The 1,147,445-nt window shown below is 43.4% G+C and overlaps 3 protein-coding genes and 2 non-coding genes across 5 annotated transcripts; 4 read left to right on the top strand and 1 right to left on the bottom strand.

Annotated features, from left to right (window-relative positions):
- Window positions 1-99,418: 99,418 nt before the first annotated feature.
- On the bottom strand, window positions 99,419-126,651 carry LOC126095208 (anaphase-promoting complex subunit 10). Its single transcript, XM_049909944.1, has 3 exons — window positions 126,412-126,651; window positions 126,054-126,216; window positions 99,419-100,096 (listed from the first exon to the last, which is right to left on the bottom strand). Exons 1-3 carry the CDS (start codon window positions 126,521-126,523, stop codon window positions 99,811-99,813), a joined length of 561 nt encoding a protein of 186 aa, XP_049765901.1. The 5' UTR covers window positions 126,524-126,651; the 3' UTR covers window positions 99,419-99,810.
- An 85,871-nt stretch (window positions 126,652-212,522) lies between these two features.
- Window positions 212,523-782,880, top strand: LOC126095669 (uncharacterized MFS-type transporter C09D4.1-like). The gene is made up of 4 exons (XM_049910425.1): window positions 212,523-212,795; window positions 458,011-458,235; window positions 761,580-761,724; window positions 782,765-782,880. Exons 1-4 carry the CDS (start codon window positions 212,523-212,525, stop codon window positions 782,878-782,880), a joined length of 759 nt encoding a protein of 252 aa, XP_049766382.1.
- On the top strand, window positions 750,263-750,337 carry Trnas-cga (transfer RNA serine (anticodon CGA)). The gene has a single exon. It is a non-coding gene; the product is annotated as a tRNA-Ser (tRNA).
- Window positions 782,881-790,152: 7,272 nt separating the features above from the next.
- LOC126095668 (feline leukemia virus subgroup C receptor-related protein 2-like) lies at window positions 790,153-1,031,588 on the top strand. Its single transcript, XM_049910424.1, has 5 exons — window positions 790,153-790,156; window positions 790,224-790,447; window positions 916,874-916,977; window positions 929,210-929,320; window positions 1,031,140-1,031,588. The coding sequence occupies exons 1-5, from the start codon at window positions 790,153-790,155 to the stop codon at window positions 1,031,429-1,031,431; spliced, it is 735 nt and encodes a 244-aa protein (XP_049766381.1). The 3' UTR covers window positions 1,031,432-1,031,588.
- Trnat-cgu (transfer RNA threonine (anticodon CGU)) lies at window positions 959,833-959,907 on the top strand. The gene has a single exon. It is a non-coding gene; the product is annotated as a tRNA-Thr (tRNA).
- Window positions 1,031,589-1,147,445: the final 115,857 nt, after the last annotated feature.

Here is a 1,147,445-nt window from a genome sequence, read left to right as displayed (position 1 = left end):
CACATAACAATCCGAGATGGATTACATCATGGTCAGACAGAGATTTCACAGCTACATATTAGCTTGGAAGGCGTACCCAGGTGCAGATAATTAAAGACTCAGATGACAATGTAAAGATGATGATGAAGAGCAGAGTGAACTGTAAGTGAATCATGTGGAAGAATCAATGTGGAAGAAGTGAGGGACTGAAATAGTGAGGAATGATTATATGCATTTGAAGATATCAAAGGCTGTAGATACTGAGATGATGAGTCTCACACAGATATTGCTGTTGAAGAGGAATGGATATACCCAAAACGAGAAATCACAGAAGTGGGAAGACAAATATTAATACAAGGAGGTAACGGTGAAGAAAATCCCCAGCACCACTTCTGTGAAGTGTGGAATGTAGGACATGAGGTACTGGCAGAAATAAAGTTGTGAGGATGGGTCATTAATGCTGTATACATGGCAAAAGGTACTCTGCAATACCACAAGAGCCTGTAACCATGCATGCACAACCAGTCGCCTGGTGCTTACTCAGTTCTGAGCAGATGTTTCCAGACAGCACTCACTCGTCAGGACTACACTCTGCTCCTGTTATTCCTTCACCAATGGCGTTGTCAGCCACCAGAGAGAGAGAGAGAGAGAGAGAGAGAGAGAGAGAGAGAGAGAGAGAGAGAGAGTTATCAACAGTGGACCATTTTGCTTCCCCCTAGTACTGGCACAATTGGAGATCGTTGTACCAATGCCAACAAAAGACGATGACCCACTGACACTCAGAGTTTCTGCAATTCAGCCATCCCTACAGTACCACCATTTCCTGCAGTTACACTAAGGATCATAGTTCCTGAGTTCTTTCCAGAAGACAACAGTTCTGACTCAGCTGTTGCTATTCATGGACACTAGATATTAGTCAGTCAGGAGTGTCTGAATAATTACTTTCAATTATAGTTACAATGCCACAGACTGCCAAAAGGCAACAGAGCTAATTAGATTTCATTGTATTAGGTGTAGGATATTAAGTACCGCGCATCAATATGTTACCAAAGTTATGTGCAATTTTGTATCATAACCATTAGTAAATATTATTGATAATTTCTTATAGTGTTGTCACATCTCTCTTCTAGTAGCGCCCTGTCAAGCAAGTAGATTTTACTAGCGTACATACTGCCACCTTAATTAGAACCATAGTAGGAAATATGTTTTCTGCTACCATGGATGTTTGGGCAAAACTGATAGTAACATTCAGTTACAGCATCCTAACATTGGCGACAAGGATAAGAAAAACTTGTCCATAATTTATCGCCAGTTATCAGCACTGGCGACGCGGAAAACTGAAATTTGATGAGAACAGTTTTTCACAAGTTATCAAGACTGGCGACAAGGTAAACGGTTTAAGACCAATATTCCAACATTGACGATGAGCAAAAATCTCATAAACTGCTAACAGTTTTGATCAAAACCGAGCACTGCTGACGAGACTAAGTCAACATTGGTGGTATTTTTGGCAGTTCCCAACAAGACTGTGCAGACCCAGAAATTATTCTCATCCTCAAGGGCGGCGAGCAAAGAGAACCAGTGCTGGAAACAACATTAACATATTAAGAAGTTATTTTTCTTTTCAATTTTCTCTTTCGAGCACATATCTTATTTCATTTATTTTTGTGGCGACACTGTGTGTCTTCCAGTTTTTCTGTGCATGCTAGATGCTAGGACTAACAATCCGTTTCTTTTTCAGGGAGATTTGTCTGAATTTTGTAAACTGCTCTGAGTGTGTTTTTCAGACATTGCCTAACTCGATATCCTACAGCCCATGCTCCAATTATTACAACAACTCATGGCTAGGAGATGATGGTGATGTACTTGGCCAGACATGAAGGAAGCAAGGACAAAGGACAAACGCTACTACAAGTTAAGACGACACCACCATCCTTTCTGACATACAATCGACAAGTTGAGACCTGGAACAACTACACTGATGGAAAAAATATCACAAAACCATAAACAAATTAATGCAGATTAATGATATTTCAGGAATACGAGGTCTGTTCAAAAAATGCTGTCGTCTATCGTCTAGTAAAGTCATCAGAAGATCAAAACAAACTCCAAAACGATTTACAAAAGATATCTGTATTGTGTGAAAATTGGAAATTCACCCTAAATAATGAAAAGTGTGGAGTCATCCACATGAGTGCTAAAAGGAATTCGTTAAACTTCAGTTAGACGATAAATAAGTCATATCTAAAGGCTGTAAATTCAACTAAATCCTAGGAATTACAATTACAAAGAACTTAAATTGGAAAGAACACACAGAAGATGTTCTGGGGAATGCAAACCAAGGACTGCGTTTTCTTCATCATGCTGACGAGACACGAATCTGTTCTCTTCCAGGGAAACAGCTCTGTGATACCTATACTGGCAGCAGATTCAGTATGGTCTGTGGAATGTTCACGTGGGCGTCCATGGGTCCAGTGGAGTTCATACAAGGCACCATGTTTAATTTTATAGACCAAGTACTATTTTTATGAAGGACTCCCAAAAGCAAATTAGATATATAAAATTAAAAAAAATTGTTTTCAGAATAAATAAAAACATGGGCCTTTTTAAGGACCTCTTTAACAAATCGGACTCACCCTTTGACAAAATCCTGGCTACATCCTTGACTGCCAGCATGTATTGTGATGTACAGGTAATAAATGGTAGTTTTTGGGATGGAGTTCCATATCTGTTGCACTTGGTTGGTCAATACAGGGACAGCTAAAGCTAAATGTGGATGTCATCTGGTGATGTCCAATAGGTGCTTCATCGGAGACACATATCAAGCAGGCCATGGCAACATGTCGACAGTATGTAGAGCATGTTGGGCTACAACGAGATATATGGGCGAGTGTTATCCAGCTGGGAAACACCACATGTAATCCTGTTCATTAATGACAGGACAACAGATCGAACCACCAAATTGTTGTACAAACATGCAGTTAGCGCGTGTGGAATAACCAGAAGAGTGCTCCTGCTGTCGTATGAAATTACACCCCAGACCGTAATTCCAGGTGTAGGTCCATTGTGTCTAGCACACAGACAGGGCCTCAACACAGCCATCACTGGCACTGAGACTGAACCAGCTTTCATCAGAAAACACAAAGCCCTTCATCCTGTCCTCTAATGAGCTCTCACTCAACATCAGTGCAGTTGCAAATGCCGATGGTTTGGGAGCAGTGGAATGTGCGCTACAGGGCATTATCTTGGAGACACCCTTGAAGTAACCAATTTGTAACCCTTCGTTGTGTCACTCTGGTGCCAACTGCTGCTCAATTTGCTGCTGCAGATGCAATGTGATGTACCAGAGGCATACCCCAAAAACCATGGTCTTCCCTCTTTGTAGTACCATATGGCCATTTGGAGCTCAGTTTTCTAGCACCACAAATTCACGTGGTCAGTGCTGCCAGCAACGTGTACAGTGGATACATTCCTGACAAGTCTTTCTGCAGTACAGTAGAAGGAACATCCAGTTTCATGTTGCCCTATTACATGACCTCGTTCAAACTCAGTGAGGTGCTGACTATGGCGTCTTTGTCACCTTACAGACATTCTTGACCATCATCAACTCACCACGTCCAATCTCAAAGGTAATTCATGTTCACAACCATTACAGCGTGTATTTAAAGCAAACCTGATTTACATCCTCATAGGCTTGGGCATACAAACAAACTCATGTGTCAGCAGAAGCATGCTGTGTGAGGACGCTCATATGTTCATTACACATCAACAACCAGCACAGCCAAGCGAGTGATGTGGCCATACCCAGAAAACACAGGCCAATCACGCTGTTCAACGGAAATAGTTAACCAACAAGTTTAGAAATACTAAATTACAATCTTTTTCATGCTACAGCATAAACCCTGTACGGGAGCCACCTGCTTGGAGGGATAGGGACAGACAGTTTCAATTCTTTTTATTGAATGCTTTCATTCCTTTGCTCCAAGTGGAAATGATGTGAAGACTCTTCACAGTCCACCTGTAGCATTAGTATGTGCTGCCAGCCTGTTGTTGTGCACACAGACAGGATTGCTGAGGAGTGACACCTTGGGTGCACTGCAATAAGGGTGAAAGGAAGGATTATGTAGTGCAATGGACACCAACAGAAATGGGTGAGATGACGACGCTTTACTCTCTCGAGATTGCTGGCCTCCGATCTGCTAACATGGTGCTCACCTTCACTTCCATGGTTTTATCTGAGCTTTGGCCATAGTGGCAATTTTCTAAGGTGTCTCATTTGTACTCCTTTACCATGAATAAAACCCTTTGGGATTTTTCTTAATTTTTCTAACTATTATTTCAAAGAACCCAGCTGTTCCAGGCGCCCACAACTAACCAACTAGTATTTCGAAGATCTTGGATATTCCAAGTGCCCACTTGTCTGTCCTGCACAGTCTGGTGTCACATCAGTGGGCTAAGTCCCATCCTTTAGTGCATAAACAGTTATTTCTTTATGGCTAGTTGTCGCTACTGTTCCTTGTTGGCATGGTCAGACACATGCCACAACTTTAGGCACAGCCTGTGGCCGCACCTGGCTCGAAATAGCCAGCTGCATTCCACCACCATTGCACACTTAGCACACACACACATACACACACACACACACACACACACACACAAACACACACACACACACACACACACACAAGCACTCACGCACGCACACACACACACACACACACACACACACATACACACGTGCCCACTGTGAGAAGGTATTTTCTGGCCTGCACTTCCTTCCTGCTAGCCATGGCTGCTGCTGGCCAGGTCTAGGTGTCGATGCCATCTCATCATCACTATCATCACACTGCCTCCTGACCAAGGGTCATGGGATCCACGCCATAGTGATGCATCACTGCCGCCACCATCCCCACACAACACTACAAACGTGACTGACGCTAGCCACTGCTTTTGCATCCTGTCGCCGATCTGCTGGAGAATGTGCTTGCTTCTGCAGCAGCCAGAGATAGTAGGGCATTTTTTCCTGCACGATCTGCCTCCCGTTTTGCTTTGGTCTACTGTTGTTTAACTGTTGCGTGCTAGGACTCCTTTTTGCTACAGTGTGAAATCTTATGGGGCTTAACTGCTAAGGTCATCAGTCCCTAAGCTTACACACTACTTAACCTAAATTATTCCCACGCCCGAGGGAGGATTCGAAACCTCCTCCGGGACCAGCAGCACAGTCCATGACTGCAGCGCCTCAGACCGCTCAGCTAATCCCGCGCGGCAGTGATGGCTCAAAAGGCAAGTTCTAAGAAGGACAATGTTGCTGAGAATGATGGAGAAGTCCTTGTTGTATCAATGCAGCAACAAATACAGGAACTTATGGCCAAAGCCATAGAGCTGTAAGACCAGAACAGTGGCATGCGAAGACAAGCAACTACATCAGAGGCAGACCTTAATATTCAGGTTCCTCCTAGTGGAACTAGAGGGTTGGAAACTAGCATGGCTGTTCCACAATCTATTGTTGCAAACAGATTTCCAGCAGTTAATTTTATTCCTTCATTCTCAGAAAAATCTACAACAAAATGTCGTGGGTCATATTTGTTCATGGCGGTACTGTTTTCTATTGAATATGGCAAGAGTAAAGTTGACAGGAGACGCATGCATCGCTGCGGAGTCTGTTGACACATTATAGAATGCAGATAAGTTTGAAATTCTGACAAAAGGCTTAGCAGAGAAGTATTCTGATAAGTGGGATCTTAGTCACTACAGTGGCAAATAGTCCACCCCAAGACAAAGACGGGGAGAAATTTTAAACAATTTGCTGACCAAATAAGAACTATCTCTTTCTCCCCTGGCGACAGATAGCCACTAAAACCGAATCACTTTCGTATTAGTAGTTTGAGCACTGAAGTGATAAAGTCTGCAGGTGCATGTTCACTAAATTAACGATCAGTGGCAACTAGGACTGTTGATAGTTTTAAAAATATCGAGAATCCATTGTATACATATTCAAAAAAAATATTACTGTTGGCCCTCAATATATCGAAAAAGAGTATCAATATATCGATATACCGACAGAAGAAATATCGACGTACAGACCTATAAAATGTCGGCTGCAGATTGTAAATACACTGCCGGCTTTAGAGCTGTATATTTAAGTACTAATTTATTGTTATATATTCTGTACATCAACAGGCTAGCAATCTGCCAATGCCCCCACCCCTTAGAACAAGAACTGAAAGGAAAACGATGCACGTTCACACTTGGCGATAAACGCTTTGCTGACACAGGTAAGTAGTTCCAACGATCGGTTTCGTCAGATATTGGATTTGTCTGGATCACTTCTTGTCGACTTGCCTGTTTTTTTCATTTCTGCCAGTGACAGCGAACTTGCAGGGTAATGTCAAAATTGCACGGTGATGCTAAACATTGCCGTTTCTGTTGGAAGCGCCGAGCGCCAGCTTCATCAGCATTCCTTCTCACATGTCTCTGTCCACCGCAAAAACCAATCTTGTTGTCATTTAGATTCTTGTTTATCATTTCCAGTAACTATTTCTGAAGTATGCCGATGTGAAGAAATAGCACACTAGTTGCACAAAAAATTGTTTTTTTTAACGCAACTGATGTGGTATTTATTCACATCGGAGATCTTGTTATTCCATTCACGCCGCCATCCCCCTTTCCAATTGGACTTCGTCCTTTGTGCCATCTACACTTTGAGCCATGGTAAAAATTGCTGTTTCGAAGAGAGTGCCGTAGCGCTTAGTGTGAAGCAGTCGCCCTCCATTTCTCGCGGTGGCGCCACTGTGGCAATCGCAGATTTGGTGACTCCCTCTGGTGGGAAAGGGGAAAGGTTGCCTGTTCACATGAATTTAAGGGGCGCTATGAGCTCGCCCGTCAATAAGTCTGGGTCAGTCTCTCGTCCCCAGCTTGCTAGTCTGTATCTCGTCCGTATTTGTTAGGCAGTTAGTGTCTGTCTGTCGTTCAGAGTGCTAGTATGTCTGTCGTTCGGATAAACCTTTAAAGCAGGCAAAATGAGAGTCTTTCCACTCCGCCAGTAAGAGAACTCTGCGAGTGGTCGCCTGGTCGGGGTTTAGTTCCTGCATCTGAGTCTGCGCGTTAGGCCGCCAGCCTGCTCGAGTTTGCTCAGGCAATGGTCATTGGCGGTTGGATCGATCGGTTGGTCGGTCGCACGCTGACACACAAGATGACTTGTCCGTCTTGTCAGCGCATGTGAGGTCGCCATGTGAGTCCAATGTACCGTGGCGTATAACGAGGGGTAGTGACTTCGAGGTCGACATGAGAGCAACCAAGGCAACCCACGACACCAGTCTGGCTGGTGCGAGCTTCGACGCCGTGAGATGGGAGATCGGCGCGCCTTCCTGCGTCCGTTGAAGCGGCTGGCAGCGGACGGTTCGGGAGAGCGATTTGGGGGTGCTGCACCAGGTCTTCTCGAGAAATCGCAGTTTATTAGAAGTTAAGTGATTGGTGATATCTTGTTTGATTTACTCTTGTTAAACTCTACTTATTTTCTTGGTGAGGTCACCAGCCATTTTGCTTTGGGGTCGTCCTACCATTCTTCTCCGTTTGTCCACCCGCGGGAAGGTGGTTGTTTACAAATTGGGTGGTCTGTTTTTCCCTTGTGGAATAGGGGCAGGTTAGAACAATCTGCGGTTTGGGTTGTTTGATAATTTCCCTATCAATCTTCCGTATGTTAGTAGCTGCCTCTGCCATGTTTGTCGGATTTGGTGTGTTAACGAATTTATTGGTTGGAGTGTAATGGCCTAATACCTGAAATATGTTTTGATCTTTGGAAACTTTGATATCATTGCCTATGATCTTGAGAGGCGGTATCTGTGAACTGTAGAGCATCTTAACTATTGTTTGGCCAACCTTGTAGAATTTTATATAAGATTGCATTTCATGGGCTTTTATTCAAATGATCATTTCAGTATATAAAGTTGCTACCCTTTCACCGTAAGAGTTTTCTTAGAAGTTAAAATCAAGTTGCACCTTCCATGGCTAAGTTAATATTTTAATTGTTAGTGTTTTGTACCATTTCCATCCCTCCTACAGGGGGGTGCATAGTTTGTGTGCTTGTATAAATTGTTAAAACTCTTAGTTTAAAGTTATCTGGTGTGTTGCAGATTTGCACCAGTGTAGTCCTTCTGAGGCTGTTGTGAGCGGTCGTAACTATGGCCATGTCAAAAGGTTCTCTGCCCGAAAGCTCATACAGTCAAAACTTGTTTCTTTCTGCCTATGAATAAACTGTAACTTTATTAGAGGGTGCTTTCTGATAATAATTTTAAATCTGTTTCTTTGAAAAAATTCTTTAGGAACTGTTAAAGTGAATCAAATTCCCATTTGTTAAAAGGAATTTGGTTATGATTTCATCAGTCACTCCCTGACAACTACTTTCATGCTTACATTGTGTGATTAAATGTGTTAATGTTCTTGATGAATCGGTAATAAATAAAATAAATTCTTAAGAATACTCTTTGAAAACAAAACACAGTCAAAGAGAAAGATCTAATGTGATGAAAGCTCTAAAAGCAGTGAGACTTCTTTGCACATTGAAAGTAAAATTATGCTGTACTGCAATTTCAAAATAACAATTCAAATATTTACAGAAAATTGTGAAAAAATATAACACAAAATAAAAATATCGGCGCTCGATATTACCATATTGATATCGATATATTTTGGGAAATATCCCCAATATATACTGATATTTTTTGAAAGCATGTAGATATGTCGATATTTTACCAGCAGCCTTAATGGCAACTTTTATGTGTTTGAAATGGAGGCTACTACCAGCGTGAAATTGACTATAGGATGCATTCTGTTGGATTCGGTGAAGCACATAATTGTTTTAATGGCAGCTGCACCATGCATGGTAAAAAAGCCTATTTCTCGAGTTCCGAATAAACTGCGTACTATGGCATTGAAAACCAACGCCCCTGTAACAATCATTGCTGGTAATGGAAAGTTTCTCTGGCTGACCGGCAAATCCAAGACCTGTTCATCTAAAATGATATTCTCCATAGAATCCAGGAGCGTATAACAAGAAGTTTGTGCACAGCTGAAACTGGAGGGATGAAAGTGCGTATCTCACTGAGTGTAAATAATTTTGATGTGTGAGACGTAGTAATATCGTCAGAAACTATACTGGCCAGTATACAGAAAATACGTGAGGCTGAGGAACTCTGTGCTGAAAGGAAAATTAAGAGAAAATGCCAACAGAAGCCATTACCTATCCAAGAAACGTACAGAGTCATGCCAGCCCACAAATGGCAGTTGCAAAGTAAGCTGTCCCATGTTACTGACTCTAAGGGGAATCTATTGTATCTAGTTTTGATGGTACATTCATGGTTGTTTGAGAAAATGCAGTACTTCCCCTCCACTGATCTCATTTGCAGTGAAATATCTACTGGAAACAACAGACCCTAGTGCAGAAACGATACCAAATTCCATACCAATTATAGTCTGTTATGAAAGAGACAATCCAGCAACAGCTTGATGCAGGAATAATTCAGTCATTTGCTAGTATAGATAAAATATCAATCAATGGTGAGGAGTCCTATCTCCTACGTATAGGCATGAAGGCAGTAAGAAAGGTTATTACAGCTGATACTTTCCCCTTGCCACAATTGGTGAAACACTGAACAGCTTGGAGAATTGGGAGTTTTTCATTACTCTTTATATACTATCAGGCTACCACCAAATTACAATAGCCCCACAGGACTCGCCAGAGACAGATTTTGTTACACCCTCAGATTTATATGAGATCTTAAGTATGCATTTTTGGCTCAGATATGCATCTGCCATATTCCAGAGATTTGCTGATTTGTTATTATGATGCCTGAAATTCATCACCTGTTCAGTATACTGAGATCACATCATAGTGTTCTCTCAAACTATGAAAGAGCATGCTGAGCGACTGATAAATGTATTAGCAGTGTTGCAGAACGCTCTCTTAATTTTGAAGTTGAAAAAATGCTCCTTTGTAGAGTCTCAATTTCAGCATTTGGGATACATTATTAGTTTTGCTGGAGTAAAGGCAGTTCTGCAGCTGACGAAATCTGTAAACAACTTTCCTGCCTCTACAAATGTAAAATAATTACAGAGTTTTCTGGGGTTGACTAATAACTGCCTTGAATTTCTAAAAGAAAATGTGACTGTGACTAAACCTTTGATGAGGAGCAACTTATGAAGAGCCCACTGAGTGTGAAACTGCAATGAGGCAAGGTACTAACAAGTTCGCCTTTGCTCAGGTACTCTGACCTTGAAAATCCATTTATACTCTCATGCAATGCCTCGATTTCTCATAGGCTGTATTCTGAGTCAAGAGTACACTGACAAGGAAAAGCCTATTGCTTATGCTTCTCGCCAGCTCAATAAGGCTGAAGTTAACTACAGCACCACAGAAAAAGAGTTGCTCACTTTGATGCTTGGTGTTAACTATTTTAAATGTTACTTACACAACAGGAAAACTAACACGGTAACTAATCACATTGCCCTCTTATGGCTTTTCAATACAAAAGACCCCAGTAGCCACCTGACATGTTGGGCTTCAAAATTAGCTCAGTATGACTGTGAAGTGCGCCATAACCTGGTAAACCACATCAAAATGCAGATGACCTAAGTAGAAGGCCCAAGTGATACAAGCAGATGAAGTACTTATAGCAGCATTAAAAGACACTCACAGGAAAAATACAGATTACAAACAATATACCACACAGCCTGATTTTGTGTCTGAAGACAGTGTCGTAAACAGCCAGACTCAACTTGGAGATGGGTTACTAACACAGGAGTTGCTGCAGACTCGTATCATCTCCTAGTGTCATGATAGCGTCCAAGCTTGTTACAGTGGCAAACATGCCACAGATGCCCATGCTGCTATTCACTGTTGGTGGCCCGATTGGCTCTGTGACATCAATAAATATATACGCATATGCTTGTCATGCACACAGCAGACACAACAGATATGTCCATGGGATTGTGGCTACAGACATAACAGGACCATTCCCCCAGACACTACAGGAAAACGAATATATCTTGTCAGTTATTGATTACTTTTTCCAGTACCTAGTGCTAGTAGCACTTGCTGATTTCATGGCAGAAACTGCAGTAAAGGCATTTGTCAACCACATAATACTATCTTCTGACAGTCCTGATGTAATATTAACGGATCAGGGAGCAAATCTTTTGTCCTCATTATTTGTACAAGTGCGTAGACTACTCAGAATCAAAAAGTGGAGGGCTATGCCCTTCCACCCAGAGGAGAATGGCTGTTTGAATGGGCCATCAAATTATCATTTGTAAGTTATTATATTATGTGAATAAATCACTTTCTGATTGGGACCAGTATATTCTATATGCCCAATCTGCTTGCAGTAGCAGAATTCATGAGGCAACTGGGCACATCCATTATGAGTTGATCTATGGTTGTCCTATGAGATTACATTTTGATGCAGACAAGCTGCTTCCAACTGTAGATTCCAAGCATGTAAGAAACTTTGCACATGGAGCCAAATTGATGTGGAAATGAATTCAGTGAAATACGCTGAATGGCCAAAGAAACTAGTACACCTGCCTAATATCATGTAGGGTCACACGAGCATACAGGAGCGCCTAAACACGACATGGCATGGAGTCGAATAATGCCTGAAATAGTGCTGGAGGGAACTGACACCATGAATCTTGCAGAGATGCCATTAAATCTGTAAGAGTACGAAAGGATGGAGATCTTTTCTGAACAGCATGTTGCAAGGCATCTCAGATATGCTCAATATTGTTCATGTCTGGGGACTTTGGTGGCCAGCTGAAGTGTTTGAACTTAGAAGATTGTTCCTGGAGCCACTCTACAGCAATTCTGGACTTGTGAAGTGTCGCATTATCCTGGTGGAATTGCCCTAGTCTGTCAAAATGCAAAAAGGACATGAATGGATGCAGATGATCAGACAGGATGCTTATGTATGTGTCACCTGTCAGAGTCATATCTAGACATATCAGGGGTCCCATATCACGCCAACTGCACATGTCCCACAGCATTATGAGCCTCCACCAGCTGAACAGTCCCCTGCTGACATGCAGGGTCCACTGATCCATGAGGTTTCTCCATACCCATACATGTCCATCTGCTCGATAAAATCTGAAACGAGACCTGTCTGGCCAGACACCATGTTTCCAGACATGAACAGTCCAATGTTGGTGTTGACGGCCCCAGATGAGGCGTAAAGCTTTGTGTTGTGCAGTCGTCAAGGATACATGAGTGGGCAGGGCATTCAGCTCTGAAAGCCTATATTGATGGCGTTTCGTTGAATGGTTTGCATGCTGACACTTATTGATGGTCTAGCTTTGAAATCTGCAGCAATTTGCGGAAGGGTTGCACTTTTATCACATTGAATGCTCCTTTCAGTCGTCGTTGGTACCATCCTTGCAGGATCTATTTCCGGCCGCAGCAATGTTGGAGATTTGATGTTTTACCAGATTCCTGATATTCATGGTATATTCGTGAAATGGTCGTACGGGAAAATCCCCATTTCATCGCTACCTCGGAGATTCTGTCTCCCATCACCGACTATAACACCATGTTCAAACTCATTTAAATCTTGATAACTTGCCATTCTAGCAGCAGTAACCAATCTAACAACTGCACCACACAATTGTTGTCTTATATGGGTGTTGCCGTATTCTGCCTTTTTACATATCTCTGTGTTTGAATACGCATGCCTATACCAGTTATTTGGCGATTCAGTGTAGTACTAAACTCAGAACTAAGTAAGTACAGGGAGTAAATAAAAGAACAGTATTATCCTCTTTATCAACAGAATGACTGGGTACTGATTCGAAACATAATATTCAAGACTGGAAAGACAAAGAAATTTATTCCTCCTTCTGAAAATTCTTATCAAATTATGCTTTTGACATCTCCTGTCAAATCAGAGATACAACCAGATGACCACTCCATGGTAGTTCTTTTTGACAGTTGAAGAGCTTATCAGGGGAACACGGTACTAACCCTGCGTGCTGGCATAACAGAGCCACCTAGAGACAAAGTGCACATTGGTAAAGCAGTGCTGAAGAGGAAAAGATCAGCACCCCTGTGATGACCAAGATATCCTCTACATTCAGAGCATCCTTATACACTGTGATCACACAGTTAGCATCAGTCTATGTTGAGAGCCATTATTCTCTAGGAACTGTCAACTGGAGAGATTTTGAGTTAACAAATATTTCGCTCTCATTTAAGTATATGGCAGAAAGAGTCAGCCTTCAGGAATTGTGAAATGAACCCTGTCGTAAGGTACCGGATGCCACAAAGGGCGCAGATTCACTACGAGATGGGGTAATTCACAGACGTCTATTGTCTATTGAGACCTAAGCACTGTAGTGTGCCAGTGAGACAGACGAGAACCTACATCATAGGGAAACCCAGTAGAAGGCTTTTGTGGCCAAGGAGGGGTAGCAGTATTAAATATGGCGGATCTAAGATCGGCCATAAAGGGAAATATTTATGAAAACTGTTTGATTCTGTAGCAGCGCAGTGAATTAAGCGACAGTTATTTTAATTACCATCCTTCATAAATTTTCATGGTGATCCTAATAAAACTTGAATTTTGATCATATCTATAATAGTTAAGGATTTACTGTTAAAGTGAAATTAACAAGTTTTTTAACAAAGACCTGAATGCTAAAATCTGAACGCTTTGGTCGATCGTAACGATCGACATTTCATATAGAAGCGCATCATCAAAATGACAATGTTGTAAATAACATCATTGTTCCTTCATTTGTTTAAAAGATATACTAAATTTAAATTATCAGTATTTTCAGTTAAGCATCAGATCATCATTTCTTCCACACAAAAAACATTGAACGGTGACAGCATGACACCTTATTGAATCATTAGGTAATAGAATATTTGTTGTAAAGTTTAGTGCATAATAGTTACTTTTGTTCTTTATTTATTTATTTATCAGAAAGCACATTGATGCAAGGCTACTGGCCATGACATTCAAACTTAAGAAGGAAATTGTATTCATTTTATGTAGAAGGATTTAACGTTTATTATGTAATGGATATTCTTGTTTCTTTATTTAGAACTTGAAAGTCGTCAAGCTTTGATTATTTAAATATGTTAAAATGTAAAACAATGTAGAATAAGTTGTAGCCAATCAGATGGACAGCTTCAGGAAAGGGAACTGACCTAGTCAATTGAGCGAGGATATTCGGCGCGCGGGAAACGCGGCTGGGGACGGGCCGAGGGAGTGCTGGAGGAGACACGAAAGCGGACGGTCGGTCTTTAGGTAACTAGTAAGTGAAACGACTTAGAAAATTTCACGTTGTGTGGTATCGTGGGACCTAGTCTCTGAGCTGCGAGTAGCCGCGCGCCTGGTGTGAACTCTTAACTTTTCGTGTAGCTAATAAGGCGGAGTATTGGACTTGTGTTTAGCGATAAGATTGTATATGATCAAACTGTGTCAGATGGATGTGCGCTCGACTGTAACAGTAACTCTAAATACGACCACTTTCGCTATTAGTTTCCTTTCTGAATAAACATTACTCTAACCAAATCACAACTGTGTGGCCTACATCATTTATGGCTCATTGATTTAGTTCCCGATATTCTTATTACTGTTGTTATACGTAATATTAACTTTGTGTTTCGCAAACTTGCCATCAGCCAGACAATTTAACCAAAGCATCACAAGTGTCTAATTTAGGGCGTGTAATGCGACACGTGCAGTTCAACCCCTAGACAAGTTTGAGCCAAGATATTTCGACGAAGAGGAACCGCATGTGAACCCGAACATCTTTGGGATGTTGCTAGCAAGATGTAGATGGCGCTCACTGAATATTCCTAGCTCGTAACAACAGTATTGACTTTTATATTTTTTGTTGTGGTCTTTCATACCACCTGTCATCCCTCCCTTGGTGTTGTTTCAGCGGAGGCCTTCACTTAGGGGATATGATCTCACAAACCCCTTGATCAGTTGCAGTGGATGATGTTGTGTTATGTTTATGGGTCTCCATACTCCCACTATCGGTACTTGCTGATATGCTTCTCAGCTGCATGGACCAGCCGCTTGCTTTTCTTTTTCAGGGATGGATCAATGTGATGTCGTCAAATGTCTTACATTGCTATGTTGTGCTGCACTGTGCCACTCACGTGTGGGATATGGACACCTTAAGATTATGTGTAATTTCGGTTGCAGGTTTTATGCAATGTTTTTTGGACTAAAAATGTTAGTAAAACAGTCTTGATCACAACAGATGTTTATTTTGGTTGCCATCCAGTTTTGGTCTGTAATTGAGACCAGATTCAGTTTGTAGGACCCATGATGGAAATTGTTAGTGGTAGATAGAGCAGCCGGCCGGTGTGGCTGAGCCGTTCTAGGTGCTTCAGTCTGGAACCGCGCGACCGCTACGGTCGAGGTTCGAATCCTGCCTCGGGCATGGATGTATGTGATGTCCTTAGGTTAATTAGGCTTAAGTAGTTCTAAGTTCTGGGGGACTGATGACCTCAGATATTAAGTCCCATAGTGCTCAGAGCCATTTGAACCATTTTTTTGTAGATAGAGCAAGATCATAAGAGCGCAGACGTTAACTGCTCAAGTTACCACCATCATGGTGCCTGTGGTCCGAAGATGGTCTGAGCTATAGATCAAAGCCAGTTTCCAACCAAAATAAACATCTGTAGCTTTCAAGTCTGTTTCACTAAAATTTTTAAAATATTCACACCAATCACTGTTCACTTTCCAGTGAAAAAATGCTTTCTAAAACTTCGATCAGTTGTTGTATTTGTATACTTCTACTTCCTCTAACCGCAGACTTCCTTCTACCGCAAACAGTTCATGGCAAAGGTATAATCTTTACTTCTACTTCCTCTAAATAAAGATTATACCTTTACCATGAACTGTCTGCGGTTTTGAAATGTTGCCCTCCCTAATGTGAAATGTTATGTTGTAACAACGGGGACAGTTAGTTTTATGAGAAGATTATAAGTATTCCCAGTCTTCTACTGGAATTGATAGCACCTCAACAAGCATGTTTTCATGCACCAACCTGTAGGCCATTAGTATGGCTAGTTACTACCATTTGTGGGGTTGAATATGTCCCAATTATACTGTGCTGCCTTTATTTGTGAATTCTTCTCAGACAACAGTCGATATAAATGTTACATCATTAACATGATTCCTTTCCCCCGAAGCAATCTGAGTAATGAATATTTACGAGATACTTCACTTAAGTATGAGACTAGGTTGGAGCTACAGTTAGAGAAAGTTTTGTTTTCAAAAGACAAATTTCCTATATGTCACTAAGTATGGTAAAGAATAACACAGCGTGACTGAGGACTCTGCTGACAGCCTTGTGCTCTAAACAACAATAAACTTCGTGATATATATATTTTTTAGTGTTTCTGAAAACGTGTTATCCAGCACCCACCGAGACTCAAAGTTAAATATGTGGCCCTCATGGTGCAATAATTTGCTAATTCCTACACTAACTAATACATCTACCTCTTCCTTCTGGTAATACTGGATGCAAAGACGATCACTGTTATTGTTAGTGTGTTTATATTAACTAATGTTTGGGTGTCTCGGTACTTACTCGAATGAAGGCTTCACCCTTTAACTTTTATGTTGCCCACAGGCCCCCCTCATGCACATCTCAAACGCATTTCTTTGTGTAATTTTCTGAAAGGTGAGAAGTCTGCTGTGAAGTAGCATTATGAAGTAGTATTGGAATTGTATGTGGCTGGAAATTATTATTTTGTGATCATACTGGCCTTATGCCTACTTGACACTGAAACCAAACCAGCCTTTGCCCTTTTCACTCCATGTGAAGTTTTGTACAGTCCACAGTTAACAGGCTGCATGTGCAGTACAGACCCTGACCACCTCACTCTTTTCTGGTGAATTCCATTAGTGTTAGCTATATTTTTCTTGAGCAACAAGATCTGTTTCACACATGAGATCATGTGTTGCAGGGCATCACACACCACCATCAGTAATGCCATCGCTGTTTAGGTGGAGCCACCCCACCACACACTCCACTGCCATGTAGTCTGTAGTGAAGCAGGCCACATGGTTAGTAACTGACGTCTTCCATGTACGTCATTCCAACCTCTGTTGCATGTCTTATAGACTACACGTCAAACAATGGAAACTCCAGGTAGGAATATCAACAATGTGGGAAAAGACTTATTATCTGCTTACCGTATAGAAGACAGGTCAGGTAGCAGACAGGCACAATTAAAAAACACTCACATAAACCTTTCAGCCAAAGCCTTCGTCACTAAAAGAGAGACATGCACATACACACACACACACACACACACGCGCGCGCGCGCAAGCACATCTCTCACACACACAACCGCCATTCCAGCCTGAGATGCCGAAGTTGGCAGTCATGTATGCGTGGGGTATGCTTGCTTGTGTGTGTGTGTGTGTGTGTGTGTGTGTGTGTGTGTGTCTCTTTTACTGACGAAGGCTGTGGCCAAAAGCTATATGTGAATGTCTTTAAATTGTGCCTGTCTGCAACATGACGTGCCTTCTTTACGGCAAGTAGCAATTTGTCTTTTCCTACCTTGTTAATATTACAGACTGTACCTGTCATTCATAGTACTGACAGTCCTTGGTCCCCGCGCTATACTAGAACAATGTGTAAGCCTGAGAGGACTGAGATCAGCCCAGCAATACCAGGGTCAGTTGCAGAGCAGCCTGCTATCACTAATTCACAATAGAGAGTGAAAAACAAAAGAAAATAAAACATAATAAATTCCCTAGTTTTCCTATTGAACTCTACTATCTTCCCCGAGATTAACAACCTGGTGACTTTAAGTCTGGAAGTGGCAATGTACAAGGTGCATTCAAGTTCTAAGACCTCCGATTTTTTTTCTCCGGACTGGAAAGAGATAGAAACATGCGCATTGTTTTAGAATGAGGCCGCGTTCATTGTCAATATGTCCCAGAGATGGCAGCACCGTATGGCAGATGGAATTTTACCGCCAGTGGCGAGAATGAGAACTGTTTTAAATACTTAAAATGGCGACGTTTTCCTTACTTGAACAGCGTGCAATCATTCGTTTTCTGAATTTGCATGGTGTGAAACCAATTGAAATTCATCGACAGTTGAAGGAGACATGTGGTGATGGAGTTATGGATGTGTCGAAAGTGCGTTTGTGGATGCAACAGTTTAATGAAGGCAGAACATCATGTGACAACAAACCGAAACAACCTCGAGCTCGCACAAGCCGGTCTGACGACATGATCGAGAAAGTGAGAGAATTGTTTTGGGGGATCGCCGAATGACTGTTGAACAGATCGCCTCCAGAGTTGGCATTTCTGTGGGTTCTGTGCACACAATCCTGCATGACGACCTGAAAATGCGAAAAGTGTCATGCAGGTGGGTGCCACGAATGCTGACGGACGACCACATGGTTGCCCGTGTGGCATGTTGCCAAGCAATGTTGACGTGCAACGACAGAATGAATGGGACTTTCTTTTCGTCGGTTGTGACAATGGATGAGATGTGGATGCCATTTTTCAATCCAGAAACAAAGCGCCAGTCAGCTCAATGGAAGCACACAGATTCACCGCCACCAAAAAAATTTCGGGTAACCGCCAGTGCTGAAAAAAATGATGGTGTCCATGTTCTGGGACAGCGAGGGCGTAATCCTTACCCATTGCGTTCCAAAGGGCACTACAGTAACAGGTGCATCCTACGAAAATGTTTTGAAGAACAAATTCCTTCCTGCACTGCAACAAAAACGTCCGGGAAGGGCTGCGCGTGTGCTGTTTCACCAAGACAACGCACCCGCACATCGAGCTAACGTTACGCAACAGTTTCTTCGTGATAACAACTTTGAAGTGATTCCTCATGCTCCCTACTCACCTGACCTCGCTCCTAGTGACTTTTGGCTTTTTCCAACAATGAAAGACACTCTCCGTGGCCGCGCATTCACCAGCCGTGCTGCTATTGCCTCAGCGATTTTCCAGTGGTCAGAACAGACTCCTAAAGAAGCCTTCGCCGCTGCCATGGAATCATGGCGTCAGCGTTGTGAAAAATGTGTACGTCTGCAGGGCGATTACGTCGAGAAGTAACGCCAGTTTCATTGATTTCGGGTGAGCAGTTAATTAGAAAAAAATCGGAGGCCTTAGAACTTGAATGCACCTCGTAAATCATACAGAATACCTGTGCAGCCACATTCATAAGTTTATTGCACAAGATGAACAAGGTGTTATCAACCATGTTGATGACACCCTCTCCACTACACTGGTTAATCATGGATAGAACTGTCAGCCACTCTGAAGGACAATATGCAGTGACTAGTCTGGGTTTAGAACATGCACCTAACGTGAGTGTCATTAAGTGTTGTTCAAGTGTGCAAACGCTGTGCCTATACAGAGAGAGGCATCCTACAGAACCATGTCCAGGAAAACCGTTTGCTGGAATACACTGTTGTGATGTATACACTTTGATCACTCGTTATTGCATTTGATGAAGACAAACAAATTTTAAAAAGTGCTTAAACATTTTACCCTTTTTCCTTTGGACTTGTCACCATGTGATGAAGCAAGCTGGGATATTTTTACTTCCTCTCTTGTTTTGGCATCTGCCTCCTTAAAATTCAATTTTCCATGTCTGACTAATTACTATTAACATACGTGAGTATATGATGCATTTCCTTAAAAGAGAAAGACTGGCCCTCGGTTTTAGAGAATATAACACCAGATCTAATTTCGCGCTTAGTTTTATGTATGTAATTGATTTTCTAATTTATTTCGACTATTCCTAGTTAATGTCTTTTGTTATAGGGTGAAATCAGTAATTGTTTAGTAACTTAAATTGTATTGTTGACTTATAAATAAATATAAATTCTGTACTAATTATAAACATTGGGAGGACAAAACAATAGCATTCTTTAAGTATTTATTTAGCTCTATTCGAAAACATGTTAGCAAAACCAGCCCTTAATTGATTCCAAAAAATTACCAGTTTTGTCAAAAGCATTGTTTGTGTAACTATATCTGTTAATTTCATAATTTGAACAAATAATTCGGATTAACCCTCTTGGTAGAAGAAGCTGTTAAAAAGAACCAACTTTTCGATGTATTCAGTTAATTTAATGAGTGACGTTTTAATTGTAATTTCTGTAAATCAAACATAAAACAATGTATAGTTTCAGTACCTATTATTCTGATTATATATAAAGGCCCCATTTCTGGTCTCGATACAATCAGTCTGCATCCTCGTTTCAGACGAAGAACCCGTATTGGTTAGATCAACAACAATGCATCGACTTAATAGTGAAATAAGTGTAATACAAATAGGCCATGTGTTAAAACAATGACAGTGTCTGTTTAATACACACTGTATTATTCTATAAGAACTGTGAACTGTGTGATTATGTTTTTACTGCTCATAGATGTTTAATGGTGACTATTGTAGCAGTATGCTGATGTATGCCTGCAAACTATTAATGCGGCTTATCGAAAGTTAAACAATACTGCACTGGCCATATAACTGTGTATTATTGGGTGGGTTGTGGACAGTGAAAGTAAAGAATTGTGAAACGCAAATGTGCACCTGTCGGTTACATCATTTAAAGGCATCAGTGTTGATCTTCTCCCCCCCTCCCCATTTTTCAGCCAGTATAGTAACGCAGTACGTCGACACCGAGGACAATCAATGAGAAAATAAAGCAGGCAAACGTCAGGACCAGATAACTTTTTACTTGGGGCTTGAGCTGACATGTGGCCCACTGTACATTACACTGGTACTATATAAATAAATGAACACTGTTTGCTACCCACTACAGATCTTGCTATTACACCTAAGTAACCTATGGTTTTTAAATATCAAGTATGTTTCTTAGCCTTTTATTTAACCTATCCAATCTTTTGTAACCAAGGGTATATTGCTTATGTCAATATATGTTTTGTGAGACATGTGGATGAGAAAACCAGACCTCCTCGAATGACTACTGTATTTTACTGCCATTTTGAAGTCATGGCTCTAATATTGATTGTGCTACAGTGAAGTGAGCTATTTCTGTGACGTAAACTGTAGCCAGTTTTAAGAGAGCCACTGATACAACCAATCCAGATGCATTCCAAGCCCCACTCTCCTATAGGAGTTAGCAAACATGTGTAGCACCCATGTTTGTGGGGGTGAGAAAAAGAGGTAGCTGTACCTGGGCCCACAATGGGTCTAACCTTTCTCCCTGCCATGCAAGTGTGTTGGAATCCTAGCCCAGGCCAAATATTTTGGAGTCTTATCACCCCCTCCTGCCAGGTTACTACCTTCAATAGAGTGAGCCTGCCTGCTGTGTCTCCTGCCAGATATCTTCACGTTGCCTTTAAGTCCTAGAAAGATACACAGACATCTCTATTAACACAGTTTTACCCACATACATGCAAACAGTACTTACCACTACAGTTATGACTGAAGCTATCACCATGTTTTCACCTAGCAGCATTAGGACCACTGTGGAAGTGAACTCTGGGTGCATAAAGAATGCCGACATGACCTTGGCCTCTTTTAATAACACTTCATTCATTGCACATATAATTACAGATCTGGTGCGCATGCCAAATAGTTGTGACATTTGACAAATTGGTGCAGGCCATATCTGGGCCTATGGTCATGATCAAAGCTGTCTCTGTTACTACTCTCCTGTTAATGGGAATGATAAACTTTATGCCACTGAAAGCACCTTACCCATTTGGCCTCACCATTACAATTACTTAATCTATGCACAGTTATGTGCATCTCTGGACAATTTCAGTCTTGCTGGTCTTAGTCCCAAACATTTTAATGGTGCCACCATCAAACACCACTGGAAAGTAAACTGAATGACTAGAATTTCTACAGTGTTTTTGGCTCTTTTGGCTAGTATGGTTTCATATGTTTTCCAGGAGAGTTATTCCAAGAATTTTGTTCTCTGCATGTTATGATATGAATGCCTTCTTTATATTGTCTTTTCTAAAAATGTTATTAATATAGTCCTCTGATACCTGAGCAGTGCCTCTTTTGTTCCACAGTGTGTTTTACAAGACAATACTTATATCTTCATACCTATACAGAGAATATATCCTGTGATGAACTGTACATCTTAATTACAAGATAGATGTGAAAAACACATCCACAAGACCTCAGTATGTTTCATATGCTTTCATGGTGTCTCTACCTAGTGGCATTCTATTGATTGTCAGTCCATCACAATTTCCTGCGTTAGCCAGAGTCTCTCACACTGCAATATCCACGATTCAGTTCAGCAGCAAGCTCAACCAATCACTGTCATTATTTTCTTCCTTCGTCCATAACTGGAAACTTAAGGTGCGAGTTTATCTAGCTCCTAATATATCAGCTATGGAGCACTGTTCCAGTCTGAACTGTCAAAGTCACCTTAGTCATAACCTGCTAAATGAGAGTATACATCCAGATATAAAATCTAGATCTGGTGCAACTGCATTAGATATAACTGCACCATTAAACGTTAATTTTCCCATCCATGGTTCTGCTGCATCAATCCTTATGCCAACAGGTAGACTGTGTGTACTGGTTAGAATTTTTAGCAGCTAGAACACTGAATATGAACTTTAACATTCTATGCAATGTGCAGTTAATACTGACTCAGTGCTCATTTGATAACTTTATTTAGGTTGGACCACTCTTATGTGCGATATACAAAGAAATATCCATAAGATAGACAACACTGTACTCTCTTTACTCTTATTTGGACACTCCTTTTTATCCAGAGGTCAACTGCTTTTAGAACTTACAAAGGTGAGATGTACATCTACCTTGGGATGGTTTACCTATGCCAGCTGGACTAGGCACTGAGCCATGGAATGAGCTGTCAGCAACCAAACTGCATGTGAGGGTGCACCACTGCATGGCAGCCCCATCTCTTAGCACTGCTATGTAGCCATGACATGAAAAATTACTATGCTCTGTCCGAAAGACTTTTGTATCTGTCCAGTCTTGGTAGGACAACATCGTATAAGCCACTTATTCTGCTTTTTTTATTCTGTGGTGACTTATGTCCTGAAGGTTTCACAGAAATGTCTTGATATCCTCTTTAGTTTCCCTGCATATGTTGAAAGGAAAGGCCACCCCAAGCACGCCAATAACTGACAACTGTTCTAACTCCACCATATTTCTGGCTGCCAGCTTTTTCATTTGATCTAGTAGTATTGGTCCCGCTGCCTGCTACCAGAGCTGCTCCTGCCTTCATTATGGATTAGGTTATACTTTACCAGGAAGAAGTAGACCAACTGATAGCTAAGATGGTTTATATTTATACATGTAGTGTCCAAAAGAATAATTCTGATATCAGCTGCAATCTGGCACTGAAATAAATCAAGTGGTGACAAGTGAAAATTTGTGCTGGACCAGGACCCGAGCCCGAATTTCCCACTTATTGTGGGTGGTGACCTTGACCACCTTGGCTATCTGAGAACACTTCCTATCTGACCCAATGGCTCAGTTCCTAGTCCAGCTGGCGTAGCTACACTGTCCCAAGGCAGGTGTACACCTCACCTTTGTAAGTTCTTAAAGCGGTTCACCTCTGGATTAAAAGCAGTGTCCAAATAAGAATAAAGAGAGTACGATGTCACCTGTCCATTATCCTCATTGTTTTCAGCCTCACATGATGTCCACTATCCACACAGAAGGTATCACTACTTTGTGTTAAGGTGTATATATTTATATGTGTGGTGTCTGTTCTTTCAGACATGTTTGGAAGTACAGACTCCATTAATGATACTTCAGCCATATACTGTATATATGATGAAACAGATATTCTGATCTCAGCTGCAGTTGGGGACTGAAATAAATGTAATGGTGACAAGTGAAATTTGTGCTGGTCTGTGACTTGAAACCAGATTCCCCACTTACCACAAGTTGTGGCCTTAACAATCTGAGCATGCTTCCCATCTGACCCAAATTCTCATATATTACACACTACATACATGGAATCCATATCTTCATTGTTTGCAGTGTCACCTGATTCCTGCTAGAGGTCTAACAAAAACAGAAGGTATCATTATTTGCCATCATGGCACATGTATTTATATGTGTGGTATCTGTTCTTTCTGACAAGTCTGCTGAAAACAGAGGATAATGTCTGTGATTAAGTACGAGGACGCCCAAAATATGACTATTATTACTCTTTGATTTCTTATAAAGATACGCTAACATCAGTCATCTAGTGAGCAGTGACAAAAGGAGCCCCTACATGGACTTCCACCAACGCATAAGTGATGTATTGGCGATAGCCTAGCTAACTGCATGATTATTAGATGTTACGTGCTTGTTATTTACAATGTTAATACTTTGCACATATTATATAAACCTTAGCTTCTAGTGATAATGGTATATTACTCTGTTAACTGTCTTCTTCTGAACAGTTTAAGCGGACATGCTCGTGAAAATTATCAAAAATTTGAAAAAAAAATTCTTGGTCTATAGAAAAGAGCATTTCATGCAGACTCCAAAAAGGTATAGTTAATGGGCATTATCATTTTCTGTTCATTCTAAAATTAAGGTTGAACGTAATATTGCACCGGGGCGACACCTGTCTGTCAGTTTGAAGTGCATCAGAATACACGATGTGTTATTTTGTTTTTCTGTTTTTTCCATTGTTAGTAACGGATCGTTAACACAGCTGTATTCTAGAAGGCACTGACTACCAGAACCAAAGTACAGGCGTGTCTAGAAGGCTATGGTTCGAATTTAAACAAAAATCTGAGAATATATGCTTTCGGAATTTCATACATGTTTGGTTTTGTAGGTATTGTGTGTTTCTGTGTGTGTTTCCTGTGCTACAAATGCCGAGAGTAAAGAAATTTAGCCCCAAACGAAAGTTTCGCGGCAACCATTTCCAAACACAACTGAACAGTACACATCAGTTGCTTCAAAAGTCGCCTGAGGAAACTATGTCTACAGGCAGTGCTTCTAGGCGTAAACTTTCGCTTTCTGAATGTAATAAGAACAAGCCTAGTAGTATTGTGAGCAGCAATAACGACGGAAATGTTATTGTGAACCTAAATATCCTGTGAAGACATTTGAAGAGTGCTGTGAAATGTAAGTACTGCAATTGTGAAGATAGTATTGACGTTCTGGGGACATTTCAGCAAGGAAGGGCCTTTCAAGTCGGTTTGTGATTGTCTGTAACTCATGTAAGATGCACAGTGATACTATGACATCGCCAGTAACTGATAGTCGACATTACAGTGTAAATATTCAGCTTCCTTATGCAATGCCATGTACTGGAAGGGGAAGGAGAGCTGCCCAGACTTTTTGTGCAATGATGGATTTGACTCCTCCTCCACTGTAAGGAGAGCTGCCCAGACTTTTTGTGCAGTGATGGATTTGACTCCTCCTTCACTGTAAGGAGAGCTGCCCAGACTTTTTGTGCAGTGATGGATTTGACTCCTCCTCCAATGAGGTTTGACAGGTACAATAAATTAATACATAATGCTTTATGTGGTGTAAGTGAACATTCAATGAAAAGAGAAACAGAAGAAGCAATAGCTTTGTCTGAGAATACAGACATTGTAGCAGCATTTGATGGATCTTGGCAGAAGAGAGGTTGAACGTAATGTTGCACCGGGGCCACACCTATCTGTCAGTTTGAAGTGCATCAGAATACATGATGCGTTATTTTGTTTTTCCGTTTTTTCCATTGTTAGTTACGGATCGTTAACACAGGTGTATTCTAGAAGGCACTGACTACCAGAACCAAAGTACAGGAATGTCTCTGAATGGGGTTGTAACTGCTACATTTATTGTAACTGGTAACATACTAGATTATGAATGCCTAACAAAGCACTGCCTGTGTTGTTCAAGTAAATTTAATGGCACCCGTGTTTGTGAAAAGAACTTTTTATGGCCCAAGGGCAAACATGGAAATGAAAGGAGTTCTAAACATTTTTAAAAGATCAGTGGTCAGTCGTGGTGTGAGGTATGTATACTACCTTGGGGATGGAGAGTGTAAAGGGCGCAGTACTGTTGTTAATGACAGACCATATTGGGACACTCTGATAGAAAAGCTTGAATGGGTTGGGCATGTCCAAAAAAGAATGGGAGCTCGTCAGAGAAAATTATGTAAAGACCTAAGTGGAAAAAAACTGTCAGACAGAAAACACACAGGTGTTCCAGGTTGTCTTACAAGAAGTGGGATTGATTCTTTGACTCATTATTATGGACTAGCAATAACGAGTAATGTACAAGATTTGGAGAACATGAGATGAGCTGTTTGGGCAACATGGTTTCACAGAGTGTCAACATATGAAATCCCACAGATGGTTTATGTCCAAAAGGGGAAGATCCGTGGTGCAAGTACTGGTTGAGCAATGCTACAGGGATACAATATACACACAAGCATTCCTTACTGCTTGCTGTAATGGACGCATTTAGGCCTATACAGGGTGTCCCGTTTATCTTGACTACCCTAAATAACTTTTTGTCCAGATGCAAATTAAAAAATGTTTGAAGCAAATGTCCTTTAGTCGTCAGGGAGACATCAATCAGCATGATAGCCTTCGTTGTAGCTTTGTTTTTTTTACAAAGATATGAACAACGGTATGACTTTTTTAAATGGCACCCTGCATTTTTTACTCGGTAATTCATTTCCTCTCCTAAAGACCTACTCAAAAATATATCACAGTGTACCATTCACTGAAACACAAAGTTATTAATTACATAACACAACATTGACATTGAGTCCAGGATCACAAACTCGCCCACTTGCTGGAGTTGTCATAAAACAAATGAAAACCAAGTAAAAACATAACACAAAATTGACTTTGACTCTCCTGTACCATTGACCAGAAACTTAACTTTATAGGTGCTCAAAGTGATGACCCTGGAGACCGATACACCCGCGCACTTGTTGAATGAAAGAATTATTTACTGCTTCCAGTGTTGTGTTGCCTGCTGAAGAAAATTACAAGCAAGCTCGATCGTTCCTGCATGTCCTCTGGAGATGCTGGAATATCGCGATAGACAACGTCTTTAATGCATCCTCAAAGAAGAAAATCCAGAGGATTGAAATCGGGAGACCTAGTAGGCCAAGTAACTGTTCCTCCTCGACCAGTCCATCTGGATGGATACCTTCAGTTCAGAACAAGACGTGCACACAAGGCATTATATGCTGGACATCCATCGTATTGATACCACATAAGCAGTATGTTTCTTAGTGGCACTTCATCAAGGAGAGGAGGAAGAAGTTGTCTGAGGAAGTTGGCATACGCTGTGCCGTTTAGACAACAATTGACGAAATAAGGGCCAATAATTATAGTACCAAGCATCCCACATCAGACGTTAACTCTCCGTTGACGCTGATGTTCCACCTGTCGAAGCCATCGTGGGTTGTCGCTAGACCAATAATGCTTGTTCCTTGTATTTATCTGTCCTTTGTTTGAGAAGGAACACTCATCGGTGAATACAACATTGGAGAAGAAGATCGGGTTGGCGAGGATTTGCTGCTGTGCCCACTGACAGAATTGTACACGATTCTGGAAATCATTCCCATGCGATTCTTGATGTAAGTGTACATAGTAAGGATGATACCGGTGACGTGTAAGAATACGATGTACACTGGTTTTCGGAGTGCCAATCTCTGTGTTCAAGCTGTCGTGTGCTCACATGTGGATTCGTAGCAACGGAAGCGAGAACAGTAACTTCGGCAGCTTTGTCTGTGCGAGTGCTGCTACGACGATTGCGTTGTCGTGGGTTGAAACTTCCCGTTTCCTAAAGCCTCGCAAGAAGACGAGAAAACATCCGTCGGGGAGGTGGGTTCTTGTCAGGATATCGCTCTCTGTACAGTTCCGCTGCCTGCATAGCATTTCGCCTACCTTCAACAACAACAACAATAAAAGAAACCTTATGTCGATGCACTTTGCAGGAAGGACAGCCTTTATTGTTTGCCTACTCGACACACAACAGTATTTAAAAGGACTAAACTGCTGTACTAAAATTACCTGTACATAAGGAAACAGTACTGCAGTTACTGTACTGCTAACTTATATTCCCTAAAAATGAGTAGCATTTCTACCTTCTCTTTGTTGGTGTACATTCTACTCACACAAACCTTCAACTGACGATGGTTGACGGAATGACGGGTGTGCATTCGACTTATGTTTACATTTGTCCTCTGTCAACGTCAGCACGTGGATGTGTTCCATTACCCCAAGTACCTGCGCTAAGCACTGGCAGCGTCAACGTCAGTGTTGTGTTATGTAATTAATAACGTTGTGTTTCAGTGAATGGTACACTGTGATACATTTTTGAATAGGTCTTTAGGAGAGGAAATGAATTACCGACTAAAAAAATACAGGGTACCATTTAAAAAAGTCATACCGCTGTTCATATCTTTGTAAAAAAACAAAGCTACAACGAAGGCAATCAGCATGAGTGATGTCTCCTTGACGGCTAAAGAACATTTTCTTGAAGCATTTTGTAATTTACATCTGGACAAACAGTTATTTGGGGTGGTCAAGATAAATGTGACACCCTGTGTATAGGGATCTGGCAAATATAAATCTACTAAGGAAATGTCTCTCAGAATGCAAATGAAAGGTTCAACAGCTGCATATGGGAGAGAATACCCAAAACTATATTTGTTGGACTGACAGTGCTGAAGATTGGTGTAATAGACGCAATAATAACATTCAGTGATGGTGCAATGTCAAGGATCAATGTTATGAAGAATTTGAACATCCAGACGATAAGGAATATGGCTTCAGGTCAATCTGCTGTTGATAAGCGGCGAGTAACCGAAGCAGAGGCAGCTGCAGAAGCTCTTACCAAAGAGTCAAGGATAAAGGAAAGAATGAAGAGAAAGATTATGGAGGATAAGGAAACAGAAGGGCAACTGGTGTATGCAGCTGGAATTTTCTAAACGAGCATAGTGATCAGTTAATAAATGTGTAAATCTTCTTTTGCCATTTACCGAAAACTTGAATTTTCATCAGTCAGGTACACTTTTCTCCTAAATAACTGAAGTTAAACTCACAAAAATTGGTACAGATACTTAGAATGACCTCCTCTACCTCCCTTGCCTACTGTTTCCTGAAAAATTTTTAACCTGAAGATACTTGAGCTACATTTTTAAATATTTTTGTTGTGGTACAATAAATTACTTGTCTTTTTCACAGATCAGCATCAGGAAAGGAAATTGAAGGCATAAAACACTTATGTGAATATTGTCTGTACTCTGACTCTTTTTCCAAGCCGTGCAGTCAGTTGTTCCAAAGAAAATGGTACCACAGTGAAATAGTGTTCCATTTTTATACTATTATAAATATTGTCGTCAGTGCCAAAATGTAATAAATATCTCAAAAATTTTGTGGGAAATACTTTGACTAATGTCCGCCCCCGGTAGCTGCGTGGTCAGCTCGACAGACTGTCAATCCTAAGGGCCCGGGTTCGATTCCCGGCTGGGTCGGAGATTTTCTCCGTTCAGGGACTGGGTGTTGTGTTCTCCTTATCATCATCATTTCATTCCCATCGACGCGCAAGTCGCCGAAGTGGCGTCAACTCGAAAGACTTGCACCAGGCGAGCGGTCTACCCGACGGGAGGCCCTCGTCACACGCCAGTCACTTTGACTAATGACCCTGACTCTGTGTGTAAGAGTTTTGAGCTATCTCTCATTTATACACTATGTGATCAAAAGTAAACGGACTCCTGGCTGAAAAGCCGCGCGGGATTAGCCGAGCGGTCTGTGGCGCTGCAGTCATGGACTGTGCTGCTGGTCCCGGTGGAGGTTCAAGTCCTCCCTCGGGCATGGGTGTGTGTGTTTGTCCTTAGGATACTTATGTAGTGTGTAAGCTTAGGGACTGATGACCTTAGCAGCTAAGTCCCATAAGATTTCACACACATTTGAACATTTTGAACACCTGGCTGAAAATAACTAACAAGTTCGTGGCGCCCTCCATCGGCAATGCTGGAATTCAATATGGTGTTGGACCATCCTTAGCCTTGAAGACAGCTTCCACTCTCGCAGGCATACGTTCAATCAGGTGCTGGAAGGTTTCTTGGTGAATGGCAGCCCATTCTTCACGGAGTTCTGCACTGAGGAGAGGTATCGATGTCGGTCGGTGAGGCCTGGCACGAAGTCGGTGCTCCAAAACATCCCAAAGGTGTTCTGTAGGATTCAGGACACGACTCTGTGCAGGCCAGTCAATTACAGGGATGTTATTGTCGTGTAACCACTCCGCCACAGGCCGTACAGGTGCTCGATCGTGTTGGGAGATGCAGTTGCCATCCCCGAACTGCTATTCCACGGTGGAAAGCAAGAAGGTGCTTAGAACATCAATGTAGGTCTGTGCTGTGATAGTGCCACACAAAACAACATGGGGTGCAAGCCCCATCCATAAAAAAACACGACCACACCATAACACCACCGCCTCCGAATTTTACTGTTGGCACTACACACGCTGGCCGATGACGTTCAACAAGCATTCGTCATACCCACACCATGCCATCGGATCGCCACATTGTGTACCGTGATTCGTCACTCCACACAACGTTTTCCTACTGTTCAATCGCCCAATGTTTACCTTCCTTACACCAAGCGAGGTCTCGTTTGGCATTTACCAGCGTGATGTATGGCTTTGCTCGACCATGAAATCCAAGTTTTAACACCTCCCGCCTGACTGTCATAGTACAATGGATCCTGATTCAGTTCGGAATCGTGGGTGATGGTCTGGATAGATGTCTGCTTATTAGACATTACGACCCTCTTCAACTGTTGGAGGTCTCTGTCAGTGAACAGACAAGGTCGGCCTTTACGATCTTGTGCTGTACGTGTCCCTTCGTGATTCCACTTCACTATCACATCGGAAAAAGTGGACCTAGGGATGTTGAGGGGTGTGGAAATCTCGCGTACAGTCGTATGACACAAGTGACACCCAATCACCTGAACACGTTCGATGTCCGTGAGTTCCGTGGAGCGCCCCATTCTGCTCTCTCACGATGTCTAATGACTACTGACGTCGCTGATGTGGAGTGCACCTAATATGAAAAACGTATGTTTTTGAGGGTGTCCGGATACCTTTGATCATGTAGTGTAGATCTGTTGCACTATGAGGGTGAAGATAATGCTAAAAATGCAGCCCACTCAGGGGTGTGTCCCCTTAAGTATTTCCATGTTATGGATGACTATTCTATCTCCATGCCCGTATGCTGCCAGTTCTTTGCCGATTCCTGCCATCTATGGTGCCTGCTTTTTCCATGCAACTCAGCCAGTTCAGGGATTTAATCCGATCCACACTTGTGTGAATGTCATTCCTGAAGTAGCATGCTACGACGTTTTTCTGCCTGCTTTAAAGACATTTTATGCTACACTGCTTCTATAACGTAACAAGATGTTGAGTTTCAATGACCAGTTGTATAACCCCAACTAAGCAAACAAAGGGGTTCCACCAGCTGTATGAATTTAATCATTAGCTTCCAGAACATGTACATCTTATCTTTTCCAGCCGATCTGAATATCTACGTATTAAAGGATAACATCCTAAAGGCTGCCTCACACTACTCTACTGCCTACGCTACATACACTCTCGTTTGGCACCTGTCAAACAAATGGCTATTTACATAACCTGGAGGAATCTGCAGAGTCATTTGGACTGCATGTGATAAACATCGAACACTCGTAATCTGATACTGCCTACGAACAACCATGTTTACACGCCCATGTTGCCTACATATTGCAAGAATATAATGGAGGAATTCTCCTCCATCGTTCCTTTTGAGTTATACTACATTGGTTAGCTCATGTAACATAGGGTACGCACACTAGGAAATGTGATTGTCAGAATCTGCTGGCCTTTGGTGTTACCTGTATGACAAACGTGCAGTTAGGGAGGTTGTATCACACCCACAACAGAAAGAGACTGGCTCTGATGTACTTTGGGTGGCCCAGTATCTTCCACTACCAAGGGGGCACTTCCACAGTTGTCTTTTCTGCCAATCTGCGTCTTGAATTAAGATCGACGGGCGACTGCCGTTGGATGTTACCTGGTTTTGTTTTGCCTGCCATTTTTTAATTCTTACTCTCCTGCTGAGCTACACATGCTATATTTTATTTGGTGAAGGTGAGTAGTTTTGACTAAGCTCTCTCTCCCAAATGTGCAATTCTCCCCCCCCCCCCCCTCTCTCTCTCTCTCTCTCTCTCTCCCTCTCTCTCTCTCTATATATATATATATATATATATATATATATATATATATATACTCCAGGAAATGGAAAAAAGAACACATTGACACCGGTGTGTCAGACCCACCATACTTGCTCCGGACACTGCGAGAGGGCTGTACAAGCAATGATCACACGCACGGCACAGCGGACACACCAGGAACCGCGGTGTTGGCCGTCGAATGGCGCTAGCTGCGCAGCATTTGTGCACCGCCGCCGTCAGTGTCAGCCAGTTTGCCGTGGCATACGGAGCTCCATCGCAGTCTTTAACACTGGTAGCATGCCGCGACAGCGTGGACGTGAACCGTATGTGCACTTGACGGACTTTGAGCGAGGGCGTATAGTGGGCATGCGGGAGGCCGGGTGGACGTACCGCCGAATTGCTCAACACGTGGGGCGTGAGGTCTCCACAGTACATCGATGTTGTCGCCAGTGGTCGGCGGAAGATGCACGTGCCCGTCGACCTGGGACCGGACCGCAGCGACGCACGGATGCACGCCAAGACCGTAGGATCCTACGCAGTGCCGTAGGGGACCGCACCGCCACTTCCCAGCAAATTAGGGACACTGTTGCTCCTGGGGTATCGGCGAGGACCATTCGCAACCGTCTCCATGAAGCTGGGCTACGGTCCCGCACACCGTTAGGCCGTCTTCTGCTCACGCCCCAACATCGTGCAGCCCGCCTCCAGTGGTGTCGCGACAGGCGTGAATGGAGGGACGAATGGAGACGTGTCATCTTCAGCGATGAGAGTCGCTTCTGCCTTGGTGCCAATGATGGTCGTATGCGTGTTTGGCTCCGTGCAGGTGAGCGCCACAATCAGGACTGCATACGACCGAGGCACACAGGGCCAACATCCGGAATCATGGTGTGGGGAGCGATCTCCTACACTGGCCGTACACCACTGGTGATCGTCGAGGGGACACTGAATAGTGCACGGTACATCCAAACCGTCATCGAACCCATCGTTCTACCATTCCTAGACCGGCAAGGGAACTTGCTGTTCCAACAGGACAATGCACGTCCGCATGTATCCCGTGCCACCCAACGTGCTCTAGAAGGTGTAAGTCAACTACCCTGGCCAGCAAGATCTCCGGATCTGTCCCCCATTGAGCATGTTTGGGACTGGATGAAGCGTCGTCTCACGCGGTCTGCACGTCCAGCACGAACGCTGGTCCAACTGAGGCGCCAGGTGGAAATGGCATGGCAAGCCGTTCCACAGGACTACATCCAGCATCTCTACGATCGTCTCCATGGGAGAATAGCAGCCTGCATTGCTGCGAAAGGTGGATATACACTGTACTAGTGCCGACATTGTGCATGCTCTGTTGCCTGTGTATATGTGCCTGTGGTTCTGTCAGTGTGATCATGTGATGTATCTGACCCCAGGAATGTGTCAATAAAGTTTCCCCTTCCTGGGACAATGAATTCACGGTGTTCTTATTTCAATTTCCAGGAGTGTGTATATATATATATATATATATATATATATATATATATATATATATATATATATATATATTTCAAGTTCTGTCGTGAGTAGTGAACTGTTGCCATCTGCGCCTTTTTGGTATGCAGTTCATACCATTACTTTGTGCCCAAGCTCTCATTAAGCTTGAGATAACACTCTGCTGTGGTCTGCACATTGCCACTCATACATATCCTCCACAAAATGATTGCATAGGGAAACTATTGAATACCTCAAGAAATTTGTACCACCTCCACGGTGCCCAGATAAGTAGCTGTTTCAGAGGAAAGTAAGATGACCCTTGGAGCAGAAATCTATCCTTGTAACGTCGGGAACTATCCCACTCTCAGCGTTGTATTATGTCATATTATGTCAACTGTTGTCACTTTGTTGCTAAAGACTTGTGCGTTTTCAACACCAACTTCCATTGGGACAGAATATTCTAGCACACTTCTCATTTTGTACGCTTGTGTCGCCATCTGCATCCGCCACTGTTTCCCATTTGCAGTGCGGAACTTTCGCTGCACTGCTATCCTCCCATGCCAGATTCACCCACAGGCAGCTAGTCTATGCATTCTAACTTACACTTGCCTTGTGAATTCCTGCTTCTGGAACAGTGCGATTCAGCAATGTCTCGTAGAGCGCAATATGTGGATTGACTGGGAAGCTATTGTTAGGATGAGAAGTTACCTATTTTCGCCCTTTTCAAAAACAGTTCCTTCTAATTACCAGTGCAACCCTCCACTAGCAAATCCTTAGCCTCACCTGCCCTAAGTTTAATGTGAAATCAGTCAACTCAACTTTCAGTCAAGTACATGATAGCTGTAATTTTGTGTTTTACTTCTTTCCGTGTCAACCAGTAATAATGGAAATTAAAATCTACACTTTAATGATTTCAGGTTTCAAATGCCGATTCTGGTTTCCTGCAAGAGCTGCTAACACTCCAATCCAGTCTCGCTGCAGTCAAGTATCCTCTTACGTCCACCACGTCATAAAAAAATCCGTGAGTTGATGCCCAACAGCAGATCCAAACTAACAGTTCTTCTGAGCAGACACCTCCGAGAACTCAACACCACTAATCAATGGTTGACCGCCAGTCTGCGCCGCCATCTAGCTGCTAAAAGTCAATCCTCGCCACACCTACCGACGCACACAGGCGATTACACCCGCATGCTTCCAATGTGGGATTAGATAATGTGCGTTATCCACTTCACATTGGGTCACAACATAAATCTCGTCCTCGTAAGTGGTTGTGTCTATCGTCACCATCACTGACTGCACGTCCTGTCTGATGGTCTCCTCATCAAGTTACTGACAGCTATGTGGGACTCATTTTTTTCTGACGTTTTCAACGCATGAACTGCCGTACCAGTGCATCAGACTGAAGTGTGATATTTTGTTTCTTTTTCTGACCGCCACGTCCAGTATCAGATCAGGAGATCATACAAGCAACCATCACCATGCTGTAATTTTTGGAGACCTGAAGCACTGCCCAATAATGAAGAAAATAATTTGCAATGTGCAAACGAGAAGCTGATAAAATGCGAGTCTGCCATAATGCAACAGCCGGCTGGAGTGGCCGAGCGGTCCTAGGCGCTTCAGTCTGGAACAGCGCGACTGCTATGGTCGCAGGTTCGAATCCTGCCTCGGGCATGGATGTGTGTGTTGTCCTTAGGTTAGTGAGGTTTAAGTAGTTCTAAGTTCTAGGGGACTAATGATCTCAGATGTTAAGTCCCGTAGTGCTCAGAGCCATTTGAGCTGTAATGCAACCTGAAACTCTTTGGGCCTTACAAAATCTGATCACAGTGTTCATTAACTGCAAACAGTTATAAGGCATCGCTGATGCCATTCCACCATCTCGAGTGGTGGTTCAGTGCTGGAGGATCAGTCTTTAAAACTCGATTTGTAACACATGATCATGCAGACGAAAGTTGATGGTATGCATCCATCCTTCATGTCACCTCCCTTGCAGCTAATAACCACGACCTTCTCGTCCGCCAGCACTTGAGGCTGGCCCATTTATACTTCATGAACAATGGCGGTCGAGTTTAGTCTTGTCCTGCACACCTACGCCACGCTTTCTGCGACAGCTAGTGAGCATTCTGCGGATTGTGGTGTGAACGTCGTAGTCAATGCGAGCATTAAACGTGATCGTAGCGAGTTATTTAGTGAATTTTAATTCCATTTGTTGCGAGTTGGCATTGCTGATGGTAATGGTATGCGACGAACTATACACAAGCAAGCGAGAGACTTGTAAGATACTCTCTTTCTTCAAGCTCAGAGCATGTATGCTCAACTGTGGGTGTCAACATAAATTTTTCCAAGGGGGGACAAGATTCAAAACTTGCCAGTCTGGTGTAACCGTCTCAGAGAGTTTGCAAATGAGTCGTACCCCCAAGAACTAAAAGTGACAAGAAGTCCACAAAACTTATTGTATCTGAAGATAACCTACTTAGCACTTTTAAGATAGATTACCTTGGTACCTAAACGATAAGCACATTTCAATTGCACACCTTTTTACGTTATTGATATGAATCTGGATGATACTTTTTGGTTCAACGATCTGAAATTACACCCTCATATTATTAAATCCAGAACATCCTGAGAGTAATAAAATACAGCTAGGAAATATTCACAAATATTATTTGTTCATATCCTAATAATGTTAGGCTGGAATTGCAAATTAAAAATCTAAAATAGCAGGGGAGAGGGGGGAATAAATGAAAGAGAAAATACTGCTGGATGTCAATAAAAGTGCCACGTTTACACCCCTCGAGTTAGAGAAAACTTTTAAGAAGGCTTATGCAATTTTGGCGGTCTCTATAACACTTCATTTGCTCACAAGACTTAACATCCGTTTACGCTAAGATTGTTACTGCATTGTGACAACTAAAAAAAATCCATGTTGTATAGTGACCACTGAATCTGCAGTATTTTTCGTCTCGGTCGTCAGTGTCAAATCTGCAGTTGAGTGGAGACACAGACAATAGCTGTTAGAAATTCGAGATAAATCTATAATGAATGAAAAATCTGTACCCATATTCCATGAGGGCGAAGTGCCCCACCCCCCCTTACTGCCAGTTGCGGACGTGTATATGTGGGTGCTTCTGTAACCAAAGAAGCCGAAGTATCTGGTGTTTCAAGAGGCACTGTAAAGGAGATTTATACTGCTCACAGGGAAAGCGGAAAAACGTCGTCCGTTAAGTTACAATGTGTAAAGTGATAGTGACAGACAGTCATTTAAGGAGATTGTGGCGAAAAATAAGTGGACGACAGCTGAAAAAGTCACTGCTGAGCTGAATATTGCACTTCTGAACCCTGCCAGCACCAGAACAATATGAAGGGAGCTCCATAAACTGGGAATTGCAGGGCGAACTGGTATCCCATAGTCTCTCACCAGTGATGCAAATTTCTGTAAGAGGAAAAAGTTGTGCTGAAGCCATAAAACCTGGGCTATGGGGTAATGGAAGGAAATCATTTGGTCAGATGAGTCTTGTTTCACACTGTTTCCAACTTCTGGCAGAGTTTACGTCCCAAGAGTGAAACATGGCGTGGGTCCAATGATGACTTGGGCAGCCATATCATGGTATGTCAAAAGCCCATGCTTGCTCTTCAGAATGGCGTTACATGTGACTATTTTAGCTGACCAGGTCCATCCCATGGAACAAAGTTTGTTCCCCAGTAATGATGCTATGTTCCAAGACGACCGGCCCCATATTCACACAGTTCACCTTGTCCAGGACTGATCTTGTGAGCACAAGGATGAATTGTCGCATTTGTCCTGTCCACCACAGTCACCAGCTCTCAATATTGGTGAGCATTTGTGGTCTACTTAGGAGAGAAGGGTGCGTGATCGCTGTCTACCTCTGTCATCATCACCAGAAATTTCCGCTATTTTCCAGCAAGAATGATGTAATGTTCCCTTGAAAATCATACAGGGCCCGTATTTATCCATTCAGAGATGACTGGTATGTCTTTTGAATAGTCAGTTTTCGCACACAGTGCTGGGCATGACAATGTGTTGTGTTTTTCGCTGTTTCCATATTTCTGTACATCCTCTCTTACGCCGATTCAGGAATTGGACTTGTATACAGCAAGGCAAGTATCTAAAAGAACAGTGTGACCATGTCTGGAGCACTAGAGACAGTCAGCAGGCGACCATTCTTGCAGCTCCCCATTGTCACAGCAGCACTAAGAAGCACGCTCAGAATGCTGTGACCAAATTCCGGAATTGGGCTTGTATACAGCAAGGCAAGTATCTAAAAGGACAGTCTGCAGCACCAGAGACAGATAGCAGGCGACCATTCTTGCAGCTTCCCATTGTCACAGCAGCATTGAGAAGCACGCTCAGAATGATGTGACCAACGATCACACTGGACGTAGGTTTGGCACCAAGTTATCTATTCTGGCAAGTCTCTGTCCTGCGAAAGCGTCATTATGGCTACATATGTGTGTAAAGGCTGCAAGAAGAATGAATGTGTCAGACTGCTTTCGCCACCGTCACATGGAACCAGTACATGGGGCGATGGTATGGGTTCCACTGGCCACACAAGACTATCACCTATGGTTCACATAACCTGTTACGAACAGCAGTCGTCACATTTATGATGTGTTAAGGTCAGCAACTGTGTCCTAGCTTCGAGGTCTCTGTGATGTTATGTTTCAATAATATAACACAAGACCGCATGTGGCCCACTCTCTCTTGACATACCTCAACGTAGAGGACGTCTCCCTATTGCCTAGACCAGAATGTTCTACAGATATCTCACCCGCTGAACACACATGCATTGGTGAGACTGGCAGCACTTGTCAGCCACTACAACTGATGACTATGACTGTTCAGAGCAGCATGAGAATAGAGGACCTGTGGCAAGCTCAGTTCGACTCAACGCTTGGCCATGTTAGAACCATTGTTTTTATCAAGGGCGGCAGTACTGTCAACTAAAGTTTGCTTCCTATGTATCCCGGGATCACCCACAAATCTAATCATGTATTCTTCCTACTATATTCTATACATCAAATAAGTAATATTTTGTTATTTGGTAATCTTCCTGACATTTAAGTTTTAATGGCCGGCAGGGCAAATACTCGGAACAGTACATTTATAAATGAAAGTTCGCTCTTTTTTATTAAGTTTGTAATGAAACAGTCGCAAAAAATAGAGTTCGTCATAGGCGTCTTTCTGTTGGCTATTATAAAAAAAAAATAAATAAATAATGACGCACCACGAAGGAATTATCCGAACGGGATGGAAATCGGTAGATGTGATGTACATTCACAAACAAACAAATGATAACAATTTCAGATAAATTGGATGTCTTATTCGAGAGAAAGGGCTTCACAAAATGAGGTAGTCAATAATGCATTGGTCCACCTATGGCCCTTTGGCAAGCAGTTATTCGGCTTGGCACCGACTGATATACTTTTTGGATGTACTCCTGAGGTACATCGTACCAAATTATGTCCAGCTGTCGTGTTAGACCGTCACAATCCCGAGATGTTTGGAGAGATCGGCACATAATGCTCCAGATACGTTTTCCCTGGGCGTTGGGGCTCAATTCGAAGCGGCACTCATCATTCAAGACAATGCTACTCCAGTCAATGAGAGTATAGGCCGAAGCCGTATCTGGAGACGCCGAAGACAACGGTGGGGTACCAACGTGACTGACGCCCGCCATACAGCCTCACAGACAGGAATGATAGCATGGAATGTCATTTCATTTTACTGCAGAACACCTTTGGTTGTCGTGCACGGCAACCTTAGATAACAACGGCAATTTGACGACATTCTATGTTCCGTTATGTTTCCCTACATGGCAAGCCATCCTCGCCTTACATTTTAGCAAGATAATGCCTGCCCCCACACGTCGAGAGTTTCTACTGATTGGCTTGATTTGGTGGAAGAGACCAAACAGTGAGGTCATCGATCTCATTGGATTATGGAATGATGGGGAATAAAGTCGGCCGTGCCCTTTCAAAGGAACCGTCACAGAATTTACCTGAAGCGATTTAGGGAAATCACGGAAAACCTAAATCAGGGTGGACGGACGCGGGATTAAACCGTCGTCCTCCCGAATGCGAGTCCAGTGTGCTAACCACTGCGCCACCTCGCTCGAACTGATTGTCTTCGTATTTGCCAAACCCTAGCTTGCACAGGAAGGCCACCGGATCTCTCTACAATTGAGCACGTTTGGAGCATTATGGCAGGTCCCTCCAACCATCTCGGGATTTTGACGATATAACGCACCAATTGGACGGAATTTGACACTGTATCTCTCAGGAGGACATACAACTCTTTCAATCAGTGTCAAGCCGACTAATTGCTTGCATAAGGGTCATAGGTGGACCAACGCATTATTGACGTTTTCAGTTAGTGAAGTTGTTTCTCTTGAATAAATCATCCAATTTATTTGAATTTGTAGTCGTTTGTTTGTCTGAATGTGTTCGTGCCAGCTCCGAATTCCTTCATTGGGTGTCCTTTTCTTTGTCTTAGAGTGTATTTTTCGAGATAGAAATTGTAATGCACCTTAAGAATATCCTCTGACAGCTTCTCATACAATATTTATGCGTTGATTAAAATACTGATGATAAAATTCAGTTTAGACACCAGTGACAGTTTAAGACCAATGGTATTGTAGGTGACTGCAAGGTAGATCCACATTTTCTCCTGGCAGATCATAAAGGCACTGTCCATAAGGGCTTCATTCAGCACACTCTTCCAGACCTACTACAGGGTGTGTCCCGCAAGTAAGAGGGAGTGGGTCCATAAATCATGGAGATACAACACATTTCAGCTACACTGTTCGAGATGCACTATTTTGGCCATGATAGATGGGTATGTAGATGTGTGGGCGCGTAGGAAAGGGCCAGTTCCATGACCAGCAAATTCCCCTCACCTTGTTCCTTTGGACTGTTAACTGTGGTACCAAATGGTTTATGCAGCAGGGACTTCGAATTTAGAGCCTCCGACACAGTGTCATGGAGGACTGCGAAACCTTTTGAAACCATCTGAGAATGATTTAAGAAGTGTGCAATCCGTGACTCAAATACAGCATGCTTGCATGAATACAATCGGTAGACATTTTGAACATTTATTGTCGTTTTATGACTTGAAAACTTTGTGAAATGTTATTTCATTAACAACTCAAAACGAAAGATTTTTTGATATATGGAATACGTTTCAGTGCTTTGGGGTGAGAAGTTCTCTCACAAGGATTGTAAAATTGTCTTGGGTAAACACTACATATTCTGCGGCACATAATCTGACGTCACAGACAGGATGTTCAGAGCGCTATCCGTAGAGTTGCAAATATGAAAGGGATTTTGCAAGTGTCACACCCAGCCTGAATCATATATAAATATTGTCGGCAAGAATTACTCTGTCGACGAATACAGCCGAAAACATTGTTCCCAAAAACTCGAATATGGAAAAGTAGTGTGTTTCATCATATTTCTTACCTGAAGTTATTCGCCAGCGTAAAACAACCGATTACGGAACTCAAAGACGTTCAATGACGAACTTCATGTGGTGAACTCGCACGCATATTAATATTTCAAGGATGTGTGTCACGCAAGTGGCTTTCGGTAAGAACCTGGGGAATTTTTAAGATTTAATGCATACTGCGCAGCGTAGCGTCTTCTCTTTGTCTTCCAAACGGACGAAAAAATTCATTACACAACACTCGTGTTAGGCACGAGAACAGTCCCGTCTTCATTTTGCATAAGACTAATGTGATCCGCTCGATGTTTAACTGTCCTGCGTTTTCCAATGACAAGTAGAAAAAAGCAAATGATAGCGATTTAATATTCCTATACCGTGTAAGAAAGGACAGCAATATTTCCGCCTGAGAAATAAAAATGACTAGCTACTATCTTCTAAAATTAACTGGCAAATATTTCTTACAATAATAATTATTTTAAAAATGAAAGCATACAAATAATATTTAATTATTCAAATTTTGTCTGATTTAGTTGTAATCTTGTAGCTCACGTCGAAATATTTTCTTCGAGGTCCCAGGAATATTGAAGGAACTTGCAAAATTCAAGGAATCGAATTCTCCTTATAGTATTGAAAATGGAAGTCCTATTAATTACATTTTCTACTTTTCCGTCCAGAGATTACATAAAATTCATTACAACATCTTGCATTTGAGCAATTTCATATTTTCAGTTCAAATAATTTTCACTTTAATCTCTCCATGAGCCTGTACAAGTTTTTTTACAAAGCACTCCATCTTGGAACTCTCTGTAAGAGCTTGTTCTTTACAGACGTGCGACTGGCAATGTTGGCGCCAAAACAAAATTGATACAAATGAGTGACTTAAACACCTCAATATTAATTATTTTAATTAATTATTTTATTATTTAATAATTTAATTATTTAATAATCGCTTAAGAGTATTTTCAATATATTGTTTTACAACAAGTATTCTGTTTGAGTTTTCAGGTATTACTCTGAAGAGCCGAAGAAACTGGTACACCTGCCTAATATCGTGTAGGGTCCCCGCGAGCACGCAGAAGTGCTGCAACACGACGTGGCACGGACTCGACTAATGTCGGAAGTAGTACTGGAAGGAACTGATACCATGAATCCTGCAGGGCTGTCCATAAATTGGTAAGAGTACAGGGGGCTGGAGATCTCTTCTGAACAACACGTTGCAAGGCATCCCAGATATGCTCAATAACTGTCATGTCTGGGGAGTTGGGTGGCCAGCGGAAGTGTTTAAACCCAGAAAAGTGTTCCTGGAGCCACTCTGTAGCAATTCTGGACGTGTGGGGTGTCGCTTTGTCCTGCTGGAATTGCCCAAGTCCATCAGAATGCACAATGGACATGAATGATTTCAGGTGCTCAGACAGGATGCCTACATACATGTCACCAGTCAGAGTCGTATCTAGACGTATCAGAGGCCCCAGTCACTCCACCTTCACACGCCCCACACCATTACAGAGCCTCGACCAGCTTGAATAATCCCCTGCTCACGTGCAGGGTCCATGTATTCATGAGGCTGTCTCCATATCCGTACACGTCCTTCCGCTCGATGCAATTTCAAACGAGACTCGTTCGACCAGGCAACATGTTTCCATTCATCAACAGTCCAATGTTGGTGTTGGCGGAGCGAGGCGAGACGTAAAGCTTTGTGTCGTGCAGTCACAAAGGGTACACGAGTGGCCCTTCAGTTCCGAAAGCCCATAGCAATGATGTTTCGTTGCATGTTTCACACACTGTACAAAAGAGCAAACTCTTACTGCAGAACCACTTCAATGGGTGGAGGGTCATGTATTTATATCAGGAAAGGAACACTGTTCAAATCCAGACATGACCTCAGTACAGCAAGTGAAGACATACACTTTGCAATATCAGCTATTGAATTAACAGGGCTTGATATCAGCAAGAAATTAATAATTTTGTGTGTATATAGATCTCCTAGTGGTAGTGTGGACACTTTTTTAAATAAATTAACAGATGTCCTAGATAAAAGTCACGAGTACAAAGGTCAACATAATTCTGTGTGGGGACATTAACATCAACACTAATATCATAAATGAATCCAGTAGCACCTTCATAAACGTCATTCAAAGTTTTGGCATATCCGTATTGGTCAATAGCGCAACAAGGGTTACTACAATGACTGCATCAGTAACTGACTATGTGGCCACAAATATAGACAGGGAAAAATGTAATGTAGCTGTAAAAGATCTCGGACTATAAGACCATCTCTGTCAAATAACAACAGTAAAATCAGGCATCGAATCATTCCCTAAACTACAAGCCTACAAACGATATCTATCAGAAATTAAAATAAAAGATTTTTCAAAAGAACTACAAAAAAAAATCTCCACACTGTTCAAATTTAACTTTGTAAAGACATTTCCAAAAGTATGAAGGTCTGTATCAACATCTCACAAAAAGAGATGGAAAACAGAATGTATTAAGAAGTTGTCTCAAACACTTAAACACCTCAGTTCCATGGAAAAGATTCGCAATGATACACAATTCTTAAATTTCTATCATAAATACAAAATTATCTATAGGAAGGTGCAGATTGCTGCAAAAAAGTCATTTAACGACAAAATAATATATAATGCAGAGAATAAAAGCAAAGCAGTCTGGGATCTTATGAAAAAGGAAATGAGGAGAGGCAAACAAATTCAGAATAACATATTGCTAAGGGAGGGGGATAGGGTAATAAATGATCCACAACACTTAGCAAACTATGTAAACGAACATTTTTCAAGTATTGCAGAGAAGTTACAGCAAAAAATCCCCAAAAGAAATATAACACTTGTAAATAATGTTGCACTAAATACAATGATGTTACTTCCAACCACAGAGAATGAACTCAATAAAACTGTTCAAAAACTAAAAAATAAAAAGTCAGTAGGCTTAGATGAAGTACCAACGTGTGCACTGAAACAATACATAGGGATTATACATGGCCACTTAACAAATGTAATAAATGAATCCTTCACACCAGGGACATTTTCAGAGCAGTTAAAACAGGCAAGAGTTGTACCTTTGCTTAAGAAAGGTAATGCAGAAGACAGATAATTACTGTGTGTGTGTGTGTTTAGTGAGTGAAGTGTTATGAAACGATGTGTGTATAGTGTGTACAGTGACTGATAGTGAGATATGAGTGAATAGTGTGACATTATATTATTTAATATGTTATTTGTAAAAAAAAAGTATTGTATACCAGGAGTAAATGTAATGATTGTCTCTAACTAGAAGTCTGTAACTATACGTGTATACGAATTAGCTTATTTTAAATTGGTCTTAACTTTTAAATACTGTGACATGACCTATATCCTTGTAAAACGAGATCTACGGATGAATAAACTACTACTACTACTACTACTACTACTACTACTACACTGACACTTGTTGATGACCCAGCATTGAAATCTGCTGCAGTTTCCGGAAGAGTTGCACTTCTGTCACGTTTAACGAGTCTCTTCGGTTGTCGTTGGTCCCATTCTTGCAGGATCTGGTTCCAGTCGCAGTGATGTTGGAGCTTTGATGTTTTACCGGATTCCTGATATTCACACAGGTTCGAATCCTGCCTCGGGCATGGACGGGTGTGATGTCCTTAGGTTAGTTAGGTTTAAGTAGTTCTCAGTTCTAGGGGACTGATGACCTCAGCTGTTAAGTCCCATAGTACTCAGAGCCATTTGAATCATTTTGAACCTGATATTCACGGTACACTCGTGGAAAGGTCATACAGGAAAATTCCCACTTCATCACAACCTCGGAGGTGCTGTATCCCATCGCTCGTGCGCCGACTATAAACACCTCGTTCTTACTCACTTAAATCTTGATAATCTGCCACTGTAGCAGCAGTAACCGATCTAACAACTGCGTCAGACACTTGTTGTCTTATATAGGCATTGCTGACCACAGTGCCGTATTCTGCCTGTTTACATACCTCTGTATTTGAATACACATGTCTGTACCAGTTTCTTACTACGCTGGTGTGCAAAACTAACTACAAGGTGGAAATGAATGAAAGTGTAGGAGTGTGTTGCCAGAGGTCTCCCAGTCGTGCACAAAAAGCTGTACGTCACATGGTGTGAACTCAGCCTGACTATGGCGCCAAATGGGGCTGGCACCGCCAATGGATGCAGTTGAAGAAACGGAGAAAGAGAGCGCGTAGCAATCAGCGAGCTGTTGCGGTCCACAGTGGTGGTGTTCCTCTTTACAACGTAGCTCTGGGACAACATTTGGACGATTTAACACTGGGAGAATCATTGGGAAGATGGCAGAAGGGTGAAGTGTGAGGAGTGTAGCCCTGGAGTTTGGCGTTGCTCACAGCATTGTTTCACGTGCACGGGGAGCGTTCCAGACGACAGACGCTGCTGCCAGAAGAGGAGGAGGTGATCGACCACGGTCGCCTACAGCGGCAGATGACCGCCACAGGTGCAACAGGCATTAAGGGACCCACGCCAAACAGGCAAGGCACGCAATCTCACGCTCCACAGTGGCTGGGATACTGTGTGGGGGTGGTCTCTTTGTATTCCCTTGACACAGCAGCACATTTTGCGGTGGTATTAACAAACGACGAGAATAATAAGATTTCACCATTTGCGACATAGTCGCGTATATGAACAGTGATCCAATACTGTCAAATGTTTTTTAGTCCAGTTCTTGATCACAGTATTAATTCTTCTGACGAGGACCGGTTTCAGTCAGTAATGACCATCCTCAGATCCACAATATAAAAATATATTCATCTACTGAGCAGTGTGGCTGTCAAAACAATACAGCATTACGTATAACAATATATTATCATACAATCAGGGAAATGTATATATAAAATACGGTAAAACGTACATTTTCTACACCATGTCCCCAAGTGATAAGGCCGTAATGGCATCGACAAAACACGTAAATATACTCAGCACAGCATCGTCACATAGATCTAAAATAAGGTGGCCTATTTTACACCTTATTTTAGATCTATGTGACGTGTAGGTGTATATATTTTTATATTGTAGATCTGAGGATGGTCGTTACTGACTGAAACCGGTCATCGTCGAAAGAATTAATATTGTGATCAAAGACTGGACTGGACTACAAATGTAATGTATTGCGAATACATAGAAAGAAGGATCCTTTATTGTATGATTATATGATAGCGGAACAAACACTGGTAGCAGTTACTTCTGTAAAATATCTGGGAGTATGCGTGCGGAACGATTTGAAGTGGAATGATCATATAAAATTAATTGTCGGTAAGGCGGGTACCAGGTTGAGATTCATTGGGAGAATCCTTAGAAAATGTAGTCCATCAACATAGGAGGTGGCTTACAAAACACTTGTTCGACCTATACTTGAGTATTGCTCATCAGTGTGGGATCCGTGCCAGATCGGGTTGACGGAGGAGATAGAGAAGATCCAAAGAAGAGCGGCGCGTTTCGTCACATTATTTGGTAAGCGTGATAGCGTTACGGAGATGTTTAGCAAACTCAAGTGGCAGACTTTGCAAGAGAGGTGCTCTGCATCGCGGTGTAGCTTGCTGTCCAGGTTTCTAGAGGGTGCGTTTCTGGATGAGGTATCGAATATATTGCTTCCCCCTACTTATACCTCGCGAGGAGATCACGAATGTAAAATTAGAGAGATTAGAGCGCGCACGGAGGCTTTCAGACAGTTGTTCTTCCCGCGAACCATACGCGACTGGAACAGGAAAGGGAGATAATGACAGTGGCACCTAAAGTGCCCTCCGCCACACACCGTTGTGTGGCTTGCGGAGTATAAATGTAGATGTAGACTAAAAAACATTTGACAATATTGGAACACTGTTCATATAGCGACTATAAGAGTTTTATTTCCCTACAGAAAGTTATTTCATTTATAGAAAAATGTTTCCAGAATGAGAGTTTCACTCTGCAGCGGAGCGTACGCTGATATGAAACTTCCTGGCAGATTAAAACTGTGTGCCGGACTGGAGTCGAACTCGGGACCTTTGCGCTTCGCGGGCAAGTGCTCTACCATCTGAGCTAACCAAGCACGACTTTTTTTTATAGAAAACATGTTTGTAAAGGAGAAATTAATTTCATCAAACTGTGTTTGAAATAAAATGCATGATCTAAACATTGTATATAAATTACTGTTACAGTTCTACGGAAAGCGCCGAATATCCCGTTAGAACATCGACGGCCTTTATTAGACTACCAGATACACATAAACAGTCCTGAAACACTTTTTTTTTCGTGTTAGAACTAATTTTCTACGATTGTCCACTGTACATTACTGCTGAGAAATAGACGGGAAAAGAGCATACCACTACAGGTTAGTAACGTTTTTGTTAGTAATAGGCTGCCTTCAGTCACGATATTTTATTTTGTCCTTTTAGGCTGTAAGGCACTGATTCCTTTAATAACCAAAGAGTCTCAAATTAAATCATGTCCTTTGAATGGTATGGTACCGCCATAGATCTGTCACATCGCTTAAAGTGCAGGCGCAAATACGGTGGCTTTTCACCGAACCAGAAATGAACATTTCGTGGCCAAATGAAAGTAACGATTAATGATACCATAGTAATTTCGTTAATCTTGTTTGAGTGTTTTTCAAGTAACATTAACAAATAAGTCGTTCTTTTACTGCTAGGTGATAAACATGTAACCCCATAAAAGCGCTAATGTAGTCCTCGCAGATGGAGTCCTAGATCTGAAACCCTTTGTAATTAAACAGCACAATAAAATGTTGTGAGTGAAAACAGCATATTACTAAGAAGTTTTCCTGACAGCCCTTGATTCTTCCTTAATGCTAGAAGAATTGTGGATGTCAGCTACCAAATATTTGATTACGGAGAATAAAAACTATTAATTCTCTTATTTTGTCTCCAATATGCTGTTTTATTGTTTCTTTTGTCTAGTTGGGATTGATTTCGTAGCTGTAAGGCTTCATCTTCAGATATTTTATCTTCGTATCTGCACTGCGATAGATAGGGAGCCTCGAAATAGGTCGCAAGTAGAAGGACGGGCGGGGACCACACCCTACACACAGGTGATTGGAAGCACAATAGGACATAAATAATTTCTATTCTTCAAAATGAAACACGTATCTCCTTCTCGCATTTAAATATTGAAAATGTCCTCTCGGTTGCGTCTAGTTATGTTGTAACCGTTAGGTTCATTGCCAGAGTTTACTGAAGGTAAAGTTGACACGCAGTATCATCATTGTTTTGGCATGCGATTCACTACCTTTCCTGAGAACCTACTAGTACTTACAACGAGCACCAGTTGTTTGTATGATCACTACAGACTTCATGAGCACCTCTGCATCTGTAAAGGAAATTGCACGCTACATCATAATGCGATCGAATATAGAGCATTGTTCCACTGCTTGCAGTCCTTATCAAGCAGACGTCACAGGCGTCTAAAGCTAGCGAAATGAGGGATGCTCAACTACCGGGCTTACCGATAGATGGCTCTAGCGCGTGCCGGTCAAGAGATCATATCATTGACATTGAGTGTCCGCCATATCTGAATTTGACAAAAAAGGAAGTGTCAAAACACGGATGAAAATGTTTTTCGTTCTGCGCCCTCATAAGTATTTTATATTGGATGTCCTAGATATCTACACATCAACATAATGAAGTGTTTCTAATCTAGCGAGAAAAAACAGTGACAGTTCTGCTATGAAATTCCTAAATTCGAGTGTGTTTTGAAAGTTTGACAAGCTGACCTATAAATTGTTTACTATTAATTTTACGAGTGCTTTACTTATTTGCCCGTTTTAAAACACTATTTAAGATTCAATGGAGGCCAACAAATTACCTTACTTGCCAAAGCTTTTAACTACAGGTATAATTCGGAAAGTCAAGTGTGGAAAACAGTGAAGACGTCTCTTGAAAAAAAGTTGACATCGTTTGCTTAGGGGTATCTTTACTGACAACAGAAATTACAACTGAACTATTAAAGTATTACTTCGTATAAACGGAAAAAAATTATAATTTTTTTTCTTTATCTGAAGTGATGCATTACCGATCTGCATATATGCTGACACTGTAATTGCAACATGCACTTACGAATTTGGCTCTCTCTTTGATCAGAAATTTAAATGCCATGATTTTATTAACACCTGTACATGACACGTATTTTAACTGAGTGATAAGGTAGAAGCACCAGTTTTTAACAGTGCTTCAGTCTTTGATACGAGACAAGAAATACATTTAAATGAGACAAACACAAAGGCCAACGTTAAGGCTCCTCTTAAATGCATGACTTGTATCATTTGGAAGTTAAGTCTAGTAATAATATTATATTGGACTGATCCATGATGATGTAGGAAGTGAAGGAACATGTTGAAAATAACCTCGATCACAGCTGTTAATTTTAAGGCTGGGGTGTCTTAAAACTGTAATTTTCCAGTCTGACACCCAAACAATGACTGGTACAATGGTTTTATTTTAAAATTGAATTTAAAATATGTCAGGGACCAAAATTAATTACACTTTGAATTACAACCATGGAATTTTCGTGAAAGCTGCAGAAGCAGGCCAGACAGACATCCCAATGGCTGCTACAATCTGTGTGAGACAAGGGTGACATTATATTGCAAATTTAGTGTAAAAAGTTCCATATTGTCTGAATTTCGGCCTATACTGACAGGACATTCTAGTCCAGTCGATTTTCTTATCTGCAAAAGTACACTAGCAAATACCAGTTGCACAAAGTTAGTGCCACATTACAAACTATCCAGTAACAACAGAATTATTGGTGAACAATGTACAGTAAATAATATGTCATAACCTGAGAAATTCAAAAAGAAATAGAACAGTATTTGGAAAGAGAGTAACATTTTGAAAATAACAAATGACACAAGTAGAGTTTTCAGTTTTTATGAAAGCTCACTTAATTTTTTTCCCCCCTCTCTCTTCTCCATTATCAAGGGAAAAATGTGATAACAAAAGTGCAAGAAAGTTGTGTACAATGTTGGAAATGATGAAAAAGAAAATCTCACTATGCTTCCTCCTCCATGTGAAGAGTATTCCTGTAATAATAGCTAATAGCATACCAAGAACGTGAGGGTGTCACAGTGGAGATTTGTTTTCTGGTACAGACATCTGATACAACTATTCCACAGCAAAATATACTGTCAGTAGGTGTGGTACCAGTGCACTCCCACAGGATAACAGCATATTATGTCCTCCAGGAATCATATTGGGTACACCACATACAGCATAAACTGTACAGCAACTACAAGGCTTTGTGAGCAAGTAATAACAGTCAGTATCTTTAATTTTAACGTAACTCTTAACTCCCATAATTACCTGCTTAAAGGTGTGCTTGTACTACAGGTTATTGGTAAAGCAAATACTAATTGAATAGGTCTTCACACTTTTAATACTTAGCAGAAATTCTGAAAAAAGTAAATTGTTTTATTACTTTATCACCTCTATGGCGAATGAAGAGGTACTGACTGGCTTCTTTGAACATTTAATAGAAGCCTTCTTTTTACCTGCAATTGATAAAGAGCCATTCCAAGTTCTGTACAGAACAATCTCTCACATTTTTCATGAGGTTTGTTATTCTGTACACTAATATTTCTTCTTCAAAATGGTAAATAATGCATTCAGACAGTGTTGGTATTAAAGGTAATTCATGAAATAAATTATATTTAAACCAGAAAATTAAAGGTTCCACATGGCACATGAAAAGTACCATTCTACACACATGTATGTACAGATTCCAAAATGTCTGTGAATTTGAGTTACAAACTTTTTTAAATAGAAATATGAAGATCACAATACTTTGGGTCTGCAATAACACAAACGTAAAATATTTTAGTTCCATATGGGAAGCTTTGTTCTTTACATGACTCGTGCAACTGCTTTCACTCTTAATGGAAAACTAAATGGTTTATGTTAAAGTTAACTAGCAAAGAGTGTAACCATTTTTGCACAATTTCTGTGAAGTAAAATTCCTTAATGTTATTTCCTTCCTTTGTCATCATAACTTGGTAATTTCAGTTCCGTATGGGACATATGAACTAACAAAATGAAATGCTTTTATTACTATGACCAGACAAAATCTTTTTAACATGTAGTACACAGTTCAAATCAGCAAAAAGTGTAACTGTATAATTAAGGTAAATGTTGATGTAAATTAGGCATGTAACATGAATACTGAAATTTCCTAGATTTCCAAGTGTACCTGTAATCACTATATTCTGTACTTTGTAGTGCTAGAAAGATATTTGCATTCTTCCCCCCCCCCCCTCCCCTTCCTCAACACAGCAAAATATAATAGAAAGACATCCTAGCAGAATAAAGACAAAATTCAGAAAATTAGGTTCTAAAGTAATAAGAATGCTTACGATTGATTGGCACATTGTGTTCGTTCTAGGAAGTATTAAAACCAGAATTAACAGAGTAACAATTTTATTGCTCTTATGTTGCAGTGTATCCACAAACATTACTGTTTGAAACATAGGGCCACTGCATACTCCATTAGATCACACTCATCCTGTGATTAAACTGTTTTCTTAAAGTTAAAAATTCAAGTTGACGTAGCTATTGAGGGAAACATTTTGTCACACTTAAAGCTATCTGTCAAATAAATCTCAGAACATTTTTTTTCATTAATTTCACACAAATCACCTGTTTTTAATGCAAGTGCATATTTTGTAACACCAAACATCTTAATATAAGCTTGTATAATAAACAATTATAATTTTGTTACAATATCTACACAGGACGTAAAGAGATAATTTTACTTCAATGTGATTCATCTTTTGAAGTTCATCATTACACAACAACAAATCTATGGACAAAATAGTTCTAAAAAATCTGTCAAAATGTCACACCCATCTGCGTGGAATGTCCCATTACATAGTATTTTCCAATTTTAGCACTATACATGATTAAACAATATGAGTTTATTTAAATTCTGGCTTATACTTGATTTGTTGTTTAAACTTTTCTCAGCTGCTTTTTTCCCGTATGTTTTTAAGCGTATGCAGGAGTATAGGGATGCAATCTTACAAACAAGTTGAGCCTCATGTAAGTTCCTCAATCCTAAATTCATAATGGTAATCATGACCAAGAGCAGGAAATGGGTAATTTACAAATTTATTTTTAACACCATGCAAAATCTTGGCCTGTACATATTTCTGTCGCATATCCCGAGCAATCAGAAACATCTGAAACAGTTTCTGAGTACTCTACAACACAGTCACTTGTTTTAACCAGTTTTCCCCGGTTAGCAAAATTTACAAATGCATTTTTATTGGCCATATTGGGAAAAGCATAGAGAGAATCACATTCTAATGCAGATTTAACTACTGGTGGCTTCAGTATGTGAAGACAGTCTTTGCATGTGATCTGCCTTGAAAGGCGCAATGACACATACCCTGCAATATAATACAGTATGTTTTGCTTGTAAAATGAGAACTTAATCATCAACTTACCATCAAGAAGTGCACACCACTTCTCTACTTCATTTTCTGCAGCACTTTCATCACTTTCTACTACATGCTTTCTTGCATGAAAATCATAAACAGGTGGCAAACAACACACAGTAAAATTTGAGCAATTCCCATTTATTGCAGTGACACTGTTACCCAAGAGCAACTTTCTCATGGCACATTTGAACTGGTATGCATTTGTATTGTTCCAAACACCCCTGGACTGAATGCAGGAAAAAAAAGCTCTATGTGGTCTTGTGATAGTTTATATGTTAGAAAATACTTCAGAGGAGATTCAACACAAAGCATACTTGCCAGAGCTATGTGCCTGACTGATTGCATATTGAAAATTATCCCAAAAGCAAAAGTATTTCTTGCATGGAGCAGCGACGGAACACCAATGATTTGTAAGCTTTTGATATAATTTTCAGTGTGTGTGAAATAAGCAAGCCAATAAGATTTGTTGTCATCCCTCAGGGGGCTCTTATACCCTTTACCTAATGGATTTCTGGAGTTCAGAATATCAAAAATCCTATCAATATTATACAAGTATTCTACTGTTGCTTCACTTCCTTTAAAATTTGGATCACCAACCCTCCTCAAAAACTTTATACTATCTGCCACGCTAGAACTCAAAAGTCTGTGGAGCTAGTGAAACAGTTATTTTTTCTATTTACATAACTTATATGTTCTCCTGATAGTTTGTTGGCAAATGTCATACCTTCTTGTTGTACCTTGTTCAATTGCTGAATGAAATGCCATCTAATAATGCCAGTTGGAGAGTCAATAGCAGATACTTCTGCTAGAGCATTTCTGGCAAACTTAATTATATGACACATGTCCAAGATACAATAAAAATTGTATTTTTCCACAGGATGAGGAAAGTAGCTTTTAAAATCACCCTTGGAAAAATTTAAAGTACAGCCAAGTGAACGTAAAGTGCTTATATTTACCTTGCAGCCATCACATGTAACACACCAAACCCTAATGCCAGAACTACGCAGCCTCTCTAAAGCAGATTTTATCAATGTGGCCTGATTATTTGCCTGTACACCGTTGATAAAGAAATATGCAATCGGGCATTTAAATTTGCCTTTAATAGAGACAAGCATGAAAACCAGAGCCTAAGATGCCTCTATTACTTCTTTTGACTGAAGCACTTCCCTACCAAAGTCTAAAAAACCTGTGTATTGCTTAGTTCCTTGGTCCCAAAGTACTTGCTTCCCAATTGCCATACTGTCTACAATTAGACATGAATCACGGAACTGCTCCCTTACAATTGGGTTCAAATCAATGTACTTAAAAACATCTTTTAAGAAGCCAGGTTCACAGTCTACACTTGCCACCCATTTGGAAATTAATGATTTATGGGGCAGAGGCATTAATTTTTGCAGGTATTCATATGCTTCTGGTGAATAAAAGTTCACAGTCATCGCAAACATTTTCACATTTGTTGTGTATCTATTACCCTTTGACGAGAGAGAGTTGTTCACTAAATTGCACACTAATTCCACTTGTGTTCCTTTCTGATGATTAAGGAAGTTATGTAACTTCTCAGGAAGATGCCCCTTCTTCAATGAACTTATGATGTCATCCTTGGAAAACACTTTCTTCTCTCTTCTTCGAAGTTTTTCACGGGCGCACTTCAGTTTACGTTTTAATTCGTGCACATTGTCTGAGAAAAAATTGCAAGTTTCGGTCGCCTTGTCTTCCATTTCTACTTTCGACTGTATACCACAATCAATTACTTAAGAACCAACTGCACTCTAAAATAAACAAATAATTTCGTTATATATGATTGAAATAACTCAAGGCTTGATGAAAAAATATTATAAGAAAACTTTGGGGATGTGAAAACATCCTTATACTAACGTTTTCGACACAATTCGCAGCTTCTGCATTGGATAAATGGGACATGCTTTCCACGGAAGAATTCTCATTGACAACATTCTCCACGCAACCAGTAGCTTCTGCAGTGGGCAAATCGAGCACGGATTCTAGGACAGAACGCTAAAAACAAAAATATGGACCTGTATTACAACACTGCTTAGACCTATGTAGCCCATTTGCGTCCGTACGAAATAAATTCACAAAAGTCAAAAAGCATACACATAGCACGGAAATTCATTAGCTACCTCAAATGGAGAAGCATCGTTGTCACTCAAAATCCTAACATGTCGCCGTGGCTGTTTATTTGGTGGCATCAAATGTGCCGGAAAGTCAAAAACTGATGGCACTGCTTCGGGTCTGAAACGTTTCTTCCATGTTCCAGGGCTCACTACGTAATCATCTTGCCGGAAAAGGTTTCCGCAAAGAAAACTGCAAGACGTAGGATTAAAATCTTTCCACTTCATGGAAGTAATCCACTTCTTTAGCGGCTCTGCGTGCTTCAGAGGAAACCTGTTCAAAAACATCGAATTAGCAAACGCACTAAGTCTGTATTGTTATCGTATTGTATCGGTAATCCTATTACCTGTGAAATGGTAAGTCACTTTCCTTACTCCATCGTTTCGTACAATTGAAAGCGGAACAAGAAATCACCATTTCGATAATCCTTAATTCCTTATAAACCGTACAGACCGAGAGAAACTTCTTGGCAAATTCAAATATGGCGGGCAATACAGACGACAGTAATCAGCTGGTAGAGCCATCTATCGGTAGGTCCGGTAGTTGAGCATCCCTCATTTCGCTAGCTTTAGACGCCTGTGCAGACGTCTGATAGACATCGAAGTAACTCAGAGATAGGGGAATGTTTCAAGATGGCGGCTACAGTAGAAGTTGAACAAGTGCCCTTCCAGAAAAAAGGAAATTTTGCCGTAAAAAAGAAATCGTGTGAAAATTGTAAGGACGAAATTACGAAACTGAATGAACGCATAACGAGCTTACAGTACATAATCGGTAGTTTGAAAACGGATATTTCGAAGATACAACAAGAAAATAAATCGGATTACCTGTGAAAGTTGCTTTGTGCACGAGAACACATTTCAAGTACTTTCAATCATCGATAGTGAAAATGCAACATACAGTTCGCATAAACGATGGGAAAAGCAAAAAGGCATTGTGAATAAGGTACGAGAAGAAAATTTATTGACGCAAACAAGCATGAATGAGGTCAATGTAAATGTGCCGACCAAAAATAGTGCCGAAGTGTTTAGTAAAACAATACAAAACGATTCCCGCTTTGGTAACTCCTATAACAGCAAACTGTGCTTTCAGACAGCCATGGTCGTGGACTTGCGAGTAAGCTAGAAGAAACAGTGTCTGAGAAACCTCACTCACACAAACGTAGGAATGGTCAATATTCCGCATCGCTATGACCACAATTAGAACCACAATTAGCACCAGCAATGCATGTAAAAAAAGACGAAGTGTTAACAGAAAGAACAGTGGACAGCGATTTCTGCGACAAGAGAACTACAGTTCCTCATCGTCCAAATATTATTTTAGACGAAAAGAAGAAAAACGAGAAGACTCCAAGTTAACAAGACAACACAGCAGCAGTGGCAGAACCAACATTTGAAGTGTCAGAAACAGCATCACCATCATCAACAACAATAGAAATGGCACTATTAAGTAATTTTGCAGCAACAAACTCACCACAGCCCAATGTACAGGTACCTCCCGAGAGGTGCAGGAAACCTGTCCTTCTCAATGATTTTTGGTATCTCACCAGGACACGGGAGCGAATATGACAGCACAAAACGTAAATAAAACTGTAACCAGTTCTCACCCTAGTCACCTGCAGGTTTTAAGTCTAAATATTCAGTGCCTTAGGAATAAATCACTAGAACTTGAGGTAGTAATGAATGGTGCAAACACTGACTGCATGTGCATCATGGAACATTGGTGCAGAACCTTTGAACTAAGTGTCATTAATATTCATCCATATAAGTTAGCAAGTTAGTATTGTAGAAAACATGTAAAAAGTGGAGGTGTATGTATCTTTACTAAATCAAGTATCAGTTACAAAAGAAGATGTGAAGCTGAATTATTGAGTGTGGAAAATCATTTTGAAGCAGCAGCTATACAGTTGTATGAATTATAGGGAAAAGTCACAGTAATAGCAATATACAGACCACCTACTGGGGACACAGACATATTCATTAATAAATTAGAAACACTGCTTAACATTATTTTTACTGAAAGAGCCACTATAGTCACCTGTAGGGATTTCAGCATAAATCTTATGAATGAAATTAGGCTAAAAAATTAATTCCTAAATCTATTATGTAGTTTCAAACTGTTTCCACATGTACACAAACCCACAAGAATAACATGTAATACAAACAGTCTTACAGATAGTATATTTTCAAATGTACAATCCACAGAATTAGAAGTAATAAATACTGATTTGAGATTATCAGACCATAATGCTCTTGTCCTCAAAATTCCTTCAATGCCACTGCAAGAGAAAAAAGTGTACTTCATATAGAAGAAAATTGTCTACTGAAAACTGTGTAGAATTTGCAAATATCCTAAATAGTGAGTCCTGGGCAGAAGTGCTGTCCTTAACAAATACGAATGATGCATATAACACTTTTTCTTCAGTTTTCATGGAATATTTGAAATGTGCTTTTCAAAGAAGCTGTCAAGAATCACATCACATCACAACAGAAAGCCAAGTGGAACTCTAAAGAGACTAAATTCAAAATTGAAGACATCTACAGATCCTCATAGAATATGTTAATTTCTCTTATTCTGTCTGCAAATTTCTCTACTCTCTCCCCCTGTCTCTTTGTCATTGTACTCAACCTCTCCCTAAAGTACCAAGCGCTATTCAGTTTCTTGTACCTATGTAAAAGCCCCTCCTTCAACTGCTAAAACTGTCCTGCCTTCCTTAAGGCCTGAGAACACCTTACATATGCAATCACTTCACCCGTTAATCTAATCTTGGCTACATGTAACAACTGTTCATCAGACCAACCATTCATCACAGCTGAAGTTTCCAAGTCCTCCACAAACGAACGTACATCCTCAGATGCCTTGCCAGAAAACGGAATAATCAAACTCGTGGTGGCTAGATCAATCTCCTGCTGAGGCTCCCTAGGCAAAAACGACTCATCAGATGCGGTTTCCCGCTCACTTGAAGATGTTAATTCACTTCTCAACTGTGAATTGCCCACTGTCGATTGTGCTACCTTTCCCAAGAAAATCCGTACTGCTTCGGGTTTCGACACACCTCGCATCCCTAACTCGGCCATTGTGTTGCTTTCGTTCCCAGTTAGTCCTGAAACAGAACATTTACATGCAATAATAACCTGACTTTTACAGCTCTGTATCATCATACTCAGTATCATCATACACTAATAAAAAAGTAATCAAATGCCCCTAAAAATAATATCTTACTGCCCCAAACACACTAACATTTATTCTGACAAAAAAATATATATATAATATGCCTACACAAAACATATAAAATGGCCTGCCAGGAGCTATACTCAAAACACAAAGAAAAAAAAAAGTTCCAACACTCAAAAAGAAAAATTGGTCAACATTCAGCACATTTTGTGACTGTAATGAAGGGGGTGGGCTCGAACATTATACTGCACAGACGACGCCAGCTATTCTGACATCAAGTGTAGAGGGATGTTGGATGAGGATGGAAACTGTCAGGATGCACATTATTAAAACCCCAAGTAATTTATTATTTCCAGCTACAGTCCTCTCGGTCTGTGTCACCGGGTCCTGCAATGCTGAGGACACCACTTCACTGTCTGTGAAGTGGCTTGGCATGGAATGGCTGCCTCAGTGACCCATGCAATGCCCTGCAATGTGTCAGCCTTGTACGGCCGTGGAGTTGTGATGACATCAGGATGCGCCAGCAGTCACCTCAGCGGCCTCCGTCCCTGCCACCTTAGCGCCACCCACTGGGAGCTGCAAGATGACCCATGGCGCGCTTCCTCACTGGCATGGCTAAGAACGCGGCGACAACGAGTGTCCACGATCCGGCATCCGAATCTGCGACCCTCCCCTCGGGATGCCTCCAGCGTGTGTTGGGAGCCAACAAGACCGCCCGCAGTAGCGAGCTGTGGCATGGCCCGCCACTGGCTGGCTGGCTGCGGAGCCAGCATTGGCCTCAGAGTATCGAACCAGCGACCTGCCGTGGACTGGAATGCTGGCGCCCTATCTGCTGCTGCGTGTAGCTGGTAGTGTGACACGCCATGCTGTCCAGGAGAGCCGTCACAACTGAATGCCTTGTTTGTGAACCGGCGCCTATTTATACGCGGCTTTGCGCCTCTGTTTTGCTAATGTGCCGCTCCGAGTCGTGTACTCATAACACCTGGGTTAGGCCAGTGGACCCCTTCTGCCTATAACTTGCGCCATGCAATCCGCTGCGTTTACTCTTGTCAGCGGGTCTACGGCCCCGTGGCCTCCATTCTACTTCGCAACCACTGGTATCATAACTTACTGTCAACAGGCCCACGTCTCGCTGTAACTTGTACGCTCAGAAATATTGCACCGAAGCTAACCTTTTTCCCATCTTAAACAGTGGTGCCACTGCACCCTGTTGTACAAATGTAGGCAACCTATATTCTAAGATAACAGTGTGACCATTACACTGTCGACATTGTGTATGAGTATATCACGTAGGGATTGCGAGAAAATGTTAGAAGAGGTTAGGGCGCGAAGAGAGACATGTATATATGTTTTTTTATCTATCTTTGAGCATTTTTATGCAATCGAAGTCGTCATATGGGGTTTACATATATTGTACAAATACATTTTGTTGACATTGTTACATTACACATACTAACAATAATACAAGGTACACAAAATATACATTAGAGAACAATTTCTTAATTTTAAAGCACATAGAAAATAATATACAGAAGTATGAAATAAACTATTGATGTACTAAAGTACATACAAAATAATTTATAGTTACAAAAAATTTAGTATTTCACATCATCCTTAGAACAGTTTTGAAATTCTAAAATATTGTAGAAAACCTTTTCTTTCAACCATTTTTCAGTTTCTATTGTAAAATCATTAAGTGAGACATGATGCGCCTGTGAAGATAAAATAGTAAATAATTTTATGCCCAGTCTGTTTTCCCCTCGCTCAATACACGATGGACTAGGAAACAAACATGATAATTCTGGTACAATGAACCCTCTGCTGTGCGCTGTACAGTTGCTTGTGGAGTATTTATCTGGATGTGGCTGTAGAACCATGTCCAAGTATTCATCACAAACTTGGTGCATTCAACGGATGGATTTGAGTGTGGTGATGACCATGTGGTTCAACATTTCTATATCTATCAGGATAGATATTCTCAACGTAGGTGCCCTGACAGAAGAACATTTAAAGCCACTCTTAGTCATCTTAGAGACTCTCAAAGGATGAGCACACTGCAACTGGAAGAGGCATTTCGTTGTGCGTAACCAAAGAAGTGGGAGAAAATGACGACCACCAGGAGTGTGCAGTGTGGAAAATACTCCAGGTATCCGAAAAAAAAAAGAGCGAACGAGTTGTCAGGAGTATCCCAGGGAAGTGTGATAGGACCGTTATTATTCTCAATATACATAATTATTTGGCAGATGGGGTTGACAGCGGTTATTTGTTGATGATGCTTTGCTGTATGTTGTCGAAGGTGTCATGTTGAGTGACTGTAGGAGGATGACTTAGACAAAGTTTCTGGTGGTGTGAAGAGTGGCAGCTAGTTCTAAATGTAGAAAAATATAAGTTAACGGGGATGAGTAGGGTAAAAAAAACCATAATGTTCACACACACCATTAATAGTGTCCTGCTTGACACAGTGAAGTCGTTTAAATATCTGGGCGTAGATTTGCAAAGCGATACGAAATGGAACGAACATTTGAAGATTCTTGTAGGAAAGGCAAAGGGCCAATTTTGGTTTATTGGGAGAATTCTCGGAAAGTGTGACTCATCTGTAAAGGAGACCACAAATAGGGGCACTAATGGGATCTATTTTTGAGTACTGCTAGAGTGTTTGGGATCTGTACCATGTCAGATTAAAGGCAGACATCAAAGCAATTCAAAGGCGGGCTGCTAGATTTGTTACTGGTAGGTCTGAACAGCACATAAGTGTTACGGAGATGGTTCGGCAACTCAAATTGGAATCTGTGGAAGGACGGCGGCGTTTTTTTTTTTTTTTTTCCTAGGAACACTGTCGGGAGAATTTAGAGAACTAGCATTTGAAGCTGACTGCAGAACATTCTGTTGCCTCCAACATACAATGCACATAAGGATCATGAAGATAAGATAGGAGAAATTAGGGCTCATATGGAGACATGCAGACAGTCGTTTTTCCCTAGTACTGGTACTGGGTACCATCCACCACGCGCTGTAAGGTGGACTGGGGAGTGTCGATAGATCCAGATGTAGATGGAGGTGCCGCGTCCTGGCCGAATTTCGCTTACGTTTTAAACTGCACCAGCTAGGGAAATAACCACTTTCCCAGCTCATATCAGTCGAGAATCTCATGCCCAACAAACAGTATCACATGGCTGGGAAGGACCGCAGGTCACTCCTCTTTACGGAAAGGGAAAATGGCCAGGCGCACAGAATTGCAAACCAACGTCGCTATCGTTCATGTTTCATAGGGCCCTGGCAGCCTATTCTGAGTTTGAACATTATGATGTTCCTGGAGGAACAAAGCGTTTCCCAAAGACTCAGCGCTGATGCAGTTTTCTTTATTCATAGACAATGCCGTACAAATAATAGGTGTAGGTGAACAGATGCACCGCCTCTCCCCAGATTTCAAAACACGAGAAAAGCTAGTACCACTACTAGCTATACTGTGCCACACTGTCAACTAATGAATAAATATCATCATAAGAAATGTCTCCATATATATGTAATTGGTTCAACAAACTTTTGCTTGGTAGAATTCAATATGATACACCGGAAAGTACATGTGGAACCGAATGTTGGGCTTGCCTCAAGGAAGCGCAATAGGACTTATAATTTTCTAAATATACCGTGTGTAACAAAAAGGCATACCAAAACTTTCAGGAAACATTGGTCACACGTAGAGGAAAAAAAATCTTATATGGACGTGGGTCCAGAAATGCTTTATTTCCATGTTAGAGCTCAGTTCCTAAACTGTTCAACACATTAACCATTTACTTTGAAACTAACCCTCATCTGTGAATAGCACATTTGCACTTAAATGAGGGATGACATGTTCTTGAAGGAACCACTCACAGAAGTGTACGCTTGCAGGAAAATCAACTGCTTATGGTGTCTATACACACTGTATGTGATATGGATATAGCAGGTTCTCATATAGCAGCCTCGAGACAGACGTGTCGTCAACATTATTAGTTACAAAATTGTCTTAGGCTGACAGTAGTGTTGTCTTTCAACTCAACGAAGAAGTTCCTCCTGCAGCTACGTCCCATGCTCCATTACACTACGATCAGTTACTTGAAACGTCCTCCTGTCGGCCACTTTCGCTCTGGAAATATTTCCCGATTCCAGTGTTGAACGTCACGGTCCTTAGTATCTGCTAATCTGTACAGAAAACGCCAACTCAGTGTCTGAGTACACTTCCACTGCACAATACTGGAAACACAACCCACAATGAACACTAAACAGTTGATACTACGTGCTTGATGCTACTAGTGCAATGAAGTGAGTCATATGCCAACATACCTTCAACTGAAACGACGATTACTGGCGGTGAATCTAAAAGTTGCAACTCACTGTACATTGTAACCAAGCATAGGTGAGAGGGTATTTTGAACATTGCATCGAAGGAAACGTTTCATGTAATGTTAGTAGGCCGTAATGTTCTGTTTATGTGTATATCCCATGATTCATGTGATTATGAAGACAAGTAGAAAGTGGAATCCAACATGGAAATAAAACGTTTCCAGATCCATGACCAAGTAACACATCTTATTCCTACATGTGTGAGGAATGTTTATGTACCTTTTTGTTACATCCAGTACATAAGCGATTTATCATATAGCTCTGGCAGCAATGTCAAGTGGTTGATGATGCTGTTGTCAATCATCATTTGATGGGCCAAATGAAATGACAACACTATGTGATTGAGCTACAGTGAGAAGCTATGAGATTTTCTACTCTGGAATGTAAATCACATACTGTTCGTCTTGCACTTGCAAGATGCAACCTAAGCTCTTGGCCATCTTATGCACATTCTTCAGCAAGAAACTGCCAATGCTCGACACTAAAACCACCCGTGTAAAAGATGCCTTTTACCTGAAAATGGTGGGTTAAGCATCGAAACGTATTGTGAATGAAGTAAAAAGCTTTTCAATGTACACAGAAATTTATATATGCAGGATGCCCCAGAAGGAATGGTCAATATTCAGAGATGTAAAAGGAAGGATCATTCGAAGGAAAAAGCCTATTAAACATGGGCTCTAAAATGCATACCTTAAGAGCTATGAGCACTTGTTCAAGAGATGTATTTGCGGTATGGAAGATGGAGGAGTGCTCGTAGGTCTTAAGGCCTGCATTTTGGAGCCCGTGTTTACTACACATTTTAGCTCCGATCTATCTTTCCTGTCACATCGCTGAATACTGACCGTTCCACCTGGGACGTCCTGTACATACCGATAAGCCAAACCATTCTGAGCACTGCTCACCTCTACACTGAACGCCGCATAGTAGCTTTTTGGACGTGTGATGCGGTAAGCAAAGTATACAGGCAGAGGAGAGACGAATGGAGAATCACTCTTGCGACTATATGGGGCACAAATGGGTAAATGCACTGACAAAAGTGACTTCGACGTAGGGTAAATTGTTTTGGCCTGGCTCCTGGGAACGAACATCTCAGAAATAGCATAGCTTGTCACATGCTACTGTGATACCTGTAGAAAGTGGCTGAAGAGTTTTGAAACCAGAAGTAGACGACAAGGTACTGGACGTCCGCGCTTCATACCAGAACATCGAGAAATCAGAGGCTTACCCACTCTGTACAGGAGAATAAGTGGTGATCTGTAACATACGTGACGACAGAGTACAATGCTGGTGCCGGCAAAGGTGTTTGCAAGCACACTATTCAACTCCACAGCAGATGACTCGTATATGTTGCCATGTTGACCCAATGGCATCATTATTTATGAGTGCAACGGGCATGTGATCATTGAGAATTGATCTTGGATCAATGGAGACACATCAAGTAATGGATGAATCACATCTCTTGTTACACCAAGTTGATGGTCATGCCCAGATACACTGCTGGCGAACAGCTACTCAAAATATGCAACACGTCACAGACACAGGCTGATGTGGGCAGTATTATGCTATGGAGGACAGTCACCTGGGTTTCCGTGGGACCCCTGGGGATAACCAAAAGTATCTTGAAAGCTGTGGACTACGTGGACAATATTACGGATCATCTGTGATGGCATCTTCCAGCAGAATAACTGCCCATGTCAAAAGGGCGGAATCACACTACAGTGATTTGAAAAGTATGGTAGTGGACGTAAATTTATGTTTCCCACAAAATTCATTTGATCTGGACCTGATGTGGCACTTCAGACATGCTATCTGGCGCAAGCTCCAGGCCTACAAATCACCAGTCTGCGATTTACAGGAATTGTGTGACCTGCGTGGACACATCTGGTGCCACACACTTCTGGAAACGCACCAAGGATTTGTCGAATCGACGCCACATAGAATCTCTGGTGTATTTCATTCCAAAGGTGGGTCGACTCGCCATTAAGCAGATGATCATCATGGTTTGGCTCATTAGTGTATGCACTGAGGTGACAAAAGCCATGGGATACCGATATGCAAGTATACATGTCGCGTTAGTATCGTATACTCAATGTATGAAAGGGTGGCGCATTTACAGAGTTGTCATGTGCACTAAGGTGATTCATGCCAAAAGGTTTCCGACGTGATCATTGCCGCACGACAGGAATTAAGAGCGTTTGAATGCGGAATGGTAGTTGAGCTAGATGTATGGAACATTCCACTCCGGGAGTCGTTAGGGAGTTCAATATTCCAAGATCCACAGTGTCAACAGTGTGCCGAGAATACCAAATTTCAGACATTACCTCTCAGCCCGGACGATGCAGTGGCCGACGTCCTTCACTTAACGACCGAGAGCAGCAATGTTTCCATAGATTTGTCAACGCTAATAGACAAGAAAACTGAGTAACACAATTGCCGAAATCAATGTAGGATGTACGACAAACAAGTCCCTTAGGAAAGTGCGGCAAAATTTAACGTTAATGGTCTATGGCAGCAGACTATCCACGCAAGTTGAAATTACAATGAAATGAATACCCTTAGCTGCATACAGGCGTTGACATAAGTCAATGGGGACAGCTGAAAATGTGTGCCCCGACCGGGACTCAAACCTTGGATCTCCTGCTTACATGGCAGTGCGACTGTAGGGACTTATCTGTGGCACGCCTCCCGTGATACACAAACACTCAAACTCGCAGCTTATTGTCCTGCACTATATTCATAGTGCCCCTGCCCATCATACTCATTACTCGCGGCTTTACTGCCGATTACCGTAAGAGTTCGGGCACTGTTTGTGCATCAGCACAGAAGAAGATGATCAAATGGCCGGTGAGCATATAAGATGGTATCTGTTCTTTCAGACATGTCCGAAAGAACAGATACCACAGATATCATCTTCATATATATATCCACGCAAGTGTCTTTGCTAACAGCACAATATCGCCTGCAGCATCTCTCCTGCGTTCACGACCATATCGGTCAGACCACAGACGTTTGGAAAACCATGGCCTGGTCCGATGCGTCCCGATTTCAGCTGGTAAGAGCTGATGATAAGGTTTGAATGTGGCACAGAGCCCACAAAGCCATGGAGCCAAGTTGTCAACAAGGATCTGTGCAAGATGATGATGGCTCTAAAATGGTGGGAGTTGCGTTTACATAGAATGTACTCTCTCTTCTAGTCCAGCTGAACTGATCATTGACTGGATATGGTTATGTTCCGCTACTTGGAGACCATTTGCAGCCATTCACTAACTCCATGTCCCCGAACAAATATAGAATTTTTATGGTTGACAATGCATGATGTTTCCAGGCCAAAATCGTTTGCGATTGGCTTGAAGAACATTCTCGATAACTCATGCGAATGATTTAGCCTCCCAGATCACCCGACATGAATCCCGTCGAACAATTATGGGTCTTAGTCGAGAGATCAGTTCGTGTACAAAATCCTGCACTCTTAACACTTTCGCAGTTATGGTCGGCTCTACAGCTAGTATGGCTTAGTATTTCTGCAGGGCACTTCCAACAACTTGCTGACTCCGTGCCACGTGAAGTTGCTGCACTACGTCGGGCAAAAGGAGGTCCGACCAGATATTAGAAGGTATACCACGACTTCTGTCACCCCATTGTACATCACGGTAATTAATTATTTTCTATCGTCTGGGTATATTTCTTAATGAATTAAAGTGTTACAATGTCTGTGTATAACTTTACATAAGATACACCAAGAAGAAATGCAGATGATAAACGGGTATTCATTGGACAAATATATTATACTAGTACTGACATATGATTACATTTTCACGCAATTTGGTTGCATAGATCCTTAGAAATCAGTACCCAGAACAACCACCTCTGGCCGTAATGACGGCCTTGGTACGCCTGGGCATTGAGTCAAACAGAGCTTGGATGGCGTGTACAGGTACAGCTGCCCATGCAGCTTCAACACGATACCACAGTTCATCAAGAGTAGTGACTGGTGTATTCTGATGAAAGTTGCACAGGTCACAGCAGTATTCAAGAAAGGTAGGAGGAATAATCTACTAAATTAAAGGCCCATATTGTTAACGTCAATATGCAGCAGATTTTGGAACATACAGGGTTATTACAAATGATTGAAGCGATTTCACAGCTCTACAATAACTTTATTATTTGAGATATTTTCACAATGCTTAGCACACACATACAAAAACTCAAAAAGTTTTTTTAGGCATTCACAAATGTTCGATATGTGCCCCTTTAGTGATTCGGCAGACATCAAGCCGATAATCAAGTTCCTCCCACACTCGGCGCAGCATGTCCCCATCAATGAGTTCGAAAGCATCGTTGATGCGAGCTCGCAGTTCTGGCACGTTTCTTGGTAGAGGTGGTTTAAACACTGAATCTTTCACATAACCCCACAGAAAGAAATCGCATGGGGTTAAGTCGGGAGAGCATGGAGGCCATGACATGAATTGCTGATCATGATCTCCACCACGACCGATCCATCGGTTTTTCAATCTCCTGTTTAAGAAATGCTGAACTGGCGTTCTGCTTTAGCCTTTTCCGTAAGATTTTCCAAACCATCGGCTGTGGTACGTTTAGCTCCCTGGTTGCTTTATTCGCCGACTTTCGCGGGCTACGCGTGTAACTTGCCAGCACGCGTTCAACTGTTTCTTCGCTCACTGCAGGCTGACCCGTTGATTTCCCCTTACAGAGGCATCCAGAAGCTTTAAACTGCACATACCATTGTCAAATGGAGTTAGCAGTTGGTGGATCTTTGTTGAACTTCATCCTGAAGTGTCGTTGCACTGTTATGACTGACTGATGTGAGTGCATTTCAAGCACGACATACGCTTTCTAGGCTCCTGTCGCCATTTTGTCTCACTGCGCTCTCGAGCGCTCTGGCGGCAGAAACCTGAAGTGCGGCTTCAGTCGAACAAAACTTTATGAGTTTTTCTACGTATCTGTAGTGTGTCGTGACCATATGTCAATGAATGGAGCTACAATGAATTTATGAAATCGCTTCAATCATTTGTAATAGCCCTGTATATTGTGTTCAAACATTATGAATTACCTCAAAGAAAACGGTCTATTGAGACGCAGTCAACATGGGTTTAGAAAACATCGTTCCTGTGAAACACGACTAGCTCTTTATTCACATGAAGAGTTGAATGCTATTGACAAGAGAATTCAGATCAATTCTGTATTTCTGGATTACCAGAAGGTTTTTGACACTGTACCACACAAGTGGCTCGCAGTGAATTTGCGTGCTTGTGAAATATAGTCTCAGTTATGTGACTGGATTTGTGATTTCCTGTCAGAGAGGTCACAGTTCGTAGTAATTGACGGAAAGTCATCAAGATTTCTGGCGCTCCCCTAATTTTTGTCAATTAAACGGCATATTAATTAAATGCCCGCACTTCAGTTATGCATAAACAAGCATGAATTTCGAAATAAACTAACACTAATTATGAATGAAACGGCATATTAAATAAGTGCCTGCATTTCAGTTATGCATAAACAATTTTTTGGACAAGAAATAAAATTTTTAAATGCACTTTCACTTATGTATGACTTTGTAAGCACTTCTTGTGCCACCCACTGAGCGCTATGTCGCCTTCTTGCTCCAGTTTTTTCTGTCACACAACACATACTCACATGGATTTTCGCACAAAGTGCTGATCAACTCATATCAGTCTTTTGACCAAGTGCCCAGAAATCGTGTCTGCCTCCGAGTTCTGAGTTCCACTGTTTATCGTGACAAATCAGTCTACAACGAAAACCAAAAGTAGAAACCCGACAACAAACCATTTCCCAAACCCAACCATGATCCTCGTTAAAGATTCACTCCAGCAGAAAATGATACGTTAGGAACAAAGTCACAAGGCAAATGACTGAATAACAGTAAGCTCAAATTCCCACAAGTTCTATTTGATTGACTTTAATAAATCCTTCCTACCTCCATGCACCAAATATTGCATGCACATACGATTACAATTTTAATACCCTTCAAATTAACCACTAAATTCTTCCCCACACTCCTATACAAAGCATAAATCAATACTTTTTTTCCTTAAATCCATGAGGTCACTGACCTCCATGCACCCTCAGTGACTAAACTTCCCCTTTTGCACACGCACAGAGCGACAATAAACTACCAAATTACTAATGTATCCCCAAATAAGCATATAAATTCATCCTTCCAAAATTACTACCACTAATTACAAATTAGAACAGCTTTTCATTTCTTTCCTTTCTCTATATACAGCCTCAACTCCGTCACATTTCTTAGACCCAAAGGTTTTCCTGAGACAGGGTATTTTAAACAGTATGCATTTGGGTGAGGACACTCTGCCACAACAAATGGTCCATAGCATAACTCGAACAATTTCTTAATCTCCCTGTCCACTTTGCTAGAATCCTGTTTGGTGCGTACAAGCACTTTGTCCTCCACTTTGTACTTCATCGGGTGTATCGCCCATCGTGTCGTCTTTCTTTTCAGCGGCTAACTTTTTCATGCGGGCCGTTACTGCCTGCTCTCTTTCAGCAGTCAATTCAGCTTTTCGTGGCAGGAATTCTAACCGTTTCTGTGAGTAGGAACTTTGGTTTCACCCCGGTCATGATTTTCAAAGGTGAGTACCCCATAGCATTACTTTTTATTCTGTTGAGTACGTCCTCAAATGCACTCACATACTCCACCCACTTGGAATGATGATCGATCCTACATAAATGTCCTACTTCCAGCATATACCGTTCACACGGCTTGCTTGCTGGGTGGTAGACGGATATGTTGCACACTCTGGTCGTTCATGAACATCTTCCAATCACTCGAAGTAAACCGTGATCTGTTTTCAGACAAAAGCCTTACTGGTTTTACAATATGCTTGAAGAAATCCTTCTCCAGCTTGGCGATCAGAGTTTTAGTATTTGCTTTCCGTATTGGATACAGTTTGATGAACTTAGAGAATACGTCGACCACAACAAAGACGTACTTCATGCCACCGCGTCCTGTGGGTAGTGGGCCAATATTGCCCACAACCAGTAACTCGCCCACTTTAGTAGGTATAATGTTTTGCACTTCCCCCCGTTGTGCAGTTCTGCAGTATTAGACCCGTTGGCAATGGTCACACACTGCCAGCTACACGCGGACCCGTCTGGCCAGGTTATTTACATGGGCGATGATTTTGGTGCACTTTCTGGCCCCGTAATGTCTGTGACTTAAATGGATGTAGTCTATTAACTGCTTCATATACCTATTGGGAAAACACAGTCTCCATTTGTCTGTCTCTTCATCCTTCAAATGGTTCAAATGGCTCTGAGCACTATGGGACTTAACTGCTGTGGTCATCAGTCCTCTAGAACTTAGAACTACTTAAACATAACTAAACTAAGGACATCACACACATCCATGCCCGAGGCAGGATTCGAACCTGCGACCGTAGCAGTCGCGCGGTTCCGGACTGAGCGCCTAGAACCGCGAGACCACCGCGGGTGGCTCTTCATCCTTCCACCGGAATAACACTTCCTTGTGTATCTTTAAATATTTTGGTACTTTCTTGTATCCATTGCCATCGAAATTAATGTGTTTCAGCTCAGGATCATCATTTTGTGCTCACCGTATATCTTTGCACACCGCACGAATTTCTTTCTCCCCCACTACCCCCTTGATATGCAGTAGCTTAAATTTGTTCGGCTCTTCCTTTCCATCGTCTTCCGTCTCCACTGGTAACCTGGACAGAGAATCAGCAACACAATTTTCTGTACCCTTGATGTAGTGGATTTTGTATTCGAATTGCTGCATGAACATTGCCCAATGCATTACGCGGTTGTTCAGTATCCTGCAGTCCAGCAGATAACTCAGCGCCTTGTGGTCTGACAACACTCTCACTTTTCTGCCCTCTAAATACATGCGGAATTTCTTAAATCCATGCACGATCACAAGCATCTCCTTCTGTGATATGCTGTATCCCCTTTCGTGCTTATTTAGCATGCGTCTGGAGAATGCCACACTAACGAGTTCAGTTTTTCCATCGACTAGCTTTTCCTGAAACAGCTCACAACCTGTTCCATAGTCTGAACTGTCCGATGCTAAACAGAAAGGGAGATTCATATCTGGGTAGTATAAAATCTTACTATTGCACAATTTATCTTTTAAAACCTGGAATTCCATTTCACATTCCTTGGTCCACCTCCAAGCTGCATTTTTCTTCAACAATCTGCATAAATTTGGATCATTCATTCCTCCCTCCCCCAAGAATTTTCTGTGGGAACCACACAAGCCCAAGTGTGACTTCAGTTGTTTCCTACTTTTGGGTCTATAACATTTGGCAATGACCTTTACTTTTTCAGAACTAGCTAAAAATCCTTCCAAAGTAAGGATATGCCCCAGGAATTGAATTTCTGCTCGAACAAGTTCACATTTTGTGAGCTTTAAAGCCATTCCACCTCATCTCAGAGCTATGAGTACCTCCTCCAAAACTCAACAATGCTCATTCCATGTTTCTGTAGTGATCAATATATCATCTACGTATATCACGAGTTTGCTCATTAGACTCTTCCCACGACATGACTCAATGCTCTTACGAAAACTGCCACAGAAATAGTAAGTCCGAATGGTATTACCCTAAACCGGTAGCTTCACCCTTCAAAAAGGAAAGAAGTTTACTGTCTGCTTTCCTCTGCCATTGGGATCTGCCAAAATCCTGAGGTCTGATCAACACTGGATATTAAATTGATATTATTAAAATTCTGAAGCAGTTCCTCCATATTGCCAGGCTGGTCAAATACCTTGCAATTACTTTATTTATTTTTCTCATATCTAATACAATTCTGACCAAGTTATCATGGTTTTTTTTTTAACAATAACGATAGGATTACAGTAATCGCTCCTACATTGCTCGACTATACCCCAAACCAACATTTGTTTTAATTGAACTCTGACAGCATCCCAATCACTTTTATACAGTATTTGAAATCAGTAACTTTACCAGGTCCATTCGAGAATACATCCTTGTAGCAGTACAACAACCCATACAACTCTTTCTTTTCCCCTTTTGATATACCATTGACTGCATGAATCACTTCCTTAATTCTATTATGTATATCAACTTCCTCACTCCAACCCTCAATAACTATGGCATGAGCAATCACCTGTTAAAAGTCTTTTAAATTTTACTTGCCCTTTTTCATTCTTAAATTAAAATTCTAGATATTTCCCTATACAATTAAGTGAAGTATTGCATTTGCACAGGAAGTCAGTTCCTAAAATTACCTCCTTTACTAGACCACTCCCTACAAAACATTCTATCTCGAATCTATTCTCTCCACATTGAAATTCTAAAAGTATTTGTTGTCTTACTGGCTTACTCATACCACCAACTGCCATTTTAATCTGAACACTAGTGACTGGGAAGATTACTAGTTTCCTACTTTTGATCATGTTCATGAAACTTTTCGACACTGCTGACACATTACTACCTGAATCTAGAAGTGCCTCTACCATTTCTTTGCCAACTTTAATTTCAATAACTGGCTGTACATTTACCATTTCCTTTCGTTCTAAATATTTCTCCCTTAATAAATCATCATCTATGTCTCATCCCTTCCCTTCCAATTCTAGCGCACACACCTCCTCCTCTATCCATCCCCCAATCTCATGTTCATCCCAAAATAATTCATTAAATATTTCCTTCACCCCACATTCATTCCTTCCCTTTTCTAAGCCCCTAGCAATTCTAAACTTTTCTCGTTTCCACATATGCGGCAGTAGTGATCGTAATGCTCTACCGTACCAACGCCAATCAGTCACATTGAAATCACACTCCTCCTTCATATACCAATTCGTACGAACTTCATTTCACAGACTATCCCCATCCACATCCCTCTCTAAATGTTCTGTTAGTTCTTCCACACATTTCGCTGATTCACTACCCTACTACCCTACTACAACACCTTACTGCAATTGTTACTGTTTGCTAATACCTCTTCAGAACTCTCCACAAAATTTGCACAACATTACTATTTTTGCCCTCCAAAATATCGACATCTGCAGCTTCAACAAAATTACACATCAATTCACTGTTAAACACTTCATCTTCTTGAAATAATACATCGATGTCTAAGCCATCATCACTATAAGTACTAACCTCAGCAACCTTATCTGCTGATACATCATTTAAATCACTACATAAATTCACATCAGAAACCGTACTTTCCTCCGTCGACGAATTAACTTTACGTGAATTGTACACAACTTTATCCTCCGCTGCTACATTACAGAAATTGCTGCTACTTTCTCGTACAATTTTGGGACTTCCAGCCTTGCTACATTCCACTGTGATCAGACAAAAATCAGCACACACTGCGATTTCTACACATCTTTCATCCAGATTAATCCCCAATCCTATTTTACATACATTCTCACGTTCATACACTGATGAACGTTTTAGATACACACATTCGTCAATAAGTTTCGTTTCGCCTTCATTCGTGACTAGAAACGTGTAAATTCCTTCCTCCGAAGTGTCAATACCAGTAGCTTTTACATCATTACATAAATTACCATTACTCTGTTCCTTTAAACAGAAATCATCTACCTCCGCAGATACATTTTTAACTTCAACTGCTGGTGATACCTATGCTAAGCTCCCCTTAGTAACATTGACTCTTTCCGCTGAAACACAATCACCCTCACTTGCAGCTGGCGAGACCAAAGCTACGCTGCCTTCACTATCATCAACGCTTTTCGCCAACTCACAAACACTTGCTACTACAACACCTTACTGCAATTGTTACTGTTTGCTAATACCTCTTCAGAACTCTCCACAAAATTTGCTTTCACAAAATTCATCTCTTTAACTTCTTTTTGAGCTGCTCAATATTTCCATTCATTAGCATTCGCACACTCACTCATTACACATTCATAACTTTCATCATTCCCTGCAAATTAATTCCCATTAGTTTTACTTAAATCTCTCACAAATCTATGTTTCCGCAGTTCGAGCCTGCTTTTATTGAAAGAGCCACCTATATAGCCTTTGTCTTTAACATACTCCGTATTACATATTTGTTGCCTTTCTCCAAACATACCAACATTCCTACCATTGCCATTATCTCCAGTCTTTTTCATCACCTATTCAGATCACCATCCCCGGACCTGAAACGTGGCAAACATGTTTCCTGAGCGGTTGTTGTGCGATTGCACTTCGTGTGAATTTCCCCCATCAAATCTGCGTTCTTTACTTGGGTCCTTTGCACAGAAGTTATCCTCCCGTTCGTTCTCTGACCATTCTGCTCATTTCCGCTACTACCTCCCTGAGAAGTCCTTTGATTTCATACACAATTATTATTTTGGTGATGATTATCTTGATTCCTGTTTTGATAACTACCACCCAGTTTGCTCTGAGGTTTGAACTTCAAAGCCCTCTCTAATTTTTCTACAAATTCTAGAAATTCGACCACAGAATCACATGGACTATGGACAAGATCCCACTGCAAATTTTTGGGTTATCACCTTTTTAAGGTGATTTCCATTAGAACCCCCAACAAATGTTTCACAAGCATAAGCTTGCAAAGTTCGCGCTTGCAAAAATCTCTCATCATCCCATTACTGTACATGTAACTCAGCCTGTTTAAAAATTCATTTTGGATCCATGTTTGCTTTGCCTCACTCCTATATTTATTCAAAAAACGCTTTTCAAACTCTTTGTACGATTCACATGAACTACATTTAACATTTGCTCAAGACTGTGGGTCTCCCTCCAAATGCCGTTTAACGTATTGTATTTTCATTTCGTCCGACATGACACGAACAAAAGTGTCCCTACACTCTATTTTATATTTAATTTTGCCCACTTCTTTCTCCCCCTCATCTACACGAATGGAAATGTCACTAATTGCTAAATTTATATCACTTTTATGAGCATCTTGCACTTTTATACAATCGCTTACTTTACCCCCAAGTTCCGTCGGTTTCTTATCCATTTTTTTCCCCAAGATCTTTTTCCAGTGATTCGATTTTAGATTTTACTATTACAACTTTGTAATTTTCCCCGTATTCACCCGGACACATTTTAATTTATCATCAATTGCTTTTTCAAGGTTACCCATAATTTGTTCAACTTTCTCTTTCACAGCAGAACTTATTTCAGTTCGCATTGTACTCATATCAGTCCGAATTGTATCCATAACTGTTTGCAATGTGCCCATACCCGCTCGCAATGTACCCATATCTGTTTGAACTGCACTGATATTATTTGACATTCCCTGGATCATTTGCATTAGCTGAGACATCATATCTCCCCCACATTCATTCCCCCTGCCTGAATTCCTGCTAGTTACACTTTCGCACTCTGATTTCTGACTACCCAGCTCACTTTCGTTTTCAGAATTGCACATTCTAGGTGACTGTTTTATATTTGTGAGATCTGTAAGTGGAGCTTGAACTTTAGAGTTAAACACTATCTCACTATTTGCACACACACTTATCTGATCTGAGATGGTTCCCTCTGCCATGGTGATGCCGTTGGTTGTAGTGGAAGATGACAGTGAAGACTGCCCTGGAGTACTTGAAGACGCTGCCATGGTACTGCTGTTGAACTGCGTCTGCCTCTGGAGAAGTCGCCTGATGTAATTGTAGCTGCTGCCGGTTACTGTGTGTTCCATCCATCTCCGATACCTCTGTCCATTAAATGCGCTAACCGCTACTGTTCCCTACACTCAACTTACTTAGATTCCGCGTAATTTCACTATTTCCAGAAACCTACTAGCGAAAAAAACCAATCTCACACTGTATTTTGTGAGGGGTTCACCCTACAGAAATCTCTACTAGTTTTGCAAAGGTTTTTACACTTCACATAGTATGCTGACTAACAGAGAGCAAAGGAATTACCACTTTGCAGGACACAAATCCTGAATGAGCCCCCAATTGCAGGCTTTCTAATTAAAAAAAAAATGTAATGAAATGTGGTGTGGCCCTCAAGTACATACCCTCTGACTCAGAGTTGAAATATTTAAGAAGTATCGGCTGGTTTCATTGTCTAGGGGGCTGGGATATGTAGTTGCCGCATTACAAGCCAAATACTTCTGAGTCTACAGTATACAATGTGAATATACACATGAATCGAATGGTTGAAGGTTCCCGTCACTTGGCTGTTGCGAATTTTGAAAGTTATATAGAAATTTATAAATGAAAGATTGCAATTAAATAAAATCTGCAGGTACTATTTTAATGACTTTAAATGAGGAGTACAGTAGCAGAAGTACCTTTAAGAATGCTTTATTACTGTATAACACTTACTGGTGTCGATGGTCCAGCAATTAAATAAAATATAAGTTGAATAACAGGGAAACTATAGATTCCTACTTCACGTAATTAGTTATGAACAACATAACTCACGAGATATCACTTCTAAACGCATACTACGTCTTCACTGCAGAAGCCACGGAAATCTCACAAATGCACAAGTCGGCACTATGAAATATTTCTATCTCCCGCAAACTGCTACACTCTTCGAGTCTTTCCTGTGACCATGTGTCCATCACGCTGTACTGTCCAGGATTCCCTCCTGTCCTCTCCCGAACTGTCCCTCGCGCCGCACTGTTCGAACTGCCTCATGTTCTCCCCGGAAACGATGCTCCTCCCCAATCTCCATACGTCTCTTCACGTGTTCTTTTTAAAAATGATCACTGTGACTTGCTAGAGTGCTCCCGTCCTGTCTTCAAGCCAACATACACTCACAAACATAATGAAACACATTCGAAATACTGGATTTACATTTAAATAACTTGAAATTAAATAAAGATTCCTACAGCTGGACCATAAACACACTCTAACACACAATATTAATAGGTAAAAAAATTAAATAAACATATATCAAAGGAACAGAACAGAAGTAAGCCAGTAGCCTATTGTCTCTGTGCTTTCTAAAATAGAGTAAATAATTGACCAATTTCTTCACAAATTGTATATATCAGATATATGCTGCTACTGTTTTTTTGTGTAACTGTGGAGTACTTATGGACTGATGGGATTGTCAGTAATCGGTCACTTTGATCTCCCATAACTCATGTACTATTTAAGTACACTAAAAGCTTTCTAAAGACACATCGATCAACAAAATCAGATGAACTGTTAAGATTTTGGAAATTCATTGCTGGGTGTTACTTGTATAATTTATCATCAGATGCTAAACTTTAAACTAATAAAGATATTGAAAATCTGACTACACCATGAGAACAGTCATGCAAATAATGGCAACGTTCATGTTTCTTTTTGAGGTATCATGAATCATCTGGCTAATATTAATTTCTATACGAACTGTGAAATGCCTGCCATTAAGGTTTCACAAAGTCCACCATCTTTGGCACTCCCGGCATGTCTCCTTCATCGATACAGTGTCACCATGGAATTCCAAGCCACACATCGGCTGGACCATGTGCTGGGGCTACCCCTCTTGCTCAGCTAATGTTCGGCACCACGTGGTTGCTGCCGGGCCCCGGCTCGCCAAGCAGCCACGCCAACTCCAAACTTAGAATATTTTCAAGGCGCCACAATTCGCCCGTTACCTCACATGTCACTCACATGGCAGAACAGTCACACACAGAACAGACTGGCTTGCATGCGGCTGTTTCATAGTTTGCCATATTAGGAAATTTGAAGAACTTAAGCAACCAGCAGAAAACTGTAGCAGCTCATTAAATGCAAACTACAAAATAAAGCTGAAATTTGCCAGATCTAATAAGCCTTTCAGCAATGGCAAGCTCATTGAAGAGTGAATTGTTGGGGGCAGTGAAATTCATGACACCATTGGAGGTGCAGAAGGTTTCCGAAATCAGTATTTTGCAACAGACAATAACTCATGTTTCAGCTGTTGAGGCAGCAGGTGTCTATAGGCATTTAATTGACAAGCCCAGCAAGTTCATTGCATTCTCGATTGCTTTGGACGTGTTGATCAACATTTTGGACATGGTACAACTTGTGATTTACATTCTTGGAGTCGACAGCAATTTGCATGTGACAAAACTGTTAAATCTGGTGCCAATGAAAGACGCAACTACAGGGATTGATATGGTAAAAATAGTTGAAGAGTCATTTTTTGTTTTTTTTTTGTTTTTGGTTTTAGGTCGCAAAACTTCTATGGTCATTAGCGCCCAGCCCGTGACTTAAGACAGTAAAAAACCGAAATTGAAAACCAGCAGCAATGGGAACAAAGTCATAAAATTGGAGAAACTAAAAATAGAAGAAATGCTTAAAAATCCACTACAGAAAGGGGGTGAAGAGTCAGTTGAAGTCATTGGCTGGAATTAGAACATGTTGATCTCACTTACTACCGGCAAAGGAATTTTACACAAATAGGGCTCATAGCATTGTTGCACAAAAAGCTAAAATGATCAACCAATGATCAAGTCACATATATTATTACATCATCAGTTTAAATAGTTTTTGATGGAACTGCAGGAACAGTATGTACGTGCAAATTTCTACTGTGACGTATATTTTTTATGCTAAGGGCATGCCTGGAATGATTTTTCGAGTCAAGTCCTGCTGCTGTTCAATTTGTGAAGGAAAAAGAAAAGCAGAAACAAATGTTAGAAATTACGGAATGGATTGCAGACCTCGCATTTTTCATTGACATGACTGCACACTTTAACATAATAATATGGAACAAGGTGAAAAGCAATCAATATGTGATTTAATAGGAAAGGTGGGTGCATTTAAAATGAAAATCACATTGTGGAAGAGACAAGTTATGAAAAAGTACACCACCTATTTCTCTAAGTTTTCCAATGTTCAAGAAAATGTTAATTTTTGGACAGTTCATAATAAACACAGGAACGGTTTTCAAGTCATTTTCAGGACAGTGCCAACCTCACATATCTGTTTTTGAGGCTTTTTGAATCAATTTGCCATAACAGTTGATAGTGCCCACCTGTTAATTTGCAGATTGAGCTGATGGATCTAGAGTGTAATTCCTGATTAAAAGATAAATTCTTTTACATTAAAACTGTCCAAGAGTTCTAAGATGGTTTACCTTTGGAATAGTTTCTACGTCTCCATGATAAGGCTACAGAAGTGATATCTACAAAAGTGATATCCATGTTTGCATCAACATGTGTGAGTGGAGGATTTTTTCAATAATGAAACTAAGTCAGTCATGATTGCACCTGCCAGTGTGCTGACAGTTTCTACCAGATATAAATTTTGTTATGTCTTCAACAAATCAAAAGTAATTAAATAATGATGAAATTTTTTTTTTGGTATATTTTGGTGAGAATTTTGCCATGGCACTGTCTCTAGAGAAGTATTCAGTAATAACTTTCCCCCCCTTCACATATAGCTGTGATAATTTTTTCCATCCCTAATGGCATTCTATAGAGATTGCTTTTGCGTCTTCTTCTGTATCAAAACTGAAATGTAAGAACTTAAGTCACTGAGACAGTAAAACACATAGGATTTCTACAAGCAAATGGGTAAAAAACACAAACATAATGATCACACTGAGAAAGGCTTGCTGCACTGCACTGCACCTTTTTAGATCTGTCAACTAGTTTTGTCTTTCATTACCAATTAAATCTTTGAATTCTTTGGTTGGTCTGTTAGTTGGATGATTGACGGGACTAAACTACTAGGTCATCAGTCCCTTTTTCCTTGAACAGAGAGGTCTATATGAATGTAGATAGAGAGAGCATACCGTGTAAAACCCAGGGGAAGAAAACCCCAAGGTCTACCAAAGGTCAGCAAAGCTGAGCCAAGGGACAAAAAGAAGAAAGGGAGTCAGAGGAAGAAAGGCAGGCAAAGTGCCTCACACAGCGAGCACCCAGAAGCCTGAAAACAGAGTGCAATGAGGACATACATCCCCAGTCCTTGCCATTTACCAGAGACACTCCACTCAGAGACTGGATTGGAAAGACTAGCAACACAGACACGACAAGAGAAGCACAGAGAGAAAAAATGAACGAGTCCAACAAACTATGTGGGAGGGGGAGGGAGGGAAGAAGACTAAAATAGCAGGTAGAGTGAGGACAGAGGTGGACCACCAAGCCCCGTCTGGGCAGAGGAGGCAACAGAGTGTTCTGTGAAAACCTCAAAGCGCTGATAAGATTAAGTGCACCTCTCTTAAAGGGAGTGGTCAAATCCCGTTTCATGGATGAAACATAAAACTGAATCAGCTGCTGAGCCATCATCTAACACCAGGGGCAGCGAGTCAGGGAAATTAAAGAGTCCGCTGCAGGGCAGGCCGGTTGGGACATTCCAGCACAATGAGGACCAACGCCAAATGGGAACGACAACAACAGTGGTGTGGGTCCTCACTATGGAGATGAAATTAGAGACGGCCAAGTATGGCCGATGCGGAGCTGGCAAAGGATGGTAGACTCCTTACGAGATGCCTGCACGGAGGACTTCCATAGATTCCCAGTCTCCTTTAACACCCGTAGTTAGTATGGTGAAGTTAGAGTGAACCATTCCATATTCCAGGCACCTATAACTACAATCAGGTTTGTTTCCGGAATACCAATCTCAAGAGTCAGCTTACAGGAAGCCAGTTTGACCAGGCTATCAGTGAGTTCATCCTCGGGAATCCTGTCATGGCCTGGAACCCAGACGAAGATAACTGAGAATCCATACTGTTAGAGGGCACACAGGGAATCCTGGATAGCAATGACCAAGGGATGGTGAGCGTACACTGGTCGAGAGCTTGCAAGCTGCTCGAGGAGTCACTTGAAACGAGAAAGGACCCACCAATGCACGAAGGAATATGCTCAAGAGCACGAGAGATAGCTAGCAACTCGACAGTGAAAACACTGCAGCCCTCCGGCAAGCAGCACAGTTCTATGTTCCCTGTGAGCATAAGTAAAGCTTACATGACCAGCAACCATGGAGCCATCAGTGTAGACTACTTTTGATCCCTAAGATTCACCAAGGATGGAGAAAAATTGGTGGTGGAGGGCCTTGGGATGAACCAAGTCTTTCGGACCTTGTGACAGGTCAAGACGAAGCTGTGGCCGCAAAACACACCATGGAGTTGTACGGGAATACATCTTGAGGAGAGGTGGAAAACGAAACAACAGAAGTTCAGAGAGGATAGACCAGATGTGGGTTGCAATCATAATCCCTGATCTTGGCCATTGCTACAGGAGCTGGAGTACTGTGTTTGGAAAGAGGAGAAGGTAGTTTGGATGCTTAAGGGAGATGTGAACATGGGTAGCACATCTGAAAATCTGTTATTGGCACCTGATTCACAATGGAAGGACCCCAGCCTCCACATGTGAGCTGTTCAATGGCTAGTTCGATGACCTCCTGTCGCAAGTCGAAGGCAGTAGTGGTGTATCTGATCCGGTATCTGCAATGCTGAGAGTGATGTCAAACCATGTGCCAGAGTCCTACAATCAGGTCATTGTAAAGGGGTAGTGCTATCTGCACCTTGGCTGGCATTATTCCGGCAGCAAAGTGTATTAAGGTGCAGCCAGCAATTTTGCTGAAGCTGGTGAAGATTGGTCCACGTCAATTGAAAATCTAAGAGCAGTCCTAAGAAGCGATAGGTCTCCACCACACTGAGCAGTTGCTTGTTGATGGCAAGTTCTGGTTGTGGGTGAATGGTACTATGTCAACAGGAGTGCGCGATGCAAATTTTGGCACCTGAAAAAGGGACCATGCCTGCACCTTTCATGTGGTGCCTTGCACTTGACATTCAGCAATGACCACACTGGAGGAGCAATAGTAGAGGAGAAAGTCATCGGCATACAAGGAGAATGATACTGAGGATCCCCACAGCTGCTGCTGCTAGACCACTGCTGGCTACTAGAAAGAGAGGGACACTCAGTATAGATCCCTGCAGGACCCCATTCTCTTGGACATTGGGGGGGGGGGGGGGGTGTTACTGTGGGAATCACTAACTTGAACATGGAACACTGGAACACACGGTGTGACAAGCAGTTCCATATGAAAATCTGAAATGGGCCCTCGAGACCCCACTCAGGTGTGGTAGCAAGGATGTGGTGTTGTAAGCCATTTGCAGGTCGAAGAACATGGCTACAAGGTGTTTACGTTGTGCAAAGGTTATTTGGGTGACACTAGAGATGAACTAGATTATTAGTAGTAGAACGGCCTTGACATGAACCACCCTGGGATGGAGCCAGAAGACTCCGAGACTTGAGGAGCCAACACAGCTGCCAGCTCACCGTGTGTTCAAGCTACTTACAAAAATCACTGACGAGACTTATTGGGTGATAATTGTCCACCTCTAGAGGGTGCTTACCTGGTTTCAGTACTGGAACAATGATGCTTTCTCGCCATGCTATGGGAACTCGTCCTCCCTCCATATGCAGTTAAAGATGGCAAGGATATGACACTGACAGTCTACTGGTAGGTGCTTGATTATTTGGTAGTGGATACAGTCCGGCCCTGGGGCTGTATCAGCGCAATGGTGTAGGACACTGACGAATTCCCACTCACTGAATGGAGCATTATATGGCTCCAGGTGGTGTGTAGTAAATGATAATTGCTTCCATTCCACCTGCTGTTTTCAAACACGAAAGAAAGGTTGATAATTCTCAGATGCTGGGGCTTGAGCACAGTGCAGAGCAAAATGTTCAGCGACAGTAGCTGGGTCAGTGTAGACAGTGCCATTCAAGCTAATACCAGGTACACCTGCAGGTGTCTTGAATCTGTAGAGATGTCTGATCTTAGCCCAAACCTGCGAAGGACAAGTACACAGTCTGATAGTTGAAGTGTACCATTTCCAGCATTCTTGCTTCAGTCTGTTTATTGGGTGTTGAATCTGGGCACAGAGCCACATAAAGGCAATGAGGTGCTCCAACGATGGGTGCCACCTATGGTGTTCGAGAGCCTGCCTACAATCTCTGATGGCCTCTGCGATTTCTGAAGACCAGCCAGGTACTGTCTTCTGTTGGAATGGGTCCAATGAACAGGACATCACTAAATCAGCTGCTGAAAGAATGGAAATAATTGTATTCCAGACTGCCTCACTGATATCTCCATGCGGCGGGGAACCAAGATCAACAGCAGAGGATAAAGCACTCCAGTCAGCACTGTTGGGAGCCCATGTGGACAGGCACCCAGAGGAGTGACCTTGAGGGAGGGCAGGAAGATCGGGAAGTGGTCATAAACACACAGGCCATTGTGGACCCTCCAGTGGGTGGTTGGGTGGGTGTATGGATGGGCAGATGGATAGGAGAAGAAAAGAGCTGCAAATGGAATAATCAATGGCCAAGTAAGTTCTGTGTGCCACACTGAAGAGTGTGGTGGTACCAGTATTCAAATGCAAAGGTCACATTGAGCCAGTAAATTTTCGAGGTCTTTATCATGGCCAGTGATCATGGTTATACCACACAGAGGGTTATGATGGACATTGAACTCATCCACGATCAGGAAAGATGGGGGGGGGGGGGGGGGGGTGGCGGAGCTGAGAAGCGAATACAAACAGTATGTTTTGACACACTTCACCGTCGGAGGGAGGTAAACATTGCAGATGGTAATATCCTGAAATGCCTTTACCTGAACAGCCCGAGCTTCTGAAGGAGTATTAAGAGGCACAAGTTCACTATATATTGTGTCTACAACATATGTGCAAACTCCACCCGATATCTCATCATAGGTAGCATGATTCTTATAGTATTCCCAGTATCAAAGGGAGCCTGGAAAGTGTGTTGCTTGAAACCAGGTCTCCTGAAGGGCAAGGCAGAAGGCAAGGAAAACGATTAAAAGTTGATGTAGCTCAGCCAGGTGGTGGAAAAAAGCCTGTACAATTCCACCGGAGAATAATGCTGTCGATGTACAGTGCGGTCTCCTCTCTCGGGAAAACAGTGCAATCTCGTGAGCAGGGTGTTTTCCACAGTTGACATAGATGGGGAAAGGGCACAAGGAACGTTCACATGTAGCAGTTGTGCACAATCTCTACAGATGGGGCTACCCTTGCAACACACTGACATGTGCCTCAATTTCAGACACATGTGCCTCAATTTCAGACACATGGAACACCACACGGGGGTGAACATGCAGTTTCACATCGCTTCAGTATTCTACCACCTTTACCTTTTCAGGGAATTAATTGTCCTCAAAGTCCAAGATGAAGGCATTGGTAGTGACCCTACTGTCCTTTGGCCCCCTATGTACATGATGGACAAAGCATATACCCTGTTACTTCAAGTTAGCGTGTAGCTCATCAGATTGTTAGAGCGGTTCTGTGTGGAAAATGATGGTCTGAACCAAATTTAGACTATTATTGGGAGTATGAGTCACCAGCAGGAGATAACTTCATATACTTCATTTGCAGCTCATGCGTCATGGTGCCACCCACTCCAAACAGGGGATGGGTACCACATAGCCTCAGCAACAGGTACTCAGTTGCTTGGAGTACCCATGCCCAAGTCATGACGGGCACATACTCCTAAGCATACATGTGGAGCTTCCAGCTCACACACCAACAGTGCAATCCCAGCATGGTCAAGGGGCTACCACCTTGCAGGTAGCAGGTACTTGATCCCCACCTCAAGAGATGGTTCCTGTGCTGGATTTTGGTTATATTACCGTATTAAAGGAAAGGGTGAAAAAATTGAAAGGCACGAAGGTGGAGCAAAAAGTGCATTGGGTGACCTTCCCTACACAATCCGTATTTCTGGAGAATTTTGAAAATTGGTGGCATGTCAAACCCAACAATGGGGACCACATGTTTATTTCATGAAAATTTGTAGAATACACTGGAAATGAAATCTCAAGATCCAATCATAAACCAGATCTAAGCAGAGTCGGCACCAAGAAAACCATCCAATGGAGGGGCAGAAGGGGAAAGGGATAGTGGAACTACAAGCTTGCAGCACAGAAAGGAAGTAATGCTGCAAAGCCTGGAGCCCTGTGATAGCCAAGCACATACTCACAAAAGAGCTGTGAGCCGCATTGGGGAGGGGGGGGGGAGGAGGGTTAAATTTTTGTACATTGTGGTGTAATGCCATTCTATACCACATCTGCAGTATCTGGCAGTTATGCGGCTGTGTAACACACACTGAGAATTTTCATCCTTTCCTTCAAGAAAGTACTGTAGCTCCCACTTATATTTAAATGGATGTGACATGTCACTAGACTGCCTCTTTTTGAGTGTATGGGCCATTGCAACAACAACTGTTATTTTACATTTCCTTTAAACCACAATGAAAACTGAGGAATACACAGCGATGGCACTTCGAAAAATAAAGCAGCAATGCCAGAAGAAACAGGGCTGCATTTCTCTACTACATGAAATGTCACATTGTACTGAGTACTTCCACAAAGGACCAAGCAAGGCCGAGACACTCGGAGCCTTGGCCTACACATCATGCGCGTGTGCAGTTCAGTACACGTTGGCTGGCCCTGGTCTACCCAGAGATATAAAAATTTAATGGATAATAAAATTAACTTCAGATACATATTGTAATCATATCTGTGTGTCAACTTCTTATTCTCCACAGCAGAACTTCTGAATGTGTAAGTGCTGTAGCAAGAGCATCATTCCATGTCAAATTGCCTAATTTTAGAACATTTTCCTGGTCGACCATCAAAGATTTCAATGAAATTGTGTGAGATTATTTGCACATATCCATGATGAACACTCGTGAAATTTAATGTTTGTCAAAGCAATACTGGACAAGATATAGTAAATTGACTCCATGCACAACTTCATCCAAAGCGAGTATAGATTTCTGGCAACTTTTGGTTGTTGTATCTCAGGCAGAATTTTGTTGGAACAGATAAAATTTGGAATTCTCGTACAATTGTAAGTGGTCTCTTAAGACTAAAAATGAATAACTTTACAAGTCACATTAAGACAGAAAATTTTAGACAAAATCAACCTAAAATTTTCAAAGCTACAGGGGCTACAGGTCCTACGAATGTCAAAATTGACATTTAGTAACCTAACACAAGACTAGAACTTGGGACCTTTGCCTTTCGCGGGAAAGTGCTCTACCAACTGAGCTACCAAAGCTCGACTCATGACCCATCCTCGCAGCTTCAACTGTGCCAGTACCTCATCTCCTACATTCCAAACTCCACAGAAGCTCTTCTGCGAAGCTGTGAAGTTTGGGAGGTAGGAGACGAGGTACTGGCAGAGTTGAAGTTGTGAGGACGGGTCGTGAGTTGTGATTGGGTAGTTCAGTTGGTAGAGCACTTGCCTGCGAAAGGCAGAGGTCCCAAGTTCGAGTCTTGGTCCAGCATACAGTTTTAATCCGCCAGGAAGTTTCATATCAGCACACACTCTGCTGCAGAGAGAAAATCTCATTCTGGAACCTAATACGAGGTTCTCAGACATAAAGGTTCATTTATGTACCACATTCCAATACTGAGTAAATTAAATGCAAAGTTGAAGATTTTGTAAAGGTCAAAAATGCACTATTTTTGACCCGACTTTGCAAAAAACTGTTCAATAAAACTCTCCAAACTGAGCTCATTAGAATGGCAATGGTTTTAACTACCTATGAAACTAATTATCCAGCATGACAAATAACAGATAATTTGAATCAAAGTTGGGCATGAAAATTACAGCACAAAAAATGTAAACTTTAGATTCTTATATCTCAAAGAGTAAACGTATGCTGAACATGAAACTTAATATGCGATAGCTCAGAGGCAGGATGTGGACTACAAAACTTCATTCATGTACTGTTTTCCAATAATTAGCAAATTCATTGAAAAGATTGAAGATTTTTGTAGCAAGGTGAAAATAATGTATATTCAATACTTCTGTTACAAATACTGCTTCATATTAAAACCTCAAAACCAATCTCATTTAAAACCAATCTCATTTGAAACCAATCTCATTTGAAACCAATCTCATTTGAAACCAATCTCATTTGAAACCAATCTCATTTGAAACCAATCTCATTTGAAACCAATCTCATTTGAAACCATTTACAAGGGGATGCCATCATGTTTGGAACGGAGAATTACTGTAAACTTCGAACACTCTTAATACTCCATTAGGACAACAAAATGTGTAAGCAGTAGCGCGTACTTCAAGCGTTATTGAGGAAATCTCAAGATAATTTGGGTCATCAAATATCGCCAAATATATACCTGAAACTTCCTGGCAGATTAAAACTGTGTGCCGGACCGAGACTCGAACTTGGGACCTTTGCCTTTCACGGGCAAGTGCAGGAGAGTTTCTGTGAAGTTTGGAAGGTAGGAGACGAGATACTGGTGGAATTAAAGCTGTGAGGATGGGGCACGAGTCGTGCTTGGGTAGCTCAGTCGGTAGAGCACTTGCCCGTGAAAGGCAAAGGTCCCGACTTCGAGTCTCGGTCCGGCACACAGTGTTTCATATCAGCGCACACTCCACTGTAGAATGAAAATTTCATTCTAGAAACATCCCCCAGGCTGTGGCTAAGTCATGTCTCCGCAATATCCTTTCTTCCAGGAGTGCTAGTTCTGCAAGGTTCGCTTCTGTGAAGTTTGGAAGGTAGGAGGTGTGGTATTGGCGGAATTAAAGCTGTGAGGAAGGGGCGTGAGTCATGCTTGGGTGGTAGAGCACTTGCCCGCGAAAGGCAAAGGTCCCGAGTTCGAATCTCTGTCCGGCACACAGTTTTTATATATGCCAGGAAGTTTCATATCAGTGCACACTCCGCTGTAGAGCGAAATTTTCATTCTACAAATATATACCTGTGCGTGGCCATTTTTACCATGAAGCGTTGGTAGTCGAGTGGTTAGTGTTCAAGCCCCATAATCGCTCGTCAGTTTAATTTCTAACACACTCATTTTCTTTACCATTTATATTACAGTTGATGTAATAGGACAAATACGTGTAATCGGATGAACTTTTATTAAATTTACAATGTTATTTGGCAGTCTACAAATTTTTATTATAACAAATAATATAATATTCATAACTACCGACTATTAAACGGCCAAATGCATAAAGTGATACTGAAAATATACGCTTGTCCGTGATTTGAGAAATCACTTATATCTGGAAGGAACCCATAACGACTTGTTACCTCCAAGTTTTGACCGGCACAGACGGCTTCCGAAAGATGTACCATTAATTGTCGCTCTCGACATCACGAGTACAAGTTGCGGGATGATATTTTTTGTAAAAACATGAAAAACAAAGTTAAACGGCACCAGCTGCATTGAATAAATGCTATGTTTCCACACATGCAAGATTTTTTGAGGTTTTCCGTGGAAACCTCTCTTTTAGTCGATAATTTGGAAGTAAACCATGCATAATGCAGCATTTCCTTAAGTATCGATGCTGATCATTGGTCATGCAGTATCGAGTGTGTTTTAATAGTGTCTTCACAAGAATCAATTTCTCGCTCTCTTTTGATTAAATATGAACAATTTTGAAGGCATGGACACGCATACATTATCAGTATCAATTCATGCGTTTGGTCGTTTACTAGTCAGTAGTTATGAATATTATATTATATTATTTGTGACAACAAAAATTTGTAGACTGCCAAATAATATTGTAAATTTAATAAAAGTTAATCCGATTACACGAATTTTTCCCCATTACATCAATTGTAATATAAATAATAAAGAAAATGACAGTAAAAAAAAAACCACCTGACGAGCAGGACTCGATCCAGCGATTACCGGGCTTGAACGCTGAACACTCGGCTGCTGACGCTTCATGGTAAAAATGGCCACGCACAGGTATATCTTTGACGACCCAAATTATCTTGCGATTTCCTCAATAACGCTTGAGAAGTACGCGCTACTGCTTACAAATTTTGCTGTCCCAATGGAGTACTACGAGTGTACGAAGTTTACAGTACATCTGCATTCCAAACGTCGTGGCCTCCCCTTGTTAGTATAAGCCTCCAGAACACTGGGTGTAATTTCCAAGATGGGTTACAGTGCGACATAAATTGAGGCAAACTAGATGGAACAATGATGCAGTGAATAAAGATTTAAGTTTAGCTTCTTGTATCGCATTGACTGAAGACAGGGTGAAGATGAAACTTTGGACAGCAACTTAGTAACAAAGTTTTCCAATATAAACTATCATTCATCTAATTCTTTCCATATTTATGCAAAATCAATTCAAACTTTAGTTTTGTAAAAATGACAAAGAACAGGTAATATTTAGTTTGTTTCTAGAAAATCTGTTTTCCGTAAGTGATTTCAGGCTAAGCACAGTTAGAAACAGCACGTTTTCAAGCATTCAGAAAATCCTGTACAATTTTCGAGTGTCTTCTAACAATACATGAAAATAAATTTGAGGGAACATAATACAGCAACAGGCTGTGTTTCAGCAACCTGTTGTTCGTGTTTTGTTACATTTGTTTTATTTTTAAACTGATAAGTAATATTTTACTATACTGCACTGATCAGTGGTGACATTGTCATTACCAGTTCAAGAACAGGAACAGGCACCCCATTTCCATGGGGTTAAACCTGATATCTTCATCCCAATTCCCAAGCCTCTATTTAGTTTCTTAATTTAGGTTCTGAAGCCTTGTGGTGGTAATTTTGATTTTAAACTTCTCAACACTACATGACTGATATAGCAATGGAAGAAAAGGATGCATCTTAACACCTGGCCAATTTGTTTTACTGTTTCTAGAGACAGGATGCTTGTTGAGTATCAGAACAACCCCTATTTCCACATTTTCTGTTCTTTATTTTCATCTGGTTCACAGTATCATTTTCCAGAAGATAAAAATTAGAAAAATGTAAATTGCAATATTAAATAGTTTAAAATAAAAATTGATATTTTTGGCTAGCCACCTATGTGCGATACTCGTACAGATTGGATAATCAGAGAAGGTATTTAGTAAATGGCTTAGTAAGCAGGCAGGTACCACCACAGGGTTTTTAACTTAAATTAAGAAATCAAATTACAGGCTTGGAGACCTCAATGAAGAAACCCACCAATGGCCGATACTGCACAGCTATTAGGCATGACCCCTATGGCGTGGTTTGTTTTGTTTTACGGCACAAAAACAACTATGGCCATACACAGCCACGTCAGAACAGAAACTTGTTAAGCCCAACTGACTGGAGGAAAGACAGTTAAAAACAGGGATTTGGAGAACGGACCATAAAACACGCCATAGACAAACAGACGTTATGAACTAAAGATTCAATGTTCTTCGCCATATTGCTACAACAGATAAAACATAAAATGCAGTCAACAGTCCACGCGTCGTTTGCTAAAATGGCCAGTAAGTCAGATGACAAACATAAATGAGAATGTAAATTTGTTTTTAAGGCATTCTGTCAGGAAATCGTAAACTGTCAGAGGTTGACAGCTAAACAGAAAGTGCCCAATACGCAACCTACCTTCAATTTATCTCCCCATGGTGAAAGGGCCAAGAGGTGGTCATCCAAGCCAAATGGAGAGGCTTAATTGCCCGGAGCTTGTTTCCATGAAGGAAGGACAAGTGGTGATGCCTAAGTGACACCACCTGCTGACAGTTGGCAACACACAGTTGATCGGAGGAAGTGGAACAACTAGTGGGCCATGGTACAAGGACTGCAGCCTTGGCAGCAGTGTCAGCAGTCTCATTTCCCATCAGACCGGCATGACCAGCGACCCACATAAATGTCATAGTGGCTTCATCAAGAGTGAGCAAGTGACAGCTTTCCTGGACCCACTGCACTAAGGGCCAGACTGTGTACAGCACACACAGGCCCTGAAGGGGCGCAGAGAGTTGGAGCAGGTGACGCAATTGAAAAGCATGTGTTGTTGGGTGTACTGCGTGGCCTGATACAGGGCCAAGAGCTCTGCTGTAAATACTGAGCAGTGTTCTGGAAGCCAATACGGAAAAACATCAGTGCCAATTAAGAAGCACAACTGATACCACAGTCAGTCAGAGCCACCAGTGTACACAAATGTACTATGGTGAAGTTCCCTGTGAAGGTCATGAAACTTGTGGCGATAGAGCGAGTCTGGAGTAGTTGGTTGGTTTAAAAGGCTGACACGTACCTCTCCCGACACCCCTGTTTCTGTCGTTTTATAAGCAGGTGAATGCAAGCACGGAGTTGCTTAAAGGTTATTAGGTGCTCTACGGAAAGGTGCCTCTTATGCTGCTGCAGAGCTTGCCGACGCTCTTTAATTGCCACAGCGACTTCCGGTAACCACCAAGAGACTGTCTTTCACCAGGGGCACCCTAGAGAACAAGGGATCGCACTTTCTGCCACAGAAATTACCGTTGTAGTAACCTGCTTAATCACATCAGTGGCACAACATGGGGGAGATTGAACTGTGACAGCAGAGGTGAAGGCTACCGTCTGCCTTGTTTAAAGCCCATCTGGGAAGGCGTCTGTGGGCAAGGCGCCAGAGGAGCGACAGGAAGATGGGAAAGTGGTCACTACTACACATGTCGTCATGTGCTCTCCAGTGGATAGATGGGAGGAGTCCTGGGCTACAAATTGATAAATCAATGGCTGAGTAACTACCACGTGCCACACTGAAATGTGTGGCGACCCCAGTATTTAAGAGGCAGAGGTCAAGGTGGAACAGTAAATTTTCGACGTCTCTGCCATGGCCAGTAAGCATGGTGCTACCCCACAAGGGGTTATGGGTGTTAAAATCTCCCAGGGGTACTGCACCATCTGGAGGGAGATATATGTTGCAGTCAGTTTATTTCCTGCGTCATCCATATCCTGACAGTCACAGCTTCAAGAGGAGTTTGAAGGGGCACAGGTTCATTGCATACCGAGTTCAGGAATAGGTGCAAACTCCACCTGACACTATTGTATTCGCCGTGAAGGGCAGGGGTCTGCATTGCTGGGAACCAGGTTTCCTGGAGGGCAATGCAGAAGTTGCCTTAGCTCAATCAGGTGGTGGAAAAAAACCGTCGCAATTCCACTGGAGGATGGCGTGATCATGAGATTGGGAAGGCATGAAACACTCAATAAGGTAGCTCCAGGGTCACCTGCTGCCGCCAACTTATTTTCTGAAGAGGCTATATCCATTGTGTCTGAGGGTCTGGCAAGCTCTAGGTCTTCAGCAGATCCCAAAATCTTCACCTATCCTCAGATGCAGAGCTCGTAGGCAGCAGTGGTGTGGGTGCCCCAGCAATTCCCTTGGTCTTGGGGTCTTCTTTCTGGATTTCTCTCACTGATCCTTGGGTTTCTCTGGCTGGGAGGGCTTCACTGATTCAGTCTGCAGAACTGAGAATGATCGTGAAGCCCTACAATCAGCTGCTTTTAGGCACTTCAGCCACTGACGGGTGTCATCTTTCCCACTAGCAGAAAGGTTGGTTGGTTTAAAGGAAAGGGGGGGGGGGGGGGAGACCAAACTATGAGGTCATTGGTCCCTTGTTACTGATAAAATAATTACACAAGGGAAAGAATAAATGAAAGGAGATGTAGAGCACAATAACAGGAGAATGGAAAAACCAGAACGACAGAAGCACAATCAACAATACTATGGACAAAACAGGAAAAGAAATGCTGGAAACGAGGTTTGCTGGAAGGCAATGCAGAAAGCAGGTGTGAAGCTAAACAGTTGCCATAGCTCAGCCAGGCGGTGGAAGAAACCGCCGCAATTCTACTGGAGGATGACATGATCGTGAGACTGGGAAGGCATGGAACATTCAATGATACAGTTTATGCCTCAGGGTCACCTGCTGCCACCGACTTATTGCCTGAGCATTTTATATCCATTGCGTCTGAGGGTCCGGCGAGATCTAGGTCCTTAGCGGACGCCAGAATCTCCACCTCATCCGTAGACGCAGAGCTTGTAGATAGCGGTGGTGTGGGTGCCACCACAATTTCCTTGGTCTTGGCAATCTTTATGGATTTCTCTCGCTGCTCCTTGGGTTTCACTGGCTGGGAGGTCTTCACTTGTTCCGTTTCTGGGACTGAGGATGAGCATTAAGCCCTGTAACCAGCTGCTTTTGGGCTCTTCAGCCAATGGTGGGTGTGATCTTCCCCACTTTCAGAAACCTGTGAAGGGAGTGACCCAAGGGACTGCTTCCTAGTGAGAGGAGGTGAAGAAGACTTGTGATTCTCTGGTGCAGAAGTGGGGACAGATATCCCTGATGGTTGGGGGGGGGGGGGGGGGGAGGGGGGGGGGGGGAGGGGGGGGGGGGAGTGTTACTCCTGAAGCAGGTGGTGCAGGAGCAACAGGGAGGGAAGTGCCTCCCACCATCAAGGGGGCAGGTGTAGTCTTCTGGTTCTGAGAGGTGACTGGGGTTGGCGAAGCTGATGGGGTTAGAACTGTTGTAATGGCGGCATAAGATGATGTCATACATAGAGGATGTAGGTGTTCAAATTTCCTCTTAGCCTCAACATAGGTCAGTCTGTCCAGGGTATTGTGCTCCACAATTTTCCTTTCTTTCTGGAGAATGCTGCAGTCAGGCGAGCAAGGCAAATGGTGCTCTCCGCAGTTGACACAGATGGGAGGCGGGGCACATGGAGTATTGGGATGTGTTGGGTATCCACAATCTTGAAATGTGATGCTGGAAGTACAGCGGGAAGACATATGGCCAAACTTCCAGCACTTAAGAGCACCACATTTGGGGAGGGATACAGGGCTTTACACCACAGTGGTAGACCATGAAGGCACTGGTGGCAACCTGATTATCCCTCAGACCCCGGTGGACACACCGAACGAAATGTACACCTCGGCACTCTAAACTGGCGCGCATCTCATTGTCAGACTGCAAAAGAAGGTCCCTGTGAAATATGATATCCTGGACTGTATTTAAGCTCTTATGGGGCGTGATTGTAACAGAAACATCCACAGCTTGTCACAATGTGAGTAACGCCCTTGACTGATCAGAGGATGCTGTTTTGATCGAGTGACTCAAATCTCATTTTGGACAAGCCCTCCATCTCCTCAAACTTGTCCTCTAAGTGCTCAACAAAAAACTGAGGCTTCATCATCATGAAAGATTCTCCATCAGCTCTCGAACATACAAGGTACTGGGTTGAAGCCGCTGCCATCCTTAGCCTGACGTTCCTCCCATGCTGTGGTCAGGAAGGGGAACAATTTGGGGTCGTACTTCTGTGCATCGAATTGAGCCCATGAACGCTTAGGGACTGCTGGTGTTTGACCACCAGCAAGAGATGATGTACTATGCTTTATCACGTGTCATCCGCCCTGATGCCATCCACTCAGAGCAGGGGCCCTTCCCACGGGTGCCACCCAGCCGCAGCAAAGGCCACCTGGCAGGATGGCCGTTGCCAGGAGTCCTGATGCCACAGGGTGACGGGCATCTACTCCTCGGCATACGTGGGGAGTTAACGGTGCAGGCATCAGCTGAGTGATCCCCGTGTGTTCAGGGGGCTACAACCAACAGGGTACATGGCAACCCCACCACAATGGACTGGCTTCTGTGCTGGATATCAGGTGCAACCAAGCAAACAAGTCCATTATCATTGTCAGTGTAGAAAACTATACTGCACAGTTGATGGAAAAACACACACCAAGGAGGGTAACCTCACCGAACAGTTGGAGTATGAGCAGAAGTGCAGATCCACATCGACGAAGGATGCGATAGGTCTCGGTGCGTGATGGACACGATGCACCATGTAAGGCACCCTTCCCCAATTGGCTCGCTCTTCAGGAAAATTTTGAAAAATGGTCAAACCCTACAGGGGACCAACACATAAGGGCCGAAACGTGAGAGACTTCTTTCGGTCACCTCTTATGACAGGCAAGAATACCTCGGACCTATTCTAACCCCCGGGACCGCAGGGGGTGGCTGGAGTAGTCTCTTTATGAAGTGAATTGAGGCCAAGGTGAACATAGGCCAACACATGAAGCCAAAGTGGAGAAGGGCTCACAACCATCAGGAAAATGGCAGATAGTGTAAAGTTAAGCTGCTGGAGCAAGAGCCAAAAACGAACTCCAGGAGGTAACAGAGAAGAGGGATGCATCCCATACTAGCGATGAAAGAAGTCATTGAAGGAGGTAGCATTGGATGGGTGGCCAGGTATGGTAGACAAATGACATGCCTACCTGTTGAGGAGAAAGTCAAACTGGTATGACAACAGTAGTTTGGTAATTTCAGCATACAGACTCAACCGAGCTAGTGTAAAAGGCACCAATGGCCAAACAGATACCATGATGGCGGACGTATTAAGGCAGTGTAAGAGGGATGGACGGGCAGATGCGTAAACGGAACACCCGCTGTCTAGTTTTGACTGGTACAAATGGATGAGGGCAGTCTGATCCCTCCCCATGAAATACCTTTGAGGGACCGCGTTCAGCAGGTGGCTAGGAAGGGTTTCCTATCAAGCAGCAGCCCTACGAATTTTGTAGTGTCAACAAATAGAAGAGGAAGAAAACAGGCACAAGATGTACAGACAGTAGGAAAACCAACTGAGCCACCTGAAATTCCCACAAACAGTTTTGTCAGTGGAAAAGTGAAAGCCACTGTCGATGCTCCACGAGTAAAGATTATCGAGACATCACTGAAGATACTGCTTAAGGAGACAGGTTGGTGGAGAACTGCAACAGATTCCAAAATTGCTAATGAAGAGGGAGCTTGAGATGCCCGGCGGGAGACAGGCCATAATAAGGTTACTGGTGATAGCAAACTGGATGATGCTCGCGCTGGATATGTGAGCATGCTGTCTTCCTGGATAGAGGTGTCCAAAAGGCAGAACCCACACAAAGCTTGAAAGCTCAGTCTTAAGAATTCTAAAGGAAATGGGGCATTCCCCCATGGAAGCCAAATGTATAGAAAATATGGAGGCTACTAGTCCTCCAGCAGGTGTCTTTCACTTTTTCCAAATCTAAAAACACAGACACAGTCTTATTTCTACAGGAAACCATTCATGACACGGGTTGACAAAGTGATGAGATGGTCAACCGCAGGCTGGCATGCAGTAAATCCACACTGTGCAGTGGTTAGTAAATGGCAAGACTCGAGCCACCAAACCAGCCAAACCAGCTGGGAATGAACCCTACGTTCCATCATCTTGCAAACACAGCTGGTGCGAGAAATGGGGCAATAGCTAGAAGGACGGCATTTGTCCTTACCGGCATAGGTATGGGCATGGCAGTGGCTTCACGCCAGCTTCTGGGAAACATGCCCTCTGCACAGATGTGACTGTATGTATGAAGGAGAAAGTGCTTGCCCGAAAGAGATTCTGCATCATTCGGCCCTGGAATGGAGGATTGGGAAGCAATGAGAGCGTCCTTTAGTTCCCTCATAATAAAGGTGGCAATGTAAAACTCATGATTCTGGGAAGAGAAGGGTATCACATGAGTCTCCTCCACTCATTTCTGATGGAGGAAGGCAGGGTAATAGCGGGTGGAGCTCAAAATCTTTGCAAAATAGCCGTCCAAGGATTAGGAGACAGCAGTGGTCCACAATGACATCATCTGCTACTGTCAGGCTGGAAATTGGGGAATGTACCTTGATCCCAGACAACCATCAGAGGTTGGTCCATGTGACTGAAGACAGTGTGTAACTGTTAAAAGAACTAGTAAAGGAAATCCAGCTAGCTTTTCTGCTGTCCTGAAGAAGGTGATGACACTAAGCATGCAACTGTTTGGTACAAATGCAGTTGGCTATCACAGGATGACTGTTAAAAATGTGAAGACCACATCTCTGTGCACAAATTGCGTTGCAGCACATCTCAGTCCACCGAGGGACCAGGACACAGCGGAAGTAAAAGGAATGGAACATTTTGTGGTAGTAAGGATAATGTTTGTCAGACATACTATTTGGTCATCACAGTTGGGGAAATGTTGCTTGTTGTAGGTCACCAGGAGGAGTAAAACCTTCAGTTGGCCTTAGAAAGCTGCCATTTGGGTATGCACACTTAGGTGGTGTACGAGTCGGCAATTGGATAGCACGCGGGAAATCTTTGCTCGAGCACATGTCAGGAAGAACGGACCACTCGAGATGATGGGCAAGCTGGGCAGTGCAGAAAGAGAGGTCTAAGTGGGAATAGGTGTGAGTGGAGTCTGAAAGGAATGTGGGTGCTCCTGTGTTAAGGCAGAAGAGGTTAAGTTGGTTGAGGTCAGCCAAGAGGTCACCTCCCTGACAGGTTCTGGGTGTGCCCAAAAGGGGTTGGTGCACATTAAAAATACCGAGCAGCAGAAAGGGGTAATGGAGTTGCCCAATACGCTGGAGGAAGTCTGCCCTGGTGACATCGAATGACGGAGGGATGTAAACAGTACAAAGAGAAAAGGTCAAGTGGGGAAGGAAAATGCGGACTGAAACAGCTTGAAGGCATGTAGTCAGGGAGATGGGTTGACTATGAACGTCATCCAAGATGTGCAGCCTGATTCCCTCATGAGAGGGGATGCTGTTCTCGAGATGAAGGTAAAAATGGACTGGGAAGAAATACAAGAGCTTATAGCAGTTGTGAGGACACAGTTTCATTTCCTGGAGGCAGAGAACAAATGGACACTGCAATTCTAAGAGCAGCCCTAAGTCCTCTTTGTTGGACTGAAGGCCACGTATGTTCCAGTGGAGGAAAGTTATAACAAGGAAAGGGAGCAGGGAAAAAACTGAAGGGGTCTCACCTCTGTGGCTGCCGAGAGCCAGATTTTGAAGACTCACTCCTATAGGGCGCAGAGGCTGGAGGATTCTGATTCATGAGATCTGCAGAGGCATTGGCAATCTCCCTCTGTCGAGGGCAAAAAAACACTTGGTGGTGTGCACCGACGTAATGGAGGTCGGCCGGGCAAGGGTATCATGTGATGACACCGTCAAAGAGGATCTCTGAGTCAGTGAAGGAGAAAATTGTTTGACTTCTTGGAGCCTTTCCAGCTTGCAGAGAAAGACTCAGATGTTTTTTGGCTGGGTGGACATAGGAAGTCTTTGATGTAATACTACTTCTGTCCCCTTTGGCCCACTGGTTGTGTAGCAGGTGAGTTTGCCCCATGAGGTGCATGTTTGGTGGGTTGTTGCACAGCTGGAGGAGGAGACATGGATGCTACCATGACACTGGGTGATTTCACAACCGCCTTGCTGAATCTGAGGTTGCATGGCCATGTCCTTCGGGGAGAGAGATTTAGCGAGAACAGTACTGCAAGTGCCGGATGCTAAAATGTAGGGTTTCCAACTAGCCAACAACTTGTGAGCACCGGATAAGGTAGTTTTTCCTTCACCTGGATCTCCTGGATGGCCCGCTCATCAAAATACATGGGACAATCTTAGGAAAGCTGGCATTGTTGCCATTGCAGTTGATACAGCAGGGAGAAGGTGGTGGGCATTCTCCCTCGTCAGCATCCATACCACAGTTTACACATTTGGCGAGGTGTCAACAGGGCATTCGAGTGTGGTTGTAACGATGACAATGGTAGCAGCACATCGGGTTTGAAACATACGGTCAGACTGTGGCAACTTCATAGCCTGACTTTATCTTTGATGGAAGTGCCACTCTACCAAAAGTGAGAAAAGGAGTGCATGTGAGCACTAAGGATGCATCTCCTTTTTCATCACAGGATGGACTGCAATGACACCCTGATCAGAGAGGTACATTTGGTATTCCATGTTGGTCAGACCATCGAGCAGACTAGTGTAAATAACACCACGGGAAGAATTCAGCGTTCAATGGGCCTCAACATGAACAGGATAGCTGTGGATGGGCAAATCTGCAAACAGTGGTTGTGCTAGAGATTCACAAGTAGTCTCCAAGGGAAAAGTATCATTTTGTAAACGAGAGCAAGATTTAACAGGTTCAGTAATTTTATCAACAACTTTCTGGACAATTAACTGATTTACCATAGCAAAGGACTGACCGTCTCCAGTATAATAAACAATGAGGAACCATGGTGCAGCTGGGACGGTCTTTGAATCATTAGCCTCATTCTGTTTACGTTTGGTAGACACTGACTGGGAAGATCACGATTGGCTCATTTTGAGAAAATCCTCCACGACTGCCAGCATCTCCGATGGTGCACTCCTTCCAACTGGGGACACCCTCAGAAAGTGCGCATCCACCTTAAGTGATTGTTCACACCTCAGGTCACACCAACTGAACACCTGACAGAGGAACCAATTGGCAATCTGGGAAGAGGCAGCTCAGGCAATCACCCCTCCCTGGGTTTGGCCTGTGCCAAGAGATATGTGCGAACCGTATGTGTCAACCCGGGGCTGGGAATTACGTGTTCCAAAGTCACATGTTATGTGTCAGATGCGTGGGCTGGCCTTCAGGAACACACAGGGAGGAAAAGAAAAACAAGAACCTCACATACCACAGCAGAGGAAAGATAGGAGAAGGGGAACTAAGAAAGAAAAAATAGGAACGAAGAAAAAGTGGAGAGACTGTTCTGATATCGGCTACTGAATATGCAGAATACATTTCTGGAACATTCTGGCATGTTCCCACAAGAGAGGAGGAAAGGAATAGCAGCAGCATAGACATGCAGCATGGAAGAGAAATGATCCTGCAAAAGATGGGGCCTCGTGGTAGCCAAGCACAAACCCGCCAAAGAGAAATACTTCAATTATTAACATCTCGGCAAAATTCTCAGACTTACTGCATGCTGAACAACACCACACTAGATGAATATTTTCTTGCAAATGCCTTTCACAAGCACTACAGTGACAAGATTCAAAATGAATTCACATTAAAATGTTTTCTGTATGTAGTAGACAGGTATTGCTGTGAATATTGCTCACATAGGACAACTGTAACTATACCTGCAGTTCAATCTTGCCACATACTGATGTATGCTGCCTCAAGTAGGAAGCAGCCTAGGTAGATTGCAGGTACAGCTAAATGGGTGTGTATAATAAATATTTGTGATTTTATACAATGCTAATATTTAAAGTACCTGTAATAGCAGGTTACAATCAAAAGTTGATACATCATCATTTATAGCAAGCTAAGTCTAATTGTCACACTTTCCCATACAGAAACAAGATGTAGGTGTGCACTGAGCCACTGTTAAATGAATGCAATATTTTCTAACATATTTCCAAAGGATTGAAGACTTTCAGCAATTGACCTTCCAAAAATTACGTTTCTGATTGTAGCTCCCAGAAGTAAAGAACTAGTTAAAATAAAATAAATAAATAAAAATGAAAAAGAAAAAAGCAATCATAAGTTTGCTAATTTTTATGAATGTGTGGTGAAAATTTGAAATTTGTGCCACCCCAGGACACACACACATCCTGCTCACAAGGATCAGTTCACTATTCCATTTCAGTGGATTTAATTCATTTCACATGCTACTTTTACTTTACATGTTCATGAACTTCAGGGATGATAAACTAACAGATTCCCTTCCATGTACACGGTTTTTATTTACAAAAGGAAAGAAAATATCTCTTAAATGTTTCCATATCCAATGTATTCTTGGGGAAAGTATACAGCTTATAACATTATTAATGTTACACAAAAGCCAATATACCTACGGTATGGTATGTGTCACAACAAATTTCTAAAGAATATTTGATATTTGTGCATCGTTAGGATCCTTCAATTGTACACACACACACACACACACACACACACACACACACACACAGCTTTACATAATATTCGAAAGCAGGTCTACATCATTAAAATTCATGATGAAACCTGAGTATTGACAGTCCATTTTGTCATTACAATATTTTACAGATAGCACTGCTATAATGTCAAGTTTAATTACAGATTCTCACAAACAGAAGAGCATCACCATACTTCTCAGCACATACTGAGTGTCAAAATTTAAATATTTATCTTATACAGCTATATTGTTGAAAAGCTACAGTCGTAAAATTGCCACACTGCTCAACACCATACCCCCTACATTCTACAGGAGAGTGTATTTTTATCTGACGCATATGAGTATCCCGTCCATTCTGGTGATTGCTAATCACTGCTATCTGTATCATAAAAGTCCGTATAGGTGTGTCATTTATGTCTTTGATTGGAATCAGAACCCACCCAGTAGGCTCATTCAAGTCAACTACTTCCACTTCTTGGAGATCATTGAAGTTGGTTCCAGCTCGTATTGAAATCCTGAAACAAAAGAAAGTGAACACTTACACTTTCAAGTAGTAAATGACAGATCTGCTCTCTGTTAAGTAAAAAACTTAGCAACAGATGCAAGACATAAAATAACGAACACTGATATTTGCTGTTCTAACACTGATTAAGTATCACTATTTGAGATGTAGACCTATTCAATTTTGCAGCTTCACACTTCACACACGATAGTATTTTCATTTAAATCTATTTCTAATTTCAGCCTTCATACACCTATCTCTAATCACCTTTCTGCACTTTCAAGAAGAATAACTACTTTCAGTAAAAAGAACTGTATTATGCAGGAAGGAAAAGGGGGGGGGGGGGGGGAGAGAAAAAGTTCACAACAAGCAACATACTAAGCTCACATGTTGCAGCATATGTACTATCCATGCTTCCATTATCATATGCAGTTTAACTGATCTTTTCACTTCGTTGCCATATAGTTTACCATTTTTAATAGACTGGTAATGTTCTGCAAAAAATACCATTGATAAAGTGTTAATTCTATCAAACTAACACACAAAAACCCCATCTCAAGATGGATATTTGAGTTGCATTTAGAACTGACCAACTCATTTCCATGAGAGTTTAATTTACTGGGTAAATGAAATAGAACCCCCTGAATATTGCATATTGTTTCACAATTTTAGTTGGATGATAACTGAACACCTCCCATCTGTGGAGTCACTTCATCTAAATTGCAGCTTTTATCATTATGTTTAATGTTATCTCACAGCCACTACAAAAACCTATATTGTTCTTGGCTCAGTTCTGGGTTTGCTGAGGGCTGGAGACTATAGAGTACCATAATAACGTGGCAAAGCCTATACTGGCCCTACTCCATGCATACTTCATGAAAGAAGTGTGGAACATGATGGCCACACTCATTTTGAAGACCAGTAAGTCAATCATAGCTGATTATTGTATCACCACAGAATGTGCTGTGGATTATTCTGCCACAAAAATACTGGTCATGATGTGATCTTTCTGGGATTAATTTTTTTAAGGAATTTGTCAAAATAAATTTGATAAAATTATATGTGATGGTGATTTCCAAGTGGACAAGGTTTGGGACCCACGACTTTTTTTAACATCTTCAGGAAAGCAAAATTTTATGCTTATGATGTGTAACAATTTTATTACTTTGGTAACTAAATTTTAACCCAGCAGGCCTACAAAATCAACAGAGGGTGTGCAGTGTCATTTGGGATGCACAAGTGCACTTCAGATGGAGCAATATTCAAGAAGAGTTGCTGAACTCTAAAGAGTGTAGCCTTGCAACAAAAGCCTGTGTGTTTGCTCCACCACACCAACTTTTGACCAGCACCAGCAACATCCATTGTAAAACTGGCAGCATGTCAGAATAACTGAATATCCATTGTGCAGGGAAAATTCAAGAATAAGAAACTAATGAATGTTAAAAGAAAAACACCAAGTGGTGGCACACCAACATTCAAAACTTCTATTTATCATAGCACATCTAATTTCAATTGAGTGATGTTTTCTCCTACCACATTTCAAGATAAAAAGAATTTAACCTCTCACAATTAGTAAATTGCAAGTACGATGTATTAATGACTTACAGAATTATCCTTTCAAAAATTAGATTTTTTGTATGAATATCCCAAAATCAAATACCATTTAAAAATGAACAGTTTCTAACAGTCACCACTGTACTGTTTTTTGTATACCCATTCACATATTGAAGCAGTATTAAACTTTAACCACTTCCCTATTCAACACAGTTTTTTATTTTTAGATGGAAAGAACATAAAATTGGCTCATTCTATATACTTGTATTCTTGGAATAAGTTAATTTGTTTACGTTATTAATGCCTTACAAAACCCAACAAACCAATATTAATAGAATGATTCCATGGATTGGACTGACGGGGTTAAAGGAACCAAAGTGTGAGGTCATCAGTCCCTCCATCTAATATGCACTGAGCTGGCTAGAGTCTTTACAGAGTAAGAACAAGAGAAGGCAAAACCTGTGAAATCTGATTGCAACCAAAGATCAATAAAACAAAGAGAGAAGCACGTAGAAATACGAGAGGGGTAAGAGGGTGAAGGTGGGCGAGTTGTTCTGTCCCAAAAGCAGCTGGAGGCCCTGGAACACTGTATGCTTGGGACAGACACCCTCTGCATCCAGCCAGTGTTTTCTCAACTTCCATCACCACAGAAAACTAGCAATACCAACAAGTTGATAATCTCATGAAAGAGAATCATTATGGGACAGTAAAAAGACATCTGATGCAAAAGGGTAAGAACACTCAAAAAGGTGGGAAGGGCAGGAACCAGGCTGCAATGGGCCCTTGGGTCAGAGCAGGCAACAGGGCACCTCTCTGATCCCTCAAGCAGCCAACGAGGCCAATATGCTCTACCTGACAGAGGAGTAGAAACCATCTTCTTAAATAAAATGCAAAACAAGATCAGGCACTATGGCGCCATCCGTTAGCACCAGAGGCAGTATGTCAAGTTTATGGTTTTGCTGCAAGCTGGCCAAATTATGGCAGTCCAGGAGAATGTGGACCACCAGCAGACAAGCACCACACTGATAGACATGCCCATGAGTAAGACAAATGCCAATGCAAAGATGGGAAACAGTACATTCCATGACACAAACGTGAAGGGAAGACTGCCCTGCAGCTGTGGTTTGCTCCACTGCTTGCAGTTTATTTGTAAAAGCCAGAGTGCACTAATCCATGTTCCAAGCATCCAACAACAACATCTTAGAGCCAACCGAAGGTTCAGTTCCAGTACTTCCATCTCCAAAGTCACCATCCCAGTGACCAACAGGTCAACATGTTCCTTCCCTGGGATCCCAACATGACCTGGGATTCAGACAAAGCAAACCAACCATCCAGCTTGACTGAGCTCAGGAAGAGGTTCTAGACAGTCATGACCAATGGGTGTCTAGGGCAGTGCTGGTCAGTAACCTGCAGACTACTCAGGGAGTGATGTCAATTATGAACATCTCACTGGTGCACGAATGAATGGACTGAGGGCTCCAGTGATGGCCCCCAATTCTGCAGCAAGTACACTGCATCCACTAGGCATGGAGTGTTTTTCACTGCACCTTGCATGGGTGTAGGCAAAACAGGTTCACCCATCGATCGTAGAGCAGTCGGTGTATACAATTTTTGAAACTGGAAATGCATCTAGGACAAACAGGAGCAGATAGTAAAACACCATGGGGACAAGAGACTTTTGGTTTTTAAGGATGGGATACACATCGCAGGAACATATGTTATTACTCTCCGACAAGAGGCGACAGAGAAAAACTGGAGTTCAGAGTAGATGCTTTATGCAAACTGTGACTGAATTCATTCCTGGGCCTCTTTTGTGGGAAGTGGATCTCCTTACCAGGAAAAATGACATACTACTTCGGATGCTTCGGGAGCAGTGAATGTGTATCACATAGTTGAGCAGCAGTTGTTGGTGGTGGCTGATTTGTAGAGAAGGGACCCCTCCCTCTGCAAGTAGGCTGTTCACAGGGCTGGTCTGAAAGGCACCTGTCTAAGTCGGATCTCAGCATCTGAGGCTGACTGCAGTACAATTTTACTGCCGCCAACTTATATTTCGCGGAAAGACCACAAAGATAAGAGAGATTAGGGCTCGTACAGAGGCATATAGGCAGTAATTTTTCCCTCGTTCTGTTTGGGAGTGTAACAGGGAGAGAAGATGCTAGTTGTGGTACGAGTTTTTTTTTTTGTGGCGCAAAACTGCTAAGGTCATTAGTGCCCGGTCCGGGACTTAAGAAACAGTAAAAAACCTAAAATAGAAACCAGCAGCAGTGGGAACGAAAGTCATAAAATTGGAGAAACTAAAAGCAGAAGGAAGGCTTAAAAATCCATTACAGAAAGGGGTTGGGTACCCCAAAAAAAACTTCAAATGACTGACGTCATTTCACTGGCACGAATGAACTCTGGAACGCGATCGACCGATCGCGTGTCATCTGCTAAAATTGACGATATATCAGGCGACAGCTGTAGACGGGCGCGTAACGGAGTAAAATAGGGGCACTCAATTAAAAGGTGTCTTACCGTCCACAACTGAGAGCAGTGGGGACAGAGTGGGGGAGGATCGCCGCTTAAAAGATGTCGATGGCTAAAAAGACAGTGCCCTATCCGGAGTCTAGTTAAAATTACCTCCTCCCGACGACGCGTTCGGGAGGAAGAGGTCCAAGCACAAGGAAGAGTTTTTACGTCCCGCAATTTATTTTGGGGAAGTGTCGACCAGTGCGCGTGCCACAAATGAACAACACGACGACTTAAAACGTTCCGGAGATCAGCGACGGGAAGCGATTGAATTGCTGGCCGAAGAAGAGAGACTGCAGCCTTGGCTGCAATATCGGCCGCCTCATTTCCGCAGATACCAACGTGTCCTGGGAGCCAGAGGAACGCCACCGAGACGCCCCCCAGGTGGAGCAAGCACAGACAGTCCTGAATCCGGTGGACCAGAGGGTGCACAGGATAAAGAGCTTGGAGAATGAGGAGAGAGCTGAGAGAATCTGAGCAGATAACGTACTGTATCCGCTGATGGCGGCGGATGTAGTGGACAGCCTGGAGAACAGCGTAAAGCTCCGCAGTATAGACCAAACACTGGTCGGGAAGCCGAAAGTGATTTGGAGTGTCGCCAACAACATAGGTACTCCCTACACCTAACGATGTTTTCGAGCCGTCGGTGTAAATAAATGTGGCTTCCGTCATTTGTGCACAGAGAGCAGCAAATGCCCGACGATAAACAAGTGAAGGGGTACCATCCTCGGGAAATCGACAAAGGTCACGGAGCAGGCAGATCCGGGGACGGAGCCAAGGTGGTGCTGTACCCCAAGTTGTCAAGAAGGTTTTAGGAAAGCGGAAGGAAGGAGAATGGAGCAGTTGACAGAAGCGGACTCCCGGTGGTAGTAGGGAGGAGGGGCGGCCTGCATACCCTACATCAAAGGAGGCGTCGAAAAATATATCATGGGCTGGATTAGCAGGCATGGAAGACAGATGGCTGGCATAACGACTCAGAAGGACTGCTCGCCGATTGGACAGCGGAGGTTCAGCAGTCTCAGCATAAAGGCTTTCCACAGGGCTGGTGTAAAAAGCTCCAGACACTAAACGTAATCTACGGTGGTGGATAGAGTCGAGACGCCGAAGAATAGACGGCCGAGCAGAGGAGTAGACTATGCTTCCATAGTCCAATTTCGAGCGCACCAAGGCGCGATAGAGGCGGAGAAGGACCACTCGGTCCGCTCCCCAGGAGGTACCATTCAGGACATGGAGGGTGTTGAGGGATCGCAGACAGCGAGCCGAAAGATACGAAATGTGGGAGGACCAGCATAGTTTTCTGTCAAACATAAGACCCAAGAATTTAGCGACGTCTGAAAACGGAAGGTTGACAGGTCCTAGATGTAAGGAGGGTGGAAGAAACTCCTTACGTCGCCAAAAATTAACACAAACGGTCTTACTGGGAGAGAAACGGAAGCCGGTTTCGATGCTCCAAGAGTGGAGGCGATCGAGACATCCTTGAAGACGCTGTTCAAGAAGGCTGGTCCGTTGAGAGCTGTAGTAGATCGCAAAATCGTCCACAAAGAGGGAGCCCGAGACATCAGGAAGGAGACAATCCATAATTGGATTGATGGCAATGGCAAACAGTACAACACTCAGCACGGAGCCCTGGGGTACCCCGTTTTCTTGGGAGAAAGTACGGGAGAGAGTAGTGTTCACCCGCACCCTAAATGTGCGCTCTGCCATTAATTCGCGAAGAAAAAGGGGCAGCCGACCTCGAAAGCCCCAAGAGAAGTGTGCGGAGGATGCCCGTCCTCCAACAGGTATTGTATGCTCTCTCCAGATCAAAAAATATTGCTACTGTTTGGCGTTTCTGGAGAAAATTGTTCATGATATATGTGGAGAGAGAAACAAGATGGTCAACTGCAGAACAATGCTTTCGGAATCCGCATTGGGCAGTTGTTAAAAGACTGCGGGATTCCAGCCACCACGCTAGACGGTAATTCACCATACGCTCCAAAACCTTACAGACACTACTCGTGAGAGAAATGGGGCGATAGCTAGAGGGGAGATGTTTGTCCTTTCGAGGTTTCGGAACGGGAACGACGATAGCTTCCCGCCATTGTCGGGGGAAAGTACTGTCAGTCCAAATTCGATTATAAAGGCGAAGGAGGTAATGCAGACTATGGGTTGATAAATGCAGCAACATTTGGATGTGGATACCATCCGGTCCTGGGGCGGAGGAGCGAGAAGAAGAGAGTGCATGTTGGAGTTCCCGCATGGAGAAAACAGTATTATAGCTTTCGCGATTTTGAGAGGAGAAAGCAAGAGGTCGCACTTCCGCTGCACGTTTCTTCGGGAGAAACGCTGGCGGGTAATTGGAAGAGCTCGAAATCTCAGCAAAGTGCTGACCCAACGAGTTAGAAATTGCGACGGGGTCCACGAATGTATCATGCGCGACAGTGAGCCCAGAGACCGGGGAGAAACTAGGCGCGCCTGAGAACCGTCGAAGCCGACTCCAAACTTCTGAGGAGGGAGTGAAGGCGTTAAATGAGCTAATAAAGAATTTCCAGCTTGCCTTCTTGCTATCGCGGATGACGCGACGGCATCGCGCACGGAACTGCTTATAGCGGATACAGTTGGCCAAAGTAGGATGGTGGCGGAAAACGCGGAGAGCACGTCGCCGCTCGCGGATTGCGTCACGGCATGCCTCGTTCCACCAAGGAACTGGGGGATGCCGGGGCAATTCGGAGGTGCGTGGTATTGAACGTTCCGCAGCTGTAAGAATAACGTCGGTAACGTGTGTGACCTCATCGTCAACGCTGGGAAAGTGACAGTCATCGAAGGTCGCTAGAGACGAAAAAAGTGTCCAGTCGGCCTGGGCATACTTCCAGCGTCTCGGACGCATATATGGCAGTTGAGGCTGCAGTCTAAGGACACATGGAAAGTGGTCACTTGAGTGTGTATCATCAAGGGCGAACCATTCGAAGCGCCGAGCCAGCGGAACAGTACCGACCGCAAGGTCCAAATGAGATAAATTTGTCGTGGAGGCAGACAAAAATGTAGGGACCCCAGTGTTGAGGCAAACTAGATCCGCTTGGTGGAAGACGTCTAGCAATAGGGAGCCACGTGGACAAGGATGTGGAGATCCCCAAAGCGGGTGGTGGGCATTGAAGTCCCCAACCAGCAAATAGGGGGGTGGAAGCTGACCAAGAAGATGAAGGAGATCAGCTCGTGCCATTGGTGTGGACGATGGAATGTATACAGTACAAAGAGAGAACGTGTATCCGGAAAGGGAAAGACAGACGGCGACAGCTTGGAAGGAAGTGTTTAAGGGGATTGGGTGATAATGGAGAGTATCATGGAGAAGAATCACAAGTCCTCCATGGGCTGGAGAGCCTTCAACAGAGGGGAGATCATATCGGACGGACTGAAAATGAGGGAGAACAAAGCGGTCATGGGAACGCAGCTTTGTTTCCTGAAGACAGAAGATGACCGGCGAGTAGGATCGTAAGAGGATCGACAATTCATCCCTATTGGCTCGAATGCCACGGATATTCCAGTGGATAATGGACATGGGGTGAACAGAAAATGGAGGAATGTGACCAAAAGTGCTGTCAACTCAAAGACTGCTCGGAGCTAGCGACTGACAGCATGGAATGGCATTCAGCCGAAGGCAGAAGATCCTGATCCATAGGTTGGTCAGGAGCAGCTCCTGCCACCAGCGATCGGCCGGTTGACCGGCCACCAGCAGTGCGCCTCGGCGACACAGAAGACGGCCGAGGGCGATTTCCGCCAGGTGGTGCTGTAGATGGGACACGCCTTGGCGGAGAAGGAGAGGAACTGGGTTTCTTTGTAGCCTTCTTAGAAGTATGATGTTTAGATGAAGGAGGAACCGATGGTTGGGAAGTTGCGGTACGTAAAAACTCTTCACGAGTATGCTCTTTTTTGGAAGGCTTGGTGTCTGACTTTTGGGCTCGAGATTTAGCAGAACCCGATGAAGGGTGAGCCATAGAGTGGGCAGGCGAAAGTGGTGAGGTTGAACGGGCGATCTTTGCGCTGGCCGATCTGACGACCGAGGCACTAAAGGTGAGGTCGCAAGTCTGCGTGGCCGCCTCCTTTGTTGGCCGAGGAGAAGCAAGGGCAGTGCTGTACTTGCCTGCCTGAGGCACGGTGGGCTGGCGACTGGCGAATAATTTTCGAGCAGCACAGGTCGACACCTTTTCCTTCACTCGTATTTCCTGGATGAGCTTTTCGTCCTTAAAAATGGGGCAATCTCGAGAGGAAGCAGCGTGGTCACCCATACAGTTGATGCAGCGAGGGGATGGAGGTGGACAAGCACCCTCATGGGCATCCTTGCCACACGTAACACATTTGGCCGGATTGGAACAGGACTAGCTGGTGTGATTGAACCGCTGACACCGATAGCAACGCGTAGGGTTTGGGACATAAGGGCGAACGGAAATTATTTCATAGCCTGCTTTGATGTTCGATGGGAGCTGAACTTTGTCAAATGTCAAGAAGACAGTGTGGGTTGGAATGATGTTCGTGTCAACCCTTTTCACAACTCTATGAACAGCCGTTACGCCCTGGTCAGACAGGTAGTGCTGAATTTCTTCGTCAGACAATCCATCGAGGGAGCGTGTATAAACGACTCCACGCGAGGAATTTAAGGTACGGTGCGGTTCCACCCGGGCAGGGAAGGTGTGGAGCAGAGAAGTACGCAGCAATTTTTGTGCCTGGAGGGCACTGACTGTTTCTAACAACAAGGTGCCACTCCGTAATCTGGAACAAGACTTTACAGGACCTGCAAATGCGTCTACACCTTTCTGAATAATGAAAGGGTTGACCGTGGAGAAGTCGCGACCTTCGTCAGACCGAGAAACAACAAGGAACTGTGGCAACGATGGAAGAACTGTCTGTGGCTGAGACTCAGTGAACTTTCGTTTGTGAGCAGACATAGTGGAAGGTGAGGAAACCATTGCGAAAGAATCCACCATGATTACCAGCGTCTCCGATGGCGCGCTCCTCCCTTGTGGGGGCCCTCACTGAGGGCACTCCCGCCTTAGGTGATTGTTCACACCTCAGGTCACACCTCCCGACAAACGGACGGAGGGACCAATCGGCACTTTCGGAAGGTATCAGCTCAGGTAATCACCCCTCCCTGGGCCTGGCCGTTACCAGGGGGTACGTACATGTCCTACCTGTCTACCCGGGGCGGGGAATTACGCGTTACCCCGTCACCGGCTACGCATGGAAGTGCGTGGGTCGGCCTTCAGACACGCACAGGGAGGAAAAAAAGGAGAAGGGGAAAGGAAAGAAGAGGGGTCTCAAACGCCGCAGCGGAGAAAAGTGCAGAGAGAAGCGGGAAGGAAAAGAGAAGGACAGAGGAAGGACGAAGACTTGCAAGTATAGAAAGCAAGGAATTTGTAACAGTTTAGAGCGTCCATCTCCGGACGTAGGCACAAACCATACTCCCAGAGGGGGAGAAAGGGAAGGAAAGAGCCAGAGGTGAGGGGGGGGGGGGGGCGAAGATGGGGGAGGGGGAGGGGGAGGGATGAGGAAAGGGAAGGTATGCAGCCCGGAAAGGAAGGAGGGCCACATTAGCTCGGGGTCCCGTGCTCGCTACGCACGTGTCCACAAAAGAGTTGTGAACCCCCTGGGGGGGTGGTACGAGGTACCCTCTGCCATGCACCGTATGGTGGACTGTGGAGTATGTATGTAGATGGAGTATCAGCTCCACCATACACAATGCTGAAGGTGATTCTCAGATGCATACCAGACTCCCATAATCAAGGTGGGATAGGATCAGAGCTTTGTAAAGTTGCACAACTGTACAGTGGTCTGCACCCCAGCTGGTGTTATTTGAGGTAGCAAAGAGTATGAAGCTGTGACTAGCACATTCACGTAAGTTGGCAAATATGCGGGAGCCTTTTGAACCAAGCATCACAGAACAGCCGCGAAAAGCAATGAGACTACACCACATTGAGCAATTTGTTGGCATGGTAGAGTTTTGGTGGTGGATGAACAGTGTGGTGGTGACAGAAGTGTGTAATGTATGGCTTGGCAGCTGAAAACCAGATGCCACGGGTGAGAGTCCAGGACTGCACCTTCCGTATGGCGCCCTGTAGTCAGTGTTCAGCAACAGCCACAGTGGAGGAGCAACAGTAAATACAGAAACAGTCAACATACATGAGCAGTAACAGCAGGTCCCCACACACAATACAAAGCCTTGTGGGACCCTATTCTCTTGCATTTGGATGGTACTGCAGGAATTACCAACTTGAACCAAGAATGTATCGTGTGACAAGAAGTTGCAGAAAAAAAAAAATCTGTAGTGGGCCCCAGAAACCCAACTAGTGTAGGTGGGCAAAAGCTGACCATATGGCAGACTATTTTCTAACCCACAGAACAGCCTGGGACAAAGCCAAAAGACCCCAAGACTCAAGGTACCAACACAGCCACCTGCTCACCATACATTCGTGCGACTTGCAGAGAATATTAGTAAGACTAACTGGGCGATAGCTCCATATCAAGGGGGTGTTTACCCAGTTTCAGTTCCAGAATGACTATGCTTTCTCACCATTAAGATAGGTACTCACCCTCACTCCAGATACAGTTGAAATGGCAATGACATGATATTGGCACTCCACCGATAGGTGTCTGAGCATTTGGTTGTGGATGAGGTCTAGTCCTGGAGAGCAAAGGGAACAAGCAGCACTTGCGTGCAACTGATGTCCTCAATCTCTACAGATGGGGTTCTTGTTACTGCACAAAGACATGCACCTGGATCTCACACATTTGCAGCACCATACGGGAATGGGAACATACGCTTTCACATTGCGTCGATATGCCATCACCTTGTCTTTCTCTGGCATCAAGTTGCCTTCAGGAGCCAAGATGAAGGCCCCAGTATCAAGCCTACTGTCCTTTGGTACCTGCTCTACATGCCAGACATAATGCACACCTCACTGTTCCAAACTGGCAAGTAACTCATCTGTCTGTAAAGGTCATGGTGGAAGAAGATACCTTGTACCAACTAAGACTGGTATGGTGGTAACCATTACCAGAATGTCACCCAACTCGTCACAGGCAAGCAGTACTTGTGACAGCAGGGAGTGCTGTTGTAATCAGAAATGAACCACTTTTCATTTCTGAAATCGCTGCTACTTCCCAAACATGTCCTCAAGGTGCCAAACAAAAAACAATGACTTTCTGGTCCAAAAGTGGTCTCTGTAGTCATAGAGCAAAGTAAGTATTGTATTTTCCCTTGCCTCTAGCCCTGTGTTCCTCCCACAGCATAGCCAGGGAAGGAAATGTGGTTGTGGTGGTGGTGGTGGTGGTGGTGGTAGTAGTATGTTCTCCACGTTCTAACTGTCCTTTCCTTCAGGAGATACTGTTGGAGCCTCCAGTAGAAGAAAGTTTGATATGCTTCATTTGCATAGTAGTCCCTTGAGTCACTAGGGAAACAAATGTCAACTCAGGGACAGCCACATGTTTCTGAGCAAGCCATACAACACTGAGGGCAGCAGGTGCCCCAAAAGTTTCCCACTGATGACTGTTTTTCCTCAACAGCTATTCATATCTTTTTTTAAAGAGGCATGTATCTTCCTTGCAGTCCAGGTGGTGAAGCCAAGGCCCCCATTCTCTGCAAACACCCAATGTTCCATCACAAATGATGTTATCTGAAGTATGCCCAAATTTTATAATAGAAGAGGTATGGTGGCACTAGCCAACCCTCAGCCTAAGAAACAGCCTGGGTCACCGTACATGTTAGGAACCACTGCTGGTTGACCTCCCTGGGAAAAACAAAGCCCTCTGTTGCCTAAAATAAACTAAACTAGTCTCCAAAATTATAAACCAAATCCAAATATAGTCAACACCAAGAAGACCATTCAATGGAAAGGCAGAGGGGGAAAATGAATTGTAGAAGGATAGACTTGCAGCACACAAATGTGCATGGGCCGGGTCCCTGTTTTCATCAAGCATGTATTCACAAAGGTGATGTGAGCTCCCTGAGGGAGGGGCAGTGGGGGGGTTACAGGGTGATTCCATATTAAGCCAAATTTGGTGTATGTGTTTGTTAAACAAAGAAAGTTTTACAAATTTCTGGCTCCCAAATTTCAATACTTCATGAGTAGGAACCTCTGGAGTGAAAGGTATGCAAAAGCTGCCTTGGCATTTCAATAATTTCAGCTGTGATCAAACTGCACCATGATGGTACAGTGTATTTGAAATGGACCGTTTTTGCAGAAGGTGCTTGAGTACACAATGGTACTCTAGTGTGCGATGCTTATGTTTCCAAACTGTATGTGAGTGCTGTTAGTGATGCACTTGCCTTCAGTGCTGTTTGATTTTGGCAGTTATAGGCAACAGATTCATTTTCAGGTTTGGGATTATTCGTGTGCAGTGTTGTTTCTGGCTGAAGATTAGATTTAATTTTGTGCGTTGCGTTTTTATTTGTTATGGATACGACAATAAAGCTCGACAGTAGCTCCCAGCATGCTGCCATGGGTGACATGTTGACCACTGAGACTTAAGTTGGCAACTTGCTAACTTCTTTCTTTCTTTCACCACCACCACCACCACCACCACCACCACCACCACCACCACCACAAAAAGTTGTTTATAAACTTTGTTGTATGAAAAATTAAAAAAGAGTGTATTAATTAATCTTAATACTTATGTGTACATATCTTGTAAGCTGACTTAACACTTCGATAAAACAATCGTTCAAATGATGTATGGAACACACAACTAAAAACCTACTGTTGATACATATGCACAGGAAATATGTAATATATACATAAATATTTTTAAGTATTGCTTAGGTAAAGTTCCATTTAAACTTATTATCCAGTTGTGTATACTGAACATGCTGATTAAAATTACATAATTACTTTTACCAGAAACTGTATTGCCTATCTGAAAGTTTTGCTGCAATACACACGAGAAAACATTGTGAGCTAACCAGCCCATGAATATAAAATGACACTATTATAAAGACTAGCATGCCACATTAACAATAACATTTTATTTTGTACAAAACTAACTTCTGAGGAAACTAACACTAAAGTTTGTAATTAGCTACATCTTCCATGACAGGTTCTGCCTATATGCTTCTTATATTCTGAACCTTGGCAATGCACGTTTGTTACTGTATTTTTTTTGAATCAGACGAAACCCTTCAACATTTAACTAAGCCACTAATTAATATTTTGGATAATTTAACATACCGGTAATATAAAGTTATTTTCAGGTTTGATGCCATATTTGTAAGCACACTATTCCCAAGGGGGAAGCACACTGGTTCAGCATACTTTTATAATTTACTAATCTTCAATAATTTTCATATACCTAAAGTTATGTCTCACAGATCATTCGAATTAGCGTCATTCCATACCAAGTGGTCTAGTGGTCACCAAGGCGAATAGACTTTTTATCTGGAATGAAATTTTCACTCTACAGCTGAGTGTGAGCTGATATGAAACTTCCTGGCAGATTAAAACTGTGTGCCGGACCGAGACTCGAACTCGGGAACTTTGCCTTTTGTGGGCAAGTGCTCTACGAACTGAGCTACCCAAACACGACTCACGCCCCGTCCTCACAGCTTTACTTCCGCCAGTACCTCGTCTCCTACTTTCCAAACTTTACGGAAGTAAAGCTGTGAGGACGGCGCGTGAGTCGTGCTCGGGTAGCTCAGTTGGTACAGTACTTGCTCGCAAAAGGCAAAGGTCCCGAGTTCGAGTCTCAGTCCGGCACACAGTTTTAATCTGCCAGGAAGTTTCAGATTTTTTATCTATCCAATTAAATAAGTTTGTCAAAAAATTGTTGTTTTTGTCTTGACAAAAGTTTCACGATCACTAAATCAATACTTCCAGAATAATAGTAATTTGTTTGACCTCATAGGGCAGCTATCAACAGTGCACCCACGAGTTTTCACAACTTTCGTACATAATATAACTGGAAATACAAGGTGTGATTCAGAAGTTTCAAGACTGATTCATTTCCGAGTAGGGAACCAGTTGGGCCAGATGGGGGAAGTAGTGGGCGGTCTCAGGGAATGAACTCATGCTACGGCAGTTGCCTCCACAACCCTGGATCGTGTGCATCGCTTGTAGTATGAGTGCGTGTCATTGACCTCAGTCAAAAAGTGGGAGACGCAAAAATGGAGCAGCGTTATGCGATTAATTTCTACGCGTGACTGAACAAAACAGCCACAGAGACTCTCGTTATGATTCAAGAGGCCTTTAAGGAAGAAGTCTTGTCCTATGCAATGTTTTTCATGTGGCACAAACATTTCAAAGATGGCTGCAGGAATGTTGAAGATGACGACCGCTCTGGGAGGCCACCATCAAGCCGATGGACTGAGACTCAGTCAGAGTACGATGTGGAGGATTGTGACGGAGAATTTGATGATGCGAAAAGTGTGTGCCAAACTGGTGCCAATGGTTTTGTCGGTGGATCAGAAAGAACGGCGCATGAATGTTTCCCAGGAGGTTGAATGTTGATATGAACCTTCTGGAGAAAGTGGTTACTGGTGATGAGACCTGGGTTTACAAGTACGATCCTGAGTCGAAGCGTCAAAGCTCAGAATGGCAGACTGCTTCCTTGCTGAAGCACAAGAAAGCCTGCATGAGCAAGTTGTGTGTTAAGTGCTTGCTGATATTTTTATGGTAAAGGAGTGATTCACAAGGAGTTTGATGCTCGTGGACAGATTGTCACAGGTGTCTCTTACGCTGGAGTGCTCTGCCGCTTGAGAGTTCGAGTTCACCGCGTCCGCCCAGCGATCAAGTGCAATTGGATTCTCCACCACGACAATGCGCTCGCTCACACGTTGCGCGCTGTCACCGACGTTTTGGTCAAGTTCAACGGCACAACACTGCCGCAACCACCCTACAGCCCTGAATTGGCTCCAAGTGACTTTTTCCTCTTCCCCGACTGAAGACAGACCTAAAAGGGAAGCGATTCAACTCCATCGACGCCACCCAGCAGGATTCGACGAGAGCCCTTGACAGCATTATGCCCGAGGCCCTCCAGAAGTGCTACGAACAGTGGAAGATATGCTGGCAGCGCTGTGTTGATGCTGAAGGATCATATTTTGAAGAATGAACCATGGACCTTGCCATTGGTGGGGAGGCTTGCGTGCCTCAACGATACAGATAATCGTACCGTAAGTGCAACCACAATGGAGGGGTATCTGTTGAGAGGCCAGACAAACGTGTGGTTCCCTGAAGAGGGGCAGCAGCCTTTTCAGTAATTGCAGGGGCAACAGTCTGGATGATTGACTGATCTGGCCTTGCAACACTAACCAAAACGGCCTTGCTGTGCTGGTACTGCGAACGGCTGAAAGCAATGGGAAACTACGGCCGTAATTTTTCCCGAGGGCATGCAGCTTTACTGTATGATTAAATGATGATGGCATCCTCTTGGGTAAATAATTCCGGAGGTAAAATAGTCCCTCATTCGGATCTCTGGGAGGGGACTACTCAAGAGGACGTCGTTATCAGGAAAAAGAAAACTGGCGTTCTACGCATCGCAGCGTGGAATGTCAGAGCCCTTAATCGGGCAGGCCGGTTAGAAAATTTAAAAAGGGAATGGATAGGTTAAAGTTAGATATAGTGGGAATTAGTGAAGTTCGGTGGCAGGAGGAACAAGACTTTTGGTCATGTGAATACAGGGTTATAAATACAAAATCAAATAGGGGTAATGCCGGAGTCGGTTTAATAATAAATAAAAAAAATTGGAGTACGGGTAAGCTACTACAAACAGCATAGTGAACGCATTATTGTGGCCAAGATAGACACGAAGCCCATGCCTACTACAGTAGTACAAGTTTTTATGCCAACTAGCTCTGCAGATGACGAAGAAATTTATGAAATGTATGATGAGATAAAAGAAATTATTCAGGTAGTGAAGGGAGACAAAAATTTAATAGTCATGGGTGACTGGAATTCGAGAGTAGGAAAATGGAGAGAAGGAAACATAGTAAGTGAATGTAGAATTTTGCGCACAGCATAACTTAATCATAGCTAACACTTGGTTTAAGAATCATGAAAGAAGGTTGTATACATGGAAGAACCCTGGAGATACTAAAAGGTATCAGATAGATTATATAGTGGTAAGACAGATTTAAGAACCAGGTTTTAAATTGTAAGACATTTCCAGGGGCAGATATGGACTGACCACAATCTATTGGTTATGAACGGTAGATTAAAACTGAAGAAACTGAAAAAAATGTGGGAATTTAAGGAGATGGGACCTGGATAAACTGAAAGAACCATAGGTTGTACTGAGTTTCAGGGAGAGCATAAGGGAACAATTGGCAGGAATGGGGGAAAGAAATACAGTAGAAGAAGAAAGAGTAGCTTTGAGGGGTGAAATAGTGAAGGCAACAGAGGATCAAATAGGTAAAACGACGAGGGCTAGTAGAAACCCTTGGGTAACAGAATAAATATTGAATTTAATTGATTAAAGTAGAAAATAAAGAAATGCAGTAAATGAAGTAAGCAAAAAGGAATACAAACATCTCAAAAATGATATCAACAGGAAGTGCAAAATGGCTAAGCAGGGATGGCTAGAGGACAAATGTAAGGATGTAGAGGCTTATCTCACTAGGGGTAAGATAGATACTGCCTACAGGAAAATTAAAGAGACCTTTGGAGAAAGGAGAACCACTTGCATGAATATCAAGAGCTTTGATGGAAACCCAGTTCTAAGCAAAGAAGGGAAAGCAGAAAGGTGGAGGGAGTATATAGAGGGTCTATACAAGGGCAATGCACTTGACGACAATATTATGGAAATGGAAGAGGATGTAGATGAAGATGAAATGGGAGATATAATACTGCGTGAAGAGTTTCATAGAGCACTGAAAGATGCAAGTCAATACAAGGCCCCGGGAGTATACAACATTCCATTAGAACTACTGACAGCCTTGGGAGAGCTAGTCCTGACAAAACTCTACCATCTGGTGAGCAAGATGTATGAGACAGGCGAAATACCATCAGACTTCAAGAAGAATATAATAATTCCAATCCCAAAGAAAGCAGGTGTTGACAGATGTGAAAATTACCGAACTATCAGTTTAATAAGTCACAGCTGCAAAATACTAACACAAATTCTTTACAGACGAATGGAAAAACTGATAGAAGCTGACCTCGGGGCAGATCAGTTTGGATTCCGTAGAAACGTTGGGACACGTGAGGCAATACTGACACTACGACTTATCTTAGAAGAAAGATTAAGGAAAGGCAAACCTACGTTTCTAGCATTTGTAGACTTAGAGAGAGCTTTTGACAATGTTGACTGGAATACTCTCTTTCAAATTCTGAAGTGGCAGGGGTAAAATACAGAGAGCAAAAGGCTATTTACAATTTGTACAGAAACCTGATGGCAATTATAAGAGTCGAGGGGTATGAAAGGGAAGCAGTGGTTGGGAAGGGAGTGAGTCAGGGTTGTAGCCTCTCCCCGATGTTATTCAATCTGTATATTGAGCAAGCATTAAAGGAAACAAAAGAAAAATTTGGAGTAGGTATTAAAATCCATGGAGAAGAAATAAAAACTTTGAGGTTCGCCGATGACATAGTAATTCTGTCAGAGATAGCAAAGGACTTGGAAGAGCAGTTGAACGGAATGGACAGTGTTTTGAAAGGAGGGTTTAAGATGAACATCAACAAAAGCAAAACGAGGATAATGGAATGTAGTCGAATTAGTCAGGTGGTGCTGAGGGAATTAGATTAGGAAATGAGACACTTAAAGTAGTAAAGGAGTTTTGCTATTTGGGGAGCAAAATAACTAATGATGCTCGAAGTAGAGAGGATATGAAATGTAGACTGGCAAGGGCCAGGAAAGCGTTTCTGAAGATGAGAAATTTGTTAACATCGAGTATAGATTTAAATGCCAGGAAGTCGTTTCTGAAAGTATTTGTATGGAGTGTAGCCATGTATGGAAGTGAAACGTGGAAGCTAAATAGTTTAGACAAAAAGAATAGAAGATTTTGAAATGTGGTGCTACAGAAAAAATGCTGAATATTAGATGGGTAGATCACATAACTAATGAGGAGGTATTTAATAGAATTGGGGAGAAGAGGAGCTTGAGGCATAACTTGACTAGAAGAAGGGATCAGTTGGTAGGAAATGTTCTGAGACATCAAGGGATCACAAGTTTAGCATTGGAGGGTAGCGTGGAGGGTAAAAATCGTAGAGGGAGACCAAGAGATGAATACACTAAGCAGATTCAGAAGGATGTAGGCTTCAATAGGTACTGGGAGATGATGAAGCTTGCACAGGATAGAGTAGCATGGAGAGCTGCATCAAACCAGTCTCAGGACTGAAGACCACAACAACACCACCAACACCAACGATTATGTGCGGACAACAACAACAACAACAACAAGAACTTAAATGTCCAATAAATTTCTAGTTCTGAGTTAAGTCTCTAAACTTTTGAATCACACCCTGTATTCTCTTAACAGAAACAAAACTATGCCATCCTCTAGAACTTTTTGCACTCACTTAAGCAAAGTAATAATAAAAAATTTCCTGAGCCATTTTCATATGGATAACGAGAAGCACAGTCGGTTGAAAAAAGATGTTTGAAAAAAAATGTGAAGTTTAACGTTTTATAGGTACAGAAGTAAATATGGAATACACCTGAAGCTGCACATCATAATTTACCAATACAAGGTCTTAGAACATAAAATTTCAGCCTCCTACTGCTTTCCAACAGTCTACATACTGGGGACAAAGTTTTTTCCGAAAATGTCTATTTTCGGTCAACTTTACACAAAAGAAGTTTGTGCCAACTCTCTTCAACCATTTTCATTAGAAAGACTGTCTTCTACATCACATAAAAACTAGATTTGGTCTTGAGATGTGACGATAAAAAGACACTAAAAAATTAAAAGGTGGAGGTGCATTGAAAATGGGGCCCATATTCCAATGTTACTAATATCTAACATCTTTTATCATATTTACAATAATTTAGATATCTCTAGGAAATGCAGCATCAAAAGGCTTTATGATTATGAGGTGAGACAAAGTCCAAATAACTTAAAAAAATTCAAGAAAGAGATGTCTTGTCACAACTCATCATGACATTTTAGTCTAGAATAAAATTGGGTATAAACTTTTCACTTTACATTTCATTACCAAGGCAGTGGGAATCATGGTAGTGAAACTACTGCGTAACAGCTGAAGCACATCATCTAAATAACCTTTAGGGTTTACATCATTTTCACATTGTGTAAATTTTGGTGATGTTCATAGAAGTCTTCCTTACATACTTTGGAATAGAATCATGTTATATTTATTAGTATGTCTATTGTGTAATGCCATTGAAATGCTAGATTAATTCTGGTTCAAGGTACAATGTACTTCATGTTAGTGCAATTTGTTGTTTATGTGGGACATTAGGTACTGATGAATTGTATAAATGTGTTTTTATGGTCCATGGTGGCATAAGCACTCACTTTCCTTTAAAATGAGAAAACTAGTATCCCCATTACCACAGAGGACACACCTGATAGCTGTGCAACAGCAGCCGTGGGTGGGTTTCTTTACCCGAAATTCCCCTATCTAATGAGGGTTTCTTTACACAGGATCCTACACCTGATGATACATTTATTTAAGAGTCAGAGGCCAAAGCCAGAAGAGGTCTCTCCTGGAGTTCTGAGCTTATGTTTGCTTCAAGCAATTCAGTTTTTTTCAGGTTTCATTAATTTGCTGTAGAATGTCATGAGGAAATCTGTACAGCCGGCCAGATGTCACTGATGGGATTGTTTGGGAAGAAATTTTGATAAGAGACCCCAAAAAATTACTTTTTACCCATGACCGTTTAAAATTATTAGAGCCACAAAAAGTATTAGTTTTTTACTGGATTCCTTATTCCATTTCATTTTTTATAAAAAGAATTTTGTACAGCTGAATGCTGAAGAGGTGTCTAAAAAGAGACTACTTATCTGCAGTTTTTCTAACTCACGATCATTTCTTAGTCATCAAGACTTCCAATCCTATCTTCCACAGACAATATTAAACACCTGCACATGATCTCTGTCTCTGTGTGTGTGTGTGTGTGTGTGTGTGTGTGTGTGTGTGTGTGTGTGTGTGTGTGTGTGTGTGTGTGTCTGCGCGGGCGCGCCTGTGTGTGTGCGTGTGCGAAAGCTTTATTTGTGACAGTATTTTTGTTGTGCCTATCTGCGACTCTGCACCTCCACTATATGGTGAGTAGCAACTTTCCTTTTCATAACATTGTTATCCATCCTGAATTTTCCTATATGATCATTCCATTTCATATCTCTACAAAGTGTCACACCCAGGTATTTGTATGAGTTGGTCAATTCCAACAGAGACCCATTGACCTTACAGCCAAAGGATACTACATTTTTGTTGTTGGGTGAAGTGTGCAATTTTACATTTCTGAATACTGAGAGCAAGCTGTCAATTTCTGCACCACATTCAAATCTTATCAAGATCTGCAAAAATCCTGATTTTACTATTAATATTGTCTGCAGGTTCATTAATATACAATATCAATAGCTAGGGTCCCAAAACAGTTTCCTGAGGCACACCTGAAGTTAATTCTATATCTAACAATGACTGTCCATCCAAGATAACGTGCTGTGTCCTCCCTACCAAGTTCTCAGCCCAGTCACAAATTTCACTTGATACCCCATATGATCGTACTTTTGAGAATAAAGATAGGTGCAGTAGTGAGTGAAATACTTTTCGGAAATCAAGAAATACAGGTTTGAGCTCAGAATATGTTCCAAGATTCTACAACAAATCAATGTCAAGGATATTGGACAGTAGTTTTGTGTATCACTTCTTTTGTAAAGCCTCATCACCAGTATTGTAAAGGCCTCTTTGCTACTGCTGTGGAGGTTGAGTTTCCAGTGTTGTTACGGTAGGCAGAGTTTGTGAAATGGCTCCTGGTGCAGTACACCGCTAAGACAATTTCTCTCTGCCACTATTACACAGCTATGCCCCAGTGTCAGGTAACATGACAAGAGAACGAAGGTTCTACAACACTTCAACAAACCAATGATAAAGTCACACAAATAAGTTAAAAGGTTTACTTATTTTTGTGACTAGTTGAACTGTGAAGTCTGCAACACTGCTTGTAATATAGCACAGAAAAGGTCCTCACTGGCTAAGTGTAGGCCTAAATAATTGTTGGTACACATCACATTACATAACAAATGCAGTTTACAACAACTGTCTGTTCACTTCTAAGAGTTCAGTAAACAATGTTCCCTGTCTATGTGATCTCTGGATGACAACCTATAGCCTAGTGCATGAGAGTTGCCCTTCTGTCTTCCGAGCCAGCTTCTGTCTGTTGTTCAGTCAATGGCGGCTTGTACTTGGCCCATAATTGGCCGAGGCAAAGTCTATATATTCATCCTCAGTGTGCCTGTGGCACTGGCGAAACTCACTCGGGTAGTGAATCTCTATGGCACTGGCACCAGCTCATATATTTGCACCTGTAGTGTTTTTGTCCTGCCTGTGTCTTGTTCGGACGACACAGCAACTTCTACTACACTTCTTGTGGACAGCTATGACCCGTGCCCTTTTCAAAGAACTGGGAAGATACAGGAGGGACTAAATCAGCCACAAATTCAGTATTGAATCTGACAGGGACTCCATCAGAGCCTTGAGCTTTGTTCAATTTTAACGATTTCAGCTGTTTCTCAACACCACTGACACTAATACGTATTTCATTCATCTTGTCAGTGGTACAAGAACCAATAGTGAAACCTAACCTAGCCAATCTTAAAAACATTACGTAGTTACCAAGATCAACCTGCATACTTGTCTAAATAGACCTACTCACCCCAAAATTACCAATCTGTGGCCCAACATTAAAATCTTAACTACGTATCTAGAAGCCTGCCGCAACAAACAAACTATGTTGGCGGGTGTGAGAAAGTCTGCATGGTCCAGTCATCATGTTAACATATGCACTAAACTCAAGGTTCAGTTACCAACTATGTAACAATGCATCTCCCAAACTCTGGCACAATACTAAACAAGCAATATCCGAATGGAACTGTTCAATAAACCTACTTACTGGATATGTCAATAATAATGACTGCTTTCTATACAGCAATAATGTGTGCACTGTGTTTGTGATGAAGTACTGACACTACGCCAAGTTTTTGTGATGTCCAAAGAGTAGTGTGTTATGGAATTAAAACCAAGTTATTGTTGAGATGTTTATCATAGGATATGCATAATTTTCTTTTCCTGTAACAATCATTTATTGAATAGTTGGAAATGGCCATCAACATTTTTTGTGTGCAAATGAAGTGGGAAAGAACCATTTAATTTCAGTTACAGTACTTTGTAGATCATTTGGCACTACACTTTCTAAAGCCAGTTTTCAGGATATCACATCAAGATAAGAGACTTCAAGATGAGTAGAACTGAGTGCAAAGCAGGTAAGGGGAAGGTCGCACCTTGATTAAATTTCTGTAGTTAATTGGTTTAATTGCTGAGTATGAAGTGTTGCACCAGCGACCTGTATATAGGGTGTTGTCAGCTGGAAAATATCTGGAACTGTACCCCAGAGGTTCCTGGTTTGATAATTCTAGGCTGGTAATTCTGTGTTTATGATTATATTTTTGTATCACTCGATTTGTGTGTTGGCTGACTTATTGATAAATATTTTTATGGTTTCATTTTTTATTGTGTGTATGGTATGTGAGTAAGTGCATAATTGTGTGTTTTTGTATAAAGAAATTTGTGTTAATGCAATTCACAAGTTTCTAGGTTGTGTCATTAGTTCTTGGTAAACATAATTGGTAGGTATTGTGTTACCTACACTGGTGAGGGTAGGTGCTCGTTATTAGTTATCTAGGGCAATTTTGGGATTGTTGTAGCACAGACTTTGTTTAAACTACAAACATCAAGTTACCTGTTCGATACCAGATTTTCAAACTGTGTGCAATTTTGTGTTATCGTGGATTTCGTTTGTTCTATACAGGTGAAATGAAGTTTCCAATAAAAGTTTTTCCAATTTTGTTTTTAACGACTGTCTTGAGGATTCTAGTTGCCTCATTTTTGCGTTAGTAGTATTTTGGCATGTCTTCATTATTATGGTATCATTTAATTGGTTTGTCTCCTCCAAAATTCCCTAATTCACACATTAGTCCCATTAGTTTGAGATTATTTCTGCAATTAAAATTTTTTCAAATTATATGTGTCTGTTTACGTGAGTAATTAGTAATGTCACGGTTACCATATCGTATAACCTTCAAATAGGAGTATGCACCATCTTGACGACTTAGGTCAAACCCATCAGGGTGATAACACAATGTTTGATTTTGCTAGATAACCATTGAATGTTTGGAAAACTCTCCTAAATTCTCCAGAGGCTTTGGAAACTGTTTAAGAAACCCACAAAAGGCTTGACAACCTTTATACATCAACCCATGAGCAAGCTTGAAAATATGGATAAACTCTCCCACCCACAGCTGGACTTGCCTGGTTATCAGGCATGCCTTAGTTATCTGAAGTGGCAAGAAGCCAAACTGGACCAACTAACATTTGAGGCACTGAGAACCATAAGGGCCCCAAGACAGACACAAAGTCTTGAGAAAAGTAAATTTTTGTGACATTCAAAAATGGATGCAAACCACCAGTCTAAGAATTTGAACTTTTTTAAAAATCCAAGTCAATTTCCTATATTTCTGATAAAAGAATTATGTCAGAACATGCATACATACTACAATTTCAAAACTTATGAGGTGTGCCCTTTCAGTTCTCAGCACCTCAATTACATTGTGACTGACAACTAATTTGAAAAATCTTATGGTTTCTGATATTCCAAAACGGTAACTTGCATAAGAAACTTTACTGACTTTTTGCAAAAAGCATTCGTCGAAATTTGCTATCTGGAAGAAGAAAGGATGCTCTTTTAAATGGCCATTAATGCAAGTATGGCTTAGCTATCCTACAATACAAATTATCAAAAATGATTAACTTAGGCAGTAAATTTGCTTGTGGGGCAACTAAACTCTTGTCTCTCAAAAACTATAAGCCCAAAAGTGGTAAAACTTGTTGGGCTTATAAACACACTGCAAGGTATTGAGATCACATAAGATGTTTACAAACCAACTACATGGAGAAGTACAGCTACTTCACCTAAGGAGAAACTTCGTTGTGGCAAATTTCATCGACAACTTTGAGGAAAAATAGTGAGCCATTTTACAGAAAATGTAAACCGTTCAGTTATCTTGGCATGTTTTGCAGCTTTAACACAACTATCCACTGACACAGAGCACTATGAAAATAGCTTAAAATTTTTGCCAATGCCACCATGACATTTGCATATTCTTCCCTTAAGAGGCCCCTACATCAAAAGCAGCAAAATTGTAAATCTTCCTGTGGTCATATAGTAAATCTGCACATCAAATTTGAACAAGATCTGAGAAAGGTGAATGGGGACCATCTTTGAAACAATTTTACTATGCAGAAACACTGAAGGTCAACTGTCATTTGCTATACAGTATTACTGTAGTCCTCAATTTCCAGTGAGAGAGAGAGGAAACAATCTGCCAGTGCAAATTTGATAGTGTTGATTACAACGAGCTGCAATTATTTAATTATCCTAATTGTTAGAGACATCATAATTTTTGTCATATGGGTAGAAACAAAGATCAGGAGTAGGGCCAATATTATTGCCTCCATGTCTCAGTGAGACATTTCCATAAACTAGCCATTTCAATCACATCTGTGCGAAAGTGGAACCCTCAATATACAACACTGGAGTGTACTAAAGATACTAGGTTCACCTTCCTCCTCTAGTACACAACCTTCCTCTATTTCTAGCTATAATAGTGACATGCTTAGATATGATGTAGGAATTTAAATAGTTAACATGGATATATCCTGAAATTACTTTGCAGTTTTGACTAAAAAAAAGTTTGTTACATATGAAGGGAACATACACCATTAGGCAATTTTACAGGATCAGCCTTTTACCACAATCTTTATTTAGCAAACATGTGTAGACTTCACCAAATCAAACCCAAGGTGTTAAAATTAGATAGTGAAGGATCTTCTCATTATTCATAGTTTATATACATATGCAGGTAGGTAAGTATATTACATGCACAAAAATACTCTGCCAACCAATATCAAATACAGGTTTTTGTGAATTCATCTCTCAGTTTGTTTTTATAGCTAAAAGCGTATTGAATATGGTGCGAATGTACGCATTCTGGCTACCTTAAAAGATCAATTACAACATTTCACACATGCATCTGACAGCTACATCACTTCACTACTAAATAATCACTTTTCAACCAATCTTAGATTCTGGGCTACATTACTGATCAACTTGTCACCACAACCAAGATTTCAAGGAGAGTTCACAACTAGACTCTAGACCAAATATCCATCGTACAACCAAAATTAGACCTAGGGTTATATAACATTTCTGTCACCGCAACCAAGATTCCAGATGGGGGTAATTATCAAAACCTAATGATACTACATACTGCATATACAAAAACTTGTTTGCAACTATCATTTTAATTCTGTTAACAGGTATCTTCAGTTGTTGAACTGAGACAATCAGGTACTCACACGCAATAGTTTCACTAAAAATATCCTTTTGTACCTTTCTTAACACACGCTTGCATTACAAAGATTGGTCTGCAGCGTGGGTCTCCCCTCCCCAAGTTTACTCATTCAATTTGAAAATGCAGTAACAGTTGTAACATACTGATACGAATTGTAACCAATGGTTTATTTTCGCTCCATATTCATCACACTTTTTAGTTATAAACAACTGTAAAAGTAAACACGCAGTATTGTGGTGCATATTACGCACATATATCTTAGACAAACGATGAAAAATAAAAATTTAAAAAAGTGTATTACGGGGGGGGGGGGGGGGGGCTTTGCGATACTACGCAACTCTTACCATTTACTTTATCTTCAAATTACCTGCTTGGAGTGTAGCTCTCATCAAGTTTGTAATCCGTAAAAATGCAGATATCACGGACAGTTGTTTTGCGACGAAACTGTATGTTTACAAGATGTGGTAACTGTCCATCAGACTGCCAATAAGTGTCCATGCAGTCATCACGAAGCTGGTCGACACCGAAACCTTGAATGTTGCGAGGAATAGAAAAATATATGTATGGATTATTACGGAAGTCTTATTTACTGGCAGACAATTGAGGGTCAACATGCAAACTGCCGAAACTTCTCTTCGTAACTATAGCAACGAAACAAATGGAGCAAAAACTACATGACAAAAAAATCATTGTTGTATGCGTTTTAAACTGAACATAATCTATACCTGGTTTGCAAGACGATAGACTCCAAATTGCCTGTGACCCAACTTCCCTCACTTTTCCCGCACGTTCTTCTTTTATGGGGTCAACAGTTTCTGCTCCAGTTCTGGTTGACATGGCGCAGAAAACTATATAATCCCAAACAGCTAACACTACTCAACAACATCACAAACACACCACGACAAATTAAATCACCTTCGCGCGGATCGCAGCTGTACTACATTGTATACAGACTCTGTGGCCAACGATGATTCTTTGTCAAAGATATGATCTCCAACCATGGAGAGTAATCATCACAGTCGCGACACTTCGCCTCTATTTTGTTGCCTACAGCGCCAGCAGGGCCCCAAGCGTCCGGTAGGTTGAACTGTGAGTTCGGCGCGATCGTGAAAGCGAATAGTGATTGTTTATTTTGATTTATACAATGCTTTTTACCATCGGGAGCGTTTGTAGCGCAATAAATTGCAGCAACAACAGGAAGAAGACACCACAGCTGTCTTTTTTAGGTTTCCTAAGGATCCTGGGAGGTAAGCGCAATAAATTGCAGCAACAACAGGAAGAAGACACCACAGCTGTCTTTTTTAGGTTTCCTAAGGATCCTGGGAGGTATATACCATCATGTTACTAAACTGTATCGTCAGGATTCACTTGCAAACTATATGTGTATAAATGATGAATGTTTCGTTTTAGGAGCAGAAAATGGCTAGTTAATAGCAGACGAGAAGACCTTATGAAGAAAGACCCAGTTTACCTGTATAATAATATTAGGTTTTGTTCACTACATTTCGAACAAAACCAGTTCATGAACGCAAACAATAACAAACTCGTTTGGAATGCAGTACCCACAATGTTTGACATTCCAAATAAGCCCCCTCATCTGGCGATGAAGAAGAAACTGCCACAAAGATTTGACAGTCAATCTAAAGCTGTAAAACAGTCCTATGACACAGAAGCAGCCAGTTCGACTCTCCATGTATCAGTGCCAGATTCTTGTGAATCATCAACACAGACCTGCTTTGATGATGAAGTGGTTAAATTAAGTGCAGCTGTTCGTGTCTAACAAAAGGGTGTGAAGTTTCAGAATGTGCAGAAGCGAAACTATTATGGGACAAGAAAAGTGTCTACAAACAGATTGTTTGAAAATTATTCAAATATTTGGTTTTTCGTGAAATGTAATGTAATCAGCTCATTATAATGTTTTCAGCATATGTCTCCCACTATTTGGCAGTTGCTTGTCCCACTTAGAATAATATAAAGATGAAGGTCGTACTTGTGGCAACGGGCGACAATGACAAACACAGTAAGCCTACAGAACGATAAACGAGCTGTCGATCGCTTTTGCATGTAGAGGTACATGTCTGTGCTTCTTACATGTGAATCTGCGTGTTTATACCCTTTTGATATCAACGTGGTAAGCTGCAATTCTCTCCAATGTCACAAGTGTTCCTTCACGAATGTGTTGTCGCTTGCCACTATATTCATGGTTTTTGTCCACACTTGCGCATATTTTAGAATCATTTTTAGAAACGTATATGCCTTCTGATACTACACAAACTCTTAGAGGCAAGAAAATAACTCGAATAATTCGGAAATTACGTACGAAATGGATGCAAGCAAACATTATGCTTACGACGCGTCTGACGTTCACCTTACCTGCCGCTTGGAGCGCTAGTGTCGCTCCTTCTGTCAAACGGCAACAACTTTTACAGCAGTGAGTGTCGCGACTGTTATGTTAGACTGTGGTAATCATCATGGTGGTAAAATCATGGAGGTAAGAATAGAGGGAGACGCCGTGACGTCACAGCTGTGAAGCTATGTGAAGCCGAGGGTAACCATCTCAATCCGACCAAAACATTGCTGCTGTAAGCTTGTGTGCATAGGCTTGTCGCTCGCTTTTGGAAGGATTTTGCGCTATTATGGTGACTTGTGTGGTGTTCGGATGTACGAATCGTTCTGATTGTGATGTGAAATCGAAGGGAATAACATTTCATGTGTAAGTGTCTCATTAAGTGTGATTTTACAACTTCATTGTGAATGAACGTGTGCTACATCGGTACTTGTACTACAGCGTGTTTTTCTCCTGTATGATTTTAGATTTCCTAAAAATGAAAGTCGGAAAGCTCGGGTCTAGTGAAACAAGGGATACAACCCGTCGGCTTTGAACAATGACGTCATTCATTAGTCATAGATAGTAATGTCTTCACTTCCAGGTATAGATAATAAAGCAGTTCTGTGTTCTAATAAGCACTATCATTAAAATAATTGAATGTTAATCTAAAAGCGATCGCTTGATATTCGCTACATCATTAAATGTGTGATTTAATTAACTTAATTGTTTGTTTTTTATTCAGACGGTACTTAATATTTTCGTAATGATATTGAGGTAATGTGGATTATTAATTTTTTATTATAGAACAATTTGTAGTGTCTTATTTTCGTTTATAGGAATGGATTTGTCTATCCCAATGAATCTGGACGATTTAAGGGAAGTTATGGGCCAAGATATGTTGACCACAATTTGCTTCCTGCAAATGTGTGGTCTCATTGCGGAATACGTTCAATGTCGTGAGTGCGGCGAACATATGCACCTTACGAGTGTATCGAGTCGCCATACTCACGACTTATTCGTATGGCGCTGCAGCAAAGATCGGTTGTGGCGGTCCATTAGACGAGGGATGTGGTTCGAGAAATCTAAGCTCGCCCTCAGAGACATAATGAAAATCACATATTGTTGGTGTTTAAGATATCCTGTATGGCTGTGTGTGCATGAGTGCCGTGTCAGTAACCATACCGTAGTAGACTGGTACTCGTTTTGTAGGGAGGTTTGTGGGGAATATATGAAATATAGGGGGCCATTGGGGCGCCGGGTGTTATGGTCGAAATTGATGAATCTCATTTTGGGAAAAGGAAATACAATAGGGGGGAACCTCTGGTTGGATTATGGGTGTGGGGGGCAGTAATTTCGGGTCAGCATTGTAATGATGTAGTCGTTAGAGTAGTACCAAATAGAAGTAAGGAAGTTTTGGTTAGGTTAATTGAAGATCAGGTGGCAGAGGGATCTATTGTTATTTCAGACGGGTTTTCTTCTTATAGGGATTTAGGGGATAGGGGTTACCAACATCTTGTAGTAAACCATAACATTGAATTTAGATCTCTGTCGACAGGCGCCTGCACTAACAGCATAGAGGGGTACTGGTCAGCGGTAAAATCACTCATAGGGAAAGGGAAACGCCAGATTTCAACTCTTCAAAGCCATCTAGATGAGTATTCTTGGAGACAAAGCATTCTGCGGACATATTGCCCGTTTAAATGTTTCATTAATCATGTGGACAAAATGTACCGTCCCAAACATCTCAGTTAATTTCAGGAGGGGAGGGGGGAGGGAAGGGGGGTTGATGAATGTGTGTGTGTGTGTGTGTGTGTGTGTGTGTGTGTGTGTGTGTGTGTGTGTATGGGAGAGAGAGAGAGAGAGATTTCGTAATGTGTTTGTTGTGAGTGTGGGTATGTGATTTTCATTACTGTCTGTTTAGGCGAGCTTCCGTTATTCGTCGATATTTCCGTGTGGTAAGTTCTCTTTTCCATTTCCTTCTTTATCTATATTTCACTATTTTGCCATATTTCACTTTCTTATTCCACCAATATGTGTATTTCCGTGTTGCGAAGTACGTAACAGAAATTTGGGAGCTGGCGATCTTTTTTCGTTTTCCAGCTCTAGTATCAGCATGACATTTTCGAATGTGTACTTCCGAAACCCCCATCACAACAACATCCTTCACTTCGCCTTTACACTGACGACACAACTATAATTTGTATCCCGTACTTCACTTCGCCTTTACACTGGCACTATATATGTCAATTCGCGAGCAAGATAAAAATGTTGCGTATAGCTATATAGCTCAAGTAACGAATGGGATACTATTAACGTCCAAGGCACAGTAGCTGACAAGTGTTTTTGGCTTAAAAAAAATCTCACGAGATAGAATAAACTGATCCTACTTTATTAAGCAATCAATAAAAAAACGAAACTGAAACATAATAGCAAAAGCGAAAATGGTAAACTGCAAATAGAATAGATTAGCCATGCATAACACCCACCCACCTCCCCAGGAGTCGGAACTCCCGCACCCATTAGAATATACAGATGCTTCAGTAGTTGATAAGTGTTTTTTAGCTTTTTTTAAAAAAATCTCACTAGATAGAATAAACTGATCCTAAGATACAGATGCTTCTGTAGCTGATAAGTGTTTTTTGGCTTTAAAAAAAAAATCTCACGAGATAGAATTTATTAAGCAATCAGTAAAAAAACGAAACTGAAACATAACAGCAAAAGCGAAAATGGTAAACTGCAAATAGAATATATTACGAAGTCTTCGTAATCTACACTCCTGGAAATTGAAATAAGAACACCGTGAAGTCATTGTCCCAGGAAGGGGAAACTTTATTGACACATTCCTGGAGTCAGATACATCACATGATCACACTGACAGAACCACAAGCACATAGACACAGACAACAGAGCATGCACAATGTCGGCACTAGTACAGTGTATATCCACCTTTCGTAGCAATGCAGGCTGCTATTCTCCCATGGAGACGATCGTAGAGATGCTGGATGTAGTCCTGTGGAACGGCTTGCCATGCCATTTCCACCTGGCGCCTCAGTTGGACCAGCGTTCGTGCTGGACGTGCAGACCGCGTGAGACGACGCTTCATCCAGTCCCAAACATGCTCAATGGGGGACAGATCCGGAGATCTTGCTGGCCAGGATAGTTGACTTACACCTTCTAGAGCACGTTGGGTGGCATGGGATACATGCGGACGTGCATTGTCCTGTTGGAACAGCAAATTCCCTTGCCGGTCTAGGAATGGTAGAACGATGGGTTCGATGACGGTTTGGATGTACCGTGCACTATTCAGTGTCCCCTCGACGATCACCAGTGGTGTACGGCAAGTGTAGGAGATCGCTCCCCACACCATGATGCCGGGTGTTGGCCCTGTGTGCCTCGGTCGTATGCAGTCCTGATTGTGGCGCTCACCTGCACGGTGCAAAACACGCATACGACCATCATTGGCACCAAGGCAGAAGCGACTCTCATCGCTGAAGACGACACGTCTCCATTCGTCCCTCCATTCACGCCTGTCGCGACACCACTGGAGGCGGGCTGCACGATGTTGGGGCGTGAGCGGAAGACGGCCTAACGGTGTGCGGGACCGTAGCCCAGCTTCATGGAGACGGTTGCGAATGGTCCTCGCCGATACCCCAGGAGCAACAGTGTCCCTAATTTGCTGGGAAGTGGCGGTGCGGCCCCCTACGGCACTGCGTAGGATCCTACGGTCTTGGCGTGCATCCGTGCGTCGCTGCGGTCCGGTCCCAGGTCGACGGGCACGTGCACCTTCCGCCGACCACTGGCGACTACATCGATGTACTGTGGAGACCTCACGCCCCACGTGTTGAGCAATTCGGCAGTACGTCCACCCGGCCTCCCGCATGCCCACTATATGCCCTCGCTCAAAGTCCGTCAACTGCACATACGGTTCACGTCCACGCTGTCGCGGCATGCTACCAGTGTTAAAGACTGTGATGGAGCTCCGTATGCCACGGCAAACTGGCTGACACTGACGGCGGCGGTGCACAAATGCTGCGCAGCTAGCGCCATTCGACGGCCAACACCGCGGTTCCTGGTGTGTTCGCTGTGCCGTGCGTGTGGTCATTGCTTGTACAGCCCTCTCGCAGTGTCCGGAGCAAGTATGGTGGGTCTGACACACCGGTGTCAATGTGTTCTTTTTTCTATTTCCAGGAGTGTATTATCCATTAAAATAAAAGTGTGCTCAAGACATAAATAAAATTATTAAAGGTGCATCCAGATGGCCGCATAGTCTCACAGCATTTCCATGCAAATTGCAGCAGATACATCACAGCAGTGTGCGCTACATTAAGACCATTGGGGGACCACCAGTGTCATGTAGGCCAAGACGCCTTGCCCCTGACTGTTCTGCTATTTCCAAGGCATAATTCAATACTGTGCTGAAGAAAGGCCTAATGCGCCCCTCTAGTATCCTATGGTTGTCGCCTCTAAACTTAAAAAGTGTGGAGCATGGCGCCCATCCAGAGATTACTGCGCCCTTAACGCTAGAACGATACCAGGTCGTCATTCTGTACCCCTGTTGCGAGACTATGTTGCACAACTACATTTAGCGTGCTAGACCGTGCCAACACCTACACACAAATTCCTGTGGCTGATTAGGACGTAATGAATACGGCTATAGCTACACCATTTAGCCTCTTCCAGAGTCTTTACACGATGTTCAGTTTACACAGTGCGGCACAGACTTTGCAGACATATACAGAGTCACAGGGAATGCCTTGAGTGCGATGCCACAAAGCACCAATGATGGCATTCAATGCTGGCTGCCAATGACAACAGGGGGAGGGACTAGATGTTATCACCCAATAAATAATGGCATGATAGTGTCACGATTCATATTGGACAACGGCTTTACCACTGGTCTTGCTCAGTTTGCCAAGAACTTATACATCCGGCCTGGGCTCTCCGTTGGCCTAGCTCATTTACGGCGAAGGGCAGAAATTCTCTGGCGAGGTTATTGATCTGCAATACAGATGGATGAGGCACCGAGGCGTGGAATTCCAGACGCTCCTTTTTGCACCGAGAGCTACAGTCGTGAACAAATGTTATGCTGCGCACAGATGGAATGAAACTGGCACTGACACCTCCATACGTGGGCCCTCGTCGTGTCTACGGAGAAGCCTACATGTATGGGCACACCCAATCCAACTTCCCTCCCAGTGCAGAAGAACTCAATCATCTGTTCTCTGGCTATCTGCACTCAGTGCCTATGTGATGCTCACAACATAACACCTGAGCTCAAAATGTTGTGAACAAAGTTCTTGGCGAATGGTATAAGCATAACTCGATTCACACAGCTATGAAAATGAACAAAAGAAAGCAAGATAGGGAGGAAAATGACAAATTGCAGTGAGCAGCACACTTATCCTACATGAATAATGTCGCTGACCAAATTGGTAAACGCCTTTGCTGGGTTGATGTCCAGCCTGTGCCAGCTGCAAGATCGAGGATCTGCTAGGCTATACCAAGGACAATGTAGATGCTACACTCGCTGGAGTAGTGTAGAATGTGGATAGTGTGGAGAAGTATATATTGCTGGGACCGGACCAACAGACTAGTACCTACAGGGTGACAATTATTGAACTATATGAAAAAAAAACCTAAATTAGTTACAAAATACGGTGTGCACACAATCTATTCAACATGTAAACGTCACCACAGATAATCGTATTTAGGTTATGGCATAGTCGATGTGCTTGCGATGATGTGGCGCAGACGAATAGCGAAATTCTGCATGACCCGCTGAAGGGTCGGAACATCGATGCTGTCGATGGCCTCCTGGATAATTGTTTTCAACTCAGCAGTGGTTTTGGGGATATTGCTGTACAACGTGTCTTTAATATAGCCCCACAAAAGAGTCGCATGTGTTCAGATCTGGAGAACATGGCGGCCAATCGAGGCCCAAGCCAGTGGCCTCTGGGAAAGCCAGAGTCAGAATGCAGTCCCCAAAGTCCAAGACATCAAAAACCCTTCTGCTTCAATGGGGTCGAGCTCCATTTTGCATGAACACATCTTGTCGAAATCAGAGTCACTTTGGATAATCGGGAAGAAATCATCTTCCAGAACCTTCACAAACCGTTCGGTAATCACCATGCCATCAAGGAATATCGCATCGATTATGCTGTGACTGGACATTGCACACCGCACAGTCACCCACTGAGAGTGAAGAGACTTCTCGATCGCGAAATGCGGTTTCTAAGTGCCCCAAATGCACCAATTTTGGTTATTGAAGAACCCATCTAAATAAAAGTGGGCTTCGTTGCTAAACCAAACCATACAATTCCCATCATTCCCTGTGGCCAACCATGCAGTTTGAACGCCCTAGCCGGCCGGTGTGGCCGTGCGGTTTAGGCGTTTCAGTCTGGAACCGCGTGACCGCTACGGTCGCAGGTTCGAATCCTGCCTCGGGCATTTCTGTGTGTGATGTTCTTAGGTTAGTTAGGTTTAAGTAGTTCTAAGTTCTAGGGGACTGATGACCACAGATGTTAAGTCCCATAGTGCTCAGAGCCATTATTTTTGAACGCCCTAACGCAAACCATTCACAAGTTATGACGATTATATTTCATATAGTTGAATAACTAGCACCCTGTACATGCATATGTGAGCATAAACAATGCACTCATCTTGGGCAGCTCAACAAATCTGCAGTGGCTGAATACAGGAAGACTGTGGCAAGGAAATAAATTTAACGAAATAAATTTAACCTGCATACTTGCCAAGCTGCTGGGTATGGTGAAACTCAAGATCACAGAAACCACTGAAATATTAAAATACCAAAATAGCATAAATAGTGAGGATGGACTCAGGCTTTCCATCAGAGCAAGTGATATCAGCGAATAGCTGCCGCCATGGGGCCTGTGTCCTGCAGGAGGAAAACAGTGGTCGATATCTCATTCGTCAATGATTGGCAATCATGCCACACTCCAAGAACCAACAGACAACAGTAGACCCACACGCCTTCCACCACAGCAATCTATTACAACACAGTTACCAATCTTACCGCCTCAAGAGACCAGTGACATCAATCTTTTTTTAGAAATTATGACATAATGTCTCAGTGAGCAATCCTGACAAAATACAAGTGCGTATGGACAGCAAAAATACACCAGCAGACACAAGAAGGCACTTAACTGTTGTCGAAACATTGGTTTCATCTGAAATACTTTTTTACAGAATGGAGTGGCGCATACCCAGATAACTTTTATATCAGTATGTACCGCATGTATAATTGGTCATAACCACCTGTATGTGTTCTGTAGCACCGGATAACAAATATTGCTAGTTTTAGTTCTGCTAACCTCACACCGATGTCTGCAGTCACCTCACTTCAGGACTTGGTGCTGGTGGATGGAGTTAGCAGCTAGCCACTGTTCCCAGAGCTCCATTGTTCGCTTGTACAAACCGTTAGGAGAACATTGCTCCTTACCTGAATCGAAATGCATAGTGAGCGTCAACTTAAGGAGCACAAAAATCGGCCGCGCTATTACGTAAATATTGTATAACATCACATTTGTGACATCAAGGTGAAAAAGACGTCGTGTTGACCTTTATTTGCAAACATTGAGGTTGATATAGTTGCGGATATTCCAGGCGGGAGAACTTTTCCGCCTCTGACTGGGTCGTGAACGCGTTGCTTTTGGCTGTGAAAATGTGTGTGCGATGGGCGATGCATAGAGTGCAGTACCTGTACACACTTCAGAGTCTGGTTTGCCCTGGATCACTTTGTCACCAAAAGGGGGCATTCTTGTGTTTGACAAACTACCTATTAGCTTCTGTCTCGGGTTCTTCGGCCACTCGTGCTGGCGAAATGTCAGTAAAATCATTAGATGAACGTCGGCCGAAGAACCCGAGACAGAAGCCAATAGGCAGTTTGTCAACAAGTGGCCACGAAATACTTAACGATTTTGTATTCTTGTGTTTGTTACTGTGTGGAGCGGACAGGAAATGGAGCGCTGTTTTTGGGAGGAAAGACCAGACATGAACTGTGCTTATGGGGAGGAGGATGGAAATGCTCGCACTGCCCAACGTTTGTACGATCGGCGGTTTACGAAACGTCGAGTGCCAGATCCACGCACATTTACTGTCATCCGCGAGAGACAGGTTCACTCTTGAGGTACATTTTCCACTGGCACGTTCTCGTAATGGCACATGTGCATTTAAAGCCTACGTCGAAAACCGGTCTATTCATTTTGTCTTACAAGTGCGAATGCCTGGCGGATGCGTTCGTCAACGCACATGCGTACACCAGGGCTTGAAGAGGAGGTGTTAGCACTGCTGAAAAACTTACCCTCAACAAGCTGTCGGCGTGTTGCATGGGAAATGGGTGTAAATCATTCCACAATTTGGTGTCTGTGACATGAAGATGATTCGCACCCATACCCTTAACTCAAACGATTTTCCATGTCGAATTGAAGTCTTTCAGTGGTTTTTGCGAAAGCGTCCCATTCTACCGGACTTTCCTAATCGTGTACTTTCTATGGATGAGGCATTCTTTACACGAGGGAGTATCTTCAACAGCTATAATTAAGATATGCGGGCACAGGAAAATCCTCATACCGCCTTTGTTCGTGGTCACCAAAATCGCTTCGCTGTCAACATCTGCGCCAGCTTGGTAAGCGATAATCTGATACGTCCATACTTATTACCCCAGCGACTGAACGCAACCAGATACTTAATCTTTTTACGAGAAACTTTTGCCAGAATTGTTGGAACACGTCCCACTCAACGTGCGACAGCGTATGTAGCGCCAACAACGATGGTGCACTTCGCACATGCAGTGCGAATGCACTTGTATGAAATCTTTGGTGAGAATTGGATAGGGTGCAGCGGGCCGGGCCAGTGACGTGGCCTGCACGTGTCCCTGACTTGATGCTCATAAATTTTTTCTTTTGGGCCACCTGGAATCTGTTGTCTATGAAACACCCAGTGAGACTCATGAAGAGGTGATAGCGCGCATTACGGCATCCACCAATGAAATTTCGATTTTGCCAGGAGTGTTTGAAAGAGTGTGACACCACTCCAGCATTGTTACACGGCATGCATTTCAGCAGGAGGGCGAAATTTCGAGTACTTGTGTAACTGTTTTCAAATAAGTGGTTAAGATGAGGAAGGTAATGTTTATAGCACATGAGAACTATCTATTTTTGGTGGGGATGGTCTTCTTCCAGTGGAGAAGCAGATAGTAGCAAAATGCTATGGGAGTCAAGTGTGGACTGAGACTTTTTGAGTGAAGAGCTCAAGGGAGCGATTCTGGGCAGTTTTACGTGAGTTCTGAAAGGAGGCAGACCTGCCTGTAGCTACAAGTGGTATTCGGTCATAGACATGTTTAACTCTGGGCAGTGAACGGCTGCTATCATACTTTAACTTCTTAAGGGACTTCATATTTTCAGAGGCCTGAAAGTACTCCAGAGTAGGACACTAAGTTTTCCTCCTTGCATTTCTGAACTGAGGACAGACAAAGAATGAGATACTATTCTTTGTATCGCATGTGTTAATTTGTGAATCATTATGTTGAATTCTGGATTATTTTGAGCCGGTGAATATTTCGTATATTGTGATCATGAAATGGACCCTTGATGAGTATTTAGTTTGAGGATTTTGCTAGCATTCTCATGATGGTCTCAACCTAACTTTACTGCATTTGATAAGGATATTTTCTTTCTATTTTAAATGAATATTGTAGGACCACTACTTGTTTATTTGAGATGTCCTTGTTTGAATAAACATTATGCAACATAATTCTCAGCCATATACATCACTTACAGACGTCAAAAAAGAATCGTTATTATTGAATAATTCATTTGACTTTTATTTTGTATTTATGTGTATTTTATTAACTCGCTGTCATAGCCAATTCATAGACTATTTGACTGCAGTATCACAGCTATGGGTTATTATTTGCAGTGATTTAGCGGTGTGTCACGAAAGCAGACGTGCTCAGCTAGAACGTATGAATACAACGGGCTATTATTTTTAAACACAGAGTTGTTCATAGCCAAAGCATCTAACGCACGAGTAACCACAGGTAAATGCGCAACTGGTTTGCTCTATGGTATGCTTTTAGGAAGAGCAACTCAGCAGCAGTAACCACTGTCCTAGAAGTAAAAGGCTGCTGACAACCCCCTTCAGTCTTATTTTTGGAGGTCCTAGGTTCAAGACGTCTTAGTTCCCTCCATTTATGTTAAGGAATCCATCATTTGCCCTTTTTTTAAAGATGTTTCCTCCACTAAACCCCAGACAAGCATTTGTCATTGATCTGGTCCAACCTTTCAACAACAGTTTCCACTTCTTGTACTGGACCATCGCCCAATCCAATTGTTGAAACAGCTACCATCAGTTCCAATCTGAAGCGTAGGTGCTTGAGATCTCACCAAGTCCCTCAGGTTTTGTTTTGTTCTGTATTCACCATTTTTGTCTCATGAGAATTGGGAATTTATTTCATCAACACTACAGAACCCCAAGCAGTGCAAGGGTTATTACTGAGATGTCGCCTTGTACCCTGAGGCTTCATTAGTGACAAATCTTCCCATATGCCATGCACCCCTCAGCATGGATAACACCACATCTTGAGTTGGGTGTCAGTGGAATGGGGTAAGGGCTATTGGTGTGGATATGGAGCAGATGGGGCGGTTTTGGACACTCTTCATCTGGTTCTACCACTAGGACTATCTGGCATGGGAGACCCTGCCAACAGCAGAGTTACAGCTGACATAGCTCTTAGCTTGATGTGAACACACAAGTCTCTTCGCCCTCAGAGTCAGTATTTTGACAGGGTGGTGTTCTCCAGAGACGAATTTGTGGTACAACTTGACTAAAAGAAGGGATCAATTGAGAGTACACATTCTGAGGCATAAAGGAATCGTCATTTTGGTAATGGAGAGAAGTGTTGTGGTAAAAATTGTAGTGGGGGACCTAAGGATGAATATAGTAAGCATGTCCAAATGTAACTAGGCTGCGCTCGTTATTGGGAGGCAAAATGGCTTGCTCATGGCAGGGTAGCCTGGAGAGCTGCGTCAAACCAGTCTTTATATTGAAGACTGCAACAACAATAACATTATGTGGAAAGATACTGGATTTAGAAAAACAACATACCTTCTGTCGTATATTCTGGAGGTTGAAAATCTTCAAAATAAAATGTTAACATTAACAAAGATATGGTGATATACGTTTACTTTGCCAGTGATAACACCTAAAGCTGTGGACGTTGTCCATTGATATAACACAAGGTGCCAAGCCAATGAAGTGTTACAGTACATGTCAGAAACAGCTTCCTATCCAATACTATACTTCTGGCCATTCAAAATGCATCCGCAAGGAGGGCAACAAATACACATATTTTGTTTTATTGAATGTATACATCTGTCAGGAATAGTGACTTTAGTTTGGCTGGGCATCAAAACAAACTGATCTTGGGTGAGAGATGTGGATATGTCATTCAATGCTGCTTCTTTGCCAGAGTTCATCAATCACAGTGGCTATGAGTTGTGGCCTGCCTGTCTCCTGGGAACCCATACCCACGTTTTTGGTGAATGAGAGATTTCGAGAACTTTGTTGGCAAGGGCAAGGGTCGAACACCCTTATGCAGTCTTTGTGTTGTCTTGTCGAAAGATAATGTCGTAGAGACTTCAAAGATAGGGTACAGCTGGGGACTTTAACACATCTGGAATGTAATGGCTGCTGTCCAAATTACCAGCATACATTGGGAAATTTAAATATTAAAGACACTGAATGTTGGGAAAAATTGTAAGATAGCGATGGCGGTAAATTAAAAAAAAATGCAAGTGGTTCTGCGAGGAAATATTTTTCAACTAATAAAAGTTTAAGATGGTGGTAACAGGAAAAATTTTACAGCCATATCCATCATATGTATAAAGCAGAGTGTATATGTGTCTACCTGTGATCTCCTACTAAACCCCTGGATCGATTCTAAAATCGCACAGAAACGGCAGGCTTCATGAATAACAGCACTGTGGTGTTATAAGCTCCTAGTTTGAATCGGGGTGGAGGTATGACGAAAAACGTATTTTTCCCCAGTTCATGGTTTATAGACTGCCCCGCACGACAGGCATGTTGTGTAGAAACAGTACTGGGCTACCAAATCAACCTATTTTGCAGGGCAGCCTACATGTCAGGGGCAATAAATGATTTCCAGGTTCTATATGTAGGCTGCCCTGCATGGCAGGCATATTGTGTTGGGGTGGTATAGGCCTGCTTCATTGACCTGCTTTGCATGGTGGCCTGTACATCGGGGGCAAATAAATGTTTTTTCAAGTGCCTAGTATGTAGCCTGCCCTGCATGACAGGCATCCTGTGAGCGTATTATTGGCGTGCTTTATTGAACTGTATTGCAGGGGCTACACATGGCGATGAGCATCACTGGGGACATATTGAGATAGATAGAGGAGAGGGTGGACAGAGGAAGAGGAAATGGAGAGAGAGAGGGGAGGAGGAGGAGATGTATGAGACAGGTAGAATGTGGAGAGAAGTGGTGGTCCGATGGAAACGGAGAAAGGGGAGCCAGATATGGAAAGAGAGGGGGAAGCAGTATATGTTCAAGTGGAAGGTGGAGAAAGATATGGGCAGACAGAGAGGTGGAGGAAATTTATGTAGAGAGGAGTAGAGGAGATGAGCAGAAGGTGTTCACTACTGCGAAACACATCTACTCTATAGAACAAGTGCTCATAGTTCTTAAGGTATGCATTTTAGCGCCCACATTTCCTAGATATTTTTTTCTTACTTTGGTACACACAGCTGCGAATACTCTGTTCGGGAAAGGTCGATTCCGTGATGGTGAAACAAACTTTCAGGCCATCAAGAGAAGTATCCTTAAGAAGTTTTGATACCCACACTGACATATTTCCGGTCTTGAAGAAACCAGCCATTGCCGTGACCAGTAGTTTCGCCTCCTCCCACGGAGATATCGTGGGCACTATCTCCTTAAGCCAATACATTGTTCCCAGTCCCTCACAGACAAAGATAATAGCACCTCTGTCGAGATAGACATTCCTGAACTTGATGTCCAGTCACTGAACAGCATTGCGCACCGCCAAGAGGGTAGGGACACAATAAGCCATCCGAGTCGTCATGGTAGCAGGTCTGCAGGGCAACGTTTACAATGTATTTGTGGTTTCAAAGTAAGTGGGAAGTCGGAGTGAAGTTTTATAGCCTTTATTTAAAAACGGCAAAATCCCCAAACTAAATACTCATCAAGGATATGTGAAAAGTAAGTCCATTTCATGATCACAATATGGGAAGTATTCACCAGCACAAAACAGTTCAGAGTGCAACATGATAATTCACAAACGCGTGATACAAAGAATACTCTGTCTATGCTCAGTTCCGAAATTCAGCCGGGAAAAGTTAGAGTCCTACGCTGGAGTTCTTTTAGGCCTCTCAAAATATAAAGTCCCTTCAGAAGCTAAAGTATAGTAGCAGCCATTCACTGCCCAGAATCTGACATGTCGACAGTTAAATACTACTCGTTACTACAGGCAGGTCTGCCTCCGTCAAACGTGTCCAGAATGGCTCCCTTGTGCTGTTCACTCGAAAAGCCCCTGTGTCCACTTGACTCCTGTAATGTTTTGCTAGTGTCTTCTTTTCCATTGGCCATCCACCCCAAAAAGTGGTAGTTCTTATGTGCTGCAAATATGATTTGACTCATCTTGACAACTTTCCTGAACAAACCTAATATATTACTAGGTCTACAACTTTGTTTCCGCCGTTTTTCTCGCAGTTCGAGACTTTATTGCGAAAAACTAACAAAAAATTTACGATTCAAAGTATTGGTCGTCGTTGGCCATTGCTTGCTCCTAGCTTTAGGGCAGTATACGAATCCTGTAGTGTATAAACTGGGCATCTTTTGAGGGGAGCCATTAATCGATCCAATTTTGCACTTGTTCATATGACCGCAAGTGCTAGTCTGCTAGGTCGTGTGTCATAGATCGAGAAAGGTGTCAGTCAGAGGGAGGAATATCTGGAGAACACAGCGGTTGGGGTAGAACGTCCCATTTCAACTTTTCCAAGTACCTTTTTACGGGATTTTCGATATGGGGTCATGCACTGTCATGCTGCAAAATCATTTTTTCATGTCTATCGCTGTAGTGTGGCTGTTTGTCTTTCAGTGCTCGGCTCAAACACATTAACTGCTTTCGTTAACGATCTCCTGTGATTGTTGGCTCTAAGCACTATGTGACTTAACATCTGAGGTCATCAGTCCTCTCCTGTGATTGTTCCCGTCGGTTGCAGTAGCACCGAAAGCTTTCTCTCTTTCATAACTGCGCCGATCTTCAACGTCAAAATCTCCATTCTTGAAGCATGGAAACCATTTTTTGCGAAGTTCTGTCACTAACAGGCGTCTCATCATAGGTCTTACCCAGCTTTTTATGAGCCTCAGCCGCGGATTTCTTCATATGAAAGCAGAAAATTAAAACCTCCCGCAGATGACGAGAATTGGGCTCATAAGTTGACGTATTCAGTCGAGAATAGCTTCACGACGCAATCAAAAATCGCCTGATATTTTGATGGCGTTATGTTCTCAAATGCGTAAGCTTACTGTATTGGCACTTACGACGAACGATTTGCACCACCACTTTCCACTAATGCCGTCTATTGCAAAACTGCGAAAGCAAAGTTGTAGACCTAATACAATAATATTTAAATAAAAGAAATGATATAAACACTCGGTCACACTCAGACCATGTACAATAAATATAAATAAAGGTTTGTCCATAAATAAATAAGCCAGTTTTCTCGCTCAAGTGTACTCATGATAAATAACAACGATTTGTCTTTAAATATTATTCAAACAATTACTTATGCCTTCCTCGCAGAAGTGTCTTTTGGTTCTTTTCTGAATTTTGGCATCCACTAACACACGCGATTTGCCACTTTTAAATTAACACAGTTTTTTTAATAGCACTTGCAATCAATATTTATATAAAGCTACACGTAAAATAGTACACTGTTCGTTAAGAAGTTGTTTCACTGTGGAAGACCACACCGGCACAGAAACGGAAGATAACAGAGAGAAGGCCGAAATACTGAATTCGGTCTTCCGAAGTTGTTTCGTCGCGGAAGATCGTAACACTGTCCCTCCTTTCAATCGTCGTACTAGCATCGAAATGGCAGATATTGAGATAACCGATTGCGGAATTGAAAAGCAGCTACAGTTGCTTAGTAGTGGAAAGGCTTCAGGACCAGATGAGATACCTATAGGATTCTATAAAGAACTTGCTCCCCTTCTAGCAGTAATTTATCGTAGATCGCTTGGGCAACGAAAGATACCTAACGGCCAACAGGTTGTTTGCTAAATGACATGCTGAATAACAGAGTATAACACCATAACACCATCGCCTCCGAATTTTACTATTGACACTACACGCACTGGCAGTTGATCACTAGGCATTCGCCATGCCCGCACCCTGCTGTCGGATCGCCCCATTGTGAACCGTGATTCGTCACTCCACACAACGTTTTTCCACTGTTCAGTCGTCCAATGTTCACACTCCTTACACCAAGCGAAGAGTCGTTTGGCATTTACCGACGTGATGTGTGGCTTATGAGCAGCTGCTCGACCATAAAACCCAAGTTTTCTCATATCCTGCCTAAGTGCCATTGTACTTGTAGTAGATCCTGATGCAGTATGGAATTCCTGTGTGATGGTCTGGATAGATGTCTGCCTATTACACATTACGATCCTCTTCAACTGTCGGCGGTCTCTGTCAATTGTGCAACGACTTCAGTGATTTATTCTCAGTTTGCGTATGCTGTATTTTAACGTGTCGCCACAGGGCAGACCTTCTATCATTACTAGCATGGCGTTTGATGAGTATTAACATCAAATTTTGGCACGCATTCACTTTGAACAGACGAGTTTGGCCTGTACGCTTTTGCGTTGTACATGTCCCTTCACGTTTCCACTTCACTATCACATCGGAAACAGTGGCCCTAGGGATGTTTAGGGGTGTTGAAATCTCGCGTACAGACGTATGACACTAGTGACATCCAATCACCTGACCACGTGAGTTTCGCGGAGCGCCCTACTCTGCTCTCTCACGATGTGTAATGACTACTGAGGTAGCTGATAAGGAGTTCTTGGCAGTAGGTGGCAGCACAATGCACCTAATATGAAAAATGTATGTTTTTGGGGATATTCGGATCTTTTGATCATATTGTAGGGAAACAGCCTACTCACGCCGTATAGAATTCATATGCTTTCCATTGTGTGCCAGCCTAGGCCACTGTAACTGACTAGTCACAAATGTTGCACAATACCTTAAAAGTAAAGTAAATAATCTGAAAAGTTAATAGCATGTCAGGAATGATGCTAAAATGGTAATGTGTTAAGTTTCAGTTTAGTAACTTTAACAGTTTTCGAAATTTGGACATTTTACATAAAAATCATCGGCGCAACAGGAAGGAGCTAGAAACTTCAAAATTTATATTCGGATTTCTTTTTCATTGTAATTTATTGGAAACAGCATGCTGGATCTCACAAAGTAATATTTTGGTTGAAATTCATGACTTTTTGTGTCCTAAGAGTAAGGAAGCAAGATAGATTAAGTAAGTGATTAGATAAAGCTACGATGTGTAAATTTAGGTAGAATGGAGGTACGCTATAATAACAAAGATGTGAGAAGTTTCCAAAAGGTAGCTATAAAACTATAGCTCTGCATCTCCGCCAGCACTGCCTCCTTCCCGTTACCCAGTGTGGCTTCCGGCCATCCTTCTCTACCGATGACCTTCTCCTTCACCTCACTCATCTCCTCTCCGAACAGCTCAATTCCCGTCGCTCCGCTATCTTCCTCTCCCTCGACCTCGAACGTGCCTATGACCGTGTGTGGCGTTCTGGCCTCCTCTTCAAGCTCCAAACCTTCGCCCTTCCTATAAACTACGTCCGTCTGATCGGGTCCTTTCTCTCCCAACGTACTTCCTACGTCACCGTCAATAACACCTTCTTCCCCTCTGCCGGTGTGCCCCAAGGTTCCGTCCTCTCCCCTCTTCTGTACCTTCTGTATACGGCGGACCTGCCGCCGCCTTCACCCCCCATCTACCTTCTCCAGTACGCCGATGACACCGCCTTCCTTGCTCTCGCTCCCACCCTGCAGCGCTCCCAACACCTTCTCCAGTCCCATCTTGACCGATTCACCACTTGGTGAAACCACTGGTTTCTTAAGGTCAATCCTTCCAAAACCCAGGCGATCACTGTAGGCAAAACCACCCTTTCCTTCCGCTTCCTCGACTTCTATGTCACCGCCTATGGCAGTCCTATCGTCCTCACCCCCACCCTTAAGTACCTTGGCGTCACCCTTAATCGTCGCCTCTCCTGGACCCTCCACCTCCGGACAATCCAAGCCGAGGCACGCTCCCAACTCCGTCTCCTCGAGCTCCTATCTGGCCGTACATGGGGTCTGGACCCCTCCACCATCCTCCACACCTACAAATCTCTCATCCACCCTATCCTCTGCTACGCCCACCCTGCCTGGATCTCCGCTCCTCCTTCCTTTTACAAATCCCTTCAGATCCTTGAACGCCATGCTCTTCGCCTCACCTATCGCATCCGTCTCCCCTCCCCCATGCGGATCCTGTACGACCTTATTCCGTTCCCCCACCTCCTCCCTTTCCTCGAACGGATACGGATCCTGTACACCTCCTGTAAACTCGATCCTCCTCACCCGCTTGTCTCTCCCATCCTCTCCCGCTCCCGCCCACTGCCGCGCCTGTATTTCCACGTCCCACCTGCTCTCCATTTCTCCACTCTCCTTACCCTCTCCGAGGTGGCTTCCGCCAGCTCCCCCTCCCTGATGATGTCCTCCTCCCCTCCATCTACCTCTCCTACCAACTTTGATACTCCCTTCGCACTTCCTGTGTTTGTTCCTATGGGCACCCTCTCTCCCTTCTCTCCCCCTTCCCTCCCTCCCCCTTTTCCCCCCTCCTCCCCTGGGCTTCCCCTACCCCCATACCTTCATTCCTCCCACCACCTCCTCTGCCATTGGCATCTTTGCTCTCCCCTCTCTCTCCCCCCGACCTTCTTCCCCTCTTGGCAGGTCCCCGACTCGCACACACTCAGTGGACATTCGCGCGCCGGAGATCATCGCCATCAGTTTCTCGTGTGTGTGCCATTGTGTTTGTGATTTAGTGTTTTTCGCCGCCACGCTCCTTCGTTCACTTGTACCGTCTAAGTCATCAGTGTTTGTGCGCAGTGCCGACAGTTTTTCGTGTTTTCTCGTCGAGTGTGAACGGCTTCGTGTTTTTAATTTTTGTATCTACTGTGTTTAACCACCAATCTGTTACTTTCTGTCTTCCTTGTCTCTTTTACTGTAATACTTGTGGCTGAAGAGCGGAGTAGATTTATCCGCTGCCAGCCCACCTTTGTTTGAGGTGAAAAATAACAATAAAGAAAAAAGAAAAAAGAGCTAGAGTCAGGCCCCAGTTCTCTTCTAGATTTGTATCAGCGCGCACTTCGTGTCGGAAGCCGCGTCGCGTTTGTGCAGTTGCCAGGAAGAGCCTTGGATGCCGTATTACATAACTCGGTATGCACTTAACAATGAGTTCGCAGTGTGATAAAGTGTTAATTGTGCAACGACTTCAGTGATTTATTCTCAGTTTGCGTATGCTGTATTTTAACGTGTCGCCACAGGGCAGACCTTCTATCATTACTAGCATGGCGTTTGATGAGTATTAACATCAAATTTTGGCACGCATTCACTTTGAACGTTTACATCGATAACGATTATTGAACAGTTTCGTTATCTAGGGAAAATAGGATCCGTGCAATAGACTCTGAACAGCTCTGATAGTGCGACAGCTGATAGCAGCATTGGTTAAACATTAATTTGAAATTTTACGCTTTGTCGTTTTCAGAATATACTGAAAATTGTTATAGTAAACTGCATTTTCTATGAATCCCAGACATCATCCTAAATCCTCAGAGTAATGAACTTCAATGATCAATAACTTTATTTCTCCATCAGAGTGGGCACAGTGAACTTTAATTGTAGGCATCATGCTTTTGTTAATCACTTTCTGGTTGCCAACATTGTAGTTAGAGAGCTTGTGTTGAGAACGGCAACAATACAATGTAATATAAGTTTTCCACCTACCACCCCACAACATAGTGTAGAAAGACCCGATCAAAACGGTAATTGCAGCCATAGAGGAAAAATTCAGCTTGAATAAAGCCTGGCATCAAAATGGACCACAAAGCAGAGTAACTAATATCCATGTATTACCCAAAAGCCTCCGGGTTTTGAGTCGCCTCTTAAAACCTGGTCAACTCTGAACAGAATACGGAACTAGCTTGGTAGATGTGCTTATTTCCTGCAAAAATGGGGCAAGAAATCGACGTCCTTCTGCGAATGTGGTGAAATCCAAACCATGAAACACATCACAGAAGAATGCCCTTAGACAGTATATGAAGAGAAAGCTGAAGATTTCCTGATGACAACTACAGAAGCAATACCATATATAATTATGTTACATGTTTGTTTATAATTATTTCAGTTTTAAATAACTGCATTGTTATTTGTCTCTTACTGTCATACGGTAAATGAGTAACGTGAATAAAGAAGGACGAGTGAAGTTGTATTGACCTCTGTTTAACTTCCTTGAGAGGACAGTATTCCTCGTTCATAGGAAGTGAGGTGACTGATAGAGGGCTGCTTACAGCAGAATGAATAACTTGGTTGTTTGTCATGCCAGTGTCCGCAACCTGGTGCAGGAAGCAGTGACAACGACAGCAGAGATGAGCACTTACTCGAATATCTACTAGAGGCCGGCCGCGGTGGCCGAGTGGTTCTAGGCACTTCAGTCCTGTACCGCGTTACTGCTACGGTCGCAGGTTCGAATCCTGCCTCGGGCATGGATGCGTGTGATGTCCTTAGGTTAGTTAAATTTAAGTAGTTCTAAGATCTAGGGGACTGATGACCTAGATGTTAAGTTCCATAGCGCTCAGAGCCATTTGAGCCATTTGAATCTACTAGAGGATAATTTCAGAATATTCAATAGGAATAGCGAATCTATCTTCAAGAGCAGAGGGGAAGAAGCAATTGACCTAATTTTGGGTCCACTATAAGAAATAGTTACGTCAAACAGTGACACTTGGCATAGATGACATCTTTATCTAACCATATCTAAATTAAGTTTGAGGTAGAAGTTGGTGTTAAACAGACCAGGGCCTATAGGAATCCAGGAAAACAGACTGAGACTCATGTAAGGTAGATCCAAATTCACTCTTATGTGAAGTCAGAACTTTGATTAGGAGCTCAGTAGTTCTGAGGAAATGGAAGACACAGTGACATCTGCCATTACGACCTCATACTTAGGAAACTGAACAGACATCAATAAATGTACAAGCAGAAATGTACCTTGTTGGAACAACAGTCTGGAACTACAAAGATATGGTGACTGTTTAATCTCGCAAGAAAGAAAGAATAGTGGGCAAAGCTGAACCTAGCGATCAAGCAAGCGAACTATCATCCTGGAAAATATTCTGGGAGGAAGTGGAAGGTACAGTTACCTGCGCTAGAACTCATAAAACCATCATTAGAATACCAACGATATCCGTTAAAGATGCAAGTGGTCATAGTAACACAATTTCATTTCTCTATCACAACGTTAACAAAATCCTCAATATATTATGGACGTAAAATTCCTTAAAGTCTGAAATTAAACAAAATTATTCCAAAAACGAACAAACAACTGTAGTTCTTCAATGACAAACAAAGTTCCTGACTCCCAAAACAAATAATTAAGTTGCTCAACACATAGAATTAATCACAACACACTTTAGAAGTAAGCCAGATATTGAAATGTGTATACAGTTAAGCTCGGCAGCAAGCAAGTTCCTAAGTTTTTGTGTTTGAAAACAAAGTTCGCACTCTACTGTAAGTCGCGGAAACAGAATACTTTCAAAAAATCGTACGGTAGTACTTCACGGGGGGTGCAATGACAGTTAAACAGTTTAGGAAAATTTGTAAGTTCAGCAAGTGTATACATACCAAATAATGTTTTGGCACTATCATGTGCGTGGAGAAAACAAAGAGTAGAAATTATACCAAGTCCCAGTTAGCACGTCACCAATCACACTCCAGTTGGAGGAGGTGGTATGGTGGTGGAGTCCAGAGCTAGGCGCAGGCGGCATCTTCTGGTCGGTTGCTCGCTGCGATGGAACTGCACTACTAGGCAGCCACCTTTCTTCTTGAGGATATTTTATTCTTTCTTCGTCGGTGGTTGCAGGTCAAATGTGAAGTTACTCCTGCAGACATGCTTTAGAAAAGTACATGAATATCCATAAACATTCACTTTTTCGTTGACTACTTTTATTTTGTTGCATGATTTTTATTTATTCTGTGCTTATTTGGGTAGTGGACTTTTGGAGTAAGGAATATTTGCAGCAGCATGTACAAAAACTATTGAGTTGTCTCATTAGTTCGTTCGTTTTGCTATTGCGTTCCATCTATAGCGCCTCCAAGCCCTGCACCTGCCGTGCACTTCAGGGTAACACAGTTGCCTTCCAAGATGCTACTCCAGGCGGGTGTAAAATGAATGTGCGCAACAGCAAATAATGAACGCGAGAATGAAGATTTGGCCCTGTCTAACAATCCCCTCCTTCTTGCTCATATATAAATTACAGGATCAACATAAATGAATAATTAAGGGAACTAGTAACTACAAATGATAAATGCTGTTTCTGCTTATACATTTATTGTGGATTAAAACTGCTTTATATATTACGAATGTTTATATATCAATGTTCAATGGACATAAAGAGATGCAAATGGATTTCCTAACTAATATGATTGATCAGTGGCCCAAATCTGCCCCTTTTTATGGCTATGTGATATAATATAAATAATGCTAGATGACTGACATCACCTACGTACCAAACTCTACAAGACACTACTTTCAAAGATGATCTACAGCGGTGGAAATAAAATTTACGTGATCATAGCTATTTAGCTTCATAGCCCTAATAAGCCGAAGCAAATAGCGATATCACCATAAGTACTGCGTCCGGTGCATCGGAGTGATGGTTCACGTACATGTTTATGACGACGGAAGAACTCCAGCCACAAAATATAAAAAAAATCTCATTCAAACACTAGGGAAGCAGAAGACGGTCCTCTGACTAGCATAATATAATACTGTCTGCTCATCTCTGTGTTCTACAGACGAGAAACGCGAACTCCCAGCCACAAGGACGGAGTTCAGATAACGTCTCAATGTGAGTATAGGCAGAATGTTGTTGTTGTTGTTGTGGTCTTCAGTCCTGAGATTGGTTTGATGCAGCTCTCCATGCTACTCTATCCTGTGCAAGCTTCTTCATCTCCCAGTACTTACTGCAACCTACATCCTTCTGAATCTACTTAGTGTATTCATCTCTTGGTCTCCCTCTACGATTTTTACCCCCCACGCTGCCCTCCAATGCTAAATTTGTAGTCCCTTGATGCCTCAGAACATGTCCTACCAACCGGTCCCTTCTTCTTGTCAAGTTGTGCCACAAACTCCTTTTGTCCCCTATTCTATTCAGTACCTCCTCATTAGTTAAATGATCTACCCATCTAATCTTCAGCATTCTTCTGTAGTACCACATTTCGAAAGCCTCTATTCTCTTCTTGTCCAAACTATTTATTGTCCATGTTTCACTTCCATACATGGCTACACCCCATACAAATACTTTCAGAAACGACTTCCTGACACTTAAATCTATACTTGATGTTAACAAATTTCTGTTCTTCAGAAACGCTTTCCTTGCCATTGCCAGTCTACATTTTATATCCTCTCTACTTCGACCATCATCAGTTATTTTGCTCCCCAAATAGCAAAACTCCTTTACTACTTTAAGTGTCTCATTTCCTAATCAAATTCCCACAGCATCACCCGACTTAATTCGACTACATTCCATTACCCTCGTTTTGCTTTTGTTGATGTTCATCTTATACCCTCCTTTCAAGACACTGTCCATTCCGTTCAACTCCTTTGCTGTGTCTGACAGAATTACAATGTCATAGGCGAACCTCAGTGTTTATTTCTTATCCATGGATTTTAATACCTACTCCGAATTTTTCTTTCGTTTCCTTTACTGCTTGCTCAGTATACAGATTGAATAACATCGGGGATAGGCTACAACCCTGTCTCATTCCCTTCCCAACCACTGCTTCCCTTTCATGCCCCTCGACTCTTACAACTTCCATCTGGTTTCTGTACAAATTGTAAATAGCCTTTCGCTCTCTGTATTTTACCCCTGCCACCTTTAGAATTTGAAATAGAGTATTCCAGTCAACATTGTCAAAAGCTTTTTCTAAGTCTACAAATGCTAGAAACGTAGGTTTGCTTTTCCTTAATCATTCTTCTAAGATACGGCGTAAGGTCAGTATTGCCTCACGTGTTCCAGCATTTCTACGGAATCCAAACTGTTATTCCCCGAGGTCGACATCTACCAGTTATTCCATTCGTCTGGAAAGAATTCGCGTTAGTATTTTGCAGCTGTGACTTATTAAACTGATAGTTCGGTAATTTTCACATCTGTCAACACCTGCTTTCTTTGAAATTGGAATTATTATATTCTTCTTGATGTCTGAGGGTATTTCGCCTGCCTCATACATCTCGCTCACCAGATGGTAGAGTTTTGTCAGGACTGGCTCTCCCAAGGCTGTCAGTAGTTCTAATGGAATGTTGTCTACTCCGGGGGTCTTGTTTCGACTCAGGTCTTTCAGTATCTGTCAAACTCTTCACGCAGTATCGTATCTCCCATTTCATCTTCATCTACAACCTCTTCCATTTCCATAATATGGTCCTCAAGTACATCGCCCTTGTATAGACCCTCTATATACTCCTTCCACCTTCCTGCTTTCCCTTCTTTGCTTAGAACTGGGTTTCCATCTGAGCTCTTGATATTCATACAAGTGGTTCTCTTTTCTCCAAAGCACTCTTTAATTTTCCTGTAGGCAGTATCTATCATACCCCTAGTGAGATAAGCCTCTACATCCTTACATTTGTACTCTAGCCATCCCTGCTTAGCAGTTTTGCACTTCCTGTCGATCACATTTTTGAGACGTTTGTATTCCTTTTTGCCCGCTTCATTTAGTGCATTTTTATATTTTGTCCTTTCATCAATTAAATTAAATATTTCTTCTGTTACCCAAGGATTTCTACCAGCCCTTGTCTTTTTACCTACTTGATCCTCTGCTGCCTTCATCACTTCACCACTTCATCCCTCAAAGCTACCCATTCTTCTTCTACTGTATTTCTTTCCCCCATTCCAGTCAGTTGTTCGCTTATGTTCTCCCTGAAACTCTGTACAACCTCTGGTTTAGTCAGTTTATCCAGGTCCCATCTCCTTAAATTCCCACCTTTTTGCAGTTTCTTCAGTTTTAATCTACAGTTCATAACCAATAGATTGTGGTCAGAGTCCACATCTGTGCCTGGAAATGTCTTACAATTTAAAACCTGGTTCCTAAATCTCTGTCTTACCATTATATAGTCTATCTGATACCTTTTAGTATCTCCAGGGTTCTTCCATGTATACAACCTTCTTTCATGATTCTTGAACCAAGTGTTAGCAATGATTAATTTATGCTCTGTGCAAAATTCTACCAGATGGCTTCCTCTTTCATTTCTTACCCCCAATCCGTATTCACCTACTATGTTTCCTTCTCTCCCTTTTCCTACTCTTGAATTCCAGTCTCCCATGACTATTAAATTTTCGTCTCCCTTCACTACCTGAATAATTTCTTTTATCTCATCATACATTTCATAAATTTCTTCATCATCTGCAGAGCTAGTTGGCATATAAACTTGTACTACTGTAGTAGGCCTGGGCTTCGTGTCTATCTTGGCCACAATAATGCGTTCACTATGCTGTTTGTATTAGCTCACCCATACTCCTATTTTTTTATTCATTATTAAACCTACTCCTGCATTACCCCTATTTGACTTTGTGTTTATAACCCTGTAGTCACCTGACCAGAAGTCTTGTTCCTCCTGCCACCGAACTTCACTAATTCCCACTATATCTAACTTTAACCTATCCATTTCCCTTTTTAAATTTTCTAATCTACCTTCCCGATTAAAGGATCTGACATTCCACGCTCCGATCCATAGAACGCCAGTTTTCTTTCTCCTGATAACGACGTCCTCTTGAGTAGTCCCCGCCCTGAGATCCGAATGGGGGGCAATTTTACCTCCGGAATATTTTACCTAAGAAAACGACATCATCATTTAATCATACAGTAAAGCTGCATGGCCTTGGGAAAAATTACGGCTGTAGTTTCCCCTTGCTTTCAGCCGTTCGCAGTACCAGCACAGCAAGGCCGTCTTGGTTAGTGTTACAAGGCCAGATCAGTCAATCATCCAGATTGTTCCCTGCAATTACTGAAAAGGCTGTTGCCCCTCTTCAGGAACCACACGTTTGTCTGGCCTCTCAACAGATACCCCTCTGTTGTGGTTGCACCTACGATACGGCTATCTGTATCGCAGAGACACGCAAGCCTCCCCACCAACGGCAAGGTCCATGGTTCATGGAGGGGGGGGGGGGGGGATAGGCAGAATAGTGCTCTCAATAACTGAACGCTGCGTGCCCAACGACGATTCCCTACAAAAGGTGAAGTCAAGAATCGTATTAATTCGCAACAGTACAGTGCCTAATCGTTCTAACTATAAAATCTCCTGAGAGCAAAGACAGCAAGTCCGTCTGTACTAACGAAAGCTGATACTGTGCGGCTGTCAAACACAGGCGCTCAAAACGGAAGAGCTCTTTCTCTTCACCACTGGCTTCCCAGAAAAGCTCGGCTCCCCTCTCTTGTAACTGCATAAGGCGAATCATCTTCTCGAAACCACGGAATATTCTGCCTCTTCCGAACGTCGACCAACCATATTTTAGTCTTTTGTCGTCCAGCGTGGAAATTTTGCAAGGAAATACCTATCCTCGTTAATTAGGAATACATGCAATGGTACGCTTCTCAGAGAAAAAATCCTCGGAAATATCCTAGTCTGCGTGATTTCCGACGTAATGCTTCCTCGTTCCTCTCTGCTGTGTCCAAGATTCTCAGAGTTTCGGAAGTATTATTTATGTATACTTCGGGCCCCACTACAAAACCAGCCGACCGCTGCTGTATTGTGCTTCAGCGCTCAGGTGCCCTGACCATCCTTGGCTACTTCCTGTGTTAAGCAGGACCAACACACCTGTGCGGGCTTTTCTACCCAGGGCTTGAGCTGTGCCTGCCGTTTCATTTCCACTGGCATTCCAGCGTCTGCTAGTATAGGCAATAATTCATTATGGTGTTTTGATAATAAAGACACTCCGTCACCTTTCATGCAATAAGCGTTAACAACTATTTACAAGGTGTACGTGACAATGTCAGTCTTCTTTAAGCATTCATATATACGATGTGCGACCTATCAAATGATACCTAATTCCAGTTGCAAATCACGGCCAAGTATGTAGATGAGAGCTTGTAAGGTACGAAATTATAGCCACCTTACAATACCCTCACCTAATGAACTATTTTGTACTAGGGTGGGGTAATGCTTATAGTATTATCTCATCCAGTACAAAATAATACAACCATCAATTGTCTGTACAAGCGAACTACTAAGAATATGAGGGCAGAGAAACAATTGAATCATGATATGTTCTTCTACAGTCATTCTGCATTGATTCATGAGCTTACTGCCATAAATTTATTTACTACATGTTTATTATTTAATCTCTCTGCTCCTTATGTTTGGCACAATTTTTCGAGGCATGACGATTTGAATGTACAATAATACGCGAAATAACCCAATTTAAAAAAAAATTTAACTAACATTACAAATTTTTATGCTCTTTCTAAAATGACAGTTCCCATCTTTCTTTAGACTTAAGTCTCACGCTCTCCGTCATTCACCCATCCCTAAGACATTGAGGCAAGAAATATTAAAATAGCCTAATCTTTTCAAAGTGGTTGTCCAATAAATTACATGTGCTTCATTTAGCCATTAATATGCAAAACAAGCAGTTATGTCATTTATTCTAGAGGTTATCTATTGGTCGTTATACAATCATATAAAATTCATTTACATTTACTGTGACAACTAATATTTTTAGTAAGAGTTTGGATCGACCACCAATTTTAACTAATGTTCTTGTTCACAATGTATAAAAATGTAATACATTAAAACTTTAAAACCCATAGCATCATTATCAAAGGAAATCACAAAGAACAATTTTACATAAATAAATACACAAATATTCAAAAACAGTGAAGCACATAGCATAATTATCAAAGAGAATGACAAACAATAATTTTACATGAATATATACACAAATATTATTTTAAGGCTAAGTACAAGATGTTTACAAGATGATAAGTATAGCACAAGCTGTTAGTTTGTGGGTGTAGCTGTGCAGTATTCATCAAATTATACGCCCTTTTTATCAAGGGTCACTCACTGATGCGGATGTCACAACACACTTTCATCTTCATTTGTGTATGGAGATGGAAGCTACAGTTTTTGTGAAATTTAGAAAGCGAAGATTGGTTCAACAACTTTTTGGAGATCGATCATGGTGACTTTGCAAGTCAGTCTTTGGATCCTCAGCCCACTGTTGATCCTGTCAGGTTACAAGTCTCTCACAGAGTTGATAATGTGGAAGGTTCCTGACAATGTACAGCAAGGTAAGTGGGTGTATGTTTTGAAACAGCCAAGTTTTAGTCGAACTTGCACACAGTATGAGAGAGGTACAGTCATGTAGGATCTTTATAGGTCACCTAAAATTCTTCAGCGCAGCTAAGAGAAGTGTAATGGTTAATAGCCTTCAGTTCTTCATGTTTCTTCTTTTTGCTATGTTTGTGTTCCTACTCTTCTGTTCTTCATGTTGCTTCTTACTCTTGATTGTATTTTGGATAAGGATATCGGTAATTGTGGACACGTAGGTTATCTGTTTGGTGACATTATATATGGAACTTGAGTCGTTGTGTGTGACCCAGATTCCTCAGAAGTCAGTACCAGGTGACTGACCGCTACAGATTATGATGTTTATCAGTCTTTGTCTGGCAGAGAACAGCAGAAGGAAAAGCAAATAGAGTTCACAGTTAAGTACAGCTATTAGCAGTTGCTCTGTAGGTTTAACAGACTAAATCATGTGTGCAATTTGCTTATCTCGTCTCCATCGTGTAGTACAACAGTGGAGACAGTGCATTAATGGCCGTTTAAACACCCATCTTGACCCAACCCATCAGATCTGCCACAGATTGCTGCACTACCTGCTCAGTCGTCGCCTGCCGCATGAGGTCGTCAGATAGTCCCAGATGAATAGGCCTGCTGTTTGCCCACGTCCGTGACATGGCTTTGGCTTACGGAGGGTGTCCCTTGCTTCCGCTTTTCTTAACAGCTGTGCCGTTAGCATCCCGTTCCATCCGCACATCGCTTTGTTGCTTCCAGTGTGTCTCGCAGAAGGTTTTTTTTTTTCAATACAATTAGTTTCTGGTTTACACAAATACTATAAAACACATAACACAAAATGATTGACATGTTTCTGTTATGAATTTTTTTTAGATGCGCTCACCAGTGAGGTCATTTATCTTTACATTTATTATTCTTCTAGTTGTACAATCAGCCAAGACACTGACTTATTTACTCTTATTATTCTGATCAAAATTTCATTTACAAAGTTAATGTTAATTATAAAAGAACATATTCCTCAACCTATATAATTTAATTATTAAATATCTATCAGCACCTGTATACCTATGAAAAAAATACACATAACAGTAGAATTATGATCACACCAGATCCCAATGTTCATATTTGCAAATACTACTTGTTAAACTACTTGTTAAACTATTGGCCAATAGGATGTTTCTACTAGTGTAACTACAACCCTATTCAAAGTACTGCACTGTCGTTGGGTATCACAAGATCGTCAAATCTCATGGCGCTTTGTTTTGTCGTGGATGTCATCGTGAAGAAATCTGTGAACAAGAAAGTGCACGTCTGCACAAACATACACAAATGAATGATAGGCCCAGCCTCTTCTTCATTTCATGCTTCGGCTTGCTTCCTGTGGATAATCGTAAACTACATAGCAAGTTTAGTACAAAATTACTGAGAGCTTCTTTAATCACACTGTCACATACCATCTTTCATGTTTTTACTCACAAGGGAACCTCCCCATCGCACCCCCCTCAGATTTAGTTATAAGTTGGTACAGTGGATAGGCCTTGAAAAACTGAACACAGATCAATCGAGAAAACAGGAAGAAGTTGTGTGGAACTATGAAAAAATAAGCAAAATATACAAACTGAGTAGTCCATGGGCAAGATAAGCAACAACAAGGAAAAAGCAAGATCAGGAGTACCGTGGTCCCGTGGTTAGCGTGAGCATCTGCGGAACGAGAGGTCCTTTGTTCAAGCCTTCCCTCGGGTGAAAAGTTTTTTTCAGTTTATGTGACAAATGCTTATGTTTTCATCACTTTTTTGGGAGTGATTATCACATCCACAAGAAAACCTAAATCAGGCAAGGTAGAAGAATCTTTTTACCCATTCGCCAAGTGTACAAGTTGGGTGAGTCGACAACATTCCTGTCATGTGTCGCACATGCCGTCACCAGTGTCGTATAGTATATATCAGACGTGTTTTCCTGTCTACGAATCGGTTGACATTGCGATCAAATGTTTTCGGTTCCCATTGGAGAGGCACGTCCTTTCGTCTACTAATTGCACGGTTTTGCGGTGCGGTCGCAAAACACAGACACTAAACTTATTACAGTGAACAGAGACGTCAGCGAACGAACGGACATATCATAACTTTGCGAAAATAAAAAAAGTAAACTTTTCACCCGAGGGGAGACTTGAACCAAGGACCTCTCATTCCGAAGCTCCTCACGCTAACCACGAGACCACGGCGCTCCTGATCTCACGTTATCCTTGATGTTGCTTATGTTGCACATGGATTACTCAGTTTGTATATTTTGCTTATTGTTTCATAGTTCCACACAACTTCTTCCTCTTTTCTCGATTGATCTGTGTTTAGTTTTTCAAGGCCTATCGAATGTGCCAACTTATAACTAAATCTGAGGGGGGTGCGATGGGGAGGTTCCCTTGTTAGTAATACCTTCCCTGTCGCTGTCCTTTTCCCAGAGCTGCTGCTATTACCTTTATCTGTCGTTAACTCTTCCTTTTATGTTAATAAAGTTACATTTTATTTTGTATTGTATTGTATGTTAACCAGGGGCCTAGAAACGATGGAGAGGTTCCATCGCCGCCGCAGCCGTAGTGGTCCACAACCCCACGACGACTACCGCAGTCCACTTCACCTCTCTGCCGCCCCACACCGAACCACTCTTTCAGGGTTATTGTGCAGTTCACCTCCCGGTGGACCACCCCAGGGAACGTCTCACGCCAGATGAGTGTAACCCCTACGTTTACATGGTAGAGTAATGGTGGTGTACACTTACGTGGAGAACTTGTTTGCACAGCAATCGCCAATATAGTGTAGCTGAGGCAGAATAAGGGGAAACAGCCCGCATTCGCTGAGGCAGATGGAAAACCGCCTAAAACCATCCACAGACTGGCTGGCTCACCGGACCTCGACACAAGTCCGCCGGGCGGATTCGTGCCGGGGACCAGGCACTCTTACCCAATCCGGAAAGCCGTGCGTTAGACCGCATGGCTAACCAGGCGGATTTACATTTTATTTTTTCTAGTGGTACCTGCAAATATAAAGATTTTAGTGCCTCTTATAAAATCACTGTTTATCAACTCGACTGCCTGCCCTTATGTATTACCAACGACGTCATATGCTTCGAACGTATAGCATTTCTTACTTTTTTTTCATTAATTTTTATGTGTCTATATCCCCTTATTACTTCCATTTCATGTCGCTATAACACTCAAACAATATTTCGGTGCGCTCATACGGCGTTCCGCAGAACTGGCCACCATGTACATAATTTTTCCGTCTTTCTGAACAGACATAAATACAAAACTTCCATATATAAATAACGGTGCGCTCTCGCGTAGCCACGTGTAGCAGGTCACCTAGTGAACTCTTGTTTCTCTGAATGGAGAAAAAGCACTTGGACGACACACCTGCCTGTTACCGCAAACCATTACTAGCAAATCACTCATTTGTGATCCCATTGCTAAACATGGAAAATAGGTGCTCATTTCATAAAGTAGCTCTAAAATATTTTCAAAATGCTAACATTCTTTTCTAATACGATCCACATCAGTTGGATAACAAACCTACCTATTAACACATCTTTACAAATCTGTTTTATTCTTTTCTTGCAGTACCACACGTTTATCATTTTTATTTTATTCCTTCATGGACAGATAGCACATCTTAAACTCGAAACACTTTTTAAATAGCATTTTCAGCCTGCTGTGCACATAGTTTTAGTCTACACAAAGAAACATACCCTAATTTTTTCACTCTTGACATCCTGCCCTTTTATGCACTGCAGTAGCTCTTTTAACATAACAGCACAGAAAATATTGATAAATCTACATATCCCTTCAGTGTACTAACTTAACATAATTGCTAACTATATACAATATACTATACTTTTTCCACACCAGCTCCCTTCAATTCTCCCTAGTTATTCTATAAATGGCTTGAGATGGCTCACATACTGGAGTCCCAAAGATTTTCCTGAGTTCACAGACTCAATTTCAACCGCATTTGCGTGAGCTAGTCTTCTTATACGTACAGGGCCGCTGTATCTCTTGAAGAACTTTTGACATAGCTTCATTTGTTTATTGGACAACCTATAAGACTTAATTAAGACTTTTTGTCCAACTACAAATTCACTTAGATGTGTCTTTTGGTCCGCACGCCCCTTGCTCTTCTCCCCAGTGACCCGAATATTACGCAAAGCCTCCTCCACTATGACTTTTTGTTGTCGGCGCGTCCTTTGTGGAAAATAGATCTGTCCTCGAATTTTATCTGGAGGGTCCCTATTCTTCAGAACCGTCATAAGTGGAGCTCGTTTATCACATCATGAAAATCTAAGAAATACATCCCAGCTAGCATGATTCTTTCCATACAATAGTCTACATAAATTACCCAAATCTTTCATAGTTCTCTCCACGTGGTTCAAACTCATATGAAATCTACTAATAAATATGGGCTTTATTTTACACCTTCTTAGTGTTCTTTTCCATACCTCAGATTTGTATTAAGGTCCATTATCTGAGATAATACAATCTACAGTTCCCACTTGATTTATGAAGTCCCTGCACAAGGCTCTACTCACAGTTGCATCAGTTGCCCTTTTTAGTGGTGTCAACATCACAAATTTGGATGTCAGCTCCAGTACTACCAATATAATATATTGATGACCCCTCGTTGTGTTGAATAATGGTCCCATTAAATTCGTCGCTGGCATATGCCTCAGTTTCTCAGGAATAATTGATTATAAAGGAGCCTGGGTCTCTACAATTGTGGATTTCGCCTTTTGGCAGTTTTTACAGATGGTCATTACTTTCCTTATACGTTTCTCCATGTTTTTAAAAATAGCAGACACTCCTCGTTTTCATAGAACACTTTCGGGGACCGTAATGTGCGTGACTTAGGTGTGTATACCATATAAGCTTATTTATTAATTCATCTGGTGTCCACACCACCCACCACGAATCATAAAAGTTTGCCCTATAAAACAGAATCCCTTTTCTGAAGAGGTAGTGCTGTCTTATGCAGGCCTGCTTCCGATCCTTCCATCTTTCTTTTGTTTTGACTAAATCTTTCTTGTCCTGCTCATTCTGGATATTGCGCATCGTTACAGTGACGAAGTTTTCAAATGAAACCCCTCTGATGTAGAACAACGAAAAGTGCTGTTGATCAAATGCTTCAGCCGTCTCTTCTGTTATACCAATAGGTGAGCGGGACTGGGTGTCAGCAATGACGTTTGTCGGACCAGCCACATAGACTGTTGAAAACTGGTCTGCTTGAAGCACAGCTACCCATCTCGCTAGTCTTCCATGTGGAAGTTTTGCGATTAGGAGAAATTCTAGGGCCCTATGGTCCGTATAGAGTTTTTTTTTCTACCGAACAGAAAGTATCTAAACTTTTTAAACACCTATACTATTTCAAGGGCTTCAAGTTCGGTAACAGAGTAATTCCTTTCACTTCTGGATAGTACCCTGGAACGAAAGGCGATTGTCCTGTGTGCTAATTTTCTGTCTTGTTCACACTCCTGAAACAACATAACTCCCAAACCGGGCTTCGCGCTGTCAGTGGCCATACAAAAACCCTGCGATAAGTCAGGATGTGATAAAATAGGAGCATTGACGAGTGCCGCCTTCAAATTATTGAATTCTCGGTCTGCACATTCATGCCACACCCAGGGTGTTCCTTTTCCCGTCATTTGGCAGAGTCGGGGAGTAGCTAATGTTTTCACATAGATAAACTTTTAATAAAAATTTATTATCCTTAGAAACCCTCTCAGTAGTTTTCTGGTTGTAGAAGTGGCAAACTTTGCAATTGCTACCATCCTCTCTGGGTCAGGACTAATCCCTTCTGTTGTCACGTGTCCCACAAAGCTAACCCTACTGCTCCCAAAACAAGACTTATGAATATTTGGAGTCAAACCACACTTTTTCAAACTACTTAACACTTCTTCTAAGAGTTTGTTATGTCTCTCCTAGGTATTTAATGCTCTCAATATATGCTGGGAATTTAAGGAGATGGGACCTGGATAAACTGACTAAACCAGAGGTTGTACAGAGTTTCAGGGAGAGCATACGGGAACAATTGACAGGAATGGGGGAAAGAAATACAGAAGAAGATGAATGGGTAGCTTTGAGGGATGAAGTAGTGAAGCCAGCAGAGGATCTAGTAGGTAAAAAGGCGAGGGCTAGTAGAAATCCTTGGGTGACAGAAGAAATATTGAATTTAATTGATGAAAGGGGAAAATATAAAAATGCAGTAAATGAAGCAGGCAAAAAGCAATACAAACGTCTCAAAAATGAGATCGACAGGAAGTGCAAAATGGCTAAGCAGGGATGGATAGAGGACAAATATAAGGATGTAGAGGCTTATCTCACTAAGGGTAAGATAGATACTGCCTACAGGAAAATTAAAGAGACCTTTGGAGAAAAATACTATCGCGAATTCTTTACAGACGAATGGAAAAACTGGTAGAAGCCGACCTCGGGGAAGATCAGTTTGGATTCCGCAGAAATGTTGGAACACATGAGGCAATACTGACCCTACGACGTACCTTAGAAGACAGATTAAGGAAAGGCAAACCTACGTTTCTAGCATCTGTTGACTTAGAGAAAGCTTTTTGCAATGTTGACTGGAATACTCTCTTTCAAATTCTGAAGGTGGCAGGGGTAAAATACAGGGAGCGAAAGGCTATTTACAATTTGTACTGAAACCAGACGACAGTTATAAGAGTCGAGGGGCATGAAAGGGAAGCAGTGGCTGGAAAGGGAGTGAGACAGGGTTGTAGCCTATCCCCAATTTTATTCAATCGTTATATTGTGCAAGCACTAAAGGAAATAAAAGAAAAATGCGGAGCAGGTATTAAAATCCACAGAGAAGAAATAAAAACATAGAGGTTCGTCGATGACATTGTAATTCTGTCAGACACAGCAAAGGGTTTGAAAGAGCAGTTGAACGGAATGGACAGTGTCTTGAAATGAGGATATAAGATGAACATCAACAAAAGCAAAACGAGGATAATGGAATGTAGTCGAATTAAGTCGGGTTATGCTGAGGGAATTTGATTAGGAAATGAGACACTTAAAGTAGTAAAGGAGTTTTGCTATTTGTGGAGTAAAATAACTGATAGTCGAAGTACAGAGGATATAAAATGTTGACTGGCAACGGCAAGTAAGGCGTTTCTGAAGAAGAGAAATTTGTTAACATCGAGAATAGATTTAAGTGTCAGGAAGTCGTTTCTGAAAGTATTTGTATGGAGTGTAGCCATGTATGGAAGTGAAACATGGACGATAAATAGTTTGGACAAGAAAAGAATAGAAGCTTTCGAAATGTGGTGCTACAGAAGAATGCTGAAGATTAGATTGGTAGATCACATAACTAATGAGGAGGTATTGAATAGAATAGGGGAGAAGAGGAGTTTGTGGCGCAACTTGACTAGAAGAAGGGATCGGTTAGTAGGACATGGTCTGAGGCATCAAGGGATAACCAATTTAGTATTGGAGGGCAGCGTGGAGGGTAAAAATCGTAGAGGGAGACCAAGAGATGAATACACTAAGCGGATTCAGAAGGATGTAGGTTGCAGTAGGTACTGGGAGATGAAGAAGCTTGCACAGGATAGAGTAGCATGGAGAGCTCTCAGGATTGAAGACCACATCAACAACAATATATCCTCTACATAACACGTGATCTTCTCCTTCAATTCCTCATTCAACATTTTGCAAAAACCCATGATAAATGCAGCCGAAGGTATATTCAATCCAAAAGGGAGCCTTTTGAATTAAAAACACCTTCCGAAGGCTATAAAGGCTTTGTATCTTCAGCAGTCAGGATCTAGCTCTATCTGCCAAAAGCTCTGTCGCAAATCAAGTGAGGAAAACACCGAAACTCCGCGAACTCTTCGAAGGAGCTCCTCAAGCCTTTCAGGGCGACCCGTATCTGGCACAATAATCGTATTTATTTGGCGTAAGTCTAATATAAGTCGAATTCCACCGTCCTTTTTGTCTACTATGGGTAGTGGACTATTATACTCAGATCTCGCGGCCTAAATTACGCCTTCGTCCTCCATTCTTCGTAGTTCACCGAGGACTATTTCCCGGTATTACAGTGGAATGGCATAAGGAGGTAGCCGAAATGATCTATGTTTCTTTACTTCAAATTTATGTTGATACCCCTTAATGTATGCGGTTTTACGTAAGAAAATCTCTGCATTATTTTTGAGTGCAAGCTCCAACCCTTTCTTGTCCATATTATAAGTGTTTGCCAGATTCTCGAGTTTCGAATCAATCTTACCGTTAATTTCATTAATCTGCTTACGTTCTGACGTGAACTCTGCTCTATTCTCATTATTTTTTTACACTCTACCCCCTGAACTGTATGTTGTTCCATGAATTGTAGTTTTAAACAGCTCGCCGGAATTTGAGCTTTTATTGCCTTCTCATCAAATCTGATTATTTTGTATTCTCTACCCTAACGTTAACTCCCCTCTACCTAGATCAATGGTAGCTTTCTGCGCAGAAAGAAAATCCACACCGATTATTATATCATTGTTAGTTTCGGTATTATGAACAGATTTGCGCCGGCCGGTGTGACCGATCGGTTCTAGGCGCTTCAATCTGGAACCGCGCGACCGCTACGGTTTTCAGGTTAGAATCCTGCCTCGGGCTTGGATGTGTGTGAACTCCTTAGGTTAGTTAGGTTTAAGTAGCTCTAAGTTCTAGGGCACTGATGACCACGGTTGTTAAGTCCCACAGTGCTCATAGCCATTTGAACCAATTTGAACAGATTTGCAGTCCTATGATGTCCTTGGCATTCAAAATCTAGACGTGTTTGTTGCCATATTTCCATATCCTTCCCTACTAACGAACCTTGTACCTTTATTTTTTGTACTATGAGCATCGGTGGATTAACTGAATCCTTGCATTTAGCGAACAGCCTATCTGAAATACACTACTGGTCATTAAAATTGCTACACCACGAAGATGACGTGCTACAGACGCGAAATTTAACCGACAGGAGGAAGATGCTGTGAGATGCAAATGATTAGCTTTTCAGAGGATTCACACAAGGTTGGCGCCGGTGGCGACACCTACAACGTGCTGACATGAAGGCAGTTTCCAACCTATTTCTCATACACATACAGCAGTTGACCGGCGTTGCCTGGTGAAACGTTGTTGTGATGCCTCGTGTAAGGAGGAGAAGTGCGTACTATCACGTTTCCGACTTTGATAAAGGTCGGATTGTAGCCTATCGCGATTGCGGTTTATCGTATCACGACTTTGCTGCTCGCGTTGGTCGAGATCCAATGACTGTTAGCCGAATATGGAATCGGTGGGTTCAGGACGGTAATACGGAACGCCGTGCTGGACCCCAATGGCCTCGTATCACTAACAGTCGAGATGACAGTCATCTTATCCGCATGGCTGTAACGGATTGTGCGGCCACGCCTCGATCCCTGAGTCAACAGATGGGGACGTTTGCAAGACAACAACCATCTGCACGAACAGTTCGACGACATTTGCAGCAGCATGGACTATCAGCTCGGAGACCATGGCTGCGGTTACCCTTAACGCTGCATCACAGTCAGGAGCGCCTGCGATGGTGAACTCAACGACAAACCTGTGTGCACGAATGGCAAAACGTCATTTTTTCGGATGAATCCAGGTTCTGTTTACAGCATCATGATGGTCGCATCCGTGTTTGGCGACATCACGGTGAACGCACATTGGAAGCATGTATTCGTCATCGCCATACTGGCCTATCACCCGGCGTGATGGTATGGGGTGCCATTGGTTACATGTCTCGGTCACATCTTGTCCGCATTGACGGCACTTTGAACAGTGGACGTTACATTTCAGATGTGTTACGACCCGTGGCTCTACCCTTCATTCGATCCCTGCGGAACCCTACATTTCAGTAGGATAATGCGCGACCGCATGTTCTAGGTCCTGTACGCGCCTTTCTGGATACAGAAAATGTTCGACTGCTGCCCTGGCTAGCACATTCTTCAGATATCTCACCAATTGAAAACGTCTGGTCAATGGTGGCCGAGCAACTGGCTCGTCACAATACGCCAGTCACTACTCTTGATGAACTGTGGTATCGTGTTGAAGCTGCTTGTGCAGCTGTACCTGTACACGCCATCCAAGCTCTGTTTGACTCAGTGCCCAGACGTATCAAGGCCGTTATTACGGCCAGAGGTGGTTGTTCTGGGTACTGATCTCTCAGGATCTATGCACCCAAATTGCGTGAAAATGTAATGACATGTCAGTTCTAGTATAATATATTTGTCCATATCATCTGCATTTCTTCTTGGTGTAGCAACTTTAATGGCCAGTAGTGTAGCTGAGAGTTCGCTTACACTATCTATTAAGCAGTACCCATAATACCTCCAATTTGTACCTTTAACACCGGGTCGATTTTCTGTTTGGGTAATGCTTTCTTTTCTTCGAGTAATATCTCTCTCGTGTCGTCATATTCTATAATATTTATGTTATTACTACCGAGACGGTTTACGGGCGCATTTTCACTAGTGCCCGTCGTCTAGCCTAGTCATTGCTCACTTTCTGTGTCATTTTGGCGTACTCTCCCAGGGTTAGGAGGTCTAATTTCAATTGATTGTTCCCGATTTCTGTTGTTATTGATTCCACCCCATCCTTGGTCAGACCGTTGACAAATTTCTCCATTGTCGCTGCATGATGCCCCATTATTTTGTGGCTCCCATCTGCGTTCATTTTGTGCCTATATACTCTGCCATAGTTCTTCCACTGTACATTGTTCCCACTACGATATTTATGGTCCATGATTTGGTGAGGCGGCCGATTTACATTGTTTTGCCAATTATGGCCTCTATTATTCCCTCCGTTGTTCTCCCTTCTTTCACTTAGCACGTCTCTCTGCTTACGTTTTTCTTGAGTCTGCTGCTCGTTGAAGGCGAACTCCAACTGTCTTAAGATACCCTTGAATCTTTCTACATCACTTCCACATCGGCCGACGAGCGTTTGCTGGTAGGAAATTGGTAACTTCACGTAACACAATCTTATAATCTCAGCCGGTATGCATGGATCCTCAAAATACTGATTTTTCTTGGTCAAGTTTTCGAAATACTTCACTGGACGACGGAACCCTGAACGCTCCAAGTCTCTGCTCATCATTATTTCCTGCTTGATCCTGTCCTGTGTCCCGTTGGACTAGTGTTTATTTAAAAATGCGTCACGAAATCTTCGTACGACGTGCACGTTTTTGCAATGTTCCGCATGCATTTGGCCGATGTTCCTTCGACATGTGAACATACGAAGTCCAGTTTGTACATCAGAAGCCAGTCGGGAGGTAATGATTTATCAAATTGTCCAATAAAAGTTTTAGAGTGTAAAGTACTACCCTCCTCTTTGTAATGCTGGAATTTTCGTACAGAGAAAAAAATGCTTAAAATTGAAAATTTCATTACAATTTCTTCCCGCTCGGCCTTCCACAGTCTCACTTTGTGCTAACGTTTCCTGTCTAGCGTTACCTTGGGCGTCCTCTCTTCTGCTCCCTGCACGTTTTCATTACTGGAAAAATGTCCCATCGTGCGCATTATCGGGTAACAACTATGCATACGAAATATCTCATTGCTGTTCTCCGTATTCGCAATTTGCGACCCAGTCGTGCCCTGTAAAGACGCGGGGCCCATATCTCTAGCGATATTTCGTTGCTCTACAGATACGCTTTCAGTCCGTAGTTGACGAGCAACTCTTACATTCGAGCACATTCTAGTATCGTCTGGGCTTCGACATGATCGTGCTGAGTTCGAACTGACTCTTTCGGGTTCTGTTATTTCCAAATTGCCTACTATTTCCTTTCTGAGATGTGATTTTTGACTAGGTTCGGACCTGCATTCCTGAGATAACTGTTTAATTTCGCTTTCTATGTTTTATTTAAATTGTGAGAGCTCCGCGGTCAATGCCTTATTTGGCGCAGTTTCTGTCTTTTGCAGTTGCGTTGTTTCTACTTGTTTCAAGCTCCTCTGCAACTTTCGTTAATGCACCTCTACCTATCTTTGTCGTAATTTCTGTCTTCTCTAACGTTGCGCCCCTCGCTAGTAATCGCGGCTCGTTCGCTGTTCTTCTGACTTCCGCAATCTCTCGTTCTAGTTTTGTTCGCAGCGTCACTATCTCATTTTTCACTTTCCTCGTTTCATGTTTTATCGACTGAATCTCGACACTAACGTTTCGAATTTTACTTCCCATTTCAGCACTAATGTTTTGAATGTTACTTCCAATTTCAGAGCGTACTTCATCATTACCCTTTTCTATTTGGCTTGCCAATTCAGGGTTGACCATTTGAAGTTTACTTCCTATTTCACTTCCCTATTCAGAGCTGACCTATTGAATTTCATTTCCCATTTCACTTCCAATTGCTTTTGGATATGCAAGGATGTCCAACACACCTGTGTTATCTAAATCTTCTCTCCTATTGTAGCGTTCTCTTCCTCTACTCTTAGGTGATCTTCTGCCCTTTTCCCTTTCTATTTCTTGGTATTCAAAAAAGTCATCACCATGTTCCCCTGACATGCTGCCTCGTGGCGATGTCGCTGACGGCGATCTACTACGATTCTTAGTTGTTCTGGGTCCACTTGAACTCCCTACATTATAGTCCCGTATCTTTACGACTGCCTCAGTGTGTATGTTTCTCATCTTCGCTATCACATTGCCCACCACGGGATTGACTGTGTACATCATACTCAAAAAGTTCCCTTGGATCGGTATTTCCCTCACCTGTGCCTTGTGCTGCTAACAAAGCTAACTCTTTTTCATCCCATAGGCTTTCTTGACTATCTCGTGTATGTGCCATTTCTATATTCTTACAACTAGTGATCTGTTGTGCTACTAAGCGCGCTTTCACCCTAGTTATCATGGACTGATCCCTGATAAAAGTTCTCTCTTAAAACTATACACAAATTACACTACCCACATTTATTATGTAATGGGCATGTAACGTATCTACAACAAACAAGCTAAACTAATGGCTACGTCGTGAACGAGCAGTGTCGTTACAATACTAACGAAATATAACGACAAATGACATAACATAAATATAAAATAAATTGCAGCCAGCGGGCTGAAGCTCAACACATCTGAAAAGAAATGCAATAAAATACCCAAATATTGTTTTTAATGTTATCGCGTGACTTTACCACTGCAAACTACACACGCGAGCTGGTAATCACTTTCAATAACACCTAAACATTATAAATGGGAAATTTTTTTTTGGAACATTTCTGAGTTTTCAAACCACTTTATGACTACCATCAGAAAACTCTAAGTAGGATGCTGGCAGAGTAAGTCATATCCAAGATGCTACTCCAGGCAGGTGTAAAATGAATGTGCGCAACAGAAAATACTGAACGCGAAAATGAAGATTTGGCCCTGTCTGACTACGCTCTGAAGCAGATCTTACGATTTCTTAAATGGTGATTATCTCCTCCTTCTTGCACTTTAACATATCAATTACAACATAAACGCAAATGAATGATTAAGGAAACTAGTAACTACCAAATGATAAATGCTGTTTCCGCCTATACATTCACTGTGGATTAAAACCGCTTTATATATTACATATGTTTATATATCAAAGTCCAATGGACATAAAGAGATACAAATGGATTTCTAACTAATATGATTGATCAACTGCAAAAATTTGCACCTTTTTATGGCCACGCAGACGACTGACATCATCTACGTACCAAACTCTACTAGACACTACTTTCAAAGACGATCTATAGTGGTGTGCAACCTCTGTGAAAATAAAATTTACGTGATCACAGCTGTTTAGCTTTATAGGCCTAATTAGCCGAAGCAATTAATAATATCACCCTATGTACTGCATCTGGTTGGTTTGCGACGACGAAAGAACTCCAGCCACAAAATATATTAAAAAACTCATTCAAACACTAGGACGGCACAAGACTGTCCTCTGACTAGTATAATCTGTCTTCTCCTCTCTGTGTTCTACAGACAAGAAACGCGAACTCCCAGCCACAACGGAATTCAGATAACATCTCAACGTGACTATATGCATAAGAAGTGCTCTAAATCACTGAACGCTGCATACTCAACGACGACTCCCAACGAAGTCCAGAATTGTATAAGTTCGCAACAGTACAGTGCCTAACCGTTCTAACTATAAAATCTCCTGAGAGCAAAGAGAGCAAGTCCGTCTGTACCAACAAAAGCTGATACTGTCCGGGCGCTCAAAACGGAAGATCTCTTTCGCCCCGACGGCTAGCCCAGAAAAGCTCGGCTCCCCTCCCTCGTAACCGCTTCTCGAAACCACGGAATATTCTCCTTCTCTACAGATTCTTCTGAACCCGAACAACCATATTTTAGTCGTTTGTCGTCCAGCGTGGAAAGTTTACAAGGAAATGCCTATCCTCATTAATTAGGAATACATACAATGGTACGATTCTCAGAGTAAAAATCCTCGGAAATGACCCAGCCTGCGTGATTTCTGAGGTAACGCTTCTTCGTTCCTCTCTGCTGCGTCCAAGATTCTCAGAGTTTCTGAAGTATTATCCAGTTATCCTTCCGGCCCCGCTACAAAACCGACAGGACACACTGTGTTGTGGTTCAGCGCTCAGGTGCCCCGACCGTCCGGCTTGACTACTTCCTGTATTTAGCAGGACGAACACACCTGTGCTGGCTTTTCTACCCAGGGCTTGAGTTCCGCCTGCCGTTTCATTTCCACTGGCGTTCCAACCTCTACTTGTATAGGCAATCATTCGCTACGCCGTTTTGATAATAAAGACACTCCATCACCTTTCATGCAATAAGCGTTAATAACTACACTCCTGGAAATTGAAATAAGAACACCGTGAATTCATTGTCCCAGGAAGGGGAAACTTTATTGACACATTCCTGGGGTCAGATACATCACATGATCACACTGACAGAACCACAGGCACATAGACACAGGCAACAGAGCATGCACAATGTCGGCACTAGTACAGTGTGTATCCACCTTTCGCAGCAATGCAGGCTGCTATTCTCCCATGGAGACGATCGTAGAGATGCTGGATGTAGTCCTGTGGAACGGCTTGCCATGCCATTTCCACCTGGCGCCTCAGTTGGTCCAGCGTTCGTGCTGGACGTGCAGACCGCGTGAGACGACGCTTCATCCAGTCCCAAACATGCTCAATGGGGGACAGATCCGGAGATCTTGCTGGCCAGGGTAGTTGACTTACACCTTCTAGAGCACGTTGGGTGGCACGGGATACATGCGGACGTGCATTGTCCTGTTGGAACAGCAAGTTCCCTTGCCGGTCTAGGAATGGTAGAACGATGGGTTCGATGACGGTTTGGATGTACCGTGCACTATTCAGTGTCCCCTCGACGATCACCAGTGGTGTACGGCCAGTGTAGGAGATCGCTCCCCACACCATGATGCCGGGTGTTGGCCCTGTGTGCCTCGGTCGTATGCAGTCTTGATTGTGGCGCTCACCTGCACGGCGCCAAACACGCATACGACCATCATTGGCACCAAGGCAGAAGCGACTCTCATCGCTGAAGACGACACGTCTCCATTCGTCCTTCCATTCACGCCTGTCGCGACACCACTGGAGGCGGGCTGCACGATGTTGGGGCGTGAGCGGAAGACGGCCTAACGGTGTGCGGGACCGTAGCCCAGCTTCATGGAGACGGTTGCGAATGGTCCTCGCCGATACCCCAGGAGCAACAATGTCCCTAATTTGCTGGGAAGTGGCGGTGTGGTCCCCTACGGCACTGCGTAGGATCCTACGGTCTTGGCGTGCATCCGTGCGTCGCTGCGGTCCGGTCCCAGGTCGACGGGCACGTGCACCTTCCGCCGACCACTGGCGACAACATCGATGTGCTGTGGAGACCTCACGCCCCACGTGTTGAGCAATTCGGCGGTACGTCCACCCGGCCTCCCGCATGCCCACTATACGCCCTCGCTCAAAGTCCGTCAACTGCACATACGGTTCACGTCCACGCTGTCGCGGCATGCTACCAGTGTTAAAGACTGCGATGGAGCTCCGTATGCCACGGCAAACTGGCTGACACTGACGGCGGCGGTGCACAAATGCTGCGCAGCTAGCGCCATTCGACGGCCAACACCGCGGTTCCTGGTGTGTCCGCTGTGCCGTGCGTGTGATCATTGCTTGTACAGCCCTCTCGCAGTGTCCGGAGCAAGTATGGTGGGTCTGACACACCGGTGTCAATGTGTTCTTTTTTCCATTTCCAGGAGTGTATTTACAAGGTTTACGTGACAATGTCAGTCTTCTTTAAATATTGATGTATACGATGTACAACCTATAAAATGATACCTAATTCCGGTTGTAAATCATGGCAAAGTATGTAGATGAGTGCTTGTAAGGTGCTAAATTATAGGCACCTTACAGCCTGACCGCCCCTACGATATAGTAGTCAATAACGTGGTGAGCCACTGAATGTTTCAGCGTGTGTTTCTGCCATGCGTTGGATTGAACGGCGTGAACGTGTGTTTACAAGCTGTGAAAAGCAAGAAGAAACGTTCCCGACCTCTTATGCTGTTTTACTATCGCAAGGGGGAAACCGCTTCACAATACCGGCAGAAGATTTGTCCTGTATACTGGGATGATGCAGTAACGACTCGAGAATGTCAAAAATGGTTCAGTCGATTTAGAGGTGGGAATATCTCCCTAACAGACAGACCTCGTTTTGGAGGGCCAACGGTTACGGACGTGGAACGGTTTAATGAGATGATAGTCAATAACCGACGAATGACAACGCGGGTATTGGCATTGGAACTCGGTGTCGCTCTTGCTACTGTAGCCGAAGAATGTGGGTACGCAAATATTCGCGACGAATGAGTTCCTCACGAGCTGAGTGAAGCGAATTTGATTCGGTGCGTGTTCATATGTGACTCCTTATTGTGACGTAACCGAAAGCTTCTTTTCTGTAACGATTGGTAACTGGAGATGACTGAGCGTTGACGAGTTCAACCTGAAAACCCCCAATTTTGGAAGAATGGGGTTTATAAACTTCCAGAGAAATTGCAATATATTGTCGACAATAATGGTTTATACCGCATGAAATAAATAGTTTTTGTACAGAACCGACTCGCCTTATTTATTCATATTGTGCACAGCTTTTTGTGTAAGTAGACGGGCAGCAACCATTGTGTCGTAGCAGTGCTGCGGGGAGACGTGTTAAAAGGCGCTCTTCGTGATTGCACTGTAACGAAAAGCGAACTAACTTATGAGACAACTGAATATTTGCATTTAGGATGTGGGCTTGGAATAGTTAGTATTCTTGGGAGAGGTGGGTGTTGTCTGCACCGTCTTCTGAGCTTCTCAGAAAGTCTGGCCACCGTATGTAGCGCTGACGGTTGTCAGGGTCGGCTTTGAGTGGGTAGGCTGCTCCTTGGATCTTCTTGTAGAAGGTTTGTGATGTCTGTCAGCTCATGGAGCCCAATGGTTGGTACGTTCCAAGGTAGGTTGAGGGCACATTTCGGCGCGGTTCTGGACTTCTTGTAGCTGCTCTATGTTTCCTTGTCTCTGTAGCGTATTCAAGGACAGGCTGCACCAGTGTGAGGTAAAATGTGATTCCTTACTCTTATGGGAGTACGAAGCTGGGACTGAGGAGTGTTTAGAGTTTGCACTGTCTGCCCGTGGCCTTCTTGTGGATGTTATCGACGTGTTTTCCGTGAAGTATCGATCTAGCGTTATCTCTAGGTAGCGTGGATTTTTCGCTAGGGCACTGGGGTGGCACGAACTTCTATGCATGGAAGGTGCTCGGGGAACTTCCTCCTTCAGAATGAAATGATTTGCGCCTTGGCTTCATTGAGAGCCAGGCGTCTGTAACGGAACTGAAATGATGGTGGGCTGACAGTAATTTGGAGCCCGCGCGTCGGAAACGGGCGCGCTTGTGTGAGACTGCCAGGGAGTGCACCCTGATGCCATCTATTGGCGAAACTGGGAATTGGCGCTACCTGTCAGACAATGCACTAAGCTCTCGGAGTCAAATGTATTCTTTTTCTTGGTAATTATAAGTTATTACTGTATAATTTAATGTTGTAAAGCGCTAGTAGTAAATTATTATGACTGGTATGAACTCCAGGGTAGTAAATATAAAAATTCTTAAATACTAAATGATTTCGGTAAAAAGGTGGTAGGAGAACGCCCCTACTCTTGGTGATACGAGCGTAGCTAGGGGTAGCTGGAGACACAGGGACTGAACAATGGAATGGCCTGGGGAGTGTTGACGTGATCGGACGTGCGTAACTGTGCTCACGCAAAAGTGATTGTGCAACAGAGAAGAGGCGAATATCGTCGCCGTTTTTGGAGTAAAACGCGACGAATGGTTGTCGAAGCCGTCTCTATGCCACTGGGGCTGATTGTAAGAGTTCCTGCGCCCAGATTTTATGGCGGACGTGCAGTAGCTTATACGAGTGCTACAGCTCGTAGTTCCAGCCGCCATTAAGGGCATGAGGCGTGAAGAGCTGCGTTAGCCACATGCATCTCACCACCAGCACCGACACGTCTACCCAAGGCAAGACTGCTTGCAATTGTTAAGTCGAACTTTGTATACATGTAAAAGGAGAATGCCAGTTTTCTTTCATGCAAGTGCAGAGGACAGAATATAGTAATGAGTAAAATTACGATGCATGTTGTTCATTGTAAAGTGTAGTAACCTCAAACATAGTATAGTGAAATCAGACTGAGGCCACCATCGCCTCTTTCATTTACAATTCTTTTGGTTGTAGAATACTTTAGTGTATAAGAATGTTGAAAAGAGCAATGGTCACACCAGAATGAGTCGCCTATTTATAGTTACTTAAATTTTTCTGAGTAACCTTTCAAGTAAAGTCACTTAACTAATTCTATATCAATTGTCCAAAGAGTAAAATCCAAAATAATTAAATAAGTTGAAGGATAGAATTTTGTTAACCTAAGTTGCACAAATTGTCTTGGTAGTAATTACCAAGCGAACTCACAGAAATTGAGAGAGTATTTGCTTTGTAGAATCACCTAGAATGATCAGAAATAGTAATATTCAGAATTAAGTTTAAATTCAACTCAAGCCATTTCACTTTGAAACGAGCCAAAAATTGATTTATTCTTTTGCTCCTTCAGAGCTGGCGACCGTAGTTATAAGTATTTTCAGGAGGATTCGACGGTAAGTCTGCTGCTCTCGTCGTGCTGATAGGATTATCCACTGCTGCTAGCAGTGGTGATTGGATACATAAGCTCACTACCAAGTTAAGTGGGTCAGGTAGGCAGTGTTACCGTGTGAACTGTAGGGCACTGTAGGCCGTGGATCGAACCCGTTCAATCATCACAGCTCTTAGGGAAATAGTCCGGTTAGGAGTGTACTAATCATTAGGTAAATACTGGCGAGTAACGGTCAAAAATGTATACGCAAGTGAATTTAGCAAGGTCCACGTAGCACCTAGTTAATGTGGTGCAATGGCGAGGGTAGGAGTGGAGTAAAAGTGAGCTGAGCTTGTGGCAGCTGTGCTGTATTCAAATATTAACAACGTGAATTCACTACTACCTCTTACCATTAGGACTGAGCTATTTACAGTTAAAATACATAGCAGTAAGCGCAAAGGCGTGACAGCTACAAGTCCGTATTGGTTTTATACATACGGAATTAGGAAGCGGATCATACCGTCAGTGGAGGGGGTTAAAACAACCGAGTCAGTTGAGAACATACCCCATTTACTGATGGAAAGATTCGGCGGTTCGGTCGCATGTGGCGACCGTGACAGGACTTACCAAGTTTGTAGAATAATGGCTGCAATAAAAGTGTTTTATATAAACTTGTAGTTTCAAGAAAATTTTAAATTTAAAATTCTGTTGTAGACAAATATACCACGATTGGTAAGTTCAAGACGACAACCTGCAAAGCAGCAAAAGAAAGTCCAATAGTAGGAGTTAAACAAGTAATACTTGGTTTAATAAACATTTCTATTAGGCACGAAATACAGCAGCATAAGATGGAGTCGAATAGTAACAAGCAAGACGAAAACATTACAAGGTCAGACCCAGTATTAGGGACCATAGATACTGTTGTAGGGTTGGAAAATCTTATAGATGAATCCACACCCCTAAGACAGGAGGAACAGGAAGTGAAACCAAAGGTAGTGAAAAGTGAACCCAATGTATCTGTGGATGCAAGTCACAAGGGAGAGGATATGGAATTAACAAGTTTGTTAAATAGGATGATGGCGCAAATTCGAGAAGGGAATGCTGGTTTGAAAGCAGAAATGGCTAGTCATATATCCCAATTGGATGAAAACCTATCTGGTAAAATAAAAGCCAATTTAGATGTTTTGAATACGCAAAGCCAACGTATCACAGAGGTAAACAAATCAGTAAATAGCATTAGGGCTGAAATAACAAATGTTCAGAGAAAAGTCACAGAAATAGAGAAAAGATTTGATACCGAAATTCAGAGAATAGAAGTATCAGTGGAACCTTTGGTTAGTGAAAAATTAGAACTGATAATTGAAAGTAAATTACAGGTGATAGTACCAGTTGTAAAGAAAGAGATTGTTAAAGAAACGGCAGCTGATATTGAAACACTGCGCAATACCATGTTGAGTTTTGATGCATGTGTGCAGGAGCAGGAAAATACACTGCGTAATGAGATAAAATTGTTAAGTCAGCAAGTTCAGAATCAGACGTTTCTTAACTGTAGTGGTATCCCATTGGTAATGCAAAAATCGGAAATGCTGAGTAGGGAGGAAAAATACGATCCCCAAAAGAAACAAGGTGGATGGCATCCAATGGATTTTATAAAAAATTGTGAACGTGTCTTACCAACAGACATGTCGGATAAAGAAAAAATTAATTTAGTAATAGACGCTTTAGCAGGTCATGCTAAACGTTGGGGATTGAATTTGGATATCGACAATTTGAAGTTTACACACTTCAAAGAAAAGTTCCTTGAGGAATTCTGGAGCACGCAACAGAGAGATAGGTTGTGGAGAGAATTCGTGGTCGCCAGAATGCCAGAACATGGGCGTGGGCTCATGAAAGAATACTGTGAAGGACGGTTCAAGCGTTTGGAGTATCTTAAAGATCGTAGATCAGAATCAGAGATAGTGTAGGAGTTGTGGAAAAAGCTACCTGACGATTCAAAGCGTTATGTAGGAGGCATTCATCGAACATTCGATGAATTTTTAGAAAAAATCGAGAATGAAGATAGGTGGCGTGAAACTAGAGAGTTTCGAGGTTTCAGAAATCAGAATGGAATAGTAAAAGGTGGTAGAATTGAACCGCAAATTAACATGATGAGAGGAAGAGGTCAAGGAGGTAACTCTCAGCGAGGGAGAGGACACTATCAGGAAAACAGGATGCATTATCAAAATCAGGAAAACTAAATACCGCGCAGGTCAAGGGCCTAATGCGCGCAGAAAGAAAGAAATTCCCCAAATATAGGGAAGATCGGAGTAGTCAGTACTATAGTAGGATAGTGCGTCGTTCGCCTGAAGAGCAGTTACATAAACGAAACTTGGCGAAGTATAATGCAGGGATACAAACAGAGGAGAGAGAGCAGGGAGGAATTAATAAGGGAAATGAAGTAGGAAAAGAATATCGGTCGGATGTGAAGGCTCACGTGAATGAAATAAGTACAATTCGAGGTCAGAGTGACGAATTGATGAAGGAAGAGTCAGAGAAGGCGTTGTTTGTCGGTAGGGATGGCAACTGTGCAGAGAGGCAGGGGCAAGGGAGGAGTGATGTGACTTATGGTAAAAGGTTCGTACGAATAGTCGACGAATCGCATCGAGAAGTAATTAAAGAGGAAAGGGTGGATAAGAAAAAGGGGCATAGTGCAGAGACGCATGCCGATTCAGAAATTACCTCGTATGCAGAATATGTACATCAGCTCAAAAGCCAGCCAGCACAATTAGAAAGATCTTCCACTCAAGTGATTAATTTGGACCCGAATATGACAGTGTTAGAGAGCCGTACCGATTATGATGTGTACCTAGTGACAGCAGGAGTACATGACTGTGATGAAGATTCTTTTAAAGAAATTAGAGAAAGTGTATCTAACCAAGAGAAAGAGTGTTGTGATCCCTGTAGTACTGAAGCAAATGAGATGAGTGAGACTGGAATTCCATTAGTAGGGGAAATAATGAAAGTAAGAGTGGCGAATGCACTACCCAACAAAGGGAAAGTAGAGAAATGGATTATAATTTGCGAGAATTATTTGAACCCGAAGAAGGTCATATTTCTAAGGAGGAGGAATTATCGTCAGAATCATCAGAAAGCATCCAGGGAGAAAAAGAAGTAGAGGAAGTTTCCGATTCCGCAACCGAGAGTTCAGGCATGACAGATTCGAATGAGAACGAGATGGCATTAAAGAGCCTAGACGAAGGACTATTGGAAAAAGTGGTGAAAGAATTTAGGATGAAAAGGAGAAAGAAACCTCCAGATGGAATGGTCAGTATAAAAACCGGAAAAATAATATGGCAAGACTTGGCGGTGGAAAAGGATTTATTGTGGGAAGTTAAAGAAAGTATGAAAGAGGACAATAGGATGCAAACAATCCTACCCATTAATGTATGTGGGTACGATTTATATGTATTGTTGGATACGGGTGCTCAAATAAGTGCTATTTCGCACGCATTTTTTGAGATGATCAAAGAGCAACGAGGAGTAGTCATGATGCCAGTAACAGGTGTTAAAGTGATAGGGGCGACAGGGAAATGTAGTAAACCTGTTAAACATCAAGTGATGATGGAATTTAAGATAAAAAACAAGCTATTTTCGAATGCATTTTTAGTAGTTCCAGAGCTCAGTGCCGAGATCATTTTAGGCATTGACTGGTTAATAAAACAGAAAGTAATTATAGATTGTGACAAAGGAATAATAGTTTGTAAAGTTGATAGTGCGGTATTAGAAATACCATTTGAATCATTTAGAGTGATGGAAGAGAACCAGCTGAGAGGAGTAGAATTTAGAGACGATCATGATTCAGGAATAGGTCAAAAATTCGATTGGTTTCTGGTGAGGCAGATAGTTGAAGATGGAAATAAGGAGACACTCCTTCGAAATGTAGTGGATAAAACGGAAGGACTATCTGATGCCCAAAGGGAGGATCTATGGCAAATTCTGAAAGAAAATCAGGAGGTATCACCGGGACGAGTGATAAATGATGAGTACTGCATGGAGGTAGAGGAGCATGAACCTTTCTTTAAACCACCATATCATGTACCCTTGTCTAAGAAAGAAGCAGTTCAAAAAGAAATAGATAAAATGGTTTCATGTGGGGTCATTGAACGGAGTTCTAGCCCATATAATAACCCATTGGTGATAGTAGGTAAGAAGGATGGAAGTGTACGAATAGTGATGGATGCTCATACTCTGAATAAAGTAGTGAAGAGGGAGTTGGATCGTCCAGAGAACATAGATAATTTATTGCAGAAGTTTAATGGTGTAAAGTACATGACTAGTTTAGACCTAACTGCAGGATACTGGCAAATCCCATTCTAGGAAGTACACGGCATTTTTATTCAATGGCAAATGCTACCATTACACAGTGGTACCATTTGGCCTAAATACTTCCGTTTCAGTGTTCATTCGGGCTTTAGACAAAATTTTAGGGAGTGAACTTAGTTCGCTAATCACGGTTTATGTAGATGATCTGTTAATTGCTACAAGGACATGGGAAGAGCACATGGAGTTATGCGACAGGGTGTTCAAAGCTTTAATTAAAGGAGGAATGACCCTGAACCTGAAAAAATGCGAGTTTGTGAAGAAAGAAATAAAGTTTTTAGGTCACATAGTAACACCAGAGGGAATTGAAAAGGATCCCAATAAATTCAAAGCAATAAGAAATTGTCCGGCTCCCAAGAATAAAAAACAACTAAAGTCGTTTATAGGACTTTGTTCCTTTTATCGTAAGTATGTGGATGATCAGGTGTTCAATAGCCCACATCTGAACAACCTACTTAAGAAGAACAGTGTGTATATATGGACTGAGGAATGTGAAACAGCATTCAACAGGCTAAAAGACAATTTGGCTAAAAACATAAAGTTATGGCACCCTGACCTGTGTGAACCATTCCACATGGCAACAGATAGTTCAGATTATGGATTGGGATTATCCATATTTCAGGAGGTAATGATAGACGGGGAAAAAACTCATAGACAAATAGCATTTGCGAGTAGAACCATGTCTAAGTATGAAAGAAACTATACAGTTTCAGAGAAGGAGGCTTTAGCTATAGTATGGGGTTTTAGGAAATTTCAACTTTTCTTATGGGGACATAAGACTGTGGTCTATACAGACCACAAAGCTTTAATATTTTTGAAGGACTGCAGATTGTTGCATAACAGGTTGACCAGATGGGCGCTGTTTTTACAACAATTTGATATAGAGATCAAGTATGTTAAAGGGAAAGAACATGCAGTACCAGATGCTTTGTCGAGATTACCGGAAGGATGTGAGACACTAGAAAGAGTAAAGAATAGGGAAGATGTTTTTGAGGTGAATTACTTCAAACAAGCGGAAGGAAGAGAAAAAATTAGGGAAATATGTCCGAATATGCGAAGATATCAAAGTGATGATGATGCACTCAAGTCGGTAAAGGTCAAGTTTGACAATCCGGACGCAACTAACATAAGGGCTTCATATAAAATACATAAAGGTGTACTGTATCTTCAAAGATTAAATAATCCAGGGAAGTGGAGAGTATGTTGGCCTGAACAACACACTGAAGTGCTGGTAGATTATGTTCACTTGGCATATGGCCATTGTGGTGCACGGAAGTGTACCAATAAGTTAGATGAATGCATTACCTTTAACAACATGGCACGAAGGGTAGCACAGAGGATAAGATCTCGTGATCTATGCCAAAAGGCGAAAGTAACAAATGCAACTAATCAACGGCCCATGCAATCAATAAAACCTGATGAAGTATTAGAAATAGTAGCAGTAGATATCTTTGGACCATTACCGAAAACCATGGGGGTTTTTGTGTACATATTTGTAGCAGTTGAACTTTTCTCAAAGTATATAAAGCTACATCCCTTGAGAAAAGCTACTGCCAGAGCTGTGTATGATAAAATGGTGTGTGATTATTTTGTGAAAGTAGGGAAGCCAAAGAGAATACTATCAGATAATGGTGTTCAGTTTTGCTCAAAAATGTGGAAGGATGGGATAACTGAGAAACAGGTAGAAGTGTACATATCTCAGCTTATCACCCATCAAGCAATCCGGCAGAAAGATATATGCGTGAGATAGGTCGGTTATTTAGGACGTACTGCCATAGTAACCACAAGAAGTGGGGCATGTATGTGAGTGAATTCGAAGAAATCATGAATTCATTAACAAACGAGAGCACTGGATTTACTCCAGAAGAAATCCTGAAAAAGACAAGAAGTAAAAGTCTAGTAGAAGACCTACTAGAATTTCCAGATAGAGTTGAATTAGATTATGATAGTAAAAAGAACTTAGTAAAAGACAAGATGAGAAAACAAGCAGATGCGAGAGTTCGTCGTCACGACGAAAAAGTAAGGAATCCTAAATTCAAAATAGGTGATCTCATTCTTATAAAAACACATGAAAAGTCAAGTGAAATTAATAACGAGATCAGCAAATTTAAATATATATATAATGGACCATTTAAAATAGTGTCCATACCCAATGTGAATGCTTATTATTTAGAGTACCCATTAACAGGCAAACGCCTGGGAGTAAGAAACATAGTGGATCTCAAAAGGTATGAACCACGAATTCTACCAGATTGAAAATAAATATATAAATAAATATTAAAATAAACCAATATGTAAATAGTTTTGTTTCTTTTGTTCTATGTGAAAGGTAAATGCTCACTAAAATATATTGCAGTATTCTAATGAAACTTCTAGTTTAAGTAAAGACTAAACAGACTGGGAAAGACTGAGCTTCTAAGAAAGCCTTAATAGATGTGTAAATAAGTGTTGTGTAAGAGGTAGAAAAGTGAGGAGGTAAAGTTAAAAGGACGGGCTACAAAGTAATAGGCGCATAACGTGTGTTTTACTTGCCTGAGATAAAAGAAGTGTATTTAAAACTTTGTAAAAAAGATGTTTAAAGTGTACTGTGTTTAGAAGTAAGAAAATTGGAAAGAATATATGTAAATCATTTATGTAATGTTTAGCAGGAAAGAGAAAAAGAATTGGTGTTTAATTTTAAATATGTAATATAAGTATCGTTGTGTATCAGTAAGAAAGGGAAAACCCTTGGTAAAAAGCTTAACGAACATTTCAGATTCATTATAGGAGAGACTTCTTATTGAATTATCACTGTAAGATACTTCAATAAGAAGTGAGGCATGTGTAACGGAACTGAAATGATGGTGGGCTGACAGTAATTTGGAGCCCGCGCGTCGGAAACGGGCGCGCTTGTGTGAGACTGCCAGGGAGTGCACCCTGATGCCATCTATTGGCGAAACTGGGAATTGGCGCTACCTGTCAGACAATGCACTAAGCTCTCGGAGTCAAATGTATTCTTTTTCTTGGTAATTATAAGTTATTACTGTATAATTTAATGTTGTAAAGCGCTAGTAGTAAATTATTATGACTGGTATGAACTCCAGGGTAGTAAATATAAAAATTCGTAAATACTAAATGATTTCGGTAAAAAGGTGGTAGGAGAACGCCCCTACTCTTGGTGATACGAGCGTAGCTAGGGGTAGCTGGAGACACAGGGACTGAACAATGGAATGGCCTGGGGAGTGTTGACGTGATCGGACGTGCGTAACTGTGCTCACGCAAAAGTGATTGTGCAACAGAGAAGAGGCGAATATCGTCGCCGTTTTTGGAGTAAAACGCGACGAATGGTTGTCGAAGCCGTCTCTATGCCACTGGGGCTGATTGTAAGAGTTCCTGCGCCCAGATTTTATGGCGGACGTGCAGTAGCTTATACGAGTGCTACAGCTCGTAGTTCCAGCCGCCATTAAGGGCATGAGGCGTGAAGAGCTGCGTTAGCCACATGCATCTCACCACCAGCACCGACACGTCTACCCAAGGCAAGACTGCTTGCAATTGTTAAGTCGAACTTTGTATACATGTAAAAGGAGAATGCCAGTTTTCTTTCATGCAAGTGCAGAGGACAGAATATAGTAATGAGTAAAATTACGATGCATGTTGTTCATTGTAAAGTGTAGTAACCTCAAACATAGTATAGTGAAATCAGACTGAGGCCACCATCGCCTCTTTCATTTACAATTCTTTTGGTTGTAGAATACTTTAGTGTATAAGAATGTTGAAAAGAGCAATGGTCACACCAGAATGAGTCGCCTATTTATAGTTACTTAAATTTTTCTGAGTAACCTTTCAAGTAAAGTCACTTAACTAATTCTATATCAATTGTCCAAAGAGTAAAATCCAAAATAATTAAATAAGTTGAAGGATAGAATTTTGTTAACCTAAGTTGCACAAATTGTCTTGGTAGTAATTACCAAGCGAACTCACAGAAATTGAGAGAGTATTTGCTTTGTAGAATCACCTAGAATGATCAGAAATAGTAATATTCAGAATTAAGTTTAAATTCAACTCAAGCCATTTCACTTTGAAACGAGCCAAAAATTGATTTATTCTTTTGCTCCTTCAGAGCTGGCGACCGTAGTTATAAGTATTTTCAGGAGGATTCGACGGTAAGTCTGCTGCTCTCGTCGTGCTGATAGGATTATCCACTGCTGCTAGCAGTGGTGATTGGATACATAAGCTCACTACCAAGTTAAGTGGGTCAGGTAGGCAGTGTTACCGTGTGAACTGTAGGGCACTGTAGGCCGTGGATCGAACCCGTTCAATCATCACAGCTCTTAGGGAAATAGTCCGGTTAGGAGTGTACTAATCATTAGGTAAATACTGGCGAGTAACGGTCAAAAATGTATACGCAAGTGAATTTAGCAAGGTCCACGTAGCACCTAGTTAATGTGGTGCAATGGCGAGGGTAGGAGTGGAGTAAAAGTGAGCTGAGCTTGTGGCAGCTGTGCTGTATTCAAATATTAACAACGTGAATTCACTACTACCTCTTACCATTAGGACTGAGCTATTTACAGTTAAAATACGTAGCAGCAAGCGCAAAGGCGTGACAGCTACAAGTCCGTATTGGTTTTATACATACGGAATTAGGAAGCGGATCATTCCGTCAGTGGAGGGGGTTAAAACAACCGAGTCAGTTGAGAACATACCCCATTTACTGATGGAAAGATTCGGCGGTTCGGTCGCACGTCATTTCGTTGCCCGGTTGCAGAGGTTGTTGGTGGGTCTCTGCAGTCTGTGTTAGACGTATCTTGCACTTCTATTCCTGGTGTGTAGAGCCGTGTCGTCTGCATAGAGTGCAGAGTGAACGTTTGGTGATGTGGGGAGCTTGACAGTGTAGAGAGTATACAAGATGGGGCCAAGTATACGCCCTTGTGGGACTCCAGCTAAGATGCAGCATCGCGACGTTTCTCCTTTCTGTATTCGCACGTGGAAGATGCGTCCATTTCAGTAATTTTGCTTGTGACACAATTTACACATGAGGCCGTCCTGCCACACTGAGTCGAACGCTCTTGGTATGTCTAGGAAGACCTCTGCCAGGAATTGCCGACAGAACTGCTCTGCTGAGCTCGTGCGCCAGCCTAAATAGCTGCCAAGGGGAATAACGCATGCGGACCTTTATTCGGCACATGACCCCTCTGCCGTCGCCTTGCACGTCCCCTGGTGGCCTGGCTCGAACGCCGTTGTCGCCACCTGCTGGTCCGGTCGCGGTGTTCCGACGTTCAAAGTCCCTGCGGAGTCTGTTTCTTTGGGGCGAAGCTCGCGGCAACCCAATCGACTTAGAAGTTGTGCGGGCTGCCGTCGGCGCCTAATGTCTTGGGTGCCACGGCATACTCTACGAAAGGAGGATAGTGGGTATACAAGGAGGGCGTGTGAGATGCTGTATGTGGTCCTCAGGACTCATTTCCCCCGTGCCCTCTGGCAGTTTACATCCGCATCTACATATACTCTTCCCAAACCACCGTACGTTGCATGGCGGAGGGTATCTTGTACCACTACGTCATTTCCTCTTCTGTTCCACTCGCAAAAAGAGCGAGGGAAAAACGACTGTCTAAAAGCCTCCATACGAAATTTCTCACATCTTATCTTCATGGTCCTTACGCGAAATGTACGTTGGTGGCAGTAGAATCGTTCTGCAGTCAGCCTCAAATAATTGTTCTCTACATTTGCGCGATAGTGCCTTCCAGAAATCTCTATCAGCCCCTGTAACGAGATCAAAGATTGTTGTAGAATACCATGAAGCCCTTGTGAGGCTAGGGGAAAGCAACAGTGTAATCATTCTGTGGGTCACTCAGGAGTTAGTGTTAATGAACCAGAACCTGTTGTAACCATCAAAAAAGGCGATGGTAAAATCAAAACTATGTAGCTGGGTCAGGAGGCAGCATGTAGAATATTGGAATTTGACCCAAAAACAAAATAGTGGCGAGCTAATGATGCCCAAGCCATGTTTCATGAGAAGTTCTGTAGTCCTGGTCTTGGATAGGAGAGAGAATAAACTCACGGTAGGACTTACGACTGGCCATGGGAACTTCAAGAAACATCTACAAATGATAAATGTAACAGAAGAAGAAGCCCCTAAGTGTACGTGGCGAGGAGTATGAAACCGCACCATACCTAATCGTAAAATGCGAAGCATTGGATATCAAAAGCCGCACAATAGTCGGGGCATTAAGTCCTGAAGAAATAGTGTATAGTAAACATCCAGTAAAGAGTCTCGTACTACTCTTAAGCGCACCGATTGGTTTGACTAGAACCACAGTTTCGGTGCGGGCAACAGTGGCCTAAGACCACTCTTGTAATGTAAAGATGTTATCTGTTATTTCGGACGTGTCCTAGAGAACAGCTGACATCTTTACATAAATAAGGCTTACCGGCCAATGATCTTCTTCAGTGAGGATGCACTCACATTGCTCAAACTCTTACGGGAATCGCCGGTAGCGGTGGCCGAGCGGTTCTAGGTGCTACAGTCTGGAACCGCGCAACTGCTACTGTCGCAGGTTCGAATCCTGCCTCGGGCATGGATGTGTGTGATGTCCTTATGTTAGTTAGGTTTAAGTAGTTCTAAGTACTAAGGGACTGGTGACCTCAGAAGTTAAGTCCCATAGTGCTCAAAGCCATTTGAGCCATTTCTTACGGGGATCGGTAGATTGACTGCCTCGAGTAATGAGTATAGTGGGCAGGGGCACTACAAATGTAGTCTGTGGACAGTAATTTGGAAACATGGGTCTCGCGGGGAACGTGCTAGAGACAAGTCCCTGCAGTCACACTATCCACTGTGTCCTCGATGGGTCAGTTGGATATAGTGCCTGCCATGTAAGCAGGAGATCCTGGTCGGGGCACACATATTCAACTGTACCCGTTTATATATATCAACGCCTGTAAGCAGCTAATGGTTTGGATTTCATTGTAATTTCACTCTTGTTTTTGTCCCTCTGCGCTAATCAAACCAAATCAAATCAATGTGCCACAAATTCTCTTTTCCCCAGTCCGATTCAGTACCTTCTTATTGGTTATGTGATCTACCCTTTTACACTTAGGCTTTCTTCTGTAGCACCATATTTCAAGAGGTTTGACTCTATTCTTGTTTGAATTATTTACTGTCGACTGTTTCACTTCCGCAAAAGTCATACTCCAGATAAATACTTTCAGAAAAGACTAATAACATCTAAATTTATTTTAGATACAAAAAAATCCTCTTTTTCAGAAATTCTTTTCGTACTGTTGCCAGTCTGCATTTTATATCCTCTCTATTTCAGCTATCAGCAGTTATATTGCTGCTATAATAAGAAAATTCAACTACTTCTAGTGTTTCGTATCCTAATTTAATTACCTCAGCATTATCTGATTTAACTGGTTGCATTCCATTACTCTTTTATTGATGTTCATCTTGTACCCTCTTTTCAAGACACTAGTCATTCTATTCGACTGTTCTTGCAAGTCCTTTACTGTTTCTGTCAGGATTACAATGTCGTCAGCAAATTTCAAAGTTTTTGCTTATTTTTCCCTGAGCTTTAATTCCTTCTCCAAATTATTCCTTGATTTTTTTTCTCTGAACTTTAATTTCTCCTTCAGATTACTCCTTGATTTCTTTTACTGCTTCCACAAAAAAAGAAAATAAGTTAGGGGAAAGGCTATAGTCTTGTCTCACTCACTGCTTCTCTTTCATGTCCTTTGACTCATAACTACAGTATGGTTTCTATAAGAGTTGTAGAGAGCGCTTCGCGCTCTCTATTTCAAAGAGTACGTTCCAGCCAGCACTGTTATAACCTTTCCCTAAATATGCAAATGTTATAAACGTAGGTTTTTGTTTCTTTAACCTATCTTTTAAGATAATTCGTAGTATTAGTATGGCTCCGCGCGTTCCTACATTTCTGTGGAACCCAAACTGTTCATCCCCAAGGTTGGATTGTATGGGTTTTTCAACTCTTCTGTAAATAATTCGTGTCAGTATTTTGTAGACATGACTTATTAATGTGATACTGCGGTAACAGTCACACCTTTGAGCACCTGTCTTGAAGTTCGTTTCCCTTGTACACCCCTTCTACAGATTCCTTCTACCTTTCAACTTCATCTTCTTTGCTCAGTACTGGCTTTCTATCTGAGCTCTTGATATTTACACAGCTGCTTCTGTCTTCTTGAGTGGTCTCTTTAATTTTCCTAAAGATCGAATTTTCCTGTAGATTGTATTTGTTCAAATGGCTCTGAGCACTATGTACCGTAGAACTTAGCACTACTTAAACCTAACTGACCTAAGGACAACGCACACATCCATGCCCGAGGCAGGATTCGAACCTGCGACCGCTGCGGCCGCGCGGTTCCAGACTGTAGCACCTAGAACCGCTCGGCCACTCCGGCCGGCCTAGATTGTATTTATCTTTGCCCTAATTATGCTTTTCTCTAGAGTATTGCATTTTTCTTTTTAATTTGTTAAACATCTTTCCCATTCCGGTGTTTTGCGAGAAACCCCATGCCGTGTGCTGGGCCTTGGAATCATCCACAACAAATTGTGAAAGAATGAAATTTTCATTCTGCAGCGGAGTGTGCGTTGATGTTTGATGTTTGTACTTCTGCATTTACATTTGCAGGAGATAAGAATGCATTAGGTGTACTAACTCGAGTGACGAATGTATTGTGTGTGTTGCTTATGGCAAACTGACTAAATACACCTTCAGAAGTTGGTTGATGGGGCTGTCTTAACTGCTCTTCTATACACTGACGAGCCGAAATACACTCCTGGAAATTGAAATAAGAACACCGTGAATTCATTGTCTCAGGAAGGGGAAACTTTATTGACACATTCCTGGGGTCAGATACATCACATGATCACACTGACAGAACCACAGGCACATAGACACAGGCAACAGAGCATGCACAATGTCGGCACTAGTACAGTGTATATCCACCTTTCGCAGCAATGCAGGCTGCTATTCTCCCATGGAGACGATCGTAGAGATGCTGGATGTAGTCCTGTGGAACGGCTTGCCATGCCATTTCCACCTGGCGCCTCAGTTGGACCAGCGTTCGTGCTGGACGTGCAGACCGCGTGAGACGACGCTTCATCCAGTCCCAAACATGCTCAATGGGGGACAGATCCGGAGATCTTGCTGGCCAGGGTAGTTGACTTACACCTTCTAGAGCACGTTGGGTGGCACGGGATACATGCGGACGTGCATTGTCCTGTTGGAACAGCAAGTTCCCTTGCCGGTCTAGGAATGGTAGAACGATGGGTTCGATGACGGCTTGGATGTACCGTGCACTATTCAGTGTCCCCTCGACGATCACCAGTGGTGTACGGCCAGTGTAGAAGATCGCTCCCCACACCATGATGCCGGGTGTTGGCCCTGTGTGCCTCGGTCGTATGCAGTCCTGATTGTGGCGCTCACCTGCACGGCGCCAAACACGCATACGACCATCATTGGAACCAAGGCAGAAGCGACTCTCATCGCTGAAGACGACACGTCTCTATTCGTCCCTCCATTCACGCCTGTCGCGACACCACTGGAGGCGGGCTGCACGATGTTGGGGCGTGAGCGGAAGACGGCCTAACGGTGTGCGGGACCGTAGCCCAGCTTCATGGAGACGGTTGCGAATGGTCCTCGCCGATACCCCAGGAGCAACAGTGTCCCTAATTTGCTGGGAAGTGGCGGTGCGGTCCCCTACGGCACTGCGTAGGATCCTACGGTCTTGGCGTGCATCCGTGCGTCGCTGCGGTCCGGTCCCAGGTCGACGGGCACGTGCACCTTCCGCCGACCACTGGCGACAACATCGATGTACTGTGGAGACCTCACGCCCCACGTGTTGAGCAATTCGGCGGTACGTCCACCCGGCCTCCCGCATGCCCACTATACGCCCTCGCTCAAAGTCCGTCAACTGCACATACGGTTCACGTCCACGCTGTCGCGGCATGCTACCAGTGTTAAAGACTGCGATGGAGCTCCGTATGCCACGGTAAACTGGCTGACACTGACGGCGGCGGTGCACAAATGCTGCGCAGCTAGCGCCATTCGACGGCCAACACCGCGGTTCCTGGTGTGTCCGCTGTGCCGTGCGTGTGATCATTGCTTGTACAGCCCTCTCGCAGTGTCCGGAGCAAGTATGGTGGGTCTGACACACCGGTGTCAATGTGTTCTTTTTTCCATTTCCAGGAGTGTATTATGACCACTGTTAACCACGCAACTGAATGCGTCTGAGGGCAGCGTGAGCACATGACACGATGAAGCATGTGTATAAGCGGAACACGAATGGAAAATCATTCTAGCGATGATACGGCAGCGAACGAGGTAATCATCTGACGTAACCGACTTTGACATAGAGTGGGTTGAAAAGGCCCAGCATCCGGGAACAAGCATCTTGGGAACGGCGAAACTAGTCTGCTGTCCGTGTGCCACTGTCGTGAACATTTACGGAAATGGGGATGAAGGACAGCGAAACCTCGAGTGCGCGGCAAGGTCCACACCTCACCGCAGAACGCAGAGTCGGAGGCTTGGCCACTCCGTAAAACAGGATAGGTGGCGATGAGTGGCAGATTTGACGACAGAATACAACGATGGTACAGGTAAAAGTGTTTCAGATCACACCGTTCAGGGCTCAGTGTTGAACTTGGGGACGACCCTCACATGTTGACCCAACGACATCGTCAGTTTAGAACTTCGGTGGTCACGGTGTGATGTGAATTAGCATTTCCATGGCCCGCTCGAATTTACGTCTTCCCCTAGCAGTTGCAAAGGCACTGCTCATGTTTCCTGACGCGCCAGAAGGCGAGCGTATCTGATAGTCGCCGACTGCATCACGTTGGGGAGGTGAGAAGTGGTGTGCCGTCGGCACGAACCCCAGTCTCATACACGAAACTGGAAATGCAGCTTCACCTTCGACCAGCGTTGGGCCACTGTGTGTAGCGGCTGACAAGACTGCGGTGTGTCGCTGGGGCCATGCGTGGGGTTGTTTGGGTATCGGCGTGGACAGCCCAGAAGTGTAAGTATCAGTTGGTTTCGTACAGACGCAGGACGGGCGGCTGTTATCGCCAAGGGGAATAGGTATCAGCGAAGGTGTCAGTGAAGCAGAGGGACTCGGAATCGGCCAGCAAAAGTGGAAACAGCCAGCACGTTGGAGCTGGAGAGAGGCCACCGTGAAATGGGGCTGGACATGTGACAGAGCAGCAAGGCAGTTGGGCTGATTGATGATCGATGCTGGGTGAGGATTTCTGCCAACACGAGGCATTGTTCCACTTGGCACAGCAGGAAGTGTTTGCCATATACGTAGAGGGGACATGGCGCAGCTGGGAGTGAGGAATTGCTAGCTAAGTGTGATTGCCATTACGACAAGTGGATGGCGGTTTGTAGAGCTAGCCGTATAAGCCATTGAGCCTCTTCTAGCATAATAAAGTAACCAAAATTATGCGTTGGTGAAACGTGGTAAGACCACTGTTTGGCCTGGAATTTATAGAATAGCGCTGGAACTTCTATAATAGCGCTTTATCTCATTGATTTTTTTTTTGGGTTAAGTTAGGCTGTTATCGATGTTGTTTTTCTTTCCGTCCTTGCTGTATGAAGTACATCCTTTTACGTATTACTGCAGACTGGGTTTCTTTGTGTGGTTTGTATGGGATCTGCTTAAGGTCATCAGTCTTGACTGGGTGCATATTAAGACTAGGTAGGTTCTCGAAAAGAGCTATGCTTGTGTGTCCTTGTCTTTGCCTGTTGATACGTGCATTGTTATTTTATGTGATAATTAGTGTCTCCTTTATTGTAAGGTCTTCATCTCAGAAGGGCGAAATATTGATTTTGATGTTGTATATTAGATTAAGGCTTTCTGATTTCGCATTTGTGTCTGTACCACTTTTCTAAAGTTGATTATTTCCATAGGACAACAGCTTTGTAGAATATTATTTTATTATGGTAGGCATCGACATCATTTGATAAACTGAGCGTTAGTTCTTGGTTTGTGTTTTCTCGCTGATTCACTCTGAATTATTTAACGACTCATATTGTTTAAAAACTGACTACCAACTGGGTAAGCGTCTACTCTCACTGTTCTCCTGTGCCACAACTGGTAGCAGTGCGTGGTTGTGAGTTGATTTGCCATGGTCATAGTGGTAGTATGAAGATTCTGATATCTTTTTGTGTGTCCTTGCAGTCTTTTGTTGTAGTGTTTCTGGAATTGTAGCTAGGGAAGTCCCAGACACCTGTCGGCTGAATAAGGACGAGTTGGCGTATGAAGCCTCCATTCACAGGCAAATCTCTGCAGGTGCTTCGTCCGCGTCAACCCAACAGCTTCACCAGGTGACGGGAGGGGCCACTGTGGCTAACGCAGGACGCGATTAAAGACTTCGCTACCATACAGTCAGGTCTGACTGAAGTTGAATTAGTTGCCACGTTTTTTGAAGGTGACATACTTTTATGAGCACAGTTAAGAAGGTTGCAGGTAAGGGTGACCCATTACATGAACCAGTTGAGTAATTGGAAGGTATTAAGTAAGGAGGGTATAAATAATGATGGGAGGGATGAATTGCAGACCAGGGCTGATCAGATAGATGTAATAATATGTGATATGTTTTCGGTTACATTATAACAAGGTAGTAGAGTGAATCTAAACATAATGCAGGACAGGGGTAGCAATCACGTGAGGCAATAAGGAGCTCCAAATGTTGATACTAGGGTAAACAATTCGCCTCGTTACCTCATCCTCAGTTAGGGATGATGAATGAGCGAGAGTTTTCTGTGGATTCGACGTCGGAAGTGGAGAAATACTTGGTAGAACTGTATGGTCAGAAAGACGTTTTCAGTATAGGAGGAACAGAAACCAGTATCACTAGTTGGCATGGTGGAGGCTGTTTGTTCAGTCGTTGCCCTAGGCATCAGCAAGGCAGTTCCTGGGTAGCGCCCCCCACCCCCCACCCCGCATTAAGCCAGTATTTAAGCACACTGAGAAGTTTATTTTCTTCTACGCCTCGGTATTAGGCACTAAGGCATTGGTATTTTCTCGTACTATGTTCGTTGCATTATACATTGTTTTTTAACCGCAGTTGTTTGCAGTGTCGCTGCACCCTCTTGTATGGTAGCGGTGGTGGTCAGTTTTGTGTGTACGTGGGGGGGTGGGAGAGGAGTATCTTCCATGAATTAGCAATTCCCATCCCGCCTAGTAGTTGCACCAGAACTGCTAAAGCTTTCCTGATACAATGGAAAATACGCTTACCTGCTAGTCATCGCGCGTACTGCTGCATCGAGGCGCGAAGCGATATACTTGCGTTTTGTGGGAACTAGGTTTCAGAGCCTAGCAGCACAAACGCGTTCCAATCCCCCAAAGATGGCGAAGGATCAGTATCTGCCTGGAAGTCACACACTTCGAATCTAGGCATTTTATTTCAGCAGTTACGCCAAGTGATTGTATTCCTTCCAGAAAATGATTTTTCCTCCACGTGGAGCCACAGTCATATAAAACTTACGGCAACATATTACCGCCGTTTGACTGTATGACATGCTTTATTATACGATCCAGATTTCAGCCTCAGACCATCTTCAAATATTACAAATGCCGTAAGTCACCTGACTTGTGTATAACACAAGTCATCGTTAAAGCATGTTTGTCTTCGATTGTACAAACATGATGTTTCATAAGCTAAAGCGAGAACATTTTTGTGACATGTTAATTGGCTGGCGACTTGCCTGACTTATTGACAGGATAAAGCTGTGATTTGGTCATCCTTTTCATTTCGCAGCCTTATCCTGTTAATAAGCCATACAGGTCGCCAGCCAATTAACATGTCACAAAAATGTTCTCACTTTTACTTACGAAACATCAGGTTTGTGTAGGCGAAGATACATATTTTAACGATTGCACCCCACCTAAGTTCTACATCCCCCTCCAGACACTCGGACGCCATGATTTCTGCATCGCTTCCCGCATCCGCTTACCTTCCCCTACAAGGATCCTTTACGATCTCATCAAATTTCCACCTCTCCTCACTCACACTGAACATCTCCGAATAACCTGCACCATCTGCAACTGCAAACTCCACTCCAGCAATGTTATTGTGTCTCCTCTCCTTTCCAGTCCTAGTGTGGTGTCGCATCTACCTACACATGCTACCAACCCTCCACCTGCACACCGTCCACGTCCTCTCCAAAGAAATTTCAACCCTCTTCCGGACCACGAAGTACGCCCCAAAATACACCTATCCCACCAATTCTGAGTCCACACCATCCTATTCCCCCCCCCGCCCCCCCCCCCACCATCAACGAGCGAGGTGGCGCAGTGGTTAGCACACACTGAACTCGCATTCGGGAGGACGACGGTTCAATCCCGCGTCCGGCCATCCTGATTAAGGATTTCCGTAATTTCCCTAAATCGCTCCAGGCAAATGCCGGGATGGTTCTTTTGAAAGGATACGGCCGACTTCCTTCCCCATTGTTCTTTAATTCGATGGGACCGATGACCACGCTGCTTGGTCGCTTCCCCCGAATCAACGAAGCCGGCCGGTGTGGCCGTGCGGTTCTAGGCGCTTCAGTCTGGAACCGCGTGACTGCAACGGTCGCAGGTTCGAATCCTGTCTCGGGCATGGATGTGTGTGATGTCCTTAGGTTAGTTAGGTTTAAGTAGTTCTAAGTTCTAGGGGACTGATGACCAAAGATGTTAAGTCCCATAGTGCTCAGAGCCATTTGAACCATTTGAACCGAATCAACCAACCTACCCCCCCCCCCCCCCCCGCCCCCCGATGACTCCCTCCTCGTCCTCCACCCAAGCCACACCTCTTTTTCCACTTCCCTGTCGCTCTGTCGCTCCGCACCAACTTTTCCTTTCAGATTTACAGATTCCAATACCAGCTACCCCTCTCTCCCTGTCCTCCACAGTCGCCCCTGTCTTCACTAACTCTTACCAGTCCTTAATCCTCGTCACCACCACTCTCCTATCCTCCAAATACCGATCTCCGTTTTCATCAACAGTCAACCATCCCAGAGCAGGTCCTTTTCCAGTTTCAGTGAAAGTCCACCGCTTTTAATTATCCTTGCCTCTGCTGTCGTGTTCAGTGTTTTTCAAGTGTTTAATGTAATTCCAGCGTTTTTCAGGAGTTCGTAACTGTGCTGTGCGTCCACATTTTTATCACTGTATCACTGTTTCTCCCCTCTACATCATCTTTTTTTTTAAATATTGAATTTATGGTAAATATGTGTCTTGCTTTGTGGTTAGCATTTAAGTTAGTGAATAATGTCTACCGGCTGAAGAGTGGGTTGATTTTACCGCTGCCAGTCCGACATCCCTTCCTCCCACCCACATAACTAAAAACGAAAAAATTAACAATGACTTGTCTTCCACTTAAGTCAGACGATTTTTGACATTTGTAACACTTGGAAATGGCTTAAGGCTAGATCGTGTAATAAAGCATATCATATCACTGGCGGGTATACTCTTCCACAAGGTTCGTGAAGTGCGTGGTATGTCCGTGTCATCATCTGTGTTGACTCATTTCGGCCCGTCGCTGACTGTGCCATTGCTCTCCCAATTAGGTTTGATGAAATAATACTATATGCCGCTGCTACAGAATAGGTTTAAATTTTAATTTTATTCTTTCGTCCTTGATTTATTTTCATAATCTGTTGACGAATATGAGGCACGTTTGGATGTAGTAAATTTCCAAGAGTCTCAATCATTCCAAGGTTAGCGACTAGTCCGTCTATGTAGACGTTATAAGAACTGCAGTCGGTTATTCTATTTAGCCGCCGCTGTCGTGCGTCAGTACTGGTACTCAAATTCCGTATTTAGTGGACCATTAAGCGCGTTCATAAATTATGATCTAGCAGAGACCTTAGCGTTTCCCCTTCTAGGGCATTGTTTGGCATTTCTGACTGTCAATCTCTTATCTGCATTCAGATTTGTTTCCATGTCACCTAGCCTTTTTCTGGCCATACTGGTGTGAAAGAAAAGACTTTTTGCTTTGAGATGAAAGTAGAGTAGTTTATCATTAACAGCATCTGCTTATGATATATCTGATACACAGCGATTTTTGAAAGTAAAGAAGTACACATCGATGGACCATGTAAAATGTGTACCGATAAATAGAACATCTAACATGTATACCGATAAATAAGAAGACTGTATACGTGCCGAATAACTAACTTAAGTGACAATAGTTGAATCTATTAAAAGCAATTTTATTTTCTAGTTACCGCTGTTTGCAAATCATCACTGAAATAAAACTTGAAAGTTTATGTTAGTGCAAGGCGTTTGAACAGACTCATACTACACTGCCTTGGTGCCAATGATGGTCGTATGCGTGTTTGGCGCCGTGCAGGTGAGCGCCACAATCAGTTAGTTACCGCTGTTCTAGTTACCGCTGTTTGCAAATCATCACTGAAATAAAACTTGAAAGTTTATGTTAGTGCAAGGCGTTTGAACAGACTCATACTACACTCCTGGAAATGGAAAAAAGAACACATTGACACCGGTGTGTCAGACCCACCATACTTGCTCCGGACACTGCGAGAGGGCTGTACAAGCAATGATCACACGCACGGCACAGCGGACACACCAGGAACCGCGGTGTTGGCCGTCGAATGGCGCTAGCTGCGCAGCATTTGTGCACCACCGCCGTCAGTGTCAGCCAGTTTGCCGTGGCATACGGAGCTCCATCGCAGTCTTTAACACTGGTAGCATGCCGCGACAGCGTGGGCGTGAACCGTATGTGCAGTTGACGGACTTTGAGCGAGGGCGTATAGTGGGCATGCGGGAGGCCGGGTGGACGTACCGCCGAATTACTCAACACGTGGGGCGTGAGGTCTCCACAGTACATCGATGTTGTCGCCAGTGGTCGGCGGAAGGTGCACGTGCCCGTCGACCTGGGACCGGACCGCAGCGACGCACGGATGCACGCCAAGACCGTAGGATCCTACGCAGTGCCGTAGGGGACCGCACCGCCACTTCCCAGCAAATTAGGGACACTGTTGCTCCTGGGGTATCGGCGAGGACCATTCGCAACCGTCTCCATGAAGCTGGGCTACGGTCCCGCACACCGTTAGGCCGTCTTCCGCTCACGCCCCAACATCGTGCAGCCCGCCTCCAGTGGTGTCGCGACAGGCGTGAATGGAGGGACGAATGGAGACGTGTCGTCTTCAGCGATGAGAGTCGCTTCTGCCTTGGTGCCAATGATGGTCGTATGCGTGTTTGGCGCCGTGCAGGTGAGCGCCACAATCAGGACTGCATACGACCGAGGCACACAGGGCCAACACCCGGCATCATGGTGTGGGGAGCGATCTCCTACACTGGCCGTACACCACTGGTGATCGTCGAGGGGACACTGAATAGTGCACGGTACATCCAAACCGTCATCGAACCCATCGTTCTACCATTCCTAGACCGGCAAGGGAACTTGCTGTTCCAATAGGACAATGCACGTCCGCATGCATCCCGTGCCACCCAACGTGCTCTAGAAGGTGTAAGTCAACTACCCTGGCCAGCAAGATCTCCGGATCTGTCCCCCATTGAGCATGTTTGGGACTGGATGAAGCGTCGTCTCACGCGGTCTGCACGTCCAGCACGAACGCTGGTCCAACTGAGGCGCCAGGTGGAAATGGCATGGCAAGCCGTTCCACAGGACTACATCCAGCATCTCTACGATCGTCTCCATGGGAGAATAGCAGCCTGCATTGCTGCGAAAGGTGGATATACACTGTACTAGTGCCGACATTGTGCATGCTCTGTTGCCTGTGTCTATGTGCCTGTGGTTCTGTCAGTGTGATCATGTGATGTATCTGACCCCAGGAATGTGTCAATAAAGTTTCCCCTTCCTGGGACAATGAATTCACGGTGTTCTTATTTTAATTTCCAGGAGTGTATTTCGTTCCAGAGACAGGCAAACATGCTATTAAGCAGGTGGTCGTAATATTCTGGCTCGTCAGTGTATGACCATTGCTTTACATATTTTGACTATGTTCAATTTATTTTTCGTGTGTGACGATATGTTTGACTTCTGATGTTGTGATTGTCATTTTTCTTACCGTGAAGATGGTCAGTGACCGTGTTGTGGCGTGGCTATCTGACCAGTAACACATCACCTCAATTCGACTGCGCCAGTATGGTCTCAGGTAAAACTACATAACAAAGAGTCCAATTGTAAGAACCATATATTTGAGCGTCAAATCTTGTAAGAAAACAGTGAACGAACTTGGAACAGGTCCCTTCTAGCATCTAAGTACAACAATGACAGGCGGAAAAACTCCGAGCGAGTCCATAGCTACCACGAAAACTTTCGAGTAGACGTCCGGAAGAACCTCGGCAGTGGCGCTCGATGTAACTCCGGCTGCAGGCGCACTGAATACTGCCCCGTAGGCCCAGCGAGGCCGGTTATAATATCACGTGGAAGGGCACACCCGCTCTGTGTGACTGGCTACCGCTGCTCGCTAATTGGCTCACGAGGCGAGATGATATCATCTCCCATTTGATTAGTATGTTAGAAGGAGAGCCTGTCTGGAGAGCCCTCTGGAGGAGGCAGTGGATCCCTGCCTCGATAAATGGCCGCGCCTGCGAGGTAGGCCGTTGGTGGTAATCTGATGTGCGCAGGGATGACGTCCGTCAGGGACTGGAGAATGTAACAGACCGAAACCGATCTTAATCACTAAGTATTACAAGAAGACACTGTGTCACGAATTTTTCCAAACATACAAATATTTTCAAGCTCGTCCCACACTTTTGCGAGTATGTCTGTAGTTAATGCATTTACTGATGTAGCTATGCAGCATCGGAGTTAACCTTAGGTCACTGGGAGGAGAGGATAGTTCTACAGCCCCCCCTTTCCCCCCCTCCCCCCCAAAAAAGGCGGGCTGTGATATTAGGTAACCCTGATCCACATACCCCTTACGCTGCAAGACAGGCTGTTTCACTCGAGTTCCCACACGGGGCCAGCATGCCGCCCAAGGGCACAGGTGGGCAGGGTGAGGAAAACAGTTGATGCGTGTGCACTCTTGCAGTTGACCACGGCATACGTGGTCACTCCGCATTCGAGTGCATGCGGGCTGGGATGGCCAAGCAGCTAGCGCATGCGCAGGACGATACAATATAGCCACCTTGTGGGGTTGCGTACAGTATCTGCTCCTGCCTGTGAGCATGTTGAGGTGCGCCGAGAGGAGCACTTGCCCGAGGGGACAGCAATGGAGAAGCCTGGCTGTGCTCTCATCGAAAATTATGGCAGTGCAGTCTTAACTGAAATGCACCTGTTGAAACTTTGAACGCCAGATGCCTCTTGTTTCCGTGATACCGGCGTCTTGGCTCGACGTATGCTCGGTGATGAAGTAGCTAGTGAGCGAACTGGCTAGACTGGAAAGCTGCCTACAGTATACCCTATGAGATGGCAACTAACAACTGGTGCACAGGTAAACGTTATGATAAGATGTGTAGGATAAAATACATCACAAGTTTCTGTCCCAACATGTACTGTTCTACTAGTGGATGGACAACACTATGCGAACACCAAAAACACAACACGTTATCCTCTATGATTTTCAAAGAACTGTTATACCATTCTTCCTGCCACGTAGTAGAAAGTTCTTATAACAATGATGGAGATGGATAGTATCACGTACCCTTCTCTCTGCAGTCGACCGCCGGCCGGAGTGGCCGAGCGGTTAAAGGCGCTACAGTCTGGAACCGCACGACCGCTACGGTCGCAGGTTCGAATCCTGCCTCGGGCATGGATGTGTGTGATGTCCTTAGGTTAGTTAGGTTTAAGTAGTTCTAAGTTCTAGGGGACTTATGACCACAGCAGTTGAGTCCCATAGTGCTCAGAGCCATTTGAACCATTTTTTGCAGTCGACCATGAAGGATCAATAATATTGAGACCTGGTGACTGTGGTCGCCAGAGAAGATGCGACAATTCATCCTGGTGCTCTGAAAACCACTCTTGGACGAACTCCTGTGTGAACGGAGGATCTGTCGGCTTGGAACACAGCAACCCCATTGGGGAAGAAATAGTGAAGCACGGGATGGACCTGATGAGCCAAGACGGACACATAATCCTCGACAGTAATAGTAGCTTGCAGAGTAACCAAGGGGCCCATGGAATACCGCGATATGGCTGCCCACAACATCGCCGAAACTCCGCCACGTTTTACTCTTGGCAACAAGAAGCAGTCAGTGTCGTAGCCTTGGGACGGCGTACACCAGACGTAAACTTGGCCAGAAGTTGGAAACACTGCGAAACAAGACTCATCCGACCAAATGAGTCTCTTCCATTGCTCCAGAGTGCTGGTTTTACGGCTTCGGCACCACGCTGTGCTGTTAAGGACATTTGCGTCACTGAAGTGTGATTGTCGGATGCAAGCTTGCCCAGCAAGTCTCAGACTATGGAGCACTTTTCGCATTTCAGTTAAAACCTGAATTTCCGTAAGTTCATGCGTTGTTTTGTATATCTTGCGCAGAAGGCACTGTTTTTTAAGATACTTGTTGATATTGCCTTTAATCTAAGATTGACATCTAATCTGGTGGGTATATATTACCCTAGAGCTTGGCCGACAACTTGTTTGAACATGAATTAGAATTTCCCTAAGTATTCTCTGACGGAGACGGGTTCTAACTACAGTTTGCTGCTCCTTCCAGCATTTTATGTTTTCTTTTGTAGTCCTTTGTCCTTTGGTGCCGATTGTTTCTACAAATACATAGTGATATTGATCCCAGTATCTGTACAAATAGCCTTTAAGAGATCAGATCTATCTGTTGCCAATAAGTGTGGTATTTAAAATTATCCCGTCGCATGGATTGTTCAGTGAAATTTTGGAAGACTAACATCTAGCAGTTCTCCCGAAATTTCATGGAACAGGTCCACTGTCTTTTTATTGTGGATCGAGAGGCACACCGTTTGTTGTAGGTCATTTACAGGGACACATTTTATTACTGTTTCTCAGAGGATTTCTCTCGTCCGCCATTTATGAAGTTGTAACTTTAAAAATTTCAAAAAATGGTTCAAATGGCTTTGAGCACTATGGGACTTAACATCTGAGGTCATCAGTCCCCTAGAACTCAGAACTACTTAAACCTGACTAACCTAAGGACATCACACACATCCATGACCGAGACAGAATTCGAACCTGCGACCGTAGCGGTCGCGCGGTTCCAGACTGAAGCACCTAGAACCGCTCGGCCACCATCGGCCGGCTTAAAAATTTCCTCCAGATATTACATAATTACTCGGAAACATGCGAACTAGAGAACGGAGATTTTCTCTGAAGTTATCACTTCTGTAGCTGAGTTCGGTGGCAGATAGGATGACACAAATAGAACTTTCATCCCAACAGGGACTGTTATACGTACACAAAACATTTTGGATACGGACTAAGGTTCTATGCGAACTGATCTAAGATTCAATCATAATTTTGTCAGTAAACACTGCTGTGGCGTCAAGACAAATGTTTTTTGGAAGGTAAGAGTACTGCATCTACCTGATTTCTTTCGGCCATGGTGTAAGTGGGCTGCTTCTGTGTTGGCAGCGCTGGTAGCGGTTTGCACTCTGTGGCTGGTCGGACTCGTTGTTGGAAGTTAATCGCCAGTACTGTTGAGCAGTGGAGGTTAGTCGCCAGCAGTGATGGATGTTAAATTTGAGAAGTTAGCATTGATGGAGGGTAGAGGTCTGAAATTATTAGCGAAGGCTAATGAACTGGAAGTATCCGAATTGGAGATGGAAAATTATTCATGATTATATATCTTTGTACTGGATGTCAATGATGATTTATATTCGTGTTTGGACTGGATGTTACCTTATTAAGGAAAAAAATACATTATATGGTTTGCAACAAAATTTTTCCTTTATTAACCACATGCCTATTAGTAGTTAGTGGTTTTAGTAGTTAGAATCTTTTATTTAGCTGGCAGTATTGACGCTAGCTGTATTGCAGCAGTTCGTGTAATGAAGATTTTTGTGAGGTAAGTGCTTAATGAAATGTATAGATTGTCAGGATTGCTTCTTATTCAGGGCCATTCTTTTGAATTAATTATTTGAAGTCAGGTTGCAATTTTTTGGGCAGTCAGATAGCGTTGCGCCAGAATATTATGGGTCAGTGTAGACATGATCAGAAAAAGTAAAGAGAAAGTAGGCTCAGTACGTTCAGTTTTACTCAGCTGTTTCAGAATCAAATAACATAGAAGTTTCATCTTCTCAGTCATTCTGCAATTTAAGTACTGACACACTGATTTAAATAAAGAAGTTTCAATTCCAGAATGAGATTTTCACTCTGCAGCGGAGTGTGCGCTGATATGAAACTTCCTGGCAGAGAGCTTCTGTAAAGTTTGGAAGGTAGGAGACGAGGTACTGGCAGAAGTAAAGCTGTGAGTACCGGGCGTGAGTCGTGCTTCGGTAGCTCAGGTGGTAGAGCAATTGCCCGCGAAAGGCAAAGGTCCCGAGTTCGAGTCTCTGTCGGGCACACAGTTTTAATCTGCCAGGAAGTTTCAAGTTTCAATTGTTTTCGTGATGTTATGTGAGACGCATACTGACCCTACGACCTATTTTAAAGTTAGGGTAAAGAAAGACAAACTTACATTTTGTAAACTGTAGATTTAGAGAAAGCTTTTGACAATATGAACTGGAATATACTTCTTTAAAATTCTGAAAGTAGCAAGGATAAACTACAAGGAGCGAAAGGATATTTACAACTTTTACAGAAACCAGACCGCAATTGTAAAAGTCGAATGACATGAAAGAAAATCAGAGGTAGAGAAGTGAGTGAGACAGTGTTTTAGCCGTTCCCGAAGTTTTGTCCAGCTGTCCATTGAGTAAACAGTAAAGGAAATAAAGGAAACATTGGGAATAGAAATCAAAGTTCGGGGAGAAGAAATAAAAACTTTGAGTTTTGCCTATGATGCAAAGTTCCCGAATTTAGTACCCACCAGGAAGCTTCTCGCGCTCAAATTATTCTCGAGTCCGAGAGCTGGTTGAAACCAAAAGTAGAAAGCTCCAAGATATTTAGAGATTCATGGATCGTACATCGTAAAGACAGATGATACGACATAGGAGTGGCTGTGATTAATTGCAGTTGACAAAAATATTGTCTCTGCTGAGGCCGAATGTGAATCTGACAGTGAAGTTATCTGGTAGAGTATAACAGGTCTAGGTGAAATCAAATTAACTGTCAGATGTTTTTATCGGTCACCCGAGTCCGTTGTGAAGGTTTATAGTCATTGACAGAAAGTCTATGGTAAGTAGTGCAGAAATGCCCAGGTCATCCATTATTGGTTGGAGACTACTTTAACCTACCGAATACGGGAGTATAGACGTCTACTGATTCATTGCAGGGGGTACAGACAGACAGTCTTGCGAAGTTCTTTTGAATACGTTTTCCGAAAGCTATCTTGAGAAGACAGTTCGACAGCCCACAAACAATGGAAATATTTAAGATCTCGTACCTACAAACAGGCCCGACCTAACCGACGGTGTCAGTATAGATACAGGGATTAGTGACCATGACGTCATTATAGCGACTTTGGTTAATAAAGTTAATAAATCAATCAAGAAGACTGGGAGAGAATTTGCACTAGTCAGAGCAGATAGATAGCTGTTAGAATCCTACTTAGACAATGAACTGACACCATTTAGTTCCAGTACGATGGACGTAAAGGAAATGTTGGCAAGGTTTGAAGAAGTATGTACCGAATAAGTGGATTAAGGACGGAAAAAGACTCATCGTGGCTTAACAAAGAAATTCTAGAAAAGCTGAGGAAGCAAAGGCTGTTACACTCTCCGTTCAAAAGTTATTACTGTGAAGGACATAGTAACAAGCATCGCTGGTGCAGAGAAACAACTCAAACAGTTGAAAGCAAAGAAGTCGCCAGGTCCTGATGGAATGGCAATTCGGTTTTCCAAAGATTACTCAGCAGCACTGGCCCCTTATTAGCTTGCATTTGTTGCGAATCTCTCGTGTAACAGTTACAAAAAAAAAAAAAAAACAAAAAAAAAACAGGTGACTCCTATGTATAAGAGAAGTAAAAGAGTGGATCAGCAAAATTTCAGACCACTGTGCTTAACGACAGTTTCTTGCAGAATCCTTGAATGCTTTCTCAGATATAAAAAAATCCTGGAGATGGAAAAGCTTCTGTCCACATATCAGCGACGTTTTAGAAAACGTCTCTCGTACAAAACTCAGCTTGCCCTTTTATCCTGCGAACCAGGAGATTTGTTCGCTTCCCGCGCCCGGGTTCCCGGGTTCGATTCCCGGCGGGGTCAGGAATTTTCTCTGCCTATTGATGACTGGGTGTTGTGTGATGTCCTTAGGTTAGTTAGGTTTAAGTAGTTCCAAGTTCTAAGGGACTGATGACCATAGATGTTAAGTCCCATAGTGCTCAGAGCCAGAGCCAGATTTGCGTGAAGCATTTGACACGATGGCAAATATTCGACTGTTAACGGAGGCACAAACATACGCAGGAGGTTCCTAGGTATGTGAGTGACTAGAAGAGTTCTTAAGTAACAGAACCCAGTATGTTGTCCTCGACCACCAGTGGTCACCAGAGACAAGGGTATTGTCAGGAATGCCCAGGCAAGTGTGATAGAGCCGCTGGTTTTCTCTGTCTGCATAAACGATCTGCTGTTCTGTACGGGAAGCTGTACTTGTTGAATGACTGTAGGAGGATAAAGCAGATAAAATTCATGGTTGGTGTGGTTAATGGCAGCTAGCTCTAAATGTAGGGGAATGTAAGTTATGCAGATGAGAAGGGAAAAAAAGCTCGTAATGTCCAAATACGGCTTTAGTAGAGTGAAAGATAGTATTAGGGAAGGCGATTAGTCGACTTGAGCTTCATGGAAGAGTTTTAGAAAAGTGTTTTTCATCTGTACAAGAGACCGCATATAGGCTGGAAGCCAAGTGCGACCCAATCTTGGGTGCAGCTCTAATGGCTGGGATCCCCACCAAATCAGATTAAAGGAAAACATCGAAGAAATTAAAAAGGCGGCCTGCTAGATTTGTTACCGGTAGGTTCGATCAACACACAAGTGTTACGGAGATGCTTCAGGGCCTCAAATGGAAATCCCTGGAGGAAAGCCGACGTTCTTTTCGACGAGCAGTATTCAGAGAATTTAGAGAACTGGCATTTGAGTTGACTGCAGAACGATTCTAATGACGCCGACATACATTTCGTGTAAGGGCGATGACAATTTGATTAGAGAGATTGCGGCTCGTAAGGAGGCGTATATACAGAAAAAGAAATGACCTGTAGTGGTGCAGGGTAGCCTCCGCCACGTAACTTACGGTGGCTGGCAGAGAGTGTATACAGATGTGGATGTACGGTAATTCTGCCAGAGACAGCAAAGGACTTGGAGTAGTGGTTGAACGGAATACAAAGTACGTTGAGAAGGGGTTATAAGACGAAACAAACAAACTAGAACAAGGCTAATAGAGTGATGTCGATATCCATACTGAAGGAGTAAGCGTAGGAAATGAGACTCTAGAAGTAGTAGATGTGTCTTGCTATTTCGGCAGTAAGGTAAAAGATGACAGCCGAAATAGAAACGACATAAATCACAGACTAACAATGGCTGGGAAAGCATTTCTGAGAAGGAGGCAGTTATCATTTAATACACTACTGGTCATTAAAACTGCTGCACCACGAAGATGACGTGCTACAGACGCGAAATTTAACCGACAGGAAGAAGATGCTGTGATATGCAAATGATTAGCTTTTCAGAGCGTTCACACAAGGTTGGTGCCGGTGGCGACACCTACAACGTGCTGACATGAGGAAAGTTTCCAACCGATTTCTCATACACGAACAGCAGTTGATCGGCGTTGCATGGTGAAACGTTGATGTGATGCGACGTGTAAGGAGGAGAAATGCGTACCATCACGTTTCCGACTTTGATAAAGGTCGGATTGTAGCCTATCGCGATTGCGGTTTATCGTATCGCGACATTGCTGCTCGCGTTGGTCGAGATCCAATGACTGTTAGCAGAATATGGAATCGGTGGGTTCAGGAGGGTAATACGGAACGCCGTGCTGGATCGCAGCGGCGTCGTATCACTAACAGTCGAGATGACAGGCATCTTATCCGCATGGCTGTAACAGATCGTGCAGCCACGTCTCGATCCCTGAGTCAACAGGTGGGGACGTTTGCAAGACAACAACCAACTGCATGAACAGTTCGACGGCGTTTGCAGCAGCATGGAATTTTCAGCTCAGAAACTATGGCTGCGGTTACACTTGACAGTGCATCACAGACAGGAGTGTCTGCGATGGTGTACTCAACGATGAACCTGGGTGCACGAATGGCAAAACGTCATTTTTTCGGATGAATCCAGGTTCTGTTTACAGCATCATGATGGTCGCATCCGTGTTTGGCGATATCGCGGTGAACGCACATTGGAAGCGTGTATTCGTCATCGCCATACTGGCGTATCACCTGGCGCGATGGTATGGGGTGCCATTGGTTACACGTCTCGGTCACCTCTTGTTCGCACTGACGGCACTTTGTCCAGTGGACGTTACGTTTCAGATGTGTTACGACCCTTCATTTGATCCCTGCGAAACATTACATTTCAGCAGGATAATGCACGACCGTATGTTGCATGTCCTGTACGGGCCTAACTGGATACAGAAAATGTTCGACTGCTGCCCTGGCCAACACATTCTCCAGATCTCTCACCAACTGAAAACGTCTGGTCAATGGTGGCCGAGCAACTGGCTCGTCACAAGACGCCAGTCACTACTCTTGATGAACTGTGGTATCGTGTTGAAGCTGCATGGGCAGCTGTACCTGTACACGCCATCCAAGCTGTGTTTGACTCAATGCCCAGGCGTATTAAGGCCGTTATTACGGCCAGAGGTGGTTGTTCTGGATACTGATTTCTTAGGATCTATGCACCCAAATCGCGTGAAAATGTAATCACATGTCAGTTCTAGTATAATATATTTGTCCAATGAATACTCGTTTATTATCTGCATTTCTTCTTGGTGTAGCAATTTTAATGGCCAGTAGTGTATAAAGTGTTAATAAATCTTTTCTGAAGGTATTTGTGAGGAGTATAGTACAAGTGAATCGTGGACGATAACTAATTCAGACAAGAAGTGAATATTTTCAAATGGATGGAAAGCAGTCTTGATCTCAATAAGCCGGTCGGAGTGGCCGTGCGGTTCTAGGCGCTGCAGTTTGGAGCCGAGCGACCGGTACGGTTGCAGGTTCGAATCCTGCCTCGGGCATGGATGTGTGTGATGTCCTTAGGTTAGTTTAGGTTTAATTAGTTCTAAGTTCTAGGCGCGTGATGACCTCAGGAGTTAAGTCGCATAGTGCTCAGAGCCATTTGAACCATTTTTGATCTCAATAAAATTGCTTGAGCAGTTGGCGTTCATTGAGCGACAACACCTCCGTTGACACCCATCGTCTACCATCGTGTGATAATTGCTCTGAAGATGGTCACGTTCTGAACGAAACCGATTACCATAACAAATAAATATTTTATTGCGGTCAAGACTGTTTTCAATCCATTTTAAAGTATTTAAGCTAGACCGCTGGTTTATTCTACAGGAATTTGCTTCAAAAATTACTTAAGAAGATAATACGAAATTGGAGTGCCTGTGATATTCCGAATTACGAAGCAATGTTCCTTCGGACAAGCATGCTCGACACGTGATCGAGCCAGGATTTCCCGTTTATCGCGAGCGGCCGCCTTACCATTAGGCTAATCGAACAGGACTCACGGCCAGACCCAAACTTCCCTACGTCCCAAGGAACAGTGCGTCGTAATTTGAAACAACACAGGCACTGCAATATCGTATATATCCACGGATACCTGGTAAGAGACTTTCAAGTAAAATGTCCCCTTTGTACGAGAATAAAGGATGCTCGAGTACAGGCGATAGACACATGGTTGACGACATATGGAAGTTTGCTTGGCTAAAAGAAGTGATTGGTAGATAGGGCACATCCTGAGGCATCAAGCAATTGTCGGTTCAGAAATGGAAGGCTGGGATGGTACAAACTGTAGAGGAGTGAGCCGTGCATGGCTGATGCTCCCGCCATCATGAATTTTACGCCCTGTTTTTAACGTACTGCCACCTCGCTACGTTAAATTACTGGTGTCACTGAGTTTCTGCTTCGCCTGATTGTGAGCGGCGCTAGCAGCGCGTATCAGTATATCCCCTCTCGTAGTATCTTTGCTCGACTGCTGTTACTTTCCGGTCGTTGTCGGTCGTAAGCGCCTTCTCCAGCATCACCTTGACCTTTTTGCTGCATGGTGTAACCAATGGCTCCTGAAACTCAATCCTTACAAGACCCAGGCAATCATCGTAGGTCGTACCACTCGCTCCTTCCGGCTCCTGGATTTCTCCCTTACTGTCTGTGCACGTCCTGTCCATCTCACCCCCACCCTCACCTACCTTGGCCTCACCATTGACCGTCACCTCACCTGGATCCCTCATCTCCGATCCATCCAATCCAAAGCCCACAACCGCCTCCGCCTCCTCAAACTCCTCTCTGGCCGGACATGGGGGTTGCACCCCTCTACCATCCTCCACACCTACAAATCCTTAATCCATCCCATCCTCTGTAATGCCAGTCCTGCCTGGATATCTGCCCCCCCCCCAAATTCTATCAGTCCCTCCAGATCCTTGAGCGTCATGCACTCCGCCTCGCCTTCCGTATCCGCCTCCCGTCCCCCACGCGGATCCTCTATGATCTCATTCCTTTCCCCCATCTGCTCCTCTTCCTCGAACATATCTGCATCCTCTACACCTCCCGCCGTCTTGAACCCCCTCACCCCCTGGTTGCTCCTCTCCTCTCCCATCCTCGCCCCCTGCCACGTCTTCACCGTTGTGTCCCCCCTACCCTCCATCTCTACACCCTCCATCTCCTTTCCCAAGGTGGCTTCCGTCAACTCCCCCTCCCGGATGATGCCCTCTCTCCCTCCATTTATCCTTCCTATCAACTCTGATCCTCCCTCCCCCTCCTTTCCTCTATCCTTTCCCTGGGCTCCCTCTTCCCCCCCCCCTTCCGTCCTGTTTCCTCCCCACTACACCTCTCCCTACCTCCCTTCTCCCCCCCAGTCCTTTTGTATTCCCCTCCTCTGCCTACCCCCCTCCCTGTCGCGTCTGCCCCCCACCCCTCTTCTGGGTCCTCATCCTCCATCAGCTCCTTCCCCGGTTCCCCCCCCCCCCCCCTTCGCTTTTACTCTCCTTTCCCCCCTTTTTTGTTTTCCCATCTTCTGTCCCGTTTCCCCCCACCTGCTCTCGACTGTGGTGTCACCTTTGCCGACTCTTTCGTGCAGTGTTCTAGTGACTGTTCAGTGTTGTTTGTCTTTCACGTGTTGTGAACAGAAACCATGCTGTCGCTGGGTGTGAATTTTATATCCTTTGCGAACAGAATCCAGACTGTCGCCGTGTTTTTTTAATTGTCTATTGTTTTCCCTGTCTGCTCCGTATGTATTTTTATTCGCTTCATCATCCCCCTGTTGTTTGTTTTAATTTCCCCGTTTTCTTTTCACCTTGTTACTCACTAAGTCCCCGATTTTATCGCCTGTTTTTTATTATTATTTATTCTCCTGCTCTTTGTCAGAAAATCTGTAGGCTGCAGAGCGGCGTCCTAAGCTGCTGCCAGCCCGCCCCCTTCGGGGGGAATTGAAATTCAATAAAGGAAAAAAAAAAAAAAATCGGTCGTAAGCCAGTTCGGGTCGCGAGTTCGGGCTGCCAGTCAGTCGGAACGCATCTGGAGCGCAGTCCGGACCTGCCAGTCAGGGAGTTGCAGTGCGGCACTAGTGCAGTCGGGTTGGAGCAGTGAGGTCTGCGTCGACATGGCTCTCCCGACCATTGCCGCCACGCATCACTTGAGCTGGGCCACGGTCTTGGTGGATCGTCGGTCGGTCGTCCTACCAGACGACGCGTTTTGACTCGCCGATCGTTCATGAGTCGGCTGTGTGTGTGTACATCGACTCCCGATTTGTCTTAGTGCGTGCTTAGCTACTGTTGGGTATCGTTCAGCTCTTTGTGGAAGTGGTTGTCAGGTTGTGTGTGTAGTTGGCGTTATTTCCACTAACGACTATTTTAAATGGTGTCGGCTTTCTGACGGCAGTCGGTTGGTTGGGTCGGAGCAGGGATGATATCTCCGTGCGGTGCAGTCGGCTGGGTCCGCTGGCGGTCCCTGCGCAGAGTCGGAGCGTGTGTGGAGCTGTCAGATTGCTACGGGCTTCGTGACTCACCAATCCAGGACGTCGATGTTAGGTGGCGTGTTAAGTCACCAAGCCACGTCCGTTCATGTTGTTTCGTTCGTTTCGGTGGTTCGCTGTTGGGGAGCTTCTCCTGTGAGCAACACTGAGTGTTTGTAGTGATGAAATCGAGCCACCGTGCGGTGGAATTAACTATTTTGGCTCACTACAATTCAAGTGCACCAGAGGAATTTTGTGCCTTGTGGCCGTTAGTGTTCTGGTTACCTGCCCTGGCCACGGACGTAAAATCAGGCAGTGTTCCTTTTTTGGTGAAGTTACTATATTACCTAAGTTCAAATTCAAGTGTACCAGCAGAATTTTCCGCGTTGTGGCCGTTAGTGTTCTGGTTACCTGCCCTGGCCACTAACATAATTTCAGGCAGCGTCCTTCCTCACCTGTTGTCGCTGCCCAACATGGTGTGTAGTTTTGATAGCTTAATACATATTTCATTATGGATAATCACGTCCATAACAGTTTGGTCTTTAAGTTTTTATGTACTGATTGGCGGCTAGCAAGTCATTTGGTCGATTGGTCCTTGACTGTCTCTTAGTTGGGTTACCGACGGATCAAGTGTAGTTGCGCCCACCACCTGTCTCAACTAAGTGAACGTCAATGTTTCGAGGGCAGCCCCCCCTCCCCCCCCCCTCCCCCCCCTCCTGGAGGCGTCTCAGTGCCGTTGTCTATACTGCCCTTTTCATGAGTGTTTAATGGTCTGTTGGTAATCTATTACAGCCAATGCCTCACAAGAAAAAATTTTTTATTGTGTTTTATGTAAATCTATGTATGTAAATCAATTGTGGGCCTTCAGCCACTTAGAACCTTATTCTTAAATTTAGTTATTGTCGTTGTGTTGTTTTTTTAACTAGTGTGCTTTGGCCCAATCAAAACTTAAAAATTAAAGTATTTTTGAATTTTTGCAAAATCAACTGTGGGCCTTAAGCGACTTAAAGCCTTATTCTCAAAATTTCCCCATAAGCGAAAACATTGCGGCATTCTGCCTTAAAAGATTATGCAATATATTTTAAAATTTTGAAATTTAATTGTGGCCTTCAGCCGTTTGTATTGCACCTTGTATGTGTTTGTTCTATCCACTTTTGCCTTGAGGCTTTCCGCGTAGCTAATATATATATATATATATATATATATATATATATATACAGGGTTATTACAAATGATTGAAGCGATTTCACAGCTCTAAAATAACTTTATTATTTGAGATATTTTCACAATGCTTTGCACACACATACAAAAACTCAAAAAGTTTTTTTAGGCATTCACAAATGTTCGATATGAGCCCCTTTAGTGATTCGGCAGACATCAAGCCGATAATCAAGTTCCTCCCATACTCGGCGCAGCATGTCCCCATCAATGAGTTCGAAAGCATCGTTGATGCGAGCTCGCAGTTCTGGCACGTTTCTTGGTAGAGGAGGTTTAAAACTGAATCTTTCACATAACCTCACAGAAAGAAATCGCATGGGGTTAAGTCGGGAGAGCGTGGAGGCCATGACATGAATTGCTGATCCTGATCTCCACCACGACCGATCCATCGGTTTTCCAATCTCCTGTTTAAGAAATGCCGAACAGCATGATGGAAGTGCGGTGGAGCACCATCCTGTTGAAAGATTAAGTCGGCGCTGTCGGTCTCCAGTTGTGGCATGAGCCAATTTTCCGCGTGCTACGCGTGAAACTTGCCCGCACGCGTTCAACCGTTTCTTCGCTCACTGCAGGCCGACCCGTTGATTTCCCCTTACAGAGGCATCCACAAGCTTTAAACTGCGCATACCATCGCCGAATGGAGTTAGCAGTTGGTGGATCTTTGTTGAACTTCGTCCTGAAGTGTCGTTGCACTGTTATGACTGACTGATGTGAGTGCATTTCAAGCACGACATACGCTTTCTCGGCTCCTGTCGCCATTTTGTCTCACTGCGCTCTCGAGCGCTCTGGCGGCAGAAACCTGAAGTGCGGCTTCAGCCGAACAAAACTTTATGAGTTTTTCTACGTATCTGTAGTGTGTCGTGACCATATGTCAATGAATGGAGCTACAGTGAATTTATGAAATCGCTTCAATCATTTGTAATAGCCCTATATATATATATATATATATATATATATATATATATATATATATATATATATATATGGCTATTACAAATTATTGAAGCGATATATATATATATATATATATATATGGCTATTATATATATATATATATAGGGCTATTACATATATATATATATATATAGGGCTATTACATATATATATATATATATATATATAATTTTATTTGCAATTTTTACTGCATGTCACTTGAAATTTATCTTGTTGCTTTTTATTTCTTGTTTGGAAGCCTTCAGCCATGAAAGAATTGGATTTTGAAACTCGTAGTTGTAAAGGTTCGGTTATGTGCCGTTTTGGTTTAAAGGTGTTATTGAATCACGATAAATTACAATTTTGAAGTGAAACTGACCGACACCTTATTTGGCCCTCTCCACAATCCTAATCACCCGTTCTGCCCAGCGGGTTTAGCGGGCGTCTCACGGAGGAAGACCAAAGCTTATCTGCAGTTCACAGTTTCAAATGTGTGTAAGTATCAGTATTAAAACACTGGGCTCGGTGTGGGACGGCAGTGGGATGAGTGGACTGCTGTGGCCTCTTGTGAGGTTGTAGATCACTGCGGGCTACGGCGGGGACGAAGCCTCTTGTCCTCTCTAGGTCCCCAGTTCCATACAATACAACACAATACAATGTATCAGTATTTATAAAGGGATGAAGAACCTTTTACAGGATAGATAAACTAAAGTGGCGAGCTGCAGCAAACCAGTGTCCGGACGGAAAACAACAACAACAACAACATGTGAGCAGAATACTTTGAGGTAGCGTTCACCGCGGATCGATCTTTACTGATGCGCGTTGAGTGGGACGAACGAACCTTCCCACCGCACTGACGAAGCAGTAATCGAGCGAGAATAACTGTGGCAAATGTGTTGAGGCTGATAACGCGAGGGGACCAGTTCCCGTAGACGCGGAGCAACAGCGTGGGAGAGGTGCGCAGAGGAGCGCGCGCTACGTAAACACGCGACTGCGCACGCGCGAGGCGGTCGTTTCGAGCGCAGTGGCGTCTGCGGCCGCGGCCGGTCAGTCGGCTGCCGGCGATGGAGGCGCCCGCAGCTACGCCGGCGCTGCCCGACGCGGGGGCGGCGGCGCCGCCCGCCTGCCGGCTGTACGCGCGCCGCTGGCTCATGCTGGCCATCTTCGTGCTCTGCTCGCTGTCCAACTCCATCCAGTGGATCCAGTACTCCGTCATCACCAACATCGTCACCGAGTACTACCGCGTCGACAGCAACGCCGTCAACTGGACCGCGATGCTGTACGAGGTGCTCTACATCCCGCTCATCTTCCCCGCCTCGTGGATCCTCGAGAAAACAGTAAGTCCATTAGCAACCCTACTAGATACCCTACAAAACAATTGGGCTAATCCTATCTCCTTAAAAACGTCGTTCGCAGAATGTTGCTTCAGTACGATATACTTTGTCGAAAACGTAGCATATGGTAAATGTTGTTTTGGTTATCAACCATAAGGTTTCCTTGATGCATTTCGCCAGTGTTGTCACTTGCTGGGCAGCCGTCAATTTCAATGTTAAATGCAATGTAACGTGTGTTTTATTGTATCGCGTTAGTTTTTGTCCATATATTTCAGTTTTTGCCTGCATTAAACTATAGTCGGTTCCTTTTTTTACGTCCCAAAGTATAAAAATCTGGAATTATTTCACCGGAATTCGAGATTGTATCTGAGTCTGATCATTCTGCAACCCTCTCCTATAATATTCAATTTTATTCTTATGTTATCTCTCTCAAACAAAAGTACGAGACCCTAATTTAGTAAATATAAATGATCGGTGTTTCCTGTTGAACTTATAGCAAAGTGTTTTTGTCGATCTAGTCTGACTACCTCGCATGTTGAAGCAACCCATATCGAACAGTGACTCCGTCTGTTAGCTGTAAACAGCGAAACAGAAACAGCTCCCTTCCCCTTTCTTCACTTCAATTAATACGGGAGGAATTGTGAGCATTATGGTTGCATCCTCGTGACAAGTTGATAATAGGTGTATCGAGTACCGTTTTCTGTTAGCTACTTCCAATAAAGTCGAAAAAGGAAATGTGAAATAAATTCATTCACACATTCCATACGAATCATGTGGCGACTGCTCAAACAGGTGGTTCCTTGCGACGCTGCTTCATGTCACGGAACGCGCAAGCTCGTACTTATAGAAAATTGCGTGGAACCTACAAAAGGTAGAATCCCACAGATTCAATTAAGATTCCAGTTCCAGGCACAAAGATTAAGTAATATGAAACTGTTGTTTCCATTTTAGGGACTGCATATTGATAAGATGGCCTGAAAAAGTGGTAAAGTGCTCGATCTAAAACCGTTGTATACTCGGTAAGGAACTGCTGAAAACTGTGTTTACGAATACTTCAATTTCAGAAATATTTCTGGATAGTATTCAAGGAAATGTGTTGTAATGCGATTACATTAGGTACTGTTATTCGTTTCTAAATTATTTGACGCGATATTCTTATATGTTGAATGTTTCCCTTGTTTTTCTCTAAACGCTCATAAAATTTACGATTGCAGCAAGATAAAAAACAGGACATTACGTACTTAATTTGGTATGTAGCATACCACTGGTGGTCAAATAATTGTAATTAATAATGCATAGCCTATAAATTATACTTTGAATAAAATGTGGAGTAGTGAACTTTACGATTGATTAGTAGCAATCTAACATTCTTCTCCCTGCAGTGTTAGAGTTAATACATCGCTGTTGAAGCTTCTTCCGCATTTTGATATTTATAAATTACCCGTTTGATATGTCTTCTTCATTAAGATCATTACATGTCCACTACAGCGATCGCTAAGCAGAATTTAAACTACGTAGGGATAGAAGTGCTTGTTAATTAAACATAGCAATTTCGTATGCGTAGCATCAGGTGGAAAGTTTTTTTAAAAAAAAAATCTTGTCACCTCTTTGTCATACTGCTTTTTGTTACCGTCACGTTTCTGAGGCTACGTTGAATCTTCAGGCAGTGTAAATATAACGATAACTCAAGCACGAGTTTATCTGCTTCTGATCGGCAGCTACAGCGTCTCTAGTTGTGAGATAGCAGCCTTCCACTCAAAAGAATTCTATCGCTTTCCTTCTTACTCGGGAAAGATGAAATTTTCTTCCTCGTACTGCAAGATATATTGTTGGCTGATGGCTTACTAGTGCACATCTAACTTCAAACGAAAGAGAAGAGACGAATTTCGAACTGCCATACCGTACGATTTTAAGTTCACGATACACAACTACACGGCAGTTGCGGTGAATTTAATACACTGACAAGCGGCTATATGTTTAAATCTGCGTACGGGCCGTGGACTACGAAATCATTGTGAAAAGTTGAGTGGCAGTCACTGGTTGAAGTTCTATTCTGCGCAAAGGTTGTGGTTCAGACACGGACTCGGATTACAGAGAACTGCAGTATATTTTAAAGGTTCCTGGAAGATTAAAACTATGTGCTGAACCGAAACTCGAACCTCATCTAAAAACAATCCCCCCCAGGCTGCGGTAAACGGTGTCTCCGCAGTATCCTATATTCTAGGAGTGCTAGTCCTTCAAGGCATGCAGGAGGGCTTCCATGAACTTTGGAAGGTAGGAGATGTACTGGCGAATGTGAAACTGTGAGAGCGAGTCGTGGGTCGCATTTGGACAGCTGAGGCGATAAAGGACTTCCCCGTGAAAGGAAAAGCTCCCAGGTTCGAGTTCAGGTCCGGCACAGTATTAATCTCTCTTATTATTATAACTGTTTATTGACAAATTTAAAGTTCATCAAGAAGTTGTAACAGTTTCTGGGCGCTGTCCCAAGTTCTTCCTATCAGTTTTTCTCTAGCGACTCTGGATAACCTACTGACAAGCGCTCCAAAATACCTTCATTTTAATGTTTTGACCGATAGAGACGCTATTCCATGAAATTCCTGTAACCCTCCACGTCTTTCTGTATATGCCTTGCCGCAGTAACTGCAACCTTAGTCTCTTCTGTCCACCCTCCGACCAAAATGTTGACTTACTCTGTTTGAAATCTCTCGTAATACTCATATCTTTGTATATTCAACAGCTCCCACTGTAATGCACTATCACAAAACGTATCTTTCTTCTGCAGCCCAAATAAGTGCTTATAAAATGCTTTCATTAAAGGCCCCCCTAACCAAAAGGAAGTCTGCTTCTCTTCTGAACGTCTCCCCCTATCCGCCAGAAGTTGTGCGAAGATCGAAACGAAGTGGTGCGGTTTCCCCGACGATTCATGGACTTCCAGAAATCCATAAGAAAGATGTTCCTATGACCTAACAGTGTGTAACATTGGATCTCCATACTGGCTGTGCGAAACACTAACGCCTCTTGTGTGAAAATGTGCTCATCACAAGCGCCACCGCGCGGACTTCATTGACAAGCTAAAATCGCTGAAACTGAACAGTTCTGATCTGTTAGCCAGCTTCAGTGTCGTGTATTTATTCACAAACGTTCCAATTTCATAATTCTTATCACTTACTGGTACAATTTTCATAAAGATATTTCAGCTTTTTTCAAACATGCAATGACCTCGACATACTTTTTATTTAACATCGGATTTTTTTTGAACACACTGACGGTGTCACCGTGGTTATCCCCTGTCACCTCTGATTGCCAACGTATTTACGAAGGATTTAGAGGAAGAGATTCTGAAATCTGCTGTCTTAAAACCCACTGTATTTTGGAGGTATATTGACGATACGTTTGTTGTGTACCCCCATGGGGAAGATAAATTAAATGAATTTTTAAACCTTTTGAGTTAGATCCATGCACAAATCCCGTTTACGGTGGAAACTGAAAAGAAGGGATGCCTTCCGTTTTAAGATCTTTTAGTTCGGCACAAAGATGCCACCTTGTGGCGTACAGTATATCGGAAACTGACTCATACAGTCTTATATTTACGTGCAAGTACCTGCTACCAGTTTGTGTTCTCAGACATTTGGTTCATTGAGCACCCATCACTGCTGCTGACACCTGTCTGCATGATGAGCTCCTACAATTAAAGAGTTTTTGAAGCTAACGAGTAGTCCCCAGTGCAGATATGTAAGGTGATACGAATGAAACCAAAGGTGGACATAAGTTAAGTAGAAGACAGATTTCAGTGGCTTTCTCGCCATATGTGGGAAGCCTATCGTCAGAAACAGGACGGATCCTCAGCAAGCACAAAGTAAAAGCGATCTTTCGCCCCCACAGAAGACAGCAGCCCTCTTGGGTTCCGTTAAAGATGGTTTGATGCTCCAGGAGGCTGGAGTTTACTAGATGACATGTGAATAATACCTTTCATGCATCGGACAGACGACTTGTACAATCCATGAAAGATGTACGGAACGTAGCAGGTACATCTACGTCTACATCATCTTTCTGGGACTCGGTGGTGAAAGAGGAAACTGAAATACGTTTGGCGATGGATTTAATTAAGAGATAGCGGTTTCAGCTTTCATAAGACACGGAAACCGGCGCTTTCAGCCGGCCGGAGTGGCCGAGCGGTTAAAGGCGCTACAGTCTGGAACCGCACGACCGCTACGTCGCAGGTTCGAATCCTGCCTCGGGCATGGATGTGTGTGATGTCCTTAGGTTAGTTAGGTTTAAGTAGTTCTAAGTTCTAGGGGACTTATGACCACAGCAGTTGAGTCCCATAGTGCTCAGAGCCATTTGAACCGGCGCTTTCTGTAATAAACTTACAAATACGTCGCGACAGTGCAGCTCGGAGTGACACATAGACATCCCAGCGTGGACTGACTGCGCAGCCACAGATATAATTAATGCACAATGTACGTATTTGCTGGCGACCAACGTCTCTGGCGCCTTCTCCATCAATGGTGGCATGCGCAGTGGCACGGTCCGCTAGTTTAAAAAGGACGGAGCGAGTGATGAAGCGTCAGTGTTTCGGCTCACTCCGAAGATTTCTGAACTATATACAGCCGAAATATTAGAAGTTAAATGTATGTAACTGCACAGCCGAAAGATGATGAAGCAGTTATTGCGCCGCGAAAACATGGAGACGGTTTCCTACTTGTCTAATCGTCTCTTGTAACAGGTTATCATCTTCCCCAACATCTTAAAGGAATGGGTGTCTCACCACTATCCTGAGCTTTCTTCCTTTTTCCACTCTGCCCACGAACATCCACATTTGTCACACTCACACTATCCATAGATAAATCACAGTCTCTCAACTTCTTTACTGAGCAGTTTCTGCAACTCTGAAAACTCATTATTCAGTTAGTTCTCTAACAATTATAACCCTCCTTGGACACTTTGTCTCAAATTCCCTAGTCCAGTGTTGCAATTTTTAAGTCTTTCCTTTTGTCTCCTCTTCTTTCACGATTCGTCGCGATACCGCCTCATTCAAATGCGCTACTTGATTATTGATTTTACCCATTTGTCTCATAAAATGATGTTGCACAGCTTTCTTAAACTCTTCTTTACATTTCTACAATTCTGTAGCTAGTTCTCTTTTTAAGTTATCCACCAATATTCCTTTCTACTCTTCGTGTTTTGTCAAATATCTTTTTACTTTATCTAATAACTTTTTATATTTTGCTAGCAAACGATTAAAAAATCTCTATCATCGCCACTGACCATTTTGTTGAAATTGAAAAATCACACACAGATACAGAAAACAGCATTATTAAATAAAATCAATATTTCTAGTTCTACCAGAACCATAGTATCACGGGCATACTATTTGAAAATACATAGCTTACGATGATATTTTGAGTCTCAAAGTTAGAAAAAAAGTTAATGTATCTGAACTGGAAAACTACTACAGTGACTAACGGAGGCCAACAAATGTACCAATAAAGTTTACTCTTCACAACAACGCTCTGACTACGGTCAGAGCAAAAAGAATATTATTTTTGTACGAACACTTTATCTTAGGCCGTAGCTGCTTATTCTAGCCTCTCTCTGGAAAACGTTTATTAGTTAATCTCCACCAGGCAGTCCCTTGCCTTTTCCATCAATGACGACGTTATTTGAGTCCCTCGTCAGTCCTCCGTACAAACGCATCCAAAATATCTTTGTCAGCTATAGGTATCACATTCAGCGGCAAACAGGGCACTTACGACAGTATTGATAGTAAAATAGTAGATTCTCTTTTTATTGCCAGATTGGAAACTGCCCAGTTATTTTTACAGATTTTGTCCTAACGGCAGCCAAAAATACTAGTGCACAAAATGACAACGTGCATCGGACTACGTCCGTGAGGCGAACGATATGTTTTAAGTACTGTGTACTTGAATTCGGTCGTAAGCATACCGATAAAAAAACCTGTATCCAAAGTAAATGAAGGTGGTTTGCTGATGTAACGTAATATGAGAGAAAGTTAAGACGTCGATTTCACGGGATAGGCGGTGTTTCGTTTTCATAGCTGCAGGGTGGCTTTGTTGTGTGATAGGCTGCAAGCCATAGACAGCAGATAAGAATACATACCCCGATTCTTTGAAAATATGTTGCAGTTCCCGCGTTATCGCGGGTATGTCTAATCAAAATTATCCAGCTAGAACACCCTCTCGTTGTTGTACTCGTAATCGTACAGGGGAAATAGAACGCAAACATGTACAATGTGAATTACTCTCGTGCAATGAGTTTTTAGTTTTACCTACACTGTGAACAGATGTCGTACCGCGCTTCTGTCTGAAAATAAAGATGTAACCGTCTCTTGTGTCTGATTCACAACAGCTTAAGATAAGTCATCGGCAAATCTCTCTTGTACTGACTGTTAAAAACTAAAAGCTTTCCATTCAATTTTTGCAAGAAAAGACAATCAGCAATCTCCTTAATGAAAGGAAAGAAATATTTACTTACATTACATTTTAACATTCCAATTAATCAGCATAAATTCGTTATTTGCATTGTCTCGAAAGTTTTTCGATGCTCAGTTTCCTTCTTAAAATCTCACAACAAAACTTCCTTTTCGGTGTCCATAATCTCACAGATAATTTTAATTATTACTCCAGAAGGAGAGAACACTTCCTTTCTCCATTCAAGAAGCAAGAACATTCGTGAGAATACTCAGTTAATGCATCGCTATAACAAAGAATAATTATAGTTCTTTCTCCCCCCTCCCCCCTCCCTCGTCATCGTTTGCAGCGTGAATACCGAAATAAAAGGCATTTTAACTACTAGTTCGTCTTTACCTACTTAATTGAAAGGCTTTTATTTAAATTCTATTTCATTTAGGTTCTGCGAGAAATTATTTGCATGTCTTGAGGTTACAAAAAACACACTGCTTGTGAACGAAACTCGCATGAAAATACATGCGTGAAAAAGCGTTGCCTTATAACTTCGGCTACCTCAATTACGAAAGACCCCACCATACGATCACCAACAATCTGCCCACATAGGAGTTCACTTACTTCAGACATAACGCACTCGCAGCTACACATAACACTGTTATCACTTATCGAGGACATTGTACAGGTGCTATTCGTGGCACATCTTGCAGTATTGGCTACCACCTGCATTTATGTTCAAGCTTCATTTCTCGTGGCGTTTCACGAAATGAGTCAAAGATAACGACGGAGTTCTGCTGTTTGGGTAGAAAAATAGCTGACAATGGCCGAAGTAGATAAGATGGAATGTGCAGACTGGCTATAACGTGTTTCTAAAAAAGATAATTTTTTAAAACATGTAATATAAATTAAAGTATTAGGTTGTCTTTTCTGAAGGTACTTGGCTAGCCTTTTACGGAAGTAAAACGTAGCAGGCCGCGGTGGCCGTGCGGTTCTGGCGCTGCAGTCCGGAAGCGCGGGACTGCTACGGTCGCAGGTTCGAATCCTGCCTCGGGCATGGGTGTGTGTGATGTCCTTAGGTTAGTTAGGTTTAAGTAGTTCTAAGTTCTAGGGGACTTATGACCTAAGATGTTGAGTCCCATAGTGCTCAGAGCCATTTTTTAGTAAAACGTAGACAATAAGGATTTCAGACAAAAAGAGAATAGAAGCTTTTGATATGTGATGCTACAGAAGAATGCTGAAGATTAGGTGGGTTGCCCGAATAACTAATGAAGCAGTACTGAGACTAACTGGAAAAAAAAATCCTGGCACACATTGACTGAAAGAAAGGATTTTGAGCCATCAAGAGTCGCCAGTTTGGTAATGGAAGAAAGTACGGGGTGTCTAAAAACTGTAGAGGGAGACGAAGGCTTGTCAGCAGTGAACAGTGATGAAGAGCCGTGTACAGAATAGACTAGCTTGGAACACCGCAACAAGAATAAGAACAACATTGAATTAAATAGAAATGGTAACATATCGGCTGCTAATACTAAGCAGGATGGCGCAGTGGCAAATCTCACTGGACTTAAATTCGTAAGGAAGGAATCCAAACCTCAGTCGTGTTGTGCTGATTTACAATTTCCGTGGTTCCTCTGGGTCACGCCAGACTAACCGCGGCCGGTTCCCTTCCCCAATGTCAACTGCTGTCGATGGCTTGTTGAACTCTGAACCTTTTATCAACGGATAGCTGCGAGTAAAAAAAGTAACTTAGTTGACAATGCCAGCAGCTGACTCAAATCCTACGGGGGCCACGCAGCTTATGCAGATTGGTCATCTGTCGTTACATCCACACACACTGGGAGTCTTCCATTTTTTTTTAAAGAAAGGCCTATACTTTTACAAATGACAGGTAAATCGGAAAAATGTACAATAAAAATATGGCAGAGAGAGACATAAGCTCACTAGACGAAAAATTACTCACCTCTAGAGCAATCATTACGAATACATTTTGCTACCGTGAATTCCGGCCGCGGACTTAATAACTACCTGGATTCGGTTAGGAAGTGAACCCACAATGTTGTTCAGGTACGTCGCATGCAGATTCCGACACTCGCTGAGAATCTGATCTTGCAGTTCCACCAGATTGCGGGAATGCTGATGTCGGCGTTTTACCGACTGTTCTAACATTCTGTGGGGTTTAAATCATATGATTCTGCAGGCCAGTCGAGATGTTACAGGCTGGGGGAGAGTTCACAAAACTAGTCACATATTCTTCCAGCCCTATGAGCTCTGCTGTTGTCTTGAGAAGTAGGGATACCAATAGCATACTCATCATGCAGATGTTGACTGAAAGGCAACACCCGATCTTTCAGAATGTTTAAATAAGCATGCTGGTTCATGTTAGTAGCCACCTCAGTGAGCGGACACAATTCACGATAAGAGAAAGACTCCTAAAACGTCACAGATCCATCTCCGGCTCGAGCCTGACGTCGCACACATTCAGGATGAAATGCCTGATTTGGCCTTCGGTGCACCAGCTGGCATGCGTCATTTGTGAAGACAGGCGACGACGTGATCCGTCAGACCACATTACGTTCTGCCAGTCAACTACTGTCCACGTTCGATTATTTCTAGCCGAATGAAGTGTAGCTTTGTGTGTCTGTATGAGCAAAGGGCACTTGCGAGCTGACAGACTTCAAATATTCATTGCATGCAGTTCTCTTCGGAATTTTTCGCTGACTGTTGGGGATGGACCTCCATTCACTGCCTGCATCAATTCCTGTCGGCTTTGGAAGCGATTTTGATTCACAAGACGTGAAACGCCTCGGCGGTCCGTCACAGTCAGCATCTTTCTTAGGCTTAGGCCACAGTTGTGACATGTTTAGTGGCTACGTGTGTTACGACAATGGTTGTAGACACATTAAAACAGTTCTACACAGAACACCAAGAAAACCAGCAACCTAACACATTTGACGACTCTGCCACGTCCTTAAATTTTCCCACGTCTACCTACACAGGAGAAATACCCTCAGACTTCAAGAATAATATAATAATTCCAATCCCAAAGACAGCAGGTGTTGACAGATGTGAAAATTACCGAACAATCAGTTTAATAAGCCACAGCTGCAAAATACTAACACGAATTCTTTACAGACGAATGGAAAAACTAGTAGAAGCCGACCTCGGGGAAGATCAGTTTGGATTCCGTGGAACTACTGGAACACGTGAGGCAATACTGACCTTACGACTTATCTTAGAAGAAAGATTAAGGAAAGGCAAACCTACGTTTCTAGCATTTGTAGACCTAGAGAAAGCTTTTGACAATGTTAACTGGAATACTCTTTCAAGTTTTAAAGGTGGCAGGGGTAAAATACAGGGAGCGAAAAGCTATTTACAATTTGTACAGAAAGCAGATGGCAGTTATAAGAGTCGAGGGACATGAAAGGGAAGCAGTGGTTGGGAAGGGAGTAAGACAGGGTTGTAGCCTCTCACCGATGTTATTCAATCTGTATATTGAGCAAGCAGTAAAGGAAACAAAAGAAAAATTCGGAGTAGGTATTAAAATCCATGGAGGAGAAATAAAAACTAATGAAGTATTGAATAGGATTGGGGAGAAGAGAAGGTTGTGGCACAACTTGACCAGAAGAAGGGATCGATTGGTAGGGCATGTTCTGAGGCATCAAGGGATCACCAATTTAGCATTGGAGGGCAGCGTGGAGGGTAAAAATCGTAGGGGGAGACCAAGAGATGAATACACTAAGCAGATTCAGAAGGATGTAGGTTGCAGTAGGTACTGGGAGATGAAGAAGCTTGCACAGGATAGGGTAGCATGGGGAGCTGCATCAAACCAGTCTCAGGACTGAAGACCACAACAACAACAACAACAACAACAACAACCTACAATGTCGGCTTGAAACAAAAATATCTCACAGATCGCTAACGCCTTATGCTCTCGTAGAGGCTGATGAGCATGTGACTCGATCGCTGCCCCATCTGTAAAGGCCTAACGACTTACCTGTGCGTGCGTATGGGGGTGACTAATTTTTTCATACGGTAACCTTACTTGTTGAGGTACGGGCCATTCTGTCTTATGATAGCTTTTTAGCACTACAGGAAGTTCTCGGAGTGCTTTCCAGTTGCCTTTACATATCCCAACCTACAATCTCAAAGAATCATGAACCTGGATGTCTTCAGATTTCTTCAGGAGCATACTACACGCGCTACCAAAATGTGTATACGTTGTCGATGGGTATGGAAACATCAATGCAATTAAATGACACCAAGAGAAAGTAAGCTACAAATGTCGTTTCTCGCTAAGACCATTGTACAACAAGGGTCCCATTGTCAGACTGAGTCCTGCTGCGGTACGAATAACAGTTGCCTCACGGTGTGAGAATAAAATAGCTCGGGAACTGGAAAAATACTTAGGTTTAAGTACACGGGACAGTACGATTCTTGTGGAAAAACTTCTAAATCGCACGCAGATTCATTGTGAAATTCGGCGGCACGTGGACCAAATGCAATGATGCGTCCAGCTGTAGTGAAATGGTGCCAACAATTTGAGGAAGTCCGCTCAGACAGAATGATGCTGATCGGAAGCGAAGGCCATCGACAAAAGACAATATCCAGGCAACCGAGGAACTAATTCGCAGCAATCGCAGGGTGATTATCGCAGTCATTGTCCAGTAGATGCGTATCGCAACATGCAGTGCTCGTTCCATCGTCCTGGATCGTCTGCAGCATATTGAACTGCGCTCACTCTAGGTTCCGCGATCACTGTCACATGCAAAGGCGCAAGGTTTACGGCGTCTCCGGATTTCGTAGAGCGTTACTCCGTGGAAGGCAATGATTTCCTAAGCAGCATCAAACGAGCGATGAGACACGGATCCACTGTTTCACAGCTGCAAAGACAGCGTATGTGGAATGGAGATACACCACCTCGCCTCTGCGAAGTGGCGCCATCAGCAATTGAGGTAGTGATCATCATCATTTTCGTCAACTGTAAAGGAACTGTGCGCACACGGTTTACAGCAGAGGGCACAACCATTAATGCACGTAAGTACAGTGAGAAGTACAGTGAATGGGGGGGGGGGGGGGGGGAGGGGGGGAAGCAGAGATTGCCTAACAATGACGACGTTCGGACAGCGGTTCTCGAATAGCTCTCTTAGTGGGACACATCATGAGGCATCGAGCCACCATAAATTTGGTAATGGAAGGAAGTGTTTTGATAAAAATTGGAGGACGACGATCGAATACAGTAATCGTATACATGGGGTGGACAAAATAATTTGAACACCTGACAACCACACAACTTTTAATTTATTACTAAGGAGATGGACCACCACTCGCTTTGAGAACTGCTTCAAATACGTTGGAGCTGGAAATCTCTCTCTCTCTCTCTCTCTCTCTCTCTCTCTCTATATATATATATATATATATATATATATATATATATATATATAATGTGTGTGTGTGTGAGAATATTCTGATGCTCCACAAACTACACCTGAACCTTTTTGCCTGTGTGTATGGACCGTTTCTCATCTCGGAATATGGCAGCAAAATAGACGCACCTAATTTTCAAGGATGTCGAGATATTCATTCACAGTAACCCGGCTAGAGAGGACAACGAAAGGACCAGCTGAATACCACAATATACCCACCAAAATCACAACGGAACCTCCCTCATGATTGACTGCAGGAAGTAGGAAGGGCTGATCGTAGGCTTCATTTGGGGTTCTCCATACATAAACCAGGCCGTTTGTAAGAAATAAAGTAAAAGATGATTAATCGGACCCTATCACATTCTTTCAGTCATCGAGTCTTCAGGTTTTATGATCGTAGCACCATGCCTTCGGCAGCTTTGCATTGGCTTCCGTTATCAAGTACTGCGCAACTGCAGCCTTCCATGGATGTTGGCCTTGTGAAGCTGCCGCCGTTTTCCTCGACGCAGTATTGCTCAAGTGAGTGTACATTTCTGTAGTCACTTCTGCCGCGGAAATTTTATGTTGTCTGTCCACAATCCTTTTTTAAAGCTTGTCGGTGACGCGTCCGCCCTACTGTTTTTCTCGATAGAGCGTTATTCACGTGAGTGTAGAGTTCCGGAGTCACTTTTGCCGCGGAAATTTTTTCTGGTCGTCGGTCTCTGTCAGTTAACTTCATCTTTCGCCCACTAACCGTCATCGTTGATGAATTACCGTGTTTTTGTATGCTGTCATTACCGTGGATACTGTTGCTCGTGAAACGATAAACAATCCAAATGTTTTCGTCACAAATGCACCGGTAACCGCGCACCAACAAGTTGCCATATTTGCAATTGTAAGAGACCACACATTTCACCGATCACTTGTGTTGACGGTCGCAGTACAAAGCGTATGATAAACTGAAAGATAACCTCCAAGACCTGGCACGTTAGCTGCGCACTGCAGCCGCGTCGCTGTATTTACACGCACGCGGTGGTGCCACCTTCCAACAAGAGGTACTGTACTTCATAGTGTCCATATTATTTTGTCCATCCGCTGTAGACTGCAATAATTATGCAAGGTTGGAGGGAGCTGCACAGGCTAGACTAGCGGGGACCGCTTCATATTTGGACTGAAGGTCGCAACATTTGTCGGGACTCGAACTGGCGACTTCCGAGATGAGTGCGTGCGGTAGTGACCAGCGCTATGAAGCGCGGTTGGTTAATTACCAACTGCTTAACGAAGAATGTGAATCGTCATAAAACGACGAATTAGTTATTGCTTCATGTACAATTCTTTTACTACTTTCCGATTTTTACTCGTTCTTTCTTTTATTTCTAGAGTTCAGTATCTCAGTCGGTAAAAACAGAAACCTTACAAGGTAACTTTGTTGTCCGTCCGTCTGTCTATCTGTGTGTTTGTCTCTCTGTTGGACCGACTGTTAGGAACCCTTTCTCTCTGGAACTAGTAGATGTATCAAGATGAAATTTGTGTCCTAGGTCTACGGTCCCTTACCGGTGTACAAAATTATAGCTTATAAGCCACTGAAATCAAAAGATACGGCCATTTATTTCACACATTTTGGTACTAGCAAACTCACTCATCAAAACCTATAGCGTACTTCCAGTGACCTAGAACAATAAATTCTGCCAAGAAGCAAGGATTCACGGTACACGTAAAGGAAAAACTCAGAGAAATGTTAGTTTTTAATTACACACACGAAAATAATGTTTTAGTCATTTGTTGACCGTCGGCGTGTCCGTCAGTCTTTTAAGACACCTTTTTCTTAGGAAAAGGTAGGCGTATCAAGTTCAAATGTATGTCACGTACGAAGGTCTACAGTCTCTTGGTGTGTAAAACATCTAAGCTGATACAATCAGAAGATACGGCAGATCATGTCTCACGTTTTGACACCCAGACTCGTTAATTAAAACCTATAGCTTAATTCCCGTGACCAAGATTCATGAAATTCGGCAAGAAGCAAGGTTTCATAGTAAAAGTAAAGGAAACAGTCCGAAAATTGTTAACTTGTGATTATGTTACACACACATCTTTTTGCCATTAGTAATTACATAGCGTTAATCATCCGTGAAAATCACAATTGAAAACATTGCTGCGTCCAAACAAGTCAGTTCCATACTAACTTAATTATATACATAATTAAGTTATATGTACAATTAAGTTTGTACGGAACTCTGAGTGCGAGTCCTATTCGCTCTTAGCCAGTTTTCTTTATTACTATCTATTCGTTTTGTGAGGCGTTGGTGTTTTTAGGGGTTTATTTGGAGATGGTTGTTAAAGCACCTCAGCGTAAACTTCATTTTACACGATTCTAGTCGTATGTACTGTACGCTAGCGACAAGACAGAATCAATGCCTTCCCTGCTCGATAGCAATGGAAATGCTATCGACGACAATGCTGCTAGAGCAGAGTTACTAAACACAGCCTCCCGTAATTCGTTCAGCAAACAAGACGAAGTAAATATTCCAGAGTTGGAATCAAGAACTGCCAATGAGAATGACTTAGAAGTAGACATCCTTGGAGTAGAGGAGCAACTTAAATTACTTAATAAAAGCGAGCTTCCAGTCCAAACTGCATATCGGTTATGTTCCTTTCAGTGTAAGCTGATTCAATAGCTCGATACTTAACAATCATATACAACCGCTCGTTCGTCAAAAGGTCCGTATCCAAAGACTGGAAAGTTGCACAGGTCACACACATTCGAGAAAGGCTGTAGGAGTAATCCATTAAATGGCGGACCCGATATGCAGCAGAGTTTTGGAACATATATTGTGTGCGATCATTATCAATTACCTCGAAGACAACGGGCTGTTGACACACAGTCAACATGGATTTAGAAAATATTCTTCTTCTCAAGCTATACTCACGCCGGTGTTGAGTGCTATCGACAAGGGATTTCAAATTGATTCCTCATTTCTAGATATACAGAAGGCTTTTGACAGCCTATCTCACAAGCGGCATATGATCAAATTGCGTGCGTTTTACTATTGTATTCGTGATTTCCTGTCATAAAGGTGACAGTAGTAACTGGCGGAAAGCCATTAAGTAAAACAGAAGTCATTTCTGGCGTTCCCCAAGGTAGTGTAACAAGCCCTCTGCTGTTCCTTATCTTTATAAACGATTTAGGAGACAATCTCAGCAGCCGTCGTAGGCTGTTCGCAGATGATGCGATCGTTTATTATCGTCTATTAAAGCAATCAGAAGATCAAAAACAATTGCAAAACGATTTGGGTAAGATATATGTATGGTACGAAAATCGGGAATTGACCCTAATTAATGAAGAGTGTGAGGTCATCATATGAGTGCTAAAAGGAATCCGTTAAACTTCGGTTACACGGTAAATCTACTAAATACCTAGGAATAACAGTTACGAACAACTTAACTTGGAAAGAACGCACGCAAAATGTTGTGGGGAAGGCAAACCAAAGATTGCGTTCTATTGGCAGAACACTTAGAAGAGGCGACAGATCTACTACAAAGACTGCCTACGCTACGCTTGTCCGTCCTCTTCTGGAGTACTGCTGCGCGGTATGGGATCCTTATCAGATAGCATTAACAGAGTATCTCAAGAAAGTTGAAAGAAGGGAGCACGTTTTGTATTATCGAGAAATAGGGTAAAGAATGTCATGGACATGATACAGGATTTGGGTTGCAGCGGAATCTTCTCACGAAATTTCAATCACCAGTGCTCTGCTCCGAATGCGAATATATTTTGTTGCCGCCGACCTTCATGTAGAGAAACTATCATCATAAAAAAAAGGAAATTAGAGCTCGCACGGAAGGTATAGGTATCCTTTTTCCCCGGCGGGGTCAGGGATTTTCTCTGCCTCGTGATGACTGGGTGTTGTGTGATGTCCTTAGGTTAGTTAGGTTTAAGTAGTTCTAAGTTCTAGGGGACTGATGACCATAGCTGTTAAGTCCCATAGTGCTCAGAGCCATTTGAACCATTTTTTTGGGTTCTTTTTACAGCTCTCTGTTCCAGAGTGGAGTAACAGAGAATTACTGTTCAAAGTGGTTCGATGAACCCTTTGTCAGCCGCTTCAGTGTGATCTACAGAGTAGCCATGCAGATGCAAATGAAAGAGTGCAGACTAGCATCTACCACCGTATCTTTTCTAGAAGTCACAGGACATTTGTAGAGCCAGTGCTAACACAAGAACAAGCAGGTTTCAGGCCAGGAAAGCGCTGTACATCTCAGTTCCTTAATCTCACCCAATTTATTGACCATGGCTTTGAAATGCGGAAAATTACAGGGGTAGCTTCTATCGATCTGACGGCTGCTTACGACATTGCAAATCGCCGTGCACTGTCACAAATGAACTGCGGGATAACAAAAGATGGTTTTTTCAAACTTTTTCAATGTTTACTCCTAAAGAGGAGATACTATTTGAACTTCGTCACAGTAGATCAAAGAAATGGCTTACCACAAGTAAGTGTTCTTTCGCCACAGTTATTAAGCATTTGTACCAATGAGCAAACACTTCCGGCGAACAAATTTAGTTTCCTTCCTGTTAATGGTCTTTTATTAGTTACTCAAAGGGAATGTTTTGATGTTGAAACTCACCTGACAGATTCATTGAGAGAGTTGAGTGTGTATTGCTCTGAAAATCAACTTCGTCCAAACCAAGCTAAAAACCCAGGTGTGTGCATCTCGTCTATGAAGAATCAGACGTGTCACAAACTTAACGTCACATATTAGTAAATATGAACCATTCGAAAAATTTTAAAGCCAGTCTGGATCGCACTCTGAAACATTCAGAGCCTTAAAAAACCCAAGGCCGTAGTTGCATTACTCCGGTCAGAAATGAAAAATGTACTGTAGAGAGACTTATTCTTTTGTACTTACACTGAATCGCCAAAGAAATGGGTATAGGCATGCGTATTCAACTGTAGAGATATGTAAACCGTCTAGCGTTAAAAGGTTTTTTTTTTGTCTTTTCACATTTAACCAAATATAACATTGATGTTGATAATTCATGGCAATGTTTGCCGACAAGATAAAGAATGCAACCTTTTAACACTAGATTGCGTACTCACGGCAGTTCTCCTTGGCCGTTTCTTGGTACGACTTGGAAAAAGAGAAAAATTAATGAATGATCGATGATGCGTCGGTTCTCGATTGTGTTTAGGAGACGTACGGATTGATTGCATGAAAATAGTTTCTCAAATGACCTCTTAACCCGGATTGCTTTCACGCAATCAGACTCTTCAATGAAATTACCTAAGGGACCTATTTGAATAATAAAAAAAATTGGAAATGAATGCAAAACAGTGAAATTTTGTAAAAAAAGTTGTCAGATCGTAAATTGAACACGTTAATGGTCTCCCAAATACAATCGACACACCGCGATAAAGAGCGAACCTGTAACAAAGTTCATTTAAACATAAACATTATTTGTGGTTAATTTAAAGAAAAGAATAAGCATAGATTTTCTGTATAGTGAAGCATCAATATATTCGTAAAGAACAAAGGCGTTAAACTATAAACATTAACAAATTTACAATGTATACAAAACTTAAATTTTTATGTTTTTCTCATACATGGAGCAGTCCAACAATCGCTGCTTCTGTATGTGTGATATTTTGTAAAAATTAAATGTCCTGGCGTGCGCGTAAGTATTTTTTATCGTCACAAAGTTTACAAAAGCATTTTCTTTCTTGATGATAACGTGGTTTTTCACACTAAACTTGTAGCGGTGCTACACAACACGTCTTAACAAGTCGGCAACCAAACATCAAAGGTAATGAAGTACATGTTAACATATCGGCGACCAGAAGTACAACAACTATAAAGACTCTAGAATTTTTCTAACAAATGATAAATTGTTCTTTCTTCTGTTTCGCAGCTTATTGCTATCAAGCGCTGCGGCAATGATTTTAAATATCTGCGCCCAGCGAGTCATAGTGTTTAAAAGTACCTTTTAAACGCTGGCCGCGCATCTTGGTATAGGCACACGTTATAAACAGATTTCATTTCTTTACTCTCGCGTTGTCATGCTTAGTATCATTACAAACTACAGCTCGATGGCTGTCCTTTTCTAATATGCAAAATGTCTGAAATCCAATAATATCACAACCGGCAGAATACGGCGCTGCGGCCGGCAACGCTTATATGATAACACGTGCCTGGCGCAGTTGTTAGATCGGTTACTGCTGCTACAATACGGGGTTATCAAGATGGGAGTGAGTGTGAACGCAGAATTACAGTCGGCGTACGAGCGATGGGACACAACATCTCCGAGGCAGCGATGAAGTGGGAATTTTCCCATACGACCATTTCACGAGTGTACCGTGAATATCAGGAATCTGGTAAAACATCAAATCTCAGACATCACTGCTGCGGGAAAAAGATCCTTCAAGAACGGGTCCAACGAAAACTGAAGAGAATCGTTCAAAGTGACAGAAGTGCAACATTTTCCGCAAATTTCAATGCTGGGCTATCAACAAGTGTCAGTGTGCAAACTATTCAACGTAACGTCAACAACATGGGTTTTTGGAACCGAAGGCCCATTCGTGTACCCTTGTTGACTGCACCACACAAAGTTTTATGCGTCGCCTGGGCCCGTCAACACAGTCATTCGACTACTGATGACTGGAAACACCTTGCTTGGTAGGACGAGTCTCGTTTCAAAATTTATCGAGCGGTTGGATGTGTACCGGTATGGAGATAAGCCGATGAATCCATGGACGCTGCGTGTTAGCAGGGGACTTTTCAAGCTGGCGGAGGCTCTGTAATGGTGAGGGGCGTGTGCAGTTAGTGATATGAGACCCCTGATGCGTCTAGATACAACTGACAGGTGACGTGTGCGTAAGCATCCTGTCTGATCACCTGAAGCATGTTAATGGTCTATTTTTGTGTCTCCCCACCTTTACCCCATTCACTCCTTTGTCCCATGTCCTGATTATTTTCTCTAAAACTGCGTTAAATAAAATGGGTGACAGGCCATCTCCCTGTCTCACTCCTGTCTTGATTTCAACGGTTCCGAGATCTCTCCTATGAACTTCACTTTGTATTTTGTATTTTTTAATGTTTCCTGGATTAGTTTCCTGGTCTTGTTGTCTACTTTCATTACTTCCAGTGTACTGAAAAGTGTTTCTCTGTCTATGGAATGTCTATGGAGGGTAAAAATCGTAGAGGGAGACCAAGAGATGAATACACTAAGCAGATTCAGAAGGATGTAGGTTGCAGTAGATACTGGGAGATGAAGAAGCTTGCACAGGATAGAGTATCATGGAGAGTTGCATCAAACCAGTCTCAGGACTGAAGACCACAACAACAACAACATGGAATCGTAGGCCTTCTTAAAATCAACAAATGTTAGTGTGGCGTTTCTGGACTTTCTCGTTGTTAATATTGTTCTCAGGCACCAGATCTGTTCACCTCACCTCACGATCTTCCCTTCCTGAACCTTGCTTGGTACTCTTAGATATGTGGATCTAGCTGAAGTTCTAGGTGATTTAACAGAGCTTTGGATAGAATTTTGTATGTCACAGGCAGTAACGAAATTCCTCTATAGTTATTATCATCTGTTTTCTCTCCTTTCTTGTGGAGGGGGGATGTATTAGGGCTGACTTCCATTCCTCTGGCACCTTTCCTGTTTCCCTGATGTTTTTGAGTATTCTGTGTATTTTAGGTGCAATGTTTTCATTGTCTAATTTCCATATTTCTACAAACAGTCCATCTTCTCCTGGTGCTCTGTTATTTCTCAATGATTTTATTATTTTCACTATTTCTTCGTGTGTTGGGTGTTCGGAGTCCTGGTTAGGTTCTGGGTTTGTAAACTGTAATCTCTTTTGGTTCATGGCAGTTGAGTAATGTGTCAAAGTATCGAGCTAATATTTCAGTTTTTCTTCGGATTTGTCTCCAGTGTTCCATCTTGCCTCTCAAAGCATAAGCTTGGAGGTTGATATCCTGTCATATTTTCTCGGAATATTCTGTAAAAATTTCGTGTGTTGTTTCTGGTGAAGCCCTCTTCTGTCTCCTTCAGCCTGCTGTTCTCGAAACCTCTTTTTTCTATGCGGATTATTTTTGAAGTGTTTTTTTGTGCCCTGTTGAATTCTTCCCATTTTTCTTGTGTTCTGTGGCTGTTAAATTCTTTCCAGGCTTGTATTCTGTCTTCTATGGCTCTGTCGCATGTCATGTTCCACAATCGATGTTTCCTTTTTCTCGGTGGTTGCCCCAGTTTTATCAGTTCTCTCATTTTTTCCCGACAGTTCTGTCCAGCTGTAGCTGTTGATTTTCGTAATTTCCTCTATTATTTCTTTCATGTTTAGTTATAGGTACCCTGGATCTTTTCTGAAAGGTCTGTTGTTTCTCTTGATTTGTCTGTTGGGTATAAATTTTGCTTCGATTTGGAGAAGGTGATGATCAGACTCAAAAACTCCTTTCCTAGTTTATTATGTAATGGATATTATTGTTACTTTATTTAGAACGTGAAAGTGGTCAATCTTTGATTATTTAAAAATGTTAAAACGTAGATCAATGTAGAATAAGCTGTAGCCAGTCAGATAGATGGCTTCAGGAAAGGGAACTGCACTAGTCAGTTGAGCGAAGACGTGCGGCGCGCGGAAAACGCGGTCGGAAACGGGCAGAGGGGAGTTTTGGTCGAGACACCAAAGAGGAAAGTTGGGATGGAGACGTGAAAACGGACGGTTTGGCTGGAGACACCAAAGGGTACAGTTCGGTTTGAGACGCGAAAGCGGACAATCGCCCTATAGGAAGCTAGAAAGTGAAACGATTTAGAAAATTTCGCGATATGTGGTATCGCGGGACTTAGTCTCTGAGCGGTGAGCAGCCGCGCGCCTGGAATGAACTTCTAGTGTAAATATCGAGACGGAGTATTGTGTTTCTCGATGAGATTATGAAAGATCGAACTGTGTCAAATGGATATGCGGTCGATTGTAATAGTAATTCTAAATACGACCACTGTCGCTATTAGTTTTCTTTCTGAATAAACATTGTTCTAATAAAATCCCAACTGTGAAGCCCACATCATTTATGGGTCGTTAATTAGTTACCGATATTATTATTACGGTTATTATATGTTATATTAGCTGTGTATTTCACAAACTTGAAATCAACCAGACAATTTCCCCCCAGGGGGTCCACAACTCTTTTGTGGATACGTGCGTAGCGAGCACGGGACCCCGAGCTAATGTGGCCTTCCTTCCTTTCCGGGCTGCATACCTTCCCATTCCGCATCCTTCCCCATCCCTATCTTCGCCCCTCCTCCCCTCACCTCTGGCTCTTTCCTTCCCTTTCTCCCCATCTGGGAGTATGGTTTGTGCCTACGTCCGGAGACGGACGCTCGTAAATGTACTGCATTCTTTGCCTTCCTTGCTTTTATGTCTTCTTCCTTCCTTTGTCCTTCTCTGTCTTCTTCCTTCCTTTGTCCTTCTCTTTTCCTTACCTCTTCTCTTTCCCTTTTCTCCGCTGCGGCGTTTGAGACCTCTCTTCCTTCCTTTCCCTTTCTCTTTCTTCCTCCCTGTGCGTGTCTGAAGGCCGACCCACGCCCTTCGTGCGTAGCCGGTGACGGGGTAACGCGTAATTCCCCGCCCCGGGTAGACAGGTAGGACACGTACGTACCCCCTGGTAACGGCCAGGCCCAGGGAGGGGTGATTACCCGAGCTGATACCTTCCGAAAATGCCGATTGGTCCCTCCGTCCGTTTGTCGGGAGGTGTGACCTGAGGTGTGAACAATCACCTAAGGCGGGAGTGCCCTCAGAGAGGGCCCCCACAAGGGAGGAGCGCGCCATCGGAGACGCCGGTAATCATGGGGGATTCTTCCGCAATGGTTTCCTCACCTTCCACTAAGTCTGCTCACAAACGTAAGTATACTGAGTCTCAGCCACAGACGATTCTTCCATCGTTGCCACAGTTCCTTGTTGTTTCTCGGTCTGATGAAGGTCACGACTTCTCCACGGTCAACCCTTTCATTATTCAGAAAGGTGTCGACGCAATAGCAGGTCCTGTAAAGTCTTGTTCCAGATTACGGAATGGCACCCTGTTGTTAGAAACACACAGTGCCCTCCAGGCACAAAAATTGCTGCGTACTTCTCTGCTCCACACCTTCCCTGTCCGGGTGGAACCGCACCGTACCTTAAATTCCTCGCGTGGAGTCGTTTATACACGATGGATTGTCTGACGAAGAAATTCAGCACTATCTGTCTGACCAGGGCGTAACGGCAGTTCATAGAGTACTGAAACGGGTTGACACGAACATCATTCCAACCCGCACTGTCTTCTTGACATTTGACACAGTTCAACTCCCATCGAAAATCAAAGCAGGCTATGAGATAATTTCCATTCGCCCTTATGTCCCAAACCCTACGCGTTGCTATCGATGTCAGCGGTTCAATCACACCAGCCAGTCCTGTTCCAATCCAGCCAAATGTGTTACGTGTGGCAAGGATGCCCATGAGGGTGCTTGTCCACCTCCATCCCCTCGCTGCATCAACTGTATGGGTGACCACGCTGATTCCTCTCGAGATTGCCCCATTTTTAAGGACGAGAAGCTCATCCAGGAAATAAGGGTGAAGGAAAAGGTGTCGACCTTTGCTGCTCGAAAATTATTCGCCAGTCGCAAGCCCACCGTGCCTCAGACAGGAAAATACAGCACTGTCCTTGCTTCTCCTCGGCCAACAAAGGAGGCGGCCACGCAGACTTGCGACCTCACCTTTAGTACCACGGTCGTCAGATCGGCCAGCGCAAAGATCGCTCGTTCAACCTCACCACTTTCGCCTGCCCACTCTATGGCTCACCCTTCGTCGGGTTCTGCTACATCTCGAGCCCAAAAGTCGGACGCCAAGTCTTCGAAAAAAGAGCATACTCGTGAAGAGTTTTTACGTACCGCAACTTCACAACCATCGGTTCCTCCTTCATCTAAACAACATTCTTCCAAGAAGGCTACAAAGAAACCCAGTTCCTCTCCTTCTCCGCCAAGGCGTGCCCCCTCTACAGCACCACCTGGCGGAAATCGCCCTCGGCCATCTTCTGTGTCGCCGAGGCGCACTGCTGGTGGCCGGTCAACCGGCCGATCGCTGGTGGCAGGGACTGCTCCTGACCAACCTATGGATCAGGATCTTCTGCCTTCGGCTGACTGCCATTCCATGCTGTCGGTCGCTAGCTCCAAGCAGTCTTTGAGTTGACAGCAACTTTGGTCACATTCCTCCATTTTCTTTTCACCCCATGTCCATTATCCACTGGAATATCCGCGGCATTCGAGCCAATAGGGATGAATTGTCGGTCCTCTTACGCTCCTACTCGCCGGTCATCTTCTGTCTTCAGGAAACAAAGCTGCGTCCCCATGACCGCTTTGTTCTCCCTCACTTTCAGTCCGTCCGATATGACCTCCCCTCCGTTGAAGGCACTCCAGCCCATGGAGGACTCATAATTCTTCTCCATGATACTCTCCATTATCACCCAATCCCCTTAAACAGTTCCTTCCAAGCTGTCGCCGTCCGTCTTTCCCTTTCTGGATACACGTTCTCTCTTTGTACTGTATACATTCCATCATCCACACCAATGGCACGAGCTGATCTCCTTCATCTTCTTGGTCAGCTTCCACCCCCCTATTTGCTGGTTGGGGACTTCAATGCCCATCACCCGCTTTGGGGATCTCCACATCCTTGTCCACGTGGCTCTCTATTGCTAGACGTCTTCCACCAAGCGGATCTAGTTTGCCTCAACACTGGGGTCCCCACATTTTTGTCTGCCTCCACGACAAATTTATCTCATTTGGACCTTGCGGTCGTTTCTGTTCCGCTAGCTCGGCGCTTCGAATGGTTCGCCCTTGATGATACACACTCGAGTGACCACTTTCCATGTGTCCTCAGACTGCAGTCTCCACTGCCATATATGCGCTCGCGACGCTGGAAATTTGCCCAAGCCGATTGGACACTTTTTTCGTCTCTCGCGACATTCGATGACCGTCGCTTTCCCAGCGTTGACGATGAGGTCACACACGTAACCGACGTTATTCTTACAGCTGAGGAACGTTCAATACCACGCACCTCCAAATTGCCCCGGCGCCCCCCAGTTCCTTGGTGGAACGAGGCATGCCGTGACGCACTACGTGAGCGGCGACGTGCTCTTCGCAATTTCCGTCACCATCCTACTTTGGCCAACTGTATCCGCTATAAGCAGCTCCGTGCGCGATGCCGTCGCGTCATCCGCGATAGCAAGAAGGCAAGCTGGAAATTCTTTATTAGCTCATTTAACACCTTCACTCCCTCCTCGGAAGTTTGGAGTCGGCTTCGACGGTTCTCAGGCGCGCCTAGTTTCTCCCCGGTCTCTGGGCTCACTGTCGAGCATGATACCTTAGTGGACCCCGTCGCAATTTCTAACTCGTTGGGTCAGCACTTTGCTGAGATTTCGAGCTCTTCAAATTACCCGCCAGCGTTTCTCCCGAAGAAACGTGCAGCAGAAGTGCGACATCTTGCTTTCTCCTCTCCAAATCACGAAAGCTACAATACTGTTTTCTCCATGCGGGAACTCCAACATGCCCTCTCTTCTTCTCGCTCCTCCGCCCCAGGACCGGATGGAATCCATGTCCAGATGTTGCTGCATTTATCAACCCATAGTCTGCGTTACCTCCTTCGCCTTTATAATCGAATTTGGACCGACAGTACCTTTCCCAGACGGTGGCGGGAAGCTATTGTCGTTCCCGTTCCGAAACCTGGAAAGGACAAACATCTCCCCTCTAGCTATCGCCCCATTTCTCTCACGAGTAGTGTCTGTAAGGTTTTGGAGCGTATGGTGAATTACCGTTTAGCTTGGTGGCTGGAATCCCGCAGTCTTTTAACACCTGCCCAATGCGGATTCCGAAAGCATCGTTCTGCAGTTGACCATCTTGTTGCTCTCTCCACTTATATCATGAACAATTTTCTCCGGAAACGCCAAACGGTAGCAGTATTTTTTGATCTGGAGAGAGCATACGATACCTGTTGGAGGACAGGCATCCTCCGCACACTGTTCTCTTGGGGCTTTCGAGGCCGGCTGCCCCTTTTTCTTCGCGAATTTATGGCAGAGCGCACATTTAGGGTGCGGGTGAACACTACTCTCTCCCGTACTTTCTCCCAAGAAAACGGGGTACCCCAGGGTTCCGTGCTGAGTGTTGTACTGTTTGCCATCGCCATAAATCCAATTATGGATTGTCTCCCTCCTGATGTCTCGGGCTCCCTCTTTGTGGACGATTTTGCGATCTACTACAGCGCTCAACGGACCAGCCTTCTTGAACGACGTCTTCAAGGATGTCTCGATCGCCTCCACTCGTGGAGCATCGAAACTGGCTTCCGTTTCTCACCCAGTAAGACCGTTTGTGTCAATTTTTGGCGACGTAAGGAGTTTCTTCCGCCCTCCTTACATCTAGGTCCTGTCAACCTTCCGTTTTCAGACGTCGCTAAATTCTTGGGTCTTATGTTTGACAGAAAACTATGCTGGTCCTCCCACGTTTCCTATCTTTCGGCTCGCTGTCTGCGATCGCTTAACACCCTCCGTGTCCTGAATGGTACCTCCTGGGGAGCGGACAGAGTGGTCCTTCTCCGCCTCTATCGCGCCTTAGTGCGCTCGAAATTGGATTATGGAAGCATAGTCTACTCCTCTGCTCGGCCGTCTATTCTTCGGCGTCTCGATTCTATCCACCACCGTGGATTACGTTTAGTGTCTGGAACTTTTTACACTAGCCCTGTGGAAAGCCTTTATGCTGAGACTGCTGAACCTCCGCTGTCCAATCGGCGAGCAGTCCTCCTGAGTCGTTATGCTAGCCATCTGTCTTCCATGCCTGCTAATCCAGCCCACGACCTTTTTTTCGACGCCTCCTTTGAAGTAGGGTATGCAGGCCGCTCCTCCTCCCTACTACCCCCGGGAGTCCGCTTCCGTCAACTGCTCCATTCTCTTTCCTTCCGCTTTCCTAAAACCTTCTTGACAACTTGGGGTACAGCACCGCCTTGGCTCCGTCCCCGGATCTGCCTGCTCCGTGACCTTTGTCAATTTCCCAAGGATGGTACCCCTACACTTGTTTATCGTCGGGCATTTGCTGCTCTATGTGCACAAATGACGGACGCCACATTTATTTACACCGACGGCTCGAAAACATCGTTAGGTGTAGGGAGTGCCTATATTGTTGGCGACACCCCAACTCGCTTTCGGCTTCCCGACCAATGTTCGGTTTATACTGCGGAGCTTTACGCTGTTCTCCAGGCTATCCACTTCATCCGCCGCAATCAGCGGATACAGTACGTTATCTGCTCAGATTCTCTCAGCTCTCTCCTCGGTCTCCAAGCTCTTTACCCTGTGCACCCTCTGGTCCACCGGATTCAGTACTGTCTGCGCTTGCTCCACCTGGGGGGCGTCTCGGTGGCGTTCCTCTGGCTCCCGGGATACGCTGGTATCTGTGGGAATGAGGCGGCCGATATAGCGGCCAAGGCTGCAGTCTCTCTTCCTTGGCCAGCTATTCAGTCGCTTCCCTTCACCGATATACGGAGCGGTTTATGTCGCCAAGTTGCTCATTTATGGCATGCGCATTGGTCGGCACTTCCCCGTAATAAATTGCGGGAAGTGAAAGCCCTTCCTTGCGCTTGGACCTCTTCCTCCCGAACGCGTCGTCGGGAGGAGGTAATTTTAGCTAGACTCCGGATAGGGCACTGTCGTTTTAGCCATCGACATCTTTTAAGCGGCGATCCTCCCCCACTCTGTCCCCACTGCTCTCAGCTGTGGACGGTAAGACACCTTTTAATTGAATGCCCCTATTTTAATCCGTTACGCTCCCGTCTACAGCTATCGCCTGATTTATCGTCGATTTTAGCAGATGACACGGGCTCAGCCGACCGCGTTCTCCAGTTTATTAGTGACAGTGAAATGACGTCAGTCATTTGAAGCTTTTTTTGGGGACAACCACCCCCTTTCTGTAGCAGATTTTTAAGCATTCTTCTATTTTTAGTTTTTCCAATTTTCTGACTTTGTTCCCATTGCTGCTGGTTTTCAATTTTGGTTTTTTACTGTCTTAAGTCACGGGCTGGGCGCTAATGACCATAGAAGTTTTGCGCCCTAAAACCACAAAAAACAAAAAAACAACCAGACAATTTAAACAAAGGGTCACAGGTGTCTAATTAAGGGCGTGTAATGCGGCACGTGCGGTTCAGCCCCTAGACAAGGTTTGAGCCAAGACATTTCGACGAAGAGGAACTGCATGTGAGCCCGAACATCTTTGGGGTGTTTGCTCGCAGTATCGACGCATTAAAGGAATACGGAAAGGCCCTCTTTCTGAACTGGGGCTGAAGAACGTGATTTGGAAATTAGAATTAACTGGCGCCTCCGAAATTGCTTCTAGTAAGGGCCGAAAGGCCAATTGCGCCTCGTATTGTTGAAAAAGTTGTAGGGAGTGTGTCAAAACTCTCCATCATATTGAAAACAATAAACTTAACGCTATTCTTCGCATTGTGTAAGCACTCAGATATCGATAGTGACAATCTCAGGGCGAAACAAGAGAGTTGTGAGACGAGGTCCGCCTGCGAGAATGGTAGTAGTAGTGTCGGTCGAGAGCTCGGAGACAGAAGACGTGTCACGCTTCCCTCACGTCGGCGGTGGCAGATCTTACCACACTCAAGGCCTGGTTTCATTTATATAGCCAGGAGGGATTTAGATGACTTAACTGCGCTTGAAGATGGAATTTAAGGTAAAATTCGCAAGCATAGCGCAAAAGCAATTGCAGGGTTAGGCTCATGATTGTTAGTTTGCAATAATCCCATGTTTTCCTTGTCAGTTAAAGAAGCCTCCTTATTCTCGAAATAATAATTATTCTCCACATCTAAATAATATGCTGTGATTACTAAATATTAATGTAACTGTGACATTGTAATAATTTGTTTATCTGGCGCTGTCATTATTATACTTGTTCATGATGATTCTGAAGTTCTAAGTAGACTTAATTAGTAGTTAACTGGACCCAAGCAAACTCCTTTTTATTAAATTCATTCTTAGTAACAATAAGCTTTATGTGCTGCTGCTGCTGCTGCTGCTGCTGCTGCTGCTGCATGCTGCTGCGAATTGCTGTAAACCACATGGAAAAAGGCAGTCATCTAAAGAGGTGAGTGCAAACCTTGGGGCCAAAACAGATACACTGAGACACCACAACATGTCATGTTCTCTAGTCGAGTAAATTTCGTTGCAAAAGTCAGATTCTGTATCACTTGTAAATTTTTGTTAAAATGCGCAGTCAGATAGCTTATCCAAATGTTAGCTTTAAGTGTTTCAAGTAACGATCTGTTGATAACTTAAACGATAGTGTAACTGACACTCATACAGCAGGCATAGAGTGTTATGCAGGTTAGATTTCGTTTACGGATAGTTCAGGTTGCTTATAGATTCCAGTTTCACAGACTAACATAGGTACATTTGTTGTAGCTAAGCTGCTGAATTGGTCGTAGCTACGTTACATATCAGTTGCATATACGCTACAAAGTTACCGTTGCCATGGCTGAGAATGGTGGACGCGATGTGAGGTCTTCAAGCAGTGCACGAGCTGTGTCACTAAAGCTGAACATTCCACCGTTCGGAAAGTGCTGCCAACAGTTGTGAAAGGGCATCTCTGGTGCGGTTCCACGCTATCGTGGATGCAGACGGTCGTCACAATGAACAACGTTTGTAGCCTGGTCGTAAATGTGGTGTCACCGCCAGACACCACACTTGCTAGGTGGTAGCCGTTAGTATACGTCGGACCCGCGTGTCGCCACTTTCAGTGATTGCAGACCGAGCGCCGCCACACGGCAGGTCTAAAGAGACTTCCTAGCACTCGCCCCAGTGGTACAACCGACTTTGCTAGCGATGGTTCACTGACAAAATACGCTCTCATTTGCCGAGACGATAGTTAGCATAGCCTTCAGCTACGTCATTTGCTACGACCTAGCAAGGCGCCATTACCATTTACTACTGATGCTGTAAAACATGTACCGTCAAGAGCGACGTTCACCATTTATGGATTAAAGTTAAGTATTTCACCAGCTACGTCAGTTTTTTCTACAGTCTAATTTCCTTGTCCTGTTCCAGACCTCACGCCAGCCTGCGTGAGCTAAAACGCGTGCCTTTCGGCTTCCTCTAATAACACGGGGTTTACTCTCTTGCCAACCCACAACAGTAAAAATGGTGCACAACTAACAAATGTTACTCTCACGTGGAAATTAGAATATTCCTTTCGTTACCTCTCCTCCACAAGCCCTCACAAATGTTTCTAGGTCTTACGATCACTCGTTTTTCTTAGGGGCCCTCTAAGCTAGCGAAAGTCCAATTGTAACTACCCTGCATATCCATTACATCATGCATTGTGAATGACGGCTTCAAATCCATTTGAAAATGACCTGGACGTGATGGAGGAAACTGGCCATGGACTCACGTAAAAATCATGTTAGCAACTGGAGCGGCTATAAATTAATTGAATTTACGGGTACGAAGCAATAGCAGTGTCTAAACATGTAGAAACTAATACTTTCTATGTTGTTAATTCCTAAACTGGTAAATAAATGTCGAGTGGTTTGCCCCCTGCTTCGTACTGCTTGTCAATTTCGCTGCTTTTAGGTATATGTAAATAAGAGCGACCAACATGGAACATTGTACGAGGGAGCGCTGAAAAGCCGTGCCTCAGAATTTATGTCAAAAATCTTAAAGCTTTTTAAATAGAACGTTATTAACATTCTACATCTTTATTCTTCACGTCTAGACATTTATTTGTCAAGATAGTCACCCTGGAAACAAAGTAGTTTCTCGCAGCGAGAAACCAGTTTGTTGACACCATCCCTACAGAATTTTTGAATTTGTTGTCGGAGCCAAAACCTCGCCCTCGCTAGCATAGCTGCATCACTATCAAAGTGACGCCCTCGAAGATGCTGTTTATGTTTTGGAAACGGATGAAACTCGGATGGGGCCAAGTCGGGACTGAATGGAAGAGGATCAGTGACAGCGAAACCCAAGGTGACGGTTTGTTTCGAATGTCGTAGCGCTCGTGTCTGTCTGTCATTGTCCTATTGAAGGAGTGAGTGAGTGCTCCATGTGTGGACAAATTCTTCGCCTTCCAAACTCTGTTACAGAGAGCTGTTCCTCAGGCACCGACATAGTTTCATTACGAGCTACAGTTTGGAGCCCTCTAGCGGCAGAATATGTAGACATTAAGAATAAAGACGTAAAAAGTATAAATGTAAGGACAGGTCTGGCGCAAAGTGTGTCCTCAATGACGCATTGTGAGCCAGAACTGCCTAATCCTCCAAATGATGTGTTAAATAAAGGCACAATTGTTATTCCTACACAGTTTAACTTAAGATTCTGTATGACATTACATCCTGACCAAACACAAACAACTGTTTAACCAAGGGGAGCTCTTTAACTTTGAATGGAAATGCACAGTGACCTGCAGGTCTCTAGAGACAAATTACTTCCCTTTGTCCTAGCATCTCGGATTCTGGCGTCATGGTACAGCTGCGCCAGTATCCCACATCTCGGTTTCTGACGTCATAAGGCTGCACTCGTATGCCCTGGTCGTCACGTTCGATGGCAATCTTGTATTCCAGGTCAGCCATCTTCGATTCTGATGTCATGTAATGTTCCACCTTTGATTTCCGATCAATTTTTACTTAGGACAACAACCCTGCTTCCACAGGAGTGCGAGAACACACTAGATAAATTGGGGTATTTTTTGAATTTCCGAACACTTTTTAATTTCCTGCCAAAATTAGGATTTCCCACCATTTTATACACAAGCAAATTAGTCTTTGTTACATGGGGGAGGGGAGAGGGGTGGAAAAATCCTATGACTCATTGATGACGTCATCAATGACACACTTTGAGCCAGAGCTCTCCTTATGTATCTACTGTAGTACGTTAATAACACTTTCTTTATTTAAAAAGCTTTAGGAGTTTTCTCATGAAAAGCTCGTAGGCATTACTTTTCAGCGCACCATCCTATTGACAAATTAAGGGGTCCATTGGCATGATACTGATATCGCCAGCTACCTGACGGAGTGGATTTCACATCAGTGTATCGCCAAACAGATGGCTAGTTGGCAATGAGTGTAACTGCAGGACAGAGGCAAGCGGCATACAGGTTATAACACTTATTTTGCAGCTGCCAGAGCAAGAATCAGATCGACGTTCGGCCACCCAGATCTGGATTTCCTCTGCATCACTTACGGGGAGTAGGAGGTCAAACGAGCTGACTTGGAGCAGGAGAGGCATTGCAGGACACTTTAATTTCCACTGTCTATACATTTACAAATACATTCATAAAACGTTATCAGCATGACCAGGAAGGATTCAGGATTCACACTCATAGCAGCGTAAGTTTCAAAACATAACAAAATTTTTTACGTGTGAAATTTCATCATTTTTTCACTTACTATTGGCTGCATTTGTTGCTATAGGTACACTTTTCTTCATAAGTAAGAGATTCTGCGATGAATTTTCCACAGCACACAAAAGATACTTAAAAGTGTATGAAACCGTTTAAATAAATTTCTATAAGAATATACAGCCTACAGTTGCAGGTTAACTTTATCGTTTACCTAGGTTTCAACGCTAGTAATAACGTCTTCTTGAGAACCTGCAAAAAGTTAATACTATAATGTGCTAGTGAATTATATTAGATATGGTCATCCTACAGGATGCAACGTGTAGTACTTACATAAAATATTATTTAAATGTTTGCCTAAAACAAGCCAAGTCAACTTTATAAAACTTGATGCATAACCATAAGGTTTTGTCACTTCTATGAAACAAGCTGTAGCACATTCACTTCAAGCCCGTTGTGTGGGCCTCGTCGTGTGACTGGAGACTGCGGACCGCGAGGGCTTCGCGGTCTGCCTCACAGAGGGCGGCGCGCATGCGCGAGACGTACAGAATCAAACTCTTTTATCACGCACGCGTCAGATAACATTTTTGCTATGAATTAATTTTATACTTTACTATTGTAAGTTAAAGTATCCAGCATGACTACGTTTTACATTCTACTACAGAGCCTTATAAACTGACCAACAAATCTCGTATGAACATCTGCAGGAAAGGGTCTATAATTACAGAAACTGTAGTGGTCACATGCGTCATGAATTATTGTAAACCTAATACAGGATGGAAGCCTTCGAAGTATGCCCTATTTTTTTTTAGATACAGTTGATCGTTCAGTAGATTGCCTCTATCTGTAATTAGGTGTGCATAAAGTTGTAGTTCTTCAAGCGTGTCGAGTCTATATCCCTTAACTTCATGATGTAGTAGCGCTATGTCACGTAAAGGTTTAGGTGTATGAGCCATTTGCACCAGATGTTCCGCAAAGGCTGACCCCCATGCTCCTACGCCCTTTATTGGAAGATGTTCTTTAAACCTTACTGTTATAGCTCTGCCTGTTTGACCTATGTAATAACATGGGCAATCATCACACATAATCCCCCCCAGGGGGTTCACAACTCATTTGTGGACACGTGCGTAGCGAGCACGGGACCCCGAGCTAATGTGGCCTCCTTCCTTTCCGGGCTGCATACCTTCCCTTTCCTCATCCTTCCCCCTCCCCCATCTTCGCCCCCCCTCACCTCTGGCTCTTTCCTTCCCTTTCTGCCCCTCTGGGGGTATGGTTTGTGCCTACGTCCGGAGACGGACGCTCTTAACTGTTACAAATTCCTTGCTTTCTATACTTGCAAGTCTTCGTCCTTCCTCTGTCCTTCTCTTTTCCTTCCCGCTTCTCTCTGCACTTTTCTCCGCTGCGGCGTTAGAGACCCCTCTTCTTTCCTTTCCCCTTCTCTCTTTTTTCCTCCCTGTGCGTGTCTGAAGGCCGACCCACGCACTTCCATGCGTAGCTGGTGACGGGGTAACGCGCAATTCCCCGCCCCGGGTAGACAGGTAGGACACGTACGTACCCCCTGGTAACGGCCAGGCCCAGGGAGGGGTGATTACCTGAGCTGATACCTTCCGAAAGTGCCGATTGGTCCCTCCGTCCGTTTGTCGGGAGGTGTGACCTGAGGTGTGAACAATCACCTAAGGCGGGAGTGCCCTCAGTGAGGGCCCCCACAAGGGAGGAGCGCGCCATCGGAGACGCTGGTAATCATGGGGGATTCTTCCGCAATGGTTTCCTCACCTTCCACTATGTCTGCTCACAAACGAAAGTTCACTGAGTCTCAGCCACAGACAGTTCTTCCATCGTTGCCACAGTTCCTTGTTGTTTCTCGGTCTGACGAAGGTCACGACTTCTCCACGGTCAACCCTTTCATTATTCAGAAAGGTGTCGACGGAATTGCAGGTCCTGTAAAGTCTTGTTCCAGATTACAGAATGGCACCCTGTTGTTAGAAACAGTGCCCTCCAGGCACAAAAATTGCTGCGTACTTCCCTGCTCCACACCTTCCCTGTCCAGGTGGAACCGCACCGTACCTTAAATTCCTCGCGTGGGGTCGTTTATACACGCTCCCTCGATGGATTGTCTGACGAAGAAACCCTACGCGTTGCTATCGGTGTCAGCGGTTCAATCACACCAGCCAGTCCTGTTCCAATCCGGCCAAATGTGTTACGTGTGGCAAGGATGCCCATGAGGGTGCTGGTCCACCTCCATCCCCTCGCTGCATCAACTGTATGGGTGACCACGCTGCTTCCTCTCGAGATTGCCCCGTTTTTAAGGACGAAAAGCTCATCCAGGAAATAAGAGTGAAGGAAAAGGTGTCGACCTTTGCTGCTCGAAAGTTATTCGCCAGTCGCCAGCCCACCGTGCCTTAGGCAGGCAAGTACAGCACTGTCCTTGCTTCTCCTCGGCCAACAAAGGAGGCGGCCACGCAGACTTGCGACCTCACCTTTAGTGCCACGGTCGTCAGATCGGCCAGCGCAAAGATCGCCCGTTCAACCTCACCACTTTCGCCTGCCCACTCTATGGCTCACCCTTCATCGGGTTCTGCTAAATCTCGAGCCCAAAAGTCAGACACCAAGCCTTCCAAAAAAGAGCATACTCGTGAAGAGTTTTTACGTACTGCAACTTCCCAACCATCGGTTCCTCCTTCATCTAAACATCATATTCCCAGAAGGCTGCAAAGAAACCCAGTTCCTCTCCTTCTCCGCCAAGGCGTGTCCCATCTACAGCACCACCTGGCGGAAATCGCCCTCGGCCGTCTTCTGCGTCGCCGAGGCGCACTGCTGGTGGCTGGTCAACTGGCCGATCGCTGGTGGCAGGAGCTGCTCCTGACCAACCTATGGATCAGGATCTTCTGCCTTCGGCTGACTGCCATTCCATGCTGTCGGTCGCTGGCTCCGAGCAGTCTTTGAGTTGACAGCAACTTTGGTCACATTCCTCCATTTTCTGTTCACCCTATGTCCATTATCCACTGGAATATCCGCGGCATTCGAGCCAATCGGGATGAATTGTCGATCCTCTTACGATCATACTCGCCGGTCATCTTCTGTCTTCAGGAAACAAAGCTGCGTCCCCATGACCGCTTTGTTCTCCCTCATTTTCAGTCCGTCCGATATGATCTCCCCTCTGTTGAAGGCTCTCCAGCCCATGGAGGACTCATGATTCTTCTCCATGATACTCTCCATTATCACCCAATCCCCTTAAACACTTCCTTCCAAGCTGTCGCCGTCCGTCTTTCCCTTTCCGGATACACGTTCTCTCTTTGTACTGTATACATTCCATCGTCCACACCAATGGCACGAGCTGATCTCCTTCATCTTCTTGGTCAGCTTCCACCCCCCTATTTGCTGGCTGGGGACTTCAATGCCCACCACCCGCTTTGGGGATCTCCACATCCTTGTCCACGTGGCTCCCTATTGCTAGACGTCTTCCACCAAGCGGATCTAGTTTGCCTCAACACTGGGGTCCCCACATTTTTGTCTGCCTCCACGACAAATTTATCTCATTTGGACCTTGCGGTCGGTACTATTCCGCTAGCTCGGCGCTTCGAATGGTTCGCCCTTGATGATACACACTCGAGTGACCACTTTCCATGTGTCCTCAGACTGCAGCCTCAACTGCCATATATGCGCCCGCGACGCTGGAAGTTTGCCCAGGCCGACTGGACACTTTTTTCGTCTCTAGCGACATTCGATGACCGTCGCTTTCCCAGCGTTGACGATGAGGTCACACACGTAACCGACGTTATTCTTACAGCTGCGGAACGTTCAATACCACGCACCTCCGAATTGCCCCGGCGCCCCCCAGTTCCTTGGTGGAACGAGGCATGCCGTGACGCACTACGTGAGTGGCGACGTGCTCTTCGCATTTTCCGTCACCATCCTACTTTGGCCAACTGTATCCGCTATAAGCAGCTCCGTGCGCGATGCCGTCGCGTCTTCCGCGATAGCAAGAAGGCAAGCTGGAAATTCTTTATTAGCTCATTTAACACCTTCACTCCCTCCTCGGAAGTTTGGAGTCGGCTTCGACGGTTCTCAGGCGCGCCTAGTTTCTCCCCGGTCTCTGGGCTCACTGTTGCTCATGATACATTAGTGGACCCCGTCGCAATTTCTAACTCATTGGGTCAGCACTTTGCTGAGATTTCGAGCTCTTCCAATTACCCGCCAGCGTTTCTCCCGAAGAAACGTGCAGCGGAAGCGCGACCTCTTGCTTTCTCCTCTCCAAATCGCGAAAGCTACAATACTGTTTTCTCCATGCGGGAACTCCAACATGCACTCTCTTCTTCTCGCTCCTCCGCCACAGGACCGGATGGTATCCACGTCCAAATGTTGCTGCATTTATCAACCCATAGTCTGCGTTACCTCCTTCGCCTTTATAATCGAATTTGGACCGACAGTACTTTTCTCCGACGATGGCGGGAAGGTGTCGTCGTTCCTGTTCCGAAACCTGGAAAGGACAAACATCTCCCCTCTAACTATCGCCCCATTTCTCTCACGAGTAGTGTCTGTAAGGTTTTGGAGCGTATGGTGAATTACCGTGTAGCTTGGTGGCTGGAATCCCGCAGTCTTTTAACAATTGCCCAATGCGGATTCCGAAAGCATCATTCTGCAGTTGACCATCTAGTTGCTCTCTCCACTTATATCATGAATAATTTTCTCCGGAAACGCCACACAGTAGCAATATTTTTTGATCTGGAGAGAGCATACGATACCTGTTGGAGGACAGGTGTCCTTCGCACACTGTTCTCTTGGGGCTTTCGAGGTCGGCTGCCCCTTTTTCTTCGCGAATTTATGGCAGAGCGCACATTTAGGGTGCGGGTGAACACTACTCTCTCCCCTACTTTCTCCCAAGAAAACGGGGTACCCCAGGGCTCCGTGCTGAGTGTTGTACTGTTTGCCATTGTCATCAATCCAATTATGGATTGTCTCCTTCCTGATGTCTCTGGCTCCCTCTTTGTGGACGATTTTGCGATCTACTACAGCTCTCAACGGACCAGCCTTCTTGAACGACGTCTTCAAGGATGTCTCGATCGCCTCCACTCGTGGAGCATCGAAACCGGCTTCCGTTTTTCTCCCAGTAAGACCGTTTGTGTTAATTTTTGGCGACGTAAGGAGTTTCTTCCACCCTCCTTACATCTAGGACCTGTCAACCTTCCGTTTTCAGACGTCGCTAAATTCCTGTATCTTATGTTTGTCAGAAAACTATGCTGGTCCTCCAACATTTCGTATTTTTCGGCTCGCCGTATGCGATCCCTCAACACCCTCCGTGTCCTGAATGGTACCTCCTGGGGAGCGTACCTTCTCCGCCTCTATCGCGCCTTAGTGCGCTCGAAATTGGACTATGGAAGCATAGTCTACTCCTCTGCTCGGCCGTCTATTCTTCGGCGTCTCGACTCTATCCACCACCGTGGATTATGTTTAGTGTCTGGAGCTTTTTACACCAGCCCTGTGGAAAGTCTTTATGCTGAGTCTGCTGAACCTCCGCTGTCCAATCGGCGAGCAGTCCTCCTGAGCCGTTATGCCAGCCATCTGTCTTCCATGCCTGCTAATCCAGCCCATGACATATTTTTCGACGCCTCCTTTGATGTAGGGTACGCAGGCCGCCTCTCCTCCCTACTACCACCGGGAGTCCGCTTCAGTCAACTGCTCCATTCTCTTTCCTTCCGCTTTCCTAAAACCTTCTTGACAACTTGGGGTACAGCACCGCCTTGGCTCCGTCCCCGGATCTGCCTGCTCCGTGACCTTTGTCAGTTTCCCGAGGATGGTACCCCTTCACTTGTTTATCGTTGGGCATTTGCTGCTCTATGTGCACAAATGACGGAAGCCACATTTATTTTCAGCGATGGCTCGAAAACATCGTTAGGTGTAGGGAGTGCCTATGTTGTTGGCGACACCCCAAATCACTTTCGGCTTCCCGACCAGTGTTCGGTCTATACTGCGGAGCTTTACGCTGTTCTCCGGGCTGTCCACTACATTCGCCGCCATCAGCGGATACAGTACGTTATCTGCTCAGATTCTCTCAGCTCTCTCCTCGGTCTCCAAGCTCTTTACCCTGTGCACCCTCTGGTCCACCGGATCCAGGACTGCCTGCGCTTGCTCCACCTGGGGGGGCGTCTCGGTGGCGTTCCTCTGGCTCCCGGGACACGTTGGTATCTGCGGAAAGGAGGCGGCCGATATTGCAGCCAAGGCTTCAGTCTCTCTTCTTCGGCCAGCTATTCCATCGATTCCCGTCGCCGATCTACGGAGCGTTTTATGTCGTCGTGTTGTTCATTTATGGCACGCGCACTGGTCGACACTTCCCGAAAATAAATTGCGGGACGTAAAAACTCTTCCTTGTGCTTGGACCTCTTCCTCCCGAACGCGTCGTCGGGAGGAGGTAATTTTAGCTAGACTCCGGATAGGGCACTGTCTTTTTAGCCATGGACATCTTTTAAGCGGCGATCCTCCCCCACTCTGTCCCCACTGCTCTCAGTTATGGACGGTAAGACACCTTTTAATTGAGTGCCCCTATTTTACTCCGTTACGCGCCCGTCTACAGCTGTCGCCTGATATATCGTCAATTTTAGCGGATGACACGCGATTGGCCGATCGCGTTCTAGAGTTCATTAGTGCCAGTGAAATGACGTCAGTCATTTGAAGTTTTTTTGGGACAACCAACCCCCTTCTGTAGTGAATTTTTAAGCCTTCCTTCTGCTTTTAGTTTCTCCAATTTTATGACTTTCGTTCCCATTGCTGCTAGTTTCCGTTTTCGTTTTTTTACTGTTTCCTAAGTCACAGACCGGGCGCTAATGACCTTAGCAGTTTTGCGCCCTAAAACCATAACAAAAAAAATCACACATAATCTTATATACGCCTGATTTCGCTGACTTCAGTCTTTCTCAAGGGTATGAACCAAATTTTGCTTTAAACTATTACTCGTCGAGAAGGAAATTTTAAAACCTGAATTTTTCAACAGGCGCCCTATCTTGTAGGAGACATTACCTATATAAGGAACCGACAACCATTTCTTGGTCTGATCTTGGGTTTGAGTATTTGTGTTTACTAAAGTTGTTGTCCTTTTTCGCGTTTTCTCGTGATATAACTGCCTCACTATCTTTGGATTATAGCGATTATTCTGTGCAATACTCTCGAGAATTTGTAATTCTTTTTCGAGGCTGACATCTGACAACGGAATAGAAATCGCCCGATGGATACTTAGAAAAACACCATTTTATGCGCTAGGGGGTGGGTTGAATCGGCCGGGATGATGATGTCTGAATAAGTTGCCTTCCGGAATATATTGAACTCTATTTTAGCATCTTTAATAGTCAACGTTAAATCAAGATAATTTAGTGATCTGTCAGCCGATTCCAACTCTTGTGAGTTTTATTTTTTCATGTAGACTGTTAAACGTTGCGAAAATTTGCTTTATTCCTTCTGGAGAATTAATAACCATTAGAAGAATGTCATCCATATCTCGCATAAACGATGATGTTGTTCACTAATTCCGGGTAATTTCGGAAAAAAACCAATTCCAGAGAATTTATGAAAATTTCAGACATGATACATGCAAGTGGACTCCCCATAGCTAGGCCACATGGCTGTGAATATAATCTTTTATTGAATGAAAAATAATTGTATTTAAGAGTCGTTCTAAGAAGTAACATTAGCTCATCAATTTCTATGGTGGATAATTTTTTGTGGTACTTTAAGTTTTGTTCCAGTGGATCAGACTGAGCATTATAGAACAAACAGTAACACCGGAACCTGCCTTTATGTATTCTTAACACTTGATAATTTTTAGTGTCAACTCAAAACATGATCTGTCAACAACCAGCTGGTTGACTTGAAAACTATAGAAGTTTTCAAGATCCTGCTCTAGTGGAAATCATATCGCATACATCTCCCCAGAAATGAGAGTTGTAACGAGGGAAGGGTGTGATACGTCTTCTGACGTGTGAGCAGCATTTCCAGTTGTACGTAAGCTCTACATCCCTCCCCCCCCTCTCTCTGTCTCTCTCTCTCTCTCTCTCTCTCTCTCTGTCTCACTCACTCACTCACACTCACTCACACACACACGCACACACACACACACACACACACACACACACACACACACACACACAAACCCGCGCAAGCGCACACACACACACACACACACACACACACACACACACACACACACACACACACACACACACACGCAAACACACATGAAAAGAACATGTGACCAAACGAGGCGACGCATTGGTTAACGCACTGAACACTCGCATGTAGGAGGACGTCAGCTAGATCGCTGGAGGCAAATTCCGGGATGGTTCCCCCGACGAAGGCGCGACCCATTTCCTTCCCCATCCTTTCATAATCAGCTCCTGTGCTGGGTACCCCGCTTATTGAAGTCTACTCTTCCTTCCTTTTTAATAAAGCATATCATATAGAATCTTAAATCTAGGCGGCACAAAAAAACTGCTGGAAACAATATCTACTGTAAAACATGTAGGAGTAACCATCCGGAGCAACCGTAACAATTACTCGTCCCAAGCGCTATTCGCAGGTGGAACAAGGTTGGAGGGCTCAGTTAGTGGTAGAGAACTACCCTCTGCCACACACCATTAGGTGGATTGTGTAGTATGATGTAGACGTAAGTGAAATGACTACATGAAACAAATAAATGGGAAAAGCAGATGCTAGAGGAAGAATCTTAAGGAAGTGTAACTCATCCACGAAGGAAGTTACAAAACATGTGTGCGACCGAGTCTTGAGTATTGCTTGTTACTCTGGGACGCTTACGAAGTAGAACCATTAGGAGGGAAGATCCAACGAAGAGTAGTGCGTTTCGTCACAGGGTCGTTTAGTCGGTGAGAGAGCGGTACAGAGATGCTCAAGAAACTCTGCGCTTCAAGGGAGGCGTCGTGCATCACGTATTGGTTTCCTTTTGAAATGCCGAGATCGTTCTTTCCGGAAGGTATTACTTCCTCCCAGATGTGTCGCGAAATGACAATGATGACGACGACGACGACGACGACGACGACGACGACGACGACGACCACGAGACAATTCGAGGTATTGGAGATAATACAGAGGTTCACCAGCAATCCTTGTCACCACATGCCACTTGCGAATCGAAGGGGGAATCGGATAGTGATACCAGAACTATCCTCCGCTACACACCGTCAGGTGGCTTGCGGAGTATTGATGTAGATGTTGGTGTAAAAAAAGCAAATATACGTCCACGTGATACTCTGCAATTCACACTTAAGCGCATGGCAGTGTGTTCATCGAATCACTTTCACTCTATTTTTCTGCCGTTCCACTCTCGAACCGCGCTCAGGGAAAACGAATACTTCAGTCTTTCCGTGCGAGATCTGATTTATCTTATTTTATGAAAATCATCATTTCTCCCTATGTAGGTTCAAATGGCTCTGAGCACAATGGGACTTAACGTCTAAGGTCATCACTCCCCTAGAACTTAGAACTACTTAAACCTAACTAACCTAAGGGCATCACACACATCCATGCCAGAGGCAGGATTCGAACCTGCGACCGTAGCGGTCGCGCGGTTCCAGACTGTAGCGCCTAGAACCGCTCGTCCACCCCAGCCGGCTCCCTATGTAGGTGCATGTCAATAAAATATTTTCGTATTCAGAGGAGAACGTCGGACATTGAAATTCCGTGAAAAGATCTTGCCGCTGCCTGAAACGCCTTTGTTTCAATGACTGCAATCACAACTGGTGTATGGTATCCGTGACACTTTCTCCACTATTACACAATAACAGAAAACGAGCTGCCCTACTTCGAACTTTTTCGATGCGCTCCGTCAGTCCTACGTAATAAGGACCCCCCCCTGCACAGCAATACCCTAGCGGAAGATGGGCAAGAGTAGTGTGGGCATTCTCTTTAGCAGGCCTGTTGCATCTTCTAAGTGTCCTACCAATAAAACGCACTTCTTGGTTTGGCTTCCTCACAACAAAATTATATCGTCCTGTGCTCGGAGCTAAAACGTTGAAAGTGATTAGTTGCTAATGACGTCATTACATTAGTGACTAATTGCTGCCTACACTTCACCAGAACCTGTGGCAAACGAGTTGTTATGACAGAGGACGGCCGATGATGTAGTTACGTGTCTTCGGCGCCGCGCACGTACAGAGGTGATTCAGACCATTGCTGTTACGCTGTTACGGCATCCATGCTTGAAGCGCAGTGGGGGGGGGGGGCATTGTGACGTAGTACTTCATATGATAAGTGCCTAAGTCATACCACGGCCGTGATGGAATTGTTCTGGACTTGTGTCCGCATAATGCCGTTCCTTTCGGTATGAAAGAAGCAGTAAGCAGTTCCAACTGGCTCTTTCTTCGCCCCACTGCGCACTGCCCCCTTCGCAACTGTGTCGGGGAACTTATGGCGCAGTGCTCCGTCTACCATTTCACAAATGGTCTTTTTACAACGAAGTAATTCTGACACTTGTTCTACAGAGTGGCTCACGAAAAACCGATCCGGGAACGACACTGGTCGTTGTCGCCCGCCAGTTGTCGTCCACTGTTTTGAAGCTCTTGCGACTACGTTTCGCATCGTCAGTACGAAAGATGTTGCGACTTGGTTAAGACGTCTGAAGCAAATATCTCAGCGAAATGTATCCTCTTCAATGAAGAATCGCAATAGTGGAGGCGTACGTGTCTACAGGTTCATTTAAGGAAACGTGGAGACAGTTTTGCAAATAAATTCCCTGGCGTTTCCATACCGGCAAAGAGCAGTATGCAGGATTTGGTAACAAAGCCCCGTCCGTTGGTACACGTGGTGTGATCGCGAATATTCGAGCACGGATGATCCATAGTCCAAAGAAGTTGACAAGTAAATTGTCGCAACAAGCCGATGTTTCGTATAAGTCTTGCAAACCTGGTTTACAGCATACAGGGATGAAGCCCTACAAAATGTCATGTGTCAAAGACCTGAAGAAGGCAAAACGTGCGAATTACTGTACCTGGCTGCGTCAAACAGTTTAGAGTGGAATGTTGGATCCACTGCTGTATTTCTTGAGTGCAGCATCTCACAGGACACGTGAACTCGCAGAACATCAGACAGTGGTCAACAAACAGTCTCTGCACGATTAATGACGAATCTCCTCACGGTGGGAAAAGTCGGATTAAGGTGTGTCGTATCAGCAAGTGCGATTGTGGGTCCCATATTTTTTGAAACAACGATAAACATCGCCGTGTGTATAGAAATCTTTGAGGAATTTTACGCTCTGTTGACCCCACAATGACAATACGTATGCTGTCTTTTAACAGGATCGGGGCGACCTGTCACACTTCACGCGATTCAGTCTCACGAATTTGAGGAAGATTCGCAGAAGAAACGACTGTCAGCAAAAGACAGCGGCTGCTGCGTTCGCCATACCTAACAACTTGCGACTTTTTTCTGTGTGGCCGCAGAGGGACTGTCATCCACGTGTTTACTCGACTCATCCGATCTGTTTCTGAAAGCATCTGCGCCCTAATCTAATCTTATCATCCGTTCCCGCTGCCCGGTCCTAATGCAGGTGGCAGGCATAGTTGCTACGATTTTTACGAAATGTGTGAATAATACGAGTATACAGGGCATTTCTATGTTTATATAACACGAAGGAAGTAAAACTAGGGTTTAACGTCCCGTCGACGAGGTCATTAGAGTCAAAGCACTTGCAACGACAGCATGAACAAAACTCGCCTATCCTGTTCTTCGGAACCAGCCGTGCATTTGGCTTAAGCGATTTATGGAGAGCGCGGAACACCTAATCTGGTTGGTTGTAAGGAGATTTTTAAGCCAGTCCTATTTAATGAGAGTCCACGGACTTACCACAGCGTCACCTCGCTCGTTTTGTGTAACACCCTTTGAGGGCTTATAGTTTAAGTCCAGAAAAGTGCTGTTTCCATACGATGAGAACAATTAAGGTACTTCACTTTCCCACGTTCTATGGGTAAAATAGCAATAGCAGTTAAGTGTAAATCAGTTAGTTGGTCACAGGTTGAAACGTCCCCTTTGAACATTTATACAGGACTGTGCTTAAACTGACACACAATATTTTTAGCGCAACGCAATCTGACTTTCAAAAATCCCTACAAAAGAATGGCCCTGACTAACATTAACCTATACCTTTCACAAATCACTTACCTCACAAAAATCTTCATTACTCGAACTACTGCAATACAGCGAGCGCCACTACTGCCAGCTAAATAAAAGATTCAAACTACGGAAGGCACTAACTATTGATAGGCATAGTTAGCAAATGAAAGATTTTAATAGAGAACAAACAATGTATTTACCTTAATAATCATAATATATATAGCAGTTCATGCCATCCAGTATTACAAATTTCAAAACTCCGCCATCTCTCTCCCCACATCCACCACTGCTGGCGGCTCACCTCCAACTGCGCAACGCTACGCGCTGTTCACATCCAGCTGCCGCTGCCCAACACTACAATGGCAGACAACAATGCAAACTAGCGACAGACTGCACACAGCACAGCCAGTGATTTTCATACAGAGAGCGCTACGTGGCGGCGGCGTTACCAATATAAGAACCTAAACAGCCTACTTACATAGCCTACTTACAAGATGTAACAATTAACAAAAAGCAGTACAGTAACATCCATCTGCTTTCCTCTGATATGTTAGACTTGCCCACATATTCACGACAACCGCACAAATACAGTTTGCAGTTGCGAATAAAATATGCACTAACGCTGTCAAAGCAAGAGATGAATCGTATGTGTGTAGAGTCTTCCTTCGTGCCGACCTCCGGGAGGAACACCCGTGCCCCCTCGCTCGAAACAAAGTGTTCATCGCAGTGGCAGTGACCTCGTGCACGGTCCCGGTCAAGCCGTAAGCACTGAACGAGATTCTGATCATATCTCACTCGCTAATCAACACTTCAGAAATGCGGAAGGACACGAAAGTTCATCTTATCGGTATGCATACGACAGCACGAGTACCTAATTTGTTCCAAAACGCTATGTACAAAAACGGTGCTTTTCCGTGCCCATACCGCGGGTTCCGTTAGTGACAAAAATATAGGGTCAGTGTTTTGGAGAGCCCATGGGCTAGGGATCATTTTTATACCCAACAGAGGTCTCGTCTTAGTGTCACCGTCCTATAGTACATGATCAAAGTATGAATATTACATAGTTCTCATGCTTAGGACCGAGCGAGGTGGCGCAGTGGTAAAAATGGAAATGGGCGTACGGCACTGTGGGCCGGGAGTCCCTCATTCGGGGAAGTTCGGCCGCCGAGGGCAAGTACACACTTGACTCGCATTCGGGAGGACGACGGTTCAAACCAGTCCGGCCATCCTGACTTAGGTTTTCCGCGATTCCCCTAAATAGCTTCAGGCAAATGCCGGGATGGTTCCTTCGAAAAAGGTAACGGCCGATTTCGTTCCACATCCTTCCCTGACCAGAGCTCATGCTCAGTCTCTAATGACCTCGTTATCGACGGGACGTTAAACACTGATCTCCTCCTCCTCCTCCTCCTCCTCCTCCTCCTCCTCAGGCAAATGGTGCAAATCGGTCGGTTCTTTTTGCATTTGAGATAGTCTAGGGTGGGCTTGATGGAACTTGTAGAGGTACCTTTAGTTTACGGACAGTTCCTCGGAAAACCCCACAAAAGGCGATTTCTTTACTATATTTTCGCCGTCAGTAGCGGACCAGAATCTAGTGGCGAATACATGTGTTCCTAAGATCCCGATGTCGAACAGCCTTGTCAATTTATATCATATCGTTATCCGTTTCCGAGGTACAGAGTTTCAAGTTACCCTACTTACACGTAAAATACGGTGCGAGGCGAAAACGTAGTTTACTAAGATGCGTGGAGAAATATGCCGTAAGGTTTCTCAGTTATCATTTGAGAACGCTATGTTGTAGTGCTGAAGCACATACAAAATTTTTTTAACACGTAAGATTCATTCTGAGGTGTAAAATTAGCTTCGCGTTATTTCAATTTTACATAAGTAAACTATCTAAATTTTACTGACGAATACATTCTTTTCATGATTGTTACATGATCTGCTGCAGCTGGGAAACGTAGGGAACCAGCGGGACAATGCTCCTATCAGAGCACAAAAAATGCGAATGTGTTCCTCTTTATTTAAAAGAGTGACTCAGAAGTGGGGTACCACCTGCCCCATTCTACCTTCCTTAGGACCTGTGAAAATTTTACCAAAAGCTTGCGGGCATTCCAAATAATATGAATGAGATGATGGTAGTGGACATAAACTACGTACCCTCCGACTCAGAGTTGAAGTATTAAAAGTTTTGGCTGGTTTCGTTCTCTAGAGGCTGGGATACCTAGTTTCCGCATTACAAGCCAAATACTGCTGAGTCTGCAGTATACAATATTAATATACACACAGATCGAATGGTCAAAGGTTCCTATCACTCGGCAATTGCGAATGTAACGTAGAAATTTATAAATGAAAGATTGCAGTTAAATAAAATCTGCAGGAACTATCTTAACGACTTTGAATGATAAGTACGATAGTAGAAGTACTTTTGAGAATGGGGTATATTTTTCCAAAACACTTATTGGTGTCGATGGTCCAGCAATTAAATAAAATATAAGTTGAATAACAGGGAAACGATAGATTCCTACTTAACGTAATTAGTTACGAACAACAACATAATCGCGAGATATTCACTTCCAAACGCGTACTACGTCTTCACTGTAGAAACCACGGAAATCTCACAAGTTCACAAGTCGGCACTTGGAAGTATTTCTATCTCTCGCGACCACGCGCAAACCACTCCAGTGTCAAAGTCCTTCCGCCGACTCCGCTTAGTCGCGTCGCCGCGTCCAGCACTACACGTGTCCTGTGCTGTACTCCCTGAACTGCCTCGTGTCCTGTCCGGAAACGATGCTCCTCCCATACAGTCTCTCCACGTGTCCTTTTTGCAACGGTCGCTGTGATTGGCTAGAGCGCTCCCGCCCTGTCTTCAAGCCAACGCATACTCACAAACTTTTTTGTCATCAGTCTACTGACTGGTTTGATGCGGCCTGCCACGAATTCCTTTCCTGTGCTAACCTCTTCATCTCAGAGTAGCACTTGCAACCTACGTCCTCAATTATTTGCTTGACGTATTCCAATCTCTATCTTCCTCTACAGTTTTTGCCCTCTACAGCTCCCTCTAGTACCATGGAAGTCATTCCCTCATGTCTTAGCAGATGTCCTATCATCCTGTCCCTTCTCCTTATCAGTGTTTTCCACATATTCCTTTCCTCTCCGATTCTGCGTAGAACCTCATCATTCCTTACTTTATCAGTCCACCCTCACAAACATAATGAAACATATTCGAAATACTGGATTTACATTTAAAAACTTGAAATTAAATAAATATTCCTACGGCTGGACCATAAACACGCTCTAACACACATTGTTAAATACATAAACAATTAAATAAACATGTATTAACAGAAAAGAAGCAAAAGGTAGGCCAGGAGCCTAATGTCTCTGTGCTTTCTAAAACACAGTAAATATTTAACCAATTTCTTCATGAATAGTATATATAGGATATAAACAAAGACATGGACGAGTAAATATATTTACAAGCATGCTGATACCGTTTTTTCGTGTAACTGTGGAGTATTTATGGCCTGGCGCGATAGACAGTAATCGGCCACTTTGACCTTGTATACTATTTAAGTTACATGCCTGTAATTCATACCAATTTGGGTTTACACTAGTAGCTTTCTCAAGACATGTACATCGACGAAATCGGATGAACCGTTCAGGTTTTGGAAATTCGTTGCTGGGTGCTACTTGTATAATTTATCGTCAGATACTAAACTTTAAACTAATAAATATATTGAAAATATGTTTACACCGTCAGAATCGTCGTGCAAATAATGGTAATGTACATGTTTCTTTTTGAGGTATCATCTGGCTCTTATTAATTTCTATACAATCTGTGAAATGTCTGCCATTAAGGTTTCACCAAGTCCGACATCTTTGGCACTCCCAGCGTGTCTCCTTCATCGTCACAGTGTCACAGTGGAATTCCTAGCCACGCGGCTGGGCCATGCGCTGGGGCTACCCCTCTCGTCCGGCTAACATTCGGCCCCACGTGTTTGCTGCCGGGCCCCGGCTGGCCGAGAGTCCCGTGCGGCCTCGCCAAATCCGGATTTAGAATAATTTCAGGGCGTCACAATTCGCCCGTTACCTCACAAACTTTGGCATGCGAACACAATCGTACTTTTATGTGCTGAGGTGGAAGCAGACAGTGGCCGTGTCGAAGAGGCGAAAAAGTAATCGATACTGGAAAATAGTGGACAGTGGTTGCGTTATAGAAAGAGCGAAGGAGACAATGGCAGTGTGTGAGAGAGGGCACAGTGGCAGTGGAACATAGTTGACAATGGTAGGACAACACTGAAGAAGACAGTGCAGGAATAAAGAGGAGGAATAAAGAGAAAGTGGAGGTGCGTGAGAGCCAATGATAGTGAGAGACAGAGTATGTCAGTGGCAACGAGGAATAGAGAGACAGGGCAGTGAGAAGAGACAGCAGTGGCAGTAGGAAGGAAGGAACTACACAGCTGCAATAAGAGAGAGAGCAAGAGGGAGACAATGACCGTGAGAGGAGACTTCTTCAGAAATGCTTTCCTTGCCATTGCCATTTTACTTTTCATATCCTCTCTACTTCGACCATCATCAGTTATTTTGCTCATTAAATAGCAAAAGTCATCTATTACTTTGCCTCATGTCCAAATATAATTCCCTCAATATCATCTCATTTAATTCGACTACATTCGATTGTCCTCGATTTGCTTTTGTTGATGTTCATCTTATATCTTCCTATGTCCATTCCGTTCAACAGCTCTTCCAGGTCCTTTGCGGTCTCTGACAGAATTATAATGTCATCGGCGAACTTCAAAGTTTGTATTTCTTCTCCATGGATTTTAATACCTACTCCGAATTTTTCTTTTGTTTCCTTTACTGCTTGCTCAATATACAGATTGAATAACATCGGGGAGAGGCTACAACCCTGTCTTACTCCCTTCCCAACCACTGCTTCCCTTTCATGCCCCTCGACTCTTACAACTGCCATCTGGTTTCCGTACAAATTGTAAATAGCCTTTCGCTCCCTGTATTTGACCCCTGCCATCTTCATGCTTGAAAGAGAGTATTCCAATCAACATTGTCAAACGCTTTATCTAAGTCTACAAATGCTAGAAACGTAGGTTTGCCTTTCCTTAATCTATTTTCTAAGATAAGTCGTAGGGTCAGTATTGCCTCACGTGTTCGAACATCAAACTGATCTTCCCCGAGGTCGGCTTCTACCACTTTGTCCATTCGTCTGTAAAGAATTCGTGTTAGTATCTTGCAGCCATGACTTATTATCGTGATAGTTCTGTAATTTTCACACCTGTCGACAACTGCTTTCTTTGGGATTGGAATTATCATATTCTTCTTGAAATCTAAGGATATTCCTGTCTCACACATCTTGCTCACCAGATGGTAGAGTTTTGTCGTGGCTTGCTCTCCCAAGGCGATCAGTAGTTCTATTGCAATGTTGTCTACTCCTGGGGCCTTTCTTTGCCTTGAATCTTTCAGTGCTCTGTCAAACTCTTCACGCAGTATCACATTTCCCATTTCATCTTTATGTACGTCCCCTTCCATTTCCATAAAATTGTCCTCAAGCACATCCCCGTGTATAGATCCTCTATATACTCCTTCCCTCTTTCTACTTTCCCTTCTTTGCTTAGGACTAGGTTTCCATCTGCGCTCTTGATGTTCATACAGGTGGTGCTCTTTTCTCCAAAGGTCTTCTTAATTTTCCTGTAGGCAGTATCTGTCTTACCCTAGTGATATATGCCTCTACAGCCTTACATTTGTCCTCTAGCTATCCTTGTTTAGCCGTTTTGCACTTCCTGTCAATCTCATTTTTGAGACGTTTGTATCCCTTTTTGCCTGCTTTATTTACTGAATTTTTAGAGTCTCTCCTTGCATCAATTAAATTCAGTATCTCTTCTGTTACACAAGTAATCTTACTGGCCCTCGTATTTTTACCTACTTGATCCTCTGCTGGCTTCACTATTTCATCTCTCAAAGCTACCTATTCTTCTTCTACTGTATTTCCTGCCGCTTTATTTGTGAATCGTTCCCTAATGCTTTCTCTGAAACTCTCTACAGCCTCTGGTTCTTTAAGTTTATCCAGGTTCCATCTCCTTAAATTCCTACCTTTTTGCAGTTTCTTCAGTTTTAGTTTACAGTTCATAACCAATAAATTGTGGTCAGTCCACATCTGCCACTGAAAATGTCTTACAGTTTAAAACCTGGTTCCTAAATCTGTCTTACCATTATATAATCTATCTGAAATCTTCCTGTGACTCCAGGCCTTATCCATGTATATAGCCTTCTTTCATGATTAATAAACAAAGTGTTAGCTATTATTAAATTACGCTCTGTGCAAAATTCTACCAGGTGGCTTCCTCTTTCAATCGTCACCCCCATTCCATATTCACCTACTTCTTTTCCTTCTCTTGCTTTTCCTTCTATCGACAAGCTCTATCAAGAAAATAACGGTAATTTTCTTGGTTTGATCGAAATGATAGCAGAATTTGACCGTTTTGCAGGAACATTTAAGGCGACTAAAAATTCAAATTCATGATCTTTGTCTTCGGAAAAACATTCAAAATGAACTCATAAATTTGCTTGCCAACAAAGTAAAAAAAAAGTATTGTTAATTTTTTAAACGAAAGTAAATGTTTTTGTCAAATTTGATTGTACTGCCGATACAAGCCACAATGAACATACTAAATTGATTTTTAGGTTGGTGAATTTATCAGAAGACGCAGTGACTGTAGATGAACACTTCACTGACTTTGTGAACGTCACTTCAGCAATAGGAAAAAGTTTGACTGAAACCCTTCTGTCGAAACTAGATCAACTAGGACTCGTATTCATGAACTGCAAAGGCCAAAGCTACGATAATGGCGTAAATATGAAAGGTTATCGAAGTGGTACATTTTATATACACGTGACGGCCACAGTCTTAATATTGTGTTATCAGATGCGGCTAAATCTACGGCAAATGCGCTCATATTTTTTGGTGTAATTCAAAGAATATACATTGTTTTCAGTGCATCCATTCAGAGGTGGGGAATCTTTTTGATCAAGGTTACAAACTTTGGCAATGAAGAAGCTTTCAGCTACTTGATGAGTGAGTAGGGTGGAGAGCGAGAAGGATATAAGGTACCAGACAAGATATGTCACAGGCGCCCTTTCTTGGGTGAGCAACAGCGGTGTTGAATCGAAAACAGAAAGCGAAGCACACCCGCTGACTGTGAACGAATTAGAAAGCTTCAAGTTTATTGCAGGCATTGTCATATGGTATGACCTTCTCTTTGCCATTAACGCCGCAAGTAATGCACTTAAAGTAGGAAACATGGAAGTGAAAGTAGCAACTAAATCCGTCGAAAGTATAGTGAAGTTTACTGAGAAGTTCCGTGAAGGAGGTTTCGTTACTGTGCAGATAACAGCGAAAGGAAAGAGGTAGCTGAAAGTTTACAGAGTGAACCAAAATTTGGAGAAAATAGAACTGCCATGAAGGCGAACGTATTTGATCATGAAGGTGACGACATGGTTTGCAGAGCTCAACCTGCAGAGGAGAAACACAAAATCGATCTTTTCTGCCCTGTCGTTGACACGGCGTCATAAAGTTTGAAAGATTTGGCCAACTGGCTTAGTATTTCAAAACATTCGGCCTTTTCTTTTCTCCACGAAGTTTAAAACACATACTGGACGAAAAATTGGAAATTCTATGTAAAAAACTACGAGAAAGTGCCAAGTGGAAACATAAATGATGAATATTCGAAAGAGAATGTTGCATTCGACGTTTTGACAGAAATTAAAGTGTTCGGAGAAATTAAAGTGTTCGGAGAAATTAAAGTGTTCGGAGAAATTAAAGTGTTCGGAGAAATCGTGCCCGAGCACGTGATAACCCCTATGTTAATATTGCAGTGTACCGGAATCACTTTGGAAACCCATTTCCCAACATTTATATTGCCTGCAGAATTTTATTAATCGCGCCAATTTCTGTCACCTGCGCTGAAAACAGCTTTTCACGTTTGAAGCTTACCAAGAATTATTTCAGAATCCACATCTTGCAAGAAAGCCTGTCTTCTCTTCCCATGCTGCCAGTGGAACATGACGTTGTGTCAAAATTGAATTTTGAGGATCTTATTGATGAATCTGATCCTCAAAAAGCAAGGAAAAGACGTTTCCTGTAAATTGTGTAGAGCAGAAGACCCATAGAATTTATAACCTACAACTCATTTAATTTCCTGTAAATATAGAGCACAGTCAAGTGACAAAAACACTTAAGTGTATATCCGAAACAACACGTGTGAACCTTATTTGATTTTAATTAAATTAGGAGGATTCCTATAGCTAGTTCTGCTGTAGTAACAGTTTTTTGATATATTGGTAGTATGTCAATGACGAAACTTAGAATTCCTTTGAACGTGACGAAGGTGAGTAATCTGTATTGGGGGTGCGGAGGGGAGGGGGAAGGGAGAGGAGAGATAGCCCTGCGTGGAAGCTTTGTACATGGCCCCGCGCCAGCTAAGGCCGTGCCTGGTAAAACAGTGTGCGCAGACTCTGGTATGATGTAATACGGCGTCTGTTTATTCTCTGTCGTACTTTGGTTAGTCACAGCGTGAACTGATACTTAGTGACCATGTGTCGGGCCTCGCACTCCCTGTAATTCATTAAATAACTAGAAACGAAACCGAGAAAGAATAGGCCATCTTATGATTCTGTTTTAAGGTTTTGTAACATACCCGTATTTACCTGTACACATGTCATCGGCAGCTGCGCCTCCATCAAATCTGGTTGAGATGCTGGTGTTGTGGACAATCTACTACTATTAATAATATGGTCCACACAGGGTTTGTAGTACACATACTTTAACAGGCCTTGGATGTTGACTGAACTATTTATGGCCAGATAGTCTCTTCTATTATATACTCACAGATAAGCAGTTAGCCACTTACTACACTCAGTTGATGTCCTATGTTGCGATTGTTAGACTGCAGTGATCTAACACAGTCGTAAATAATCACAAATATTAAGATGTGGCAAATAAATCGTTAATAAAGGTACCGAATAAGGTTCTCAAATAAATGTCCTTGAAATCACAGTCGTACAAATAGGAAAACGATGTGCACAGCAAGTAACTTTTGAAAACAACACTGTTCATATTTTCGCTTCTACTGTCCCAGCAGAAGGCATTAATGAAGATGAACACAGTTCATGAAATTAATTAGAGAAATGTGGGGTAAAGTGGCCAGGATGGTAATAGTGGCCATAGGATATTTTTTGCCCTCATCAATGGTGGTGCCTACCGAAAAGTGGTCAACTAGTTCTAATATGTATCGTTACTGCTGTCAGTGAGTTTGACCAAGGCAGTTATTCCGTTACATTTTAGTAAAAACTTTTCTGATTTTCAATAGTCTAATACAAGTGTAATAAAAGTCTTGGTACCTCGATTATATTTCAGTAATACTTTTTAAAAATATCAATGTTTCAATAAAGTCTTTTGGACTACAAATGTAGTTCCTTGTGGTTTGTTTGCGTTTGATAGTTTCATCTGTGATCCATTAATGCCGGCATGGTGTCCGATAGGGAAAAGTTGCCAACTTGTTTACCCTGGTAAGCGCCAGTTACTTCCATATAACATGCATTATATTTCATGTCGCACTTACTTCGAACTCATTTTATACAAAAAGCTATCGCCTGTCATTCTGTCTCCTGAATTAATTCATATTATTTTAATCTCTCTCCGTTCTATTAAATGTAGCGTAATACAAAAATCCGATTGAAAATGATCTGGCCATTGTGCGTCGTATTGTCTCAGATATTCAGGCATTAAGATGTGTAAAGATTATGGCCGAAAGTCAGACCAACAAACATGGGATCCTATTGCGATGGAACTGACAACATTAACAGCCTAGTTAGGGAAAAGTGGCCACTTCGAAAGCCTTCAGAAAAAGTCATACAGCTCCAATATACTGTTTTCGTTTTCACTTTCAAATATTTGGTGTGATATCTTGTAATATGTATATTCAAAAAGTGTAGGCGTTAAGCTTCTATTGATAACCACCGCTTGGTGAAAATTCAGTTTCCGTTAGGATGGCCACTTTACTCCACCCCCCACCCCATTCTCCTACCAGTTAAGTAATTAAAAACAGTCAATGGATAAACTCTCGGACACGAAATTTAGATAAAAAAAATTTCATTCTCCGACTTACAACTTATGCTGAAGCGTTTGCGGTACATTTCCCCCTTCTGGTGGACACAGATCTTACACCTTTCACAACCTTCCGCAGACTGACTACAATGGCTTCTGATGCGCCTCTTTTGCTTGGTATTAGCTGTTGTTGTTTACTGGATTTTCACAAATTACAATTAGAGATTTGTATTCGCGATTGATCGAATAGTGAAGAGATACACGTTTTGACTATCTGATGGTACCTAAAGATTACTGCTAGTGTAGTTGTTTTTCTATACAGCATGCCACACGAGCAAACCCGTTGTCTGTTTACCTGTAGTCACTCGTACTCTAGGTACACGGGCTATGCACAGCTCTGTTTAAAAGACTCAGCTCCTTGTAGTCACAAGGTCGAGGCACACAGGTGTGCTTTCATGCCCTGCAACTAACTCGCTGCATATAATAATCAGTAGTTGTGACTATGCAGTCAAATGGTATATGCACTGGCTAGAATTACAGATTAATAAAATATATAGGAATACATAAAATGAATGTTTGAAGAATAATTTAATAACAAGGGTTCCATTCTACCGTCTGTAGTTGATGTAGAAAATGGAGAATTATGTTGAATAATGTTCATTCAAGAAAGGATATCTCAAACAGGAAGCGCTCCTACGATATTCAGTTAAAATATAGATAGAAAATACCCTTATCAAACGCAGTAAGGTAACATAGAGAGCGTTATGAGAATGGTAGCAAAATCCCCAAAGTAAATACTCCTTAAAGATATACGAAAACTAAGTCCATTTCATAATCATAATACACGAAATACTCATCAGCTCGAAACAGTTCAGAATACAGCATGATGATTCACAAGCTCACACACATGATACAAAGAATAGTAACTCATACTCTGCCTTTCCTCAGTTCTGTAATACAAGCAGAAAAAATTAGAGTCCTACACTGGGGCATATTTGGACCTCTCAAAGTACAAAAGCCCTTCAGAAGTTAAAAGTATGGTCACAGACATTAACCGCCCAGAATCAGTCATCCACTCTTTCAAAGAACACATACCGCCACAGGTAGGTCCGTCTTCTTCCAGCACAAACGTAAAGTTGTTCAGAATGATGCCCTTTAGCTCCCCATTCTAAAAGTCCCAGTCTACACTTGATCAAGCAGTGTTCGGTTGCTGTCTGCTTTTCCATTGGTTGAAGGCTGCCCCCCCCCCCCCCCCCCACCAAAAATACATCGTTATCAAGCTCTGCAGAACATGATTTGACTCAGAATGACCACTTCCCAGACCAAACTAATGTATTAAAACAATATTTAAGTACAGAAATTTTATAAATATTCGGTTTTACTTTACAAATAAATAAGCCAGTATTCTTGTGCAAGTGCATTCACGTTAAAGGACGACAAATTGTCGTTAAATTTTGCTTAAAACCTTATTTATGCCCTCTTGACAGAAGATTCTTCTGGTTCCCTTTTCAATTGTGGTGTTTTCTGACATATGCGATCAACCATTTTTAAATTACAGCAATTTTTAAATAGCACTTGCAATTAACATTTGAATAAAGTTACTGCCAAAACATTCATTAAACAAATACACAAATATGACAAAAAATGAGGTATTCATGCTGTACTGATTTGCTGAGTAACTGTAGAGAATATGATGTTTCTCGAAACACTTGTATAATAGAAAAGTTATAAAAGACATCATAAGTCAATTTATAAAATATACAGATGATTGGCTTTTGGGGATTGTAGTTATCATGCTACCATCAGGGATATCACTTGTTGAAATCACATGAAGCGTTTAGAAGTTTCTGATTCAGTGGTTCATTGTGAAAATATTTAGTCACTATAAATGATTAATTCTGTTGTTTTAAAGATATAGAAATTATTGTCATTACATGCGCCTCACTTTTTTTTGGAGATTGCATATGTATTCAGATTTAATATTTGACTGAATTATTGCCGAATTGTAGGCAACAAGATAAAACAGGGGAGACACATGATCTCATTGCCATTTCGCCATATCATGGGATGAGATTCCAAGAAGAAATGAAGGTAGACAGTTCGTCCACTTCTTATTGCGTTCCAGAACCAGTGGAGAATCTTCTGCAACAACGAAGCCACAATTTCTGGTTGAAAATGTTGAGGATAGCTTTCCCGAAGTTGCCGAAGTTGAAGAAATGAGAAGAGGATCTCTGTTCAAAAAAAAAAAAAAAAAAAAAAAAAAAATCGGATGCTAACCAACTTAAAGCACTTCAAGCCTGTGACAAGCTTGGGGATGTGACAGTTACCATCCCTCCTCATGGAAAGTTCAACAGGATTAAAGATTTCGTCTTGCATTGGGACCTAACGCTACCACAGACGGAGAACTGTGCGCTAACATAGAGCGGGCTCGAGTATATTTTGTTCTTTGCAGTAGGAGGGCGCCCAGGGACAATAAGGTCGATACTGGTGCTTTATTTCTAACTTTGGATGGAAATGTTTTACCTGAAAAAGTTAAGGTGATGGTTTATAGGTGTGATGTAAGATTCTGTTTTGCTCCACCTACGAGGCGCATTGGGTGCTCGAGGGTTGGACTGAAGTCCTCTGACTGTACTGATGATCCTACTTGGGTGACGTGAGGGCAGACCTTGCGAACTACATCCTACAAGCGTAAACCGCCCAGATCACCATCCACCTCGCTCACGGACAAGTTCACTTATCAAGAGGGAGAAAAAATGCCAAGGATGAAATAGACCAGCAGTCTACCACCAACCAGTGGCTGTAAAAGCCACAGGCTTCGGTTTGTAGGAAAGTATGATCCTCTTCCGTCCCAGAAACCAGGACAGGATAATCCCCCCAGAAACCTGAGACAAAATGGAAGAACTGAAACTGAAACTACACTCTGCACTGCTGGTGGAAAAAATCTCCATCTCAGCGTTGAACTTGATATTATTGTGCACAAGTTCACATGATAAATTAACAGATGAAACGTCGAATCCATGTGGCCAGATCAGAAATGTACCAGAACATAATGAAAGTAACAAAACGGACGAAGGGAAGGTGAAGCGTGTTCTTTAAAATGCTCCATAAAGAAATCAGTCACTGCCGGAGTCAAGTGACAACCCATGGCTATTTCGTCAGTTGTATCTTAAAATGTACCACTATACAAAAAGTTGGTGGTTACAAAGTAAGGTGAAACAGTTCGATAATCTTGGGAAGAAATTGATCGACTAATATGTATCCTAATCAGGGACTTCCGTGAACAAGGAAATCAGATCCACATTGACCATAATTCCTATGCAGTAGTTCTGATTTATTGAATTATATCACTGACAATTCGTATGCTTTGATATGATGTTTGCAGTAACCAACAATTGGTGGCAGTAAGTTGGTTAGATATTTAGCTAGCCAGTAAGTTGGATACGATTAATGACAAATCGTAAACGGACGTCTTCATTGGGGGTAGCTAGTAGGAGATCGCTTTCGCAGATTCTTTATCACATCCAATGGAGTGCCAGAATTCTTCAGTAGCTTCGCCGGCTAAAGGCTTTGTAGGTATTATCTTCCAAAAGTAAGTACACATTGTATTGTTGAATTAAGGGTGAGCGTGGCGCTTGCCCTCTCAGCGGCTAGCACTGTTAGATATTCGTTTCTCCACAGAACACGCTGTCTTTCACTCTTTGCTCTACCAATATTATACTTTGGAGGCTTGGCTGTAGTTAATGTGACTTGTAGCTAGTCTCACGACATTGGCAATGCCCTACGAGGTATTCCGTACGGCCTGTTCTACTCCACTGATGATATCCACAAGGGGTAGCGCGCGTGGCGCATCTGGGACCTCTGGTCATGGCTAGGATAGTCCCTTAGTCAAAATTTTTGTTTGATGAGCTGACGAACGTGCATGCTGATTCGCTAGGCAACATGGCAGCATGGCGCTCAGATTTGTTTTGCCGTAGTTTTCTGAGATTATCACCTTGATGGGTACCGTGCTTATATCAACCCATTACCACTCGAAAACTGAGAGGGCTGTGCCGGCCGGTGTGGCCGAGCGGTTCTAGGCGCTTCAGTCTAGAACCGCTCGGCCGCTTCGGTCACAGGTTCGAATCCTGCCTCTGGCGTGGGTGTGTGTGACGTCCTTAGGTTAGTTAGGTTTAAGTAGTTCTAAGTTCTAGGGGACTGATGACCTCCCATAGTGCTCAGAGCCGTTTCTGAGAGGGTTGTAAATAGAAAGCGATGACAAATATATCGATTGCCGGCATTAAAATCCAGTAAGTTTTTCTGGCATGATCTACACCTTGGTGGATCTACTCACTATGGATCTATTGGAACGAAAAGTACATCCAACATAATGTAATTTCTCGTAGTCTTTCTTCATCAGTTGCTAGAATAGTTTTCCGCGAAACATTGTTTAACCTAGCAGACCTGCTAGGTTAAAAAATGTTTCGCGGGAAAAAAAATATTGTTTTGCAAACACACGAATCAATCTCCTCAGATATTTTGCGTCTTTACATTGAGTAATATCTTATTGAATAATTTGCTGCATTAACTCATCACTTAGAAAGTGTGTATTGCGCAAAAGCGAGCAGTAAGAATAATACGTGTGGTATGTGGCGTTCACTCATAATCATCTTGAAGATACCTCTGAAAGAGATAGGTATTGTAACTACATATTCACTATAGACATAACATTTCTTCCCAAATTGTAAAATTCGTTATAAATAATCCATAGCAGTCTGGGAAGAATAGTGCATGTCCATACCTTCAACAATACAATACCCATTATTAAAACTGTCAGTGGTTCAGAAAAGGTTTCATTGTCCACCAACAAACATTTCTGATCATTTGCACGATAACATAAAATGTCTGACATGTGGCAGAGCAAGTTTTGAATCTGACCTAAAATCATTATACTTCTGGGCCGCTGGACAGCTCACTGTATTCCGTATACGAATTTTTATTTTGAGACTGGTAGGCTGTAGAAGAAGAAAAAGAAATTTCTTTAATTTTTAACTGTAGCTGTATGGGTAGGGCTGAAAAGAAATTACCCATAAGCCTTAAAATTAGTCACGTATATGTATCCCGTAAACAGAGTTCTTTCACATTTCAATAAAAAAATCACGCAATGATCTATGGAACATGTAAATAACTAACTAACTAATGACAGAAAACTTGGACACCACGCCGACCTCTCCATACCGTCGCAGGAATACCAAATTGCTCCACAGGTATGACTGGCTTGCGAGCAGCTTCTTTCAGCAGACGTACGTTGCGTTCAACGCCCTCCTTACAGAGGAAAATAATGGGAGAACGTAGTTTTTTGCGATGACATTATGGGATAAACGTTATCCGGTTTACTTGCCGCTTCAGGCTGGTTTGAATATTAAGGATTTCAACATCTTCCTCTGTCGTCGTCGTCAGCAGCAGCTAATCGTCGTACTAATAGCAAAATCATCTCCTACTTGCAGCGTTTAATTTCCTAACCTAATTCCCTGATCGTCGCCTGAGTTACTTTGACTGCACTCCACTACCTTGTTTTACTTTTGTTGATGTTCATCTAACAACCTCTTTTGGAGACATTATCGATTCAGTTCAAGTAACCTTCGAGATCTGTTACAGTGCCATGCAGAATTACAGTGTCAAACCACGGACTTTTTATTTCTTCTCCTTGAACTTTATTTCCTTAACCAATTTTTTAAAATTGCTTTCAATGCTTTCTCTGGGTACAGTATGGGTAATAATGGCGGATAGGCTACAAGCCTGTCTCATTCCCTTCGCAATTAATGCCATTCTTTGGTGCTCTTCTGCTCTTATTACTGCGGTATTGTTACTGAGCAAGTTGCAGGCAGTCTTTCGGTTCCTGTACAATACGCGAACGCAAAAACGTGTCCCGTAATAGTAAAACAGGTCACTAATTACGTGCTTACAAGGGAACCTCCCCATCGCACCCCCCTCAGATTTAGTTATAAGTTGACACAGTGGATAGGCCTTGAAAAACTGAACACAGATCATTCGAGAAAACACGAAGAAGTTGTGTGTAAGTATGAAAAAAATAAGCAAAATATACAAACTGAGTAGTCCATGCGGAAGATAGACAAGATCAAGGACAATCTGAGTTGATGGGCGCCGTGGTCCCGTGGTTAGCGTGAGCAGCTCCGGAACTAGCGATCCCTGGTTCAAGTCTACCCTCGAGTGAAAACTTTAATTTTTTATTTTCAGATAATTATTATCCGTCCGTCCGATGCGAGGTAACTGCGCCGTAGTATGGGGACGCTACACCTGAGGAAAACACGTCTGATAAATTCTATACGACACTGGTGACGGCATGTGCGTCACATGACAGGAATAGGTTGTCGACCCACCTAACTTGTACACTTGGCGAATGGGTAAAAAGATTCTTCTACCTTGCCCGATTTAGGTTTCTTGTTTAGGTGTAGCGTCCCCATACTACTGCGCAGTTACCTCGCTTCGGACGGACGGATAATAATTGTCTGAAAATAAAAAATTAAAGTTTTCACTCGAGGGTAGACTTGAACCAGGGATCTCTAAATCCGGAGCTGCTCACGCTAACCACGGGACCACGGCGCGCGTGGACTCACAGTGTCCTTGATCTTGTCTATCATCCGCATGGACTACTCAGTTTGTATGTTTTGCTTATTTTTTTCATAGTTACACACAACTTCTTCCTGTTTTCTCGGTTGATCTGTGTTCAGTTTTTCAAGGCCTATCCACTGTGCCAACTTATAACTAAATCTGAGGGGGGTGCGATGGGGAGGTTCCCTTGTTAGTATTGCTAGAAAATCTTTCGAAAGCCTTAAACTCAACTCGACCGGGGTTATCTACTGGAAATCTGTGTCAAAACCTTATGTCGAGATCAGAGTAGCGGACAGAAATCCAAGCTCGTGGTCAGTAAACCTCTAGGGAACCGCTTGATTCGGGCCCCGCTGACTTGGGCCGCGCCAGCTCAATAAATCAGTATCTGTTCGTCGGCGACCTCGGTAGTGGCGGGGAACTGTGTGAAGTCCCGCACTGACCACTCCACATGACTGCCGGCACCTGCCTGTGTTTAGCGAAACGTCGCGTTCGTTTTTTTGCAGCATCGCCGTGAGACTGATGTCATGTGGAGGTTGCGAGGTACATCGCAAGATAACTACGAGAAAAAGCGAGGTCACTCGTAGCGGACGGTTGAGGAACTAACGGTAGGCGGAAAATGTTCGCTTCCGTTCCGCTAATCACTGTAATACAAAGGTGTCCGACCGGTTCTGAAGTCAAGCTATCGTGACGTCATCTGCTTACGAGCGTTTGGACGAGTCAGTTTATCCGCCGGTATAAAAACAGGAACTGGCGCACTGAACCTTCGAGGTAAATCGCGATGCGCGTTCGCATTGCTCGGTTGAAAAAGCGTTGATAGCGAAGCAAAGGTGGGTTAGACTTCCGCTTCGGTGCGGCAGCCAGTGGTGAACCTTCGGGGAAGTGCGAAGTGTTCCGCAGCGTGTGTAGAAACACTACCTAGTCGAGGACGTCGGGTATTTATGCGGTCAGCTCACGAGGTGTACACAAGGAATGAACTTTCTACGCTCTCACGCGACATAGCAATAGTGCTATTGCTCACAACGCTAACATGTGGTGGGAATACTTATCACGTCGCAGCGATATAGGCGGCGCAGTGGTTAAGGCACCTGTAACAAACCAGGTGGATTCCACCCAGCTGTTACGTTTTTATTAGCAAAAAAATGGTTCAAATGGCTCTGAGCACTATGCGACTCAACATCTTAGGTCATAAGTCCCCTAGAACTTAGAACTACTTAAACCTAATTAACCTAAGGACACCACACACACCCACGCCCGAGGCAGGATTCGAACCTGCGACCGTAGCAGTCCCGCGGTTCCGGACTGCAGCGCCAGAACCGCTAGACCACCGCGGCCGGCTTTTATTAGCACCGAAATTACTTTTCTCTCTGAACATCTGCGATATGATCACTTATATGGGATGTGTACAGTACCAAAACTCTTGAAGGCTTAGCAAACTTTACTATCTGTTACGTTCTTCTGGTAAATTTTGATCCATAACTGTTGTTAATTTACCTAAAAACCGTGTTAGTTGCAAACACCAGTAATTCTAAAGTCGATGTCGTTGTTCATTGTAAGCATGTATGCAACTACTAACTTCCTGTCAAAGTAGATGAGAAAGATAGGTAAATAACTATTCAATTTATACGGCTAATACTGAAAAGATGTTAGCAATAAATTACCTCTCACCACGGACAACGCAGTAGCCGACGGCCTTCGCCTTACAACTGATAGAAGCGGCGTTTGCGTGGAGTAGTCAGTGCTGACAGAAAAGCAGCACTGCGTAAAATAACAGAAATTTCAAATACCGAGAAATACTGTTTCTGCCTGAATGCCTTGACCCATAGCGTTCAGAAAGTCAGGTGAAAAAACTGCGAGTTGGGATTCACTTGGTCGATGTTTTCGGAATCCATGCAGCTTGATACGGAGGAGCCACAACATTACATTTGAGATCAGAATATGTTCTAAAATTCCACAAGAAACAGATCTCAAGTATAGTGGACGTTAGCTTTGTGGTTCACTTTTCGAACACTTCTTGTATATGGTTGAAACTTGTGCTTTCTTCCAACCACTGGACACCGTTTTTGTTAGAAGGATCTGAGACAGATTATAGTTAAAAGAAGGGTTAACTCAGACGGAAATCTGGTATAGATTTTAATACATATCGCATAGGATACTGAAGCTTCGTCAGATTTTAATGGTTTTATCTGTTCCTCAACACCCCTGACACTAATTTTTCTATCATTCATCTTTGCGGTAGTACGACAATTCTGCAGGAGCAGTAAACTTTCAGAATTCTGCAGATCATTGTAGTTATTACTCAGTAGAAGATACATTTTCATTACAAAATTCTGTGTTAAGTAAGATGCACTGAAAGAACAGAGTACTCATCACAACTTATATAAGACCATAACTTACGTAACAAAATAACAATTACTTTTCAAGGTGACAAAGCATAACGATTTCTCATATTAGGACAGAGTACGCATTGTATGTTAATGATAACAGTGCCATTAAAGGGGAGTCAATAATTCTGATTTTCCGAAATTTCTTCACCAAAGAAGGCGAAGTAAATATTTCAGAATTCGAATCGAGAAAAGCTGCAAACATGACTAACTTCGAAGGAAATATCCTCGGTGTAGCGAAGCAGCTCAAATCACTTAATAACGGCGAGTCTTCCGATCAAGATTTTATACGAATTAGGTTGTTTCCAGAGTATGCTCACGTAATAGCTCCACTTTTAGCAAACATAAATAACCGCTCGCTCGATGAAAAATGCGTATCAAAATCGGGAACTTGTTGCACAGGTCACACCAATACCCAGGAAAGGAGACAGGAGTAATCCACTGAAATACAAGCACATGCCACGGACGTCGATTTAGAGTAGGATTTTGGACCGTAATTATAATTTATTTTACGTATATAGAGTGAAGTGGTGAGTGGAAATTTGCACTAAGGCCGGGAATCGAACCCAGGTGTTTTGCTTATCAGGCAGGTGCGTTGGCCACTAAAAATCATATCTGTATGATACATCAGGAGGAGGCGTGCCAGGGTAATTCTTGCAGTTGTATGAACCGCTGGCCAAGGTAGATTAGTGGGTAACGCACCTTCATAGTGAGCAGGAGACCTGGGTTCGACTCTCGGCCTTGGACGAATTACCTCCAAGAAAACAATCCATTGATACATAGTCAGCACAGATTGAGTGTAATCGTTCTTGTGTAGCTCAACTAGCTCTTTGTTTCACGAAGTAATAAGTGATATCGACAGGATATATGTAATTCCCTATTCCTATAGTTCGAAAAGCTTTTCCTACAGTTCCTCACAAGCGATTTTTATTCAGATTGGTAACTATGGAGAATCGTCTCAGTTGTGCGAATAAATTTGCGATTACCTGTCAGAAAGGTCAAATTTCGTAGTAATTGACGGACCGTCATCGAGCAAAACACAAGTGCTAGCTGGCGTTTCTCAAGGAAACTAACCTATATCCACGACTTAGAAGACTATCTTAACAGCTCTCTTAAATTGTTTGCAGATAATGCTGTCGTTTACCGTCTAGTAAAGTCATCAGAATATCAAAACCAATTGCGAGATGATGTAGTCGAAATATCGAGATGGTGCAAAGAGTGGCAATTGACTGTAAATAATGAAAACTGTGATGTCATCTACATGAGTCCTAAAAAGATTGAATTACATTTCAGTTACGCAGTAAATCTCACAAATGCAAAGGCGGTTGATTCAACTAAGTATGTAGGGATAAGAGTTACGAAATAATTTAATAGGAATGATATATAATCTCGTGTGGAAGGAAAACCAAAGGCTGAGTTTTATTGCCAGAACAGAAGATGCACAGATCTATTTAGTAGACTCCCTACACACTGCGCTTATCCATCGTCTGCTAAAGTATTAATGAGTGGCATGGGATCCTTACCAGATAGCATTAACGAAGTACGTCGGAAAAGTCCAAAGAAGTATAGGTCGTTTCGTATTACGGCGAAACATGGGGGAGAGTCACGGATAGGACACTCCAGTTGGGGCGGCAATCATTAAAAGAAAGGCGTTCTTCGTTGCGTCAACCTTTGTTCACGTAATGCCATTCTCCAACTTTCTCCCTCTCTTGCGAAAATGTTTCATTGAGAAATGACCATCCTAATGAAATAAGGCAAATCAGAACTCGTACGGAAAGACTTAGGTGTTCGTCTTTCCCGCCCTCTGTTGGAGAGTGGAACGGTAGAGAAACAGTGCGAAAGTGCTTATGCTAGGCACTTAAGTGTGAATTGCAGAGTAGTCATGTGGATGTAGATATTCATCATATAAGTAGTACAGTAGGATATAACGTTAAAACGAATAGAACCAGTGTCGTATGCGCATGTAACGGGGGACATTGTAGAACGTTGTGTCAACGATTAGTTGCGCTCTTGCTCTCCCTTCGGTAATATGGTGTTCCGTTCACGTTGGTCATTTGCAAGGGAGGGTCGAGGAGTGGAGTGGTCGAGGGGGTGGGCGAAGACTCGAGGAGCAGTTAGACCGTGACACAGTGAGGAAGCAGTTTGTAACGTCTACGCTCGGGCGTACGTTAACTCTTTAAAGCCTGTACTATGGTAAGTTGACGGGCTTCACCTTATAAGAAAGGATTTTAGTAAATATGTTGACCGCGTGTACCTAAATGGAGGCAAAATCAGACTTACACCCACTCAGTAACAACAATGATACGTCAAGCAAGTCTAAAGTGCAACTACACGTTAGGACGGGCAAGAAACATACACAGCAGATGCTACCAATTGTTAATAATACGGTCGCCAGCCTAATTAGGCATTAACTGAGTTCTTTCCCTGTACAAGTGGATGTACGTGCAAGCATAACAACACGTAGTAATACTGAATTATATGGTAAATTTTGAGCCAGAAAAATCTACTGAACTACTATTTTCACTTTCTGTACTAATTTGGACAAGCTATAAATACACAACATTACACTATAATGATTACTACAAACTGCGTTTTGTCTATTGATCCGACTGAAATCGGGCATAGGTTACCCTAGAAATAGCACTTTTGAAACATACATACAATGTCAATTTTAAGAAGGGTAAAACACTGATAAATTTAGGTTTTATATTGACTTTAACTTTGCTGGTCAAATCAGTTCAGTACACTTCAGAATTCAAATGAATAGAAATGAAAAAAAATGGGGGGGGGGGCCTGAAACTATTATGATCACTGTAGTGAAAGTTTGATTATTGAGAGGATTAAGCATTCAAGATTTCCAAAATATGATTTACCGCTCATTTTGTCTTATTTCCTGCTCATTTAACTACCGTTATCTTTGTCTCAATTTAAATAATTTCATTACTAAACTAATTCCAACATTATTTTCCAACTTGGTCAGACCTATATTATTCGTCCACAGTTTCATTAACAACAAAGTTCTTTAAACATCATTCTAACATAGATAGGTCTGCAGGTAATCATTATTAACATAAACTTTAAATCTTCATCTTGGGACACTCGGATTGTACAACATGTAGAAAGGACCCTGTCTAGGTTAGTTGTGAGGATAATTAATTGATAGGACAGTTATGGTAAAATTTAAGTTGTTATTGAACGGTATGTAGCAAAAGTGACACTGGTCCACACGAATACAGTACTGAAAGTTTCAACCTGTTCGTATCGATGAGGCAGTCGGCAGGCGGCGAGACGGCGAGGCACAAAGCACACGTGCAATTACAGCAATGGCTCATGAAATATCGGCACTTTACTTCTTCATGGCGTCGCAATGCTTTTCCATTTAGTGCCTATGGAATATTGTCATGCTGTATAGACGTCGGAAACAGCGCATCCAAGGCTCAACGAAACCACTTTTTCCAGGAGAGCCACCTCGATCCAGCACGTGTTTCTCAGATCGATGCCAAACTCCGACTACTCTGCTGAGCCCGTTATGCCGTGCAGCGCCCGTGTGCATTTTCCTGCGCTCGCCTGCCTCCACCTTTTACCGCTCCCCTACAGACAGGGTATTCACCAAAGGTTTTACATTCCACATATTCTAATACATTGCCTACGTATGGACCAGGCGTACAAATACAATTTTCACATCTTACAATAGTTTCAACATTAGGTACACTTCCCTTTGATTACAACATTGCTTGAAATTTGACATAAATATTAAAATTTACATCGAAAATTGTTTATAGCTTCTTCAACATAATGGCATGAAACAAAAAAGAAATGAAATCAGAACATCGATTATACTAATTTATCGAAATTCAGAAGAAAAAAATTTATTACATATACAATAGGATAACGTTAGTGTTGTTACAAGTTCCCAGGTAAACTGGGTGCAAATTTCATTGGATGACCATTTAGCAGCAAACAATCCTGAGCTAATAACGAGTATCAAACGGATTCAGGGATCAGTGAACATTGGGTTATCGTAGAGAGTATTGTAACCCACCAAAAATAAACGAAAAATATACCTATTCAAACCAGCACATAAAAATTCACTTGTCGCCTTCGTGAGAGACAACCTCCGCTCCTTCCAAATTAAATATGTGGCTTGAATTATAAGAAAGAGAATGGGCAAAAATTGAGAGATTTATACCAAATAAATTAACAAGCGACGGAACTGATCTGTCTTGGTACACTATACGGTTCAGAATACTGTTTCAGAAACAAGGAGAAAAGCATGTCAGATTCAAACGAACATAAAATTGACAAGACTGGCGATCTTTTACAGAAGTTAGAAATTTAGCGCGGACTTTAATGAGAGATTCTTACAATAGTTTCCACAACGAAATCTTTATATCGAAACCTGACAGCAAATCCAAATGGGTCCTGGTCGTATGTAACGTATGCTAGCGGCAAGACACAATCAACGTATTCTCTGCGCGATAGCAATGGAAATACCATCGAAAGTGCTACAGAAGCAAAGTCATTAAACAGAGCCTTCCGAAACTCCTTTACTAAAGAAGGCGATTTACACATTCCATAATCCGAAAAACGAACAGCTGCCAACATACGTAACTTAGAAGTAGATACCTTTGGAGTAAGGAAACAACTTAAATCACACAAATCATGTTTACAAAACATGACACTACACATGTAATGTGTTGCGACAATGAAAGGAGCTTGTGACAACTGGACACAGTGCCATTAAAAAATGGTAACACAACACATGCACACATCATACTAGCAAATGTAAATCCACCTGATGGAGGTTTAAACCTTTGTAAAGCGCCGTGGAGATAAATAAACAGTGACTGGTAACACTAAACTTGTTGTTTCATTTGATTTAATACAAGCAAATCTTCCGGTCCCGACTGTGTACGAAATAGGTTCCTTTTGGAGTATGCTAATACAATAGCTCCATACTTACCGATCATATACAACTGCTCGCTCGATGAATGATCGGTATCCAAAAACTGGAAAATTGCACAGGTCACACCAATATTCAAGAAAGGTAGTAGGAGCAATCCACTAAATTCCAGGCCCATGTAATTAACGTCGATATGCTGGAGGATTTTGGAACACATGCTGTGTTCAAACATTATGAATTACCTCGAAGAGAACAGTCCATTGACACATTGCCAACACGGATGTAGAAAACATTGTTTTTATGAGTAGATGAATGATAGGGGTACTGGTGCAGAGTGCATTGTTGCCAGATGTATCCAAGATGGCGGCGATGATGTCATCCAAGATGGCGGCGGTGACTTCAGATGTCGCGAGTACCATTTTCAAAGATGGCTGCTTTTGGCAGGAAAGTGCCATGCCCCCTGGCAGGGAGTTTGAATTTAGGCAGGAAATTTAATTATATGCTTCTACAGGTCACCTGGAAGACCCTCGCCCCCCATTTCTACTTTTTGCATGATGGCGTGTTATCCTCTTGGAAGATCGGTGATAAAATCTGAATTTTGGAGGGAAAGTGCTTACTCCTGCAGCTGAGGAGAGTTAGTATGGTGTTGCCCCCACTAGAGACTGCTCATGATGTCATTCAATTCGAATATAATTTGGTTAGATTTCTTGAAATTTCTTTACATTTACTATCTACCTACAGCAGTAGTGGCTTAGTGTGGTGCACCACCACAAGAGACTGAGATATCATTGCTCGTTGAGTTGTCGGTGTGGAAGGAGCAGGCGTTCCACCTAGCGAGATGTTGGTGCCTGACAGGGCATAATTTCAATAGCTGTATTATATGCACTCATTCAGCAGGGGAGTGCATCCACAGCTCAGTGCGTGAAGAATGAAAGTGAGTATTAATGCTTGAACACAGGAAGAGGAAGAATAGATACTGCAAATAAATGATTTGCATTCAGATGCATTAAAGATGCATTAAACAATGAATGGAAACATCTGTCTCTGCTGGAACTGTCTGTCATTTCTAAAACATACAAGCTACAACCCCACAAGAGACAACTGCCTCCGATACAGCAGACCAAAGAACTAAGCTAATTCACGAGTTCACTGCTAGAGGGCGCCATGATAGGTCATGTGATTGTGCAGTTCAGCCAATAGGAGCACTGCCACTAGAGGGCGCTGCCATCCCTCCCATGAAGCAATCCGAGATGACAGTCTGGAAGGTAAATATGGTGGTAAAAGGAATCAGCCTGTTCAGAGCTGCTGGAAGGAGGAAGATATGTACATTATTTATTTTTGAAACAATTTATTTATGACGGATTTAAAGTAATTCATTTATCATGCTGATACAAAACACTCACCCTGACGTGCTTGAGGTCACAGTTAAGTCTACAGACCTGCACACTATTTGTAAATAATGCAGTACACTTATGTGCAGAGACACAAACAACTCGTAAATACCGAAACAACGCAGTACACAGCATATAGATATGCATAGATCACCAAAATAATGCATGTATAACGCCATGCAAACATGCTTACAACACTTACACATCTGAAAATAATACAGTGCACAAATACTCAGTGCACGTACAAAACGCAATGTATCAGTGACTTGAACCCTGGTCCTCCTGGCCAGAAAGCCTAAGTGCACCCCCTTAACACAATTAAACCACCAGAGGTACTTGGAGTTGATGGGAAATTAAAAATGGCAGTGCTATTTCTGGGACTTGAACCCTGGTGCTTCTGGATGGAAAGCCTAAGTGCACCCCCTAACACACTGAAACTGTCCAGATGCGGGAGAGAAAGGTTAGGTTAGTGCATCCTGTTTATTTTGGTCAGGAAACCTAACCATATTCTATTATAATTACATAATTTATTACAAAAATTGGTGCTAATTACACAACTATTAGCATAGCGCTGCACAAGGATGGTATAAAATCACAATACAGCGCAAAAACTAATGATACCGTACAACTGGTGTTATCCTGCTGGGAAAAAATTTCGCAATACCACTCGAAACCAGTGACAGAAACTCAGTCTATCATACACCTACAAGCTGGCGGGAAAAAGGCTGGGGTGTAAGGTAATATCTTTATCCTTTTTTGTAGGAAATATGTTCAACTGACAATATGCTGCTGTTGAACAGAGAGGAGTTTAAAAAGTACATTACCTGTAAGCATACAGTATCTATCACTGTTTGACATCGGAGTTCATACAGATGCCTACTAAATTCACCCTACAGCCCAGGTAATCGAAGCCAATATATGCTATCACAGTTGATGGAAAAAATGCTTCACATTTCTAATTACACTTCGAAATTGTTGTGAAAAAACCAGCACTTGTAACAAACAGGTTATAATGCACCACATGTACAGGGGAAAATCATCATCCTAAAAGACTGCAGAGGAGGCGGTAGTTGAATGGGCGTTCTCCTCGATGTACAATCACAAACTGCCGAAAATAGAGGCCCTCTGCCTGCCCTCCCTCTCGCCCACCCGCAATTTAAGAAATTTACCCAAATTATATTTCAATTGAATGAGCAGTCTCTAGTGAGACAACACCATACTAACTCTCCTCAGCTGCAGGAGTAAGCACTTAGAGCAAAAGTCCCTCCAAAATTCAGATTTTATCACCCATCTTCCAAGAGGATAACGCGCCATCATGCAAAAAGTCGGAAGGGGAGGGCGAGGGAATTCAGGTGACCTGTAGAAGCACATAATTAAATTTAACGCCTAAATTCAAACTTCCTGCCAGGGGGCATGGCACTTTCTTGCTAAAAGCCGCCATCTTGGATAATGGTACTTGCGTCATCTGCTGACGTCACAGCCGTCATCTTTTATGACGTCATGCGCTGTTGCCAAGTCTACAGGCCGCCATCTTGGATGACATCATTGCCACCATTTTGGATACAGCTGGCAACAATGCACTCTGCACCAGTACCCCTAAAATTCCTCTACTCTTATGAAATGCAACTAGTTCTTTGAACACACGAAGTGTTGAGTGGTGTAGACAAGGGATTTCAAATTGGTTCACTATTTCTAGATTTCCAGAAGGCTTTTGACGTTGTACTTCACAAGTAGCTTGTAGTGAAATTGCGTGTTTATGGTACATAGTCTAAGTAAGGTGACTTGATTTATGATTCCCTGTCAGAGAGGTCACAGTTCGAAGTAATCGACGGAAAGTCGTTGAGTAAAACAGAAGTGATTTCTGGCGTTCCCCAAAGTAGTGTTACAGTCCCTCTGCTATTCCTTATCTATATAAATGATTTAGGAGACAACGTCAGCAGCTATCATAGGTTGTTTGCAAATGATGCTCTCATTTGTCATCCAGTAGACTCATCAGAAGATCAAAACAAATTGCAAAATGATTTGGAAAAGATATTTGTATTATACGAAAATTGGCAATTGATCCTAAATAACGAAAAGTGTGAGGTCATCCACAGGAGTTCTAAAAGTTAAACTTTGGTTTCACGATAATGGAATCCAATCTAAAGGCCATACATTCAACTAAATAACTACGAATTACAGTTATGAACAACTTACACTGCAAGGAACACCCAGAAAATGTTGTGAGGAAGGTGAACCAGACTGAGTTTTATTGAAAGAACGCTTAGAAAATGCAATAGACCTACTAAGAGAGACTGCCTACACTACACTTGTTCCTCCTATTTTGGAGTACTGTTGCGCGGTGTGGGGTCCTTACCAGATAAGGTTGACGGAGTAAATAGAGAAAGTACAAAGAAGGGCAGCACGTTTTGTATTATCGCGAAATACGGGAGGGAGTGTCACGGTGATGATACAGGATTTTGGATGGACACTGCTAAAAGAAAAGCGTTTCTCGTTGCTGCGGAATCTTCTCACCTTAAAGTCGACGTACATAGGGAGAAACGATCATCCTAATAAAATAAGGGAAATAAAAGCTCGCACGGAAAGATGTAGGATTTAGTTTTTTCCGCACGCTGTTGGAGATTGGATTAATATGGAAATATTGTGAAGGTGATTCTATGAACCCTCTGTCAATCATTTAAATGTGATTTGCAGAGTATCCATGTAGACGTAGATGCAATTGTCATGTATTCTTTCTTCCCCGATCCGAACTCTTGCTCCGCATCTAATGATCTAGTCGTTAACAAAACGCTAAGCCCCAATCTTCCATCCTTTCAGTCACTTTGCACTGTGCTGCAGAACTCATTCCGCAACAGCGTCTTCATCTTAGAAATACAGTGGCGACACCGCCGTGCTGCAATGCTCGCATTCTGTTTCCGTAACAGCTCTGAGTGAACGCTCAATTCCACTACTCCGTTCTCATGTGTTAAAAGCTTGGTGATCTGGGAATTTTAGTGCTTCCGTCCGTCCATGATAACTTTGTCGTCGATGGAACGTTGTACCCTGATCTGCACGCCTTAAGTGCTTCGAACGCCAGCTCACGCTAAACGTTTCCGTGCTCATCAGAAACATCAGCTCTCTTCTGCCGTGGCTGTCCTCAAATGTAAAATTAGACTCACTGTCGGAAGTAGTGGGCTTCATATCCCCGTTCAGCCATCGAGAATTAGGTTTATTAAACTGTAGGAAATACAGCAACCAGCCACAAGTTTTTTTGAAATGATTTTATTGTACCGTTACTAATATCATGCGTTAGCCCATTGTCAGGACCTCCTTGCAAGTTTTACATTTGTTTCCTAAAATGCAACATAGTTTTGTGATTGCATGATTTGCAAACGGTTTTACATTCCCGTCCTAAAACATAACAAAGTTTTTGTGATTACCTAGATTTACTCTTATATATGCTCTATGCATTTTACTTCCTGAAAAGTCCTCCTTTATACATTATAAGATAGTTTTATGATCCATGCTGATCAATGAATTGAACTAAATACTCATACATTTGTTTACATCGACTGCTGATTTGATGTGCCAAACAACGTGGTATGTGTACAGATAGGCACACTTCTTCGTAGTGCCAATAGTTTTATACGGTTGTACGTTTAAATATTTATATTTGAAAGATGCTGGTCAATTAATTCTATCATTTCAAGCTATTAGAGTTGTACTAAATTTGGTTTTTTTAATTTTAGTTGATCATTTAGGATATAGTCAGGTATACTGAAAATGTGGCTGTACGTTTCTAATTCCCCTAACAAATTCATCTGCAATCTATTTTTTGGCAAAATGTAATATCCCTAAGTTTTCTTCGATTCTTATCTCTGTTTTTCCGTCTTGTACTTAGTTCACTTCTTTGATCAGCATGGATCGTAAAATAAAACCAAACATCTTCCTTATTAGATGTAAGGAGAGCTTCTCAGGAAGTAAGTACAATGTATAGAGAATACGTAAGTGCAAAACTATCTAATCACAGAAACTTTGTTATATTTTATTACGCGCATGTGGAACTTGCAGGGAATTCAACTCTACCGACGGGCGATGTGCTAAGGCCCGAAACTAGTAACGGTACAATAAAATCATTTAAAAAATCTTGTGGCTGGTTGCAGTATTGCCTACACTGTAATTTACGAAAACAGCTGTGTTGTTCTCTAATCAAAAAGTGTAACGTGATAAAGAATTATGTTTCCTGTGGATTCCGTAACTGCTTAAGGTAACTGCCAATATCACTCGCTCGAATTGGCTGATTCTTCCTCAGCCTTCTCTAGTCAGAGTTACAACTCAGCCTCCGAAGTTCTCATCGTCAACGAGAAGTTAAACGCTAACTCTCTTGAAATTTACAGCGCATCTAGGAAGCGCTTAATGAGCAACTATGACAAGCTAAGGCTGAAATCTGAGAAGCGCTCTGCAAGCATTGTTAAGGAAATATACACGAGAACAGTATCAGTCCTGAAGCCGGTCACTATATTGGGAGCTTGAATTATTTCTCGCTGTCCACAAAGAGAGTTGGACTAGTGCAACATAGTGAACTGCGACACGAGACGTATTGAACAGTTTAAACATCAGACTTCCATATCCTTGGGTGACTTTAGAGTGTAGGGGAAAAAACATATCCATTTAGTGCCTTGAACATGTTGGACTGTGCACATACAGAACACCATTCGCGGGAAGAGTTACTCTTCTGATTTCATCTCAGGAAATCTGATGTGGAAAGTCATCGTTCGGTAGTGGAATGTTATGGAGAACATGCTCTTTGGGACTAACTTGCACATATTGGTTACTGCGATTCAAAGACAACGATTGTGAGGTGAGTGATAACGTACGTCCTGATCGGTACTGTGTATCATCAGTTACTGCAGCAGGCTGGGACATTGAATGCTCAGAGCTAAGAAGTACAGTTAGTGATGTACGTGAGTCCAGGCTTTTTCGGCGTATTACAATGATAAAATCTTCTCGAGTGATCAGCCCAGTGACGGAGTTGTCCTGTCGCAATGTTTCAATGAGTTTCGTACCCAACATCTTCAGCCGAAGTCTGACTTCACCTCAAGATCATTGCTACGAAATTCATTTAAACTTTGCGACAAGACGACGCGACCACTTGGCTGATCACTAGAGAAAATTTTATCATTGGCATACGCGGGAAAGCCTGCAAGCACACTTAACGTGGTAGCTATGTTAATTTTCAAAATGGCTCTGAGCACTATGGGACTCAACACCTTAGGTCATAAGTCCCCTAGAACTTAGAACTACTTAAACCTAACTAACCTAAGGACATCAGACACACCCATGCCCGAGGCAGGATTCGAACCTGCGACCGTAGCAGTCCCGCGGTTCCGGACTGCAGCGCCAGAACCGCACAGCCACCGCGGCCGGCTGTTAATTTTTCCATGACGGCGTGCAACTACTTGTGTTACAGGGCGCTGGCACATCTTAAATCACAGACAAGTACAGATGAGCAGAGTGAATACCCTGAGTAATTATGAAACGTCCTAAACATTCAAGTTACTCGTAGAAGGAGCACTTTTCCTTGTTACACTTTAAGTCAGCCTCGACGAGTATTTTAGATGAAAACACGAAATCCGCCTAATGTTCAGCAGGCATACGACCCATGACAACTATATCATCCAGACAGTTTTAACGCGGAGGCATTTTGGCTGCTAATTGTTCTAGAAAACGTTGAAAACTAGCTGAAGCTAAATCACTTTAGGCTGGTAATCTTTAAACCGCAACAGTCCGAGGTGAGTAGGACTATTGATCACAAAATATTGCTTGGACTGCACGTCCAGCGACAACTGTAAATTTACCTCACGTAAATGAATCTTCGAAAAGAATCTGCCCTGTCCTAAACAGTTCACTAATGTCTTTCATCATGGGAGAGGAAATGAATCCACAACAGGTTGTGGGTTTACTGTGGCTTTGAAATCAGCACACAGTCGTAAACCTCATGATAGATTTTAAGTGCTACCAAGGGGGATGACCACTGGCTTGCAAAAACGGGTTGTATCACTCATTGTCTTTCCATCGCTGCAGTTCCCGAACAGCCTGATCATCTATAGCATGAAGAACAGGACTATCTCTATAAACCTCTCTACTTTGCTGACACAAGTAGAGTTCGAGGAGTTCGTGAACAAAGGCTACTTCACTATGAGAAGGAATGGCCTGTTTTGGTCCAGCATGTTGTCAGACTTGACCAAGACGACTTCGATGCGGCCATTCTCAAGCCAAGGTGGCATGACCCATGTTAGAGGTATGACAGATAGTGCTCTCAGTAAAGGGGTAATTGCGATGACTGCAACTTCACCCGCAGAATATTGAGGTGTTAAGTTTTAATCATACGAGTAACACACAGGTGTCGGAGACGCTTGTCAGAGTCGAGACACAAGCGACAATCTTACACAATAGTTTGATAACAGCCCTCTTTCCTGAGGACCAAGAAAATCATTTCAATAGCGACTAGAGTCACGGGAGGTGATGCAGTCTTATGTCATGATGCAGGTACAATTGACAAATGAACAGTGGCAAAAAAGGAAAAATTGCCACTCACGAATATCAAACTGTCACTGAAAGATCGCACACTTCCTCTTCCCTCAACGAATTTGACAATCAAGATTGACAGTGAAAAAGTTATCGTGAATACATTTCTGATTTTTCAGCGAATCCCCATTACAAAGAAATCAGACGAGGATTTGAATAATTATATGCAATATAAATTGGCTCCCTATCCCCGGGAATTTTTCAACGTAAGTGGTATGGGGAGGTGCAGAAAGTCGCCACTATACACAAAAAAAAAAAAAAAAAAAAAAAAAAAAAAAAAAAAAAAAAATGGTTCAAATGGCTCTGAGCACTATGGGACTCAACTGCTGTGGTCATAAGTCACTTAGAACTACTTAAACCTAACTAACCTAAGGACAGCACACAACACCTAGCCATCACGAGGCAGAGAAAATCCCTGACCCCGCCGGGAATCGAACCCGGGGACCCGGGCGTGGGAAGCGAGAACGCTACCGCACGACCACGAGATGCGGGCCCACTATACACACTATTTAAGAAAATTGATGAGGGCATTGATTTAATTGCATTCAAATTTGTTGTTTACGGATGGATCCTAGCCTACAAAGTTGTTTAGTAAAAAGAGACAACTCTATCAACTGCTCATGATGGTTATGTTAGATTATGAAGACCCATTATCGTTGGAGAGGTTGTACAGTGGTTTTTGATGGTTACACTGACACATCAAAGAGCACAGCTGAACAGAGTGGACGATATCGACTCAGGAGATGTGTGGATATCAGCACCGGTTTCGAAAGTGGAATTAAAAAAATGAGTATTTCCTTTCCCACTTCCATAATAAGAGTCAGCTGATAAACGTTCTGATGATGCAGCTGCAGAGAAATGGGATAAATACGCTTCAAGGTTCAGGTGATGCTGATGTTGAATTGTGAAGACAACCATCAACAAATCGCAAAACCCCTCGGGTACTGTTATTTCAGAGGACGTCGAGTAGGCTGTTCTTTTGGTAGCCAAAATCCTAACTGATCGTGACATTCTGCTGGTAAAATCTGGGAGAGGAAAGGTGAAGACGAGTGTATATTCCTCACAACAGCTGCAGCAGAAGTTGAAACAGAAGGAAAATGCCCGAAGTCCAAAATCGTACAAAGTGCAGCTAAGGTATTTGTCAGTGTTTCTTCTACTCTGACTCCATTGAGACAGCTGGGATCATGAGTACTCTCTCTTGGCATGGCTCTATAGCCACGAAAAATTACTCAACGACTTTCGCCATAAATAATTTATCAAAGCAGCTGGAAACTTGATGCCTGATATCTCTCTCTCTCTCACTCACTCACTCACTGTGAACCGGCATGCATTCCGAACTTACCACCAAGAACAAATGTGATGAGGGGGCGACATAATGGCAGGGTGCTGAATTTGGGTTGGGGGAGGGCGGAGCACTGACCAACTTTGAGTTGGATGCTTCTCCTGACGAAATCTTGACGATTTTTCGTCGATGCACGAAATAATGTGGCAGTGGCAGATGTGGTTACAGAAAATAATCGTTAAACTGCTGTCACATGCCCGAAATGCAAGGACAGTTGCAACAACGGAGTCAAAATATTACTTCAGGAAGAAGGTGACATAGATACACAACCAATCTCGTTGGGTGACGTCTCCACTACACACGAAGATGAATGAGGCCCGATCCTTCCGTCTGACAAAAGAAACCGGGATGTTGTCTTGAATGCAAATTTTTCATTTTTAGTTATTATCAGTCAACGTAAATATTTTCATTGTATGATTTGTAATAATATTATAAAAGCTATATTTATACAAAAGCGTCATGTTTCATTCGCAATTACTTTATTTCCAGTGTTACAGATTCTCAACATGCTCACTTTTAGAGGAAAGTGTATAATTTTTGATTCGTTGGAGATAAAGTGGTAACAGCTTATATAAAACTGAAGGAAATAAAATGATCCACAACCACGTCTCGGCCGATTTTCCTCAAAAACGATCGTGGACGGCACCAGAAGCAGATCTGTAACAAAAAGAGTGAGGTAAAATTGATGTTCTGGAAAATCATCGATTTTCAATAACGTATATCTCGAAAACGTTTGGGAATCAGACAAATATTTATTGGAACAATTTTACAGGAAATTTTAATTAGCTTTAATTTGTATTAAGAACATTTCTTTTATACAGTGTACGGTTTGAGAGATATAAGTAAGAAACCAAATAATGGGATCCAAGCACCCCTTTCGCCCTTAGCTCACATACCAGGGATGCGACTACCTCCCAACTATTCCTAACAAAGTCCTGAAGTCAAAAATTCTCGCATATTTCATGCACTCTACAATGCGCTCATTGACAGGACTATACGCACAATTCATAAAAATCATATTTTGCGTCATTCGCCGTGTTGCATATTTGATGGCCATTCGCGTACCCACATCAGAAACTAATATACCTGTTTAATAACGATGCTCTTTAGAGTCCAACAACGGTAACTTATTTCTTCCACACAAGATGCTGCTCATCAGTGCCTGAGCTGTCCACGAAATCAGCATAATCTTCCAGCACATCGTTCTTTCGTCATGTCTGTCTATATCTACAGGTTTACTCTGCAAGCCAGAATCAAGTGGCTGGCAGAAGGTTAATAGAACCATCTTCAAGCCGTTATACCGTTCCACTCTCGAATAGAACTAATGGGAAACGAACACTTAAATCTTTCCGTGCGAGCTCTGATTTCTCTTATTTTATTATGACGATTATTTCTTCGTATGTTGGTGGACCCAAACAAAATATTTTCGCATTCGGATGGGAGAGTTATCGATCGAGATTCCATGAGAAGGTCCTGCAGAAACGAAAACCGTTTGTGCTTTAATGATTGCCTCCTTAATTCTCGCATCATATCCGTGGCACTCCCTACCTTACTTCGAGACAATACAAAACGAGCTGCCTTTCTTTTTGAGTTTTTCGATTTCTTGATGCGTACCCCATACGCGCAGCGATATTCCAGAAGAGGACCGACAAGTGTAGTGCAGGCAATATCTTCAGTAGGCCATAGTTCTGTCAGTAAATCGCAGTCTTTGGTTCACTTTCCCCACAACATTGTCTACGCCGGCCGGTGTGGCCGTGCGGTTCTAGGCGCTTCAGTCTGGAACCGCGTGACCGCTACGGTCGCAGGTTCGAATCCTGCTTCGGGCATGGATGTGTATGATGTCCTTAGGTTAGTTAGGTTTAAGTAGTTCTAAGTTCTAGGGGACTGATGACCACAGATGTTAAGTCCCATAGTGCTCAGAGCCATTTGAACATTGTCTACGCGATCATTCCAATTTAGGTTATTTATATCTGTAATCTCTGAGTATTTAGTTGAATTCACAGCATTCAGATTTCTGTTATTTGCTTGTAATACTCATGTGGATGACTTCCACATTTCATCTTCAAACTGTCTAAGAACGCTGATCAGATTGTCTCCTAAAACGTTTATGTAGATTAGCAACAGCAGGGGATCTATAACACTTCCTTGAGGAACATCAGATACTACTACTGTTTTACTCAATGAGTTTCCGTCAATTACTGCGAAACGTGACCTTTCTGACTGGAAGTCACGAATCCTGTCTCACAACGAGACGATACTCCGCAGGTACGCAATTTAATTAGAAGTCGCTTGTTAGGAACAGTGTCAAAAGCCTTCTGGATATCTAAAAGTATAGAATCAATTTTACATCCCCTGTCGTTAGCATTCATTACTTCACGAGAACAAAGAAATAGCTGTGTTTCATAAGAACGATATTTTCTGAATCCGAATCGGCCATCTGTCGGTTTTTATTTATTTTTTTATTTTGAGGGAATTCCTAACAACACTATACGTTTGAAAATCCTGCCATGTCCATCGCTAGCGCGACAATGACTGACCAACAGAAAATAAGTTTATGCAATGCTAATATTAGTCGCGAAAAAAAGAGCACTTCATGCTGTTAGCATTTAATTACTACTGAAGACGTATCGCTACTCACATCGTTCCGAAGCCCATCGTCAGGCAGCCAATTATAGTGTGTACCACACGAAGCTTGACCAAAAATCTGTGACGTCAGCGATGTGGAATTTTATGGGATGTTAATGAACTTTATCTTCTAGTATTAATGGAATGGAATGTTTATTGCCCACCGTTACCGTTGTGCATTATGATGTTTATATCTTTAACTCCGTCTTGGTGGGGAATATTTCCATCTAAACTAGTCGTATGTAACGTTGCAGTTTCAATTACAACACTTCAAATTTACTTCACAATACAGTTCGTCATTCCATTAAAATAAAAAAAGAACAGTATATTTGAGTTTGGAAATTTATTTCATCATCGCTAACTTTTTCCTTGCTCACTGCATTTCTCTGTGTGCTTTGTCATGCGTGGTGAAAATTTCGTTCTGTTTTCAGGGGCTCTCCTCTCAGTTTTAATAAACACGAGACAATTTCCTCCTCAACGGAACGGAGGACTATAATTCGTATGTCCAGCTACGACGAGCATGAAATTTCAGTTAAAATCTTTACCTTCAAGGAACTATTTTTGAAGACTATGGACAACAATAAGAGAACTTACGCCTGTGCCTCGCGGTTTGGCATTAACGTTAAGAGGCCTTCGGGCCATTCACCACTTGCTGCGTGGTAGTTCACTCAGTTAGTAGGAATACGGCCAGTACTGCATCTGGGAAGAAGTTTGTGCTCAGCCTGTAAAATTTCCACAGATGCATTAGTCACAACGATTATGGTGTAAAAGCTGACCGTAACAGCCGGACCTGACATGGCAGCTAACGGCGCAGCACACCGTCTTTCCAGTAGTAAGTTTAAAATCTCGTACTGTCGCCCCAGTGTAATCTCCATAAGCAGCTACACAATTTGATAGCAACGGCCAATGATAACGGGCAGACGACAAACACAGTATTGACTTTTCACAGTCAAACGATGTTGTTATGCATTTAGCCTCAACTCATCTTCAGGCGACCATTCGGTACAACAAATGTACAGTAATAATTACCAGAATTATCGTGAATTATCGCTTCTCTCTCTCTCTCTCTCTCTCTCTCTCTCTCTCTCTCTCTCTCTCTCTCTCTCTCTCCCCTCCCCATCTCACCCCTATGAGAGTTAGTAACATCATCAAGTAATCCCCCTGTATATGCGCTGGAAAAATCATGAGAAAGTGTAATTCACCCACGAAACCGATACGTTTCGTTGGACAATTTCTTGAGTATTGCTCGTCATTACGGAACTATTTCCTGGGTAGGATCTGTAGAACAAGTAGAGAAGATCCATGTCAGAAGAGCGCGTTGTGTGTGTCGCGAGTTCTTTTAGCAAGCGTGAGAGCGCCTCCGACATGCTCTTCTATCTCCAGTGGGGCTGAGAGAGAGGTATTGTAAATCGTGGAGAGGTTTGCTTTTAAGATTTCGAAAGCGTACGTTCCAACAAGAGGCAGGCAACTAAATACTTCCTCCCACATATCTATCGCGAAATGGCCACGACGGGAAAAAAATGAAAGAAATCAGAGCTCTTAAAGGCCATCATCAACAGTCTTCGTTACTTGAACCAGCTACGAATGGAATAGGGGAGGCGGTCAATCACAGTGCTAGCAGATACTCTCCCCAGCACGCCAGTTGGTGACTGACTTGCGGAGTGTATGAGTAACCCTGTAAGGCACACAAAGAAGATAGATTCTCTTTATTTTATTCATTAGAAATGATGATGAAAGCCTGTGGCTATAACAACAACGGGTTTGTTTTATTTTTATTATATTTTGAACGACGCATTTTTCGTGTGCTATGCCGTTTGCGTAAGTGTATCGTTCTGTTTTTGATATGTGATGTACTTACTGCCTTGTTCTGCTGAAATATTGCACATTACGCAATGAAGACAGCAAATGTACAATAACAAATCAGCGAAAAATGCTCTTTACATGTAGTCAATGCATGACAAACTGGCAGAGATTTGCATACCAGGTACACACAACAGCAGCAGTAGCTACATACATGAACAATACAGGACACCCATTGGGAAAAAGTAGGGCAAAGCGTCAGAGTGCTCCAACGACTAAATAGAGGTCGTAACACGGATCTGTTGAAACAAATGGAGATGGATTCACATCACAAAAAATGTGAGAATGTAAAACTAAAAACTGTAAAGTGAATCAGTGAATATATAAGCACTTTATTAAGCTAAATATCCTCCGTACGAAAGACTAGTATACACTATGTGACCAAAAGTATCAGGATACCTGCCCAAAAGCCGGCCGGTGTGACCGAGCGGTTCTAGGCGCATCAGTCTGGAACCGCGCGACCGCTACGGTCGCAGGTTCGAGTCCTGCCTCGGGCATGGATGTGTGTGATGTCCTTAGGTTAGTTAGGTTTAATTAGTTCTAAGTTCTAGGCGACTGATGACCTCAGAAGTTAAGTTGCATAGTGCTCAGAACCATTTGAACCATTTTTTTTGCAGTTTGGAATTCCTGTGTGATGTCTGCCTATTACACATTACGACCCTCTTCAACTGTTGGCGGTCTCTGTCAGTCAACAGACGAGGTCGGCCCGTACGCTTTTGTGCTGTACGTGTCCCTTCACGTTTCCACTTTACTATCACATCGGAAACAGTGGACCTAGGGATGTTTAGGAGTGTGGAAATCTCGCGTACAGACGTATGACACAAGAGACACGCAATCACCTGACCACGTTCGAAGTCCGTGAGTTCCGCGGAGCGCCCCATTCTGCTCTCTTACGATGTCTAATGACTACTGACGTCGCTGATGTGGAGTGCCTGGCAGTAGGTGACAGCACAATGCACTTAATACGAAAAACGCATGTTTCTGGGGGTGTCCGGATACTTTTGGTCACATAGTGTGTATACTCTCTCGACCACCTCTAGCGCTATCCCTATTAAACTGCGCATGTTTTTACAAGATATCATCTCACATATCAAAATAAATGGTATAATAAACGATAGACGCACTTGAAAATGGGACTAGTTTACTGAAATATGTCGTGCAAAATATAGGGTGTCCCAGAAGGAATGGTCAGTATTGATGGGTAAGACAGGAACGATCATTGAAAGCAAAAAAGTCTAGATAATTTAGGTTCTAAAAAGCATATCTCAAGAACTACGAGCACTTGTTGAAAAGAAGAGAAGTTTCACAGTGGCGAAGATCAACAAGTACTGATAGTTCTTAAGGTATGCAAGCAACAACCCGTGTTTCCTTGACATTTTTTCTTGGGTTAATCCATGCCACCACTTTTCAAACTGTGTAAAGCAAAGAGTATGCAGTAGAAGACATTTGTTTCACGTTATCGAAGAGGAGGAACTGATTACAGCTCTGAAGTATACATTTCAGAGCCCATGTTCGCTACAAGTTTTTACTTCGAATGACTGATAACATTATAGGTCTGAGTATTGACCTCTTCACCTGGGACTCTCTGTATGACACAAAGGAAATCGTGACAGGCAGCAGAAAAAATTATTTTATAAACAAAGAAGTCAGTTTTAGAAATAGAAATAATCAGTCGTCATCTGCAAATTTTTTTAGTTAAAAATTAACTTCTTGAGTAGTTTCGGCAAATTAATTTGCCATCCTCAGATCATCATACACTTAAGCTTACATTGCAAAGCAATCGTCAAGCAAACTCTTGACAACAGGCCTTCGTTCAAATCTTTTGTATAGTACTGTCAAGTACTTAAAAAGTAACGTAAAAAATGCGAATATGGAGACTGTATCTCATTTGTGCAGCTGACGACTGACTATTTCTATTCTCAAAACGTGCTTCACAGCTGCTGATTGACAGGCACCAATAAAATTTTGAGGAAGTCAGTTTATTTTTTTCGTAACGATGAACCTAAGAAAATGGCCTGACACTTCCTAACGCCGAATTCTCGAATACGCCACAACGGCGTGCGACTGGGAAAGCGCTTCCAGCGCAGCTCATCAGCTGAGGAGGGATCCACGCGTGAGGTTATCTGCAGTCCGGACCACCGCACTCAGCCACGCGATAACCACCAGTGGGATGGCGAGGTGGTGGGGGTAGGCTAGGCTAGGCTGAGCAGAGAAGCAGGGGGGCGCGTGCGCTACAGTGTGTGGGCAAGCAAACGGCAGGGGCCCGGGTCCTCTGGCCACTAGCTGCCTTGTGTCACAGGAACAGCCTTGCCGTGGCGGCGCTGCACGTTCTGCAGGCGGCGTGAACACGAGTTGCGGTCTGTATGCACCATTGAGTGTTTCAGAATGCCACTCACGACGGAAGTCGTCGTCCAAGGTCGAATCGTTAAAACTTAAAAAAAGCCATATTAAAATACGAAAAGTCTCTCTTCTACACCCATCAAGGTCTTTTATCTGTATAATTCTGCATTTGGGTGCAAACGATTTTGAAGTTTAAAGAATCTCCGAACTACATGTCGTTGAGGAAACAGTACCATATAATAAGCAGTTGTGTGCAACAGATTCACAAGAAGTTTCATTTGCCAAAAGCTATACATTTGCTTGAAAGAATATATGTTGACATATGCAGCGTTTAGAGTCCGAGTCCCTTTGGTACGGTATTTCCTTATTCTTCATCAAAATGCAAATGTAGACTTTCTGCGAAGGTGAGCATAACAATGATTGTTTGTTCAGTTATTATTAATGCTCAAGAAGAGTAATAATCAATAGAAAAAAATAAGCGGACAAGTGCGAGGACAGCTCGGCTCGTATATACGGTCATATGTATTGATGAGGGAGTTTGCAAATATCAAAACATGTGACATATCGCACACCGGCAAGGACGCCATATTTGTTTACGAAATAGTATACATGTGTTGTGTTACGATAGTGAAAGGACCATGTGACCATTGGAGACCGTGCCTCAAGTTCCTCCAAAACATCTTAAAACACACACACACACACACACACACACACACACACACACACACACACACACACACACACACACACGTCATAATAACAAATGTAAATCCACCTGATGCTGGAGGTTTAAACCTTTGAAACGCGTCATGGAGATAAATAAACAGTGACTGGTATCAGTAAACTTGATGTTTCATTTAATGTGACCCAAGTCGAAAAACGGCATTTTTAGTATTTGTCACTGAAAAATAAGTCTGAAGTGCCCAAATGCACGAAAAATATAATGGAATTTACTGTCAACAATACTTAATTGAAATTTAAAAATAAGCTTATATTATTTCAATATAAGTTTTATAGAATTAATTCTTTAAGTCGAGTTTTCTCAAGTATTTCATTGTTTGACTTGTCACTGTTCTTGCCGGTGCGATTGTATCGATTTAGGAATTTAAACATTTAACATCGCAGAGGAATCGTAGACCTGAGTATCTGACGTACTTTTCAACTTAATATCTCGTCCTGTTCCTGAGGAAAAGGTATCGTAACAGACAGGTAACAAAATGATCGTGTAAGGCTTCCGTTTTTACCGATGAGGAACGGAAGCCTGTAAATTACCTGACGTTGGACAATAATAGCAATAAAACCTTTTACTATAAATATTCTGCAGAAGGTTTAATATTCTAACAACCCAACATCTACTGGTCATACATACGACATCTAAATTTTATTCATTAAAATCTATCTATACTATCACATACACGCTTTCAGCGACAACGTTTTTCACAAATCATAAATTTAAGAGAAGACACTCGTGAACGCTCTGCGTCTCCAAACATCCAGCAACATATCTACGTGAACAGTTAAGGAGCAAAAATAATACAGGCTGCCAGTTCTTCCACAGTAATAGATCGAATGGAATGAACCTGTTCCTTCGAGTATCCCCACACAAGAGAACTCAGGTGATTCGTGCCATGTGAACACTGACGCCACAAAAATCCCACACTAAACCACTACTCAAGAAAGACACTTTTTAAAGACCATATTCAGCAGACCAGGTAAAAGCATTGTCTAAATTGGATTGCAAAACAAAGGCAATCCAAATTCCGGGAAATAGATTAAACAACCTGAGATATGCGGATGATATTGTTCTGCGTGCAAATAGTACAGAAGAACTTCAAATATTGGTAAGCAAACATGCATTAATCCGCTCTGAAGCTGGCCTAAAATGAACTATGATAAAACCAAGATCATGACGTATGAATGGACATCGGAGGAAAATACAGTAGATCTGTTGGAAGTAAACATATCGAAAGGGTCACAGAGTATGTTTATGTTGGTCAGCGTGTAAATGTGAAAAGAGACGTTCTAAGATGTTGGCTGAGCTGAAGAAAACAATTTTTGACCAATGTGTACCGTCAGTAACAACTTCAGTGTCCTGTAGCTGTGAGACATGGATACTGAATAAATTAATTATTAGAAAACTAACAGAAACGCAAAAACGAACGGAAAGATTTGTTAGGCTACGCAAAGGTAGGAGAAAGAACGCAATTCATATCAGGTGAATAACAAAGATCACGGACATAATGAAAATATCAGATTGTAACGCCGGAAATGCATATCCTCCTATTTCCATCTATTGTACTATAATATTTTTTCCTTATTTTGTTACCTGAAGATATAACATTTCTGTGTCTTTGTAAATTGTAATTGTTTTACTATTTGTATATATATATGCATTTATGTCGATGTATAATTGGTTTGTTTCGTAAATATTATTTGTATTTTTACGCTTGGTCTTGCCTAGGGAAAACTGCTATCGAACGATTACATCGATAGGTCGTGTGAAGAATCAAAGTGTATAGGATCTTTGGTAGTGTTAACTCGGCGTTCTATGGATCGGAGCGTGGAATGTCAGATCCCTTAATCGGGCAGGTAGGTTAGAAAATTTAAAAAGGGAAATGGATAGGTTAAAGTTAGATATAGTGGGAATTAGTGAAGTTCGGTGGCAGCAGGACCAAGACTTCTGGTCAGGTGACTACAGGGTTATAAACACAAAGTCAAATAGGGGTAATGCAGTAGTAGGTTTAATAATGAATAGGAAAATAGGAGTGCGGGTAAGCTACTACAAACAGCATAGTGAACGCATTATTGTGGCCAAGATAGATACGAAGCCCACCCCTACTACAGTAGTACAAGTTTATATGCCAACTAGCTCTGCAGATGATGAAGAAATTGAAGAAATGTATGATGAAATAAAAGAAATTATTCAGATAGTGAAGCGAGACGAAAATTTAATAGTCATGGGTGACTGGAATTCGAGTGTAGGAAAAGGGAGAGAAGGAAACGTAGTAGGTGAATATGGATTGGGGCTAAGAAATGAAAGAGGGAGCCGCCTGGTAGAATTTTGCACAGAGCACAACTTAATCATAGCTAACACTTGGTTTAAGAATCATGATAGAAGGTTGTATACATGGAAGAACCCTGGAGATACTAAAAGGTATCAGATAGATTATATAATGGTAAGACAGAGATTTAGGAACCAGGTTTTAAATTGTAAGACATTTCCAGGGGCAGATGTGGACTCTGACCACAATCTATTGGTTATGACCTGTAGATTAAAACTGAAGAAACTGCAAAAAGGTGGGAATTTAAGGAGATGGGACCTGGATAAACTGAAAGAACCAGAGGTTGTACAGAGTTTCAGGGAGAGCATAAGGGAACGATTGACAGGAATGGGGGAAAGAAATACAGTAGAAGAAGAATGGGTAGCTTTGAGGGATGAAGTAGTGAAGGCAGCAGAGGATCAAGTAGGTAAAAAGACGAGGGCTAGTAGAAATCCTTGGGTAACAGAAGAAATATTGAATTTAATTGATGAAAGGAGAAAATATAAAAATGCAGTAAGCGAAGCAGGCAAAAAGGAATACAAACGTCTCAAAAATGAGATCGACAGGAAGTGCAAAATGGCTAAGCAGGGATGGCTAGAGGACAAATGTAAGGATGTAGAGGCTTATCTCACTAGGGGTAAGATAGATACTGCCTACAGGAAAATTAAAGAGACCTTTGGAGATAAGAGAACCACTTGTATGAACATCAAGAGCTCAGATGGAAACCCAGTTCTAAGCAAAGAAGGGAAAGCAGAAAGGTGGAAGGAGTATATAGAGGGTCTATACAAGGGCGATGAACTTGAGGACAATATTGTGGAAATGGAAGAGGATGTAGATGAAGATGAAATGGGAGATACGATACTGCGTGAAGAGTTTGACAGAGCACTGAAAGACCTGAGTCGAAACAAGGCCCCCGGAGTAGACAACATTCCAGTAGAACTACTGACGGCCTTGGGAGAGCCAGTCCTGACAAAACTCTACCATCTGGTGAGCAAGATGTATGAAACAGGCGAAATACCCTCAGACTTCAAGAAGAATATAATAATTCCAATCCCAAAGAAAGCAGGTGTTGATAGATGTGAAAATTACCGAACAATCAGTTTAATAAGTCACAGCTGCAAAATACTAACACGAATTCTTTACAGACGAATGGAAAAACTAGTAGAAGCCGACCTCGGGGAAGATCAGTTTGGATTCCGTAGAAATACTGGAACACGTGAGGCAATACTGACCTTACGACTTATCTTAGAACAAAGATTAAGGAAAGGCAAACCTACGTTTCTAGCATTTGTAGACTTAGAGAAAGCTTTTGACAATGTTGACTGGAATACTCTCTTTCAAATTCTAAAGGTGGCAGGGGTAAAATACAGGGAGCGAAAGGCTATTTACAATTTGTACAGAAACCAGATGGCAGTTATAAGAGTCGAGGGACATGAAAGGGAAGCAGTGGTTAAGAAGGGAGTAAGACAGGGTTGTAGCCTCTCCCCGGTGTTATTCAATTTGTATATTGAGCAAGCAGTAAAGGAAACAAAAGAAAAATTCGGAGTAGCTATTAAAATCCATGGAGAAGAAAGAAAAACGTTGAGGTTTGCCGATGATATTGTAATTCTGTCAGAGACAGCAAAGGACTTGGAAGAGCAGTTGAACGGAATGGACAGTGTCTTGAAAGGAGGGTATAAGATGAACATCAACAAAAGCAAAACAAGGATAATGGAATGTAGTCTAATTAAGTCGGGTGATGTTGAGGGTATTAGATTAGGAAATGAGACACTTAAAGTAGTAAAGGAGTTTTGCTATTTGGGGAGCAAAATAACTGATGATGGTCGAAGTAGAGAGGATATAAAATGTAGACTGGCAACGGCAAGGAAAGCGTTTTTGAAGAAGAGAAATTTGTTAACATCGAGTATAGATTTAAGTGTCAGGAAGTCATTTCTGAAAGTATTTGTATGGAGTGTAGCCATGTATGGAAGTGAAACATGGACGGTAAATAGTTTGGACAAGAAGAGAATAGAAGCTTTCGAAATGTGGTGCTACAGAAGAATGCTGAAGATTAGATGGGTAGATCACATAACTAATGAGGAAGTATTGAATAGGATTGGGGAGAAGAGAAGTTTGTGGCACAACTTGACCAGAAGAAGGGATCGGTTGGTAGGACATGTTCTGAGGCATCAAGGGATCACCAATTTAGTATTGGAGGGCAGCGTGGAGGGTAAAAAACGTAGGGGGAGACCAAGAGATGAGTACACTAAGGAGATTCAGGAGGATGTAGGTTGCAGTAGGTACTGGGAGATGAAGAAGCTTGCACAGGATAGAGTAGCATGGAGAGCTGCATCAAACCAGTCTCAGGACTGAAGACCATAACAACAACACAACTCGGCCGCGTGGAGCGCGGGCAGAGGGAGTCTAGCTGGAGTAGCGAGTGGAGCAGGTGTGTTGTGTGAAGCTCCCGCGAGTTGCCGCGCTTTCGGGGTTTGGCAGCATGTAATTGCGCTCGACTTGAGATGATAGTTTCTGACATGGTGTCGCGGACGGGAAGCATTATCTGGCGCACATCAAGAGCCCGTTTCGTCTGGTGACCGTGTCGAGAAGAAGGCGCGCCAACATCCAGCTTCTGCAACAGCGACGGCCGACAATGAGTGACTGTCGCCACCTCCTCTATCGACGGCTTCAAACCTTCAATCAACCAACAAGGAAGACTGGAAGCACGTAAAGTTTTAGAACTGTATGGCAGACCTCAGCTTTTCAAACTTTTAAAATTGTTGCACCACAAAATTACAGCAACTTAGCATGAACGTTTGTTGCTCATTGTCCCAATTGCATTACCTAGCAGGGTCCCTTCCTTTACCGGAATGAGCCCGAGTGTCGTTGAAATTTGATTTCACTGCTTTAATTTCAAAGTTCAGTTAAGGCATTCATAGCTGGCTACAATATTTAGATTACACAAGCACAAATTAAGAGTGCGAGTTTTGTTACCGTATTTTAGCTTACCTGTGACTGCAGCTCAGCTTGGTACGTACTAAATTTTACTATTGTTAATTGTTCAGAATCATTTAATTCAAGTTCAAAGTTAAATCCCTTATTTCTAAATTGCGTAGATTCAAGTAGCTTTTGAAATGATTGTTGAGGTAGTCCAAGACTAACCGTATTTTACTGAATTTCGATGTGCTTCAGAAAGAAAGCTCACTATTAACTTCAGTCACTAAATTAAGTCAGAGTGTAGCGAAATTTATTACTTCTGACAAACTTTCAGTTTTCACACTACACGTGTCAACCTTCAGTTGCCACGCTTCTAGTGCTAATTATATGTGTAACGGCCGCACATTTACTTTCGTTATTAACTTTACCCCTTTTCAAAATTAATTTCCACCAGTTTCATTTGCATTTTTCCTTTCATTTGGATGTAACCCTTTCCTCCCTCTTTACCGACAAATTAACTTCAGTGACGATTGCTGTTCCCAAATTTCCATTAGGTACACGCGGTTTAATTTTTCACTGTCATTAAGGTCGATAAGTGAGGGGGAGGTTACAAGATTACCTTCCATTAGGAACGTGGGTGCACTCAGCGAATGTGACGTGATTTACAAATTACAGAGCGCAGCAATCAGTCGTCTTTTTGCAGGTTTCATTTGGCAAATCCAGATTTCGGCTAGTGCCTAACCATTGTCAATGCACTATTTTCTAGTCTCAATGCATGTCAGTTCCCTGTTGTTCGGGAGTCAGCCACAGTTCTTTGAATATTTCAAACAACTGAGACTGACGCCCGAGCAACAGGGAACTGAAATGCACTGAGACTAGAAAATAGGAGCGTTGATAATGGTTAGCGACTAGCCGAAATCTGGATTTGCCAAATAAAACCTGCAAAATAGGACGATAATACCTTTAAATGACAGTGGGCTTGTAATGTCGCTCGAAGAAAAGATGGTAGGGGTTCAAAACAAGTACTAGACTGAGCGACAATTTAGCAAAAAAGGTCCAAGGAGAAAACCACCGGACAGATGGGACAGAGACTTAAGAGAGCCACCTAAATTGAATTGGCAACAGGAAGCTCAAGGTAGGCAGAAATGGAAGAACTTGCAGGGATCTTATGTTGCGCACCGACTCAGAGGCCACGTTACCAATTGATCGAATTGGCTGATGATGATGGTATTCACAATTACGATGAGGATTCCTTCCAAAGAGCGAGCAGCGTCGCGCACTGGTATGACACTTCACTAAGACGGCAGTTCCAACTCAAGTCTGGCCTTCCAGAGTTAGGTTCCATGATTTCCTTAATTCATTTAAGGTGAGTGGTTCTCTTCTGACGTCGTGGCAGATTTATTTCCACATCCTTCGTCATTATGAACTTGAACTCTCTCTCTAACCTACATCTACACACAGGATGACGATTGTTGAACTACATGAAACAAAATCGTTATAGCTTCTGAACGGTTTGCGTTACGACGCTGAAACTGCACGGTTGGCCGCGGGAATTAGTATGCTCATGCATGATTTGGTTTAGCGATGAAGCTCAGTTTCATTAGGATTGGTTCGTCAGTAAGGAAAGTTGGCGCATTTAGGGGACTGAGAAACCGCATTTCGCGATCGAGAAGTTTCACCCTCAACGGTTGACTGGTGTGGTGCGCAGAGTCCAATCACGGAATAGTCGGTGCGATATTTCTTGATGGTACGGTGACTACCGTACGGTACGTGAAGGTTTTGGAAGATGATTTCGTCCCCATTATCCACAGTGACCCTGATTTCAACAAGATGTGAATCATGCAAGACGGAGCTCTCTACCACATCGAAGCAGGATTGTGTACGATGTTCCAGAGGAGCACTTTGGGGACCGCTTTCTCGCTCTAGATACCCAGACGCCACTGACATGGGCCTCTATTGGCCGCCCTATTCTCCGGTTCTGAAAACATGTGCAGCAATAAGCTGAAGAAAACAGCCATTTAGGACGTCATTGACAACATCGATGTTCAGACACTTCAGCTGGTCATGGTAAAATTTCTTTATTCGTATGCGCCACATCATCGTCAATGATGGCAGGCACATTGAACGTGTCATAACCTAAACCCGAATATCTGTAGTTACCGAATATCTGAGCTGAAAACAGCCATTTAGGAGGTCATCGACAACATCCACGTTCCGATACGGGTCATGCACAATTTCTTTATTGGTATGCGCCACATCATTGCCAATGATGGCAGGCACATCGAACATGTCATAACCTAAACCCGAATATCTGTAGTTACGTTTACGTGTTGAATAAAGAGTGTGTACGCCGTAGTTTGTAACTTGTTTACGTCTTTTTTCATGTAGTTCAGAAATTATCGCCCTGTACATACTCCGCCAGGAACCATACGCGTGGTGGAGGGTACCCTGTACCACAACTAGTCATTTCCTTTTCTGTTCCACTCGAAAGTAGAGCGAGGAGAAAAACGACTGTATGTGTCTCCGTACGAACCCTAATCTCTCTAATTTACACTCCTGGAAATGGAAAAAAGAACACATTGACACCGGTGTGTCAGACCCACCATACTTGCTCCGGACACTGCGAGAGGGCTGTACAAGCAATGATCACACGCACGGCACAGCGGACACACCAGGAACCGCGGTGTTGGCCGTCGAATGGCGCTAGCTGCGCAGCATTTGTGCACCGCCGCCGTCAGTGTCAGCCAGTTTGCCGTGGCATACGGAGCTCCATCGCAGTCTTTAACACTGGTAGCATGCCGCGACAGCGTGGACGTGAACCGTATGTGCAATTGACGGACTTTGAGCGAGGGCGTATAGTGGGCATGCGGGAGGCCGGGTGGACGTACCGCCGAATTGCTCAACACGTGGGGCGTGAGGTCTCCACAGTACATCGATGTTGTCGCCAGTGGTCGGCGGAAGGTGCACGTGCCCGTCGACCTGGGACCGGACCGCAGCGACGCACGGATGCACGCCAAGACCGTAGGATCCTACGCAGTGCCGTAGGGGACCGCACCGCCACTTTCCAGCAAATTAGGGACACTGTTGCTCCTGGGGTATCGGCGAGGACCATTCGCAACCGTCTCCGTGAAGCTGGGCTACGGTCCCGCACACCGTTAGGCCGTCGTCCGCTCACGCCCCAACATTGTGCAGCCCGCCTCCAGTGGTGTCGCGACAGGCGTGAATGGAGGGACGAATGGAGACGTGTCGTCTTCAGCGATGAGAGTCGCTTTTGCCTTGGTGCCAATGATGGTCGTATGCGTGTTTGGCGCCGTGCAGGTGAGCGCCACAATCAGGACTGCATACGACCGAGGCACACAGGGCCAACACCCGGCATCATGGTGTGGGGAGCGATCTCCTACACTGGCCGTACACCACTGGTGATCGTCGAGGGGACACTGAATAGTGCACGGTACATCCAAACCGTCATCGAACCCATCGTTCTACCATTCCTAGACCGGCAAGGGAACTTGCTGTTCCAACAGGACAATGCACATCCGCATGTATCCCGTGCCACCCAACGTGCTCTAGAAGGTGTAAGTCAACTACCCTGGCCAGCAAGATCTCCGGATCTGTCCCCCATTGAGCAAGTTTGGGACTGGATGAAGCGTCGTCTCACGCGGTCTGCACGTCCAGCACGAACGCTGGTCCAACTGAGGCGCCAGGTGGAAATGGCATGGCAAGCCGTTCCACAGGACTACATCCAGCATCTCTACGATCGTCTCCATGGGAGAATAGCAGCCTGCATTGCTGCGAAAGGTGGATATACACTGTACTAGTGCCGACATTGTGCAAGCTCTGTTGCCTGTGTCTATGTGCCTGTGGTTCTGTCAGTGTGATCATGTCATGTATCTGACCCCAGGAATGTGTCAATAAAGTTTCCCCTTCCTGGGACAATGAATTCACGGTGTTCTTATTTCAATTTCCAGGAGTGTATTTTCATGATTCTCACGTGAAATGTGCGTTGGCGACATTAGAATCGTTCTGCAGTCAGCATCAAATGCCGGTTCTCTAAATTTTCTCAGCAGTGCTCAACGAAAAGAAAGCCGCCGTCCCTCCAGGGATTCTCATTAAGTCCTCCGCAACACTTCTATGTTTTCGAATCTACCAGCAACAAAACTAGGAGCCCGCCTTTGAAATGCTTCGATGTCTTTCTTCGATCCGACCTGGTACGGATCGTAAACACTCGAACCGTACTCAGCAATGTCTCGCACCAGCGTCCTGTACGCGGTCTCCTGTACATATGAACTACACTTTCCTACAATCCTCCAAATAAACCGAAGTCAACCATTATCGTTCCCTTCCACAATCTAAAAGTGCTCGTTAAATTTCATGTCGCTTTGCGTCATTACGCCCAGATATTTAAGCGGCGTGACTGTGTCAAGCAGCATACTACTAATACTGTTTTAGAACATCACGGGTTTGATTTTTCCTTCTCATCTGCCTTTACTTACATTTTCCTTCATTTAGAGATAGCCGCTATTCATCAGGCGGTCCTATCACACTTCCGTGGGCACTCCTGACGATACCCTTGTCTCTGATGATCAGACCTAGTCGTGGACGGGTCGTTAAATCCGAATCCCTTTCCGAGGTATGTTGCAGTTCCTCTACATTGGTTCCATAATCTCTGCCGAACTTAGAGTGCAGCTCCCATATTGTTTATAGTAACTGCAGGGCTCCTTCGTACTGTTAATTTGTCCAGCGGCGAGTAGGAACACAAAATCTTATCTTCACAATATTCCGGTCCAAGCAGTGGTCGTAAGGTGGACCTGAGAGTCAAGGTAGCGGCTCACGCGTGGATTAACTTCACGCCAATGGTGAACGTTGTGCATATTGAAGACGCTCAAACACGAACTCATCTCCAGCAGACCGCATTACAGTGTTTATCAAGTCGTCAATGACATCCTATTGTCGTTGGAACCGTTGTTCCGTAGGGAGGTGGTTACGAGGAAGATGGTGTTGAGGTAACGAATAGCAAGACTTCAGCCTTCCACCGTGCAACACGTAAATGAGCATGCGTTGGGAGATATGCAGCTGCTTTAATGTGTCACTTGGAACCCATTGGGCTGCGTGGTGTGGAGGCTCAAGAATAGCTTCTTCTTTATTTGTAACATGGCTAGGACGTGGATCATGACTGTCCAACTTTGGAGGACGATGGAACCTATCTCTCAAATTTGGCGTAATCATCTATATTTTTCATTTTTATTGACGTGTTTTCTTTGTGAGCAAGACTAAATCTGTTTTTCAGATCGAGAGATTTCGTTCCACGTTCGAGGATCAATATCTATCTTTCGTTTACTTATCAACGAATGTAGTTATGACTCACGTTACTTTCCTATATATACAGTATTACTATAGGTATTAGGTATTATGTGAGAGTCCTTCTTGTGGTCATTGTGTTCCACGTTGTTCCGTGGAGGACTTCGGTAATTTCGTTGCAGAGCTATGGCGTTGTTTTTATTGAATAATAAGGGACCATTATACCAATTTTTCTTTCTCATCCTGAAACCATCTTGGTCAGTTCCCATCAGCTCATTTACTCTTTGACAGAAGCCTAGCATAACTGAATGAGTTGTTTTCAGTGAAATCGTTGGGTGGGTCTGAGCTACGGGGAACTTCTAGGCACCTACTGATCCTGAATGTGTTGAGAATGGCTTACGTGTTTAGCGTTCTTTGTGAACAGATATTAGTTTATACAATGTTGAGTCTATATCACTACTGCAGTCATAATCCCTGTGGGAGGATGATATAAGACTTCATATCGTGTTACGTGTGAAGACATTGGGCACAATTTTGCATCGCTTAAACATATTATCAAGGTCCCCTATATTTACCGTTGCGCTGTGAAAGTCCTACATTATTCCGATTATCTCACAAAAAGAATTCAGGTCGAGTTAATATTCATTTATGGGTCAAAATCTTCTATACGAGGGAAGTACATTCAGTGCATGGATGCGGAAGTCGCAACAATTATGCGTTAGAATTAAATTTAGTGCTGTCAAAGCAGAGTCACTGAACAGCCTTCCGGAATCCCTTCACCAAAGCAGACGAAGTAAATATTCCAGAATTATAATCAAGAACAACTGCTAACATGAATAACTTCCAAGAAGATATTCTCGGAGTAGTGAAGCAACTTGAATCACTTGATAAAAGGAAGTGTTCCGGTCCAGACTGTATACCAATTAGGTTCCTTTTAGAGTATGCTGATGCAATAGCTCCATACTTAACAATCATATACAACCGCTCACTCGGCGAATAATCCGTAACCAAAGACTGGAAAGTTGCATAGGTGACACAAATATTCAAGAAAGATATTAGGAGTAATTCAGTAAACTACAGGCCCATATCATTAACATCGAATTGAGTAGGATATTGGAACATACATTTCCTTCGAACATTATGAATTACGCAAGCTGCGACATAGTCGCAAATAAAACGATGACCCGAATATAGAATAAATTTCCCTTACTTTACGTCAAAAATTGTCACCAGACTACCGGTTTCGGTCCATAATGACCATCTTCAGATCTGTTTCATAAAAACATGTCCTAATGTACTGCAGCCATAGTGGCATCGTCAAATGTTGGCTGCAGTACATTAGGACATGTTTTTATGAAACAGATCTGAAGATGGTCATTATGGACCGAAACCGGTAGTCTGATAATTTTTGACCATAGACGTAAACTAAAGGAATTTTACTATGAATTACCTTGAAGAGGAAGGTCCATTGACACACAGTCAACACGGATTGAGAAAAATCGTTCTTGTGAAACACAACTAGCTTTTTACTCTCCCGAAATTTTGAATGCTATTGACAAGGGATTTCAGATTTATTCCGTATTTCTAGATTTGCAAAAGGCTTTTAACTAGGTACCACACAAGCGGCTCATAGTGAAGTTGAGTGCTTAGAGAATATCGTCTCAGTTATATGACTGGATTCATGATTTCCTTTCAGAGTGGTCATAGTTCGTAGTAATTGACGGAAAGTCATCGAGTAAAACAGAAGTGATTTCTGGCGTTCCCCAAGGTAGTGTTATATGAGCTCTGCTGTCCCTTATCTATATAAACGATTTGGGAGACAAACTGAGCAACCGTCTTAGGTTGTTTGCATAAGATTCTGTCGTTTATCGTCTAGTCAAGTCATCAGAAGATCAAAACAATTTGCAAACCGATTCAGAAAAGATTTGTATGGTGCGAAAATTTTCAGTTTACCATAAATAACGAAAATTGTGAGATAATCCCCATGATTGCTACAAGGGATCCGTTAAACTTCGGTTACGCAGTAAATCAGTCAAATCGAAAGGCTGTAAAATCAACTAAATACCGAGGGATTACAATTAGGAACAGCTTAAATTGGAAAGAACACACAGAAAATGTTGCGGGGAAGGCAAAACAGACTATGTTTTGTTTTTGTTCCAGTCTTGGATCAAAATACGAATTATTTAGACGATGACTGGTTTCAGTCCGTAATGACCATCCTCAGACAGGACATGGTGTAAAAAAGATCGGATATCGTCTAAAGAATTCATATTGTGATCAAAGACTGGAATAATAAACACGCTACGGTCGCAGGTTCGAATCCTGCCTCGGGCATGGATGTGTGTGATGTCCTTAGGTTAGTTAGGTTTAAGTAGTTCTAAGTTCTAGGGGACTGATGACCTCCGTTGTTAAGTCCCGTAGTGCTGAGAGCCATTTTGAACCTTACCGTGCTCTGGTCTTGTCCACTCTAGATTATGGTATTCAGGTTAATGAGTCAACAGCTCCTTCCAGTTTGAAACTCCCTGGCCCCTGTCCATCATTGTGGGTTATGTCTGGCTATTGGTGCCTTTGGCACTAGTCCTGTTGTAGTCTCCTCACAGGAGTAGGGATTCCACCTCTACACATCCGACGGAGCCAACTCCTTGTTTCTTACACAGTCGCCATTCGCCAATTCCCTTACCATTCTATGTTCCCTGTGCTCTTCACCAATGAGGGGTGTCTCCCTGCTACCACCTGCCCATGGGTGGGACTACTGGTTACATGTGTCTCCCTACCCTCTGCTGGGATCTCCATCTGCGCTCACTGGACTGTAAGCCGTGTCTTTGCTTCCATACCCACCCCCCTGCCCCCCTTGGATGGTGCCTAGACCACAGATCAGGATTGCTCTCTTCCAGGGTCCTAAGGCGTCTGTTGCTCCTATGGTTCACCAGCGTCTTCTATGTGACATCCTTGAAGAGACCAGGGTGCCACCATCTTTTACACTGATGGTTCTAAGACTACTGAGAGAGAGGGATACGCTTTCACATGTCCTACCGGCTTCGAGCACCATTTGTTGCCAGAATCATGTAGTGTATTTACCGCAGAGCTTCTAGCCATTCACAGGGCCCTCCTTTTTGTTCTCAGGCCTCCCCCAATAGTGTTTCAATTTGTTCAGACTCATGTGCAGCCTGCAGGCTATCGATCAATGCTACTCTCGTCACCCCTTGGTCTCTGCCATCCATTACCTTCTCTCTGCCCTTGAGCGTGCCGCCTGTTCAGTCGTCTTTCTTTGGGTCCCAAGTCATGTGGGAATCCCAGGAAATGAATTGGCTGACCGTTTGGTTAGAGAATCAGGTACTTACCCTCATTTCCTTTCGCGATTCCAGCAGCGGATATGCGGCTCTACGTCAAATCTCTCTTTGCCCAACAGTGGAATGCCATCTGGAGCGCTACTGCTCATAGTAATAAACTCCGTACAATCGAGGAGTCTACCGCAGTTTGGCGCACTTATTTTCGCCCCTCTCGTAACGAATGCACTGTTTTATGTCGTTTACGTATTGGCCATACCCGGCTCAGCCATTGTTTCCTCCTACGTAACGACCCATCCTCACAATGTGGTTGTGGCGCCAGACTGACGATATCTCACGTATTGGTGGCCTCTCCCCTTCTTTCGTCCCTTCGTGTTAAGTATAGTCTTCCTGCCGACTTAAATTTAATATTAGCAGACGATCCACGGATGGTTGACCATGTCTTCGGTTTCCTCAGTGAAAGTGGTTTTTATTTCCAGATATAAGGTTCTCCTTTAGTCTTGGAGCAGGGGCGGGTTGGTTGTGGTTGTGACTCCTTATGCAGTCTTCACGGTCTATGACCCCACGACCGCCCCCATTTTTTTTCCAGTTTTTGGATTTGGTCGCACCTTTTATGCTTTTACTGTGTGTGTGTGTGTAATGTTCATTCTTTTACAATTTGACTCCCCTGACTGAATCCGTCCACTTTTAGCAGACCCTCTTTCTCCCGTAACTCACTTTGGAATCGCGGGACTGATGACCTCGCTGTTCTGTCCCATACTCTCTCAATTAATCAATATATCTATTTTATGATAGAAGAACTGTCGCTGTGCACAGACAAATATCAGCTGTTTGGAGCGCAGCATGCGTTTACGTGTCGCGCGGTAACACCTAAGCCCACAGATCTGCTCCAGCAGGGGGGAGTGTATGGGCTGGCGTTTAGCTGCGGGCCTCGGCGGAGCGCGTGAATTGCGGCGGCCTTGGGTCGGCTCCTCTGGCTGCTGGCCTGCTGTGCTCCCTGGCTTCGCGCTCATACAGAATTCAGCTCGCGTGCGGTGACCACTCGACCGTCTCTGTGGTGTCATCTCAGCGCCGCGCGGCGGAGCGTCTCACGTATTCCTGTGCGTTCCGTCGGTCGGCAGGAGACTAGTTTCTTAATTAAAGCAACACATAACCATCTTCAGCAAATAGGAACTGTGTTAAACGTTGTTCATAATCAGTGAATGAGACCATATTTCTCGACAGTAAGTCTCAAAAAATCAGGCGTACCCTTAGCCGTCCGCACCGCGGCTTTATATATAAGAACGCTGCGCGAGAGAAGAAGGCTATGACCTCATCCCCTTCCCCCACCTTCTCCTTTTCCTTGAACACATCCGCACACTATATATTGTCCGCCGCTTTGATCCCCCTCACCCCCTGGTGTCTCCCTTCCTTTCCACTCCCAACCAGTTGCCGCGCCTTTACCGTTGTGTCCCTCCCTCTCTCCATCTCCACACCCTCCATCTCCCTTCCCAACACAACTTCCACTGTCTACCCGTCCAGGATGATGAGCTTTGCCCTGACATCTACCCTTCCTACCAACTCTAACCCCCTCTTCCTGCCTCCTCCTCTGGGCTCCCTCTCCTCCCCCTCCCTCCTTCTGAGCGGATTTCCCCTCCTACTCCCCCTCCTACTCCCCCTCCATCTCTTGTGCCTTCTTTCAGTGTCTCTGCGCTCCCTCTTGCCCTGTCTTCCCTTTTCCTCTCCCGCCCCACGTGTCTCCTGCCTCTTCGTGAACCCACGGTTGCCCCTCCTCTCTTCATCCCGCCGCTTCCCCAGCTGCCCCATGCTCTCCCCTCCTTTTCCATCCTCTCTGACCTTTCCCTCGGCAGGTCCCACCTGGTAGTTTTATTCTTCGTCATGTGTGCTCCAAGTGGGTTTTAAGTGTGTTGTTTCGGAGTGTTTTTAATACTGTGGCCAACTTTTAACCTGTGCATACGCATCCAGTGTCTTCTCTGTGTTTTAAGAATCGCCAACTGTGTTTTTTTAAACTTTCTGGTGACTTTTTTAACTGTCCCCATTGAACGTCTACATGTCAGTGTATTTTTACCTCCATTTTCTCCCCTTACTCTTATTTTATTCTTGTTTTAATTGTCGTGTCACTCGGCTGAAGAGCGGCGGATTGTGCTGCTGACAGCCCTCCCCTGCCCATAAAAAAAAAAAAGAGAAGAAGGCCCCAGTTCTCTCCTGACGCTGAATAGCACACCACCTGTGCCGGGAGTCACGTCGCATCGGTATCATTGCTATAAACAGCCTCGGATGCCGTAATAAGTTACTCGGGATACGCATAACCATGAAATCATTTTCGAGTGAAGTGTTAATTCTGGGATAACTTTAATGATCTATCTTCAGTTTGCGTATGTCGTATTTTCACGTGCCGCCACGGGACAGACATTCTACCATTATTTAGCGTGGCGTTTGATGAACATTATCATCAAGTTATGGCGAGCATTTACTTAAACATTTAGTTTGAACAGTTATAGTTGCATCAGCGCATTAGACTCTGAACTGCTCTGGTAGTTGGATTGTGTGGATTCTTTTTCTTGGTCTGTGACTTTCAGAATATAGTGAACATTTTAGAGAGAATCGTTTTTGATAATGAATCCCACACAATCTCCTAATTCCTCAGAGCTATAAGCTGTAGCTATAAGTGTATTTCTCAGAAGAAGTGGGCACCAGGAATTCTAATTACAGGCTTCACGTTTTGCTAATCACTTTCTGGTTCCCAATATTGTAGTCAGAGAGCCAGTGTTGAGAACGGCAAACCACAGTATAAATAAATAATACAAAACATTTAACAACAATAATTCCTCCCGCCGCCCCACATATGTTGCTAATCGGCTGGGAAAAACAAAACATTTATTATTAAAAATTAATTCCACCCGCCGCCCCACAGTCCTCAATACTTCTAATGTGAACAGATATAAAACTGAAAGAAACTACGTTTAAATAAAATATTTTCGTCTACATCAATACCAGCCGTCGCCGAACTAGGGCCCGCAGGACGCATGCTGCCCGAATAAAGTATTTCTGTGACCAGAGGTTCTCGGCCGTGGGGTTGGTGGGATCATTCGTGGGAAAATTCCTGCAGTAGTGGGTGTTAGAGCTGCACCTTTTTTAGATTGAAGTCAGCTGATAGGTATTCCTGCTTAAGGGAAGTCTCTCTAACAAAGGAACCACTTTTGACAAAGCTTAGGTATCTGAGTAATGAGGGAATTAGTATATTTCATCAAAATATACAAGGTATTAGAGATAAAGTTAGTGAACTGTTTATAGATGTTGACTCTGAAATTATTGGTATATCTGAACACTTCTTAAATAAGGAGATAATTCAGAGGCTTCCTTTACCAGGATACAGGTTGGCTGGCAGCTTTTCGAGGAGCTCTTTGCGGTGTGCGGGAGTAGCCATGTATGTAAAAAACGGCATCCCATTTGAGTCAATTGAAGTTTCAAAGTACTGCACTGAAAACGTGTTTGAATGTTGTGCAGGTGTGGTTAAATTTAACGGAGCTAAACTTCTAACTGTTGTTATTTACAGATCCCCAGACTCAGATTTCACATTTTTGCTAAAGCTAGAGGAGGTTCTTGGTTCACTTTATAGGAAATACAAAAAGTTATTTATATGTGGTGACTTCAATATTAATTGTATAAGTGATTGTGCAAAGAGGAGGATGCTGGTAGACCTCCTTAATTCATATAATCTTATGAAAACCGTATTCTTTCCAACGAGAGTGCAAGGGAACAGTAGAACAACCATAGACAACATTTTTGTTCATTCCTCATTACTAGAAGGGCATTCTGTTAGCAAAAAGGTGAATGGCCTTTCAGATCATGATGCACAAATTTAACTCTAAAAGATTTTTGTGCTTCAACACATGCTGTTTAGGAAAGCTGATCCAGTTGCTGTAGAGACCTTTGTAAACCTTATCAAGGAACAAGAGTGGCAAGATGTTTATAGCGCTGATACAGTAGACGATAAATATAATGCTTTTCTCAAGACTTTCCTCGTGCTCTTTGAAAGTTGCTTTCCATTAGAACGTTCAAAACAGGGTACTAGCACAAACAGGCAGGCTTGGTGGCTGACTAGAGGGATAAGAATATCTTGTACAACAAAGTGGCAATTATATCAAAACGTTAGAAACAGTTAAAATCTAAATGCAGCAGCCCATTACAAACAGTATTGTAAGGTGCTTAAAAATGTTATTAGGAAGGCAAAAAGTATGTGGTATGCAGATACAATAGCTAAGTCTCAGGATAAAATTAAAACCATATGGTCAGTCGTAAAGGAAGTAGCTGGTCTGCAGAGACAGGTCGAGGATATGGAATCAGTGCGTAGTGGGAATGTCCGTGTTACTGATAAGTCGCATATATGTACAGTATTTAATAATCACTTTCTGAATATAGTAGGTGAACTAAATAGAAACCTAGTCCCAACAGGGAATCGTATAGCGCTCTTAGAAAAAAGTGTTCCGAGACTGTTACCTGAAATGCTCCTCCATGATACTGACAAGAGGGAGATTGTGTTAATAATTAAATCACTAAAGACCAAGAACTCTGTAACTTTTCCTTTACGAGTGGCTGGTTTCCTGACCGATTAAAGTACTCGGTAGTGAAGCCACTTTATAAAAAGGGAGACAGGGATAATGTTGACAATTATAGACCTATTTCTGTGCCATCGGTGTTTGCTAAAGTTATCGAGAAGGTTGTATATACAAGGTTACTGGAGCATTTAAATTCACATAATTTGCTGTCAAATGTTCAGTTTGGTTTTAGAAAAGGTTTAACAATTGAAAATACTATATTCTCTTTTCTCTATGATGTTTTGGACGGATTAAATAAAAGGATTGCGAACGCTAGGTGTTTTCTTTGATTTAACGAAGGCTTTCGACTGTGTTGACCACAAAATATTACTGCAGAAGTTGGACCATTATGGAGTAAGGGGAGTAGCTTACAATTGGTTAGCCTATTACTTTAAGAACAGAAAGCAGAAGGTAATTCTCCGCAATATTGAAAGTGGTAGTGATGTTCAGTCCCAATGGGGCACTGTTAAGTGGGGCATTCCCCAAGGGTTGGTGCTGGGGCCACTGCTGTTTCTTATTTATATAAATGATATGCCTTCTAGTATTACAGGTGATTCAAAAATATTTCTGTTTGCTGATGACACCAGCTTGATAGTGAAGGATCTTGTGTGTAATATTGAAACAGTATCAAATAACGTAGTTCATGAAATAAGTTCGTGGCTTGTGGAAAATAATTTGATGCTAAATCACAGTAAGACTCAGTTTTTACAGTTTCTAACACACAATTCAACAAGAACCGATATTTTGATCAGACAGAATGGGCATATTATAAGCGAGACGGAACAGTTCAAGTTCCTAGGAGTTCGGATAGATAGTAAGCTGTTGTGGAAAGCCCATGTTCAGGATCTTGTTCAGAAACTAAATGCTGCTTTATTTACCATTAGAACAGTATCTGAAATAAGTGACACTTCAACACGAAAAGTAGTCTACCTTGCATATTTCCATACGCTTATGTCGTATGGTATTATTTTTTGGGGTAATTCTTCTGACTCAAAAAGGGTATTTTTGGCTCAAAAACGGGCTGTTCGAGCTATATGTGGTGTAAGTTAGAGAACCTCCTGTCGACCCCTATTCAGTAGTCTGGGAATTTGACATTGCCCTCACAGCATATATTTTCTTTAATGTCATTTGTTGTTAGCAATATTAGCCTATTCCCAAGAGTTAGCAGCTTTCACTCAGTTAATACTAGGCAGAAATCCAATCTGCATGTGGAATGCACTTCCTTGACTCTTGTGCAGAAAGGAGTGCAGTATTCTGCTGCATCCATTTTCAATAAGCTACCACAAGAACTAAAAAATCTTAGCAGTAGTCCAAACTCTTTTAAGTCTAAACTGAAGAGTTTCCTCATGGCTCACTCCTTCTATTCTGTCGAGGAGCTTCTGGAAGAGCTAAAAAATTAAGCAAATTCCAGTGATACATTGTTGATTTTCTTCATTTAAACTTACGACTTGTCATCTGAATGTTTTTTATATTTCATTTTATCTGTTTCTAATATCGTGTTATAATTTCATGTATAGACTCGTTCCATGACTATGGAGACTTCTTAATTTGGTCCCACGGAACAATAAATAGATAAATAAATAAATAAAATTTTATAATTACCTCAGCCCCGCAGTCATACCCGCGTTTAACAGTTACCTATAAAAAAACGGCAGAGTCTGTATTTATTCCAATCTTTTATTAGTCCACCTTCTCCACACCCACTCTGTCCTTATCCTTCTCCTACTCCTCCTCCCCCCCTTCCTGTCTGTCTATACCCTCATCTCCCCTCACTCTGTCCATCTCCTCCTTTTTTCTTTCTCTGTCCATCTCCTCCTTTTTTCTTTCTCTGTCCATCTCCTCCTTTTTTCTTTCTCTGTCCATCTCCTCCTTTTTTCTTTCTCTGTCCATCTTCTTCTCTTCTCCTCTCTTTCTCTGTCCATCTTCTTCTCTTTTCTTCTCTTTCTCTGTCCATCTTCTTCTCTTTTCTTCTCTTTCTCTGTCCATCTTCTTCTCTTTTCTTCTCTTTCTCTGTCCATTTTCTTTTCTTTTCTTTTCTTTCTCTGTCCATCTCCTTGATCCCTTCTTTTTCCAAGTCATCACCTCCACCGTAATAGGAAGCTGGTGATTCTTACACTCCAATACTACTTTTCAGATCGTAATTAACGAGTACCAGATTTGGCTGATATGATTCCAGTTGTTTGGAATAAGTTTTTTACCTGCAGTTTCGATCGCATACGAATGTCATATACACTGTGACCAAAAGTATCCAGACACCCGCAAAAACGTAAGTTTTTCATATTAGGTGCATTGTGCTGCCACCTACTGCTAGGTACTCCATATCAGCGACCTAAGCACTATGGGACTTAACATCTGAGGTCACCAGTCCCCTAGACTTAGAACTACTTACTCCTGAGGACATCACACACATCCATGCCCGAGGCAGGACTAGAATCTACGACCGTAGCAGCAACGTGGTTGCGGACTGAAGCGCCTAGAACCGCTTGGGCACAGGGGCTGGCACCTCAGTAGTCACTAGGTATCGTGAGTGATCAGAATGGGGCGCTCCGCGGAACTCACGGACTTCGAACGTGGTCAGGTGATTGGCTGTCATTTGTGTCATACGTCAGTACACGAGATTTCCACACTCCTAAATATCCCTAGGTCCACTGTTAGTGAAGTCAAACGTGAAGGGACACGTACAGCACAAAATCGTACAGGCCGACCTTGTCTGGTGACTAACAGAGACCGCCGACAGTTGAAGTGGGTCGTAATGTGTAGTAGGCATACATCGATCCAGACCATCACACAGGAATTCCAAACTGCATCAGGATCCACTGCAAGTACTACGACAGGCGGAAGGTACGAAAACAAGGATTTCATGGTCGAGCTACTGCTCATAAGCCATAAATCACGGCCGTAAATGCCAAACTACACCTCGCTTGGTGTAAGGAGCGTAAACATTGGACGATTGGACAGTGGAAAAACGGAAAAACGTTGTGTGGAGTGACGAATCACGGCACACAATGTAGCGATCCGATGGCAGGTTGTGGGTATGGCGAATGTTCGGTGTACTTCATCTGGCAGTTTGAGTAGCGCCAACAGTAAAATTCGGAGGCGGTGGTGTTACGATGTGGTCGTGTTTTTCATGAAGGGGGCTTCCACGCCTTGTTTTGTGTGGCACTGTCACAGCACAGGCCTACATTGGTGTTTTATGCACCTTCTTGCTCCCTACTGTTAAAGAGCAATTCGGGGATGGCGATTGCATGTTTCAACACGATCGAGCACCTGTTCATAATGCACTGCCTGTGGCGGAGTGGTTACACGACAATAACATCCCTGTAATGGATTGGCCTGCACAGAATCGTGACCTGAACCCTATAGAACACTTTGGGATATTTTGGAAAGCCAGGCCTCACCGACCGACATCAACACCTCTCCTCAGTGCAGCACTCCGTGAGGAATGGGCTGCCGTTCCCCAAGAAACCTTGCAGCACCTGATTGAATGTATGCCTCCGAGAGTGGAAGATGTCATCAAGGCTAGGGGTGGGCCAACAGCATATTGAATTCCAGCATTACCGATGGAGGGCGTCACGAACATGTAAGTTATTTTAAGTTAGGTGTCGGGATACTTTCGATCACATAGTGTATATTTCATATGTATGTAATATGTTTCGCACTTATTTGTACGTATACTTCACCTACATTTTTACCGAATTCCGCCATGCAGTTCCGTTTTCATGCAGCTTGACGTTTATGACGTCCATACCATCCCACTGGCGTCACTAAATTGGTAACGGTATCGAAAGTTTCTGTTAGACGCCAACAGAAACGGGATCTGCTGGATCCAATGGTGCACGCCCGCTGAGCCACACCTGCAGCAGCTATGGACTGCGAGCCCCAACTGCCGCCGCGATGTAGGACGACCGGTGGAGGCCACTGAAATTGTTCAAATGGCTCTGAGTACTATCGTACTTAACATCTGAGGTCATCACTCCCCGAAAACCTAGAACTACTTAAACCTAACTAACCTACGGACATCACACACAACCATGCTCCAGGCAGGATTCGATCCTGCGACCGTAGCAGTCGCGCGGTTCCGGACTGCAGCGCGTAGAACCGCTCGGTCGGCAGTGGAGGCCACTGAGCCCAGCCACAGTTTGAGCCTCGTCTCTGACACCACAGCTCTTTGTTGGTACAGCGAGCCTCATCCTAGTCGCTATTGTATGAGCAGAACCCTAATTCTTGCTGCAGTATTTCTAATGGGTCTTCACACACTTGGAGAAACACAAAATAAGTAAATATTCTTTTTAATGGGTTAACTCACTCACTAATATGAAACTTCCTGGCAGATTAAAACTGTGTGCACGACCGAGACTCGAACTCGGGACCTTTGCCTTTCGCGGGCAAGTGCTCTACCATCTGAGCTACCGAAGCACGACTCACACCCGGTACTCACAGCTTTACTTCTGCCAGTATCTCGTCTCCTACCTTCCAAACTTTACAGAAGCTCTCCTGCGAACCTTGCAGAACTAGCACTCCTGAAAGAAAGGATATAGCGGAGACATGGCTTAGCCACAGCCTGGGGGATGTTTCCAGAAAGAGATTTTCACTCTGCAGCGGAGTGTGCGCTGATATGAAACTTCGTGAGGTCTCCACAGTACATCGATGTTGTCGCCAGTGGTCGGCGGAAGGTGCACGTGCCCGTCGACCTGGGACCGGACCGCAGCGACGCACGGATGCACGCCAAGACCGTAGGATCCTACGCAGTGCCGTAGGGGACCGCACCGCCACTTCCCAGCAAATTAGGGACACTGTTGCTCCTGGGGTATCGGCGAGGACCATTCGCAACCGTCTCCATGAAGCTGGGCTACGGTCCCGCACACCGTTAGGCCGTCTTCCGCTCACGCCCCAACATCGTGCAGCCCGCCTCCAGTGGTGTCGCGACAGGCGTGAATGGAGGGACGAATGGAGACGTGTCGTCTTCAGCGATGAGAGTCGCTTCTGCCTTGGTGCGAATGATGGTCGTATGCGTGTTTGGCGCCGTGCAGGTGAGAGCCACAATCAGGACTGCATACGACCGAGGCACACAGGGCCAACACCCGGCATCATGTTCCCCTTGCGGGTTCGGGGGTTAGAATAGGCCCGCGGTATTCCTGCCTGTCGTAAGAGGCGACTAAAAGGAGTCTCACATGTTTCGGCATTATGTGATGGTCCCCTCTCGGGTTTGACCTCCATCTTTCTAAATTATTCCGAAGAGCGAGCCAATTGGGGAAGGGCGCCTTACGTGGTGCACTGTATCCGTCGTGCATTGAGACCTTTAGCCGGCTTTTTCGTCGTTGCAATAGTGTCCCGCTCGTTTTCCATCTCTTGGGCGAGGATACGTCCCTGGGTGCGATTCCCACGCTGCACTCTGCAGTGTTTCTTTTAACTGCGACGACGACCTTGGACAGTTTTGCACCTAAGATCCAGCACGGTAGCCAGTCCGTTGTAGTGGGGCCGCCATGTACCCTCTTGGTTGTAGCCCCCTGACAACACAGGGATCGCTCTACTGATGCCTGCGCCGTTAACTCCCCACGTATGCCAAGGAGTAGATGCCCGTCTCCCTGGGGCATCAGGACTCCCGGCAATGGCCATCCTGACAGGTGGCTATTGCTGCGGCTGGGTGGCGCCCGTGGGGAGGGCCCTTGGTCGGAGTAGGTGGCATCAGGGCGGATGACCCACAATGAAGCGTGGTACATCATCTCTCGCTGGTGGCCAGCCGCCAGCAGTCTCTAAGCGTTCTCGGGCTCAATTTAATGCTTAAAAGTACAATCCGAAAACGTTCCCCTCTCTGGCCACGCCGTGGGAGGAGCGTAAGTCTCAGGATGGAGGTAATAGTTATTCGCCCCGATTCTTAGTTTGTACGAGAGCTGATGGGGAGTCTTTTCTCTCCACAAAGCCTCAGTTCTTCGTCGAGCATTTAGAGGACAAGTTTGGGGAGGTGGGGGGCTTGTCAAAAATGCGCTCTGGATCGGTCCTGATCCAAACGGCATCCTCTGCCCAGTCACGACGGTTGCTTGCTTGTGACAAGTTGGGGGATGTTGCTGTTACGATCACGCCGCATAAGAGTTTAAATATGGTTCAGGGAGTTATTTACCATAAGGACCTTCTTTTGCAGTCTGATGACGAGCTGCGCGCCAACTTAGAGCGCAGGGGTGTACATTTCGTCCGGCGCGTTCATCGGGGTCCGAAGGAAAATCAGATAGCTACCGGTGCCTTCATCTTGGCCTTCGAGGGTGATACGTTACCGGAAAAGGTCAAGGTGATGGTCTACCGATGTGACGTCAGGCCCTATATTCCTCCCCCGATGCGGTGCTTCAAGTGCTGGAAGTTCGGCCATATGTCTTCCCGCTGCACTTCCAGCCTCACATGCCGAGATTGCGGACGCCCGTCTCATCCCGATACTCCATGTGCCCCACCTCCCATCTGTGTCAACTGCGGGGAGCACCATTCACCTTGCTCGCCTGACTGCAAAGTCTTTCAGAAAGAGCGCAAAATTATGGAATATAAGTCCCTGGACCGGCTGACCTATACTGAGGCCAAAAGGAAATATGACAAACTCCATCCTGTGAGAATGACACCTTCTTATGCAGCTGCTACGACAACTGTGCTAGCCCCATCAGTTTCGAGACTTCCAGCCAGCTCGATAAGCAGTAAGACTCCTCCTGCCCCCTCGCCTGTGGGGGGTTCTACCCAACCGGTTGCTCCTGCACCACCTACCTCAGGAGCAACCTCCTCCCACCCGTCGGGGACGTCCGTCCCCGCTTCTCAGCCGGAGAAGCGTCTAACTTCTTCGGCTACTCTCGCCCGTAAGAGTTCCCTTGGGACCCTCCCTTCCCAGGGTTCCACTAGCGGGAAGGGTGACGGCCGCCAGTGGCATAAGTCCTCACCAGCGGCCGGGCGTAGGGCTTCACGATCCTCCTCTGTCCCAGAGACTGAATCGGTGAAGCCTTCCCAGCCGGTGCAACCCAAGGTTCAGCGAGGGATGTCCAAGAGAAAGACCTCTAAGGCCAAAGAACTTGCGGTGGCGCCAACCCCACCGCACCTTTCGCGCTCTGCGTCTGAGGATGCAGTCGAGATTCTAGCGTCCGCTGAGGACCTTGATCTCGCTGGTCCCTCAGACGCCATGGATGCCTCTCGTACAGGTACTGAATCGGTGGCAGTGAGTGAACAAGCGGCGTAAATTGCCTTCCCAGTCCTTTCACACCTTTCTCAGCCATGGACAATATCATCCTCCAGTGGAACTGCGGCGGTTTTTTCCACCATCTAGCTGAGCTCCAACAACTTATCAGCCTTCACCCTTTCTTCTGCATTGCTCTTCAGGAAACTTGGTTTCCAGCAATGCGAACCCCCGCCCTCCGTGGCTATCGGGGTTATTATAAGAACCGGGCAGCATATGAAAGGGTGTCGGGTGGCGTCTGCCTCTATGTCCTTCACACTCTGCACAGCGAGTCTGTCCCTCTCCACACACCTTTAGAGGCTGTCGCTGTTCGGGTGTGGACGCCACAGGCTGTTACCGTCTGCAGTCTTTACCTTCCACCGGATGGTGATGTCTCGCAGCATGTCCTGGCTGCGCTGATAGCCCAATTGCCGCCACCTTTCTTGCTATTGGGCGACTTCAACGCCCATAACCCTCTGTGGGGTGGGTCAGTGGCAACAGGTCGAGGCGCCATCGTTGAGCATTTATTGTCGCAGCTCGATCTCTCGATTTTAAATGATGGTGCCTTCACACACTTCAGTGTGGTGCATGGCACATACTCCGCCATTGACCTTTCAATATGTAGCCCTAGCCTCTTACCATCTGTCCAATGGAGTGTGCATGACGACCTGTGTGGTAGTGACCACTTTCCTATCTTTCTGTCACTACCACAACATCACTCTTCTGGGCGCCCTAGCAGATGGGCTATGAATAAGGCTGACTGGGACTTGTTCTCCTCCACTGCCGCTCTTGAGTCTCTCTCTAATGACGACATTGATGCGGTGGTTCAATCGGTCACCACCGGCATCGTTACTGCCGCCGAATCTGCCATTCCTCGTTCTTCTGGGTCCCCTCGGCGGAAGGCTGTGCCTTGATGGTCGCCTGAGATCGCTGAAGCGATTAAAGATCGCCGGCGGGCGCTCCAGCGTCACAAGCGACATCCCTCCTTAGACCACCTTATCGCCTTCAAACGGCTGCGTGCGCGGGCCCGCCTCCTTATCCGCCAAGGCAAGAAGGAGTGCTGGGAGCGGTATGTGTCCACCATTGGCCTCCATGTCACTCCTTCGCAGGTCTGGGCCAAGATTCGACGCGTCTACGGCTATCGGACCCCTGCCAGCGTCCCTGCGCTCTCACTGAATGGAGCAGTTTGTACTGACTCCGACGTCATTGCCAATCGCTTAGCAGAGCATTTTGCTATGAGTTCCGCTTCTGCGAATTACCCCCAGGCCTTCCGCTCCATTAAAGAGCGGATGGAACGTCGGAGCCTTTCGCTTCGCACCAACCACCCAGAATCTTACAATGCTCCATTCAGTGAGTGGGAATTTCGCAGTGCCCTAGCTGCTTGCCCTGATACCGCTCCTGGGCCAGATGGCATCCACTGTCAGATGCTGAAACACCTTTCAGTGGACTGCCAGCGGCGCCTTCTCGATCTTTACAACCGTCTTTGGGTCGAGGGGGTGTTTCCGTCGCAATGGCGGGAAGGCGTTGTCATCCCCGTTTTGAAACCTGGAAAGACCCCTCTGGAGGTGGACAGCTACCGCCCCATTAGCCTCACCAACGTTCTTTGTAAGCTTCTCGAACGGATGGTGAGCCGGCGCTTAAATTGGGTACTGGAGTCTCGGGGCCTTCTGGCTCTGTCTCAGGGTGGGTTCCGGAAAGGCCGCTCCGCCACCGACAATCTGGTGAGCCTGGAGTCGGCCATCCGTACTGCCTTTGCCCGCCGTCAGCACCTGGTCGCTGGCTTTTTCGACAAGCGGAAGGCGTACGATACGACATGGCGTCATCACATCCTTTCTACGCTTCATGGATGGGGTCTTCGGGGCCCTCTGCCGATCTTTATCCGCAATTTCCTGTCATATCGTACCTTCCGCGTGCAAGTCGCAGCCTCCTATAGTTCCACCCACGTCCAGGAGAACGGTGTGCCACAGGGTTCTGTTTTAAGTGTCTGCCTGTTTTTAATAGCCATTAACGGGCTCGCTGCAGCTGTGGGAAATTCTGTCTCTGCTTCCCTGTATGCTGACGACTTCTGCCTTTATTACAGCTCTACTGGCATTGCAGCTGTTGAACGTCAGCTACAGGGCGCTATCCGTAAGGCGCAGTCTTGGGCTGTAGCGCATGGGTTTCAGCTTTCGGCAGCCAAGACCCGCGTTATGCATTTCTGCCGGCGTCGAACAGTCCATCCTGAGCCGCAGCTTTATCTTGCCGACGAACTCCTTGCTGTGGTGGAGACCCACAGGTTTTTGGGGGTGGTTTTCGATGCCCGGTTGACTTGGCTGCCTCATATCCAGCAGCTTAAACAGACGTGTTGGCGGCATCTAAACGCTCTGAGATGCTTGAGCCACACCCGCTGGGGCGCCGACCGCTCTACCCTGTTGCGGCTCTACCAGGCGTTAATCCAGTCCCGTCTGGATTATGGGAGCCTGGCTTATGGCTCAGCATCCCCATCTGCGTTACGGGTGCTGGACCCAATTCTCCACAGCGGGATACGCCTTGCCACTGGTGCTTTCCGCACCAGCCCTGTGGACAGCGTACTAGTGGAGGCAGGTGTACCTCCACTGCGGTTCCGGCGCCAACGTTTGCTGGCCGCTTATGCTGCCCATGTTCTAAGCTTGCCCGGGCATCCAAATTATCGTGTCCTGTTCCCACAGTCAGTCGTCCATCTGCCAGACCGTCGGCCCCGGTCGGGTTGTCCGATCGCCGTACGCGTCAAGGAGCTTCTCTGTGGGCTTGGGTTTTTCCCTGTTCCACCTCCTTTCTGGGCGCCTCTGCGTACACCCCCGTGGTGTGTTCCTCGCCCTTGCCTTCGGCTCGACTTGGCACAGGGCTCGAAGGACTCGGTCCCTCCAGAGGGCTTCCGCCGCCGCTTTTATTCCATCCTGGCCACGTATCAGGGCTCTGGAATTGTTTACACCGACGGTTCGATGGTTGCTGGTCGTGTCGGGTATGCGCTAACTCTAGGGGGACCATTCCGAACAACGGTCCTTGGCGGCTGGCTGCAGCATTTACACTGCTGAGCTAGTCACCATCTTTCGAGCCCTAGAGTATATCCGCTCCTGCTCAGGTGAGTCCTTCGTTATCTGTAGCGATTCCCTGAGCGGTTTACGAGCTCTCGACCAGTGTTTTCCTCGTTCTCGTCTGGTGATGGCTATCCATGAGTCCCTGCATACTCTTGCGCGTTGCGGCCGCTCTGTGGTCTTTGTGTGGACCCCCGGTCATGTCGGTATCCCGGGCAATGAACATGTTGACTGCCTGGCGAAAGAGGCCACGAGTAAACCATCTCTGGATGTTGGCCTCCCAGAGGCTGATTTGCGGGCAGTCCTCCGCCGAAAAGTTTTTGCGCTTTGGGACGCTGAATGGCGCGATCGGATTACACCCAATAAACTCCGTGCCATTAAGGAGACGACGACTGTGTGGCGGTCCTCCATGCGAGCCAACCGCAGGGACTCAGTCGTCCTTTGTCGGCTCCGCATTGGCCACTCCCGGCTAACACACAGTTATTTACTGCGCCGGGAGGACCCTCCTGTATGTCGCTGCGGGGCGGCTTTGACGGTGGCCCACATTCTGTTGGCCTGCCCCCTTTTAGCTGTGGTCAGGCAGACATTGGCGTTGCCTGATACGCTCCCTGCCGTTTTATCTGATGACCCTGTTATGGCTGCCTTAGTTTTACGTTTTATTAGGGCAGGGAGTTTTTATTCTTTCATCTGAGTGTTTCTGTTTTATTTTATTTTTTGTGTTGATTCTGGCCTTTGGCCTATGATTTTAAACTGATCTTTTAATGTGTTTCTAAGTGGTTGGCTTTTCCTTTTTTATTTCTATGGTCGGCCACCCACTGTCACACTCTGTGGTTTTAGTTCGTTTTGTCATGTCCTTGTCTCCGTTTCTCTTGTTCTGTATCGTCTGTGATCTATTCTGTTCCTCGTTTTTATTCTCTGTGGGTGTTCTTTGTATTTGGAAAAAGGGACCGATGACCGTAGCAGTCTGGTCCCTTTCATCCCCCAAACCAACCAACCGGCATCATGGTGTGGGGAGCGATCTCCTACACTGGCCGTACACCACTGGTGATCGTCGAGGGGACACTGAATAGTGCACGGTACATCCAAACCGTCATCGAACCCATCGTTCTACCATTCCTAGACCGGCAAGGGAACTTGCTGTTCCAACAGGACAATGCACGTCCGCATGTATCCCGTGCCAGCCAACGTGCTCTAGAAGGTGTAAGTCAACTACCCTGGCCAGCAAGATCTCCGGATCTGTCCCCCATTGAGCATGTTTGGGACTGGATGAAGCGTCGTCTCACGCGGTCTGCACGTCCAGCACGAACGCTGGTCCAACTGAGGCGCCAGGTGGAAATGGCATGGCAAGCCGTTCCACAGGACTACATCCAGCATCTCTACGATCGTCTCCATGGGAGAATAGCAGCCTGCATTGCTGCGAAAGGTGGATATACACTGTACTAGTGCCGACATTGTGCATGCTCTGTTGCCTGTGTCTATGTGCCTGTGGTTCTGTCAGTGTGATCATGTGATGTAGCTGACCCCAGGAATGTGTCAATAAAGTTTCCCCTTCCTGGGACAATGAATTCACAGTGTTCTTATTTCAATTTCCAGGAGTGTACATCTACATGGTTACTCTGCAAATCACACTTAAGTGCCTGGCAGAGGTTTCATCGAACCATTTTCACACTACTTCTCTACGATTCCACTCTCGAATGGGGCATGGGAAAAAGGAACACCTAAATCTTTCCGTTCGAGCTCTGATATCTCTTATTTTATTATGATTATCATTTCTCCCTAAGTAGGTCGGTGTCAACAAAATATATTCGCATTCAGAAGAGAAAGTTGGTGATCGAAATTTCGTAAATAGATCTCGTCGCAAAGAAAACCGCATTTGTTTCAGTGTCTGCCACCCCAATTCGCGTATCATATCAGTGACACTCTCACCCCTATTGCGCGATAAAACGAAACGAGCCACCCTTCTTTGCACTTTTTCTATGTCCTCCGTCAATCCTACGTGATAAGGATCCCACACGGCGCAGCAATACTCCAGCAGAGGACGGGAAAGTAATGTAGGCTGTCTCTTTAGTGGGTCTGTCGCATCTTCTAAGTGTTCTGCCGAAAGTTAAATAAAAGAAAATTATTGTGAAGGTTATTCGATGAGCCCTCTGCTAGGTACTCAAGTGTGATTTTTAGGGTATCCACGTAGACGTAGATGTAGAATCTAAAACAGATTACAGTGATGCGCGGGATAGCCGCGCGGTCTTAGGCACCTTGCCACGGTTCGCGCGGCTCCCCCCCGTCGGAGATTAGAGTTCTCGCTCGGGCATGGGTGTGTGTGTTGTACTTAGCGTAAGATAGTTTGTTAGATTAAGTAGTGTGTAAGCCTAGGGACAGACGACCTCAGCTGTTTGGTCCCATAGGAACTTACCGCAAATTCCAGTCAACAAGGACACATAGCGATGTGGCGCAGTGGTTAGCACACTGGACTCGCATTCGGGAGGATGACGGTTCAAACCCGTCTCCGTCCATCCTGATTTAGGTTTTCCATGATTTCCCTCAATCGTTTCAAGCAAATGCTGGGATGGTTCCTTTGAAAGGGCACGGCCGATTTCCTTCCCCATCCTTCCCTAATCGGAGCTTGTGCTCCGTCTCTAATGACCTCGTTGTCGACGGGACGTTAAACACTCATCTCCTCCTCCTCCTCCTCCTCCTCCTCCTCCTCCTCAGTCAACAAGAAGTGTTCCGAGTGGTGGCGACTATCAACGATCAAGACTTAGTCACCAATAGCAAAGTTACTGCGCTCTTAGCATAGCTAGTCTATTGGAGGCTCACAACATGTTAATTAGTGTAGGCTACCAATTAATAATAAGATCGACACATATGCAGCCCGAAATGGGACCCACAGTGTTAATATTGGCTCTCGATCAAAAGTATTTGACAACCGCTATTCTACACTCTGCAAGCCACCTGCAGTGTTCGCAGCCACACCGGTACGCAGTGACCGCACCAGAGGCTGCACCGAGCAGACGGTCTTCAAGCCCAGCGTCAGCCAGTTCCACTCTGTCGCCACCCAGATGGCGCTCGTAAACTGGAACCAATTTACCCATATACCACGAGACCTTGGAATAGCCAACTCTGTGGGCCTATAATCTCACTCGCCACAGAGGGCGTCGACAAACGAGATCGCAAGATTATTCCACCCCTCCCGAATAAATGCGGACGCACCACACACACTGGGTTTATCGCTTGCTTTTGTTTGTTTTTCATATCTCCTGATTCTGTTTTTTAACTTTCCTGTAGGGTGCAGAGCGGCGTATTGTGCTGCTGCCAGCCCGCCTCCCCTCTGGGGGGAATCGAAATCCAATAAAGGAAAAAAAAAAAAAACACAAAAACACACACACACACACACACACACACACACACACACACACACACACACACGTGGCCAGTTCCTGTCGCAGTTCCAGTGGCTGGCAGTTAGTCTTCTTCCATCAGCCAACGCAGATCAGTTGTCGCCATTATAGCCAACCTGTATAAACGCGCGTTCAAAAAAATGGCTCTGAGCACTATGGGACTCAACTGCTGAGGTCATTAGTCCCCTAGAACTTAGAACTAGTTAAACCTAACTAACCTAAGGACATCACAAACATCCATGCCCGAGGCAGGATTCGAACCTGCGACCGTAGCGGTCTTGCAGTTCCAGACTGCAGCGCCTTTAACCGCACGGCCACTTCGGCCGGCAAACGCGCGTTCGTCGGATAGTAAATGCAGAGCTTACTGTATGAAAGCGACTTTCAGATCAATGACAGATTTCTGGACTGTTAGATACAGCAGTCAAGGCTGTAGTTCTATACATCAGGTAGTTCTGTTCCTCTCTGTTAGGTTAGTTTAGCGTATAGGATATCAACTACACTCTTCTGTATTCTCCAACACTCAAAGCTGAGTATTTCATTCTATGTAAATTCTTTTAATAAATATTAATATTGTGTGTTTCATTCTCTGGTGCCCATATTATGTATGTTTTAGATGTCACGCTAGCGTCCAGGCCAGCTACCGTAAAATGGGGTGAATACAAACGGTTTCACATTTAAAAGTAAAAATTGATACTTTTAAAGAGAAATACGAGAAACAAAATTACATGAAATTTTAGATGTTGTGCCTAATTTTAAGCTTGCTATTAAACCTGGTACCTAGCTCATGTTTTCATAACATCAAAAAAATTAAAATAATTACGTGGTGTTTCCATTCATTCCACAGCGAAACGTGAACAGAACTAACAATGTTACTCGTATTATCTATTATTGGTACTCGGGGTGAAATAGGGACATGTAAAAGTTTGTTTTGGATTAGGAGAATGAAGAAACAATTTTCACCTGCTTCAAAAAAGTTTTATTGAATACGGAAACTAAAATTCTTCAAATATTGCAATAACTGTGGCCACTTATTCTCTTTTCCAAATAAAAATCGTTATCTGTAATTACTTTATTGTAACATTAAATTGATGAACTTGATAAGTTTAGTAATACATTAACTCTCTGACATCACGCTTAAAAAGGACGTCTTTGAATCGACATGTCATCTCATCAGAACTAACTAAAAGCTCCTTGACTAAAAAATGACTCCTCATTTTGATTTTTACAGTATAAATTTTGTTATATTTCTTAAGGATTGTATCCAGTATTTTGTTATATTTCTGAAGGATTCTATCCAGTATTTTACTAATGAGATATGGAGGACTGTCTGTACTTGCCACAATTATAAAGCAGTGCATTACACCTATAACAGAAAACGAAAAGAAAGCATGTGTGGTAACGAACCCAAAAATACTCAGACTACGTGGAAACCCAAAAATAGGTACACCTTCATTTACAACCTTGCCGGTTGTGGATAATATAGACAGTCCTACATATTAAAAAAAAGCGAAACGTAACCTTTCCCTTCCAAATAACAAATTTTACATGCATACAATCTAAATGACTGCTTACTTTTTGCACAGTCTTTAATCACAGCATAATATAAGTTGAGAACAGTGGCGGATGGTTCTTCTTTTCCGTCAAACTACTGGTGCTCTTCTCAAGAAACACTGAAAATTGTTTCTTCTCACCACAAAAATCCGAAAACACAATCCTAAACTGTTGGTTGATGAAACGGTACTGCATATTTACTTACTATGTACTTAAACAACACCGTTTAAATTGATACTTATAAATAATGTTCGAAGGTCTGTCACGGAGTGCACAAAAGTCATCTGACGGTGTCGCCAACCTTGAAATTCCTAATTTAACTGAGAGATTGGTTCATTACCAACCTAAATAAACTAATCTTAGCATGATATTCCCATTTGTCTACCAACACGATAGCACAGATCTTTTTTAGAAGTTTCGTTTCTGTTCGCCCCATTCTTTCTGTTGACCCCATTTTGTGGTACCATGATGTACAGCATCATGTTGTCCGTTGTAGGAGACTGGCTCCCCACTACCTTGGATGATGGACATCAGAGCTGTTTTCGAGAATACGCCACCACGTTACGTGGTGTGTAGTGGAAGCTACCTAATTTTCCAGTCATCTGCATTCCCTCCCCCCTCTCCACCCCCCCTGCCCCTCCCCCATCCCCTTACCTATTCTGCTCGCGAAAGGAGCGTGGGAAGAACGACTGTTCGCCAGCCTCCATATATTCTCGCGATGTGCAGAGTGAGACAGTTAACGCATGCCACCCAAATTATATCCAGATGGAGTTCATGTATGGAGGCCTGGTCTTTGCAGAGCTACAGCGAATAGCGCGTGGAATTTTCCGATGTACGCAATACTGAATTACGAAACGGACGTAGTTTTTTTCAATGGAGCTGTATGTCCATTTTCTGTGGAAAGCGAATTCGAAGATTTCAACAACGTAAGTGAAACCTGATCAAATAATCCATACAAATTATAAAAATGCATGCACTTACCTATGTATGTTCCACATCTCCGAAATCACTGGAACGCTTTCTACTAACTTTGTACACATAACATTTGCTGTCTGGTAAGAATAGCTGTGGGCGTAATAACCACTCACCTATCAAAGGGGTGAAACAGCAGCGTAGCCCACGACACGTGAATACCAACACTTCAGTGATCCAGTATTTGTGAATGAGAGCACTTAGACTTCCAACAAACTTCACGCATAATTTTAACCCTCTACGAATATTTTTCTCGCTGACGACACCCACATATTAATGAAAGGAAAAAGTTTATTGCTTGCTACATTTTCGCTGTGCATGCAGTAAAACTGCCACAGGAAGCATGACGTTTTAATTTATTACGTCTTTACTACTAAGTGTAATCATGACACATTTAGCAGACAATATTCTCATATGCTACTGAATGTACCAGAAAAATTACATCATCGTACGGCACTTAATATGCTACTGAATGTACCAGAAAAATTACATAATCGTACAGCACTTAATATGCCACTGAATGTACCAGAAAAATTACATCATTGTACGTCACTTAGTCCAGAAGATAAGACGTCATAAACACTGAATGCGTGAAAAACTACTGCATCGCGCAAGACGTTTAAATTTATTGCTACGTTGTTACTAACTTTATTCGCAACACTTCTCAGACTATTCATACATGCAGCTGAAAATACATCATTGTACGACAAACAATTTGGGATACATGTCGTCTTAAAGACTGAGATGAGTGAAAAACTACCGTATCACACATGTCTTCTTAATTCATTACTTTCCTACTAACGCTATTCACAACACAGTTTGCGCACGGTAGACACGTATACCACTCGACGTATCTGCAAAACTATATAATTGTACAGCACATACTTTTGGAGATACTGCGTCATGAATATTGAGATGCATGAAAATGGAACTGCAGGATGCAATTCGGTACACATACAAGTGAAATATGTGAACAAATACGCATGAAATTTATAAAATATGTGTGAAATTATTTGACACGTGAGTGTGCGAGCAAATTCACATATAAGAAGCTCATCCTAAACCCTTGAAACGATTTCAGTCAAATTTCGTCACATGTTGGTTGCAATCTGGAAAAAAACTATGGGAGTAAGAACCTCCGGCCTCTTACTGGGATGAGTGTGATAATGTGTAGAGAGAAGGGAGGATGAGAAGATAGATACAAAGCGATGGAGAAGGAGGAGATAGTAGGGATAGTAGGAGTTAGGCGAGAGGGAAATGAACAGAGAGAGGGGAGAAGAGGAGGTGGACAGATAAATAGGAAAGGAGAAGATACATAGAAAGGAAAGGTGATAGGTGGGGACAGCGAGGGGATAGGTGGGGTCAGCGAGGGGATAGGTGGGGACAGCGAGGGGATAGGTGGGGACAGCGAGGGGATAGATGGGGACAGTGAGGGGATAGGACAGATGGGCAGATAGGAGGAGATGGGCAGAGAGAGCAGAAGGTGGGTAGAGGCGGGAGAAGCAGGCTGACAGGGGGAGGGAGGGGGGGAGGAGATGGACACAGAGAGGGAATCGGAAGAGGTGGACAGAATGTGGGGTAGTGGGGAAGGCAGAGAGAAGAGGGAGGAGATGAACTAAGAGAAGACTGGCATAAAGAGAGACCTAGGCAACGCCAGGTGGTCACCGAGTAACAAGATAAAAGCTGTGCTAACCATAGTCGCGCCGTTAGGAAGAGAGGTCCCTCAAACGTGTAACTGAGGCGAAGTTTGTATATTTATTATAATTACCGTCATATCAAGTGTTCTAAATCATTAGTGATATGAACGATTCTGCATAGACAGTACTGCACGTTTAGTTTCGTCTCAACATCTCGCAACACACACCCGTATTATATGGCGTTTGCCATCTAGGGTGTTGCTGGTGATTCCTTGTAGACTTCTTTTTTTTTTTTTTTTTTTTTTAAATCTTCCCCACATATAACAGCTCGGAGATGTTAAGTCTGGCAAGGTGCAGGTCAATTTGTGTTTCACGGATGACCGATTGAACGAGCTGGAAATGTTTGTTGAAGTCTGTAATTATCTGTGCGTCTTGGAAGGGGCATCCATCATATCAGTACCAGCGAACTGCCTTAAGTCCAGGGGAATGTCTCTCAATAACTGCAGCAGCATACATGTTTATATGACCTGTACATACCTGAGTCTATGTAACAGCACCATCAATTACCTGGGGATCAACATGCAGTTCCTGAAAAGACCGCCCACGTATTGACTAAGGTCTTGTTTATCCATTTCTCCCATCCAACGCTATCAACTGACCAACAGTGCACATTGCCGATGGTTTGGAAAAGACCATTCATTCGTAAACAAATGCTGCATAGAAACGTCACATCATTTCAAATTCGTATAGTGTTAGGAAGATCGGACAAGGAATTAATAAAAGGTTCTAGCCAATTCTGTGTCACTAAACTCTGAAATGTTGGTGTTTGTTTTTCTTTGGCGTATTCTGTTCCTTCCGTAGTCAAATCGTTATGATTGGCAGTAACAGGATACGTTTCAACATAGAACCGCACTGCTACTCTAAAGGTTTGACGATATTTGCCAAAACGAATAATATTTCGAATGTGGAAATCTGAATAACTTCAAGAGCAAGTTGTCCGACCGCCACAAAAGCAGAGCTGAGATTCATAGGTTCTACGCTCATAGTTAAACACACGAACCGGATCTATGTCACGGCTTGTTTAGGCGTGAGTCAGTAGGGCGGGATAGTGCTCTTCTGAGTCACCTTCTTACTATTCGACAAAGTTCCACACATATTATATCGTTCGTGTTATTTTCGATGGCTCTTGGAAATGCCACAGAAAATAAGAGATCCTTAAAAAACTGATGTCATAATTCGGCAGCTGTAAATGATAAAATTGCTTGTGTACCTCATAAAATTTGCTATAATATACCGAAAACGACATCCAGATACATTTACTGGTTTTGGACATAGTGATTCGCCAGGCTTAGCTGCCTCTCTCAGAAAATAAAACAGGAAAAACAGGGTGATCCATTTAAGCTGTTGCTTAATTACATGTTCCATAGTTAGCTGAATGATTAGCATTAACATTAATCAGCACACTACAGTATTTTTTAGTCCTGCTCGTGCAACTACTCCTAAAAATAAGGCCGCTTTTTTTCAGACTACCAGTTTTAAATGGGAATTCGTCCATAGAAGGAATTGTCCAGGAGAAGCGATTTTAAGCTTAGATTTAAAACTTCCTTTGCTACCTATCAGACATTTTGTGTTATTGCATAACAGGTCAAAAATTGTTCTTGCTGCATGTTGAAGTCTCTTTTGAGCCGCTGATAGCTTTAATAACGGGTAATAAATGTCATTTTTCTTCCCTAGTGCTGTAAGTGTGGGTATCACTACTAGCACCAAATAGTGATGAATTAATTACGATGAATTTCACTAGCGAATCATATGTGTATTGTGAATATGCAATTGAAGAGATACAAACATGACGAGAGCGGATGAACACCGTGTATTATTCTCACTTCTCGAATTTGCGCAATCAATACGTGCTTTCTAAATGGCGAGCTGCCCCAGAAAATTATTCCATAACATTACTGAGCGGAAATACGTAAAATATCTCAGGAGGTTGATTCGTTTATTTCTAAGACTAGTAATTGTACAAAAAGCAGAAGTAGCCGACCTTAATTGTTGGAGAAGCTTAGTAATGTGCTTCTTCAATTTCAACTTTCCATCAATATATTCACCCAAAAATTTGAAGCTTCCTACCTTCCTCACTGACTCCTGTTCATGGGCTACATTAATTTTTAGTGAAATTATTTGTTGTACAGAACTGAATCTAGCATGTTTGCCAAAATTTAGGGACAGTCCGTTTTCTGGGAACAACTTAATAATTCTTCAAAAAAAAATTTACAATTCTTCTTTCGGTTTTTCCTTAGTGGGACTTATTATAATACAAGTATTATCTCCAAAAAGTGCCATTTCTGATTGCTTACTCTCAAGTGGAAGATCATTTGCATATATAAGGAATAAGAATAGACCCCAAATTGAACCCCGTGGGACTCCCTTTGTGATTTGTCCGCGATCACTTAAATTTTCTACCCTTCCTGCTGTGTCTGAATTATCCAGCACAACTTTCTCCTTACTGTTTAAGTAAGATTCAGACCAGCTGTGTGTAAAGCCATCGATTCTTTAAAACCATTAGTTTTTCTAAGAGTGTAAAAGGATCTGCAGAATCAGCGCCTTGGAACAATCACAAAAAAATACCAACTGGCGACATTTTATTAATTGAGGCTTGTAATATTTAGTGAAGAATCTATAAATAGCATTCTCAGTCGAGCTACTCCTCTGGAATCCAAACTGTAGTATGCTAAGTAAATTGTTTCTACTTCAGCTTGAGGCAACTCTTGAGTACACTAGTTATTCGAATAGTCTAGAGAAGGATGTCACGTTTGTCGTGAAATGGTTTAACAACTGCATATTTTAATCTGTCCAAAAATTCCCTGTCCCAATGATGCATTACATATATCACGAAGGACAGTACTTAACAAGTTAAAGCAACTTTTCAGAATTCTGTTTGAAATTCCACCAACTTTGAGGTTTTGTTGGTCTCAGATACTTCACGAACTGTTTAACATGCCGTACTTCTGTTTTCACCCAAATGAATTATGAAATAGTCCTCGTTAAAAAGGCGTACACTCTCATTTCATAGTTACCTTAGTTACAGATATATCGGTATCAACTTTGCTTTTTACAGCGGAACAACAGTTATATATTGAATTTTTGTATATAATGGATGCAGCTGAACTCATCACTGTTCTTCCGTAGAGTGTAGAACAGTAACCACTACCAGTGACAACTCAAGGAGATTTTATTTCATGCATGTCCGGTTGCGGTCTTGTGCCCATCTTCAGGTGATTTACATTCGATTATATGTTTCAAAGCTCAATGTTGGAGATCACAGTTTAAATAAAAAACAAGTAATGTGGTGACTAAATAGATCCAACTGTAACATTTGGAACTTGATAAGCGACATGAATAGTTAAGTGTTATAATACTTACGGACTGCTGGAGTATCCATGTCGCTTCGACATTACATACATCTCATACTCGTATTTCAGAAAAATATCTGGAGAAAACTTTGATTTAAACTGATACTAATCACACTTGACTGCGTGTGTTGGACTGACACACCGACTGAAAAGCAAAGAACATGTCATATAGGGATGATTCAGCAGGTCACTATGGTAACAATGCTTCAGTTCTTGTTTCTGCCAGAGCTTTGAAAGACAGGTGCCGCACGTCCGAACTGAATGGATTTCTAAAACTGGGGACTAATGTACCGGGTGCTTATAATTAAACTTTCCCTATTTGATACGCTATAATACGGAAACCAATTACCGTACGCGGACCAAACTGGGTAGCATTAATGTCAAGGACATGGAGAAGAAAAATAATGCAGAATCAATTCAGTTGAAACGCTTTTAATGTGCTACTACGGTAAATTATATCATTACAGACTGCTACAAAAGGGGGTCAATATGGCCCCCATCAGTGTCCAGAGGAGTCTGTAAGCACAGGATTGCATTCTGCACTGCAGAACGAAGCATGTCCGTAGGTACGCTGGTTACGTCTCTTGATATGCTGCGCTTCAGATCAGTACATCTGTGAATGTTCCCCTGTAAACCCTGTCCTTCAGGTAGCCTCACAACCAGAAATCACAGGGAGTGAGTTTTGGTGATCGTGCTGGCCAAGCATTTGGAAACGATCGGTTGATAATTCGATCGGAGAAGCAGGTGAACTTCATGAGCGATGTGTGGTAGGGCCGCATTTTGAATGAAAACTGTTGTGTTCAATGCGTCTCTCCTCTATAGGGCGGGTATGATATGCTGGCGAAGCTTACCACAGTAACTCTGGCTGTCACGCTGTACGTCTTGGGTCCTTGAGCGCCAATCTGTTCAAAAAATGATGGGCCAAAGATGAACGTAACCGTGAAGCCACACCATGCGGTGACACGTTCGTCACACAGAGGAACTCCATTCACATTGACTGGAGGTGAAGACCCCCACGCTCTGCAATTCTGTGTGTTCATCTCACCCGTCAGAGGAAAGTGAGCTTCGTCTGTCCATAGGATGGTTTAACCCTTGCGAGAAAGTGGAGAGCGAAGTCAACACGCCTGTAGTGTAAGCTGATCTACGATATGAATCTTGAACGGATGCAATTTGTGAATCGATCGAAGCACTTTCCGTACAGTCAGCCACGTGATGTTCAACTGTCGTGACACAGCACGCGCACTGCTTGACGATCGGGAACTGCGTGCAGCGTTGTCTGCCACAGCAACAGCGATTTCATGAACCACCTGTGGTGCAACCTGTCGTCGGCCTCTTCCCGGAGCGACACCCAGTTCTCCAGTTCATTCGGGAGGATGCTAAGTTCACCCAACCTGGATATGATGTGACGTCATTATGACGTATATACGCTTTAGTCGATTAACACACCTATCGACTTTTACGAACGTTCGAGATTCTAAACTGTCGTCAGCTAGTGGTTTGTTTTGACACGTGCGATTCTGAAAACAGCTGTGTGGCAGCGTATATGTATTTCTCCAAAATAAAAGTAAAAGAGATGGATATTAATAGAAATATTCCCGACCGTGGCCTTGAAAACACCACGGACAACACGTTTCGTAAAAAAGTGAAGTCTTCTTATGTCCCGACCAGATTAGATTGTGTGATTGTTGTATTGAATGCTTATGCCAAAAATAATATTTATTTATTATCAACATTTTAGTATGGTTTCATACAATTGGTTTTGTCAGTACATATTAGATTGTAGCAGCATACTCTTGCTGACTTCTTTTTCTTAAATAATATAGCTGAAAGTGCAAGTTTGTTAGCTAAGTAATTTATATGTCCATCCCAAGATAGTCTTTTATCAACCATAATTCCAAGTAATTTTACACTCGGACCGCAGAGACAGGTACCTTAGTGTCCAGTAATGACTGGTGTGTAGAATGATTGAATTTCGAACTTAAAAAGAAAAATATGAGGCATTGTTGAAGAAAAATCGTCGACCGGAGATGAAATACGAGGGGAAGTGGATTTCTCAATGTAATCTTAACCAAAGGTTAGTGTCTAGTACTGATTGACGTATGAAATGATTGAATGCAGTGTCAAAGCATTCCATGGAGGTATGATAAACCAGACGTACTGTTTATTATGTCATGTATACGACCACAATAGTTTTAGCATGTACCTGGTCATGTCAATGTGGTTTATGTCAGCAGTATAATTTGCTAAGACAAGATTATGCAAAATACGAATTGCATTACAACGTGAGCGGATAGCCACAATAATTAGAGACGATCAAACGAAAAACAACGCACAGGACACAAACACAATGCAATACACGATTTAAACGCAAGGAACGCAAAACACATTTAAACGAATGGCGCAGAGCACAGCGCTACCCTGTCACAACCTCTCGAAAGTTCATAAAAGTCGAATAGTCGATATACGGTTTCTATCGTTTTCGATGTAGCGTGTATACGTCATAATGACGTCACATCGTATCCAAGTCCGGTGAACTTAGCATCCTCCGTTCATTCGGACTACTTCAGAATGATCCGCACAGCAGGTAGAGAAAGAGGATCATTCTGTAATCCACCCAGCCGGCGAGATGCTCTAAGTGCGTTGATAATAGAACTTCACCAATAATGCCGTGTTCTTTTCGTTCTAGCTCATGTTGACACGTAAAGTGCACTGCGACGGATCAGGTGTGTGAGACTGTGAATCACGAAGACTGATCACGGCACTTAGTGACCATAGTTGGAACTGGACGGTAGCACTGTGACGCCTGGAAAATCGTGCACCCCAATCTCTGGGCATTAATGATACAAAGTTTGGTGCTCGTACGGTAGTTAGTTTCCGTGTTATAACGTGTCAAACAGGAAAAGTCTAATTATAACCACCCGGTACACACACTGTTAAAACAAGCTTCGCGTCATAAGTTTAATGACCAGATACACACTCACATTGAAAAATTACATCAGCAACTTCAAAATGAAATCGCAAAAGACTGTGGTCAAAAGGTCTTCCTTAAAATTCCATTTCTGTTATCAAGTGTCTGAAATGGCCAGTGCCTAGTGCAGTAACAGTTCGCAACCGCAGGTTCTAGGACTTGCGGACAGATTAAGAGACTTTCCTATCAATGTATATGCTGCGACAATGCAATGTTTTAAATCATCTCGGGTCGTAGAAAATTGTACATATACTTCATCTTTGAGTTTACACTAGAGAAAGAAGTCCAGCGATGTGAAATAGTGCGAACGTGAAGACCAACAGCTGATAAAGTTGCATAGAGCTACTAGGAAAGACCTGGGTGAGCGCTTTCCTAGCGAGTAGTAGTAAACCGAGCGCCCGCGACGCAGTGCCACGTAAATTTACGTATTTCAATCGTTATTTTCTCTAGAATAGCCGGTAGCACTCGGTACAAAATTGTATCTTTTACCCATTAAGATTTCTTCAGTGATAAAAGACCAATCACGCAATCTCCACAGATGCTACATCAATCGTTCACACCCTACTAGCGCTGATATCAACTTGCCTCAACCACTGCGCATTCTCGGCGATCCAATAGTGAATATTTTTTACATGCAGCTTTCCATAATTTTAAAGATAGCTTCATCGATAACGACAGCTCTTTGAAGAAAGATCCTATTGTCTTGATGTCATGTCAGAACCGATCGACAGATTTTCAAGCATCTTCTGCAATGCCATTGGCTAATCAGCTGGTGAAGTGACACGTGGTAGTGGTGGAAGCTGTTAGTACGTGAAATGTGAACAACATTGGGGAGACTTACTCCACACACACTTGAAGTAACTGGGGAATTAACGTGTGGATTATCACCAACAGCTGTCTTAACCTCTGTTTCATTCACTCTGCTTGTTCTAAGCTTGCTCGTTACCCTCTGGGTAGTACAGTCGCGAAATTAAAACTACAGTGAAAAATATGGTGAAGCTTTGCACAGATGTGTTGCACTGAGTTTCTAGACGCTTGTCTATCGTGTCATGCCACACTTTCTATTTCTAAGCCCACTGTGAGCACGAAAAAGCCTGCAAAATAGTGCCTCTCGCCAAGTTTAAAGTCCTGCTGATGGGTTTCGCCTGATTTCATGCAGCCCACATAACAAAGCTGTCACGCGTTTCCTCCTCCCTGACAATTCTCGGTCTTGTACTGCAGGTGCAACTGAGATGCTCCTCTAAGGTTTTCGATGTGAAGTGACTGAGCACCCAACATACAACCTGGACTTTGTTCCGTCCGATTTTCAGATCTTCATTCCCGTAAACGGCTGGTCACGAGGACAGCGTTTTGGTACAGACAACGAGCTACGGACCAGCGAAAGGAATTCGCGAAAGTCACAGGCAACTGCCTTCTGTTACGAAGGTACAGGAAAGTTGGTGCCACGGCAACTGTGTAGAGAAGTAGTTGGGAGGTGTAGCTTAATGTTGCAGATAAAACGTTTTTGATTACCACTGTGGTTTCTATTACGCAAGTGACCCGAGCTTGGAAAAAAGTCCATCATACTTCAGTTCTCTTCCAGTTATAGTTTTTTAGAACATTCACTGAGTAAGTGTTGTTCTTGCTAGACTCTGTCTGTTGGTTTACGTCTATGTGTACAACTAAACTGTTGTCTTAGTGTTCCTTCTCCATTATCTGTAAAGCAGTAGCATATACAGATTAAATTGGTTTATGAAAAACATTTATTTTTTCCAACTAACTAGCACTTCACACACGTCAACGACATAGAGAGAATCAAAGCTGCCCTTTTGTACTCGTATTGCGACTGTGTAACATTGTAATCGTTCTTATATGACCTGAAGTATTTCTGTTTGTGGGTATGGAATTGCTAACATCCACATAAGACAGTGGTTGTTTTCAAACTTACAACAGATAAATGCTAATTTACAAATATTGTAATATTCTGGAAGTTTATGAATCGAAATTTGAGGAGTGGGAAGAAGGGAGATTAGTGTTTAATATCCTGTGGACCACGAGATCAAAATACACTCCTGGAAATTGAAATAAGAACACCGTGAATTCATTGTACCAGGAAGGGGAAACTTTATTGCCACATTCCTGGGGTCAGATACATCACATGATCACACTGACAGAACCACAGGCAGATAGACACAGGCAACAGAGCATGCACAATGTCGGCACTAGTACAGTGTATATCCACCTTTCGCAGCAATGCAGGCTGCTATTCTCCCATGGAGACGATCGTAGAGATGCTGGATGTAGTCCTGTGGAACGGCTTGCCATGCCATTTCCACCTGGCGCCTCAGTTGGACCAGCGTTCGTGCTGGACGTGCAGACCGCGTGAGACGACGCTTCATCCAGTCCCAAACATGCTCAATGGGGGACAGATCCGGAGATCTTGCTGGCCAGGGTAGTTGACTTACACCTTCTAGAGCACGTTGGGTGGCGCGGGATACATGCGGACGTGCATTGTCCTGTTGGAACAGCAAGTTCCCTTGCCGGTCTAGGAATGGTAGAACGATGGGTTCGATGACGGTTTGGATGTACCGTGCACTATTCAGTGTCCCCTCGACGATCACCAGTGGTGTACGGCCAGTGTAGGAGATCGCTCCCCACACCATGATGCCGGGTGTTGGCCCTGTGTGCCTCGGTCGTATGCAGTCCTGATTGTGGCGCTCACCTGCACGGCGCCAAACACGCATACGACCATCATTGGCACCAAGGCAGAAGTGACTCTCATCGCTGAAGACGACACGTCTCCATTCGTCCCTCCATTCACGCCTGTCGCGACACCACTGGAGGCGGGCTGCACGATGTTGGGGCGTGAGCGGAAGACGGCCTAACGGTGTGCGGGACCGTAGCCCAGCTTCATGGAGACGGTTGCGAATGGTCCTCGCCGATACCCCAGGAGCAACAGTGTCCCTAATTTGCTGGGAAGTGGCGGTGCGGTCCCCTACGGCACTGCGTAGGATCCTACGGTCTTGGCGTGCATCCGTGCGTCGCTGCGGTCCGGTCCCAGGTCGACGGGCACGTGCACCTTCCGCCGACCACTGGCGACAACATCGATGTACTGTGGAGACCTCACGCCCCACGTGTTGAGCAATTCGGCGGTACGTCCACCCGGCCTCCCGCATGCCCACTATACGCCCTCGCTCAAAGTCCGTCAACTGCACATACGGTTCACGTCCACGCTGTCGCGGCGTGCTACCAGTGTTAAAGACTGCGATGGAGCTCCGTATGCCACGGCAAACTGGCTGACACTGACGGCGGCGGTGCACAAATGCTGCGCAGCTAGCGCCATTCGACGGCCAACACCACGGTTCCTGGTGTGTCCGCTGTGCCGTGCGTGTGATCATTGCTTGTACAGCCCTCTCGCAGTGTCCGGAGCAAGTATGGTGGGTCTGACACACCGGTGTCAATGTGTTCTTTTTTCCATTTCCAGGAGTGTATATATGGAACACTATCTCGGATTAGGGGAGGGTGGAGAACGAAAGCGGCCGTGCCTTTCGAAGGAACCATGTGGGCATTTGCCTTAACGATTTAGGAAAATGACGAAAAAACATAAAACAGGATGGCCGGACGCGGGTTTGAACAGCCGCCCGCTAGAATGCGAGTGCAGTGTGCTAACCACTACGCCACTTCGCTCGGTATTTGAGGAGTGAAAAACCGTTGAATTCGCCTCTCTTAGAATTTAGATGTTAGCGGCGAAAATACCTGGCGTGTCCTTGAGATGAGAATACTGATTGCTAAATTTTGCCATCAGCGTTCTCACCTCAGGATGGTTGAAAGTTCTGTTCTTTAGTATACGCAAGCGGACAGAGAGAACATCCAATTGAATTAATGTACACAGTGCATTTAGTACTGACAGACTTCTATCTTTTACAGCTCTCCATTGCTGTGACTGAAGGTAACACGCGTGGAACTAATTGTACAGATATGACTCTTGTGTGCCAAGTAGACAAAGACGGACCAGAAGACAATGAGCCGTGTGATACGACACCTATATTTTTCAGTGCAAGCTCTGATTTCGTTTATATTATTATGATGATCGTTCCTCTGTATGTAGATCGATGTCAACAAAATATTTTCGCATTTGGAGGAAAAAGCTGGTGATCGAAATTTCGTGAGAAGGTCCCGCCACAACGAGAAACGCCTTTGTTTTAATTATTTCCACCCCAAATCCGCTTTCTTGTCTGTGACACTCGCCGCTGTTTCTCGATAGTACAAAACGTGCTGTCCTCCTTTGAACTGTTGATCCTATCTGGTAAGGATCTCACACCGCACAGCACTACAAAAGTGGACGGACAAGGGTAGTGTAGGCTGTCTCTTTAGCAGATCTGTTACATTTTCTAAGTGTTCTCCCAATAAAACGCTATCTTTGATGCGCTTTCCCCACTACATTTTTTACTTTCTTTCCAATTCAAGTCTTACAGAGGTGTAATTGCTAGGTATTTAGTTGAATTTACAGCCTTTAGATTTGACTGATTTATCGTATAACCAAAGTTCCACGGATTCATTTTAGTACTCACGTTGATGACCTCGCACTTTTCATTGTATAGGGTTAGCTGTCTATTTTCGCACCATTTCGTAGGATGTTCTGAGGCATCAAGGGATCACCAGTTTAATATTGGAGGGCAGCGTGGAGGGTAAAAATCGTAGAGGGAGACCAAGAGATGAGTACACTAAGCAGATTCAGAAGGATGTAGGTTGCAGTAGGTACTGGGAGATGAAGAAGATTGCACAGGATAGAGTAGCATGGAGAGCTGCATCAAACCAGTCTCAGGACTGAAGACCACAACAACAACAGATATCTTATCCAAATGGGCTTGCAATTTCTTTCGATCTTCTAATGATTTTATAGACGATAAACTACAGCATCATCTACAACAATCTAAGACGACTATTAGATTGTCTCCTAAATCCGAGTGGCCTACAACACTACGTCGGGGAACGCCAAAAATCACTTCTGTCGTTCTCAGTCACTTTTTGTCGTCGGCCGGAGTGGCCGTGCGGTTCTAGGCGCTACAGTCTGGAACCGAGCGACTGCTACGGTCGCAGGTTCGAATCCTGCCTCGGGCATGGATGTGTGTGATGTCCTTAGGTTAGTTAGTTTTAATTAGTTCTGAGTTCTAGGCGACTGATGACGTCAGAAGTTAAGTCGCATAGTGCTCGGAGCCATTTGAACCATTTTTGAACTTATTGTCACGACGAACTGTGACCTCTGACAGGAAATCACGAATCCAGTCACATAACTGAAACGATATTCCATAAGTACGCAATTTTACGACAAGCCGCTTCTGTGATACAGTGTCAAAAGCATTATGGAAATCTAGACATACGGAATTAATTTGAAATTCCTTGTCGACAGTACTCAGCACTTCGTGTGAGTAAAGAGTTTCACAGGAAGGATGTTTTTTAAATTCTTGTTGAACATGTGCCTCTTATTTTGCTCTGCACTACAACATACACAAAGCCAATAAAAATAGAATTTTGCCCCTTGGCTAGGTTTACTTGTCAGTACGTAATGGGTCACATAGGGGCCGCAACGCCACCGTCGGCCAGTGCTGACCGCTATTTCGAGCGACAGCGCCGGTTTGCCGTTGGCTGCGAGACTGCGGCTATTTTCCAGCCTTAAGGTAACGGGCTGGGTTTCCGCTAATCCGGCTAATGGGTGCTCGGCTGGTGCGGCTGGGTGGTCTTAAGAGGCGATTGTGTTTCCCACAGAAGGGCTGGCGCTTCCTAGCACAAACTTCTCAAAGTGTCGGCAAGCAGAAGCGCTTTACATATGTGCCCTGTGCGTCGGCTGTAAATGGCCACTCGCAGTGACTACATTTTGCTCTAGAGGCCAATTGTCCGAAATGTCGGCATTCGAAAATAATGTCGTGGAGCTTGGAGTCGGTGGGTGGCAGTAGTATGGTGCAGGAGGCGAGTTGAGAGCTCTGGGGCAGACGTGGTTTGGAGGCGTATTTCGGAAGCCAGGGTCCAGTAAGGCTATCCTCCAGATGTGGGAACATCAGATGTGTTCGTAAGTGTGATCCCTTTCGCGCTCATGAGGAACGTCTTAATCTTTTGCTGGTCTTGGAGGAGGGTGTTGGTGTCACCGAGCGTACACTGGCTGTTAAGTAAGAGGTCGCCTACCGGTTTGTGGAGCAACTGGATAGCTGGAGGCGTAGTGTACCGCACGAAGCGGACTTAGCGAGGGTTACTGGGTTTTACTCCAAGTGTGGAGTTCTTGTGTACGTCCTTACCCTCTTTGTGTTTAGACCAGTTGTCGCTAAACTTTTATACTCAGGAGCCAATACTGACATTGGGGGACGGCACATCGGGTCACATATGTACCGATCTCATTAGTTGGTGAGATCCCCTGCTATACCTGCAGGACAGGACAGGTAGTTTAATTTGTGGAAAGGGGCCAAAATGAGTGGCTGTCAGTTGCGATCGAACATACTATTTTATTCATTTGACAAACATTACAAGAGAAAAAAAAATTAAAAACAGAGCAAGCCAAACGTTAATTTAATAACTTCATTCTCGGCTAAATGCGCCATTGAATCTCACGCCTCAAGGGCAAAACAATTCTAACTTAAATCCGGCTGAAGGCCGCTCTCTTAAGACTCAAATCAAGAATTTGAATTGTAAAAGGCAGAAGGCCTCATCTTAAAACATTTATCTAAATTAGGCTGAAGGCCCAAACAATCTCACGCCTTAAGGGCAAAACAACTTTAATTTAAACATCGTCTAGAAGCCGTACATAAACCAACAACAAGGACAAAGAAGGAAAGGCAGCACATCAAACGGCGCTCAGAAGTTTCCAAGGGTCACTCTGGAATTCAAACACTAACGCTCGCTTAGGTGAGACAGGCAGTTGGCCCAACAATTCTCAATCCGACGGCAACCCAACCGACAGTCAACGGACCAAGCGACAGGATAACTTCCACTCCACCCGACCAGCACACAACAGGGAGTTCAATGGAACAACGCAGAAGGTATCTGCGCCCACAACGAATTACACATTCAGCTGGCAAACTACACGCCGTGCAGAACAGCCACAACACGAAGAGGAAAATACAAAGCTTGAGTTTACTTTCTCTCAGTGCAGGTAATCGGAACGCTATCGGCCACAAATCAGAAGATATCGCTGGTGCACTTCAATTAAAAAATAATCAAGTAAAACTCCACAGGAGGGCGGCTAGAATTTCGGCAACTTGAAAACACACGTTGTTGCTCGCGGGAATGTCCCAACAGCCCACAACGAAATTCAAACGACACAGTGTGAACAGTTGGGGCTGGCTGGTAGATTAAGTAAAGACTCAACTTTCGTGTGCGGGATCGGTGAGCCACGGACCTCGTAGCGATGGGAACAGCCCCACACACTCAGACCGCGCGTGGGCGCCGCCCGCGGCCCCCGGCCAGACCCGCACCACGGAGACTTCCTCGCTGCCCCACGCCAACTGACTAACTGCCTGCACACGGCACAGCCGGAAACTATAAGCGCGAGGCCAAAGATAGTGCAAGGGTGCGAATATCGATACACACTGCTGCTGCCACTCGCGGAGAAAGAGGATAACAGCATAATCGCGATAACCGTGGGAGAATAATCACAGAATAGCAACCAAGGTTGCGGTGCGGCACGTTTCTTTTGTACCGCCCTGCCAGTGTCCAGCAATGTTCATTTGCCTAGCTAAAAGCTGTAGTAGAAAACACTAGACCACTACTCTCTACTGCAGGTCGCAACATATATAGAATTATCCGGTAAACGGGATGTGGCCAGCTACTGAAATAGAAGTTGTAACTTGGCAATGTAAATTTTCAGGTGTATTTTTACGATAATACCCTCAGACTTCAAAAAGAATATAATAATTCCAATCCCAAAGAAAGCAGGTGTTGACAGATGTGAAAATTGCCGAACAATCAGTTTAATAAGCCACAGCTGCAAAATACTAACACGAATTCTTTACAGACGAATGGAAAAACTAGTAGAAGCCGATCTCGGGGAAGATCAGTTTGGATTCCGTAGAAATATGGAACACGTGAGGCAATACTGACCTTACGACTTATCTTAGAAGAAAGATTAAGGAAAGGCAAACCTACGTTTCTAGCATTTGTAGACTTAGATAAAGCGTTTGACAATGTTGATTGGAATACTCTCTTTCAAATATGAAGATGGCAGGGGTCAAATACAGGGAGCGAAAGGCTACTTACAATTTGTACAGAAACCAGATGGCAGTTACAAGAGTCGAGGGGCATGAAAGGGAAGCAGTGGTTGGGAAGGGAGTGAAACAGGGTTGTAGCCTCTCCCCGATGTTATTCAATCTGTATATTGAGCAAGCAATAAAGGAAACAAAAGAAAAATTCGGAGTAGGTATTAAAATCCATGGAGAAGAAATAAACACTTTGAGGTTCGCCGATGACATTGTAATTCTGTCAGAGACAGCAAAGGACCTGGAAGAGCAGCTGAACGGAATGGACAGTGTCTTGAAAGGAGGGTATAAGACGAACATCAACAAAAGCAAAACAAGGATAATGGAATGTAGTCGAATTAAATCGGGTGATGCTGAGGGAATTAGATTAGGAAATGACACTTAAAGTAGTAAATGAGTTTTGCTATTTGGGGAGCAAAATAAGTGATGATGGTCGAAGTAGAGAGGATATAAAATGTAGACTGGCAATGTCAAGGAAAGCGTTTCTGAAGAGGAGAAATTTGTTAACATCGGGTATAGATTTAAGTGTCAGGAAGTCATTTCTGGAAGTATTTGTATGGAGTGTAGCCATGTATGGAAGTGGAAACATTGACGATAAATAGTTTTGACAAGAAGAGAATAGAAGCTTTCGAAATGTGGTGCTACAGAAGAATGCTGAAGATTAGATGGGTAGATGACATAACTAATGAGGAAGTATTGAATAGGATTGGGGAGAAGAGAAGTTTGTGGCACAACTTGACCAGAAGAAGGTATCGGTTGGTAGGACATGTTCTGAGACATCAAAGGATCACCAATTTAGTATTGGAGGGCAGCGTGGAGGGTAAAAATCGTAGAGGGAGACCAAGAGATGAATACACTAAGCAGATTCAGAAGGATGTTGGTTGTAGTAGGTACTGGGAGACGAAGAAGCTTGCACAGTATAGATTAGCATGGAGAGCTGCATCAAACCAGTCTCAGGACTGAAGACCACAACAACAACAAAATTTTTACGATAAAGATCACAGTTAATACTGCCAAGACCGCACTAAGTGAAACACAATGCAAAGTTTACACGCAATCCACAATCACACACGTAGACAGTTTATGGTATTTACACCCGTTACCGAAGTTAATAAAGTTCACTAGATCGTTTAGTTACGAAAATGCTCGCTCAGATGTTGTGCACTCTGCTCTACTCGTAATACTTGTTCCAGTCTTAGATCGCACAACACACCACGCGGTTTTAACTAACAGTCAAAAGCAATAATTTCGATATTCCGTCCGAAATTCCACACGACTTCCACTATACCGTTCACTTAAATAGACTTTGTACTACTTCGCGAACTCGTAATTAGCATTTTTCCGCGATTTTACAGTATTTTCGTCGGTGCTGCTTTCAATGAGCTGTTACTAGTTCGAACCCTCAGCCCTGACTTACTTAGATCACATCAAGGCTTTGTTCCCAGCATAGATTGGCGCGAGCCTGCATTTTTCTGATTGACTGATATCACAAACAGCAAATCAGGTTGCAGTATTATCCCGCTAACCCGCGCTTTACTTCAATGACCAATCATAGTAAACCATTTCTTTCTATGACAATTGTTAAATAAATAAATTTAGAAAAATACCAAATATAAAATTACTCCTTCTGAAATTACCGATTAATTTGTGTTCTACTCACGATTTATTAGCACCATAAACTGACTGCACATTTAATTATAGTAAATCCCCTGTACAGTTTAACTGGTACTTCGTGAATAAAGAAAACAATTTTCATTTACTTCTGTTCTTCTTCACTCATACAACACTCACACTGCTAATTACCACACATATAAAACAATTATGCAAATACCTTAAATATAAATCAAACATAACTTTACAACATTGTTTTGACTACGACTGCTAGCACTGTCCGTCAACTGCTGACCTCTGCCGCCTACTAGTACAACTACGTGCAGCTCTGTAACTCACAAGGGAACCTCCCCATCGCACCCCCCTCAGATTTAGTTGTAAGGGGGCACAGTGGATAGGCCTTGAAAAACTGAACACAGATCAATCGAGAAAACAAGAAGTTGTGTGGAACTATGAAAAAAATTAGTAAAATATACAAACTGAGTAGTCCATGCGAAGATAGGCCACATCAAGGACAATGGCAGTCAAAGAGCGCCGTGGTCCCGTGGTTAGAGAGAGCAGCTACGGAACGGGAGGTCCTAGGTTCAAGTCTTCCCTCGAGTGAAAAGTTTAATTTTTTATTTTCAGTTTATGTGATACTCTTATGTTTTCATCACTTTTTTGGGAGTGATTATCACATCCACAAGAAAACCTAAATCGGGCAAGGTAGAAGAATCTTTTTACCCATTCGCCAAGTGTACAAGTTAGGTGGGTCGATAACATATTCCTGTCATGTGACGCACATGCCGTCTCCAGTGTCGTATACAATATATATCAGACGTGTTTTCCTGTGGAGGAATCGGTTGACCTATGACCTTGCGATCAAATGTTTTCGGTTCCCATTGGAGAGGCACGTCCTTTCGTCTACTAATCGCACGGTTTTGCGGTGCGGTCGCAAAACACAGACACTAAATTTATTACAGTGAACAGAGACGTCAATGAACGAACGGACAGATCATAACTTTGCGAAAATAAAGAAAGTAAAATTTTCAGTCGAGGGAAGACTTGAACCTAGGACCTCTCGATTCGCAGCTACTCACGCTAACCACGGGACCACGGCGCTCCTGAGTTCATATTCTCCTTTATGTTGCCTATCTTGCGCATGGACTAATCAGTTTGTATATTTTACTAATTTTTTTCATAGTTCCACACAACTTCTTACTGTTTTCTCGATTGATCTGTGTTCAGTTTTTCAAGGCCTATCCACTGTGCCAACTTATAACTAAATCTGACGGGGATGCGATGGGGAGGTTCCCTTGTCAGGTCCATGTCAGCTGGTGACATCTGTCGATGACTCATGCCTATAACGACATTATCCTAACAAGTGACAGGAGCGATGCGAAGGCGCTACGCCTCGAGGTATAATGCAAAGCATAACACGAGCCAGCCACGGCTCAGTTGGTAACCTACATGAGTTAGTGAGTTAAGAGATTCCAGTACACAAGCAGTTGCAAGAACGTGATAAGTCGGTAGCCAGCCCCGGAATACTGCTTGTTGAAAGTCAGCACCATTAGGAACACTTCGTGTCGACTGTTCTGTTTGATTGCTGCAACCTTCAGTGACAGCAAGCTGTGACACAGTAATTGCCTGACAAAGTGGTGGTACGCGAGAGCAGATGATTAACTGATTACCAACAGTAACTGTACTTATATTTAAATACACCATGAAATATGACACTAAATCACAAATATTTGATTCTGGACGCCTATAGCCTATGGACTGCAGTTTGATGACCATTGATGTAGGCTGTTATCTTGTGTTCTTTACAGAAGAGAGGGCGAAACTGGTTGGTAACGGTGCAGAAATTGACTGCAGTGTTTGTTGTCCAATGCAATGGTTGGGCTTGAGAGGTTTTGAAGGAAGTCAGAGGGCTCCATAGCACTGAACAGTGGTATAGAAAAAGGGACTCTTTAAACCCTGCTGGGTGTTGTGTGATGTCCTTAGGTTAGTTAGATTTAAGTAGTTCTAAGTTCTAGGGGACTGATGACCATAGCTGTTAAGTCCCATAGTGCTCAGAGCCATTTGAACCATTTTTTTTAAAAACCTGACTCGCGGGTCTAAATGAGGCTGGCGACCGTCCTCCAGCTTGATGTCAAATGTATAGGAGGACACAGAAATTATCCACGTCTGTCAACAAAAGTTTTCGAGTGAGTCTACAGGGCAACACACTGCATGAATCGTCTCCCTGACCGCAAGGCGCTAATGCTTTCGAACGTCAACGTTGAACGTGCCGAGTTCAAATGCTGCTCAAAGCTCACAAGGGGAGGCCGCCAATTGTGAAATTCAGATTCGATTCATACTGCGCATAATAAAAGCTCATGGCCAGAGGTGTACTGTGACAAAGCACCAAGATGCACATCTCAGCCGTTGTCGAGAAAATCGACAGTTAAAAGAAACCGTTGCGGTGAAATACTCTCTACGATTAGTAATTTTCTACAGCGTCTTGGTGCAGCGGTAAGCGCTCGGGTTCGTTTTTATTAGTATTTGTTTTTTGTAATTAAAATCCCGGCAATCAGTTGCAACAATTATGCATATAATAAGTTGTTGAAAGTCGTTTGTCGTGGAAAAACTGGCAACTTCGAACATCATTATGTTTTCCGCAAACAAAGTTGTATTTCACAAATGTTATTAATTGTCTTCATAAGGTTAACCACGTATAGTTAACGGAAGACGTAGAAACTATATTCCGAAACGAATACGTATAGCGTAAGTCAAATTAGAATAGAGACTCCACGAACAAAAACTTGATGTGGCAGGTATGAAATATAAACTCCGTTACTCGCTCGTTACACTTGAAGGACAGATGTTGAATGGGCCGAAACGAGCCGCCGCATAACAGCGTAGTTGCCTGCTAACTTCGAAAGAAGGTAGATGCGGTCCCTAGCGCAACTTATAACATCGTCGAAAATCAGTGCGGACGGGAGAGCTTTGGTACACCCTGTTAAACAAACGGAAAAATGGAGGCGGTACAATTGGAGAGCGATCCGCTTTCACCAACATGCATAAGCAATTCATTAATAGTTTATATATATATTATAATAATAAAAAAAATTGCATGGCGCGAGATTCGATCCGGCGACCTTCGGATTACGAACTCCAGCGCTTACCGCTGCGCCACGACGCTGTAGAACATCACTAATCGTAGAGAGTATTTCACCGCAACGGTTTCTTTTAAATGTCGATTTTCTCGACAACGGCTGAGAAGTGCATCTTGGTGCTTTGCCACATTACACCTCTGGCCATGAGCTTTTATTATGCGCAGTATGAATCGAAACTGAATTTCACAATTGGCGGCCTCCCCTTGTCAGAAACGATGCGACTTGGGCAAATGCTACGTGTGCCTCAGCGTGGTATACGTGGTCGCAGCGCGCTTCAGCGACAATTGTCAACTGTATGTGGTTCGCAAATCACAGAGTTTACCAAATGGACAGGAGTATAATTCCTACGTTAGCTCTATTAAAACGGACCTTTCCTTCCTAGTTGCATTGTTCCGTCTGTAATGTACGCAAATAAAAACTTCACCATCTGTGAACATGTTGTAAGGCAGAAACGAAAGTACCAGCGAGCCAGGTAGCGCAGTCGTCGGAACAGTGGTCTCGGATTCGGGAGGACGACAGTTCAAACCCGCGTCCGGCCATCCAGATTTAGGTTTTCCGTGATTTACCTAGATCTGTTCAAGCAAATGCCAGGACGGTTCTTTTGAAAGGGCACGGCCGACTGCCTTCCCGATCCTTCCCTAATTCGATCAGACCAGTGACCTTGCTGTTTGGTCCCCGCCCCCAAATCAACCAACCAATAAACCAGGCAATCGAAAGAACCAAGTATCAATAAGGAGATCAGTTTAGAAAAGTTCCAGTGCAAACTTACTATATATGTATAAGTGGTGTCTCTTCTTTCTGACATGTTCATAACTAAGACTAGAAGGCGAATGATCTCTTCTGTGCACTTGCACACCATGCTCGAACTCTTACGGGAATCGGCGAAATGCCTAGAGTAATGCGGATAATGGGCAGGGGGCACCACATCAGTAGTGTGTGGATAAGTAGAGATTTTGGGTCTGGCGAGAGGCGTGCTAGGGTAACCTGTGCAGTTGCAAAGACTACTCTGCCTGAATGGCTCAGTAGTGCCAGCACAGTAGATCAGCGTGTTCGGTCAGAGGGTTAGCTGCCCTTCTGTAATGACAAAACAACTGAGTAAATGTATCAACGATGAACCTGAATGGGTGTCGTGGTGCGCCCACCCCGAATAAAGGCAACGAACAATAACGAAGAAAATGAAATTAAAAATAGCGGTCGCAGCATCTGCGTAGTAAGGAGCAGACCCGGGTTCGAATCCCAGTCCGGTACAAATTTTCGTCTTTCCCCATTGATTTCAATCACTGACCGTTCGCAGCCAAGATCTGTATTTCCTTGGTGTCCTAAATTAACAACAGTTCTCCACATACGATAAATTTATTTCATCATTCTCACTTTCTATTAAAACCGTAAGGTCATTCTTATTTGATAACTGGTGCTATTCATCAGCAGAAAATTTATGAAATAAAGAACATGAAACAAGAAACTGCAAAATATCTTGCTGGAAGCAGTGAAAGCTGTCTCGTAGATAAAGCCAATCGAACAAACTCACTCCGCAGAAAGATCGCAGTTACATTTACATAACATCGAATATTGTAGAATATACATGTATTAAACTCATAGGAAAGTATCAGAACCTATTGTAAGACGTGAAGAATAGTAAAAAAAAAGGGATCTAATAGGACGTGAACCAGTAACACATTGCCTATTTTACCTAAAAATGTGTCCCTATTCGTTATGCTAGACAGGCCATGGGTGAGTTACACTTTGCGTCTTACCGTCTCCTCAAAGTTTTAATTGTAGACATGTTATTAATTGACATTTAATTACAACAAACTATACCAAGAACAAAGAGTTTTTGATGGCTCCCCAGTGTATCGTTGCCTTGAACTGGCTTACTTTCATAATAAAAAAGTTAACAATAATTCTTTTACCACAATATGACGTTTCTGGTCATTTTAGTACAAAAAATCGCACTGTTAACGACAGGTTTTCGAGGCATCTTAAACTTCATGGTGTTACGAAAGACACATACAAGGAGTTTCACTATTCATGTTACACACCTCTAGAGGTGACTTAACACATCAAGTTTTACATAGGAACCCCTGTCCGGGAACGACATTCAACGACTCTACAAAGGGCCAAAGTTATAGGCACCAGCGCATGTTTATACAGGATGAATTCGCGATGATGTTATCAACTTTCAGGGATGATGGAGAAGGATAAATTTATTAATTTGTGGTAAGGACCCAGTAGCGGAAAGGAACGAGTCGAAGGTTCTGACACTTCTGAAAATGGAATACATGAACCGGTACGTTGTTGCTAAGATTGTAGGGTATCCAACTTTCAGAGGTGGTAGTATGGACCAAAACACTAACAAATGTTTAGTAAATATGGGGACTAAAATACATACCTTTACAGCTATGAGCACTTGTTCAATAGAGATGTGTTTAAAAAAAAAGTTCAAATGTGTGTAAAGTCCAAGGGATCAAACTGCTTAGGTCGTCGGTCTGTAGACTTAGACACTACTTAAACTAACTTACGCTAACAACAACACCCACACACCCATGCCCGAGGGAGGACTGGAACCTCCGGCGGGAGAGGCAGCGCAGTCCGTGACATGGCGCCTCAAACCACACGGCCAATCCGCGCAGCTAGATGTGTTTTATAATAGCGAAGATGAATACGTGCTCTTACTTCCTCAGGTAAGCATTTTAGGTCCCTGTTTTCTGGACTTTTCTTCTTGTCTTGGTCCATGCTACCACCTTTGCAAGTTGTTAACACAACACTCTCACAAACATCAGTACAGGTGCATACATTCCACTGTCAGAGATATTAGAATGATTTTTGGTTGTAACTTTTTCGATACAGTGACCCCTACCTCAGATAGCTACATTTATCTGTCTCCATTATCCTTGAAAGTTTGTAACATCATCACGGAGCCACCCTGTATGTACATACATTTACAGGCGCTGGCGCCTCTAACTTTGACGCTCTGTAGCGTCGTTGGATGACGTTTCCGGACATGGGTTGCAACATTATGGTATATTGACAATTTTTGCCTTATGGAACGTTTGATTACAACTGAATGAAACACAATTTTCGTGCCAGACGTGTTTCGCCTTTATTTTCTGCATGGCATCTTCAGTGGCATGGAATATGTACGTACTTTGCTATTTAGTATATACTTTGGTCAACGTACCTACACACACACCTGCAGACACCTGCAGACACCTGCAGACACCTGCAGACACCTGCACCTGTGCACCTACACCTACACCTACACCTACACACCTACAAAACAATCACACCAAAACACACAAAAAATGCATACACAAACTGATCACAGATACTTAAAAAATTAAACTCCAAAGTTGGCAATAACGTTCGATCCTTGGCAATAACATCTGACAGTGGGCAACACAAACCGAAACATTGCATCAAAACAAGTATTCAGTTCCTAGTGCTGTGAAATGTGGAAAAAAAACAGCAAGTGGCATTTACAAGAAGAGGAACGACACCGAAAATGGAACAGGAGTGGGATGTGAAGAAAATCGCCCACGCAACCTGTAAGTACAGTTCAAAATATTACTACATAATAGCAAAAACCAACCACCAGCAATGTTTATAACCTGTAGGTACATTGACCAAAATGTAAACTGAATAGTAAAAGTATGTACATATCCCAGGCCACTGAAGATGCGTTGCAGAGAATAAAGGCGAAACGCGTGTGGCACGAAAATTGTGTTTCCTTCAGTTGTACTCAGATGGTCCATAAAGTAAAAATTATCAATATACCGTAATATTACATGCAACTGAGGAAGGCAGGACTACAAAAGATGAAGATGGGTTGCAACGTAAAACTTGATCTGCGAAGTCTGCTCTACAACCTCTCTAGAAGTGTGTAACATGAGTTGTGTAACATCCTGTAGATTTACGGGTCTCCAATGAATGCCATTATGGCGTCTCCGTACTCTGTACTGAAGAGAGCTAGCGTCGTGTGATGTAGGTTGCATTCCTCCATCTCACTGGTCTACGTTCAGAATATCTGAGTCGCTAAATATTGCTCTACGCGTTCGGAAAGAATCCCCAACGTGCTTTTTCGGCGCTGTTGTTGTTGTGGTCTTCAGTCCTGAGACTGGTTTGATGCAGCTCTCCATGCTACTCTATCCTGTGCAAGCTTCTTCATCTCCCAGTACCTACTGCAACCTACATCCTCCTGAATCTGTTTAGTGTCTTCATCTCTTGGTCTCCCTCTACGATTTTTACCCTCCACGCTGCCCTCCAATACTAAATTGGTGATAACTTGATACCTCAGAACATGTCCTACCAACCGATACCTTCTTCTAGTCAAGTTGTGCCACAAACTTCTCTTCTCCCCAATCCTATTCAGTACCTGCTCATTACTTATATGATCTACCCATCTAATCTTCAGCATTCTTCTGTAGCACCACATTTCGAAAGCTTCTATTCTCTTCTTGTCCAAACTATTTATCGTCCATGTTTCACATCCGTACATGGCTACACTCCATACAAATACCTTCAGAAACGACTTCCTGACACCTAAATCTATACTGGATGTTAGCAAATTTCTCTTCTTCAGAAGCGCTTTCCTTGCCATTGCCAGTCAACATTTTATATCCTCTCTACTTCGACCATCATCAGTTATTTTGCTCCCCAAATAGCGAAACTCCTTTACTACTTTCAATGTCTCATTTCCTAATCTAATTCCCTCAGCGTCACCCGATTTAATTCGACTACATTCCATTATCCTTGTTTTGCTTTTGTTGATGTTCGTCTTATACCCTCCTTTCAAGACACTGTCCATTCCGTTCAGCTGCTCTTCCAGGTCCTTTGCTGTCTCTGACAGAATTACAATGTCATCGGCGAACTTCAAAGTTTGTATTTCTTCTCCATGGATTTTAATACTTACTCCGAATTTTTCTTTTGTTTCCTTTACTGCTTGCTCAATATACAGATTGAATAACATCGGAGAGAGGCTACAACCCTGTCTTACTCCCTTCCCAACCACTGATTCCCTTTCATGTCCCTCGACTCTTGTAACTGCCATCTGGTTTCTGTACAAATTGTAAATAGCCTTTCGCTTCCTGTATTTTACCCCTGCCACCTTTAGAATTTGAAAAGAGAGTATTCCAGTCAACATTGTCAAAAGCTTTCTCTAAGTCTACAAATGCTATAAACGTAAGTTTGCCTTTCCTTAATCTTTCTTCTAAGGTAATCGTAGGGTCAGTATTGCCTCACGTGTTCCAATATTTCTACGGAATCCAAACTGATCTTCCCCGAGGTCGGCTTCTACTAGTTTTTCCATTCGTCTATAAAGAATTCGCGTTAGTATTTTGCAGCTGCGGCTTATTAAACTGATAGTTCGGTAATTTTCACATCTGTCAACACCTGCTTTCTTTGGGATTGGAATTAGTATATTCTTCTTGAAGTCTGAGGGTATTTCGCCTGTCTCGTACATCTTGCTCACCAGATGGTAGAGTTTTGTCAGGTCTGGCTCTCCCAAGGCCGTCAGTAGTTCCAATGGAATGTTGTCTACTCCCGGGGCCTTGTTTCGCCTCAGGTCTTTCAGTGCTCTGTCAAACTCTTCACGCAGTATCGTATCTCCCATTTCATCTTCATCTACATCCTCTCCTATTTCCATGATATTTTCGACGCTTTGCCGGCAGAAAGTCGGCACGCTTTACATTCGAATGCACGGGCCGTGTGTCGACGGCTTAATAGCTCGTGAAGTCTGGTCGCGGCAACAAGGGGACTTCACCAGACGCTGCAGAAGCTCGGAGACGACGGACGAGGATAAAAGTTTCACCTACACACAAGACTCGTACAAGCTCGGCAGAGCGGTGACGCGACGGCTGTGTCCACTGCAAACAAAAGTAGACTAGATGTGAACTTCAAACGGAAATGCCGCGCGTGTCCCCTGCGGCCGCATTTCACAACCGACACGCGGCGATGACGCGTCGGAACTCCCTGGAGGCGTGGCCCAAGCCTCGACCGGATCGTCGCCGCTGGTGATGCTGCTGCGCCGACACGCGGCGTCATTGCGATGGCAGACTGCCGCTGTGATATTACCGAAGATCGACAAAGCCGCAAGATCCACCACGGAAACGCTGTGACAAAGTACAGGGCTATTACAAATGATTGAAGCGATTTCATAAATTCACCGTAGCTCCATTCATTGACATATGGTCACTACACACAACAGATACGTAGAAAAACTCATAAAGTTTTGTTCGGCTGAAGCCGCACTTCAGGTTTCTGCCGCCAGAGCGCTCGAGAGCGCAGTGAGACAAAATGGCGACAGGAGCCGAGAAAGCGTATGTCGTGCTTGAAATGCACTCACATCAGTCAGTCATAACAGTGCAACGACACTTCAGGACGAAGTTCAACAAAGATCCACCAACTGCTAACTCCATTCGGCGATGGTATGCGCAGTTTAAAGCTTCTGGATGCCTCTGTAAGGGGAAATAAACGGGCGGCCTGCAGTGAGCGAAGAAACGGTTGAACGCGTGCGGGCAAGTTTCACGCGTAGCCCGCGGAAAATTGGCTCATGCCAGAACTGGAGACGGACAGCGCCGACTTCATCTTTCAACAGGATGGTGCTCCACCGCACTTACATCATGATGTTCGGCATTTCTTAAACAGGAGGTTGGAAAACCGATGGATCGGTCGTGGTGGAGATAATGATCAGCAATTCATGTCATGGCCTCCACGCTCTCCCGACTTAACCCCATGCGATTTCTTTCTGTGGGGTTATGTGAAACATTCAGTGTTTAAACCTCCTCTACCAAGAAACGTGCCAGAACTGCGAGCTCGCATCAACGATGCTTTCGAACTCATTGATGGGGACATGCTGCGCCGAGTGTGGAAGGAACTAGATTATCGGCTTGATGTCTGCCGAATCAGTAAAGGGGCACATATCGAACATTTGTGAATGCAAAAAAAAAAAAAAACTTTTTGAGTTTTTGTATGTGTGTGCAAAGCATTGTGAAAATATCTCAAATAATAAAGTTACTGTAGAGCTGTGAAATCGCTTCAATCATTTGTAATAACCCTGTATTTGCACGATACGGTTGCAGGCACGACAAGCATATTGTCAGTTAATGCGACGGAAAGTTCTACGTAGCTGCACACTGGACTCGCATTCGGGAGGCCGACGGTTCAATCCCGCGTCCGGCCATCCTGATTTAGGTTTTCCGTGATATCCCTAAATCACTCCAGGCAAATGCCGGGATGGTTCCTTTGAAAGTGCACGGCCGACTTCCTTCCTCGTCCTTCCCTAATCCGATGAGACCGATGACCTCGCTGTTTGGTCTCTTTCCCCAAGCAATCCAATCCAATCTACGTAGCTACAGAGACTGCTATAGTTTCTTACACCAAAGACCATCCAATAGTTGTCAACCGTGCTGGTGGTTGAGTGGAACACCCTACCATTGACTACAGAGCTCCTCACCAACTTCGCAGTCAGCATGACAACACGTTGCAGAGCATGTATTACTGTCCGTGATGATCACACGCTGTTGTGTTCGTGTCTTTGACCATATTTCACCATCATGTGCACAGATATCCTGGTTGCGTTCAGACTAGCGCAGGCTTTTGCATACTCTTTCTCTTCTCTACTGCCTCATCAATGAGCACTGTCCCTCATGCAGGGTGACAATTTCTGAACTACATGAAATAAAATAGCCATAACTTGTCAACGGTTTGCGTTGGGACGTTCAAACTACACGGTAGGCCGCGGGGCATGTTGGGAATTGGTATGCGCATGCGCACGCGCCTTGTTGTTGCCAGCCATTTTCACTTGAAAATGTCAAAGAAGAGCAACATTGGCGCATTGGGAAGACTGAGACTCCACATTTTGCGATCGACAAGTCTCTTCAGCCTCAACGGGTGACTCTGTGCTGTGCAGTGTTCATTCACAGAATAACCAGTGCGACGTTCCTTGATGGCACGGTGACTGCCGAACGGTACGTGAAGGTTTTGGAAGATGATTTCATCCCCATTAGTCACAGTGACCCTGATTTTGACAAGATGTGGTTCATGCAAGACGGAGATCGATCCCAATGAAGCAGGAGAGTGTTTGATGTCCTGGAGGAGCATTTTGGGGACCGCATTCTGTCTCTGGGTTACTCAGAGGCCACTGGCATGGACCTCAACTGGCCGCCACATTCCCCGGATCTGAAAACATGCGACTCCTATTTGTGGGGCTATATTAAAGACAATTTTAAAACATCCATTCAGGTGGTCATAGCGTGGATGTCCCGAAACTACAGAGGGTCATGCAGAATTTCGCTATTCGTCTGCGCCACACCATCACCAATGATGACAGGCATATCGAACATGTCACAACCTAAATCCGAATGTCTGTAGTGGCGATTACATGTTGCATAAAGTGTGCACACGCTGTAGTTAGTAACTAATTTACGATTTCTTTCATATAGTTCAATAATTGTCTCCGTGTATCTCTCCTCGACATCAAAGCCTTTATCTGAACAACGTGGCAGCACTATCTGTTCCCATCAGAGCAGAATACTTGCTTTCCCACTCCATCGTTCAGCCATTTTCTCGAAGTCCTAAACAGTTGCAGGAACCCGACTCTGGAATAACCTGACGAATTATATTATAGAAGTGAATAACATGATCAGTGTTGTGACTTGGCAAGACAGCCAAGCCACTATGAGGAAGCCGAAAGGCACGCGTTTAAGCTCACGCAGGCTGGCGTGAGGTCTGGAACAGTTAAGGGAATTTATAGTGGCAAAGAACGTAGCTCATGGAATACTTAACTTTAATCCATAATTGGTGAACATCGGACTGACGGTACATGCATCACAAAATAAATAGCAAATGATAATGGCGCCTTGCTAGGTCGTAGCAAATGACGTAGCTGAAGGCTATGGTAACTATCGTCTCGGCAAATGAGAGCGTGATTTGTCAGTGAACCATTGCTATTAACGTCGGCTGTACAACTGCGGCGAGCGCTAGGAAGTCTCTCTAGAACTGCCGTGTGGCGGCGCTCGGTCTGCAATCACTGACAGTGGCGACACGAAGGTCCGTCGTATACTAGCGGACCGTGGCCGATTTAAAGGCTACCACCTAGCAAGTGTGGTGTCTGGCGGTGACACCACAATCAGCTTCAGAACTCAATGACATATCTACTAAGGCAACAAACAATAAGGGTTACTGCTGCTCCTGTACGCACTCCTTGCCTTTGTACATCCTTCTTTCCAACCAGATCTTTACATTTCCTAGTGTAATTAGCTGATGCAGTCCCCTTAAATTTCCTTTTCTCAACTCGTTATATAATTGTTTTTCTATCTGCCGCTATAATTTTTGTGATTACTGTCATTATTATTATTATTATTATTATTATTATTATTATTATTATTATTATTTCTTTCTTTCTTTCTTTTCTCAGACGTTATGTCTGGTCAAAAATGGAAAGTGACGCGGACCTTGATCAAGCGTGACTTCCTTTTAACTGTACGGTATATGTTATATTGCATTTAGGAAGTTTCGGATAATTGAACATGTATCAATAATTACGGATTTCTGTAATTGTATACATAAGTTTGGATGTAGCTGTACTGCATTGATGTACTGGTGGATATTGTGTGGTATGACTCCTGTAGTTCATAGTATAATTGGTATAATGTCAACTTTATCCTGATGCCACATGTCCTTGACTTCCTCAGCCAGTTGGATGTATTTTTCAATTTTTTCTCCTGTTTTCTTTTGTATATTTGTTGTATTGGGTATGGATATTTCGATTATTTGTGTTAATTTCTTCTTTTCATTGGTGAGTATGATGTCGGGTTTGTTATGTGGTGTTGTTTTATCTGTTATAATGGTTCTGTTCCAGTATAATTTGTATTCATCATTCTCCAGTACATTTTGTGGTGCATAGTTGTATGTGGGAACGTGTTGTTTTATTAGTTTATGTTGTATGGCAAGCTGTTGATGTATTATTTTTGCTACATTGTCATGTCTTCTGGTGTGTTCTGTATTTGCTAGTAGTGTACATCCGCTTGTGATGTGCTCTCCTGTTTCTATTTGTTGTTTGCAAAGTCTGCATTTATCTGTTGTGGTATTGGGATCTTTAATAATATGCTTGCTGTAATATCTGGTGTTTATTGTTTGATCCTGTATTGCAATCATGAATCCTTCCGTTCACTGTATATATTGCCTTTTCGTAGCCATTTGTTGGATGTGTCTTGATCGATGTGTGGCTGTGTTAGATGATACGGGTGCTTGCCATGTAGTGTTTTCTTTTTCCTATTTACTTTCTTCGTATCTGTTGATGTTATGTGATCTAAAGGGTTGTAGAAGTGGTTATGAAATTGCAACGGTGTAGCTGATGTATTTGTATGAGTGATTGCTTTGTGTATTTAGCTAGTTTCTGCTCATTCTAGAAAGAATTTTCTTAAATTGTCTACCTGTCCATAATGTAGGTTTTTTATGTCATTAAATCCCCTTCCTCCTTCCTTTCTGCTTAATGCAAATCTTTCTGTTGCTGAATGTATGTGATGTATTCTATATTTGTGGCATTGTGAACGTGTAAGTGTATTGAGTGCTTCTAGGTCTGTGTTACTCCATTTCACTACTCCAAATGAGTAGGTCAATATTGGTATAGCATAAGTATTTATAGCTTTTGTCTTGTTTCTTGCTGTCAATTCTGTTTTCAGTATTTTTGTTAGTCTTTGTCTATATTTTTCTTTTAGTTCTTCTTTAATATTTGTATTATCTATTCCTATTTTTTGCCTGTATCCTAGATATTTATAGGCATCTGTTTTTTCCATCGCTTCTATGGAGTCACTGTGGTTATTCAATATGTAATCTTCTTGTTTAGTGTATTTTCCCTTGACTATGCTATTTTTCTTACATTTGTCTGTTCCAAAAGCCATATTTATATCATTGCTGAATACTTCTGTTATCTTTAGTAATTGGTTGAGTTGTTGATTGGTTGCTGCCCGTAGTTTTAGATCATCCATGTATAGCAAATGTGTGATTTTGTGTGGGTGTGTTCCAGTAATATTATATCCATAATTTGTATTATTTAGCATGTTGGATAGTGGGTTCGGAGCAAGACAGAACCAGAAAGGACTTAACGAGTCTCCTTGGTATATTCCATGATTAATCTGTATTGGCTGTGATGTGATATTATTAGAGTGTGTTTGGATATTAAGTGTGGTTTTCCAGTTTTTCATAACTATGTTTAGGAACTGTATCAATTTAGGATCTACTTTGTATATTTCCAATATCTGTAGTAACCATGAGTGGGGTACAGTATCAAAAGCTTTTTGGTAATCAATGTATGCATAGTGTAGCGACCTTTGTTTAGTTTTAGCTTGATATGTCACCTCTGTATCTATTATCAGTTGCTCTTTACATCCTCGTGCTCCTTTGCAGCAGCCGTTTTGTTCTTCATTTATAATTTTATTCTGTGTTGTATGTGTCATTAATTTCTGTGTAATGACTGAAGTTAATATTTTGTAGATTGTTGGTAGGCATGTTATGGGGCGATATTTAGCTGGGTTTGCTGTGTCTGCTTGATCTTTAGGTTTCAGATATTCCATGTGTAACTGTATCAGGGAATGTGTATGAGTCTGCAATGTAACTGTTAAATAATTTAGTTAGATGTGAATGTGTTGAGGTAAACTTCTTTAGCCAGAAATTTGCTATTTTATCATTTCCAGGGGCTTTCCAATTGTGCATAGGATTGATTGCTCGGGTGAATTCATGTTGCAAAATTATCACTTCAGGCATTTGTGGTATCATCTTGTATGAGTCTGTTTCTGCTTGTATCCACCGTCCATGCCTGTTATGTTGTACCGGGTTTGACCATATGTTACTCCAGAAGTGTTCCATGTCTGTTATACTTGGTGGATTGTCTATTTTAATGTGTGTGTTATCTATTGTTTGGTAAAATCTCTTTTGGTTTGTGTTGAATGTTTGGTTTTGTTTCCTTCTATTTTCACTTTTTTTGTATCTTCTAAGTCATTTGGCCAATGCTTGTAATTTCTGCTTCTTTTCATCTAATTGCTGTATTGCTTCTTGTTGTGAGATTTTACCTAGCCTTTTTCGTTTGTTGTCTGATATTTCATTTCTTATAAATTGTGTTAGCTGTCTGATGTCTTTTCTCAGTTTTTCTATTCTGATCTGTAGCCTGTGTTGCCATGCTGGTTTTGTGGGTTTCTTCTGTGTGCTGGTTGGTTCTGATCTCTGCCTAGTGTGTATATTTAGTGTAATGAGTGCTCCTACATAAACCAGTAGTTGTAACTCTTCCATAGTTGTATTTTCATTTATTTTGTTGTGTATGATTGTGTTGATAGTTTTTATTGTTGTTTCGACTTGTGGGTTATTTGGTGGTCTATGCAAGAATGGTGTAATGTCTGTGTTTGTGTCTTTGTATTCTATATATGTCAGCTGAAATTTTTCTTCTATATCTAACATGTGTGTCACTTCGTGTTCTATTTGTGCTTGTTCTGGTGGCTGTCTTAAGATGTCGTTTTCCTCTGATTGTTTGATTGATGTGTGTTGTTCTTTGTTTGTTTGCTCTGGGATGTTTGAGTCCATTACTGTATTTTCTTCTTCTTCTGATTGCACATTATTTTGTTCTAGTATTTGTTGTACTTGTTGTTTGATGTTTTCTAATTCTGACTGGGGTATCCTGTTATTTTTTATTAGTACACGGATCTGATCAGTTAGTCGTTGTTCTGTTAAAAATTTTAATTCTGGGTATCTGGTAATAAATTTTGTGTATACTTGTGATCTGTATCCAGTTGTGCTGGTTCATAGGTTTGTTGCTTGGTAATAACAGAACATGAGGTGTCGATTAACTTCATCTGACCATCTCATCCTCTGTCTTTGTTTTCCTTCTAGGGTGGTTGCAGGAAGCATATCCTGCAAAACACCTCTATTTGGATTTAAATCATTTTCCAGTTGGCTAGCAGTGTCGTTACCATTGTGGGCGGCATAGGGTTCAAACGTCGTCCCCGACCATGGCGGCGCTTGTACGAGGTTTCTTTAGTTCTGTCCTGAACCAAGTAATCACACTAAAAGGGGGGTTAGCCCTATTAGTGGTTTGTTCTTTTCGTCGCCTTTTACGACTGGCAGAACATACCGGAGGCCTATTCTTTTCCCGGGCCTCCACGGGAATTATTATTATTATTATTATTATTATTATTATAATTATTATTATTATCACTTCAGACATTCAAATCATTTTAATACTATTTTCATATTAAAATCGTTCTTTCTTAGGTAACTATGGCGTAGAAAAGATACGGTTTGCGTGAAACCCTGATCAGATGTAAATGGGGTCCTGATGATCTATCCAGATCAGGAGAAATAAATAAGTAAATAAATATATGTATAAATAAATGAATATGAAGAACCATATCCCGACTTTTGTAATTATCTAGGAATCCATCATCAACCGCGGTGTCCTAAGCGTAATTATTGTCTTTGAATAAAAGTGTTATTTCTGTTCGTCTCACTGCGTATATCTTTCGTTTACCTTCTGTACTACACTGTAGCAATTCTATGGATTGTCCAAGTTTCATCGAGCTATCTTACATCGGAGTTCCACATCATGTGGAAGTGACTTTCGTCCTTAAGCTTTGCACACCAGTGAAGTCAAACAGGGAAATGGAACTATTTCTGTGCTTTCACGCTAAAAATACATTAAAATAAAAACAGTTTTGCTTCAACATATACAAAATGAGAAGGCAGTTCTAGTAGCCTCTGCGACAGCGGTCCAGACAACTTAAAGCTGGAGAAACGATTTTTAGCGCACTCTTTCGAGCACTGCAGGTTTGACAACCATCTCCAGACGTTTAATGATGTTTGTTTCGAAGAAATCGTCACCAGCGCTCTTCGTACCGCGGCAATACACAGCTACACTAAGCATCTAGAGGTAATGGAGTAGGTACCAGCATCACATGAGAAGATACGCATTATTCTTATCCAATATACTGAACGTAGTTCTTCTCTTGAATAAGATTAATGAACGGTGGACGCCACGTTCGTTCACTACATACCGTGTCCACTTGAAGACAGCATTCGTAAATCGTGTTTGTAAGAGCTGAGAACTGATCCGAAAGGTTTGTGTCTTTATTGCGTGACTCACGGAGACAAAACTGCGGGTTGGAAAATGTGATAGTCCTCCTGAAACAAGAAAAAGAAGAGTTTCGTCGGTGAGACATGTGGCTGTGAAGTATCTTTCGTCGTCCCGTACCCCTTCCCCCCGCTTCCGCCCCCCCCCTCACTTCTCTCTCTCTCTCTCTCTCTCTCTCTCTCTCTCTCTCTCTCTTAAAGAAGTGGCCAGATATATCATGCAAAGAAAGTGCTCCCGCATCACCCGAATTTTAATAGCCAAACGAGCAGCGGAATATGGACAAATGATAAATCAAATTGATTAAGATGGTGTGTGATTATATGTTTCACGAACAGCTGCTGCTACGTGTGAAAATGAAATGTCAAACTGAATCACAGCATAAATTGAAACTTCTCTGCTTCCTCTTGATCTGTATACTCTTAATAATAATAGAATACCGATCGATATTTAAAGATATTATATTTCATGCTTTGTGATCAAACTAGAAAATAAAAAAAAGATAAAAATATTTCAGTAGGTTCTCTCCTTACGTTAATGACGTTTGAGCATCTCAGTTGCTGCACATAATTCCGAGCATCGTGCAGAGCGGCGCCAAATGTTTTTCAAATGTGTTTTATTTTTTACTTTGAAACAAATCGCTTTTCAAAACATTGGAACATCTTTTCTTTCCTATCTGCCGTCCTCATGATAAGGTTTAAAGAAATTTCTCTTAGATTCTGTTTTATTAGTGCTCATTGGCGCTGGTTTGTTTGTAGAAAACGTTATGTTTTTCAACAGAACGTAACGTGAAACACAGGAGACTGCAAAAAGTACTTTGATCAGCTCTTCAGTAACAACCCTGTTGACGCGAGGGGCACTCGATGCTATGTAGTCGTTTTCTATTGACATTCGTAGAAACAGTACTTGCGCCATATACGGTATAGCACAGCGCAAAATATCGTGCAAAACACTACAGCTAATACCGGTTAAAGGTTATCGGACTAATGTGAAGGTCTGACACAAGCTAGGCAGGTCACTGCCACGAACCACGTAGTGCGGAGAAACCACGTGCGTGTGACGGTACGCTGAAGGCCGAAAACACAGCTCAGAGCGAATACAACGTTATGAATGCAAGTAACGTCGCATCAAATCACGTTCGATGAACAAAGCCAAAATCTTTGTAGACAGCAGCTCTCACAATCTGATTTTCAATCCAACACATACAATCAGAGTTACAATTGAGGAGCTGAGAGAAAAAGCGATACAAGTGCCGTTTCACAAGAAGCTGATATACAGGGTGTTACAAAAAGGTACCGCAAAACTTCCAGGAAACATTCCTCACACACAAACAAAGAAAATATGTTATGTGGACATGTGTCCGGAAACGCCTACTTTCCATGTTAGAGCTCATTTTATTACTTCTCTTCAAATCACATTAATCATGGAATGGAAACACACAGCAACAGAACGTACCAGCGTGACTTCAAACACTTTGTTACAGGAAATGTTCAAAATGTCCTCCGTTAGCGAGGATACATGCATCCACCCTCCGTCGCACGGAATCCCTGATGCGCTGATGCAGCCCTGGAGAATGGCGTATTGTATCGCAGCCGTCCACAATACGAGCACGAAGAGTCTCTACATTTGGTACCGGGGTTGCGTAGACAAGAGCTTTCAAATGCCCCCATAAATGAAAGTCAAGAGGGTTGAGGTCAGGAGAGCGTGGAGGCCATGGAATTGGTCCGCCTCTACCAATCCATCGTCACCTAATCTGTTGTTGAGAAGCGTACGAACACTTCGACTGAAATGTGCAGGAGCTCCATCGTGCATGAACCACATGTTGTGTCGTACTTGTAAAGGCACATGTTCTGGCAGCACAGGTAGAGTATCCCGTATGAAATCATGATAACGTGCTCCATTGAGCATAGGTGGAAGAACATGGGGCCTAATCAAGACATCACCAAAAATGCTGCCCAAAAGTTCACAGAAAATCTGTGTTTATGACGTGATTGCACAATTGCGTGCGGATTCTTGTCATCCCACACATGTTGATTGTGAAAATTTACAATTTGATCACGTTGGAATGAAGCCTCATCCGTAAAGAGAACATTTGCACTGAAATGAGGATTGATACATTGTTGGATGAACCATTCGCAGAAGTATACCCGTGGAGGCCAATCAGCTGCTGATAGTGCCTGCACACGCTGTACATGGTACGGAGACAACTGGTTCTCCCGTAGCACTCTCCATATAGTGACGTGGTCGACGTTACCTTGCACAACAGCAACTTCTGTGACGCTGACATTAGGGTTATCGTCAACTGCACGAGGAATTGCGACGTCCATTGCAGGTATCCTCGTCGTTCTAGGTCTTCCCCAGTCGCGAGTCATAGGCTGGAATGTTCCGTGCTCCCTAAGACGCCTATCAATTGCTTCGAACGTCTTCCTGTCGGGACATCTTCGTTCTGTAAATCTGTCTCGATACAAACGTACCGCGCCACGGCTATTGCCCCGTGCTAATCCATACATCAAATGAGCATCTGCCAACTCCGCATTTGTAAACATTGCACTGACTGCAAAACCACGTTCGTGATGAACAATAACCTGTTGTTACCTACTGATGTGCTTGATGCTAGTACTGTAGAGCAATGAGTCGCATGTCAACACAAGTACCGAAGTCAACATTACCTTCCTTCAATTGGGCCAACTGGCAGTGAATCGAGGAAGTACAGTACATACTGACCAAACTAAAACGAGCTCTAATATTGAAATTAAGCGTTTCCGGACACATGTCCACATAACATCTTTTCTTTGTGTGTGAGGAATGTTTCCTGAAAGTTTGGCCGTACCTTTTTGTAACAACCAGTAAACGCACATTTGGAAAGGTAAAGTGTGTCTCACTTCAGAGTAAAAGGTAATTGAAACCTGATAGTCAAGGGAAGGCAGGATTCGGTTACGATTGTGGACGGGGCCGTAAACAGTTACAATTGGTTGCCTTTTACAGTTACACAGTTTATTTTGAACCAGTAGTTATAGACTCAAAAATAAATAAAAATACCACACGTTATTAATGAAGGAATAAACTACTGTGTAAATAATAGTATTTCAGTGAGTTACAATTTAACATTTAAATACAGATATAGCAGATAATGTTTTAAAAGGAAGCCACTGCGATCTGGGCGGAAGGCCTTACACGCCGGGAATGGCAGTAAATTAAGAATTATTTAAAATTCGCCGCAACAGGTAGTGAAATATTAGAGGCAAGTTGCCACAAACACAGCAGAAGGCATCAGACGCCAGGAATGGCAGTAAATAAGGTTTTAAAGGCTTACTGCGCAAATACATATACCAAATTAGAATTTGAAGGCAAATTACCACAATCACGGCTGAAGGCCTTACACGCCAGGAACGGCAATAATATAAAAAATTTAGTAGCCTGCTGTCAAACAGCAAATACAATAGCAAAGGTCAATTAAAAAAACAAGCAACTGATCACCAAACGGGTGAAATAAGATGATGGTAAACTTTGTAACACAACCCTTTACGTCCACTGAACACTACACTGCTGGATTTATTCCAGAAGGCGACCAGAACTATGAGCTAGACATATATAACCTTTAATGTAGGCATTACAAGGTATTGTAATAAATAATACAGAAACAAAGCACGAGAACCAGTAAATAAGTTCCTTAAAGGGTATTGAGGCAGATTATACCCGCAGAAGTCGTGGGCTGAAGGAACGTTACACTGAACTACTGGCCATCAGATCTCCTTTAACACCACATGTCTTAGAAGAACCAAGGGTCCACAGACGGTGCTTCAGGAATCGACTTCTGAGAAGGTCTGGCAACAAACACTTTCGCGAGTGATGAAGATGGGCAGCCAAGAGTTGCATTCAATTCACAAGATGGTAACTCAGACTAGCGGCAGTCTATCAAATGACTAATGACAACCTTTCTGAAGCTTCCTGACGTTCGATAAACCAAATGCAACGATGGAACAATACGCCCAAGACGGAACCGGCGGTCTGCACTACGTCCCCAGAATACTGTGTTTAGAGCGCCTGGAACGAGAAAGGAACTGCTACCGCCAGAATAGAACAATCACCAACCGGCCTACAATGAAGAAAGCTGTCGAAGCTACACGCCTTACCGGACAGCAGCGGCAAGGCGAGGAAACGTACACTGCCGTTTCAAACACTAACCTTCAGGGCAGGTAACTGGGGCGTTAGTGGCCACAGGTAAGAAAAATTACCGCTGGTTGAACTTAACAAATTGTAACAAGTTGAACGCAGTAAATAGCAATACGAAGTCGAGAAAAGCTGATCAGATCCGCCTTCCCCAAGCACTTAACTCGCTGCTCTTTGCCTCGGCGACGCTACGAGCAGCAACACGAACCCAAGTTACTGGAGAATCGCGAGATACCACAATGGTGGAGGTTTCTCTACTTTGATTGAAATGCACTCACCTTAAAGTTTGCTGGATCCGGTTTACGACGAGGTCGTGCGCCCTGGTGACCACAATTCTTCTATCCGGCAGTCCATGCGTGCTGCCAGTGGTCCCGGCGTGTTCTGGCACTGCGCGGACCTCGCACCTCCTGAGTCCCCAGCCGAACTGCCCCACTCACACGACCCGGAAAAACGACAACGTTGCCCCAAAGATAGGGCAACAGTTACTACATATCGACACCCGCTGCTGCTGCCACCAGCGGACAGGCAATGCGTGCGAAACCGAGTGGCGCCAGTCAACACGAGAAGAAGACGAACAACCGCAACCGTGCCATCTAAATGATACTGTGTGGCCTCCAACGGAGGGCGGAAACCTACAAACGGCACCAGCGCGACCAGCAGCACGGATAAATTATTTGCACAGTGTGTGGCACTACGCAGGAGGCCTAAGTCGAAGGCTGGACTGCATTTAGAGTACAGCTATAGTTCAATTCTTTAATCTTGGCGGCTCGCGCATGCCCGCCCAGACGCGGGAGATTGCGGCGTTGCCAGTTGCACATGACGCACGCACTAATAGAAGCAGCGCCATAGTATAGCATAGTTCGCAATCTTACGTTTAGGAGGGAGCGCGCAGTTCATGAAGTAAAGCCACCACGGCCGCTTTAACCCTTTCGCTGCTACAAAGACGTGCTCCCTGCATTCCGCGCTGTGCGCGATTTTGTCACTGCACTGCTCGCCTGCACTCTTCAAAATTTCTTGCAATGGTTTACTAGATTTAATGCTGCATAATAACTGCGTTGAACATCGAAACAAAATTAAGTCATTTATGGAGGGAAGGTATCAGTCAAGAAGACGTGTAAAAATCAAATTTTTGGGCCAAATAGTTTTTGTCAAAGCAGTGGGAACACCATGTGTCTGCACAGGCGAGCAGTGCAGTGATGACAAAATCGCGCACAGCGCGGAATGCGGCGAGCACGTGTCTGCAGCAGCGAAAGGGTTAATGAAGAGACAAAGCACTAGAAATTTCAAAAAATTGTATTCAAACGAATATAATTCGTGAAGTAAGGCACTTCGATATTGTTTTTAAATAATGAAAATATTAAGCATCGCACAAGGTTTGAACTCATAACCTTTTGCATAGCAGCCCAACACCTTAACCATTACGCTAACACACCTCGTCCAACTACACAATGCCATGAGGACTATAACACCGCACGCAAAATACTGACAAACACTGTTGGTATGACTATGAATTATTCACGCTTCGTTGAAGTACAATAGGAAATAAACAATTATTGCTGTTCTTTATTGCGAAAAAGCGGTTCGTGAGAGTGATACAAACACCTTTCCTTGCTATCGCCTGAATTAGGAGTTATTGCTTGTTTGGTTTAATTAATTAATCGAATATGAAACAATTGGTGTAAAGAATGCTTTTTCCAAACTGTCTATAAAAGAATGTATGCTATCAAGACATTGCTTTTGTTCTATTACTTTATTTATGACTGAACGTTTCTAAAACTGAAGACACTCGTCCATGCTCTGCACTGCAGTCGAGATGTGGCAACATCGTTCTCTGTTCATTGGCTGTGTTTTGTGACGTCAGATGCGCAGAACGAACCTAAACTCGGCCGCCAACATAAATGACGCGCACTTTAGTGCAAGTGCAACTGCAGACAGGAGGAGAATTGTTGCTATCTCTCATGAAGGTTCAGGTATTTTTATGAAGTACAACATTAGCCTAATGTCTACACTTTTAAGAGCGCTTATATTAATATTTAATGCATGTTTAAAGAGTTCGTATTTTGAAAAACCGCTTGTACACCTAGAGGCAAAAACAGCGTTTTGACACAATAGCCTATAAGGTCATTTCATCTGGCAGTGCGTATTTGTACGGGAAAATCCCCATTTCATCACCACCTCGGAGATGTTGTGTCCCGCCGCTTGTGCGCCGAGTATAACGCCACCTTCAAACTCACTTAAATGTTGATAACCTGCCATTGTAGCAGCAGTAACCGATCTAACAACTGCGCCACACACTTGTTGTCTTATATAGGCGCTGCCGACCGCAGTGTCGTATTCTGCCTGTCTACATATTTCTGTATTTGAATACGCATGCCTATACCAGTTTCACTGGCGCTTCAGCATAATAACTTCGCCTTAATTACACACACATCCTTGCTTTTGTAATGAAAATCTATTGTATCCTGTATGTCATGTGTGCAGTACCATAAAATCTTCAAAATACATAATTTGTAAATAGGCATTGGCAGTCATTTACTCAGTTTACTTCCGTATGCGCCGATATCAGTGGTACTCTCAGCCCCTCAACTCAAAGTGAAAGTCGAGAAAGTGAGATAAGTTATGTCAGAGTGCCGATGCGTCAGTGGCGAAATACGAACTACTGAGTCACCCGATGGGGCCCGGTATTCACTTCCTATAGAGGACCACCGGCCATCCCATGTATCCTGTTTGTCGCTACTCTGAAGCAGCAGAAGCCGAAACCAGAACTACGTGCCACGAAAATATAAACATCGGCTCCACTGCCTGGGTCTGTCCTCACATCGTTGGAGTGGCGGGATGTTAGGACCTGTAGGAATGACACCACAGTTCTGTGATGCCAGATATTGAGAAGTAAGTGGCCTAAGACTTGACTTCGTTCTCTACAGTAATTCATACGAAAATATTGCCGCGACCTGTGCTGCAAGTTTGTGGCGTAGCGGTTAGCTCCGCAGGCTGGGGTACTGTGGATAGACCGTTCAAACCCGGCACCAGCAATTAATAATGATTTAGTATTTATCGTTTGTGAAAGGTTCTCGAAATTTCTTATGTTTATTATGTTTGTGTATTCTGGAACATTCGATGTCTGTGTAAATAGTAGCACTCTGTCCAGAAGTTCAGATGTGTTCTGGTTGTTCGCTGCTGTTAGTTAAAAACGTGCTTTCAGAGCTAAGTGTTGTGCTCCGTCGACGGCTCGGCTTCCTGATTTGGAATTGACCGTGGAAACTGTTAGATGTAATTGACAGATACTTCACAGCGTCTACATCACGCGGCTCCAATTAGTCAAAATGAGTAATTGTCTACAGGGACAGAAACTTGAATACCAGCAGCCCGTCACCCCCAATATCCGTGTGTTCAGTAGACAAGAGAATTTTGAAGCAGCAAGTCAGCTGCACGTTAGGCATCCATCAATATTTTCTGGAGACGATGGTCAGGAAACAATGAAATGGCTGCAACGAATCGGCTGGGTCGCCAGTTACGGGAGGAGGGATGGCATGACGTGTTTGGCAAATGTATTTTCTTGCACGATACAGCCCAGCGGTGACTTGACAGTAAAGAATAGAAGTTCGGTAGCTGGGGCAAATACTACGCCGAACTGAAGAAAACGTTTGGAGCCAATCAGCAGCAGGTCCACTTAGCGGAAGAGCAATTGAAGAACACACTTACGCACGGAATGTTTTGGCGCCATGTCATAGTGTGATTCCGAATATGACAGAAGCCAAAGAAAGCTCACATTTGATGAAAGGTGTTACAAAAGACATATACCAAGCTCTTTTGTAAAAGGATGTCACAACAACAGAGTAATTCATCAAGTGGTGTCAGCGCGTCAAGAAAATGCGACGGAAAGGAGTCGGACTAAAAAACGGATGACCAGCTCCAAAATGCAAACACTATGGCAGTTGTGGAAGACCACGTCGTCTTCTCTCTCATACACCATGTAATATGGCAACAGGTACAGCATTTAGTGAATGCCAAAAGTGTTGGACAGACTAAGCAAGAGATAGCAGCCATGAATGTTGAATTCGCACACCAAGAGGTACATGGAATAGAGAATGTTGAAGAAGAGATGTATCAGACGTTAGCAAAAATCTCCGCACCAATGGAATGCACCAGGAAGAATGAGATCGCCCAGAACGGACTTGTGCTGAAGCCATCAAGTGACAATCCAGCACTTCACAAAGGCAAGTGCAACCAATTCCTCCACCAACCATAACGTGCCTGGAGGACACAAGACAACATGCCAACATGTCTCAACAGTGACACCCTGAAAAAATGCGCATGCTGCAGAGAAAGAAGACAAGTTCCTAATGGCTACCGTGCCATCAAGCTTCAACTATCACAACAGTTCTACTCAAGCCAGTGAACTGCAGACCATTATAGTCCAGCCGGGGATGGAGCCCATAGCCGGGTCCTGGACGAGATAACTCCCCAACACACCGAAACCTTCCTCCATCGCTGTACAGAGGTAGCTGCTGCTTACCTTGCCACCGACTTCAGAAGCAACTGAGGCGACCGTCTGTGGAGGTGAGACACCGCACAAATAAAATTGTCTATGGACGGCACTCAACAGGATGTTAGGAAATCTCACTGACGTCATCATAGACCGCCAGCTTGTCACTGCGATAGATAGCTTGAGGGCTTCTTTTTCTGTAATGCCGAATACAAACGTCTCAAAAATGAGATCGACAGGAAGTGCAAAATGGCTAAGCAGGGATGGCTAGAGGACAAATGTAAGGATGTAGAGGCTTGTCTCACTAGGGGTAAGGTAGATACTGCCTACAGGAAAATTAAAGAGACCTTTGGAGAGAAGAGAACCACTTGTATGAATATCAAGAGCTCAGATGGCAACCCAGTTCTAAGCAAAGAAGGGAAGGCAGAAAGATGGAAGGAGTATATAGAGGGTCTATACAAGGGCGATGTACTTTAGGACAGTATTATGGAAATGGAAGAGGATGTAGATGAAGATGAAATGGGAGATACGATACTGCGTGAAGAGTTTGACAGAGCACTGAAAGACCTGGATCGAAACAAGGCCCCGGGAGTAGACAACATTCCATTAGAACTACTGACGGCCTTGGGAGAGCCAGTCCTGACAAAACTCTACCATCTGGTGAGTAAGATGTATGAGAAAGGCGAAATACCCTCAGACTTCAAGAGGAATATAATAATTCCAATCCCAAAGAAAGCAGGTGTCGACAGATGTGAAAATTACCGAAGTATCAGTTTAATAAGTCACAGCTGCAAAATACTAACGCGAATTCTTTACAGACGAATGGAAAAACTGGTAGAAGCGGACCTCGGGGAAGATCAGTTTGGATTCCGTAGAAATGTTGGAACACGTTAGGCAATACTAACCTTACGACTTATCTTAGAAGAAAGATTAAGAAAAGGCAAACCTACGTTTCTAGCATTTGTAGACTTAGAGAAAGCTTTTGACAATGTTGACTGGAATACTCTCTTCCACATTCTAAAGGTGGCAAGGGTAAAATACAGGGAGCGAAAGGCTACTAACAATTTGTACAGAAACCAGATGGCAGTTATAAGAGTCGAGTGACATGAACGGGAAGCAATGGTTGGGAAGGGAGTGAGACAGGGTTGTAGCCTATCCCCGATGTTATTCAATCTGTGTATTGAGCAAGCAGTAAAGGAAACAAAAGAAAAATTCGGAGTAGGTATTAAAATTCATGGAGAAGAAGTAAAAACTTTGAGGTTCGCCGATGACATTGTAATTCTGTCAGAAACAGCAAAGGACTTGGAAGAACAGTTGAATGGAATGGACAGTGTCTTGAAAGGAGGATATAAGATGAACATCAACAAAAGTAAAACAAGGATAATGAAATGTAGTCGAATTAAGTCGGGTGATGCTGAGGGAATTAGATTAGGAAATGAGACACTTAAAGTAGTAAAGGAGTTTTGCTATTTAGGGAGTAAAATAATTTATGATGGTCGAAGTAGAGAGGATATAAAATGTAGACTGGCAATGGCAAGGAAATCGTTTCTGAAGAAGAGAAATTTGTTAACATCGAGTATAGATTTAAGTGTCACGAAGTCATTTCTGAAAGTATTTGTATGGAGTGTAGCCATGTATGGAAGTGAAACATGGACGATAACTAGTATGGACAAGAAGAGAATAGAAGCTTTTGAAATGTGGTGCTACAGAAGAATGCTGAAGATAAGGTGGGTAGATCACGTAACTAATGAGGAGGTATTGAATAGGATTGGGGAGAAGAGAAGTTTGTGGCACAACTTGACTAGAAGAAGGGATCAGTTGGTAGGACATGTTTTGAGGCATCAAGGGATCACAAATTTAGCATTGGAGGGCAGCGTGGAGGGTAAAAATCGTAGAGGGAGACCAAGAGATGAATACACTAAGCAGATTCAGAAGGATGTAGGTTGCAGTAGGTACTGGGAGATGAAGAAGCTTGCACAGGATAGAGTAGCATGGAGAGCTGCATCAAACCAGTCTCAGGACTAAAGACCACAACAACAACAACAACAACAATGCCGAATACTAATCGTCGTTGGCTAAAGACGACCACGTTCTGCTATACCAAAGCAATTGTGCTGACAGTCGCAAACAGGAAATACTTCCAGTTGACAGGAACATGTATTGCAAGAATAATTATCAATGGTACGATACAGTCCTTGTACGTTTTAACAGAATGTAATCACATAGTTACTGTTGGATGAGATCTCTTCCAGGCATCACAAGCAGTGAATTGACGAAGCTATTCCAACAAGCACATTTAACGAATATTTCTCTGGGCGGTTGTTTGTCATTGTAGGCGTTGTTATCCCGCCATATTCAATGAGATGAGTTCCAGACATCAGTCTAGATGTTCAGATAACCATGAAGATTCAGTCGATTGTAAACAGCAACTCAGGCTCACAAAAGAGATCCTCATGATAGCGAAGATGAGAAGTGTTGTAGGTGATCAAGAAGAACTTTGGATCACTGTCATGGGCAGGCACAAGTCAATCCTAGGGATATGTGCTCAGGGAAGCCGAACCAGTCCAGGAAGGACATCTTAGTGCCACTGGAGAGATACTGTACTTCGCTAACACTACAGCCAATGCAGGGAACGAAGACACTATAAATAGGTCAGTCGGATGTCGCCTGACATAGGAGGAACGTATCCAAATGACAGGCGTTCTGTATCCATTTTCCGATGCTTTCAAATCTGGAGTGTAGAAGAAACGGATGAAGTGGCCAATGGTGAAACACCATATCAACACTGAGTATAATCCACCAATTAGTCTGTGCTCATACTGGTGTTGCCTGCTAAATGACAAATAATTGGGAGGAAATGGAGATGATGATACAAGAGACATTAATGAGCCTTAAGAGAATCCTTTCTTTTCTTGTAGTGCTTGTGTTGATGAAGGATGGAAATAGCGTTTCTCCATGGCTAAAAAATATCACGAAAAAAGAGTACTAATTACCATGAACTAATGACACCCCAGGCTGCTTGAAAAGAGAAAAGCATTTCTCAGCTATGGAAATGATTAAATTTCCTTTACTTCACGTCTATGGCCAAAAATTTTGTCATCAGAGTACCGGTTTCGGTCTATAATGATCATCTTCATGTCTGGAGCAAAATGTGGGCAAAACACAAATACACCAGCAGATGCTCTACAGCTTAGAACAATAAAATAGATCATAATGAAAAATATTATGGACATTTGTATTTGTGCGCTTTAAATATGAAGAGGCATACCTGTATTATAAAAACAAGTCCTAATACACTGGAGCCATAGTGGCATCGTCAAATGCTAAACACAAAACCAGTGCCAGCATCGTAAAATATCTATAAATAATAGCATATTTATAAGAACCATCTTGTCAGCAGCACTACCGTTCAAAACAGACTGCCGTACAGCAGCCACAAAATGTTTGTGTTGCAAGTTCGCCAGATGTCGCTGCTGTAGGCGTACATATAATCTTCAATGGTTAAGTGTACGATGTAAAATAACAGGAGATACAATCAGTACAGTATGTTATGGGCTTATAAGGTGTAAGAGGCATTCTAGTAATAAAAAGCAACGAGAGAAAACACGACAAAAGTTAGATTGTTAAAAAGGAAAAAGTTAAGGGACAGCAACTGACATACGCTCAAGTGGCGATATTATACATAGTGACATAAATAATAAACAGCTTTCCGAGTGCGCAGAACAATATAAAAATTACAAAAGTAGTAGCTAAAGAAGCCCAATGAATGAAAACAGACTGCCGCACATAATCAGCGCCCGCTGTTAGCGCTAACGCCAGAACGCCGCACGGGCGTGAAGTGGTCAGAGGGACGTGACCACCAGAGGGCACCTCGTACCCTGCGGCACGCCGTTCTAAGAAAAGATTGATAAAACACCGTGCCTGCGCATGAGCAAAGTTATCAAGCTAATGAAATATATCATATAAACAGAGAAGGAACAACAAAACACTAGAATTATGCGCAAATCGTAAAAAAACAAAAAAACGAAGTAAATGTGTAAGACACCATACTAGGTGAACCTGCTAGCAAGATACATAAAACAGAGGTGTTCAGTGATTAAGGTATAACATTATCAAACAAAGCAATGTAGGCATTGGGTCTGCAATCGCTCTGGCAATAAAGCACTTTCGTTGGGTCTTGTTTAAATTAAGAGCATGGCCCTTTTCCGCCCTGTGGAGAATATGCATACTATTCTCAATGTTCGCTATAGAATGACAAGTTTCAGATAAATGCTGTCACAAAGCCGTTTTGTGCCGGGGCTGTGAATGTTCCTTAAAACTTATGTTAAAAAAAAGCGGCCCGTTTGAAGGATATAATATTTGTTACAGTTATTGCAATCAGTCGTATACAGGGTGTTACAAAAAGGTACGGCCAAACTTCCAGGAAACATTCCTCACACACAAAGAAAGAAAATATGTTATGTGGACATGTGTCCGGAAACGCCTACTTTCCATGTTAGAGCTCATTTTATTACTTCTCTTCAAATCACATTAATCATGGAATGGAAACACACAGCAACAGAACGTACCAGCGTGACTTCAAACACTTTGTTACAGGAAATGTTCAAATTGTCCTCCGTTAGCGAGGATACATGCATCCATCCTCCGTCGCATGGAATCCCTTATGCGAGGATGCAGCCCTGGAGAATGGCGTATTGTATCACAGCCGTCCACAATACGAGCACGAAGAGTCTCTACATTTGGTACCGGGGTTGCGTAGACAAGAGCTTTCAAATGCCCCCATAAATGAAAGTCAAGAGGGTTGAGGTCAGGAGAGCGTGGAGGCCATGGAATTGGTCCGCCTCTACCAATCCGTCGGTCACCGAATCTGTTGTTGAGAAGCGTACGAACACTTCGACTGAAAAGTGCAGGAGCTCCATCGTGCATGAACCACATGTTGTGTCGTACTTGTAAAGGCACTTGTTGTAGCAGCACAGGTAGAGTATCCCGTATGAAATCATGATAACGTGCTCCATTGAGCGTAGGTGGAAGAACATGAGGCCCAATCAAGACATCGCCAACAATACCTGCTTGATGCTAGTACTGTAGAGGAATGAGTCGCATGTCAACACAAGCACCGAAGTCAACATTACCTTCCTTCAATTGAGCCAACTGGCGGTGAATCGAGGAAGTACAGTACATACTGACGAAACTAAAATGAGCCCTAACATGGAAATTAAGCGTTTCCGGACACATGTCCACATAACATCTTTTCTTTATTTGTGTGTGAGGAATGTTTCCTCAAAGTTTGGCCGTACCTTTTTGTAACACCCTGTATACTCCAGAGCCATCAAATTTGTCATGCGTCCTTTTCAGTTTGTTTTATTCACAGTTTTAGGGTGGTGGTGCCCTGAAAGCGTCCGCCGCTCGTGGTCTCGCAGTAGCGTTCTCGCTTCCCGAGCACGGGGTCCCGGGTTCGATTCCCGGCGGGGTCAGGGATTTTCACCTGCCTCGAGATGACTGGGTGTTTGTGTTGTCCTCATCATTTCATCATCATCCAGGAAAGTGGCGAAATTGGACTGAGCAAAGGTTGGGAAATTGTACGGGCTCTGATAACCACGCAGTTGAGCGCCCCACAAACCAATCATCATCATCATCATCATCATCATCATCACCCTGAAAGCCACATCTAACATCAAATTATCCATAGGAATGGTTTCCGTTCTTTCTTCACTGGTTGTATTGTGCGTGTGCGTGTGCGCGTGCGCTATCTGTTTGTTACACGTTTTTTTGGTCTACTGTAAGGGTGATGACAACAAAAGAATTTGTGACCATAGACGTGAAGTAAAGGAAATTTATTCTATATTCCGGTCACTGTTCATTTCGCGACCTGTTGCAGCTTCTGAAAATATGGACATGCAGACAGACTGATGTTTACAAGACAGCCTTCATATCTCTCGATGGCCTCTGAGTTCAAAGCTATGCCGTTTAGACAGTGTTACACGTTAGCCACCGTCAAATATATGACAGAAGAACTGCTTGGGTATCTTAAATGGTCAATATGTCTTTGCTATCCGGATGATTTTTTTAAGACTGCTTGAAGTGTGTTCAGACTGCAGGGCTCCTACTGAATTTGAAAAAGTGCCTCTTCGCCACTAAAGAAATAAAAATCTTAGAGCCCCTTGTAAATGGCGTTAGTCTGTCCCGATCTAGAGAAAATAAGAACAGTCAGATATTTATGACTCCTCAGCATATTTATGACGTGATTTATTTTCTTGTAATGTGCTCATATTACCAGCGATTCATAAAGAGCTTCTGTACTGAGGCATGCCCCTTGTACGAAATACTACAAGATGATGCCAAGTTTTGCTGGACCATGGTGCAAGAAATCTTTCCTTGTCCTTTAGGAGGTGCTAACAACGTCTCCAGTCCCAGCAATGTATGATAAGAAAGCTGAACACAACACCATATGATAGTGGTTATGGGGTAGGTGCAGTTCTGGTACTCATTTAGGACGGTGCTGAAAAGGTGATGGCTTTTGTTGCCAGAATATTCTCCAAGTCCAAGAGGCCTAATCATTATCGTGATGCACCACCATACTGTATGGTGGCTGACTAGCCTGAAAGATCCTTTGGATCGACTGGCACCGAAGGCACTAAGACCTCACGTGTATGAGGTCACAGTGGTACACAGGAATAGAGGCAAACACAAAGACGCCAACTATATTTCAAGAAATCCTTTGGCAGAACACAGCAGCTTGGACGAAAACTCTGGCATCATTGCTTTGAATGCCTTTGCTGCTTAACAGAGAGAAGATCCAGCTATAGAAAGAAGCCTTGAAGAATGAGGAAAATTTCAATTAATAAGTGGAAACTTGTATAAAGGGAACTATGATCTGATGACATCTCAGCTCATCTATGGCCAGTCATCCTGAAGCTTTCTCATGACGCCCAAAATCTGGCATTTAGGATTTATGAAAGCTATAGACAGAATGAGATGCAGGTATCACTGGGCAGGTCCTTACTGATGTATTAGACAGTACGTGAGCCACTGTAAAGAATGCTAGTTATGGAAGCACATGCCACAATTACCTCCGGGTATCTGGTAGCAATTCCACCAACAGCTGTATCATTCCTCCAAATTGGAATCGACCTCTTGGGGAGGTTTCCAGAGTCGGCAGATGGGAATCGATACGTAAGACTCGTTCCTCACCTGTTACACCAAAGCTGCACAGGAACCTTGTAGAAGACATCATTTCGAAGCACAGAGCACCCTAAATGATGCTCGCTGATCATATAAAAGTTTTCCAGTCGAGACTAGTATCACAGGTGATGTTACATTTTAACATTATATACAAGTTGACAACTGCCTACCATCCACAGATGAATGACCTCACAGATCACTTGAGCCAGAAGTTCACAGATGCGCTCTCGATGAGCACTGATGTCGAGCAGAGAGATTGGTATAGAATACTGCATTTCATGACATTCATGTACAACACAACGAAGCAAGACACTACAGGCGTCACACCACTGCTTCCGGTTTTCGGTTGTGAGGACAAGACGACAATGAACAGGTTGTTGCTGTCTCAATTGGATAATAGAATGATTTTATGAAGAATCCCATAAAACGGCCGAAGAAGCAAGACAACTGGCTGGCGTATGGACCCTAGATGCCCAGGAAAAAGACCAAGAGTGTTACAACGTCAAGAACCAGCCAGTGAGACTTTGTATGGAGTTTTATGCGTGTGCGGAAAATGGGCCTATCGGAAATGTTAGTAGGTCTCTAGTTTGGACCATGTCATACCCTTCATCACTTGTCAAATGTCACATATGCAGTCGAGAATTGACACTTCATCAAGAAAACAAAATCGTAGTGACATTTTCCATGTCCTCTGTATGAAGCCCAACTACAGTGCCAATCGATGATGGGGGCTTCTCGTTCAAGGAAACTGAAGATGCACTCAACGATCGCATTGCTTCGATATGAGAGGCTGCCTTCGCTGCTCGTCACAGTGAAGAGGATGTGACAATACGACCAGAATGAGACTATCCTCCAGTGCTGCCATGCGCAGGACCGCTGACAAGATCTATATCTAGGTTGCTGTAGTCAGTTCCAGTGAAAACTTGTGAAACGGCGGATCGCTGTTCCTTCAGGAGAGGAAGCAGTTCCTCGAGCTGTGCTGCATGCAGTGACGTTTCGGTTAACAGTGCTTGCTGCAGTTCCTCAGTTCAAACCAGTCCACTGCCAATCATTTGTTATTTAGTTTATTTAGGATTTTTCTTTTGTGGAAGCTTTTCGAAATTTCTTATATTTACCATGTTTATGTATTTTAAAGTACACTCCTGGAAATGGAAAAAAGAACACATTGACACCGGTGTGTCAGACCCACCATACTTGCTCCGGACACTGCGAGAGGGCTGTACAAGCAATGATCACACGCACGGCACAGCGGACACACCAGGAACCGCGGTGTTGGCCGTCGAATGGCGCTAGCTGCGCAGCATTTGTGCACCGCCGCCGTCAGTGTCAGCCAGTTTGCCGTGGCATACGGAGCTCCATCGCAGTCTTTAACTCTGGTAGCATGCCGCGAGAGCGTGGACGTGAACCGTATGTGCAGTTGACGGACTTTGAGCGAGGGCGTATAGTGGGCATGCGGGAGGCCGGATGGACGTACCGCCGAATTGCTCAACACGTGGGGCGTGAGGTCTCCACAGTACATCGATGTTGTCGCCAGTGGTCGGCGGAAGGTGTACGTGCCCGTCGACCTGGGACCGGACCGCAGCGAGGCACGGATGCACGCCAAGACCGTAGGATCCTACGCAGTGCCGTAGGGGACCGCACCGCCACTTCCCAGCAAATTAGGGACACTGTTGCTCCTGGGGTATCGGCGAGGACCATTCGCAACCGTCTCCATGAAGCTGGGCTACGGTCCCGCACACCGTCAGGCCGTCTTCCGCTCACGCCCCAACATCGTGCAGCCCGCCTCCAGTGGTGTCGCGACAGGCGTGAATGGAGGGACGAATGGAGACGTGTCGTCTTCAGCGATGAGAGTCGCTTCTGCCTTGGTGCCAATGATGGTCGTATGCGTGTTTGGCACCGTGCAGGTGAGCGCCACAATCAGGACTGCATACGACCGAGGCACACAGGGCCAACACCCTGCATCATGGTGTGGGGAGTGATCTCCTACACTGGCCGTACACCACTGGTGATCGTCGAGGGGACACTGAATAGTGCACGGTACATCCAAACCGTCATCGAACCCATCGTTCTACCATTCCTAGACCGGCAAGGGAACTTGCTGTTCCAACAGGACAATGCACGTCCGCATGTATCCCGTGCCACCCAACGTGCTGTAGAAGGTGTAAGTCAACTACCCTGGCCAGCAAGATCTCCGGATCTGTCCCCCATTGAGCATGTTTGGGACTGGATGAAGCGTCATCTCACGCGGTCTGCACGTCCAGCACGAACGCTGGTCCAACTGAGGCGCCAGGTGGAAATGGCATGGCAAGCCATTCCACAGGACTACATCCAGCATCTCTACGATCGTCTCCATGGGAGAATAGCAGCCTGCATTGCTGCGAAAGGTGGATATACACTGTACTAGTGCCGACATTGTGCATGCTCTGTTGCCTGTGTCTATGTGCCTGTGGTTCTGTCAGTGTGATCATGTGATGTATCTGACCCCAGGAATGTGTCAATAAAGTTTCCCCTTCCTGGGACAATGAATTGACGGTGTTCTTATTTCAATTTCCAGGAGTGTATCTGTCTGTCCTAGCTGTACGTAGGTGTTTGTAATAAATGTGCTTTCAGTGCCAAGTGTTCTATGAGTACTTTATTGACGACCTTGCTTTTGGATTTGGACTTGATTGTGCATACAACGTCAGGGTTTTTTGCTGGAGACGCAGGTTACTTCAAAACTTGTAGAGCGCATACGAACTGTCGTACACAAATCAGTTCCATGAATAAGTGTGTGTACGTTTGATCTGTAGCTACTTATTACAAGATCATGAACGTTGACGACCGTGCTACGCACAAATAGGCATGGCGTGCAATATTTTTACGAGGTGAGTACTTCGTATCCGACCTGTTGCTACAGAAGCACATGACAGTGGGCCACGCCCGAAACCATCATTGCGAAGTAAAGTATTTTAAAATACAGCCCGATAGAATAATTTCTTTAATAAAATTTATCGAGCTGTGGTACCCACCCAGAGAAAATGAACTTAGATTTGTGTTCAATGTTAACTGTTTTCTCTCTTTCAGAAACGCTTTTGGGGGTGGCTCCAGTCGGTATTTAATACCCTCTTTACTGCTGTCATTGTGATTTTGCTTTCGAAATAACAAGTCATCTAGTGCATTTAATGGGTCAATACTGGGACTGTTGATACTTTTAAAAACATCGGGTGTCTGATATATCGATGTTTAAGATTATACTCGGCGCTCGACACATCGGAAAAAGTAGCCATTATCGACAAAAAAATCGACGTGCTGACCTACGAAAATATCGGCTGCATAATGTAAATATGAGATCGACAGGAAGTGGAAAATGGCTAACAGGGATGGCTAGAGGACAAATGTATGGATGTAGAGGCGTATATCACTAGGGAGTAATATAGATACTGCCTACAGGAAAGTTAAAGAGACCTTCGGAGAAAAGAGAACCACTTGCATGAATATCAAGAGCTCACATGGAAACTCAGTTGAAAGCAAAGAAGGGAAAGCAGAAAGGTGGAAGGTGTATGTAGAGGGTCTACACAAGGGCGATGTTCTTGAGGACAATATTACGGAAATGCAAGAGAATGTAGATGAAGATGAAATGGAAATGGGAGATATGATACTGCGTGAAGAGTTTGACAGAGGACTGAAAGATCAAAGTCGAAACAAGGCCCCGGGAGTAGACAATATTCCATTAGAACTACTGATGGCCTTGGGAGAGCCAGCCCTGACAAAACTCTACAATCTGGTGAGCAAGATGTATGAGACAGGCGAAATACCCTCAGACTTCAAGAAGAATATAATAATTCCAATCCCAAAGTAAGCAGGTGTTGACAGATGTGAAACTTATCGAACTATCAGTTTAATAAGCCACTGCTGCAAAATACTAACCCGAATTCTTTACAGACGAATGGAAAAACTGGTAAAAGCCGGCCTCGGGGAAGATCAGTTTGGATTCCGTAGAAATGTTGGAACATGAGAGGCAATACTGACCCTACGACTTAACTTAGAAAATAAAGGAAAGGCAAACCTACGTTTCTAGCATTTGAAGATTTGGAGAAAGCTTTTGAAAATGTTGACCGGATTGCTTTCTTTCAAATTCTGAATGTGGTAGGGGTAAAATACAGGGAGCGAAAGACCATCTGCAATTCGTACAGAAACCAGATGGCATAAGATTCGAGAGGCATGAAAGGGAAGCAGTGGTTGGGAAGGGAGTGAGACAGGGTTGTGGCCTATCCCCGATGTTATTCACTCTGTATATTGAACAAGCAGTAAAGGAAACAAAAGAAAAATTCGGAGTAAGAATTAAAATCGATGGAGTAGAAATTAAAACTTTGAAGTTCGCCGACGACATTGTATTTCTGTCAGAGACAGCAAAGGACCTGGAAGAGCAGCTGAAAGGAATGGATAGTGTCTTGAAAGGATACAAGATGAACATAAAAAAAAGCAAAACGAGGATAATGGAATGTGGTCGAATTAAATCGGGTGATGCTGAGGGAATTAGATTAGGAAATGAGACACTTAAAGCAGTAAATGAGTTTTGCTATTTGGGGAGCAAAATAACTGACGATGGTCGAAGTAGAGAGGATATAAAATGTAGACTGGCAATGGCAAGGAAAGCGTTTCTGAAGAAGAGAAATTTAACATCGAGTATAGATTTAAGTGTCAGAAAGTCTGTTCTGAAAGTATTTGTATGGAGTGGAGCCATGTACGGAAGTGAAACGTGGGCGATAAATAGTTTGGACAACAAGAGAATAGAAGCTTTCTTAATGTATTGCTACAGAATGCTGATGATTAGGTGGGTAGATCACGTAACTAATGAGGAGGTGCTGAATAGAATTGGGAAGAAGAGGAATTTGTGGCAAAACTTGTCTAGAAGAACGGTTCGGTTGATAGGGAACATTCTGAGGCATCAGGGGATCACCAATTTAGTATTGGAGGGAAGCGGGAAGGGTAAAAATCGTAGAGGGAGACCAAGAGATGAATACACTAAACAGATTCAGAAGGATGTAGGATGCAGTAGGTTCTGGGAGATGACGAAGTTTGCACAGGATAGAGCAGCATGGAGAGCTGCATCAAACCAGTCTCTGGACTGAAGACCACAACAACAACATTGTAAATATTCTGCAGGTTTTAGATTGTATATTTAAGTATAGATTTATTATTAGATATACTGTATATCAGCGAGCTAGCTGCCTGCTTACCCCCCCTTACAGCAAGAATTGAAAGGAAAATGATGCACGTTCACGCCTGGCGATAACCACTTTGCTAACAATGGTAACTGCATCTTAGTGGCACAATAAAAGGTGACCCATGGGTCCGTCGTTCGGTTTCGTCACGTATCGGATTTGTCTCACGACTTGATGCGAACTTCTCTGTTTCTTCGTTTCTGCAAACGCCAGCGACCTAACAGCTGTAGTGTCAGAATTGCGTGGTGAAGCTAAACGTTGCAGTTTCTGTTGGTAGCCCCGAGCGCCGATAACGTCAGCATTTCCCCTCACACGTCTCCGCCTACCGCAAACACCAATCTCGCCATTCAGATTAGGGTCATCTTTTTTCAGCAACTGTTTTTGAAGAATGCTGATGTGAAGAAATAGCACACTAGCTGCGTTAAAAAAATGTGTTTTTCTTAACTCGACTGGTTGGCTATTTCTCCATACCTGGAATCATGTTATTCCACTCCCCCCTCCCCTCCCCCACTCCTCCTCCAGTGCTCGGACGTCTTCTTAGTGCCACCTATACTTGCTTTGCACAGTCAAAGAGAGAGTTTGGACGTAGTGGGGGCTCAAATTGTAGTAAGCTGCATTCACACAGTGGAAGTAAAAGTGTGTTCTTCTAGAATTTCACCAACAATAATTTCATATATTTTCCGCAAATTGCGAAAAAATATAGTATATTATATAAAATAAAAATATCGGCACTCGATATTGCCATTTCGAATCGATATATCGGGGGACAGAGAATTTATTACGTATATCGAAACGTTTTGAATAATATCGTAATTTTGTCAACAGCCCTAGTGAATACCTAATCTAGTTCCCTCAATATCACCTGGTTTAATACGACATCATTCCGTTACTCTCGTTTTATTTTGATTGCTATACATTTTATAGCCTCTTTTGAAGATACAATCGATTCTGTTTCACTAAACTTCCAAATCCTTTTCTGATTCTGCGAGAATTATACGTCTTTGGCAAACGTTAAAGTTTTTGTTCCTTCTCCATGTGCTTCAGTTTTGTTTCCAGACTTTTGGTTGTTTTCCTTTACTACTTGATCAATGTACAGGTTACGGCGCCATCTCACTCCTCAATTACTACATCCCTTCCAAATCATTCCTACTCTTAAAACAGCAGTCTTGTCACTCCCAACGTTTTATTCTTAATACCTTCAGAACTTCAAAGAGCGTATCCCATTCAGCATTATCCAAAGCCTTATCTATATCTAGGGATGCTATACAAATAAATCTGTCTTCTTTTTTTCCAACCCATACGGTTATTATTGCCTCGCGTGACATTTATTTCTCCTAAACCCCTACTTATGTTCACTCAGATAAATCTGTACCAGTCGGTCTATTCTTTTATAAATAAAGTGTTCGTATTTTGCAACGGTGACTTAATATTGCTGTTAAACACGCCATTAGAGCTGGAACGTGTACCAAAATAAATTGTACACTTCGATTACGGTTCTTGTAAAGTGAAAAGTAGGTTTTCTCGCTTTGGAAACAATTACAGAAGGAATGAATTAGGCATAACGGCTAATAGTACGCGTATTTATAATTTTTTTCGGAGGCTGTAGAGAGCATTGTCCCACAAATTAACTAAAATAGCTGCAATCTCCCGGTTCCGATAATGGTTTTGGGAGGTTTTTCTTGGTTGTTAGTTAAATGGCGAAACTGGTAAGCGCCTCCCATTTACTGCCAATTGGAAACACTCTCTGCCTCATTACCAGAAACTGGCTGAAAAGAGCCGCAACGATATAATGGACCGGATCTGAAAACAGACCGCTCCATTTCTTAAAGTGAAGAACGAAAAGTGACAGCTAAAGTACGGCGTGGCAGCACAGGCAAGGCTAACTTACGTAGGCCAATATATATCAGTATTTCTCTTTGTCTTTCCCTTGTATGACTTGGCGATAAGGAGAAATTTATCAAACATGAGAGAACACGCTCGTTAGGAATCGTGGGGGGCATGAAGGATGAGGGGATGACTCTGAGAATAACGAAGACCGCATTCCACCAGAAGCAACGCCGAAGACGTGCGATATGCGTGGACAGTGTCTCTTCTGATCTTACCGAAATGGATATCAGAGGATGAATGAGGAAAACACGAGAACAGAAATCGTGAAGGCTGGTAGTTGAGGAGGCCAAGATCCGTAAAGGAATGTTGTGTAAAAGAGAGAAAATTTTCAGGTGTTTTTTGTCTTCGGTGCTAGTTCAGTGTAGTAAGGTTAGTCTTCAGAAACGCTGAGATGCGGCACGTGTCCTACAAATTCCCAAGCTGAAATGCTGGATTCGCTCTCGATACACAGTTATTGGATACATTTGTATCGGCTTTCGCACTGATAGATTGTATTAAATACGTACAGTAAGTGGCCAGTCATTTCGGCGTCCCATTTCTAAAGCTATAAATTTTCCAGAGCACTCTCTCAGTCCATGAGGATGACGATGACGATGTTATCGAGCCTCGATCACTAGAACTCTGGCAGTGAAGGAATAATTTTATGAACTTACTTTCCCCACAATCTGCAGGGTGAATTCGATGTCTATCGACAAAATTTCGGAGGTTGTTCAGCGACATTTTCTGAATACTTTGATACTACAGAATCTTGTTACCGGTGTCTCGTTACAGAGCACTCACCAAATTATATTTATTTGGTTTGTTACTTGAATTACTTCTGTTGCTTTGAAGATTCGTACACAGTAGCGAAAAGCCTGTCCTATGCTATCAACAAAACATAGAACACAAAACACACGGTAATCCAGACCAATCCATTGTTCTCAAACCCATGCATCAAAGCGGTCCCTAACATCGAGTGCAAAGTGAGCTGATGCTCCGTCATGCTGGAGCAATATAAGCTATTTGAATTCTCAGTGACACTTGTTATTCTAGGAACGGTGTGAGTACATGTTGGAGGACCGTTTTGTATAAGACCTCTTTCAGTTCATCGGGAAGTACGGAGTTCGAATAACATGATTGCTGAAACACCATCCGGCAAATGCAGAGCGAACGCATATTTATAGGAGCGACAAACTAATGCGTCTGGGTTGTCGTGATCGTATAAGTAGCTATTCCTACTGTTCAACACACCCCCTCTTGTAAACATGGTCTCGTTTCGAGGAAAAAGAATCAGGAAAATTGCGGTTTCCTGCACACTGCTGCGTATCAGCATACTCTGAAAGAAGCTTAATTGATTCACACGGCCTTTACAATTCAACTTTCGCTACTTGACACAGTGCAGGAGGAAAACTGCACTCATGCTCATAAATTAAGGGTAATGTTGATACATGGTGAACAACGCTCTGGTGGGAGGTTTGCGAGTTTAAATCACCTCGGGGGTATGACAATGCGGTGCATTTGACCTGCGGTCGTCGCACGGTGGCGCTTGCAGCAGTCCACATACGCAGAGGCGTGTGTTGGTGCATGTCAGAGGACGGTGCAGCGAGTAAGTGTGCAAAGTTTGCAGACGTGCTAATGGTGACTGCGTGTTGAAAATGGCTCAAAGAACATATATTTATGACGTTATGAGGGGTAGAATACTAGGGCGACTGGAGGCTGGTCAAACACAGCAGGTCGTAGCACGGGTCCTCCGCGTGCCACAAAGTGTGATCTCAAGATTATGGCAGACAGGAAACTTGTCCAGGCGCTACAGTACGGGACGTCCACAAGAAGACCGATATCTCAAACATCAGTGCCCGCAGACGGCCACGGAATACTGCAGGTAGCCTTGCTCGGGACCTTACCGCAGCTACTGGAACAGTTGTCTCCAGACACAGTCTACAGACGACTTAAAAAACACGGTTTATTCGCCCGGAGACCTGCAAGGTGTATTCCACTGACCCCTGGCCACAGGAGAGCCCGTACAGCCTGGTATCAAGAACACAGTACATGGTCATTGGAACAGAGGTCCCAGGTTATGTTCACGGACGAGACCAGGTATAATCTGAACAGTGATTCTCGCCGGTTTTTCATTCGTCTGAACCAGGAACCAGATACCAACCCCTTAACGTCCTTGAAAGGTCGTGGTTTGATGGTGTGGCGTGGGATTGTGATCGGTGCACGTATACCCCTGCATGTCTTTGACAGAGGAACTGTAACAGGTCAGGTGTATCGGGACGTCATTTTGCACCAGTATGTCCGGCTTTTCAGGGGTGCAGTGGGTCCCACCTTCCACCTGATGGATGATAACGCATGTCCCAACCGAGCTGCCATTGTGGAGGAGTATCTTGAAACAGAAGATATCAGGCGAATGGAGTGGCCTGCCTGTTCTCCAGACGTAAACCCCATCGAGCACGTCTGGGATGCTCTCGGTCGACGTATCGCGGCACGTCATCAAACCCCTACGTCACTTCAGGAGCTCCGACAGGCACTGGTGCAAGAATGGAAGCCTATATCCCAGCAGCTGCTCGACCACCTGATCCAGAGTATGCCAACCCGTTGTGCGGCCTGTGTACGTGTGCATGGTGATGATATCCCATATTGAGGTCGGGCTACATGTGCAGGAAAGAGTGGCGTTTTGTAGCACATGCATTTCGGAACGGTTTTCTCAACTTATGACCGATACCGTGGACTTACAGATTTGTGTCGTGTGTGTTCCCCATGTGCCTATGCTGTTAGCGCCAGTTTTGGGTAGTGCCACGTTGTGTGGCACCACACTCTGCAATTATCCTTAATTTATGAGCATGAGTGTGTTTGCCTGTGGGGACGCAACTTCATAGCCATTATTTTCAGACTGAGCGCTGCAGGATTTGTCTTGTTAGTAGTTTCGGTATCATGAGTTGCAGGTACGGCGACGTAGGAGGAACTCGTACGCCCCAGGACCAAGGACATGCGCTGTGAGGGGCATACGCTACTGTGATCCGCTTCTCCAACGTGTGAGCCCTGCTCTGCGGAAGAGAGGTGCTTTTGACTCACCTGTCTTGATGCACCTGGTGACGTCACTTGGTTATTTCGTAACGCTTTTGGAGAAAACCGAACCATTAGCGTGGCCACCTAGATCACCAGCTTTGAACCAGAGTGATTTCTGGCTGTGGAGTTATCTGAAGGACAGATTTTATCAACAGGACACTAACACACGTTGGAGGATGAAGATGAGCATAGCGGAGGGGTCGTAAACATGCCACCTGAGATGTTTCGGCCAGCAGTAGAGCAGTCTCTGCGGTTTCAGGATGTATTGTATGCAGGTGGTCGTCACACTGAGTAAAGTTTGTAGCCTGGAACGTATATGGTACGCAATTAACAAATGTTACTCCCTGGGATGGAAATCAAATTGTATTTCTTTCAGTGGTTTAGTCGTTATTTCTCTTCCGCGTGTCCTTACAAATATTTCCACAAAGATTCATCTTCCTACTGTCTCTCGGTTTTCATGGCTGCCCTCTCCGGCAGCGGAAGTTTAATTACAACCACCCTGTACAATCTATATCGGAACACTTGCCTTCATAAGACTTAAGTAGCTTCCCTACACATGGGGCATCTACTTCTAAGCTACTCATTATTGCAGCTCTTCTTGATACAAATTCTGTGATATTTTCTTTTTCTTTGGTGAAGGAACTTCGGAAAACCGTGTTTAGTAACTCCCTTTTAGTGGCACACTCATAAGCAACATTACCACAGCTATTGCGCAGCGAAGGTATTGTCTCCTTCGTCTTGTTGCTGGTGTAATTTACATAATACCAAAATTTCTTTAGATTTTCTGTCAGAGATGGAGCAGAATTTCGTTGTGGAAACCAGTGAAAGCATCTTGCACTGAAGTCCGCGCTAAATTTCGAACTTCTGTACAACTTTGACTATCTACTCGACGGTCGAACAAGGAGAGGTTCTGACATACGGGTCACCGATTTTGATCAAATTTTGCAAGGACTTTCTATACAGAAAATAGAGAGACACGTATTTCGTCTTTTTGCTAGACGCTCTCGGTTTTGAAAAAAAAAGAAAAAGGTCAAAGTTGATGACGGAAAATTGTGTTTTCAATACTATACATCGACAGATCGTCTACAAACGAACATTTTTTGTTAATACAAGATGGAGTCGAAACTTGATAACGTTAGAGTTATTACAGTTTTTGGTGTTTTTACGCTACGCTGTACCTTGGGTGTGTGTCATTCAGTGCGTCCAAAAGAGTGAGGCCAATGGTCGTGCAGTCAGGGAATCAATCCACCAGAGCGCTGGTCCGTACTAGATTCTTGTTCGTGGCATTTCTTTCGTTGGACTTTTTTTCGGTTCATCTGATAATATTCTGACAATAGAAATACTTTTCCTTTCTTTTTTCTGAAGTAAAATATCGAGAAGTGGCCCACTTAAACAATTAAGCGGAAATACCTCTGGTCCAACAACAGATACTGGAGAAAGACTTTCACAGGTATGAGAGTAAGGCAGGAGCTCATAAAAGTAAATACTATGAGACATTCTAAAACGTAAGCAAATAAAAGTTTCAACACATAGTTACGCTTTTTTTTGAAGTAGATATTTTTTTGAAATAGATATTTCTTATGCAATCAGTAACAAGAAAAATCACAAAAAGAACTGCGTTGATTGCATGGCGCGTTTCGTTTATTTCAAGCGTCAACTCGGCTTTGCTATTTCTCTGAATATAACTGGCGTATTGCGATGCAGCCAACGCCACTCTTTCTGTGATTTTTCGTGTTATTGATTGCACAAGGAAAAAAGTTCGTATTGAAACTAATATTTGCTTACGTTTTAGATTGTCTGATAGTGTTTATTTTCATGAGCTCCTGTTTTACATTCATTCCAGTGAAAGTCGTTTTTCGATATCTGTTTTTGTTTCAGAGATATTTGCGCTGAAGCTTGTAACTGGGTTCCCCTATGTTGTATAATGTATTTGCTAGTTATTTTTCATCGTGATACATAGTACAGAAATACACAAAAAGTATATTACTGCGTAATCTTAACTGATCGTCCATTCGCGAGGGTTTTCGCCATCAGCGTTGTGAAACTTATCGCAGAAACATGTCAAACGTAAAGTAGTTGTCACACCGTGCGCAGCGTACGAACAAAATTTTGCCGAATTGACACTTGTTTTCCGGGACATTATTCATAGAAAATATTTGTGATTCACTTAGCTAAAAACAGAGCTAACAGATATCACTTTTGATACATACAAAGTGTAGAAAAGCATGTCTTTAAGGCAGCTGTGGACAACCGCTTATAGAGCAACGCATGAATCTTAACGATATCCCTCTCTCTCTCTCTCTCTCTCTCTCTCTCTCTCTTAATTCTCCACCCTGGTGTGATGTCGCAAGATTTTGAAGTCGTGCAATGAAATCCTTTACCTGTCAGAAAAAGTAAACTTCACACGATGGTACATTCCAGTGGCATCCTTTTGTATCACGATGAAAATAACTGTCAGCACATTATTTATATTTGTTTGATTATTAATCTCATCTTCCGATATTTTACTTCAAGTAAAGAAATGAAATGTATTCCCAGTGTCAGAATATTATCAGATACACCGAAAAAAATATCGAAAGTAAGTCACGACTAAGAATCGAACACAAAGCAGCAGTTCGGTAGTTTAATGCTTAGACCGTCCGACTGGTGAGTTCACTCTGCTGGACACGTAGAATGAGGGTAGCCAAGTTACAGCAGGAAAACACAAAAACGTTAATAACTCGAATGTTGTTAACGTTGGACCCCATATTATACTGAGAACTGTTAACATTGCAGCGCGTCAGCAATCGTGAATAATTTAATGATTATAAAGAATCCGCCTCGAGTTTCCCTGAGAGCCCGCGGCCCACCGAACATTGACTGGGGTGGGGAAATAAGCTTCTGACGTTTGAGCTAAGTACAGCTATTGACATGGTACCCACGTACCGTTTATTTTACATTTTATACGAGTCTTTCGATCTTTTTGGCGTTCTGTATTAATGTTGGACCATGCCTCTTTAGGCAGTTTGTAGTTTTAGTGTGTTCGGAAGAAGGCGTGATTATCCGCTCCGAAACCTAGATCAACATACGGTTTCAATTTGCAATCGAGGCGGATTCTTTGTAATCACCATGTTATATTAATTAAAAAGTGCTGTATTTCTAGACTTAGCATCTGCATATGATACTGTTTGGAGAGATGGAATAATTTACAAACTCTTAAGAGTGATTCCTTGCCAGATTTTAACATCCTTAATACATAATATGCTGAGTAACAGAACCTTCCAGGTCACCCTAAACGGAAAGACAAGCAAAACAAAACTTATTAACAACGGGCTTCCGCAAGGCTCCGTATTGGCCCCTCTTCTGTTTAACCTCTATATAGCAGATCTCCCAAACACAAAGTCAAGAAAATTTTGCTATGCGGATGACATAGCACTGGCTACCAGAGACAAGTATCTCTTCAATACAGAGGAAGTCCTTAATAATGACGTCGAAATACTATACAGTTATTTCAAGAAATGGAGACTCAAGCCAAACCCTAACAAAACTGAAGTATCTACATTCCATCTTAATAACAAAATGGCAAATGAAATTATTAACATAAAACTCGGAAACACCAATCTCAAACATAATAAGTTTCCAAAGTACTTAGGTATAACATTGGATCGCACTCTTTCTTACCGAAAACATCTGGAGAACACCACTGCAAAAACTGGAACACGGAATAACATCATTCAAACTTAGCGGTGCTACTTGGGGAGCTAACGCAAAAACATTACGCACCTCATCTATCGCCTTAGTGTTCTCTGTGGCTGAGTACTGCGCTCCAGTCTGGATTAATAGCTGTCACACCAAACTTATTGACAGGCAATTAAATAACACAATGAGGTTGATTTCTGGAACCGTTAAATCAACGCCCACGTACTGGCTACCGGTGCTATGTAATATCCTGCCCCCGGACCTGCGTAGAAAAGCGGCTCTACTGCACGAATTCAGAAAGATTGAGACAAAACCACAATTACCAATTAAAGAATTCTCACAACTGCGACACACTCGATTGAAATCAAGAAAGCCATCCATACGCACAGCTGAGCAGCTTGAAAATAATAACTATGACCACATGAAACAATGGAGGCTAGATTGGAACCAAAAGACAAATGACCAACTACAGACCTGGTCTGAGAGCTATAACTGCAACATCTCTGGAATGGAACTAACACGGAAAACATGGTCCGCATTAAATCGAATACGTACTGGACATGGCAGGTGTGCGGATTCACTACACAAATGGGGAAGAGCTATGTCACCAGAATGCGACTGCGGTGCCCCTAGACAGACGATCCAACACATCGACGGTGAATGCTCCTTGCGAGCATATGCAGGGAACTGGTCCGACTTCCTGGAGGCATCCCCATCGGCGCTAGAATGGATCTCAAACCTCGATATAACCTTTTAACTGACCAATATAAACATAAATTATACACTCCTGGAAATTGAAATAAGAACACCGTGAATTCATTGTCCCAGGAAGGGGAAACTTTATTGACACATTCCTGGGGCAACAGAGCATGCACAATTTCGGCACTAGTACAGTGTATATCCACCTTTCGCAGCAATGCAGGCTGCTATTCTCCCATGGAGACGATCGTAGAGATGCTGGATGTAGTCCTGTGGAACGGCTTGCCATGCCATTTCCACCTGGCGCCTCAGTTGGACCAGCGTTCGTGCTGGACGTGCAGACCGCGTGAGACGACGCTTCATCCAGTCCCAAACATGCTCAATGGGGGACAGATCCGGAGATCTTGCTGGCCAGGGTAGTTGACTTACACCTTCTAGAGCACGTTGGGTGGCACGGGATACATGCGGACGTGCATTGTCCTGTTGGAACAGCAAGTTCCCTTGCCGGTCTAGGAATGGTAAACGATGGGTTCGATGTACCGTGCACTATTCAGTGTCCCCTCGACGATCACCAGTGGTGTACGGCCAGTGTATGGTAGAACGATGGGTTCGATGACGGTTTGGATGTACTGTGCACTATTCAGTGTCCCCTCGACGATCACCAGTGGTGTACGGCCAGTGTAGGAGATCGCTCCCCACACCATGATGCCGGGTGTTGGCCCTGCGTGCCTCGGTCGCATGCAGTCCTGATTGTGGCGCTCACCTGCACGGCGCCAAACACGCATACGACCATCATTGGCACCAAGGCAGAAGCGACTCTCATCGCTGAAGACGACACGTCTCCATTCGTCCCTCCATTCACGCCTGTCGCGACACCACTGGAGGCGGGCTGCACGATGTTGGGGCGTGAGCGGAAGACGGCCTAACGGTGTGCGGGACCGTAGCCCAGCTTCATGGAGACGGTTGCGAATGGTCCTCGCCGATACCCCAGGAGCAACAGTGTCCCTAATTTGCTGGGAAGTGGCGGTGCGGTCCCCTACGGCACTGCGTAGGATCCTACGGTCTTGGCGTGCATCCGTGCGTCGCTGCGGTCCGGTCCCAGGTCGCCGGGCACGTGCACCTTCCGCCGACCACTGGCGACAACATCGATGTACTGTGGAGACCTCACGCCCCACGTGTTGAGCAATTCGGCGGTACGTCCATCCGGCCTCCCGCATGCCCACTATACGCCCTCGCTCAAAGTCCGTCAACTGCACATACGGTTCACGTCCACGCTGTCGCGGCGTGCTACCAGTGTTAAAGACTGCGATGGAGCTCCGTATGCCACGGCAAACTGGCTGACACTGACGACGGCGGTGCACAAATGCTGCGCAGCTGGCGCCATTCGACGGCCAACACCGCGGTTCCTGGTGTGTCCGCTGTGCCGTGCGTGTGATCATTGCTCATTGCTTGTACAGCCCTCTCGCAGTGTCCGGAGCAAGTATGGTGGGTCTGACACACCGGTGTCAATGTGTTCTTTTTTCCATTTCCAGGAGTGTATTCATGATTGTTATAAGATTTTAATGTCCAACACTTGATGTATTGATGTTGCATGTATAGCCATACGCTAAATAAATAAATTAATTAAAAATCTTTGTTTTTAGGCGATCTTTCGAAGTGTAACACTGAAAATACGATTTTTCTTCATCACCTTTGACGATTTTTTCGAAAGCTAGGAAGTGTGTAGCAAAATGCTCAAACACGGTCTCTTATTTTCCGTACGGAACGTCCTGCAAAACTTGACCAAAATCGGTGTCTCGCGTGTCAGAGCCGCCTCTTGTAAGCTCTGCCGAGCGCCCTCGGGATAAGACGGTTCCTCCAGCTGAGTTCGCCGGTCGCAGCCTCGGCAGCGCCGTATCAGCGGATGCGGAAGCGGCTGACGTCGCAGATAGCCGCCTCACGGCCGAGGAATGCGGGCGCGATCGGTCAGGCTGCAGGGGCGGCGGCCAGACGGGGGCGTGCTCTCCCTCCAAGCCAGCCACCGACCCTCCAGTCTGGCGTAGGGCTCCAGTGACAGAACTTCGGGGGTTGTTCAGTGAAATTTTTCTGAAGACTCTTGAGTAAGGGACCCGAGTTCTACAGTGGCCCATTACAAAGTGACAGCATTTCGTTTGAGTTTTCACCTGCCATGTAAATGCGGGATTGAGCGCTGCATGTCACGAGAGGCAGCACCGCAAGTATGAAAGGAGGCGCGGAAGATGTTGCCTGTAGAACGAAAAACCAATCAAAGTTGTAAACTTTTACTTTTTGTTCATTCGATGACTGGTTTTGGCCCGAGACCCATTTTCAAACCATTACAACAAAGTCGAAAATGTGTAATTTTTCCTCCTATCTACGTGATTATATAGCTCCTTTTTCGTTCGAGCAATCGATCATTCATGATAGGAAACACAGTAATAGCTCAGTCACTCCAAAATGATTCTGAAATTTTACTTACTAGAATGAAATCAGGCGATGATTGTTCTTCTCTGCAGGCTCGTGCTTTGCGGCAGTCTGCTAATCTGTACAAATAAAATGCCTCGTAATTTTGGGAGCGTTGTATAATCAGTCGGGAAACCTCAGATCAAGCGGATATTTGGCTTTGATGAAGTTTAACCTTCCGAAGAAGTAATGGAGCTCTTGGATTATTAAATGCAGGTTCGTATCCAGTCTTTCGGAAGTCCCTTCTGATTAACAACTACGCAATATATCGATAAATATAATTAATTCCCAAATGTCACATACACACCCTTTTTAATCGTACAGTTCGTATCAGTTATCTTCTGTGATAAATCTCAATAATCAAATTACAGTTCTTCCAAACCAAGCTCATGCTAATCGGCACGAAGACAATCTCGGAAGCCCCCTTTCTTTTTTTTCTAACAACCACCAGAGAGAGTACTACAAAGAGTACTTATGCGCTAATGGCATAGCTATTGTATGAAACTATTTTGCGCATGGATTCTGCGAGTATGAAGATATAAAATTTGTAAACGTCATTCAAGGTTAGAATTGTATCAGAATAATTCATCGAATATAAAGAGATATTACAAATGTCAAAAATGAGCAATGAACATTTGCAGTGCATACAGATAACGCAATATCTGTATGCACTATAAATGTTCATTGCTCATTTTTGGAAATGCCACTTTCGACTTTGTTATGATGATTTTAAAATGGGTCTCTGGACGAAACCAGTCATCGAATGAATAAAAAGTAAAAATTTGCAACTTGGACTGATTTTTCGTTCTACTGATTAACAGAAGTTGCTGACGCAAGGTACTGACGCATAGTGAAAGTTTGTAAATCGTGTTGAATTTCTATTACGAGAGGACGTCATAAATTATCCAGCCAGGAATGAAGAGGAACAGCGTCCAGAAATGCGTAGACTCCTGTACCTCAGACCAAGGATATGGTCATCTGTTAGCGACACTGTTGTTGTCTAGCTGTGGACCAAGCTGTTGTTTCGGAGCACGCGTTATTACGGTTATGTTCATTTTTTTATACCAGTTAGTTTTAACAGTTATTTATAACCTTCACTTACTTTTACTGCCGAATTGTCACACGAGGGTATAGCTAGATAATTAACTAGGTAAGATCCATCAATTTATCAGCATAATTAAAACTGCGGGTACTGCGAACTGGCAGGAACGTCGGCTGAATAGTGTCTTAACCAGGCTTATCAATTACCCATTACATTTCACTTGATGTCTGAAGGATTATCGACGTTTCATGTATATTGACTGAATTTTCTCATGCTGAAAAATTAGGAGCGATCTGTGTTACTTGGTAAAGCCAAGATCGCATAAATATTTCTTTATTTGGAAACAACCGGTCAACAACAATTGTCTACAAGACGACTTGCCGTGAGGTCCAACTCAAAATGAGCACATTTTATGATATAAATTTTCGAAGATCTGAAATTACAGCGAAGTCTGTCGAAAACGGTTGTTTGCAAATAAAGAAATATTTACGTGATCCTAGCTTTAGAAAGTTTTTAATGTATACATTGGTTATGGGTCGCTGTTACTTATAATTCTCGCAGCTGTTACAGAAACTATACGACATTTGGCCACAGCACTATTAACAGTTAAATGTGCTTTTGCGAGATCAACTAATACGTAAGCCGTATATTGTAGTCAAAATTCGAAGTTTGATTTCTGGTGCTGTTCACTTAGTGCAATAAGTGTAGGGCCATGAAATTCAAAATAAAAGTAAGCGTGACGTGATACATTCGTTTACTCTAGTACAAAATACTCCATTTGAGAAGACTGAGAGAACGGTAACAAAGTTTTATGTGAGATTTGAAAAAACTGCTCGATATCTGCAAAGTTTCTCAGATACCGACGTGGTCTCCAGCAGTTCTTTAGTGTGAGAATGACTAATTACATTTCTCCAAGCCTTGAGTGTGTCGCGTAAATCTTACGTTTAATATTGTGTATAACATCGTTTTAAAGCGTACTAAAAAGTATAAAATGGATCTGAGCACTATGGGACTTAACATCTGAGTCATCAGTCCCCTAGAACTTAAAACTACTTAAACCTAACCAATCTAAGGACATCACACACATCCATGCCCGAGGCAGGATTCAAACCTGCGACCGTAGCGGTCGCGCGGTCGCAGACTGTAGCGCCTAGAACCGCTCTGCCACTCCGGCCGGCCTAAAAAGTATAAAACAAGTTGTTCTAGCTTCATGTAGATTCCTAACCCCATACATACAGTCCTGAAAATTTGTTCTTGTCCTTTTTATTAACGCTGACAGTACTTGTAAAACTAAAACAAAAAAGTTGGGACATATGTAATATTGCATACGCCTCAGGACTTTCGTTTGAAATTTTAAAAGTCCTGTCATAGCTATTAAAAATTCACAAGCGCATGTTTTCAGGACTATCAGTATGGAGTTGGGAATCTGTAGCGTCTAGAGAATTTATTTTATACTTTGCAGTCCCTTTTAAAAATGGGTTATATTAAAAAGTTTTTGGTTTAAAAATTATTTTCTGATTTTTTAGTCTTGTGTGTGTGACATTCTTCAATGGATTTCAAACATTTTGATAAGACTGTGACAGGGACGTTTGGCAAATTTCAGGTTTGCTTCAGTTTCTCTTCCTCTGAGTTAATTAATATATTGTTTCCTACTACACACATATCACGAAAAGACCGTGAAGGAAATTAGTGATTCCACGTCACATGGATGCTTGCCAGATATCGTTCTTGCCGCCAGTGTTCATGACTGGAGCTGAAAATGGGGGGAATAGCAGTGGTCCACAAACAACCTGCAATTACACTCCACACAAGAAAGAAAGCTCATATTGCACTGTCGTCCGGTTCTGAGCTATGAAGAAAGTTTCAAGTCTCTTGATCATTCGGAAGTCAGTTTAAAATCGATTTCTACCAAACATCAGAAAGAAAAACAAAGTACCCTCCGCCACACGCAACACAAAGGAAGTTACTTCGGACTACGTTGTCATCCGTTTCCGAGATATGTAGAAAGTTTCAGGTCTCTACCTCATCGGGAAGTTAATTTGAAATCAACTCTGTGGAAACCCCTGACGACTGGCGGTAATTTCGCAGAACTACGAAAATACTTGTCTCACGCCAGCATCTGTCGTCCCTGGAAATGTCACCGTCTGCTACGACCTGCTGGAGTCCGGGACACAGTTATCGACTCAGAGGTTACCTATAGTGATAGCCCCTAAGTCACAGAGGAAAGGAACTGCGAGCCAAAGTAACTGCCATAGAAAAATAATTTATAGGTATTTTCATCTACTGAAGTTTATTCCCATTGAAGGCAAACAGTCTAACAACTATAGCTGCCACAGAAAAATAACGTATACTCATCTGCTGACGGTTATTTCCATAGTGCCACGAATTCCTTATGGGCATTCTACGTAGTAAGATAACACGAAACTGAGATACACACTTTGCGAAGTGCCGGGGCTAGCAGTGTATTTAACACTAAACTCTTCTCGAATCTTCATATGGAAATGATGCTCTAAGCCCCCCCCCCCCCCCTTTCTAACTCCTGCTTTTACTGTTGCACATGGATTAAGAAGGAACGCGAACTGACTGTAATCGACCCTGCAAGTGGAGTAGAAAAGAGTTTGGCACCTGCAATAATTTAATTGGATAGAAATTAAGGAAAGTTTCAATAACGTAGTGAGAAATGAAAGGGTTACTCTACCGATTAACAGAATGAAAGTTCTGTCCAAAATAACAATTTGATTTATTATAACTAAACTAGAAATAATAAACAAAACATACGAAACTTTTACATCAAATTAGATACTCAAATAAATGCTGTGAAGGTGAAGTTGTCCATAAACTAGATTGTGACATTTATGACCAAGTGGTAGGTGGAGCCAATTCCTTGTAACTCAAATCTTAAGAGAAACACCCAGCCAACGCAACATTAATTGCTGCTACAGTAGTGATAACTCAGACACTGAACATGCCAGACAGAACAAAGTTAGAAAAGACGAACAGGCGTGCTCTGCTGAGCTCTGATTATCACCTAGCCAAATTCACTGATTTGCCGGTGCTGTGGACGTACATTACCAAGCTGTCCTCTTAACTGCAAGAACACGATCTGGTATAACGGAGGCGATGGCTGGCTGCTTCGACATCCCATCGTGGTGATGATAATGTCGTAAGTATGGCCCGAAACAAATTCTCCTGGTCTGGTTGTTCCAGACTAAAGACTTCCTAGCAGCACAAATACGTCTCTGAGGGAGACGAAGAAGGCTCACTACACAATCACTGACGGTACAATGAGTGATTTTAACAAGAGAAGTCACACAATAACTCCGATACAGTCAACTTCAGCCAAAAACTGCTCAAGACAGACAACACAGGCCGCTTGTACGCAGAACGCTCAACTGTATTCTGAAAGTTACATTGAAGTCGAAACTTCAGCAACTTCGTCAAACAGTCACAATTAAATAAAAGTATATTAGACAGCCAACGGAAGGCAGGCTGTCCACAGTAGCGAGAGCTCAGTCTTGTAACCTACTCCGACCGAAAGGCGAGAACCGATTCTCTCAAGACCACTCATACAAGCCGAACACAGAACATTCCCGCCCCGACGACAGTGGTCGTGGTTAAACGTTCCAATCAGCAACTCGAAAACCGGCGGAAAATTCCCCTCTATTGCCGACGCAGTACTGTTCCACCAATGGAGACACTTGGCGCCAATTTCTGCGCCGACTTTGCTACGTCACAGAGCTGTTCCCTGAGCAAGCCAATCACAATTATGATTTTGCAGAAAACGCGGTAATTTGCCCGCCAAGACTGCCTGGGAACACAAGTCTTTCCCACGCCTCGCTGGTAGCCCGCCAGAAACGGTTTTCTCTACGTTTCTGCGAAGTAACGGAATCTCTAGCCCAGCCGCTCTGTCAGGCCCCTGTGGACGTGTCGCCGCCGCTCTTATGACAATGTCGGCGTCTGGAAAGCATCCACTCGACTCCCTCACACCCGTCGGCTTAACTCTTTCGAGATCAGCAGAGCCTGCCTGTCACCGGACCACCCGGGTGACGAGAGACGCTGCGTGGGAAGTCCGCGTGGGAAGGAATAGTGACTTTTCAACGCATGCAATTAGAGAGGAAAATCGAATTACTCAGAGTAAGAAAGAAATATGAGAGAAGGCTCATGTTACCTTTCAACTTTGATAAACAGATGGCGTACGTGGTCTGACATTTATTTCCATAAACTATAGAACACCTCGCCAATGGCCCTGCCACAGCGGTAGCACTGGTCCCCGCCAGATCACCAAAGTTAAATGGTGTCTGTCTGGGCTAGCACATGGATGGGTGACCATCCGGTCTACCGAGCACTGTTGGCAAGCGGGATGCACTCAGCCATTGAGAGACAAACTGAGGAGCCACTTGATTGAGAAGCAGTGGCTCCGGTCTCGTAGACTGACATACGTCAGGCAGAGGGGTGTGCTGGCCACATACTCCACCATATCAGCATCCTGTGAGGCCTGTGGGCTGAGGATGACACTGCGGCTGGTCAGTGCAATTGGGCCTTCATGGACTGTTCGGGCGGAGTTTAGTTTTATAGAACATGTTACAGATGGTCCGTCCCTCTGCTCTCATCGGTTATCCGTGGTCGGATCTCAGATGATGCGAAAGCGTAGTACTCACGTCGGTAAACAGATGGCGCCCCTCACTACTGACAGTTTTTTTAATAACTCCCGGTAACAGATGAGAGGTTATTACAATAACTGCTACATACCAGTATCCGGTCATTTCTGACAACTACGTACGAGGGCTAGTAGAAATCCTTGGGTGACAGAAGAAATATTGAATTTAATTGATGAAAGGAGAAAATATAAAAATGCAGTAAATGAGGCAGGCAAAAATGAGATCGACAGGAAGTGCAAAATGGCTAAGCAGGGATGGCTAGAGGACAAATGTGTGGATGTAGAGGCTTATCTCACTAGGGGTAAGATAGATACTGCCTACAGGAAAATTAAAGAGACCTTTGGAGATAAGAGAACCACTTGTATGAACATCAAGAGCTCAGATGGAAACCCAGTTCTAAGCAAAGAAGGGAAAGCAGAAAGGTGGAAGGAGTTTATAGAGGGTCTATACAAGGGCGATGTACTTGAGGACAATATTATGGAAATGGAAGAGGATGTAGATGAAGATAAAATGGGAGATACGATACTGCGTGAAGAGTTTGACAGAGCACTGAAAGATCTAAATCAAAACAAGGCCCCCGGAGTAGACAACATTCCATTGGAACTACTGACGGCCTTGGGAGAGCCAGTCCTGACAAAACTCTACCATCTGGTGAGCAAGATGTATGAAACAGGCGAAATACCCTCAGACTTCAAGAAGAATATAATAATTCCAATCCCAAAGAAAGCAGGTGTTGACAGATGTGAAAATTACCGAACAATCAGTTTAATAAGCCACAGCTGCAAAATACTAACACGAATTCTTTACAGACGAATGGAAAAACTAGTAGAAGCCGACCTCGGGGAAGATCAGTTTGGATTCCGTAGAAATGTTGGAACACGTGAGGCAATACTGACCCTACGACTTATCTTAGAAGAAAGATTAAGGAAAGGCAAACCTACGTTTCTAGCATTTGTAGACTTAGAGAAAGCTTTTGACAATGTTGACTGGAATACTCTCTTTCAAATTCTGAAGGTGGCAGGGGTAAAATACACGGAGCGAAAGGATATTTACAATTTGTACAGAAACTAGATGGCAGTTATAAGAATCGAGGGACATGAAAGGGAAGCAGTGGTTGGGAAGGGAGTGAGACAGGGTTGCAGCCTCTCCCCGATGTTATTAAATCTGTATATTGAGCAAGCAGTAAAGGAAACAAAAGAAAAATTCGGAGTAGGTATTAAAATCCATGGAGAAGAAATAAAAACTTTGAGGTTCGCCGATGACATTGTAATTCTGTCAGAGACAGCAAAGGACCTGGAAGAGCAGTTGAACGGAATGGATGGTGTCTTGAAGGGAGGATATAAGATGAACATCAACAAAAGCAAAACGAGGATAATGGAATGTAGTCGAATTAAGTCGGGTGATGTTGAGGGTATTAAATTAGGAAATGAGACACTTAAAGTAGTAAAGGAGTTTTGCTATTTGGGGAGCAAAATAACTGATGATGGTCGAAGTAGAGAGGATATAAAATGTAGACTGGCAATGGCAAGGAAAGCGTTTCTGAAGAAGAGAAATTTGTTAACATCGAGTATAGATTTAAGTGTCAGGAAGTCATTTCTGAAAGTATTTGTATGGAGTGTAGCCATGTATGGAAGTGAAACATGGACGGTAAATAGTTTGGACAAGAAGAGAATAGAAGCTTTCGAAATGTGGTGCTACAGAAGAATGCTGAAGATTAGATGGGTAGATCACATAATTAATGAGGAAGTATTGAATAGGATTGGGGAGAAGAGAAGTTTGTGGCACAACTTGACCAGAAGAAGGGATCGGTTGGTAGGACATGTTCTGAGGCATCAAGGGATCACCAATTTAGTATTGGAGGGCAGCGTGTAGGGTAAAAATCGTAGGGGGGAGACCAAGAGATGAATACACTAAGCAGATTCCGAAGGATGTAGGTTGCAGTAGGTACTGGAAGATGAAGAAGCTTGCACAGGATAGAGTAGCATGGAGAGCTGCATCAAACCAGTCTCAGGACTGAAGACCACAACAACAACAACAACGTTATTTTTTGCCTCATGTAGGGTTATCAGCAGAGAAGCAGTACTAGCATAATGAGTGAACAAGGAGAGCTGAGTGACTTCCAATGTGGAGGAATTATTGGATGTCCCTTGAGTAACGAATCCATCACAGGACATGTCGGCTACATGGGGTTTCCTACAAGGGTGCAGCTGGTAGCAAAGCTGTCCAGAGCAACCGGTTCCGTAACGAGGTTTTTGCGAACTGAACCTCCCCCACTGCTTGTCCACCCCAGTCGCTCACCCTCAGTGCAGGTGTTGTCACCGTTTCTCAGACAGTGCCGTCGTCGATCAGCATCAAATGGCTCTGAGCACTATGGGACTTAACATCTGTGGTCATCAGTCCCCTAGAACTGAGAACTACTTAAACCTAACTAACCTAAGGACATCACACAAAATCCAGTCATCACGAGGCAGAGAAAATTCCTGACCCCGCCGGGAATCGAAACCGGGAACCCGGGCGTGGGAAGCGAGAGCGCTACCGCACGACCACGAGCTGCGGACGATCAGCATCAATAATTTCGCAAAATTAACTTGCCGATTCTGGAGTTTCGTCATATATGTCATACGAAACTAATTATTTGTATTTGGCGGATCTCATTCACAAAAGTACGCCCTTAACGGTATTTCTAAAGTTCTAATACACAATCTGCTATTTATTGAATTTTTATCTCAACAAAACAGAAATTTTATTTGGTAAATTTCTTACATAACATGGTCACCCGTCCTGTGAAACTTCCAGAATTTTTGGTGAGGATGGCGGAATGAGGAATCAAACAGCTGGTTGCCCACTTTTCTGTCAGAGACTTTTAAACACGATCATATTTGCCTTTATTGTGCTCCAACAGGAGCATTTTCAGCTGATTATTATGCTGTTCATTTTATAAAGATGAAATTGCAAGTAGATGAACTGTGGTGGAGTCATCTATATTAAGCAACGAATTTTATCATCTGTACACATCAAGAACACTACTCTAGTTATCGAGACTTTATACGACGCATCTAACAATAGGGAAATATTCTGTAATTTCTTTCAGATGAACACGCCCATTGTCGCGTAAATCTTTATCTAATTACTAACTGTAAACCCGGCATTGCCCGGATATTTATTCATCCCAGTTTTATGTCAGTTCATCCCCTCTTACCTCATCTCTCTTGTCCATTTAGTCCTATCTCGTCTCTCTATCCACCTCCTCCTTCCGCCCATCCGTCTCTCTTTTCATCTCCTCCATCTGCCCCCTCTCTAACAACACTTCCTCCTCCTCTCCATCCTCCTCTCCTCTCCTTCTCCATCCAACTTCCCGTCTCTCTTCACCTCCTCCGCTTTTTCTAATAGTACATCAAATTCACAATAACACCCTTCTTTATGTATTTATTACAGTGTTCCATTAGTCATTCATCACCTTCCCACTTTCTCTGTTTAGCTGCTGCTCCCTCTCTCTTTCAGCCTGCTTCTTTCACATCTCTGGATGCACCTCCTCCCCCCTTCACGCCGCCATCATGTTCTCCTCTCTCTGTATACCTCCTCCGCCTCCGTCATGCCATCTCCTCTTTCTCCGTCTATGAGAAAATACGTATATCTGCCAACTTTCGTGCTCATTGACGAGACGATATTGAATTTGTTTCAAGGTAGGCTAGCCATCCGCCATCCAGCATACGTTGGCTTGTGTAAATGCCTTCACCACGAAAACATACATACATGAGCCAACTCACAAGCTGATAAGTCAAATGGTGTGTAATTCTGTTGTAAGGCACCCTCCGCCATGCACCGTATGAAATTTCACGTAGACGGTGAGGTTCCCCTTGTTTTGAAGATCAAATGTGCAAAATGTCATCAATATCGGAGCAACACTGTGGCTTTTGTTGAAATCCGTAAGTAAAGTACCCTCCACCATGCACTGAACGAAGTTTTATGTAGACAGTGACCTTCCTCTTGGTTTGGGAAATAGGAATCCATTTTTATACACCCCGCTCGCTCTATGCCGACTTAGTTGCGAAACATAAATAATAGATTCGAACAACAGAAATCATGTAATGATTTCTGTCGTATAATGGGCAACATAGCTATTAAATAATAGTACGAGAGCAGTCACTTTCAGTGTTGCGTAAAATAAAGTTATTCCTTTTAAATTATCACGACACAAAATGAAGATGATAAGCAATGTAGGACTTCTTTCCGATTGCGTTTGAAACTCTCTGAGAAATCCTGTGTGGTGAGGAGGATGGGAGGGGGCAGCAAGGGGAGCCTCGATTTGTTTTGCCGGCCCGGGCCTCTGCCACTGCTCGTAGGAAACCCCACGACACCGACATGTCGACTCTCTTAAATCTGTGCGATCTTTGGTGATGTGAAGTGGAAACACGGAGTCCCGAAAACTGCTTAACCGAGACCAGACAGACCTCATGAACTCACAGACAGGGATCGTCGAGCACTAGGAAAGTCTGTGGCAAAGCACTGCATGAAATCAGCGGAAGGAACCACTCTTGAGGTTCCAGAGTGCTCCAGCAGTCCAATTAGCACAGTGACTGGGAGCAGGGAGCTTAAGAAAATGGTTTACAGTGGTCAGTCAGCTCCTCATAAGCAACACATTGTTTGTGGGCAACAGCATTCCTGAAATACACTGAGCTGCCCTGGGGTTGCGACCTCCACTGCGCCACCGAACACCTCTGGGGTGATTAGGACGCCGACGTCGCTCCATAACCCAGCGTCCAACATCAAAACCTTCTTTGGTTTCGGCACATGAGGGGAAAATGGACTGCCGTTCCATGACAGTCACTGACACTGAAAGAGCCCCAAACAAATTTAAGGCCATCATAAAGGCGAAGGCTGGACACGCTACTTTTAAATATCCACTAGAATGTGTCCCGATACTTTGATCATATACGAGATCTGTTCTTCCGAGCCGGTCGGAGTGACCGAGCGGTTCTAGGCGCTACAGTCTGGAACCGCACGACCGCTACGGTCGCAGGTTCGAATCCTGCCTCGGGCATGGATGTTAGGTTTAAGTAGTTCTAAGTTCTAGGGGACTGATGACCTCAGAAGTTAGTCCCATAGTGCTCAGAGCCATTTGAACAATTTTTTTTTGTTCTTCCGAAACTTTGGCTACAACATTTTTTACGCTTACCTTTCGCTGTACCAATAAATAATCTTTGTGTGAATGCTTGCTGATGGCATTCGTAGTCAGTCTAACTAGTGATCCTCGGATTCTTTGTACAAGGAAGATGAAGTTAATGATGCACTGAATCGAAGAGTAATGAGACTTTTGCAAGAAACTGGAACTGCTTACATTTCGAAACACATAATCTGTACAGAGTGTGATAAGGTAAGTTTTTCAGCATTTACGTGCTCGATGGCTATAATAATAATAATAATAATAATAATAATAATAACAGACATTAGGAGCAAAACCTGTGTCCCATGACGAAGTAAACCCGAAGTTACTTCGTTCCCCGTGGATGGCTGGCAGAGTTCTACCGGTCTACACGTTCACGACCCAACATAAATTTTTTTTCCGTATTATGTGCGAATTTCTTTTGTTAGTAGCTAACGGAGCTGTAGTGAATCGAAACCTTTTGTGAAAGTCTGTGTACATGGAATCCCAGACAAATTCAGTCGATTACTCTTTGGGATATCTTGTGCCCTGTCGATGCGTCCCCTTGCTCAGTGTGTCACAAGAGCGCAGCTCCGGCTGCGATACACATCTTAGGTCCTGTGGCTCCGCCGTTTCCGACTACCTGCTACACAAAGGCGCTTTCTGCGGTACAGCGAAGCTTGAGCAGCCCCGGACCACCCAGACAAAGCCACGTGTAGTCGCCTGGCTTCTTCCAGCAAAACCTGCTGCACTGCTCTGCGCGTGCGCGCCAGTGGACAGTGGATGGTGTTCGCACTGTTGCAACGCTCGTCTTGTTTCCTTCATAGCTGATCGACCGCGTGGAGTTGTCATCGCAGAACTTACTTTTCTTTCACAGGAGAAATGACATTTAACGTCTCCTCTACTTGTACAAACAAGGTAGTTATAATGAAACTATCGCTACCTGACAGGGCCCCCAACAAAAACGAGTGATAGTAGGGCAATGAAACATTGTGGAAACATTTGTGAGGCTATGTGGAAGAGATGCAACGAATAAACCATTGAAAGAAAGACATTTTACTTTCAGCATCAGAGGGTAACACTGGTCAGTTGCGTACCTTGCTTACGTTCCATGTTACAAATGTTGCTCAATGTGACGACCATCTGCATCAACGGCAATTAGCAACCGCACTTGATATACCACAACTGATCGTAGCACTTTTCGAACGATGGACCATGGAATATTCCGTTGTCGTGACACAGGTCGTGCACTGCTTGAAGATCGCACATTTTTCAACAATTTGTGGCGCTACAGGACGCCGGTTTCTCCCAGCAGCAGTTCACAAATATACAGTTAATTCTAACTTCACATCATATTCTTCATTCCCGGAATGAAAAGAGGACGTCCCCGCATTCCTTTAATGCGGCGATACTCAGTGAGATGTAATAAATCTCGCCTCATCACAAATTTTCGATTCCCTATAAATTTCGGCCTGACTCGAGTTAATTTTTAAATTATATATTCCACACTTAAAAATAATTTTGCGTATATTTGATCACCAAAAAACTATTTTCTGAGAATATAATTTTACTTTTCATATCGATCCATTTGGGAACATCGATCTTAAGAACATGAGAATTTACCGAGCGACGTGGCGCAGTGGTTAGCACACTGGACTCGCATTCGGGAGGACGACGGTTCAAACCCGCGTCCGGCCATTTTGATTTAGGTTTTCCGTGATTTCCATCAATCGTTTCAGGCAAATGCCGGGATGGTTTCTTTGAAAGGGCACGGCCGACTTCCTTACCCGTCCTTCCCTAATCCGACGAGACCGATGACCTCGCAGTTTGGTCTCTTCCCCCAAACAACCCAACCCCAACCCATGAGAATTAGTAATAGCAATCGTTAACTTAAATGAGTCAAAAATCACTTTACAGTGAAACTAATATTATTATACTTTAGTTTCCTTGTAAACAAAATTTGTATTTATTTTACATTTTTCGAATTTTACCGTCAATATTTCAGTCGACTATTATTCAAAGACAGGAAGGTGATAGTTTTTATACTCTCTAAATTTGCAACCTTCATTATTAATTATTAGAAGCACAAACCCCGATATAAATAATTATTTCCAAAAGACGTTCTGTAAATTGCGCCTGAAAAGTAATTTCAATAAAGACAGTCATCAAATTAATTTGAACTACATCTTGTTCTAGAAGTATCTGAGAGTTATGAACGTAATACTAAAAAAATTTTAGACGCCAAGCCCGCTGTGATAGTTTCAGTTGTTGTTGATATTGGTCAACTTAACTATCAAGTTCCTTGTGTAAAATTGAAATATTGCACAATGCATTTACTAAACAAGTGGTGTTGCAGAAAGTGTCAAATAGTTATGAATAAATCTTGATGTCAAAAAGCAGCAGTATTCTAGCTACTTTTACTGAAACAAAATGCTTTGTACGTAATAATTGGAAAGTAAAAATAGGAAGCGACACCCTATACATCGAGACAGCCATAGCAAGATAAGAAACGTTTATCTGCTTATATAATGTTTCTACCTTTACGAAATTGTATAAACGTTGACAACACTAGAATAGTTTGGGTAGTAGGATATTCACTTCCTGTATATCTACGAACATTTTGATAGTAAGGGATATGTAACATTACAAAGAGGAGCAGCACTATTACTGTTGTTTTGAAAAGACAGCTTTACGAGTAAAGCGCTGTTCGCCTTGTCCAGAACCTTGTTGATTGTCTGCAGCTGTAATGTACACAGGTGCTTGCGTTTCAACACTACGTCATCTTACCAGTACTGAAATCTGACGAAAGATCATGGCACTAACACTACCAACAACATAAAGCCTGCAGCGCCCGGGTACCCACACCACAAATAGTTTTCCATCTACACTGGTTCAAGTATCGGAAGTTCAGTTATAACCACACAGTACAGCACTCTCCAAGCCACCTGACAGTTTATGATGACGGGTGCTTCTGGCAACCCTAACTGATCCCCCCCCCCCCCCTGCCCTGCTTCGTTAATGAATGGCGCCTGGGAAGAATGACTGGTAACCCCTGTGTTAGCCCGATATTATCGAATTTTCTCGACATTTCCCGGAACGAAATTTCCATCGGAATTTCAACGTCCCTGTCACAGCGTCTGCCACTGGAGCTTGAGTATTTATGTAACTCTCTCGCGCCGACTAAACGATCCCGTGGCTAAAAGCGTCCATCTTCTTTGGATCTTGTCTCTCTCTTCTATTAATCCAACTTGGACAAAGAAATATAACTCATCTACGAAATTAGTGTATACCGCTAATTTCGTAGATGAGTTATATTTCTTTAAGATTCTTCCCAAGAATTTCTCTCGCATCTCTTTTTTTTCTGTTTGTTTTATGTGGCCATTCTACTTCAGATCTCTTAATCCTAGATTTTGTTTGCTCCAAGTGAATAAATATTACTGCAATGCTAAAGTTAATGTGATATCAATACATATTATAAAAACATGAAGCAGCCCGCTACCTGGGGGGCGTCTCGGTGGCGTTTCTCTGGCTCCCGGGACACGCTGGTATCTGTGGGAATCAGGCGGCCGATATAGCGGCCAAGGCTGCAGTCTCTCTTCCTCGGCCAGCTATTCAGTCGCTTCCCTTCACCGATCTACGGAGCGGTTTATGTCGCAAAGTTGCTCATTTATGGCATGCGCATTGGTCAACACTTCCCCGTAATAAATTGCGGGAAGTGAAAGCCCTTCCTTGCGCTTGGACCTCTTCCTCCCGAACGCGTCGTCGGCAGGAGGTAATTTTAGCTAGACTCCGGATAGGGCACTGTCTTTTTAGCCATCGACATCTTTTAAGCGGTGATCCTCCCCCACTCTGTCCCCACTGCTCTCAGCTGTGGACGGTCAGACACCTTTTAATTGAATGCCCCTATTTTAATCCGTTACGCTCCCGTCTACAGCTATCGCCTGACCTATCGTCGATTTTAGCAGATGACACGCGCTCAGCCGACCGCGTTCTCCAGTTTATTAGTGACAGTGAAATGACGTCAGTCATTTGAAGCTTTTTTTGGGGACAACCACCCCCTTTCTTTAGTGGATTTTTAAGCATTCCTTCTACTTTTAGTTTCTCCAATTTTATGACTTTGTTCCCATTGCTGCTGGTTTTCAATTTCGGTTTTTGCTGTCTTAAGTCACGGGCTGGGCGCTAATGACCATAGAAGTTTTGCGCCCTAAAACCACAAAAAAAAAAGCCCGCTACCTTTTTCTGTCTGTATCTCAGGAGCTACAGCAGGGATTATATTTGGGTTTTTCACTAAAGGATAGACTGGAGAGGAAGATTTGCGTACGTAATTTAGAAGATTTCTGGCATGTTGCTTGAACTGTGGTGAAGTTTAGTCTCCCGCCACGTTTCTCTGTCCGTCTGTCAAGGGTAACATAAGTAACTACTGCAGGGATTTTGTTACAGTTTTCTCTAAAACACGGACTGATTTACGTGAAAGGTTTGTGTACATAATTTATCACCGCTGTTCCAGAAGAGTCATCCGACCATAAATAATTACTGCTATCCATGCAAACCAGACCGGGAAGCTAGTACTCTCTTTCTAAGGTGTGTAATCAGCATGAAACACGTGGCTGCGAATGAGAAAATCCTAATCCAATCTACGTCTGTTTACTGCCCCAGATAAATCCCATCTACCACTGTTTACCGTCGCATATACAGGGTGTTTCAAAAATGACCGGTATATTTGAAACGGCAATAAAAACTAAACGAGCAGCGATAGAAATACACCGTTTGTTGCAATATGCTTGGGACAACAGTACATTTTCAGGCGGACGAACTTTCGAAATTACAGTAGTTACAATTTTCAACAACAGATGGCGCTGCAAGTGATGTGAAAGATATAGAAGACAACGCAGTCTGTGGGTGCGCCATTCTGTACGTCGTCTTTCTGCTGTAAGCGTGTGCTGTTCACAACGTGCAAGTGTGCTGTAGACAACGTGGTTTATTCCTTAGAACAGAGGATTTTTCTGGTGTTGGAATTCCACCGCCTAGAACACAGTGTTGTTGCAACAAGACGAAGTTTTCAACGGAGGTTTAATGTAACCAAAGGACCGAAAAGCGATACAATAAAGGATCTGTTTGAAAAATTTCAACGGACTGGGAACGTGATGGATGAACGTGCTGGAAAGGTAGGGCGACCGCGTACGGCAACCACAGAGGGCAACGCGCAGCTAGTGCAGCAGGTGATCCAACAGCGGCCTCGGGTTTCCGTTCGCGGTGTTGCAGCTGCGGTCCAAATGACGCCAACGTCCACGTATCGTCTCATGCGCCAGAGTTTACACCTCTATCCATACAAAATTCAAACGCGGCAACCCCTCAGCGCCGCTACCATTGCTGCACGAGAGACATTCGCTAACGATATAGTGCACAGAATTGATGACGGCGATATGCATGTGGGCAGCATTTGGTTTACTGACGAAGCTTATTTTTACCTGGACGGCTTCGTCAATAAACAGAACTGGCGCATATGGGGAACCGAAAAGCCCCATGTTGCAGTCCCATCGTCCCTGCATCCTCAAAAAGTACTGGTCTGGGCCGCCATTTCTTCCAAAGGAATCATTGGCCCATTTTTCAGATCCGAAACGATTACTGCATCACGCTATCTGGACATTCTTCGTGAATTCGTGGCGGTACAAACTGCCTTAGACGACACTGCGAACACCTCGTGGTTTATGCAAGATGGTGCCCGACCACATCGCACGGCCGACGTCTTTAATTTCCTGAATGAATATTTCGATGATCGTGTGATAGCTTTGGGCTATCCGAAACATACAGGAGGCGGCGTGGATTGGCCTCCCTATTCGCCAGACATGAACCCCTGTGACTTCTTTCTGTGGGGACACTTGAAAGACCAGGTGTACCGCCAGAATCCAGAAACAATTGAACAGCTGAAGCAGTACATCTCATCTGCATGGGAAGCCATTCCGCCAGACACTTTGTCAAAGGTTTCGGGTAATTTCATTCAGAGACTACGCCATATTATTGCTACGCATGGTGGATATGTGGAAAATATCGTACTATAGTGTTTCCCAGACCGCAGCGCCATCTGTTGTTGAAAATTGTAACTACTGTAATTTCGAAAGTTTGTCTGCCTGAAAATGTACTGTTGTCCCAAGCATATTGCAACAAACGGTTTATTTCTATCGCTGCTCGTTTAGTTTTTATTGCCGTTTCAAATATACCGCTCATTTTTGAAACACCCTGTAAATCCAACCTACGTCCGTTCACACTGCCAGATAAAAGTTTTTTAATGTTGCTGTAGCAGAGAAAAACAATTGTTCAGTAACTAATCCGTTTCTGCACAGCCACAAGTTGAACGTTCGTCTTCTGGGTCCTTAATTTCCCATTTTTTATTTTTTTTATCGGACGTTACCAAAACGATAAGACACCAATAGCAGTACACAGCTTGAGGCAACGAAGTCCAACCACCTCAAGTTTATCCACAACGGATTTCGATATTCTATAGAAGAGGTGTGACGTAAGCGAGTAATTCTCAACGTACGTAGGTGCCGAAATATGACATACATTTTTTCTGTAACCGTATACGTTTTCCTGCGGCAATGGGAGACTACTACCACGAGAGCATTCTTCCGACCATAACCTATGGAATATAACAAGTACAATCATAAAAGTTTAACTAAGAAACGAACAATAACTACATCGGTTAATATATACATTTAGAAATAAAACGCTGTTTGGGTTCATATTTTGGTTAGTTTGCGAACTAATCCATGTTATTTAAATTCATGCCCCCAGCTTATGTCAAACAAGTATTCGTCTAGTAAACAAGATCTCAGGAACGCTTCCGCACTGATACACACTCCTGTCCCTCTCCTTGGCAGTTGTGCGAAATCTACTTTAGCGAATAGTTTCCTCTCTGTTTTCGAAGGTTATGAGTGGTATTTAAGTAATATGGGTCGAAAACGTCGCGAAACTACAAAAGAAGGAAAAGGATTCTGATTCAGACTGTTTCGAAAAGCAAAATCTTTTGAAGAAATCGGAGAAACCAAAGGCAGACATACCAGTAAAGAAAAGACAATTTTATAACTTGCCAACCGCACTTCCAATGCATACAGAACAGTACGTTTCACCACAGACTGTAAGAAATGTGATTTACGAAACTGAGTATAGAGGCCGAACATCCCAAACAAAACGATACATCATTAAAATCAGCAGAAGAAAGTGAGTTGCATTTGCAAGAGAACGCAAATCCGATGGATTTTTGATTTCTGGAGGAAGGTTTTATTTACTGACGAGAGTCGATATGAACTGTTTAATCACAGGTTACTAAACCCTCATAAAATTTAAGACTGCAGTTGGTGCCAGTTCACGGTTCCCGCCAATCTGGTATTGTTAGTATAGGGTGTAAGACAGGACATTTTGTACTTACTTTGTATGTGTCATACCGTTGCAGATCGTATACTCGTGATTAACTAGTGCATGAACTGTGAGTTACGACTTCCTTTGAATAAAATGTGGTGGTTGTTGTTGTTGCTGTTGATATTGTAGTAGTATTCTTCAGTCCAGAGACTGGTTTGTTGCAGCTCTCCATGCTACTCCATCCTGTGCAAGTCTCTTCATCTCTGAATAACTACACCAACCATCCTTCTGAATCTACTTTGTGTATTCATCTCTTGGTCTCTCTCTACAATTTTTACCCTCCACGCTTCCCTCCAATATTAAATTGGTGATCACCTGACGCCTCAGAATGTGCCCTATCAACCGAACCCTCCTTCTAGTCAAGTTGTGCCACAAATTCCTCTTCTTCCCAATTCTATTCAGCACCTCCTCATTAGTTACGTGATCTACCCAGCTTGTCTTAAGCATTCTGTAGCAATACATTTCGAAAGCTTCTGTTGTCTTCTTGTCCAACCTAATTATCGTCCATGTTTCACTTCCATACATGGCTCCACTCCATACAAATACTTTCAGAAAAGACTTCCTGACACTTAAATCTATACTCGATGTTAACAAATTTCTCTTCTTCAGAAACGCTTTCCTTGCCATTGCCAGTCAACATTCTATATCCTCTCTACTTCGATCACCATCAGTTATTTTGCTCCCCAAATAGCAAAACTCATTTACTACTTTAAGAGCCTCATTTCCTAATCTGATTTCCTCAGCGTCACCTGATTTCATTCGACTACATTCCACTATCCTCGTTTTGCTTTTGTTGATGTTCATCTTATATATCCCCCTTTCAAGACACTGTCCATTCCGTTCAACTGCTCTTCCAGGTCCTTTGCAGTCTCTGATAGAATTAAAATATCATCGGCAAACCTCAAAGTTTTTATTTCTTCTCTATGGGTTTTAATTCCTACTCCAACTTTTTCTTTTCTTTTCTTTTCTTTCCTTTACTGCTTGCTCAATATACAGATTCAATAACATCGGAGATAGGCTAAAATCATGGCTCGCTCCCTTCTTAACCGCTGCTTCCATTTCATGCCCCTCGACCTTTCTAACTGCCATCTGGTCTCTGTACAAATTGTAAAGAGCCTTTCGCTCCCTATATTTGAACCCCGCTACCTTCAGAATTTGAAAGAGAGTATTCCAGTCAACATTGTGAAAAGCTTTCTCTAAGTCTACAAATTCTAGAAACGTAGGTTTGCATTTCCTTAATCCAACTTGTAAGATAAGTCGTAGGGTCAGTATTGCCTCACATGTCCCAACATTTTTACGTAATCCTAACTGATCTACCCCGTGGTCGGCTTCTACCAGTTTTTCCATTCGTCTGTAAAGAATTCGTGTTAGTATTTTGCAGCCATGACTTATAAAACTCATAGGTAATTTTCACACCTGTCAACACTTGCTTTCTTTGGGATTGGAATTATTACATTCTTCTTGAAGTCTGAGTGTATTTCGCCTATCTCATACTTCTTGCTCACCAGATGGTAGAATTTTGTCAGGTTATTAGCAGTTATAATGGAATCTTATCTACGTCCGGGACCTTGTTTCGACTTAGATCTTTCAGTGCTCTGTCAAATTTTTCACGCAGTATCATACCTCCCATTTCATCTTCATCCACGTCCTCTTCCATTTCCATAATATTGTCCTCAAGTACATTGCCCTTGTATAGACCCTCTGTATACTCCTTCCACCTTGCTGCCTTCCCTTCTTTGCTTAGAACTGGTTTTCCATCTGAGCTCTTGATGTTCATAAAGTGGTTCTCTTTAATCCAAAGGTCTCTTTAAGTTTCCTGTACGCAATATCTATCTGACCCTCTGACGCCTAGTGATATATGCTCTGAGCACTATGGGACTTAACATCTGAGGTCATCAGCCCCCTAGAACTTAGAACTACGTAAACCTAACTAACCTAAGGGCATCACACACATCCATACCCGAGGCAGGATTCGAACCTGCGACCGTAGCGGTCACGCGGTTCCAGACTGAAGCGCCTAGAACCGCTCGGCCTCAACGGCCGCCTGATATATGCCTCTACATCCTTACATTTGTCCTGTAGCCATCCCTGCTAGCTATTTTGCACTTCCTGTTAATCTCATTTTTGAGACGTTAGTATTGCATTGTGCCTGCTTCATTTACTGCATTTTCATATTTTCTCCTTTCGTCAATTAAATTCAATATCGCTTCTGTTACCCAAGGATTTCTGCTATCCGTCGTCTTTTTACCTACTTGATCGTCTGCTACCTTCACTATTTCATCTCTCAAACCTACTCATTCTTCGTTTACTGTATTTCTTTCCCCCGTACTTGTCAACTGTTCCCTAATGCTCTCTCGGAAACACACTAAAACCTCTGGTTCTTTCATTATATCCAGCTCCCATGTCCTTAAATTCCCACCTTTTTGCAGTTTCTTCAGTTTTAACCTACAGTTCACAACCAATAGATTGTGGTCGGGGTCCACGTTTGCCCCCGGAAACGTGTTACAATTAAAACCCTGGTTCCTAAATCTCTGTCTTACCATTATATAATATGTCTGAAACATTCTAGTGTCTCTCTATGGTCTATCTGAAACATTCTAGTGTGTCTAGGGCTCTACCACGTATACAGCCTACTTTCATGATTCTTAAACCAAGTGTTAGCTATGATTAAGTTATGCTCTGTGCAGAATTCTACCAGACGGCTTCCTCTTTCATTCCTTATACCCGCTCGATATTCATTTACTACTTCTCCTTCTCTTCCTTTTCCTACTATCGAATTCCGGTCCCCTATGACTATTAGATTTTGTCTCCCTTCACTATCTGAATAATTTCTTTTATCTCAGCATAAATTTTTTCAGTCTCTTCATCTACGGAGGTAGTTGGCATATAAACATGTACTACTGTGGTAAGCGTGGGCTTCGTGTCTATCTTGGCTACAATAATGCGTTCAACATGCTGTTCGTAGTAGATTACCAGCACCCACATTTTTGTATTCAGTATTGTACCTACTCCTGCATTACCCGTATTTGATTTTGTATTTATAACTCTGTATTCATCTGACCAGAAGTCTTGTTCCTCCTGCCACTGAACTTCACTAATTCCCACTATATCTAACTTTAACCTAACGATTTCCCTTTTTAAATTTTCTAATCAACCTGCCCGATTAAGGGATCTGACATCCCACGCTCCGATCCGTAGAACGCAGTTTTCTTTCTCCTGATAGAGATGTCCTCCTGAGTAGTACCCGCCCGGGGATCCGAATGGGGGACCATTTTACCTCCGGAATATTTTACCCAAAGCTGCCAGTATGCTCAGATGTTACAGCGATCAGATGACATATAAGTCAAACTATTCAGACTTTCACATTGTATAGAGTGTCGAAAATATCGATATGATTTTCTTTCGTAGGGAATGTCGTCAAAGTGTTGGAGTAGCGTCAGGGCTGTAAATACTCAAGACGGCGCAGGTGCAAGTACATAACGTCCAGGGCTCCCTCCCCGTCTTGCACGTCTACCCCTATCCCACCCCATGTACGACTGATACAGCCAGCCACGCATCCTACTAACCCCTCACATTGCACCACTCCCGGCCGCTCTCCTCCCAAGTGAAATGAGCGAGGTATATTAGAAAAGAAAAAGCCTCATAAAACGCAGACTACCTCCGTCGGAAGTTGGTTTGTTGCTGCTATTTATTTTAAGGGCATTAGGCGGTGTTCCAAGGCGTAATTCTCTGCCTAACGTTCCTTCTTCAGTTGCTGGAGACATCAACATGGGCTTTAACGATTCAGAAAGCACATACTCAGTTGCTTCTTGGACTGCGACGTAATGTTCGTAAAACAAATATTAGCAATGACTGTGAAGCGAAATAGAATCTTAACAAGTTTTCACTTGTCTATCAATACGTGAAACAGGTATTTGTCCCTGTTCGTAATAAATATGACACACTACCCCAGCGGCATTTTAATTAAATGCAAAATCAAACTGTTTTTATGAGTCTCCGTATCTCACTACTAAGACAATCTTTTTACGTTCAAAATAAAAAAGACATTAAAATAAATATTAATCAGCCCCAAATAATGTGAAATAATACTCAATACTTTATTATTCTCGGCCGTAATGGCTATGTTTGTGAACCGTGACTGTGTGGGATAATCATTTATTTGTAATTTCTGCTAAGTCACTTTTTTAAGTGTCTGGTAGCAGAAATTAGAAATACTCAGTACTTTAGCGCAAGACGAAACAAGAACAAATAGATAACTTCAGCGAAGAAAATATGTTTGAGTATTTGTTTGAAAACGTAAATTGCTATTGAAATCTCTGTGCTTAGTGATCTAAGTTCTCGTCTTACTTCAGTGATCACACAATGCAGGCTTTAAAGGGCTGTCATTTGCGTCATCCGTGATTTCTGTTTTGCGGGCATTACACTAGGGTCCAAAGCCTGTTCTGTGCCCAACGTTTAGTTTCCTAATGCTGGAGACACTATCGGAAGCTGTAAACGCCCAGATAACAGTTGCAAGCTTAACCAACCTCAGAGAGCTCCTGCCTCGATAGCTGTTTGGTCAGCGCGGGAGATTCCTAACGGAATGAGCCAGAGTTCGATTCCCGGCCAGGTTGCAGATCTTGTCGTTTTGGGGAGTGGGTGTTGTGTTGTCCTTATCTAAGTACTGTCGTAACTGACACGAACATCGCCTACACGGCTCCACATGACAACTCTAAGCGTATTTAGCTTCATACAAGGGTACGTCTTGATCCTCATGAATATTCTGAATTGTTGAGAGAGACTGCCGTATCTTCCACTGTCAAGATAGTTGACAGTCAGGGAACCGAACTGTTCTAACGTATCCGCGTAAGTGGTGGTCCGTTCCAGACATCAGACGGCTGCCTGAAATCGTGTTGTCGCGCCGGTCTGTGTGGTGGGTATCGGAGTGCCGAAGAGTTCCCACTTTTTTCTTCATTTATCGCTAGGGCCGACAAAACATTTTCACTCCAGTCTTTCCACTTTCCATTTCAGTTGCGTATTTGTTTTTCAAGGATTCTCTAGGTCAACATCTACGTTGCTATTCTGCAAGTCACACTTAAGTGCCTGGCAGAGGGTTCATCGAACCGCCGTCACAGTAATTAAGTTACTCCGCTCTCGGAAAGTGCGCAGAAGGAAACAAACACATGCACCTTTCCGTGCGAGCTCTGATTTACCTTATTTTGATGATCATTTCTCACTATGTAGGTCGGCGTCAAGATGATATAGCATTCGGAGCAGAAAGATGGAGATCGAAATTTCGTGAGATCCCACCGCAACGAGAAATTCCTTCGTTTAATGACGTCCACCCCAGGTCCTGTACCCCCAGGGGGCTCGCTACTCTTTGGCGGGTTCATGCTTGGCTACCACGGGGCCCCAGCTTTTGCAGCGTTTTTTTTCCCTTCCGTGCTGCATGTCTATCCTCTTGCTATTCCTTTTCCCCTCCCTTGGGGAACATGTCTGGGGTGTTACTGGCAACGTTCTGCATTCTGTTGCTAACGTAAGAACAGCCTCACCTTTGTTTTGCGCTCCCTTTCCCTTTCTTTGTCTCCCTTCTCCTTTCGTCCTCCCAATTCAGCGTTTGAGGTTCCTCTTTCTCTTCTTCCTCTCTGTGCAGTCTTGAAGACTGGCCCTCACGTCTCACGCGTAACAGGTGACTGGGTAACACACAATTCCCAGCCCCGGGTCGACAGGTAGGGTTCGCCCATACCCCCTGGTACAGGCTAGGCCCAGGCAGGGGTGATTGTCCGAGCTATAACCTTCCCAAATTGCTGATTGGTTCCTTTAGCAGATGTTCGGGAGGTGTGACCTGAGGTGTGAACAATCACCTAAGGTGGGTGTGCCCACTTGGGAAGGGGGCCCTCAGTTGGAAGGAGGTCGCCATCGGAGATGCTGGCAATCATGAGGATTTCCTCGCGATAGGTCGATCATCTTCCCACTCAACGTCTACAAAACGTAAACGTAATGAGGCTAATGATTCATCTACATCTACATGGTTACTCTGCAATTCAAACTTAAGTGCCTGGCAGAGGGTTCATCGAACCATTTTCATACTACTTCTCTACCATTCCACTCTCGAATGGCGCGTGGGAAAAATCTTTCCGTTCGAGCTCTGATTTCTCTTATTTTATTATGATCATTTCGCCCGACGTAGATTTGCGTCAACAAAATATTTTCGCATTCGGAAGAGAAAGTTGGTGATTGAAATTTCGTAAATAGATCTCGTTGCAAAGACAGCTATTGTCTCAGTGACTACCACCCAAACTCGCGTATCTTATCAGTGACACTCTCACCCCTTTTGCGCGATAACACGAAACGAGCTGCCCTTCTTTGCACTTTTTCGATGTACTCTGTGAATACTACCTCTTAAGGATCCCACACCGAGCGGCAATATTCCAGCAGAGGACGGGAAAGTAATGTAGGCTGTCTCTTTAGTGGGTTTGTCGCATCTTCTAAGTGTTCTACCAACAAAGCGCAGTCTTTGTTTCGCCTTCCCCACAATATTATCTATGTGATCTTTCCGATTTAAGTTGCTCCTAATTGTAATTCCTAGGTATTTAGTCGAACTGACAGTCCTTAGATTTGTGCGATTTATCGTATACCCAAAATTGATCGGATTTCTTTTAGTATCGACGTGAATGACCTCGCACTTTTCTTTGTTTAGTGCCAACTGCCACTTTCCGCACCATACAGAAATTCTCTCTAGATGATTTTGTAATTGGAATTGATCGTCTGATTTTCCTAGACGGTAAATTACAGCATCATCTGCAAACAATCTAAGGGGACTGCTCTGATTATCACCTAGGTCATTTTTGTAAATCAGGAACAGCAGAGGGCCTATGACACTACCTTGCGGGAACGCCAGATATCACTTCTGTTCCACTCGATAATTTACCGTCTATCACTACTAACTGTGACTCCTCTGAGAGGAAATCACGAATCCAGCCACACAACTGAGACGATACTCCATAGGCACGCAATTTGATTAATAGTCGCTTGTCAGGAACGGTATCAAAATCCTTCTGGAAATCTAGGAATAGGGAATCAATCTGAGATCCCTTGTCGACAGCACTCATTGCTTCATGGTTATAAAGAGCTAGCTGCGTTGCACAAGAACCATATTTTCTGAATCCCGTTGCACCACGGTTCCTCGTGGTCTCACGTACTGAAGGCGGTCAGTCCTTTGTCACGGTAAATCCGTTTATTATTCTGAAAGGTGTTGATGCAGTTGCTGGTCCTGTGAAATCCTGCTCTCGTTTACGGAATGGCACTTCGCTTTTAGAGACCACATCTGATTCTCGACCACAACAAATTCTTAACCGAGGCCGAAATGCAATCTTACTTCTCTGATCAGGGTGACATTGCTGTCCATCGTGTAATGAAGAAGGTAGATTCCACCTCAGTGCCCACCCGCATTCTCTCAAATTTGATAGAGTGGTGCTTTCGTCCAAGATCAAAGCAGGCTATGAACTTATCATAGTCCGGCCGTACATTCCGAACCTGATGCGCTGCTACCAGTATCGTCGTTTCAACCACAATAGTGTGTCTTGTCGACATCCGGCCAAATGTGTCACCTGTGATAGGAATGCGCCCGAGGGCGATTGTCCATCTTCTCCTCCCTGCTGTGTCAACTGCAATGGCAGCCATACTCCCTCCTCTCGGAATTGTATCTTGACGAGTGGGCTGCTCAAGAGATCTGGGTAAAGGAAAAAGTGCCTTACCCAGTCGCTCGCAAATTACTGGCTAGTCGCAAACCCTCCATTCTCCCGTCTGGTTCTATTGTTCTGTTCTTGTTACCCCTCGCTCCATGAAGGACATTTCCACGCAGCCATTCGACCTCCAATTAAACTCTGAGGTTGTGAAATCGCACAGTGTCAAGGTAGCATCGCCATCCCCCCATCCAGCTGTGCAGCAAGCTGTTAAACTCTCGCCTCAAGGGGCTGGGAAGGATAGAAGGAGTACTCCCGTGAAGACTTCCTCCGTCCCTCCAGCCAAACAACACCGGTATCGTCTTCTAACCGGAAAGGCTCGAAGAAGTCCACCAAAGGCAAATGGTCTTCTCCTTCGCCAACTCTAAGATCCTCTTCGGTGGTGTCGCCATATGATACCTTGGCCTGTCCGGCCTCTGTGTCGCTGGTGCGCACCAACAACCGTTTTTCACCGTTGGACTCCGCAGACCGACCGCAAAAGCAAGCTGATGCTTCTATGGACCCCATGGAGCATGATCCTCCCGCTTCTGTGCCCTGTAGTAGTGACTCTTTCCCGGCTGTCACTCGGCAGCTGCCGCAGTGACATCCCTACATCTCTTCCTCATAGTGACTCTGCTCCAATGGAATGTTCGCGGCCTTCGGTCCCACGAAGAGATTTACGGCTGCTTTTAGCATCGCAGCGTCCCCATGAACTCTGCCTTCATGAAACGAAATTGCGCCATCATGACTGCTTTGAGCTTTCACATTTCCTACCGCTTCGTTTTGACCTTCCCCCTGAGTTCGGCATTCCATCTCATGGGGCATCACGCTGCTCATACAGGATGACATTCATAGTAAACCCATCTCCCTGACAACCCACCTTCAAGTTGTTGCAGTTCACCTTTTCCTTCCCCACCTGACTTCTTCCCTTTGTACCGTTTATGTCCCTCTGTCATTTGATGTCACCAGGGTAGACATCCTTCAGCTTATCCGTTTGCTGACTCCTACCCCATCTGCGTGAATGCCCAAATGGCAGCTTCCTAAGGTTGACTGGCAACTTTACTCCTACCTGGCGACCTTAGCAGAAAAAGATTTCCCCAGTTGTGATGACCAGGTGGAATATCTCAAAAACGTTATCCTTACTTCTGCAGAACGTTCCATTCCCCGCACTTCCCCTTTACCACGTCATGTTCCAGTCCCTTGGTGGACTGAGGCATGCCGCGACGCATTTCGCGCACGGAGACGTGCTCTCGTCGTTTTTAACCGCAATCCTACGATGGAAAACTGAATTCATTGTAAACAGATCCGTGCAAAGTGTCGTCGCGTCGTTCGGGATAGCAAAGAGCTCGCTGGATTTCAATTACTAGTTCTTTTAACAGTTTTACCCCTTCCTCTGTCGTGTGGGCCAACCGCCAACGGCTCTCTGGGACATAGATCCATTCCCTCATTTCCTGCCTGACAGTAGCTGACGATATCATCGTGGACCCTATTGCTATCTCCAACACCTTGTCCTTTCGCCTCTCCCGAAAGGACTCGACCACACTGTGTCGTCTCCGCATTGGCCATACCAGGCTGACCCATGGTTTTCTTTTGTGTGATGAGCCACCCCCACTATGTGGTTGTGGAGCCTTCCAGTCAGTAGCCCAAATTTTGGTTGAATGCCCCCTTCTTTTGGCTCTGCGTGCTAAGTACAGACTCCCCCACCTTTTATGTTGGCTGACGATTCCCGGATGGTCTCTCTGGTTCTCGGTTTCCTCCGGGAAAGTGGTTTTTATTCTCAGTTTTAAGGTTTTTAATCTCTCTCTGGTGTTGGAGCAGGGCGGTGAGTGTTTGGGTGTCTCCCACTGTAAGCAGTGTTCGGAGTTTCCCGATTCACCTCCCTGCCCAAATCCTCTTTTCTTCCCCTTTTACTCTGTTTTTACCCTTTTTTTAAGGCTTGGTTAGTCTTTCTATTCCCATACGTACTTTCTACATTCTAGCAGTTGTACCTTTTACGTCACAGGTGGTCTTTCCTATGCTGCTTCAGCATAGTGTTGGGTTCGTTCTCTTGCCGACTTCCCTCATTTTGTTTTTTACCAATGACAACATGACTGCCCTTTTACGTTTTTACCTTTTTCCGTTTTATTGTTCTGACTTTACTGAGATGTCCCATTAGCGGAATGGAGCATATTTGAAACGAAGGACTGATGACCTTGCTGTTTGGTCCCTTAAGCCTCATACAACCAACCATCCAACACCTTGTGCCACCCTTTTGCGGAAGTTTTGAGCTCTTTCCACTATCACCCTGCCTTCATCCATCGGAAACGAGAGGAGGAGGCTCTGGCGATACCCTCCTCTTTTCCGAATCGTGAGTGCTACAATGCCACCTTTACTATGAGGAAGGTCTCAGTTTATCCCGATCCTCCGCGCCAGGGACAGACGCCGTCCGCATACAGATGTTGCAGCACCTTTCTCTTCCGGACAAGCACTTTCTCTTTAACATGTTGAGCCGTGTTGGAGTCATGTTATGGGTTGGTTTAAACCTTGGTTCCTATTCTGTGTTTGGTTTCCCGTGGTTATTGCGATTATGCTGTTGTTCGCTCTCTCCGTGAGAGGCAGCAGCGGTGTATATCGATATTCGCACCTTGCACTGTCTTTGGTCTGGTGCTTATAGTTTCCAGCAGTACTGTGTGCGAGGAGTCGGTCGGTTGGCGTGGAGCAGCGAGGAAATCTCCGAGGGGCGTAGTTTGGCCCGGCCCACTGGCGATCTGTACGCAGTGTCGGAGTGTGTGGAGCTGTTCCCATTGCTATGTGGTCCGTGGCTCACCGACCCGGGACACGAAAATTGAGTTTGGATTTAATTTACCAGCAACTCAAGACTGTTCACATCGTGCCGTTTGGTTCTCGTTGGCTGTTTGGACGTTCCCGCGAGCAACAATGTGTGTGTTCGAGTTGGCGAAGGTTTAGCCACCGTCCGGTGGAGTCCAACTGTATTTGGTTATTTGCAATTGAAGCGGAAAGTTCTGCCTTGTGGCCGTTAACGTTCCGGTTACCTGCCCTGGCCGTTGACGTAAATTTAGGCAGTGTCCTTTCCTCGCCATGTTGTCGCTGTCCAGCACAGTGTGTAGCTAGACAGCTTAATGTATGCTTGGTTGCGGGCGTCCATGCCTTTTTAGGTTTTGCATTGAGCCCTCAGTAGTGTGCTGGTCGAGTGGAGCGCGAGTTACCTTGTCGGTGGGTCCGTTGACTGTCTGTTGTTGGGTTGTCGTCGGATCGAGAATGGTTCGGCCGACTGCCTGTGTCGCCTAAGTGAACGTTAGTATTTCAAGTGCTGGCCGACCCCCGAAACTTCCGAGCGCCTTTAGCTGCACTGCCTTTTCTTATTTTCTGTTGTGTGTATTTGTATGACTCATAGCCGATGGTTTTGAATCAAAGTTGAATTGTTTTTAGTGGTGTTTAAAGTCATGGAGCCTTCAGCCGTTTTTAAATTAAGGATCTTTGTCTTTCGAGCATCAGGCTGCTTGAGGCCTTAAGCCTAATCGAAGATATGGACTTCTGCCTTGTGTTTTTAATTTAATTTTACCTTGAGTCTTAAATCATCTGCCTTCAGCCGTCTTTAAATCGAGGTTGTTGCTTTTCAAGTGTTAGGTTTTTGGGCCTTCAGCCAAATTATAGAAATTACTTAACGTGAGGACTTCTGACTTCTAAATATTCTTTTTGGTGTCTGAATTTTTAGTTAATGGCTTTTAGCAGGTTTTTTAAATTAAAGTGGTTGTGCCCTTGAGGCATAAGATAGTGTGGCGTATGCAGCTGATAACTATGTTCAAGAATCTGTACCGTAATGTTTGGTCAAATAAATAAAGTTATATGTGTTCGAGGTACATGTGCTCATTTTGACCCCTTTCCACAATTCCAACTACCTGTCCTGTCCTGTGGGTTTAGCAGGGCGTTTCAGACATGCAGCCTCATCTGGGCAGAGGGCACATCTACCTGGCGCTGGCGTGAAGCCACAGTCATACCTATACCTATGCCCAGTAAGGACAAAAACCTTCTTTCTAACTACCACCCCATCTCTCTTACCAGCTGCGTTTGCAAGGTGATGGAAGGTATGATTCATGCCTGGCAGGCATGGAGGCTCGAGTCTCGCAGTTTACTGAGGAATGCACAGCGTGGATTTCGAGCGCGGCGTTCTGCAGTTTACCATCTGGTTACTTTGTCCACCTATGTCATGAATGGATTTCTGCGGAAATCCCAGACTGTGGCCATGTATTTCGATTTGGAGAAGGCCTACGACACCTGCTGGTGAACTGGTATCCTCAGTACTTTTTGCACGTGGAGCTTCCAGGGGCGCCTGCCCTGTTTCCTTCTGGCATTTGTAAAATACCGAGTTTTCAAGGTGTATGTGGGTTCTGCCTTGTCAGACATCTTAATCCAGGAAAATGGTGTGCCTCAGGGTTCCGTCCTGAGCGTCGTCCTACTTGCTATCGCCATGAACCCTATAATGGTCTGTCTGTCGCCGGGCATCTCTGGCTCTCTTTTTGTTGACGATTTTGCTGTCTATTGCAGTTCTCCACGGACCTGTCTCACTGAGCGGTGTCTTCAGCACTGTCTTGATCGTCTTTACTCCTGGAGAATCGACAATGGCTTTCGATTTTCCCCTGACAAAACCGTATGTATGAATTTCTGGCGGCGCAAGTGGTTTCTCCCACTGTCTCTACATCTTGGGCCTGTTGCCCTTCCGTTCACTGAAACTACGAAATTTCTGGGGCTGATAGGAAACTCTCTTGGTCTTCCCACGTTTCGCACCAGGCAGCCCACTGTACGTGGTCCCTCAATCTCCTATGTGTCCTCAGAGGTACTTTTTGGGGTGCCGATCGAACCACTCTCCTTTGTTTGTACCGGTCCCTTGGTCGTTCGCAACTCGACTATGGGTGTTTTGTTTATGTGTCTGCACGCCCATCCCTCTTACGCCGTCTCAACACTACCCACCATCGTGGCATCCGTTCGGCCACAGCCTCCTTAGCGCCGTGAGTTTCTCCTCAGCAGGTATGCATGCCGTTTGTCTGCCATGCATGGCCACTCCTTCTATGCCTCCTTCTTTGATGATTCCTTTGATCGTCAGTTTGGGGCTCGTCCCTCTTCTCTGTTACCTCCTGGAGTCCGCTTTCGCCACTTTCTACGGCGTCTTAACTTCACACAACCTGCAATACTCCCAGTGGGTGTCAACCCTTCACCATCTTGGCTTCGTGAAGCGGCCTATGTTAACCTTGGCCTTTATTCGCTTCATAACGACACTACTCAAGCCTAGGTCTATCCGCTTCAGTTTCAAGACCTTCACATGGAACTTCGCAGTAGTGCCTTTGTCTACACTGATGACTCTTGGACTGACCATGGGGTCAGGTGTGCCTTCGTCATTGGCACCCGTGTCTTTCGATATCATCTTCCGGCACACTCCTTAGTATTTACAGCCGAACTCTTCGACTTGTATCAGACCACAGAGTACATCTAGCGACACAGACTTTCCAATTGTTGGCCTCTGCTCAGACTCACTCATTGCCCTCCAAAGTCTATGTGCGCTGTATATTGCTCATCCTTAGTGCAGTGGGTCCAGGAAAATTGTCACTTGCTCACTCTTCGTGGACCCGGTGTCATGTTTGTGTGGGTCCCTGGTCATGTCGGTCTGCCAGGAAACGAGCCTGCTGACGCTGCTGCCAAGGCTGCAGTCCTCGTACGTCAGCCCGCGAGTACCTACAGTATATTCCCTCCGATGATCTCTTCGTTGCCGTCTGTCACCAAAGGGACACTACGAGAATAGGCTTCGGCTGATTAAGCCTCTTCAAGAGTCTTGGACGACCTCCTCTCGGGCCGGCCAGGGTGGCCGAGAGGTTCTAGGCGCTACAGTCTGGAACCGCGCGACCGCTCCGATCGCAGGTTCGAATCCTGCCTCGGGCATAGCTGTGTGTGATGTCCTTAGGTTAGTTAGGTTTAATTAGTTCTAAGTTCTAGGGGACTGATGACATCAGAAGTCAAGTCCCATAGTGCTCAGAGCAATTTGAACCTCCTCTCGGCCCTCCCGCCGGGAGGAGATTATTTTAACTTAGCTGCGTAGAGGGTACTGCCGTTTTAGCCATCGTCATTTGAAAAGCGGTGCTACCTCAACACTTTGTTCACATTGCACCCAAGTTTTAACTGTCCGCCACTTCCTGCTGGAATTCCCGTTTATTAACCATTTACGTTCCAGCTTGGGTTTGCCTTCAGAGTTATCAGCTGTTTTAACAAATGACGTGCGGCCTGCGTTTGCTTTTTATACGTCAAAGCAATATGGCGAAGCCCATTCAATTTTTAGTTTTGGACCTCTGTTTCAGTATGGTGCCTTTTTTTAGCTCTTTTTGCACGTGCCTGTTTTTAGCTGTCTTCTCTTATGTCAATAGGGACTTACGTATAGTCGTTTCTTAACTCCTCTCTGTGTTCGTGTTCTATAGTTTTTACTTGGGCGCGTATGACCCCAGTTGTTTTTTGAGCCCTAAATAAAACCAAAACCAAAATCAAAATCCAGGTCCTGTATTATGTCCATGACACTCTCTTCCCTATTTCTCGATAATACAGAAGTGCTGCCTTTCTCTGAACTTAGTTGATGTACTCCGTAAATCCTACCTTGTAATGATCCCACACCGCGCAGTACTACTCCAAAATAGGACGGTCAAGTGTAGACTAAGCAGTCACTGTAGAAGATCTGTTACCTCTTCTAAGTGTTCTGGCAATAAAACGCAATCTTTGTTTTGCCTTCCCCGCAACATTTTATGTGTGTTCTTTCCAACTTCAGTTGTTGGTAATTGTAATTCCTAGGTATTTATTTGAATCTGCGGCCTTTAGATTTAGATTTTACAACCAGATTCCATTTGGTACTCACTGGGATGACCTTACACTTTCCATTATTTAGGCTCAATTGACAATTCTCCCACCATGCAGATATAATATCTAAGTCGTTTTGCAATTTATTTTGATCTTATGATGATTTTACTAGACGTTAAAAGACAGTCAACTGCGAGAACTTAAGACGGCTGCTCAGATTGTCTCCGAAATTATTTATATAGATAAGGAACAACAGAGGACCTATGACACTACATTGGAGATCGCCAGAAATCACTTTTGTTTTACTCCCCCACTGAGACGATATTCTATAATCATTCAGTTTCACTACAAGCAGCTTGTGTGGTACTGTGTCAAAACCTTCCGGAAATCTACAAATACGGAAATCTTGTCAATAGCACTCAACACTTCGCGTGTGTAACACACGTAGTGTGTGTTCTCTTCGATGTGATTCATAATGTTCGAACACAATATATGTCCCACAATTTTGCTGCATATCGACGTTAATGATACGGGCTTGTAATTTAGATTACTGCTATTGCTTTTCGCATATATGGATGTGACCTGTGCAACTTTCCAGTCTTTGGGAACGGATATTTCTCGAGCGAGCAGTTGTATATGATTGTTAAGTATGGAGCTATTGCATCAGCACACTCTGAAATGAGTGTATTTGGTATGCAGTTTGGACCAGATGACATACTTTTATTAAGTGATTTAAGTTGCTTCACTACTCCGATATGTACTAAGTTTACCGTTAAATCTGTTTTTGTGCTCTCTGAAGGTTTCAAAGTATACAACTTGTGTGCGGGCGTAGTGCTAATTAAAGCAAACAGCGCCAATTAGTCCGCATTACAAGCTCCTTAACACAAGTCGACGTGACTACGTGAGCATAAGCAGTTCGGCTCTGTGAGCTTGTTTAAGTTTGAAACTGTTGTGTGAGTGTTTACAGCCTGTGACGGTGTCTCCATCAAAGGAAGACAAAAAAATCCACAGAAATATACCTAAGACCATGTTCTGACGACCATGAAACTATAATCATGCAAATGAATTTTTTCCCGTTCTTGAATGTACAAAATTGTCGATCTATGTACATACAAATGTAAATGGTCGGTCGTTCAAAACCGTGTATCTCTGAAAATTCTTAACCGATTGCTTAGAAATTTTGACACAACGTTCATTCTAATACGGACTTTGTTTTAGGTACCTGATTCCTTAATGTATGCATATTTTTAATATTTTATATTTTTATAAATGGAAAACATTGGTACATTTTGAAATTTTTGGTAACAATCTGGTTAACTTTAAATTTTTACACGTTACTGTAACAAACGTTTAACCACACATATACACCTTTAATACATATACCGAGCGGGGTGGCGCAGTGGACTCGCATTCTGACACTGGACTCGCATTCGGGAGGACGACGGTTCAATCCCGCGTCCGGCCATCCTGATTTAGGTTTTCCGTGATTTCCCTAAATCACTTCAGGCAAATGCCGGGATGGTTCCTCTGAAAGGGCACGGCCGACTTCCTTCCCAATCCTTCCCTAATCCGATGAGACTGATGACCACGCTGTCTGGTCTCCTTCCCCAAACAAACCAAAACCTTTAATACATAAATAAATATGCGAAATATATAACACTGAAACGTTGTTGGCAAACAGGAAAGTTGTATTTGTGGCTTACTGGTTTATGACTAGAATACTTCTATAGAATATGAATTTGCAGTAACATTTAAAAAAAAGGTCAGAGGGGGGGGGGAGAGCTGATGGACAGAAGTGGGAGGAAATGGACATAGAAAACAGAAAACAGGAGATGGCAGAGTGGAGACAGGAGGAGGAGGGAGAGGAGGGGGAGGAGATGGGCATAGACATTGGAGAGGAGGAGGTTAGGACGTATATCAAATACCCATACATGTTAGCAACGTGCATTTGGTCTCTCTTTTCCATTTAAGCATGCTGAACCGTAGCTAAGCAGGGCCGGTTACAGCTAGTGTTTTATGAAAATCAGTATTTCATTCTCTTTCAATTTCTACATAAATTTACCCGCCAGCATCATCACATTTACTCTGCCTGGCAATGGACGCTTATTACTGAACCATACAGTAAAGCCCGTTGCTCTTCCATTCGCGAATAATGCGTGTAAATAATGACTGCTTCTACGCCTGGTATCATCTGCACGATAGCTACGGCACGCTTACGTAGGGGGCTGAACATTTGTGGTTTGTGTGCTGAGACATGGGTCTTGGAGTTTTCCAGGCATCTTCTTGAGGGATTTCCGGCGTCTCGCTTAGAGTTCCACGAGTGAGTTAGGATCTTTCAACATTTCTCTTGATCTCTGTGACTAATCAAACAACCACGTGAGTATTCGCGCCGTCCTCCTTCTACTGAAACTACTGACAAACCCGACAAGCATTCCTCACTCATTGTAAAATGTAAATATAAAAAAAAGAGCTTGAAAAAAAAAATGGTCAGCCTTTACAACAGCCGTGGTTTCTGTAAGACATGGGATGTCCATAGTTAAAGTTTCAGGTTCGAACCGTGTAGAAAGAGAACCACTGCTCAGGCTCTGAACACTATGAGACTTAAGATCTATGGTCATCAGTCCCCTAGAACTTAGAACTACTTAAACCTAACTAACCTAAGGACAGCACACAACACCCAGCCATCACGAGGCAGAGAAAATCCCTGACCCCGCCGGGAATCGAACCCGGGAACCCGGGCGTGGGAAGCGAGAACGCTACCGCACGACCACGAGATGCGGGCACCACTGCTCAGAAAGACGTCAAATTTCAACAGCATATTATTGACTCGCGGGGAAACGTCATGGAGCAACAAAATATAATTTTACCAATAGATGCACTGTAAGCGTCTTAACATGAATGAGGTCGGCCAGAAATGACAGATGAATCGCAATGCGACAGCTACAGTTTGTTGTAGATTTCGCCCCCGCAGTGTTCAATGTGCATAACTGCACGAGTTCCGCAGTCAACAGCTGTGGCACTGTTACGTAGGTAAGCTCATCCACCACGGCAAGATCGAACCGTATCAGATGGAAAAAATCTGTTTTCAACTGTCCTGAGGCCAAAAATTGCATACAAAGCAAAATGACTCCGGTTTTTAATTGTTAATGGATCAAAAACCGAATAGAAAACAAATGTCATAGGTTTTCAATTGTCCTGGAGCCACAATCCGCATAAAAATCAAAATGAAATCGGTTTCTAACTGTTGTCAGACAGGTGCAAGACATATTTAACATTCTGTCCACCGTTTTCTGCCACAAACTAAAATCGAGAAACAGCTTGTTCCACAATAAATCGGAGTGTCTCGGGAGTCACGTTCAAATGCGTTGCGCATTGGGGGGTGCCTTAAATTCGGATACGTTCGTAATTGGAGCTATGAACACGGCGTCTTTCAGATAACTCCATTGCCGGAAATCACACGGATGAAGATGAGGTGATCAGGATGTAACATTCCCGCAATGCCTCTGCAGCCGCTTCACTGACTTTGCGATGTACGGAGGAGCGCCATCTTGTCTAAAAATGATCCTACCTACACCTACACATACACAATACTGATGGGTTGGAATGAGGATGGTACGCAAAAAAGACTATCATAGCGTTTACCAGTGACGGTACAGGTAACAGGATCAACAGGAATCATCTCCTTGAAAACGTAGGGCCCTACGGTAAACAATGCCGTAAACCCGCACAGTCACCTTTGCAGAATGAAGCGCTACTGACATCGGTCCAGTCCCTTTTTCGTGCCCTTCAGTGTGCGAAACTTCTGCAAGGCCACTGGCGAACAGCGATCGTTCTCGTGAAAGAGTTTTATCAGCAGCGAGCGGTCCTTCATGGCGACAGTCACATTCGCGTCTCGGGCGCAAACTGAGGAACAGCCGTGTGCCGCGCTCGTCTGTTAGTGTGCATATTCTGACATTTACAGCGCTGTCCTTTGGTCAGGTCTTCTTTTTTTTTCCCCATGATGTTTTCCTCTGCTTCAATAATACTCCGGTCAAATTTGACGTCCTTCTGAGCAGAGAATCTCTTTCTACAGCGTATTGAAACTGGAACTTTTAATTGTAGGTACTCTGTAGATCAGGACAGCTTTAACCCCCACAATAGCAGGACGGAGGGGTGGGGAAGGTGTACTTTATATCCAACTTTTGAAGATATTGTAATCTTTTCATTTACTTTATATTGTAAAACTTGGAAAAATGTTGTTGTGGTCTTCAGTCCTGAGACTGGTTTGATGCAGCTCTCCATGCTACTCTATCCTGTGCAAGTTGCTTCATCTCCCAGTACGTACTGCAGCCTACATCCTTCTGAATCTGCTTAGTGCCCTCCAATATTAAATTGGTGATACCTTGATGACTCAGAACATGTCCTACCAACCGATCCCTTCTTCTAGTCAAGTTGTGCCACAAACTCCTCCTCTCTCCAATTCTATTCAATACCTCCTCATTAGTTATGTGATCTACCCACCTAATCTTCAGCATTCTTCTGTAGCACTACATTTCGAAAGCTTCTATTCTCTTCTTGTCTAAACTATTTATCGTCCATGTTTCACTTCCATACATGGCTACACTCCATACACATACTTTCAGAAACGACTTCCCGACACTTAAATTTATACTCGATGTTAACAAATTTCTCTTCTTCAGAAACGATTTCCTTGCCATTGCCAGTCTACATTTTATATCCTCTCTACTTCGACCATCATCAGTTATTTTGCTCCCCAAATAGCAAAACTTATTTACTGCTTTAAGCGTCTCATTCCCTAAGGTGAACGTCAACAAAAGCAAAACGAAGATAATGGAATGTAGTCGATTTAACTCGGGTGATGCTAAGGGAATTAGGTTAAATTCCCTTAGCATCACCCGAGTTAAATCGACTACATTCCATTATCTTCGTTTCGCTTTTGTTGATGTTCACCTTATATCCTCCTTTCAAGACACTGTCCATTCCGTTCAACTGCTCTTCCAAGTCCTTTGCTGTCTCTGACAGAATTACAGTGTCATCGGCGAACCTCAAAGTTTTTATTTCTTCTCCATGGATTTTAATACCTACTCCGAATTTTTCTTTTGTTTCCTTTATTGTTTGCTCAATATACAGATTGAATAACATCGGGGAAAGGCTACAACCCTGTCTCACTCCCTTCCCAACCACTGCTTCCCTTTGATGTCCGTCGACTCTTATAACTTTGAAAACTATATTTATTTTTAAATGAATTCTTCTACCAGATTCTATAAATGTAATAAATTTTTAATTTAAACTTAACACAAAAGTTTACGTGTCAGTGGTAGGTGTCACTTCCTCCAGTGAATCTCATGTTAAATATTTTAGGGTTCAGTACCTTACTTACAAATAAACATTTTTTGATGGTATGTTGAGTAAAAGTCAACAACAATTAACAATTTTCGTTTTTTATTTTTTTTTAGGGTTAGCATAAAGTATCCAACCCTTCACAATACGTGTTATGGAAATAGTCTTTATTTTAAAGTCTTTATCTCCACTTGCTTGGTGCGAACAGAGGAGAAATGTTCTGAGGAAATGTCACTGAAAAATTTTTGTGCTTTATTTTTGAGAGCTTTGTCACAGGCAGTATTCCAACGTAAACGTCTATACGATACATCATTCCTTAGCCAGATACTTAATTGCGAATAAGTGTTGCCAATCACAAGTTATTACTACAGGCCCCTTTAATGGGATCTGTCGGCCCCTCGCCCTCTTAACAACGCTTCACGAAGTGCTTCGCGGCTGCTGTTATGCGTTTGTTAGACAATTTGCATTCAATTGCCCACCTTTCACACACGTAGAAACATTCGTCGAGAGGATGATACTTTGATAACAGCTATTTTTGGCCGACGTAGTTTTTGCGTGGTTTACACCAAATCTACAAATCTTTAACATATTGCAGCGTGTCAGCAACTGTGAAATGTACAGCAAATAAACAATGTTTTCAGCCTTCAGTTGCAAGGTAATTTTACTCGTTTACCTAGGTTTCGATTCCAGTAATGGAATCTTCTTCAGAACCTATAAATTAAACCACATATGGACATATATTACTCACTAAAATGCATTATCAGTCTAATGATTGAATAATGAAGAAATTGTGATACTTACAACAATGAAATTATTTTGTGAGCCAAACACTGGTCATGTCACAGATTAAAAATTAAAACATTAAAGACGCATAATCATAAGATTATGTCAGTCAAAATTAAAAAATTTGCTCTAAGTAATTTTGAGACAGTTTGTCTCTCGCCCCTGCGCTTGCGCTTGCGCATGCGCTTGGCCGCGGCCGAGCCTCGCCGCGTAACGGCTCACGACGCCTAGTTTTGGAGCCGCTTACGTGTGGTCCTGATTTATGGCCGGCGCAGCTCCGTCTACGTTCGCCCTAATGGTTTTAATTTTGACTGACATAATCTTATGATTATGCGTCTTTAATGTTTTAATTTTTAATCTGTGACATGACCAGTGTTTGGCTCACAAAATAATTTCATTGTTGTAAGTATCACAATTTCTTCATTATTCAATCATTAGACTGATAATGCATTTTAGTGAGTAATATATGTCCATATGTGGTTTAATTTATAGGTTCTGAAGAAGATTCCATTACTGGAATCGAAACCTAGGTAAACGAGTAAAATTACCTTGCAACTGAAGGCTGAAAACATTGTTTATTTGTTGTTACACCAAATCGCCTGAGGCAAATGCCGGGATGGTTCCTTTGAAAAGGATACTTCAAACTTCCTCAATACCTATCCTTTACCTACTCGAGTTTAAGCTCCGTCTCTAATGACCTCGTCGACGGGGCCTTAATACCCTGATATCCCATCACGCTACAGTTCGTTCTTCACATTCCTTATTCGTAGGAATTACGTTTGTCGGAGCCTTAATAACGTCAATAAATCTCCCTTTCCTTGTATATATTAAATTAACTGTAGTTCTTACTCTAATGCTGATCTTTGACCTCAGTAAAAGAGAGAAATTATAATTATCATATCTTTGTATCAGAATGGTTTAAATGACGACCTTCCATTATTTTAACACAACGAAAGACTTCTCTTGACAGATCGATTAGACTAATATCTGCACTTTTCCTTCCTATCTTAATTTTTCTCTCTTTTTTTATTATTATTATTTTTTTTTTAATTTCAGAGGCGCCTTATCCTAGGGGCTATTGCCCAGATCGTCCAAGACTGTTTACGCCCCATCTGTTACCATTAGATAGTCTCCATAATTGTGTGGTGATTATTTTTCGCATATCCTCTTCCAAAAAACCACAAGGAAACCGGATATTTGTAATTTTTTTATTTAAGTTCATCGGGTTCAAAACTAAAAGTACCTCTCGCAAAGCAGTTAAATGCAATTCTTAAAAAACTCGAGAAAATAAAATTTGAAATATTCCCACAATTTTTAATATGTTGAACGAAGAGGGTTTTCTTACAGCAAGCAGTGTGGCTATGTGGTATAGTGCTTACCTGTCACCTGGGGGCCTGGGTTTGAAACCCGGCTGAAAAAATTCTTAAGCAAACTTGCATGTTGCTTGAGCATTTACCTGAAGCGTAAAATTAAAAAAAAAAAATAGAAATAGATCTAATCTGTGATTTTTAAATTAATCAAAATTACAATTTAAAAAACTGAAATTTAATCTATCAGTCTTTTATAATAGATAAATAATTAAGAATTTTTATTTGCAGTGAAAATTGGATTTTGTGTACAGTATATAATTAAATATAAAACTACGAGTACTGCCCTTAAAAAGTCAATAGAATGTTTGATATGATGATTTAATTTGTCCCAGTTTTACGTGCTCTGTCTTTCCTTATATTAGTATTATACTTATTGACTGTCCTGCTAATTTTTAATAATTTATTGTACCCTGCAATTAATTGGCGTATATTTGATGAATTTTGTATTTGAATGACGTAGGTATTCGAACTGAACGAAAAAAAGACAAAATTATGATCGAAATGAGACTCGACCTATTGATCACCAGTCTCGTGTGCTTTATGTATCCTACGCTTCACAGAAAAGCTCGTAGAAAATCCACTTTTGTTTAAAAAAATTGATTCAAACTGAAATCGAAACTTTTTTCTAAGAATTAATTTTGTATCTTTTGTTTATTATAGTAAGGCAAATTGCTTACGGAAGTATCGTTGACACGTCAGCACGGTAGCAAGGAAAGAGGGCTGACGGGTGTAGGGAAATACGTAGAAAGGAAAAAAAAGTGGAGGGAGTTAACAGCATCTTCTGTATATAACAGCATAAAATTAATTTGTTAAGTAAACGCAACAAAAAGCAAGTAGAAAAATTTGCAATACATTTAGTTACCATTTTTTGTTGAAAACTTTCTTTCGCATTTGTTTATGTTTCTTCTTTTTATGATAAGAATCTGTTTTGATTGTCTTCTGGCTGCTGTTTTCTAAAAGTCTATTTCAGATTCACTTCAGTCTTTCCGCTTAAGTCGTCGAGACTTACATGAACGGTCCAGTGTTTAAGTGCTTGTTTTGCTACGAACACCATCAACTAGAAAATTATTATACCACTAGATATCCACAAAAAGAAAATTTTAATCAACACAGTAAAGATGAAAAAAACAAGTATTTGGCAGACTATACACAATATTGAGAGTTTGTGGTAGTAGATTAAATGATTTGTAGTTTACACATACATAAATTATGAAGATGGAATCCACAATTTTTCGTGGAGCAGATAGAAAGAAAACAGTTAATACACAGACAATTTTAAAACAAACAGTTGAAGCAAGTGGAGCAGTTGTATTGCAGGGTACAATAAATTATTAAAAATTAGCAGGACAGTCAATAAGTATAATACTAATATAAGGAAAGACAGAGCACGTAAAACTGGGACAAATTAAATCATCATATCAAACATGAAAATAAGACAGTCAACTAATGTGCAAATTTACAATAGGTAAAATAATATTTAACAAGATCTAATTTAATAGTTAAATGAAGCACAGTTTTCAATGAGAAAATGTCGGCGAGACGAACACGTAACGAAACAGAGAGAGAGGAAAATTTTCAGGCCCCTCAAACAGCGAGCGGGGACCATACCACAGAGCTATACTGCTCCTTATGTTAGTGTACTAAACGTGGCTGGAAAACTTCGAAGTCGATTTTCTCGAGAATTTTGTAGCGTTATACCAAACTGCTTTGGAAAAGACTTCATGGACTATAAACAAGGACAACTACAAAAATCCGATTGGCGTGTGGTCGGTCCGTTTTCTTGGAGTAAACAAACGCAGTTGTCAACAATACGGGGATCCCTGCAGTGGACCACGCCGTTGCGCGGCGACAGTTTCAGACGGGGCGACTGGCGCGTAACATGAACGTATCAACTCCCAGGCAGCACAATCTTAAGAAACCCGTGAAAATCAGCAAGAACATGGGGCAGCGATCGTAGGCAGGAGGTAAGCCATCTACAAACATCTGTGTTCCGCCAATGCGTACCAACCAAAACACGTGTGTGAAATCGACTATAGCTTGACGTATGACATACATTCTGATCTCCCAATGTTTCCCGGCGCAATTAACTCTGTGCTTCTGCGTGTTTTGCCCGGTTGTTGTTTCCATTTTATACACTTCTCAATTTTATGTAAACAAGAAGTCGGCAGAACAGCCGGAAGCCAATTATCAGACAAGAATTCTCACAGCATGTACGTTTATTAGATACGGATAAAATCCCACACTGGTTTTCAAAATCACATTACCATGAATATAACTCCAATCATACAGGCTGTTTATCAGGGTCTGTCAGAGGCACTTTCTGTTCCAGAAGCGTGAATTTTACAAATCTTGTAATTACAGGAAAATCAGAAGACTATAACTTCGTGTTCTGCCTTACGACAGGTCTTGTCCTGAGAGAAGCCTCGTCAGAGAGGTCCACCACATGAGCCTCTAGGGAAGTGATTCCAGTGGTGGTTTCCCGTTGCCTTCCAATGATGATCATGGAATGATAATGAGGACAACACAACACAACACCCAGTCCTGGATCGGAGAAAATCTCCGACCCAGCCGGGAACCGAACCCGACCCCCTTGGAGTGACAGACCGTCGCGCTGACCACTCAGCTATCGGGGCGGACGGCATACTATAAATTATATAAATATATATTTCAGCATCTACACATACGCTCCGCAAGCCACCATATGGTGAGTATCGGAGGGTGCCGTGTACCTTTAAGTCATTTTCTTTCCTATTCCACTCGCAATTCGTGATGGAGAAAGGCGACTGTCTATATGCCTATGTACGAGCCGTTATTTCTCGTATCTTATCTTCGTGATCATTACGCGAAATGTATGTAGGCGGCATTGGAATCGTTATGCCGTCACCTTCAAATACTGGTTATCAAAATTTTCTCAACAGTGTTTCGCGAAAAGAACGTCTTCTTTCCTACTGCGAATTCCACTTGAGTTCGCGAAGCATCTAGGCAATACTCAAATGGCTCTGAGCACTATGGGACTTAACAGCTGTGGTCATCAGTCCCCTATAACTTAGAACTACTTAAACCTAACTAACCTAAGGACACCACACACATCCATGCCCGAGGCAAGATTCGAACCTGCGACCGTAGCAGTCGCGCGGTTCCGGACTGCGCACCTAGAACCGCGAGACCACCGCGGCCGGCTACGCAATACTCACTTGCTGACCGAACCTAAAGGTAACAAATCTAGCAGCATGTATCTGGTTTGCTTCGATGTCTTCCTTTAATCCGACCTGGTGTGGCTACACCCAATCTTGGGTGCTGGTTCCATTGTATATCGCTTTGAAACGTACGTCTAGATAGTTTAGCGACGCTACAGTGTCGATCAGTAATAATGATGCATTCGAACATTACGGATTTTCTTCTCCTACCCGTCTGCATAAACTTACATTTGTCTACATTTAGAGTAAGCTGCAAATCATCGCACCTACTGGAAACTTTGTCTAAGTCATCTTGTATCCTCGTACAATGAAAACCACCTTCTCGTTCGCCATAGCATCATTAGCATACAGCCGTAAGTGACTGCGCACGCTGTCCCTCAGTTTATTTATGTACATACAGAATAAGAGCAGTTCTACGAACATCCATGGGACAATCCTGACGATACCCTTGCCTCTGGTGAACACCTGTCGTCGAGGATAACGTACTAGTTGGTAATTTCCAAGAATGATTGCCTATCGAAGTCGCGGGGTTTCTTCATCAGCGTTAAAAAAAAAATACTTGCAATTACAAAGGAGACGACTTACCTTATTCGTCGTCGGTGTTGTCGTCATGTGAAAGTCCATTACGGTGGTCCGGATGGATTATTTGGAAGAGTCGAACCATGTATTCTTCCTGATATTCGTTCGTTTTCTGCACTGTGCGCAATGAAAGTGTAACGGTATTTCAGCATCGAAACTGCTCTTACGAAGTTTTACACACTTTGCTCCACCACGGTCTACACAGTCCCTTCTTTCCTCGTCCGGTAGTACTACATATTTGCGACGGAAAGTCGAACAATTTTATACACTGGATAAACAAGGAATTAGATTCTTCCATATGAGACAATCCGCCGAAGAAACTTCGAGAACACTAGACATCCCGCTCACTAACGACATAGATCGTCTGGGTTTCCCTAGCAACTCACCAATAATTCGCGGAGGTATGTAATTTAGAGCAACTAAGAGAACGAGGAAAACAAATAAAAATGACGATCACAAATAACTGATCACAACGCCCACCACCGGAGTCACATGCTCGATTTACGATCGCACGTTCGATATGCATCGTTTGGACCCAGCGACTTCGGTAGGCAATCATTCTTGGAAATTACCTACTAGTTTCCACTACTTAAGAAGTCTTCCAGCCACTAGCATATTTAGGAACCTATTCCGTATGCTCGTACCTTCATTAAAAGTGTGCAGTGGGACACCGTGTTAAAAGCTTTAAGGAAATCCAGCACCACGGAATCTGACTGTTGCTCTTCATCCGTAGTTCGTAGTATACCATGTGAGAGAAGTGCAACCTAAGTTTCGCACGAGCGACGCTTTCTAAGACCGTGCTGATTCTTGGACATAAGCTGCTCGCTCTCAAGAAAACGTATTGTATTCGAACTGAGAATATGTTCAACGATTTTGCAGAAAACTGATGCTAAGAATATTGGTCTGTAATTTTGCGGATCCGTTCTTTTACTCTTCTTCATACAGGAGTTACCTACGCTTTTTTTCCATTCGCTTGGGACTTTGCACTGTCAAGGGATTCCCGATAAGTGCAAGTTAAGTAAGGAGCCAGTGCCATAGAGAACCCTTTGTAAAACTGAAATGACATTTCATCCTAACATGGCAATTTATTTGCATTCAACCCTTTAAGTTGCTTCTCTACGCCAGTGATGCGTATTACTAAGTCCTCCACACCGGTGTCCGTATGATGCCAAACTACGGTAGGTTTGTACGATCCTCCTGCGTGAATGATTTCTTAAAAGTGAGGTTTAAAACTTCGGCTTTCCTTCTGCTGTCTTTTATAGCCACACCAGACTGGTGAACGAGTGCCTGGATAGAAGCCTTGGAACCGCTTAGTGATTGTATGTCGTAACAGAATTTTCTCGGGTTCTTGGTAAGATCTTTTCCTAAGGTAATAGTCGTTATGTTTCGCGCATCATTCATTTTACAGACGCATGAATGTCTACTAACGATTCACTATCGTCATTTGAGAATTCTTTTAGCCAACACTACTACAGTCTCTGCTTCCTCAGCAATTTCCAAATTTTGTAACGAAAACATGGTGGGTCTTTTCCGTCCATAATCCACTTATTCGGCACGCATGTCTACTAGACATTTTATTTCGATGGGTAGACCGTCAAAAGGTCTTATAGGTGCATATTTCTTACCTTTCTCTACAAAACCAGATTCATTACAGGGTATTGCAAATCATTTTTTCTACTAGTGTTGTACTAGTGAATTTCTGTTACTTTTTAGCTCAGATGAATTGTTGACAACAAATTTCATAAGCGAAGAAGATCATGTAAACAGATGTCCGCAAGGTTTTAGTGTACACATCAATCTGATAACTCTAATTGCTTTCTTTTGTGCAGTGACAATTTTTGCCTAAGTTAGACTAGAATATTATCACGCAAGGCATCAGTGAATGAAAATATGATATTTAAAGATAATTTTGCATACATTTGGCCACAAAAACGTTTTTCTGATAATATAATTTTATTATTCTTATCGATCCATTTAACTACATCGATCTTGAACCATGAAAATTGTTCATCACAATTGTTGATTTAAATGAGTCAAAAACCACTTTACAGTGAAACTAATATTATTATGCTTTAGTTTTCATGTAAACAAAATTCTTTTCATTTTTAACTTTTCTGGCGTTTACTATCGATAATTCAATCTACAATTATTCAAAGACAGGAAGTTGATAGTTTTTATATTGCCAAAATTTGCTACCTTCATTATTATTAGGCGCATAAATCTTTATATAAAATAATTATTTCCAGAAAACATAATGTAAAGTATATTTGAAAAGTAACTTCATTTAAGAGAGACATAATAAAATTCATTTGAACTACATTCTGTTCTAGAATTATCTGGACGCTATGTATCTACAGAAATTTTAGAGGCAAACGCGCCATAATAGTTTGTTGTTTCCGAGATTTATCAATATAAGTATCAAGATCTTTGTGTTGAAATGTTGCACAATGCATTTACTTAACAAGTGGTGTTGCAGAAAGTGTTAAGTATTTATGAATAAATGTTGATGATGTCACAAAGCAGCAATATTCCATTGACTTTTACTGTAACAAATAGCCTTGGACTTATTAATTGGAAAGCATAAACAGGAGCCGACACCCTAGACCATGGGACTGCCATAGCAAGATAAGTAACATTTATCTGCTAATGTAAGGTTTCTGCCCTTAAGAAATTATGTAAACTTTGACAACACTACAAAGGTACGAGTACTAAAAGAAGTTCCTACTTAACGATCGGTTATCAACATGACGAGGAAATCTACAGATGACGTGACTGTGTACGTATTGGCAAGTGGTCTTAATTTTGCTTCTACATCGGTCAATAGTGGATTTTGTCAGTTACATCGAAGATGATGTGCGACGTCTTACAACAGAGGCAGCAGAAATAAATGGTCCGAAATCTTACCGTGTCCTGACGAGAGACGCACCATCGAAGAGCAACATAACTTACGAATAGCCGTGGATGCGGTGGTACTCAAGCCAGATAACGGTAATGCTACAGTCCTTATGCCACCGGAGGACTATATTAATAAGATCAAACCTTTGTTGTGTGACTCAACGAATCACATAATCGATAATGATCCTACTAACCGTGTGATGCGAAAGACAGTAGAACTTTAGACAAAAGTTTTCTTGCAAAGGACTCCATTAAGCGACTGAGACCGAATAGTTCAGTTCCACCTACGTTGTATGGACTGTCCAAGATCCATAAAGGTGTATCTTTACGTCATATAGTGAGCAATATTGGAGTAGCCACCCTGTGATTTCGCCAAATACTTGGCGTCTTTACTACGAGAACCCATTGTAGGCAAGTGGCCACATCATATAAGAAATTCGACTAATTTAATCATCAGATTCCAGTCATTCACACTCAAGAGCAGCGATTTGTTGACGTCGTTTTGCTTTTTACAATGTGCCTTTGGTGGACTCATTATATCTCATAGCAAGAGGTCTGAGGCTGACATTACTGCGCTGTTTAAGTATACTCTCTCCTCGACGTTCTTTTTATTCAACAACGGCTTTTTCGAACAATCGGCTGACAGTGTCGCCATGGGAGTCCTTTGTCTCCCCTAGTGGCCAACTTTTTCATGGAAGAATTTGCCGAACAAGCACTCGACTCAGCTATTATGAAACCAACAGTTTTTGGCGGTAGCTGATGACACTTCTATAATTTGGTCTCATGGTGTGAACAGTCTGAGAGTTTCTTCAACATCTGAGTTCCATACATGAAAAAATAAAATGTACTGTGGAGACGGAGAGAGATGGATGCTTGCCGTTTTTAGACGTCTTTGTGCGACGTAAGAGCGATGACACAATGGGGCATCCAGTGTTTAGAAATACCATTCATACTGACCTTTATTTACAGTCTGCCAGTTGCCACAATCGTGCACAAACGATAGGTGTTTTAAAGAGCTTGACGCACAATGCCGATTCGATCTCAGATGCCGATAGCTTGCAAACGTAACTGGGACACCTGCAAAGTGTGTTCCTGAACAACGGACGTCCGTATCAACAAGTTCAGAGTCTCTGAAGACAGACCAAGAAAGATGTTGAGGCCTTCAAAACAGGCAGAATATTAAGAAGACATAAAGTAATCTTTCGACCTCCTTCCAAAATATCAGCACTTTTGCGATCGCGACCGCTACGGTAGCAGGTTCGAAGCCTGTCTCGGGCATGGATGTGTGTGATGTCCTTAGGTTAGTTAGGTTTAAGTCGTTCTAAGTTCTAGGGGACTGATGACCTCAGCAATTAAGTCCCATAGCGCTCAGAGCCATTTGAACCATTTTTTGAGATCTATTAAAGACGATTTAGAGTTAAGCAAAGGTGGTGTATACAGGATTCCGTCTGAATGCGGAAAATCTTATACAGGGCAAACGACACGCACTGTGCACGATTGCATTATAGAACATCAGCGACAAAGTCGCCTTCTCCAAGCACATAAGTCCGCTACCGCTGAACGCTGTACGAGTACTTACATTGAGCATTCGACGAAGTACAATGTAACAAAAATTGTGGCCCATGTTTCGAAATTTTGGAGCTCAATCATCAATCAATCAATCAGTGGAAGTACGCGTGTCTGAATCCCTTACGGATCGAGATGGCGGTTTCCAATTAACTTGTGCATGGGACCGAGTGTAGGGGAAACTTCGTGCTCTGCGTAATCGGCGTCACCCTACGATCTTACTGCACGAAGACAATCGTTCGGACATCGAAGAGGCGAGCTTTTACGGCGGAGGGCGCGCGAGCTCAGCACACAGACTTCCAGTAGAAACGCGTATCCTAAGCAGCGCATATGCAGTGCCAACTGGGACTCCGCCAGTGGGATCTGAAATAGGGGAGCTCAGTGCGTTGCTCATCTGTATTCACCTGAAGATGGCCAGAAGACTCTGCGCCGAAATATCGTACCAGCATGTTACAGAAATCCGGCAGTTCTCCCGAAAATTTGTCAGGACAAGCTAGAACGGTTAGTTCAACGTAGAATGTTTACCTTTTGTACATCTACGAACATTTAGATAGTGAAGCTCTTCCATGTATCACATTACATATCCCTTACTGAGTATCTCATTCACTTCCTCAGTGCATCGTTCCGGTGAAAGCACAAGCTACGATTTTCGCAGAACATTCCTATTTTTTTTTTTGTATCCTGTGGCAACATCCATGCTTTTCGTACGTGGATGATAAATGTCATGAAAATTCGAGATTACGTAAAATGAAAGAAAACCAGTAGATGTAGTGAAACAGAAATTTAATATTACTCTTTTCGTGTGATTCTTGCGCATAAAATCATGTCTAAAACTGTTACTATAGGCACTGAAAGAATAATACAATTTTCAAGCCATTTTATATCATTTGACATGACAGTAACACGTTAGCTAATGTCGCTACACTTACACAGTATGTGACGGTACGTCACATAAATGGACATTTGGAGAAAGGGAAAAGAAGTTTTTGCTGTGAGACGTGTGAAACATAAATTATCTAAAGACTAAGTACGTCTGCGCGATGTATAACAAATAGTAAAGAACGTAAGTTGTTATTATCAAAACCCAAATATCGATGTAGTTAACAAAACACAGTTTTTTGGTATAATCTCTGTGTAACATAGCCATGAAGATCAGAGACAATGCTTTGATTGAACAGGCTCTCCTGTTTTTGTTTCGTCTAGAAGTAGGCCGCTATTGTAGTGCTAGATAATATTTAATGTAAGTTTGGTTGTAATTTAATAAAATATACTTATAATTGTTATTAGAAAGTGTGTATTATTGACTTAGTTGTCACCTCTCATGATTAAAACCATTAATTCTCATTAACCAAGTTTTTACAGAACTTCGTAATGCAGGGAGCTCATCTCCCCTAGCAGGATTTAGTCGGCCCTTACGCTGACAGTATTATTTAATTAAAATTTCATGTCATTATATTAAATGTAAATGCGAGAGACTTCTCAATCTTGATCTTTCATTAATTTCAAAGTTAAAAAGATTAGTAATAAATTTCATTTACTAAAATCCACAGCACTGAATGAGTTCAGTATGTTTCATTTTGGCCGCCTAACGGCAGACGAGATTCTCTCCAGTTTTGCCTTGCAAATAATGAACAAGAAATATTGAAAATCCTTACACCCAATAAGCTCCGCAATATATCAGTTAATCTTCGTGACATTTGGTACATAAATAACCAGTAGCCCCTGAGACCCATATTAACAATTACAGTTTGCGCAAGAATACGCATATTTTCTTTTCTAAATAGCAGCGCTCACGCAAACTATTTATCAGAAGGCGCTGATTCGCGCATTGTGTTTAAAAAATATTATATAGTACGTACTTCGGGCAGCCTATGTCCGTACGTGTGTTATCGCGGTATAAGTTAATTAAAAGTCTCATGCTAGTCCACATTATTTAAACACCCCCCCCCCCCCCCACACACACACACACATATAAAGTTATAACGTAATAAGTATTATAACAAGAAACGCTTAAAAGTGGCATCTAATGGCCTGTTTTAGTTTGACTATATTCCATTAACCTTGTTTGAGTTTCGTTCATGTGTAGAAGGTGTGTCCAAATGAAAAGGAGACTACAGATACATGTACAGAAATTGTAATAAAAATATTGTGATTACAGTTCATGTGGGACAGTACAGTTATACCTAGGTGCCATAGACAATGGTACGCCGATCCCTGGGCCTAGGAGGGAAATACATCGTATCAGTGGAGAAACGCTTAGGTTGCTGAAGGTTCCAGTTTTCCATGTTGGCCTACACTTCCTTGTCACAGGAGAACCTCTGACATTTCAGAGACTGTTTTTAGGGGCCGAAGGTATGAGGGGCACGTGGGATATACGTGGCTGTGAGGAGGATGTTCTAGGACCTGGCATCGAGATTTTTGAAGCAGTTAGAGGGTCGTCTTGGACGCATGTGGGCTAGCATCGTCCTGGGAAAGCGTTATCCCATTCGAGAGCTTGCTTGCCTCTGCACTTGTTCTTGATGTCCTCTTTGAACATCGGCAATGTGTCGCGTTGTTGATCAGCGTTAACTGTTGCATCCCCAGGCAGCCAATCTAAGAGGAGAGGTCACTCTTCATGGAAAAAGAAACCGAGAATCACCTTTCGGGCTCAGAGGCCGAGTGCCCCTGTTTTGGACAAGGGGGGCCTTGATGAGGCCCCTTCATACTCATCCGTTTGAAGGTAGAGTCTATGTGGTGACACCACGTTTCATCACATGCCACAACTTGAGCCATGATGGGTCAGTCAAACACCCGTTCTCACAGACTTCCGATTCTGTGTAAGATGCTTGGGCGCAAAGAAATTGGAAGACTGCTCTTTGTGCTGATCGGGAGGAGTCCATCATGCAAGGAAATGCGAGAACAACTCTTCAGAAATCAGGAAGTTGCCGAGAAACCTTTAAAGCTGCTTGTGCAACTGGAAAATACCACCATACTAACTCTCAGCAGACATATTCGTGGGATCGAATACGACGCCATTTTCTTTGCAGTTGGACATACCTTACATGCAAGATGATTCTTATTAACTTACCGAGCGAGGTGGCGCACTGGTTACCACACTGGACTCTCATACGGGAGGACGACGGTTCAAACCAGCGTTTGGCCATCCTGATTCAGGTTTTCCGTGATTTCCCTATATCGCTCCAGGCAAATGTCGGGATGGTTCCTTTGAAAGAGCACGGCCGACTTCCTTCACCGTCATTCCCTAATCCGAGGACCCATGACCTCGCTGTTTGGTCCCCTCCTCCCAAATCAATCAGCCAACCCTATTAACCCCCGAAGCGACATAGATGAAACTGAGATAATTAAATTAATGTAAGACACATTGGGCAACAAATGTCGGGAAATCAGTGACAAATGTTTAATATGTGACGTCACCAGATAACATATCTCGCTCCACATGCAGCACGGTCCGTTGCACCTGCTCATCCCAACCCAGCCCAAGTCAAGTCTTGACGTCGGTGTGGGTCTGGGCCTACGAGCGCGGCTTTAGCGTTTGGGGCTCAGGGTTCGACTCTGGCGTCTTTCAAGCAGTACTTTTTCCATTGCGTTAGACAATTAAGTCTTTACACTGAAGTAAGATACATTATTTTATTTACCGGTCTCACCGCTTCCGCTGGTTCATTGCAAAGTACAGTACAGTACAACAAAAACCTACCGTATTGTGCCACAAGTAAGTGAGAATGCGCTTCCCAATTGAGTCGTTATCAGTAAATGACCTACGTTTTCTTTAAAAATTATTCCATTCTACTGTGGCGGGATGCTACAGCAACGAGTTTCGAATTATTCTAGAATAGAAACAATCCTGGTTGTGGAATTACTTAATATCAATGACGAGTTTCACCCTTTTGGAACATCACAAGATTGTGTAAAAGTAGCTGCTTACTAACTCATTCGTCACACAGCCATATAAAATGGAAAATGGACGCCTCAGTAACTGGATATGTAGTCCATCAACATACAAACGATTAAAATGCAGTGTGGACTTTCAGCACATCAGGTGATTTCTCCATTGTAGTACAAAAAAAGATCCATCGTGCACTTTGTGTGATCATGACGGATGGATACACATACAGTTACTGTTGCGTCTGTTTTCAATTTTATATGGCTTCTTGACGGATGGGTTATGTATCCACCTACTTTTTACACACACTGATGATGTCTCAAAAGGATGAAACGCGTCATTGATATTAAATAATTTCGCAGCCAAGACTGTTATTACTCTGGAGTACGCTATCTTTACAAAATAAAATTTACAAACAAGAAAAGAACGGACAAAAAGAAAGAAATAGAAAATAAGAACAGGCGTTGCTTCGTTACAGCGAAGACAATAATAGTAATTTCTACGTCAATAATAGATCACATTTACATAAAGTGTTAGTAATTTGCACCGTTTGCTCAAATGCCAATATAGAAACATGTTATCATCCCTTCATGGCCGGACGGTGTGGCCGAGCGGTTCTAGGGGCTTCAGTCTGGAACTGCGCGACCGCTACGGTCGCAGGTTCGAATCCTGCTTCGGGCATGGATATCTGTCATGTCCTTAGGTTAGTTAGGTATAAGTAGTTCTAAGTTCTAGGGGACTGATAACCTCCGATGTTAAGTCCCATAGTGCTCAGAGCCATTTGAACCATCCCTTCATGCACGAGTTCGAAGGTATCCTCCGTAGTTTTGATCACCGCAGCGGTAACACCTAAGCGGGCTACGAGGCTCATTCGGGACTGTACTGGAGCTCTGCAAACTAGCTCCCCCTCCCCCCGCCCCCCGCCCAAAAAAAACCAGGTAGTGGTTTTAAATCTGGCAATCTTTCTGCCTAGCGAATTAGTCCGCGTCGACCAATCCACCAACCTCGATACACCTGATTTAAGTAATATCTTGTTGCGATGGCACGCTACGGAGGCTGAAGCCACATGTTTGCTCTTACTTCCTGAGGAAAATATTAAAGTAGCTCTGGCAACCCCCCCCCCCTCCGTCCCTCAAAAAGACTGATTATGGCCATTTAGATCATCAGGTAAAATATAACAGTCGCATTATTTGATTGCCTAAAATTCCAGCCCATACAGTAACCTGAGATTTGTCTAGAGGGCCATGCTCGTGCATTTGATTCGAATTAGCATCGAGTCAGTAAATGTTACTTTTGGCGTCGAAGATTCCTTCTTCATCAAACGTCACTTCGTCGATGAGCATAGCCACGAAATTAAACTTACGGTGCTGTTGTTGGCGCGCACGAAACCATTCACAAAATTCAATACCGAGCGAGGTGGCGCAGTGGTTAGCACACTGGACTCGCATTCAGGAAGTAGACAGCTCAAATCCGTGTCCGGCCATTCTGATTTAGGTTTTCCATGATTTCCGTAAATCGCTTCAAGAAATGTCAGGATGGACTTTCAAAAGAGCACGGTAGACTTCCTTCCTCATCCCTTACAAATCCAATGGGACCGATGACCCAGTCCAAATCTACTAACCAATCAACGAAATTCAGTACGACGTACATAATCGCTTACGTACAACTTGCGCACTTTAGTCTTTGGTACGCTATCGTGCCTTCTCCGTTCTACACATGTTACACTGTTCACTGCGAAACGCCCAACTGGTCCGCAACCTGTGGTGTACCGCTGCACGCGCGCCAAATCAGCTTCCGCCATTTGGTCTCTTACACGCGGGCGAGGCACAGCATTACGGGCACGTCCGAGACCCTGGAAAGGTGAAATTAATGATAAACGGCCACATGCGACGGGAACATCTTGAATAACGTACAGTATGAGTGAAAAGTTGCTGTGGGTTTCATGTTTGATCACCCGAAACAAAAACAAGGTTTTAAGCTACTGTACGTATTTACAGAACATTGTTTTCAAGTGTAACGTAAAAACCTATAAAACAAATAGCAACAAAGTAGAAATAATTTCATACGTTAGATCTTGTCTGACAATTAACCTTGATTTCAGAACACAGCGTGCCTGACCACTGTCTTACCGTCCCTCAATACATCTTTTGCCTGCAGTGTTTACTTACGCGCAGGATCCCTGTTCCACTCGTTCGACTAGCCACAGTGGCAGACAATACGTAAGAAAGTAAAACGCGATGTGGGAAAATTTGCGTAAATACGCAGAGCTGGAAGCGCATTGGAATTAGCTGAACCCTAAAAGAGATGCGTGTCTGCAGGCTCATTAAATGTAAACGGAATCATCGTAGTCTTGTACTGCCACTGCCGCAAGCACTGACGCATGACATCGCAAAGTGGAAGAAGGAAAACAGAGTAACCTACAGGGTGAAAAGAATTTAAACCGACAAACTCTGGGAGGTTGTAGGGGACATTAAAACCAATATTTTTCCCTAATGTCATTTTTTCCTATGAGGTTTATTTAAACCAGTGGAGGCCGTATTACGCTCTTCAGTTGTTACAGGCTGTATTACGATCTTTAGTTGTTAGAGGGCGTATCACGGTCTTCAGCTGTAGGCAACTACTGTCCACCAGTGTAGTAGTGCATTGTCTCTGTTTACTAATGGATCGATACACCTGGAGTGAGTACACTGGTGTGGTTGGTGAGTACTACGTAGCACACCACAACGGACGAGCTGCACAGCAGGTTTATCAACAACAATATCCTAATCGCCGTATTCCGCACCATACGACCTTTGCTGCTGTGTACCAACGTCTGCGTGAGACCGGGTCATTTAGCAGATTATCTGGACAGGGACGATGTCGCACGGTAAGAACGCTGCAATTTGAGGCATCTGTCTTGCAGCATGTGGAGCGGGATCCTTCAATCAGCACTCGTGCAATTGCAAGTAACATGGGGACGAATCAGACGAATGTAAGAACAGTCCTTCGAGAGCAATTGTAACGTCCATTTCACTTACAGCGTGTCCACAACCTGGAATCAGTTGATTATCCACCCCGAGCACAGTTTTCACAATGGTACCTGGAACAGTGTGAAATACATCCTACATTTCCATCCTCTGCGTTTTTTATCGATGAATCAACGTTCGGGCGTGATGTAGTCTTCAACATGCACAATTCACATGTTTAGAGTAAGCATAACCCACATGCCACAGTTACTAGCGCTCATAAAGTGCAGTTCTTCGTTAATGTGTGGGTCGGTGTTGTTGGAGACTGTTTAATTGGGCCGTATCTGCTACCTAGGCCATTAAATGGCAGGCACTATTACAATTTTCTCGCCAGAGCATTGCCAGAATTGCTGGAAGATGTCCCGCTCCCTACAAGACAACACATGTGGTTCCAACATGACGGGGCGCCGGCACATTTCAGTCGTCGTGTGCGCTGATTCCTGGACCGACGGTTCCCAGAAACGTGGATTGGTAGAGGTGGTCCTGTACCATAGCCTGCTCGATCCCCAGATATGTCCCCTCTGGACTTTTTTGTGTGGGGAGAGATGCGCAACCTTGTTTACGCAACTCCTGTTGTATCAGAAGAGGATCTGGTGGCCCGGATAGTAGCAGCAGCAGGAACAATTCAGGATACTCCTGGGGTTTTTGCCCGTGTCAGACAGAACATAATCCGACGGTGTAACCTTTGTTTACGTGTCAATGGAGGCATTTTTGAAAATCTACTGTAATTGAAATTGTGTTGTGTTAATGTGTTGTCTCTTGGTCATAAAAAAGGGAAAAGTGTTTGTTGGTTTAATTAATTTGTCGCTAGAGGAATCTTCCTCTACCGGTTTAAATATTCCTCATAGTAAAAAATGACATTAGGGAAAAATATTTGTTTTGATGTCCGCTACAACCTCCCAGAGTTTGTCGGTTTAAATACTTTTCACCCTGTATAGGGGCGATGTGTAGCACTGACCCCTGCCGGCGAGGGTAGGGCCGGCAAGCTCCTTATATGTAAACCGAAGGTGGAGAGGGCGAGAAGAGAAAGGAAAGGAAAGGTAGGGGATCACTTCTGTCAGCTGCATCGGGACATTGCACCGAATCAGCGGCGACGAGTGACACGGTGTACCGGACCGGGATTCGAACCCGGGATCTCCGGCTTACTAATGAGGGGCGTTAACCACTGCGCCATCCGGGACACTGCGCGAACTCTCTCGACTCAAGGCCGATCTACATTCCCATCGATCGCCACTTGTCCGCAGTCTCTGTCCATTTCCTACTCAGAGATTGGCACACAATGTCGGACGTATCTGTGCATCCGCACTGAAGAATGTGGATACATTGCCCAGCTAGACGTATCAGTTGTATGAATGCATGTTGTTCTATAAAGAACAGACAGCATGCATTCGTATAAAGACAACCCCTATACTTGGGGCGAGTTACGGATGTGATGACGTCACATGTTCTACATTGCTCATCGAGGTTTGGGACATTTCCCGACATTTGCGGCCCAATGTGTCCTATATTAAATTACTTATTTCAGCACCATCTACGTTGTTTCGTTTTTTTAAAGCGTCGGTAATGTATGATAATGTTAGCATACATGTGAGATACTTTCGATGTTAGTTCATGCTGTTATATACACTACTGGCCATTAAAATTGCTACAACAAGAAGAAATGCACATGATAAACGGGTATTCATTCGACAAATATATTTACTAGAACTGACATGTGATTACATTCTCACGCAATTTGGGTGCGTAGATCCTGATAAATCAGTACCCAGAACAACCACCTCTGGCCGTAATAACGGCCTTGATACGCCTGGGCATTGAGTCAAACAAAACTTCGATGGCGTGTACAGGTACATCTGCCCATACAGCTTCAACACGATACCACAGTTCATCAAGAGAGTGACTGGCGTATTGTGACGAGCCAGTTGCTCGGCCACCATTGACCAGACGTTTTCAGTTGGTGAGAGATCTGGAGAATGTGCTGGCCAGGGCAGCAGTCGAACTTTTTCTGTGTCCAGAAAGGCCCGTGCAGGACCTGCAACATGCGGTCGTGCATGTCCTGCTGAAATGTAGGGTTTCGCAGGGATCGAATGAAGGGTAGAGCCACGGGTCGTAACACATCTGAAATGTAACGTCCACTGTTCAAAGTGCCGTCAGTGCGAACAAGAGGTGACCGAGACGTGTAACGAATGGCACCCCATATCATCACGCCGAGTGATACACCAATATGGCGATTACGAATACACGCTTCCAATGTGCCAAACACGGATGCGACCATCATGGTGCTGTAAACTGAACCTGGATTCATCCGAAAAAATGACGTTTTGCCATTCGTGCACCCAGGTTCGTCAACGAGTACACCATCGCAGGCGCTCCTGTCTGTGATGCAGCGTCAAGGGTAACCGCAGCCACGGTCTCCGAGCTGATAATCCATGCTGCTGCAGACGTCTTTGAATTGTTGGTGCAGATGGTTGTTGACTTGGAAACGCCCCCATCTTTTGACTCAGGGATCGAGACGTTGCTGCACGATCCGTTACAGCCATGCGTATAAGACGACTGTCATCTCGGCTGCTAGTGATACGAGGCCGTCGGGATCCAGCACGGCGTTCCGTATTACCCTCCTGAACCCACCGATTCCATGTTCTGCTAACAGTCATTGGATCTCGACCAATGCGAGCAGAAATGTCGCGATACGATAAACCGCAATCGCGATAGGGTGCAATCCGACCTTTATCAAAGACAGAAACGTGATGGTACGCATTTCTCCTCCTTACACGAGGCATCACAACAACGTTTCACCAGGCAACGCCGGTCAACTGCTGTTTGTGTATGAGAAATCGGTTGGAAACTTTCCTCATGTCAGCACGTTGTACGCCAACCTTGTGTGAATGCTCTGAAAAGCTAATCATTTGTATATGACAGCATCTTCTTCCTGTCGGTTAAATTTCGCGTCTGTAGGACGTCACCTTCGTGGTGTAGCATTGTAATGGCCAGTAGTGTAGTTACGATACCATCCCTTAGTGTTTAATTTACAGATGTCCCATCATAATTGACGTAATTCTCGTGCAGCAGGCCTGCACGACATTGGCACAGGTAGTAGACACCCAGCCAGCAAGCCACTTGCGAGGTGTGTACAGCACGCGTGGTGTTCGGCAGGGGCTGCGCGTGTGCCTGCTGGCGGGCATCCTGGGCACGGCGCTGGGCGCCTGGGTGAAGGTGTTCTCGGTGGGCCGACACCTCTTCTGGGTGGGCTTCGCCGGCCAGAGCATCGTCGGCGGCTCGCAGATCTTCATCCTGAGCCTGCCCGCGCGCATCGGCGCCGTCTGGTTCGGCCCCGACGAGGTCTCCACCGCCGTCTCCATCGGCGTCTTCGGCAACCAGGTCAGTTCTCGCGCAGGCCAGCTGCTACCTGCTACCTGCAGCCTGCCTACAGCGCTGATGGTGCTCTGCCTTGTTAGCCGAAGTTGCTCTGCTATTCCGAAAGCGCGAGGACGCAGTTCGTTTATTTACAACCCGATACGATTGCAGACCAAAAACTGGTAAAATTGAAAATTTGTAGTCCGCAGCTCGTGGTCGTGCGGTAGCGTTCTCGCTTCCCACGCCCGGGTTCCCGGGTTCGATTCCCGGCGGGGTCAGGGATTTTCTCTGCCTCGTGATGACTGGGTGTTGTGTGCTGTTCTTAGGTTAGTTAGGTTTAAGTAGTTCTAAGTTCTAGGGGACTGATGACCATAGATGTTAAGTCCCATAGTGCTCAGAACCATTTTGAAAATTTGTAGAAAGTTCCTATGGGACCAAACTGCTGAGGTCATCGGCCTCTAGGCTTACACACTATTTAATCTAGCTTAAACTAACGCTAAGGACAACAAACACACACACACACACACACACACACACACACACACACACACACACGCCCGAGGGAGGACCGAGGGGGGGGGGGCAGCCGCGTGGTGAACCGTGGCAAGGTGTGTAAGACCGCGCGGCTACCCCGCCGCGCTCCTTCTGTCCAGGGAATTCGGATGAGAAATAATTCTACAAGGAAACATCCACAGAAAGTCCACATCGTTGGGGGTCAATTGTTTAAAGCCATATGTACGGCGATCTAGGATAACACTGTGGTGTACGTGTCCAATGCAGAGGTCGTTCTTTGATGTTTCCAACCAGTCCTGAGGTTGCAAATGCACACAGGACACAGCACCAGCAAGCAGCGTCCGTTGCTGAAACAGCTGTCCACTGTAGTGGACCTGTGCACCACAGGTTTAGGTCCTGGGTATCACACCCTACAACCATTAACCCTGGTAGGGCCTATTTTGCGAGTTATGGACGAAGAAAGATTTCAGTATTTAGCATGACGCTCCTCAGCTTTAAGAGGCTCCGGAACGCCCTATACTTGCAATGTTAAAATAACGCTTATAAATTACATCTTTCCTCACAAAGTATTTGAGGTAGGAAGTTGAACTTTTTACAGATTATTTATTGGAATATGGGCTACAACTTAACACAGGGATTTTACAAAATTTTAGTTCAGTTATTAAAGATGATTTTTTTTTCAATTGTAATGAAAATTCACAACATTTTTTTGCACTTTTTTATTTATATATTCAAAAATATACAGTTTTTTGGAAAAAGGCTGTGTTAAATTATGGAGAAGGTACTGTGTAACATTTACTGAAAGTTTGAAACAAATATGTTTGGAAGATCCTTAGAAAACACGTAATTAGTATGAGAAAATAAAAGTTTTGGGAATCGAGCGACAAAGATTGGATTAACTTTTCAGTGCATTCCAGGTTCATAGGATGGATTATCTTCATCCTCTGCAAACTCCTCCTCCAGCTTCCTCTTGTTCCTCCTCCTGTTTACTCTTGCTTGTATTTCTAGACTCTTAACAGCCCTGTCTGCAGCCCGAAGGCGTTCCTTGTCTAAAGCAAGCATCGCTCGTACCATGTTAGAACCTATCTTCATTCCCATATTTCTAAATACCTTGCACCTTACAATGTTGCCATCATTGAAAGTCGCAACAGCAGCATACACACCAAAGTGAAGTGTTTCTATTCCAACAAATACAGTCTTGGGGATTCTCGACCATATAACACTATTTACACTTTCATTGGGGTTTTGAGTTTTTCCGTGAATACACTTTTTCAACAGTTCAGGTGCTGCTAAGTCTCTGAAAATAGGTTTTATCACCTCCATTATTGCATGAGGCAGACCTGATGAACACGGACGTTAATAATAACACCATTTGACAGCAGTTTAACAGCGCCACAGTGGGTCACGCCCATGTAGAACACATTTTAAAAAAATTAAAAAATTGTTGTAGTCTTCGGAATTGAATAAATTATATATCTATTAAAAGGTAATAGTCTGCAGATTCAGAAAACGCAAAAAAGTAAAAATTGAACTTTTCATGATTTTGAGCCTTTCCGGAGCCCCTTAAGAAAGGAGTATATTACAGGCTGGGTGCGTTCTGTAACGTTAGCGGACTTTCCTGTTGCAAAAAGTTGTGAGTTCGAATCTCAGCAGGTACTTTAAAATATTTATTCTTAAATATTTGTCAAAATGACGTTGATCATTATTTTTATTCAGTTAAATTGGTTTGAATGTATTTATTTCTATCATTGTATTAACTTTTTCATTTGCACTCATTTTTCTTATTTCCGTCGCTTATTTTGCTTGAATTTCGTTTTACCTATATTTCATCTTCCGCTTATACCAATGGAGTGTTATCTACCGACGCAAACCCAATTTCCGAGCATTTAGCTGAGCACTATGTTTGTGCCTTTGCGTTGGAGAACTCCCCCCCCCCCCCTCCCCCCCGCCTTAAGTACCTTCAAACGGCGGATGGAAGGGAAACTCCTCTCGTTCACTGTACGCCATAGTGAGCCATATAACGCTACATTTACTCCTCAGCATCCTTGCACATTGCCCCGACACAGCTGCTGGGCCAGATCGGATTCGCACTCAGATGATTAAACATTTCTCGTCGGACTACCAGCGACATATCCTCGTCATCTTCAACCGCATCTGGAGCGAAGGCGTATTCCCGTCGGCATGGTGGGAGAGCACAATCGTTCCAGTGCTCAAACCTAGTAAAAACTCGCTTGATGTGGATAGCTATCGGCCCACCAACGTTCTTTTCCTTGTAAGCTGCTAGAACGTATGGTGGCGGTTTCAGCCAGGGCTAGTGACCTAGTGCCCCCGAGTCTGCCATCAGAACAGCCTTTTCCAGACGCCAACACCTGATTGCCGTCTTTTTTGATTTAAGAAAACCTTACGACACGACCTGGCGACGTCGTAGCTTTGCCACTTTATATGAGGGAGGGGGGGGGGGGGGGGTTCTCCGGGGCATGCTCCCGATTTTTATCCAGCACTTCCTGTCGCTTCGTGTTTTCCGTGTCCAAGTTGGTGCCTCCCGTAGTTCCCTCATATCCAGGAGTATGGGGTCCCACAGGGCTGAGTACTCAATGTCTCTCAATTTTTAGTTGCCATTAACGGCATAGCAGCAGCAGTGGGGCCATCCGTATCACCTTCTCTGTATGCAGAAGACTTTCGCATTCCTTATTGCACCTCCAGTACTGGTGTTGCTGTGCGGCGGCTACAGAGAGATCTCCAAAAGCCGCAGTCATGGGCTCCAGCCCACGGCTTCCACTTTTCAGCCATGAAGTCGTGCGTCGTGTAATTCTGTCGGTGTCACACCGTTCACCTGGGACCAGAACTTTACCTTCATGACAGTCCACTGTCTGTAGTGGAGATACATCGATTTTTAGGACTGACTTGGTTTCCTCATCTTCGTCGGCTTAACTGGAAATGTTGGCAGCATCTCACCGCCCTCTGCTGCCAACTGGGGTGCACTTCACTCTACATGGCCGGCCGCGGTGGTCTAGTGGTTCTTGGCGCGCAGTCCGGAACCGCGGGACTGCTACGGTCGCAGGTTCGAATCCTGCCTCGGGCATGGATGTGTGTGATGTCCTTAGGTTAGTTAGGTTTAAGTAGTTCTAAGTTCTAGGGGACTGATGACCACAGAAGTCCCATAGTGCTCAGAGCCATTTGAACCACTCTACATGGCTGCGGCTCTACAAAGCCCTGGTATAATCCCGCCTTGACTCTGAGAGTCCGGTTAATGGTTCGGCGGCGCCCTCAGCACTGCCGTTACTAAACCCAGTGCACAACTCTGGATTTCGACTGGTGACAAGAGCTTTTAGGACGAGTCCGGTGATCAGCCTTCTGGTGGAGGCTGGGGTCCCTCCATTGCAGATCAGGCACCGACAACTGCTCGTCAATTATGTCTCACACATCCGTAGCTTTCCTGAGTATCCAAATTACCGTCTCCTTTTCCCAACCACGGCGGTTCATCTCACTCATCGGCGGCCCGGGTCAGGAATTACGATCATGATTCGCGTCCAATCCCTTCTGTCTGAACTCGAGTCCTTCCGTTTACCACCTCTACTCCAGGTTCATTCTCATTCAATCCATGGTGTATAACATTGCAGCAGCGTCGCATGGCCCTAAGGACACAGTTCCTCCTGAGGCTCTCTACTGTCACTTCCTGTCGATTCTTGACGCGTCCCGGGGCTCTGAAGTAGTTTACACCGACGGCTCGATGGCTGCTGCTCACGTTGGCTTCGCGTAGGCTCTCACAGGACATACTGAACTGCGCTCCTAGCCTTTTTACTGCAGAGCTGGTGCTCGTGCTCTTTAGCATATCTGATCATACTCCGAGGAGCCCTTCCTTGTCTGTAGTGAGTCCTTGAGCAGCTTATAAGCCATTGACCAGTGCTACCCACGCCATCCTTTGGTAGCGATCATCCAGTAGTCCGCCCATGGAACGGTCCGGCCGTTCGGTGATGATTGTCTGGAACCCGTGACACGTTGGAATCCAAGGCAATGAAGTTGCTGACGCCCTGGCCAAACAGGCTACTCGGAAACCTCTTCGGGAGATGCACTCTCTGAAACTGACCTGTACTCGGCACTATGCCACATAGTTTTTCGGATTCTGGATACCAAATGGCTTAATCTCGGTGTGCACAATAAACTGCGTGCCATAAAGGAGGCTACGAATGAGTGGAAGTCATCCATGCGGACCTCTCGCAGGGACTCTTATGTTAACGCACGAGTCCAGGTATAGTCTGAACAGTGATTCTCGCCGGTTCTTCATCTGTCGTGAACCAGGAACCAGATACCAACCTCTTAATGTTATTGAAAGGGACCTGTATGGAAGTCGTGGTTTGATGGTGTGGGGTAGGATTATGGTTGGTGCACGTACACCCCTGCATGTCTTTGACAGAAGAACTGTAACTGGTCAGATGTATAGGAACGTCATTTAGCACCAGTATGTCCGCCTTTTCTGGGGTGCCGTGGGACCCACCTTCCTCCTGATGGATGATAACGCGCGGCCCCACCGAGCTGCCATCGAGGAGGAGTACCTTGAAAAAGAAGATATTAGGCGACTGGAGTGGCCTACCTGTTCTCCAGACCTAAGCCCCATCGAGCACGTCTGGGGTGCTCTCGGTCGACGTATCGCTGCACGTCTTCTAACCCCTAGGGCACTTCAGGTGCTCCGACAGGTACTGGTGCAAGAATGGGAGGCTATACCCCAGCAGCTGCTCGACCACCTGATCCAGAGTATGCCAACCCGTTGTGCGGTCTGCCAACGTGTGCATGGTGATCATACCCCATATTGATGTCGGGGTACATGCGCAGGAAACAGTGGCGTTTTGTTGCAGTTGTGTTTCGGGACGGTTTTCTCAACTTATCATCAATACCGTGGACATACAGATCTGTGCCGTGGGTATTCCCTATGTGCCTATGCTATTAACACCGCCACATGGTGTGACACCACATTCTGCAATTATCCTTAATTTATGAGCATGACTGTATTTCGACAGGTACATAAAAATAAATTCAAGCTCACAAAGATTCAAAGTGGAAAAAGAATGATAGAAAGGAAAATGAGAGCAATTGAAAAAGTTAATGTCTTTTTAAAATGATGTGACAAAAAAATAGAAACAAAAATAACTACATTTAAACCTATTAATTGAACAAAATTAACGATCAGAGTGCTGGCCGGAGTGGCCGAGCGGTTCTAGGCGCTACAGTCTGGAACCGCGCGACCGCTACGGTCGCAGGTTCGAATCCTGCCTCGGGCTTGGATGTGTGTGAAATCCTTAGGTTAGTTAGGTTTAAGTAGTTCTAAGTTCTAGGGGACTGATGACCTCAGAAGTTAAGTCCCATAGTGCTCAGAGACATTTGAACCATTTGAACGATCAGAGTCATTAAAAAAAATGCAACTGAAACGTTCGAACCCGCGTCCTTTTGCATGTGACGACTTCACCTTAACCATTACGCTGCACAACCAGTATGTATAAGGCTCCTTTTTTAAAGCTATAGAGCATCATGTGAAATTCCTATTTCTTTTTCTCGTAGATTAGTCACAAATGAGGGCCCACCAGGGTGAATGGTCACTGGGTGTGATACCTAGGACCTTAACTTACATCACCACATAAACTGTCTTAAAAAGTAGATTCCACCGCTCGGAACATCTCCGTATTCGGTAAGTTCCGGCGTCTACTCAGATCTATCCCAGTCGCTGTTAAAATGGTCAGTTTGCGTTTGGAGTCTATCAGGGAAGGCTATTTCGTATGCATCCAGCCAATGGCACTGAGTTGGCCACTTGTCGGCAGTCACTGCAGGTGGAACCAGCGTCCGTGGAGGGACAGCGGGCCGAAGCGGGGTGTTCCGATAGATGTGCGGAGTGTGATCTGAGTGAAGATGGAATGTGTTGACATTTGTGCGGAGCCTGTGAAATTTCAGGTAGTGGACTTCGGAACAGGCTGTTTCAGAAGTAAGAGTACGATATACTGGCCCGTCCGCCGCTGCCTGCGACGTGTTACTGGAAAAGGTAGCTTCAATCAACCAGTGTGGACAGTACTCTACACTTCACGCAAGCGATTCTTAACCTGTCAGTCCCCCAACCATCTAGGGGGGCGTGATAAGACTAAATGAGGGACGCGACTACGGTTTTCCTCATCCGCTAGGTGAATATTGGGCTGGTCCCCACGTTCCACCTCAGTTCCACAACTCTCAGACGTTCGCACTATTTCATGGCTTACACCAGACGCAAACAGCTGGGGTACACTCCTTACGTCCCGGGGGGGTTCGGGGTGGTGGCAGGAAGGGCATCCGGCCACTCTCTGCAACTAACGCTGCCAAATCGGTACCAACAAGGCCGACCCCGCGTGACCCGAGACAAGGCCCAAAGAAAGAAAACTGGTTTTTTCCGAGAAGGAGCTAGCAAAGCCGAGAAGGCCGAAACTTATCCCGCACGCCGCCCGCACACACGGCACGCGTGATGTTTAACACGCCGAGGCCGACGCCGGTACAGATACACTCCTGGAAATTGCAATAGGAACACCGTGAATTCATTGTCCCAGGAAGGGGAAACTTTGACACATTCCTGGGGTCAGATACGTCACATGATCACACTGACAGAACCACAGGCACATAGACACAGGCAACAGAGCATGCACAATGTCGGCACTAGTACAGTGTATATCCACCTTTCGCAGCAATGCAGGCTGCTATTCTCCCATGGAGACGATCGTAGAGATGCTGGATGTAGTCCTGTGGAACGGCTTGCCATGCCATTTCCACCTGGCGCCTCAGTTGGACCAGCGTTCGTGCTGGACGTGCAGACCGCGTGAGACGACGCTTCATCCAGTCCCAAACATGCTCAATGGGGGACAGATCCGGAGATCTTGCTGGCCAGGGTAGTTGACTTACACCTTCTAGAGCACGTTGGGTGGCACGGGATACATGCGGACGTGCATTGTCCTGTTGGAACAGCAAGTTCCCTTGCCAGTCTAGGAATGGTAGAACGATGGGTTCGATGACGGTTTGGATGTACAGTGCACTATTCAGTGTCCCCTCGACGATCACCAGTGGTGTACGGCCAGTGTAGGAGATCGCTCCCCACACCATGATGCCGGGTGTTGGCCCTGTGTGCCTCGGTCGTATGCAGTCCTGATTGTGGCGCTCAGCTGCACGGCGCCAAACACGCATACGACCATCATTGGCACCAAGGCAGAAGCGACTCTCATCGCTGAAGACGACACGTCTCCATTCGTCCGTCCATTCACGCCTGTCGCGACACCACTGGAGGCGGGCTGCACGATGTTGGGGCGTGAGCGGAAGACGGCCTAACGGTGTGCGGGACCGTAGCCCAGCTTCATGGAGACGGTTGCGAATGGTCCTCGCCGATACCCCAGGAGCAACAGTGTCCCTAATTTGCTGGGAAGTGGCGGTGCGGTCCCCTACGGCACTGCGTAGGATCCTACGGTCTTGGCGTGCATCCGTGCGTCGCTGCGGTCCGGTCCCAGGTCGACGGGCACGTGCACCTTCCGCCGACCACTGGCGACAACATCGATGTACTGTGGAGACCTCACGCCCCACGTGTTGAGCAATTCGGCGGTACGTCCACCCGGCCTCCCGCATGCCCACTATACGCCCTCGCTCAAAGTCCGTCAACTGCACATACGGTTCACGTCCACGCTGTCGCGGCATGCTACCAGTGTTAAAGACTGCGATGGAGCTCCGTATGCCACGGCAAACTGGCTGACACTGACGGCGGCGGTGCACAAATGCTGCGCAGCTAGCGCCATTCGACGGCCAACACCGCGGTTCCTGGTGTGTCCGCGGTGCCGTGCGTGTGATCATTGCTAGTACAGCCCTCTCGCAGTGTCCGGAGCAAGTATGGTGGGTCTGACACACCGGTGTCAATGTGTTCTTTTTTCCATTTCCAGGAGTGTAATTAAGTTTGTGCGGAATAGTCAGAGCGCGAGTCCTCCTTGCACATGGCCAGTTTCTTTCGTTTCGCATCATACTTCCAGAGGCACACAGCCGTGTCTGTTTCCATAAACTCCATCTCGCGACCGATCTGCGAGCAACCAACTGCGAGCCATGCCGGCCAGCCGCAGGCCAGCCTAGTTCGCAGCAGCTGCTGCCCGAACGGCCGTTAGTCGTGGTCGTAGTAGTGCGCCACCGCTGCGTGGCTGGTCGTATTGTTCTGCAGTTTGCTTCTCGCCGGTGGCTGTGGGTAATGGCATGCCTCTACCGCCACTCATGGCGGAGTCGAGGAATTCATACTTTGCGATAAAAGTAGCCGCTAGAGCTATAAGGGTATAGAACTTTATCTGCAGCCTACAGCTTTACAGTCCAGCGATAGCCCGTTCTTGTACATAGGGGCAGTCGGAGAGCGGATTGCTTTCTTCGTGTTACCTCTGTGTTCGCGTCAGGTGGTGTCTAGTCAAGCTAAGCGCAGAGACAAATGGGAAACGTTCTAAATGCCAAATCTGGCATTTGACAGGACAATGAAAACAAAGTGTATCTGTTTCTACAAAATTGAGTTGTATCCAAACAATTGAAAAATTATTCCGGTGTCGCACAACTATGCTGCTCTCCGTATCACGCAAAAAAAAGGAAAGCAATATTTTTTAAGAATGTTCTAAATTCCACTCCAGGAAACGGACTGGTCAAAGCTGTTAATGAGAAAGGTTTTACAAATCCATTCTCCCAAAGAAGAAGACCAGCCACCACCAACAGCGCTACTTATTTACACAAATTTCTCCGTCACCGGTTTCTGACTGACAAGTTCATCTTCAGTCAGCTCCTCACGTTTATATTGTTTGTTGCTGTTTACTTTAGTTGCTGACTACTTTTATCCGACAACTAACGTAAACAACGATGATAATATAAATGTGAACAACAGTCTGAAGATGAAACTGTCGGTTCGAAACCTGTGACGGCACTATTTGTGTAAATAACTAGGATTGGTAACAGTGGCTGGTTGCTGTTTCCTTCTTTGAAAGAATCAACATGTACTTCGTAGACAGCAACAGTCTCAAAAACAACAGTTTTCGACAAAAAGTGGGAAGGATGTTTTTGTTCAAAGTGTCCTTAATGCTGAGGCACTAAGTTTTATTTGTGATCAGACAAGTACACAAATACAGAATTATATTTTTAATAACTAGCATTGTAGTGAACAAAAACCAGTTCTGATATATTTTAAATTATTGAACTGCAGGTGGAAAAAGGTTGGTGCAAAAACTACTCATATGAACCATCTGCAAACGCATATGTGATCAAAAAATGGCTCTGAGCACTATGGGACTCAACATCTTAGGTCATAACCTAACTAACCTAAGGACACCACACACACCCATGCCCGAGGCAGGATTCGAACCTGCGACCGTAGCAGTCGCGCGGTTCCGGACTGCAGCGCCAGAACCGCTAGACCACCGCGGCCGGCAAACGCATATATGAAGGACTTTATCCGTCGTCTGGCACTTGCATCAAGTCTAGGAATGTGAAAAGGATCACCGTGAACACAGCAGCACTGAAAACACATTTGGTAATAAAAAAAATGGCACTCAAAAAGTTTCCCATTTCCACTCGCCAATTAATTCCTGACCTAATCGGTAACGTAACACACATCGTTTTCTACTAGCAGGCAAGGGTGTTTTATGGACTCGTTTGCCATCTCACTATATCCGAGGAAGCTATACGCAACTATAAGAAGTGAAAACAAGCAGGGAGATTGGTTATTACATTATACAGCTGATCAGTATGTTCTTTTTACGGTTCCGTATCTCAGTCTCTAAAAACGGAACCCTTGTAGGATCGCTTTGCCGTCTGTCTCTGTCAGACTGTTAGAAAACCTGTTTCTCAGATGCAGACACACACATCAAGTTGAAAGTTATGTCGCATACTAAGGTTTATGGTCCCTTAGAGGTGTAAAAAATTTAAGTCTGTACATCAATGCAATCAAAAGATACCGCCATTTACATCACATATTTTGATACTCGGAAAGTCTCTCATCAAAACCTATAGGGTACTTCCCCTTGATCTGGACCGCTGAAATTCGACATTAAGCAACGTTTTCATAGTAAAAGTAAGGGAAACAACAATACGAAAATTGTTACCACACGAAAAAAAATTTTTTGGTCATTTGTTAACCTAATGCCTGTGTGTCCGTCGGTTAAGACCTTTTTTCCTCAGAAAAAGGTGGACATTTATGATACTAAGGTCTGTGGTCCCTTGGCAGTGGAAAAAATTTAAGCTTCCTTGTCAGTGCAGTCAAATGTTATGGCCATTTTTGTCAATTAATTTGATATCTTTCTAGTATCGATATCAATAGTCTAACAGTCAAAAATGACGGAAATTCCGGATTTCCGGGATGGATAAACTATGTACGTACATACATAATTGAGATTGTACGGAACCCTGGATGTGCGAGTTGTGCTCGCACTTATCCGGATTTTTTTGTACAGCCTCGTTCTATAGTAATCTATAGTACTGAAATGCAGGCTAAGGTTCTAACAATCTGATATTCGAAACAAAGATTTTTCTCCAATACATATCGTGATATTGAAGCTCAAGAGTAGTCTGTCACTTGATGGTTGGAGGAAAAGACTTGGACAATGAACGTAGATGATTCCAAATTTCTACGGATCCTGAAAGAAAGAGAGAGAGAGAGAAAGAGAGAGGTCGACATGAGAAGAGAGAAAGCCAGAAGCGTCAGTGATCAGCTGGTGTACGGGCGACAGCCTGCTGTTCGATGAAGCGTCCGTACGCGCCTCCCTGCAAGCAGTGGTGGTCTATAACAAGCCGCCGTAGGGACTGTTATCTACCTCTGACACGTGCGTAATTCGCGATTGAATTTCTGCAACCTTGTTGGTCACAATATGGTCTCAGACAAAGCGGCATTCAGTTAATACATTGTGAAACTCAGCTAAAATGGCAGTACTAAAAGGAATACTCCCACGAAGTACTTACTCGATGAAAATACGGCACCGTGGTCCGGCGCTTGAGAATACAAGAACTGCTGTACCTTGGAGAGAAGAGACTACTTTGTGCTGGCCGTCTCCTCAGTAGTTACTGGGAACTCCGCTCCGTAGTAAGTCAACCGACCGCCAGGATTTTCTTCTATAGTGTCTGGAACCTGCTGAAGGTATGCCTGCCTTAACGTTCCCGTTCGAAGCATCCTTCTGCGAAAATCATAGAAGTACACATATCGAACAGGACGACGACTTAACGGCTGGCATACATTTTAACTAGAGGATGAATTAACAGCGATTACTGTCTGTCTGGAAGTTGACACACAGTCACTACAGTATGTATGGATCACAACAGTTACTCACTGCTCTCTTCTAGGGCGCGAAGACACATTTCTGCGCCAAAAAATTTAGAGTGTTAAGAAAACTGAATTATGCAAAATCCAAATACTAGTAGAAATGTTGATTAGTGCCCATTAAATTTGACACAATCTGCGTAAAGGTTATTGTGCTTGGTTGGAGACAATAAAATGTATTGAACCCTTTCTTTTGGTATGTAAAAAAAAAAAAGGCTCTGAGCATTATGGGACTTAACTTCTAAGGTCATCAGTCCCCTATAACTTAGAGCTACTTAAACCTAACTAACCTAAGGACATCACACACATTCATGCCCGAGGCAGGATTCGAACCTGCGACCGTAGCGGTCGCGCGGCTCCAGACTGAAGCGCCTAGAACCGCTCGGCCACTTTGGCCGGCTTTTGGTATGCATGTAGCCTCAACTTTACATCTGCAGGATCCAGTCACATTAAGGCGAAAACCTTTCAAGAACCTGAATAACCACCTTTTGCAGCGTGGGCGTGGTGGAAGTGTGTCAATGATGATCTAGAAGGTACTGGGATGTGGAGCCATGCCGACTCCAGCGCCATAGGCAACTGTGCTAGGTTTCACGTTTGGCGATCCGTGGCGTGAACAGCCCGATGGAGGTAGTCCCAGATTCTCGATTGTGTTTAAGCCGGGGGAGTTTGGTGGCGTGGCGAGTACGTTCAACTCACTCACGCACGCACACTGCAAGCTGTATGGCACGTTACATTGTCCTGCTAGTAGAAGTCGTCATGCGAAGGAAAAAGAAAAAGCTGCAAGTAGGAGCGTACACGGTCGCCAAGGATAGATGAAAACTTTTGTTGAACTATTGCACCTTCCAGAATGACGAGATCACCCAGGGAATGTCACGAAAACATTCCTCAGACCATAAGGCCCCTCCTCCGACCTGGATCCTTGTGATGATTATTGCAGGGCCGTACACCTCAACCACAATTTGTCGCATAAAACGTGATTCACCAGAAAAGACCATTCAGCGGACTCCCAGCTGCGGTACTGGCGTGCAGATTCTACATCTACATCTACATTTATACTCCGCAAGCCACCCAACGGTGTGTGGCGGAGGGCACTTTACGTGCCACTGTCATTATCTCCCTTTCCTGTTCCAGTCGCGTATGGTTCGCGGGAAGAACGACTGTCTGAAAGCCTCTGTGCGCGCTCTAATCTCTCTAATTTTACATTCGTGATCTCCTCGGGAGGTATAAGTAGGGGGAAGCAATATATTCGATACCTCATCCAGAAACGCACCCCCTCGAAACCTGGCGAGCAAGCTACACCGCGATGCAGAGCGCCTCTCTTGCAGAGTCTGCCACTTGAGTTTGTTAAACATCTCCGTAACGCTATCACGGTTACCAAATAACCCTGTGACGAAACGCGCCGCTCTTCTTTGGATCTTCTCTATCTCCTTCGTCAACCCGATCTGGTACGGACCCCACACTGATGAGCAATACTCAAGTATAGGTCGAACGAGTGTTTTGTAAGCCACCTCCTTTGTTGATGGACTACATTTTCTAAGGACTCTCCCAATGAATCTCAACCTGGTACCCGCCTTACCAACAATTAATTTTATATGATCATTCCACTTCAAATCGTTCCGCACGCATACTCCCAGATATTTTACAGAAGTAACTGCTACCAGTGTTTGTTCCGCTATCATATAATCATACAATAAAGGATCCTTCTTTCTATGTATTCGCAATACATTACATTTGTCTATATTAAGGGTCAGTTGCCACTCCCTGCACCAAGTGCCTATCCGCTGCAGATCTTCCTGCATTTCGCTACAATTTTCTAATGCTGCAACTTCTCTGTATACTACAGCATCATCCGCGAAAAGCCGCATGGAACTTCCGACACTATCTACTAGGTCATTTATATATGTTGTGAAAAGCAATGGTCCCATAACACTCGCCTGTGGCACGCCAGAGGTTACTTTAATGTCTGTAGACGTCTCTCCGTTGATAACAACATGCTGTGTTCTGTTTGCTAAAAACTCTTCAATCCAGCCACACAGCTGGTCTGATATTCCGTAGGCTCTTACTTTGTTTATCAGGCGACAGTGCGGAACTGTATCGAACGCCTTCCGGAAGTCAAGAAAAATAGCATCTACCTGGGAGCCCGTATCTAATATTTTCTGGGCCTCATGAACAAATAAAGCGAGTTGGGTTTCACACGATCGCTGTTTCCGGAATCCATGTTGATTCCTACATAGTAGATTCTGAGTTTCCAAAAACGACATGATACTCGATCAAAAGACATGTTCTAAAATTCTACAACAGATCGACGTCAGAGATATAGGTCTATAGTTTTGCGCATCTGCTCGACGACCCTTCTTGAAGACTGGGACTACCTGTGCTCTTTTCCAATCATTTGGAACCTTCCGTTCCTCTAGAGACTTGCGGTACACGGCTGTTAGAAGGGGGGCAAGTTCTTTCGCGTACTCTGTGTAGAATCGAGTTGGTATCCCGTCAGGTCCAGTGGACTTTCCTCTGTTGAGTGATTCCAGTTGCTTTTCTATTCCTTGGACACTTATTTCGACGTCAGTCATTCCAGCCTTCGTCACCAGTGAACAGCAGTCAGCATGGGTGCATCAACCGGGCTCCTGCTGCGGAGACCCTCATGCAGCAAATGTCGTCGAGGAGACACTTATGGTAGCCCCTATGGTCGTCTGGGCGGTCAGCTGCTCAACAGTTGCACGTCTGTTCACCCGTACACATCTTCGCAGCGTTCGTTCACCCCTGTCATCTGTGGCTCGAGGTGCACAACAGGACCTTAGGCGCCGGTTTTCGACAGGGCTATTTTGCCACGCACAGTATGATTTAATCACGGTGGCACGCGATCGGTTCACAAACGTAGCCGTATCAGAAATGCTTCCACCCTTGTCCCGAAAGCCAATGATCTTGCCCGTTTTGGACGACAGACAGATCGCTCCGTTTCCGCGTTAGAATGGCTGTATTGTTTCGCGCTTACCCCCGACACGCTTTATATACCCTACACTGCTACTGCTGCCACGTGTCGTCTGTGAGTGGTTACTGCACGCTGACACCGAACACAGGAGGTGATGGCATTAATGTGACTGCACCGTGTATAAGATAATTGGTGTTTGTCTCGAGGGTTTCCTCTGTGGTTGCATATCTAGATGGTCCACGCGCGCGCGCACACAGAAACAGTATGAACAGAACTTTCCCACAGTTAAACTGATCCATGATTTACGCTATCGTGCAACTTTTTACTACAAGCAAAATATCTATACGGCAAAAGATTCCACAACAGCACGTCAGGGCGAATTCTTTAGAACAGTCTTCTTACCACAGCCAAGCAACAAAAATAGCATCAATCAATATACAAGGCGTATCTGTTCGAACAGACAAGTGTCTTTACGTTCAGTTTGTAAATGAATCAAAATGGTCGGTAGATGCTTCAAAAATTATTTCTCGCTGTAGTATTTTTATCCTGGTTTTTAATTTAATGTCGTTCTATCTATTCACTGTGTTTTTTTCGTTTGATTTATATGACCGAGTGAATCCCAGACCCAAATTGTTTGCAAGTTAGTCAGACACCGAGAAATATGAAACAGACACGTTTTAAAGCGTGCATTTTCTTTTTTTTTCGGACAGCCAGCTACAGTGGGATTTTAATGCTACAAATCGTTTCCGCTTCGCTCTGAGCATATTTTTGCTAAAAGGCAGTTTCAGACTGGTAGTGTAATGGAATGGCAATAAACATCGCAGAATACGATTCCCCAGATGACATAACTCTATCTACAGGACGCAAGACTCGGTCTTTAGAAAAACAGTCCCACAGCGATTAGTACGAATGGAAACTATCTTGACGTGACTCACAGCAGGGGCAGAGCTAATACAAGGTAACCACTGACATCAGGATCTGTACTGTACGTAACTAGCCCCGAGATGGATGTATTCAGACACTGGCCGGCCGCGGTGGTCTAGCGGTTCTGGCGCTGCAGTCCGGAACCGCGGGACTGGTACGGTCGCAGGTTCGAATCCTGCCTCGGGCATGGGTGTGTGTGATGTCCTTAGGTTAGTTAGGTTTAAGTAGTTCTAAGTTCTAGGGGACTTATGACGTAAGATGTTGAGTCCCATAGTGCTCAGAGCCATTTGAACCATATTCAGACACTACTCTTACTAATATTGTTTGTAACGGCTTCACAGCCTTCATATATTTTTCAAGGGCGCTGATGACCTCGACGTTGAGCGCCCATAAGCTCCAACACACACACACACACACACACACACACACACACACACACACTATATTTTTCAAAAAGAAAACAGAAAAAAATTGTTTATTGCGGGCTGCACAGTTTTAATGTGTTTTGTTATTGGTCAATTTTGACTGTATGGTCGTTATCAAACAGTCTACAGATCCTCTCTATCTAACATGCCACAGCAGATGCGACATAGAAATTAGACCATCAGCTCACGTGTGAAACCACACACAGACATTAACAGATCTGTATCGAATATGAACTGAAAGTTTATAATGGGTATGGAAAAATTGTATACAATAGTACTTCTGTACGTATTTGACATCCAGCGTCCAAAAATCGTGCTTTTTCCGTAAATGAACCTCATCTTATTCTTTCGAAAGATGTGTATTAGCAGTTCTGGTTTATGGTGGCGAGACAGAGAGTTTTAATACGAAAGCAGTTAAACGACTTGAGTGTTGCTTAGTCAGCAATGGAGAGATATATCTTAAAAGACTAGGAAAGACATAAAGACAAACTAGTGGATCAGGGGAACAAATGGAGGAAAAGACTGCAATGGATAGGATATGTAGCCACGTCCACAGGTGGCAGATGGACCGAGAAAGCTGTTTGCAGCATTTTAAGACATAAGAAAAGGCGAGACATCTATCTGAAAGATATTAGGAAACCTGCAACAGCAAAGTATGTACCTACAATTGAAGTGTTCAATGCATGGAAACATCTAGCGGAGGCATTTATCCAGCAGTGCATGTCAAATGGCCAGTGATGATAACGGTGACGAATCTTCTTGTGTACTCGCAGCAGTTAAAAAATAAGATGAGAAGTGTATCATTGTATAAAAAAAAGGAGATGCCTGTAACTGTTCTAGTCTATTAACTCCGAGCCTAAAAACGGGACTTCTTGCAGCTCATACTTCAGAGTTCTATGGGTCATAGAAAGGTAGGGTGAAGTGTTTTGGATAGCTCTTGGAGTAGGGACCATTTGTATTCCCAGCAGAAGGATCATCTTACTCTAACTACCCTACAGTACAGGGTCAAATTATGACTACCACACACTTACTCCCGCTTACTTTCCATCTGAACACGTAGAAATTCAGTTTAATTAATCATATGACCATTCTGTGAAATTAAAATGTAGGATTTTGTTGAATTCTGTGGTAGAATCTGTATAAACTGAGTCTTACTGTGATTTAGCGTTACTTTATTTTCTACAAGCCATGAATTTGTCATGAACTGCACTATTTGAAACAGAGTCAATATGAGAGAGCATATCATTTGTATAAGTAAGAAACGGGAGTGGCCCCAGCACTAAGCCCTGGGGCACCATCCCCCCTCTCCGTCCCCCACTTGACCGTGCTCCGCTCAGGCCTCACATCACAGCCACTTTCAACACTAAAGTTGGTTCTGACCTAACGTAATACTGAGCTGCCTCCAGCTCCTGAGTCTTGTCCTGCCGTGCTTTAACCACCTCAGGCAGTGATTTCCTCAGCTCCACTGCTCTACGCAAGCTACCAGACTCAAGTATTTCTATTGTGACTGGCAGGAAGTTATTTACATTTGTGTTTAGTTGTGGCCATGGGTGGTCTAGCGGGTAGAGTACCAGACTCCGTTCCCAAAGGAACCGGGTTCGGTCCTGGATAGAGGCGCGGACTTTTGCTCGTCAGTTCGCTCCAGGACGGCGCTTGGTCTTTCAACCTTCTGTCAAACTGAGTGCTGGGGATGTTTCCTTAGGGTAAAAGGCGGTGGTACGATCGGCTCCCCACACTCCCCTACTAGTGCCGCGGCGGGAAAGGCTGCGCTCTACCTGCAGTCCGGCCGATAGCTAGGCCACGGGCTTGCGCTACGTTTACCTTTTGTTTATAGTTCATGTCTGTCACCTTACTTCGTAAAGTTCCAGTCCGCAGCTTAATTGATGTATTGCTTCAACCTTAAGTCAACTAGTTTCTGCATTTGTGTGAAATGATGATGATGATGATGATGATGATGATCTTCTTCTTCCTCTTCCTTCCTTCCTCCCTCCCTCCCTACCTCCCTCCCTCCCTCCCTCCCTCCCTCCCTCCCTCCCTCATATTAGGCCTCTTGTCCTGTTAAGGTCCAGTTGAAGTTCTCCTGCCATCTATTCATTGGTCGACCTAGCGATCTTACACCGTTGAGATCGTAGTAAAGCATGCATTTTGAGATCCTCTTTGAGCTTACTCGTTGTAAGTTTCTGTCCAGTCACTCGTTGACCACTTGGTGTGGCACTAGAAGACAGCAAAGGAATAGCCCAAGTTTTAAATTATGCGTTTAAGAAGTAGCTCACGCAGGAGATTCGTACAAACATACCGTCGTTTGACCATCTTACAGATTGCCGTGTGGACGACGTAGTAATACGCTTCCCTGGCGTAGAGAAACAACTGGAAGAGTTGAAAACAAATAAGTCATCAGGTCCGGATGGAATCCGTCTTGGGTTTTACGAAGGGTACTCTTCGGCATTCGCTCCTTACTTTATCGCGAATGTGTCGCCCAGAGCAAAGTCCCAAGCGACTGGAAAATATGCAGGTGACTCTGTAGGCTGTTTATGTTTTCTTATTGGCAACGTTACGTAGCGCTCTGTATGAAAATCACTGGCTGTGCTGTGTGCAGTCTGTGGCTAGTTTGCATTGTTGTCTGCCATTGTAATGTTTGGCAGCGGCAGCTGGATGTGAACAGCGCGTAGCGTTGCGCAGTTGGAGGTGAGCCGCCAGCAGTGGTGGATGTGGGGAGAGAGATGGCGGAGTTTTGTAATTTGTCATGAACTGCTATATATATTATGACTATTAAGGTAAATACATTGTTTGTTCTCTATTAATATCTTTCATTTGCTAACTATCCCTATCAGTAGTTAGTGCCTTCCGTAGTTTGAATCTTTTATTTAGCTGGCAATAGTGGCGCTCGCTGTATTGCAGTAGTTCGAGTAATGAAGATTTTTGTGAGGTAAGTGATTTGTGAAAGGTATAGTTTAATGTTAGTCAGGGCCATTCTTTTGTAGGGATTTTTGATAGTCAGATTGCGTTGCGCTAAAAATATTGTGTGTCAGTTTAAGCTCAGTCCTATATAAATGTTCAAAGGGGACGTTTCAACTCCTGTATATAAGAAGGGGAAAAGAACGGGCCCCCAAAGTTACAGAATTCCTGAACTTATTCTGATTTAGAATTCAATAAAATTCACGGAGACGAAAAGCTTCTGTCCACTAGTCAGTGTGGTTTTAGAAAGCATCGATCGTGCGAAACTCAGCGTGTCCTCTTTTTCACATGATATACTGCAAAGTATGAATGAAGGGCAACAGGCAGATCCCAAATTTCTGTGCTTTCAGAAAGCACTTCACACGGTGCTCCGCTGCAGACTGTTAATTAAAGGTACGAGCATACGGTATTGTTTCCCACATACGTGAATGGCTCGAAGACGTCGTAAGTGACAGAACCCACTACTTTCTCCTTGATGGCGGGTGTTCATCAGATGCAAGGGTATTGTCAGGAGTGCCCCATGGAAGTGTGACAGGTCATTCGTGTGTATGGAGAATAAGAGTTGTCCTGACGGACAGGGTCAGCATCGATCTGTGGTTGTTTGCTGATGTACGGGAAGTTGGTGTCGTTGTGTGATTGTAGGATGATACGATTTACAGAACATTATTAGTCGCTGTGATGATTGGCAGCTAGCTCTAAATGTAGAAAAATGTAAGTTAATGCAGATGAGAAAGAAAATCAAACCCGTAATTTCGAATACAGCATTAGTTGTGTTCTGCTTGTCACAGGCACGTCGATTAAATATCCAGCGTAACGTTACGGAGCGATGTGAAACGGAAAGAGCGTGTAAGAATTGCAGTAGCGAATGTGAATAGTCGACTTCGATTTATCGGGTGAACTTCAGGAAAGTGTGGTTCATCTGTAAAGGAGAGCGCATATAGAACACTAGTACGACCTGTTCGTGAGTACTGCTCAAGTTTTTATTCTCCCCACGCTATCGGATTAAAGGAAGATATCGAAGCAAATCAGAGGCGGACTGCTAGATTTGTTACCGGTAGGTTTGAACATGACGCAAGTACACTCCTGGAAATGGAAAAAAGAACACATTGACACCGGTGTGTCAGACCCACCATACTTGCTCCGGACACTGCGAGAGGGCTGTACAAGCAATGATCACACGCACGGCACAGCGGACACACCAGGAACCGCGGTGTTGGCCGTCGAATGGCGCTAGCTGCGCAGCATTTGTGCACCGCCGCCGTCAGTGTCAGCCAGTTTGCCGTGGCATACGGAGCTCCATCGCAGTCTTTAACACTGGTAGCATGCCGCGACAGCGTGGACGTGAACCGTATGTGCAGTTGACGGACTTTGAGCGAGGGCGTATAGTGGGCATGCGGGAGGCCGGGTGGACGTACCGCCGAATTGCTCAACACGTGGGGCGTGAGGTCTCCACAGTACATCGATGTTGTCGCCTGTGGTCGGCGGAAGGTGCACGTGCCCGTCGACCTGGGACCGGACCGCAGCGACGCACGGATGCACGCCAAGACCGTAGGATCCTACGCAGTGCCGTAGGGGACCGCACCGCCACTTCCCAGCAAATTAGGGACACTGTTGCTCCTGGGGTATCGGCGAGGACCATTCGCAACCGTCTCCATGAAGCTGGGCTACGATCCCGCACACCGTTAGGCCGCCTTCCGCTCACGCCCCAACATCGTGCAGCCCGCCTCCAGTGGTGTCGCGACAGGCGTGAATGGAGGGACGAATGGAGACGTGTCGTCTTCAGCGATGAGAGTCGCTTCTGCCTTGGTGCCAATGATGGTCGTATGCGTGTTTGGCGCCGTGCAGGTGAGCGCCACAATCAGGACTGCATACGACCGAGGCACACAGGGCCAACACCCGGCATCATGGTGTGGGGAGCGATCTCCTACACTGGCCGTACACCACTGGTGATCGTCGAGGGGACACTGAATAGTGCACGGCACATCCAAACCGTCATCGAACCCATCGTTCTACCATTCCCAGACCGGCAAGGGAACTTGCTGTTCCAACAGGACAATGCACGTCCGCATGTATCCCGTGCCACCCAACGTGCTCTAGAAGGTGTAAGTCAACTACCCTGGCCAGCAAGATCTCCGGATCTGTCCCCCATTGAGCATGTTTGGGACTGGATGAAGCGTCGTCTCACGCGGTCTGCACGTCCAGCACGAACGCTGGTCCAACTGAGGCGCCAGGTGGAAATGGCATGGCAAGCCGTTCCACAGGACTACATCCAGCATCTCTACGATCGTCTGCATGGGAGAATAGCAGCCTGCATTGCTGCGAAAGGTGGATATACACTGTACTAGTGCCGACATTGTGCATGCTCTGTTGCCTGTGTCTATGTGCCTGTGGTTCTGTCAGTGTGATCATGTGATGTATCTGACCCCAGGAATGTGTCAATAAAGTTTCCCCTTCCTGGGACAATGAATTCACGGTGTTCTTATTTCAATTTCCAGGAGTGTATTACGGGTATTACGGAGATGCTTCGGGAACCCATATGGGAATCTCTGGAGGGATTCTTTTCGAGGAACTGTATTGATAAAATTTAGAGAACCGGCATTTGGAACTGAATGCAGAACGATTCTACTGCTGCCAACGTATATTTAGCATAAGGACCAGGAAGATAAAACAAATTAGGGCATACAGACAGTTCTTTTTCCCTCGCTCTATTTGCGAGTGCAACAGGAACGGAAATGACTAGTAGTGTACACAGAGTATTCTGCGCTACGCACCGTACTTTGGCGGAGTATGTATACAGACATAGACGTAGATGTTTTTCCAGTTGTTCTGAACATAATATGTGATTGGTTCGTTTTTAAATTCCTTCAACAGCGTCTTCATTTCTTTTGTATCCCATTCTATGTAACCTGCTGTTCATCTCAAGAATTTCATTTCACAGGCTGCTAGTATTTTGCATATTTTGTCGTTATTGTCGAGCGCAGCAGAGGACTCGCTAAGTACTTACAATGGTGTATTCTGCTGTGCTTCTTGACTTAGAAGCTTCGTTACATTATTTATGACTCAATTGTTTATATATACTTGAGGCTTTTCCAGCTGTCTATTTCTTTCAGAAAAGGTACTTTATAGCCCAAATGTGTGAATATGTTGACTATTTCTTGAACTTCATTTTTCAAACAGATCTCGCTTTGTACTGGGTATTTTCCGCAGAAGGCTGTAGGTGTTCTTTTTTATTATTCTTTTATTATTACTGGTGCCCACAGTGTGTTTGTCGGTTGTTACCTGTAAAGTGTGTACAGAACTTTGCAGGCCATCCTCTGAAGACGCTACAAGAGCTAAATCATCTGCAAAATGTAGAGCATCTAATTCTGTGTTTCTGTTGATCTGAATGAGACAAAATGGCATTTATCTGCATTCTTGGATGCTTTTATTCCTGTCTCCCAGCTTCCGACTGCAGTGGTAAATCTTCCCTGTGAGATACACCCGTAACAACTGAGACGTTTAGGAGATTAATAAGGTTTGAAGGTTACAGAGTGGTCCGATTTACAACAACACTAAATTATACATCCCGAGGTTGTCTTCAGCATCACATTATCCGGATACTTGGTAGTGCAAAAGGGAAAGCTCTTCCTGCCAAATATTTCCTAAAAATTCAGCCTACAGTCGTTGAAGACCTTATCGTCGGCGGCAGATTAAACGTTACTCTTGTTGATTACCGTGTTTTGGTTTGGCCCACGACTCACTTGGATTCCCTGTGCTGGTCATATCTTCAGTCCGGAGTCTGCCCAGCTGCACACCTCACAGCTTGTCCTTGGTGTTTGTCGCACCACTCCAGACCGTGTTTACCCACTCGTAGAGCTGGCGCTTAGCCCAGCTGTGGCGTTTAGACGACTGACGTGCAATTTCACACAGTTTAACATCTTCACCAATTGTGCTCCTGGCTGAGACGTTCTAACGGAGCTGCCACAGCAGCGGTAGAGTCATCAAGCTGCTTCGGGTACTGGCGCTTGGTAAGTGGTACAGCAACGAGAGGTACTAGCAGACAGAACGCGACACGAATGTTTGGGGAGCCCGCCAACAGTGTGTTACACACACGCTACTGTCTGCAGTACATACACATATCTAAATGATCTGGTGCAGTAGTCGGAAACTTATCAGTCAAAAGAGAGAAATGTAAACAGTACAAAGACTGAAATTTCTCTTTAGAGCCAATTTTTCTAACTGAAACTGTATGCGTAGGTAGGTACGCTGTTACTAACAGAATTACAGTACTCCTAAGCTAGCCTGTGCTGAAAACCTCCTGTATCTGATCGTGGTACTTTCGCTGAAGTTGACTCCTTCTGACTCCCTTCATCCAAATTCATGTTGTATACCTCTGTCGTTATCTCCACACAGCATGTCCAAACCATTCTCAACACACCTTTGTCAATACTCAATACCACACCTTCTTTTACTCCACAACGTACCCTAGAATTAACATAATAAACATAACTTAAAACTTTAAGTCTTAGCCAAACTATAGGTACATTGAATAAAACTTGGTATGATAATTAACGATAAAAACTGTTTTTCTGCCGATTGTATGTGTCAGCAATACTATTACAGGTGTTGAAAATCAACAATTTTCCTTCTCAAAGTTTTTCAAAGTCGATCACTTGTGCTGTGAACGAAGTTCACATTTGTTTTTCTCCAATATTTCTATTTCGAGCTCCACAATTCCTTGCCGGCCGCGGTGGCCGAGCGGTTCTAGGCGCTTCAGTCCGGAACCGCGCGACTGCTATGGTCGCAGGTTCGAATCCTGCCTCGGGCATGGATGTGTGTGATGTCCTTAGGTTAGTTAGGTTTAAGTAGTTCTAAGTTCGAGGGGACTGATGACCACAGATGTTCAGTCCCATAGTGCTCAGGGCCATTTGAACCATTTTTTCCCACAATTCATTGTTTTTTACGTCCATCAAGCGCAGTTGTCTTAAAAGTCTAACGTTACTTTCTTGTTTCTGAGTTTCTGAAAACTGTTGCGAAAAACTTCACTTACATTCGAAACGTTGTTCCGAAATATAAAATTGCAATATCAAAATTATGTTCATGGCGATGTTTCAACAAGCTTGGAAAGTGAATCAATGTTCTTCATTCAAAAACTTTAGCAGAAAGAGAGAATTCGTTTTCGAATGAAAAAATAAGTTTCCTTGCTTCTGAAGCTTACGATTAAGCTGATAGAGATGAAACGTAGTCTAGCCTGAAAGAAAATTTTTTGACTCACTGATCGTTCCTTAGTTCTGGATATTGAAGACACTTTTCAAGGAGAAATGATTTAATTTCTGTTAAAGAGAATGCGAAATGTTCCAAAACGTTTTCTACTCATGATCAACTTCCCTTGTTATGTAGCAGAACACCTGCGTCTCAGTCGCAATTTCAACTATTTTTTTTAAATTGTCGATGATTAAGGGCTTTGTTTATAGTGAAATTGGTAATCTTAATCCAGAATTCTATAACTTCGCACATTTATTCTGGAAATATGTCTAAAAAGCGCTTCTTGATGAATGCCGCTATGGTAAGTAAGTATCTCACGATTAATTTGTTTCTTTCGAAATTGTAACAATCCCATATGTCGCACCGATCATACTTTTCTCCCTGTCTGTTAAAAACTGACTATGAGGCAATATCATAGTGTATTATGATGCTTTTCAATGCACTGAGTTTCAGTATTTCCTATTTCCTCTCCAAATGTTTAACCTTTTCTCCTTTAACACCTGCATATGAAATCGTGCAAAAAGTGAAACTTGCACCGTATAATTTGTCACAAAACTCGTCATCTCCTATTGATGTAGCAGAAACGAATTTAAAATCTTCAACTTGCTCTTTGGTTACACTCGAAAACATCTTGTCCGTTCTATCGTTCACCGCTTTATCAGACAATGAGAACCACTGAACTTTTTTTTTTTGTAGAATATCTGCTTAGTTTTTAAAATCCTGAAATAGCTCTTCAGATGCATTAGTAAAACAACTTTCATGTATTCCACATCTGTATATTGTTTTCCTCTCTGCGTAGTCTCTCTACTAACTTCAAAACTTGAGTTATTGACATTCTTGGAAGATTGTATCAAGCAATTAAATACAGAACTTGATTTTTCTTGATTCTTCTGAAGTTCCTTTCCTGTTTTTTTCCTTGTATAAACGACAGTACATATAGCATTAAATTCCATGTGTTTGATTGCAAAGTGACACTCCAAATTTGATTTTTTGTTAGGAGCCAATTTTTGCCGATAAATAAGACGGGTCGGGAGGACATTTAAGTTTCGAATAATAGCGAATGTCTCGGTTCATTCAACTTTAAATTCGTGGTTTCCGTCTTCTGTTTTTCTTCCTTTTCTTTGTAGCCATGTCTAACAAGGCACTTAAAATGTTTCATTTCATAATAATAGTCGTCAACACAAAATAATTACAATCTGATGACAAAAATACCTGTAGTATTTTCAGCTAGTTGGAAAAAAGTGGGGAACTGCATGCTCCGGGTAGCACTAACAACTTGCGACTGGCTCACCCAACTCGTACTCGAATCCCAAGCGCCTCCTCCGAGCATGTGTAGAACAGCAGCGAATGAAGGGGAAAGTGCCGCTGGTGGGTGAACGTTGGAGGGAAAGCAAATCGTTTCGGACAGAGGCAGGTGAAATTCCCAAGCGCGTGGGGTGCTGATATTGACTACAATAGTAGTCTTTCGGGCATGGACGCAGGCGTTTTAATCAGACTGTACATGCGCCCCCGCACTTCGTTATTTTGTTGCAGAGCCAGTATTAAGGGACCAAAGAGCCGCATGTGGCTCGCTAACCGCGGTTTGTCGACCGCTGATCTAGTGGATGACGTGGAAACTCCACGAGGCTGTTCGGGAGACGACGCTGTTGTTTGTAAGGCTGCAGCAATGGTAGAGAGCAGTAGTGAAATGCAGGAAGACTGGCAGAGAACCGGTGATTTGTGCTTGGTCTGGTAAATGACCCTTAATGTAAACAAATATAACAAATTGTACATAAACTCTTAGATTGTGCTGCTGATGAAACATTACTGCACTCAGTAACATCCGTAAAATACCCAATAATGACAACGAAGTGACGCAGTGGTTAGCAAACCTGCGCCGGCCGGAGCGGCCGAGCGGTTAAAGGCGCTACAGTCTGGAACCGCACGACCGCTACGGTCGCAGGTTCGAATCCTGCCTCGGGCATGGATGTGTGTGATGTCCTTAGGTTAGTTAGGTTTAAGTAGTTCTAAGTTCTAGGGGACTTATGACCACAGCAGTTGAGTCCCATAGTGCTCAGAGCCATTTGAACCATTTTTTAGCAAACCTGCGTCCAGCCGTCCTGAAATAAGTTCTCAGTCATTTCCCTAAACAGCTTCAGGCAAATGCAGGGATGGTTCCTTTATAGGGCAAGGCAGACTTCCCTCCTTAATCCGAAGGGATAGTTGACATGACTGTTTGGTCCCCTCCCCCAAATCAATCAACCCAGTAACGACCGTCAAGGGCAGCCTAATGTTGAACGACCACATGCAACAAATCTTAGGAAAAGGAAATGTCAACTAGATTTTCATTGCAGGAATCTTAAAGAAATGTAATTAGTCCATGATAAATGTGGTTGACAAAATACTTGAGACCGAACTTGAATATTGCTCATTCATCTGGGAACTTTATCAGGTTGGCTTAATAGAAATGATAGAGGAGATCCAACGAAGAACGGCACGTTTCATCCCGGGATGGTCTAGGACGCACTAGAGCGTTAATGCGTGCAAGAAAATCCATTGGTTAAGAGGGGCGTTCTCTATACTCAAGAGGTTTGCTGTTGACATTCCGAGAGCGTACGTTCCAAGAAAATTAGGCCACTAGAGATCAGAAGCGAGCTCCGTGAACCCTCTTTAAACTCGTCAGTGGATGCAGTGACGTCATATCCGAACTCTCCTGGCGAATCCCCGCCGCTGGTTGTTTAACTGTTGGCCGGCCGCTGTGACCGAGCGGTTCTAGGCGCTTCAGTCCGGAACGGCGCGACTGCTACGGTCGCAGGTTCGAATCCTGCCTCGGGCATGGATGTGTGTGATGTCTTAGGTCATTTAGGTTTAAGTAGTTCTCAGTTCTAGGGGACTGATGACCTCAGATGTTAAGTCCTATAGTGCTTAGACCCATTTGAACCATCCTCTTCGCCCTTCGATCCACTATCTGGTTGTAATATCTCTTTATATACTACTAATTATCCCTGCACAATTCTATGAGTGAATTAAGTTTCCTACTTGACCATCTATATACTCGCAGAATCGATGCGCAAAGTAGTACAGTACTACTACTATTCCATGAGCGCATAATTACTCTTTGTAATATTCTCTCTGATGTGTGAGGCGACTTCTAAGATCTTATCCGTGCCGAATAGCCGGATTGAATAATTGTAATTTTGCTATCGAGATTACTAGAAGAAAGAGATTGAAAATATATTGTATGGTACCGAACAAAATTTATACTGAGCATTTACATTAAAGGTGTGTAAGGAATTTCATTATATATGTATTCTTTAATTGGAAATTTGCACGGAGGTGTCGTTTCGTTGGTAATCAGAAGGGAACTTCCGATGAGTTGGAAACGAACCTGCAATTATTAGATCCAGGAGCTCCATTATTTCATCGGATAATTAAACTCTATCAGAGCAAACTTTCCGCTTGATCTGAGGTTTCCCGACTGACTACGCAACGCAAGAAAATCAAGACATTTTATTTACACATGATTGCAGATCGCTTCGAATCATCGAGACTACGGACAAGGAGAATCATCGTCCGCTTCTGATTAAACAAGTAAAGCTTAATTATAACTTTCTTGAGCGCCATGATGGCTGTGATATGGCTACTTATGAATGAGATCGTTAATAAAATACTAATAACTAACTTTTCCTCCTCACCGGCAACCAGTATCAACACAATATTAATTAAAATTATATGGTTTTGATTGTATATTTATTGTATGTACGTGTGTATGTACACTCCTGGAAATGGAAAAAAGAACACATTGACACCGGTGTGTCAGACCCACCATACTTGCTCCGGACACTGCGAGAGGGCTGTACAAGCAATGATCACACGCACGGCACAGCGGACACACCAGGAACCGCGGTGTTGGCCGTCGAATAGCGCTAGCTGCGCAGCATTTGTGCACCGCCGCCGTCAGTGTCAGCCAGGTGCCGTGGCATACGGAGCTCCATCGCAGTCTTTAACACTGGTAGCATGCCGCGACAGCGTGGACGTGAACCGTATGTGCAGTTGACGGACTTTGAGCGAGGGCGTATAGTGGGCATGCGGGAGGCCGGGTGGACGTACCGCCGAATTGCTCAACACGTGGGGCGTGAGGTCTCCACAGTACATCGATGTTGTCGCCAGTGGTCGGCGGAAGGTGCACGTGCCCGTCGACCTGGGACCGGACCGCAGCGACGCACGGATGCACGCCAAGACCGTAGGATCCTACGCAGTGCCGTAGGGGACCGCACCGCCACTTCCCAGCAAATTAGGGACACTGTTGCTCCTGGGGTATCGGCGAGGACCATTCGCAACCGTCTCCATGAAGCTGGGCTACGGTCCCGCACACCGTTAAGCGGCCGGCCGAAGTGGCCGTGCGGCTAAAGGCGCTGCAGTCTGGAACCGCAAGACCGCTACGGTCGCAGGTTCGAATCCTGCCTCGGGAATGGCTGTTTGTGATGTCCTTAGGTTAGTTAGGTTTAATTAGTTCTAAGTTCTAGGGGACTAATGACCTCAGCAGTTGAGTCCCATAGTGCTCAGAACCAGTTTTGAACACCGTTAGGCCGTCTTCCGCCCACGCCCCAACATCGTGCAGCCCGCCTCCAGTGGTGTCGCGACAGGCGTGAATGGAGGGACGAATGGAGACGTGTCGTCTTCAGCGATGAGAGTCGCTTCTGCCTTGGTGCCAATGATGGTCGTATGCGTGTTTGGCGCCGTGCAGGTGAGTGCCACAATCAGGACTGCATACGACCGAGGCACACAGGGCCAACACCCGGCATCATGGTGTGGGGAGCGATCTCCTACACTGGCCGTACACCACTGGTGATCGTCGAGGGGACACTGAATAGTGCACGGTACATCCAAACCGTCATCGAACCCATCGTTCTACCATTCCTAGACCGGCAAGGGAACTTGCTGTTCCAACAGGACAATGCACGTCCGCATGTATCCCGTGCCACCCAACGTGTTCTAGAAGGTGTAAGTCAACTACCCTGGCCAGCAAGATCTCCGGATCTGTCCACCATTGAGCATGTTTGGGACTGGATGAAGCGTCGTCTCACGCGGTCTGCACGTCCAGCACGAAGGCTGGTCCAACTGAGGCGCCAGGTGGAAATGGCATGGCAAGCCGTTCCACAGGACTACATCGAGCATCTCTACGATCGTCTCCATGGGAGAATAGCAGCCTGCATTGCTGCGAAAGGTGGATATACACTGTACTAGTGCCGACATTGTGCATGCTCTGTTGCCTGTGTCTATGTGCCTGTGGTTCTGTCAGTGTGATCATGTGATGTATCTGACCCCAGGAATGTGTCAATAAAGTTTCCCCTTCCTGGGACAATGAATTCACGGTGTTCTTATTTCAATTTACAGGAGTGTATTACTTGTGTGCATGTGAATGTTATCTCTCTCTCTCTCTCTCTCTCTCTCTCTCTCTCTCGAAACATAAACCAGTCTGTGTATAAGAAAACACGACAAAAGCATGAAATGAAATGTGTTCTGTAAATGGTGTTTAATTACTAAAATAAATATAAACCACCTTCAAAACAGTTACAGAAATTAATAATAAGCTACATAACTTACTAATAGCCCATAAACACAAGCTGTCATGACCAAACAAATACTATCCGAAGAGGACTTGAAGGCCCAATGGTAGCGACCAGCTGTCACACCATCCTCAGCCCTTGGGTGACACCAGTGCGGATATGGAGGGACATGCGGTCAGCACACCGCTCTCCAGGCTGTTGACAGTTTCCGTGACTGGAGATGCTGCTGCGCTGCTCAGTCAAGTAGCTCCTCCATTGGACTCACAGGGGCTGAATGCACCCCACCCACCAACGGCACTCGGCAGACCTGGATGGTGACCCACCCAAGTGCTAGCCAAGCTCGACAGCGCTTATCTTCGGAGATCTGACAGGAATTGATGTTAGCACTGTGGCAAGGCCGATGGCTGCCATGACCAAGAGAACACACAAATACTCACTTTTAGGTCGTAGGGAAATAACAGTGACAGTGCTCTGTGCCCTGTCTTTGACGAAGGGCATATGTTTTATCATGGTTCGGGTGGAATAAACAACAATACAACCATATTGTTTCATTTGAACGAACTTAATACACTCCTGGAAATTGAAATAAGAACACCGTGAATTCATTGTCCCAGGAAATGGAAACTTTGACACATTCCTGGGGTCAGATACATCACATGACCACACTGACAGAACCACAGGCACATAGACACAGGCAACAGAGCATGCACAATGTCGGCACTAGTACAGTGTATATCCACCTTTCGCAGCAATGCAAGCTGCTATTCTCCCATGGAGACGATCGTAGAGATGCTGGATGTAGTCCTGTGGAACGGCTTGCCATGCCATTTCCACCTGGCGCCTCAGTTGGACCAGCGTTCGTGCTGGACGAGCAGACCGCGTGAGACGACGCTTCATCCAGTCTCTCACATGCTCAATGGGGGACAGATCCGGAGATCTTGCTGGCCAGGGTAGTTGACTTACACCTTCTAGAGCACGTTGGGTGGCACGGGATACATGCGGACGTGCATTGTCCTGTTGGAACAGCAAGTTCCCTTGCCGGTCTAGGAATGGTAGAACGATGGGTTCGATGACGGTTTGGATGTACCGTGCACTATTCAGTGTCCCCTCGACGATCACCAGTGGTGTACGGCCAGTGTAGGAGATCGCTCCCCACACCATGATGCCGGGTGTTGGCCCTGTGTGCCTCGGTCGTATGCAGTCCTGATTGTGGCGCTCACCTGCACGGCGCCAAACACGCATACGACCATCATTGGCACCAAGGCAGAAGCGACTCTCATCGCTGAAGACGACACGTCTCCATTCGTCCCTCCATTCACGCCTGTCGCGACACCACTGGAGGCGGGCTGCACGATGTTGGGGCGTGAGCGGAAGACGGCCTAACGGTGTGCGGGACCGTAGCCCAGCTTCATGGAGACGGTTGCGAATGGTCCTCGCCGATACCCCAGGAGCAACAGTGTCCCTAATTTGCTGGGAAGTGGCGGTGCGGTCCCCTACGGCACTGCGTAGGATCCTACGGTCTTGGCGTGCATCCGTGCGTCGCTGCGGTCCGGTCCCAGGTCGACGGGCACGTGCACCTTCCGCCGACCACTGGCGACAACATCGATGTACTGTGGAGACCTCACGCCCCACGTGTTGAGCAATTCGGCGGTACGTCCACCCGGCCTCCCGCATGCCCACTATACGCCCTCGCTCAAAGTCCGTCAACTGCACATACGGTTCACGTCCACGCTGTCGCGGCATGCTACCAGTGTTAAAGACTGTGATGGAGCTCCGTATGCCACGGCAAACTGGCTGACACTGACGGCGGCGGTGCACAAATGCTGCGCAGCTAGCGCCATTCGACGGCCAACACCGCGGTTCCTGGTGTGTCCGCTGTGCCGTGCGTGTGGTCATTGCTTGTACAGCCCTCTCGCAGTGTCCGGAGCAAGTATGGTGGGTCTGACACACCAGTGTCAATGTGTTCTTTTTTCCATTTCCAGGAGTGTATGTTTTTAGTCTGAAGCGTAGTCTGGATCATCGAACTTTTTCCAGACATTACTCTTTCTGAAACTGGGCACATCTGCAATCGTACACACTGCATCATTTAATTTTTCTATTGCACTCTTTACAGCCTCACAAAACACAGCTTTGTTAGAGACCAACTGACGCCAACAATCGTTGCTACGTTACTACAGTAAGATTGTGCACTCAACTTCCGTACTAGGTCACAACTTGTCTTACACACCACCAGGTTTCAGTAAGAGAGAAAAGTAGACGAGTGCCAACGTCTTCAGACTCGCCATATTCACAGAGATACGGCGGGGAGGAAGGAAGCCAGCAGAGTCCTAACTTAAGAGTGGCGCCTTGATTTGTAAAGTATGCAACCCTCAACAGAAGTCTCGGACGTGCTTCATTTGTGGTCTGTGTTGGTCGCTTTATTCCTCTTCTCACAACTATCTTGTGAAATGACCGTGACAAGAAAATCAAGGAAATCAGAGCTCATATCGATGTTTATCAAAGCAGTCTTCCCTTGCTACACTTTTAAATGAAAAACAGGGGGGTGGGGTGGCTATATCACCCTCTGCCACATACCATAAACTATCTTGTGGAGTCCGCAGCTCGTGGTCTCGCGGTCGCGTTCTCGCTTCCCGAGCACGGGGTCCCGGGTTCGATTCCCGGCGGGGTCAGGGATTCTCACGTGCCTCGAGATGACTGGGTGTTTGTGTTGTTCTCATCATTTCATCATCATTCGTGAAAGTGGCGAGATTGGGCTGAGCAAAGGTTGGGAATTTGTATGGGCACTGATAACCGCGCAGTTGAGCGCCCCATAAACCAAACATCATCATCATCATATCTTGTGGAATATAGATGCCAAAGTAGATGACGTAGACCTGTTGAATGGAAGGAATAGTTTACTTAGTACAAAATATGGATTAGCAGTCAACAAAAAAAGACGAAAGTATCGATAAGTAGCAGAAATGTGCTTACGACTTAACTGGATGTAATTAGAGGGACAGTTTCGCATACAATGTGAAGTCTTAATTTTGTAGAATATGCATGCAGCTCACCCATTCAGACAATGCACGGATTGTATACACTCCTTGACTTGAGAAAGCACAAAACCATACAGTAGAATGGCAACACTGATAGAGAATCAATACATTGTATCTAGTGCAGCAAAAACCTATTTAGACATTTACTCGAAAAAAATTACGTCCTTGAAAAATGTAAGAATTTGGAATTTATTATTCTCTATCAAGGTCTGATCTCTGACAATATATATGCCTCCCCAGAATCCCGAGGCTTTCGGAGGGCCCTGCCCATACTGCTCCAAACGTTCTCAATTGGCCAGAGATCTGGCGACCTTGCTGGCCAAGGTAGGGTTTGTCAAGCACGAAGACGAGCAGTGGGATCTCTCGACGTATGCGGGCGGACATTATCTCACTGAAATGTAAGCCCAGGATGCCTTGGCATGGAGGGCAACAAAACGTGTCTTCCAATATCGTCGACGTACCGCCATGCTTGGCATAGAAATAGGCCCTGCTATGAAATGAAATGTACACGAGATCATCAGTCCTGATTCTCGGGCCATGCGGCGGGCTACAGTCACGCTGGTGTCCAACCGCTGTTCGGGGCCTCAACAGACACGTCTTCGCTGGTTATCGGAACTCATCACTAAAGACAATTCTACTCCACTCAATGAGATTCCAGGCCGCAGACGAGTCTCAAGACACCGGACGGCGGTGAGACACCAACCCGATTGTCACTCGCCATACGCACAACCCGACAACCAGGAGTGATTATCTGGCGTTCCATTCCTTTTTACAGCAGGGCCGCTTTGGTTATCGAATGTGTCCCTTAAGGGGAGCCGGAGGTGATCAAATCCAAAAAATTAAGATTTTTTTTTTGCTACCGAAAATTAATTGGAACATTCCTCTTTAATGTAAACTTTGAATTATTGTTCTACTCGCCCTAGAAGTGGAGTTATTACCATTTTCCCCCACGCCTGCAGAGGAAGTGGGCGGCCGCTGAATGCATCTAACACCCTCTCGTGACTTCCTGGCGAACTGTTTGGGATTTTCTCGGCCTGTTACGCATACAGCGCCTTATGTTACGCATACAGCGAGTGCGCAAGGGTTGGCTACATTGTTTTCTGTGACAAATGAAGCCCTAAGAGCGCGGAACATCGTGTCTTTGCTGTTTACCGTTTCGAATTAGTTCAGTGTTGCGCCTGTTGTTGGTAGTATTATACTTCTTGTGTAAAGCGTTGTTCTGGTTACGATGCCACGTTTTAGTAACCGTGTATATAAGAAGAGGAAGAACGTAGGGAAAAGAAAATTAACACTAATACCAAGTTGCGATACTACAATTACTGAAACAGTGCGTTCTTCTGCTAAGCAACACAAGGTCGGCCATAGCCCTGTGACATCTTCTAGCAAGAAGCTGACTGGTGGAAGTGACAGATTTCGTGAATATGTTAGTGACACTGTACGAGCACTAAGAAATATATGCAATAAAACCAATTTTTCATGACTTAGCACAGCCAGAATTGTTACACAAATGTCTACACGGAAAGACACAGAATCCTAACGAGAGTGTAAACAATTTGATTTGGAAAGTGATTCCTAAAAGGGTGTTTGTAAGCATAAAAACACTGCACTTTGGCATTTATGATGCAATAGCAACCTACAACCAAGGGAACAGTGTGAAGTGTGAAGTTCTGAAGGCATTAGGATTTACAGCTGGCGTGAACACTGTACGAGCACTAAGAAATATTGACAGAGAAAGGATAAGAGGAGCAGAAAGAAGAGAAAGGCATATGAAGTATGATGGAACAACAGGCCAGAAAAGAAGACAGAAGAGGAAGCTTTTGTAGGATGAAGAAGACCCTGATAATCCATCCTATAGTGCAGGAATGTATTTAGAAACTTTGATAGCCATTTCCCGTAAATTAGAATTTTTCGAATATAAGGAACATTTTCTCAAAATCCACTCAAGCTAGAGAGATGAAATTTTTATACAGCACTCCTAGTGGTCAAACTTACATTGTAACACAGCAATTTGGCAATATGTTCAGTAGTTTCATTTGAGTTTAATTATAAAGCAATTATTTGTAAAAAAATTTGGGTCATTAATAAAAAAATAATTGGAAGGAAAGTAGAAAAGATACTCCAAAATCCCTCTGTCATAACTGCAATACTAAACCACTCTATATGTAAAAAAAATTCAAAATTTTCTATTTGGTAGTTTATTCATAAATGTTCCTCAAACTTAGTGATTTTAACAAGGGCAGCATAGGCACCTCCGGCTCCCCTTAAAGCACAGCGACATGTCGACGATATTCTATACCCCATTTTGTTGCCCATCATAGCAAGCAATCCTGAGCTTACATTTTAGCAAGGTAATTCCCACCCACACACATCGAGAGTTCCTATTGCTTGTCTTCGTTCTTGAAAAATCCTGCCTTGGCCAGCAAGGTCTCTGGATCTGTCCCCAACTGATAAAGTTTGCAGCATTATAGGCATGGCCCTCCAAGCAGCTCGGGATTTCCATGATCTGACACAGCAGTTGGACAGAATTTGGCGCGATGACCCTCAGGAGGCCAGCCAACAATGCCAAGCCGAATAACTGCTTGCATAAGGGCCAGACGTGGACCAACACGTTATGACTTGCTCAGTTTTTGTATCTTTCTCTTGAAGAAATCAACCAGTTTTTCTGAAATTTTAATTGTTTACTTGTTTGTCTGTACATGTACATCACATCTGCTGATTTCCGTCCCACTCGGGTAATTCCTTCGTGGTGTGTCGTTCTTTTTTTGTCTTAGAGTGTGTATATCCAATGTCAGAAACACCCCTTACCAATGCAACTAACGTTAGGAATATATATGCCTGAAAGCTGTTGAAGCGTGCCGTGATAATTAAATTAGTTAATATTAATTGACACAGAAAACTTCCACTTACTGAAACAAAAACACAATTCGTTAACTGTACTGATGCTCAGGGTCATTAGCAAGATACGCGTATGCAATCCCAAACAGTAGTTCCAAAAACTGACGTACTTTACAGCTCTAATGTAATAGCAACTGGTCTGTTTAACTTCTCGCTTTGGACGTGCTGAGAACAACGAATGTATTGGATGATAACTTACAAACTTCTAGCTCTTGAAGGACCGCGGTTCACACACTCAACATTTATGGGACTTTGTAGTTATGAAGGTCAAATATTCTGAAACTCATACTTCTACAATAATATTTCCTATGTTGGTAGTAACAACATTTCACCTCATACGTTACTGCCTAGTAACTTTGCTTTCAGATGAGTACCTCACAAGAGAAAAATAATGGAAATGATATTGTTAGTAAGAGTTTAACTAGACTGTCTATTTTGATCAGGATGTGAAGGAGAGAGCAAAATATGAACCATAACAATATTTGACCACCACCTCTGTGAATTAATGATGCTGGTAGATAATAGAAGTTTTAAAAAATAAAAGGAAATCGTTTCTGTTTGATAGCTGCTTCTATATGAATTTCTGAGTGGACAGTATCATATTTAAAACGTGCAGTTATTTATGTGGGAAGCATGTATCCACGTTCCCACAGAGGTATGTACCTTATTTGTAACATTATTTACAAGTTCCGCGCGAGTTGCCGCGAATATGTTCCACATACGATGGACAGAACTAAAGGAAAATAGTATATGGTTTCACAAGAGCAAATTTCCACGTCAAAGTTACAAAAACAAAAAGTAAAAACATATACAAAATGATAGGCAAATAACTTCCAAAATAAAGATATGGTGGACTTTTTCAGACGCGAAATTTATTTATTTTTACTTAATTTTCAGTGACAAAGGTCTTCCTCTTTGGGCCTCTTGTTGTACTCTGTACGCAATTATTCTGATCTGGAATTCACTTCTCCCGCACCTATGCGTCCTCAAGTTACAACAAATGCTGATCCGTTTCCTCGATTTTATCAAGCTACAGGTAAGTTGTCATGTTTATAATGAGACTTTTGTCCGTGGTGCGCACTTGAATGAGCCGTCTGAAAGATCCGTTGTAAGCATAGCGCAGAGTGGAAACGACGCGCATTGTCGGACGTTCTTTTGCTATACTTCTTACCTGAATATAGCTAAATCATCTGGAGGTAATAATCACAAAAATAGATCGAGACTTCTCGCGTCGATAGCAACTGATAGGAATTCGTAACCAGAGCACACATCCACGCACGATGATCGCCTACAGCAACGCTACCTCCGCCACTCACCTCGTCCTAAAGCTGCTCTCTAGCCTTTAATCTTTGTTCCATCTCCTACTGACAGAGAACTGGGCAACAACGTGTATCCTTTAAGCCAGCGTTTCTGGAACACGGACGTTACCTCATCTTCGATGGCTCTGATTTTGGGCCTCTTTAATAAATTCTGTATTGCGTGTTGCGTTTACGTGGTCGATCTGTTAGCCGCTTCTGTATTATACAAGACGAACAGCTACCTCTCAGCGGAAGTAAATCCGTAACACGTATTCTGATAGAACATACGAATGAGTGTGCATTACACTCGTGTCGTTGCGCCTGGTACAATTGAGATTAGTACAATAACTGCAGACTTACACGCTGGTAAGCAGCCAGATGGAGTGTTTAAACGATCAGGTAATAGTACGTAATAAAATTCCGTATTACTCTCGCTTGTAAAGCTATGGACCCAGCACTCCTAGTGATCACTGTTCACCTTGATGCCGCCCGGTGTGGCCGTGCGGTTCTAGGCGCTTCAGTCTGGAACCGCGCGATCGCTATTGTCGCAGGTTCGAATCCTGCCTTTGGCACGGATGTGTGTGATGTCCCTAGGTTAGTTAGGTTTAAGTAATTCTAAGTTATAGAGGACTGATGACGTCAGATGTTAAGTTCCACAGTGCTCAGAGCCATTTGAACCATTTGAATGTGGTGACACTGTACTTATCTTTTTACGATGTAGGCTGCTCCTGATGATGCGGCTTTAGACCGCGAAACCGCTGGCATTTTAATAAACAACAATTTTACCAGCTGGTAGCGGAATTCTTTCGAACCTCCTTTTGGCTGGCGTCGTGCAGAAACTCGACGCAGCACGGGCTCAACAAGTCGTTGGAAGTCCCCTGCGGAAATGCTGAGTCATGCTCCCGCTATAGCCATCCAAAGCTGCGAAAGTGTTTCCGCTGCAGGATTTTATGCATGAACTCACCTCTGGATTACGCCCCATAAATCTTCGATTAGACTCGGCTGGGCCATTTCGGAGGGCAAATCATTCGCTCGATCTGTCAAGAATGTTCTTCAAACCAATAGCGAACAATTGTGGTCCGGTAACATGGTGCATTATCATCCATAAAAACTCCATCGTTGTTTGGGAGCATAACATCAATGAATGGCTGCAAATGGTGTCCATGCACACGAACATAACCACTTCCAACCAATGGTCGGTTCAGTTGGACCACATCATTCCATATAAAGACAGCCCACACCATTATGGAGCGACCACCAGCCGGAGCAGTGCCTTGTTGACAATTTTGGTCATTGGCTTCCTGGTGTCCGTGTCACACTCGAATCCTATCATCAGCTCTTACCAAATGAAATCGGGACTCATCTGACCAGACCACCATCTTCAAGTCGTCTAGGCTCCAACCAATATGTCACGCGGCTACGCGAGGCGTTGCAGACGATGTCGTGCTGTTAGCAAAGGCATTAGTGTCGGTCATCTACTCTATAGCCCATTAACGCCAAATTTCAGTGCACTGTCCTAATGGATACATTGATTTCTGCGGTTGTCTCACGCAGTGTTGCTTGTCCTCGGCCACTGCGTTCTCCGTGGTGAGAGTTAGTAACTGAAATTTTGTATTCTCGGCACACTCTTGACAGTGTCTATTTCGGAAAATCTAATTCCCTAATGATTTCCGAAATGGTGAGTCCCATGCTTCTAGCTCCAACTACCATTCCTCGTTCAAAGTTTGATGATTCTCGTTGTGCGGCCATAATACACTCCTGGAAATGGAAAAAAGAACACATTGACACCGGTGTGTCAGACCCACCATACTTGCTCCGGACACTGCGAGAGGGCTGCACAAGCAATGATCACACGCACGGCACAGCGGACACACCAGGAACCGCGGTGTTAGCCGTCGAATGGCGCTAGCTGCGCAGCATTTGTGCACCGCCGCCGTCAGTGTCAGCGAGTTTGCCGTGGCATACGGAGCTCCATCGCAGTCTTTAACACTGGTAGCATGCCGCGACAGCGTGGACGTGAACCGTATGTGCAGTTGACGGACTTTGAGCGAGGGCGTATAGTGGGCATGCGGGAGGCCGGGTGGACGTACCGCCGAATTGCTCAACACGTGGGGCGTGAGGTCTCCACAGTACATCGATGTTGTCGCCAGTGGTCGGCGGAAGGTGCACGTGCCCGTCGACCTGGGACCGGACCGCAGCGACGCACGGATGCACGCCAAGACCGTAGGATCCTACGTAGTGCCGTAGGGGACCGCACCGCCACTTCCCAGCAAATTAGGGACGCTGTTGCTCCTGGGGTATCGGCGAGGACCATTCGCGACCGTCTCCATGAAGCTGGGCTACGGTCCCGCACACCGTTAGGCCGTCTTCCGCTCACGCCCCAACATCGTGCAGCCCGCCTCCAGTGGTGTCGCGACAGGCGTGAATGGAGGGACGAATGGAGACGTGTCGTCTTCAGCGATGAGAGTCGCTTCTGCCTTGGTGCCAATGATGGTCGTATGCGTGTTTGGCGCCGTGCAGGTGAGCGCCACAATCAGGACTGCATACGACCGAGGTACACAGGGCCAACAGGGCTGTCATGGTGTGGGGAGCGATCTCCTACACTGGCCGTACACCACTGGTGATCGTCGAGGGGACACTGAATAGTGCACGGTACATCCAAACAGTCATCGAAGCCATCGTTCTACCATTCCTAGACCGGCAAGGGAACTTGCTGTTCCAACAGGACAATGCACGTCCGCATGTATCCCGTGCCACCCAACGTGCTCTAGAAGGTGTAAGTCAACTACCCTGGCCAGCAAGATCTCCGGATCTGTCCCCCATTGAGCATGTTTGGGACTGGATGAAGCGTCGTCTCACGCGGTCTGCACGTCCAGCACGAACGCTGGTCCAACTGAGGCGCCAGGTGGAAATGGCATGGCAAGCCGTTCCACAGGACTACATCCAGCATCTCTACGATCGTCTCCATGGGAGAATAGCAGCCTGCATTGCTGCGAAAGGTGGATATACACTGTACTAGTGCCGACATTGTGCATGCTCTGTTGCCTGTGTCTATGTGCCTGTGGTTCTGTCAGTGTGATCATGTGATGTATCTGACCCCAGGAATGTGTCAATAAAGTTTCCCCTTCCTGGGACAATGAATTCACGGTGTTCTTATTTCAATTTCCAGGAGTGTAGCTTCAGAAACATTCTCACATGAATTACATGAGTTCAAATGATAGCTCCGCTAATGCACTGCCCGTTTATAGCTAGTGTAAACGACACTACCGCCACCCGTCTATCTGCATATCCCCATCCCATGACTTTTGTGATCTCAGTCTATGTACAGGGCTATTACAAATCACACTATAGATACCTAGAAAAACTCATAAAGTTTTGTTCGACGTAAGCCGCACTTCAGGTTTCTGCCGCCAGAGCGCTCGAGAGCGCAGTGAGACAAAATGGCGACAGGAGCCAAGAAAGCGTATGTTGTGCTTGAAATGCACTCACATCAGTCAGTCATAACAGTGCAATGACACTTCAGGACGAAGTTCAACAAAGATCCACCAACTGCTAACTCCATTCGGCGATGGTATGCGCAGTTTAAAGCTTCTGGATGCCTCTGTAAGGGGAAATAAACGGGTCGGCCTGGAGTGAGTGAAGAAACTGTTGAACGCGTGCGGGCAAGTTTCACGCATAGTGATGTGAAAGATTCAGTGTTTAAACCTCCTCTACCAAGAAACGTGCCAGAACTGCGAGCTCGCATCAACAATGCTTTTGAACTCATTGATGGGGACATGCTGCACCGCGTGTGAGAGGAACTTGATTATCGGTTTGATGTCTGTCGAATCACTAAAGGGGCACATATCGAACATTTGTGAATGCCTAAAAAAACTTTGAGTTTTTGTATGTGTGTGCAAAGCATTGTGAAAATATCTCAAATAATAAAGTTATTGTAGAGCTGTGAAATCGCTTCAATCATTTGTAATAACCCTGTATTTAACAGTAAAGCTCGTATCAGGCTCCCGTTAGGGGAGAGTTCTGGTGGTATCATAACGTCTAGAACGAAGTGCCGAATTCTGTTTGATAAGAAACTTCACTCTGCTTCTACATTTGTACTCTCAGAACCGCTGAGAAGTGCATGGCAGATGGTACGCCCGACTGTACCAGTTGTTAGAGCTTTCTCCCGTTCCATTCTCCTAAGGAGCGCGGGGAGAATTATTGATTAAATGCCTCTTTGTACGCTGTATTTAATCTAGTCAGTCATCATTGAAGGCTTGTTCTTGAACTTTGTTAGTAGACTTTCTCGGGATAGCTTCCGTCTATCTTCAAGAGTCACTAATTCAGTTCTTCAAACATCTGTGTGACTCTCGTACGGGTCAAATAAACCTATGACCATTGGTTTTGCCCTTTTCTGTATACGTTCAATATCCTCTGTTGGTCCTATTTAGTAGCGGCCTGCCGCACGGAGTGGCCGCGCAGTTTCATGCGTCATGTCACGGACTACGCGGTCATCATTGAAAGCTTGTTCTTGAACTTTTTTAGTAGACTTCCTCGGGATAGCTTCCGTCTACCTTCAAGAGTCACTAATTCAGTTCTTCAAACATCTGTGTGACTCTCGTAAGGGTCAAATAAACCTATGACCATTGGTTTTGCCCTTCTCTGTATACGTTCAATATCCTCTGTTGGTCCTATTTAGTAGCGGCCTGCCGCACGGAGTAGCCGCGCAGTTTCATGCGTCATGTCACGGACTACGCGGTCCCACCCACCGGAGGTTCGAGTCCTCCCTCGGGCATGGGTGTGTGTGTTTTGTTCTTAGCATAGGTTAGTTTAAGTAGTGTGTAAGTCTAGGGACCCATGACCTAAACAGTTTCGGCCCTTAGGAATTCACACATTAAAATTTTTTTTTAAGTAGCGGCCTGACAAACTTGGGCAGTATTCTAGGATGGACCCCACAAGTGATTTGTAGGCTATCTTCTATGCAGACTGATTGCATTTCCCCGTTATTCTACCAATAAACAGACGTCTGCTACCTCCTTTAGCCAAGACTTAGCCTATGTCATCACTCCACTTCGTGTCCCTACAAAGTGTTACACCCAGGTATTTGTAAGAGCTGATCGGTTCCATTTGTGACTAGTTACTGTAAAATACTAAGGTTCTTATTTTCTGAAGTGCACAGTTTTACACTTCCGAACATTTACAGCAAGATGCCAAACTTTGTATCATACTGACATCTTATCAAGGTCTGAGTGTCCATCATCCTTTTCATCATTACTGACTCGCAAGTCGCCGATGTGGCGTCACCTAAAAAGCACTTGAGATACGGCGGCCGAACTCCCCCAAATGGGGCCTACCGGCCAACAATGCCATACGATCATTTCATTTCATTTTTTTTCCACATCTGTCCACCACTTTTCATTCAAGATGACGCGCTTCATTCTCTCTGCCAGTAAATCCTCAGTCCAGCTCCAAATATCGTCTGAAGCCCCGTACGATCGTACTTTCGATAATAAGCTTAGAAGTGCTACTGAGTCAAATGCTCTTGGGAAATGAAGTACTGTATCTACTTGAATCCCTTGATTCATGGCTTTCAGAATGCTATGTGAGAAATAAGTGCTATCGACATGGGATGTCAAATTGATTCCATATTTTTAGATTTCCAGAAGGCTTTCGACATCGTTCCTCACAAGCGTCTTATAATTAAACTGCGTGCCTACGGAGTATCGCCTCAATTGTGCGACTGGATTCGTGATTTCCTGTCAGAAAGGTCGCAATTCGTAGTAATAGACGGAAAGTGATCGAGTAAAACAGAAGTAATATCCGGCGTTCCGCAAGGAAGTGTTATAGGACCCCTGTTGTTCCTGATCTATATTAACGACTTAGGATAAAATCTCAGTAGCCGTCTTAGATTGTTTGCAGATGGTGGTGTCATTAACTGTCCTGTAAAGTCATCAGACGACCAAAACGAATTGCAAAATGATTTAGATAAGGCCGGCAGGGTCAGGGATTTTTCCTGCCTCGAGATGACTGGGTGTTGTCATGTCGTCTTCATCATCATCATTCATCCTCATTACGGTCGGAGGAAGGCAATGGCAAACCACCTCCACTAGGACCTTGCCTAGTAAGGCGGCGCGGGTCTCCCGCGTCGCTCCCCTACGCTCTGTAAAGGAGTATGGGACTCATCAGCATCATCATCATCATGTGAGAAAAGTCCAAGTTGGATTTCACAACATCTGTATTTTCGAAATCTATGTTGGATGGCTTGGAGGAGGTCATTACGTTAGAATTTAGAATATGAGATTCTATAACACCTTTCTTTCCTTTTTTTCCTCTAGGGACGCACGATATATCATAGTTCACAGAGGGGCTAACTCCAGTCACATACCAGATATTCCTTAAGCCCTGTTTTTTTTTTTTCGCTTACCACGTGATGGTGCAAAAATGTAAAATGTTCATCGTGAACGGCCTTCTACAATGGAGCACAAACAGAGCGAGTTGAGTTTCAACGAACCGGCGCTCCAACTTAGTGCTGTGTCAACGTAGTTGAAGTCCGATCTTCCGATTAGTCCTAATACGCTATCGCAAAACATCGCCCATAATTGTACAACATATTGACATCAATTGCGAAGGTCTGTAGCTCTCCTCATCTGGCCTTCCCATTAATCCCGTCAAGCTGTGCCTTTTCCCACTCGCAGAGAACTCGCTGTTGTTCCAGAAATCAATGTACGCGAAACAGTTTCTAGATAAAGGGCCAGGTCTGTCTTAAATTCGGTGCGGAATCCAACTACTAATCGTTAGGTTCAGCGGCTTTCCTTCTATTTAGCGACGTCACTTAATTTGCGATTTCTGAACAATTTACATCTACTTCTGATATTATTTCTACATCTACATCTACTTATATACTCCGCAAATCAAAATTAAGTGCCTGGCAGAGGGCTTATCGAACCATCTTCAGAATAATTCTCTATTATTTAAATCTCGAACAGCACGCAGGGAAAACGAACACCTGTATCTTTCCGCACGAGCTCTGATTTCCCTTAATATGATGATGAACGTTTCTCCGTATGTACGTCGGCGTCAACAAAATATTTTTGCATTCGGAAGAGAAAGTTGTTGTTTAGATTTCGTGAGAAGTTCCCGCCCTAACGAGAAACGCCTTTGTTTTCATGACGTCCACCCCAAATCCTGTCTATGTCAGTGACACTCCCTCCCTTATTTATCGATAATACAAAACGTGCTGCTCTTCTTTGAACTTTCTCAATGTACTCCGTTACTTCTATCTGGTAAGGATTCCAGACCGCGCAGCAGTACTCCAAAAGAGGACAGACAAGCGTAGTGCAGGCAGTCTCTTTACTAGGTGTTAAATTTTCTAAGTGTCCTACCAATAAAACGTAGTCTTTGGTTTCCCTTCCCCCACAATATTCTGTGTTCCTTCCAATTCAAGTTGTTCTAACTATAGCTCCAAGGTATTCAGTTGAATTTACGGCCTTCAGATTTGATTGATTTATGGTGTAACCCAAGTTTAACGGATTACTTTCAGCACTCATCTGGATGACATCACACTTTTAATTATTTAGCTTCAATTGCCAATTTTCGCACCATATAGATAATTTTTCTAAATCGTGTTGCAATTTGTTTTCAAAAATGGCTCTGAACACTGTGAGACTTCACATCTGAGGTCATCAGTCCCCTAAAACTTAGAACTACTTAAACCTACCTAACCTAAGGACATCACACACATCCATGCCCGAGGCAGGATTAGAACCTGCGACCGTAGCGGTCACGCGGTTCCAGACTGTAGCGCCTAGAACCGCTCGGCTACTCCGGCCTGCAATTTTTCATCTTCTGATGATTTTACTGGGCATCATAAACTGCAAACAACCTAACACTGTTGTTCCGATCGTCTCCTAAATCGTTTATATGCATGTTGGGTCACTACCTATTACCACCTAGAATAACTCCGAAAGTATGTTAGGAACTGAAACGTTTGTGGGGCAAATGTTGCATCGGACAGCGGGGAGAACAAAATATAGGTTAGGTCTCGACACACATGGTCAAGCACAGTGGCCCCATATAAAGACACTACTGTATATTATCGCACATATTGTGCTAACTGCATATTTTGTTTCATATATTAACATACTACACATTATACCTACAACATTTTCAACGGAACAGACCTTGGTCCTATTTACAAAAATTCTCGCAGATGGCAGCACTATGTAGGGCTGGGAGCAGGTGGGTTCAGTTGAAGCCACTACGTCAGTCGGTTGAGGAAAAACTAAAAGGCTAGGTGGGCTCAAACGAATCCATTATGCCTCAAAGGGATACAAGCAGAAAACCGGCCCAGCTCCGGCAGTCAGTGGTTTTTACTGCTCACGACGATGGCGGAGAAAGCCTTCGTAAGCTCGAGTGTTTCATTCAAAATGACATGGCCTGAAAACCTAGAAGATATTATTCAGCCACGTCGACGCGAAAGACTCGGAGGACACAAATCTTCGTCATGTTGAAAGAACGTTGTGCGAGATCCACAGCTGATTTTTCACATTCTTCGCTATCGCCACAACTGTAATAACCCGTTCTTCCATAAACAAAACCGAGCGAGGTGGCGCAGTGGTTAGCACTCTGGACCCGCATTCGGGAGGACGACGGTTCAATCCCGCGTCCAGCCATCCTGATTTAGGTTTTCCGTGATTTCCCTAAATTGCTCCAGGCAAAGTCCTTTGAAAGGTCACGGCCGACTTCCTTCCCCGTCCATCCCTAATCCGATGAGACCAATGACCTCGCTGTCTCGCCTCCTCCCTCACACAACCCAACCCCTTCCACAATCAAAGCCTTCACTTCTCTATCGTGTCACAACCCGATACGTCACAGAGTGAGACCATCAATCATTTCGTACTTCGTCTGTTGGACTTGTCTGACCACTATGGAAGCGTCTGCGCAACCCTTACCACTGTGTCATATGATGATTTTGGCACCAGCCCAGGACAGACAACTGCAGCGTCACTCCCTTTCACATGCAGAAAACGAATCACCGCACGAGACTGCACTTCATCAGTGGACTTAATCATTTCGTCTTCCCCCTCTAGCTACAATACTGTGCAGTGCGTTGTACTTCAGCTTTTACCTGGACTGTAGACATGCATTTGTAAAGAAACAGTAGATTAATTGACTTTATTTTTCAAGATCGTAATTAAAATTTTTTGTTTTCTACGTCGTAGTGTTCCATTCTTTTGTGTTTCGGTCACCTCACTGTAGATCTATATTTGGACTTTCATAACACATAAGGGAAGAACTTACGTTAACACAGCAACTTCTTTTTTGAGAATTATGACTGTACGTATATCGCGTGTCAACTTATGTTGCTTTGAAAGTAATCTGCAGAAGTAGCTGGTTTGAACTGTGAAATAAAAAGGTGCAAGCGCTGCCCTCTCTAACAGATTAGTACGCAATATTGCACTGACAATTTGGCCACTGCACATGGTAGTAATACCATAACATTGAAACAACACCATAGTATATTCCTGATTACATTTGTTAAATAAGATTTGCATGATCATGCGAGAAGTTGTAGGAAGTAGAGTTCACAAATGAAAGTCGACTTCACAATTATCAAACCTTTTTTTAAAATTAAAAAAAAGAAACGGGAACTGTTATTGCCAAGTTACTCTTGGAAAACAAAAACGCGGGAAACGTGGGAAACCTCAGGCTAATTATGTAGGACTTTGACTGTGATTGTCAGGAAGACTGAAAGTAGAATAAAATCAGAGTTTCTCATTTGCACAATTTAACACCAGAAATAACCCAGTTACCTTCGAGGCCAAGACGCACAAAGCTCCAGTTAACTTTGAGCTGCTCAGAGTGCGGGCTCTGAAATGTGAAATTAACGCCTCACGCCACTAGCAAAAGCGACACTGGAGTCAGCACGGGACGACAGCCGGGAAGCGAATGATAAGACTTCAAAGTTCCCTGTCCTCAGCTCAGAGTCCACTGGACCCGGACGGCAGCCACAGCACGCGCACCGACGACACACAGGACGCTACAAGTCTGCTTTGTCAGCTGTTATGTTGGTGACAAACACACACGAGCGTGTCGGCTTTTGGCCTCGGTACTTGCCTGGATAATATCTGTGAGGGGCATTGTCTGTTGCTTGACATAGGCCTCCAACCACAGTTCATCAAGAGTAGTGACTGGCGTATTGTGACGAGCCAGTTGCTCGGACACCATTGACCAGAGGTTTTCAATTGGTGAGAGATCTGGAGAATGTGCTGGCCAGGGCAGCAGTCGAACATTTTCTGTATCCAGAAAGGCCCGTACAGGACCTGCAACATGCGGTCGTGCATTATCCTGCTGAAATGTAGGGTTTTGCAGGGTTCGAATGAAGGCTAGAGCCACGGGTCGTAACACATCTGAAATGTAACGTCCACTGTTCGAAGTGCCGTCAATGCGAACAAGAGGTGACAGAGAGGTGTAACCAATGGCACCCCATACCATCACGCCGGGTGATACGCCAGTATGGCGATGACGAATACACGCTTCCAATGTGCGGTCACCGCGATGTCGTCAAACACGGATGCGACCATCATGATGCTGTAAACAGAAACTGGATTCATCCGAAAAAGTGACGTGTTGTCATTTTTTTTCGCTCGAGGGACGACTTTTTTTTTTTTTTTGTAAAGGAGGTGGGGGAGGGCGAGGAAGGCAGAGCGATCAGGGGTCGTAACCCGAGGCCTGGTCGCAGTGTCCCCCTCGTCCGTCAAGGAATCAGGAATGGGAAGGGGAAATATTTTGTGGGAATTATTATTTATTTATTTATTTATTTTTATTTACTGTTTTTAATACATTCTTTTACTTTATACCACAACAAAAATAAATGTATCTAGCACCGCATCGTGCTCTGAAAAAAGAAAACAATATCTCGGCACGTTCCTACACCGAGGTAATGTATATGGGGAAAACGAATAAACAGTGCTTCATACAGGATGCAGAAGGGTGTGTCGCTACTCTCCTTACGCTTCATCATCCAGGTACGTCTTCACGTATATCATGTTGTTCCACCGAGAATCGAACTTAGTCATGTCAGCTCAATCAATGGGTATCTTCTCCTACCTGTTGATGATCCAGCTGCGTGGAGGGTCGCATAGGGCACTCCCTAAGTAATTAGAAAAATACTGTCTGTATTTTGGGTTCCGTACGATCTTGCAATGACGTTCTTGTAGGTAGTTCCAAAAGTCTAATACATCTTTAGGTCCATCGTGAAATAAGTAGTGTACCGCATGCGCACGGATCCACGTGACGCGTTGGTCTTGGCGCGCGGGAAATACTGTTGATCCGGAAATAGTAGAAACTGAGGTGTAATGTGTTCCGGAGTCACTCGTAGAAAATACGACAAAATTTGTCGCACCAAGCGCCATACGTCTTCTGCCGCGCCACATGTGAGACGGTGTTCGTCCGTGTCTGGTATCCCGCAGTCTACGCAGAGAGGCGATTCCGCCATGTTTATCTTGTGGAGGCGTGATCGGGTGATCTGTTTACCATTGACTGTGACGTACCATGTGGATCGGACGGCTGTGTCCAGTGGAATCGCGTGAATCGTCTTCCACACCACCATCCAATTAACCTGGGGGATTTTGGTCTCCACGATGTTTGGTGGGCGCCTTTGCTGTAGGACATGATATATATCCCGCGCCGACGCCTGTTTCGTCGGTGGTACTGCGATACGGACATAGCTGTGTTCAATGTAAAAGTTCCCGAAGTAGTAGAAGGGTGGGGGTATGTCTTGCGTCGTCAGTGGGGGCATAATGGAGGGCGGAGCTAAGGACTCCAACAGCAAACCTGTCAAACTTTCCGGGTGGTGGCGCCACAGCTTGATGTGTGAGCTGACATACAGGGCCACAGCTCTGTCGTGGACATGGACTAGACCAAGACCTCTCCTTTCTGGGGGAAGGGTCAGTGACTCATAACTGACTTTGAAGAGCATGCCTGTACTGACGTAGGCTCCGAATGCCGCTAATAGATGTCGAGCCATCAGTAACGGTATTGGGAGAACACGCGCTATGTGTGGAAGGCGCGATGCGAGGTAAACATTGACGAAGTGTGTCCTTTGGAGAATGTCGAGGGTCCGCAGACGAAGGTTGAAGATCTGGACCCGAATTTGTTGTAATAAGCGGCGGTAGTTAAGAGCCGCGGTGCGCCGTATGTCGTCGTGAAACTCTATTCCGAGACATTTGATAGTGCCACGAAGCTGTAGGGGTTCGACACACGCTGGGGTCAACCCGTCTCCTATGGCCATGGCGACCGATTTGGCGACGTTGAGACAGCTTCCGGAAGCCACACCGTACGTGGTAATCCATTCTAGTGCTCTGTTGACATCGTCGCTATTGCGGAACACGAGAACCAGATCGTCTGCATATGCTGTACAGCGAAATGTGACGTCACGTAGGGTAAGACTGGTGAGGCGTTGACGGAGACCACAGAGGACCGGTTCCAGTGCCAGGGTATATAGTAACGTCGACAAGGGGCAGCCTTGACGGACGGAGCGGAAAATCGGGAGGGACTGCGAGAGACGCTCGTTAACGAGCACTTTGGAAGTCGCCCCTCGGAGTAGGCGCATCACGACGTCGGTGAATTGCTGTGGGTACTGCATGTGCTGGAGAACGGACGTTAGGTACGCGTGATCCACTCGATCAAAAGCTTGGCTAAATCTAGTGATGCCAGCGCTCCCGGGATGCGGCGTGCCCTGGCTAGCGCTATTAAGTCACGGTATCGACACAGTGCTGTGTGGGTGTTGTTGATACCCCCTAGGGAAGTCTGATCTGGCGAGGTGACGTAAGGTAGGGTCGGTCGTAGACGGTTTGCTAATAGTCTGGTGAATATCTTCATGTCGCAGTTGACGAGTGTTAGCGGGCGGTAATCTTGTATTCGAGCCGGTATAATTATTCCTTCTACGAAGGTCGCAGGGAGCGGCACCGCGGGGGGACATAAGCTCCCGACAGATGTCTGTTAACTTGGGAGCCAGTAAATACTGGAAAGTTCTATAAAACTCCACAGGGAGCCCGTCGGGGCCAGGAGACTTATTCGCCGCTCCTTTACCGATGGCGTCGATAACTTCGTCTTCCGTAATGTCGTTCAATAATTCAGTTTGTAAATCCTGTGGGACAATGCCGTAAACCAGTTGTGAGACTGCTGTCACCGTCGTCGGGTCGGAACATTGAGCAGAATAAAGTAGTGCGTAATGGTCGAAGAAGGCTGCAGCAATATCGCGTTGTGTGGTGTGATGATGGCCGTTCTCAGTGGTGATGGCATGTATCAGCGCCCGTCTTCGCAGTGTACGTTCTCGGATGACGTGGTACATGGTGGGTCGTTCCGTTGCGAGTCTGTCTTGTGTCCGCGCTCGGACGATCGTCCCTTCGAGGTGTCGGCGCATATGGGCTACGATCTGTGCTTTCGCTCGCTGAACTGTCAGCTGTCGTTCCGGTGTGGGTGGCAAGGAGGCGCATTCGCGAAGGATGGTGAAATAAAAATCAAGGGTCTGCCGCCTCCAAGCAGCAGTCTCACGACCATACGTAATAAAGGATCGCCGTAGGGCCGGCTTGGCGCAGGTTAACCACCAACTAATCGACGTAGGATACGTTGGGAGGCGGCGGACGCACAAACTTCACGTGTCTTCGATGGCAAGGTTTAATTTCCAGGGATGTCGGCTGCGCCACACCCGTTGGCGACGAAGGGTGACGGCACATATATAGGCCTCGTGATCAGAAAAGGCTACTGGCCACACCTCCGCGTCACTCACCGTTGCCGCGAGAGAACGGGAGACGTAAATCCTATCGATGCGACTAGACGAGTGACTCGTGAAATGGGTGTATCCCGGTCTATTTCCTCGGACATGTTCCCATGTATCTACTAGCTGGAGATCGCCGATGAGTGTCCCAAGTTCGGGGCACGGTGAATGGCGTGGCAGCTGATCTTTCGGTGCTTGGGTGCAATTGAAATCGCCCCCTAATGTCAAGTCATCGTGCCTGTCCTGAAAAAGCGGTGCTATTCCTTCTGCGAAGAAGAGCGATCGGTCACGACGGCGATTCGTTCCGGAAGGGGCGTACACATTGATAAACCGGACGCCTTGCACCGTTACGACCATTCCTCTAGCGTCGGGGAGATATCGGACTTCGTCCGGCTCGAGACCCTCTCTGATGAGAATGGCGACTCCACTGTTAGTTGGCGAGGCGTGGGACACATGAGCCGTATAACTATACATACCCGGGAAATCGGCGACGAAAACTTCTTGGAGAAAGACAATGTCAACGTCTGCTGCATTGAGCATGTCTTGGAGCAGCGACAACTTCGTACGTGTCCGAATGGTGTTAATGTTGATGGTCGTTAAGCGATAGGTTTGTAGATCGTCTCCTGCAGTGGGGGCTGCCGTCAGTGTCGCCGTGAAAGGTGGGGCCTGTGATCTGCTGGCCGCGTCCGCGCCGTCATCTGTGGAGGGGCCGAGGTGTGGGAGGAGAGACCCCTCTCCTCATCCACCACAGCAGCCGTAGAGTCGTCTTCAATGTCATCCGCCCAAGGTCCGTAAGTTAACGGTGGCTGCGGTAGAACACTTGTGGGCTGAGTGACTAAGGGTGAATCCGCAGTTGTTTCCGGTTGTGTACCAAGGGCGGGCGCTGTGCTGGCCATCCGTTTGTCCGAGGGAGCGGAATCGGGTTTGTCAAAATCAGACAAAGTGACAAGTGAGGGCGATCTCGTGTCATCCATTCTCCTCGTCGTTTCGTCGGCCGTTCGGTCGTCAACTGGAGAAGACGTCCACTGGAGGCAATCGTCTGAGGATGTGCGACGTCGCTTTTTATGTTTTCTCGGTGACCGTTGTTTGCGGACGTGGGTTTCTGTGTCTGAAAGAGTTTGTGGTTCCCGTATAGCATCCCCATCAGGGAGAAAGGCAGACGTCGGTACAACCCTAGCGTCGAGTTCCATTCTCTCGTCCGAATCTTCGTGTGGAGTCGATGGGCGGCGTTCTTCAACCCCTGCAGACACCGTAATGGTGTTGGTCAATCCAGGACCGGCGACAGGTGCGCATTCTAACGCTTCCTGTCTTCCGGGGGGGGGGGGGGTTGTCGTCTGTTATGACGGTCGATCGTGTGACCTCTGCGTAATTGAGGGGGAGGGCCGTGAGCGTAGGAGGTGGTGTCGTGTCATGCAATGGAAGTTGTGTAACCCGACGTTGAATACACGCCGAGTGCACATGACCCTCCTGGCCGTCGTAGATTATTATTGCTCGACAGCCACCTATGACTAAGTAGGACGGCACATGTTTCTTTAATTCAATTTTCACTTGTCGGACGCTGTTGAGGACTTGGTACGTCTCGAAGGTGTTCCATTTTTCGGCCACGTGGCTAATTACCGTCCCATAAGAGCGGAAAGCTGAGGTAACGACGTCCGGTGGTACTTCGAAAGGGAGCTCGAAGACTCTTAGTGTGCGTAATCCTAGTCCAGCATGGTCAACAGTAACCTCTCCGATGTGAACTTGAGAGTGTTCGCGCATCTGTTCACACTTGCGTGACATAACTCGTCATCGACCATCTTGACGTAAACGACGCTACTTGTGATGGATAGGTGGATACCGATGATGTGCTGTGTTGGTATTTCAACTTCGTCACGGATGAATCGTTCGACTTCAAAGGCTCGTGGTCGTGCGTAGTCGGGCTGGAAGCTGATCTTGATGGTAGCTTTTCTGTACGAATGAGCCATGGCGACTCAGTGTTAACAGACGCGAGTATTAGCTGTGGCGAGGAAGGAAACAAACTACGCGCGCTCGCGACTCTGCGGACGGGACCGCGACTCTGCGGACGGGACGTAAACAAGACGTCCTCGCCGCTCACCGGCCGAAAGCAGACTGACCCAGGTTCGTCGTTGAGTACACCATCACAGGCGCTCCTGTCTGTGATGCAGCGTCAAGGGTAACCGCAGCCGTGGTCACCGAGGTGATAGTCCATGCTGCTGCAAACGTCGTCGAACTGTTCGTGCAGATGGTTGTTGTGTTGCAAACGTCCCCCTCAGATGATTCAGGGATCGAGACATGGCTGCACGATTCGTTAGAGCCAAGCGGATAAGATGCCGGTCATCTCGACTGCTAGTGATAAGAGGCCGTTGGGATCCAGCACGGCGTTCCGTATTACCCTTCTGAACCCACCGATTCCATATTCTGCTAACAGTCATTGGATCTCGACCAACGCGAGCAGCGATGTTGCGATACGATAAACCGCAGTTCGGATAGGCTACAATCAGACCTTTATCAAATTCGGAAACGTGATGGTACGCATTTCTCCTCCTTAGACGAGCCATCACAACAACATTTCACCAGCCAACACCGGTCAACTGCTGTTTGTGTTTGAGAAATCGGTTGGAAACTTTCGTCATGTCAGCACGTTGTAGGTGTCGCCACCGGCGCCAACCTTGTGTGAATGCTCTGAAAAGCTAATCATTTGCATATCACAGCATCTTCTTCCTGCCGGTTAAATTTCGCGTCTGTAGCACGTCATCTTCGTGGTGTAGCAATTTTAATGGCCAGTAGTGTATTTGGGAACTAGGAACCCCTGCGGCCGTATGTAGGGAAGGGATTAATGCTCAGCTACTTCAGAACTTGGCGAGCAGGCCCTGGGAACGTTCCAGATTGCCACCGAAGACTTGAGCAAATCTCTTCTGTTGCAACTCGACCGTTAACATGGTTCTTCCTGGAATCCGCTTCCTTACATGAGAACCTTAGAACTACCTGCTAACAGTTTGTACTGCCCTTTTTATACCGATGAGCCAAAACATTACGACCACTGCCCATCGCGAGGTTGTATGCTCTGACTGGTGGCGCTGAGGGCACGTGACGGGGTAAGAGAAGTTTATGAATGGAGCAGAGACCAATGGACATCATTTTAGGGAGGATAAGTGACGCAAATGCAGAAATCCACTGACTTTAGTGGCTTTGATGAAAGCCAGGTTGTTGTGGCCCGGTGCCTGGGAGCGAGCATTTCGGAAACGGCGACACTGGTCGGCTGTTCGCAACCTACTGTTCTAAGCATCAATGGAAAGTAGTTGTAGAATGCTGAAAACACGAGTATGCGACAAGAAGTTGGATGTCCAGACCTCACCGCTCTCTAAAGCAGGATAGGTGGCGATCCGTGGCAGATCTGACGACAGAGCACAGCGCTGTGGCAGGCACAGGTATTTTGGAGCTCACCGTTCAGAGCTCAGCGTTGGACGTGGTGGTCCGCAGGTAGAGGCCCCCTACATATTCCCAAGTTGGCCCATCAACATCGTCAATTATGATTACAATGGGCACGCGGTCGTCGAGATTGGACCGTCAATGAAATCGTGTTGCCTGGTCGGATGAATTCCGTTTATTGTGCAACCAGGTCGATGGCCGTGTCGAGATACGCCGTCACGCAAGAGAACGGCTGCTCGGAACATGCAGCGCCCCATGAACGCAGGCTGGCGAGAGCAGTGTTACGGGGAACATTGGACAGGGCTTCCATGGGACCCGCAGCAGTAATTGATGGCACCATGACAGTTGTGCACTACTGGGAAAACCTGTAATCACTTATGCTTGAGGTTTAACAGCGATGCCCTCTTCCAGCAAGTGACTGTCGGTAGCACAAGGCCAGAATCGTGCTGCAGCTGTCTGAGAAGCGGTATAATGAGCTCACGCTGATGTCTTGGCCATGAAATTCGGCTTATCTGAATCCGATGAAACCCGACTGGGACGCTATCGGGCGCTAGATCTGCGCCGACAGACCAACCGACCGTAAGTTATGGCAAGTGTGTGATCTGTGCGTAGGAAACTGGTGCCACAAACTTCTGGAAACCTATCAAGTACTTGATAATCCATGGCTCGCAGAATTACTACTGAATTGCGTTCCAGAAGTGGACCAACACGCTTTTAAGTAGGTGGTCATAGAAATAGCTCTAAGTGACCTGATACAGAACCGTGAGTGATCTCTATCGGTCATGTTACATCTTTTTAACTAAATACACTACTGGCCATTAAATTGCTACACCACGAAGATGACGTGCTACAGACACGAAATTTAACTGACAGGAAGAAGATGCTGTCATATGCAAATGATTAGCCTTTCAGAGCATTCACACTAGGATGGCGCCGGTGGCGACGCCTACAACGTGCTGACATAAGGAAACTTTCCAACCGATTTCTATTACACAAACAGCAGTCGACCAGCGTTGCCTGGTGAGACGTTGTTGTGATGCCTCTTGTAACGGGGAGAAATGCGTACCATCACGTTTCAGACTTTGATAAAGGTCGGATTGTAGCCTATCGCGGTTGCGGTTTATCGTATCGCGACATTGCTTCTCGCGTTGGTCGAGATCCAATGACTGTTAGCAGAATATGGAATCGGTGGGTTCAGGAGGGTGATACGGAACGCCGTGATGGATCACAACGGCCTCTTATCACTAGCAGTCGAGATGACAGGCATCTTACCAGCATGGCTGTAACGGATCGTGCAGCCACGTCCCGATCCCTGAGTCAACAGATGGGGACGTCTGCAAGACAGGAACCATCTGCACGTACAGTTCGACGACGTTTGCAGCAGAATGGACTATCAGCTCGGAGACCATGGCTGCGGTTACCCTTGACGCTGTATCACAGAGAGGATCGCTTGTGATGGTGTACTCAACGACGAACCTGGGTGCACGAATGGCAAAACGTCATTTTTTCGGATGAATCCATTTTCTGTTTACAGCATCATGATGGTCGCATCCGTGTTTGGTGACATCGCGGAGAACGCACATTGGAAGCGTGTATTCGTCATCGCTATACTGGCGTATCACCCGGCGTGATGGTATGGGGTGCCATTGGTTACACGTCTCGGTCACCTCTTGTTCGCATTGGCGGCACTTTGAACGGTGGACGTTACATTTCAGATGTGTTACGACCCGTGGCTCTAGCCTTCATTCGATCCCTGCGAAACCCTACATTTCAGCAGGATAATGCACGACCGCATGTTGCAGGTCCTGTAAGGGCCTTTCTGGATACAGAAAATGTTCGACTGCTGCCCTGGCAAGCACATTCTCCAGATCTCACACCAACTGAAAACGTTTGGTCAATGGTGTCCGAGCAACTGGCTCGTCACAATACGCCAGTCACTACTCTTGATGAACTGTCGTATCGTGTTGAAGCTGCACGGGCAGCTGTACCTGTACCTGTACCTGTACTCGCCATCCAAGCCCTGTTTGACTCAATGCCCAGGCGTATCAAGGCCGTTATTACGGCCAGACGTGGTGGTTCTGGGTACTGATTTCTCAGGATATATGCACCCCATTTGCGTGAAAATGTAATCACATATCAGTTCTAGTATAATATGTTTGTCCAATGATTACCCGTTTATCATCTGCATTTCTTCTTGGTGTAGCAATTTTAATGGCCAGTAGTGTATATACTTGTGTATTCTTTGGATCTACTTATCGTAATTGTGTGTCGCTCACCACTGATTCTTCAGCCACTTATATTTTTGCAGTCTTTAAGTTCGTTAGCCTTCAAAAAACAATTACGTATATATTTTTACACAAAAATGACCTTGATGACTGCATAACTTAAATTTCCGTATTTTAATTTTTTTCGATTTCAGGCGTTCGTTCTCCAGAGTACAGCCCTTGTAAGAAACAATAAAAACTAAAATTCAGTAGTAAAGAAAGCGAATGTAAGACTCAGATTTGTTGGCAACTATCTAAGAAACTGCTGTCAGCGAAACTGAATGCACATGCCACTAACTGAATGCACATGCCAGTAACTGGAGGCTACTGCTGCACCATAAGGAGTCCTTAGCAAGCAGACGCGGTAACAGAAATCTGTATCAGAAACATGAACTCCATCCGAAAAGGCTTTGAATGCCTAATGGCACCTACCGACCATCATGTCATCCTCAGCCAACAGCCATTATTGGACGCGAATATGGAGGGGCATGTGTGGTCAGCACACTGCTCTCCCGGCCGTTGTCAGTTTTTGTGACCTGCATCCGCTACTTCTCAGTCAAGTAGCTCCTCAGTTGGCCTCACAAGGGCTGAGTGCACCCCGCTTGCCAACAGCACTCGGCAGACTCGGACGGTCACCCATACAAGTGTTAGCCGAGCCCAACAGCGCTTAACTTCGGTGATCTGACAGGAACTGGTGTTACCACTACGGCAGGTTCGTTGACTGTATCAAACACAGGGCGCTGGAATAGTAGGCAGTCTGCACACGAAAATGTGACAGTGTTTGTGTTTCATAAAACCGTATTGAGGGATTTTAGAGAAATGGTATTCGATGAAGACTGAGCACCAGTTCTGCTTGCCTCTACTGAATATCAGGCGTAGTGATGGTAGGACGGGACAGAGTAGGGCGCGTACCAAGGGACGTACACGGCCTGAGAAAAATGTGAAATCCTAGGAGGCATAGGTGGGTGTCAATGTAACTTAGTACACCTTCACAACGGCCACGAACTGTAATTGATTAGAGTCACAATTCTCTGTGACAGACGGAATGACTATCAACGTGCATCAGTGTTTTTCGTGTTTAGTGTTGTCACGAGGCTCGGTAGGATATACAACGGGCATGAACTGCATCAGATGTTGAATGATCACTGTGGTGAGCACGGGGCTACTGGGTACACCTGTGAGACTGCGTTATCAGCATGCGTCCAAGTTTGAAAGCACCCTCATTGTGGGTCTTCATTGGCCGGCAGGTCACATCGTGCAATATCCAGATGTGTGGGGCATTCGGATGTGACAGTGGCTCGATGTTGGACTGCATCGAAACGTCTGCAAAGCTCTGGTCGAACACGTGTGACCGCAACAAGGCAGGCTCGCGGTATTGTGCACCCGAGCACGGTGTAACCCCTTCTCATTTGGATCTGGCATCCTTGAGCAAGTAATCGATTCCCTGCAACGTACCGCGTCATCCCGCACTACTGGTCGGAGAATAGTAGCAACCAGAATAGGAAACTGTCGTCCCATGCCTAGGTTGCCGTTACCAGTCACAGTGGCAGTATCCTGGATCTCGAGGACCAGTTAAAACAAATGGCTCTGAGCACTATGGGACTTAACATCTATGGTCATCAGTCCCCTAGAACCTAGAACAACTTAAACCTAACTAACCTAAGGACATCACACAACACCCAGTCATCACGAGGCAGAGAAAATCCCTGATCCCGCCGGGAATCGAACCCTGGAACCCGGGCGTGGGAAGCGAGAACGCTACCGCACGACCACGAGCTGCGGACCCAGTTAAAACAGTTGCGCACCAGTTTCCCTGGGGAGAGGATCCAGGGGCTGTACGGTAACCTTTCCAACCGCGTCAGTGCGTGCATACATGTCAGAGGGGGGTGCAACGTCATACTGATAAGTGGGTCGATACTGCCAAGATCTTTCGTTCGCACAATATGCGAAACATACTGTATGTAGATGTAGAATTGTCTTTGTGCGTGTCATGTGTGTCCAGATGTATAGCTGTGGTCTTGATGTTGTAGACAAAAGTGATATAGCCGGCCGAAGTGGCCGCGCGGTTCTGGCGCTGCAGTCTGGAACCGCGAGACCGCTACGGTCGCAGGTTCGAATCCTGCCTCGGGCATGGATGTGTGTGATGACCTAGGTTAGTTAGGTTTAACTAGTTCTAAGTTCTAGGGGACTAATGACCTCAGCAGTTGAGTCCCATAGTGCTCAGAGCCATTTGAACAAAAGTGATATATCGGCCGCGCTGTTATTAAATTCCGTGCAGAGCGGAACACATTTTGACACGAATGGGTGAGAAAATCGGTCATGAGCTAACTCAAGTTTCATGCTCCGCTGTTATGTGGATAGCAGCAGTTATTTTCCTTCCTTCTCAGCGACTAATCTTGGATTTTCCTCACTATATGAAGTTTTTGACAAAACCACATTTTCCTGTTCCACCTGTTACGTTATAAGGCAATATGTGCACACACGCTAATTTCGCTTCCATTGTCGTAACCATCCAGTATCGGTGTTACCGATTTTTGTTACTCGAAAGCAACGTTTGTCTCATACTTTGCTGATGTTTGCCTTGTCTTCAGCGCTCTTTAAGAAGATCCTTGGTGAGGGGTTGATGTTGCACAATCGAAACATATCAAATGATATCGTGCTTGCTGATCGCCGTGAACCACAGCTAGAAGACGTCATGGTGAGTAGTGCGCCTACATCTGAGAGGCCAGAAGCGACGCGCTGAGTTACAGATAGCTGCAAATACTGTGCGGAATCCAGTTTGAAATCACCTTGTTTACGTGTACGTTAGAGGGATTAAACAGTGCTGTGTGACAGCTAAAGTTAGTAGCGACGCAAAACAGTCAATTTCGGTCAGGGTAATTAGACTTCTATCGAATTATCTGTTCCGAACAGTAACACCACAGAGCGTCTAATTAAACGAGCTCGGTCAGTTTCCACCGTACTTTCATAAACAGTTACTGCCCGTTATTCCCGTGATGACAAGCTTCATTTTAGTGGAATTGTTGCTGATAATAGTTATATACACAATGTTAGTTCGATAACAGTAACAATTAATTTACACTGCTGAATGTTTGCGATCAATAGTGTGTATGTATTGGGTACAGTTGAACAGTACTGGGTAATTACGAGGTGTAATGACAGTTTACGCTGTGCTGAAATTCAGTAGTTTGCATTGCATGGAGATGAAGTTGATGTTAGTGAAGAAACAAGAAGAAGAAATATTTTACCGGTCAGTCTTTTTCAGATGGTGCGACACCAAATTAAAGTAAAAGTGTGAAGGGAGAACACTGTGTCCAAACTACACTTTCGCGATAGACTGAGGCCAAAGACTGTAAAAGCAGATTGTAGATGCTCAACACACTGTCACGTCGAGAAAGTCGTGACAAGTGGCTCATTGAAATGTCTTTTATTGCAGTTTACTCACTAAGATAGCCGGCTTCGCTCGATCGGTCCTGGTAAACATTTTTCACAGGTCTGCTAAGGTTGGTTCTGCATAGCTACGTGTGCACGGAATTAGTTACGTATGACCACACTTGGCACGACTAGTATTTATTTCTAGAGATCCACAGCTGTTTTGTAATCGAACGAAACCGATTATCATTGTGAAAAAGTGCAACGGTAGCCTGAAATAAATGATATGTAAGCGGCAATTGATTTCTTCAGGTGAGTAAATCTATGACGGCAAAGTGGCAGTACTCTGTGTTGCATGAGTGTGATGCAAGTCAACGTTGAAACGCCGTGTATTCTCCTGTGCATTCGGTATCCAACACACAGTCACTTAGAGAAGTATTCTATTCCTTGTCGATCGAGACTGTAACACTTCGAACTCTGTAAATAATTTTTCGTGGTCACATTGCGGCTAGGGGTTTCTTTCAGGGTTTGAAAAGTCACGTCTTCTGCTTCTGTCGATAAATTAATTGAAAACTAGTTGATAACGACCTAAACTGTGAGGTGAAGTCTACAGGGCAAATACTGTTCCTTCAGAGACGATTTAATTTAAAAAATAGGAATGTCAGATCCTACAGAAGGGACCAAGGTGAAAAGTTGTCACGCTTCGCAGAGAAATGGCTAGAGTACGGTTCCAGTGACAAAAACGACAGTAGACATCAGATCGCATTACTACTGCTGCTATCGTGAGCAACAGCGACAGAAACGTTATTGGTATGTCTATTCTCTCATGTCAAAATGTAACGACCGTTTACTCAAGTGGCAGTATTACCCTTGTACTTGTATACCTGGTATCTACCGTTGTTCCATCCCTCCCCCTGCGCACTCTCTTTCTAGTTGTCTTTACTATGTAAATACAATGATGTTATCACTGTCTTCTTCTTACTCCTCATTCGGAAAACTGGTTGACAGCATTTCTCCTACTCCACCCCTCTGTTCCCTGTTACTCTTCACTTCCTCGGGAGTAGAATGATTTGTAAGTAGGCTGTTTGTTTTCTTATTGGCAACGTTACGTAGCTCTCTGTATGAAAATCACTGGCTGTGCTGTGTGCAGTCTGTGGCTAGTTTGCATTGTTGTCTGCCATTGTAGTGTTGGGCAGCGGCAGCTGGATGTGAACAGCGCGTAGCGTTGCGCAGTTGGAGGTGAGCCGCCAGCAGTGGTGGATGTGAGGAGAGAGATGGCGGAGCTTTGAAATTTGCAATACTGGATATCATGAGCTGATATATATATTATGACTATTAAGGTAAATACATTGTTTGTTCTCTATTAACATCTTTCAATTGCTGACTATGCCTATCAGTAGTTAGTGCCTTCTGTAGTTTGAATCTTTTATTTAGCTGGCAGTAGTGGCGCTCGCTGTATTGCAGTAGCTCGAGTAACGAAGATTTTTGTGAGGTAAGTGATTTGTGGAACGTATAGGTTAATGTTAGTCAGGGCCATTCTTTTGTAGGGATTTTTGAAAGTCAGATTGCGTTGCGCTAAAAATATTGTGTGTCAGTTTAAGCACAGTCATGTATAATTGTTGAAAGGGGACGTTTCAGATTGTATTTCATTAAGAGAAGCTAAATTTAGCATTTAAGGATACCTTATAGTGTGATGAGACCTACTTCGTCCACTGTGACACTGGTGCAAACAATTCTGATTTGTGGCGGACAAGACACATTCCGCTGGTAGCAGTTCTGGAGGTCAGTCATGAAAATAATACAGCGGAGTATTTGTTTTTACTGTGCTGGTAGCAGTTCTGGAGGTCAGTCATGAAAATAATACAGCGGAGTATTTGTTTTTACTGTGGATTTCATTTTGCCCAACTGGATGCATACAATAGACTATAAAAGGCGCAAAATGACGAGATTACTGACACTGTAGAGAGGCAACGTACGGAACGTTAGATCGTGACCCAGACGACATAAATCTGAGCTAGTGAACTGTGACATTTTTTATTTACAGGAGTTTTGCGCTGCCAGCAAGTGCCTGGCGGCGTTCTATACTGTACTCCGTTCCGGATGGTCGGTAGTTTAAGTAGCCCGTCTAGCCTTACAGATATAGTTTTCTTGAGTCATCAGTTCCGACTCGGCCCGCCACGAATTTCTCTCCTGTTCCGGCCTTTTCATTTCAGAGTAGCACTTGCGACCTACGTCCTCAATTATTTGCTGGATGTATTCCATTCTCTGGTCTTCCACTGCAGTTTTCACCATCTACATCTCCCTATAGTGTCAGGGAAGTCACTCCCTGATTTCTTAAGATTTCCTATCATCAGTGCTTTGCATACATTCCCTACCTCGCCGATTCTGTGTAGGCCCTCATCCCTTACCTTATCAGTCCACCTAGTTTTCAACCTTCGTGTGTAGCTCCGCATCTCAAATACTTTGATTCTCTTATGTTCTGGTTTCCCCAAACTCCAGGTTTTCGATACTATATTATGCTATGCTCCAGTTGGATATTCTCAGAAATTTTTTTCTCAAATAATGACATATGTCTGAGACTTGCAGATTTCTCATTGGCCAGGAATGCCACCTTTGCAAACGCTAGTCTGTTTTTTATGTGCTCATTTCTCCGTCTATCATGGATTATTTTGCTGCCTAAGTGGCAAAATTCCTTATCTTCATTTACTTCGTGATCACCATTTTTGACGTTAAGTTTCACGGTATTCTTATTTCTGCTACTTCTCCTTGCTTTCGCCTTTCTTCGATTTACTCTCCATACATATTCTGTACTCATGAGATTGTTCATTTCATTTAACGGATCCTGTAATTCTTCCTCACTTTCACCGAGAGTAGCAGTGCCATCAGCGAATCTTACCATTGATATCCCTTCACTTTGCATTTTAATCCCACTCTTAAATCTTTAGTTGCTTTCCGTCAGTGCTCCTTAAGAGTACAGATTGAACAAAAAAAAGAGGAGGATATTAGTGTTTAACGTCCTGTCGACAACGAGGTCATTAGAGACGGAGCGCAAGCTCGGGTGAGGCAAGGATGGGGAAGGAAATTGGCCGTGCCCTTTCAAAGGAACCATCCCGGCATTTGCCTGAAGCGATTTAGGGAAATCACGGAAAACCTAAATCAGGATGGCCGGAGACGGGATTGAACTGTCGTCCTCCCGAATGCGAGTCCAGTGTGCTAACCACTGCGCCACCTCGCTCGGTACACAGATTGAACAGTAGGGGCGAAAGACTACGACCTTGTTTCACACCTTCTTAAATCCGAGCACTTCATTCTTGGCCTTCCACTCTTATTTTTCTCTCTTGGTTCTTGTACGTATTATGTGTCACCCGTATTTTCCAATCAATTTATTAGCAAATGATTCATGGAACAGGTATTTTGTCAGCTCGTCACAGCAGTTACTTTGATGAAAAAGTGGAGAGAAGTAAAATAGGGTCCATATTTTAATTGCGTGAGTGCTCTTGTTGCTGGTTCCTTTTTTTGGAATATTCACGTACTTTAAAAATTCGCCGAAAACTTTTTTTGTAACTTACAGCAGTAAGAATATTGTACAGCTGTCTTGGCGAGTATTGCTGCTTGCTAGAATTGAGTTTTTGTTTCGTCTTTTAAAGTGAAGTAGGCCTATGGAGATAATGGTAAAAGTCACAGTCGTAAACCATAACATAAATGTCCAATCTCTATTTTGCAGTAAGTCCATTAGCACTCGTTGTGTGGTGCGATATTCGTCCTGATTCCTGAAATTACGCAAGTGTTGTTAATGCTTCGATCGCAGCTAAATATTTGTTACAAGCAACACACAGTCGGTTATCGGAACATAGTCGGAATAAGCAGCAAAGTATTTCTGACAAGCAAGGCTAGAAATATGTGTGCTGCTTGTTTTACTCCAGCAATTTAATCTGACACTGTTACAAATGCGAAAATGAAAAAAAAGGAAAAAAAATGACTCAGCAGGACGCGGAGCTGCTTCCTCCGACACCATAACCACAAGATTACACCTTTGACATCTTGTGTAAGTTGGGTCTTGCTATTATTTGCCTTTATATCTCCAAAAGACTTTTATCGCTGATGTTGTAGGAATGGGAAAACCCAACCAGTTAAAACCGATAACGGCATTTTATTCCGAATAATCGGTACGTCTCGGTATGTCTTTGGTCTCGGCTATAACAGGTGTTTTTTTATGTTTTACTAATAACAGGGTAATAACAACGAAATATAAGTGAGGCATAGCGACAATGCTAAAATTTTCTATTATTAAATAAACCTTTTTCGAAAGAACTAGTAATATTTGTTTATAAAATGTGCATTGCTTTCTAATATTGCGTTATTATAGATAATGGGAAAAGCGAACAGTACTATCTTAATAACAATGCCGACAGAAAGGAGAAACAAACAAGTGGTATAAGAAATGGTGCAGCACTGCTGCGACAATACTGTACCTGTTAACATGTCACATGGCTTATTACACTGTAAGACTTGCCCCACCTGGTCTATAAAATTAGTCAACGAAGTACAATGCACCATTTGCTTTAAAAGATTAAAAACGGGAGGAGGCACCGCCAAACTTGAGATAATATGGAGAAATCTTATAACTTAACAGTTCATTCGTAGTTCACATCAAAAGCAGAAAACAGTTGATCTGCTGCCTGTGATTACACATCATGCCTTTATCGGCTCGTAGCCCTTGAAAATGGATAAATCAACACGAAAAACAGTTCTTCAATCTCAGTTTTCACCCTTAAGCACTGACTATTCGTAATGTCCCGAATAGAGGTGTGAGACCCGATTACGACGACACGGTTTTTGAGCAGAATTTCGAAAAATTAGAATCAGTACGAGAATATTGGTGATTTGCTGTAGTATTTAAGCACGTATCAGTTTTCTAGCAAAAGAACGATGGACTAAGTTTTCTTTTATTTGTATATTTAACTTAATATTTTAATTCTGTGTGTCTTGAAACTGAGGTAATCATAATTTTTCAATCCTTGTTGGATTTCTACCTTTATTAAGGCAAATAACAGGAATAAAAAAACGAAAATAATTTATTTCAGATTTTGTTTTGAGTGGCTTTAACAGTACGGGTAAACTGGCCTTGGAGAGAAAAAAAAAAGATTAACCGACAACCGGTTGTTTCAGCGATAACCGCCATCCCTGCAATGTGGCCTCAACTGATATTTAATTGTAACAAATCATACAAGAGTGACATTTTTTATAAATCTTAATGCGCCATTGCCTTGAAACGGCATACTGTCGTAACACACAAGTTACAACACAGTAAAAAATGACAACACCGAAATCGAAACTGGAGTCTGTGAAATAGCAAGGGAACGACGTCACGAGACCCGACCCGAATGGCATTGGTTATTCTTGTTCCGGGCCGAACTGTCCCCAGCGGTAAGTGTGTGTGTGTGTGTGTGTGTGTGTGTGTGTGTGTGTGTGTGTGTTGGCCTGCGGGCGGACACTGGCAGCGCGACACAGCAGGTGTCGCCGGCAAGGCCAGTCCGCGTGGGCGCCTGAATACGAAGCGAGCTCCTACAAGGCCCGCCACTCACTCTGCGTCGTCTCCCTCTCTCTCTCTCTCTCTCTCTCTATATCCGAATCCCGCTCCAGCTACTGCCGGGTCTGGGTGCTGACGAGTCCTCTCCATTTGGCTCGGTCCTCCCACCACTTTTCTTCCTCCACTTGCTGCCAGGTCACACCTCTCCTTTCAACAGATATTCTCACTCCCATTTTCCACCGTGTTCTTGGGCGCCCTCTAGGTCTTTTCCCATCCATCTTTAGTTCTTCCATAATTTTGGGGAGTCTCTGCCCATGCATCCTCTTAACATGCCCATACCATCTTAATCTCTTTCTTTCAATTTCTTCTCTCATATTTTCTTGTTTGAGGTCCTTTCTAATATCTACATTCCTTACTCTGTCCATTCTTGTTTTTCCCTTGACTGCTCTGAGAAATTTCATTTCCCCTGCTTGCAGTCTGCTCCAGTCCCTTTCTTTCATTGTCCATGTTTCTCCACCATAGGTGACAATAGGGAAGTAATAATTCTTATACATCAGGAGTTTTGCTCTTTCTGAAACTTCATTATTCCAAATCAGATGTTTTATTGTTTGGTAGAGATTGCCTCCCTTCTGTAACCTCCTATTAATTTCGTTAGTTATTCTTCCATCCCTAGATATTTCACTCCCTAAATAAGTGAAACTTTCTACCACTTTGAGGGGTTCTCCATTGAAGGTAATATTTCCATTGATTCCTTTCTCTCTTCCAAATACCATTACTTCACTCTTATCTTTATTTATTTTTAATCCATACCTTTTCATTATTTCCTTCCACGCATCAAGCTGTAACTGTACATCTACCTCTTTATCACCCCATATTACCATATCATCTGCAAAAATCATCTTTTTGTCTTTTTCTTTTACTATATCTTTAACTGCCCTATTCATTCCCTCCATCACAACATTAAAAAGCGCAGGGATAGAATACTTCCTTGCTTAAGTCCTTGTCTTATTTCGAAGTATTCAGAGTTCCCTAGTGGTGTTCTAATTCTACAATTGTGGCCTCTGTACATTGTCTTTATAACATTAATGTATCCATCTTCTATATCTACCTTCTTCAGTTCTTCCCAGAGTCTTTCCCTGTCAACTGAGTCATATGCCTTTTCTATGTCTATAAAAACCATTATCACCCTTTTGTTACACTCCCAACTTTTTTCCATCAGTTGACGGATAGAAAATATCAGGTCAATTGTGCTCCTTCCTTTCCTAACCCCATGCTGTTCTTCACTCAGCTCCTTTTCTATCTTTTCACTTATTCGATTTAGTAAAATTCTTTCAAAAATCTTGGCTGTATGTCTCATGAGGGTTATTCCTCTGTAGTTTTTACAAAGTCTTTTATTGCCTTTCTTGAAGATGGGAACAATGTCTCCTGTTCTCCAGTCGCCAGGTATTTTACTATTTCTCCACACGCTTGATAGTACTCTATACAGCCACTGCATTCCCACTGGACCTGCTGCTCTTATCATGTCCACTGATACTTCATCAGGTCCTGGGGCTTTCCCCCCATTCATCTTCTTCACAGCTTTTTCCATTTCTTCCTGTGTAATTTGTCCTAATTCTGCTTCCCAACTTCTCTCAATTTCTCCATTATTTGTTGTTTCCTCATGTACCTGCTCCTCAGCGTTTAACAGCTTCTTAAAATGTTCTTTCCATAGATCTTTTATATTCCCTGGATCTTCAATAATGGTACCGTCCTCTGTTTCCATCTTTACTGGTACTTCAGAAGCCTTCCTTTTATTTTTCATCATTTTATAGAACATTTTCTTATTGCTCTTTACATCTTCAAGTTTTTTTGTAAACTCTTCCCATGCCTTTTTCTTTGCTGTTTCCACTATTTCTTTGCACTTCTTCTTTTCCTCTATATATCTTTTATGGTCTTCATCATTTTTAGTTTTCCACCATTTTCTCCATGCTCCATTTTTTCTTCTAACTGCTTGGATTGTGGTATCATCCCACCAACTTGTCTGTCTTATTTTTTCCTTTCCAGATGTTCTGCCACATACTTTTTGTGCTGCTCCGACTAAAGTGTCTTTGAATAAACTCCATTCTTTTTCTACATCGCAGAAAACTTCTTTTGGAAATTTTTGTGTTATTAATTCTCTGTACTTCTCAGCACATTCACTCTCCTTCAATTTCCAATCCCGTATCCTCATCACTTTCTTCTGTTTTCTATTTTTCACACACTGATTCATTTTCCATTGTCCCACCAGTAATCTATGGTCTCCATCTGCACTCACGCTTGGAATTACCTTCACATTTGTTACTTTCTGTCCCCATTCCCTATCTACTAGAATATAATCAATTACACTCTTCGTTCTTCCATCCCAACTGTATCTGGTGATAACGTGACTTTCTCTCTTCATAAATCAGCTGTTTGCTATTTTCATTAAATTCCTCTGGCACAAATCCAGGAGTTTTCCCCTTCTTCATTTCTGCCTCCATATCCAAAACATCCCAATACTTGCTCAAATCCCTTTCTGTCTTTGCCTACCTATGCATTAAAATCTCCCATCACTATATTAGCACTCTCTATATGGTTTTATAACACATTTTCAAAGTCCATCTTCTCTTCTTCGCTACATCCCACTTGAGGTGCATAAATCTGCATTACTTTTAGTGTTTCTTTTTGGAATCCCAGGTTTAAGATTATGATCCTATCTGATATATATCTCACATTTTCAATACAGCTTTGTACATTCTTATTCACCATAACTGCCACACCATTTCTTCCAGACCTGTTGTTCCCACTCCAGTACAGTTTTCCTCCTCCTCTCAAATTCTTCTCACCTTTTCCCTTCCACTTTGTTTCGCTTAATCCCAATATAACTAACTTCCTCTCTGTCAGTACATCTGTCATTTCTTCCATTTTTCCATTGAGGGTTAATATATTAAGGGTGCCAATATTTAGGTTATTTTTTAGTCCAGTTGGTTTCATCTTCTTGTACTCTCTCTATCTCTCTCTCTCTCTCTCTCTCTCTCTCTCTCTCTCTCTCCGAATTCCCTCGCTGTCGCGCAGTCTGTGGTCCTGTTGTGATTCGGCCTGCGGGAGTGGCCGTGCGGTTCTAGGCGCTACAGTCTGGAACCGAGTGACCACTACGGTCGCAGGTTCTAATCCTGCCTCGAGCATGGATGTGTGTGATGTCCTTAGGTTAGTTAGGTTTAAGTAGCTCTAAGTTATAGGGGACTGATGACCACAGCAGTTAAGTCCCATAGTGCTCAGAGCCATTTGAACGTTTGAACCTGTTGTGATTCGAGCTCGCTAAAACTAGCGTTGACATAACACTTCCTACAGGTTGAGGACAAAAACATCGAACTACCACAAACGCAACATATTACCGTGCCTGATACATTGGAGGAAACCCGCTCGCATTCAGAACAGCTTCCACTAATCTCGGAATGGACAATACAGGTCCTGTATAGTTTTCAATGGAATTTTACACCAGTTTTCGTGCACAATAATGGCGAGTTCAGTTAAAAGAAAAAAAAGAAAATAGCGTCGTATGGTATCAATGGCTGCGAGACCCCGAAGTACACGTCCAGCCCCTGCAGGTACCTTTCCTTCTGGGAACATGAAAGTTGTGTGAGTAAGTGTATCTGTTATGTGTAGATGAATACAATGATTTGTATGTCGTGTAGTGTCGTGTGCGCCAGAGATGGCGAGAGATGGCGAGAGATGGCGAGAGATGGCGAGAGATGGCGAGAGATGGCGAGAGATGGCGAGAGATGGCGAGAGATGGCGACGAGAGATGGCGACGAGAGATGGCGACGAGAGATGGCGACGAGAGATGGCGACGAGAGATGGCGACGAGAGATGGCGACGAGAGATGACGACGAGAGATGACGACGAGAGATGACGACGAGAGATGACGACGAGAGATGACGACGAGAGATGGCGACGAGAGATGACGACGAGAGATGACGACGAGAGATGACGACGAGAGATGACGACGAGAGATGACGACGAGAGATGACGACGAGAGATGAAGACGAGAGATGACATTGCTTACTCCTGCCGAAAAGCACCAAGCAGGCCGTAGAGCTTAACTTCTCCATCCGACGGTTAGTCCCGGTAACGACCATGTACGTGGGTAGAGATCATGTACCCTTCTCTCCAAATTAGGCCACAAAGATGCAATAATACTGAGATTTGGTATCTGTGGTGACCAAGGGAGATATGACAGTTCATCTCCATGCTCATAAAATCAGTCCTGCATGATGCGAGCTGTGTAGACAATCGTCCTGTCGTCTCATAACACAGCGTCGCTACTAGGAAACAAGTATTACACCACGGGATGGGCCTGGAATGGTGACATAATCCTTGTCAGAAATGCGATGTTGAACACTAGCCGAGGGGACTTCGAGTACCACGATGTGGCTGCCCAAATCATGATTGAACACATGCCATGTTACGCTCTTCGGTCGTCAAATCGATCGGAAGTTGGAAACAGTGTGAAATAAGAGACTGCAGATTTTCAAGGCGAAATTCGATTATGAAGTCTTCTCGGGTTATCAGCTGAGTTAAGGCGTCGTTCTGCAGGAACGTTTCGACAAGAAAAATAAAAGCATAAAAAAGAGACTATCTGGAAGAATACACACAGCGTCTGGTGTTCCTTCCGTACGCTGGGCCATCCACGGCCAAAATTTCAAGGATATTGGAGAACACACTGGATGTGTGTGATGTCCTTAGGTTAGTTAGGTTTAAGTAGTTCTAAGTTCTAGGGGACTGACGACCTTAGAAGTTATGTCCCATAGTGCTCAGAGCCATTTGAACCATTTTTAAAACTATTTTCCGTTCATCGGCTAAAATCAACAAAGTGCGTGGCTCAGTGAAAGACAAACTAGGACTAGGAACACGAGGAGTCTACAGCAGTTGGAGATGTGGCAAGCAGGATATCGGCCAGACGCAAAACGTTGCTCAGAGCATGTGTGAAACGTTCGCCTCGGCGAAACTGACAAATGTGCAGTGGCACAGCACAGCCTGAACAAAGCTCATGTGTCTGATTTTGAACAGACAGAGGTGTTGTGCCGGATGAAGTGGTTCTAGGACTCCATCGTCAAAGAGGCAGTCTAGATACGAGTCGATGATGATCTTGTCAATAGAGATAGCCTTTCCCAACTGAGAGCTCCCCAGCGCATGTGGCGCTAGCAACAATACGTCAAGAGCGCTCTGATGTGGAAGTGGTGAAGGCAGCGGTTGGAATGGACAGGCAGCGTCAGGACGCGACGCCAGGAGCTTCCAACAGGCCACGCCATGTTCCCACCATCGTGCGCGACACATTTTCCGTAGGCGCGCGATTGGCCCAGCCTTTGTGGACGATGCAGAGCAGGCTACGGTCCAGTGTCTGTAAAGATACGCGAACTGGACACGGACCCGTCACTTGGCGTGAAGCTGACAAGTACGAAACTTGTCGAAACGTTGCCGCAGAAAGACGTCTCGACTCAGGTGATAACCCAAGAATATTTAATCAGTGTGAAATAAGACTCAACTGGCCAAACTAAATTCTTCCATTGCTACACTACTGGCCACTGAAATTGATACACCAAGAAAAAATGCAGATGATAATTATACTAGAACTGACAAGTGATTACTTTTTCACGCAATTTAGGTGCATGGATCCTGAGAAATCAGTACCCAGAACAGCCACCTCTGGCCGTAATAACGGCTTTGGTACGCCTGGGCATTGAGTCAAACAGAGCTTGGATGGCGTGTACAGGTACAGCTGCCCATGCAACTTCAACACGATACCACAGTTCATCAAGAGTAGTGACTGGCGTACTGTGACGAGCCAGTTGCTCGGCCACCATTGACCAGAGGTTTTCAGTTGGTGAGAGATCTGGAGAATGTGTTGGCCAGGGCAGCAGTAGAACATTTTCTGTATCCAGAAAGGCCCATACAGGACCTGCAACATGCGGTCGTGCATTATCCTGCTGAAATGTAGGGTTTTGCAGGGATCGAATGAAGGGTAGAGCCGCGGTTCGTAACACATCGGAAATGTAACGTCCACTGTTCGAAGTGCCGTCAATGTGAACAAGAGGTGACCGAGACGTGTAACCAATGGCACCCCATACCATCACGTCGGATGATACACCAGTATGGCGATGACGAATACACGCTTCCAATGTGTGTTCACCGCGATGTCGCCAAACACGGATGCGACCATCATGATGCTGTAAACAGAACCTGGATTCATCCGAAAAAATGACGTGTTGCCATTCGTGCACCCAGGTTCGTCGTTGAGTACACCATCGCAGGCGCTCCAGTCTGTGATGCAGCGTTAAGGTTAACCGCAGCCATGGTCTCCGAGCTGATAGTCCATGCTGCTGCAAACGTCGAACTGTTCGTGCATATGGTTGTTGTCTCACAAACGTCCCCATCTGTTAACTCAGTGATCGAGACGTGGCTGCACGATACGTTACAGCTATGCGGATAAGGTGCCTGTCATCTCGACTGCTAGTGATACGAGGCCGTTGGGATCCAGCACGGCGTTCCGTATTACCCTCCTGAACCCACCGATTTCATATTCTGCTAATAGTAATTGGATCTCGACCAACGCGAGCAGCAATGTCGCGATACGTTAAACCGCAATTGCGATAGGCTACAATCAGACTTTTATCAAAGTCGGAAACGTGATGGTACGCATTTCTCCTCCTTACACGAGGCATCACAACAACGCTTCACCAGGCAACGCCGGTCAACTGCTGTTTGTGTATGAGAAATCGGTTGGAAACGTTCCACATGTCAGCACGTTGCAGGTGCCGCCACCGGCGCCAACCTTGTGTGAATGCTCTGAAAAGCTAATCATTTGCATATCACAGCATCTTGTTCCTGTCGGTTAAATTTCGTGTCTGTAGCACGTCATCTTAGTGGTGTAGCAATTTTAATGGCCAGTAGCGTACATAGTCTAGGTTTTATGCCTCCCGCACGACACGACATTTGCATCACTTACGAGTGGCTCTGGAATTCCATCTCGCCCTGCAATTTCCTGCTTGTGGACCACCGTTAGTATTATTTTGGTGCTGACAAGATTAGCGAGTGCTATACGCAGTTTTTCAGTGACATTTCGATATGTCTCCTTCATCACAGTCTTGGTCAATAGCCGTCCGTCACTGTCACTCAAAATATTCTTTCGGTCACGTTGTGTCTTAGCGGATCATGTTTTTTTCCCCCCGTTTCACTGTATACGGTACAAACCTTCGCTACGGTGCCTCTGAAACACCAAACACTTACACTCCCTTGATTACGGAAGCACATAACACACTAGTACCTACAATTTACCCACGTTCAAATTGACTTAGCTCAGGCATAATGGTTTTACAGCTACACAGAGTACATTTGCGAGCATGACTGATACTTACAACTTATTCAGGAAATTGCACATGTGCGTCCGGTGTCAAATACAACAGGGCAGTCTGCACGGTTGGCCAGTATCTGCACGTATGTTTAAGCACGCCTTCCTCGCGGTGTTTACGTATTTTTGTCCAACCCCTGGACGTGCAAATACATTATCACTGTCCGGTTAAATCATGGGTCCGTGCACCTTTTTCATCACATAAAACTACACTGTGTGTTCAAAAGTATCGGACACCGCCAAAGACAGGGGATTTTCATATTACGTGCGTTGTACTGCCACCTACTGTCAGGTAATCCATATCAGCGACCTAACTAGTCATTAGACATCGTGAGAGAGGAGAATGGGGCGCTCCGCGGAACTCAAGGACTTCGAACGTGGTCAGGTGATTGGGTGTCACTTCTGTCATACGTCTGTATGCGAGATTTCCACACTCCTAAACATCCCTAGGTCCACTGTTTCCGATGTGATAGTGAAGAGGAAACGTGAACGGACACCTACAGCACAAAAGCGTACAGGTCGATCTCGTCTGTTGACTAACAGAGACCGCCGACAGTTGAAGAGGGTCGTAATGTGTAGTAGGCAGACAGACGTTTATCCAGACCACCACATAGGAATTCAAAACTGCATCAGGATCCACTGCAAGTACTATGACAGTTAGGCGGGATGTGAGAAAACTTGGATTTAAGGTCGAGCGGCTGCTCATAGGCCACACATCACGCCGGTAAATGCCAAACGACACCTCGCTTGGTGTAAGGACCGTAAACATTGGACGATTGAACTGTGGAAAAAGGTTGTGTGGAGTGACGAATCACGATACACAATGTGGCGATTCGATGGCAGGGTATGGGTATGGCGAATGCCCGGTGAAAGTCATCTGCCAGCGTGTTTAGTACCAACAGTAAAACTCAGAGGCGGTGGCGGTACGGTGTGGTCGCGTGTTTCATGGAAGGGGCTTGAACCCCTTGTTGTTTTGCGTGGCACTATCACAGCATAGGCCTACATTGATGTTATAAGCACCTACTTGCTTCCCACTGTTGAAGAGCTATTGGGGGATGGCGACTGCGTCTTTCAACACGATGAACACCTGCTCATAATGCACGGCCTGTGGCAGAGTGGTCACACGACAATAACATCCCTATAATGGACTGGCCTGCACAGATTCCTGACCCGAATGCTACAGAACTCCTTTGGGATGTTTTGGGTCGCTGACATCGTGTCAGGCCTCACCTACCAACATCGATACCACTCTTCAATGCAGCACTCCGTGAAGAATGGGCGCCCGCATCTCGTGGTCGTGCGGTAGCGTTCTCGCTTCCCACGCCCGGGTTCCCGGGTTCGATTCCCGGCGGGGTCAGGGATTTTCTCTGCCTCGTGATGGCTGGGTGTTGTGTGCTGTCCTTAGGTTGGTTAGGTTTAAGTAGTTCTAAGTTCTAGGGGACTTATGACCACAGCAGTTGAGTCCCATAGTGCTCAGAGCCATTTGAAGAATGGGCTGCCATTCCCCAAGAAACTTTCCCGCAACTGATTGAACGTATGCCTGCGAAGAGTGGAAGACGTCATCAAGGCTAAGGGTGGGCCAACACCATATTGAATTCCAGCATTACCGATGGAGGGCACCGGGAACTTGTAAGTCATTTTCTGCCAGGTGTCCGGATACTTTTGATCACGTAATGTATCATACGTCGCTGACGTCATTCTGTTGTAGTATTATGGGACATCATCTATGCTCACACATCATGATGTTTCGGAAGAAAGAAAAACGGGCTGCGCCGAAACCGACACGGATTCCATATCAGAGATCTTGCAAACGCAGCTCGCTGACTTATTCTGTAATGATCGCCGTAGACGAAGGCGCTCAGATTGGTACCGTGTTTCTTGACCTGCGGAAGGCGTACGACACAGTTCCGCACTGTGCTTCAGTGAACAAAACACGAGCTTACCTAGTACCCAACAGGACCTGTGACTGGACTGGGGGACTGGACTAAAGGATATTACTCAATCGAAAGATGTAGTAATTATTTCTAGAGTTCCCCAAGAGAATGTTATCGGGCCGTTACTATTTTTAGTATGTATAAATGACCTGATGGATAAGGTCGGAATCACTCTAACGGTTTTTGGAGATGTTACTTTCGTCTACATGAAGCTTGCAACGTAAGAAGACTAGCGTAATGCAGAAGCTCGTGCATGATTGATGCAGGGATTGGCAGTGTATCCTGACCATAAATAAATGCAACACACTGCACATACACGAGCGAAGACATTCACTACAGTTCGGTTACCAGGTTGGTGAAAAATCGATGGAAACATTAAGAACGTTGGAGTAGTCGTCCAGATCGACTTGAAGTGGAATGACCACATAAAACAAGTCGGATTAGCGGGAGAGAGAGAGAGAGAGAGAGAGAGAGAGAGAGAGAGAGAGAGAGGGGGGGGGGGGGGGGAGGGGAGAGAAGAGAGAAGAGGGGAGAAGATCGAAGATCCAATAAAGAGTGGCGCGTTTCGTCATGGAATCGTTTAGTAAAGGTGAGACCGTTACAGAGACGCTCGACAAACTCAAGTGGCAGACAGTACAGGAGAATACCGGGTCAGAACACTACTGCAGAAACAACGAAAAAAGCATGCCAAATGGAAACGTACGCAAAATCTCAGAGATTGGCGACAGTCTACATAAGCTTGAAATTTAGCGCTGACTTCGGTGCGAGATGCTTATAATAGTTCGCACAACGAAACTTTATCTCGAAACCTGGCAGAATATCCAAAGACATAATGGTCGTATGCGAAGTATGCTAGCGGCAAGTCACAGTCACTTCCTTCTCTGTACGATAGCAATGGAAATACTATAGGCGACAGTGCTGCCAAATCAGAATTACTAATCAGCCTTCCCAAATGAAACTTCCTGACAGATTAAAACTGTATGCCAGACCGAGACTCGAACTCGGAACCTTTGCCTTTCGTGAGCAAGTGCTCTAGCAGGCTGTGGCTAAGCCATGTCTCCGCAGTATCCTTTCTTTCAGGAGTGCTAGTTCTGGAAGGTTCGAAGGAGAGCTTCTGTAAAGTTTGGAAGGTAGGAGACGAGGTACTGGCAGAAGTAAAGCTGTGAGGACGGGGCGTGAGTCTTGCTTGGGTAGCTCAGTTGGTAGAGTACTTGCCTACGAAAGGCAAAGGTCCCGAGTTCGAGTCTCGGTCCGGCACACATTTTTAATCTGCCAGGAAGTTTCATATCAGTGCACACTCCGCTGTAGAGTGAAAATCTTATTCTGGAACCTTCCCAAATTCCTTCGCCAAAGAAGACACAGTACATATTCCAGAATTCGAATCAAGAACAGCTGCCAACATTGAGGAACATAGAAGTATTTATCTTCAGGGTAGTGAAGCAACTTAAATCGCCTAACAAAAGCATGTCTTCCAGTCCAAACTGTATACCAGTTAGGTTTCTTTAAGAGTATGGTGATAGAATAGCTCCATACTTAACATTCATATACAACCGTTCGCTCGACGGAAGATCCGTTCCCAAAGACTGAAAAGTTGCTCAGGTCACACCAATATTCAAGAAAGGTAGTAGGAGTAATACACTAAATTAAAGATCCATATCATTAACGTCGATGTGCACCAGGATTTTGCGACACATGTTGTGTTCGGACATACGGAGTTATCTGGAAGAGAATGGTCTATTGACACATTCAACACGGATATAGGAAACACCGTTCTTTTGAAACACAATTAGCTCTTTACTCACATGAAGTGTTGAGTGCTATTGACAAGGGATTTCAAATTTATTCCGTATTTCTAGATTCCCAGAAAGCTTTTGACACTGTACCACACAAGCGGCATGTAGTGAAACTGCATGCTTTTGGAATATCGTCTCAGTTATGTGACTGGACTCGTGATTTCCTATCAGAGAGGTCACAGTTCGTAGTAATTGTCGGAAAGTCATTAAGTAAAACAGAAATGATTTCTGGCGTTGCCCAAGGTAGTGCTACAGAACCTTTGCTGTTCAATATATATGCGATTTAGGACGCAATTTGAGCAGCTGTCGTAGTGTTTGCAGATGACGCTGTCCATTATCAACTAGTAAAGTCACCAGAAGATCAAAACAATTTGCAAAACAGATTTAGAAAAGGAATCTGTATGGTGCAAAAATAGGGAATAGACCCTCAATAACGAAAAGTGTGAGGTGACTCACATGACTGCTGAAAGGAATCTGTTAAACTTCCGTTTCACGATAAATCAGTCAAATCTAAAGACCGTAAATTCAACTAAATATCTAGGTATTACAATTACAACTTAAATTGGAAGGAGCACACAGAAAATGTTATGGGAGAGGCTACCCAAAGAATGCGTTTAATTGGCTGGACACTTAGAAAATGTAACGGATCTACTAAAGATACTGCCTACACTACTCTTGTCCATCCTCTTTTAGAATACTGTTGCACGGAGTGGGATCCTTACCAGATAGCGTTGACGGAGTACATCGAGAAAGTTCAAAGAAGGGCAGCACGTTTTGTATTTTCGCGCAGTAGCTAAGAGTATGTCACTGAAACGATACAGGATTTGGTTTGGACATCAATAATACAAAGGCGTTTCTCGCTGCGACTTAATCTTCTCAGGAAATTTCAGTCATCAATTTTCTCCCCCGAATGCGAAAATATTTTGTTGACGCCGACATACATAGCGTGAAACTATCATAATACTAAAATAAAGGAAATCCGAGCTCGCACAGAAAGACACAGTGTTCGTCTTCTCCGCGCGCTGTAAGGGATTGAAGTAATAGAGAATTACTGTGAAGGTAGTTAAAAAAATGTAAAAATGTTCAAATGTGTGTGAAATCTTATGGGACTTAACTACTATGGTCGTCAGTCCCTAAGCTTACACACTACTTAACCTAAATTATCCTAAGGACAAACGCACACACCCATTCCCGAGGGAGGACTAGAACCTTCGCCGGAACTAGCAGCACAGTCCATGACTGCAGCGCCTTAGACCGCTCGGGAAGGTAGTTCGATGAACCCTATGCCATGTACTTAAATGTGATTTGCAGAGTATCCACCTCGACATACATGTAGATGAAGATAGCGGTGTGCACCACTGATAAACTTATGCTGCTGAAATTCCGAGAGCGTACATTCAAAGACAACTCCAGCAATATACCGGGTGGTTATAATTAAAGTGCATTCCTCATGGAGAACCAGTGTGTGCTGTAGATACCGTATGGCAGCGAAAGTTGCTAGATACGATAATGCGTTAATGCGGTATGGTTTATGCTGGGAAAAATTAGTACCAATTTTGGTCACCAGGTGCCAAGTTGGCATTGTACAGCATCTCGTCGACGTCTCCTGTGCTCATGCTGAACAAATTGTGTAAGTGTTGGTTAGTAATAAAATGAAAAATACGCCTTTCTCACTTGGTTAGCCGCCGTGGTTTGACCTTCTTTGCCCACGTCCTGTTCCTAATCCATTACATATCGAAACATTTCTATACGTCTTTCTTGCATTCACAGCGACAGATTTGAAAATGGTGGCCAAAATTGGAACTAATTGTTTTCCAGCGTAAATTGGTTCCACCTGAAGCATTACAATATGTACTACGTTTCGCTGTCGTATAATTACGGCCAATACCGCACCTTCATGAGTAGCTGCACCTTAATTGTAACCACCCGGAACTGCTTCCTGCCACACCTGTCTCGTGAAATGTCCACAAACAAAGAATATCAGAGAAATTATCACTCATACGGAAGTTCATCGACAGTCGTTCTTCGCAGACACCAAGGAAGGTGAGAAATTGCACTGGAACTAGAGGTGCTTTTTGCCACACACCGTAAGGTGGATTGCCCGTATAGAAGCAGTGGCAGATGTAGATGTACAATCATTAATGCTATTTGTGATTAATAACCTGAGACAGTTCAGGATGAAAGCTGTAGTTTTGGTCTCTCTCGGCGTGATTGGTTAATAGTCTGCCACCAGATGTTCGAGAGAGTTATTGATTCCATTCATAGGCACGATTTTTTGACTCCCGACCATTTCGTCTTCTTCAGATACTGCGCGAACTTTATTGTTTGTGCACTCGTTGTCAGGACTCCAATAAGAATGTGGACTATTGCTGGTGCAGCAGCGGTGTTCATAGCTGAGCTCGACTATGCCCTTCGATGCCCATTAATTTTCCGCAGCCCGCACTGATATTCAGCGAAACGCACGTTATCGCGCAGTTTTCCGACTAAAACGACCAACTAAATCTGCCGCCACCGAGCACTGCTTCGAACATAATCACGGCAGGAAATATGACGAGACCGGTATCGTGTTGCGAACGCTAACTTTGTGGAACAGCGTAATTAAGGAGTCCACCGAAGTAAAGATATTGGAAAAGTTAACAAACCGGGATGGAGGTCTCAATTTAATCAAGACTTGCAGTCAGGAACTCTATTTATTACGATCTCACCGGCCATCTCGTCCATCACTATCATGAAATCTGTACAATTGTGATCCCACAACTCCACTTTCGTGTAAGCCCAGAACTTTACCGGTGTACAAAACTAAAGGAGGAGGGCAACTTTCGCATGACGTATCACTGCACGATGGACGATATACAGGGTGGTCCATTGATCGTGACCGGGCCAAATATCTCACGAAATAAGCGTCAAACGAAAAAACAACAAAGGGGGAAACCAGATGCCGCTATGGTTGGCCCGCTAGATGGCGCTGCCATAGTTCAAACGGATATCAACTGCGTTTTTAAAAATAAGAACGCCCCCTTCTTTATTACATATTCGTGTAGTACGTAAAGAAATATGAATGTTTTAGTTGGACCACTTTTTCGCTTTGTGATAGATGGCGCAGTAATAGTCACAAACATATGGCTCACAACTGGTAACAGGTAGGTTTTTTAAATTAAAATACAAAACGTAGGTACGTTTGAACATTTTATTTCGGTTGTTCCAATGTGATACATATACCTTTGTGAACTTATCATTTCTGAGAACGCATTCTGTTACAGCGTGATTACCTGTAAATACGACATTAATGCAATAAATGCTCAAAATGATGTCCGTCAAGTTCAATGCATTTGGCAATACGTGTAACGACATTCCTCTCAACAGCGAGTAATTCGCCTTCCGTAATGTTCGCACACGCATTGACAATGCGCTGTGCCCGCATCTCGTGGTCGTGCGGCAGCGTTCTCGCTTCCCACGCCCGGGTTCCCGGGTTCGATTCCCGGCGGGGTCAGGGATTTTCTCTGCCTCGTGATGGCTGGGTGTTGTGTGCTGTCCTTAGGTTAGTTAGGTTTAAGTAGTTCTAAGTTCTAGGGGACTTATGACCACAGCAGTTGAGTCCCATAGTGCTCAGAGCCATTTGAACCATTCGACAATGCGCTGACGCATGTTGTCAGGCGTGGTCGGTGGATCACGATAGCAAATATCCTTCAAGTTTCCCCACAGAAAGAAATCCGTGGACGTCATATCCGGTGAACGTGCGGGCCATGGTATGGTACTTCGACGTCCAATCCACCTGTCATGAAATATGCAATTCGATACCGCTTCAACCGCACGCGAGCTATGTGCCGGACATCCATCATGTTGGAAGTACATCGCCATTCTGTCATGCAGTGAAACATCTTGTAGTAACATCGGTAGAACGTTACGTAGGAAATCAGCATACATGCACCATTTAGATTGCCATCGATAAAATGGGGGCCAGTTATCCTTCCTCCCATAATGCCGCACTATGCATTAGCCCGCCAAGGTCACTGATGTTCCACTTGTCGCAGCCATCGTGGATTTTCCGTTGCCCAATAGTGCATATTATGCCGGTTTACGTTACCGCTGTTGGTGTATGACGCTTCGTCGCTAAATAAAACGATTGCAAAAAGTCTGTCATCGTCCCGTAATTTCTCTTGTGCCCAGTGGCAGAACTGTACACGACGTTCAAAGTCGCCGCAATGCAATTCCTGGTGCATAGAAATATGGTACGGGTGCAATCGATGTTGATGTAGAATTCTCATCACCGACGTTTTTGAGATTCCCGATTCTCGCGCAATTTGTCTGCTGCTGATGTGCGGGTTAGCCGCGACAGCAGCTAAAACATCCACTTGGGCATCATCATTTGTTGCAGGTCGTGGTTAACGTTTCACATGTGGCTGTACACTTCCTGTTTCTTTAAATAACGTAACTATCAGGCGAACGGTGCGGGCACTTGGATGATGTCGTCCAGGATACCGAGCAGCATACATAGCACACGCCCATTGGGCATTTTGATCACAATAGCCATACATCAACACGATATCGACCTTTTCCGCAATTGGTAAACGGTCCGTTTTAACACGGGTAATGTATCACGAAGCAAATGCGGTCCGCACTGGCGGAATGTTGCGTGATACCACGTACTTATACGTTTGTGACTATTACAGCGCCATCTATCACAAGGCGAAAAAAGTGGTCCAACTAAAACATTCATATTTCTTTACATACTACACGAATATGTAATAAAAAATGGGGGTTCCTATTTAAAAAAACGCAGTTGATATCCGTTTGACCTATGGCAGCACCATCGAGCGGGCCAACCATAGCGCCATCTGCTTTCCCCCTTCAAGCTAGATGAGTTTCGGTCTTTGTAATTTTTTCGTTCGATGCTTATTTCGTGAGATATATTTGGCCCGGTCACTATCAACGGACCATCCTGTATAGAAAGAACTGCTACCGTGTAGTGCAGAAAGTAACTAAAAGAAATATCCAGTGTGACGAACAAAAGCACTCATCAAAGTCAGTAATTACACCGAAGTCATCGCAATTCAGGATGGTCCCCTGGACACTGTAAAAGGCGGGACATGCTTCTCAATACGGCGCGTCATCACCACGAGCAGGAACGCGTGCTGTGCATCGCCCACCCATGCTGGCCACTAGTTGGTAGGGAGTTTTTGTGGTAGGAGCGTTCCATTGCTCCACCTCCATTGATGACAACTGCTATATGGTTATTAACGCACGTGGACACGGTCAAATACGTTTCTCCAACGCATCCCATCTACATCTACACTCCTGGAAATGGAAAAAAGAACACATTGACACCGGTGTGTCAGACCCACCATACTTGATCCGGACACTGCGAGAGGGCTGTACAAGCAATGATCAGACGCACGGCACAGCGGACACACCAGGAACCGCGGTGTTGGCCGTCGAATGGCGCTAGCTGCGCAGCATTTGTGCACCGCCGCCGTCAGTGTCAGCCAGTTTGCCGTGGCATACGGAGCTCCATCGCAGTCTTTAACACTGGTAGCATGCCGCGACAGCGTGGACGTGAACCGTATGTGCAGTTGACGGACTTTGAGCGAGGGCGTATAGTGGGCATGCGGGAGGCCGGGTGGACGTACCGCCGAATTGCTCAACACGTGGGGCGTGAGGTCTCCACAGTAGATCGATGTTGTCGCCAGTGGTCGGCGGAAGGTGCACGTGCCCGTCGACCTGGGACCGGACCGCAGCGACGCACGGATGGACGCCAAGACAGTAGGATCCTACGCAGTGCCGTAGGGGACCGCACCGCCACTTCCCAGCAAATTAGGGACACTGTTGCTCCTGGGGTATCGGCGAGGACCATTCGCAACCGTCTCCATGAAGCTGGGCTACGGTCCCGCACACCGTTAGGCCGTCTTCCGCTCACGCCCCAACATCGTGCAGCCCGCCTCCAGTGGTGTCGCGACAGGCGTGAATGGAGGGACGAATGGAGACGTGTCGTCTTCAGCGATGAGAGTCGCTTCTGCCTTGGTGCCAATGATGGTCGTATGTGTGTTTGGCGCCGTGCAGGTGAGCTCCACAATCAGGACTGCATGCGACCGAGGCACACAGGGCCAACACCCGGCGTCATGGTGTGGGGAGCGATCTCCTACACTGGCCGTACACCACTGGTGATCGTCGAGGGGACACTGAATAGTGCACGGTACATCCAAACCGTCATCGAACCCATCGTTCTACCATTCCTAGACCGGCAAGGGAACTTGCTGTTCCAACAGGACAATGCACGTCCGCATGTATCCCGTGCCACCCAACGTGCTCTAGAAGGTGTAAGTCAACTACCCTGGCCAGCAAGATCTCCGGATCTGTCCCCCATTGAGCATGTTTGGGACTGGATGAAGCGTCGTCTCACGCGGTCTGCACGTCCAGCACGAACGCTGGTCCAACTGAGGCGCCAGGTGGAAATGGCATGGCAAGCCGTTCCACAGGACTACATCCAGCATCTCTACGATCGTCTCCATGGGAGAATAGCAGCCTGCATTGCTGCGAAAGGTGGATATACACTGTACTAGTGCCGACATTGTGCATGCTCTGTTGCCTGTGTCTATGTGCCTGTGGTTCTGTCAGTGTGATCATGTGATGTATCTGACCCCAGGAATGTGTCAATAAAGTTTCCCCTTCCTGGGACAATGAATTCACGGTGTTCTTATTTCAATTTCCAGGAGTGTACATCGATACTCTGCAGATCACACTTAAGTGCCTGGCAGAGGCTTCACCGAACCACCTTCACAATAATTATCTATTATTCCAATCTCGCACAGACCGCGGATAAAAACGAACGTCTGTATCTTTCCGTTAGAGCTCTGATTTCCTTTATTTAAATATGATGATCGTTTCTGCCTAAGTAGATCGGCTTCAACAAAATATTTTCGAATTCGGAGGAGAAATTTGGTGATGGAAATTTCGTGAGAAGCTTCCGCCGCAATGAAAGACGTCTTTGTTTCAGTGGTGTCCACCTGAAATCTTGTATCATGTCACTGACACACTCTCCCCTATTTCGCGATAGTACAAAACGTGGTCTTTGAACTTACTCGATGAACTCCGTTAATCATATCTGATAAGAATCCCAGACCGCGCAGCAGTACTCCAAGTGAAGACGGACAAGGGTAGTATAGGCAGTATCTTTAGTAGATCTGCTACATTTTCTAACTGTTCTGCCAATAAAACACAGTTTTTGGTTTGGTTTCCACACAACGTTTTCTGTGTCCTTTCCAATTTAAATTGTTCATAATTGTAATTCCTAGGTATTTAGTTGAACTTACAGCCTTTAGATTTGATTGATTTAAGATGTAACCGAATTTTAACAGTCCTCACACTTTTCATTATTGCTCATTTTCGCACCATTCACAAATCTTCTCTAAATTGCTTTGCAATTTGTTTTAATCTTCTGATGAGTTTACTAGACTATAAACGACAGCATAATCCGCAAACAACATAAGACGGCTGCTCAGATTGTCTCCTACATCGTTTATATAGATAAGGAATAGCAAACGGCCTATAACACAACGCCAGAAATCGCTTCTGTTTTACTAGATGACTTCCCGTAAATTACTACGAACTTTGGCCCTTCAGACAGGAAATCACGAAATCCAGTCACATAACTGAGGCGATATTCCATAATCACGCAATTTCACTACAAGCCGCTTATGTAGTATAGTGTTAAAAGCTTTCTGGAAATCTAGAAATGCGCAGTCAATTTGAAATCCCTTGTCGATGGCACTCAACATCTCATGCGAGTGAAGAGCTAGCTGTGTTTCACAGGAACGATGTTTTCTAAACCCATGTTGACTAGCTGTCAATTGACCATTGTCTTCATGGTAATTCATAATGTTAGAACGCAATGTATGTCCCAAAATCATGCTGCATATCGACTACCATCCTTGAATATTGGTGTAACCTGCTCGACTTTCCACACGTGATCCATGTTTCACTCGGTGGAACGGGCAGGCCAGTCTGTTCGCCGAATACCCTCTCGTTTGAAGATCTGCATCGTCAGTTTTCTGCTATATTAGCCTATATTGCCTCTCCATTTCGTACTATCCATTGCTATCTTCTTAATCTTGCTGTATGTGCTGTCGTCCATCACATCATCCAGAACCTGAAATCTCTTCCTCCTTTCCAAGTACCCCTCTAAAACTGTTCCTGTAACCCCTTCCTTCTTTCTTAATGTATGTCCACTCCAGCTTCTCTTCCTTCAAATTATTACATTCATTAATTGTCTTTGCGCTCCCATTCTCCTAGGTACCTTCTCATTACCTACTCCATCCAGCCAACTTATTCTTTCTATCCCCCGCCATGTCCATATCTCGAAAGCCTACAGCCTTGCTCTGTATGTCTTTCATACAGTAGCGCACTCCATACAAAACATTTCATTAGTCTTTTTCACACATCTTACTCCATATTGGCGCAGAAATATCTCCTCTTTCTAATTTATTTTTAATTAATTTTTTAAAGTAAACTCATCAATCAGTGGCTGTTAAATACTTCGTTCAAAACATACGACCGCAACCAGTTTCGAGTAAATTGGTTAATCCTCAGACGTCCATATAAGGTTTATTTTGTGGCTTTCCTGTTTACAGTAACATATTAGCAGTTTACTGTCGTGGCGAAAATTTCCTGTGTCGTTTCTCAGCGTTTGATCTCTGTGGCGAGGATGTACTAAACAGGGTGAAAATTATTTAAAACGACAAATTCTGGGAGACTGCATAGGACACCATACCAAACATTTTTCTCTAATGTCATAATTATCTGTAAGCATTTTTTTAATCTTATAGACCTGGAACAGTGTCAAATCCATCCTACATTTCCGTACTGTGCGTCGCGCGACTGCTACGGTCGCAGGTTCGAATCCTGCCTCGGGCATGGATGTGTGTGATGTCCTTAGGTTAGTTAGGTTTAAGTAGTTCTAAGTTCTAGGGGACTGATGACCTCAGAAGTTAAGTCCCATAGTGCTCAGCGCCTTTAGTTTTTGAAGCGCCTAGAACCGCTCGGCCACAACGGCCGGCACAGATGAAGCAACGTTAGCGATTGACCGTGGGAAGGGGGTGGGCTTCAACATCCATAAATCACATATTCTGAGTGAGTTTAATCCACCTGCCACGATTACTCGCGCTGATCAGTTGCAGTTCTTCGTGAATGTGTGGGATGTTGTTGCTGACTGTTTAACTGGGCCATATCTCCTACCTAGACCATAAAATGACAGGCACCATTACAATTTCCTCGCCAGAGTTGCTGGATGACGTGCCACTCGCTACAAGACAACGCATGTGGTTCTAGTGTGACGGGACGCCCGCATATTTACCTGTCCGTCGATTCTTGAACGGTCAGTTTCAAGAAAACGTGGACTAGTATAGGTGGTCCTATACCATGGCCTACTCGATCCTCTGATTTGACCCCTCTGGACGTTTTTTGTGTGGGAAGAGATGCGCAACCTTGTTTGCAAAATCCCTGTTTTCAGGTCTGGTTTCCCGGCTAGTAGCAGCAGCAGCAGCAGCAGTAGGAGACATTAAGCACACTCCTGCAATCTTGGACCGTGTTAGATAGCACATGACCCACAGGTGAAACCTCTGTTTATAAGTCAGTGGAGGCATTTTTGAGTTTCTGCTGTGACTAAAGTAATTGCGTTGTGGTAATTATCACGGTATAAGTGTATTTTTTATTTTTATAATTACGTATTTTATGATTTTGGTTGGGGTGGCTTTAAATATTGTGGGCTAGCATGTGACTCTTAATTAACTTATGGGCGATAACACTCGTACGGACATCGGCTGCCCCGAAGTACGTACGATATAGCATTTTTTTTTAAACACAACGCGCGACTCACCGCCTTCTAATAAATAGTTTGCGTGAGCGCTGCTATTTAGGAAAGAAAATAAGCGTATTATTACGCAAACTGTAATTATTAATATGGGTCTCAGGGGTACTAGTTATTCATGTACCAAATTACACAAAGATTGACTGATACATTGCGGAATATAATGCTTTTCAATATTTTTGTTCATTTATTTGCAAGGCAAAACTGGAGAGAATCTCGTCTGCCGTTGGGCGGCCAAAATGTAACATACAAAACTCACTCAGTATTCTAAATATTAATGAACGAAATCTATTTCACTCTTTTTAACTTTGAAATTAATGAAAGATCAAAATAAAGAAGTGTCTCGCATTTACATTTAATATTATGACATGATATTTTAATTAAATAATACAGTCAGCGTTATGGCCGACTAAATCCTTCTAGGGGAGATGAGCTCCCTGCACTGCGAAGTTCTGTAAAAACTTTGTTAATTATAATTAATGGTTGCAATCATAAGAGGTGACAACTAAGTCAATAATACACACTTTCTAATGACAAGTTCTATTATATTTTTCAAAATACAGATAAAACGTACGTTAATTATCAGACAACACTACAATGGCGGCCTACCGATAGACGAAACAAAACAGGAGAGCTGGTTCAATCAAAGCATTGTCTCTGATCTTCATGGCCTATGCTACACAGAGATTATACAAAAAAAACGGTGTTTTGTTAATCACATCGATATTTGTGTTTTGATAAAAATAACTTATGTTCTTTACTATTTGTTATACATCGCGCACACGCACACAGTCTTGAAATAATTTACAATTCACACGTCTCATAACAAAAACTTCCTTTCCCTTTCTCCAAATGTCCATTTATGTGACGTACCGTCACATAATGTTGTTGTCTTTTGGTAATAAATAATTAAAACTTGATTGTCTTATTTTTTGTCCTCACAAGAAAACACATTAGAAAAATTGTTTTCATTTTCCGTGAAATCTCCAAGAGTATGTTAGGTTAGCTAATTTTCAACCAGAGAAAACTCCCTCTGCCAGTATAAGAAACCTTCACAGGAAAATATGACATTAGGGAAAAATATTTGTTTCGGTGTGGTGTGCAACCTCCCAGGTGTGTCGGTTTAAGTGATTTTCACACAGTATGTTGCACAGAAATGCAAACTAAAAATTATACTTTTCTCTAGCACTGTCGAAAACACATTTTATGTAGAGTCGGACATATGTCTCAATACTCCAATTGACTGCAGTTGATGTATGTGGAACAGAGTAGTTAATAGAGGGTGATTGCTGTTTTAACTTTCAGGAAGGAACCGCCTGTATTTTCAACAGCCACGTTATAATCAGAACCCATTCCGCCTGACTGTAATAGCTCGTCAGTGGAATTTTGCTGCGTTCGCCTAATGGGTCGCACAAAACGTCATCAGTCCCTATCAGCTGACACGGCAGTACTGGGTTAGTTGACCGCCGCCTCATGCATATTCAAACGCAGCTCTACGGACTCAGCAGCGCGCTGCATTGTCTCGCTGCCGTACTGGTCACGCTTCCGGTTGTAGCCACCTTACACTTAAGTCACTAAAGTACGCGTAGGATGAGTCTGTTACTAGTGACGATGACTAATCTAGTGAGTAATTAAATAAATTGAGATCACATGGAGGGCTGCCATATGATTAAGATTCATGTTATTTGGATGAATTAATCATACCAATCATATATTTACGCACCTTGTTCCACAAGGAACACCTCCTGCATTAATATCATTTATAGTATTAATTGAAACAATTAGAAAGGTCATTCGACCAGGTACACTAGCAGTACGACTAGCAGCAAATATAATTGCAGGACACTTACTATTAACATTGCTAGGAAATACAGGACCATCTATAGCAATAAACTTAATTTCACTATTAATTATTGGACAAATACTTCTACTAGTCCTAGAATCAGCAGTAGCAATAATTCAAGCTTATGTTTTCTCAATTTTAAGAACTTTATATTCTAGAGAAGTATACTAAACCTATGTTAACAACTCACTCAGATCACCCATTCCACTTAGTAGATTACAGACCTTGACCATTAACAGGAGCAATTGGAGCAATAGTTCTAGTATCAGGATTAGCAAAATGATTTCACCTATTTAATATTAACTTATTTATAATCGGATTCGGAATTACCCTATTAACTATAATTCAATGATGACGAGATGTAGTACGAGAAGGGACATACCAAGGGCTACATATGGGATTTGTATCAATTGGATTACGATGAGGAATAATTTTATTTATTGCATCAGAAGTACTATTCTTTGTTTCATTTTTCTGAGCATTCTTTAGAAGAAGACTAGCACCTACTATTGAACTAGGAATACTATGACCTCCAATAGGAATTCAACCTTTTAATCCTATACAAATTCCATTACTTAATACAGCTATTCTTCTGGCATCAGGAGTAACAGTAACATGAGCACATCATAGTTTAATAGAATCTAATCATACTCAAGCATTACAAGGACTATTCTTCACAGTATTACTAGGACTATATTTCACTATACTTCAAGCATATGAATATTGAGAAGCACCTTTCACCATTGCAGACGCAGTTTATGGATCAACATTCTTTGTTGCAACAGGATTTCATGGTCTACATGTAATTATTGGAACAATTTTCTTATCAACATGTCTACTTCGATATTCAATAAACCAATTCTCACCAAGACACCACTTTGGATTTGAAGCAGCAGCATGATACTGACACTTTGTAGACGTAGTATGATTATTCCTATACATCTCTATTTATTGATGAGGTAGATAACTGTTTTTATAGTATAAATAGTACATTTGACTTCCAATCAGAAAGCTTGATATAAATCAAGAAAAACAATCCTAATTCTATCTACAAGAATTTTTATTAGATTTATTATCCCAATAATTGTTATAATCCTTGCAACAACATTATCAAAAAAATTAATGACCCAATGGCAAAAATCACAAGTAGTATTTTTTTGTAATCTGTCCAACACATTTGATCCTGTAGACAACATTTTTCCACACAAGCAACTCATAATTTGCCCCCCTTACCCTGTGTGTCACCCGACATCTAAAAGTCAATTTTTACTGCTATTTGGGATACACAGTGAACACACATCCTGCTCTCTCAGCTTAACGCCCCAAGTGGCCGCTACTATATTATGATCATCGTAAGAATAAACTTGATGTAAACATTACACCTAGTACTCTTCCGCGTTTGCTTGAATCTCATTGCATTTCGATCCACGTGTAGCAGAAGCCAAACCGTCTCCAGTACAGTCAAGTACGATCGTAAGGATGATGTGTTACACGTGCATAGACCTGAGCGATAACGCGAGACAACAGAAATAGCGGCGCATTAATCTCGGACAGCACAGGCCAGCCAACTGTCCGAGTAACCTTCAGTGGTGTGAGCAGTTGCAGTTCAGAGATAAAAAGTGACGAGCAAAGCAACAATATAGCTTCGAATGTCATTTAATTTTTAAAGAGAATGAAATAATATTCGGAGAAACTCCAGCACTACCGCGGGATTCTTAGGTGACCAGACGGAAGGCATAAAATGCACTCGTTCTCACCTGACATGGTATTCTATTTGCAACCAAGACTGATGAAAATTCCTAACTTAAACACAGGGTAATTTTTCTAAGGTTCAAAATGGTTCAAATGGCTCTGAGCACTATGGGACTTAACATCTATGGTCATCAGTCCCCTAGAACATAGAACTAGTTAAACCTAACTAACCTAAGGACATCACACAACGCCCAGCCATCACGAGGCAGAGAAAATCCCTGACCCCACCGGGAATCAAACCCGGGAACCCGAGCGTGGGAAGCGAGAACGCTACCGCACGACCACGAGCTGCGGGCTTTTTCTAAGGAAGCAATTATGATGCAAAAAGCATATTGCAGGCATTTCACCGTATTGATGAATACTGAATTCATTATTAATTACAGTCAGTCTTCTGTAATCTCTCGGATCCTTCCTTATCCGAATCCGAGAAATATATTTCACGTCTGGAACTGTTGATAACGAGTCGATCAACAACAGAAGCCACGAAGCTACCCAGACGCCGCATTTTCCGCTCTTCTTTGATGACGTACCGTTTTATATCCAGCCATCGTTCGGCAGTGACATGTGAAGAAGCTGCGTGCGTTAGTTCCAGTACGTCTGGCAGCTTAACAGCCTTGTGATTACTCGTGACAAATCCCTTACCTTGGCTCAAGATCAGTTCTGTTAGGTTCACATAGTAATGCTACAGTGGCAAATGTAAGAAATGCAGCATTTATATCGCCTGCTCGATGCCGTGAAATAGATTGTTTTTCGTGTTTCTATGACACTTTTCATTCTGGTTCGTGTGAGATTACATCTCTGATGTAAAACAATGGACATAGTCCAAATAAGAGTATTTGGTTTTTAATTTTGGTCTCAAAAATGAAACTTACATGTTTTCTTAACTTAAGCAATCTTTGATAACAATCTGTCATAAAAATATCGATAATTATGAATTTACATTTGAAATGAAAAGAGGAGTTTCACTTGCAATATGTAATTAGAAACAAGAAGACGTGCATTATTCATAAAAATGATTACGAATTTTACAATTACGAGATGTAGGTATTACAAATGGAAAGAAAATAAATGACTAACTTGAGACTTAATCCAGAGATCCGTGAACTGCACCGGATTATGAATCGACTACGCTACCAATTGCACCATATATCCAATGTGCTTTTGTATCTCAACTGTATTAAATAAAGTCCCTCTAAAAACTTCAAAGCCGATTTTTTTTCTGTAAATTTATGAAAAACATTCAGAACAACCTATTTCTCGTCACTTTTTAACAATGTTCCACATGCGCGTTTCACTACGGAGCAGAAAGCAGTCTCAGCCATTTTCATACTGCGTACTATCAGCGTGACAATCGGAGCACAACAGTATAAAGATTGTGACTGTACACGATTTTTTAAATAAAAACTACGTAGTTCAAGCATGATTAAGGATAGCGTTGATAGCTGTCAATACATTACAATATCTTAAAGTTTCATTTAACGCAACTAAGTAATAAAGATATCTAATACATCAGTAGGACTACTTCCAAGAGCGTAATAACACAATGTATGTGTGCTACGGCTTCTGATCAGTCATGGCATTCGTGTTTGTTTACATCAGATTTATTGTTATGATGAGCAGAGTATAACTGTGATACGTTCCGCAGAGAGATTTTACAGCCGTGGCGCGTCGGGCGCCCAAAGCGGTAGCTTTTGTCGCTTGGTCTTTAAACCGGATCTGAGAGCATGACGCTAGGTATAATAGACAGCCAACCAGTTGCAATAATTGGGGTTTTCACATAACCTTCACCATGGTTTCGACGGATTTAAACCCGTCTTCCTCAAAAGGACAAACTTCGCATTAGAAAGCAGTCAGCAAAGCTGTCTCCATGTGACATGTATCGGCAGCTGTCTGTATGTCCATATATAAAAATTAAGGCCCCTTAACAATGGCTTGTCACATCAGTAAAACCAATCTTTTAAAATAACAGACCATGCTAGTATCTTCATGCGGACTTCAGCACCTTTAGCATTTATTGCAACTGGTTGGGTGTCTATTATATCTGCTGTTCTGTAACCGTTCTTGTAGTGCAGCCATTGTTCAAAACATTCGTCGTGACACTGTTTCAAAAAGTATTACCGCTTCTGGAGCTATATCTGTTACAAACAACTGATTTAAATCATAATTAACAAAAACAAAAATAACCCAAAAAGTTGTGCTAAATAATTCAAACAATTCACTGACATGAGAGAAATAACGAGTGGAGTGCAACGGAACACAATCGTGAACGTATGCGTATTCCCCATATAAGCGAATAACTTTCCCATTAAGATACATACCGCTGTTTCGGTATATTCTGTAGATCCCGAATACGTTATAATTAATCCAGTCACAGAAAATAATTAATAACGATTCTCAAAGAATTAAAAGCCATTATCTGCAAATAGACTCCATCTTATTTTGGGAAAAGCACGCGAAATTCATCTCTGTTCAACGAGTAGTATATTGCCAACAATTAAAGTAATGCATGAGCTGGAATTGCTAACTAGAGTAGAATATTCCAAATTATTGGGTGAATACTTGAAAATTTGAGATGTAAAGAAAGTGTTACTGTGTTTCTGAAACGGGTAAGTTCAGCAACTTTACAGGCACTTTACTGCAGTTTTTAAAATAAAAAATTTAGTAAATTAAGTATTTGTTCCCTCTTTAAGGACTTAGAACATAGTTTTCTGAAGTACTGAAAAGAATCCCTTAAATTTCAGTAGCACGATAAATAATACAAATTTAAAGATTGTCGATTCAAATAAATACCGAGGGATTACAATTACGAACAGTTCGAATTGGAACCATTGGATAGAAAACGTTCTGGGGAACGCGAACCAAAGATTGAATTTTATTTTCAGAACTCTTAGAACAAGCGGCGAACCTTACTGTAAAGTCTGCCCACGATGCGCTTGTCCGTTCTCTGCCAGAGTATTTGTCTGCGGCATAAGATCCTTAACAAAACGGTTTGGCAGAGGGCATCGAAAAGCTCGTAGGAAATAGCGGAGAGTGTCGCGGATGTGATGCGCCAGTTGGTGTGGCCATTGTTGAAACAAAGGCGCTTTTCGTTGCGGCGAGATCTTTTCACAAAATTTCAGTCACCATGTTTCCCCTCCGAATGCGGAAATACTTCGCTGACTTCCATCCACGTAGGGTAAAATGACCATCGTGATAAAATAAATCAGAGCTCGCACGGAAATACTTACGTGTTCATTTTTCCCACGTACTAATCGAGCGTGGAAGCGTCGAGAAACGGTCTGTGAACCCTCTGCCGAGCAGCTGTATTGAACTGCCAAAAAGGAAAAATAAAATGAAAAAAAATAAAAAAATAAAAAAAGTGCAAATGGCTCCGAGCACTATGGGACTTAACTTCTCTGAGATCATCAGTCCCCTAGAACTTAGAACTACTTAAACCTAACTAACCTAAGGACGTCACACACATCCATGCCCGAGGCAGGATTCGAACCTGCGACCGTAGCGGTCACGCGGTTCCAAACTGAAGCGCTTAGAACCGCACGGCCACACCGGCCGGCTGTAAATTGCAGAGCATAAATGTGGACGTAGATGTAGCTGTATAACATCATTTAAAAGGAAAGTAGTGATTGCACAAAAGCGCGAACTAAAAGTAAGAGTGGTTTTAATCATTACCAAGAAAAAATATAATTACGTGATTAATTTTTCGATTGTTTACGGGTCCGAGACTGTAGCCAGATTACACGCGAAATGACGGCGCCATAGAGTAGCGAAAAAATAGTCCAGTCCTTTGATAAAAGTGCGATCTAGTACGGTATTTCGTTTCTGCTTCTGTAATATTTATATGATTAGCGTGTTGTCATACCCAAAAATAAATAGTTTTGTCATGACGTGTACTCTGACTAGTTCCACGCCCTACGACGAAAATTATACAAATTATCAACTAACTGTATTCTCTAATTTGTGTTTCAAGAATACTGTCACGTATTTCTCCACTATTCGAACCGCCTTCGGCCATACTAACCAACAGCAAGAACGTCTCAGACGCTAAAATACGAAGTAAAAGAGCCTTTGAAAGCTTCAAGTATTTACGGAATAAACATGATCTTAGCTATCATACAGATTGAAAGTAATCTTTGACACTGATATTTTAACGATAAACTGAAACTTCTGTCATGGGTACACAGAGTATTTAATGATGGGCAACCAGACAACTTTGAGAACGATTACCATAAGGCAAAGGACGTATTTAAAGTTGAAGACAGTGTGCTAATAGAAGCAAATAACTGCATTCGTGACATTTAGTTTCCGTTGTGTTCACTGTCTACATATTTTCAGAAGTGTGTGGATAACATGTAAAATGATGGAAAAATATGACAGGTCCGAGAAAAATTTATATAAGTTAACTCTGGCACGAAGCACTAAGCCCAGTTAACGAAGAGGGGAACACTTTTTTGCGAGAGAAACTGGAATGGCCACCTATACGTCAGCGCAGAGGTACCTCTGCAGTGAGTTGGTCACCAAATGTCAAAAACAATAGACGATTTTGTTAAGGTCATCCTGTATTATTGATGGTTACAAAACCTGACATAATTATTTAATGTGCCGATGAAGGGCTAAAAAGTTCAAAATACTAGAAAGTTAACCTAGACACTCTGCTTTAACATATCTGGAGTCTACATCTACACATATACTCTGGAAGGCACCTTACTGCGTGTGGTGGAATGGATGGGGTCACTGCAAAAAGTGGCAGTATTATTAGTATTATTACTCACAAAACGTGTCTGTTTCAGTATTACAAAGATTACTGAAACTTAATTACAAAATAGCTAACATGGCTCTGAGCACTATGGGACTTAACATCTGAGGTCATCAGTTCCCTAGAACTTAGAACTACCTAAACCTAGCTAAGCTAATGACAGCACACACACCCATGCCCGAGGCAGGATTCGAACCTGCGACCATAGCGGACGCGCGGTTCCAGACTAAAGCGCCTAGAACCACTCGGTCACAACGGCCGGCCCTTAATTTCACTTCAGTAAATAAAACAATGACGACGCAGTTGCAATGAAACATGTTTAAGGCATGAAAAATACGCCGAATAACTATCTTCTGCATCTACATCTACATTTATACTCCGCAAGCCACCCAACGGTGTGTGGCGGAGGGCACTTTACGTGCCACTGTCATTACCTCCCTTTCCTGTTCCAGTCGCGTATGTTTCGCGGGAAGAACGACTGTCTGAAAGCCTCCGTGCGCGCTCGAATCCCTCTAATTTTACATTCGTGATCTCCTCGGGAGGTATAAGTAGGGGGAAGCAATATATTCGATACCTCATCCAGAAACGCACTCTCTCGAAACCTGGCGAGCAAGCTACGCCGCGATGCAGAGCGCCTCTCTTGCAGAGTCTGCCACTTGAGTTTGCTAAACATCTCCGTAACGCTATCATGCTTACCAAATGACCCTGTGACGAAACGCGCCGCTCTTCTTTGGATCTTCTCTATCTCCTCCGTCAACCAGACCAGGTACGGATCCCACACTGATGAGCAATACTCAAGTATAGGTCGAACGAGTGTTTTGTAAGCCACCTCCTTTGTTGATGGACTACATTTTCTAAGGACTCTCCCAATGAATCTCAACCTGGTACCCGCCTTACCAACAATTAATTTTATATGATCATTCCACTTCAAATCGTTCCGCACGCATACTCCCAGATATTTTACAGAAGTAACTGCTACCAGTGTTTGTTCCGCTATCATGTAATCATACAATAAAGGATCCTTATTTCTATGTATTCGCAATACATTGCATTTGTCTATGTTAAGGGTCAGTTGCCACTCCCTGCACCAAGTGCCTATACGCTGCAGATCTTCCTGCATTGCGCTACAATTTTCTAATGCTGCAACTTCTCTGTATACTACAGCATCATCCGCGAAAAGCCGCATGGAACTTCCGACACTGTCTACTAGGTCATTTATATATATTGTGAAAAGTAATGGTCCCATAACACTCCCCTGTGGCACGCCAGAGGTTACTTCCACGTCTGTAGACGTCTCTCCATTGAGAATAACATGCTGTGTTCTGTTTGCTGAAAACTCTTCAGTCCAGCCACACAGCTGGTCTGATATTCCGTAGGCTCGTACTTTGTTTATCAGGCGACAGTGCGGAACTGTATCGAACGCCTTCCGGAAGTCAAGGAAAATAGCATATACCTGGGAGACTGTATCTAATATTTTCTGGGTCTCGTGAACAAATACAGCGAGTTGGGTCTCACACGATCGCTGTTTCCGGAATCCATGTTGATTCCTACGGAGTATATTCTGGGTTTCCAAAAACGACATGATACTCGAGCAAAAAACATGTTCTAAAATTCCGCGCTTTGTGTTGGACAGTGTTTTTTGTATATGACGACGTTTACCAATACACACATTTTATCCTGGCTGTTTAAAGTCGTCTGTAATTAACACCTTCTCTTGAGAGTTTGACCATGCTTTGGAAAATAAATTTAATGTCAGAAGGTCTCCATAACCTCATTTTGCTGTAGTGTTAAAAAGCACGGAAATTGAGCGGTTATTGGTAGTACCACCCATGGTGAGGTGTGTATCAAAGTTATGAGGAATACTTCTAGTATAAATCCTGGTCTGTATGCAGAAGTGTATGTGGCGTAGAAGGCAGCATGTTCTCTCAGTATTCCTCTGGCAGCACAGCACGGGAAAACAATACGGGGTTGTCGGTACCGACAACTATCACTGAACAATTGGTACCGAATTAGTGATCTTCTCGTTAGCTCCAGGTAGCGTAATCATATTCTACAACATATTCCAATACATCATGGCTTCGTAATATACCACAGTGTGGTTTGGATAACGTGCGCCATTAGGAAAATACTGGTTACAATCTTGCTGTTGTGTACTGCTAGGGAGACTGTGGCCCATTGTTTTTGTAGGAAGGAGCCAGCCAGCACAAAAACCAGGCGTCAGTTCTCACTTGGCACCGTTGCTGCCCCGGTTTCTTACGTGCCCGGCTTAAAATCGTCTCGTGGCGTCCTGCAAACACTGTCCAACACAAAGCGCGGAAACGAGGTGGCAAGCATAGCATACGTCACACGTAACTATGAGACAGAACGAGCAGCACCTACAGGCGTACGTAAATCGAACAACCCTCGCTCGCCTCCCACAAGTTACTACATTACTGGCCCTTAAAATTGCTACACCAAGAAGAAATGCAGATGATAAACGGGTATTCATTGGACAACTATATTATACTGGAACTGACATGTGATTACATTTTCACGCAATTTGGGTGCATAGATCCTGAGAAACCAGTACCCAGAACAACCACCTCTGGCCGTAATAACGGCCTCGATATGTCTGGGCATTGAGTCAAACAGAGCTTGGATGGCGTGTACAGGTACAGCTGCCCACACAGCTTCAACACGATACCACAAATCGTCAAGAGTAGTGACTGGCGTATTGTGACGAGCCAGTTGCTCGGCCACCATTGACCAGACGTTTTCAATTGGTGAGCGATCTGGAGAATGTGCTGGCCAGGGCAGCAGTCTAACATTTTCTGTATCCAGGAAGGTCCGTACAGAACCTGCAACATGCGGTCGTGCATTATCCTGCTGAAATGTAGGGTTTCGCATGGATCGAATGAAGTGTAGAGCCATGGGTCGTAACACATCTGAAATGTAACGTCCAGTATTCAAAGTGCCGTCAATGCGAACAAGATGTGACCGAGACGTGTAACCAGTGGCACCCCATACCATCACGCCGGGTAATACGCCAGTATAGCGATGACGAATACAGCTTCCAATGTGCGTTCACCGCGATGTCGCCAAACACGAATGCGACCATCGTTATACTGTAAACAGAACCTGGATTCATCCGAAACAATGACGTTTTGCCATTCGTGCACGCAGGTTCGTCGTTGAATACGGCCTCGCAGGCGCTCCAGTCTGTGATGCAGCGTCAAGGGTAACCGCAGCCGTGGTCACCGAGGTGATAGTCCAAGCTGCTGCAAACGTCGTCGAACTGTTCGTGCAGATGGTTGTTGTCTCACAAACGTCCCTATCTGTTGACGTAGGGATCGAGACGTGGCTGCACGATCCGTTACAGCCATGCGAATAAGAAGCCTGTCATCTCGACTGCTAGTGACACGAGGCCGTTGTGATCCATCACGGCGTTCCGTATCACCCTCCTGAACCCACCGATTCCATATTCTGCTAACAGTCATTGGATCTCGACCAACGCGAGCAGCAATGTCGCGATACGATAAACCGCAATCACGGTAGGCTAGAGTCCGACCTTTATCAAAGTCGGAAACGCATTTCTCCTCCTTACACGAGGCATCACAACAACGTTTCACTAGGCAACGCCGGTCAACTGCTGTTTGTGTATGAGAAATCGGTTGGAAACTTTCGTCATGTCAGCACGTTGTAGGTGTCGCCACCGGCGCCAGCCTTGTGTGAATGCTCTGAAAAGCTAATCATTTACATATCACAGCATCTTCTTCCTGTCGGTTAAATTTCGCGTCTGTAGCACGTCATCTTCGTGGTGCAGCAATTTTAATGGCCAGTAAGTGTACTTAGAAGAAGAGCAAACAACAACATTAGGGATGTTTATTTAGCCTAAAAAAAATCAGTCTGTAAACACACCATTGCCTGAACAACTGTGAGTTTATCTTCAGAAACTTCCCGGACTCGTTACTGAGTTGACTTGTTAGTTGTATAACAGTAACGACACTTCTTCACAGTTCAATTTTTTCTAGAATAAATTGCATCCTCGCTATCTATCCAGAGACGGTCGTGGTTACATTTCATTACAGCGATAAACTGGTTTGTCCTAGTGGAAAATAAAGTGTTTACATTTGTGTGCCGTGCGGACTACGGTGCTTTAAATTACTACTCTTCTCTCTGTAGCGCCAAACTCCTTGTTTGAGACCAGCTAATTATTACATGGGGATGACAAATAGTCTCCACCTTCCTGTCTAGCGATCAGATACGGGTTTTCGGAGTGCAATGAACTATCGACAGAGCTCCAAAAATTACACTTCCAGCTGCATAGCAGGTTAGAGCTAGGCTGGATACTCATATTTAAAGTACAATTAAATAATGACTTTAATATTCAGAGAGACAGATTATATACACAGATAAAATTGTATCGTCAGTCATCAATGGTGTAAGGAAGGCAGATAGAGGAAAAGTGCGTTCCGTATCATCTGCGCTAGGTAGACAACAAGACCCAACCTCCTTCAACAAAAGAGCGCAAAATATCATCACACGTTTTGGGCTCAACAGAAATATGTAAGAGAGCTACATAATTTTTCTGAGTTGTCCCTTGCTATCGGCCAACGTGGAAGTGCCTCGTGTTTTGGTGCCGTTTCGGAAAACTACATTTCGCTTTACAGATTCACATGAGCGTAGTTGTGGGCGGTTAACTGAAACCGCTAATTTCACACTGGAATGCCAAGGAAGGAATTTAAACAAGGTAAATACGCCTTTATTCCAATACATGCGGTGAGTGACATAAATAGTGTTCAACGAATTCCAAAATTATATTTGAAAACAAGCTGCGGCAAGCTGTCGTAAGGATCACTTACCATTTGGGAGAGTGGGAGGGGGAGGCGATTTTCAAATCGTTAGTAGAGTCAAATGAGCGTGCCACTGTATTTCGAAAAGTGATTACTTAGTAACGGGCGTGAGAGAGCGTTAGAGTTCAGTGGTAGATTAAGTGTAAAACAGTCGCGTTTAAACTTTTTACCTCAACAGTTTCTGGGGGAATCCGTCTCCTTGCTAATTCCCTATCATCTTACAACCCCCTTACGTATCGCCCCCGATCCGAAAGAGCAAAGCACAATCTAGAATTCTGAGCCTGATGCACGAAGTAGAGGGTCTGCCAGAGCTATGAACCTTTTAGAAAGATAGAAATTGTGTATCAGCCATCAGTAAACAAATTTTTGCGGGTAGTAATCATACCAGCTGAGCTATCCAAACAGCACTTGCGACCCGACCTCGTATTCTACATTCTGATAGTACGTCACTCCTTTCCAAACATAAAAATACTGTCGTGCGTATCCTGATGGATGATTGTTCCCGGAAGACAGGCTTAGGGACAGATTGTTGTCAGAATGAACGTTCCAATCTGCAGCGGAATGTGCGCTCTTGTGTAACATCCAGAGAGATTAAAACTGCGTGTCCGAGATATTCCTCCGTTGTGATTCACATCAGCGCTCGCTCTGGGGCTGAGTAAAACATCCAATCCGATACAGCTACTAGTACCTTCCGACAGTTTGCTTTCCAAGACGACAGATATTATTCCTGGATACGTCACGTGAATACACCCAACAGAGAGTCGTCATTGATTTTACGTGTCGTGTCTTCTCAAGCTTTTATTCCGAACGAGGAGAATCTGGGTCGAACATAAGGTTTTCTTACGGAACCATGGAAGTGATTTCAGAAAACTTGAGATCGCATACTTAGTGTTTTAAGGATGGGTGGTTGTGTAAAGTAGTCTGCTACTACGTTGAAGCGCCTAAGAGACTGGTATAGGCATGAGTATTCAAACACAGATATACGTAAACAGGCAGAATACGGCGATGCGGTCGGCAACGCCTATATGAGACAAGAAGGGTCTGGCGTAGTTGTTAGATCGGTTACTGCTGCTACAGTGGTAGGTTATCAAGATATCAGTGGGTCTGAACGTGGTGTTATAGTCGACTCATGAGCTGTGGAACACAGCATCTCCGAGGTAGCTATGAAGTGGGGATTTTCCCATACGACCATTTCACGAGTGTGCTGTGAATATCAGGAATCCGATGAAACAAGGGATCTCAGACATCGCTGCGACCGGAAAAAGATCCTGCAAGAAAGGGATTAACGACGACTGAAGAGAATCGTTCAACGTGACAGAAGTGTAACCCTTATACAAATTGCTGCAGATTTCAATGCTGGGCCGTCAACAAGTGTCAGCGTGCGAACCATTCAACGAAACATCATCGATATGGGCTTTCGGAGCTTAAGGCCCACTCGTGTAACCTTGATGACCGCACGACACAGAGCTTTACGCCTCGCCTGGGCCCGTCAGTAGCGACATTGGACTGTTGATGACTGTAAACATGTTGCCTGGTCGGACGAGTCTCGTTTCAAATGGTATTGAGCGGGTGGACACGTACGGGTAGGGAGACAACTTCATGAATCCATGGACCATGCATGTAAGCAGGGGACTATTCAAGTTGTTGAAGGATTGTAACGGTGTGGGGCATGTGCAGTTGGCGTGATATGGGACCTCTGATACGTGTAGATACGACTGTGACAGGTGACACGTGCGTAAACATCCTGTCTGATCACCTGCATCCATTCATGTCAACTGCGCATTCCGACAGACTTTGGCAATTCCAGCAGGACAATGCGACATCTCACACGTCCAGAATTGCTGCAGAGTGACTCTAGAAACACTCTGCTGACTTCAAACGCCGGCCGGTGTGGCCGTGCGGTTCTAAGCGCTTCAGTTTGGAACCGCGTGACCGCTACGGTCGCAGATTCGAATCCTGCCTCGGGCATGGATGTGTGTGATGTCCTTAGGTTAGTTAGGTTTAAGTAGTTCTAAGTTCTAGGGGACTGATGACCTAAGACGTTGAGTCCCATAGTGCTCAGAGCCATTTGAACCATTTTTGACTTTAAACACTTCCGCTGGCCAACAAACTCCTCACACATGTGCATATCTGGGATGCCTTGCAAGGTGCTGTTCAGAAGAGATCTCCACTCTCTCGTACTCTTACGGATTTATGGACAGTCCTGGGCCAATTCCCTCCAGCACTACTTCAGGCATTAGTCGACTCCATGCCACGTCGTGTTGCGGCTCTTCTGCGTGATCGCGGGAATCCTACACTATATTTGGCAGGTGTACCAGTTTCTTTGGCTCTTCCGTGCATGCCTATTGGGGGCAAATATGTAATCATAATGCCACAGGGGTAGCTCAAGATCTTGAAGACAAATGTCATCCGTGAACGAGCATTGTCCTGTTAAAAAATGGCACGGCTGTACCGTTGAATGAGAGGTTGCACATGCGGACACAAGATGTCCGTGACGTACCGTTGTGCCGTCAGAGTTCCCCCAGTCGTGACCTGAACTCGTATTCGATGGCTTTCCACAGCATGAAGCGAAGAATAACATCGCTGTACCTCCGCAAAACATTGGAAAAATGGGGCGTACCCCCATGTCCGCGCCATACTTGCGACGGTGGTCAGCAAGGGTAGAGCAGAACCGCGATTCATCGCTGAATACAATGTGACGTGTTTCATCGTTAGTTCATGCTTCCCGGTCACGGCACCGCTCCAAACGCTGCCAAATGTTACGATTTTAACGACTGCCTATGCATGGTGCGCTGTTTCTCTTGTCCGGCTCCTTCAGTTATCTGATTAACGATGTAGGATGACACAGAATGCTGTAAAGTGTCCATCACTTGTTGCCGGTCGTAGGCGTAGATGTGAAGGTGTTACAGTGTGTTTGATGCACAATACGGCGATCTTCCCTTGTGGCCGTGAGATGTGCTGGATCGGAACCTTGACGGTGAGCATGCCTGCCCTCCCGTTCCCATATAAGGTGACGAGTAGGTAACTTGTCGAAACGTTGCCGCAGAACGACGTCTTAGTTCTCCTAATGACCCGAGAAGACTTCATCATCAAAATTCGCCGAGAAAGGCTGCATTCCCATACAGACTCACATGATTTGACAGTCAGTAGCTGCATGAATAATTATTCCAAATGATTCGCTGATTAATGAGAATTTCATAACATCAACTGCAGTGGGTATAGATAAATTACTCAGTTGCGAAATATGAAAATTTGATCCCGGATTTCCACCTTATCGCGAACCCTCGCCTTAATCGTTTCGGTTATCCGTGCACGCTCCCTGGCCCGATCCAGACCTCCGTATGTCACTGTCCACTCCTTTACATTGTAATTTTATGTACGTCTCTTTTTTAGCTCCTTACATTTTTTCATTCCTGCTCAGAGAGACTGACACTACCACAATGAATGGAGATCATTTTTGCAGTGGTATTCTCCTTCAGGACTTGTAACGCTTACATCCGATTTACTATCATAAGATGAGAGATGGCATACGACGATAAAAATTGTCTTGATTCTTTGTGGTAGTGTTGTTGTGACAAGGCAAAACTACTGTCCTCCGGCCACAACTGTGGGTTCTTTGATTTCCCTGGGAGAAGGCTCATCATACTAGAGCACGTGAAATTTTAGTTCACTTTATTATGTAAAAGAATGGAGGATTTACTTAAAATTGACAGACTCCTTTGCCACATGATGATGATGATGATGATGATGATGATGATGATGGGTTTGTGGGGCGCTCAACTGCGTGGTTATCAGCGCCCGTACAAATTCCCAACCTTTGCTCAGTCCAATCTGCCAGTTTCATGAATGATGATGAAATGATAACACAAACAACCAGTCATCTCGATGCAGGTGAACATCCCTGACCCCGTGGGGAATCGAACCCGGAACCCCGTGCTCGGGAAGCGAGAACGCGATCGCGAGACCACGAGCTGTGGACTTTTGCCACAAAAGTACTGGATAATTTACAACTGTCACGGACTAGCAAAGCGTCATGTGATGCACTAACTAACAAACTGCTCTCTTGTGGTACAGTGTTCCACATGTAAATGAGTAAGTCCATCATAAACTTTAACTGTCACGTTCGTCTTACACTATGATGCTGACTCCTTCAGGTTGATCTCAGTGCGAGGGCGCTGCTATGCTGAGATGAAAGGTGTGGTTTTCAGGAGTGCCATACCTAAGTCGTTGCGGATTGCAGCGAGTCCTCGCTAATTTCTGTGGTATCGATTCGCGTTGCCAACTTTGGTGTGGCAACGCGGTCTCTGTAGGATACCACAGATGTCATTCCCCCTGAGTAGGACTCAAGCAATGTTGCGAGCTTAAAAGGAGACGTACATGAGACTACGATATGAAGAAGTGGACTGTCACGTACAGAGGTCAGATCCGGCGGGAAGGATGCTCGGATAGCCGAAAGACTTGCCGGCACGGTAGTTCAGCGTGTTCAGTCAGAGGGTTTGCTGCCCTCTGTTATAAAGAAAAAACTGAGTAAACCGATCAACGATTAACTTGTACGGATGTCATGGGACGTCCGCATCACACAATTGCAACGAAAGAGAACGAACCAAATGTGATAAAGTTGTGAGTGGCCACGATATGCGGGAAATTCAGGTTCGACTCCCGGGCCCGCACAGATTTTAATATGTCGCAGATGAATTGATACATCTATTCACACTGTAGCTGATGTTCTGAAATTCGCATTCAGGGAAGAATTTGGAATGGTCAAAACATAATGTTTCATTTACATAATGCTCGTTTCCACGACTAACAAGTCAACTTGTAACCAGATGTGAGACCTGAGAGACAGGTGAACATCCCTGACCCCGTGGGGAATCGAACCCGGAACCCCGCGCTCGGGGTAATATAAATCGGATTTCTTATTGCTGCCTGCTGCTCACTCGTCCTTAGAATGAGATTCTGTCGCCATTCCTCTTCCCGAGAACATAAAGCACAAGAAGCTAAAGAGCTGTTGCACCCTTTGGCTGGAATCCAAAGGTATTACGTCTTTGTTTTGTGTCAAGTGGATAGTTTTACACTCCTGAACAATGTAACTCTTATTAACAAAAATGTTTGCCGGCTTCGAGCGGCCGCGCGGTTAGAAGCGCCATGTCACGGATTGCGCGGCCCCTCCCGCCGGAGGTTCGAGTCCTCCCTGGGCATGGGTTGTAAGTAGGCTGTTTATGTTTTTATATTGGTAACGCCACGTAGTGCTCTGATGAAAATCACTGGCTGTGCTGTGTGCAGTCTGTGGCTAGTTTGCATTGTTGTCTGTCATTGTAGTGTTGGGCAGCTGGATGTGAACAGCGCGTAGCGTTGCGCAGTTGGAGGTGAGCCGCCAGCAGTGGTGGATGTGGGGAGAGAGATGGCGGAGTTTTGAAATTTGTAAGACTGGATGTCATGAACTGCTATATACATTATGACTTTTTAACACTATTGAGGTAAATATATTGTTTGTTCTCTATTAAAATCTTTCAATTGCTAACTATGCCTATCAGTAGTTAGTGCCTTCCGTAGCTTGAATCTTTTATTTAGCTGGCAGTAGTGGCGCTCGCTGTATTGCAGTAGTTAGAGTAACGAAGATTTTTGGTGCAGTAAGTGATTTGTGAAACGTATAGGTTAATGTTAGTCAGGGCCATTCTTTTGTAGGGATTTTTGAAAGTCAGATTGCGTTGCGCTAAAAATATTGTGTGTCAGTTTAAGCACAGTCATGTACAATTTTTCTAAGGGGACGTTTCAGGGTGTGTGTGTGTTGTTCTTAGCACATGTTAATTCAAGCAGTGTGTAAGTCTAGGGACCAGTGACCTCAGCAGCTTGGTCTCTTAGGAATTTATACACATCTGAACATATAATAAAAATGTTTATTGGTTGTGAACTAAACGTGGGCTGGCTTCCTATCTTATAATGAGTCTGTCTTGAACTCCTGAACAATGCAAGTGGTGTAGTTAGGAAACGCTATCTGATAAAGATGAGTTCACCAAACTATCAGAAACTGTATAACAGTTCTAATAAATTACGAGAAATTAATTGAAAAGGCAAACATGAAAACTAAATACGCTGTCCGGTGAGATTTAGAGTTGTGTAACGCAGTGGTACAATGCGTGACGATCATAGTACGTGACCTGCAATTCCAACACACAAAGGTAATAGAAAAAAAAATGCTCCATAAAATTACTAATCAATTTTGAGACAATAAATCATTCAAATATTGCTATAAAATGCCCTGTGAATTTACCTACACAATCCGACTGAACAAAATTCCAGACACCCGATAATGGACACGGAAATGTAACACTGCACTCCGAAAATTGAACTGTCAGCATAAGAATTTAAATCTTAACTGAATTTGGCTTAAACTGACCTGAAAGTGAAATTTGAAAAGCAACACCTACTCTGAATGATCTTATGTTCTCACTGTACTACAACGGTCCCTAAAAAATTTTTGTAGCTTACCTGTGGCAACTGAAACTTACGTTAGTACTGCTCGAAGCCATGAACATAAAATAGGCAGCGTAGCAGCAAAGAAACTAAATAGGAAAGAAAGGCCTTGAGGAACGCAATGCAAGAACGTGCAGCTGTGCTAAGTAGATCATGCTTCACCTTTCAAGCAACTCTGTTGCACTCCGTACAATGCGGCGACACACATAATCAGAAAAAATGGCAGTCTTTCGTGAGGCGACGGAGGTGGAATTTCAACTTACTGAAGGACATTTGTCCTTTAAAAAACGGTATTGCAAAAACTAAAACTCTTTGCCTATCACAACAATCTTTATAAAATTTTTCTTTCGTAACAAAATTTACTCTACCAGGTAATTAATTACTGAAAATGGTGAAGAAGCGGTAAAAATCTATAACCTCTGAGTGCAACCACGTGAATAGAAAACTTTAGTTACTCTCGTCTGAGCAGTGAAACCAACTAACCGAAACCAATAAAGAGAATTTGCACTGAAGCCTTCACACACATTATATTTACGCGCAAGTAAGCAATGCAGCAACAACTGTAACTGGACATCTTCACTTCCGAATTTACTCTTTACCAAATCACATTTCAGAATTCATCCTCTGTATCTCCATCTCTGTGCTTCACTAGCTATTTAAAGACCTCTCACAAGGGAACCTCCCCATCGCACCCCTCTCAGATTTAGTTACAAGTTGGCGCAGTGGATAGGTCTTGAAAAACTGAACACAGATCAATCGAGAAAACAGGAAGAAATTGTGTGGAACTATGAAAAAAATAAGCAAAATATACAAACTGAGTAGTCCATGTGCAAGATATGCAACATCAAGAATAGTGCGAGCTCAGGAGCGCCGTGGTTTCGTGGTTAGCGTGAGCAGCTGCGGAACGAGAGGTCCTTGGTTCAAGTCTTCTCTCGAGTGAAAAGTTTAATTTCTTATTTTCAGACAATTATTATCCGTCCGTCCGATACGAGGTAAAAACATATTTTTTGACAGAGCACAGGGAAAACTATTAGACTGTGAAACTATTGCATTCATTTGTTGCAATTTATGTGACAAACTCTAAGTTTTCATCACTTTTTTGGGGGTGATTATCACATCCACAAGAAAACCTAAATCGGGCAACGTAGAAGAATCTTTATACCCACTCGACAAGTGTACAAGTTACGTGAGTCGACAATATATTCCTGTCATGTGACGCACATGTCGTTGCCAGTGTCGTATAGAATATATCAGACGTGGTTTTCCTGTGGAGGAATTGGTTGACCTATGACCTTGCTATCAAATGTTTTCGGTTCCCATTGAAGAGGCACGTCCTTTCGTCTACTAATCGCACGGTTTTGCGGTGCGGTCGCAAAACACTGACACTAAACTTATTACAGTGAACAGAGACTTCAATGAACGAACGGAGAGATCATAACATTGCGAAAATAAAGAAAGTAAACTTTTCACTCGAGGGAAGATTTGAACCAAGGACCTCTCGTTCCGCAGTTGCTCACGCTAACCACGGGACCACGGCGCTCCTGAGCTCACATTATCCTTGATGTTGCCTATCTTTCGCATGGACTAGTCAATTTTTATATTTTGCTTATTTTTTTCATAGTTCTACATAACTTCTTCCTGTTTTCTCGATTGGTCTGTGTTCAGTTTTTCAAGGCCTATCCACTGTGCCAACTTATAACTAAATCTGAGGGGGGTGCGATGGGGAGGTTCCCTTGTCGGTAGCGTAGCCATCACCTGACTTCCTCACTGGTTTCTATTGGAATGCTTACTGCAACGACAGAACTAGTGACAATCAAAGATCACACTGCTTGTACTCAGAACCTCTGTGGCGTAGCATCTTGGCTGTCGAAAATCATTGTTCGGAAAAGTCCGGTGTACAGATGTGAATTATGACACATCATATGAAAACATAACGCTCATATCACTTTCCTTGAATACCAAAAATAAACTAGAAACGTAACAGTTGCCAAAATTTACGCCAGTTTGAAATATTATGAATATGTGAGCGAATATGTGATTATCTTTTTCAGACGGTACTTCATTACAGACAACCGCATCACGTGTGCAGAATGTGACGTTAGCACTAATGATGTCCACAGGTCATTAATGCACAGCAGGAACAGCAAGTATTCCGACACATTTCCCTGGCTGACGCCGGAAATTATTCCGACATCTGTCGAAGACTCTGCATCCTGCCTACCGAGAAATCCTCGATGCAGCTCATAGCGTCGTGCGCTTGCACAAGATCAGCCAGTTTTCCAGTTGCAGAGTGATCGACTCCTTGGTGATCTGAAATGGAATTTCCTGCGTCTCTGAATAACTGCCAGTACATTACAACTCAGGGACTACAGCTACAGCTACATCTACATCCATACTCCGCAAGCCACCTGACGGTGTGTGACGGAGGGTACCTCTATCGGTTCTCCCTTCTATTCCTGTCTCGTATTGTTGGTGGAAAGAAGAATTGTCGGTATGCATTTGTGTGCGCTCTAATCTCTCTGATTTTATCCTCATGGTCTCTTCGCGAGATATACGTAGGAGGGAGCAATATACTGCTTGACTCCTCGGTGAAGGTACGTCCTCGAAACTTCAACAAAAGCCCGAACCGAGCTACTGAGCGTCTCTCCTGCAGACTCTTCCACTGGAGTTTATCTATTATCTCCGTAACGCTTTCGAGATTACTAAATGATCCTGTAACGAAGCGCGCTGCTCTCCGTTGGATCTTCTCTCTCTCTCTCTCTCTCTCTCTCTCTCTCTCTCTCTCTCTCTCTCTCTTCTATCAACCCTATCTGGTACGGATCCCACACTGGTGAGCAATATTCAAGCAGTGGGCGAACAAGTGTACTGTAACCTACTTCCTTTGTTTTCGGATTGCATTTCCTTAGGATTCTTCCAATGAATCTCAGTGTGGCATCTGCTTTACCGACGATCAACTGCAGATCCTCCTGTATTTCAGTACAATTTTCCATTGTTAGAACCTCTCGATATACTACAGCATCATCCGCAAAAAGCCTCAGTGAACTTCCGATGTCATCCACAAGGTCATTTATGTATATTGTGAATAGCAACGGTCCTACGACACTCTCCTGCAGCACACCGGAAATCACTCTTACTTCGGAAGACTTCTCTCCATTGAGAATGACATGCTGCGTTCTGTTATCTAGGAACTCTTCAATCCAATCACACAATTGGTCTGATAGGCCATATGCTCTCACTTTGTTCATTAAACGACTTTGGGGAACTGTATCGAACGCCTTGCGGAAGTCAAGAAACACGGCATCTACCTGAGAACCCGTGTCTATGGCCCTCTGAGTCTCGTGGACTTACAGCGCGAGCTGGGTTTCACACGATCGTCTTTTTCGAAACCCATGCTGATTCCTACAGAGTAGATTTCTAGTCTCCAGAAAAGTCGTTACACTCGAACATAATACGTGTTCCAAAATTCTACAACTGATCGACGTTAGAGATATAGGTCTATAGTTCTGCACATCTGTTCGACGTCCCTTCTTGAAAACGGGGATGCCCTGTGCCCTTTTCCAATCCTTTGGAACGCTACGCTGTTCTAGAGACCTACGGTACACCGCTGCAAGAAGGGAGGCAAGTTCTTCGCGTACTCTGTGTAAAATCGAACTGGTATCCCATCAGGTCCAGCGGCCTTTCCTCTTTTGAGCGATTTTAATTGTTTCTCTATCCCTCTGTCGTCTGTTTCGATATCTAACATTTTGTCATCTGTGCGACAATCTAGAAAAGGAACTACAGTGCAGTCTTCATCTGTGAAACAGCTTTGGAAAAAGACATTTAGTATTTCGGCCTTCAGTCTGTCATCCTCTGTTTCAGTACCATTTTGGTCACAGTGTGTCTGGACATTTTGTTTTGATCCACCTACCGCTTTGACATAAGACCAAAATTTCTTAGGACTTTCTGCCAAGTCAGTACACAGAACTTTACTTTCGAATTCATTGAACTCCTCTCGCTTAGCCCTCCTCACACTACATTTCGCTTCGCATAATTTTTGTTTGTCTGCAAGGCTTTGGCTATATTTATGTTTGCTGTGAAGTTCCCTTTGCTTCCGCAGCAGTTTTCTAACCCGGTTGTTGTACCACGGTGGCTCTTTTCCATCTCTTACGATCTTGCTTGGCACATACTCATCTAATGCATATGGTACGATGGTTTTGAACTTTGTCCACTGATCCTCAACTCTATCTGTACGTGAGACAAAACTTTTGTGTTGAGCCATCAAGTACACTGAAATCTGCTTTTTGTCACTTTTGATAAACAGAAAAACCTTCCTACTTTTTTAATATTTTTATTTACGGCTGAAATCATCGATGCAGTAACCACTTTATGATCGCTGATTTCCTGTTCTGCGTTAACTGTTATAAATAGTTCGGGTCTGTTTGTCACCAGAAGGTCAAATATGTTATCGCCACGAGTCGTTTCTCTGTTTAACTGCTCAAGATAGTTTTCAGATAAAGCACTTAAAAAAACTTCACCGGATTCTTTGTCCCTGCCACCCGTTATGAACGTTTGAGTCTCCCAGTCTGTATCCGGCAAATTAAAATCTCCACCCAGAACTATAACATGGTGGGGAAATCTACTCGAAATATTTTCCAAATTACCCTTCAGGTGCTCTGCCACAACAGCTGCTGAGCAAGGGGGCCTATAGAGGCATCCAATTACCATGTTTGAGCCTGCTTTAACCGCGACCTTCACCCAAATTATTTCACACTTCGGATCTCCGTCAATTTTCTTCGATACTATTGCACTTTTTGTCGCTATAAACACCCCTCCCCCGCCTGTCTCTGCGGTATACATTCCAATCCGAGTTTAGAATTTCATTACTGTTTACATCTGGTTTCAGCCAACTTTCTGTCCCTAATACTATATGGGCGTTGTGACCATTTATTAATGAGAGCAGTTCTGGGACCTTTCTATAGACGCTCCTGCAGATTACTATTATCACATTAATATTGTTATTCCCTGTTGCGTTTTGCCTACTACTACCACCACCTTGCCGCGTCTCAGGGGGCGTCTTGTCGGGTCTAGGGAGTGAATTCTCTAGCCTAAAAAACCCACATGTGCACTCCACACGTACTCCGCTACTCTTGTAGCCGCTTCCTGCGTGTAGTGCACGCCTGACATATTCAGGGGGACCCTACATTTCTCCACCTGATAGCGGAGGTCGAGAAATTTGCACCCCAGATCTCCGCAGAATCGTCTGAGCCTCTGGCTTAAGCCTTCCACTCGGCTCCAAACCAGAGGACCGCGATCGGTTCTGGGAACGATAATACAAGTAGTTAGCTCAGATTCCACCCCGCGAGCGAGGCTTTCCGCCTTCACCAACTCTGCCAACCGCCTGTGTGAACTGAGGATGTCCTCTGAGACGGCAGGAGTCATTGGTGCCGACGTGAGCAACAATTTGCAGTCGGGTGCACCCAGTGCTCTCTATCGCCGCTGGCAGGTCCTCCTCCACATCTCGGATGAGACCCCCCAGCAAGCAGACAGAGTGAGCACTGGCCTTCTTCCCCGACTTTTCCGCTATTTCCCTAAGGGGCTCCATCACCCGCCTAACGTTGGAGCTCCCAATCACTGATAAACCCCTCCCCCCGTGTGCCTGCTCGGACCTTGCTCTGTGTCTGGCGAGCATTGTGTGTCTCAACATTACAACCAGTAAACCACGACCCAGATGGCATTTTTATCACTGTGCAATGGACGGCACAAGAGACTAAGCAGTAACCACAACAAAAGAGTGTACTATAGTTCATTTTATTTTCTGAGTTTATAGACAGTAGACTGACAGTACGGTCAAAGTCAACAACTTACTATCTACGTCTGCATCTATACTCTCCAAAACAACAGCGAAGTGCATGGAAGGGCGTATGCCACACTGTACCAGTTATTAGACTTTTTTACCTTCCATTCACGTATCGAGAGCGGGAAGAACGTTTAAATGCTTCTGTGCGAGCTTTAATTAACCTGTGTAACGTTTATAGTTTTTTTTTTTGTTTTCATTGAAAGCGATGTGAGCTTTATGTTCTCATTTGATGGGGCGTACTTCATATCTGTACACTGGACATTTTCCAAACAACGGTTTTCAAATGTCCAAATGTGTGTGAATTGTTAAGGGACCAAACTGCTGAGGGCATCAGTCCCTACTCCTACACACTACTTAAACTAACTTAACAACAATTTTCGATACCCAACTTGTTACGCCCCAGAGTACAAACAGCGTGATCTTTGATTGTCGTTGCACTAAGCAATCTACGGGAAGCTAGTGAGGGAGTTGGCTGTTGGCTACGCTACTTCAGTCTAACATCACAGCTGTGACAATGCGTCTAGTTTTTGTTACCGACGGCGTTAGCAGCACCCCAAACGGCCAGCAAGCGACAATTCTGAATACGATTGCGGATGAGTGCGAATACTAACGATTACATTGATTTGCAACATAGTTTTTAAAGTAAGGAGTGTATGTAGACCCATAAAAATCGACAGTAACTAAACAATGACACCACATTTGTCTTCCTTCAGTTTGCTAAGCACCCTGGGAGGTATGGAGCGGTACATTACAGGGCAGTTTATTTACGTTTCTCTTGTAGTGCACAGATATTTACTTAATAATGTCGTTTTCATTTAATAGCGAGAAACTCCAGAGGACCTGGCGTTTGTAGAAATACGCAGCACTTCCACCCAACAAAGCGGAGTTTTATTCATTACACTTTAGCCAAATCAGTGAATGTGGCACGTAGAAAACCTACAAGGGATGTAATACCTACATTATTTAACGTACCAAATAAGCCACACCACCTGCAGCTTGCGAGAAAACGACACAGACTTGTGGGGTTAGAGTTGGTAGGAGGGGTAGACGTCAGGGCGAAGTTCAACATCCGGGAGGGGTAGGTGCTAGAAGTTGCATTGGGAAAGTAGGTGGAGGGTGTGGAGATGGAGAGAGGGCAGGACAAAACGGTAAAGGTGCGGCAACAGGTTGGGGGTGGAGAGGAAGGGGGACCCAGGGAGTGGGGGGCATCGAGTCGGCAGGCAATATACAGGGTGTGGATGTGTTCAAGTAGAAGGTGGGAAAAGGGGATGAGGTCATAGAGAATGTGCATGGGGGGATGGAAGGCGGATATGGAAGGTGAGGCAGGGTGCATGGTGCTTGAGGGTTTGGAGGGTGTTATAGAACGCGGGTGGGCGGAAATCCAAGCAAAGCTGGCATAGCAAAGCATGGGGTAGATCAGGGATTTGTAGGCATGAAGGATGATGGAAGGATGCAGTCGCCATGTTCGGCCTGACAGGAGTATCAGGAGGTGGAGTCTGTTGTGGGCTTTGTGTTGGACTGTAAGGAGATGGGGAGTCCAGGTGAAGTGGCGGTCGAGGGTGAGACCAAGGTACTAGAGGGTAGGAGGGAGGTGGAAAGGACGGCCATAAATGGTTATGTAGAAATCATGGAGATGGAAGGAGCGGGTGTGCAGCCTATGATGATCGCCTGGGTCTTGGATTGGTTGGTATGAAGGAGCCACTGGTTGCACCAAGTGGTGAACTAGTTAAGGTGGGTTTGGAGGGTACATTTGGATCGTTGAAGGGGAGGATAAAGGGCTAGGAAGGCGGTGTCATCAGCAAATTGGAGGAGATGAACAGACGAGGGAGGTTTTGGCATATTAGCATTGTATAGAGGAGAGGGGAAAGGATGGAGCCTTGGGGCACGCCAGCTGATGGATAGAAGTTATGGGAGTTGGAATTGTGGATAGTGCCATAGGAGGGACGACAGGGGCGGAAGGAAGCAACGAGATGGACGAAATTGATAGGGAGAGCATAGATCTGGAGTTTGAAGAGGAGCCTGGGATGCCAGACATGGTCGTAGGCATTCTGGAGGTGAAGGGAAACAAAGATAGCGGAGCGACGGGAGTTAAGTTGGAGGGAAAGAAGATTGGTAAGGTTAAGGACCTGGTCGTCTGCTGAGAAGGAAGGCCTGTAGCCACACTGGGTACGGTGGTGGTGGTGTGGTGAATACGGCTGGAGAGGATGTCTTCACTGCTGCTGTGGTGGCCTTCAACAGCCCGTGGACGGCTTCTGATTGGTCGGCTTGGGATTGGTCGACGATTACTTACTGCTGTCGCAGATGGCGTCAATGTCTGCGGTGGTGGCGCCACCGCTTCTGTGGGATCTTAAACGCTGCAAGAAGTGCCTTGCAGCGATGCAAAGATCGGAATCATCGTATGAAACAGCACGCACTGTCGTCAACCTGTCGGACAAGAACCTGGACAAAGGAGCCATCTCGGCTCTTAACAAAAGGTTTGAATTTGGCTCCTACACCACGTACTATACCCATCGTGGATCTTATCAGTGGTGTACAACAGGCGGTGCGGCATCTTGCACAGGACGACGCCGACGAAGTGAGACTTATTACCAGTCGCTTTTTGGTCTCAGCTAAGCCTCCCAGATCTAATTACCAGTCGCTTTTTGGTCTCAGCTAAGCCTCCCAGATCTAATATCAGTAGAGAGAAGAGGGAGGGGCTCCGTTTACTTCGGAGAAATGAAGAGCTTGTCGTATTACCAGCTGACAATGGAAATGCCACCGTCGTTCTATACTACCGAATATCATAGCAAAATGACATCACTATTGGAGGACAGTACGTACAAATGTCTTAAACGGGACCCAACTTTGACGTGCAGCAGAAAAAACCATGGAGCTACTGAAGAATTCCAGTCTGCCAGATGTTACGAAAAATCTGCGTTAGTGCGCCTAGACTTTCCAGGTTGCACGGACTACCGAGGATCCACAAGGATAACGCTCCCTTGGGACCTATTGTCAGTGCAATTGGTTCTTCTGCCTACAAGCTCGCCAAATACCTATCAAAGTTGATGACTCCTATAGTCGGCCGGTGTGAACATCACATCCAAAACTCCCAGATGTTCAATGAGAAAATCAAACAGATTCACTTTGAAAATGCAGTCGGATCGTTTCCTCCTGAAACTATAAAGTGGTTCTGGCTCGTGATGACGACCACCTATCTTTGTAATACATTTTATGAAATGACGGACGGTATGGCGATGGGGTCTCCGTTGTCTCCATCATTCACTAACTTTATGGAGAATTTTGAGGAACGTGTATTAAATTCGGCTCCCCTCCGTCCATTCTTATTTTATCGTTATGTTGACGATACATTTATGGTCTGGCCACACGGCGCAGAAGCTCGCGAACAATTCATGGAAGACACGAACAGCATACATCCGAACATCCGGTTCACTGTCGAGATGGAGAAGGAAGGAAGGTTGCCATTCTTAGACGTTTTAGTACAGCGACAGGCGGACGGGCGCATATCGATTTATACATTAATGCGCAGAGTTTCCATCATCCTGTTCAGGAGAGAGCCGTTTTGAACACGGTGGCATAGAGCAAAAATTGTTTCTGACGAGGACCACTGGAAATCCGGCATTAACCATCTGAAGTGAAGTGTGTGATCCGAAAGAATGGCTATGGTGCGAGCGATATAGAGGCAACGTTCTCCAAGAAAAGGAAACGTGAAAATGCTGCACAATCACAGGATGAAACACCGATTGCGGTTCTTCCTTTTTGTGGCGCTACATCTAGCAAAATAGGAAGAGTTCTCGGTAGAAAAAAGATTTTTTGTCCTCCTGAGAAAATTAAGATGGTGATGCGCTCTGTTAAAGACAGTCTTGGCCTCAGGGGCCCTGGAATTTATAATATCCCCTGTGAGTGTGGAAGCAGTTATATAGGTTAGACCATTCGTACCGTTTCTAGCCGCTGTGCAGAACACCAACGGCATATTGAAAATAGAGAACTGGAGAATTCGGCAATTGCGGTGCACAGCTTCACGAACAAACATTAAATACTGTTCGATGAAACAAAAATTTTTGTCCCATGCCTCCACATACTGGGATCCTGTTATTAAGGAGGCTGTTGAAATAAGAATGAGCGAGAAGAGCTTTAACCGTGTTACGGGATACTATCTAAGCGGTGCATGGAAACGATCGCTCGATGCAGAGAAGCAGGAGAGACACTCCTCGCAGGATTTACGTTTCCGCGGAAGCGGTAGCACCACCAGCGCAGATATTGACGCTGTCTGCGACAGCAGTACGTAATCGCCGACCAATCAGAAGCCGTCTACGGGCTGTATAAGGCCACCACAGAAACAGTAAAGACAGTTGCTCCTGACGATGACGATGGAGGCTATCGTCGAAAGCTTGAGATTTTATCCCGAATTGATGCGGCAAGAAAACCGAGAATGTTTTACGTAACAGAAGAAATAAAGTCAAAAATTTTGCTAAATCTGAGCTACAAACGGCAAGGATATAGAACACATACGCTTTTGAAGCAGAAGCAATTAAATTTACAAAAAATATTTGTGTTTTAGAAAGTCCAGTGAAGTATAAGAAAGGGCGAATAGTTAGAATCCACAAAAAAATTTTTAAGTGTCATGGAAAGTGCCTACGATAATAACGCAAATAATATTCTTCTCGTGCATAAAATATGTGTTTACATTCTCTTGATTTCAGCGGAGTAAAACGCAAATACAAATATTCGAAAGCATTTCTTCATGAATAAGTTGTAGCTTATGTCACTGAATCAGAGTAGTTCGGCTATTTCCAGATGGATTTAATGATACGTCATTCTTCAAATGATTCAAATGGCTCTGAGCACTATGGGACTTAACATCTGAGGTCATCATTCCCCTAGAACTTAGAACTACTTAAACATAACTAACCTAAGGACATCACACACATCCATGCCCGAGGCATGATTCGAACCTGCGACCTTAGCGGTCGCGCAGTTCGAGACTGAAGTGCCTAGAACCGCTAGGCCACACCGGCCGACCATACGTAATGTCTGTTGATAACTTACTGGCGTATGGAACGCAAGAATATAATAACTGTTTAGTTAATAAAGTAGAAAATAATTTTAAAAAATCATCCTTACGACGCAAGTGAATGCCTGCTTTCTCACCGCTTGGAGCTCTAGTATCGTTCCAGCTGTCAAACGATGACAACTTACGCACCAGTGTCGTGACTGTGTGTATCAAACTTCGACGCTACTGAGCAGTCTTGAAATAGCTTCCGGAGTGCAGAGATATAGAGAGAAGAACGAATTCAGAAATATGATATGGTAAAGACTGATTTGAGAAGTGTGAAGATATTCATGTAGTGTTGTTGCTCTACTGCTTACTTGTGCGTGATTTATGTGGTGTTTGGAAGGGGGAAGTTTTGAGTGGAATTTTTGTATTGGTTCTGGTCGATTAGTTTTACTGTGGAGACAATATCAAGTAAAGCTATCTATTTACATGACTTTTACTCAGAAGTTCCTTCACGGTTCTGTTAACTCATTTAATAGCACAGTTACCTTTTTTTTAAGAAAAAAGAGTGATATTGTAAAGATGATAGCAATTACTGAGAAAACAAATTTCATATAGGTTTAAATGGTAGTCACTTTTCATTCAGCAAATGCAATATCTTCCACCTTCTCCTCACGAAAATCTGGTTTTCTAGCAGTGTGTCGCCACATTGCACTTTGCAGAACACAGTGGCTAAAGCCAAAGCGTAATGTGCTTAGTACAGCTGCACTTCCTGGCAGTGTAATGTCCAAGCCTTTTTTTTTTTTAGCTGGTTTGCTGCTGCACTATATTTTTAATGTTCATCACTTTCGAGCAGTACAGAGTTCCCGTTACCACAGGTAAGACATGGAAATTTGTTAGGGCCTCTTTCATATTGCAGTCAGGAAACAATAAGATCATTCACTTTTAAATTTTGCATGTCAAAATTATCAGGTTTAGTGTAGGTAAAATTCAGTCCTATACTTAAGTGCAATGTTACGTTTGTATCTGCATCATGTGGCGTTTGCAATGTTATTTAATCAGTTTTGGCACGTAAATTTTCAGGGCATTTTAAAAGGATTTTGGACATTTATTCTTTCAAAATTCAATTTTCCATTTATACTTAATTTTTATTCTGTTACTCGGAATGTTGGAACTGTATACTACGCATTATGATTCCACGTATTGTAGTACTGGTCATTTCCCTGCTCAATATAGACTTTCACAGGACAGCTTTTTAGGTTTTTTAATTAATTTGGATGAAGTTAACTGCAATACAGTTATACGGTTTCAGACAGGCGCGCCGACTACGGGGGTGCTACGGGGCTCGAACGCCCACATAAATAATCGTGTGAGTGCGGCGCATCCACAACGTGTTTAGCTTGATAAAAGCAAAATGAAATAAACATTCCTCGCTTAACATTATCCAAAAAAATAAGCAGTTAAAACTTTGAGATTGAAGTTAAAATTTCAAACTTCTAAAACGTAGAATGATAGTTCGTCTCAAAAGGCAACCATGCAGCAACCCCTCCCTTCCTTGCCTGTCTCTGGCCAAGTGATACGCAGTGACCACAATAAGAGTGGAAGTGTATTCTGAATATAATTACGTAATTTTGGCCTGCTTTGGCGTTTTCTTCAAATGAAACACAACAACACGCCCACTCCATTCCTCAACAATTGTTCTAAAATGAGTAATGTTGCCATTGAGCAATAACAAAGCATAGACCGAAACACAAGGAAGCGGATTGTGACCTACTACCTCAGTACTGTAGCTGATTGTTTTCTTCTTTTGTTTCTGTGTGGTTTACGATTTCAGCTTAGTTGTTTTCGTGAACGATAATCTGGATTGCTATCGTTTTGCTTGTTCTCAGAGACAAAATAGCTTGGAAGACACAATAGCTTTACAGACAAAAGAGATGTTACCGTGGTAATAATACAAAGGAGAAGGTCTATTGACCGGACACGTGGATCGAAAGCTCTTCCGCGAGCAAAAATTTTCCAACATGGCACTATAAGAAAACGAGTGTGGAAAGCTCAAACGTAATATTGAGTATTATTTCTTTAATGCACTTTCTAATTCGAACGGTACGTTTGGTAGTCGCTGTGAGTAAATTCGTCGTAGGTTTGTCCTCATTACACACACACACACACACACACACACACACACACACGAATATAAGAACTGGAAACCAGTCCAGTCCAGTCCAGTTCAGTTTACAACAACAAACTTTTTTAACTCAAGTTATAGTTATCCCGAGCAGAACGCAAATTCACTAGCACATAACCTATGTACCAGCTACATTTAGTTCGTACTCAACATACTTCCCTCAATTTCGCTCGTAAATATCTGATCTGTTTTGCAGCAGACACACTAAATACATATACAAGTGTGAATATCCGTGAATGAGTTTAATATGCATGTCCGCTGTTCAGTTCTGTGTACGCACTAAATAACACTAACATTAAAGCGAAGCCAGGAAAACAAAGAGCATAGTCACATAGTAGGCTAATTTACAGGGGTCTGATCCTTTCACTGATGTTTCACACCTGATGTGTGGTGATCTGCGTTGGTCATGTTGCACCATCATGATCACATCAGGTATCAGAGTGGCCTTTGGAGTGCACACAACGCATGGTGTGAAACTACCTTGGTACTGGCAACCGAATGCGAGTAATGAATTAATTCATAAAGCCGCATTCAGTTATTAATTGCCTTGTGTTCGTACACAAAAGGATGATGTTAAAATTAGAAGCCATCTTTACGCACAAAATCCAAGTGAAGACATGCAGCAGAAAATTATTTTTACAGGTCTTTATTTCAGAGGACAAGTAGCGGCAATTTATTTTTAAACGTCACCCATATTGTATCCTTTAAAATCCAGTTCAATTAAAAGTATTATAAAGAGTGATTCCAGATCGAGGTACCTGCCATTCCGCGGGGAGTTACATACAAAATTGTACTACTGTTACCTTCATTCGAATCTGGTCTTCAACAGGAAACAGTGATAAGTAATATGCCCTTACTTCGTAACTGATCACGTAAAAACAGCTATCTTTCAACAGAAATACTTCGCACAGAATTGGCAACAGACGTGTATCAGTTATCACCTGCTACCGGATAATTTATCTTGGTTATTGGGTATTGGTCTTTTATTAACTATGTTGCCTTGTGTTGACAGTATGTTGTTAGTGTTTACGAAATAAAACATCCCCCAGGCTGTGGCTAAGCCATGTCTCCGCAATATCCTTTCTTTCAGGAGTGCTAGTTCTGCAAGGTTCGCAGGAGAGCTTCTGTAAAGTTTTGAAGGTAGGAGGCGAGGTACTGGCAGAAGTAAAGCTGTACCGGGCGTGAGTCGTGCTTCGGTAGCTCAGTCGGTAGAGCACTTGCCCGCGAAAGGCAAAGGTCCCGAGTTCGAGTCTCGGTCGGGCACACAGTTTTAATCTGCCAGGAAGTTTTAAATAAAATCTTATTAAATTGTGTTATTTTAATTAGTGATTTAAAGGCCAATAATCGAGTAATTCTGCAAACAGTCAACATGAGGACATTCCGCACTACATAATGTAAACGAGCGCATGCTAAATATTTTAATTCATGTGCAAACGGGCATTCCAGTATTTGTAGCCAGATATACATCTACTCTCGCAACTAGTGAAATGCTTTCCATTGCCTTCGAATTGCGTGCTCATTCGAAGCTGTCAACTCTCTCTATCTGTATTGACAGCACAGTTGCGATTTGTGGGGAAAAAATATTATTAGCGATTTACAGAGTGTCTTTCTCTTCTCATGTTCTCCTTTCCTTGAATGTACTCAAGCCTTGGACACCATGGACACTTCTACATCTATTCCACTCGAAAGAGGAGCGACTACGTACAAATCGAGGGTGTCGTGATACCACTGTCGGGTAGCCGCGGTTACTGACTTCCATGACTGTACAGGTGTTCGATCGGAATACCTTCGGTTTGGTTGCTCGTGGCCCTGTTGGCCCATCGCAGGCGCCGAGGTTCCAACCTGGCTCTTCGGATTTAGTACTCTGCTGGAAATATCAAAATGGACACGCTAGTTTCCACAGTCTCGTGCGTCAGCCACACCACGCCATGGGACATCCGGTGTGTGTGAAGGTGGCCTCTGATCTTGGAAACGTTGCGTAAGTCGCCAGACGCATGCGGGACCCAAGCCAAATGACGCAGCGTAGGCGAGCTGCGTTCCTCCATCGCCAGAAGTTATTAAGTACGCGTGACTTCAGTTTTTCCCCGGACGTGTGTGACAGTACACCTGCGTGCGCCACTGATAGCTGTTCCTTTTCACGCTTTTTTCTGATCGACCACCAGGTGGCTTGCTGTAGTCACTCTCTGGTATAGAGTCCTCAGCTAGTCATATCAGCTCCCTAGAACTGTTGCTTTCTGATCAGCTGATCAACGAATTTCAGCCGAGGTCCCTTGTCAGTTTTTCTTTCCGTATTCCCCTTAAAGTTGTCTTAATAAAAGCTTCATGGCTAAATGCGCCCAATACATGTGCACCTTCTAGCAGATGAAATGTTCCATATTGCACGTTTAGTTTCAATACACGCAGTAATATTTCGTTCTCGATAGCCAACCGTGAGCAAAAAGTAAATACAAATAAAACAAAAAAAAATCAGAAACACTAAACAAATACTTGACAACCAACTTCAGAATAGGGAACGATTAGCTGAAACTTGTGAAGGACATACACGGTCCGTCCATAAATTTCAGAGATTGATTTTATTCCTGGCGTATAAGCGACGGCAGCGGACTAACTATGGCGGCAACTTCGACTAATAAATTTAAACAACATATGTGTATTCAACGAGTCAATTGTGAGCAGACAGTCTTAAGAAGTGGATGTGTGGCGAAAGTATATCAACGTTGTTCTTGTCACAAATTGCTGTGGAGAAACATCTCTAAATCACTTGTTTAGCCTCGCGGGATTAGCCGAGCGGTCTTAGGCGCTGCAGTCATGGATTGTGCGGCTGGTCCCGGCGGAGGTTCGAGTCCTCCCTCGGGCATGGGTGTGTGAGTTTATCCTTAGGATAATTTAGGTTAAGCTTACGGACTGACGACCTTAACAGTTAAGTCCCATAAGATTTCACACACATTTGAACATTTTTTCACTTGTTTAAGATATTATCCACAATATTTTGAAGAACAGGGAAGTGTGTTGTCCCGCACACCTAGACTCTCGAATAAAAACTACGACGGTGGACGCGGTCTGCGACTTGATTGAAATGCAAGACGGTTACAGCACTTTTTCTGGAAAAGTCTTCATAGGTGAAGAGACTTTCCATTATCAGAACGAACCTAGCACTAAATCACAAAGTGCAGAAATTCACATGAAGGGTCAGCTCTTTGTAACCGTTATTCAAGTCTATGTGATGCGCGAGTTTAAGAACTCTGGGCCGGCCGGAGTGGCCGTGCGGTTCTAGGCGCTACAGTCTGGAACCGAGTGACTGCTGCGGCGCAGGTTCGAATCCTGCCTCGGGCATGGATGTGTGTGATGTCTTTAGGGTAGTTAGGTTTAAGTAGTTCTAAGTTCTAGGGGACTGATGACGACAGCAGTTAAGTCCCATAGTGCTCAGAGCCATTAAGAACTCTGACGGTTTCGCGTGGTTGAATGAACGTTCTATGCGTTGAACTAAAGCAGAGGAAGACTATGTAGAACACCGCCTTAGCTTTCCCCATTTTCTACTAATCTAGTCCCGAAACTTCTTGCGCACAGCATTTTATTTCTTCTAGACAGGATCGGTGACTTTGTCTGGGAGTCATAAAAGGCAATGTATAATACACGTCAATCACTTTTTTCCACAGACAGAACGTTTTTTCTCCTAAAAACGGGTGGAGAAATTCTATTGTTTGGGTCTCTAATAAATTTTTTAAAGGAAAAGAAAAATTCTGTATGCAATAAATATGCAGAGTAGCAGCAAAGAATTAATTTATGTCATTGTGATAGGCGTCAAGAGATAATCTCATACAATTTTTATTTGTAAAACAAAGACAAAAACTTTCTATTATTATTATTCTACTCTCTCTGTTAGTTCTGAAAAAACGTCTTAGCGTATCCACCAGGCGCTGCATAATTATTAGTTGATAAAGTATGTCATCAAAAGTATGTGTTTTATTTAAAATGACAGTATACCGGACCTAACTGCTTCTGTCATAAACAATTTGTATAGTAATATTTCGCAGCAATCAGCAAGAAGATACTTGATGAAGCATAATGGCCGTTAACTATCATTTGATTAGTGGTCTCGTACATATGTGTCCTTTTATACCAGCAACCAACATCTTTTAAATATCGAAGTCAGATGTTTCCTTGTCCAGCGACCGTAGAAATTCTATTTGAGAGACCGTAACTCAAACCTTTAATAAGAACAAATAACAAATAATAAAAACAATTACAACAAACAAACATGTCTTCAGAAACAAAAATAATCTATATGCACAGGACAAAATCTAAGGAAAACTATTCACTTATGGAAGACACTGGAAAAAATGAGTATAATCTAAGAAAGTTCGAATATCGTATCTCATTAACCCAAAATAATTCTTAATGAAATGTAACAGCCAGGCGTTGTGACCGAGTGGTTCTAGGCGCTTCAGTCCGGAACCGCGCTGCTGCTATGGTCGCAGGTTCGAATCCCTCCTCGGGCATGGATGTGTGTGATGTCCTTAGGTTAGTGAAGTTTAAGTAGATCTAAGTTCTAGTGGACTGATGACCTCAAATGTTAAGTCCCATAATGCTTAGAGCCATTTGAACCATTTAAAATGTATCCTTATACTTACGTCTAATATTATAGAACAAATGGTGTGCACTTCTGAAACAGTTCGGAACAGGGAAGACGATGTTCTGAAACCCCACTTTAGAGAGAATGAAGTTACACCATCTTTCGCATCCAACTAGTCCATAGCTATAAACGACACCAATGATGGTTATTTGTATCCGTTTCAAATTAATATCTGACATAGATTTCATCACTCATAACAAAAAAAAAAAAAACTCCGCACATAATCGTTGGTGTCGTTCATAATTTTTTCACGTCCGGTACCAACATGTGTCGGAGGAAGGCAATGGCAAACCACCTCCGCTAGGACCTTGCCTAGTACGGCGGTGCGTGTCTCCCGCATTGTTCCCCTACGCTCCGTCACGGGGTATGGGACTTCATCATCATCATCATCATTAACAACATGTTTGGAAATTTTTGAACGACAGAGAGAAACTGAAATCTTTTTTAGAATGATGATAGTGTTCCCTGCCCAGTTCTGCATCTGCCATCTACACTTACACGTCGCTAGTCGTGAGATGGAGGTTCTCGGTGTACCAGAACAATTCTCTTCCTTCCCGTTCCACTCGGAGAGGCTACGCGGCAAGAAAATCTGCCGATACTCTCTCGTAAGAGACCGAACTTAATTGTGACGTCTTGGCCGTTAAGTGGGACACTCCCCTTCCGTACAAAAAGTTTCGAGACTTATTAATACAAAATAGAAAAAGTTAAGATGATTTAAAGCTTCATGTGTTGTATACATTCCCACCACCCACTCCCATCCCCCACCCCCACCTCCCACTTGAGTACAACTTGCAGAACTCTCCTCTCACACAACCACGTGAAACTGTCCGAAAAGTTCTTCTTTGGGATGTAGTTCAACTCGCGCATCACATCGCACATTCTCTCGCCTTATACACGTTGAGTGCCATCCTGCCAGTCGACACTGATCATTTGCAAGGTTTTGTGCATCTCGTAGCCAGTTGGTAGCGATGTTACTTCCCTGTACACTACTGGAGCTGTCTGTGAAGAATTTCGTGGGAACTGTTTAGCCAGAACGTTATGAGCACCTGTTTAAGAGCGTGATAGTGCACTGTTGGAACGCATTACGACGACGATTCTGCGTGCCATGGGTTCTACAAGTCTTCCGTAGGTTTCTGGAGGTATATCTACATCTATCTATACTCTGCAAACCACTATGAAGTGCATGGCGGAGGGTCATGCCACTGTAACAGCTATTTGGGCTTTTTCCAGTTCCATTCACGTATGGTGTGCACGAAGAATGACAGCTGAAATGCCTCTGTGCGCGCAGTAATTAATCTAATCTTAACTTCACAATTCCTATGTGTGAGATACGTAGGGGGGTTGTAGTACATTCGTCATCATTCGTCGTCATTAGCCGGCCGCGGTGACCGAGCGGTTCTAGGCTCTTCAGGCCGGAACCGCGAGACTGCTAAGGTCGCAGGTTCGAATCCTTCCTCAGGCATTGATGTGTGTGATGTTCTTAGGTTAGTTAGGTCTAAGTAGTTCTAAGTACTAGGGGACTGATGAGCTTAGATGTTAAGTCCCATAGTGCTCAGAGCCATTAGAATCGTCATTTAATTCCGGTTCTTGAAACTTGATTGGTAGGCTTTCTCGGGATAGCTTCCGTCTCCCTTAAAGAGTCTCCGCGGTTCAAACAAACCTGTGGGAAATCGTCCTGCCCTTCCTTGTATACGTCCAGTATCCCCCATTAGTCCTATTTAGTCCGGATCCCACACACTTGAGCAATTGAGGCTATGTGATCGTTTCATTTCATTTCCCTATGAAGTGTTGCACTCAAGTATTTGTATGAGTTAACCAAGTGATTCCTTCTGTGATTCGTTGCAGTGCAGTCATAGGTTGCTAGGTGTTCTATCGTTTTGTAAAATGGACTGTTTTACATTTCTGAATATTTGAAGAAGGTTGCCAATGTTTGTGGCACTTTCAAATCTTATCAACGTCTGAGTATTTGTGCAGATTCGTTCAGACTGAACCTATTGCAAATAACTTCGTCATCTACGAATAGTCTGAGGTTACTGCTAATGTTATCCGCGAAGTCATTAATGTGTAACATGAACAGTAAAGTACCCAACACCCGAAGTTGATTCTACATCTGTCGATTACTCCATCCAAGACAAAACGCTGTTTCCTCCGTACCAAGAAATGATCCATCCAATCACAAATTTCGTGTAATATCTCATGAGATCGTGCTTTTGATAGTAAGCGTAGGCCATATGCTTTTTGTGAATCGAGAAATATTGCACCTACTTGACGCCTTGATCTAAGTCTTTCAGGATGTCACTTGAGAAAACTGCGAGTTGAGTTTCACATGACTGATGTTTTCGCAATCCATTCTGGTTGACATGGCTGTTCGAGATATCTCACTTGTCTGAATTCTGAATATTCTCTAAGATTCTGCAAATAATGGGAGTCAAAGACACTGGACAGTAGCTCCGTGGGCCACTTCTGCTACCCTCGTTGTAGACAGGCATGACCTATGGTTCTTTCAGCTGTTGGGCACGGTTTTTTGTTTTATTTATTTATTTATTTATTTATGCATTTATTTTACCTGGCAAGATTAGGGCCTTCAGGCCCTCTCTTACACCTAACCAGGCATACTCAGATTCAACAAATTTCAGTTTCTACAGAACATTAAGGACATATAACATGTTATACAGTATTAATGTTACAGAAAAAAATTAGAGATTATAAAAGTAATTCAATGATAATTATAACAATCAAAAAATAATTATAACAATCAAGAATAATAATAATAATAGTAATGACTATGTATAGGAAAGTAAACATATTTTTTCTTTTATGAATGTCAGTCCTATTGCTAGTTGGGAATTTTCTCAATTATATTCTTGCAGCTTGTGAGTTATTCTCATCAAGCAGAGACATAAGACGATAGAATGGGGTGAAAGAGATATAGAAGAGGTAGATAGGTTAGAGGAAGAGAAACAGAATGGTAAAATTCGAAGCTATGATGGAGGGGAGAAAGAAAAAGATGAGAGGGGCACGACAATGGTGGCTACATCGTCCCTAATATGTAAGTCTTGAGTTCCCTCTTGAATGTTAAGTGGTTCTGGATAAGACGCAGATCACAGGGGAGCGCATTCCATAGTCGTATGGCTGAGATGGAGAATGACACGGAGAAAGATTTTGTGTTATGTAAAGGTACAGCCAAGATGCTAGACGTATCCGATCTGGTATTGCGATTGTGGAATGATGATAGGTATTTAATGTGAGAAGATAAGTATTGGGGGCACCAGTGGCTAAGAAATCGATGAAGTAAGCGCATCGTGTGGAGATCGCGTGCCTTATGTGGGCGTATCCAACGTAGCTGGGAGTATGAAGGACTGATATGATCATACAACCGTATATTGCATACGTATCTAACGCAAGCATTCATCACTAGCTCGAGGCATCTCGAATTTTCACTATTTGTGCCGTGTTGAACTACATCACAGTAGTAAAGATTAGGTAAGACTAGTGTTCGGACTAATTTTTGTTTAACATGGGTTGGAAATATTTTTCTAAATTTTTGAATTGCATGTAGGGAGGAGAGCGATTTCCGGCAAGCTGTGACTGTTTGTTCTTCCCAGTTTAGGTGTTCATCCAAGATTATTCCAAGGTCTTTTACTGTTTTTTGGTATGGTAGTTGGGTACCATTGAGGAGTATTTGAGGGACTGTTTCGCGAAAGTACCGACTGATTAACTTTGGAGATCTATCTAAGATAGATTTTATTCAAAAAAGGGGATAACTCAGACGAAGATTGGGTGTAGAATCTGACAGGCATTCCATAGGGTCCTGGGACTTTGTTCTGTTTTAACGAGTTCAGCTGTTTCTCAGCGCCACTGACATTGGGACCAGATATCTCCGCCCAGGTCCCGCAACCAAGGAAATTAGGGACCGTTGGCTGCGGGCGTGAAACTGTCGCCGGATATCGTCGGAGATGTGTTCCATCAGGTGCAGGTCATGCGAATTTGCTGGTCAAGACATTAAAGGTGAGTTCACTGTCATGTCCCTCAAACACAGTACAACGATTCTGGCCATTTGACACACAGCTCTCCTGCAGGAAGATGCCACCGTCGTCAGGGAAGACATGAAGCATGAAAGGATGCAGGTGGACCCTAATAATACTGACGTACACGACTGCTGTCGTGATGCCTTAGATTACTACCAGAGGTCCCATAGAAGACTGTGCAAATGTCCCCCTATAGCAAACTGTTTCTAGCAGCCATTCACCATGGTGGCTGCGTTTGCAGACGCGGCCGTCGACCTGATGTAACAAACAACGCGATTCATCCGACCAGGCCGCATGTTTCCGTCGATTCACGGTCTAATCTCGACGATGTGATGTGCCCGAACTGACTTCCGTAGGCCCGTTTGGTAGCATATATAGGGCGTCTGCTGCGGAGCTCCACGTTCAACAATGTGCACTGAACGGTGTGTTCCCAAACACTTGCATCCTACACCAGCATTACATTGTCTCTCCAGATTTGCCACAGATCGCTGCCTATCTTGCTTCACAGAGTGGTCAAGCTCCGGATTGTGATGAGGTGTGGGCGTCCAGCACCTCGTCGCCAATTCGTAGTTTCACAGTCCTTGAGCCACTTTCCATAGACTCTCAAGACAGTACCAGGTCAACAGCCGACCACCTTCGTCGTTTCCGTGATGACCATTCCCAGGCGCCAGACAGTAACAATCTGCAATTTGCTGAAGTCGCTGATGAGAGTGGACTTCTCCATCTGCGAACCGCGTCAGTTTTATGTTTACCCATGCGTCTCTCTTCCGCTTGCACAACTCGTTACCTTGTCACGTGACCGCAACGCCTCCAGTAGCTATTCAGTTTCATAGCGGACTGAAGTCATACTCTCCCTCTACATGACTATTCTGCAGTTCAGAATAGTGACTCACAGAGGGCTCATCGACCACTTTCACACGAACTCTTCAATCTTTCCGTGCGAGTTCTGATTGCTCTTATTTTTATATGTTGATCATTTCTCCCTACGTAGGAGTGCACCAACAATATATTTTCGGATTCGGGGGAGAAAATTGGAGATCGAAGTTTCCTCTTCAACAAAAAATGGATCTGCTTTAATGATTCCCATCCTTACTCTTGTATCATATCCGAGAAACTCTGTCCTATTTCGCGATAATACAAAACGAGCTGCCCTTCTTCGAACTTTTTCAATACGCTCCATCTGTCCTATCTGGTAAGGTTCCCATGCTGCACAGCAGTACTCCAAAATGTAGCGTAGCCAGTCTCATTAGTAGATCTATTGCATCTTGTAAGTGTTCTGCAAATAAATCGCAATCTTTGGTTCGCCTTTCAGATAAAATTATCTTTGTAATCAATCCAGAGTAAGTTGTTCGTAACTATCATCCCGGGGTATTTAGCTGAACTATTGGGCTATAGATCTGTATGATGTGTCGTGTAAGCGAAATTTAGCGCATTCCTTTTAGCACTGAAGCGGATGATTTGATATATTCATTATTTAGAGTCAGTGTTGTGGCGTTGCAAGACAGCCACGCCATTCGGAAGTAGCCGAAAGGCACGCGTTAAGCTCACGCAGATGGGCGTGAGGTCTGAAACAGGATACGTAATGAATGCTATAAAGAAAAGTACGTAGCTTCTGGAATACTTAACTTTAATCCATCAATTGTATACAGCATTCTTGATGATACAAGTGAGACTCTCTCCAGAAATGGTTAATGGCGCCTTGCTAGGTCGTAGCCATGGACTTAGCTGAAGGCTATTCTAACTATCTCTCGGCAAATGAGAGAAAGGCTTCGTCAGTGTAGTCGCTAGCAAAGTCGTCGTACAACTGGGGCGAGTGCTAGTACGTCTCTCTAGACCTGCCGTGTGGTGGCGCTCGGTCTGCAATTGCTGACAGTGGCGACACGCGGGTCCGACATGTACTAATGGACCGCGGCCGATTTAAAGCTACCACCTAGCAAGTGTGGTGTCTGGCGGTGACACCACAGTCAGTTGTCGCTTTTTGCACTATACACACATCTCGTTTCAGTCACTCGTAAAGTCATGTGATGCCTTTACTGGACAGTAAATGATAGCATCATTTGCAAACAATCTAACAAGGCTGCTCAGATTGTCTCCTTAATCGCTTGTATAGATTAGCAACTGCAGAGCGCCTATGACACATTCTTGGGAGCACCGGATATGCTCGATTATTTACCGTTGATTATTACGTACAGTGACCTTTGACAAAAAATCACGAATCCAGTGGCATAGCTGGTACGTTATGTGATACGAACGCCGTTTGATTAGAAGCCACTGTGAGGGATGGTACCGGAAGCCTTCTGGGTATCGAGTAATATGGAACCAATTTGAGACCCCAGACGATAGCACTCATTATTTCATGAGAATAAAGAGTTACTTGTTTTGCAAAACGGCGAAATTGTTTGAATCCGTGCTGGTTGTGTATCAATAGATCGTTTTCTTAGAGGTAATGCATAACGTTCGAACACAGCATATGTTCCGTAATGTACTGCAAATCGACGTCACTGCTATGGATCTGTAATTTGGCAGGTTACTCCTATTTCCTTTCTGGAGTACTAGCGTGGCCTGTGAAAATTTCTGGTCTTTACGGGTCGATATGATTGCTAAGTACAGAGTTACTGTGTCAGCATACTCTGAAGAGAACGTAATTGGTATACAATTCGGACAGGAGGGTTTGCTTTTTCGTTAAGTTATTTAAGCTGCTTCGCTACACCGAAGATACCTTCTTTTAAGTTACTCATGTTCGCATTTCTTAATTCAAATTCTGGAGTATTTACTTTTTTTTATTTGGCGAAAGAGTTTCGGAAAATTATGGTTAGGAAGTCCGCTTTACTGGAGCTGTCATCGGTAACATTACTATCGCTATCGCTCTGTGAAGATTTTGAGTGTATCTGGCCACTAGCGTGCTTTAATATATTTGAGTGATCTCTGTTGTGCTGGACATGTCCAACAGAACAGGGACCACTCATATACATCGCAATGATTCCTTGACGTTTGCCTCAGTGCGGATGCGCTAATATCGTTCGAACTCCTACAGGGAACAATAATCTGTGAGTAGGAAGTAATGGACAAGGGACACTGCATTGCAGTGTGCGATGAGCTGGATATTTGAGTCGGCTAAGACAACGGCTCACGAGTGCGGTAAATACGGGTAGTGTCCTGGTCCGGCATAAATTTTGAACTGCCGTCATTGCATTACCACAACGCCCTGTGCGGCTGGTAGTCACGAATTCTCACACATCCCTTCCCTTTCTTTCCCCATATCTGTTTCATGTAAATGCGCTGGTGTCCAAAGTAAATACACTGGTGTCCAGAACTAAAGCAACAAACGGAAATTTTGCAAGTTTGCGTTTCTTTTGCCACAAAAAAGTATAAACAGGTGATGGTAAAGTTGAAATAATGTAAAGAATACATAACGTAGTCAACTGCAACATGCATAACGGTAGACAAAGGTGTTTTTCGTTTTTTTTTGCAACTTAGCGGATTTGCACACATGTTCTGACAACTGATTAATGTTCTCGGTATGAGATATGATCATCTCTGTCACAAATACAGGCCTGACAACGACGGGACACGCTGTGAATGATTTCATCAATCTCATGTTGAGGCAATAACGCCCATTCTTCATGTAAAGCTGCTCACAAGTCTTGGAGAGGGGTTGGTGAATGCTGACGCGATGCAACGCGTCTCCCTAGTGCGTCCCAGACATGCTCTACGGGACTCAAATCGGGAGAGCGGGCAGGCCACGCCATGCGTGCAATATCTTCCATTTCCAAAAAAATCAACTATCCGTGCTCTATAAGGTAGGACATTGTCGTCAATTAATACGAAGTCTGGGTTCACAGACACCCGCGCATTGACATCTCAAGATCTGCTCACGGGACATGACAGCAGTTAAATCTTGCTAATTCAATTGTACAGTTTCATGAAGAGGTGCTAGAGTGGTCACAACATAATCCCTGCCCATACCTTCTTGATATCGGTCTCTTTCCACAATGTTCGGGTCTCGAAAATGTGTTCTACGTGCCCTCCATATGCGAATTCGTAGAGAATCACTCTCTAGACCAAATCGGGACTCATCTGTGGAAAGAACACCGCTCGACTGTCCAGGTGGTATGCTGACGGATGCGCCCTAGACGTTCCCTTCTGTGTAGACAAGCCAGAGGTAAACGGATATTTGGTCTCCAACAACAAAGGCCACTCTGCTGAAGCCGTTTGTCTCGATGCAACACGTCCAGGGGATGCTGCGAGGCCAGCTGACAGTTGCAGCACAGTACTAAGGCGATACTGTCGTGCTCTCACAGCCAAATAACCGTCCACTCTTTCTGATGTCACATGTGGTCAGTCCTTTCCTGATCTCCGGTATACAGTTTCGGTCTCTCTAAACTGCCACCTCATCCGAGAAGCAACACAACGATTCACATTAGGCCATCGAGCCACATCAGTTTGCACCTCTCGTGTTTCCATTTTTTCTATGGCTCTACACAGCATACTGTCTTTAGGCGTCTTCTCTGTGCCATACTGCACCGTCTGTGACTGTGCACATAGCGATTACAGATGTGAGACTACGCTGCAACACTACCCCGCTTTATTGATGCCCTTACGTTATTGCTCCGCGGTGGTCCGTTGATTGTATTGTCATCTTCCGTGCAGAAAACGATCTTAACGACGTCTGTTAGTAGTTTGTATGATTATATCGTGAGTCACCGAGCGAGGTGGCGCAGTGGTTAGACACTGGACTCGCATTCGGGAGGACGACAGTTCAATCCCGCGTCCGGCCATCCTGATTTAGGTTTTCCGTGATTTCCCTAAATCACTCCAGGCAAATGCCGGGATGGTTCCTCTGAAAGGGCACGGCAGACTTCCTTCCCCATCCTTCCCTAATCCGATGAGACCGACGACCACGCTGTCTGGTCTCCTTCCCCAAACAACCAACCAACCTATATCGTGAGTTACACAGGACGGGGAAATAGCAGTTTGTTGCTTTAATTTTGGACACGAGTGTACTTAACATATGACCAGAATGTCTTCGGACCTTCTGGCAGGTTTCGAGACAGTTTGTTGTGGAAACCATTAAAAGCATCTCACTAAGTTTCGAACTTGTGTAAAACTTCGCCAATTTTGGCTCATGAGTGTGTAACACGTTGCCACACTTCGTATTTCTCTCTGTATCACTGGATGATGGATTTTAGAGCTGGTTTTATGGAAGTCAAGAAACATAGCATCCATGTGAATTCCACTGGCCGGCCAGAGTGGCCGAGCGGTTCTAGGCGCTACAGTCTGGAACCTCGCGACCGCTACAGTCGCAGATTCGAATCCTGCCTCGGGCATGGATGTGTGTGATGTCCTTAGGTTAGTTAGGTTTAAGTAGTTCTAAGTTCTAGGGGACTGATGACCACAGATGTTAAGTCCCATAGTGCTCAGAGCCATTTGAACCTTGCTTTTTTTTTTTTTAATTCCATTGTTTATTGATTTCCGGATCTCGTATACGAAGAGAGAAAGCTGGGAATAGTACGACTGGAGCTTATGGAAACCGATTCCCTATGTGGAATTGTTCGGTCTGCAGGGAAGTCTTCCTACAGAGTCATTAGCCGGTGCACGCAGCCGATTTCCGGGGCGGCAGCCGTCAGACAGACAGCAGGGGCGATAACGAGATTGAGTTCCTCAGCTGTGGAGTGCAGACTGCAGAGCTCGCGGCGCGGGCAGGCCGCCAGGTGCACGTGTTGGGCCGCTGCCAGGCGTGGGAGTCTGGCTGGCTGAGTGTCTCCCCTCCATTCTCCCGCTGCTGCCATTCATCTGCAGGCGACGTGTCTCTCGCTGCTCCGACCCCCCCCCCCCCCCCCCCCCGTGGCTCACCCCACCTCACGGCTGCCGGGGGCAGCCAGACCCATTGCTCTGTGTTGCCTTGCTCACACGTGCGATCGGGGCGGCCTGTACTGGGCCGAACCACCGACATTCAGTATACACTGAGGAGACGAAAGTCATGCAGAACCTCCTAATATCGTATTCGACCTCCTTTCGCCCGGCATAGTACAACAACTCGACATGGCACGGTCCCAACACGTAGTTGCAAGTCCCCTGCAGAAATCTTGAGCCATGCTACCTTTTTACTCGAAAACTGTTGCCGATGCAGAATGTTGTGCGCGAACTGACCTCTCGTTTATGAACGCCGGCCGCGGTGGTCTAGCGGTTCTAGGCGCTCAGTCCGGAACCGCGTGACTGCTACGGTCGCAGGTTCGAATCCTGCCTCGGGCATGTATGTGTGTGATGTCCTTAGGTTAGTTAGGTTTAAGTAGTTCTAGGTTCTAGGAGACTGATGACCACAGATGTCAAGTCCCATTGCGCTCAGAGCCATTTGGACCATTTTGTTCCATGAATATTCGATGGGAATCACGTCGGGCGATCTCGATGGCCAGTCAATCGCTCGAACTGCCCAGAATGTTCTTCAAACCAATCGCAAACAACAGTGGCCCAGTGACACCTATAAAAATTGCATCGCTGTTTGCCACATGACGTGCGTGAATGGCTGCAAATGGTCTCCAAGTAGCCGAACACAACCATTTCCTGTCAGTGATCGGTTCAGTTGGAGCAGAGGACGCTCCCGTCCATAACATGTAAACACAGCCCACTCCATTACGGAGCCACCACTAGCTTGCACAGTGCCTTGTTCAATACTTGGGTCCATGGCTTCGTGGGGTCTCTGTCACACTCGAACCCACCATCAGCTCTTATCAACCGAAGTCGGACTCATCTGACCAGGCCACGGTTTTACAGTCTTCTAGAGTCAAACATGTGTATTCACGAGCCCAGGAGAGGCGCTGCAGGCGATGTAGTGCTGATAGTAAAGGCACTCGCGTCGATCGTCTGCTGCCAAAGCCCACTAACACCAAATTTCGCTGCACTACCGAACGGATACGTTCGTCGTACGTCCCACATTGACTTATGTGGTTATTTAACGCGATATTGGCTATCTGTTAGCACTGACAAGTCCACGCAAACCCCGCTGCTCTCGGTCTAAATCTACGTGATTACTCTGCTATTCGCAATAAAGCGCCTGGCAGAGGGTTCAATGAACCACCTTCAAGCTGTTTGTCTACCGTTCCACTCCCGAACGGCGCGCGGGAAAAACGAGCATTTAAATTTTTCAGTGCGAGACCTGATTTCTCTTACTTTATCGTGATGATCATTTCTCCCTTTGTAGGGGGTGCCAATAGAAGGCCGTCGGCCATTGCGTGGTGAGAGGTAATGCCTCAAACTTGGTATTCTCGGCACACGCTTTGCACTGTGGATCTCGGAATATCGAATCTCCTAACGATTTCCGAAGCAGAATGGCCCATGCATCTAGTTCCAACTATCATTCCCCGTTCAGAGACTGTAAATCCCAATCGTGTAGCCTTAATCACGTCGGAACTGGCTAAAAATGGCTCTGAGCGCTATGGGACTCAACTGCTGAGGTCATCAGTCCCCTAGAACTTAGAACTAGTTAAACCTAACTAACCTAAGGACATCACAAACATCCATGCCCGAGGCAGGATTCGAACCTGCGACCATAGCGGTCTTGCGGTTCCAGACTGCAGCGCCTTTAACCGCACGGCCACTTCGGCCGGCTACGTCGGAACTCTTTACACACGAATCAACTGATTACAAATGAGGGCTCCGCCGATGCACTGCCTTTTTATAACTTGTACGTGATACTACAGCCATCTGTATATGTGAACATCACTATCTCATCACTATTGTCACCTCAGTGTAAGTATAATGGTTAGTCAAGTCAACATCATCTTCTACAGCTTCCAGCCCATGTGTCGGTCGCTTTCCAACATAAGTCTCTCCATCTCTTCACTACCCTAACCAAGTTTCCGCCTCCATCCTGTCCCTAACTTCTCCTCTCCTCTTTACGTATTTCACTCCAGCGACCTATTTGTTTCCCGTCTTCCTCTACGTCTCTTGCTTCGTACTGTCATTTCATGAGCCCGCCTCGGTATTCTGCCTTCACTCATTCTTTTATCATGTCCAACTTTATTTTGCTTGATTCCTGGTCTGCGTATGAAAATCATACTCCTTTACAGCAAAGTATCCCTCCTGAAAAGTGTGTCACATTGCAGTTCGTACAACCTGAAAGCACTAGATAAATTCGATCTCCGGTTCTTCGTTTTCCTTTTTTTTCCTCTCCTGTAAAACATATTTTCGCACTATCTGCAGCTACGCCTTAAAGGACAGCCAATTTCACTATAAGCTCCACGACCCAATGTTTTCCATTCAGATTTATCTCGTCACATTCCATCAGTTCTCATCACCCCTTTACACCAACATGCTTCTATATGCATTATTTAAGAGCTGATACTTAGCTGAACGTTCCTGCACGTTCTGTAACTCCCAAAGAGTTCGCCTTCGATCTTGATGGTGCGAATGTTTATCACTGTGGCGCGTCATTTTTCATTCGGTGTTGATGTTGCAAGTTAATGGTTTGTTTTGAACATTTCTTGAAATTGGACAATGTACACTTTCTCAAGTGTAACACATACATCACATAGAAATTTGATCTCTGCACCTCCCAGACACTCATTTTCTGTCACACTCCTGGTACACTTGGTGAATCATTAGCAACTGATAATTTTCCTGTCCTAATTGTTAAGACAGCGCTTTCAAATGAGCCTCACTAAAGACTGAACCTGCAACCTCGCACTAAAGGGGCTTCTTGTCAGACAAGTTTTGTGCTGCCGTGGGTGTTCGGACTGAATTAATAGTAGCATTTGGTTCCTGCATTCACAACAACGTTCTACCAGCTTCTTGTCAAAGTTTTACATACGTTAAATTCATCGCCGATTCCACAGAGAATCTCCTCATTCCTTATCTTATCAGTTCACCTAATTTTTAATATCATTCTACAGCATCACATTTCAAACGCGTACATTTTCTTCTTTTACGGTTTTCCGACAGTCCATGTTTCACTACCATACAATGCTGTTCTCCGAACGTACATACCAAGAACTTTTTTCGCTAATTAAGGTCGATGTTTGCTACGAGTCGATTTCTTTTGGCCGTTAATTACCTTTTTCCCAGTGTTAGTCCGGTTTTCATGTCGTCTTTGCTCCTTCTATCATGGGTTTGCCGACTAGGTAACAAAATTCCTTCACATCGTCTATTTCGTGAGCACAAATTTTGATAAGTTTCTCTCTCTCTCCTCATTTCTGCTGCTTCTCATTACTTTCGTCTTTCTTCGATTTACTCTGAATCCAAATTCTGTAGTCATTAGACGGTTCGTTCCATTTAACACATCCTGCAATTTCTCTTCACAATCACTGAGAATAGCAATGTCAGCAGTGAATCTTATCATTGGTTTCTTCTCATCCTGAATCTTTCTTTTTATTTCCGTCATTGCTTATTCGAAGAGTATGTATACAGTGAAATGTGGACAGAAGACTACACCCCTGTATTAAACCCATTTTCAGCCGAGCACTTCGTGGATGGTCTTCTACTCTTGTTGAGAGATACAGCCGTTCAAATACTTGTCCGGCCATGCAGATGTTTTCCGTGGTTTCCATAAATCGCATAAGGTGAATTCCGAGACGTTCCCTTTGAAGAGCACACGGCCTATTACTTTCCCCATCCCTCCCCGTAAACCATAACCTACGTTCGCTTTTTTTTATTTTTTTAACTACTGGAATCACATCCCTTGTGGGACAGAAGCAATGTACATCAGCGCTGCGGCGTCGATAAATAAAACGGAAGCTTGTTGAGCAGGAGTCGATAGAGCACCGTGTCACAATTTGTTCTGACCGCCTCTGCTTTCGGCTTGATATTCAGCTGGCGTGGAAGCAGCATTCAGAGCACTCCGTCCCTGCGTCCAAACGATGCGCTTCTGCCTCTGTACCTTCATCCTTTATGCTGTTATGTTGTATTTTTTCGACTACAGGACTACTCTATTTTTGGACCACTTTGCAATTGAAATTTAACCCTCGAGTCTTTGAAGCATTAATGCGTTACTCTAAAAAATTACTTTCATTTCTATCGAGTTCGTGTAATCCGTCTGCGAACGGGATTTTCCCCGTGACGCAGTCTAAATTTTAAAACAGATTACAAGTGGTTTTCTCTTTCATGGAAGTGGATGAATAGGTTTTGCCTCTAAATTGAAGAGAGTCTCCTCTAGAGACCCCGAAGCTGAAACACACACCCCCTCAAAATTTGTTTTTTCTCCACACGTCGCTGTACGGTAGACGACGGGAGAGTTTCCTTACCACTATAGCCCACTCACTCTCCAATTCACATATGATGTGAGGGAAACATGACTAAAGGAAGTCGAAAGCACCATGATCTCTTTCGCCTTATTTTCGTGGTCGTTACGACAGATACACGGCAGTATTTTGTATCCTATTAATAAAGTCTCTCGCTACGTTAGCATGGTGCGGCTTTCCTTTTTTTTGTACTATTCAGCGCCAAGTGTTAGAAGAAAAATAAAAATTATTTTTCCTTTTGAATATTTGTTTTGAACCAGGTTTTACTATTATTGCATTATTTTCTTGGGGCCCAGTTTAATTCAGCCTTCTCGTAAAAACTTTTGCAATCACGAGTATAGGCCCTAAGCTGTTCGCCGGTCTACGTATTTGGAAGCGTAATAACGGTTACACTTTTACGAAATTATTGTCAATTTGGCATTACTGTCTCTCTATCTCAGGGTGTGGAGGTTCTGCGTCACAACTAAGAAAGTTTGAACTGAGCGCGTAACGGCGGCGTATTGTTGAGCTCATAACTACGACAACTGGGAGGCTGTTAATATTGGTTGTTAAATATTTCTTAATTTTTGCAATGATCATTTATTTGACAAGAAAGAGTTTCTCCAATACTACTTACGAGATGTGTGAAAAAAATGAGACCGATCTTTTTATTTATCGAAGTTTTTTACAAACAAAAACATTGTCCCCATCAAAGCAGTTCCCTTCGGCAGCTATACGCAGATGGAGTCCTTGTTCCCAGTCTTCATAGCAGCGCTGAAAGGCTTCAGCTACTAGCGCCATTAAAATGTCGGCCACATTTTTTTAATGTTCTACAGATTTCCAATCTGACGTCCTTTTAAGGCATTTTTCAAATCAGGGAAAAGAAAAAGTCACAAGGACTCTTATCGAATGATCAGATAATTAGGGGTGCTGTGGAACAACAGGAACGCCTTTTGAGGTCAAACATTCCATTATAGAAGCGGCCGTTATACACGATGCGTTGTCATGATGGAGCATTCACTTGTCTGCAGTGTCTGATCTCACTCGATTCACACTTTTCCTGAGCGTTTCAAAGAAATCTTTGTAAAAAACTTGGTTGGCAATTTATCTTGGAGGACAAACATTGTTCAGGCACGCTCACGTTGGACACTCCCGTCGGTTTTCGAAGTTGAACTTGTCCCTGAGAGAGGTTCATCTTCAGCATTTTCACGGCCTTCCAAAAATGGTTGTGCCAGCGAAAAACTTGTGCTCTTGATAAAAAATGTTCCCCATAGGACTGTTCATCTTTTCAAAGGCCATGCAAGCGGATTCCTGAAGTTTAACACAACACGTGAAGGCTTAACGTTGCTCTAAATTCCGCAGGTCCATTTTCGTAACGTACGACAAAAACACACGTTCACTGACGGGGCCTTAAAAAATCACGTGGTGGCTGTGAAGAGCTGAAACTCCAACTGTGCATCTGGGAGGGGATGAACACACCGGTCTACACAAGCAGAACAACACAGCGTTGCCAGATCGCTCGCAGTGTCGTTCGCATTATTACTTTTCTCACACACCTCCTAAGCAACTCGTTTAACACACATATTCACATTAATGCAATTATTACAGGCCTTTACATCCGATCAGCGTACACTGCGACCATATACTTTCAGTCCTGAGAAGAAGTGTTCAGCATTGTTCTCCTAACGAAGTAGACAAACGATATTACACATAATCTTTTTTACAGACTACTCAGTTTTGTATCTATTCTGTGTCAGCGAATCAAAACATTTAAATACTCGCTGAAGAACGCTTTTACAGTACCATAAAATTGCGTACTGTTTTTATTTGAGTTATTTCCTCCACTGCTTCTTTTCTCAAGCATTTTTTTTTAAATAATCGGGATGCTATTCCATACGCTTGAGAGACATCGATGCTTTCTTTCAAATCTATCTTGGAATAGTCTGTCCTAATGATTTCAAGCGTTCTTTCCATATCATATTATTTATATGTAACTCTCAAGATAATGAAAAGATGTAGCAACGGCAAAGAATCATAATGGAATCAGATACTAACGAATGTGGGACAACAATAACAAAGTATGGTCTACTTTGGTACTCACATGTAAGATCAGTAATGGAAGAGTGCGGTTTTTAAGTTTCGAATTTTTAAATTGTGTGAATGCTCGGAATTTTCCTGCGTTACTGCATTATTTTCCCGTGTATTATAGTTCTGGCGGATACTCATTGCTAGTGTATCGACCTGTAGGTGACGTTACAACGTGAACACGTGCGTAAGTCGTTGGCTTGCGTCTGAAGATTAAGTAGCTTATCTAAGGCACCGACTCAGAGCAAACATGTGCTCTTAGGCAACAGAACTCGTGTTTAAACACACCGATACTGCCTTTGTCGTAAATCAGACGTAGTGAAACACATACATTGTTTCAAAGAAAAATCTGTCAGTTGTCTTCAACACGTTCTCAGTCCCTTCTTTCTCCCAAAGGCGAAAACGTTGCATCCTGCCTTTCAGAGCAGTAGTACACATCAAAAAATGTTTTGCATCACATCGGAACCGAGGTGATGCAAAAAAAAAAAGGAATAGAGATCAACATAAAAAACATTTTCGCCTTTTTTATTGCTCATCAAAACCACACATTGCATGTTGTACCACCACACTGCGAGACTTTCAGAGGTGATAGTCCATATTTCTGTACACACCGGTACCTCTAATACCCAATAGCACGTCCTGTTGCATTGAAGCATGCCTGTATTCGTCGTGGCATACTATCCACAAGTTCATCAAGGCACTGTTGGTCCAGATTACTCCACTCCCCAACGGCGATTCGGCGTCGATCCCTCAGTGGTTGGTGGGTCATATCGTCCACAAACAGCCCTTTTCAATCTATACCAGGCATGTTCGATATGGTTAATGTCTGGAGAACATACTGCCCACTCTAGTCGAGCGATTTCGTTACCCTGAAGGAAGTCATTCACAAGACGTGCACGATGGAGCGCGAATTGTCGTCCATGAAGACGAACGGCTCAACAATATGCTGCCGATATGGTTGCACTATCGTTCGGAGATTGGTATTTACGTACCTACAGCCGTTACGGCGTCTTCCGTGACCACCAGCGGCCTACGTCAGCCCCACATAATGCCACCCCAAAACAGCAGGGAACCTCCACCTTGCTTCATTAGTTGGACAGTGTTTCTAAAGCGTTCAGCCTGGCCGGGTTGCCTCCAAACACGTTTCCGACGATTGTCTATTTGAAGGCATATGCGATACTCATCGGTGAAGAGAACGTGGTGTCAATGCTGAGCGGTCCATTCGGCATGTTATTGGGCCCATCTGTACCGCGCTGCAGAGTGTCGTGGTTGCAAAGATGGACCTCGCCTTGGACGTCAGCAGTGAAGTTGCTTATCATGCAACCTATTGCGCTTAGCTCGAGTCGTAACACTACGTTCTGTGGCTGCACGAAAAGCGTTATTCAACATGGTGGCGTTGCTGCCAGGGTTCCTCCAAGCGATAATCCGTAGGTAGCGGTTATTCACTGCAGTAGTAGCCCTTGGGAGTCTGAATGAGGCAGGTCATCGACAGTTCCTGTCTCTGTGTATCTTCTCCATGTCCGAACAACATCGCTTTGCTTCACTCCGAGACGCCTGGACACTTCCCTTGTTGAGATCCCTTCGTGGCACAAAGTAACAATGCGGACGCGATCGAACCCTGGTATCGACTGTCTAGGCACCGCTGAACTACAGACAACACGAGCCGTGTCCTAGTGGAATGACTGGAACTGAACGGCTGTCGGACCCCCTCCGTCTAATAGGCGCTGCTTAGGCATGGTTGTTTACATCTTTGGGCGTGTTTAGTGACATATCTGAACAGTCAAACGGACTGTGTCTGTGATAAAATATCTACAGTCTGGATTTCTGGGAACCAGGGTTATGCAAAACTTTTTTTTATGTATTTCTTCCGTGCTATGCCAACTTCTTCCGTATATACTTTGTTTCTGCATCTTCGTCTTCTTTAGCAGTATTCTAGCATAAACTCACAATACAGATAACAGGACAGTAATTAAAAGCGGTCTCGAATGATATTGTGAATAACTAGCAAACCCGGTAGTGTTTCACTACTGCTAAATATGTATGAGTATCGGAGACACTGTGCATTCTGATGTCCTCGTCCTCCGTATATCTGTATATCACGTCTTCCCCCTCCCGCCTACACATTTCCCCCCTCCACTCTTTCTCGCCATCTTTTCCTTCCCCTCTCTCCGTCCATCTCCTCCTACCCCCTCTCTATGCCCATGTCCTCCTCCTGCCCCGTTCTGTCCATCTCGTCTTCTCCTCTTCTCTGAAACTGAGCCTCGTTTGTTGTTATTGCAAACGAAATCTCGCCTGGGAATTGAGGTCGCTTAAAAAAAGGGTTGCTAAATCGATTGGGATCATCGGTGTACAGGGCATGAGAGTAACCACTCCAGTTGCTGGATCTGTGAAGATGAAAGCTTCAATGAGAATATTTCACATAGATTTAATATACGAATCGGTAAGATTACGAAGTTAGCCATAAATGCAACTTACCTCTTTTCTATTAATCCGACTGCCAGGAAGAAAGCAATACAGCTCATTGACGTGTATACAGTCTTTGCGTAAAGAAGAAAGAATATATTTTAGAGAAGCGATTTGTGTAATAGTTTAAATTCTCTGATCTCGTGGTTAAAACAACTGTCTGTGAAAAATAAAACGAAACTGCACGTTTTCCGCAGCAGAACATTTTGTTTCTCGCAGTCGTTTTCAACAGAAAACATACACATTGTTGTTTTAAAAAAAATTGCCAATGTTCATCTCAATTTTCGTTAGAGTATCATGAAAAGATTTGATGTAAATCAGTCAAGAATCCTTCAAGATTTTTGCTAACAGTATTTCCCCCTTATATTATATACTTAAAAATGAATACCTAATGTCTGTCTGAATGTTTTTGAGAGCATTGTGTAAAAATTTGAAGTAAATTTGTAAAATTTGTGAGGTTTTAGCTACCAACGTTCCCTTTTTATATTCTACACATACCAACCGTCCGCAGCTCGTGTTCTTGTGGTAGCGTTCTTGCTTCCCGCGCACGGGGTCCCAGGTTAGATTCCCGGCGGGGTCAGGGATATTTCCTGCCTCGAGATGACTGGGTGTTGTTGTGTCGTCATCATCATCATCATCATCCCTATTACGGGCGGAGGAAGGCCATGGCAAACCACCTCCGCTAAGACCTTGGCTAGTACGGCTGCGTGGGTCTCCTGGCACCGTCCCTTACGCTCCGCGGGGAATGGGACCTCATCAGACATCTGCGTATACATGTATTTAAATACGTGGAGCCGGCCGCTGTGGCCGAGCGGTTCTAGGCGCTACAGTCTGGAACCGCGCGACTGCTACGGTCGCAGGTTCGAATCCTGCCTCGGGCATGGATGTGTGTGATGTCCTTAGGTTAGTTAGGTTGTAACCTCCGCACAGAATAATTTTTATTAATAATAAATAATATGAATATGATTCTAATTTAGTGGAACCTCAGAACAAAATTTCTTTCCCATTTAACGTGCCCAAAAAATTCTTTTCTCATTTAATGTAAGCTCAAAACAGAAAAATTCCTAAATTTCTCAACAGAAAAAAATTATAATTGTCGTTCATATTCAGTGTAACGTTCCAACAAAAATAAATAAATAAATAAATTCAGTAACCTGGTAACTAACCTCTCATTTAAATTGTCGCTCACTTACAACTTTTCAATAATTGACTGTGAATTTAACCTGGTAAATTTTGGACGTCAGCAGTGCTGCGTCATGGCCCTGAAAGATCATTCTGAATAAAACAGAGAAAAATTGTGACCTCAATGAAGTCGCCGGATAACGCATATATATCTGCTCTTAAAATAATGTTTTCTGGCACAGCCCTGTGCAATGCTGGCCGACAGATTTGTCATTTATGAAAGGAAGCAACTGACTTTTCTTTTACAACAATCGGGATGATCATGGATGGGAGAAATTAGTAAATTCTTTAAATTGAAATGAATGGTTGTTAAGTTACTTCTTATGAGAAAGATTATTATTACGAGATTTTAAAAACATTTACATGGGACTTGAGATGACATTACTACATATGCGCGAGGCTGCTTTTTACCTTATACAATAATACTCAGGCTCCGGCATCGCTGCACCGCGACCCGCCAGCCAACACGATACACCAGACCAGACCAGACCAGACCAGAGCAGACTGCAGACTAGACTAGCAACAACTTATTGCTACAGCTACACAATTCCTACTGCAGTCAACACTGCTCTCTGGTCAGCGATTCTCTTATACCTTGCATATCGCAGGCAGCGCATGAGCAATACATCGAAATTACATCTGCTCGGACCTCTTACAAGGTTTAAGTAGTTCTAAGTCTAGGGGACTGATGACCTCAGATGTTAAGTCCCATAGTGCTTAGAGCCATTCGAACCATTCGAAATACGTGGAAGAAGGCTAAGATTATTTTGATACACGAGAAAGGAAGTATTCACAATATTAAAAACTACCGTCCTATCAGCTTGCTCTCAATTTTGTACAAAATTTTCACAAAGATCTTGTTAAACCGGATTAGTTCCACTCTAGACTCAGCCCAACCTATAGAACAAGCAGGATTCCGAAGCAATTTTAGCACTATTTGCCACATTCTGACCGTTAGTGAAGTGATAAGCAGAGCGAATGAATACCAACTGCCTCTCTGCATTGCCTTTGTTGACTTTGAAGAGGCATTTGACTCCGTTAGCCACGTAGCTGTCCTCCAAGCTTTGAGTGAGCAAGGAGTGGGAGCAGCATACATTGAAGTGCTCAGGAAAACCTACGAAAATTCTTCAGCTTATGTAAACATCGGCGAATCAACTCAAGAATTCCGCATCATGAGGGGGTGTCAAGCAAGGCGATCCCATCTCCCCAAAACTGTTCTCTGCTGTATTGGAAATGGCTGTGTCAAAGCTGAGCTGGGAAGGTAAGGGAATTAGAATTAAGGGAAGAAGGTGGGGGGTGGTGGTTAGTGTTTAACGTCCCGTCGACAACGAGGTCATTAGAGACGGAGCGCAAGCTCGGGTTAGGGAAGGATTAGGAAGGAAATCGGCCGTGCCCTTTCAAAGGGACCATCCCGGCATTTGCCTGAAACGATTTAGGGAAATCACGGAAAACCTAAATCATGACGGCCGGAGACGGGATTGAACCGTCGTCCTCCCGAATGCGAGTCCAGTGTGCTAACCACTGCGCCACCTCGCTCGGTAAGGGAAGAAGGCTTACCATCTTGAGATTTGCTGATGATATTGCCTTACTGGCCAAAGACTTCGCACAGCTCCAGAACTTAGTTACAGATCTTGCATCGGAATGTCAGCTGGTTGGCTTGAACATGAACCTTTCCAAAACAAAAGTAATGTCCAACAAAGGGGTCCCAGCTGGAGATGTGAAAGTCAAGGACAGTCTACTAGAAGAGGTCAGTGAATATGTCTACCTTGGCCAGATTATAAATATGAAGGGAGACATAATACCAGAAATCTAACGACGCATCAAGCTTGGTTGGCAAGCATGTGGGAAGAATTCAAAAGTATTCAGATCAAAAATGCCAGTAAATCTGAAGAAAGCAGTATTTGGTCAATGCATTCTTCCTGTGATAAAGTATGGCTGCGGGACATGGACACTGAACTCATTTACAAAAGGGAAACTTGGGACAGCACAGAGAGCTATGGAGAGATCAATGCTGGGCTATACAAGAAAGGATAGGAAAAGGGCAGATGACATCCGGTCTGTGACGAAGGTTAACGACATCTTAGAGACAGTGGGTTCCTTGAAATGGCAGTGGGCTGGCCACGTCGCAAGAAGAAAAGACAACAGATGGACGAAGCTAGTACTGGAGTGGAGTCCGAGAGAGCAACGGAGGCCTAGAGGAAGACCACCAGACAGATGGGACAAAGACATCAAGAAGATCGCTGGCAACACCTGGCGGAGAACTGCCCAAGACCGTCCCACTTGGAGAAGACTGCTGAAAGCCTACCTGAATCCACGACTCGAAGAGGCCACATCATTTAATGATTGAATTGGCTGCTGCTGCTGCTGCTGATGATGATGATATGTACTTATATCGTATACATTAAAAAATATGTAGTGTGTTTGCCAGAGCGTTAATGAGTGTATCGTGTAAAAAATTTGACATAAATCGGTCAAGAACTTGTTGAGATATTCGCTAACATCTTTTCCCTGTTGACTGTGTCCGTCTAAACATTTGTCATAGTACCATGTACATTTTTGAAGAAAATCAATCAAGAACATTCCGAGATTTCTGCTAAAAACTTTTCTCTATTATATATTTATGTATTTGTATTCTATATGTATTCAAAATATGTAGCCTATGGTCACCCAAACGTTTATTAGAGTGTCGTGTATGGATTTGAAGTTAATCAGTGAAGGAATATTGGAGATTCATTTAATCAGCTTTTCGCTATTACATGTTGTTTATATAAAATGTATATATAAAATGTATATATAAAATGTTTAGCCTATGTCAGCCTGCAAGTTAATTACGGTATTGTGTACAGGTATTAAATAAATTTGTCAATAACTTGTTGAAGTATTCGCTAACTACTTTTCCCTACTTTTTCCTGTTCATTTTAAAACAGTACACTGATCAGCGAGAACATTGTGACTACCGACCTACTTTTGATATAAAACTGTCCATTTGATAGCAGCGTCACCTGGCGAAGAATGGCTGCTAGTCAGACACACGTACAGTGGTTGAGGAATCAGTGATCGTGCTGTACGTGTGTAGAATGGGGAAGGCGCGCGATCTATCTGAGTTTGACCGAGGGCTGTTTCTGATGGCCCGGAGGTTCGGCACCAGCATTTCGGAAACTGGACGACTCGTCAGGTGTTCGAAACCAAGGTGAAACCCCGTCCAGTCGTCGTGGGGTTGGCTGGCCACCACTCATTACACACAACTTATGCCGGACGTCGTAACCTGGGCAGACTGGTAAAACAGGACAGGCGGAGAACTGCGGCAGAACTAACATCAGAGCTGTTCAGAGTACAAGTGTGACTGAACAAACATTGAAACGAGCACTCCTGACGATGGGCCTCAATGGACGACCATAAATGCATGTGCCAACGTTGACACCACGACATCAATAACTACAGCTGAAATGGGCACGTGACCATCGGCACTGAGAGTTGCAGCAGTGTCAGAGCGATGACTGCTGTGGTGAATTCAGATACCTTATTAGCCGGCCGCCTTGGCCAAGGGGTTATAGGCGCTTTAGTCCGGAACCGCGCTGCTGCTACGGTCGCAGGTTCGAATTCTGCCTCGGGCATGGATGTGTGTGATGTCCTCAGGTTAGTTAGGTTTAAGTAGTTCTAAGTTCTAGAGGACTGATGACCTCAGATGTTAAATCCCATAGTGCTTAGAGCCATTTGAACCATTTGGAAAGGTACCTTCTTCATCATGCCCATGAGAGGGTGCCAATGCGTAGTCTTCCAGGGAACAGGTTCTTGACACCTGTACTGCGGGACGGCGGTGGCTCCATTACGCTCTCTGGAACATTCATGTGGGCATCCATAGGCCCAGTGGAGCTAGTACAAGACACCATGACGACTAATGAGTGTCGTACACTGGTTGCAGACCACATACACCCCTTCACGACGATGATATTTTTCGGCGACAGTCGCATTTTGCAAGAAGATAATGTGTCATGTCAGAAGGCCAGGAGTGTGATGGAGGGGTTCGAGGAACACAGTGGCGAGTTCCAGTCGACGTGCTGGCCCCACAACTCGTCAGATGCGAACCCAATCGAATACATCTGGAATGTGATTGAACGTGGCGTCACAGCTTATCGGCACCCTCCTCGAAATTCACGAGAATTGGGTGACTTGTGTGTGCAGATGTCGTTCCAACTCCCTCCAGCGTCCTACCAAAGCCGCATTGGCTCCGTGCTACGACGCGTCACCGCTGTTACCCATGTCAAAGGTGGGCATACTGGCTATTAGGTAGGTGGTCACCATGTTGTGCCTGATCAGTACATATAGCGTGTGTCCCTTCCAACATTTGTTACAGTATCGTGTAATAATTTGAAGTAAGTTGGTCAAGAATGTTTCGACATTTTTGGTAACAAAGTTAAGCAACAATTTGTCTTTGTATGGTAGTGTAGATAATGTTCTTTGTTCTCTTTTCTTCCGGACGTCAGGCGGCTGCCTCTTTCCGCTTCTCCTCCTATCTACATCCTGGAAATGGAAAAAAGAACACATTGACACCGGTGTGTCAGACCCACCATACTTGCTCCGGACACTGCGAGAGGGCTGTACAAGCAATGATCACACGCACGGCACAGCGGACACACCAGGAACCGCGGTGTTGGCCGTCGAATGGCGCTAGCTGCGCAGCATTTGTGCACCGCCGCCGTCAGTGTCAGCCAGTTTGCCGTGGCATACGGAGCTCCATCGCAGTCTTTAACACTGGTAGCATGCCGCGACAGCGTGGACGTGAACCGTATGTGCAGTTGACGGACTTTGAGCGAGGGCGTATAGTGGGCATGCGGGAGGCCGGGTGGACGTACCGCCGAATTGCTCAATACGTGGGGCGTGAGGTCTCCACAGTACATCGATGTTGTCGCCAGTGGTCGGCGGAAGGTGCACGTGCCCGTCGACCTGGGACCGGACCGCAGCGACGCACGGATGCACGCCAAGACCGTAGGATCCTACGCAGTGCCGTAGGGGACCGCACTGCCACTTCCCAGCAAATTAGGGACACTGTTGCTCCTGGGGTATCGGCGAGGACCATTCGAAACCGTCTCCATGAAGCTGGGCTACGGTCCCGCACACCGTTAGGCCGTCTTCCGCTCACGCCCCAACATCGTGCAGCCCGCCTCCAGTGGTGTCGCGACAGGCGTGAATGGAGGGACGAATGGAGACGTGTCGTCTTCAGCGATGAGAGTCGCTTCTGCCTTGGTGCCAATGATGGTCGTATGCGTGTTTGGCGCCGTGCAGGTGAGCGCCACAATCAGGACTGCATACGACCGAGGCACACAGGGCCAACACCCGGCATCATGGTGTGGGGAGCGATCTCCTACACTGGCCGTACACCACTGGTGATCGTCGAGGGGACACTGAATAGTGCACGGTACATCCAAACCGTCATCGAACCCATCGTTCTACCATTCCTAGACCGGCAAGGGAACTTGCTGTTCCAACAGGACAATGCACGTCCGCATGTATCCCGTGCCACCCAACGTGCTCTAGAAGGTGTAAGTCAACTACCCTGGCCAGCAAGATCTCCGGATCTGTCCCCCATTGAGCATGTTTGGGACTGGATGAAGCGTCGTCTCACGCGGTCTGCACGTCCAGCACGAACGCTGGTCCAACTGAGGCGCCAGGTGGAAATGGCATGGCAAGCCGTTCCACAGGACTACATCCAGCATCTCTACGATCGTCTCCATGGGAGAATAGCAGCCTGCATTGCTGCGAAAGGTGGATATACACTGTACTAGTGCCGACATTGTGCATGCTCTGTTGCCTGTGTCTATGTGCCTGTGGTTCTGTCAGTGTGATCATGTGATGTATCTGACCCCAGGAATGTGTCAATAAAGTTTCCCCTTCCTGGGACAATGAATTCACGGTGTTCTTATTTCAATTTCCAGGAGTGTACATTACTGCATCTCTCACTGGATGGTACTGCGTTAGTTGGTTAGGTAATCCTTGGTCTTGCATTACTGAAATTGGTTTTTCCATAGCTATGTATATTTCTGCAGTTTGTCACTTGGAGCACAATTTCCTATGTTGGAATTTTTTTTACTGCTTGGTTATGAGCCGAGATGTGTATTCTAACTACTTGCAAACATTTAAAAGGAGTTACTTTCGTCCTTGATTTGATATTACCATATTGTAATTTTTATCGAATATGCTTTTGAGATTTTACTTCTATGATTAATAACTTGATTGTTTGCAAACATAAACTGTTGGTATATGTGGCTCTAATTCAGATAATTTGTTTTTGCGTATTTGGTTATTTTTATTTAATGTGGTGGTAGTAGTGCTTTCGGAGCCTCTATCTATTGTGTAGAGGGTGGTCTCTTGTTTGACCAAAAGGTTTTTGTTTTTACTTAATGTAGTGACATACAACTATTGATTAAAACATGATTTTTCGAAAATGAAAATGTAATCATAAGTAAGATTACCCTGCATCGCCGTTAGTCTTATCGTAGACATCTCTCATTTCTTGTGACCTTTGCCCTTGTGTCAAGGAGTTTCGGTTCCACAATAACATATCATGCTGCCTCAATGTTAACTCACTGATCTATATGAACCTGCAAATGCATGCGGGCTCACCTACAACTATATAAATAGCAACATCCACATGAGAAAGTTAATGTGTATGATGCTTGCTTCAAGTCTAAACTTTGTCAGTGTATGTTGAAATGTTATGTAAATACTACTCGTCTCTGTGGGCTCGAAACTTGAATGTTAAAGGATACCAGTGTAAAATAATGAGAGCCTCTGAATTTGGAGTTTCACAGGGGGGTGCTGGAAGAGAAAGGTGTGGGGTGTCCTCGAGAATTAAACTACCTGAGCCATCTGGTGTTCTGTTTTCTTCTGAGCATGGGTATATATTCCACGAAAAATATTATATAATAATTTGTGTAAAATAACGCAACAAGATGAAAGGTGTCAAATTGATGTTCATGCAGTCATAACAAACGATTTCACTATCAAAAAAGAAAATGAATGCATTTTACGTTCTAAAATTCTTTGGTAACCTCTGGAGTTTTTCTGCAGTCAGTGCTGAGCGATGCTTGAGGTGGTGTAAGGAGCAACGCCACTGGACAGTGTGAGACTGGAAACGAGTGATTTCGAGTGATGAATCATGCTGTACACAGTGGCTATCTGGTGGAAGCGTTTGGGTTTGGTGAGGGTCTGGTGATGGTTAGCTGCCATCTTGACTTGCGACAACAGGATAAGTACCAAGGAGTTGGTGTTACGGTATTGTTTTTTTTTTCGTGCTTAGGATGAGATCTCCTTCCTATGCTTAAGAAAACGCTAAACCTAGGATAGACACTAACTCTCGCCATGGAAAACGCAGTAGCCGACAGCCCTCACTTAGCACTGACAACTCTACGCAACTCTTGTTAACAAACAGCACTGCATGGAGTAACCACAGAAATGAACGTCGGAGGTATGACAAACTTATCTGTGGGTGCGAAATTTGGCGTTAATGGTGTAACGTCCCCTTAGAAAACTTAATGAATTACTGTGCTGGTAAACCTCTTACATTATTTGATTTTCAAACAGCTGAGCAGAACTGAACGTATTTTTCGTTTAATTTTCTGATCAGCACTAACTGACACAATATTTTTAGCGCAACGCAATCTGACTTTCAATAATCGCTACAAAAGAATGGCCCTGACTAACATTAACCTATACCTTTCACAAGTCACATACCTCACAAAAATCTTCGTTACTCGAACTACTGCGATACAGCCAGCTATATGAAAGATTCTAACTACTGAAGGCACTAACTTCTGATAGGCATAGTTAGCAAATGAAAGATTTTGATAGAGAACAATGTATTTACCTTAATAGTGTTCAAAATTCATAATATATTCATAATATATACATCAGTTCATGACATCCAGTCTTACAAATTTACTGTCTCTGTCCAGATCATCCGCTCTCAAAACTCTGCCATCTCACTCCCCACATGCACCACTGCTGGCGGCTCACCTCCAACTGTGCAACGCTACGCGCTGTTCACATCCAACTGCCCAACACTACAATAGCAAATTCCAACAATGCAAACCAGCCACAGACTGCACACAGCACAGTCAGTGATTTTCATACAGAGCGCTAAGTGGCGTTACCAACATAAAAACCTAAACAGCCTACTTACAATGGGTTATGGCAGCAGACGACCGACGTGAGTGTCTTTGCTAACAGCACGTCATCCCCTGCAGCGCCTCTGCTGGGCTCGGGACCATATCGCATGGACGCTAGATGACTGGAAAACCGTGGCCTGGTCAGAAGAGTCCAGATTTCGGTTCGGAAGAGCTGATCGTAGGATTCTAGTGTGGTGCGGATCCCTCGAAGCCATGGACCCATGTTGTCAACAAGGCACTATGCAAACTTGCGGTGGCCTCCTAATAGTGTGGATTCTGTTTACATGGAATAGACTGGGTCGTCTGGTACACCTAAACCACGTTTTGACCAGGAATGGTTATGTTCGGATACTTGGAGACCATTTGCAGCCATTCGTGGACATCATGTTCCCAAACAACGACGGAATTTTTGTGGATGACAATACGCCATTCCACCGGGCCACAATTGTTCGCGACTGGTTTCAAGAATATTTTGTACGATTCGAGAGAATCTTTTGGGCACCCAGATCGCCCAACATGAATACCATGAACATTTATGGGACGTAATCTGTAGGTCATTTCGTGCAAAAAATCCTGCACCGATAACTCTTTTGCAATTATGGACGGCTATAGGGGCATCATGGCCCAGTATTTCCGCAGGGGACTTGCGACGAGTTTTTGAATCAATGCCACTCAAGATGCTGCGCTATGCCGGGCAAAAGGAGGTTCTGCACGCTGTTAGGAGATATCCCATGAGTTTTGTGACGTCATTGCAAATTATTGTGAGATCATTCCGCTTTCGACTGCTGCTAGATATTTTAAGGTTTTTACCGTACTGTTTCTAGTGTATTACCGCAAATTCTGTAATCGAGCGGCAATTATTCCATCCTTCTATTGATGCACATCAATAATTTTTATTTATCTTGCCTGTGACTGCAATACTCATTGATTCTTTGCATGCTGCCTTTGTATATCGCTGTAGTTTTCTAGACGGCCTGGTTGGCCGAGCGGTTCTAGGCGCTACAGTCTGGAACCGCGCGACCGCTACGGTCGCAGGTTCGAATGCTGCCTCGGGCATGGATATGTGTGACGTCCTTAGGTTAGTTAGGTTTAAGTAGTTCTAAGTTCTAGGGGACTGATGACCTCAGCAGTTAAGTCCCATAGTGCTCAGAGCCATTTGAACCTTTTTTTTTTTTTTTTTGTAGTTTTCTAGCTTTCCAATTTTCCTTTACACAAAAGTATCTTCCGCGAACACGCTTGCGGGGCGACCAATACAATTCAGTGCGTAATTTAAGCATATCGTGAGCAGTACTGGTACTGTAATACTCTCGTGGGGTATTGACAACGTTTGCTTGGAGTAGCGCTTTCGTCCTAAGTCCAGATTTCTGCGAAATCCATTCTTTTATGTGCCTCTCTGCGCTCCTCACGGAGCGAATATCGGCTGCAGCGGTACGTCGGTGAGTGTTGGTAGTCCACGGACGGCGCGAAATACGGCCCGGTGCAGCGGCGTAAATCAGTGGACGGCCGTAAAAAAAATGCGAGCTGACGAACATTAAATGCAGCTGCCACGCTCATTCAGTACCGGAACACAGCAGCCCGCCCTCTGATTCTGACAGATTGCGCTGGCTCGTGAAGAGCCAAGCTTTTTATGAGCCCTATGATTTACGATCTGCGTGATATATGTTGTGCGAGAAATTTTCTTGCCGCTGGGGTGAAGGTCAGCATGAACCGGATGCGAGGTAGCTCACACTAGTGACCAAACAAACGGAGGTACCCATTCAAGCTCTGCCTTACTTAGGTGAATAAGTAACAAACGGCGCAAGCTGCTGTCTCCCAAATTAAGCAAAATTCTCCCTCCTCGTATTTAACTAAAGCCACGCGCAAATGTAACGTCACTCTTAATGCACATCCCACGTTTATACAGCGTGTTTATAACAATACGCCTGATTTACATACGCCTGATTTACAGAGTCCGGACACCTATTTATTAGTGGACACTAATTTGGGCAGCGTCTGCCCTTCGACTATAGGACGGCTTGTGCTCTGCTGGGTAGACTTTCAGTGATGTGTCTGAATATCTCTGGAAGAATGGCAGCCCGTTCTTCCTCAAGAGCCGAAGCCAGAGAACGTAGTATTGTTTGGACGCTGGGGTCTGGAGCAAAGTCGGCCTTCTGACTCACCCCAAGGATCTGCCGTTGAGTTGAGTTCAGATCGGGACTCTAGGTATGTCGCTCTGTTTCAGGAATGTTGTTGACCGTAAACCACTGTCGCACAGATGCTGATTTATCACAGGGTGCAATGTCATGACGATAAGACCACGCTCTTGACACTGTGGATTGCTGAATATTGAATTCCCTAGAGGTTTTAGAAATGGAATGTCCCATACTTGGGCCGGCCGATGTGGCCGTGCGGTTCTAGGCGCTTCAGTCTGGAACCGCGTGACCGCTACGGTCGCAGGTTCGAATCCTGCCTCGGCCATGGATGTGTGTGATGTCCTTAGGTTAGTTAGGTTTAAGTAGTTCTAAGTTCTAGGGGACTGATGACCTTAGAAGTTAAGTCCCATAGTGCTCAGAGCCATTTGTCCCATACTTGTAGCTCCAACTACCATTTCGCGTTCAAAGCCTGCCAATTCCCGTCGCGCGGCCATAACCAGGTCGAAAACCTTTTCACACGAGTCACCTAAGTGCAAATGACAGCTCAGCCAGTAGACTGCCCTTTTATACATTGTGTACGCTGTACTGCCGCCGTTTACGTAAGTGCATATCGCAGTTCAATGTTTTTTATCACTTCAGTGTATAGTTTTGTTGACTGCCAAAGTTAGATTATCCGTATGTAAAGGAGGAAGATTTAGTATGCTGTCGACTTTAAGATCATCATGGCGGGAGCGCAAGCTCAATACGGACCAGGATGGGTAAGGGAGCGGATCGTACCTTTGCTGAAGGCTGCCACAGTGACGTTGAACTCACGTCGTACATCGAAGGAGGGAAGATCATTATTTAACGCCCCGCCGACATCGAGATGGTTAGAGACGCATGGAGGGGTAAATTAATCGACCGTGTCCTTGCAAAGGAACCATCCTGCCGTTTCGCTGGATCGATTTAGGGAAATGACGGAAAACCTAAATTTATGTGGTTGGGTGTGTGTTTGAACCGCCGTCCTCCCGAATGCGAGTCCAGTGTGCCAAGAACTGCGCCACCTCGCTCGACGTCGTATATGGCGCCGGTTGGGATGCAGTGTCGCTTTCGTCACGTTTAAACCTATCTAGGCTACTCGCTAGTTAAGCTGGCCGATATAGGGAATGAGTTGCTGGCACTGAATTCCTTATCGATAAGGTCCCGCAATCTTTTACTCCCTGGCAGGCGTGATTACTCCACTTTTCGCACTTATCTCTCTGTTGATACAGGGTGGCCAAAGCACAATTGGCACACAAAAATACGATCTAACGATCTAAGATAGGAATAAAAACGACGGACCACGAAGAAGTTGTGCAAATTGGTATTCCCACAGGTATCGACGGCAAAGCAAAATTGTGAATTTTGGCGGCCGATGGATGAATGTGTGACGCTGCAGTGGAGTTTGACCGTGCAGCTCGCAAGGATAGAAAACGGGGTCGGTACCAGGGCATAAAGTATTCGCGAATTTCAGTTGGACAGTAACTACGCCTCGCAGACAGGTGCGTGAACAACATAGGGAGACGTTCGCGTTTGAGAGGGGTCCTGTACTTGGGATCAGAGGAGTCGGTTGGAGTAATTGGCGAATCACTAGACATTTGAATTAGAGATGGGTCGCTCGCGAACTAACGAGTCCAAAGGAGCGGCTCACCAAGATGAACGGAACGAGCGAGGAACGAATTCTAAGGAACTGTCTTTTATAGTTCACTTCGGTCACGGCTTTCTGCTTATAGTTCCCGTAAACGGGGAACGATCGGTCTCGTTCTTGCAATGGCACATCGGCCGGTCTCGTACCAACCTCGGTCCCGTTTCCGTCCATCTCGGTCTCGGTCTTCCTCGGCCGGACTCTTTCCTCGCTCGGCCAGTCGTCGTTAAGTCCACTGCAGACTGCTCATAGTTCAGTATCGAGTTGTTGTTCGTTTCGTTCGCTGTGCACGTTCATTCTAGATCTGTTTCAAACCTTTTTTGCACTCTGAAGTTCTGTTTCTTTTCGTATTCTATTCAGCGTCCACGACCGGTAATTGAAAGTTATTTTATAATTAAGTAAATTACATAAAAATTACGTGGTATGTAATACCTACATTTTTTCAGGTAACAAAACGGCATATCAGCTTACTTCACTATTTCGATAAAAAGCTGAAGAAATATTTGTAAAATAAAAGACTTTTTTTGTTATTACACATGCGAAGGAAGTCGCCACGGTACACACGAATGGCCATTTTTAGTTTTTTTTATCCAAGGTAAAAAGAGCATGTTCATTGTTGTGGTCGGCAGACCGACGCACAACCGAACGAAGCCCGCGCTCCATAATCGAGTGTCTGGTGTCATATTTTGTAAAGAGAATGTGATAACTTCTACAAAATTATTTCAGTGGTACAGGGTGGCGCACGAAAAATCGGCCCCAAGTACTAGACTGCTCATTGTCGCCCAGAAATCGTCATCTATTGTTTCGAAGTTGTTGTTTGCATTAACTTACTTGCTATTTCTTCACTGCCTAATTATTACATGTTTATCTATTCTGCTCGTAGCGGTCAATAAATCGTGCGTAATTGGCGAGCAGTCTGTAATCGGGGCCGGTTTTTCGTGCACCACCTTATATTATTTCACTGCGATCAGCCACATAACGCTACAGTTGGCTAAACGAGAGGTTGTGCAGAATCACGAAAATTACAAGTGTGTGAGAATTCTGTTATGAATAAAAACTCTGTACTCCAGGGAGGAGGCAAGTGCCCCCTCTTGGCGCCTTCCATCTTCAGTCACCTATGCTACTAATTTTCATTTTTTCTTAAGAACCATGTACCAAGCACAAACGAACGGAGAACGAGTAAAAATGAACGGTTCCCAAAAAAGAGCGATCACCAGTGAACTAGTTCCCAAGGATGAAAGAGTTTGCCCATCTCTAATTTGAATAGGAGCGATGTCACTATTCGACGACGTTGGCAGGAATGGGTGAACCACGGCCAAACAGAGCGCCGAGAAGGAAGCGGCTGACATGGAGAGACGACACACCGGGCTAGGTGGTGCAGTGGTTAGCACACTGGACTCGCATTCGGGAGGCTGACGGTTCAGATCCGCGTCTAGTTATTCAGATTTAGGTTTTCCGTGATATCCCTAAATCGCTTGAGGCAAATGCCGAGATGGTTTCTTCGAAAGGGCACAGCCGATTTCCTTCCCCATCGTCCCCTATTCCGAACATGTGCTCCGCCTCTAACGACCTAGTTGTCGATGGGACGTGTAACACTAATCTCCTCCTCCACCAGCTCCTCCTAGAGAGACGACAGGACACGAGAACCGAGGGATCGTCAAAGAGGCACTGTATTCATCATCATCATCATCATCAACATCATTGATCCGACGTACAACTGCTGCTTCAGTGACTACAAGCACCATCAATTGGCGGATTGACCTCTGAACACGGACAAGCCCGTTTGCAGTGATGTCGGGCACATTTGGCCTGGAACCTCATTAACTGCAGTAGAGTTGTTTTCAGTGTCGAGTCCTGCTTCGAACTGAGCCCCGATGACCACCGAATGCGAGTCTGGAGACGCCGCGGACGGAAGTGGGGGATATCAATCTGACTGTCGCCCACCATACGTCCCGGCAGCCAAGCCGATAGTATGGGCTGTAATTTCTTCTCATAGCAGGATCTCTTTAGTTGTTCAGTAGGCCGGAGTTCTAGGATGGCTGAGTTCAGGCAGGGACCCAATCCCGTGGGGTATAACGCGGAACCCATGCCCAGGGTTACGGGTGAAGACCTTAATGGCAGCGACGGCGGAGAAGGAAGACTTCGGAACGGCGTAGCTGGCAGATGAGGCAACCCTCCTTTCTGGGGATTAAATGAGAAGGGAACCACTGCCTTGTGGTGGAGGAGAAACTCCAAAGGCTAAGGGAGACAACCCCAACAGAAAATCCTTCCTTGCGTTAGGCCTAGCAAGCCAGTAGGAAAGTGTTCATATATTGCTTTCAAAACACAGACGAGCCTCAGACCGAGCCAAATGGAGAGGACTCGTCAGCACCCAGACCCGGCAGTAGCTGGAGCGGGATTCGGAAATAGATAGATAGATAGCAGGATCTCTTTAGTTGTCATCCACGGCAACTTTACAGCACAGCGGCGATATTCTACGCCCCGTTCTGTTGCCCTTCATGGCAAGCCATCTTGCGCGTACATTTCAGCATGATAATGCTCTTCCACACACGGTGAGAGTTTCTGCTGATTTTTTTTTCCCCGTGCTTGCCAAACGTATCTCCGAAAGCAAGATCGCCGGATCTCTCCTCAATTGAGAACGTGTGAAACGTTATGGGCAGGGCCCTCCAACCAGTTCGGGATTTTGACGATCTGGACAGAATTCGACACTATATTGGCAGGACGACTTCCAACAACTCCATCAATGAATGTGTAGATGAATAAGTGCTTGCATAAGGCCCGGAGGTGGATGAACGTGTTTTTCACTTGTTCAATTAGTGAAGCTTTCCTCTTCAATGAATAATCCAATTTTTATGAAATTGTAATCTTTTGTTTGTACATATGCATCACATATGCATCACATATGTTCCGTAGAAATATTGGAACACGTGAGGCAATACTCACCTTACGACTTATCTTAGAAGAAAGATTAAGGAAAGGCAAACCTACGTTCCTAGCATTTGTAGACTTAAAGAAAGCTTTTGACAATGTTGACTGGAATACCCTCTTTCAAATTCTAAAGGTGGCAGGGATAAAATACAGGGAGCGAAAGGCTATTTACAATTTGTATAGAAACCAGATGGCAGTTATAAGAGTCGAGGGGCATGTAAGGGAAGCGGTGGTTGGGAAGGGAGTAAGACAGGGTTGTAGCCTCTCCCCGATGCTATTCAATCTGTATATTGAGCAAGCAGTAAAGGCAACAAAAGAAAAATTCGGAGTAGGTATTAAAATCCATGGAGAAGGAATAAAAACTTTGAGGTTCGCCGATGACATTGTAATTTTGTCAGAGACAGCAAAGGACTTGGAAGAACAGTTGAACGGAATGGATAGTGTCTTGAAGGGAGGATATAAGATGAACATCAACAAAAGCAAAACGAGGATAATGGAATGTAGTCGAATTAAGTCGGGTGATGTTGAGGGTATTAGATTAGGAAATGAGACACTTAAAGTAGTAAAGGAGTTTTGCTATTTGGGGAGCAAAATAACTGATGATGGTCGAAGTAGAGAGGATATAAAATGTAGACTGGCAATGGCAAGGAAAGCGTTTCTGAAGAAGAGAAATTTGTTAACATCGAGTATAGATTTAAGTGTCAGGAAGTCATTTCTGAAAGTATTTGTATGGAGTGTAGCCATGTATGGAAGCGAAACATGGACGGTAACTAGTTTGGACAAGAAGAGAATAGAAGCTTTCGAAATGTGGTGCTACAGAAGAATGCTGAAGATTAGATGGGTAGATCACATAACTAATGAGGAAGTATTGAATAGGATTGGGGAGAAGAGAAGTTTGTGGCACAACTTGACTAGAAGAAGGGATCGGTTGGTAGGACATGTTCTGAGGCATCAAGGGATCACCAATTTAGTATTGGAGGGCAGCGTGGAGGGTAAAAATCGTAGGGGGAGACCAAGAGATGAATACACTAATCAGATTCAGAAAGATGTAGGTTGCAGTAGGTACTGGGAGATGAAGAAGCTTGCACAGGATAGAGTAGCATGGAGAGCTGCATCAAAACCAGTCTCAGGACTGAAGACCACAACAACAACAACATGCATCACATTTACCGATTTCCCTCTCATTTGGATAATTTCTTCGTGGTGCGTTCTTTCTCTGTCTTGTAGTGTATTTTATGCACCTTAAGACAGGCAAACCAACTAACATGCATGCAAGCTAGATGTACCATTTATTTTGATCACCCAAAGAGCTTCTTCTCCAGAAGGAAAATAGGTGTATCAAGCAACTGTTGTTTAGAAACCAGGGGGACATTAACAAACATGATTATCTTTCTTGTATATCTGTTCGTTACAGAAATATAAACAGCAGTATCCAATACTTTATATTTCGTGATATTTTCTCTCTTCTACGCCGAGTCGGAAACGCATCACAGTTTACGTTGATCTAAACGCGACATTATTATAAACGTAACACACAATTAACATTCACTTTACTGTACTGGAACACAGTCGAAGTACTCGTGGTAACGTAACTTGTCCACTTGACACAGTAAACAAATGGAAGCGCAGTGAAAATGCACATCCGTTGCTGTAGTTGTTGTTCTGCTAACTTACACTCTCCATAGACGAGTATATTTCTACCTGCTCTTATTCGGTGTGCATTGTACTCACAGGTCATCGACTGAAGGTAGTGACTGAATAACTGGAGTGTATTCTCCTTGTGTTTCCCTTAGTTCATCGTAAACGCAGCAAGCGGACGAGTTACACTCCTATAGACAACACAATATATCATATATAGAAAAAAGTAGAAAAATATATAAAAATAAAAGGACGGCCGGTGTGGCTGAGCGGTTCTAGGCGCTTCAGCTTGGAACCGCGCTACCGCTACGGTCGCAGGTTCGAATCCTGCCTCGGGCATGAATGTGTGTGACGTTCTTAGGTTAGTTAGGTTTACGTAGTTGTAAGTTATAGGGGACTGATGACCTCAGATGTTAAGTACCATAGTGCTCAGAGCCATTTGAAAAGGAGACGTATTGACGAAGTGATCGGTGTTGTACGATTCAGTGGGCAAGAAGAATACAGGAAGGCGACGAAGGAAATGGGTGTCAGTGCGGAGTCAGACCAAGCAGCCAGCTAATGATTCGAGAGGAAAAAAAGAACAGACTGAAACAAAAAGAGGAAAGACGACGTACACATTCCGTAGCATCGATATATCACGTGCAAGAGGGGAAAATGACAGTTCTGTAGGAAATGTACTGAAGTAGAATGTCTGACAGATAGGGTCTGCGAGTGGATTTGCAGTAGGAAGGCCGCCTGTCATATCGTTATCTACCTTGATCGCCTCTCAGCTGGCGATGAAGAAGCTATATGGGTTGATGATCTTAACGAGTACGGTTGTTTATCCGAAGGAACTGGAGCTCTCTCTTCAGTACAAGCCGATAAAACAGTAATAGCAGATTCTTAGGAGCACGGCGGACACGTGGCGCTCGTGCTGATGGCTCGTGGTTTTGGGTACTCCACAGGAGTGTGCGGCCCTGTTCCTCGTTCTCAACCCGGCAGACGTGCATGCAGCTGACACAGAAGACTGTAATAGTCACAGACCCACGCCATCACCGATTTCAGATCAAATGCGCTTCTGGTAACACACAAAAATTAGTTAAACATTATTTGGGAGGACGAATCGCCAGGGTCCAAGACGAAAACTGGCTGTACCACCGGGAAGGTTGGAAATAATTTTGACAATATACAGTGTGACTTTTCGATCTGTACGGGAAATCAAATGACACGCCCCTTTCCGTCTAACTCACACCCCCGACGGGTTTATTAATATTATAATCATAATTATTTTCTGCCGGACTGGGCCTTTTGATTTTCTTGCAACGAACCGCAACGATCGTGCACGTTCTGCGCGACGTATTTCTCTTGATTGCATTGGTAGCAGATCGCGGCATCTGTAACTCAGTTTTACGAAGGCGAAAGCACTAGGCCGTGCCAGGTCAGTAGCTAGCGGCCACGTAAAACTGAGTAGTGTCGGCGACCTGCTGGGTATGACTGTTCGTAAAAGAGCACATGACGTCGTCGTACCAAATATTATACGTAGTAATTTCGCATTAAATATGTACGAGGAGAGTTCAATAAGTAATAAACCACTTTTTTTCTAGTCAAATTTCGATACAAAGAAATTGGGGATTTGTTGCGGGAGATGGTGTAATATTTCCGTTTCAGGCCCCATAGTGTAAAGAAGTTCCGAAAGGTGGCGGAGTTATACCTAGCCTTCTAAATAGCATCTGAAACTGAGATTCGTTCCAAACAGAGACCTGTAACCGAGTTTCTTTTGGCGGAAAACCAGAGCATCGCAGGTAATAGGCAGAATGTTTACGGAGATCTGGCAGTGAACAAAACCAATGTGAAACTTCCTGGCCGATTAAAACCGTGTGCCGGACCGAGACTTGAACTCGGGACCTTTGCCTTTCGCGGGCAAATGCTCTACCAACTGAGCTACCCAAGCACGACTCACGCCCCGTTCTCACAGCTCTAACTCCGCCAGTACCTCGTCTCTCTAAAACTCTCTAAAGCACTTGCCCGCGAAAGCAAAGGTCCCGAGTTCAAGTCTCGGTCCGGTACACAGTTTTAATCTGCCAGGAAGTTTCATATCAGTGCACACTCCGCTGCAGAGTGAAAATTTCATTCTGAAAACCAATGTGATTTGTGGAGCGAGGCGTCTGTCCTCATCACAACAAGGTCGCGTAAACCTGTCCAGCCTCCCACGTACTGGCCAGCAGCACACAGTTGTGACTCTTGCTGTGCTGGAACGTACGGACACTCTCATTCGAGGCTATCGACGTATCACAAACAAATAGCTCGCTACAAGACTAGACGAAGCTGTGTGTAGTGCTAACACACTCGCCCACTAGTTGGTATACTCTAAGGTGTGGGCCCGCTGGGAAACCTCGCCACCTAACAGAACGCTATAAAGAGCAACGAAGGACCATCTGTGCGAAATTGCTTGCGCGTTACGAGGCTGATAGTGCCAATTTTTTGTCGAGTATCGTCACAGGCGATGAAACGTGAGTACATCATTTCGAACCGGAAACAAAACGGCAATCCATGAAATGTGCGGCACACCACTTCTCCACCGACTAAAAGGTTCAAAGCCGTAGCCTCAGCCGGTAGTCACGGCTACTGTCTCCTCGGACTCTGAAGGAGTTACTCATGGTGCAATCAGGAACTTTGAGTGTACTTTGCTACCGTCAGGAAACTGAAGAAACGTCAGCGTATTCGTCACCACAAAAGTGCAAAGGAATTTCTCCTCCGTGGCAACACAAGGCCTCATCCAAGTCTGCGCACCCGAGAGCAGCTCACAGAACTTCGCAGAGTAGTTCTTCCTTATCCACCCTACGGCCCGGATCCCGCGCTTCAGACTTCCACCTCTTTGGCTCAATGGAGGATGGTCGCCGCAGGAAGCAGTACGTGGATGACTGTGTAACGGGACATGCACCTCTGGCATTACTTTTCCTCATCAGTAGTTGTCGATACCAGAGTTACTTTTCGAATTTTGGACGGTTCAATATTATCTGCCGGCCCGAGTGGCCGTGCGGTTCTAGGTGCTACAGTCTGGAACCGAGCTATCACTACCGTCGCAGGTTAGAATCCTGCCTCGGCAGGTTATTGATGCAGCAAGACGTTGACTATGACGTCGACCAGTGAAGTGCTGCCACGCGAGCATATAGGCCCTCTCAGTGAGTTGGGGTAAGGCCGTCTTATTGGGCGAAAATTACGTTAAAAATGGGGTTTCGTAGCCAAAAGAGTGGGGAATGATATGGTGTATTGGAATCTTGATTAAAACCAACCTGCTTTCCTAAAAAAGTGCTGGATAACTTATTGAACGCTTCTTGTACTAACACGAATATGCGAGTTACTGTTTAATGTATAACTTTAGCCGTGAGTCGATAGGGTTGTGTACTTGTGCTGTCAATTTTTTGTAATTTTTTTTTATGGGAAAGCTTTTGATTTACTTTAGCTTTGTTCTATGCAGCTCTAACAGAAGATCAGATTCGTTCTCTGTTAGACAGTTCTGATTTGAGTCGCGTGTGACAGTATTTATTGCTCTAATTTTATCCATATTTCGCAGCTCCAAACGTGACTGTATTCAGTACACTAGAGGTATGAATTAAAAATGCCTCCAGTCACAACTTTTCGTGTTTTATTAAATACACGATGCATTTCGGACCCTGTGGGTCCATCATCAGGTGTAATTTGTCTTAATATGTGTTTTATTTCTTATTTTGAATGAGGTGAAATAGATATTTCACGTAATCCAAGAAAAGCGTTTTTAACGTTTTAGCATATGCGAACATTCTTTTCTCCGTTGGTTTGGTACATGTCACTTTATTGAAGAGGCACATTTATATACACATGTTTGGAAACACTTCACAGTTGTGACTGAAGGCGTTTTCTAACTCATACCTCCAGTATTTATTGCACCACGTCTTTGTAATTACAAAAGTTCTAAATTTGTTGTGATTGTTACATATATGGCGTCATAAAAATGAGTTCTAAGCTGCCTAACTTTTTACTAGCATTGCTATCAGTTGTAACTAAAATAAGAACAAGCTGTCATTCCTTACTGTTGATCGTAATATCTAATATATTACAATAAGTCAGATGAAAATCATTCACACGATCGTAGTATTTTTCCCATTAAGTTTCTAGTGAAAGAATTTTTTTACTGCTTTTTTATCATATAATGTACCATTTATTCAGACAATTCGAGTTTACTGATTATTTTCTTAAAAAATGGCTAGTATGGAAAGGGATACACACAATGCTGAAAAAATCGAAAAGTCATGCTGTTTTTCACGCAAACCAATATTAGCGGAGTTATCGCTACGTTTCTGTAGCTCGCTAACGACTATTCGAAAGAACATAAGACGTCCGGCAACAAAGGTGACATAGAGCTGCTTTATTTAAAGTTTGCATGTTGGTCGCAAAACGTACGAATATTTCCAATAGCGAACCGAGCGAAAAAGATCGTAAGTTTGCAAACACTTTATTTCCTCTGTGCTATGCCGGCGGCACTGTTGGGCGACTGTTGTAGACGGGGTGTGCTCGTTTCCTTCTACGTATTCACCGCGTACACACGAACCAGGAAATTTCCAGCGTAGATGCTTGTGACGGCATCTGAGTGTGACAGCTCGTCGTGGGCGTACAGAAAAAAGGGGAGTTGTTTTTGGCTGAATATTATATTTCTTTCTGAGAGCAACATTTGTGTAGCCGTCGAAAAGTCGCCTAGTGTAAAATAAAAAATAGGGTCAATAACACGTAGCTTATTTAATGACGAGACTCTTGGCTGCAGACAGATATCTTCCCTGGACCTCATGCCTTGGTATCGACATGTCCCCTGTTTACTATCCCTGCCGGCTGCGACGCGTAACTGCGGTGCAGCGTCACACATTTATCCATCGGCTGCCAAATTTTACAGTTCTGTATTTTCCGTCGATACCTGTGTGAATACCAATTTCTGACAAATTCGCATAACCCCTTCGAGGTGCGTAGGTTTATTTATTTATTTGTCTTTCGCTGGGCACCGTCTGACACACCGCTTCCATCCGGCTGTGGTAAATGTAGGTGGATCTGCTGGCGGGGTGCTGGTGGAAGACGAGTCGGAGTCCTCTACCTCCGTAATACCACCGCAGGATCGGGGACGTTGCTGATATGGTAGAGGCTCGTGTATGTGGTGTGATCTGAGCTCCTCAGCTGGCGGAGTAGAAACTTAGGCCAAGACTTAGGCGCCAGCAGCACACTTCCCCCTCCACCTCGCCAATAGAGCTGGCTATGACTGCCACAGACATGACACAGACAGCCGGAGGGCGGGGAGTACGGTAAAGACGGCGCCCAGCAGAAGAAAGATCATTTATTCCCATCATACAAGCGGTACTGAGGAAGAATCGTTCCACAAACGATCCACTACCAAGACTATCAGCCGGCCGCTGTGGCCGAGCGGTTCTAGGCGCTTCAGTCCGGAACAGCGCGTCTGATACGGTCGCAGGTTCGAATCCTGCCCCTGGCATGGATGTGTGTGATGTCCTTAGGTTAGTTAGGTTTAAGTAGTTCTAAGTTCGAGGGGACTGTTGACCTCCGATGTTAAGTCCCATAGTGATCAGAGCTATTTGAATCATTTTTTGAACCAAGACTATCCAGGAAGAAGCATTCAGTCACAGCCAGTGTACACTCGCTTATTTCTAGATATCGAAAGAGTGTTAGATAAGATATGACACAATGGCCTGCTGATGAAACCACGTGTACATAAATGATACGAATCGTTAAAGGACAAATCAGTGGAAAGTAGTGCATATAGGGAAGGAAACCCCAGATTTCTCCTCATCACAAGCCAACGTACCACAGGCATGCATTTTGTCCCCACTGATGAACACAGCTTACACAACAGAGCAGCCAACCGCAAACAATAAGGAAGCAGTAGCACTATATGGAGGTAATACGCGTAATAGGTCTTAGACAACCGAACAACTGTACAAAGGGAAGCAAAGAGTTATCTCGCCAAATTAGAAACATGGATGGGCACCAGTAGAATCAAGCTCAACTCAAATAAAATAGAGATGGCACTCTTCTGTCACCGGAACTTAGCCAAACGGAAGAACCAAGATGAAGAGACGTATGGCTCAACACTTTAGGGTACACAGCTGTAGCTGAGAAACACACAGTGTTGTCTTGGCGTATACTACAGCAAATACCTAAACTGACACATTCACCAAAAAGAAATACTAAATAGAGTATGAAAAAGAGTAGGATTAGTCCGACAACCACAGTGCAGACGGGAAGAATGAACCACTCAAACAGCTGCAAACACATAAAAGGCCTATTTTAGACCACTGTTAGAATACTGCGCCCCAGCAATGGCAGGGATGTCGGTTAGGTCTACTGTTACCAACAAAATTTATTCCACTGACAGAACACTGACTTGCTGGTATAGAGTGCCCGGCCTTGAAAACTATACTATGAAAAATTTGAGAGTCTCTGGCAGAGGCTCTTGTGTCTTGGCCGGACAGAAAGAACAGGGTAGAAGAGAATGAGTCGCTGTTGCAGGATGAGTTACGCACTTTAAAAAAGTCAAGACCAGATCTGGACAGGCAACACGTTGGGTATGATCACTGGCGCTTAGCGGCTGACATTTTGTGACCACGAACATATCAAGATGCAACCAGTACCTTTTTCTTTCAAAGAGAAAGGTTCGTTTCAAACTCTCTCACATAACATGAAGCAACCTGCACCACGTCTTTGCAATTACAAAAGTTCTAAATTTGTTGTAGGTGTATGAGAAAGGACAGCGGAATACCGAGCAACAAAGTCCACGGAAACGCACGGATAACCCCGCTGCAAACACAGCTAATCAGCCTAAGAGCACGATACAGTAGACAAATACTTCATAACCGCCCAGACCTAGAAGACGTAATAACAACCAGAATAATAAAAGGAAGAAAACCCAAACACAAATACATACATGGAAACAGTAAAACAGCACGAAACACAACGAAACTCTTTCGTGAGCTTGGTCTAACAATGCTGCCTGTAACAGAAAATGAAGAAACGCCAACTCACGTAGATGAAAGACAACAGGTACTAGACCAATAAAGTTATAATTCATAACGTAATAACTCATCATCCACCATATTGCCATATATAGACATTGTAAAGTGACTATAATTTCGCACCTTACAAGCACCCATCCACATACTTTGCCGTGAACTACAAACACAATTAGGTATCATGTGATAGGTTGTACATCGAATAAATTCATATATAAAGGAGACTCACATTGTCACGTCAGTCTTGTAAACAACTGTTAACGCTTATTGCATGAAACGTGACAGAATGTCTTTATTATCATAATAGTAGAGACCGGAGCGACAGTGGAAGTGAAACAGAGGGCGGGACTCAAGGCCTGGGAGGAAGGCCCACACGTGTGTTGGTCCTGCTTAAACACAGGAAGTAGCTAGACGGACGGTCGGACACCTGAGCGCAGGGGCACAATAGAGTCGCGACCGGCCGCTTTTGTACTAGGGCCGGACAGGTGACCAGATAATACACTACTGTCCATTAAAATTGCCACACCACGAAGATGACGTGCTACAGACGCGAAATTTATCCGACAGGAAGAAGATGCTGTGATGTGCAGATGGTTAGCTTTTCAGAGCATTCACACCAGGATGGCGCCGGTGGCGACACAACGTGCTGACATGAGGAAAGTTTCCAACCGATTTCTCACACACAAACAGCAGTTGACCGGCGTTGCCTGGTGAAACGTTGTGGTGATACCTCGTGTAAGGAGGAGAAATGCGTACCATCACGTTTCCGACGTTGATAAAGGTCGGATTGTAGCCTATCGCGATTGCGGTTTATCGTATCGTGACATTCCTGCTCGCGTTGGTCGAAATCCAATGACTGTTAGCAGAATATGGAATCGATAGGTTCAGGAGGGTAATACGGAACGCCGTGCTGGATCCCAACGGCCTCGTAACACTAGCAGTCGAGATGACAGGCGTCTTATCCGCAAGGCTGTAACGGATCGTGCAGTCACGATCCCCAAGTCAACAGATGGGGACGTTTGCAAGACGACAATCATCTGCACGAACAGTTAGACGCAGCATGGACTATGAGCTCGGGGACCGTGGCTGCGGTTACCCTTGACGCTGCATCAGAGACAGGAGCGCTTGCGATGGCGTACTCAACGACGAACCTGGGTGCACGAATGGCAAAACGTCATTTTTTCGGATGAATCCAGGTTCTATTTACAGAATCATGATGGTAGTATCCGTGTTTGGCAACATCGTGGTGAACGCACATTGGAAGCGTGTATTCGTCATCGCCATACTGTCGTATCATCCGGCGTGATGGTATGGGGTGCCATTGGTTACACGTCTCGGTAACCTCTTGTTCGCATTGACGGCAATTTGAACAGTGGATGTTACATTTCAGATGTTCATGCGATCCCTGCGAAACCCTAAATTTCAGCAGGATGATGCACGACCGCATGTTGCAGTTCCTGTACGGGCCTTTCTGGATACAGAAAATGTTCGACTGCTGCCCTGGCCAGCAAATTCTCCAGATCTTTCACCAATTGAAAACGTTTGGTCAATGGTGGTCGTGCAACTGGCTCGTCGCAATACGCCAGTCACTACTCTTCATGAACTGTGGTATTGTGTTGAAGCTGCATGGGCAGCTGTACCTGTACACGCCATCCAAGCTCTGTTTGACTCAATGCCCAGGGGTATCAAGGCTGTTATTACAGCCAGAGGTGGTTGTTCTGGGTACTGATTTCTTAGGATCTATACACCCAAACTGCGTGAAAATGTAATCACATGTCAGTTTTAGTATAAAATATTTGTCCAATGAATACCCGTTTATCATCTGCATTTCTTCTTGGTGTAGCAGTTTTAATGGCCAGTAGTGTACTTCCGAATTCCGCAAATCCTGGACGCAGGTGAGAGGAACGAAGAAGCGGCACCTCGGAAACCACGCAGGCTGGGATATTTCCGCGGATTTTTACTCAGAAGCGTACAATTGTACGAGTATAGATTTTTTTCCTCGAAAACGTACCGCGCTGGACGACAAAAGACTAAAAATGTGTTTGGTCGGCGTTCGGAAGAATCTGTAGAGAGGGAGTATATTCCGTGGTTTCGGGAATATGATTAGTTTTCGGAATTACGATGGTGGAGAGCCGAGTCTTGCTGGGAAGCTAGCGGTGGAGAGACGAGGTCTTCAGTTGAGAGCCCGTGTGTGACAGTCGCTCGACATCAGCTTCGTTAGTACAGATGGACTTGATGTATTTGCTCTCAGGAGAGTTTATAGTTTGAGCAGTTACGCACTGTACTGTTGCGAATCTATACGATTCTGGACTTCATCTCTGGGTTGGAAGTCGTCGTTGAGTACGCAGTGTTCAGTAATTGAGAGCACTTCCTATGCCTATATTTACGTTCAGACGTTATCTGAACTCCGTCCTTGTGGCTGGGAGTTCGTGTTTCTCGTCTGTAGAATACAGAGAGGAGTAGACAGTATTAGAGTATATTAGTCAGAGGACCGCCTTCTGCCGTCCTAGTGTTTGAAAGAGTGTATTTTTTGCTGGAGTTCTTCCATCGTCGCACTCGAGTACGAGAACCATCACTTCGACGCTCCGGGCGCTGTACATACGGTGATATCGCAAATTGCTTCGGCTTATTACGGCTATAAAAGCTAAACAGCTGCCATCACTTTAGTTTATTTCCACTGAGGTTCCACACCACGGTAGATCATCTTTGAAAGCAGCGTCTTCTAGTATTTGGCACGTGGACGATGTCAGTCATTCCGCGTTATTGATATTAGATCGCGCAGTCATAATAAGGGTGAGAGTTGGGAAATTGATTAGTAATTTTCTTAGGAAATGTAAACTTCGTAATATAAAGATTATATTAAGTCTACAATAAGTATATAAGCAGGAACAACGTTTATCATTTAGTTGGATTAGTTGCCTTCATCATTTATTTATGTTTAGATTTTAATTTATAGATTTAAGAGATCCTAAGACCTGCTTCAGGGGGTAGTCAGACAGGGCCAAATCGTCATTTTAGCGTTTATTATTTTCCGTTGCGCAAATTTATTTTACACCCGCCTGGAGTAGCATCTTAGAACATGATAGGCAGACAACAAGCATAGCACAATGAAATATCACTATAAATTTTGCAGTAACCAGTCACTGCACACATCAGTGGAATCTTTAAATAGTAATGTAAAGCTCAACAACAAAATCAAATTCTTGAACTTAAACTTCTCATTAGTCCATCAGTTATCAAATAAATGTGCATAAATAAGTTACTAAATCATTATTTTATCAATAAAATATATAGACGTAAGTTTATAAAATGTTGTAGAAATAAAGTGCACATAAATAACTGGAAAAACCATAAGGCTGAATAGAGCATGAAGGAGGTCTCAAGCGGAGTGCACTGCCCCCACCTCACCTCCTCACTCCCCCCCCCCCCCTCCCCCCGCCTTGGGAAGTGCGACGTCTCGTATTGCTGCCTACTGCCACCTCCACGATCAATGAAAGTGTAACATCCTTTTTCTATGCCCAGCCAGTATTCTTCACCTCGTCGAGATACGTGAAAGCGAGACGACACAACACTGTTATTGCAGTCAGTATTTGCTGATTATGTCCGCTCTTTGTACTAATTTGAGTCAGACTCCTTCGTTGATAAGTTTAGATTATAATAACTACTATCGGCTAGCTGCGCTGTTTAGCGGTTGCCGCCAAAGATGCTTATTAACAGTTACTTGGCGACCGATTCGCTTTTCAAAATGAACTGATAACTTTGATTTGCGTTGTACATGTCCAGCCAATTAATTCCTTTGAATGTCACAGGGGTCATTTAACACAGTACGATGTTTGTCCACTGAAAAGTATCCCCTTTAATACTAATGCGGAATAAATTATTATTATTATTATTATTATTATTATTATTATTGCTATTATTAATGTTCAAATATATTCTACTACAGTGTTCACTTCTCATGATATTCTGGTCGAAATCGTAGGACACTATAGTTTTTCCCTTTAGTCGATTTTTATTAATATAGTTTCACTGACATGATTCACTACTATGAATGGCCACACTTTAGCTCGACAATAATTGTAGCAACAGGGTCTATAATCGAAAGTCAAGTTGCGTGCGATGTTTGAATGGTGGCTTCGGCAACAACTGAAGTTCTTAAATGAAATTAATGGTACCGAGCTTTTATTGACTGAGATGTTCGCTCGATGTTAGTGTTCTCAGTTCTGTGATTTTTCGTACTTTTGCCAATGAACATAAATTTACTTTTAATTAGCCCAACTTCAAATGAAGTTAAATATTTCACACCGTGGGGCATGAACTTAAGAGATGCGAATACTCAGGACTCAAACGCTAAAAGCTCGGACACTAGAATCTCGAACGCAGACTCCCAGATGCTAGAAAATCTCAGACGATAAAGATGTTAGCAATACGTGCGTTGAGTTTATATAACAGTTGTGACACAAAAGGGTCGCTCGTTAGAAACTCTATGAATAAAGCCCTTCGCAACTTTGCATATAATATTCTGTCCCATTGGCTCTTATCACTCATTTATTTAATTTTCCTTACTTTAACACGGGAAATCGAGATTTTGTATGAAATATGGGAATTGTTCATGGCCAGTTCGAATATACTTTAGTTTAAAAAAAGACCAGATATGTAACGGGAGGTTACAGAAGGTAGTAAGAAATAAAAAAATGAAGACAAATCAGTCATCAGCACCGCCCGGAGTCGGAATTAAGCAAACTGCTGAAATATCACACCATTTGGATGATTCCACTAAAAATCATTATACACGGGGAACGAGTAAAATCACAACTTCACTTATATTTCGCACCTCTTGTGTTCATAACAATATTGCTGTTAGTTTGATCTCAGTCGTATTGAGGAGACCTTACTGCTCCCTTCAAGCAGCTACATCCACTTAGACAACGAAATTTATTAATGTTCTGATAGATATCTAGAAAATTTCACTCAAAATTCACTGCGCTGGAACTGGAGGTTCTATTCACAAGATAACATGAAATGTTGGGTATTTTTTTCCATGCGCATTTTTAATGCTGCCAAACTCCAGACAAACACTTAGGTAACTGAAGATATTGCTATATAATTATAGATATAACTTTTTGATAAAAAAAGAAGACAGTCACCTCGACCCACCGGTATAAACTTCTCGCGCTTCCCTTTTAGTCACAGGACGTCAGAGACTCCCGACTGAAACGACGCGAAACCTTCATCTCCAGGAAAACCACTGTGGAGCTCATGCAAGGAGGAATTTATTCACAAGGCGCTTGTTCGACCGAGGGGTGGGGGGGGGGAGGATACTTCAGTCATTATAGGTCAAGGGGAAACAGAAAGACATCGGTGCAGTACACCCACGCGCAGTTTCAGCGGGGAGGTGGTGGGGTTCACGACGTTCCACCCTCACAAAAAAGGCTATAGAAGCATTTATATTTTTACGCTTGTATGTACTTTCAAATTTCACTATAAACTTTCGAAGAGTAAAACACCATGAAAACTGAGCGTCTAGAATTTGTGAAGCAATTGTAGAAATTATAAACTGTGTTCAACACATGATAGTTTCCAACTACTTGCATTGGGAGTCTGCACACGTGCATATGCCTGCTGCTTGACTTATCTGCTGTCAATAGCAGTTTCGGCACGTTTCGTGAACAGACTGGTGGAACCTTGAAAGTCACAGAAAGATGATTAAAGAAAGACCGAAAGCGGAAGAACTTCAGCTAAGCAAAAATAATAGAAAAACTGACTACCCAGACAAAGGTGGAAAAATTGCAAGAAAAAGTAATCGCCTCACTGACCCTCTCATATAGCCACAGTTGACGAACCAATATTCACAATCGTAGTGTTTAGTGAATTATTCATAATAGTGAGTGTACAAATCGATTTTACGTGGTGTAAATTATACAGGGCTATTACAAATGACTGAAGCGATTTCATAAATTCACTGTAGCTCCATTCATTGACATTTGGTCACGACACACTACAGATACGTAGAAAAACTCATAAAGTTTTGTTCGGCTGAAGCCGCACTTCAGGTTTCTGCCGTCAGAGTGCTCGAGAGCGCAGTGAGACAAAATGGCGACAGGAGCCGAGAAAGCGTATGTCGTGCTTGAAATGCACTCACATCAGTCAGTTATAACAGTGCAACGACACTTCAGGACGAAGTTCAACAAAGATCCACCAACTGCTAACTCCATTCGGCGATGGTATACGCAGTTTAAAGCCTCTGTAAGGGGAAATCAACGGGTCGGCCTGCAGTGAGCGAAGAAACGGTTGAACGCGTGTGGGCAAGATTCGCGCGTAGCCCGCGGAAAACTGGCTCATGCCACAACTGGAGACCGACAGGGCCGACTTCATCTTTCAACAGGATGGTGCTCCACCGCACTTCCATCATGATGTTCGGCATTTCTTAAACAGGAGATTGGAAAACCGATGGATCGGTCGTTGTGGAGATCGTGATCAGCAATTCATGTCATGGCCTCCACGCTCTCCCGACTTAACCCCATGTGATTTCTTTCTGTGGGGTTATGTGAAAGATTCAGTGTTTAAACTACCAAGAAACGTGCCATAACTGCGAGCTCGCATCAACGATGCTTTCGAACTCATTGATGGGGACATGCTGCGCCGAGTGTGGGAGGAACTTGATTATCGGCTTGATGTCTGCCGAATCACTAAAAGGGCACATACCGAACATTTGTGAATGCCTAAAAAAACTTTTTGAGTTTTTGTATGTGTGCGCAAAGCATTTTGAAAATATCTCAAATAATAAAGTTATTGTAGAGCTGTGAAATCGCTTCAATCATTTGTAATAACCCTGTAATGTTGCCAAAGTTGTTGCTGTCGCAGTTCTCAAATTACTTACTGGACACATGTCCTCATACTCCTCAAGTTTTCGGATGGAGAACACTGACAAAAAAAATATTATAGGACATACGTTAAGACATCACGGATTACCTTCCAAGGTGCTTGAGAACGTTGGGTGCAAATGCTACCCGCAGATGAAGAGGTGTGTATACAAGGAACGTCCAGTAGTGAAGGCAAGTTGGTTTCATTCAGGATTCTAATAAACCATATTATTCCCTACCATTTTTGGTACAAAAGTCAATTTTTTTCAACATAATCTCCGTTCAAAGCGACGGTCTTAAGCTACCTTACAGTGAGGGCATGTACGCCCGCATGGTACCAATCTATTGGTCGATTTCGGAGCCAACGTCCTGCTGCGTCAGTAACTCAACAATCACCTCATCACCCACGTACAGCTTTACCGCGGAGTGCATCCTTCATTGAGCGAACGTATGGAAGTCAGAATATGCGCGATCCGGGCTCTAGGGTGGATGAGGAAGAACAGTTCAATGGAGCGTCGTGACCTCCTCTCTGGTGCGCAGACTTGGGTGAGGCCTTGCGTTCCGAAAGAGAACCGCATTTCTGTGGCGACGAGTACACTGCAGCCGTCTCTTCAATATCCTGAGAGCAGCACAACACGCCTTAAGCCCGTCTCACACGGAGCAAGGTTCGGCGCAAGTTTGCGAGATGGCGTGCATGCCTGTCGGCTTGCAGGGAAAGGAGGCGGCTATCGTCCATGCCGAAGCTCTCCCACGGTGCAAGATGGGCAGCTAGTTGTGTTCTGATCAGCTGCATGTTGTGTCGAACGAAGATGGCTGCTTCAGGTACAGATGTTCAGAGCAAACTGGCGTTATTAGCTGTTTTGGTGCTAAACAATGCAGAAATGCATGCTAATGAGAGAAGAAGAAAGAAAGAATAGACGAAAAACTGGATTAAGAGGAGAAACGCTGGAAAAGGTGTGCTCTCCATGCTTCATAAAGAGTTGAGGTTAATTCGCATAACACGTACTTTTGTTTGAAAAGTATCACCATTTCATTACTGTTTGATTTTATAAATATACCGATAATGACTGTTATATACGACTTTATTTTATATGATAGAAGATCGTACATCCTTTGCAAATTTTATACGAATGGATGTATTGCTATTTGCAACTCTTTCGAGTGCCTCTGCACGCAAGTGTTTATTATAATAGTTTGCGCTTTTCACGACGTACAGACACTGTTCTTCCCTATAAGAACATATCAATGCTTCAATCGCTTCCTTGGACCACTGCGGTGCCATTATTTAATAATTATAAGAACTTCCTACCGCACCTCACAACAGCAGAAAAGCGACTATCAACAGAGGCTTCCCGCCCAAGCTTTCCGCGTCTGACGTCACAAACGAAACGCCTCATGATTGGCCAACGCAGGTAGCACGCAGGGAACCTTGCAAGAAAAATAGCACCGGACCTACCCTGGAAATCTTACAAGGCTCCCAGCAAGGTAGCCCGCTAGCAGATGACGGAGCCCGCAAGGTAGCCATCGCGCGAGCCAGCAAGGAAACTTACAGCGAATCTTGCTCCGTGTGAGACGGGCTTTAGAGCCGATCGTTACATCATGACGGAGGACAACAAAGAGAATAACCCCTCCAGAGTTCCAGAAGACCGGCTGAGAGTACGACCATGTACTTTTTCTTCGGGGAGGAAGTGGTGTGACGCCACCCCATGGATTGCCGCTTTGTTTCCGGTTCGAAGTGATGAACCAATTTTTTACCGCCTGTGACGATATTTGACAAAAAATTGCCATTATCAGCCACGTAACGCGCAAACAATTCTGGACAGAAGGCTCTTCGTTGGTGTTTATGGCATTCTCTTAGGTGTCAAGGGACCCAGCAGGCACATACCTTGCCGGCCGGAGTGGCCGAGCGGTTAAAGGCACTACAGTCTGGAACCGCACGACCGCTACGGTCGCAGGTTCGAATCCTGCCTCGGGCATGGATGTGTGTGATGTCCTTAGGTTATTTAGGTTTAAGTAGTTCTAAGTTCTAGGGGACTTATGACCACAGCCGTTGAGTCCCATAGTGCTCAGAGCCAATTGAACCATTTGGCACATACCTTTGAGTACCCCGACTGATGGATGAACGTGTCAGCACTACCAACAAAGACGTCTAGTTGAACAGAGAGGTGTTTAATCGTGATCCGTCGATAACCTCGAACTAGGGTTGCCATAATCCAAGGGCGAAAAACAAGGACAACATTCGGTGATTATAAAGATGTGGTTGAAACACGGACCGATATGTTGTGCAAGTGACCATTCGTTTGCATTTCAGTTAAATCTTCATCATTACTTTACAGTGGTAATTATGAAGATGTCGTTGAAACCTGGAATCACACAACGTCATTTCACCTTTCTGCACGTCAGCCAAATCTTCATAATTACCATAATTCAAACAGTAATTCTGTCAGCAAAGAAGTTGTAATTAACAAGGAAAATTAATCCAAGCATTAATGGTGTCTATAAAGGAGTGGTCAATTATGAAAAAAATTAATTGCAATTGACATTAAATAACTTTTAATTAAAGCATTGAACACAAATTATTAACATGTACACAATCATGCTGCTAGAATTGATATATATCTTTCACTTGATGCTATAAACCAGTCATATTTCTCTGAGCCCTGGAAAGAAGATAGAAACTCGCTCCTATTCTGAATCAGTCTATGAAAATCTGTGCAATTTGTGTTTTTCATGTTATATTGGATTTGGAGCATTGCGATGATTGATGTTAAAGCTAGCCTGTTTCTTTCTTCTGTCCATTGTGCATGCACTAGGGAAAACACTCTGTCCACATTGGCATTATGCCGTGGAATGGAGAAATAGTACTGCACAATAGCAAGGAGTTCTGAATACTGCTCTTTAGAAACACAATCCTCAAAAAATGTAACCCACTTTTTATGAGGCATCATCTTTAAATTCTGGTGATCTTCCTGTGTAAGAAAACATTTGTTTCACTATCCGGTCAAATAGCAAACTCTCATCCACTTCGCGAGTTGTGTTTTCTTGCATCCACTTCAGTGTACATTCAACTTTTACCCAATCAGGTAAAGCCTTCAACAGTATCCAGTCAAAATGTTCAAGTTCGGATAAAGGCTTGCTCCATTTTATCAGATAATCTGTAACTGTTTGATAAAATGCCATGACATCATCCTGAAATTTTGACTGCTGATACTGGGAAATCGAAAAGAATCGATTGTTGCACTGTTTCTACAGTCTGCTCTGAAAATAGCCGAGCGATTCTGAAGTGACACGGAATATCAGCACAGGTTTCAACGGCTATCGTCAAGTTTGCAGGAGATATGAAACACTTGATCGGTGGCCAGTGGCAAAACTTGCGTAAAAAATTTTTTTTTCTTACTAGCCACTTTTTTCGCGGACATTTTCCTCTTCGTCCAGGACACCCGTCTTCGAGCATAAAATCGCGGACTGTCGGCGAAATCCTCTACGTATGGCAACCCTACTCCGAACGAAAGTGTCTGCACGTTCCAACATTGCAGGAGTCACAGCTGTGTGTGGTCGGCCGACACGCGGGAGATCGGACGGCCTTGCGTGACACTTGTTGCGATCATGACAGACGCCTCGCCCAACGACACGCAGTGCTTTTGTTGGCATTGTAATCACCCCCATACTTCCTTCTTCCAGCTATTGTCCACTTTAAAAAATAGCCAGTCCAAGTAATTAAGAAGCAAAGCCTTTATGAAGATTTTGAGAGGGGGCGAATATCACAATAAACTTTAAAAGTTTCCTTAATTGTCATGTTGAGAAGGCTCCAGTTCCTCTTGTCTAGGGGTCTGATTATTGAAGCTGAAAATCTCACACCAGGTCCTCACGGTTGGTTTGAACTAAATAAATATGAAGATTGTTGGTTCAAATGGCTCTGAGCACTACGGGACTCAACTTCTGAGGTCATCAGTCCCCTAGAACTTAGAACTAGTTAAACCTAACTAACCTGAAGACATCACACACATCCATGCCCGAGGCAGGATTCGAACTTGCGACCGTAGCGGTCTCGCGGTTCCAGACTGCAGCGCCTAGAACCGCACGTCCACTTCGGCCGGCTGAAGGTCGTTGGTGCAGAATTTTTTTACGTAAATATATTTCCTTACATTTTGGTATCTAATACAGTCTTTTGACTTTTTACATTACAAAGCCGAAATTACATTCTTCACATCTGTTATACAAAAATAAGTCCGATCACATCAGAGACAAGAAAAAAAAACAGCATCCAGAGAGTTTACAATTTTTCTCAACAAATGAATTCCAACTAGCTTTCTTTGCATTATTAACTTCGATTATTATTTTATAATTGAATCCAGAAATAAACATACTAAACAGTACAGGATTGCGTAATTAATAATAGGAAATTTAAGTGTGCAAATATTTCGTAATTTAAAATGTTTCTAGAAAAGAAAAAAATTAACTGTACATTCATGACTAGAACTTATCGATTATAACATCCAGACTAAAATATTTTATAAGTTAATTCCTCTTCATAAATTTTAGCTTGAATTATAACATACTGTGTATGAAATTATATGAAAGTTCCCAGCAAAGCAACTGAGATAATACTGACCTGTCCAAAATTCGAAAAATGATACTGGTATCGACACGTATTGTTGAGGAAAAGTAATGCTAGAGAAGGATGTCCCGCTACAGCATCCATGTCTCCGTAGACGTTCTGCAAGCGCCTAGGTATATCTGTGATGCTCTGGTTTTCCGCCAAAACGAACTCGATGACAGCTCTTTGCTTGGGACGCACCCCGTTGCAGGCGCCGTTTTGAAAACTACGTATTGAGCTGCCACCTATAGAAACCTCAGGGAACTGTAGGTTCTGAAGCGGGAATACTCCACGATGTCCCACAGTAAATTTCGAATTTTTTTAAACCGAAATTCCCAGAAAAAAAAAAACCGCCTCTCGTATGAACAGTTGAAAGTGGTGGTGAAGGCACATTCGGGCAGGGGGAATAACTCCCATCGCTACCACAGAACCCTGGATCCGTATCTGAGTATAGACAGTTCAGAGAGTTGGTTTCTGAAGTGAAATGTTCGAACCATTTTGTCCATTCCCCTGTACGTGTCTTTCATCAGACTCGACAAGACAATGACGAGTACCCATACGGGCGGATACTGACGTAACTGGCCAAGCGGTTAGGGCCATATGGCCGCCTGCGGAGCAGTGGTTACCGTGGCCTGTGGACGGTCCGGCGCTGTGTGTGGCGCCCTGGCCTGCTCATCCCGCCACTCTGGCTGCCGCTGATAAGCGCCTTGTCACGGACCCGCTAAGCACTCCGGCCAGCGTATTACGTAAGGCCGATGCGTCCACATGGCCGCCTCTGTAGCCCCGCAGCTTGCGTAATGGAACATGTGCGACAGCTTATCACGCCGTGTAAATATCGCAGCCTGCACAGGGGTAGGGAGGGACACGGTATCGAGCGAAGACTATAGACGCTTTACCCATGAACAACATCGTAAGAAAGGTATTGTACTCATAAAAGTATTGAATGGTAAGTACCGAGGTCTTAAGATAACGTTATATATCTTTATAAAAAATTAGACTGGATACTCTCTGTCGAATACAATGTCTCCTCCTTTGTTTATAAAATTTGTATATAATACTTCTCACGCAATTTGGGTGCATGGATCCTGAGAAATCAGTACCCAGAACAGCCACCTCTGGCCGTAATAACGGCCTTTGTACGCCTGGGCATTGAGTCAAACAGAGATTGGTTGGCGTGTACAGGTACAGCTGCCTATGCAGCTTCAACACGATACCACAGTTCATCAAGAGTACTGACTGGCGTATTGTGACGAGCCAGTTGCTCGGCCACCATTGACCAGACGTTTTCAGTTGGTGAGAGATCTGGAGAATGTGTTGGCCAGGGCAGCAGTCGAACATTTTCTGTATGCAGAAAGGCCCGTACAGGACCTGCAACATGCGGTCGTGCATTATCGTGCTGAAATGTAGGGTTTCACAGGGATCGAATGAAGGGTAGAGCCACTGGTCGTAAAACATCTGAAATGTAACGTCCACTGTTCAAAGTGCCGTCATTGTGAACAAGAGGTGACCGAGACGTGTAACCAATGGCATCCCATACTATCACACCGGGTGATATGCCAGTATGGCGATGACGAATACACGCTTCCAATGTGCGTTCACCGCGATGTCGCCAAACACAGATGCGACCATCATGAAACTGTAAAGAGAACCTGGATTCATCCGAAAAAATAATGTTTTGCCATTCGTGCACCCAGGTTCGTCATTGAGTACACCATCGCAGGCGCTCCTGTCTGTGATGCAGCGTCAAGGGTAACCGCAGCCACGGTCTCCGAGCTGATAGTCCATGCTGCTGCAAACGTCGAACTGTTCGTGCATATGGTTGTTGTCTTGCATACGTCCCCATCAGTTGACTCAGGGATCGAGACGTGATTGCACGATCCGTTACAGCCATGCGGATAAGATGCCTGTCATCTCGACTGCTAGTGATACGACGCCGTTGCGATCCAGCACGGCGTTCCGTATTACTCTCCTGAACCCACCGATTCCATATTCTGCTAACAGTCATTGGATCTCGACCAACGCGAGAAGCAATGTCGCAATGCGATAAACCGCAATCGCGATAGGCTACAATCCGACTTTTATCAAAGTCGGAAACATAATGGTACGCATTTCTCCTCCTTACACGAGGTATCACAACAACGTTTCACCAGGCAACGCCGGTCAACTGCTGTTCGTGTATGAAAAATCGGTTGGAAACATTCCTCACGTTAGTACGTTGTAGATGTCGCCACCGGCGCCATCCTAGTGTGAATGCCCTGGAATAAAAAAATAAAATAAAAGGTATGAAATCTTATGGGACTTAACTGCTAAGGTCATCACTCCCTAAGCTTACACACTACTTAACCTAAAGTATCCTAAGGATAAAAACACACACACACACACACACACACACACACACACACACACACATGGCCGAGGGAGGACTCTTAGACTGCTCGGCTAATCCCTCGCGGCTGCTCTGAAAAGCTAATCATTTGCATATCACAGCATTTTCTTCCTGTCGGTTAAATTTCTCGTCTTTAGTAAGTCATCTTCGTGGTGTAGCAATTGTAATGGCCAGTAGTGTGGAAAGTCTGCTGAGTCGTGTTTAACTACACAGGAAGGGATTTGCAAGCGACCAATTGTCAGCTGCTGTCGCCGATCGGTTGGTTACATCTGAGTTGCTCGGTGCGCAGAGGGCCTAAGCGTTTCAAGAATATTCGTCCCATTTCAGGAGAGTACGACCGAAGGTAGAAACTTTGGGTGAGCTTTAACTTGTGCACATATGGAGGCTACTTTTTTAACTTTTTAAATTTTTTTAACCTCCAACGGTTGCGTAATTGAAACCACATTGAAAATCCGAAAAAGTCGGTGAATTTGCGCACTGCCTCTAGTTTGCCCATCTATCGTGTCATGTCGCCCGTTTTAGTTCTGGGTGCACTGTGTGCACGTAAAGACGCCTAGAACGTAAGTCTCCCACCAAGTGGGAAGTGCCTGCTCAGGGCTCCTCCTGATGTAATGTAACGCACATAACGTAACTGTCATTCGTTTCCTTCTTGATGACAAGAAATGGTTCAAATGTCTCTAAGGACTATGGGACTTAACATCCGAGGTCATCAGTCCCCTATAACTTACAACTACTTAAACCTAACTAAGCTAAGGACATCACACACATCCATGCCCGAAGCAGACTCGAACCTGTGACTTTAAAGGTTGCGCGGTTCCAGACTTACGCGCCTAGAACCGCTCTTGATGACAGTTCGGTCCCACACAGCAGTTGCAATGAAGACGCTCCTGCAGTATTTTGTATGGGAAGTGGTTGATCATCCATCGTACTGCCCGGACTTGGCTCTTTCTGATTGTTATCTCTTCGCTCACATGAACCGCTGGTTAAAACGACAGCGTTCTGGCAGACAAAGAGCTGCAGACCAGCATAGGGAATTGGCGGGAATGACAGGTCGCTACCTTCTGTGATGAGGGTACTGGAAATATGGTACCATGGTACAACAAATATCTGAGTCCGAGAGTCGACAGATAGAGCAGAAGCTGGAAAATGGAGATAAATGTTGCAAATGAAACATTTTTGATGATCACTGCGGTTTGCATTTCGTAACAGATCGGCCGTTGGAAAAATTAGCCCAAGCGCAAACTCGCAGTACTTCATACAATTACATTTTACAGTCTGACTTATGTTTCCCACATTTTCAATTTGACCTCCACCAGACGCAGGATAAACGTGCAGATAATAGTCAAACTAGTCTCTCACATTTTTTCGAGCGCGTCTGGAGTTAACTCATACACTGTTGTTACTTAAGCAACCAGCGTCTTAGAACTGCTGGTGCAAACACGGAATTCTTTGAGCTGCGGGAGGCGCAGCGTCATATTCTTCGCGAAAATCGTGTCGCACGGCTATAACTGCAGTTCTTCCGTTTAAAAGCAGACCGCAAAACTCCTTTAGCTGCTGTGGTATCGCCAAGTCTACTCGGTGCACATTCGGTAATGAACGAGCTAACTCCACCAGGGAAACCACTGTTGGCAGTCATATGAACCGCCAACTTTCAGCGACCGCCAATGTAAATTTCTAGTTTCTATGCGAAAGTTAAAAATTTGCTCCAAGTTTCTACATTAATGTAGAAGACGTCGTCTTGAGAGATCCACTAAATCTTTTTGAAACATACTGACGGCACCTATGAGCTCCGGTACTGTTTCTCAGAACATGGGCCTCGAGAACAGCAACAGAATTCCTTGGATCGTGTTGCGTTTCTTTTGTGGAATTCGGGTGGTTAAGTGTTTCCTGGTTACAAGAGTCCCGAGTAAAGAACATTGTCGTGTAGCTGGATGTAACCACGACTGATTGTCGTTGAACGACACGGCTCTGTGTAGGGACGAGCTGTAACATGCGTAAGTCGCACAACAGTGTTAGCAAACTACGCTCTCTAACTATCCTTGCAGATAGAACTCAATATTTCATTCTTAACCAAACCGACAGGTGCAAAGGCAGTTTAGATGGCCGTTACAGTTTTGATTATACATAATATGCCAACTGACAAAAAAAGTGAAGGACCCAGAATAAATTTTCGGATGTCAATGTAACTTCAGACACACATTATCGACGGGTCTGAAAATGATTGGGAGTTTAGATTCTTTGCGAGAGGTAGGTCACAAGAGTGGATTAGTGTTGCTCGTGTTTCGTGTCGTTACATCTACATCCATGGTCCGCATGCCACCTGACGGTGTGTGGCGGAGGGTACCCTGAGTACCTCTATCGGTTCTCCCTTCTATTCCAGTCTCGTATTGATCGTGGAAAGTAGGATTGTCGGTATGCCTCTGTGTGGGCTCTAGTCTCTCTGATTTTATCCTCATGGACTCTTCGCGAGATAAACGTAGGAGGGAGCAATATACTGCTTGACTCTTCGGTGAAGGTATGTTCTCGAAACTCCAACAAAAGCCCGTACCGAGCTACTGAGCGTCTCTCCTGCAGAGTCTTCCACTGGAGTTTATCTATCATCTCCGAAACGCTTTCACGATTACTAAATGATCCTGTAACGAAGCGCGCTGCTCTCTGGTGGATCTTCTTTATTTCTTCTATCAACCCTATCTGGTACGGATCCCACACCGGTGAGCAATATTCAAGCAGTGGGCGAACAAGTGTGCTGTAACCTACTTCCTTTGTTTTCGGATTGCATTTCCTTAGGATTCTTCCAATGAATCTGTCTGGCATCTGCTTTATCGACGATCAACTTTATATGATCATTCCATTTTAAATCACTCCTAATGCCTACTGTCAGATAATTTATGGAATTAACTGCTTCCAGTTGCTGACCTGCTATATTGTAGCTAAATGATAAGGGATCTTTCTTTCTATGTATTCGCTGCACATTACACTTGTCTACATTGAGATTCAATTGCCACTCCCTGCACCATGCGTCAATTTGCTGCAGATCCGCCTGCATTTCAGTACAGTTTTCCATTGTTGCAACCTCTCGATATACCACAGCATCATCCACAAAAAGCCTCAGTGAACTTCCCATGTTATCCACAAGGTCATTTATGTATATTGTGAATAGCAACGATCCTACGACACTCCCCTCCGGCACACCTGAAATCACTCTTACTTCGGAAGACTTCTCTCCATTGAGAATGACATGCTGCGTTCTGTTATCTAGGAACTCTTCAATGCAATCACACAATTGGTCTGATAGTCCATATGCCAGGCCCGATAGGGTATGTAAGGGTTGTTAACGTGACATGTTGAGTGATAATTGAGAGACATCGTTATCAGGGTCTTACAGCGTTTGAAAGGTGCATCATTGTTAGCCCCCATTTGGCCAGCTGGTCGAATCATCCAGTAATCAGATTTATAAGGCGTTCGGATGCTACAGGACAGGAACGTGATGGCAGCCATACTTGTCCTCACGTTTCTTGTCGACAACAACTGACCACCATAAGGGAGGACGCCGTAATGTGCAGAAAGCTCGTGTTAACTATTTGACGTTTACGCCTGCCATCGGAGAACGAGTAATAAACTCCCTGTCACATTCTGTATTATTCTACGCCATTGGTGGAAGACTAGAAGTAGCCAGACTAGGAAATTACCGTCGCATGCGTCCGCTGCCGTCAATACCACATCAGAAACGGCAGAATTTGGTGTGGTGCTGTCTCCAGGAAGCATAGGCTACTGATTAGTGGCGTCGCATTGTGTTCGTCGATGAATCAGGGTTCTGCACTTACCCGGATGAAAAATGTCGGCGCCCGCATCTCGTGGTCGTGCGGTAGCGTTCTCGCTTCCCACGCCCGGGTTCCCGGGTTCGATTCCCGGCGGGGTCAGGGATTTTCTCTGCCTCGTGATGGCTGGGTGTTGTGTGCTGTCCTTAGGTTAGTTAGGTTTAAGTAGTTCTGAGTTCTAGGGGACTGATGACCATAGATGTTCAGTCCCATAGTGCTCAGAGCCATTTGAACCATTTTTTTGAACCAAAATTTTCGGTGACTATAACTGCAACTTCGGAAGAAATGCCATTCTTCGCACGTTCTAGAGAGATAGTGTGTTCTTACTTCTGGCTTCGTGGTGAGGGGAAGCGCCAGGTACGACTTCAGGTCACAGCGGCGACGCGGAGTGGCCGCCCGGTTTGAGGCGCCATGTCACGGATTGCGTGGCCGCCCACGCCGGAGGTTTGAGACCTCCCTCGGTCATGTGCATGTGTGTGTGTTGTTCTTAGCATAAGTTATTTTAAGTAGTGTGTAAGTCTAGGGACCGATGACCTCAGCAGTTTAGTCCCTTAGGAATTCACACACATTTGAACGGCACAATGCTACGTCACAGACGGCTTGCGTCCTCATGTGTTACCTTTCATGTGACTGCCTCACTGTGCCATTTCTCAACGGGACAACGCTCGTATATTCACGCGACATGTCTATGAACTATCTGCGTGTTGTTGAGGTTTTTTGGTGGTCAGGAAAATCCCCCTACCTACACCCGACAGGCCGTGTGTGGGACCAGCACTGACGTAACTCCTTCCCAGTGCCAATATTAGTGATATCAAAGACAAGTTACAACAATTTTCTGACGGCTTATCTCATGAGAAGATTCAACAGCTTTATAACACAATTCACAAACGAGTCAGTAAACCTATCCGGGCCAGAGGGGGCCCAACTTCATGCTGATAAATGGGCGCACCGAGCGAGGTGGCGCAGCTGTTAGCATGGTCGACTCGCATTCGGGAGGACGTCAGTTCAGATTCGCGTCTGGCCATCCAGAGGTTTATCCTATCTTACCGCAAAATTGCTTGTGAAGTGTCTACGAAGATGCAGTTAATAGGGCTATGATAAGAGACAGTAATTTGTATAGTGAGGGCTTTGTTATAATTGATCTGCCTGAAAACAAAACTGCACTAGCTTAATGTCGCAGAAATATTTGAGATCAACAACTTAGGTGAATCAGTCCTTATAAAGCAATATCCTTGTATATTGTGTTGGCTTCAGAAAGAAGCATTTTAAATTTAGGACAAATATTGTACTTTGTAAATCAACTTTCATTAACATCCTAAAAATTTTCAGAGAGATTCTACATGAACTGCTGTGATCTCGTTTTTAACTGACTGTGACTTCGACAGCAGATGTAACAGTGTTACTTGTGACTCTCTTTATGTTTATGATGGTAAAATCCAGTATTTATCTGACAATGTATACTACTAGTTTTCAATATTAGACTTAAAATATTTTTAAGGGTTTGTATTTTTCCAAAGCTATAGGGACCGATGACCTCGCTCTTTGGTCCGCTCCCCCGAATCAACCAACAAACCAACCAAAGCTATAACATCGTTCGTGAATGTTGCGTCGAGAATGTTGAAAAACAGGAGTTAATAGCAATTAGTGTTTCGACCGATCTCGAAGAGACTCCAAAATAGCGCTCTAAAGCTTTCATGGCAGCCATTTGGCATACTATCTGGTAGCACTCACACCAGCTTAACGCCCCGTTACTCTCAGGTAATTACCGTAGGTCACGGCTCACCTGTGTGGACTAAATATAGAACTAGGTTTTTGATGTATGACGCATGCACCAGAAATATCTTTCCCTTGGCTTAAGGATTACACCATATCACCCTCTTACTCGTAGTGGATATGTTTGGAAGAGGTAACCTGATAAAAGTTTTAGCCTTCGCTGACTACTATGTATTTAATTCACACAAAATATAAAACTTCTTCTTTAGACATTTCATACAACAGCGTTTTGGACGTATCTGAGTATTGATATGTTTGTTGCTCGGAAACAGATAAAATGAAGTCTGTTAATACGAGACATTGTTTACATTCTGCATCAAGAAATATTTACCAGTCATATATTAAGTAATATTATAATGAAGATTGAAGATTCGCAAACTCAGTAATTGTCAACCGTAAATTAGATGGACGCTTTGAATGTTATAAAATAATAATTTCTGCTGTCAGTCAGGATTTTTCTTTATTTTCTGCAAGATACATTTGGAAAAACTTGGTAATTAATGGAAATTGTTTCCCAGAACGCGTCCTACAGAAAATATGTAAAGGAAACTTCTGACTGGCAGCAGATAAAGTTGCTTTCTAACAAATAAAATAATTACTTTTACAGTCACAAGCTTTCACCAACCATTTCTGATGGATAAAAATGGAAAAAACTGTGAATTGAAATTAAAATAACAATTTAGTTGAAACTCCGATAAAAATGATAGCCTATAGAAAACAAGCCATTAAAACCTTCACAATGTAGAGTGCTAAACACGGCCATCGCAGAGCTTCCGTTTTCTAAGTCCGATATCGATTACAACGAACTTGATACGGCCTGCATTTTCTACGGCACAACTACTATTACTTAAGGTTTATAATTTATATAAAAAACAGCTACCAGCCACATGTATGGTTTAGAAAGGTTTATTATCTTCAGACCATGACCGGTTTCGGATTTATCTTTACAAATCCATCTTCAGATGGCAGATTACAAGCGTTCTTAGTTGGACCCAGTTTTGTTTATGTTATTCATTTGCTGCACTGGGAAAGAAAAGAAATATTTTTGTTGTCATATCGGTAATGGTATTTTTACGAAAGATTTACTTCTTTTACAAGATCTAATTGCTCAGAGATGGTTTTTATAAACATTAGTAAACTTGCAGGTTAGTGTACTTACGAGCTGTGTAGTTCTGCCTGACGAAATATTCGTGCGTTTATGTTTTCGAACGCAAGCTTGATAAACTTTTCAATATGCACTATGTGAGTGCTATTCCAGTCTATGGATGTCACTTTTAACCTCATCATATTAATTGACACGCAGCACACACGAATAACGTTTACAAAACGTGGCCCAGCTTCACATTACAAATGAGAACAATATTTGCAAAGCGCTTACAGTCATAACAATGTTAACTTACAGATGCTGTATAGTCGATATGGGTACAGTAAAATATCTCTTTGCTATTGTATGAAATTAATCTAAAACGGAATAAATAAAATTACATCCAAATAAGATTACAAACATTATATGTAGTACAGAGTTACTGTGTGTTACTAATTAGTTGTTACAATAGTAGGGGATAAATTCTAATATATGACATAATATACAATGCACATGTTTTCATTATGCAATTTTTCAATGACATAAAACAGTTTTTGGGGCCTGTGCTGAACGTGTTTGATGGGATATTGGGCTTAAGTTATTTTAAAAAAAGTAAAAGTTTCTTCAAAGTTATTTAAGAAGGGGGTGTTAACTGACTCTGTCTGTTCATTCAAAATGAGATCAGGGTACCTGTTTTTATGTGTATGAATCTCAATCTCCTCTAGGAGATTCAATGTGAAACCTTTGTCTTTGAGGTGTAATATCTGCAGGTTGTTTTCTATATTCTCAACTGTATGATTGTTTTCTGCAAGATGGGTGGCAAAAGCAGATTTGCTTAGGTTTTTCAGACGTAGGGCATCAAGGTGTTCCTTGAATCTTGTTTCAAAAGCTCTACCTGTTTGGCCTATGTAGAATTTAGGACAGTTGTTACACTTTAGTTTATAAATTCCAGATCTTTTATGGGGTATGCTATTGTGTGGGAGTGAGTGTATGACTCTTTGTTGGAGTTTGTTATTGGTAGAGAAACTAATTTTGACATTCTTCTTCTTGAATAAGTTGGAAATTTTATATGAAAGTGGGCCTATATATGGTAGGGCTACATACTTTACTGATTTTTTGTCTTTCATAGTTATTGTGGCTGTTGCTTGTTGCAAGGACTTATTGCTAGCAATTTTTACTTTAGTTTTTTGAGATAGTGTGTCTATTATTGAAGCATCATAGCCATTATTTTGGGCAATTGATTTGATTATGCTGATTTCTTTGTGCTGTTCAGTGGGGGTGAGGGGGACTTTATGCATACGATGCAGCATTGACCGGAAATTAGCCATCTTATGTTGATTCGGGTGGCAGGATGTGTTACTGATGGTAACATCTGTAGTTGTTGGCTTTCGAAAGATACCAAAATGGTGTTTGTTATTTATGTTTGATATTTTGAGATCCAGAAAATTGATGCTATTATTTATTTCATGCTCCACTGTAAATTTGATGTTGTTGTGTAATTTGCTGAGATCTTCAGCTAAGGCATCAATTTCACTACTGTTACCATCAAAAAGTAATATAGTGTCATCTACGTATCTCTTGTAGTAAATTATTTTACTGTTCATTTGCTTATTGGATGAGAAGAACTTTTGCTCAAGATGGTTAATGTAAATATCGGCTAATAATCCAGCAAGACTGCTACCCATTGCAAGGCCACGTTTCTCAACATGTCGACTTTCGACAAAATAGCGTACTATTACTTAACTGCGCAGCACTAAATTCATTTTTTAATTTGGATTACTGTCTGGTAGTTCAGTATTTAGATATATCGCGAGTCACCGGCACAGAACCCAAGTCTTGCTCGCTTTCTGTCTACCATCGTAAGACGAGCCTCGTGTATTGAATGAAATCTTACTCCCAATTTACACCATGTTATCAAAAGTATGCGGACTCCTCTACGTAACGCGAAACTGGAAGCCAGTCGTCACGAGAAGAGGACCTGCCAATTTAAAAGGAGGCATGGAGTATTCTGCTGTCAGAAGAAAAGCGGTAACAGCGAAAGTTGTTAATTTTACACACTGGAGCGCCAATGAAACTGGCACAGGCATGCGTATTCAAATAGAGATATCGTAAACAGGCAGAATACGGCGCTCCGGTCGGCAACGCCTGTATGAGACAACAGGTGCCTGGCGCAGTTGTTAGATCGGTTACTGTTGCTACAATGGCAGGTTATCAAGATTTAAGCGAGTTTAAACATCGTGTTAGTAGGTGCACAAACGACGGGACATAGCACGTCCGCGGTAGTGATGAAATGGGGATTTTCCCGTACGCCCATTTCAGGAGTGTACCGCGAATATCAGGAATCCAGTAAAACATCAAATCTCCAATATCGTTGCAGCCAGAAACAGATTCTCCAAGAACGGGACCAACGACAACTGAAGAGAATCGTTCAAAGCGACAGAAAAGAATCGTTCAACCCTTCCATAAATTACTGCAGATTTCAATCCCGGGCCACCAGCAAGTGTCAGCGTGCGAACCATTCAGCGAAACGTCATCGATATCGGCTTTCGGAGCCGAAGGCCCACTCGTGTACCCTTGATGACTACACGATACAAAGCTTTACGCCTCGCCTGGGCCCGTTGATACTGTTAATGACTGGAAACATGTTGCCTGGTCGGACGAGTCTCGTTTCAAATGGCATTGAGCGGATGGACGTGTACGGGTATGGAGACAACCTCATGAATCCATGAACACTGCATGTCATTAGGGACGGTTCAAGCTGATGGAGGCTGTGTAATGGTGGGGCGTGTGCAGTTAGTGATATGGGACCCCTGATAAGTCTAGAAACGACCGTGACAGGTGACACATAAGCATCCTGTCTGATCACCTGCATCCGATCGTGTCAATTGTGCATCCCGACGTACTTGGGCAATTCCAGCATTACAATGCGAAATCCCAGACGTCCAGAATTGCAACAGAATAGTCTAGCAACACTCTTCTGACCTTATACACTTCCGCTGGCCACCGAACTCCCCAGACATGAACATTATTGGGCACATCTGGCATACTTTTCAACGTGCTGTTCAGAAGAGATCTCCACGCCCTCGTATTATTACGGATTTATGGACGACACTGCAGGATTCATGGTGAAAATTCCCTCCAGCAGTACTTCAGACATCAGTCGAGCCGATGCCACGTCGTGTTGCAGCACTACTGCGCGCTCGCGAGGTCCCTACACGATATTAGGCAGGTGTACCAGTTTCTTTGGCTCTTCAGTGTAGTTCTTCAGTATATGTATGTAATTATTATTTGTTCTGTTAAAAGGCGTACGTAAGCATGTGAAGTTCCATCTCTGACAATAATAGTATTCTAACTGAAAACAGACAAGGGAGTTAATTACTCTTCCTACAAGTCAAGAAAAAATCAATTCTCTAGTATCTGACTGCAAGTATTAAAATATTCTCTAACGTCTCGTAACTGTACTGCAATGCTCCTTTACGCAGCAGACAACCTACCTCCTGCTGCAACTGAGTGACGTGTAACATGCCAAAATAATTTAAAAGAAATACTAATACCCATGCAGAGTGCAATCCATGGTCACAACTACTGATGCAACTACTGCCATATCTTCTTTTTTTCATTTTTTTTTTTTTAGATGGAAATTGATCAGGAGGCGTCTGGTCATGAAGCCTTAAGCGGTGTAAAAAATGAAACAAACCAATACATTTTTTAAATTTACTATATTCAGTAAATTGATGATTTGGACATAGACCCTTGTATTTCTTCGACAGTATCATTAGCAACAACTTTAATTACTCCACAATGTCGATAATCAATAATCGCGTATCTGGTCACAAAAAAGATACGAATATTACTCTCAATGTATGCGTACACAAATCTGACAATCCCTGTAGTGCGCAAGCAACAACTACGTGCAGAAAAAAGGTAAATTAGCAGTTAACACTAAAGGCTCCTCCGGTGCTACTGGCACAATCACGGCAGGCTGCGACCTCTCACGTCGCGCGGCTTCTCTCCGACGACTTCCGACTCCTCTGAACAACTCTTCGCTATCTACTACTCACCATAATAGTAACTCACACTCAGACTTTGTGTGCACACCGCAGCAGAATCAGTGGCCAACTTGCCAAAGAAATATTAACGTCAAACTTCCAACAGCCAAACGCGTCGTTCACGAGAGCTCATTCACTTCGAATGTGGACTGGTGATTGAGTGTCACCTGAGTAACAGATCAGTCACAGATATTTGAGAGCTTCTGCAGCTACCCAAGTCGACTGCCGTGATTGTGAAGTGGAAACGCGAAGGAACAACTATAACTAAACCAACACGAGGTGGACCTCATGTACTGACGGACTCGTACAGTGGAGCATTGCTGAGGGTGGATATAAAAAATCGCATGAAATCAGCGTAAGGAATCACTCGTGAGGTCGAAAGCCTACATCAGTCCAGCTAGCACAATGGCTTTGCGTAGGGAGTTAAGAAGTAAGGGGTAGCGTGGCCGAGCAGGTCCATATAAGTCACACATTTCTGTAGTCACTGCTTAGCGACGCTGTAAGTGGTGTAAAGGGAGCCGCCACTGGACCGTGGATGGTTCGAAACGAGTGATCTGAAGTGATGAATCACTCTCCACACCCAGCGGCAACCTGACGGAAAGGCTTCGGTTTTAAGAATGCCTGGAGAGCGTTACCTGCCATTATGTATGGCGTCAGCGTTGAAATACGAAGGTGGTGACGTCGCAGCATGGGGGTGTATTTGGTGCTTGGGATGTGGTCCCCTTATTGCGCTGGGCGCAGCCCCGAATCCTCCCGAAACCAGGTAGGTAAGCAGGTAACAGGACCGAATCCTCCCAAGCTGACACATTGTATGCTGTGTTATAGACAATGATATAATTATCTCTGCCATGTTCCTTATCTCCCTCCCATACCCCTCCCATGTTTTAAACAAAAAATATTGATTCACTTACGCACGTTTTGCGCGTGACCTTGAGTGGGACTTAGTCGCTGGCGCTGTCCCGGCTGGACTTTATCTCAATTAGATAAAAGATAAAACTTTTAAACATAAATTACACGCGAAAACTTTTACATCTTCTACTGTAACTTCATATGCTTTCCTTTGCCTGGTTGGAGTATTCTTAACGTTTAGAACTGCTACCTGCTTCAAACGCGAGGACTCGGTCCCATAGTTTTTCAGACCCTTGCGGGCTTGGGAGGATTCGGTACAATTTTTCTGACCGCAGGAGGATTCGGGGCTGCGCCCATTCCGCTTAAGATAACGCTAAAAGTGGAAGGATATGAACACATTTTACAACTTTGTGTAGTGGGTGCAATAAGGTACAGTTGGGACATGGCTCTAGATCCCAGCGTCCAACATCACTACCTTCTCTGGTATCAGATCTCGATAAAGAAAGGACTGTCATTCCTCCACAGGCATTTAGACGCCTTTTTGGAAGTGTCCCCGGAAGAGTTCAAGCAGTCATAAAGGCGAAGGGTGGACATAGCTCTTAATATGCACTACTAGGTGTCTGGGTCCTTTTCATCAGATATGTATCATTAGCCTCTGAAGGGATCCAACACAACCATTCCTCAGCCAGACAATTACTTCCAACAACATTTTTATGCTGACGTTGGTAGATACACTACGTCCCAAACCTATAGGGTCAAGATTACACGGTCCGTTTCGAATCCTAAACTGTGTACTTTGAGGAAAGGAACGAATAATCGGAAATGTTAATTTCAAGCGGCACGATATCTTGAATGAGCAAAACGTTTGAGGTGGGTTTTTATGTTTCATGAGAAACCACTGCCTGCTTCAGCGACGTTGGTGCTTCTACCTTAAATCAGCTGTGATGCGTAGATGATTTGGTGAAACAATGTCAAAAGTTAGTGTTTGTCAAAGACGGAACATTACTCACTACAGCACTTTTAGACATACATTTAATATATTACTAACACAATGATCTGCCAGGAAAGGTGAACTAATATGGAGTAAAATATTAATGCAAAAGCTCCTATAAATTATGAAACGAGGGGCGTTGAATAAGTGATGCAGCACATTTTTTGGATAATTTGGCTTCAAATATTGTAATTTTGTTTACGGCATCCTCAAACATATACGCGTTGTCACGTACTTTCATTAGCTCCCGCTCGATGGGAGCGCTGTAACGGAGTCTTCAAAATGTCAGCTAAAACTGAAGTGCGTTTGGTTCAAAAATTCGTTGCTGAATTTCTTTTGGTGGGAAACCAAATCATCATAAATATTCACAGGTGTTTACAGAATATCTACGGATACCGGATGGTGGATTAAAGCGCATTAAGTCTCTGGGCGAAGCGCCTGTCGTTAACAGAACGAGGTGCAGAACATCGTTGTGATCTCCCACGAGCAGGCAGACAGCACATAGCTATGACTCCTCCAGAGTTCCAACGTGCGGACACTATTGTTCGAGGTGATCGACTGTTAAAATTCAGGCAACTTAGTGCTCAAGTTTGCTTGTCTGCTTGTAGTGCTGACACGCTTGTCCACCAGTTAGAGTATTCATAGGTTTGTACCCGCTGCATTCCTCGAAGCCTAACTGAAGAGCGCATAGAGGATTCACCACTCTGCATCTGAAACAACATGGCAATCTATGGAGTGGCACCTCACAATGCCTCTTTCGAAGACGAAATTCAAAACGCTACAAACAGCTGACAGTCATACCTACAGCCTCCTCGGACTCTGAAGGGGTTATTCTGTTCGATGTCCTCCCTCGTCGCCAAACGATCAAATTCTAGGTCTACTGTGAGTGTCTTAGGAAACTGAAGAAACAATTAGTGTGCAATACCACCTCTGACCATCACTCCTGGGTCTCGGGCCATATGACGGACGACAGTCGGGTTGGTATCTACCACTGTCCGGGGCTCCCGAGACACGTCTTCGACCTGGAATTTCATTGAGCACATTTGAATTGCCTTTAGTGATGAACCCCATTTCGAACTGAACGCGATGACCAGCGAAGACGTCTCTGGGGACGCTCCGGACACTATTTGGATACCGATCTGCCTGTCGCCGGCCTCGACAGCCGTGAGTCTGGGGTGCGAATTCATTTCACAGCAGGACCCATTTGGTAGTCATTCACGGCACCCTCACAGCACAAGGATACGCAGACGATATTCTACGCCCCGTTTTGTTGCCCTTTGTGGCAACCCATCCTGGGCTTACATTTCAGCAAGATAATGCCCACCGTATAGGCGTGAGTTTTTACTGCTTGTCTTGGTGCTTACGAAACCCTGACTTGGCCAGCAAAGTCGCCGGATCTCGCCCCAGTTGAGAACGTTTGTTTATGGCCAGGGTCCTCCAACGAGCTCGGAATTTTGACGATGTAACGCGCCAGTTGGACAGAACTTGACGCGATATCCCTCGGTAGGACATCCAACACTCAATGCCGAGCTGAACAACCGCTTGTATAAGGGCCAGAGGTAGACCAACGCGTTATTGACGTCCTTCAGGTCCTTTTTCTCTATTACAGGCCTGTGATATCTACGTCTGCATACATACTCCGCAATCCACCATACGGTGCTTGGCGGAGGGTACCTCGTACCACAATTAGCATCTTCTCTCCCCGTTCCACTCCCAAACAGAACGAGGGAAAAATGACTGCCTATATGCCTCTGTACGAGCCCTAATCTCTCTTATCTTTGTGGTCTTTCCGCGAAGTATAAGTTGGCGGCAGTAAAATTGTACTGCAGTCAGCCTCAGATGCTGGTTCTCTAAATTTCCTCAGTAGCGATTCACGAAAAGAACGCCTCCTTTCCTCTAGAGACTCCCACCCGAGTTCCTGAAGCATTTCCGTAACACTCGCGCGATGATCAAACCTACCAGGAACAAATCTAGCAGCCCGCCTCTGAATTGTTCCCCCTCAATCCGACCTGATAGGGATCCCAAACGCTCGAGCAGTACTCAAGAATAGGTCGTATTACTGTTTTATAAGCGGTCTCCTTTACAGATGAATCACATCTTCCCAAAATTCTACCAGTGAACCGAAGACGGCTATCCGCCTTCCCCACAACTGCCATTACATGCTTATTCCACTTCATATGGCTCTGCAATGTTACGCCCAAATATTTAATCGACGTGACTGTGTCAAGCGCTACACTACTAATGGAGTATTCAAACATTACGGGATTCTTTTTCCTATTCATCTGCATTAATTTACATTTATCTATATTTCGAGTTAGCTGCCATTCTTTACACCAATCACAAATCCTGTCCAAGTCATCTTGTATCCTCCTACTCAACGACGACACCTTCCCGTACACCACAGCATCATCAGCAAACAGCCGCACATTGCTATCCACCCTATCCAAAAGATCATTTATGTAGATAGAAAACAACAGCGGACCTACCACACTTCCCTGGGGCACTCCAGATGATATCTCTCCAAATGATATCCCTCCAGATGATATCTCTCCAGATGGTATCTCTCCAGATGGTATCTCTCCAGATGGTATCTCTCCAGATGGTATCTCTCCAGATGATATCTCTCCAGATGATATCTCTCCAGATGATATCTCTCCAGATGATATCTCTCCAGATGATATCTCTCCAGATGATATCTCTCCAGATGATATCCCTCCAGATGATATCCCTCCAGATGATATCCCTCCCGATGATATCCCTCCCGATGATATCCCTCCCGATGATATCCCTCCAGATGATATCCCTCCAGATGATATCTCTCGTAAGAATGTGGAACACTTTCTTAACTCTTCATACAGCGTGTTAGTGTTCTCGCCTTGGACGTAGGAAGAGTCTTCATACCTTAGTTTCTTTTTCTTGATGTTTACGCCTCTATATGTGGTCGATGACAGTGTAACATGTATACATTTGATCCATTTTCGTAAGTTGATCCGTTTCCAGTACCATACTGTTATGCATGTGAGCGTTAACCAACCAACAGTATTGCCAACACGGGTCAGAGGCCACGCAATGTACCGTGTCCCCTGCCTGGAAACGTATTCTCTTCCAGAGTACCGGGCGATTCCATCCCTTGTCTGCGGCCTGCTGACCTCCGCATTTCGAACGTTCCCATTGCTCTCTCTCGTACAGTCAGGCACGTAGGAACAATAATCTCATTAAAATGTATGCTTGAGCGGCTGGCAGAAACCACTAGTTGTTCCAGTTGCACAATAAAGGGAATAAATAAGAAGGGTGAGAGCATAGCTTAAAGTACTCACGAACGATATGGACGAAAGTAAAATATTTATATTTAGGTGATACTGATGAACAGGTTGTCAGGATACAGTTTCCATGTGACACACATTTTTTATTTTACGTCGCCAGTTCACGGAATGTGACGTTTTGTGTTCCACTATGTTTACCTCAGAGATTTTCTTCTGGCAGTGTATAGTCGGACATGTTTTGCTTTCGTCGAAGCACTGTCATTGCGACTATTTCTTTCGTTTTTGATGGAGAAATACGTCCATGATAGAAGCAAATGACCATGCAGATTTGTCAAAACTCTGAAATGAGGGAAACTTTGAGCCCCATCTGGGCTCACGTAACTGATACTGTTATGTCATTTATTACATATTCGTCTCTTATAGTATGACTACATATAGTGATGCGTAACATCTTATTTAGTGATGGTTGCAAGCTTATTCCTTCACAACTTGTATTTTATTTATTATCTGTATTGGTTTTATGTTCATATTGTACCACACCAGTTATTGGTTGCAAATGTCTTCAGTTTTGATTGTTGACTGAAGACTACCTCTGCAACGTACTTTACGATGTTACCTAACGACGCACTTTTTACGCTGTTAGTATTAGTTTCTCGTCCATAAAAGAAGCATAAATGTTTTTATCAAGTTGTTCACGAGATGTTGATATGTATTGAATTGCATTGTATAGAAGTTTGTAAACCTACTCTTAGACTTGCTTTCTGGGCCTCACCTACTAGCCTTCGTTTACCTCTTTGATAGTTCCATCGCCACACTCAGTCTGGAACTGGTTCTATTCGAATAGACAAAGGCACTGTCAAATATGCTTACATGAGATGAGAAGTGTATCTTATTCAGTCTATATGCTCACTTTCGTGAACTTTGTACTAAAGTTTGATTTTTGTGTAAGTACGATGGTATTTGAAATTTTCTGTATTTGGAATACTTAGATGCGCACTTCTGTATATATTTCCTGTCATTGATTTCTTGTACACTTCATTCCACAGCTTCAGTCTCATAATGAAATTTTGAAACGCGTAACGCTTAATAAAGAATTGTGCAATCAAGACCTTTCTACACTCCTGGAAATGGAAAAAAGAACACATTGACACCAGTGTGTCAGACCCACCATACTTGCTCCGGACACTGCGAGAGGGCTGTACAACCAATGATCACACGCACGGCACAGCGGACACACCAGGAACCGCGGTGTTGGCCGTCGAATGGCGCTAGCTGCGCAGCATTTGTGCACCGCCGCCGTCAGTGTCAGCCAGTTTGCCGTGGCATACGGAGCTCCAACGCAGTCTTTAACACTGGTAGCATGCCGCGACTGCGTGGACGTGAACCGTATGTGCAGTTGACGGACTTTGAGCGAGGGCGTATAGTGGGCATGCGGGAGGCCGGGTGGACGTACCGCCGAATTGCTCAACACGTGGGGCGTGAGGTCTCCACAGTACATCGATGTTGTCGCCAGTGGTCGGCGGAAGGTGCACGTGCCCGTCGACCTGGGACCGGACCGCAGCGACGCACGGATGCACGCCAAGACCGTAGGATCCTACGCAGTGCCGTAGGGGACCGCACCGCCACTTCCCAGCAAATTAGGGACACTGTTGCTCCTGGGGTATCGGCGAGGACCATTCGCAACCGTCTCCATGAAGCTGGGCTAAGGTCCCGCACACCGTTAGGCCGTCTTCCGCTCACGCCCCAACATCGTGCAGCCCGCCTCCAGTGGTGTCGCGACAGGCGTGAATGGAGGGACGAATGGAAACGTGTCGTCTTCAGCGATGAGAGTCGCTTCTGCCTTGGTGCCAATGATGGTCGTATGCGTGTTTGGCGCCGTGCAGGTGAGCGCCACAATCAGGACTGCATACGACCGAGGCACACAGGGCCAACACCCGGCATCATGGTGTGGGGAGCGATCTCCTACACTGGTCGTACACCACTGGTGATCGTCGAGGGGACACTGAATAGTGCACGGTACATCCAAACCGTCATCGAACCCATCGTTGTACCATTCCTAGACCGGCAAGGGAACTTGCTGTTCCAACAGGACAATGCACGTCCGCATGTATCCCGTGCCACCCAACGTGCTCTAGAAGGTGTAAGTCAACTACCCTGGCCAGCAAGATCTCCGGATCTGTCCCCCATTGAGCATGTTTGGAACTGGATGAAGCGTCGTCTCACGCGGTCTGCACGTCCAGCACGAACGCTGGTCCAACTGAGGCGCCAGGTGGAAATGGCATGGCAAGCCGTTCCACAGGACTACATCCAGCATCTCTACGATCGTCTCCATGGGAGAATAGCAGCCTGCATTGCTGCGAAAGGTGGATATACACTGTACTAGTGCCGACATTGTGCATGCTCTGTTGCCTGTGTCTGTGTGCCTGTGGTTCTGTCAGTGTGATCATGTGATGTATCTGACCCCAGGAATGTGTCAATAAAGTTTGCCCTTCCTGGGACAATGAATTCACGGTGTTCTTATTTCAATTTCCAGGAGTGTATTTAAATAAAACATTAGTAAAAGGCCCACGAAAGTTAGCATAAGTATGAATATAATACAGATCTCATTTCTTATAGGCGTATTTGACAGTGCCGTTGTGTATTCGAACAGAACTAACGCGAAACTGACTGTGGCGATTAAGCTGTCTAAGAAGTAAACGAAGGCAAGTAAAGGCGCTAGCTTCGATCGTACAAATAAAGAGTAATTTTACTAAGAAAACACACACAACGACGAACTACGTGTCAGGACATCTTGGACAACTTGACAAAGATCCATTTATCCTACTAGTGAAGAGAAGAAAACCATACTGATATTAGATAGAATTTACATATCCTGAAATCGGCGCCGTAGGGCAAAATCGTGGAAACGTTACGGAGATACTCGTTAGTCAATAATCAAAAGAGAAGACATATTTGCAACCATTAACAGGTGCAATACAACATAAAATATAAGTTGTGAAAGAATAAGTTTACAACCACCACAAAGTGTTAAGTAAGTATGAGCACCTGTAGTCACATTACACAGATCGAACATATAATAGCTGACATACAACGGGATCATTTTAGGTAAGCCTAGACGAGTGGCAGCAACTTGATTTACATTTCACAACTTACATTTTATTCTATTTTGCGATCTTATGTTTTATGTTTACATTGTTCTACACCGGTAAATGGTTGCAGACATGTCTTCCGTTTTGATTATTGACTAACGAATGTTGCTGTTTCATCTTTCATGATGTTACCTTACGACACACATTTCATGGTGTATAAAATTTATCAGATGTCAATATGAGTTTCTTCTCTGTATAAGTTGAATAAATGTATCTGTGTCAATTCGTCCACGATATTCTGACTTGTAGTTCGTCTATGTGTATGGTTTCTTCCTAAAGTTACTCTTCGATTTCCTTTGTGTGGTCAACGATAGCACCCCCTACCAGCCTTCGTTTACTTCTTAGGCAGCTTAAGCGCCACAGTCAGTTTGGCGCTGGTTGTCCTCGGATAGACAACGGTACTGTCGAAATGGCTATAACAGAGAAGAGATGTGCGCTCTTTCGGGAGCCTTTTACTAAAGTTTGATTTAAATGTAAATGTGATGTTAATTGAAAATTCTGTGTATGACTCACTAATATGCGTACTTACGTTAGCACGTCTATATTTGTTACCGTTAATTACTTTGTACACTTTATCCCACAGCTTCTATCTGGTGATGAAATTTTGTAAAGCACAACGCTTAATAAAGAATGGTGCCATGAAGACCTTCCCATTTTGTATTTCAAAGTTGTTCCAGACTATTGATTTTTTGATACTCTAGCGAGAAAACCTGTATTTGTCTAATTATTGATCGTGCTCGTGTAACCTGTAAACACGGACATCTGCAAACTCAGGTGTTACAGCTTGCAAGGTAAGCGAGCTTCATGTTTGTGCGTAGGGATCAGAGATCAAACTCCACCTCCCTCAAACGCGCGGTGGCCGTCGGCAGTGTCCTCTGTGTCCACTCCCCTATCTGCACATGGGCACACACTACTCATTCGAGCTTAATTCGATCCCATCGGGAAATTGTCAAGTTAAAGTTGTAAGTAGGCCCAGTTGAAAGTAACAGCAGACGGGAGAAAACCATGAGAACCGGAGTGGAGCTAACTAAACACATTGAGTTAAGCCTTAAGACAAATGTATCCAGCCGTTAGGAGCAGTCAGTAAACTAAACTTTGCGCTCAGAAGTATACGTGCCTCTAAATGACTTTGTAAGTAGGCTGTTTAGGTTGTTATATTGGTAACGCCACGTAGCGCTCTGTATGTAAATCACTGGTTGTGCTGTGTGCAGTCTGTGGCTAGTTTGCATTGTTGTCTGCCATTGTAGTGTTGGGCAGCTGGCTGTTAACAGCGCGTAGCGTTGCGCAGTCGGAGGTGAGCCGCCAGCAGTGGTGGATGTGGGGAGAGAGATGGCGGAGTTTTGAAATTTGTAATACTGGATGGCACGAACTGCTATTATATTATTATTATTAAGGTAAATACATTGTTTGTTCTCTATTAAAATCTTTCATTTGCTAACTATGCCTACTAGTAGTTAGTGCCTTCCGTAGTTTGAATCTGTTATTTAACTGGCATATGAAACGTCCCCTTAGAAAAATTTATACAAGACTGTGCTTAAACTGACACACAATATTTTTAGCGCAACGCAATCTGACTTTCATAAATCCCTACAAAAGAATGGCCCTGACTAACATTAACCTATACCTTTCACAAATCACTTACCTCACCAAAAATCTTCGTTACTTGAACTACTGCAATACAGCGAGCGCCACTACTGCCAGCTAAATAAAAGATTCTAACTACTGAAGGCACTAACTACTGATAGGCATAGTTAGGAAATTAAAGATTTTAATAGAGAAGAAACAATGTATTTACCTTAATAATCATAATATATATAGCAGTTCATGCCATCCAGTATTACAAATTTCAAAACTCCGCCATCTCTCTCCCCACATCCACCACTGCTGGCGGCTCACCTCCGACTGCGCAACGCTACGCGCTGTTAACAGCCAGCTGCCCAACACTACAATGGCAGACAACAATGCAAACTAGCCACAGACTGCACACAGCACAACCAGTGATTTACATACAGAGCGCTACGTGGCGTTACCAATATAACAACCTAAACAGCCTACTTACAAAGTCATTTAGAGGCACGTATACTTCTGAGCGCAAAGTTTAGTTTACTGACTGCTCCTAACGGCTGGATACATTTGTCTTAAGGCTTAACTCATTGTGTTTAGTTAGCTCCACTCCGGTTCTCATGGTTTTCTTCCGTCTGCTGTTACTTTCAACTGGGCGCTACTCTATAACTTCCGCTACGCTTTCTGCTCTACGAATTACGCGCGAGAACTCTGTTTCCCGCCGTGATGCCCCATGACGCATTCAGCAAGTCACGTTTGTTTGCTGGCAGTTTCAGCTGCTAGTCGACGGAGACGCACATCAACGCTCCGCGTGGCTTTCCAAACAGACGTGAGAGATTGCATGACGCAATGAGAACTGCATCTGTTCCTGGGTATGTGTAACGTTCCAAAAGCCGGAGGGGCTCTGGCAATGTGTGTTTGCCTACTCGGCCAGCCGTGGTATCTGCACGGCTGTCATTAACTACTGCGTTCGAGGGGTCCGCTATATCTCATCTCTGCGGACGACGATGTGTGCTGGCTGATGACGTGTCGCGTCGTGTCGTACGAACTGCAGACACGCACTCCGCTACAAGCGGTATCACTCTGGTACTGCTGCTCTCTGTCAACTGTTCTCCAAATTTTGTAGAGGAAAAGAATCCACCAAACAGCAACAAATTTTATTTTTCCCCCGGAATGCATTTCTACACAGATTTCTGATTATTGAGCAACGAATACCGCTGTTTCATCTTTCATGTTGTTTCCACGCTACACACATTTCATGCTATATAAAATTTATGTGATGTCAATATGAGTTTCTTCTCTATATAAGTTGAATAAATATATCTTTGTCAAGTCGTCCACGATATTCTAACATGTAGTTCGTCGATGTGATTTCCACTCTCAATATTGCAGAAAGAAATAAAATATTGTTACAGTCGACTCTTTGTAGCGCGCCCTCTTATATTATTATGTTTTGCTGTTGTTATTGCTAGAAAAATATTTATTCAGTCGGTCGTCGAAATTTTGAAATAAAAGTTATTGTGGATGTCGCGTAATAAATATTTCGCGTGAAGCGTTGTTGCGACACGGGCAAAGATCAATTTTGGAAACTAAGCCACTGAAAATTACAAATAATGTTATTAAAAATACGGCCGACTGACTGCATCAAATAAGAGGGCACGTACATTCGCAAATGAGTGGTCAAAAATAAAATATTTCTTAAAAGACACCATAGTCGCCGTTGACTATATAAAATATTTATTGTTACTTTTGCAATTTTGGCCTTATGGCCATTTTCAAGTAACACTGCAAAGTTACATTCTGTCAGAATATAAAACTTCATCAAAATGCAGCCTTTTGACTGTGAGAGTTCCACAAGATCTGATGAGTACGACACTTATTACATTGTAATATGTTGTTAAATATTTACTGAACTGTCGATGTTACCATCGTTCTAATAATCTATCACACATACAAGTTCAGGTGCACTGACAACATGTGGAGCGAAGTCAGTTGGCGCGAAAATACATCAATACATTAAAACACTTGAAAATGGCCATAAGGCCGAAATTTCAATAGTAACAATAAATATTTTATACAGTCAACGGCGACTATGATGTCTTTTAAGAAATGTTATATGACTGTGAATCCCAACCATGAGAAGTTAATCAAAAATAAAATAATCGTCAATACTGTGCAGGAAATGAGTCTTAAATATAGTTACGCTTGTACACACTCAAATATATGCTAACATACGAACGGGATAGAGGCACGTACATTTTGAGTGCAACCATCCCCCGTGGCATGGATAAAAAGAATTACAGTCAAATGAATTTATTCATCTTAGAACGTAAATGCGTGGACTTCGAAAAGTTACGAAGTCTGCTGGTGAGCTGTTCAGTCCTGACGAAATGGGACACTGACTCCAAACCAGAGAAAGTTGTCGAGAATGAAATTTTCACTCTGCAGCGGAGTGTGCGCTGATGTGAAACTTCCTGCCAGATTAAAACAGTTTTAATCTGCCAGGAAGTTTCAGAGAAAGTTGTCGTTGGAAACGTTGCGCAAGTGTAAAGATTGAAGAGAAGTAGACGATTATGTACTTTCGACTTTACTCACAATAGAAAATGCGCTTGGTCAAGCACTCTGGAAATAATTAAAGAGAACAAGTTCACGGATTTCATTGCAAAATAAAGATTAAGTTTTCTTTTGTATGTTAAGGAATTTATTTGCGCCATTTGTTCGAAATGTTAAAATAAATTAAAAATAACAAAACTGGGAAAAATTAATTTTATTTTTAGTTCTAGCTACTGTTTTGTAAAGAAATACAAATCTTATTGGAACTACAGTAACATTTTTTAACTTTATATTTAATGTGACCCTTTTAGCTCTACTTTTCCTTGATTCCTTTATGACCTTTCGTTGAATAGAACTTTGATTTACATACTTTCTATGAGGTCTCCTTAATTTCGAAACATCGACAGTCGACTGTACGTCATTATTAATAAGTTAAAAATGTACATATAAGAAATTTTTAACTTTTCCTTGCAACGAAAAATAAGCATATGGATGTCAATTACACCGTAGCCTAAATAAGTTTTACCGCGAACAAACCACGATATATTATTAAATTTTGAAGTCATCGCAAATCAGATACTCACACGTTAAGCAATATCTCAAATTACAGTAAAATTGCTAAAAAGACAAACATGAAAAACATTAGTTCCACATTTCAGGTGATACCTGAATACGTGGTACAGATCATGGCAAATAATTACTGTAAAAGGGTGTGTACATCGTACGATGGGTGCCCACAAAGTAATGCACCGCATTTTTTTTCTTCAACAATTCTTTGTTGAACATAATGAGAATTAAACACACTAAAGAAGGGTGTTGTATCTACATAATCTACTTTTCCAAATAATCTCCATCCAGTTCTATAGCCTTCTTCCAGCGCGAAAGAAGGGCGAATATGCCCTGTCGGTACCAATCTTTGTCCTAGTGGCGGGGCCCGTGCTTCACTGTGTGAATTACCTCCTCATTGTCCTCAAAATGTCTTCCACGAATGGCATCCTTTAACTGTCCAAAGAAGTGGCAGTCCGAGGGGGCTAGTTCAGGGTTGTAGGGTGGATGGGGTAACACTGTCCAACACTGTTTCGCGCTGTGTTAAGCAGTCCTCAGAATTGTGTAGGGCCGAGCGTCACCGTGATACAGCAAAACATCTCCTGGGTTGTTGCTGGGAGTGAGTCTTGAGTTTTGTTAATGTGTTGACATACGCTTCTGAATTAATGGTACCGCCTCTCGGCATCACATCAATGAGAATCACACCTTCACAGTCCCAGAACACGGCGATCATGACCTTACCGGCGTGGGCAGTTGCTTTGAATTTTTTCTTCTATGGGGAGTGGGAATGGCGTCATTCCATCGACTGTTGTTTTGTTTCGGGCTCAAAATGGCGAACCCAGGTTCCGTCACCTGACACCATCCGGGACAAGAAGGCCTCCCCCTCAGCTTCAAAACTTTGCAACAAATCAAGACAATTTTTTTTCCGTGCGATTTTTGATCCACCATTAGTCACCGCGGGACCCATCTTGCGCACACTTTTGAATATCCGAGAGTGCTGGTAATTGCATCCACATTCCCTTTGCTGATTGACAGATGCAGCGCCTACTACCGAGTCGTAATGTGTCTGTCCTCGCGGATGGCGACATCAACTCGCTGCACCCTGTTAGGTGTGACAACCGTGGATGGTCTCCCCGGGCGCTGCAAATCGTGGAGCTCCGACGACCGCCTTCTGATGACCTCACTCTCCATGCCCGGCGACTAACTATACGTCTGTCGACAGCAGATGCTCCATACACTTTCCACAAGCGTTTGTGTTCGAGTATAATGACTTTTCTGGAGACTAGAAATCTACTCTGTAGGAATCAGCATGGGTTTCGAAAAAGACGGTCATGTGAAACCCAGCTCGCGCTATTCGTCCACGAGACTCAGAGGGCCATAGACACGGGTTCACAGGTAGATGCCGTGTTTCTTGACTTCCGCAAGGCGTTCGATACAGTTCCTCACAGTCGTTTATTGAACAAAGTAAGAGCATATGGACTATCAGACCAATTGTGTGATTGGATTGAGGAGTTCCTAGATAACAGGACGCAGCATGTTATTCTCAATGGAGAGAAGTCTTCCGAAGTAAGAGTAATTTCAGGTGTGCCGCAGGGGAGTGTCATAGGACCGTTGCTATTCACAATATACATAAATGACCTGGTGGATGACATTGGAAGTTCACTGAGGCTTTTTGCAGATGATGCTGTGGTATATCGAGAGGTTGCAACAATGGAAAATTGTACTGAAATGAAGGAGGATCTGCAGCAAATTGACGCATGGTGCAGGGAGTGGCAATTGAATCTCAATGTAGACAAGTGTAATGTGCTGCGAATACACAGAAAGATAGATCCTTTATCATTTAGCTACAAAATAGCAGGTCAGCAACTGGAAGCAGTTAATACCATAAATTATCTGGGAGTACGCATTAGGAGTGATTTAAAATGGAATGATCATATAATGTTGATTGTCGGTAAAGCGGATGCCAGACTGAGATTCATTGGAAGAATCCTAAGGAAATGCAATCCGAAAACAAAGGAAGTAGGTTACAGTACGCTTGTTCGCCCACTGCTTGAATACTGCTCAGCAGTGTGGGATCCGTACCAGATAGGGTTGATACAAGACATAGAGAAGATCCATCGGAGAGCAGCGCGCTTCGTTACAGGATCATTTAGTAATCGCGAAAGCGTTACGGAGATGATAGATAAACTCCAGTGGAAGACTCTGCAGGAGAGACGCTCAGTAGCTCGGTACGGGCTTTTGTCAAAGTTTCGAGAACATACCTTCACCGAAGAGTCAAGCAGTATATTGCTCCCTCCTACGTATATCTCGCGAAGAGACCATGAGGATAAAATCAGAGAGATTAGAGCCCACACAGAGGCATACCGACAATCCTTCTTTCCACGAACAATACGAGACTGGAATAGAAGGGAGAACCGATAGAGGTACTGAAGGTACCCTCCGCCACACACCGTCAGGTGGCTTGCGGAGTATGGATGTAGATGTAGATGTAGATGTAGATGTAGATTGGTTTCTATCCCTGCAATGAGAAATTCAATGACGGCACGTTGGTTGTAACGTATATCACCTACAGACGCCATTTTGAAACTGTCCTGCAGCTACGCTATCTTTCGGAAGTGACGGAAACTTGGCGCAATCACTCAAGAGACTTCAGATAATACATACGTAACGTTTCGCATTTGTAGCATTGTCTTCGGCTGAGAAGAAAATGCGGTGCATTACTTTCTGAGCAACCCTCGTAGTTACATGGTATGCTAGTACCAATAAGCACAAGATATCATAATTACATAAACTAAGAAAGGGTTGGATTCGTTAATATTATATAAAAGGATCTGCGTATTTAACGAAAAACGGGTATTAACTGTATGTGAATGTAGGCTTTCTCGGTGTATACTGCTGATGAAATCTTTTCGGGCTTCCATCCGGGTAGCTGCATCGAAAATCCACGTCGTTTCGATGAGTGTCATTCTCATCATCTTCTGGCGAGGTGTCGATGGACTGCGGACGTCATCTATATATAGCTGGTCAGCGGCGCGCGGAGGCCGTCCCTGCCCATTCCTCAGCTGACTAGCTATATACAGGGTGGTCCATTGATCGTGACCGGGCCAAATATCTCACGAAATCAGCGTCAAACGAAAAAACTACAAAGAACGAAACTCGTCTAGCTTGAATGGGGAAACCAGATGGCGCTATGGTTAACCCGCTAGATGTCGCTGTCATAGGCCAAAAGGATATCTACTGCGTTTTTTAAAATAGGCACCCCAATTTTTTATTACATATTCGTGTAGTCCCCCCCCATGAACCATGGACCTTGCCGTTGGTGGGGAGGCTTGCGTGCCTCAGCGATACAGATAGCCGTACCGTAGGTACAACCACAACGGAGGGGTATCTGTTGAGAGGCCAGACAAACGTGTGGTTCCTGAAGAGGGGCAGCAGCCTTTTCAGTAGTTGCAAGGGCAACAGTCTGGTTGATTGACTGATCTGGCCTTGTAACAATAACCAAAACGGCCTTGCTGTGCTGGTACTGCGAACGGCTGAAAGCAAGGGGAAACTACGGCCGTAATTTTTCCCGAGGGCATGCAGCTTTACTGTATGACTAAATGATGATGGCGTCCTCTTGGGTGAAATATTCCGGAGGTAAAATAGTCCCCCATTCGGATCTCCGGGCGGGGACTACTCAAGAGGATGTCGTTATCAGGAGAAAGAAAACTGGCGTTCTACGGATCGGAGCGTGGAATGTCAGATCCCTTAATCGGGCAGATAGGTTAGAAAATTTAAAAAGGGAAATGGATAGGTTAAAGTTAGATATAGTGGGAATTAGTGAAGTTCGGTGGCAGGAGGAACAAGACTTTTGGTCAGGTGACTACAGGGTTATAACCCCAGTCAAATAGGGATAATGCAGGAGTAGGTTTAATAATGAATAGGAAAATAGGAATGCGGGTAAGCTACTACAAACAGCATAGTGAACGCATTATTGTGGCCAAGATAGATACGAAGCCCACACCTACTACAGTAGTACAAGTTTATATGCCAACTAGCTCTGCAGATGACGAAGAAATTGAAGAAATGTATGATGAAATAAAAGAAATTATTCAGATAGTGAAGGGAGACGAAAATTTAACAGTCATGGGTGACTGGAATTCGAGAGTAGGAAAAGGGAGAGAAGGAAACATAGTAGGTGAATATGGATTGGGTGTAAGAAATGAAAGAGGAAGCCGCCTGGTAGAATTTTGCACAGAGCACAACTTAATAATAGATAACACTTGGTTTAAGAATCATGATAGAAGATTGTATACATCGAAGAACCCTGGAGACACTAAAAGGTATCAGATAGATTATATAATGGTAAGAGAGAGATTTAGGAACCAGGTTTTAAATTGTAAGACATTTCCAGGGGCAGATGTGGACTCTGACCACAATCTATTGGTTATGACCAGTATATTAAAACTGAAGAAACTGCAAAAAGGTGGGAATTTAAGGAGATGGGACCTGGATAAACTGAAAGAACGAGAGGTTGTAGAGAGTTTCAGGGAGAGCATAAGGGAACAATTGAAAGGAATGGGGGAAAGAAATACAGTAGAAGAAGAATGGGTAGCTTTGAGGGATGAAGTAGTAAAGGCAGCAGAGGATCAAGTAAGTAAAAAGACGAGGGCTAGTAGAAATCCTTGGGTAACAGAAGAAATATTGAATTTAATTGATGAAAGGAGAAAATATCAAAAAGCAGTAAATGAAGCAGGCAAAAAGGAATACAAACGTCTCAAAAATGAGATCGACAGGAAGTGCAAAATGGATAAGCAGGGATGGCTAGAGGACAAATGTAAGGATGTAGAGGCTTATCTCACAAGTGGTAAGATAGATACTGCCTACAGGAAAATTAAAGAGACCTTTGGAGATAAGAGAACCACTTGTATGAACATCAAGAGCTCAGATAGAAACCCAGTTCTAAGCAAAGAAGGGAAAGCAGAAAGGTGGAAGGAGTATATAGAGGGTCTATACAAGGGCGATGCACTTGAGGACAATATTATGGAAATGGAAGAGGATGTAGATGAAGATGAAATGGGAGATACGATACTGCGTGAAGAGTTTGACAGAGCACTGAAAGACCTGAGTCGAAACAAGGCCCCCGGAGTAGACAACATTCCATTGGAACTACTGACGGCCTTGGGAGAGCCAGTCCTGACAAAACTCTACCATCTGGTGAGCAAGATGTATGAAACAGGCGAAATACCCTCAGACTTCAAGAAGAATATAATAATTCCAATCCCAAAGAAAGCAGGCGTTGACAGATGTGAAAATTACCGAACAATCAGTTTAATAAGTCACAGCTGCAAAATACTAACACGAATTCTTTACAGACGAATGGAAAAACTAGTAGAAGCCGACCTCGGGGAAGATCAGTTTGGATTCCGTAGAAATACTGGAACACGTGAGGCAATACTGACCTTACGACTTATCTTAGAAGAAAGATCAAGGAAAGGCAAACCTACATTTCTAGCATTTGTAGACTTAGAGAAAGCTTTTGACGATGTTGACTAGAATACTCTCTTTCAAATTCTAAAGGTGGCAGGGGTAAAATACAGGGAGCGAAAGGCTATTTACAATTTGTACAGAAACCAGATGGCAGTTATAAGAGTCGAGGGACATGAAAGGGAAGCAGTGGTTGGGAAGGGTGTAAGACAGGGTTGTAGCCTCTCCCCGATGTTATTCAATCTGTATATTGAGCAATCAGTAAATGAAACAAAAGAAAAATTCGGAGTAGGTATTAAAATCCATGGAGAAGAAATAAAAACTTTGAGGTTCGCCGATGACATTGTAATTCTGTCAGAGACAGCAATGGACTTGGAAGAGCAGTTGAACGGAATGGATGGAGTCTTGAAGGGAGGATATAAGATGAACATCAACAAAAACAAAACGAGGATAATGGAATGTAGTCGAATTAAGTCGGATGATGTTGAGGGTATTAGATTAGGAAATGAGACACTTAAAGTAGTAAAGGAGTTTTGCTATTTGGGGAGCAAAATAACTGATGATGGTCGAAGTAGAGAGGATATAAAATGTAGACTGGCAATGGCAAGGAAAGCGTTTCTGAAGAAGAGAAATTTGTTAACATCGAGTATAGATTTAAGTATCAGGAAGTCGTTTCTGAAAGTATTTGTATGGAGTGTAACCATGTATGGAAGTGAAACATTGACGACAAATAGTTTGGACAAGAAGAGAATAGAAGCTTTCGAAATGTGGTGCTACAGAAGAATGCTGAAGATTAGATGGGTAGATCACATAACTAATGAGGAAGTATTGAATAGGATTGGGGAGAAGTTTGTGGCACAACTTGACCAGAAGAAGGGATCGGTTGGTAGGACATGTTCTGAGGCATCAAGGGATCACCAATTTAGTATTGGAGGGCAGCGTGGAGGGTAAAAATCGTAGGGGGAGACCAAGAGATGAATACACTAAGCAGATTCAGAAGGATGTAGGTTGCAGTAGGTACTGGGAGATGAAGAGGCTTGCACAGGATAGAGTAGCATGTAGAGCTGCATCAAACCAGTCTCAGGACTGATGACCACAACAACAACAACAACAACAATTCGTGTAGTACGTAAAGAAATATGAATGTTTTAGTTGGACCACTTTTTTCGCTTTGTGATAGATGGCGCTGTAATAGTAACCAACATATGGATCACAATTTTAAACGAACAGTTGGTAACAGGTAGGTTTTTTAAATTAAAATACAGAACGTAGGTACGTTTGAACATTTTATTTCGGTTGTTCCAACGTGATACGTGTACCTTTGTGAACTTATCATTTCTGAGAACGCATGCTGTTACAGCGTGATTACCTGTAAATACCACATTAATGCAATAAATGCTTAAAATGATGTCCGTCAACCTCAATGTATTTGGCAATACGTGTAACGACATTCCTCTCAACAGCGAGGAGTTCGCCTTCCGTAATGTTCGCACATGCATTGACAATGCGCTGACGCATGTTGTCAGGCGTTGTCGGTGGATCACGATAGCAAATATCCTTCAACTTTCCCCACAGAAAGAAATCCGGGGACGTCATATCCGATGAACGTGTGGGCCATGGTATGGTGCGCGACGACCAATCTACCGGTCATGAAATATGCTGTTCAATACCGCTTCAACCGCACGCGAGCTATGTGCCGGACATGCCCATTCTGTCATGCAGTGAAACATCTTGTAGTAACATCGGTAGAACATTACGTAGGACATCAGCATACACTGCACCATTTAGATTGCCACCGATAAAATGGGGGCCAATTATCCTTCCTCCCATCATTCCACACCATACATTAACCCGCTAAGGTCGCTGAGGTTCCACTTGTCGCAGCCATAGCCATCGTGGATTTTCCGTTGCCCAATGGTGCATATACAGGGTGTTACAAAAAGGTACTGCCAAACTTTGAGGAAACATTCCTCACACACAAATAAAGTAAAGATGTTATGTGGACATGTGTCGGGAAACGCTTAATTTCCATATTAGTGCTCATTTTAGTTGCGTCAGTACGTACTGTACTTCCACGATTCGCCGCCAGTTGGCCCAATTGAAGGAAGGTAACGTTGACTTCGGTGCTTGTATTGACATGCGATTCATTACTCTACAGTACTAGCATCAACCACATCAGTACGTAGCATCAACAGGTTAGTGTTCATCACGAACGTGGTTTTGCAGTCAGTGCAATGTTTACAAATGCAGAGTTGGCAGATGTCCATTTGATGTATGGATTAGCACGGGGCAATAGCCGTGGCGCGGTACGTTTGTATCGAGACAGATTTCCAGAACGAAGGTGTCCCGACAGGAAGACGTTCGAAGCAATTGATCGGCGTCTTAGGGAGCACGGAACATTCCAGCCTATGAACCGCGACTGGCGAAGACCTAGAACGACGAGGACACTTGAAATGGACGAGGCAATTCTTCGTGCAGTTGACGATAACCCTAATGCCAGCGTCAGAGAAGTTGCTGCTGTACAAGGTAACGTTGACCACGTCACTGTATGGAGAGTGTTACGCGAGAACCAGTTGTTTCCGTACCATGTACAGCGTGTGCAGGCACTATCAGCAGCTGATTGGCCTCCACGGGTACACTTCTGTGAATGGTTCATCCAACAATGTGTCAATCTCATTTCGGTGCAAATGTTCTCTTTACGGATGAGGCTTCATTCCAACGTGATCAAATTGTAAATTTCACAATCAACGTGTGGGCTGACGAGAATCCGCACGCAATTGTGCAATCACGTCATCAACACAGATTTTCTGTGTGACGTTTGGGCAGGCATTGTTGGTGATGTCTTGATTGGGCCCCATGTTCTTCCACCTACGCTCAATGGAGCACGTTATCATGATTTCATACGGGATACTCTACCTGTGCTGCTAGAACATGTGCCTTTACAAGTACGACACAACATGTGGTTCATGCACGATGGAGCTCCTGCACATTTCATTGGAAGTGTTTGTACGCTTCTCAACAACAGATTCGGTGACCGATGGATTGGTAGAGGCGGACCAATTCCATGGCTTCCACGCTCTCCTGACCCCAACCCTCTTGACTTTCATTTATGGGGGCATTGAAAGCTCTTGTCTACGCAACCCCGGTACCAAATGTAGAGACTCTTCGTGCTCGTATTGTGGACGGCAGTGATACAATACGCCTTTCTCCAGGGCTGCATCAACGCATCAGGGATTCCATGCGACGTAGTGTGTATGCATGTATCCTCACTAACGGAGGACATTTTGAACATTTCCTGTAACAAAGTGTTTGAAGTCGCGCTGGTACGTTCTGTTGCTGTGTGTTTCCATTCCATGATTAATGTGATTTGAAGAGAAGTAATAAAATGAGCTCTAACATGGAAAGTAAGCGATTCCGGGCACATATCCACATAACATATTTTCTTTCTTTGTGTGTGAGGAATGTTTCCTGAAAGTTTGGCCGTACCTTTTTGTAACACCCTGTATGCTCGTTTACGTTACCGCTGTTGGTGAATGACGCTTCGTCGCTAAATAGAACGATTGCAAAAAATCTGTCATCGTCCCGTAATTTCTCTCGTGCCCAGTGGCAGAACTGTACACGACTTTCGAAGTCGTCGCCATGCAATTCCTGGTGCATAGAAATATGGTACGGGTGCAATCGATGGTGCTGTAGCATTCTCATCACCGACGTTTTTGAGATTCCCGATTCTCTCTCAATTTGTCTGCTACTGGCGTGCGGATTAGCCGCGACAGCAGCTAAAACACCTACTTGGGCATCATCATTTGTTGCAGGTCGTGGTTGTCGTTTGACATGTGGATGAACACTTCCTGTTTCCTTAAATAACGTAACTATCCGGCGAACGGTCCGGATACTTGGATGATGTAGTTCAGGATAATGAGCAGCATACATCGCACACGCCATTTGGGCATTTTGATCACAATAGCCATACATCAACACGATATCTGTCTACCTTTCCCGCAATTGGTAAGCGGTCCATTTTAACACGGGTAATGTATCACGAAGCAAATACCGTCTGCACTGGCGGAATGTAACGTGATACCACGTACTTATACGTTTGTGACTGTTACAGCGCCATCTATCACAAATCGAAAAAAAGTGGTCCAACTAAAACATTCATACCTCTTTACGTTCTACACGAATATGTAATAGAAATGGAGGTTCTTATTATAAAAGAAACGTAGTTGGTATCCGTTTGACCTATGGCAGAGCCATCTAGCGGGCCAACCATAGCGCCATCTGGTTTCCCCCTTCTAGCTAGACGAGTTTCATTGTTTGTAGTTTTTTCGTTTGATGCTTATTTCGTGAGATATTTGGCCAGGTCACTATCAATGGACCACCCTGTATGTATGACGTCCGCAGTCCATCGACACTTCGCCAGAAGATGATGAGAATGACACTCATCGAAACGTCGCGGATTTTCGACGCAGCTACCCGGATGAAAGCTCGAAAAGCTTTCATCAGCGTGTATTAACTGGTTTGCTGGAATATATCACCATATCATACCGAAATGGAAATATTGTGGCTGAGCAAGTTGATACATTGAGAATTATTACGTATCTTCTTAAAGAGGAAGTAGACGTACTAGAATTCTCTCGTTATTGAAGATACCAAGTTTTTACTTACCTACAATTACAAATTATGAAATTTCGTAAAATATAAAGTCAGTATTACTAAGAGTTATTATTACCAAGTTACACGAATACAGCATGTTTCATGACGTAGTCAAAAGACCCTGAGCGACCGTTCGTCACCCACAGGGGATTATTTTTCGTTACTAAGCCTTCGGAATTGGTTGACAGTTGTTTACACGTGATTTTCCACTTCGTAGATCTGGAATTGAGATGTATACTGCCTGATAAAAAAAGTGATGCACCCAAAAGCGGAAGAGGAGACAAGATGTGACTTCACTTTTTTGGAGGGTATGTGTTCGTTTCAGTGTTCACAAGATCGATTCAAAATCACAAAGACCTTGACAGTATGGGCCCACTTACCAGGATGGCACTGCAGCCCCCGTGGTCTGTACGCATACACTGATTCGGTGGTGATGGGTGTCATAAGGCCATTGTATACTCCCCTCAGGCAAGCTGGTCCACAACTGTTTTAGCAGTGCCTTGGTATTCTGGGTACTGACACTGGGACGTAGTTGATGTCTGAGTTTGTGCCACACGTGTTCTGTCGGGGACAGATCTGTAGATACTACTGGCTATGGGAGCAACTCTGGATCACGCAGGTAATTCATAGGGTCTCGTGCCGTGTGTGGACAAACATTGGCACAACGGTACTGTCGCATGAAGGAGTGCCACATGAGGATGCGGGCTGTCAATGAGGCACCGTTGTGCCAACAGAACTATGCTTCTACATCAGTACCTGACAAAGTGTGGCGGAGGTTCCCTGAATCATTACCAGCTATGGCATGAAGTCAAATCCGATGGTTCTATACACCTTGGCGCCAGGAGTAACTGTTGTGTCCTCGTTAGTCACTTTTATGTCATCTCGTTGTCTCTGTAGAACTGTACCATGGGAATCAAGGAGAGGATGTTGGTTGGTGGACGGTATACTCGTTCTATAATACAAACTGTACGCAATTTGTAACTGGGTTCCTTATTCACAAACAAAGAGCTACCTAACTTTAGTTTCCATGTGCTGCAGTACAAGCTCTCTTCTATATAGTTCACGTACCCTCCATGCTGTTGAAGTAGAAGTCCGCTATGTTCACTATAAGGTTGCTGTACGCTGCCTGTCTCTGTGCTCCATCTCGGTGACATTCTGGAACACTCACGGAGTACAGAGACGAACTAACTGGAACGAACCAAGTGCCTAACTGGCTCTCCAGTCCGCGGCAGCGATCCTAAATACTGGTGGCTGAGAGGGCGTTGGAGGCACGTTTCCAGCGAGTCTTGTCGTTGGCCTCTATCATTACTCCCATAACCTCTATTCCACATGGTGTGTTGGCGCCAGCGTATGCCAACACAGTAACACTGCTGCGGCTCTCCATAACAATGGAGAAACAGTATCTCTCCCCAAGCCACAGTCATACTCGCCATTGATGGTCATCCAGCGTAGTGCGACACTGCGATTCATCACTGAACACACTGTGACGCCATTCATCAGATATCCATGCTTCCTGATCCCAGCTGCCATTTGTTATGCGGTATTAAAAGCAACCAACGTATGGGATAGTAACTGCCTAGGCCAGCTGCAGTTAGTGTTCAATCAATGTTACGGGATGACATAAAAAGTTGTAGCGAGTTGCTGTCGGATAGTAGGCTTGGATATGGAGGTGTTATGATGTGCATGGTGCACAATACGGCGGTCTCCCTTGTGGTGTCCACACGTGGCCGACCGGAATTTAGTCGCTGACTATGCCTGCTCTCCATTCCCATAGAGCCCAACTTCGGGCCTCTGTTACATCCGAATGCCCCAAAATCTGGATATTGCATGATCCGACGAGCTGGCGAAACGGAGACCAATAATCGGGCCTCTTTCAAACTGTAACAGGTGCTGATGGCGCTGTCTCACACGAGTACGCGACATCTCAGTGTCCTTCACAGTGTGCACTCAATATCTGATGCTGTTCTTAACCTTACTATGCCTCATCAACAACACTGAAAACTAAGAACACTAATGAACTCTGGTGCCCTTTCTACCTGTGACTGAGAATTGTAACTAATAACGTACGTATCAACCGATGGTGTGTACTTGTACGAAGTTACGCTGACATCAGTTCATGTCACTTGGGTATTTCTCTTTCTTGTCACTGGCATTACTGTGACTTTCTGTAATGAACAGGTGTTTCTCATATCTCTGAGCACAGGTTTTGTAATAGCACACATATATGTCGAAGTGTCTCCGCTTTACATTCTCGTCGCCGTTGAGGAACTGGGATCTCTGTCCTGGGCATGTTGGTGAAGGAAAGTGTATTGTGCGGATGCTATGTAGAGAGGTTCAGTAAGTGATCTTCCAGCTTTAAGTGCTGTGTAGCACGTTTGTTGGACCTACGTTATGTACATTTGGGGGTTACTGCAGGACTACAGCACACAAATGTAGCATCTCAGAACGTAGATGCACTTGAGCTACCAAATTTCTCACAGATATGGAGTGTATGTATCAAAACGCTCCAGTGGATGACACTCTTGAGACATCAGTTGCTGGTAAATCATGGTAGTCGCCAGTGGTTACAATAGTTGAGATTCATGCCACTGTGGATACCATCCTCAAATGTTGTAAGTCAATACGCATCCTCAACCGCTCGCCTGTGGGCTCTTGCTCTTGGCTGTTGTGAACGCCACAGCCGATTTACGGTATCTGAGGAAAGGGGACTTCGTCCAGCCTGGTGATGAAGCATCAGTCTTTCCATAACCCTTCTAAATGGGGCTGCGGCCAGGACTTACTGTGGTGGCTCATCGGCCAGTGATTTTCCCAGGACGTCAGGTATTCTCTAGCATCTACGTGGCTACTGTGCAGTTCACAATTACATGCTTGGCAGGGGGTTCATCAAACCACTTTCACACTATTTCTCTACTGATCGACTCTCTAACAGCGCGCACAAAAACGAACACTTAAACCTTCTCGTAAAAGATCTGATGCCCCTTACTTTATTACGATGGTCATTTCTCAATATGTAGATGGGGCTGAACAAAATATTTTCGCGTTCGGACCGGAAAGTTGGTATTGAAATTGGAAGGCTCTGACCTGAAGTAACATTTTGCAAAGGGGCGTGGTAATCGTGATCAGGAAAAGGCAAATTGAACTGCGTGCATTCTGCTCCTGAGATGGGCTAGTTGAAAGGGTTGAGCGTGAAGCAGTTTCATGGAGTTGCTTGGTAACCTTCGGGGGTATGTAAATCAAGTTGTGGGCGCTGTGGAGGTGAAGGTCAGATTGCAAGTGTTGCTTGTATGAAGCCAGAGTCAGTGATCCTCTGTGATCCGTTAAGTTACGCTCCTGGCACGAGAACTCACAGGAACTTGAAAGCGCGTTTCAGTGTGTCGGCATGGACAAAGCAGCTAACTTGGATGTGGACACGGACGGAAGTCCATACCCACAAAACCGAGAGAGGTGGTGCAGTGGTTAGCACACTAGACTCGCATTCGGGAGGACGACGGTTCCATCCCGCGTCCGGCCATCCTGATTTAGGTTTTCCGTGATTTCCCTAAATCGCTCCAGACAAACGCCGGGATGGTTCCTTTGAAAGGCCACGGCCGACTTCCTTCCCTGTCCTTCCCTAACCCGATGAGACCGATGACCTCGCTGTCTGGTCTCCTTCCACAAACGACCCAACCCAACCCCAACCCAACGGGCACAACTTCAATATCCATGACCATGTTAAAAAAATGATGTCAAGTTTAATTTCCAGTCAGTAAGTATGCCAGCTTCTAAACCTTCACGAAACTCGACTACATCACTCGTGAGAGAGAGCGTACTTACATTTACCTAACATCAAACATTATATAAAATATTCCTATTAATTTAATAAGCATGTCCCACATTTTAGAAATAAGAAGGTGAAAACAAAATTTGGTTACAGCAAGACGAGAATCCTCTACAAATTTCCTCTTAACATGGTGCCTCTACTAACTACTCTACGCTGAACTACTGCAAGAAACGACATTATATTTTGTTAGTATTATATGAAGGCTTTAATCACCGATATCTTATTAACTGATACTTAATTATTACAAATACGACCAAGAACGACGCGTTTTTGATTAATCTTCAGTGAACCATTGTCTTAAATGGCGTACTTTCATAGCACGGAGTTATATCACGAAAATAACTTAGTACGAAAATTCTTTAACTATCAATATTATGTTTCACGTCATTTCATCACAAAAAAGCGTACCAATAACGAAGCGTTTTCAAGAGATCTTCCATGTGCTGGTGCTTCGAAAGAGAACACAGAATGAGTCGCGTGAGGCGTATCATCATCGTAAATGGTTCCAGATATCGAAATGAGGTTTGGGGCAAACGATAGTACGCAAAGGGAGCACGTACTTCATGTGATAAATATTCTTATCTCTTGTCACGATCGAGATGGTGAAGCTAGTATAATACACTGAAGAGCCTATGAAACTGGCACTCCTGCCTAATATCGTGTAGGGCCCCGTGAGGCCGCCAAAGTGCCGCAACACGACATAGCATGGACTCGACTAATGTCTGAAATAGAGCTGGATGGAACTGACAATATGAATCCTGCAGTGTTGTCCATAAATCCCTAAGAGTACGAGGGGGTGGAGATCTCTTCTGAACAGCACTTTGCAAGGCATCCCACATATGCTCAATAATGTTCATGTCTGGGGAGTTTGGTGGCCAACGGAAATATTGAAACTCAGAAGAGTATTCATGGAGCCAGTCTGTAGCATTCTTGGTCGTGTGGGATGTCACTGTGTCCTGCTAGAATTGCCCAAGTTCGCCGGAATGCACAATGGACATGAATGATGCAGGTGGTCAGACAGGATGTTTACGTACGTGTCACCTGTCAGAGTCGTATCTAGACGTATCAGGGGTCCCACATCACTCCAACGGCACAGGTACCACACCATTACAACTTGAACAGTCCTCTGCAGGCATGCAGCGTCCATGGATTCATGAAATTGTCTCCATAGCCGCCCGACATAATTTGAAACAAGACTCGTCCGACCAGGCGACATGTTTCTAGTCATAGAGAGTCCAACGTCAGTGTTGACGGGCCCAGGCGAGGCGTAAAGTTTTGTGTCGTGCAGTCATCAAGGGTACACGACTGGGCCTTCGGCTCCAAAAGCCCATATCGATGATGTTTCGTTGGATGGTTTGCACGTTGACACTTGTTGATGGGTCAGCATTTGAAATCTATAGCAATTTGGAGAAGGGTTACAGTTCTGTAACGTTGAACGATTCTCTTCAGTTGTCGTTGGTCCCACTATTGCAGGATCGTTTTCAGGCCGCAGTGATGTCAGAGGTTAGATGTTTAATAGCATCTCAATGCCCTTGAAAGGACGAGTACAGTGATAGAAGGGTTCGTAATTCTGAGAAATATTCTAAAATTGAAAGGCAAGTCGGCTGGAATCGGCCCTTGCTCGTGCCAGGCTGCATCGTCGCATCAAACCTTTCGACTGTATACCTTACCTGCACTTCAGAATTGGCAGGAGCTCTGTATATCGGCAGCCCACTTCTGCTTCAATATTTCTTGCATGTAGACAGGTAAACCAGTGAGGATAGGTCATTCATGCTACTTTCATAAGGCGAATGTCAAAGAAGTTTTGTCTACACGGTACGACGAGATGTCTATCCCAATCGTCGGTGTTTGTCGCACCAGACTGTTGCACGATTTATTAGGTCACTAGCCTCAGCAGGCAGCTTGAACGTGGGACAGAGGAGGATGACAAAGACTGCAACTGACACAGCAACGAAGAAGCAGTTCTGGCTACGAGGCTTAGCAGTCCGGAGGGCAGCACGAGACGTATTGCCAATAAATGTGGGCTTACATCGACATAAATTCCACCTTTATCACCTGCCACTACATCAGGCACTCGCACGACGCTCCCAGCTCGCTCTTCGCGTCTTGCAACCTGAACTGTGAATGAAAAGTTCCCGAATTGTTGAGACGACAGAACGCTTCAGTACAGCGGCCGGCAAGGTCACCTGATTTGACACATCTTGACTTACTTTTGGGGGAAGCACTGAAACATGCAGCCCGTCACATAGCCTCAACTACGACGGACGATAGGCGCCGTTGAACCGCCACAGTATGTAACCGCATCTACTTCTTGAACGTGATTCCAAATGTGTCTTGCAGTCGATGGTAACCAGTTTGAGCATATGCTTAAGTAATGTTGAGTGTTTATGGAAAAAGTTCAAGGCAATCGTAAAATGCGTTTTAGACAGGTACGTGCCGAGTAAAACTGTGAGGGACGGGGAAAACCCACCGTGGTTCAACAACAAAGTTAGGAAACTACTGCGAAACAAAGAGAGCTTCACTGCAAATTTAAACGCGGCCAAAACCCCTCAGACGAACAGAAGCTAAACAATGTCAAAGTTAGCGTAATTAGGGCTGTGCATGAAGCGTTCAGTGAATTCGGAAGTAAAATTCTATGTACCGACTTGACAGAAAATCCTAGGAACTTCTGGTCTTACGTTAAATTAGTAAGTGGATCGATACAGCATATCCAGAGACTCAGGGATGATAATGGCATTGAAACGGAGGATGACACGCGTACAGCTGAAATACTAAACACCTTTTTACAAAGCTATTTCACAGAGAAAGACCGGACTGCAGTTCCTTCTCTAAATCCTCGCACGAACGAAAAAATGGCTGACATCGAAATAAGTGTCCAAGGAATAGAAAAACAACTGAAATCACTCAACAGAGGAAGTCCACTCGACCTGACGGGATACCAATTCGATTCCACACAGAGTACGCGAAAGAACTTGCCCCCTTCTAACAGCCGTGTACCGCAAGTCTCTAGAGGAACGGAAGGTTCCAAATGATTGGAAAAGAGCACAGGTAGTTCCAGTTTTCAAGAAGGGTCGTCGAGCAGATGCGCAAAACTATAAGCCTCTATCTCTGACATCGATCTGTTGTAGAATTCTAGAACATGTTTTTTGCTCGCCTATCATGTCATGTCTGGAAACCCAGAATCTGCTCTGTAGGGATCAACATGGATTCCGGAAATAGCGATCGTGTGAGACCCCACTTGCTTTATTTTTTCATGAGACCCAGAAAATATTAGATACAGGCTCCCAGGTAGATGCCATTTTCCTTGACATCCGGAAGGCGTTCGATACAGTTCCGCACTGTCGCCTGATAAACAAAGTAAGAGCCTATGGAATATCAGATCAGCTGTGTGGCTGGATTGAAGAGTTTTTAGCAAACAGAACACAGCATATTGTTCTCAATGGAGAGACGTCTACAGACGTTAAAGTAACCTCTGGCGTGCCAAGGGGAGTGTTATGGGACCATTGCTTTTCACAATATACATAAATGACCTAGTAGATAGTGTCGGAAGTTCCATGCGGCTTTTCGCGGATGATGCTGTAGTATACAGAGAAGTTGCAGCATTAGAAAACTGCAGCCAAATTCAGGAAGATCTGCAGCGGATAGGCACTTGGTGCAGGGAGTGGCAACTGACCCTTAACATAAACAAATGTAATATATTGCGAATACATAGAAAGAAGGATCCTTTATTGTATAATTGTATGATACCGGAACAAATACTGGTAGCAGTTACTTCTGTAAAATATCTGGGAGTATGCGTACGGAACGATTTGAAGTGGAATGATAATATAAAATTAAGTGTTGGTACGGCAGGTGCCAGGTTGAGAATCATTGGGAGACTCCTTAGAAAATGTAGTCCATTAACAAAGGAGGTGGCTTACAAAACACTCGTTCGACCTATACTTGAGTATTGCTCATCAGTGTGGGATCCGTACCAGATAGGGTTGACAGAGGAGATAGAGAAGATCCAAAGAAGAGCGGCGCGTTTCGTCACAGGGTTATTTGATAAGCGTGATAGCGTTACGGAGATGTTTAGCAAACTCAAGTGGCAGACTCTGCAAGAGAGGCGCTCTGCATCGCGGTGTAGCTTGCTGTCCAGGTTTCGAGAGGGTGCATTTCTGGATGAGGAATCGAATATATTGCTGCACCCTACTTATACCTCCCGAGGAGATCACGAATGTAAAATTAGAGAGATTCGAGAGCGCACGGAGGCTTTCCGGCAGTCGTTCTTCCCGCGAACTATACGCGACTGGAATAGGAAAGGGAGGTAATGACAGTAGCACGTAAAGTATAAATGTAGATGTAGATGTAAAGTGTACAACTACCATTCGTTAAGAGAAGGATATATTTTGTGGGTGACATATCGACCGATATTCTGAATAAAATGTTTAGTTTAAAGCGCATTCGGAGGAATTATAGTTTCGAGCAGCACCTGTAGACACATTTGTCCGACAGCAGGTGTTTTACCTTTAAGAAGCATTCAGGGGTCTCCAGGAAAAGACAGATCAGTTTTTTTTTCAAATCTCAGGAAGTTAGTACAGTATTTCCAATTTTTCCGTGAATAAGGCTGGTTACACAATATGAACGAACGACGTTTCTGTTTTGACTTTAAAAAGTTGAGCAGCAACGGGGAGAGTTTAAACGGACGACTACCTGACATAACTAGTTGATTCCACAAAAACCTGAAACGTACACACACCTGAAATAGTTTTCCTAAGCCCCAACTGATGGGCCAGAAGCAACCGTATGTCTTAGTTCCATATACAAAAATCATAGGTGACCCTGCATCTATGTCGTAGAGGGGGATGAGGTTTTGTTAGCAGCGTACACGCACACAACGACGGAGCCTGGCGTGAGAGATCTGCTTAGCGGTGTTTACATAGCAGTAGGCGACTATGGCCGCTATTCTTTCCAACTTTAGTGCATTTCTCCGATTCTTTCGCGAAATGTTTCAAGTCAGTGTTAATAAGCACTATATGACTGTAATTGACTTTCCAAGAACTGTTGAATGCGTTTATGAAAAGTATACGAATCCATTAGAGAAAAAACTTGAATCAGTATCCAAAGAAATAAAAAATTTAGGTTCAAATGGTTCTGAGCACTATGGGACTTAACATCGATGATCATAAGTCCCCTAGAACTTAGAAATACTTAAACCTAACTAACCTAAGGACATCACACACATCCATGCCCGAGGCAGGCTTCGAACCTGTGACCGTGGCGGTCGCACGGTTCCAGACTGTAGTGCCTAGAACCGCTCGGCCACTCCGGCCGGGTCACCCCGTAATTCCTAGGGTATAAGTTATAATATAAAACCCAGCAAGTATCGTTTTCAACTGAAAGCAAGTAGAATAGTGTCTCACAAGCTCTACTTTGACGTACAGAGGGTTCGTGCTTCTTGTTGGTTCTACACTAAGCGGCACTTTCCCGAAAAATTGGAGACCTTATTTTGTGTTTCACGTGTAACAGCAGGGAGCGACGTCGCAAAACTCACAGTGCCACGTCAACGCAAGCTAACTCGTTCCGTGCGAGGACGGCTTTTGTCATGTTCCTGTGGTGTGGTAGAGTGTTGCGATTCAGTGACCTCAGTAGGCAGATGACTCACTTCAGAACGTGGAGCCACTGGCCAGGTACAGGCGGGGTCTGACAAAAGTAAAGGAATCTGCGAGGTCTTAATTGAGCAGCGTATTACTTTCATGAGTTTGTACTGTTATTCTGTTTTGTTTGTGGAGAAGATTAGTTGCGAGAGTTGCTAGAAACCATTTGACAGTGACATAGTGACAATTTGCGGGATATGTCTCCCAATTTATAGATTGGATGTGAGAGTCTTTCTAAAAGCAGTTAGTGCTATACAGTTTTAACCCTGTGTAGAGGTTCAAAGTGAGGCTGGCGACCCTTTAGTTTACACTGATGTAATAGTGTATCAGCTCAGAGGATTAATTCATGTTAGAAAATAAAAGTTTCCGAGCAAATGTGTTGAGTAATTGGTACTTTAATTTATTTTGCTGATCGCACTTCGCTAATGTTGCGTAGCTTCTGGCCGCGGCTGCTAGTGGCACTTCGCACGACGACGCAGAAACTCCGAGGAAGAGGCAGAAGCTACTTCTCAACTTCACTATGAGAAAGAACAGATGTCTTAACGACAATGTCTCCAACATAGTCTATCAGAATCACACAGAATATATGTTGTGAATTGGCAGGAGCCAATTCACGGAGTTTGGAGGAAGCCGAAAGGCACGCGTTTAAGCTCACGCAGGCTGGCGTGAGGTCTGGAAAATGACAAGGAATTATAGTAGCCAAAAATAGTACATAGCTTCTGGAATACTTAACTTTAATCCACAATTGGTGACATCTCTCTTGACTTTACATGCTTCACAAGATAAATAGCAAAGGATATGGCGCCTTGCTAGGTCGTAGCAAATGACGTAGCTGAAGGCTATGCTAACTATCGTCTCTCGGCAAATGAGAGCGTAATTTGTCTGTGAACCATTGCTATGAACGTCGGCTGTACAACTGGGGCGAGTGCTAGGACGCCTCTCTAGACCTGCCGTGTGGCGGCGCTCGGTCTGCAATCACTGACAGTGGCGACACGCGGGTCCGACGTATACTAGCGGACCGCGGCCGATTTAAAGGCTACCACCTAGCAAGTGTGGTGTCTGGCGGTGACACCAAAATATATGTCTTCAAAATCTACGAGTATAACATACAACAGAAGTGATCTCTCATTTCCAGCAATTTATAATAAATTTCTCCCGGCGGTCTATCTCATTTTGCGTGTCCAACTAGTGCATTAAAAAAATTTGCTGTAAGGTCTCATTGCGTAGTTGAGTTCCAATACCAGCTGCAGAAATTTGCGTGTTGCAGCCTCTTGAATGAGTCTCGTATTTCACATAATGGTGTCCCGTATACTTTCTGAAGACAGCCCCATGCATAATAAAATATTAACAAATTTCGCTGCTCTCAAAGCGTTTGGATACATTTCTCATAATTTATTACAGTCAAATACTTACTTCGTCAAACATTTCGTGCGTAATGGCTGTAGTTATATGACCACTGCCTTTTGTTCTGAAAAGAGTAACTGCTCTTCCACCAGTACCACGATGTTCTGAAAGGGCACTGATGACCACGCTGTTGAGCGCCAAATAATTTTAAACCCATCCACAGCTGGAAACCTGAAATAAAAGTGTACCACGCATTTGTGTAGCAATGCAGTGTCTCAGTCTGCGGTTTGTTTAGGGAAATACAATTACAAACGTCTTTGTCATTTCGGTAAACGGTATCATGTGTTACTTTTATGATAATTGGTAAGCGTGCTCAGTTACACCAACAGTCCAAAAAATTTCAAGGCTGGTTTCGTAAAAATAACTGAGAGAAGTTAATATTGTGATTTTTAACGGCTCAGATGTTCTGTTAGGTCTACAACTTAGCTTCCGCTGTTTTACAACATATGATAGTAGCGGCAAGTGGTGTGCAGGTTGTAAGTGTCGTACAGTGAGCTTAGGGATTTGTTCAAATAATTCCATCAAAATATCAGTCAATTTCTAATTTAATTATAAAGTTATTCTCGATTGAATACATCAGCTTACGAGCCCAGTTCTCGTCATTTGCGGGAAGTTCTAATTTTCTGCTTTAATATGAATATATATCCGGCTGCGGCTCATAAAGTGCTGTGTAACACCTATGGTGATGCACCTGTTTGTGAAATAAAACGTGCAGAGAATGGTTTCAACGCTTCAAGAACGGTGATTTGACGTCGAAGACCGACATGGCGGTGGAAGACAGACTGTTGTCGAAGCTACCGACACCGACGGAAACAGTGAAAGGAGATCATCATCATCGAGAGCAAGTGATACGTTTCAACCGAGCTCTGAAAGAGAAACTGTCACAGTACAGTGACAAACATGAAAAGGTCGATGTCGCGAAACCCGTTAAAACATACTTGGAAACGTTGAAATGGTAAATCTTACCCTGCCCCCCCCTTATTACCTAGAACTGCTCGTTGTGACTGCCACCTTTTCCGATTAATGGCACACGGCCTGGCTGAACAGAACTTCTGGTCATATGAACAAGTGCGAAATTGGTTCGATTCATAGATCTCCTCAAAAGACGTCCAGTCCTTCCACCGCGGGAATTGTCTATTACCCGAAAATTGGGTGAAAGTATGTGACAGCTATGGTCAATACTCTAAATAGTAAATTTTTCAGAATAAAGCCTCGAACTTTCTGAAGAAACGGCAAAAGCAAAGCTGTAGATCTAACACATAGTCGTCTCGCACATTAGTTCAACGCACCGAACTTCCATTCGACCATGCGAAACTATCAGTGAAGTCCTTCGTTGGGATGTCGTTCAACTATTTCGACACACTGGCTTTAACGTCGCTTCTGTTGTCAGATGTGTGACCCTTGATGTAAATTTCTGCACCTTGTGGTAGGTTCCTATTAATAACATAGCCTCGTCACCTGTGATTTTATCCAGAAAAGAATTGTCCGCGTTTTGCATTTCCATCAAGTCCCGGTACGTTCGTTGTTTTTATTGGGGAGCCAAGATGTGCGGCACAAACTCTGCACTTAATTTAGAGATGTTGCTCCACTACGGCAAATCAAAAAGTCTTTGACTCTATTTTTTACTAGCAGAAGTACGGTACATACAGCTAATGACAAATGTACATCCTATTTTACGTAGTTTATATTATTTTTCCACATAGTCTCCACGCCAGTTCACACGTTTGTCCCACCGCAGCACAAAATTTTAGATACCCCTGCGGTACAATTCGTCTGACTGACTAGGGAACCACAGTCGGCCTGCTGTCTTGGCTTCATCGTTACTTGTGAATCACTGTCCTTCCAGGAACTTCTTCAGCGGTCCGAAAACGTGATCACTAGGGGGGCGACGTCTGGACTGTACGGTGGGTAGTTGAGAACCTCCCAGTGAAAGGCCCGGAGCTTTTCGGCAGTTACGATTGCCACAGGTGATCTCGCACTGTCGTGGAGCATAATCACGTTGTCCACTTGGAGAGCCCCTCGGCGCCTTTGCCTGATGGCAGCACTCAGACCTAATAGTGTGGAACAATAACTGTCGGCATTCATGGTTGCACATTGTGGCATGAGACCCTCACGGGAAATGTCGTCAGTCAGCAACGAACGCGGCCTCACCGATTACTCACGACCCTCACTACCTTTGTCGATCTTCCACCACCACCACCACCACCACCACCACCACCACCACCTGACAGTTATGAAAGCGACACAGTTTTACCCGTACGTGGGCTGCATTTTCCTGTACATCTCAGTGCGCTTTCGTCCCTTGCTTCATAGAAAACGAATCACACTTCGTTGCTCTAACACCGTGGACGTGTGAAGCACAACCGCCATCTTAACAAATGACAGCAGCGCCGTGCGGCGAAGCTATCGGCTGATAAGACCGGCACGAACCGAGAAAGGTTCAACGCTGGGAATAGATGTGTTGACTTCGCATTTACAGCCGCAATTTGGCTAAAAGAAAGGGAATATTGGCAAAGACTTTCTGGAATGAGATTTTCACTGTGCAGCGGAGTGCGCGCTGATATGAAACTTCCTGGCAGATTAAAACTGTGTGCCGGACTGAGACTGTTAACTTGGGATCTTTGCCTTTCGCGAGCAAGTACTCTACCATCTGAGTTACCCAAACATGACTCACGCCCCGTCTTCACAGCTTTACTTCTGCCAGTACCTCGTCTCCTACCTCCCAAACTTTACAGAAGCTCTTACAGAAGGTCTTCGCAGGTGGGCTTCTGTAAAGTTTGGGCGGTAGGAGACGAGGTACTGGCAGAAGTAAAGCTGTGAAGACGGGGCGTGAGTTGTGTTTGGGTAACTCAGATGGTAGAGTACTTGCCCGCGAAAGGCAAAGATCCCGAGTTCGAGTCACGGTCCGGCACACAGTTTTAATCTGCCAGGAAGTTTCAAAGACTTTATGATTTGCCCTCGTAACAGTGTCTGGTCACAGCTGACCGGTCGAATGCCTCTATGTTGTTCACAGTTGTTAGTTCAGGCTGTCATCGTAGTTACAGCTCTGGCACCGCATATATGCCAGGAATAAAACCAGTATAACTGAAAAACAGCCAATGTTACAAATTTCAGTGTTATTTCCTTGATGACTAGTTTCTCGTCGGGACCCATTTTCAAATGATCGTAAAGGGCAGAAAACCAAAATTAAAATCATGTACATCTTTTTTTTTCGTAGTATTGATTACCGGTTCTGCCCGTGCGCTCCGTCACGGCTTTCGGACGTTGCATCGGGGTGGAATACAAACTCGCAGAGACGCAACTTCAAGTTCGGTGGGTCGCACGGGGTTTATCCCGAAATACCTGGTCAGAGCTAAGGAGGCGACGGAATTACTTGAGGCCGTCCTGGAATCTGTCCAGCAGCCAGATATACGACGCACCTGTCGCTGCAGCTGGAATGGCGTTTCCCACTCTGTCGTTTCGACCAGTGGCGGAGTTAACTACGTAGCTGCAGCAGCAGAAATCGTGGGCTGCTGCTTGAAAAAAAGGCTTAAAAATAAGTGCATATATTAAACGTTTTTAAATAAATAAAAATGAAATAGATGAAACAACAATCACCATAATCAAAGAAACATTAACAAATACAACATCAAAAGTAAAATTCCAAGGAGAAATTTCACGGCATTTCGAGGTCAAAACCGGCGTCAGACAAGGAGATGCGCTGTCCCCGGTACTCTTCAACTGTGTTCTTGATAAAGTCATAGCAGAATGGAGAAAACTCATGCAAAAACATGGAGTTGAGAAAGTCCAAATTGGAGGGAAGTGCTACAAAGCCATTGAAACCAACTGTTTTGCCTTCGCTGACGATCTCGCCTGTTTAGCTTACACACAAAAAGACACAATAAAACAAATAGAATTACTTAAAGATACTGCTGAAAAAGCAAGCTTGCAAATTTCATTTGAAAAGACAGAAATCATTACAAATATCAAAAATCCACCAAAGAAAATAACTACGAAATATGGGAAAATACAGGTATCTAAACATTTTAAATATCTTGGTGAACTAATTCAGCCTGTGGCAAAAGGTCATCCAGCCTGCAGGGCTAGAATACAAAAACTAGAGACAGCAACTCACTACTGCAGACAAATGTATTCAAAAAAATGTATATCCAAAAACATTAAACTCACACTACCAGACTGTCATTAGACCGCAGATACTATATGCATCAGAAACACTGGCAAATTTTACATATGCAGAACAGATAGAAAATCGTGAAAGAAGAATTGTGAGGACAATTCTTGGACACAGGAAAATAACAGATGATCAAGGCAAGCCTGTATACAGACTAAAAAGCAACAAAGAAGTGTATACGAAGTGCAGCAAAATTACAGACGAAATTAGAAAAAGAAGATGCTCCTTTTATGCTCACATCATGAGGATGAACCCGAATAGGCTTACAAAACAAATATTTTCGTACATCGCAAATCTAAAAAATAAAAATTTATGGTTTATCAACACAGAAAGAGATCTAAAAGAAATGGACATAGATCAGGAAACAATATTTAACAGAAAACTTTTTAGAAAAAAACTGAATTCATTCACGGGTTTCGGTGTGAAAATTAAGAAGACTTGTGGAACTAAATGGTCTGAAGAGAGAAAAGCCGCCTTCAGCGCAAGAATGAAAGAAGTGTGGACTGAGAGAAAGAAGACTTCCCAGAAGCGCAAGAAATAACTGTTTTCACGGTCTTTAACGGCCAAATTTGTATAATAATAATAATAATAAAATGCTAGTTACTGTTAACACTAGCTTACATGCCGACATTAGGTTGCCCAACTCGTTCGTGAATCAAGTTTCACGCATGTGGTGTTGTGTGTGACTGCAGACACAGCGGCAGCGTTGTACAAGTCAGATTCATCGTTTTGTGAGCGCCACAGTCATGTCCGAAATGAAAGTTTCGGCCGCTGCTCGAGATGACACTTAGTTTAGGCTTTTCTGCATGAAATCGCTGCATAAGAAAAAAAAAAAGAATTATTCTTGGATTCGTGATTGTATAAAGAAAAGACGTGACCTCGGTTGCTCAAAGACCTTGCTGTAAGAAACTGTTGTGGAAGCTAAGCAATTGGCAAATTTAGCACTGTTCTTTTCACAGTTGTAGACAGCAACTACTGTTTCACCTATGTTGATGTAGACGAAGCAACAAGGCCATCTAGAGGTGGTAGTTTTTCAAGTGGTACTCTAACAGCGGCAATAGAGTTAAGAAATCTCTGCCGGCCAGAAGATGCAGTTTCAGCTGGTGATTAAGCTTCACCTGTAACAATACGTTTGATTCGATAGTTATAGATTTCCAGATGGTTTTTGATATCGTTCCTCACAAGCGTCTTCTAGTCAAACTGCGTGCCTGTGAAGTATCGTCACAGTTGCGGGACTGGATTCGTGATTTCTTGACGGGAAGGTCACAGTTAGTAGTAATTGGCGGAAAGTCATCGAATAAAACGGAACTGATATCTGGCGCCCACTAAGGAAGTGTTACAGGTTGTGTGTTGTTCCTAGTCTATACAGGTTGATTTTTTCCATCGTGTACAAACTATAGGGACTGATCAATGACAGAATACAGTACAAAAAAGATCTAATAAACTTATGTCCGACAAAAGGCAGAGCTAAGCACTATCTGTCGGCGAATTAAGGGACCTATAAAGTTTCACTTAGTTGTACATTTGTTCGCTTGAGGCGCTGTTGACTAGGCGTCAGCGTCAGTTGATGCTAAGATGGCGACCGCTCAACAGAAAGCTTTTTGTGTTATTGAGTACGGCAGAAGTGAATCGACGACAGTTGTTCAGCGTGCATTTCGAACGAAGTATGTTGTTAAACCTCCTGATAGGTGGTGTATTAAACGTTGGTATAAACAGTTTACAGAGAATGGGTGTTTGTGCAAAGGGAAAAGTTCTGGACGGCCGAGAACGAGTGATGAAAATGTAGCACGCATCCAGCAAGCATTTGTTCGCAGCCCAGGAAAATCGACTCGCAGAGCTAGCAGAGAGCTGCAAATTCCACAATCAACTGTATGGAGAGTCCTACGAAAAAGGTTAGTTACGAAACCTGAACGTCAACTACCCGAGGCGATGGATCGGCCGCCAGGCGGCCCGTGACAGAGCACTTCATCACTGGCCTCCAAGAAGCCCTGATCTTACCCCCTGCGATTTTTCTTATGGGAGTATGTTAAGGATATGGTGTTTCGGCCACCTCTCTCAGCCACCATTGATGATTTGAAACGAGAAATAACAGCAGCTATCCAAACTGTTACGCCTGATATGCTACAGAGAGTGTGGAACGAGTTGGAGTATCGGGTTGATATTGCTCGAGTGTCTGGAGGGGGGCATATTGAACATCTCTGAACTTGTTTTTGAGTGAAAAAAAACCTTTTTAAATACTCTTTGTAATGATGTATAACAGAAGGTTATATTATGTTTCTTTCATTAAATACACATTTTTAAAGTTGTGGTATTCTTTTTGAATCACCATGTATATTGTTACAGAGACTGCAGACTAATACGTGCAAAATACCACTGGCAAAACTGCTCCCAATGTGGAAAGTCTGTCGCTAGTAAGCCCTGCACACGTTGTAAATAGTAAGGGTTGTAACAATTGTCGTGGAGAATCTTCCACACGGTCGTCTGTCTGACCCTGTTCGGGCGGGTCAGCTTCCTGATACTTACACGGCGCTCACTTTACACAGCGTTAGTCACCTTTTCCTCGAAGTCTGGTGTCCGAACTTTTCGTTACGTCCTGCATGATTTCCTGCTTCCTGAAACGACCCTGTCTCAGGCAAACGGCGAAACACTGTTGCAAACATTGAATGCTGTGGTTGTTGTCAGCGGGTATAGGGCTTCTGATACAACCTTGCTGCCCGCCGCCCTTTGCAATTTGCCTTTCCGTAAGTAGACACCATGTCGGCAATCTCTCGATTCGAATACGGAACAATTGTGTACAAAGCTCTAACACATGCACTACAATGTGAGTCAGCAAGACTAGTGAATCAGACACAACATTATCAGTTACTATGGCAGGAGAGGGCGCTACGGCATGACGTATGAGGAAAACTACCACCATCAACGAGGAAACCATGCATACTGTAACTGTGGCTCCGTGGTACAGCGCGTACTGGACCGCAGTCTCTCTGACGAAGTATGATTGAATAAACGGTCTCTAGAATGGAAACCATGCATTTCCGGACATAAGCTCATTAAACCTTTTTTGTTCCGTGTCTTCTCATCGATCAATCACTAGTTTGTACACAGTAGAAAAAAAAATCACCCTGTAGAAAGGAAGTAATAAACAATCTCAGCAGCCCGCTTAGATTATTTACAGATGAAGCTGTCTAGAAAAGTCATCACAAAGTCAAAATCAACTGCAAAATGATTTAGATAAGACTTCACACTGAGTAGAAAAAAAGTTAAATTTCGGCTAGACGATAAATTACACAAATCTACAGGCTGTCAATTCAAGTGAGCACCTAGACACTAAAATTGGCAACAACTTAAACTGGAACGATCACATAGATTGTGCTGTGTGGAAAGCAAACCAAAAACTGCTTTTTATTGGTAGAGCACTTACAAGATGCAGCAGGTCTACTAAAGAGACTGCCTACACCGCGTACGTCCATCTTCTGCTAGAGTATCCCTGTGCCGTATGGGACTCTTACCAGATTGGAAAGATGGAGGACATCGAAAAAATTAATACAAGGGCAACTAGTTTTATACTATCTCGAAATAGGGGTGAAAGTGTAAGGAATGTGGCACTCATTAAAACAAAGCCGTATTCCATAGCGGCGAGATCTTTTCATGAAAATCGTGTTCTATTGGATGAGGAAATATTTTGTTCATACCAACCTACATCGGGAGAGGTGATAATCGTAATAAAATAAAAGAAATCAGAGTTCACGAGGGAAGATTTAAGTGTTCGTTTCTTCCGAGCACTGTTCAAGAGCAGAAAGGTAGACAAAAAGTGTGAAAGTGGTTCGATGAGCCGTCTCCCAGGCACTTAAGTGGGATTGCGTGGAATGCATGAAGATGAAGTGACGCCTTTTTCGAAGCGTGGACCACTGATATACAACGAAACAATATTCAAGTGAAGACTGGCGAGAACTCGCAGTGCTGTAGAAAATAGGTTTGGAATTCTGGTTTCCAAATTTCCTGTAAACTATTTTTCGTAAGAAAGAAACGATCAACGCGAACCACGGGATTTTAATCTTGTAGACGTGAGCAATTCCACAGACAGATGTTTTGCTTGCTTCTTGTTTTTTAATTCGTTGGCGTATGTACTCTTAACTGAATGAAATAAGCTATGCAGCTCGGACATTGTCAACCCATATGTGTTCAGATCGCATAGGACGCCCTCAAGAGCAGCAACACGTTCGCTGCTTGTTTTTGAAGTCAATAGTCATCCCACAAAGACCTATGCATGACACACGTATCGAAAAAGCGTTATCCACTTCAGATTACACTTCGCCATTCTACAGACACGACGCCTTAGCTGAAAACATGTACGAGTAGTGTCGCCAAAATTGCAACAAGCCAGAACTGTTCAGTTTCACCAACGAGTTGCGCAAATGCGGAACGTGCATGCGCGATCTCCGTTAGCGCAGTTGCGCGCACTCCAGCGTCGCCTTGTAAATTAGACTTTAATATTTTAACTTCATTTAAAATTTTAATTTGAATGTTTTCAATATTGTTTTTCTCTGACATGTGTTCCACTGTGGTTCATGGTGTGGGTTCCTGTAGTCATGTCCTAGTTCATGAACCACGGGCAACGTATGAGTGGCCAAGTAAGTGGTCCCGACAGTCGGGATACCAGTTACTTTGGAATAAGGCTGGGCATCTCGGACATATTCTGAGTCGTGGTCACCTTTGTGCTCATACGGCAAAGACTACCAAATCCACCGGTTAGTCCCTCAGCCGTTAGGGGTAAAACCCAATGGGACTCGGGGCAAGTAAGGCTAGCAACCTGCTTCCCGGGTACTTTAAATATGATGCTGGCAACAATCAGAGCAAAATGCCTCGGACCTTTGGAGGTGACGGAGTCCCACCTCTAACTGACAAACCAGGGACTCCTAAGATACGACTTGGCAAACAAATGGTAATGAGATGGGGAGCTATTAATATCAATGGGGGCTACTCTGGGAAGAAGGTAGAGCTGGCAGAGGCTGCAAGTAAGATGGGGCTGGACGTTTTAGCTGTTAGTGACATTCGGGTAAGGGGTGAGAAAGAAGAGGAAGTGGGAGAATACAAGGTCTACCTGTCAGGAGTCAAAGCAGGAATAGCACAATGGGGTGTAGGGATTTACATCAGGAAAGAAATGGAACCCAGCGTAGTTGCAGTAAGGTATGTAAACGAAAGACTGATCTGGATAGATTTGACAGTGTCTAGCAAGAAAATTAGGATTGTGTCAGTATATTCGCATTGTGAAGGGACAGATCAAGATAAGATGGATAGTTTTTATGAGGCACTCAGTGATGTAGTTGTTAGAGTAAAGGACAAGGATAGTGTTCTGCTCATGGGTGATTTTAACGCCAGGATTGGAAATCGAACAGAAGGGTATGAAAAGGTTATGGGTAAATTTGGAGAGGATATGGAGGCCAACAGGAACGGAAAACAGCTCTTGGATTTCTGTGCCAGTATGGGCTTAGTAATCACAAACTCCTTTTTTAAACATAAGAACATTCACCGGTATACTTGGGAAGGCAGGGGAACCAGATCTGTCATTGACTATATAATAACAGATCAGGAATTCAGGAAGGCTGTGAGGGACACACGTGTATTCAGGGGATTCTTTGATGACACTGATCATTATTTAATCTGCAGTGAAATTGGGATTGTGAGGCCGAAAGTGCAGGAGGTCAGGTCCATATGTAGGAGGATAAGAGTGGAGAAACTTCAGGATAAGGAAATCAGGCACAAGTACATAACAGCGATCTCAGAAAGGTACCAGTTAGTTGAATGTAGTCAATTACAGTCATTGGAAAAGGAATCGACAAGGTAGAGGGACACAGTACTAGAAGTGGCTAAAGAATGTCTTGGAACAGTAGTGTGTAAAAGTAGGATGAAGCAAACAGCTTGGTGGAATGATACAGTCAAGGCAGCCTGTAAAAGGAAAAAGAAGGCGTATCAAAAGTGGCTGCATACCAGAACCCAGGTAGACAGAGAAAGTTATGTTGAAGAAAGAAACGAAGCCAAACATATGATTGCAGCATCCAAGAAGAAATCGTGGGAAGACTTTGGAAACAGGTTGGAGACTATGGGTCAAGCTGCTGGAAAACCATTCTGGAATGTAATTAGCAGTCTTCGAAAGGGAGGTAAGAAGGAAATGACTAGTATTTTGGACAGGTCAGGAAAACTGCTGGTGAATCCTGTGGATGCCTTGGGAAGATGGAGGGAATATTTTGAAGAGTTGCTCAATGTAGGTGAAAATGCGATCAGTAATGTTTCAGATTTCGAGGTAGAATGGGATAGGAATGATGATGGAAATAGGATCACATTTGAGGAAGTGGAAAAAAAAGGTCAATAGATTGCAGTGCAATAAAGCGGCTGGGGTGGATGAAATTAAGTCGGAACTCATCAAATACAGTGGAATGTCAGGTCTTAAATGGCTACACAGGATAATTGAAATGGCCTGGGAGTCGGGACAGGTTCCATCAGACTGGACAAAAGCAGTAATCACACTAATCTTTAAACATGGAAACAGAAAAGATTGTAACAACTACAGAGGTATCTCTTTAATCAGCGTTGTGGGTAAAATCTTCTCAGGTATTGTTGAAAGGAAAGTGCGAGTATTAGTTGAGGACCAATTGGATGAAAAACAGTGTGGGTTTAGGCCTCTTAGAGGTTGTCAGGACCAGATCTTTAGCTTACGGCAAATAATGGAGAAGTGTTATGAGTGGAACAGGGAATTGTATCTATGCTTTATAGATCTAGAAAAGGCATATGACCGGGTTCCTAGGAGGAAGTTATTGTCTGTTCTACAAGATTATGGAATAGGAGGCAAACTTTTGCAAGCAATTATGGATAGTCAGGCAGCAGTTAGAGTTGACGGTAAATTGAGTTCATGGTTCAGAGTAGTTTCAGGGGTAAGACAAGGCTGCAACCCGTCTCCACTGTTGTTCATATTATTTATGGATCATATGTTGAAAACAATAGACTGGCTGGGTGAGATTAAGATATGTGAACACAAAATAAGCAGTCTTGCATATGCGGATGACTTAGTTGTGATGGCAGATTCGATTGAAAGTTTGCAAAGTAATATTTCAGAGCTAGATCAGAAATGTAAGGACTATGGTATGAAGATTAGCATCTCCAAAACGAAAGTAATGTCAGTGGGAAAGAAATATAAACGGATTGAGTGCCAAATAGGAGGAACAAAGTTAGAACAGGTGGACGGTTTCAAGTACTTAGGATGCATATTCTCACAGGATGGCAACATAGTGAAAGAACTGGAAGCGAGGTGTAGCAAAGCTAATACAGTGAGCGCTCAGCTACGATCTACTCTCTCCTGCAAGAAGGAAGTCAGTACCAAGACTAAGTTATCTGTGCACCGTTCAATCTTTCGACCAACTTTGTTGTATGGGAGCGAAAGCTGGGTGGATTCAGGTTACCTTATCAACAAGATTGAGGTTACGGATATGAAAGTAGCTAGGATGATTGCAGGTACTAGTAGATGGGAACAATGGCATGAGGGTGTCCACAATGAGGAAATCAAAGAAATACTGGGAATGAACTCTATAGATGTAGCAGTCAGGGCGAACAGGCTTAGATGGTGGGGTCATGTTACACGCATGGGAGAAGCAAGGTTACCCGAGAGACTCATGGATTCAGCAGTAGAGGGTAGGAGGAGTCGGGGCAGACCGAGGAGAAGGTACCTGGATTCGGTTAAGAATGATTTTGAAGTAATAGGTTTAACATCAGAAGAGGCACCAATGTTAGCACTGAATAGGGGATCATGGAGGAACTGTATAAGGGGGGCTATGCTCCAGACTGAACGCTGAAAGGCATAATCAGTCTTAAATGATGATGATGATGATGATGATGATGATGATGATGATGATGTGTTCCACTTTCGAGTAGGGTGCTACTGCTTGCTTATTCGCTGTCATTTTGCACTGTCTTTGCCGGCTGACTGACCACCTCCATGTGGCCGTGCCTTTCGGTAGTGGTTAAGCGAGTGTTTTCCTAATTAATAAATGCTATTAATAACCCCCAAGGGAGTAAAACGTGGACTATAAACAATACAGAGGAGAAACGGATAGAGGATTATCTACATACATCTCCAGCTAGGTCTTCATAGACTATATACTCTGCAAGCCACCGTATGATGTATGGCGGAGGGTACCTTGTGCCACTACTAGTTGGTTTCCTTCCTGTTCCACTCGTAAATAGAGCGAAGAAAAACCACTGTCTTTACTCCTCCGTACGAGCCCTAATTTCTCCTATCTTATCTTCATAGTCGTTACACTAAATGTACGTTTGCAGCAGCAGAATCGATCTATAGTCAGCTTCAAATGCCGGTTCTCTATATTTTCTCAACAGTGTTTTTCGGAAAGGATGTCGCCTTCCCTCCAGTAACTAACATTTGAGTTTCCCAATCATCCGCGTAATACTTGTGTGTTGTTAGACTGTACCGGCAAAAAAATCTAGCAGCCAGCCTCTCAATTGCTTCGATGCCTCCCTTCAATCCGATCTAATGGGGATCCCAAATACCCGCGCAATACTCGAGAATGGGTCCCACTAGTGTTCTACACTGAAGCTCCAAAGAAACTGGCATAGGCAGGCGTATTCAAATACAGAGGTATGTAATAAGGCAGAATACGGCGCTGCGGTCGGCAACGCCTGTATAAGACAACAAGTGTGTGGCGCAGTTGTTAGCTCGGCTACTGCTGCTACAATGACAGGTTATCAAGATTTGAGTTTGAACGGGATGTTACAGTCGGCGCACGAGCGATGGGACGCAGCATCTCCGAGGTAGCGACGAAGTGGGGATTTTCCCGTACGACCATTTCACGAGTGTACCGTGAACATCAGGAATCCTGTAAAATATCGTCTCCGACATCGCTGCGGCCGAAAAGAATCCTGCAAGAAGGGAACCGACGGCGACTGAAGAGAAACGTTCAATGTGACAGAAGTGCAACCCTTCCGCAAATTGCTGCAGATATCAATGCTGGGCCATCAAGTGTCCGTGTGCGAACCACTAGACGAGACATCATCGATACGGGCTTTCAGAGTGTAAGGATCACTCGTGTACCCTTGATGATGACTGCACGATACAAAGCTTTAGCCCTCGCCTGGCCCGTCAACACCAACATTGTACGATTGATGACTGGAAATACTATGCCTGGTCGGGCGAGTCTCGTTTCAAATCGTATCTAGCTTATGGACGTGTACGGGTATGGACATAACCCGATGAATCCATCGGCCTTGCATGTCAGCAGGGGACTATTCAAGGTGGTGGAGGCTCTGTAACGGTGTGGCGCCTGTACAGTTGGAGTGATACGGGACCCCTGATACGTCTACATACGACTCTGCATCCATTCATGTCCATTGTGCATTCCGACAGACTTGCGCAATTCCAGCAGGACAACGCGACACCCCACACGTATACTGAGGTTAAACACTTCCACTGGCCACCAAACTCCGCACACATGAATATTATTGAGAATATCTGGGATGAATTGCGACGTGTTGTTCAGAAGACCTCTCCACCCCGTCGTACTCTTACGGATTTGTGGACAGCCTTGCAGGAGTCATGGTGTCAATTCCCTCCAGCAGTACTTCAGACATGAGTTGAGGCCATTCCACGTCGTGTTGCGGCACTTTTGCGTGCTCCCGGGGGCCCTACACGATATTAGGCAGATGTACCAGTTTCTTTGGCTCTTCAGTGTAACCCAACAAACCGAAGTCTAACATTCACCGTCGCTATTGCAATACTTACATGTTCGTTCTGTTTCATAGCGCTTTCAAACGTTATGTGTAAATATTTAATCGCTATGTCTGTGCCAAGCAGTACTGTACTAATGCTGAAATCGAACACTGTTGGATTCTTTTTAATATCTACATTAACTTACATATTTTTTTACGTTTAGTGGTAGTTGCTATTCATCACAACGACAATAAATCATGTCTGCCTCAACGACAACACCTTTCAGTTCGCCACAGCATCATCAGCAAACAGCAGCATATTACTGCTCACCGTTTCCGTCAGATCATTTATGGTCTGCCGCTGTGGTCAAGCGGTTCTAGGCGCTTCAGTCCGGAACCGCGCTGCTGCTGCAGCCGCAGGTTCGAATCCTGTCTCGGGCATGGATGTGTGTGATGTCCTTAGGTTAGTTAGGTTTAAGTACTAACTCTAGGGGACTGATGACCTCAGATGTTGAGTCCCATAGTGCTCAGAGCCAGCTTAGAGCCATTTGAAGATCATTTATGTACATAAAGAATAACAGCGGTTGTTGTTGTTGTTGTTTTTTTTTGGGGAAGGAGACCAGACAGCGAGGTCATCGGTCTCATCGGATTAGGGAAGGAAGACGGCCGTGCCCTTTCAGAGGAACCATCCCGGCATTTGCCTGGAGTGATTTAGGGAAATCACGGAAAACCTAAATCAGGATGGCCGGACGCGGGATTGAACCGTCGTCCTCCCGAATGCGAGTCCAGTGTCGAACCACTGCGCCACCTCGCTCGGTAATAACAGCGGTTCTATCACACTTCCGTGGGGCTCTCATGACGATACGCTTGTCTCTGATGAAAACTCGCTGTTGTCGACAACGTACCGTGTTCTATTACTTAAAAATTCATTGAGCCACTCACGTGTCTGGGAACTTACTCCGTATATTCGTATCTATTGTTAACATTCCTCAGTGGGGCACCGTGTTAAACGCTTTTCGGAAATCTGACAGTTGCCATCATCCGTGGTTCGCAGTATATCATATGAGAAAAGGGCAAGCTGAATTTCGCATGATCGATGGTTTCTAAAGGGCTGCTGATTTTTGGACAGAAGCTTTTCGGTCTCAAGGAAATTTGTTTTTCTATGTGGTGCTACAGGAAAAACCTGAATATTAGACGTGTGAAGACGTATTAAATCTAATTGTGAAAAGAAGTAGTTTATGGCAAACCTTAACTAAAATATAGGTTCGGTTGATAGAACGTCTCCAGAGACATCATAGAGTCCTCACTTTGGTAGTGGATGGAGGTGTGGAGAGGAAAAAAATTGTGAACGGAGACAAAGAACCAAGGAGGTTCAACTGGATGTAGGATGCAGTAGAGATTTACGCAGGATGGAGTAGCGTGGAAATTGGAAATTTTTGGTAGGTTCCTATGGGACCAAAATACTGAGGTCAACGGTCACTAAGCTTAGACACTACTTAATCTAACCTAAACTGACTTATGCTAAGGACAAAACACGCGCGCTCGCTCACGCCCGATGGAGGACTCAAACCTCCGACGAGGGGATATGCGCGAACCGTGGCAGGGCGCCCATGACCGCGCGGCGACTAGAGTGAACCACTGCATCAAATATATTGTAAATATATTTGTACGTACAATTCAAAAATTTTCAAATGTGTGTGAATTCTTATGGGACTTAACTGCTAAGGTCATCAGTCTCTAAGCTCACACACTACTTAACCTAAATTATCCTAAGGACACACACACACACACACACACACACACACACACACACACACACACACACACACATGCCCGAGGGAGGACTCGAACCTCCGCCGGCACCAGCCGCACAGTCCATGACTGCAGCGCCTGAGACCGCTCGGCTAATCCCGCGTGGCGTACGTACAATTCACCTGGATAGTCGTGCGTCTTAAATTGCTGCTGTCGGCACTGGGAGGTGCCCCGGCCCCGGATATAATTTGCCCGGCGGATTAACGACGACGGTCAGTGTGTCGAACAGCCGGGATGTGGTCTTTAGGCTGTTTCCCACATCCCACTGGGCGAATACCGGGCTGGTACCCACGTCCCTCCTAAGTTCCACGATTTACCGGCATTTAAAAAACTGTCGCTCACTTCCACGTGACCTTGCACCTTTCGCAGACAGGTTGGATACACACATCCCACCCCGGAGGGTACCAGAGTGGCGACAGGGAGGACATCCGGCCACCCTTTAAACTAACCATGCCACATTCGTCAATAATGCCGGCTCTGCGCCAGTGGGAGGACAAAGGCACAAGAGGTGGCTCTGAGCACTATGGGACTTAACATCTGAGGTCATCAGTCCCCTAGAACTTCGAACTACTTAAACCTAACTAACCTAACTAAGGACATCACACACATCCATGCCCGAGGCAGGATTCGAACCTCGCTCTGCTCCAGACTTCAGCGCCTAGAACCGCACGGCCACTCCGGTCGGTGTAGACAGTGTGGATTTGCAATTGCGAAGGACATTTACTCTTTCGTTCGGGACCTCCGCTGTATATGCAGCGTATTTTGTGGACCTATCTCCACCAGGAAATTGCCGGCCGCTATGGCCGAGCGGTTCTACGCGCTTCAGTCAGAACTGCTACGGTCGAAGGTTCGAATCCTGCCTCGGGCATGGATGTGTGGGATGTCCTTAGGTTAGTTAGGTTTAAGTAGTTCTAAGTTCCAGGGGACTGATGACCTCAGAAGTTAAGTCCCATAGTGCTCAGAGCCATTTAAATCCACGAGGAAATCCTTGTTCTTAGCTCGCTTTCGTTCCGTCGATTGGGCTTCACGTATAGTCGCTTTTAAGTTGTTCTATTTCTTGATGATCTAAGGTTATGACGTAGGCGCTTATGACCTTAGATGTTTTTGCGTCCTAAGACCAACAAAAAACAATTTATGAATGGGGCACGCTCTGGGAGGTGATCTTGCGCGTAAATAAATGTAACATACTGCGCATACGTAGGAAAAGAAATCAACTACTGTACACTGTTGGTGGCAAACTGCTAGAAACAGCATTTACCGTAAAACATGTAAGAGTAACTATCCAGAGCGAACATAAATGAAATGAACAAATAAAAGAAAATAGCAGGAAAAGCAGATGCCAGACTGAGATTCATAGAAAGGATCTTAAGGAAACGTAACGCATCCACGAAAGTTGTGGCATACTAGACACTTCTTCGACGGATTCTTGAGTATTGTCCACCAATCTGGGATCCTTACCAGAGAGGACTGATAGGAAGGAGGAAAAGAGAAAGAGAGAGAGAGAGAGAGAGAGAGAGAGAGAGAGAGAGAGAGAGAGAGAGAGATATGATGCAACGAGGAGCGGTGAATTTCGTGACGGGATCCATATTTTGGTGACAGAGCGCTACAGGGATGATCAACAGACTTCAATAGCAGAAGCTACGAGAGAATCGTTTGGTTCACGGAGAGGTTCAGTACTGAAATTTGGAGAGGGTACTATCCGGGAAGAGTCGGACAACACATTACTTCTTCCTACATATGTCTCGCGAAATGACATAACGAGAAAATCTGGAAATTGGGACCAAAGAGTGTTCGTAAATTATTTTTAAAACTTAAGATATTAAAACACTTTTAAAACTGTACTAGGTATTAACAAATGGCTTTCAACATGTGATAATACATCTTGCAAAATTTTCTTTCCTCATTCAAACAAATCAATGTGTGCACCCTTAGTGGCACGGATAGTGCCTAGTCGGAACTCTATTTCACTCGATTTACGGTTCAAGATCTCCACGGTCACAAGTTCAGATGCATTGTGAATGCTTGCCTACAAGTCCTGTAGGTCTCTAACCTTTACTGCATACGCCAGATCCTTTACAAAACCCCACAGAAAGAATTCTGGTGGTGCGAGGTCAGAGGATCGTGCCATCTGTACGAACTACGCTACACACAGAGCTTTCTGCTGTGGCGTCCATATTTTATCAGATCGTCAAGTTCAATTTTGTATCAAAATTGCGCACCTGGAAGGTAATAAAAACACTTTACGAGTTATCTTATCAGATATTCCAAACCTTTTGTTCATATCTAATGTAGACTTGTTGTTGTTGTTGTTGTTGTTGTTTTGGTCTTCAGTCCTGAGACTGATTTGATGCAGGTCTCCATGCTACTCTATCCTGTGCAAGCTTCTTCGTCTCCCAGTACTTACTGCAACCTACATCCTTCTGAATCTCCTTAGTGTATTCATCTCTTGGTCTCCCTCTACGATTTTTACCCTCCACGCTGCCCTCCTATGCTAAATTTGTGATCCCTTGATTCCTCAGAACATGTCCTACCAACCGGTCCCTTCTTCTTGTCAAGTTGTGCCACAAACTCCTCCCCAATTCTATTCAATACCTCCTCATTAGTTATGTGATCTACCCATCTAATCTTCAGCATTCTTCTGTAGCACCACGTATCGAAAGCTTCTATTCTCTTCTTGTCCAAACTATTTATCGTCCATGTTTCACTTCCATACATGGCTACACTCCATACAAATACTTTCAGAAACGACTTCCTGGCACTTAAATCTACACTCGATGTTAGCAAATTTCTCTTCTTCAGAAACGCTTTCCTTGCCATTGCCAGTCGACATTTTATATCCTCTCTACTTCGACCATCATCACTTATTTTGCTCCCCAAATAGCGAAACTCCTTTACCACTTTCAATGTCTCATTTCCTAATCTAATTCCCTCAGCATCACCCGAGTTGATTCGACTACATTCCATTATCCTTGTTTTGCTTTTGTTGATGTTCGTCTTATACCCTCCTTTCAAGACACTGTCCATTCCGTTCAACTGCTCTTCCAAGTTCTTTGCTGTCTCTGACAGAATTACAATGTCATCGGCGAACCTCAAAGTGTTTATTTCTTCTCCATGGATTTTAATACCTACTCCGAATTTTTATTTTGTTTCCTTTACTGCTTGCTCAACATGCAGACTGAATAACATCGGGGAGAGGCTACAACCCTGTCTCACTCCCTTCCCAACCACTGCTTCCCTTTCATGCCCCTCGACTCTTATAACTGCCATCTGGTTAAGTGTAGACTTAATGTTATTAAAGACTTAAGTTGTGAAGATAATTCATGGACACTTTGCCTTACAGAGGTTTACCGACAATTATCGTTCCAACGCGCCATTCTCAAGTTGATCAGGGAAGGGGGGACCGGATAATAGTACCAGAAGTACCCTCCACCATACACCATCAGGTGCATTTGGGAGTACTGATGTAGATACAGTGGTATGCGTTCCACATCACTCTTCCTTTGAAGTATTCGAAAACTCGTATCCTTATTCACACGCCAAAAGAAATTCCAAGTGCAATGCAGTGAGGAGATTTTCAGTGAATCCCTCATTTCCTATTGGGGGAAGGGGCCGGTGCGTCCCACGGCTGGTGGCCTGGTGACGTCACTGCCTCCAGCTCGTTTCCTATGGCTGGGGTGCAGAAGAGGGGTGGAGCAGCAGCAGACGCCGCTGACGCCTGTCCTCCGGCCGCACGAGCAGCTGTGGAATCCAGACAAACACTGGACAGTGGCTCTTTTTCTAGTGTATTCTGTTCAAACATGACTGCATCACACGTTACATAATTTCAGCGAGGTACTTACGTTAGCCACAATTATGCAATGAAACATTTCAATGACAGAAGTTGAAAATTTGTGTCGGACCGGGACTCGAACCCGTATTTCCCGCTTTACGCTGTCAAGTTTTACGGTAACTGTTTCAAAAATAGTAGCGTCTGTTCTGTCTAACACACATAGTATATCTGTGGGCTCGATTACAATGATACCGTTGGTGAGGATGCAATATATGGTGCGAATATTTTGAGGGAGTGTAGGAAACGCTCGATAAGTTGAGAATTTGGGTCGGACGGCAAGCGCGCTCGGATAACCGTAGCGGTTAAGGCGAGCGCTCCCGTAAAGCGGGAAATCCCGGTCCGACACGAATATTCAACTTCCACCATTGAATTACGAGTGTCGTTCAGGTCCGCCCCCGGTAGCTGAGTGGTCAGCGTGATAGACTGTCAATCCAAAGGGCCCGGGTTCGATTCCCGGCTGGGTCGGAGATTTTCTCTACTCAGGGACTGGGTGTTGTGTTGTCCTGATCATCATCATTTCATCCCCATCGACGCGCAGGTCGCCGAAGTGGCGTCAAATCAAAAGACCTGCACCAGGCGAACGGTCTACCCGACGGGAGGCCCTAGCCACACGACATTTCATTTCATAAGTAATGCCCCACATTTTTTCAAAAGCCGTTAATATACGTGGACAAAAGCCATTGTTGGTGCTTCATATTTGATGTTTTTTCCTGTGCGGCGATGAAGTTTCGGATCGTTCTGGCATATGGCAGAGCCGTAGTACAACGTCAAAAAGGTGTCTACACACGACTCACGTTACAAGTAGCGTGCTGGTATTGAATTCTAGTGTGCAGAAAAAGAAACCGTGGTGAGCATTCATAAACGTTTGTGTGTAGTGTAGGGCGATGCTGCAGTTGATAGTACAGCTGGGCGATGGGTAAACAAAGTTACAGCCTCAGGAAACGCAAAAACAGAGCACCATGATCAGCCACACTCGTGACGTCCTGTCACAGTCACTGCTCCAGACATGCTGAATCGTGCGGATGCCATTATTCGTACTGACCGGAGCGTAAGAGCTCGACAATTGGCTCCACAGTTGTCGGCCAGCATTGGAAGTGCGTCTACAATGATCGAGACTCTCGGTTATTCAAAGAGGTGCTCACGATGGGTTCCAGGAATGCTCACAGCGGACCACATGATTTAAAGAAAGACCATTTCATCTAAATTCTCTACGGGAAACACACACTTGGCGGTTCTAGGCGCTACAGTCTGGAACCGCGCGAGCGCTACGGTCGCAGGTTCGAATCCTGCCTCGGGCATGGATGTGTGTGATGTCCTTAGGTTTAAGTAGTTCTAATTTCTAGGGGACTGATGACCACAGCAGTTAAGTCCTATAGTCTTCAGAGCCATTTGAACCATTTGAAACACACTTTGAAGATGACTGGAGTGTCAGTCGTGCAGTGAAAACATGGCTACACCTACAGGACAAGAGCTTTTAGCAACAGGAAATACATGCTGTTTCACAACGTTGGCGTTCGGCTATAGAACGCGATGAAGACTATGTAGAAAAGTATGACATGGGCAAGACATGTTGATTTATATAGTCAACAAATTCTGGCTCTTAACAATAAATATATTCCGAGAAAAAAAAATGTGTGGCATTACTTATTGACCGACCCTCATATTTTGATACCCAACTGCGGCTGACGTCGGTACCTCCCTGAATCACTGATATTTACGCCCGCTGTATCAAAAATGGTGTCCAACAGAACAGACACCATGCCTACATAATACATATTACAAATTTGGTGCACACACAATTACTGTGTTTCGTGTTATTTTGAGGATCTCGAAGATGCGGCAAGTTACAAAAAAATATTGAAATGTGTGTGGAATCTTATGGGACTTAACTTGTGAGGTTATCAGTCCCTAAGCTTACACACTGCTTAACCTAAACACACACACACACCCATGCCCAAGGGAGGACTCGAACCTCCGCCGGGACCAGTCGCACAGTGCATGACTTCAGCACTTTAGACCGCTCGGGTAACCCCGCGCGGTGCAGCAAGTTACAGGCACGATTATACTCGCAACAAAGAATCAACCTCACGTGTGCCAGCAAATATCCGTGGAGACAGAGGAGGTATCGAAAGACATATTGTGGTGGGCATACCAGTATAAATCTCTCGCTAGCAGCTGAAATAGAAGACGAAGTGACGTCATAAATTAGTGCGCCCGCTGCCTCTACAGCGAGCGTCGAGCCACAAAGAGCACGTGACAAACAGCACCAGTCTTCGTCGCGCTCTGTTTTTTAATAACGCAGCTCGATAATGATTTCCGCTCGCCTGCGCCTCTTAATGAGGTTTTACGGCGGCTCATACGGCTGGAGAATGTGCCCTATAGCCGTTCTCCTCGTCCTCTTCCCACTTCTCCAGCCGAGTACCCGTTCCGCACTGTCTCCGCGATACGAAGCAGAACACACGGACATCCGTAAAACTTATCCAAGGGAGGGCAAGACTCCATAAGCGCCATTTTTATATAAGTGGTTAGTAGGGTTTGAGAACCTGTCGGACCAAAGAAAAAAATTAGGCGCTAATCACGCTAAGATTATTGTATGTCAAACGTTGACAGTTGTCCAATATTTTTATGAAGGTAGGTTACTATTACACCATGATGGTAAGCTCACACTAGTATATCCGAAGTACATCATTTCATATAATAGTAAACAATACAGCCATCACATTAATCAGTAGAACAAACTCTTAAAAGTCTTGGACAGCACCAAAATGGCCCTTGAATCTCTGGTTTCGTAGGTAATTGTGTAGCCAAGACAGTTGGGCTGCAGAACCCATAGTTCTATTTCCGAATGTTATATTGGGTTACACACCATATTGTTTAAGAACCACAACGATTCACAACAAAATTAAAGGATCAGTTTTCGAAACCCTGTCACTGTCTCCACATTGCAAAGCAGAAGTTTGAAATTAGGCTCAAAGGTGCCTACAGGTTCCCTCTGTAATGGCGCAAAAGCGTGGCGCGCTGCTGCGTCGTCCTCGGACCCGGCGACGCCCCAGACAGCGGGGTGCGGCACATGCGAAGGAAAATCCATCTGAGCTGTAAGGTGGTTTAATTACATCACATTTGCAGTAAATTTCACCCCACGATGAGACAGGCATCGTAGCCCCTCAGAAACTGTGCTGGCGTAAGCTGTTGCCAGCGCACCATTCGGCAAAGAGGTTGCAAGGAGATCGATAGCAGGCGCTGAATCAAGCGCGCCTATCAGGGGAGAGGCCAAAGACAGACTGGCAAGCAACGCTCCACCAACACCCTCTTGACCGCCAGTATTTAGATCGCCGCTGCGGACCGGAGGGCCCAGTGAGTCACAGTCAATCTGTCTCAGTCCCAGTCAGTCACTATTCGAATTGTTAGTTCACATCACTGGCTACGAAAGAGTAGTGTAAACAGCGGGACTTGTCCTCCACCAGCAGTGAGGCTAACGTGGACTATTACGAAGGAGATTGTACCACGACAACTTGTTTAAAGGAAAGTGGCCTTTTGTTCTGGTAAATAACGAATACTGTTAATACATGTGTGCAGTTGTGTTGTAGAAAGAGGGTACCAGCCACCAAACAACATCCACTCCCTTGCTTCCCCTGGTACAAGACACTATAATGGCAACGAGAAGACACAAAAGAAATGCACCTTCAGAAATTTCGATACCAAATCAGTCTGCGGCTGCTCTAGCGCCTGGGGCTTAGTCAACCCCTTCTGCACTCTTTGCATGGGGCTTACCTACCTTCAGGCGCTAGAACAGCCGCCAGGCTGAATTGGTGTCAAAGTGTTTGACATGTACGTTTGTAGCGTGCTCAGTAAAGTTGCGTTGGTGGCCCCGAGGGTGATGGCAAATTGGGGGGGCGGGGGGGTGTCTGAAAGGACTTCCGCTGTTTTACTCGCGCACATGTTAAAGTTTCACTCTTGCATGGTCACGCCACAGGAGCGCTAAAGAAGCATAACTACCCTCTGCTGCATCGGATCGTAGTCAAATTTCTTTGAGTGATTTTGAACGGTCTCTAGTGGTTCCAGTGTGTACACCAGAGCAAAAACTGCAGTCGCCCTGCAATCCATAGCCGTCCGTTGTGGCCGAGCGGTTCTAGGCGCTACAGTCTGGAACCGATAGATCGCTACGGTCGAAGGTTGGAATCCGGCCTTGAGCATGGATGTGTGTGACGTCCTTAGGTTAGTTAGGTTTAAGTAGTTCTAAGTTCTAAGGGACTGATGACCTCAGCAGCTAAGTCCCATAGTGCTCAGAGCCATTTGAACCATTTTGCAATCCATAGGGATGCGATGAAGTTCAATTGGGATGCCAGCCTTAGAAAGAGGTTGAAAGATCCTAGGGTACCAGTAGTGTCAAAAGTTGTCAAGAACATCTTCCTGTTGGTCATCGCACTGCGAACTGTCGTTTTCGACCGCGAAATATGTAGGAAACAACGCCCTAGGAAATGGGATGGTTTCGTTGGTGCCCTTAGGCAATGGGTGTGTCTGAAACCCATAAGAAAACCGCGTGATTCCAACGCTGGGACGCGCGGTTCTCTCCGTCGCAGACACGTTTAAGTAAGGTGTGAGTAAGAGGAGTGTGGACAACCTTATCATCGCGTGACACGTCCACGGTGGCAATGGGCAAAATTTTGGTGAAATTTGATGCCAATGTAAGATCATTAATCCACCTTACAGCTGACGTTAACGTCCGAGCTGTGGCCTTTTCTTTTCGCATGTGTCGACAGCTTGCTGTCTGAAGCATCGCCGAACACGCGGATGACTTGGCAGCGTGCCACGCTTTTGCACCATTGCAGAGGACGTTGGTAGGTACCTCCGAGTCAAATTTCAAACTTCGGCGTCACAGTGGGAGACAGTTACGGAGTTTAGAAAAAGTGATTCTTCAAACCTGGTGCGCAGTGTAATTTAAGAATGACGTTCCACCTTTACAACCTTGATATTTCACCATTTTTTTCCTCTCATCCAAGGCAGAAACTGGTATTTCTTTTGCGTTTGGGTCGACACGTGCAGTCGACTCGAAGCATAGCATGATCGTGTTCTCCATGCGCTCCTTCAATCGCTCTACCGTGTAAAACTGAGTGAAATATCAGCAAGCCTTGAAAAGGTAAGCTGCAAAAGTATTGTCGAGATGTGCAGCACGTAAGAGGGCCCTTCTTTTAGGAATTGCTGACGTGTATCAGGAAGGTATGTACCAGCAATATTTGTACCTTGCTGTGTGTTGGAACTGGTCCTTTCTGTAGGTTATTAAGGGCTGTACAAGGAAGCGACAGAGTAAAGGTAGAGTACCTGTTTCAGTAATGTTCTTTAAAATTTCAAATCCCCCCAAGATGGAAAAAAACAGCGAAACCTCGTCACGACAAGAAAACACTAATTTCTCGTGAACACCCTGATACCCAAACAATGTAGTGTTTAATAAAGCCACAGTGTCTCTTTTTGCATTCGGCAGTGGCAAATCTGTGACTTAGTAGAATCAGACAAAATCGTTTCTAGAAATACATAAGAATTCTGAAATGAGTAAAAAAAATCGATCCTAGATTTCGGGATGATCTTCTGCCCCCTTACCACGCCGCCCCTCTTTGCGGACGTCTGTGGTTGGATAGCTGCGTTATTCCCTAGCGAGAAACCACTATTACTCTGGCGGCAAATGCCACGTACAGGGGAAACATAATGTAAACTCGTCTAGAGGGTATATGAAGGGTAGCAGAATGGTGCGTGGATATTGTTTGCAGTTGCGGCTGGAGCATATCTGCATATACAAATGGTTGCTTTCTGCTTGTTGACTTGTGGGAAAAAGCTCCATTTCAGCAAACACCGTTAGAACTTCGTTGTTCGTTTTCGTTGAGTTGTTCCTTCGCTGTTCTGGCTCTAACGTCGTCTTCTTGATTCTGGAGAATACTATACATGAGTCACATAGAATTAGGTAGTTGTACCATTGCTGCCTCTAGGATCGTGATAGATCCGTATAAGTAATGAAAGTCTAACACATATAGTAATACTCGGTGAAATTAAACGTAAATCCTTGGAAGAAAGCTGTAATTGTCGCGAAATCTTGTTGTGTAAATTTAGAAAAAAAAGATCAAATGTGTGTGAAATCTTATGGGACTTAACTGCTAATGTCATCAGTTCCTAAGCTTACACACTACTTAACCTAAATTATCATAAGAACAAACACGCACACCCATGCCCGAGGGAGGACTCGAACCTCTGCCGGGACCAGCCGCACAGTCCATGATTGCAGTGCCCTAGACCGCTCGGCTAATCCCATGCGGCTGTAAATTTAGAAAGCCTGCATTCGAAGTAGACAGTGCGACCATTTGCTGCCATCTTCCTATAGCTGTCACACAGATCGTGAGAATAAGTTGAGAGGTATTACGGAACACAGAGCCCGTCGGGATAGACGAGTGCGTTAAGGTGTCCGCTTCTGAGACTGGGGAGGCACGGTGCGCTCGGATCGAATCCACCTCACAGATTAACGACTGGGGCCGGTGCGGCGACCTGATTTGAGGTGGTTTGCCACCTCCACCTAAGTGAATACCGGGCTGGTTCCCACGTCCCACCTCAGTCAGACGACGCTCAAAAGCTTTGGAAAACGAAGTAACATTTGACCATGCGATAACACTAGACGCAGGCAGAAGTGGTACATGGGTTTCTCCTTGGCGGAAGGTGGTTCAGCGCTGTCAGTAGCTTCAAAATGCCTTCAGAAGTGGCGTCCCCATCGTAATAATGACCTATATGCAGGGTATTTCACAGTACTCGTATTTACATCAGATGTCCAGGGGTGATAAGTCACTTAATGGGTGACAACTTTTGTTCGCAACGCAGTGTTCGCTTAGATTTCCTGACATCGGTACGTTTACGACTGATCATGGCCCAGAGAAGCGCCGATTATAGGCATTCTGCAACGTGCGTATGCAACGTGTGTTGCCTACCTTCCAATCATCTGCTCCGTGCGAAACACGGTAGACCGAACAAAATCGTAGATTCTGATTAACTTCTAAAATATCTTTCTCGTCTTAGTAACTCTCATTCTTACGGTTTTCTTTTTGAAAATAACTCAATTTCGTCGCCCATTATGTGAGCTTTCACCCCTACACGTTTGATGCAAAGAATTCAAAGGAACCTGTATGGTTGGTTCTCCACGAAATTGGAGGTTTACCAACTAGTACCGACCCTTCCCCTTCATTAGCTGAATACAGGGTATCGGACAGGTAATATGGAGCACTAGAACGCTTAAAGCCTCCTCTCTCTCCACACGCAAAAGGAACAGATAAAACTGCCACTGTAAGGTCTTTTGGAATGTACATGTTGTTAGGGGTGTAAGTGCACATATTGTGAACATTGGTACCTTAATATGTACCCGTTTCAGTGTGTTATTTTCACTCTGTGCCTGAGTCTTCCTGTAAACACGTCTCAAATTTTACTACCTAATGTTTTCTGCATAGTTGTAACTGCACCACTAAGTGGACCACGCTTGTCAGTGTGGACTAACAATTTGCACCCATACCTTCAGATTTGGGCACGTGACCTCTGCCCGCCTAAGTAGCTGCGCTGTCAGCGCGGTGGATTGCTAACCGAAAAGTCTATGTTCGATTTCCGACCGGATGGGAGATTTTCTCCGCTTGGAGACTGAGTGTTATGTTGTCCTTACGTTCGTATCGTCAAAAACAACATTCCACTTTTGAGATGGCTGTATTGTACGTCCCAAAAGCCAGTAACTTAAAACAAAACACCAGACTTGCTGCCCAGAGGAAAATAAACATTAATAGCTTGCTTTTGTCACATGTACTTGGAGATACTAACCAACCTCAAACCATACTGCTCTTAATAGTTAAAGTAATTAGTCCGCAAATGAAGTAAATACTGGTTTAACGTTGTTCAGTACCCTGTCCTCAGTCACCAATAAAAGTATCTGCACTTTAACATCCCTAACTCCCTGTACATGTTGGTGTAGATATCAAAGAAACGTATTATGTCAAAGAACCAACATACACCACGACCCGCTGTGAAGACATTTCGAATTTTTTTGAATGTATTAGTTTTTCAGGCGACAATTTCATCACTACTTTGCAACTGGTACGGTGCTAGCGGATGCACGGGTGTGAAGCATATACTGTTGATCGTTAATCTATGAATTACATTTGTAAAATCCCGAAATTCACTGATTATCAGTACAATAAAAGATTTAGTCAAAAGAAAAATAAGAGACAGCTTTGTCGGTCAAACACTATTCCGTGAAATGGTAAGGTCCCACGCTCATTTCCTGGTCGGACACACACTTCTAATCTGCAAGGAAATATCAGCGGCTGTTGGCTTTGCATTTTTTGTTAATAATAAGTCGCTCGTTCGTCACCTTCGCAGCAAACGATGTAAGTCGCTAAGCGACAAAAACGGACAACCAGAATATACTTACAATCTGACATCTATTCGTTTGAATTGCGATTAGTGATAACCTTAGTGTTGGTTTTGAGACCCTTTTCGTTTTTTTCAGTGATGTTATGTTTAGTCACAGTGTTGCTTTACAGTATGTTATCGAATTTGTTTCGAAGCAGTTTTGTAAAATGTTCATTCGTACGTTGATATTTAACCTATTGACAAATTCTACTTACATGAGTTTCTCCTAACCACGGTGTCCCTACGTTTCACTGTGTGGTATAGTCCTGACATCTTTACGTACTCACTTCATCCAGTTAACACTACCTTTCCTGAAAATACCACAAAGCATGTAACTATTTACTTGTCTGAACAGCAGTTTCTGTTTCCTCCCTGTGCGAATGGAACTGATATATCTAAATGTAATGGGTAGTTTTATTGTCTTAACTAATATTCATCTTATTGATCGAATAAAGTTTAAGAGACAAGAATGTTTGGCTTATGTTAGTGAGCCGGCCGCTGTGGCCGAGCGGTTCTAGGCGCTTCAGTCCGGAACCGCGCTGCTGCAGCGATCGCAAGTTCGAATCCTGCCTCGGGCATGGATGTGTTTGATGTCCTTAGGTTAGTTAGGTTTAAGTAGTTCTAAATCTAGGGGACTGATGACCTCAGATGTTAAGTCCCATAGTGCTTAGAGCCATTTGAACCATTTTTTATGTTAGTGACTATATTAGTTCAACAAAATTTTATTATGGATTATCTACACGTATTTTCGAAGTAGAATTACAAGTTTCAAAAAACATATGGGTACGTATTGCTGAATGAGACTCCGCAGTTTATCGGTGCTAAGGGCCCCACGTGACTCGACACCTGTATTTACCGATCGGATGTTGGAATCGCGGCAGATTCTGTGTTAAATTATGTAACTCGACAACCCATTAGACCTGTACGCACAGAAAGGTCCCATTCCATTGAGTTTGTGCTTCCTACGCTCCATGTCGCCTGCACGACATTCTGATATATATACATCAGCCTCGAAAGTGAACATCGGCTACTTTGTGCGTGAAACACCGCTGCAAGGTTACGAAAATAAAAGTCAGTTTTAAATGTGAACTGAAGAGAACTGCATTATGTAAATAACATTTTTGGTCTACAAGGATTTCAGTGTTGAGTGACACCCAGTTTACACAACTGTGTACGAAGTAGGAAGGGTGCTCAACAAGTAAAGGCGAAATTTGCTGTTGGACATCGGTGAAAAATGGAAAATTTGTGGCAAGTTCTATGGGACCAAACTGCTGACGTCATCGGTTCCTAGGCTTACACACTAGCGTAAGTTAGCTTAAGTAATGGCCACACACGCACACACGCACACACGCACACGCACACACACACACACACACACACACACACACACACACACACACACACATGCCCAAGGGAGGACTCGAACATCCGACGGGGGGCGGGGGGGGGGGGCGACATCAGGGAATATTCCCGCTTTCCCCTGTATTTTCATGAATTTTAGATATGTGGCGGCGCTGTACAAAGCCTTCAAAACGGCGTGTGTAACCACAGAAGTGCGTTCCAAGCAGAGAGCTGTCATTGAGTTTCTCTTGCCGGAAAAATAGAGCATCGCAGATATTCATAAGCGCTTGCAGGATGTCTAGGGAGACCTGTCAGTGAACAAAAGCACGACGAGTTGTTGGCCGATGCATCTGTCATCATCGCAACAACGTCGCGCAAACCCGTCCGATCTTCCGCGTGCCGGCCCGTCGCACGCAGATGTGACTCCTGCAATGTTCGAACGTGCAGACACTCTCATTGGAGGTCATCGACAGAACACAATCAGACAACTCGCTGCACAGAGGAAAGTCCACTGGACCTGACGGGATACCAATTCGATTCTACACAGAGTATGCGAAAGAACTTGCCCCCCTTCTAACAGCCGTGTACCGCAAGTCTCTAGAGGAACGGAAGGTTCCAAATGATTGGAAAAGAGCACAGGTAGTTCCAGTTTTCAAGAAGGGTCGTCGAGCAGATGCGCAAAACTATAGCCCTACATCTCTGACATCGATCTGTTGTAGAATTTTGGAACATGTTTTTTGCTCGCGTATCGTATCATTTCTGGAAACGCAGAATCTACTCTGTAGGAATCAACATGGATTCCGGAAATAGCGATCGTGTGAGACCCAACTCGCGTTACTTGTTCAAGAGACCCAGAAAATATTAGATACAGGCTCCCAGGTAGATGCCATTTTCCCTGACTTCCGGAAGACGTTCGATACAGTTCCGCACTGTCGCCTGATAAACAAAGTACGAGCCTACGGAATATCAGACCAGCGGTGTGGCTGGACTGAAGAGTTTTTAGCAAACAGAACACAGCGTGTTGTTCTCAATGGAGAGACGTCTACAGACGTTAAAGTCACCCATGGCACGCCACAGCGGAGTGTTATGGGACCATTGCGTTTCACAATATATATAAATGACCTACTTGATAGTGTCGAAAGTTCCATGCAGCTTTTCGCGGATGATACTGTAGTATAGAGAGAAGTTGCAGCATTAGAAAATTGCAGCCAAATGCAGGAAGATCTGCAGCGGATAGTCACTTGGTGCAGGGAGTGGCAACTGACCCTTAACATAGACAAATGTAATGTATTGCGAATAAATAGTAACAAGGATCCTTTATTGTATGATTATATGGTAGCGGAACAAACACTGGTAGCAGTTACTTCTGTAAAATGTCTGGGAGTATGCGTACGGAACGATTTTAAGTGGGTTGATCATATAAAATTAATTGTTGGTAAGGCGGGTGCCAGGTTGAGATTCATTGGGAGAGTCCTTAGTAAATGTAGTCCATCAACAAAGGAGGTGGCTTGCAAAACACTCGTTCGAGCTATACTTGAGTATAGTGTGGGATCCGTACCAGATCGGGTTGACGGAGGAGATAGAGAAGATCCAAAGAAGAGCAGCGCGTTTCGTCACAGGGTTATTTGGTAAGCGTGATAGCGTTACGGAGATGTTCAGCAAACTCAAGTGGCCGACTCTGCAAGAGAGGCGCTCTGCATCGCGGTGTAGCTTGCTGTCCAGGTTTCGAGAGGGTGCGTTTCTGGATGAGGTATCGAATATATTGCTTACTTATAGCTCCCGAGGAGATCAGGAATGTAAAATTAGAGAGATTCGAGCGCGCACGGTGGCTTTGCGGCAGTCGTTCTCCCCGCGAACCATACGCGACTGGAACAGGAAAGGGAGGTATTGACAGTGGCACGTAAAGTGTCCTCCGCCACACACCGTTGATTGGCTTGCGGAGTCTAAATGTAGATGTAGATGCACAGCTAGACGTCTCTGTTGGCAGTGCTGGCACACACGTCCACCAATTGGGTACTCGATGGTAGGTGCCCACTGTGTTCCTCACTGCCTAAGAGGAGACCATAAAGAGCGACGTAGGACCATCAGTGCGGAATGTCTTACGCCTTACAAGGCTGATCTTGACAATTTTTTGTCGAAGACATCAAACATCACTTCGAACCGGGAACAAAATGGTAATATATGAAATGGCGCCACACCACCTATCCACCGAAGAAAAAGTTCAAAACCGCAGCCTCAGCTGGTGAAGCTATGGCAACGTTCTTCTGGGACTCTGAAGGAGTTAATCTGACGTCCTCCCTCATGGTGCAAAGATCAACTCTTAAGGGTATGGTGCTATTCTCATAAAACCGAAGAAACGCCCTAACGGGTTCGTCGCTACAAAAATGCAAACGAAGTCGTCCTGCTCCATGACAACTCCCGGCCTGACACAAGTGTGCGCACCCCGAGAGGGGCTCACAGATGTTCAATGGACCGTTCTTCTTCATCCACGCTACAGCCCACCAAGTCTCGTACCATCAGACTTCCATGTGTCTTACACGGGGGGGGGGGGGAGTGAGAGAGGAGAGGCTATTCATGCAGCAAGACGTTCACTCCGGCGTCGACCAGTAGAGTGGTTCAAATGGTGCAAATGGCTCTGAGCACTATGGGACTTAACACCTGACGTCATCAATCCCCTAGAACTTAGAACTACTTAAACCTAAGTAACCTAAGGACATCACACACACCCATGCCCGAGGCAGGATTCGAACCTTCGACCGTAGCAGTCGCGCAGTTCCGGACTGAAGCGCCTAGAACCGCTCGGCCAGCACGGCCGGCGTAGAGTGGTACCACGTGGAAATAGAGTAGAGGCTCTCCCAGTAAGGTGGCGTAAGGCCCTCGCTTTGGACGGAGATTATGTTTATATAACAGTATTTCGTAGCCAAAAGAGTAGGAAATAATATGGTCTATTTGAGCCCTGAAGAAATCAAAGCTGATTTCAGAAAAAAATTGTTGCGTTGCTCATTGAGCTCCCCTCGTATGTTTTGGAATCGGATGCGCATATTTGTATAAATCTTGCTTCTCGAATCATTAAAAAAATAGCTTAATAACATTAGAGCATTAAAAGAAGTCGTTCCTCCAGAAAAAATTGTTGCCTGAAATGGTTAAACCACTGTGGACATGTTTCATCGTTATATAGTCCTGAATCCACCCGCGCTTCACCGGAGAATTCTCGCGTCTGCCCTGACCTCCGCAACTGGACAGAAACGTCACCTGCTAGACTGGTAGACCGGTCTGTCTGCGGGTGTGTATTTCTGGGGAAGGGGGACGGGGTGGTTGCATCCAGTGGCTTGTTCATCAATATCCTGCAGCCGTCAGTACCAGTGAATTATGTAGGCGCCCGGATCGAACGGGCCCGACACGTAACACTGCACCAACGCGTCCGGCGCCTCCGTTCCGCTGCCACGACCTGGAACAACCCTGGCGGCTGTTGCTGGGGGCGCTGCTGCTGCGCTGGTCAGGTATTACACTTGCCGTGCAGTTAGCGATAGTTTCCTCACAGCGCTTGTGATTTACCCGCATACCTGTATTTATAGCCGAGTATCTGGGTAGTTATTGAATCAAATGCGTTCAAAAGCTAAAGGGACATAAAAATTGTGTTTAATAACGACTGCTGTTGCGACACATTTACGGCAGAAACCATTCATGCTGCAATAGAAAAATCAAATCTGGTATTAACACGGGAACAAAAAAAGCCGTTTTCACGCTCTCAATTTGATACTATTGAGAGCTGATGTCACTGTTGGAAAATACGGGTCTGTCAAGAAATAAATACGGGCTAAATTGCAGTAGTTAAAAGAAAAACCGCTTTTGTATGCTGTACATAAAGTTTTTTTTTTATTTAACTTAGGTACCCAGACGTGTTTCGTCCTATTTACAAGGAATTTTCAGTGGGTGTCCTGAAATATTACACGATTTCTCTCATCGCACATAAAGGTTACCCTTTATACATATACGTTATAGATTTAAAAACAGTCCGCCGAAGTTTTTATAATAAAACGGAAAGGTACTTGCAGATGACTGCCTAATTCGTTATTTGTAAGCCTAACAGCTTTCTCTCTCGTGCCAAACAGACTGAAAGCTTCCATTTTTCCTTGTATTCTCTGTTTTCGATAGATAGCACTGTAACAGACATTCTCTATGCTTAGAGTTTATTTTATATGAAATTTCTGACATTTGACTGTAAATTGTAATTTTTTGTTCATTTCACACGATCATTATTTCAGCTTTTAAGCTATTCCCAACTGCATGTTGAAATGAAAATTAATAAAGCTTTCATATCATACAGCGCAGTGCATAGGAACAAGAAGTCATTACGTATTTGAGAACATTACTTACTTGTTACAATGCTGTGACATTACTAGCTGTGACATTTCAGCGTCTAAAAGGTTTATTTCGGTCTTATAGAACAATTATTGTATTATATGATATAAATACACATGGAATACAAATAATGTGGGTAACATTGTGCACGGCGAGTAACCACTAACACACAGTATTTAACAGCCGATACGTTCCTGTGACCAGCATTCATTTCATCTGTGCATCAACTGACGTCAACATTTGCCAAAACAGAGGCAGATGTAACAATGCTGCATCACTGCGTGAACCACATAATTTTCGGATTACCAGAGGCATCATCAGGAAGAAAAATGAGGTTATTTATTTGTCTAAATGCTTTTCGTTGAAATACACGTTCATAACAGCATCGTACAGAGGTAAAGTGTAGTAATCCATACTCAGAGTATAAATTTAACCATTTTAGATGCACGCCAAAATTCTGATCTCAAAAATGATAGCATGGTTGCAATATTGTAAAATCGTAATTCATTTATTCCTGGAGACATACATAAAAGACGTCACACCTGTGCAACAATGTCTCCGACCCACTTCATATGGCGGAAATGCCACAAAACTGAAGGATTCTGAGCCAGTACCTGCTCAATGACGTTCTTCGCACAGTCTTTAAATACGATAGTGCACGCAATAGATCACGTCTGTTCAAGGAAAGAGGGGGGGGGGGGACGCAAGTTTGTGTGAATAGCAGTGAGGCAGGTAGTAAATGGTGGTGGTTGGGGGGATTGGAGGTGTTGGGTGTGGATGGGGAAGAATCACATTGGAGGTGGGTATGGGGGAGATTTTCTCTGCCTCGTGATGACTGGGTGTTGTGTGATGTCCTTAGGTTAGTTAGGTTTAAGTAGTTCTAAGTCTCTAGGGGACTGATGACCATAGATGTTAAGACCCATAGTGTTCAGAGCCATTTTTGTGGGTACGGGGGAACTGGGCCGGGGGTGGAGGGGATGGGAACAGGCAGAGGATGGTACATCAGTTACATACCTGAACATCCACTGAGGTGACAAAGGTCATGAGCTGCATACATACACATGGCGGTAGTATCGCGTACAGAAATATAAAAGGGCATTGCCTTGGCGGAACTGTAATTTGTACTCATGTGGAAAAATTTCCGACGTGATTATGGCCACACGACGGGAATTAATAGATTTTGAGCCGGCCGAAGTGGCCGAGCGGTTCTAGGCGCTTCAGTCTGGAACCGCGAGACCGCTACGGTCCCAGGTTCGAATCCTGCCTCGGGCATGGATGTGTGTGATGTCCTTAGGTTTAAGTAGTTCTAAGTCCTAGGGGACTGATGACCTCAGATGTTAAGTCCTATAGTGCTCAGAGCCAATAGATTTTGAACGTGGGTTGGTCGTCGGAGCTAGACGCACGGGGCATTCCATTCCGGAAATCGTTAGGAAATTCAATATTCCGAGATCCACAGTGTCAAATCTCACCACGGACAATGCAGTGGTCGACGACCTTCACTTAACGACAGAGAGCATGGGGTGTATCCGTAGCGTTGTCAGTACTAACAGACAAGCAACACTACCCGAGATAGCTGCAGAAGCCGACCGGAGTGGCCGTGCGGTTCTAGGCGCTACTGTCTGGAACCGTGAGACCGCTACGGTCGCAAGTTCGAAACCTGCCTCGGGCATGGATGTGTGTGTTGTCCTTAGGTTAGTTAGGTTTAAGTAGTTCTAGGTTCTAGGGTACTGATGGCCTCAGAAGTCGAGTCCCATAGTGCCCAGAGCCACTTGAACCATTTTTTAACAGCAAAAAGCAACGCGGGAGATACCGCGAACGTATCCCTTAGGACAGTGTGCGAAATTTAGTGTTGGGGTGTGGCACATACCCCACGCAGCCATGGAGCCAAGGGTGTCAACAAGGCCGGGCTCCATAGTTACACGCAACAAACAGATAAGCCCGTTAAGTGAATTTAGAAAAGATGAAAATTAAGGAAAGTAATCTTTCTGCAGCTACGGTCATGAATCTCGCCTAGGGATGAAGTGACATTAGGATGTGTACCGAGGAAAATAGACAATAATGTTTCCTTTACTTGACATGTGAATAGAATAGGAGAAACGACCGCAAATACGAGGACTATTCAGAGAGTGTTTCGACGTCCTTGGCGAGAGATGTCGTTGGCGTTGCCGTCTTGGTGTCGAAGCGTCTAGTGAATCATTACGTATAAGGGTTCCGACCGTTTGCGGTAGGTGTTGCCTCTTCTTTGTTCACTGATGTTTAAAGTAAGTACTACAATAGAAAATCCAGCGAGATGTGAGGTGCAGTCAGTGATGGGGTCTTCGTTCGCAAAAAAAAAAAAAGAAAAAATTGAGGCCAATTGCATAATTTCTTTCTAACTTATTACCGTGCTTGGAAACGACGTGGGGTCACACAAGTTCTCCAAATAAACCAAGGAAATGTTTGTAAGCTTTGTCATGAAGAAAGATCATGGTGACTGTGTTTCGGAGCAGAGAAGGTGTGCTCCTATGGAGTTCCTAGAAAGTGGCGAAAAACTATATAGTGAAAGACATTGCGAAACATTAAAGAAACTAACAAGAGCGATACAAAATAAGCGCCGAGGAAAGTTGTTTTCAAAGTTTTTTTTTGTTAGTGACAACGCACGACCCCACAAAGCCATCCAAACATGACGGATCTTGGATTGTTTACGACGGGAGCATTTTCATCATCCACCGTACTGTCCGGACCTCGCTCCGAGCGATTTTCACTTGTGTCCACAGGTATAGACAATGAAATTTAAAAGCTGGTATAACGTTAAAATAAGTTGCTTAATTTATACGGTGATTATGTTGACAAATAGCTGGACAATGTGCCTTTCAAATGCAAGTAATAAAAAATGTTCCGTACCACAATCGATGCAAACGGAACCCATACTGAATCACTTTGTTATCCACCTTTTAAAAGCTCTTTTTTTGAGCAGCGGGTAGACATATGAAGTTGAAATTTATGCGAAGTACTAAGCTCTACGGTATCTTGGCGGTGCCAAAAGTGAAGCTTTTGAGACAATGCGATCAAAAAATATGGTGGTCTATGTCGCATATTTTGATACTCGAAAACACAATCATCGAAACCTGTACTGTATTTCTCGTTGACATAGAACCATGAAATATGGCAAATGTAAGATTTCGCAGTAAAGATTAAGCAAAAATCCTAAAATTTTTAATTTGTCATTATATCACATAAAAAGTCTTTCGTAATTTGTTATTCGACTTCAAAAATTAGAATATTCTCGAAAGTCTTAGAATTCCCGGGACCGACGTCTTTACAGTATCAATGTCACTATCAGACAAAAATCGTAGAGTTTCTGGGATGGATAAACTGTCTGTATACATAATTAAATTTGTACGGAGCCCTCAGTGCGCAGGTCGTACTCGCACCAGTTTTTTTATTCTGAAACGTAAGTTAGTTTCTGAATAGCCCTGGTATTTGTTCGAATGACCCTCAGTCACGGACTGCAGAATGGTTTGCGGAGCTCACGTGTACGAAGCGTATTCGAAAAATAAGATTCGGTCGGTTATATTATTTAAGTGTTGGTATCTTCAGAAATTGCACGAATGCAGCGTCATCTATTTACTGTTTAACAAGCTACAAAAATCATTGTTTTGATTCAGTTGTCTTTCGATTGTGGGTGAAAGCAACAGCAGCAGCTTCGAAAATCGTTGTTCCCATCTTGTGTGAAGTGCGTGCTGTAACTAGATTTTTGTGTACAAAACTATCTACAGAATCTAAAATTCACTAGGGGTTGTGGGTAATTTAAAGGCTTGCAGCAATGAGTGAAAGTAAGTTCAAAAACTGGTGTCGAGACTTGAGAGGCTTTGTATTCGGGCCGATAAAATCACGAAACAAGCGGACTCAAAATTACGATCTGTTCAGGACTGTCGACTGATTGTATGGGCAAGGAGTTTCCTCATTTCTGGACGAGCCATCATTTACACGGAAAATGTGCAAATACATGTACACACATTGCTGCCCTACCAGCGACAAGCTAGCGTTTCCGGGGGGTACCTTATGGTCACCACCCTGAAGTCTCAACCTCGCACTCGGTGATGATTACCATTCCTTTCTCGTGAAACTATGCCTTGACTGACAATGACGAGTAGCGCTGAACCATGGTTATAGACTGGCTGAGTTCCCAAGTGGAGATATTCTATGCAGAAGCGTTAAAGAACCTATTGTAACGATGCGAAAAGTGCTTAGAAGTGAGGGACGATTTTATGTAAGTTCGTAGGAAACAACCAGTAAATGCTTTTCTGATGAATATATTTTTTTATGAACTGAGGGCCCTTGCTTCTGGAATATCCCTAGTAGCTGCAGAGTAATTTAGTGCTGTTGTCTGGCTCGCCTCAGGGAAGTGGGTCCTTGAGCGGGCGGTTCACTGCAGGCCCGAGTGACTATACAGAGGAGAGCAGACGGACCGGGTCAGCTGGGGACCGTAATGTGTGTCAACTAGGTCGCGGGGTGGCGCAGATTGGATGATTGCGTCCATCTGGCGGCTTCCTGTCGCCGCTCGCCATCCTGCGGGGTGTCACCCCAGGCCAGCCCAGCCCAGGCCGGACCAGAACACTTCAGCCGGCTCTCGTGGCGGACTGACCGCGTCCACAGGATGTCCACTGCTCGACCGTCCAGTGGGGCAAGACTCCAGTACTCGACTGTCGACAATCGAGACCGACGGTGTTGCAAAGCGTACTCATTCTTAGTCGGCAGCCTTTACGCAGGCCAGACGAATTCCATTTCGCAGAATCTTTAGGCAAGGTTTTGGTTTCGAACTCTAGTTGAAAGGTCTCTGTTGGATTCCTTTCATGTTAATTTCTTAAATCTGTTGTCATTTACGGCATACATTCCACTTCTAAATTTACTGTGGTGTTTCTGACTATCTGGTAGGAGACTGAACAGTGAAATTTAGAAGTGGAATGTATGCCGTAAATGACAACAGATTTAAGAAATTAACATGAAAGGAATCCAACAGAGACCTTTCATGGTTAGGTCGTCATCATAGGTCGTTGTGCTCATTGATGAGCGTCGTGACCCCATGGGCCAAGCGTCTCCATCCTGGATGGTTGTCAGCTTCTCTTAGTGCCTGCTGAAGAGGTAGACCGGAGATCTTCTTGATTTGATCTATAAATCTGCACGCTGCTCTTCCTCTTGGTCTCGTGCCCTCGATCTTTCCTTGCAATATTATTTTCTCTAGATTTTCTCCATCTCTTCTCACAATATGACTAAATAACTGGAGAATTTTTTCGGTGACTCGAAATAAAGACGTCTGGAGATATCGAGTTGTTCAATAATGGACACATTTGATCTTCTTTGCCGGCCGGGGTAGCCGAGCGGTTCTACGCGCTACAGTCTGGAACAGCGCGACCGCTACGGTCGCAGGTTCGAATCCTGCCTCGGGCATGGATGTGTGTGATGTCCTTACGTTAGTTAGGTTTAAGTAGTTCTAAGTTCTAGGGGACTGATGACCTCAGAAGTTAAGTCCCATAGTGCTCAGAGCCATTTGAACCATTTTTTCTTCTTTCGGTCCATTTTATGCGTAGAATCCTACGTCAGCACCAAAGTTCAAATGCATCAATGCGCTGTTTGTCTCTGGCCTTGAGTGCCCATGTTTCGCAACCATAAAAGAAGACAGAAAACAAGAGTGTTTCAACTAACCGGATCTTTGTGCTATTTGTTATTGCTCTGCTCTGCCAGATCTTGGTACACAGTTTTAATTTGTCAGGAAGATTCAAAGCAACGCACAGTTTGTTGCAAACTGAAAAATTCATTCTGGTCGGCATTATAAATTATAATTTTCCCTTTGATTGTGCCCATACGTAATCGCCATCATCTTTCTTCTATTACGCCTCCATTTCTTTAACGCTTTATTTAGTAACCAGCTGAATACCTGGCTTTATGCATGTTTTTGCTTATTCCCTCCTCCCATCCTCTCCGTCTTCCACCTCCGTCCTCCCATACTCTCCGTCTTCCACCTGCCTCCACAGATCCTCTTCCTTTTCCAAGTGTCCACTTCTCCTTTCCATATTCCACCTACCTCCTACGCCTCCCACTCCTCCCCTCCTCCCCTTTCTCTCTGTCCATATCCTCCTCCCCCCCCCCCCCCCTCTCTCTCTCTCTCTCTCTCTCTCTGGCATTGTCGTGCTGAAGGAGAGAGGAGGAGGAGGAGGAGGAGGAGATTAGTGTTTAACGTCTCGTCGACAACGAGGTCATTAGAGACGGAGCGCAAGCTCGGGTGAGGGAAGGATGGGGAAGGAAATCGGCCGTGCCCTTTCAAAGGAACCATCCCGGCATTTGCCTGAAGCGATTTAGGGAAATCACGGAAAACCTAAATCAGGATGGCCGGAGACGGGATTGAACCGTCGTCCTCCCGAATGCGAGTCCAGTGTGCTAACCACTGCGCCACCTCGCTCGGTCCTCTCTCTCTCCCTATACGTTCTCCTCCTCCCTCTGTCTGTCAATCTCCTTCTCTCACTTTCCTGTTTATCTCCATCTTCTTCTCTTTCTAGCCATCTTATAGTAATGCAAAGAGTCGTCAGCCTTCGTTCAAGGAAAAGACAGTTCTCCTAACTTGTTCATTAAATGAGGGGAAAAGCTTGCATTGCACTAATTTGAGAATAAGTTCATCATAGAGTCCTCGCACCATGACAAAGAAAAACAGTGACTTGCTGAACACTAATCTTTCGAGTATGTGCTGAAAACATGTGTACAGTTAATGCGCCTTGTGACATTTACCTATTTTTTCTACGACCCTGAACCAATAATGAGTTCGATCAATCTGACATGGCGAAGCAAGGATTCACTAGGGAATGCTAAAAAGTAAGGCCTCGTATTTTTTTATTCTGTTTTCAATATCAGTTGGGGTATTACGTGTCTTGCGTATAGCTCAGTCTGCTTTCCCGCTTCGCTGACGCTAGAGGGCTCCGAACTGTAGCGTGGAACATGGCGGTGTGTAATGTAGCTATCTATATGCGTGAGAAAAGCGTGCTGTAATCCCTCAGAAAACGGCTAGCATGAATTTGAAGAGTGCGTCCAGACGTGGAGCACCCTCTCCTCCCGTGTGACAATGCCAGACTACACACGAGCGCTGTGACACCTGCAACAGTCCGACGGCTTGGGTTCACTGTCATCCTCCGTACAGCTCCGACTTGGCCCCCATCCGATTTTCGTCTGTTTCCTAAACTTCCATCCGATTTTCATCTGTTTCCAAAACTTAAAAGAACACATTCGAGGGCTCCGAATTGTAGCGTATACTTCACTTTGGTAGTGATAAAGTGTGCAAGCAGAGGTGAGGTTGCAGCTCCGTCAACAAAGCCATACATTCTACAGTTACGGTATCAACCAACTGGTCTCTCATTGGGAGATACGCGTTCGTCGTAAGGGTGATTACGTTGAGAAGTAAGTAGGTAGACATGAAGAATAAAGATGTAGTAAGTTAATAACTTTTGTTTTGCTTCAAAAACTTTCCGAGTTTTCACATAACAAATACGGAGGCACTGCTTCTTAGCACGCCCTCCTATGTATACTATATACCATTGAGACTACACAGGGTGATTCAGCTGCCCCTGTCTATGCAGTTTATGCAACCTACAACGCCTTCAAATACCACATGCAAGATTTTCACAGTCTCTCACTTGATACGTGCAAACTATTAATCCTACAGAAAAAATGAACAGGACCTTTTTGTAGGAAATTTAATACAATTACATTTTGTCGAGGGATGCATTATTGAAGAAAAACTTATAAAAGTGACCTTCAAACGCGTTTTTCTTGAATAATGCGAAAACCTCGGCCTCTGGAAAAACGTATTCCAGTACAAAATTTGACTTCCTTCACTTTTCTACAAAAAGGATCCTGTTAATTTTTTCTGTACGACTAATAGTTTGTACACGGAGAGCGAGATAATATGACAATCTCGCGCGTAGTTTTTGAATCCGTTGTGGTTTGCATAAAGCCTTTCAGTAGCGAGCAGCTGAGTCACCTGGCACAATATATGCTACATACTGCAATACAATACTGCATACTACATACAGTACACGATATATGGCAACACTTCTGAGCACGCTCCCGTACCATATGTTGAAAAACAATTAATAATATAAGTATCCCCCACTAGGAGTCCTAATTCCATCGCCCAGCAAACAGTTTCAATGGATCTCTTTAGTATCAAGTTATTAGCTAACGCTTTGCCATAGGATAGAATGTTAATTGCCATGAATATAATCGGACCGTTGCTGGTTTTTGTAACATCAGTAAGATTACAACACGTATGTAAAATTTGCACATTTTTGTGGCTCAAAAACTCGTCTTAATTGAAATTTTTTAACATTAATGGTGTGATATCTACCCGCCAGGGTAGCCGAGAGCGCTAATGCACTGCTTCCTGGACTCGGGTAGGCGTGTAGACCCTGGATCGAATCTGCCCAGTGGACTAACGACGAGGGCCGGTATGCCGGCCAGCCTGGATATGGTTTTTAGGCGGTTTTCCACACCCCACTAGGTGAATATGGGCTGGTCCCCACGTTCCGCCTCAGTTACACGACGCAGACATTTGAAAAGTTTCGCCCTATTCCATGGCTTACACTAGACGCAGACAGCTGTGGTACACTAATTCCATTCTGGGGGGTTTGGGATGGTAGCGGGAAGGGCATCCGGCCACCCTCTTTGAATACCACTGCCAAATCAATAGTAACACGGCCGATCCCGGGTGACAAAGGCCCCAAGAAAGAAAGAAAGAAAGTGTGATATCTGAAATAGGTTTATTCAGTTGCTATTGTTGTTAAACTTGTACTCTAAATACGCGAATTGAATGAAACAAAACTCTCGTAGATGAAACATAGTGCTTTTTTTTCGTTTTAATCAGCACACTCAGTCCTCACAATACATTCCATACTAGATAAAACCATTGTCTGTAGAAGATCTCAGAGTTCCACAAGCTCTCTGCTAATGAATATTTCACATAAAGAAGTCTTACAATATTTCCATGTTTTGGAAGCATTTTCTACCGAATTATCGCCGGGAGTATCATTTATCTACTTCATCCGACTCACTAATGACAGAAAGGCGTATCGGTGAAATAATTTTCAGCTCTCGTTTTTTATTCTTAAAATATGAAGGAACTTCGCACTTAACGCAACGATAATTCGTGACGCGACCAACCGTACTTCCTCCTACAGCAGAAAGCACACTTGAGTTTGTCAGGCATAAGGTATTGTATTGGTTTAGTTTCTACTGCGTTTACAAGTTTATACGGCGGTAACGGTTCCACGCGGTTTGTTCATACGCTTCCCCGCTTTATAAACAAGCACACAACTGCGAGCCGTATCAGTTTTTTAGCAGACAGTGTGGCTTGTTTATCCTGCCTCCCTAGGGTGTTGGTGGGAGAGCTTAGAGTCCGTGCGTCCGACGCGGGTTTATCCTTTTCCACCCCCTCTCGCTGGTCCAAGGAAAAAGAAGATAAAACTGCAGGCTTTCCTGACCCACCGAGTATGAGAGGTCTCTGCAGTTCTGCTCGTGGATGCTGACTGGGCGGTGTCCTGGCTGGCTACATATTTCATGCTAACCATTGGCAAAATGGAAATCATCAATTATTCGTGGGAATTGTTATCGAACACCAAAGGCAATCAGTTATACATTCGGCAATCAAGATCTGCCACATGTGCAGCCTAGATGCTGTGGGAGGCACCACACGTTTCAGTCCTGCATCTCGCTATATTCGTAAAAGGTCTCGGAACTGCATCTGGCGTACCTGCCTCGATTACGTGGGATTTTAAGGATCCTGTTGTGCCTCTGAAGCAAACAATTGTGTGTAAACAAAGCGAAAATACATCCTTTATAAAGTTAGTTCTCTGGCTAACATTTGATTTACCATATAAAAATAAAAAAGATAACAATGAGTTGTGACTATCTTGTTTTCCTTACAGTGCAGTCTTTTTACATGTGCTTTTAAGGAAACAATAACGTAAATCAATATTCTTTCACCTGTTATAGACTCACATTGTTGCATAAAAGACTGATGGCTTCAGGAAAATATTTGGAGCCTTTGACATTCATGCTGTATATCGATGACTTTGGAGAAGTCTGAGGCTACTTTTAATATTATCCCAGTCGAGTTATCTATGATGAAGTATATAGTGCACGCAAAATGCCGTGGCCGCTAGATGCGCAGTCGGCTGGGGAAGCGTGGGGAGAGTGGCAGTGGTGGGGGGTCGCTCAGAGCACTGTAGGGGAAATGCCGAGGGATGGAGGGGAAGTGTCATACTAAACAGAAGCACACACTCACATTTTTTTGCAAATTTTGAGTGGGGCCCCTCCACACTCACACTTGCATGGTGACTATTCAAAAAGATCTACTGTCACTTCTGCTTTCATTAGTATCTAACAAGAACTCCACCGAAAATGTAACAATTTATTTTCACCTGGTTTGTTAACCATTTATAACGTTCAGGGAACTGTCACAAGTGCCCAGTTTTGAGTGAAATCTACACATTTCTTTGGTTGCCATGTCAAAATTTACTTCTTTTGCCAAAACACAGCGGAGTTTACACTGTCTCACTTCCCTAACATGTTGTGCTGACACAATTGTGTGAGAATTCTGAAAAAGTGGTGTATTAAGTTTATTACGTGAGGAACTGAGGAAGAGTAAAGTCAGTAACTTATGAAAAAACACATCCTCGGTACAAAAAAACTGTAATATCTTCAAGTATGATGTTCCAAAACCCATAGCATTTTTCGTTGCACTAGCTATCGATGGCCCTTAAAAATTACATTCTTTTATAGAAAAAATCTGTGATCAGTGGAATAACACGGAAGATAATGAAATTTTCCATAATAATCGCGTGGCAAATTACTCTCCTGTTTCCGTGCCATCATTCTCCAAAATCTCATTTCGATACCTCAAACCGTTTATTAAATATAAAGAATACTGTATGTATTTCACTTTGGCTTTATAGCTGGCGCAGCGCGATCGCAAATGAGTATTCTACATCAGATCAATTTTATCGACATTGCTGACAAATAGATTCTTCTACCCAAGTCTAAAGAAAAATTCAATACCTCACCTAAATTTCATATGCACCAAACGCAAATTCATAGCGACCTTTAATTTTCATTGCGCACTTTTCCAATTTTCGCGTAGTGTCTTACTTTCACGTAAATATCACTGTAACTACGACCATTAACGAAATGATGGCCACATCATCACGAACCTGACATATAACGCTATTAGTACAGCAAAAATTATTTTTTTATCGAATAGTTTCTGTAAAATCGTTAGGGTTCGCGCCTCGATTCTATCACCGCTGACCGGCCGAAAAGCGGAAAACACTTGCCGGCCTCCCCTTCTGAACAACCGAATGAACCCGTGTAACCTCCCTCTCACTTATCGACCTTAATGACAGTGAAAAATTAAACCGCGTGTACCTAATGGAAATTTGGGAAAAGCAATTGTCACCGAAGTTAATTTGTCGGTAAAGAGGGAGGAAAGGGTTACATCTAAATGAAAGGAAAAATGCAAATGAAAGTGGTGGAAATTAATTGTGAAAAGGGGTAAAGTTAATAAAGAAAGTAAATGTGCGGCCGTTACGTTAACAATTAACTAGCGGTAATTAGATATTTGAGATTTGGGGGAAATTACGGTCGCCAGTCCTAAGGACAAGTACTATAGTAACTGAAAAAGAAAGGTTATTACACATATAATTAGCACTAGAAGCGTGGCAACTGAAGGTTGACACGTGTAGTGTGAAAACTGAAAGTTTGTCAGAAGTAATAAATTTCGCTACACTCTGACTTAATTTAGCAAAAGAATTAATAAAACCGGAAAATCGAAAGTTAATTTAGTGACTGAAGTTAATAGTGAGCTTTCTTTCTGAAGCACATCGAAATTCAGTAAAATACGGTTAGTCTCGGACTACCTCAACAATCATTTCAAAAGCTACTTGAATCTACGCAATTTATAAATAAGAGATTTAACTTTGAACTTGAATTAAATGATTCTGAACAATTAACAATAGTAAAATTTAGTACGTACCAAGCTGAGCTGCAGTCACAGGAAAGCTAAAATACGGTAACAAAACTCGCACTCTTAATTTGTGCTTGTGTAATCTAAATATTGTAGCCAGCTATGAATACTTTAACTGAACTTTGAAATTAAAGCAGCGAAATTGAATTATATTACTTTAATGCTGGCGTTTGAATTTCAACGACACTCTGGTTCATTTCGGAAAAGGAATGGACCCTGCTTGGCAATGCAATTGGGACAATGAGCAACAAAGGTTCATGCTAAGTTGCTGTAATTTTGTGATGGAACAATTTTAAAAGTTTGAAAAGCTGAGGTCTGCCATACAGTTCTAAAACTTTACGTGCTTCCAGTCTTCCTTGTTGGTTGATTGAAGGTTTGAAGCCGTCGATCGAGGAGGTGGCGACAGTCACTCATTGTCGGCCGTCGCTGTTGCAGAAGCTGGATGTTGGCGCGCCTTCTTCTCGACACGGTCACCAGACGAAACGGGCTCTTGATGTGCGCCAGATAATGCTTCCCGTCCGCGACACCATGTCAGAAACTATCATCGCAAGTCGAGCGCAATTACATGCTGCCAAACCCCGAAAGCGCGGAAACTCGCGGGAGCTTCACACAACATACCTGCTCCACTGCACTACCCCAGCCAGACTCTCTCTGCCCTGCCCGCGCTCCACGCGGCAGAGTTAACACTACCAAAGATCCTAAACACTCTGGTTCTCCACACGACCTATCGATGTATTCGTTCGATAGCATAGTTTTCCCTAGGCAAGACCCAGCGTAAAAATACAAATATTTGTAAAACAAACCAACTATACATCGACATAAATGCATATATATATATATATATATATATATATATATATATATATATATATATATACAAATAGTAAAACAATTACAATATGTAAAGACACAGAAATGTCATATATTCAGGTAACAAAAATAAGGAAAACGAATTTATAGTACAAAAGATGGAAATAGGAGGATATGCATTTCCGGCGTTACACCCGCCCAGTGCTTTGGACGAAAACTGGTCACTGCACATCCGCCACCTTATCGTACGCGAGCTGTACCCTCTGAAAGAAGATGTGCTAATGTTCAGTCAGGTTCTGATAAGATTTCAAACTAGTATCCGCATGCGGTGACGCCTAAGGCCTGAGATGATACGGCGGTCGGTCGGTACCGTTGGGCCCTCAAGGTCTGTTCTGACGGCGTATGTTTGTTTTAGTGCAATGATCGGCAACTTGAGTTAAATGTTCCGAATGTGAAATTGTGTACTGCACAAAACGAAAACACGAAATACTGTCAATGAAACACAGTTGGAATCGGTCGACTTATATCAAATACCTCAATGTAACAATTTGTAGCGATATGAAAGGCAACGACACATAATCTCAGCCAAAACGATAAAGCAGGTGGCAGACAGTGGTTCGCTGATCGAATGCAAGGAAAATGCAGTCAGTATTGAAAGGAGACTGCACACAGAGCGCTTGTGCCACCCAGCCTAGAATACAGGGTGGTCCACTGATCGTGACCTGGCCAAATATCTCCCGAAATAAGCGTCAAACGAAGAAACTACAAAGAACGAAACTTGTCTAGCCTGAAGGGGGAACCAGATGGCGCTATGGTTGGCCCGCTAGATGGCGCTGCCATAGGTCAAACGGATGTCAACTGCGTTTTTTTTAAACAGTAACCCCCATTTTTATTACATATTCGTGTATTACGTAAAGAAATATGAATGTTTTACTTGAACCACTTTTTTCGCTTTGTGATAGATGGTGCTGTAATAGTCACAAACATATGCCTCACAATTTTAGACGAACAGTTGGTAACAGGTAGAGTTTTTAAATTAAAATACAGAATGTAGGTACGTTCGAACATTTTATTTCGGTTATTCCAAAGAGATACGTTTGTCTTTGTGAAATTATCATTTCTGAGAACGTATGATGTTACAGCGTGATTACCTGTAAATACCACATTAATGAAACAAATGCTATAAATGATGTCCGCCAACATCAATGCATATGGCAATACGTGTAACGACATTCCTCTCAACAGCGAGTAGTTCGCCTTCCGTAACGTTCGTACATGCATTGACAATGTGCTGACGCATGTTGTCAGGCGTTGTCGGTGGATCACTTAGCAAATATCCTTCAACTTTCCCCACAGAAAGAAAACCGGGGACGTCAGATCCGGTGAACGTGCGGGCCGTGGTATGGTGCTTCGACGACCAATCCACCTGTCATGAAATATGCTATTCAATACCGCTTCAAGCTCACGCGAGCTATGTGCCGGACATGCATCATGTTGGAAGTACATCGCCATTCTGTCATGTACTGAAACATCTTGTAGTAACATCGGTAGAAAATTACGTAGGAAACCAGCATACATTGCACCATTTAGATTGCCGATTATCTTTCCTCACATAATCCCGCACCATACATTAACTCGCCAAGGACGCTGATGTTCCACTTGTCGCAGCCATAGAGGATTTTCCGTTGCCCAATAGTGCATATTATGCCGGTTTACGTTACCGCTGTTGGTGAATGACGCTTCGTCGCTAAATAGACCGCGTGCAAAAAAATCTGTCATCTTCCCGTAATTTCTCTTGTGTCCAGTGGCAGAACTGTACACGACGTTCAAAGTCGTCGTCATGCAATTCCTGGTGCATAGAAATATGGTACGGGTGCAATCGATGTTGATGTAGCATTCTCAACACCGACGTTTATGAGATTCCCGATTCTCGCCCAGTTTGTCTGGTACTGATGTGCGGATTAGCCGCGACAGCAGCTAAAACATCTACTTGGGCATCATCATCTGTTGCAGGACGTGGTTGACGTTTCACATGTGGCTGAACACTTCCTATTTCCTTAAATAACGTAATTATCCGGTCACTTGATGTCGTCCAGGATACCGAGCAGCATACATATCACACGCCCGTTGGGTATTTTGATCACAATAGCCATACATCAACATGATATCGATCTTTTCCGCAATTGGTAAACGGTCCATTTTAACACGGGTAATGTATCACGAAGCAAATACTGTCCGCACTGGCGGAATGTTACGTGATACCACGTTCAAAAATGGTTCAAATGGCTCTGAGCACTATGGGACTTAACATCTGTGGTCATCAGTCCCCTAGAACTTAGAAATACTTAAACCTAAGTAACCTAAGGACATCACACACATCCATGCCCGAGGCAGGATTCGAACCTGCGACCGTAGCAGTCGCGCGGTTCCGGACTGAGCGCCTAGAACCGCTAGACCACCACGGCCGGCGATACCACGTACTTATACGTTTGTGACTATTACAGCGCCATCTATCACAAAGCGAAAAAAAGTGGTCCAACTAAAACATTCATATTTCTTTACGTACTACACGAATATGTAATAAAAATGGGTTTCCCATTTAGAAAAATCAGTTGATATCCGTTTGACCTATGGCAGCGCCATCTAGCGGGCCAACCATAGCGCCATCTGGTTTTCCCTTACAAACTAGACGAGTTTCGTTCTTTGTATTTTTTTCGTTTGATGCTTATTTCGTGAGATATTTGGCCCGGTCACTATCAACGGATCACCCTGTATATGCTGCGTACCACAATTGAAGGGTCACCTTTTTGAAAGCCCGTACCTGTCTCCCATTGCTATGCAGACGTTTGAAATTTAGCGCAAAGATGAATACAACCTTCCTGTGTAATGTTGCAGAAGCGTGGGACCCTCCGACGCTACAAACAGCGATGTGTCGCTACTGGCGGGAAGGAAAGGCCAGAGCTCAGACGTTCGTATGAGTTTTAATCACAGTAGGAAAAGGAATGCCGAGTGTTAGCCACTCGAGATGTGCATGTCCGCCGCGTTTTGCGGCAACGTTTCAGTTTTGAGCTATATTTTTAACTTCATATTTTCGCTGCGCATTGATTGTTCCATAACATTTCCGGCGTGCAGCCGCATAAATTTCTCTACCTTTTCTGATATTTCGGCTGTATACCGTCCAGCCATCTTCAGAGTGAGCAGAGGTGACACGACTCACTCTGAAGATGGCTGGACGGTATGCAGCCGAAATACTAGAAGAAGAAGGGAAATTTATGCGGCTGCACGCCCGAAATCTTATGCAACAATATAATATTAAACTGTTAAAACAAAACAGGGTGTACTGCTGTGGGGATTACTTCTAAGCTTGGAGGTGGAAAATCATTTCGTGTCGTGTTTGGTATTCAGTAATGAGGCTACGTGCCATTTAAGTGCACAAGTGAACCACCACAGCGTGAGAGAACTGGAAACACAGCATCCATATACCATAGGCAAGCAAGCGGGAGACACCTCAAACATTCAAGTGATTTACATCGTTTCGTCGGAAAAAAATACAGATCTTTAAATGTTCAAGGGAAGATGGTTCCAGGAATCAAGTACCTGGTTATGTTCAGAAATGTCGACAATTTGCTTCAGGACGAAGCGCCACCGCGCTAATATCTGCACCTAAGAGCATTACTCAACAATCAGTAAACCGCGATTCATTAAAGGAACGAGCTGTCATCTATATCTGTCCGTACTAACAAGATCCTGTAAAAGCGCTGTGTCTGTCTGTCTGAACACGACAATCTCCAAAGCTACTAGATGAATATTCATGGGGTTTTCGCAGGTAACTTGAACATAGCTTGGGGCAACGTGTAACCTTTATCATCATCAAATCGAAACGAGGAAAGAAATATACCGTAATTTAGTCTTATCTTGAGTCGTCGTCTCAGCTTAGTAGTTCGGATGCCTAATCATCACAGTGTAGTACAGCAAAGAATCAACATATGGCGCCGTTGTTTTCTTTTTTTGTTTTATAAGAACTCAGCGACAGATGAATTTTCCGAAGTTTTACGTCAGTGATAGAATTAGGCTCGGCAATCTTATCTTTACGAATACAAACTAACATTGACTAGGATACACGGATTTACTGATTTCGCCATGTACATTACAACTTTAACGACATTGCAATGCTTCTTTCGAAGGTTTTATTTACATTCCTTACAAGAAAAAACGAATTTATGAATTTTGCTTTGTTAACCGAAAGGCGTGGGTGCGATTCCCGGCCTGGTCGGAGATTTTCTCCGCCACGGACTGAGTCTCGTGTTATCCTTCATAACAGACACGAACATGTCCTGCGTGGCGCCACATGACAAATACAAGCCTATGTAACTTCGTACCAGGATATGGCTTGAGCCTAACGAATATTCTGAATTGTCCTAACACGCTGTTGTATCCTCTTTCCATTGCCGAGGTGGCTGTTTCGACACATCCTGAAAGCCAGTAAATAAAAAATAAAAAATTATTGGTCTTGTGATTTGGGTGCCTACTCATTACATTTTGATTTCCTTGTCATTTTTTTTTCCTAATACAAATGCCTAGCAAACCCTCACGTCTTTCTGAATACACCAGAGTGGCTAAAATACTGGGGATCATGCGGTCTCTAGAATGCAGTGGAGACAGTGAGGCAAGACTTGCCGCAGCTCGAACATCCAGCTGTAGCTCGCTCTTTGGAAATTCCTTCCGAAAGCGAGGCACAACGTAACTCTGATCGAGAACGTCATGTATCATCTCGCTCCTCAGAACGCTTCAGTCACAGAAGCTTGAAGTTCATTCTCTCGAACGTAATATCATAGAAGCGGAAATTTTGATGAGAAGTGGCGCAGGTGAGTGAATTTTTATATCCTGAACCCCACTTGTTTCTAGCAGTTTACCATTTCGCTTTAAACGTGCACAGTTACCTGCAAGCTTATGTTATGCCACGACCAAAAACAAAGCAGGCACCAAAGTGTACAAAAAATAGGTCTCATCAAAGGAGACAAAGAATGAAAACCTCAGCTGCAGAGCTTAACGAAGGAAAGAATAGAAAAAAATCTAGTTATTTGAGACTTATACCTTGAATTTCGTTGTACCTCTCATTTATTCGTTTGTTTGTAAAGATAAGTAGGAAGTACAAGCATAAATTCTTTTTATCTGGCAGTAAGCAATTTAAAACCATAACTTTGTTTCTTTTGCTCACATATTAGGTAGTAGTCTAATAATTATTTTAGTTTGTCATTATTTACTTACTGACTACGAATGTATACGTACATATGTACATAACTCATGAAAGTAAGAGAGAGTCCAATGACTGAAACACTGAATATACCTTAACATATCAATCAGACACACTCTCGTAGTGTGTCAAGCATAATATTAAATTTTCTTGCTTATTAACACTAATTGATGATGATGATGATGATGATGATAATGATAATGGTTGTGGGGCACTCCATTGCGCGGCCATCAGCGCCCGAACAAAGTCCCAATTTCTTCACAGTCCAATTTTTTTCACAGTGCAGTCTAGTCACTATCACGGATGATGATGATGATGATGATGATGATGATGATGATGATGATGATGATGATGAAATGAGGACAACACAAACACCCAGTCCCCAGACAGAGAAAATCCCCAACCCGGCCGGGAATCGAAACCGGGACCCTATGATCCAGAGGCAGTACACTAATTGACAAAATCTTTATTACCTACTCTTCACACAGAATTGCAGATAATATCACTCAGTTATTGTATTTCTACAAGATCAGCAGACCATCATGTAATCATAACTTTTCATTAGTAGGTGCTCGTTTTAAGTTCATGCTATATAACACTAAAAGTTATATCTTCAAGGTAGAGCACAGCACACCCTCTAGTAATTATAAAGACTGAAGTCTCTTTGCGCTCTTGATTACATTACCAACACAAATGGTTTATTGTAAGGGTTCAACACTAATGCTTTTACAGATTCCATTTGTTAACGTTACTTACTTACTTACTTACTTACATATATTAGAGAGAGAAATCCTCATATCAGCCCCGCGGTACTTCGTTCTATATTTTTTATCAATATGTGGTGATAAGCTTGCTTGAATCTGCTTTGTAGAAACGGAATAATTACTAAAAAGGGCTGTAAATGAACAGTTCCTGTTGTTTACTGATCATGGTTTCAGAGTAGAGGATTCATTTATTTTGTCAGTTGACACTGTTAAACTTAGGTCCGTATAGACGTTTGTTACGCATTACTTAGTCATTCAGACACCTGAGACTGCTAATATTTATATTTTAACTGGTTTCTATAGATAACTTTACCAGTTCTGCATGAAACTGTATCTGTTTTATTACATAATCATTCCGTAAAAACCCTTACACACTTTTTTACAAGTCCATTATTTAAATTCCACTCTTTATGGAAAGTCGATCCATTCGACCCTTCCCAATATTCCATGCTCTCGACCAACCTGCACCTAAATACTTATTTGGGCCATCTCATCTGACTCCCATTCCTTTTTACGAACTTATCCTGAAAGTAACAGTGGTTGTATACGTACCCTTACTCACCACAAAAAGTCTGTATCTACTGAATAACAGCAGTTAGCCATCAATATAATCTAGTTACTTACAAAATATTATTAAGATTCATTTAGAAGAACAAAGGTAAGGCATCACAGAGATAACCTCGGACGCTATTTACTTCATAATAGTTAAAAATTACTCGTTCACTTTTATTTTACCCTAGATCTGCCATAATTTGAAAGCACTCATTGGAGCCTAACTGAACAAATAATAAATATGGAGTATGACCTTATATAAAGAATTTTAATTTCGTAACCTCATTGCTCACTTTCTACTCCTATATTGGGTGAACGTATTTCTTAAGATCTATGTATGAATAAAGTTCTTTAACTTTTTGGTAGTGGGTTGTAGTCACAAGTAACTGACTCAAATTCTTCTACCCTCTCTGGTGGTTCGTTGTTTGTGTAATGTTTCATATTCAGTGTATTGTGTCATCATCTGGAGAACGTTAACGATTTCGGTTTCTATCGGTGTGCATGGCCGACCGCTCTCTGCATGGCGTGTGTAACGTAGTAGCCGCGTCATAGCTTGCGTCACAGAAATGACGTCTCCATCTTACGACGTAGCACGCCGACAAAACTTTCCACGCAGCTGCTAGAAATAACTCGCACTGCAACTATTATTGTACTTTTTCTCATTGCCATTACTGCTGCTAGTCATCAAGGTAAAATTTTGAAGCAGTTTGTGTGTTAATAGGCTTTCTTCTTACATAACAGAAGAAATAGTGGCCTCTGTCCCCATGCTCCTGCTTGTATGGTTTAATGGCAACTGATAACAACACATAAGTATTTTCGTTGGATATTAGTCTATGATAAACAGCATCGGTCTCAGTTACCTAAGCCTCTTGGGTTATGCCAGTCCTAAACCGTCTCCTTTTCTCTGTTACCTATCTGATCATTAAGGTGACTTTGGATATTTTCATGCCATTTAGAGAACTCTTGTATTAAAGTTTCTTGCATTTCGTCTAAGTTGCTATTGTTTGTTTGTATAGAAGTGACTTTTTGTACATGTTTCAGTAAACTGTTCAGATAGATCTTCATTCTGTTCGGAAACGTGTATGTCCTGACTAGTTAAATCATTGTATTCGTTAACCAGATTATCTTGCTTCTGAATTACAGTCAGTCAGGTTAACGTTTTACCAGTCAGGGTATCATTGTACCACTTATCATTTTTGTTTCAAATAGCTGCTGCTCCACCCACTTACACATTATTTTGCACTAGAAGTACTTCTGTAACTTCTCATTAGTATTTCAGTTGTCTTTCCGACTTCCTACTTAGGCTTGTCATTATACTTTGATTGCATTGACCGTGAAGAGAGTTTCTGGTGACAGTGGCTTAAGTTGGACAACACCATGTCGAGACAAATATCTTGAATTTCAACGTACACCAACAGTAGTGAAATAACACTGTTTGTTTTTATTTGTTATTAACACCTGATTTCCTTCTGGCACGATCTAAATGTGCCTGGAGCATTAGATATAGGAAAAAGTCCTTGTCTTTTAAGACTGGTCTGAAGTAATGCTGAATGAGAGTGTAACTTTGTACCAGCATTAAAATTAAGATTTTGCTCTAATAGGTCATATTTAGTACACATTTTCATTTTTCCAAGCACTCAGTAATAACAGATGTAAAATGTTGTAATGTATATTATGATGTTTAATTTATTTTGTGTCTAGTATTATCAAAAAATGATGAAAAAGTTAACTATATGGCAGTAAAGTCATCATTACGCTATTTTGTTTTTGTATTCTTTTATCACAGTTTTCAGTCATGTTATTCGTTTGTTGTTCAGTGCTACCATTTCTTTAACTCATAATTCCCTTCATAGTGTTCGTACTCTCTTGTCTTTGATCAATATCACCTAATTTTTTATTCACAGACATCATGCCAAACACAGTCTCTAGTTTTTGTAACATTACTTTGTACCGTGTACCCGTAGCAACATACTTCGCAGCAGTTCCAAACGTAGCCGTTAACGTGACTTTACTCATCGCAGCTGTAACATTACTTGAATCTCCAGTGGCAAATTCGCCTTCTGGTATCTGATAAAACTGTGTGGAGAGGGCATCATTCGAAATTGCTGACTACTTGAGTGATCCAACATTGTCATCTTCGAACATTTTAAGTGCACCAGTATTGTTTGCAGTAGCAAATTGGACTTTGTAAAATTAAATAGCAATCAGGTCCTGAATAATTACTACAATTCGTAGCGATCTCAGTTAGAGAGCTCAACAGACATCGCTCAAGCCGGTTATTTACCTTCATAGAAACAGACTCACCCGCACTTCCACTGTAAAACCTGTCAATAACATACCAAGGGTGTCAGTGGTACGAAACAAAAGAATGACTCAATGTTTGAACAAACATAAGTAACTATTCTCACTTAAAGAAACTTACATTGATACATGCTTCTTAAAAGATCGCGGCTAGGAGGAGAGAAGGTGACGGGGGAGTTAACAAGTGAAGTATGTCAGACAAAAGACAGATATTGCTTTACAAAGGTAACTTATTTACTAGACTGATCACTCCAGACTTCACACACTCTGACTGTGTGTTTCATATACATGAGTTTTCTCTTCGTCATAAATAACACATTATAGCCAGTAGATTGTATTTGCTCTAAAAATAGTTTAATAAAACAAGAAAAAATAAATTTCTAATATGTTGTTATAACCTGTAGTGATATATTACCTATGTCTATGCATTACTTCTGCTCAGTCTGTTTCGTGGGTCATGTGTGATTCAGTAATCTGTGAAGAAATCATACAGTTTTTGTCAGTCGATGCGAGTATTGATAATTTTTGCTTCGACTGTGGAATAGCGTTATTACGTGACATAATCTGTATGGTTTCGTGGATTTTCCGACCGTGAGCTTCGCAATCCGTGACGTCAACGTGGTATTTCCGATCACAAATATTCTAGGCGTTGATTTTTCGATCGTCAAGGTGAGCTGCAACAGTGGGGGAGGTTCTGATCGGAAATGTCACGGTGCAAAAGGGGTAAGTGCTACGCTACCAGCGGCACCTACAAGAGGTTCAGAAACACCTCGGGCGGGAAGTCGTCGGATCCATTTGTTTCCCGCCTCTAGAAGTCTAGAGTCTCAGCTATCACGCGCAGTGAGAATGGAATATTGTTATAGTTATGGCAGAGCACGTGGAAATAATGCACGCCTGACTTTCTCTGTCTAGTGATTGGTGGTATCTAATTTTAGCCACTAGTGTTTGTTTAAAATAATGGTTGGAAATATACGATCCATTTACATCTTACCAGACGCATTAAAGTTGTTTCGGAAACTTACGACTGTGGCACGAAATTAGGGCTAAGAAATTTTCTTATTCCCGTTCTCTTCTACCAGCAAGTAGGAAAACGGAATGCATTCCCTTTTGTATCATATCAGCATAAATCAAGTCTGGCGAATAATTCCGAAAATACGTCTTCGTGCGTTGCGAAGAAATATTATCAGAGCTGTAAAACGGCGCGTCGTTCTGAACAAAACACAGCCGCTTCAGGTCTGCCAACGCTATCGCATGTTCCGCTAGTCGCTAAGTAACGAGAGCGTATGAATAGCGGCGCCGGAGTGATTACTTCTCCCGCTCAGCGCTTCAGCCGTCCCAGCGTTAACACCGACACTCAGACTGGCGCCATTGTCATAGCATCTCTACCGCCAGTTCTGCCTCGGTATCGGAAGCACGCCGGCGAATACGCAAACACTCGCCTGCGGTTGGAAATTGGCAAGTGCATTCGCTACGGCACAGCCATTATTCCCATATCAGTGTACGTGCGTATGTGCGCTGCTCTCTCTCTCTCTCTCTCTCTCTCTCTCTCTGTGTGTGTGTGTGTGTGTGTGTGTGTGTGTGTGTGTGTGAGAGAGAGAGAGAGAGAGAGAGAGAGAGAGAGAGAGAGAGAGAGAGAGGTAGCATAGGTAATGAACTGTAAAATAAGGTCGCAAAGACAGCATTGTTTTTAACAGAGATGAATGTACACGCTACGTGAATCAGTCCTGTCACACTCGTTATGGGCTAGCCTGAGAAGACTATCAAGTTTCTTACTTCTCTCTTACACTATTTCCGCTTATACACCACGTTTGAGGTACTAAATCAGTTTCACGCTTACTCTAATACTCTCTCATTAGCGTATTGTTTTTGTCTCTTTTACTGTACATTTTCTTCCATCCCACATCCTAATTTTATTCCTGTATGTTGTTCCAGTTCTTCTTATTCTCCTTTGATAAAGGTTAACCTGACCTAAAAACGATAAAAGATAACAAATTTAGTTTGTATTTCTGAAAAAAAATAGTAGCTCTTAGGAAAAAAATTGTAATTGCTAGAAAGTCTAAGCTGGTTTCAAATAACACTGTATTTAATTTTGTAATTTGCAAATGTAGACTAGAAAAAACAAAAACAGTTTATCATTTATTGGACTTAAACTCTTAAGTATGATACGCCTAGTCAAAAATATGATGCACATGTGATTTTGGGATGTACTTTACGGATAGAAGGTGAGGTCTTAGAAATGAGATAGAGAACCTACAAAACGATACATATGTATAACTGGCAATTTACTGTGGGGGATATTGGTAGGATATTTATGCCATGAAATTCAAGTCAGAAGGAACCAGAGAAATACCTCGATTTGTTTTTCCTGTTTTTAATACTATGAAATAAACTATCAATGGGTAGGAATGTTCAAAATTATACTTAATTCATTGACACTATTACAAAATTAAGAGATACGCAAAAGAGAATTACTATCTCATATTTTTTCATGAACATCAACAGGACTGTTAAACACAAAGCAGATTCCTCGTTTGATATTTCCCACCCCCCCGTAGCAGCATGAGGAAATTACAGTTTCTATTCACATCACTCCTCGCTCCACATCACTCTTATTAAGAAGAGAATGTGTTTTTCCATTGAAAGAGAAACACATTTTTCCTTGCACATAGACTATAGTGGCATAGTTTCTAGGTCATTTCACAGTACTTCCTGTATGGAGCAGTCATATCTTTAGCTGTATAAATTCAGTTTTCCTTCTCGAAATGTAGCCAAGACATGAAATCATCCACTTACATGTGCTGGATCTGTCTTTACGGTAGGATCTGGTGTGCGTTCTCCAAAGGAATCGACACTCATCAAAGAGATGTCGGAATCAGGGTCGGTATCCTCAACTTCCTTTATTTTTCATTTACTTGCCACAGCTTTGTTCACAGGCATAGTTTTCTGAGTTCCCTAGTTTTGGCCTATTCCTGTTTGGAGGCTATTCCGATCAGCAATGAGTTTGCTGCTTGAGGTGTGATCGGCAGTTGTGTTGCTGGCGTATGGGAAGGGCAGCAACCCGCAGTACACCGCTGTGTGACTTGTAGCTGCGACGCAGGCGACAGTTTATTACTTTTGGAATCCTGTAATCACATGGAATGTACCATACTGAAGGATTATATTGACTGCTTAATATTTATCTCGATACAAAAAAATGTGACAATAATGAATAATGTGGCAGATAGAGGAAAGTTTCTGTGTATTTAACACAAATTTGTTGGATACAAAGTCAATACTTGCGTAAGAGTAAATGTTCTAGAACTGTGTGCACACCTATTTTCAGTCTCGAGCTTACTTTTTACTGCCAAAATTAAATTTCTGATGGAAAATCCAATTATGACTGGCTATTCTTAAACAACGTCAGCATAACTGAAAGTAGGAACATTTTTCATTGGTATGGTTTTCTTATGAACAGACTGCGTGTATCATTTTTTAGAAAGTTTTGCCTGTATCAGTTTTAGAATGTCTTACCCTAACTGTCTTAAACAAGATTCGATTCGACACTCTTCCCTTTTCGCCGTTTTGAGGCACTTCCTTAATATGCTTCTAACTCCATCCATTTTTAATATACTCTAGTATGCCAAGTCATCTTTCCTCGCTCTCTCCACGGCAATCTCGTTGCAGGGGATTGCTTCTTAGTGTGTGTCTGAGCTAAGATGTTTCCCTCAATCTTATTATTCCCACGAATTTTCTTTCCTCTCCTGTTCTGAGAAGTACTTCATTAGTCATTCTGTCATTAATTTTCACTTCAAGCATTCTTGTCCTCAACCACATTTCAAAATCATCCAAGTATTTTTCCTCCTTCTGGCTGCTCAGTATTCGCTGCCACACAGCATTACACCCTAGGCAAGACGTTAGGTGAATATCTTTCTTGTTTTTATGAGCATTCTTCTTGTTGTCAACATAACTCACATCTTTTGGAAAGCTTTTCCGCCCATAGAATTTCTTATTTCCTCCATGAAGTTCCGATTTTCCGTCACCAAACTTCCGCTGTGTGTAAAGGATTTTACTTGTACCAAAATCTTTCCTTCCAATGATATTTTGCGGAAACTTTCATGATTGCTGATTCTCATCACTGTAGTCTTCCTTCCATTCCATACTCTCTTCCTTCCACGAACCTCTCCGTTCGCTTTTTGTTCATACTAATTGAAACATTGTAAGCTGGATTTCACCGGAATAGTTTGCATCTATGTTTAAGCGTCTGCCTGTTAAGCTTTTTCAGCATTCCTGTAAAGCTGTCACGTGGGCCGAACATAGATGTTACCATTCTTGCTTCCCTTCTTAGTCCTTTCTGGTGCGAGTAACACGCATTTCAGGAATATTCAAGGATAGGTCGACGACTATTTTGTAAGCAAACTGCTATATTGACTGATTGTCTCGTCCTAGTATCTTAGCAATGAACCGAACTCCAGCACCTGCTCCGGCTGCGACTGAGCCCATGTGATCATTTTACATCCCTACAGATTGTTATATCCAGGTATTTTTGTGTTTTCAAACATTTAAAGCAAGCTGTCAATCGTTACACGCTTCAAACCCTATCGCGATCTGGCTGAATATCTGTGCAGCTTTCTACAAGCAGTATTTCATTACACAGTGTAAACGACAACTGTTTACAACGCACCACAGCGGTGAAGGGGAAGTCGAGGCGAACAGTTTGATAAAGGACACTTGTGATCCATCAAATCGGAAATTACTTCAAATCGACCTAAAAAAAGTAAACTAAGCTACTGTGCAGGAGCGGTCCGCGAGGTTTTCAGTGTGTTCTCGCTCTCTGGGCGCAAACTATAGGTCATACAAAAGAAAATGAATATCACTTTTTTCATAGGAAATTCAGTGTAGTTTACATTTTTGGGATACGTTTACGCGGCTGTTTTCGAGTTATTCAATAATAACGTACAGAAATGACCTTCAAATGTAGCCCCCACACTCACCCCCCCCCCCCAACCTCTCATACAGGCAGGGCTTTTAGTATGTTCGTACCGCAAATGCGTCGTAATGTTGCTTGGGGGTACTGAACCCCAAATCTGCGAACACAGCACGCACACCGGTCAACATGATGCACTGTACTGCTTCCTTACGTGCGTCTTTACAGCGGTGCTTTCGAACCTGACTTAATTTATGTAGATTACAATGCGCGACCACATCGGACTGTGCAGGTGGAAGAGCTCTTAGAGCTGGACGATATTCAGCGAATGGACCGTCCCTCCCCTTCTGCCAACTTAAATCCTTCGAACACGTGTGCGATGCGTTTGGGAAACGTAATGCAGCACCAACGACAATACAGCAGTTTTGAAACGCGCTGATGAAGGAATAGAGCACCTCACCACCTTACCAGCCTTGTCGGCAGCTTGGGAGCACATAGGAGAGCATGCATTGCCATTCGTGGTGATCGCACATTCTATTAAGAACCATATCCCTTCTTTCGTTATGTTACGGACCATCATAAATCGCGGCGAGTTTAATGTAATTACTGTCTTGAATAAAGGAGCATTTCTTTTCGTCTCATAGCGTATTTCTTTCAGCTACCTTCTGTTTTATACTGTAGCGTACTGTTGCGCTTTTACCATGTGTGGCCCACGTTCCATCGAGCTATGTTACTTAGCAGTGTCACATGATTCGAAAGTTGCTTTCGTTCTTGCGTTCTGTACAACAGTGTACAATGAGGTGACAACGCCATCGGATATATCCTTATATTGTATCGGAACTCCTTTTGCCCGGCGTAGTGTAGCAACCCCGACGTGGCATGGACCCAACAAGTCGTTGGAAGACCCCTGCGGGAGTACACTCCTGGAAATTGAAATAAGAACACCGTGAATTCATTGTCCCAGGAAGGGGAAACTTTATTGACACATTCCTGGGGTCAGATACATCACATGATCACACTGACAGAACCACAGGCACATAGACACAGGCAACAGAGCATGCACAATGTCGGCACTAGTACAGTGTATATCCACCTTTCGCAGCAATGCAGGCTGCTATTCTCCTATGGAGACGATCGTAGAGATGCTGGATGTAGTCCTGTGGAACGGCTTGCCATGCCATTTCCACCTGGCGCCTCAGTTGGACCAGCGTTCGTGCTGGACGTGCAGACCGCGTGAGACGTCGCTTCATCCAGTCCCAAACATGCTCAATGGGGGACAGATCCGGAGATCTTGCTGGCCAGGGTAGTTGACTTACACCTTCTAGAGCATGTTGGGTGGCACGGGATACATGCGGACGTGCATTGTCCTGTTGGAACAGCAAGTTCCCTTGCCGGTCTAGGAATGGTAGAACGATGGGTTCGATGACGGTTTGGATGTACCGTGCACTATTCAGTGTCCCCTCGACGATCACGAGTGGTGTACGGCCAGTGTAGGAGATCGCTCCCCACACCATGATGCCGGGTGTTGGCCCTGTGTGCCTCGGTCGTATGCAGTCCTGATTGTGGCGCTCACCTGCACGGCGCCAAACACGCATACGACCATCATTGGCACCAAGGCAGAAGCGACTCTCATCGCTGAAGACGACACGTCTCCCTCCATTCACGCCTGTCGCGACACCACTGGGGGCGGGCTGCACGATGTTGGGGCGTGAGCGGAAGACGGCCTAACGGTGTGCGGGACCGTAGCCCAGCTTCATGGAGACGGTTGCGAATGGTCCTCGCCGATACCCCAGGAGCAACAGTGTCCCTAATTTGCTGGGAAGTGGCGGTGCGTTCCCCTACTGCACTGCGTAGGATCCTACGGTCTTGGCGTGCATCCGTGCGTCGCTGCGGTCCGGTCCCAGGTCGACGGGCACGTACACCTTCCGCCGACCACTGGCGACAACATCGATGTACTGTGGAGACCTCACGCCCCACGTGTTGAGCAATTCGGCGGTACGTCCACCCGGCCTCCCGCATGCCCACTATACGCCCTCGCCCAAAGTCCGTCAACTGCACATACGGTTCACGTCCACGCTGTCGCGGCATGGTACCAGTGTTAAAGACTGCGATGGAGCTCCGTATGCCACGGCAAACTGGCTGACACTGACGGCGGCGGTGCACAAATGCTGCGCAGCTACCGCCATTCGACGGCCAACACCGCGGTTCCTGGTGTGTCCGCTGTGCCGTGCGTGTGATCATTGCTTGTACAGCCCTCTCGCAGTGTCCGGAGCAAGTATGATGGGTCTGACACACCGGTGTCAATGTGTTTTTTTTCCATTTCCAGGAGTGTATTAAGCTATGCTGCCTCGACAGCCGCCCATAATTGAAAAAGTGTTGCCAGCGCAAGATTTCGTGTACGAACTGACGGCTCGATTATGTCCCATAAATGTTCCATGGAATTCATATCGAGCGATCTGAGAGGCCAAACCGTTCGCTCGTACTGTCCAGAACGTTCTTCAAATCAATCACCAACCACTGTGGCCCAGTGGGACGGCGTATTGCCTTCCATAAAAATTCCAACATACTTAAAGAACAAGAATGGCTGCAGGTGGTCTCCAAATAGCAGTGCATAACCATTTCCGATCAATCATCGCTTCAGTTGGAACAGGGGAGCCAGTCTATTCCATCTGAACACAGCCCACACTGTTATGGAGCCACCACCAGCTTGCACAGTGCGTTGATGACATCTTGGGTCCAGGGCTTCGTGGGGTCTGTGCCACACTCGAACTCTACCATCAGCTCTTAGCAACTGAAATCGGGACTCATCTGATCAAGTCACGGTTTTCCACTCGTCTAGGGTCCAACCGATATGGTCATGAGCCCAGGAAAGCCACTGTAGACGGTGTCTTGCTGTTAGCAAAGGCATTCACGTCGGTCGCCTGCTGCCATACCCCATTAACACCAGATTTCGCCGCACTATCATAACCGATTCGTTCTTCCTACGTCCCACATTGAATCCTGCGGTTATTTCACACAGTTTTTCTTGTCTGTTAGCACTGACAACACTGTGCAAACGCCACTGCTCTCGGTTGTTACGTGAAGGTCGCCGGCCACTGCGTTGTCCGTGGAGACAGGTAATGCCTGCAATTTGGTGTTCTCGACACACTCTTGACACTGTGGATCTCGGAATATTGAATTCCCTTATGATTTCGGAGATGATATTCTCCATGCGTCTAGCTTGTTCTATCATTCTGCATTCAGAGCCTCTTAATTCCCGTCGTGCGGCCATAACCACGTCGAAGACGTTTTAGCGTGAATCTCAAATGACAGCTCCGCCAATGCACTGTCCTTTTATACCTACTGCACGAGATACTACCGCGATGTTTATACGTGCATATCGCTATTTTTTTCACCTCGTTGTATATTCGTGCTTTCGCTAGCGAGTGTAGGTGGCGATACTCAGTGCAGGGCAGCAAGCGAGCCTCAGGCAGTGGCCAGGTCAGGTATGGTGTTGGTGGTGGGTGGTGGGTGGTGGTGCAGCTGTTGCTGGGTGGGCGGACACCTGTGGCGGCCCAGGCTTAGCGGAGCCCAGCTCTCCCCTGGGGCCGCGACGGGACGCTCTTTCGGCGAATATTGATTTGGCGGCTGGAATGTGGCCAACGGCTCCAGGCTGCTGGAGAGCTCTAGGGCTCTACACGGGGCAGGCTCTGTCCAGAGCTGCTGGTGCGTGGCTAGCCCACGACTGTCTGCAGCTCCCGCATACATCCATCAACACCCGGGTGGGGCGAGGACTGTGCTTCTCTGACAATACGGGCGGGTCAGTTTTAGAGTGGAATCTGTAATACATCGTTTGCGTGGTTTGTGGGTACAGATTTTAATAACAGAAAAACCATCAATCCAGATTTTATTCTGGAGACTTATTTTATGTACTCAAATGAAGTTCATGATGCCGTAGCAATATAGGAGTAATCTCTTATCATTCGTACTCCAGCCGCCGTGACACGTATTCAGTCTACTCCGAGATGATTAAATTGAAGGATGTACCATGAAATATTTGTTAATGAGACAAAAGCGAATCTGTCCGTAAAGTAATGTGACTTGACTTAAAGTCTGAATGTCTAACAACGTTCTAGAACAGTTCCAGACAAGGAGAGTCGTTGGATCTAATGTGATTTTGTGATGATGATGATGATGAGCGGTTGGCGTCATTGGCCGGGAGGCCCCTCGCGGGGCAGGTCCGGCCGCCTTGGCGCAGGTCTTATTACATTCGGCGCCACATTGGGCGACCTGCACGCCGGATGGGGATGAAATGATGATGAACACAACACAACACCCAGTCCCTGAGCGGAGAAAATCTCCGACCCAGCCGGGAATCGAACCCGGGCCCGGAGGACGGCAATCCGTCACGCTGACCACTCAGCTACTGGGGCGGACGATTTTGTGATGCCTGTACTAGACATTCTGGAATGATTAAATCAAGGAATTATTAGGTAAATGAATAAAGAAAGGAATAAATAAATAAAGGGATAAATAAATATGTAAAGGAAGGAATAAATGATTAAAGGAACGAATGAACTGGTAGATGAAGGAATTAACACTGGAATGAATGAGCCAGTAGAGGAGGGGGAGGATGATGATGATGATGATTAGTGTTGTTGCGTCTAAACAGTGAGCTCATCAGTGCCCTGAATGGTTAAAAGACTGACTAAATGATTTCATAAAGAAGTGAATTGGGTGGAGGAATGAATGAATAAGGAATGAATGTAGGTATGAAGGAAAGAATTAAGACTACTTGTTTTTTCGTCGACTATTTTAACTTATTGCTGGGTAATACAGCCCCAGTCAAAAATATGTACCCCTATTGTATGTTCGGGGTGTCCAAAAAGTATCTTCACAGCTTCTGACTTTAATAACTTCAAAACTATTTTAGATTATCTGTAACTGATATTCAACATATGACAAGATGACTCATAAAGTTTTGTTTCCTCACTCGTACACGTCAATGTGTAAACCCCTAGTGCACGATCGATTATCAATCGGTATTCGTAAAACGCTGTTGAGAAAATTTAGAGAACGGCATTTGAAGCTGACTGACAAGATATATTGCCGTCAACGTACATTTCACGTAGGAACCACGAGGATAAGATGTGTGAAATTAGGCCTAGTACAGAGATGTAGAGATATTTGCTCTGTTTACGAGTGGAACATGACAGGAAATGACTAGTAGTACAAGGTAACCTCCGCCACGCTCCATACCGTGGCTTGTGGAGTATTTACGTATGTGTACATTCAATTTTTCTCCACGTAAGCACAGGAACTCCACGGCGACGTGTTGAGATGCATTGCGGTTGTGTGTTTTCCTATTTGTAAGTCTGTAACTTTTGTTTGGTTCACCTGATCCCTCACAAAATCCCAAAATGAAAAAAATAAATTTAGTGGTATGATGCCAGGTTATCGTGGCAACAACGGAATCGGACCGTCTCGGCCAATAAATCTATCGACAAACTTTTCACCCGGTAATTGACAGACATTAAAAGATCAGGGAGGTGTTACTCTGTACTGCTGGAATATGATGTCAGATTGTTGGTACTCCAATTGTGGCACGTCAACCTCTTGTAATGCGCCCACGCTAACATAAAGCTCTCGATAAACTCGTTAAAAGAGTGGCCCAAAGATGCAACCGTACGTAAGTCTGGACCAGACACTGATCTTGGGACTGCTTCTTTCCATTTCATATCAGATTATAAGACGCTCTGATCCCCTTATGCGGTCTGTATGGCGATTCAGTCTGCAGGTAAATGAAAAACCTTTACTCATCACAAAACCGAACCTTCCCCAAACGTCATAGTCAGTATCCAGTCCAGTCACATAAATGTGACCACCGCCTATGTTCGAAGTCAAGTTGCAATAACGACTCACAGACGGCAAATGACAGCACTAGTAGTCGACGGTATTTAAAGCTAGTGTGTCGGAGGATGCGGAAAACAATGCAATTCTTGAATGAGATTTTCACTCTGCAGCGGAGAGTGCGCTGATATGAAACTTCCTGGCAGAAGCTGTGAGTACCGGGCGTGAGTCGTGCTTCGGTAGCTCAGTTGGTAGAGCAGTTGCCCGCGAAAGGCAAAGGTCCCGAGTTCGAGTCTCGGTCGGGCACACAGTTTTAATCTGCCAGGAAGTTTCAATGCAATTCTTGTTAGAAAGCGGAAACGGAGCGCTTTAGCTGATGTCCAAAAGGGCATGATCATTGTCTCGCGGGCCAATGTCGGAAGCATTCCCGGAACGCCTGAGTTAGTAAACAATCCGCGTGCCGCAATGATTAAAGTACACTATGCACGGTAAAATGGCGCTATACAAAAGCGGCACCGAGGCAACTGTGGTGCAGCACAGGTCATCGATAACAGCTGCAGAGATGTGTATGGGGATGTGTATGGCTCTCCTCGCAGGAGAGCTTCTGTAAAGTTTGGAAGATAGGAGACGAGATACTGGCAGAAGTAAAGCTGTGAGGACCGGGCGTGAGTCGTGCTTCGGTAGCTCAGATGGTAGAGCACTTGCCCGCGAAAGGCAAAGGTCCCGAGTTCGAGTCTCGGTCGGGCACACAGTTTTAATCTGTTATGCAAGGCTTGTACAATACTTATCGTGGCATTTCCAACTCTCTGGCAACTGTACAAATTGTTCTGTTCTTGAAAATTTGCCCACGTTGACATACGAAACACATGAACGACCTGCCCACTGCGTGCGGAGGACACTGTTTCCATAAACGACATCTGCTAAGCCCGAACAAGCGGTCGGAACTGTAGTTTCATTCCGTACTGGGTCCAAAAATTTCATTTCACCCGGGATCAAACTTCGTCTCTGTCAACCAGCTACGCAGTGAGATTTCACCTGTGGCGAACTCATTTTTTGTCAAATGTGAGGCACTTACAGAAATTAAAAAAATTCTTTGAGGTATCTTCGTCACATGTTGAAAACCAGGGGGCGATTAAAAAGCTTCCGGTCGAAGGCCGTGCAGTCCAGAATCGGTGTGCCAAACAGGCGAAATAGCAGTGAATATTGAAGCAATCATCCCGCCGACGCACCAGGTTGATGATACCCTTTTGGTGAAACTTCCTGGCAGATTAAAACTGTGTGCCAGACCGAGACTCGAACTCGGGAGGTTCGCAGGAGAGCTTCTGTAAAGTTTGGAAGGTAGGAGACGAGGTACTGGCAGAAGTAAAGCTCTGAGGACCGGGCGTGAGTCGTGCTTCGGTAGCTCAGATGGTACAGCACTTGCCCGCGAAAGGCAAAGGTCCCGAGTTCGAGTCTCGTTCCGGCACACAGTTTTAATCTGCCAGGAAGTTTCATATCAGCGCACACTCCACTGCAGAGTGAAAATCTAATTCTGGAAACCCTTTTGGTAAAACACATTGCGCTGCTGAGTGAAGAAGTCTGTAACTGCCTGCCGCACATACTCGTCCGTCAGGAATCGTCGACCCTTCAAGGCCTTTTTTAAGGGAGCAGGGGCGTGATAATCGGGTAGGGAAAGACCAGGACTATAGGGAGCGTGCTCTAGTCCTCCCACTTGAGTTGGCGTAACTTCTACCTTACGACATTTGCGATATAGGGATGTGCGTTATCATGAAGCAGTAGCAGCTTTTGTCGTGGTTTTCCAGGACTTTTCGCCTTAACTGCATGTCGTAGTTTCTCCAACTTTGCGCAATACCTTTCCCCAGTGGTGGAAACCCCAGGTTCCTTGAAATCAGTAAACAACGGTTCCTTCGGCACCAAGAAAAGAATAACAGGTTGGGCTGCGCGTCACCTTTGCAGCAGATGACTGGCTCTCCTTTTACGACGAGGTGGATGACACCGCTGGATCGTCGACGTATTCTACTCCGGTTCCCAGTGGTGGCGACAACTTTCGTCGACTGCAAGAATGCGCTCAAGCAAAGTGTAGCAGGCGCATCAGGCAAATAACGGTCCGGTTTGTTTTTTGTTCGGCACTGAATGCTCGGTGAATCCACTGGATGCAGACCTTGTGGTAGCCTAACTCCTGCCGAATAATGTGTTGCGCGCAACTTAATCTGAGGTCGAGATCTTTTGCTAGTGCACGAATGGTTGTACGAAGGAAAGCTCTAAGCACATCATCAAAAGCCGGTTGTTGTTGTGCGTAACAGATGAGACTGGCCTCAGACATCGACCGGCGTCTTGTGTAGAATCATGTCCAGTACGGAACTTGGCGCACCATTCCACAGCAGCGGCTTTCGACAGACAGGCTGCCCGATACACATTCTCCATTATTCGATGGATATCTTCTGGTGTTCGTCCTTCGGCAGTCAAGAAAAGATCAATAAATAGCACGCTGGTCGTGTTTGGACGAATTTGGTAATGACGGCGCCGTCACATTTCCTAATTTACCGCACGCGTGTCCGAAAGACACGAATGCCACACTGATTTCTTGGCTGCACACCGGTGCTTATATACCCTCTTCGAAGTCGAGCCACGTTGCATATATGCTGCACCAGCACCCTAAAACGGAAACTTTTCGATTTCCTCTTATATCAGATGTTTATATTTTTATTATTTATTAATTCCTTTAACTCCTTATATGGAGCATAGGGCTGCAACAAAGGATCGCCATCTTGTTCTGTCTTTTGCTTGTATCTTCATTTCTTTCCATCCTATTCCTTGCTGATGGCCTTCTGCTTCAACTGACCGTCTCCATGTCATTTAGGGCCTGCCTCGTCTCCGTCGTCCTTGCGGGATCCAGTCAAGTGCTTCTCTCGGAATCTGTTCCTTTCGTCTTCTAAGAGTGTGTCCTAAACATCTCCACTTCTTACATCTGATTTGCAGCTCAATTCGCTTCTGGCTTGTTCTTTCCCAGCGAGTTTCGTTAGAGATGACGTTTGGCCACCGTATCTCCAGGATGTTCCTCAGGCATCTGTTGTTGAATGTTTTCAGCGTGTAGATTAACTGTTTTGTCACGTTGCATGTTTCACATCCATAAAGGAGCACAGATTTTACATTACTTTCAAATATCCGCAATTTGTTTCTCAGTAATATTTCCTTCGATCTCCAGATAGAGTGTAGAGTTGCAAAAGCTCCTCTTGCTTTGTTGATGCGGCTGTTAATGTCCTCTGTTGCACCGCCATCTGGTGTAATCATGCTTCCAAGGTAGTAAAATTTATCCACCTTTTCAATTATCTGGCTCCCAAGCTTAAGCTTTGATTTCAGATCTTCTAGCTTCTCTTTCATGCCATTGAAGCTGTGGGATAGAAGGCAAAGGTCATATGCAAAATCTAGGTCTTCAAGATGTGTCCCATTGATCCATTTTATTCCTCTCACTTTATCTGTTGCTTGCGCCATTACAATATTAAGTACTATGTTAAAAAGTATCGGTGAGAGCATGCAGCCTTGCTTAACTCCTGTTTTCACTACTATTGGATCTGAAAACAGACCTCGATGTTGACTCTGGCATGTGTAGTTTTCACACATGCACTTGACGAGAGCTATTATTGTTTATAATTAAAGTGAAACTATCTATCCACAAAGGTCCAGTGTGGGATGTAATCACTGTATGGCAGCGACATTTGACGGATGTTGTAATGAGTTAATGAGGAACCAATTTACGTTGGAACAGTTTTAGTTCCAATTTTGGCCACCAGGTGCAAACCTGGCGTTGTCCATGCAAGAAAGACGTACAGAAATGTTTCTGTATGTAATGGATTAGGAACGGGACGTGGGCAGAAAACGTCAGACAAGTCAGAAAGGCATGATTTTCATTTTATTACTAACTGCCGCTTCAGATCAGGTAGAGGCTAAACGTGTACCTGCTAAAAGTGTTCTTTTACATACCGCCAGAGCCAAAAGTCACATGGATTCAGATCAGGCGATGCACTGGGAAACCTCTGGAGATAACACGTTCGTGGAAGGTCACATTAAGCAGATCCTACGCAGAGCGAGCGACATGAGATGTTGCCCCACCTCGAAAGAAAACAGTGGTTTCCGCACAACTGCGCTCTTCCAAAGCAGTAATCACATGCTGTACAATGAGGTCTCAATAACGTGCAGACGCCATGGTACACCTGAAAGACTCTATAGGTGTATTCTCATCAAGAATGAACGGACCAAGAGTAAAAGTGCTTGTGAATCGACACCAGACATTCACATATACGACCAAATGCAATGGCTTTTAGTGCAAAACACGTCTTGTAATGGTGTCCCAAATTCGGCAGTTCTGTGTGTTCACTGCATTCTGTTCTGTAAAATGAGCCTTGCCACTCCACAGAATACTGCCAGGTCACATGTCATCAACTTTGATCCGTGCCAGAAACCGAAGAGCAAATTCAGAACTTTGCTGCAGATTAAGAGGTTTCAATTGCTGTACCGTCTGGATCTTGCGCGGTTACCAGTGTAAATTATGCAGCAAAAGTGTCGGTGCTGTTGACTATGGGATGGACAACTCTCGTGACACTATACGAGCACGAACTCTACCCGGGGTACGTCGTGCTGCACCGTCTGTTACAACTACGTCCATTGTGATAGGATGCCTTTGTCTTCCAGATGACACACCAAACTCACCCGTGTTTTCGTATTTCACTGTCTTCTTCTTCAAACCATTAAATGACATCGCGCCTCTCCTCAGACCGTTCAATCGGCGGTACTCCCTCCATGCAGCACTGTAATTGCATCTGTTTCTGTAAAATATTTCCAATAAAAAACAGTGCACGGTCTCTCCTCTCGATAGCCATACTGTTCATTCACGTTATCGATTGTAAAATGACAGCGTGAGTGCCATAACATCATACAAACAGTTTACAGCACCAGATTTTCACCTGGTGGCCAAAATAGGAACTAGTTTTTTTCCACCGTAAATCGTTTCCGCTTTAACTCATCAGCATGTCTACAAAGTTTCACTGCCATACGATAATTACAGCCAGCATTGGACCTCCATGAGTACCTGCACTTTAACTACACTGATGAGCCAAAACATTGTTTTCAAAAACAGACATAATATCTGATGGGATAACCGCAATCACTGGTTTTTCTAATGTTATTTATAATCCGTCTTGATCGCAAAAAATGTTTATTCATATGACAGTTTTCGGTTCCTATAGAACCATCTTCAGATCTGTAACGATAATGGTACTAATTTAGTATTTCACTAATGCAAACCTTTTTCATCCTATCCGATCAACATCAAATGTACCAGAACGTACCTGTAATTTCGGTTACAGGAGTAACCCGTCAATATACAGCAACCTTCACAAGCTGCTTCACATAAAATTGTTTGGCTGAATGCGCATCATTTATATTAATTATAAAACTTATTACCGACAGGTGGCATCTGGTACGTTTGTTACATTACATATGCACGTACTGTATTAAGTAGATATTTATAATTTACTTTTATCTCTAAAAATACCTAATTAAAAACTGTAGATGTCAAGGTTAGGCCGGCCGCGGTGGTCTACTGGTTCTGGCGCTGCAGTCCGGAACCGCGGGACTGCTACGGTTGCAGGTTCGAATCCTGCGTCGGGCATGGGTGTGTGTGATGTCCTTAGGTTAGTTAGATTTAGTAGTTCTAAGTTCTAGGGGACTTATGACCTAAGATGTTGAGTCCCATAGTGCTCAGAGCCATTTGAACCATTTTGTCAAGGTTAAAATCTGTGCTTGTCAATATTAAAATACACAGTAAAATAATCATTTTTATACGATCTAAAAACGAAGGGCGATTTCTGTATCCACGGCGCTGGTGTAGACTTGGTTTCCTCCATGGTCTGCTTCCGTGGTTCCCGCCATTCGGTGTTGTGCCGCGATCCGCCCAGTCGTGTGACGTCCATCGCCGTGGGTAAGAGGGCCTCGCAGGAGGGTCCCGTCAACGACGCCAGAAGGAAACCAAGTCTACACCAGCGCTGTGGATATAGAAATCGCCCTTTGTTTTTAGATCGTATAAAAATGATAATTTTACTGTGTATTTTAATATTTACAAGCACATATTTTAACCTTGACATCTACAGTTTTTAATGAAGTATTTTTAGAGATAAAAGTTGTTGTGTACATAGTTCCGCGTAGTCAGCGCGTACACAACTTTCCCACCATAGCGCGCCCCGCTAAGCACAACAGCGGAGGCGCAGCGCTCGTCCGTCTCCGCACTACGAGATGGCTCTGTCATAGAGACGGACCAAATTCTGCTTCCGCCGATCCGCGTATTAATATGTAACGCAGCCAATGAGATTGCTGCTAACGTAGAACCTTTTCTCCTCGCGGGTCACATTCGCGCAGTGATACCTGAACGCCCGAGGTATTATAACGAGTGTACAGACCTTCGATTAGTCAGTCTGCATTTGTCTACACCAGTCTGCATTTGTCTGCATTAGTCTGTGGTCAAGTTTGTCTGCGCCTAGTAAGATTATCATATTTCTGTACATAGCCATGAAGATAAATGAATAGACACTTTGTCAAGTATCAGAGATATGTGGGAATAAGATTAACGTACCAAGACCAATGGAACTTCGGACTGTCAATTGTAAATAGCATCCAGAACCAAGTTAAGTTATTTTTATGCTTGTTATTATTTTAATAAATGTGTGTGAAAATTAATCAAGTTCTGTTTTAAGTTGGCCACCGTCAATCTGGTACTCTAAGCGTGCAAATGGCATTTCTATCGTCTGACCTAACGGAAGAAGATAAACACGCCACAATAAGACCACGAGACATATTGCTGATACTCGCCTACTTCGTTAGAGCGACGAGTCAAATAGTCTGATGGTGTGTGTACCGAAGGTCTTACAGTACGCACACCACAAAAGTAAATTACAAATATCTACTTAATACAGTATGAGCATATGTAATGTAACAAATGTACCAGACGCCACCTGTCGGTAATAGTTTTATAATTAATATAAATGGCGTGCATTCTACCAAGCAATTTGATGTGACGCAGCATGTGAAGGTAGGTTTGTATGGACGGGTTACTCCTGTAACCGAAATTGCAGGTACGTTCTGGTACATTTGACGTTGATTGGATAGGATGAAAGAGATTTGCATCAGTGAAATACTACATTAGTATCATTATCATTACAGACCTGAAGATGGTACTAAGGGAAACGAAACCGGTCATATGAATAAACATTTTTTGCAATCAAGACGATTTATAAATAACATTGCCAAAATATTGTGACTACTGCTCACCGCAGCGTTGCGGGCACGTGACGCGGTAGCAAAAGTAAGCAAGCCGAGCATACAGGGACGGCGATAGCCCTAGTGAAGATATGGGCTGCAAGTGGGGAAATCCATTGAAATAAACGACTTCGACAAAGGGCAGATTGTTATTACGCAGAGCCTGTGAACGGGTCTCACGAAAACGGCGAAGCTGGACGAATGTTCACGTGTTACTGTCGTGAGCAGCTGCGAAAAGTGGTAAGATAGTGAAACTACCAATAGGCGCAAAATGACTGGACGTCCACGACTCTTCACAGAACGTGGGGTTTGCAGGCTTGTCTGCTCTGTAAAGTAGGATAGACGGTGACCTGCGGCATCTCTGTCGAAAGAGCACAATGCTGATGCGTGTTTCGAGCACGCCGTTCATCGTACATTGTTAAACATGGTGCTCCGCAGCAGCTTGTAACGCCGGAAATGCATATCCTTCTATTTCCATCTATTGTACTATAGATTTTTCCTTGTTTTGTGACCTGAAGATATAACATTTCTGTGTCTTTGTATATGGTAATTGTTTTACTATTTGTATATATATGCATTTATGTCGATTTATAATTGGTTTGTTTTGTGAATATTATTTGTATTTATACGCTGGGTCTGGCCTAGGGAAAACTATGCTATCGAACGAATACGTCGGTAGGTCGTGTGGAGAACCAAAGTGTTTAGGATCTTTGGTAGTGTTAACTCTGTCGCGTGGAGCGCGGGCAGAGAGGGAGAGTCTGACTGGAGTAGCGAGTGGAGCAGGTGTGTTGTCTGAAGCTCCCGCGAGTTGCCACGCTTTCGGGGTTTGGCAGCATGTAATTGTGCTCGACTTGCGATGATAGTTTCTGACGTGGTGTCGCGGACGGGAAGCATTAGCTGGCGCACATCCAGAGCCCGTTTCGTCTGGTGACCGTGTCGAGAAGAAGGCGCGTCAGCATCCAGCTTCTGCAACAGCGACGGCCGACAATGAGTGACTATCGCCACCTCCTCGACCAACGGATTCAAACCTTCAATCAACCAACAGGGAAGACTGGAAGCACGTAAAGTTTTAGAACTGAATGGCAGACCTCAGCTTTTAAAACTGTTGCATCACAAAAATACAGCAACTTAGCATGAACCTTTGTTGCTCATTGTCCCAATTGCATTACCAAGCAGGGTCCCTTCTTTTTCCGGAATGAACCCGAGTGTCGTTCAAATTCAGACGCCAGCATTAAAGTACAATCATTCCATTTCACTACTTTAATTTCAAAGTTCAGTTAAAGTATTCATAGCTGGCTACAATCCTTAGATTACAAAAGCACAAATTAAGAGTGCGAGTTTTGTTACCATATTTTAGCTTACCTGTAACTGCAGCTCAGCTTGGTACGTACTAAATTTTACTATTGTTAATTGTTCAGAATCATTTAATTCAAGTTCAAAGTTAAATCTCTTATTTCTAAATTGCGTAGATTCAAGTAGCTTTTGAAATGATTGTTGAGGTACTCCAAGACTAACCGTATTTTACTGAATTTCGATGTGCTTCAGAAAGAAAGCTCACTATTAACTTCAGTCACTAAATTAACTTTCGATTTTCCGGTTTTATTAATTCTTTTGCTAAATTAAGTCAGAGTGTAGCGAAATTTATTACTTCTGACAAACTTTCAGTTTTCACACTACACTTGTCAACCTTCAGTTGCCACGCTTCTAGTGCTAATTATATGTGTAATAATCTTTCTTTTTCAGTTAGTATAGTAATTGTCCTTAGGACTGGCGACCGTAATTTCCCCCAAATCTCAAATATCTAATTACCGCTAGTTGATTGTTAATGTAACAGCTGCACATTTACTTTGTTTATTAACTTTACCCCTTTTCAAAATTAATTTCCACCACTTTCATTAGCATTTTTCCTGTCATTTAGATGTAACCCTTTCCTCCCTCTTTACCGACAGTCTAACTTCGGTGACGATTGCTTTTCCCAAATTTCCATTAGGTACACGCGGTTTAATTTTTCACTGTCATTAAGGTCGATAAGTGAGGGGGAGGTTACAATACCCCGTACGTGTTCACATGTTCACCCAATGACATCGTCAGTTACGGCAGCAGTGGGCACCGGACCATCGGGAATCGACCATCGATCAGTAGAAACCCGTCAGCTCTTCAGGTGAACCATATTTTTGCTACACTAAGTCGGTGGTCGTCGCCACAAACGTCGTCATCGCGGTGAACGGCGGTTTGAAATGGGCAACGAACCACGGATGCAGACTTGTGGGAGCAGTATTATGCTCTGCGAGACATTCTCCTGCGCTTCCACGGCTCTTGCGGTAGTAATCGAGGACGTGCTGACACCTGCGAAGCACTTGCATCCCTTCGTGCTTGATGCCTTCCCCGATAGTGGTGTCAACTTTGCGCAGTATAACTGACCGTGTCTCCGGCCCAGGACCGTGCTACAGTGGTTTTGAAGAGCGTTACAGTAAATTACCGTTGATTTCTCGGCGACCAAATTCTCCTGATGTAAAACCTATGAAACCCATCCGGGTCGCTAGCGGGCGCGATCATCGCGTACGTAAATGGGCGGCCCGTTATTTACGCGAATTACATGACATGCGCGCAGATATCTAATGACACGTACCTCCACAAACCTCGGATGCCTGATACGCAGAATCAGCGACGTATTGGTTCCAAAGACGGACATATAAGCTACATTACTGGCCATTAAAATTGCTACACCAAGAAGAAATGCAGATGATAAACGGGTATTCATTGGACAGATATATTATACTAGAACTGACATGTGACTACATTTTCACGCAGTTTGGGTGCATAGATCCTGAGAAATCAGTACCCAGAACAACCACCTCTGGCCGTAATAACGGCCTTGGTACGCCTGGGCATTGAGTCAAACAGAGCTTGGATGGCTAGCCAGTTGCTCGGCCACCATTGACCAGACGTTTTCAATTGGCGACAGATCTGGCGAATGTGCTGGCCAGGGCAGCAGTCCAGCATTTTCTGTATCCAGAAATGCCCGTACAGGACCTGCAACATGCGGTCGCGCATTATCCTGCTGAAATGTAGGGTTTCCCAGGGACCTAATGAAGGGTAGAGCTACGGGTCGTAACACATCTGAAATGTAACGCCCACTTCAAAGTGCCGTCAATGCGAACAAGAGGTGACCGAGACGTGTAACCAATGGCACTCCACACCATCACGCCGGGTGATATGCCAGTATGGCGATGACGAATACACGCTTCAAATGTGCGTTCACCGCGATGTCGCCAAACACGGATGCGACCATCATAATGCTGGAAACAAAACCTGGATTCATCCGAAAAAATCACGTTTTGCCCTTCGTGCTCCCAGGTTCGTCGTTGAGTATACCATCGCAGGCGCTCCTGTCTGTGATGCAGCGTCAAGGGTAACCGCAGCCACGGTCTCCGAGCTGACAGTCCATGCAGCTGCAAACGTCGTCGAACTGTTCGTGCAGATGGTTGTTATCTTGCAAACGTCCCCATCTGTTGAGTGAGGGATCGAGACGTGATTGCACGATCCGTTACAGCCATGCGGATAAGATGCCTGCCATCTCGACTGCTAGTGATAGGAGGCTGTTGGGATCCAACACGGCGTTCCGTATTACCCTCCTGAACCCACCGATTCCATATTCTGCTGACAGTCATTGGATCTCGACCACCGCGAGATGCAATGTCGCGATACGATAAACCGCAATCGCGATAGGCTAAAATCCGACCTTTATCAAAGTCGGAAACGTGATGGTACGCATTTCTCCTCCTTACACGAGGCATCACAACAACTTTTCACCAGGCAACGTCCGTCAACTGCCGTTTGTGTATGAGAAATCGGTTGGAAACTTTCCTCATGTCAGCACGTTGTAGATGTCGCCACCGGCGCCAACCTTGCGTGAATTCTCTGAAAAGCTTATCATTTACCTATCACGGCATCTTCTTCCTGTCGGTTAAATTTGGCGTCTGTAGCACGTTATCTTCGTGGTGTAGCAATTTTAATGGCCAGTAGTGGATTAAGGAGGTATTTAGAAGGTGGTCGTACCGTTTTGGCTCATCACTGTAGATATCCAAGCGGTAGTTTTGTTTTATAATTATTGAAGCCTATTGTTGTTGAGGTAGTTTATGGACACGCTGTACGTTTGTGTATTTTCGTGTGTAAACGGCACGCAGCGTCCGACGCCTGACAGCCGCCGGCCTCAGCAGAAATGTCGCTTGTGGTTGCAGCTGGGCGTGGCTCTGGGGTTCCTGCTGCCGCCGCTGATCGTCAAGTACCACGAGGGCGACATGGAGGCGAGCGGGAGCGAGTTCGCGCTCATGTTCTACCTGATGGCCGGCTTCTGCACCGTGCTGCTCATCGTCGTGGTTGCGCGTGAGTACGTCCCTCTCCCAGTGCACGCCTCGAACTCGGGACTCCAGCTTCGTAGGAGTGGGGGTTGTGGGCTATTAGGCCGTCAGCAAGTGTGCTGTGGGAGCTTTTACTTCTTACATCTTTTAAGCCTTGTTTACACAACGACACTGGGTGCGCCACTCGCTGCGCGGAATGATTTGCACTCAAGTCGTTTCGTATGAAGGGCTTTTTTTCAATAGTGGTACAAGTCCATTACCTCCACTTTTCTACCTATAATGCTTCTGAAATTAATGACCCAAACAAACAGAAAGAAAGGTTCACATCTAGCAATAAGCCATATATTTGAATATTCCTGGTATCTCAATTGCCGATTTTTCAGCGCTCATTTAACTTTAGGACTCTGAATCTCAAAATGAACAAAAATGCACTTGTACCACTATTGAAATAAGCCCTTCATATATCACTGTAGACACGGCGACACCACTGTACACTTCGTCGTTTTGTGGGTCCCTGAGTCGTGTCTGAAATGGAAGTTTTGGCAGCTGCACGTCGCACGAGTTGTGATTGAGTTAAAGTTTGTTGCGTGGAATCGCTGCATAAGAAAAAAAAAATAAGAAATGTGTTTCGATTCGTGACTCGGTGAATAAAAGACGTCAGCTTGGTTGCTCAGCATCGTTGCTGAAATAATTTACAACGGATGATCCGGGAAGTTCTTTTAATTACCTTAGAATGTCACCAGACCTGTTCACGTTTCTTCTAAATAGAGTTAATTATGCCATAAGGAATAAAGGTACTGCAATGCATGAACCACTGTCGCCAGAACTGAAATTACGTATTATATTGCGTGCATTACAATCGAGAACACTGGGCATGCTATAAGATACACTTTTAGTTGGCTATGACCCTTTTGCATTCACACCAATAATTATTAACATTAACATTAGCAACAATAATTATTCGAAGCAGGCCGCATTAAGAAGAATATGGTTTGCAACTACTCTCTCGAAGATAGACCTGTACAGTGGCAATATTACAAAATTCAAACATATGTGAATGGGAAGTACTGCAGCGACGTTTTAAATAGATGAATATTGAATAAAGAATGCAGCTTATTGAATTTGTATAGCCTTCCCTCTTGTCAACAGTATTCCTTAACAAAGAGTTGGCCAATTCGAACGATGGGATTTTAGTCTTTTAGACGAGAGAACTGGCATAGCTGGAATTACACTTGCTTGTATTTTTCTTAATTCAGTTGTATATGAGCTGTTAACTCAATTTTGCCCTGCAGCTCAGATATTGTCAAACCACCTATGTTATGATCGCACATGACGGTGTCAGCGGCAGCAATACGCTGCTTATTTTTGTAATCAGCATCACTGAAATCCCACAAACACCGATGCAAAGCATAGATATCCAAAAAGCGACCACTTCATATTTCAGTTTGTCTACACTCTACGAACACACACAACCTCAAAACTCATGCAACTAGTGTCGCCAAAGTTGAAACACGCCGAAAGTGTTTAGTTTCACCAACGAGTTGCGCAAACGCGCTGCGCGCATGCGCAGTGGCCGGTAGCGTAGTTGCCTGCAACCTAGTGTTGTCGTGTAAACAAGGCTTTACGTTTTTATCTTGTTTCAAAGTTCCTGTATGTTTGCCCGGTTTTGGTTGTGGGCTATTCGGTGACCAGCAAATGTGCCATGGGAGCTTGTCTTAAAGTTCCTCTATATGTGCCCTGTTTATGGTGACTGACAAGAGTTGCATGTAAGTTCATATATGCCTAATCTATTCAGCATGGGTCCAGTGTTTTCTGTTTTCCGAGTTTTTACTATGGTGTGCTGTCTGTTGTGTGCCGGCCGGGGTGGCCAAGCGGTTAAAGGCGCTACAGTCTGAAACCGCGCGACCGCTGTGGTCGCTGGTTCGAATCCTGCCTCGGGCATGGATGTGTGTGATGTCCTTAGGTTAGTTAGGTTTAAGTAGTTCTAAGTTCTAGGGGACTGATGACCCATAGAAGTTGAGTCCCATAGTGCTCAGAGCCATTTGAACCATTTTTTTTTGTCTGTTCTGTATCCCATTTGAAGTTCCCATTTCTTTCAAATGTTTCCTATTCTGCGCAATATTTTAGTATTACAGGTGCGTATGAGGCATTTTGTTTTGTGAGTGGGTTTGCTTTCTGTGCTGTGTCGCATGCGGTCATTTTATGTTGTGGTCTTCTGTTGTCTTGCAAGGTCTTGTGTACATGCAGCCTGTACATTCGCTTCCCGTATACATGCGAGGGTTATTCGGAAAGTAAGGAACGATAGGTCGCGAAATGGAAACCACAGTGAAAATCAAAACTGTTTTATTTGCAATGGTTAGCTACTCCTTGCAGCTACTTCTCAGCACAGTCGCAGCTCAGACTTAGACATCTGTCGTAGCGTTGTACCAACTTTTCAATTCCCTCGTTATAGACGACAGCCGCCAGTGCTTTCCGACAATTTTCTACTCTGGACTGCAGCTCGTTGTCTGTGTCAAAATACAGGGCGAGTCAAAAGTCCTTGGACACCTTCGTAAGTTGGAAGGTTAAAGGGAAAATTAAAATGTGATGATAGTGAAAGGGTACAGAACCGCCCGACCTTGAAAATAGGTACAACATTCTTCGTTATTCTTGTCAGTACAACATATTTTTTTAAATAATAATTCAATTTCAATTAATACAGCGAAGCCGGATACCAGTGTGGGAAAGAATGACAATTTATTTATTTAATTGATCACATGTGCACTCCCACAAAATAAATCCCTACATCCAGTTTGGTGAGATCGGTGAAATGAATGAATGTATGGTCGTCTGCTAACTGCAGATAGTGAATGTGAGTATATGACCATCTTTGAGACGATCTTTTGGTCACCTTTGGTGGAACCAAAGAGATGAAATTTACCGGAGCTTTGAGCACCTGAAATGTGGCTGACCAATGGGTAGCATGGTCTTCCCCCACCTCGACGAAGGTGCGAGATGACCTGAAGAACGGCCATGTTTCAGCACTCTGCCGCTGGATCTAGTGTTGGTAAGGCCTGTCTTAGGTGTGCTCCGTAAAGACAAAAGAGTGGAGACGTGGTATGCATGTGAAATACTTACGAGTAGTTTAGAATAATAATTTCTCTATTTCAGGAACTTTTGTGGGGAGAATCAAATGTCAGGCAGGTAATATTAAGGGGATCGTAGTAATCTTGGGAAGTGACCAATGATCACAATGAAACCACGTGTAGCAGTAAGTTGAAATACTTCCGAGTGCTTAAGTTAAGCTGAATTACTAGCACGTGTACTATAAGTTGGAAATATTTAATAAATGGCGTGTGCAGAACTTGAAATTAGAGACGAGTACTTCCACGTGGTTAGTACTGTGTGGGTCTCAATCTGTGTATGAGACAAAGGATAAAGAGAAGTACTCATCCATGGTATCAGTTGAGGACTCGCGTGTGTGATGAATATGGTCTTAATACTACTTTGCGTGTTATGTTTCCGTGTCACGCTTGATTCAAACTATAATACTCTGAGAGAGAGAAGCAAGGTGAGTCAGCCGTCTATCCAGCAACGCCACTTGGCTTGCATTGCACAGGAAGACGTGCATATATCCTCCAGAGTTCATAGTAGGAAAGAAAAATTACGAAGTGGGGCAGTGTCGTGTGAAACTGGGACGAATACTAATTGAAGTGGGAAAGCTGAAAGTGATGTGATTATAACGTTGTGACTATTCTTTGTATTGCATGTTGCCAGTGTGATGTATTTCATGAAATTTAAGTATGTGTGGTTGGCATGGGAGAGTAACAAGATAGTTTCAGTGGCACTGGGTTATGCATGTTCCTTTTTGTACCGCACGGTCTGGAGGAAATTTTCGTAATGATGGGTGTGAGAGTCGAAGTGTGAGATATAGAAAAAGATCCACCATCCTATCCAGAAAGTGCACTGTAGCGTTAAATAATAACGAGACCATAAGATAGAGAATCACCAATGTAAAGCCATGCCCACTGGGCGGAATTTCTCATATGTTATTGTTGTAGGTTATAGAATTTGAGTGTTTAGGTTATAGAATTTATCGGAATAAATAAGATAGTGAAAAGAAAAAGATTGGTGGCTTTTTCCTTCGAATAGTATGTTGTCACGATACCCAGAATTTATAATGTGTGTGCCATTCATATTCAGTGCGATGGCCACGTGTTGATCAAAGCCGTTAAATAAGAAATAAAATGTGGTATTGCCAGTGCATAGTGAACAGTCAGCGTTGTGTAAATTACTAATAGTCAGATGTGCGTTTCCGTACCCGTTGCGTAATATTCAAACAGGAGAATAACTTGTTACTCGATAAATAAGAATGAGTCCACTCGCTTGGCAGACCACTCATCTTGCAGGCCTGACTGCTTGATGCCACAGTATGAGCAAGGCATGTGGGTGCCTCTCAATAGTAACATAGGCTTTACACAAGCCGCAACTTTTGGAATGAATGTCATTCATGGCCACCATCTTGAAATCCGCCATTTTGGTTTGAAGTCATTTTTTTATAATGGGAATGGGAAATAACACTCGCATGCGCTCTGGAATTGAGTGGTGTAATTTGTTTTTGCCTACCTTGAACAGTTTAGAAGTTATTACTGTTCAAAGTTACCTTGATACCAACTCATGTCTCTCTTTGATCCAAGTGATCTAAAATGGATCTAAAACGTGTACAACTTTGAACATTAATAACCTCTAAACTGTACAAGATAGACAAAAACAAATTACACCACTAAATTACAGAGCTCAAGTGAGTGTTATTTGATGTGTCATACTCCCCCCATTCCCATTAATGAAGAAGACTTGAATCCAAAATGGCGGATTTAAAGATGGCGGCCATGAATGAAATTCACTCCAAAAGTTGCGGCCCACATCAAATCTATGTTCCCATCATCACATTTCAATTTCCCCTTTAATCTTCCAACCTATGGAGGTGTCCAAGGACTTTTGACTCGCCCTGTGTTATCTTCATAGCCAGCGGTTCATTTCAGCAGAGATGAACCTCAGGGATAGCCAATTATGGGCTGTATTGTGGGCAATCAAACACCTCCCATCGAAAACGCTGCAGGAACATCTTCATTGCCCCTGCAGAGTGCGGCCAAGAATTGTCATGTAGAACGAGCCGCATGACAGTTACGTTATGTGGATTGCAAAGCTTCAGGCGAAATCTTTCGCCAGGCCCTCATACTTGGAAGGAGACGCTAATTTCTAGCCATCTTTACGTTCTCACTGTGAGCTCTGAACTGAAAAGAGCGACATGATGCGATCGATGGGGGTACTAGGCACAGCGCCCAACGCATCTGTGCAAAGCTTCATAGGTATTTCACTGTATTTTCCATTTCGCGACCGATCGTTCCTTACTTTCCAAATAACCCTCGTATTTGCTTTTGTTTAATTTCTCTACCATACCTACTTTATTTGCAAACATGCTCACTGCAACAGCAGCATACCCAAACTATTCACATGGTCAAGGCACTAAGCCACTGTAGTATTCATTACAGGTCGCATAAAGCATACACTTAAAGTATTATCTCAATAAGCGACGAGTATAATTTCCTGAGGATATACACGGACCAGACCACATGTGACCTCGTGTTAAAGCCTTGAATGACCACCTTCTGCAGTGCGGACCACTGCAAGGCGTGCAGGAAGAGTGTCAGTGACTTTCTGAAAGGTGCCGACTGGCACGTGGAGCCATGCCGGCTCCAGTGCAATGACAAGATGCGGTGGGTTTCTCAGCTGATGCGTACAGACCGATCAAAGTGGTCCACAGATTCTCGAATGAGCTCGAACCCAGGGACTAGGGGCTACGATAAACTCAGTCTGGTGCTCTTCGAAGAACGCCTGTACACTGCGAGCTGACTGACATGTTGAATTTTCCTGCTGGGAGTTACCGTCGTGTCGAGGAGAAAGAAACTGATTGTAGGATGCACATGGTATCCAGGGATGGATGCATACTTCCGCTGATCCGTTTTGCCTTTCGGAATGAAGATAGCGCCCAGAGAATTCCCCATACCAGTGCGCTCCCTCCTTTGAAAATGGTTCAAATGGCTCTGAGCACTATGGGACTTAACATCTTAGGTCATCAGTCCCCTAGAACTTAGAACTACTTAAACCTAACTAACCTAAGGACATCACACACATCCATGCCTGAGGCAGGATTCGAACCTGCGACCGTAGCGGCCACGCGGTTCCAGACTGAAGCGCCTAGAACCGCACGACCACACTGGCCCGCCTCTCCTCTGACCTGGACACTTCCGACTATTGTCGCAGGGCTGTACACTCCAATGGCAATGTGTCAAATGGTTCAAATGGCTCTGAGCACTATGGGACTCAACTGCTGTGGTCATAAGTCCCCTAGAACTTAGAACTACTTAAACCTAACTAACCTAAGGACAGCACACAACACCCAGCCATCACGAGGCAGAGAAAATCTCTGACCCCGCCGGGAATCGAACCCGGGAACCCGGGCGTGGGAAGTGAGAACGCTACCGCACGACCACGAGATGCGGGCAAGGCAATGTGTCCGATGGAGCATAAAACGTGATACATCTGAAAAGGACACCTGTAGCCACTCAGTTGACGTTCACTTGCGGTACTCATGTGCAAATTCCAGCCTTCGTCGACGATGAACAGTAGTTAGCATCGGCTCATGAACCAGCCGCTTGCTGCAGAACCCCATACATTGAAAACTTCGCCGAACGGCCATTGAAGAGGCACTGTTTGAAGCCCCTTGTTTCATCTGTGTGGCCAGTTGCTCTATAGTTGCACATCTATTCACCCGTACACATCTCCGCTGCCCTCGTTCACACGTCATTATAGCCCATATTGCACCACACTTGCCTCGGTGCGAGTTTTGGATCGCCATTTAGCCATGCACGGTGTACTTTAACCATGGTGACACGCCAACAGCTTACAGACGTAACCGTTTCGGAAATGCTTCCACCCTTCGCCCGGAAACCGATGATTATGCCTTTTTGGACATCAGGTAAATCTTTCTGTTTACGCAATACGACAGCGACATCACTGTTTTCCGCGTCCCGCCCGATATGCTTTATGTACCCTCCACCGATAGTGCTGCCACCTTTTGCCTCTGAGTGGTTATTGCGCCGCATTGACGTCGAACATGGGTGGTGGTCACAGTAACGTAACTGGACCACGTAAATTCCTCTAGGAAGAGTCAGAAGAACAACAGAGCCCAATGTGGAGCTCACGCCAGTGTTGGCAGTTATCAGGGTACTCCACAGTTGTAGCGCATGGAAACTGGCAACGCCGCATAGCATTCTGCGTACTTCTCAGTGCAGAATGCGTCTCACTCCCGCCTCCTCACTTCCGTCCCGCTATAAGGCTCACATTTCTAAACATATAACTCGAGTTGCCATCACTACACCGCTTGAGATCTGACTGAGATAGGACAAAATATTTATGGAGCTTATTCAAGACAGCACTTCATTAAGGATAACTGCGTCATCTGCGGAAAGTCTGAAGTTAGTGTTGATATTGTTTACAAGGTAATTAATACACGGCATCAACAGGAAGATGGTTCAAATGGCTCTGAGCACTATGGGACTCAACAGCTGAGGTCATCATGAGGTCATCAGTCCCCTATAACTTACAAGGGAACCTCCCCATCGCACCCCCCTCAGATTTATTTATAAGTTAGCACAGTGGATAGGCCCTGAAAAACTGAACACAGATCAATCGAGAAAACAGGAAGAAGTTGTATGGAACTACGAAAAAAAATAAGCAAAATATACAAACTGAGTAGTCCATGCGCAAGATAAGCAACATCAACGTTAACATGAGTGAAGGGGCGCCGTGGTCCCGTGGTTTGCGTGAGCAGCTGCGGAACGAGAGGTCCTTGGTTCAAGTCTTCCCCAAAGTGAAAATTTTAATTTTTTTCTTTTCGCAAAGTTATGATCTGTCCGTTCGTTCATTGACGTCTCTGTTCACTGTAATAAGTTTAGTGTCTGTTTTTTGCGACCGCACCGCAAAACCGTGCGATTAGTAGACGAAAGGACGTGCCTCTCCAATGGGAACCGAAAAAATTTGATCGCAAGGTCATAGGTCAACCGATTCCTCCATAGGAAAATCCGTGTGGTATATTCTATACGACACTGGTGACGGCATGTGCGTCACATGACAGGAATATTTTGTCGTCCCACCTAACTTGTACACTTGGCGAATGAGTAAAAAGATTCTTCTACCTTGCCCGATTTAGGTTTTCTTGTGGATGTGATAATCACTCCCAAAAAAGTGATGAAAACATAAGAGTTTGTCACACAAACTGTAACAAATGAATGCAACAGTTTCACAGTCGCACAGTTTTCCCTGTGCTCTGTCAAAACATATGTTTTTAACGTTTTCATATTTTTCCGTGTGTAGACCGTCAAATCCTGTATATGTCCAAGCAAATCTGAACATGTCCTGGAATTTTGGAGAGCGAAGTTAATTATGTATGATTGCCTGATCTTTGATAATTGTTGGAAAATAAAAAATTAAACTTTTTACTCGAGAGAAGACTTGAACCAAGGACCTCTCGTTCCGTAGATGCTCACGCTAACCACGGGACCACGGCGCTCTTGAGCTCACATTCTCCTTCATGTTGCCTATTCTACGCATGGACTACTCAGTTTGTATATTTTGCTTATTTTTTTCATAGTTCCACACAACTTCTTCCTGTTTTCTCGATTGATCTGTGTTCAGTTTTTCAGGGCCTACCCACTGTGCCAACTTACAACTAAATCTGAGGGGGGTGCGATGGGGAGGTTCCCTTGTTAGAACTAATTAAACCTAACTAACCTAAGGGCGTCAAACACATCCATGCCCGAGGCAGGATTCGAACCTGCAACGGTAGCTGTCGCGCGGTTCCAGACTGAAGCGCCTAGAACCGCTCGGCCATTTCGGCCGGCTCAACAGCAAGAGTTCAATCATATTTCCCTGGGGTATACCTGAAGATTTCTACATCTGAAGCTGATTCTCCATCCAAGATATAGGCTAAGCTCTCCCCACCAATAAATCCTCCATCCAGTCAAAAATTTCGCACAATACCACGAACGACGGTATTTTCAATAGCATGCGTAGGTTTGGTACTGAGTCAACTGCTTTTGGAGACAAAGCAGCACTGCATCTAAGAGACGGTCTTGATTCCTTGACTTTCCGGATGCCATGTGACAAAAGTGTGAGTCGGCTTGCACATTGTAATGGTCGCCTGGTCGTAGATATTGCTAATTGCTATAATCGCACTATTTCACTCCCATTTACGGAGCTTGTTAGCACTTGATGTTAGGTTGGCGCCATTAAAATGCATTGTAGTAATCACTGCTGCTTGCTGGATCGCTGCTGTGTCTCGATGTTGATGCTGGCTCAAAATCTGGTTGTCTAGGGTTAAAAACATGAGGTCCCGTGTTTTTTATGTGCTTTTGATGATAAAGGATGAACGAAACCAACAAATATGTAAACTTCAAATATTTATTTCTCTGGTGGCCATCTTAATTCCACTGTCCACCAAAGACTATGACACAACACAACTTCCTTTACATGTTCTTTGCATTGTTTATCCACCTCAAACAATAACACACTAACACACTGTACCAAAGTGACATTCCGACTGCTTCTCGACCCTTCTTGCTGCTCGTATTTATAACCTTGTCAAAGAACTACTAAAAAGAGATATAGTTTACAAGTCACATGTACATCTGTTATCATAATTTGTGCAGAAAAGTTATAAATTTGCATCGAGTGACATAATTTAACATGTTATTAAAATGACAGACAGATTTGTTGACTTGACAGAATAATTCTTTGTTACAAAAAGTCCGTTTTTTAGAAGTTTGTCAATTGACTTCTCTAATTTGCATAAATAAGTAATTAACATGAATTATTAAGAAATACATTGGTTTTCGTCTAAAACAGGATTGATTTCGTGAATACTAAGTGAAACCGCTCCTAGTGAACAAATAGGTTTCACTGGGTGATTTTTATTTAAGGAGATCCAAAATACCTAAGTTGTACACTATATTTCGTACTTCATATTAATTATTTAAGATGAACTCAGTGTTTTTACATGATGACATTTGCTGTATCAGTGATCAAGTAATATTAACTTTTGCGTGGGTTAGTTATTCAGTATAATTTAATGGGTTGACTGTTTATGGAGACATGTTACGCAATCATTGTTAACATACACAACAACTTTTCTATAATCATAAATACTCGTTAAGCTGGTTGAATTTGGAGGGTATCGCATACTTCGGTACAGTAAAGCCTTTAATATGTTCCGTTACAACATGATCCTTGCTTTTGGTATCCTTGCTTTTGGTATCCTTGCTTTTGGTATCCTTGCTTTTGGTATCCTTGCTTTTGGTATCCTTGCTGCTTGATATGGAGGACGGAATTCTCTTTGAGATACCTAATTACAAAACTCCGTAAATACTACAACAGTCTCTGATCACAAATATTTGTTTATTCAGTTATCGGTTTCAATCATTACGGTCATCTTCAGAGTGATTTAAAAAGATGAAATGTGCGTATTTATGAAAAAATGTACGTAATAGTTGGCTATCAACTATTACAAGCAGTAGCCCGCATCTCGTGGTTGTGCGGTAGCGTTCTCGCTTCCCACGCCCGGGTTCTCGGGTTCGATTCCCGGCGGGGTCAGGGATTTTCTCTGCCTCGTGATGGCTGGGTGTTGTGTGATATCCTTAGGTTAGTTAGGTTTAAGTAGTTCTAAGTTCTAGGGGACTGATGACCATAGATGTTAAGTCCAACAGTGCTCAGAGCCATTTGAACCATTACAAGCAGTATCGTAGCATGCAAAGTCTAGAAGGTTAGCAATCATAGACATCTTGAGGCAGTTAACAGAGTAAGCAAATAAAATACAGAGTGAACAGTAATAAAACCTACAAAGTGCAGGGACGGATTCCTGGCTGGAGATGGAAGAAAGAAGGTCCTATGAAAACGTACCGGAAATGGACGGTGTTCGTGCAACGACAGCAAATAGTCCTGGGAGAAAATACTTCGTGCAGAGCGAAATCCTGTTTGACAATCCTTGCATTCGTTGCAGGTGTTACGGGACAGTAGCGGTTGTCATGTTGGATACATATAATCGTACATTGGCTTGCACAATGTTGACAGCCACTTACCTGGAGGTTGTACAAGGGTTCGCCTTAGTATCCTGTAGAACCCGACCCTTCAAATCTAGTGTACGCACAGTTCGACAACGCCCTGCAGCTTCGTCTGTCTCAAGTGACCCATTATCTCACAGACTCCCAGAAAGGGCTTGACATGTAGTGTGATGTGGTTGGTGTCTGTGGGAATACTTGTTTCTGTATAAATGTACTGCCTCTCGACGTTTTCATGTGGTTGGCCATAAACAAACACCATTTCGACTTGTTCCCGACGCGAATACCGGACCATTCTGCTGTTTACAGTACGCTGCGACACTCACAGCCTGCAACACAAGCCGGCCGGAGTGGCCGAGCGGTTCTAGGCGCTACAGTCTGGAACCGCGCGACTGCTACGGTCGCAGGTTCGAATCCTGCCTCGGGCATGGATGTGTGTGATGTCCTTAGGTTAGTTAGGTTTAAGTAGTTCTAAATTCTAGGGGACTGATGACCTCAGAAGTTAGGTCCCATAGCGCTTAGAGTCATTTTGAACCTGCAACACACACGGAACACACAGCACGTGGTCTGAGAAACTTTCACTCGTCAGCGCCATCTACCGTGGCAACGATGCATTTCTGGACACATGTTCATAGGACCTTTTTACTCCGTTTCCCGTCAGGAATTCGTCCCTGCAGGTTTTCGGTTGAATTATGTTCACCCTGTATAATGAGAAACAGGCGTTGACTGCATATTCATCTTGTTCGTTAAGAAGTTTTAAAGGGCGGCGCTTCCTATTCCTCCATCTCTGAGTGCGTTGAAGCTGCATATTGTAGTCTACGTTAATTACGTAATGCTTGTCCATAGCAGGGTCCTGTCCAAATGTAGTTCTGTTTTGTGGCTGTGTGTGCTCCTTGGAACTAATGTTATAATTCCCGCCCGCCTGTCCAAGATAAAGCACCTCGCGATCACTGCATTGTATCCTTATAGACGGAGCGGTTCTAGGCGCTTCAGTCTGGAACCGCGCTGCTGCTACGGTCGCAGGTTCGAATCCTGCCTCGGGCATGGATGTGTGTGATGTCCTTAGGTTAGTTAGGTTTAAGTAGTTCTAAGTTCTAGGGGACTGATGACCTCAGATGTTGAGACCCATAGTGCTTAGAGCCATTTGAACCATTTTTTTATCCTACAGACGTCAACATTCCAAAATTTATTATGTTTGTCGCCTATCTTACCTACTTTTAGCGTGTTATTTATCTGATTATCTGAAAACCGCACATGTCATATCATCCGGACAAATATCTTCTTACTACTTACTGTTACCTGTGGTCCTGAACGTTTGTATTCATCTTTTTTCTTTATTTTGTTGTATGGTTATATGGACTTATGGCATCTTAGAACTTTCTCGTAGATGGCTTCTTGGAATGCTCGCCGTGCACCCGACTTTTTTCTTTTGACATGCTAGTGTTGTTTAACTTCATTGTACTACATATTTCACATGCTTATTTGCCGTTATCTTTTATAATTTAAACTTATATTTCTCTTTGTACTCATGTTAAGAACCTAGCTATTTCTTAAAGTGCATTTTAATCTATCCGATTTAGTTTTGTGCAGAATGCCTGAGATCATGTTTCTGACCTTGCATCACGACGTTACAGACTCGATTCGACTGCGCAAATCATCTGCGGTAGTAGGAGCTTCATGGTAGACTGCATCTGTCATTGCTCTCCCAACAGAAATAAATAAAGAGGAGTCAAATTGAGAGACATGGGCAGCCTTTGTAATGCTGCATTACTGCGCAAATCATCTGCGGTAGTAGGAGCTTCATGGTAGACTGCATCTGTCATTGCTCTCCCAACAGAAATAAATAAAGAGGAGTCAAATTGAGAGACATGGGCAGCCTTTGTACTGCTGCATTGCGTCCTACCCAAGGGTCAGGAAACTTTTCCTCCAGTATTTGTGTTTCAACATGTGAAGAGTGAGGTGGTCGGCCATCGTGTTCCACCACATACACTGTCACTCAACCAGTGGTACTACTTCTAGAAAAGACAGAATGTTTGTAGCCAAGTGTGCATACGTAGTTCTATTTACCATCCCTGGGATAAGTCCCGCAATGGAATTTCCCATGATGCCGCACCACAGGTTTGCGCTTCACGGTCGTTGCTGTTGTGCCTGGCAAAGCCAGCGTGCATTTTCAGTTGCCCAGTACTACATGTTACATAAATTTACATCACCGTGGTTCGTAAACGTTGCTTCTTCGGTAAAGACAAAAGTTGGAAAAACGTAGTGTCGTCTTCCAAAAGATGCAGATCAACCCGACAAAATGCTATACGATTTTCGAAATCTCATCCTCAAAGTGGTAGCTGATTTAGTGATAGATGTTAAAGGCGGAAATTATGTCGATGCAAGAAGCGAATGACAATCCTCTGCGTGATCCTTGACAATGTGTCTCGCGCCACCATTCGCTGTATAAAAGGAGCATTTTTGTACATGTCTGCATGCGAGGAATATTAAAGCAGAAAACACCTGCCGATAGACAACAAGTTTCCTCTATTTCTGCAGCGCAGACAGGTGAACAGTCAAAAGGCTGGATACAATGGCGTACTCTGGCATGAGCGTCTTTACAACGCAATAGCCGATTCCGGCCGACTTGTCTTTCAGTTTCAATATATTTCCCGGATTATTTTGGGAAGAGTTTCAGCTTCAACAGTAACAAGCATTATATGATTGTGCTCGTCTTTTCGAGCGCTTTCGGGTGTCGTTAAAAAGGTATATCGTTCTATTTTTAAAACATTGTGGTTGCTTCAGTATGTCGATCGATACAAGAGTTAAGACTTTGACTTTTTTTCACATGCCGAAGCACGTGACCCCTAGCGTTTTTGGTCGAAAACCTCGTTTCGTATCTGGAGATGTTCATCGAAATAAAACTGTTGATAGGCCATAAGGGTTTGCATATTTCGGTGGTTTTTACGCCATTAAAATCCTGCTCTACTCGTCAGTGTGTCGATAGTCATTTTTCCGTCACTCAGTACACAAATGGAGTAGAAACAAAAATCGATAACAATGGAACTATGTACGCTATGCCGTGCACTAATACAGTAGCTTCTGGAGTGTGTACGTAGGGCTGCACACTTCAGTCAAATTGTGGCCTCTAAAAATATTTGATGAAAACTTGTAAATAAAAGATGCGGTTCAAAACCTACTATCGTGTGAACCACCGTACAAGTAATTTGCTTCGCTAAGCCTGAATACACCAGGCTAGTGTAGACCAGTTAATCCCTGCGAAGAAAGTCAATGTAAGCATTAATGAAACATGTCGAATAACAACAAAGTGTATGAAACCCAAGTCGCTACAAAAACTTTACCGAACTGCTGGTCTTTGGGTCCCAGCTCCCGAGGAACGACTCCCGAATTCGCAGAGAGACTCAGAGAAACCATCGATGGTCGACATCCTCTCTTTGGCACTGAGTGTGAGCATGGACGGCTGAGATCCCGTAGGTTTCTGAACACGGCCATTGAAGACCCACCATCTGGCCATCCACAGCACAGGCAGTGCGTAGTGGCTGCACAACACCATGGAAAAGATGAAGGACCCTGAACCGCATAAGAACAGGGTCGCCCCTGTGAAAACATGGCTGGCTCTGAGCACTATGGGACTCAACTGCTGTGGTCATCAGTCCCCTAGAACTTAGAACTACTTAAACCTACCTAACCTAAGGACATCACACACATCCATGCCCGAGGCAGGATTCGAACCTGCGACCGTAGCAGCAGCGCGGCTCCGGACTGGAGCGCCTAGAACCGCACGGCCACCGCGGCCGGCCCTGTGAAAACAAATATGAACAAGTGGGGTCATGGTCATGTATATGACGACAAATGAGACTATGGTTTTGGGCGAGATAGTGGTCCCCTTGGCCTGTTCGTACTATCACTACAGATGAAAAGTCGACGACTTGTGGCTGAACGAGAAAGGAGGTCTGGAAGTGGCCCAATACGGGGCTGAAAGACTATGGCTTGTTTTCTGGACACAGTTGGTGGGTTGGTTTTGGAGAGGGGACCAAACAGCAAGGTCATCGGTCCCATCGGATTAGGGAAGGATGGGGAAGGAAATCGGCCTTGCCTTTCGGGGGAACCATTCCGGCATTTGCCTGAAGCGATTTAGGGAAATCACGGAAAACCTAAATCAGGATGGCCGGACCGGGTTTGAACCTCGCCGGACACGAAAAAGTAAAGTAAGACTCTTCAGTGGATTGAAATTTTATTTCACCGCAGCAATGGTTTTTAAAGCTTGACAAACATCAGGCACTGTTAGATGCAACAGCTTGTAAGGCTTGGCAAACGTCAAAATATAAGGCTCCTCGTAATGACATTCGGTATGGTCAAGCTGGCTGAGGCATCCTTGACTTTGTCATGCAAGGTTGTTCAAGAATATCAAATTCCGTATTCTTGAGCGAGTGTGCCGACAACTTGTAGGCTTGTACAATCTGACTTGTGTCGGACGACATGAAGCAAATCAGTCAGAAGTTGGTGGAAGAGTTCACTGTCCTAAATTCCAACTAGTTTCAAGGACGTAGCTGCAGGGGGTTCCAGGGGTCCGCCCCCCATTCCCTCCCCCCCTCCCCCCCTCCCCGCCCTCCCCACTACCTAAACGAAATAATACACGACCTAGTTACCACATAGGAAAAAAAAAGGAGATTTTGGTTTTCAATCATGGGACGAAAACGGGATACGCCCTATCGATAGTCAACGAGGCCAATAGCATTGTCGGCTACCGCCCGTGCATACTTTAGCCTGACCAAATACTGTGCATTTTTGGCCTTACTTGAGCTCAGTCTTTGTTCTGTTCATCAGTTCAGTTCAGTTCTTACCTGCAGTTGAATTTAACTTGAGTATTGCCGTTTATTGGTTTTGTGCTGAGTGCTGTTGTGATAATTTCTAGTTGTGGGTAAGTTTGTAACAAGAAAGAAGACGAAAATCGATTGTAATTTGTCCGCTAGCGTTATGACAGTTTAAAAATAGGTACGCACTACTACACTAGTCTAATTGCCTATGAGTAGCAGTTAAATATTAGCACAGGAGTCGTTATTTGGAGACTGGTAGAATTTTGGGGTTGCAATATTTAAGTGCTTCACAGACAGTGAAGCGGTAAACATCATAAAAAGTAACATTAAATTACAATCAGTTCATAAAAATTTACTTGTATTCGCCTGTGTGTACCAAATATCGCTTTTATCAACAAAAATATCACCCAATCGATGACAGTTGCATCTGTTCAAAAACTTGCACAAAATTCTATCATTAGTAGCCCAAATGGCAAAATATCGCTCAATCTGATCACTCAGGCGATACTCAGTTATGGAAACCAGTTCCGATACGGAACGATGTGGACGGGTTTGCGGAGAGCAGAAGTAGTAAGTGATGACAGCACTTTATACAGTTCGTTCGTTCGTTCATTCGTTCGTTTCTAAAAGATTTTTTCAGTGTGCTGCTTGAATTCTTTCGAGTCGAGTGCGCCCTATATCTCCCCCCCCCCCCCAATCCACACCCACCCATTTTGTCCAGAATCTATTTACGTTCTTGTAATATAATAATAACTGAAGCTTTTCCAGACGTTCTGCGATTGTCGTCAAGCTGTAATGTTTTTAAGTTGTAGAAACAATGATATAAAAAATATTTTAGTTGCTTTTGTAGCAGTATTTATCTTGAAGTTGGCGAATAGTTGTTTATTTCTCGGGCAGACAGTATTCAATGTTAATGTTTGTTTGCATAATATTTCGACAATATGCGTAGTTCAGCGATATTTACGTTGGGAGGGGTCTAGCGACCGTCATTTTCTACTGCAGCGTATGTATCTGTGCATAAGGATGGCGATGTATCATGTCAAGTTCTACTACAAGAACGACATTCTACTGTAAAATTTCTTATTCGTAATATCCTAGGAAAAGTAAGTCCAGCCGTCACAACTCTAATATATTTGTAACTAAACGCCATATAAACGACAATGTATTCCGTACATAGTAGAGGAGTCTATTAGCATCAAAGATTGTATAACCATATCATCATGGATAAATACAACTCGTTATAAGGTGGCATACATTAGAAGTCAAGTTGAAATCAATGCGTCAGTCAGTGTTACAATCCTACCATTGGAGCATATAGTAATTGTGTATTCCGTTTATAAATAAATTTGATAGCTACAGTTTCAAGTTGGCTGTTGAAATAGTAATTTAAAAGTTCTTGATTACTTGCGGAAACTGAAGAATTTTAATGAAATGAAAGATAATATCTCAGAATGAATTGAGGAACTTGCGACACTTTGATGTGCTGAAGGTATTCTGACGGTTGCAGATAACTTGTAAATTTAAATAAAAGACTGCACTAGGAGAAAGACTGCTATTGTGAGGAAGTTTGAACCTGTTGACCTTTATTAAGTTATTAATCCCATAGTTAAGGCTCTTCTGCACTGCGACAGCGAACCTTTTACTAGATGACTGAGCTGCGTATTGTTAGCTAAGAGCCAATACATTTATTAGAATTTTAACTCGTATAGCAATAAAGTGAAGTTTTAATATTTCTAAATAAATACACTGCTGGCCATTAAAATTGCTATACCAAGAAGAAATGCAGATGATAAACGGGTATTCATTGGACAAATATATTATACTAGAACTGACATGTGATTACATTTGCACTCAGTTTGGGTGCAAGAGTCCTGAGAAATCAGTGCCCAGAAAAACCACCTCTGGCCGAAATAACGGGATTGACACGTCTGGGCATTGAGTCAAACAGAGCTTGGATGGCCTGTACAGGTACAGCTGCCCATGCAGCTTCGACACGATACCACAGTTCATCAAGAGTAGTGACTGGCGTATTGTGACGAGCCAGTTGCTCGCCCACCATTGACCAGCTGTTTTCAATTGGTGAGAGATCTGGAGAATGTGCTGGCCAGGGCAGCAGTCGAACATTTTCTGTATCCAGAAAGGCCCGTACAGGGTAGGGTTTCGCAGTGATCGAATGAAGGGTAGAGCCACGGGTCGTAATACATCTGAAATGTGACGTCCACTGTTCAAAGTGCCCTCACTGCGAACAAGAGGTGACCGAGACGTGTAACCAATGGCACCCCATACCGTCACGCAGGGTGATACGCCAGTATGGCGATGACGAATACACGCTTCCAATGTGCGTTCATCGCGATGTCACCAAACACGGATGCGACCATCATGATACTGTAAACAGAACCTGGATTCATCCGAAAAAATTACTTCTGCCATTCGTGCACCCAGGTTCGTCGTTGAGTACACCATCGCAGGCTCTCCTGTCTGTCATGCAGCGTCAAGGGTAACCGCAGCCATGGTCTCCGAGCTGATAGTCCATACTGCTGCAAACATCGTCAAACTGTTCGTGCAGATGGTTGTCGTCTTGCAAACGCCCCCATCTGGTGACCCAGGGATCGAGACGTGGCTGCGCGATCCGTTACAGCCATGCGGATAAGATGCCTGTCATCTCGACTGCTAGTGATACAAGGCCGTTGGGGTCCAGGACGGAGTTTCGTATTACCCTCCTGAACCCACCGATTCCATATTCTGCTATCAGTCATTGGATCTCGACCAACGCGAGCAGCAATGTTGTGATACGATAAATCGCAATCGCGATAGGCTACAATCCGACCTTTATCAAAGTCGGAAACGTGGTGGTACGCATTTCTCCTCCTTACACGAGGCATCACAACAACGTTTCACCAGGCAACGCCGGTCAACTGCTGTTTGTGTATGAGAAATCGGTTGGAAACTTTCCTCATGTCCGCACGTTGTAAGTGTCTCCACCGGCGCCAACCTTGTGTGAATGCTCTGAAAAGCTAATCATCTGCATATCACAACATCTTCTTCCTGTCGGTTAAATTTCGCGTCTGTAGCACGTCCTCTTCGTGGTGTAGCAATTGTAATGGCCAGTAATGTAAATACAGTACTTAATTTTGGATTTGGTTATTTCTCATGTATGTAGATGCTGTTGAGACTTTTGTTACGTATTTTCAAGGAAAAACTTTTCTTGCTTAACTTTATAGATCAAATACTATTTGTATGAAGGCCATCCAAAAGCAAATCATGTACATAAAAATTAAAAAAATAATCGTCGTTTCAGAATAGACGAAAAGCATGAACCTTTTCATGTCCTCTTTAACAAATCGGACCACATTTAGACAAAATCCTGGCTGCGTCCTTGCTGGTCTTGTTAACACTTAATCTAAATCGTACAAGTATTTTGGTAAGGCAAAGACGATATTGCGTACGTTATTCTTTTAACGAAATTCAAAGATATTTACCCTGACCAGGGAAATACGTCGTTATAGAAAATATCTTCCACAATCAACTACAGTGAGAAAAGAATACAAGAGTGTTGACGAGGCGACTTCAAATGGTAAGTTAAACACGTCGGTCAACGTTAAAAACATTGTGCAGTAAGAGTGGCGCATTGCCAGAAGTGTGTACGTGTTCTGGGTATCCTGCAGACTCAGGTCTGCTGCGGTACGGGTAACAAGAGCATCACACAGGATGACCGAAAAGGCGCAACAACTGGAATCACACTCCAAAGTTGAAGCATGCAAGACAGTGCGATTCTTGTGAACAGAACGTCTAAATTGCAACCAGAGTAACCGCGAAGTTAGTGCCGGTTTACGGGTCAAATACAACGTCGAGTCCAGCAGTAATGAAATGGTGCCAACAATTGGACCAAGGCTACACAGACGTGGGTGTTGCCGACTGGGAAGGAAGGCCACCGACATCGACCACAGACAAAAATGTGCAGGCAGTCGAGGAACTGATCTGCAGCAGCCGCAGAAGAAACATTGTTTCCAATGATGCGGAGGTTCTCGAATGGCGCTGTGATTGAGGAGCAGGTTTGTACCGTCGAGGAACTGAACGACTGGTGAAACCGTTCTACCGTTGTTTATAGGCAATAAGAAATATCGAAACATGGAGTAAAGTAACTGTGTCACTCTGAAGCGTAGTGAGCGTAGTGCATCAGTCAGTAAAAGGCAGTTGGTCCGCCATTATAATGGGTAACTTACTTTTTGAATCGTTCGTTTGTGTGGCTGTATTGTCTATAGCTGCTTTATAATTCCTGAGGATATTTTTGTTTTGTCGTTGCAACCTCAATAAAATGCGTGCTTTTTCACCAGAAGATGCCTTTCGCTTTATTGATGCATGACATGATCAGTGGTCTGTAGTTAAAGATATTTATAATTTGAATTGTTTTTAAGATCGAAAAAAATTAGTTAACAACATGTTGCTTCTTACTTATGGTGATTTCCGTTTGGTTTCTCGCCTCCATCGTTCGACCTATACTTGAGTATTGCTTATCAGTGTGGGATTCATACCAGGTCGGGTTGACGGAGGAGATAGAGAAGATCCAAAGAAGAGCGGCGCGTTTCGTCACAGGGTTATTTGGTAACCGTGATAGCGTTACGGAGATGTTTAACAAACTCAAGTGGCAGCCTCTGCAAGAGAGGCGCTCTGCATCGCGGTGTAGCTTGCTCGCCAGGTTTCGAGAGGGTGCGTTTCTGGATGAGGTATCGAATATATTGCTTCCCCCTACTTATACCTCCCGAGGAGATCACGAATGTAAAATTAGAGAGATTAGAGCGCGCACAGAGGCTTTCAGACAGTCATTCTTCCCGCGAACCATACGCGACTGGAACAGGAAAGGGAGGTAATGACAGTGGCACGTAAAGTGCCCTCCGCCACACACCGTTGGGTGGCTTGCGGAGTATAAATGTAGATGTAGATGTAGATGTAGATGTAGAAGTGCCGTCTGCTAGCACATCTTTGGAGTTACTGAGGGGCCGATGGGGTAAAGTCTCTGCACGATGTCAGGAATCGTCAGGAAGCGCTCGTGGCGCTAAGAAAACATGATTATTCAGTGAATCGTTTATTTTGACAGCTTTTACAATGGGTGATGCACTATTGGCCGTAGTTGCCTCCTGCCTTGGTCACGCACTGCCTCTCGGTGTAGGACGCTGCGCCAGCCCTTGCACCTGCGTCGATGCGGATGCTTAGTCCAGCCTGGTACAGGATGGGCAGCTGCTACCGGCTGAGGGAGTGTATTCGATCACACTCGGTGCCTCTTCTTCCCTGGATCACCACATCCGCGGTGTGGTGTAGGCGGCAGACGGTGAAGCAAGTAATGCCGGCCTGGGAGGTCCCACACCCGGAGTCGCTTAGGCGTACCGGATGGTGGTCCGGTGGAACCCTGGCCGTCGTCTTCCGTCTCACACTCAGAGAGTACAGCACCTGGCACTGCACTGTTGCTGGTAGTTCATCGGCTCTCCCATCAGTAGTGGGTGGTGTGACACAGCGTGAAGTTCGTCAGAAGAGTTCAGGTCTGCGGCACTCCACATCTGGCGGGTACTGCGCTGGTTGATCTGAGACAAGACTTACTAACGGAACGGAAAGTCGTCGACACGGACTCCATCGTTCCCATTGATCTGAACCGTTCTCCTCTGCTTGGTGCTGGGGCTGCGGCATTTAAAGAGCTCTCCGTAGTTCTGTGATGACCGCACGTGGCCTCGTTATTTTGCTAGCCTTGCTTTAATTCCCTCTTAGCAGCTAATTAAATTGGTCTATGAGTGTTTTCCCTAGCGTTACGATCCCACCACTGGAGCATATAGTGTTTTCCCTAGCGTTGTCTATTACTTCTTGCTGCATCCCTCCGCGCGAACTTGTTGTTTTGCTTAGTCACTGTCCTTTTCTGTTTTCCCACTGCGTGCAGTGGATTCACTTTCGGGAGGACGACGGTTCAATCCCGCGTCCGGCCATCCTGATTTAGGTTTCCCGTGATTTCCCTAAATCGCTCCAGGCAAATGCCGGGATGGTTCCTTTGAAAGGGCACCGTCGACTTCCTTCCCTAATCTGATGAGACCGATGACCTCGTTGTCTGGTCTCCTCCCCCAAAACAACCAACCCACTGCGTGTGTTCTTCGTTAGACACTGATACTTGTAATGTAAGTTTTAGTTGCCCTGCAGAACTATGCATTTTTCATGTTGTACACAGCACACTTTTTCGCACACCACTTTTTTCCGTTAATTTTTATGCTTCTAAGTCTGTACTGTGCGTTTTGTTTTGTAGTGTTGCCAACATAACAATACCACTAGCTTGCGTTTCAGCTGTACTCTTGTTTTGTATTTCAGTTAATTGTGTGTGTGTAATTCTATTTAATTATGTTGTTGTGTATTTATATACTGCGTAACGATAGTGAAGGACTAGTGATTTTTTTTGGATGGGAGGGGGGGGGGGGGGGGGAGGAGGGAGAAGCGATGATGAGTGGATGGAGTGTGAGTTAGAGGAAGAGGTGAGGACCAAGAAGTAAATAAAATTGGGTGGAGGGAGTGGGGGTTTGGTGGGAGAGGGTGAAGGATGGAAAAGGCTTTCTTCTTCATCATATAATTTCTTCAATTATTTTATATAGTGTCTGGTTTCCAATGTTTATTTGGTCATTGAGCAACTGTTTGTGTTACTGCTTTGTGTACGTGGAAATTTTCTCGGAAAGGGTGGAGGTGACTGTCTTTACTGATTCTTATGACGGTCATATCTTTTGCAACATTGCTGGGTCTATGGTATTCTTGTTTTAGATGATCCGCAAATGTTGAATGTTTTGTACCGGATTTAAATACTCTGACGTGTTCTTTATATCTTTTGTCGAATGTCTTGCTAGTCATTACTTTTTGAAGTCCACACGTATGAAGAGCTGACGTCTGCAAGTTAACACAAATGTGTACTTGAAGTTTTCATAGCACCTTCAGCAGGGAAGAAGTATCATCAGGCCTTGGCAGAGTAACTTAACGTGAATACGGGTTCTCGTTTTATTAACCAGTTTTCCCCTAATTGTCACGTTTCGATTTTTCCTTTTTCTGACTTACACTGACAAAACCAAGCAAAATGATAAATTAATCGTCGACATAGCTGCACATATTAGAAGCATATCCTAACGGTTGTACGAGAACGGTTGGTCCGTGAGGAGCGAAGGGGATCTGGGTTTACCTGTTGCAAAAAACGCTTGATCAAGGAAGCTCCTCAATCTTGTTGTTAAAAGTGTGGCCACATTACACAAACGTAGTCTCCTCTGCAATTCTCCCTCTCTCTCTCTCTCTCTCTCTCTCTCTCTCTCTCTCTCTCTATCTATCTATCTATCTGTCTATCTATCTCTCTATCTCTGTCATACACACTGTGTGTGTGTGTGTGTGTGTGTGTGTGTGTGTGTGTGTGTGTGTGTGTGTCGTTATCAAGAAAGCAAGAGTGCGATGATTAGATGGATGGAGATGGACGTGCAACAATATTAGTTTGTGATAGTGGGAAGGCTGGAAGAAACGAGGCCTAACTAAAAAATGTAGACAATTTTCGTGTATTAATGAGTAATGACGAAACACGCCGATGCTACGATTTTATAACAGCTACCTTATTCTTAGAAACTAGTCAAGTAAGGTAGTATAGCTTGTATGAGATTTTGGATATTATTTTGGTTGAAGGATATCTGACATACATATACATGCGTACACTTTCTGTTTACGCATTTTAGTAGTTTTAGACATAGCTGATAACACGAGAAGAAGAAAAAGCCATCGTGAACTGCTACTGGAAGCTTGCAGAACTCAGATCCAACAGGTATTTTTAGATCCAGGGAGAATAGCGACGAATGGAGAAGTAGTTTTCAGATTTCGCTACAAATGGCTCTGTGAGCACTTGGTACTAGACAACATCCATTACACGTTCTGGTGTAATCGTAATGAGGAAAGTAGTCAACTTTCTGACACTGAGGTCTACGAAGTCTGCTATAATGTCTAACAAAGAAGTTGCAGGCCCTAGACGTTGGAGAAGATTTGCAGCACAAGATTAACGGTGAAAAGCAACACAGTGGTCAGCACACAGGACTCGCATTCGGAAGGATGACGGTTTCGAATCCCCTTCCTCCACAGAAGTGCCGGGGTGGTTCGTTTGAAAAACTCCAGCCCGATTTCCTTCCCTATCGTTAACCAGTCCGAGTTTGTGCTCCGTCTCTGATGATCTCGGTGTCGACGCGACGTTCATCTCTTGTCTTCCTTCCTTCTTTCCTAACACGTGATTTCCAGTTGGAGCGCTTATCAATGTAAAGACCTTAGAATTTAGATTATTCTGTTACGCTTGCAGATTTTCCCCCACGTATTATTTCTTGGAGTGTGGCCAAGCCTTGAATACTTCAGAATTCATGTACGAATGGTAATCATAAAGTTTTAATTATCACTTTGAAATAATATTTAAAAAAAAAAGCAATTTGCGAGCATTAAATTTGGTCCATGGTGTCATTCCTCCTCTATATACTCATCTCTCAATTCGAGACATTTTCTCGCTACGACTGGAAAAAGTTGTGGCAGGTGCATGCAGAGATTGGTGTCCCACGAGACTGCCTCGCACCTGTCAAGAAAAGTGGTGGCACTCCAGATGCCTTCAATATATCAAAAGTTGTAAGGCAGGGTTGTGTTCTATCTCCCCCAACCGTACAACGTACATACAGATGTCATCAGGAACCGGGTTGCTGATGACACCGTGCTTTTAGCGAGCAGCAAAGATGAATTTGATGAGCTACTAACAAAAGTAAAGAACACTATTCTACCGTGTGTATAAGACCTCAATCTCAGTAAGTCCAAACACATGATAATTGACGTAGGAGCACACGTTCAGCTCACAGATCTATTAAAGGAACTGGAATTCGCGGATTGATTCATATATCTTGGGTCAACCCTTTGCGAGAGGACGAGATAAGAAGATGGATCATGCTAGGCTGCGAGGCTAAGAAGCAGCTCACCAAGATTTGGCAGAACAGAGTGATAACGAACACCACAAAGGCCTGGCTTCTTGCAACATTTCCGTTTTCCATCTTCTTTTATGCTTGCAAAGCATGGACCCTTGAGGCCAGAGGAAAGCAGCTGTGGTGTTGATGGAGAATGATACCCATAAAATGATCTGAAAGAAGAACGAATGCGATCATTATTGAGTAACTCAGCATCTCCAGGAGCCTTTATTCTCATGTCAAACAAAATCCTCGTTTTCTGGCCAAAATGTGAGAAGAGCTGGATAAAACAGAATGTCGAGGGCAAGAGACTGGTGGGAACAGCAACAAACAGGTGGATGGAACAAATCAAGCTATGGGAATGAATAGAGAAGCTATTGCAGCATATTTTTCTTTAGTTCTGGATGTCTTAACAGCAAATTCTTTACTGGATAAGCCTGGCCGCCTGTACAACATGCACGAAACTGGGTTTCAGATGAATCCTAGGCTAGAAAAAGTGATAACAGAAAAAGGTTCTTCTTCTTTGTATCAAGTAACTTTCCGAGGAAAAGGGGAAACCATAACGGTAATCACTTGTTGCAATGCTGAAGGCAACTTCATTCCTCCATTGTGAATTTTAAAAGGTAAGAGAAAGAAGTCTGAATGGGAGGATGGACTTCCGAGTGGTTCGATTGTATTTATGAATGAGAGATCAGGGTATGTCAACTCTAATATATTCATGAATTGGATGAAAGACAACTTTATTCCCAGAAAACAACAAGGAAAAGTAGTTCTGCTTCTCGATGGGCACACCTCATACTCTACTGATCCATCTATGCTTGATATTGCAACGGAAAATGATGTGATCATGATTTGTTTTCCTCCGTATTCAACACACTGCCTTCAGCCTCTTACCAGGTGTGTTTTCAAATCACTGAAACAATCTTTTTACAGTACAATGCGAAACTGGACATTGTGTCATCCCGAACGTAAAGTCTCAAGAGAAAAATTCCCAGTCTTCCTCATTGAAGCCTGGAAGAAAGCTACAGTTCCATCCAATGCTCAATCTGGATTCGAAGCTTCTGGCTTGTACCCATACAACCAGGAAAGAAATCCGTAGAAGGCATTTCAAATTTCTGATCTGGTTGCTACTGGTGTGGCAGACAAGAATGAAGGATATAACACCGACTGTAGAGGATGTGCTCAGGTTGTTCTCCCACCGAAAGGCAATAGAAGGCTTGAAGCACATGTTGATGACTGATGACCTCAGAAGTTAAGTCTCATAGTGTTCAGAGCCACATGTTGATAATGAGCCGATGCCAGGAACATCGTTCGAAGAAATTACTCCTATGCCTATCTTGGATCCGCTGCCATCTAAGTGAAGAAAGAAAACCGCTGAAGTTCTCACAGAAGGGAGTCGAAAAGAAGCAGCAAGAGCTAGGTCACAGCGAATTAAAAGCAGAAAATCAACTCCAGTTCGGTCTAAGTTTAGCAAACCAAGTAACTCAGCAAATGACAGTGATTATTGTGCTAAGTGTGCCAAGAATTACTATGATAAAAATAGACCACAGGTGGATCGGCGTCAGTGTGTCATTTGCAAAAAATGGTTGCATGAAACCTGTACAGAGGAAGAAAACAAGTGCAATAACTGTGCAAATGAATTCTAATTTCATTTGGATGTTTTCTTGTCTTTTGCTTATCCTTAAATATATTTATATATTTGTTTTGTATTCTATTCCTTACAAACGTAATAAGTTTGCTTTCTGAATTACTTATGTAGCTATGTTGTATCATAAATGCACTAAACTAGTGCTGAAATCTCCTAGCAATATAACTGTCATCTCACCCTGCTGTCTGGGGTGAGATGCCAAAAACGACACTTCATTAAAAAAATTAAATACGCATATAATTTCTAATGGTTTCGTAACGCCAACTGGCCTTTTCATAGAAAAATCTCATCCGTGAACAATATTTCAGTGCTGATCCTAAATATCCAATTCTAACTCGCCTTTTGATCCTCCAAACCTTAAGTTTGGCATCTTCCCCCGATCTACTCTAAGAGCTGCAAATGCGTTTTACAACTCAAAATAACTAAACTAGTTTGCAAAAAAAAAAAATGGAAAAACACGTAACTTTAGCTAACACTCTTGTAACACACGTATAGCTTCGTCCTAACCCCCACCCTGTGACGTAACTAGAGCTTCGGCCGGTAACAGAACGTTTTCAATCACGTGACTAAAGCTTGAAATGTAGTAATTATTAACCTATAATTACTTAAAAATAACAGATATTTCGTCAGATTATTAACCGAAAATGCTATTTGAATGTTATAACCATTCTGAATAACATAACCCACCCGTTAATTTTAGCATGTGACAGTAGCTTATTGCTTGTAGACACTTTCCAACAGTCCGCCACGAAACACCAACAAAGCAACTTCACATACGGTATGGTCATGGGCACGTACAAACTCCATTGCTCATTTTTGCCAAACACTGTCACGTCCTTACATGTACCCATGGTTACGTACAATGGCCACTTGAAACATAACTGTCTCACTGATCGCAACTGCTTTATGCCCACGTGGAGGCAATGTGCGCGCAGTTGAGCACGTGACTCCATCACTACGCCATCTTTCAAAGCTTAACAGTTCATCTTTGCGTGCCCACTGGGGTGACAAATTTATTGTTCGGTGAGCTTATGATGGTGCGTCGTTGCAAAACACTACCACCAACCCAGCACGGACTGCCGCAGGGTTGTCCCCCTTCAAGTACTGCAACCGAATTATCGTACGCGCTCCACTTTACAAATTGGCTGTGTCATTTGGTTTTGGGTCCTCTAGCATCGGGACTACAGACATATATGTTGTTGTTACAATCTTCAGTCCAGAGACTGGTTTGATGCAGTTCTCCATGCCACTCTATCCTGTGCAAGCTTCTTCATCTCCGAGTAACTACTGCAACCTACATCCTTCTGTATCTGCTTAGTGTATTCACCTCTTGATCTCCCTCTACGATTTTTACCCTGCACACATCCCTCCAGTACTAAATTGGTGATTCCTTGATGCCTCAGAAAGTATCCTACCATCCGATCCCTTCTTCACTGGCCGCGGTGGTCTCGCGGTTCTAGGCGCTCAGTCCGGAACCGTGTGACTGCTACGGTCGCAGGTTCGAATCCTGCCTCGGGCATGGATGTGTGTGATGTCCTTAGGTTAGTTAGGTTTAAGTAGTTCTAAGTTCTAGGGGACTGATGACCACAGATGTTAAGTCCCATAGTGCTCAGAGCCATTTGACCCATTTGATCCCTTCATCTAGTCAGATTGTGCCACAAACTCCTCTTCTCCCCAATTCTATTCAGTACCTTCTCATTAGCTACGCGATCTACCCATCTAATCTTCAGCATTTTTCTGTAGCACCACATTTCGAAAGCATCTATCCTCTTCTTGTGTAAACTATTTATCGTCCATGACACAGACATATATATGCGACCAAAAAAGAAAAAATTACGTAGTTTTTATTTTTTCGAGGTGATGGGTGAGACTTTACGAGTACCCTCTGTAATGAGCGTTCCTAGACTGACGGCCGTGTGTGCACCCGCCAGTGTTCCGGGCGGCGCCGCCCACGCCCCCGAGCCCGGCGCAGGCGGCGCAAAAGGAGGCGGCGGCCGACGAGGGCGGCGGCGGGGGCGGCAGCTTCCTGTCCTCCACGTGGCGCCTCGTCACCAACCCCGGGTTCGCGCTGCTGCTCGTCGCCTACGGTATCAACGTCGGCGACTTCTACGCCATCTCCACGCTGCTCAACCAGGTCGTCCTGCAGTACTTCCCGGTGAGTCGCCCATCTCTCTTTATCTACTGTACTGCTGCAGCCAATCAAACAGCTGCAGGCTTCCGAAATAACACAGGGTGTTCAACAAACTATACAAATCATTCGAGAAAAATGACCAAGAAATAAAAGTTTATCTCACCCATTAGATAATCTATTCAGTGCTACTCTATAAACAAAAATCGTTATTTAACTTCGTTATCAAAAAGCTCGAAAAGTACTTGGCCGATTTACTTAAGATGTCGTTATGCATATTCCTCCCCTCTCTCTCTCTCTCTCTCTCTCTCTCTCTCTCTCTCTCTCTCTCTCACACACACACACACACACACACACACACACACTATGTACACACATCAAAAAAGGATTGCATCATCTCGGTTCAGAGACTTCCCGAACCTGTACAGAAAACTGGAATAGAGATGCCCTTTTTATTGATCATGAAAACCACACATTACATGTTGTATCACCATACAGTGAGACCTTCAGAGGTGGTAGCCCAGATTGCTGCACACACCGGTACCTCTAATACCCAGTAGATCGTCCTCTTGCATTGATGCATGGCTGTATTCGTCGTGGCATACTATCCACGCATTCGTCGTGGCATACTATCCTCAAGTTCATCAAGGCACTGTTGGTCCAGTTTGTCCCACTCCTCAACGGCGATTCGGCGTAGATCCCTAAGAGTGGTTGGTGGGTAACGTCGTTCATAAACGGCCCATTTCAAACTATCGCGGGCATATTCGATAGGGTTCATATCTGGAGAACATGCTGGCCCCTCTAGTCGAGCGATTTCGTTATCCTGAAGGAAGTCATTCACAAGATGTGCATGATGGGGGCGTGAATTGTCGTCCATGAAGACGAATGCCTCGCCAATGTGCTGCCGATATGGTTGCACTATCGGTCGGAGGATGGCATTCACGTATCGTACAGCCGTTACGGCGCCTTCCATGACCACCAGCGGCGTACGTCGGCCCCACATAATGCCACCCCCACATAATGCCACCCCAAAACAGATGGAAACCTCCACCTTGCTGCACTCGCTGGAGAGTGTGTCTAAGGCGTTCAGCCAGACCGGGTTGCCTCCAAACACGTGTCCGACGATTGTCTGGTTGAAGGCATATGTGACACTCATCGGTGAAGAGAACGTGATGCCAATCCTGAGCGGTCCATTCGGCATGTTGTTGGGCCCACCTGTACCGCGCTGCATAGTGTGATGGTTGCAAAGATTGACGTCGCCATGGACGTCAAGAGAGAAGTTACGCATCATGCAGCCTATTGCGCACAGTTTGAGTTGTGACACGACGTCCTGTGGCTGCACGAAAAGCATTACTGAACATGGTGGTATTACTGTTAGGGTTCCTCCGAGCTATAATCGGTAGGTAGCGGTCATCCACTGTAGTAATAGCCCTTGGGCGGCCTGAGCGAGGCATATCATCGATAGTTCCTGTCTCTCTGTATCTCCTCCATGTCCGAACAACATCGCTTTGGTTCACTCCGAGTCGCCTGGACACTTACCTTTTTGAGAGCCCTTCCTGGCACAAAGTAACAATGCGAACGCGATCGAACCGCGGTATTGACCGTCTAGGTATAGTCGAACAACGGATAACACGAGCCGTGTACCTCCTTCCTGGTGGAATGACTGGAACTGATCGGCTGCCCGACGCCCTCCGTCTAATAGGCGCTGCTCATGCGTCGCTGTTTATATCTTTGGGCGGGTTTAGTGACATCTCTGAGCAGTCGACGGGACTGTGTCTGTGAAATACACTCCTGGAAATGGAAAAAAGAACACATTGACACCGGTGTGTCAGACCCACCATACTTGCTCCGGACACTGCGAGAGGGCTGTACAAGCAATGATCACACGCACGGCACAGCGGACACACCAGGAACCGCGGTGTTGGCCGTCGAATGGCGCTAGCTGCGCAGCATTTGTGCACCGCCGCCGTCAGTGTCAGCCAGTTTGCCGTGGCATACGGAGCTCCATCGCAGTCTTTAACACTGGTAGCATGCCGCGTCAGCGTGGACGTGAACCGTATGTGCAGTTGACGGACTTTGAGCGAGGGCGTATAGTGGGCATGCGGGAGGCCGGGTGGACGTACCGCCGAATTGCTCAACACGTGGGGCGTGAGGTCTCCACAGTACATCGATGTTGTCGCCAGTGGTCGGCGGAAGGTGCACGTGCCCGTCGACCTGCGACCGGACCGCAGCGACGCACGGATGCACGCCAAGACCGTAGGATCCTACGCAGTGCCGTAGGGGACCGCACCGCCACTTCCCAGCAAATTATGGACACTGTTGCTCCTGGGGTATCGGCGAGGACCATTCGCAACCGTCTCCATGAAGCTGGGCTACGGTCCCGCACACCGTTAGGCCGTCTTCCGCTCACGCCCCAACATCGTGCAGCCCGCCTCCAGTGGTGTCGCGACAGGCGTGAATGGAGGGACGAATGGAGACGTGTCGTCTTCAGCGATGAGAGTCGCTTCTGCCTTGGTGCCAATGATGGTCGTATGCGTGTTTGGCGCCGTGCAGGTGAGCGCCACAATCAGGACTGCATACGACCGAGGCACACAGGGCCAACACCCGGCATCATGATGTGGGGAGCGATCTCCTACACTGGCCGTACACCACTGGTGATCGTCGAGGGGACACTGAATAGTGCACGGTACATCCAAACCGTCATCGAACCCATCGTTCTACCATTCCTAGACCGGCAAGGGAACTTGCTGTTCCAACAGGACAATGCACGTCCGCATGTATCCCGTGCCACCCAACGTGCTCTAGAAGGTGTAAGTCAACTACCCTGGCGAGCAAGATCTCCGGATCTGTCCCCCATTGAGCATGTTTGGGACTGGATAAAGCGTCGTCTCACGCGGTCTGCACGTCCAGCACGAACGCTGGTCCAACTGAGGCCCCAGGTGGAAATGGCATGGCAAGCCGTTCCACAGGACTACATCTAGCATCTCTACGATCGTCTCCATGGGAGAATAGCAGCCTGCATTGCTGCGAAAGGTGGATATACACTGTACTAGTGCCGACATTGTGCATGCTCTGTTGCCTGTGTCTATGTGCCTGTGGTTCTGTCAGTGTGATCATGTGATGTATCTGACCCCAGGAATGTGTCAATAAAGTTTCCCCTTCCTGGGACAATGAATTCTCGGTGTTCTTATTTCAATTTCCAGGAGTGTAATATCCACAGTCAACGTCTATCTTCAGGAATTCTGGGAACTGGGGCGATGCAAAAGTTTTTTTGATGTGTTTATGTAAAGGTAAACTTAGTTAAGAAAATTTTCGAAAAGTTAGTGATCCATGTATGTGAAATACTTACACGATGCTCTGTAAAAGTGTTCTCCACCGATTTAGTTCAGATCTTTGCATGATAGCCTAGTAAACATTTAAATGGACACCGGCTACATATTCGTAACATAACATATAAATACAGTAAATTTAAAATTTAAAGTGGAAACTTTGTTAGCAAAAGTCTCGAAAGGTGTTTGACCAATTTACTTCGAATTTTTATACGATGCTCTAACAAATATTCATACCGACATTTTTTAAACAACAGTTTCCAGGTTTTCTGTCAAAACTGCGGGAAAGAAAATACTGTGCTCTGAAAACGTGCAGTTTCGTTAGCATTTTCAAAGCCAGTTTTAAATACAATAGCAGGACTTTTAAACCGTTAGGCAGATGGTTTTTCTTAAACATATTCTTTCTCATTACACATAATTTTAAATAAAAACTGTATATGCAACAATGTGTTGGTTTGTTTTCGTCCTCGCAATTGGCCTTAACAGAGAACAGGAAAGTAGTTTCTATGGCTTATTGACTTACGTTTGGAATACATTGTAATTTTCCCCGCTCGCAGATTAAAACTATGCAAAATCCCACCATTGAAGCTGTTATCCTCACTGACCCAGCAGCTCTCTCATAGCCAGCATACCAGTGATATCAATCATTATCCCATTCATTTTAAGCGAATTCAGCTCCCTTTTGAGGTTTTGTTTGCAATAACAATAAACAAGCCATAAGGTTGATTGGTTGGTTTGGGGAAGGAGACCAGACAGCGTGGCCATCGGTCTCATCAGATTAGGGAAGGATTGGGAAGGAAGTCGGCCGTGCCCTTTCAGAGGAACCATCCCGGCATTTGCCTGGAGTGACAAGCCATAAGGTCAGAGAGAGGGTAGAAGAGGGGGTGGACAGAGAGTGGGAGGAGGAAAGGTACACAGAGAGAAAGAGGATGGTGATGGTGATGGTGATGGTGATGGTGATGGTGATGGTGATGGTGATGGTGATGGTGATGGTGATGGTGATGGTGATGGTGATGGTGATGGTGATGGTGATGACGATGATGTTTGGTTTGTGGGGCGCTCAACTGTGCGGTTATCAGCACCCTTACAAATTCCCAACATTTGCTCAGTCAATCGTGCCACTTTCATGAATGATGATGAAATGCTGAGGACAACACAAACACCCAGTCATCTCGAGGGAGGTGGAAAGAGGAGGAGGAGATGAGCAAAAAGAGAAGAGGAGGAGGAAATGGACAGAGGTACGGGGGAGAACGTTGCGAGGAGACACAGATCAGGGATGAGGATGAAATGGACAAAGAGAGGGGTTGCAGGAGATGGACAGAGCGAGGGAGCAGAAGGAGATAAGGACGGGTATCACATTTACATACATATTTAGCTATTGCGAAGCATTACTGTTATCGCTAATATTAGCTACACACTGCTTGGCAAAAAAAAAAAAAAAAAAAAAAGAAAAAAAGAGAGACGCGCATATGGGAAGAAAGAAACGAAATGGAACTTTACAGGTTGGGAGAGAATGTGCTGCTTTTCCAGTGATTACAAAATCGAATCAAATTTGCGAAGAACTTGCCTGTATGAGCCCACTCATGATGTTACCTCTGGCTACGTCGCATGCACTGATTCGGTTGCAAGGGATGCCAGACAGCCGCTGTTCCCACTGCTGAGACAAGCTGACCACTACTGTTGTAACTGGTCCTTGATGTCTTCGATACCGGCAGTGGGACAGAGTTGGCGTCCGATCTGGTCCCACACATGTAGTGGGGGGGGGGGGGAGGGGACACCTGCGATATTGCCTGCCGCGGGTGTAACTCAACATTACGCCAACAGTTCAGACAGACACGTGCCATGTGTGGACGAGCATTGTCGTGTTGAAAAGTGGCATCTTGATTACATGAGAGGTGACGCATGAGGACACCGGAAGTCCGTCACGAACCGCTGTGCTGTCAAGAGTTCTCTCTGTCACTACCAGCCGTGACCTGAAGTCTACTCGATGGCTCCCCGTCCGCCGCTCGTGGTCTCGCGGTAGCGTTCTCGCTTCCCGAGCACGGGGTCCCGGGTTCGATTCCCGGCGGGGTCAGGGATTTTCACCTGCCTCGAGATGACTGGGTGTTTGTGTTGTCCTCATCATTTCATCATCATCCAGGAAAGTGGCGCAATTGGACTGAGCAAAGATTGGGTAATTGTACGGGCGCTGATAACCACGCTGTTGAGGGCCCCACAAACCAAACATTATCATCATCATCATCGATGGCTCCCCACAGATTTAGGCAGGAGTAACACTGCTGTGCCTCGCCGTTGGAAGGGTGGGACCTCACCGCACGTCGCCGACAATGGTCATCAAGGGTAGTGCAGAACCGCGACTAGTCGCAGAACACAATGTGAAAACATTCATCAGCAGGCTACGCTTCCTGGTTACTGTAACACCTCAAACGCAGCCGTTTCTGATGCATTGACAGCAGCCTACACTAATTTCCCAGTCCGGCTCCCAGTATCCTCCGACCAGTGATGTGGGAAGAAACAGAACGTTGCGAGGATTCCATTGCTTGTTCCCGCACGGCAGGAGCAGATGTGAAGGGATTTAAGACGTGCTTGGAGCACAGTGCGGCCATGCTCCATTATGCGTTCTCGCTTCCCGCGCCCGGGTTCCCGGGTTCGATTCCCGGCGGGGTCAGGGATTTTCCCTGCCTCGTGATGACTGGGTGTTGTGTGCTGTCCTTAGGTTAGTTAGGTTTAAGTAGTTCTAAGATCTAGGGGACTGATGACCATAGATGTTAAGTCCCATAGTGCTCAGAGCCATTTGAACCATTGTGCTAGTCCGGCGTGTGTGGTCGACCGGGATGTCGGCGACGATTGTGCCTGCCCGTGCAGTCCAGTATCAGGCCACTGGCCCATCCGAATGATCCACTAATCTGGATACTGTAATCTGTCAAATGGAGACCAACAGTGAGGTCCCTTTCAAGCTGTGTCGGCCACTGATGACGCTGTCTCACGCGACTACGCGGCATATGCGTATCCTTGACAGTGATTACTCAACATCTGATGCAGTTCACGGCCCCTATACACGCCAACAGGCTGGGTAATACCACGAAACACGAACAACACTAATGCGCTCTGGTGCTGGTCTGCCTGTCACTGAATAGTGTCATTTACGTATCTGACACTGTCTTCTGGGTGCTTCTTTTTGTCAGTCATTGTACATCGCTGACGGAAGGACGGTCACGACGAAATTCTACAAACCAGTTGTGCACTTTAGAAAATAAAGTGTTTAACTTCTTTCCCCACTAAATTGTAGTTAAATTATTATGACTGAATAATAACTAAATACTTGACTGGAAACTTCGGGGCGAGAGAAGTCGCTTCCTCAATATTTTAACACAAACATCTCCCACATTCCCAGGTATAAATTTAATTCCTGTTTAGATTCTCAAATCTATAAAACAAAATAGTCAAGCAATTCCATTTCGTAATCGTGCACTGTCGGCCTCTCGATGTCGCAGTCGGCACCTGGAATAAAATTTCTGTGGCTCTGCAGAATTTCGGCGATTTTAGACTCTGAAAATTATTAAAATAGTCAGTCACAATAGTAGGCCATGGGCGCTATGACGTACACATTATGCAGCATGGAGATCAGTTTCCAAATTGTGTAATAATTTCGATAAAAGTCCAGAAATTAATCCCTCAAAATAGATCATAAACGACCGTGGTGCAGGCTTTACTGACTTCCCAGGACACGTAGCTCCCTACGAGTTACGACACACCCAATAATGTTTCGAGCCACAGACAAGGAAGAAGTTAAAATATCCAAAGAATTAAACATACCTTTTTAAAAAAATGGTTCAAATGGCTCTGAGCACTATGGGACTTAACATCTATGGTCATCAGTCCCCTAGAACTAAGAACTACTTAAACCTAACTAACCTAAGGACATCACACAACACCCAGTCATCACGAGTCAGGGAAAATCCCTGACCCCGCCGGTAATCGAACCCGGGAACCCGGGCGTGGGAAGCGAGAACGCTACAGCACGACCACGAGCTGCGGACATACCTTTTCAATTCATGTTAAGTTTTTCCACAAATGATCTTCATTGCTACATTTCAGGATACATCGTCCTCTTTTACGAGATAAAATGTTGTTATAAGGTATCAAATTACATTCTGTATTCAAAATGGCAGCTTCCAACAATGCCGCTAATTACAGTTCCGCTGCGATCACACTCTCCGCAATTGCTAAATCGGAAGTTAAGTCAGCAGTTCCTAGTACACGTAATGTTCCACATATCCACAGGGTTTTTGAATCACGAGTCAGAGATATTCTCTCTCTCTCTCTCTCTCTCTCTCTCTCTCTCTCTCTCACACACACACACACACACACACACAGACACACACACACACACACAGTTGTGATGAGTATTTGATCTATATAGACCACTTGCGCAGATACTTACAAACATTTGAGCTGAGAGACAACAATAGTAGGAAGCAGGTGATATTATATAGTGTGCCTGCCTTCACATTCCATTGGCACATCCGCAAGCCCCATAAATTTGGATATTGTAAGGCATCAAATTGAGGCCAACAGTAAGGTTCCTTCCAAGCTGTGTCAGGCACTGATTACGTTGTCTCAAGCGACTACGTGGCATATCCGCACACTTGACAGTGGTCATTCAACATCTGATGTAGTTTACGGCCTTTAGCTACCCCAACAGACCCGGTAGCAACACTAAACACTAACAACACTAACGAGCTCTGATGCTGTTCCACCTGTCACAGAGAATTGCAGCCGTAATCATCTACGCATCCGACAATGTCTTTTGGGTACTTAACTTTTTTGTCAGGCATTGTACATCACTGACGGAAGGACGTTTACGACGATATTCTACAAACCAATTGTACACATTATTTTCTAAACTTGATTGCTTTCCAAAAGTGGAACGAAACGGTTCGAGGCACGGTTGTTGAGCTCGGCATTGACGAACGTCATAAAAATGTGGCTTTCGCTTGACATTTCCACTTTTCGCAGTATTGTTCATTTGAATGCTCATTATAAACAAACTATTGCCAGCTTCAGCGTTGCCATATTTAACAACAGCAAACGACAAATTTTGAAACGGCTGTAATACCTCTTCTCAGTGGCGTCATCCATCCGTCGTGTGTGGAAATCTGAAAGGACGACACTTGATAATTCAATAGATGCGTTTGTCAAAGGGGTGTCTTTCAGATTCACAGCCTGTTTATAAAAACTTGACAGTGTCATGACTTCTGTCTCTATGCTGTTCATTTTTAGAACACAACCTAAGATCAGCTTAGAGACAGAAGTGATGACACTTTCTGCAGGACCTGACCATCATTTTACAGGACAATGCTCAAGCTGTTGCTGATTTGTTTGTTTGATGGGGCTGCTAAGTGCTATACCACCTATTGGACTCCTCTGACTTAAGCCCTCGTGAGTTCAACTAGATTTCTAAACTGAAGGAAACCCTTCACGGCCTTCGCTTCAGAACTGCTACAAATTCGTCGGGCAATAGACCGAGCCGCTCGAAGTGTCAACACAACTGTCACTGCTAAGAGTATCCTACGACTTCCACATCGCTGGCAACGGGTTATACCCAATGCTGGTGACTACTTTTGAAGGTCAGTAACACTTTGAAACACGTACCTATTTTGTACGAGCTGTAAATAAATATTAGCCACTATTAAAGTTCCAACCCTCTTAGTATGTTTCTTTTTCTCAGAATTTCTGTATTTAAATCATACACCAAGAACAAGATCTTGCCGTTCGGGATGGCATTGTTTAAATAATTTTGTAACTTACTGTTTAGGTTATAATAAATAAAATATCAGAAGCGATACTATTTAGGCAACTCTCCCCTGCCGATCTGCATGTCCTCATATGTGTTGCATTACACTTCTTAATTACTCGTGGCCTCTCCAAGTATTTATCATGGCAGTTGACTTGACTTCCACCTCTAGTAATGCTTTATGCATTGAAGAGTGCAACGTTGTGCCCTATGTAGACGACTGAGCAAACCAATTCTCATATTGGATAAAGACAAGGTCGTACAACCTCCGAAAAGACCATGCCTAAGAAAGCACTAGGGTGTACAAAACAACATTCCGATAGACGAAACATTTGACTAAGTTTTTTCCCTTAACGATAACACCTTTGTAATTAATGCGATAATAAAGTGCAACTCATTCTCTGTTCTCAGACACAGTAAGTAAATTGCTGTCCTCTCTAAATCAGCCAAACTGTGTCACCTTTGTGCGCATTACCTGTTTCGGTGAAGTGACACACGTTTTTCGTATCAGCGCCTGAGGACTTTGAAGATGAGCGGCGCAAAAGTTGTTAGACTCCGGTTACCCTCATTAACTACGGCCCCCGGCTCAAGACGCAGCAGCCTGGTAACGAATATTAGACGCCGTTACCTCCAGCGGGCTGAGGTAGCGACGGGTAAACTGCTTACCTCGCGGGACGCAACGATGCTTGTGTAACGTCCAACAAACGCCGAAAGCAGCGCCCATTTACAAGGCTAAACATTTGCGGAGCGCTTCATCTTCCCTACCAAGCAGTAAACCTCATCGTCCACTTAGTTCCAATTTCTGTAGCTGCTCTGTCCATTTTAAGTTCGCTCTGGGAATGGCTCGCTGTTATACATGACTTTTCTTCGAATATCCTCTGTACAGGGTACCGCCTTTACTATAGTCGTCAAAATACACTCCTGGAAATTGAAATAAGAACACCGTGAATTCATTGTCCCAGGAAGGGGAAACTTTATTGACACATTCCTGGGGTCAGATACATCACATGATCACACTGACAGAACCACAGGCACATAGACACAGGCAACAGAGCATGCACAATGTCGGCACTAGTACAGTGTATATCCACCTTTCGCAGCAATGCAGGCTGCTATTCTCCCATGGAGACGATCGTAGAGATGCTGGATGTAGTCCTGTGGAACGGCTTGCCATGCCATTTCCACCTGGCGCCTCAGTTGGACCAGCGTTCGTGCTGGACGTGCAGACCGCGTGAGACGACGCTTCATCCAGTCCCAAACATGCTCAATGGGGGACAGATCCGGAGATCTTGCTGGCCAGGGTAGTTGACGTACACCTCCTAGAGCACGTTGGGTGGCATGGGATACATGCGGACGTGCATTGTCCTGTTGGAACAGCATGTTCCCTTGCCGGTCTAGGAATGGTAGAACGATGGGTTCGATGACGGTTTGGATATACCGTGCACTATTCAGTGTCCCCTCGACGATCACCAGTGGTGTATGGCCAATGTAGGAGATCGCTCCCCACACCATGATGCCGGGTGTTGGCCCTGTGTGCCTCGGTCGTATGCAGTCCTGATTGTGGCGCTCACCTGCACGGCGCCAAACACGCATACGACCATCATTGGCACCAAGGCAGAAGCGACTCTCATCGTTGAAGACGACACGTCTCCATTCGTCCCTCCATTCACGCCTGTCGCGACACCACTGGAGGCGGGCTGCACGATGTTGGGGCGTGAGCGGAAGACGGCCTAACGGTGTGCGGGACCGTAGCCCAGCTTCATGGAGACGGTTGCGAATGGTCCTCGCCGATACCCCAGGAGCAACAGTGTCCCTAATTTGCTGGGAAGTGGCGGTGCGGTCCCTTACGGCACTGCGTAGGATCCTACGGTCTTGGCGTGCATCCGTGCGTCGCTGCGGTCCGGTCCCAGGTCGACGGGCACGTGCACCTTCCGCCGACCACTGGCGACAACATCGATGTACTGTGGAGACCTCACGCCCCACGTGTTGAGCAATTCGGCAGTACGTCCACCCGGCCTCCCGCATGCCCACTATACGCCCTCGCTCAAAGTCCGTCAACTGCACATACGGTTCACGTCCACGCTGTCGCGGCATGCTACCAGTGTTAAAGACTGCGATGGAGCTCCGTATGCCACGGCAAACTGGCTGACACTGACGGCGGCGGTGCACAAATGCTGCGCAGCTAGCGCCATTCGACGGCCAACACCGCGGTTCCTGGTGTGTCCGCTGTGCCGTGCGTGTGATCATTGCTTGTACAGCCCTCTCGCAGTGTCCGGAGCAAGTATGGTGGGTCTGACACACCGGTGTCAATGTGTTCTTTTTTCCATTTCCAGGAGTGTATTTTCTGGTACAATATCGTGTTCGCCTGCAAAGGTGGCAGTAAAACTGTTCGCAACAATTTCGATATGGGTATTGAGTAGGTTTGCAATAGTCTTACTTTCTGTAATTGCGTTGTCAAAAAGAAAGAAGGAAAGAAAAAACTAACTCCCAAACCTCCAGATGCCAGACACTCAGATGGTTACCAAACGTTGTATGTTGACTGAGTATCAATGAAAACTCAGATTTTGTTCGCACTATTGCTGTTGTCCAGCAGAACGGGCGTATACGTCAATTAAAGTAACAACAGATTTACGGAGCACAGGAAAAGAGTAACTGTGACTAATGTAGCTTCTGTGAGGAAGTTGGTAAAGCATTATATCTCCGTACCAAACGTCTTGGGTTCAAACGCCAATAACGACAAACAATTTAACTATATTAAGCGTGAAAACGTTATATGGGACAACGTGTTTGTCATGTAAAACGACTGCTTGGAGTTTACAGCAGTGTTCTCTCGGCAGTCTGCTTTAGTTTCACAGAATATACAAGCAAAACAGAAATAAAGGAAAAAATTTAATCACACATCCGAAAATAATAGCAATAGTAATAATAAAATAATAGTAATAATGAATAATATTCTAACATAGAGATAGACATGAGGAGGAGGCGTCTAAAATTCTATGGCCACATAATGAGACTTCCCGATCACAGACTTACAAAAAGAATAGTAAGATACGTAGCATCCCTTGTTAATGGAGGAGAATGGATCAAAAATGTAAAGAAAGATCTGGAATTAGCCAACATTACTACTGAAGACATGAACAAAAGAAACAATTTCAAACTTAAAGTTGACAAATGGGATGTCAAACCAGAGACAAAAGCGCCGAGAACTGGAACAAAATGGAGCGAAGAAAGAAAAGCTGAATTCTCGCAAAGAATGAAGACCTGGTGGGCAAACAAGAAGAATAAGAAGCCCCAGAAGTGAACCATCTTTACTTAGCGTCTTCCATGTTGGGAGCTTTACGACTAATAATAATAGTAATAATAATAAACAAAGTAATACGATCAATAATGGGTACATAACGTTCAACAAACGAAGCAAAAATTGGCTGCCAAAAGAACATTGCTACAAACTCCGAAAAGTTCCTTTACACGTCAGGAAAATGTTCTCCTGTACAACAGTTTTACACGTAAACAGTTTAAAAAAATGTCATCAGTGAGGTCTGAATGTGGGACCTTTTGATACGACGACCACACGCTCTACAAACTCACCCACGTGAGATCTAAGAAACAATCACTCACAGATACGCTTCTCCTGTGCTTCTTAGTTATGGTGCTACATTTAATTGACTACTACGCTTGGTCTACTGGACGGCAGCACATAGCATGAACTAAATCGATGTTTAGTTTATACTCGATGGACATACAACGCTTGGTACCGATCTGAGCGTCTGACATGTGGAGGTCTGGGTGTAAGCAAGATCAGTGTCGGCGACGAAGTCAGTAGAGAGACGGATAACGACTTCGGATGAGGAAGTCAGGAAACCATTGCGGCATTTACGTTAAGCGATTCTTAAACACAATGGAAGACCAATTGGATGGCGGGAATGTAGAACGGAACTTCCGCTGCCCAATTTCGAATCCAATGCTCCATATCGTCCGATGGTATTGTCACGACATAAATTTAGAAGCCTGGGAGAATAATCATACACTTGAGAAAAATAAAGAACGGGAAGAGTTGGAGTTGACTGCCGTTAAATACTCAGTTCCGACATCCAGATTTAGGTTCTTCGCGGTTTCTCAAAATCGCCTAAAATAAATGCGGGGATGCTTCCCTTTGAAAATGGCACAGCCGTTCTCGTTCCCCACCTTGTGCTCCTTGTCTGACAACATCATCGTCGACGAGACGTCCTACGCTGATATTCTTCCTTTTTCGCTATTCTGATGAAACACTGGATCAAAAGAAAATACTTGGCGTAATTCATTTCTTACCTTTCGTATCTGTTCCCATAATTTGCAGTACCTCTTCTGGAAGCCTTTTCCGTTTCTTTTAATACGCAGATTGCTATTATTTACGCGTAACTATCGGCCCTGTTTCATCCATGTTGCGAACTCATGCTCCATTGTATATTTAGGGCAACAGAAATTTTCTGGATTGTCTGACTAAGGTGGTTGTTAGCCAGTCGTTTAAATCACATCGTCGCCTCTAATTTCCGTGACTTTCCAGCTGAAATAAGAATCTTTCAAACGCATGGATCCTACAGGAAATTTCTATTTTGAAACTGCTGTCGCAGCAGCGTCCCCATAGGGTTGCCTGTGGCCAATGTCTGTTTTGTTGCAAAATTTACTGACTTTTGGTTAAAGGGATTTCCCTTAACACGATCCTCTGCTACTCTGTGTTCGTTTTTCTGGGCTAAATCCTGACGGCGATTTGTGAGTCTGGTGGCAGAAACTCATTCTAACTCAACAGTTGTGTACAATAACAATAATGTACACTACTGGCCATTAAAATTGCTACACCAAGAAGAAATGCAGATGATAAACGGGTATTCATTGGACAAAGATACTACACTAGAACTGAAATGTGATTACATTTTCACGCAATTTGGGTGCATAGATCCTGAGAAATCACTAGCCAGAGCCACCCCTGGCCGTAATAACGGTCGTGATACGCCTGGGCATTGAGTCAGAGCTTGGATGGCGTGTACAGGTACAGCTGCCCATGAAGCTTCAACACGATACCACAGATCACTAAGAGTAGTGACCAGCGTATTGTGACGAGCCAGTTGCTCGGCCACCATTGACCAGACGTTTTCAATTGGTGAGAGATCTGGAGAATGTGCTGGCCAGGGCAGCAGTCGAACATTTTCTGTATCCAGAAAGGCCCGTACAGGACCTGCAACATGCGGTCGTGCATTAATCTGCTGAAATGCAGGGTTTCGCAGGGATCGAATGAAGGCAAGAGCCACGGGTCGTAACACATCTGAAATGTAACGTCCACTGTTCAAAGTGCCGTTAATGCGAACAATAGGTGATAGAGACGTGTAACTAATAGCACCCCATGCCATCACGCCGGGTGATACGCGAGTATAGCGATGATGAATACACGCTTCCAATGTGCGTTTACCGCGATGTCGCCAAACACGGATGCGACCATCATGATGCTGCAAACAGAACCTGGATTCATCCGAAAAAAGACGTTTTGCCTTTCGTGCTCCCAGGTTCGTCGTTTAGCACACCATCGCAGGCGCTCCTGTCTGTCATGCAGCGTCAAGGGTAACCACAGCCATGGTCTCCGAGCTGATAGTCCATGCTGCTGCAAACGACGTCGAACTGTTCGTGAAGGTGGTTGTTGTCTTGAAAATCTCCCCGTCTGTTGACTCACGGATTGAGTCGTGACTGCACGATCCGTTACAGCTATGCGGATAAGATGCCTGTCATCTCGACTGGTAGTGATACGAGGCCGTTGGGGTCTAGCACGGCGTTCCGTATTACCCTCCTGAACCCACCGATTCCATATTCTGCTAACAGTCTCGACGTACGCGAGCAGCAGTGTTGCGATACGATAAACCGCAATCGCGATAGGCTACCGTCCGACCTTTATCAAGATCGGAAACGTGATGATACGCATTTCTCCTCCTTACACGAGGCATCAACACAACTTTTCACAAGGCAACGCCGGTCAACTGCTGTTTGTGTATAAGAAATCGGTTGCAAACTTTCCTCATGTCAGCACATTGTAGGTGTCGCCACCGGCGCCAACCTTGTGTGAATGCTCTGAAAAGCTAATCATTTGCATATCACAGCATCTTCTTCCTGTCGGTTACATTTCGCGTCTGAAGCACGTCATCTTCGTGGTGTAGCAATTTTAATGGCCAGTAGTGTATGTTTACTGAAAGCCTGAATTCATACAAGGCTGAATTAATTTGAAGTGGAACATTAAAAAAACATAAATACACTAATTCCAGCAAACAATGCGCTTCTGTTCTGGGCGCGTCATGCCGTTAGAGAATGGTTGTGAAATTCCGTTGGACTTACAGGAGCTCATAAATAGACTCAGTAGACTGCCAGCTGATTCTAAACGTAACTAAATATAGGTCAATGCGTGTCTTCTTCTTCTTAGTGTTTATCCCGGTCTAGCAGGGCCCTCTTGCTGATACATCTGACTCCATATGCGTCTGTCAAGGGCATCTTCATAGGTGCCAATTATGAATTCCATATCCTTCTTGATACGGTTCATCCATCGTATCTTGGGTCTGCTACGAGGTCGTCGGCCTTTGTCCAGGTTCATAGCTATTCTAGCCACCGAGTCTGCTTTACTGCGCATGACTTGTCCGTACCATCTTAACCTCTAAGTCGCCGCCGAACGTTGACGTTTGTTGCCTGATCAAATCGGGTAAGCCCAAGGGACAATTGGAGCATTCACATTTCCATCGCGTGGAGAGCTTGCTTATGCTTCGTTGACGTTGGCCAACACTCCGACCCATAAAGTGCTACTGGGCGTATACTGTCCTATAAACCTTTGACTTACGGCGTAAAGGCATATGGCGATCACGCAGGACGCCGTTCACCTGGCGCCATTTCATCCAGGCTGTGTTAACACGGGCTCGGACATCTGGTAGACTTCTACCATGACTGCATATGACTGAGCCAAGACATTAGAGTTGCTTCACTTCCTTCAGGTCTTCTCCTCCGACTCTAATTGTCACATCGGTGTGAATAGCTAGGTGTGACCAGGGAGAAGGAGGGTGGGGGTGGCTGTAGGTGTAACTAGGTGAAAAGACCCGTATCGTCGAAAAGAGGTGTCAGTCAACAGTCACTGCAGTCATCATTGACGCACAAGTATTTTTGTATGGGGCGATTTACTGCTTGAAAAAGAGAAGCACGCTGAAAACACGGTGGCATGACATTGTTGTACACGTTTACACCATTGGCGGATATGTAAATGATTAGTTGCTGTCTTTTGTGACATGAGCAATAGCCAACAGAGCACATGAATGTTATTCGTATTTAATGTTGTTACCATGACGGGTAGATTACGTGAAGGACGTGAACAGCACCAAGTGTTGAGTGGTCGCTATGAAGGACAGGGAGATGCCCGAGTACTCGTGTCGGACGACATTATCAGCAGCTGATACTATTTGAAAGAAGCCTCACTGTGGGTCTCCATTAGGCTAGCTGGTCGCATCGTGCAGTGTCCAGATCTGTGGGGCAGTGACGGTGACCCGGCGATGGGCTGCGTAGGGAGCTGAGGGCATGCAGACTCATCGTCAATGGACCAATCGATCACGTGTGACCACCACGAGACAGAATCGCCGTATTATGCACAAACCACATTGTAACCCATTATTCTATCTTGAAACTCTTCCACTGGTCCGTGTTTGCATACAAAAACAACAATATGGGTTTGTGGATCCACCTTAATGCAAAACACTTTTGTTATTTATTTATTTATCGTCCGAACCTAGTTTCAGCAACAAATATCGTAGTGATCAGTGGGTTCTTTGATCGTAAAACATGCAGAAATGACATACTTATAAAACATTATTATATGTATCCTGTTTTGTTCTAAGCACATCAGACCACATCACATCAGAAAACAGAAACAGATGTTACACACTACCATACAACAATAAAAAAAAAACACATAGAATTGGAAACATATTAAAAAGGAAGGGATCCCAATAACATTTAAAAGAAACAACGCAGTTCAACAAAGGCTAAGCACAGACAAAAGGACCTCCGACAAATTCAGCAATGCTGGAATACACCAAGTTACATATAACTCCTGCCAGGTCCAGTACATACGACCAACAAGCAGAAATTTCCGAACAAGGTACACAGAACACACGAGAGCCGTAAAATTTCCGAACAAGGTACACAGAACACACGAGAGCCGTAAAGGGTGACAGCACACTTTCCTCTTTCGTAGAACACCTAATGAACACACCCACTAATATCGAAAGTGATCTGCACATCCTGAAACACAGCAACAGTTTATACAGGAAACTAACAATAGAAGAAAGTTATTATATACAGAAAGCTATAGCGGAAGGACAAAAACGTAATGAACGAAAACAGTTCGCAACAACACACTCTACCACTCTAAGAGATCTGACACAGGACAAAGGAGTGGCCGCGCGGTTCTAGGCGCTTCAGTCTGGAACCGCACAACCGCTACGGTCGCAGGTTCGAATCCTGCCTCGGGCATGGATGTGTGTGATGTCCTTAGGTTAGTTAGGTTTAAGTAGTTCTAAGTTCTAGGGGACTGATGACCTCAAAAGTTAAGTCCCATAGTGCTCAGAGCCATTTTGAACTGGACAAATAACAGGAAAACACACACAACGACAATCACTTCCCCATCACACACAGAAAAATCACTTCCCCTTCACATACAGAGACGTAACTAAGGAACAAAAGTTGTCAGAGCTCGCGCTACAATTTTCATAACCTTCTCGCAGTATGCGATACAGTTTTCTCGACACGCGCGAACGTAAAGATGGCGTAATACTTTGGATCACGAACAAGACGTGAAAGTTACGTCTAAAGCTAGCACCAAACAGCCCAACGAACGTGAGTACATAACAAATTACGTAAGAACCTACGACAAGCCAAAACTGTATCCACAACACACTGCAATCCCATTTGTGTAACGCTGACATACGTAAGTCCACGTTTTTCTACTTTTTTTACTGACACAGTTGCAGAAGACATCATGTATGCCGAGAAAAACGGCAACAAAAGATGCAGAAAATATGCCGGAAACCGTAGCAACAATTGTGAAAATCATACTGTGACTTATAGAAATAAGGTATTATGAAATTATTCACAGAAAATAATATTTAGAACAGTACACATATAATAATGTTATACAGTGGTTTAGAAGTTTGCTATATCTGTATGTTTTAGAATCAAAGAACCCACTGATGATGGCGATATTTGTCACTGAAAGTAGTTTGGGGGAATAAATAAAGAAATAAATAATCAATTAATTATCAAAATATCCACGGGTGTACTGCCGGCCTACAGTGTCCAACGGGCACAATATTTCGGTGATCATACATGTCGCCATCATCAGGTGAACTGACGGACTCAGCTCCTGTGGCAGATTCAACGTGCTCTCTGCCCAACCACTACAGCACAACCTGTGGAGATGGATGAAATCACGAAGGAGGAGGTAGGCACTGCGTTTATTCCATATACAGGCGCACTCTCGGGGAAAATCGCCCGCATTTTGAAGAAACACCGGGTCGGAACTGTGTTTTGTCGTCCTCCGAATAAAACTCGTGCACTGGTGGGGAGCGCCAAAGATGACCTCGGTTTGATGACGGCCGGCATGTACCAGATTCCGTGTCAATGAGGCAAGTCGTATATTGGTCAGACGATGCGTACCGTCGAGGATCGATGCCATGAACACCAGAGGCACACTCGACTGATGTATCCGAGCAAGTCGGCGGTAGCTGCACATTGTCGGAAAATCACGCTATGGAGTATGAACGCACGAGGATTCTGGTACAGACGTCGACATACTGGGACAGCGTTGTTAGAGAGGCCATCGAAATTCGCACCAATGACGACCTCATAAACCGTGACTGTGGCTATAATGTTAGCAAGGCTTGGGAACCAGCGATTGGGTTAAACAAGAGTAAATCGAGCAAACGTATAGTTGTGACGACCACGGCGGACAGAGCCATCACACCGACGTCATCTCAGACGCCGTCGTAATCTGTTCCTCCGCGCGACCGTGGCGCGGGGCGCGGGCGGAGGGTATTTAAATCGGCCGCCGCCGCGACCGAACCCAGTTCCCTCTGAGCAGCCATAGCGTACGGATCTCCGTGCCGGCACGTTCACAGGAGCTCAGTCCGTCAGTTCACCTGATGATGGCGACATGTATGATCGCCGAAATATTGTGCCCGTTGGACACTGTAGACCGGCAGTACACCCATGGATATTTTGATTATCAAATACGCCGGGAGAAACTCAAGAATCACATCAATCAATTAATTAATTAATTGTTTTGCATTAGAGCGGACCCACAATCCCATATTGTTGTTTTTGACAATGTAACGCCTTCGCACTTGCACCTGCCATTCGAGGACAAGTTATGTACTCCCTGCACCATTCTGTGTGACTCCTCCCTATTTGTGAGAGAACAGTTGCAACCGGACTACGGAACAACCGTCCGATGCGTAGGCTGCCGTCGACCCTGCGATTCAAACGGTTGTGTTTGGAGTGGTGTCGTGACTGGAAAGCATGAACTGCTGACGAATGGCGTCGCATTATGTTGAGTGATGAATCCCGATTCTGCACTGTCCCGGATATCAACGTAGGCGGGAACGGTAGCGACGTGGGGAAAGACTCCAGTCTTTCAACATTTAGGAGAGACGCAGCGGTGTTAGTCCTTGCGTCGTCATGTCGGACGCCATTGGGTATGACTTCAGCTCTCAGCTGGTAGCGATGGAGGGTGCTCTGGTTGGTTGGTTGGTTGGTTGGTTGGTTGGTTGGTTTAAAGGAAAGGACCAAGCAGCGATGTCATCGGTCCCATCGGATAAGGGAAGGATGGGGAAGGCAGTCGGCAGTGCCCTTTCAAAGGAACCATTCCGCAGTTTGCCTGAAGGGATTTGGGGAAATCACGGAAAATCTAAATCATGATGGCCGGACGCAGGTTTGAACCGTCGTCCTCCCGAATGCGAGTCCAGTGTGCTGACCACTGCTCCACCTCGCTCGGCAAGGGCACTCCGACAGCAGCACGGTTTGTCAAGGAGTAGCAGCGTCCTCACGAGCTGCCTTTCATCTCACCGTATCGTGATGTCATTTTTCAACTTGACGGTGCTCGCCCACACGTGGCACGCATCTCTATCTGCAGTCTGTGTCATGCGGCGTTACTTCCAGGCCAGATGGGGCGAAACGTCGCACTGATATATGAGCTCATATTGCCAGCTCCTTTGTAAAAATGACTCACTGTTCTAATCACTGAAACAAAATCACTTGCTCTCAAACTGTGAGGTTTCATTTCGTTTCCGCCCCGTCTTGCGGGTGCTTCACCTTTTTTTGTCAGGCAGTGTAATTCTTTACATGAGGAAGACAGATGATCAATTGATATTTATTATAATGGTCGTAAGGTAGTATAAATCACCCAATAAAAGGGTTTCTTAAAAAAAAAAAAGAAACCTACCGCGACAGAACCTTGGACATTGTTCCTCAGCTCAGCAACCTTAAGAAGCTGGATTAATGGAGGAGAGGTTTGAAATAAGAGTTGAGCGATTCGTCATGGATTCGCTCAGGTAGCTCGAGTCCATCACAGACGTGCTAGTCCTACTGCTTCCTGTAAAGCAGTGTTTCCCGATCTGCACCGTTACCAGCTGGGGGTAAAATAAATTTTTCCGAGCGGTGAAAAGAAAGAGATTCTAAATACTATTTAGTGGCGGCTCAAAATCGTTTTAAATAAATGTTGTAACTCCACTTCGTCGGCAGTTGATGTGGCTACTGTGACTTAGGTACGTTGCCGTCAGCTTGCAAGGTGCGGCTGATACGTCTGTGCGAACAGGGGCGCTACACAGTGTCAGACAAGCGTACACATAAATACTGCAACTTCCGAAATAGACAAACAAACAGTAAAAAAAGCGGAAAGTTCAGGTATCGATGGTGGAGGTGGATAGCGATCACTCGCCCTTCTCTCCAAAGTAGATCACAAGTGGTCAATAATATTGAGATTTGGTGACTGTGGTGGCGAAAGAACGTGCGGACATTAATATTCGTGCTCACGAAACCAGTTCTGGAGGATGCGAACTATGTGAACAGGATCCATGTCATATTAAATATAGCATCAGCATTAGGGACAAACATCGTACCATGGGATGGACCTGATCAGCCGAAATGGCCACACAATCACTGTCATTAACGTGACCTTCGAATGTAGGCATAGACACGTGGAACAATGCGAATTGGCCGTCCAAATCGTCACCGAACTCTTGCCATGTTTCACTCTTGTTACGTAAACTCGGCCAGAAGTCGGAAACAGCGTGAAACAGAATTCATATGAGCAAATAACTTTGTTTCATTGCTCCGTACTCCAGTTTTTATGGCTTCGGCACCACATTTCCTGTTACGAACATTTGCATACTGACGAGTGGTTCTTGAATTCCAGTTCACCCTGCCATTCCTTGATTACGGAGGGGTCACGAGTGCCACTTTTAGCTCTGCAGTGACTTTTGTAGCTGTTCTCCTCTTATTTTTCGTAAATATTCTCTTCAATGACCATCTGTCGTTACCACTCAAAGCACACATTCGTCCGCGTCATGACTTAGCGAATGATGTTTTTTCGCTTTCCCTGTATGCGCTATAAATCGTCGATGCTGTGCCTCTTCAAACACCAAATGCTTCTGCTATGTTGTTTACGGAAGCACCTGCCATACGGCCGCCAACCGTTTGCCCAGGTTCGAGTGCCCTGATCTCCAACATACTACATTCTCAGCTGCACACAACACTGTTATGGCCGCGACGGACACTAGCAGTCAAGAACAACAGCGCAGCGTGAATGATTGACTTAGCGTCTGCACTCACATCTCGCCGTGTCGCCATACTGTGATTCAGTTCCTGTGTCGTCTTTGCGGCATACACTGCCCGCTGTGATATCTTGCACTGTCGCTGAGCTGAGCTGCTGGTATCCTGCCGGTAACATTGTCAGCTGTACAGCGATTCGTTCGGTGATCAGGTCGATGTTCATCGACAGATGGGCTGCAGTGGAGTTCTGTGGAATTGGAACTGCCCGCTTCTGTGTGGAACTGCCCACTTCTGCGGAATTGGAACTGCCCGCTTCTGCGGAATTGGAACTGCCCGTTAAGTCACGGAACGCTCCTCGCATCCTGATCTGCACTGTGCTGTGAAACAGTGCAACTGCGCAGTACTTTCTCCGTATCACCGCTGACGTGCCATGGTTCCCGTTCGTTGTTGTTACGCCCTCTGTTATAAGCCTCTCGAATTGCTACCTGTCTCGCTCCGCCTGGCGTGCAGGCTACCCTGTGTAACCTACGTACGTAGAGGGAAGACTAGCTTGGAGTGGAATTGCGAGCACACGACTAGCAGTCGCAACAAAAACATTTTCTGTTATGGCTATTTTATTGGACTCTAATACTTATTTAGACTGTCGCGAGCCGCTTGAGATACGCTACTGAATAAAGGGCCCCTCCACATTTTCCCATGTGTTACAGTTGTCAACGCTTTTCTACTGTCATCTACCCCCTTCCATCAGGTCTTCACTTCTGCCCTTTCTTCATTCCTGCAATCCAGCTGAGTCCTCCCTGATGATATGCCGTGCACATAGGACATTGTGGGAAAACTATTCAGTTACACAGTCAACACGGATGTAGAAAACATCGTTCTTGTGTAACACAACTAGCTCTTTACACACACGAAGTGTTGAGTGCTATCGACAAGGTATTTCACATTTATTCCGTATTTCTAGATTCTCAGATTGCTTTTGACACTGTGCCTCACAAGCGGCTCGTAGTGAAATTGCATGGTTATGGAATATCGTCTCAGTTATGTGACTGGATTAGTGATTTTCTGTCGGAGTGGTCACAGTTCGTGGTAACTGACATAAAGTCATCACGTAAAACAGAAGTGATCTCTGGCGTTCCCGAAGGTAGTGTTATAGGCTCTCTGCTGTTCCTTATCTATCTAAACAATTTAAGAGACAATCTGAGCAGCCGTCGTAGGTTGTTTTGTAGATGACGCTGCCGTTTGCCATCTACTAAAGTCATCATAAGATCAAAACAAATGGCAAAGCGATTTAGGAAAAATACCTGAATCGTGCGAAAATTGTCAATTGTCCCTAAATAATGGAAAGTGTGAGGTAATCAACATGTGTGCTAAAAGGAATCTGTTAAAGTTCTGTTACACGATAAATCAGTCAGATCTAAAGCTCGTAAATTCATCTAAGTGCCTAGGAATTACAGGTACGAACAACTTAAAATGGAAAGAACGCATAGAAAATGTTTTGGAGAAGGCAAAACAAAGACTGCGTTTTATTCGCAGAACACTTAGAAAATGTAAGTAAGAGATCTGCCAAAGAGACTGCCTACACTACGCTTGCCCGGCCTCTCTAGGAGTACTGCTGCGCGTTCTGGGATCCTTACCAAATAGGATTAAAGGAACACATCGAGAAAGTTCAAGCAAGAGCAGCACATTTTGTATTATCGCGAAATAGTGGAGAGGGTGTCGCGCACATGATACAGGATTTGCGGTGCACATAATTAAAACAAAGCCGTTTTTCTATGCGGTGGAATCTTCTCATAAATTTTGAATCGCCAACTTTCTACTCCGAACGCGAATATATTATATTGACGCCGACCTACATAGGGAGGAACGATCGTCATAATAAAATAAGGGAAATCAGAGCTCGCACGGAAAGATATAAATGTTCTTTTTTTCCCACATGCTGTTAGAGATTGGAATAATAGAGAATTAATGTGAAGGCGGTTCGATGAACCCTCTGCCATGCACTTAAGTCTGATTTTCAGAGAATCTATGTAGATGTAGATGTAGTGCGTCTGAGGCGCTCTGCATTATATGCATATTTACAAATAAAAAAGTGCTGTAGATATTTTTTAATTATGTGAACAGCAATGCAGTATAATGATACGGGAATTTCGACGTCGCAAGGAAATTTCACCATGAGGGGTAAAATACAACCAGTGGTTAATGTAAAGAACAATAAATGTAATTCAAACACAAACTGTCGTCTGAAGAAGAACATGACGGTTTGAGACAAGTCATGGCGCTATTTCCTTTCTTTTCAAGCCGAGGTCTAGAAACTTCGGTTTTTGACAAGATAACATGTTTTTATTTTGCTTCTGGAAAAAAAAACGTTCTCTGGACTGGTCGAGATAAATAAAACATCTTGTACAGCGCCGTGCCGTCGGCGGGCTGCACGTGGGAACATAATGGCTCGTATACAGTGTGTACAGCAACGGGACGAGCGCCGAACCTTGCACAGAGCTCCTGTATAACAGGCTGAATCGTCCGCCATGTTTTCCCCATGTCTGGGTTTCAGTGGTGTTTAACTTGCGGGTGGTTAACCTATTAACGCGACATTTTACAGTATTTCTTACAAAATATTTGATATTGTCTGTACGACGTGAACCAAACAGTAACTAATGTTAATAGAGATATATAAAATGCCGTTTTCATATAACAGAAAAGCTTGAAATGTAATACTACACAGATATAGAAACGCAGGCTCGGCACTTGCGTTATAGTTCGTAAATATTATATTAATGAGTCAACAACTCGGAACCAGTGTCTTCAAACATGAATGTTATGCAGTGACAACCTGCGGCTATTCATTAGTTTTGTTTGTATACACCCACTTATTCTTTATTCAGAAGGATGCACTTTTAGAAATGCCACACTTTTACTGTACAGAGGTGGAGGAAAGTATAGTTTCATCTTATAGTGAAATGAATTTTTATTAATAGTTTCATCTACCATTTTAACAGTATTCATTTTATGTGCTTCATTACAGGTTTGTTGCATGTTGAGTTATGGTAAAAACTTCATTCTTTGAAGTTTGTGTAGGTTCCCTCACAATGACTAATCTGCTATAAAAATACATGCATTATCGCTTATTCTACCGTGCCTAAATAAGAAATGGAGCTAAGTATTATTAAGTTTGTGTGTGTACGCTTATGATAAGACGTATAAATACGTCAAAAATATTCCTCGCCACTTCTCCAATTGCAAAAAATCTCCGGAATCGAAAAATTTTGAGTCGACGAACTGCTTCAGCACAGTTTTCGACTGGAAAGAAACGCAGTTCATAGAGCTGGTTTCATGTTTGTAACTACACTGAATAGCCAAAGAAACTGGTACACCTACCAAATATCGTGTAGGGCCCCCACGAACACTCAGAAGTACCGCAACACGACGCGGCATGAACTCGACGGATGTCTGTAGCAGTGCTGGAGGGAACTGATACCATGAATCCCGCAGGGCTGTCAATAAATCAGTAAGAGTACGAGGGAGTGGAGATCTCTTCTGAACAGCATGTTGCAAGGCGTCCCAGATATGCTTGATAATGTTCATCTCTGGGGAGTTTGGTGGCCAGCGGAAGTGTTCAAAATCAGAAGTGTTTTCCTGGAACAACTCTGTAGCAATTCTGTACCTGTGGGATGATGCATTGTCCTGCTGAAATTGCCCAATTCCGTCGGTATTCACAGAAGACGTGAATGGGTGCAGGTGATCAGACAGGATGCTTACGTACGCGTCACCTGTCAAAGGAGTTTCTTGATGTATCAGGGGTCCCATATCACTCCAATTGCTCACGCCCCATACCATTACAGAGCCTCCATCAGCTTAAACAGTCCCCTGCTGATATCCACGGTCCATGGATTCATGAGGTTGTCTCCATAGCCGTACACGTTCATCCACGCGATACAATTTGAAACGAGATTCGTCCGACCAGGCAACTGTTTCCAGTCATCAGCAGTCCAATCTCGGTGTTGACAGGCACGGGTGAGGCAGTCACCAAGGGTACACGAGTGGTCCCTCCGCTCCGAAAGCCCATATCGATGATATTTCGTTGGTGGCCCAACACTGAAATCTGCAGCAATTTGCGGAAGTATTGCACTTCTGTCATGTTGAACGATTCTCTTCAGTCGTAGTCTTCCCTGGTCTTGCAGGATCTTTTACCGGGCTCAGCGATGTCTGAGATTTGATGTTTCACCTGATTCCTGGTATTCACGGTTCACTCGTAAAATGTTCGTATGGGAAAATCCCCACTTCATCGCTACCTCGGAGATGCTGTGTCCCATCGCTCGTGCGCCGACTATAACACCACATTCAGACTCACTTAAATCTTGATAACTTGCCATTGTAGCAGGAGTAACCTAACAAATGCGCTAGACACTTGTCTTGTATAGGCGTTGCCGACCGCAGTGCCGTATTCTGCCTGTTTGCATATCTATGTATTTGAATACTCATGCCTCTACCAGTTTCTTTGGCGCTTCGGTGTACTTTTATTGTAGCATATTTACAATACACAACTGAGCCCCAGGTGATTCCCAATTAGGCACTCTCCGGCTCATCTTTTCTTCACTCAGGGTCACTAGGAAATCTTAAATGTACGATTACCATTCTTGCAGTAGTTATTGCTGTTCGCAGCTGAGCGGCCACCCACATTTACGACGAGTTCTTCTGTACATTTAATTATACACTACTGGCCATTAAAATTGCTACACCACGAAGAAGTGCAAATGATAAACGGGTATTCATTGGACAAATATATTATACTAGAGATGACATGTGATTACAAAAAAAATGTTTCAAATGGCTCTGAGCACTATGGGACTTAACATCTATGGTCATCAGTCCCCTAGAACTTAGAACTACTTAAACCTAACTAACTTAAGAATATCACACAGCACCCACTCATCACGAGCAGAGATTATGTGATTACAGTTTCACGCAATTTGGGTACATAGATCCTGAGAAATCAGTACCCGGAACAACCACCTCTGGCCGTAATAACGGTCTTGATACGCCTGGGCATTGAGTCAAACAGAGCTTGGATGGTGTGTACAGGTACAGCTGCCCATGCAGCTTCAACACGATACCACAGTTCATCAAGAGTTGTGACTGGCGTGTTGTGGCGAGCCAGTTGCTCGGCCGCCATCGACCAGCCGTTTTCAACTGGTGAGAGATCTGGAGTATGTGCTGGCCAGGGCAGCAGTCGAACATTTTCTGTATCCAGAAAGGCCCGTACAGGACCTGCAACATGCGGTCCTGCATTATCCTGCTGAAATGTAGGATTTCGCAGGGATCGAATGAAGGGTGGAGCCACGGGGTGTAACACATCTGAAAAGTACTGTTCAAAGTGCCGTCAGTGCGAACAAGAGGTGACCGACACGTGTAACCAATGGCATCCCGTACCATCAGGCCGGGTGATGCGCCAATATGGCGATGACGAATGCACACTTCCAATACACCGCGATGTCACCAAACACGGATTCGACTATCATGATGCTGTAAACAGAACCTGGATTCATCCGAAAAAATGACGTTTTGCCATTCGTGCACCCAGGTTCGTCGTCGAGTACACCATCGCAGGCGCTCCTGTCTGTGACGCAGCTTCAAGGGTAACCGCGGCCATGGTCTCCGAGCTGATAGTCCATGCTGCTGCAAACGTCGTCGAACTGTTAGTGCAGATGGTTGTTGTCTTGCAAACGACCCCATCTGTTGACTCTGGGATCGAGACGTGGCTGCACGATCCGTTACAGCCATGCCCATTATCTCGACTGCTAGTGATACGAGGCCGTTGGGTTCCAGCACGGCGTTCCGTATTACCCTCCTGAACCCACAGATTCCATATACTGCTAACAGTCATTGGATCTCGACCAACGCGAGCAGCAATGTCGCGATACGATAAACCGCAATCGCGATAGGCTACAATCCGACCTTTATCAAAGTCGGAAATGTGATGGTACGCATTTCTCCTCCTTACACGAGGCATAACAACAACGTTTCACCAGGCAACGCCGGTTAACTGCTGTTACGAGAAGTCGGTTGGAAACTTTCTTCATGTCAGCACATTGTAGGTGTTGCCACCGGCGCCAACCTTGTGTGAATGCTCTGAAAAGCTAATCATTTGCATATCACAGCATCTTCTTCCTGTCGGGTAAATTCTGCGTCTGTAGCACGTATCTTCGTGGTGTAGCAATTTTTCATGGCCAGTAGCGTAAATCTCCACTAGCATCGTGACTCGTATGTAAACAAGTACGAATATCCTATAGTTTGGGGAGAACATGGCGGACAGTCACAGGTGTTTTAGTCTTACGGGAGTGCCGCTAGGACCGGGCGCCTCTCCTGCAGGTGGCGGCGGCGGCTCTTCGACGCTGCAGCGGCCTCCACCGTGGCGAGGCCGGCAGCGCCCTGCCCCGCCCGGCGCCTGGCCTTCCCCACCGCACTCTGCAGGCGGCCAGCCGGGAGAGCCCGTCTTTTGTCTCGCGGCGAGTCCCGCCCCGGCTTAAAGGCGACGCGCCCGCCCACCTGGCGGTTCCGCTTTTGTTTCCTCCGGGAAACAATTCCACAGGCGCCGCGAGGAGCACGCCGGACTGCTGACTCTCGCTCGAGTCTCCACCTCTTTTTGTTTCAGTCCATCCGTAAAAAAAAGTCTGAGGGCTCCGTGTCGTAGCGCCCTCGGGCATCACCAGACCTTCACCGTCCGAAACGGCCAGTGAGGCACATTTACCGGTTGCACCAGCGCCTGCACGTAATCGCCTTATGACCTCAATTTCTCTGTTTCTCTCCGCGGCGTTTAAGGGGCTCCGGAAAGGCTCAAAATCATGGAAAAATTCAATTTTTACTTTTTTGCGTTTTCTGAATCTGCAGACTATTACCTTTTAATAGATATATAATTTATTCAATTCCGAAGACTACAACTATTTTTAAATTTTTTTTGAAATGTGTTCTACATGGGCGTGACCCACTGTGGCGCTGTTAAACTGCTGTCAAATGGTGTTATTATTAACGTCCGTGTTCATCAGGTACATTTTAGTGATGTGAGATTAAGTATGTGTTGTGGCTAACCTGTGATGGTTCAATATATATCGCTGGTGTGATTGTCGATTGTTTCATGTTTATTTACTCTGCCGTTATCTCGAAAATATTCGTAATTAATTCTGTTTCTTGAGTTCTGTTTTGTTGAAGTATAATAATGAGTAAAAGTAAAGTTATTAGAAATCCTCTGAAGGCTTTTAAGAAAAGGAGAAATGTTGGAAAGCCAAAGGTATGTGTTATTACTGTAAACAATAAAGACGATGACGATTCTAACATGGTACGAGCGATGCTTGCTTTAGACAAGGAACGCCTTCGGGCTGCAGACAGGGCTGTAAAGAGTCTAGAAATACAAGCAAGAGTAAACAGGAGGAGGAACAAGAGGAAGCTGGAGGAGGAGTTTGCAGAGGATGAAGATAATCCATCCTATGGACCTGGAATGCACTAAAAAGTTAATCCAATCTTTGTCGCTTGATTCCCAAAACTTTTATTTTCTCATACTAATTACATGTTTTCTAAGGATCTTCCAAACATATTTGTTTCAAACTTTCAGTAAATGTTACACAGTACCTTCTGCATAATTTAACACAGCCTTTTTTCCAAAAAACTGTATATTTTTGAATATATAAATAAAAAATTGCAAAAAAATGTTGTGAATTTTCATTACAATTGAAAAAAATCATCTTTAATAACTGAACTAAAATTTTGTGAAATCCCTTTGTTAAGTTGTAGCCCATATTCCAATAAATAATCTGTAAAAAGTTCAACTTCCTACCTCAAATACTTTGTGAGGAAAAATGTAATTTATAAGCGTTATTTTAACATTGCACGTATAGGGCGTTCCGGAGCCCCTTAAGAATGAATAGTTCTCGTTCCACATCGACAGCGAGGAGTTTTCGCCGGACGCGCGGCCTCCAGTCTTCCACGGATATTACGAAGGAACATTGTAATCGGATACTCATCTTTGGTTGGGGTTCACTTCTTCTCTATATTTCCTTAGGAAAATAAAGTTCTGCCTTTAGAAGACAAAAATTATTCTTGTTTGGCACCTAAATAAGCTGAAAAACATCACGGGATGGCTGGAAGAGACACAATACAGAACAGGGAACATTCCAAGCTTCTGATCAATATTGAAAAACGGTTCTAGGCGCTTCAGTCTGGAACCGCACGACCGCTACGGTCGCAGGTTCGAATCCTGCCTCAGGCATGGATGAGTGTGATGTCCTTAGGTTAGTTAGGTTTAAGTAGTTCTAAGTTCTAGGGGACTGATGACCTCTGTTGTTAAGTCCCATAGTGTTCAGAGCCATTTGAACCAATATTGCAAAATTTCCTGTCCAACAACAAAATTCACATTGTTGTCTCCAGTTTTTGTTGGTGAACACAGCAAGCTTCTGATCAATACTGAAAAATTTTCTGTCCAACAACAAAATTCACATTATTTTCTCCAGTTTTTGTTGGTGAACATAGCAGATATCTTCGTAAATTACACTCTAGGGAGTATTGCAACCAGCAACAAGTTTTTTTAAATGATTTTGTTGTACCATTACTAGTTTCGGGCCTGTATTTAGTTGAGCTCATTGACCAGTATGGATTGTAAAAGAAAATCAAACCTTTGTCTTATAAAACGTAAACGAGGGCTTTCCAGGTCGACACAAACGCAAAGAAGTCAACACTAATATCTGACGATGGGCTGAGGCCCGAAACTAGTAATGATTTAATACAATCATTTCAGAAAAACTTGTGGCTGGTTACAGTATTTCCTACAGTGTAATTCACAAAATTCGCAACCTAGGAGAGTGATGTAAAATGAACAGTGGCAGGCCATCAGCCACGACATGAGGTAGTTTTGTGAAGATAAGAGGAAAAAAAATTGTACCTCAGTCTCGCTGAAGCTCCATCATCGTCAGTGGCTTCGTTTCTTTCCTTAGTATAACGTATTGATGTTGTGTGACTGTGTGGTATTTGAACATTTGCAGTACAGCTGGTATTTTGCTCCCGCTTCTGTTTTTTTTTTTTTCTTGATTCCCCTTTTTCATGTGTCTACACTGTTATACTATCTGATCAGAAGTATCGGGACATCTATTGGTGGACATTAATATGATGTCTGTGCTCACCCTTCGCCTTTATGACGGCTTGTTTTCTGTTGGAGTCACTTTCAGTGAGGTGTCTGATTGTCTCTGGATGAATGGTGACCCTAACATCGTCAAGTGCCGAAACCAGAGAACGTAGTGATATTGGGCGCTTGGGTGTACCACGACGTCAACGTTCTGACTTATTGCAAAGGTGTTCCACTGGTTTCACGCCTGCAGTCTGTTCAGGGCAGTCCCTTTCAGAAATGTCATAGCTCAGAAAACATTGGTTCCCAGGAGCTGCTTTATGGCTGCTACAGTCATCGTCTTTGAAATGTTCATCTGCTATACAAAGTACACAATGCTGCAAAATATGGCCATATCCATACGTATTTAGAGTTATCTTAAGCGGATTGAAGGGGACCACATTCTGACCACAAAAAAAGCAACCCCTTAACGCAATACTACCTCCGCCGTACTTCGCTGTTGGCACTACACATGATGGCGGGTAACGTCCTCAAAGTTTTCGCCAGACCCAAAGCCTTTCATGAGAGCGTCATGCATCACTCCAAATCATTGGTGGTGCAGTGGTTGGCACACTGGACTCGCATTTGGGAGCAGGATAGTTTAAACGCGCGCCCGGCCATCCTGATTTAGGTTTTCCGTGATTTCCCTAACTCGCTCCAGGCAAATGCAAGGACGGTTGCTTTAGAAGGGCATTACCAACTTCCTTCTCCACCCTTCCCTAATGCGATGGGATTAGGGGATTGCTTTTTGGTCCCTTCTCCAAAGTCAACGAACCAACCAAATGAGTCTTTTCCATTGATCCACCGTCGAGTGGCCTCGCTCTTGACACCACCTAAAGCGTTGCTACAGATGTGTGTGGCTTATGAAAAGCCACTCGACTATAGGACCCGATTGTTTTCAACTCCCTCAGCACACTCACTGTGCTAATTGGACTGCTGCCAGCACTTTGGAACTAACGAGTGATTCCTTCCTCTGATTTCATGCGATTAGTTACTACCTGCTCCTGCAGTGCTCGACGGCCCCTGTCCTCCAGTACAAGTTTTGGTCTATCTGTGGTTTTTTCTTCAGGTTTCCACTTCACAATCAGATCTCCAACAATCGATTTGGGCAACTTCAGAGGGTTGAAATGTCCCTGATGAATTTATTACTGAGGTGGCATCGAATGACCAGTCCACCTTCAAAGTCGCTGACCTCTCCTGGTCGACACACGCTGTCGCCACTGCTTCTCTACTACCCACCTACTTTTACGCCGATGAGTCCGCGTCTCGTGACACTTCGTGTCCAATTCCGCATTATGTAGGGGTATCCGGATACTTCTGTTCAGTTAATGTATGTAAAATCTGCTTTCTAAGAGGCACTGTGTCACTGTTTACCAGATGGAACTGGTTAATTTCTTGAAACTTCCTGGCAGATTAAAACTGTGCCCGACCGAGACTCGAACTCGGGACCTTTGCCTTTCGCGGGCAAGTGCTCTACCAACTGAGCTACCGAAGCACGACTCACGCCCGGTACTCACAGCTTTACTTCTGCCAGTACCTCGTCTCCTACCTTCCAAACTTTACAGAAGCTCTCCTGCGAACCTTGCAGAACTAGCACTCCTGAAAGAAAGGATATTGCGGAGACATGGCTTAGCCACAGCCTGGGGGAGGTTTCCAGAATGAGATTTTCACTCTGCAGCGGAGTGTGCGCTGATATGAAACTTCCTGGCAGATTAAAACTGTGTGCCCGACCGAGACTCGAACTCGGGACCTTTGCCTTTCGCGGGCAAGTGCTAGTCTGCTTTTGATGTCCTCCTTGCTCCTCCCGTCACTGGTTATTTTACTGCCTAGGTAGTAGAATTCCTTAACTTCATGTCTCCGCAATATCCTTTCTTTCAGGAGTGCTAGTTCTGCAAGGTTCGCAGGAGAGCTTCCGTAAAGTTTGGAAGGTAGGAGACGAGGTACTGGCAGAAGTAAAGCTGTGAGTACCGGGCGTGAGTCGTGCTTCGGTAGCTCAGTTGGTAGAGCACTTGGCCGCGAAAGGCAAAGGTCCCGAGTTCGAGTCTCGGTCGGGCACACAGTTTTAATCTGCCAGGAAGTTTCATATCAGCGCACACTCCGCTGCGGAGTGAAAATCTCATTCTGGTTAATTTCTTGTCTATTGAACAGCATATGTACAACATGAGAGGTATTTCCGACTATGGTATCGTGAGGAATCATTGCCCGCATCTCGTGGTCGTGCGGTAGCGTTCTCGCTTCCCACGCCCGGGTTCCCGGGTTCGATTCCCGGCGGGGTCAGAGATTTTCTCTGCCTCGTGATGGCTGGGTGTTGTGTGCTGTCCGTAGGTTAGTTAGGTTTAAGTAGTTCTAAGTTCTAGGGGACTGATGACCGTAGCAGTTAAGTCCCATAGTGCTCAGAGCCATTTGAACCTTTTTTTGAGGAATCATTCATAGCAGAGCATGCTCTGCAAAACGGACACCGAATTGCATTCGATAAAACATCTGTTACTAAATGGACAAATAGTTCTTGGTACAGCATCATGAAAGAATTGAGATAAAAATTTCTGAAAACACACTCAATAAGAAGGGCGGCGTGCGTCTTAGAACATCTTGAGAACCAGCCATCAGAAAGTTGAAGCAGGTGTGCCTGGCGCACAACAGAAACGTTACCATATACTTATCTGATAGAAACTGAAGAAATGAATAAAAAATTCTGCCACAGCCGGGGCTTAACCTTGGTCTCCTGCTTGCTGCTCTGCTGACCATTACACCACCATACCAGTATGGCTAACACACTAGCATGAATTGAAATTCGGGAGAGCATTGTACAGGGATAATCGATGCAGTTGTGTTAGCCATACTGCTACAGTGGTACAACAATTAGCGCATATGCCAAGTAAGCAGGAGACCTGGGTTCAAGTCCTGCCCATAGCACAAATTTTAATTAATTTCTTCAGCTTCTCTCATTACGGTGTACGACACTAGTGTGAGCAGAGAAGGCAGAGCGGTTATGCGGCGACGGCACCGGCGGTCAGGTGACAGTTACTGCTTGACAATAGGAGTGAAAGGCCGAAAGTTTCAGGATTTTAAACCACTTGACACGTGCGTGGAAGGTTGATAAAATTCTTTTAGTATGCATCGCCGTCAAACGATGCATTGTACATTAACCGTGTTTGCTGCCTGTTACTGCAGGCCAGTGTGCCGACTACGATAGTTAAACCAATCCACGAAACACCACACTGCAGGCAGTAAACGACGCTGCAGTTGGAGTGATATGGGACCCCTGATACGTCTAGATACGACTCTGACAGATGGCACGTACGTAAGTATCCTGCCTGGTCACCTGCATCCATTCATGTCCATTGTGCATTCCGACGGACTTTGGCAATTCCAGAAGGACAATATGATGCCCTACACTTCCAGAACTGCTACAGTGGTTCCGCCAGTTTACATACATCTGTATTTGAATACTATCAGTTTCTTTGGCGCTTCAGTGTACATAAATGCATATTTACCGAAATGGAAGCTCAAGCCATCACTGTTTTTCTGTTTTCCCCCCACAACCAAGCACAATAACCAAAATAGATACCTTTGTGTTGTCAGTTGACACCATGTTTATAATTTAACCACAAGCAAGATATACAAATAAAACTATTAATACCAATAATACCAACATATTTTTCTCTATACTCTTAATAAAATTAGCTATTGCTTTACACAGGCAAATACCTTTAGCAACCATAGGAGAAGAAGTTCTTTGAGTGAGGAGGTATCGCATACTCATCAAAGTCTTCAAAAAGTCCCTCGCAGTCAAATTTGGGAGTCGTAAACAAGATGGGTTTATCTGTTTCCGTCATAGAATCGCGCACACACGCTGGGGCAATCGCAAATAATGATTCTGTGTATAGATGTACCAGATTCTGCGCAGAACGTCCTCATTCCTTACCTTATCATTTCACCTAATTTTCAACATGCGTCTGTAGCACCACATCTAAAATGCTTCGATACTCTTCTGTTCCAGTCTTCCCACAGTCCATGTTTCACTACCATACAATGTTGTACTCCAGACTTACATTCTCAGAAATTTCTTCCACAAATTAAGCCTGATATTTGATATTAGTAGACTTCTCTTGGTCGGGGTTGCCCTTTTTGACAGTGCTAGTCTGGTTTTGATGTCCTCCTTGCTCCGCCCGTCACTGGTTATTTTACTGCCTAGGTAGTAGAATTCCTTAACTTCATCTACTTCGTGACCATCAATCCTGGTGTTTAGTTTCTTTCAATCCATACCCTGTACTCATTAGACTGTTGATTCCGTTTAGCAGATCATGTAATTCTTCTTCACTTTCACTATGGATAGCAATGTCATTAACGAATCGTATCATTCATATCCATTCACCTTGAATTTTAATTCCACTCCTGCACCTTTCTATTATTTCCATCATTCCTTCCTCGATATACAGATGGAACAGTAGGGGCGAAAGGCTACATCCTTGTCTTATAACTTTTTTAATACGAGCACTTCGTTTTTGGTCGTCCACTCTTATTATTCCCCCTTGGCTGTTCTACTTATTGTATATGACCTGTCTCTCCCTATAACTTACACCTACTTTTCTCAGAATTTCGAACATCTTGCACCATTGTACACTACTGGCCATTAAAATTGCTACACCAAGAAGATATGCAGATGATAAACGGGTATTCATTGGACAAATATATTATACTAGAACTGACATGTGATTACATTTTCACGCAATTTGGGTGCATAGATCCTCATAAATCAGTACACAGAACAACCACTTCTGGCCGCAACAACGGCCTTCATACGCCTGGGCATTGAGTCAAACAGAGCTTGGATGGCGTGTACAGATACAGCTGCCCATGCAGCTTCAACACGATACCACTGTCCATCAGGAGTAGTGACTGGCGTATTGTGACGAGCCAGTTGCTCGGCCACCATTGACCAGACGTTTTCAATTGGTGAGAGATCTGGAGAATGTGCTGGCCAGGGTAGCAGTCGAACATTTTCCGTATCCAGAAAGGCCCGTACAGGACCTGCAACACGCGGTCGTGCATTATCCTGCTGAAATGTAGGGTTTCGCAGGGATCGAATAAAGGGTAGAGCCACGGGTCGTAACACATCTGAAATACGAACAAGAGGTGGCACCCCATACCATCACGCCGGGTGATACGCCATTATGGCGATGACGAATACACGCTTCCAATGTGCGTTCACCGCGATGTCACCAAACACGGATGCGACCATCATGATGCTGTAAACAGGACCTGGATTCATCTGAAAAAATTACGTTTTGCCATTCGTGCACCCAGGTTTGAAGTTGACTACACCATCGCAGACGCTCCTGTCTGTGATGCAGCGTCAAGGGTAACCGCAGCCATGGTCTCCGAGCTGATAGTCCATGCTGCTGCAAACGTCGTCGAACTGTTCGTGCAGCTGGTTGTTGTCTTGCAAACGTCCCCATCTGTTGACTCGGGGATCGGGACGTGGTTGCACGACCCGTTACAGCCATGCGGATAAGATGCCTGTCATCTCGACTGCTAGTGATACAAGGCCGTTGGGGTCCAGCACGGCGTTCCGTATTACCCTCCTGAACCCACAGATTCCATATTCTGCTAACAGTCATTGGATCTCGACCAACGCGAGCAGCAATGTCGCGATACGATAAACCGCAATCGCGATAGGCTACAATCCGACCTTTATCAAAGTCGGAAACGTGATGGTACGCATTTCTCCTCCTTACACGAGGCATCACAACAATGTTTCACCAGGCAACGCCGGTCAACTGCTGTTTGTGTATGAGAAATCTGTTGGAAACTTTCCTCATGTCAGCACGTTCTAGGTGTGAATGCTCTGAAAAGCCAATCATTTGCATATCACAACATCATCTTCATGTCGGTTAAATGTTGCGTCTGTAGCATGTCATCTTCGTGGTGTAGCAATTTTAATGGCCAGTAGTGTACATTGTCCTACTAATTTTCCAGCTCGTGAAATCCTATGAACGTGTCTTGATTTTTCTTTAGTCTTGCTTCCATTATTAACCGCAACGTCAGAATTGTTTCCCTCGTGCCTTTACCTTTCCTGAAGCCAAACTGATCGTCATCTATCGCATCCATTCTTCTGTATACTATTCTGGTCGGAAACTTGGATCCATGAGCTGTTAAGCTGATTGTGCGATAATTCTCACACTTTTCAGTTCTTTCCAGAGTCATACTTTCTGAACACCAACGTGAATAGTCGTTTTGTTGCCACTTCCCCCAATGCTTTTAGAAATTCTGATGGAATGTTACTTATCCATACTGCGTGAACATAGAAGACAAACGTTTCGTAATTATTTCACAAGTTATAATTGATAAGAACTCCTTAATTATGGTTTAAAAAGAAATACATACCTTACGTCTCTCAGCCAGAAGTGTGGACGAAAATTCTTTCACTTTACATGCAATGGAAGCAGCAGCAGCACGTCGCTATGGCAGCTACCATCGGATTCGCCAACAACGGACAATCAAAAATTCCCATCATGTCTCCCAGTAATAGCGTCTGATAGACCTTCCACCTTGACCCGGTCAGCTAATTAAAATGTATTATGCCACGTATATGTCCAGCCATTTTCAAACAATAAATGTAAAGTAGCGACCTCAAGCCACAAGTAGTCATCCTGATGGCAGGTGTCCGCAATAGCCAGCCGACACACTGATATTTTCACGACGTGGTCACACATCGACAAGAATTTTTTCCAAATGGACTCCAGTAGTGAAAGGTTGCGCTCTTACGCACTGTGAGGTACGACATGACTGAGGTGATGTGTTAGGTCGACACGATATGTAAGTCATAAGATCACGGAAGGTTAACTCTACAGTATGTGCGCAAGCTGCAATCGACTACACCAGCAAAAGCTCCAAGTTGCGGAAGACTCGTTAGTATTCAGCTTCTCAGACTCCTACGCTGCCAAGCCGCGTCTGCCGGTCTATTAATAGAGTGCCAGTCGCTTTTTAATGAGGGTCTTGCGTGTACCTCTATGTTATTTATACGTCGCAGCAAGACTTGAAATATCCCTCTTTACATTCATTGGCGGCAAGGAGACCCGGCGGTAGCAGCATGCGAAATATCCTCGCCAGACGTCGTGTGACGCATTCCTCAAGCAAGGCAGGAAGAAAATTATTCTGCAGACCGCTCTATGTAAATCCAGCAAGTCATTGTGAAGTAAAAGATCACATCGCATTGCTTGATTCAAAGAGAGAACGCATTCTCATATGCTGGTTAACCAAAACATTACGACCAACTACTTAACTTTTTTTAGGTCAGTGTCAGGTTACAGACAGACAGCAATTGAAGAAATTAGAGCAGAATAGTCCACAATATATATAACAGTTTCCAGAATAATGAAATTAATTTGTCTCATAAGAACATTAGGGGGTTACAAAACAAGGTACATGAGTTTCTTGTATGTCTAGAAGATCTGGAAAATTCTGAAGTGATAGATGGTCTGTGCCTCTCTTAACACCACATAACCACAAGGACGGAAGAAGTTAGATGTCATAGATTATAGACTCGCATCATTTTCGTTTAGAATTAATATGGAAAAAGGAAAAGTTGCAACATACGTCAAAGTTGACACAAAATCAAAAATAGTGAAATAAGTAGTCTTCGTGCTCATCAGAAGAACCTGGAAGGATGTGAGTTGTTATTGCAGAATACTTCTCTAATAATTGTAACAGTCTACAGATCCCCTCTAGACAACTTAAAGCTATTTATGAAAAAACTAGATACATTATCATGTAGCAAGACAGTAGGAAGCTGATAACATGTTAAGACAGTGCTCAGGCTGAAACGACTAACGTGTACCCATTTGCTAATGGACTATCCGATCAAAATTCACAATTAATGGAAATAAACGATGTGGAACCTTACAATTCTGAGTCATCCTCATGCAAAGCAGTGATTCTTATTAATGAGAACATAATACAGTGTCTTAGGAGTACGTTAAAAGGAATGGTATGGGACAGAGGTACTTAAGGAGAGATGCCAATGTCAAATTCAGTTTAACCCATATTAAATTTGTGTCAATATTTGTATCTTGCTTCCATAAAAAAATTACCAGAAGATCAATTAAAGAAAACAATTCAGTGAATTAAAATCTCTTGTGGTGTTTATAGAGTTCTGAAAACTTGTTGCGTCTTAATAAGTTATGTCCTTTGTGAAACATGTGATGCATCACTAGCATAGGAACTTTTTCCAGACAGGTTAAAGTATGCAGTTGTTAAACCTCTTCATAAAAAATGTGCTATACGAACTCAAACAATTTTAATACAGTTTCCTTACTGACGTCTTTTACCAAAATATTCGAAAAAGTAATGTACTTGAAAGTAGTCTCATACTTAAATGGAAACAATTTACTTAGCCCATCACAGTTAGGATTCCCGAAGAGTTAATCGACTGAGAATGCTATTTATACATTCAATCATCAAATAACAAACTTTAAGTAATAAAATATCGCCATCTGGTACTTTTGTGATCTTTCCAAGGCGTTTGATTGTTTACGTCATATTACTGTTACCAAATCTCAAGTTTTATGGAACCCATTGCTTTACCCTCAGCTGGTTTGAATCATACGTAACAAACAGTATGCAAAAGGTTGTGCTAAATAATGTAAATAATGTCGGATAGGTACAAAATTTGTGACTGGGGAGAAGTCACAAAGTTAACATGCAGAATTAGAACTTTTTGCCGACGATAGTAGTCCTATAAATCCCTCGAGAAAGAAAACAAGAAAAGAGTTGGTAAATGATATTTTTCAAAGAATTATGAAGAGGGTCTCAGAAAACGGACTCTCTCTAAATTTCGAAAAAACACACTTTATTCAGTTCTGTGCGACAAATAGTCACACCAACAACTGATTTATCACATGAGCAAGAGTCAGTAATTAGGGTAGAATCCTCCAAATTTTTGTCTGTACATATTGATGAAAATTTGGACTGGAAGAATCATATTACTGAGCTTCTCAAACAATTAAGTTCAGGTACTTTAGCTCTTCCAATAATTGCTAATCTTGGAAACAAACAAACCAACCTCCTTACGTATTTTGCGTTTCTTTCTCTCGGTAATGTCTTATGGAATAATTTTCTGGTCTAACTCATCACTTAGAAAGAAAGTATTGATTGCACAAAAGGGAGCAATATCACTATTATGTGGTGGTCACACATGGCCATCTTGTGCATACCACTTCAAGGGGATAGGCATTCTAATTGCTCTATCACAATACATATTATGGCCTATCAAATACGTCATAAATAATTCATCACAATTTGAGAATAAAAGTGAACTTCCTGCCCTACAAAACTAGAGGGAAAAATGACCTTCATTGCCCATTGTTAAAGCTGTCATTCTCTCAGAAATGAGTTCAGTATGCACTGACAATAACATAAAATGTCTGACAGGTAGCAAAGCAGGTCTTAAATCTGACTTAAAATCATTTATCCTGGACAGTAGTTCTATTGCATCGCCGAATTTTTACTTAAAAACTTGTAGCGGTTAAAAATAACTTGTTTTTAACTGTAGACGCATGAGCTGGACTAACGAGCAAGAGTCAGTAATACGGTCTAACGCGCTGCTTCCCGAGCGGGAAGGCGTGCCGATCCCCAGCACGAATCGGCTCGGCGGATTTGTGTCGAGGCCAGGTGTGCCGGCCAGCCTGTGGATGGTTTTTAAGGCGGTTTTCCATCTGCCTCGGCGAATGCGGGCTGCTTCCTCTTATTCTGCCTCAGTTACACTATGTCAGCGATTGCTGTGCAGCCAGCTGGTGTGGCCGAGCGGTTCTTGGCGCTACACTCTGGAACCGTGCGACCGCTACGGTTGCAGGTTCGAATCTTGCCTCGGGCATGGATGTGTGTGATGTCCATAGGTTAGTTAGGTTTAAGTAGTTCTAAGTTCTAGGGGACTGATGACCTCAGATGTTAAGTTCAAATGGTTCAAATGGCTCTGAGCACTATGGGACTCAACTGCTGTGGTCAGAAGTCCCCTAGAACTTAGAACTACTTAAACCTAACTAACCTAAGGACATCACACACATCCATGCCCGAGGCAGGATTCGAACCTGCGACCGTAGCGGTCGTGAGGTTCCAGACTGTAGCGCCTTTAACCGCTCGGCCACTCCGGCCGGCCCAGATGTTAAGTCCCATTGTGCTCAGGTCCATTAGAACCATTGCTCCACGTACACGTACACCATAACGTACACCATAATTGCTCTACCACGCAAACATTTGGGGTCACACTATTTCTGGTATGAGACGTTCGCAGGGGAGGGGTCGGGGGGGGGGGGGGTTACACTGGTGGCCCAACCGCACAACTGCACAACCACCCTGGGTTTGGTGTGGGGCGGCGGTGGGGTGGGAGGACTGCTGTGGCCTGTTGTGTTGTGGCTGTGAACCATTGAGGGCTACTGTGGGACGAAAACTCGCGTCGTTTCTAGGTTCCTGTTTCAATACACACTGTGTTCGTTAATGGTAACACTAAACATATATACATATCTAGTAAATTGATTCGTTTCACGTCACTTTGAAGAAAGAATTGTTTAAATTATCCATGGAACATGTAACTCTCTAACAACGTGTTGATCCAACTTTGGAACCTGATGTACAGTGATTGTTTGCTTCTTGGATTCGACAAGTGCCTAGTAGATTTCCGAAGGTATGTGGCTCAAGATGCCTATGCACGAGTGGCACAGTTCCAGCAACTTACGGGCTACTGGCTTGGGGATGCGGGGCTGACCCCCGATAGTATCGTAGAAGGGTTGCACTGGGTTGAGATCAGGTGAATTTGACGGCCAAGACATCAACATCGAGTTCACTGTCATGCTTCTCAGACTACTGTAGCACGATTCTGACCATGGGACACGTGGTTATGCTGCTGCAAGATGCTACCGCTATTGTGGAAGACAACAAGAATGAAGGAGTGCAGGTGGTCCGCTCAGTTAGTCCAAGCTGTAATGGTATCTTCGATTAGTACCGCAAATTCCATGGAGTGCAGGTGTAACAGCCTGTGTCCGTGGCACGGTTTGTCAGCCGTTCGCTTTTTGCAGCGAATCAAATTATGTAATTTTCTTTAGCGAGAAGTCGACTTATTTGACCAGTGGTTAATACAGTGTAATTTTGTACATTATTATTATTATTATTATTATTATTATTATTACACTACTGGCCATTAAAATTGCTACACCAAGAAGATATGCAGATGATAAATGTGTATTCATTGGACAAATATATTATACTAGAACTGACATGTGATTACGTTTTCACGCAATTTGCGTGCATAGATCCTGAGAAATCAGTACACAGAACAAGCACCTCTGGCCGTAACAACGGCCTTCATACGCCTGGGCATTGAGTCAAACAGAGCTTGGATGGCGTGTACAGGTACAGCTGCCCATACAGCTTCAACACGATACCACTGTCCATCAGGAGTAGTGACTGGCGTATTCTGACGAGCCAGTTGCTCGGCCACCATTGACCAGACGTTTTCAATTGGTGAGAGATCTGACGAATGTGCTGGCCAGGGTAGCAGTCGAACATTTTCTGTACCCAGAAAGGCCCGTACAGGACCTGCAACATGCGGTCGTGCATTATCCTGCTGAAATGTTGGGTTTCGCAGGGATCGAATGAAGAGTAGAGCCACGGGTCGTAACACATCTCAAACGTAACGTCCATTGTTCAGAGTGCCGTCAGTGCGAACAAGAGGTGACCGAGACGTGTAACCAATGCCACCCCATACCATCACGCCGGGTGATACGTCATTATGGCGATGACGAATACACGCTTCCAATGTGCGTTCACCGCTATGTCGCCATACACGGATGCGACCATCATGATGCTGTAAACAGAACCTGGATTCAGCCGAAAAAATTACGTTTTGCCATTCGTGCACCCAGGTTCGACGTTGAGTACACCATCGCAGACGCTCCTGTCTGTGATGCAGCGTGAAGGGTAACCGCAGCCATGGTTTCCGAGCTGATAGTCCATGCTGCTGCTAACGTCGTCGAACTGCTCGTGCAGCTGGTTGTTGTCTTGCAAGCGCCCCTATCTGTTGACTCAGGGATCGAGACGTGGCTGCACGATCCGTTACAGCCATGCGGATAAGATGTCTTTCATCTCGACCGCTAGTGATACGAGGCTGTTGGGATCCAGCACGACGTTCCGTATTACCCTCCTGAAGTCACCGATTCCATATTCTGCTAACAGTCATTGGATCTCGACCAACGCGAGCAGCAATGTCGCGATACGATAAACCGCAATCGCGGTAGGCTACACATCCGACCTTTATCAAAGTCGGAAACATGGTGGTACGCATTTCTCCTCCTTACACGAGACATCATAACTACTTTTCAGCAGGCAACGACGGTCAACTGCTGTTTGTGTATGAGAAATCGGTTGGAAACATTCCTCACGTCAGCACGTTGTAGCTGTCGCCACCGGCGCCTACCGTGTGTGAATGCTCTGAAAAGATAATCATTTGCATATCAGAACATCTTCTTCCTGTCTGTTAAATTTCGCGTCTGTAGCGCGCATCTTCGTGGTGCAGCAATTTTAATGGCCAGTAGTGTATTTAAAGCACTTTAATGGTGTCTCAAACGTCTCAATACGATAGTTTTCCATCTTTATCAGTATAACTTTGCCTAGACGAATATGCCGTCTTGTAATTGGCATATTTTCTGCAGTGTTGTTTTTCAGTTGTATCTTAACACAAAATAAAAAGAAATTACCAAGGGTTTTACGGTGAACCTCAAGCAGTGACAAGTTTCTTCGCTTTTCTCACCAAGAGAGACATGATGAATCAAATTCAGGAGAATATCTCATTAAGTTTATTCATAAATCACGGAATATAACTTGATTTACAGGCTAAAACGCGTGAAGTCTGCCAACCAGTCGCTTTGACTAAGAACATAAATCTCGCGCATTAAGAGTCACCTGGATCCGATGACGTCACCACAAGTAACTACACGCAATGTATAAAACGAATTTTTTCTCACCACCCACCATTAGCATGCAGTAACTGAAAAGCTGGTTAAAAACGATAGATCGTTTCAAAACATTGTGATGTCACTAGTTTAGTTTGTACTAAGATCTACCGCTACTATGCAACAATGGCAGTATACTGAGATGACAAAAAGTCATGGGTTAGCGATATGCACATAGACGATGGCGATAGTATCGCGTAGGTATAAAAGGGCAGTGCATTGGCGGAGCTGTCATTTGTATTCGGATGATTCACGTGAAAAAGTTTCCGACATGACTATGGCCGCATGACGGGGATTAACAGACTTTAGAAGAGGACTGTTAGTTGGAGCATTTCGGTAATCGTTAGGGAATCCAATATTTAAATGCGAACATTTTTAGGTTAGGCTTTACCGTGACTGTTACTGACATTAAATGAAACAACAAGTTCACTGTTACCTGTCACCGTTTTATTTATTTCCACGACGCGTTTCGAAGGTTTAAACCTCCATCATCGGGTGGATTTACATTAGTAAGTATTACATTTGTGTGTGTGTTGTGTTACGATTTTTGGAGGAACTTGTGGCACTGCCTAGTGGAGAAACGAAACGCTATTTCAGAATATGGGTTAGGATTACTTTTGGCGAAAAATTAAACTGATATCTAATGGTAAACATTAAATAAGTAAACTACAGTACCTTCAGTGATCACAGGTTCCTTTTGCTGTCGTAACACATCACATATATACTGCCACATTTGTAAACAAATATGGCGTCTGGAATCAGCTGGGTGCAAGGTTCGTATAGCAGAAGTGAAGACATAATCGCATTTTGCTAAATGCTTAAAGCAATTATTCTGTAATAATATTGTTATGATGTATATTCTTTGCACTTTGCGATTATGTCTTCACTTCTGCTATACGAACCTTGCACCCAGCTGATTCCAGACGCCATATTTGTTTACAAATGTGGCAGTATACATGTGATGTGTTACGACAGCAAAAGGAACCTGTGATCACTGAAGGTACTGTAGTTTACTTATTTAATGTTTACCATTAGATATCAGTTTAATTTTTCGCCAAAAGTAATCCTAACCCATATTCTGAAATAGCGTTTCGTTTCTCCACTAGGCAGTGCCACAAAATCCTCCAAAAATCGTAACACAACACACACACAAATGTAATACTTACTAATGTAAATCCACCCGATGATGGAGGTTTAAACCTTCGAAACGCGTCGTGGAAATAAATAAAACGGTGACTGGTAACAGTGAACTTGTTGTTTCATTTAATTTAGAATCCAATATTCCCAGATCCACAGTGTCAAGAGTGGGCCAAGGCTCCACAGAGAACGCAGTGGGCCCAACGACAGCCTTCACTTAACGACCGAGAGCAGCGGTCTTTGCGTAGAGATGTCAGTGCTAACAGACAAGCAACGCTGCGTGAAATAACCGCAGAAATCAACGGAGGACATTCGACAAACGTTATCAGTGAGGACAGCGCGGCGGAATTCGGCGCTAGTGGGCTGTGGCAGCAGACAGCTGACGTGAGTGCGTTCGCTAACAGCGCGACATCGCCTGCAGCGCCTCCCCTGGGCTCAGGACCATTCCATTCGGGTCCTAGACGACTGGAAACGGTGGCCTGCGCAGATGAGTCCTGATTTTAGTTAATAAGAGCTGATGGTAGGGTTCGGGCGAGAGGCTGACCCCACGAAGCCATGGACCCGAGTTCTCAACAAGGCACAGTGCAAGCTTTTGGTGGCTCCATAACAGTGCGTGGTGTGTTTACATGGAATGAACTGGGTCCTCCGGTCCGACTCAACTGATCATTGATCATTTACAGTCATTCATGAACTTCATTTTTATGGATGACAATGTGCTGTATCGACGGGTCACAGTTGTTCACTATTATTTGGAAGAACATCGTGGACAAGTGGCGTGAATGATTTGCTCTCTCAGATCGCCGACATGAATCCCATCGAACACTTATAGGACATAATAGAGATGTCAGTTCGTGTACAAATTCCTGCACCAGCAGTACTTTCACAATTATGGACGGCTCTAGAGGCAACGTGACTCAATAGTTCTGTAGAGGACTTCCAACTACTTGTTGAGTCCATGATACGTCGGGTTTCTGCACTATGCTTTCAAGAGGAGGTCAAACACGATATTGGTACGTATCCGATGATCCTTATTACCTCAGTCCACAACTGATAAAGTATTTAAAATAAGAAATAACATGGTTTGTTATTAATAAATGGTTTTTCCCAGATTTAGTTCGTGAGTGGTATCATTGTACTATCGCATCGCCAACTTTTTTTACAAGTTATACAGGAGAAATACCGTCTATTGCGGCAGTAAAAAAAGTCTTATAAAGACCAAACTATTTTCGCTGTATTTTCACGCATCTCCAGTGGACATCGTAACAGTACAGCTTTTCCTATAATTTTGTTCGCTAGGGTCATGAATAGTTTTCATGCTTTGGCTTACTACTATAAACAGTATGGAGTTTCTCTACCGCAGAGTTATTCTCACTTCCGCAAAGTTCGCTTTTCATCGCCCCAAAAGACTCACTGCCAACAGCACGCACAAACGTAGCAGCTGGGCGCACTTGGCTTGTAGAACGCACGAATTCATTTGAGGTGAAAAGCTGACGGTTACGATGTTCGCGCTGCAGAAATTTCAGCCTTATTTTTGCTATAGTGCCGTAAGTTATCAGAGCAGAATATATTACGAAGAATAATTAGGAACCCATTGATGAACCAAACTTACAGCGTTTCATCACTTTACTTAATTTTCATTCTGCTATTTCCTAGACTGGCCGGACACGTCGAAAATTGGTACAGTTCATCAAGGAACGCTGTTTACTTCGCGCGAGTTATTGTCACAAGCAATCCCGTCAAACGCAGTGTCCCAAAAGGGACTGCACAACTTCAGTGTCATATAACGTGACTTCTAATTAACTTAGACAAAAAAAGTGAAGTTTGTCTAGTGTACTGATTCAAATTTTTTTAATGCAAGATAATGAATAAATGTTTTGCCTTTCCTGACGACAAGAACATTATAACTGACAAAGTTTTTTCTTCGCTGTTACACGGAGTCTGCAGCGCCATAAATGAATTGAAAATGGAGTCTGCACAGAAAAAGGCAGTGTGTGAGGCACGGTTTATTAAAACGAAATCGGACACCCAAACAAAGAGAAACATATGAAGACGCTTTCAGAATACCCGGTGCGCTGTCGTACGAGAGATTTGCAATTCTTTTGATGCCTTAGGAACTGACCTTTGTGATGAACGTTCGAAAACCTGTTTGCATGAAGTTCCTGTGCCATTTTCTTATGGATTACTGCGAGCATGGTGGTACTTCGCATCACGTTGTTAACATGGGCGTTCTATGGGTGCTTGCTATCTGAATACCTAGGAATATTGATTGTTCAGACTCATTAATCACATGCCCGCATCTCGTGGTCGTGCGGTAGCGTTCTCGCTTCCCACGCCCGGGTTCCCGGGTTCGATTCCCGGCGGGGTCAGGGATTTTCTCTGCCTCGTGATGGCTGGGTGTTGCGTGATGTCCTTAGGTTAGTTAGGTTTAAGTAGTTCTAAGTTCTAGGGGACTGATGACCATAGATGTTAAGTCCCATAGTGCTCAGAGCCATTTGAGCCATTAATCACATGCCGATTCCCTGTAACCAAAAATGTCAGGTGTGCGAGAGCCGTACAATTAGTAAAGCAACACTTTTTTCAACCGAAATTGGGCTTGAAAGAAACGCGAATTTTGTTGTGGGACGCTTTTGAATATTTCCACTCCTATAGTTTCGTGAAGTTCCGATAGGTTGCGGCGCTATATCTAGGCTTCAAAATGGAGGCTGTAACGAAGTTGCGTTCCAAGCAGAAAGCTCTCATTGAATTTCTCTTGGCAGAAAACCAGAGCATCGCAGATATTCGTAGACGCTTGCAGAATGTCACGGAGACCTGGCAGAGAACAAAAGCACGGTGAGTCGTTGGGCCATGACAACGCAAGGCCGGCCGAAGTGGCCGTGCGGTTAAAGGCGCTGCAGTCTGGAACCGCAAGACCGCTACGGTCGCAGGTTCGAATCCTGCCTCGGGCATGGATGTTTGTGATGTCCTTAGGTTAGTTAGGTTTAACTAGTTCTAAGTTCTAGGGGACTAATGACCTCAGCAGTTGAGTCCCATAGTGCTCAGAGCCATTTTTTTGACAACGCAAGGCCTCACACAAGTCTACAAACCCGACAGGAGTTCACGAAACTCCGTTGGACAGTGCTTCCTCACCCGCCCTACAGCCCGGTTCTCGCACCTTCCCCACTTCAATTGGTGTGATCCAATGAATGATGCACTCCGGGGGAAGCAGTACGTGGATGATGCGGAGGTTACTGATTCAGCAAGACGTTGGTTTCGACGTCGACCAGTAGAGCGCCACCGTGCAGGCATACATGCCCTCCCAGAGAAGTGACGTAAGATTGTCAGACTCGACGGAGATTACGTTGAAAAATAGAGTTTTGTAGCCGAAAGAGTAGGGAATAGTATGGTGTGTTGGAATCCTCAATAAAACCAACCTACTTTCAGAAAAAAAACATTGTTGCATTACTTACTGAACACTCCTCGCAGTTGAACTGTTTTTTAGAAACGGTAAAAACTGAGTCATTCTGTGATTTAGCATAACTTTTATTTTCTACAACCCATTACTATATGTCTTGGACTGCACTATTTCTACATAGGCTACTTTGCATTCAACATCCTTCAATACTAAGCTAGTGTCATTAGCAAAAGGAAATATTTTAGAACCACCTATCACGTTAGAAGACCTATCATTTATATACGAGAATACTGCATGTCCCTCCAAAGAGTTGTCAGGCGCATTTTCTCTGGTGTTTCAGCCGATATTTGCAATTTCATTTATACATTGTGTAACTGTCTTACTGTAGCGGTAGCACCGGCACCTTAAACATTAATCGATGCTAACGGTAAACCTCTGCGAGGAATTTTTAAGAAGGTTGTGACCTTGAGATAGCCTAATGGGAACAGAACAATCAAACTGGGATTCGTTTCCGAAACACTCCAGCAGAGTATAACAAACAGTAAACACGTGGATCAGGAACAGACGTTCTCCGAGCACAAACGTGACTTGTAATATTACGTATTAATATCGGTCGCCAGCCCAATTAGGCATTCTTGTGTCAAGCAATAAAATAAAGCAGAAGGCTGTGGTAAGGCTAACCTAACCTTCCTCGACACACACACACACACACACACACACACACACACACACCCGAGCGCGTGCGCGTGAACACGCTCTAAACTCTTTCTTTATATCTGTTCACACTACAACACAGTAATTTAACCTTGCAGATAAATGTACTGCTACCTTGGAAGTCAGGCAAGTGGCCAATGAGATAGCAAGCAGTAACATATGCCTCTCAACAACACGTACCTTAACTGAACTAGGTGCAGCAGTTTATAGAACCAGTAACCAACACACATGAAACTAGTTGCAGTACTGAACAGGGAAGAACACGAAATGAATCATTTAAATCAGGGGGTCCGTTAATGATCATACTCCATAATATCATGGCTTAGTACAGGATCTCTATGCCTGTACATTAACCAAATCGCGTTAGAAGAGCTAACACAGTAAATACTTCTTTCTTAATCTCGGTTTGAAGCAACTGAACAAAATGAAAATATAATAACACTGGCTTTACTTCATTAGTAATTATGGTAGCACAACAAACTATAACTCTTTAAATAACAAATGTGCCTTCAGAAACAGTCTTTTAACCTACTCAAATATACACTCCTGGAAATTGAAATAAGAACACCGTGAATTCATCGTCCCAGGAAGGGGAAACTTTATTGACACATTCCTGGGGTCAGATACATCACATGATCACACTGACAGAACCACAGGCACATAGACACAGGCAACAGAGCATGCACAATGTCGGCACTAGTACAGTGTATATCCACCTTTCGCAGTAATGCAGGCTGCTATTCTCCCATGGAGACGATCTTAGAGATGCTGGATGTAGTCCTGTGGAACGGCTTGCCATGCCATTTCCACCTGGCGCCTCAGTTGGACCAGCGTTCGTGCTGGACGTGCAGACCGCGTGAGACGACGCTTCATCCAGTCCCAAACATGCTCAATGGGGGACAGATCCGGAGATCTTGTTGGCCAGGGTAGTTGACTTACACCTTCTAGAGCACGTTGGGTGGCACGGGATACATGCGGACGTGCATTGTCCTGTTGGAACAGCAAGTTCCCTTGCCGGTCTAGGAATGGTAGAACGATGGGGTTGATGACGGTTTGGATGTACCGTGCACTATTCAGTGTCCCCTCGACGATCACCAGTGGTGTACGGCCAGTGTTGGAGGTCGCTCCCCACACCATGATGCCGGGTGTTGGCCCTGTGTGCCTCGGTCGTATGCAGTCCTGATTGTGGCGCTCACCTGCACGGTGCCAAACACGCATACGACCATCATTGGCACCAAGGCAGAAGCGACTCTCATCGCTGAAGACGACACGTCTCCATTCGTCCCTCCATTCACGCCTGTCGCGACACCACTGGAGGCGGGCTGCACGATGTTGCGGCGTGAGCGGAAGACGGCCTAACGGTGTGCGGGACCGTAGCCCAGCTTCATGGAGACGGTTGCGAATGGTCCTCGCCGATACCCCAGGAGCAACAGTGTCCCTAATTTGCTGGGAAGTGGCGGTGCGGTCCCCTACGGCACTGCGTAGGATCCTACGGTCTTGGCGTGCATCCGTGCGTCGCTGCGGTCCGGTCCCAGGTCGACGGGCACGTGCACCTTCCGCCGACCACTGGCGACAACATCGACGTACTGTGGAGACCTCACGCCCCACGTGTTGAGCAATTCGGCGGTACGTCCACCCGGCCTCCCGCATGCCCACTATACGCCCTCGCTCAAAGTCCGTCAACTGCACATACGGTTCACGTCCACGCTGTCGCGGCATGCTACCAGTGTTAAAGACTGCGATGGAGCTCCGTATGCCACGGCAAACTGGCTGACACTGACGGCGGCGGTGCACAAATGCTGCGCAGCTAGCGCCATTCGACGGCCAACACCGCGGTTCCTGGTGTGTCCGCTGTGCCGTGCGTGTGATCATTGCTTGTACAGCCCTCTCGCAGTGTCCGGAGCAAGTATGGTGGGTCTGACACACCGGTGTCAATGTGTTCTTTTTTCCATTTCCAGGAGTGTAGTTAGCTGTGCAAATGCCAACACAATCTTAAATTCAAGTTCAAACATTTTCTCATTAAATGAATGCTGATAAAACTTTGTAATTCTGATCAAAGTGCATAAATACAACAGTTAATAATCTTTTTCACTTCAGGTCAATATAATTGTTCTTTTAACTAACAACTTTACTATTTTCAGACAACTATCCAAGTAAGGCAAATCATTTAAGAGAATGACTACAGATTGATTTAAAAATGCACTGGAAGTGGAGTATTTCTCAAAACATAAAACTTAACTTTGAACACTATAACTCCACATATTAGAAAGCAATCACAACTATTTTTATAGCTGCCGAGTAAGTCTTTCCATAATAAATTAGGACACTCGGCTAAATTCACTAGGGTAGGATTCCTGCCCAGGTTTGTGATTTGGGATAATCATGGCTGTAAGACAGAGTTTGTAGCAACACCACGGTTAGTATTAAAATCAACCAAATTTCACAAATACCTAGTCCATTTACAGAGTGCCAAATATTAACAATTTAGTGGAAGGTTGGAGGCACTGGTGGCGTAATTTGCAGTGGCTGTTAACCTGGTGGCGATGCAGTCATGGCAGTACTATTGACCTCGCCCTGTTACAGATCTTCTTGGCGTCGCAATTATATTTTTCAGGGCCAAAAACCATGCCATGATAATAGTATCACCAAACACAGCATCCAAGGTCCATAAATACCCGTCTCAAGCTCATCTGGCCTCAAAACTCCAAGTATATGAGCTACAATGATCCGTTACTGCTAGCGAGATATTAACCACAGCACTGCTCAGCCCAGACTCCTTACACGTCACGCGTCAACCACACCTTTCAACTCCGCAAGGTTGCTTCCGTAGCTGTGGGCTGCCCCACAGCTTTTACATCCAACCCTATGTTCCTAACTATGGGCCACGTCATTTACAGTGCGTTATATAACAATCATTCCAGTGAAACTTCCTGGCAGATTAAAACTGTGTGCCCGACCGAGACTCGAACTCGGGACCTTTGCCTTTCGCGGGCAAGTGCTCTACCAACTGAGCTACCGAAGCACGACTCACGCCCGGTACTCACAGCTTTACTTCTGCCAGTACCTCGTCTCCTACCTTCCAAACTTTACAGAAGCGAAAGGCAAAGGTCCCGAGTTCGAGTCTCGGTCGGGCACACAGTTTTAATCTGCCAGGAAGTTTCATATCAGCGCACACTCCGCTGCAGAGTGAAAATCTCATTCTGGAAACATCCCCCAGGCTGTGGCTAAGCCATGTCTCCGCAGTATCCTTTCTTTCAGGAGTGCTAGTTCTGCAAGGTTCGCAGGAGAGCTTCTGTAAAGTTTGGAAGGTAGGAGACGAGGTACTGGCAGAAGTAAAGCTGTGAGTACCGGGCGTGAGTCGTGCTTCGGTAGCTCAGTTGGTAGAGCACTTGCCCGCGAAAGGCAAAGGTCCCGAGTTCGAGTCTCGGTCGGGCACACAGTTTTAATCTGCCAGGAAGTTTCATATCAGCGCACACTCCGCTGCAGAGTGAAAATCTCATTCTGGAAACATCCCCCAGGCTGTGGCTAAGCCATGTCTCCGCAGTATCCTTTCTTTCAGGAGTGCTAGTTCTGCAAGGTTCGCAGGAGAGCTTCTGTAAAGTTTGGAAGGTAGGAGACGAGGTACTGGCAGAAGTAAAGCTGTGAGTACCGGGCGTGAGTCGTGCTTCGGTAGCTCAGTTGGTAGAGCACTTGCCCGCGAAAGGCAAAGGTCCCGAGTTCGAGTCTCGGTCGGGCACACAGTTTTTATCTGCCAGGAAGTTTCATATCAGCGCACACTCCGCTGCAGAGTGAAAATCTCATTCTGGAAACATCCCCCAGGCTGTGGCTAAGCCATGTCTCCGCAGTATCCTTTCTTTCAGGAGTGCTAGTTCTGCAAGGTTCGCAGGAGAGCTTCTGTAAAGTTTGGAAGGTAGGAGACGAGGTACTGGCAGAAGTAAAGCTGTGAGTACCGGGCGTGAGTCGTGCTTCGGTAGCTCAGTTGGTAGAGCACTTGCCCGCGAAAGGCAAAGGTCCCGAGTTCGAGTCTCGGTCGGGCACACAGTTTTAATCTGCCAGGAAGTTTCATATCAGCGCACACTCCGCTGCAGAGTGAAAATCTCATTCTGGAAACATCCCCCAGGCTGTGGCTAAGCCATGTCTCCGCAGTATCCTTTCTTTCAGGAGTGCTAGTTCTGCAAGGTTCGCAGGAGAGCTTCTGTAAAGTTTGGAAGGTAGGAGACGAGGTACTGGCAGAAGTAAAGCTGTGAGTACCGGGCGTGAGTCGTGCTTCGGTAGCTCAGTTGGTAGAGCACTTGCCCGCGAAAGGCAAAGGTCCCGAGTTCGAGTCTCGGTCGGGCACACAGTTTTAATCTGCCAGGAAGTTTCATATCAGCGCACACTCCGCTGCAGAGTGAAAATCTCATTCTGGAAACATCCCCCAGGCTGTGGCTAAGCCATGTCTCCGCAGTATCCTTTCTTTCAGGAGTGCTAGTTCTGCAAGGTTCGCAGGAGAGCTTCTGTAAAGTTTGGAAGGTAGGAGACGAGGTACTGGCAGAAGTAAAGCTGTGAGTACCGGGCGTGAGTCGTGCTTCGGTAGCTCAGTTGGTAGAGCACTTGCCCGCGAAAGGCAAAGGTCCCGAGTTCGAGTCTCGGTCGGGCACACAGTTTTAATCTGCCAGGAAGTTTCATATCAGCGCACACTCCGCTGCAGAGTGAAAATCTCATTCTGGAATCATTCCAGTGGTTATTAAAATCCACAAGCACAGTTTAAACAACATCGTTCAAGAAGTTCACATAACTGAAATATGTACACATAGTCAAAGAATTTCCATTACACTACATAGTCAAAGAATTTCCATTACTCTACATAAACAACACTACAAATTGACATAGAAATATCGATACAGATGTCAAATAGGTCGAAAATTGGTGTTACATTACTTTTCTTCAGTAAACCAGACCACACATTGTGCCTTTTCCTGTCCAGACACCATTCTTAGATTGATTTATGGTCCCCCTAACACCACCCAACGAGAAAGAAAAAAATGGTTCAAATGGCTCTGAGAACTATGGGACTAAACTGCTGTGGTCATAAGTTCCCTAGAACTTACAACTACTTAAACCTAACTAACTTAAGGACATCATACACATCCATGCCCGAGGCAGGATTCGAACCTGCGACTGTAGAGGTCGTGTGGTTCCAGACTGTAGCGCCTTTAACCGCTCGGCCACTCCGGCCGGCCAACAAGAAAGACTACACTTTTTTTCAGTTCTGTTGCTCTTGTCACCTTGGAAGATAAAACATTTAGTCATTATCTTGCATTTAAAAAATTTCTGAAGTGATATATCGGACAAACTTTTCTTTTGTTCCCTAAATTAACAAGTCGTGTTACTTCACTGCCGGCCGTTGTGGTCGAGCGGTTCTAGGCGCTTCAGTCCGGAACCTCGCTGCTGCTACGGTCGCAGGTTCGAATCCTGCCTCGGGCATGGATGTGTGTGCTGTCCTTAGGTTAGTTAGGTTTAAGTAGTTCTAAGTCAAGGGGACTGATGACCTCAGATGATAAGTCCGATAGTGCTTAGAACCATTTGAACCATATTTGTTACTTCACTGAAGGTGTAGCGTACTTTTTGGAATAGCCTGTATATGGTTGTGAAGCTCCTGCGGAAATCTACACCTACACGATCAGATTACGTGTCCGCTGAACTAGGGCTTACTGAGGTTATCTGCCGTTCCAGTTTTCACTTTCTGACCAATATACGCTCGAAGAAGGGTGAAGGTGACTTACGCGCTATTTTGATACTGAGCTTAAGAATAATTCACTCACTTTTTCTAGTTATTTAGCAGTTAACGGACGGCAAACCTAGAGGTAAATGTAAAGTAAAAGGTCTGTGGTAGGGGACTCCAGGCAGGGGATAACTTTTCTTCGCCGCGGGACTAGAAGGGGGAGGGTAGCGAGGGCATCCAGGCCGCGTTCTACCAGCGGAAAACATTCCCCGCACTCATATGAGAGCAGGCTGAGATCACCTGGAACAGTCCTGCAAGGACTGGAACGATGAAAAATCCCTCCCCCACACTATCTGAGATAGAAGACGAAGCCTAAAGGGGTGTAGTACTTCGGTCTAACTACTTAAACGTAGCTAACCTAAGGACATCACACACATCCATGCCCGAGGCAGGATTCGAACCTGCGACGGTAGCAGCAGCGCGGTTCCGAACTGAAGCGCCTCGAACCGCTCGGCCACAACGGTCGGCGGCAGTGGCATTGACCAGTTAACTCGTCTAATGTCTCGTGAATAATCTGTCACTGAAATTCGCCTAGTAAGCTTATATTGACAATCACAATTACTGTTGCGGTCATCACATTAAATACCTTTGCTTTCTACACGGTCTTTCAACGACAACATTTTGACAGGATGTGCCTTACTGTACCATAAATTTGTCAGGTGGTCATTGTATGACATTTTGGAGAAGTAACGTGTGCTTTGATACTTTGTTTGATTTGGCTGGTGAGACTATACTTTCGTGGGCAAGTTCGTGGCAGTGAAAGAAAAATGTATTTATGAAGTTGTTGCATAAGCTCGTAGCATTATCGTTTTGCGTGTTGGGATTACGATTGCAATGGGTTTAATTATAGATTGTCATTTTTTATTTATACTTCACTATCCCTATCTGAGTTTGCATATTGGCATTCGGAGATAGTGAGTGGAGGTGTGGAGGATAGAAAATAGAGTGCCAGTGGAGAAAGCGAAACATTTCCGACATACTCTGCTGTTTCAGATGTATAGGGGGGTGACAGCAGCGGAGGCAACTAGAAACAATTGCACCGTGTATAAGGATAATGTTGTTGGACGGAGAATGGCAAGAAAATGTTTTCTCGTTTTAATAAGGATCGTTTGGACATAATGACTCTCCGTGCTCAGGAAGACCTTCGATGTTTGTTGAGAATCATTTAAACGCATTAATTCGCAATGACTCACGACATTGTACTCGACAACTGGCAACTGGCAACTGTGATCATTCCACCATCGTCCGACATTTGCACCCAGTGCGGAAGGTTCAATACTTGGGTGGATGCGTGCTCTTAGCCAAAATCACAAAAATCAGCAGATGGCCATACGCGCATCTCTGCCGGGCCAGTCATCAGTTGGCTTGTGAACAACGACAACCATACCTGTCCTGCATCATTACTGGCAACGATAAATGTTGCCTTTATGCTACCGTAAGGGAAAAAAGGAATGGATGAGTCCAAACAAAGCAGCAGCTCCCCGTACAAAGAACTGCGCGCATTCACAAAAAGATGTCGTGCATCAGGTGCAACAACGATGGCGTGGTGTACTAAGAGTTGCTTCCCCGAGGTGTAACCATCACTGCTGACATTTATCGCCAACAACTGAGACGTCTTGCAGAAGCATGTAAAGAAACTGGTTCTCTACTTCTAAAAAACCCCTTTCAAATAATAAAACATGACCTATACAAGGAATCTGACTATCCCTGTTAGTCACGGACGAAAAAAAATGGCATAGTCTTTGTCAGAACGTGCAGAATCTTGTGTGGGGCCAATAAGACGTCCATTTTAATATAAATGTGGTTTACCAATGTTTATGTAATAAAAAAATTAATTTAGGTAATTCAGTACAATTATTATATAGATGCGATAAATCACTTTAACGGGAGCCAAATGGATGAAACGTCCCCTTAGAACAATTGTATACGAGACTGTGCTTAAACTGACACACAATATTTTTAGCGCAACGCAATCTGACTATCAAAAATCCCTACAAAAGAATGGCCCAGACAAACATTAAACTATATGTTTCACAAATCACTTACCTCACCAAAAATCTTCCTTACTCGAACTACTGCAATACAGCGAGCGCCACTACTGCCAGCTAAATAAAAGATTCAAACTACGGAAGGCACTAACTACTGATCGGGATAGTTAGCAAATGAAAGATTTTAATGGAGAACAAACAATGTATTTACCTTAATATCATCACAAGTCATAATATATGTAATTTCAAAACTCCGCCAGCTCTCTCCTCACATCCACCACTGCTGGCGGCTCACCTCCAACTGCGCAACGCTACGCGCTGTTAACATCCAGCTGCCGCTGCAGAACACTACAATGGCAGACAACAATGCAAACTAGCCACGGACTGCACACAGCACAGCCAGTGATTTTCATACAGAGCGCTATGTAACGTTGCCAATAAGAAAACATAAACAGCCTACTTACATGGACAATTAAAGTCAATATAATTCCAGTAAACCTGCAAGAGTAAAAAAAAAAATTATTGTAGGGGCCTACATAGACATCGCCAATCTGCTAGATGCCCACGAAATACGTACGTTTTGAAGCTGACAGCCAATGGGGAAAAAAGGTACAAAAATATTGTTGGTCAGTTTTCGATCAGTAATGGCGGACAGCATCAGCTGGTAATATATGTAATTTTATGGTAGCTAATTTTACTGCACAGAAAAATAAAATATGTACACCCTCCAAAAGAAGTTACAAACAAACATTAAAGTAAAATTATGAAGAGCAGCAAAAAGTCTGAGAAGAATTATGAAAGAAAATTATTAATTGAATTACCACAGGTATTGTACAGGTGTCGGTGTGGGAACTTACCAAAATACGATATCCTGTAAGCAACTCGCACTTGAAGACTGCAACAAACACCACTAACATTCTAATTTAAACTACATTTAGTTTGTTATTGTCAACGGGCATTGTTCCATTTCAAAAAGTGTGTGTCTGCACAAAGACACACTTCCTAAGTATTATTCAATCTGTTTATTGGCTAACAATACGAGCCCCTGACTGCCAATCAATTCTGCGAAAACGCACATCAATAGCACTTCCCACATCCGCAATATACGCGGTCAAGTTTCAGGTGATTCTCTCCGTATACCGGATGTGTCTCCTAAGAGTCGTCAGGGGAATGTTCACTAGTGTAGCTGGAGTCAGCCAAAACAAATACCGCTCAACACATATTTCGCGCGGAGTCGAGTGTCGATGGGAAGCGTCCATTTTTTCCCGTTGTTAACAAAATTATTTTTTGAAGCAAAATTCTATGCGTTCATTCGATAGCGCGGTCCCAAAATAGTCTAGTACGATATTTGTTTTATTCATAAGAATTAAGAGGAACAGTGAATTAGGAAGGATAATCAGCACTCCAGCAGCAATTCAACGCGGTGCTGTCGCTCCAAGAGTATAGGTTATTCTTATGGTTTTACTGTCCCTGTTAACTCATGCCGATAAAACGTATACAGTACTAAACTAATCTGGGACCGCTCTATCGAATGGGCATGTAAAATTCCGCTGTAAAAATAATTTGGGCGACGCATGAAAGACGTGATCAGCCGTCCGTGTCTGAGCTGACTCCACCTACACATCGCTAAAACTAATTTCCAGAGATCTGCTCGAACACCGTAGAACAGCCGCCTGACGATTCTAAGGAGCGACATCCTCTATATACACTGAAGAGCCAAACAAACGGATACACCTGCCTATTATCGTGTAGGTCCCCCGCGGCCACGTAGAAGTGCCGCAACACGACATGGCACGGACTCGACTAATGTCTGAAGTAGTGCTGGAGGGAATCTGCACCATAAATCCTGCATAATTGTCCATAAATCCGTAAGACTACGTGAGGGTGGAGATCTATTTTGAACAGCACGTTGCAAAGCATGCCAGATGTGCTCAATAATGTCCATGTCTGGGGAGTTCGGTGGCCAGCGGAAGCGTTCAAAATCAGAAGAGTGTTCCTGGAACCACTCTGTATGAATTCTGTACGTGTGGGGTGACACATTGTCCTGCTGAAATTACCCAAGTCAGTCGGAATGCGCAATAGACGTGAATGGGTGCAGGTGATCAAACAAAAGTTCAAACGTGTGTGAAATCTTATGGGACTTGACTTCTAAGGTCATCAGTCCCTAAGCTTACACACTACTTAACCTAAATTATCCTAAGGACAAACACACACACCCATGCCCGAGGGAGGACTCGAACCTCCGCCGGGACCAGCCACACAGTCCATGACTGCAGCGCCTTAGACCGCTCGGCTAATCCCACGCGGCTGCAAGTGATCAGACAGGATGCTTACGTACGTGTCACCTGTAAGAGTCGTATCTAGACGTATCAGGGCTCCCACATCGAATGCAACTGCACACGCGCCACACCATTACAGAGCCTCCATCAGCTTGAACAGTCCCCTTCTGACGTGGAGGGTCCATGGATTCATGAGGTTGTCTCCATAGCTGTAGATGTCCATATCTACTCGATACAATTTGAAACGAGACTTCTCCGACCAGGCAGCATGTTTCCAGTCATCAACAGTCCAATGCCGGTGTTGACAGGCACGGGTGAGGCGTAAAGTTTCGTGTCGTGCAGTCATCAAGGGTACACGAGTGGGCCTTCGGCTCCGAAAGCCCATATCGATGATGTTTCGTTGGTTCGCACGCCTACACTTGTTGATGGCACAGCATTTGAAATCTGCAGCAGTTAGCGGAAAGGTTGCACTTCTGTCACGTTGAACAAGTCTCTTCAGTGGTAGTTTTTCCCGGACTTGCAGGATCTTTTACCGAACGCAGCGATGTCTGAGATTTGATGTTTTACCGGATTCCTGATATTCGCGTTACACTCGTAAAATGGTCGTATGGGAAAATTCCCATTTCATCGCTACCTCGTAGATGCTGTGTCCCATCGCTCGTGCGCCAACTAAAACACCACGTACAAACTCGTTTGAATCTTGATAACCTGCCTTTATAGCAGCAGTGACCGATCTCACAACAGCACCTGACACTTGTCTTATACAGGGTGTTACAAAAAGGTACGGCCAAACTTTCAGGAAACATTCTCACACACAAATAAAGAAAAGATGGTATGTGGACATGTGTCCGGAAACGCTTAATTCCCATGTTAGAGCTCATTTTAGTTTCGTCAGTATATACTGTACTTCCTCGATTCACCGCCAGTTCGCCCAATTGAGGGAAGGTAATGTTGACTTCGGTGCTTGTGTTGACATGCGACTCATTGCTCTACAGTACTAGCATCAAACACATCAGTACGTAGCATCAACAGGTTAGTGTTCATCACGAACGTGGTTTTGCAGTCAGTGCAATGTTTACAAATGCGGAGTTGGCAGATGCCCATATGATGTATGGATTAGCACGGGGCAATAGCCGTGGCGCGGTACGTTTGTATCGAGACAGATTTCCAGAACGAAGGTGTTTCGACAGGAAGACGTTCGAAGCAATTGATCGGCGTCTTAGGGAGCACGGAACATTCCAGCCTATGACTCGCGCGACTGGGGAAGACCTAGAACGACGAGGACACCTGCAATGGACGAGGCAATTCTTCGTGCAATTGACGATAACCCTAATGTCAGCGTCAGAGATGTTGCTGCTGTACAAGGTAACGTTGACCACGTCACTGTATGGAGAGTGCTACGGGAGAAACAGTTGTTTCCGTCCCATGCACAGCATGTGCAGGGACTATCAGTAGCTGATTGGCCACCACGGGTACACTTCTGCGAATGGTTCATCCAACAATGTGTCAGTCCTCATTCCAGTGCAAATGTTCTCTTTACGGATGAGGCTTCATTCCAACGTGATCAAATTATAAATTTTCACAATCAACATGTGTGGGCTGACGAGAATCCGCACGCAATTGTGCAATAACGTCATCAACACAGATTTTCTGTGAACGTTTGGGCAGGCATTCTTGCTGATGTCTCGATTGGGCCCTGTCTTCTTCCACATACGCTCAATGGAGCACGTTATCATGATTTCATACGGGATACTCTACCTGTGCTGCTAGAACATGTGTCTTTAGAAGTACGACACAACATGTGGTTTATGCACCATGGAGCTCCTGCACATTTCAGTCGAAGTGTTCGTACGCTTCTCAACAACAGATTCGGTGACCGATGGATTGGTAGAGGCGGACCAATTCCATGGCCTCCACGCTCTTCTGACCTCAACCCTCTTGACTTTCATTTATGGGGGCATTTGAAAGCTCTTGTCTACGCAACCCCGGTACCGAATGTAGAGACTCTTCGTGCTCGTATTGTGGACTGCTGTGATACAATACGCCATTCTCCAGGGCTGCATCAGCGCATCAGGGATTCCATGCGACGGAGGGTGGATGCATGTATCGTCGCCAACGGAGGACATTTTGAACATTTCCTGTAACAAAGTGTTTGAAGTCACGCTGGTACGTTCTGTTGCTGTGTGTTTCGATTCCATGATTAATGTGTTTTGAAGAGAAGTAATAAAATGAGCCCTAACATGGAAAGTAAGCGTTTCCGGACACATGTCCACATAACATATTTTCTTTCTTTGTGTGTGAGGAATGTTTCCTGAAAGTTTGGCAGTACCTTTTTATAACACCCTGTATAGCCGTTGCCGACCTCAGCGCCGTATTCTGCCTGTGAACATATCTCTTATTTGGATGCTCATACCTATACCAGTTTCATGGTGCTTCAGTGTATTATGCGGAAAATCTTCATATTTAGTTCCGTAGGATTAAATTGAGGAGTAAATCTCCATGGTCATGGTAAGTATCAGTACATGAAGTTGCAACAGAAAAGTAGTAACAGATAAAGTAAAATGAATCCTAAAGAGACAAGCCCTAAGTTTATACAAACGGTCAGCATTGTAACATAGGAATTAGTTTAATTTTTCAAGACAGTTTTCGACAGATCAGAAGGAGTGACCCATGAAATCTTTCTTCAGTTTGGACTTAAAAGCGCGTAGAATACTGCAAAGATTTTTGAATTCTTACACTAGCTTATCGAAAATGGAAATGGAGGCAGTAGAATACTGCACGCTTTTCTGCACAAAGAGTCAAGGAGGTCCAGTCCAAATGCAAATTGAATTTCTGAGTGAAAGCAGCTAATTCTTGGGAATAAGCTGACACTGTTAAATAGAAACGACATTAAAGAAGATTATATCTATACATATTATTTTATTTATTTTTTTGAGAGGTCAGTGTCAGAATACTCGGACTAATGAACAGGAATCGACAAGTGGTTTGCGAACTTACTCCACTTACTGCCCGAACTGCATGTCTCTGAGCCAAATATACCTTTTTAGAATACGGTCAGCTACCCTAAAAATATCATACGCCATAAGCGAATGAAAATAAGCAAAGTAGACTACTTTTCGTTGCGAACCATCACTTACTTCAGATACTGTTCTAATAGTACAAATGGCAGCATTAAGTCTTTGAACAAGATCCAGAAAATGGGCTTTCCACGACGGTTCACTATCTATCTGTACACCTAGAAATTTAAACTGCTCAATCTCATAACCATAAAACTGTCCTTCAAAGAATCACGTGACTTAACATCACCACACGTCAGATAAGTCATGAAAACAGTCCTATATTCATAGTGGCGCCGTTAATGTTGGTTAATGAGTGGAAGAGCAATGGGATGAATTACTTGCAGACTCGGATGAATGACCAGAAAAAGTATATCGATTCCCATGGGTTACAACTACGTTGTGAAGCAAAACAAAGCAGCTAACGTCGTTCACATGAAAAAGGAGTTCAAAAGTACCTCGCTTCTGTGTGCCCATTTCAGCATCACAAGACAGCATTTAAGCTCGACACATCGAACAAACAGGAAGGCAAAGCGTGTTGGCGGCAGGAGGCGGAAATCAAGAGCGTCCATTTGTCGAAGAAGCCGCACTGGGCCTCCGTTAACAGACTTCAACGCAAAGCAATAATATTGACCAGCTTACCTCACAGTTTAAGTAGCCGGCTTAACACATGCCTCTGCGGTTCTCAACCAAAGATTAAGCTACTCTAACAGGTGAAAGACTGACTCTAATGCTCGTTGGGACATTAAAGTGCTTATCGATACGCTTGTGAATACATAGTGTGAAAGCTTCTTATAGCAGACGTCTTTCACGTTGGCTAAAATCTTAGAGGCCGATCACACACACATTTTTGCACACGTTGTTGTTACGTTCTGTAAATTAAAAATTTTTGTCGAAATTAGTGAAATTGATTTAGTACAGTTTCCAGCGAAACATTTGCTCATCATTGGGATGTAAGTTGAAGTTATTTTGTCATGGCATATTGTATACCACCAAAGTTTTGTAATGAACTTGTTTATGAAAGGTGCGTTAGTTCAGCATAATTTAAATCATGCTAAAGTTCTTCAATTATTGTAATAAGCGTTGCATCGTGCACTTTTAAATGTATTTAAGAGAAACGTTTACAGATTCGCTGATTTTCTGCCAAACACTACTTGTATGTGGCACAAAAACAGGAGGCAGACGATGAAGTGTAGATTCCTATGGATGGAGTATCATAGAACAGAAGTCGCTTTGTGGCAGCTTTCGATAATTGCATAAGTGTCCTCTGCTACTGAAAATGAAACATGATGCTATGACGAAAATATGACGTAGATGTTATTGTGTCGGAAATTAGGAAAAGGACATTTATAATTTTTATTATCGATCGCAATTAATTGATGGAAATCGCAATACTCATACTGTCCTTTAATTATTACCCTGAAAGTAAATATTATTGAAAAAATCTCATCATAAAACACTCGTAACAGCCAGGGAGAAAACTCTCTGAAACTGTGGAAGAAAATTCAAGTCTACACGCCCGCCGAACTCTCACTCCTCAGAGAGAAATCCAGTTACGAGCGAGGTGAACGCGCACGCAGCAGTAACGCAATTTTTATCGCTCGTCGTCCTTTCATTGGGCGAGCAGCGGATAAAATTGTCTCGCGGCAGCGAAAGGATCACGACTCTTTTCCGCTATGCGTCCGGGTGCTCCCTTTCTACGTCAGGGACGATGAAATGTTGGATCAGTTATATTAAATGGAGTGTTCCCGTCCACACTCTTAACGAGCCTTCGATACGCTTAGAAAACATCCATGTTGGTAATCTGTGAATCATAATGTCGTAACACTCATTTCACATACACCGCAAGCGAATTGTTCCTTGAGTGTTTATAACGCGAGGGGAGGTATTTCTGCCGACTAGTTATAATTAAAATGCACCTACTGACGTAAGTCCAGTGTGGACTGTAAGTGTCGTATGGCAGCGAACTTGGTAGAGATGCTAATGCATTAATGCGGAACCGATTTACACTGGAATAAAATTAGTTCTAATTTTGGCCACCAGGTGCAAATCTGGCGCTATGCACTGCTTGTATGATGCATGTGGGATGGTACGACGTAAACGCTGCTACTTGCCGAGCCAGTCGTGAGTCAACAGTATTGCTGTCGAGAAGAGAGACCGCGCATTGTTGGTGAAACTGTTTTATGTGAACGGTGACAATTGCAGTGCTTCATTGATAGTGTCGCCGTCTGAAAGGTCTGAGGAGAGACCCGATATCATTAAGAGGTTTGAAGAAAATGCGAATAAAATTCGGAAACATGGGAGAGCTTGTTGTGGCATCTGGAAGAAGAAGGCACACTATCCCGGAGGAAGTTATTGACGAAGTTGCTGTTCTGTTGCTGTAACTGACAATGCAGCTCGTGCCCAGGATAGCGGTAGTGTTCATGCAGTGTCACGAAGCTGTCTACCCCATGGTAAAAAGAGTGGAAAGCTTTGCGGTATTTTTTACATTGGGACCCGTAAAACATCCAGATGATGCAGCAACAGGAACCTCATGATCCTCAGCAATGTTCTGGATTTGTTCTTCGGCTTCTGGTTCAGAAGTAGATGACATGGGGCTGGGCAATATTCTATGCAGTGACGAGACATCTCCTACATTGCAGGGTGCAATGAATACACAAAAGTGCCGAATTAGGGGTACTGTTAAACCGCGTATTTTGCACGAAGAGCCACTGCACTCGCCGTGTGTTACTGTGTGGTGTGGATTCGGTAGCACCTTTATTATCGGTCCGTTCTTCCTTGAAGAGAACATCCTCAGAGGGCCTGTCAGGTGTACCATGACATCTGCACGTTATCGAGACCACCTTGTGCAGCATGTGAGTCCTGTTTTTGAAGAACGCAGTTCTATAGAAAACATAGTTTCATGCAAGATGGGGCAACACATCCTATCTCTCGCCCAGTGAAAGACCTGCTTAATGCAACCTTCCACGGTCGTGTTATCTTGAGAAGTTTTCCAGATGCATATCCTGCAATATCACCTGATCTGAATCCCCGTGGCTTTCGGCCCTAGGGATATCTAAAACAAAGCGTTTGCCAGGAACGCGTTTGGTCTCTACCCGATCAGAAGGCCAGAATACAGGAACACTTTGTTCAGATTCCACCGGAAATGCTGCGAACAACTGTGGATGCAGCGTCTCATCGGCGTCTGCGGTGCTCATACTGAAAAAATTGTGTAAGCGGCGGTTCATAATAAAATCAACATTTGCCTTCCAGACTTATTTGACCTTGTACATCCATGTCCTGTTCCTAGTCCACTACGTATGGAAACATTTACATCCGTCCTTCTTGCACTCACGACGCCCTGGTGCCCAGAAATAGAACTGATTTTTTTTCAGCGTAAATCGTTTCCACATTAATTAGAATATCTACAAAGCTTCGCAGCCACACGATAATTACAGCCCAAACTGGACCTCTGTGAGTAGCTGCACTTTGATTACAACCACGCTTCGTTTGTTGGTGTCTCCGTCATGATGTCTGTCACTTCGGGCATTGCATTTTCGAACGACCTATATTTACGGGGAGAAAGATTTGTCACCCCATTAAAAGAGAAGCGCTGTAGATGGTACAGAACTGGTACAGATCATGTGAACCTCCACTGGTGACGAAAGCCACGGCGGGGAAGCGGTGGTATGTGATAGCCCGATGTATGGAATCAGACGGATAAGATACGTCAGTGTGAACAAGCGACAGAATGGCAGAAACTACACTACTAGCCATTAAAATTGCTACACCAAGAAGAGATGCAGATGATAAACAGGTATTCATTGGAAAAATATATTATACTAGAACTGACATGTGATCACATTTACACGCAATTTGGGTGCATAGATCCTGAGAAATCAATACCCAGAACAACCACCTCTGGCCGTTATAACGGCCTTGATACGCCTGAGCATTGAGTCGAACAGAGCTTGAATGGCGTGTACAGGTACAGCTACCCATGCAGCTTCAACATGATACAACACTTCATCAAGAGTAGTGGCTGGCGTATTGTGACGAGCCAGTTGCTCCGCCACCATTGACCAGACGTTTTCAGTTGGTGAGAAATCTCGAGAATGTGCTGACCAGGGCAGCAGTCGAACATTTTCTGTATCCAGAAACGCCCGTACTGGACCTGCAACATACGGTCGTGCATTATCCTGCTGAAATGTAAGGTTTCGTAGGGATCGAGTAAAGGGTAGAGCCACGGGTCGTAACACATCTGAAATACGAACAAGAGGTGACCGAGACGTGTAACCAATGGCACCCCATACCATCACGCTCGGTGATACGCCAGTATGGCAATGACGAATACACGCTTCCAACGTGCGTTCACCGCGATGTCGCCGAACACGGATGCGACCATCATGGTGCTGTAAACAGAACCCGAATTCATCCTTATGAGGTTCTCCCATTCGTGCACCCAGGTTCGTCGTTGAGTACGCCATCCCAGGCGCTCCTGTGTGTGATGCAGCGTCAGGGGTAACCGGAGCCATGGTCTCCGAGCTGATAGTCCATGCTGCTGCAAACGTCGTCGAACTGTTCGTGCAAACGGTTGTCTTGCAAACGTCCCCATCTGTTGACTCAGAGATCGAGACGTGGCTGCACGATCCGTTACAGCCATGCGGATAAGATGCCCGTCACCTAGAGTGCTAGTGATACGAGGCCGTTGGGATCCAGCACGTCGTTCCGTATTGCCCTCCTGAACCCACCGATTCCATCTTCTGCCAACAGTGACCGGATCTCGACCAACGCGAGCAGCAATTTCGCGATACGATAAACCGCAATCGCGATAGCTACAATCCGACCTTTATCAAAGTCAGAAACGTGATGGTACGCATTTCTCTTCCTTGCACGATGCATCACAACAACGTTTCACCAGGCAACGCCGGTCAACTGCTGTTTGTGTATGAGAAATCGGTTGGAACCTTTCCTCGTGTCAGCACGTTGTAGGTGTCGCCACCGGCGCCAACCTTGTGTGAATACTCTGAAAAGCTAATCATTTGCATATCACAGCATCTTCTTCCTGTCTGTTAAATTTCGCGTATGTAGCACACCATCTTCGTTGTGTAGCAATTTTAATGGCCAGTAGTGTCGTTATCCTGTTTGGACGGGCCGTGACCACACTGTGAATGAAGTTGGCCTATTTGTTTCTGTGCATTAGCACTGACTGCAGAACATTAAACGCAAATGTCGCCTGGCATTGTTGGCTGGCATATGCCAAAGGGTGGGTTCAACCGTCCATCGGAAACGGTTTTCTTCCTTCCTTTCTCCGCGTACATTGGTCCGTTTCCTTGTGTATGTGCGACACCTGTGTCATACGTATATTTGTGAAATGTATTTGAGTATAATGGATGCGTGTACAGTGCAATGTCACGTTTGTGTTGCATGTTGTTCAAATCAAATGGCTCTAAGTACTATGGGACTTACCATCTGAGGTCATCAGTTCGCTAGGCTTAGAACTGCTTAAACCTAACTAGCTTAAGGACATCACACACATCAATGCCCGAGGCAGGATTCGAACCTGCGAACGTAGCAGCATCGCGGTATCAGACTGAAGCGCCTAGAACCGCTCGGCCACAGCAACCGGCTGTATGTTATGATGATGATGATGATGATGATGATGATGATGATGATGATGATTAGAGAAGGGAGAGGCTGAAATTCGGTGCCGGCACGCATCCTAGTCTTCTCGATCGGCACCAGGGTGACTGCTGAACTTAGCGTCCCAATCAGGTCGATTGTTCACAATCAACAGTATCACATGCCTTCACGTAATGAGACACTGCTGAGAAGTTTTGAATTTCATCCACGGCATGGGCGCAAAGTCTGCTGATCACGAACTTCACAGCAGCATCTTTCCTGCTGTTGCCAGCTAAATACTGCCAGTCATGGAAATGTCATCTGCCACCAGAATTCCTGCCGGCTTACGCCATGAGTCGAGCTCCACCGCACAGTAGTGCTCTGGTAACCTCGTCTACGGAACTTGGTGTCTAGCGTGTGTACATGAAATAGTGTATCACTCGCAACTGCGTAACACGGCGTAAGAACAGTAGTCGTAACAAGTTCACAAGCGACAGGAACTGGGGGCGAGAGTACACGCCTTGTGGAAAGCAATCGGTTTCAAACCTGACTGCAGTGGCTACAGTCAGTAGCTCATCATCTCGACAAGCTTTCGAGCAAACAATACGATGACAATTACATGCAACAGACGTTTGCAGCCGGGTCTGAGGAAAAGGGCGTTCTCACAGCAAAACATAAAGCTGTGCGTCTTCCATGGGCCAAACGGTAAAGAAACAGTACTTCTTTTCTTCCACTATCTGTCTGTTGCTGCCTACTTTCAACGAACTTCGATCGTTTTATTCTACGTCTGCCTGACACCTGCAGTTTAGCTGCACAAACTCAACGAAAGATAAGTTTTACTGATTATTACAGTTTAAGTATATTGTAGTGCTTTTGAGTTTATTGCAGGAGTAGCGTCAGGTGTGACCAATATAGATGTTGCTGTAGGCTAAGTGGTATGGAAGAAACATGTCAGGAGTGTGGGTTGGTGTTTCATTGGAGAAAATTCGGCGGAAAAGCTAAAAGTGTGTCAGATGAGCTCTTCCATGGAGCTGTAGATTATTTAGTCGAGACAAGAAGAAGATCGTGGAGCAGGGAAGAAAGATTTCTGCCCTCCAGGCAGGATTAGATATGGCATATTTTCGATTAGATAGGTTTAAGGACAAAAAAAAAACCAGCTGAGCGAGTTGCCATTCACAGAAACATAGTCTCATATCTGTGGCGTGCCTGTTGCTGCGATTAGGAGATGGGAATACACTAATCATGGCCTTCACCTTAATAGGAGGGGGAACGAAAGATTAACGGAACGCTTTGCAGCAAGTGTAAGAAGAGCCACAAGCGCAAAAGACAAAATCCCTGTGATTACTGGTATCAAACGGGCACATGGTTTAGATTAGAGTCAGATTATAGACAGAGAGTACTGAAAGCAATTAGAATAGTACAACGCCATAATGAGTGTAACAGTTTCGAGAAAAAAAAATTAGTTTCAAAATGTTCAAATGTATGTGAATTTCTAAGGGACCAATCTGCTGAGGTCATCGATCCCTAGACTTACACACTACTTAAACTAACTTAAAGTAACTTACGCTAAGAACACACACACACACACACACACACACACACACACACACACACACACACACACACACACATGCCCGAAGGAGGACTCGAATCTCCGGCGGGAGGGGCCGCGCAGCTCGTGACATGGCGCCTCTAACCGCGCGGAGTTGCAATTTTTCATGAAGAGATAACATAGGAAAAGAAGGAATTGAAAGATATCTAAAAGCTGGACGCAAGGTCAGAAATATTGAAACAAACAGCTTTACTGTAGATCAGAATCTAGAAGCATGTGCTTGTTAGTTGTTACTGCAGAATACTTCATCTGATAACTATAATAATCTATAGATCCCCTCTGGAAACTTGCAGCTATTTGGGAGAAACCTAGATGTATTAATGAGCTACTTGGCAGACCAGAAGAAACAGTTAATAGTTTGTGGAGATTCCAGGGTATGTTTCTTAAAAGATACGAACAGGAAAAATGAACTAGAATTATTGTTTGGGGGTTTCAATCAAATTTCAGTAGTCAGTTTTCCACTTCATATGGAGAAGGTTTCCCCCCCTCAAGGAAATTTATCATATTCGAACTGAGAATATGTTTAAGTTTCCTGCGGTGAACCGATATTAAAGATATAGGTTTTTAATTTTGCAGGTCCGTTCATTTACCCTTCTTGTATACAGGAGTCACCTGAGATGTTTTCCGGTCGCTTCGACTTTGCGCTGGGCGAGAGATTCGCGATAAATGCAAGCTAAGTGAGGGGCCAGTGCTTTATTTATTTATTTGTTTATTTACATGTCAAGTTCCGTAGGACCAAATTGAGGAGCAAATCGCCAAGGCCATGGAACACGTCAGTACATGAAATTACAACTTAAAAGTAGTAACAGATGAAAATAAAATGTTTATGAACCCGAAAAAAGTCAGTGCATAAGTTTAAGTAAATGCAGTAAACACTACAACAAGAATCAGCTTAATTTTTCAAGGAACTCCTCGACAGAATAGGAGTGACCCTTGAGGCAACTCTTCTGTTTCGATTTGGAAGCGCGTGGATTACTGGTAAGATTTTTGAATTCGAGCGGTAGCTCATTGTAAATGGGTGCAGCAGTATACTGTACACTTTTCTGCACAAGAGTTAAGGAAGTTCAATCCAAGGGCAGGTTAGATTTCTGCCGAGTATTAACTGAGTGAAAGCTGCTTATTCTTGGGAATAAGTTAATGTTGTTAACAAGAAATGACACTAAGGAATATGTATATTGAGAGACCAATGTCAAAATACCCAGACTCGTGAACAGGCGTAGATAAGAGCTTCGTGAACGTATGCCACTTATTGCCCGAACCGCCCGTTTCTGAGCTATAAAAGCCTTTTAGAATGGGAAGAGTTAGCCCAAAATATAATAAAATAGGACATAAGGGAACGAAAATAAGCAAAGTAGTATAATTTTTGTGTCAAACGATCACTCACTTCATACACGGTGCGAATAGTTAAAATGGCAGCATCAAGACTTTGAACAAGATCCTGAACGTGGGTTTTCAGTGACAGTTTACTATCTATCTGAACACCTAGAAATTTGAACTCTTCAATTTCACTAATCATATGCCCATTCTGTGAAATTAAAACGTCAGGTTTTGTTGAATTGTGTGTTAGAAATTGTAAAAACTGGGTCTTACTGTGATTTAGCGTTAGTTTATTTTCTACAAGCCATGAACTTAGGCCACGAACTGCTTTATTTGTAACCGGGCCAATGTTGTGCACAACTAGTGTCGTCAGCAAACAGAACTATTTTAGTTACCCGTAATGCTTTAGAATACTCTTTGTAAAATCGAATTGGGATTCCATCAGGAACAGGCGACTTATTTGACTTCAATTGTTTCAGTTGAGTCCTTACACCAGCGGTGTTTATTGTTATGTATACGGAGTCTCTACGATGGTCAAACGACAGTATGTTTCTATGATTCTCCTGCTTGAACGATTTTTTAAATGTGATGTTTAAAACTTCGGCTTTACTTTTGCTGTCTCCTACTGCCGCAGCAGACAGGTCGACGAGTGGTTGGATAAGAGTCTTAGTTTGGACCCAGTTAGAGATTCTACATAGAAATAGAATTTTCTCGGGTTCTCGACAAGATCTACGTCTAAGGTGTGGCGACGGTAGCTGTTGTAAGCTTCGCTCATCGATCTTTTTATAGACGCAGGAATTTCTATTAACATCTGCCTGTCGTCATTGGCATGGTCCCTTTGAAACGACAATGATACAGCCTTTTGCTTGCTCACAATTTTTCCAATTTCATTATTAAACAACTGTAGGTATTTTCTAACACTAATCCATTTACTCCTCACCTGCTTCTTCGTGGTATGACTTAAATCTGTTTAATCTTTTCCCATAATTCGTCTACTTCCGTCGTACTGGAACTAAATGATGTCAGTGAGACGGTAACAATTGTTTAGCTCCTCTTTCTAGCACAAATACTCTCCTAGCCTTCTTGATGGCTTTGCTAACTTTAGTAACCAAAGTCGCTATGCTGACATGGTCACTAAACCCTGCCTTTATACTAACGTTTGTTGAATGCTGTCATCGTATTTCTGTTTAAAAGACTAGCAGTATATTAGATCTTAATTGGCTCTGAGCACTATGGGACTTAACATCTATGGTCATCAGTCCCCTAGAACTTAGAACTACTTAAACCTAACTAGCCTAAGGACAGCACACAACACACAGTCATCACGAGGTAGAGAAAATCCCTGACCCCGCCGGGAATCGAACCCGGGAACCCGGGCGTGGGAAGCGAGAACGCTACCGCACGACCACGAGCTGCGGACTTAGATCTTAATTGATCTTTGGATTATCCCTCACTGGAGACTGTCAAGCTACTGCAGATTGCTTGGTACTCAAACAGGACACGTGCGAGTCGTACGTCGCTGTTATCAGTTCAGTTCGAGAGGCACTCAGTGAGCTATCAGCGGTTCTGTCTCGAGTATTCCAGACGCCTTATATCCCCTGAAGTGTTTACTCGTCTAGATTTCATTATCCGACAGGAAACAAGTCAGTTATCGAAGAAGTGGCCGTTTCGCTACGAGTCTTAATTTCGCCACGGTTGCTGACAATTGTGAAAGATCTATGTGAGGCAAGAGTTCGTAGGGAAAGAGATACTCCTTTGCATGTTTTGAACATTCTATCTAAAGCAAATGCCGCAAAAGAAATGTTCGTGAATGTTTCCATTACAACGCTTCTTAACAAACGTACTGTCATACAGTGTACCATATGATACTTAGGAATGAGCAGAGGATTTCTTGGTAGAACGGATGCTTCGTGTTATTTTTAATGGAGAGTCGTCGACGGATGTGAAAGTCACCTCAGGAGTATCTCAGGAGTGTATGCTAGGACCCTTGCTCTTCATGTTATTTATTAACGCATTTCCAGACGATATTGGTGGTAACATCAGACTTTTTCCAGATAATGCAGTTATGTAGAATCAAATAACGTCTGAAAAAATTTGCGCAAATGTCCAGGCAGTTCTTGATAAGGTTTCTTACTGATGCATAGATTATCAATGTACTTTAAATATTCAGAAATGTGAATTGTGCATTTCCCAAATCGGAAAAGGGAGTTTTTCATAGTAGTTTCCACTGTGCAATATTTGCCTACTTCCTATAGTCACACGTTGGGCAGCGTCGCAGCGCATTGCAAACTGCAGAAAGTTCCACCCATCTCGTGGTGAATCTCTTCTAACACACACGCCTCCTTGCAATTACTGACACGCAGTTATCAGCCGCAAAAAACTATATAAAAAAAACAGCTGCACACATCGTAACTACAAGTCTCGCCAAAATTGTTTTATTGCTGCAAGAAACAGTTAAATAAAAGTATTTACGTGCATGATATGCCACTCTATTACGACAGCTTGCATACACCAGTCACTACCAAGCCTTATAATCTACACTGTACAAAGTGTGGAAAGTCCACACGCACACACAATTCATAACAAAAGCCATTTTATGGTAATTATCAATGATACTCTCCAAAAAGTTTACAGACGGATTGTTTCTTTTAGAATAACTCGCTCAAATGTTGCTATAATCGGTCTCACGTAACGCAATGTTCACGTTCGCTAGTAATCAACGCGCCACGCTTAATTTAGTCGTTTGAAACGTTACCAAAATTTCTGAATTTCAAATGGTTCAAATGAGTCAAATGGCTCTGAGCACTATGGGACTTAACATCTGTGGTCATCAGTCCCCTAGAACTTAGAACTACTTAAACCTAACTAACCTAAAGACATCACACACATCCATGCCCGAGGCAGGATTCGAACCTGCGACCGTAGTGGCCACGCGGTTCCAGACTGAAGCGCCTAGAACCGCACGGCCACACCGGCCGGCTCTGAATTTCGCCCCTTGCATTAACTAGAACTCTCTTCCACGCTTTACGCCACTACTCAAACATTTTGGAAGCGACACTTAACAATATTAATAATTTACAACGGAGCACACATCAATAGGTCTGATCACCATGATATTCAAGAGCCGACTCTGCTCTTATCTCTACACAAAAGAAGTTTCCAGTTCCCCAAACAACGCGCGGATATACTAATTTCTGATTGCCAGAGAAACATCACAACCAATCGGAAAGCGGAATCAATCCCGCTCATTCTCGCAGATATATACATAACCAATCAAAAGTTGTCACTGAACCATAACAGTAAGTTAACATAAATAAATTTAGAAGACCCAAAAATATAAACTTAAATCCCTCTTAACAAAACTACTTTCACGAAATCATATCTCATTTCCCCGGTACCATAAACTGACAAAATAGTTTACAACAAATTCCCCGATACGAATGCCTAACACACACGTCATTCTCGAACATCCCTCACGTGACCAATTACTTCATTCTATAGAATAAAAAGTTTAAATGAAACAGTATTTCACATTACAAATTTCATTCACTCTCAGAGCTAAGCACAATTATAGTAGTAATTAATAAAACAATTAGAAACTTGACAAGCAGAACCGGAAATGAGATTGACAGTATTCTGACTGCAGCTCAAGCAGTGCCAGTCAGCTAGTGACCTCTATCAGATCGCATAGAAACTATGTGCACTCGAGCAGTCTGATGCCACCTGTTCTCCACGTGATTCATACTGTACGTCTGATCGCTGTCGTGCCCGCCCCCGGTAGCTGAGTGGTCAGAGCGACAGAATGTCAATCCCGGCTGGATGTTGTGTTGTCCTTATCATTATTATTTCATTCCCATCGACGCGCAAGTCGCCGAAGTGGCGTCAAATCGAAAGACTTGCACCCGGCGAACGGTCTACCCGACGGGAGGCCCTAGTCACACGACATTATTATCATCGCTGTCGTAATGCCCCATCTAAATATGTACGACGCAGAGGCGCTACGCCTCACTTGGTCTCCTTCTACAAGTTTAATTACCACGCTTCCACAGATTTCTAAATGTCATTTTAGCAACTACTGATACGAAAGTTAGGAAATCAGGTAAGGAAATGTGTGAGTGTATCTCCTAGAAAGAGCAGATAAGCACTTGTTAGTATTTCGTTTACACAGTGAACTGACGTCGCTTCGTTACAGTAAGATTGACCTTAAGGAAGTATGGGCAAAGTTTAAGCAGACTGTAAATCGTGGTTTGGAGAATTATATGCCTGGTAAGTGCATCCAGAACGAAAAAGACCCACCGTGGGTTTAACAACACTCTTGGTTCAAAGGAGAAAGCGAAAATGACGACAGACAAAATTTAATAGGAATCCAACCGTCTATGAAAAGACCGAAGCGCAAAGCTTACAACTGCTACTATCCTACCTCAGAGGTACATCCTGCCGAGAACCCGATATAATTCTTGTAGTACGTAAATTCGGTGGCTGGGTCTGAGGGTTCTGTCCAGTCCCTTATTCACCAGTATGATGTGGCAGTTGAAGATAGCAAAACGAAAGCCGAAGTTTTAAATTTCAGCTTTAAGAAGTCGTTCAAGCAGGAGAAACGTAAAAACATACTGTCGTTTGACCATCGCACGGTACCGTATGGATGACATAATAATAAGTACCCTAGCGCAGAGAAGCGACTTAAAGGTTTGAAAACAAGTACGAGGTGCATTCAAGTTCTAAGGCCTCCGATTTTTTCTAATTAACTACTCACCCAAAATCGATGAAACTGGCGTTACTTCTCGACGTAATCGCCCTGCAGACGTACACATTTTTCACAACGCTGACACCATGATTCCATGGCAGCGGCGAAGGCTTCTTTAGGAGTCTGTTTTGACCACTGGAAAATCGCTGAGGCAATAGGCTGGTCAATGTGCGGCCACGGAGAGTGTCTTTCATTGTTGGAAAAAGCCAAAAGTCACTAGGAGCCAGGTCAGGTGAGTAGGGAGCATGAGGAATCACTTCAAAGTTGTTATCACGAAGAAACTGTTGCGTAACGTTAGCTCGATGTGCGGGTGCGTTGTCTTGGTGAAACAGCACACGCGCAGCCCTTCCCAGACGTTTATGTTGCAGTGCAGGAAGGAATTTGTTCTTCAAAACATTTTCGTAGGATGCACCTGTTACCGTAGTGCCCTTTGGAACGAAATGGGTAAGGATTACGCCCTCGCTGTCCCAGAACATGGACACCATCATTTTTTCAGCACTGGCGGTTACCCGAAATTTTTTTGGTGGCGGTGAATCTGTGTGCTTCTACTGAGCTGACTGGCGCTTTGTTTCTGGATTGAAAAATGGCATCCACGTATCATCCATTGTCACAACCGACGAAAAGAAAGTCCCATTCATACTGTCGTTGCACGTCAACATTGCTTGGCAACATGTCACACGGGCAGCCATGTGGTCGTCTGTCAGCATTCGTGGCACCCACCTGGATGACACTTCTCGCATTTTCAGGTCGTCATGCAGGATTGTGTGCACAGAACCCACAGAAATGCCTACTCTGGAGGCGATCTGTTCAACAGTCATTCGGCGATCCCCCAAAACAATTCTCTCCACTTTCTCGATCATGTCGTCAGACCGGCTTGTGCGAGCCCGAGGTAGTTTCGGTTTGTTGTCACACGATGTTCTGCCTTCATTAAACTGTCGCACCCACGAACGCACTTTCGACACATCCATAACTCCATCACCACATGCCTCCTTCAACTGTCGACGAATTTCAATTGGTTTCACACCACGCAAATTCAGAAAACGAATGACTGCACGCTGTTCAAGTAAGGAAAACGTCGCCATTTTAAGTATTTAAAACAGTTCTAATTCTCACCGCTGGCGGTAAAATTCCATCTGCCGTACGGTGCTGCCATCTCTGGGACGTATTGACAATCAACGCGGCCTCATTTTAAAACAATGCGCATGTTTCTATCTCTTTCCAGTCCGAAGAAAAAAAAATCGGAGGCCTTAGAACTTGAATGCACCTCGTAAGTACCCTAGCGCAGAGAAGCGACTTAAAGGTTTGAAAACAAGTAAGTTACCAGATACGGATGGAATCCTAATTCGGTTTATTAAAGAGTACTGCAAAAAAAGTACAGGTGACTCCTGTACAAAAGAAGGGCAACAGACCGCTCCCTCAAAATTACAGACCGATATCCCGAACATCGGTTTGCTGCAGGATTCTTGAACATATTCTCAATTCGAGTACAACGAATTTTTTTGAGACCGAGAAGATTATGACCACGAATCAATATGATTTTAGAAAGACAGCCCTTTTCTCACATGATATACTGCGACTTACGCATGAAGGGCAACAGGCACATTCCATATTCGTAGATTTCAGGAAAAAGTTCGATACGGTGTTCCATTGTAGGCTGTTAAAGAAAGTAGGAGCATATGGAATAGGTTCACAGGTATATGAGTGGCTCGAAGACTTCCCAAGTTACAGAACCCAGTATGTTGTTCACAGACAAGGGTATCGTCAGGAGTGCTCAAGGGAACCGTGATACGACCACTGCTATTCTCTATTTATATAAATCATTTGCCGCACAGCGTGGGCAGAAATCTGCAGTTGTTTGCTAATGATGGTGCTGTGGTGTACAGGAAGGTGTCCAAGGTTAGTGACCTTAGGAGGATACAAGGTGGTTTTGACAAAATTTCTAGATGTTGTGATCGACGGCAGCTAGCTCTAAGGTAGCAAAAGGTACGTTAACGCGGTTGAACAGGAAAAATAAAACCGTAATGTTCGGATGCAGTATTAATAGTGCGCTTCCTGATCCAGTGCCGCCATTTAAATGTTTGGGTGTAACATTGCAAAGCGCTATGAAAGGGAACGAACATGTCAGCATTGTGGTAGGGAAGACAAATGGTCGACTTAAGTTTACTCGGAGAATTTTAGGAAAGTTGTAACCTCCCAACAGTAAAAAATATAATTATATATCATTCACATTCAGCGTATCCTCCACACAGTAAAAGTAATTATGTATAACATTCGCATTCAGTGTAACCTAGCAACAGTTTATTATTCGGTAACTTCACAATAATAATATGACTAACCTCTCAATAAAATTGTGGCTCACTTACAACCTTTCGATAATTAACTTTGAATTTAAATTGGTAAATTTTAGACGTCAGCAGTGCTGCGTCATGGCCCTGAAAATTCATTCTGAATAAATTGAAAAATCTTACCGCAATGAAGTCGCCGGATAACGCGTATATATCTGCTCCTATAAGAAATTTGTCTGGCACAGCCCAGTGCAATGCTGGCCGCTAGATTTGTCATGTACAAAAAGAAACAACTGATTTTTCTTTACGACAATCGGGATGACCGTGGATTTGAGAAATTAGTAAACTCTTTAAACTGAGATGAATTATTGTCAAAACTTAATCTTTATAAGAAAGATTATTATTAAGAGATTTTTTAAAGACATTTACATGGAACTTGATATAACAATAGTACATATGCGCGATGCTGCTTTTACCTTATACTACATCGCTCAGGCATCACCATCGCTCCCCACGACCGGCCCCACCAACTCCATACACCAGACCGCTAGCTACCACTTACTCCTACTGCCACTGCTCTTACTGCATACATCACTGCTCTCTGGTCTGAGATCCTCTTATAGCTCACATATCGCAGGCAGCGCCTGAGCAATCCATCGAAATTACATCTGCTCGAGTGCGCTAGCAATAAATTCCTTAGTCATGGACCTCTTACAAAGTGTTGTTTATTGTAAAGGAGACAGCATATATGACACTAGTGTGACATATTCTTGGGTACTGCTCGAGTGTTTGGGATCAGTACCAAGTCGTATTACAAAAGACATCGAAGCAATTCAGAGGCGTGTTGCCGCATTTGTTGCCGGCAGGTTCGAACAACACACAAGTGTTACGGAGATGCTTCAGGAACTCAAATGGGAAGGGTAGGCGACATTTCTTCCGAGGAACACTACTGATAAAATCTAGAGATCCGGCATCAGCATCTGAAGAACGATTCTACTGCCTCCAACATACATTGCCCGTTAGGACCACGAGGATAACGTCTGAGAAATTAGGCCTCGTACGGAGGCATATAGACAGTCGTTTTCCCCTCGTTCTGTTAGCGATTGGAACAGGAAAGGAAGTAGTAGTGGTACGGGGTACCCCTCCCCTCCGCCCCCCCCCCCCCCCACCACCACTACGTTCCATACGGTGGATTGCGGAGTGTCCATGTAGATACAGATGTAAATTAACCGTTCCTTGATGCCTCGGTCAACCTATAGCTTCATTTAGGCTCGTTGTCCCTTAAATGTTTAGAACATTTCTATTTTGCCTATTGATGAGTTTATTTAGTAGAAATTATACTGAATTTTCAATTAGTACTTGCCTGATTTGTTGTAATGTTTCTTACTGCAGAGGCTGAAGATATGATTTCCATAAGGTGGTCTCATCTGGAACGATCTTCCCGGTATATTTATGCAAATATTTTTTTGCAATATGTTTTTAAGCTCGGAAAGACAAATACCACAGGCCACAAATGTCTTTGTGTTTGAGTAAACAAAAATAATTTTTTTCTTGAATTTGAAGAAGCCATTGTGTCGCCAATGACTTTTTGACAAACCCTACCGTTCCTACATTGTAGTTCCTTATCCTTCTGATGTTTTGTGCTAGCTATATGCTGCGTAACACGATAACGTCGGTTGTTGTTTTTAATCCCTTGTTTTTAATATATCATAAACACTTAACGTCAAAACAAACCCGTCGCTCTCCATACCATCCGCACTAAACTGCTTAGTAATGTCACGTATTTTCCCCAGAGTTCACTTGTAGTTTCGTCATACGTGATTTATGACGCTGGCAACACAGGACAGTGGCAAAGCCACACACAGTCAAAGCATATTCTGAAACGCCGACTACGTAACAGTGACGAGGCCTGTGGGCTTATAGTTCAACAATCATTCACCGGAGTCGTACTTAGATCCGCATTTGTACAGTATCGGGAGGCTACGATGCTAGCAGCGAACTGAGGGACTACGTAGAACTAAGCTTTGCAGAGGAAAATGTCTCCATTTCCTGACCTTCATAGTAATTTTCATTTATTTCTTTTCGTTTCTTTAGGAATAATATGTGCGAAGGAAAGTATTAAAGAAATGGAAAAGTGTTGACATTAATAAAATGTACAAAAAGGGTCTTGCATTGAGAAAAGATTGAAATAATGCAACCAAAACTAACTTAGGAATTTTCATTTAATGTTTTGTTTGTGAGGCTAGGTAATCTCCGCATTTTAATAGTAAATTAAAACCAAGGTGCAGCACGTAAGATTCCTAGCACAGCTACGTCGTTGGACGCTGGATGACTGTAAATGTGTGACTTGGAGTGATGGTAACCCCGTGGAAGGCTTTGGGTTTGGTGGAAGTCTGGAGAACGTTATCTGTCATCGTTTGCAGTGCCATCAGTGATGTACGGTGGGAGTAATCTTACTGTAGGGGAGTGTTTTTTGTGGTTAGGGTGCGGTTCCCTTACTCTGGCTAAGAAAACACTAAATACGGTAGGATATAAACAAGTTCTGCAGCGTTGTAAACTGCATACAATGGAGGAACAGTTCGAAGACGATGACTTTATCAGCATGACATTGAACCCTGTCATTAAGCAGCAACTGTGAGGCAATGTTTTCTGGACAACAGTATTCCTCAAATGAACTTGTCTGTGCAAAGTTTCTACCTGGACCCAATTAAACAAGATTCAGATGAGTTAGGAGGTCTACTTTGCTCCTGAACCAAGAGTCTGTCAGCACCTTGTCTGGTTTGGGCTCTTGAGGGAAAACGGGCTGCAGTTCCTCCTCAGACATTCGGTAATTACATCAAATAAGTTTATCAATCTACAACACAACTTTGGTAGAGCTGCACGTGCAGAGGCTAGATCTTCCAGTTTCTTCCATAACTTCCTCTAAATGAGAAAGTATACTTTGCTATCTATAGTTATTGTAGTGATTTTTTTAAAGATTCATTGTCAAATAATAAGACTGATGGACAGGGTGCAATGTAATCACATTGATATAACAGCACACAGGTTCACTGTGGTACCAATAACGATCTGCAACCTTTGTTAATTCTTAGGAAGGTCAAGTCTGTGAACGGTTTCATCATTACAAAAAACATAAAAAATAAATAAAAATTAAAAAAAAGGCGCTTGAGGGAAGCGATGCGTTATTGGGAAAGCAGTTTTCAACTCAGCTTCGCTAGACGAAAGGAAAGTGAGTGCAAGGAGAACAATAAGAGAAGCGTTCAATGAATTTGAATGTCATGATTTGCCCACTGATCTGTACGTAACTTCTAAGAAGTTTTGGTCTTCCGAAAAGTCAGGAAGCGGATCGAAATTATCTATTCAGTCGCGCAGTGACCCTACCGGCACCGAGACAGAATATGAAGGAGGGAAGACCGAAATACCGAATTCAGTCTTTCGATGCCGTGGAAGATCATAATAAAGTTCCACCTTTAAACAGTCGCACGAACGTCGAAACTGAAGATACTTTTATATGTGATTGTGGAATAGCAAAAGAACTAAAGCTGCTCGAGAGTAGAAAGATATTTGGATTGGACTGGAAGAGATATCTTTAAGCCTTTGAGTACCAGCGGTTGCTACCTGAAATGAAATTTCTTTATAGACACTATGCGATCAAAAGTATCCGGACAACTGGCTGAAAATGATCCTTAAAGTTCGTGGCGCCCTCCATCGGTAATGCTGGAATTCAATATGGTGTTGGCCCACCCTTAGACTTGGTGACAGCTTCCACTCTCGCAGGCATACGTTCAATCAAGTGCTGGAAGGTTTCTTGGGGAATGGCAGCACATTCTTCACGGAGTGTTGCACTGAGGAGAGGTATCGATGTCGGTCGGTCAGGCCTGGCACGAAGTCGGCGTTCCAAAACATCCAAAAGGTGTTCTATAGGATTCAGGTCATGACTCTGTGCAGGCCAGTCCATTACAGGGATGTTATTGTTGTGTAACCATTCCGCCACAGGATGTGCATTATGAACATGCGCTGGATAGTTTTCAAAGACGCAGTCGCCATCCCCGAATTGCTCTTCAACAGTGGGAAGCAAGAAGGTGCTTAAAACATGAATGTAGGCCTGTGTCGTGATAGTACCACGCAGAACGACAAAGGGTGAAAGCCTCCTTCACGAAAAGAACGACCACACCTTAACACCACCGCCTCCGAATTTTACTGTCGGCACTACACAAACTGGCAGATGACATTCTGCGAGCATTGGCCGTACCCACACTCTGCCATCGGATCGCCACATTGTGTACCGTGATCCGTCACTCAACACAACGTTTTTCCACTGTTCCATCATTCAGTGTTTACGCTCCTTACACCAAGCGAGGTATGCCGCGATTCATCACTCCAAAGCGCTCAGACGTCCACTGTCGCGTGATGTCGCCTCTTTACACCGTCTCAAGCGTCGCGCAGTATTGACTGCAGAAACGTGTGGCTTATGAGGAACTGCACGACCATTGCTCCCTGTCCTTTCTAACTCACTACGCAGTCGCAGTGCTCAACTGCTGCTAGCACTTTGGAGCTCACTAGTGACTTTTTCCAGTGATTTTAAGCGATGTTTTTACAAACACCGTCCTCAATCCTCGACGGTCCCTGTCCGTCAGTGCATTAGGCCTGCCTGAACTCTGTTTCGCTGTGGTAGTAGTCCCTTCGCGTTTCCTCTTTGCACTTCCACCCTCAACAGTCGACCTGCGCAGACTTACAATGACTGAAATGTCCCTGACGTATTTGTTACTCAGATCACATCCAATGACTACTGCACGTCCAAAGTGACTGAACGTTCCGGCCGACCCACTCTGGTTTTATTGCTTCTCTACTGACAGCACGATATTCCCCGCCTATTTTTAATCTGTCAGACCCGACTCTGGTATCTGATGATTAACTCCGATTTGCGTCGACGTGTTCGGATACTTTAGATCCACTAGAGTATACTACACTACTGGCCATTAAAATTGTTACACCAAGAAGAAATGCAAATGATAAACGGGTACTCATTGGACAAATATTTTATACTAGAACTGACATGTGATTACCTTTTCACGCAATTTGAGTGCATAGATCCTGAGAAATCAGTACCCAGAACAGCCACCTCTGGCCGTAATAACAGCCTTGGTACGCCTGGGCATTGAGTCAAACAGAGCTTCGATGGCGTGTGCAGGTACAGCTGCCCATGCAGCTTCAACACGATACCACAGTTCATCAAGAGTAGTGACTGGCGTATTGTGACGAGCCAGTTGCTCGGCCGCCATTGACCAGACGTTTTCAATTGGTGAGAGATCTGGAGAATGTGCTGGCCAGGGCAGCAGTCGAACATTTTCTGTATCCGTACAGGACCTGCAACATGCGGTCGTGCATTATCTTGCTGAAATGGAGGGTTTCGCAGGGATCAAATGAAGGGTAGAGCCACGGGTCGTAACACATCTGAAATGTAACGTCCACTGTTCAAAGAGCCGTCAACGCGAACAAGAGGTGACCGAGAGGTGTAACCAGTGGCACACCATACCATCACGCCGGGTGATATGCTAGTATGGCGATGACGAATACACGCTTCCAAAGTACGTTCACCGCGATGTCGCCAAACACGTATGCGACCATCATGATCCTGTAAACAGAACCTGGATTCATCCGAAACAATGACGTTTTGCCATTCGTGCACCCAGGTTCGTCGATGAGTACACCATCGCAGGCGCTCCTGTCTATGATGCAGCGTCAAGGGTAACCGCAGCAATGGTCTCCGAGCTGATAGTCCATGCTGCTGTAAAAGTCGTCGAACTGTTCGTGCAGATGGTTGTTGTCTTGCAAACGTCCCCATCTGTTGACTCAGGGATCGAGGATAAGATGCCTGCCATCTCGACTGCTAGTGATACGAGGCCGTTGGGATCCAGCACGGTGTTCCGCATTACCCTCCTCAACCCACTGATTCCATATTCTGCTAACAGTCACCGGCTCTCGACCAATGCGAGCAGCAATGTCGCGATACGATAAACCGCAATCGTGATAGGCTACAATCCGACCTTTATCAAAGTCGGAAACGTGATGGTACGCACTTCTCCTCCTTACACGAGGCATCACAACAACGTTTCACCAGGCAACGTCGGTCAACTGCTGTTTGTGTATGTGGAATCGGTTGGAAACTTTCCTCATGTCAGCATGTTGTAGGTGTCGCCACCGGTGTCAACCTTGTGTGAATGCTCTAAAAAGATAATCATTTGCATATCAGAGCATCTTCTTCCTGTCGGTTAAATTTCGCGTCTGAAGCACGTTATCTTCGTGGTGTAGCAATTTTAATGGCCAGTATTGTATGTGCTGTAATTTGTATACTTTATAGGTAGCATGCGTCTATTTGTTTTTCGACAAAGGAAACCAACATGTCAACTAGTGCGATATGGTGAAACGCCTTATCTCATATCTTGTTACTCTTAGTGCATAAACTGAATACATGAGACGTATTCGCAGTTGCTAATACGGATTACCATCAGCTGTATAATGGAATAACGACAGTGAAAATTTGTGCCTTACCGGGAGTCGAACTATGATTTCTCGTTTTACACGAATAGTTCCCTTATCCGCTTTGGCCATCCGGGCACGATCAATGCCAGATCCAAACTTCTGTTCTTCGTCGTTTATGCAGCACAACCTGACCTCGTACGCATTATGTAATTCCCTTCCGAACGAACATCGCTTCATACTTCTTAAACCGCAATATCGTATTAATCGGCGAATTTCAATTAAAATGTCTCCCCCTTGTACGGGAATATACACGATGCGCACGAGTGCAGATTGTGACGCATGAACGACGACGTATGGAAGTCTGGTTATGGCCGTGAGTCCTGTGCGGATAGCTAAAACGGTTAAGGCGACCGCTCGCGTAAAGAGGTGAATCCAGGTTCGAGTCCCGGTGCGGCACAAATTTTCATTGTCGTCATTCCACTACACAGCTGATGGTAGTTGGTATTCGCAACTGCGAATACATTTCATAAATTCCACGACTACTGTAGTCACCGAGTGTCTGTTTCCTCAGACATCCGTGCATGTCCGAGGGAACATTTCGTAGTACTGCTTAACAACACAGACCATGCAACTTCGACTAAATTGACTGTAACCTATTCCGCATGTGCATCTAATCGCTGCTTTTGTACGCTAGTAAACAACGGAATATTCCAAACTATCAAGATCACAATTGTTTTAATCAAATAACATAGTAAGTTTTTATCTACGAGCATATTTGGACATGATTTATATATACCATTACCACCAGTGCCATGATCCCTGTGACTAACTGCACGCGATACGTATTAAGTTTCTGTAAATGTATTCATCTAATGAATACCTGTAATGGGTCGAAAGCAAGCTAGTAGCATACAACGGTTTCGGAGAGATTAAAAAGCGACTGGTCGAAGTTCTCACATAAATTACCTGCTGAATAACAGTTGAGGACTCGCTAAATTGACTGACGTCTTTTGGTTACATCACACTACTCATTCAATTGGTAACGTGCGGTGACACTGTCCTATTTATAAAACAGCTTTAGGCACCTGCCTAGGGCAACGAATTCGATCTGACGGCAGTCAGCCCGCTTGTACATCAATACCGCCACTTATTGATGCGGACGACTTGTGCTCAGAAGACAGAACCCGCCAGAACATTGATTCAGTGGCGTGCCGCTCTGAGGGAAGTGCGTTTTGTGTCATTACGCTTTGCATGCAGGCAGGTGGGACATCCTACTGTCTGCTCGACTGCCCCTGATATGTTTTGGATAACGTACATACAAAGTTACTGAAATGTGTGAAATTTTGTGACGTACGGACTCGTTCTTAAAAAGGTAGGAGGCCACAGTGTATTACAGAGGAGACGGGGCAACTTATTCCTTAACATTGGCTGTCTCGTAAAACACGATTCTTTTACATTCTTATGTGCAGTTGCTCGATATTAGTGGCATACCTCTGCACTGGTAAACTGTTCATTTCTGTTATTCACTTCTGTGTATGCCCGTTGCAGTTCTCCAGCGCGTGCCTTCACTCGTAACGGGTTAGCGCCTGACGTTAGGCAAACCTTCGGGCAGGTCAGCAGCGCTGGCAGCTGCACCGCAGGCGTACGGAACCTGCGCGGCAGCCGATAACTCTCTCTCTTAAACTTCTTGAGGCTTTCGTAACGTCTCTTTCACATGCTGTTTGTTTAAAGTGTCACTATCGTTAATCAACAATACTTTTTGAAGGTACTGAAGTAGGCCTGTTACGTGATGTTGCCTTCCAGACTCTGCCAGTGCAGACCCCCTAACAAAGTTGGTCACTGTAACACATACTTTTTTCAAGCGTTTTAATTAGGCCGCATTCTTGTCTGTCTGTCTGTATGTGATTCTGTACAAGTTTTGTGATGGATTTTAAAATAATTTCCCGATGGGCTGGAGACTTTCAATATAGCTCAGAACTGCATGACAACGCAATATTAATTCACTTTCTTGTCTGGTCTTTGGCCAAGGGTACTTTGTGTACCGCTGCCATTTCCTCCTTTCCTGTTCCACTCGCGTGTTGCCTCCGTGCGAGCTTGAATATTGCTGATTTTTACCTTCGTGGTCTTTTCGCGAGATATACATGGCGGGAAGCAATATATTGGTTGAATCAGATTAAGAGAAACTGAAATTAACCTGAAATTTACAATTCTATGTTGGAATCTCATCAAAATGTTTGGAATAAACCGAAAAATTTCAGACACTCACGGGCGCACGCGCACACGCGCACACGCGCACACGCACACAAGATTAACAAGCAGAAAACAATTATTAATGAAAGACAGATTCAAATACCACGCTTTTAAATCAGGACCCCGTAAAGGCAGTCCCAAAAATTTGTGAGTGTGAGTTTTTAATAATTGTAAAATTATTTTCATTACGATTCTAAAAAATGCTGGTAGGTCGCAAAAAGTAGTCACTAGTGTTAATGGTACTCCTTTATATTCTTAACGCGTTTCTCATATATTTAAAAAAAAAAACTTACTACTTTTTGTGACCTGTTAAAGCCGGCCGCGGTGACCGAGCGGTTCTGGACTCTTCAGTCTGGAGCCGTGCGACTGCTACGGTCGCAGGTTCGAGTCCTGCCTCGGGCATGGATGTATGTGATGTCCTTAGGTTACTTAGGTTTAAGTAGTTCTAAGTTCTAGGGGACTGATGACCTCAGATGTTAAGTCCCATAGTGCTCAGAGCCATTTGAACCATTTTGACCTATTAAATATTTTTAATCATAATTACTATCATTATAAATGGTCGCAAGGGTCACTCACAGTTTTCAGTCGCACTTGCAACTGTTAAAATACACTGAGATGACAACAGTCATGGGATATCTGCTAAAATCCTGTCGGACCTTTTTGCCCTGAGTAGTGCAGCATTTCGACGTGGCATAGACTGAACAAGACGTTACAATTAGCCTGCAGATATATTGAGCCACGTTCCCTTTATAGCCACTCATAAATGAGAAAGGGTTGCCGGTGTAGGGCTTTGTGCACGAACTGACCTCTTGATTACGCCCCATGAACGTTCGGTGGGATTCACGTCGGGCAATCTGTCGAATTGTACAAAATGTTCTTCAAACCAATCGCGAACAACTGTGGGTCGGTGACAGTGCGCATTGTCATTCATAAAAATTCCATCGTTGTTTGAGAACATTTAGTTCATGAGTGGCTGAAAATGGTCTACAAGTAGCTGAGCGTAACCATTTTCAACCAATGACCAGTTCGGTTGGACAGAGGACCCAGTCCATTCCATCGAACACAGCACACACCATTATGGAGCCACGACCAGCTTGCACAGAACCTTGTTGAAAATTTGGGTCCTCGGTTTCGTGGGATCTGCGCCACACTCGTTCCCTACCATCAGCTCTTACAACTGAGATTGGGACTCATCTGACCAGACAGATTTCCAGTCGTCAAAGACCCAACCGAAATGGCCACGAGCCCAGGACACGCGCTGCAGGCGATGTCGTGCTGGCACTCGCGTCGGTCATCTGTTACCATTGCCCATTAACGCCTAATTTCGCCTCACTGTCCTAACTGATACGTTCGTCGTACGTCCTACATTGATTTCTACGGTCATTTCGCCCAGTGTTGCTTGTCTGTTAGCACTGACAACGCTACGCAAACCCCGCTTCTTTCGGTCGATAAGTGAAGGCCGCCGGCCACTCCGTGCTCCGTGGTGATAGGTAATGACTGAAATTTATTCTCGGTGCACTGCTGACACTGTGTATCTCGAAATATTGAATTTCCTAACGATTACCGAAATGCGTGTCGCTCCAATTACTATTCCGCGCTCAAAGTCTGTTAATTCCCGTCATGTGGCCATAATCATGGCGGAAACTTTTCACATGTATCACCTGAAAACAAGTGGCAGGTCAGCCTATGAGATGAGATGTCCTTTTATACCTTGTGTACGCAATGCTACCGCCATCTGTATACGTGAATGACACTTGTGACCTCAGTGTACTTGCAACATTTAGAACGAAAAACGCATGCCAGTCATAGAGAGCGTTAATGAGGTGAACTATACATGCAGTAACTATGTGTTGCGCTCGTTTCACAGTCTTAGTTCTAAATTTTACACGTATTTTCATAGAGATTAAAAATTCACAATAATTAATTTTCTAAACTATTTGTATGGGGCTTAGAATGTATATGGAGCTAGGAGAAATTTATAATTTTTATTTCGATTTAATGTAGTGTTAAGTTAATAAATTGATTTTCATTTAAATGATTATTTTTGAAGTTTCTTTATTTTAACTTCATTCAGAACAAGGATACAGTTAATTTTAATACTATATAATTGACATCACTGTATATGAGCTTAATTCTTTTGAATTAGTAGACCCCGCTGAGACCCTGATTGTCAAAGGAGGGAGAATTTTTTAAAAATTACGACCGTTATTTATGCCAGCAAATCACTTTACTTCGAAGTTTATTCTCTTTAAAAACCAGTACTGTAATACTCACCTATTGCGTCATCACACGGAAACCATGTACCAGGAAAACGTCTTTCGTCATTGTTTACTGGCTTGAGATTGTAAAGATTTATGCAGGATTATAAGCCGACTTGATCTCAAAAATACATGCGTTACGTGCCAAATATCACCACGTAACACCACCCAACTTTCGTCGCTTGTAGTGAATAAGATTTAAGATATGTGAAGACTACTAATATTTACGTAACGCACTGTTTCGAGTTATTTTAATAACGTCTGTGTAACAGAAAAGGGGCACTTATTCAATTAATTTTACTTTTCTTGCTGGCAAGATATGCGTATAAAATTATATACGCTTGTAACTTTGGCTATGTTACGACGTAATAATTAACTGAAACAAATCTGGTGAACAAGAAAGTGTAAGTTTGATCAAAAATCGGCTATAAGCTTCCAAAACAACAAATTTTTTCGCTTTGATCAGCAGAGTCGGAGCAGACTACAGGTCGCGTTTGGTTCACGCAGCTCATTAGCGAGAAGTCTGATTTCCATATGCGGAGGTATCTGTACGCCTCACGAAGTCAGTCTCTTTTCCTCCCTCACCCAAAACAGAAAGGATGCAGGAAAACAAAAGAGAACCTTAATACCTTTCTGAATTTCTTTTTGATAAGACTTGTATATTTTGTGATACTTCAGGTTTATCCTGTAGAAGTGGTGAACGTAAGGTTTCTCGGTCTGTCGCTGAATCAAGTTTCGTAAACGTCACTACATTTCATCGAGGCAACTTAGTCATGTAGTTGTTTATTCATACAGAGATCATTTTACAATGACATGTCAACCAGATGTTAAGTACAACAAAATATAAATGAAAATAGACAAGAATGCAGGTGTATTTTTGAAACTTCCTGGCAGATTAAAACAATATGTCGGGCCGAACTCGAACTCGGGACCTTTCCCTTTGGCGGTCAAGTGCTGTGCTGCGGAACTGAAGCTGTGAGGACGCGCCATGAGTCGTACTTGGGTAGCTCAGTCAGTTTAGCTGCCATCTGCAACAAAAAAAATAAAACTCAGTGAAGGATCAACGATGAAGTTGATCGCCTGTCATATGGACGTCCGCCCCGAACAAAAGCAACATTAATTAACAAAATGAGATCAATTGAAAAAAGACAGTCGGTGGAGCACTTTCCCGCGGAAGGTTCTGAGTTCGAGTCTCGGTCCGGCGCACAGTTTTTATTTGCCAGGAAGCTTCGTATCAACGCACACTCCGCTGCAGAGTGAAAACTTCATTCCAGGTGTATTTTTGCTTGCATGTGTTGTCAATTCAAAAACTAGTGTCAATATTCTCTCTCTCTCTCTCACTCTCACTATTTTTCTCTCTCTCTCTCTCTCTCTCTCTCTCTCTCTCTCTCTCTCTCTCTCTCTCACACACACACACACTCACACCTTCTCACATATATACACAAAAAAGCGCACACGAACATTGTAGTGATCGAAATAAAATTGTTGAACTCTACTTTATAATTTTCCGGCGGTCTAATGCACTGAATGAACCGTCTGAAAGAGAAATCAAAATAAATACCACTGTGATGCTGTTCGTTACTGACTTTGGTGCTGGGTGTGTGCTAGTTCTTTTTTGTTGTTTCTGCATCACCCTGCATAAGCGTATGAACATTTCTGTCAAGTGCCACGAGAGTGCGGCATAAGGCGTGGCACATCGCACGGGCGACCTGGGAGGTAGGTTTCCGGCCCTTCTCATGGGCGCGCCCGTTTTGTTTACAGAATACTCAGAAGTTATCTCACAGATTTTATTTTCATTTTTCATTTTTCATTTTTTTTGTTAGTTCAATTAAGTCACGTTTTAAAGAAATGGAAGGGGTGCGTTGCTATTTACAGAACACTCTATATGGTTCAGAAATTGTTCAGTGTGGATTCTGTTCTGTAATAATAGTTATACAAGTTTGAGCCTCTGCCTTCTAATTTCCGAGAACGATTGCTTATCAAACAGTTGGGCCCTCAATGATATATATATCTAACTTGCGACTCGAAGTCGGCCACTCGATTCCTGTGGCTCTAGCTATAGATACTGCTTACAGCGTACACTAGACAAAAGACGGAAGGTTATTAAGTTACAGTAAATTAGAAATGAAAGTACTAACTTTACTTACTAACTTGTCAGCCATGCCTTCTTCATGCACTATTCCTCGTGTTGTATAAGCGGCCGGCAACAATCCTTTCTTTCCCAAAACTCTTGCTATGTCAGTGACAAATATTGGAAGAGTTCCAGGAGAGTCAATTTTTCCACGCAACATGAAGTCGCCCTCGGCCGAATACAGGGATAGGCCAGATATGAATGTACTCGTATATAAGGCGGATGGCTGATGATGTGGGATCTATATACGTATTTCCCAAGCGACCATACGGTGTATGGCGGAGTGTATCTTTCCTATTCCACTCGCAGATGAAGCTTGGGAAAAACGATTGTCTAGATGCCTTCGTATGGGCCCTACTTTCTCTTATCTTGTCTTCGCAGTCCTTACATGAAACGTTAAGCTGACGGCAGTTGGCTCGTTCTGTCGTCACCTACAAATTCTGGTTCTCTAAATTTCAGTAGCCTTTCGTTAGAAGAACGTAGACTTCCTCCAGGCATTCCCACTTGAGTTCACAAAGCATCTCCGTAATAATTGTGGTGGTATGACCTGGCAGTTACAAATCTAGCAGGACGCAAATGGATTACTTCCAAGTCTTCCTTTAGTACGACCTGGTGGGATTTCAAAGTCTTGAGCCGCACTCAAGGATCTTTCTCATATATGAGCCATACTTTCCTAAAAGTCTTCCAATAAACGGAGGTCGACCATTCGCCTGCTGACTTTACGTGCTCCGTTCCACTTCGTATCGTTTTGCTGTGTTACGCCCAGATATTTGAACGACGTGACTGTGTCAATCTTACATTACCAATGATGTATTCGAACATTACTGGATTGTAGTTCCTACTAATCTTGTGTTTTTCTACATTTAGAGGTAGCTGCCATTCATTGTACAAAACAGAAGTTTTGGCTAAGTCATTTTGTGTTCTCCTACAGTCGCTCAACGACGATACTTTGCAGTACACCACAGCGTCATCAGCAAATCGCACATTGCTGCTCAACCTGTGCGTCAGATCATTCATGTAAACAGAGGGTAAGCGATCCTATCGCACTTGTCTGACGCACTCGTGACAATACCCCTGTCCCTGATGAACACTCACCGTCGAACAGAACGTACTGGGTCCTATTAGTTACGACATCTTCGAGCCACTCACATATCTCAGAACCTACACCATATGCTCGTACCTTCGTTAAAAGTCTACAGGAGGTGCCGTGTCAAAAGTTTTTCTGAAATGCACACATGTTCTAAAAATGTATGTACGAGGGTTGTCCAGAAAGAAAGTTCCGATCGGTCGCGAAATGGAAACCACTGGGAAAAATCCGGTAAAGCTTTGCACAGATGTGTTGGGCAGTGTCTATAGTATGCCCGTCGATCGTGTCGCGTCGCCGTTTTCAGTTTTGAGTGAACAGTGAGCACGTAAAGATGCTTAGGGAATAGCGTCTTCCGCCTAGTATGAAGGCCAGGTTAGAGATTTAGCCTGTCATACAGCCCACATAACACAACTGTCGAGCAGTTCCTTCTTCATGCCAATTCGGCCCCTACAGCGTTTCCCATGAGAAGTGTTTGATCACCCACAATACAGTCCGTAATTGGCTCCCCCTGAGTCTCATCTCTGCTCACAAGAACCGCTGGCTATGAAGAGAAAAATTTTCCACAGACAACGAACCGCAGACCAGTGCAGGTAACTGGCCGAAAGCACAGGCGGCTGCTTTCTATGACGAGGATATTGGAAATTTGTTACAACCCTACGACAAAACTTGAAGTTGGAGCGGTTCGCGACCGATCGGAACTTACTTTCTGGACAACCCTCGTATACACTCCTGGAAATTGAAATAAGAACGCCGTGAATTCATTGTCCCAGGAAGGGGAAACTTTATTGACACATTCCTGGGGTCAGATACATCACATGATCACACTGACAGAACCACAGGCACATAGACACAGGCAACAGAGCATGCACAATGTCGGCACTAGTACAGTGTATATCCGCCATTCGCAGCAATGCAGGCTGCTATTCTCCCATGGAGACGATCGTAGAGATGCTGGATGTAGTCCTGTGGAACGGCTTGCCATGCCATTTCCACCTGGCGCCTCAGTTGGACCAGCGTTCGTGCTGGACGTGCAGACCGCGTGAGACGACGCTTCATCCAGTCCCAAACATGCTCAATGGGGGACAGATCCGGAGATCTTGCTGGCCAGGGTAGTTGACTTACACCTTCAAGAGCACGTTGGGTGGCACGGGATACATGCGGACGTGCATTGTCCTGTTGGAACAGCAAGTTCCCTTGCCGGTCTAGGAATGGTAGAACGATGGGTTCGATGACGGTTTGGATGTACCGTGCACTATTCAGTGTCCCCTCGACGATCACCAGTGGTGTACGGCCAGTGTAGGAGATCGCTCCCCACACCATGATGCCGGGTGTTGGCCCTGTGTGCCTCGGTCGTATGCAGTCCTGATTGTGGCGCTCACCTGCACGGCGCCAAACACGCATACGACCATCATTGGCACCAAGGCAGAAGCGACTCTCATCGCTGAAGACGACTCGTCTCCATTCGTCCCTCCATTCATGCCTGTCGCGACACCACTGGAGGCGGGCTGCACGATGTTGGGGCGTGAGCGGAAGACGGCCTAACGGTGTGCGGGACCGTAGCCCAGCTTCATGGAGACGGTTGCGAATGGTCCTCGCCGGTACCCCAGGAGCAACAGTGTCCCTAATTTGCTGGGAAGTGGCGGTGCCGTCCCCTACGGCACTGCGAAGGATCCTACGGTCTTGGCGTGCATCCGTGCGTCGCTGCGGTCCGGTCCCAGGTCGACGGGCACGTGCACCTTCCGCCGACCACTGGCGACAACATCGATGTACTGTGGAGACCTCACGCCCCACGTGTTGAGCAATTCGGCGGTACGTCCACCCGGCCTCCCGCATGCCCACTATACGCCCTCGCTCAAAGTCCGTCAACTGCACATACGGTTCACGTCCACGCTGTCGCGGCATGCTACCAGTGTTAAAGACTGCGATGGAGCTCCGTATGTCACGGCAAACTGGCTGACACTGACGGCGGCGGTGCACAAATGCTGCGCAGCTAGCGCCATTCGACGGCCAACACCGCGGTTCCTGGTGTGTCCGCTGTGCCGTGCGTATGATCATTGCTTGTACAGCCCTCTCGCAGTGTCCGGAGCAAGTATGGTGGGTCTGACACACCGGTGTCAATGTGTTCTTTTTTCCACTTCCAGGAGTGTATATGTTCCACATCTGCTTTTAAATCACTAACCGATTCCAGCGTGACTTGGTACACATACCACATACTGTCTCAAAAGAATCACTGCGGGAGAATAAGAAACACCTACAAAATGACGACAAGAAAAAAAAATCTCTTCTTACATTTCGATGTTCATACAGTAAAACTGCCACTTGAAGTATGAAGCTATAATTCATTACTTCTTTACTGCTTAATGTATTCGCGACACATTTTGCAGAGGATATTCACGTGTATCACTGAATGTACCAGTAGGACTATATCATTGTAGGATTGTATACCACTGGATGTACCTGCACAATTGTATCATATTGGGAAGAAAAGATGTCAAAAGCACTGAGCTACTTGGAAATGGAACTGCATGACGTGTTCCGCTGGAGAGACAGTTGAAATATTCGTGTGAAATACGTTAAATGCGCAAACCCACGGTCAAAAAACTCATACTACACCCCTGGAACGATTGCTGCAAGATTTGGTACATACACATAATTGTTACGATATGCAAAAGAAATGCTGTGAGCGCAAGAACCACAAGCCTTCTATTGAGGTGATAATGATTATGTGTAGAGATGGACACAGAAAGGAAAAGGGAGGAGAGGGACAGAGAAAGGAAAGAGGAGGAGGAAATGGTCAGAGAGGGGGGAGAGGAGGAGGTGAAGAGCGAGGGGGGTACAGAGTGTGGGAGGAGTAGAAGATGGGCAGAGAGAGGGGAAAGAGTAGATGGACAAAGAAAAATGGAGGAGACTAACACAGAGAGGGAAGGAGAAGATTGTCAGGGGGAGGGACAGGAGGAGATGGACAGAGATGGGGGCAGAAAGAGTGGAAAGGAGGAGATGGACTAATAGGAGAAATCTGCCTGTTGACTTTCTTCCATAGTTCGTAGGATATCATGTGAAAAGTGAATCTTAAGAGTCAACTCAATTTTCAGCATCCTTCTGTAACACCAAACCTTAAATTCATCGGTCCTCATTTTTTAGTCATGCAGTGGTGGTGCGAGTTTGGCCCTTTTTAGGACTGTTTGCGTTTAGATGAAAAGGTAGTGCTCGGTAGCACGTAACGGACAAAGCTACTTCTGTTGACCACTAGTGGAGTGAAGAAACTGAACCGGGGCATACATACGTCCAAAGGATACAGACAAATTTACCAAGGAAGCGAGAGAACCCTGACGAGCTACGTGAAGTCCTAAGACATATGGAAAATACTGTAGAAACGCCGAAGGACCTGAGAGAGTTAACACAGAGTTACTAAAATATTTACGACCACTGCTATATTAAAATTATTGAAAGTATTGATTACTTGCTATAAAACGATGGTAATACAATAAAACTGGACAACAACTGAAGTAATTCCGTTCTGTAGGACAGGAGATTGTAATAACTGGAAAAACTACTCTAAATAACGCATCCTACTAACTTTTATAAGCTATACGCACGATTAAGCAACAGTCATTTAGAAAACATAGCCGAGTCACTATTATTAGCAGAGCATAATGGCTGTAGGAAGCGAAGAGACAGTCTTTTGGTACAATCTGACTGGATAATAGTGATAAAGGAATCTAAGACACGCCATGTCTATTCTTCAATGTTGACTACCATTTTCTTCATTTTAAAAATGTCTCTTGATCTGCCCTCCGCACCGGAAGTAACGGTTTTTGGAGCATGTCAACAGTGTGAGTTGTTTTACTGTGCATCACGGTACCGAAACCTGATTGAAGACATCGCTACTGTCATGGTATCGTCATTGTAAACCATAAAGGTGGTATTTGTGGAAAGGTGATTGTTGTTGTTGTTGTTGTTGTTGTTGTTGTTGTGGTCTTCAATCCTGAGACTGGTTTGATGCAGCTCTCCATGCTACTCTATCCTGTGCAAGCGTCTTCATCTCCCAGCACCTACTACAACCTACATCCTTCTGAATCTGTTTAGTGTATTCATCTCTTGGTCTCCCTCTACGATTTTTACCCTCCACGCTGCCCTCCAGTACTAAATTGGTGATCCCTTGATGCCTCAGAACATGTCCTACCAACCGGTCCATTCTTCTGGTCAAATTGTGCCACAAACTTCTCTTCTCCCTAATCCTATTCAATACTTCCTCATTAGTTGTGTGATCTACCCATCTAATCTTCAGCATTCTTCTGTAGCACCACATTTCGAAAGCTTCTATTCTCTTCTTGTCCAAACTATTTATCGTCCATGTTTCACTTCCATACATGGCTACACTCCGTACAAATACTTTCAGAAACGACTTCCTGGCACTTAAATCTATACTCGATGTTAACAACTTTCTCTTCTTCAGAAACGCTTTCCTTGCCATTGCCAGTCTACATTTTATATCCTCTCTACTTCGATCATTATCAGTTATTTTGCTCCCCAAATAGCAAAACTCCTTTACTACTTTAAGTGTCTCATTTCCTAATCTAATTCCCTCAGCATCACCAGACTTAATTCGACTACATTCCATTATCCTCGTTTTGCTTTTGTTGATGTTCATCTTATATCCTCCTTTCAAGACACTGTCCATTCCGTTCAACTGCTCTTCCAAGTCCTTTGCTGTCTCTGACAGAATTACAATGTCATCGGCGAACCTCAAAGTTTTTATTTCTTCTCCATGGATTTTAATACCTACTCTGACTTTTTATTTCGTTTCCTTTACTACTTGCTCAGTATACAGATTGAATAACATCGGGGAGAGGCTACAACCCTGTCTCACTCCCTTCCCAACCAATGCTTCCCTTTCATGCCCCTCGACTCTTATAACTGCCGTCTGGTTTTTGTACAAATTGTAAATAGCCTTTCGCTCCCTTTATTTTACCCCTGCCACCTTCAGAATTTTAGAGAGAGTATTCCAGTCAACACTGTCAAAAGCTTTCTCTAAGTCTACAAATGCTAGAAACGTAGGTTTGCCTTTCCTTAATCTAGCTTCTAAGATAAGTCGTAGGGTCAGTATTGCCTCACGTGTTCCAATATTTCTACGGAATCCAAACTGATCTTCCCCGAGGTCGGCTTCTACTAGTTTTTCCATTTATCTGTAAAGAATTCCTGTTAGTATTTTGCAGCCGTGACTTATTAAACTGATAGTTCGGTAATTTTCACATCTGTCAACACCATCTTTCTTTGGGATTGGAATTATTACATTCTTCTTGAAGTCTGAGGGTATTTCTCCTGTCTCATACATCTTGCTCACCATATGGTAGAGTTTTGTCAGCACTGGATCTCCCAAGGCTGTCAGTAGTCCTAATGGAATGTTGTCTAGTCCCGGAGCATTGTTGCGACTCGGTTCAATCAGTGCTCTGTCAAACTCTTCACGCAGTATCATATCTCCCATTTCATCTTCATCTACATCCTCTTCCATTTCCATAATATTGTCCTCAAGAACATCACCCTTGTATAGACCCTCTATATACTCCTTCCACCTTTCTGCTTTCCCTTCTTTGCTTAGAACTGGGTTTCCATTTGAGCTCTTCATATTCATACAAGTGGCTCTTCTTTCTCCAAAGGTCTCTTCAATTTTCCTGTAGGCAGTATCTATCCTACCCCTAGTGAGATAAGCCTCTACATCCTTACGTTTGTCCTCTAGCCATCCCTGCTTAGCCATTTTGCACTTCCTGTCGATCTCATTTTTGAGACGTTTGTATTCCTTTTTGCCTGCTTCATTTACTGCATTTTTATGTTTTCTCCTTTCATCAGTTAAATTCAATATTTCTTCTGTCACCCAAGGATTTCTACTAGCCTTCGCCTTTTTACGTTCTTGATCCTCTGCTGCCTTCACCACTTCATCCCTCAAAGCTACCCATTCTTCTTAGGCTGTATTTCTTTCCCCCATTCCTTCCATTTGTTCCCTTACGCTCTCCCTGAATCTCTGTACAACCTTTGGTTCTTTCAGTTTATCTAGGTCCCATCTCCTTAAATTCCCACCTTTTTGGAGTTTCTTCAGTTTTAATCTACAGTTCATAACCAATAGACTGTGGTCAGAGTCCACATCTGCCCCTGGAAATGTCTTACAATTTAAAACCTGGTTCCTAAATCTCTGTCTTACCATTATATAATCTATCTGAAACATGTCAGTATAAAGGTGATTATATTAAATTATTATGTGATTATGTTAAGGTAGAAATGTATCATTGCACTCGTTTTTATGTATATTATTGTTATTATTATTATTATTATTATTAATCAACTATAATCTTAACACCAAGCGTGAGTGTACAGAGCTAGTACCGATTACACCATCTTCGTCAGTGGCACTAGACACTATGGTGAACGCGGCAATGAACACAGTACTTTGCCTATTATTCACTCATAATGCTCGAGCCTTTCTTGCGCCTTCAACATGAATTTCACATTCGATAAATTTTGTCTGTTCTGCCGTAACTGCTCACCATTCTCTCTTCCGCTCCTCTGTGACGACTGTCGACTTCCAACCCTTCCGGACGGCGACTTCTGGAACTGCCGGGCTGGTGCTTCTTCAGCACGGTGTCTCCGCCTGCGTGTCACCCTCTGATCACGTGAACACAATGGAAGGTCACACAGTGCGTTTCTCACGTGATAGTCTGAGGAGAACAACATTTTTCTCAACAATTCTCTTTTTTTACAAAACTTTTATAACCGAAAAATGAAATCAAATGGGCACTGACTCTAGGGGCAAATTCATATATAAATTTTCGTGTTAGAAATTAAACAAAAATTATATTAATAAGATGTGAGGTGACATTTGAGGTTTCCGAGGATACTATCACTTAGCGCAGTTACTTTCTTCAAGTATAGCCCTAAGCGCTACAGGAATTTATTCCAGTTTTCAAGTATTCATTAAATTGCCTCAGCAGTAAAATTCCTGAAAAAGGACGTGCTATGCTTAAAAAAACGTAATTGGCGCAATATTTTATTATCCGAATCACTATTTTTGGTCAAATGATTGAGCGGAGGAGACCCCATAATGCTATGTCCAATGGCTATTAACAGAAAAAAAAGTTACGAGTCACTTATAAGGATATTATTATAAGCTTAACTGCCAACCAAAAAGATTCTTCAGACACACATAAATTAACCGTGCTAATGGTCACTTCTGAGGCCCACATTTAGGTAATTAAATCAGACCGGCTGGTGTGGCCGAGCGGTTCTAGGCGCTTCAGTGTGGAACCGCGCGACCGCTACGGTCGCAGGTTCGAATCTTTCCTCGGACATGGGTGTGTGTGTGTGATGTCCTTAGGTTAGTTATGTTTAAGTAGTTCTTAGTTCTAGGGGACTGATGGCCTCAGATGTTAAGTCCCATAGTGCTCAGAGCCATTTGAACCATTTTTTATTAAATCAGAAACTTGTTTCAATTCAAACACACCTTAATACCACTACGCTAGACGGAAGTTCGACATTGCCGTAAAAGTTAATCAACAAAATAGTTACTTGAGTAAGAGTGAATGAGCACCGTCAAAGTCCAAGTTACCGACTGGGATGACCGTTGACGTGAAGACTTCCAGGGGTCGACGTTTTGGCGATCGGTGGACTGTGGACGGCGCCTAGGTTGCTGCCACGAGCCGCTCATACGATGTGAAGACCTTCCGTGCCCCAGCGCGGACCTATATAGTACACGAGCTCTAGGATACATTGGTGACTATGTTCCATCACGTGGTATGCGGAAGAAAGCAGAATCGCACATACCGCGACCTTTGGTGGCGCATGTGAGACCGTGTAGTGGCCGTCGATAGGTGTTTGCGTACACCGGGGCACCGACAACGCTAACCCCTACTCGGGCCGCAACCCGCTTTACACGCCCGTTTCGCGGGTGACCGGTGTGGCAGGCATGCACCGTAACGACATTACCTAGACACTACGCAGTGAATCTTCGTCTGAACTTTCATAGACAAACTAAGGGCGAGGAAAGGCCACTTGGGTTATCAAATTGACCACCTGAGGCATTTTTTTGCAAAAACGGGTTTATCTTTTAAAAATAATCACAGTAATGAAGAAAAACTTAGTTATGTCAGACAAAATTGCACAATGCAGTTCTGGCCAAATTTTCATAGACAACAGAAAGATGGAAATGGACGGGTTGGGCGTCTAATTGAACAGCGTGATGTCTAGTTTTGCAAAAAAAAAAAAAAAAAAATTGCATGGAAGGAAGCCGGATAATTAACAACAAATTAGTTATTAATCTGAGGGAAAATTGCACAATCGATATTGTTCGATTTTTCATAGCCAAACGACGAGTAGCAAATTGACAAATGTCGTATCAAACCGACCAGCGTCAGGTCTAATTTTGAAAAAAAAAAGTAACTGCTTCAGCTGTGCTCATCTTAGGCAGATGAATATTCGTTGCCAGTCAAGACTACTGTTTTCGTGCATTCGAGACATGAGGCTGTAAATATTACGCGTTCTGCATATTGAAGCCTTGTAACTCATATTAAACCTATTTTACGCAAATTGTTACTTCTTCAGTTGCAGAGTTTTATGGTGGGTAAAATGTTGTATATTTTTAAAACCAGTCACATGACGTGTGGGTGGTTAAGCCATACTTAGTGAGTCGCGAATCATCTTGTTCCTTGAACAGGAAGGTCTCTTTACCAAGGAACAAGTGATATCTGCAAATGAACTGAGATTCTTTAATATGTTAACATTATTCGCTTTTTAGTAAATGGACATTTGTGTTAGCTGCCAATAGCTCCTATTTCAAAATACGGACAGTACTGACAAGATTTTCTCGGTTGTAACACTTTTAAATTTGAATAGAATATTTGTTCCTAGGTACATGACCATGTTTCTCAGTTTTTCGCGATTGGAAAAACCTTACTTTTCACGAGTACTTTTTGTAATTTCAGGAAAGACTGTAGAACGCATAAAGCGAATTTCAGAAAGTAGTAATAAATTATATTAAACTTCCACTACAGGGCTAGCTAGAGGTGGAAATGTGAGAAGTTTTCCAAGGTACAGCACTCTCGCCTCCTCTTTTCAAAGTTAAACACTGAACATCAAATTCCCAGTCGGCTCTTCATTTGGTGCACGTGAGTCCGAACATCATTCTAATGAACTTCAAATGTTTTTCTGATCTGTTTTATTTCTTACTTTAAGACAGTCATTGCACAAAGCATTTGACCTTTTTTCCTAATTTTTTAAATCATTTATCTACATTTGCAACTATACAGATACTCCGCAAACCACCATACGGAAAGCGGCAGAGGGTACTCCGTAGCACTGCTAATCATTTCCTTTCGTCTTCCACCCGCAAATACAGCGAGGGAAATGGACTGTCTATACACCTCCGTATAAGCCCTAACTTCTCGTATCTTAACTTTGTGGTCTTTAGGCGCAATATACACTCCTGGAAATGGAAAAAAGAACACATTGACACCGGTGTGTCAGACCCACCATACTTGCTCCGGACACTGCGAGAGGGCTGTACAAGCAATGATCACACGCACGGCACAGCGGACACACCAGCAACCGCGGTGTTGGCCGTCGAATGGCGCTAGCTGCGCAGCATTTGTGCACCGCCGCCGTCAGTGTCAGCCAGTTTGCCGTGGCATACGGAGCTCCATCGCAGTCTTTAACACTGGTAGCATGCCGCGACAGCGTGGACGTGAACCGTATGTGCAGTTGACGGACTTTGAGCGAGGGCGTATAGTGGGCATGCGGGAGGCCGGGTGGACGTACCGCCGAATTGCTCAACACGTGGGGCGTGAGGTCTCCACAGTACATCGATGTTGTCGCCAGTGGTCGGCGGAAGGTGCACGTGCCCGTCGATCTGGGACCGGACCGCAGCGACGCACGGATGCACGCCAAGACCGTAGGATCCTACGCAGTGCCGTAGGGGACCGCACCGCCACTTCCCAGCAAATTAGGGACACTGTTGCTCCTGGGGTATCGGTGAGGACCATTCGCAACCGTCTCCATGAAGCTGGGCTACGGTCCCGCACACCGTTAGGCCGTCTTCCGCTCACGCCCCAACATCGTGCAGCCCGCCTCCAGTGGTGTCGCGACAGGCGTGAATGGAGGGACGAATGGAGACGTGTCGTCTTCAGCGATGAGAGTCGCTTCTGCCTTGGTGCCAATGATGGTCGTATGCGTGTTTGGCGCCGTGCAGGTGAGCGCCACAATCAGGACTGCATACGACCGAGGCACACAGGGCCAATACCCGGCATCATGGTGTGGGTAGCGATCTCCTACACTGGCCGTACACCACTGGTGATCGTCGAGGGGACACTGAATAGTGCACGGTACATCCAAACCGTCATCGAACCCATCGTTCTACCATTCCTAGACCGGCAAGGGAACTTGCTGTTCCAACAGGACAATGCACGTCCGCATGTATCCCGTGCCACCCAACGTGCTCTAGAAGGTGTAAGTCAACTACCCTGGCCAGCAAGATCTCCGGATCTGTCCCCCATTGAGCATGTTTGGGACTGGATGAAGCGTCGTCTCACGCGGTCTGCACGTCCAGCACGAACGCTGGTCCAACTGAGGCGCCAGGTGGAAATGGCATGGCAAGCCGTTCCACAGGACTACATCCAGCATCTCTACGATCGTCTCCATGGGAGAATAGCAGCCTGCATTGCTGCGAAAGGTGGATATACACTGTACTAGTGCCGACATTGTGCATGCTCTGTTGCCTGTGTCTATGTGCCTGTGGTTCTGTCAGTGTGATCATGTGATGTATCTGACCCCAGGAATGTGTCAACAAAGTTTCCCCTTCCTGGGACAATGAATTCACGGTGTTCTTATTTCAATTTCCAGGAGTGTATATCACAATCCTCACACGCTCGTTCCATTTCATGTCGCTTTTCAGCGTTACGTCCACGTATTTAAACGTCGTGATTGTGTGAAGTATGTCATTTACTAATGCTGTATCCAAACATTACTGGTTTGTCTTATCTGTCCTCCGCATTAACTCACATTTTTCAACAAATAAAACCTAGTTGCCGTTCATCACACCAAGTACAAAAAAATGTTCAAATGTGTGTGAAATCTTATGGTACTTAACTGCTAAGGCCATCAGTCCCTAAGCTTACACACTGGTTAACCTAAATTATCCTAAGGACAAACACACACACACCCATGCCCGAGGGAGGACTCGAACCTCCGCCGGGACCAGCCGCACAGTCCATGACTGCAGCTCCTTAGACCGCTCGGCTACACACCAAGTACATAATTTGTCAAAATCATCTTGTATCCCTACACAATCACCCAACTTCCGACACCTTACCGTATACCACAGCATCTTCAGCAAACAACCGTAGATTGTTACGCATCCTGTCTGCCAAATCATTATGTATACAAAGAATAATAGTGGTCCTATCATACTTCCCCGGGGCAATCCTGACGATACACACGTCTCTGAAGAACACTCGGTGTCGAGAACAATATAATGGGGTTTATTACTTAAGAAGTCTTCAAGCCACTCGCATGAATTGGACCTATCCCATATGCTCGTAACTTCTTCAACAGCCTACAACGGGCCACCGTGTCAAACGATTTCCGGAAATCTAGAATCTGCCTGTTGCCCTTCAATCATAGTTCGCAGTATATCATGTGAGAAAAGAGCAAGCGAAGTTTCGCATGAGCGATGCATTCTAAAACCGTCCGATTCGTGGACTTGAGATTCTCAGTCTCAAGAAAATCTATTATATTCGAACTGAGACTGCGTTCAAGGATTCTGCGGCAAACCGATGTTAGGGATATTGGTCTGCAATTTTGCAAGTCCGTTCTTTTACCTTTCTTGTATACAAGAGTTACTTGCGCTTTTTCCCAGTGGTTTGGGAGTTCGCGTTTGGCGAGAGATTCGCGATAAATGCAAGCTCTGTAAAGGGCCAATGCTTTAGAGTACTCTTTGAAAAATCGGATTGTGATTCCATCCGGATCTGGTGACATTTGTTTTCAACTCTTTCAGTGGTTCCTCTACCCCAGGGATGTCGTTCAAACGAGAGTCTGCTCTATGGTCAAATGACGGTATGTTTGTTACTATTCTCTAGCGTGAACGACTTCTTAAACGAGAAATTTAGAACTTCATCTTTCGATTTGCTATCTTCAGCTGCCACACCCGACTGGTCAACGAGCAACTGAACGCAAGCCCAAGACCCAGTTAGCGACTGTAAGTAGGAGCAGAATTTTCTCGGGTTCTCTGCCAGATCTTTTGCTAAGGTATGACGGTAGTATTTACTTTATGCTTTGGGCATCGATCTTTTCAGAGACGCACGAGTCTCCATTAACACTTGCCTGTCTTCATTTGCTCATCCTCTTTTGAACAGAGAGTGCAACATCCTCTGCTTCGTCACCATTTTCCAAATCTCGTTTTTAAACCATGGAGGGCCTTTCCCGTCCTTGATCCACTTACCAGGCACATAATTCTCCAGATCACGATTTAAAATGTGCTTAAACTAAGCCTATAATTTCTCTACCGCGATCTTAAAGGAAGTAAGTGATCTAAATGTACCAAGTGATATGCTAGCAACTAATTAGCTGCTGTTTCTAGTAGACACACTTTTCTAGTGTAATTCTAGAAACGTTTTTACTAACATAATAATAAGAAATTATATTCGCCGTATAGTTTAACGTTATTTACAGTTCGGGCTTTTATACACAAAATGCGAACAGTTCATGCCCTCGTAGTTATAAGAAATATAGAATTACAACATTGTTATACGAATTCCTAAGTAAAATTTTTCATGTCACAGTAAGGAGGATTCCTACACAATCGCTGGCAATGATCTAAACGAGACGCTGTCCTCTTCACATAACAGAAGTTTTTCAGTCAAGAGCTTGATGTTCCTCAGTTACAGGGAAAATATGATCCTTTATGTGTGTTGCTAATGTAATGTAGCCTCTGCTTAAACAAAGATTACTTTTAGTATTTTGACCGAAGAAAAGAGTTGCTGCGTCAATGCTGGAACATACTTGGCAGTCTTCAGTCCGATACATCTAAAATTTACTGAAATTCTGGAAAATCTTGTTAGTAGTACTTGCGTAATAACTCGTGAATAACGACGTGGTTTTTCTCTGAATAATTTGTCCACTGCGGCCGTATTTAAACAAATTAGTTATCCACGCAGTAATGAATGCCAAAATGAAAATATCCGTATGAAATTAATTCTGCAAACACCAGAGAAAGGGTGCTAATGTTGACACAAATAAAATCACACACCGCTTTAACAAAAGTAAGCTGTATTTTAAAGATAACAAATACGTAATTCCCAGCAGTACAAGCCTTTTATCAACCGAGCAAAATAACGGCATCAAGATACCACAACCCGTGGATCGGTAAGACGCAAAGCAGAACGATCAGAAATTAGTAGTCTCTACGTTGCAAATGAAACAACTGTCTCTAATTATTCTTTGGTTTGGTCCTATTGTAGATTCGACTTGCAAATCCATTTGCAAACTCCAATAAAATTAATTTGTCCCGTGTCTGTGGTTTTTTTACATCATTTTTACAGAGTTTGCTTATATTTTGCACTAAGTTTTTCCAGGAGACGTTACACTTGGTTTGTTAACTGATGTATTAAGTGCCGTAACCATAGTTGCTATAATGACATTACGGTCGCTAATCCCCGTTTCTATACTGACGTTGCCGACAAGGTTCGCCCTGTTTGTAGCTACAAGGTCTAAGGTATTCCCAATGCTTGTGTACTGCAGAATCAGCTGCTCAAGACAGTTTCCACGACTGTCTGTCTGTACCCCCCGCAATGAATCCATAAACATCGCATACTCGGTAAGTTAAAATCGTCTCCAACTAGTACTGCATCATTTGAATGCACTTCAAATGTTTCTTTGATCTGTTTTATTTCTTACTTTTATACAGTCATTTCACAAAAATTTGACCTTTTTTCCTAATTTTTTTAAATCAGTCATCTCCCAAATACCTTTGTGGAGATGCGAACTCCTTCCATGCGTGTTGTCAGTTTTGAAGTGGTTTGCAGCATTTCACGGTGGTGACGGGCAGAGCTCTCCCCGGACGCCGGTCCCTGTGGTGTCCTGACCTCGTGACGGCAGCCACACGTTGTGCCGTGCCTCGTCGTGTCGGCTCAGTCAGCAGCCAAGCCCTGAGGATCCTCGAGGCGTGCCCGGCTGCGTTACCGCATTGTCCGCCCCCTCACAATGGCGCCGCACACACCCCCAGCCCGTAATTGGACGACCAATTACGGCCCTCACAACTTGTAGGCAGTGTGCTCACACCTCAAGGTGGAGGTCTAACAAACTCCAGACACTGCCAGGTGCCGCGCCGAGGTCAGACACTTGCTGGCTTATGTACGTGCTGGCGGCGGTTATCACTGAAACAGCCGGTTTTCCGTTATATCGTTGTTTTTCCGCGCCAGTTTAACCTGACTGTTAAAACCGCTCAAAATAACAGGCTTCTAAAATAACCAATTTTCAGTTTTTCATTCCTATTATTTCCTGTGCAGTAAAAGTAGAAGTTGAAAAATTTCGACTCCCTCAGTTTCAAGACACAAAGACTCAAAGTACAGGCGCAGACAAAAAGGACTTTACATCTTTGGAATCATACAGAAGTTTATTGAGATAACTTACAGATCATAAATTTAGACAACATAATCTGTGGAGCGCAGCTATCTGGTACTTCGGTTAAAATCAACAGTCGAGATCGCAATAATATTTGTTTATTGACAGGTTTCGGCTTATCTTGAAGCCATTTTCACAATTTTTGTTCCCCCTATTGCTGGTGCTGGCGTCTCCTCGGTTTTTCACGTCGTACCGCGATCGACAGTATACTAACCTAAGTATAACTTACAGAATCGATGTAAGTGACGGTTTGGTTCGATGTGACTATAATTTGTGACGCGGCAAACATCCCAATAAAAATCAGGTTTTTTCCCACATTCCTTGCAGTAAATCGGGAGTAACTTGTGCAACGGTGGCGTAGATTCAATTTTTCAGGTCGACTAAATTGTTTGGTACGAGAGGTAAATACCCACGGTCTTTAATGAAAAGTCAGAGAAGAGATCACCAGTGATACCAAGTCTGGGGAGCGAGGTGGCCAAGTGATTGGCCCTTCACTGCCAACCCACCGAGTTCGGAAGCCATTATCGAGGAAACCTCGGTTCAAATAGTTCAAATGGCTCTGAGCACTATGGCACTTAACAGCTGTGGTCATCAGTCCCCTAGAACTTAGAACTACTTAAACCTAACTAACCTAAGGACATCACACACATCCATGCCCGAGGCAGGATTCGAACCTGCGACCGTAGCAGTCGCGCGTTTCCGGACTGCGCGTCTAGAACCGCGAGACCACCGCGGCCGGCAGGAAACCTCGGACTTCGGTGAGGAATGAGGTGGTGCATCGTCTTACTGGTAGTAAACCATCCCATCTCGTTCATCTTCATCGATTTGTGGAATTGAAAAGTTATCAATCACATCCAGATTCACAATACCGGTGAAAGTTACCATTTTAATTTTACCCTACGCTGGTGCTCCTGGTGGCGGAATGGGGTACTGATGCACTACATAAATATTGAGGTTGTTTGCTACAAAATGACACGTATACTGATTCTGTCAGTTACCTGAATAAATTTCTATATCATTTCTATATCATGTCCTTTGTTATTCACACTGTATCAAATTACATAAGTAAATAACAGAAAACTTAGTCCATCCAGCGCCGGTCTGGGTGGCCGAGCGGTTCTAGGCGCTACAGTCTGGAACCACGCTACCGCTACGGTCGCAGATTCAAATCCGGCCTCGGGTATGGATGTGTGTGATGTCCTTAGGTTCGTTAGGTTTAAGTAGTTCTAAGTTCTAGGGGACTGATGACCTCACAAGTTAAGTTCCATAGTGCTCAGAGCCATTTGAACCATTTTTATTTCATCCAGCACCCGCTGCTTCTTTCGAAAAGTGATAAGTGGATGAATACTACAAAAAATCGCCAGCATTCGCCTATTGATATTAATTTCTTGAAACCCTCCTCAGAAATCATGTTGTAGTCGAGGATCATACCACACTTTTGGTCGTTATGGATAGCCAGATTTAAAGGGTAAAAACTGAAGTTCAAGAACTCAATTTATCGTGCTCGTTTGTCTGTTTTCAAAAGCTACAAGCAGACAATAGCATATTGTGTACAGGCAGCAAATGAGCTAATTTCTATTTTTATTCTGTCCTATGAATGAACTGTTGTTAAGTTTTTAATTCATTAGTGTTCCATAATTTCCTTCCCCTTTTATCATCTCATATCAATGGCAGAGAAATATTTAACGTTTCAAATCAAACGAAGCGTTGTGCTTCATTGATATGTCACTTCATAAAAATGTTTCTTGGCTAGGGTAGGTGGCATTCTGCAGTACAATGGATATCCGACGACGACAGCGAGAAACTATGGTATAGACGAGTTGGGGGCAAGTCTTGCACGCGCACTTCAAGCCACGACGATAAGTACGTTACTATCTCGGCTATGCTGTACCAGTTCTTATACCATACGTTTGTTACTCGTTTCTGTTGGCATAGTTATTAAAATAACACTGACTGCTTTTTTTAATTTTCTATTATAATGGAGTATTTTAAACAAATGTAAATTTTACGAATACAAATAACGCCTTTTTTAAAAATGGTTTCTCCAAAAATGAAAACTTCTAGCACTGATACTGTAGAAAATCGATATTTCTGTTGTTTTACTTGGTTATTATTAGAAAATAGAACCTGTTATGACCGAGACCAAACAAGTACCGGAAAATATCGGTTATTCGGAACTAAAATAACGATATTGTTTTAACTGGTCAGGTATTCCCATCCATAATATACAACAGAGACCACGCCGGCGACAGTACTAAGCAACTGTTTGTCGTACTGTAGTGAGTATTTGTGTCTAGGGCAGCGTTGTACGAAAGCGAAACGCGGATAGTTAACAGTTCAGACAATAAGAGAAGCGTTTCAAATACGGTGCTACAGAATGCTGAAGAGTAGATTAGCAGAACGGATGACTAATGGTGAGGTACTAATCGCACTGTTGAGAGAACAAGTTCTTATAGGAGATCACTTACCTGTTCCTTTACTTCATTGTTGTTGTTGTGGTCTTCAGTCCTGAGACTGGTCTGATGCAGCTCTCCATGCTACTCTATCCTGTGCAAGCTTCTTCATCTCCCAGTACCTACTGCAACCTACATTCTTCTGAATCTGTTTAGTGTATTCATCTCTTGGTCTCCCTCTACGATATTTACCCTCCACGCTGCCATCCAATATTAAATTGGTGATCCCTTGATGCTTCAGAACATGTCCTAGCAACCGATCCCTTCTTCTGGTCAAGTTGTGCCACAAACTTCTGTTCTCCCTAATCCTGTTCAATACTTCATCATTAGTTATGTGATCTACCCATCTAATCTTCAGCATTCTTCTGTAGCACCACATTTCGAAAGCTTCTATTCTCTTCTTGTCCAAACTATTTATCGTCCATGTTCCACTTCCATACATGGCTACACTCCGTACAAATACTTTCAGAAACGACTTCCTGGCACTTAAATCTGTACTCTGCTTCAGAAACGCTTTCCTTGCCATTGCCAGTCTACATATTATATCCTCTCTACTTCGATCATCATCAGTTATTTTGCTCCCCAAATAGCATAACTCCTTTACTACTTTAAGTGTCTCATTTCCTAATCTAATTCCCTCAGCATCACCCGACTTAATTCGACTACATTCCATTATCCTCGTTCTGCTTTTGTTGATGTTCATCTTATATCCTCCTTTCAAGACACTGTCCATTCCGTTCAACTGCTCTTCCAAGTCCTTTGCTGTCTCTGACAGAATTACAATGTCATCGGCGAACCTCAAAGTTTTTATTTCCTCTCCGTCGATTTTAATACCTACTTCGACTTTTTCTTTCGTTTCCTTTACTACTTGCTCAGTATACAGATTGAATAACATCGGGGAGAGGCTACAACCCTGTCTCACTCCCTTCCCAACCAATGCTTCCCTTTCATGCCCTTCGACTCTTATAACTGCCATCTGGTTTCTGTACAAATTGTAAATAGCCTTTCGCTCCCTGTATTTTACCCCTGCCACCTTTAGAATTTGAAAGAGAGTATTCCAGTCAACATTGTCAAAAGCTTTTTCTTAGACTACAAATACTAGAAACGTAGATTTGCCTTTCCTTAATTTTTCTTCTAAGATAGGTCAGTATTGCCTCACGTGTTCCCATGTTTCTGCGGAATCCAAACTGATCTTCCCCGAGGTCGGCTTCTATTAGTTTTTCCATTCGTCTGTAAAGAATTCGTGTTAGTATTTTGCAGCTGTGGCTTATTAAACTGACTGTTCGGTAATTTTCACATCTGTCAACACCTGCTTTCTTTGGGATTGGAATCATTATATTCTTCTTGAAGTCTGAGGGTATTTCACCTGGCCGGCCGTGGTGGTCTAGCGGTTCTGCCGCTGCAGTCCGGAACCGCGGGACTGCTACGGTCGCAGGTTCGAACCCTGCCTCGGGCATGGGTGTGTGTGATGTCCTTAGGTTAGTTAGGTTTAAGTAGTTCTAAGTTCTAGGGGACTTATGACCTAAGATGTTGAGTCCCATAGTGCTCAGAGCCATTTGAACCATTTCACCTGTTTCATACATCTTGCTCACCAGATGGTAGAGTTTTTCATTACTTTTTTTACTTCATTACTAGCTGAAAAATATGCCATTTCCGGACATTAATTTTGCCAGTTTGCTATTAGAAACGAAAACAAAAAAATCTGTTTGTTTCTTCGTAATGTAATATTGAAAAAATTTCATTTCCCTGTATTCGTGAAAACATCTTTGAAATTGTGAAACAGTAGTACAAAGAAATATGCATAATGTACAAAGGCATAAGTACAGTATCCCGGATACTTCTGCTCCGCGCGTCTCCACTGCGATTTTTTAAATCTCTCTATGGTAACACCCTTCACTCTTCATATCTCTACAGACCGCTTTGGTCTTCGCCTACAGTTGTTTGCACCTAGCAGTTGAAAGCTGTCAAAAGCCCTGCAAGGTGTCAGGAAGTTCCTTAAGGTGACTAGAAACAGGCCTGTCTCAGTAATAAAGAATAAATCTATTAAAACTTCAGGCATGATGTGGCAATTTTTTTCACACTAATCAGTGTTTACGACGTGATATCTCTTGGATTACGTGTCGTACAGTCGTATATTTTTGTAAGCACATTCAGTTGCACATGTGAATAGTGTCTGCTAAATATGTTGCGAAAACGTTAATAGCATTAACGTCGATATTCAGCAGGATTTTGGAACATTATTGTGTTGGACATTATTACCCCGAAGAGAACGTCCATTGACACATAGCCAACACGGATTTAGAAAACATCATTGTTGTGAAACACAACTATCTCTTTACTAACGAGAAGAGTTCAGTGCTATGGACAAAGGATTTAAACTTAATTCCGTACTTCAAGTTCTCCAGAAGGCTTCTGACACCGTACCACCCAGCGACTTGTAACCAAATGTCGTGCTTATGGAACAGTGTCTCATTTACGCAACTGAATTCATGATTTCCTGTCAGGTAACTCGCAGTTACTAGTAACTGACGGAAATTCATCGAGTAAAACAGAAGTGATTTCTGGCGTTCCGCAAGGTGGAGTTATAGGCCCTCAGCTGTTCCTGATCCGTATAAACGATTTAGGAGACAATCTGAGGTTGTTTCCAGGTAATGTTACCTTTTGTCGTCTAGTAAAGTCATCAGAAGAGTTAAACCAATTGCAAAAAGATTTACATAAGGTACCCATATGGTACAACCACATGAGTGCTAAACGAAGTCCGGTAAACTTCGGTTACACGATAAATCAGTCAAGTCTAAAAGCCGTAAATTCAAGTAAATTCTAGGAATTACACTTTCGAACAACTTAAATTCGAAAGAAAACACAGAAAACGTTGTGCAGGAGGCGAACCAGACTGCGTTTTATTGGCAGAACACTTAGGAGATGCAACGGATCTACTAAAACATCTGCCTCCACTACGGTCTGTCCTCTTCTGGAGTACTGCTGCGTAATGCGGGATCCTTGCCATGTAGGATTAAAGGAGTACATCGAGAAAGTTCAAAAAAGGGCAGCATGTTTTTTGTTATCGAGAAATAGGTGATAGAGTGTCACGGACATGGTACAGGATTTGGGGTGGACATCATAAAATAAAAGCGCCTCTCGCTGCGGCGGAATATTCTCACGCAAGTTCAACCACCAACTTTCTCCTCCGAATGCGAAAATATTTTATTGACCCTGACCTACATAGGAAAAAACTATCATCATAGTAAAATACAGGGTTATTACAAATGATTGAAGCGATTTCACAGCTCTACAATAACTTTATTATTTGAGATATTTTCACAATGCTTTGCACACAAATACAAAAACTCAAAAAGTTTTTTTAGGCATTCACAAATGTTCTATATGTGCCCCTTTAGTGATTCGGCAGACATCAACCCGATAATCAAGTTCCTCCCACACTCGGCGCAGCATGTCCCCTTCAATGAGTTCGAAAGTATCGTTGATGCGAGCTCGCAGTTCTGGCACGTTTCTTGGTAGAGGAGGTTTAAACACTGAATCTTTCACATAACCTCACAGAAAGAAATCGCATGGGGTGAAGTCGGGAGAGCGTGGAGGCCATGACATGAATTGCTGATCGTGATCTCCACCACAACCGATCCATCGGTTTTCCAATCTCCTGTTTAAGAAATGCCGAACATCATGATGGAAGTGCGGTGGAGCACCATCCTGTTGAAAGATGAAGTCGGCGCTGTCGGTCTCCAGTTGAGGCATGAGCCAATTTTCCAGCATGTCCAGATACACGTGTACTGTAACGTTTTTTTCGCAGAAGAAAAAGGGGCCGTAAACTTTAAACCGGGAGATTGCACAAAACACGTTAACTTTTGGTGAATTGCGAATTTGCTGCACGAATGCGTGAGGATTCTCTACCGCCCAGATTCGCACATTGTGTCTGTTCACTTCACCATTAAGAAAAAATGTTGCTTCATCACTGAAAACAAGTTTCGCACTGAACGCATCCTCTTCCATGAGCTGTTGCAACCGCGCCGAAAATTCAAAGCGTTTGACATTGTCATCGGGTGTCAGGGCTTGTAGCAATTGTAAACGGTAAGGCTTCTGCTTTAGCCTTTTCCGTAAGATTTTCCAAACCGTCGGCTGTGGTACGTTTAGCTCCCTGCTTGCTTTATTCGTCGACTTCCGCGGGCTACGCGTGAAACTTGCCCGCACGCGTTCAACCGTTTCTTCGCTCACTGCAGGCCGACCCGTTGATTTCCCCTTACAGAGGCATCCAGAAGCTTTAAACTGCGCATACCATCGCCGAATGGAATTAGCAGTTGGTGGATCTTTGTTGAACTTCGTCCTGAAGTGTCGTTGCACTGTTATGACTGACTGATGTGAGTGCATTTCAAGCACGACATACGCTTTCTCGGCTCATGTCGCCATTTTGTCTCACTGCGCTCTCGAGCGCTCTGGCGGCAGAAACCTAAAGTGCAGCTTCAGCCGAACAAAACTTTATGAGTTTTTCTACATATCTGTAGTGTGTCGTGACCATATGTCAATGAATGGAGCTACAGTGAATTTATGAAATCGCTTCAATCATTTGTAATAGCCCTGTAACAGGAATCAAACCTCAGAGGGAAAGATATAGATGTTCGTTTTTTTCCACGCACTGTTCGAGAGTGGAATTATTATGAAGGTGGTTCGAAAAACCGTCTGCCAGGCACTTTAGTCTGATTTACAGAGTATCCATGTAGATCCAGATGTCGGTGTAGTAAAGAAGTAATAAATTCAACCGTCGTGCATGGTGCGGCAGTTTTTCATGTGTCTCAATGTTTATGACGTCATATATCTTGAACTATGATTGATAAGTGTTTCTTATTCTCCAACAACAATTGTCACCCGACAGTAAGGAATATGTGTACCAAGTATGGCTGAAACCGGTCTAGTGGTTTAGGAGGAGGTGCAGAACATACATAGATCCATTTTATAATATGTATGGACTTATCAAGCCTTGGGCATTATCAAGAGACATCATAACATAAACTGTTATCCTTGCAGCATGTTATACGAGGTGTGTCCAAAAAGTACCCAACTTTCTTCTTTCCTGCATAAACCAATGAAGCATGGGCGACTTTCTTCGGTGGAGATGTGGTGGAGGATACTCATACACAATCGTGAATTTTTTCCCATCAGCAGAAACAGTGGCACGCAGTCCACCCTATCAGTGAGGACATGTTTGAGCGCTCCTCGGATTCTAACAAGTTGTAAAATGACGGAACAAACTCAGCTGGTGATACAGCATCAAATTTTGCCAAACACTTGGCGATAACCAAAAAAATAGGATTTGGGAGAAGAGAAGTCTGTGGCACAACTTGACTAGAAGAAGGGATCGGTTGGTAGGACATGTGTTGAGGCATCAAGGGATCACCAATTTAGTATTGGACGGCAGCGTGGAGGGTAATAATCGTAGAGGGAGGCCAAGAGATGAATACACTAAACAGATTCAGGAGGATGTAGGCTGCAGTAGGTACTGGGAGATGAAGAAGCTTGCACAGGATAGAGTAGCATGGAGAGCTGCATCAAACCAGTCTCAGGACTGAAGACCACAACAACAACAACAACAACAACAACCAAACTAACTATTCGCAAGATTCAGAAGACTGTGTGGGACGATGCCATGAGCAACTCGTAGATAAAGGAGTGGTAGAACCACTTCAGAGAAGATCACACATCACTGGGCAGAGAACCGCGTTCAGGCAAACTCTCAGCAAGCCGAAAAGACAATAATAATTGAGAAAGTGCGGACTTTGATTATGGAAGACAGTCGTATCACAGTACGAGAACTTGCGATTTAGGTAGAGGTAAGCATTGGATCGGTAGATTCAGCTTTGAGACACAACTTGTGCAAATAAATTCGAAGGCGTTGAAAAGTTCAAATTTGTGGGTTCGATGACAGACAAACAAAATCAGAGACAAGCAGAAGTGCAAATGAAACAGAAGAATACTAACAGAGCCTTAAATCCCACAAAAAGCCTCTACAGTCTGAACAATTGACAAAGAAAACTAAATTGAAGCTACATAACACAGTCATGAGACCAGTTGTAAACTATGAACCAGAAACTTGGAGTTATGCTAAAACCGAGGAACACCAGCTACAAGTATTTTAAAACAGAGTTCGTGGGAAAACCTTTGGTCCATACTGCGCTAATGATTCGCAAAACTGGAAGAAGAAGAAGACACAACACAGAAATCGATATGCTGTTACAACATGGAATGATAGTGAACAATGGGTGGTCCATAAGATGTGAATGAAAGAGGACCGAATTGTATCAAGTCATTTGGTAAAAGACCAACGGAGAGACCCAGGAGTACATAGCTGAATGAAATTAAAACAATATTCAACAAGGTGGCCGTAAATAATTGCCAAGAAATAGCACAAGATAGACTGCCTTTGGAGGCAACACATGAGACCAACGCTGGATCTTTGAGTCCCTTGGAAGCTAAGGAGGAGGAGGAGAAGAAGAAGAAGAAGAAGAAGAAGAAGAAGAAGAAGACGACGAAGCAAAAAAAAAAAGAAAAGAAAAAAAAGAGATTTATGAACCAAGAGAATGTCCGCAAAATTCATACCGAAACCTTTGACAATGGGTGTTGAAGCCACGCCGTCTGGAAATCGTACAGAACATTCTTAAAGATGAAAATAGTCACCCCAACTCTCCGAACATTGTGATTAGAAGCGATGAGACATGGGAATATGGGTACGACTCAGAAACCGAGCTGTAGTCATGACATTGGAAACTCATGACTTCCCCAAGGCCAGAAAAAGCACCGGTTTCTTAAGGCCAAACAATCACAGGGAATACAAGCAGTAGGTGTCTCGTCGCTTTCGTGATGCTGTGCGGAGCAAATGACTGGATCTGTGGGCAGCGAAATCTTGGTAGTTCCATCAGGATAACGCACTGCTCATTCTACGCATCAGATTCAGATCTTCATCGCCGAACACGACATTCCTGTGGTTAGTCTCGCTCCCTACTCTCCCGACATGCCTCCTTGAGACTTTCCCAAGCTGAAAATGTCCGTGAAAAGGACATGGTTTGAGTCAAAATAAAACATCACGAGAAATACAATGGCTCAGGTGATAACCATTCCAAATACGCATTCCAGAAGTGTTTCCAACAATGGGCGGAGAGGTAGCAAAAGTGTGTGTGTGTGTGTGTGTGTGTGTGTGTGTGTGTGTGTGTGTGTTTTACCAAGGAGACCACTTTGAAGAGGAGGAGGGTTCTGTTCAGTACAGATATTTCTGCCAACCAAAGGTTCGATACTTTTTGAACATATCTACCATTCCACACATCAATGTTGTTGAAAACGAAGACGTGATGTCGTCCCTAACAAGAATTTCAAACAATCACAACAGGTGCTGGCACAAGTTCACTTGAAAACACGGATGACGAGGTTAGCGCCTTGCCATTTTAGTATTTCAAGGCGCAGATTAGCCGGGTGCAACCCTAGCAAACTGTAGGACCCGACCCTTTGGTGAAACAATGAAATACCAAAAGAAATCTTCGGAAAAGCCCACGAGTTCGTCGTAAGCAAATGTTTTACACTCTAGCACAGAAAGCCGGTGGCATGAGTAATAGATTGTGAGCGCAAGGGAGAGACGCCCATGTTTTCGCAAGACTCGACGGCTTGAGCAGCTTATATCACAGTTCGGGAAATGTCGGGCTAGGCTCGAACTATTGGTAGTCTCGTATATAAAGGCATATACACAGAAGCACCAAGGAAACTGGTTTAGGCATCCGTATTCAAATAAAAAGATAGTAAACAGGCAGAATACGGCACTACGGTTCTAAACATTCTGCGTGGTGTCTGTTTGTTCTATATCGTGTCTCCCTACCACTTTCGCGCAACGACGCTCTGAGGGTGTTTTTTAGGGAATTGAATAGTTTGAACCTGGGACCTGTTGCTGGTAAGGAGACGCCAGACCACACATGACATGTAGAGTTCAGAAGAGTTCAGTGAGACTAGCGATGATATAACCAAATACTTAATGATTTCAGCGTCAGTTCCACTGCACTCCCTGTAAAAGAATCTTAATACTAACTAAATTTAGTGGAAGGGGTTCAAGGCTTTCCTATTTTTAGTTAGCTGGTAAAATAACGTCAAAAAAGCAGTTAAGTTTACCATTGTAAATTTTATTCTACTCACAAAACATCGTTTATAAATTGCACTATTGATAAAAGGAAATGTTTTAATACAGGATGGTAAAAACCAACTGCGTTCAACAAAAATGAGAACGAATATTCCCTGAATGGGTTTCCAAGTTCTACAATGGATCGAAGGATGACCTTTGCCATATCACATCTATAATCTAGGTTTAAATTAAGTTTCACAAAAGAGAAAACAATCAAAATGGTCTACAGTGACCCTCAATTATCTTCAATTACTTATCTACCTTGTCGTAAATTACAGTGGCTGATGTGGCTTCTCAATAACTATATAACTGAAAAATCATCGCGTTTCAGATTTTTACTTCAAGTGGCAAATGTGAACACCATGAGCTTTAATTGACGATCGACACTAGTATTACGTAAAGGGGATGTAACAGATGAGACTTCTGCAGTTCTGAGTGAAGCCTTAAGCGCTCAAAAATGCGGCATCGCGTGCGTTCATTACCTTGTCGGTGTTCGTCAGGGGGCGGCGGGCAGCATAGCTCCGCTCACCTCGCCATCTCTGAAGCAACTCTCTCCTAACTTCTCCTTACTACTATTTACCGAAGTTGGTTTAAAAAAAACTATCTGGCTGTGTTTTCATCTGACCAATCAGGGTCTGAATGTTAACCTTAAGCTCCGCCTACAAAAATTCTGTCTATCCAATGAGAAACGTTATACTTTTCGTGGTGGGGCAATGTTTTTAAAGTTTGCAACGTAACAGAGAAGCGAAAAAGTCTCACGCTAAAACTTGCAGCTGGTGTGGTCCTTTTAGCGTTATCGTAAGATCTATACTGTTCTTCTGGAGGGCTCTATCTTTTAACATGGGCTGGGGGGTGGTCCTAACGTAACAGAAGCGCGAAAAAGTCTCACGCTAAAACTTGTGGGTGGTGTAGCCCTTTTTGTGTTATCGTAAGATCTATACTGTTCTTCTGGAGGGCTCTAGCTTTTAACATGGGCTGGGGGGGTGGTCCTAACGTAACAGAGACGCGAAAAAGTCTCACGCTAAAAACTTGCGGGTAGTGTGGTCGTAGCAGTTAGCTGGCGACGTGGGTGTCCGTCCCTTATCGTAGGGCCTTCTCGCTTAACACGGTTCTGCTCTCGGCTTCTGTTCTCGTTTCTCCACTCGGAACTGCGTCTGTCTCACGGTGGGAAGGTATGACATGCATTTAGGCATTCTTGTGTTAGTCTGTGGTATTCCATTTGCTCACTCGTTACTCGTATTACTTTGGTTAATTTAATGTCACGATTTATTCGGAGCTATGTGACATACTACTGGATTTGCTTATCATGTCAGGGTTTTCATGGAAAGTGTTGGATTTGCCTGACACCTTACACGGTCGGTAAAGCTTGTATAAGACAAGTGTCTGGTGTAATTGTCAGATCGCTTAGTGCTGGTACAATGACACGTTATCAAGATTTAAGTAAGTTTGAAGGTGGTGTTATAGGGGATGGGACACAGAATCTCCGGGGTAGCGATGAAATAGGGATTTTATCCTTACGACAATTTCACGAGTGTAGCGTGAATATCAGGAATCCTGTAAAACATCAAATCTCCGACATCGTTGCGGCCGGAAAAGGATCCTGTAAGAACGGGACCAACGATGACTGAAGAGAATCGTTCGGCGTGACAGAAGTGCAACCTTTCCGCAAATTGCTGCAGGTTTCAGTGCTGGGCCATCAACAAGTGTCCGCGTGCGAACCGTTCAACGAAACATCATCGATATGGGCTTTCGGAGCCGAAGGCCCACTCGTGTACCCTTGACGTCTGCACTACACTAAGCTATACGCCTCGCCTGGACCCATCAACACCGATATTGTAGTGTTGATGACTAGAAGCATGTTACTTGATCGGACAGGCCTCGTTTCAAATTGTATCGAGCGAATGCAAGTGTACGGGTTTGTAAACAACCTCATGAATTCATGGATCCTGCATATCAGAAGGGGACTGTTAAAGCTGGTGGAGGCTCTGTAATGGTGTGGGACGTGTGCAGTTGGTGTGATATGGGACCCCTGATACCTGTAGATACGATTCTGACAGGTAACATGTACTTGAGCATCCTGTCTGATCGCCTGCATTCATTCATGTCCATTGTGTATTCCGACGGACTTGGGCAATTGCAGCAGGACAGTACGATAGCTCACACGCCCAAAATTGCTTCAGGAAACTCTTTTGAGTTTAAACACATCCGCTGGCCACCAAGCTCCCCAGACATGAACATTATTGAGCAGATCTGGGATGCCTTGCAACGTGCTGTTCAGAAGAGATGTCTACCCCCTCGTACTCTTACAGGTTTATGGACAGCCGTGCAGGATTCATGGTGTCAGTTCCCTCCAGCACTACTTCAGACATTATTTGAGTCCATGCCACGTCGTGTGGCGGCACTTATGCGTGCTTGCGGGGGCCTTACGCGATATTAGGCAGGTGCACCAGTTTCTTTGGTTATTCAGTGTAGCTCCAGGGCGGGTCGCACCATTGCAATGTATCTTTGAGATAGCGATTGTAACCGAGTACAATTCTATGTCTGACTTCAATTTCTCTTAAATTTTCTTCTTTATTTCATCCGGATATTCTACGTGTAGCCCCTATGTTACACATGCCCTATATCAACCGTTTGCGTAAGTTGATAGCCACAGAAGCTAACTTCTATGGCAAGTAAACGATGTTTTAGAAGCACTCTTAAATTGACAGGTACGACTTTCAGGGAACACGCTAAGACAATTTACAGTTGGTAGATGTGAAAGGTCAAAACTGTTTCTCTCATGTTCACTTAGAAACTGGGGCCTCTTCAACTCTAAGATAGGCATCCCTGACAGAAAATCAGAATGGAACTATTCCAGGATTTATTGAGGTCTGCATCTAGATACGAAATTAAATAAACAAAAAAAAATCAAAGAAGAAACAGTAAAATGTTTTGTGAAGCAGTTTGTCAGAAAGTAAGAAATAAAATACATTACAGGACCGTTTGCAGCGCCTCTAAAATATGCTCGAAATCATGCACAACAAAATGAGGAGCCGATTGAGAATTTAAAGTTCAATGCTTAACTTACAAAATTAGAATTTTAAAGACTACCGGAAAATATTTGTCTGGTGTAACTGAGTGGTCTCCCTTCGCCACAAACGTATTAGTATCTCAGCTGCTGTACATGATTTAGAGCTTATTTTAAGAGACGCATCAAATATTCCTCTAATCTGTTGCTATCCCTACTTTTAGACAAATCAGTAACTGTAAAAACATTAGTCCAAAAAAGTAAATTTTTCAGGAGACGCAAAAAACTGTATACGGCTAAATAATGGACAGTAGGATAAATCAATTAATTTTAATATTGCCTGTGTATGTTAGGTAAGCTTTAACATTACACAAAACATTTGATCGTTTTAATACAGTTATATTTGATTTTCAAGTATTGTTAATAAAGCATGAAAACTTGCATAACACATCTAAATGTCGATCGCTATTCTACTATTATTAAGAGTATATTGCTTAAGAGAAAGCAGGAAGTTCCAATTTATGCAATGATTTGATAATTTTTGACACTTCAAATAGATAGCTTGCAGGAAGTACCTCTGATCGCATTACCAACAGAGACGAGTGAATAAGAGGTGTGTACAATAGCGTGCGCACGCAATCTGTAGTACAGTATGTAACCAATGGCTAAAAATCACACACACACACACACACACACACACACACACACACACTAGCGACGTCCATCTAAGGAAAGCAACATATCTCCATGACACAGCTTCTGTCTCAGATCGGAATCTCATTCGTTGTGTACACAAGCCCTCACGCTTCGGACAAAAGTCACATTCGTTTGCTTATTAAGCAACTTAGCTGATAATACTGCAAGCAAAATTCCATCGGATATCCTACCACGCTGACCTTTAAAGAAACCATCTTCAAAACTCATTGGTCTAAGCTAGATGTCTGATGAACAAAATGCAGTACTTCTGCAACTTATATCTCAGTTATTAAAGTCGTTTTACAAAATCTGTGGAAGCTCCATGTATCCAAGTAACATGAAATTTTCTCTCGTCTCGAATCAAAGGCGCAGATAAAATTAGTGTTATTAATTAAAAGTGAATGAAGATAATAGCTTCAGTCACATACCGGTGACACAGGGCATGTGGCTTCATAACCGCCTAACAGGTCTGAAAGGCAGCAGTACTTACGTAAGGGCATACGTTTTAGCAAAATCCGGCCGTGCGACGCACTTCACGTGTTATCACCAAGCCGCACTACATGTTACTCGATTCTCGTTACAAAGCTAACGTAGCGGCCTGCCCACTATATCAACAGCACGCAGGCGTGATGTTTGCGTACACAGATATGCACTAAAGAGAAAGGGGGCAGGATGCATAGTTAATGCACCTGATGATATGATTTGATTCCGGAAAGGTACTTGGCATGTCTGTCAGTAAAAATTTGAAACTGAAGTTAAATCATTTGTATTTCATTGAGGTCGTTCAGTGATGAATTTTCGTCATACTCGTTAACTAATAATAATGGATAACGACACAGAGGAATTACACACACTGGATGCGAGTGGGTATTGATTTAAAGCAATGGGGAAAGTAGAAAATTTGTGCCAGACTGCGATATGAACCCGGGTCTCCTTTTTACGAGACAGATGCTCTGACCACTGCGCCATCCGGACACAGTGATCACGACAGCTGCACGGACTATCCTAGAACGCCTCCCGTCAGACCCATATTTTCAACTTACCCACACGCTTCTAATGTAACGATCCTTACCTATTACCCCAGTTACTAGCAGCATTTCACCGATTCCTGTAAGACTTCTAATCTTATGTGCAGCTACACTGATGGGATCATTGGCCGTCCTTAATTAGATGTATTTCGTGTCTGTTCCTTCAGACATGTCCTGAAGACCAGTCACCACATATAAATAATGGATAAATCTAACTTCTGTTTACTTGTTTATTAACTTCTAGTTTTTGATCGTCCTTGCCATTTCTTGTACAAACAAGCTGATCAGGTTCGACACGTGACATGCCACAAAAATTAAAATTTATAGGTGACACAAAAAAATTACTATATTCCACAGAATTGTTGGTTATCCACTGAATCCAATCTTGTTCGAAAGCGAAAATGCAGCTGCACCGAAAGGAACAGACTAATTTTCCAAAAGCAATATGAGAACCAAAGAAACATAAGTTAAACAGCAGCTGCTAAACCCACGATCAGTCATGTAATGCTAAAATTGGGTAGATGAGAGGTTTGCCGGAATCACGGGAAATCACTTCTAGAAGCGTATGAGAATTCTTTAGTGAATAAAAACTCTGTGTTCTAAATTCAGGGGGGAAGAGAGGAGAAGTGTTCTTCGTGCCACCCCATTGGCGGATCGAAGGGGAAGCTGCTGTAAAATGTGATTTTGTCTAACAGGATCACCTGTCACAGAATTCAACTCAAGACTGTGGACCTCAATAAACAATTAGTTCCGAAAACAATGTCCACAGAACTTTGAATCAAAAATGACTGTAAGTGAGAGGCAACAAAAAGGGACCACATTTTTTGTCTGTTCTAGGCAATACGGTGGAGAATTTAAAGACATTAGGCTGTTCAGTGAACTTTGAATCAAAAATGAACTTTTTGAACTACCATCTTCAAGCAGAGAGAGAGATTGAGAGAGAAACGCCGGCCGGTGTGGCCGAGCGGTTCTAGGCGCTACAGTCTGGGACCGCGCGACCACTACGGTCGCAGGTTCGAATCCTGCCTTGGGCATGGATGTGTGTGATATCCTTAGGTTAGTTAGGTTTAAGTAGTTCTAAGTTCTAGCGGACTGATGACCTCAGAAGTTAAGTCCCATAGTGCTCAGAGCCATTTGAACCATTTTTTTGAGATATAGAAACGAAATGTAAGCCGATAATCACGTAATTACAATGAAATAAAGGCGAGTTTTCATATTTGTTCTTCAATAAAACATTTGTTCATATATTGAAAAGTTAAATTGCTTTTCATACCGGTTTCATAAGTTTTGCTGTTTTATAGTTTAGAAAAAAAGCCACACTGCGACAAAACTGATGTTAGGTATGGATTCAGTGCTGAAAGAACCATAAGATTAGCTATTCCTATCGCTGCATCACTGCACCTGGAGTCATGACTGTATGTTAACACTTAACACTACGACATTCATTATTTCTTCTTAAGGTTTGCTTCCCACTTCGTGTTCATTGTCAAGGCACGTACCCCGCTTATCTTGAACTGGACGTACGCTTAATCCGCAGCATACTAGTTCTACGGATGTCCTCAATCCATAATTGATAAAAATTTCTTTAGATATTTTATTACACCCGTGCATGATAGAACCATACCTTAACTATTATTTTCCATTTATTCTTTTTGTAGATAACTAGACGATGCCCTACATAAGCTAAACGCGTCATTAAAGCAATATTTTCGCAACCAAGGCTGTTTTCTTCAAAAAATAGTCTTCCTACGGTTGTTCTGCCAGTTGGTCACAGGAGTGGGAGATGTTCTACACACTGCGCAACAGAATTGAAGAATCACTTTATAAAAACCCCGTAATAGCCTCCGAATGCCTGTGATATTTGGTTCAACAAAACCTTTCTGTGTAATGATGCAAACGCGCGGTGTCCCGAGACGTCACCCTCGGGCTCTATGACGCTTCAGACAGCAAAGATGTCGGCACGTGCGAAGAGAGGCCACAGCTCAGTCCATGCGATGTCTAAGGTGCGTTAACGATGTCACAATGGCACCAAATTTCATCACAGTTCTGCCCAACGCCACCGTGTGCGTTTCACACGATGGAAAGATCGTCCTAGACCCTCTTACTGAAATTTCGTCCCTTCTTTGACGCCTCTGCGATGGAGGTCAGAACCGCGACGCCCAGCACTGAGCTACGCCGCTTGTTTATGAGTCGCCGAGGAAAACGTTCCAGACTCGCCACCGCTCGGAACCGGCATGAGAAAGCTTCAGGGGTTGGCATAAATGGCGTCAATGAATCTACCTCTTTCTCTGGTACATTGATTTCCACACATATCACACCCCTTTGAACCGCAGCGCCACCGCCATTTTTGCTCCCCTGTACAGGTTGGAACCATTATGGACTCATCAAAACCATTCCACAAAATTTAAACGGTGCTTATAGTTTTTCAGCACTTGTTTCGCGTGGAGTGATCGAGGAGGGAAGTGAGGAAAGGGGAGAGGGACCGAAATTGACAGATGTGTGAATGCGAGGGCTATTCGGAAAGTGAGGAACGGTCGCCAAATGGAAACCACTGTGAAAATCCAACGGGGCTTTTCACAGACGTTTTGGGCAGTGTCTCTAGTATGACCGTCAATCGCATCAAGACGCTCTTTTCAGTTGTGAGCTCACTGTGAGCGAGTAAAGGTGCCTAGAACAACGATGTCTCCTTCCAAGTAGGAGGGCCTGCTGAGAGGCTTCGCCTTAATGAATGCAGCCCACCTAACACAACTGCCACGCACTTCCTTCTTCACGGCAATTCTCAGCCGCACTCTGCAGGGGCAGTGAAGACGCTCCCGCAGCCTTTTCGATGGGAAGTGTTCGATCACCCACAACACAGCCCTAATTGGCTTGTCCTGAGCATCACCTCTGTTCACATGGAACTGTGGATACGAAGACAACACTTGGGTGCAGGCTACTCGCCATAGACCAGCGTAGAGAACTATCGGAAAGCACAGGCGGCTGCCTTCTATGACGATGGTGTTGGAAATTTGGTATAACGCTCCGACAAATGTCTAAGTCGGAGCGGCGACTATGTAGAGAAGTACCTGGAAGGTGTAGCTAAACGTGCAAAGAAAACAGTTTTGATTTTCACTGCGGTTCCGATTTCGCGACCGATCGTTCCATACTTTCGGAACAAACCTCGTAAAACGGCAAAGGGACACGCTGACAGGCGCCAGCAGGCAGGCAACTGGAATATCAGGGCTGACAGGGGTTGCCTACCTGCAGGCGCCTCGGAGTACTTTACAGGTTCTCTCTGTACAAGACCACTTTTAAGATACCCAATGAAAGTGAATGAGTGCCAGCGAGGGTTTTGCCGAACTGAGAGGTCTTAGAAGGACCCTTTGTTATTTTATTCGAGCATGTGTCAATACCGCACGCACCCCCTGCCCCCTCCCGCCACAGGAGGACGCGAAATAAGAACGCCGTAATCCCACTTGTTGCAGCACGTGACCTGTACACGACAGCAAAAATTGCGACCGCACTGTGCACCAAAAGGGTGCGATCACCCTCAGTGAGAATCGAGCTCCCAAATATCCTTATAGAACGGCTGAAACGTTAGAGGGTGTCAGCAGTGTCAAGGTTGTCCAGAGCGTCTTCCTGCTGCTCATCACACTGACAGAAAAATGTGTGGGAATCAACACCCAGGAAAAGCAGTGGTTTTATTCACTCCGTTTACGCCACTCCCTCGGGCCTTTACGTGCCAGTTCTGAGCGGTGGTGTGTCTGGAACGTTTTGCTCGACCACCGATAAGAATACTACGTGATTTCAGTGCTGCACGTCGCGGTTCTGACCTTCAGCGCAGAGGCGTCAAAGAAGGGGTGAAATATGGGTAAAAGGGTCTGTGACGATCTTCTCTTCGTCAACGTCCACGGTGGCGTTGGGTAGCACAGCTTAAACGTCACATTAACTTCCGAGCTGTGGCCTTTTCTTCGTATGTGTCGACATACTGCTGTTTCGAAGCTTCGTCGAGCCTAAGGATGACTTCGCATGGGGTCATACTTTTGCATCATTACAGAGGAAGGTTATAATCACCTTTGAGCCAAATTTCACAATTATGTGTCGCTATGGGGCGCTATAACAGGGCTTCGAAAAAGTGATCCTTTAATTCTGTTGTGCAGTGTAATTTGTCTTAGCCTTCCATATTGATTGTGTTAGCAGTAAACGAGTTTAGCTTTCGCTTGAACAGCCCAGAGTCGCTGAGAATGGTAAGCATTTGGTGTGGTGTGTTCCAGGGTCGTGAGGTGGACGTGGGCCGGCTCGGTCTGGTGATGGTGCTGGCCGGAATGGTGGGCAGCGTCTGCTGCGGCGTCGTACTCGACAAGACGCACAAGTACAAGTGAGTACCCTGCACCACATGATGCACAAGTATCACTGAATACCCGACATCACTAGACGTATGAGTACAAGTGAGTACCCTACACCACATGATGCACAAGTATGACTGAATACCCGACATCACTAGATGTATGAGTACAAGTGAGTACCTGACACTATAAGACACATGAGTACAAGTGAGTAATCGATACTTCAAGTCATACATGTACAAGTGAGTACCCAGCACCACTGGACACAAGAGTGCAACAGAGTAGCTAACATATCAAAAGGCATGAGTACAAGTGAGTACCTCACACCACAGTATAAGTGAGTAGGCAACACCATAAGGCTCACTAATGAAAATGAGTAGCCAACACCATAAGATGCACAAGTAAGTATCTGATATAAAAGAAAGATGCACAAGTGAGTACCCAACATTTGAAGTCACACGCATACAACTGAATATCTGACACCACTTGATGCACGAGTACAAGTGAGTAGCCAACACAGCAAAAGCACAGTGCAAGTGAGTACCTGAGATCACAGTGCAAGTGATTAACTAACAACACAGTACAAGTGAGTAGCTGACACCTCAGGATGCACAAGTAAACGTGAGTATTCAACATGAGTACTCAACACCATAAAACGCATGAGTGCAAGTGAGTACCTAATACTACAGCACAAGTGAATAGTCAACACCACAAGACGCACAAGTACATGTAAGTATCCGGCATCACAAACCCACAAGTACAAGTAAGTATCCGAAAGCAGTGAGTACAAGTGAATAGCCCATATGACAAGACTCACTAGTATAAGTAAACTAACATACACTAGAGTAAAAGTGAGTACCAAACATCACGAGTATGAATGAGTACCTCACCCTCAACATTTAGATTATATACGCTACATGGTCCACTCTTCTGCAGCGAAGAAATCTTCAGAAAAAAATATATCCCGGCTTCGATTCCTGGCGGGGTCAGGGATTTTCCCTGCCTCGTGATGACTGGGTGTTGTGTGATGTCCTTAGGTTAGTTAGGTTTAAGTAGTTCTAAGTTCTAGGGGACTGATGACCACAGATGTTAAGTCCCATAGTGCTCAGTCATTTGAACCATTTTAGAAAAAATAACACGCTCTAAAATCAAGAGATATGAAATGTTCCATTCATAGATCCCAACTGAACTGGTACTCATGAATGTGGATAAGTCGAAAAATCTGAAGCATATATTTCTCTATTAGGTCTTTAGAAACATGTAAATGTACATACAGTGAGAAACATAAGATAATAATTAGGCTATTGTAGCCACAAGTCATCAAATAGTAATTTAATTTACACTACCTTTTTCCATTGATCACAATACTGCAGTAAATGTGTACAGAAGTCATATTTTATCTATTTTTTATTAACAATATATGCGTCAATCGGTTCTGTTCATTGGGGTAGACGGAGTTTGGCATCCATGTAATCTTTAGGCTCCTCTTCAAGTGAACTTAACAGTTTCTAAACTTACGAGTATTTATGGTTGCTAGGGAGTGACTTAAAATGTATGTTCATGAGTAATAGACCTTTCTATACCAACATAAGTGACTATAAATCTTTGTTAAGATTATTCATGTCTAGTACTGATCCCATGAATTGAGCTGTTGGTCTGAAAAAGAAACACTTTTCTATGACAAATTTTATTATGGAATAAATATATTGGGAAGCAGTAGTTGGTATCCCCAGTTCTCTGAACAGGACTCTGCAGGAAATTCTTGTGTTTACCTCACACATAATTCGCGTTAGACGCTTTTGGACTATAAACTTTAGTTTGGATTGATGTTTTGCCCTAAAACTGATTCCCATTTTACATTATGTAAAGAAAGTAAGTGAACTATGGTAGCTTTTTTATTTGCCGATGTGGAGCCATGTCCCTAACGTTTAACATTGGTAGCTTCGTCACATTGGTCCTTGTTGTGCGCAGTTTGGATGGTTGCGGCCGGATACGTGACGATGTTGTCACACGCTGTCTGTTATAAATCTATTTCTTAGCCCCCAGACTCATCGCTACATCACCTGTCACACCATGTATCTCATCATCACCTTTCTACAGCACCAACACAAGACCTGACGCTTCAGGTATCGAGGCTGTACCTACGCTGAGGTGATGAAAGTCATGGGATAGCGATATATATATACACTCCTGGAAATGGAAAAAAGAACACATTGACACCGGTGTGTCAGACCCACCATACTTGCTCCGGACACTGCGAGAGGGCTGTACAAGCAATGATCACACGCACGGCACAGCGGACACACCAGGAACCGCAGTGTTGGCCGTCGAATGGCGCTAGCTGCGCAGCATTTGTGCACCGCCGCCGTCAGTGTCAGCCAGTTTGCCGTGGCATACGGAGCTCCATCGCAGTCTTCAACACTGGTAGCATGCCGCGACAGCGTGGACGTGAACCGTATGTGCAGTTGACGGACTTTGAGCGAGGGCGTATAGTGGGCATGCGGGAGGCCGGGTGGACGTACCGCCGAATTGCTCAACACGTGGGGCGTGAGGTCTCCACAGTACATCGATGTTGTCGCCAGTGGTCGGCGGAAGGTGCACGTGCCCGTCGACCTGGGACCGGACCGCAGCGACGCACGGATGCACGCCAAGACCGTAGGATCCTACGCAGTGCCGTAGGGGACCGCACCGCCACTTCCCAGCAAATTAGGGACACTGTTGCTCCTGGGGTATCGGCGAGGACCATTCGCAACCGTCTCCATGAAGCTGGGCTACGGTCCCGCACACCGTTAGGCCGTCTTCCGCTCACGCCCCAACATCGTGCAGCCCGCCTCCAGTGGTGTCGCGACAGGCGTGAATGGAGGGACGAATGGAGACGTGTCGTCTTCACCGATGAGAGTCGCTTCTGCCTTGGTGCCAATGATGGTCGTATGCGTGTTTGGCGCCGTGCAGGTGAGCGCCACAATCAGGACTGCATACGACCGAGGCACACAGGGCCAACACCCGGCATCATGGTGTGGGGAGCGATCTCCTACACTGGCCGTACACCACTGGTGATCGTCGAGGGGACACTGAATAGTGCACGGTACATCCAAACCGTCACCGAACCCATCGTTCTACCATTCCTAGACCGGCAAGGGAACTTGCTGTTCCAACAGGACAATGCACGTCCGCATGTATCCCGTGCCACCCAACGTGCTGTAGAAGGTGTAAGTCAACTACCCTGGCCAGCAAGATCTCCGGATCTGTCCCCCATTGAGCATGTTTGGGACTGGATGAAGCGTCGTCTCACGCGGTCTGCACGTCCAGCACGAACGCTGGTCCAACTGAGGCGCCAGGTGGAAATGGCATGGCAAGCCGTTCCACAGGACTACATCCAGCATCTCTACGATCGTCTCCATGGGAGAATAGCAGCCTGCATTGCTGCGAAAGGTGGATATACATTGTACTAGTGCCGACATTGTGCATGCTCTGTTGCCTGTGTCTATGTGCCTGTGGTTCTGTCAGTGTGATCATGTGATGTATCTGACCTCAGGAATGTGTCAATAAAGTTTCCCCTTTCTGGGACAATGAATTCACGGTGTTCTTATTTCAATTTCCAGGTATATATATATATATATATATATATATATATATATATATATATATATATATATATATATGCATGCCAAGTCGTGATGCAGATTCGATTGAAAGTTTGCAAAGTAATATTTCAGAGCTAGATCAGAAATGTAAGGACTATGGTATGAAGATTAGCATCTCCAAAACGAAAGTAATATCAGTGGGAAAGAAATATAAACGGATTGAGTGCCAAATAGGAGGAACAAAGTTAGAACAGGTGGACGGTTTCAAGTACTTAGGATGCATATTCTCACAGGATGGCAACGTAGTGAAAGAACTGGAAACGAGGTGTAGCAAAGCTAATGCAATGAACACTCAGCTACGATCTACTCTTTTCTGCAAGAAGGAAGTCAGTACCAAGACTAAGTTATCTGTGCACCGTTCAATCTTTCGACCAACTTTGTTGTATGGGAGCGGAAGCTGGGTGGATTCAGGTTACCTTATCAACAAGGTTGAGGTTACGGATATGAAAGTAGCTAGGATGATTGCAGGTACTAGTAGATGGGAACAATGGCTGGAGGGTGTCCACAATGAGGAAATCAAAGAAAAACTGGGAATGAACTCTATAGATGTAGCAGTCAGGTCGAACAGGCTTAGATGGTGGGATCATGTTACACGCATGGGAGAAGCAAGGTTACCCAAGAGACTCATGGATTCAGCAGTAGAGGGTTGGAGGAGTCGGGGCAGACCGAGGAGAAGGTACCTGGATTCGGTTAAGAATGATTTTGAAGTAATAGGTTTAACATCAGAAGAGGCACCAATGTTAGCACTGAATAGGGGATCGTGGAGGAACTGTATGCTATGCTCCAGACTGAACGCTGAAAGGCATAATCAGTCTTATATGATGATGATGATGATGATGATGATATATATGGTGTTACAAAAGGGTACGGCCAAACTTTCAGGAAACATTCCTCACACACAAATAAAGAAAAGATGTTATGTGGACATGTGTCCGGAAACGCTTAATTTCCATGTTACAGCTCATTTTAGTTTCCTCAATATGTTCTTCCACCTACGCTCAATGGAGCACGTTATCATGATTTCATACGGGATACTCTACCTGTGCTGCTAGAACATGTGCCTTTACAAGTACGACACAACATGTGGTTCATGCACGATGGAGCTCCTGCACATTTCAGTCGAAGTGTTCGTACGCTTCTCAACAACAGATTCGGTGACCGATGGATTGGTAGAGGCGGACCAATTCCATGGCCTCCACGCTCTCCTGCCCTCAACCCTCCTGACTTTCATGTATGGGTGCATTTGAAAGCTGTTGTCTACGCAACCCCGGTACCAAATGTAGAGACTCTTCGTGCTCGTATTGTGGACGGCTGCGATACAATACGCCATTCTCCAGGGCTGCATCAGCGCATCAGGGATTCCGTGCGACGGAGGGTGGATGCATGTATCCTCGCTAACGGAGGACATTTTGAACATTTCCTGTAACAAAGTGTTTGAAGTCACGCTGGTACGTTCTGTTGCTGTGTGTTTCCATTCCATGATTAATGTGATTTGAAGAGAAGTAATAAAATGAGCTCTAACATGGAAAGTAAGCGATTCCGGGCACATGTCCACATAACACATTTTCTTTCTTTGTGTGTGAGGAATGTTTCCTGAAAGTTTGGCAGTACCTTTTTGTGACACCCTGTATACACAGATGGCAGTAGTATCACGTACACAGGGTATAAAAGGGCAGTGCATTGGCGGTGCTGTCGTTGGTACTCAGGTGATTCGTGTGAAAAGGTTTCGTGCGTGATTCTGCCAGCACGACGGGAATTAACAGACTTTGAAAGCGGAATGGTCATTGGAGTTAGACGAGTCGGACATTCCATTCCGGAAATCGTTAGGGAATTCAATATTCCGAGATCCACAGTGTCAAGGGCGTGCCGAATATAAAATTTCACGTGTTACCCCTCAGCAACCCAGTATTGCAACGCTTCGTTAGGAGATGAACTAAAATTTTACAATTTATCGTGGATTGTGCCCTTGCAAATAGTAGTGGACTGGTTAGTGCTTCATAAATACTCCGTATGGTTTTTATATTTTCTGTCTACATCCCGCAGGAAATTCACATGCATTTGTGAAATCGTTCCCGAAATCCATTATATCTCACCTTTAACATGCATCTCTACCGTCCAAACAGACCAAACTCAGTACACAGAGGTGTAAATAACACACCTAGAACCTCATTACTTAACATCCTGCCGGCCGGGGTGGCCGAGCGGTTCTAGGCGCTACAGTCTGGAACCGCGCGACCGTTACGGCCGCAGATTCGAATCCTGCCTCGGGCATGGATGTGTGTGATGTCCTTAGGTTAGTTAGGTTTAAGTAGTTCTAAGTTCTAGGGGACTGAGGACCTCAGAAGTTAAGTCCCATAGTGCTCAGAGCCATTTTTGAACTTAACATCCTGTTGAGAGAAATACATTGTCGAATTTGTGTACTTTGTTTATTTGTTGGCAACATATATGCTGACAGGTGGGGCGCCCTTTAAGGTACGAAGTGTATAGAAATGTGTGTCGCTTAAGACGCCGAAGTAGGTGCTCCTTGCACACTGTAATATCAGTTAGAACTTAATGAGTACTTGGTTAGTTCATTCGTAATTGTTGTCATCAGTAGTGCCATGTCTGAGTAAAGAATGTCACTTTTTGTACTTTTAACATTGCAGCACAGTCAGCAATCGTGATAATCTAATATATAAGAAACTATCAGCCTCGATTGCGGTAATGAAACTGACCTTTACCTAGGATTCAGCCCAAATAATTGAGCCTTCTTCAGAAGATCTAGTCCTACCAAGTTTCACGTGAGCTCCCGAGGCCCAACGCAGGGCGTCCATGGAGACGAGGCGCACGCCAGAGCTTAACACAAGTCTTGGTGTTGGCTTAGTACTTATGTACCGCATTTTTAAAATGTGACTACGCCTATTCAGGCTGTTCTAGTTTTATTTCTAGACGATGCCCTCTTAGACAAATTATAGATTCAGGTATATCTTCTGAAGAAGGCTCAATTATTTGGGCTGAAACCTAGGTAAAGGTTGGTTTCATTACCGCAATCGAGGCTGATAGTTTCTTATATAATGTCAAGTTTATTCAAGAGATGTTTACATTGTTTCCAAAACATTATTTTACGAATTACAAAATACACCTACTTCAAGGTTTGGCTAATTTCGTGCCCAATAAACTCTAACACAAAAACAGCGACGTACCACGGAGGAAATGTGCAAATCGGAGGTCGAAAATTGATATTCACACGAATAAAATCTTCTCGGGCTTCCAGACGCGACCAGTGGTTTAAAATCCACGAACTTTCTGTAGAGTTCTCCAAGGCCCTTGTGATGCATTCGGATATTCATACAGATATCGACTCAAAACGCAAAATTACTAAACTTTGATGGTCAATGAATGAGTGTGCATTACTACAGCGCAGTTTCACCGCATAGCTGGCAAGGACAGTAAACAGGGGACACGTCGATACCAGGGCATAAAGTCTTTGCGAATTTCATCGCGTGCACTCAGTTGAACAGCAACTATGCCTCGCATACAGGCGCGTGAAGAATATACGCAGATGTCAGCATTTGAGAGAGGAGGTGTAGTTGGGCTCAAAGATACCAGTTGAAGTAATCGGCAAATCGCCCGATATCTGAATAGAAGCGATGCCACTATTCGACGATGATGGGTGAATCATTGCCGAATGCAACGTCCAGAAGTAAGCAGTCCACCCAGAGAGACGACAGAGCGTGAGGACCGAGCAATTCCCAGAGAGGCGCTCAGAGCCCCAGATTTATCATTATGGTCGATTCGAAGTGCAACTGGTGCTTTAGTGGCCGCAAGAACCGTTACAAGGCAACTCACAGAAAGGGGGCTGACATCTGAGCTCACAGTGTCCCTTGCCCGATTACCATTGACAGCCGTAACCAACAACCCCGTTTGCAGTGGTTTTCTATTTTTATTTACACGTCAAGTTCCGTGGGACCAAATTGAGGAGCAAATCTCCAAGGTCATGGAAAGTGTCAGTACATGAAATTACAACATAAAAGTAATAACAATGTATGTAGGCTGTTTATGTTTTCTTATTGGTAACGCCACGTAGCGCTCTGTATGGAAATCACTGGCTGTGCTGTGTGCAGTCTGTGGCTAGTTTGCATTGTTGTCTGCCATTGTAGTGTTGGGCAGCTGGATGTGAACAGCGTGTAGCGCTGCGCAGTTGGAGATGAACCGCCAGCAGTGGTGGATGTGGGGAAGTGAGATAGCGGATTTTTGAGAGCGGATAATCTGGACGTGTGTCCATCAAAAATAGTACATTTGTAAGAATGTATGTCATGAACTGCTATATATATTATGACTTTTGAACACTTTTAAGGTAAATACATTGTTTGTTCTCTGTCAAAATCTTTCATTTGCTAACTATGCCTATCAGTAGTTAGTGCCTTCAGTAGTTTGAATCTTTTATATAGCTAGCAGTATTGGCGCTCGCTGTATTGCAGTAGTTTGAGTAACGAAGATTTTTGTGAGGTAAGTGATTTGTGAAACGTATAGGTTAATTTAGTCAGGGCCATTCTCTTGTAGGGATTATTGAAAGTCAGATTGCGTTGCGCAAAAAAATTATTGTGTGTCAGTTTAAGCACATTCATGTATAATTTTTCTTAGGGGGCGTTTCATAACAGATAAATGTAAATGTTTTTTGAACACAAAAAAAGTCAGTCAATAAGTTTAAGTAAAACAAAATCAACAATACAATAAGAATCGGCTTAATTTTTCAAGGAACTCCTCGACAGAATAGGAGTGAGCCATGAGGAAACTCTTCAGTTTCGATTTGAAAGCGCGTGGATTACTGGTAAGATTTTTGAATTCGAGTGGTAGCTTATTAAAAATGGATGCAGCAGTATACTGCACACCTTTCTGCACAAGAGTTGAGGAAGTCCGATCCAAATGCAGGTTTGATTTCTGCCGAGTATTAACCGAGTGAAAGCTGCTTCTTATCGGGAATAAGCTAATATTATTAACAAGAAATGACAGTAAGGAATATATATATATATATATATATATATATATATATATATATATATATATATATATATAATATAGGGTTATTAGAAATGATTGAAGCGATTTCACAGCTCTACAATAACTTTATTATTTGAAATATTTTCACAATGCTTTGCACACACATACAAAAACTCAAAAAGTTTTTTTACGCAATCACACATGTTCGATATGTGCCCCTTTAGTGATTCGGCAGACATCAAGCCGGTAATCAAGTTCCTCCCACACTCGGCGCAGCATGTCCCCATCAATGAGTTCGAAAGCATCGTTGATGCGAGCTCGCAGTTCTGGCACGTTTCTTGGTAGAGCAGGTTTAAACACTGAGTCTTTCACATAACCCCACAGAAAGAAATCGCATGGGGTTAAGTCGGGAGAGCGTGGAGGCCATGACATGAATTGCTGATCGTGATCTCCACCACGACCGATCCATCGGTTTTCCAATCTCCTGTTTAAGAGATGCCGAACATCATGATGGAAGTGCGGTGGAGCACCATCCTGTTGAAAGATGAAGTCGGCGCTGTCGGTCTCCAGTTCTGGCATGAGCCAATTTTCCGCGGGCTACGCGTGAAACTTGCCCGCACGCGTTCAACCGTTTCTTCGCTCACTGCAGGCCGACCCGTTGATTTCCCCTTACAGAGGCATCCAGAAGCTTTAAACTGCGCATACCATCGCCGAATGGAGTTAGCAGTTGGTGGATCTTTGTTGAACTTCGTCCTGAAGTGTCGTTGCACTGTTATGACTGACTGATGTGAGTGCATTTCAAGCACGACATACGCTTTCTCGGCTCCTGTCGCCATTTTGTCTCACTGCGCTCTCGAGCCCTCTGACGGCAGAAACCTGAAGTGCGGCTTCAGCCGAACAAAACTTTATGAGTTTTTCTGCGTATCTGTAGTGTGTCGTGACCATATGTCAATGAATGGAGCTACAGTGAATTTATGAAATCGCTTCAATCATTTGTAATAGCCCTGTATATATGTATATGTATTGAGAGGCCATTGTTAGAGTACCCAAACTCGTGAACAGGGGTCGACAAGAGGTTCGTGAACTTACACCACTTATTGCCCGAACCGCCCTTTTCTGAGCCAAAAATATTCTTTTAGAATGGGAAGAGTTACCACAAAATATAATACCATACGACATAAGCGAATGGAAAATAAGCAAAGAAGACTAATTTTCGTGCCGAACGATCACTCACTTCTGATACCCTTCGAATAGTAAAAAGGGCAGTGCACATGCGACCTGGAATCCCATTGACTGGAATGGTATTGTTTTCAGTGATGAGTCGAGACCCTCCGTATGACGGTGGACTACCAATCTGACCGTCGCCCGCCATAGGGGCTGACGACAAGGAGCGATGATCTGCAGTAGTATTTCATTTCATAGAAGGACCCCTTTGGTTGTCATCCGCTGCACAGATACAGCATAGCGGTACGTCGACGATGTTCTACGCCCCATTTTGTTGCCCTTCCTGGCAAGTTATCCTGGGCTTACATTTAAGCAAGAGAATGCTCACCCGCCCACGGAGAGAGTTTCTACCGTTTGTCTACGTGCTTGCCGAACCCTACTTTCACCAACAAGGTCGATCAATCCTCTATCCGCAGCTTTTGAAACAAATCTTGCAAGATATATAAAGAACATTTTATTGTTAATTTAGACATATAGCCATTAATATGGACTGAACTACCAAAAGACAAAATCCGTAGGAACGGTGATTTATCATTTCCTATCAGTAGGATTTTAATAGCATATTACCAGTGTGTATCTTATGTAACAGTTTCGTCTTGTTTGCTCGTTTTAGTATACGCTGACTGTGAAACTTGTTTTATGTCGAATCAGACCTTCGTTAAGCCTGTGTAACTTCGTCCCAGACTACGACTTAAAATAATCTCCACCGTTAATTGTCGAAATAAATGGTAATATAATATTTCCTGTGTTGACATGGCTGTATGGACAAGTTCGGAAAGACAGTATACACTACTGGCCATTAAAATTGCTACACCAAGAAGAAATGCAGATGATGAACGAGTATTCATTGGACAAATATATTACACTAGAACTAACATGTGATTACATTTTCACGCAATTTGGGTGCACAGATCCTGAGAAATCAGTACCAAGAACAGCCACCTCTGGCCGTAATAACGGCCTTGATACGCCTGGGCATTGAGTCAAGCAGAGCTTGGTTGGCGTCTACAGGCTGCCCATGCAGCTTCAACACGATACGACAGTTCATCAAGACTAGTGGCTGGCGTATAGTGACGAGCCAGTTGCTCGGCCACCATTGACCAGACGTTGCAATTGGTGAGAGATCTGGAGAATGTGCTGGCCAGGGCAGCAGTCCAACATTTTCTGTATCCAGAAAGGCCCACACAGGACCTGCAACATGCGGTCGTGCATTATCCTACTGAAATGTAGGGTTTCAAGGGATCAAATGAAGGGTAGAGCCACGGGTCGTAACACATCTGAAATGTAACGTTCACTGTTCAAAGTGCCGTCAATGCGAACAAAAGGTGACCGAGACGTGTAACCAATGGCACCCCATACCATCACGCAGGGTGATGCGCCAGTATGGTGATGACGAATACACGCTTCCAATGTGCGTTAACCGCGATGTCGCCAAACACGGATGCGACCATCATGATGCTGTAAACAGAACCTGGATTCATCCGAAAAAATTCGTACACCCAGACTCGTCGTTGAGTACACCATCGCAGGCGCTCCTGACTGTGATGCAGCGTCAAGGGTAGCCGCAGCCATGGTCTCCGAGCTGCTGCAAACGTCGTCGAACTGTTCGTGCAGATGGTTGTTGCCTTGCAAACGTCCCCATCTGTTGACACAGCGATCGAGACGTGGCTGCACGATCCGTTACAGCCATGCGGATAAGGTGCCTGTCATCTCGACTGCTAGTGATACGAGGCCGTTGGGATGCAGCACGGCGTTCCGTATTACCCCCATGAACCCCCCGATTCCATATTCTACTAACAGTCATTGGATATCTCGACCAACGCGAGTAGCAATGTCGCGATACGATAAACCGCAGTCGCGATAATCTACAGTCCGACCTTTATCAAAGTCGGAAACGTGATGGTACGCATTTCTCCTCCTTACACGAGGCATCACTACAACGTTACACCAGGCAACGCCTGTCAACTGTTGTTTGTGTATGACAAATCGGTTGGAACATTTCCTCATGTCAGCACGTTGTATGTGTCGCCACCGGCGCCAACTTTGTGTGAATGCTCTGAAGAGCTAATCATTTGCATATCAGAGCATCTTCTTCCAGTCGGTTTTCGCGTCTGAAGCACGACATCTTCCTGGTGTAGCAATTTTAATGGCCAGTAGTGTATTTAAAAAAAAATTGTGGGTATCACTTTGTTACATTCTGTATACTGAGCAGATTTTCTGAATACTGTTGTAGAACTACCATGTGGTAACACTGTGATCTTGATACTGGCTTATTTTTAATGATAATCACCTATGTCTGAATTTAAGGTGCAAGCTTCCTGTCTGCATTCTTCCAAACAGTAACGTACAAGGACATCTGTCCTCTGCTACCTGCCAGTGCGTGTGCTACATCTTGTGTATCGTCTGTCCGTTCCAGAGAGGTGACGCTGGCCATCTACTTCATGTCTCTGGTGGGCCTCGTCATCTACACCTTCACCCTCAACTGCGGCTACATCGAAGTCGTCTACTTCACCATCATCTTCCTCGGGTGAGTCACAACGCCGACACCGCTGTCTCATCGCCTCGTCAAATTTCGTGCAGCAAATATCGCATAGCGCTGCTCAGAATTTATCCTTCTGCCTTGATATGTACCTTGCCATAACGTGCATACTGCATGCTCGTAACAGTACTTTCCTAACGAGCTCGAGAAATGACTGTACACCAGTCCCTTCGCATTCACCAAGCTATATGACTGATGGCCGTTACAAAGGACTCGCATTCGAGAGTAAAGGGGTCCGAACATCCGTCCAGCACACACATTTAGGTTTCAGTAACTTCACCAAATCGCTTAACAGCCCAAGCATTATGGAGAATGACTGCAAAAATTATTCCTCGACAACAAAAAATATGAGCGAAACGAATTTTAAAGAATTCCTTTTTCTTGAAACTCGATCCAAGGTGGTGAAATTGGGAAAAATATCCGCGAAGTTGAAAACAATAGTTTTTCGTAAGTGAGTAACAAACTGTAGCTCGAATCGGAAAATGTGAAATACAAAGCAGTCGGGCTTAAACAGATCTATCGATTGCTTTTTTTTATAAGTATCGATGTCCTTCTAACGGTTCCAGATGATCGAAAAACCGTTAAAAACTGGGTTCTCTTTAACTCGTTAACATTCATGTCCCCATACTTGCATTTATAGAACGTATAGCCCGTCGTAAGACAAAAAAGTATTTGTTTGAAAAATTTAACGAAAAAAAGGTGCTCTCGATAACAGCAGAATGCCTTTCAGTAACGGTTTAAGCCTTTTTTTCCCTTCAAAAGGTGTTGTGCTACCACTGTATTAAATAATTGTTACAATATTATTAATAGTAAGGACCCAAAAGTGGCTTCGAACAACTTGAATCTCATTTCTCTCGCTTTTTGAGCTAAGTATCTCAATTTTTATTTTATGAAAATAACTGTCAATGAAAGAAACTGCTGACATTTTTGCACGGCCTTAAAAAAAGGAAAAAAAAGGATTTGTTTGACCTTCTGCAGTGCAGATAATTACTTTTTTGAAATCTATAAAATGTTAATTGTGCCTTCTGGATTTTGTTTTTTTAAAAAAAAGAAAGTTATATCTGCTCCAAAACACCGTAGAAAAAAATTGCTTTTAAAATTCTTGAAAAAATGTTAGCCATTGCTTTATTTAAAAGTTATTTTCATATAATAGAAATTGAGATAGTTAGTTAAAAAAAAGACGTCTAACGAAGGTGCAAGTTCTTCAAAGTGCCGGCCGCGGTGACCGAGCGGTTCTACGCGTTTAAGTCTGGAACTGCTACAGTCGCAGGTTCGAATCCTGCCTCGGGCATGGATGCGTGTGTTGTTCTTAGGTTAGTTAGGTTAAAGTACCTCTAAGTTCTAGGGGACTGATGACCTCAGATGTTAAGTCCCATAGTGCCTAGAGCCATTTGAACCATTTTTCTTCGAAGTCACTTTTTGATCCGTACAGTTAATAATATCGTAAGAATAATTTGATAGTATGGTAGCACAACTCTTTGCGAAGAAAATAACCGTAAAACCGTTTCTGTAGGGCCATCCGCAAAGAAGATCTAACCAGTTATCGAGGGAGTGTTTTCCGTAGAAAAATCGATACATTTCAAAAATAATTAATATATTTTTTTTTATTTATCAAATTTGACTTGCCGCGGGCGATACAGTAAATAGCATATATGGAAATACGAATTTTAAAGAGATGTAGGGAAAACAGCTTTTAACGATTTTTAGATATACCTCGAGCAGTAAGAAAGCAGTCGATACTTACAAAAAAGGAATCGACAAATCATTTTAAACTCCAAAACATTCTCTTGAACGTTTATCGATGGAAGCTGCAGTTTTGTACTCGTTTAAGGAAAACAGACTTTTTAAACTTCGCAGATATTTTTCGCTATCTCTATTTAAAATTTTATTTCCTCTACGCTCATACTTTGTCTCCAGGTAACAATTTTAGCAAATTTAACACTGGGGCGTCACGGAATGTTTGGACTGGAAGACGAATTCTGGGATGTTCCCTTTGACGAGAGATGCGATCTAGTTGTCACTCGTACAGTAGGAGCTTATTCTCCATTTTCAGGGACTTCCGTGTACTCTTCAAATCACTGCGAAGTGTATGGCAAAGGGTACTTTCTGATGTACTGTTTGTTATGTTTTCTTCCCGTTACATTTGCGTATGGAGCCTTGCAGTTAGTCTAACATAGTGTTCGCCATACCTACGGGAGTGCCACGTAGGGGGTAGAAGTATATTCCTAGACTCCTCAATTAATACTGGTTCTTGAATCTTTATAAGTAGGATCTTTTGCGAGATAATAGACATCTATCTTCGTATCTGCCAGTTCAGGGTCTTTAACATGCCCATGACGCCTGTTCCACGAGTCACACAAACCTGCGCCCATTCACGGAGACCTTCCTTGTATACGCTGAAAGTCGCTGATAGTCCTACTTGCTACAGGTCCCACACACTTGAACAGTATTCGAGAATAGAACACACCAGTGTTTTGTAAGCAATCTCCTTGCACTATCAGAGCATTCTACGAATGAACCGAAGACTGTCACTTACTCCATATGAGCTAATGTAATCTTTCTAATTCATATCTATACTAACTGTTACACCTAGGTATCTGCGTGAGCTGCTGATTCCAACGGGGAGTCAAAGGACATAACATTTCATTTTGTTCTTCTTCTTTTTTTTAAGTGTAAAATATTTCATTTCTGAACATTTAAAACAAATTGCAATTCTTTACACCACTCTGAAACCTTATAAGGATTTCACTAAATATCTGTGCAGCTTTTTTCACACAGTACTGCAGAACGTCTCAGATTACTACTGATACTGTCTTGCAAGGTCGTTATTACCCAATACGAATAGCAAGAATCCGAACACACTTCCCTGCGGCATTTCTCATTTTGTCGGTTGCTCTTCGTCCCAGGTTAGCAATCTGTGTCCCCCCTACCAAGAAATCCTCAGTGCAGTCACTAACGTTGCTTAATACTCCACATAGCCGTGGTTTGATTAAGAGACGTTGGAGTGGTGCAGAGTCAAATGCTTATGTAGCTACGTGATTCCCTTTATCCATGGCTTTCAGGCTCGCATGTGAGAATAACGCTGGTTAGTTTACGCAAGACCGAGATTGGTTGGCATGAAGGAGGACATTGTATTCAAAATACCTCATTCTTACTTCACTTTAAATTTTAAGCTCGTTTACTTTGCGGTCTTCATCTGTCACTGCAGATAGACATATGGGTGAAACTATCGAAAACAAATAACGACGCCATTTGCAATTTTACTTGCTATTTAGAAAGTAAAATCTATCTAGAAAATAAAGTTGCAACTGGCATCGTTACTTGCGTCCAAGCAGTTACTGCAGTTGCGGACCCTGCATTATCATGAAACTAGTCAGTCTCATATTTGAGTTACAAGTATGACTGGATTCATGATGCCCCGGGATAACTTTCGTGTCTACTTATGGGATGCGTCCTGCTACAATATTTCGCCTTCTGTATGTGTGTTTAAGTGTCAGTGTTAGATTAACCATTCCTACTTGTATCTGCTTGTCTCACGAGGGAACACAAACGCATACACTACTAGCTAACCACTGCTGTGTCTGTTGAGTGGGCGCCACCGTTGTCATCTCCTGCGATGCGGAACAAGGAGTTGTGCTGTGCCCCATCAAGCCACTTTCACAGATTCGGCGAACAGTGACTGTCGTGTAGCAAAATTCTTTTATCAGTATCGGATCACACAAACACTATCATAATCGGTTTCGACTTCTTAGTAAAGCGGTACGTATACGACAGCGTACGCTACCTAATACGTTCCTAAACGCCTCGTTCAAAAACGAGATTCTTCCCGCACTAATACCTCGGGTTCTACAGGTGATAGGAAGATAGGGCCAAGTGTTTTGGATAGCCCTTGGGCTAGGGACCATTTGTATACCCAAAATAAGGATAGTCTTAGTGTCAATATCCTACAGTACAGTATAGGGTCTAAGTATGAATATTTGACACATCCTCCTCTTTAGGCAAATCGAGCAAATCGATTGGTTCTTCTTTCATTTGATGTGGTCTACGGTGGGTCTTGAGCAGCTTATAGAGGCACCATTAGTTCATGGGCGATTCCTTAGAAAAGCCCAGAAAAGTGTTTCCTTTTTACTTTTTTTCCTACCAAAGATGGCTATGCACAGAACATGGCTGAAATTTTGACGATATAATTCTAAGACTCCTTCTCGAACAACCTGGAAAATTTTCTTGATATCTTCATCTGTTTCCTAGATACAGAGATTCAAATTTACCCTTCTTGTACACGTAAAATACGCACGTAAAATCCGGTGTGATGCAGAAATGTTGTTTATAAAGAGGCGTAGCACGGAGAAATATGCTTGAAAGTGTCTCCATTATCATCAGGAGGATGTTGGAAACCCTATGTCGCAGTATTCAAGCACATGCAAAATCTCTGTCCACGTAAAAGCTGGTCTGACTCCTAAAATGAGTTTTGCTCTATTTCAATTTCACATAAGTAAACTATGAAAATGTTGCTGACCCATAGAGTTCTTTTCATATGAGTGACATGCCCTGCTGCGGCAGGAAAAAGAGGGACACCAGTGAAAAAATGCTCTTATCGGAGCACAAAAAATGCGAATATGCTCGGGTTTAAAAGACTCTGACGGAAAAGTGGTGTGGTGCCCACCTCATTCTACCTTTCTCAGCGCCTTTAAAAATTTTCCCCAGAATTTGCGAACATGTTCGCCCTTGTTTATTTGAGAGAGGAGGACACAGCGGCAGTCGGAGAGAAACGGGAAAGTAATAAATACGGGAAGATAGTAGATAGTTGTCGTATACAAAGAGCAAAGGCCACAATGGCAGTGTGAGAGAAAGAGGAGGGAACAGGGGCAGAGGAACATAGTTGACAGTTCCAGAACAGTGAAAGGAATAAAGAGGAGGAGGAAGTGGAAATGAGTGAGAGTCAGTTATAATGAGAAGCAATCTATCACAAAGACAACGAGAAGGAGAGAGAGGTACTGACAGTGAGGAGAGACAGAAATGTAGTGACTGACAATTCGCGATTTTTCACAAACACAACTTTTATTTATGTACGTTTATAAGGTTGATGACTGAACAACAAAAGAAAGATAAAGATAATGATGCCAGTAAAAGTTTCCTAATTCAGGCAAACAAAAGTTCCCTTCTAATTTTCCACACACACACACACACTAGTAAAAGTCCAATTGAGAGACGAAGACGTAATCTTCAGCGGTCGAAGTCCACGAGATCGGCATCCGTAGTGAACTGAATTTAGGGGCTGGTTCTAGCTCCTAAATAGCTGTCTCCAGCCAGTCACGTTTTGGCGTAGTGATACTTCCTGCAGACCGTGGCTCGAGCTCTCCCCGCAGGAAGTAGTGCTCGGAATGTCTGTTGCCATTATCTTGTATGTAAACAGCTGGTGATTACCATGGTTCTTTTGGTGCGCCTTGGACATGGACAACCCTGTCTTCTGTGGTGTAATATGGGTTGCTGTCCCCCAGGGGCTATCTTGGTTCTGGCATAACAAGAAGCAGCTGTAAGGCATGAATGGGATCTAGCAGAGTGTGTGTGTGTGTGTGTGTGTGTGTGAGAGAGAGAGAGAGAGAGAGAGAGAGAGAGAGAGGGGGGGGGGGGCAGCAAGAGGGAGATAGTGAAAATGAGAAGAGTAGTAGTAGTAGTAGTAGTAGTAATAGTAGGACAGAGCGAAGGAGACCGTGTCTGTGGGACGGGAGAAGTGGCAGTTGGAGAGGAGCACATGATGGCAATGAGTTGTGCTGAATGAACGTGTAAGAATGCGCAGGTGGAAGTGAATGAGTATGAGTAACTCACGGTGTTGGACTATTGGTTGTGAAAGAGTTACAGTGAGGAGAACTTGTGGTAGTCTGAGGTGAGCTGCATGCAAAAAGAGCACGAATATGTTCGGTTGCCAAGAGTTTTGGGAAAAGTTTTAAAGGTGCCGAGGAAGTTAAAATGAGGCAGTTGGTAACCCAATTTTCAGATAGTCTTTTAAGTAGGTGCATATTCAATTTCTTTTTTTTTTTTTTCATCAGTTGGTACGTAGAAACTTGTGAACTCAAGAGAACAAGCGAGGCATATCTGTCTAATGGCGCGAGGCATACCTGTCTAATGGCGAAAGATAACATTCAAAAGTAATGGTATTTTCACATCAGGAAAAGATAACTTGTTTACAGAATTGCAGTAATTACTTGTTCAAGATATACACTCCTGGAAATGGAAAAAAGAACACATTGACACCGGTGTGTCAGACCCACCATACTTGCTCCGGACACTGCGAGAGGGCTGTACAAGCAATGATCACACGCACGGCACAGCGGACACACCAGGAACCGCGGTGTTGGCCGTCAAATGGCTAGCTGCGCAGCATTTGTGCACCGCCGCCGTCAGTGTCAGCCAGTTTGCCGTGGCATACGGAGCTCCATCGCAGTCTTTAACACTGGTAGCATGCCGCGACAGCGTGGACGTGAACCGTATGTGCAGTTGACGGACTTTGAGCGAGGGCGTATAGTGGGCATGCGGGAGGCCGGGTGGACGTACCGCCGAATTGCTCAACACGTGGGGCGTGAGGTCTCCACAGTACATCGATGTTGTCGCCAGTGGTCGGCGGAAGGTGCACCTGCCCGTCGACCTGGGACCGGACCGCAGCGACGCACGGATGCACGCCAAGACCGTAGGATCCTACGCAGTGCCGTAGGGGACCGCACCGCCACTTCCCAGCAAATTAGGGACACTGTTGCTCCTGGGGTATCGGCGAGGACCATTCGCAACCGTCTCCATGAAGCTGGGCTACGGTCCCGCACACCGTTAGGCCGTCTTCTGCTCACGCCCCAACATCGTGCAGCCCGCCTCCAGTGGTGTCGCGACAGGCGTGAATGGAGGGACGAATGGAGACGTGTCGTCTTCAGCGATGAGAGTCGCTTCTGCCTTGGTGCCAATGATGGTCGTATGCGTGTTTGGCGCCGTGCAGGTGAGCGCCACAATCAGGACTGCATACGACCGAGGCACACAGGGCCAACACCCGGCATCATGGTGTGGGGAGCGATCTCCTACACTGGCCGTACACCACTGGTGATCGTCGAGGGGACACTGAATAGTGCACGGTACATCCAAACCGTCATCGAACCCATCGTTCTACCATTCCTAGACCGACAAGGGAACGTGCTGTTCCAACAGGACAATGCACGTCCGCATGTATCCCGTGCCACCCAACGTGCTCTAGAAGGTGTAAGTCAACTACCCTGGCCAGCAAGATCGCCGGATCTGTCCCCCATTGAGCATGTTTGGGACTGGATGAAGCGTCGTCTCACGCGGTCTGCACGTCCAGCACGAACGCTGGTCCAACTGAGGCGCCAGGTGGAAATGGCATGGCAAGCCGTTCCACAGGACTACATCCAGCATCTCTACGATCGTCTCCATGGGAGAATAGCAGCCTGCATTGCTGCGAAAGGTGGATATACACTGTACTAGTGCCGACATTGTGCATGCTCTGTTGCCTGTGTCTATGTGCCTGTGGTTCTGTCAGTGTGATCATGTGATGTATCTGACCCGAGGAATGTGTCAATAAAGTTTCCCCTTCCTGGGACAATGAATTCACGGTGTTCTTATTTCAATTTCCAGGAGTGTATTTTTCGTAACAGCTTCCACAGTACTTCTTTTATAGTGTAATAACAGTGAATTCGAATTTACTTAACCCTCTGACTGCTACATACTATACTCGGTGGCCGTGCTTTTGGAGCTGGATACTTCCAATGCGCACCCTATTTGTAAGCGTTTTACGGTGGACATTCAATAAGTAATTCAACACATTTCTTTCTGAAAGCCAGTTGCTTGTATTCAGGATTTCAATACACCATATTATGCCCCACTGTTTTGACTAGAAAACCCTATTTTTCAACATTATCTCCACCAATGATCTTCCCATCACCCACGTACTACTCCCCGCAAAGCGCATCGTTCATTGGGCCAAACAGATGCAAGTCGTTAAGTGCGAGGTTCGGGCTGTAGGTTGGATGAGGAAGAACAGTCCAATGAAGTTTTGTGAGCTCCTGTCGGGTGCGCAGATTAGTACGAGACTTTGCGTTGTCATGGAGAAGGAGAAGTTTGCTTGCATTTTTTGTGGCTAAGGACACATTGCAAGTGTCACAGCTATGTACAGCTGGCCGGCACCAGGGAGATTGGTTTGCGCGACCTTGTTGCGATGATGACAGACCCCTTTCCCAACGACTCTCCGTGCTTTTGTTCACTGCCACAACTCCGTAAACCTTCTGTAAGCCCCTATGAATATCTGCAATGTTGTGGTTTTCCACCAAAAAAACTCAGTGACAGCTGTCTGCTTGGAACGTACCTCCGTTACAGACGCCATTTTCAAAGCTACACATAGCGCTGCCACTTTTACCTTCATGAACCTATAGAGGCTGAAGCGGGAATATTCCCACAACAAATTCCAAATTTTTTCAACCGAAATTGGCTGAGATAACAAATGTGTTGCATTATTTATTGAATTTCACTCATGATATTTACCTCCAGCTTGACAATATTCACATTGATTTCTGGTGGCTCTGAGCACTATGGGACTTAACATCTATGGTCATCAGTCCCCTATAACTTAGAATTACTTAAACCTAACTAACCTAAGGACATCACACACATCCATGCCCGAGGCAGGATTCGAACCTGCGACCGTAGCAGTCGCGCGGCTCCGGACTGAGCGCCTAGAACCGCTAGACCACCGCGGCCGGCAATTTCTGGTGGACCCAGACGAGCTAAAATACAGTAATCACTGGCTTAACAGCCTGTTGGTAGACCTTTGGAATGCAATACAAGAGCGATACTGGGTGGCGTGGTTCCGACAACTCTTCGTACGTTAGGAGAACTATGGATCGCCAGATGTCTCTGCACAGGTCACACAATTCCCGTAAATCACGGGCCACCGCGATTTGTAGGTCCGGAGCTGATGCCCATAACGTTTCAGATGTGCTCCATTGGATTCAGTTTGAATATGCCATAGCCGTTGGGGAAGATATCGCCCATGAAGGAATGCATGTGGTCAGCAATCATATCTACGTAGCCCACAGCTGTCATGGCGCCTTCGATTATTACCGCAGGTTCCATGGAAACCCAGGTGAATGTACCCAATAGTGTAATGTTGCCAATGGCCCGCGTTCGTGGCGTGATGCGGTGCTTGTTTCAAGCAGTCATCTGCCTGGATGACGGCGTATCCAGGCATGAACATCGGCCTGGGGTAACAAGAAAAGTCATTCATCCGACCAGGCGACACATTTACATCGATCCACGGCCCAACTTCCATGATCCCGTGCCCACTGTAATCATAACTCACTATGTCGTTCGGTCGATATGGGAACATGCATGGGCTGTCTACTGCGGAGCCCCATGTTCAAATATTTACACTGAGCGGTGCGCTCAGAACTACCAGTGCCTACAACAGCATTGTACTCTGCAGTCAATATATGGGAGAGAGAGTCCTCTACCCTGCCTTACAGAGCAGGCAAGCCTCCAACCTACTAGTTCCATGTTGGAGCATGGATGTCAAATGGTTCAAATGGCTCTGAGCACTATGGGACTCAACTGCTGTGGTCATAAGTCCCCTAGAACTTAGAACTACTTAAACCTAACTAACCTAAGGACAGCACACAACACCCAGCCATCACGAGGCAGAGAAAATCCCTGACCCCGACGGGAATCGAACCCGGGAACCCGGGCGTGGGAAGCGAGAACGCTACCGCACGACCACGAGATGCGGGCAGCATGGATGTCCAATACGTTGCTGCTTACTCGTGGTTCCATATCCTTCAGCCACTTTCCACAGGTGTTCACGACTCCAGCACTCAGTCAACTCACTGTTTCCGAGGTTCCCGCTCCTACACGCAGGACACTAAAAATCTACTCCTTGTCAAGGCCGCTTATGCCAGTAGATTTCCTTACGGCTCATGTCGTCGATGCAATTATCCCTCATCCGCCTCTGATCCGCTTAAACACGAGTACTTGCGTTACCTGCTCGCAGAGCCATCCATAGTCAAATCCGAAATATGGAAAGATAATTTCCTGTACCACAAACAAGATTGCCTCGTACTTTCCACTTTGGTCAACCAGTCCTGTTGATTTATAGTGGGCGATCAAAAAGTTACAGTTTGAGGACGTTGGTGCAGCTTGTATGCAACGTAGCTCGACTCTCATGCGGGCATGTAAGAAAGGAGATTCCTGTCTTTCCGACTTCTTCTTCTTCTTCCGTGTCCGAATGCACCAATTATATCTTTCCTTCCCAGTAATTAGCTACGTAGATTGCTTTGTCATTGACTTTCAAAATATCATCTTTAGTGCATGTTATAGACATATCTGGGCAGATCAGTAGGTGGTCCAAGTCCTGTATTGCTCCGCATTCACACCTGTCGCCATCACTGTAACCCCATTTAAATAAGTTTGATTTGCACCCAGTTACTCCAGTGCGCAGCCGGTTTAATGACCTCCAAGTTGTAAAAGGTAGTTGAAATCCTGCAGATCCCTCCTCAAGTAGTTCAAGTAGTACTTGTCTGCGGATAGTGGATGGTGCTATGCCTATGATGGGGTAAATGATGTCTGTGGGAGTTGGTTTGAGGCATCCTGTGGCAATACGTACAGTTTCGTTTACGGCGACGTCAACTTGGTTAGTGTGAGCAGAGTTCCTCCAAACTGGAGGAAGCGGGAACTGTAGTGACACTATTACCGAATGTCTCGAAACAGGACCAACGTGCTTTTAGGCTTTTCTTGGCTGCCGAAGGACAAACATCGGTAGACATCCACCAGCAAGTCTGTCGCAAAACACCGTTGTGGAATGGAGCGGGACCGTTGTGGAATGTTGCGCGAATGGTGCTCTGTGACGACGCACGCCCCCTTATCACAAACGTCCTAACACAGAAGTTACCCCAGCCCAAATGGGAGATACTCGAGCTTGCGCCCTGTAATCCTGATCTCTTTCCACGACTATTACGCACTGAGACCCTTAAAAACGGCCTTGAAATGTCGACGATTCCTGCAGTAGGCAGTTACGGACCCCTTCACGCAGCAGAACACCATATTTTACCAAACGGTGCGTCGGCGGGATAATTGCGTCAATGCTCACGGCGATTTTGCCTGATTGGCCTACCGATTCTGGACTGTACGGTCTTCTAAAAAAAACGTTTAGATCGTCCCTTACATTATAAGCAACTACTATGTTTGAATTTCATATCGCTAGTCTCTTCCATGTGGGCACTGCATTAGTAATTACAGATCGTGAGGCCAAAAAGTCAACATGAGCGAATCGCAAGTCTACTCTCATATATATAAAAGGAAATGTCCTGACATATTGACTGACTCATCATCGCCCCGGTAGACCCGCTGATTCAGCTCATCCATTGTTTACAGCGGCTCCAACGCCCTCACAAGGAGGTGATCTTTTGCTGGATACCTGGCCTCGTTGGGATACAGGGTAACAGGGTAACGACATGGCTGATACAGCTACCAAGGAAGCATGTTGGGATGGTGCTGTCCATCAGTGTCCCATCCAGTTGCACGCCATTATCTCATTTTCTGACAGATGCATCATGAGTCAGTGGGAGACTGAATGGTTGCAGGTGTCGGACAACAAACTGCGGTCGCTCAAACCGACCACAAAGGCTTGGCGGACTCCGTATCAGCCTCGCCGGTGGAAGGTGATTTTCCTTAATGAGATTTTCACTCTGCAGCGGAGTGTGCGCTGATATGAAACTTCCTGGCAGATTAAAACTGTGTGCCCGACCGAGACTCGAACTCGGGACCTTGGCCTTTCGCGGGCAAGTGCTCTACCATCTGAGCTACCGAAGCACGACTCACGCCCGGTCTCACAGCTTCACTTCTGCCAGTATCTCTTCTCCTATCTTCCAAACTTTACAGAAGCTCTCCTGCGAAGCTTGCAGAACTAGCACTCGTGAAAGAAAGGATACTGCGGAGACATGGCTTAGCTACAGCCTGGGGGATGTTTCCAGAATGAGATTTTCATTCTGCAGCGGAGTGTGCGCTGATATGAAGTGCAGAGTGAAAATCTCATTCTGGAAACAACCCCCAGGCTGTGGCTAAGCCATGTCTCCGCAGTATCCTTTCTTTCACGAGTGCTAGTTCTGCAAGGTTCGCAGGAGAGCTTCTGTAAAGTTTAGAAGGTAGGAGACGAGATACTGGCAGGAAGCTGTGAGACCGGGCGTGAGTCGTGCTTCGGTAGCTCAGATGGTAGAGCACTTGCCTGTGAAAGGCAAAGGTCCCGAGTTCGAGTCTCGGTCGGGCACACAGTTTTTAATCTGGCAGGAAGTTTGATTTTCCTTACCAGACTGCTCATCGGGCACAGCCCTTTCACAGATGGCTTCCTGCTCCGGGGGGAGGATCCACCTTTCTGTGAAGTTTGTGGCGTGCCGCTTTCAGTTCAACATATTGTGGCTAACTGTGTCCTGTATACTGACATTAGGGTAGCCCTTGGTCTCGCTGGAGATCTGCCCACCTGCCCTCCTCGCAGATACAGATACCAGTGTTAAGAGAGTGGTGAAATTTTGTGAACTATCAAGCCTCATCCCTAAGCTGGTGGGGAAGGGCGGCAGACTTTAGTACGTTATGAACTGCTCTGCATGTGGGGACAGCCTTCGTCCCCACCCATGAGATTTCATGTTGACTTTCATCAGGGCGCTGATGACCGTGATGTCGAGCGCCCCCTCAACCCAATTCATCATCATCGTCATCATCATCATCGCCCAGACCAAACTGCTGAGGATAGAAACTTGAAATTTCTAGTTGTGGATCTTACACTGTAGGCGCCACCTAAGAAGGGATTGCCCGAGGGGGTGAAAGAGAGGATGAAAGGCTTTTCGAAAGTATGTCTCTAATAAGGGAATTCTGAAGCTAGAACTACGAAATTGATATTCGTTTCTCCGTCGGAAAATAAAAAAAATCGTGCTTGAGCATTTTTGGAAGTTCAACCACTAAGGGGATAAAACAGTAGTTGAAAGTATTTTAAATAAATAATTACTAAAGAACTACTAAAGGATTTTTAAGGCTTTATGTACGGCAATTATTATTTGACTTCTCAGTTAGAAACAAAACAATTGTTTCAGTGTTTCTGGAAATTCAAACCCTAAAGGAGTGAAATGGGGGATGAAAATTTTTAAGAAAATGTATCGTTACCTTAAAAAATTTATAAATCTAAATTTATGAAATTTGGTGTTTCACTTCTCGGTTGTATACAAAGAAATATTTGTTACAGGATGCAAGTTGCTATGAAAATACCTCCACAAGAACGCAAAAGACATGATTAACAAAAATTTTGGGCTCCGGCTACCAGAATCGCTTTTTGATCAGAGGTAAATTCAGTAAAAATCATGCCTATATGGCCTAAATTAACGTGAAAAGCTTATAAGGTGTTGCAGTTTGTGAACAACATAAAAATTCGATTAAATAAAAACAAAAATCCCTGCAGGACATACGGTCTATGCGAGCGAAGCAGCGGGCGCTAGTCATTCATAAAAGAACCTTGTTTTTCATAAACTGCCTCTGCTGATGAAGGAAGTGATTCTTCGGAATCAGTCTCCACTAACATCTGACACATTCAGGCGAAGACACGCTGAAGAAGAAGAAAGGTGAAATAACATTCCGAGCATTAAAAAAATCAAGAAAGCTAGTCATTTTAAAAGGCAGGATAAGAACCATGTTGCGCTGATAACCACGCAGTTGAGCGCCCCACAAACCAAACAAAAGAACCATGTTTGGAGACTGTCGGCATTTCGCAAACCTGGAATGCTCGTCGCTGCTGACGAGCTTTCTGCACGTCATGACGGTTCATAAGCAGCTCTGAAATCTAGCGAACTTCGTATTCCATCACAGCTAGTAGATAAACATGTCCATGTCTCAAAACTTGCACAGAAGTGTGCGCACTTTTTGTAAGGGCACGTCGGCGTTGAACTGATATGGCGGTCGAAAGCGCTCATGGCGCTGCGCACTTCAACCGCTGCACAGTCCCACACAATCAGCGGGCTGTCCGCCGCTCGTGGTCTCGCGGTAGCGTTCTCGCTTCCCGAGCACGGGGTCCCGGGTTCGATTCCCGGCGGGGTCAGGGATTTTCACCTGCCTCGAGATGACTGGGTGTTTGTGTTGTCCTCATCATTTCATCATCATCCAGGAAAGTGGCGAAATTGGACTGAGCAAAGGTTGGGACATTGTACGGGCGCTGATAACCACGCAGTTGAGCGCCCCACAAACCAATCATAATCATCATCATCACAATCAGCGGGCTGATAACAAGTACTAACACGAGTAACGTACTGCATACAGTCACGTAAAAAAAACAAATGTTAATGCAGAATAAGTAGTGTATTAAAAGAGTAATGGGAATTTTGTTACTGAGCATCTCGTATTAATCGCATTCTCGTCATTTTTTCGTTGTCGCGTTGGTAAACACGCCTGAAAATTATCTGTACAGTGTTAGCCACATCTTATGTTTAGTGCGCCATCATCTCTAAAAAGAGTTACGTATGTTTTGCTAGCATCTACGAATAATTATTTTGTATACGTCTTAAATTATCCTGTAAGAACGTAATTAAGTGCAGCAAACTTTTAGAAATGTTAAATATTGCTTTTTGTGAGTCTTCTATGGGTAAAACAAGGCTTTAAGTGCGATATAAACGTTTCGGAGAACGTCGTGAAGGCAATGAGGACGACGAGTGCCTTGGATGCCGCAGCACACCACAACCGATGAAATCGTGGGAAAAAATGAAACAAATGATTACGAAAGATTGCCGAAATACAATCAGAGAAATCGCTGGTGATGCTGGTAAATCAGTTGACTCATGTCACGAAATTTTTCGGATGTTTTGGGATTGAAACACGTGACGGGAAATTTCGTTCAAAAATTGTCGAAAATGGAACTAAAATAGCGGCAAATCGAAGTTCCTGGGAGTCCTGTAGATGAAACCAACAACGATGCAGAACTACTCAAACAGTTGACGATACATGTGGAAACTAAGGATCAATCGTCCGAGTGGAAGCATTCTGAATCACGGATAACGGACAAAGCTCGTTAAGTGCGGCCAAGGTCGCCTTCGCTATGTTCTTCAATTTTATTGACATGGCGAACCACGAGTTCCTTCCACAAGGTCACATGATGAATAAGTTGCAAGTTCAGTGCCGTTTGCTTCAACTCGATGGCACGCGTCCCAGTGCTATGAGGGTGGCCACTTGGAGAGCATATGGCGGACCGTCTCTTCTCGGCTATGGCTCACCTCTGTGAAGCTTAGTAGACGTAATGTGACCTCTCTCATCCGCATGAGGCTGGAACACGGGTTTTACCCCTCCGACATATACCAGTTGAAAGGCGTCTCTTCTGGACTGTATGGAGGTTGCGGATCTGAACCACGTCATATTGTCGTGTATCAAATACTCGGTCCCACAGGAGGTCTTCAACAAGAAACTGGTTGCGAGGTGCTACCCCCCCCCCCCCCTGAACAACTGCTTTACTTCAGACGTTCGATATATATTGGTAATCTATATATTAACTGTATAAAAGAGGCAAATACCCAGCTTTGACCTATAAAATGTGTGGATCTTGTCCTCTTATGGAAACAACGCCATTCGAAACTAGAACGTCTATTACTGTTTTAATTTTGCATTTAAAAAAATGGTTCAAATGGCTCTGAGCACTATGGGACTTAACTGCTGTGGTTATCAGTCCCCTAGAACTTAGAACTACTTAAACCTAACTAACCTAAGGACATCACCCACATCCATACCCGAGGCAGGATTCGAACCTGCGACCGTAGCCGTCGCGCGGTTCCAGACTGTAGGGCCTAGAACCGCTCGGCCACCCCGACCGGCAATTTTGCATTAAGAACTTACCTTTGTAAACGGTGCCGTTATTCAGCAGTGTATGTCATTTTCGTTTGGAACCGAACCGGTTCGAACCCTGGGTAGAACTCTGTATTTTTTAAAATTTGTATAACGAATTTATCTTTGTACCAGCTGATCAAAAACTCAGAATAAATTTGAAAACTGAATAAATCACGGAATAATGTAGATAGAGAGGTACAAATTGACACATGATTTGAATAGCATTAATTAGCATAACAAAGTAAGACAAAGCAAAGATGATATTCTTTACAGGAAATGCTCAATATGTCAACCATCATTCCTCAACAATAGCTGTAGTCGAGGAATAATGTTCTGAACAGCACTGTAAAGCATGTCCAGAGTTATGGTGAGGCATTGGCGTCGGATGTTGTCTTTCAGCATCCCTAGAGATGTCGGTCGATCACGATACACTTGTGACTTCAGGTAACCCCAAAGCCAATAATCGCACGGACTGAGGTCTGGGGACCTGGGAGGCCAAGCATGACGAAAGTGGCGGCTGAGCACACGATCATCACCAAACGACGCGCGCAAAAGATCTTTCATGCGTCTAGCGATATGAGGTGTTTTTTTTTTTTTTTGGTTCTAATAAAACCCCATGTCATTCCAAGCACGTGTGTCAATTTTTACTTCTCTATCTACATTATTCCGTGGTTTATTAAGTTTTCAAATTTATACTGATTTTTTGATCACCCGGTACTTTACATTCTCTCCATTTCCCTTCTGTGAAAATTGCGCTGGTGTTAACTTGGTACTGTGGTAACTACTGCTGGCTGCTTGGTGTTAGTCTTTTATGTATTTTAGGACTTATATTTATCCATCGAAATCTATTTATCATTCAACTGCGTAAATTACAATTCTGTTAATACGGAACTTGTATATAGATTGTTGGCTGTATGGTCTTTGCTGCCCAAAGTCAAAATAAATAAATAAATAAATAATACAGTCTGCGTGAAGCAATGCGGAAAATAGACCCGAATTCGTTGCGAAACAATTCATGGTTTTTACAGAAAAATAATAGACCTACTCACCACACTTCATTGCTTCTTCGTGAATTTGTGGCCAAAATCAATACTGTAATGATGCTGCAGCCTCGACATTCGACAGGCATGGCCCTGTGCGACTTTTTCCGTTTCGAAAAGTAATGGAAATCTTTTAGGACCATCTTTGTACAAGCATAAGTGAGATTAAAAACGCATCACTGAGAGAGCTAAAAGATATCTCAAAAAAGTGCCAGCACTGTTTCAGGAATTGGAGACAGCGCTGTCATAAGTGTATAACACTTAATAGGGATTATTTCGAAGGGAATAACATTGCTGTATACTAATAAACAAAATTCGTGTCATTACATGCAGACAACCGGTACAGTTAACAAGGATGCACACGGAAGGTACACAGGGTGTTAAAAAATTTCCATTACTTCGATAGAGGGCAGTATGGATCCGAACAAGAGAAGAATGACCGGTAAATATGGGATTTAAAACCCTTACCTCAACAGCTACGAGCACTTGTTTGTCTTCGGTTTGGCGAAAAACATCCCTTCTACTGCAAGCTCTTTGCTATTAGAACGATCTACAGAGTGCAGTAAACAAATGATGAAACATTATTTTGTTCCTGTGAAACATCATAACTTCTAAAGTAATCTGTTTGTTAGTACATGTGACCTGTACTTGCGAGCCATCAGTAAGGAAGGTGTTCGACACGGTATCCATTCATAACAAGCTATGCTTCTGTCTGACGTCTTAGAGAATCACGCACTCTCTAAAAAACTCCAGAATGGCTACCGATGCACTGCCGGACATTTACGACGCTTTCTTGTAGTGATTGTACATTATTAATGGGGCTTCTTCATCTACATCTACATTGTTACTCTTCAGTTGACTATTAAGTGCCTGGCAGAAGGTTTATCGAACTACCTTCAAGCCGTTTCTCTGCCGCTCCATTCTTGAACAGCGCGTGGGAAAGGAGAACACTTAAATTTTTCCGTGCGAGCTCTCTTATTTTATTACAATGATCGCATCTGCCTATGTAGGTGGGCGCCAACAATATATTTTCGCATTCAGACCCCCCCCCCCCCCCTCCTGCGGGTCCGGGGGTTAGAATAGCACCAATGAATTCCTGCCTGTCGTGAGAGGCGACTAAAAGGTGTATCACACTTTTCGGCCTTGTAAGTTCAGGTTCCATTTTATGGTTTGATCTATCTCTTTCCAAATTCTTACAGAAGTGCGGCCCCAGTGGGGAAGGTCGCCTTACGTGGTCCCCAGTTATCCATAGTGCTATGAGATTCGATTTCCTGAACCTCTTCTCGTCATGGCTTTGCATCTTCACCTGCGGTTCAACTATTTGGGCGAGGTCACTTTCCGGGGTACGTCATCTTCTTTCGTTGTCTCCTGTCCTCTTTCGCCCCATGACATTACTGGATTTCTCTGCGCCCAATATCCAGCACGGTAGCCAGTCCGTTGTGGTGGGGCCGTCATGTACCCATTTGTTGGTAGCCCCCTGACAACACAGGGATCGCACTGCTGATGGCTGACCTGTACACTCACCACGTATACCGAGGAGTAGATACCTGTCTTCCTGGGGCATCAGGACTCCCGGCAGCGGCCATCACGCCAGGTGGCCTTTGCTGTGGCTGGGCGACGCCCCTGATCGGAGTGGGTGGTATCAGGGCGGATGACCCGCAATGAAGCAGAGTAGGTCATCTTTTGCTGGGGATCGAATGGCCCCAGCAGTCTCTAAGAAAGGAAAGGTTGATTTCAATGCTAACAGGTATGACCCTAAATCGTTCCCCTCTCTATCAACACCTTGGGAGGAACGTAGGGCTTCAGAGAGACAGGATCCGTATTCGGTACTCCTTTCTGGAAACGAAGACTGTTTTTTGTTGAGTACCTGGAGGATAAGTTTGAAGAAGTGACAGCGCTGTCCAAAATGCGAAATGGGTCGGTTCTGATTCAGACACCATCCTCAACGCAGTCACGAGCATTACTCGCCTGTGACAAGCTGGGTGATATTCCTGTTTCGGTAACTCCCCACAAAAGCCTCAATATGGTCCAGAGAATTATTTCCCATCGCGACCACCTGTTACAGTCCGATGACGAGCTACGTGCCAATTTAAAATGGTAGGGTGTTCATTTCGTCCGGCACTTTCACAGGGAAGCCAAAGACAATAGGGTTGCCACCGGTGCCTTCATCTTGGCCTTTGAGGGTGATTCATTACTTGAAAAGGTCTAGATGATGGTGTACTGATGTGATGTCAAACCCTATGTCCCTCCCCCTATTCTGTGCTTTAAATGCTGGATATTTGGGCACATGTCTTCCTGGTGCCCTTCCAGCGCCACATGTAGAGACTGCGGACGTTCGCTGCATCCAAATAGTCCCTGTGTGCCTCCTCCCACCCGTGTGAACCGTGGACAGAATCACTCCCCCTGCTCGCCAGACTGCCCAGTACTCCAAAAGGAGCAGAAAATTATGGAGTAAAAGAGTCTGGGCAGGCTGTCTTACCATGAGGCTAAAAAAAATGGTTTAAATGGCTCTGAGCACTGTGGGACTTAACATCTGAGGTCATCAGTCCCCTAGACTTAGAACCACTTAAACCTAACTAACCGAAGGACATCACACACATCCATGCCCGAGGCAGGATTCGAACCTGCGACCGTAGCAGCAGCATTGTTTCAGACTGAAGCGCCTAGAATCGCTCGGCCACAGCAGCCGGCATGAGGCTAAAATCAAATACAGGGTGGCGCACGAAATGTGTTACCATTTTGTTTTTGAATATAAACTTTGTCAATACAATCTGAAAGAACATATACTACAATCAAGAGCCGTCCATGGAGATTTGTTCTAACTCAGCACATGCTTAATATGTCCACCATTTCGTTTCCTAACTTCCTTCAAACGAACATTGAATTTAGTGATTATCCTACGGCACATGTCTTCCGTAATTTCACTGCAAGCTTGAAGAATAAGTCTTCTGAGCTCCATTAAATCACGTGGACGTTTCGGGAAAATTTTTTCCTTTATGTACCCCCAAAGAAAAAGTCACATGGATTGAGGTCTGGACTATTGGGAGGGGGGCCAATTTTGTCCGTCATTGAAGCGACCTGGAAACCTGAGTGAAATGATCCGCATGTCGAAATGCTCGTGTAAAACCTCCAACACAGTGTTTGCAGTATGTGGCCTTGCTCCATCTTGCATGAACCACTGCTTGTAGAAGGGCAAGGAGGGAGCAAAAAGCTGTGGAATGAAGCTATTGCGAAGCATGCTCAAATAACGCTCGCTGTTCACAGTTTCTTCAAAGAAAAAGGGTCCAATAAGTCCGTGACTGGAAATTGCTGCCCACGCTGTAATCCTCGGAGCATAATGTTGTCGCTCATGAAGCACTTGTGGATTTTCAGTGGCCCAAAAGCGTACATTTTGTTTGTTAACCGCACCGTCTAAATGAAAAGACGCCTCGTCTGAAAACCAAACTTTGTTGAGTGTTACTTCCCTATCCTCCGCCCACTGAGTAAACAGAAGTCTCTGCTGCTTGTGTTCTTCAGTGAGCTTCTGTGCACAGGTCTTCTTGTATGGGTACATATGGAGGTCACTTTTAAGAATGCGTTGAACGGAGCGTCTGGATATTCCCAGTTGCACTGCTGCCTTTCTTCACGATTTCCCGGGACTTCTCTGTACAGCAACTCGTACCGCTTCAATATTCTCCGGCAAACAAACAGGCTTAGGCCGAGGCCGCTTCGCTTCCAATACTGTTCCTTCCTGTACAAATTTATCGTACAGCCTGTGGATGGTATTCTGGCAAGGGACCCATCATGTGTTAAACTATTGTCGAAAACGCCTCTGAGTCAAAACAAGGCTTTTCGTTTCATGAAAAAGTAACATAATTACCGATCGTTGCTATGTCGTCAGTCTTCCATTGTCAGCCATTGCTGCTTACTAGTCTCCTAGCGGCAGTATCATGAATTACACGTCATTTCGTAACTCTTTTGTTTTTCCAAGCTCTGCTGGTACTGCTGTAGAGATCCCAGCGGTATATCTAATGTGCGTCGTAAATTGTGAAAGAAACAGTTGGTAACACATTTCGTGCGCCACCCTGTATGAAAGACTTAACCCTGTTCCCATGCTATCTTCTTATGCTGCCGCCATGATGGCGTCGCCATCGATGACGCCGTTACACCCATAATCTCAGGTTACTCCAGTGGGCTCTCAGGGCCAGCTACCTTCCTCCCCTCTCTCGGCTGGGGGCACGTCTTCTTCCGTTGCACCCATAGCTTCTACTTTGGGAACATCGCACCCCCAAAATGCTAGGGACGTCGGCCCCCTCCCCCCCCCCCCCCAGCCAGAGAAGCAATGGCCCCCTCCTCTTACGCAGAAGAGGTCCCTTGGGACTCTACCTTCCATGGTCCCCCCCCCCCCTTCCCCCCAGTGGTCCAGTGGACAAAAGCCAGTGGTGAAAAGACCCACTGGCTGCTGGTAAAAGGGTTTCAAGATCTTCCTCTGTCGCTGTAGCGACTTCCGAGAAGCCCTCCTAGTAAACCCCTAAGGAGAAGCGAGAGGGCAAAATTTCAAAGAAGTCCACTAAGAAACGGGAGCTTCCAGTGTCCCATACACCAGTACTCCCCCACGACTCTGTGTCTGAGGATGAGGTGGAGATTCTGGGAAGCCCTGATGACCTGGACCTTGCTGACACCTCGGATGCCATGTTACTGGATGCCAACACTCAACCAGTGGCGACAGGTTATACTGCGGCCTAATTTGCCTCCTTGGTCACTCCATGTATCCCCAGATGACAGAAAGCGTCATTTTCCAGTGGAACTGCGGCGGTTTTTTCTTCCACCTGGCTGAGTTATACCAACTTTTAAGCAGTATCCCAGCTTTTTGCATTGTCCTTCAAGAGACCTGGTTTCCGACAATGCAGAGCCCTACCCTTCGTTGCTATTGGAGGGTACTGCAAAAACCATCCTGCCTATGACAGACTGTCAGGTGGAGTATGTATTTTCGGCCTTACATCTGTCTGTAGCGAACATGAGCCTCTTCATACACCTTCAGAAGCTGTGGTTGTGAGGGTGAGGACAACACAGGAAATTACCATCTGTAACATCTACCTCCATCCAGATGGTGAAGCACCACCCCATGTTTTGGCTGCACTCATTTCACAACTCCCCCCACCTTTTCTCCCTCTGGGTGATTTTAACACCTATAACCCTTTGTCAGGTGGAGCCAAGGTCAATGGCCATGGCAAAGATGTTGAGGACCTACTCACTCACCTTGACCTTTGCCTCCTCAATACAGGTGCCCCCACACATTTCAGTGTGGCACATGGCGCATATTCAGCCATTGATCTCTCTGTTTGCAGTCCTGGCCTTCTCCCATCTATCCACTGCAAAGCACATGACGACTTGGGTGGTAGTGACTACTTCCCCATCTTCCTGTCACTCCCCTGGCGTCACGCCCACGGCTGCTTACCGAGATGAGCTTTAACCAAGGCAGATTGGGAAGCCTTCACCACTGCTGTCACGGTCGAGTCTCCCCCATATGGGTCCATTGATGTGGTGGTTGAGTAGGTCACTACAACGATAGTTTCTGCGGCGGAAAACGCGATCCTTTCTTCCTGAGAGTGCACCCAGCGAAAGACAGTACCTTGGTGGTCGCCGAAATTGCTATCGCCATTAAAGAGCGTAGGTGGGCTCTACAGCGACATAAGCGGCACCCTTCCCTGGATAACCTGATAGCTTTTAAATGGCTCTGTGTCCGCGTTCGCCAGCTTATAGAAAGACGGATACAGGAGTGTTGGGAGAGGTACTTCTCGACCGTTAGGTGCCATACGTCACCTTCTCAAGTCTGGACGAAGATCAGACGTGTTTTTGGTTACCAGACCCCAACAGGTGTCCCTGGCATTAACATCAATGATGTGTTATCTAGTGACGCAAACACGATTGCCGTGCACTTTGCTGAAAACTATTCTCGAGCCCCTGCATCGGATAATTACCCCCCAGCCTTTCGCACCCTCAAATGGTGAATGGAAAGGAACGTCCTCTCGTTCACTACATGCCACAGTGAAACCTATAACGCCCCATTTACAGGTTTAGAGCTCCTCAGCGCCCTTGCACATTGTCCCAACACAGCTCCTAGGCCGGATCGGATCCACAGTCAGATGATAAACATCTCTCGTCCGACTACAAGCGAATCTCCTCTTCATCTTCACCTGGATGTGGTGCGATGGCGTCTTTCCATTGCAATGGCGGGAGAGCACCATGTGGACAGCTATCGACCCATCAGCCTCACCAACGTTCTTTGTTTACGGTGTGTCAGCAGTTGGGTTGGGTCCTGGAGTCATGTGGCCTACTGGCTCCATACCAGGCAAATTCCGCCAGGGTCGCTCTACCACTGATAGTCTCGTGTCCTTCAAGTCTGCCATCCGAACAGCCTTTTCCAGACACCAGCACCTCATTGCTGTCTTTTTTGATTTACAGAAATCTTACGACACGACCTGGCGACATTATATAAGTGGGGTCTCTGGGGCCTGCTCCCGATTTTTATCAAAACCTTCCTGTCACTCCGTATTTACCAAGTTGGTGCCTCCCATAGTTCCCCCCATATCCAGGAGAATGGGGACCTGCAGGGCTCTGTATTGAGTGTATTTCTATTTTTAGTGGCCATTAACATTCTAGCAGCAGCTGTAGGGCCGTCCGTCTCACCTTCTCTGTATGGAGACGACTTCTGCATCTCGTACTGCTCCACCAGTACTGGTGTTGCTGAGCGGCAGCTATAGGGAGCCATCCGCAAGGCGCAGTCACGGGCTCTGTCCCACTGCTTCCAGTTTTCAGCTGCAAAGTCGTATGTCATGCACATCTGTCGGCGAGGTACCGTTCATCCAGAATCATAACTTAATCTTAATGATGATCCACTCACTGTAGTGGAGACATTTCGATTCTTAGGACTGGTTTTCGACGCCTGATTGACTTGGCTTCCTCACTTTCGTCGGCTTAAGCGTAAGTGCTGGCAGCACTTCAATGCCTGGTCCCAGGAGAGGTTCGAGTCTTCCTTCGGGTATGAGTGTGTGTGTGTTTGTCCTTAGGATAATTTAGGTTAAGTAGTGTGTAAGCTTAGGGACTGATGACCTTAGCAGTTGAGTCCCATAAGATTTCACATATTTCACACACTTCAATGCCCTCCGCTGCCTGAGCAACACCAACTGGGGTGCAGATCGCTCTACGCTGTTGCAGCTCTACAGAGCCCTTGTTCAATCCCGCCTTGACTATGGGACTCTGGTTTATGGTTCGGCGGCGCCCTCGACGTTGCGTTCACTCGACTCAGTGCACTACTGTGGCATTCGAATGGCAGTGAGAGCTTTTAGGACGAGTCCGGTGACGAGCGTCCTGGTGGAGGCTGGAGTCCCTACATTGAAGGTCAGGCGTGCACAACTGCTGGCCAGTTACGTTGTACGCATTCGTAGTTTGCCTGAGTATCCAAATTACCATCTTCTTTTCCCACCCATGGCAGTTTATCTACCACATCGGCGGCCCAGATCACGACTCAAGATTGCGGTTCGTGTCCGATTTCTTCTGTCTGAAGTGGAGTCCTTGCCTTTACCACCTATACTCGAAGTCTATTCACGTACACCTCCATGGTGTACACCTAGGCCGAAGCTTCGCCTGGACCTTTAGAATGGCCCTAAGGACTCAGTTACCGCCGCATCTCTCCACTTCCTCTCCATTCTTGACTTGTACCGGGGCCATGAAGTGGTTTACACCGATGGCTCGATGGCTTCGCGTATGTTCATGGAGGACATGTTGAACAGCACTCCTTGCCAGATGGCTGCAGAGCTGGTGGCCATTTCTCGAGCTCTTGAGCTCATCCGCTCATGCCCTGGCGAGTCGTTTCTTGCCTGTCCTGACCCCTTGAGCACCCTACAAGCTATCGGCCAGTGCTACCCCCGCCATCCTTCGGTAGCAAACATCCAGGAGTCCATCTATGCCCTAGAACTGCCCAGTCGTTCTGTGGTGTTTGTGTTTACCCCAGGCCACGTCGGAATCCCAGGAAATGAACTTCCCGACAGGCTGGCCGAACAGGCTACATGGAAACCGCTTCTGGAGATCGGCATCCCTGTAACTGACCTGCGATCGTTAATACGCCGCAAGGTTTTTCAGCTTTGGGAGACAGAATAGCATAATCTCAGTACACACAAAAAGCTGCGTGCCATTAAGGAGACTATGAATGTGTGGAAGTCCTCCACTGCTACGGTCGCAGGTTCGAATCCTGCCTCGGGCATGGATGTGTGTGATGTCCTTAGGTTAGTTAGGTTTAAGTAGTTCTACGTTCTAGGGAATTGATGACCGCAGATGTTAAGTCCCATAGTGCTCAGAGCCATTTGAAGTCCTCCATGTGGCCCTCTCACAGGGACTCTGTGGTTCTCTGCCAGCTCTGCATTGTCCAAACGTGGATAACACACGGTTACCTCCTCTGTTGTGAGGACCGACCTCGGTGTCGCTGTGGCTCACAAATGATGGTTATCCACCTCTTGCTGGACTGCCCACTTTTAGCCACTCTGCAGCGGACTTCAACTTTCCCAGCACCCTAACTTCGGTGTTGGGCGCCAATGCCTCAACAGCAGCGTTAGTTTTACGTTTTATTGGTGAGGGGGATTTTTATCGTACCATGTAAGGGTGGACATTTGGCCTTCTCTCAGAGGCCTCCACCCTCCCTCCATTTTAACTCTCTGTCGCCCTTTCTTTGCATTTGTTTGTCCTAGTGTTCGCCCTTTCCCTTAAAGTGTTCATGGTGCCTTGTCTTCTGGGTTGGACATTTTATTGTGTTGCAGAGTGGCTGGCTCATCCTCTTTTATTCTTGTGATCAGCCAGCTCTATGGTTTTAATACCTTCTTCTCCTTTTTCTTGTGGCATACGTTTTCCCCGTTGTTTGTTCGTTCCATTCGTTTTCTTTTGAGGTGTGGTCCCGCATTCCATTTCCTTTCCCAAACGCACTTTGGGTGTTGTTTTACTCTGAGCACTGTTTTCATCAGGAAAAAGGGACTGATGACCCTGTAGTTTGGTCCGTTCATACCTCAAACCAACCAACCAACCAACCATCGCATTTAGGGGAGAATGTTGGCGATTGAAATTTCATGACAAGGGCCTGCTACGACGAAAAGCGCCATTGTTTAAAAATGGCCACACCAAATCCTGTATCGTCTACGTGACACTCTCTCCCCTATTTCTCGATAATACAAAACGTGTTGCCATTCTTTGAACTTTCTCGATGTACTCCGTTAATCCTATCTGGTAAGGATCCCACACCGTCAATCATTACTCCAAAAGAGGGACGACAAGAATAGTGTAAGCAGTCTCTTTAGTACAACTGTTCCATCTTCTGAGTGTTCTGCGAACGCAGTCTTAGGTTTGTCTTCCCCACAAAATTATCTATGTGATCGGTCCAATTTAAGTTATTTACAGTTGTAATCCCTAAGCATTTAGATGAACTTTATGATTTAAGCTGCAACCGACATTTAATGGATTTCTTTTAGTACTCTTGTGGATAACTTTACACTTTCCATTATTTAGCCTCAATTCCCACTTCTCGTACCATACTAATATATTGTATGAATCATTTTGCAATTGGTTTTGATCATCAGATGAGTTTACGAGACGGTAAACGACAGCATCATGTGCAAAGGATCTAAGAGGGCTTCTCAGATTGTCTCGTACATCGTTTATATGGGTCAGGAACAGCTGAAGGCCTATAAGACTTCGTTTGGGAACTCCAGGTCTGTTTTACTCAACTAATTTTTGTCAGTTACTACGAACTGCAACCTTTCTGTCAGGAAATCGCGGGTCTGTTCGCCCAACTGAGACGATATTACGCAGGCACGCAATCCGATTAGGAGTCGCTTGTGTGGAACGGTGTCAAAAACCTTCTGGAAATCTAAAAATATGGAATCAATTTGAGATCCCCTGTCGATAGCACTCATTACTTAATGTGAATAAAGAGGTAGCTGTGTATGTCAAGAACAATATTTTCTGAATCCATATTGGCTATTTGTCAATAAATCGTTATCTTCGATGTAACTCGTAATGTTCGAACACAGTATATGTTTCCAAATCCTACTCCAAATCGACGTTAGCGGTATGGGTCTGTAATTCAGTGGATTACTCCTACTGCTTTTCTTGAGTGATGGTGTGACCAGTGCGACTTTCCAGTCTTTAGATACGGATCTTTCGTCGAGCGAGCGGTTGTATAAGATTGCTAACTATGCACCTACTGTATCAGCATACTCTGAAAGAAAACCCACTTGTATACTATCTGGACCGGAGGTCTTTTCTTTATCAAGTGCATACATCGAAGATTTCAAGTGTCCAAAACCATAAATCCAAGGGGAAATGAGCTGGCCAAGGCACTGCACCTGTTCATTAAAAGTATGTGTGAGGTTTTCTTGGACATTCCAGAGAAATTGGTCTGGTCAGCCATCGTGCATGAAGTACATCCCCAGCGGCTGTTGGAATGACATCTGCTGTAGCAGAACAAACTACTCGTTTCATCGTAACTGACAATATCTTGTACCAGTCAACCTCTTTCGTAATGCCTAAGGTGCTATTAGTTTATCGTCTATAATGCTTGCCCATACAATGATTGAAAATCGATGCTAATCCTTTTGGTTCGTCAACTACGTGTGGATTTGCATAAACCCGCACATGTTGCTTATGAAAACTGACAATCCCATGTCGCATGAAAGCGGCCTCGTGTGTGAACATTATCTTTGTTATTAAAAGAAGATCGACACCACATCCTTGCAACAGCCATTAGCAGAAGTGCATTCCGGCAGGCTGTTCTTCTGGCTGAAGGGCTTGGACACGCCGTACACGTTATGTATAGTGGATGACTGACGCCCAAACTCTGCGTACTCCAGTTCCAGGATCACATTCCAGTCGTTCCAATATTGGCCCTCCATAACAGGAGTCCGAATGGTGTGAGGTCTGACACAACGCACCGTTGTTGGAGGTACGGACCCAGAGTCTGCTACTCGCTGGAAAAGTCGGCTGAATAACTATCCAGACGGTACCCTACGTCCTGAATATTTTTGAGCACACAGGACACGGGCTCGGCGCATGTTTCCAGTCGCCATTTCCCGTGTGGTATAATAGGGGTCTGTTACGCTGATAATTGCAAAGATAAACCTATAAAGTAAAAGCATTTCGCAAACTTATCAGAACACAACTTAGTTCGATTAGAACTAACGGATGAGCTGCATTTACTCAGAAGCGTGAATATGATTTGCCGTAACAACGCTGACAGATGATCATTACAGGCTATATCCATGGACAATAACGGAGGGCCGGCCGGGGTGTCCGAGAGGTTTTAGGCACTACAGTCTGGAACCGCGCGACCGCTACGTCGCAGGTTCGAATCCTGCCTCGGGCATGGATGTGTGTGATGTCCTTAGGTTAGTTAGGTTTAAGTAGCTCTAAGTCTAGGGGACTGATGACCTCAGAAGGTAAGTCCCATAGTGCTCAGAGCCAATAACGGAGGAATGCGTCCTCATCTCTTTACTGCGTTCTGTAGTAGGCATGGTGGAAAACCAACCAGTTAAAACCGATAACGGTAATTTGCTTCTGAATAATCAGAATTTTTCGGTATTTGCTTGGCCTCGGTTGGTTATAACAGGTGTTTTTTTATTTCTGCTAATAACCGAGTAAAAATCCAAAATATCACTTAACTGTAGCAACGTTGCTAAAATTGTTCGTTTTCAAATAGCCTAAACTTTTTTTTTAAAAAAAAGGAGTAACTTTCGTTTGTAAAATTTGCATTGCTTTGAAATATTGCGTCATTATAGAAAATGGGAAAAGCGATCAGTGCTATTTTAATAACAATACCGGCAGAAACAAGCAACAAACACATGTCATAAGAAGTGGTACAGCATTGCACAGACATTGATGAGCCTAGTACCCTGCCTCGTGGCTAAGGCACACGTGTATGGGCACTGCACATGACTTCCCCCTACCTGGTCTATGCGGGAGTTTCTCGCTGTCGCCGCCGGACATCTCTTGTATTGATGAAAGTGACGTTGCAATCAAGTACAGTGCTTTATTTGCTGTAGAAGATTACAGATTTTTCTGCCATTTCTGTGAAATACGAGTAATAACAGAAAGGAAATCACGGTAACAATAACAAACTGAAAATTTAACAAGAATTAATTCATAGTAGACAATAAAAACAGAAAGCATCTGTCCTGGTGCCTGTGCTTACATAACATACTTCTGTTTGCTTGTAGCCCTTGAAAACGGACAAATTAACACGAAAGAAGGAGTTCTTCAACCTCACTTTTCCCCCATAAAGCACTGGCCATTCGTAATGCTCAAATAGTAGTATGGCCCCGATTACAACATGAGTTTTGAGCAGAGTTTTAAAATATTAGAACCAATAGAATAGGGTGACTTTCGTAGTATTCAACCACTTCCCTCTTTTCGATAAAAGTAGCGAACGGTGGAAAAACTAAGTTATCTTTTATTTGCCTATTTAATTTAATATTTTGGGTCTGTGTATCTTCAAAGTCAGTCAAAAACATTCAATCTCTATTCGATTTCTAAGTTTATTACAGAAAATAATAGGAGTATAAACCAACAAATCGGTTTCTTCAGAAACGGGTAATTTTGAGCGGCTTTAACAGTCAGATTAAACTGGTGCGGCAAAAAACCGACATAGTCGGATAACAGTTGTTTCGTAAATAACTGCCATCCCTATTCTGTAGGCCGTTCATAATAACAAAAACCGTGCAGCAGAAGATATACATTTCACAGTAGCGAGGATGAACAATTGTTTTTAGAATGCGATTTTCAAATGGCTCTGAGCACTATGGGACTTAACATCTGAGGTCATCAGTCCCCTAGAACTTAAAACTACTTAAACCTAACTAACCTAAGGACACCACACACATCCATGCCCGAAGCAGGATTCGAACCTGCGACCGTAGCGGTCGCGCGGTTCCAGACTGAAGCGCCTAGAACCGCTCGGCCACACCGGCCGGCAATGCGATTTTCACTCTGCAGCGGAGTGTGCGCTGATATGAAACTTCCTGACAGATTAAAACTGTGTGCCAACCGAGACTCGAACTCGGGACCTTTGCCTTTCGCGGGCAAGTGCTCTACCAACTGAGCTACCCAAGCACGATTCACGCCCCGTCCTCACAGCCTCACTTCTACCAGTACCTCGTCTCCTACCTTCCAAACTTTACAGAAGCTCTCCTGCGAACCTTGCAGAACTAGCTCTCCTGAAAGAAAGGAGATTGCGGAGACTGGGCTTAGCCACAGCCTGGCGGTTGTTTCCAGTTGGTAGAGCACTTGCCCGCGAAAGGCAAAGGTCCCGAGTTCGAGTCTCGGCCTGGCACACAGTTTTAATCTGTCAGGAAGTTTCATATCAGCGCACACTCCGCTGCAGAGTGAAAATCTTATTCTGGAAACAACCCCAAGGTTGTGGCTAAGCCATGTCTCCGCAATATCCTTTCTTTTAGGAGTGCTAGTTCTGCAAGGTTCGAAGGAGAGCTTCTGTAAAGTTTGGAAGGTAGGAGACGAGGTACTGGTAGAAGTGAGGCTTTGAGGACGGGGGAGTCGTGCTTGGGTAGCTCAGTTGGTAGAGCACTTGCCCGCGTAAGGCAAAGGTCCCGAGTTCGAGTCTCGGCCTGGTACACAGTTTTAATCTGTCAGAAAGTTTCAATTGTTTTTAGCTCTGAAGGTACGCATTTTACAGCCAGTGTACACTGGACATTTTTTTTTCTCTTGTTAGGTACATACTAGCACTTCTACCATTTTTAACACCCTGGACACGCGTGTGTAGTGTTGTTACGCCACGCTCTCTACGGCAGTTCCATACGGACCTCGGCGATTGCTCTGCCGCGACGCCGTTTCCCCTTTAAGCGTCACAGCTGGCGGCTGCGCACGCAGCCCCTCCGCCCCCACGCCCTCACCACGCGGGCCCGCGTGCGTGGGCGGGCCTCCCCGCGCTACGCCACGTAGCGTCGCGTAGCGTCGGGACGCCGGCCTGGCGCTGTGCCCGCGTGCCGCCTAATAGCTGCGCAGCGACGCAAAGAGCGCCATCGATTTGGCAGCCACGAGCGTCGGACCCGCGGCTCCAGCGTAATCCAGCGAGCGCACCTGTGGACCGGTGTATATTAGTCGCCGGTCGGCGCTCATCGTTTGCAAGTTGCGCAGTTACCGCGACGAGAACTACCTGCATGCAGCCACCGCAGCAGGAAAAAATCGCGATAAAAAGTTGCTTTTAAAGTCTCCGTCGCCTACAAAGGTCACGTAAAATATCTGTAATTCACGTACAGTATACACTGAAGCGCCAAAGAAACTACACTACTGGCCATTAAAATTGCTGCACCAAGAAGAAATGCAGATGATAAACGGGTATTCATTGGACAATATATTATACTAGAACTGACATGTGATTACATTTTCACGCGATTTGGGTGCATAGATCCTGAGAAATCAGTACCCAGAACAACCAGTTCTGGCCGTAACAACGGCCTTGATACGCCTGGGCATTGACTCAAACAGAGTTTGGATGACGTGTACAGGTACAGCTGCCCATGCAGCTTCAACACGATACCACAGTTCATCAACAGTAGTGACTGGCGTATTGTGACGAGCCAGTTGCTCGCCACCATTGACCAGACGTTATCAATTGGTGAGAGATCTGGAGAACGTGCTGGCCAGGGCAGCAGTCCAACATTTTCTGTATTCAGAAAGGCCCGTACAGGACCTACAACATGCGGTCGTGCATTATCCTGCTGAAATGTAGGGTTTCGCAGGGATCGAATGAAGGGTAGAGCCACGGGTCGTAACACATCTAAAATGTAACGTTCACTGTTCAAAGTGCCGTCAATGCCAACAAGAAGTGACCGACACGTGTAACCAATGGCACCCCATACCATCACGCCGGGTGATACGCCAGTATGGTGATGACGAATACACGCTTCCAATGTGCGTTCACCGCGACGTCGCCAAACACGGATGCGACCATCATGATGCTGTAAACAGAACCTGGATTCATCCGAAAAAATTACGTTTTGCCATTCGTGCATCCAGATTCGTCGTTGAGTACACCATCGCAGGCACTCCTGTCTGTGATGCGGCGTCAAGGGTAACCGCAGCAAACGTCGTCGAACTGTTCGTGCAGATGGCTGTTGTATTGCAAACGTCCCCATCTGTTGACTCAGGGATCGAGACGTGGCTGCGCGATCCGTTACAGCCATGCGGATAAGATGCCTGTCATCTCGACTGCTAGCGATACGAGGCCGTTGGGATGAAGCAAGGCGTTCCGTATTACGCTCCTGAACCCACCGATTCCAGATTCTGCTAACAGTCATTGGATCTCGACAAACACGAGTAGCAATGTCGCGATACGATAAACGACAATCGCGATAGGCTACAATCCGTTCTTTATCAAAGTCGGAAACGTGATGGTACGCATTTCTCCTCCTTACACGAGGCATCACAACAACGTTTCACGAGGCAACGCCGGTCAACTGCTGTTGTGTATTAGGAATCGGTTGGAAACTTTCCTCGTGTCAGCACGTTGTAGGTGTCGCCACCGGCGCTAGCCTTGTGCGAATGCTCTGAAAAGCTAATCATTTGCATATCACAGCATCTTCTTCCTGTTGGTTAAATTTCGCGTCTGTAGCAGGTCATCTTCGTGGTGTAGCAAATTTTAATGGCCAGTAGTGTAGTATAGGCATTCGTACACAGAAAGATATGTAAACAGTCAGAATACGGCGCTGCCGTCGGCAACGCCTATATAAGACAACAAGTCTCTGCCTCAGTTGTCAGTTTGGAGTCCGGAACCGCGGGACTGCTACGGTCGCAGGTTCGAATCCTGCCCCGGGCATGGGTGTGTGTGATGTCCTTAGGTTAGTTAGGTTTAAGTAGTTCTAAGTCTAGGGGACTGATGACCTCAGATGATAAGTCCGATAGTGCTAAGAGCCATTTTTTGATTATGTAATGGTGTAGGGCATGTGCAGTTGGAGTGATATTGGACTCCTGATACGTGCAGATACGACTCTGACAGGTGATATGTACGTAAGCATCCTGTCTGATCAGTTGCATCCATTCGTGTCCATTGTGCATTAATAATGAATAAAAAAATAGGAGTGCGGGGAAGCTACTACAAACAGCATAGTGAACGCTTTATTGTGGCCAAGATAGACACGAAGCCCACGCCTACTACAGTAGTAACAGTTTATATGCCAAATAGCTCTGCAGATGATGAAGAAATCAATGAAATGTATGATGAGATAAAAGAAATTATTCAGGTAGTGAAGGGAGACGAAAATTTAATAGTCATGGGTGACTGGAATTCGAGAGTAGGAAAAGGGAGCGAAGGAAACATAGTAGGTGAATATGGATTGGGGCTAAGAAATGAAAGACGAAGCAACCTGGTAGAATTTTGCACAGAGCGTAACTTAATCATAGCTAACACTTGGTTCAAGAATCATAAAAGAAGGTTGTATACATGGAAGAATCCTGGAGATACTAAAAGGTATCAGATAGGTTATATAATGGTAGGACAGAGATGTAGGAACCAGCTTTCAAATTGTAGGACATTTCCAGGGGCACATGTGGACTCTGACCACAATCTATTGGTCGTGAACTGTAGATTAAAACTTAAGAAACTGCAAAAAGGCGTGAATTTAAGGAGATGGGACCTGGATAAACTGACTAAACCAGAGGTTGTACAGAGTTTCAGGGACAGCATAAGGGAACAATTGACAGGAATGGGGGAAAGAAGTACAGTAGAAGACGAATGGGTAGCTCTGAGGAATGAAGAAGTGAAGGCAGCAGACGATCAAGTAGGTAAGAAGACGAGGGCTAGTATAACTCCTTGGGTAACAGAATAAATATTGAACTTAATTAACGAAAGGAGAAAATATAAAAATGCAGTAAATGAAGCAGGCAAAAAGGAATACAGACGTCTCAAAAATGAGATCGACAGGAAGTGCAAAATGGCTAAGCAGGCATGGCTAGAGGACAAATGTAAGGATGTAGAGGCTTATCTCACTAGGGGTAATATAGATACAGCCTACAGGAAAATTAAAGAGACCTTTGGAGAAAAGAGAGCCACTTGTATGAATATCAAGAGCTCAGATGGAAACCCAGTTCTAAGCAAAGAAGGGAAAACAGAAAGGTGGAAGGAGTATATAGAGGGTCTATACAAGGGCGATGTACTTGAGGACAAATTTATGGAAATGGAAGAGGATGTAGATGAAGATGAAATGGGAGATAAGATACTGCGTGAAGAGTTTGACAGAGCACTCAAAGACCTAAGTCGAAACAAGGCCCCGGGAGTAGACAACATCCCATTAGAACTACTGATAGCCATGGGAGAGCCAGTCCTGACAAAGCTCTACCATCTGGTGAGCAAGATGTATGAGACAGGCGAAATACCCTCAGACTTCAAGAAGAATATAATAATTCCAATCCCAAAGAAAGCAGGTGTTGACAGATGTGAAAATTACCGAACTATCAGTTTAATAAGTCACAGCTGCAAAATACTGACGCGAATTCTTTACAGACGAATGGAAAAACTAGTAGAAGCCGACCTCGGGAAGATCAGTTTGGATTCCGTAGAAATATTGGAACACGTGAGGCAATACTGACCTTACGACTTATCTTAGAAGAAAGATGAAGGAAAGGCAAACTTACGTTTCTAGCATTTGTAGACTTAGAGGAAGCTTTTGACAATGTTGACTGGAATACTCTCTTTCAAATTCTAAAGGTGGCACGGGTAAAATACAGGGAGCGAAAGGCTATTTACAATTTGTACAGAAACCAGATGGCAGTTATAAGAGTCGAGGGGCATGAAAGGGAAGCAGTGGTTGGGAAGGGAGTGAGATAGGGTTGTAGCCTCTCCCCGATGTTATTCAATCTTTATATTGAGCAAGCAGTGAAGGAAACAAAAGAAAAATTCGGACTAGGTATTAAAATCCATGGGGAAGAAATAAAAACTTTGAGGTTCGCCGATGACATTGTAATTCTGTCAGAAAGAGCAAAGGACTTGGAAGAGCAGTTGAACGGAATGGACAGTGTCTTGAAAGGAGGATATAAGATGAACATCACAAAAGCAAAATGACGATAATGGAATGTAGTCAAATTAAATCGGGTGATGCTGAGAGAATTAGATTAGGAAATGAGACACTTAAAGTAGTAAAGGAGTTTTACTATTTAGGGAGTAAAATAACTGATGATGGTTGATGTAGAGAGGATATAAAATGTAGACTGGCAATGGCAAGGAAATCGTTTCTGAAGAAGAGAAATTTGTTAACATCGAGTATAGATTTAAGTGTCAGGAAGTCGTTTCTGAAAGTATTTGTACGGAGTGTAGCCATGTTGTTGTTGTTGTTGTGGTCTTCAGTCCTGAGACTGGTTTGATGCAGCTCTCCATGCTACTCTATCCTGTGCAAGCTTCTTCATCTCCCAGTACCTACTGCAACCTACATCCTTCTGAATCTGCTTAGTGTATTCATCTCTTGGTCTCCCCCTACGATTTTTACCCTCCACGCTGCCCTCCAATACTAAATTGGTGATCCCTTGATGCCTCACAACATGTCCTACTAACCGATCCCTTCTTCTGGTCAAGTTGTGCCACAAACTTCTCTTCTCCCCAATCCTATTCAATACTTCCTCATTAGTTATGTGATCTACCCATCTAATCTACAGCATTCTTCTGTAGCACCACATTTCGAAAGCTTCTATTCTCTTCTTGTCCAAACTATTCACCGTCCATGTTTCACTTCCATACATGGCTACATTCCATACAAATTCTTTCAGAAATGACTTCCTGACACTTAAATCTATACTCGATGTTAACAAATTTCTCTTCTTCAGAAACGCTTTCCTTGCCATTGCCAGTCTACATTTTATATCCTCTCTACTTCGACCATCATCATCGGTTTTTTGCTCCCCAAATAGCAAAAAACCTTTACTACTTTAAGTGTCTCATTTCCTAATCTAATTCCCTCAGCATCACCCGACTTAATTCGACTACATTCCATTATCCTCGTTTCGCTTTTGTTGATGTTCATCTTATATCTTCCTTTCAAGACACTGTCCATTCCGTTCAACTGCACTTCCAGGTCCTTTGCTGTCTCTGACAGAATTACAATGTCATCGGCAAACCTCAAGGTTATTATTTCTTCTCCATGGATTTTAATACCTACTCCGAATTTTTCTTTTGTTTCCTTTACTGCTTGCTCGATATACAGATTGAATAACATCGGGGAGAGGCTACAACCCTGTCTTACTCCCTTCCCAACCACTGCTTCCCTTTCATGTCCCTCGACTCTTATAACTGCCATCTGGTTTCTATACAAATTGTAAATAGCCTTTCGCTCCCTGTATTTTACCCGTGCCACCTTTAGAATTTGAAAGAGAGTATTCTAGTCAACATTGTCAAAAGCTTTCTCTAAGTCTACAAATGCTAGAAATGTAGGTTTGCCTTTTCTTAATCTTTCTTCTAAGATAAGTCGTAAGGTCAGTATTGCCTCACGTGTTCCAGTATTTCTACGGAATCCAAACTGATCTTCCCCGATGTCAGCTTCTACTAGCTTTTCCATTCGTCTGTAAAGAATTCGTGTTAGTATTTTGCAACTGTGACTTATTAAACTGATTGTTCGGTAATTTTCACATCTGTCAACACCTGCTTTCTTTGGGATTGGAATTATTATATTCTTCTTGAAGTCTGAGGGTTTTTCGCCTGTTTCATACATCTTGCTCACCAGATGGTAGAGTTTTGTCAGGACTGGCTCTCCCAAGGCCGTCAGTAGTTCCAATGGAATGTTGTCTACTCCGGGGCCTTGTTTCGACTCAGGTCTTTCAGTGCTCTGTCAAACTCTTCACGCAGTATCGTATCTCCCATTTCATCTTCATCTACATCCTCTTCCATTTCCATAATATTGTTCTCAAGTACATCGCCCTTGTATAGACCCTCTATATACTCCTTCCACCTTTCTGCTTTCCCTTCTTTGCTTAGAACTGGGTTTCCATCTGAGCTCTTGATGTTCATGCAAGTGGTTCTCTTTTCTCCAAAGGTCTCTTTAATTTTCCTGTAGGCAGTATCTATCTTACCCCTAGTGAAATAAGCCTCTACATCCTTACATTTGTCCTCTAGTCATCCCTGCTTAGCCATTTTGCACTTCCTGTCGATCTCATTTTTGAGACGTTTGTATTCCTTTTTGCCTGCTTCATTAACTGCATTTTTATATTTTCTCCTTTCATCAATTAAATTCAATATTTCTTCTGTTACCCAAGGATTTCTAAGAGCCCTGGTCTTTTTACCTACTTGATCCTCTGCTGCCTTCACTACTTCATCCCTCAAAGCTACCCATTCTTCTTCTACTGTATTTCTTTCCCCCATTCCTGTCAATTGTAGCCATGTATGGAAGTGAAACATGGACGATAAATAGTTTGGACAAGAAGAGGATAGAAGCTTTTGAAATGTGGTGCTACAGAAGAATGCTGAACATTAGATGGGTAGATCACATAACTAATGATGAAGTATTGAATATAATTGGGGAGAAGAGGAGTATGTGGCACAACTTGACAAAAAGAAGGGACCGGTTAGTAGGACATGTCACCTGCCAGGTGAAGGATTTTCTTCGAGAAACCTTCGGTAACGACCTCATCATCTTATGACACTACCTGCTACTCTTAAATTAGTAATGTGCCGATAATGTTACTCATATGAAAGGATACTACTTTGGCGGTGATCGTGCGTAATGGAATGATATATGACTACTTTTGTTTCCCTAAAGATTTCTATTGAAAGGCAGCAGTAGCAAAACAAACGGGAATCGAAAAAGGTTCTATTAGTAGTCACGTAAACTGTAATTACGTAAAAGGAAATGGTATCCAGCCTAATTAGGCAAAGTTGTGCCCAGTAATAGCAAGCTTCATACAGGATGTTAACTACTGGGATTGACTTTACTTGATACTGGGGCTCTGTTTTGTTCAAAAAAATGCATGTGAAATCTTATGGGACTTTACCGCTAAGGTCATCAGACCCTAAGCTTACACACTACTTAACCTAAACAAACACACACACCCATGCCCGAGGGAAGACTCGAACCTCTGCCGGGACCAGCCGCACAGTTCATGACTACAGCGCCTCAGACCGCTCGGCTAATACCGCGCGGCTTCTGTTTTGTTGATAAGATGCAAGCAGTAGTACAATTTAGCAAGTAATGTTACGGTGATTTGACAGAAGGACTATGAATACGTTTAGGTAACAACTGCTCCGTAAATTACAGTAGGAAGATAACGATAATTAATGGTTACTAATGGTGGAGCAGTACTGACTTAGACGAGAGGTTCTGTTGTCAGTTTAGTTGTAGGAAATTAATAGTACTAAAATTTTTATGAAGTAATTGTATCTTTTATACTGATTATTATCTACATTCTCAAGGAACATTCACTTCCTTCTATTATTTTGCTCAAGTGGAAGATGTGATACCTGGATCTAGTATAGTTTGCATGTTGTAGCTAAGTGCTTACTCTTAGCTTAACTCCGTCCGAACAGGCCTTAGAAGGCCCAACGAAACCGACCGGCCGCCGGGTCATCCTCAACCATAGGCGTCACCGGATGCGGATATGGAGGGGCATGTGGTCACATGGACGTATGGACCATTCTGAATGGTTTCCGAAGTAAAACACATTTAATGTACATTGTTATTTATTTTCTGCATTATTCAGCGCATTCTTATGCTTACACATGCAAACATGTACAACAGATCGCAAACCATCATCATCATCATCATTTAAGACTGATTATGCCTTTCAGCGTTCAGTCTGGAGCATAGCCCCCTTATACAGTTCCTCCATGATCCTCTATTCAGTGCTAACATTAGAGCCTCTTCTGATGTTAAACCTATTACTTCAAAATCATTCTTAACCGAATCCAGGTACCTTCTCCTCGGTCTGCCCCGACTCCTCCTACCCTCTACTGCTGAATCCATGAGTCTCTTGGGTAACCTTGCTTCTCCCATGCGTGTAACATGACCCCACCATCTAAGCCTGTTCGTCCTGACTGCTACATCTATAGAGTTCATTCCCAGTTTTTCTTTGATTTCCTCATTGTGGACACCCTCCTGCCATTGTTCCCATCTACTAGTACCTGCAATCATCGTAGCTACTTTCATATCCGTAACCTCAACCTTGTTGTTAAGGTAACCTGAATCCACCGAGCTTTCGCTCCCATACAACAAAGTTGGTCGAAAGATCGAACGGTGCACAGATAACTTAGTCTTGGTACTGACTTCCTTCTTGCAGAAGAGAGTAGATCGTAGCTGAGCGCTCACTGCATTAGCTTTGCTACACCTCGCAAACGTTACAAAATATTTTTTACACAGTATCAGTTGAATAATACGTATTTTTAACACGTTCACCTCCAAGCATTATCGTACACATCACCTTACTGCTGTTCTACAGTTAACAATGAATGTTCGAATATCCCACCATCAACAGTAATGCATTTGTGCGTTCTTGGGAGAACATGTTGTGTTGTTTGTGTCTGACTTCTTCCGCTCCTTCGCTAATGGTTAATATCGCGTATTCACCTTTCGTTTGTACATCGCAGACTTATCGAACCCCATAAACAAAAATCTAAAGGCGTAAGATCTGGTAATCTCTGTAGCCATTTAATTGTACCACCACGATAAATTCAGCGATTATGGTAAGGGAAGGAAAGGGAAGCGGTAGTAGAGGGAATGACGCAGGGTTGTAGCCTATCCCTGATTTTATTCAGTTTTTATATAGAGCAAGCAGTAAAGGAAACGTACAGTTCATTTTAGGAGGCGAGCCTCCATCGATAAAGTCTCTGTAAATAAACTTGTACAGAAATAGCAATTTCTGCATAATTGGTGTAAAACAAAGCATCGCGCCATATATATAGACAGACAGAATTAACTGCATTTGGCTGCCTAGAGGACGAAGTCTTCTGTGAGCAACTCAGCAGTATCGTATAGGGAAATTATGGTCATATACAAAGGCTGTCAGTAGCACCAAATTAAGTGCCCAGTCACTCGGGAATGAGACAGGTTCCGATACTTTGGGTATCGAAGCAAAAGCAGAAGTACTGAATTCAGTTTTCAGTCGTTGCTTTGTAAGATTGATACAAATGTTCTGTTCCAATTTACTTCTCACACCCCTCCTAAGATTGATGTAGGTATTCATATTGTGACGTTAAGAAACAGTAGAAACCACTCAAATTAAACAACGCTCCAGCGCCAGGTGGACAGTAGAATTAACCACTCTGTTAGCGATAATATAGCGTAGATCCCTCAAACAAAAAACGTTTTCCAGAAGTTGGAAGAAGCACAGGCCACACCGAGTAACAAGTAGGATAGCACAAAGTGATCCACAAAACATGGTCGAAGAGCCTTGGCATCCATATGTTGTAGAACCGTAGATCGTAATGTGAGCTCAAAGATAATGAAGTATCTCCTCCACGCCAATCAGCATGGATACCGAATCATGTGAAACCAAAGTCTCTCTTTTTCTCACATGACATCCTGAAAGCTATGGGTGAAAACAGTCATGTAGATGTGGTATTTCTCGACATCCGAACAGCATTTGACTTGGTACTACACAAGTGGGTTGTTGACGAAAGGATGATCAACAAATAAAATCTGAAAATGGACTGAGGATTTTTTGGTATTGTCTGAAAAAAAAAAGCTGTGAGAATATTTAGACAGATCCTAATAACATCTGCGGAGGCGCAAAAATTTTAAGTTGCTTTAAATGTTCAGAAAAGTAAAATTTTGCACATCACAAAACGCAGTTAATACGATATCAATAAGTTGCAAGTGGAGGCAGTCATTTCGCACTTGGGTGTAACAGTTTGTAGGGAGGTGAAATGGAATGATCACATAGGCTCAGTTGTAGGTAAATCAGGTGGCAGACCTTAGATCACCACGATAATAAGAGGGTATTAATTACAGTACCCACGGTAACATTTAAGCAGTCTTTCTTCCCGCGGTCCACACGTAAGGGAACGGTAGGAATTCGTAGTACGTGGTACAATGGGATGTATGATCTACAGTGTGCTTTGCAGTGGTTGCAGAACATAGACCTAGGTTTCGATGTAGTTGTTCTTGCTGCTGTGGTGTTCAGTCCGCAGTCTGGTTTGATGCACCTCTCTGTACTACTCTGTCCCATGCAAGCCTCTCCATCTCCGAATAACTACTGCAGCACACATCCATCTGAAACTTCTCACTGCACTCGTCTCTTGGTCTTCCTCTGCAACGTTCACTTCCCATATATCCCTCCCCCTCCAATACTAATTTGAAGATACCTTGGTGCCGCAGAATGCCTCCTATCAGCCGATTCCTTCTTTGAGTCATGTTATCCTACAACTTTTCCTCTCCCCAGTTCGGTAGCTCCTCATAGTTAAATGGTGTACCCACCTAATCTTCAGCTCTGTTGCACAGCATTTACACTACTGGGCATTAAAAATGTTACACCACGAAGATGACGAGCTACAGACGCGAAATTTAACCGACAGGAAGAAGATGCTGTGATATGCAAATGATTAGCTTTTCAGAGCATTCACACAAGGTTGGCGCCGGTGGCGACAGATACAACGTGCTGACACGAGGAAAGTTTCCAACCGATTTCTCATACACAAACAACAGTTGACCAGCGTTGCCTGGTGAAACGTTGTTGTGATGCCTCGTGTAAGGAGGAGAAATGCGTACCATCACGTTTCCGACTTTGATAAAGGTCAGATTGTAGCCTATCGCGATTACGGTTTGTCGTATCGCGACATTGCTGCTCGCGTTGGTCGAGATCCAGAATATGGAATCAGTGGGTCTAGGAGGGTAATACGGAACGCCGTGTTGGATCCTAACAGTCTCATATCACTAGCAGTCGAGATGACAGGCAGCTGACCCGCATGGCTGTAACGGATCGTGCAGCCACGTCTTGATCCCTGAGTCTACAGATGGGGACGTTTGCAAGACAATAACCATCTGGACGAACAGTTCGACGACGTTTGCAACAGCATGAATTATCAGCTCGGAGACCATGGCTGCGGTTACCCTTGACGCCGCATCACAGACAGGAGCGCCTGCGATGGTGTACTCAACGACGAAGCTGGGTGCACGAATGGCAAAACGTCATTTTTTTTCGGATGAATTCAGGTTCTGTTTACAGCATCATGATGGTCGCATCCGTGTTTGGCGACATCGCGGTGAATGCACATTGGAAGCGTGTATTCGTCATCGCCATACTGGCGTATCACCCGGCGTGACGGTATGGGGTGCTATTGGTTACACGTATCGGTCACGTTCGCATTGATGGCACTTTGAACAGTGGACGTTACATTTCAGACGTGTTACGACCCGTGGCTCTTGCCTTCATTCGTTCCCTGTGTAACCCTACATTTCAGCTGGATAATAAACGACCGCATGTTGCAGGTCCTGTACGGGCATTTTTGGATACAGAAACTTTTATCGTGAAGATACAGAAAATGTTCGACTGCTGCCCTGACCAGCACATTCTCCAGATCTGTCACCAATTGAAAACGACTGGTCAATGGTGGCCGAGCAACTGGCTCATCACCATACGCCAGTCACTACTCTTGATGAACTGTGGTATCGTGTTGAAGCTGCATGGGCAGCTGTACCTGTACACGTCATCCAAACTCTGTTTGACTCAATGCCCGGGCGTATCAAGGCCGTTGTTACGGCCAGAACTGGTTTTTCTGGGTACTGATTTCTCAGGATCTATGCACACAAATTGCGTGAAAATGTAATCACATGTCAGTTCTAGTATAATATAGTTGTCTAATGAATATCCGTTTATCATCTGCATTTCTTCTTGGTGTAGCCATTTTAATGGCCAGCAGTGTAGAAAGCTTTTATTCCCTTCTAGTCTGAAATGTTCTTCGTCCTTGTTTCACCTCCGTACAAGGCTGCACTCTAGACAAATACCTTCAGATAATATTTCCATACACTTAAATGTTTTCTATATTAACAAATTTCTCTTTCTCAGAATCGCTTTTCTTGCCACAGTCAATCTACACTTTATATCCACCCTACTTCGCACATCGTCACTGCCCAAATAGCAAGACTCATCTGCCACTTTTAATGTCTTATTTTCTAATCTGATTCCCTCAGCACCGCCATATTTAATTCGAATATATTCCACTATCTTTGTCTTGCTTCTCTTGATATTCATCTCACGTCCTCCTTTCAATAGATTATCCATTCCGCACAGGTGCACTTCCAAGTTCTCTGCTGTCTCTGACATAATTACAGTGCCATCGGCAAACCACAGAGTTTTTATTTCTTTTCCCTGAGCTTTTATTCCCTTTACAACAAGGAATCACGGTCTAGTGTGCCATTTATTTTCATTGCAGGACCCCTTTTGTTATCATCCGCAGCACCCTTACAGCACAGCGGTACGTCGACGGTATCCTACGCCCCACTTTGTTTTTCTTCATGGTAAGCCATTCTGGGCTTACATTTCATCAGGATAATGCCCGCCTGCACACGGCGAGAATTTCTACTACTGCTTGTCTGCCTGCGTACCATATGCCACCTTGGCCAGCAAGTTCGCCAGATCTCTCCTCAAATTTGTACGTTCAGAGCATTATGTCCCCTCAACCATCTCGGTGGATTTTGGCAGAATATCCCTCACGAGGACTCCCAAAAACTCTATTAATGCCAAGCTGAATAACTGCTTGCGTAAGAGTCAGAGTCGGACCGAGGCGTTATTGACTTGCCCAATTTGTGACGCCCATTCACTTGAATAGATTATCCCATGTTTCTAAGAATGCAATCATATGTTGGTTTGTACATGTACATCATATGTACCGATTTCCGCCCCATTTGGAAATTCCTTCGTGGTGCAACTTCTTTTCTGTTAGTGCATGTCCATCATCACTGAGTTACTTTGAAGAGAACAGAAATATCCGTGCACTCGTTTGAGACAGCGTTGTCAGCATCTGACAGAGGTTGAGAGGGGCCTAGTCGTGCGTTTCCATTTTGCCAACTGTCGAATCGTGCAGTATCCAAATGCGTAAGAGATTCAGGTGGGTCAGTGGCCTGATGCTGGTCGACAGGAGATACAATGGCAGGCTAACTTGTCTCATGGTTGCAATCGAACAAGCGAGGATCGTCGCATCGAGCACGAAGCACATTGTAAACTCTTCATATTTGCTCCTGCCATCTGAGAACACGTAGTGGACTCCCTGTACCATTTGTCACAGACAAACAACTGTCGGGCTATACCACAACACAAACGGCTGTGTCTGGTGTGGTGCTGTGACTGTGAAGCATCTACTGCTGCTGAATTTCGTTGCATTGAGTTGACCGATGAGGTGCGGTTTTGCACCACCCCATATTGCTGTCGTTGACGAGTATGACGGCGACCAGGGCTGAAATCTCATTCTTCCAATGTTTCGGACAGGCACAACGGTGTTACTCCTGGTGTTACGGTGTGGAGAGCCATCAGGTTTGATTTCAGGTCATCGTTTGTAGTGACTGAGGGAACTCTAACTACACGACAGTAGCTCACGGACATCCCGATCCTCATGTGTTACCTCTCTTGCAACAGTATCATGGTGCCGTTTTCCAACTAGACAATGCTTGACCACACATGCATGTATCAGTGAACTGTATGGGCGAGCCAATAAACTTCTTCTGGGTCTGTGACTGCATTGTCAGTGTGTAAGACTCCCTATATTGCGGCAACTATTGGACTCGACTTTCCTCAAGGTGGTCTTTTTTCCCCTAATGGCGGTTTACACATGGAAAATTCGGTCACACAGACACAGAAGAGTGTTATTGACTGAGACAATGTCCGTGGAAGTCTACGCTTACATGAATGAGTGACGCTGAGACACTCCCGTGGCCAGAATGATTCCTAGATCTGTCACTGACAGAACATGGGGGGAACCAGCTTGGACGCCAAGCCTCCCCAGTGCCACTGTCCAGGATATCAAGGACCATTTGCAACAGCTGTGGGCCAACTTCCGTCAAGAGATGATACAACGGCCTTGACACACCAAGGACACATGGCTTGCAACGTCATACTGATAAGTAGACTCATACTGCCAAGTTCTTTGTGAAATGGGCTCGATTTTGTTACCTTCGAAATAAGATCACATATCCTCTTAACTCGTGCAGTTTCATTTCATTTCCTCCTCCCCTTCTGGGTACTTTTGATAGTTCTGTACCTCAAAAACGAAACCCTTATAAAATCACTTTTTTGTTTTATTTGTCTTAGTTGCGACTGTCTGCCTATCCGATAGTTAAAAAAAAATTGGGATTGGAATTATTATATTCTTCTTGAAGTCTGAGGGTATTTCGCCTGTTTCATACATCTTGCTCACCAGATGGTAGAGTTTTGTCAGGACTGGCTCTCCCAAGGCCGTCAGTAGTTCCAATGGAATGTTGTCTACTCCGGGGCCTTGTTTCGACTCAGGTCTTTCAGTGCTCTGTCAAACTCTTCACGCAGTATCGTATCTCCCATTTCATCTTCATCTACATCCTCTTCCATTTCCATAATATTGTTCTCAAGTACATCGCCCTTGTATAGACCCTCTATATACTCCTTCCACCTTTCTGCTTTCCCTTCTTTGCTTAGAACTGGGTTTCCATCTGAGCTCTTGATGTTCATGCAAGTGGTTCTCTTTTCTCCAAAGGTCTCTTTAATTTTCCTGTAGGCAGTATCTATCTTACCCCTAGTGAAATAAGCCTCTACATCCTTACATTTGTCCTCTAGTCATCCCTGCTTAGCCATTTTGCACTTCCTGTCGATCTCATTTTTGAGACGTTTGTATTCCTTTTTGCCTGCTTCATTAACTGCATTTTTATATTTTCTCCTTTCATCAATTAAATTCAATATTTCTTCTGTTACCCAAGGATTTCTAAGAGCCCTGGTCTTTTTACCTACTTGATCCTCTGCTGCCTTCACTACTTCATCCCTCAAAGCTACCCATTCTTCTTCTACTGTATTTCTTTCCCCCATTCCTGTCAATTGTAGCCATGTATGGAAGTGAAACATGGACGATAAATAGTTTGGACAAGAAGAGGATAGAAGCTTTTGAAATGTGGTGCTACAGAAGAATGCTGAACATTAGATGGGTAGATCACATAACTAATGATGAAGTATTGAATATAATTGGGGAGAAGAGGAGTATGTGGCACAACTTGACAAAAAGAAGGGACCGGTTAGTAGGACATGTCACCTGCCAGGTGAAGGATTTTCTTCGAGAAACCTTCGGTAACGACCTCATCATCTTATGACACTACCTGCTACTCTTAAATTAGTAATGTGCCGATAATGTTACTCATATGAAAGGATACTACTTTGGCGGTGATCGTGCGTAATGGAATGATATATGACTACTTTTGTTTCCCTAAAGATTTCTATTGAAAGGCAGCAGTAGCAAAACAAACGGGAATCGAAAAAGGTTCTATTAGTAGTCACGTAAACTGTAATTACGTAAAAGGAAATGGTATCCAGCCTAATTAGGCAAAGTTGTGCCCAGTAATAGCAAGCTTCATACAGGATGTTAACTACTGGGATTGACTTTACTTGATACTGGGGCTCTGTTTTGTTCAAAAAAATGCATGTGAAATCTTATGGGACTTTACCGCTAAGGTCATCAGACCCTAAGCTTACACACTACTTAACCTAAACAAACACACACACCCATGCCCGAGGGAAGACTCGAACCTCTGCCGGGACCAGCCGCACAGTTCATGACTGCAGCGCCTCAGACCGCTCGGCTAATCCCGCGCGGCTTCTGTTTTGTTGATAAGATGCAAGCAGTAGTACAATTTAGCAAGTAATGTTACGGTGATTTGACAGAGGGACTATGAATACGTTTAGGTAACAACTGCTCCGTAAATTATAGTAGGAAGATAACGATAATTAATGGTTACTAATGGTGGAGCAGTACTGACTTGGACGAGAGGTTCTGTTGTCAGTTTAGTTGTAGGAAATTAATAGTACTGAAATTTTTATGAAGTAATTGCATCTTTTATACTGATTATTATCTACATTCTCAAGGAACATTCACTTCCTTCTATTATTTTGCTCAAGTGGAAGATGTGATACCTGGATGTAGTATAGTTTGCATATTGTAGCTAAGTGCTTACTCTTAGCTTAACTCCGTCCGAACAGGCCTTAGAAGGCGCAACGAAACCGACCGGCCGCCGGGTCATCCTCAACCATAGGCGTCACCGGATGCGGATATGGAGGGGCATGTGGTCACACGGACGTATGGACCATTCTGAATGGTTTCCGAAGTAAAACACATTTAATGTACATTGTTATTTATTTTCTGCATTATTCAGCGCATTCTTATGCTTACACATGCAAAAATGTACAACAGATCGCAAACCATCTTCATCATCATCATCTTCATCATCATTTAAGACTGATTATGCCTTTCAGCGTTCAGTCTGGAGCATAGCCCCTCTTATACAGTTCCTCCATGATCCCCTATTCAGTGCTAACATTGATGCCTCTTCTGATGTTAAACCTATTACTTCAAAATCATTCTTAACCGAATCCAGGTACCTTCTCCTCGGTCTGCCCCGACTCCTCCTACCCTCTACTGCTGAATCCATGAGTCTCTTGGGTAACCTTGCTTCTCCCATGCGTGTAACATGACCCCCCCATCTAAGCCTGTTCGCCCTGACTGCTACATCTATAGAGTTCATTCCCAGTTTTTCTTTGATTTCCTCATTGTGGACACCCTCCTGCCATTGTTCCCATCTACTAGTACCTGCAATCATCGTAGCTACTTTCATATCCGTAACCTCAACCTTGTTGATAAGGTAACCTGAATCCACCCAGCTTTCGCTCCCATACAACAAAGTTGGTCGAAAGATCGAACGGTGCACAGATAACTCAGTCTTGGTACTGACTTCCTTCTTGCAGAAGAGAGTAGATCGTAGCTGAGCGCTCACTGCATTAGCTTTGCTACACCTCGCAAACGTTACAAAATATTTTTTACACAGTATCAGTTGAATAATACGTATTTTTAACACGTTCACCTCCAAGCATTATCGTACACATCACCTTACAGCTGTTCTACAGTTAACAATAAATGTTCGAATATCCCACCATCAACTGTAATGCATTTGTGCGTTCTTGGGAGAACATGTTGTGTTGTTTGTGTCTGACTTCTTCCGCTCCTTCGCTAATGGAGAGGCAGCAGCGTCCATGATGTGACCAAGCAATTAATATCGCGTATTCACTTTTCGTTTGTACGTCTCAGACTTATCGAACCCCATAAACAAAAATCTAAAGGCGTAAGATCTGGTAATCTCTGTAGCCATTTAATTGTACCACCACGATAAATTCAGCGATTATGGTAAGGGAAGGAAAGGGAAGCGGTAGTAGAGGGAATGACGCAGGGTTGTAACCTATCCCTGATTTTATTGAGTCTTTATATAGAGCAAGCAGTAAAGGAAACGTACAGTTCATTTTAGGAGGCGAGCCTCCATCGATAAAGTATCTGTAAATAAACTTGTACAGAAATAGCAATTTCTGCGTAATTGGTGTAAAACAAAGCATCGCGCCATATATAAAGACAGACAGAATTAACTGCATTTGGCTGCCTAGAGGGCGAAGTCTTCTGTGAACAACTCAGCAGTATCGTGTAGGGAAATTATGGTCATATACAAAGGCTGTCAGCAGCACCAAATTAAGTGCCCAGTCACTCGGGAATGAGACAGGTTCCGATACTTTGGGTATCGAAGCAAAAGCAGAAGTATTGAATTCAGTTTGTAAGATTGATACAAATGTTCTGTCCCAATTTACTTCTCACACCCCTCCTAAGATTGATGTAGGTACTCATATTGTGACGTTAAGAAACAGTAGAAACCGCTGAAATTAAACAAAGCTCCAGCGCCAGGTGGATAGTAGAATTAACCACTCTGTTAGCGATAATATAGCGTAGATCCCTCAGACAAAAAACGTTTTCCAGAAGTTGGAAGAAGCACAGGCCACACCGAGTAACAAGTAGGATAGCACCAAGTGATCCACAAAACATGGTCGAATAGCCCTGGCATCCATATGTTGTAGAACCGTAGATCGTAATGTGAGCTCAAAGATAATGAGGTATCTCCTCCACGCCAATCAGCATGGATACCGAATCATGTGAAACCAAAGTCTCTCTTTTTCTCACATGACATCCTGAAAGCTATGGGTCAAAACAGTCATGTAGATGTGGTATTTCTCGACATCCGAACAGCATTTGACTTGGTACTACACAAGTGGGTTGTTGACGAAAGGATGATCAACAAATAAAATTTGAAAATGGACTGAGGATTTTTTGGTATTGTCTGAAAAAAAAAGCTGTGAGAATATTTAGACAGCTCCTAATAACATCTGCGGAGGCGCAAAAATTTTAAGTTGCTTTAAATGTTCAGAAAAGTAAAATTTTGCACATCACAAAACGCAGTTAATACGATATCAATAAGTTGCAAGTGGAGGCAGTCATTTCGCACTTGGGTGTAACAGTTTGTAGGGAGGTGAAATGGAATGATCACATAGGCTCAGTTGTAGGTAAATCAGGTGGCAGATCTTAGATCACCACGATAATAAGACGGGATTAATTACAGTACCCACGGTAACGTTTAAGCAGTCTTTCTTCCCGCGGTCCACACGTAAGGGAACGGTAGGAATTCGTAGTACGTGGTACAATACGATGTATGATCTACAGTGTGCTTTGCAGTGGTTGCAGAACATAGACCTAGGTTTCGATGTAGTTGTTCTTGCTGCTGTGGTGTTCAGTCCGAAGTCTGGTTTGATGCACCTCTCTGTACTACTCTGTCCCATGCAAGCCTCTCCATCTCCGAATAACTACTGCAGCACACATCCATCTGAAACTTCTCACTGCACTCGTCTCTTGGTCTTCCTCTGCAACGTTCACTTCCCATATATCCCTCCCCCTCCAATACTAATTTGAAGATACCTTGGTGCCGCAGAATGCCTCCTATCAGCCGATTCCTTCTTTGAGTCATGTTATCCTACAACTTTTCCTCTCCCCAGTTCGGTAGCTCCTCATAGTTAAATGGTGTACCCACCTAATCTTCAGCTCTGTTGCACAGCATTTACACTACTGGGCATTAAAAATGTTACACCACGAAGATGACGAGCTACAGACGCGAAATTTAACCGACAGGAAGAAGATGCTGTGATATGCAAATGATTAGCTTTTCAGAGCATTCACACAAGGTTGGCGCCGGTGGCGACACATACAACGTGCTGACACGAGGAAAGTTTCCAACCGATTTCTCATACACAAACAACAGTTGACCAGCGTTGCCTGGTGAAACGTTGTTGTGATGCCTCGTGTAAGGAGGAGAAATGCGTACCATCACGTTTCCGACTTTGATAAAGGTCGGATTGTAGCCTATCGCGATTACGGTTTATCGTATCGCGACATTGCTGCTCGCGTTGGTCGAGATCGAGAATATGGAATCAGTGGGTCTAGGAGGGTAATACGGAACGCCGTGTTGGATCCAAACAGTCTCGTATCACTAGCAGTCGAGGTGACAGGCAGCTTATCTGCATGGCTGTAACGGATCGTGCAGCCACGTCTTGATCCCTGAGTCAACAGATGGGGATGTTTGCAAGACAATAACCATCTGGACGAACAGTTCGACGACGTTTGCATCAGCATGGATTATCAGCTCGGAGACCATGGCTGCGGTTACCCTTGACGCCGCATCACAGACAGGAGCGCCTGCGATGGTGTACTCAACGACGAACCTGGGTGCACGAATGGCAAAACGTCATTTTTTTCGGATGAATTCAGGTTCTGTTTACAGCATGATGATGGTCGCATCCGTGTTTGGCGACATCGCGGTGAACGCACATTGGAAGCGTGTATTCGTCATCGCCATACTGGCGTATCACCCGGCGTGACGGTATGGGGTGCTATTGGTTACACGTATCGGTCACGTTCGCATTGATGGCACTTTGAACAGTGCACGTTACATTTCAGACGTGTTACGACCCGTGGCTCTTGCCTTCATTCGATCCCTGTGAAACCCTACGTTTCAGCTGGATAATGCACGACTGCATGTTGCAGGTCCTGTACGGGCCTTTCTGGATACAGAAACTTCTATCGTGAAGATACAGAAAATGTTTTACTGCTGCCCTGACCAGCACATTCTCCAGATCTCTCACTAATTGAAAACGACTGCTCAATGGTGGCCGAGCAACTGGCTCGTCACAATACGCCAGTCACTACTCTTGATGAACTGTGGTATCGTGTTGAAGCTGCATGGGCAGCTGTACCTGAACACGTCATCCAAACTCTGTTTGACTCAATGCCCGGGCGTATCAAGGCCGTTGTTACGGCCAGAACTGGTTTTTCTGGGTACTGATTTCTCGGGCTCTATGCACACAAATTGCGTGAAAATGTAATCACATGTCAGTTCTAGTATAATATATTTGTCCAATGAATATCCGTTTATCATCTGCATTTCTTCTTGGTGTAGCCATTTTAATGGCCAGTAGTGTAGAAAGCTTTTATTCCCTTCTAGTCTGAAATGTTCTTCGTCCTTGTTTCACCTCCGTACAAGGCTGCACTCTAGACAAATACCTTCAGATAAGATTTCCATACACTTAAATGTTTTCTATATTCCTACTTCGCACATCGTCACTGCCCAAATAGCAAGACTCATCTGCCACTTTTAATGTCTCATTTTCTAATCTGATTCCCTCAGCACCGCCATATTTAATTCGAATATAATCCACTATCTTTGTCTTGCTTCTCTTGATATTCATCTCACGTCCTCCTTTCAATAGATTATCCATTCCGCACAGGTGCACTTCCAAGTTCTCTGCTGTCTCTGACATAATTACAGTGCCATCGGCAAACCCTCAGAGTTTTTATTTCTTTTCCCTGAGCTTTTATTCCCTTTACAACAAGGAATCACGGTCTAGTGTGCCATTTATTTTCATTGCAGGACCCCTTTTGTTATCATCCGTAGCACCCTTACAGCACAGCGGTACGTCGACGGTATCCTACGCCCCACCTTGTTTTTCTTCATGGTAAGCCATTCTGGGCTTACATTTCATCAGGATAATGCCCGCCTGCACACGGCGAGAATTTCTACCACTGCTTGTCTGCCTGCGTACCATACGCCACCCTGGCCAGCAAGTTCGCCAGATCTCTCCTCAAATTTGAACGTTCAGAGCATTATGTCCCCTCAACCATCTCGGTGGATTTTGGCAGGATATCCCTCACGAGGACTCCCAAAAACTCTATTAATGTCAAGCTGAATAACTGCTTACGTAAGAGTCAGAGTCGGACCGAGGCGTTATTGACTTGCCCAATCTGTGACGCCCATTCACTTCAATAGATCATCCTATGTTTCTAAGATTGCAATCATATGTTGGTTTGTACATGTACATCATATGTACCAATTTCCGCCCCATTTGGAAATTCCTTCGTGGTGCAACTTATTTTCTCTTAGTGCATGTCCATCATCACTGGGTTACTTTGAAGAGAACATAAATGCCGTGCACTCGTGTGAGACAGCGTTGTCAGCATCTGACAGAGTTTGAGAGGGGCCTAGTCGTGCGTTTCCATTTTGCCAACTGTCGAATCGTGCAGTATCCAAATGCGTAAGAGATTCAGATGGGTCAGTGGCCTGATGCTGGTCGTCAGGAGACACGATGGCAATCGAACAAGCAATGATCGTCGCATCGAGCACGAAGCACATTGTAAACTCTTCATATTTGCTCCTGCCATCTGAGAACACGTAGTGGACTCCCTGTACCATTTGTCACAGACAAACAACAGCCGGGCGGGCTATACCACAACACAAACGGCTGCGTCTGGAGTGGTACTGTGACTGTGAAGCATCTACTGCTGCTGAATTTCGTTGCATTGAGTTGACCGATGAGGTGCGGTTTTGCACCACCCCATATTGCTGTCGTCGACGAGTATGACGGCGACCAGGGCTGAAATCTCATTCTTCCAATGTTTTGGACAGGCACAACAGTGTTACTCCTGGTGTTACGGTGTGGAGAGCCATCAGGTTTGATTTCAGGTCATCGTTTGTAGTGACTGAGGGAACTCCAACTACACGACAGTAGCTCACGGACATCCCGATCCTCATGTGTTACCTCTCTTGCAACAGTATCATGGTGCCGTTTTCCAACTAGACAATGCTTGACCACACATGCATGTATCAGTGAACTGTATGGGCGAGCCAATAAACTTCTTCTGGGTCTGTGACCGCATTGCCAGTGTGTAAGACTCCCTATATTGCGGCAACTATTGGACTCGACTTTCCTCAAGGTGGTCTTTTTTCCCCTAATGGCGGTTTACACATGGAAAATTCGGTCACACAGACACGGAAGAGTGTTATTGACTGTGACAATGTCCGTGGAAGTCTACGCTTACATGAATGAGTGACGCCGAGGTACTCCCGTGGCCAGAATGATTCCCAGATCTGTCACTGACAGAACATGGGTGGAACCAGCTTGGACGCCAAGCCTCCCCAGTGCCACTGTCCAGGATATCAAGGACCATTTGCAACAGCTGTGGGCCAACTTCCGTCAAGAGATGATACAACGGCCTTGACACACCAAGGACACATGGCTTGCAACGTCATACTGATAAGTAGACTCATACTGCCAAGTTCTTTGTGAAATGGGCTCGATTTTGTTACCTTCGAAATAAGATCTCATATCCTCTTAACTCGTGCAGTTTCATTTCATTTCCTCCTCCCCTTCTGGGTACTTTTGATAGTTCTGTACCTCAAAAACGAAACCCTTATAAAATCACTTTGTTGTTTCTTTTGTCTTAGTTGCGACTGTCTGCCTATCCGATTGTTAAAAAAAAAAAAACTTACTCTCAAGAACGGGTGGTTGTACCAAGTTGAAATTAATGCCACATACTAAGGTCTATGACCCCTTAGCAGTGTAAAATATTGAAGCTTCTAAGTCAATGAAATCAAAAGATACATTCGTTTATGTCACATATTTTGATACAAACTCATTCTTCAAATAAATGATATGAATGCGTGATTTCTGTTCTTTTAGATATTTCAGGAGGAACAGACACCACGCATTCATATAACTGATTCACCTAGATGGGCAATACTTCCATCTTCTTCAGCGTGAACGCACATTTACGTTTGCCTCCAGCGGGAATCTAAAATTAGCCAAGCTGAGGGACAAGGACGGGGATTTCGGATACGTGGGGCTGGGTGAGAGTCTGAGTCGGCCGAGGAGCGTAACGAGGCAGTCCGCGCAAGTGCGATAGATACTGTGTCCGGGTGATGCAGTGGTTGACGCAACTGCCCAGTAAGCAGGAGATCTCTGGTTCGAGGCCCGGTCCGGCACACAATGTCTGTCGTTGCCTCTAATTCTGCTTACAGTTCCGATTCAGCTTTTACCATTAGTTCCTTTCCTTTCTGTCCCCTCCACCTTCTGATTATATAATCACTCTTCAAAACCTATAGTTTGCTTCACATTGACCTAGGATCATGAAATTTGGCAAGAAGCAAGGTTTCACAGTACAAGTAAATAAAAAACCCGAAGATTATTAATTTGTAATTATGTCACACAAAATATTTCTTTCGTCATTTGTTACCCAACTTCAAACTCCAGATTAAAAAATTCTTGAAGGTTTTGGATTTCCCAGGACCAGTAACCTGTTAGTATCATTGTCGATAACAGGCAAAAGCCCTCAATTGTTCCGATTCCAAGGATCAAAATGGCTCTGAGCACTATGGGACTCAACTGCTGTGGTCATAAGTCCCCTAGAACTTAGAACTACTTAAACCTAACTAACCTAAGGACATCACACACATCTATGCCCGAGGCAGGATTCGAACCTGCGACCGTAGCGGTCGTGCGGTTCCAGACTGTAACGCCTTTAACCGCTCGGCCACTCCGGCCGGCTGATTCCAAGGATCGATGAACTGTCTACACACACAATTAAGTTTACGAGGTCTGTCCAAAAAATTGCGTAACGTTCGTAATTTCGCGCCAATAGTGTTGTTGTTGTTGTTGTTGTTGTTGTGGTCTTCAGTCCTGAGACTGGTTTGATGCAGCTCTCCATGCTACTCTATCCTGTGCAAGCTTCTTCATCTCCCAGTACCTACTGCAACCTACATCCTTCTGAATCTGCTTAGTGTATTCATCTCTTGGTCTCCCCCTACGATTTTTACCCTCCACACTGCCCTCCAATACTAAATTGGTGATCCCTTGATGCCTGAGAACATGTCCTATCAACCGATCCCTTCTTCTGGTCAAGTTGTGCCACAAACTTCTCTTCTCCCCAATCCTATTCAATACTTCCTCATTAGTTACGTGACCTACCCATCTAATCTTCAGCATTCTTCTGTAGCACCACATTTCGAAAGCTTCTATTCTCTTCTTGTCCAAACTATTTACCGTCCAGGTTTCACTTCCATACATGGCTACACTCCATACAAATACTTTCAGAAATGACTTCCTGACACTTAAATCTATACTCGATGTTAACAAATTTCTCTTCTTCAGAAACGCTTTCCTTGCCATTGCCAGTCTACATTTTATATCCTCTCTACTTCGACCATCATCAGTTATTTTGCTCCCCAAATAGCAAAACTCCTTTACTACTTTAAGTGTCTCATTTCCTAATCTAATACCCTCAACATCACCCGACTTAATTCGACTACATTCCATTATCCTCGTTTTGCTTTTGTTGATGTTCATCTTATATCCTCCCTTCAAGACACCATCCATTCCGTTCAACTGCTCTTCCAAGTCCTTTGCTGTCTCTGACAGAATTACAATGTCATCAGCGAACCTCAAAGTTTTTATTTCTTCTCCATAGATTTTAATACCTACTCCGAATTTTTCTTTTGTTTCCTTTACTGCTTGCTCAATATACAGATTGAATAACATTGGGGAGAGGCTACAACCCTGTCTTACTCCCTTCCCAACCACTGCTTCCCTTTCATGTCCCTCGACTCTTATAACTGCCATCTGGTTTCTGTACAAATTGTAAATAGCCTTTCGCTCCCTGCGAAATAGTGTGTGCCAATAGTGTGTTGGGGTGGAATACGGTTGGTGTCCCTGCACACACCTGTCTTTAATATGTAACTGCCGTAAGTTTCATTGTTGTATGTCTTTTAGTTATTGTTTAGTGCTGTATTGGGTAGAGCGTTGTGACGCACAGTTTGCAAATTTCGAGATGGCAGAGTTAGAGGAGCAACGCGTCAGCGTTAGATTTTGCATGAAACTCGAGGAAAGCTTCACAGGTACACACCAAATGATGCACGAGGCCTGCGGTGAGGAGTGCTTAAATTGTACTCGGTGTTACGAATGGCTCACTCTTTTTAAAAACGGTCCTCTTTCAGGACGCCCTTCGACGTCTACCGACGACACTCGCGTCAGGAACGTCAACGAAACACTGGGTGTCAATCGATGACTGACTGTCCGAGAGGTTGCAGAAGAATGTAACATTTCAGTTGGATCGTGTCATGAAATCCTGACGCAGCATCTTGAAATGCATCGTGTTGCCTCCACGTTCGTACCACGACTCATGAGTCAAGACCAGAAAGACCTTCACCTCGTAATCTTCGAAGAGCTTTTGGATCGCGCAAATGAGGACGATGTTCCAGAGAATCATAACTGGTGTTGAGACGTGGGTCTACGGTTATGATGTTGAGACCAAGGTTCAGTTTTCAAAATGGGTCGGGAAAGGTTCTCCAAGACCAAAATGAGCTCGTCAGGTCAGGTCAAATGTCAAAACAACGCAGATAGTTTTCTTTGACTTTGAAGAATTAGTTGATCATGAATTCGTACCACAAGGACAAACCATTAATAAATGGTACTATCGGGACGTGTTGCGAAGCCTGCGATAAAATGTGAGAAGGAAACGGCCGGAAATGTGGCAAGACAATTCATAGCTTTTGCATCACGATAACGCACCCGTACATTCATCCCTGTTGGAGCGTGACTATTGCACGGAAAACGAAATCACTGTGCTGTCTCATCCACCGTACTCTACAGACCTGACGCCTGCGGACTAATTTTTATTTCCAAAGTTGAAAACCCTGTTTGTAATTATTACATGTTTCATGACTACTTCACAAGCCGAAGTTCCGATTTTGGCTACCGCATTTGCAGAAGCGTGGTTACAACTGAGGTGGTTAGCCCCAGAGGACGTAATCAGGCTGCCCCACTGGGATCAGAGGCCTTTTGTGGTCGCTCCACTGGAGTACAAACGCCACTCTGTTGTGAGAAGGTTCATCCGCCTTGAAGACAGTTGTTTGTGTTGTGGTCTTCATTCCTGAGACTGGTTTGATGCAGCTCTCCATGCTACTCTATCCTGTGCAAGCTTCATCATCTCCCAGTATCTATTGAAGCCTACATCCTTCTGAATCTGCTTAGTGTATTCATCTCTTGGTCTCCCTCTACGATTTTTACCCTCCACGCTGCCCTCCAATGCTAAACTTGTGATCCCTTGATGTCTCAGAACATTTTCTACCAACTGATCCCTTCTTTTAGTCAAGTTGTGCCACAAACTTCTCTTCTCCCCAGTCCTATTCAAGACCACCTCATTAGTTACGTGATCTACTCATCTAATCTTCAGCATTCTTCTGTAGCACCACATTTCGAAAGCTTCTATTCTCTTCTTGTCCAAACTATTTATCGTCCATGTTTCACTTCCATACATGGCTACACTCTATACAAATATTTTCGGATACGACTTCCTGACATTTAAATCTATACTCGATGTAAACAAATTTCTCTTCTTCAGAAACGCTTTCCTTGCCATTGCCAGTCTACATTTTATATCCTCTCTACTTCGACCATCATCAGTTATTTTACTCCCTAAATAGTAAAACTCCTTTACTACTTTAAGTGTCTCATTTCCTAATCTAATTCCCTCAGCATCACCCGACTTAATTCGACTACATTCCATTATCCTCGTTTTGCTTTTGTTGATATTCATCTTATATCCTCCTTTCAAGACACTGTCCATTCCGTTCAACTGCTCTTCCACGTCCTTTGCTCTTTCTGACAGAATTACAATGTCATCGGCGAACCTCAAAGTTTTTATTTCTTCTCCCTGGATTTTAATACCTACTCCGAATTTTTCTTTTGTTTCCTTTACTGTTTGCTCAATATGCAGATTGAATAACATCGGGGAGAGGCTACAACCCTGTCTCACTCCCTTCCCAACCACTGCTTCCCTTTCATGTCCTTCGACTCTTACAACTGCCATCTTGTCCCTGTACAAATTGTAAATAGCCTTTCGCTCCCCGTATTTTACCCTTGCCACCTTTAGAATATGGAAGAGAGTATTCCAGTCAACATTGTCAAAAGCTTTCTCTAAATCCACAAATGCTAGAAGCGTAGATTTGCCTTTCCATAATATTTCTTGTAAGATAAGTCGTAAGGTCAGTATTGCCTCACGTGTTCCAAAATTTCTACGGAATCCAAACTGATCATCCCCGAGGTCAGCTTCTACCAGTTTTTCCATTCGTCTGTAAAGAATTCGTGTTAGTATTTTGCAGCTGTGACTTATTAAACTGATAGTTCGGTAATTTTCACATCTGTCAACACCTGCTTTCTTTGGGATTGGAATTATTATATTCTTCTTGAAGTCTGAGGGTATTTCGCCTGTCTCGTACATCTTGCTCACCAGATGGTAGAGTTTGGTCAGAACTGGCTCTCCAAATGCCGTCAGTAGTTCTAATGGAATGTTGTCTACTCCCGGGGCCTTGTTTCGACTCAGGTCTTTCAGTGTTCTGTCAAACTCTTCACGCAGTATCGTATCTCCCATTTCATCTTCACCTACATCCTCTTCCACTTCCATAATATTGTCCTCAAGTACATCGCCTTTGTATAGGCCCTCTATAACATTTCTGCTTTCCCCTCTTTGCTTAGAACTGGGTTTCCATCTGAGCTCTTGATATTCATACAAGTGGCTCTCTTTTCTCAAAAGGTCTCTTTAATTTTCCTGTAGGCAGTATCTATCTTACCCATAGTGAGATAAGCCTCTACATCCTTAAATTTGTCCTCTAGCCATCCCTGCTTAGCCATTTTGCACTTCCTGTCGATCTCATTTTTGAGACGTTTGTATTCCTTTTTGCCTGCTTCATTTACTGCATTTTTATATTTTCTCCTTTCATCAATTAAATTCAATATTTCTTCTGTTACCCAAGGTTTTCTACTAGCCCTCGTCTTCTTACCTACTTGACCCTCTGCTGCCTTCACTACTTCATCCCTCAGAGCTACCCATTCGTCTTCTACTGTATTTCTTTCCCCCATTCCTGTCAATTGTTCCCTTATGCTCTCCCTGAAACTCTCTACAACCTCCGGTTTAATCAGTTTATCCAGGTCCCATCTCCTTAAATTCATGCCTTTTTGCAGTTTCTTAAGTTTTAATCTACGGTTCATAACCAACAGATTGTGGTCAAGAGTCCACATTTGCCCCTGGAAATGTCTTACAATTTAAAACCTGGTTCCTAAATCTCTGTCTTACCATTATATAATCTATCTGAAACCTGTCAGTATCTCCAGGCTTCTTCCATGTATACAACCTTCTTTTATGATTTTTGAACCAAGTGTTAGCTATGATTAAGTTACGCTCTGTGCAAAATTCTACCATGCGGCTTCCTCTTTCATTCCTTTCCCCTAATCCATATTCACCTACTATGTTTCCTTCTCTCCCTTTTCCTACTCTCGAATTCCAGTCCCCCATGACTATTAAATTTTCGTCTCCCTTCACTACCTGAATAATTTCTTTTATCTCATCATACATTTCTTCATCATATGCAGAGCTAGTTGGCATATAAACTTGTACTACTTTAGTAGGCGTGGGCTTCGTGTCTATCTTGGCCACAATAATGCGTTCACTATGCCGATTGTAGTAGCTTACCCGCACTCCTATTTTTTTATTCATTATTAAACCTACTCCTGCATTACCCCTATTTGATTTTGTATTTATAACCCTGTATTCACCTGACCAGAAGTCTTGTTCGTCCTGCCACCGAACTTCACTAATTCCCACTATATCTAACTTTAACCTATCCATTTCCCTTTTTAAATTTTCTAACCTACCTGCCCGATTAAGGGATCTGACATTCCACGCTCCGATCCGTAGAATGCCAGTTTTCTTTCTCCTGATAACGACGTCCTCTTGCTTCCCCTTGCTTTCAGCCGTTCGCAGTACCACAACAGCAAGGCCGTTTTGGTTAACGTTACAAGGCCAGATCAGTCAATCAACCAGACTGTTGCCCCTGCAGCTACTGAAAAGGCTGCTGCCCCTCTTCAGGAACCACACGTTTGTCTGGCCTCTCAACAGATACCCCTCCATTGTCGTTGCACCTACGGTACGGCTATCTGTATCGTTGAGGCACGCAAGCCTCCCCACCAACGGCAAGGTCCATGGTTCATGGGAGAAACAGAAGAAGCGAGAGAATGAAGAGGTTTTGGGAAGAAAGATAATGTGCAAAACAAGCCACACGTGATCCTGAAGGGTCCTAAAGAAGAAAAAGAAGAAGAAGAAGAAAACCCTGTTGAAAGGACGAAGAGTTGCAACGATAGACGAGACAAAAGAAAATTCACAGACGGCGCTTCGCGCGATTCACCAAGAGGCGTACCGAGATTGCTACCTTAAGTGGAAACGGCGTTGGGAGCGGTGTATCAGTTGTGGAGAAGAGTATTTCGAAGGAGACGATGCACAACAAGTAAAATGTAGGCGTATAAAAATTTTGTGGACAAACTTTTGGAAATTTCTGAGCAGACTTCGCATACGGAACGCTTAGAGCACGAGTGCTGTCGGACAATGTATGTTAATAACTCCACAGAAAGATTAACTGTTGTTTGATTTATATTTCTTTCACTTATTATGTTGTAAGTTGCACTGAAAACACATTATGTGAATCACCCTGTATCTATCAAATAAAATTTAAATAGAATAATTAATAACGAAACTATTTTTACGTATTTCACGTAGTTACAACGGTTGCCAACAGATAGCAGCACACGCTCTTTAGGTACGGCAATGCTATAAATAGCCCGTAACGGCAACAAAAATATTACTTCCGTGTGACGTCTTAGTATTACCGTATGTAACAGGCCACGCCGAATGTTACTGTCACGTTTCTTCTGGACGCCAGATGCTATTATGTGGCAAGTGGTGCATCAGGGGGCGCCCACTTTTTGCTGAGCGTGCGGCGGAACGCAGACGAACTAATCCCGCTGAGTCACGCCTCTGTCAGACCGGCTGCGCTCGGCGCCGTCTGCGGATCGATCCCCGGCGGGCGCGGAGTGGCGCGATCCGAGTCCGCCTATGGCGCGCCGTCTCGTCCACGCTGGGCTGTCAGTCGAGGTCTCCCAGCTGGCTGATGACCCCAGTGGGTAGCGCGCGCGTGCGCACGCACGCACGCACGCGCGCGTACGCACCCACGCACAAACGCGCGCGCGCGCGCGCGCGCACGCACGCACGTACGCGCGCGCGCACGCAATCTCTCTCTCTCTCTCTCTCTCTCTCTCTCTCTCTCTCTCTCTCTCTCTCTCTCTCACACACACAAACACACACACACACACACACACACAGTCCGAAACTTCCTGCGTCACACATGTGCAAGTGTACACAGTGAGCAGACAACACTCACGTGATACCTGCTGTTATCGTGTCGAATCTCCTTTTGGCCGGCGTAGTGCAGCAGATCGACGTGACATGGAGTCAACAAGTCGTTCGAAGTCACCTGCAGAAATATTGAGCCGTCCATAACTGCGAAAGTGTTGCCGGTTCTAAACGTGAGCTGACCTCTCGATTATGTCCCATAAATGTTCGTGGGATTCATGTGGGGCGATCTCAGTGGCCAAATCATTCGCTGGAATTGTCCTGGATGTTTTTCCAAATTAATCACGAACAATTGTAGCCCAGTGACTTAGAGCATTGTCATCCGTAAACATTCCGTCGTTATTTGGGGACATGAAGCCTATGAATTGCTGGAAATGGTCTCCAAGTAGCCGAACATACCATTTTCAGTCAACGATCGGTTCAGCTGGATCAGAGGACCCAGTCCATTCCACGTAAACACAGCCTACACCAGTATCGAGCAACCACCAGCTTGCACAGTGCCATAGCTTCCTGGGATCCAAACCACTCTCGAACCCAACCATCAGATCTTAACAACCGAAAATCGGGACCCATCTGATCAGGGCACGGTTGTCCAGTCGACTGGGGTCCAACCTACACTCCTGGAAATTGAAATAAGAACACCGTGAATTCATTGTCCCAGGAAGGGGAAACTTTATTGACACATTCCTGGGGTCAGATACATCACATGATCACACTGACAGAACCACAGGCACATAGACACAGGCAACAGAGCATGCACAATGTCGGCACTAGTACAGTGTATATCCACCTTTCACAGCAATGCAGGCTGCTATTCTCCCATGGAGACGATCGTAGAGATGCTGGATGTAGTCCTGTGGAACGGCTTGCCATGCCATTTCCACCTGGCACCTCAGTTGGACCAGCGTTCGTGCTGGACGTGCAGACCGCGTGAGACGACGCTTCATCCAGTCCCAAACATGCTCAATGGGGGACAGATCCGGAGATCTTGCTGGCCAGGGTAGTTGACTTACACCTTCTAGAGCACGTTGGGTGGCACGGGATACATGCGGACGTGCATTGTCCTGTTGGAACAGCAAGTTCCCTTGCCGGTCTAGGAATGGTAGAACGATGGGTTCGATGACGGTTTGGATGTACCGTGCACTATTCGGTGTCCCCTCGACGATCACCAGTGGTGTACGGCCAGTGTAGGAGATCGCTCCCCACACCATGATGCCGGGTGTTGGCCCTGTGTGCCTCGGTCGTATGCAGTCCTGATTGTGGCGCTCACCTGCACGGCGCCAAACACGCATACGACCATCATTGGCACCAAGGCAGAAGCGACTCTCATCGCTGAAGACGACATGTCTCCATTCGTCCCTCCATTCACGCCTGTCGCGACACCACTGGAGGCGGGCTGCACGATGTTGGGGCGTGAGCGGAAGACGGCCTAACGGTGTGCGGGACCGTAGCCCAGCTTCATGGAGACGGTTGCGAATGGTCCTCGCCGATACCCCAGGAGCAACAGTGTCCCTAATTTGCTGGGAAGTGGCGGTGCGGTCCCCTACAGCACTGCATAGGATCCTACGGTCTTGGCGTGCATCCGTGCGTCGCTGCGGTCCGGTCCCAGGTCGACGGGCACGTGCACCTTCCGCCGACCACTGGCGACAACATCGATGTACTGTGGAGACCTCACGCCCCACGTGTTGAGCAATTCGGCGGTACGTCCACCCGGCCTCCCGCATGCCCACTATACGCCCTCGCTCAAAGTCCGTCAACTGCACATACGGTTCACGTCCACGCTGTCGCGGCATGCTACCAGTGTTAAAGACTGCGATGGAGCTCCGTATGCCACGGCAAACTGGCTGACACTGACGGCGGCGGTGCACAAATGCTGCGCAGCTTGCGCCATTCGACGGCCAACACCGCGGTTCCTTGTGTGTCCGCTGTGCCGTGCGTGTGATCATTGCTTGTACCGCCCTCTCGCAGTGTCCGGAGCAAGTATGGTGGGTCTGACACACCGGTGTCAATGTGTTCTTTTTTCCATTTCCAGGAGTGTATATGGTCACTAGCCCAGGAGAGGCGTTGCAGGCGATGTCGTGTTGCTAGCAAAGGCTCTCACTCGGTCGTCTGCTCCCACAGTCCATTAACGCCCATTTCACCAGTCTCCTGTCGGATACTTTCGCCGTACTTTCACGCTGGTTTCTGCCGCTTCTTCACGCAGTGTCGCTTGCCTGTTAGCACAGACAACACTATGCAAGCGCCGCTGCTCTCGATCGTTAAGTGAAGGCCGTCGGTCACCGCGTTGTCTATGGGGAGAGATAATGCCTGAAATTCAATATTCTCGGCCAGCTATTGACACTGTGGATCTGGGAATATTGAATTCCCTAACGATTTCCGAAATGGACTGTCCCATGCTTCTAGCTCCAACTCCCATTGCGGTTTCAACATTTTATTAATTCCCGACGAGCGACCGTAATCAAGTCGGAAACCTTTTCACATGAATCACGCGAGTGCAATAGTTCCGCCAATGCACTGCCGTTTCATACCTAGTGTACGTGATACTACCACCATCTGTCTATATGCGTATCGCTATCCCATGACTTGCACCTCAGCGTAAACCCCTCACCTGATTACTTCGGCTTAAGGGGCTCCGGAAAGGCTCAAAATCATGAAAAGTTCAATTTTTACTTTTTTGCGTTTTCTGAATCTGCAGACTATTACCTTTTAATAGATATATAATTTATTCAATTCCGAAGACTACAACTATTTTTTATTTTTTTTGAAATGTGTTCTACATGGGCGTGACCCACTGTGGCGCTGTTAAACTGCTGTCAAATGGTGTTATTATTAACGTCCGTGTTCATCAGGAACATTTTAGTGATGTGAGATAAAGTATGTGTTGTGGATAACCTGTGATGGTTCAATATATATCGCTGGTGTGATTGTCGATTGTTTCATGTTTATTTACTCTGTCGTTATCTCGAAAATATTCGTAATTAATTCTGTTTCTTGAGTCTCTGTTTTGTTGCAGTATAATAATGAGTAAAAGTAAAGTTATTAGAAATACACAAAGTATCGACGAAATGAAGAAGGCTGTTTGGGCTCTTTTTTCTCATACTTCTTCAACCGATGAAAATCCCCAACATAGCTTGTGTCCCAAAGAAGAAGACAGTTGGTGTAAATATAACAAAGGATTGCTAACTGGTGAAGTGTACACTCATAAGCATAGTCTGCCTCATGCAATAATGGAGGTGATAAAACCTATTTTCAGAGACTTAGCAGCACCTGAACTGTTGAAAAAGTGTATTCACGGAAAAACTCAAAACCCCAATGAAAGTGTAAATAGTGTTATATGGTCGAGAATCCCCAAGACTGTATTTGTTGGATTAAAAACACTTCACTTTGGTGTGTATGATGCTGTTGCGACTTTCAATGATGGCAACATTGTAAGGTGCAAGGTATTTAGAAATATGGGAATGAAGATATGTTCTAACATGGTACGAGCGATGCTTGCTTTAGACAAGGAACGCCTTCGGGCTGCAGACAGGGCTGTAAAGAGTCTAGAAATACAAGCAAGAGTAAACAGGAGGAGGAACAAGAGGAAGCTGGAGGAGGAGTTTGCAGAGGATGAAGATAATCCATCCTATGGACCTGGAATGCACTAAAAAGTTAATCCAATCTTTGTCGCTCGATTCCCAAAACTTTTATTTTCTCATACTAATTACATGTTTTCTAAGGATCTTCCAAACATATTTGTTTCAAACTTTCAGTAAATGTTACACAGTACCTTCTGCATAATTTAACACAGCCTTTTTCCAAAAAGCTGTATATTTTTGAATATATAAATAAAAAAATTGCAAAAAAATGTTGTGAATTTTCATTACAATTGAAAAAAAAATCATCTTTAATAACTGAACTAAAATTTTGTAAAATCCCTGTGTTAAGTTGTAGCCCATATTCCAATAAATAATCTGTGAAAAGTTCAACTTCCTACCTCAAATACTTTGTGAGGAAAGATGTAATTTATAAGCGTTATTTTAACATTGCAAGTATAGAGCGTTCCGGAGCCCCTTAAGGAATTGTTGAAAGTTACTAACACGTCGACAAAAATTTTGCATCACTCCTTACTTCGAATTTCATGGCACAGAAAGTAAAAACTGGCTAGACGGCTATTGTATATATTCATTTGCAATGCGTCCGGATCACCGAATCAAATAAATGAATTGATTTACAGCACTCCTGAGCAACGTCAATACGTGGTGGAACGTCCCCTTCCTCGGATTCTGCTGTGAATCAGTTGTAGCAAACCAGCTCATCAAGACAGTCCTGGTCCAGACTGCTCCACTTTTTAATGGTGATGCTGCGTAAGTTACGGAGAATTCTTGCTCATTGTCGACTTCCAAAAACAGCTCGTTTCAGTCTATTCCGTGCATGTCCGATTGTGTTCATGTCCGCGGAACAGGCAGGTCACTGCAGTCTGGTGACTCTCGCATGTTAAAGCAGCGTGCAGCAAGATGAACACGAGAATTATCATCCACGAGATGAAATTGTCACCAAAATATTAGTGATACAGTCCCACTATTGGTTACAGAATCTCGTCACTGCACCGTACATCAGTGAGGTTGCCCTCAACAACGACGAGAAGTGCACGGTTGTCTCATGTCAAGCCACCCCATAACATCACTCCACAAGACCTCACTGACATGGGAGACGTGGTGTTGGAGGCATTTGATGTTACCGCGTTGTCTCCAAACACGTTATCAGTGATTGTTGCGTGTAACTGTCATGTTTTATGTTTTTCTTCTATGTTGTAATGGTAAATTAATCTGGTTTCCCATTCCTAAACTTTAGTGTATACGTGTTTTGAATGTGAGCCGGCCGCGGTGGCCGAGAGGTTCTACGCGCTTCAGTCCGGAATCGCGTGACTGCTACGGTCGCAGGTTCGAATCCTGCCTCGGGCATGGATGCATGTGATGTCCTTAGGTTAGTTAGGTTTACGTAGTTCTAAGTTCTAGGGGACTGATGACCTCAGATGTTAAGTCCCACAGGGCTCAGAGCCAATAACGGAGGAATGCGTCCTCATCTCTTTACTGCGTTCTGTAGTAGGTATGGTGAAAACCCAACCAGTTAAAACCGATAACGGTAATTTGCTTCTGAATAATCAGAATTTTTCGGTATTTGCTTGGCCTCGGTTGGTTATAACAGGTGTTTTTCGAACCAATTGATTTGAATGTGAACCTGAACAATGCAGGCGTGTTTACGAGAAAGCTGTCCGATGAGAGTCACCGAATCGGTTCAAAATGGTTCAAATGGCTCTGAGCACTATGGGACTTACCAGCTATGGTCATCGGTCCGCTAGAACTTAGAACTACTTAAACCTAACTAACCTAAGGCATCACACAATACCCAGTCATCACGAAGCAGAGAAAATCCCTGACCCCGCCGGGAATCTAACCCGGGAACCCGGGCGCGGGAAGCGAGAACCGAATCGGTCTGAAACTGTATAACTGTACTGCAAATAACTTTCATGTATATAAAAAAAAGTGCCGCGCTGTCTGAGGCGTGTTGTCACGGTCCTCACGGTTCCCCCCGTCGGAGGTTCGATTCCTCCCTCGGACATGTGTGTGTGTGTGTGTGTGTGTGTGTGTGTGTGTGTGTGTGTGTGTGTGTGTGTTGTCCTTAGCGTAAGTTAGTTTAAGTTAGATTAAGTAGTGTGTAAACTTAGGGACCGATGACCTCAGCAGTTTCGTCCCATAAGAACTTACCACAAATTTCCAAATTTTTTTAAAAAATTAGAAAACGTAAAACTGTATACTCAAAAAACAGTCCTGTAAAATTCTTTATCGTGCAGTGCAGTCAACAGAGCTACAATGCTTGACGTCACATAACTAACGTAATGAACATTACACAGAAAATTACAAATCTAAAGAATTAATTTCCAAAATGCTTTCAATAAATACCCTGGAAATTAATGTACGCGAAGGACTACATAAAATTCGAAACATTAAATGACACACCAGCGGATGTAACACTTCACTGTAAGAATGAGATTGTCTGCAGAACAAATAAAATCTGAACAAACTTTGCCTACATTTTTAAATTCAACGCTTTACTAAGGGTGATCCTACTCTGTCCAGACTGCGACATTAAACTGCCCCTAACAAATTTTGTGGCTTATCTTGTGGCAACGGAAATTTGGTACTGCTCGAAAGTCATGAAAATAAAAAATGCAGCGCAGCAACGAACCAACTAAAGAAAAGAAACCTTCTCCAGCGTAGTGCAAGGAAAAGCAGGTGTGCATAGCACCGTATTTCGCTCAGTGCAATGCGGTGACACACAATTGCAAAAGAAAATATTCGTGAAAAGACATGAGTAGAAACTCGAATTAGTAAATAACTGAAAAGAGGCTAGCGTTCAAAAACTATATTGTGAATAATCAAACTCATTCCTTGACAATTAAAACCATCTTTACAAAAATCACTTCTTATTAAAAAACATACACACATCAAAAAAAGTCTTGAATCACTCCAGTTCCCAGAACTCCTGAACATAGACGTTGACTGTGGATATTGTATCACAGACACAGTCCCTTTGACTGTTCAGAGATGTCACTAAACCCGCCCAAGGATGTAAACAACCGTGCATGAGCAGCGTCTATTAGACGGAAGGGGTCCGACAGTCGATCAGTTCCAGTCATTCCACCAGGAAGGAGGTACACGGGTCGTGTTAGCTGTAGTTCAACCATGCCTAGACGGTCAATACCGCGGTTCGATTGCGTCCGCATTGTTACCTTGCGCCAGGAAGGGCTCTCAACAAGGGAAGTGTCCAGGCGTCTCGTAGTGAACCAAAGCGATGTTGTTCGGTCATTGAGGAGATACAGGGAGACAGGAACTGTGGAGGACATGCCTCGCTCGGACCGTCCAAAGGCTGCTACTGCAATGGATGACAGCTACCTACGGATTATGGCTCGGAGCAACCCTGGCAGCAACGCCACCATTTTGAATAATGCTTTTCGTGCAGCCAGAGGACGCCATGTTAAGACTCAAACTGCGCGCAACAGGCTGCATGATGCGCACCTTTAGTCCCCACGTCCATGGCGAGGTCCATCTATGCAACCACGACACCATCACAACATACCGAATGGACCGCTCAGGATTGGCATCACGTTATCTTCCCGACAATCGTCGGAGGCGTGTTTGGAGGCAACCCAGTCAGGCTGAACGCCTTAGACACACTGTCCAGCGTGTGCAGCAAGGTGGAGGTTTCCAGCTGTTTTGGGGTGGCATTATGTGGGACCGACGTACGCAGCTGGTGGTCATGGAAGGCGCCGTAACGGCTGTACGATACGCGAATGCCATCCTCTGACAGATAGTGTAACCATATCGGCAGCACATTGGCGAAGCATTCGTCTCCGTGGACGACAATTCACGCCCCCCTCGTCCACTTCCTTCAGGATAACGACATCACTCGACTAGAGTGACCAGCATGTTCTCCAGACATTGAACCCTACCGAACATGCCTGGGAGAGATTGAGGAGTGGAACAATCTGGACCACCAGTGCCTTGATGAACTTGTGGATAGCATGCCACGACGAATACAGTCATGCATCAATGCAAGAGGACGCGCTACTGGGTATTAGGGGTACCGGTGTGTATAGAAATCTGGACCACCACATCTGAAGGTCTTGCTGTATGGTGGTACAACATGTAATGTGTGGTTTTCATGAGCAATAAAAAGGGCGGAAATGATGTTTATGTTGATCTCCACTCCAATTTTCTGTACAGGTTTCGGAACTCTCGGAACCGAGGTAATGCAAAACTTTTTCTTATGTGTGTATCACACTGCCATATAACACGTTACTGAAACGGCAAAGGAGTGATTAAACTGTAGCCCTGAGTTCTAGCCATGTGAACAGACAATTTTGTTTAATCTCGTCTCGACATCAAATTAACTGACCCTAAGCCATAAAGAGTAAATCCGGAAAATTGGCTTTTCAGAAATTCGTCATAAAGTACACGCAAGCCAGCAAATGGAGCAAAGAAATACATCACTGATTCTGCTTATGCGGGATACGAGTGCTTGTTAGTGGGTTTGTGGACGTACGTGTCATTAAATGTCTACGCACATTTCATGCAATTAGCGTAAATATCGGACCGGTGATTTGCGTATAAGGTAATGGCGCCCAAAAGCGACCCAGATAGGTTCCACGAGATTGACATCAGGCGAATTTGGTCACTGAGACCTCAACACGAGTTCACTATAATGCTGATCAAACCACTGTAGCACTGTACTGGCTCCGAGACGTGGACAATTATACTGCTGAAAGACGACACCGCCGACAGGTAAGACATCAAACACGAATGGATGCATGTGGTTCTCAGCAGTCGGCGTATCTTCGTTTACTATAACAAATCCTATGGAAGCGCAGGGGAATATCTCTCATAGCATAGTACTGTTTCCACCAGCCTGCGTCCGTGGCGCGCTGCACGTCTCGAGTCGCCTGGCTTTGTGGATACGAGAACCGACCTATACTCCATTCACCGAAACAAGAGACGTACTGTAAACACAGCAAGGCGCATGACCACAGCGCTGCCGTCGAGGGGTGTACAAGGCAGGGGCGTCAGAAATTAAAAAATGAAAGTTGTATTTTTTATAATTTGGCACCTGAACATGATAAAGAGATCCGAGAACTACCTTCCGACACCTTTATTTACTTTACATTAAAATTTATTGTCACTTAAAAAGAGAAATATTTAAGCTTTCAGGAAAAGTTGTTTTTTCGCGCTACTCTGTATTTATCACGCCATATCTCCTAAACTGTGTGTCACACAGAAAAATAATTTTATAATTGCCTTCAGTACTATATGTCGATGACGTCTGCAAATTTTCTGCTCAATAGAGTCAGTAATAGTGAAGCAATGTATTAAAATCTCACGTCTGATATAGAACTGTTACCAAATCATCGTCCGAAATATAGTAAGCGACAAACTTTTTCCCTTTACATTATTTTGTGGGATTGTAAGCGAGAAAAGTTTCAGAAAGCTTTGAATTTAATTTTGTGGTTTGTTCGAATGCGATGGGTGGAACCGTTTGTCCTTTATGAGCGATGCATTGTGCGGTTCGCAGGCCCGGCGTTCAGTCAGTGTGGCCGCCTCAGTCGCAAGTGTGAGCTCGTTAGTAGGTGTTGTACAGCAGGTATTTCACGATATCTTAAGTTCATCTGTAAAGACGTTTGAAAGGCTAGTTGTTGATTATTAGAGTAAGTATATTTGTTTGTAGTCACGCTGAGCATTCACTGTTTATGTGCACATCCAATAGCATCACATGGTTTCTTATTTTATATATTCACTTAATTCATTAGCATCACATACGGCTGTCCTCATTATGTCATCCACGGATTAAGCGAGCGAGGTCGACGAGTCAGTTCTGAGTCTTAATGTGTATAAAACGGAACTTTTACATGCAGAGCAGTCGATGAGTGACATTGTTTCGAAAACAGCTGCAGCTACAGGTGTGGGACGTTCTTCAGTGCATCGTGTGATAAGTGAGTACAAGGCCACACACTCTTTGAGGTCTCCCAAGAAGACTGCTGCCTTGCCGTCTCCACGCTGGAGTGTGTGGTTGTGGGGACTTACTGAAATCAGTTTAACATTATTTTAACATTGTTGTTAAATTTATTTCGTACATTGTTGCCCAGGTTTATCACAGTCCGCTGTGACAGCTCGGCAGCCAGCCGAACGCCGCCAGCTGCAAAGCGTGCGCCAAGGATTTTCCACACTCCTACGTATCACGTGAACACCGAATGCTTTCTCTGGAAACGAGCGTAGTCGCTCACGTGACACTGTTTATGTTTCGTCCCAGCTCTCGGTGAATAGACTGTAGTGTAGAAAAGATGTGATTCACCTGAAGAGCCGACGTTTCCATTGATTTACGGTCGATTCCCGATGGTCCCCCCACTGCAATCGTAGCTAACGATGTCGTTGGGTCAACATGTAAACACGTAGGGATGGTCTCCTGCGGAGCTCCATATTCAACCATGTACGGTGAAAGGTGTGCTCCGAAACACTTGCATGCGCACCAGAATTGTGCTGTTTCTGCAGAGATGCCCCAAGCCATCATCCATTCTACTTTACAGAGTAGACAAGCCTTCACGTTCTGTGAAGAGTCGTGGGCTTCCAACCATTTAGCGCCTAGTGATAGTTTCATTGCCCTTCTCTTTCCATGGATGCTCACGACAGTAGCACGTGAACAGTCGACCAGATACGCCGTTTTCGAGCTAGTCGTTCACAGGACGTGCGTAATAATAATTTGCCCTTGTCAACGACGCTTATCTCAATGGATTTCTCGATTTGCAGCCCATATCTTAGCTAGGGTGATCCCCCGTCTGTGTCTGCTCCGCTTACATACAGGGCTATTACAAATGATTGAAGCGATTTCATAAATTCACTGTAGCTCCATTCATTGACATATGGTCACGACACACTACACATACGGAGAAAAACTCATAAAGTTTTGTTCGGCTGAAGCCGCACTTCAGGTTTCTGCCGCCAGAGCGCTCGAGAGCGCAGTGAGACAAAATGGCGACATGAGCCGAGAAAGCGTATGTCGTGCTCGAAATGCACTCACATCAGTCAGTCATAACAGTGCAACGACACTTCAGGACGAAGTTCAACAAAGATTCACCAACTGCTAACTCCATTCGGCGATGGTATGCGCAGTTTAAAGCTTCTGGATGCCTCTGTAAGGGGAAATCAACGGGTCGGCCTGCAGTGAGCGAAGAAACGGTTGAACGTGTGCGGGCAAGTTTCACGCGTAGCCCGCGGCTCATGCCAGAACTGGAGACCGACAGCGCCGACTTCATCTTTCAACAGGATGGTGCTCCACCGCACTTCCATCATGATGTTCGGCATTTCTTAAACAGGAGATTGGAAAACCGATGGATCGGTCGTGGCGGAGATCATGATCAGCAATTCATGTCATGGCCTCCACGCTCTCCCGACTTAACCCCATGCGATTTCTTTCTGTGGGGTTATGTGAAAGATTCAGTGTTTAAACCTCCTCTACCAAGAAACGTGTCAGAACTGCGAGCTCGCATCAACGATGCTTTCGAACTCATTGATGGGGACATGCTGCGCCGAGTGTGGGAGGAACTTGATTATCGGCTTGATGTCTGCCGAATCACTAAAGGGGCACATATCGAACATTTGTGAATGCCTAAAAAAACTTTTTGAGTTTTTGTATGTGTGTGAAAAGCATTGTGAAAATATCTCAAATAATAAAGTTATTGTAGAGCTGTGAAATCGCTTCAATCATTTGTAATAACCCTGTACTTCTGTTACCGCGTCACGTGCTCGCATCACCTTCAGGCGGCATCCAACGTCGCAATGGGGTGTGGTTCGAATGGCTCTGAGCACTATGGGACTTAACTTCTAAGGTCGTCAGTCCCCTAGAACTTAGAACTACTTAAACCTAACTAACCTAAGGACATCACACATCCATGCCCGAGGCAAAATTCGAAACTGCGACTTGAGCGGTCGCGCGGTGCCAGACTGTAGCGCCTAGAACCGCTCGGCCACTCCGGCCGGCTGGGGTGTGGTCATAACGTTTTGGCTGATCAGTGTATCTTCAGACTTCTCAAATCAATCTTTACCAAATCATACTTCCCAAAAAGAAATATCCTCTGTATTTGTATCTCTGTGTTCTGCTAGTTATTTTCACACCGCACAGCAGCGTAACCAACACCTGACTCTCTCACTTATTTCTCTCTGAATGCTACTGACAACCAAAGATCATACTGCTTGTACTCAGAACTTCTGTGGCGTAAAATGTCGGTCATTGAAGACTTCTGTTTGAAAAATATCCAGTATACAAATATAAAGCACGACACATCGATTAAAATTAGAGCTCAAATCACTTACATCGATACCAAAAAATAAACTAGGAACCTTGAAACGTCCCCTTAGAAAAATTGTACAGGACTGAGCTTAAACTAACACACAATATTTTTAGCGCAACGCAATCTGACTTTCAAAAATCCCTACAAAAGAATGGCCCTGACTAACATTAACCTATACCTTTCACAAATCACTTACCTCACAAAAATCTTCATTACTCGAACTACTGCAATACAGCGAGCGCCACTATTGCCAGCTAAATAAAAGATTCAAACTACGGAAGGCACTAACTACTGATAGGCATAGTTAGCAAATGAAAGATTTTAATAGAGAACAAACAATGCATTTACCTTAATAATCATAATATATATAGCAGTTCATGCCATCCAGTATTACAAGTTTCAAAACTCCGCCATCTCTCTCACCACATCCACCACTGCTGGCGGCTCACCTCCAACTGCGCAACGCTACGCGCTGTTCACATCCAGTTGCCCAACACTACAATGGCAGACAACAATGCAAACTAGCCACAGACTGCACACAGCACAGCCAGTGATTTTCATACAGAGCGCTACGTAACTTTGCCAATAAGAAAACATAAACAGCCTACTTACAACCTTACACATGGTACAAATAGATTTGAGTTTCGTCAGTAAATAGCATGCAGCGCCAATCCCGGGTCGTTCATTCTGCATGTTTTCTTGCCCGTCTGTAACGGAGTCCAAGGCGTTGTGGTGTGCGACGAGGGTGCTCTCCTTGGTCGTCGGGAATGGAGATTCGCATCAGGCAGTCATCTCCTGACAGTTTGATGTGTTATATGGCGCCTTGTAGCTTCTTCTAACGCCGAATTAAGTTCTGGAGCACTCGGCCTACAGTTCCTTTGATTCATAAGTCGTAGATTTCGATCATCCTGTGAACCTGTCAAAGGTGGACGGCTTATACGGTGTAAGTCTTCAACACTACTTGTCAGTAGGAAGCGACTCCGTGTCCGCACCACAACCGTTTGACTACGGTGCACCTGTTGAGCAATTTCCCTGGTTGACAAGCATTCTGCGCGCAACGTGATGAAGTGGGCCCGATCATTGGTCGCCATTGTCCTTAGTGGCGTGATTGACGTTCACTCCACTCTTCCACAGACGCCTGTCATACGTCTCTACTGGTGCTTTAGTTTTAGCTGAAATGCTCCAGAGCATTAGAGTGCGGCGTTCAGCCCATAGGAACCACCCGATCACAATATTATTGCACTTGGCCTCCCGTGCCGTTATCGGAAACACACGGTGGCGTTACAGTAAAGGAGCACACTGTTGATAAGCAAAACGCACCACACTGTGAATGATTTCGAGACTGTTGTGCATACACACTGAAACTACAAAGAAACTGGTATAGGCATGTGTATTCAAATACAGAGATCTGTAAACAGGCAGAACACGGCGCTGCGGTCGGCTACACCTATATAAGGCAACAAGAGTCTTTCGCAGTTGTTAGATCGGTTACTGCAGCTAAAATGGGAAGTTATCAAGAATTAAGTGACTTTGAACGTGGTGCCGGCCGCGGTGGTCTAGCGGTTCTAGGCGCTCAGTCCGGAGCCGCGCGACTGCTACGGTCGCAGGTTCGAATCCTGCCTAGGGCATGGATGTGTGTGATGTCCTTAGGTTAGTTAGGTTTAAGTAGTTCTAAGTTTAGGGGACTGATGACCATAGATGTTAAGTCCCATAGTGCTCAGAGTCATTTGAACCATTTTTTGTACGTGGTGTTATGGTTTGCGCACGAGCGATGGGACACAGCATCTCCGAGGTAGCGATGAAATGGGAATTTTCCATACGACCATTTCACGAGTGTACCATGAATATCAGCAATCAGGTAAAACATCAAATCTCCGACATCGCTGTGGCTGGAAAAAGATCCTGTAAAAACGGGACCGACGACAACTGAAGAAATCGTTCAGCGTGACAGAAGTGCAATCCTTCCGCAAATTGCTGTAGATTTCAGTGCTGGGCTATCAGTAAATGTCAGCATGCGAACCATTCAACGAAACATCATCGATATGGACTGTTGACGAATGCAAACATGTTGCCTGGTCGGACGTGTCTCTTTTTCAAATTGTATCGAACGGATGGGCGTGTACGGGTATGGAGACAACGTTATGAATCCATGGACCCTGCATGTGAGCAGCGGACTGGAGGCTCTGTAATGATGAGAGGCGTGTGCAGTTAGAGAGATATGGGACCCCTGATACGTCTAAATACGACTGACAGGTGACACGTACGTAAGCCTGCTGTCTGATAACCTGCATCCATTCGTGTTCATTGTGCCCAGAATGAGATTTTCACTCTGCAGCGGAGTGTGTGCTGATATGAAACTTCCTGGCAGATTAAAACTGTGTGCCCGACCGAGACTCGAACTCGGGACCTTTGCCTTTCGCGGGCAAGTGCTCTACCATCTGAGCTACCGAAGCACGACTCACGCCCGGTACTCACAGCTTTACTTCTGCCAGTACCTTGTCTCCTACCTTCCAAACTTTACAGAAGCTCTCCTGCGAACCTTGTAGAACTAGCACTCCTGAAAGAAAGGATATTGCGGAGACATGGCTTAGCCACAGCCTGGGGGATGTTTCCAGAATGAGATTTTCACTCTGCAGCGGAGTGTGCGCTGATATGAAACTTCCTGGCAGATTAAAACTGTGTGCCCGACCGAGACTCGAACTCGGGACCTTTGCCTTTCGCGGGCGAGTGCTCTACCAACTGAGCTACCGAAGCGCGACTCACGCCCGGTACTCACAGCTTTACTTCTGCCAATACCTCGTCTCCTACCTTCCAAACATTACAGAAGCTCTCCTGTCAGGAAGTTTCATATCAGCGCACACTCCGCTGCAGAGTGAAAATCTCATTCTGGAAACATCCCCCAGGCTGTGGCTAAGCCATGTCTTCGCAATATCCTTTCTTTCAGGAGTGCTAGTTCTGCAAGGTTCGCAGGAGAGCTTCTGTAAAGTTTGGAAGGTAGGAGACGAGGTACTGGCAGAAGTAAAGCTGTGAGTACCGGGCGTGAGTCGTGCTTCGGTAGCTCAGTTGGTAGAGCACTTGCCCGCGAAAGGCAAAGGTCCCGAGTTCGAGTCTCGGTCGGGCACACAGTTTTAATCTGCCAGGAAGTTTCATGTTCATTGTGCGTTACGACGGACTTGGGCAGTTCCAGCAGGGAAAATGCGATGCCCCATACGTCCAGAATTGCTACAGAGTAGCTCCAGGAACACTCTTCTGAGTTTATAGACCTCCGCTAGCCACCAAACTATCCAAACATGAACATCATTGAGTATATCTGGGATGCCTTGCAACGTGCTGTTCAGAAGAGAGCTTCACCCCTCTTACTCTTGCGGATTTATGGACAGCCCTGCAGGATGCATGGTGTCAGTTCCCCCCAGCATTAATTCAGACATTCGTCGAGTCCATGCCACGTCGTGGGACCTTACGCAATATTAGGCAGGTGTACCAGTTTCTTTGGCACTTCAGTGTATTATCAAATGGGTCAGCGTGTCCTCGTGAAATTTCTCGACAAGATCTCTCTATATGCCGATCAAAGCGCCCTCATTCTCTGGCGCAGTAATGGCTCTGAGCACTATGGGACTCAACTGCTGTGGTCATCAGTCCCCTAGAACTTAGAACTACTTAAACCTAACTAACCTAAGGGCAGCACACAACACCCAGCCATCACGAGGCAGAGAAAATCCCTGACCCCGCCGGGAATCGAACCCGGGAACCCGGGCGTGGGAAGCGAGAACGCTACCGCACGACCACGAGATGCGGGCATGGCGCAGTAATGTCTTGGTCAAGCAACAGCGCTCATGGTAACTGCGTTTGTGTTCAAACACATCATCAGGGGTGGGTTTCCGATCGGTACAGGAACAGTCATGATAGCAACAATATACGTGGACGACATACTGGGATGATCGAAAACGTTTGTTGATGGGTGTATTGCTGCCAGTACGGTGTATTTAAAGCTTGTCGATGAGGCTAAAATTTCGTCAGGAACGACAATTGAAGTAGGTCCGCTGAACGGTATGAATAATGTCTTGAAAAAGAGGTTATAGGATGAGAATCAGCAAATATGAAACAGGCCTAATGGTATGGCGTCGAATAAAAATCTTGATCGAATCATTTTGGGAAATGAACTGTTAAGAGTGAGCGATGAATTTTGCTATTTGAGTTAGAAAACAAACGGCGATGGCCGAAGTTGAGTTGCAAGAAAAGCGTTTCTGAATAAAAATGTTGTTAATATAAAATACAAAATTGACATGTTAGGGAGACTTTTCTGAAGTTGTATGACTGAGAGCGGCCTTGTACAGAAGCGAAACATGGAAGAGAAACAGTTCAGACAAGAAGAGAATAGAAATTGTTGATATGGTGTGTTACTGAAGATTAGAAGGGTTATTCTGACTGGTTCTATGTGGCCCACCACAGATTTCTCTCCTGCGCGTACCTCTTCGTTTCAGAATAGCGCTTGTATCCAACATCCTCAATTATTTGTTGGATAAATTCCAATCTCTGTCTTCCTCGACAATTTTTACGCTCTTCAACTACCTCAACTATCGTGGAGGTTAGGCCTTGATGTCCTAACACATGTCATCCTTTCCCTTCTTCTTATCAGTTGCTTCGAGGTGTGAGACCAGCTTCGGACAGGGGTTGACGGAGGACATCGAGAAAGGTCAAAGAAGGGCAGCTCGTTTTGTACTATCGCGAAACAGGGGAAAGGATGTCGCGGATATGATACACGAATTCGGGTGACAGTCATTGAAAGAAAAGAGCTTTTCGCTGTGGCATTTCTCATTAAATTTTGATCACCAACTTCCACCGTATGGTGTGAAAATTACTTATTGGCGGCCACCTACAAAACAGTAATGAACACCATAATGAAATAAGAGCTCGCATGTTACGATTTAAATGTTCGTTTTTCCCGCGCACTGTTACAGAGTGGAGCGGTAGAGAAGTAGCTTCAAGGTGGTTCGATGAACCCTCTTCCAGGAACTTAATTCTGAAATGCAGAGTAATCATGTAGATGTAGATTTAGATGTTATCCACATGTGTCTCTCCTCGCCGATTCTGTCGAGAACCACCATCTTCCTTACACTGTCAGCCAGTCTACCTAATTATCAAATTCTATTACAGCATCACATCTCAAAATCTTCGACTCTATTCTTTTCTGGTTTTGCAATCGTCTAAAAGTACATTTTGAGAAACTTCTTTTTCAAATTACGGGCTATGTTTCATACTAGTATACTTCTGTTTTTATGTGCTCCTTGGTTCGTTGATCATGTGTCATTTGGCTTCCAACATCGTAAAATTCTTTTAATTCGTTTACTTCTTTTCCCCCAATTTTGGTGTTGATTTTATCATTAACCTCATTCCTGCTACTCCATATTACTTTCATCTCTCTTCGGTTTACTCTCAGTCCATATTCTACGCTCAGTAGTCTCTTCATTCCATTCAGAATGTCCTGTAATTCTTCTTTGCTCTTACTGAGGATAGCAATGTCAAGAGCTACTCTAATCACTGATATCCTTTCACTATGAATTTTGACCCCAGTAATAACCATTCTATTATTTCCGCCATTGGTTCTTAGATGTGTAGACTGAACACTAGTGGCAAAAAAGGACATCCCTGTCTTCATTAGATTAGATTAAATTAGTTTTTCGTTTCATATCTCCGTGCTGAGGAGATCCTCGTGGATGTGGAACATGTCAACTTTTTTTAAGCCGAAATAACAATACTAATAGTATGAGTATATACAATACATCATTTTTAAGCTGAAATAACAATACTAATAGTATGAGTATATGCAATACATCATTTTTTAAAAGCTGAAATAAAAATACTAATAGTATGAGTATATACAATACATCATTTGTTTCTATTAAAAAATTCGTCAATGGAGTAGAAGGAGTTGGCCACTAGTAAGTCTTTCAGGCTCCTTTTAAACTGATCTTTATTTGTAATTAAATTTTTTATGTTTGCTGGAAAATTATTGAAGATGAGTGTTCCTGAGTAGTGGACCCCTTTTTGAACTAAAGTAAGTGCTTTTAAGTCCTTGTGCAGATCATTTTTGTTCTTGGTATCGTATGTATGAACTGAGCTGTTTGTTGGAAAAAGAGATATATTATTTAGGACAAATTTCATTAAAGAGTAAATATACTGAGAGGCAGTAGTTAGTACACCCAGTTCTTTGAGGAGGTTTCTACAGGACGTCCGTGAATTTACTCCACAAATAATACGTATTACATGCTTTTGGACTCTGAAAACTTTTATTTGACTTGAAGAGTTACCCCAAAATATTATACCATACGACATTATGGAATGAAAGTAGGCAAAGTATGCAAGCTTTTTCATTTTTATGTCGCCTATGTCTGCTAACACTCGAATTGCAAATACAGATTTGTTAAGGTGTTTCTGCAGTTCTGTGGTGTGCTCCTCCCAACTGAATTTATTATCAAGTTGTAATCCCAGGAATTTAAGGCTGTCAACCTCTTCTATCTGCTCTTCTTCATACTTTATGCATATGCTGGGTGGAAACCTCTTACAGGTTCTGAATTGCATATAGTGAGTCTTTTCGAAGTTTAATGTCAGTGAGTTGGCTTTGAACCATTTATTAATATCCATGAAAATATAATTACTGGATCTTTCTAGAACTACACTCGACATACTATTTATTGTAATACTTGTGTCATCTGCAAACAAAACGAACTCTGCTTCTGGCAGTGTAACTGATGAGAGATCATTAATGTACACAAGAAAAAGCAATGGCCCTAAGATGGATCCTTGTGGGACACCACATGTAATTTCTTCCCATTCTGATGATGACTGATGACTTAATTCATTAGTCCCTTGCACTGACACCCTTTGTTTCCTGTTAGCGAAGTATGACTTGAACCATTTTGCAGCACTGCCCGTGACACCATAGAATTCTAATTTATTTAAAAGGATGTTGTGGTTCACACAATCAAAAGCCTTTGACAAATCACAGAAAATACCTGCTGCTTGTAATTTGTTATTTAATGAATTAAGTATATTTTCACAGTAGCTGTAAATAGCCTTCTCGGTATGAGAACCCTTCAGAAATCCAAACTGTATTCTTGATAATATGTTATTTGCGGTCAGATGGTTGAGAAGCTGCCTGTACATTACTTTTTCTAAAATTTTTGAGAATGCTGGCAAAAGTGAAATTGGGCTGTAGTTTGATGGTATCTCTTTATCCCCTTTCTTGAATAGAGGCTTAACATCTGCATATTTTAGCCAGTCAGGAAATGTCCCAGTTATAATTGAGTGGTTACACAAGTAACTTAGAATTGTACTAAACTCACAAGAACATGCCTTAATTAACTTTGTTGATATTTCATCATAACCACTAGAATGCTTTGTTTTTAAAGATTTTATTGTGGAAGTTATTTCTTTTGGTGAAGTGAGTGACATATTCATGTACCTGAAGCTATTTGTAAAGGCTAGTTTCAGATATTCAAGGGCATTATTGACTCATCCTGACAATCCAATTCTATCAGTAACGGATATAAAGTACTTGTTAAATAGATTTGCCACACTATGAACATCGGTTACTAACGTGTCATCTACCCTTAATGCTATTCGCTCCTGTTCCTTTCTGGTTCTACCAGTCTCCTCCTTCACTATATCCCATATGGTTTTTATTTTGTTCCCTGACATTGCTATCTTCTTCTCGTAGTGCATTTGTTTAGAAGTCTGAATTACTTTTTTTAATATTTTACAGTATTCCTTGTATTTAGCTAAATCATCAGCATTGGAACTATGCTTGGTCAACAGAGACATTTTCCTTTTTGTCTTACAGGAAATCTTTATTCCTTGTGTATCCGTGGTTTTATTATAGACTTTTGTTTAATTTGAGTAACTTTTAGAGGAAAAAAACCCTTTGAAATCCGAGCGCTTCGCCCTTTCTTCCATTCTTATCTTTCCCACTTGTTTCTTTCACATGCAGTACACATTGTCCAGCCACATTAATGTAACCACATGTCAAAAGCCTGAATAACCACCTTTTGCAGAGCGGACAGCTGCGAGAGATGCAGGGGGTGGGGAGTCAGTGAGGTTCTGAAACGTACCGACAGGAATGTGGAGCCATGCCGCGTCTAGTGTCGTGGTCAGCTGCGCTACGTCTGTCGGTTGAGAACCCATGGCGTGAACAGCCCGATCAAGGTGGTCCCACAGACTATTGGTTGGGTTTATATCCGGGGAGTTTGGTGGCCAGCGAAGTACGGTAAACTCATACAGGTGTTCTTAGAACCAAGCACATACATTATTAGCAGTGAGACACGCTGCATTGACCTGCTGGTAGACGCCCTCGTGCCAAGGGAAAACAAACTGCATGTACATCTACACCTACACCAGGGGCGGGCAAACGTTGCACGCGGCTCATGTGCACACAGCGCTGCACGTGTGCTGCTCGCGTGCAATCGTCGAATGGGACTGTGGTGACAGCTGGCAGGGTGCGGCAGTGTAGTACCAGGTTAAGCTGTGGACTTTGAAGCGAAGCGACCACTACGTAGTGAACGTTGTAATTCAAGAACCGGAAAATGCAGAGTGAATCAAGGAAACGAAGAAGTGGAGATTTGCTATCTTTTAAAAAGGAATTGCTATCTTTTAAAAAGGAATGGGAGAATCATTTTTTCTTTGTGCAAAAACGTGAAAATTCGAAATGACAGTATTCTCGCTGGTCAGCGGGAGTTTAATATTGAACGCCTATATAATAAATTTCAATATGTTCCCGTACTTAGTGTAATAAAAGAGGAAATTCTCAAGCGATTTGGGGATATATCATACTTATCCCAAGGTTTTGAATAGTTCTCGAAACAATTTGCTGTTTCTGTAGATGATATTCATCCCAGTTTGCAAATGAATTAACAGATCTACACTGTAGATTCTACAGCGTAATTCTCGTATGAGAGACAAGTTCCTTTTGGCAAGACGTGTAATAGATTTTTATCACAACTTTCCACAGCAAGAGTTTCCTCGTCTCCATCGTGAAGCCGCGAAGATAATATGTTTGGCTCGACATACGTTTGCGAGAGATTTTTTTCTGTTATGAAAATTAATAAGACTCGGTTAAGAGTAAACATCAGTAATGAAAATGTCGGTAACTGTTTGCGTTTGTCTGTATGTAGAAATTTTGTTCCACACATTAAACGTATTGTAAACTCCACCTGTGATAATTAATACAACGTATCGTAGGTAATAGGTACTCTTTCAAACCATGATTTCTTTCAAGCACTCGTACTAACCTTATTCCTTCATTCAATAAAGCAGGCCAGGAAACAAAACGCATTACAGAGGAAGAAGCGGAGAGACGGTATGGTGGGGAGGGGAGAGAAGCGGGTGGCCAGCTTGCCCCTGTGTGCACGCAGAACACCCGTTTACTGCACACGTGCAAGTGCACCGCACACGTGCAGGTTTCCTGCCCGCCCCTCACCTACACCTACATGGTTACTCTGAAATTCACACTTAAGTGCCTGGCAGAGAGTTCATCGAACCATTTTTAAACTACTTCTCTGACATACCACTCTCGAATGGCGCGTGGGAAATAGGAACACCTAAATCTTTCCGTTAGAGCTCTGATTTCTCTTGTTTTACTACGATGATCATTTCTCCCTACGTAGGTGGGTGTCAACAAAATATTTTCGCATTTGGAAGAGCAAGTTGGTGATTGAAATTTCGTAAACAGATCTCGCCGCAAAGAAAACCGCCTATGTTTCAGTAACTGCCACCCTAACTCGCGTATTGTATCGGTGACACTCTCACCCCTATTGCGCGATAACACGAAACGAGCTGCCCTTTTTTGCAGTTTTTCGATGTCCTCCGTCAATCCCACCTGGTAAGGATACCACACCGCAGTAGAGGACGGACAATTGTAATGTAGGCTGTCTCTTTAGTGGGTTTGTCGCATGTTCTAAGTGTTCTGCCAACAAAGCGCAGTCTTTGTTTCGCTTTCCCCACAATATTGTATATACGGTCTTTCCAATTTAAGTTGCTCGTAATTTTAATTCCTAGGTATTTAGTCGAATTGACAGTCCTTAGATTTGTGCGATTTATCGTATACCCAAAATTTATCGGATTTTAGTACCCACATGGATGACCTCGCACTTTTCTTTGTTTAGTGCCAGCTGCCACTTTTCGCATCATCCAGAAATTCTCTCTAGATCATTTTGCAATTGGAATTGATCGTCTGATGATTTTACTAGACGGTAAATTACAGCGTCATCTGCAAACAATCGAAGGGGGCTGCTCAGATTATCACTTAGATCATTTATGAAAGTCAGGAACAGCAGAGGGCCTATGACACTACCTTGCGGAACGCCAGATATCACTTCTGTTCTACTCGACGATTTACCGTCTATCACTACGAACTGTGACCTCTCTGAGAGAAAATCACGAATCCAGTCACACAACTGAGACGATACTCCATATGCACGCAATTTGATTAATAGTCGTTGTGAGGAAGATGCCTTCTGGAAACCTAGGAATATGGAATCGATCTGAGATCCCTTGTCGACAGCACTCATTACTTCATGTGAATAAAGAGCTAGCTGTGTTCCAAAAGAACGGTATTTTCTGAATCCGTGTTGGTTATGCATCAATAAGTCATTTTCTTCAAGGTGATTCATAATGTTGGAGTACAGTATATGCTCCAAAGTCCTACTGCAAATTGTGGTCAGTGATATGGGTCTGTAATTCAATGGGTTACTCCTATTTCCTTTTTGCCGGCCGAAGTGGCCGTGCGGTTAAAGGCGCTGCAGTCTGGAACCGCAAGACCGCTACGGTCGCAGGTTCGAATCCTGCCTCGGGCATGGATGTTTGTGATGTCCTTAGGTTAGTTAGGTTTAACTAGTTCTAAGTTCTAGGGGACTAATGACCTCAGCAGTTGAGTCCCATAGTGCTCAGAGCCATTTGAACCATTTTATTTCCTTTTTTGAATATTGATGTGACCTGTGCTACTTTCCAGTCTTTAGGAACAGACCTTTTGTCAAGTCAGCGGTTGTATATGATTGCTAAGAAAGGCGCTATTGTGTCTGCATACTCTTAAAGGAACCTGATTGGTACACCATCTGGACCGGAAGACTTGCCTTTCTTAAGTGATCTGAGTTGTTTCGCAACACCTAAGATATCTACTTTTATGCCACTCATGCTAACAGCTGTTAGGGGTCGACATGGTCCCCAAGGATATATACGTGCTTGCGTTGATGCATTGTGCTTTCCAGAATGACGAGATCAGCCAGGAACAGCACAAAATTGTTATCCCGGACTTCAACGCACCCTTGTTCGAAGGACATTTTGGACAATTTGAATGAATAATTTGGTCACCCAGTTCACCCGACATGAATTCCATCGAACATAGGTGGGACACGATCGAGAACTCAGTTTGTGCATAAAATCCTGCACCTGCAGCACTTTCGCAGTTACGGACAGCTACAGACAGCGCGGATCAATATTTCTGCAGGGGACTTCCAACGATTTGAGTCTGTGTTCGTCGAGTTGCTGCACTACGCTGGGCAAAGGGTGGCCCGACTCGATATTAGGAGGTATCCAATGACTTCTGTCAACTCACTATATACCCTAATTTCTGGTCAATGGCCTCGTTGTATTCACGAAGACTGTTGCACAGTTATCTGTAGAATGCTCTAAAAATGTTACTGGCTCAAGTGGAGGAATGAGGGCCTCTGCAATTGCGAGACTTTTCTCCAAATCTGATGGCCAGTATGGTGTTGGGTATACTGTGAACCTTGGTGATGCGGAATCCTCTTCCTTCAAAGCTGTAACAAATAAGAAAACCGTACAATACTCTACTACAAAAGTTGGAACGTGTTGGCCACATCCGAGGGACGCTTGGCGGTACACTTCCTCGCATGCTGAATGAGAAAATAGAGGAAGTGCTTGAGGATGGAAAACCACTAGAAGGAAATGGCAGGTTTACTCTGAAAGTAATTATTTTGTGGGGGAGACGTATCAGAAAAAAAAATATAAACGATTTACAGAAAATGAGGCTTTCTGTGTGGGCTGCTTTTTTCCACAAACTGTCCACTGACCAAACACCGATCCTTAATCTGTGCTCGAAAGACTTTATTGGTGTAAGTATAACAGAAGAAATGGGACGTATTCAACTAAACATTCGCTACCAGAACCTATTATGATTATATCTGAGTTCACATTCAGGTTTCTTGCAAACTCTCATTTACTAAGGAAGAACCTTCATGCGAAAACACAGAATGAAAATGAAAGTCTCAGTAATTTAATTTGGATTAGATGTTCAAAAATGGGCATTCTTTGATTTTGATGTACAAAAAATAGATGTCTGTGATACAGTTTTATGTTTTAATGAGTGGAACAATGGCAGACTTGAAGTGCTAAAGAGAGCTGGTGTAAATCCACGTATGCTGTTGTTGTGGTCTTCAGTCCAGAGACTGGTTTGATGCAGCTCTCCAAACCACTCTACCCTGTGCTAGCCTCTTCATCTTCGAATAACTACTGCAACCGACATCCTTCTGAATCTGCTTAGTGTATTTATCTCTTGGTCTCCCTCTACGATTTTCACCCTCCACACTTCCTTCCAAAACTAAATTGGTGATCCCTTGATGCCTTAGAACGTGTCCTGCCAACCGATCCCTTCTTCTAGTCAGGTTTAGAGATGGGCAAAACTGTTCTTTTCAGAGATTGGATCAGAACTGTTCACTCCCTGAAATGAATTAGCTCTTTTTCATGACTCACCACTCATTTACAATAGAAAATAAATGGAAGGCACATTGCCCTTTAAACTTGGTTTATTCCAGTACTATACCTGTATTTTGATCTTATTTGATCCTATTTTGAAGTAACACAGATAATGAGTAAGAATTTTGTATTGTTTATTGAAATTTCCACTATATGACAAAGTTTTGGATTATTGATATATTTCGCACTATCGTGGTTTTTTGGGTGATCGGAAAATGTTGTAACTTGAGATTTACATTAACAATATATTTGGCTATAATGTATTAAAATTTCATTAACCTCATACAAATACATTGCAAGCCATATATTTTTAAAGTGAACGTTTCCTTCCGAAGACGCCTAAAATCGCAAAATCCGTACTAGAATAAGAAAAAAAAATATAAATTTGACTGTAAAACGAAAGTGCTGCATATAGCCTTACGCAGAATAAAACAAGGAAAATATTGGTGTATCACATTTTGCGATACGTTTATCGGTTCGCTCGTAATTAAAGCGTAAATTCGAGTGTCCATAATAAAAATCATATAGTAAGAGGAGTCGTCAGGAACCTAATCTAATCAGTTTAAACAAAGAAAAATAAAATAAAAACAATTGATGTATACATAACATAATAATGTAATATACATAGCGGTATTACTACGAAGAACAATATCCAGTAGAGACGAACTCCGATGCAGAGGCGCTGAGTCGAGCAGGTCGAGCCGCGAGCTGTATTACTGCGTGAGCTGAGACTGCAGAGACCAGAGAGACGCCTGAGTCGCTATGCTCAATGCTCTGGCTAGAGTCGAGACGGTGGGGCGAGCGTTGAGCGGGCGAGTTCCGAGGGTTGGGGGGAGCGGTGAACTCACCCACTCCGACACAAATCGTCCGTTCCCTTGCGAGCAGGTTGTTGCAAGTAGTTCCTATGTTATCCGCTAGGTGGCTCTCTGTCCTGTTGCTCGCATCAACTGCCCAGAGGGCAGGACGTGCGACTGAAACGATCGCCGACAGAGTGCGATGCAAAGTTACGCTGCGCCAGACACTGCAGGCGGCAGACGACGCACAGAGACGGCACGGCATATGTGAAACACAAAATCCAATGGGGCACTGCACAATGCAGGCAGCCAAGGTAGAAGCAGGGCAGAGGCCGGCGCTGGCTGTGTTGTGTGGCGTGCACTGTGCTGTGACCAGCAGAGGCGCTGCTGATATGCTCCGTCTCTCTCTCTCTCTCTCTCTCTCTCTCTCTGCCGTGGGAAACGTTTGGAGCTACCGTTCTTTTTTTCTGAATCACTGATTGTTCACTCCTTTGAAAGATGCAACTCTATGCATTAGTTCAAGAGCGGATCCCCCATCTCTAGTCAGGTTGTGCCTCAAATTCCTCTTCTCCCCATTTCTATTCAGTACCTCTTAATTAGTTACGTGATCCACCTAACCTTCCGCATGCTAACCATACAGCAAAGCTGCATGCCCTCGGTAAAAACTACGACTGTAGTTTCCCCTTGCTTTCAGCCGTTCGCGGTACCAGCACAGCAAGGTCGTTTTGGTTAATGTTACAAGGCCAGATCAGTCAATCATTCAGACTGTTGACCCTGCAACTACTGCAAAGGCTGCTGCCCCTCTTCAGCAACCACACATATGTTTGGCCTCTCAACAGATACCCCTCCGTTGTGGTTGCACCTACGTTACGGCTATCTGTATTGCTGAGGCACTCAAGCCTCCCCACCAACGGCAAGGTCCATAATTCATGGGAGGAGGAATCCGGGTACATTTACAACAAAAGCATTTTATACCATAGTTGACAGCAGGGTAAAGAAAGCTGCCAGGTCACTGTCTTACCTGCAAATACAGACCGGACAGAGTAGAAATGGAGACAATAGGTACATGAAAGTCGAGGGGTATCAATATGGAGGATTTTAAAATTGAGGTAAACTTATTACATGTAGAAATTTGAGAAGGAAATCTTTGAACCGCAATTTCCCAGTTTTACCTTTTTTCCTTCTTATAAGCCTTTTCTCAAAAAGTGTATGTGCTAATGCTACGAAATTTTCAGAAGTTGTTCGAAAGATGTTGCTTCTCATTGTAACCAAAATATACAATATCCCTCTATTACATTCTGATTTATGGGATGTGAATGTGTAAAATTCAGAATTCTATAAATAATAAAATTTTTATCATTAATTAATGATTGAAGCTCACTGGTCTTCGAACTTTCTTAGGATCCAACAGTAGAATTTTCAAATTCATTACGTGATTAGAATTTGAGTTCTAGATTTTTTATAAAAAGACAACAAAAAAATTAAAGATTCATATTTGTGGCAAAATATTAATCTTGAAGCTTTTACTTTATTTTTACATTAAAATCGAGCTCTTTCTTTACACATGCAAAATATTAGATCCGTACGTTAACAACTAGGGCTGTAATTTATTTTTTACATAAATGTGTACATTGTAGGCTACATCTCCCCTTAAATAAGTGGACACCTTGTTTCTGCACTGAGTTCAGAGGGTTCAAATTTATGCACTTTTGCATGCACTCGTCTCAGTTCTGGAAATATTTCTTTCCTCTCTGATATTGGTACGCGCATCTAAAAAACATGATTTTGGAACGAGTCAGTAGCATCAGGCTGTCATGAAAATTACTGTCCATGCATATTTGACGCAAGCCGTAAGGGAACAAACGGCAGTCGTTAGCGATAAATTAGATGAATACGGAGAATAAGACTTTAATTTCATGTTTTTCGCCAACAATTAACCAATTGTTAACATGCTGTCACAGCTGTAATTTCATGTTTTTCGCCAACAATTAACCAATTGTTAACATGCTGTCACAGCTGGAGCTGTCGCTGTGAGGACTGACGCGATGTTTTGTTTTACCGAGTGGGGTAGCGCAGCGCTTAGCATATTGGACTCTAGAGTTGGGCAATACGATTGTTTTTCCCGATTCGATTCCTACGATTCAATCTCACATTGCGAATCGATTCCTACGATTCGTTCACGATTCTTTCACGATTCATTCTAGTCTGCGATGGCACGATTCTTACGGAAGGCAAAAAGTTCTACATTTTACTCACAGATGGCAGGACATGTCTGAAATTGTCAATGGGGTTAGAATCGAACTGTCATGATAAGATATGCCAGAAATAGTTTATTTATGAGTAAACATGCATATGACGTTACAAGTGTGATTCTCGATTTATATGCCTTAATTGATCAAAGGTCACGTTTGATTTGATTGCCTCTATTGTTTTATTACAGTATGCCAGGAAAGAGGAGTAGATTTTTGCGAAAGGTGGTGCAAAGTTACGTGGTATGCCAGTTTGGTTGTATGGCTTGAACGTATCTAACTACAGACATCTGTTTTATAGTAACAAAATCTAGCAGTGAGGCAGATGTTGTTTGACTCGTATCATCCTATGTTTTTCTGTGCTAAGATGTCTTTCCAAGTTCACATCATCCTTGTAATTCATAACGCAGCTGACAGCCCTCCCACAAGGCAAATGTAGCTTAACTTTCATTTCTTCTAAATACAAAGCATAGGTATTTTGCTTTTAATTTGTCTGAGAACTTGCCGCTGTCACTACTATTTACGTGAGAAGACGACACCGCCAAGTGTCAGCTTGGTTTTCACGAGTAATATTACGGCCCACGAACTTCGTTTGTTCGTTCCGAGCTTCCTTTGTTCACACGCATCCTCCACTTGACTGCCATCTGGCGGTCGTAATCATTCGGCATGATTCGGAAGTTGCCTTCGAAGCATGGAGGGCTTCGAAGCATAGCGTACTAAGAATCGATGAATCGTTGGAACTTGGAATCGTCACGACTCGGAAACACGCAATCGTTCTTACAATTCTTTTGAACGACGATTCGTCCGTATCACGATTCGATTCTTACGATTCTTTATTTAGAGTCGTTCAAATGAACGACTCATTCACGAATCGCCACAACCCTACTGTACTCGCATTCGGCAGGACGAAGGTTCACACCTGCGTCCGGCCATCCAGATTTAGGTTTTCCGTGATTTCCCTAAATAGCTTAAGGTAGATGCCTGTATGGTTCCTCCAAAAGGGCACGGCCGCTTTCCTTCATCCTACCCTAATCCGAGCTTGTGCTCTGCGTCTAATGACGTTTTTGCCGACGGGACGTTAAACACTAATGTTCACTAAGTTATTTTTCTTTATTTCGTCGGTGACTTATGGCATACTGCTCATCAATTGTCTAAAAGGAATTATAGTAATGTGTTCAGCGCTACCACAGAAATATGAGGCCACTGTCCTGCGACAGCTTAGCACAAGGGTCTGTTTTATTGGTTTTGCTTCATCTTAGAACACTCTGACAGGTGACTGGAACTGAGTTTCCGGCTCATTCGCGTATTTCCAAGTTCATTTCTTGTTACGATGTTGTGTCGGATTTTGAATTCCCTCGCTCGAATTTTTTGTGTTCCCTTACACTAGCTTACAATAGCCTGATGTTGACCTCAGGTGAAATTGCGCGGAATCCATCGGGACCAGGTCTTTTTCACAGCTAAATGTTCATTCAGTTTCGAACGTACTTCGGATTTCAGCACGCCTGAACAGGGCGCCTCTATCTCACACACCGTCAAACGACGATAGCTTTCAATCGCTTTGCGCACACCTGTTTTTTTATTCTCTTTTTTTATCAGGTAGGCCAACTAAGGACCACGTGCCAATTTCACTTTCTTATAAGTTCTTCTTTTATTTTCTTCCAGCAGTTTTTCATCTGTTCATTATGTTTTTTCTACCTGTCTTCTGGCCACTCCACACCAATTTTTTTCATTCTTCTACCTTCGAATCCTTCCATATTCACTATTTTTTCGCCAAACACTTCTGTTAGTCGTTTCTTCGGCTTTTATTTTATTTTTTCTATTTTTTACTTCGTGGATCCACCTTGTCGTTGCCATCTTATCCCACAAATATTTGACGATGTTTTTGGTTAAGCTACTGTCTTGCATTCGATATAAGTGTCGAAAAACCAACAGCCCTATTTTTCCCATTACTTCTGATATGTTTTAACCTTTCATAATTTTTCGTGGACCTCATATCTTCCTAATGATTTATCTAAATTATAGTTCACTGCTAGACTTTCGCTTGCATATACACATTCTGACTTCACCACTGTACTCTAATGCCTTGTTTTTCGTTTTTAGACAGGCTTATTTTGTTGGAAGAGTCTTTGGTTATACCATATGTGCTACCCATTTTATGTATCCTTTACTGTATAGCAGCTTTTTCCAAACCATTTTTTGGATTATCTCGCCAAGATATTCAGACTTTTAACCCTTTCAATTTGGCCAATATCTGTTTTCAGAAATTTCGATGTACTTTTAATGTTTGTAAAAAATTTGATTTCTCCCCAGAGATTCTTAAACAGGCCCTACTGGCTATTTGTTCTAAAAGACTAATTTGTATTACAACAGATGTCACATTTTCAGAAAGTATAGGAAACTCATCTGCAAATGCGAGATAATTTATTCTAATATTTTTGTTTCCTCTTCGCAGAATTATTGGTGAAATCTTATATTCAATCCGTTTTACATTGTAAATTCTCACTATTTTTTGCAGAACACAATTGAAAAGAATTGGTGATGGGCCACCACTTTGCGTATACCTCCGCTTATTTCGAAAGGCTAACATATTTCTCCCATAAATTTCACTTTGGATGCCGAGTCTGTGTTTCACAAGTTAGGTTTGCTAATTTAGAGTTTACACCCAATTTTAGTATATCTGTCAGCGGGATTCAACAAACATTACTACAATATCTTTAGAATTCAGTAACCTGTGGCGAGTGATTTCAGTTTGGAACCGCGCAACCGCTACGGTCGCAGGTTCGAATCCTGCCTCAGGCATGAATGTGTGTGATGTCCTTAGGTTAGCTAGTAAAGTAGTTCTAAGTTCTAGGGGACTGATGACCTCAGATGTTAAGTCCCATAGTGCTCAGAGCCATTTTTGTGGCGAGTGATTGACATCAGATTAAATTTCTGTTTTTATTTTATTTTTAATTTTTATTGTTTTACACAAAAACAAATTCTGGTCTACTTTCTCAAAATTCATCGCTCCTGTTAATTCGACCAAGTCTAAAATCTGGAAATCAATTTTAAACAGTATTTCTTAAAGGTAACTGATGACCAAAAGTTGAATGAGGTGATCTGAGGCATTGTTATTGTAGGCCAGGAAAAACTTAAAAACTCTTCTTGTCAAATGTGATTTTCCCACGACCCTGTTTCTTTAAATGCTCACGGTAAACAAACTACTCCGCCCATTTCCGAGCTGCAACTATATTAAAAATAAACTATGGAAAAACACGAAACAAGAGTGGTGTCACATGTTAAAGGGTAAAGGTGAACATCGTATTTACCAAATATATACAGTTGGTTGAGGTAGACTACAAGGTTGGATCTATCTCCGTTCACTCACGTATGCGTTTATTTCTTCCACTCGCAAAACTACTTAAAAAATCGTCACGCATGATGCTCTCAAGGGCTTTGCCGTTTTTCCCTTCTAGAGAGGCGCGAAAATACGTCTGCAGCAAACTGCTAGTCCACTGCCTCAGGGTTGTTTGATTTTTACGGAAGTAGTCATAGCATAAGGCCACAGTTCAAAATCGAAAAACAGACTCCCACTAATGAGCTATGGCAAATACACTTCCTGACTAACTGAAGTATCCAGAAGACATGGCTGGATGTCAGTGTAACTTCGTGCACGTACACACCACTGGCGGGTATGTAAATGATAAGAGCTGCTATATTATCTGTGGCAGGTAGGACGACCACCACAGTGCATTAATATTGTCCGTGTTTTGTGTTTTTACCAAGACTGACAGAAGTTGAGTGATCTGTGTGAAGGACACAGAATGCCACACCTACTCGTGAGACTGCGTTATCAGTACCTGACAGTGTATGAAAGAGGCCTCAATGTGGGTCTGGTCGAAGAGTCAAGTATCCAGATTTGCATTGCATTGGGATGTGACAGTGGCCCAATGATAGTCTGCGTGAGAATGTGAGGACATGCATATTCGTCGTTAATGTTCTGTCGACCACCACAAGTGAGGATCGCCATATTGTGCACCAAGTATATTATGATCCCTTCATATCTGTCCCTGCTACCCGGGGACAAGTAATGGACTCTTGGCGTTAAGGTGTGGGAAGCCATCGGGTATGACTACAGTTTGTGGCTGGCAGTGATTGAGGTATAAGTCCAACGGCACAATAGTAAGTCACCGACATCCTACATCCATATGTATTAACTCTCATGCAGTAGTACTGTCCAGCCATTTTTCAACAGGACAGTACTCGTGATCACATGGTATATGCTGAACTGTCTGCGTGATGGTGAGGTACTCCCCTGACTAGCAAAATCCCCAGATCTGCCCCTAATAGAACATGTGTGGGGCCAGCTTGGATGTCACCTCCTTCCCAGCACCAGTATCTATGTCTATGACTACAATATCAGTGAACCTCAATTGGAATCAGTCCACTCGTGCAAATACCTGTGTGTGACGGTTAGTAGCTATATGAAATGGAATCATCAAATAGGCTCAATCGTACGTCAAAGTGGTGGGAGACTTCGGTTCATTGGTGGAACACTGGGGAAACGCAAATAATCTACAAGATGATTGTCTATAAAAACAGCTGAGCAACGTATTCAAAAATATTGGTCAAGTGCATGAGACGCATACCAAATACAAATAACAAGAGCTTATTGCAAAGAAGGGCAACCCGAACTGAGACATGTTTTGGAAAGAATGACTTTTCGGTCATAATGGAGACGTAGATGGTCTTTAAAATACTTGTTTTGAAATCAGTTTACCTTCCCTTCACCAATACACACAATTTCAACAAGAAATTACCGGTTTCAGCCGTCACCTGCCATCTTCATATCACAAGATGTAGAGGCCTATAGAGTTCACTTTAGCTACTCAGAAAACCACGCTCTGTGTTTGGAATAAACTAACGCATTTGTCTTTTAAGTTCACAGGTTTGTTACAGCCACAAGAGAGCGACAGAAGTGCAGAAACACCTGAACTGGCAGACATTTGAAATTAGATGTCAGTTAATTCCAATGATCTCGCGGACTCCGACTTACAATGTTCCTGAAACAGTATTAAGCGAAGAATCGAGCAATACAGGGTGTAAACGATAACTGTTTACAACGAACCACAGTAGTGCAGAGGAAGACGAGACGAACGATTTGATACAGAGTCGGAAACAACCTCAAATTGGCCTACAAAAACAACCTAAGATACAGTACATACGCTTTGGGCAAGATTTTCAATATTCTCTCGTTCTCTTAGCGTAAACTCTTAGCCCTAGAGAAAAAATGAGTAGGGCATTTCTTTGTATGAAATTTAATGTACTTTAATTTTGTACTGTAATGCCTTTTCTTCGGTAGAGACCACGGTTTCAGACTACTTCAAGAAAATTTGCTAAAGTGATCAAAGGTACATAGGATTAACGGAGTACAGAGAAAGTTCAACAAATAGCAGCACGTTCTATATTACCGCAAAATGGGGGAGACAGTGTCACGGGCATGATACAGGATTTAGGATGGACACTACTAAAACAAAGTCGTTTTTCGTTGTGGTGGAAGCTTTTCACGAAATTTAAGTCACCAACTTTCTTCTCCGAATGCGAAAATATTTTGTTGACGCCGACCTACATAGGGAGAAACAATCATCATAATAAAATAAGCGAAATCAGAGCATGCACGGAAAGACACAGGTGGTCGTTATTACCGCACGCTGTTAGAGAGTGGAAAATAGAGAATTATTGTGAAGTGGTTCCATGAACCCTCTGCCAGGCACTTAATCGTGATTTGCAGAGTATCAATGTAGATGTAGGTACACCCCCCCCCCCTCAAGCCCCCTCCCCCGCCGCGCCACAACTGTTCAGGATTTTCATGCCGCTCTTTCGGAGTTGTCCGCTATCTGGGGAAGACGGAAGGAACATAAAGGGAATAAAGAATAAAGACTATAATTACTTTCGCCTCCTCTGGGTCTACCACTTAATTTTCTGGAAAAGTTTCCCTTCACGGAGAATATTGCTCACAAAAAATGCTGACACTGATCATTATAGTTCACCTCAGGCTCATGATGGAAGGATTCACTAAGTTAAAGATGTGGAGTTTCATAATTTTGAGAAGTATATGCATAATCCCCCCCATGAACCATGGACCTTGCCGTTGGTGGGGAGGCTTGCGTGCCTCAGCGATACAGATGGCCGTACCGTAGGTGCAACGACAACGGAGGGGTATCTGTTGAGAGGCCAGACAAACGTGTGGTTCCTGAAGAGGGGCAGCAGCCTTTTCAGTAGTTGCAGGGGCAACAGTCTGGATGATTGACTGATCTGGCCTTGTAACGTTAACCAAAACGGTTTTGCTGTGCTGGTACTGCGAACGGCTGAAAGCAAGGGGAAACTACAGCTGTAATTTTTCCCGAGGGCATGCAGCTTTACTGTATGATTATATGATGATGGCGTCTTCTTGGGTAAAATATTCCGGAGGTAAAATAGTCCCCCATTCGGATCTCCGGGCGGGGACTACTCACGAGGACGTTGTTATCAGGAGAAAGAAAACTGGCGTTCTCCCGATCAGGAGTGTGGAATGTCAGATCCCTTAATCGGGCAGGTAGGTTAGAAAATTTAAAAAGGGAAATGGATAGGTTAAAGTTAGATATAGTGGGAATTAGTGAAGTTCAGTGGCAGGAGGAACAAGACTTCTGGTCAGGTGAATACAGGATTATAAATACAAAATCAAATAGGGGTAATGCAGGAGTAGGTTTAATAATGAATAAAAAAAATAGGAGTGCGAGTAAGCTACTACAAACATCATAGTGAACGCATTATTGTGGCCAAGATAGACACAAAGCCCACACCTACTACAGTAGTACAAGTTTATATGCCAACTAGCTCTGCAGATGATGAAGAAATTGATGAAATGTGTGCTGAGATAAAAGAAATTATCCAGATTGTGAATGGAGACGAAAATTTAATAGTCATGGGTGACTGGAATTCGGCTGTAGGAAAAGGGAGATAAGGAAACATAGTAGGTGAATATGGATTGGGGGTAAGAAATGAAAGAGGAAGCTGCCTGGTGGAATTTTGCACAGAGCACAACTTAATCATAGCTAACACTTGGTTCAAGAATCATAAAAGAAGGTTGTATACATGGAAGAATCCTGGAGATACTAAAAGGTATCAGATAGATTATATAATAGTAAGACAGAGATTTAGGAACCAGGTGTTAAATTATAAGACATTTCCAGGAGCAGATGTGGAATCTGACCACAATCTATTGGTTATGAACAGTAGATTAAAACTGAAGAAACTGCAAAAAGGTGGGAATTTAAGGAGGTGGGATCTGGATAAATTGATTAAACCGGAGGTTGTACAGAGTTTCAGGGAGAGCATAAGGGAACAATTGACAGGAATGGGGGAAAGAAATACAGTAGAAGAAGAATGGGTTGCTCTGAGGGATGAAGTAGTGAAGGCAGCAGACGATCAAGTAGGTAAAAGGACGAGGGCTAATAGAAATCCTTGGGTAACAGAAGATATATTGAATTTAATTGATGAAAGGAGAAAATATAAAAATGCAGTAAATGAAGCAGGCAAAAAGGAATACAAACGTCTCAAAAATGAGATCGACAGGAAGTGCAAAACAGCTAAGCAGGCATGGCTAGAGGACAAATGTAAGGATGTAGAGGCTTATCTCACAAGGGGTAAGATAGATACAGCCTACAGGAAAATTAAAGAGACCTTTTGAGAAAAGAGAACCACTTGTATGAATATCAAGAGCTCAGATGGAAACCCAGTACTAAGCAATGAAGGGAAGGCAGAAAGGTGGAAGGAGTATATAGAGGATTTATACAAGGGTGAAGTACTTGAGGACAATATTATGGAAATGGAAGAGGATGTAGATGAAGACCAAATGGGAGATAAGATACTGCGTGAAGAGTTTGACAGAGCACTGAAAGACCTGAGTCGAAACAAGGCCCTGGGAGTAGACAACATTCCATTAGAACTACTGATGGCCTTGGGAGAGCCAGTCCTGACAAAACTCTACCATTTGGTGAGCAAGATGTATGAGACAGGCAAAATACCCTCAGACTTCAAGAAGAATATAATAATTCCAGTCCCAAAGAAAGCAGGTGTTGACAGATGTGAAAATTACTGAACTATCAGTTTAATAAGTCACAGCTGCAAAATACTAACGAGAATTCTTTACAGACGAATGGAAAAACTGGTAGAAGCGGACCTCGGGGAAGATCAGTTTGGATTCCGTAGAAATGTTGGAACATGTGAGGCAATACTAACCTTACAACTTATCTTAGAAGAAAGATTAAGAAAAGGCAAACCTACGTTTCTAGCATTTGTAGACTTAGAGAAAGCTTTTGACAATGTTGACTGGAATACTCTCTTTCAAATTCTGAAGGTGGCAGGGGTAAAATACAGGGAGCGAAAGGATATTTACAATTTGTACAGAAACCAGATGGCAGTTATAAGAGTCGAAGGGCATGAAAGGGAAGCAGTGGTTGGGAAGGGAGTGAGACAGGATTGTACCTGTCCCTGATGTTACTCAATCTGTATATTGAGCAAGCAGTAAAGGAAACAAAAGAAAAATTTGGAGTAGGTATTAAAATTCATCGAGAAGAAATAAAAACTTTGAGGTTTGCCGATGACATTTAATTCTATCAGAAACAGTAAAGGACTTGGAACAGCAGTTGAATGGAATGGACAGTGTCTTGAAAGGAGGATATAAGATGAACATCAACAAAAGCAAAACGACGATAATGGAATGTAGTCAAATTAAATCGGGTGATGCTGAGGGAATTAGATTAGGAAATGAGACACTTAAAGCAATAAAGGAGTTTTACTATTTAGGGAGTAAAATAACTGATGATGGTTGATGTAGAGAGGATATAAAATGTAGACTGGGAATGGCAAGGAAATCGTTTCTGAAGAAGAGAAATTTGTTAACATCGAGGATAGATTTAAGTGTCAGGAAGTCGTTTCTGATTGTATGGAGTGTAGCCATGTATGGAAGTGTAACATGGATGATAAATAGTTTGGACAAGAAGAGAACAGAAGCTTTCAAAATGTGGTGCTACAGAAGAATGCTGAAGATTAGGTGGGTAGATCATATAACTAATGATGAAGTATTGAATAGAACTGGGGAGAAGAGGAGTTTGTGGCACAACTTGACAAGAAGGAGGGACCGGTTGGTAGGGCATGTTCTGAGGCATCAAGGGATCACAAATTTAGCATTGGAGGGCAGCGTGGAGGGTAAAAATTGTAGAGGGAGATCAAGAGATGAATACACTAAGCAGATTCAGAAGGATGTAGGTTGCAGTAGGTACTGGGAGATGAAGAAGCTTGTACAGGATAGAGTAGCATGGAGAGCTGCATCAAACCAGTCTCAGGACTGAAGACAACAACAGCAACATATTCATAACACAATCAGTGAATCAAGTTATGCTGAATGGTTAATTAAATGTCGTTTCTAAGAGACTGCAGGTTAATTGGTGCACAATAAAAGAAAATGATATGATAAATTAGCATTTCATGTTACACCAATGGTGAATAAGTCACACGTCTGAAATTTTTCATCTTCTTCATGTAACATCTGTACATGAAAAGCTGATACTTACATAGCTTTAACAGACATGGAGCGTCTGTCTTTGATACAAACTGGCCAAATAAATGTTCGATGAATTCAGTATACTATTCCTTAATGAAAGACTAAGCTATTGATTCTTACACTATGTAGCTGGATCAAGAAAAATAGCACGAAAGTGGGAGGTTTCTCCTACCTGCTCGCAGAAAAAAGTGAAGACTGCGCCTTCCTTTATTTAAAAGAGAGTTTATTATAGTAAGTTAAATATCACTAGTGGACTCTTTGGTCTTCTGTCTCTTGACACAAATTTTAAACATAGCACACAGAAGATAGAAAAAGAAAACTAAGTATGAGGTTCTATACTTCCTGCCGCTGTACAAAAATTTGCAACTACGCAAATTATTTACCACATACGACCCTGTCCAGTCTTCATTGAGTGGACTATTATGCCACTGGCTGTCAGCTATTTCATTAAAATCATTAAATTAAACATCGCTGTGAGGGTAATGAAAGAAAAAAGACATTCATAAACCTTATGCAAAAGCTAAGTACGTTCATTGCTCGATATGAAACTACCTTTTACAAGCACAGTAGTTCCGTAGTAAGAACTCCAAACAATCAAAACGATTTAACTGTTAATTTTATTTATGTTTTTAAAATTCACAAAATTATGAGGTGAAATTCATGCAAACGTCATTTCATAATTATATAAGTGCACTACTAAGCCGGTGGCGTAACAATCAGGACTAAAAAGGATCAAATATGGTAAATAATTCATGTAGTTGCTAATTTTTGTCAGTAGTGCTAAAAGGAAGTGACGTGAACAACATTGTGACTATTGGGGAGTGAGTGAGGATGATGTATTTGAGTACCACATTTGAGCTTCTTTCTTTTCTCAGTAATTCAAACCTCTAGCGAAAATGTATCCCAGTATAAAAGTACACTACATTCAGTTTCCAGAATGAGATTTTCACTCTGCATTCAGTTTGCTGCAGTAAAGGTCCTATTCATTTTTTTCTAGGACAGTGTCTTTATTTTACAGTGCCTGTATAGTTCGATGCAATGTTCTTTCCAACATACAAGCATAGATGACAAGTGCCCTGTATAAAACTGTTTGTCTCGACTTTCTCCACACCACTGTGGTGCATTGTAAATAGTTATCATTTACACCTTATACAGTAGAATCCTCAACGTAGCACATCCATAGGGACGGCAGACAAGTGTAAATTAGGTGTACTCATCCGAAGTGAGGAGATCCTGTGGGATGTAGAACATGTCAGAAAACAAGAATACACAATAAATATTTACAAAATAAGAACAGATATTGCACTTCTGGATGTGGAATCTGTCAAAAAATAAATAAAATTAAGCATATTTACATTGCAAAATTATATCGGGAGCTTCATTGGCCTTTAGGGAATGAAGCAATTAATTATTTAGTAATTTGAAGTGGCGTTTTGCTAGCCCAGCAGCTAGACAGTAAGGAAAATGTTGTCAGCTGTGTCTTCGGCAGTCCGCACCGTGGCTATATAGATAGGAGCGTGTGAGCTAGAGTAAGGCCCCAGTTCTCTTCTAGATTCATATCAGCACGCACTCCATGTCGGAAGCCGCGTCGCGTTCGTGCTGTTGCCAGGAACAGCCTTGGATGCCATATTACGTGACTTGGAATGCACTTAACAATGAGTTCACATTGGGGTAAAGTGTTAATTATGGAATGACTCCAGTGATTTAGTCTCAGTTAGCGTATGTTGTATTTTCACGTGTCGCCGCAGGATAGACTTTCTGCCATTACTAGCGTGGCGTTTGATGAGTATTAACATCAAGTTTTGGGGACCATTCACTTTGAACATTTACATCGATAACAATTATTGAACAGTTTCATTATCTAGGGATAATGGGATCCACACAATAGACTCTGAACAGCTCTGGTAGTACAATAGCTGACATGGGTAATCATTTGTCTGGAATTTTACACTTTGTTGTTTTCAGAATATAGAGAAAATTGCTATAGTAAACTGCATTATCTATGAATTCCAGACATCATCCTAAATCCTAATAATAATGAACTTCAATAATTAATTAATTTTTTTCTCCATCAGAGTGGGCACAGTGAACTTTAATTTCAGGCATCGCATTTTTGCTAATCACTTTCTGGTTGCCAACATTGTAGTTAGAGAGCCTGTGTTGAGAACGGCAAACAAACAATAGAAGATATATAATATAAATTTTCCACCCGCTGCCCCACAAACCTATTGAAAGGTTCAGCAACACTGCAGATGTCTGTTGCTTCTGTACCTTTTACTCTTAATGCTATGTGCTCCTCTTCATCTCAGGGTCCACCAGTCTCTTCCTTCACTATATCTGATATTGTCTTTATTTAGTCTAATTAAAGCATGCACAGACCCATTTGACCATTAATTCTTCCTGAGCTCCATATGCAAAGGGAACCAGAAGCGACCTTAATATGATGTACATTGGCAAGTACTGTCTGCCATGGACTTAAAGGCTGCAACTTCCTGGCACATTATTAAAACTGTGTGCTGGGCCTGAACTCAGATCTAGGTACTTTACCATCGGTGGGAAAGTGCTCTATCAACTGAGCTATCTAAGCATGACTTACGGAATGTCCTCACAGCTTTGCTACCACCAGCACCTCTTCTCTTACCTTCCAATCTTCACAGAAGTGCTCCTGCACACCTTGTGGGAGTAGCACTCCTGGAAGAAAGGTTATGGTGGGGAAATGGTTAGCCATGGCCTAGAGATTGTTTCCTGAATGAATCTTCCATTATGTAGCACACAGTTTTTATCTGGCAGGAAGTTTCAAATCAAAAGACACTCTGCTGCAGTGAAAGTTCATTCTGGACACACTTCACAGTTGTGAACACTTTACAGTTGTTTCCAGCATATAGATATAGATAGAGACTGCAGCTTATATGGAAGTTATATCAACATGTATCTCATGTAGTATCTCTAACATCCTGAACAGTGAAATTTTAAATACTAATGGGAGTGGTACTGTGCACCCATGTGTACAGGTTCTTCATGACGGGCTACCTACCCGTCGGCTTCGAACTAGCAGCAGAGCTGACGTACCCCGAGCCCGAGGGCACCTCCGCCGGCATGCTCAATGCGTCGGTGCAAGTATTTGGCATCGCCTTCACGCTCTTCTACGCGTGGCTGTTCGAGCTTGCAGGTGACATGTGGGCCAACGGTGCGCTTTGCATCACGCTGGTGGTCGGCACTGTCATCACCGCAGTCATCCGCGCCGACCTGCGCCGCCAGAGTGCACAGCGACAGCACCTGCAGCCAGTGCCATTGCCTGCCTGATAGGTGCACCACAGTTGGCAGCCCTGCACCAGCAACCTGGGCTCTGCCTGCAGCACACAGGGGATTCCCTGACTTGGTAATGAAGTACTGTGCTCTACCCAGTGATATATAACTAGACTGGATGTCTAACTGCAGCTGTCTGAACATTCCGAACAAGTATACTTTTCTTGCTGAACTACAGTATGGAGGCTATGAAATATCACTAGAATGTAAGCAAAATACCTCCAATTCTGCGTCGTCATGAGCCTATTACACTGAATGTTACAGATTTCTGCAGAAGAATGAAATTAATTGTTTAAAAACTAGAACAAAAGGGTGACAAGTCTGCAGTATCGTTTAAAAACTTTGGGCTGATTAGAAAGTTTATATGCTTTATTTCACTTACCCTTCACTCCTACTTCTCTTACCATACACACAAACACCATTAAATGCAACGGAAATTGAGGAATTAAGTATGATATTATCAAAACACTTAAGAATGTGTAATTCATAAAATCGAGTGTATTGTATGATGAAAATGTTTGTTGGCCAAAGTTGACACTGTTTGCTGAAACAAACTACTACTGATCATAATAATTATGAATGGACTAATAAGGTACTCATTAAGTGCAAACTGATATTCAAATTGCAAGCCCACTTATTTCTCAATCCAAAATGGAATAGATTGTTATGTACTCGGTGTCTGAAATGATGCATTGCCTAGCAGCATTTTTGTTGCCACTCAGTGTCATAGACACAAGAATGTGTTACTCTCGATGGGACATTAAATATCAATTCTTACCAGTTTCCTGTGATATACTCACAGTAAAGATACAAACAACATAAAATGTCTCTGTAATACTATATTTTCTGTTACCATTTGCACAGGGTCAGTTTAAGGAAACAGTGAGAAGCCACGGCTTGGCACACCAAGATGAGAGCAACATCCAACTGCAAGATCTATATTATAGCGTGTATCACAATTATTAGTACAACCAACCTCAGGTGAAACTATATGATGGAGAAGGGGAGGGGAGGGGAGGGGATCGGGAGGGGAGGGGAAGGGAGGGGGGTGGCACCATATAATAAGTCACTTGTGGTGACTATCTTACTTAATGCAATCCTCATCTGCTACCACTGCTTCAAGGTGCAAATTGGATGTATACAATTTAAACCAAATCAGTGTTATTATGAACAAATGTTGGCTGTGTTATGGGAAGGACGTAGAGCAGTTGCTTATCAAACAGTGGCTGACTGAACTATAACCACAATATATCAAGAAAACTTTTGTAACTTGAATCAAAATACCCATGATAAAAACAGGAAGCAGTTTATCTTCAGATAATTCTGTAGTCTATTAAATATGCTGGAACTGTAAAGCTCCTATGCTCTTGTATAGTTAATGATGCTTTCCTCTTTCTCTATGTAGGACTAATGATTGTCATGACCCAAGAATGGTTCAAGAAATGTTATGCTGCCTTGTGGAGGAGGATAGAAAGATACAATAGATATTGTGCCAAAAAGCTGACATCCACCTAGAATATTTAAGATTCGTTTTTATGTATGTAAATAGTCCACTTGTTACTTGTTGACACCATTAACTTATTATACTGTATGATGTTAATTTCATTGGCAGGTTAATGAAATACATCTGACTATGTTATCACAATTATTAACTCTTACTTTTGTCATAAGCAAGTGAAAACGTGGTGTGAAGATCAAAAGCTACTGAGCGTTATAATGTATCATTGAAATACACATAATCATGTGTCCGAGGTTTATACTATAATTCACTGCCCTGTTTCTCCTCACTCTTTTCTGTGTCATTTCCATTGCAGCACTAAGTTATTGTTAAGTTTACTAAAATAAGTGTTTGAAATAGGCCAAGACTGCCTCCATAGGTATTAGAATTGTTGCTTATTAAAAGATGGCTTAGAGTGTAATTTTCAGTGATTGTTCTTTTTATTTATGAAACAGTGTCATGTCTTATGTTGTTAAATGAGTAATTCTTTGTATTAGTCAGCAGTGTTGTTTTCAATCCTTTGCAACTATTTTGCTAAATCCTTTACAAATATTTTGCTACAGTGGTGTCTAGTTGAAGGTCTGAGTCTAGTATGTGAAGTAAAACAAGTTTCTACAGCAAAATATCCACTTCTGGCATGACACACAGAAAGTACTGTTTCAAGGTTGATTTCGAATCACAGTTGTAGTTGCAATTTGGCAGTTTTGTATTCCATATGGCTTATATCCTATGATACCAGTATTACTGATTTACAAATGAGCCTGAATGTAAGAGAATCTCATTTGTGATGTTCTCCAAACATCAGAACAGATGATTCATGGAACATAAAATGTCTGCTGCCTTGTCTGTTAGATCTTTCAGGCCGTACGTGGTTAAGTACCAGTGACATGTTCATCTTGAGAAGAGATTCCTACAATAATTTTTCACAAGGCCTATTGGCTCTATTTTCCTTGAAGGGCTAATTAAAAGATAGAGTTCACATAAACACCATGTAAATATTTTAACAGCTAGTCCTTTTTGTTTCCCAAATAATCTATTGGAACACTATTCACATTTATGTGCCCTCTGAAATAAAATCATGAATCACATTAAAATAAAGTTGTATCATCAACCATCAAATAATATCCTTTTATAAGAATGTTCTCTTGCAAATACCAGTGTATTTGAGCTAAACAAAAATGAAGTAAAGGATCAAATGTTCAAATTTGGAAGCTATTAACTGAAGCTGGGATTCACAGTTTGAATTTTATTTTTAAAACAGCACACAGGCTTTCAGGCACTAATAAGAGTGAGCATGAATTACTTACATGAAATACAAAGAATTGTTCCAAATTTTTCTTTTTAGATGTCAAACATTGATTTCACTAAAATCTTGTATTGAAAGAGTGCAAATTATGAATAATTATTCCTGTAAGCTCGTCAGTTTAGATCAGTGTGTTCAGTATTGTACCCCTACAGCAATTACTGGCCCTTCCTTTTATACAGTGTGTCCCAGTGCAAACTGAATTGTTTATTCTGTTGCCACTGCATCATCTACATCACCACAAGAATGATTTTGTATATAATGCATTAAGTGAACACATTTTATCATAGGTGTACACATGTCTTTGACAATAAGATGTGATTGTGGTATGGTCACTTGCTAGAAAGACTTAAGCTTATATTTATAGAATAGTAATGCCATTGTGTCTTAACTAGAGCTGTGCATGTATAAGTATATTGTATGGCGTTAAACCATAAGAATTTGTTTGGACAATATAAAACTATTTTGTAGTACATTTTCACTATTTATTCTTTATATGTATCAGTCCTGGAAGTAAGCCTATATCATAACCAATGTTAACAACTGATGAACAAGTAATATATTTTTATGGCTCTTAAATTTGTTTTCAAATTACATTAGGCTTGACATTGTCAGTTAAAATGTGGTTTTTATCATCATGACACTACAAAGTACTATTTTTTTTCTCAGTAGTAGTTTTAAGATCATCCAGAAAGTGTGCATCCCCAGAACTTTAAACAAAAGCAAAACATATTTATGTGGAAAAATTTATTGGAATATGGCGGCAACTGTAGACATATCTCAACACATTCATCTAAAGAATAGTGACATTTTTGATACTGTGGGATCAGTATTTGTATTTCTGTGTCATAGACTTCTGCTGACTGCAATTGGACCCAGGGTATGCCATACAAACTTTCCTGTCCCTATAGGAAACTGTTGACTGTTCCTAATCTTTTCAGGTAGATGAAAAATGCAGAAGTCTATTTGCGAGCAAGATGTGAACTACAGGATTGATGGAAAACCATATCCCAGCATAATGTCAGCAGAAAATTTGTCATGTGCTGAGTTGTCTGTAAGCATTACCATGCCCTACCAAGCAACATTTGCTGTGTGTTATATGCCCCTTGACCTGCATGGTATGCTGCAGTCTCCACTGTTTTTACAGTTTTAGTATACATTCATTGTTTTGGCTCAGGACAGAAAATTGATGAGCTGAACATTCCACATTATGAGTTGTCATAAGAGGCGGCCACCTACTCAATTCATCGATGTAGGCATTTTGAGAAGATTCTGAAAATAACTTGCTTGGCAGCAAGGTGTCATGTGCTCATTCCTGACCTGAAATCTACAGCTTGCTCCTGACTTCCAGTCTATATACTAGAAATATCTGATTAATTTTGGCCAGCACTATATTCTGTCAATTCCAAAACTCCAACAGAGACCTGCACATGCAGGTTTTTGATTTAACCTCCCCCTCATACAATATAAGACCTACCAGCTTTTATCGTAGTGAGAAACTTACTTTTTTCTGAAATCTAATGCAACTGACTTGTTAATTATTTATGGATAATGTATACACTGTTTTTTTTTCTTTTTCTTAGAAACAGTTGCTGATTCTGCCAAATTGTATGGCCTAAATCCCTTCAACATAAAGCGCATTACGTACAAAACCTTTTCAAATATACTATCTTACCATTTACTTCTTTGTCCAAATTTTTATCAGAAACTATTGAACTAATTTTACTGTCTGGTAAATGATTGCTATCTCTGCTAGTGAGTCATTTACAGAATTTATGTGCAACACAACAGGGACCATAACAACATTTCAGTCACCCTTGTTCTGACCAAAGGTTACCATTTGTTCAATTGTTGGTTATGGAACACAAGCAAAGTATATTTGCTTCACACACTGTCTGCTATATGGAATATAATGGAGAAAATGCAGCTCCTAATAGACTACCTGCTAACTTTTTCATGGCTATAACGCATACCAATACTATCCAAGTATTATTTCTTTGTGTCTGAGACTTTGACTTGTAAATTGGCAGAAGTCACCAAATTTCAACAAAATATTATATATGCTCTATCAAGCACCAACCATTGCTATTATGCAATACTTCAGTACTGTTGCAACCATAATACCAAACTTTGTGTTCCAAAATTTGTATTTTTAAGAACTACTGTTTATACTGTAGAGACAGACACAAAGACATAGGCAGAGAGAGAGAGAGAGAGAGAGAGAGAGAGAGAGAGAGAGAGAGAGAGAGAGAGGGGGGGATATAGAAGGAGAAGTTGACAGTGGTAACAGCCAAATTCTATGCATTTTTATTCTGACCCCCCTCATTTATACTTCATTTGTAAAGTTTTTATTTCTACTCACAGATTGTATTCAGATTTGTTTTTATCAGTTATGCCCTTTTACCAACTTCAACATACTATTTATTTTCCAACCTTATGAGATTGTACTGTTGCAATGTACTGTCAGCATTTCCCCACATTTTTCCAAGCAAAATGGGAGTCATGTTTTCCTCTAATGTTGCAATTTATTCCCTTTGAGAATGGACACTTTCAATAGTTTCAGTAAATGTTTTGAGCACTTTTCAATGTTTTTTAAGCTGCTTCAATATAAAACTATGAAGAAGATAACTACGTTACTCCACAGGGATAGCAGTCAAATCTATCTATTTTTTCATCAACACAGTATTCTTTCTGCAGAAATTTTTTCTAGAACGAGACTTTTTAGATGGCACTAACTGCTTTTCTTTTTTTAAAAAAATGTTCTTTGCATACAAAATGCATTATTAGGAGTAGGATTGTGCTTGGTTTTCTCCACATTTTTCTTGTCATGAAATGTGTGATTATGTACATAACCTTGTACAGATTCATACCCATTGCTTATTTAATCCATATTGTTGACCCCCTATGGAAAGGAAATGGGAATGATTAGAAATTTGTGAGAAAATTTTTTAGCTTCTTCGACTGTTGGTGAACTGATGTGTTGGTATCCTGTGATATGCTGACAATATAAATACATTATCATTCATTTGTGAAATTTTTGAAAAATGGGTGTACAATATGTAATGTAGTTACTGTATGTACTGTGTTTGATTAGAATACAGTGCTGTAAAAGAGTGACTACGCAAAGCCTAGATAAGGTATACATAAGACAAGGCTACTGCCTTAGAAATTGTTTGATGGCTAAGAACATCTGGGACATAAAGATTGAAAGGTAATGAGAGGGTAATAAAGAACTCCCCTGAAATCTACAAAATCTTAAAAAGTTTGTGACAAAACCTCTGCCCAGGCTATTTGCCTGACTGCAGGGAGAGTCCACTCTTTTTCTGGCACAGCTCTAGGAGGGAAGGGTCACCCATCACTCAGGCCACCTTTTACTCCCGAGAAAGACTCCGGTATTTGATAGCAGGGTGAATGGACAGGGGGTCATCCTAGAGGAAATGGAATGAAGAAAGGTCCTCATCCCTATCCAGGATTGAACCTAGTACTCTACCCATTAGATTGCAACAGCCACATACAGAATCTTATGCCAACTAAAATATTCTAAGTACTTACAGCAAATTTAAGAAATTAACACTATGAAAAAATAAACGTAAAAAATACAAAAACCATGGCATACCCTCTTGTTAAATAATTAGTGCAGAATTTCACATTGAACTTTGGATCACCACAAATCTGAAACAGCTATCACAAACAACACACACACACACACACACACACACACACACACACACACACACACACACACACACCATAAAATATTAAAAAATCAATGTAATATCTCATTAGAAACATGTGAAAATAATAAATGAAACAATCGTTTCAGATTCACTCAGTTGAAAAGTAAGTGTCTACTGGAATGAGAATGAAAAGGGGGTAAAAAATTCTCATAAAAAAATTTAGGTGATATACAATTGTATCTACATAAAAAATCTTACATGTGTTATTTTAATTTATGAAACACTTTAAACCTAAAGTTTAAGGAAATGAGAGAGTCTATTTTCTCTTCGTCAGCACTAACCTTTGATTTGGCACTGTGTAAGTCTTATAGATTTTAAAACTGTATCATTTGTTGACACCTAATTCTTGTAAATAAATATGGTAATTATACCGTAATTTATTGGAAAATTTCTGAAAGGTGGATTATGCTTAACAATGACAATAAAAGCATCCTAGATGAAAAATACTGATAGTTAAGTAGTACGATATAGTAATGTGCTAGTATATGTTTGGACAAAGTATTACTTGTTAGCTGAATCCTTTTGGGTCCCATCACAATTATCATAGTCTAATAGAATATAGAAATAAATGTAATCACGTAATATAATAGCGTTTCCCAAACAATATTCAACACTTTGCCCTTCTGTACATTAGAAATGTGTACCTATCATTTTCTCTGAAAGTGCATAATACTTTTAAGTACTTGCACAGGTAAACAGAAATTAAAATTGTACACCTTTGCATTCAAAACAGTTTCCAGAGGTTTAGATGCTTCTTGACATGAACAACAGTTCCAAAACCCAAATGTCAAGTGCTTGTATTGCTAAACACATCCATAGCTTAGAAACAAACTGTTAACACATTAATCTTCATCCTAAACACAGTACTGATATTATTTTCTGTGATGCGACCTTTGTTGTTTAACTGTAGTATCAATATGACAGTACTAGATTTTAGTTTTTAAAACAAGGCACCATTTAACTAAATTCATATTCTTCCTTACAGTTTTGTCTTGTTGTTGATGGTGTATTCTAATTATCTGTTTATTATTTTATACTGAATGTTAAATAGCTGAATACATATAGTGGTTTTATGTGCTACCTCTATATGGTGTTGTTATACTGTTATTTGAGGAAATTCTGACTCTGCACCTGTATTCAAATAATGCAAATATGAGGGAAATTACTTTCTATTCTTTCATTCATAGCATGGAGCTTTTAGGCCATAGTTTCGCTGTGCATATGTACCTCAAAACTCTGAGAAACTGGAAGAGAAATCTGAAATAGGTTTATGCATCCTTAAAAACAAATAATTAGGAATGTATACACGGAATTATGTTACTTTTATTTAATATCTTGTTTTACTTATTTTATCACTGATTACAATGGCCTTTTAGGTAGATATTTATAGCACATACGATTTTCTGGCAATTTATGTTCTGAGAGGTTGTGCTGTGCTGTCTCTCTCTCTCTCTCTCTCTCTGCAATTATTTTACCAATATATTCTTTCTTTTACTTTGATGAAACTATTTGTGCTTGTTGATATGTAATAACTGCATACACATTTTTATATGCCTACATGTGACAAACCTAGACTAGATGCTGTTTGCACGTTTTCTTGAAAAGTCTATGTTAAAAAAGGTAAGGTTTTGTGAAACACAAACTGTATGAAAGTGTATGTGAGGTGCCACTGCACATTGTTTATCTAATCAAATTACTCTCTTTTTCTTCTTTCTCTTTCCACAAATTGGCTAAAGTATTCATTTAAACAATCACTGCCAGTGATCATGTAATATCAAATCCATAAAGATATTTTTTTACTTTTCATTTGGCAGTACTTAACTTTGCCTTTTTTACTCAGGAAGAGGAACTGTTGAAGACCATGATTAACATAGTGAACTATTTCTTCACTCTACTAATTTCAAAAAAACATATTATGAAATATGCAACTATTCACTCTTTTCTGATAATAAGAGTTCCTTTCCACTCCAGAGGCCTCAGATATTTGGAATCTCTATAACCCTCCCTAGTAACATATGTATAATATGTCTTCTAATGTGTTAATTGCATAAATTGTATTTATTTACAAGAGTATCACTAATTAAGTGATGATTTTACACATCATTACATTCTCATTCCACAGAGATATGGCTGCTTCTTTTTTGGTCTCCACAGTGTCTTCATCTGGGAGAGACATGTCACTTAAAGAAAGTGAGTTGGTTTCCAAATTATAGACAGTTGATATTTCAGGCATATTCTTGTGCCTGAGAATAATGTTAGGTGCATTTTGTTGTTAATAAAGCTCACGAACTTTGTCTCACTAATTTAGATTCATTATTATTTGTACATACATATTAAGGTGATGTGCACAATTCCATCTTCTGGCACAATTTTGTCTAGGTCGCATATGGTTGCTTGACTCATGATTAAATTTCTTGAAGCATGAACAAACCAATGCAGGTTTCACAGACTGGAAATTTTGTTGACCTGTATCCCTCACATCTGAAAGTTTTCTTATAGCATAGGCACTTACTGACAGTGTGGGACTTTTGAGTAACATGACAGTCTTTAGAAGTCTGGAAGCGCCTCCCTAGGTAAGATGAACCCAAGTATCCATACACATGATGTCTCTTTGTATGGCTTATGTGAGTTCCCTTTTACCCTAATCAATTTCACACAATTTCAAATGTCACAGTAACACTTTCAATGGGCTTTAGTGTTATTTATCTTGTTTTGTGAACAAAAAGAGGCCACATATTTTCTCCCATTACCATGTCATCATCCTTCTCTCTTGTCCCCTTCCAGTATCCACATGCACACACACCCTCACACCACCCATTTCACCTGCAATGCGACTTTGTCTCTCTCTCTCTCTCTCTCTCTCTCTCTCTCTCTCTCTCTCTCTCTCTCTCTCCCCCTCTCTCCCTTCCCTCTCCCCCTCTCACTCTCCCATTAGCTTAGGGAACAGTGCACCAATATTAGAGCAAATAAGATGACAGTGTACCTGTGTATCTGATACTTGTATTACAAATGCTGCAGTGTTTCTGTGTATAGTCAATGTACAATTTTAATGTTTGTCTCAAATTTTATTCTAACCATTTCTCAGGACAAGGTAAAAAATCATGAAATATTACTTTTTTCTGTTCTACGAGGAACTGTCAAATGAAAACAGAACACCCACCGCAACAGCACCATGCAATGGTTCCAATCAAAAGTAATCACCATACGTGTTAAGACATTTATCTCACTGGGATACAAGATGATCATTTCCTGTTTTGTAGAGCATAGTCAGCCACTGACAGATCCTCAACCACACACAGTCTTGCACTTCCTCATCTGACTGAACCAACGCTCATGCATTTCTTTCTTCAGATTGCCATGGATATGAAAATCACACAGTGAAAAATCCAGGCTGCATGGAGAATGTTGTAGTGTTTCCCAACCAAATTAGCCAATTGACAGTATGGGGGCAGTTATTATAATGCAACAGGATGATTCCATCCGATAGCTTGAGGGACTGATGACCCTGTGGTTTTTACTCCCCAAACCAACCAACCATCTTACAGCATTCCTCAGCATTTTATCTTTATGGCATGTCACAGTTTCTGCAAAGTATCTTCACACCACTGCACACTGATTGCAGTTCCACGCTCAAGGAGCTCGACAAGCAGAGGGCCCCAATAGTTGAAGAAGAAAGTCATTATGATTTTACCAGAAGTTAGGTGAACAGCTTTGGATTTCTTTGGCATGGGAGATGTGGGATGTTTCCACTGTTGTCTTTGCCATCTGCCATTGTGCTGTTGGAATGCTGTTGGAGGGGAGCATCCTGTTGTATTATGATGCACACTGCCAGTAAGACGAAGGCTACACATCAGAATTTTGTTCGGGAAACAATGCAACATCCTCTGTACAGGCTGGCTATTTCTCTGTGTGATTGTCACATCTTTGGCAACCTGAAGAAAATCATGTGTGGAAGTCAGTTTCAGACAGATGAGGAATTGTAAGAGGGGGTGCAGTAGTGGATCTGTCAGGAGCCAACCACATTCTACAAAACAGGAACTGATCGTCTCATCTCCCAATGGGATAAATGTCTGAAAGCATGTGGTACTTTTGCATGGAACTATTCCATGCTCCCATTGTGGTAGATGTTCGTTTTTCATTTTAGTGCCTCTTACATTTGAAACACACCACATAGGCCACAACTTTACCATTTTTTTCTGCCACACATACTCAGTTGCATCCAATGCAACTGGACATGAATTAATAACAATTTATACTTGTCTGTTGTACCAACACATAGTTCTGACACCTTGTAAGTGTAATAAAAGCTTGGTGCCTGAGTCACTGGCGATGTTACAAATTTGCTACCAGGAGAATGACAATAATAAAACAGTAACTCGTGTAATAAAAAGCTGTATTGACTCCCTTCATTTGTAAACTACTCTAAGGAACTGAAACAACTGTACAAATATTTTCTTGCAAGCTAGAAATACTCTTTAGCTATCTTAATAGTTAGAGTATCATTCTATTTTATGAACTTCCTTAAGTGTGTCAGTAGTGCCAAAGTATCATGGAAAGGCAGGGTAACACATAAGCATTTACTATTGTGACAATAATATTAAGAATTTATTCCTGCTAATGTGCAGCTGTTTGGAAGTCTTTCAATATTACGTTAAATGTTGTTACTTTCAACAGTATTATGATAATCAATGTAAAAGTACAAATAATAATAAAAATAAAATTGCTGCAACTTTGTTTCATTATTTTAGTAGTAGCAAGAGTAGCAATAGTAGAAGTAATAGTGTTTTACTTATGCATAGAACACTTTACCAAGGATATTGAAGATGTCTTGTGCTACAATTCAAAAACAACAAAAATAATTTGATTCATGTATACAGGCATTTTGGCCCTACATACATCATTTGGAAAAGATGGGACAGATAATCAAGAAGAGTTTCATACCTGTTATATGCCTTGAGCCTAGAAATAACTAGTGATAAATGTTTCAGTTTTTCTCATTGAATTTCACCTTGAAGAAGAATATACACACCTACAATACGGAATTCCAAATAAGATATCATACTGTATCACAGTAACTTTAAATTCCTTTTTCATACAATTCTCTATTATACTGCTGCATTGTGGGTCATTGTACTAATCATATCTTTTTCTAATTTTATTTTGCCATCTCATCCATCCTGCACACCGGCTGCCCCCCCCCCCTCCCCGCCCCCTCCAAGCCACTAGTTACCCATCTCCAACCCGTCCTCCCACTTCCCACCACTTTCTCCCCATATCCACCCCACAACCACTCACCCCATTCTGCCTGCCAAACTGAAATCCCAGTATCCTGTTTCCAGCTGCCTCACAGGTGGTGTGTGTGTGTGTGTGTGTGTGTGTGTGTGTGTGTGTGTGTGTGTGTGTGTGTGTGTGTGTCTGCCTCCTTCACAGCACATAAGAACCATATAATTCGCCAAGATCATTTCTCATAGTGCAGAATTATTTATTACATGGGCACTGTGATAAATGGGTAAATGAGTATCTGAAATATATCTTAATATAGTTTTTAAAGAAAAAGGGAAGAGGAATGGACATCTCTGAAAGCACAGTCAAAGAAGTTGAACAGAGGAGTATTTGTACAAGGAATGTAACTGGGAAGAAAAATTGGGTAACAAAAGAGATACCATACTTCAGTTGATCAATGACAGAAAGAAAAGTACACAAATGTTCAAGAAAGAACAGGAATACAACCAATATAAGTCACGTAGGAATGAAATGTAGGGAAGTCAAGCCAAAATAGCAGCAGAAAAAAATGCAATGGAATCCAAAAAGAAACGATTGTTGGAAGGACTGGTTCAGCAAATAGAAACACCAAAATAACATTTGTGGAAATTAAGAGAAAGGATATGAACATGAAGAGTGCAAGAGCAATTCCTCTGTAAAACAAGGGTAGAGAGTGGACAGATGAAAAGAGTACCTTGCATAACTCTGCAAGGATTGTCTGATAGCTTTGAAAGACTTGTGTTCAAATAAGGCAGGAGGTATGGATAACATTCCTTCAGAATTTCTAAAATCACTGGAGGAAGTGACAACCAAATGAGTACCTATACTAGTGTTAATCTGTAGAATCTATGAGTCTGCAGACAAACCAACAAATCTAACCCACACACTCCTTAAGGTAGGTAGGTTACATGAGTGTGATAACTATTGAACAATCAGTGTAACACCTCCTGCCTTACTAGCAAGGATAATATACAAAGAAATGAAAAGAAAACAGAGGATCTACAATAATGTACAGAAAGTTCTGGTTGAGAATAATGAATTATTTAGGAATAAAGGAGACTAGTCACCAAAAGGCAGAAGCGTTCCATCATCAGCAGATACACAAACAAAAGGTACAGAGTTTTGCTTTGCTAGCTTTCAGAATGAAATTCCTTTCTCAGCTGTAGGAGAAATGTTCTCTCTCTCTCTCTCTCGCTCGCTCGCTCGCTCGCTCGCTCGCTCGCTCTCCCTCCCTCCCTCCCTCCCTCCCTCCCTCCCTCCCTCCCCCCCCCCCCCTCTCTCTCTCTCTCTCTCCCCCCCCCTCTCTCTCTCCCCCTCTTTTTCTCACACACACACACACACACACACACACACACACACACACACACACACACACACACACACACTATTGTATGGGGGTGGGGGGTGGGGGGTGGGGGGAAGTGAGTTACCTTAGAATTAGGCTAGGGAGGTTATGGGTGTGAAGGATGTGCTGTAAGGATAGCTCCCATCTGCACATCTCAGAAGAAAAACTGGTGGTGCGGTGGGGAAGATCCAGATCACACAAGTTGTGAAGCAGCCATTGAAATCTCACTTGTTGTGATCTGCTGCTTGCTGTGCCAGTGTATGGGCCACCTTGTTTTTGGAACCAGTTTGGTGGTGGCCATTCATTTTGGTTGACTGCTTCTTTGACACCAACCCCTCCAATCAAAGCCAGTCCAATCTTAACATCGAACTCTGCCTGTCCCAATTTGTACCACCATCCAGTCGTGACCCTCCAACACTCCTACCTAACCATCCCCTGGTTACCTTCCAGGAATTTCTAACTTTCAAACTGGCACCACCATTCTTCCCTTGGTCCCTCCCTAAGAAGAACAACCACCTTTCAGCAGAAGAAATGACTGCCCTATACAACCTAAAAATGGATCCTAAAATGATCATCCTCATGGCAGACAAATGTTCCACCACTGTTGTGATGAACTGGAGTGAATATCTGGCAGAGGGCCTTCACTATCTGTCTGACATTTCCACCTACAAGCTCTGCTGGACTGACCCCATCCTAGAAGTCCAACGTAACTTCCAACCCCTGCTGAAATCCTTAGGCCTTTCCCAGAACCTCTCCCCTGAATCCATCTCCCTGCTCACCCCAACAATAGCCTGCACACCCACCTTCTACACACTTCCCAAAATCTGTGAACCTAACCCCATTGTTGCTAGTTACAGTGCCCCCACTGAAAGAATCTCGGTCCTTGTTGACCAAAATGTGCTACCAATTGTCCAAAACATGACCTCCCGCATTAAAGATACCAACCACTTCCTGCACTGGCTCTCAGCCATCCCCACACCATTACCTCCCGGGTCTTTACTCATTACTGCAGTTGCAACCTCTTTATACACCAACATCCCTATGACCCAGCCTTGTCACAATTGAACACTACTTCTCCCAATACCCTGCAGATTCCAAACCTACAATTTCATTCCTACTACACATAAGTGACTACATTCTTACCCTAACTACTTCACCTTTGAGGGGAACGTATACAAACAAATTTATGGCACAGCCATGGGTACCTGCATGGCACCCTCCTATATCAACTTCTTCATGGTCCACCTAAAGGAAACATTGCTAGCTTCCCAAAACACCAAACTCCTGGTCTGGTACAGGTTTATTGACGACATCTTTATAATCTGAAGCCAAGACCAGGACACATTATCCTCATTCCTCCACAATCTCCTTATCTCCAATTCACTTCACCTAGTCTTGCTCTACCCTTCATGCCACCTTCTCAGATGTTGATCTCCTCCTCTCAGATGGCTCCATCCACATCTCAGTCCACATCATATCCACCAATCATCAACAGTACCCACACTCTGACAGCTACCACCCCTTCCACACCGAAAAATCACTCCGATACAGCCTGGCCATCCATGGCAGAGGCATCTGCAATGATGAGGACTCCCTCGCCCAGTATGCTGAAGGCCTAAAAAAGGCCTTCACAGACAGGTAATACCCCCCTCCCTCCTCCTTCCCCGACCTAATACACAAACGGATTTCCCATGCCATACCCTCACACACATTGGATGCTCACATCCATCCCAAGAACCAACCACAAAGAAGCACCCCCCTTGTCACCCAATACCACCCAGGACTGGAACGACTGAACCACGTCCTTCAGCAGGGCTTTGGTTATCTATCGTCATGCCCTGAAATGAGGGTCATCCTACCCATTATACTTCCAACCCCTCCCAAAGTGGTCTTCCACTGGCCACCCAACCTCTAAAACATCATAGTCCACCCCTATGCCACTCTCATCCCCAATCACTTGCCACAGGGATCATACCCTTGTTGAAGACCCAGGCACAAGACCGGTCCTATCCATGTCCCCTGCCCAGTACCTCCTACTCCTGTCCCATTACAGGCTTATCCTACCCCATCAGAGACCGGGCCACCTGTGAAAGCAGCCATGTTATATACCAGCTGTGCTGCAACCACTGCACAGCATTTTACATTGGTGTGACCACCAACCAGGTGTCAATCAGAATGAATGGCCACCACCAAACTGTTGCCAAGCGCATGTTTCTCCTGCAGCTTGAGAAAGGAATTTCACTCCAACAGCTAGCAAAGAAAAGCTCTGAACCTTTTGTTTGTGTATCTGTTGATGACACAGCACTTCTACCTTTCAGTGAGTCATCTTTATTCCTAAATGAAACTGGATCTGTTAGCTGATGACCAGTTTGGTTTTACGGAAGGTAAAGACATCAGAGAAGCAGTTCCATAATGCACTCAATAATGTAAGCATAACTGCAGAAATGTTAGCACACCTTCCTATGACCTGTTGATCCAGAAAACAATTCAACAATGTAAAATTAAGCAATAAGTTCAAAATTCACCAGAAAATGGGTATAAGTCATAGGGAAAGGCAGATAATACATGATGTGTACAATAGCAAGAGGGAAAAATAAGAATGGGAGACCAAGAATAATGTGTTCAGATTAAAAATGGTGTAAGACAAAGGTGCAGTCTTTCACTCCTTCTCTTCAGTCATACACTGAAGAAGAAATGATGAAATCAAAAGTAAGATTCAGTAGTGAGATAAAAATTCAGGATGAAAGGATATCAATGATAAGATTTGCTGATGCCATTCCTAGATTCTCTGAAAATGAGGAAGCATTGTTAAAGGACTTGTTCAGTTGAATCAACATCCTAATGAGCACACACTATGGTCTGAGAGTAAACCAAAGAAAAGTAAAAGTAAAGAAGATAAAAGATAAAATGAGATAAGTGATCAAGGAAACATAACAGCTGGGGGTGACAAAGTGATGGAATTCTTCTGCTTTGGAATCAAAATTGCATACAATAGATGAAACAAGGATGCTATAAGAAGCAGACTATCATGTTCTAAGAGGGCATTCCTTGCACAAATAGGTCCATTAGTAGGAAGACATTTCTGACAATATGTTTGAAGCACAGCATTGTATGAAGTGAATCATGTATTGTGAGAAAGCTTATGATGAGCCAATCAAAATCCAGGCAAATCACCTATCATGGTGACAGAATCACTACAAGCAGTGTGTTTCAACTTGGGCAGAAAGTGGTCAGAAACATGGAATAATATTGCCCATGAGGAATATCACACACTCTAAGAGCCAGCCCAAGAACAGCCAGCATTGAATTAGCCTACCACTACATGTCTGTAAAACAATTAATATGATCTATACAGACCATGGTATCTGTGCAGAAGGCGTCCACAGATGGGAAATGGCTTCATCTGCTCAATGGGGCTGTGGCACTGAACAGCAGCCAAACAAAAACATCATAAGAAGCTGTAGCAAATGAGCTTACTCTGGAAATCTGGAATGTTTCTTTGAAGTGACAGAGGTGGCCCCTTAATGAACTTAAAAATTTAGATACTAATTTGTAGATTTAGTTGTTTAATTCTATTTATTTTGTAAAATTATGCAATTCATGAATGTTTGACACAATACAGCTTGTATTGCCATATATGGTACTAAATAAAATAAATGTGGAAAAACCAGAAACAAACAGGATTGAAACATTTGAGGTGTGGTGCTACAGAAGGACATAGAAAATTAGGTGGGGTGATGAGATAAGAAAAGATCAGGTTCTCTACTGGATCCACAAGGAGAGGTAAATAAGGAAAACATTGACAAGAAGATGGGGCAGAATGGCAGGACATGTGTTAAAATATGAAGGAATAATGTCCATGGTGGGAGCTGTAGAGGGTAAAAACTGTAGAGGAAGACGAGATTGGGATATATCCAACAAACAGTTGAGTGCTAGTGCCAGCTTGGAGATGGTGAGGCTGGCACCAGTCATAAGGCAGATGCCAAAAAAACAAAACAAAATTAACTGGCGGAATTTAAAATGCTGTTAATCTGTTCGTTAGGGGGTATAATCATATGTTAAAAGTTTAACACGATATAACAAGTATTACAGTCAGTGTTAGTGATGAGGCAGCATAACTGATGACGCTCAGAATTCGAAAATGAGAGGGCTTCATGACTTCCAACAAACTTTACACATAGTTTCAAACTTTTACGAAACTTTTTCTCTCTGATACCTCCTTAAAATGATGAAAGGAGAAAAATTATCACTTACTACATTTTTGGTGTTCATGGATCAGGCATTGTGCTTTAATTTATTACTCCTTTATTATCAACTCTCTTTTCAACTCACTTCGCATACAGTATCTACAACACACGCTATATCTTTTGAGGTAGACCCTACTGCAAGATTATATCGTTGTACAAAGAAAGTTTGGGAGCTATGCCATATAAACATTCAGGTGCATGAAATACTACCTTTTGCTTAAAATGAAGCGTAAATTACCCAGTTTATGTTCATCCAGCGCTTCATTATGAGAGCACTTAGTGGCTTCCAACGAACTTCAAGCATACTGTAATTTCAAACCTTACCTAATCACTTTCTAGCTTTCACACTCAAAAGCATATTTAACACATTAACTCATTTATAATATAATCAGACATAGGAATTCTATTCGGGGCTGGTAATTAATTAAAATGATAACTTTATAAGATAAGGGTACACGATGATTGTTAGGCTGCTCTTCAGAATCGCCTCATTGTTGAATTACTGCCGAAATTAGTTAAATTCATAATTTATGTGCTGCTTTTTACAATTTAGTAGTTACAAATGTTTAATTTTGGATCATTTTGGGGCTACAGAAATATCAACGTATCTATACTGACAAGATAACACATTTTATTATGAGAAAATACGTCGTAACATCATTTTCATCAAAGGTAAGAATAGCATTTAATTTTATGAAAATATCTGTAAATTTGTGCATTGCTAATCTTGAGATGCTTCAGTGCAGTATTTCACAGTTATGCAACTAGAAAGATATTATAATTTACCTCATTTGTGTAGAGGCTGTGAACAAATCATAACCACCATCTGTGGGTTATAAAATTACGCACGAGTCGTAAAGTCATTGTAAATGAACACTTGAGATTAAACCAGTTGCCTTTACAAATCATATAAATTTAGTCTTACGTAAATAATTCTAATTCTTTTCATAAATAAAGTTATGTTTTGTAAATAATTTTCCTTTTTTATTCTTTTATAGCATAAGGAAGCATCATTACTGGTACAGAAAGTAGGCCTACTTAAAACGTATTTTTAAACGACCGGTACCCACGTAATGCAAATGACACTCATTTTAATTTTAAAACCATTTTGCAAAAACCCTGATTTAGAAATTTTTGGGTATTGTTTTCATGTGCACAAAGGTTTTTACCGATTAATGTCACATTGTAAAAGTGAACTGCAGAATCATCAGGAATAACAATCAGTGGGGGGAATGTCAGAGTTATTTTCATGTGTGATGATGTTTCATTTATTTATTCATCCTTGGTTCACTCTAGAGCGATACTGGATAGGTCAGTATAAATTAACAATTTCAGTTATAGTGCAAATTACAATTTGAGCACATATTATGTCAGTATACATTTATGATTCCAGCTACATACAAATAACAATTTTAGCACATATATTATTATTTTATTATTTTATTTATTTATTTTATTATTATACAATAGTCTTACACATACATTAAAATAATTAATGAAAGAATGTGCAAAACAAAGTTTTTTATATCAATTTAATTTTCTACACATAGGCAATCAGTTTCAGTTTCTGCTGCAATGAATGTAACATAAGAAAAAATTTCATGTTTATTTTTCATTTAACAGTTTATGTAGCACAGTTCTCAAGTTATCGCTTTAGTACTGTAAAATCTTTCAATTACTTTGGATCTGGAAAAAACGAGCTGTCTGTAAGTACCCTCTTAGTTTTGTTTTGAAAACTGGTAGTGCTTTTATATTTTTTAAACTGCTTGTAAATCTGTTGTATAATAAACACCCTACTTTAGTAGGCTGTTGATTGGACAGTTTTAGTCAGCTACTCTTGTGCTGTAATTGTGTAGTTCTCTGCTTAGCATTGGTGTACTATTTTATTCAAGATACAAGATAGTTTCGAATATACAGTATGGAGAAAAATTGTGTCACGAAATTGTAACCCTGGATAGTTGATGCCAGTAGGAACCAAAATTACTAATGTTTTGTAGGTCAACAATGCACAATTTTTAAACTACAGAAACTTAGCGCCACATGCTCCGATTGGCCGCAGGATTGCTCTGTTGCTGGATGCTCTGGACAATGCATGACCGTGAATGCTTTGCCTGCCGGAGATTGCGATGTATCCAAGGCGGCCCGCATGCTCGGTGGTAGCTTGCCAGCCTTCCACTCTGGGGGGCCTGGGGTGAATCCGCCAGGGTCCTGACACAGCCATTGTAGTTCCATGATAAGACATACTGGGAACAAACTCATCAACAGCTGTTAGTTCGTCTATAGAAAGTCTTTTACAAATTGTGTTGGCCCTGAAATGGGCCTTTTTTGTAGCTAGGACATTGCTTACTTAAAGCAGCTGCTTGAACTGGCGGCCCTCTGACGTGACACAAGCTTGGTAACATTGAACCGTGTCTTGCTGAACTCTTTCAAAGATTCCTGACATTCCCCTGATGTGATTGGCAGCATGTTGAATGCAGTCCATCAATTCCTCTTCATTTCTACATGGTTTGTGTCTGGGTGGGTGAACTAGAACCTTGAAGAATCCCCACAGGAAAAATACCCAGTGGTGTGAGGTCTGGTGATTGCAGGGACCATATTGTACGGGCACCTTTGCCAATTACCCGGCCATCAAAGAGTTCGTTTAAATACCCACCCACAGCATGACTGTGATGTGCAGGCGATCCATCATGCTGCGACCACATGCATAGCTGTGTGTCCAGGGGAACATCCTCCAGCAGGTTGGGTAGAGTTTCTTGCAAAAAGTGAAGGTAATTTGCACCGGTAAGTTGAGGAGGTAGACGGACCAGCTCAATCAGATAGTCACCCACAATGCCAGCCCAAATGTTGAACGAAAGTCGTTCCTGGCGTCTGTGGACAAACGTCACATGAGGATTTCCCCTTGCTCAGTAATGAATGTTTCAAGTGTTGTAAAGGCCATCCCGGGTGCACTCGTCAGTAAACAACACAATGGTGGGGAAGTCAAGATCATGTGCAACACATTGCAGAAACCACTGGCAAAACTTTAGCCTGTGTTCATAGCCCGCCACAGGATTTAGGTCTTGGAGAGGGTGGAAACTAAATGGATGCTGGCCATCATCCCTCAAAATCTCCCAGACTAACCGATGAGTGACCCCCATGTTGTCTCCAATCGCTCGAGTACTCGTCGTAGGTGCTTCTTCGAAAAGCGCAAGGAGAGTCTCTTCAAATGCAACACCCTATCATGTTTGAAGTCTTCCACCATGATATCCCACTAATGAGCCTGTTTTGCCAAGTCACCGGTGAATTGTTGAAAACGTTTGCGGGTGTGGGTGGCGTCTTGCTCGGTACCATTCCTCCTACAACTGTTGAGCTTCATGTGCATTACTGTCAGCTAGTCCATAAACAAAAACCATATCTCGTTGTTCTTCAAATGAATACTGTGCTTCTATGCTTACTGTACGACTAAATTGCAGATGACGTGTGTGCTCCGAAGCAAAGCTTACATGTGAATGCCTCTGATGTGAGTTGGAGACAAACAGCAAGACCTATCACATTGGGGCAGTGACAAGGCAAGGGACATTTGTATGTGTGAACCGACAACCATAGCACTGCCTGTCAACCAATGAATGGCAACAGGGCAATCCCACGGCCAATCGGTGTAGTATGACATAACAGCCAAAGGCTTTTGAAGAGTAAGAAATATGGCACAGACTTTCTTTTGTTCTTCCAAAGCTTTGATCATATGTGTCATGAAACTTGCTACAACAGTTTTTGTAAAAACCATGCTGTGCTTTGCTTTTCTATGAAATTATAACTCTTTTTAATAGCTGTTTCTACAATTTTTGATACAGTGGATGTGATTGTTATAGCCCTGTAGTTTCCAGGACCCCTACTTTACTCTTGTGCCTACTTTTCAGACACACCCTTCTCCATTGCCAAGTTTGGAGTCCCTTCTCCATTACCAAATTTAATAGGAATGTCAGAGCCTTAACTGTATATTGTGAGCAGTGTTTGATGACTTTTGCAGACATACCATTTACACTCTCTCGGTCTTTGTTTTTCAGTGATCTGATTATATCTGTAATGTCTCTGTCATGTGTTGTAAATATAGGAATAGACATTCTGTTATTTCTGGTGGCTCTACACTCTTTTTAGTCATTGCTTCATTTTGTTTCATTAGTTTCTGCAGTATATTTACGTAATACTGGTTTAAAGTGGAACATATTTCACATGGGTCAGTCAGTTCTTTCCCTTGTTCTATACATACTATGTTCCCATTTCTGTCTTATTTGTACTCATTTGTGACCAGACTGTCATAGAAATATTTGATGAAGTGTGTATTTAATGTTTATAATAGCTCAGTTTTGCTTGCCTTATCTTCTTGCCATATTCTCTCTTCGTTTGTCTGTACATTTCACAGTCTGCTTCACTCTTATATTTCCTATATATCTCATATGAATGCCTTAAATCTTCTTCTAGCATTCTTGATATCTCTGGTGATCCATTTCTTCCTATGTGTAACATTTATCTTTCTGTTGACCTTTGGACAAGCTATGTTTATGTGGGAACTTAAAATGGAAATGAAATTTTTCCTTTTTTCCATATCACTACTACAAACAGCCTTCCAGTATTCTGATCTGAGTAACATTTCTAATGTGTTGAGATTTTCAGCATTTTTCAACCTGCGCTCTGCAACTATATTTGCAGTTTCAATTTTCTTATTCCGTAGCCAAGATAGACATCAAGCCCATGCCTACTACAGTAGTACAAGTTTATATGCCAAATAGCTCTGCAGATGATGAAGAAATTGAAGAAATGTATGATGAAATAAAAGAAATTATTCAGATAGTGAAGGGAGACAAAAATTGAATAGTCATGGGTGACTGCAATTGGGTAGTAGGAAAAGGGAGAGAAGGAAACATAGTAGGTGAATATGGAATGGGGCTACAGAATGAAAGAGGAAGCCGCCTGATAGAATTTTGCACAGAGCACAACTTAATCATAGCTAACACTTGGTTCAAGAATCATAAAAGAAGGTTGTATACATGGAAGAAGCCTGGAGATACTGACACATTTCAGATAGATTATATAATGGTAAGACAGAGTTTAGGAACCAGGTTTTAAATTGTAAGACATTTCCAGGGGCAGATGTGGACTCTTGACCACAATCTGTTGGTTATGAATAGTAGATTAAAACTTGAGAAACTGCAAAAAGGCATGAATTTAAGGAGATGGGACCTGGATAAACTGAAAGAACCAGAGATTGTACAGAGTTTCAGGGAGAGCATAAGGGAACAATTGACAGGAATGGGGGAAAGAAATACAGTAGAAGAAGAATGGGTAGCTTTGAAGGAGGGCAGCATAGGATCAAGTAGGTAAAAAGACGAGGGCTAGTAGGAATCCTTGGATAACAGAAGAAAAATTGAATTTAATTGATGAAAGGAGGAAATATAAAAATGCAGTAAATGAAGCAGGCAAAAAAGAATACAAACGTCTCAAGAATGAGATCGACAGGAAGTGCAAAATGGCTAGGCAGGGATGGCTAGAGGACAAATGTAAGGATGTAGAGGCTTATCTCACTAGGGGTAAGATAGATACTGCCTACAGGAAAATTAAAGAGACGTTCGGAGAAAAGAGAACCAGTTGTATGAATATCAAGAGCTCAGATGGAAACCCAGTTCTAAGTAAAGAAGGGAAAGCAGAAAGGTGGAAGGAGTATATAGAGGGTCTATACAAGGGGGATGTACTTGAAGACAATATTATGGAAATGAAAGAGGATGTAGATGAAGACCAAATGGGAGATACGATACTACGTGAAGAGTTTGACAGAGCACTGAAAGACCTGAGTCGAAACAAGGCCCCGGGAGTAGACAACATTCCATTAGAACTACTGATGGCCTTGGGAGAGCCAGTCCTGACAAAACCCTACCATCTGGTGAGCAAGATGTATGAGACAGGTGAAATACCCTCAGACTTCAAGAAGAATATAATAATTCCAATCCCAAAGAAAGCAGGTGCTGACAGATATGAAAATTACTGAACTATCAGTTTAATAAGCCACGGCTGCAAAATACTAATACGAATTCTTTACAGACGAATGGAAAAACTGGTAGAAGCCGACCTTGGGAAGATCAGTTTAGATTCTGTAAAAATGTTGTAAGACGTGAGGCAATACTGACCCTACGACTTATCTTAGAAAATAGATTAAGGAAAGGCAAACCTACATTTCTGCATTTGTAGACTTTGAGAAAGCTTTTGACAATGTTGACTGGAATACGCTCTTTCAGATTCTGAAGGTGGCAGGGGTATTTACAATTTGTACAGAAACCAGATGGCAGTTATAATAGTTCAGGGACATGAACGGGAAGCAGGGGTTGGGAAGGGAGTGAGACAGGGTTGTAGCCTTTCCCCGATGTTATTCAATCTGTATCTTGAGCAAGCAGTGAAGGAAACAAAAGAAAAATTCGTAGTAGGTTTTAAAATCCATGGAGAAGAAATAAAAACTTTGAGGTTTGCCGATGACATTGTAATATTGTCAGAGACAGCAAAGGACTTGGAAGAGCAATTGAACGGAATGGATAATGTCTTGAAAGGAGGATATAAGATGAACATCAACAAAAGCAAAATGAGGATAATGGAATGTAGTCGAATTAAGTCGGGTGATGCTGAGGGAATTAGATTAGGAAATGAGACACTTAAAGTAGTAAAGGAGTTTTGCTATTTGGGGATCAAAATAACTGATGATGGTGGAAGTAGAGAGGATATAAAATGTAGACTGGCAATGGCAAGGAAATCGTTTCTGAAGAAGAGAAATTTGTTAACATCGAGTATAAATTTAAGTGTCGGGAAGTCGTTTCTGAAAGTATTTGTATGGAGTGTAGCCATGTATGGAAGTGAAACATGGACGATAAATAGTTTGGACAAGAAGAGAATAGAAGCTTTTGAAATGTGGTACTACAGAAGATTAGATGGGTAGATCACATAACTAATGATGAGGTTTTGAATAGGATTGGGTTGAAGAGAAGTTTGTGGCACAACTTGACTAGAAGAAGGGATCGGATGGTAGGACATGTTCTGAGGCATCAAGGGATCACCAATTTGGTATTGGAGGACAGTGTGGAGGGTAAAAATCATAGAGGGAGACCAAGAGATGAATACACTAAGCAGATTCAGAAGGATGTAGATTGCAGTGGTACTGGGAGATGAAGAAGCTTGCACAGGATAGAGTAACATGGAGAGCTGCATCAAACCAGTCTCAGGACTGAAGACCACAACAACAACAACAGCTCAATTAACTAACCATGGCAATCTTACATCTGTTACACTAAGCTTGGTAACCACAGGAGTGGCAAAGGCTGCCAAAAGATTTCTGAAATTATAACAGTGTCAGAACGTGAAGAGGAAATAGACACTGAACCACCACTACCAACAATAAACACCTCTGCAGATACACGGCAATGTCCACTCCAACTTCTGTGCCAAATCGAACCTCAAAATAACCAACAACACCAACAGCAGTAGCAATTGAAACTTTACCACTAGCTGAAACTTTACCAGAAACAAGGTCCCCCACATCAACATCACCTACAAGAATAAAAGTCACACCTACAACAGCAGTAACAACAACATCATCAACTACAACCACCCCAGCAACAGGAGAAGTTCAGCAATTCTAGTGAGAAGTAGTGTGAGGCGACCATGTCATCTGCAAGATTCTTTATTCCCAAAAGGCCTCAAGACCAAATTAGGATAAATAGTGCAATTATCAACAACACCTCCAGTAGAAAAAATAGAAAACACATCAGCATCAACCTCACAAGAGTAATGACCGAAGATACAGAGCACTGCCCTTTTCCACCATCAGGAAGTTTTCGTATGACCAATGGAGAAAACCAACTCACATTAAAAAAAAAAAAAAGTTGTCCCAAATAATTTAAATTGAGGAATAAAGGTAAGTGGTCAACCAAGTACAATTGGAACAATCTTAAAATCTCATGAAGTCACTTTTCTTCATCAGAATGTACAGTAATTTAGCAAGATTTCCAGCTCTCTTACCTTATTCCTATCAAGTAAACTAAGATACATTAATATAATTTGCTTAACTGAACATTGGCTGAATGAAAATAAATTAAAGATAGTGAAAATAACAGATTGTGTGTTAGCAACACAAACATGTAGTAATCAGTTTACACATGGAGGGAACTGGATATACATAAAGAAAGATGTCAAATTCAATAACTTAGACAATGTTGAATCCTTAAACACTGAGAAAGATTTTGAAATATCAGGCATAGAAATTCCAGCATTCAAGTTAATTGTAATATGTTTATATAGATCTCCAGATAGCCACTTAAAACATTCAACTCTCATATTGATACTTTGCTAAATAAAGTAGTAACAAACAGGAAAACAGTTCTTGTATGTGGAGACCCAAGTGTACACTTTAATAAGCCAAGCAACTCAAAATCTGAGGTGATGAACATACTAACAGCCAATAATTTGGAGATTACAATCCACTCCCCAACATGTGAAATGAATCATTGTACTACTACTATAGACCAAGTAATATTTAGCTCCAAAACAAAGTATAAATCAGTAGTAATTAAAGCTGGACTGGCAGACCACCATGTACAGGCTATAAGCTTTTGTGCAAACATTAATTCATCTTATAATTCTATGAGGTAGACTGCACTCATGGGCAGAACCCTCAGTAATGCTGCAGTACAAACATTCCAGAATTATATCCAACAAGAATGATGGGAACTAATGTATAGTACAGCAAATATTTCTGATAAGTTCCAGACATTCATGGATATATTTAAATATTATTTTGATCTTGCTTTTCCATTGAAGGCCAAAACAATCCAAAGCATTAAATGCAACAATTGATTACTAATGGTATAAGGAAATCTTGTGGTAGAAAACGGTACCTACACAATATTGCAAAACAACTCTGGACTTAGATTTATATTTTTTTAAGTAACTATCAATCTTAAATAAAATAATAATGGAATCAAAGAAATGAGACAATGGCAAATAGATAGAAAATGCTTCAAACAGAACCAAAGCAATCTGGCAAGTTGTAGAGAAAGAAACCCCCTATGACAAAAATAGAGTTAATAATATTGTATTAAAGGCCAGCTTGGGAAACATTAATAACCCAGAGAAAAGAGCTAATATGTTTAACAACTATGTTATAAATGTAACAGTGAAACTACTACTACAGACCTCCAATAGAAAATAGCATACAGAAACAGGGAAAAAAGTCTCAAGCAAATCAATGTTCCTGTAGCCAATAAATGTAGAAGTAGTACAGCTTACAATAAAAAGTATCAAAACAAAACAGTGCAGGACTAGATGATATACCTGCTTTTATTATAAAGAAGTGTGAGGACCTGATTACTGAGCCACTAACTTACCTATGTAACCTATCATTCGCTACAGGAACTTTTCGTTCATGTTTGAGAGTAGCAAAAGTAGAGCCGTTGTACAAGAAAGGAAACAAAGATGATTCTTTCCAATTACAGGCCATTGGCACTTGTCTGTTTTCTCAAAAATATTAGAAAGGCTCTTCAATAAGAGACTAACTGACTTCTTAGAGGATAATGGCATTCGGTCGGAATCTCAACATGGATTTAGAGCTAACCATTCAACTGAATCAGCAGCTCACACCTTTCTACTTGAGGCGCTGTTGATATTAGACAACAGAAAACTTACCGTGAGCATAGTTTTAGATTTGTCAAAGGCATTTGATGCTGTAAATAATGATAAATTGCTATTAATCATGATAAACCTTGGTATCAGAGGAACAGCTTATAGGAATGTGATGGGTTACTTATGCTGATTTTGAACACTTCATTTGCAGGTTGATGTTTATGCCAAACAGCCCACACCTCCTGCAGCATGGAGAACTTGTCAGTAGTCTTTTGGGGGGGGGGGGGGGGGGGGGGGCAGTAGCATCTGCATCTGCATCATATTCAAGGATGTCCTGAGGCCCAGAGCTGAACGATTGGTACCTGTATGTCACCTGGCGATGAAGTCAGTGGTGGAACACGAACTGGTAGGTCCATCACGAAATCTTGCAGATGGTGTGGTCAGGTGAGGTGACAGCCAGCTCAATAGAAAGCTGGTGAGCCGAAGTGTGGAGAAGAACCAAAGTGTGGAGAGATGATCCAAACCTCGCCGAGTGGAGAGATGAAGGCACGTAGGAGGGAGGGTCGCAATTTTGAGGGAGGGCAAAACACTGTAGTACCTTGACTTAGAGGTGCTTGTCTCATAACGGAGGGTTCAAGTCCATCAGAAAGACGAGGATGTGGCTATTATCTGCTACAAGCGAGACGTCTTCCATGTGGTGTGGTGGAACTGAGGCATGAAACATGATCATAGCAGGGTTGACCTCAACATGGGTGGTGTGGGTTAGAAAACCAGTGAACAGAGTGTCACTTGAACTGTCTGGAAAACTAGCAAAAGGAGAGTCACTAGGGCTGGACACTAGTGAAGAACCCTGGACCTGAGTGCCTTGTGCTGCAACATTCAAGGAGTTTGAAATGTGCTGGGGACCTAGGTCTATAGCCATGCCAGGAGAGCCTGATGCCAGAGAATCAGAATCCACAAATGCAGGTTTGACCCGATGCGTGGAAACTCTCTGTGGGGTATCCTTGATAAGGATGTTGCATGTTGAATCCCCACATTGCAGAACCTTGAAGGGGCCCTGGTAAGGGGGGCTGTAAAGGTTGGCATATGGTGTCATCCCCATAACATGCTGTGGGAACAGTCTCGAAGGAGACCGGTAGGGTGTGGCAAACCAGTGGATAGGGGCGTATGTGCTTGAAATGTGCATGGAAATGGCTAATGAAGTCTGGGAGGACAGGGAAAGCCTTCTGAGCCATGGGCTGGACTAGTTCACTTGGCAGGACGAGGTCCTCTCCAAAAACCACCTCTGAAATGGTGCCCTAGATGTTTGGTGTGTTCATTGATCTCAACCCTAAAAGTACCCACGAGCTTCCGATCAAAGGCAGTTATGGCATCTGAGAACAGTCTTTAAAGTGCAGTGCCACCGTTCCACCAAACTGTTTCTCTGTGGGTGGTACGAGGTGGTCTGGCTTTTATGGATACTGCACATGAGACACAGCAAAGCAAACAGGGATGACTCGAATTGCCAGATGTGATCGGTTGTGATTCTGACTGGACAGCCGAACCTAGCTATCCAAGAGGAGATGAAACCTTTGGCAACCATCTCAGCCATAATGTTCTGCAAAGGTATGGCTTCCTGCCATCCAGACAGGCAATCAATATAAGACAGGATGTATTCTGATGGTGGAAGGGGGCTGATGAGATTGATATGGACATCTCTGAAATGTCCTCGAGGAATGCGAAATTTACCCAGTGGGGGGACCGTATGGCAGCCAACTTTATTGCCCTGGCAAGGGATACAATTGCGAGCTCACATCTGGCAGTCTCTTTTGATATCTTTCCACATAAAGTGATTGGTAATGAGCTGGGTAGAGGCACAAATGTCCGTGTGTGCAAGGTTGTGCAAGGAATCAAAAAGTTGATGGCGCAAGCAACCTGGTAACACCAGGCGTAAGGCCCCAGTTGAAGAACCGCACCAGACCTGGTTGGCAACGCCAGGGAATCGTGCCTTGGTGAACAAGAGCGAGGTGGTCAGGTCCAGAAAGAGTGCTTGGGTGCCCTCATCTGTTGGGTGAAGAGTAGCTAGAGTAGACAAATCGATAATGTTGGGCACTGCATTGGTGCATTAGAAAAAATTGGCAGCAATATTATCTGTGCCCTTGATGAAGTGGACGTCTAGGATATAGAACATGCGTCCTTCAACGTCAGTGTGGAAATGTTTATCAACCTCTTAGATGGCCAGGAGCTCCCTGTTGAAGATGAAGTATTTCTTCTGTGTGGCAGATAGTTTTTTAGAGAAGAAGTGTAGGGGTGAGATGTCACCAGAGCGTTTTTGAAGGACAGCTTCCACTACTATGTCACTAGTGTCCAAGGTAATGAATAGTTCTGCTGAGGGGTCCAGGTAGGCGAGTGTCACAGCACAGGCCAGGGAAACCGTTAGCGCCTCAAAGGCTTCGAGCATGTGGTTGGTCCAACAGATGGGTTGGAGTCCTGAGGTTTGCTTTCCTGACAGTACATCTGTGAGAGGAGCTTGTACTGCAGCTGATGAGGACAAGTGATGGTGATAATAGTTGGTGGTGCCAAGGAATTGGTGTAGTTCTTTGTAAGATGAAGGGGTTTGACATAGACGAGATGGCCTGCACACAAGCTTTTGGAGGTTGTATACCATTGACAGATACTCTGTAGCCAAGAAAGGTTACAGACATCTGTCATAATTGTAACTTATCTTTAATGACTTCTACAACATTTGACTCTAAGGTCTTCAGTACCATGGATAAGTGATGCTCGTGCTCCTCGGCTGTCTTACTGAAAAAGAATATTTCATCCAGGTACATGAAACAAAACTCAAACTTTCGTTGGATGGAGTCAATAAATCATTGCCATGTCTGGGCAGCATTTTTAAGGCTGAACGGCATGTAATAGTACTGGAACAAACTTAGTGGTGTGATAATTGCAGTCTTGGGTACATCCTCCAGTGCAATGGGTATCTGGAGGTAGGCCTGTTTACAGTCAATTACTCTGAAGATGGAAGTGCCTGATAACATCTGAGTGAAGTCGTAGATGTTCGGCACTGGGTAATTGTTTATTATGTTCCTTGTTTTTATATGCCTGTAGTCCCCACACATGCGAAATGAGCCATCATGTTTGGTAGTGAGGTGAATAGGTGACAACCAATTACTGTCTGACGGCTGTAGTATACCTGCAGATCATTAATTTTCTGTCATGCCACACATAAATTAATAGGGTTGAAGCGACTGACTTTATGTCAGATAGAAGGTCTATCAGTAGTTGCTATCTTATACACTGTCCCATCCATGATGGAGAATACTGAACGCTGCATGCAAGGGGGTTCCTGGTTAACAAACATGTCTGTCATGTGGGGAGTATGCCCATGGATCGAAATATGACCATTGAGGTGAGTAAGGAATGGCAGTGTGAAAGTGACAAGTTGGGCTCGCATGCATGATGTGCACGAATGCTGGGAGACCAGCAGCGAGTGCAGTGAGTGACGAGCAGGAACACGTGGCAGAAGTAGACTGTCACTATAGCGTATGGAAGCCAGCACGGGTGCAAGCAGCGCTGGGTGAGCCCGAGAAACAGAGGTGTCGGCTGAGTCATGTGGCTGGCGCAAGAGAGAAGGGGATTGTTTATCAATACATGGAGTGTCAGTCCGCTTGGAGGAGGTGGGTGTGTCACATGTGTGATGGCAGGGTTGGCATTCAGATACACTGGCCAGTACACGACATAGTGAGGGACAGGCATGGTGTGGGTGGTATGCCTGCTGCAGAAACCGGTTTGTCACACACAAAATGTGTGGCTAGGCCAGAGAAGTGGCTGGGCTGGAGCCAATGGAAGAAACTTGTCCTGTTTCTGGTGTCATGACTTGCAGGTTCTGCAGCTGAATGTGGGCAGAGGTGAGTTTACCGGAGCTGAACGAATGTGGCGTTGGAGCTCGTTGTTCTCCCGATTGATTTTCATCACAAACTCGCACTCCGACAGTAAAACGTTCACAGTCCTCAGAATGTCACCCACAAGAGCAGTATACTCACACATCAAACAATTTGGTGTGAAAACACTTGAGCGGGAAAGCGAAACGCGAGCACACTGTATGTGTGTGTTCATAGGGTGGTACAGCACCGTGCCTGAACGAGATTCAGAGACAGTTTGTGGTGTGACAAGAAATCCATACACAACATCAGCTCATCTATGTCGGCTATGTAAAAAGTCCAGGGTAAACACAAGCATTGTGATAGGTGAACTTTAACTTTGACTGTGCCCAAAGTTTTTAGGATAGAAGTGTTGATTGCTCGGTGGAGCAAAGTCGATGGAGAAGATGCGTTCGGAGCCATTGATGTAGGGATTATAGATATGTCTGCACCCATGTTGATCAAAAAATTTGAGTTTCGAAGAAATGTCTGTTATGTACAATCAGCCATTGGGGAAAATGGGAGAATGTACAGAGTGCAGTGTAGGTGGACGCCTGTCTGTTCCCCTGCAGGGTTCGGCATCTAATGTGACCTGTGGATGGCGTTTGGGTGCTGGCAAGTCGATCTACACTTCTGTGCTGCGTTGCTGACAACCTTGTGAAACCAGCAGTATGGGTGAACCGGATGTGGTGGAGATGGAGACTTAGCAAGAGGGGGTGGCTTGTCATCGTTGATTGCTTCGGGTAAGTATACTGGCACATACAGGGTGTACGTGATCCGTGAATGTTTGGAGAATGGGAAGTGAGAGTGGAGGCCGCCAGGCGTCGTGGAGGACAAAGCGGTGGAGTGGGCCCTGCCCCTACCAACAAATGGGTGAATTTCCGGTGCAGGTGTACCAACCTGTGGCAGAGAACACAGAGTCTGGCGCTGTTGCAGGAGAGAGTACAACTGATCAGCGATCCATAAGCAGGATCCTATCAACTCGAAGGATTGTGGTAGTAGGTGTATCTGGAGATTGGTCAGTAGCTTAGCAGACCACACTGCCCAGAGCATTACGTCTGGCATAGTTTGTTCATTGACCAGCAACTGTAGGTGGTGCCAGAGTTGCGAAGGTGTCCGGTCCTCAAGGTGTTTTTCATATAAAGGTTTTAGGACGAATTCCTTGGGGGAACAGGCGAGACACTTGATAATCATCTTATTGGCAAAGTCATACTTTGGAGCCGGTGGCAGAGAGGCGGACGGGTCACAGATCAGGTCCGAGTGGTTGTAAAGGTGTGTCATGAGACACAGGAACCTGGAGTTGTCAAGGGAAACATGGTGTATCTCGAAAATATGCTCTACCAAAGCGAACCATGACACCTACTGTGGTAGGCATCCACCAGGATAATTAGGAACTTCCAGGAACACTGACTTGTCTTTGTGAGCCACGAAATCCTGTTCCAGCCAGGGAATGAAGCACGGCAGTCCAGCACGGCAGGCATGGGCAGTCCTGCAGAGAAAACTGGCATAACAGCAGGGGGGATATAGGTCCAAATACACGTTTATCACAGTTGCCATGTGTGTGATCATTGAGAATACCTGTAGTATCACGGCAGGCATGGTCAGTACCATGGAAGGAACGGATGGAAGGGCAGCAGGAGCCGGGGTCCTCAAAACTTGTATGCTGGTCAGGGGCATCACATTGAACCCTCCAATTCTGGAGAAAAAGCGGAAGGCCGTCGCCACGGGCACAGCTGGTGCTGGGGAAATAGCAGGCAGGTTTACGGCAGGAACAGGAACCCTCTGTGCGGGCAAGGGTGGTAGAGAGGAGGTGCATTGTGAATGGGTACAACATGAATTATAAGTCCATGACATACAGTGGCAGTGAACTTTGTTGTGCAGTGATGTACAGTGCCGGGTGTAGGTCGCGGTATGTGTCCATATGTTGCATGACGCTAGCAGCAGCTGCTGGCCAGTAAACTGAACTTGCACTATTGTGGTCAGCTGCCTGTGAAGAAGTCCTGGGGAACGCCCGTGGTGCACTATTAGTGTTGATATGTCCTTGGCCAGTATTCATAGGAGTCATAAGAGGTGCGGAGGATGGCTAATTGAAACATGTTACATGTTGTGGTAATGGCGGCATTGCACATACCACCACAGTAATGGCCACGGGAGCACACTGTGAATGAATGTATGTTCAGCTGCAGAGGCAACCTAACCTGTGCATTTGGATTACAATCACAAGAAACACTGTTCTGAATATCAGCTGAGTTGAACTGCACATGGTGATGAACACAATCCGGCGATACAAAACCTGAGTCCATTGTTCTGGCCAGAGGTGTAGCAAACAGGCATTGTGGTGAGATGAACATCTCATGTGATGTGAGTGTAGTCCATGGATTGTAGTCAGCAGCAGAAAATCCAGTCACAGGAAACATGATGAATACATCCGGAGAGTTGGTACACATGTATATACAAGAAGTCACATAAACAGACTGTATCATCTCAAACTTTTTATCCAAAGAACTCATGAGCGGAGAGTGAGTCCTCGTTTGCGGGTCGATTTTTATATTGATGCCACAAGCTAACAACTGGCTCAGCTCTTATCTTAAGAACAGGGAAAAAGTATGTGGAAATAGATCAGAAAAGGGATAGTGTCGTTAGGAAATATAATTCCAAGCTGCTGACTGTGCCACAAGGACCAGTAATGGGTCCTGTTCTGTTCTTACTCTATGTGAGTGACCTAAACATAAACAATGACAGCAGTAAAATATTTCAATTTGCTGATGATACAAGTGTTATAACTACAGGAAACTCAGAAGAAACCCTTATAAAAACATACGAGAAGCAACTGACATGCTAACATGTTACTTTGATAACAATGACTTAATGATAAACACTAGAAAAACTGTAGCTATGGATATACACACAGCATGTGTAACACATACAGAACATTGGTCATTTTAAATCTAAATTGAAGTCGTACTTGATTGACCACTGCTTTTACACAGTAATGAACATCTACAAAAAAAAATTTTTTCTGTGTTAACCCATTGTAGTCTCATACAAAACAATACTTCTATTATCTCCCTATATACAGGGCTATTACAAATGATTGAAGTGATTTGATAAATTCACTGTAGCTCCATTCATTGACATATGGTCATGACACACTACAGATACGTAGAAAAACTCATAAAGTTTTGTTTGGCTGAAGCCACACTACAGGTTTCTGCCGCCAGAGCGCTCAAGAGCGCAGTGAGACAAAATGGCGACAGGAGCCGAGAAAGCGTATGTCGTGCTTGAAATGCACTCACATCAGTCAGTCATAACAGTGCAACGACACTTCAGGATGAAGTTCAACAAAGATCCACCAACTGCTAACTCCATTCGGCGATGGTATGCGCAGTTTAAAGCTTCTGGATGCCTCTGTAAGGGGAAATCAACGGGTCGGCCTGTAGTGAGCGAAGAAACGGTTGAATGCGTGCGGGCAAGTTTCACGCGTAGCCCGCGGAAGTCGACGAATAAAGCAAGCAGGAAGCTAAACGTACCACAGCCGATGGTTTGGAAAATCTTACGGAAAAGGCTAAAGCAGAAGCCTTACCATTTACAATTGCTACAAGCCCTGACACCTGTTGACAAAGTCAAATGCTTTGAATTTTCGGCGCGGTTGCAACAGCTCATGGAAGAGGATGCGTTCAGTGCGAAACTTGTTTTCATTGATGAAGCAACATTTTTTATTAATGGTGAAGTGAACAGACACAATGTGCAAATCTGGGCGGTAGAGAATCCTCTCGCATTCGTGCAGCAAATTCGCAATTCACCAAAAGTTAACGTGTTTTGTGCAATCTCACGGTTTAAAGTTTACGGCCCCTTTTTCTTCTGCGAAAAAAACGTTACAGGACACGTGTATCTGGACATGCTGGAAAATTGGCTCATGCCACAACTGGAGACCGACAGTGCCAACTTCATCTTTCAACAGGATGGTGCTCCACCGCACTTCCATCATGATGTTCGGCATTTCTTAAACAGGAGATTGGAAAACCGATGGATCGGTCATGGTGGAGATCATGATCAGCAATTCACGTCATGGCCTCCACGCTCTCCCAACTTAACCCCATGCGATTTCTTTCTGTGGGGTTATGTGAAAGATTCAGTGTTTAAGCCTCCTCTACCAAGAAATGTGCCAGAACTGCGAGCTCGCATCAACGATGCTTTCAAACTCATTGATGGGGACATGCTGCACCCAGTGTGGAAGGCACTTAATTATCGGCTTGATGTCTGCCGAATCACTAAAGGGGCACATATCGAACATTTGTGAATGCCTAAAAAAACTTTTTGAGTCTTTGTATGTGTGTTCAAAGCATTGTGAAAATATCTCAAATAATAAAGTTATTGTAGAGCTGTGAAATCGCTTCAATCATTTGTAATAACCCTGTATAGTGTAACAACATTTATTTAAGTATTCATCATTATTTGATATATTAATGTGTGTTATTTTATGTACAAAGGTATAATTATATATAAAATTGTTAATATTAGCATAAAAATGCAAATATCTCTTGCACATTGTACAGCTGCACATGAAGTGGATCAACAAATCAAAATGACTATGTTAGTTATGTGTACTTTCAGTTTATTTAAAGATACATTTCTGAAAACATGATCTAATATTGTATCTGATGATTCAGAGCTCCTTGTTGGGCTATTTACTTGCAGCTTCATATTATAAGTATTTACAAAATCATGAAGACATTTTGTACAGCTGCTTTGTTTCAATGTGTTTATATTTAGGTCACCAGCTACTAAATTTAAGTATGGGAATTTCTTAATAGCTTTGCGGAATAGCACTGCAAGTTCTGTTAGGATATCTTTTATCCTAGAGCTTTGGAGAGTGATATATACCTAACACTAGACATTTGTCCTTCTGAAAATTTGTTTACATTGCTGCTGCTTCAAAACCCATTTCTCACATTTTTTCATTGGCCATGGAACACATTTATTTATGTTGCTATCCTCATACAATGCTATTCCGCACCTTTTATGTTTCATTCTGCCAAACTATGATACCACTATAACCCTGTAAGTTATACATTTTTATTTCAAACAGTAGAAAATCCAGGACGAAATGTAACAATATTATGAGAAGGAAAGTTGTCACTCACCATATAGTGGAGATGCTGAGTCGCAAATAGGAACAACAAAGATTTTCACACTTAAAGCTTTTGGCCAATGGCCTTTGTCAACAATAGACACACATACGCACACATGGACTCATGCAAACACAACTCTCACACACAATTGCAGTCTCAGGCAATTGAAACCACACTGCGAGCGGTGGCACCAGTGCATGATGGGAGTGGTGACTGGGTGGGGGAAAGTAGCAGGCTGGGGCGGAAAGGGGGAGTGATAGTATGGTGGGGATGGCGGATGATGAAGTGCTGCAGGTTGGGTGGCAGGCAGGGGAGAGGTAGGGAGGGGACGAGGAAGTAGCAGAAAAGGGGAGAAATAGAAATACATAAAAAAATACATAAATAAAAAAAAAGACTGGGCGTGGTGGTGGAATGATGGCTGTATAGTGCTGCAATGGGAGCAGGGAATCACCGGATGGGTGAGGACAGCGACTAATGAAGGTTGAGACCATGAGGGTTATGGGAACGTAGGATGTATTGCAGGGAAAGTCCTTCTCATATACATTTTTATTTCATTTACTGTCAATCTGTGCTGTCATTATTAAGATATTTGGTACCTCTACAGCAAGTAAAACTTCTATCTCCTCTGCCTTTTTTTTTTTTTTTTTCTTTTTTTTAAGAAGCATACTGAACGTTCTGATGAAATATTCTGAACTCAAAATTAGTTTCAGTTTCTTTTCTGTATTCTGTTCTGTTTTCTTTTTTACTTGTTGGCATCAGAATTCCTGGTCTATCAGTAACACATCTTATTTTCAACCCTTTAAACTTAAATGTTCTTGGTGCCTATTTGTCACAGGAAAGTCTATTTCACAGGAGTATTTGTCATAGTCTAGAATAAAAAAAAAAACCATTATCACAATATTTTGGTCCATGAAGAGAATTAATTAGAGTATAGTAATGATAATGCTATATTATATGACAATTGGGAAGAATCAGAAGGAGAATTACAGTATACTGATAATTTTTACTTTATGGGCCGTCTGACTACAACTGAATGAAACACAATTTTTGTGCCATACGCATTTTGCCTTTATTTTCTGCAAGGCATCTTCAGTGGCACGTTGCATGGACGATTTTCTATGCAACCTCCGTAACACTTACATGTTTTTCAGACCTACTGGTAACAAATCTAGCCGTCCACCTCTGAATTGCTTCAATGTCCTCCATCAATCTGACCTGGTATGAATCCAAAAATTCAAGCAGTGTTCAAGAATAGGTCACACCAGTGTCCTATATGCATTCTCCTTTACAGATGAACCATACTTTCCTAAAATTCTCCCAATAAACCAAAGTCAACCATTTGCCTTCTCTACCAAAGTCCCCACATGCTCTTTCCATTTCATACAGCTTTGCAACATTATGCCTAGATATTTAAACGATGTGACTGTGTCAAACAGGACACTACTAATGCTGTATCTGAACATTACAGGTTTGGTTTTTCTACTCATCTGCCTTAACTTACATTTTACCATATTTAGAGCTAGCTGCTATTCAATACACCAACTAGTAATTTTGCCTAAGTTATCTCGAATCTTCCTTCTGTCACACATCTTTGACACCTTACCATACACCCCATTTGCTGTCTGTGACATTTACCATTGACAAATATCAACTTCGGGTGGCAGGGGGGAGGGGGGAGGAATGCAGCAAGCCATGTGACAATGACTACAGGTAGGTGAGTTAAATAATGCTGGTAAAAATTCAGGCTACAGGTCTAAGCCAGCTGGCCACAAATATTGTGTAGCCATGCGGACAGGTGATAGAGGTAACACAACAGAGAGAGTATGGTTTACCAGCATGTGGGGAAAGAATGATGTGCACGTACTTGTCTATCCACTGGCCCTGCCTGAGGTGGCCCTAAGCTGTGCCATGGCAAGGAGTAAGATGAGGAAGAGAAACAGCATGGTCACATCACAGTGACTGCAGTTTTCATAGCAGGGGTTAGGGAGTGGAGGGAGTAAGGGCCACCAGATGCTGCTCACAGAATTGGTTGGACAGTGCAGAGAAAGAGAAACAGTGTGCATGTGAGGATGTGGCTGAGGTGGAAGTGGGGTCTAAAAAAGAACAACTCCGATCGACAAACTGCCTCCCGTTTATTGAGAAAACTTTTACTGATTGACCTAGCCGGGGTACATTATGTGAACTTAGCAGCCCTAAGGCGCAAACAGATTGAGCCGGGGCTTGAAGAGTGCACAGAGGCAACCGGCCAATGCGTCTGATCTCGTCGGGGGCCTGTCAGTAAAAGAAGGCGATCCACACGCCTCATCCGTGTAGCTCGGCGTGGTAGGCACTCACACGTGATCTCCTGAACCTTTCTGATTGGCTGCTGTAGGAGCTCTGCCTAGGCAAGTGATGCTTCCCTAAGTGTCACCCCATCAGCAGAAAGGTTGTTTGTTCGTCGAGTACGTGAACAAGCCGTGGGATAGCGGCACATACTGGAAAAATCTGATGTGATGCCAACTCAGGGCCCGTGCACGGCTTTGTGGAGATCCATAGCTTATGCATTTAAAAATAATTTCCCTTTTCTTTTATTGAAAATAAAGGACTCCCATACTCAATCTGTCAGCACCTGTACATCTCCTTCCCCTTCCACAGGACCAAGGTTTTATGGTGAATTAGTTGTTGCTCATTAATAAAAGAAACAATTTGCTCCCCTGGTCAGGTGTGCTAATATTTGCAAAAATGGGGGTGGGGTGAATCTAAGCTTTACAAAAACATCTATGTATACTGGAGTGGGTTTTACAACATAATAAGAAAAACCCTTAAAAAAAAAAAAAATGCTATTATACAGGAAAATTGTTATGAGTTTGGTGATCAAAATCATAAAACATTTAGAGACATTGATCTTATCACACATATTTCAATACGATAATTTCCCATCATCATTACTGTATCAGAATGCAAATCTTAGCACAAAAAGTTAAAAGTATGTCAAAAGTTTCATAACATTGGAATGAAGTATTACAGATTCTTTTAATCATATATACTTGCAATGCTAAACTCGGTGTAGCAGAAGTGTAGATGCTGGCTGAACTGAATCAGCACTGATCTTTTGAAGGTAACAGGGGCCTCTAGAAATGTGTAATTGTTTGTGTTGTTTGGCAAATGTTAAACTCGTTGCTACATAGTGGAATCAGTTTCAGAATATAAGCTAAAATATGAAGGTAGTAATTGTAACAAATTAGTTAATTCCACAAAATAAAGGTATTCAATTGACAAACATAGTTAGCATAAACAGAATATGAAGATAGTAAGTAATTAGATAAAACATTGAAATTCTGACTGAGAGGTAGTTTCTATGGTCAATAGCTTCAAAATAATAATTAAAGACTTATTGAAACACTAACAACATAAAAAATTGCTTCATATACAGATAATAGAAAATTAAAACATGTTCATAATGTAACATAAAAGGCATTTGCTTCTGTGTAGGGACACTGATTGCAGTTGGTTAAACACAATAGAGTTAAAGTTCTAACTGTTAATGGTATACCTTCCACATATAATATAGACAATAATTGAAAAATAAACAGAGTGAGAATTTTTGGGTCAGATGTGGCGCTGTGATGGGGTGGCCCATGTGCCACTGACAGAGAGCGAGGCAGCACATGGCGCCGCGCAGCGTTGGATACACTGTCGTTCCCTTGTAACGCCGTAAATGCATATCCTCCTATTTCCATCTATTGTACTATAAATTTTTTTCCTTATTTTGTTACCTGAATATATGACATTTCTGTGCCTTTATATATTGGAATTGTTTTACTATTTGTATATATATATATATATATATATAATAGAGGGAAACATTCCACGTGGGAAAAATATATTTAAAAAGAAAGATGATGAGACTTACCAAACAAAAGCGCTGGCAGGTCGATAGACACACAAACAAACATAAACATACACACAAAATCTAGCTTTCGCAACCAACGGTTGCCTCGTCAGGAAAGAGGGAAGGAGAAGGAAAGACAAAAGGATATGGGTTTTAAGGGAGAGGGTAAGGAGTCATTCCAATCCCGGGAGCGGAAAGACTTACCTTAGGGGGAAAAAAGGACAGGTATACACTCGCACACACACACATATCCATCCATACATACAAGACACAAGCAGACATTTGTAAAGGCAAAGAGTTTGGGCAGAGATGTCAGTCGGGACGGAAGTACAGAGGCAAAGATGATGTTGAAAGACAGGTGAGGTATGAGCGGCGGCAGATTGAAATTAGGAATTAGCGGAGATTGAGGCCTGGCGGATAGCGAGGAGAGAGGATATGCTGAAGGGCAAGTTCCCATCTCCGGAGTTCTGACAGGTTGGTGTTAGTGGGAAGTATCCAGATAACCCGGACGGTGTAACACTGTGCCAAGATGTGCTGGCCGTGCACCAAGGCATGTTTAGCCACAGGGTGATCCTCATTACCAACAAACACTGTCTGCCTGTGTCCATTCATGCGAATGGACAGTTTGTTGCTGGTCATTCCCACATAGAACGCTTCACAGTGTAGGCAGGTCAGTTGGTAAATCACGTGGGTGCTTTCACACGTGGCTCTGCCTTTGATTGTGTACACCTTCCGGGTTACAGGACTGGAATAGGTGGTGGTGGGAGGGTGCATGGGACAGGTTTTACACCGGGGACGGTTACAGGGGTAGGAGCCAGAGGGTAGGGAAGGTGGTTTGGGGATTTCATAGGGATGAACTAAGAGGTTACGAAGGTTGGGTGGACGGCGGAAAGACACTCTTGGTGGAGTGGGGAGGATTTCATGAAGGATGGATCTCATTTCAGGGCAGGATTTGAGGAAGTCGTATCCCTGCTGGAGAGCCACATTCAGAATCTGATCCAGTCCCGGAAAGTATCCTGTCACAAGTGGGGCACTTTTGGGGTTCTTCTGTGGAGGGTTCCGGGTTTGAGGAGATGAGGAAGTGGCTCTGGTTATTTGCTTCTGTACAAGGTCGGGAGGGTAGTTACGGGATGCAAAAGCTGTTTTCAGGTTGTTGGTGTAATGGTTCAAGGATTCCGGACTGGAGCAGATTCGTTTGCCACGAAGACCTAGGCTGTAGGGAAGGGACCGTTTGATGTGGAATGGGTGGCAGCTGTCATAATGGAGGTACTGTTGCTTGTTGGTGGGTTTGATGTGGACGGACGTGTGAAGCTGGCCATTGGACAGGTGGAGGTCAACGTCAAGGAAAGTGGCATGGGATTTAGAGTAGGACCAGGTGAATCTGATGGAACCAAAGGAGTTGAGGTTGGAGAGGAAGTTCTGGAGTTCTTCTTCACTGTGAGACCAGATCATGAAAATGTCATCAATAAATCTGTACCAAACTTTGGGTTGGCAGGCCTGGGTAACCAAGAAGGCTTCCTCTAAGCGACCCATGAATAGGTTGGCGTACGAGGGGGCCATCCTGGTACCCATGGCTGTTCCCTTTAGTTGTTGGTATGTCTGGCCTTCAAAAGTGAAGAAGTTGTGGGTCAGGATGAAGCTGGCTAAGGTAATGAGGAAGTATATATATATATATATATATATATATATATATATAGGATATGGTTATAATAGAAGGAAACATTCCACGAAGGAAAAATATGCCTAAAAACAAAGATGATGTGACTTACCAAATGAAAGTGCTGGCAGGTCGACAGACACACAAACAAACACAAACATACACACAAAATTCAAGCTTTCGCAACAAACTGTTGCCTCATCAGGAAAGAGGGAAGGAGAGGGAAAGATGAAAGGATGTGGGTTTTAAGGGAGAGGGTAAGGAGTCATTCCAGTCCCGGGAGCGGAAAGACTTACCTTAGGGGGAAAAAGGACGGGTATACACTCGCACACACACACATATCCATCCACACATATACAGACACAAGCAGACATATTTAAATATGTATTTATTTATATACATACATTTATATACATATTTAAATATGTATTTAAATATGTCTGCTTGTGTCTGTATATGTGTGGATGGATATGTGTGTGTGTGCGAGTGTATACCCGTCCTTTTTCCCCCTAAGGTAAGTCTTTCCGCTCCCGGGACTGGAATGACTCCTTACCCTCTCCCTTAAAACCCACATCCTTTCGTCTTTCCCTCTCCTTCCCTCTTTCCTGATGAGGCAACAGTTTGTTGCGAAAGCTTGAATTTTGTGTGTATGTTTGTGTTTGTTTGTGTGTCTGTCGACCTGCCAGCACTTTCATTTGGTAAGTCACATCATCTTTGTTTTTAGGCATATATATATATTTATGCATTTATGTCGACGTATATATAATTGGTTTGTTTTGTAAATATTATTTTTATTTTTACACTGGGTCTGGCCTAGGGAAAACTATGCTATCGAACGAACGATTACATCGATAGGTCGTGGGGAGAACCAAAGTGTTTAGGATCTTTGGTAGTTTTAACTCTGCCGTGTGGAGTGCGGGCAGAGTGGAGTCTGGCTGGAGGAGTGCGGTTGAGCAGGTGTGTTGTGTGGCACTCCTGCGAGTTGCCACGCTTTCAGGGTTTGGCAGCATGTAATTGGGCTTGACTTGCTATGATAGTTTCTGACACGGTGTCGCGGGCGGGAAGCGTTAGCTGGCGCACATCAAGAGCCCATTTCAGCTGGAGACCAAGTCGAGAAGAAGGCGCGCAAACATCCAGCTTCTGCAACAGCGACGGCCGGCAATGAGTGACTGTCGCCACCTTCTCGAGCGACGACTTCAAACCTTCAATCAACCAACAAGAAAGACTGGTAGCATGTAAAGTTTTAGAACTGTATGGCAGACCTCAGCTTTTCAAACTGTTAAATTTTTCTCACTAAATTACAGCAATGTAGCATGAACCTTTGTTGCTCATTGTCCCAATTGCATTACCAAGCAGGGTCCCTTCCTTTTCTGGAATGAACCCGAGTGTCGTTGAAATTCAAACGCCAGCATTAAAGTAATATCATTCGATTTCACTGCTTTAATTTCAAAGTTCAGTTAAGGTATTCATAGCTGGCTACAATATTTAGATTACACAAGCACAAATTAAGAGTGTGAGTTTTGTTACCGTATTTTAGCTTACTTGTGACTGCAGCTCAGCTTGGTACATACTAAATTTTACTATTGCTAATTGTTCAGATTCATTTAATTCAAGTTCAAAGTTAAATCTCTTATTTCTAAATTGCGTAGATTCAAGTAGCTTTTGAAATGATTGTTGAGGTACCCCAAGACTAACCATATTTTACTGAATTTTGATGTGCTTCAAAAACAAAGCTCACTATTAATTTCAGTCACTAAATTAACTTTCAATTTTCCGGTTTTATTGATTCTTTTGCTAAATTAAGTCAGAGTGTAGCGAAATTTATTACTTCTGACAAACTTTCAGTTTTTGCACTACACCTGTCAACCTTCAGTTGCCACGCTTCTAGTGCTAATTATATGTATAATAACCTTTCTTTTTCAGTTACTATAGTAATTGTCCATAGGACTGGCGACCGTAATTTCCCCCAAATCTCAAATATCTAACTACCGCTAGTTAATTGTTAACATAACGGCCGCACATTTACTTTCTTTATTAACTTTACCCCTTTTCAAAACTAATTTCCACCAGTTTCATTTGCATTTTTCCTTTCATTAAGATGTAACCCTTTCCTCCCTCTTTACCGACAAATTAACTTCAGTGACGATTGCTTTTCCCAAATTTCCATTAGGCGCGCGCGGTTTAATTTTTCACTGTCATTTAGGTCGATATGTGAGGGGGAGGTTACACGTGGCGACCTGGTGACAGGACAATCTTCGGATTTGAGGTTGTTCTGGACACGAATTTTCCATTGTGCAAATCTTGTAACAAAGTACTGGTTACGAAATGGTCGATACGTCAGCGTGAATATTAGTGTGAGGAATCCTAATTAGATATGAGATTTGGCATTCATATTGAAAATTATTAAAATGAGTGAAGGCAACAATTACCAGAATTTGGTAGACTTGGATACGGAACAATCGGTCGAACAGTGGGAAACGCGCACCGCGGTACCCATTCTTCAGGGGCAGGTGGCTAGCATGAAAGACACGACTGCCGAAACGCAACAAAGAGCAGAAATGGAATCCCAAACTTTAGAAAATGTTTCAGAATCGGAAGTGATAATCAAATCTGAACCCCTTTATGACTAATATGGAAGGACAATTAAAGAGGCATCCGCTACGGAAGTAAAACCGGTAGTTTCTGGGAATTTAACTGACTTAGTGAATGTTTTGATTAACGAAATCAAGAGTCAATCGGCAGTAATTAAAGCTCAGGCTGCCAAGCAAGAAGCTCAGTCTGCCAAGCAAGAAGCTCAGTCTGAAAAAATTGACAGGAAGCTGGACAACCACAACAAAGCCATTTGTGTTGTTAACAGCAATGTTGGAGTTGTTAACACAAAAGTTGATAAAATCAAAGAAGATATTGTTATGATTAATACCAAAATCGGTAATCTTAAACAGGAAATGATAGTTCAGGCGGAAATTGCCAGCATAAATACTCGTTTTGATTCCGAAATTAGCAGAATCGAGAAAAGTGTAGGAGAATCAGTTGCTCCGATCATCGAGAATAAGGTGACGGAACAAATTCAATTAGTGAAAAAAGAGGATTAACAGAAGGTGGACACTTTAAAGGCTTTAGTGTCCCAAGTAGATACTAAAGTGAGGAAGCAGTCTAATACCTGCGAAGAGAAAAAGAGGGAAGTGGAAATGCTTGCGACAACCACTTGCCAAGTAATTACAAGAGTTTCGGAATTAGAAAAGAAACTTGACGAAAAACAGAGCTATGTGCCAAACTGTGCACATAGTTCGGAATTGTTGACGAAAGAGGAGTGGTTCGACTCCTTGAAAAAAGGCTGTATACACGCAACGAATTTCATCAAAAATTGTGAAAGAGTTTTACCCAGATCATGGACTAATGAGAGAAAAATTAATGCGGTTATTGACGTGTTGGCTGGTGATGCCAAGCGTTGGGGCTTAAACCTCAACATCACGAACCTGACTTTTGACGAGTTTAAAAATTAGTTTCTGGCTGAATACTGGTCAGAACAAAAACAACAAAGTGTCTGGCGCGAATTTGTCGTATCGAGGCCTTTCGATGAAGGAGTTTAGGGAAAACTATGCTATCGAGCGATTACATCGATAGGTCGTGGGGAGAACCAAAGTGTTTAGGATCTCTGGTAGTGTTAACTCTGCCACGTGGAGCGCACAGGCGTTTAAGGCCCGCCGCACACTGCACGCAGCAGAGGCAGAGCAGAGGTGCAGCAGAGCAACATGGGTTTTGCCGGTCAGCACACACTGCACGCAGCAGAGGCACGGCAGAGCTCAGTGGTGGCCCAGCGCCTCGGCTGCGTGCAGTATGCAGTGCCCCATTGGAAAGCGTGCTCCACAAAAGCGGCTCTGCCTTGGCTCTGCCTCTGCTGCGTGCAGTGTGCGCTGGGCCTTAGCTGGGTCAGCCCTCTGTCCCTCTGTCCGAGCCGCACAGTTTTCCTCTGCCTGCGGCCCGAGGGGCCCATTATCTCCGATCCCATCTCTGTCAGCGGTTCGCACCACCACAGAGGTGGTCTGTGGCACCGCGCTGCGCTCGGCCAGTAGTGACTTTCCAGCAGCAGTGTGTGCGTCTGCGACAGTACCTCACTTTCGTTCTTGTACGAAGTTTTTTAGTTATGGAACACCTCATTCAGATAGTTCAGGACAACCCAGTGCTGTACGACACCAGTCATCCGGATTACATGCGGAGTAAATTGAAGGACGAAATATGGAAGAAGGTTGCAGAGGAATTACATTACAGCAATTGTAAGTATTATTTATTAATTGATTTATTTATTTTATATGCATTTTCACAATATACATGTAATATTAATGACATAAGTCGTTCTCTTCAGTATTGGCCTCTTTTTATAGCTGCATACTGCCATTGAACAGAACCTTCTGGTGAATTAAAACACTCATTAAATTTTTCTCTCGTAAGAAACGCTTCACTCGTGTTTCTGCACCTATTGGAGCAGGCGACAGAAGCTGGTTGGTACTCAGTGGTCCCATGTCGTCCTCCTCGGTGAGATCATTTGACGTAATGTTATCAGTCCTCAAGTAATTATGAAGTACACATGTAGCTGTCACAATTCTATCTACAGTCTCTAGTTTACACTCAAAAGGCCGTTTAAACACACAAAATCGGGAACTCAAGATACCAAATGCACACTCTACAGTTTGACGAGCATGAGACAGTCTGTAATTATAAACTTTATATTTGTCATTGCCAGTAACTCTGCATTTAGGGTACGGTCGCATTAAGTTTTTTAATAATGGAAATGCCTCATCACCTACGAAAACGTAAGGGGCTCTATTTTGTTGTCCAGGAAGCGATTTATCTTCTGGGATTTTTAAAGTTCCGTCAGTCAGTTTTCTTCCTAATACTGAATTAGAAAAAATATTTCCATCACTAAATCTGCCCATTGAACCGACGTCTATAGAGGTAAATCTGTAATGAGCATCGACAGTAGCCATTAATACTACAGAGCAATGCTGTTTGTAATTGAAAAATGAGGAAGCAGATAACTGAGGTTTTCGCAAAATGATATGTTTCCCATCAACAGCTCCAAGACAATTGTAAAACTGCCATTTCCTCTCAAAGTCAGAAGCAATATTTTCCCACATAACTGTTGTTGGCTCAGGTAGATAAATGGGTTGTAGATGCTTCCATATCGCTCCACACACATCATAAACTATCTTTGACACTGTCCTTTGACCCATGCGGTAGCTTAGAGCGATGGTTTTAAACATGTCCCCCGTCGTTAAATACCTAAAATGAAAAAAGACAACAATCCATTTATGTTGCATAAGCAGAGTGGACAGAAAGTTACTAAGTGTTTCGACATTTATGGTACGTGTACACGAAATCACAGATTGTTTCTGTCACTATTAGGGGAATGGGGCAAAACTATTCTAAAATGTAACTGTTCACCTTTCTTATGTTACTTTATACGGAAATATATGAAAAACTAAATTCAGGAATTCCTTGTTGCAGGGGAAACAGCGAAAGAAAATTGGAGAAAACTTAGGGATTGTCATCGAGATGCCCTCCGTAGACTGAAAAAGAAGAGTGGGCAAGCAGTGACCTCAGTCCGCCCATGGCTGTACCAAAATCAGATGGAATTTTTAGTTCCATATATGGCCAACAGAGGTACTGTAACAAATATAATGGAAGAGGTAAATGCTACAACGAGCGTTGCAAATGATGGTGGAGGAGATGACATAACAGGCACACAGAGGAACGAAACACAAGACGACTTGGGGACGCCATTGTCAAAGAAGAAGAAGAAAGCAGATGTCAGGAAAATCATTCTTGAAAGTATTAACAGCTACGAGGAGAGAGCTAAGAAAAGAGACATTTTACGCGAAAGATCACTGCATCAAGAAAATGACGCCTTACACCAATTTTTCATGTCGATGTACCTATCGACAAAAGAGATGCCAAAGGCGTACCAAGTGTTGGTAAAGAAAAAAGTGTTTCAGATAGTATCTGAAACGGAGGAGGAAATTTTGACTAAATCAGTGGCTCCACATCATTCATCAATACCATCATGCAGCACAGAAAATAGTTCGTCTACCACGTCAATATCTGACTCTCCTGGTATAGAGTTTGAACCTTCAGCACCACATTTACTATAAACAGTGTTATCATGTTCATTATTTTAACAAATTTACAGATGGAAATTGTTTCTCTGAACTTTAATAAATATTGAGAGAAAAAATACTTTATTTCAACTGCATACCTTAAACATACAGCTAATTTTTCTTCTGTAGGTATGGGCTCCCGTATGTGACTTGGTTTTCCTCTTATGTCTTGCTCTATCAGTGTATGAACCTCTTCAAACTGCCGTCTGTTCAGTCGGAAGCTTTCCCTGAATACGTGATCAGGAACTTCCGTAGACAACGCGTATTCGCCATGTGTTCTTTGCTTTTGCATGTACTTGCTTTTCCATAGAGATCTTTCTCTGTTCTTGTATGCACTGTACAATAAAATAACACTCATGAGTTCCGAATCAGAATCGGAATCTAAGTCTAACTGCATAGACAGACCCGCGGTGGACATTGCTGGGCGTTCTGTGTTTCGCGAGCGCTGGGCCACCACTGAGCTCTGCCGTGCCTCTACTGCGTGCAGTGTGCGCTGACCGGCAAAACCCATGTTGCTCTGCTGCGCCTCTGCTCTGCCTCTGCTGCGTGCAGTGTGCGGCGGGCCTAATCCTGCCCTGCGCCTCGGCTGCGTGCCGTGCCTCTGCTGCGTGCAGTGTGCGCTGACCGGCAAAACCCATGTTGCTCTGCTGCGCCTCTGCTCTGCCTCTGCTGCGTGCAGTGTGCGGCGGGCCTAATCCTGCCCTGCGCCTCGGCTGCATGCAGTATGCGGTGCCCCATTGGAAAGCGTGCTCCACAAAAGCGGCTCTGCCTCTGCTGCGTGCAGTGTGCGCTGGGCCTAAAGCTAGCGAAATGAGGGATGCTCAACTAACGGACCTACCGATAGATCGCTCTGACAGCAGTTGACTGTCGTCTGTATTGCCCGCCATATTCGAATTTGGCAAGAAGTTTCTCTCGGTGTGTACGGTGTATAAGGAATTGAGGACTATCGAAATGGTGATTTCTTGTTCCGCTTTCAATTGTACGAAGCGATGGAGTAAGGAAAGTGACATATCATTTCATAGGTAATAGTACTACCGATACAATACGATAAAAATACAGACTTGTGAGATTGCTAATTCGATGTTTTTGAACAGGTTTCCTCTAAAGCACCCAGAGCTACTAAAGACATGGATTACTTCCGTGAAGCGGAAAGATTTTAATCCTACGTCTTGCAGTTTTCTTTGCGGAAACCATTTCCGACAAGATGATTACGTAGTGAGCCCTGGAACGTGGAAGAAACGTCTCAAACCCGAAGCAGTGCCATCAGTTTTTGACTTTCCGACACATTTGATGCCACCAAATAAACAGCCACGACGACATGTTGTTAGGATTTTGAGTGACAACGGTGATTCTCCATTTGAGGTAGCTAATTAATTTCCTTGCTATGTGTGTGATTTTTACATTTGTGAATTTATTTCGTACGGACACAAATGGGCTACATAGGTCTAAGCAATGTTGTAATACAGGTCCATATTTTTGTTTTTAGCGTTCTGTGATGGAATCCGTGCTCGATTTGCCCACTGCAGACGCTACTGATTGCGTGGAGAATGTTGTCAATGAGAATTCTTCCGTGGAAAGAATGTCCCATTTATCCAATACAGAAGCTGTGAATTGTGTCGAAAACGATAGTATAAGGATGTTTTCACATCCCCAAAGTTTTCTTATAATATTTTTTCATCAAGCCTTGAGTTGTTTCAATCATACATAACGAAATTATTTATTTCAGAGTGCAGTTGGTTCTTCAGTAATTGATTGTGGTATACAGTCGAAAGTAGAAATGGAAGACAAGGCGACTGAAACTTGCACTTTTTTTCTCAGACACTGTGCACGAATTAAAACGTTAACTGAGTGTGTCCGTGAAAAACTTCGAAGAAGAGAGAAGAAAGGGTTTTCCATGGATGACATCATAAGTTCATTGAAGGAGAAGGGGCATCTTCCTGAGAAGTTACATAACTTCCTCAATCATCAGAAAGGAACACAAGTGGAATTAGTGTGCAATTTAGTGAACAACTCTCTCTCCTCAAAGAGTAATAGATACACAACAAATATGAAAATGTTTTCGATGACTGTCTACTTTTATTCACCAGCAGCATATGAATACCTGCAAAAATTAATGCCTCTGCCCCATAAATCATTGATTTCCAAATGGGTGGCAAGTGTAGACTGTGAACCTGGCTTCTTAAAAGATGTATTTAAGTACATTGATTTGAACCCGATTGTAAGGGAACAGTTCAGCGATTCATGTCTAATTGTAGACAGTATGGCAATTAGAAAGCAAGTAGTTTGGGACCAAGGAACTAAGCAATACACAGTTTTTTTAGACTTTGGTGGGGAAGTGCCTCAGTCAAAAGAAGTAATAGAGGCATCTGAGGCTCTGGTTTTCATGCTTGTCTCTATTAATGGCAAATTTAAATGCCCGATTGCATATTTCTTTATCTCTGGTGTACAGGCAAATAATCAGGTCACAGTGATAAAATCTGCTTTAGAGAGGCTGCATAGTTCTGGCATTAGGGTTTGGTGTGTTACATGTGACGGCTGTAAGGTAAATATAAGCACTTTACGTTCACTTGGCTGTACTTTAAATTTTTCCAAGGGTGATTTTAAAAGCTACTTTCCTCATCCTGTGGAAAAATACAATGTTTATTGTATCTTGGACATGTGTCATATGATTAAGTTTGCCAGAAATGCTCTAGCAGAAGTATCTGCTATTGAGTCTCCAACTGGCATTATTAGATGGCATTTCATTGAGCAATTGAACAAGGTACAACAAGAAGATGGTATGACATTTGCCAACAAACTATCAGGACAACATATAAGTTATGTAAATAGAAACATGAATGTTTCATTAGCTGCACAGACTTTGAGTTCTAGTGTGGCAGATGGTATAGAGTTTTTGAGGAGGGTTGGTGATCCAAATTTTAAAGGAAGTGAAGCAACAGTAGAATTTTTGTATTATATTGATAGGATTATTGATTAGGTAAAGGGTATAAGAGCCCCCTGAGACTTGACAACAAATCTTATTGGCTTGGTATTTTCAGAGACACTGAAAATTATATCAAAAGCTTAAAAATCATTGGTGTTCCATTGCTGCTTCATGCAAGAAATACTTTTGCTTTTGGGATAATTTTCAACATGCAATCAGTCAGGCACATAGCTCTGGCAAGTATGCTTTGTGCTGAATCTCCTCTGAAGTATTTCCTAAATTATAAACTATCACAAGACCATTTCCTGCATTCGGTCCAGAGGTGGTTGGAACAACAATCCAAATGCATACCAGTTCATGAAAAAGTTGCTCTTGGGTAACACTGTCACTGCAATGAATGGGAATTGCTCAAATTTTAATGTGTGGTGTTTGCCACCTGTTTATGATTTTCACGCAAGAAAGCATGTAGTAGAAAGTGATGAAAGTGCTGCAGAAAATGAAGTAGAGAAGTGGTGTGCACTTCTTGATGGTAAGAGTAAGTTCTCATTTTACAAGCAAAACATACTCTATTATATTGCAGAACATGTGTCATTGCGCCTTTCAAGGCAGATCACATGCAAAGACTGTCTTCACATACTGAAGCCACCAGTAGCTAAATCTGCATTAGAATGTATTTACACTCCTGGAAATGGAAAAAAGAGCACATTGACACCGGTGTGTCAGACCCACCATACTTGCTCCGGACACTGCGAGAGGGCTGTACAAGCAATGATCACACTCACGGCACAGCAGACACACCAGGGACCGCGGTGTTGGCCGTCAAATGGCGCTAGCTGCGCAGCATTTGTGCACCGCCGCCATCAGTGTTAGCCAGTTTGCCGTGGCATACGGAGCTCCATCGCAGTCTTTAACACTGGTAGCATGCCGCGACAGCGTGGATGTGAACCGTATGTGCAGTTGACGGACTTTGAGCGAGGGTATATAGTGGGCATGCGGGAGGCCGGGTGGACGTACCGCCGAATTTCTCAACACGTGGGGCGTGAGGTCTCCACAGTATATCGATGTTGTCGCCAGTGGTCGGCGGAAGGTGCACGTGCCCGTCGACCTGGGACCGGACCGCAGCGACGCACGGATGCACGCCAAGACCGTAGGATCCTACGCAGTGCCGTAGGGGACCGCACCGCCACTTCCCAGCAAATTAGGGACACTGTTGCTCCTGGGGTATCGGCGAGGACCATTCACAACCGTCTCCATGAAGCTGGGCTACGGTCCCGCACACCGTTAGGCCGTCTTCCGCTCATGCCCCAACATCGTGCAGCCCGCCTCCAGTGGTGTCGCGACAGGCGTGAATGGAGGGACGAATGGAGACGTGTCATCTTCAGCGATGAGAGTCGCTTCTGCCTTGGTGCCAATTATGGTCGTATGCGTGTTTGGTGCCGTGCAGGTGAGCGCCACAATCAGGACTGCATACGACTGAGGCACACAGGGCCAACACCCGGCGTCATGGTGTGGGGAGCGATCTCCTACACTGGCCGTACACCACTGGTGATCATCGAGGGGACACTGAATAGTGCACGGTACATCCAAACCGTCATCGAACCCATCGTTCTACCATTCCTAGACCGGCAAGGGAACTTGCTGTTCCAACAGGACAATGCACGTCTGCATGTATCCCGTGCCACCCAATGTGCTCTAGAAGGTGTAAGTCAACTACCCTGGCCAGCAAGATCTCCGGATCTGTCCCCCATTGAGCATGTTTGGGACTGGATGAAGCGTCGTCTCACGCGGTCTGCACGTCCAGCACGAACGCTGGTCCAACTGAGGTGCCAGGTGGAAATGGCATGGCAAGCCGTTCCACAGGACTACATCCAGCATCTCTACGATCGTCTCCATGGGAGAATAGCAGCCTGCATTGCTGCGAAAGGTGGATATACACTGTACTAGTGGCGACATTGTGCATGCTCTGTTGCCTGTGTCTATGTGCCTGTGGTTCTGTCAGTGTGATCATGTGATGTATCTGACCCCAGGAATATGTCAATAAAGTTTCCCCTTCCTGGGACAATGAATTCACGGTGTTCTTATTTCAATTTCCACGAGTGTATCTCTATGCTTTTCCCAATATGGCCAATAGAAATGCATTTGTAAATTTTATTAACTGGGGAAAACTGGTTAAAACAAGTGACTGCGTGTACTCTGTTGTACAATACTCAGAAACTGTTTCAGATGTTTGTGATTGCTGGGGATATGCGACAGAAATATATACTGGCCAAGATTTTGCATTGTGTTATGTTAAAAATAAATTTGTAGATTACCCATTTCCTGTTCCTGCTCTTGGTCATGGTTACCATTATGAAATTGGGATTGAGGACTTACATCAGACTCAACTTGTTTGTAAGATTGCATCCATGTACTTGTGCACACGCTTAAAAACACATGTAAAAAAAGCCTGCTGAGAAAATTTTAAACAACAAATCAAGTATAAGGCAGAAGTTAAATAAACTCATATTGTTTAATCATGTATAGTGCTCAAATTGGAAAAGATTATGTAATGGGACATTCCATGCAGATGGGTGTGACATTTTGACAGATTTTTAAAACTATTGTGTCCATAGATTTGTTGTTGTATAATGATGAACTACAAAGGATGAATCACATTGGGTTCCCAGGTTCGATTCTCGGTGGGGTCAGGGATTTTCTCTGCCTCGTGATGACTGGGTGTTGTGTGATGTCCTTAGGTTAGTTAGGTTTAAGTAGTTCTAAGTTCTAGGGAACTGATGACCATAGATGTTAAGTCCCATAGTGCTCGGAGCCATTTGAACCATGAATCACATGGAAGTAAAATTAACTCTTTACATCCTGTGTAGATATTGTAACAAAATTATAATTTTTTATTATACATGCTTATTTTAAGCTGTTTGGTGTTACAAAATATGCACTTGAATATAATAGAGGGAAACATTCCACATAGGAAAATTATGTCTGCTTGTGTATGTATATGTGTGGATGGATATATGTGTGTGTGCGCGAGTGTATACCCGTCCTTTTTCCCCCCTAAGGTAAGTCTTTCCGCTCCCTGGATTGGAATGACTCCTTACCCTCTCCCTTAAAACCCACATCCTTTCGTCTTTCCCTCTCCTTCCCTCTTTCCTGACGAAGCAGCCGTTGGTTGCGAAAGCTAGAATTTTGTGTGTATGTTTGTGTTTGTTTGTGTGTCTATCGACCTGCCAGCGCTTTTGTTTGGTAAGTCTCAAAATATGCACTTGCATTAAAAACAGGTGATTTGTGTGAAATTAATGGGAAAAAAATGTTCTGAGACTTATTTGACAGATAGCTTTCAGTGTGAGAAAATATTTCCCTCAATAACTATGTTAACTTGAATTTTTCAGTTTTAGAAAACAGTTTAATGGGTGTGATCTAATGGAGTATGCAGTGGCCCTATGTTTCAAACAGTAGTGTGTGTGGATACTCTGCAACATAAGAGCAATAAAATTGTTACTCTCTTAATTCTTGTTTTAATACTTCCTAGAATGAACACAATGTTCCAATTGATTGTAAGCATTCATATTACTTTAGAATCATTCTAGAATAAGGGGGCCTGATTCAGGCAAAACCTAATTTTCTGAATTTTGTCTTTATTTTGCTAGGAGGTCTTTCTATTATATTTTCCTGTGTTGGGGGGGGGGGGGGGGAGAATGCAAAGAATCATACAGAATTAGGCCGGCCGTAGTGGTCGTGCGGTTCTAGGCGCTACAGTCTGGAGCCGAGTGACTGCTACGGTCGCAGGTTCGAATCTTGCCTCGGGCATGGATGTGTGTGCTGTCCTTAGGTTAGTTAGGTTCTAGGTGACTGATGACCTCAGAAGTTAAGTCGCATAGTGCTCAGAGCCATTTGGGCCATACAGAATTACCTTTCTAGCACTACAAAGTACAGAATACAGTGATTACAGTTACACTTGTAAATCTAGGAAATTTCAAAAAAATGGTTCAAATGGCTCTGAGCACTATGGGGCTTAACATCTATGGTCATTAGTCTCCTAGAACTTAGTCTGCAGCTCGTGGTCGTGCGGTAGCGTTCTCGCTTCCCTCTCCCAGGTTCGATTCCTAGCGGGGTCAGGGATTTTCTCTGCCTCGTGATGACTGGGTGTTGTGTGATGTCCTTAGGTTAGTTAGGTTTAGTGTAGTTCTAAGTTCTAGGTGACTGATGACCTCAGAAGTTAAGTCCCATAGTGCTCAGAGCCATTTTTGAACCCCTAAAACTTAGGACTACTTAAACCTAACTAACCTACGGACATCACACAACACCCAGTCATCACGAGGCAGAGAAAATCCCTGACCCCGCCGGGAATTGAACCTGGGCGCGGGAAGCGAGAACGCTACCGCATGACCACGAGCTGCACACTAGGAAATTTCAGTATTCATGTTACATGCCTAATTTTCATCAACATTTACCTTAATTATACAGTTAAACTTTTTACTGATTTGAACTGTGTACTACAAGTTAAAAAGATTTTGTTTGGTCATAGTAATAAAAGCATTTCTTCTTCTTCTTTTTTTTCAGTTCATATGTCCCATATGGAACTGAAATTATCAAGTTATGAATGACAAAGGAAGGAATTAACATTAAGGAATCTTACTTCACAGAAATTATGTAATAATGGTTACACTTTTTGCAAGTTAACTTTGTCATAAACCATTTAGTTTTCCATTAAGAGTGAAAGCAGTTGCACGAGTCACGTAAAGAACAAAGTTTCCCATAGGGAACTAAAGTATTTTACGTTTGAGTTATTGCAGACCCAAAGTATTGTGATCTTCATATTTCTATTTAAAAAAGTTTGTAACTCAAATTCACAGACATTTTGGAATCTGTGTACATACATGTGTGTAACAAGGTACTTTTCATGTGCCATGTGGAACCTTTAATTTTCTGGTTTAAATATAATTTATTTCATGAATTACCTTTAATACCAACAATGTCTGAATGCAATATTTACCATTTAGAAGAAGAAATATTAGTGTACAGAATAACAAACCTCATGAAAAATGTGAGAGATTGTTCTGTACAGAACTTGGAATGGCTCTTTATCAACAGCAGGTAAAAAGAAGGCTTCTATTAAATGTTCAAAGAAACCAGTCAGTACCTCTTAATTCACCTTAGAGGTGATACAGTAATAAAAGGATTTACTTTTTTCAGAATTTCAGCTAAGTATTAAAAGTGTGAAGACCTATTCAATAAGTATTTGCTTTACCAATAACCTATAGTACAAACACACGTATAAGCAGGTAATTATGGGAGTCAAGAGTTATGTTAAAATTAAAGATACTGACTGGTATTACTTGCTCACAAAACATTGTAGTTGCTGTACAGTTTATGCTGTAAGTGGTGTACCCAATGTGATTCCTGGAGGACATAATATTCTGTTATCCTATTGGAGTGCACTGCTACCACACCTATTGAAAGTAAGTTTTGCTGTGGAATTGTTGTATCAGACGTCTGTACCAGAAAAAATCATGTTCTTAGGAGGAGCAAGCTTTACAGCAGCATATGCTGTTAAAAGCATAGTGAGATTTTCTTTTTCATCATTTCCAACATTGTACACAACTTTCTTGCACTTTTATGTTATCACATTTTTCCCTTGAGAATGGAGAAGAGAGAGGAGGGGAAAATAAATAAACTAATTAATTAATTAATTAAGCGTGCTTTCATAAGAACTGAAAACTCTACTTGTGTCATTTGGTATTTTCAAAATGTTTCTCTCTTTCCAAATACTGTTCTATTTCTTCAAACCAATTCTGAATTTCTCAAGTTATTACATATTGTTTACTGTACATTGTCCAGCAATACTTCTGTTGTTACTGGATAGTTTGTAATTTGGCACTACCTTTGTACCACAGGTATTGGCTAGTGTACTTTTGCAGATAAGAAAATCGACTGGACTGGACAAATTCAGACAATATGGAACATTTTACACTAAATTTGCAATATAATGTCACCCTTGTCTCACACAGATTGTACCAGCCATTGGGGTGCCTGTCTGGCCAGCTTCTGCAGCTTTCGCTTTCAGGTTTGTTTTTTGCTTGGGCCGTATCATGACAACCAGTCATTCCAGTGATAGACACCATGTCAAAGACTGGAACCAAGATTCACAGAAATAAAATTCCATGGTTGTAATTCATAGTGTAATTAATTTTGCTCGCTGACATGTTTTGAATTCAATTTTAAAATAAAACCACGGTACCAGTCACTGTTTGGGTGTCAGACTGGAAAATTACAGTTTTAAGACACCCCAACATAAAAATTAACAGCTGTGATTGATGTTATTTTCAACAAGTTCCTTCACTTCCTATATCATCATGAATCAGTCCAATATAATATTATTACTACACTTAACTTCCAAATAATACAAGTTGTGCATTTAAGAGGAACCTTATCGTTGGCCTTTGTGTTTATCCCATTTAAATGTATTTCTTGTCACGTATCAAAGACTGAAGCAATGTCAAAAACTGGTGCTTCTACCTTATCACTCAGTTAAAATACACCGTGTCATGTACAGGCATTAATAAAATCATGGCATTCAAATTTCTGATCAAAGAGAGAGCCAAATTCGTAAGTGCATGTTGCAATTACAGTGTCAGCATATATGCAGATCGGTAATGCATCACTTCAGATAAAGAAAAATAACAATTTTTCCGTTTATAAGTAAGTAATACTTTAATATCTCAATTGTAATTTCTGTTGTCAGTAGAGATACCCCTAAGCAAACGATGTCAACTTTTTTTCAAGAGGCGCCTTCACTGTTTTCCACACTTGATTTTCCGAATTATACCTGTAGTTAAAAGCTTTGGAAACCAAGGTAATTTGTTGACCTCCATTGAATCTTAAATAGTATTTTAAAATGGGCAAATAAGTAAAGCACTCATAAAATTAATAGTAAACAATTTATAGGTCAGCTTGTCAAACTTCCGAAACACACTCGAATTTAGGAATTTCATAGCAGAACTGTCACTGTTTTTTTTCGCTAGATTAGAAACACTTCATTATGTTGATGTGAAGATATCTAGAACATCCAATATAAAAGACTTATGAGGGCGCAGAACAAAAAACATTTTCATCCATGTTTTGACACTTCCTTTTTTGCCAAATTCAGATGTGGCGGACACTCAATGATATGATCTTTGGCCGGCACACGCTAAAGCCATCTATCGGTAGGTCCAGTAGTTGAGCATCCCTCATTTCACTAGCTTTAGACGCCTGTCGTGGAGCGCGGGCAGAGCGGAGTCTGGCTGGAGGGGTGCGGTTGAGCAGGTGTATTGTGTGATGCTCCCGCGAGTTGCCGCGCTTTCGGGGTTTGGCAGCATGTAATTGCGCTCGACTTGCTATGATAGTTTCTGACATGGTGTCGCGGACGGGAAGCATTAGCTGGCACACATCAAGAGCCCGTTTTGGCTGGAGACCTTGTCGAGAAGAAGGCGCACCAACATCCAGCTTCTGCAACAGTGACGGCCGGCAATGAGTGACTGTCGCCACCTTCTCGATCGACGACTTAAAACCTTCAATCAATCAATCAGCCGCTTATTGTGTAGGCAGGTACTGAAACACTCCCCCAGGGATTGTATCAGTAAAGTTTGCAGGGGTGGGCTTCAGTAGCAAATAAACTAAGGTTTCCTACATTCAGTGGTCATCTCTAGTATCTTTACCCAAAATATCAGACTAGTAGCACGTAAAGTTTTAGAACTGTATGGCAGACCTCAGCTTTTCAAACTGTTAAATTTTTCTCACTAAATTACAGCAACGTAGCATAAACCTTTGTTGCTCATTGTCCCAATTGCATTACCAAGCAGGATCCCTTCCTTTTCCGGAATGAACCCGAGTGTCGTTGAAATTCAAACGCCAGCATTAAAGTAATATCATTCGATTTCACTGCTTTAATTTCAAAGTTCAGTTAAGGTATTCATAGCTGGCTACAATATTTAGATTACACAAGCACAAATTAAGAGTGTGAATTTTGTTACCGTATTTTAGCTTACCTGTGACTGCAGCTCAGCTTGGTACATACTAAATTTTACTATTGTTAATTGTTCAGAATTATTTAATTCAAGTTCAAAGTTAAATCTCTTATTTCTAAATTGCGTAGATTCAAGTAGCTTTTGAAATGATTGTTGAGGTACCCCAAGACTAACCGTATTTTACTGAATTTCGATGTGCTTCAAAAACAAAGTTCACTGTTAATTTCAGTCACTAAATTAACTTTCAATTTTCCGGTTTTATTGATTCTTTTGCTAAATTAAGTCAGAGTGTAGCGAAATTTATTACTTCTGACAAACTTTCAGTTGTCGCACCACACCTGTCAACCTTCAGTTGCCACGCTTCTAGTGCTAATTATATGTGTAATAACCTTTCTTTTTCAGTTACTATAGTAATTGTCCATAGGACTGGCGACCATAATTTCCCCCAAATCTCAAATATCTAATTACCGCTAGTTAATTGTTAACGTAATGGCCGCACATTTACGTTCTTATTAACTTTACCCCTTTCCAAAATTAATTTCCACCAGTTTCATTAAGATGTAACCCTTTCCTCCCTCTTTACCGACAAAGCAACTTCGGTGACGATTGCTTTTCCCAAATTTCCATTAGGTGCATGCGGTTTAATTTTTCACTGTCATTTAGGTTGATTAGTGAGGGGGAGGTTACACCCTCAGGTGGGGACGGCGGGAAGGAGGGACATGGTGGCAGCTGCTTATTGTGTAGGCAGGTACTGAAACACTCCCCCAGGGATTGTATCAGTAAAGTTTGCAGGGGTGGGCTTCAGTAGCAAATAAACTAAGGTTTCCTACATTCAGTGGTCATCTCTAGTATCTTTACCCAAAATATCAGACCCCAAAAGATAATTACACTACTCCCTACAACAATGCTAGAACAGTAGCTATCTTTCCCAATAGTTTACATGATTAGATACATTGATACATGATAACAATAATAGTAAATGAACATTAGACAATACAAACTATATTTCAGTTAAAGGGTGTATTTCACTATGGTAGACCATGCCTGACATTACTCTTGTCTAAATTCACCCTCGGGCTGTGCCTCGGGGACAGTTGGTTGTGTTGACTTAATGTGTTTTCAATATCCTTTCTTATACAGGCACCAGAGTACGGCTCCTGCGACAGTCAGGGTTGGAACAGTCAGGGCACTAGGTAGAGTAAATGTATACAATTGTTTCTGTGTCCACCAGGTAGCTATGTGAGCAACAGCTTGATCCAGGGCGATTTGGCCATTTTCGTGGGCTAGTAATTCGTCAATTGACTGAAGTAATCGAGCATAGGACTCGCTGGGTAGCCTGGGTACACTATCGGGTGATGGTAGTACCATGGGTACCTCAGGTAAATAAAGTAAAAGGGTTCCGAGGCTCACATTTTTCACTTGTGTTAGGTGTGCTGACAGTTTAGCAATTGTAGGTGTATGAGGTACAAAATATAATAAACTATCCCCTACTGGTTTGAACCTAGGCTCACGCAAGGTTGATAACATACAAGGACAGGGGGGGGGGGGGGGGGTTGTTTCCTCTATAAACAAGGCCACCTCACAGTCCTTAGTTCCAGTATGAATGGATAAGTTTGAACATATATAGTAATTAGTGTGAAGGCACTGATGGAGGTCAGTCAGATGCATGACAGAATGTCTTTAGTGTCCTTTGCTAATAGCTAAGATATCATTAGTTTGCCAAGTAACTTGCTTTCGTAGTGCAACCCAAGTAACCGGTAAGGTGTGTAATCGGTAGCATTCAAACTCGCAGTTGGCGCATGTGATGGGTAGAGAAATCTGTGCGCACAGTCCTTGAGAAGTTCACACAAGATGTACTGTAGCTGCCACATAATAATGGGGTAGCAAAGATTCCCATAGGGGGTAAAGCATTTGCATTGGCGATGCCAAATGAAACGAAACATTAGCCAGAGTTTACAGGAGCATTTCTGCAGGCATTAACGTAGGGTTAAGCTTATACTGTAGTCCTAGCAGAGTAATAGTATAGAAGGTGTTAATAAGTAATTGAATGGCATGGGTGTTGTATAGTAAGATCTGTAGCGTTCTTGTTATCTTCAAAGTGTAGGTCACATTAGTTATGGTATGATGTAAAAACTCAAGGTCCTGTTGGATAACATTCCTGAATGTTTCATACTGGTGTACAAGGTCAGTTGCCATGACACGAATTTGCCTAGTAGCAGCTAATAAACTGTCTTCAATATGGGTGACGCGTAATAGCTGGTGGACCAGTACGTCCCGATTTTGGTTAGTAGTAAAAGTTACTTGGCGAAGGGTTTGGTCCGAGCGGTTAGCGTCAGCATGGTCGGGGGTACCAAAGATAGTTTTGAGTATTGCACCTCCGGCATTGAACCAGGCTCTCTTAACCCGAGTTAGGGGCACAATGTCAAAGATGCTTCGTAGTTGTTCTTGAGTGTTTAGCAGTGCTTGTTTTAAATCCCACAGAGTGCGTAAGGTGGAAGTCTGTCCTGATTGTTCAAGTAAAGGTTCACAGGCCAATAGGCAATTGATAAGTTGTTGTAAAGCTAGCTCTTCTTCCTTAATGGAGGTTAGTTGTATATCGGCACGTATTACCGCTTGATGGGGGGTATATAGCAAGTTGTTCAAATGTTCAAACATGATGGCTGACGATGATGGATCATTACTAAAGGGTGGGAGACTGACAACTCCAGTAAAAAGAATCAATAAAGTGCAGCATCTCGTGGTGTAATGTTTGGTCAATATTCTCCTGGTAGTTACTCAACAACTCCAATAGATTATGAGTGACACCACCGAAGTGTCCAATGAAAGGACAGAGTGTAGTAGTGTCCTGCATTCAGAAGAGAGATAAGGCGTGAGAATATCTCTATGTGACTGTAGGTAGTAATGATGACAAAATATATCACAGCAGTGCATAACAGTGTTTGGTTAATATTTACTGTGCAACGGAGTCGGATGTGTTCTGATGAGGCGGATGCAACTTCACTGTTAATACTGAACTGGCAAGTAAGTGAGCAGTCACGGGTCTTTATACAATAGCAAGTAACCAAAAGAGGGTTGTCAACATTGCTGGCAAGTACCTATAGTCAGCGATCACGTGTGGAAGACTGACATGACAATTTCACAATCTGACTGAGTGAATTAGTCAGCAGAATAAGCCCGCGGCTATGTAAGAAGTGTGATTGAAAGTGGATCAGCAGCGCCTACGTGTTATTTGTGTGTGTTTTTGTTTTTTATGTAGATATTTATGGGTCTTCACCCAGAATATTAGTGCCATATTAATGAGAGTCAATCTGTTGAGATGGAAGATTTCTTAGCCACTAGATGCAGATAAACGGTTAAGCGTGTTGATGGAAGCACTTAACCATGCGATAAAGTACATGACTACTTGTTTCCTTTACAGAGAAGGTTACACACAGGTAGAGAATGGTGGTAATTACATTTTGTAAGTGATAACAATGTTCAGAAAATTCTGTAGGCCCTTTATCTATGGAGTTTTTATTTCCGGGGTGACTGGTCAGATCACTGCAGCTACCCTAGACAACACATTGCGCACTATGTTGAAAAGCAGTTTTCTGCGCGAACTGTAACAGGTTTTCCTGGTGAGAAGTATTTAACGAATAATTCTCTCCAAATAAAGTCAGTAGATGCAAAAGCGATAACCAGATAGAGGGTTTAACTGCCAGAAATGCAAACAGAAAAAGTGCAGCTGAGCCCTTTTAATACATCCCCTGTAGTAGAGTTTATACTCTCTCTTTCAGGGTGGGGTGAGTATGACTGTGTATACGTATCATGTGGATGAGGTGTCTGTGAATGTGTAAGGAACGTTGTATGGGTGTTAATGAAGCGATAACATGTAGATACACTATGTCTGACAATATGTAGCTATTCTTCGCTATGGGTTGCCAAAGCGAGATGGGACTTCATCATCATAGAAGCACCAGGGGTAATGAGAGGAAAAACCGATGATAGTGGCCATGAAAGAGATTTTGATGTACAAGGTTGCGATTACCAGATGGGCTGAATAGTAATTAACTTGAAGGACGACTTGCTACTGCTGTTATTGAGTGGTTGAGATTCGTGGATTAAGCAAACCAGTGCATATTTACGAGGATAACAAAATGTTTCCCGGCTTCAGGTAAAAGTAAGGCAGAGCATGGCAGAAAAGGATGAAATAGCAGGCAAGTGTGGAGAAATGGTTACGTGAGAAGCATTGGCAACAACCAAGGACCACACTCGTTATGATATCAAGGCATTAAGCAATTAACAGCATGACTGAAGTGGTTACTACACCCCGATTGCTTCAGGCAAATTGGGAACAGCAACTTAACAATACAGATACTTTGGCTCTTTACTCCTATGAAAACTTGAGATTCGCTGACGTGACTGTTGAAGAAGAAATGTGCCAACACCTGGCATAATACTCGGGTTCCAAGAAGGCAGTGAAATAATGCAGTATGTAATGACTGTAATACAAGAAAAGGCAGATCAACATTGTAATAATGTATTGCATTTTAAAGCTCAGAGTGACTTACTGCCCGTTCTGTGGATAAAGATTCTGAGAGGTGAAGCATAGCTGAACAGTAAAGTTTACTGGTTACAATACGTACGCGCGTGGCTGCAGAAAACCTCACCAGGCCCAGACACCGGAAGGATTGACATATTGATAGGTCTTTCTTGATTTGTTGGGTGGTGGTGCATGGCTGTTCTTAGCCTGCTAACTAGTCGCGTGACATCCTTCGCGCTGTACTTTTCTTCTTAGAGGGACAGGCGGCTTCTAGCCGCACGAGATTGAGCAATAACAGGTCTGTGATGCCTTTAGATGTTCTGGGCCGCACGCATGCTACACTGAAGGAATCATCGTGTCTTCCTAGGCTGAAAGGTTTGGGTAACCCGCTGAACCTCCTTCATGCTAGGGATTGGGGCTTGCAATTGTTGCCCATGAACGAGGAATTCCCAGTAAGCGCAAGTCATAAGCTCGCGTTGATTACATCCCTGCCCTTTGCACAGACTGCCCGTCATTACTACAACGTTATGTGATATGCGTGTCTGCTGATCAGGCAGCTCGTGCCCACACACACACATGTGTGTTGCGCGCTGCACTGCTTCACAGTAGTACGCGCGGGGAATAAAACTTCTCTCTTACACGACCGAATATTGGCGTACTTAGTTTAGGGAGTTACGCTGAGAGATAGTTTATTTTGGCACTAAGAACTGTGTGGTGGTTCTTCCAAGTACGTATCGTATCATTGCTACGACGCAAATTACGCATCGCACTTGTGTTTAGTGTCACAAAAAGTCACGAGAAGCAAGGAAAAGTGAAAATGGGAACACGATGATTGTATTTATGTACTTTAAGGGAGGGACAAAGCTCTCCTTAGGAACAACCAAATAATGCCCATGGTTACGTCTTTAAAAATTTCCAATGCAGGTTTTTGCCTACTGTTGAAGAACACTGATTCTTCGCTTAGCTAGATAGCAGAGACACGATTCTCACTTCACAGTAGATCGTTGGAGAATAGCTTAAACATGGACACTGCAACAAGGAAGGAGCGATACCTCGATGAGAAAAATGGCTGGAAAGATGGATAGGACTGGTATTGTTGGGGTAATTTAGAGGACCACTGCATACTCAGAAACAAAAGAAGAAAGACAGGATAGATCGGAGGGCTCAGCAGTAGAGTAAGTAATAAAAGGGGAGGGCTTCAAAAATTAACTGCAATCACAGGCGACTGCAGGTATCCACCGGTTCGGCAGCATGGATACCAGCATGTCGTGTGTTGTCAGTAGCATGAAAAAACTGAGCCAACGAAATAGTTGTCCCTATTACTCGTTGTCCATTGTGAGTGCGAATCTGTCTCTCGCTGAACTAGCCAGTTGTGATTCAGGCCAACTCAGCAGTCGTTCCTTTACCCTTGGCCAATTACTATGTAGCGCTTGGGCCCATTCCTGAGTAGTTTCCATAATTTACTGAGTCCAACCTATCAATCTGACACATCAGTGACTGTGTCAGATAGTCTTCCACCACTGCGGTGGCAGCGAAACATTCCCACAGACAAACAGGTGTATTAGTTTTACACGGAGCTGCTCCTTGTTATGCAAGGTAGCAGAATGACCGGCATGGCTTAGGTGCTATTTGATTCTTAATGGAAAGATAATAGAAAGTAACTATCCCTTAATATGGTGAGGGGAGGGGGAGGGTCAAGACATGGCCCCGTGTTCCCTGCTTATACAAACTGAAGGTATACAACATAAAATGACAAAAAAATGTATACATACAACATAATAAACTGACATGAGGCATAATTCAATCAGCAGCACAATAAAATAATACATAACAATAAAATTAAACACACAGCATAAATTAGCTTATGACTTAGATCTGTGAGCAAGCATTGCAAAGCAACTGGAAGGCAGTATAGTCATCTCAGAACTAACAGATGTGCAATCTGCTATGAGTTGGCATTAAGACATTTAATTCTGGATGTATTACCTCACTTGAAAGGAGACTGTCATGATCCATGGCTATGAATACTAAGGACTTCCATTACTGGGTGTGTGAAAACATTACTTGTAATTCAAGGTGGTGTAATCGGTGCAAATTGCGTATATGATAGGAGCGAGTGGGACTGTGGTGATGTGAGTCAAATATAATTCGTTGAGGTGTTAAATTGTAATAAAATCATGGCAGTGAAATGATGAGATTCTCTCACTTGTTTTGTACCACCTATAACCCCTGCCACACTCTCCAATAAATGGTTCTTTCTTGAAGTCCACTTACTCTGTTATGGTAAAGTATGCATATTTTATCTATAGTTATGCTATTCCTTGCTGAATAATGATGGCTATGAGTATATGTGAGGGTCTCGTCATTTAATTAGTGACGCATATGAATGGATTGACGAAATCCTCGCTTCCTATCCACTATCTAGCGGGACCACTGCCAAAGGAACAGACTGGAAAATGTTAGTGAAGACGGAATACCCTATTGAGCTTGACTCGAGGTATAGACTTGCATGAGTAATTATGCAGACCAGCTGTCATTAACTCTGCCTCTATTTTGTCAGTAGGTGTGTGGCATGCCCTATCCTCTTTCTATCATGTATCTCCCTAATCATGGAGACTTACCTGAGCACGTACTTCAGCACCATGGCGACATCTCGACGATCCATGACTTACCTGTGGCGTCTGCTCGGTGAGCCACTGTTGCGATCAGTAAGACATAATGTTATAGGTGTGTCGTATGTAAACAGTGAATAATGTTACCAGTGTAGATTTCATTACTGAAGATGGTATTTTATAATGAAAGGCTCCGGGCGGTAATAGAGTTGTAATTCCTAAGGAATTGCAGTCTGGAATAATAGCTCAATGTCATGATAGTTTGCAAGCATGCCATAATGGACGAAGAGCAACAAATGCAAGGATAGCTGCATGGTATTGGTGGAAAAACAGAAAGAAAGATGTTCAAAAGTATATTCAAAATTGTTTACCTTGCACTCAAAGAGCACCCCCTCCTAGGACCAAAATATCTTTACAAAGCCTTCCAGAGGTGATGAGAACATTCCAGAATATTGCCCTGGATATCGTCGGTCCTTTTCCACAAAGCAATCAAAACAATAAATATATCCTGTCCATTATGGAGCATTTTTCTCGATACCTTGTTTTGGTACCTCTCGCTGATATGACAGCAGAGACAGTTGCTAGAGAATTTGTCAATCACTTAGTTTTGCCTTTTGGCAATCCTGACACTGTTCTAACAGACCAAGGGACAAACTTTATGTCAGCTTTATTCGTTCAAGTGTGCAAGCTTCTAGGAATCAAAAACTGGGGAACCACCCCCTTTCATCCAAAGGCAAATGGCCGCCTGGAACGTGTCCACAGGACAATTAAGAAAATGTTAAGTTACTATGTAAACAGAACGCATTCAGATTGGGACCGTTATATCAATATAGTCGCTTCAGCCTATAATAGCCGTGTCCATGAGTCAACAGGCTATAGTCCTTATGAGATAGTTTTTGGCAAACCTATGAACTCACCTTTTGAATAGGACAAATTGCCCCCAGGTGTGGACATAACTGAAGTTAAGAGGTTAGCTCACCATTTCAAGTCAATTTGGAAACAAGTTCAAAACAATAATTCCAAAGCCACCAAAAAACAATTACAGCAGAGTAATAAGGAAGCAGTAATGCCCCTTTACAAGCCTGGAGATTTAATCTTGTTGCATAACCCAACAGTAAGATGAGGAAGAACAAAGAAGTTTGCACTTCAGTATGAGGGACCATGCCCTATCATTCAGTTAACCTCTCCAGTAAATGCTGAAATCCAGTTGCCAGATCGGTTAAGTGATAGTACATTTTGATCATCTGAAACCCTTTTATGGAAAAGCATCTTCCATTCTGACAGTTTTGCCTAATCCATTGCCGTGTATCAACTATGCCAGGACCTACAGTGACTAAAGTAAAGAAAAAGAAGGTAAGACCTTTACCTGTCAGACCTAGATATTCCTTAAGGAACAAGCATCCTTATGCATTGAGGTCAAGAGACTAAGTTTGTATCTTGTTTTGTAGTGTATCAAGTGTAGCTGTTAACTCATATTCGTTTGAAGTTTCATGTAATACTTGTTCAGTTGCATGCGCTGCTGCAGCCTTAAGTGTAGCTTACTAATATGTAAGTGCAAAGTGTAGAGTAAGTAGCGAGCAAGCAAAGTGCTGGAAGTATGGGTTGGAACGACAGTATAATTATATTCGATGAGGAGATATCTGCTCAAATAGTACGATAAGTTGTCGCAAGGGCTCATAACCACTTCCTGAATGGAAAAAGTAATTGACAAATAATACGAGACTATCATGATTCTACACTAACAAGAGTTTAAAACCCAATCCTGGGATATTAGATCAGTTATAGCCACTGTTTGTATCTTCCATTTAATTAAATTCTCCAGAGCTTAAGATAATGGAATGATTACAGCTGTCCACATTTTCTGCAGTTCCTGTGTATCAGACCCAATGCTTGTAATAGCTGGGTCACTCTCATACTAGCTTCATCTGCCTCGTTGTAAATATCACACCACATCTCTCTCTCTGTTTCCCACCCTGAGAGTACAAATCCACACTTGAACTATGGAGTTTACCCCAGAGTTTAATCTATGTATCAATAAGGCAACAGGATGAGAATAGTGAGGTTTTGGAATCATTTATTATCGAAAGAAATAATTACACAATACATATAAACCTAACATTCAGCCTGGAAGGACACAGCAATTTTAATGATATTTCTTTTCACCCGTTGCACTGTCCATCTACACAGCATACCTATGCAAAGTACGTATGACTATCAGTAACAAAATACACCTACTAGTGCCACTGTAATGAAAGAGAGCTGATAGCTGCATTGAAGTTTTAGCGCGTCATATGCCTACACTGAAATGCTGGAGTGTATGACAAAGAACGTTGAAAGATAAGTGTTCTGTGAAGAGGAGTGATCTGTGTTATAGTACCTGGTTATGGGAACTACAATTGTAGTATTTATGCCATTCATCCTCCATATGACAGTACTGGTAACTTCCATTTTGAATATCGCTGCAATAGCTATTAACCGCAAATCATTTTGTCTAATGCTCAAATAAAGTACACCTTTTCATAATGATGTCTGCTGACATACACAACACAAATTGCTATCTTTTAAGAGGAACTTTTATTGATTGCCTAGCAGAAGCTAGTGAAAACTTTTCCCAGGTTACAAACGAAGTGAATATTCAATGTAATTTCTTCAATACTATGTGATGAAAAAGTAACTTTATTTAGTCAAAGTTCACATAGAAAGATCATTGTCTATGCGGTGATGTATACTGGCACTACTATGTAATTGGTAGAGGACACAATCTTTTCTAATGTAATGCATCTCAGTTCATATAGAGCCCAATAATATTTTTCCACTATCTTGGAAAACAGGGATTAAAAGTTTTTGTGTTCCACTGTTAAAGAGACTGTTGGTATTCACAGTTGCAAGTTAAAGGAAGTAGTGCCGCTCTTGGGCATCTTCGGGCGTACTCCTTCGCCATACACATTCAGGAATTGGCGGATATACATAACTTAGTGTAGCCGGACACTATGATGTGCATTTCTGTAGCCAATCTGGCTATGTACGGAAGGGAGCTGGGCTCAGAATCGTCCAATAGAGAGAGCTACTTTAAGAAGAATAGAATCAGAATCGTAGTTAGAGTTGAAGTATTGAGTATCACAACTTCACTAGTTCGACATAGTCAAACACTAGCGTACTAAAATCATTCACCCACATAGTGACAAATAACAGGCCACGCCATCGCAGACAAAAACAAAACATAACTAAGCATACGAAGGAGCGCACAGCTGCCTTATAGAGTGTCCTTGCTGGAGGCACCAGAGCAGCGCATTCCGTTAGATACACAGCCTCACGCACACCCACACACCAGTACACACTATGTCGAATGAATCGCTGCATCACATTTTGTCATTTGCTACGTCATCTAATGAACCACACATGTCCTAGTTGATGAATTACACTACTACACGAAGTATCTTATACCTAACAAGATGTAAATTACATAAAACACACTATTTAACGAAATTATTCCTACCTTATCTACAGCCTTGCAACTAATTCACACTCTTATGCTGTCTGAAATGAAACCTATGGCGTTTAACAAGCTCGTATGAGAATCACAGGATACACAACTGCCGTGATACGCCATGAAATGGGTCCTGCACTTCTAGTGTAAATACGTCTCACATATACACATTTGATGTCTTCTACAATGCAGATAATCATTTTCCTTAGCTAATGAAGAATAGAACACTATTAGCTTACATATAAGTGATCATTATAGAATTGCCACGGTGTTGGAGCTGCTGTTAGGAGTCATAGATGAGCTGAATCAGTGGGTCTACAGGATACTTTTGGTGAAGTGCTTGCAGTGGACTAAGAGAGTCAGAACTGACAAGAAACCTTGTACATTGACATAGTGATGCAAACATCGGCCCTGAAACAGGGACATATTATCCTAGTGATGCAGTGGGTGAAGTCTGGAGCTTGACAAGAATATGAACACAGAAACCAGAGTAGCAGTTGATCTGGCATCAATGCTCAGCATGGTTGAGGCAAAGGGACATGAATGTGAGTCCAGAAGCTGTGACAGACAAGCTGCCAGTGAATTGGTAGGTGATGACTGTAGCTCAAATGGAAATCAGCTGATGACATGGCCCATTGGAGACAGAATCTCTACAGCCAACAGAGGCTGGGGCAGCATATTATAACCTTGTATGCAGCTGGATCACATGTGGGCTGCATCATGATGTCATTATTATGCAGCATGGACATTTGAAATGGATGCAGCAGCTGATGTGTGTGTCATAGTACACCAGTGGCAAAGGTTGGGGTGCTTGGTGCAGCAGTTGCAAGCACATCCTAGGGTGCTACGCTGGCTGCCTGGGTGAGGTGGAGGAAGATGAGGCACATGTGGTGGTGCAGTGACAGTAAGCAGCATCCACGTGACAGTGACTGGTGCAGACATGGTCATTGTTGGAGGGCTTTCTTGTCCAGTAGCAGGGGAAACATTTGTCATGTAGCTTTATAACAAACTCTGTTACTTGACATGTTGCTAACCAAACTTTTCATTCTCTGAATTCAGAAAATTTGCCCAAGAATAGCTAATGAGATATGAAGTTTCTAAGTGGTAGGGGTTCCAAAATCCTTCCTTTATGCTGCATGGAAGCTTTTTAATATCTTCCCATCAGTATACATAAATTCATTCTGAACCCCATACAAGGAAAAATCTACGTCAGTGGCAATAAACCTGGTCCTCACCACCCACTAGTGGGCATTACAGCTATCATTGTGGGTGGTAGGCATCAGAAGCTCACACACATCTGCATTAGGTTGTTATAAAATATAAAAAAAAAATTATTTGCTAAGTATTTTTTTTTGCTTTAACTTGCTGCAACTGTGCTTGGTAAATTTTATAATGTAGAGTTACTTCTGTACAGTATAAATCACCATTACTGTGTAACTGGTGGACGGTTAGAAAATTTTACTTCTGATATACAAAAGTGGGTAGCAGGTAAAGAAGGTTGACTACCGTTGGTCTACATGAAAATTACTCTTGGGTTTTTTATTGTGGCTGTGTAGTTAAGTCCTTGATCCTTAAAAGAAAAGCTCACAGACTCATTGGTTCCTTCTTCTAGCTGAAGGGTTGAAGTGGAAGGAAGAAGAGTGAAGGAAAAGGACTGGAGAGGTTTAGAAAAACCTGCAGATTTTGGAAAAGCCACTCAAAACCATGAGTCAGGAGACTTATCAGATGGGATGAGAGACCCTCAGTTCTGGATGATTTTTCCAAAATCCATCCCCATTCTTTCTCCAGTCCTCTTCCTTCCCCTTCAACTCTTCTTTCAGAAGAATGAGACAGTTATCTCCAAAAGCTTGCATATGTATATACTGTTCTTTTATGTTTGTGCTTTCCTGCTGCTGCTTGGTGAGTAGTTTCTTATCCATCCAATCACATTATGTTGTCAAAAACTGATTATTTTCATTGTTAAAAAAGCTGATGCAAGACATGTGGTTATCTGCTTTGCACAGCGTTCTTACTACTCACTTCTGGTGAGTAAACACTTTATTTAGGGTATTTTAAGTGTCCTGCTCCATATGATAATTTTGTAAAACATGAGGATGTGAAAATATAGAAAGTATGCCAACACTCTTCTCTCTGGATCAACCCACTGAGAGATGGTTGAATGGGCATAGCATATTGAACTGACCTTCTTGATTAGTTTATCCATGGGTTGATTCATTTTAACATCTTATCCAGGTGGAGTCCAATGAATTTTACACACTGTCTTTCATATGGTGTTTGACCATTAACGTCTGCTTCTGGTGCTAACTTGTCATTAAAACTTGTTTTAAAATCTATAATATGTATCTGTGTGAGATTATACTGTACATTAACCACCTTTTTGACACAAAGATAACTCAAGAGACTTACAGTTATAGAAATGATGTTCATCAACACAGTGCTCACTGTAAAGTCTGTATAGAGAGCACACAATATTGAAAACAGACATGAAACAGCTAAGAACCTACACATGTACAAAACCAATACTTCTTATTATGACTATGACACAAGAACAAAACATGACTTCCATGTTGACAGAAAAAACTTGAGTCTGATACAAAGGGGAGTGTACTACTCAAGCATAAAGGTGTTTAATGCATGCCCATCTGACATAAAAAATCTTACCAGATAAATGCCAAAATTTAAGAGTAAATTGAAGGAATATCTCCTGGAAAAAGCATTTTACTCTCTTAATCAATTCTTTAATGTAACATTGTAACTTAGATGTAATACTTTACTTGTAATATTTGCTATTGTCATTTTGTAGCTTAATACATCTTACACCAGTATGGGAATTCGTGTTCAGGCAGTTGGCGCTATCAAATTCCTGCTAATGTATAATTTGTAATATGGAAAATTGCAATTTATTATTTTATCATTTTATACCTCTGTTTTACCATAGAAAATGCTTAAGCCTGTAACTATTAACATACTTTGTTTTTTATACATCAATTGCAATTTACATTTGTTGGCATATACAAGTAGGCCACTGTGTTAATTTATATTGTGACTCATTCCATATCCATGCAATTCTTTTGTATATTGGAGCTATGGAACATGGATAAATAAATAAATAAATAAATAAATAAAACAGCTTCTCAAGTGTAGTCCTAGAATTATGTAACGCAATATGTAGCAATACTGATCTGGTTCTCATTGTCTTTCCTCAGTGGCACCATTCTAGATCATTTTCCATTTGAAAGTCTAAATGAGTGTGGGTTGGTGTTTGCTCAAGATTTACACGACACTACCTTTTATACTGCATGACCACACACATTTATTCTTCACTCAATTCAGTTGTTAACAAGACTGCCCAGTTAATCAACTGCAAAAATATTTTAGTGCACAAACCAGAGCAGCACCTACAATATGTAACAGTAACAGTAACAGTCCAGTGGTGAAGTTAATTACTTGAATGTGCCACAAAACGAAGTTCATATTTACCCAAAAATGTCAGAGTTTGCACTCAGCGCTGTCCTTTAGTAATGTATTACAGGGGATTAAACTTCATTGCATCATTTAATTCAGCCAATAATGAGCATCACAATTACTAGTTTTGATGACAATAATATTTCACACTTCTTACAAATCATGACACCGTTCAATTAAAATATTCCTTAACTTGAAGTACTTAAATCACTCACAAGTCTTTAAACATTAATATTATTGAATTACTCAGTTGTTGGTGTGTGTATTTTCACATATAAAATATGCATGACTACAAAATGGACTGACACTGAGAGTGTAATCAACAAGCATCTTACTCATAGGGTTTATAATTGCAAACTGCCAATTTTGTATGACACCTGACTATTTGTATATGGGTGTAGGAATAAATAGTTATATTGAGAAGTACATAATACTTTGAAAACTGGCTAGATTGGATTTTACTGATTTTGATGTACTACAGGTACCAATAGAATTTTGGAGTACAGAAAATATTTCTGGTTAGAAATTAAAAAAATACCTGGACATTATTATTCTTACACATTTTGGATCCCTCTGTTTACATGTATCAGCACCATACTGCAAATTAGAGTAAATTAATGAATTTATTAATTATTGAGCTAATTGATTAGTGTTGTATGTCATCTGTTCAGAAAAATTAAAGTAGAACATTAGTCAAAATTGATGACCAAATAGTAGTTATAATAAAATTTGCAATGGAAACTGATAGTGGCTCTGAACTACAAGCTGGATTATTTCACATGGTAATCAGTTTTAGTTAATTACAAATACATTACTGGAAAGTCAGAATGCTTAGATTACAAATGGTGTGGGTCATTATATGGAATTACATTGATTATATCACAGAGTTTTGCAGATACTGAATTACAGTGCTAACTTTAATCAATTGTAACTTTAAATTATTTTGCTCTATTGGCAAACTAATGTTACTCCTGGAATCAGTCTAGCCAAAAGGAATATCCAAATAATAAATTTAACTGGGGCAAGCTTAATTATGATTTTGAAATATGAATATATACTCCACATATCATTTACCTTACAGTACTGAAAATATAGCAGAAAATTAGAGAAAGAAAAAAGAAATTAGTCGCTAGAAGGGGTCAAAAACATAACAGATGGGGCATAACCACTATCCTATGTAACATAACCTCCACACTGGGTTATACAAACAGAGATATTGCCAAATGGCTGACTATATAATATGACATATAGATAGTTAGCTACAAATATTTCGACATAAATTACAAATAAAAAATGCAAAATTTTGTTAAACCATGAATTCACATTATTACATATGCAAATGAAATATATGCTAAATCTGGTCACCATCATAAATTATAAAATGTATACATTTTGTACATTGCTTGTATATTAGTTTATACACTAGATTCTTCAGGCAGGGAATAAAGTTTTAGTATCTTTACAAAAATGTACAACAATATTCTTTTAAAGTTTTGACTCACAAACATCCTTGTGAAAAATGGTTGAATTACAGTGACACACTTCTATTCACAGCCTAATGAGGCCAGGTGGTGATTTCATTCCCAATGTCTGCAGTAATTTTTGTGCTCAGCAAACATTTACATAAAACTTACATAAGAAGCAGACTGTATCTGAAAAAAATAGTGCATTTTGTTCCAAGCTTAGAGTAAAACACCTGAAAGAAAATTTTATTCTGCATGTTATCACTTATTATTACTAATAGTACAATATATCACATTGTCATATAGGACAATATAGGACAAACAATAGATCTGAGATAAAAGTCTTATAACAACCATATAGTCTGAGAATGCTTTCAATTTTTTTTTTTACCTTTGGGGGCAGGAAATTCTTCTGAATTCTTTACAATTTCTTCAGTTGTCAGAATGTTAAAAAACTATAAAGACAGTCTCAACTGCATTTCAGATTTTTTTATTTATTAGTGAATGCTTTTGGCTCTTTTCTCAGACTGCTGGAGGTGGCAGAAGTACGGTTATCACTGCAGTGACTTGCACTTCTACAGATCTCACTCCCTCTGCCTCCATCAGCTAAGCAGTGGCAACCATACTTCTATGTATCTCACTCCATCTGCCACTACCAGCAGCCAAAATTTCTGTGAGAAGTCTAAAGATGGTCTGAAGAAAGGGCCAAAACTGATTGCTAACAAATAAAAACTGAAAATGGGATCAAGACTGTTTTTATTGATTTTTAGCATTTTATACCATTTGCTGTGCTCCAATCAAGAATGCTTTCTAAAATTTAAAATTTTGTCAGAATGTTTCCTAGAAATTTGCCTCTGTCCAATCATATTGTCATTTTTTTCTGTTTCAAAGTTATACCATCTTTTTACTCTGCTTGAAGTACTTGTTCAAATATTCTACAATGACCCTTCCAGTCATTGATTGCCACTAAGATACCATTCATATACACTGTAATTTTTGAGTTCCGCTTCCTCCCCAGAGCTGAAATCAATGCTGTAATGAAAATTGATACAGATATGTCTAACCCAAAAGGACCAACTTGATATTGATAACTTTTTCTTGCAAACAAAAATGCAATATATTTGCATGACTCCTTAGGCAATGATATTTGACAGTATATATGGTTATAAATTTATCAAGATTAAACCCATGTATTACATCTTATATGCTTTCTAGTTTATCATATTCCCCCTGCACTGTAGTGTTCAACTTCCTAGCATGTATTACTATCCATACTCCTCCATCCTTCTTACCTATAACAGTTGTTAAGAGACTGTTATATTCATTGTTGCTCCATTCAGTAAAAACCCACACTTCCATATGAGCCAACTCTTTGGCCTTCTTTCTAGCTAAAGGTATTGGGTAAGGTCTTCCAACATTGTAGTATTTGGTTTTAAATGCAATTGACATTCAAAATTCTTCTTTCTCCCTGTTCCACCAGAAATTACTTCATCATTGTTAACTAACACATTAAAAAACTCAACCCACTGACTTGTGCCAATATATACAATTTTATCTGATTTCTCAATCAGTACCTCATTCTTTTAAGTATTTGGGTCTAGGGGTGACTCACTGTTAAGGGCGAGAGAGGCCGAGCCTCACTAGAACTTTCATGATATAATTTTATTGTGTGCATGTTTTCAGTATTATGTGAAAAATTGAAATGAGATCGACAGGAAGTGCAAAATAGCTAAGCAGGGATGGGTAGAGGGCAAATGTAAGGATGTAGAGGCTTATCTCATTAGGGGTAAGATAGATACTGCCTACAGGAAAATTAAAGAGACCTTTGGAGAAAAGAGAATCACTTGTATGGATATCAAGAAATCAGATGGAAACTCAGTTCTAAGCAAAGAAGGGAAAGCAGAAAGGTGGAAGGAGTATATAGAGGGCCTATACAAGGGCGATGTACTTGAGGACAATATTATGGAAATGGAAGAGGATGTAGATGAAGATGAAATGGGAGATACGATACTGCGTGAAGAATTTGACAGAGCACTGAAAGACCTGAGTCAAAACAAGGCCCCAGGAGTAGACAACATTCCATTAGAACTACTGATGGCCTTGGGAGAACCAGTCCTGACAAAACTCTATCATCTGGTGAGCAAGATGTATGAGACAGGCGAAATACCCTCAGACTTCAAGAAGAATATAATAATTCCAATTCCAAAGAAAGCAGGTGTTGACAGATGTGAAAATTACCGAACTATCAGTTTAATAAGTCACAGCTGCAAAATACTAATGCGAATTCTTTATAGACGAATGGAAAAACTGGTAGAAGCCAACCTCGGCGAAGATCAGTTTGGATTCTGCAGAAATGTTGGAAGACGTGAGGCAATACTGACCCTACGACTTAACTTAGAAAATAGATTAAGGAAAGGCAAACCTACATTCCTAGCATTTGTGGACTTAGAGAAACTTTTGACAATGTTGACTGGAATACTCTCTTTCAAATTCTAAAGGTGGCAGGGGTAAAATACAGGGAGCGAAAGGCTATTTACAATTTGTACAGAAACCAGATGGCAGTTATAAGAGTTGAGGGTCACGAAAGGGAAGCAGTGGTTGGGAAGGGAGTGAAACAGGATTGTAGTCTGTCCCCGATGTTATTCAATCTGTATATTGAGCAAGCAGTAAAGGAAACAAAAGAAAAATTCGGAGTGGGTATTAAAGTCCATGGAGAAGAAATAAAACTTTGAGGTTCGACGATGACATTGTAATTCTGTCAGAGACAGCAAAGGACTTGGAAGAGCAGTTGAACAGAATTGACAGTGTCTTGAAAGGAGGGTATAAGATGAACATCAACAAAAGCAAAACGAGGATAATGGAATGTAGTCGAATTAAGTTGGGTGATGCTGAGGGAATTAGATTAGGAAATGAGACACTTAAAGTAGTAAAGGAGTTTTGCTATTTGGGGAGCAAAATAACTGATGATGGTGGAAGTAGAGAGGATATATAATGTAGACTGGCAATGGCAACGAAAGTGTTTCTGAAGAAGAGAAATTTGTAACATCGAGTATAAATTTAATTGTCAGGAAGTCGTTTCTGAAAGTATTTGTATGGAGTGTAGCCATGTATGGAAGTGAAACATGGACAATAAATAGTTTGGACAAGAAGAGAATAGAAGCTTTTGAAATGTGGTGCTACAGAAGATTAGATGGGTAGATCACATAACTAATGATGAGGTATCGAATAGGATTGGATAGAAGAGCAGTTTGTGGCACAACTTGACTAGAAGAAGGGATCGGATGGTAGGACATGTTCTGAGGCATCAAGGGAATCACAAATTTAGCATTGAAGGGCAGCATGGTGGGTAAAAATCATAGAGGGAGACCAAGAGATGAATACACTAAGCAGATTCAGAAGGATGTAGGTTGCAGTAAGTACTGGGAGATGAAGAAGCTTGCACAGGATAGAGTAGCATGGAGAGCTGCATCAAACCAGTCTCAGGACAGAAGACAACAACAACAACAACAACAACATGAAAAATTGAGAAAGACATGATTCGAGTATGATACAAGTGACAGAAATCATGGCTAATCAGTCCCAGTTTCCACTGCTCCATTACAAAAGGAAACAATGTTATCCAGAGCTGCAGTAGCTGGGTCAGATCTTGCTGCTACTCCTCCCTCACCCTTCCCATCAGCACATCGTTCCACAGAAATGTATCTGTTTCTCTTTCCCTGCACTGTTCAACCAATTCTGTGAGCAGCATCAGGTGGCCCTTACTCCTTCCAACCCCACCCCCTGCTATGAAAACTGCAGTCACAGTGATGTGACCATGCTGTTTCTCTTCCTCACCTCACTCCTTGCCATGACATAGCTTAGGATTGCATCAGGTGGGCCCAGTGGACAGACAAGTTCATGCACACCCTTCTTTCCTCACATTCTGGTAAACCCTACTCTCTCTGTCATGTTACCTCTTTCACCTGTCTGCATGCCTACACAATGTTTGCAGCCAGCTGGCTTGGACCTGTAGCCTGAATTTTCAGCAGCGCCCCTTAACTCATCTACATTTAGTTGCTGTCACATGCTTTACTGCATTCCTGCCCCCACCAATCACCTTCACCACCCAAAATTGACATTTGTCAATGGGAAATGTCACAAAGGCCAAATGGGGCAATCTCTCAATAGTGTTCCATATTTTGTAGCCTTATGATTGAATCTCAAGTCTCATTACAGTGACTGCTAAACAAATAAAGTAAACTGTTTCCTGAATACGACCTTTAATTTATTAAGTACGGAAGGAAGCTGGAAATCAAGCTGTTAGGCACACATCAGTCAAAAAATTTCTTGTTACCTCAACTTGATGGAAAGAAGAACAGAGCATTCTACAATACATGGTTCTGCAAAAAGGCATTGTTAACTGTGAGTGAAGTGAAATAAAAGTTATTCTGTTTCTATTTTGAGGTTTTTGGTTGTAAAAGATTTTGGACAGCATTTGACTGCAAGGATGTAAAACATTTAAGAAACTGAATTAATACAAATTAGGAAAGTGGATTGAAAATGCTTGTAAATATATGTCTGTCGCCATTAACATTACTGGTCAGACAGATCCAGTATATAAAACAGGTGTGGGCAGCCTTTGGTGACCCATGAGCCTGATTTACATACTCATTTAATCTCATGAGCCACTTTGTCACATGACAAAACAGCAGAGCTACTTTGCATGAAGTCAAAATTACAGTGCCCACCATGATAATATTCATGGAATAATCCTCAGATATGTGTGGCACCCCTTTCTTGGGATGCCCTGCCAACCCAACAAATTATGTCTTGAAACTGGCATTTTTGTGAGTACATATACTTCAAGTTCACCCCATCTTCAGATGTTTACCCTCATTTACATCAAGAACACTGCTTGTTTACTCATGACATTTTACAGCATCTGTCTTAAATAGGTGCAGGTGACTTCAGTAAACAAGATAGGTAAAAGAACGGACACTCAAAATTACAGATCAATATCCCTAACTTTGGTTTGCTGCAGAATCATTGAACATATTCTCAATCTGAATATAACAAATTTTCTTGAGACTGTTAAGCTTATGTCCATGAATCAGCATGGTTTTAGAAAGCATCTCTCATGCAAAATTTAGCTTGCTTGTTGCTCACTTGATATACTGCAAAGGGAAAAGGACAGAGTCCATATTTCTAGGTTTCTGGAAAGCATTTGACACAGTGGTACATTGTAGGCTGTTAGTGAAGGTAAGAGTATATTGAATAAGTTCACAGATATCTGAGTGACAGGAAGACTTCTTATGTAATAGAACCCAGTATATTGTCCTCAATGGCAAGTGTTCATCAGAGGCAAGGGTATCATCAGGAGTGCCCCAAGGAAGTGTGATATACATAAATGATTTGGTGGACAGGGTAAGCAGCAGTCTGTGGTTATTTGCTGATGATGCTGTGGTGTACGGTAAGGCGTCAAAGCTGTGTGACTGTAGAAAGATTCAAGATAACTTAGACAAAATTTCTAGTAGGTGTGTTGAATAGCAGCTAGTTCTAAATATGGCAAAATGCAAGTTAATGCAGATGAGTAGAAAGAACAAACCTGTAATGTTCGGATACAGCATTAGCAGTGTACTGCTTGATACAGTCACGTCATTTAAATATGTGGGCATAATGTTGGAAAGTGATACGAAATGGAATGAGCATGTGAGGATTGTGGAAAGAAGGCAAATGGTTGACTTCAGTTTATTGGGAGAATTTTAGGAAAGTGTGGTTCATCTGTAAAGGAGACCACAGTAGCACACTGGTGTGACCTACTCTTGAATACTGCTTGAATGTTAGGGATCCATACCAGGTTGGATTGAAGAAGGACATCAAAGCAATTCAGAGATGGACTGCTAGATTTGTTACCGGCAGGTTCAAACAACATGTAGATGTTACAGAGATGCTTAAGGAACTCAAAAGGGGATACCTGGAGGGAAGGTGATGTTCTTTTCGAGAACACTACTGAGAGCAAATGACTAGTAGTGGTACAGGAAACCTGCGAAGTGCCATGTAGTGGCTTGCAGAGTATCTGTATAGATGTAGTAAACTTCCATGGCAAATTTTTGAGTGCCTCCCTTCCCCTCCACCCACCCCCGCCCCTTCTGTGGAATCAACCATCCTGAAACCAGCATCTCTACAATTTTCTTATTTTTTTTTTCCAAGCATTCCCATAATAGTGTAACAATGTCATTATTTCTCATCAAGTGTCCACGAAAACCCTTTCCTTTAAGCCATAAAACCATAAAAAGTGAAATGTGCATGTGGCATTACTGGCCGTGAGACCCCATCAGGGATGTTCGGCTGCCTGGTGTAAGTCTTTTTATTTTATGCCACTTCAGCAACTTGTGCATTGATGATGATGATGATGATGAAAACAACACAAACACCCTGTTCCAAGAAAAGAAAATCTACGACACAACTGGGAATCGAACCTGGAGGCCATGGTTAAGAGTCAGCAATGCTAACCACAAGACGACAGGATACTGACCCTTTAAGCCATAAATGTTAACCATTATTACAGTCTTCCTTTTCTTATATAATTCTTCTTCATTTCCTTTCCTTAAATAATCCAGTCCAATTGCTCCTGCTGTTCATATAACTGTTTAATCCCACACTGGTAATTACTATCTTTATCTTCTAGTTGGTTTGGTTCATCTCTTTCTTCCTATACCTGCACAGATTTTATACATTGAGAATCTTTTGTGGCCAATTGATCTATTCTCTTCATAGTGCAGAATGGCTGATCTCATTTTCCTTCTCATCATTAGTAAGTTGGACTCTTTGTCTAATGACTACATTCTGTCCTTCATTTCCTTCACCAGTGCCAAAATAACCTCCTACTTCATTGTCCTCCTCACCTTCTTCTTCAACATCATCTTATGATTCTTCCCAATTTTCGTATAATAAAGTATCATAATTACTATATTCTACTTTATTCTCTTCATTTTTTTCAATATTATCCAGTACACAGCTTTCAAAGCTCCCTTATGCTACTTTTACCTTTTCTTTTCAATATTTCTTTAAGTCAACACTTGTGTTGATTTTTATTGATCTTCCGTTTGGTCATATACAGTGATATAGGACTTTCCATATGTTGATACAAAAAAGCTTAAATAATAGTGTCCATACACAACTCATACAGATAATTCAATATATAAACAGGAGCAAAGCATACAGATACAGATAGAAAGCATACAGGTAACCAAATACAAAAACTAAACAAATTCTAAGTTTACATTATATCCAGTATATCTAGTGAAATGTGGCTACACTTAAATTATGGATGTCCTCAAATTCATAAAATTCATGTACTCATCAACAATGCAAAAGCTTTCACTTGTAAGCATTTTCTTAAGTTCAATTTTAAAAACATGCAGCTTTTACATCTTTTTAATTCTTAAGGGAAGGGCACTGAAAAGAATTTTGAGATGATATAATACACTTTTATGATACTGGGCTTCCTTATGTACTTCCCTATGAAAGTCATTCATGTGTCTAGTTTCACAGTCTTGGTAATGACAGTTCAGACAAGAGAACTGGAGATGGGATTTCAAAAAGCATATACTTTCATAGATGTACGTAGGTGGAAGAGTCACAACTTTCAGTTCTTTGAATATTTACCTACAGGACTCCTTTTCACAAGCCCATTTATAATTCTTATTGGTCGTTTTTGAATAGTAAAGGAGTATTATACTAGACTTGAAATGTCTCAAAATAAGACATCATATCACAATAGACAATGCATGAATGCATAATAGGCACTTGTCACTGTTTCTGCATTGCAAGAATTTTGTAGTGTTCTAAATACCTAACAGCATTTACTTAATTTTTTATTGAGGCTTTCTGTATGTTTATCCTACTCAAGATGCTCATCTAGTATTTGAAGTTTGTAGTATTTTCTGGTCACCTAACTTCACCATCGTATTAGAGTTTACTTTAATTAATGTGTGCCTGAACCTCACCCATAACATCTTCTTCACATTAACAGACTGTTATCTCTAAATCATTTAACTGCTTCTTAAGTCATTATTTCTATTTATTTATTTATTTGTTTGTTTACATTAGTCACATTCTGAGATTTAACAAGAAGACTAGTACCATCAGCAAATAGTACAGCATTAGCTTATCTTAAATAAGCATTTATGAATATGAAGAACAACAGGTGTTCCAACAGTGACCCTTGGGGTACTCTGTGAGTGACTTTCTCATATCCAGAAAAGTAGGATATACCTTCATGAACTGTTTCTAATGTCTGGTACCTATCAGATAAGTATGGTTTAAACCACATATGAGCAGTGCCATGGACTCCATTGCAGTATAGTTAGTCAAGCAATATTTTATGATCAGTACATCAAATGCCATAGATAAATAAATAAAAACCCCCACAGTTTACTTTATTATGATCAGCGGAATTTAGAACAAGTTGTAGGAAATTACATATAGCAGTTCAGTGAATCTATTTTTTACAAAACTATTTTATTCATTGGCAAATATTCCACTTTTGTGCAGAAAAGCAGAAAGTCTTTTGTACATTATTCTTTCAAAAACTTTTGAGAAACAAGACAACTTTGATAAAGGACTGTAGTTTTGTACCTCATAAGGCTCACTGTTTTTATGTAATTGTTTTATTACTGATAGCTTAAGTTCACTAGGAAAAGTGCCAGTGCTGACAGATGCGTTAATTATTTTCATAAGAGGAAATGTTTACACAGGTACTAAATGTGTTTGCATTACAGTCAGTATTTATTTCATCTAAACTGCATGTCGTTAGATCTTATCCCATTTTCATCTTCCATTGTTGGACAATTTCTATGTTTATTACTGCCCTGGCATTACCATGAAACTTTTATTACTACCTCAGTTCCAGCTGCCTTCTTTCACCACTTTTCTTAAAAAAGTTTCCTAATTATGATCCTCAACACTGGCATACTTCTCATGGCAACTTTGTATGTTTAGTCATTAACAAATGTTCCTCAGAGCTGTCACATTAATATGCTCTAATTTTTTATATAGATTTTTCACAATATTTTTTCATCTTCCTATTATCCCCAAGTCTATATAGGGGTGCATTTAAAATTCATTATACAGCTCCATTTGTCTAGTTTGTGACCAATATTTTTCTAAAAAAAATTCCAAAAGTTTTCCCAAGTTTTTAAATTCTACAATAGCTTCGATCATCCAACTTCACATATTTCCTTTAAGCCTCTGCTCTTCAGCTCTTGTCCGCCGCTCGTGGTCTCGCGGTAGCGTTCTCGCTTCCCGAGCACGGGGTCCCGGGTTCGATTCCCGGCGGGGTCAGGGATTTTCACCTGCCTTGAGATGACTGGGTGTTTGTGTTGTCCTCATCCTTTCATCATCATCCAGGAAAGTGGCGAAATTGGACTGAGCAAAGGCTGGGAAATTGTACGGGCGCTGATAACCACGCAGTTGAGCGCCCCACAAACCAAACATCATCATCATCTTCAGCTCTTATTTCATCTAATTCATGACAGGCTACTAGAATGGTCTTCCTTCATGAGTCCATGAAAATTACTGGAGGAAGGGTTCTCTGTGGATCAAATTTAAAGTATCAGTTCATATATTCCCATAAGATGCCTCTCTAAATGGAAAAAAATATTGCTCATTTGATTACAGTTTTCTGACAGCCCTAGCTCCTCTGAAATTTTGGAAGTAGTGGTTTTTAATTTTCTACCTCTTGGACCTTCACATCAGAAAGATGTGATGAACGTCTCCAATGATTTGTTTCTTCCATAAACATTTGCTTTAGCTTTAGATTTAATTAACACATGTTATTAAATTCTGCACATTTTTGTTAGTATTAATTTACAGTAGCTCATATTGTTTCTGGATTTTTTTATTGAGTGAGCAGGTGATATGCAGCATTTGTTTTCATCCACTTTAAGTTGTTCATCTACAGCCTGTAGTTCCCAGTCACCTTGTCCACTAATGTTTTTATAATGTCTCCCTTAATTTTTATATTTTCATGTATTGTATCTATGTCCTCATGTAAAATCTATACCATTTTGCTTAAGAAAGATACTAAATTACTGTTTGGCAATTGAATTTCAGATCTCTGTGTTTCTGTCTTGCTGTTTGCTTCAGATCTCAATACTAACATTATTTACATCTGTTCACTGATTTCACTGTTTTGACACATTGCCAATCCTGTTTTTATGTTAATTCCACACTTCTGATGCATTACTGAAAACTTTACTTACCCATGATCAAAATAGTTACTCTCTTGTTCATCTTTCTGGAAGCACTCCGACTTCATGATATGTCTTATTACAATTTTCTGTTTCATTAAAAACATCTGGTGAAATTTACAAAAAAAGTGACATGACCCCACTTGTAATGATGATGTTACATCGCCACCCCCTCCAGTATGAGTGCACACGTTGATACTGCTGGGAACATTGTCCTGAGGTGAGCTGGCCCACAACTGTGACTGGTCGTTGATATCCTGGATACTGGTGTTGGGACAGAGTTGATATCTGAGGTGGCCCCACACTTTCTGTCAGAGACAGCTCTAGGGTTCTTGCTGGCCATGGGAGTACCTCACCATGATACAGAGTGTGGATGAGCATTTTCATGTTGAAAAATGGCACCACAGTAGTGTTGCATAGAGGTGACACACAAAGGTGCAAGATGTCTGTGATGTGCTGTCCTGCTGTCAGACTTCTCTTAATCACTACCAGCCATGACCTGTAGCCATAACCAATGTCCCCACACACATGAAGCCAAGAGTAACACCACTGTGCCTCTCCAAACCATTGGGAGAATGTGACTTCTTCCCAGTGTGGCGAAGCAAGCTGGGATCTCTTTATTTTCTTTCTTGTTTTGCCATCTGCCTCTTTAGATTCATTTTATTTTCATTTTGTGCTTAATTACCATTAACATGCATGAGTATAATCTGCATTTCTGTAAGAGAGAAAGGCTGGCTGTCAGTCTTAAGGAATAAAGCACCAAGTCTAACTTTGTGCTTAGTTTGAATATAATAGAAGGAAACATTCCACGTGGGAAAAATATATATAAAAAACAAAGATGCTGTAACTTACCAAATGATAAAGTGCTGGTATGTTGATCGACACAATAAAAAACACACAAACACACACACAAATTTTCAAGCTTTTGCAACCCAAGGTTGCTTCATCAGGAAAGAGGGAAGGAGAGGGAAAGATGAAAGGATGTGGGTTTTAAGGGAGAGGGTAACGAGTCATTCCAATCCCGGGAGTGGAAAGACTTACCTTAAGGGGAAAAAAGGACAGATATACACTTGTGCGCACACACACACACACACACATATCCATCCGCACATATACAGGCACAGGCAGACATATGTAAATGCAAAGAGGTTGGGCAGAGATGTCAGTTGAGGTGGAAGTACAGAGGCAAAGATGTTGTTGAATGACAGGTCAGGTACAAGGGACAGCAACTTGAAATTAGTGGAGGTTGAGGCCTGGTGGGTAACGGGAAGAGAGAATATATTGAAGGGCAAGTTCCCCTCTCAGGAGTTCTGATAGGTTGGTGTCAGTGGGAAGTATCCAGATAACCCAGATGGTGTAACACTCTGCCAAGATGTGCTAGCCATGCACCAAGACATGTTTAGCCATGGGGTGATCCTCATTACCAACAAACACTGTCTGCCTGTGTCCGTTCATGCGAATGGACAGTTTGTTGCTGGTCATTCCCACATAGAAGGCTTCACAGTGTAGGCATGTCAGTTGGTAAATCACATGGGTGCTTTCACACATGGCTCTCCCTTTGATCGTGTACATCTTCAGAGTTACAGGACTGGAGTAGGTGGTGGTGGGAGGGTGCATGGGACAGGTTTTATACCTCTGGCTCCTACCCTTGTAACCGCCACCGGTGTAAAACTGGTTGGGGGATTTCCCCAAACCACCTTCCCTACCCTCCGGCTCCTACCCTTGTAACCGCCCCCACTGTAAAACCTGTCCCATGCACTCTCCGACCACCACCAACTCCAATCCTGTGACCCGAAAGGTGTACACGATCAAAGGCAGAGCCACGTGTGAAAGCACCCATGTGATTTACCAACTGACATGCCTACACTGTGAAACCTTCTATGTGGGAATGACCAGCAACAAACTGTCCATTCACATGAACGGACACAGGCAGACAGTGTTTGTTGGTAATGAGGATCACCCTGTGGCTAAACATGTCTTGGTGCATGGCTAGCACATCTTGGCAGAGTGTTACACCATCCGAGTTATCTGGATACTTCCCACTGACACCAACCTATCAGAACTCCGGAGATAGGAACTTGCCCTTCAATATATTCTCTCTTCCCGTTACCCACCAGGCCTCAACCTCCACTAATTTCAAGTTGCCGCCCCTTATACCTGACCTGTCATTCAACAACATCTTTGCCTCTGTACTTCCGCCTCGACTGACATCTCTGCCCAACCTCTTTGCATTTACATATGTCTGCCTGTGTCTGTATATGTGCTGATGGATATGTGTGTGTGTGTGTGCACGCGAGTGTATACCTGTCCTTTTTTTCCCCTTAAGGAGAAACCTTACCCTCTCCCTTAAAACCCACATCCTTTCATCTTTCCCTCTCCTTCCCTCTTTCCTGATGAAGCAACCTTGGGTTGCAAAAGCTTGAATATTTGTGTGTGTGTTTGTGTGTTTTTTATTGTGTCAATCAACATACCAGCACTTTCTCATTTGGTAAGTTACAGCATCTTTATTTTTTGTGCTTAGTTTTGTGTATGTAATTAATTTCCTAATTTATTTTGACGATTCCTAGTTAATATCTTTTGTTATGGGTGAAATCTGTGATTGCTTTGTAACGTAGATTCTGTTGTTGACTTATAATCAAATATAAGTTCTGTGCTAATTAAAAACATTTAGAAGAAGAACTTCTAAGATTCTTAAATGTCTTTACTTGGCTCTATTTGAAAACATATTAGCAGAGCTAGTCCTTAATTAATTCCAAAATAATTATCTGGTTTATCAAAAGTATTGTTTGTATAACTATATCTGTCAATTTCATTATTCAAACAAATAATTTGGCCTGATCTTTGTGCTAGAAGGCACTGTTAAAAAGAAGGAATTTTTTGATGTATTCAGTTAGTTTAATGAGTTATGTTTCTTCTGTAATTTTTGTAACTTAAACATTGAAGAATATATAGTTTCAGTGCTTATTATTGTGAGGATATATTAAGGACCAATTCCTGGTTCCAAGACAGTCAGTTCACGAGCGATTTTCAGACGGTAAGTATGTATTGCTTAGAGTGACAACAGTGCATCAACTTAACAATTGAGTAAGTGTGTGTCACTAATTGACTGTGTGTTGGAACAATTCTATTTAATTTATTTGAAAAATAGTGTCATGTACCATATTATTCTGCAAGAACTGTGAACTGTGTGGTTAACTTTTTACTGCTCATAGATGTTCAACAACAAAGTGTTGTAGCAGTATGCTGATGTTTACCTGCAACCTATTAATGAGGCTTATCAGCATCAGCATGGCCATATAATTGTGTAATATTGTGGGGGGGGGGGGGGAGGATGGAGGGGGAGGAGGGGGGGGGGGGTGAACAGTGAAACTAAAGAACTGTGCCCCCATTTTTTTAACCAGCATAACAATGTAGTACGCCAATCCTGAGGACTATCAACAAAGAAATAAAGCAGGCAAATGTCACATATGGTGCCCTTTTGGGTGAGGACTATTGTATTTGGACACACTAAACAAAGACTTGCAAACTTTGAAAAGTGAATACAAGAACAGTTTACAGTATAGTGATTTTAACGAAGTGAGTGTGTGATACACATGGCATTGGAATTTTCTCGAGGACAGTGAACAGACACTATTATGGGTATGTGAATTTCAATTATTTTGAAATATCAGAATTGATGTAGCTGCCATTAAACAGGGAAGTGCAACAGCCAATCAGCAAGTGGATTATATGGAAGCAGCCATTGAGTACAGGAGCAGTCAATCAGCATGCAGCAGGACACAGCTGACCAGGCTAAACAAGACACCTCATTGCTTACTGAGGTAGTTAGTTAGTTTGTTAGTGACTTTCATGTTCCATGGACCATTTTGCATGATAAATTGTCATGATGTGGAACAAGTCATTTTACATTCATATTGTAAATTAATTTGTACATCTATTCGTGCTCTAAACATCATCATATAATTAATTTTTTTTCCCCTGAAATGATAGCAAGATATACAGATTGAGTTGGCAATTCCTACCCTCCATCTTTTACACATTACAAATATAGCAATTCTTCTACAGAATACAAGGAGTTGTCAGGGAGAAAATTTTTCAATTTATTTTCAAATTTTACCTTGCTCTCTGTTAGACATTTTATATCACAGGGTAAGTGATCAAAAATTTTTGTTGCAGCATTGTGCACCCTTTCTGTGCTAAAGACAACCTTAATGTTGAATAGTGAATGTCATTTTTTCTTCTAGTATTGTAATTATGTACTGCATTGTTCCTTTTGAACTGTAGTGAATTATTTATAGCAAACTTCATGAGGGAATAAATATAGTGTGAAGCAGTAGTCAGAATGCCCAATTCCTTAAATAGATGTCTGTAAGATGATTGTGGGTGAGCACCACATATTATTCATGTAGCATGTTTTTGGGCAATGAAGACCTTCTCTCTTAAAGATGAGTTACCCCAGAACATTATTCCATATGACATTACTGAATGAAAATAAGCAAAATATGTCAGCTTACTGATTTCTTTCTCTACAAAATTTGCTATAATTCCAAGTGCAAATGTGGCTGAACAATATTGTTTTAGGAGTTCCAAAATATGTTTTTTACAATTTAAATTCTCATCAATATGGACATCTAAGAATTTTGAAGTGTCCACTGTATGTATTATTTCATCACCATGTGTTATACTTTCACTGGTGCAGTACCCCTAGAGGTACAGAACTGAATGTTGTTGTTCTTGTCTTCAGTCCTGAGACTGGTTTGATGCAGCTCTCCATGCTACTCTATCCTGTGCAAGCTTCTTCATCTCCCAGTACTTACTGCAACCTGCATCCTTCTGAATCTGCTTAGTGTATTCATCTCTTGGTCTCCCCCTACGATTTTTACCCTCCACGCTGCCGTCCAATGCTAAATTTGTGATCCCTTTATGCCTCAGAACATGTCATACCAACCGGTCCCTTCTTCTTGTCAAGTTGAACCACAAACTCCTCCCCAATTCTATTCAATACCTCCTCATTAGTTATGTGATCTACCCATCTAATCTTCAGCATTCTTCTGTAGCACCACATTTCAAAAGCTTCTATTCTCTTCTTGTCCAAACTATTTATCATCCATGTTTGACTTCCATACGTGGTTACACTCCATACAAATACTTTCAGAAATGACTTCCTGACACTTAAATCTACACTCGATGTTAACAAATTTCTCTTCTTCAGAAACACTTTCGTTGCCATTGCCAGTCTACATTTTATATCCTCTCTACTTTGACCATCATCAGTTATTTTGCTTCCCAAATAGCAAAACTCCTTTACTACTTTAACTGTCTCATTTCCTAATCTAATACCCTCAGCATCATCCAACTTAATTTTACTACATTCCATTATCCTCATTTTGATTTTGTTGATGTTCATCTTATAGTCTCCTTTCAAGACACTGTCCATTCTGTTCAACTGCTCTTCCAAGTCCTTTGCTGTCTCTGACAGAATTACAATGTCATTGTCGAACCTAAAAGTTTTATTTCTTCTCCATGGACTTTAATACCCACTCTGAATTTTTCTTTTGTTTCCTTTACTGCTCAATATACAGATTGAATAACATCCGGGACACGCTACAACCCTGTCTCAATCCCTTCCCAACCGCTGCTTCCCATTCATGCCCCTCGACTCTTATAACTGCCATCTGGTTTCTGTACAAATTGTAAATAGCCTTTTGCTCCCTGTATTTTACCCCTGCCACTTTCAGAATTTGAAAGAGGGTATTCCAGTCAACATTGTCAAAAGCTTTCTCTAAGTCTACAAATGCTAGAAATGTAGGTTTGCTTTTCCTTAATCTATGTTCTAAGATGAGTCGTAGGGTCAGTACTGCCTCACGTGTTCCAACATTTCTGCAGAATCCAAACTGATCTTCGCAGAGGTCGGCTTCTACCAGTTTTTCCATTCGTCTGTAAAGAATACGCGTTAGTATTTTGCAGCTATGAGTTATTAAACTGATAGTTCGGTAATTTTCACATCTGTCAACACCTGCTTTCTTTGGGATTGGAATTATTATATTCTTCTTGAAGTCTGAGGATATTTCACCTGTCTCATACATCTTGCTCACCAGATGGTAAAATTTTGTCAGGACTGGCTCTCCCAAGGCCATCAGTAGTTCTAATGGAATGTTGTCTACTCCCGGGGCCTTGTTTCGACTCTGGTCTTTCAGTGCTCTGTCAAACTCTTCACGCTGTATCGTATCTCCCATTTCATCTTCATCTACATCCTCTTCCATTTCCATAATATTGTCCTCAAGTACATCGCCCTTGTATAGACCCTCTATACACTCCTTCCACCTTTCTGCTTTCCCTTCTTTGCTTAGAACTGGGTGTCTATCTGTGCTCTTGATATTCACACAAGTGGCTCTCTTTTCTCCAGAGGTCTCTTTAATTTTCCTGTAGGCAGTATCTATCTTACCCTAATGAGATAAGCCTCTACATCCTTACATTTGTCCTTTAGCCATCCCTGCTTAGCCATTTTGCACTTCCTGTCGATCTCATTTTTGAGATGTTTGTATTCCCTTTTACCTGCTTCATTTACTGCGTTTTTATATTTTCTCCTTTCATCAATTAAATTCAATATTTCTTCTGTGCAGAACTGAATATGGTGTGTCTTTTGGAAATTCAGGGTGAGACCATTCATGGCAAACCAATCAATGATACTTTTGAGAACTTTGTTCACCATTTCTTCCATTTCTGTATGTATACTAGGAGTGATTACAATACTGGTGTCATCTGCAAAAAGAACTAATTCTGCTTGTTCTACATTAGACAGTAGATCATTTACATATATGGGAAACAGTAGTGGACCTAAGATTGAGCTTTGGGGAACCCCATATGTGATTACTCCCCAGCCAGAATTATGTCCCTGGATTCTGTTGGTTGAATTACTGCTTAGTACAGCTTTCTTCTTTCTTTTGGTTAGATATGACATGATCCATTGGTTGGCTATACCATCAATCCCATAAAACCTCAATTTATCTAGGAGTATACTCTGATTCACACAACCAAATGCCTTGGGTAGATCACAGAAAATACCTTCTGGTGCTATTTTGTTATTTAATGCTTGTAATATCTGGTGTGCAAACATGTAAGTGGCATTCTAAGTAGAGCAACCCTTCTGAAATCCAAACTGTGATTTGCTGAGGGTATTATTGTTGTCAAGGTGAGATACCACTCTAAAATACATCTTCTCAAAAATTTTGGAAAATGATGCCAGCAGTGAAATAGGTCAGTCGTTACTGATGTCTCTCTTATCACCTTTCTTAAAGAGGGGTTTAATAACAGCATATTTTAGTCTTTCTGGGAAAATGCCTTGAGTTAGTGATGCATTATGTATTTCGGACTATACCAGACTTATTATATGGGAATAAATCTTTAGTACTCTGTTGGAAACACCATCAAACCCAGAAGAGCTTTTATTCTTGAGAGAATGTGTGACCCTTTTAGTTTCAGAAGGAGAAGTTGGTGGTACATTCATATGCTATAATTTTAAAATATTGCTCTGATCTTTCTCTTTGTCCCTATGCTTTCTATTATGTTTAAGAAATTATTGTTAAATGCATTTGCTACCTGTGACTTGTCCACTCAGTTCAATTCAGTAGCAATGTCATCCTCTTCTGTAGTTGGTTGTCCTGTCTCTTGCTTCACTATATTCCATATCGCCTTAACTGTGTTGTCAGACATAGTGATTTCTGACAATATGTGCATGTTTCTTAATTTTTTAATAACCTTTGTTAGTAATTTTGAGTAGTTTTTAAGTGCACAACTACTTCAGGGTCTCTACATGTTCTTGCCAAAAGATACATTTCCCTTTTCCTTTCACAAGTTACTTTAATCCCCTTAGTGATCCATGATTTTTTATATGGCTATTTAATGTCCCTTCTGATTAGCTTATGCAGAAAGCTATTTTCAAATACTGATATAAATTTACTGTGGAATAGATTAAATTTTATATTGGCATTTGGTTCTTTATAAATTTCATCTTGTAAACTACTCTTAAAAACATTTGCCCTGTTGTCATTAATGATTGTAACTAACTTCCACTGAGGTGTATCCACACTGTAAGGCACTATGTCATTTATCCTGACTAACTGTGCATCATGATCAGAGAAAATTATAACTTGCATCAGTCTTGCAGATGATGAATCGAGATGACAACCACAGCAGCAGCAGGAGATGAGTGAATAAAACTAAGGTAATTCAAGCGAAAGACATTTTATATTAAGTGCTATATGATGAGTGGCCTTAACGAACAAGAAAGAGTGATTAGGGAGAATAGACAACAGGGAAGTGATGTGACTGATAACAAAGCTGTAGAGGTTGTTTTTAAATGAACAGAAAGGCTTCATGGGGACTGATTTGGTAGACAATAGAGGTTATAAAACGGACATGAATGTAACATTGGAAGATGGGGACGAAAGTCCTATTGTAGATGAGATGATAAAAGTGTCATCTACATTGTGTGGTGATGTGATTGAAATGGATGAAAACAGTACTGAGGTGGGTGAAATCATTAAGGCTAAGGAGGAAGAATCCAGTAGCGAATGTCAGCAAGGGCAGAAATTTATGACAGACGGAAAATTGGAAGCGATGTTAAGGCAAATTATGAGTAGTATGTGTATGAAAGAAGATATTAGTAATAATAAAACTGACATGATGTCTAGCTTAAAGGATGAACTGAAGAAAGAAATTAAAAAGGAAATTAAGTTAGTCACCTCTAACCAATCAGAATTAAATAAGATGGTTGAGGCAGTAGTGAAAGATTGTGATGAAAAGATAAAGAAAGTAGTACAGAATATGAATGAGAAATTAACATTAATGAGTAGTAAATGTGTAGAAGAGAGAAAGAAGCTTTGTGATGACTATAGTAGGAGGGTGGAGGCTTCTGTGAAACAGTGTAAAGATGAAGTCAAAGCAGCCAGGAAATTTTGTGCTGAAAATAGGGTTAAACTTGAGAACCAAACTGATCAGATTAAAAATTATTTAGAAATGGAGGTAGAAACCAAGTGTGCAGTAGTGGTAGAGGAAAAACTGGTACAAGTAAATTGTGGCACCGATGAAATTGACACCAACATCGATATGCATTCATCTTTGGATTCTAAGCATATCTTTGGCTGTTCCGCCATGTTCAGTTCAGTTCTTTGTGATCCTTGTATGTATGAAGGTTAATTAATTAACTATTGCTAAATGGGTGTGATTATTGGTGCAACCTACCCAGTAATCCTCCTCACTGGTGAGCCCGAGTTGTAAGGTCTTCCGTTTTCGCCATTTTACTGTGACTGCGACCACCGCATCGGTTATTTTCACGTGTATTACATCGACACAGCATTCAAACAATGACTTTGGCCCAGCACCTAATGCCGGATTTTGTGATTGATATGCATCATGTTGCAGGCAATGTACACCCACCAGGACTGCAACACGATGCCTCTCACTCGATGGTTCCGCCAATTTCGCCGGACGTTTTCAAGCCTGCAACAATAAGTGAGGTTAGGAGTGCGCATGACTCCGGCTATCAAACACCTTTGTTCCCACTGCATGTGCCCTCCCACATCGACTGTGCAGTTACCTCTTACGGATCTCCGTGCAGTGTGGGACCAATGCCAATTTCAGCAAATGCTTCGTCGGACAACCTACTACCACCAGGACAACGATTTTCCACGCCGCAATCCATGCAGTACCATGTGGATACCTGCCACATGGCCGGAACTGCTTCATTCACAGGTTAACCTCCTCAGCAGCTGACCACGCTTGCACCTACCTCGGTTCAGCATCAGCACATGCCTTCCTACTTCGATACCTCGGCCTGCAACAGGAACAATAACTTGTTATCTGTGCCTGACCTCCACCTCCGTCCCACTGCTATGCCTCAGTGTTTTGTGCCACGACATTCACCTTATCTGCACACCGTTTCGAGTGGAGTGACTATCAACAGTGAACATTCACACATTCCATCCCACTTTTGACATCATTTCCCACACTGTGCTTCTGGACAGCCTGCACCTCCGCAGCCTCCTGCAACACAGGTGGCCCCGGCTCTGATCATACATCACGCTTTCCATGGACCAACACGCGTTCTAAAACTTTGAACTTTTTTTCATTTGTCACCCCTGCGCCATCTCCAGTCGAGCTTCTGCTACCATTCTCCGCATATCATCCATGTTGGTCTTCCGCAACACGTCAATCCAAACACACGCGCAATGTGTTGAGCTTCCGCAACCACAATCGACACATTACCGTGTCTCACCCACGTCGGCCTTCCGCATCGCGACAGATCGGGTTCAACCACAACATGTCACCTTCACGCTGCCACCCGCACAGCTGTCATTGCCACATCCCCTGGAGGCACACTCTCCTGGAATACTACAGCAATAACAGCTCAATTCAGGCAGTGCCCCGACGAACTCAACTCAACCTGTTCTTCCGAACATTCTACAGTGCTTACCGATGCTGCAACCGTTTAATCCCATCAGAGCAACAACTTGGTTCAAAATTGTGGACGAAGTGTTCGACCATTACAAACTCGATGAGTCAACCAGGTTTCTGTGCCTCATCACCCACCTGCACGACCAGGAGGACTTGATTGCTGACCTGGTCGATGCCCTGGACTCATCTACCTGGTACACTCTAGCCAAAAAGACAGTACTATGTCAGCTTGCACGCTCAACTGAGGCAGCAATATGGCAAGTGCTCCACGTCGAGCAACTAGTCAACGGAAAACCTTTCCAGCTCTGGAGACGGCTACATGCCCTGGTCAGCGCTGATCTATTCTCTGACACAGCTCTCCTCGCCATCTGGTCAGATAAACTATCTCCTCACATCTGCTTTGCTTTGGCTCAAGGGTCTCCTGAACATGTCGAGCAAAGAATGACAATTGCTGACAAGCTACACAAAGCATAACTGCTCTATTTCACCAGCCACTGCCTAACTGAAAAGTCTCAGGTTCAGGCTCATCGCCCTGCAGCCGGATGCAGCCGGGGCCGTACTGTGCCGACCGTTCTGCTCGCTCTGGGAAGCAGTAAACAAGCAACTGGGACGTCACTGGCTCTGTCCACAGTCACGCCCCCTCCTGCAACCGAACCTGTTGTGACCACCGATCCTTGGCCACTGCCACTGGCAACGAACTTTCCACAGATAATGCAACCGCACTACCCGTACTGTTACTTCCACACACAGTTTGGTGAGGTGGCACGGAACTGCAGACCATCCTACTACTTCAGAAACGCCAATCAGAGGTAGGTCCAGGTGCCACCTCCTGCTCACAACATGACAGGTACCCCCCAGTGCTCCATTCTGTCCGGGAACAACCGGATAATTGTGGACGACTTTACATTAAAGACATTTCGTCAGGATACCTTTTCCTAGTGGACACAGGCTCCGATGTTTCACTACTGCCTATGTGCTTAGCGTCGTCGAACATCCGCCCTCATCATACTTCATTGCAAGCCGTGAATTCAACCAAACTACAATGCTCGGGTTCAACTTCCCATGTCGTCTCACTCTCCGCAAACTACAAACTCCAGTGGACTTTTGTAGTGTGCAAAATTGACAAACCTATACTAGGCATTGACTTCTTGTGGCACCACGAACTTTCACTAGACCTAGTGCGAAACACCGTGTTTCATCATCCGTCCAAGATTCACTTCTCCTGTGCTCTGTCAAGCAACCTCCCCCACCCCCCCACCCTCCCCTCCCATGACACATCGGTCAGGGCTCATCTCATCTGTACATGCTCGTCTCTGTCAACAATGTTACAAGAAACCTTGCAAAAGTGCCTTGTCGAGCTTGAACACATCACACACCTAAGCAAGGAAAACTTCAAGCTCTCCCTCTGACTCCACGATACACAGCTCCAGCTCTCCAATGCAGCAAAGGAACTACAGACACTAGAGCAAGGACAAAGCAAGGTCAGTACGTGCACCAAATTTGCTTGCAACCCCAGCAATCGAGCCTCCATGTGATTACCTCCTGCTACCCCTCACAACTATGCTATAAAGACTGCCATAACGTGTACTGATAGTTCCGCGGGGCCACACCCTCCTAACACGGCAGCGTTTGACACTTGGCCTGACACAAGTGCGCATGCGTGATGAGCATCACTTGTTCCCGAACTGACGACTCATACCCCACTCCTCGTGGACAGCACCTCAAACTATGCAACTTCAGCTCCTGTGCACTGATGTGCGACCGCCACTGACAACACAAACAGTGCACTCGCGCCAAGCGTTTCGCCCACAACCGTGCTGCCACAGGCCGTGCCCTCGGACAATGGACTCACTAACGGCTCACGAACTCTACCGAGCTCACCCGACCATGGTGCCACTGCCTCGGGCCGGCGGCCATCTTGTCGTGTTGGCTCCTGGGACACTTTGCCGCCTCGGCTCCCCCACCGAGTGGCTCCAAACACCACGACTACACCTCGCCTGCCCCACCTGCCACACATTGTAAACAAACCGCCTCCCCTGCCGCCGGCAACATTTCCATCATCACCAACAGCACAGTTCACAAGCTTTGCCTCACGCCAGGTCCCCCGATCTACAGTAAACCACGTCGACTTCGTCCCGAGTGCCTCTCCAACCTTAAAAATCAGATTTCTGAACTACTAAGCTCCGACATCATTGAACCCTCTGCCAGTAGCTGGTCTACGCCCACACATATGACACCCAAGAAAGAAGGGTCCTGGCGCATGTGCGGATACTACCGTCGACTAAATGCATGACAATTATGGACACCTACTCCATACCCAACATTGCCGACTTTACCAGTTCCCTCGCAGGTGCGACCACATTCTCTGTCATTGATTGCACATGGGCCTACCACCAGATCCCCATGGCACCTGAAGACATCGAGAAGACAGCAATCACCCCGATCGGATTATTTCAGTTTCGATTCATGCCCTTCGGTCTGAAAAACGCAACTCAGACCTGGCAACACTTCATCAACAAAGTGCTATTCGACCTAAATTTCTGCTTTGCATATCTTGATGACATTCTTGCGTTCAGCTCCTCCGTCGAGGACAACATTCGACACGTGCAAACTGTTTTGAACACTCTTGCGGCAGCAGGCATCAAGACCAACCAGGACAAATTACAGCTGCATCAACCCATTGTCACTTTTCTTGGTTTTTGGGTCTCTGCCGACGGCATTTCACTGCCTCCTGAGAAAGTACAAACAATACTAAACCTATCCAGACCTTCGTCATTCAAAGAGCTCCGGCGCTTTCTGGGGATGGTTAATTATTATCACCGACATCTACCTTGGGCTGCAGAGATTCAGGCTCCACTGACAGAGGACTTGTCAGGCACTAACACTTCTGGATCTCAGCCCATTCCATGGACCCGGGCTATGACTGACTCTTTCACTGCCCTCAAAAATCTTCTTGCCACACCTGCACTACTGCGCATCCTCATCCCAATGCGCAGCATTTCATCACCACAGACATGAGCGATACTGCCATCAGCACTGTTTTAGCCAGACAATCGACGGCCAAACTTCGCTTCTGCAGTTCTTCTTGCGCAAGCTCACCAATGCACAACGGAAATATTCCGCATTTGACAGGGAGTTGCTCGCAGCCTACGAAGTGATTAAGCATTTTAAGACTGACGTTGAGGACCACAAACGGACCACAAACCCCTGGCTGTGGCCATTACAAACCCGCCAGATGACCCGCCTCCTCGCCGCTTCAGATACATGGACTTCATATCTCAGTTCACCACCGATGTCAGACACATAAAGGGTGCTGACAATTTAGTTGCTGATTTCCTTTCACAAGTTGATGCTGTCCATTCGCTGTTAAACCTCTCTGAACTGCCTAACCTCCAACCCGCCGACTAGGAAACACAAAACCTGATTTCAGACTCTACTTCTTCACTACACTTCATCCGCACCACCTACCCTGGCATTTCTGGTGAGATCTGGTGCAACAACAGTATGGGCACGTTACGCCCCCTACATCCCAACCAAGCTCTGTCAAGCTGTCTTCAACGCATTGCATAATTTAACCCATCCTGGTGATCATGCGTCCACCCACCTCGTAGTGGACTGCTTTGTGTGGGGAAATGTCAACAAGGACTGCCAGCAATGGGCATGCTCCTGCATCACGTGCAAATGCTGCAAAGTACACAAGCACACTTCACCCCCCCTCAGCACCTTTGCGATCCCTCCTGGGCATTTCCACCATATTCATATTGACATTGTTGGCCCTCTCTCCCCCTCTAACGGCTTTCGTTATGTTCTCTTGTCTACCGACCGAACAACTCACTGGGTTAAGGCTGTCCCCCTCCCCAATATTACGGCAGAAACTATTGCTCGAGCTTTCGTCGAGTCATGGGATCGCATTTCGGATGTCCAGCTATCATCACGACTGACCAGGGCATACAATTTGAGTCGGTCCTGTTCAATGGGATTTGTAACATTTGCGGCATCCGGCGCATCCATACCACAGCATATCACCCGCAAAGTAATGGGCTAGTCAAGTGCTGGCACCTCACTTTCAAGGTGGCTCTTCGATGCCACAACTCTCTATGGACTTGTGCTACTCAGCATTCATGCGATCTATAAGGAAGACCTCAAAGGCACAATAGCCGAGTTCGTATATGGCCAGAACATTGTTCTCCCTGCTTAACTTGTGAGCCCTTCCGCTTCTCTCCCTCAGTCTGACTTACCTTCCTTCATGGACAGCATCAGTCTCCACTTCATCAACCTCCTTACCCCTCCACCCACCAGCCATCCCGCCCTAAGGTTCATGTCCTGAAATTTCTGGACAATTGCAAGTCTGTCATGCTCCGAGATGACACTGTCCGTGCTCCCCTCCAACCTCCATGTACCAGCCTGTACTGAGTTCTCTGGCGCTCAGCCAACACCTATGACATCCAGATGAAAGATTCAGCTGTTACAGTCTCTCTCAACAGACTTAAGCCTGCTCATGTCGAGCCTTCTTCTACCCCCCTTCAGGCCACGACACGCCACTCACTGTCATGGCTCACGAGGCTCTGACCACTCCCTCCACATTGGACTTACACACTCGATCGAGTGAGTCCCAGCTCCAATCATCAAACTCTCCTCCAACCTCGCCCTCTATGCCGGTCTCACACACTCAGTCAAGTGACTTCCAGCTCCAATCGTCGAGCTCTCCTCCGACCTTGTCCTCTACTCCGGTCTCACGCACTCCGTCGAGTGACCGCATGCTCCCCACTTCGAGCTTACCTACAATCACGCCCTTGCTGCCGGCCCCTTTGCTGGTCCCTTCGACCTCTCCACCATCGCCTGCCTCGCCCTGTCGAGGTTTCTCATGCCCCCCATCTTGAACATGCCCTCGCTCGAGGTGTTTGTGTCTGTCCCCCCGATATAATCCACGACATCTCAATAATACTGCATGATTATTCACTGTTTGTCATGTGTTTCTCTTCATCCAGTGCTCACGACACAACCTCGGCCATTCCCTGCCACCTGGTGAAATGTGTTCCCCTCCTGCCCGACGTCGACGTGGACATGCTTTGTGTGTTCACCACGCCCACCAGAGACATCATCGTCGTCACTCCGTTCCACCCGCAAACCGCCAGCCTACCTGTCGCCGCATGACCAGCATGCCCTGTACAACACCTGGCTTGCTTCCACGACTTCTAGATTCGGTGGTTGAACCTTCCTTCATGACATCTACCCACACAGCTCCCCAATGATGCTGTCGAGCTGACAGTGGTCCAGCTCCCACGGACCACCCCTGCCGACGCTATAGTCACCCCCCCCCCCCCCTCGGCCTCTCAAGAATACTCCATACTGCACCAACATTGATATGCATTCATCTTTGGACTCTAAGCTTGTCTTTGGCTGTTCCGCCATGTTCAGTTCAGTTCTTTGTGATCCTTGTGTGTATTAAGGTTAATAAATGAACTATTGCTAAATGGGTGTGATTATTGGTGCAACCTACCCAGTAATCCTCCTCAAAATAAAAATGTAGATTCAAAATTGGCTGAAATGGAGAAAAAGGTGGAAGGGCCACAAAATCTAAAGCATAGAGTGTAGTCTCCCAAACAGCCCTTCATTTGTTAGTTGTAAAAAATTTAATAATTTTGGACCATATGGGATGTGCATCCACTGGATTTCATTGGGGAATTTAATGACTTGCCCGAAACATGGAATGACAAAGAGAAAATGTCATTTGTGAGAGATTTTTTGAAAGGGGATGCTTATGGATGGGCAGCTCAGGTAGCTGATAGTTGTACTTCATGGCATAGCTTTAAGAAAGCATTTTTAGATGAATATTGGTCCAGAGAGAAGCAGCAGAGAATTTTGAGTGAATTTTGGGGAGGGGAGAGATTTGACCCTAGGAAGGGTTCTGTGAAAGATTTCTGTCAGTTTTGGAGAAGCAAACTGAAATATTTGTACAGAGAGCTACATAGTGAATCAATAATTATGGATTTAGAAACTAAATTGCCTCAGAAAGTTAGAGAACTGCTTCTACCTGCCACTAGTGGTAATATTAGTGTTTTTTTTAATTATTTTGATAAAGTGGAGAGGGTGAAGCCCTCAGTGGAAGATCATAGGATGAATTTTGATGATAATAATGGATCATGGAGAGCGTTTCATGTGAATGAAATGAACAGAACTAATTATAGTAGAAATTCAAGGAATGGTTGGGCGGAGGATACCCAAAATTGGCATGGAAATGGTAGGAGAAATTCAGGGAACAGAAATGGAGAAGATCATAATTCTGGATCAAAAAATTTAAACTATATAATGTTCCAGTTTTGGCTCATACTAGAGCAGACAGTGATGAAGAGCCACATGTATATAAATGTGCTGTAATCACAGTTAAGGGTAGTGTAAATGATAGTAGTAAATTGAGTGTAAATTCTAGTTCTAGTGAGATGTTGAATGATGGTGTGAGTAGCAATGTTTATCCTGTAAAAAGGGAGGAGGAAGTTACTATAATAAAATTAAGTAATGAAACAGAGTGTGTTGCTGTTGCTCAGGATGTCCAAAGTGTCAAAATGGATGATAAGTTTTTAAGAGAACGTAAGGAATTCAGGTGCTTTGCTTTGTGGTCTAACACTGGAAACAAGGATCAACTAATTAGCAAAGTATTTGAGGACAATGAAAGTGATGGTGGGTTTGATTCTGACAGTAGTTGTAACAATGATAGCTGTGATGAATCCAGTAGTGATGAGGACAAGGTATTTGAATTTATCATTGATAATGATGGCAATGTGTTACATAAAGAAAGAATAAAGAAGGATAATATTAGGCCTAATGAAGACTTAGAGTTTAATGAGAGTGATAATGAGGAAGAGGACCATGCTGTCTGTCATTTGACTGTGTCTGGTAATTTTTTTGGCAAGCAGGATGATAGTTTTTCCAGGGAAAGTATTAATGAGGATTTGTTGTATGAAGATCACTTGGTAAGTAAAAAGGAAGTGTGGCACCCTGTAATAACAGCAAGTGTACAAAGTATACATGTTAAGTGTTTACTGGACGGTGGTAGTGATTTGAATGACATTTCACGGGCATTTTTTGAACTATTAAGAACACAGAGGGCATAGAGTGATGCTTGTTTTTGGAATAAAAATTATTGGTGCTACTGGTAAGCTATTAAAGAGTGAAAGATGAGATCTGCTGTGGAATTGGCAGGACAGCTGTTGGAGTGCAATTTCTTGGTGATTCAAAATCTCAGCATTCATGTAATATTTGGGACTAATTTCTTGTGCAAATAGAAATTAGGGGGTTCAACATTCTGTGTTGGATTCAGTTATGTGATGATAATGCTTACCCCAACTACCTGTCTCATTTTTCATATTTCCTTAGGCAGTCAAACTCTTCTCCTATCATATCTGTAGATATTAGTGCAACAGAAATATTCTATCTTCGACTTTTGTGTGGTTTTGTACTGCAGGATGCTTTTGTTTAGTAATATTTTAGAAAATGTTTCTCCAGTGTTATCTATATGTATTATGTTGTGTTAGTGATAAGTAATGGAATTATAACAGGATGGAAGAAAAGGCAAAAGAAAAAAACTGCAGTGGTATTTGTTATAAATTCTATGAGACACTGTGTTTATTGTGGTTTTATGAAACATGATGAAAGTAAATGAGTGTTATAGTTAAAGAATTTCTGTCAAACAAAGAGGTAAGGTAAACAGAAAATGAAAGGTGTCAGCATATGTGGAGGAGAAGATACAGATTATCTGAAAACTAGAATTAACATCGGAAGTAATCAGCTCACATGTGAAATTAGTATAATTTGGTGTAGCAGCAGAGGCAATATGTAGTAAAAACCATCCTGAATACTAGGTCTTAATATTAATTGTGGTATAATAGAAGTGTTTGTGTTCAGTGCATTCAGTATATGGAGATACACACATATCCCAGTGTCTCTGGCTACAGACTGTGAGATATGAGATGAACCTTGGCAGCAGCAAAGATTTTTTTCACTTGGGCATTGGGCATTTGTGTTTTTCCAAATTATTTAAGTCAGACTTCATCACAAAGACATACTAGTTGCTGAAGTGGCATCAAATAGAAAGACTTGCAACAGGATGCCAAACAGCTCCAGTTGCGCCTTGTGACAAGTAATGCTATATGATCATTTCCTTTTTTTCATTTCTTTTATGTCTTCATACATATTTTTTCAATCTCTACATCACCCATATAAACTTGTGCCATTGTAGTGGGTGTTGTCTTTGTGTCTGTCTAGGCTATAATAATGCACTCACTATGATGTTGATAAAAATGTACCCACATTTGTATCTTCTTGCTCATTATTAAACCAACATTTGTGTTACTTCTGTTTGACTTTGTGTTGAGAACTGTGGACTTACATGACCAAAACTCCTGTTCTCCTTGTCACTGGTCACTGAACTTGACTATTTCCAACCATATTCAACTTCAATTTGTCTATTTCTTTAACTCTTCTTCCCAATTAATAGAGAAAACATTCCACACTCCATTCTGTAGAGTGCCAGCTTCGTTTTTCCTGAGTAGCTCCCATCCAGAAATTTGAATTTGGAACTATTTTATATCCAGAATATTTTTCCCAAAAGGACAACATCATTATTTAACCATACGTAGAGCTGCATGTTCCTGGGAAAAATAATGGCTCTTATTTCTCTTTACTTTCAACTGTTCACAGTACCATCAAGGCCATGTTGGCCAATGCTGCATGCTAGATCAGTCAGTCATCCTGACTGTTGCCCCCTGCTACTACTGACAAGGCTGTTGTCCTTCTCCAGGAACCATATGTAGTCTGATCTCTCCGTAGATGCCTCCCCAAAGTGGTAGCACCTATGCCACAGAAGCCACATATGTGTGTTTAGTATATATTTTGTGTGATTAATATTTCTGCTGCTGTATCTCCGTTTTGACTGTTTCAGACCAGATAAGTATCCATCAAGCTGTTGAAATAAGCCTGGGCAATAAGAAAAATAATTATGTGGCTAAAGATTAATGTACAAAATAGTATGAGTTGAATGGTGTTTGTGTTGTAGACATGATGAGTGGAAGCATTAGAATATAAGGTACTCACTGAGTGTATGCATATTATGGCACACATTTGCTCCCATATGGTATTACCTCCAGTCTATAGGCTGGGATTATACACCTCTTTGAAAAGTGATTCTTCTGCATCTTGTTCAAAAGAATCTTTTTGAGATAGAGTATCTGCTGATATCACTATCCAGGTTGGTGAGGAACTGCTGCAACTCAAACAGTTAAGTGAAACTGAATGGTAAATAATCTTAACGTGATAGTGAATAGTAGGTGGGCCTGGAATCTCCTGAAAAATCTTATAGTGAACCAGCAAAATCTGGAAGCTTCACCACAGTAAAATCAGATCATCAACTCAGTCACTCATGAATCATAAGACTAAAGGTTTGAGTACACAGCAACAGCTAGAATGAATGCCAGGATGTGAGAACCATCTCCTCTGAGACCCTTTCTCCTTAAGCAAATTGGAATCTGCCACCTCTACTCTGAAAGTGAATAAAGCTTCTGGCATTGATGACCTCAGAGTAGAACAGATGAAGAAATTTGACCTGATCACAATGCAATAACTACCTGAGCTGATGCAAGAGTGTGTAGCTAAGCTTTACATTCCCAGGATCTGGAGGAAAGCTTGAGTGGCTACATTGCTTAAGCCTGGTAAGGAGCTAAATGTTGCTAAAAGTTTTCATCCGATATCGTTTTTGTGTCACTGTGTCAAGATCTTCGAATATCTTATCCTTAACCAAATAAACAGCATAATTGAAGAAAAGCTCATTCCACAACAAGCTGGTTTTCAATCTGAAAAATAGTGCTGCAGTCAGATATTGAACCTCACTCAACCATTGAGGATAGTTTCAAACGGGGTAAGATAACTGGAATTAAATTTGTTGACTTAACAGATGCCTATGACACTATCAACGACTGGAAGCTGCTGAAGAAAATTTATCAGCTCAACGGTGATTTCCAACTAACGTCCCTCATATGTGTTCTCATGCACAATGCTTTTTAATATTTACACCAATGATCAGCCCATTACAGAACACTCTAAGCATTTATCTACAGTGATGATACAGCTTTGACTGCTCTAGGGTAAAAGGTTTGAAGAGGGAGAACAAAAGTTGACTTCATTGTTGCATACACTTGGCCTCCACTACGAGGTCAATCATCAAATGCCAAACGCCAAAAAACTCAGGTTTGCACATTTCTCTTATGGAATAAAGAAGCCTGGCACAAATTGGACACCTTTGGGATGGGAAACAGCTTCAACATTGTCCAACACCTGTATATCTGAGTTTTACTCTTGATCATGCACTGTCATACAAGAAACATTTCCATAACACCAGACAGTACAGGGAAAAATATTTTGAGAAGGTTCACAGTCACCTTATGAGGAGCTAGTTCACATGGGTTGAGAACTTCTGCTCTTGCTTTGTGTGTATCATCTGCAGATTACACCTGACTTGTTTGGAATGCATCTGCTCCCAGTAACCAGGTTGACACTGCAAACAGTGAGACTATTCTGGTGTGACCCCAAGTGCTGGGAAAAAGAAGAAGAATGCAAGAGAAGGGAAGACAGTGAAACAATGTCGGCCAATGGTTTGCTGATTAGGATCATACCACAACACGCATAGCCTGTACAAGAGGAGAATATGAGTATAAGCACTGCTCCTGCCAGCCTCGGCTGCTCAGTATTCACTCAGTTTCAGCACAGTATTCACACAGCTCAGTATTCACAGAGCATTAGGACAGTATACAGACAGGCTTAGTAGAGAATGCTACAACAACAGTTATTAGTGATCCACAAAGTGTGTAATAAAGCTGCATGAGCATTGCATATAGCAAAGGACACTTATTTGAATGTCACCCATTGCTTGTGACTACACATTGTAAATACAAGTTAAGTATTGTCGATCTGCTTTATTGAAATAAAGCTATTACTCTTATTTGCATGAATTATTGTATAGCATCCCGAGAATGCAGTATCCTTTAGGCACCCTATACGAGATGAGTGGACAGGACCCCACAGGGACTGTTCTAGTCCTGTCAATATGTATGAAGTTAGCTCCAATCAATAAACTCTACCAAATAGTTGGATTAGCTCCCTCCTGCCACTGTTAAAAGGGATGTCACAGCTGAGAGGGCAAGGTAGCTCAACGATCGCTGTCATCCACTACATGATCATTGAGATTAAGTTGTAGTCTGTCAATTGAAATCTAGAAAGAGGTTCATTGTTAGGATTGGAGGGAAAAGTCGAGGTGAACCACACCATGATGTGGAAGAACAAGCTACTGCCAGATATTCCTGCAGTGGAAGAGCTAATCTCAGTTAATGATCTACCCTGTCCTGTTTGCAGATCACTTAGTCATCTTAGAATGGGCATTTCCAATACATGCAAGAACGAGGCATCCTCCCACCTGCAGAATGCGGAACGGCGTAAGATACAGGCAACTTGCTTCTATACCCTCTAATGGAATAACCACGCATAATACAGAATTTGAGTGAGGCAAATAATAAGGCCATTCAAGTCACTATGTTCTGGAAATGCTGACTGGACATGGAAATGAATGAGGATTATTTGGCAAATGACAATGCACATTAGAAAGGAAAAAGGTTATGTAAATTAGCAGTGAATATACAACCTAAAAATTCACTCTCATAATTTATTGGATAAATTATATACTTTTTGAAACATTGTTCAAGAACCATTTACTAAAGTTCAGAAAACGTGTTTCTTGTATGCTCTTGAAGTATAAAATTCAGCAATGTTGTGAAAGGATAGCTAAACTTACATAGTAGGGTTCCATCATTTGTTGAAAGGCTACATGGACTTATCCAAATGTCTGCAGTAATAGAGTCACTATTTGCAACAAATTCATGGATCAATTCATCATGTTCTATAGAACCCATCATGAATGAGAAACTTAAGGCTCAATCAACAAGTTAATGTACATATTAGTAAAGTGGCGCAGCTGTTAGAAACAGTGTTGGTAATTATTTATTGTAAAACTGTTATAGACTATCTGTACTTACTCAAGCTAAGTTGAAAGTGACAAAATTAACAGGAAAGCTCTACTTTGAAAAATGGCTTTTGCTTCCTCAAACAATAAATATCCAGATGTTTCCAATTAAGCCTTCTGAAATGATTCTAAATTGCAAATGAAAATGAAAAAATCATCCTTATAGAAATGAGGATCGTTTATTACATTCAACAGCCTAACTAAAAAAAGTCCAAAAGTATGATCAAGAGAAATCATACTCTGAACCAGCTTTGATGTCACAGTTTTTCCCAAAAACATGTTAGTCTAAATTTTGAATTGATTCTTCAGAGATTGCTATGGTAAGTCTTTACCATATGTGTGCCAATACTTAGTGCTTTGTCTTTAATGACTTGACTGTTGTTATGACATTTCACTGTAATTAAACGTAAATAAGAATTTTGTTTGTCACTGCTAACACACAATTAAAAAATAAATTAAAATGCTTGCTACTCAGAATTAATTTCTTTGTTTATGTTGTAAGGTATTACTCAGCTATATGACACATATGATGTTGTTGTATCATAAACATCTAGGAACAAAAAGTAATTAGAAATGAGGAAAGGTGATCACTCACATTCCATTCATTCATTCATCGTGTTATTTAGATCTCATATAGAAGGAAAACCTTCAAAGATGCGGTATAAGTCAAGGTACAAATTTTTTTTAAGAAAGACAAGGAAATATTAGAAACTCAATGTCTATGCTTTAGAAACAATGAACTATCACCAAACTCCTTATCATATTCATGCTTATGCTAGCTAAGTTCAGTACTGTTATATGACTGATTTATACACAGCATGTAAAAATATGTAATAGCACAGAAGCGCTACTAGCTTTCAAGCTATCAATCTTTTCTGTTGTAACTATACAGGCTCACTGACACAATGACAGGGACTTTTTTGACTTAGGATTTCTGTGGTTTCCCTAAATTACTTCAGGCAAGTGCTAGGATGATCTTACTACAAGGCCATGGCCAACTAACTGTGTCATCCTTGTCATGTTAGACCCATAAGTACATAAATGACTGTATTTGTGAATTGTTTTATTTTTGTTTCTCTTAAATTGTAATACCAATGAAATGTCCAATAATCTAGTAAAAGAGATCTACAGATGAATAAAACTACTACTGCAACTGTTTCCAAGTTTTCTCTGTGGAAACTGATGGGTACATTTGTGTGTCTGTGTAGTCACAGATGTTGGGGTGTTTACTGACATCTGACATAGAAAAATGTGGTATCTCAAAAGGTAGTAACATCACTGTGGACTTACATATTAGATGGACCACTGGTTGATCACCAACAGGTTAGTGGTTGTCATTCCTAAATTTCACTTATTCTTCCCATTCTGGAACTTGTATAATTGTTACAGCAGCAAAATTCTTCTTTTTATGTCAGCATGTATTTGTATGACTTTTAGAAAAGTTATGCATTTTCCAAAGCACAGTTCAGTAATCTTAAGTGCTATCCACTCTCATATTCTTTGTACTGAGGTGTTAGCTACACACATATGATAATGTATATAGCATGAGGATAAACCATTCATTTTATTAGCATGCCACAATGCAGCTTTACATCACCTCTTTTAGAGAAATGGTAAAAATGTAATGAATATTTGGTTATAAGTATCTTTATCACATCATCCATACAAAAAGATGAAAGATTTCCTAAAGAAACCATACAGAAATGTTTCATTAAAAAGTAATTGCCAACATGCATTTATAACGATCTTTTTATTCCTGATACACATAAATACTGTAGGATTTAATATTAAAGTTATAATTAACAATGTAGGAAAAAATACATTGCTACTTACCATAAAGATAACATGCTAAGTTGCAGACAGGCACGATTAAAAGATACTTACACATAAGCTTTTGGCGACAGCCTTAATCAAAACAGAGAAACACACACCATTCATTCACACAAGCAAGCACACTTTACGCGGCTGCTGTGTTAACAGTCATGTGTGGCAGGTGTACTTGCTTATATGTATGAATAGTGTGTTTCTCTTTTTCCAAGGCTGTGGCCAGAAGCTTATGTGTAGGCATCTTATAAATGTGCCGGTCTGCAACTTAGCATATTATCTTTATGGTAGTAGCAATCTATCTTTTCCTACATTCTTGATATTCCTACCTGGAATTTCTACTGTTTGCAAGCCAAAACTAACATAATATTGCATGGGAATTAAGAAAAAATTTTTGGTCTGTAAAATTAACTTGATTGTGTGGAAATGCTTGGAGAAATGTAGGTAGGAAATTAATTAAAAATCTTTGTTCTCTCATAAATTAAAATTCAAGTCAGATTATGCTGTTAGACAAACTGTACCTTGAATAATGTACTTCCAAAGCAGCAGCTTCAATGAATCAGTTTCATTCTGTGAAGATATAATCCTCACTGTGAAAAAAATTGTGTAAAAGAAGCTGTTATGCTTATAAACAACAAAAAAGTAGGCAATACTGACATGATTCTAAGCTTTTGGGTTGATATGCAAAATATTAAAACCCATCTGCATTTCATATTTGATGACTGTTTAAAGATTTTTTTTTTCCAGCCATTTTTGAATATGAAACTGAAAAAGTGCAGAGTTGTCTTGTAGTATAGACACTGTTGTGGGTATGATAATATGTTCTTAATCTTTGTGGAGTGCAAATTTTCACATTTCATATGTGTTTCTGAAATAACGCATTACACATTAGAAAATGCCTCATTGTTTGTTCACAATATGTGATCTGATATGTTGGGTAAGTCAGAGAGGACTGGCATAATGAAATAAAAGTGTTAGCTCTGTTGAACAAGTTGCAAAGACTTCTGCTCTAAGCAATAAGGTGTTTAGATGAGTCTGAAGTAATGGTCCCACAGGTTCTTGTGAATGTCATTAGTTAGTATCCACTTCTCATGGAATGCATATAATTCATTAAGATACAAAATTATTGCCAAATGTTTTTGACTTTGTGGAAATGTAAAGAAATATCCAAAAAAGCAAACATCATAAGCCACCTATGGTACAGAACTTAATGGAGTCCTCCAATCAATGAAAAATATTAGTCACTCGCTCTATAAAATCTTTGCTTTCATATGTAATATGCATGTGGAACATCGGAAACACATGTACTATATAATGTAGGACTGGAATTTATTTTCCATGGCAGTAATACATTACAAGACAGTTAACTGTACAAGGTGGGTCATTCAGAAGAAACTGCAGCAAGCTAAAAGGTTTAAGGAATATAAAGTAGTCACATTTACAGAAAAGGAAGAAACTTATTGTCAAATATTTTATTTTTTATTGAACACAACATGTTATATCCACATTTTTAAGTTGTAAGTTTTCCTTAGTTTTGTTTTTGTAATGAGTAAAACCCCATTAAGTTTCACTGAATATCATTCTGAAATTCATAATTAGACGTTAAATATCAAAAAGGTCTTGAATATTGAGTCAAGAGAGGCACAAAGTTTATTAGAGAAAATAATAGACTATGACAACAGAAAACAGGAGGCAATAAAACAGTGCATAATGTAGATAATCCTCTTTTTTTTTAACAGTTACCATATTTCATATAACTCTTTATACTTTCTTAACATTTTACATACATTAGAAAATTCTGAACACTTCATCAGTATATATGAATTTATAATACGTCTGTAAATAGAACTGGATAACATTTAGTTTCATCCTGTGCCATGTGGAGGGTACATGCAACAGGAGCAACAAGCAGTAACAGCATGGCATGCAAACGCCTTAGGTTCATATATAGGTGGCCAGTTGGCACAAAGCCAGTAGGAACCATTGTTAAGCAAAAAGTGTAGGGAAACATCTTTCATGCTATGATAAATGAAACATTTTGCATGTCACATTTCACTTGCTTTGTAATTTACCCATCATAAGCATAATATTTATGAAGTATTTGTATGCAATATATCATGGGAAAATCTGTGCTATGCAGGAATTCGAAGATGTCATAAAAGATTGATTTTTCAATGTAAAATAGAGTGAAAGCTTAAACAATACAGTCTGATTCCCCTTTAGTATAACAATAACTGAAGCTTAACAGGGAGGTACATTTTTTTACATTTTCTGGCCACCATATCTGAGATATTGGTACTGAAAGCTCATGAATGTCCAGTCAATGAGATTTAGACATTATACAATTTTAATACAGTTATTTTTATGCTTTACAATTATAAACAATAGTTTGCAAGCCTTAACTTTCCCTAAAATTAGTTACTGGTGGAATATATTTCAGAAAACATGGTTTACTGCTGTCAGAGCACTGAATGTGAGTTTCAGTGAAATGTGATTAGGTATGTAAAAGCTTATTATGTGTGCTTACATTTCTATCAGTTAAATTGCTTAAAGGAAGGGTTTAATCCATCTCATAACAATTGATCTACAATAAAGGAATGTCATCTTAGTAATAAATTTAAGTTTGCAACAGAAACAGCAGCATATGCAACATTTTCTAGTTGACAGGTATTACACAATATTAACTAATGAATATGGGTAATCAAGTTGTAATTATAAAGAAAGATAACATTTAACCTGCTCAATTGTTTTATAAGATTCAGCATGCTTTCCTTTCTATAGGCTGATATTGTATAAGTTGTGCCACATGAAGTGCAAGTTAAATAATGGCTTGTGGGGAAGGCAATGCCCGTGTCTAAATTAGAAATAATATTTTTTATAAAGGCTTTTAAGTGCATTGAAATATTGTCAACTCAAACTTAAAAAGGTTAATTTTATATTCAGTACCTCTCTCACTTTTAATTTACATTTTTCAGTATCTCTCATACATTTACTACCCATTTTCTGTTATACTTTCAAAATACATTGCTTTTCTCAGAAAAGCAAATAACATATTAACAACAATTTTTTCTTTTCTCACATTGTATCACTTCTCCGTTTCAGCACCATTAGAAGAATCATGGTGCTTTATTCAGGAAATGATATCAATGAGGGCTATAAAAATGAGAAACCTGTTTGGGCATCTGACATTAGATTGCATTTCTGTGCAGCACCATTAAACAATAAACATTAACACTGGTAAATGAGGAAATAGTTTCAGTTCATTGGTTTTTTGGATATCTGCATAACATCACAGTAGATATCAGAAATACTTGAGTTATAATGAAACACTTGTGCTGTCGTCTCTAATACTTAAGTATATAGAACTAAATATAAATTTGACATAGTATTAAGTCCCATCACTGAAGAAGTTTAGTCAAAAATTACATACAAAAATATATCTCACTGTAAATTTTAAATGGCAGAAATGACAGGTTCAAGAAACATTGAACAATGCAAAACACTGCCACAGAAGAAAATACTCTTCAAACTGGTTCATTTACTATATAGTAATGGCAAATCATTTGATAGCATGTTGTAGGTTTATATTTACAATGAAGGTAAATCTAATTAGACAATACTGAGCCTTAGAAAAAGCTCATTTTTTCTGTACATGAATGGAAAATAAAAGTCTACCCTGGTTTGACAAAAGAAATAATTTGAATGTAGTCTACTGGTCATAAAATCTTTGCATATCAGAACGTCTTTTAAACATTATGTAATGTTTTCAAAAGGTTACACTAAGACAAGCTCAACACAAAATTAAAGCCCAGCAGTACCACTGCACAAAGTTGAAAAATATCACTAAGATATAAGTAGTGAAAATAGTGTTGTAAAATATGTAAATACATGAATGAAACATTGGTATACCAATATTTTTAACAGATCTTAATCAACAACTGATATATATGTATATATATGTATATGCTAAGATTTCTTTCAAATTGTACTCTCTTCAGCACACTGCCATTGCTTCACAGACTCTTAAGCAAAAGCTTGAAAATGTCAAATTTTTAATTGGAGACAACTTCTGTTCACTTTCAATTGGACACTGTATCTTAGTACAAGTTCGCTATTTTTTTGCAACTATCTTAAGTCTGCTCTCTTCCTGTCCTCATGAACAGTTTTTGTTCAGAAATGAAATGGAGGACCAATGGTGCAGTAAGTCTGATCTGCATGACATGGTTTTCAAACTCATTTCATCAACCAGTTTTACTGTTATCTTCCGAATTGAAATGATATAAAACAATATTACAGTTGCTTAAAGACAGACATCTTTCATTTTATGTGAAAATGTTATTTTCATTGCTTCATCTATATCTGTGTAGTGTAACAATTAATCATTACTTCATATTATATGACACTCAGATTTTATATTATCATAAATTATGGGTAGCAGTACTGTAGTCAGCATTGGGTATCAAATAGTGCCAGTTTCAGTGTAATCTGTATCTCATTTGAAGCCTGAATAATGCAAAACTACATTTCATTTCTTGTAACTTGACCTATACATCACTACATACACATCATTTTCCTGCTAATTGGAAAGATAGGAAACCTGTTTGTGGTTTTTATTCCCTGCAATCTAATGGCATTTTGGTGTAATTTAATGTGGTATTTCTAGGTCCTGATTTTCATTAACAAGTCCAACATAGATTTGATATGTAACAAAGTGTATGGTACAAAATAAGTCACTCACTGGAAAGTTTACAACACTACAAGTTAGCTGCAGAGTGGCACCAGAATATAGTGATAATCAGAACTGATACATAGACTAGATCAAACAATTTAAAATTCAACCTGAGGTGTCCACAATAACATAGAGGTACACATTAGTGTAGCCTTTTTATTCCTCTTTAATATTGCTTGACATTTAATTTGTGACTTTCATGTTAATATTTGTATTAGTACACTGCAAATTAATTTATCAATAATTTCTCTCTAGAGTCTGTGTTTCATATTGTGTTAATCATATGACCTTGAATATAACTGTATTGGAAGATAATTTCATGACTTAGCGAGTTTTCATTCTAATTATTGGAAATGTTAAACTATGAAGAGTGCTTTACAAATATTCCCAGGAAATATTTCTTGTAAGAAATGGTTTTAGGATGGAAGCCCTTCTTAAACCTGAGTTTCTCCTAAAAATATTTTAAATTATGATCACCTTACTGGCACTACATGTTTTTACTAGTAGCAACAATTTTCTTTTCCAGCTGAATTACGCTGTTTGTTTCAGCTTTACCAAACATTTGTCTGTACAGTACTGTGATGTTTGGCTGGTCAAAATGAGCATAAATACTTCACAAAAATGAGAAAAATTTTAAAATAAAAAGAAAATAAGTTTTACATAAGATAATGTTCTCTGTATTGCATATTTACAGTTATTTTATTTTTATGATATGAAAAATGAGAAACAAAGTGGCTTTGAAGACTCAAACTTATTCATGTTAGAGAACTAGAAATAACACACCATAACGTATGCCACAACAGTACACCATCAAACATTATTTTGAGTCAGTCATCTCAAAAAGGGTAAACAACACAGTCTGATGGGACAAAACTGTGAATTTATGGTTAACAAGATTTATATAAAATAAACAAACCATAATGGTATGTAATGTGTGAAGGGATTTCTGAAAGAAACTGCTGTAATTTCAGAAATGAGTAAGAATGTTGCTATTACTCACAAATGTAATTACATTCAAGAAACTGTTATGTTTTAGTAAGTGTGTAATCATGTAACACTATTCTGTCAAATATTTACAGATAAGTTAAAGCTGATGTGGCTATAAACTCTGTTGAACATAAAGTGTAATATTTTCATCCTCATTACATGTGTTGCTTGCTTCTTAATAGGCAGTCACATAAGACATGCATAATATTCACAATTTATAGTGACATTTAACAAGGAATATAATTATTATCTTTAAGGTACAGAGTGTGAATATTTTCAGTGGCAGTGAAAATAGATTTTACACACTCTATTTAACATTCATGTTTGTATTAATTCATTTTCCATTAGTAATTTGTAACAGAGCATTCTTCGCTTGCTTTTTATCGATGAACAATTTTCGACTTCTTTAAGTTACATTCTTCATTGACTTCATGTATCTTAATGGTAGAACACACAGATAAATAACTTTCATACTTGATGTCTTAAAATTTCTTCATTCTACATATTCAAATGGTTTTTCTCTGAGACATTTCTTTTCTGTTTGTCATCAGTTTCCTTTTTTCTCACAATTTAATAAATCACAACTTTGTCCAGTTTTACTAATTTCAGCTCTTCTAGAATGTTGGCTAACAATACCTATATAATGCATTATCCCTCTTAAAGCTTATCATAATCAGCTGATAGTCTAAACTTATGAAATTAAAGTTATGTAAGCATTCAAATGAAAAAGGGAAAATGACAACAGTGAATCAGTTTTTGGTGTCTTCTCTGTGTACACACTACAAATTCCTATCTTAATATATATTTCCAGAAAGGTTATTTTATTTACACCATCTTTTGGTTTTACACTGTCATAGAAGAAGCAAAGAAATACATTAACATCAAAACCTGCTGGAGTGAAACCAGTCAGTATATTCAATTGCATTTGGAAGGCAGAAAATTAGTAATTTGATCAGAACTATAAACCCATTGGACAGATTAAACAGTATTCCAAATGTGGTCTCAAAATCTGGATTTTTGCTTTTCACTGATGATACAAATGAACTCTATTAATAGGGTATTGTACATGAATGTCACATATCTACCTTACGAATTTGAGTCTGGGAAACTCTTCTGATTCATCTGGTAGATCAATGTTAGCAAACATTTTTACAAAGAGCTGAGTTTTAATTTAAAACTTAGAAGCTGTGCCTTTTCTATGAATATGTGTCTTTCAAAATTTCAATTTTAAATTATCAATGCTTGAGGCAAATATTTAATGTTATGTTCCATAATGGAAGTGTGGGAATGTAATTTTAGTGTTCATGTCATATAAATTCAAGAGTGAGATAACTCTTGAGACCTTCAATCTGCCATAGTTATCAGATTCTGAATGCTGCAAAATGGTTGATGAGAGGATTACAGATGAAATTTCCAGACAGATTAAAACTGCGTACCTGGGTAGTACACAAACTTGAAAGCTTGCCTTTCACAGGCAATACTCTTTTGAAGGAGCAAGCC

This window comes from Schistocerca cancellata, chromosome 8, assembly GCF_023864275.1.
Source record: "Schistocerca cancellata isolate TAMUIC-IGC-003103 chromosome 8, iqSchCanc2.1, whole genome shotgun sequence".
Taxonomy (NCBI): Eukaryota; Metazoa; Arthropoda; class Insecta; order Orthoptera; family Acrididae; genus Schistocerca; species Schistocerca cancellata.
Note: the sequence above shows the minus strand (reverse complement) of the source record. Positions and strands in the feature narration are given on the sequence as shown.

Excerpts from the sequence above, each read along its gene's own strand:
- LOC126095208 (XM_049909944.1), bottom strand. The coding sequence starts at position 126,523 with ATGTCAACCAGAACTGGAGCAGAAACTGTTGACCCCATAAAAGAAGAA. Across the intron at positions 126,217-126,411 it reads TCTATCGTCTTGCAAACCAG|GTTTCGGTGTCGACCAGCTT; the intron begins GTATAGATTATG and ends GCAACATTCAAG. Across the intron at positions 100,097-126,053 it reads GAGAGCTACACTCCAAGCAG|GATTTCAATACGAGCTGGAA; the intron begins GTAATTTGAAGA and ends CTTTTGTTTCAG.
- LOC126095669 (XM_049910425.1), top strand. The coding sequence starts at position 212,523 with ATGGAGGCGCCCGCAGCTACGCCGGCGCTGCCCGACGCGGGGGCGGCG. Across the intron at positions 458,236-761,579 it reads TCGGCGTCTTCGGCAACCAG|CTGGGCGTGGCTCTGGGGTT; the intron begins GTCAGTTCTCGC and ends TTGTGGTTGCAG. Across the intron at positions 761,725-782,764 it reads GCTCATCGTCGTGGTTGCGC|CTTTTACAATGGGTGATGCA; the intron begins GTGAGTACGTCC and ends TTATTTTGACAG.
- LOC126095668 (XM_049910424.1), top strand. Across the intron at positions 916,978-929,209 it reads GACAAGACGCACAAGTACAA|AGAGGTGACGCTGGCCATCT; the intron begins GTGAGTACCCTG and ends TGTCCGTTCCAG. Across the intron at positions 929,321-1,031,139 it reads TTCACCATCATCTTCCTCGG|GTTCTTCATGACGGGCTACC; the intron begins GTGAGTCACAAC and ends CCATGTGTACAG.